The sequence below is a fragment of the Strigops habroptila genome, chromosome 1 (assembly GCF_004027225.2).
Source record: "Strigops habroptila isolate Jane chromosome 1, bStrHab1.2.pri, whole genome shotgun sequence".
NCBI classification, from domain to species: Eukaryota; Metazoa; Chordata; class Aves; order Psittaciformes; family Psittacidae; genus Strigops; species Strigops habroptila.
In genome coordinates, this window is record NC_044277.2 from 77342026 (window position 1) to 78427372 (window position 1085347).

Sequence of the window (1085347 nt, forward strand, 5' to 3'; positions counted from 1 at the left end):
AAATCATATTTTCCACCAAGTTTCTGAACAATTATTGTGTGCCTCCATGTTCAAGATTATTCTCTGTTCTTGAAATTTCACTGATTTGTTATCCCCGTTATAGCCCATTGAAGAAGAATTTGCATCAGGTAGATATCAAATGTGTCAACCAATCACATAAACAACTGGTATTCTTAAATGACTCTGGAAGGATTTTCATCATAATGTAGCCAGTTGCTCTCTTGCGACATGCAGCTCTAGTTTCTCATCACAAATCTCTAGGGGGAAAAAAATAAATAAAAGCAGCAGAATCATATTAAAAAGTTACAGAAGCTGCAAGTTGTTAATGGAAAATAAGTAAAGGATGAGAGCTATTGTTCTTTTCCACATGCCAAGCAAATGTTCATTACGCAACAAACCTTTCAAGATCAGCCAGCCACCCAGGAGGCTGAGTGAATTAATTGTCCAGCTGTGAGGGAAATGAATGAGAGCTACCTATGCCTGTTCCCCCACACTCCCCCTCTGCACTGGAGAGTCTGCTTTAAGGAAGGGCTAGCAGGGGTTTTGTTAGGTGTTGGCTCACCTGCTGGGGCTTTTGTTTGGTTTGTTTATGGTTGTTTTGCATAACATTGTGCAAAGTATCACTTGCACATCATTTTGCTTCTCCTTAGCTGATGATTAAAATAGAAATTAATAGGATGAATGGAATTTATAGAGCACTAATAAGGAGTCTTACCTGTTCCAGCTGGTTTTGTTTTAATAAGAATGCCTCTAACCAGTAGAGACATAAAATCACTCAAGTTGAAAAGAACTGCATGAGGTTTTGGGGTTTTTTTTCTACAACAAAAAATGGAGACAGCTATCATCATCATCAGAAAAAAAAAACCCAAACCAAAAACATGCGCAATGAATTTCATAAACCAAAACAGAATGAGATATTACAACAATGTCAGTCACAAGCACTCCTTTGGTTTCAATAGAATTATATTTTAAATTAGCTAGGCCCTGCTACGTATTTCAAGAGGTAAATTCAGTACATATTAGTCCTATGAGACATTTGGTTATCCATGCATTATAGCTTACTAAATATAAAAACTAAGTTTCTGTAAAACATTTAAATAATTTAAAAAATACAATATTTTTTCATCCATGCTTAACTGCACAAACACATAATTTTTGCATTTACAAAATATGTGACCTATCAGGTTTTCAGCATTAAAGGTGAAATGAGAATTCTCTGCCCGTTTGCATGCTAAATTCAGTCTGTTTGATTTTCAGAAGTTGACTGCTGTTATGGACTTTATGCATTGACTTTATGGCATTCAGAACATCCTCTTTGTTTGTGTAAAAGAAGCTGGTACTTCAGGTATAAAGATGTCTCTTTTGGAAGTAAGGATGGAAACTAGCTTAGAATTTTGAAAAATATAGAAAAAAAATGCAGCAGGTAGCATGCAACCATTGAAATTATGAAAAGAGTGAGCAGTGCTGGAACAGATGTCTCATCCTATCCTCTTTCAATTGTGTTTCTTTCCAAGACGCGTTAAATTTTAACCTGCATTTTAACAAAATTAAATAATAAATCCCTGTTCTACTAAGTCAATGGCAAAAATTCAGCTCATAGATTTTCATATTAAAATCAGAGATCATATCCTCTTAGTGTGGTCTAAATATAATTGTGACTTCAGCGTTAGTAAAAATGGTCTATATAAACAGTACTCTGCCTTACATTGCAATAGACTACAGCAGTGAACAGTAGATCTGCAGCTGTACATGTCAACTAATGCCATGCGCAAGATACTGGCATACAAATGGCATAACATAACAGAAAATGACACATCATAAGTTATTACTGGCTCATTGACTAAAAAAAGGAAGAGGAGATCTTAATTAAGCCCCGTGATGGTTTAGAAGAGGAGACCTGCAGGGAAAGGGGAAAATATACAGATAGATAATGTCTGGAAAAGAGCTAACATGAAATGATTCCCTTCTGCCCCTAAAGAGAAAATCTGATCTTTGACAAGGACAGTCCATTAACTGATGTGACTTGATTAGGCTTATTAATGCTGCTGGCTATATTATTAAGACAAATGAGAGGCAGAGAAGTCAGGACTGTATAGGCAAATGGATCCCACCTGGATGGGTGCTCCAGCTTAATTCTTTTTACACTGCATGAGTAAACCAAATGTCAAAGTTCAAGAGAGCCAGTCAAGCAAATGATGGGATTATAGTTCAGGATGAAAAGATGGAGGAGGGTGGGGAGGAATGATGAATGCTCTTTCACCAGAGGAATTATAAACAAATGTAATCTTTCTTGATAAAGTATTTAATTCTCCTCCCTGTCTCAGGTCATTTAACACATACTTACATGGTGAAAAAAGGAAGTATTTTTTCAAAATTACAGTTCTTACCTCATATTTTAAAGTGTGTGTCAAAATAATTACTGAATCTATTACATTTTCCCTAATGCATGAAAGAGTAGTTTTGCTTTAAAACCAGTTACAGAAATGGGTGGAGGAAAATGCAATCTGTATTTCTCTATGACAGGAAAGGAAAACAGTATTAGAATTTAGAAAAGCTGTAACTGTTTGGGTTTTTTTTTTCAATTACTGATGCTTGAACTAAAACCAAACATTTAAAATCATGCAAATACTACATGAATTCTCATAACAACCAAATAAGATGATCGCTTTTTGCCCTTTATAGACAGAAACTTATAACCAGCAAAATAAAAAATCACAAAGACCACTGTTGTCAGCCTATTCATCAAAAGGAGCAGAGAAGAATCAAATGTAGTTAGTTTACATTGAAAAGTGTTTGGTAGCAGGGAGGCTGCAGGGGTGATGGCTTCTGTCAGAAACTAGCAGGAGCTGCTCCCACGTTAAACAGAGTCAGTTCCAGACAGCTCCAAAACAGACCCTCCATGGGCCAAAGCTGAGCCCATCAGCAATGCTGGTGGCACTTCCGATAAAAGTGTGAAAGGGTAAGAACAGTGCACCGCAGCTTTGAGAGAGAGGAGCAAGAAAAATGTGAGAGAAATAACTATGTAGACATCAAGGTCAGGGAAAAAAGATAGAGAGGAGGTCCTCCATGTGCTGGAGCAGACATTCCCTTGCTGCCCATGGAGAAGACAAGGGTGAGGCAGCTGTCCCCTGGCAGCCCATGGAGGGCCACTCTGAAGCAGATATATGCCTGCAGCCCATGGAGGATGCCACACTGCAGCAGGTGGATGTGACGTGAAGGAAGATGCAGCCAGTTGAGAGCCCTTACTGGAGCAGGCTTCTGGTGGGAGCTGCAGCCAGTGGAGAGGAACCCATGCAGGATCAGGTTTTCTGGGAGACGCTGTGGTCTATGGGGGATCCACGCTTCAGCAGTAGGTTCCTGAAGGACTGTACCCTGAGGAAAGGACCCATGCTGGAGCAGATCTTGAAGAATTGTAGCCTATGGAGAGAGCCCATGGAGGAACAGTTCAGGAAGGGAGGGGCCCCATGTTAGAACAGGGAAATGGTGTGAGGAGGAAGGAGTGGCAGACAGGAGCCGTTCTGAACTGGCCACAACCCCCATTCCCCATCTCCCTACACCATTCATGGTTATGTCTTTATAGGGCACACTGCAAATCACTGTATGAGCTTTTATTTCAGTGAATATCTTGTTCAGTTATTTTGCTCTGGGTTTTTGGATTGTTTTTTTTCATTAAAAGCCTTTAATATGGATTAGCCTTTAACTGAAATCCACACTCAGTCTCCATTTCTTTTTTCACATGCATTCCTGTGTTAGAAAATGAATAAAAATTCTCAAACTAGCACGTATGTGTGTAAAATATATTAAAGTAACAGTATATACATGAGAATTCTGTAATCAGACAAAGGGAAAAGGAAACACTGAAATCTTTTAAAAGAGATCAGCATTAATTCTGATTGGGTTTTTATTTACTTATTTAAGAAGTTGGGTAATTGCCAACAACACATATAGAAAAAAAGAATATCTGGTGACCTGCTAATAAACTCTAAATCCTGAAATTAATGCCAGGCAAAAGGCCACTGTTTAATCAAGCCAACTAAAGGATTTTATAGCTTTCAGCTACTTTCAAAAAGACAAGAGGCCAGAAAGTGCACAGAAACACAGAGTTTCAACTCTGTTGACATAATGAGTGAAACCACTGTATGTGTCTTTAGTAAACACATTAGTGAAAAAGCATGGAAATCAGGTGTTGGTTTAGCACAGAAACATGATTTAAGCAGCTGTAACTTTCCATGAGTGTTCTATGTGTTTATCTGATATATTATCAGTTCACAGAACTAAAGATTAATGAAGCAGAACAGCCATTTTTTCTCAAATTGAGATGTGCAAATCTGTACAATTAATTACTTTTCCAGCTGAATTTTACTTATTTTTACTCTTTAAGTCAGTGGATTTATGGAAGTGGCTATGTTTTCCAGCATCTGAGATCTGTTAGGAAAACTGACTAAGGAATCAAGCAATTTTTGAACTTCTGTAGCAGGTTAATTCATTTTTTTTAAAAAAAGACTAGATGCATAATCAAGGCAGTTTTTTCTAATCTACTTTTCTCTTTAAACCTGTTTTATTTATAATGGTCTTTTGAACAGAGATGGACAAAGCAGCAAAGAAGAGCCATTAAATTCATACAGAACTAATTACACTCTAAAAGCACAAGTTTAAAATAAACTTGCTATCATTCAAACAGTAGGTGCACCCTTAACACATTTAAATTTTAAGTATTGCATCAGGATGTTACTTGAACACTTGAGCTGTAAAGAATTTCTGTTTTCCCAGCTGGATATACATAGTTATCCTAATGTCTTGCTATTGAGCAGGGTTAGATACCCATTCACTCAGAGACTGTTCATGCACAAAGAATGCGAAAGAACTAAATATGGGTACCTTCCTTAAAATGCCTAACTGATATGAACTGAATGTGTACAATTGTCAGTGTTTTTTCAAGGGAATTAACAAAACTACTGCTGCCAGCCTTGAAAAACTATCCATAATCTGAACAATTGCATTCCTTTGACAGCTGCACGACTAGATGTGATTTGATGGCATTCAATAGTTCATTTTAATGAGATCCCAATGATTGGTATTAGTCTTCATTTCTTTATCATTGACAGCCAGTTAAGTGTATGAGGATGAAGTAGGATAAGATGCTGCTGAATCAACTTTAGAGTTAGGGGGAGGAAATGCATCTCAATATGACATTGCTGTGTCTCCCAGATGTAATATTCTGTAAGTGGTCTCCTCCAGGGCAGCGGGACAACCTTATGAGTGATGATTTAAGGTACAGAAAAGCAGCCTACATGTTTGGGCTTTTTACTCAGCATACCTGCATATTAAAATGGAGCTGATACTGACTGAAATCCTTAGAAAAGTAAGTAAAGTGGTGCGCCTTTTTTTTTTTTTTTTTTTTTTGAAAAAAAAAAAAAAGTCAGAGAACAGCTTAAAATCTGAATTTCATCATTTGTGGAGCCATTTAACTATGTATCGTTGAGTCTTCGCAGTGTTAATAGATAAAGCCTTTTCCCTTCAGTGCAATACCTGAATTTTTTATTTATCAATCTTGTTCAGGGGGAAAAAATGGACTTTTAATTCAAGCTTCAAATGTGTTGCATGACTACTTAGCTAACACAACACATGGGAATAGTAATTTCCATCAAGTGAAGCAAAAATGACTGAAACTATATGAAAAATGTTACAAGAGCATTTTTGACAGGCTTGATCACTGCTGTGGAAAATGAGAGGTAAAGGAGGCAATGTTAAAAATAAAGAATTTCTAGTTACCACTAAAAACTGTTCTGAATTGTTTTGTTCTTTGCACAAAACTATCTGGAGTTTTATAGAACATTCTAAGCAATTTGATTTGAAGGCACAAGAAAATACTATCTTTTGCTATGCTTGAAATAAAGTGCATTGTCTTATAGAAAACACCATTACAAATGGTCATGTCCAGTATTGGCTTACTCAGGAAGCAGATCATGTACTACGCTCTGAATATATATTATGTAGTAGTTAGTTAGCATTTTTAGCTCCAGAGTACTGCTGCAGTTCTGGCCAAACCTTAGGGCACATTGTTTCAATACAGAGGTACACGTTTTGTGCGTAGTAGCTTTTATCATGTTAAATTGTGTTTTAGAGGCTCCTCTATCTTTATTCACACCAAGAAATAGATCACACTTCCATTTGTGCTTCATTAGATTCAGGTTGAAGTTTACAGGAGTGGCAAAATCTAACAGCATGGAGGGAATGCAAGAGTTTTTTCAGCTCTGCAGTCCTGTTTCATAACTAGGCTTTGTTACCAAGCAGAGAACCAATTAATATATTCTCTGAGCTAGATGTATTAAATCATCAGCTGCCCTCAAGCTCTATCCAAAGAAACAAAATAAGAATAATTAAGTAAACAATGCATCATCAGGGAGCACTTACTGTCTGACCACTGAACATGAGGTGATACTCCTACATTTACAGAATACAGGTAGGCGCAGTTTATTAAAAGTGTAGTCTAAAGGATAGTAATACTCCCATTGTGTTTTGTAGAGGTTAGATTGGACAAGATAGGGCTGAATTAGGGGAAAAGAAGGAGAAAAAAAAGCGCCTTTTGGAAACATGCAGGATCTATCATAAAAGCAGTCAGTGAGATGTGTTAAAATCATGGAGGAATTATGGCTGTACTGGATCCAGCTGTTCAGGCTCTGATAGTACAGTTGGGCTGCTGGTGCTGCCCAGTGCCAGACACAGCCGGTCCCAGCTGGCTCCACCGGCCCCAGCGCAGGGCAGAGCTGAGCCCCTCAGCCACGGGCGGGCGCCTCGGGGAAAGCCTGGGTAAGGAAGGGCAAAACACTGCCCAGCAGCCAGGGCTGAGGGGAGCCAGGTGAGAAACAGCCCTGCAAGCCCCAAGGGCAGAGTGGGAGGAGGGCAGGAAGGGCTCCAGGCACCTGGCAGAGATGCCCCTGCGGCACCGGGAGGGACCCCGATGAGGTGGGGGAAAGTACTGAGGAGTGGTAGAGAGGGGCTGATATCAATTGACTGGAACACTGGTTTTGTCTTTGTTTCTCACCATCCTTTTCCATTTTTAATGGCAATACACTCAATTAATTTTTCCACGTTGAGTCAGTTTTGCCTGTCACAGCAAAAGGTCAGTGATCTCTTTTCTTCATCTCACCCCACGATCTTTTCCATCTATTTTCTCCCCCTGTCCTGTTGAGGATGGGGAGCAAAAGAGTGGCTGGGTGGCCATTTGGCAGAAGGCTGAGGTCAGCCCGCCACAGCAGCCTAGCAAGAAGCAAGGACAGATCAGGCAGGAAAACAAACAAATTTAAAGAAGGAAATTGGTAAGTCTGAACTAGACGATCTTAAGGTCCTTTCTAACCCTAAGCATTCTATGATCCTATGATTCTGTGATTCTGTGATTCTATGATTCTATGATGTAAGTTGATATAATCAGTATTTTACTCATTGATTTAAGATGGCTCTGCTCTTAGGGTGTTGAGGGCTCCCTGGGTGGATGATGGCAGGGCCTGGCAGCCAGGATCCACCCCCACCCAGCCAGGAGCAGCCCAGGGGGCACCAGGGCAGCCCCAGTCCGGGCATTGGGCACTTCCCTGGGGATGGGGACTGGCTGAGGACAGGACAGATGTGGGCTTGTGAGTGGTCTCGGCTCAGTGGGGCCTGTACCCAGGGAGAGCAGGGCTCTGGGGAGATGGAAACTGGCCTTACTTCAGGGTCACTGGTGCATGGGCTTATCCCAGTGCATGGTTGTCAAGTTAAATGGACAAGAACACATTAACATAAATCATTATCTGTCTGCCAAAACTTGATAGCAAAAATTAATAATGAGATTTTTGAAAGCATTTGAGTTGCTAGTGATTTATTTTCCACTAACTGAAGAACATAAGAAAACCAGAAAAGTTCAGGAGGTGTTTTCCTGCTCTAGTTTTCCTATTTACTTGTATTTCTGCCATGCCTGAGAGCCAACTCATGGAAAATGCAAAAAGTTTAAATCAAATTTGCTGACAAATAAAAATCAATTAATAAAACTAGCCAGTGGAATTGCATAAGGGGAGCCTAGACTTTGTCTCCTCCATTTTGAGGCCAGCAACTGAAATCAAGTGTCCAGACAACCTAAATGAATACTCAAACTCCTTCAAGTAATGATAAGGAGAACGCTGCTGACAGCAGAGCTCCTGATTCCCCCATGCCTATGTTCCTGCCATGAAACATGATAAGAAGATAATGGTCACGACTCCCGGGTGCGTCGCTGGATGACTTCTTTGTAGTCATCGTACAAAACCCCCTTTCTTATTGTTGTGTGTCTGGCGATAGTGCGAATGCACTGCAGTTGGATGTGTGACTTTTACAGCAGAAATTCATTTAGAAAGCCCTGCTGGGAAGCAGTTTCACTCCATCCAGCAGTATACAAAAGACAGCTCATCATGCCCATCTGCACAAAATTTAGGCTTCAGGAGCAGCAATATCCTGATGTAGGTCACCCTGCCATTGTGGTTCTGCAGGACAGAAGGATAAAACCCATCATTATCTCTTCTAATACCACAGCCTTGATTTATAGGCAGTTATCTGCATTCTGGCTTTTATGGAGTGGTTAGAATAGGAAGATTTTTAATAAAAAACATTTGAATTTCATACATCAGCCGTATTTTCCCTATACATAATATTCCATAATGATCTGTAAGGCTCTTGGGTAATGTAGAGGAATAAGTCATGGCTAAAATACAGATCAGAACTGTACCTGCCCCAGGCTTTTTGAAACAAGAAAATAAATGCCTCTAGCATATACCACCCACAGTCATTTCTCTCCTTATATGCCCCCGACATCTTGGAATGCAAAGCAATTTTCCCCCAAGACGACTATCAGGGTAATATCTTTGAGCTGAGGGACAGACAACCAGCCTGTTTCAAATGGAAGCAGCAGAACAGCTGAGCTATCCCAGAATGAAATGGTCCCTTCAGTCTTGCAGTTCATGCAACAACGCCAAAAAATAGACACAGACACATAAATATAAATACATCATACAGAAATAATCTAACTCCAGTGCCACCCCAGGTGACTAAGAATGAATATCTCAGTCCGTAAGCATAGATCACCAAATAGAAAGCTTTTTTTTCTTCAGTTTGATACAACAAACCCCCTTGGCTCTATCAAATAAACACAATAGTAAAGATGATGTATTGAAGCTTTTCAGTACAAGGATAAAAGCTATCTTGTTTTGACACAAGTGTATGGAATTTGTTGCTCTGCAGAGAGCAACAGTCTCTCTGTAGAGAGACTTTCTGCTCTCTCTAAAATACTGTTTGTCAGTAGTTTAAACTCTTTATTTGAATCGAGTTATTAATTTTGCTATATATTTACTACTATGTTTAAAATAAAAGAGTATATCAAGGGTGTGTATGTGTGGTGTGACTTCGTGGAAGGTGTGACTCTGCTTTACTGAGTAAAATTGGATCTATAAGCAGAACATTGTAACATATGACTTTTATTTTTCTGGTTTTCCTGGAATATTCAAAATAAAATAGGTAGAGTTATGAATTTATAGGAGCAAGATTTTCTTTTGCATTTTGTGGAGAAGCACATGAAATGCCCATATCTAACTGAACTATACGCCTGTTGTGGCCAGTGTATGGGTGCAAGTTCAGCATAAATAAATAAGCTGTTAACAATGGGTGGTAGCTGTCACATTTGCAAACGACATTGACAGAACTAATAAAATGCTGTAAGATACAACCTTGTGTATCCTGATGAATTTTAAGTACAAGAAGCAAATGTTCCGCTTATCAAGTAGGAAGGAATATATAGCTCACTGCGACACAATCAGTCCCCTGCAAAATCTTACTGTATTAGCAATTAACTCTTAAGTAAGCATAGAACGCAATCTTCATTCTGCAAAAGGAAGGTAAGAATTACAAGCTACAATGAATTTACTTTATGTGTATATATAGTTGCACATATGTATACACACAGAAAGACCTTCATAGAGCCATTTATAATCCAACTCCCATACATATATTTTATTATAATCAATATGATTATAACATGTTCTGTTAAATTATATCTATGACTTTTTTCTCAGTAAGCAGCATTTGGACTTTTTTTATGAAAACCAGTCTGTTTTTACATAGACAGTATAAAACATTATCAGGTAATATACTTAAGAGCACTTCCTTTAAAAGCTTAGGTACTGGAAAAAAGAGGAGAAATTGTAATAAAACCATTAATTGATTAACAGGATAAGAAGTAAATGTGTTTTGGTGACACAGGCCTTTTCTTATGTATGATATGGATAACTTATTTGCTTATGACATGAGTAATGTAATATTTATAAGTTCATATGCTTAAAATATGAATTCTCTTTCTTTCAAATTACCACATTTATAACAAAAGATGTGGTTCAATGCATTCTTCTCATTTACTGCTTCCAACAATAGAAGGATTTAAATGGTTGGGTTTGCTTTGAATTTCTTAAGTTTTAACATACATAGCTGGAATCTTTAATGTTGAAGTTTTTTTTGAGCTGTCTTGGTACCGAATAAAGCACATCATAACTAAGTTAGATTCTTACCAAGTATTTTGTCAGCTACAATCTCAAGCATAATATGAAAAACCCCATGAATGTCAGAGGCTATGTGATTAATTCTTGAGAAATATAATGGATCACATTTCTATTTCTCTTTAAAAATGATTCTCTGAGTATTTTTTGTGGTTGCTCTGTAATCTCAGCTCTCAGTAATTTAATTATGTAATGACTCACTTCGGAGCATTTTTAATGGGATAATAGATCCCTGTGGACAGTACAGGATGAGTACAGGCCAGCAGTCCTTTGACTTCAGTTTCATAATTCATTGGGCTTTAAATGGACTTGTGGATTCATTTTCCTGATTGGCATTGTCTGCAGATGAATCAACTCAGATGAACAAAGTTCATGAACTACATCTGTAGCTGGGTGGCAGGCAAATTTGAAAGACGCAGGAGGGGACGGATGTAAGCATTACATGTCTGGAAATTATTTGATGGTTTCTTCATATTCCAAACCATTAGGCATGAGACACTGGAACCAGTTTTAACTCTATAGTCATTTGGTCTCATTTTTAATATCTCTTCCCTTTGCCAGAAGCCAGATGTTTTTCCATTGCCACTAGGCAAAATTTTTTTAAGTTGAAGCAGTCTTTCAAAACAACACGAGGAGGATGGTGCAGGCCAGCAATGCTGTACCTTACAACAGTCGCAGCTGTGTGACTTCCAAAGCCATGTCGGCCATGGAAAAAAAAGGCTCTATCAGCTCTGTATCCACAACATGATTTTTACCACTTAGTTGCATACCATGTGAAAAAGTATCTACTTTATTTTAAATCTGTTCACTAAAGTAATTTTATGTCTCTTAGTTCTTCTATTGTGAAAAATGGTGATATTACTTTTCTGTTTATTTCCTGCATGACAGTTCTGATTTTATAATTTCTGAAATATTATTAATCATCATTCATTTCTTTTCCATATTGAAAAGTTCTACCTTTTTAAATCACCTAAGGTGGGTGCTATTCGGTATCTTTGGACACTGTTCTTGGTTTCTGTGTGCTTTCTTTATTTTTCCTGTGGGACTGGACTGTTTCACTGAGTAGTAGAAATGTGGAATCACTCTGCGTTTTCCAAGCAGAATAATGACAGTTTTCAATTGCTTTTGTGTTATTGCCTAACAGGTTTTCTGTTATTGCCTAATAATTCTTAACACCAGATTTATTTATCTGGGTTTTCATAACTGCTTAGCAGATATTTAGATAGAAACAGTGACTCAAAACAGTAACAGTTTATCCTGAGCTCATGGTAAAGGTGCATTTTGGGTTGGTTTTGCTTTTGCTCATTACCTTGCATTTATTTCAGTTTCATCCACAACTTCAGCATCTGCACGAAGTATCCATTCATTGCTTTGCAACATTCTTCACAGTTTGCTTTTCTAGATTATCTTTGACTCTATCAAACAACTGCAGTCCTACCAAAATGTCTAACTGCACTCTTTACACTCAGAAATATTCCTGTACTGTTTTTTTCTGTTCTTAAGTCTTTAAGACGATGTCATTCCATAATAGGTTTGATAAAGGACCTTATCAAAAGCTTATTGCAAATCCAAGTGTACTAAATCAGCCAGATTATCCTTATGGAAAGGCTTGTCGACACTTTGAAGAATTAGTCTTCTACATAAACTAGATTTACTTTTCCCTCACAGATCGTATGAATTGCTGTGTCTACTTGATTTTGCTGTTTGTAACAGTTTCTAGGCACTTTTTATGAATACTTGAAGAATAGAATAGTCAGGTTTTGAATTTTTCCAGCATTTTCACCCCAGGTTCTTAAAGCACCTAAGAAAAAGGGATTTTCAAAGGTGGACATTATAGTTGAGCTCCTAAATAATTTCATTTTAAGGTTTCAGATTGTTAGGAGAAACCATCACCAGGAAGCTTCAGCATCTTTCATTTTAGCATCTGCTGTTTAGTGTATATTGATATATGGAGAGAGCTGATTTCAGGCAAGCATATTTGAACAGTTGCGACTAATGAGTTACACACTGGAAAAAATACAAGTTACTTTCTAATAGGTATGTATTAGGGTATTTGCTTAAGGACAGATAGGGAGTCAATGGCAGAGACTAGAAAAGATTATTTGTTTCTGGATGCATCGCTGTTTCTTTTTCATGGAACAGAATTTCACTTTTGTTATATGAAGCTCAAGGAACTAGTTTACTTCTACTGTCAATCTTCTTACTAGCAAAATGTTTGTGCTTGATTCTACATCATTATATATACAAAGTACTTTCTTATCACTAAGTGAACTACAGTTTCATGTCCATTATTACTGGATTGACTACAGTTATTCCACTTTCCTGCATATATTGTGAAGATGCCCTTTATCATGTTGCAAAAAAACTGTATCAAGGACTTTTGCTCACCTGTAAATTTTCTATTATATATAGCTGGAAATAGCAATTATTTATTAATACATATTAATATTAATTAAAAAATAGTAATTTATATATTAATATAGCAGAAGCATCAAGTTATTTATCCAATTTCTCTCAGAAATTATTCAATTTTATCTTCCCTTAGATAGGCTGTCTCTTGGACTTCATTTATAAAACATCACAGATTATCCTTTATTTCTATTCACACCATTTCCGTCATCAGCTGGATGACAGTTTTTCTCAACCTTGTGTAGATGCTAAGACCCTTGAGGTAGCAAATCTCAGCTGGTGTTTATTCAGCACCAAGAAGTGCAGGTCCTGATCATCCAGAAATTCTTTAGGTGATACTGCAGTATAAATAAATAATTTTCCGGGAATTTCCCATTTAGCAAAGCCATTCTCATTTTTGGCCTTCAGAGTACATAGAAGTCCTGTACGCTGAGAGTCCAGTGGTATGATTTGTTCACATTTTTTGATACGACAGATTATAATCATTCTGTATTACCAATAGAATGGTCTTCTGCTTAAAAAAGCATTGAAAGAAGTTGGGCTGCATCAAAAGAAGCGTGACCAACAGGTCAAAGGAGGTGATCCTGCCCCTCTACTCTGCTCTCGTGAGACCTCACTTTGAGTACTGTGTACAGTTCTGGTGTCCTCACCATAAAAAGGACATGGAGCTGTTGGAGCAAGTCCAGAGGAGGGCCACGAGGATGATAAGAGGGCTGGAGCACCTCCCGTATGAAGACAGGTTGAGGAAGCTGGGGCTGTTCAGCCTGGAAAAGAGAAGGCTGCGTGGAGACCACATAGCAGCCTTCCAGTATCTGAAGGGAGCCTATAAGGATGTTGGGGAGGGACTCTTCCTTAGGGACTGTAGTGGTAGGACAAGGGGTAGTGGCTTCAAACTTAAACAGGGGAAGTTTAGACTGGATATAAGGAAGAAGTTCTTTACAGTGAGGGTGGTGAGGCACTGGAATGGGTTGCCCAAGGAAGTTGTGAATGCTCCATCCCTGGCGGTGTTCAAGGCAAGGTTGGACACAGTCTTGGGCGACACGGTTTAGCACGAGGTGTCCCTGCCCACGGCAGGGGGGTTGGAACTAGATGATCTTAAGGTCCTTTCCAACCCTAACTATTCTATGATTCTATGATTTCTCCCCTTTTCTCCTTATCCGTTACATGGCTGATATTGTCACCATAGCTTTGTTGTACTTGGCCATTTTCTTTGATTTTTGATTGTGAAATATCTTGGCTCAGGTTTCACTTTACAGAAGTGCAAGCAACATTGCTAAACTTTAATTTCGTGATGAGAGGAGGTGATAATTTAAGCTGTATTTTACATAAATCAAACCAGACAAAAATAGAGTTACATTCTATACCCAGACAGAATAAGTTTACTTTGATGAGTTCTGTAGAAAGATTTTCGTAGCAGCTGAGGCATGACGGTTTCCCACTCAAATCTGGAACCACCACCAGCGATGTAGCAAGGATGGAAGCTGGAGATGGAATGCTGTGATTTTTTTTTTTTTTTTTTAAATTGGATAGGTCTGTTTACAGGAATGCTTGTCAGATCCTCAAATAAGAAACTCAGGATATAATTAGGAGCAGACAGGAATGTGGTGATCAGACTGACTCTCTTCGGCACTGCTATCATGCAGGTTTTCTGTACTAACACTAAAGTGAGATTACAAACAGATTTAACGTAAAAAAGCAGCCATTTGGTGCTAATCATGTTTGCATTTCTTATTTCCATTTCAAACATGAACTACAGCGACCTTGAACTGAAATGCTCAGCCTTCATAATAATTTTATAACCAAGTAAATTTACCATGATGCTTCTATTAAAAAGTCTGTCAAGATGGGATGCTTCTTAGCAGTACCAGGACCATATAGACCGCAACATCAACAGCAACTGCACAAGGTGCAAAGAGACAGATTAACCTGTCATATTCAGGATGAATCCTTTCAAGTTGTGATAATGGTGACATAGAACACCTTGCAAACAAAGAAAAGCTTTTAACTTTCAGCGGGCAAAGTTTTCGACAGGATCAGGTCTTCCTGTCAGAATCAAGTAAAACTTTATGAGACACCAAGTATCCCTTCCACACACTTAAATAGGGATGTTTCTATTGCCTGTCCCATTCTGAATCATGAATCATAGTATGAATCACAGAATGGTTTGAGTTACAAGGGACCTTAAAGATCATCTAGTTCCACTCTCTGCCATGGGCAAGGACACCTTCCTGTAGACCAGGTTGCTCAAAGCCTCGTCCAACCTGGCCTTTTCTCACAAAGCGTTCTTTCCTTCTAAAATACAACTTGGCAAGAGCCAGCCTGAGTTCAAGTCTGAAGTGCTGTCCAAAGCCACTTACTTTTCAGTTGATACAATGCATCTTAGTATATACAGATTAAAATTATCATTTCATTGACATGACAGTTGAGAATCCAATATAGAATTTAAAGGTCCGAAGCAGACAAAAAGTTTGTCCTGTTTCACTTTCTTCTTGTAGGGATAATAGTTAACTAATACAGCATGAGGTGTAAGGTGCATGTATTGTGCATTCATGTTCTGTGTTTTGTATGACGTCTATATTCTTTTTTTTCTCTTTTTCCCCACATACAAGCTAAACAAAGTGGAAGCAATAAAATCATTAAATTCACCTAACCTGAAATTTGGTTAGATGTGAAAGAGTTGGAAAAGAGCCAGCAGAATTTTTGGTACGTGCCTCCTGACAGAAACTTTCTCCAGTGTCTTGTCAGCTCTGCCAATATTTTGTGCGGATAGAAATCAGCAAAAGTTAAGACACATCACTGTTTTCACCCGCAGCCCTTTGTGTAGCTATTGTCACTGTTCTTGCAATGTGTAATCTCTATCAGAAAAATTAAAATTCTGCTTCAGAAGTGAGGAAATTGTAGCACGTTTTCATTACAAAAGTATAGTCCAAACATATAGTCCACAGTCTGCATTTGTTCCTGCAGAACAAACTAAGTATTTTCAAAATCTGTATGTAAAATCAGCAAGCCAAAAACCTAAGCATACCAGTGGGAATCTGCATGTACATAACTGACCCAGCAATGTGGGTATTTACAACATCAGCATTAGAAATTGCCACTAGCTGAATAGCGTAAATAAATACAAAGAGAAATAAATAACTTTAAAATGTTCCTTTTTCCACTGCATTTTTTTTCTGAATTTCATAGTCTATCCCCATTATTTATCACATACAACTTATGTTATTTTTACCTGTAATGGGAATAGTCATAACATATTGCAGTATTAATTCATAAAGCTTTACAATAATAATAACACTGTATCGGAAAAATCTGTCCTGTATCACTATGTATTTTATTGATAGTATGACTTATCTCTGATCATTTCACCAGTAATTGTATCTATCTGCCCTCTGGTATTTGCTAGCTATCTACTCTAATAGCCTTCCATTGTTCTTCATGCTTCCGACAATCCCCTTCCCTCCTGTACAAGTCTTTGCTTAAGACAGAAATTCCTTAGGCAAATAATGTCATTTTATATGTGATTTAGGACACTAGGGTTTTGGCCAATATAAATGCTTAATAACAATAAGATTGTTCAAGTTATCATAGAAGTTGATTAGAATTTCATATTACGCACTGGAAAAAGGTAAGAAATTCAGCTGTGATAAAGTCCTATTAAAATGTTTGCCCCAGAGTAAAAAAATGAAGATTAGCACACTTGGCATCAGATACCGCTGATGAGTATTTCAATTTTGCAGAGTGATTAAATGTTATTCCTAGATTGCCCTGACATTCTTAAGATAAATTATCATACTACAGTGCTTCAAGCATCCAGCAAAAAAAGGGAGCTGATGGGGGTAGAAAAGAAAGAAAACATGAAGCAATAAAGGAGGATATATAGTGAACAATGCATAACTCATGTTTTCAGGATCACTCAGCCCAGGAAAGAACAACACTCTTTTATCCCAAAATACTTAGTAAGCAGTCAGTAATTGTCAGAAACTGTGATGTGGGATTATGATAAAGGAATAGTTGAACTGGAAGATCCCCATCTAATGTCTTGCTCTGAAGTCAATCATCTTCTACATCCATTGTAAAGTGCTTTGACCAATTAGTAATGGATTTGTCCTTGCAGATTTTGATGAGAAGTTCTATCCTGGACTTGGTCAAAGAACAGTCCTTCTAACAGACTTTCCATCAAATTTAAAACAAGTGACTTAATGTTCTGAGGAAATTACAAGAAGAAATTTCATTTGAAAAAAAATTAGAGAGTCTTACTGAAACAGTAGGATATTATTGAAAAAAATATGATAAAGATACATGAAAAGTTTGTTTGGAAAATAAAGACCACATGAAGTGAGAGCTGGAGCATCTTTTTTGTTTTCATTTTTAAATAACAGTACATAGGATAGAATATGCTTATGAGGTGCTGGTTTCCAATCTGCTTTAGGAGTCTGAGCATCTGTTCCATGTACAAGATTTGAGAGGTTTACTCTGCCTTTCATTTCCTTCTCTCAGAAAAATGGATGCTATATTTCAGTTAATTAGTCAATCAGTTAACACTTAAAGGATCCTTTGGCATCCTACATTAAAAACATTCTCCATACGAAACTATTAAAGTCTCAGGACAGACAGAACTGACAGACACCTTGTTCACAGGCATGTTCCCTTTACAGGTCAGGTTTGAAACGTTTTGGAGACATACAACAGAAGAAATGGCACCAGTTTCTGATTTGATGCTTTATGACAAAAACAAGTAAGAAAGAACAACATTATTATTTTTATTATCACCAACATTATATATTAGTTGCTTTTCAGAGCTGATAATCTGTTTCATAAAGAAAGATGTTTTCAGTTTTAGGGGGTTTTAATAGTTATGGCAGCTAGAGATTAAATAATATTTTAATCTCTGAATCATACTCCTCTGCATTACCATTTCCCAAAAATTTCCAAAATTTATATAGCACAAAGCATTGAAACTAACTGGAAAATGAAAGTTTGATCAAAACCAGTAAGTTCAAAGAGGTTGCAGATAGTACAGTTTGTGAGCTGCTTTTGCTCCTTTTTGAGAAATCCAAATATGTCTTCATAACATAATCAAGATGTGTATATTTTCATGTACCATTACACTTCAAGCATAGTTGTAAATCAGCAGGATTACAATAACACAAACAATAGTTTCCTTAGTGAAAGTGAATTTTACTTTTTGTACATAACCAGAATTTATTTTTGCCCAAATCAAATCCTATCATGGAATTGGTTGTACGATATGTTGTGCTTTAGAATTTAAAACAGGGCTGAATTTTACTTCTGGGTGCTTTGTCCCCAAATCAATTCCAGAAGATGCAGGAAAGAATTACTTTTAAACATGGAACATGGATACTGATTCAGATTTCAAATGAACAATGTACAATCTTCATAAAGTCAAGAACAATCTGCTTTGTAACAAGACAATGTGGCTGTTAATGGTGTGTGTTAAAAATTGCAGCATTCCTCAGAATTGTGTTTAGACCGTATGCCTGGCAGATGCATTAAGACTGACCCGTTCTTGTCCAAAATTCTAGCATAAGATGTGCAGTTCAGACAGTTGAACAGTTCACTTATTTACATGTACCTTTATCGGGCCTTCCATTGACCTCACCAGCTATTTGGACATGAAACATTTATGATGACAAGGTCCACTCTGAAGGTCCCATGGACCCTGATTTTATTCAGGCTTGCCTAGGAATCTAACATCTTTCAAGCTCTGTGTGCCCCAAGAGTCCTAATTCAAATGTCATTTTTCCCTTTCAAGGTTGCTTTGCTGATGAGGATGTTTCTGCAGGTGCTGACTGCCCACCACTTACAATAAGCTCTATTGCACATACTTCCAGAACAAACCAAATTTAGAGGCAGCTGGTGATGAAAGAGTTCATTGCATCTTCAGGGCTTTCTTGATTAATTAAAAGTTGAGGTGTGTTGGTGGATTTGTGAGGAGTTACATGACACAAAAATGCTACACAGTATTGTAAAGCCCACAGAAAAAGACTACTAAACTCACAATCAAAGCTTTCTAGCCTTTAAAGGTTCTTTGTACCTAAATATAAATAATAAAATTGCCACATATAGAAGGAGTAGTATGGACTTTAAGCAATCTGAAATTTAATTTAACAAAACTATCTGTATTATCATTAAAGGATAGTAAGCAAACAACCCAAAAAGCCAAACAACCAACCAACCAAAAAAACCAAACAACCCAAAACCCATGAACAAAAAAACCTGCCCCCCCCCCAAACCCCAAACAAGTTCAGTGAATCTTAGAAATGAAAGATGATCTGAAATCTTTAGAAACGTACTTTAGAAAGTTTAAACACTTCAAATGAGTTCCAAACAAAAACCATGAAAGCACTAATTCCTCCTCTGAACTTGCATTCAGATTCAGGCTGACAATATTTGTCTTCCATGTATTACCTTACCATAGCAATTTTTTTGTGGGGCGAGGCACATGTGGGTATTGCACAGTATGGTGCTACACAATTTAAACTGGCCTGTGGGAAATAAAGTAGAGGAAGTAGGCTACTATAATGTATTTTCATTTCCTATCAATCCTTAGCATTGTTTTTGAATTTTATGTCTGGGAAAGAAGGACTTGCATGCAACAAGTTCCTTGTTAGCCATTATTTTCTAAGACGTAATTTGTTGGTAAAGCCTGTTAATTCCTTTGAGAAAGAATGTGCTTTTTGTTGCATGTGCCTGAGCTTCATCACTGTGAACGACCTTGCCTGTTTTTTCTCTTCTATTCTGTGTCAACTTAGGATAACAACCCTGGCTGTTACCACCAATCTGGATTCATAGATGTGCAATTTCCTAACTCACTCATGTGGATAATGTATTCATCCTATAATGCTGTATTTCAGTTTCAGGACAGTGATGGTTGGAGTGGAATAGTTGCCACAAGGAAAAGTAATGAACCGTTCAGCAGTTATACTGCAGTCTGTTGCAATGTATCTCTTGGTATCTCTCTCTCTCCCTACCCATCTGTAGCAATAATCATGTAAGACAGTCTTTGAAACAGTGACACAATTGAGTGACTATACCTGGCATTAAAATCGAGATAAAGTTACTATATACCATTTCTGACATTGACCTCATTAACACTGCCATATCATGTCTGATTCATAAAGACAGTGTTTTTTGATAGTTACATTTCTTTGGTGAGTATACAATACAGGAGTGAAGAGAAAATAACCCGTTCTAGTTGTGATGAGGAATACAATAACCCATCACCATAGCAAACAGCATATTTTATTTGAAAAATACGAATAAAAGGTTTTGTCCCTTTTGTTTATTAAAAGAAAATGTAACAATTTCTATCAATAACACTTGCATACGGAGGTATACTTTACATTACTCTTTCGTTAAAAAAAATAAATATATTTTTGGAGACTTTGGAAAAATAAGGATGGCCCAATACTTGCAACACACTCCTTATGTTCCTTACAATGCACTGTGCCATTTATATGTACTGCAAGTACAAGGTCTTAGCACTTTATAGTCCACAAAATAACCCTATGCAGCATAATTTTATCTTCTTCTCTGCATTTAGAATATTTCCTTTGTTATCCTTTTTTTGTGAGACTATGAGTTTGCTTAATTCCAGGCTGGTCCAATACTTAGATTTTTTAAAGAATTATTTTACAAAGCCTTAGACCACAGAAATATGTAATTCCTTTTAAATACCAATGAGAATATTTTCACATAGACATTTTCTTGCAGTATTCACAACTTAAACAACTGCATCAATTAGAATTCAAAACCAAAAACATTTACAATTCTTTTGGTTTTCTAAGAAGAAATCAAAAAATAAAGTGCATAACAGTGAAATTACTTTCAACTTTTACAGTCTTCTATGGATATGTAATAAATGGCAACACTGATAAACAAATTAATTTGTTTTCAATATATTAAACTAATGCCAGTTGAATTCAATCTCCTCATCATCCTTGAAGTGTATTAAATTACATTTTCACTGTTTTTAGGCTGCCAGTGTATTTTCACCTTTTAAAATACTTATACAGACCATTTTCTCAGATGACGTGTCAAGATTATCGAGTGCCCTCACCATTGCAAGAAAGAGGATTTGTTTGAAGGAATACACCCAATTAATTTGGTGTAAATGTACTACCTGTTGAATAGCTGTTGCAGAAATGAAATTGTAAACTGGAAAGCCCTTAAGCACCATTTTCTATGTGCCATTTAACTTTACTCAGTATTTGAAAAACTGGCATATTTCAGCCCTTAGTTTTTAAGCTGCAACAGGATTTCTATTTAGGCTAATAGGAAAATAATTGAGAATGCGAGTACACAAAAGACCCAGTAAAGCTTTAAGCAAAGTCTATACAATCAGACTTAACCATGAACTAGGAGCTTCCCACAATACTTTCACTCAATATATACTTTGTTTAATCAGCAATGCTATAAAATGATCATGCCCTCCATGGCATACAGTGTTAATCTTCTAGTTTAATCAATGTTCATATAGAAATTCTGAAATATAATTTTTTTTTCTAGTACACAAAAGACCAAAGGAAAAATCAGTGGGATTAGGGAAAGAAATCTGTAAACCTGTTCTTTCTGCACTGTGAGGCCTTTTTCTGTGGCCCTGAAGATTTAATATTCTGCTATTTGTCATGCAAACAACACAGCATTGTGATGTGTATTTGAGTAAAAAACAGTAAGCATAGCAAGCATGCAAACGCGTCATGATAGAAATGCACATTTGACGATCACTGTGGACAGGACGTACTGAACAGGACACACCGTAATATCACTGAAGCAGCATCTCAATAACCCTGCAGAGTTTTAAAGGATTCAGGATTCCTGGGGCTGCGGGTATGATGCATATGCTGTACAGCAGCCGAGAGACGACCAGGAATGGTGAAAAGGGAGTTCTTATTTCTCTGAGGTATGACCTCCTTCTCTCATTAACTTAATCAGAACATAAGCGTAAGGGGCGATTATTTGCTCATGCCACTGCACTTCTGTTGGCTTTAAGTCTGAATGTTCTGTGATGCAAATAAAAAGAAAACAATGGTGGGAACACTGCTTAAAGCAGAAAATACAATTGATTTTCCCTGTTTTGGAGGGACATAAAGGTAACAATGGATGCAGTTTTCATCCAGATGCAGTACAAATAATTATGGCCCATGGTACGACTAATGATGAAACATTTTCTTCTTAGGACTTGACTAATACAATATAAAAATTTAGATGTTGACATAAAGCAAGTGCCATCTAAAATCCGAAGAAAATTTATCCTCATAAAATCCTGCACTACTAGTCACTTCATTTGGGACAAAACTGGAACGTACCCTAATTCTATCCCCCAAAAAGACAATGCACAAACAATTCTCAGCTTGTGTATAACTGTTACTGCATTAAAGCATCTGTTTGACTTTTTTCTAAAATCAGAATGTCTCCTTAAATGCATTTCTAGAAGACGCTGTATTTGGTAAAAATAAATAAATAAAAATCTGAACACAGATTATTAAACTACTTTCAAATCACGCACAGAACCAGAACATTTTAGGGTTCAGGGTATTTTCCCTTCTAATTTGTCTTGTGGGTTCAGACGTTGACAGAAAGGGGAACATTACAATTTTCAAGTGACTAACAAACAGTTTAGTAAAACCCAATTCTGGAACTACAGTGCAACTAATACATATTACAGTTTGAAAAGTTTTTTATAAGCCTACTTGCTAATTTTTCCAGAAGGCTGTTTAAACCAAAACCAGTCAAGTACATCTCAGGAAGCAGTTAATTTAAAAAAAGAACATCCTCAAAGTAGAACCAATCAGAAGTTGTCATATCTAGGGCCTACCCAACCATACAGTAGAGAAAGGAACACTTAGTAATCTTGTTCACACAATAGGTACACAATAAATGCAGACCCTTCTCTATTGAGCTGAAGGTACAAAACGTTAAAGCTTCAAACAAAACAAAGAAAACCATAAGAATCCGCTGGATTAGGTGCTACACAGCCTGCAGTGTTAAGAACTGTTTAGTAGTTCTGTGATGCCAGAAAATTACTAACATAAGAAATCTATTTAACCCATAGGAAAATTAAGAACAACTAAGTATCAGTAAATTTTTTTTCTTAACTAAAAAACCATCATCATCTTATTCTCTGTTTAAATTTTTGTTAACCCAACGTCTTACCAGCAGCTCTCTTGCTTTTACTCACACATGGAAATAGAGAGACATGATGATTAAGAACTATGATTTAAATTGGTTGGTGTAGCTCCTGGACTCAGAACAGCAGAAGACTCGAAAAGCTTAATCTACTGACATTAGTGAAGCACAGTGAACCAAACAACTGCATAGTTTAATGGTGCTGCCATGGTTGTTTTTATTGAAAGAGCCTATGCTTCATCTGCTTTGCTGTGTAAAGAGTACTTTGGACCCATTCCATTGAAATGAATGATGTTCCCGTGAAAAGACAGAAAATAAAAGCACAACACTGGAAACAACAGTTCCTCTAGCACACAGGAACAGAGCAGGTATGGGGTTGTGGGCTAGAGCCACGTTAGAGCTACCAGCTAATGATGTCCTCCCACTGTTAGCTGGTTGTGGATGAAAAGATTATGAAGGACATAATGAAAAAATATCATCTCAATGAAACTTGCTAATTCAGTAAGATTAAATCATCAAAGGACCATTTAAGAGGACAGGTGTGGTTTATCCCTTCTGTAAAGGAAAAAGACTTAGCACTTCTCACACTGATAGTAAACCCCATTGGCTACCTCACATTGGGATCACAAGGCTAGAGCACAGCTAGAAATGCAATATCACAACCACCTGCAAGAGGTTTGCTCCTCCGTTAGCTATCTTCCTAAACTGGCATGACCATAAACTTACTGTAGCTTGGAGATGTTAAGCATATTGCAATAAAAATGTCATTGCTTGGCTTTACTTTAGGTATTGTTACAGATACGGTACCACAGACTTTATTGAGCAATTAAAAAATATACACAAGGGACAAACAGCTTCTTTTTTCTGTATTTTTCAGAATTTGACTTTCTTTCAATTGGAGAACCCAGTTTCAAATATGAAAAGGGCACTTGTTCTACAGTAACTGCATACAACTTGCTCAGTTGCAAGTACTGTATTCGTTTTTTGTTACCACTGCTGTCATTGTATCTCCAGTTGTTTAGGAACTTCTTGGTTCTGGGAATTACAACTAAGTTGTTCTTTCTGATTCTATTTCCCCATAGAGTTCAGCTAGCTTCTTGAACTCAGGTCCCCAGTCTCCAAGGTAATTATAATCCTGGTCAGAGTGTGTTGTGGCTGAATCCAGAGAGCTAATAGATCCAGCTTCCGATCTATGACCCTCATAGGCATATGTCTGTAGGGAGTCATACGGGGGCACGCTGGGGTCCAGATCAGCCTCTGCCAGTCTTTGTTTAATGAATTCCTGAACATCTATACTGTCAAGGCTTGAGGAGGCATGATGCCTGAGCACAGGCTTCACTTCAGGACGAACATCCCTCCGGTATTTTAGCTCCTCAGCAGCTGATGGATTCCTCAGTGCTGTGATGTCAAATGCTTCTGTGTCTTCTTCTCCACCGCCTTCATCATCATATGTCACAACATTTTCCCGGACGTCTTCTTCTGAAATGATCAGCGGCTCCTTCTTGCTGCGTCTTAGAGTGATGAAAAGGACCACAATTGCTAAAGAGAAAAATGCAGATATTAGAGTAGGTTTAAAATTTACATCTGAAATAAGCAGATATATACTAAAAAAATATCAGATACTAAGTCATAAATACAGAAATGTAATATTTTCACGCTAATATAGGTATTTGAGATCATTACACCAGGCACGTGTCTGTAACAAAAGCTCACCAAACCTGTTCGATCTGGAAAAGAGAGTACTTGTATACCTAAGAGAGCAATGGCGCTGCTGTGTAACGTGTTGCCTGAAGATAGATTACTGTATGCCTGGAAAGCACCCATGAAATCCATAAAGCTGTGTTTTGACATAGCAATATGCCAAAGTGCAACAGGCTGAGACCATACAATTAAAGAGAAAATTAATAATGCTGTACTGAAACTACAAACTTCCAATACAGCCTGGTCTTCCAAACGGCCAGTAAAGAGCACTCTTCATATTACCTTGGTAGGGATTGCTGGGGTTTCTTGAGCCAATAACGAAATCCACTGGTTGAATTATTAGAGATTTCATAGAAGTGGGTAACATTCTTTCAGCTGAATGAGTAACTAGGGCTGTCATTTTTCAGAAGCATTGTTAAGGACTTCCAGTGTTTCATTAAAACAAATATTTAGCACACATATCCATTTAAAACGTAAAAGGTTTATTTTTTCTCTTATGAATATTCAACCTTATATGATAAAATATAAGATTATAAACTAAATTCATCACTATACATTTTAGAACAGCCTTCTGACAAGGAAGTTCTGAAGTAAGCTGTGAGGAAAGTAGTCTTCAGAAAATGTAGAGCCTTTGGGAAAAAATCCTCAAAATCTCCCATGTGGGTCACACTGTAATTCCCATTATTTCTTGCTGTCTCTATAAGAATGCGAAAAGGCACGTGAGTAGTACAGACATATGTACCCAGCAAGTTGTGCCTCTGCCAGAAAAAAAACCCCAAACAACAACAATAACAAAAGAATATTAACTAATGGGTAGCATTGAAATTGGCCTTGGGGAAGGGGGGAAAAAAAGTCAAGAGAAAATGCACTTGCAATGGCATTTGTCTAATGGAGTCATCTTATAGTCTCATATGTCCCTTGCCCCTGTGGATTACGTTGTGCACTTCTATCAGCTTATCCTACAAAGGTAATTAAGAAATGGCTTTTGTACAGTGCTAATGGTGCTTCTTACAGTGTAATGCATTTCAAAAAGCTTTCCTCATTTCTCTTCTATCATTTTTCACACTGCTCTAGACATGGAATTAGAGTCACTGGCTTTTTGAAATCTTTCCAAATTACAGAAAAAAGATCTGCAGTGCTAATTACTTGATAACCTCTGAAAAATAATTTCTGGTGGATTCCAGATATTCATGAACATACTTTAAAGGCATTTTTCCCTGTTAATTTTAGCTAAACCTTTCCCCCCTAATCACAGCTATGTGTTTCTAATTACCTCCTACTATCAGGCAGCCTCTGGTTCAGAAACATACCACATTAAAAATTTCTACCCTGTCACATTCAGAAAGACAGTGAAAGGATAGCTTTACTCAATATTGTAAAATGGCTTACCAAGAAGAATGACAACACAGAGCAGGATTGCGATTAAAGCTCCTGTGCTCAAGCCAGCTGAGGAGAGGAAAGCTTCAGCATGGCAAGTTCTCACTCGTCCATCTCTCTCACAGGCACAAACCCTAATTGTGAGAGTACTGCTGCTGCTGAGAGGGGGCACTCCACCATCAGAAATCAAAACTGGGAGGTAATAGGTATCTTGAGTGGTTCGACTGTATCTCCTTCGTCTGGTCAGGATACTGGCTGTATTATCTACAACATCAAAACCAGAATATCATTTTCATGAAGCAAAAAAAATGTTATTGTTTCCCATCGAGTAGAAGCATGGGGCATCTTACAACTAAACAGTCCTAATCTGTGAAAATGCACAATCTAGAATTAAAATTTGTCGGGAAGCATTTGTGGCCAATAGAGTAAAAACAGGAAGCAGGGGAAGTAATTAATACTACATAAATAAGATTATTTAGGCTCATGTACTTTTCTTAGAGTCTAAATGAACATTGACAAACATTTTGGACCCAGTTTGCAAGTGTTTTAATCCCATGTTATGCTGTTGATAGTATATGGCCCTTGTGAATACCTGGAATTCTGAGGTTATCTGTTGTGGAATTCATCCACAACATAAATCTTCTTGATTCTCAGAAGAATGTTAGAATGTCTTCAGCAAAAGTTAAAATAAGACTTTCATATTTTACTGTTTATGACAGGTTTTATAGATCAAGTGAGCTTTCAGAAAACACCTGAAAGGACAGTGGCCAAAGACTCATGCTGTGGAGAGGTCATGAGGGAGAAAGGAAGGGAAGAGAGATGGAGGAAGGGAACGGAAAGGAAGGGGAAAAGAGCAAATATTGTATGTTATAAACTGGCAGAGGTAAAAGGCAAGTAAACAAAGGGAATTTTGTAAGATTTTGTCACCGTTACATTACTTACAGGTCATCTGTCATATATGTACAGTCAATGAGAATACTAATGGTTATTACACACAAGAGCATATATAGGCACAAATGAGGATAATAAGCTGCCACCCATATCCCTTTAAGTCCAAGAAATTAAGGGGCATAAAGAGAGTGCAGGGAAAGAAATGCTACGATAATATATAGTTATATCTTATTTTCATATGTATAAAATTTAATTTCAGTTTGTTGCTACCACTTTATAACTACTGGCCCCCGAATAAGAGATAAACTACCCACAGATAAACTAAATTGGAGAAAGCGAGAAATCAGGGAGTTGTGGGGAGAGAGATATGGGGACTGTGAAACAAGAAGAGAGATTGGAAGAAAAGAGCTCTCCTTTCATACCGCTTGCCCATGATTAACAGTCACACAATTTCCAAATTGCAGGTTTGTGGGTTTGGAGTTTTTTCACAAAGAACACTAGGATGACAAGTGCAAAAATATGTCTGCTGGATTTCCCTTCATATTATAGTCAAACCAGAAAATTTCTTCTCACTGTAACTGCAGCGTTAAATCAGTTTATCATAATATACAGAAAAATTTAGTCTGTAGCACTTCGGGAAAATCTAACATGACAATATAGGTAGTGTGGCATGTATTAGCCCAAAAGACTGATTACTTTCCATGTGCATATTTGAATGGAGGAGGTAAGTTTTTGGTTAAACTGCATACGAACTCTTTACCAGAGTAAACTGCATACAAACTCTTTACTCTTCGTGCTACACCTTCTAACAAGCTCTGTGCCAAATTTTAGAACATTCATTTTAACTCATTCTTCTCAAAATTTTGCTTTTGCATACCACCTCACAGTGGTACTGAGAAAACCCAGTAGTATTAGCCCCACATCAGCATAATGTCATTACATAGTATATTTGGCAACCGGTTTCACATAAGAAATATCTACGAGGTGGGAAGGGGTTCCCTTGCTGCTGAGCCAAGAACCAAGCACCAGGTTCCGCTGCATTGAAGTTCATTAGCTTTTCTTCTCCACTCCCCCTATTTATCTGCTTGGAAACCTCCAGCACAGTCAGCCTGTTATAAACTCATTAAGTTTTGTTCCTCTCTCTTGCAGTAAGTGCAAAGTATGACATACATTCATTCAATCATTCATTCATTCATTCATTTATTCATTCATTCATTCATTTACAATAGGCCTTGAAGTCCTCTTCTACTTGTTCATGTCAAAGTATACTTTCAATGACTGAATCCCAAGATTCATGCCAACTTCCTCTTTAGAGGCATGACACCAGCCATTTCTAATGCCATTTATTTTCATTCCATTTACAGAACCTTATGGAAACCTGAATGAGATGAACAGATAATTTTTTTGTCTGAAAAACTGATACAGAGCAAGATCATCACCTTGGAAATGATACTTCCGTAGAGGTTATGAAATACCTATGATAAAACATACTATTTTCCTTACAATGTTACTTACTACACACACACACACACACACAAAATAGTGTTCAATAACCTATAGAAGAACCTCAACACAGAGGTGATTAAAAGATATACAGTAAATCAGTATTTTCTTTTGATATAGAATTGTGGACATGCTTCCTGTATGCCTATAGAATATGACATACAGAAATATTTCTTTTATTCTCATTAAAACCCTGTTAAACTTCTCCATACTGCTTAATCTGGGCTTGTGAAACCTTAAGAAAACATACCAAGGTATTCTCATTAATGTTGACTTTTCATTATCTTATTGTTAAGAAATTATTTTCACATTCTGCAATTAGACTAAGGAGCAAAGTGTTCTGTGTTATAATTGAGTCAACTGAAGAAATCAAGCTTTATGCCACTGAAATTCAGACTGCATTTATTGTATGTGGAAAACTCTCCCCTAAAGGAGACTGAGCAGTGGCCTTAAGATCACAATTACAGACTATGCCCACCCATGGAGGTCTTACTAGGCTCTGCCAGTCTAATTCTAAGATATATGCAGAAGTCCTTAGTCTTATTTTACAAATTTGGATGAGCTTGTTCTTTAATACATGTATGTCTTCAACTTTTAATTAAATGCAGTACACAAATAATCTCATTTATCTATTTAAAAATACTCCTAAACCAAGCAAATAATTTTACGGAACACAGACTGCAAAGGGGTAGATTGGCTGCATGTCTTAATTTTTCAACAAATATCTTAGCACAATCAGAGGGCAAAGTAAGCAGCTGTTGTATCTTTCTGCTGCATACTGTTACATAAAAACATTTTGCTAGCATTTTTAAAACAGTATCTTGCCCATTTGCCACTCTCTCCTTTTTTTTTTTTATGCTACACTGTCAGTCCCAACTTCCCTAATACTGCTGGAGGACATGGATAAAATCTTCAGTGGTTCAAACAGGGAAACCACCATAGAATACAAAATGACCTTCAGCTGGTCTGCCTGTCAGCTGCCAAAACAGTGGCAGATTGAGCTCTAGATACAGCCCAAGAGCAGAAATAACCTCACATATCTGTGATTATTAGGGAATTTCAAATGAACACATATTTTGCATAAAAAGAAGTTAATATTGACAGTATATATAAGGTGATGACTGCTGCTTCTGCCTTTCTACATTCAGAAAAAAACTTCATATCACCACTTCCTCCGTATGCATGAAAAACTCCACTCACTTTCTAGTTGTTCAGAATCCATTTTATAATTGCTTCCCTTCCTTGAAATGCAACTTATTACAGATTATTAGCAGAGCTCCTCTCCAGCCATTTCTCTTTTTATCTCCTCCAGTTGCCGGTTGCCAAACAAAACAGGGCTGGGGAGTGAGCGTGATCCGTGGAACACTGACTGTTCCCACTGCTAAATTTTAGCATTCTCACTGGCATTGTCTGGGCCAACTAGGACTCTCTCAAGTAACACCCAACCACAGTCAAAGCTAGCAGCACACACCAGGGACCCTTCCCAGCAGGCAGTACGGACAAAAGTGCACCAGGTTTGTCTCCTCCCACTTTACACAGTGCTTCAACATTATTTCAACAGCCTGCAGATCCTAAACAGCCTCCTGCTACACACTCTGCAGTATGCAACTTCCTTCTGTGACATGATAACATGCCTCTGTTGGGCTCCAATACAATTTTCACATTATTTCATAAATTCAGAAGAGAAAAAGAAAATGTAATAATGAAACCTGAACTCCCCTGTGGGTTGTTCTTCTTTTTTCTCTCAGCACTAACACTGCCACAATAAAGTCTGAGCGGTCACCTAGAAATCCCACTAAAGTCATTAGAGAAGTACAATACTCCCATATGCGCTTCTTAGCACATGTACTTATCAACAGAAAGAGAAAGCAACTTCAAAGAAGTGACAGTTCTAAGGAGAATTATATTTCAAGTTACAATAAATGAGAAGGTGACATCACAGAACAAAGTTATACAGAAATAATACATTAAAAACCTAAGGATATTTTCAAGGACTCAATTTAAAATGTAAATTCTGTAGTGACACTATATCCGTGAGCTAAGCATTACTATTAACAACTGTCATGTCTCTCATCCCAAAAGAAGAAATTCTCAGATCTCATACTGTTAAATCCAAGAGGGGACAGACAGCAAGTGTTATTACCAATAATAACAACAGTCTTTCATTTTTGCCTAATACTCTATTTCTGTTATGGTGTCTACAAACCCCAAACATGTCAGTTCCGCTACCTAGTCCATATAAGAAAATCCTACAATTTTTTTTCCATGCCAATCTTCCTGGGCCTATGGCCAAAGAAGGCCCAGTATTCAAATCTGAGCAGGAAAGCATAACCTCTTCCTTCCATCCTCTGGCATAAATCTAAAAGAGTGAATGATCCAGGATCACCATATAGCTACAGAAGCAGTGACGAAAAAGCAGGCTGAAAAGAAAAGCATCAGAGACCGAATATAATGAACAAAACCTGAGGATTCCTGAGCAGGAACTTAGCACTAATGAAGGGATTTAAACGCACAGATTTTTGGCAAAGATGTAAAAGAAAGAGCATTGAGATGTGAGCATGTATGCTATAAGGATAACTGTGGACGGATGGGGGAAAATTGTGAGGAAAATACACAAAAACTGTGTGAAAACTAAAAAGACAAGACCAAAATGACAAAATAGACAAAGCTGATGATTTGAATGTTACAGTGAAAAGTCAAACAAGTGACTGACAGTTTTATACTGAACAAAGTAAATATGAATTGGGGGGAGGGGGGAAGACATTTTTTTCTTTTAATGCTGTATTTGTTCTATCAACATTAAACTGTTTTTCTGGTATCATTAACATCACAGAATTAAATATTAGTGTAAGGCACAATTTTAGTCAAAGAAGGAACCAGAATAAAATTTTTAATTTAAAAGAATTGCCTTGGTGGACTTACGATGTTTGTATTCTCTTGAGTAATAACTAGATTTCTGCAGAAACAGATGTTACATGACATATACCCAGGACATTCCATGACAACATACAATTATATACATTCTCAAAGAAAAAATTTTAAGCTTTTCCTTCAATGCAATTTCACAAATTAAAGAAAAAAAAAAAAAGGATCATAATTGTTTGGGCACTGGTATGGAAATTCTCTGTTCACAATATCATCAGAGGTGTTAACTGTAACTTTTACTCTCACTATTATAGACTTACATATAGCAACTCTTAGTGCATGCCTGTGTGTACATATGAATAAAACACTGGAAAGTAACTCAGCTCTCATGTATTATTCTTTGTCATTAAATCTTTTAAAATATTTTACAAATGAGATCTCTAACATTTTTACAGTGAAGGAAACTGCATCTAAGAACTGATTTTCTGAAGGTCCCTGAGAATCAAGGATAGTGGAAAACGACCAAAGCTAATGACATTGGCATAATACAGAAATAATGTCTCTGATGTTGCAGTCAGAGCTCTATTCTTGAGGACAATTGTATTTAAAGGTATGCTAACAAAATGAATAGATAATAAAAGCTTAGCTAAACTGCAGTACCAGCTGCAACCTGACAGCTATTCTGATGTTCTAAGCTTTCATGTTTTAACTGTTTACATTCCTTATCAAAAACTATTGGAAGACTCATTGAGAGAGGAGCTAAAGAGATGGCAACTGATCTTACCATGAAACAAAAAACCCCCACAAATTGTAAAAGCCACAGACAGCCAAGTATGAAGGCAGACGCTGATGATATAGGAAAGTGTTTACTGACGGGGAAAACAAAGCTAGTTTGAAAGGGAGGAGAGAGGTCATGGATTGAGAAATTCCTTTGATACCTGAAACCAGATACAGCAGGTAGACAGGGAAAAGAAGTATATAGGATAGCAGCAATAGCACTAGAATGATGAGAACTACAGATTTGATTCCTCTAGGCCTGAAAGACCTTTTTATCGCAACAGATTTAAACTGTGAACTTAACCCCTGAGAAGTATGATAAGAACCATGAATCTCTGGAGATGAAAGGGACGACTGCTAAGGGAAATTTACAACTCCAGCATAGGGAGTGATTTGTCTGATTTCCTGTGGTGCACATTGCCCCATTTCATGATCTCAACTTTCTCGTATTTGGGCTGTGCTTTGCAAATGTGGCAATTAGAATTTAAGATTAATCTCACGTGGGTTTACACATGGGAAATTCTGCATGGCTCTAATGCAGCAGCTTTTCAAACTCTGAAGAAGTGGTAGTTTATTAAGCTAGACTGCACACTGTATACAAGGCTGTTCTCACATTCTTCTCTCTCCATCATCTCCACCTTTTTACATTGAGCTCTGGAACTAAGAAAAGAAGGGAGGGCGTAGGAAAACCAAGGAAGCTGAAATACAATGATAACACCACAGAAGGTGACTACTGGAGCACTTCAGAGGATACTCATTTATTAGTCACAATTTGAGAATTCCTTTGACACATTATACATTACAGGCAGACACAAGAGAAATGGAAATAAAAAAAAAAAATAAAGTAAAAACCTGTTTATAGCTTAAGGCATGTTTTAATTTTCAGCTCTGCCTGTATCAGCAGTTCGATTTCTATAAATCTTCTGAGAAGTCATAACTAATTAAACCCAAGGAAAATATATTGGAATGATTTGCTTTTCTTACATTTCTAAAGCTAGAGCAGTTAATTTGCTTATGTGGGACTATACTGATAGGCATTTCAGTTTCATTTCTTTACTGATAACACTTGTAAATACTTTTTCTTTTGTGCTGGTTTCAAAGCTATTGCCAATGGGCAAAAAGCTCTCGCAAATTTTTAGTTCACTGGGTAGCAAAAATGAAAAGCAACATGGAAGACTTTTTAGGCCTAAAACATAGTTATCTGCTTAGGAGTTGTTTGTGAAACACCAACAGGTAGCATCACTGAAAGAAATGCATGAAGAACCTACACGCTACACACTAACCCACCTATCTGATCAATCTTAGACTCAACTTTTTAAAATCAAAAAATGATCAAGGATGTTCAGAGGCCTGAGGAAGAAAAATGTCTCCTCCTAAGGCAGCTAGTCCTCATTTTCTGTCCTTTGTACACAAATTCCTATTTTTGTTTCATATGTTGATTTGGTGATAACGCCTGCTTAGGCATTCAACCCATTTACAGTAACAGCACTGCTATGGACTGTACTTACAGTCACCATGTATAATGCTAACTTTCCACTTTCTCAGATACCATTTCTCTCAAGTTACAACTTGTCTTCTTTACAGGAGGATATTTCATGGAAAGGCAGTAGGAACTTGCAATACTACATAAACAGAGCAAGCATGCCACTTTGATGCAAATGAAGACAGGAATTATGTAGCTGTTTCCTGTTCGTTTTGTTTTGCGAAGCAGGGGTTTCAGCCTGACCTTTTCAATGCCACTTCAGACACTCTAGAGCAACTAAGACATGGTCTGGTATCTGGCATGCTTATTTGCATCTCTCAAACCCTAAAGTCAGTTAACTGAGCTGCTACAGACATTTTGTGCAATATAGTTGGAGGTAAGACTTTTGCACATATAAAGGAGGAGATAAACAGAAACTTCTGCAAGGGAATTCACGCTGGGATGGGATGAATTACTCTCTGGAGGTTGCTGTCTTCCTAAATAACCACAATGCCATGTAAAACTGATCTATTTTTTACTCATTTTTGATCTGTGACACAGGAAAAATGTTAATTTGCATCACGGGCATGGCTGGATGAACACATCACAAATTTCATTTTATGCAGATGCCATTGAACTCATTGTGCTCTAGATTTCATAGAAAACCAGATCTCCACTTCTGTGGGTATTAAAGTATCTTGTGGCATAACATTAAGAAAAAGGAATCTCCAAAGGGATAGCATCAGAAAAATGGCCTACTTTTGTTCCAACTCCAGAATATTCTCCATCACTGGGCAATTTTCAAAAAGCCACTTTGAGAAAAGTGGGCAGAGGGGAAAAACAAAACTGCAAATATTTTTGTGAAATGAAACCTTTTTCCTGAAGAAATAAAAGGAAAGAACAAATGCTAAGCATTCTCTAGGGACTTGTTCTTCCTTGAAGGTAAGGTAAACTTTGTCTACTTTCGTAAATCATTGGTCTCAATTTATTGAAGTACTAGAATGTACAAATCTTACTGGCAGTGTTGGGTGAATGTGCACAGCTCCTGCACAAACCCTTATCATCCAGGATATTTACAATAGCCATTGAGGCATCTACGGTACACTGTATATCTTGTGACAAAAAATTCCACTGGCAAAACAGTGCTTTACAGTGCATAAAATTCATAAATGTTCTTTTGCACTTAAGTGAACTGTTCAGTCTTTTGCCAGCTCCCTGAAAAGTGTCATGCAACTTCTGAAAGTCTCTAACAGGTAAAAACGTAGGGAGGAAGAGAGAATTAATTTTTAAAACCAAGACAGACAGACTATGCAAATGTGTGTGTCTATGTATTAACGGTTGGGAATATCATAACAATGAAGTATACTTAATGCATTCTCCATCAAACCAACGAATTTTGCCAAATATATCAGCCGTTCCTTAAGCTTCTGGAAAAATAATATGCTTCAGGTTTAAAAAAAAAAAAAGAACAATTTAAAATTAAGTACTCAAAACCAGCTCTATTGTGAAGAAGTTCTTTCATCTTTCCTCTGATTCCCCTAACAGAAGGTGGTTTAGTCTTATATTGTCCAGGCAGGTATTTCTGGTTAGGCAAAAAAGTGTAAATTTGAGATATTACGCACAAGTGAAAAAAGCATTAAAAAATTATCTGTGATAAAATCCTAAAAAACAAAGTGAGAAGAACATAGACAACAATGAACTGAGTTATGTAGCACCTGAACTGCAACATCAAAGCACCTTCAGATTAAACGAGTATTTGGCTGCTCCAGTTTTAATAGAAATTGCAACATTTTTCTGGACGGAATAAACTGTAAACAGCTCTGTTTTCATTTAAAAGCCTTCACAATACAATTCCCAAGCAAACAAAAAGGCATCTTCCCTGGTTTGCTCTCTAAAATTGCAGGAAATTATTACAACTTAATGCATTTTCTTTGTATAGGAAACACATTCTATCGCAGTTCTTGATCTATCTTGCTTACATGTGTATAGATACTGCACCGTTTTGTTGGCTGTTCTCTTGTTCATACTCTGAAGCCTTTACTCTCCCTGAATAGTACTTTGTCAGTGTAAACAAAAACCCAAATAGCAATAAAAAATCTACTATAGCATAAGAATCCAGCCAGTAGGGTAAAAGGTATATTCTGTCTTTTCCATTTTTCAGCTCTTTAAAATAAAAACTGTAAACACCAGCAGAATCCAGAAGGTGATCCAAGCAACTCTTAGGTTCTGCTGGACTGCATATTTTGAATAGCTCTGTGGCTGTCTCTTGATCTCCACTTCCCTGAGGGTTTTAAGCTCTTTGTGATGAGGGTGCATATTCAAAGGCTGGAGCATTAACATAGTGAATTGTTACTGAGTAAAGGCACAAGCTCAGGTATGTGCTTTCATCTCATTCAGAGATGAAAGTTCAACTGGTCATATGATCAACTATCTGCACTGACACTTTAATATCTATTTCCTCTGTGGAAGCCACAGAATATTATTGACCCGAATCATACACATGCTGTGACTGTATAATGCTGCAGTCCATATAGGTAAGTAGGGACAAACTATAAAATCTTATGCTTGTGCAAGTCCTCTACATTTTCGTCAAAGTGCATAGATATAAGCATTGATATTTAAAGATTCAATTTACTGCTGCAGCTTGTAGGTCTTGTAGCTCTACTGATAAGAATGGAGTAGGGGAACATTCATGCAATAGTGTATTTGGGCTCAAGGAGCAGAATTCTCTTGTTCTAGGTTATGAAAACAAGGGAAGAAAATGTGTACCGAGATTTTTCTGAAATGAAACCTTTGTCCTGAAGAAAGAAAAGGAAAGGATGACTGGCTCCAAAGACGACTGCAAGACAAATATAGCTTTGCAGTGACAGCTACAGCTACCACTGACTACCACTTCCAGTGTGATATGAGATTTTGGTTTTATTGTTCTGCAAAACACTACTGAAAACTCTGTTAAGGCAGTTGCTACCTTTTTTTTTTTTTTTTAATTATTGCATCCAGAGGAAAAAATAGCAGCTATCTTGTGTTATGAGCGTCTGATTCTTTTTAACAGCTGATGCTCAAAACCATGAGTTTTCAAAACTGCAAACGTATTGCAGACATAAGAAATGCCTCTTCTGCCCACCATCTCTCAGCTATTTCCTAAAATAAAAAGCAACAGAAATTACATTTGTGAATAGGAATAGATGATAAATATTAAAGTTGTAAATGCCAGATATCTGGATACTTAGTGCACTTTCTAAGTGTTTCACTGATACTTTACATATAGATTGCATCACAAAGAAAAGGTCGCAATAAAGGGCAGTGTTTAAACAATACAATCAAAGGGTCATGTGCCAAGCAAAACAGTGACAATGCTTTTGTTTTTAAGATAAATTTCTTGTTATGATTTATTTTAAACTGTCATTGTGCTAATTATATAGGCAAACTGGAAATTGCATTTCTTGAGTCTCTGTATGTGTAGAAGTTTTTTGTGAGATGCACAGGGAGTGCATACTTACTTTTCGTATCTCCTTAGGTGACATACAAACATAATGCACAAAAGGCCTTTAGCTTAAAGAATACTTTTTCCAGTTCTTTTCTCTACTTTCCCCTGCCAAATCCAATTTAGGATAATCCAAACGCTGCCTTCTGCTATTGGTGGTAAAATCATTGCTCAGTGCTGTTTGGGAGGTAACAAGAAAGCAGCAAGTACTTACTGCTGCATATTTATACCCAAGACGTGACACTGACGCATTAGAGATTTATGAAAATTTCTAACCCTCTCATACACCTGTTTAGGTAACAATTTGTGTTGATATGCAGTCCTTAAAGTATAACACAGCATTTTCCACTGGTAGTAAACACACATAATACAGATCCCAAGTAAAATATGTTCAAAACCATAAAATATCTACTTCATTATGAATCACAATTTTAATAGTTATTCAAAAACACATCTAGATAAAAGTATCTTGTATGGAAATGAACACAGCCATGGTCTTCCACATGAGATCACAGTCCAATATTCAAGGAGTTTATTTGAATCTTGGACTCATATATAAATACACACAACAGTACACTTCCCTCCTGTCAGGAACAATCCCTCTGGCTTTTGCTATGACTATCTGAGTGGAAGTGATATATTAATCTGGGAAAGGGCTGGAGTCCTCATTTAAGGAATATTTTTAATATATGAGTTAGTCCTTCAAGTATTATTAGCATTTAAATATTAACAGATATTAGATTGATCTCTTTTGGAATCAGAATTTGAGGACCATGAATCTAGATCAAATAAATAGCATGAATGGATTATTTTTTTCCTGCTGTGAGTATAGTTAAACATTGCAACAGATTCTTTAGGAGGATTATGCAGTCTACTTCCCTGAAAGGTTTTAAGAAACAGATGAAAAATATCACAAAGAACAGTTTAAACATTACTGTATGTAGCAATGTATGACAGAGTTAATGCTTCTCAGTTATTACAGATGAGTAGTGATCCGTAAGATCTCAGAAGGTATTCCATGGCACTACTGCAAAAACATAGCTATAAAATAAAGCCAACCACCCCATCCTTCCACACTCGCGTACAAATAAATCCACACAATACACACATACACTAAAGCTCAAGAGGAAAGCTACAGACAAGCATTTAAACTTCACTCTCATTTTCATCAGGTTGTAAAATGGAAACCATGAGGCAATACTCAATAAATAGTAAGGCTGATTTGGGGTTGGTTTTTGTTTTTTTAAAGGCTGAATGGTTCTTTGATTCAAGACATGTTCATAAACACTTGTCGAAAATGACTCTGAAGGCCATCTTCCTTCTGGGCCTATCTGCTGTGAACTTCTGATTGCACTTTGTTAGGAAGGGCATGAAGTGACAGACTGTCATCCAGGAAGCACTGGAGGACCTGCTCTTGGTATCACAGCTGTAAAAGTAAGCATTAATTCAGCTTTTTATGTCCCTTAAATTATTTTCTCCTTTAAGCAAAAACTGGCAATAACCTTGACAGTACCCACTCAGTGCTATTCACCATGAAATAAACCAAATTGCCAACATCTTTCTCGTTAATCCACTTTTTAAAAACATTCCTGAAAGTATCAAGTATAAATGTTAAAATAAAATGGAATATAAATTAAAAAAATGCAATATCCAATTATTCACAGTTTGCAATATGTTGTATACACCACATCCTTGATATCAGCCAGTTCAGTGATGACAGATTGCAGTTTTCCCCTTCTGTCAAGAAAATCATGGAAACTGTTCTGTTCAATGAGACATCCCAGACAAAACAGAGACCCATTTCTCTGAGATTTATGTGTTTGATTTACCTTCATTGTCCCGTAGAGTAAAGTTGGGATTCAAAGAAAGCCCTTCATCAAGGGAAAAATGGAATCTTGCCCCATTTGCAGAGTTATCTTTGTCAGTTGCAGTGATAGTCTGAATTACCTGAAATAAAAATTAACAGTGGAGGTGTTGAAATTTGAACTTGACCCAAATACTACCTAGCTTCAGCAGGATGCTCAAACTTACCTTATTTTAATTTTCTACTTCACTGCTGCTAAATTCAACCAATGAAGTAACCGGGCCATTAGTTTTATTTCTCCAGCATGAAATATTTTAGCAACCACACCTCAGAGCTAGGTAAAAGCATCTAAAGCATCTATACTTTCTGACATTCTGACATGTTCAGGACCTGGCACAGAGATTTTCACTTTCCGCATTGCATACTGGTGACTTTCAGAATTAGAGTTTCACCTAAACATCTGTTTTTATGGAGCCAAAATTCAGGCTGAACCAGGATGGTCTCTGTGGAGCATCATCTGCTAGCCATCCCACTAATTAGATGTATTTTTATTGGTTAGGAAAAGTAACAGTTTAACCAAAATGGCAAGTATACAATACTGGCTGACTAAAATTCCTGTTAAGAATCATTTTTACGTTGCCGGACAACAGAACAGGAGGAACAGCAGCCACTCATGGTTTTAGTCTGGTTTGCCCGAAAGCAATAGAATTTGATGGGAGAGGTATTTTTGAAAGGTAGTACCTTTGCCTTTGAAAGCCCTGGTGGTTTCTAAGATTTACTTTCAACTAAATAGGAGCTAAGCTTTTGGAACGTGTGACCAAGCAATATTTCTACCTCTGCTTTCATTTTCATGCTGGGTCTGGAAGCTCAAGTGCTAAAGTAGAATTTAATAAAAGTTGTTCTTGTGATATAGGCAGTGAAGCCCACACAGACAGCTGCACAGAGCTGATAGATATCCTAAGGGAACATAAGAGGGGGAGGGAAAGAGCTCTTTTCATGAGAATTTTTTTGTTCGCTGTTCAGCCGTAGTCTGTCTGGACTGAACCTGAAGCATAAACAGTGCAGGCTCAAGTGATTTGATCTGTTTTAAAACTAAAAGACAACACACAGTTCTCTACTTTCATTCACATAAGAGAAGAAAAACAAATACATATTTAAACAAATACATAGAGTACAATGCTTATTTCTTTGACCATATACAATATAGTACATTATATTGATTATACACGTGACACAACTAATAATACTGATGATAATTGCTAAGAATATTTTACAAGTTTGTCGTAACAATTTTTGGTAAACTGTAGCAGAATAAGATCAGTCTGAGACATCTATAATCATGCAGTTTGCCAAAGTCATGGTAATATTGGTGAAAATGCCTGGCAAAAGATAATTGTTCTCTACTGAATTTTGTAAAGGTAGCAGAAAAAACCAGAAAAGTAAGATTAACTTAGCTAGATCTATTTAGCTAATAATGCTGAAATGGTATGAGGCAAAGCAAGAAAACAATGAAGTTGATGGAGAAATATTTTCAAGAGAATCAATTTTTATTAATACTCAAATACTAAAAATACTATTAAATACCACACATAGTTGCAAAAAATTCAGGCAAGACCTTAAAAAAAAGATACAAATTTGTTAAATATTGTTTACAAATCCTCGGTACTGTTTATCGGTGAAACATAAGTCATTATGCCAAGAACCTTCAGCTTTTATTTGACAGCCTAGGAGAGGAACTTTTGCCCTGTTGCCCTCTCTTACATAAAATGTTCAGTGACATTTCACAGAATCTTGCTTCAAGAACATGCCATTTCGCAACAAAAATACCTGTGATCAAGGCCTCAGTGCCACAAGACTTGTACAAAAAATATTTGGTTTTAGGACTAATTTTAAAACTCACAAAATATACCGTCTACATTCACACTCTATCAGAAAAGGATCTTACTTTCTAAGGAAAAGATTTCAAAGACATTAATTCAGAGTTGAGGAACAAAAGTGTGTGTCCCCTTAATGCCCAAATGTACTGTTAACCTTTTCTAATTAATGGACCAACTAATTAATGGCCTATTAGCAGACATTAACATTCACCTTACCAAAGCTGATTGAAATAAAAATGTAGACATAGAACCTCAGCTGCTGTAAAGCTCAGTTGACAGCACTGAAGTGATGAAACTGGAGGGTTATGCTTTTTGTAAAGCCAAGAGTTGTCAAGAAAAGAGAGAATTTCAAGAATGGAGGAGAACTAATTGAAAAGGATAGAGAGCAGGTACTAAATTCTACTCAGATACTTTCCAGAACTGAATCAGTAAAAAAGAAAATATACACATGACAAATTTATAGCAGAGATGTTCCTTGCCTGCTAACATTGATTTCTTTTGGCTATTAGAAATAACAGCAGCCAGAGTAAGATAGCTCATGCTGGCAGCACAATATTTATACACCCTGATTCTGAAAAAGTTCTTTGTGCATGTATGTGTGTGTGCGTGGGCACGTACATGTACAGTGATGGATAGTATCAGGGAAATGACATTTCACTACTATCACAACTTTTTCTATTATTCCTCTGAAAAGCACCCAGAAAAAAATTATCTCTGGAGAGCTGTAGTGAATATGACTTGCAGATCTAGTCAGATATTTTAACAGGTTCATACTCTGCCAGGAGAAACACTGAACTTGGAAACATTCAGAAAACTATAAACTCTTCACTCCTTCACTTTTCAAAACAAAGCATTTAAACTCTTTTTTACATCACAATTTGCTCTTATTACCTTTAAAATAATAAAAAAAGTTGCATTTGAAACAATGGAAAAATTTTTAAGTTCACTTTGTGGAAGACTGCAAAATTTCATTTTCCTACACTAACTAAATTTCATAATCATTCACAAAATCGGTATACTTCTAGAAGTCAGAGATCTCCAAGTCTAGATATTATGTAAGATCAAAATACAGCTGATTTACCCACTTTAATACATAATATCAACCAGGCTTCACCTGTAAGCTGTTGGACATACATAGTTTATCTTGTCAACAAGGTGATTGCTAAGGGAGTAAAACTGTCACTTCAGTGTGAAAATGATCATCTTTTCACACGCATTTTCTGTTTGACATACTTTGGGGGGTTCATTTAAGCACTTACGTCCTTAAGTTTTATTGGCTTTTTTTTCGGATTTTTTTTTTTTTAGGTAAATATAATGAGCTGTGGAGGCAAAGGAAGCAAGAGACAGACTTAAATGATACTGTGATTTCTCTACATAGAAGCATCTTCTGAACACAAACAAAGTCAAAAAGTCTTCCATTGACAAACTACTGTTTAGTTTATCTTGTACGTAACAAATTCAGAATAGATGTGCTGAGAAAAGAAACCAGACTCTTCTAGGGCAGTGCAGGGCTGGAGCCCAACCTCAAAAGCACTAGTCAAACAGAAGTGCCTGGCAGTACCTGACAGAATTTGTTCTCAAGTGCTAAATCTTATGAATCATTCTCACAAGATGACAACTCAGAGTAAATATTGCCTTTTTAGTGATCCAAAACCATCCAGCTGGGCATGCTTTTTGGCATATGGAACACTTGTCTTGTTCTGTAATCCTTGTTTATTTGTCGTTCTCTAATATTTGTTGAACACTGTCATTTTCTTTCTTAAACTAGACAGCATGATCTTCTGAGTAAGAGCCATGTGTTTTGTTTTTGTTTTGGTTTTTGTACAGTGCAATGGTTTCACAATGTTTTCTGAAGCCTTGACATGCAATGTAAATAGAAATTAGTGCATGTCATATATGTAATGGAGCACTGTTAAAGAATACAACAGCATGCTGATCCAGCTGCTTTAAGAGTCTACTGCTTGTACTACTGCTTGTAGAATCCTTCATGGTAGCATTAATCTTGGGTGTCAATTGCAGTGCTACAGAGATCAGGAGTCATTCATGCTTGCAACAGTAGCTCAGAGAGAAATATGATGCTGACCGAAATCAGGAGCAAATGATGTTACTGTAAAGCTTATTTTATCCTTTAAACATCTCTCTCATAAATTTCCATCTGCAAAGCTACTATTGGACAGTTAATACTTTGCTAATAAGAAACATTAGCTACTCACCACCACCGCCATCACTACCACCCAGCTAAGAGTGCATTTCTGAGCTAGCTTTGCTGCATGCTTTAGCTTATTATTAATTATAACAATTTAACAACTATGTTAAATTATATAATTTTTAAAAATATCAGAATATGTTGAAAGCAATTGCAATTAATGCTAAGAAATTTTATTTTTTTTTTTTAAAAAATTAGTCTTTTACAAGCTCTAATTCCTCTATTAAAGCTTTATTTGATGTTTTCAGAACATTATTTTTATTTTAATAAGCATGTTAATAAGAGATATTCAGTTGATAGACCTACTTAGATTTTCAAAGGCTTTGAGTGAGTTGTCTCAATAAGAGCACTTAAGAAAACTATGCAGTCTTAAGATAAGAGGGAAGGTCCTTGCACAAATAATTGCTTAAAAGACAGGAAATAGCGTCTCCTCTGTAAATTGTCTATTCCACAAAGAGAGGAAGTCATAGAGATTTCCTATTCCACACAGGTTTATGCTGGGCCACTTGTTCATTATTACACTGACCATCTTATAAAGAGTATGAATAATCAGCCCACTTATTTAGGATACTGAGTTGTTCAAGGAAGAAAAAAGGAAGAGCTGACACTAAAAACCTTCCAATACTTGTTAGCCAGGCAACACAAAGACAGGTGAAATTCTTTATACATCAACATAAAGTCTTAACTTCACATACATGATGATGAATTCTGAGCTGATCATTACTTTCAATGATGCTGGTGTTATGGCAGGCAGTTTTTTGCATTCAATGCTTAATAGTGGTTAAAAAGCAAAACAACTGTTAGAAATTGCTAGCCAAGAAATAGAGAACAAAGCAGAGATCATATATTATGACCTATGATAAGCATTATAGACCACTGCATCTTGAATCCTGATTCCCCATCTCAAGGTGAATAGAGAGGAATTGGAGGAAGTTTAAAGGATGGCAAGATGAATGATTAAAAGTCTAGAAGGACTTTATCACAGCTTGTCCAAGTAGGACTCTTCAGTCTGGACAAGAGATGGCTGAGGGCTAGAGAGATTCATATAAAATGGTTATTAAAAGTTTATGAAAACCACAGAAACCACTCAGGAAAGATACGAGTTCACAATTGCAACTTAAAACCTGTATAAAGACAAAATCAGCATAGAGTGCTAGGTAAAAACTCAATCTATGCAAAAAACCAAAGGCACTTAGAAAAATTGTCAAACCATTAGCTGAAATGAAGTGCATCAATCACGCAGCAGTGACTGGAATGTGATTCAGCTATTCAGTCACAGTTCTGCCCCTCCCCATGCTCACAGTTGTGAAAAGCCCCTTCAACGTCTTTTCCATAATGACCCTGCAAGGCCAAGGTCAATCAACATGCAAAAAATGAGAATGGCAGCCATGTTAACCAGCCACTTCAGTGAGCTGTATGCTACCATGTGGCACTTAGATAAGAGATACTAAATCTGCTTCATCCATTTTGTTCAGGGTAGTGGCTTGTCAAATTCCATTGCTTATCTGACAAGATTAAAGCTTTACCTTTAGATATTTACCAAAGATATTTTGGGTAATTTTTTTTCAGCAACAAGAACGATACATTGAACAAATTCCCAAATATTCTCCCTTCAACCTAATACTGTTAAACAGTTGAATCAAATGTAAAAACCAAAAATGAAATCAGAAAGAATTACGACGTGTTCTCCAAATCAAACTTTTTATGTATGTGACATTAACAAATAAAGTAATTCTTCTTTCTCACTGGGAGAAAGATAACTGTGAGAGTTACCTGACCAGGCTTTGCATTCTCACAGACGACTACATCATACTCTCTGGCAAGCTCTGGAGGGTTGTCATTGATGTCCAGGATTCTAACACCAACTTGAACATGGCTCACTAGCTCAGGATTATCTGCAAAATACACAAGGGGGTATTAAGCCTTTTGAAATACTAAATATTCCATGACATCCTCAGTTTAAAAATATATCTAAACAATAACTAGAGAAGAACTATATACACCTGCAGAATTTTAGGTAGCAAGATACTATAAGTCCGTTGCTGTGTTTCATTAACTGTTTTGAAAACTAATTTTTAGAAAAGTGAGAAGTATGTTATGAGTCTTAAGTCACTGTTATACTGTAGCAATAAAAATGCAAGTTACTCTAGACCTGGTGGGAGAAAGCTGTTGGGAGTTATCACATAATGTCACGTTGTATGCTAAGAAATGATCAATTACTTTGTAATAAATGTGAAAGTGTCATCACAGTATTGAATAAAACCCGATAAAAAATATTAAACCCTTTTTCTCAGTACCTTAAAATACAAAAATAATAAGAAAATATGAATGCATAGGCACATACAAACCTCTTCCAAGCTTGAGTTCACCCTCCTCACAAGGTTCTATGCTATTACACAAAGTAGTTAATGATTCTTGCTTTAGCAGTGACATACCAGTAAGAAAACAATGTTTAAGTAACAGTGTCTTAGGCTATGATCTGTACTTTTGTGAGAGTTCACCCTCAAAATTAGCTCACCCTCAAAAATTAAAATAATTAGAATCCTTTCAATAAGAATACACTTTCCATGATAAAATGGGGAAAAAAATATTAATCCATAATTATCTTGCTCTTACTACTAATTACTAAGAAAATTTTATTTTGTTAAAAGAATTATATATTAAAACTTTATTATAATTATATAAAATCTACCTTCTGAAGTCTGTGTAAATATCAGTTGGTTAGATGACAAGTTTAGTTTCACCGATTAAATTAAACTATCAGTACAAGACAGTAAAGTCATTTGTCAAACTCAACAAGACGGAAGAATGGGGTCTTAGAGATTGACATTTTAGAAGTGCGTGTCCCTCTGTGTACTCATGGGAAGAAAGAAAAAGAAAAAGAAAAAGGAGAAATACTAGAATATTAGTAGTTTAAACCTCATTTGCCTTGGTTATTTTGATCTTTATTAATCTACATTGTGTTTCTGTCAAAAAAGGTCATTTGTAAAATGCCTTAGATTTGTCATACCTTTAATGGCCTCTGCTCAGAATTCTGAAAAACATTAATTAGACACAAATTTGTCTTCAAAGCTGCCAGTAAGGTAGCCTCTCAATGAAAGAATATTTGACAATGTTAAAGTTTCTTTTGACATTATCCCTCTCTGTTTTCACCTGGGATACTAGTCAAAGAGCCTGGGGTTTAGACGTTCACTTCAGATTTTTCACATTCTCTTTTTAACTAATACATCTATGTTCACCTGATGGCTTTAATTCACTTTTGGAACTTGGTCAATTAGCCCCATAAAATGGGAAAGAAGATCAAAAAAGCAACAGAAAATGAAGTCTTAGGTAATGTATGAACCTCTATTCCCAATTAACATTAGCATTAAGTTAGAACACCACACTCATATGGTTTATAGACTTGCAAATTACATTTTCTTGCTGAAATTTTCTGATTTTCTCCAAACTTTTTCAGGTGTACGACTCACTTGCAGTCTCCAAACCACTCTAACAACTGGTCCTTTTAGCAGTGTATTTTTGTTAATTAGACAAATTTCTTGCAGCAGTTTGGCAGACTCACAATTTTAAGATAATCAGTGCTGACATATATTTCAGGCCTGCGCATTATAAAACAGTCAGATCCATTCTGTGTCCTAGTAGGATTATGCCTCAGGAGCAGATTTTTCAAAGTGAATGCTCACTGTTTTAAAGGGGTAACTGAAGCAGAAACAGCACTGTGGTTCACCTACACTAGGGACTTCCTTCCTTATGCTTGAGACTTTCCCAAACAAATAGTTATTTGCCAAGATACTAAATATCTGTAAGTGAATCAACTCCACTGAGTATTAGCTGCTCCAGAGAAAGTCCTTGGGGAACTTACAGAAGTCCCTACCAACAGCCAGCCTGAAGTCTTGAATCTTCTTTTCCATTAATTTCTGTGGGCAAACTTTAAAACCCTTCTTTAAGAAGGAAACATTTTAATACAGCTACTGCTGTCCAAGACTTCCTTTCATATTATTAAAATTCAAAAGGGCTTTATCTAAATAAATTTTACCTGAATGACACTCGGAATAACAATCCTGACATTAGAAGTCTTTTGTGCTTTTATAGTTTTGCCCCCCTTCCTTTTTTTTTTTTTTAAGTTAAACTACTACGGTTAAACAGATATTATGAAAACTGAGTGAACAATTTAACTCAGAAACAGCCTGAACTATTTTGAGTAGAGGATTTTTTAAAAAAATAGAGTATTTTTACATGTTTTTAAGACCTAGAACAAAAAATCTTCACCTAGCATAGGATTAGAAAGAACGTCTACGCTTTTGCATCATCAATATTAAATACCGATCTTAATCAGTACAATAATCACAGAATCACAGAATAGTTGGGGTTGGAAGGGATCTTAAAGATCATCTAGTTCCAACCCCCTGCCACGGGCAGGGAAACCTTCCACTAGACCAGGTTGCTCAAAGCCCCCTCAAACCTGGCCTTAAACAGTTCCCAGGGATGGGACAGACACGACTTCTCTAGGCGAGTGGTGAGGTTCCAGTGTTTCACCACTCTCGCAGTAAAGAATTTCTTCCTAATATCTAATCCAAATCTACCCTCTTTCAGTTCAAAGTCATTCCCCCTTACCCGATCACTACATGCCCTTGCAAAAAGTCCCTGTCCAGAGGGACTTTCTTGTAGGCCCTATTTAGGTACTGGAAGGCTGCAACCATAAAACATGAAAAAGAACTTGCAAATTTTTTTCATAACTTGCTGTGCCCTGATGGAAATATGAGGTGGCAACATCCTTATGCATCAAAAGATATAACTGCACCTCACTATAATTATATACTTCATCTGTATATTTAATGTAATTCTAGGGCTTTCAATATTTATTCAAAACCTTGAGGGGTTTTATATGTCACTGCTGCAAATTATTATTTCACTCTATGCATTGTGTTTTCCTCTGAATTGTTTGTATCTTACTGCTTCTGTTTCTATTGAAACTTATTGATGAAAAAGCTGCTTATGTTATAATTTGGACATGCACTTTAATGTTTTTATGCTAATTCTTGCAAACTAACTGTTCCAAACTCTTATTATTGTGAGATGTCCTGCCTTTTCACATATTTTAATTCTGATCAGGGTTTACTGGCCCTCTATGAAAATATCTCTGAAAGTTATTTTTTTGTGTATTTTTGGTAATAACTGTGTTTTCCTGGGATCCTTTCAATACCACATCACAGGGTACTTTGTATTTTGCCAATGAGGTATTGCTCTAACTCAACACTTTAGTGTCTTATTCTCTGAAGCTAGGATGAAGCATATACATGGTGAAGCACATACAGAAGACATAAACAAAGACAGATATATCTGGGGTTTTTGTCTTGGTTAGGTTTTTGTCCCCCCCCCTCCCCCTTATCTGATTGTATCTGATAGCCTTGGAGATTTTTGTCTATAAAATCGATTGCATAATGATGTCTCAAGTATTTTGATTTCTAATACACTGTGGTATCAAAGCTCTGTCTGTGCAATATTAGAATCATAGAATCATTGAATAGTAAGGGTTGGAAAGGACCTTAAGATCATCTAGTTCCAACCCCCCTGCCATGGGCAGGGACACCTCGCCCTAAACCAAGGCTCTGTCCAACCTGGCCTTGAACACAGCCAGGGATGGAGCACGCACAACCTCCCTGGGCAACCCATTCCAGTGCTTCACCACCCTCACTGTAAAGAACTTCTTCCTTATATCTAATCTAAACTTCCCCCGTTTAAGTTTGAAGCCATTACCCCTTGTCCTACCACTACAGTCCCTAAGGAAGAGTCCCTCCCCAGCATCCTTGTAGACCCCCTTCAGATACTGGAAGGCTGCTATGAGGTCTCCACGCAGCCTTCTCTTCTCCAGGCTGAACAGCCCCAACTTCCTCAGCCTGTCTTCATATGGGAGGTGCTCCAGCCCTCTTATCATCCTCGTGGCCCTCCTCTGGACTCGCTCCAACAGCTCCATGTCCTTTTTATGTTGAGGACACCAGAACTGTACACAATACTCCAAGTGAGGTCTCACAAGAGCAGAGTAGAGGGGCAGGATCGCCTCCTTCCACCTGCTGGTCACGCTTCTTTTGATGCAGCCCCGGATATGGTTGGCTTTCTGGGCTGCAAGCGCACACTGCTGGCTCATGTTAAGCTTCCTGTCAACCAACACCCCCAAGTCTTTCTCTGCAGGGCTACTCTGAATCTCTTCTCTGCCCAACCTGTAGCAGTGCCTGGGATTGCCCCGACCCAGGTGTAGGACCTTACACTTGACTTGGTTAAACTTCATAAGGTTGGCATCGGCCCACCTCACAAGCGTGTCAAGGTCCCTCTGGATGGCATCCCTTCCCTCCAGCGTATCAACTGAACCACACAGCTTGGTGTCGTCGGCAAACTTGCTGAGGGAGCACTCCATCCCACTGTCCATGTCGCCGACAAAGATGTTGAACAGGACCGGTCCCAACACCGATCCCTGAGGGACACCACTCGTTACTGGTTTCCAACTGGACATCGAGCCATTTACCACAACTCTTTGTGTGCGGCCATTGAGCCAGTTTTTTATCCACCGAGTGGTCCATCTATCAAATTGATGTCTCTCCAATTTAGAGACAAGGATGTCGTGCGGGACAGTGTCGAACGCTTTGCACAAGTCCAGGTAGATGATGTCAACTGCTCTGCCCCTGTCCATCAGTTCCGTGGTTCCATCATAGAAGGGCACCAAATTGGTCAGGCAGGATTTCCCCTAGTGAAGCCATGTTGGCTGTCACCAACCACCTCGTTGTTTTTCATGTGCCTTAGCATGCTTTCCAGGAGAAGCTGTTCCAAGATTTTGCCAGCCACAGAGGTGAGGCTGACTGGTCTGTAATTCCCCGGGTCTTCCACCTTCCCCTTCTTGAAAATGGGGGTTATATTACCCTTCTTCCAATCATCAGGAACTTCACCTGACTGCCAGGATTTTTCAAATATGATAGACAGTGGTTTAGCAACTTCATTCGCCAGCTCCTTCAGGACCCGCGGATGGATTTCATCAGGTCCCATGGACTTGTGCACATTCAGGTTCTTAAGATGGTCTCGAACATGATTCTCTCCTACGGTGGGCCTAAGGTCTTCATTTTCACAGTCCCTGATATGATTCTATGATGATATTCTTTCATGTGGTCATTTCTTACCGTCTCTTGTTAGCATTTCTTTAAGTCAGTGGGGATCTGACAGAACATGGCAGAAACCCTATTATTTCAGTTTTCCTGCTCTTCACAGCCTTTACAGATTTAGAACTCTTTACGGACCCTTCAAAGGTAAGTTTGTGCTTTCCTTGCATTCAAGTTGGTTCTTTAGTTAAGTATTTGGAAATTGTCTGCTTTTCTGTTCTCAGCCATTGTAGAGCATTTTGAAGAGACTCAGCACCACCACAACTTCATCCCAAAATGATCAATGATCTAGCAAATCTATTTTACATACTGATACACTTAGCAGTTGCGTAAGAGAAATATGTGAAAAACTCCCAATAGAAAGTATCTTTAAAATCTCTGAAATACAAGCATTTGCTTTCAAAAAATCATGTCTTATTACAACCACAGATTTTCTTATTAGTCATCTTAATGTCCAGTATTTTATGGATCCAGTAATCTCTTGATGTTAACATCATCTGAAAGCTGTATCCAGAAGCTGGCTTGCTCTCTGTCTACTGAGCAGATATTGAACACAGTTCAGTTGTTACAATTAATATCTAAAAGGAGTTTCCTGATACAGTCTTCCTTACTATATTTCTAAGTAGAAATGTCTACCGAAAGCTAAGATCCTCACTTTCATTCCCAAACCAAGACATTCTCTGATTCCTTCAGTCATCAGTGTTCTACTCCTCACAGCTTTTATTCCTTCTTATTGAGGACAAAGACTTCAAAGATACTATTATTTGTTCTGTTTGCAGAACTGCTTTGAATACTTTGAAGCACATATGTATTTTACTAACCGAAATCGGCTTTGGAACTGGCAGAAGTCCATTCATTTATATTTTAGTGCCATCTTTTTCTTGCAGGTGCTATGATTCAGGGTTTTGCTGTTATTGTTGCTTTTGCTCTTGTTATCAGCACTACTATATGCTAGAGAGAAACGTTTATTAAATCACCCACAATTATTTTTACAATTACCTATTTTCTTTGAGAATACATTGCTATTCTTCCCCACATTCAACACACAGTTCCCAGTATTACAAAATCACAGAATTGTTGAGGTTAGAAGGCTCCTCCATAGATCAGCAAGTTCAACTGCCCTGCTCAAAGCTGGGTCAACTAGTGCAACTAGTACGTTGCTCTGGGCCATGTCCAGTTGGGTTTTGAGTATCTTCAAGAACGGAGACTTCAGAACATCTCGAGGTGACCTGTGCAAATTTTTGACCAATCCCACAGTAAAACCATTTTTCTTCTTATGTTTAAATTAAATTTTCTGTATTTCAATTTGGGTATATGTCCTCGTCATTTCAATGGACACTACTCAGATGAGTCTTCGCTCACCTTTGCTCATCTTTAATCTGCTTTACTCTCCTTCTGAGCCTTCTCATTTCCAGGCTGAACAGTTCCAGCTCTTTCAGCCTCTCCTTGTATGACAGATAGTCCAGTTCTTAATGATTTCATGCCCCTTCACTGGACTCAGTCCAGTTGCTCCACGTCTCTCTTGTACTGGGGACCCCAGGTCTGGATCCAGAATTCCACATGTGGCCTCACCAGTGCTGTATAGAGGGGAAGGATCACCTCTCTCAACCTGCTGGCAACAATCTTCCTCACACACAACTGCAGGATGCAGTTGGCCGCCTTTGCCACAAGGACTCATTGCTGACTCACGTCGAGCTGGCATCCACCAGGACCTCCACATCCCTTTTTGAAAAGCTGCTCTCTGGCCAGTTGTCCGGTGCATGTGCACTGGTGCATGGGATTATTCCTCTCCAGGTGCTGGGCTCTGCATTTCCTATTACTGAACTTCACAAGGTTCCTCTTCAACCATTTCTCCAGCTGGTTGAGGTCCCTTGGGATGGCAGCATGACCCAGTGTATCAGCCATAACTCCAATTGTGTGTCATTTTCCAACTGGCTGAGAGTGCACTCTGTCTCATCAAGTAATTAATGAAGAGATTAAATGGTACTGTATCCAGTTTCAACCCTGGGGATATTCCACTAGTGATGAGCCTCCATCTGCACTTTGCGCTGCTGATCATAGCCTTTTGAGCCTGTCATTTCAAACAATATTCAATCCACTTTGTCATTCATTTATCTAGCCCATACTTTCATGTGTCTTCTTCTTAGATGAGTTTCTCTCAATCCTCCTTAATTTTTAGCAGTTAGGGACATTATTTAGGAGTCTGAATCACTTCCTCTCATTGTGTGCTATCATTACAAAGAATTTGAATTGACAGATCCTACAACAGTCCTTAAAACAGTTGAACACTAACCTCTTCCACTCCCAAAGGAGCAACCATTCACTATGACTGCATTTCTTTCCTCAATTTCTCAGCTGTTACAAAACTTTGTGCATTTGCTCTGTATTTTCCTATTTCCATTGCTCTTGTCAAAGACTTGGTCGAAAGCCTTTAATAGAGCCAAGCAAATTCTATCTATATCTCCTTCCTCTTTCAAATACTCTTTCACAAACTTTTTCATAGAATTATAGTAAGTGATTGAAATGTGAATAATTCTATGTGAAACCGTATTTTAAAATCCTATTACCATCAACTCGTAGTCTTTTCTCCTGCCCTAAATGTAGTCTATAGATCCTTCAATATAAAATACAGTATTTTCTCATTTTTCTTATTCCCTGATATCACAAGGAGTTTTCAGGAAGAACCAGTACTGAAACAATCAAAGCAATAGCTCCAGTGATGTGCCCTGGTCACCAAAATCCCACTCTGCCTCACTGTAAGCTGCTGGTAAAGAACAGTGCATGTTAAAAAGAAAAAGGATTCCCCCACCCATTCTCATGGCAATGAATTCTGGTGTGCTTCACAAGTAGCTGCATAAACAGAAAAACCCCACTGATCATTACATCATTACTCCCACAGAGAAAAGTGGTAGAACTCCCTCTGATTTCAGAGGGGAAATTTGATCAACGCAGTGTATATCACGTACCAAGTGTAAAAATGAAAGTAAATGTCGTATGAAAGGTTCAGAAATAAGGCTGAAGCATGAGGTTATCATACATTTTAGCGTAGAAATACGATATTGATTCTAAATTTCTTTTGCTTAAAACAAGCACAGGTCCAAATAGCTGTCCAAAGGATGATCAGTAGAAACTGAATCCTGTCAGTGAAGCGTAGCGTAAATTTAAGACAGGAAAACACTTCAAGAAACTAACTATAACCATAACGTTATTTCAGCAGAGCACATCTTCCTGTTGAAGCAGTACAATCTTTTGCAGATTCTGCTATGTTCCTGGCTAAGCAAATGGTGACAGAAGCTACAAATGCCTTCTTGCCATGTCAGATGAACTTGAAGACTGCCACTCTCACAGCTGAATAACATTTTGGTAAAAATTTGGTAATATTTGGTAAAAATAGCCTTTGACCTATTTTTTAGCTTTAGTCTTAGCTAAAACTAGTCTTAGTTTTGAAAATTCCTTGTGGACTTCCAAGTGAACTTCATCAAAGGCTGAAGGTATGGGCTAGATAGCACTTAAGAGTTTGGGCCTTGATGTTCTGCACACAACATATGCTCCTTCTTCCATCATAGATTCAATTACACATTTCACAATGTATTTGGAAGAGTACAGCAGTGTTGTAATTTTCAAATTATTGTAGGTAAGAAAGAAAATGGCCAAAGAAGTAGACACAAGGAAGGGCTCCCTGTCATTTAGGCTGCCTGACATTCATTCATCTCCAGCATCTTCACTGCTGTCTCTGCCTTTTTTCATAACCAAATTGTTTTTCAAACTAACATTATAAATTTACATATCTTTCCAACCCCAACACTCAGAAATGCAAGGGAGGAAAAGAAAGAATCTCTCTTTTCCTGTAAAAAGTTGCACCTGGAATGGAGAATTTTAAGCAGGCTGTTTAGGAAAAAAAAAAAAAAAAAAGGCATTCCATCCTCCTTAACAATTCTAGTTTCTTTTAGTTATAAACATAATCCTTCTCCATTGTCCATACTATTCTCTCAGCATAGTACGTGTACTACCACTCATTTGATTGTGTGAAATAAATAATGCGTAGAAAGCTACATTTAAATTTAATGCTATTAAGATTTATTTCTGCAAATAATTACAGCTGGATGGCTTCCCTAAAATACTAGTGACTAGTCCTTTTTCCAGTATGTCCCAATGTGGCTATTAAACCATGTTTGAAATTAACACTTACTATGCACCTGCTTATGATTAAGCTTAAATTATATTTTATTTTATCATGCACTGGAATAACACACATTATATATGAAGACACTGTCAAGCACAGTGAAGTGCCACTGGTGACCTTTTTCAAAGGGCTAACCATAAAACTCTAGATTTTACTATTTACAATAGAAATTTACTTCATTCAAAATGTCAATTTAGTTGTGAAAGTAGGTACAATAATAAAAAAAAAGGTCCTGATTAAATATGTATGTGCTGTTAATTCTGCAGCATGTGCTAGTGTAGTAGTGGCAGAAGAGTTTCCATTTTAACCTGGAGATGAAACAGATCAAAGCAGAGGGCTCAATAATGTCAGCGGCATCTGTTACAGGTAAAACCTGTATTGTGTCATCTGGTAATGAGGGACTACACAGAAAAAAAAAAAAAAAGGAAGAAAAGAAAAAGGAAAGGAATATACTTAAAGTTGTTCACAGTTTTGATCTAAATCTCTGCCACGGGAAGACGGTATCACGAAGAATACTTAGCTGGACTGGATCTTTTGATTCAGGTTGGGACTTTTTTACATTTGCATTGTTGAGTTTTTTAACTTTACAACTTTGGCTGTGTCAAAATAAAGACCCTGTAATAAAAAGGTGAACTGAAATGTTCTTTAAAATGTTCTTGCCTCATGTCAAAACATTTATCTGGGACTACTCAGTCAGACATTTCTTGACTGTCGCAGGGCTTATCTGAGGCAATGGAATTTCATCACTTTGAGGCCTTTCAAATGCACAGGCAAGTATTTATTGTATCTTTACTTGTCAACCTGCCTATTAAAAGGCCAGAGGTATACCCTGATAATCAGCAATTACTAGGCACCTGTCAGATATAAATTAATATTGACACAGCTAACATGCCAATTCACTGAAATAGGTTAATAGTAGATCCAAGAAGGAAGAATGAATTTCTCAGAAAATACTAAACAGTGTTTTCTTCTAAGGTATACAGAATATGAAACACAAACGTGATAAGCTGTTGATTTTACGACACTGAATGCTTAGAACTGTTCCTGGGTAAACTGTCAACCTTATATCTCATACAGAAAAAGACAGTAAATTTACACAGATGGAATTACATAGACATGTGGGGGTTTGTTTACTTGTTCTGTAGAATTAAGGAATTTCTACACACAGAGAAAACTCTCTTTTACCCAAAATGGCTAAAAACCCAATAAAACCACAATGATATTTTAAAAAAACATAACATCTCAAGATACTGTTTCTTCAAATCTGAAAATTATTCTTCTCCTTTCTGTTTGGGGTTTTGTTTTGTATTGTTTTTGTCTTCTTACTACTATGTGCCAAGTATGTTACTTACCTATCTCAGAAGCAGCCACTGTGATGTTGTACCAAGGCGTCTCCTCTCTGTCAAAGATCTTGGCAGTCTTAATGGTCCCAGTATTAGCATCAATGGTGAAAAACCTATCTTCTTCTGTGTTACGATCAATGAAATATCTATGAAGAAATAAAACAATAAATATATACTCACTGTTGTATGTATAAACTGAAGTAACAGAAAGCCACATGCGAATATTACTTTCAAGCCTTTAAAGTAATAGAAATTTTTAAAAGCACCGTAAGAAAAATTCTGTATTATGGAGACACCCAAAGTAACACTGTATTTTTCAGTTCTTTCATAATGTTACATTTCTTTTGATAAATAACAAGGTTTCCACTGTGAGTCACAAAGATATAAATCATTAACAGGTGATATTTTACACAGCAGTATCCTGTCAAAGGTAAGATACGCACATATTTTGACTAAAAAATCATAAAATGGAAAGGCAGAAAACAGAAATATATTAAGATATTATTCTGCTTATTTGCTTGTCACTGCAAACCAGCCTGCTCAGTCCTGGTACCTGTTTTGAAGCATGTCTGTCTGACATGAAGTTGGTGACATGATGACACAAGCCATTTTGAACATAACCATTACAGAGACTAGTAGCAGAAACAGCTGTTTCCCAGAGCTGCAATTGATACTAACCTAGAAGCAGAACTAAGCAGCCCTGCTTAAATCCCTTGGCTTCTGGGCACCTTGCCTAGCAGAAAGTAAAAGCCTTTAAGTGGGTAATGGAAGCAGAGGGAGGGAACACAAGAGAATGACAATACATTTTTTCTCAAAACTGTAATCATTTACAAAAAATGAGGCAATTACAGACCCCTATCAAGCCTTCTTCACTAACTTCAGGATTGACAAAAAAAAATAAGGAAAATATTCCAAGTCTTTCATATACCACAATTGTTTTTCCTGATAATTTGTCAGCCCTGCGTTTATTCTGTTGTCGTGGTTTAAGCCCAGCCGGTAACTCAGAACTCCGCAGCCGCTTGCTCACTCCTCCCCTTCTTCCTCTCTCTGCTCCCGGACGGATGGGGAGGAGAATCAAAAGAATTTAACTCCCACGGGTTGAGATAAGAACAGTCCAGTAACTAAGGTGTAATACAAAACCACTACTGCTACCACCAATAGTAATAATGTAAAGGGAAATAACAAGGGGAGAGAGTACAATTGCTCACCACCCACCGACCGATACCCAGCCCGACCCAAGCAGCGATCTGGGCCTTCTGGGTAATTCTCCCCAGTTTATATACTGGGCATGACGTGCTGTGGTATGGAATACCCCTTTGGCTGGTTTGGGTCAGGTGTCCTGTCTCTGCTTCCTCCCAGCTTCCCCTCCTCCCTGGCAGAGCATGAGACTGAGAAACTCCTTGATCGGAGTAAACATCACTTAGCAAGAACTAAGAAGAACTTGCAAGAACTAAGGAGAAAAATGACTGCTATAGCCGAACCCAGGACATCTGTGAAGTTTTTAATATATCGAAGCTATATGTAGGTGAAAATGATTTATCTGTCCCATCCAATTGCTCTTATTTCTATATCACTACAAGCGTAATCACCAGCTAATAAAAAGAGTGGTGCACATAAAAGCTGCCAAGCTCAAAAAAATTAAAAATAACTTCAGGTTTATTCCTCTCACAATGTACTTATTTAAACTATTTGTGGAAAGGAGAAACAAACAAGCAAACAAACATTTAATTGAATAATGAAGTAAGACAGCATGCAAAATAGGAAAAGAAAGAAAACACTAGAGGAGGCAGCAATTTGAGTGATTCACCTTCACTGGTCAAATAGGACACTCAGTGGAAAAGCCAGCTAGGATCTGATGGCTTAAGTTAGATCTTCCTTGTTGGAGAGAACCTGAACCCACGTCTCCCACCTGCAAGAAGTATTTTACATCTGCCTTACAATATGATAGTTTGGCTTCTTTTCACACTTCCAACACTTTCAGCAATTAAAGAATTGTAGGTCAGGCACTGGAAATCAAAGCAGACAAAACTAGGCTAGAAAATCTTTCCTTCTTGCCTGCTCTCCGCCTTTCCTTCTGACATCGTGAAGAGTGAAACAGCTCCCATATGACTGTGGGAGCTGTTGGAGAGACAGCAGAGCTCAGCTCCCACCAATTCTGTGTTTCTCTGGAACTAGAATTTAACTCACTGTCTCCCAGCTGAGCTACAGTCAAAACTGTGGTCCATTAGCTACCAACACCTGAGAATACCTCATTCTATAATATACCAGAAGTGCTCAGTAAAGACACTTTGGATGTGCAACACAGCAGCTGAAAGTTGCTTCAAAAAAGTATGGAGAGTCAAACTGTCTCCACACAGAAAGCAGACTGGCAAGATCTTGATTACTTAGTGTATGGGCCAGCCATTTTTAACAATGTAAGTCTGAAACGTTTTCCTCAGAGGACATTAGTTAATCACTGTGTCCCAAACTGGATGAAAAAAAACCAAAACCAGTCACCTTGCCAGAAAAAATAACAATAACTATGCTGAATTTCTAATGGCTGAATCACAGCAGGCATTACAGACACTTCCAAAAGCTGGTACGCTTCTCAGTGCTCAGCAAGCTCAGGAGATAAATTAAAAGCAAACTCTTCAGCCACTGCTCATGACAGGCTTAATGTTAGAGCTATCCAAGAAAATTTATGTTGTTTTTGAGGAATATTGGAATCCTCTGAGGACCTGTTACAAAACAAACAAACAACAAAGGACAACACAACTATCCTGTTTGCAATATTTCATATGGTCCAGGCTACCCACACCTCTTTATCTGGGAATCAGGATTTGCTTTTTAATTTCAGAACTGATTTTCCCAGTGTCTCTGCACGTCTAAGTCTTCCATTAAGCACAAATTTTCAGGTTCACCAAGTGTCTGTCATGGAAATGGTTTAAAAGACTGTGCCAGTATCAGTGGAGAAGCTGCATCTCCTATGCACACAGCTAGCCTTACCTTTTGCTAATTACAAAAACCTTGAAGACAGAGCCGTATCAACCTCTGAAAGTCCATAAAGTTGCTAAGCTTGCCAGAGATTTATGTTGAGATTTGAACTTCATACAGAACATACATGCTTCAGACGGAGAAATCCTCCCCATGACTTATACGTTATGCTTGGCAGTATAGGAAATCTGAAACCCATGACAAATGGTTGGAATATCTTGACTATATTATTGTTAAGGCAGAAATAATGAACGTTTGGTTGGGTAAGATGGACAGTGCACTTATACATGAACATCTTTTATGTCTGAATGCTAACAGAGGAAGCATAAGAAGCATCACTCTCCCTCAGTTTTCTTGGAGACCCTTTCCTGGTAGAGCTTACAATCAGGTATGCAACAATGAAATTTAATTCCTTCTCTCCTACTACAGCCTTGTGTTTCTGAACTCTAGGGGTCTCCTGATAATGGTGAGAATTCTTTGCTAACAAAAAAAAAAGTTTCACTGACTTTACATATTCTTATGGATTATGTACTGTGAATCCAAACCAATTTATAACTTAAGTCTTGTCCCTTCAAACATTTATTACTGTGGACATTGTTTATGCCTTATCAACATCAGGCACAGTGACTACTCTGTGAGTCAGTATTGTGCTGACCACAGAACCATAAAAATAGGGCTATGAAGTATTTGTAGAAAGTAGCTTAAAAATAGACAGGATTTTAAATCGGACTTCATTGAAAAAGAAAATTAAGCAGTAAGAATATTCAGCTGCTTTTGCGTGTGTGTGACTTATAACAAATCATTACCTTTCCCTCTGAATTAACTACAGAACTAAAAATGACAAGCTTGTGTAGAAAAAATGAATTTTTATTCTGTTACAAATTGTGACTATGTAACACTTCATTTTCATAGATGTACAGTAAAAGATGGCCTTATTTTTTAAAATATGAACACCTTTTTCTGAATCAGTTATTTATATGTATTCTATAGAAGCTCAAAACTCTCAGTTTAAAGAATTCAGTATTGGATGAATACTTTCAATTATATTTTCTGTATCATTAATGGAAATAAAGCGATCCTGAGGTAACTTATTGTACTAACACTTTTACTTCCAATGATACTAGAATAATGAAAAATGTTTCTAAATTATCCACAGTAACACTTCCCCTTTATGTGCTAACTTTTGCATACAGTTACAGACATATTGAAACAGTTGCATCTTGATAGAATTTTTCTTCATCATGAATAAATAGAAGAGCAGCCCTTCCTTATGCTTTCCCATTATTATGATGTTCAGTTCTCCACCATTACAAATTGCTTTGTGTATCATACCTAAAGCAGCCATTTGAACTGCTCAGAAGGTTGGGAAGGTGGTTCCCAACCTTCATGAATGTCTCGGTAAAACAAGTTAGAGAAGATATTCCCACATAGCAGAAGAACTAGGAATGCTAGTCTAAAGCACTGCTCCTAAGTGCTCTAAAAATATTTTGTACAAGAAACTCCCTTAGTACAGCTACTCATTTTTGTCACATGTAAGAGGACATTTAGAACAAGTTTCATTGTATTTACAAACTCGTTAACATTTTAGGACTTTACAAATATTAGTCACTGATTGATTTATCTACATGTTGAAAATAGACCAGGTGTACCCATAAATACAGCATACTCCAGAGCCGACGATGCTTTACTTGGGCTTCAGAATTTATTTCATCTAGTAAAAAATTTACTTTCAGCTAAGTAATAGTGGCAACAAAGATAGTCATACCCTTCCCCTCCCACCTTTCCTTCCACTTCTACTGAGCTGCCTTGCAATGCTTTTTCTAGACTGTAAAAAGCTATAGTGCAAGTTCTGAATTTCAGAGTTACTTCAAAAATGAATTTTCACTTTCATTCAGTTGACTGTTTCTTCTTACTTAGAATGCATTAATCTAAAAATTAACTTATTTATTGCAGATGTTGGTTTGCAGACATTTAGTCATGACAACACTGTGCGAATTGGCATACTTTTAATGATTATGTCAGAGCATCTGAGTTGCATGGCACATGTTAATAAAGAGACTCAATAACAAGACATGCCTGGATAAACAGCTCTCCATAAACTATTTACATCCAAAACAGCAAGAGAAACCAATCTTAAAGAAACTGCATTAAAAAGGATTATGAATATAGAAAACCTATTAGTCACACTATCTGAAGAGAAACTGAAGGAAATTAAATACCAAAACAGTCCTGTTAGCACTGGGAAATGCAACATGTGCCATATTTTTATTAGGCAGAGTCACTGAACAGAAGGGCATTCCCAGCTTCCATCCATGTGTCCTTATCCTAACCAAAGGGTTTACATTCTTTTGATTCTCCTCCCCATCCCGCCAGGAGCAGGGGGGGAAAAAGCACAGGGAGTGAGCAAGCAGCTGCGTGATTCTGAGTTACCAGCTGGGTTTAAACCACGACAAAGCCCCTGGCTCCAGTGACTTCATTTCTTTGTGTTTCTAAATGGTTTTGAGTTTTTAACTTGTCTTTTTTTTTTTTTTAATCTTTAATCAAGTCTTTTGCTTATCCTTTTATTATTTTATTTTTATTAATTACCCTATTTACCAACTGCAAACAAGAACTCGGTTACAAATTTCCACACTGGCTACAAACCTGCTGTTGCTAATGAACTTCCAAAGCCCCAGACAGATGTGGATTCACAGGTCACAATACTGCTTGGGATTTTGTACCGAGGTATAGGTAAATAGCCAGTTCTCCAGTAAGTGGAATTGGTTACAAAGCAGCACTTTTAAAAGGTCACAGGAAGAGGACAGATCTTTTGTTAAACCAAATACATCATCTAAAGACCAGAATATACCATCTAAAGACTAGAATTTCAATTGGAAATCAAATACCATTATAAGGAAATCTGTTTAGTTGAAAGTTTAAGCAAAGAAACTTTCTCAGAAAGAGATGCTTAGACTCGAAGTATAGAGATTTCTTTTTCTTTTAAAAAATGAATTAGAATAAGAAGCATAAACAACAGCTGCACAGGGTGAGGGAAGGAGCAATATGAGAATGAATACTGAGAGAACTGATCAGCTGTAACTCTCTGCGTTTGGCCAGCTAGAGAGCAACAAGAAATGGCTCTTGGTAGGACACAGCTCTGGTGCATACTTTTTATCTTCTCTCTGTCTCCTAACAGCAGCACTCCTCATGAGCCTGGGAACCAGCAGCATGCCCTTGAAGCTAAATGAGGCAGTGGGGAGACATTCTGTTGCCCTGACTGTCTTGCACTACACTACCTCCCTTCCAGGGCCAATCTATTTCCCCATAGTTCAAACAACTTCTCTAGGAAAGAAAAGCAATTGTAAAGTGAGTCAGAAGTTGGCTGCCAATACAGCAGGCAACCAATTTTCTTCTTGTAGCATATCTGTAGATTAAGGAGACACTAGATGTTCTAGAGCTTCTCAGCAAAAGACTACTACTGAGAACGACCGCGTTCAACTGTGCTTTCCAGTTGTGAAAATGAAATACATTTGAAGAGAGCTTGGAGAAGGTAATCTGTTTACCATTCTTTTGCTTTCTTTTTTCATGCAGGCATAATGTAAGTTTAAGAAAAATACTGCTCCTCTTGGAGTGTTTGCAGGAACTTGTTTTGATATGCTATTTCCACTGAGTTAGCTCTGGTGCTGGCTGCCAGCTAACATCCATCGGCTGATCAGCAGGACTTTGCTGTCTCCCATACGGGACTCCTGACTCACTTCTCATACCAAAATCTTAGCTCAGCAGAAGTGGCAGCCTTCCCTCTCCTTGTCCTGGAAATGTGAGGTGGCAGATCTTGGGAGGCATGGGGGAGTTGCAAGCACTGAACTGCTCCCTCCCAGCAAAGCCTCTGAGAGGCAGCCACTACCGGTTTGCATTTCATGCAGAACTTGGCTTCCTGCTCCTGTTCTCGTTCTCATCCCCTATGCATTGCTAGCACACAGCTCACCTTCGACACCCGAAAAATGGGAATGCTGTTCATTTGAAGGAAATGAGCCATTTCTTTACACCCATCTTTTTTAGCTGACAATTTCTGTCTGCATGTGTTAAGCACTTGATCATCTTTTCTAGCTAATTCTGCCAGTAAATGTAGGCTGAGTACAGCCCACACTCTTAGAGGCATAACTCAGAAGTCAAAGCAAGATAAAGGTTTGTCTTCTTTTCCTGACTTTGTGAATCTCTTCAGAGGTTTACAACTGTCCAAATTCATTTCAAGTTGATGTGTTGATGGCAAAATTGTCATACTGAGGTTGCTTGTTATTCAGAGAGATTAACATTCAGATTCCAATTCTGCTAAGAAATAAAGTGCAGTCAGTGTTACATGAGAATCGCTTTTTGTTCCTAAAGAGTTTACCAGCTGAAGAATGGTATTCTACTTCCATATTTTTTTTTTTTCTCTTCACACTAAAGACTAAACCAAACAAAATCTAGAATTATAGATTTATTTATTGGAGTTGAATGGACCTATCAAAAGAATACACAGCAGAGATGTTCAGATATGAAGGCTGACTGTAAAACCATAAAAGAATTTTAAATACCGGTGGCATTCTGAAGTCAGTGGAATTTATAGAAACATAGAGATGATGTCCTGGCACAAAATATCAGGCTCTCAGAGTCACCATATAAAGATGATCTGTCAGTGTTTTCTCTCGAAGCTAAGTAAGTGAGGTGTGGAGGTGGTTCTGGTTGCTGTGAGATTTTGACCACCCTCCTGAGCTGGCTGCTTCCTAGTCAGAAAAACTGTCAGAACAGCTTACCAGTTCCTGCACAGAGAGATGGACATTTTTGTTAGTGGGAGGTTTGGGACACATAGCTTGACAAGAATCAAAAATAAGTTGAGGCTGCAGGGAAAAAATCAGCAACAGATCTCCCACCTCAACACTACAAAAAAAAAAAAAAAAAAAGGGGGGTTTAAAATGGTTCCTTCCTGTGAAGACACAGAATTGGAGAAGAAATTGGAAAAAAAATTCCCCTCCTTGAATTCCCAATCAAAACGGGCTGTTCTTTTCCTGTTTTGATTTACTGATAATCTTAGAGAATAGTAATATGGAGGAATACAAAGAGCAAATGAATGAAGGAGGTGAGATAGAGAAAAAGGACACAACACCTCTCTGCTAACTAACTGTGAGCCATTCACATACCCTGGGAAGATATTACTGTTTCTCTGTAAGTGTTGATCACAGGGTATGACAGTGTCATGCTTTGGAGTGGAGAACAGGTGTCTGCCTTTGTCTCTCCAAGCACAAGGGTTGGTAGGATCTGGGGGAGGGTGTTCCTCCATCGAGCATGTGAAAGAGGGATGGCCACTCTGCATGATGGCACTGATCTCAGGAGGCCACCCTAAGTACACCTAGCAAAGTGTATCCTGTGCACAGGATAGCAGAAAACAAACTGACCTTGTTCCACTTATATGATGTTCAAAGAGCAAGTAAGATAAATACAACTAGGTGAAGAGGCTTTTATATTTTCCAGGAGGGGATCCATCTTATGCCCTCTCCTTACTGACAGTATGGGAGAGCAGCATAGAAAGTGATACTGATCTCAGAGGACAGGAATTAAAAAAAAAAAAAGGCGAAATAAGATTTTCTTTTCCACCTACCCCAATTCCCTGACACAGCTCTCTCCTGTACCTCCTTGCATTTAGTATGCTGACACTGTGTGACCAAATTTGAGTGACTGAGTTTGAATCAAAACTTCAGGTTTTATTCCACTCCCAGTAAATATAACCTTTGTATCAGAAATATAGTCTACACCCAGAATCCGTCACAATACAATGTCTTTAAGGTTCTCAGAAATAATAATAGGAATACATGGAACTCCATGGGTATACTCTTTCATCTGCATATAAGCAAGCCTCTTAAAATACCACTGACTGAAAATTAACATGATTTTCTAAAAGCTGATACCAGAAAGTATTAAACTTACAACTATCTTTTACTGCCAATGAGCAAAAGTTAAAATAAGTTTCTCTGCCTGATGCAGGAATTAAAGAACAATTTCCTACACCACATTAATTATTACAATCAGAATTTACTTGTCATTCATTAATTTTCCAATATTGTATCTGAAAGAAAGGAAGAGAAGGCTGTCAATTTAAATCAAACTAGGGTAAGGCAACTTTCAATTCATTATAGCTTTTGGATAACAAGTATTGTGTTGGAAAGCACATTTTTGTACTCATTAATATATCAATGTATCAGAACCATTATGACACATTATCCACCTCTCGAGCCTGCCCAGGTCCCTCTCGATGGCATCCCTTCCCTCCAGCGTGTTGACCATATCACACAGCTTGGTGTCTGTCTGTGTTGCTGACAAGGATATTGAACAGCAACGGCCCTAGTGCCGACCCCTGAGGAACACCACTTATCACTGTCCTCCACTTGGACATTAAGCTGTTGACCACAACTCTCTGAGTGCGACCATCCAGCCAATTACTTGCCTACTAAGTGGTCCACCTGTCAAAGCTAGACAGATGCCTCTCCAAGTTAGAGAGAAGGATGTCATGCGGGACAGTGTCAAAAGCACTTTTAAGTTTACCTGAAAATGCATTTATATCATTTTGAAGAAAAAATATCAAATTAAAAAGAAAAATCCTTTAAAAGAGCCCAAATTTCCAAACAGATAATGTCTGAATAAAACATACCTCTAATAGCTACATTTGTTATAACAGAAGTTCTTTTGCTAGTGTTGAAAAAGCAGAACAATAGTACGACCACTGGCTCAAAGTCAGTGCCCTCTGAGGACTCAGCTCAGGATCAAGGTGAAATCACTCTGATGAAAATTCAGTGAGGAAATAAGGACAAAAAACCCCTTCAGCTCCCTTTCTACTGATAACCATAGGGCTTGTTATTCATTTTAAGAAAAGATTTCTCTTTGGCTTTGTTAATTACTGTAAACTACTCCTCTAACCATTATTCCGGTGAGAAGAATTGTTCCTGCCACCAAAATAAACTGTTACTTAATTGAGCAGTGAACAAATCACAGCACTGTATCTCTTTTAGCAGCTGGACAGCAAAAAAGCGATACGGTTGCAATTGTGTGTGCCTAACGCTTTATCAATCTCACACACAGCAATGAGCACCCTCAAAAAGTGGGAAGGATGCACAAGTGGATTAATAAAAACTGTTAATCAAATTGCTGCTCCATAGCTTTTCCTGGAGACTCATAGCATTTGGAGATGTATCTGAGTCATTTTGCTGAGGAACCGTTACTCCGTTACTCCATTACTCCATTGCTCAACACTGGTCAGCTACGAAAGTCCTATCTGTAGCTATCTTCCCTGGCAACTGTGATCTATGCTTCCCAAGAAAGTTACATTGAATCTTCTTGGGTATATTTTTATAATAACTATTTTTATTTTGAATTAACTAAGAATTGTGTGGAAATTAAGAGAGACATGGTCTCATTACCCTCAGACTTGTCAGGGTTTCAGATGAATAGCAGAGGCATTTCTTGCAAACCAGCACAGAAGGACCTGTGCGCTGTGTGCATGCTTCTGATAGAAACAGCCTTCTTTAAACTGCTGCTTTGCTCACCACTGTGAGTGGAACACGGGGTTGGACCCTGCCTCCAGTTGAGCAGCAGCCCAGCCGGGCTGGCCTGGCCCACTTCTCAGGTTTTGCATGCGCTGCTTCCAACCCATAGAATCCCAGGGTGCAGCCAGCCAAATCTTGAAACAACACACAGACTTCTTCTGCATTGTGTAAATGCTTGTGCGCTAAGCAAGCTGAAGGGAGGGAGCTTAAAGTTGTCCATTCCTAGAGCGTCCTTTCTCCTACCACAGGATAAGGCTTAAAGAGAACCTGAGGGCACATAAACCCAGCTTGGTGCCTCTTCCCAGTCCCATGCACCAACGTGTTAGTCCAGGCCTTCGAGGATCAGCGTCTTCATAAAATGTTCACCGTGATTTCCATCAAGATGGATAAAGTCTGGCTCGAGAGTGGACCCAGTCACAATATAATGATATATCCAGTATATCTGAGCTGCTATTGCCCTTGCCGACCCCCTGCAATGTGTAACTGAGGACTTGCTTGTTTCAGAGCTTCATGATTTGATGTTTTGCTAGCACTTTTTTTTGCCCCTGTTTTTTGAAACTGAGAGAGATAGAAGGAACAATGCAAAAATAAATGTCAATGGGGAGAAAAAATAGGATGGGCAAATGTAAGGACCGTTTTCTCTTCAAGTATTTGAATAATATGGTATTTAATATTCTGGCTTCAATCACTGGTTACAAATTCCTGACTGGAAAAAAAAAAGGCCAACACAGAATGCAAAACGTGGATTTTTTTTTTTTCTTCCGATCCCTCTGTTTCCAAATTATTGCCTGTTTCACCCAGAAAATTTATTTCTGGCTTTCCCAGCCTTTGTAAAAGCTGCTGGTGCTTCCATTATACCATGATTGTCTTGCTCCTTTCTAGACAAAACTTCAACCACATACAGTTGAATTATGGAGGAACCAGTCAAATCTACACTTGCCCTTCCTACTCCCAAATGACCATGATGGCTAATCTATCTGACTGCGCTGGCTGATGTTTCAGAATTATAGTATTAAAGCTACAGGCACTTAGCAGCTATTTTTAGTGAAATGTTCTTATTTATGTTATGATTTAGACACAAATACCATAGTGGTAATTTTTCAAAGGCAATAACTTGCCACTAAGAAATTGTATTTATCGATTGTCTGACACTAAACATTTTGAATCTTAGACTATTAGCACAAGAGAACCATAAAACCCGAGGCTTTCACTGTTCTGCAAAAATTGTTTCATCTTACCAAGACTATTACACACACCCAGCAGATTTTGACTCAGTCTGGAGACTACAAATGCCCAATTAGTTTAAGAAAAACTGTTTTCCAAGTATATACTCATATGATTTCCACAAAGGCTATATAAACCATTATGTCATAAAAATTAATAGCATCAAATATGTTTTCACGAAGAATTTTTCTGAAACATTTTAAATCAAGTACCACCTTTGAGACAAACATTCATGTATTGTTCCACAAAATTTTCACACTGCATGTCAGTTTAGAACGTAACTCATCCCACAAATGAAGCTAGTAAAAATGTCATTGGATCTTATTACAGCTGAAAATATGTAACTGGAAACTTTACTCTAAACCAGCAATGAATTCAAACCCCAGTTCTGGAGTGTTCAAGGTTAAATTCAAGTGCTTTTAAATTTAGAAGTTGTCAAATTAACATCCATATATATAAATATATATATATGTTTGGTATATATTTGGCATCAATGCTTTTTCAAGCTTGCTGTGGGGGTATTTCCATCTTGATTTAATTTCCTTAGTTCAGAACATGACCTATTTCCAAAACAGTTCTGTTATTATAAAAAATATTCTGGCCAGAAAAGCAAATGAGAATATTTTCTTTAATAAAGAATTTCATTAATAAGACTATCAAAATCTTTTCTTCCTAGTATATTACATACTTATTTAGTTCTCAAATGACGTACCTGATGCTGCGAGTGCTTGGTTCTCAGTACTTCTCTTTGCCCTAGACCTCGCAATTGGAGATACCATGACATATACCTAGCAACATCAGTGGGGTGTGTTATTACACCCATTCTATTCTTTTGACACCCCACTAAAACTGAAGTATATTACAAAAAAATGGTTTTCTCCTCAAACACACTTTCGCAAAAATTATACCACTTGTCCGTGAGGAAAGGCATACCTAAACCAGCTCCTGTCTTGCAAAAGCTCCTGAGGCAGCTACAGTATGGCAAGCATGGAGAGGGCCAGCACAATACAAGCATGTCGAGGGGAAGAGAGCCTTATGATCCTGAACAGATTTACAACCAGTGGCAGGATACTGATTGGCAGCAGGCAAGTGAATTGCACCATTTTATATTATATGGCAACATATACTGGCCTTGTTCAGTGAGCTGCTTGGAGAGGTGCTGTTACAGGAACTAGTGCACACAGACGTTTGCTCAGACCAATGGCTAGATGGCAACTGCAGTGCAAAGCTACAGCAGGTTGAAAGACTATGTTATTAAATCAAATCCTTACAGAGTGATCAGGACACAGTTCTGACTTGTATCCCTTTATGTACTAAAATAAAAGACATGGTTTCACACTTTCAAGATCTCATTAACCCTTTAGCTGTTGAAATTCAATCACATATAAATTTGATTTACTGTACCTCACTAAACTGTTGGCAATGTCAGGATCCTGTGCTGTTACTGTGCCAACAGCAGTCCCGATCTTTGCATTTTCATAAACTTCCATGACATAGGAAGGCATAGTGAAGAGCGGAGGTTCATCCACATCTCCAACAATGATCTTCAACATTGTTACATCTTTGAACGGCCCCAAGTGCGAAAAGCGGAAATCGAGGTGAGTATTTGCTCCTTCTATATTAAGTGTATATGACTTCTTTTTTTCATAGTTGAGTGGCTGTTGGCAGAAAAAAGATTTATCATTGCCATTCTGTGCTTCAGTTTAGTCTGCTAGCAAGCTAACTACATCTTTTCCATTTAATTTAAATCACATTTCTCCATGTTACTGGATAGGGACAATATTCTGTGATATTCTGGCAGCTACTGTCATACCTCATAAGGAGAAGGATACACATGAAGCAGTATGGATTCACGTTTTCTCTACAACAGAATTGTGGGTAAGGTATCAGTTCTGGAAAAACTCAGGGTTTAGAATGAGCCTCAGATTCTTCTTCCATGACAATGTAAAGTCTCTGGATTTTATCACCTTCCAATTATTATTGGTCAATGCTAACTACTGAAAAAAGTAGAGACTGATGTATCCCAAATTAAATTAACTTCATATTTTTAATTAACAAGTTTAATAGACAGTGATGTACCAAACTTCTTTGGGGCATCTCCTCTGTTAAATCCTCAACCGAGAAAAGCAACTCCTTACAGGAAAACATTCAGCTATCATAAGAGACAGGAACTTAAACAATAAGAATAGTCTAAACGTGCCTGTGTGCTTTTCTAATCAGGAAGGGTGCATCCCTGTATTCTAGACCATTCTCTTTTTGATACTTCACCAGCAACAATGAGAGAGACAACTCTTCAGCCTACCTCACCACATACTGCTGTGCCGCACATGGACTACGCCTTCATAAACAGGAGGAAGTCTGCAGCTGCGGATATGCATTCTACAGGGCCTAATGTTCCAATAAAACCCAACAGAAGGCACATTCCCAGCTGTATCATTCACCAGAAGTGGCACTGCCACTTTAGCATTGCCCTGCTATTTAAATCAATAGATTCCTACTAGGAATCCTACTTCTCTACTAGGACAGAAGAGGCAGCTGGGGGTCTGACTCATATGTCACACAGCATGGGTATTTTCTTTCTTAGGATTTCCATTTCTAGCTTGCAGTTTACAGATGTGAAAATTAAATCTCCCTAGTTCAGCTGGTTTTTTTGATTATTGTTAACTAATTTTAATGAGTTGATATATTTATTTTAACCCTACATTAAAATGCTGTTACACTGTCTTACGCAAGATACAAGATAAACATGACACACCCAACTCTCAACTCTTCCAGTATCAGATAGTTATGTAGTAGAGGGGACTAAAAAAGTATTTAATTTTAAGATACTCAAATAATGAAGTGCCATTAGCAGATATATAATTAAGCAATGCTCTTACTGGAAGCCACGTTTACAGGACTAAAAATATTTTGAGTTGGTTTCTTCAGTCTCACTAAAGTAACTGACTACTTTTCATAGACAGCCCACCATATGAGAGGTTAATTTTTATATATTGTCTGTTAATTCTAATTAGTGAAAAGGCTTTAAAAAAAATAGCAGTTCAGTTCCAGACAGTCATAGAACAGATTTCAAGTTTCAGACTGCTATTTTTCAAATGTGCTTCCATGTTGAGCAAAAGCACTCATTCTTGATAACAGACACCTCAATACTTTCTGGGTTATGAATTTCTGGCTTTAGCCAATTTATAAAGAAAGGAGGTAGCTTAATATTTATTATCATACTAGGAAAAGCAGTTTGTACAGATACATGTATACTACCACTAAGTTTCGAACAGTCCCATAACACAGGCATAAAACTGAAAGAATGATTGAAGTTATTGTGACATTATGGCATGGCAGAATTCCACAATGACCAGTATTGTTCTGTGTGGATCTGACAGCCTGTCTGAACATAACTCAGTAAAGTATTCAAGCCTCTGACCAAGGATAAACTGGTATTTCCTATCACCTCAAAATGTGGAAAAGAAGTACTTAAGGCAAGAAATATGAGGAACTCAATGTGTGACCTGTCAATGTCAGCATGTATTTTGTAGATAAAATCTACAGCAAATTTGACTGATGATGTGTAAGAAAAATAGTTGGTCAGGATTTGTATATGCCAGATATTCGACTTCTCCTCTGAGGGAAAAAAAAAAAAAAAAAAAGAGCTAAGTACACTACTCAAATCAATTAATACAAAAATATAACTTTAGTAAATTCTAACTCAGACACTGCTAATGGAGTTATGATTATTTCTGTTATAAGCAGGGAATTATTAAATAGTAATTTGCACTGCTCTGCAGCATACATATTCTAAGATTACACAGCCTTATAGTAGGATTGCAAATTGTAACTATGATACCTTTTTGGAAAATTAACTGTTTATACTGATAATGACTGGATTAGGTTGTATAGGAAGATTAATTTCTCCCAGAAAATACACAAGGAATGACACAAAGTCTTGGTTTCCTTCTTTTGTGTAGTTATTCAAGAGGAAAATACCAGGTTTTTTTGTTGGGTTTTTTTTGTCTATAAATACAAGAATAACCCATTCAGATAATCATAAAAAGCTGACATTTTAACTATAGCCGAAGCAGACTTTAATTTTCTTTCTTCTTCCCATAACATACTGGAATCAAAGAATCAGACAGAGAGACATAAGAGAAAAACAGCTTACTCTCCTGCACTGTGATCCACAGAGTTTAAAAAACAACATTATATTCAACACTGAGCTATTTTAGACAGAAAAGATGCATACTATACTGGTTAGTGATTACTATTACCAGGAGTAATTTTTAAAATTAAAACCCCCATAAATTTCCTTGTTCTCTCCTGAGAAGCAGAAAGGAAATTTTCAGGTAAAGCAAGCCCTGTGATATTCCACTACTTTGAACAACTCATAAGTCCAGTTGTTGCATCAATTTTGCTCTTACTTTTGATAAAATATTAAAAAACTGAAACCTGGCTGTAATTTGAATTTACAGAACTGTATCTTGCTGGGTTTCTGTTTAAACACTGTGCATGTGTTCAAACTGACATTTATCTTACACTGGAAGAACAAATTTGGCCTCCATTTATACCCTGTCTAATGCTGTGCTAAGAAATTTGCTCATAGCCTTTTACATTATTTCAGGTAATCTGAGCTCTTTACCAGTAGAAGGTCTTTATTCCCCTCCATTTTTTTTTTTTTTTTAGTAACTATTAATCCATAACATTCAGCTTACAATACCTAAGCTATTCTAATTTAGCAAGAGTAACCTAAGTTTAAGTTCTTCCTCATTCACTCACAGAGAAGCCTTGATTACCAACCACATATCTCAGTCATTAGCTGTAGCTATAAGATGAAGAACTTTCCCGTCTCTCTAAAAACATTTCTAGATTTATTTATAATTGTCCCAACACTGAAGATAATTAACTCTTTCCTGGACACAAACCAAAACATTTGAATTTTAGATGGACCTAAATTGAGTTTTTGTTCATGTTTCTTGTTTTCCCAAAGAACTATGTCTTTCCATTACAAATATCCATGTATCTTCAGTATGTTTTCATTGGTTATTATGATTTTCATGAAAAACTGAAAATAGTAAATGCAACTCAAGTGATCAGGGTTAACTGGAAAATACTGCTTATTATACTGCAGATTGTGTTTCTAAAATCAGATTCCCAAAAACAACAGCAAGTTTTATGAGAAGTAAATGGCTGTTTCCTGAACATTTCAAGCCTATTCATATAAAATGGAAGAGACATGGGCTGTTCAGACAATTTCTTTTGGGAAGCCTGAATGATACTTGCTGACTTGAGGTCAGGAAAGTTCTAGTGTACTTCTCCGAAACTAACAAGGGGGGAACATGCTGACCAGTCATTCTCTGAAGGATACAGGGAGTAATGGCTTTCACTTTGTTAGATTGTTTTGGTTTCCTCAAGTTTGATTTTGTTTTTCTCAAGTCACCGGAACAGGTTGCCCCAGAAAAGTTGCAGATGCTCCATCCCTGGCAGTGTTCAAGGCTAGGCTGCATGGGGCTTTGAGCAACCTAGACTAGTGGAAGGTGTCCCTGACACTGGCAGGGGTGTTAAAACTAAATGATCTTTAAGGTCCTTTCCAACCCAAACTGTTCTATGATTCTATTGACTCTCCCACTCAAAGACAGAACTGCATGAGGCAAAGGAGAAATCCTTCATGACAGTTTGCAATCAACCCTTTGTGGCAGGATCTTTGAGACTGAAGGGTGGCTCCACAGGGCTTGTTAATAGGGAAGATAATGAAAGTACTGGACATTTTGGGTCAGCCCAGAATAAGACTAGAAAAGATTTCTTCCAGTACTCACAGACTTTGCATGCCTGTTGAACAGCCTAGCATGAAGGCCCTGAGAAATTTTATTTTTGTGTCAGAACCTCAAGTAAGTGAAATTTCAAAAGGTTTGAGGAGGACTTAAGATCTTCAGACACAACAATGTATTTATTTCTGGCTTTTCTGATGTGCCTAGTATACATTCTTCTAGGGAAGTATTAGAGGACAAGTCATTCTCTTCTACTGTTACAGAAGGTACTGGCATGTGATATATGAAACAAAATTAATTATATTTTTAGTGGAGATTATCTGCTTCAGGTATGCTATCAAACTAATTCAGCTTCAAACTCAATCTAAATGAAAAGTAATTTATATAATCTATAAGTATATATATAAAATTATATACAGCGCACAGTATATAAAATATTTATTAAACTGCATACAAGATCTGAGTGAAAAAAAAGAATTTAAAAAATGAGATCACCTTTCTGTACTGTACAAAGGGATATTATAACTTCTCCAAGGAATCTACGAACTTTAAGTACTGAATTTCTGGTCAACTGAAATAGAGTATTACCTAAGCAAAATACACCCCTTCTTGCCTTGATGGGAAAATGACTCAAATCACTGTCATGTGTATGTATAAGAACAGGCAACATATGCTTTTGTCATATTCTAAAACACAGTGAAAATTTCTCTAAAGCTATTTTGTCTGCCAGAATCAGTAAGAAATATTATTTTTACACGTTTTTACCTGTGGACTCTCATTTTGTTCCAAATTCTTCCTTTCCGCTTCATGTCCAGTATATGCATAAATGTTATATTTAATGAACAACAGTCACAATGAACTTTTAAACAGAGAACAGTGCTCATTTTAAAGAAGAAACAAGATTATGGCATTAGCTACCTCAACACCACCAGAAAATAAGTTCAGTGGTATAAAAAAGACAGTTTACTTTCATGTAGCTGAAGCAGCGGGGTACTATGCAACCTTTATAAATGACACTGAATTAAAACTTTTTAAGATACTGGCAGAGATAGAAATAATTTTAAAATCATTATGAATTTGAAAAATCTAATTTCCTTCACTTACAAAATATTTTAAAAAATGTTAAATAAAACCATAAATACATACATATCTATCCAGAAGTGAAAAACCCAGCACTCCTTATGACAGTTTTTATTTATTCTCTTTTCCTACATTTTCTCCGGTTTTCATTGCTCCTACCATTAATCAGACCCAGAATACATGTTACCAAATTCGTACCAAATACGAATACAAATTCGCTTCTATTTGTTAGGCCGTATGGATCTAATTGATGCCTATAAAACTCACTAACAACAAATCCATGTAAGAATTGCTAACTGATGTCTGTTAGCTCAAGTGAAAACTGAAATCAAGAAGTAATTTCCTTTTGTTGGAAAGGATTTTTAAAAAGCAGTACTTAAATATAATAACCCATTTCCCTGGGTTATTATAAATGTAAACTTCAATCTAAGCATAGAGTATTAGCTAAGTTGGCAGAAACTCAGGGAAATGTTAATACGAACTCAGTTTGGGGGACTTAATATGAAGATGAAATTATCTATGGAGTTAGATTTGTGCATTAAAATTAATAGTTCAAATAGACTTGGATAAATGTAGGAAATTCATAAAAATGATACCTGTGTGATGGCTTGACCAGTTACATTTTGAGTCTTTATAAGCAAGCCAGTATTTACATTATACAGTGCAGAGCACTGGACAATTTAGAAGCCAGCTGTCATGTAAGTCAAAGAATAACCATCTATGAAAACTGAATGATACATTTGTTGCCGCAGATAAGTTTTTTATGTCAAGAGTCATGCAGTTTGGGGACAACAGTACAACTTTCAGCCAAATTTTACTTCTTTCAAAGAAATTTAAAGGGCAAAACCATCATAGAGAAGAACTAAACTATCTTAACAAAAAATTCAGTAATATTTAGCTTATTATAAATATTAGATATGTCTATTCAAAAAGCACAAAAGATTTAAATAACTGTTTCTTTCATCATTGAATTTATTTTCTCCCTGCCTTATCTGCAAAGATTTAAAGTGTCTCCAGAAGCAATGTGAAGAAGCTTACACTGCTGAAATTCACAGTTCAACAGGATTACACAGTATTTTCGTCATAGTATTTGCTTATTCAGCATTTATCATTATATTTTAGCTACATACACAGGGAACTTTCAAAGTCTATTGCTTACCTTCTTCAGGGAAATAATTCCTTCCCTTGTTTCTTTGTCAGTAGATACAGAGAACACCCCAGAGCCATCACCATTTATAATTGTGTACTTCATGTCTGCATTTGAACCAGTGTCTGCATCATTCGCTTTGATTTTGCCAACTGCTGATCCGACTTGAGCTGATTCAGGAACATACAGTTGATAATGTTCTGAGGGGGAGAAAAACCAACACAATAGTTTGGATATTTTGTAGCCAAACTGAATTAGAGAATCGTTATGCGTTTTAACCTGTTTGTTTAATCATTAGAAAAAATATTTTTTGAAAGCTGATTTTCTTAACTGTCTCTCTCCTTTTGGACTAAATCTGGGGGACGAAAAGGTACCACAAGAAGAAAAATGTGGCAAACAGACAGAATCTGATTAAATAAACCTCAATTTCTGACGGAAACTAGGCCAGAAAGACAACAAAAAGAATTTTTCTCCAATAATGCCAGTAACACAACAGGGATGCTGGAAACCTATCAGCACTGAAAAGGAGAATACCCATTTAATAGATGCAAAACTCCCCCTGCCAAACAACCCCCCATTCAAATCCCTCCCCAGCGGTCTGCACAGTTTACATCACAGGCCAAACACCAACACAGAAAATAGAGCAAAATAACTTCTGTTATTACGTATCTTCTGAAACTCTGTACAGAGTTTCTTCTATGTTCCTCTTAGACCTTCTGTGATCCCCAGTGCAATACTACAACACTGAGGTGCAGGACAGCGGGCCAGAAGATAGATCAAGGCTAACATGTTACATTTTGCCGAGTTAAAACAGGCTAGCATGATGGCAGCGGTGCCCTCGATAAGCATGTAGAAAGGCAAAATCTGTATTGAATTCCGAGATTAAATCTGCATTATGGCAGAAAAACCACTATTTGTTAGATAGATTGAAGAAATTATGAATCTACAGATGTTGCAGATGCAGAGGAAATCAATGTTACCACTAAAGGTAACTTTAGACACCTGTTAGTAAGTGGAAGATTTTATTACAAATTTGTTCATTTCTTCACGCAATGGTTCTTAAGTCTATTTATAGCCTTGAGTTGGTTTTGTAATACTAGTGCATAATAATAATAAACAAATAGTAGCATGAGAAGTATAGATAAGTGCAGTAAACTTAATTAGTCCAAACTGAAAGGGAGGTTTCTTAGGAAGATGAAAAGTAAGTTACCATGCATTAGGGAAATCCCAAGGGGAAGAACAAATGACCAGCAGAACAATAAAAAGTATAATTTGTTATGCAAAAAAGAAAATACCAACACTAATGTAACAGAAAAATTGCTTAGTAGTTGAGGCAATTGCAACACAGAGTTAATTCTTTGATGTCATTATTTCATATGCATAAAAAAGCCATCTTCATAAATTTCCAAATAAATGCTCTGTTTTCTGTTGCAATTTTTTATACTTACAGATGATGTCAACTGACACTTTCATATTACTGGTTGCTTTATTTGATACGTAAGATTATAATGATGGAATGAGATTCTTTTGGGAATTTACTTATTGTTAAAATGAATGTGAAATGTGGTCTTTTGACACTTTTGCTCTGACTAATGCATTCGAAAAAGGAAAAGGTTGAAGCCATAGCGAGTATGTTATGTAGAGGCCACAAAGAACATGTTATATAATCAAGCCACTTCAGGAATTGGAAGTGATATAACCCATATGATAGGGTGAACTAATTAGACACTTCCAAATAGTCAAGCTACTTCAAATATATCCACATGACACTACACTCTGCTTTATGATCACACCCCAAGTGTTAGCCATCTGTTTCAGAAATCATCTTACCGATACCAGCTTTGAACATTCTGAAATACTAAAACTTCAAGTAAAACAAATATCTGAAATTACTCATTAATTATCTGTCAGTATTTGTAAACCCAAAATGGTTTTGGTTTTTGGTTTTGGGTTTTTTTTTTTTTGGTTTTTTTTTAGTTTTTTTTTAAATGGATGGAATGAAAACTGTTAAAAAATAAAAACTCTTAGATCATAAGGTCAGAAATGTCTCTCAATGAGTATTTTACCACTGCTTCACACAGACAAAAATGTCTCATACAGACATGAGCTAATTAGATAATTACAAACAGCACAATCTAAAAACAACAAACACATAAAGTTCAGCAACATGAAGGTTATATAAAATGTATTACAGACATTCATTTAGACTAGAGGTGGAAATTGTAGATGTTCTTCCTAAAGATTAAATTGTTGTAAACTTTATTACTGGAAAGTAGAGGAACCAACTAAAGGCTCAGTTGAACATTTCCTTGTGCATTGAATAAATTTTGATAGGACATTAAAAAAAATGGGGGATGTGCATACTGCAAATTCATGATTCTTTTTTGTAAGCTATAAGTCTCTCTCAACACTAAAAACTGTTTGTGAAGTTAGGAGCCCTGAGGATCAGGTACCAATTTTGTATCAAATCTGTTCCACCAAATCTGCCCAAGTTGAACAGGTTACTCCTACACTCCCAGCATTGCAGCCTTCCAGGAGCTGTTGTAAAACAGAAATTTCAGTCTTGGAGATGCTCTAAATTATTCTAGAGAAACTGCTCAGTGGCTTATGGATAAAGATTCTGTAACAGTTGATTTGGTTCCCAATTCTATGTCAACATCCACTCAGATGCATTCACTTAGCCCACCAATTAATACTCTTTTCCAGTTAACGTACTGTATAGGATACTGCATAGGATAGTCATACCACTTTGCAGGATTTTACGCTAACTGAAACACTGTTGAAATACATATAAGTGATCTTCACCTTTCTTTCAATAAACTATATGGCTTACCCATCATTGTAGTACAGAAACAATTTATTGATCTGTAGAACAACTTCTCGCCTCAATTAGTCTACAGGCAACCTATAATGCTGTGTTTACTCAAAAAAGCAATTTCTCTGATTCTCTCTCAAAAAAAGCATGACAGTATTTAATACAACTCAATATGAATGTTATTCACTTTATTCATTCACCTATTTTGTTGATAATTTTTACTTACTTTTATAGGTTATAATGTCCTCTAGAACAGTAGGAATTACCTTACTTAACAAAGGAAGAGAGGAGAGGCATAATACTGAACTAATAGAGAAAAAAGTAAATATTTGGCCTCCTTGTTATTTGTTTATCCAACGTATAGTTTTAGTAACATGAGGATAAATACTGCTTGCTGATGAACCAACAGATGCATTAATTCATACACCACAGCTTGTCCACTGATGCCTTTGTCTATCTACTAGCAAACTGACAAACACAGCAACTGATTGCCTTAACATAAAATACCACCATATCCTAAATGGATATCAAAGTGCTATGTGAAGAAAGTTTGTCTGAACCTACAACTAGCTAAATACTCAATCATGTGCTAAACTGGTAAGATATGGAGAATAAATAGAAAGTGAGCCAGGCTCAGAGTCTAATGACTATGAGCACAAAATTCAACTGGTAACCAATTAATAGTAGTTGTTCAGGAATCAAAAGTGTGGCCAAAACTATTTAACGTTTTAATTAATGACCAGAATGATAGATTGTATTGCATTAAGTGAGCAGCAGGGCTGCTCTTCAAAGCAACCTGGACAGGCTGGAGAAATGGTCTGATGGACACCTCACAGTGTTCAGTGACGGCACTAAGGGAGGAATAATGCCATTCACCAGTACATGCTCAGGGCCAACCACCTGTAAAGCAGCTCTGCAGAAAAGGACCTGAAAAGGACCTTTCAAAAGTTGGCAAGTCCCTTATCAACATGATCTAACTGGACCTGCTTTAAGCAGGGCTTTGGGTCAGAGATCTCACATGAATGTATGTTTCTGGTATTCACAAAGTTATGTCTCACATTTCACTGCCAGCCATCTTTGATAAAACTGAAGTGCAGCTCCAGCTGTGGACAGCTGTCCTGGGTTCAGCTGTAGCAGTCATTTTTCCCTTTCTTGGTAGCTGGTGCTGTGCTGTGTTTTTGACTTTAGCCCAAGAACAATGCTGATAACATACCAACATTTTGAGTTGTTGCTAAGTGTTGCTTACTCTGATCAAGGAGTTTTCAGTCTCATGCTCTGCCAGGGAGGAGAGGCACAGGAAGGTGGGAGGAAGCAGAGACAGGACACCTGACCCAAACCAGCCAAAGGGGTATTCCGTACCACAGCATGTCATGCCCAGTATATAAACTGGGGGGAGTTACCCGGAAGGCCCAGATCGCTGCTCGGGTTGGGCTGGGTATCGGTCAGCGGGTCGTGAGCAATTGTATTCTCTCCCCTTTTTATTTCCCTTATCATTATTTTTATTGGTGGTAGCAGTAGTGGTTTTGTATTATACCTTAGTTACTGGACTGTTCTTATCTCAGCCCATGGGAGTTAGTTAAAATCTTTTGATTCTCCTCCACATCCCTCCAGGAGCAGGGGGAGGAAGAATAGCGGGGAGTGAGCAAGCGGCTGTGTGGTTCTGAGATACTGGCTGGGCTTAAACCATGACAACAGTGCTCAGACTTGCTTGGCAGCTTTCTACTACAGTTATTCTTCATTCATGAAGCTGCTTGTTTTCACTACATGTAATATGTTATTCTGGATTTCTCTTTTGAGACTGTAATTTTTTGGAAGTCCATTTCTTGAAGTATGTCTTAGACATTTGTTACATCTTTCTTTACTATGCTTATTTTTAATCTAATAAAAACAATTTTAATACATCAACATCATGAATACAGTAACTTTTATGATTTCAGCAGCTCAATTTTATATTTCTTTATTTCTCAATATTCTTTTTGACAATAACATCCCTTTCATACAGCTAAACTAAGGAAGAAATTTTTAAAGATGTGTTTGGCGTATTCTTCTTCCCTACCAAAACCCCAACATTTTTGCACTTTCTAAGAATATTTGAAGTGTAAGTCAAGTTGTTTCTTATTCACAAATATGACAGAAAAGTACCTGAGAACATTCTGACATTCTCAGAGATCAAAAGTATTCTGACTTCCTGTAAAAAGTGTGAAGTTTATGTCATTCATGGTTAAAAGCAGAAACAGAAAAAAAACTGGGTTTCCTGTGTTTTCAGATTCAGTACCCAAATACACATTTTTTATGCAAATTTAATGGGAAAACCAATATATACACTTCATAATCATCACTAATGAGCAACTTAATGGTTGGGTGGGATCTGTAGCAGTCTCTAGAGCTGTGTTGAGCATGTTCTATGCCATTTAAAGGGGACCACAGCAGAGAGCTTGGGGGCTTGGGTCAGCAGAGAGCAATAGCAGCACCTGTGAAATGGATATGCTCCATTTGGACTGTGTTTGGTTTTGTTGGTTGTTCGCTTTCCCCTGGCATTAGCACAGCTAGGACTGTGCTCCCACTGGGGTTTAGCTTTACGAAGGCCATGAAAATGAAGGCAGTTCTGAAGAGCCAACCTTAAAATGGTGTGGTCCTGCTCCCAATTACCACTCAGTAAAAAAACAAAACAAACCTCCTCATTCCCCAAACCATTACTGCTTCATTCAGAACCCTTATAAAAAAAAAAAAAAAAAAATATTTTTTTCTACCTAGAGTATGTCAGGATGATTTTGATATGTCTGATACATGTAATGAATAATCTACCTTGTATATAAAAATCCTCATAAACAATACCCAATTCAGTGAAATAAACCCCACTTCTAGACCCCATCCTACTGTTAGGAGTAAAATTCATGCACATAGCTGGCATTAAAGCTTAGTATACAGAACATATATTTTCTACAAATATTTAGTTGGACTTCAACATAAGTACATTTTTGCTCCTCCCAGCCTCCACTTATATTTGAATTCTGTAAAAAATTCTGTGATCAAGTTTTATTGTAGTGAATTGTTGTTTAAGGAGAGTATTTAAATCAGGTATTTAAATATTCTTGAAAATTATTACATTTACTTCCTTTAATTTTTATAGTTAAAATGTGATTATGGGAATCACGCCTATTCTGCTCAGGAAACACAGTATCATGAGACTTGTTATGTGATCAAATGCCATCAAACAACTTACATCAGATTTCAGTGATAAATGAAACAATCTGGTCACTCTAACTTCAAATACTGTGCAAATATTAGGACATATTAATCTTCTCAGAAATAAATAGAAGACGATTAAACAAATCATTTTACACAATATTTTCCAGTCTTTGCAAGCAGGCACTCAAAGATACATACACTTCCTATCTCTTAACTCTCCTTGGTACTTAACATCATCATCTCTTAAGTAATGTATTCCTCATCTCACATGTCCCTCTCTTTAGGCATACCATAGATGAATGACTGATTCTAGTATGTTAGAAATATACAGCATAAGAGAAATCTTCAGATCACTGAGGCTTGTCCCTTTTACCATTATATTTCCTGAGGACATTACTGATGCTAGCTGCTTTTTAAACAACCTGTTGTCCTTGCGCAGCAGCCGTGCTAGGCAGGTGATTCTAAATACTTCTGGAGAACCAAAAAAGCACCATACTTCTCTTATGCCTAAGACTTAACAGCTCTTGTCTCTTGGTCTGACACATTTAAGTCACACACCTTCACCAGGTAATACAAGCATACAATGGCATATTTTTGCCTTTACATGCGCTCCTGGCTGTCACAGTCAGAGGGAAACTCATGTTCTGAAAATTGACAGAAATGGTAACCTTAAACACAGCCCCAACAATATTCTTAACTAAAGAAAATCTTCCTACCTTTCCTTACACAAATAACTAAGATCTGATTTATGTGGATACCATTTTAATTTTAAAAGTCTATACTGAAATACTGGTTACATCTCAACACTAACAGCTAGAATTTCTATGTTATGAGTATTTATCTCTATGTCTTTTTTTTATATGAAGGTTCCCCTGTTATTTAAGATTTCCTAAAAATATGCTAAAATGTTCTGGATTAATCGTTATGTCTCAAGTTAGCTGACACTAGCATTCTGGCCAAGAATTCAGTTTTGCAGAAAACTCTCAGTATTAACTAGAGTGTTTTACAGAGCAAAAGGAATTCTCTTTGAACAGCCCTTAAATTTTCTCATCAGAGTCTACTCTTTAAATCTCGTTATGCTGACTCAATTTCACAACAGTACTAAAACCCAGCTACATTTAATGTTTAAGTAATACCTGTTTTGGATATAAAATATATTAACATAGGCTGCTGTATTTCCTCATCACCCAGAAATATCTGATTTCCTGGCATTTCCCCTGGATGTGCATATATGTTACTCATTTTAGTAGACTGAATATACACACCAGGCTCATCCTGTCTAATAATTTCCGGAAGGAGTTCCTTTCTGAAGCTGACTTTGCCTAACAGCTAGGAAGGAAGAATGGTCCTACTTACATCTTACAGCTGGAAAAAATAACCAAAGAATATTATAATCTATATTTATTTAGACATCCTGGAACACATATGACAAAAACTGTTGGTAATACATAAACTGCAATTTATTTAAATATAATATTTAAATATAAATAAGTTATGTAAACTGCATATCCTAAATTGTGGAGCACATGCAGAAACAATCAGTAGTACAAAAAACTTACTAGTGGAACACAGGTATGAGAAACATTAGAATAAAACAAAATTTCCAGGATGGTAACTTCAATTTTGAAGAAACGGAATAAAGGTGTATGCAGGAATATATCTTCTGAAGAAAATATTAGTGTTCTGTACAAATCTGGCTTTAATCCAACTTTTCCACATGCCCCTCTTCCCTGATTTAAGGTCTTACTAAAAGACCTAAGCATCTCTTTAACAGTATCAGATTCTTGAGACTATTCGATTGCAATACATTTTCCCTTTACATTATATTATTGCTTGTAGTCACAAAGGTAATAATTGTTCTAGTGTGAAATACAAAAAAGCCATTCTTCTCATTATATTAAAAAAAACTTAATAAATTAGCAGCATTTAAATGTAAACAATTTCCAGAAATAAATGCTCTGTAATATTCCCTGCCACTGGATCATTGCTGGACTCATCATCAACATATCACAATAAACAGGAAACTAGGTTACTAAATATGAACAAAATCTCATTTACAAAGGAGCAGTTGACCAGATGTTAGCAATCTTAAGCCAAACCAGTTATCATGTCTTTTTCCTGTTTTGTTTTAAATTAGTTTCCTGAGGATACATGATTTCTGTAATCATTTTAATTCAATAGTTTCCAGTTACTTTTAAACCCTGACTGATTTCAGGCAAATCTAATACAAGGGCAAAGGCCTCAAAGACATGATTCTACAAGCCTCTTAACAATTACTGGTTGAATAGAAAAGAAGGACCTGCTAAAAGAAAATCAGTGAAATTTCCACTTTCACCTCATTTGGCAGCAGCCAAGTGATCTATCAGTAGGCAGACAGCTGTGGACTAGTCACCACAGGAGGATGGGACAGTCTTACAGTGCATGGCAGTAGCGAGTGAGAAGATGCTCACAGTCATGTATGGGAATCATAGGAACTGGATGTACTATGTGAGACTGGGAATACAGAAAGGACCTTATTGGAGTATAAATTCTGAAAGAAAATGAACAGCACTGAATTAGCTAATGAGTTATATGAACAAGGCTGGATAGTAGATACCTCACTGGCACAGAACAGAGCTAATGACTACTTCTGGGTTGTGAGCTTATATTTTCAGAACTAACTGGAATATCCTCATACAACATTCATATTTAAACATGGCTGTGTACTTTTCATACAATGACATTGTAAAAAGTGAGGCCAAACTAATTACGAATATACATAATTTCACACTTTGTCTATATACTGCCATGAAACAACCAAGCCTCAACAATAAAGCTTTAAAAAAAATGTTTTAAACTATGACTTGTATTTAAATTCTGCTTTATTCTGAAGAACTGAGATGTATCAAGTACCAAAATCTACAAATGGAGTACCAGGGCAATCATCTCCTTGTAAAATTAGACCCTACACACAATAACTAAAGATCTTCTACACACTGTCCGGAGTATAATCGTTAGCACTCGATGTATAAAACATGTCAGTGGAAGCTTCTGCCTAGTGTGATGCTCTTGATGCAATCAGAATCTATTCATCAACAAAGCAAAACATGCAGAATCTATTCATTTTAAACAAGACCAAAGAGAATTAATGGAAGAAAACTATACAGAACATTCTTATGTAACTCAAGGCTGATAAAAGTGTCATCAGTAGATAGAACATTTTCTATCAGATTACTGAAATACATTTATGACTATGAAATTAGGGCCCTCAGTCATCAACTAAGTAGATCCATCAGTGATAAAACTAACATGAACTGAGAGATACTGATTATTGAAAAGCAAAAACCTTCCCAGGCAGAGCATTGTCTGCCAGCTTACATTAAATAGATAGTTCATTTATAACTGGACTCTCCAAAGAAAGGAAATATGCACTGATGAAGAAAAAAGAAATCAGTATTGTACAAGATGCACTTAAGTAATTGATAGGCAAAATGCATTTGAGGTTTCAGGTTATTCTCCTGCTGAATTCACAACCCCTTGCGACTTCTGAGACATACTACTATGTTTGGCAAGCAGAATTTTTCAGCTGTTTCCTATTCCAGAGATTATTATTATAATGTATTTCAGAACTGCTACCATAAGACTGATAAAATTATGCAGTAATGCTTCGTATCCTTCCTCCTAGAGTTTTTGATATTTTGGAAAAGTGTAGTTCTTCTGTTGGTAATTTCTTTGAAAGTCACCTGTATTTAGAATGAGTACAGGAAAAATACCCAAAGTAAATTCATTTAAGCAGATATATTTAAAACCTCTAAGTTTTAAATAGATTTTTGAAGAGTTTTTTAAGGGGGACAAATCCTGTATACCATACTCCATATGTGTCTCTAATGAACACTAATCGATCAAAGCCAGAACACTATGATCTTTTAAATATATAGAATAAAGCATATTTCTAAATAAAACAAATAATAAAAGCATCAATCAGATGTGCTTCCCAGCATGTTCTCAAGTCAAGTACCCATACAGTTAGAGTCAGATTCAAAACTCGCAAGTATGGTAACGGAGAAAACGTAACTAACCAAAAGAAAGTCTGCAGTTTGGCTAAGGCTCAGCCTGTCCCCAGGGTTATACACTTGATATATGCAGTTTTGGTTAGCACTTCCCTTGAATTCAATTCTGAATGTGATAAGCCTCAGTAAGTCTCATTTAGCATTCCGTCTAATCAGGAAATTGAAGAGAAATTTAACTGAAAATCATGGCATACAAAGAAAAGAGAAGAAAAATAAATAATGAAGTTATTTCTATTACTGCAATACTCATATATTATTAGATTACTTCATGATGCTAACGTGGCCTATTTTAGATCATCTATACTTTTGTTCCGTATTACTAACATATAGCTACCATTCCTTTGCAAAGGGTTTAATTACACTCATTGAAAAGGAGTAAAAAAGCAATGTTACAGTCATAACTGCGGCAATCCTGCGTAAGGAAAGATAAAGCAAATGTTTGTACTCTACAGGTCTTTTTCTAGGATTAATAGTTTCTGTTAAAATGATACGTGTTAAAATACATCTTTTTAATTTTGCTTTGTTAAATGAGTACTAATTAAATGTGAAATGATGTTTTGTAGTTTTCAATGTTAATTTTTGCAGTTATTAGAATCCCTTCAAATGTATAGAATGTAACTTTAACATTTTACATTTCTTCCATTTCTGAAAAAATATTAATACAAATAAAGAGTTGTGCCAATGTACATTTCTGCCTGTCAGTTTAATATCCAAAACTTTAAATTCAAAACAAAAGAGGCCAGTTCTTGAAAACTGATATTTAGGGATCCATTTGTCTCTGAGTTGGCAAGAAACATAGGATATTTTTTCTACTTTAACTATTTTAGATGCTGTATTTGTTCAAAGATATGCCTTACCTTTTGCCTTTCCAATACTTAGGAAGAATTATATAGTGATGGATGCAATGACAATTCTGTGGAACATAAAACCAAATACGCTTTATTTAAGGCTGTGTTTCAAAGGCTTTATTTTTATGTCTTTGTGAGGAACAGAAAAAATATTCATTTTTATAAAACTTTTAATGAGCCTTCTTACTGCTTGTCCAGATTTTACATAATGTTTATCACCGGGGAGACTTTTTTTTTTCCTGGAGCTTTGTGATCTCTGTTATTGTTTATAAATCTTCTCATTCAAACAGTGCAATGCATTTCTCGGGGGATGTACCTATAGCTACCAGTTCGTTATGTTCTACAAGGGCTCATGCAATGTCTGAGTCCAGATTACAATATTCTTATTGGCCTTTAGCCAATCTACAAAGGAAAATAAAATTACATTCCAGAAGACTTCTAAATAAATTGTCAGCTGAATTCAGAATTGCTACAAGACTCCAGCTGCTGTGTCAAATCAATGTGCACCCAGTGAGCTGGACAGAAATGAACTTCCTAGTAGTGGTCGTATTAGGATATTCTAAAATTATCCCAGCATATACTTTTCATATATGCAAGTGAGAACATTTCAGTTTGACATCAACATCAACAATTAATTTAACTAGGATACAAGCAGACCTGTCCCGCAGCTCAACAACAGTGAGAAACAGCTTAGGTTCTGACCATCTGTAAAGTATAGAGAAAGAAACAAAATAAAACCAAAACAGATAGATGTGTATGGAAGCAGCCAAAGGCATGCTGTGCTGGATTAAATCTTTTAACGTGCTACCTTTTGTTGTTGTCTATCATGGGAACAATGCCATTTAATTGTGGGATCAAAATCACACACTTATTGAAAAATACATTCAAAAAGGACTGCAGAATAACCCATATATGACAAGAGTATTCCTTCATTACCTATCTCTTACTCAGTGTTTAACTGAAAGAAATCTTCACTGGTTTCAATATTCTAGCTATGCCGTCTCTGTGTTTCATCTGAAAACACTGAAAAACTGAAAAAATATTGGTGAACACAAACACTTCCCAAGTTGCCTTCTCCCCATGAATTTGAATACCAACTGGATTTCACAAACATCTTCTTATTTCACTGAAAATCAACACGATTTTCAAATCAGTTATATGCTGAAACTGTACATACTCTGAGGAAACCTGGGTGGATTGTCGTTGACATCAGTGAGTGTGATATTTACAGTTGTTGACCCTGACAGCCCTCCGACCTGCCCAGCCATATCTTTGGCTTGAATGACAACGGAATAATGCTCTCTGGCTTCCCTGTCCATGTTGTGCAAGGCAGTCCTGATGACTCCTGTGATGGAAAGAAAACAAACAAACAAAAGAAAGATCAGGGTTAGTTTGTTTGAACAAGAGGAAAGGCTGTGCATAACCTTTCTTTTCAGGAAAAGTGGATCATGGCAGATTTTCTGGAAGCACAAAGCTTTTCTAAAATTGAAGTAAGCCAGTTTAGTTGTCTGTGTCTTACATATATGTATGTAAATATGTATGTATATAAAAAAAAGCAATGTCAGATGCTGCTGAACAATCAACTTGTTTGAGGATATGACAAAATTAAAATCATATATGTTACACCAACTAAAATAATATAATTAATCCAAATACAACATTCCTAACAAGAAGGTATATTTCCAAAATTCCAGTGTTTTCTCATAGATTATAACTGATTAAAGAGCTACTTAACATTAACGAATGGGAACTCTTAGCCCACTGAAGAAGACACAAATTCCTTTTTAAGAGAAGTTAATTTCTAAATTAAAATATGACATACCTCTTGAAACTGCCCAAAAGCTAAACTTTCTTATTTGTCAAATCTCAAAAACCTATACTTTCTTATTTGATACATGTCAATCAATCACCTACATTTACGTTCATAAGTGCGACGTACCTAATACTTGTCTGTAAAGTGGAAGATAAGCTACTATTGTTTTTATTACAATACAAAGAGAAAACCAAAACTAAGTGATCCTAAAATTCTATTAATTTTTATCCATCACCATCAGAATTGTTTTTAACATTTAGTCAATTACACATGCAGAAGCAAAGATTACAACAAAGGAGGAACAGTCAAGTCTGTGAGCTCAGTTTCAGTTATGGGTGATTTTTCATTTATGATGATGCCTGCAAATTAGGCCCCGCTACTTTCTCTGATCACAAACTGACAGAAACCTCATGGAGTTCAATAAAGGGAAATGTCAAGTCCTGTGCCAGGGAACCAGTAAATGCTGTGGACAGAGTAGCTGAGAACCAGCTTTTCAGAAAAGGACCTAGGGGGTTCTCAAATTGGACATGAGCTGGCAAAGTGCCCTTGCATCAAACAAGGCCAACAGCATCCCAGGCTGCATTATGAAAAGTTTTGCCAGCGGGTCAAGGGAGGAGATCCTTCTCCTCTGCTCATCACTAACAAGGCCACATCTGGAATGCTGGGTCCAGTTGTGGGCTCACCAGTATGGTGAGTATCAATGTCTCACCCAACAGACATTGATAGACTGGAGTGAGTTACATAGAAGTAAATAAAGAAATATGTGACATGCCAAATTTATTAACACCGAATTAAAAAAAACCCTAAGACTTTAGCATAACTTGGTTTTGGACTCTTAAGTCAAGTGCCTGTTATAACTAGTAATAAAATATACTGCAGCATGATTGGTTGTTGCTTCTGTGTAAATTTTAAACATACAATAGCCATTAACACAAAGCAACTTAAGAGCCTTGCTCTTCTAGACAGCCTGCTGTACAATATGATTCTCAAGGTTTTCAAGGTTTTTGATTCCTACAATCTTAGATGACAAAAAAAGTGATTTCTAGAACACTATTTTTCTTTTACTTCAAAATTACTTTCTTTGCATATCTTCAGTTAAACCATTTAGCCGTTATTACATACAAAATGGAAATTTTCATGTAGCTTATACCATTGTTTCTGTCTTATTGCGAAAACAAATCACACATATTTAACTAGAACTATCCACAAAGAATAGTATTTTAAAATATCCATGAAGATTCAAACTGATTTTAACACAGTTTTGCCTTGTAAGTTCCTTTTCATCAGAAACGTGGATTCTGGACAAACTAGCTAAAAATAGTGTATCAGTCTGCTTTAGTTCATCAGTGTTTTTTTCCTTTAACTGATACGGTCAGGAACTTCCGCCCCTCCCCCGCCACATTTCACCATGATACACTGAAATTACTACAACTTATACATACTGTAACAGAAAGCTATGGTGACGTTTGGCTAAATTAAGTTTCATCAAAATATGGTCCACAAAATCTGGTACCAGTGTTCTGAAAATTCATTTTAGGGAACAGGAAGATAGAAAAGTATTCAAATTAAAAATGTCCTGCTTTGACACTTTTCAAATAAATTGTTTCTGTTTTTCACATTGAAACCAAATTTGCTGGAATATTTTTTGTTTATGTAAATGCATGAAGGGAGTACGGGACTTAAAAAAAAAGAAAAACTTTTCCATTTCAATTTGAAACAGATCAAATTTTACATTGTGGAACATCTGTCTTCTGTACAACCTTCACAAATACACTACACATTTTTAAACTAATTTAAACAAACAGAAAACCCTGAGTTAGAATTACTTTCCTCTTTCTTTTTGCTTCAACGGGTATGGTACTAAATCAATGCTCGCAGACAGTTACTAAAGATTTGTGGATGACTAATGATTTGATCTCTCCCACTTGCATCAGATTCCTCTTTTCTGATAATAAAATAAATGAAAATGGCAAAGTTTTTAATTCCAAAAACCTATATCCAAAGTTTAGAATAGGATAAGCTGGTTTTACGCTGAAGGACAGGAGATACATACATACATCCTAAAATTAGATCATCGATATGAGGTATGTAACTACCACACAGACCCTAATGCTCTATCCTTGCCACCAGCAGCTCCGCCAACTGCACTGGCAGTAGACTGTTGAAATCATACATCATTCTGAAGTTCTCTATTGAGCACAAAAGGTGTAAGGGGAACCAACTTTCTTGGTTGCCTTTTCCGATAAGATAATATGAAATGCTCCAGCAGTTTCTTTTAAAGTAGGAATTGCCCTTGAGTATCGTCAGTATACTTGGCAGGGGCTCCTACGCATCCCACAAGAAGACAGGAAGTTAATAATAAGGAAGACATCTGCCTGTCTAAAACGGTGAGGAAAGTGTAAAAGAAAACTGTCACAGGCTTTTAAAATCCAAATGCAGGCTTAATTTTGCCTCATATTTGTTAGGCAGCACTGCAACCCTGTTAAGTGACTACTTTTCAGCTCTCTTTCCAGTATTTATTCACCTTTATTAAGAAAGTAAAACCAAAAAAAAAAAAAAGATGTAGACATGGCAACACCCCACTCAGTTTCTGGTATTAGGCAAAGGATTTTTAACAGAAGTTTGACTGCTATGTCAAAAATCACATACAACACGCGTCTAAATTTATTCACCTCTACATCACAACAATTTGGAGATTTTTTTTTTTGTTTGTTTGTTTTTCTGTGGGTTTTTTTTTTTTTTTTTTTTTTTGTTTCTTGTTGTTTGGTTATTTTTTACCTCCTGACAATTTCTACACTCTTGGAAAACACATTTTATAATTTTATAATTTGAATTTACCTTCCTTGACCACAGACAACGAGAAACCTAACTACATTTCAGGTGAGATTTTATCACCAGCTTTTCTAATGACAACTTTTTTTTCTTCTCCCCTACCCAGATTTACATCACGCTGGTGATTCATCCATGATTGACTAATAGACCCAGATTATTCTCCTCCAATGACATCTCCAACTTAATGAGACAAGAGTTAGTGTGGAATTACAAAATATCTTGAGTTAGAAGGGATGAAGTCCAACTCCCTGCTCCTCAAAACTAAGCATCATCGAGATAGTCTTACAATTAGTCCTGCAACATGTCTTTTACTATATAATAATATTAAATGCCATTATGTCCTTCTTGCTTTTGCCCTCAGAGACATAAGCTATTTCCTCTGTACTGACAATTCCTCACAACTTTTTGCAACCAGGATATTTCTTCATGATGGTCCTACATTTATCCTCAAAACATCAGACAAAACTGACTGAGAAGACCATTGAGATGAAAGATGGGTATGCCTACTACTGTTGATAGCTCGTTTTCTTTCCTTTTACCCAAAGCCTCTGTATTTGAGAAAGCCCTGAAAATAAGTTTATTTTTGGCAAGTTGTAGTTTCTTCTCCATTCAGGCTCTCTGAAAACATTCCTGATATTGAGCTGTACTCAAACCCTTTTTTTTTTCCCCCAAGGTTTTCTTTAAGATACTTCTATGCACTGTGGCATCTGACAATGTATTATGTTGTCTTTTTTAGCATTCTGTGAAGAACTGTTCTATTTGCATGTAAGAAGAGCTATAATGGAAGGCTCAACTGTAACTGAGACTAAAAATCATGACTTTTTAATTCAAGTGCAGGCAATTATTAACAAAATGGCTGCCATAGCCAAGTGCCTAACTATCTGTTTACTGAAGTATTTAACTATGTACTTACCTGACAGTCTAGTACACTTGAAGCAATTTATCTTACCACTTATACAAAATAAACTTAGTTTAGATTCAGTAACCACTGCAGAATTTTAGTCAGCTTTATCTTACAGCCTATTCCTGCATGATGTGTGAATGGAACCTTCCCATTATAAACCATGGTTCGTTTTAACATCTTGAGGTCAAAGGTTTTCCATCTAGTGGAAAAGAACCCAAACCAAACCAAAACCCCAAAACATCTCCACTGTAACGACAAACTAGTCTGTCACAGGCAAGTTAATTTTTTTTGTTTGGTGAATTACCATTCTATTGTTGGATCATGAGCCTGGTCAATAGAGATTTTATGAAGGGCCAAGAGGTCATACTAGATCGCCCATATTCTAGATTCTTCTTTATCTGTCTTGTCATGATCACAACCACTAAATGGTTCAAACGCAACCTAACATATCTACTTAATAACTAATTAAATGTGTGATTTTACTAATTACTGAGGGAAGTGAACTGTTGCAGATGGTAATTTCATTAATACTACTTTTTCTCTGTGAATAAAAGCTCTATTTTTGTCACGGCTTTGCTTTAGGGTATGTAGTTAGATTGTAGTATTGTAACTTAATATTCTTATATATTGTCTATATTAAAGTATTTCGAAATCTAATATTCTTCTACCTTGAAAGGATTAGACACATCCCTTTTCAGAGAAAGTAGTATGGGTTTTGCATTTTGAGACAAAAACTTAGATAGTACAAGTCAGCAGATGCATTTATTTTTCTTAAAACTTCAAAATGAACTTCAAATTTTGAACTTCCATTAAACTTTGGCTTGGATTTGTGATTTAGCTCAAACTATAACTGTAAACAAAATGTGCAATACAGAGATCACGATCATACTCCACATTCTGAATGTTCCTATAACAAAGATGTTTTTAATCTACGCTTTTGAGTCACATCTGCTTTATATAATTAATGTTTTGCATTTTATTTCATTATTGGGACATCGCTATACACTTCATGGCTAAAAGTTAAAGCACCAAAGAAGAGACAATTAGTGGTCAATTTTCTCTATGGTCATGATTACAGTACTCAAAGATGCTATGCCCTTTCTTAAGGAAATTATCATTGATACAAATGCACGAATCTAACATTGAAAGACAACTGCTGTAATAAAATAGAAATTGCTGAAAAATAAGTAATATTTAAAAGAAAATAGTAAGGGTTATTAAATAAGTAGGTTAGAATAGTGTTCAGTTGGTATTAAAAGAAGGGGGGGATTAACCAGACTGATGATATTAAGATGGATACCTCGGGGGGGGGGGGTGTGTGTCAAAATAAAACTTGCAATTTACTATTAGTAAATGAAGCCTTCTCAAAAATTCTCAATGAGTAACAGCCTGTATTTACAAAATGAAAAAGTTTTGTGCCGAAGCCTCCTGAAGTAAGGAATCTGAAGAAAACTTTACTTAGTGGGTGGAAAATACACCAATTTATGTGGCAACTGCATGGATGACAAATATAATCATAGCACCTTCCACTGTTTTCATAATGCAAAGCATATTTGAATGAATTAGATTAAGAATTTGCTGCCATGCTGCCTCCCAGAAAGCAGACAAGAAACCTGAATATGCCATAATCAATTGCTGCAAATCAAAGGAATATCTGACACAGAAATACCAGTGCAAGTGGTGGCCCTATTTGAGCAGGAAGTTGCACTTTTTTCTTGCCAATAAAGTATATGTATATGGATGCCAGGCTTGCCAGCTCTGTTTCAGTTAGTATGGTTCACAGTTTTTTAAAACACATTTCTCTCAGCCTCATTTGGGCTGGTTTAATCTGCAGAACATTATTATCAGGGATGTTTTTCCACTGAAGAGCTGTACCTGTCCCATCATTTTCAGATTGCTGCTATTTCCAAATCACTATGCTACGGAAGAGATATCTTCTGGATTTAGTGACAGTGGACTGTTGGTTTATTCCACTGTGCTGTCATTCCTGTAAACATCAACATTTCACACTGACTTAGACATCTGCTTCAAACTTTTCAGGTAATTTAGCACTTAAACAAAACAGACTTTTTTTGGTGCAGATGTCATTATCTAATCACAACCCAAACTCTTTTAGCAATTCTATGTCCACTGTGGCTCTGCATGGCTGTAACGTAAAGGTGTCTTTTTATTTGTTCTGTTGAACTGTACAGACATGGTTCTAACAGTCTGAGGACCCCTGTGCAGGCTGGACCAGAAACTTGAGTTTACATGCACAACTCCAGTGATATCTGGCAGTCTGTATGGCTGCAACTTGAAGTACTGTCTGGAAATACTCTTTTCTGTGTTTAAAAGTAGCAAGAGTTAATCATGATGAGTAAAATAGTTATTAGATTGTAGTACAGACAGGATGGAAACATATTTAAACAGAAATAGCAGAAATGGAACAGAATGAGGTGCTGCTGCCACAGTAACAAAGTAAAATACAGAGCCATTCAATTAAGTTGCGTCCAGTAAGACATACAGCATCAATTCTTTAAATATTTTGCAGTCAAAGGAAACCAGCTTACATAACCATCTACACAAAACAGGCATGATGTGGACTGTAAGAAAACAAGGGGTCCTCAGCTTCCCTAAGTATTTTAAGATTCTCTAAAAGAAGCCAGTGGGGGGCAGCCATCACTTGGCAGCTCAAGAGGTGGGCAGCAGCCACTGGTAGTCAGAAACCTAGCTGTTTCTTTTTCTGTTTAACAAAGCAGCACTTTTTTCCCGAACACACTACATGGCTCTGCACCTAATTAGGTGCAGTGTTTATAAGCATTCAAATCTTCAAAATTTAGACTCTTTTTAAGTAACAGTTCTCACCTTGAAAAGAAATCAAAGTATAGCTTAGATTTTTAGTATAATTTATGCAACCTGATACATCCACAGTCAAAATACATTCTTTCAAAATACTAAGATATTAAGTTTAATGGTGAATTCTGTAGCTAATAGATTCACTGTTAAAAGCCAGATGGGACCACCACATCTCCTGTAGCACTAAGGCTATTAACAGAACTAGCATTGTACTGAACCTAGCAGTTTCATTTTGGCTGAAGCACATCCTCCTGAAAGCGAGTAATTTTGAACTGAAGTAATCAAGAAGTCGAAGATATCACCTAGTTCCATGACTGAATATTCTAGTCATTAATCATACAGCCAAAGGTCTGGCCTTTACGTGGTAGACTGCACTTTCAATTTCAGATCACTGACTCTTGTTGCCCTCTTTCAGACTGTTAGCTCCCAGTACTTCTCCTTGTAAAGGTACTGCTATATTCTCATGAAGCTAATCTTTCTGATAAACTAAATAGTAAAAAACTCTTCACTCTAAAGCCTTTTCTCCCACTCATAGTGTTATTTGCTCTTTTCTGCTTTAGAAAATCTTATAAAAATACAGACACAGGAAATTAATATTGATATTTCAATAATGCTACACCTTCAACCCTAATCTTTTTGCAATATATAAAGAATATGTTTAAGGGTTGTATTGAGCTTTTTTTTTTTTGGCTTATTTATGCTTTGGGAACTCATTTTCAGCTGCTTTACTCTTAGTTTACATAGTTATGGTCCTCCTGGTTACAGTCCCATCCTACTCAGTTCTAAGCGTAGGTCTTTGCTTTTATTGCACAGAGTGGCACAGGTGATCAAACAATCTGATCTATTTTGACAGAATACACTGTTCCTTATTAATAATTCTGCCATTTTTGTGTCATCCAAAAATTTTGTTAGCGATAGTCTTATGTTTACTTTCAATCTACAAAGAGAGAAGCTGACTAGAGTTGGTTTTACACTGATTCCTGTAGAGCACTGGTGGAACCTCTTCCTTTCATGATGATTCTGCATTGATGACAACTTTTTGCAAACTTCTTACAGGTATATTTACCTATTTACCTTCCTTGGTGAGGAGGGACAACCTTATTACACAAGACAAACAAAACAATTAAGTAAAAAGGGGATGCATTCAGTAACCTCTGAATACAGCAGATGGGAATTAAGTACAGGAATCTTCTCAAAGGAAATCCTATTTGACAAGAAAGAACTTAAAACTATCTGAAAACTACATATTTGAACGAGTTTGGAAGTACTGCTCTTGAAATAGTATTGACTACTAGTATCAAACATTGCTTCTTGTAATATCACTTACCTTCTGGCCTACATAAAAATGTATTTATTTAATCTATAGCTTTAATGAAAATGACAAAATAATAGACAGCTGAAGGTTAAAGCTGCTACTATTTCACTCATAACCCAAAGCTCCTTATTACTTCCTTCATAATGGAAAGAAAAATAAAGATGAAGCCACAGACTTGACTTCCTATTTCTCATCTGTTATTATTAAATTACACTTTTATGCAAATTAAACCTTTTGTATTTAATAAGTACATGATAATGTATCTAAATAATTGGAGCTAATTAACATAGTTACCTATTATGTTGAATAATACTGTGGTTTCATTTCAAAGTGTATCACCTTGATAAGAAGGACAAGAAAAGAGACAGACTATATGCATAACAAAAAAACTTTCAAATAGGGTCAAAATGGTGTCCAGCTAATTAAAAAGATTACACATTGATTGAAAAGATTACACATATGGACAAAATTTCACATGCTGACGGATATAGTTACAACTGACAGACAAGGTCAAGACATATATTTCAGATTATCTGTTAGTGAGAAAGCTTGCTTAGCCAGCAGACCAAGCATTTACGTGGTGGTTGTGTTGTTTTCTCCCTGTAATATGCATTCCAAACCCATAAGCATTCCACTTAACCACAGTGCTCCACTGACCCATGCATAACATATTAAGGACCATGTAACAGTATAGCATAATTTATAATTGTTTTTAAGTGGTTTAGAGCACAACCTTTCTCAGCATTGAAGTACCCTTATTTGTAAAGTGCAAATGAAATACAATGAGAATGGTGTCAATATGGAAATGTGAAACATTTTTCCATGTATCCTAGGTACTTGAATTACAATGTAACTATTTCTACTCCACCTGTTATGATAGTGGTCATGCAAGCTAATGTCTGTTCAAAGCAAAACAGTTAAGTTCAACAATCAGCAAAATGCCATTAGGAAAAATTCTTCGTTTGGGAAAGGAAAGTACTTTAGTGCTAGATTTAGTATATCAGAACGTCAATATATATACCTACATATGTTAGAACAACTACCTCACAAATATAATTAATTGGTCTCCTTACATGTCTTTGAAAGAAAAAACATCCTAGAAACAAAATATTATTGTAATGTTTTCTGGAAAAAAAAATAATTAATTGAAACCTTAGCACTATTAAAAGATACCAATCTATTTGCACAATGAAAAATGTTAGTTCAAACTCTGCATAGGAGAAAAGATATCTAAGAACTGCACTTCAGATAAACAGAACGCTGACTAAGGAAACACAGTAGATCACAAATAAATACTTTTTAATGCTGAAAATGTGCCTGTGGTTGCACTAAGTGTACCATGGTTTTCATAATTGACACAGACAAAAAAAAAAACCCCAAAAAACCAGATGATATTATATGGATTAAATTTAAAGAAATCCTATAATAAAACTTCTGATAGGTGTGTTCACAAATATTGTTTTCTTTCTGAGACCCAACACCCACAAAATCTTTTGATTATTAGGTGACATAATAGATGGCTATTCACTTCTGTTGAGATTCAATCACAATTTATTGACGTGAGAGTTAGATATCGATCTAGTCAGAGAAAAGATAAATCCCTACCTAGAGGTACAATAAATCTTACAGTTGGCTATAAGACACAAGTCTGTGTTTTTTCAGTGTTACAGGTGCACTGCTATCAAGAAAATGACTACTGAATTAGTGAAGCAGTGTAGCTTGTTAAAAAAAGGCACCCTCATACTACAATAAATTAAAAAGCATCACAATAAGGTCACATAGAACACAAAATATGACCACTGCACGACACACTTTTTTAAAGTTGTTTCTCTTTTTTATTTGAATGAATATATTGTTCTGCAAGGTGGTCAGCCTCTGCTGTATGTATTAGCATTGAACACCTCTTTATTTGAAACTGAAGCTTATCTGCATTTGAAATTCTGAATTTATACACCATGTATTACAAAATTCTATGCTGAGTTCTGTAAAAAAGGAAAAAAAAAGAAGTCAGAAAATCCTCTTTCTGTTTCCTCTTCCAGCCTACCATTCTCGCCTACAATCTTTGAAAAACGCAAGAGTAGCCTTTTTTTTTGTATCTCCAGCTTTCAATCATTTCTTTGACAAATTAAGGAAACTTACCAACTTACAACTTGATTTACTTGATCAATCAGCAACCAGCTTAATAAACTACAGTAATCTACATACCTCCTTCAGAAGAATGCAATATTTATACAGTTGCATAATAAATGCACAAATGTGCCTTTTCAGGTTCAGTTTAAAATACACCAATTTGATTAGAGATTAAGTGAACCTGTGTAACTGGAAACTTTAAAATGTCTTAAACCTTTATACAATTTGATTATGCACTGGCAACATAACACACTGTAATATTTCAAACTTGCACTGAACCAACATTAGCTGTTTAAATTTTCTAGAAAATTTCCACAAGGGATTTTTTACTGATTAGAATGACATGCCATAGTATTTTAGGATACTACTGAAAGACAGTATTGAAAAACAGCATAACCAAAGATGACGAATTGAAATACAAATTTTTTTTACAGGTGCAGTATTTTTGAAACTGCAACAAATCAAAAATTCTTGCAAAATTTCACCTACCTTTTTAAAACAAGGTTTTTGTACAAATTGTATTTTCAATGAGTTTACTTATCCGGATAATGAATTTGTGATCTATACAGGGCAAAAAACTAGCAGACATCGGCAGTGTCAGAGAGCTTTCTCCCTTTTCTAGAGTTTTACCTAGTGCAAATAATCACTTCCTGAGAACCTGGAATGAATTAAAAAAGTGGGCTTCAATACCCTCTGTCTGTCCTTTCTAAAGGACAGAAAATTGTCTAAAATTATTTCTAATTTCTTCATATAAAAAAACCACAGTAGGGTTACATAGACAAAAGATAATAGGGCTACCTTGATTTACAATTTGGTGCCAAGAGTCAGTGATTGTTTACCAAATGTATGTTCTAACTAATGATGTGAAGGTTCATTCATACTTACTCAAATGAAGCTGTGAAAAAATCACTAGAAAATAAACATTCAATAAAAACAAGCTAGGCTGCCTTCCTTAACATAGTTGACTATTCCTGTAACTTTGGAATATGACTGACAAATAAAAAAAATAAAAATTATTCGCTCTTCTGCTAATATTTAGGAGGAGTAAGAACTCCTCCTAGAAGTTCATAACAAAGTAGGCTGTCTGTTTAAAATCCAAACCTTCACTTTGTTTAGGCACCTATCCCAAGGCTAAATTGTTATTCTTGACCTAATTGTTCTTGAACACTACATCATGGGCTATATAAAAGTACGCTCTGTTTCTGATTATTATGAAAAAAACAGAGATTCAGAGCAGTAAAACAGTACACCTAAGGCAATTTACATGTACCTACATATACAGTAACTGATGTGTAAATAAAAATGAGCATTTCATCTCATGTACCTGGCAAAAAACTGTAAAAACCCATGTTATCAGGAAGCCAGCCACCGGGAACCCTAATGAGAGTGGACAGGAGATTTCCTTGTACAGATAATGCAGCAATTATGGCTTGCCATATTTGGAAATGTCAAGTGTTTTTCTTGTCCACTCTTCTTAAGATCTTCTTAAAGTAAATACATGATGAAGATGAGCAGGACCTCACATTGTTGAGTTTGATCTGGTATAAATCCACGTACTTCAAATCAAGATAATGAAGCTATGCTGATTTACACTGGTAAAGAATCTTACCTTTTATTTTTAGGCAAAAAGCTTCTTACCACGATTAGGGCTAAGTTGTCAATCTAGTAATATAGTTGATGAGTTTTCACTCTGCAGGTGTTAATGGCAAGGGGAGCTCCTACCAGGGAAGACTCTCTTACATAAGCAAGGTTGCTGCTACAGCTCCTGAGAATCTAGCCAAAAAATACACTTTGTTTATACCATAATGCTTCTAAAATCACAGCTGAAGAGTAAAATACATATTTGTGAATCCATGTTTTAAGGTCAGGAATAGGAAACACAGACTGCATGCTTATTTGGGCCATTTGTTTCCTCTTAGGAATAGGCAATTAAATTCAAATCTCTCCAATATACAACATAACAACTATAGGAAGAATCTTTATAAGTAGTGTAATTCTGCTAATAAAACTCTCATGGAGAAATTTAGAACTGCATCCTCTGAGACAAGCTGTAAGTAAACCAACAGTGAGAGTGTAACTGGAAGAAAAATATTTTGATTCCCTACAGTGCAGCTGTTGTAAATTAACTCAGACATTGAAAATTAAATAGGTCTAAGTCAGGAAATACCTACAAAGAACAATGTATTTCCTGGAGCTAGTACTGTTATTTGCAGAACTTAGTTGTTGTAACTCCCAGGAAAGAAAAAATCAAAATGAAGCATGTGTAGTTTAAGGTATTTCATATTTGAATAAATGATATGGCTAATCTGTGCTTTATTTGAGTAGCTCTGCTGGTTACATTAGAAAATATAACTTCCAATATACAATTGACCAGAAAGTGGCAATGGTGCATAGTAGCTGCTTTAGCAACAGTGGAGGTTGCACATTTATGTCAACAATATCTTCACAATTTTTATTACAACTTCTTGCACATTTGTAAAACTCATTTATAGTGAAGAACATTTTCTTATATATAGGACAAATAACAGCTGGACCTCAGAGGACGTAGTATTCCAATAAATTCTTTTTAGTACTTTTAAAGACTTAGGAAAAAGTTGTATCGTGATTGTTAGGAGTCTGAACAGTAAACATACTTTGACAAGCACAAAACTTGCAGTATCACTTGTGGCTTTTTATGAACTGTGCTGCAGAAGCCATTTACAGAAAGATTAGAGAACAGAATTTTATTACCCTTTTTAAAAGATGTTGTTTATCAAATGGACAATGAGACATATGTTCTCAAAATCTTAAGATAATTCAATGGTTTACACACACATAGTTTGCAAAGGACACAGCTATATTGTTCTGCTTTGAACCATTTTTCTTTATTTTCCAAGAACAAGATACTAAAAGTTTCTAAAAGCTGTCTCAGAGCATTGAATCCTGTGGTTCTGGTCTCATTCTGAAAAAAAAGGGACCGAGGAAAATATTTTCTTTACATGATAGCAAGATAATAGAGATGATAAAAGGTGTAATTTTCAAACATAAATGCCTGAGAACAGTCATTTAGAAACATGGCCTGCACTTCAGTGTACCCACTCATCCCTGAGAAATCATACCTAACACTGGGCAGTATTTCAAAATACTGACTTCACCAGTAGTTCCTTGTATCTAAAAAAAAATTTTTTCAGAAGACTGCAAGAGTCATGTTTAAAGATTCAGTCTTGCTGTGAAAACAGGGGAAAGTGATTAGCCTTGCTAAACCCTACAGTAAAATACGGCAGAAGCAGGGGTTCCATCATTTACTATGTCGTATCTTGGATAACGTTACCACTTACTATTGATAATTTATGACTGCATAAATAATATTGACCAAATAGTTAGCAGAACATTTAGGACCACAGTGCAAACAGAGCAGTGGTGGCCTATCATTTGGCAGCCAGTCCATGTTTCTTGTCAGTGCCACGTGAACCATAAACTGGGACTGCCCTGTCCTGGGGACTGAATGGATGCCTCTGACTGACCTACTGTTTCACAGAGCAGAAGATGAACTGAGTGTGTGCTGCACAAGCTTCTGGCCCAGAGCTCCTTCCAATTTTTACATGCAGTAGTTGTGATGCAAATACTTAGCAATGATTAGAAAGCAGCCCTGGCCAGCTGACTCCAAAGCAACCCACTTTGACCCATAGCTATTCCCCCTTTGACCCATAGCTATTCCTCCTTTGAATTTTCAAGCTCTAGAAAGGCACTTGTCAGAGTATGACCATTGCAGTTCATATGCAGAATGTCATTACATCTCGATTTCAGGAAAAGTGCTACACTTCAGGAGTCCAGAGATACAGAATGTCTTCCCTTGCAATATCTGTGGTGGTAGCTCTGTGCATTTTACAAGTTCTCACTATTTATTTGAACTTTACATATCTAACTCAGTAAGAACCTTATTTAAAGATATCACAATTCCACATACGTGTTCCCAGAAACATTTCTGAAAGCCATTTCTAGCAAAGGACTGAAAACATGTCTGTGTATGACAGTCCTGCATAAACACCATAAATTCTTTTAAATATGTCAAAACGGATTTTTTTTTATTTTCTTTTTAAGTTTTAAGACTATTGTTGTTATAAAGGCATATAAAAAGACTGACTTGCCAGCACCTGGGATTTATGAATTAAATCCATATTCTATAATGCCACAAAAAATGTCTTGGTAATTACAGATTTATTTACAGAGTTTACTGAGTGCAATATTCAAAGAGATATACTGAGCAAACAGTATGAAAACATATGAAGAACTTAACCTTCTCTCAAACTCCAGTAACAGTTTAAATTTTAATCCACCTGTAAACAGTATCTTGAAGTCTGAATTCCAGAGCTTCATTTTAGTCCTTCCATAAAGAGTGATCCATAGACTGAAGTCCTGTTTCTCCATGTTGTACTGTGGAGGACTCAAATCTGAAGTTGAAGAACATTTCCTAGCTACATGGGGATGCACGGCTACCAGTTTCCAAAAAACTCAAAGTTACACACAAAAACTATTCTACCAGTACTCCTCTGTAACTACCAGCCAAAACTTCAGTTTTACTTTCAGAAATGTTTCAGAGCCCTACTGAGTCTTCCAATTATGCTTTTTCCAGCCTTACTTCTCCTGACAATGGTGTTCATTGTCTAGCTACTGCTGGTGAAGAACACAATGTGAAGATCATCTGCCTCTAAAGATTGCTCTCTATGGAAGGACCCTTGTGGTCTCTGAAATTAAAAACAAACTCTTTATGCAAAAATATATGAATATTTCTCCATTGTTGAAAGGACTGCTTTTTCTTCATATTTGTTTTCTTCTGTGGTTACCTATCTTAGTTTGAAGCATGGTGATGTTTAAAATGAGCTTAATACAGTGGGCTCCTTTGAGTAACAGGAATAATGGGAATACTGTACAATGCAAGAGTTATCAGTAACTCATCCAAAAAGAAGGACTCATCCAAAAAACAGAAAGAGGGAAAGAATGCATCCAGGAAGTAAAAAGACCGTCTACTGTAAATTAAGTCTACATGCTCCATATTTGGCGATTCCTGAAAGTAATGAACTTACTGACCATGTTCAGAGCAACTACGGTTTGTATATGTTGGTGCCTGACACAGATGAATATATATTTCTGGAAGTGTCAGATGGAAATATGAGACCACATCCTCTACTCAGCGAACTCTGTGTTTACTATCTCCTAGTGTTTCTGTGTTTCGTTATTTACCTATTTTTCCCAGCAATCCATTCAGTTCACTCATCCAAAGACAGCTGAGGAGCAAACATATTCATTCCAGGCTGGGTTAATCCTGAATTTCAAGGGAACACTCATTCAGTCACCTCTTGGTTACTTTTTGCCTACTAAGTAACAGATTTTAAAAACAGAAAAGTTTGCATTTCATGTTTTTAAAAGAAACAGAATATATTTTCCAGGAAAGAAAAACCAGAATTCACTTTTCCTGTGAGCTAAGGAGTGAGTATTCCACCATGAAAATCACTGTGACAGCAGCAACGAAAATAATATAGTCTCTATCATCCCCCCTCCAAAATTTACCAGCCTGAATTATTCTTCATCCTTTATATGGATAGTATCTACAAGAATATCAGTTTCAAACACCAGGTCTTATTGCCATAAATGGATATGCCCAAGTATAAAGTAAAAGAATCACAGAGAAGTAAGTCTTCCTGCCCTAAGGAAGGATAAAATATAGTTGAAGCATTATTGACACATTGGTCTAATGCGTTTTAGAGACTCCGTTAAGAAAGCTGGCATTTCTCAATGAGGCAATCTGAGTCCTTTAACAATCCCATTATAATTTTTCCTAATGATTACCCTGAATCTTTCTAGCTACAGTACAAAGTCACTGCTTCTTGTTCTATCTTCCTTAGAACCGAAATTCAGTGAGATACAAGTGGGCCAGAATACACATCACTGACTATAAATATATTTTTTGGTTCTATCGATCTATCTACCTATGCAGAGATTCAGTCAAAGCATTTATAATCAGAACCCAAGTTTAAGACAAATATCTCTGTAGGAAATTCAGGTACAAACATGCCATCATAGGATAGTACTATCCTCTTTTATTGTTTTAATGATTTAATCAGAAAAAAGACTAATTTGATATTTTATTCACAGTGTGCCAGCTATAACTACATTTCACCCTTTTCACAGTGGTGTTAACTGAAAAGAGTTTACTGTACCACTCACTATGTTCTCACATACATCTGTTGAGCAACACTGAAATAATTTTCCAGACCATTAGGTGCATTCCCCACCTAAAAGACTGAGATGATGATAATAACTCAGAGATAATTCAAACAAGTACACACAGGTGCAAACTTGTCAAATGGCGAAACACTACAAGCATAATGGATTTGCAGTCATCCCTTATAATCCTCTACTTGAATGCAATGTTTGTGCTTGGTATGTATTTCTCCTGTGCAGCTGGCATATTATTGCTCCACAATAACAGAGTAGTTGCAGAGCCAAAAGAATGAAACCAAATTCTGCTTAAATAAACTGACTTTAACAAGGAATTCTGGAGGGAAAGGAAGGAGTCGTCACCACATTTTTCAAAGCTAAGTGATATGGTTTCTCTGGTATAAACGATATGACTATGTTTACATGTATAAATGAATAAGGAACTGAATGAGAAATGACAATCATTTGTTTCATGCAGAATTATGGCTTTGTGCCATTATCTCTATTCAGCTCTGCAGCGATTCAAAACAAGTAAAGGAAATATGATGTCTTGAAACATATACTTACGAAAAAACAAAAGCAGCAGAGCCCAACTTTGGGTATGTCCAAAATGATGAATAGTAAGAAATCCCCAAAGGCATAACTCCTCTGAAGCATTCTCAGAAAGAGCACCTACTCAGGTCTTTAAAACTGGAGGAGTTACAGATTGTCCCAAATTTCTTAAGACTTTCATAATTCATGTGCAAAACTCATAAATATTATTTTGCATCAGATATCACTGCAAGTGGAATACTGAAAAAGTTATGTAGAAGCCTTAGTTTGAGATTTTCAAAACAATCCCTCCAATGTGTAAATTAAAAAAAAAAAAAGGAATGACTGTAGCCATAACACCCTTTTTTGGTATTATGCTTTCCACTGTCTGGTGGAAAATGACCTGGAGGTGTTGGCCAACAGCCAGCTAAACATGAGCCAGCTTGTGTCCAGGTTCCCAAGAAGGCCAGCAACATCCTGTCCTGCATCAGAAACAGCGTAGTCAGCAGGGCCAGTAAAGAGATCAGCCCCCTGTACTGGGCACGGGTGAGGCTACACCTCGAATACTGTGTTCAGTTCTGGGCCCCTCACTACATGAGAGACATTGAGGTGCTGGAGCAGGTCCAGAGAAGGGCAACAAAGCTGTTGTCCTGGTTTAAGCCCAGCTGGTAACCCAGAACCATGCAGCCGCTCGCTCACTCCCCCGCTTCTTCCTCCCCCTGCTCCCGGAGGGGTGGGGAGAAGAATCAAAAGAATGTAACTCCCACCAGCTGACATAAGAACAGTCCAGTAACTAAGGTATAATACAAAACCACTACTGCTACCACCAATAACAATAACGATATGGGAAATAACAAGGGGAGAGAATACAATTGCTCACCACCTGCTGACCAACACCCAGCCCAACCTGAGCAGCGATCTGGGCCTTCCGGGTACCTCCCCCCAGTTTATATACTGGGCATGACGTGCTGTGGTATGGAATACCCTTTGGCCAGTTTGGGTCAGGTGTCCTGTCTGTGCTTCCTCCCGACTACCCCTCCTCCCTGGCAGAGCATGAGACTGAGAAAGTCCTTGGTCAGAGTAAACATTACTTAAACAACTAAAAACATCGGTGTTATCAGCATTGTTCCCAGGCTGAAAGTCAAAAACACAACACTGCACCAGCTACTAGGAAGGAGAAAAATGACTGCTACAGCTGGACAGCTGGTGAAGGGCCTGGAGAATAAGTCTTATGAGAAGTGGCTGAGGGAAGTGGGGTTTAGCCTGAAGAAAAAGAGGCTCAAGGGAGGCCTTATAACTGTCTACAACTACCTGAAAAGACGATGTTCTGGGTTGGGTGTCGGGCTCTTCTCCCAAGTAACAAGTGATAAAACAGGAAGAAATGGCTTCAAGTTTCACCAGGGGAGTTGTAGACTGGTTATTAGGAAAAATTTCTTCACTGAAAGGGTTGTCAAGCATTGGAACAGGCTGCCCAGAGAAGTGATAGAGTCACCAACCCTGGAGATATCTGAAAGATGTTTAGACATGGCGCTTAGGGCCATGGTTTAGTGGTGGGCTTGGCAATATTAGGTTTATGGTTGGACTCAATGATTTGAAATATATTCTCCTACCTAAATGATTTTATGTATAAGTTCCGTTTTATTAAACTTCATGCTATTTAGAAGAAGCACAGCTAAACAATGTTACAGAAGAAGATAGTTGGGTGTCAGTTCAATGTTGCAGTTCCTAAGTTTGTTTTGCATCCATCAGATCATTTTACTAATCTTTCTAAGCCTTGCATACAGATCATACAATCTTGAATCACAGCAGAACCTCATTACAATTTCAACATAGTCCCCCACATCTGGTGGATCAGTTCTGTCCAGTTTGCAAGTATTCCATACTTTTCTAAAGAAAGATGATTGTAGGAAAGAAGCAAAGGAACTGCAATTTGTTTCAACATACAGGGCAAAATATCCCTCTTTTCCACAATGGTTTGTGCTCTGAAGTGGCAAGCTGCTACTTCCTATCTTTAAAGCAAAAACAATTCAATTACAAATATTTTTAATTACAATTTTACACTGACTGGATTGAAAAAATACAAGCAGGGATGTTGTACACTGGCTTATACAGGTATGAGGACTTGTCTATCTCTAACAACTGATCCATAAAATGTTTTAAAAAGTAATGGCCTGTTTCTAGGGAATACTGTAAAGTTGGTTTTTTTTGGTTTTTTTTTTTTTTTTTTTGTTTTGTTTTTTTTGTTTTGTTTTGTTTTGTTTTTTGTTGTTTGTTTTTTGTTTTTTTTTTTAAAGAAATTCTGAAATGCTCAGTCTTACGCTTTATATAATATGTGCTGAAATAAAATTTCTGGTAATAAACTAAAGGGCAGCCTTAACCAGTGAAATTTTATGTTCCTCCTTGAAGCAGATGTGTATGAATTGTGTGTCACATTACTCTAACGTATTTACAACCTGATGGGAAACAACCCATATGACTTAAATATATGACTTCTAAGACATAGGTTTCTGTTGATATTGTTCAGTTACAAATCCCACTTTTTGGCTAAAATATATATTCTTCGGTACCACATAGTTCTGGATTCTACCCTTTCAAATGAGAAGCTGTTGCTAGTTTCAGACACAATCTCCAATTTGTTTTGTTGAACAGCTGTCCATGTAAAACATGCAATATTTCTCAGTAGCTCTTCATAACTATGAACACAGCTCTCCCTTAGGAAACAAGAAAGTAATCCCTGTTCCTTAAACCATAATTGCAAAATACAAATGGAGCTGTCTTCTGTCCAATTTCATTATTTTCTGCTCAGTAGACAAACTACATAAAGTTTGCTCCCAGACGTGAAGGACATACAATCTCCCTTTCTCTTAAAACCTAAAAGTTGTTCTCAACTATGGAAGTATGCTTGCACAATGTTATTAGCTGGATACATTGAAAGTTGTGCAAACAGACCTACTGCTAAAACATAGCATCATTTAAGTTAGCTATTCCTTACCAAGTACGTCAGCTACTGATACTATTTCTTTATGGACACTGAAGAGACATGGGAAAAAGTGTTTGACTATTATTTCTGACACATCTCAAATATTTTTTATAAATGTGTTTCTTTGTTTGTAGAAATTTGAAATAGGAAAGTATTTTCCCATTCGTAGTCAGAGTGAAAGTAAAACCACCTCAGGAATCTCTATGAGAAGAGAGTCTAAAGATCCCTAATAGTGAAGATGTTTATTTTAGTAATGCTAAGTTCTTTCATTTTGAGTTGAATTCCTACTTATAAGAATGAAATGTATTTCAAAGACCTTTTTGAAAAAATAAAACTGACTTATCTGCATGAAGTATTTTAATTCCAGATATTCAGGCTTTTCCAACAGAATTGTTGTCAGCTGTTATGGAACACTATATATATTCAAAAGCATGAGAGTGATTTTTTTCAGTCACAAAAATCTTATTTTTGTATCTTGATGACTTTGTGAGAAAAACATGCATGCATGTAACTAAAATGCTTGAGTATTGCAATTTCCTGTCAGAGGTGAATGTTGTCAGTTTTACAGTGGTTTTTATAGCTAGTACAGAATATAGCATGCTGGCTTGAAAAACTGTTCAATCATCATGCCTGTCTTTCAGGCTTGCTGCCTAGCTGGTAGATTAACTTTATACTGTTAAAGCTATTTTTTGTTAAAAGCCTTTGATAGCAAAGCCCTTAGCTATTTGTCAGACTTCCCTCTTCAGTCTCATCCTGAGAAGTGACTATGCCGATATAAACTTGCTCTTTACAGATCATAGCTAAATCTCCTACTTTAAACAACAGGTGGGTTTAACTGTACTGCCACATTTCCTAAGATTTATCACTCCTATCAAATCCATTTCAACTCACCCTTCCCCATCTTACAATTATAATAATTTTCCTTACCGACCACAGCATTTCTTAAAAAGCCTTCTCTGACACTGAAGTATCCTGACTGCCACTTTTGCTTAGCTTTTTTTGGTAGAACAGTAGAATCATAGAATTGTCTGGGTTGGAAAGAACCTTTAAAGGTCATCTAGTCCAACCCTCTCTGCAGTGAGCAGGGACATCTTCAACTAGATCAGGTTGCTCAAAACCTTGTCCAACCTGGCCTTGAAAGTTTCTAGGGATGGGGCATCTACCACCTCTCTGGGAAACCTATGCCGTGTTTCACCACCCTCACCATAAAAAGAAAAATTGCTTATATCTAGTCTGAACCTCCGCTCTTTCAGTTTGAAGCCCCTTGTCCTGTTGCAAAAGGCTCTGCTAAAAAGTTGGGTTTCATCTTTCTTGTAAGTCCCATTTAAGTATCGAAAGGCTGCAACAAGGTCTCCATGAAGCCTTTTCTTCTCCAGGCTCAACAACCCCAACTCTCTCAACCTTTCCTCATAGGAGAGGTGTTCCATCTCTCTGATCACTTTTGTGGCCCTCCTCTGGACTTGCTCCAACAGGTCCATATCCTTCTTCTGTTTTGGGCCCCATAACTGTACGCAGTACTCCAAGTAGAGCAGAACAGAGGAGAGAATCACCTCCTTCAACCTGCTGGTAATGCTTTTGATGCAGCCCAGGATACTGTTGGCTTTCTGGGCTGCGAGTGCACACTGCCAGTTCATGTCCAGGTTTTTCTCATCCACCAGTACCCTCAAGTAGGGATGAGCTGTCAAAGTATTTTTCTTACTAGAGAAGAGTTAAAATAGAAATTGCTTTGGAATATGCAGTATTGGAGAAATATCAGTATGTAACCAGAACTTAGCTTTGCAGATACATCTTATTACCATCTTTGATAACAAATACACTCTAAAGCCAGAGGTCCAAGACATAGTTAAAGCTAAAGTTTGTGCCATACCTTTCGCAGTGACTCTATCAGGAATAAATTCAGTATAATTGCACAGACTTACAGCTATAGGAGTCTGGAAAGAATAAAACAAAATAAAAATTCATGGACTGCATAAGCTTACTGCAGAAATGGCCATGAAGTGCATTAAGAAAGAGTATTCTCTGATAAATGCAGTCTGTGGAAATTAAACCATGTGCAGGTTTGAAGTGGGAGGGAACAGTCTTGCAAAACCATCTTATCTTGATTATTCCATTGTATAATGATTAGTTGCAGCAACATTTGGCTTTATTTCAACGTTTTTTGCTAATACATGTGTTGTTGGTAGGAACTGTCAGGACTTTTTTTTTTTTTTAATAGTGATTTTCCAATGTTATTTATTAGAACCTGGAGAAACACTAACAAGGAAATTGATGTGTTTCCCCTTTCCCTTATGAGAGCTGTATCTACAGAACACATTGGTTTTTTTTTTCTTTTCAATATAGGAGCAAGGATGAAGGGACTATGCGTACTGGCTAAATGTCATAACACACTGCAAGAGAAGACGTCCTTTAAAACCAGTTAGAAATAAGCCACCCCTGCTTCCCCAAGAATTGGGTCACAGCACTGCCCTCAGTACAGTGTAGTTAAGCGTGTATGTTTGTGAGCGAAAAGTAGGTGAAAGGGGCTGATGTAGTGAATGTATTCATCCTCCACTAAACTACAGGTTGCTGGAATTGAGCTCCTGGGCAAGAAAAAAATGGTATTAGATTACAAATATAACATCTTACATAGATGCTGGATCTTATATGAGTTGTACATGTATCATTTGGATAATATGCAATAACAGCTACTGGTTGATAAACAATGCTTATACTAACACTGCTCAAAGCAAACTGTTCTTTATTTTATAATACCTAAGTGCTAGTTTCCAACTAACCCTTTAAAGTGAAGAACATTTTTATTTACTCTTTTTTCCCTCTCTCACCTACACTCTGCTTTTCCTCCTATGGTGCTAATGCAATTATTCTAAAATCCAGTAAGTTAACCAAAGGCAGACACTGGCTGATACATTCATCACACTAATTACGTGTTGCATGGTATGTTTCTCCCATCAAGTGCCTCCTACATGTTTGATATAAACCTTTCAAATCAAAAAGAGGAAAAATGAAAACAAGTCTCAAAGCCACGCTGTGTGATTGAGAGAATCACTTATCCTAGTGTCACTGAACTACAAAACCAATTAATGTCTTCTATCATCTTCAGAAAGTGCTATCTAATAGGCAGCCTCAAACAAATTACACTAGATCTTCCAAAAAGCAATTTCTTCTTCCATTTAGGATTAAAATGTAGGTAAATTGACCCTTTCTCCACATGTTCGGAGTGTAAGGGAACAGGTCACTCTTCTTCTGCAAGCCTTTCAAAAAGATTCTGAATGGTTTGCTAGGACAAACCAAGGTGTAATTGAAATTCTGGTTGAGGAACTCACAAAGGGATATTTAACTGAGGTGTAATTTCTATGTAAAGTAACTTTCCCTAGATGCATTAGTGCTTCATATAATTTAAACAGTGCTTCATATAATTTAAACAGAACTGACCTCGCCTCTAAATAGATTTAAAGAAAGAGTCCACCCACACAGTATCTTTTCAAGTAAACAAATCTGCACAGCTATCTCATTACCATACTCAGTATCTCTGTTTCAGTTTCCCAAATGTGAGTAATCATAGCATCGAGTAGATGCCCGATTCCTTTTTTTCACAGCATTTTGACAAAATTCACCTGATAGCGTATCCAGGTTTCACAGTCCAGACCACATTCTAACAATAAACTCCCTTTCCTCCATCAATTTGGAAAAATAGTATTTTTCAGAGTATTTGGAAGAGGACTGGTATTATGCCTGGGAAAAAGAGAAAAACAAAACCCAAAACAAAAAACCTGCCTAAAAGCCAGGAAAGTTCTTTTCCTGTTATATTAGAGGTCTCTCATTACAGGCTTGCGTTAGATGCTCAGACACAACTTCCTTCTGACCATAAGGGTGCACATATTTACCTTTTAATTTTGACAGATTTTGTTCCTTACTTGCTTCTGAATGGAAATCAAGAAGTTAGTTCCCTTTTAGCTATAACTTTTCACAGTGTAGGTACTGACAGCCTTAAAGAACACCCTGCTTTCATTCACTATTTCAGTTAGCCAAATGATCTAAGATAGCATTCAGTAACTTGAATAAATATCTGGAATTTAAAGCTGGCAATTTTCAGGTCGTTGACTGAAAAATGCATGAACCAAATGCAACTTCGCTGATGCACGTAAAATGCTGCAAAGCCACTTTAAGTAAACTTTCTTTGTGTGATACCTGATCTATGACATCGATTTCTCATTTACACTGTGAAGATCAGTATCATGTTGTGCGAAAGGGGCAAAAAGAAATCTGAAAACTGACTTCTTTGCCTTCCTTCCTAACAGGGCCCATGCTTTTCTTTCTTGCCAGAAGCCATTTTCCTCAAGTCAATCTATATGATACTTCTGAGATTGTCATTGACAGGTTTCATGGGTGATGTTTTTCAGCCTTCATTCTATTTTAAATGAACCACTGCTTCATTCCTTATTTTGGTAGTCAAGGCAAGGGATAGAATTAAGATCCATTTCTCTTACTGGACCCTAACCGTTCCACTTGGGGTTAGCTTTAGTATATGATCCACACATGTTTTGTATGTTTAAATTCAAAGCACATTTCATTAACGAATAAGGAAGCAAACTAATCTACCTTTGACCGACTATTTTTAAAAGGACAGCTACCTCACCTGCATTATCTAAACTATGAACAACAAAGCTATTTCACATGTAAATATCCTGATACAGCTCAGAAATACATAGCATCCAAATAGCTACAAATTTAGCAGATAGAAGAACATAAAGGACAATGGATTCCAGAAGCCTTTGTATGATCTTCATTTTAAATATGTTATTTGTGCATTTGGTGCATTTGTCCCTGTGCAGACGGCACATTACTATCTCAGTAATGAAATATCTTCAGAGTCAAAATACACATTAAAAATTCTGGCAATGTTAGATAGTTTTAAAAAATGTCACAGGGAAAATGAAAGCACTATTTCCAAAGGAAGTGTAAGTATGCCATTTTTTGGTTCACTTCAAAATAAGCAATGGTTTACGGAAGCCTTTAACTCCCCCTTCATTCTCTTTCCTTCTATCCCAGAAGCCCCATATGACAGTGACCATCCACCTAGCTGAAAGAGCTTGGACAGAACTGTATTTGTATGCCAGAAAAGGATGCATCTGAATGAGAGACACTATTCCCAAGCACCAAGGATACATTTGGTTTTTCTGCAGTAGTAAATATTTATATAGAGGGGGATTTGCTGCAGTGGAACAGGTAGGAGGGAAATACTGCTGTGACTTCTTTGTTGGATTTTTATATTCTGTCAAAAATTATGTTCATTATTCTGAAAGAAGCAGTAAAACAAATAATGCATTTCAATTTATACACAAGCTCTGTTCCTTCACTTTAGTTCCAATCACTCTCGTATGCAAATCCTGTAATTACACTCCATTACATTCAGAGCCACTGTATCTGTTCCTACACTACATATATATAACACACAGCGGAACATCTTTCTCTTTTTTTTTTTTTTCCTTTTGATGCTTTTAAGACATGTCCTCCCATAAACCTTTACCTAAGCATGAATTGTGAAATAGCAAATTGGGAAAAACTATAATAGGATTAAAATTCTTATTTCTTTTGTGTTTTCTGTATGAATATCTGCAGGTATGCAAAAGAAGGGAATATGAAACAACTATGTGATTGACTGCTTAACTGTGAAGTTGATGCCATCCACATCAGCAGTTGGCAGTAACTCTATTCTTAGTACAAGTAACATGCAAGTCACATTTACATCAGGCTGTTTCTTGGTAGACAAGTGCTTACTTGCATTGATCTTGTTTACAGAGAACTAATGCCCTCAGATTTTTTTTTTTTTGTTTTCTTTTTTTTCCCCTTTAATTTCTAAGCTGGGGAAAACATATGAACTGACACAGTGAGAAACTTATCATTAATAAAACCACTCTTCCAAGTCAGTTAAGGCTCAATCTTTTAACAACTGACTACTTGACACATTCACGACCAGGAATGAATTCTTTACGCACAGGGATGTCCACTTGAAAAATCAGGCAATAAATCTAAATCTCTCCTTCAATGTAAAGAAGCAACAAGTCAGATATAAAATACCAGGTTCTTCTTTGCTTTTGTGTTGTATTACTGGCAAACAAATGCATGTTGGATATATAGCTACAAAGGACAGTATGGTTTACTGGTCCTATTCTTTTTGCTAATTGAAGGTCTGCTCTCTAGTAGATAATCAGCAAATCCCTAATAAAAGCATATGTGATGAATCTTTCATTCTTCCACCATGCTGATGGAAAATAATTTTATTACAGGGAACACAAAGCATTTACTGAGTAAGCTGAAACAAACACAGATTTATGAACTATTTTTAAAATGCCTATCAATAAACTGATTTTTCTTAGAAGCCATATTGTAGAACTGAAATAAAAATGCAGTCTATAGAGACATAAATGATTTTAGTTTTCCCCTCACATCCTGCCTTTACTGCTATGTCAATATGGCAAGGGTGTTAACACTGTAGTTCTGATGGGCCTTTCAGAATCTGTGCAGTAACAAACTTGGGCTTTTGCAAATCTTTAAAAACCACCACTTTACAGTGACATTGCTCATACTGGGAATGGCTGAAATGCTTATTCAGAGTAAATATTCCATGCCTTACTTATGACAGCTCAGAAAAGCTTGGAGGAGCTATGTACATTATACGGCACACATATATGAGTAGCCCGTTTCTCATTTCTGTGCTGTCATTTCATGTGTTGCTTCAAACCCCAAAACAGCAGAAACCAAACCCAACATCTTAGGTTTTACAGGAAAAAAAAGAAAAAAAAAAAAAAATAAAAATCCTATCAACTGAACAGTTTTTCTGAGAATAGGCTATCGAAGAGGACTGTGGAACCCCATACCTTTGGAGGTTCTAAGAGAGGGTTAAATAACAATCCGGTAAGAAATGCTGACGTGAGGTTCTTGTATTGCACATGAGGACATGAGACTTACAGCTGTGTGGTGGTGTGTGCTAATGAGAAGGGAGAAGAAAGGCAGGGAAGGAGAAAGAGAGAGAGGGCTGGAGTGTGAGGCTGCAACTGGGAAGACTGAGCAGGGCTGCTTCCAACATGGAAGGCAAAAACTACTTCTTCTCTGTAGTCCAAGCTCAAAGTGTGCTAGTGGAGGAACTGCTGAGCAAGCCTCCTAGTGCCTGGAGAAAATAAAAGAACAGTTAAGAGGCACTGTGTTAACAAATGTGAGAAATACAAAAGCCTTTATGGAAAAACTATGAGAGAGCTTATGTACGTATGTCTTATGCTGAAAGGGGCATGCTCTTTATGGCAGTATTTTTGACTGAATTGGTTAAACTTGTTTAAATTTATCAATGGATATAACACTAATGGCAGCATGAATAGAAAAGCAAGACTGAGAGCAAAGTTCATGAACAAATTAGAGGATAACATTTTAAAATTCTAAAAGAAATCACTGAGAACAGAAGAGCAACTACATTAGTGAACTAAATTCATTCAACAAGTACATTATTTGTTGTATGCGGTTTGCGTAAGCCTCATTGATAGAGGTGTTTTTTTCAATAATGAAGCACCTAGCCGAGAAAAAAAGGATCTAACACATTGTTTGAAACATGCCCTGATGCTGAAATTGCTTTGCTTTCTTGTAGGATGCTCCAAGACACCCCAACGCACAACAGTAGGTATCAGAAAGACAACTCAAACCAACTACAACACAACACCAGCAATAAATTCTGAAAGAAGCTCAAAAAATTGTCCAGAAAGGTGAAAGATGAGCTTAGTGTACAGAAATGTAAGGTAATACACTAGGGAAAAATTACCTAAACCCTGCCTATGTATACTGGCAGTTACACATAAGGAAAACACAATTTTTAATTTTTGCTGGCAGTTCTAGATCACAGGAATAATGGCAAAAGACAAAATCCAGCAAATGTTGGTCACATTGGAAAATGTATTAAGAACAGGACAGAGAATGACACTGTGCCAGTCGTTAAAACTTAATGTGCTCACATCTTGAGTACTGAGAGAAGTTCTGGCCTCAGAGCCTAAGAACACATGTCTTAAGGTCCAAGCAGAGTTAAGGTACAGAAATGAGCTAGTAAATTGTTTGGTGCAGGTGCTTTATGAGGGACTAGAGAGGCTGACATTCTTCCATCTACTGGCTGATAACTGCAGGAATATGAGCTCAAGGTTTACAGAATCAGGAAGGTAATACATTTTGTTACAGGAAAAATTATGATTGTTACATCATGTTATTTCTGAAGAACAGGACAGTACAAATAGTTTTATTTGTACTATTATTCAGTATTTCTATCAAAGGAGTGTTGAGTGAAATCTCCAAGTCAGTAGATGACAGTAAGCTCTTTGCGTAATAAGATGCAAGATAACATAAACATTATTCTCCACCAAATCCAACAACACTAGAGTTAAGGACCACTGATGAAGTTCCTAAGACAGGGTGGCTTAAACCAGATAGAAAATACTTAAAACGGTGGTGAAATTTTGGAACTTGTTACCACAGCATAGTACCAGCAGGTTCAGAAAGGGATAAACTCATGGATAACAGATTCATAAAAAGATAAGAGTACTGAGATGCCACACTAGGCAAGGTGCCACCTCCTTATGCAATCCTAATGCAGTAGTTGTGGATGCTGGGAAAGTATTAAGGGAGCAGACTAGAGAAAGTGCCCAAGCTAGGATGTTCTCCCTAAACAGCATCTCCCCACTGACACTGTCAGAGGCAAGATAACTGGGCTTGACAGACCACTAATCTGACCTAGAAGGCTTTTATTATATCCTCATTTTGTAAGACTTCTTTGTTCAATAGTGTTTCTTACAAGTCATGTGGATTTTCTATTTTCCATCTTCCCAACCAAGACTGAATTATTCATGTCTTCATTCAAGTAAGATCAAATAAAATATATCTAATAAAATAAAGGCTTAGGTCTGAAAGGAAAGTACAGCTTTATGAGAAGATGGCAACTTGTGCCAAAGGAAAGAGTTGCATAGATTTTTAATTGCATTCACTCAGGAATCCAAAATACTGTGATGTTTTACAGTAATGTAAACAATATTAACAATTAAGGAACACACACACCCCCAAAGAGACAACAACCAAAGGTTTATATGTCAGACGTGGGGAAACAAAGGAGAGAATACTATAAACAGAGGACACTGAATCACAGAATCCTAGAATGGTTTGGGTTGGAAGTGACCTTAAAGATCATCTATTTCCAACCACCTGCCATGGGCAGGGATACCTTCCACTAGACCAGGCTGCTCAAAGCCCCATCCAACCTGGCCTTGAACACTTCCAGAGTTGAACCAACCGTAACTTCTCTGGGCAACTTCTTCCTTTGTCCCACCACCCTCGGAGTGAAGAATTTCTTCCTTATATCTAATCTAAATCTACTTTCTTTCAGTTCAAAGCCATTCCCTCTTGCCCTGTCACTACACACCCTTGTAAAAAGTCCCTCTCCAGCTTTCTTGTAGGCCCCCTTTAGGTAATGAAACGCTGCTATAAGGTTTCCCTGGAGCCTTCTCTTCTCCGGGCTGAACAACCTCAACTCTCTCAGCCTGTTTTCACCGGAGAGGTGCTCCAGCTCTCTGATCATCTTCGTGGCCTCTCTCTAGATGCTATCTAACAGGTCCACATCCTTCTTATGCTGGGGATCCCAGAGCTGAATATAGTACTCCAGGTGGGGTCTCACATGAGCAGAGTAAAAGGGGAGAATGACCTCCGTTGACCTGCTGGTCATGCTCCTTTTGATGCAGTCCAGCATACAGTTGGCTTTCTGGGCTGCAAGAGCACGCTGTTGGCTCATGTTGAGCTTCTTGTCAGTCAACACTCCCAAGTTCTTCTCCTCAGGGCTGCTCTCAATCCAGTCTCCCCCAGTCAGTAGTTGTGCTTGGGACCAGTCACCAGCCAGGTGTAGTCCCATTCACCACAACCCTTTGAACTCTGCCCTTCAGCCAGTTCTTCACCCAGCTCACCTTGAACACACTCATCCCATCTCAATGCAAATCTACCTCTGATCTGCTATCTGCTCCCATCCTAATCCTAATTAATTAACAAATTCATAAATAATTTTATATTGAAGGGAAAAGGTGTTGTTTTTTCCCCTTTAATAATTTCTCAACTTTTTCATCATGAATGCATTAAATTACATATTTCTTTTCACTGGCTCCAAGCAAATGATTTAACAAAAATATCTGATGTATCGTTGGTTTGTTTTGGTTTTTTTTTAGTTTGGTCTTCACTGAAGGATGCTATTGGAAAAAGAAAAAAACAAAACAGTTTGACACTTTTCCCACCTAATCTGGCAATCATCAAAAAGCCAAATTATTCCATTAACGCTAAACTACCAACATTGAACGAACTGACTTTTTTCAAGATCAGCTGCAATGTCTTCTGGTTTCACTGATAGCCACACTCACTGCTGATATAATTCTGAGGAGCTAAACAGAGCCAAACAATCTATTTAAGTGAAAAGAGTATTTAATTCCTTTCTTTAGAATTAATTGCAAGTGATATTCTTCAAAATTAAGCAAAAATGTTGTTAAACAAAGATAGAACAGCTAATACTTGATTGCTATTGACAAGGCAGTCGGGCCAACAACTCTAACAACATAAAAACATTCAGTCAGTTTCTCTTCTATACCACTGAATAGCTGAACTACAATAATTTTACTGCAAATTATTCACAATTTCCACTGATTTCAATGGAAGGAGGATTTAAACAACTGTGTACAAGTATGTAATTTATTTTTCTTGATATTAATGTTATTTTCACTACAGTTAGACTGGGAGCCAAAACTGACCTTAGGAGAACTGAAAATGTAAATATTCTATGGAAAATTTTACATCAAAGAATATTTCTTAAAAGTTATTATTATCTTTCCATCATAGCTTTACTCTCCCTCTCTCTCTTTTATATACATCCCTTGTAAATATTTCTGAATATATTTCAGTATATACACTTTATTATCTATTTAGTAATAAGGTGTAAACTTCATTTAGAGTCACATAAGTACATTTCCCACTAAAATGGCAAGAAAAAAAAAGGTAGAAAAACCTTAGTTTAGAAAAGAACAATCTAAACCAGGCATGCATCCATTCATCTAATTACTGGAGAGGCAGCAGAGTATGCTTATGGGAACCTGAACTGATATTCTGAACCACTGCAGTCTGATGGCCAGATGGCATCCATATAAATATATAAAAGGATAGTACTTGAAAAGCTTTAAAAGGAAGTAATTTTGCCTCCAAATCATTAAACACTAAACTTTTTTGGTGGGGGCACGGGAATTAAAACAGAACTGCAAGTCTCCTCCCCAAAAAACAGTGACATTTTATGCTTAACTCTAATTCCACATCAAATGGCAATTCCCAAGGAGGCCTTAAGCATTTAACTGTCAGCAATATTTATGAATGTAACATTTTAAACTTTTTTATTTTTTCCATGCATTTCTACAGAACACCTGAAGACAACTTAATTTTTAATATACAAACACCACATGCTAAGCAAGCAAACAAATCCTTGCCTTTGAATGGTTTACATATTATGACCATAAAAGGGTCATGCAGGAAAGCAGCTGCATTTTTCAGATCTGTGGATTTTCCAAGCTGTAGTACTGCAGTAATGTCATCTGGAATAGCAAAGAGTCCCAGAGGCACGGATCCAATCACTTCCTGTGCTCGGATTCATCTATATACACAAACACCTAAATGTGCTACGCTAAAGAGGAAAACAAAAATAAAACAAGAAATAAAAAAGACAAGTGCTATTCCACTCTCCAACAGCAGGAGAAAGAGCAGTTCTCTGGAAAACACCTGTAGCCACAATTCTGTATTTGGTATTTGCACAGGATTTCAAAAGTGAGGTGAGTCCATGGCGGAGAGAAAAGGCTTGATTCATCTCTGATTTGTACTGGTGCAGTACTTACTACTTAACACTTCTTAAGCTAGAATTTTGATTGTATGACATCTGCTCCCGCCCCTGCCCTGCATGCACATCCCAAAATAATGAGATTTCTTCATTAACATGAGATGGTAGCAGGCAAAATCACTGGGGAACAAAATGTGCCACAGCAGAGGGAAAGATTTTCGTCATGTTGCAGGTATCAATACCAAACATATTCTCTATTATGTAAAGCTAGTTTGGCAAAATTTCAAACACAACAATGTTTAGATCTTTACGTAAGTGAGATAAGAATTAATGAAGTTGCAAACTAAAGGCACATGTATCTCCATCTTAAACTACAAAAATCCAAGTTGTTAACTGCTTTTCATTGTTCTCACTAGATTCATAAGAATACCAGACATTCACCAGTCTCATTAAGAGTCCTAAGGTGAAGCAGACCTACTGTTAACATGATACATGAATGATAAACGTGATAGATGACACAAGGATTTACTGGAACATAAGTACCATGAATAATTAAGAGCAAATCAGAATAGTCACATTCTGCTTATGATATATTAGCATGACTCCACTGGCTTTATTATTACTGTGGGGTTTTGTCACTGTGAAAAGAGAACCAAGTCAACTATTTTTAGTGTGAAAATAATTAACCATTTTGCACTTAACATAAAAAACCCCACAAAATGGATAGTGAGAATGATGATGTGCAAATACATTTTTCAAGAAAACAATAATCAGTGTGTTTTTAAAATGTCAGATGAAATCTCTACCTGGTTATCACCTAAATAATGAACGTATCAGTCAACCATACTGAACATTTTATGACTTTCTGACATGTGAAAATGTATGTAAGCGTTCATCACCAAGGAGACATTATAGACAAATGTCATGTTTAACTAAGACCAATTCTGGAGATGTAACATATGAATTATTAATAACAGAAATGGGGAGAATTGGTATAACTTGCTGAACAAAAAATGTACTAGAACTGTCAACAATAAGGCATAAGCCAAGTGTCTGCATTAAAATGACAGATGATTTCATGGGCCAACCCATATTACACAACAAACACAACGGTGTACACTCACACAGTAGTGGTGAAAACGGAGTGCCTAGTATTTGGCTATGTATTAAATGTACTTCCAGTCATCAAAAAATAAGAGTATATCAGAAAATAAGATACCAGAACATTCGGTATGACCCACAGCCCACTTCATGCCCCCAAGTGAGAAAAACTAAAAACAGGGACAACAAAATTTTTGGTTCCATTGGCATTTTTCTTTTGTATCAGATCTGTCAGGCAAGATTTTTCTAAGGGTACATGGTTTAAAAAGAACAAACAAACAAAAAAAAACCCTCAGAGAAAGGTATTGATTACATAAATACAGTCCTAAAGGACTGTGTCTCTAGCCTCACAAAACAACAGATTATAGCTATTATAATGAAATACTTCAATTCTACTTCAGCTAAGATCTTAATTCATTATTTCGTTTTGTGTTGCCTAGACTAATGTAATAATTTCTTTCACGGTTTCTTAGAATCCCATTTTTTTTTAATGCAGATACCTGAAATACAATTCATATCCATCCTTGCAATAATTCTTATTCTTCAATATCCCATTCAGAGTAGTTTTTGCTCTTGCAATCCTGAAAATAATAGCTTCTGTAACTCATGGCTTCCTAATTTTATAAACCCATGCATAGTGTTTCATCTTGTATTTGTAATGAAGAAGGCAGAATTTTCTAAGTCTAATGCTTTTCGCCTCTTCCTGGAAAGGCACCAGGACTCTGTATATGTATGAAGTGCTGGAGTTCACATGTATTACACTCCAGTTTGCAACAGTTAATCTAACTGCATTATCTTAATCCATTTCATATGATTCTATGATTCTATGTTAGGGTATTTGCCAATGTAGACACAGGTTAGTATTAAAACTAAGGCATACAACTGTTTAAAAGGTAAGAGCTTTATCTTGGAGTTGCAGAAATTAATATACATGAAAAATAACAAAATGGAAGAAACTACATCTGCCAGTTCAAACAGGTCCGGATTATGAAAGTCATGAACTATGATTATGTATTACTATCACTATGTATTATTAAATCAGAGTTACTGTTTGATATATCTATTGATTTATTCTGTCATGCTTAGTATAAGTGTAAACACACAATCTCATTCAAGAGAGTAGTTCCAGGAGATTTCACAGTGGATATTACAACCACAGTATCTTGTATTGCATAGAATGACTGGAGATATGAACAGGAAAGTTAACTGAAACTGGGATCCAAGGTATTACAGTATACCAATAATTCAAGCACCTATTCTTCATTATAGTGCAATTTTTTTTCTATAAACCAAACATTTCTTTAGTTCAAAGGCAGGTGCTCCCTTTACGAGTTCCAGCAATGCTCGAGATGGCATGGCTACCCTCTGCCCCTGCTTGCTCCTGAGGACAGGAAGCATGCATACAGGCAGTGGACACCAGTGGGTTAGAATGTGCTGGAGTGTCCTGCACGAGTGAATTGATCAAGCCCTGGAAAAGGCCCTGGATTCAAAGTGAACTGAGCTAACTATAGCACTACAGAGGAAGGTGTTCTCATATCCTCTTGACCTACAGGCAGCTTGCAGCACAGCCAACATCATGGGCTGGTTTTTAAAAGTACCACAAAAGCTGTAAGTACTGAAAAAACATCTGGCTGGGTACTATTCCAAGTCCTAAGTAACTCTTGTCATAAAAATATTTTCCTCTATTATGTTTGTGCTAATGAGCACTTCAATTCATATGTTCTACACGGGAGGAGTTCTTTGGCATACAAATAAAGGTGAAAAATAATTAACTACAGACAAAAATAAATAGCAATGTAGTGAAAAGGTGAGGTAGTTTAAAAAAAATCCTAGCATTTTACATGAGTTTAAAAGCTCTGCTCCTTTTTTACCTATAACTTTTATATTCTTCCTGTGTGGTACAGCCCTAGTAAAAATGAAAATTTCACAAATAATTTAGGTCTTTTAAGTAAAATAGCTGACTTGAGAGAAAATGTAAAGGATGTTTCATTTTGATTTGTTATTCTGCTTCTGCCTAGAAATATGTGTCAGCAACTACATGAATAATCTTTTAATTTCAAGGCCCTGAAATTCACCCTGAGGACTCCCATCAGAAATAAAGTATCTTCAGAGTCAAAAGAAGAAAATATTAAAACCACAGCAACATTGTGACTGTCATCTGGCAACAGCTGTTAGCTTTATTATTAATTGCAAATGAAACACAAAGAAAAAATCTTACTAGATTTTGATAAACACCCTAATGCAGTGCTCAGTGACTGCAACAGATACTCCACAACTAACGTTCTGGTTAGAGTGTTCTTAAAGTCTTGCCAGTGAGTCTCTATTTAGAGGACAAAATTCCTGCAAAGTCAGATTAAGCCACATTCAAATTAAAGATACCTGTGTGTCTTTCACCTCTTGTATGGTTAGCTGATCAAGACAAATACAATTAATTCCACTTATTTCAGTGTTTGTTTCAACAGAAGATAGGCCGTAATGGGTATCTGACACATAAGCCAGTGAAAAATTACTATCCCTGGAGGCCACTCCTATGAGAAGCAAGACGCTAACTGCTCCTTCTGTCTTTAAAGAATGATGCATCCTGAGAGAAGCACATGGATGGAAAACATGTATCACCCTCTCTTCAAGCAATGCCAAAAAGTGAGCCTAATCATCTACATTTAAATTTGTACTTTTTTAAGATTTTGTTTTGCATCTGCTCTTCTTTGAAAAGAAGCAACTCCACGTATGGATTTTTCAAACGTTTTTAAAATTATCAGATGTTGATTTTATGTGTATTTGCTTCATTTGTTTAAGCAGCCCAGATTTAAAAAAAAAATCCCTTGCAAGATCTGTATCACTGAAATACTACCAGGGAAAAAGAAGGCTCTACCTGAAGAGAAATGGAAGGACAGAATTTACAAGAATGATGAATATCCAAGAGTTATGTCAAGAAACATTATTTTAAAAACAATTTCATAAGCCAAGTTCAATTGTACTGCACATATTCACAAGCCAAATTCAACTATACTGTACTTCATATTACACTGCACTTGCTCTTAGTTTCCTAACAGGATATTAGCTGAACAAAAAGATGGTGTCTCAAATAAAGTAAACAAATCTAAATATTGAATATGAAATTACTTTTTCCATACTTTAATATATAACTAAATTAAAATTATTAACAATAGTGTATTGTAACAGTAGTCTACCACATTCAGAAAAAACCCCTGTTTTTCCAATACTTTCTTTTTACCTTCTTTCATCTTTTGTGATAGTTTACAGATGAGATTTTTACATTAGCAATTTATATATCTATAATTAATCATTTGTCATGGCAGCAATTACACAATATAATTTGCAGATACACCTTATAGTTTTTTTGTAATGCATTGTATTATTTTTATTATCTCAGTATGTCTTGCAACTGTTCTTTTACCAGAGCACCCTGAAACTCTTGCAGAACATATGACGCTAGACAAATTTGAAGTTAGAAGCAAAATTTCTGGAGTGATTTCCAAAAAGTTTTATAGTACTTTATGTCTTTTTTTTTTTTTTTAGAATCAGAAGATGCACTGTTGACATATATTAACAACACCACTGATAATCTCTTTGAGACAGTATCACACTTGAACTAAATCTAATCCAGTTAACAAAACAGAGGTTTTTAAGATATCCGGAAGGACTTACATACAAAGTTCTGTAAAAAAACAACAGGATGAGATTTATCTGCTTTTCCTCATTTAAAGCACTTTTTCTTTTCTTTTCCTCCAAAATACAAAGTAAACTAGACATTTGACATAAAAATGTCCACTGTGAAAATGGAGGCTTCCTCTCTACAGGACAGAAGGGTATTGTATTTAAGTAAACGTAAAGGATTAGACAAGTAACCATACTCATATGTTCTTTCAGTGATGCAGTTACTTTTACAGAACATTATGGCTTAGATGATTAATCCATATGACAGTGATACTCACTTTTTATCAGAACTGATTAGAAATGAATTAAAGCCAAGATTTGGGAAATGCATTCAAGTGAAAGGATCTGCATTGTATTATCAGTCCTTGCCATTTCATGATGAAGACAAAAACCTAGAGGAAATCTCATTTTAAGGAGAGATTTCTCAGGAAGAAACAGCTTTAGCTGTTAAGTCCCTCATTTTATTTTCATCTTCTATTCAAGTAAAGTGAAGCCATGGTGGTTAGATATATAGGGAACTGTTACATTTTCTGCCCAAACACTTTTAGATGCTATCTATTGATCCAAAATGTATTTCTTGAAAGAACAGTTTGCTGGGAGACAGCAAAACCTTGTTTAATCCGCCTGCTTCCCTTAGGACTCCCATGATGGCTACATCTGCTCCCAGAACTGCAAATGTTTTACTAAATTCCAGGAAGGCTTCTACTCTTACACCTTCCCCAGTGTTACAGATAGAATAGAATCTTTCCTTGCAAACACTGTAAGCATGCTCTCAAAAAAAACCCCAGAAATACTGTGGATTTTATGGACCAGCTAAGGAAAAAGAAAGAGAAATAGCAACTTTAGAATATTGTAATCATGACCACAAATATCGTAAGAAAATTCATGTGTAATCCTGAAATGCATACCAAGAGAAAAAGAAGACAAAAATATGTGAAAACGAAAGACTTCCTCAAGGACCTAAATTAAAGACTGCAGACTGGGCTGAACTCCTCTGCAATCAGTAGCAGAGAGAGCTCTGCTTCTCCCTCTTCTAGTGTGACAATTTTTAATGACAGAGGCTTTGTCTAATGTTTAAAATATTGCATAAGGTATGTACTGGCTGGGAATTTGAAAACTCTTTTTTACCTGAGGGATAGGGTTTGCTCATGGGCTTAAAAATGTGAAGAAAAACATCCATCTTACAGACCTTTGTTGACAACACCACTTGGAACAGTGTGAGGGCAAGCAATTCCCTGATGCCAGGGTCTCCCCAGGTGGGTGATGGCAGGGCTTGGTAGCCTGGTAGTCACTCCTCCCAGCTGGGAGCAGGGCAGCCCAGGGGGCATCAAGGCAGCTCCAGTCTCAGGCATTGGGCACCTCCCTAGGGATAGGGACCTGGCTCGATGGTGCCCATGGATTGGCCGGACAGGGCTCTGGGGAGCTGGAGACTTGCCGTGCTTCAGCATCACTGGGGCAGGGGCTGACTGCCCCAGGGGCTGGCATGGGGTCCACCCAGCCACTGGGGGGCCCTGTCAGTGGACTCTGGACCCTTACAAGCAGAATGGCAAGTCTATATGGAAATTTGTGAAGAGCAAATACAGACAGAGCCTTTGATAACCTATCGTTGTGCTTTTGTCATGTAAACATTCCAGTTCCAGACATGGTGGTGGTGGACAAATGCTAATCGGAAAAAAAAGACCTAATTCCAACCACTGTTCACCAATTAAGTCACAGAATACATGTGTAAGCGAAGTAAAATGAAACTGGTACTGAACAGTATCCTCTCCTGAAAGTGAAGTTAGAGAGTCTCAGGAAGTCTTAGTTGTAGCCTTTCCTAAATTTTAAACTTACAAATATGCTGCTAAATCATAAAGACAGTTACAAAGATATGAGGTAAATTTGCTGGTTATTGTGTTTGATCAGAGCCTATCCGAGGTCTGAAAGACCAGACAAAGCCCACTGTACTGCTTCTGCTGCTGCTCTTCGGCTTGACAAAGTCGGCAAAGAAATGAAAACACACTCTGAGGCAAGTACACAAAAGATGGACTCCACCTAAGGGAAACTGGGAAACCTTATTGTCAGGCTTTGTGTTCCGTGTTCACACAAGCAGGCAGCAACAGTGTGAAGGCTGCAAAGTCGAGCATCGAAGGGAGGACAAATGTTGACATACAGCTGGTAAAGGTCAAATTTGCTGGAAGATTACAGGTTTGCTGGTGGTTTCTGGAGGTAGTTCCTTTCTCCCTTCCTTTTTAGGTAAGAACTGAATCACAGAGGTTCCTCAAATGTCACATCTGTTCTTACCACATTTTAAAACTGATGTAAAATGGATTCATAAATACCTTGTGCTTGGTGGTTTTTTTTTGTTTTTTTTTTTTAAGTAGATGCCAAACAGATATGGAGCTTGTGTTAATTTTATAAAGCTTTTGTTCAGTTTTTGTTAGAAGGTATCTCAACTGCAATTGAATCATTTTTACAAGACAGTACTTCTTGAGAAGCATTTTCTTTACACATAATCTTTGGAAAAGCAGCATTACCATACTAGGTTTGTAATTCTGTATGGTTTATTACAAGAAAAGATATCATCAGCCACATTTATTCAGATTGTAAATGAAAATGTATGCATCATTCTAAAAGATGATGGGAAACCAGACACATGCATATTTATTAATCTACTGTAGATTATGCATTAAATCTGAGAGTAGCTATGCTTTTAAATCACAGGCTTTGTGTGAATTACAAAAATCTCTGTTTATACGCACTACTAAAGGAAATGGTATCTTCCATCAGTTCTATATGCCTCATTTTCTTTTCACAAGTCTACCACTACTGGTCTTTTCCCTGCCTCCAGTGTGAATTAAACATAATTTCACAAAATATGAAAGGCAAAAAATATGAACTTACTCAAACAATAAAGCAATAGCATTATTAACACAATAGATCTAAAAAAATCTCATAAAATAGAGACACAAGAAATTAAGCCATTTAATAAATATATATCCAGTGTGTCTCCAACCATAAGCAGGCATTTTAGCATTACCAAACTGTCAGATAACACAGCTCCTGGAAGAATACCTCAGTATTGCTCTCACTCATTTTCATTGCCACTGTGAAGTTTCATTGCCACCCTTAACTGCATTTCTGAAATTATTATCCTCAACAATACCAATACCCACAACAGCTTTTGAAAGGGATAACTGGAAAAGGGAAATGTGGATCAAGAAGTAGAGCTGTATATAAATTAGGGCACCTCCAAGAAGTTTAACTTAATGGTTTGCTCTGCATCTTCATTTCAGTCCCCTGGCTAAAAATTTAAGGGGGAAAAGAAAAAGAATCTAATATCCCAGTAGTTCGTTCTTGTATAGCTAGAGATGCCAATAATAACCTATCGTCTAGAAAAAGGACACCTGTTAGCACAACTAAAGGCAATAAAGTCACTGATTAATTCCACAACAATAAAAACTGATCTGTAAAAGTATTGCTAACATGTGAACTGGTCCTTAGGGGCAGAGTCTTTAAAGAGTCTACTGCATTCATCTTCTGAGTGAGTTTCCGGCCTCTCATCAAAGCTGAGCTAAAAATTACAGTAATGTATTTGTGGGTTTAAGGTGAAATCTTATTAATTCCCCTTTTCTCAAGTTAAACATGTTTTATCACACATGTAATTTTCAGACTTTGTTTCAATGCAACATTAGCTTTCCTTGTTTAAAAACAGAAAACTTACAATCAATGGTTCATGTAACCCTTTTGAAAAGTTCAAAGACACAGAGAGAAACACCTGTTGACAGAAGTTCACATCACGGAAGTAATGCTTTTCTCCCACCAAATTCTTTAACCTTTATAATAGATATAGCACAGCATTCTAGACCTTCAAAAAACAGCACTATCAGTACTAACAGTACAATCCTCAGTACATCTGAAAAACGTGAACGTCTCCAAGTATAGAAAACCAAGCTTAACAAACATTAACATTAGGAACCTTTTCCAGTGTCCCCTAGAAGGTAAAAGCAAAACCTGGCAATGGTGAACAAATAGTAATTTTACACTTAAGAGAAAAACTGTAAAGGATGTGGCAGAAGAATCCAAACTACATGATCATGTATGTCTCACTGTTTTCACATCAGTACTTTAAATCTGGTTCAACAAAGAAACACAGTGCTTCACCACTGTACTGGTTGGCTGGGATACAGTTAGTGTTCTTCACAGCAGCACATATGGTGCCATTTTGGATTTGTGACCAAAACAGTATTGGTAACACAATTTTAGTTATTGCTGAGCAGTGTGCACACAGAGTCAAGGCCTTTTCTGCTTCTCACACTCCTCTGCCAGCGAGTAGGCTGGGGGTGCACAAGGAGTTGAGAGGGGACACAGCCAGGACAGCTGACCCCAACTGACCGAAGGGATATTACACATCATATGATGTCACACTCCGCAACAAAACCTGAGGGAAGAAAGAGGAAGGGCGAGTGTTTAGAGTTACGGCACTTGTCTTCCCAAGCAGCCATTACACATGATGGAGCCCTGCCTTCCTGGGGATGGCTGAACACCTGCCTGCCGATGCAATGTAGTGTATGAATTCCTTAATTTGTTTTGCTTGCTCACACAGCTTTTGCTTTCTCTATTAAACTGCTTTTATCTCGACCCACGAGTTTTCTCACTTTTATCCCTCTCATTCTCTCCCCCATCCTCCCATTGTGGAGGGAATGAGTGAGTGGCTGTGTGGGGCTTAGGTGCCTACTGGGGATAGCCCACAATAAGCAGGCATTATGTTGTAAGTGGAAAAATATATCTGTGTATTTACAGATGGAAGGTTGAAAAGAAATTAAAAAAAAAAAAAAAAGAAGGAAAAAAAAAGGTGTCTACCAACAAAACGAATGCACTTACCATATTGCAGCAGTCCTTGTTAGGAAGCCAAGATGATAGTATCATCTGGGAACTTGCCAATTGCCATTTAATGCTTACAGAGGCATGTGACAAATTTTTTAAATTTTTTTTTTGTTGGACAACACAGATTGTCCACAGCAGTTGTTCACAACACCAGATGATGAAAGAAAAACAAACACAGAAACAAACAAGAGTGGAACAACCAAAGAATCGTTTCTTCCTTGTTTCTGAATTCAATCTCCAGTACACATGGACCATCTCACAGGAGAGGAAAAACAATGTTAGAATATCAGGCAAACTTTTTTACCCTTGCTCTTCTGCCTCCTATGCCTGTCCTTTTTAACTATATGATTGATGTTGGAAGAGATAGTGGTGGTAGGTAATCGGCAAAGAAAGTACAGTGCCAGAACACTGGTCCTGACGAGTGGTCAATCCATCTTGGGCTACTCAATGTCCTGCTTCAGCAGGCAGACCACGAAATCTGGGGGTGGATGGCAAAAACTGCATCAGGATACACAGGCAAGACAATGGCCCCCCAAGTATCAGTCACCATAAGAAACACCAAACTAGGTTGTACAGACCTTTGCTCCAAAGCAGTGCTGGTATTGGTATTACTGCTGCTTTATTACTCTTATTACACATCTGCAGCACACCATCTTGCCCATCTTGCCCCTCCTCTTTGTACACTTTTGATTAGCAAGGACCCTTCAGTGCAGATTCCATGCTAGTGGAAAACAAGGCCTAAACAACAAAGTTTTAGTTGTACCAATGCTCTCATAAAATCTTCAACTGTACCAAAATGGAGCAGAAATATAAAAAGAAAGAAAACTAAAAGAAACAGTGGATTGTTCATCTGCTCATATTTTTCTGCCCTTCTGTTTGATGGCCTGAGTTATCCTTTGAATAACTCTTGGGAAAACTGTAACATTATATCAATATTTTGAACACACAAGAAAACTGTGAGAATCGACTCCATTGTTCAGAGTTTATCTTAGAAGTGTGAAAACTGTAGGTGCAGAAAATCCAGTATTCACTTAAAATTGAAAGCAAAGGACATTACAATATTTACATTACTCTTAGCTGAGATCTGGCAGATGACATTCTCAAACAAGTGTTCATGACAATATTTTTAGATGGAGTACATATTTCTGTTCCTTCAGGAATGGAGGAGTGCGTTGTACAGTACCTGGTAGAATTAGAAGAACTAGGTAAGACTCTCTCAAATTTTGAGTTTGAATTTCTAGTGATTCTCTTGAAACAAACTGTAGACTTCGGCAATGAAATATGCTAGAGATGTAATTTCAGATATAACATTTCAGAAATTCCTTTAGGAAAAATAAACATATGGAAACCCAAATATTGAATACAGTCCTTACGACTTCAAGGTGAAACTGCAGTATCCATGCACATAGTAAATTTATTTTAATCCTACACACTGTTAGCAAGAGGTATCACTAATAAAAATAACTCAGCTTTCAGAATGATTCTTCACTGTGACCTCACTGATGCTAAGTAGAAAACAATAACATACAATTAAATTTGAGTTTTTTCTAATAGCTATAAATAAGTGGTCTGCAATGCAAGCACAAGGGAGGTTTTGAAGGTTGGAAAAGACCTTTAAGATCATCAAGTCCAATCGTCAACATAGCAATGCCAAGTCCACCATCAAACCATGTCCCTAAGCACCACATCTACAGGTCTTTTAAATACCTCTAGGGATAGTCACTCCACCACTTCCCTGGGCAGCCTGTTCCACTGCTTGACAACCCTTTCACTGAAGAAATTTTTCCTAATATCCAACCTAAACGTTCCCTGGCACTACCTGAGGCTGTTTACTCTCATCCTAACACTTGTTACCCAGGAGAAGTGACCAACACCCCCCTCACTACAGCCTCCTTTCAGGTAGTTGCAGAGAGCGGTAAGGTCTTCACTCAGCCTCCTTTTCCCCAGACTAAAAACCCAGTTCCCTCAGCCACTCCTCATAAGACATGTGTTCTAGACCCTTCACCAGCTTTGCTGCCCTGCTACAGACATGGAGTGTCCAATAACAGCTTAAGAGCCCCAGTGTTCAAACTGTGATAAAGGACATTAAGTTCACCAAAAGACCACTACAGGAACCTGGGCATGAGCTGTGGTGTCTTTGTTATGGAGTTAGGGGGACAATCATAAGGTATTCCTTTAGAGCAGAAGCATACAATCTATGGAAGATAATTCTATAGCCCCCTAAGATCATTAAAAAGATATGGAGCCTCTCAGCATGAAGACAAAGAGATAAACGCAGGACTCTTCAGTTTCAGTTAGCACTCTAACATGAACCAACCTGCATAACAGCAGGGGATCACTAACCCTAGTAAACACACTTATTTTAAACAGCTGCCACTAAGACAGATATTTTGATTAAAAGAAAAAAAAAATCCTAATATAAAAAATAAGAATGCTCGTTCAAGTTAGTGGCAGAATTTGATTTCTGAAATGATTTTCCTAACTAGTATGAATTCCTATGTACAGCAGAACCAAGTATCATGAAATACCTCCATTACTCGAATTAGCACAATAGATTCTTATCTGGAATACCATAACAGACTTCTTTACTGAAGCATGCAAAGGGTGTTATTCCTCTTTGCACTGCAAGGTCTATGTAATTCCTCTTTACACTAGTTTAAGTTATTTTCTCTAAAATAAGGAAATAAGGTAGACCTTAATCCATTAAATCCGTAATTACTACCTCCGTATTAAAAGAACTTTATTTTAATATAATCTATTAACTAAAAGGTGGGTCTTTTTAAGTATTAGTATTTATTTTTCAATATGAAATCTGGGAATAACTTTATTAACAGTATTTTTTTCTTGTTTTGCAGAGGAATACACATGCATCTTTAAAATTACACTCTACATATTATACTGCCACAAAATCAGCCATTCCCATATGCACTATGGCCAAAGACTTCTAGAAAAATATAAGAATAGTAGTTACAGATGAGAACAAAAACCTTGAACTTCAGGGGTTGCTTATTTGGGGTTTATGAGGCACATCTCTGTATTTGGAAGCATCTATTCAGACACTGACTATGTTTATTATTTCTATTGTGCTCTCAGTCAGGAACCAAACTAGATAATTAGCGAATAGGTCATTTCTTATAGGGATGCTTGAAGCCATTGTTCATGCTATTGTGAAGACAGAAAGCAGAAGGAGGTTGACACTCTTCTCATGCCTAATAAATAGTCTGTATAATTGGCAGCGATGTTCTTTCATAAATAAGCATACACATTTCTTTATTAGTTAATACCAAGTAAAAAAACTCAAACAAGCTGATACACGATTAAGATCTTTGTAATATTACTGATGTACCAGCAGATCATTATAAATACAAATAAATACAAATATCTAATTTTTTTCAGTAATTCAGTTCAATGATAATTGTGTTTCTCTCCCATCCCACTAGTGTCTGTACTTCAAAACTGCAATGAATGGTTTTATCTCTTATTTCATCACAATTACAAATAGAACTGCTAATTTGAAAAGACAAATGTCCCACAGATTAATTCTCTCTGTATGTTATGTTCAGAAAAGTTGATGCATCTGGGAAGAGCTGCGTGTAGCTAACATCCTCCAGATATGGGTTTACTATGTAAGCAGTAGACTGGACTACAGGTTTCACTTTCAGTCCCGAAGCATATGGCAACTGAAGTGGGCTGCTACAGCTGCTAGGAAAAACCCACAGTTCAATTTGAGGTTTCCTCAGGAAAAAAAATGAGCTTCTGGGGTTGGGTTATCTGTCAAATATTGACTGTTGCTGTCTGATGAGCCACACTTGACAAGCAAGTACAAGCAGGGATAGATCCTACATCAAGTTAATGGATCAAAAGACCTCATGGTTTGGGAAAGGTGGAATGTTAAATTTGTAACTCAGACTCCTAGGAAAAGTTTTCATGCATATTTGGACATTTAAAAAGATTGGAGGGGAACCATATTAAAACACTAAGTATATTAACAGATTATTTGCTCTAGTTTTCATTAATAACTTTTAATTTAATTTTATTTTTACAGTGAGGTTAATGATACTCCAAAAGTATAAGGAACTCATGTTTTCTGGGGTTCCCTGAGTATTTTGATTTAAAAAAATCATATAAACCTACGCACATAATCTTTGCAAATAAACCTAGGATCTAGACATTGACTTCTCTCTCTTTCATCAGCATTATGAATACCTAGTTATTCATAAAAATTTATCAGCAAATTTTGCTGCAACTGGGGAGGAAAGCAACCAGGAACCAGCACAGGCTGTCACAGCTGATTACTAATTACATAGCTAATTACTATTACACCCCATAGCTAATTACTAGAAGTAATTAATAAACGCAAATACAAAACACTTCCTAGAAAGCCATTCAAATTCAAAGGATTTTGAAAATCTTTCTTACAATTTGTTATGCATGGACAGTAGTTCTGACATTCATAGTCATAACAACATAGTTGCAGCAAATTTCTACATACAGACAGAGTATACAATTCTTCCTTCACAGGGGAAAAGACCCCACCAAATCAAAACACAGGCCCTAGAGCCGATCAACTGAAAGACTAAAGATCACTGGGAGTTGCCAAGTCTGTTAGCCTGACAGAAATGAGGTTGCTGTAGCTCCCTGGTTTTAATCCATGATTCAGAAGCAGTAACAAGGCTGAGTGTGTGTTCCGAAGAGGTACATGCACACACGCAATGCATACGCCCAGTGGGTGACACATGGATAGGAACACTCAGTACTCAAACACAAATGGCACTAACAGCCTCATCCTCCTCTGGCTGATCAGGATGAGACGGTTTATAGCTGGACGTTACACACATACTCAACATGCTATATCCCTCCTGTAATTTGCATTGGATACTCGGCCTATCCAGTAGCTGTCACTTGGATCCCAGTCTTCATGCTTGCTGGCACCTGGACATACAAATCCAACACCTGCAGTTCCCCTCCAGCTGCGGGTACAGACTCCCTTTTAATCCTGGACACACACATCCCTTCTCACCCTAGCCCACTATGGATCTCCCAGTAATGGGTCTTACACACTGAGCATACCCAGTAACGGGTCCTGGACCCCCTGGATCCCTCGTGCCCAATGATATCCCACATGTACATTATGAGCCCCCCAGTAGCTGGCTCCCTGGTCTCCCGTTGCCTCATGCACAGAGACACACAGCTGCAAAGAGGCCTCTCAGTCAACCCACGGACCATACAGTCACCCCGGACTGGTCTGGACCTCTTAGCCCTTCCAATCACTGAATTCTGAGCTCTCTGGTCTCTCCAGACTTTTGGCCACCTGGATACCTGGCACCCAAGCCACTCATCCAACTCAGTGGCTACACCAGCCTGAGACTTGGTCGTGATCCCACACTGACATAACCACCCATGCAATATGCACACACTCTGTGCTCTCCAGTTTGCTGGCACCACAGACACACAGGCCTTGCTGTCATCCATCTCCAGTTGCTGGCACCTAAACTTTCACACTCACATGCATAAAGATAGAGCCTCTTTACTACGGAAATAGTTAGAAATGGACCATAATAAGGTACGACAGATGGTGCTGATCAAGCACAGAGCATGACCAGATAACGGTGCTAAATAAGAGCCTGTTTATACACCATGGGCCCCATTTATCCCCTTATCCCTCTATTATCCCTTGCTTTTCACTCCCTAATCCATCTCAAACCCTCCCTTTCCTGTTTAGAGGTCTTTCATCTAAACATCCAAGTATAAGTCTAGCACAATACCATAAGGCTCTTCCCTGCATCCTAGAATGTGTCCCATACCACTGCAGGCAGTAGCTCCCTCAGCCTGAAGGGTGATTAGGCAGTATCTTCTGTGGGCTCCTCATGATGGGTTTCAGCCCTGGCCCATGGGGCTGACGCTCTCCTGGGACAGCCCCTGGAGGAGCCTAGGCTTGAGTCTCTAATTACAGCAGGGGGGTTACTCTCCCCACAATGCACCTCTGTCCTCCTTTGGGTGTGGAGAAGAGTCTGTAATTTGGTGCTGGCCCACTCTTACATTTCCGGTGTACGAGTTCTAAAATCCTATTTAAACTATTCTAAACTAAGCTCCTAAAAATTTGTTAACTTTAAAGTCTTCAGATAATAAATTGTTTAAAAACAAGTTTAGACAGCACTAAGCTGGAAGCAGAAGACTTCTTAAAATAAGTATTCACACTGAGCTATGAACAACTTGATGTCTGCATCTGATTGATAGCTCCAAGAAGCTTTACCTACAGCCATAAAAGATCCTTAGGCTTCAAAACATTACATTCAGTCATGAATGTCAGGTCCTTTAGCTTCCTCTTTTCCTCTGTTTTGTCCCTCCTTTCTCGTAAAGGAAGCTTGTGCATGTCAGTGTAAATTCAGATAACTTCCAGAAAAAATATAATTAAAATGGAATTGAACAATTGAAGCCTTAGGAAAAATAGGTCACAGAAATGCTTGCAAATTCAGAAGAGTGATGTTTTTAGAAAATGAGCCTCAAATCCCAGAAATTCAAAGTGAAATTTCATAGTGAAACACTCTATTCTTCAAGACTTTCCCATCATTTCCAATAGTCTACTTCTTCCCATTATATCATGACAAATTAAATTAACTGCTCTTCTGCAATTATAAAAGGACAAGTTATCAAATCAAAAAGCTTTCTCTATTTTTTTTTCACTGTTTCACTGCCTACTTACCTCCTAAGGTATTTATTCTTTTGCAATTTTAATAGACTAACGTATCAGAATAATTTTAATTTTCTACAGACATACTAGAAACAGCTTACATTCGTAAAGTGTTATTAAATCCCTGTCAAAGCGTAAGGCTTGGGAAGTGAAAATACACTCCCATCTTCTTCTTAATAACATAAAACCAGTGTTGTAACACCACTCTTTTCTTCTGTGATACAGACCTGATACTGAGAACATGATTCTTCACTGACTGAACAGCAGCTCCAGACTACAAGTTCCACGCCATTATAAAAATAAAAAATACAGACCATTGCCTCAGAGTGCCAAAACAGAAGTAGAAATGTAGACCAGGGTTGCATTTCTAAGTAAAAAGGGGCAGAGAGAGCTTGGGCACAGTACCACTTATTTTCCATACCCCTTAGATGTTAACATGTACCCGAGCGGTTTTAGCCTATTCCAGCTCTGCCAGACTGTACTCACACATGGCTGGGTAAGGTGTGTGCCAGCAGTTTTTCCCGTAACAAAGTATGTATGAACAGGCCTGCATGTGGATTGCCTTCCAGCACTTTACATAGTCCTCCAACATTATCCTATCACTCTTTGCACCATCAGGCCTTTCTAACATGAGCTCACAAACTTACAGAAGAATATAGGTTGAGAGAGACCTCTGGGGTCACCAAGTCCAGCCTCCTGCTCAAAGCAGGCCTAACCTCAAAGCTAGCTGAGACGGCACAGATCCGCTTCTCTTATAATGAAGCAAGCATATACATCTGAGTTCCACAGAGCTTAAGGTATGCAGCAAAGACACTTAAATGTAGAAACATTATAATGGAAACTATTTACACTATACTTACTTCACTTCAGCACATTTAAAAAAACATTATTCTTCCCTAAAGTTAATTGTAGGGATCACTCTTTCATTCTTTCGCCTCAGTATTAAGGCTTGGATATAGACAGGCAAAACCAGTTACAAAATTCAGATGATTAAAGTACTTTCTAAAATCATCTTTCCTCATTATTAAGTATATAAATATGTACTAAAAATATAACTTCATCTTAATAATTAAGATAATGCTCTTCAGAAAATCCAAAGCTAGTAACAACCCCCATCCCCAAAAGAGATTTCTTCTCTCTTTAAAGAAACCTATTTGGATTAATTACACATAACTTAGACTTTGCAGAAGAAAGGAACGGGCGATGCACAAAGTTTAAGCATAAAAATTCATGCTCATTTTCCTTCTTGAATCTTAGAACAATTTTTCAGTGAAATGGCAGTTCTGCGGTTTTATAAATACACAAATGATATTAATTCATTATGGTATATGTGTTGAAGAACAATTCAATAACCCACCCAAGCCTACCCTTCAGGCAAAACAAAGCATTTAAAACCATTATATATTAGGCACACTTGAGTCACTTCCTACAGACAGGCTTATAAAGATGGAAAAAACGCTATTCCAGTTTGGCTGAATGGCTTGCATCATGGCACAATGCAGAATTAATTCTGTACATAGTAGGCTCATTTTAGTCTTCAGAAAAACACAGCAACTCCTAAATTTCATAGTGTTAAACCAAGTAGAGTATAACAGGTATTAAAAAAAAAAAAAAATATCACATTCACCTGCATTTTTTACATTGGGTTTCATCTACCAGACTTAGTTAACTGCAACATATTAGCAAAATCACACTGACAGAAATATAGAATACCCACCTGTTTTAGGGTCAACAGAAAAGTATGGCTGTCCCTGAAGAATACTGTACACTACTCTGGCACTGTTTCCATATGTAGGGTCGTCTGCATCTGTGGCTGTCACCTGTAGAACAGATGTACCTGTATGTACAAGAAAATGAAAGTTAATTGATAATAAACATAATTTTCTGAAAAATATAAATATTTTTAGATGTATTTTTGAAACTTGTACAGTCCTCAGATTTTACAATTAGAGAGGTTAATAACATTTTCTCTATATGTCATCATCCTATCATATTTTTAAGGAAAACCATTTATTCTAATTTGAAAAAAACCCAGCTTTTTATCTATATATATATTTATGTAACTTAATTACATATATATAACCATAAAACAGTAACTACATAGCATGTATATGTATGCATGTTCACACATACAGATTTGAAACTTGGATATTGCTTAGATTTCCGAAAAACTCATATTTATGGACTTCGGGATTATCTTAATCCACAATAAAAATTAATCTTGAAGTACATATTTAAAATATTTTGCATAAATGTCCCCAAATCAACAAAAGATACTAAGGGAAATCAAAAAGTATAGCTATTGGAAGATATCAAAGATCTGAAAATGGAATAACTACTAGAACCTTGTTGGAATTCAAATGATGGATCCAAATTAGAAAGCTAAAGAGTTCAAAAGACAGATATTTGTATTCTGCTATTATGTACCATTAGAAACACAAAATCACAGTTTCTAGCATGTCACTAAGTAGGATAACTTATGAGTAACATTTTTGTAGGAAACAAAATGCAAAAGTACTGCACAAAGACAAGTGATTTTATATTTCTGGATTTTTATATTTTTTGAAGACATTTAATGATGCATCTTTTTTGCTATCACTGCACAGCACTTCACGTAAGAAATCATTAAATGAAAGACTGCAAGTTAATAAAGGTTCAGTCTGCATTCTGCTTGTTTATCCTTCTACAGGCAGTGCTTTCTACAGACTCTCTTGGCCCAGTACTAAAATACTAAAATAATAAAAACAGAACCAGCTACTCTCATGTAATTCTGCATTTGAAAGTGGCTTCTCAGTTAAATTAACCACTGAGGCATCACCTCCACTCTGGGGTGTTCAATTTCACATCTTAATTGTGAGAAGTATGCTTTTGAATTGACTCCCTTGATCTCACCTACTTGTCACACTTTGATTTGCTTCATGGAACAGTTTCAGAGCATGCTAACTAGATTCCTTTGGATGAAACTAAACCAAAAGATGTGCTTTGGCAGCACATGTGATTTATTCTCACTGCTAATGGGCATTTAGTCTCAGAGACCAGACAAGAGCTAGTCTGAAATAAGATTTCCCCAAAACATATGGTGTGGACATCAGATCCTCAATTCCAACTGTTTAATTTCATAGATTGGTTTCCACTGCACAGAATTGTTTGGTACTGTGCACACTCAGTATACACTGGGAATACAAGTATTTAAAATCACAGAGTCTGACTTCAAGTACAGCAAAGCAAGCATGCAAATCTTCACAGATTTGGATTCATCACTGTTTAAGAAACTATTCATTAATAATAACACTAACTTGGACACAAAAGGTTGCTCTTTGTACCTCTACTGGCAATTTGGTAAAAGGTACAGCAAATGCGCCTGCATACATAAACATAGTGTCTTCTCGTCTCTGAATAGCCCAAATGCATACAGTCTTTTAGATAAATATATTCACACAGCAGATACAAGGAAACCTTGCTGAATTTGAACTGGAATATTGTAATAAAATCAAGCTGGAGCTAGTAATCTGTTCATAGTTATTCAGGAGTTAATGGTAAACCTAACTAAATTACAGTATTTCAGTTTATGTGGCAAGGTAAACAAATATGAATTAAAGTTAGTGCAATTTTCTTAAAATGTTCTAGGAATCTATTCAGTCATACTTATTTGCTATTTAAACTTAGAATAACAGTTCCTGCAAACTACACCAAGTCACTTCAAAGAACAGAAAATGCATTTTTTCCCATATTCTATAGCTTATATAATACTGTAATGATATGTTTCCGTAGCCCAGTATGGCAGTGATTTTTAACTTGAGGTGAAAAATCTGTGACCTTTCTGTCTTCCAGTTACCAGCTTGCTGTATTCAAAGATAAAGGCCTGTCCACAATAATTTATTCATGGCTTCGTTATTTTATGTTGGAATTTGTGGAATCATTAAAGATAAATAGTTTACTGGTTTGGTTTTTTTTTTAATTGCATACAACAAAAATATGCCCATCCAATAGTCAGCCAGTCACCTACCATAGTTTGCTACACAGTGCTGGGCAACTTCTGTACCTGTCAGTTTGCATTTGCACTTTTTCCAGTTCTAGATAATCAAGGTAGGTTTGGGAATGGATGAACAGATTTTGGCTATTTTGAAAGAATACCAGAAATACTGAGATTTCATGGTTCTCTCATTCTCCTCTCCTCTCCTTTCCTCTTTCCTCTCTTCTTTCTCCTCTCTCCTCTCAGAAGGTAGGGGCTAGAATCTGAGTGCTCACTGATGTGGGACAAAGAAAGAGGTCTACTGAAAGGCAGTATCTCACATAAGCAACTGACAGGTCATTTTAGCATGAATGGAATGCTATTATGCCTTAAAATCTGCCACAGTGATTTTCAAGTACATCTGTATCTCTCTCCTAAGAAACACCTGATAATAGTAACTTGGTATTGCACAGTGGCAAAGTGTTCTCTAGCTAAAAAACCACTTAGAATCACAAGCTTTAACTCAACCCCCCACCCCACCTCTCGAACCCTCGTTTACTGCAATGTAGCTCATCAGATGCTTAACTTTTTCACTGTAGTACACAAGCATGCTCAGCATCTTATAGGATGTATCCATACTGGCCTTTTGCCTAACTCTTGCATGATTTACTGAGCACAGAGGAAACGCAGCTTGTAAAAGCTGTGGGTTAGAATGCCTTGTGAGAAAAGGTAAAGAAAGTACCTTTACCTTCCAATTACTCCTTTCAAAGTTAGCATCATTCAGCTCATCAACATGACAAATCATGATTCCAAATATATTTGTACCATTCAGATGCAGAATCAGTTTTTGATGTTGAGACGTGTGAAGAAGGATTCAGATGGAAAACTATACAGTACAGCTGCCTTGCTATTTTTAATGTTAATAATTCTGAGGAAAATAATCTAACACAAAAAATAGGGATCTAATTTCCCCAGAGACCTCAGAGCAGATATGAACATCGAACCCAGAGGCGTACCTTCCATACTTTCTTCACTAACCTACTGTGACAGTGCCTGTCAAGAAAACCTCCAAATTTTGCTACGAAAGCATTCTGACACCCGAGTTAGGTAATAAAAAGATTTTTTCCCCAAAGTGGAGGCTTTGCTCCTTCAGAGTACAACAACCATTCCACATGATTTCCTGTTACAGTTTAGAGATTCCATACTGGGAATTCTGTTTTCTTAGCTAATGCTCTATACAGAGCTGTAAAATATGTCTGTATGCTCTGAACACCACTCTGTAAGCTTTGCATTTTTTCTGTTATCAAAAATAAGGAACATTCATTTGGGAAAACAAACTGTAGTTTTATTTCAAAATCTCTTCTTTTGGTTTTCTTTGGGTTTTTTTTTTTTTAATATGTTCACAATAAAAATTTTGTAAAATTAGGTATCATATAAAAGCTGAAGAGAAATACTTCAATCTGTCTCTCTGAAGACAAATTTTTGATATATAATGAAGCAGTTCAATAAAGCATGTCTGTTGAGAATGCAAATCTCTATGCATGACTTTCCATAGTTTGCTGCATTGTTAAGAGAAGATGTTTTAGTTTAATTCTACATTACAAAATAGTGTCTTCACCAGGAAATCAACATGAGTCCAGCGACTGTATCATTGATTCAAGTCCTCATTTTAGAAAATCACAATATTTTTGTCTGATATCTTTATTATAAGATAAAAATCAAACAACACACAAAGATAAAGAGACACTTCTCATGCAAATCGTATTTATGAACACCATGAATACTGCCTTCCATATTATCTGAAATTATGACTACCTCACATTATAATACCCTGGAAAGAGTTCAGAAAAGTCCAATGTGTCTACTAATTTGTTAAGGAGAATTTATTTGGAATACACTTCTTATGCATGACTACATAGAACACTAGAAAATTTAATATGCAGTGTTCCACTCATTTTGAAGATACCTGAATGGAAGGCTTTTGCTGTTTGGGGGGGGAGGGGAGGGGTAGGGGGAAGTTTTTCTTTAAATTTAGATAGAATCACAGAATGGTTTGGATTGGAAAGGACGTTAAGATCATCTAGTTCCAACCCCCCACTAGACGAGTGATGATAATGATGACTCTTTCATAAAATAGAGCATAGGTCTCAATGAAACTGAGCTTTTTACACTGCAGAAGAAATAATTTCAGATATAAAACTTGGATCTTGAGCCAACTTTTAGGAGAAGTGTTCAATGAAGACAAGAAATAGGTGTTTTCTTTCAGTTCTTCCAGCACAGTACATAAAACATAAATAATATGCTCACTCTATGCCATAGGAAACACTGCAATCTAATATTTGGCAAATAATTTAACAAAACTTACCTGTACTTTCTTGTTACCTAAAAAACCAAAAGCCATAAACATCCTACAGCTTTCACAAATAGATCAAGGGTCAACTTGTGGCAAAAATATCAGCTAACTGCTTGAGGAGACAAGATAGGAATCTGCTGCTGAAATTAACAGCATAACAGAGATGAAAATACCACCAGCCACTCAGCACAAGGGCTGTTACAGAGAGACAGTAGCACTGAAAGTTCATTAAATGACATGAAATAAAGTGGAAGATATTTTTAAAGTAGTGAAGCATTCTTAGGAATTCATACAATAACAACAAGGATTTCAGTGATGTATAGACTCCACAGCTAAATATCAAAAAATGTGCTTATTACAGAACTAATAAAACTGGCATAGGGATGTCCATTATTTGACAGAAAATGGATCCTGTGGAAGCAATAATAGAATTAATCTTCCTGAGACTGCAGACGATAAAATGCTTTCAGAATGCAATGAACAAACAAATCAATAAAAGAAAACAATGATCATAAATTTGCAAGGAAAATATGCTGTAAGCTTACAGCAGATTGCCTGTATGGCAGGATATGAAAATTCAATTATATTGAAACAACACAAAAGTGTTGTGGATATCTGTATAGATATTTTAATGATTTACCTCATGTAAAACCAGTAAAGTATTTAATTTATAAAATATATGCATTAATGATATGTTCTAAGTTACCAGCTCGGCTTAAACCACAACACACTAAAACTTCTTTGGTTTACCATAATCCACTCTGTTTTATAACCCAAAATGCCATCCCAGACTACTCAAATTGTTGTTTGGAAAACAGTAACATTTATAATGTAGCTGAACAGTAATACCAAGATTGAGACTCCTACAGAATTATGACTAACATCTATGTAAGAATACTACATTTTGAGAGGACGAAAAGAGAGGGGAACTTTGAGTGAACAAATGAAAAATAATTATATTGGCTGCTTTTGACTTTGAGGATAACATTGATTTCCACTGTCTTTCCTCCTATGAACAAAATAAAAGGCTTCCACAGGGGAAGGAAATAATCAATTAATTAAAATGTTCCATTAAAGACAAAGGAAACTAAAGAAAGAGGAAGACAGAGTTATGCATTTTTGAAGACAGCTGATAAAGGAAATGAATTTAACATCGAGAGTCTGTGGTGTAACAAGAGACAACTGAGATAAGAGCTTAGATGCTACTGAAATGAGCTCTAATAGTAAAGCTTTGTGCCACAGTGAATTATCAAAGACAAGTGAAGAGGTTTCATACAGGCCCACAACATTCCTAGTGGGAATAACCTCACTGTAGTACTTCCCACAAAGGTGTCTTGATAAATAGACCTGGTGTTATGACATTACTCACAGAAATACTGCTCTTCTACATGTCCATAAGATTCTCTTGGGGATGATATTTGCAATAGTATGCTTAGATGGTTAAAACAGGCAATTGCACATTAAAAACACATCCTGTTATACGCACTAGCATCACTCTGTAGATGGTATGGACCTACATGTTTATAGCCTGAAGTAAAAGCTGGTATCAAAGAAGTCAGTATTTGAGAGCAAGAGATTTAAGAGAACAATGAACAGCTTGCAAATTATTTTAAGGAATATCTTTGATCAATAACCTTATAATCTTTATTAGCTAGATACTGACCAAGTAAGAATGGCTAACACAGATTGTTCTTCTGGTAGAGACCCAAAAGGCTATTAGAAATAATAATGTTAAATCATTATAAGAGTGTATTCAAGGCCAAGTTGGATGGAGTCTTGGGTGACATGGTTTAGTGCGAGGTGCCCCTGCCCATGGCAGGGGGGCTGGAACTAGATGATCTTAAGGTCCTTTCCAACCCTAACTATTCTATGATTCTATGATTCTATGAAAAGGTGGAATGAGGGGGAAACAGAAATTACAGACAAAGATGAAGTAGCAGTTAAGAGAGAAAGAACAGACTGTGGAAAGAAAGAAATTCATAAAAGGGAAGTTGAGGGGGAATATGAGAACAATGACCTATGAAAGAAGAAGAAAGAATGAAATAGGAGGAGACCAAAGAAAGATGTTTCTCCCTTCATGCATTCTTCCTGTGAGAGGGACCACAGCTTAGAGTGCTCCACAGCTGGGAAGAGACGTCTGAAGTAGCACACTGTGAGAGGAATCAGAAGAGAGGAAATGACTGGAAAAGGAGAAAAATACTACAAGTACCTACAAAGGACAAAGTAGAACAAGACAATTATGATGCAGACTAGTAGATTATTTTTCAGAACATAACATATGGAGGACATTTTGAGCAGGAAATCAAGGAAGTACTCCTTTGTGTCAGTGGAGTGGCAGTGACAGAAAGAATGAAGAAGCAGTCACTAAGTCAGGGGAAAAGAAAGAGAATGGGGGAAACTTCTTACCCTCTTAAAACACGACATTTGGTAAGCTGCAAAGTCCATTTAATACAATTTGATTTTGTACGGTAGATAGGAAAGCATACTTATTCTCTATACAAGATTAACTCCACTTACGTCAGCGAAGAAGCCACTGGTGTAAAAATCAGTCTCTGCTTCCAAACTGTCAGAGCTCTGAACTCCATGGTTCAGGATTAAAACTTAGTATATTTCAGTATTTCCAGGACTGCTATGATTACTACCTGTTCGCAAGTATTTCATTTACTACACTTCATGTGTATATACAAACAAAGAATTGTACAGATATTTGGAATGCACTATTTTTACTATGCACATCTGTAATAGAAGCTGTGGTTTTGGCACCTCAAATAATAAGAATATATCTGAACTATATTTCTAACAGGGAAAACCAAAGGTCACTACTTTTCTGAACTTCAGGTTGCTTTATCAGAAACTTAATCAAGGTAAATAAACATATGACACCATGGTCTAAAGTAGTCTAGAAAATTAGTTTCTTTGTATTTATTTAATTCTGTGAATTGCGCAGACTACTCATATAGACATAAGACAATACCATAGTGTAGTTGAATGAGGAATATGTGAACACATCTTGTTTCTAGAGTGCAAAGTATAATTTGCCCAGGAGTGTCTGTTAAAGCATTCAAGATTAAGAGTGACTCTCTACAGTCAGCATGCGTGTGTAGCCTGTTTTCTTAATATGAATGTTCCAAGTAAAGTACAAGGTTGCATTTGATGACTTCCTATAATCTCAACTGTAATATGTTTTGCATACAATCAATGATACAATAACCGTGTCATAACTTTGTCAAACAGTATGTGGCATTTTAACTTGTTAAAAGATTGCTGAATGTAACAATTCGTTTTCCTTACCCATTTCAGACATCTCTGGCACAGTAACAATGTATGGTCCATCTGTAAATTTTGGTGCATTGTCGTTGATATCCTGCACTTTGATAATAAATTCAGATTCAGGCTCGAGTGGCTTGTTTGTCCGTCTATCAATAGCTTGGGCATGAAGCACATAGTGCGTCTTCTGCTCTCGATCTAGGCTTTTGGTTGAATGGATGTCTCCAGTCGTGTCATCAATAATAAAGATAGTCCCTGCCCCTTCTCCAGTAAGAATGTATTTGACTGATCCATCACCTTTGTCGGAATTGGAGTGCAGCTGTAGAATATAAACACATAAAATCATACAAAATGACCTATTAAACTTCATAAAAGGTTATTACACATAAGATCTAAAAACTATAATACTTCTGTTAGCACCATTCTACTTAGTTTTTAACCTTCCCACCTTTTGTCATAATTCCTTATGTGGCATTGCTGTCAAGTCGATCATTTTGTTCAGGATCATAAACACCCAGCATAGTTCACTTTTTAAGATGGGATTTTTTTGGTTCTATGTCCATTCTAGAAAACTTCCCTAAGTCAAGAATATTCTAGTAACTGGGGTGGGTTTTCTTTTATTATGGTTTGGTTTTAGTCCTTCTAGCAGTTACCATACAGCACTCATTGCTAGAAACCCTGCCTTAAGTACTAAGCCTGAAGCTGTCACGCTGAGGACTGCTTGCCTCAATGACGTAGTTCAGTCCAACCACCTATGTTACCTTCTGTGGCCGCAAGGATAGCATAGTTTACTACAAAAGGAAACTGTGTAGTGTGGCAGTGACAGATGTATGTCCTGGATTATCCTATCCCACAACAAAATACATCCATTTTCTCTCGGTTTTGCTTATTTAGTTCTAATTAGAAACTCATCTAATTTGCTTGTATTTGAATTATTTCTAATGAAGCAATGAACTTTGATACTTCTAGCATTTTCATTGGTCCTAACACACACTGTGCTATAAAATACACATTAAATATATTACCCCTCCTTCAGGATAATAAAGCTTGCGTTTATTGGCAGGCGAGGGGAAAGGAAAAGTTAAAAAGTACCCTGATGTACTAAGAGATAACATGAAACAGCTACCCACATTAAGCCTCAGTGCTTCTAACTTGACTTTAAAGAATTGCCTGTTTAGATTAAAAATCAAGATGTGTTCTCTGAGAAGGAGAGGTGATTTTTGATGATAGATTGAGAAGCTTTGTATTTTTTTTTCTTTAGAACAACTTTGAGAACAGAATGTATTTACTGAGGTGCACAATGAGAACAAAGTGATAATGCAGAAATGAACAGCCTCAGGTATAGTGCAGTTATATTGTGATGTTAAATCAGAAGGGAAACTTCCTAATTTACGAACTCATTTTTATTCTTATCTCACTGCTCTGACTATCTCTCAATATCTGCAGCATAGCATTACTAAGTTTCAGTTTCCAGACTCCTTTCCATTCTCAGTTCAGAAACTATTTGAGGTTGGATAGAGAAAATAGACTTTTGGGGGTACAAATCATCTTTTTTCTGACTTAAATCATACAGAGATGCTGATTGATAGCTTCTCACTCTCTACTTCTATTTTTTTTTCACATCTTTGTCTTGCCTTTAAAATTATCTAGTTTATTTGTAAAAAAAGCAAGCATATGGGGCTTGATAACATTTTTTAGTCTTGTGTACCAAATCTATGAAATTATGGTGTCGCACCTAATTTATATTTTGTCCTGTATGGGGTGGGGGGAGGGGGGTAGCAAGGGAAAGTCTAATAAAATTAAGATTGTCAGCTCATGTAAACTTCAGCATACCTTCAGTCAATGCACCAGGCAATTATCTGAGCCACAGGAAGATCTGACTGGATAACCAAACCAAAGCTGGGTCACCACTGTGGACCCATTTTTTTTATTTTGAAAATGGAAGAGAGAAAGAAGCAGAGAAAGGGTCTGTTTGCTCGGCTTTGCTTTTATAGGACAGCAGGACAGTCTTAAACCTTTCCTTAAAGAAGAGATGGGCAAAATTCTGGTTACATCTCTTTTTATCCTCAGAATAATACTGTATTCTGTTAAGAAAGGAATAATTCACTCAACATAAAATGCCAGAGATCCAAACTTACTAGAAAGTCAAAATGTTAGTCAAAGTTATTTATTCCTAAAAACAAGAATAGTAGGTACTCTGGTATTCTAATCTTGGTTTGCTGGTATTCCAATTTTTCAGAAACGATCAATCAGAATTGAGTATCTCTGGCTGCAGGTTCGTTTTTTGATAAAATTATTCCTAAGTGTTCATGTTTGCAAATGTTAACATCTGCCTCTCATTTATGGGGGGGGGGGAAGCCAACACACACCACACACACACACCCCCCCTCCCCAAAAAAAAAGAAAAAAACCAAACAAGAAAGCCAAGAGAAAAATTGTATGCCCAGGAAAATGACAAATTTGCTGAGTTTCTGAGTTCTATAAGGAACTCAAGTTGAAATTACCCCAAACTGAAAAAGATCAGAAGAATCTCCATCATTGTCTCCTTTTAACTCTGCATGCATATATGTAAAAGCATATTCAGGTACACTATACAAAGATCCCAGCAAAAATCACTGTGTTTGTAACTGGAATTACGGAAAGTATGAACCAACTAAGAAACTGGTTACATACGTAAGAAAGCAACAGAATAAAGAACTGCTGTAGAATTTCAGAAGTAAGCTTTCTTCAAAAAATCCAAATATCAACATAGACATGGTGTTCCAATACCATGCTATAGAAAGGCACACCCAGAAATTCACTGTGATAGCACAAATTAAAATATTAGATATTATTCGTTTTGTAGAAACAATTATTTGTACTTGTAATCAGTGATGAAAATGCAGGTACATTTTGAGTCACGGGGCTTTTATATCTAACAAGTAATAGAAGTTAAGAAAACAAAAGATTCTCAGCTGACTGCACGGCCAACCAGTGATTCCTGCTAAACATCCTGTTACCCAACAAACTTCAACTGAAAAATGCAGTCAGGAATTAGCATTAGAAATATTAATAAACCAAAAGCCTTCAATTTGCAGCTGGGTCTTTTACACTGCAGTTGTAAGACAATACCTGAAAACAAGAGAAAGCTAAGAGAAGTTCCTGCTTCCTTACTTCCTGATATCTTACATTGTTTGAAATATAACACTTTGATTTATGCTTTTTAATTTCTATGCTGAACTTTAAATTCACGCAGAAGGATTTTGCATAGCATTTCTACTGCATAAAAAAGGGCCTTTCCTTAGTCAGCTGGTTTATATTTGAGTTTTTCTGTAAAGCAAAGATTAAATAACTGTTTGTCTTCTTTAATACTTCCTCTCAGTACAAACTGGCTCAAGAAAAAAAAATAAAATATCAAGGCTTCTCTCAAACACATTTACAATATGGGTTGTGCTAAAGACAGCCCCTGGGAACCCCTGCTTAAGACAATGCCTACCAGACTAATGAGATTCATGTCCCTCAGCACGGCGCACTCCTTTCTTTTTCCTGCGTACTATGAAATCATCTCCACAATAGGTGGTTTATTCCACAAAAGCATTTCTAACCAGAATAAATGGGATTCACTGTTACAAATACATGGTTTGGGAGACTGAAATTCTGCAGCTATGTCTATAATGATTTATAAAAGACAGCAAGGGAGCAAAATATAGCTGTTCAATAGTGAACTTTCTCTCTACTTGGGACTACTGTAACTATTTCTCTTTCAGATTAATTTGACAGAGAGTGGGGAATGCCACTAAGCAACACAGACTCAAGCCAACCCATGTTCTGTTCACCAGTTTAGACCTAACCTGTATGATCTGGGAAGCCATCTCAACCCAGATCCCTAGAAAGGGTGTGGACATTCCATTTCTCTCTGTCAATGACTACTGCAAGAACATGTATAGACTAGAGGATGAGATACTCACATGATGCAGTAATATGAATAAATAGCTTTGATAAACACTAAGTGTGGTGTTATTTTTCCCCCTGCTGCGCCAGTCAGAGACATAAAGTTGGAACATTGCAGGCATCTCTTAATTTAAAAAGAAATACAAACGCATTGCAAACTGAAACTCATAATGTTGAGATGAGTAATGAGCATTGAAAAGAAATACAAGGGAAATAAGAAACATTCGAACACAACTCTCCGATTTCTCTATGAGAGGTTTTAACTACGACTATGAAAACATAAATTAAATTGTTTTTCAGTACGTCTTCGTTTCTATGATAGTCCACTGCATCTGATGATTATAGATTGATTTGTGATATCAACTTTTTAACTGCTACTTAAAGAAGCTTTTTTTTCTCCTTAAATTGTTTCAACTTGCTTCCCTGAGCAATCTCACCTTAGACCCCAAACCATTTTAAAAATTACTTTGCCTAGAGACTATAATCACTAGAGACTATACAGCTTGCGCTCATTACTTGGCCTTCCCTACCCCCCAAGGGCTCCCCAAACCCACCCATGGCTCAGGAGCTCACTGCAGCCCCCCAGGGCCACCATCCCCAGGAAGCTGCCTGACTCTGCTGCTCCCTGACAGCAACATCTCTAATCTCCCAACTTCCAGCCAGTGCAGGCTTCTGAATTCCTTGTGGAAATGCAGTTTCTATCCTATTTGATGGGCTGGCTTCTGAAAACATTTATCACTGCTGATCTGGTTATGTTCCTAACAAGAACATATCCATTAATTATTCTGAAACTGTCCACAACCAGAAACCACCAGCAAGTATTTAATTTTCATACCCTGTTGGGCATTATTCCTGTCTTTATTTCTCAGATTTTTTAGGAAAAGGAGTTAAAAGAATAGACGAAGAGCATATCTAGAGTGTCACCATTATCAACCCAGTGGGCTCCACTTCTTGACACATTTAGTAACAGGTTGGATTCAGGATGATTTATGACAGTTTCTCAATCCTTAGGTAGTCTGTATCAGCAGTGTATGACTGATTTTGCAGAATAGTGACCAAGGTGCCCTTGTCTGGCTGAGATTTAAACATTTTTCTTCCATCAGTCCATTTAAATGCTTTAACTTTCTTTTAGTATTTCTGCAGAAAGTGTAGAAGGGCTGTATTTTCCAAAGGCATAATCTGAAGAGGCATACCAAACATTTCAGTTTCTTAAAAGAGTTTTCTTTACATTCTTATTATTAATTTTGATATTACAAGTCTTGAAATACTTATAATTTGATGCACCAATACATTAACTGCTGTAAAATGAATGCACAGATTGTAGGCTTATTGCCCAGCTAATACAGTTTTTTTACTGCTAGTAACTGCAAAGCAATCAGGTGGCTAAAGCCTAATTGCAAAACCAAACAGACAGGTACCTACTGCTTGGCTACTGGCCTTATTCACCACCCTTCATGTTCATACATATTTTACTTCATTGTTTTGGGTAATACTTAGCCACATCACACATCCAAACATTTAAGCATATGTACTCGTCAAGAAAATGATCACAAATAGTGAGAAAGAAGTATAGAAGCAGGGCCCAATGGGAAGAAGCACACCAATAAGTACTATAAAACCAATCAAAATACTGCAGAGGAAGGCAACATCCTGCTCCTGCTGGAAATGTGGGATGCTAACAACTCGCAGTGATAACCACTCTCCCTGCACCTGCCTAAGGAACACGAGACACAACCAGGAAACCATGCATGACCAGGAGAACGAGAAAGAAGCCTGGATAAGAGGGGCAGTTGTAAAGTAGAAGAGTTGTCTATTTGTGATTTAATTGTGTGCTGCTTCCCCCCATTTGCCTTAACTGAATAATCTGGATTCTTGGTGTGCTGTGTGGGTGGCATTTTAAGAGAACTAGTAATTACTAGTAATTACTTTTACAATATTTTAATTCTTTTAATTCTTGGGATATGAGATATGTGCTGTTATGTTGAAAAAGAAAAAAATATGAACAGATTCCCATACACGTGCTAAATTCAAATCCGAGGCTGATTTGAAAAGATCAAGAACCATTGCACTAACTTAACAAATCTGATAAGAGCAGAAGTGGTTATGTACATATAAACTTATTTTAAAATAACTGCAGAGAATTAACTTAAAACTTATTGTTGACAAATAATAAACAAAATAATATGCATAGAATTTCAAAAGCAAAACCTAAGTTCTTGTAGTGACACTACCATTATGTCTTTTGACTAAAGCATAGTCTTCCGCCTAGGGAGCAGCACATTCTTTCAAGGCGAGCAGCAGAACCTCCCCTTCCCAATTCTGCTGGCACTGCCAAGCAGTTTAATCACACAACAAGAAGGCCCCAGCACAACAGTACCATAGCAAAGTCTACCAATGAGTGCCCAGCCTAGACCAATGACAAAGCTGTTCCCAAACATGAGCTAGGACCTTTAGCAAACCATAGGAGAATATATTAAAAAAGAATGTATGTACACTCCTTTACTTTTGTTATGCAGAATTGTTTAATGCTTCACTAAAACCATCAAAATGTAGATACGTATAAAGAATTAGTAGTATCACACTAAAACACTGAGTAAAAAATGTTTTAATCTACTCTCTAACAGCACTGCAATCATGTTGACTTCCTTTGATGTTTATGTAGACACAACATGTAATTTAAAAGAAATGATACCATAACTTAGTAGTAGTAAAAACCTCATATAAAATTGTTCTGAATGGCGCACACTGCAAAATCAGTCTAACTGATACTACTGAAATGTTCATTGTGCCTATGCAGTAAAAGCATCCTCAGATTTGCCGCAGACTTGCTTCGTTCAGTCTGAGCTATAAAATATGTTTTAATGAAATATACTGCTCTGGGCAATGTCACACGTTTTGATGGAATTCTCAGAGGGAATCATTAGCCCAGGAGATAACTGTATTATCCATAGCAGTGTCCACAAAACGAGAAGAAGCTATTCCACACCTTTGTCAAACAGAGGAAGAAAATATAGAATTGCAATTGCCCCCATCTGCTGAACGGGTTTTCTCAGATAGAAAAAAAATAATTGGATTGCAATCATCCAGGAAAAACACAACTGAAACTGTATTAACTTCACAGTGTAACACTACAGCATATAAACATCTGTTCTTCCAAGATGTGCTTATCTGAAGTCCGCTCCTTTACTTCTGCTTTTGGGAAGACTGGGTAATGGCAAAAGTATGCAGGTGCATAGACAATCACATCTAAAGTAACATTAGGTGTACTAAAGGTGACACAAGTGGTCAAGATTAGCTTCAATTTTATCTCTGTACAAAAGGAGGACTCCAGTGAAAGACAAGAAAAATAGAAAATGGAATCCTAAAACAACACAAAAACGTTTATGTATAAAACTGTTGTTTCATTTTCAAGGAACACTATATACTTTTAAGAAAAATACAATCCAAAATTGTACTTTCAGTGTACTATGTGTCTAAATCAATATAGAATAAAAATACTTCCTCTCTGCTGAAGTTTTCCTCTGAAATCTCTTCACAGCAGTAGGCTTTCATTTTAGACATCTTTTACTTGGCCAAATGCTAAGAGGGCATAGAGACCATTCTTTTTCCAAGAAAGAAGGATTTACACAGCATGGTTTTTTACAGGTTTTAAAGAGCTGGACAGGCATCCAGTTGCAGACCATGCTAACGAAGGTCTTCTGAAAGTATAATTATGCAAATATATTTGTTTGTAGGTCCCAGGGCTAAGTAACTACAGCTGAATGAACCATTACTCTAAAACATGTTTGAAATTAAGCTGGTCTTTTTGTTTGGGTCTTATCTAAAAAAAGATTATTTTTAAAGAGAAAACAAAACAAGACCCCTCATTCCCCAGTACTGCATTAGAGCCAGAAGAGTTGGTTCAGAGTTGCAGCACACTGCTTCCACTCTGCAACCCATAAAATGCTCACCTCCCGTGACACTTATGCAGAATGGCCACAACATATTAGTGAAGAAAAGTGTTTCACTCTTTCATATCGTATCAACTTTACTTCTGACTAAGCAAGGAAAATCATTAAAAGTCTTCTATTTATTTTTCTTCTATTTATAAAAGCTTCTATTTTTTCAAATCTTGCAGTCTCCTTAAAGGGCAAGTATCATTATCTCTCTTTCGAAGAGGAGTAATCTGAATTTCACAGACCTGAGCTACCAAATTCACTCAGGTTTTAAAAACCCCAAACTAGATTCCTATCTAGTCATGGTATTATTACGGTATATCTTGGTCTATCTAGTCATGATATTATTAAACAATGGTGAACTCTGTAGTTCCCAGAGAAAGGGGGAGTGAAGGGATTTCTGAAGCTATAAAAAAATTATTACTGGAGGGCTATAGAATTTCAGAACATTTAGAAACTTGTCTTTTCAATAGAATCAGAGAATATCATCAATAGGAAAAAGAAAAGTTGAATTAAACTATGTAAGTTAGACTTCAAATGAATGCTTCATGTCACATTGAGCCAAATAATTATCAAGATCTAGACATCAGATTTGTGCTATGTTTGTTTTTACGGTAGCCAAAAGTCTGGCTTCAATGTGTATGAACAAGTATTTAATACATGGATTGAAGTTACATTACTTCATAGCATTCTGTTCTGACAATACATGACTCCTTTCTCCCTCGGCATGTCGTATATCACTAAGCAGTGCAGAAAACTATTTCATGCTTTCTAGACAAATTTATAAAATTGAGTGGTCTTCAGTTTTCAGCACTGCCTCACAATCACTGTCATCAAAAAATCACTTTACAATCAATAAATCTGTAGAACTGTGGTAATAACTTAAGATTCCTAGATCCATGTAGAAGGATCATAAATTTGACTGTGTTTGAATCCAAATGTGATAGGGTTTGATGATACACTGTTGCTAAAAGAAGCCCTGCCACACTATATCACCACTGGAAGAAGAATCTTCTGTTGCAGTTTGTGTTGTTACCAGATCACAATAAGGAGGTGTTATGCCAATATAAAGCAGTTCTAAAAATCCTATAAATGGGCACAAGCATTCAATAAAAGTGCTTCTGTTGATGGTACTACTCTCTGACACAGGCCTTGCAAACTTCTAATTTACTTAAATCACTGAAACACTGCTTTCCTTGTAAATGCCTTACTGTTCAACTACACAGTCACGGATGCATTAAACCTCAAAGATGCCAGAAGTAGTCCTAGGTACCAATGTCGTAACTTGCATTATCTGGAGAAGGAAGACTGCTTTCGTACGAAAGAATGTTTGCTTCAGACATTGAAAAGGTCAAGGTCAGAAGAGCAGTAAGTGCACGCACTCTTTGGAAACACCAAGAGATGCAACTGTTTGGAAATATACTGAAGCGGTGAAAAGCTGTTCTTCACTGGAAAACATAGCACATTTGTGACAACAATGGAGCAAAACCAGTTTCTGTTTCCATACACTGTTCCTGCAGACTTTCTACATGTGCTCTTGACCTTCATTACTGGTGCAAGCTCAGTCAGGCTACTCTCCTTGCAGCATTTTTAAAAATTATTATTTTTTATGGGCACAAAGAGTGAATCAAACTCTGCTTTTCCTTTCAGAGGGGAAAAAAGGGAATACATCCATGATAACAGGGTCTTCCAAAAACAAAATACATATCTGCCCTTACTGAACAGGAAAGCCAGACTAAGGATTATTTTAGATTTTTGCAAATGAGAAAGAACTATTAGTTGTCTAAAACCCCGATCCATGAATTTCACATTACACGTGATCTCCATGTACACAGCTTCTCCTGATATTAACAGGAATGATAGAAATAGCTCACTGGAGCACAGAGCTCTAAGTGTAATTGTACTCAAGCTCTTTTGGAAAGCATGATTTATTTGTTTGTTTGTTTGTTTGTCTGGCAGTGCTACAGCAAATACTGTTTGTAAAAGATCTTAAGACAGAATATTCATCTTTAAGCTCTGGAAAAACAAGTCTGCAGTGTACCCATGTGATACTCTGAATTACTTCTTTCTCCTTTGCTCTTCCTAAATAATACTGTGAAGATAAAAATAAATGTGTGATTTTCTGATGTAGTATTTGTGAGCCATGTAAAATCAACAAGAGAAAATTCTATACCGGGGACTTGATTACTTACTCTGTTACAGAGTTTGATTAGGAAAAAAATATTATGAGGAAAAGTTCAAGGAGAGATAATTAATTTACCAGCTTCCTTTTATCCCATCCTTCCAAAAATGTTTCACACATTTTTGGTTTTGATGTTTTTGAAGCTAATTTGCTGAGAAATTCATAAGGCTGTAGAAAGAAAACAGGTTAGCTACTGTCCAATGGCTTCTATTTCAGGTGAAAAAGTTGTTTCATTCTGAAGAAACTGAGAAGAACACACTACCACGCATTATCAAGAACTGCAGAGATCATTGTTTCACAAGGATTTCATCTGCGTATTTCTGTGAGCTTCTTAAAACTAATGTTAATGCATTCTTCCAGGTAATGGGAAATGCCTGTTTCCATTATTGAGGTGGGGTTTTTTGGTCATTTTATTTGTTAAGAGTTCTTTGTTATACACTTTTTAAATATTAGAAAGTGTTTAGACAATACTGAATATACGAATATTGATTTATTGTGGTATTGATCCACTGCTTCCACAGTATTTAACACTTAAAGGCATGTTTAGATTTTGCAGCTGGAATGCCATTTCATCTCTTTTATGTGGCCTACAGCTTGTCTTCTTCTGTGGTGAAATTTAGATTTGTAGAAAAATTGCTTCTATATAGAGTTTCCATTACAAGTCACAAGTGATGACTTTTCTGTATCTCCTTTGGAAGAGAATATAATTTTTTTCCGATAACAGATACTTTTCTTCTTCCTATAATGTAGTACTCTTGCAGTTTGCTAGAAGCAAAAAGTACTACATGACTGAAGAAAAGAGCCCTCCATCATCATGATGAGGATGTGTTTCCACAAATTTCTTTAAAAGGTCACTAGTGCCTCAAAATCTATTGATAATGCCAACTATGATACTTGCAACATCTTTGTTGGGTAAGAAGTCAGAAGAAGATCCATGTTCACAGCAGAAGCTTATCACTAGCCCTCTCCACAAATGTAAGTCATGTAATGACTGCAATAAAAGAAATTATGAAGTGTTCACGACTGTTACAGTGATAACTATGCTCTTACAAGTAGGAGTAAAGAAATGGGAACGTATCAATCCCAGTGAATGGGAGTGTAAACAACTGTCCTTAACTCTAGCATGCTTTTCATGAACTGTTACAAAAGCTTCCTGGATCTCATATGGATGTAAACTGGGGAATTTCAAGAATCCTTGTTAGGTATTTCCGTACTTTGCACATGTACGGAAGTACAAGAAGTACAATTTCTGAGCTGAAGGCTTTTTAATCAGGTAATTATTACCAATGAGCACAATTTTTTCAAAGGGGTAGCATCCAACTGCGTCTGTATTCTTCCCAGAGTCATCATGACCCCATCTGTCTGTAAACATCTGTACTGCCACCACTGCAAGGATTTGATTGTAAGACAGAGTAAATCCCTCGCTTTTTACATTTAGTTCAGAGCAACTTCTGGACAAGTAAAATCCAAGTTCTGAAAATGTTTACAAACCAATTTTGTATCACAATTTATGACTGACTGGCATTTTGAATTAACAGCATTCCTACAGAGGCCTTGTGTAATGTGTAATCTTTTGCTATGTTTTCCACCTGACAATGAAATTGCAAGTGCTGCATGATATCTTTTCAGCACTGTACATTCTGCACTGTGATTGACAAAACACATTCTAACAATGAAGAAGAATGATACTAGACTTTTGAAATAGCAATCAAAAAGACCAAGCTCTCCAAATTTCCAGAAACCAACATTTAAATTTCAAATATGTTTAATTGAATCCATGAAATGTTTGTTTCTAAAAGCAGCTGTGGTGTATTTTCATACAACAGGATATACAAGAAGACTCTATGTCTATGAATCAGATATCCTCAGATTAAATTTTGGTGCAAAATTATTTAACATTTGATATTCTAATATTTCTGAGCAACAACTTTCACATTCAGATTTTCCCATATGCCAAAAAACATGAAAAGTGTTTTTTAGAAACCGAAGAATTTATTTTTAGATACATGGATACTTAAAAACTAAATAAAACCTTCTCCTCAAACTTCTGAATTTCTCACTGAAAAAAATATTTATGTTGTTTGCTGTTCACTGTAAAGTCACATATGTTTGATACTTGAACTTGTTTTCATTTGTCTACAGGATAGTCTACAGGATAGCCATAATTCTTGACTATGGAATTATCTGGAATTTAGCACAAGAAAAAGCTAGTTGAGAACTGCTCTCTTCCACAGTTACCCTTTGATGGTCTTTAACAGAAAACATTTCAACAAAGCAAACCAGAGCCTCGCCAAATTACTAACACAAATAGTACTATATTCTGCATGTTACATTTAACACAAATGATTATGTTTCTCATTAAGCACTGTCCTCCATTCATCATCATCTAATTCCAATAGGGAACACTAACTTTCTCTTTCTGTACGTGTAAGGAACCCCAGACATATTGTTCCATTCACTGGTATCATTTATGAAAACAAGTGATTAAAAAAAAAAGGTCTGCTAAAATTTGACCTTTCTCCAGGACCAGTATTCCAAGTACATTAAATGCCATAAACAAACCATTCACACTTTGAGGTAATATATTCCTCTCTTTAAGTTTTTCTATGTATATGCTGACATATCAATACAGATGTAATTTATCATTAACATTTCAGTGATTTTCTCCCCGAGCACTCTCTGACACATTCTGCCCTCTCAAAAAACGTTCAGGCAGAATAGGATTACAATCTCTAAAGCTACTGGCTGCCAATAAATGGTTAGGTGCAAATTATGCTTATAAAACAGAATGTGTAAAATGATACGGAAATGAACAGAAAAAGTTCCTTTTGGGAAGTAATTAAATGACCATTAATATACCTACTACTAAATACTCTTGCTAGCAATACCAGGACGTGTCAACACAGAATACCTATAGTCTCTTTTGAACGTATGGTTAATTCATTAACACATTTTCCATAACAGACTGCCTCCTTTACATTTAAGGATCCCAGGAGGAAGCGCCCATATGGCCTAGTAGAAGACCTGGGAGTCTGATTCTGATCTCCCAGTGTCTTTTTTTCTAACCTAATTTCACCAGTACTAGGAAGTTCAAAAATGTTCTTTTTTTTCAGGAAAAAATAAACAGCTTGGTACTTCAAACACCCACTGAATATAAGCTGTCACTCAGTCATTTAAAAGTGAATAAATATTACTCATATTACTAAAATCTGATTTATTCCATGTAAGAAATAATCTAGTAGGTCACTATGTTCACTGGTGCAGTATAGCCCTAAATCCAGAGTTCATGGCAACAAAGCAGACTGCTGATTAGGCAGAAGAAATACAAATGTTATATTGATAAGAGCTGAACTATTCTTTTTCCTCAAGTGATAATTTTTAACATTATTCAATCAGCTGGAAATATGTTCCTCCTAACTCCTGTCCTAGGAGGACAAACCTCCTAGGTTTGTACCATTAGAACTAAAGAAAAATGAGAAAAATATTGGAAATGTCGTAAATACCCCATTCACTAAAGGTGTGCTCAAGAAAATTCTGAAGAAAAATGGAAATGCCTACTTCTTTTCACCCCTTCTGCTAATATAAATAAAATCTTTGTTCAGGCACAAATCCGTGCAATGGAGAATTTCCTGTGTGAGCAAGAGGAACAAACCTACAGAATAAAGTATTCAGCATCACAAGAGATGCTGATGTGAGAAGTTACACAAGAAAGATTGTATCAAAATTATTCCTTTCTAGATGCCAATGAGGCATATTTTGGATTTCATAAGAAGGATAAATTCCTGAGCTGACCTAACTTGTAGGAAAAAAAAAAATAAATCTACATTCTGAAGAACAGGGACTAGTAATTTCCACTAGAGCTTGGTAACACTAGCACTGGACCAGTTTTGCTTTATTTTAGAGTGACTTATTTCTATCTGGCTTACAACTATTACCAAAAGAAGTCATATTAAAGATGTTCCAGATGTCTTACATCACTTGCTGTAATTTGTGAGAAATATGCTTCAAAACTTAATTTTCTAACTTTCATTATTTGACACCTGACATTTCCTGCAGATGCATAAAATCAGAAGGGAAAAATCACTGAACTGAGATGGCTGCTCTTAAAAAAACCCTCAAACACACTAAATACTCATCCTTACAAATATCCTGTGGTTTGAATTCCACAGATCCTTATGATTTACATAAGGGAGAAGTATTTATTTCTTTGGAGTGGGCTTAGAATTGCTGCGTATCACTTGCATTGACACTTTTCCTTTCTTTTGAATTATGAAATGCCAAACATGAAGGAAATCTCACTGATGACAGTGGACTTTGGATCAAGCTGTCAATGCTGGTAGATAAAGCCAAGAAAAAACAGCTATTTTTTCAATAATAAACATTAATTTTGAAGATGTTTGCTTAATTTATAAAGCACATATTACATATTTTATAAACATATATAATGCATGACAAGATATAAATTTTAAATAAACCTAGGTAACATCATAAAAGGAGAAAATTGTAATTTCAGACCTCAGATTTTCAGATCTGAAGAGGGGAAAGGGGAAAGGAGAAGAGGTATGGTGGAATAATCTCCTATCTCTGAGGTTATATGGCCTGGAAAAGAGGACTAAATTATTTCATTCGTTTTCAAGAATATGACTGTTTTACTGACTCTAAAGTATCTGGCATTTCTGGGAACCAATCCCATTGACATGGATTTGCAGTGATTTGCCAAGTCAAAATAGCACTACTCAGATACCATTAAAGTAATGGCAAGCTGTCTGGACACAGATACTAAAAAAAATATGGTTGCTCCCTCCTCAGACCCAGGACTAAATTCAAACTGAATAAAAAAGGAACAAAAGGAGATAATGTGTCCTATTCGGAGGATGAAGGCCTATTGAGCTAACAAATGATAATCCTTCAGCTATCAGCAACATCTGCAGATACCACATCACTAAAATACTACTTAGGCACTAAGCAGTGCAAGTCTTGATAGTGTTAATTCACACTAGGTCACTGGATGGCAGGATTAGACAGTTCTCGAAACATTAGATGGCTATTACCTTATTAATTGTTTGCTCAGGCCCAGCCGTCTGTGTAAGCAAGGTCAGGGCGGGAGTAGCGATCTCTCAACCAAGCTGAATTCTGAGCTGCAGAGTACTACTAGGTGGTACAGGAGATCGAAGGGAGAAGCCCTCTGAAGAGTTCAGACAGAGTTTTCAGAGTGGAATTACCCTTCTTTCCCCCTCACCCCCCCTCTCCCAGCAACTGCAGGTGGTTTGTTGTACTGAACATTTATTCCGAAAAGACAGAAGCCCCACTCCTCAGCCCAGGGTATCATATCCTCATCTGATAACTCTCCCCTCAAGTCCTTCAAGCCATCTATGTTTCAAAAACTGCCATCATGTCTCTTCATTTTCTTTTGGTTTTCCCTCCCTTACCTCCTTTACCCTGTGCTCTCTTATGCATTCTAACTTATAACATTCATCTGTTTGTATCCTCTACATGCACTACAGTTCCTGAAAGCCCACCTCAAACTGCATTCACACTGAATGCCCTGATAAAGTGTGATACCAAGGACACATGGAAATTTAAACATCAGCCTCTGGCATCTAAAATTTTTGCTGACTGATTGGGAGAATTTTGGGAGCACAACTGCATGCAAAATTCTGCAGTGAATGGAGGGTTTTAGAAACATGTATGGCAACAAAAGTGTACATTTGCAGCAGTATGTTGATAAATACTCATTAAAAATTATAAAATTTACGTACTTATCACTTCTGTATGATTAAACAGGAAATTTTCTAATAGGGGGGGAAGCAAACCAAAACCAAACCTGTTTGCTTTTAGAATTAAGATAGATGATGTGGAATTTTCGTTAAAGTAAATAAGTTAAGGATCTTTCTGTCTCAGGGCCATAGGTGTTTCAGCCTTTCCTAACAACATCTAAAAGCTGCATGGCTAGGGAACAAATGCCTTTTCAGTTTAAAAACAAGCCCTGTCCCTCCCCACCAAAATATCCATATTCAAATCTGCGAAGGCAGATGCACACCTGTTTACAGCACCTAAGTAATCTTGATCAAGTTGAGAAAGACAACTTAGAAATACAAATATTTTCTAATACTGAACTCCCATTTTGCCTTTTCTTTTGCACAGAGCATTAAGGTGATTTTCACAATTCTACATGTATTTTAATATAAAGAAGAAGAAATCTTCCAGTAGTCAGCCTAAAGCACATGATATGGCTGAGATGACAGCTTTGCAGAAAGACAGCAAGAACAGACATTCAGTAAAGCATGAGTTTGCATGCTATTTATTTCCTCCCTGGAAGTGGTGCTTTTAGCATCATGCTATTATTCAGAAAATTAGCATGTGAAGGGAACACTTCCTTGTGAAATTCTCAAAAAGTTCAAGGACAAGTGAAGCCTTGTGAAAGCAGAATATAATTAATGATAAAAATCCAGAAAATAATTTCACAGTCCACAGTACACTGGGATTAGCACACCTAGGAACAGATTCATACCATTTGTGTCTTACACTAATAACATAAGAGCTTTACCTCTATTTCTGACATTACACACACACCTCATGCTATGTTTCGTGAGTTCTGTAGGGGTTTTTTTCTACTCATTTAAAATAATTATTTTTCAAGTTTCATTTGGTCCTAAAAATGCCCGTGGGAAAAATGAAAGCCTGTGAAATAGGAACACAATACTACCTCACAATAAACCAGAAGATTTCTTTCTAGTGAATATGAGTTTTTGACACCTATCCCTGACCAGCAGTAAGCCTGGCTTACTGTATATGAAGAGATACAACAAAAGATTTTCAGCTGGCTTTCAATTTTAATTCCAGCACATATTCAGTTACCAATTGAAGATTTTTGCCAAACTAGTCTGGTCACATAAAAATATTCTTCTCACTTCCATTCTGGACAACCTTTTCCAAAAATAATTATATTAACATTTTTGTTAATCTTATCCAACTGCTAAAAGCACAGAGTGGAAAAACCCCTTTTCTGTTGCACTGTTAAAAAAGTGTGTTAAAAAAACAATTTGGTATTGCAATAATCTGTAAAGGCACTTTACATTAACACCTCCCTCCTCCTCCCAAACTGAAATGCTTTCTTTAGTTGTTCATTTTTTTAGACAATAAAAAACTTATTCTTCATGGTAGAGGAACAAGTTATTTTCATGGCTGTGCTCCCCTGTCTCATACAAAAGAAGAGAAAGGTGATATTTCAAAACCTTAGCTGGTGAGCTAACTGGACTTGGTTATCACAACTACTACCTACTAACCCAAGATTAAAAATTACTTTTTACTAGTGGTCTATATATGTGTTCTCCAAGAAGCCCCTGCATGGAAGAGGTACCTCTCTCTGCAAAAGCTGCATTGGCTCAGGAGCTCCAGAAAACAACGAACTGGGCCCTGGAATGTCCAGTGGGGACTCTTGGAACATTTTCTGATGTCCTATGCACTTAACAACTATGCATTTAACAATCGTGCTAAGACGGATGAACATTTCTAGCTAATCAGTTCTGGACAGGACTTCATTTTAGTTTATGATGATGTAATTATTTCCCTCCAACATCCTCAACTTGTGCATGTAGTTTCAGTAGCTAATACACAAGTAACTCTGACAGATGAAAAACTGTCTTAGAAAAAAAAATAAAAACTACAGGGAAAAATGAAAGCAGGAGAGACAATGAATGAATGAGATGATGCGAAAGAGTACTGATTAAATAAGACAGAGTAGACAAAAATCTGTTAGGAAAGGGTTAGTATAGCTGGTGCCATAGTGGGCTATAGTTATGGAACAGGTGATCTCGAGGCTTCTTCCTGACTTACAATTCTCTGCCCTTTTAAAAAAGCATTTTAGGTATTTCACATATAAATCATCTTCTAATCTGTGATCTGCCTTGATTAAGGACAGGTAAACTCATTCAGTTCTATGAATAAATCAGGCTGTAACATTCAAAGGTAGCATTTATAAAGGCTTAAAAAAAGGGTCTCATTTTTTCAGGGACTCATTATTTCACTGTACGTCAGCAACACTTCATTTATCTTACAGGTAGGAATGCTGAAATACTACTGCAGCAGATTTTTCTTGAGCCAAACAAAATCTGAAAAAAACACAACCCCAAGTATCTTGTAAGACAGGTTGTTCTAGCTCTAATTTCTTAAAAGGTGCAAGGTTTGACAAATAACAGATTTACCGACTTTCTTACGTTTCTCTAAAACAGCTTATGTTTAGAATTATCACCATAAGAATATCCTTACATACAAAAATAATGTGTGATCATGCCACTAATGCTACTATTTAGAGCATTTATCAGGTATTAATCACTCTCTTAATAATATATATACACACATAACAGAGCACTATTCTGCTGTATGCTGCACAAATACTTTATGCACACCACAAGTTCATCAAAACAACTTTATCATTTTTGAAAACAACAGAAGTGTTTACTGAGGTGAGGCTTAATTATGGAGGAACATAGAAAGAAAAAAATATATTTTGAACTCACAGGGATACATACTTATTTGTTATACATGTCCTTTTATCTCTCGCCCACCATTCCAACTGAGTGGTGAGACCTCGGGGATCCTCCCATTAAGAGGGGTGCTCATTTTTAAGCAAAGCATGACAAAAGTTTTTTCTTCTCCTTTTGCAGCTGTCAGTCAGGACAGAAGGGAACAAAGCTAACGCTATTAAGCATCTGTACATTGATGTATACCCTAAATCCAGCATTTTTTTTTTTAATTATTTTTAAAAAGGCAATGTTAAAACTGTGAAAGATAATGTCACTCAGCAGAATTACTCAACTTGTAGAGACACTATCGGAAATGTAACAGTACGGACTCTTATTTCACTAATACTCCCTTCCACAGTTCCAGCAATCTGAAGATCCTGGAGAGGTGACAGTGTAATTTAAATTAGGATCATTCATTCTGGTCCATAATTGCAGCTGGTAATTAAATGGCAAATAAATGATGAAGGAAAATCTGATTTGAAGCTTTACCCTCCTTTCACAGTCCTCATACTTCCAGATCTAGTTGTCAATCCCACCTCATCATGTTCTCTTGCGTGTAACTGTGCTGTATCCTTTCTCCCTGCTGTTCTGGCTAATGACTCACCACTGCTCCATGTGTAGTCATTCTTGCTGTCCTGAGCTACGAGAGAATGCACCACTTGCACTGCTCCTCACAGGAGACTGAGACCTAACAGTATCCTGCAGGAGGCAAAAACCTACTCTTATCAGTGCTCTCTGCTGTTCCATTTCCTGACTCCAGACATTGTCTCCCCCACTGCCACCCTGCCCTCAGAGCACTACCCAATTCCTCAAGGTGGAGCATCTCCTTCCCCCACCCCCCAAAAAGAAAAAGAAAAAAAAAAAAATTACTAGCCTGTTTATCTAATTATAACATGAGAAGCATTTGTGAATGCAAAACAGAAAAAAAACTTGGTAAGCAGCCCCCAGTTAAAGACATTAATACAGAGAATAAAGTAGCTCTACAAATAATAATATTCAGATCCAATGTAAAAAATACCAGGTGAGAATCTGACCCATAAAAATATTCCTGCCATCTTTGACAAAACAGGAAATTAAAAAAGAAAAAAAAAAAGAAGTTAAATTTATACGAAGTATAATACTGGTCTTCTTGTTGCATGTATTTAATTAGTTTAAGAGGAAAAGAGAAACTCTTCTACTATGCACATATCATTTTCCAGTCATACAATCAAATTTCGAATTGAACTGGGAATCATTTCTTCTCCCTCATCTGGAGTTTCATAAATATGTACAAACAAACGTCTTTGGTACTCAATTTCGCTCCTTGTCAGGAAACTAAATTCACTTATTAAAGGCCATAAATCAAGACACTCGCAACTCACCTCATCAGTAAACATGGTGGTTAATTAATTAATTAATGAAATTGTGTTTGTTGTACGTCTCACATGCATGATTAATTCAGCAACATAGCTTCTCAGTGTGCCCTCTGACAAGCATCCCAGCTTGCGAGAACAGGCGAGAACTGGCCCTTTACACTCTTTGAAACTCCCAGTGGATAACACAGATTCTTTTACTCATTACCTCACCCATATCCTGCTGTCTCCACATAACAAAAAGTTATCAAACAGAAGTCAATTCCCAATATAGCTTCTGCTTGTCAGGTGAATGTTAATAAAACCCATAAAACACTGCTGCAATGCTCGGCAACCTTTCTGAGGTCAGTCAGGTTTCTGCAAAATTCCCCAAAAGTAGAACTACTGCTTATGAAGCCCAAAGGTTCTGTAGTTTAACTTCATTTTTCAGAACTACATCTGCATGCAACTATTTTGTTCAACTTGAAAGGCAACAAGATAAAAAAGGTCTAGGCAAATCTTAGTGATCTATAGATATGGGAACTTCACAGGAATTATAAAAGGTGTTCTGCATAGCCATCAAAGGCAAGTCATCCATTTTATTCTCACAGGTGACCATTTTAATTTGTTTCAAATTTCAGATATTTCTCATATAACTGATGTAATAACCTAAAAATATAGAATCATAGAATAGTTAGGGTTGGAAAGGAACTTAAGATCATCTAGTTCCAACCCTCCTGCCATGGGCAGGGACATCTCACACCAGACTATGTCACCCAAGACTCTGTCCAACCTGGCCTTGAACACTGCCACGCATGGAGCATTTATCACTTGTTTGGGCAACCCATTCCAGTGCCTCACCACCCTCACAGTAAAGAATTTCTTCCTTATATCTAACCTGAACTTTCCCTGCTTAAGTTTAAATCATAGAATCATATCCATTACTCCTTGTCCTATCACTACCGTCCCTGATGAAAAGTCCCTCTCCAGCATCCTTGTAGGTCCCCTTCAGATACTGGAAGGCTGCTATGAGGTCTCCACGCAGCCTTCTCTTCTCCAGGCTGAACAGCCCCAACTTCCTCAGCCTGTCTTCATATGGGTTGCTCCAGTCCCCTTATCATCCTCACGGCACTCCTCTGGACTTGCTCCAACAGCCCCATGTCCTTCGTAAGTTGAGGACACCAGAACTGTAGACAGTTCTCCAAGTGGGGTCTCACAAGAGCAGAGTAAAGCAGTGGGATCACCTCCTTTGACTTGCTGGTCACACCTCTTTTAATGCAGCCCAGGATACGTTTGGCAAAATATCTATATTCTTCCAAGAGAGACAGAACTGAAAAAGCTGACCCAAATCAGAAAGCTTTCAAAAAGTGATGAAATATCCTGAAGGGTGACCAAACAAGTTCACTGTAATTTTATGCCTGAATGCTGGTTGATCTGAGATTAATCTGTACAGACACTGCATAGTGGCCACTTGGGTAACTTCTTTCAGCACTTGGACTTCCTTTTGCTACTATAACCTGTGTTCTGCATTTTCCATGCGCTTTTGTCCAAATAAGTTGTTTTCCCAATAACTAACAGAACAGAAACCAAGTTCTCCTCGTGTCATCTTGTAACCCCACATGCTTCCCAAAACATCTTACTCTACAAAGCTGATTCATGATTTCCCCTCTGGGAGAGCTTTGCAGACTAAACTCGTAACTAGTTTCTGTCAGAAACTCTTCAGAGGGTGCATGAAATAAACAGCAACTAGGACACAGACCTCAACATACAATTATGTTGTATACAATTCTCCTTGATTCTCTATAGATGTGGTAAGATCTTCAGATACAATTTAGAGAACAAATACAATCATTTGGCATTTACATCAGCTGAGAAGCCAGCCTGTGACATTCACATTATTGTCACATCAGTGTGATTTGCTAGAGCTATTCAGAAACTTAGTATAACAACATAAAGCTCTTTAATGTGTTAATATGATATTAGATGTTATTAATTACCATATGAGATGCTACACTTACTGTCTAGTAAACTGCATATTTCCAACACTTTAGTGCTTATGTTCTGCTAAATCAAGGCAGTACAGATACAGATTTCTCTCTGCACAATATCTGCACATAGAAAAAAAACAAGGAAATGGTAGGTACAGAGTCCTCTTTTACACTGCATGACTACCTATTATAGCTTCAGTGGAGTGATGAACATTTCAGAGTACAACACTACTCGTTAATTCCCTTGTTTTGTGTTCTTGGATTATGCCTTCAGCCATATTTGAGTAGACATCAGAAACAAGTCTGCATCTGTCTGATATAAAAAGCATTTGCTTGTCGTGGTGCCAAGAGCCAGGAACACTGACTGCTACTCCATGCATACTCAGGGGTATATGTAAGAGCAAGAGGTCTGGAAAGATGCAACCCAAATGAATAAAAGTTGAGGAATAAATTTTGTCTTTTTTTCTTTTTTTTTTCTTTCCTTAAATTAATACTGGGATGGGAAGAACAGGCTTCTTGCTATGTGCTCTTTGGGAACTCAGTTTACTTCCCAATGATTCAGCTGAAGTATCCCTAAAACTAAGTTTCAGATCATGCTGTGAAGATGAATTAACTAATATGTCTCAAGAATCTTTGGACCCTAGACGCTAGGCAATACAAACCAAAATCACTCATACTTTTTCTATCTTGCTTCCCATTAGCAGCTCATATAGCTGTAATGTATGAATACAATACGTAGTCTTGAAACTTACTTCCTATTCAGTACATTTCAGAATGAGAAAGGTCTGAAGTGCATGGAACAGCTCTCATTTAGCTTCTGGTGTCCACATACAAAGAGTATTTTGTTCATACATTAATATGATCTTTCGTAAGCTGCCACATGGACATGAGGTAATATGAAGATCTTTCAGCCTCCAAAGAATCCACATGAAGTCAGAGCACAGTGGTCTTTTAGAGCCACAGGTATAAGAAAGACAGATTAGATGTAGCTAACACAACCGCGAATTGCTGGAAGCTGGGAACTGCAATTCTGGAACTTCAGCAATTCTAGAATTTCAACAAGTGAAGGGAATCCAGCTGAATAATGAAGAACGAGGAGAAAGTGCTCCTGCAGAATCTCAACATATTTTAAAAAGTTTGCCTCCATTTCTTTAAAAACAGTGCTGATGGGGGAGGGATGCAGGTGTTAGAAAACACAGTAACCATGGACTGGAAAATAACTCAACAGAAGGGAATACCATGGGAAATAGGGAGCATTTCAAATCACGATTATTCAATGTAAAATAGAAGGGCTGAGAAACTGGAGCACTCTTGCACTCCTGTCTGTACCCTGACACATTGAGAAGATCCCTTTTCTGCACTTACTTAGTGTTCAATAGTCTGAAATATTAAAGACAATTTTACTGGAGGAAGAGTGTTGTCATTTAGAGGTTTCCAGTTTAATAAACCAATATTGCACCTACAGATACACTTAGGGGATTACATTGATGAAGAAGCTCCTAAATAGCAGAGTTTTAAATTCTCAGGTTTTTTTGGGAGGGAAGAATATTGATTTTGAAGATCTAACAATTTTGGTTCTAGCAATTTTGAAGAAACCTTAAAAGTAACTTACTACTGAGCCAGAAAGGAAACTTTCACATTCTCCCTTGGGTAGCTGTGTCATTTGATACTTGTATCACATTTCCACCTAGGGATTTTTTTTCATTATAATTTTCTATGAAAGACAGACAGAGAAAAGCACTGTTCTCCCATAGAAAAGAAAATCACCACAAATAAATGCTAATACCCTACAGCTTAGAACACTTCCGAGACATGGAGCAGAATGTCTGTTTACTGTGTAAGTGGTCAGTACATCTTTCAGACCAGATACTTAACAGCACTGGGCCCTATGGGACCGCATTAGTGACAGGTTGCCAGTTTGAAAAGGAGCTATTTACCACCATCCTCTGGCTGTGGCCAGTCAGCCAGTTCCCCGCCCACTGCACAGACCACTTGTCAAGACTGTAACACATCGGTTTCTCTAGGAGGCTTTGGAAAACGGTGTCAGAAGCCTTGGAAAAATCTGGATAGCTAATGTCCACTGCTCGCCCCACATCAAATGAGCAAGTTACTTCATTGTAGAAGGCAATCAGGTTTGTCAAGCAGTTTACCCCTCGTGAACCCCTGCTGGCTTTTCCCAATCATGTGCTTCATTTGACTTGTGAGAGCCACCAAGAGGCTTTGTTCCACAACTTTCCTAAGGACTGAAGTAAGACTGATGAGCCTATAATTTACCGGATTCTCCCTTGAGCCCTTCTTGTATATGGGTGTGACGTTTCCCTTCCTTCAATCTTCTGGGATGTCCTGATCTCTACAACTTCTCAAAAATTATGGAGAGTGACGTTACAATGACGTCAGCCAGTTCTCTTAACACCCTCAGGTGGATATTGAGAGGGCCCATCAATTTGTAGAGGTCAAGCTCCTGTATGGCTCACATACCAACCCTTCCACTGACAGTGGATCTGTGTCTCCATCAACCATCAACCTGGAGTTTTGTTCCCAAGGCCTGGGACCCAATAGTGCTGGTAAAAACAGAGGTGGAGAAAGTGTTGAGAGTCTCTGCCTTTTCAGGGTTGTTAGTGACTAATTCCCTTCTCTGCTTAACAGTGGGCCAGTATTTTTCTTCTGTTTCTGCTTGTTGTTTATGTACCTAAAGAACCCATTCTTGTAGTCTTCGACATCTCTGGACAATTTCAATTTGAGATGAGCTTTTGCTTTTGTAACTGTATCTCTGCACATCTTCGCAACGCCCTTGTAGTTCTCCACGGCTATTCATCTGCATATTCATGCAAACGGTATTCATTTCCCATCTCTGGGACTCCTTTTTTGTTTCTGAGCAGACTCAGGTCACAGTTAAGCCAAGTGGGTCTCTTACTCCACCTAATTCCCTTACTTGGAATTAGGGGATGAACTGGTTTTGTGCTTCCAGGAGAGAGTTCCTGAAAATCTCCCAGCACTTTCTAGTTCATTTATCATCCATGGAAGCTTCTCATTCAATCACTCCCAACTGAGCTCTGAAATTTGCTTGTCTAAGATCTAAATCCTTTGTCTTCATACTAGCCTTCAGCATGCTCAGCTGGAACTCAAACTCCACAATACTGTGATCACTGCAGCCAAGGTTATCACTGACCAAGATATCACAACAAAGGGTTTCTCAGTTTGTGAGTAGCGAGTCCAGAAATGCCTCGTTCCTGGTTGGCACATCTACCATTTGTATGAGGAAGCCAGTCCTCTAGGTATTCCAGGAACTTGATGGATGACATTGAGCTGATGTATTGCTCTTCCAACAAACATCTGGGTAGTTGAAGTCACACATAAGAAGCAGGTTCTGTTGACCTGAAGCTTGCTTAAGTGACCCAGATATTGCTTTGCTGGTCTTATTAAGTTGGTTTGGAGGTTGGTAGCAGATGCCTACTCTAAGATCCCCCTTTGAGACAACCCCTTTGATCTTGACCCAGAGGCATTTGATGAGACTTCCACAATCGCCATAGCTGACTTCTGTACATTTAAGGTTCTCCTTAACATAGAATCATAGAATGGTCAGGAAAGGACCTTAAGATCATCTAGTTCCAACCCCCTCATCCTCTCTTACCCTGCCTGTCTTTACAAACAAGCCTAAAGTCATCCATCGGGATCCTCCAGTCATATGAGTTGTCCCACCATGTATCAGTTATTCCTATGATATCGTAACTTTCTGGCTGGGTGCGGAGCTCTGGCTCCTCCTGTTTGTTCCCAAGGCTGTGTACACTGGTATACTACCATGTTTATATTTTAGCTTTTACTTGGAATCTATATCCCAGTTTTACATGAAAAATTATTTAAATAAAAACAAACCTTGAATGAGTCACTGTAAATTGCCAACTTGCTTTAAGTGTGAAAACTGTCTACCATGAATGTATTCCTTGTGTCTGAACAAAACATGTCGCAATGATTTCATACAATATAGAGGAGAAATGGAGAAACCAAATCCTCCAAATAAAATGTAAACAAAGATTTGCTCATGCCATTACAGACATGTAGAGGAAACATCATCTAAGAAGAGAGGATGGACTGAGTTCATCAATAATAGCTGCTAACACAATAAATCTTGGAATAACATTTAATATGACAACAAATCCGTGTGATATAGGTGATGGGCAAAAGCAATTTTTGTTAGCATTTATTAGCGATAAAACTCAGCTACCCATGTGGATGTGCAGCTCTGAGTTCTCGAATGCACAGGTTTTCTGTCAAACTATGGCTTGCTGTTAATCTCAATGTGCCATGTTTTTTACCTGCTGAATTACCTCAATTCATTATTGAGACACTAATTAAGATCACTGATGTGGCATTAAACATCAAAGCATCCTATACTCAGCAGTTTTACCAATTTCATATGTGAAGAACTGCATTATTTTCTTTATTTCTAGTATGCTGTGCTATGGGTCTTTTTTGTTTTGTTTTCATTTTTGTTTGTTTGTTTTTCCAATGACTCCTGCTCCATGTAGGAGGGAAGGAAAGGAACATGAAAAATCATTCCCGATTCACATCCTCACACTGATTATAACTGTCTAGGCCACTATCCAACTCACTTTATCTCTTCAGTCAGAACCCTCCCCTACTCACGCATTCTCCATACTAACAAGAAAGAAAAGCAATCCCTTCCCATATAAAAAAATCCTGTGCTCAGAAAGACAACAGCTTTATACACTGTAATTCTAGAACTGAAGTTGTTGATCAGAAAGGCGGAGTTTCTCAAATCAAAGTGACTAATGGACTAATTAGTCACTCCTCATACAGAACTGTTCTATACATTAGATCAGCCTTGTTGCCCTTCTCAGAAATATTTCTTTTGCAAGACTGGGGAAAAGGATAAGAAAATGAGAAGTATGCTTTATGTTTGAGACACGGGTGCACAGCAGATTTATACAGTAAGATATTTGGTAGGTTTTTTCCCCTCTTCCTAATGATTTCTAATATTTGGTTTATCCACTGGGTTGTTTCTAAGCACTTTGCTGATGGAGATTTATCTTAGAGCTCATATAACCTTACAGTCTTTTTAATGAGTGGTAACTGCCAACTCGGTTAAAACTGCTCCACTGAGCTGCTGCTCATGTGCCCTATTCTACATTTATCTGTATTGAATTTCAGTCAGTCTTAGAAGATTCCCCTGATGCATTTCTTTATGGTTATTATTTCCTTTCTTTTTTTTTTTCTCAATAGCTTAGTATAATTAATGAAATGTGTCATTTGACTATTCACCCTGCTTTCCACAAATAGTTTTAAATGCTACGTGGCATTGGATTTCCCCACATGCAGGATTTGAGGTTTTTTTGGTTGGTTGGTTGTTTTTGCGGCTGTTTGTTTTGAAGAGTTTTTGGGGGGTGTTTTGGATTTTTTTTTTTTTGTTTTGTTTTCTTTTTCAGGTTATTTTCTGTTTGTATCCTCAGATACCAAAGTAGTTTTAGATATTATTATACCAAAATTAGTGGGTTAGGTATTTCTTCTTGGATTACTGCACCAAGTTTATGTGATTAATAACTGCTCATTTGTGGATTTCTTCTATAGCTTCTTCCACAGTGCCTCAGTTTGAGACTCCTCCTTTTACGCATTCCTTATAAAATGACTGTGCTGTGCTCCCCCAGGTCTCCCATGGTAAAGAGATTTAAAAAAAATTCTTTCAGCAATTCTGCAACAGTCTTGGTTTTGCTCTCTTTACACCTTTTACACCTCAACTGTCTTTCAGTCTTTCAGCACAACAGTCTCTGATAAGCTTCCTCATCTTGATGTTTCTAGAGAAGAATTTTGTTTTTTTTAGTGTTAAGTTTTTCCTCAAAATTTCTTTGATGGGTTGCTTGCTTTACAATTAGGATGCAAAATTTCTCAGTCGTTTCTATTTCTCTCATGTGGAAACAACTGCACTTTTAAAAAGACTGCCTTTATTTGCCCTCTCTACTGTGCCATTTAGTCATTCCAACTTCCCTTAGCCCTTCACTTCTTTCTGGTGGGTGCTTGGCATTTACTTTAAGCATTACTTAAGACTAAGTTTAGCTTTAGTTCTTCTTTTGGAGATTTGATGGCTAGGTAATTTATGAAGTAGTAATTTATTATGGCTAGAGCCTTTTCATACTAGGGTTCAACCTCAATGTAAAATTTTTCCTGCCTTCCAGGGAGTAAGTGAAGTACCCCATTCCTACTGCATTTTTGCTGCCATAGAAGCTATCTGAACACCCTCAACACATCGTCACCAACTTTGTTATTCCAGTCAGCAAGGTAATGACAATGTTCTTGTAGTTTTAATAATACATCTGAAACATCCATAAAGACATTCTTTAGTTTGTTGAAATAGTTATGTTGTCATGAATTGACTCAAGAATTTCAGATAGAAATTGTTCATATATCAAGGGTGTGCAAACATTGCTTCTGTAATCCTTTACCAGATTCAAAATTATACCTCTTTAGGATACTACTGAATTTAACGATTAAAATAGATAATTAATATTAAGTAGTAAAATAAATCTAGCAATAAAAACATATTAAAAAAATTGAAAAAAGCCACTATATTTATATAAATCGTAAGCATTTCAATTTGTTTTGTAAACATGTACAGAAACCTCTTCCTAAGCAGATTTTCCTAATTCAAAGGAAGCGTTCCGTTTGTGGATAGCACCTCTTTTACTATCAACACATCATCACAAGAATGGCTCATGTAGGTCCTTTGATCGATATGAAAAAATGTCTGCAGAACTGCAACTATTGGTATGCCTTTTATATGAGACTTTGAAAAGCTGTTTTATTTATACTGAAGTATTGAGTATGCCAATTCACTGGAAGATAATAAAACAAATACATTTTGGCAACAGCTTACTTGTATCTGATAACAAAACAGACAAGGGCATCCAATACCCCATGCCACACGAATTAATTATACACTAAACCCAACGTAATTCCCAAGTGTAAATTTATGAATACAAACTATTACCCTGATGACTGGGATTTTTCTTTGTTTGTAACCTAATGGAAAATTCCAAAGCATTCTTAGATGAAAAATGAAGATTTGATACAAATGTTCAATATACAGGACAGCTACACTACTGTTCTTGAGTAACAGACTTAGAGACAGCTCTTCTGCTGAGCTTATTCCCCAAGTCCTTTAATAATATCTTTCTGCAGAGAGACATCTTTGCAACTGTTTTATCTCCAGTCTTGAACAGCTCCATACAGGCAACCTTTCCTCCAGAAAACCTCATGTATAGCAAAGAAGCAATTGCTGAGAAAGCAATACATCAACATCAAACAATATGAGTCATTACCTTTAGTGTTGTATAGAATACACCACGCAACTAACCTTTTGCAATATTCATATACGGATCTATGAATATTGCCGTCTTTTTTCAGACATTTTGAGATGAACTAACAAGCTGCTAAACCTGAAAGCCCTACTCTTTCACAGCCATCTTCACCTTAGAAAAAGAGGGTATCTTCTTGCTAAAGCATGTTTTTGCGTGGTTTCACTTGTCACATTCTTTTAGATGAAAAAAGGAGAAAATACCTAAAACAGTGGTGATGTGCATTCTATTTGCCTAAGTATCATGTTCGACTCCCTGCACTTTTTCTTTTAATCTTTGTAGCTTGATATACAGTAAATAGCATTATTTAATGTAGACTTTCAATCATTCAGACAGAAGTGTTCCTATTATTGTATAAACAAGCTAATTAAAAATCCAGATAACATTCCTTTTATAAATACATATCACATGGGACGATAAAACACACTGAATAGCCAAATGATGCAGCAGAATCTTTAGAAAGACAACAAGACATGTGGACATGAAAAGTTACACAGGCCATGAACATGAATGAGCCCATCAGCTTGCGAAGGTACTTAAGAAGTAATTGACATGCTAAATCACACGAGTTTGTCTGCATACCTTCTGCTTCATCATCTATTGATTTAAGAGTAGCTGGTAAATATCCTTTAAAATAAAGCTACCAAGTTCAAGACTAATAGACAAGGATGCAGAATTATCTTTATTTCCTCACTGCTACATCTTATGGATGTAATTAACGCACTACCTCTCTTGTGGTTTGGTTTGTTTTTTTTAAATACAGAAATAAAGTATTTTGGCATTTTACATAGCTTTGATACAATGATTGACAGAAGATAGGCATACAGAGTATGCCATAAGTTAAAGATGCAGTTGCAAAGAGGGCAAGTTGTACCACACCACCTTTGTGGTGGGTCTACCTTGGCTGGCTGTTGAAAGCCCAACCAGCTGCTCTCTCGCTCCCCTCATCAACAGGACCAGAGAGAAAATAAGCTGAAAAAAAGTTAATAGGTTGAGATAAAGACAGCGAGATCACTAACCAATTACTGTAACATATTTGACATGAGGCAAATGAATTTAATTTATTGTCAATTAAAAGAGAGTTAGATGGTGAGGAAAAAAAAGAAAAAAAGACAAAAGCTAGAACACCTTTCTCCGCCCTCCCTCCCCCCCCCTTCTTCCCAGGCTTGCTTTCACTTCTCTTTCTTTCCCCTCTCAGGGGTACAGGAGGATGAAGAATGGGGGACTGTGGTCAGCCCACAGCAGCTCCTCTCTGCTGCTCCTTCCTCCTCAAAGCTTTTCCGTGCTCCAGCTTGGGACCTTCCCACGGGCTGCAGGGAATCCTCCCCACCCCCGCCTCCCCCACCGGAGTCCCTCCCGGTGCCGCAGGGGCATCTCTGCCGGGCGCCCGGAGCCCCTCCTGCCCTCCTCCCGCTCTGCCCTCGGGGCTCGCAGCGCTGTTTCTCACCCGGCTCCCCTCAGCCCTGGCTGCCAGGCAGCGTTTTGCCCTTCCTTACCCAGGCTTTCCCCGAGGCGTCCGCCCGTGGCTGAGGGGCTCAGCTCTGCCCTGCTCTGGGGCCGGTGGAGCCGGCTGGGACCGGCTGTGTCCGGCACCGGCAGCATCGGCCGCTCCACACAAGGGATGCCCGGGCAGACATCCTGCCAGCACCTCGCTATGTAAAACCAATACATGACCAAATGAAAACCAGAATGAAGGAAGGAACAAGGCTAGGTAGGTACAATGCTGGCTTTCCCCACCAATAAATACATAAATAAAATTTAAAAAAAGCCACCAAAATCAAAAACCCAAGCAACTAAAACGTTTAAGTGAGAAATGGCAGTTCCACCTAAAAGATGTTGGTTTCATCAATATAGTCGGTTAGTGCAAAGAACACATACAAGACAGAACTTCAGCTGCTGGTGTGTCTAAATCATTAAACGGTAAGAAGTAAAGAATAAAAAAAAGAGGTCAAGTTTTGTACAGACTTTTTCAGTCCGTAAGAGTCTCGGGGAAGATTAGATCACACTGACAAAATTATTTTGACCATTAGTTGACATAACCATCTCCACATTGCAAACTAATGTTTTGCAATATAGAACTGACAGACTACATAAAGCTTCCTTACAAAAACAGTTATTACTTTGACATTAGATTCAGTGGTGCTGTTTTGACATAAAGGACCAAGTTTCTTCTTGGTGCAATTCCACATTGCCTTAAATGAAGTTAAACCAGGTAAACACTTCAGCCCATGTCTCTGGACTAGAACTGAACACTTCAACATGTTCACGCTTTTCTGTTTTTCTGGTTGGTTTGTCAAACCAAAACGCCCTTGTCAGTCTGTATATAACCATTTTCTGTCAAAGGACTGCAATGCAACTACTATGCTTCAGGAAACCTCAGATACAGCTGAACACGCTAGAAGAAAGTCAAATTGATAAGGCTGATGAAAGAATTCTCTTCCCTTGAGTTTAATTTTCCCCCAAATAACCTCTGAATGTTTAGAGATTCCACTTTAAAAATAATAACTAAAACCTAAAGGTCCACAGCATTCTATGACTTGCAGAATTTCAGTAGTATGTCCTCAACCTCTCAATAAGAAGCCAAATAACAATTATTGAATAAAGGTAGGGTTGCTATCAGCATGGAGGCAGCAAAGGGGGCCGTCTGTGCCAACAGAACTCAAGAAAAAAAGAAAAGCAAGTACACATGTGCACATTTTTATTTTGAAAAGCTTTTGGGTTGGCAACAGTCTTGAGTTAGCTTTTTGTAAAATTATAGTAGAAAATGAGATAGGACATGATGTAAGACCATATAATGTGCAATACCTCAGATGTGATGACAGTTAAAATGGAGAGGGGCACATTTCCTCTGTTCTTGGTAAGGCTGCTCCCTGAGCAACAGTGGGAGACAGACAGAAGAAAGAAGTAAGCACTGTTGTAAGTTTTGGCTTTCAACCAACTTCAATGGCACTGAATCAAAATGTTATTTAGCAACAGTAAGGGTGACAAGAATTAGCACCTGAGTAATCAGAGAGCAGAGAAGCATAAAGATTGGAATAGATAAAAAGTACTGTAAAATCTGAGGTTAGTGACCTAATGCAATAAAAATCCTGTAACAGGGAAGAAGATGATTTTGAGTAATCAGGAAGAAGAAAACCATAAAGACTGAAGTAAATAGAATGTATTATGAAATCTGAGGTTACTGATCTATGAAGAAACTCTAACAGGGGAGAATTTTTTATTTTTTTATTTTTTTAAATTAAAAGGGATCTATTAAAATACAAACCTCTACTTCTTCAGTGCAAACACTGATAATCTCAGTCTTTCACAGATTTACCAAGAGGTCCTTTGGCAGAAGCTTGAGACATCTCAGTCTTAAATTTAATTGAAAATTGTGAAGCTAAAATCTTTGCTCAAATATTAAGTGTATTCATTCAATGTTCATCTTCCCCCTTTCTTCTAAGAGCCGTGAAAAGATTAAAAAGTTGATCTCTTTCACACTACACACATGAAATACGTGATTTTTAAGCTTGCTGAGCCAAAATACCTCTCTTTTTCTTTTTACTTTATTTCTACATAGGTCTATTCTAGTATAAACTTTTAAAGAAGCAACCAAAGTCTATAAAAGAACAGAAAAATCTGTGCTTGCGTACTTAGGTTGTTATTCCTACCACATCTTTGCTAGCTATAGAGGAAAAATATTTTATCTAAATACATTATTTGTGAAACTTGCAACCTAAAAGGTAGAAAATGAGATGCATGTTATTCTAGATGCTGATTATGCCACTTGCATGCTTTTTTATGAAGGCATGAAAAGGGCTAATAAACCATGTGCAAAAGCTTTAGACTATAATACCTACACTTTCCTTTTCATTTTATCATAAAAACTCCCCACTTTTTTATCAGGATAAATTTTGGAACTCTTCGCTTATGTCTGAAATGCTGAAATATCGGATACTTTATGTTAACCTCCAACACTAAATAAAATCATTTTAATTGTAAAACTCCACTTCCGTTTCTTGTTGGCACTTACTCTAAAATACACACATTTTCCCCTTTCTGTCATGGAATCTGAGATATGAAACTGTCTTGATATGATCAGGGAAGATCACTGTCCTGTATCAGAACTAATTTACTGCAATGACTTTGAAGAAGAGTTTTGAGTTACAAGTCTGGTATGCTATATTTCAGTTTCCAAGAGTAAGATAGAAAAGTAACAGCAGAATTACTACCTTTAAAATCCAATATAACACCTGGGATTTCTTTCTTAATCTAATTTTCAGTACAATCATTTTAGTGCATTTTGAAAGCTGTTACTTTCATTTTCTCTTTCCTGTATTCACACCCATTTCTCACTGTTCCATACTTCTTCATCTCCCCCATCAACATAAATCTGAAAGTGGTTTTGAATTACAGGTGAAAATGTGACAACAAAGTGTCACTCCCCTAACCCCTCAAATTTGGGAATAAAAATGTAGTTGAAAACCAACACAGAGTGGAATGTCTGAAAAAACATTCCTATTTATCCTGCAGAGGGCATCTGAAGTGGATGAAGAGGTACACATTCTGTATTTCAGAGATCCAAAGTGTCCACAGAGAAATCAAGTGTCTCTTGTTCATTGTATTCCTCTGCTGTTGTCTCTAACAGCATGACTCATTCAGCCTCTAACCAATGCTGATCTTCCCTTTACCACTGCACATCTACTCTCCTCAAAGTAAAAAGGACAGTGAATGTGTAGTTATGACCTGTTTCCAGTGCAACTCACTCACTTTTAAGAAGTATAAGCACTCTCATTTTTAAGAAATATTAGAAGGAACAGACAAAGAGGTGTGAAGGTTCGAAATGAAGAACGTTATGGACTGAAAACATGTACTCTGTTTCTCTTCTTTCCTAAAACTGTTTATTTGATTTTTTCCCCCCCATATTCTGACACGTGAATTATCTAATCTGGAAGCATGGGGAAAATGCAAGAGAAATGCAAACTGTATCAGCCATGGCAACTGAGAAATGTTAACAGTTTGCAGCTCTGCAGCACAAGTTTTTCTCAATTTCCTCATGAGAATCTTTGTTCCTCTGAGCTGGTGCAGATGGTACCTGACTACTCACCAGGCTACAGCGCATTCACTAGGCCTGCCCCTTTCACTATGTTTTCATATGAGTAGTTTTCATCAGGGAGATGCAAAAGACAAGAAGTCTCATGTAGCTGAAAGCTCAGTTCTGTGGATTCAAGCTGCTTATTTGAGACAAGAATATTTGTTCCCACTTAATTTACACAGTTTGTCCACCACGCACACACACACATGCACATACTTGCAATCACAGATAAGCAACCTGTCAGAACCAATGTTGTGAGATACTACTGATCATTGGGAAGTTTTCAAATAATTACCACAAATAATTCATTATTTTAGATTAATGGTCGCTCTAGTTTTAAATTCTTTAAAGATACCTTTTTTAATACAAAACTAGTTTTGGAGTTGTTTGTTCAGGAAAACATACCCTGGAACATTGAAGACTTACACCAAGTGCAACAGCAGGGAACCACTTCAATAATCTCAGAACTACACAGAATACTTAACATCTACAAAAGGATCACTTCTCATTTCTACAACAAACTCGTTTTCCCAGGACCCGTGTTTTGACATGTTGCTATAAAAACCTTCTGAGTATGGCTAATATGGGTTAATTTTATACACATTTACAGTCTCCAAATGACTTTTTTTTTTTTTAGAGGAAAGAAATAATGACTGGGGAATGGAGATATGCTTGATATTTTAATATAATGATGACTTGTTGTCCTAACAGTTGCAGTATAACAGATGATGGCAGTAAATTAATCCATCCTCTTGACAGTCACTTCAGGATAAGAATGAGAAACTTTACCATTTTCATTGCAGGCCTATCCTATTCTTCTCTGCAGTGTGCATTTCCATGACAATGACTCTAATCATTATAACAGCATTGTACGTAATGACTCTGCTTTCTGTGATGTTACTTCCAAATTGGGTGTGAAAAATGTGAAAGGACAGATCTCAAATGGCAAAACTCTCACCAGTGAAGCAGAGTAGTTCACAGAATTAATAACTGACAGAACTGATAGCTTGCTGCCCCCAAACAGAAATAAAAGGACACTGCTCACATTGCCTTCCTTCATAAACTGAGGGGCTTTGCATGAAAGCTTCTTGTCAAATTAAAGGCAAAATGAGACCTTGATGCAGTGAGTACAATTAAATGTGACATCAGTAAAACATCTATTTTTCAAAATGAAAAGGAACTCATGCACAATGACCAGTAACAAAATTTTGCTAACTACTAATGTCAGTCTTAGCCAGATTTTTTTTCTGAATTAAAAATATATGCCTGAACTAGTATGATTGATCTTTGCAGTAAATTCATCAGAACCATGTCAACGAATGGAAAATAGAGTACAGATGCTTCTAAGTCCCACAAAACTTCTGCAAATATGAACTTAATAATAATGTGAAGTACTCAGAGTAGAAAATTATGAGCACCACAGGGAATTCTCTGAGGAAAAGGGGAGAAAAATTGGTATGTACAGAGAAAGACATTTCCTCAAACAAGGCATGTAGTCACATTCTGACCATGAAGGATTAAAAGAAATACTATTCATTGATCCCTGTAAATGTAGCATTAATAGAGTGGTCAGAGGCTGAAAGAAAATATATTGAAAGGGACCATCCTTTAGCTCACTGAATCCAGGCCTCTGTTCTTTCATGCTACCATGTTTCTAAATGCCTTCACAAAGACAAGCATGCTTTACTTTTAAAGCCCTTCAGGTTTTTGTTTCCACTGTTCCTATCAGACCCTTTCAGAATTTTGTTTTTTTTTTTCCATTTGAAATTAACTCATGGCCATCAAAATGTCATTTTTTTCAAGTAAAAGCTGAATCAACTTGAAAGCTCTTCTCTTTCCCTTGTGGTTTCTTCTGAAGTGTATTAATAGAATAACACATGCTCTCCGCTACTATTTGTGGGAGTAATTAAACAAACATATTTTCATAGAATAATAGAATCACTGAATGGTTTGGGTTGGAAAGGAGCTTAAAGATCACCTAGTTCGAACGCCTCTGCCATGAGCAGCGATATCTCTCACTAGACCAGGTTGCTCAAAGCCCTGTCCCACCTGGCCTTCAATACTTTCAGGGTTGGAGCAACCCTAACTTCACTGGGCAACCTTCTCCTGTGTCCCACCACACTCACAATAAGGAATTTCTTCCTAATGTCTAATCTAAATTGACCCTCTTTCAGTTTAAAAACATTTCCCTTTGTCCTATCTGTACATGCCCTTGTAAAAAGTCCCTCTCCAGCTTTCCTGTAGGCCACCTTTAGGTACAAGAAAGCTGCTGTAAGGTCTCCCCAAAGCCTTCTCTTCTTGAGGCTAAACACCACAACTCTCTTAGTCTGTCTTCATAGGAGAAGTGCTCCTGCCCTCTGATCATCTTCGTGGCCCTCCTCTGGACTCCCTTGAGCAGGTCCACATCCCTCTTGTGCTGGGGATCCCAGAGCTGAATACAGTACTCCAGGTGGGGTCTCACAAGAGTGGAGTAGAAGGGGAGACTCACCTCTCTTGACCTGCTGGCCACGCTCCTTTTGATGCAGCCCAGAATAAAGCTGGCCTTCTGGGCTGCAAGCGCACACTGAAGCCGGCTCATGTTCAGTTTCTCATCACCCAACGCCCCCAAGTCCTTCTCAGGGCTGCTCTGAATCCAGTTTCCACCCAGCCTGTCGCTGTGCTTGGGATTGCCCTGACCCAGCTGCTGGACCTTGCACTTGGCTTTGTTGAACTTCATGAGTCTTGTGCTGGCCCACCACTTGAGCCTGTCCAGGTCCCTCTGGATGGCATCCTTTCCCTTCTGTGTGTTGACTGCACCACACAGCTTGGTGTCATTGGCAAATTTTATGAGGGTGCACTCAATCCCAGTGTCTATGTCGCCGACAACAGTGCTGGTCCTAATGCCAACTCCTAAGGAACACCACTCACCACTGCTCTCCACTTGGACATTGAGCTGTTGTCCACAACTCTCTGAGTACGACCATCCAGCCAAATCCTTTTTGACCAAGTCATCCATCCATCAGATCCATGCCTCTCCAATTTAGAGACAAGGATGTCCTATGGGACAGTGTCAAATGCCTTGATTACATCACCTGCTCTTCCCTTATGTACCAACGCGGTGGCCCCATCATAGAAGGCCACCAAATTGGTCAGGAATGATTTGCCCTTAGTGAAGCCATGTTTGCTGTCACAAATCACACCCCCTGTTCATGTGCCTTAGCATTGTTTCCAGGGGGATCTGCTTTGTAATCTTGCTGGGCACCAATGTGAGACTGACTGCTCTGTAGTTCCCTGTATCTTCCTTTTTTCCCCTTTTTCAAAGTGGAAGTTATATTTCCCCTTTTCCACTCAGTACGAACGTCACCAGATTGACACGATTTCTCAAACATGATAGATAATGGCTTAGCCACTTGATCTGACAGTTCCCTGACGACCCGCAGATGCATCTTGTCAGGACTTGTGCACCTTCAGGTTCCTTAGATGATCTCAAACCTCATCTTCTCCTACAGCAGGTGCTGCTTCGTTCTCCTAGTCCCTGCCCTTGCCTCCTGTGACTTGCAGCAGTATGGCTGGAGCTCTTGTAGTGAAGACCGAAGCAAAAAAGTCATTGAGTATCTCAGCCTTCTCCATAACCCCTGTAACCCTGTGGTTATATGGTTAGATTTTATTCTCTAACACCACCCCAAACATACCATTCATTTTGCTCTGCATAGCTTCACATAGAGATTCATTTTTCTTGGCCAAATTAATCAAAGCAATAAACAGGTTAACATTATTTTCCACAATGCCTTCACTTCTACTTTATCTCCATTTTGCTTATCTCAGCTTTTGCAGCTAGTGTGCTGTTTACCTTTTTTAAGGTATGACAGTGGAGACAATAACTGATCTGCCAAGCAGATCTTTCTCTTCCTCTGTCGCTTACATCTGACAAACTATAGTGTATGACTGACATTCATGATATTGTCTATAAGGGCCTTATCACATTGTGGTCTTGAGGTTTACTATGTACCTCCATATCTAAATCTTATTCATGCTACCTAGCTCTTTCCAGACAATGTTTTGCTTCTCCTGCATAGCTTTGCATCAGCAACATGTTTGTAAAATGTTTTCAAAATCATTCATGAAAATGCTAATCAGTCTAAGATGGATCTGAAAGTGTATGTCCTTATCCCCTTACCCGCTTTAAAAGCTCCTCTTTCAATGCAGTCTGTTATCTCCACTTAGAAAGCTCGTTCTCCAGTTTACATTTTCTGCATAAATCTCAACAATTTTTAGTATGCTGAAATACTTGGTATTCTACTAAGCTTGGTATAACTGAGTAATTTTTTTTTTGGGTCCTCAAGTTAACTGTACCTTAAATACAGATGCTTCACTTGCTATTTTTAGTTCAGACGAATATGTTTAAATTTGAAAGCCCTTCCTACCAGACATCTGTGATTTCAGAAGCTACTGGTTTCCTTGGATATTTTTTCATACTCTGAGATATAATTTTCAGGATTCCCAACTTGAAGGCAAACTAAGATTAAATAATTCCTTTTCCACACCCTCATCTCCATTAACAATCTTTCTTCACCCAACATACTCAATGTCTTTCTCCATTTTCATTAAGGAGATTAAGACTAATCTAGATTATGTAATAAAAAAATTCTATCATAATGCTGAAAGACAGTATTCAGGGCGAGAAAAGCTCCATCTGGCATACATCTTGCAATAAAGTTATATATACAGTTTTGTGTTATCTTAATGCAAATTTAAAACCATGCTGTACAGACAACATTATACATGATAAACCAGACTTCAGCTGGCCAGCCTACAACTGCATCAGTATGAACTTTATGCCCGAAGCTCCCTAATATATGTCAAAACATAAATGCAGGGCTTCTTGTTCTCACAGGCTTCTGAGGAACTTTAATAAGTAACACACCTTCTGCTTCTTTTTATGAAGAATGTCAGAGAATTTCCCTTTGGAGGATCCCTTTTTCACCCTACCTTCAGAGTGGAATGAACACCCTATGAAACTAAGACTGCATTTATAATATTCCCTGAAATAAAGCTGAATCTTATTCTGAAATACCTGGAAAAGTCTTTAGCAGTGACATATTTAAGCTCCATGCATTTGGGGTTCTAGAATCTGATCTGAGAGGATCAGCTGCACTCAGTGTTTAGCTGAGCTCAGAAGAAACACTATGTTATCCTATTTTAATATCTTCATCCTGTTTACTTTTATCTATATTTTTTCTTTATAATAAACAGAAAGCATATACATACAATTGGCAAGTTCATTGTGCAATCTCAATATGGCAATCTCAGAGGTGTCCTACTTTAAAAAAGGAGGCACCATCTAAGGAGACACCTGGTCTATCAATTCCACATTTCAAGGGATGGCAAAACCAAAACCAAACCCAAAAAGAAGACATCAACCTTACCTTTCCTACATACTGAGGATCTGGTCCCATGTGTTCTTCTAAAACAAAGAACTGATTCCACACCCATCCACGCTTGGGACGATGATGTACTTCTGTTTCGCCTTCTATGTGTTTGGTTTGATTTCTAGTCACCTTGATGGAGCCATGGTGAGCAGCTCCATTACACCTCTGCACAAAACAGAGACAAACTAGGACTGGGCAGATACAAGATGTACTTGTAATTCTCATTGTAGGATAAGCTTCCTGTTCAAGGTTTTCTTTCTCTTGTCTTTTGAGTTGTAATCCTTTAATAAGTTCCCGAGAAACAAGGTGAAGCCTGGTTCAGAAATACAGTCCAAAATGGGTTTTTCTGCTTGCTCATGGTTTAGCTGCCCATTTGGAAAAGCTCAGATTATATTTACATTATGAAAAGCTTACTGGAAAAATTGGTATTTCTTCTGAGGTCTTCACAATAGAGTTCCACAGCCGGCCATTTTCTATCTAATAGGGAAAGAAAAGAAAGCCACTTACTCATCACTAAACCCAGCAATTTTCAGGTTTCTGACCTTACATTACATTCACAGCTGTACTATCCAGTCTCTCAAAGATTCTCGTTTTAACTAGAATTTCTTTTCAACTGTTCCTGTAAAAGTGTTGTAAAAAGTGTTTTCAGATTGGTTTGATTAGAACACCTTAAGAATTACCATGGCTTTTCCAAGCTATGAAAACATTCACATTATTAAAAACTGGATGATTCAGGCCAGTTCCTTTGGCTTACTTCCAAATCACTGCCCTAGTCTGGCAGTAAAATAAAATCACTGCTGCAGTGTCATTACATAGATAGTGACTGGTAATTTCACATGAGTTCTTGATCTTCTGTACACCACAAAGAGATCTAACATGGTGAAAAATACCAAGGCTAAGATGGGTTTTGAAAGAAAGCCTCCAAAATAGGCTCTGAGGATTCAGAGTCAATATTAGGGCACATTGACTGGAATTTTCAGTCAAAATATGCACTTCTACATCCTGCGTTTTAAATAAATTCCAACCAATATCATACTGGAACCTCACAAGATTACTTCATACTGACAGAAAGCTCAGGTACCGGTGTTCAGATGATCAGTATTATTTTTACAAAAGCATTTCAGTTCCCAGTGGCAGTATTTTCTCAATCTTAAAGATGAAAATTTAAACGTTTATACTACAACGGTAAAAAGTGAAAAATGTGCATGGAAGTTGATTTAGCACTTAAAGCAAGCAAAGTACATTGAAAAAATAAAGTAACTCTTTAACCTCAGAGAAACAGTTACCCTAAGTTAACCATATGTTCAGTTATCTGAAGATATCAGTCAATCAGGAGTCTCAAAACATGCAACGACATCTATAAAAATTAGAACTGTCTTCCAATACTGGCTGTCTTTGAGAATCATAAAACCATTACAAGTAATGTAAACAGAAACACAATGAAACTAATTTTGTTTCTAAGTTTCATGGGAACCAAACAGAACAAATTCAAATTCTCTAAAGAATCAAACAGGAAATTAGAAATCAGATGGAAAAATACTGCAAGAAGGAAGGAAAAATACTGAAGGAAGCTTATCAACTGTCTTTTGGCTACAGAATTTTTCCCTTACAGTTCTTTCAAATCCATAATAATACTGGAAGCTGAACCATACTTTCTTCTGTATTCATCTAAATTCAGTTTCTAATCAGAATAATGGAAGAATTCTTCAAGACTGCTCTACAACATTAGAAATATCCAGAAAGGACATATTTTCCATTACTATTACTCAGTTCAGGACAGTGGATTATGCTGATGTAAAGGAAGAACTCCAGTTTCCTGCAGCTCAGCAGGAGTTAAAAAAGAAACTCTGTATGGTATTTTCTACTGAGGAAAGAAGTTTTTAGACATTTAGTACTACCCTGCTTCCTATTTCCACATCAGTGCAATCTCCCCTTAACCCCTAAAAGGTCCAAGCCATTAGTCTCTTAAAAGCCTCACATCCCATCTCAGAACAAATTCATATGACATGATGTATTGTTACCTTCTTTAGTACAAATGTGATTTAATAGGAATTTTTCACAGTTAAATTAATACACAGTTGTATGAAGTGTAAGTAATACCAGGGACAGAATCCAGACATTCTGGGTCTCACATTTGTTTCAAACTATATGCTCTTCTTCTGTAGTTTCCTTGACTTCCTGCATTCTTTCCCGATTCTTGCTAGAAATCAGTTTTTGCCTTGAGGCGTGCAATTGCCTTCTAAAGATTTCTATATTTACAGATGAACTATTTAAATAGATTAGTCATTGTTATACTTCAGATGTACATTAAAATTAATCAGTACCTCACAAAATGATAAGGCTGCAATTTTATCCATTCAAGTATTGTTTTTCTTCCCTTTGTTTCCATCTTGGGAAATGCCTGGGAGCAGTTCATAAGACTATAAGCAGTGCATAATGTTAAAAATGTGCATTGAAATTTCTCAGAATGGCACATTTTAAATGAATTTGGAATCATTACTACTGAACTTTCCTTTATAAGAACTGTGGGAATGGTGGTAGTGGAAAATTCTTGCCGTATAAGAGTAAATATAAATGAGTGCAGAAGATAGATAGATACCCACAAATCAAGATTTACTACACAGAACTTTGTTTCTTTCCCCTCTCAGAAGTCATTCATAGGGGGGGAAAAAAAAAAATCAAACAAAAAAAAAAAATCCAAACCCCAAACCAAACAAACAAAACCCCAAAACAAAACAAAACAAAACAAGCAAAAAACAAGACGGAGCCTGTAAACTGTGGTATTTCATAGTCTCGGCCTCATATGACTTAGAATAAATAGGAGACAAAACTATGAAGGGCTCCTTCATCTCAGAAATACCTGTTCTTCCTAGCATTAACTAGGAGGCATTAAATTTATATTTGTAAAAAACACTTTTATTTAACTCAATTCAGAAATTAAGTGTTAAACACTTGCTCCCAAAATTAAAGTTTTAGAATTCTTTGTTCTGAACAAATACTTTCAATAAAAACACCACCACCACAATAATAATAGTAACCATTATTATAATTATAATGCATCTACTTCCTGTTATAATCATGCTTAGAAGTTTAGGCCTCAACTGTTCCTGAGTTGTGTGTGAAGCCTGGAGAATTGTTTCCACTATGACAAATTCGACGGTTAAAAGAGGAATGATTTTTAGTGAAGATTCTTTGAAGCGTTTTCACTCTGCTAAACATCTCTTATAACCGAAGTCTAATTAATGCTCAGTAAAAAGGTCCTCATTCTTATTTACCCAGCACACTCGTACTAAAGGTCTAGCATAAACACTCATTAAAAACCTGCACCACCACCTCTAAGGAAACCTCAGCTCTGCAATGAAGACAGCAAAGTTTGTCTACAGGGGGAAGTACAGATGGAAAGACCTTGAATGGTTACTGGAGAAGAGACAGTTGCAAAGAACAGACAAACTTGAACTGTGAGTGAAAGACTGTACTTTCTGAAATCCCTTAAATTGTTACCTTCAGCTAACATACTAAGAGATACTGACTGCTCAATGCTCTTGTCTACAGGTTCAGATTAAGTGTCCTGCTTTATAGTTCTTGTTATAATGATGTATGCAACTGCAACGTAGACTTGTGTTATTGCCGTCTCCTGAGAGCCCTCATGAAAATGAGTTGTGTATCTCAAGAGACTCTCAGAGTGAATTTAAATTAAATAATTAAATAAGATGAGGTGGGAAAGTTCCACCAGCATTTCTGGAAATCATTACAGCACAGTAGTTACTGCTTAGTGTGGCAGCAAGACACTATAATGAATTCCCAGGAAACCAGTTTGAGCATAGTAATGCAAAGTGTGTATGCTTCACCACCATGAGGAGATGCATCCTTCGCTGCAGACTTGTCCTGAATCTCAGTGTCCCCCATCTCCCATAATCACATTGAGCACATATTTGAATTCATCCAAATGATTCAGTTTTGCAGATGCACATTCGGCAAAGCTCTGTGCATCTTCAGTCACATCCCTCGGGGACCCTTTTCAGTCCCACGGTGATGGAGTGACAATTACTTATGGAACTTACAATAAATTGTATTTCTCATATACTTTCTGACTTCTCCCTCTCCACTCTGCCCTCTAGACTTCCTCCCTGTCAGAACAAATTCTTCCATTATGAAAATTTGACCAGCTTTAAATCAACATAATTATTTAGATATAAATAATCAGGCAGGAAAATATTTCCTTTTTCCTGTGTTGCCTGTGCTTAGTTTATAGCCAAAGTTATATCCTTCAGCACTGCAGAAATAATGGTGTATTGACCTGGAGACCAAAGACAGAATAACGGGCTAGTTACCAGAATGAAAAATTAGGTATTATTTTTTTGTTTTATTCTTCTGAAGAAGAGCTTGATAAGTTGCCAGGAGAATACACAATACTCCTGAGGAACTCTGGTAATTGGCAGAAAAAAAGTGAAATTCTAGGCAGATGAAGGGGAATGGTTCATCTGTAGTTGATCTCTATTCTCTAGTCCCAAGACTGGCAGACCTGAGCTATAGGACTTTTATCTGAAAAAATGAGGCACCAAGTCTTTCTTAGTTTATGTGATATAGACACAATATATAATCATCATAGTATGCTTTCTAAAAAAATAGTGTCTTCTGCACATGCTAGTCTACCTATCTGACAGAAGCAGCATCAAAACTATTTTGGAAAGCATTTAAAAACTGTATTACATGTTGTTGTCTTGCCCCTTTGCTGTGGTTATGTTGTAGCTACATGTATGAGACTAAAAACCAGGCAAGAAAGTAAATAAAATGTCCCTAAAATAGTTTAATAGTAACTTCAATAATTACAAATGTTTTGACACCATAGTTCTATGTTGACAGATTTTCTAGAAAAGAGAAACTGGACTACTTTTGTACTTCAACAGAATAAGGAAATTTTCTTTAATTTGTAAGGTAAATCCCAAATTATTGCTAAATTTATGTCTAAGTATATTACTACTCTGAAAGTTAATCTTTATTAACCTGGAACTCAATCAGTTTCCTAAAGAAACACAGACAAAAGATGACTGGATATCTCCCTCTTTAATTCTTTAAGCCAACAAACCCAGCTGATGGCTGTAGAATATCAGGGGGTGTTATTTCTTGTACCTCTCTTCCACACTTACACAGAGTCTTTCGGTAAAGATCACTTCTAATCACCAAATCCAAAAATTGTCTATGCTAATCTAGAACCAGGTGACTGTTATTTCACCTAGTAAATTACTTTAAATAAACTCCCTTTTACAAAGTAAATTGAAATAACCACAAAAGAAAGCCTCCATGAAAAATGTAACTTGTTCTTTCATATAAGGCAACAGAAATTCTGTTCTAGAGAGAAAGGTGTGAGGGAAGGGGAAATGAGAAAATAAAAAGGGATCCAAAACTGACAAGCAATCAGGCGTCATAAAAAGATAACAGAAGAAAAATTATAGTGAGATACAACAAAGACACTGAAAAAACACAGAAAATAAAATCAAGATAGAGAAGCAAAATGGAAAGTACAACTGGAAACAGCTGAAGCTGTGAAAGCTAATATGTGAAGCTATCAGAGATCATTTTCTCTCAGACCTGTAAGCATGTGTGTGTAAAAAACCCAGCAGTGCAATTTCTGTGCAGTGTAAGAAAATCCAGTTAATACAATTCAAGACAAAGACAGCTGATATAAAGAAAACATTAACTGAAAACAAAAATAATGAAACAAACTTCTACACAAAATATATGTTGGTATAACACCATATATATACTGGTATGCTGAAATTGCCACAGAAAGTGGAATCCTGGTATTTATTTCCCTGTGCTTTTTACTTTCCAAACCCAAAAAGCTCTTCTAACTTCCACATTTTCACATAAAACTCGCAAATCAAGTCAACTGATGATACGTTTGATTCAGAAAAGAAAAAAGATAGATACACAATATAATTAATATAACATTATAAGGACAACTGCATAGGCTTAATGATTACAGGTTCCTATGCAGTATGTGTGAAAAGCTGTGATATTCTTAGGCTCAATTTATAAACAGAGAAAAACATTATGTAAAATTAATTACTTAGATGAGTACACCACTGCTGCTGACACTGCCCAAATAAGTATCAAGAAAACAAACAAAAAAATGCTCTCCTTTTCTGTTTCCTCTCCCCCCTTACCTCCTACCCCTCAGAAAAAAGAACAGTCAAATCAAAAGCCCAGGAAGAATCAAAAATAGCAGCTGTATCCAAGGATATTATTAAGGAAAGGGAAATCACACAAATCTGGGCATTCTAAAACAGTGAAAACAAAACTCCAGACACAAATCTTTCATTTGGGAAAGCAAGTTAGCTGATCCTCTGGAAAGTAACTTATTACATTACATAACAAAGACAAATTGACAGCACAGATACAGGTTTTACATGCCCTAATGTTCTACTCAGAGACCCAACATTAGGCATTGCTCAGGAACTAATAAATTACTCTAAATTACCACTTGATTTTTTTAAAGGTAACAGTAGGGTTTAGCTGCAGAGTTAGCATTACATCATTTTAAATTCATTAAATTATTTCAGACAGTAGCGTGTGATGAATTTTTCAATAGTATCCTGACTGACAGACATATGTCAAACAATTACTATTTATGAGGCTCCATTCCTCTGCTGGCTTGGAGCTCCACAGAGACAACGTCAGAAGCCTCCATTAACTCCAAGGTCTCTCTCACATCAGACTTCTTCCTAAATGCTCATAATCCCGGCTACTACAGAATCTCAGAATGTCTCTTCCTCCATTCAAGGCAGATATTACTTGCAAATATTCCTTTTACCCTCAATGATATACTTCATGAGCTTTATTGCTAGATTTTTATTAATTAATATTTCTTGTTTTACTGACTCAACTCTGTGAAATTTCAACAGGTTCTAAGTCATAGAAAAGAATATGGTATTGTTCTGTGAAGATCACAAAAAAACTCCCTTTGGGTTAACAACTGCTGAACATGTTCTTAGTTTTAGATTAATCTGAATTAACTGAAACAGCTTGTGGTTCTGTTTCTGTTCTTAGTTGCATTATAGGTTTGATTTTGGACAGTTTGTACCTACACCTTCAACACAGCACAAGTATGGACTCTTCTTTATTCCTAGTATAACAGCTAAGTTTCATCTTTTCCTTTGTAAATGTATTATATTATGTTCATACTATCTTGAGACTAAAAAAGGAAGAAGATAAAGCCAGAGATGACTTTTCATCCAGCATTAACACACTGACATTTCTAGTTTTTATTTAGTTCTGACTATTTTGTCAGGATGGAATAAAGCATTTCAAAGGTTTCCTTTAAAATCCTGCTGCAGCCCTAACAATTAGCCAGCATTAGTTTGATTCAAGTTCTAGATTAAAGTTCATTTTCATTTTTACTTGACTTTTATCTCCAGTATTAAAGTGCACCACTTTAATGTTCAGAATCCAGAGTCCCTGTTATTTTAATAGGCCTTAAAAAGTTACCTTGCTGGCTAAAATAGGTTGCATCATTTAAACTAGCTGGAGTCATAGAATGGAACAGACATGGTATGAATAAAAGGTTTTGAGATTATTTATAGAAGAGTCACCACATTCCTTACAGAAGGAGGTATGTGAACTGGAATTCAGATTTTGTTATGAAGAAAGTTGGAAGGAAAGCCTACCAGCACCTGCAATTAAAAGAGAACAGAAATGCTGAGCTAATGGAAGCAGCCCTGGGCAGAACTACTTCCTGATAACACCTAGGTTACAGTAGATTAGTCATGTGTTATATCTAGATGGACTTCCCCAGAGGACACAACCCCACAGGAACCATACCTAACAGCACCATGAGGATGAGCGGAGAATGTGAAAAGCTGAAACAGCCTTAGGAGATAAATAGTCAAAAGGAACATTCAAAAGGTTTTAATGCTGCTTGTGGCAAAAGAAACTGGGCTGGCACCTGCTTCATCATTCCTTTTTCTTGATAAGACTGTCAAGACTGTCTTGTACCAAGCTCTTAAAACAGCAGCTTCAATAGGAGTTCAAGGAATTTATAAAAAGCAACGTGGACTAGTGATCAAACTACTTTCTTCTGGTCCTATGTGTAGCTTACTGCTAAACACAACCTTTAATGGATTCCTTAATGGATAGCACTAACTGAAGCGCCACTCACAAACAGTGAAAATTACAGCGAGGCAACTAATCCAGCATATTATATGGCAAAGGAGATTGATACCACATGGCACAAACAAAGGATTCTTTTCAAATTTGGTTTTAATCAATGACAACAATAAAATTGGGGAAAAAAAGGGGGGTGAGGCGGACATCCAGTCCTTTATATACAAAAAAATCAGGTTTTACATACAAACCACCAATGCCCTATAACAAAACCCTTGAAATCAGCCCTTGAAATTCCCATCAGAAAGAAGTTTCTCATTCCAGACTACAAACAGACAGCTCACATAAGATCTTCACCTGCACTGTTATGCTGGAAATACATGAGAACTACTGTGGAATTCAAGTCTTATCGTGATAATAGGATTTTTAAAAGTATATCTAATTGATGCTTTGGTTAGATAATATGCAAGATGAGCTGTGATCTGCTATGCTGCCTTTAGTAATAAATGGCTCCAGTGAGTGGTTAACTGTAGAGATAATTTAAAGGACTCACTGATTTTAGAAAATACATTGAAGAGGGTTATTAGAAGGCATTCTTGTATTCATGAATGAGTAGAAGAAACTATTAAACACTACAAACCAATGGATTTTTTACCCTGTTTATCAAAGATATTTTGTGAAACAGAGTGCAAATGAGTAAAAAAACCTTATGATCTTCCTTGAATAAAGGGAGATCTGCAAAGTTTGCAAACAAACCAGAAAATGTACATAATTTGCAAACGACAGTGATTAAGGGATACAATGCCTGTCCTCAGCTGGCATACAAACTATCCTGTATACAACAAGCAGGCACATAGCAACTTCAGGATAACAGAAGTGCTCTGCCACAATCACAAATGAAGAAATATTTTTTGCAACTATACTTACAAGATTTGCACAGAGAGTGACTGTCAGAACCACGACACAGTAACAACACAATCAGACAGATAAAATCCAGCCACCATTTCTGTAACTATAATTGCACCCACAGTCATGCTAGCTGTTACCTGTGAAACACAAGGAGATGATTCATGAATCTGACTCACATCTTTCTCTTTTCCTCATCCAGAGAGACCAATCCATCTACATTTATATCTGGAGTCCATGTAGCTAGTCAAGGATAATACAGATATGCAAGACAACACAAGGGTCCTTTTACATTCCCAAAGCAGCAGAGGCTTTTCTTCCGTGCTGTTTCTCTTCCTGAGGAACTTGCTAGCAGAATAAAAATTTCAGTGATTTCTTGAGTCATTCCTCTCATTTATAAATGTCAGGTCACCCAATCAGGGAACAAAGCAAATACATGAAACTCTGATGAGCAACTACCCAGTTTAAAAAGGAAGAACTTGCAGCAGCCCACTTGTGTATAATCCACAGGTACTGTTTGTCCTAACAGATTATTTCTCAAAAATAAATAACAAGATCTCCTCTCAGCAGTGTGGTAGAATCCTAAATGACTGGTAAAAAAGAAAGGGAAGGGAGTTCCAATGTAGACATTAGATGCTTTAAAAAGTGTTATAGACATTTTACCTCCCATAGTTTGCTACCAGTTCAGCATTGTACTGAAAACTCTTTAAAATCGTGTGCATTATTTATTGTATTATTACTATTACAGAATTTTTGACAATACATAATATACAGTATACAGATGTTTCTTAGGTTAGAAGGGTTATAAATATGTTTCTGCATGCATAAACTTAAATCTCAGTGCTTTAGATAAGAATATTAAATGACCAATCCTTTTAAACAAATCTTGCTGTGTATGCTTGAAATCTGAAAACATTCTTTTTCCAGTGTTTTAAGAGCAGTTAGAAAGCATGCCCAGAATGTGATCTATTTCAATATAGAAAATAACTAAAATACATTTTTACTGGCCAATTTTTCTCTTCCTTTTGAATCAAAACATAAATTATGACCATTGTTTCTGAGATAATATACTTTTTTATGTATTTCACAACTCAGGAAGAAAAACAGCTCTTTTGTTCCATTTTTAATGTAGCAACATTACTGAAATAATGAAGGGAAACAAAACCGAGACAAGGTAGATAAGCCAATTCCAGTCAATTAAAAAAATATTTTGTTTAAATACAATGTTTTAACATTCAAAATCAGCTAGGTTTCAAAGCAAAGGTAATTTTAATTTAAAAACATTTAAATGGCGTAAGTAAATAACTTTGAGCCTTTTTTCCCATTGAAACAACTCTTCTATAAAGTTTTGCTTTTCACAAATAGAAACACTGCAGCTAAATAATTTCTTGTCTGAAATTCTCAATAAGCTCTCCATTTAAAGCACGCAACTTAAGATCTCTTTTCTGAAAAAGTAGGCATGGCAAACTTTTACTTATCACTGTCCATCATGATCATGACCAACTTAGCTTATTTTCTGTATGCTGAATTCAAAAGACAAACCTCCAATTCCCACGAGGTGAAGTGCAAAATTCCAAGCTCAGCAAAGATAAGCTTTCGCATAGTTCAGTGGCACTCAGCACCAACCGTTTTCCTCAGTAAGAGAGCATGTTGTGGTTTAACCCCAACTGGCAACTAAGCAGCTCCATCACTCTGTGTCCCCCTCCCCCAGTGGGATGGGGAGAATAGGAAAGAGGTAAAACTCATGGGTTCAGATAATAACAGTTTAATATTTGAAATAAAGTAAAAATACGTAGGAAAAAGAGGCAGAGGAATAAAACCCAAAAAAGACAAGTGATGCACAATATAACTGCCCACCACCTGCTGATGGATGCCCTGCCTGTCCCCAGGCAGTGATCAATCCCACCAGTTTATATTCTGGGCATTATGTTCTATGGTATGGAATATCCCTTTGGTCAGTTTCAGCCAGGTGTCCAGTCTCTTCTGCCTTCCCGCTTCTTGTGCCCCTCCTCACCGGAAGACCATGAGAGACTGAGAAGTCCTTAACTTAGGGTAAGCACTACATAGCAAACACTAAAACGTTGGTATGTTATCAGAATTACTCTCAGACTAAAGCCAAAACACAGCACTGTACCAGCTACTATGAAGAAAAATAATTCTATCCCAGCTGAAACCAGGACAGAGCATCTTGCATATCTTTCTTTTTAATCTGTATAAGGATGGTTTTGAGTTAAAAATTTCTAGAAGCAAAACCCCCCAATAAAACCATTAAAAAATCCTTTATTACAGCAATATACAGAAAGGGGAGCTTATGAAACAGCATTTCAGTGTTCAGAATGCCTTTTATGGAATTCAGTTTTTGAGAAATTAGATCAAGAGGTCAAATAGTGCCCAACTTTTGACAGGTAAAACCATCTCTTTGGGTCAGTTACTGGCAAAATAGTAAAAAATATTCTTCGCAAAGAAGAAAGAGTAGCCTGGATTCTATTTCAAGTTTGAATTTGTTTTGAGCACTACACGAAACCAAAGCAGATTGCTCCTGGCTTCAGTGAAAGTGGCACAAAGACTTCATGATTCATTCAACTTTAGGTCAAGGGAGGTGATCCTCCACCTCTACTCAACCCTGGTGAGGCCACATCTGGAGTACTTCATCCAGTTCTGGGCTCCTCAGCAAAGAAAGACAAGGACCTACGGGAAAGGGTCCAGTGGAGTGCCACAAGGATAATCAGGGGCTTGGAGTATCTTTCCTATGGGGAGAGATTGCAGGAGCTGGGCCTGTTTAGTCTAGAGAAGAGAAAGACTAAGAGGGGATCTCATTAATGCATATAAATATCTCAAAGGGGGGTGCCAGGAGGAGGTGCCAAACTTTTTACAGTAGTGCCCAGCAACAGGATGAGGAGCAATGGCCATAAACTAAAACACAAGAAGTTTCACCTCAGCGTGAGGAAGAACTTCAAGCTGAGGGTGGTAGAGCACTTAGAACAGGCTGCCCAGGGAAGCTGTAGAATCTCCCTCTCTGGAGACATGCAAAACCTGCCTGGACATGTTCCTGTGTAACCTGCTCTAGATGGCCCTGCCTTGGCAGGGAGGTTTGACTGCACGATCTCCAAAGGTCTCTTCCAGCCCTAATGATTCTGTGATTCTGTGATCTATTTTACAACATCCTAATGCCACATGTCTAACATCACAGAATCCTATAAGGCAAGCTGGAAGGACCTTTGGGCATCACCTAGTCCGAAGCCCTGCTCAAAGGGCTTCTAGGCTGGATGCAACTTCTCTGAGACTGCAGAAAAGCTTGTGGATAAGAGAACTGTCCTGCGGTTAAGCTAAATAAACAGGAGGTCAGAAACCACCAGATACGACAAAACTTGCTGGACACAACAGATTACAATATAAGAAGTTACAGAGCCATGAGGAATGGCTGGATTTCACAGAGACCTATGTGAGAAGTCCTTGAACCTCACAGACCATTCCAGAAGAACCTGGGAGCTCTTTTGAAGACTTAAGTCGCTGCCTAGGTAACTATCTCAGTAACACTTTGAAAAGTTGAGACTACCTAGGAAACACTACCAGAAATGTTGTGTTTGAATGCACTTGTAGAAAAACTGAGACAAATCAGGAAAAGGTAATTATAAGCAAGTTGTTCATTTGGGAGGGGAGAAAGAGATGGTAAAATGGAATAACCTGAAAGAGGAAAGGGGGGGGAAAGGGGATATATAGAAGGCAGCAAATCATGTGATCAATATTATTTGGAGATCTCTGTAAAGCAGCCCAGTGCCTGACCACTGCCTTTTGGAACAGGGCAGTAACAACGGGTTTTGCACTGTATTAGTATCTGACTTGCTTCTCCAGTCAGAGGGACAGGGCATGTCTTCCCTGGAGCTGCTGAGGGAGGCCTGGCAGCTCTACTCCTTGGAATGATGGAGGAATGCCTGGAGGGTACCACCTACCAGTTTTTCCCTCTCAGGTCTCTTACAGCAGACATCGGGGGCCCTCTCTTCATTTTAGACCTTCATAGACTCTGTTACAGCTTCTACAGAGCTAGATTAATTTTTTATTACAAATCTATTTCATAAAGCCTATAATTAAGTGGTACCAGTTCAGTTAATCCCTACTCATTGTTTTACAGGTGTACAAACTGAATCAACCCCTGCAACTGCTGAATCAGGTTGTTCCTTGGATGTATACCCTTCAGTTCATACAAAAAAGGAATCATGGAAGTTACAAAACCCCCAATAATAGAAAATCCTTTTCAGAAGTAAAACTATCACCCAAGAATCCAACACTGAAGAAAAGGAATAATTTTAAATGACAAAAAGGTGAATAAGAGCTCTGCTCAATAGTCATGGCAGCTTCGAGATTTCTCTTATGCCACTACAGAAATAAATATTATTAATAAAGAGAAAAGGAGACATCCATATATGTTGAGTCTAAATTTGAAGTCTTTATTTAAAAACATACCTTTTCACACCACAGTTTAACTGAGATCCTTAAGTCTTCAATTTATTCAGGAAATTACTTCTGCCAAACATACTACAATCACTGTCAAACACACAGCATTGCTGCCGGTATGTTGTTTTCTTACCATTTCCTAAAAATGCATTTCTTCTACACAGTACCAGCTAGATTTGTCTTTATCTGCAGTCATCCTTTTATTATGTTTAGCTTTCTCTACTCTTTTGAAAAGTACATACTGAGCAGTTTTTTTTTTTTTTTTTAAATCTAATCTTCCTCTCTTCTTTTCTTACTCTTCCAGCTCAGCCACTGTTAAACATCAGGCTTCTCAATTTACCACTTCCATCCATAAATGTATTTGGTTCTATTTCAGACTGAGTTATTCAGAATTCTTCAAATGGAATGTCACAGCTATCTCATAGATACCTATAGTAAAATATGTTATCCGTTAAATGCAAACGATATAACTTAGCAACTCATTTTGCAAAGTATTCACAACTCAGAATTTATATACCAAACAGTCACATAACTTGCAAAGGCAGCTTTGCCCAGATGGATGAATGAAGGAGATACAGATAAACATTTATGTGTTTGTGGGTATGTAAACAAGAAGCGTCTGTGTGTAAGTAACAAACAAATAAAAAGGAAAATTAGTGAAATTTGGTGTTGGAATCTTCTATCGATAAATGCTGTTGTAAATACAGAAATATGAGAGACACCTACTTTTGTTAACCTGGCAAGAAAGAAATCTCTAGTAATCAGAAAAATACCAAATGTCTTACAAAAGTCTGCCTGAACAGACTGAGTAAATGCAATTCTGCATGTCAGATTTTAAGTGTTCCTTTGCTTTGAAAGAAATCATAGGTTTTTTTGGGGTTTGTTCTGGTTGATTCCCCCCCCCCCCAATAAGTATTTGTATTGTCATTTTGCAGTATAAATGAACACAAGCATCAAGCACGTACTTGTTTCACCCTAGGTGCAAGTTAGACCAGTGAAATGGATTTTTTCTGACTATCTTACTTTCTAAGACCTTTCTATTGAAGGATTCTAATCCAGATAACTAAGTGTCCTATCATGAGACAGACATTAATATGAAATTACAATGATTTATACTATATAAGAAACAACTTCTGTATTTTCCATCAATGCAGTCTCTACAGATACTGAAAATTTCCAAAATATGCCAATAAAACATTTTCACAAGTTCTCTAGCTTGCTGTATTGCAAATTCAGAAAGGAATGATATACTAAATTCAGGTAAAACCCTAACGGAAGACTTAAATGAAAAGATCTCAAAGTGAGTTTTGAAAAGTCATGGAAATGACTGCGGTATTTTACATGGTTTCTTAGAAGAGTGTATTAAAATAGTTACGCATGGCTACATTAGAAGTGCACTGCAGTCTTCCAGTATATGTATTTTTTTTCAGAATTATTCTTTCTGCTATTACAATAACAAAACCTGCTTAGATACTTTGAAGTACTCCTGCCTGTGATCACTACTTCTTTATTGGTTTATTAAATCCATCTCACACTTTTCAGAAATTTATACCCACGCATAACCCAGGACCAAATAATCTGCAAGTAAAATAATTCTACAAATCCACAGAAACCAACAGGAAAACAGTGACTTTAAAGAAAAGGCAGCTAATTTACTTCTTTGCCACTAATATTTCTATAGTTCTAAAGTTCATTTTTTCTGACTAAACACTAGAACCTATTGCTAGCTACAAGAAGATCAAAGAAATATTTTTTCTGTTTAAAACCACTCTGATTTTCAAAGGCTGTGTAAACACAAACACAAACACCATCCACAGGGATGTGTATGTATGTGTGAACCTCTGAGAACAAAATGTCTACAAGTTCCCATTTCTCAGTAGTTGCACTGGTTTGTTACAATTTCTAACTCAAAGTTCCCTGATAAATTAATTTTTACTCACTTTCCCATTTCCACTGCTCTAAGGTTGGTTTTTTATATATATATACACTCATACACGTATATATATATACACACACACGTATATACATACACACACGTGTGTGTATATATATATAAAAACTAAACCCCCCAAACAATAATTTAAAACTCTTAATAGGCGGTATTAATAAATTTCAGTCCAACAACTGAACTCATTATAACTGAGAACTTCTTTAATCTTGCATTTTTTCTAACAGAAGGTAAAAATACTCTACTTGCATGCTTGCTTGCATTGTGTATGTGTATTCATTTTTTTCTTTTCCTGTATTTAGGGAGAGCAATGAGTACAAAGAGTAAGTTTTTTCTGTCTTCAGAAAGTTTATGTTACATAGCATGGTATATGAAAGTGGGCAAAAATATACGTAAAAATAAGTGTACTTTGATAAATAACCATGTCCAGCTACCAGTGGAAGTCAATACTGATATGAAGATGATGGTAACATGTTTTATTGTTGTTGAGACTATCTGATACTTGTTTTTTCCAACAGCTACACTTATAATCACTGCTTTCTTTCTCAGGAATGCAAAACAGTAGTTTGTCACAAAAAGGCACCAAAACAAAAGAGAAGATCCAACTCTTTCAATCCTGATGCATGTATTAGTATCTTTGAACACACAGTATTTCATTAAGTTCATTTTTGAATATGAGTATTTTTTTTTTTTTTTCAATTAATCATGTGCTAATACTAACACAAAGTCATCTTCATTCTCACTCATCTTTTCAGAACAGGAAGACATACTTCCATGGTTTTATTTCAGACTGTTCTTTATTGTTCTTAAGCTTCTTTTCTTAAGAAGGGATGTTGTCCCGTATATGATTCTTAATTTGAACTGAGGTTTTAAAAATACCATGAAACATTACTAATGATCTTAAGATAAATTCAGGTTTCATACAGTTGAAGATTTTCAGGCACTACTTTGTATTAAGGTTTAAATAGCAAAATTTGTTAAATACACTAGAGCAAATGAATTGCCACAGATTTTGTATATGCAACTTCACTGCATTCTTGTGAAAATTTTAGCTTCCGTTCTTGTCCAAACAACTTCCAAGAAAGATAAATTGATATTTAATGTCCAAGCCATAACACCAGCAAATCCTCAGAAACAGAAGGGGAAGGAGAATCAAGGTTAATCGGCAGGATCACATCTTAGGTTCTGATTTGTGCAAACAAAAAAAGACTTACTTAACTTTAGGCCTATTAGTGAAAAGCTCATTCACATTAATGGGATTGTCTGATTAAAACTAAGCTTAAAACTGAACTTTTTAAAGATCAGGTCATTTGTGTTTTAATGGAGGAACTGGAAGAACAGCTTCTGTAGATAAATAGCATTCTATAATTATCCCACTGGGAAAGTTTAAGGCAGCAGCATTCAGTTTCAAAATGTGCTTGTCTTCCATTAACACATTAATAATAGTCTAATGGCAAGTGAAACACTACAAGACTGTTTTCATATTGTTCATAAATAAGAGGCATGATATGTGATACTAGGCTTTCTAGTGTGGGTCAAAGGTCTTCGAGAAGCCAAAGGGCACCTCAAACTGTACATTACATGTGTCCTGGAGCTTCATGGTTTTTTCCCCATAAATGAGCAGGATGAGGGGTTTGCACTTGTCCAGCATCCTTGAAAGAGCACCACGGTCAGGACTGAACAGTCAGAAAAAATACACTCTCACTTTAAGAGGGAAAGCATTTCACAGGAAAGACCGGTTTCTGACCAAAACCTTGTACCTTAGTCTCATTTTGAACCTTATTTGGCAGTGATTACAACTAAACTGTTCCCAGAGTACTCTGTTCAAGCAAGTAATGCAAAGGGGTAGACTGAGATACCTAAATGCAACACGAAAACTATCTGTGGACGAGCTGTAGTAAGTTAGTAGAGAGGACATAATTTAATGAGCAATAGAACAATGAAAAAGAAATTTTAAACTATAACAGCTTCCAGATTTATTTTTTTTTCCAATGAGGCCTGGAATATCTTACGAAAACAATCAAGACAAATAATAACTACATATAATTTCATTTCTAAACAACCGATCAAGTGATATTCAAGCTTTTCAGTGGCGTCTGTTCTCTTGCATGTCAGCATTTTATGTTTCCTCACTGCCTATCTGCTACTTTTCATACAAGTAAATTAGTATTTTGTTGATAACAATATATAGATTTCCACATATTCTAGCATAGATCTAATATTACTAGAAAGGGATTGAGCAGACCTTCATCACCCTTTGAGAATTAAAAGAAGTATGCAGATATCAAAACAAACTGCCTGTAATTAAGTGGTACCAGTTCAGTTAACCCCTACTCATTGTTTTACAGGTGTACAAACTGAATCAACTCCTGCAACTGCGAAATCAGGTTCCTTCTTGGATGTATACCCTTCAGTTCATACAAAAAAAAGAATCATGGAAGTCACCCTTTCAGAATTAAAAGTACGCAGTTATCAAAACAAATTGCCACAAGCTTCACAACAGCAGTATCAAGAAAATAAAACACCCACAGTGATTAGGAAAAAAAAAAGAGCTTTTGAGCTTTTTTTGAGAAAAGCTCAAAAAGCTAATAGAAGTTCATGATCCTGATGTGATGCAGCTTCAGGCCTTTTCCTTCTTGATTGATAAATCATTTGCACAGGAGGCTAAAGCAACTTAGCAAACAGGAGACTGAGGGGCTGCTCCAACAGGTCTGTCACAAGAATCTTTAATCCCCAGGTAATGACTGATGAAGTAACAGCTGGTATAGCAACTAAGGTCCCACCCTCAACTGAAGAAACAGCAGAGAAGCGTTTTGTTTGTTTGTTTGTTTTCTGAGGAGGCATCATGATTTCATGATTATTAAGTCACCTCCTACATGTCATCATGCAGCTTGCTGTAATTTTAAAATTTTAATATTTTATCTCCAAAACTCTGAATTGTGAGGTGCTGACATTGCCGGAATGAGACTGAACAGTCTGTAAAAAATACTTATGTCAGATATAAGCAGCATTATATTTAACACTTGTGCATACCCACTGCATGAACATGAAGGACTCTTATATGACTCTTGCAATAATGCAGGTTTTTTATGCATGAAAAGGTAAACAGACACATAAAAAAGATACTTATACGCACACATACTTAAATATCCAGTAAAGAATGTCACATTGAGTGCTTAATCCAAAGGTAATGAAAATAAACAAGATTCTTGTAAAATTAACACAGTTCTGAATCAAGAACAATTACTTAATAGAGTAATAATATTTTACAGTATTTTCCCTAAATAACAGAAACTAAAAAACAACACTCATCTGTTCCATTTTTCCAAAGAGTTAACTATTCTTTTTTCCACTCCAGAGTTTATAAAATAGTAAGTTCTAAGTTTTATACCATTGCATTAGCTTTTGTAACAATCTACCTAATACCTTTTACAACATCTTACGAAAACAAATATTCTTCACCTCAGTTAATTAAATCAATACAGAGGAAAAAATAAAAACGAGTTCAATATTAGATTACACTATGAACATTACTCTTGGAAAACATTGTGAAAAGAATTTAAAGCAGAATTATTCATTAAACTGCAGTGCTACCTTCTACAAGTGTTTTCATAATTAATTGCATTAGTCAGTTTGGAATCCAAGCTTTAAACTAATAAAAAGTGTGTCAGTTATTTTTTACCTCTTATCTTTCAAAATCTGAATTTATACTTACTTTAAAAACATTCAAGCAACAGCTGGATTAAGTAATTGCATATAATGAAAAATGAAAAAAAAAAAAACCCAAACAAAAAAAAAAGGAATGAAGGAGGAAAAATGTAAAAAGGAACCCTAAATGTTTCTAACATGGCTGCTTCCTTGATGCTTACATTTGTAGTACTTCCTGTAAATGGGGAATACATATCAGAATAGTTACTTCTTGTAAACAGCAGCTTTCCAGCTCTGGCAGCAAAGGACTCAGCTTAGGCTGCACAACATGACCAGGCATCTGGGTAACAAATACAAATGGTTGCCTGCACTGTGCTCAGATGCTACCTGTGCACTGATACACAAGTAAGCTACCTTAGAGCTGAGTATACCAGAGACCTTTCCAGTCACAGACATCTACCTCTTTAGAAAAGGTCAAGAACAGACCAATGCATTATAAACGGGAGTTCAACTCTAGTTATCTCAGCATGTGCTTGAACAAATGTATGAGAAATCTGGACTACAATGAGGATATAAGAGTTTTAATGCATGAGCAAGGGCATTTGCTATGTAATTTTCCTATTTAAAACTCAATCATTAAAAGATAAATACATACTATATATACTCTGTAACTTAAGATACATTGGATAGTAGACCATTCAAATATGCCATCTACATATCCTACCAAAAGCAGCAGTTAATTTACTTTAGTTGATAGATAAAAACAGATGCATAGCACTGATCCATCTCAAAAATCTTAGGTCCATAACACTGACCAGCCATACTTTCTTCTAGCACTTCTTCTAGCATACATCCTGTTCATTTCTGCCATGCCATTTAGGTGTTTCACCTTACACACAAGAGAAAACTAATCCACTTCTGCAATAGGTAAATTTTGCCCTCCAAAAATATCTAGCTAAACAGAAAAACCTTTTCAGTTCCCCCCCCCCATCCTTTACTCTTCACTATTTTTATAAGGTGGACTGTAACTGATCAAAATCATACTGTTTTTATGTAGTTAGGTTATATACACACACTATCTTATTCTAAACAAAAAGCATTCTAAATACAGGTAATTCTCTCTATTTCTGTATTTCTAAAACCCACTTTCTACTGGATCTCTAGCTTCCACGGATAGCAAAGATAAAAACCACTTTTTCATAACCAAGGTCAGATCCGATAATTTAGAATAAGTAACTCATAGACAGATGGAGCTCCACCTCATCTACTACAGCTGCTTTAGTAATAGTATAATGAAAGTAACGCAACAGAGACCACAATTCATTCTTATTCATTTTTGACTGCATTTTCACCAGAGAGCAAAGAAATGGGACTCCAGGGGAGCTGACTACACACACTAGTAGTAAGACATAGCCCACAAGGCATCAATCCTTTGATATGTACCAAAATAAATAACTGAAAGCAAACAATTTATGACAGTTGTACTTCTATCTATTTCAACACAACCTTAAAACCCAATGCGTCAAAAACGTACATGCCAGAATAACATCAACCACCAGGATAACACCAGCACACAATAATAACAGCTCATCTTCACTTACCGGTGTTTCTTAAATAAACACAGTGACAGTTATGTACTAGTGGTGTCAATATACTCCCACTCTGCACAATTACAGACCATCAGAACAAGTGTTCATCACCGATTTAACACCCTCAGAAACCATGAACCTTCTCATATGCACAGACAAAACCATGGACAGATAATATCAAAGTTATCTTTCTTTATCCCTGACACAAGGTCACTCAAATGTGTTGTGGTTTTGTCCTACAAAAAAGAGTCTTCCTGGAAATAGAGAAGACATCCTCAAGATGCACAACACAGGTACTTCCTCCCATGTCTTCTATTAAAATCTTTAACAAGAGAGTAATTAGTGCCAAATGTGCAGAAAAATCATTAAGTAGCAACTCTCCTGATCATGCTGGACTAGGCATGATTACCAGTAACCTAAGATCAGAAACTCTATTTCTGACAATAAGGTCATCAGCTATCTTATTGCCACCAAATATCTGGTGAAATTTAGAAGTCTGATCTTTATCATTCTTTTCAATATTGCATTGAAAGCTTTTCTTTTTACTTCTAGCATTCTTACAATTCAATGACTGCTGTCCACCACACAGCCTTGGCATTGATTTCTTATACAGTAATGCAACTATATCCCCATGGCAACTGGTTTCCAGAGAACTTCTCAAGCCATACATCTACCAAGTACAGGAGATGGCCTGTATTATTACAGTCATTCCTAAACTATGTAATATTTATTTAAAACTCCCACTAATCTTCCATTATCAGCCTAAAACCATTATAGTTTGTGCAATATATCAGTTCTCTCACTTTCTTAGTTCCTTCCTTCCTTCCTTCCTCCCTTTCTAGCAAACCACTATTCATTATTCAGCAGTTGAAGTTAGCTTCCACCCGAAGCCCACGAAGATAGCACGAGGATGCGCGCAGTCCCTCAGAGACAGAGGTATTGAATCTAAATTTCATTGATAGAGGAAGGTTGTGGCTAGGCAAGACAGATAATTTCCTGCTATCAAAATACACAGTCCACTTCCTATGGTTTTCTTCTCATTTCCTGCCATCTCATTTCAATGAAGCCCACTTAATGGGCAGAAAACCCTTCAGCTTTTTGGCTGAGTCAGTCAGTCTTTGGTTATTGTGCTGCAACTGGCTTCTCAAGGGAATGAATCAGCATCAGACATGGTACCACAAAGGAGAGAGGAACAAAGGTGAGTGCTGTGCATCTGTGCTGAACAAGCAGACTGGTTTGACTGCGTCCAATCTGCATCCCAGTTACATTCACACGAACAAGTACTGTATGCTCCTTCCAGCTAGTCCTCCTCCACTAAAACACAACACTGTCCCTTGGCTTCCCAAGCCTGCTGTTTGTCGATCTAAAAGGATAAAGATTCTGTTTATTTAAAAAGCTGCAGGGAGCAGCTTGTCCCAGAGTGAGGGAGATCTTATGGCATTCTCCTTCCCTGCACTTGTATATAAACAAAAGATACTGCAATATATTAAAGCCATGTCCGTAATTCCTAAGATAAAAAAGCTACTGTCTAACATTATGAACTTCTGCCTTAGCTGCTTTCATATTTTCAATTTTAAAAAAGCAAAAATTTAATTTTTAAAATGACCTGCTGAAGTAATGCAGGTTTTAAAGGTATCACATATTAGGTGCAGAGTTTAAATATTTTGTCTTGTGTGACTGTCTTCAAACAACAGCTTAAGTGCTTAAAACACTTGCAAATATGTCCAAACATTTATAAGACTGAGCTTCGTACATTAAGTGTTCCAGTTTAGCTTCTCACATCCAAATCTATGCTGTAAAATTCATTATCATATATTGCTTTCTGCTGCAGAGATATTTTATCCTGGAGAGGAATAGAAAGCAGTTAACACCGGCCTTTTGAAAAAGAAAACTTAATCTGACATGATTCAAAAAAGCATTTGAATTAACAGACAAGCATAGTGCAAATAAAGCTGACAGTCATTTACAGTATAAAACAGAGTGACATTTTTAGTAGCGTGCAAATACAGCTGACAGGCATGTCTTTATTCAATTAGTTCCTAGTTTCCAAGGGCAGAGTTGTGTGTACACATCCAAACTGTGCCCTCTAATTTTAGAGACTTTCGATACTGAATATTTAAAACTACTTAGTATCCGAATCAATTTAACAGAATGTCACTTAATGTACTTCTCAGTTTTGGCTTTCAATAATTTACCCTGAATACCACAACACCGCTCATGACCCGATCCATAATTACATCCAAGCAGATCTCTTGTCTTTTTTTAAAAGTATTTCTGTTTCAGAATAGTTAACTTCCATGTGTGTACATTTTTATGTGCTTCTCAGTATTATAAAAGTTTCATACCTATCCATCTGCATATCCTACTTCCTTCTGCTGTTAAAATAGCAGGTAAAGCAGGCACTTACTGTTCAGTGGTTACAGGGCACTTCTCCACTCCTCCTTTTCCAAATGACTTGCCAAATCAAACCTACTGGTGCTTTAGCTGCTGGGAAACAAAAACAAAAAACCCCCACACATGTCAGAACTCAAGGAACTGATGGGAGAAGGTATTTTACTAAAAAAAAATCTCTTTCAGAGGAAGCAAAAAGCAGTCATAGCTCATAACAGCTAGCAAGGATCCCTGAATGCGAAATCTCTTCACAAGAATACTGCGGCAGGCCATACAGTTAGCATCTTTAAAAAGCAAAAGACAAAAAACACCAGAAGCGATGATATTCAAAAATACATAAACATAAAAAGAACATACCCATTGCCTTCACATTAGCTCTATTTTCTATCTTTTTACTATACTGTATGTAAAACATGAAAATTTCAACAGGTAAGTAATTTTTGATAATGTCTTCTCCATTGGTCTACTGTATTAAAGAGTTTGTTCCTACCACCATATTAGTAACACATTTGGGTTTCTTATTTATTTTTATATATTTTATATATATAATTTATATATTGGGCAAGCCCAAACATGCTGCCCTCTCAATACAGAACTGAACTTTTCTGAAGAAGCTTTTAATTTTTAATGTTTGGGGTTTTTTTTAATACAAAAGCTTCAAAATTCCATTGGAGAAAATGCAACTGAAAAACAGGCAACTGTAAGAAACCTGTATTTTCTGAAGTACAGGATAGCTGCTGCTTACTTAACATTCCCCGAAGGTATCAGTATCAGCAAGCAATACAGTGCTAACACTGGCCATTTAACAGAATTATTAATAACTGAAATTCTAGCACAAATCAAAGGTACTAGAATCATTCCTACAAAACTAGCATGATAAAGCATCTTTGATTTACAGTAATCCTCATTTACAAGACACCAGATAGCATCTTAGAAAATTAAAGTTTAAACAGTCATTTCAGACCTAATGTATTTTAGAGATGTCACCATGTTAAACACGATCCTGTTTCATAAAGAATGTAAAACTCATCGCGACTAAAATGTTAAATAAGAACAGTCTACTTTCTAAAAGGGAAGACAGCAGCATTCTCATGCCTCCTGTCAAAACCAGACACAGCTTTTAAATGACCACTGCCAGTTGCAGAATTTCTGTCTATTCACAGCAGTGAGTGGTTATGCCAAGAGACTACACGAGGAGCCCTGCTGCACTACGCACACCCACTCCTTACACACTGCTAGGAGACAGCCCCTGTGCTGCATAGGTCAAAATGCATTGAAAATGTTATTTTTCAAGAGAAATATTCTCTGAATGGAAACAGCCATTATCTCCACCTCACAAACAGAAAAGTGAGGCATGCCAAAAGTCATGAGGTAAAACCTAGTTGAAAGCAGTGCTCCGATAAAATGAGGTCTTAAGAACATCTGCCCACTCTACTAGTGTAGGTACGCACAGGAATGGAGCACAGAGGAACTGCTATTGACTTCACATCCTTGCAACACCTTAGGGGCAGAAGACTAGAAGGCAGTAGCAAGCTGGCTAACTGCTTATTGGGCTTAGATTTGGAGAAAGAGACTGGCAGGGGGTGGCGGGATCAGTGAGGCCCCTGCTAACCACCCAGGTGTAAAACCATGAACAAGGGGACAGCAGCCTCTCAGCTGGAGTAGCCTGGGGGTGAACCACTGCAGGGGAGCAGGGCTGCCCAACAGGCGTGGGACTCCACCACTGAGGGCACTGAATGGCCTCTCCCCTGAGCCTGCAGTGCTGACCACGACCATGAGTAGGGGCACCGCGGCTTCAGCAGTGTACAAAAAATGCCAGTGTATCACACCAAGCACACCCTGCCCCACCTATCCTCTGGCAATACCCAGCCAATGCAGAAATGAAAACCTGCCAGTGAGCAGAGTGATTCTCCTCTTGCGGCTGCCTCACCCCCAGATTCCCCATGCAGAATTACCACAAAATAGCTGTAGCAGAACATGAAACAGTGTTTTCTAACATCCACTGCATTCCAAGTACCTTAGCCATCAACTTCCTTCCCAAAGGTTTTACTTCATTTTCACAGAAAAAAATTCCTTGGTATTATTTTTAAACTTACGAATGCTATAATTAAAACTTTAGCAAGAAAACTTATTTTATTTTTCTTAGGGAATAATATATTTTAAAATTTGTGGTTTTTATATTCTTGCACCACAGGAAACCTCTGGTTACAGATAAAAGATACCATTCTGAAGACAAGAGTTTGCAGATAACGCGAAGCTGAGTGTGAGTGGTGCAGTTGACACACCCAAGGGATGGGAAGCTATCCAGCAGGACTTAGCCTCAAGAAGTGGGCCCATGTGAACCTCATGAGGTTCAACAGGGACAAGTGCAGGGCCCTACACATGGGACTAGATGACCTTTGAAGGTACTTTCCAACCCAAACCATTCTATGATTCTATGATCAAGTGCTTAAATAATCTCCCTTTCTCACCTATTTCAAATTAATTTCATCCTTCACATCTCCAGAATGACACCTGCCACTGCAGCTGCTCCATTAGACATTCTGTGTGTGCTTAAGTCCTGCAGAATGAAAAGAGAGTCAGAGTCAGGAGACAATGGTGGGGGGGGCGGAGGGGAGGGGTCACAAACCAGGACTGCAGCATGGTGGTACACTCCCAGGGCTAATCCACTAAAAATGAAATATTACCACTACAAGCTTTGCAGAAAAGGTCTGGGAAGAAAGGTCAAGGAATAGAAAGGGCAAAACACTTTTCTATGCTCTAGTTTAGAACTCATGGAGAGATAAAGGGGAAGGAGATTACAAACCACCAACAGAAAAGCAGAAGAGGAAAAGCAAGGCCATGAGGCTACCAACTGGTTTTGCCATAAGGTCGCAGGATAAAGCATAAGTGAGCGCTGCTCTGAAAGCCCTTTCTTCCACAGAAACATCAAGCTGTACCTGCCTGAACAGCTGCCTGTCTCAAGTTCTTTGCTTGCTCACTTTCCCCTGATGGTACAATCCGAATGATATCATGTCAACTCTTAAATACAGGATCTATTTAAACTTTTTAAGAGGAAAAGTACAGTATGGTACATACTGTAAAGGTAAAAAGGCTGCAGTGAGTTAAACTTGCATATTAGGTGCTATTCATTGAAAAAAAAGATTTTAAAACTACGTTAATAATGCCTTTTTGAAGAATATTTGAATGATTACATAGGAAGATGGAAACAATACTTAGAATTGACTGCTGTGCTAAGCAGGTTAATAAAGAGAAAAAAAAATCTCAGCAGTAAAATTAGAAACATATAGTTTTAAGTACCATGCTGTTAGTATCCTAAGCCCTACAGTCCCAGTACCTTTGTAGTATTCCAACTGATTAGAAAAGAGAAATTCCAAACCTCTTTTTCTAGATAGAAACAATGTCAAAACGCCATGTTTTATTTACTAAAGAATTCAAAGCCAACCAGATTTTACTTTCTATATAAAACCTCATAAATTTCTATGGCTTTTGATTTCCCCTATCCATTTGCAAAGGGCTACAATGGAATACCTTTGAGAGAGGAAAAGGTTGTTGCTTCTTATTTAGTTCTCCTTTGCATCCCACAAAACAAACTGCACCAGTGAATTTTCATCTAAAGATTAATAGAAAAGGGAAATGAATACATCTGCAAATATTTAATAAAATAATAATGAAAAAACCTTATAATAAATAAATTCTTTTTCTCCTTTCTGGATTGCAGTATAATCACCAGATGAAAACCACAGTAATACATAGAAATCAGATACTGTTTTCAACCACTACAAAACAGTTTGTTAACACTGTTCTTATTTTTAGTCCTGTTATTTCTCCTTGAAATTACAGGTGGGATCAGTATTATACAGACCTATTTTCTTACTGGTATGTCAGTAAGATTCTAGAGAAACTAGAATACAACTGATGTATTGCTATTCAAATTTTCTAGTAAAGGTTTCTAAATCTCCCCAAACCTATAGTTTGAAGTAATACTGTAACAGCAACTAAAGCAGTGAACTTGCTCATAATTACATTTTTAACAAACTGAGCTTGAACGGTATTGAATAAAAACTTTTCTACAGAAAAATGATGGGCTGCAAGAAATCGTGGTGACTGTTCAGAGTGATCAGTGTGGGAGCAACAGTGTCGATTTTATTCTCAGGCAGAAATAAAAAGCCTGTTAAGTGACTTCAGAAACCAATTACTTTATTTCAAACCATCCATGTATAGTATCTCTTAGAAGCTGCTGAATACTCTGGATTGCTACAAATGTCCTTCATAATGTTACAATTCGGATAGTTCTTAATGAAGGATATAGTTAGTATGAACTAACCATCTGCTTTGTATAATATAATTATTAATATTTTTCCAATTGTTCTGTAGAAAATTACAGTGTAGCATCACAAATCCAATTACATAATTTCTGCTAACAGAATGATCCTAGATTATTTGGAAATCTAAAATATTTATAAAATGTGAGCACAGTGAAAAAGAATACATTTCAATTACAGAAGTATCTTCTGTACTTGCTGAAGAAAAGCTTCTTATATATTGATCAGACCTGACAGTGACTGACAGAGGAAACCTTTAGGAAACAACTTCTGGGAATCAAATTAAAGTGCTGAAATGCTGGTTCTGAAATGGTTATTTAAATTATTTCTAAAGTCACCTCTGCCTCCGTATTATGTGGTTATTCTTTTCACTTAAAAAAGTGTCCTAAACAATTTAGTGCATCTTTTGACAAAGAATTAGACAAAACAGAGAGTGTGTAACAAAGCCTTTACTTGAACTGTGTGAGGCTTCATCCCTTGTGAGGTTCCAGTAACTGCAATGGGCTTAAAGCAGGAACAGACTAAAGCTCATTGTACAGAGCAGCTCACACAGCACTACATTCTGTAAACTGCTACAGATTTCTGATCAGAGCAGGCAGTTATGTTTCACCTCATATTTCACCTGTGTCAACAGAAAAGCTTCTGGCAGAGTAAGAAAAGAAGTAAAGTTCAGCATTGCCTTCTATGTCTTCAAGCAAATATAAAATACAGACATACAGACAGCAATTTAAAATAATAGGACAGTTCTTAACAATTAAGTTCAAAGTAAGCAAGGTTGCCTTCTTTTTTTTGCTTTTCTATAATTCTTGCCTGAAATGCAGCAGGGTAAGATCACTAAGATCATTTGCCATTAGCAAAGCTTAAGGTTGGAAGCTTTCAGGTCTCTGTTAGGTGCATGCATTCCCCAGTGTGCCGTTCTTGTTTCTATACTTAGCTGGAACCTCACTGAGCAAATGGATTGCATGTGCAAGAGCAGAACAAAATCAGGCTTTTAGTGCAACAACTTTTTTCCCTACACTGGCTGGGAGAAAGAAAGAACATTTAAAGTATAAAGGAATAAATACAAGTAATTTCAGGGAATCTATTTACTAAGCAAATGTGTAACAGGTTTTAGGAAACCATAACTGAAGTTTGCATGTAATCAAAATTAACTAAATACGTCACAACATATAATCAGTAAAGTTCAAGAAGCAGGAAAAATACATTAGTTGATAAGCCACTTAACTCTTTTTTCAGCAGTTTAGTGTCCATGAAAACAGAGCAAACAAAATTATACCAGTAATGTGAATTAGCTCCCACCTGATGTGATTATTCCTAAACTGTTGGATCCAGGAAAAAACAGTGGATCCAGTGACGCAAGAAAATGATCAGTAGTAATAAGCATGTTTTATGAAGGGGAAACATAGTTAACCAACCTGACTGCCTTCAAAAATGAGATGACTACCTTGGTGGATGAGGAGGGAGCAGTGGATGTTGTTTACAACAGCTCTATAGAAGCTTTTGACACTGTCTCCTGTAAAATCCTCATAGATAAGCTGATGAAGTATTGGTTAGGTAAGTGCAGTGACGTGCTTTGAAAACTGGTTGAATGGCCAGGCAAAGAAGGTTGTGATAAGCAGTACAAAGTCCAGGTGGAGGCCAGTGCTGCACCCAAGGTGTTGATACATCTTTGCTAATGACCTGGAAAATTCAGTGCATTCTCAGGAAGTTTGCATATGATATAAACCTGGGGGGCAAGGGGACTGACTAATGCACCAGATGGGTGTACTGCCACTCAGGGGCACCTCAACAAGCTGAAAAAATGGGCAGAGAAAAATCTCAGGAAGTTCAACAAGAAAAAACGCCAAGTCCTGCGTCTGGGGAGGAATATGTTCACACCAGTGACAGATCATTGTCTCCTGTGTTCCTGTTAGTATGCTTTCACATAACGTCTAAGGAGGGGAAAAAAATACAGATCGGTGATCTCAGCATGCTATACATCTGGTCTCGGTCAAATTTAACAAGTTACCATTCAGTTACACTACAGAGATCTTTGTATCACATACAATTTTAAAGTAGAGGTTGCTGTAAAGCGTTTACATCTAATGAAAGACCTTACACAATTAAATGAAAGAAGCTACCAAGGGTGCTTTATAAATTATCTTACAAAAGCTTCTGAGCAAGTGTTTATTTGAAGTTTAAGGCAAGCAGAAAGAGTACAATCCTGACTGCCATCTTGACAGCATGGACGTAAGTCAACTTCATGAGGGAGGAACAGATAATCTGACACAAAGCTTGTGCAGCAAGGTTAACTGCAACGTCTTTCACTTCATCTAATTACATTAAAATATCTTAAACCCCATGGTCTATTTTGGATGCTATAGACAAATACTAGTACTTGATTTTTATCTTAACATTGCTTTAGTTGAGTTTCATTAGTGACAACTGGATAACAAAGTATTCCTTACCTAAAGTGTGTCTAAAAACTATAAACGGGATCCTGGAGCCTAACAAGAACCCCAGACCCAAACCTCCTCCAGCTGCAGTGGAGAAAGGACACAGAGCGTTGATACTACAAGGCCAATGAGGCAGGACCACCTCCTGGTGACTGATGGTAATCTTGAGGGATCTCTGGCACATAGTAAGACTTTCAGGTACACACTTAAACCTCTAGCTTTGCAAGAGTGTAACCATGACAGATTTTGCATTGAGTTTTGATGTTGGAATGTTTTATATTTTAGAACAGAATGAACCTATACAACTTCACAGTAACTGGCCAAGCACAAGCTACTGTTCCTTGGGATTTCTACTGTTACGTGATTCAAGGATGTTTCCCTGTTCCTTTCAGGATGTAAATACTTTTTCAAAGTTCTAACATCCTTCCCTAGCAGTTATTCAGTGTGCTTTCACAGCAAGAGTTGCTATCCTCAGATCCACACATTAAACAGAAACGACCCTTAGAATCTTTATAAATTTTTGAAGTGTTGTTTCCCATATATACGTACATATTTTGTTTGGTTCTGAATCTATCTAAATTGAAAACTCAAAGTGAAAACATCGATCTTCACTTGAAATGGAACATGTTAACTTCAGAATTGTACACAGATAATTTAACAAGGTTACATCCTGAAACAAACCCAACAGGTAAATTTATGACTATCTGCCCTGTTTCTGCAAGTAAGGGGTGAAAGTGCCCATAACATTAAAACTTCTAAAAAAATATACATTTTCTTGCAATATGAATGCCTATAATTCAATAATGTAAGGGGTTGGCAAATACTTATTCTTAACAATATGGGATTTTTTTCTAAGCTATGATTTTTGTCTTGCCCATATCTTTGGGGAATGTGATTTATAACAACAGCAACTACTTCATAAAATCTGAATTTAAGTATCTTCTTCTATTTGCACGGCAAAAGGATTTTTCTGTTGCTGATTCCTACTTATTCTTTCCAAATAAAACCAATTTATGCCTGTATATAACTTGGGGTAAAAGGTAGTGCTGCAGATTATTAAATGCATCAAAACATTTTCCCGCTTATATTCCCCAGAAAGCATCTTTCACCAATAGTTTTGAAATCCTAGTGGGGAAAAAAAAAGAATCATCATGTCAGCAAGACTTCTTCAATATATATTCTATAAAGGTTTGCTGCCAACAATATGCAGGAATGTATTGTGTCTTTGGTCACTATTCAGAACTAGTAATGACTCAGCTTAGAGTATCAAAGAGTCATGTGAGCTCAAAACCACCTTCCAAAACCTATTTCCCTTCTTCTCCAGGGTATTTTCCATGTATATGGAAAGTACAGCTAAATCCTTCCTATTCTTCTCCTCCATTCAGCTTCCTGGGTGTGCATAAAGTCTGAATAAGCCCAAAGAATGGCACAAGTGGGGCAAATCTAGAAACAAAGTGACAGCCTAGCAATCAAAGTTATGAGAGGCTCTCATATACATGTAACTTAGAAGCATGAATTTGCCACAGTTGTTCTGAGCAAAGCTTTAAAACATCCAGAAGTGAGGGGTAATCAACATCAGGAAAAGGAGAAAGCTGTTCTAAAAAGTGAAGATGAAAATTAAAATTCCTCGCTGAAAAAAAAGTTCTGAAGATTTAAAGAAAACAATTGAAGCATTTTGACAGAAATGTTTATCTGTTCCCTTCTACTTTTTTCTCTTATATTAACATGAATGTGTTAACTGATGTGCCATTAGTTAATAACTTTCAAGAATATTTTCATGCTCACAAATACACCTGAGGTACCAAATGCTACATTTCCAAAAATAATCTTTGCAAATGCACAAACCTCTACTGCAGTCAAAATTATTAGGGAACAGAGTTAAGCATAATGGTTTTAAATAGCTCTCTTATTTTGAAATCAATTTATTCACTTTACAGGGATATTTGCTGAGGCATGAAAGACACTTGTAATGGAACATTCAAAAGACTCAGGCATTTTAGTCTTTCCAGTTCTTCTGAAAAATTTGAGATCCTCCTGCATACCAAGAAATATCCAAGACAATTAAACTGGAAGATAGAGAAAAAAAATAATGAAAAGCTACAAAACCAGCTTTGAATGTTAGAGGTGAAGACAATTTAGATGCAAAAGAACTAGTCATAAATGGAGCTTTTTTCAAAACTCCATCTAATACATCAGTCACTTGCTGATTGGTTTTTAACAATCACTCCCAAACTGGAAAACTATCTCCCGAACAGTATGTTGGTTTTGTTAGAGAGGGAAATTGGTAGAATTATACTCTATAGCCTTCTAAGCATAAGCACGAAGTCAGGCAAATGCATTTTGCCTTTGGACTAGTGGAAGGGGGCAAGATATTTCCTGAATTTGAATTTCTAGAAAAACTAATTTTTTGGATTTGGTTTGGTTCTCTCCTGTATCGATTGTGTTCATCAATGCAGTGACCATTCAGTTTTTCATTAGACTCAGGTCAATAACTGCAAGTAGGCAGTGGATAAAGTGGAATTTTCAGGGATGGTGAGGCCACTTGGAAGAACTTAAATCTCTTTGGAACATTTTGACAAGATTTTATTAATTTCAGATTACAGCTTCTCAAGTCTGTATTTTGATAACTAAGCCCCTGTTTTGACTTTCAGGTGTTATGCACACAGCAGTTCCTACATCAGGACACACTCAGAAAATGCATAAGGATTCAGCTATAAACACTCCTGGCCTTCTCTTAAGAGAACTCTGCTCTCTAATTAAAAAGCATGAAGTCATTCTTCTCCCTTCTCCCTCCCATCATTTTGAGCAACATTTGAATAGGGGCAGATAAATTACAAAAAGTAAAAATTAAAAGATGTCTTGGAAATTAGAGATACTGGGATTTGGAAAATTTGTTTCCTTCCCACCTCAGCAACAGATTTGTGGGTTTTTTTCCATCACTAATAGCCCTCTACTACCTCTAAGAGCTACAAATACGATATCCATAAAAGACTGAGAGGTAAATTGATAGTAAAAGAGGACAATCTATATAAACAAGGAGATTATTACCAACAGAACAACACATACCATTTTCAGAAGTAAAAGTTATAAAAATCTAAGAATTCCCACCCAAATATGCTTAGAGTTGCGCATATCCAATACTAATCCAAAAGTAATTTACAATTTGCAAATGTAAAAACACATGGCCTGAATAAGGTATTCGTACCTTAATGTCTACTTTCTTTAAAACAAGATCTGCTTTACATCCAAGAATTTAGAAAAAGGTATGCAAACTTATCAACACACAATCAAAGCTGCCTTTTAAACTTCTTCCAATCTTAAATGCACAATTGTTCTGAGTATTTTGTATGAAAATGTTGATCTGATACACAAAAGTGAAATATGAACACTTTTGTCTATACAGCAGGAAAAAATATTTTAAAAAAAGGTTCTTCAACTGTCTGAAGTTTTTAAAGAACTGCTTTGTGTAAATCCCCAAATTGTACACATTCAAATTTCAGCTACAAAGGTGGCAGAAAGAAAGGACTATTCATATAAATTCAGGCTTGAAAAAGTAGGGGACAAGCTCTGAAATTATTCAAGATTGTGTTAATAAAGATTACTTAGGTAACCACTGAATAACACCTCCTAACCTAAAGCTAAAAAAGTGCTTGCGTGTTTACTAGAAAAGAACATCTACAAGGATAGTTAACTGGCAAGGGTAATTAACTGGGATAGTTCACTAAACCCAATTAGTGATTAATGAGGTTAACTTCTCTGAGTTCTGCTTTCATTTTTATGTTTTTCTTATTTTATACAGTTGGCCATCTTTTCATCAAACTGTAATTTCCATTCATTGTTCAGTGTTTTCCATGTGGTCGTAAAATCACATGAAAAATAAAGATCTGCATGGCAAGGTGGTTCAGTGACTTGATAAGGCATTCTTCAATGACTGCAGTATTTTAATCCCGCCATATGAAAATGCAGAAGCTCTCACTTTAGTGTTAGGGAACTGTTTTTTCCAAGAACAGAAGAAATTCCTCATATAGTCACTGTAAGAGGAGCACATGAGCATACTGCTTTGCTTAAGAGGTTTCCAGAATAATGGTCTTAAATTACTACATAGATAATTTATGACCAAGAAGGGACAAAATGTTGACCAAAGATCTGAAGAGCCATTAAGGAGATGTGTTGGAAAAAATACACGAAAAAGAAAGTAGTTACTTTTTCCAATGCAACTTTTGTGGTCCTTACAAGCGAGATATTTACATAGATATCCCTAATAAATGATGTATCATAGAATCATAGAACAATAGAATCATAGACTCATGAAATAGTTCGTGCTGGAAAGGACCTTAAAGATCATCTAGTTCCAACCCTCCTGTCATGGCAGGGACATCTCACACTAGTCCATGACGTGCAAGGCTCTGTCCAACCTGGCCTTGAAAACAGCCAGGGATGGAGCATTTACCTCTTCTTTGGGCAACCTGTTCCAGTGCTTCACCATCCTCACAGTAAAGAACTTCTTCCTTATATCTAACCTGAACTTCCCCTGTGTAAGTTTGAACCCACTACCCCATTACGCCTTGTCCTATCATTAAGAGTCCCTGATGAAGAGTCCCTCTCTGGCATCCTTGTAGGTCCCCTTCAGATAGTAGAAGGCTGTTACGAGGTCTCCACGCAACCTTCTCTTCTCCAGGCTGAACAGCCCCAACTTTCTCAGCCTGTCTTCATATGGGAGGTGCTCCAGCCCCCCGATCGTCCTCGTGGCCCTCCTCTCGACTTGCTCCAATAGCTCCATGTCCTTCCTGTGCTGAGGACACCAGAACTGTACACAATACTCCAAGCAGGGTCTCATGACAGCAGAGTAGAGGGGCAGGATCACCTCCTTCCCTGGTGTGATCCTGCTGGTCACGCTTCTTTTGACGCAGCCCAGGATACGGTTGGCTTTCTGAGCTGCGAGCGCACAGTCAGCTCATGTTCAGTTTCTCATCAACCAACACCCCCAAGTCCTTCTCTGCAGGGCTGCTCTGAATCTCTTCTCCGCCCAGCCTGTAGCTGTGCCTGGGATTGCCCCGACTCAGGTGTTATGACCTTGCACTTCTCGTTGAACTTCATGAGGTTGGCACTGGCCCACCTCTCAAGAGTGTCAATGTCCCTCTGGATGGCATCTCTTCCCTCCAGCGTATAACCCGAACCACATAACTAAGTGTCATCAGCAAACTTGCTGAGCACGCACTCAATCTCACTGTCCATGTCTCCAACAAAGATGTTAAACAGGTTTGTACATCATTTAAAAAATAAAAAAGGAAAAGGAAAAAAAGAAAAAAAAAATCTACCCTGCAAAACGTACGCATTTTCTAATCTTTTCTATTACGTAGCAATGCTTAATTGGTTTAGTTGATTTGTAAATTACAGGCAGGAACTGTTGTTTCTCTTCAGAGTCTTTAAACTCTACCAACACCCCCGAGCCTGAACAACATGAAACACACAGAGCTTGATCCAGCTTCTCTCCCAGTCTGGGTGGGTCTTTTCATAAAGATCACCGAAATGTATAGTCAATGTCAAGTCTCAGGGTTTAGCTTTATAACTCAATGGAATAAACAAACCTTACGCTAGATTTCCCACATAGGGCAGAGTCTAAAGTCATCCTCCAGAAATGCAATTCTTTCTGATCCAGAAAAACATTCCTTTCCCCCAGCTTTTATCCATGTCAGACACAGACATACCAACCTCTCTGTATAACTCTCAGATAATTGCCCTGGATTTGTACAGGTGGATTTTTATATCTATGACTGAAATTGCTCAGCAAAAAAATTTCCCATTCTTCTTGTAAAAGTCAGAGAGGTTACCGGTTCATTTTCTTATTGAGCTAACCGACTTAGCTCAGTAAGAAAATCACCTGCCAAACTCAAAATCCTCCCAATAATTGACTAGCCCCCCCCCCCCCCCGATGATTACTGCAAAGTAGTTGAGTCAATCAAGTTTAGGATTTGTGAAATACTCAATTTATAAGAAGTTATTAGAGGATTCTAAGGTACACCACATTCTGACTGTCATGTCACAAAGTCATTCACTTGCAAATGCTTTAGGCAAAATAGTGCAAACCGAAATTCGGAGAATACATAAGAACAAAAGTGTAAAAACAATTATCACATGCTGCTTAATGTTAGACTAGCCCTTTAAAATGTATAATTACAAGACTGTTTCTCATTTCATCTATGTTTAAATTATATTCATCTCACAGAGGGTATGTTCTAAGAAAAATTCCACTGACTCAGGGAACTAAGTTACATGGGCTTTAAAGTATTTATTTCCTCTCCACCATGTCATTACTTTCATGTAACTGTCAACTGAATATGCTCAAACATGTAATTTTAGGCCCTTTTATAAAGAAATCTGTGAATAGGACATCTTCCCAACAGATTTCCATCTGACAGCTAATGGGAAGTAAAATTATAGCTACAATCTGATCCTCTGTCCTGCAGCAAAGCCTTACAATAAATCCCACAGAAGGGTCACCTCCTTCAGTCCATCTCTAGGTAGAAAACAATGTCACCACAGCTATCAATACGTCCCTGGCTATTACTTTGACAGTTTTGACAGTCAAGTCCCTTAAGGCTTATCAGGATGCTGTTGATGTTGCAGTTAAAAATGTATAAAAGTTTATGTCTCCACTATTTAGTATCAAGAATTACCAATAAAGTTCTATAAGTACTTATTTCTTTTAGTTGGCATACATAATGTTTATACTCCTTTGCTGAAACAGTGTAAGTATGTATTACTGCTCATGTACTTCAGACACATTAAAAGAAAGTAAGTTCAATGTGCGTAACTGTGAAGGGCTGGAGACTTACCTACAGTAAAATCACTACAGTTAAACAGAGAGGTTCCCAAAACTTACAGTAAACATTTTGCTCTTCACAGTGACATAAATCTCTGGTTTGTATTTATGTATTTCCTCAGAGCCCAGAATTCTTGGCAAACTAACAGCTTGGAATATTTTGTCCAGATGAGAGTACCTTTCTCAGTTCAATGGATTTACAAAAAATCCAAACAAACCAAACCAACCAAAAACCTCAACTTCTCCTTTAAAATCCAAGTCAGCCTTAATTACTACTGGGATTTTATTTATTTGTATCCTCAGATACTCATAATATTCAGATATTTCTACTAGGAACACAATATGCTGCTGCTGCTAGAAGTATTAAGGACTAATAATGCTTACTGCATTCAGCTTGCTTTCAGGTTAACCTAGGATGTTTTTGTGTTTTATCTTTCTGTTTAAATAGTGCAGTGAAATGGCAAAATGATATTAAGGTCCTGGCTCTACTTCCAATAAAGGCATGAATTATTTTAATTAAATGAATTATTTATATAATAAGACGAATTATTTTAATAAAATGCCGAAAAGTTTTCACTGAACAATGTTCTTATGTAACAAAAATGTTTGTTATACAAAAAGCTCTACTAATCTTTTAGCAACTGTGTGGGGAAAAAAAAAAATAACAAAAAACCACCCACAAACCCAGCACTGTGTGACTGGTCTTGCTCTCATTTATTTGTGGACTTGTCAGAAATAATTGACAAATCTCTATCTTTTTGACAGTGGAGTTCAATTCAGATAGAGTCAGAAGCATCTGCAGTGCTTATCTGTGAGTCTTTTGAATACAGCCCATTTCTGCAAGTCAGCAGGGAAAACTCAGGAGCTCCTAACAAGAGCTTTCCCATATGCCTGTCATCATTTCTGCCAGAAATAAACTGGCAATACTGCCTCTCAAGAGTTCCTATCTAGTTGCTCAGAAATACAACAAATTCAAGCAATATAGGAAACTTTAAAAGTACTTTAAATATTTACTTTATAATCATGCCACTTTGTTTTGTGGTTTGTTTTTTTTTAAATCATATAACATTATTTAGGATTACTTAGGCTGGATGGGACCTCTGCTCAAAGCAGGGACAATGAGATCAGGCTATTCAGGGACTTGTCCAGTCACATTCAGCTTATCTTTAAGGTAGAGATTCCACACCAGAATGGGAAACATGTTCTGGTATTTGACTGCTCTCATATTTATTTCTGACCAAAATTTCTCATGCTTCAGCTTGAGCCTTTTGCATTTTGCTTTATTGTCATGCATCACTGAGAATCCATCTCCATCTCCTCATTACTCTCTCACTAAGTACCTGAAGACAGCAGTAAGACCTCACTTTAATCTTATCTTCTTAGGGCTAAACAAACCCAGCTCTCTTAAACTCTCCTCATACATCATGTACTCCAGTTCCCTGACCATCTCAGTAGCTCCTCCTTGGGTTTGCTCAAGTACATCAATGTCTTTCCTATCATGGGGTGCTCAAACCAGACACAATACTCCAGATGCACTCTCACCACATGCTTAATAGAGGGGAAAAATTACTTCCCTCAACCTGCTGGTTACTTTCTTGCTAACGCACTGCAGCATGCTGTTGTTTTTCTTTTCATGGCTTACTTTACCAAGACCCACCTATGGCCTTTTCTGCAAAGATGCTTTCTGTCCTGCTGGCACCAAGCCTGTACTGCTGCATGGTAAATTACTTCAACCTAGATGTGAGACTCAGCATTTACCCTTGTTGAATTTCATTTAGTTTCCGTCAGATCATTTGTCCTGTCTGCCAAGGTTCCCCTGCAATCTTCCCGAGAGTGCAGTCCACCACATTTCCCAGGTCATTAATACAGACATGAAAACAGTGCTTCCTCTAGCTGCAATCTTTGAGAGACATCCCTAGTCATTGGCCCCCAACTGAATTTTGTACCACTGATCACAATCCTCTGACCTTGGTAGCACACACCCCAGTCTCTACTGGTAGGCTCAGGAGCCTGGGAGTTCTAAAAGAACAGACCTCAGTACAAGACAAAAAAGGCACCCGAGATTCTTGGCCTTTTCCATGTCCTTTGTCATTAGATCCTCTGCCGCACTGAGCAGTGGGCCCAGTTTCCCTCGGCTGCGGTTTGCTGCCAATGTACTTGGAAAAGCCCATCTTGTTTCTTCTACAGTCCTTGATCCAACCAAGCTAAGGCTTTCCTAACATCATCTCCACACGCTTGCACAATACCTCTGCAAGAAATAATCAGGAAGCCCATCCCAGCTTCCACCCTCTGTGTCCTTTCTGATTTTGTTTATCTTCAGTCAAGATTCTCACATTCATCTGTGATAGTCTTCTGCAATACCCATGTGGCTATCTGTGCACTGAGGTAGTCTGCTCTAACTGATGAGGTTGTCCTTGAAGGTCAGTCAACTGCCTTAGGCATTTCTGTTGTCCAGTGCAGATTCCTATGGGATTCTGGCAGGACAATTCCGGAATAAGCTGATGTCTCTTCTCCTCAAGACCAAGTTAGTGATTCCCTTTGTCTTGTTCACTTTTTTTTCCCCAGAATTTTAAACTTTACAGTCTCATGGTCACTGCAATTTTAAGTACACCACTGACCTGCACATCTTTAGCCAGTTCTTTCTTTGTGAATAGCAGGTCAGCAGAGCACCTGCCCTTACTGGCTCATTGATCGCCTGTGCAAATAGTGATCCATGACCACTGACATATGACAGGCATCTCTTGGTTTGCTTGCACTTTGCCATGTTATGTTGCCCTTCCAGTAGATACTAAGGTTCGTAAGGTTCCATGATTTTACCAGTCATGACACTTCCTTAAGCTGGTCAGAGACTTCATCTACTTCCTCCTATTGGTTATGCAGTTTGGAGCATGTCTACCACTATGTTACTCAGGTTGGTTACTCTGTCCCATGATCTTTACTCGTAGCTTTTCACTGGCTTGTGACCTGCACCAAGGCAAAGCTCTGTTCAATCAAGCCACTCCTTTGCCCAGAATGTTACAGTTACTTTTATATGAAGGGTTAACATAAAATAGTACAGTGCTCATTCTTCATGGAGAGAACTATTCCTACACTAATTAACTTGCCTGCACCTCAAAGACTGCTCTAACTTCCAATGCATTTTTGCAATTTAAGCAATTGATTTGAATCCTACAGCTCTACAGGAACAATAACTTCAGGTGTGGTGGTTTTTTTTTTTGCCTCAGCACTTCAATCCACAGATTAAATACACCATATAATCACACATTATTCTTTTTTCTTTTCATGTAGATTATCAGAGGTCAGTTTTGGGGGAAAAAAAAAAAGAATTTTGACTTCTTTAAATTTACTTTCTGAACTTGGAAGGTACAGTGAGAAAATGTTTCAAATCCTTCTTACATGCTAACAGAAGCAGAATCCTGCTTGTTTTCTTTTAAAATTAAAGCTGGAATTCTAAAATAAATTGCTTGGTTCCAGAAACTGAAGCTTAAGAAAGCACATGTAAAAGGATAAAAAGGCATTGATGAAATGCTGTTCTCTCACACACTTCCAGGAAAAGCTGACTAGCCTACAGGCCAAATGATTCTTCCAAAAAAGTTCTTCTAAAATAATAGCAAGAGGAATTGAGTGACAGTATGGAAAAAGGCTGTCGAAGAGATAAAAAGCTTATATGAAGTGTATAAACACATCAGTTCCTCCTCTTTCTTACTGCAATTGCCCCACACTTAATTTTCTGTTCATTCATCCGTGCAGGCTGGAACATACACTCTCTGCCTCTGCTATTTGTTTGTATTCTGCCTTGGACTACCAAGGCCACCTGTATATAGATCTGCAACTTACTGCCATACAAACTATTGGTCTGTGGACTGAATTTTACAACTGGAGTGAAGATAGCAAGTGTGGCCACAGTTTTAACTGCACCCGAAGCACATGTTTAGAAGAGACAAGTCTACTCTGAATTCTAAATACATAATAGGTGAACTACACAGAGATCCTCTCTGAGAATCTGCAGGAATCTTCAGGAGCACAGACAGATATTGGATGAGAAGGATAAAGATCACAGCTGAGGAAGCTGGATCATTTCAGTACAAAGTGTGATCAAGGGAGAGAAGTGTCACTACAAGTTAGCTGAAACAAAGCTGGCACTGTAGCCAATAATAAAAATTATTATGTATGTCCCTCAGTGCCCTTGTTTACTGTAGCTGCTAAAGACATAGCCATAAGCACTCCATCACTTTACTAAAAGTCCACAGATCATCCTGTCCATTTATAATGCACGTAACTTGTATAACTTACATATGCAGTAAAAAGAAGTGTGCAATGGTAAACTCATAGCAGGATATAAAATTGTCTCACATATACATTCCTTGATGATTTTTTTTTTTCAAATAATAAGAAAGCTTCCTAATGAGATGTAAAGTTTAACAACAATGCAGAGAGGTCAAATTACATAGGCTTAAACCTCTGTTGCTTTCCTTCTTTGGATTCACATTCAGTTACAGAAATAAAAATTACTATTTTATTTACCTATATAAGAATACAAGTTCTCATTCACTAAGCTAGTATGCACTTCTTTGTGGTTTACTTTATTTTAAAGACGTTTATAAAATATTAATGGAAGCATCAAAAAGAAAATATAGGAATACTAATTTCTAAATCTAAAAAATTTGATCTAAAAAAATTAATTTTTACGTCTCTTACATACTCACAAAAACACACAACAGTAAATAAAGAGGAGTAGCGCTAATCATGTTTTCCTTAGTTAGATAAGCTTCACAGTGGAAAGACTTGGGCATGATCACCACTGTATCAGTAAAGAAAATTTTCTCTTGTTCTTAGGGCTCATCACTATGGAATGTTTAGGAACAGCAGTGTTCAAGACTTCTTTAAGAACAACTAAAGCTGATAATCTGCTACTGTCATAATTCCACAAATAAGATACATGTCTGTAAAATAATAAAAAAAAAATTTCAAGAGGAAAATAATCCCATTTTTTTGCTTTAAATTTCTTTTTTTCCCTAGATTGTCCCCTGTACCAGAAATAAATATGTCATCAAGACATCTCTTTATCATCTAAGTCCACATAACAGCAAAGCAAAGAATCATGCAAGACAACACCTGAGAATACAGCACAAAAGATCTTCTGTTAATCCATTAAACGAAGCTCACAAAACTGAGCTCAAGACAAAAATATCCTCCATCAGATATCCCATCCCCTCTCTAAAGCTTTTCTTACATACATTTAGCATATACGCCTTTAATTTGTTTGACAGTTGCTGTGAAATACGGTTAGTACAGAAATATCTTCAAAAGTGATGCTAGTGATGGAAAAGGGGGAGAGAGGGTATTGGCTCATTTGGGCAAAGAAAGGTATCTTGTGTGTGTAATAATACTTTAACAAAGTTACAATGCATAAACAACTCTATTTGTTTGACTTAATGCCCATTACTTGAATGGACTGAAAAAGTCCTTCAGATTTGGCTGTAAAGAACAGAAAACATTAGGTCAAACTAAAAATGGAATCTCTCTACAAACAACAGCACCTGTCTCCCTGTTGTATAAACACACAATTGTGGAAGAGACAGAACTGGGAAAAGGTTGCAAGAGAAGGGAAGAGCATAAGTTTTTTAATAAGCTGCTTATTTGTATCTAAATATGCATGAGCATCTATCTATCCACCCATCCATCCATCTAGCATATGTGATACATTCTACATAAATTTTAATCAGGTTTTGGCTTCAGACTGTATTTATATTCCTGCACATAGCACGCTTTTCTACGCTATAGAGTGGTTCTCTCCTACTTCCATTCAGATAGAACAGACCATGCAGGGGCACTGTGTCTGGGTTGGATGGCTTGCTTACTGGGTGAGAAACCCGGTTAGATTTCATAACAAAACAAAATTATATTATGAAATACACTTATTCCAGTTAATTCTGATAAATCCTAAGTGGTTCAGCTGGGACTGCAGCAGTGTGTTTGATCTGCAGTGACTGACATTTGGGTCAGAAGTTGTCCTGCTGCAGTTTCCACATCAGAAGATTCAGGACAGGGAAGGTTCTTCCTGCGTCTTCCAGGTCTTAAAATCAGGATCCTGGATCTGAAGTGGTACCCTCCACTGAGCTACACCTTGTGCCATTAGAAACCTGTCCTTTGTTACTCATTTCAGGAAGCTGAATGAGCACCACAAAGCCTTAACTAGCTTCAGCCATGACCTTTCCCATCAGGGTGTATGAGTTGTTAATACAAAGGCCACATGGTGCAGCAAAGACTGAGGCACAGGAAACTGAGTTTATCGTCTTTTCCGATGTTCCCTCTTTCCTCTCAATTAACATGAAACAATTCCAGCTGTTTTCACATTGGTAATGTAAAGGCTTTTTAAATATTCTCTATTTTTACTACAAGTTCTCTCTTTTGCCTTTTTTTTCTTTTCCCATAACTTAACATTTTAAGAGAATTAAAACCTTAGGATCATTTTCATGAGTATAAACTCCAGCACAAAAGATCTTTCTCCTCATGCTATTCAAACAAACCCTTTATGTGTGAAATGTAAATGAAGTAAACAAATTCAAGCATAGGATCAGTCAATATCTGAAGCTCTCACTATCACAAAAGGATCAGTATTAGCCACATCCTATAAAAACATCTCTGATGACTTTCGTGTGCTGAAGGGTTTTTGGTTTTTTGTTTGCTTCTTTAAACCTCTGATCTAACATAAAATGAGAAAATAACACAAGAAGCAGATTTCTTTTAAGTAATCCTCTGGCTTTCACTGTACACAAATACGCATGGTAGACTTCGTCTACAGTCATGTAAATACGAGCACAGAAAGAAGGGAAAAAATGGTAATAAATAACGGTCTGTGAGATTCAGGCTCCTATGCAACATTGATAAGACTCTTCATGTCTAATATCATCATTCACAGTGTCTTGGATGCAAGTGCAGAACTGCAAACTGTGGACAGTCAATTAAGTCAAAATTGGGTAGATATAATTCCTGTGATGGCCCTGCCAAAAGAGACAAGCATCTCTTTACTGAAGGAGAAGAGCAATCACAGAGACACCGAGGTAAGAGTTGAGCTTTTGATGGCTGTAATACAGGGAAAAAAAGTCCTTCTGAGACAGCTAGTTTAAATGGTATGTGTATGCTTAAGCATTGTAATTGTATGATTTAGGAAGCATGTTCTGTCATCTTTTTTTATACACCCTGAATGTTCCAAGGCACTCAAGATGTTTCTATGAATATTGTAATAAACAAGAACATGTTATAAAAATAGAAAAAAAATGAATTAATTTAAATTTTATGAGTTGGTGGAGAAAACCAGGGGTAAATGCTTGTCACATTGTAATCAGTTTGATTTGTGTGATTGACTTCAGTAACATTAAGTTTACATCCCCCGTTCCTGCAAGGTTGGTTGGTTTTGTTGGTTTTTTTCCCCTCAAACAAGTTCTGAAGAAATAGCTCACAGCTTTTTAATAAATGGAGCAGAAAACACACATCAGAACAAAATATGTGACTTGGTTCATAAAATCTTCAATTCATCTGAGAAAAAAAGGCATGCAGTTAAGGAGGACTCCCAGCCTTGTGTCAGTGTACTGTCAAAGAAAATTTTTCTGTGCAACTCAGAAAATATACTGTAACTACAGATAGCCAGTGAAATCCTACACATTTCTTGGCTATAACAGTAACAATTTTTGCAGTTCTGCACAGGCAAAATCCATACTTTCATTCATGGCCCCAACCCCAGGAGGGGGTGACTGAGGAGGGTGTAGAAAAGGCGGGAGGGAAGGAGCGAAAGGGGGAAAAAGAGAGAAAACAAGGGTAAAACTCCCGATCTGCAAAAATTACCATGCAATATATGGTCCCTTGAGGTTCTAGGTTAAAGGCAGCAGTGTCTGTGATGCCAAGAATCATGGCTGACTGCTCAGTGGACCCAGCAATTTTGGAAATTACTCCCAGTAGACAGATAAAAGAGACCCATTCTACAAGTTAAACTAAAAACTCAGTATAACCAAATGTTCTCTGCTTACTAAGATGGCCTCCTGCCTAGCTGTTTCTCTTCTAAAATAGGTCCTGCAACTGCTTTATCACACTATGTCTGGTTTTTAACAAGAAAAAAAGATGTCCAATCAAGCTAACTCTAACAAGCTCAGAGCACTTGCATGAAAATGAGCTGAGCAGATGGGAGTTTTAGTTCTTGGCTGAAGACAACATTTGAATTCAACTGTCCTGTGATCTGCAAATGCTAGTCCATAATATTTACTCTTTTGGTCCCCTGAATTGAAAAGACTGTAACTTAAAATGTAACTCTTCAATATACATACAATTTTGCATACAGACATGCACATTATATAACAATATATTCGGAGATTTTTTAATTGTATTTTACCTTTTCTTTCACTCTTATTTACCTTGCAGTATTTTTGATTCAATTTTAATTGTGAGGCAATACAAAACCCACAAAAGAAGCTGAAAGCACTGCTATGTTTCAACTAGAAAACAGAACACATGTACCTTACAAGATAATACCTGTTTCAGTTTTCATAACTATCCCTTCAACTGTCTCACTCCTCACTAGTATATTAACATTATTCTGAAATTAAAAAATGTGATTTCTTAGAAGGAATGCAAAAAATGATAGCTGGGAACATGCATGCTTACATCATTGGCTTGAATCCGTGTTACATTTCCAGTATGTTGATGTTTGCAAGATTCTCTATTACTATAAACACCACCACCCCCACAACATTAAGTCTTTACAAAGGCAGAGTTTAAAACAATTTAGCTTCTACACCTGTGAAGCTCTGTATAATTAAGGGATTTTATTAAGGGATTTTAGTTTCCTCTTAATTTGGCCTAGATTCCGCATTTTGTCAGCTTAACATTGGTGGGTTTTGTAATTATTAAGCATTCACATGGATGTGTGACTGAAACTGAAAAAGTTTTTATTTTTATTTAAATAAGCTAGTATTTTTTAGTGGCTGTTGTACTAATCATGAAATAAGTTTTGTTCCATTCTATAGTTCAGGATGTTGAGAAATCTCATCCATCTCGAATAATCATGAAGAGTCGTTACCAAAGAGTAAATTCATGAGCAGGACCCTATGCCTTTTGCCAAGGACAAGAGCAACTCCCACCATCTTCAAAAGAAAATTACTTCAGAGAACTGGTCTCAGGTCACAAAACTCTTTCTGTTTTCTACTCACACAGCAATTTGCATAAATATATGTATTCCTACAGCTGAATGAGGTTAGAGTGTTTTTGTTGTAGAATGCTTAAATTCCATACGAAATTGCTGTTGCATACACCTGTGAGAGACTGATCTGAAATCAGACTCCACTGTCCATTGTCTCAAAGATTGGTGTGAGAAGCTGAGATGGAATTCCGCCAATCCATTTTCTCAAACATTGGTATGAGAAGCTGAGATGGAATTCCACCTATCCTTTGTCTCAGAGATGGGTGGAAAGCGCTGAGATAACATCACATCAGATGAACAAATATCTTGTTATTTTAAAATTATTGTTTCAAAATGTTTGAAAATGTATTTTATTGGTCATATTCTTAAAAAAGAAAGAATCACTTATTCGATTATTTCAAGAATTTGAAACCAGATTTTCTGGAAGTTTTCATTTTGTTCTAAAACTATCTTTTCCCAAATTTTGACCATCAGAAATTTGGGGAAAAAAGAAAAAAAACATACAAGAAAAAAAGAAAAAATCATGCAAGCTTTAATACCACACTGGAAAATGCAGCATATAACATTGTCAAAATGTAATAAAAACACTGAATCAGCAATATTAAATAACAGCAAACAAGTATCTGTTTGTCTATAAGGTTCAAACCTCTTACACTGGGAAAACTCTTCCTCACTGGAGTCTTGTAATACCTAGTAGTACTTTTCTTCAAAAACTAGCAGCAAGTTCATATTTATTTCTTCAGTAATAAATGAGAAAGTGCATTATTTTTCAAAATACATACTTTCATTCTGCTAGACCTCTGACAGTCAGAAAAGTGAACAAAGGCAGTATAATAATGCAAGATGGGAAACACATACTCCATCGTACAAATTTACTGCTGCAAAGTAAAGCTCTCATTATTAAGAGACAAAGAATTAAAGGCAAACAAAAGACAATTTACCTACTTAGGGGTTTTTATGTGGGGCAAACATACTGACACATATAAACTTCAAGAAATTATGTTCAAATATTTTTTCCTATCAAAACCAAGATGTAACATCGTAAGAATGCAACTAATTTATTACTGTTCTGCTAAGAGATAAAATTGACTGAAAAAAATGTTTCTGTAGTTTTCAGGCAGGTAGTAAGAAATGACCTGCTTTTCCTCTTCATGACTCTAACATTAATGTTAAGCACTTCTACTACAGCTTGGGATTTCGATAGTAATCAGAGCACCCTACCAGAACCCACGCTACTCAGTGCTCAAAAATAAATGGCTGAGTTGGATAAATGCCAGGAGCTTAAGGTATCTGTTTTCTATCTTCATTATTAGTGGCAAGGCATGAATTGAATACTTAAATGAGTGAAAATGTTCTTAGACTGATTCTTAGTATGCAAAAGTTATCCCACTAAATTATCTTCTTGGCTGGCATCCTGAAATGTGTGATTTGGCACAAGGTATAGTTCCAGCTCTGCCTAAATGAATGCATTAACTCCCACAGTGTTATAGGAATGGAATTATAATATTCTGTGATGGCTCTGAAGATAAAGTGCGTCAGTGTTGTGATGAATTATTTTATGCATAGTATGCAGAAAAGAACAATCCATTTGTTCAAAGTACTTGGTTAATTGCAAGAAAAACCACTCCCCAAAATAGAACAGATTTAGTGCATTCATTGATGAGCCAGATTCATTTTACTACTGTGATGTATTTAATTTTCTAAAATAGTAATTATATACAGTATTATGTCTCTTTACCCACTCACCCATTCTGATCGGAAAGGAAAAATGTTCATATGAAACCCTGCACTTCCAATGATGTACTAGAAGTCATAGTAAATAATCAAACCAGCTATGGACAAAAATGTGTTACACTACAAAGAGTTCATTTATAGTACTAGGTGGATACCCCAAACTGTACCTTCTTTTAAACTTGACAAGAGATGCAAAGCTAGATGCTACCGTAACTCTTCCCAAATACATCAATATAAATATATGAAAGAGAAAAACAAAAAAACCCCAACAACAACAAAAAAATAACCCAAACAAACAAACAAACAGAAAACCAACCAACCAACAAAAAAAACCTCTAGAAAACCTTTAGGAATTTTGGATTACATGAACTGTTGGGTATTTGCTGCAGAGTGTGTGGACGAGCAGTCCTGATAAAAGCCTGAGAGAATGTGATGAAAGTGATAACTAAAAGCTATCCCTCCAAATTTATGAGAAGGTGTGATATATAACATTAAAAAACCCAAAACAAAACAAAAAAATAAAAACCCAAACCCTCCACACAAAAAAATATCACCCTCCTGATACTTAATCTTCACCTAAAAGTTTCCACTGTCACTACAAGGCACATTCCACAAATTGCATTTTTGCCTTAGTGTTAACTTGGCTACTATGACTTTCAGTAGAATACCAGGAAGTTGATGACAGGGATTTTTCAAAACTTGGTAGAAGTGTTATGTACTCAGGAAGAGCAGCTGATGATCTTAAAAAGGTAGCTAAAACACTCCATGGACTTCATTCTCCTACATACTGCAGTCAAACATTTGTTTATATTGGTGGCTATGGAAATTACGTGGAAGATTCATTCCATACTCACAGAATCACAGAAACATAGAATGGTTTGGGTTGAAAGGGACATCAAAGCTCATCTAGTTCCAACACCCCTTCCATGGGCAGGGACACTCTCCACTATACCAGGCTGCTCAAAGCCCCATCCAACCTGGCCTTGATCACCGCCATGGACATGGCAGCCACAGCTTCTCCGGGCAACCTGTGCCAGTGTTTCATCACCCTCATAGTGAAGATTTTTTTCCCTAGTATCTAATCTAAATCTCCCCTCTTTCAGCTTGAAGCCATTCCCGCTCATCCTGTCACTACATAGCCTTGTAAAATAGCCCTTTCCAGATTTCTTGTAGGCCCCCTTTAGGTACTGCAATGCTGCTATAACATCTCTCAGGAACCTTCTCTTCTCCAGGCTGAACAAGTCCAACTGTCTCAGCCTGTCTTCAGAGGAGAGGTGCTCCAGCCCCCTGGTCATCTTCGTGGCCCTTCGCTGGACTTGCTGTATCCATGTATTTATTGTGTTGGGGGTCCCAGAGCTGAACACAGTACTCCAGGTAGGGATTCAGGAGTGTTTGTTCTCTTTTTTCTACATCAACAAGAAAACTGATTACCAGAATCATTCTACAAGTTATTTTTCTTTCAGATGGTTACAGCAAGTGACTGACAGACCTTTCCTATTTCCTTGTTTCAATATATCTCATCTACTTATCTTGGATGATACAGATGGCATATCCAGGACTAGTCTTAAGCCTATTTGTCAGAATACTAATTATTCTCATGTCCCAGATAAGACTATCAAACCAGCCTAATACTCACATACATCTTCTGATCATGTTCGCTTACTAAATCAGAGGTTCTACTTACCCCCTTTTTGTTACCTACTGAAACTTCAAAGTAGCTCTCACCAATCTGAATCTTAACATAGTGTACAAGTACAAATCAACATCAATTTTTCACTCTCTGTAAAGTATCCCTATGGGTTCTTTAACAACAGCAAAGAATAAAAACAGAGAGATTCATAATGCTTTTAAGTGATGGAGAGAAGAGAAAATAGCCCAAGAATTGCATAAATTACTTTGTTTTCTGAAGAAGAAGGAACAGTCTCATGAAAGCTATGATAGCTACAGACAAATAAATGACTTCTTGAGCAAGGGAAGAATTTGTTTAAAAATCCTTTCCTGTAACACCTAGAAGCCCATTGAAAATGTGCAGGGTACACTAGACAGTAGTTTCAATAATAGGAGCTAAAACTCTGTAAAGCATTAAGTTCAACACTGTAAGCTGAGTAAAGTATTTCATAAGTAGATTCAAATGAAAAGATATTTTGACTAATGAGAGCTAGACATCATCCTGAAATATTGGGAAATCAAACACACAAAAATCCCAAACAGGAATTACATATATACAAAAAACAGTCATCAAAACTTTTGTTTCAGGGGCCTTAACAATGCAAAGCTAAAATACAATTTCCATCAACCTTTCTTTCCTGAGCCACAGAATATAAAGATTGAAAGCGTGGCAAGTATATTCAATTATTTTCAAATGCCTTAAATATATATGTTAAACACATTATCAGAGTGATAATATAACATTCACAAACACATTTCGCCCTTGGGCACAATTCTAGCCCAGTAAGAATGGGTTCTCCCTTGTGGAGAAACCTGAGGAAACCTGAACTGCAGAGGTACAGCATAAGCTTTCTGTTGTGCTTCACGCTGAGGTCTGGGCTAACTTTCTCTGGTTAAGCAGGGACCATCCCCACAGAGGACGACTCTGAGGAGCCCATCCTTTGTCCCCTGCAGTGACATTGCTGTCTTAGGAGCAGAAATATCAGACAAGAGTTAGTGACTTGGCTACTGAGTTCAACTCTCTTTATTGCAGAACAATATTTTTCTGTGTAGTCTTCAACTTTGCAACTGCAGAGTACCTTTGGATCAGGGAACTGAATATGAAATTCACAGAGCCTCAACTTATTAGGGCATCCTTCCCCTCACCAAACAGGCTGAAAAGAATATGGAGTGAAAAACCACAGGCTTCCTTCACCACTCAGTGTATCAGCAAGTAACTCTACAGAGCACAGCAGAGAAAAATCAGCTGAATTGTTATCTGAGCTAGAATGAATTACTTGCTCCATGCAGCAAAAGAAGGGCAGGTGCTCTTTTCAGAGCAGAGCAGTGTGCTCTGGTGTGAGCTTAATAAGTCAATCGGACCCTACCGAGACAGATTGAAGATTTCACTTGTAATGTACCTACTACCAAGAATTCTGTTTATCCTATATTCTTCAAATACTTGTATCATGTTTGTCAAGGCTATTTAATTTAAATCAACTCTTCAGGAACCAGAACCACAAACAGCAAAAATCTGTAACTATATGGGCAGCAACAGAGTTACATAGCCACCAGCTCAGTATTTGTATATCAAAGCCGCAATAAAAAGCTTAAAAATGGATTTGAACATAACACTGTTGCTACTTCTTTAGCAGGAAGAAAAATGTGGAGCAATACAGAGATTTGCTGAACAAATAAACCCGTGGAAAACCAAGTTACTAAGGTAAGCCTGATAGAAAATGAATATATTCTGCCCAACTCCTCATATGTAAAACTCATTGTTTCCTCTATAGCAGACGATCCCAATTGCAGAGGCTATTTGATCTTGTACACTGCAGTAACCTCTTTACGCATAATGAATAGCATTAACAGTAGGCAATATGCGGAAGTTATGAACTACAGTGTCTTTATCGAACTATTTATCTCACAGAAGCAGCTGAACAAAATCAATGTTTATATTCTGAAAAAACTACTCAGCCTGCACAAAGTTTGTGAATGGGATCTGGGTGTTTGCTTGATGGTAAGACTAATACGAGTCAACAATGTGTGTTGGCAGCCAAAAAGACCAACTGTATCCTCAGGTGCATGAAACAAAGTATAGCTAACCAGGTGAAAGAAGCTATTGCCCACTATGTTCAGCAGTGGTGCAGCCTCACCTCGAGTAGTATGTGCAGTTTAGGGCTCTACAATGTGAGAAGGATATAAATATATTAGAATCTGTCCAAAGGAGGGCAACAAAGACACTGCAAGGCTGAGAGGGCATGAATTATGAGGAGTGGCTGAGGGTACAAGCTTTGTTCAGGTTCAGAAGAGAAGACTGAGGGGTGCCCTCATTGCTGTCTACAATTTCCTCAGAAGGGGGAATAGACATGGAGATGCTGATCTCTTCTCCCTGGTGTCCGCTGACAGAATGCGAAGAAACGGCTTAAGGCTGCATCAGGAGAAGTTCAGACTGGACATCAGGAAAAGGTTCTTCACTGAGAGGGTGGTCAAGCAGTGAAACAAGCTCCCCAGGAAAAGTCATGGCCCCAGGCCTGTCAGTGTTCAAGATGCATTTGGACAAAACTCTTTTAAGATATATGGTTTGACTTCTAGGTTGCCCTGTGCGGAGTCAGGAGTTGGACTCAATGATCCTTGTGGGTCCCTTCCAGCTTAAGATATTCTACGATTCTGTCAAACATAATAGCTTCAAAAACTTATACTTCCTTTTCTAAAACTCATCATGTAGTTGATAAAACCCCATGTTCTCAAGACCTTAGGTTGTCTGGGTTTCTGTTTTGGTTTTTTTTTTTTTCCCCCAGATACATTTTTACTATATACTTTTGGAAAGGGTATTATTTCACATGAATAGAAAGCAAGGTATTTTCAAGTGTAGTAACTTTCCATTACAAAGAAATGCAAATCTACTTTCGTATTTCACAAATAGAAGACTTTTCATATGAAACAGTAGGTGTGCACAGAAGGTTAAAGAGGTTAATAAGAAATATATATTATTTAATTGATGGCAAATGTCATACTCAAAATCCAGGCTGAAAAAAGAGGCCTTTAGCTTTTAATATACTTGAAGCCTGTTCTGCAATCCACAGCTGAAAACAAAAGTTTGTAATGTTTATTTTGTTTAGGCACACACACAGTATATGAAACACAACAGGTCAAATTAAATCTCAAAAAGCATATTACTTTTTATCTATGTTTGTTCAAGTTGCATCCATGTATTTATAAAGCAGTAGCTTTGTTATCAGAAGCCTGGCAAAACAAAATACCAGTTACGTATGCATCTCTCAGTGTTGAGATGCATAATTCATTGCCATTTTGGGTATTAAGAAACATCTCAATACTGAAATACATACAAGCAATACGTTTAGCAGGGTGCCTGCAAAGCGGCTTATTGGTTTATATAAAGTGCACTCCAGAGGGAATGAAGAAAAATCAGTTCATCAGCTAAAAAAGGTATTGAAATCAATGTTATTACCGTGGGTCCTTGCTAAATACACAATTCGTTATCACTTTATTCATTTGCTGGTTTACATTGGTAATAAGAGTCTAGCTGATCCATTAAAGGCATCTCTTTGGCTACAGAAATAATCTTGTTTTTAATATAAACATCCTGAATAACCAAGGTTGATATTGTTTGGTTAGAAGCATCCAACAATAGCTGATGCAGCAATATTCTCAGATGCAAAGATGTTTTACCAGATGATTTACAGGGTTTAAATTGTTCATTTACCAACACATACAGTTAAGGATTAGAAAAGAACACAGACAACAGTTCCATTTCTATTGAGACTGAAGTGTTATGATTTTGCAGAGGTCTAGCTGGAGATATACCATTAACATTCTAATGAAAACAACTCCCAAAATGTAGAAGTAAAATATAAGGTCACAAGAATGTTTTTATTCAATTTTATAAACCTTTATTCAAGGTTTTCTGTTCCCTTGAAAACACAGACCACTTATGACCAAAAAAAGAAGTTATTGTTGTCAACTACAGTAAAATGAAAAATGGAAAACTTTCCAGATACTTATGTACAGAATATGCATCATGCTGACCTTCTGGCTTACAGCAAGTACTAGCTTACTGAAAGCAGTTACAGCAGAATCATCATGCAGAATGAGTTTGTTGTCGGAGCTTGTTTCTGGTAACTTGTCTTTTTTCACCTAGCAATCAGTCTGTGAACAATAGTTCCATAGCGTGCGGAGTTCTTCATCTTCTGCTCAAACACCACTTCAGTGTTGAACAAACCACTTTTTAAACTAAAGTAGTAGTTTTTTAACCTAAAGTATCTCCAAGTTGTGGGTCACCCACATTTACGGGTATTTAGTAAATGACTATCAGACTTTCGTTTTGGTGATAGCATAATGCTATGCATGCTATTGAGACATTGTTAAGTGACTTTTGCCTATATAAATACAGAATACTTATAAGTCACCATAGTGAACAAAAATTGTAGGTCCATGACCTTTTGTTTCTACCTAAGAAAATAACCCTCATATTATTTTTTTAAAGAATACCTCCAAAAAGAATGTATTATAAATATGTATTTCGCAGTAAACTGGTGTTTCAAATGATGAAAATAATGTTTTCCTAACATTATTTTCTGTAAGTTTCTAAAATTCTTATTTTAACAGTCCATAAATTGTCATCCTATTTCTCCTATCCCCACATTCCCGAGTATCCCTCCCTTTACCTGATAGTCAAAGATTAAAGCAATACTACTCTCGCTCAATTTTGAGATTTTTTTTCCTACAGTTAAAGCACATATTGTTACTGCATTCTCATACTGGGAGGTTCTAAATATTTGAGATAGCTTGAATTATTTTTCAATTATTAGCATTTCACTGGGAATAGTATTTTACTGTTCTGAATGAAATAGAACAGGCTTCTTTATGATACTTTCTAGTTCTGCTTTGTAAATTGCATCTTTAGAAGTTGCTACATAGCAGTTTCAGATATTTCTCATATAGAAGTATACTGTAAGAGAACAATAATCATCATAATCCCCCAGAAGTTTCAAAAAAGTGAAATAAAGCAAGTAACAAAATCTCCTTTCAGATATGGCAGAATAATTCAGGGATAACCTCACCATTTTGGTGAGGTGCTCTGCTATAACACTGAATGGCATTTAGTCCAGGAAAGAACCGGGGGAAAAAAAAAAAAAAAAATCCTTGCACAATTTTCCATTAGAAAATTGCATACATTAGAAAGTTTGTAAAAGTGGAATTATTAACTAATATGCAAGATTTTTATCCAATCATATATTTACAGCAGCAATGACAAAAATTCACCGATTGAAGCCCTTTTAATTGTAAACCATTCTGATCTTGAAGACTGCCCCTTTGTGATAGAACTAGCACCTTCTTTGCAACAGCCCTAGAAAGAAACACCAGCTCAGACATATGTAACTATATAATCCAAAAAAAATAAAAAAGCAGAATAATTCTAGTAATTTCCTGACTGTGGGATATTTAGTAGAAGGTGTTATCACACAGCAGTCTCTCCCCCTAGAAACAGTACTTATTTTTGTAAAATTTACAGGAAACTTTACATCTTTGAGACTTCTAACCATCTGTGGAATTTGGCAAGAACTGGCCAATGGTTTAAAAAGTTGTGAGCAGTGGAGGAGGGCAGGATAACAGATACACATACACACACAGACAGTATGTATTATTAGACTGAGTTCCTTTTCCTTTAGATGCTGCAGCAGTGTACTAATGTAAAAGATATTTAAATATACATCCAGATGGTCTTTACTCTGTCTAAAATTTAAGATTTAGCTAATTGGGATGGAATTCAGAATATGGCATATATGATGTATTAATGCTGAACACATAACAACTTTAGAGTATTAGATCTAAAACATGAGAAACATGAGAAACACATGAGTGTCCTTCTGATTACATCTACATATGAGATGACTTTTTCTATTTTGGAACTTACTGACAGGAAATCTGTGCAATTCCTTCATAATTCAAACACAAACACAAAGTTAGATTTCTGAAGAAATGTGGACTGACTTCAGTCATTCCATACTCAGAATTTTCACTGTGTAGAATATGTCAGCAATTTTGTATCTGTTTATTTTAAATGTCACTGTGTCCAAATTCAACCTGAAGATCCATGAGCCTTTTCTACAAAGAAAGAGACTAGAAATATACATAGAATGACACTAGGAAGATGCAATTTGTATTTTGGCTAAAATTACTTTATATTGACATATAATTTTATTGGAGATAATTCATAATAGACATGCAGAATTTTCAAGACATTAAACCACTGCTAACACACATGTCTAATTCAGGCGTGTTGTACCTCCTTATGGAGGCAACTCACAAGAAAGACCATAGAAGGAATTTAACTGTATTAATTTATCCCAGGTCAGGTATCAAACAAACATCAATAGGAGATTTTTACAGAAAAAGTTAGTGCAAATGAGATATCTATAATCACACTGACTGAATCATAATTAAGATCAGGTCTTTTGAATTTATTCCCTTTCCTGATAAAACACCCTCTTTTGTACAGCTAAATACTATCCGAGCGTTGTATGTGGCAAAGTGGTCAGAGTAACACTAAACACAGTGCTGGTCAGAGTAACACTAAACACAGTGCTACTCAATGAGAACCGAGAATCACTAGGACCTAGAACAGTCTGTTAACTATCCAGCAGAAGACCTGATCATGATCTTTATTATGCACAAGCTGCTTCTAATAAGCAACATTTGGGATATCTAGGAAACACATATTCAAGTCCTTGCCAAGAAACAGATTCCACTAGCAGAAGAACCACTAGCTGAAATTGTATTTCGATACTGCAAAATAGTCGAAAAACTGATATTATTATCCGCTTCACTTTGTTCATTAGCCAGTACAGACCCCATAAATTTTATACAGCTATGTGAGCAAATAGTACACACTATTTCAAGTTATAATTATCCACTAGATATTGGAAATTTCTCCATTCCACGCAATTTAATTGGTTGAATAATGTTGTCTCCTTTAGACTCCCCAAAAAATTCAGCATAATATGCTAAGAAAAACTCTATTGTTCTTTAATTTCCAGGACAAATTTAAGATCACAGTGTAAAGGGATTACGATTTTCCTGTTTCTCAGGAGTACCATACAGAAACATGTATGTGCATGTATTACTGTGTTGCTGACGGCACCTTTTTATACCAAGAAAGCCAACATAATAATAGAAATTTAACTAATCTAAAATCTGTGAAGGAATATAGGACTTTCAGTATGTAAGATGTTCCTCATAATTCAAAATTACATGAAGATGCACCATTGAGTGACTTGGTATGCCAAACAAATTAGCATTGACATAGTAAGAAAAAGAGGAAGACGAACAACCCATGTTTTACAGTTCATCAGTCACAGTCCAACAGTTGAGGTGCATAAACACAACACAGCCTTTTCACAAACTGATTTAGTCTAATAACATTTTTTTATGACCTATGGAAAAAGGAAAGCAATGTTATAAATTAAAATGTTTTTAAAAGGTGTCAGGATATGCCCAGCCTTTAAAATGTCTCAGAATAAAGATCTGCTGGATCCCCAAATTCTGTAGGAGTTCAGGTAGCAATATTTGTCAGGAATACTGGTTTCAATAAGTATTTGGAAAGGAAATTAAACCTTTCCCTTTCAATGCCATTTCAACCATATTTTCTGTCTGCTCTCAGTGAGACAATGTTCTTTGGGATAAACTCTGTACAGGGTCATACCTAAAAAACTTGCAGAAATAGTAACTACTGCAGAGTGCATTTAATAAGTAACACACTCCTCACACCATAAATGATTTCAAGTTCGCTCTTTCATCTTCCACCTCTGAAAACTGACATCATTTGCAAACCTCATCTCCAGAGAGACTCTATGCATCTCTTTACATACAACAGTATTGTCATGATCACGAACTTTTCAAGTGAAAAGTCTGTGTGACAAGTAACAGGATATCTCATGAGAAAAGCCTTGCGAATCACTTCCTAGATCTAATGACTCACAGGGCACAACATGAAACCCTCCTCCCAAGCAAAATGGACAAGATGAATGGAGAAAGGCAACTTTGAAAAGGCATAAATTAAGTGATTTTGTTAAGATATACTCCGCTATCTGCTCTTCGGTAGTAGTGCAGTACTAAACAGTAGTATAGTCTCCACATCCAATACAAACTAAGTAACTTTTCATAACGCACCAGTCTTTTCCCAAGTAAGAAGTGACAGGATGAGAGGAAATGGCCTCAAGTTGTGCCAGGGGAGGTTTAGATTTGATATTAGGAAAAAAATTCTTCTCCAATTGTAATTGTTTAAATTATAATTGTTACAATTGTAATGTTTAAAGTAGCACCAATGGAAAAGATTAAACCCCTCATCGTGTCACATCCCTGTCACTGCTATGTCAGTCTGTTGCCAGTGATATTGAGGAAGGGGATTCTTCCTCTCTGCTCAGGAAAATGCTGTATCCAATTCTGACCTCCCCAGTATAAGAGAGAGATGGACATACTGGAGAGAGCCCAACGAACGGCCAGGAAAGGTGATTAAGCGCATCTCTCCAATGAGGAAAGGCTGAGAGAGCTGGAGCAGTTCAGGCTGGAGAAGAGAAGGCTCAATAGGGATTTTATCAATGTGTATTAATATCTCAAAGGAGAGACTGAGTAAGAGGAAACCAGACTCTTCTGAGTGGCATCCAGTGACAGCACAATAGGCAACAGTCACAAACTGAAACACAGGAAATTCAAAATTAACAGAAGAAAATACATATTTACTAGTAGTCAAGTTGTCCAGTGAGGTTGTAAAGTCTTCATCTGTGGAAATCTTCAACATCCAACTGGACACGTTCCTGGGCAACCTGCTGTAGCTGACCATGCTTGAGCAGGGGATCAGACTAGATGATTTCAAAAGGTCCTTTCCAACCCACACAATTCTGTGACTTTGTAATTCTTAAAAAGTCTTCTACCAAATATATATAAAAGTATTTCTAGTCAGCCACACATATAATTATATGTAAATAGCAAATTACTATAAAGAACTGAGACACAGCAATTCCAACAAAGACTTTTTATTTTTAATTCTATCAGTGCAATACCGAGCCCCATGCATTATCCTAACAATTGCCTGTAGGTGGTATCATAAAGCAAACAATATATGAAAGATAATATTACTGGCGATGAAGCAAAATATTAAAAAAGCCCAAATGTTCAGATTGGTCAGTTTACCACCTGCCTGTGAGCATACTGATGGAAGAGTGTATGAATGCAAGTTTTTACGCTATTTCTGAGCTTTCTTCTTTCTGTACTACACCTCTACAAGGCCCTAAGCAATAACGGTCCCATGTTTAGGTATGTGCAGTACAGTAAAAGAGAAAGGAAAATCTTAAAATTTCTTCAGTGTTATCACAGAAGTTATGTCAGAAGTCTTTCAAGCCTCACAGATAAGTTTTCAGAAGTGTATTTCTGCACAACACTTAATTGTCCCACAGATAAAGAAAATATGAACGACAACTCCTCACAGTGAGCTCTAGGTAATTAATTAGCTTGTGCCTTTGGTATAATTAGCCCGTTAGACATTATGGAGCAGTTGCTCTGAGACTGATGAATACTGTCCCAGTCAAATTGGAAAGAAATAATCATTCTGATCAGCGTGATTCTTCAGAGGAAAAACGTTCCTGAGGAAAACTAAAGCCTTCAGGCTCAAGGAACCTGTATGTCTGAGAATTTGACTTACAAATTTCCCCTGTATTATTATCCCAGCTCCTAGATTTCAGGCTCACACTTGCACCCCTTCAATTCTCTAGAGGAAGATCTAGACTGCATTTTTATAGGGTGAATATAAAGTCTGATTTATAGTTTGGGCAGTAAGGGCAAGTCATACAACAAAAGAAAACAATATGTCAAATAAAATGGGCGGCCAGTGAAGACAATGGTAATTGTGGCTGGATATGTCTGAGATTTTTTATGACTAAACAAACATTATTTTTAGTACGTTTTTGTAAATCATGATTTCCATACATGAAGTTCCACGCAGTTGCTGACATAATCTAACACTCTGTGTTATTAACATACCAATCAAAAACAGCCAAGAGGTTCAAAAATTGTTTCAAGTTTCCACGAAAATTTTATACTGTTGGACTGGATAAATCCATACATCCCAGACATTTCTGATCATAGAGTCATAGAATGGTTTCGGTTGGAAGGGATGTTAAACATCACCCAGTTTCAACACCTCTGCCATGGGCAGGGACACCTTCCACTAGACCAGGTTGCTCAAAGCTCCATCCAACCTGGCCTTACACACTTCCAGGGATGGAGCAGCCACAACTTCTCTGGGCAACCTGTGCCAGTGTCTCGCCACCCTCATAGTGAAGAATTTCTTCCTAATGTCTAATCTAGATCTACTCTCTTTCAGTTTAAAGCCATTCCCCCTTGTCCTGTCACTACATGCCCTTGTAAAAAGTCCCCCTCCAGATTTCCTGTAGGCCCCCTTTAGGTAGTGGAAGCTGCTATAAGGTCTCTCTGGAGCCTTCTCTTCTCCAGGCTGAACAACTCGAACTCAGCCTGTCTTCATGAATATACAGTTTCGCTAGACAGGAGGGACAAGAAAATTCAACATCATTGCCATGACTAACATTTTTAAGCATGTGAATCTATAATAAAAGCTTTACGTTGCTACAGTTTTATTATAAAGCCACTTCAAAGCTGACCAGTTTTTCCTTTTTTGGGGAAAAAAAAATTAATCAAGTACAATAGAAAACTTGCTTAAGTTACTACTTTTAGGCATACTTGCACAAATGAACACTTGCTGAATTATCGGAGTAGTACAAGTTATGTGCTTATTTTCTGTCCTTTCATGTGTACAGAAACCCTGTATCTCAGACACCCTTTTGTGGTAAAAACAGATAAAGGATGACATGGAATGTCAACACCTTTCCATATGGTATTTGCCAGAAAAAGATATGCTTTATATATATGGAAAATATATCACATATACACAAACTATATAATTCTTCAGCACCAGCAATCACTGGGGCTGAGAAAAATTTACGCAATTTACACGTCTGCCATCCTAATCAGTAAAGACCTTGCTGACAACTTGTAAGGTAACTAGACAATGAGGAGAACACAAATCGTATTAAAAAAGAAGAGATTTAAGGCATACTAAAATGAGCTTCAGAAGCCAAAATATATAAACAAACACATACTGGTTAACAGAGATGACTGAATGCTGGATACATGAGTGCGTAATTTAGAACAAACTGGCCTCAAAGCACAAAATTCCAATCTTAGTTTGTACTTCTTTTTCTGTAAGATGAAAAAAAAAAAAAGTAGAAAGATCTAGCAGTTCCAGTACACAGGAAATCTAAACCCAAAAATATATTATTTGCAACTTTTAAAAAGCACAGGTTTTACATACATGAACACATCATTACACTTTCGAGAAGACGTAGTCAACTGTGAATCTGGAATGTATTTTACAGGTTAGGTAACAATGTACTAGCAAATCACGTAAGTAATTAAAAGGCAACAGACTGAATTTAGGTAGACATCCTTTCCAAAGTCATCTAGCAGATCACCTCATGATATCTCACTACTCACCAAAAATGAGGGCAAGGTGCAATTTCAAATGTCTTTCTTTAGATGTACAGTATGTTATCCAAAAGAACCTATTTATGACTTACATTCAAGCAGACAGATACGAAGCATCATAAACCATGACGATTCACAAAAGTACGTATTAAACATTGGAGTAACTTAATTATTTAAATGTTGATTGGTTTTCTTTCTGTACTCTGCTGATTTATGTGATGGAATAAATCCATACAATGAACAAACATTGCATTAGATTACAAAATTGTTGACATATGCCAACGAATTGCATCACAGCAGCATGACACCAACAGCCAAGAGTGTTACGCTAGGTGTCTGCTGCCTATCACTCAGGCTCATCTGAAATACAGTCATCTTTATATCCACCAGTTGTCTCCTTCCTTTCATGAAATGGATATAATAGTCAAGAATGTCCACAGCCAACATCATTCATAAATGAACCTTATTAACCCTTATTAATAGATCTAAGATCTATTTAATATATAACTACAAAAAAAATACACTTCTGACTTGCAAATCAAGGCTTTGCATTCTACAATATTAGGTAAAATCCTTTGTTTAGAAATATCTAACCCATTTAGAATGAAAATGACCTTTATTTACTATCTTAATGAGTAAATTTGTATATCTTAAAAACAGTGGTGGGTGCTAATTACTTGAAAATATAACTTGAAGACCTTTGAAAAAAATAATTACACACCTGGGCTAATTCTCCCAGTTCTAGATTGTCTCTACAACATTAGTAACCATGCATAGTTCTGAATAACCAGCACAATAAAGGAGAGGATTTTTTAAGAATTATTCTTGCATATTTAAATACGTAATCAGGTAATTTACTATAAATATGAAATATTCATTCCTTTCAAATTTTTTTTAAACCATAAAGAGGTGCTTTTTGTTTTTCTGCTTTTCTGGTTGTTTGGTTTTTGGTTGGTTGGTTGGTTTTTCTAACTTTTGTTTGGGGTTTTTTTTTCAGTACAAGTGTTTCATAGAGTTACCAGGAAGTAAACTGCACATTGGTTTTTCCCCTGGCAAAACCTACTAAAGGCTTTAGTCCTAAGGTCTACTCTAACTAAAATACTACAATGTCAGGCCAAAAGTGTATTCCCTACAACATAGGTTATTTTTGCAGTTATCATTAAAACAAAATAAACCAAATATATATGTACACATATATATACACCCCACAGCCAAATCCTGAGATAATTACTGAGTTTCAAGTGCTTCCGAAATAATTCTTTGATGTTTTAAACTGCTGTTTTGTAGAAGTGAGAGTACACACTGAGGTTCATTATCCTCCTTTTCTTTCTTTGATTACTTAGTTACTGTTACTGATACAGTAAACACATATTAAATTAATGACCTAAACAGTAAATATTTTCTAGGTTATTAGTTAATTTCAGATTTTGAGACATACTTCTCTTCTTTGCTCCTCTATCCACACACTATCAGATTTCAGGAATTTGGAAGTTTGTTTTTCCTTCAGTGCTAACCTTAATCAAGACACCTGGTTGGGGTTTTTTTTTTTCATAATATCCTGCTTCCCAGGAATATCAAAATGTACCCAGTACAACCTAAGTCCAAGCAGAATGATTAACATTCCTCCTTCTTGCTCACTTTGACCAAAAAAATTATGACTCAGGAATCTGATATTTGTTTCAGCATTAAAAGCTTCTAAAGAAATGTAAAAACCTCTTTCTATGTCCTGAATATTCCCTCATGTTGTTCAGTGGTTTGCACATACGTAAGCATCCTCTTAATGATCACTGGAAGACTTCTTTTCCTCTGTTCATGTTTTCATACAGGCTCTGAAACCAAGTCTACATGAAGCCTTTTACCTCTGAAAACTCCTGAGAGCCTGCTAGAAACCTGTGCTTCTGGTAACCTACAATCCTGAGCCAAGCCAACACACTCAGAACATCCAGTTTCTTCTTTTGGTTTTGCTTGTTTAAATAAAACTGAAACAAAACGAAACCCACAAAAAAACCCCAGTAACATTAAAAGTAATCATAAACAATGCACTTGTAAAAGAAAAAATGCTTACCCTGTTTACAACAAGGCCAAATCTGAACTATAGCCACTGACTTGCTTTAGGCTCTTGCTGTATCATTGGTTGCATTTCTCAGACAAAACCTTGCTTTGTGGAGCACTGCCAGCTTTCACAGACAAATTATATTTTGGAGATAGGCCCAACAGACCTAATTTCTTTCTCTTTCACTTATGCACTCTGGAAAATAACTTTTAACCTATCCAGAAGACATTTTTGACATCTTGGCATTTTTACTTTTTGGCATTACTTTAAGTGTTGTTTCACCGCTTGAGATAATTCTTTCTAAGACAAGGTTAACCTACAATAGTAATCAGCCATTTCAGGATCTGTGATAATAGAAAAGGGAGAAAAAAAAAAAAAAATATTTCTTCTAAAGACATAACAACAAAAAGATCCCCCCTGGGGAAAGAAAAAAAAAAAAAAAATTCTAAGATTTTTACAAAAGTATTTTTTCCACAGTTTTAGTTGCTAAACCATCTAGAGCCAAAGAACTATCCACCTGAGAAGAAAATTGACCTTTCACTCCATGTGTCTTTGTGGATACTTGTATAGACCTAACAACTGAACCTTCCCATACTATGTCAAATATGTCACAAATACTGTAAGGAAAGAAACTACAAGATTGAGTCTTAGATGCTCTTTCAGTCTTTGTCACCTATTCACTAGCAGGTTACCCAGTTCTGATTCTCTGCAGGATTATCTGGATGCCCAGCATTACAGATGAAGTTGTCCCATCACTGGAACAGAATTAGTCACACTACATAAAGTTAAGAATCTGTGAAAGTAGAGGTCAATGCCTAGATCTTCCTTCCTTTACAATTTTCTATAAGGCTGTAACACTTGACAAGCATGGTCAGTAACCACTCTGAGATTTTTTTATAAAAGTTTTCTGTTAGGAAACTTAACTGCATCTCTACATTAAACTTTCTGTGATTACTGTGACTGCAAAATACTTGTGTTCTGAAAAACTGTCAACTAAGAGCAAAAATAAGCAGTGCTGTAGCTAACTAAGGCACGAAAGTGATCTGATCCAGGAAAGAAATCTTCTGTGATTTTACCAGCTCCAAACAGTTACCAGTATCTACTGACTAAATGGAAGTGGAACAGCCTCTCGAAAGTGCACTATGTAGGCCATAACCTTTTTCCGTCCCTTAATAACTAGACTGGTACACCTAGCTACAAAACCACTTCAACTTCATTGTGTAATGAGTCAACTCTAGTCCCATTAGAAAGTGGAAACTATGTATACAAACTTAGTACTCCTGTAAAAATCTACAGAAAATCACTAAATGATGAATGTAATTTAAAAGGGCTCCTGTTCTTATTAAAAAATAATAATATGTTAAGGTATAGACAGTGCAGTGCCTTTCAACATATATTTGGGGGGGGGGGGGAAGGGGTGCGTGCCAGAAGGTAAGCCTTCATATGTGCACAGAAGCCACACAGATACATAGAAACATATATCCACCTACATTTATACTGTTGTTTTATCTTCTTGAGTAAATCTGCACTTCTGAGAGGTATGACAAAGAACATTTAATCATATTGCCACTACAGTACTATTGGAAACAACCATGATCAATGAATGCCTCAAAACTCCCAGGATAACATTTGGCTAGAAGTGTTTTTGAGAAGAGAAAAATAAAACCTTTAGACTCAATGAACATTACCTCAGCTGCACTACCTGCAGGCCCAATCATGACTTTTAACAATCATGACAGCAATGATACAGACCTTCCAGTCCTAGGAAGTAACTAGAAAGGATTAAAAAATTGCCAAAGAAAGATTTCTGCACATATTCACAAACTATTTCTCAGTTACACTCTATGCAATAGTTTTGCCTTCACTGATGCTGCATTAGGCATTAATCAGCAAAATTTCTGCCTTAGTATCTTCAGAGTTAATTTTACTGAGTCCTGCTCATTACACAGGGTTAATTCTCCAATTCTCTAAGTTGAAATTGAACATTTAAAATAAAAACTAAGGCATACTAAGACATCGCTGCCCACTTCCTCCTCAGATAAAAATATAACCTTATGAGGAGGAAAGCTTACATTTGGGGCCAATCACAGCAAGACAAGCAGCAAAAAAGATTCTAGAAAAAACTATTTTTATCATCAAATCTATGACATATTTTGCTAGTTTTCCACCCATCTTTTCACACTTCTAAAACTACACAGTTGTTACTAGATATCTTTCTGGCTGACAGCGAGTTAAGTGAAAAAGTTACCATCCATGACCTGCTCCAGTTGCTTATTAACATCTTTCTTTTCCGCATGATGCTGCTTCCTCAGATCTGCTAGCTTAACTGTATGCATAGACAATCCTGGTGCTAGTCAAAACATTCAGTATCAAATTAAACTCTGGGTTTAGATGCAGGTTACTTGACAGAGACAAGTTAAGGAGAGGCTACAGATACCTTACTACCATCAAACAGGAGGATAAAATAACTTCTGGCAGGATGTGGTAAAGAGCAGATGAGGTAGGCTCAGAGCTGTAATCTTTCCACCAAGCTCAGTGGCAACCAAGACAGCATTTCAGACCACAGCTTTAATGTTTTGGAGGATAGGTGAGAGAAAAGTAGTACTAGAATACCACAGACACAACAGTAAACTCTATAAGAGACTGGCTATGGCTTTAAGAAAAAAACCTCTGTCTTATGGAACTAAAAATAGAGAACAAAACTCCTCAGTTTTCTGTGCTATCTTAAATTTACAGAATAGCCAAAACCAGTAAAAATATTAAACCAGAAGGATTTTCACAGGGCAGGTGGTGGTGGTTACTAAAAATTATATTCTTACAAGATAAGACTTATTCCAGGACCCGGCCACATTCATAACAGAAAGTAGCCGACATGAAGTGCTTACTTAACCCAGCAGCCTTTAAAATTTACTATGCAACTGAGAGAAGGGTCTCTTAAAGAGACAGTCCAGATACTTTTACTTTGGGGCTTCCCAATTCTTCCCCTTCCTTAGTCATCTTACAGCCAACACAGCCAGCTCCAGAGCTTATGAGCTGGGTACACATAAAGCCTGTCTGCAAGAGCACATGTTACCAAGTTGCACAGACCCAGTGGTAAAAATCAGGCAGTGGTTCAGCCTCTTTGGATGACTATCTAACCAAGATCAATCATTAAATGCAAGTAAATGCTGCCTGCTACACAAGCTAAAAATTGCTCTGTTGCAAAGAGTAAGGAAACAGTGAATTCACCTTCTTCTTGGGGTCCAGATCACTGCTCTAGCCAGACGGCTGTGCTTCTCCTCTTAGCTTACTTCAAACAAAATTCATTCTCTGCTCATTTCGCAACACCTAGAAGTGAAAAAGAAGATCTTACTGAGGTAGAATGGGAAATACTCATTTAACTTAGTCCCTTTTCAGTAACTGGATTAGCAGGTGTTTGTATGCCTATTTCTGTACAGGAGATCATAAATTTCAGATGTGAATATTAAGGCACCTGCAAAGCAATGTTACTGAGATGCTAACTTGGCATCCTTAACATTTCAAATTATAACAAAGACAGGTAGTCACTAATAAACACCAGAGAGACGCCGTATTTTCTTTCTCTACAGTCAGCAATCTGTAATAAATTCAAATACATGACAAACTGCTTCCACAGAAAAGAAAGAAAAGGTTAGAGTGAAACAGCTACTTTCGTAATTTCTGTCGGGATAGAACATACTCTAATTCAATTTCTATGCTGGGAAGAAAAATTCTGAATTACCATTTCTCATTCTAAAGAGGGACAACAAAAACAAGGGGTTTCTAGGAGATACTGCAACAGCAGAAAGGATACAGTATTCCTGCTGCTTCTAAGAAATAGAAACACTTTATTATTTTGAAGGAGCTGGCCAGAGCTGGCAGTTGAACTGAATTACAATTCCATCAGGTGCCAGCTGATACATTCAGTAGTGTTTGAGAGAAGATGAAATACAGTAGTCCATGCAAATCATAACAGAAAGTAATCTTTGATACAGAGCCATTCCTTGCCAAAGAACAGGTTTCACGTTCCAGATAAAGGAAATTTAAAACTAAAAGATGAAATCAACTTAGCAAAACAATTCAAAAATGCTTTTGTTTTAAAAACACATTCCCACAGAACTTAAAGCAGACAAACATATAACATGGTCTTGTTCTTTTTGAGAAAGATCAGAAATAATGAAAAAGATGGCATCTTGGTTAATGCAACGCTCACACTCTTTTCTGCATCCATCTGCAAAAGACCTATTTTTCACCAGGCTATTTAGCATATGCTGGGGGAAGATAATATTAAGGTCATTTGAGATTTCTCCAAAGGTTGCACAATGCACTACACACGTAGCATTTACTTAGGATTATCAAATGCAGTTGCATTGGAAATTAGGAAAATATTAAACGCACAAAGGTGAAGCAGCAGATTCAGTCCTTCAGGACAGTTGGTGCTCCCTTTTGCTTAATGCAGCTAGGCCCCAAAACACTGAGAAAAGCACTAGAGATTAGTAGGTTTTGCCAGGCCACGCTGTAAATTAACATCCTTAATTGTAGTGGCATGCCACTTGAGGGGAAAAAAGTAACTCTAAACTCAGAGAAATCAGAAGAAGAAATTTATAAATTCTTCCCTGCTACATAAGAGGGTTATCTTAAAAATTAAAGCAGTAATCCAGGCACACAAAGAAGCTTTTTCTCATTATTATTTTCTAGAACATTTTTGTCCATCTCAGTCATTTTGCTTCAGGGCTTCAACTTCATTCGTTCAGATACTATTCCAGCACCAAACAAATCTTTGGTCCTTCTGGTAATCAGACTTTATTTTCTGTATCTTACCCTAAGATGACATAACCATTTTGTTTCACCTTTGCAGGTTCCTCTTCTCCTTTGGTCTTAAAGGCGTCAAACTCTATAAATCGATTCTGCTCTTATAACAAGCAAGCTCTACTTATCCTTCCCCATTCACTAATGCTCTTACATTTCCACAGATACTCTTAACTGTCTACAGAAAAAAAAAACAACAAAGTGTTTCTGGAAGAAGGGGACTCAGCTTAATAATCAGTGCAGATAAAAAGGTATCTTCCAGAAGTAAGTCTATCAATGTCTAGTTGGAGAGGGACTTTTTACACGGGCCTGTAGTGACAAGACAAGCAGGAATGGCTTCAAGCTGAAACGGTGTAGATTTAGGTTAGATATTAGGAAGAAATTCTTCACTATAAAGGTGGTTAAGACGCTGAAACAGGTTGCCCAGAGAAGCTGTGGATGCTCCATCCCTGGAACTGTTTGAGGCCAGGCTGGATGGGGCCTTGAGCAACCTGGTCTATCGAAGCTGTTCCTGCCCATGGCAGCGGGTTGGAACTAGATGAGCTTTAAGGTTCCCTTCCAACCCAAACCATTCTATGATTCCATAAAATAGGACTGCAGACTGGACAATAAAAGCAAAAATATAGGTTGAGGGAAACTTCCGGAGATCATCTAGTCCAGACTCCTCCTCAAGGCAGGGCTAACTTCCAAGTTAGGTTAGATTGCCTTAGAGCCTTGTCCAGACAAGCCTTAAAAACCTCCATGGATGGAGGTCCATCCCTAAGCAACCTGTCCCAGTGCTTAACATCACTCCCTTTGAAAAGCTGCTTCCTTACATTCAATGGGAGTTTCCTTCACTGCCACTTGTGGCCATCGTCTCCTGCCTTGTTGCTGTGCACCCACCTTTTCCTAGCCAGAGCTAGGAAAGCCTAGCTCTGACTCCTCTACTGTTCCTGCAACCAGCTCCCTGCAGTGTCTTTTCTCTCATCTCCTGGCAAAACTGATCCTCCAGCAGCTCAGCAGCCTCCCACTCAATGCTGCATTGTCTTGACTTCCTTCTTGCTTTGGAGTACTGCAAACTGGGCACAGCTGTCCCACTGCAATGGAAGAGGAGAATCCCCTGCCCCAACCCACCAGCTGTGCCCAGCCACAGGGAAACTGTCCTTGCTGCAAGAGTGCACAGCTGCTTTGCCTGCAATTCACTGCCCACCGGATCCCCACGTCCTTTTCCACATGATGGTTGGCAGCCGGGCCGTAGCATTGCGCTGGGTAATGCCAAACCAGATGCAGGACTTCTACTGAGCTTTCTGTGGGAACAGTATTTATATGGAGTTTTAAGACAGACAGTCCTGTCCTAAGAAACTTAAGCTTAAACTAGGTGAGACAAGTAGATGAGACAGGTTGAAAAAGAGCTGTTCAAGAAAGGCAAGCCATTAAAAAAGAGGCCAGTTAAAAGTTCTGAGCCAGATTCAGAGCATGCATAAATACAAATGCAAATTCAGGAGCTTCTGTTCAAGGTGCGGGAGACAGATAATTGAGAGACTCAAATCCAGGTGATAGGGATAAATAAAGCAAAATTATTAGAGGGTTACCTGGCCATAAGGTGTAAGAATAGAAGAACGATTGAAAGTAAAATAAGCTTACGTACAACCTTAGGCAAGCAGCTCACTTCTCCAGTTATTTATTTTTTCACTTCCGAGATTCCAATTAGGCAACATCAAAGATACCACAAGCCACTATAGGTATAAAAAGGTCTTCAAAAGAAAAAGTAGTACTGCAGTCTGTTGGAGTTACCTGACAAAGAGGAGTTCAATAATCCTCTACTGCACTACAGAATAGGAGAGAGAAGTATAACTTATAAGTAATGGAAAGAAATAGATATGTGCCTGAAAGGAAATTTGAAATTCATCATGCTAAGCTTTCAAAGACAAACTTTAAACAAAATGGAGGTAGCTGAAAATATGTATTCATTTTGCTTGTGAGAAGAAGAAATCTCTCATGCCTTTAGGCAGTAGAGAATTATGTGGTCTTTCGAATTGAAAAAGTGTAAACTGTAGAGGATCAGACTGAATAAATGTTAAGATGCCAGTCTCATAGTACCTTTGGGAATCTACTCAGTAACAACAATCTCACACAGAACAGTGTATTTGTTTAGTTATTTATACCTTGAAGAGTAACCTAATCAAAGTGAAGGGATGTATTTGTGCATTAAAGAACAGAAACAAAGGAATTATCGGCATGAGAATACACAACAGGTGTAAACAGACAAGTAATTTTGAGGTAAACTGAAAAAAAAAAAACCAACTCTAAAACCAAAACAAACCACACAAAACCCTGGTAACTTTCACCTGGACTTGTTGGAGCAAGTCCAGAGGAGGTCCACAAGGATGATAACAGGACTGGAGCAACCCCCGTATGAAGACACGCTGAGAAAGTTGGGGCTGTTCAGCCTGGAGAAGAGAAGGCTGCGTGGAGACCTCATAGCAGCCTTCCACTGTCTGAAGGGGGCCTACAAGGTTGCCAGAGAGGGACTCTTCCTTAGGGACTGCAGTCATAGGACAAGGGGTAATGGGTTCAAACTTCAACAGGGGAAGTTCAGGTTAGATATAAGGAAGAAGTTCTTTACTGTGAGGGTGAAGAGGCACTGGAACAGGCTGCCCAGGGAAGTTGTGAATGCTCTATCCCTGGCAGTGTTCAAGGCCAGGTTGGACAGAGCCTTGGGCGAGACAGTCTTACTGTGAGGCATCCCCACCCACAGAAGAGGGGTTGGAACTAGATGATCATAAGGTCCTTTCCAAGCCTAAACATTCTGTGGTCCTATAAAAAAAGATTAATGTTTTCCACTTAGCATCTTTCAAGTGTTGAAAAGTTACTCAAAAGTTTCCCTCAACTTATGCAAAGACTTGAAATGCAGAATTCACTGAGTCCTCACAGCAAGAAGAAACCACCTTATCATTAAAAAAAACCCCAACAAAACAGAGGCAAGCTATTGGCTGGAGGAATAGTTTTATAAATCTGTAAATATGATTCCAGCACTACTGGAATCCAAGTATGGCTGTTGCAGGTGGGACAAGGTATTCAACATTCAAAAATGAGATGTGTATGTCTGAAGAAGGCTTCTTCAGTAAGTCCTCGTGTAAACCCTGATGCAAAGACCTGCTGCCTGAATACAAGTTTTCTGCGCATGTTCTTCAGGGTAATGATGGCAGCTGTGGAGAAGCCCCTTGGTTGGTGTGATAGGAAGGTTAATACCAACAGAAGCCATCTCCACTGCAAAAGTTACTTCTGTGCTGTCGAGCAGGAGTGCCAGCAAAAAGCTGAGGCCCTTGGCTGAGGATCAAAATACATCTCAAGGATGGGATCCAACTCGGTATGCAAATACATTTTGCCCTGGTGAACCAAAGCAGAAGATAGGTATAACTCTCTAACTCATAATATAATAAAAATAATATAAACACTGATTATTTGGCCTAAACCTGCAATTCTCTTTAGGAGTAAGACACCTACTGCATAAATAGTTTCTTGATTTAAAAAGAAGATCAACTTCTTTATGTGGCAACCTGTAAAACTAACTACGTTTTCTTGAGAAAAGAAAAAGATGAGGCATAAAGGAGCTGACTCTAATTGGCACCTTTACTAGAGTAATCTGGAACAATACTTCAAAGAAGAGCAAAGAACAGGTTTAGTCATGCCCTTCTTTTCTTGTATCATACCCAAAAAAAGGTTTAATCTCTTTCTTAAATAATATACTGTTACTTCTTTATTGAATTAATTTCATTTCTTTTATCCTTTCTCTTCTGCTTTTTTAAATCAATTGCTAAAATTACTCGGCAGAACTTCACATCAGGTATACAACACTTCCTTTCATTGGCATGAGATATATGGGAAAGAGGAGCTTAAAAGGCCAGTCATTATGTGCAGCCCATAAGCCAACATCTCCTAAAACAAAACATGTTCAGTTATAGCAGGGATTGGGCGAAATTGGATTTAAAGTACCCATTTAAAGTTTTTTGCTTCTGCAACTAATCAAAATGTCCATCTTTGTTCCAAATAAAACCTTCTCTGATGTCAGGTATGTTGAAGACTCCATGAAAATGGAGCACAGAACTTGGAGCTTTAAGGTAGCTACAATGAAAATAGAGAAGTGAAAATACAGAGCGGGCAGTATTGAAGAAGTCATTTAAAAGTACAAAAAATCATGACAAAGTATAAAGACATGAGGGAAAAAAAAGTGAGGAGCTAGGAAGACAAAAACTCAGCAAGAACAATCCCCATCCTTGGCAGCAACAGAGGTTCACACTCCCCACCTGACTGGTAACTGTCTGGTCCACAGGGACTCAGCAGGAGCCCACGTCCGAGTTATCAGGCATTATAATGGACCTCACAGCCTTACCTATCTACTGTTTGTATCAGCCAATCAATAATTGCTGTGTACTCATAAATTCAGTAAATTCCTGTTTGAAGTCTCTGTGGATGGTAAAAGATGTTCAAACAAAAGTGACACAGTAGAGGAAGAGTACATAAATTAAATGTATGGTTTGATTAAAGAGCTTTTTATGAGTTTGAATTTACTAATACTGCAGTTTTTAAAGTAAAAAAATGAAGACAGCCTTCAGGTTTCACAAAGAATAAACAATTCTGCCACATCAGAAAATCAGTTCATATATTCAAGTCTGAATGTTGATAGAGCAGTATTTTTCAAAGAGTTTGCCTTCTTTTGAAGCTGTTTGTGTGGCAACATCAGGAGATGATAGAGCAGAGCAAAGTGTTTCCCTTTAGGGTTAACACTGTATGTGGACATTACAGGAATGTCATTACTGAAAGCTTTGGTGTCAAAGCAAGATCACAGCAATTTACAAAAATTGACTAGACAGACTGACAGGCTTAAGACCTTGTCTACAAATCAACTTGTGTGGCATTCAGTTTCTAGTTCCTGGACACAGTGAAGCCAGAATGTTGATGATTCTCAGAAGACAAAAGCCAATTTTAAATTAAAGTTCCTCTACTTAGTTGACAGGTGCCATAAGCTTACTTAAAACTTTATTAATATTTAAAAAAAAAAAAAAATCTGAATTTGAAAGCTGTAGATTTGGAGGGGGTTGAGTACTAAAACACATTAACTCATGACCTTTAATTTTAATGAAGTTCTGAACAAAATATTTACAAGCTGTCCTTCAATACAAGAGTCTTTTAATAAAACCACTCATCTTTCACCTGGTATGGCACATGAATGCTTGCAACCATGGTTCATGCAAAGTTAAGAAAACTAATACCCTGTTTTTAAAAGCAAAATACAGCTCTATGTTGCAACAAGTATGTTCACACAAGTTCCAAAATGTGTAACATATCCATTTAAATGAGCTACATACACAGGGACATTCTTGAGTCTCGCTCTGCAGGGGTGTCACAACACTCATTAAAATATAATAAGCACCACAATGAATAGAGCAAGTGCTCATTATAATGTAATGAGCAATAATTATCACACAATGGTCCTGTGGAGTAAACTCATTGCTCTCCAAGAATGTTATACCTTTTTTTTTCTTTTAAAAAAACCATAAAAAGCTTCTGACTCAGTTCAGAACCAGGAAAACATACAGGCATGTTGACATGACATAGTACATTTGACCAAAACACACTACAATAATGTAACAACACAAGACAAACTAACTTCAGTAGCACAGCGAGTATTAATAGTTTTAGGAAATCAGTCCTCACCTGACCTTATACAGTCTGAAACAGCTCAAGTTCATTAGCCTTCAAGTCACAATACAAGGCTATATAGTCAACAAAGTCTTCCTGATGGCTTTGCTTGAGAGGCATTTACAAACCTCCTGAATAGATTTCTGTCTGGGAGTCTACTTTTCAAATGTGTGTACAAAGGAAAATCCCTCTGGTCATCTTTTCCATTCATCTGCCTCATGGCTAAAGAAGGATTACTGAAAAAAGGTACCTTATTTTTCTTTTCCCACATCCAGCCTGCTGCTCCCCCCATTTTCACTGTATTCGACTTGAAACTTGCCAAACCTTCATATAAAATGATACAGCTCTGTAATCTGGCAGAAAATTAACCCAAGGGAAAAAAAAAAAACCAACAAACCACCACCACAAAAAAAACCCAAAACCAAGCCGTATAAAAAAGCCTTACTTGTGGGCTTAGTCATCTTGCATAAATTCTCCATAAACTCCTCTATGCTCTCAGAAGCTCAGTTCTCTGGTAAAACACATTCATCTACTGACTCCTCCTTAAGAGGTCAAGAGGTCTCCAATGCTACGTTTTTCACTTACAGTATAAAACATGGTTGGTATTAGCACGATGCATGTTTCAGAAACAGAAAGGCCTCCTCCAGGATAACATTCATGTAACAGGATCACTGCCTCTAAACCTACAGCATCCAATTTACAGCACACGAGCCACAAGCACTGCCAGTTTATGCCTCAGCAGCAAGCCAGGGACTGATCCACAGTACTCTGCCAGCACAGGGGACCCACTCCCTGTCTATAGCCCACGCAAAGCCTACATGCCCTTAATACACCTGGTAAACGCCTGGAAAGAGGTTGCTGCTGCTTGAAGGCACTTCTGGCAGCAGGTCATATCATCTCCTCCAGGAACAGTAACCACACTCCCTTCGTGCTGCTCCCTGGGGCACCTCTGGGGCACACACTGTGCTAATGCACTGAGAACCTTATGCCTAAGACAGCTGTGCTGAGAAAATACAGAATAAGAAATGAATCCAGTTTATTTAGGAAACACTTGACCTTGTATGAATTAATTACACTGTGAATACTTTGCAGTCTTTACCTGACTCCGAAAGAAGCTCAACCAGCCAGAAATGCTGAGCACCACTTGAAAACATATGTCTGCTTGCAGATTGTCTTACCACTTTCCAAAACCACTCAGAAGGGTTTCTAATACATAGCTCAGTTGCTATTGTATTATCGTATTTGCTATGTATTTCAAAGCCTTAGTTGTGCATTCACTGAAAATCACTAAGAACAAACACTACATTTCTTGAGCAGTTTTCTAAAAGAAGACTTCTTTCTAAAAGAAGATGGTCCAAAATTTAAAAAAAAAAAAAAAAAAAAGATAAAGAAGAAAACAGGAAGAAAACCCAACTTACCATACGATGCTGAATGAACTGATTACTTTACACCTTCCAAACCAAACCATTTTATGATTCTGCCATGGAAATACAAAAATATCCAAGATCTCTCTAGCTTAATAGGCAAGACGGTATCTCTCAGCTCCAGTTCCCTAATATGAATGCAATAATTTGTGCTTTAATGAACACCAAATATATAACAAGTTTTCTTTGTCAGCAAAGTGTGTGGAAATTGCATGTTGTCCTGGGTTCAGCTATAGCAGTCATTTTTCTCCTGCTTAGTAGCTGGTGCAGTGCTGTGTTTTTTAACTTTCAGCCTGGGAACAACGCTGATAACACCGATGTTTTTTAGTTGTTGCTAAGTAATGTTTATTCCAACCAAGGACTTTCCTCAAGTCTCATGCTTTGCCAGGAGGAGGGGAAGCCGGGAGGAAGCAGAGACAGGACACCTGACCCAAACTAGCCAAAGGGGTATTCCATAACCACAGCACGTCATGCCCAGTATATAAACCGGGGGGAGTTACCCGGAAGGCCCAGATCACTGCTCGGGTCGGGCTGGGTAATCGGTCGCGGGTGGTGAGCAATTGTATCCTCTCCCTTGTTATTTCACTAATCGTTATTATCATTGGTGTAGCAGTAGTGGTTTTGTGTTATACCTTAGTTGGCGGGGACTGCTCTTATCTCAACCCGTGGGAGTTGCATTCTTCCCATTCTCCTCCCCCATCCCTCCGAGCGGGGGGAGGAAGAAGGGGGGGGGGGGGAGTGAGCGAGCGGCTGTGTGGTTCTGAGTTACCGGCTGGGCTCAACCACGACAGTTCTTTTTGACAGAAGAATGCAACTCCCACGGGTTGAGATAAGAGCAGTCCCGCAACTAAGGTATAACAAAAACCACTACTGCTACCACCATGATAATAACGATTAGTGAAATAACAAGGGGAGAGGATACAATTGCTCACCACCCGCCGACCGATACCCAGCCCGACCCGAGCAGTGATCTGGGCCTTCGGGTAACTCCCCCCGGTTTTATATACTGGGCATGACGTGCTGTGGTATGGAATACCCCTTTGGCTAGTTTGGGTCAGGTGTCCTGTCTCTGCTTCCTCCCGGCTTCCCCTCCTCCCTGGCAAAGCATGAGACTGAGAAGTCCTTGGTTGGAATAAACATTACTTAGCAACAACTAAAACATCGGTGTTATCAGCGTTGTTCCCAGGCTGAAAGTTAAAAAACACAGCACTGCACCAGCTACTAAGCAGGAGAAAAATGACTGCTATAGCTGAACCCAGGACACATGTAATAAATGATGTGTAGGTGGTTTTTTATGACTCCAGTAAGAAGGCTTATTATTTATGAGAAAGAACAAAATGTAAAACATTAAAGAAATAGTGATTGAGGACTGTAATCCAGACATAAATTAGTTTTCCTTTTTTATTTTTATATATTGGCAGTTCCCATGGGCAGTTAATAGCTTCCATGAGTGCTGCTCATATGCCCTAGTTTTATTTCACCTCTCCTGAAAGCCAAGATTTTACACTTAGAAGAGTCAGCAGTTCCCAGGTGCTAATATAATATACCAGTGTTAAAAATACCTTTTTCAAGTCAAATGAAATATTTCTCACTACTGAACAAACTAAAGGAGCTACCTCCTTTTAGCAACAACCTTATCCTTCAAATATGCACAAACACATGCAGACGTACACCAACACCCTCAAAATTAACAGCAATGCTTTCCCTGTCCTGCCAGCACTGTTAAACTATTAAAATTTTTACTAATTATAGGAAGGTCTCTACTGAAGGAGCACTTGTACTTTGCAAGTAGTGCAGGATTCACTGGCAGAGAATCTCAAACCTGGTTCTGGATATCTCCAATGCTTGTCCTACTATCACAGAGATGGTTTCTATGTTGACAATTTTTATTTTTGTTTAAATATTCTATCAATTTGAGTACCATCAACAGCAGCACATGATAGGAAGTCTGATCGAATCCTAGACAGAAATCCAAGCCTGAGAAATTTCTCTCCCTGCCCCAATTCCAAGTGTCATCTTAAGCTTCATTCGAACAACTTCTCTATACAGAAATGGTGTTTATAAGGAGAAGACACAACAAGAAGTATTTCCTCTGGGGAGGACACACTTATTGATAATGAAAGGCACTTTGTAGTCACTTGGACCAAAATATTTTCATTTGTAGCTCTCTCACCACCCAGTAAGAATAAGACATGAATTAAACAGAATTAAAATCCAGATGTGTAACTTTGGTGTAACAATGTATTACTCCTTCAGTTAAGTGGTCTACTCATAGAATTCAAAATAAATCATTTAATGTAATTATGGAAATGCACATTCCCATCAGTGAAAATAAGCAGACTTGGGTCGAAGAATAGCTCACTGTACTGCCACACAATGTGATCAGTAACTTTTGCAGGCTTTTAACAGTACAGAGCATCATTCTTTTTTAAAAAAGCTGATTTCCATTTATTTGTACCTTCCTAAAGAATACGTGCATGGATGTGTAACCATATATGCATCCATAACCATGGCTATAAGGGCTTAACGGCAATTAATTACGAACCAATACAGTGCATGATGGAAACACTGGAACAGGCTGCCCATGGAAGTTGTGGATACCCCATCACTGGAAGTGTTCAGTATCAGACTGGATGGAGATCTGAATAACCTAATTTGGTGAAAGATGTCTCTGTCCACGGCAGGGGGTGCAGATTAGGTGATCTTCCCTTCCAACCCAAACCATTCTTGTGACTTTGTGAAATAGCTGGAAATACCAGAACAGGGAGTCAACCACATACAGTTGGTTGTTTTCAACAGGAATACTGCACAAGGAGAAGACATGATGGGCAGTATTTAGACCACCTACATTTAGACACATACGTTAGTTCAAGCTATCTATGTCACAGCGGGGAGATGCAGGTTTCTCCAGAGACCAGTTCAAAGCAACTCAAGAACCCACTGTAGCGCATGAAAAACCTGAAGCTGGCCAATTTGCAATGCCCATTCCTGTGCCTCCAGCTGACGGGGGAACGCGACAAGGGCACAGCAGTCCACAGTTCCACCTCCAGCAGTCCATCCTAAGAAAAAGCATGCCCATCCTACCACCTCACTCCTTCCCTCTGACAAGCCAATGTGACTGATCCCTCTTGTAAAGTACTTTCAGGGTTCAACATTACAGACTGTGCAGTACCACACAGACCAAAAAAATCTCACAGGTTGCTACAGTCCTATGGTAGAAATGCAGCCAGTATTTGAGCTAGCTTTGGTATTTTTATATGACATTTTGCAAACATCTTTTAAAATCTGTCCACGCAAGCACAGGATTAGGATTTTGAAACCTAAATAAGGTAGAGTGAGGATGGAAAAATATGTCCGTGATCTAAATATATTCCCCCTTGCAAGATTATTTGCTTAAAAGAAGTGAAGAATTTCATAAAGAATCAGAAGTCGAGCCTGTAATTGTAAAATAAAGTTCTGCCTTTTCTACGATAACAAACCCAGCCTTAACTCTGCTCAGGTTTGAAGTAATTCCACAAAAATATAAACAGCAATTGCCATCATGCAGAATCACAATTCTTACAGGCCTCAGACATCTGATAAATGTATTTTCGGTATACAAGAACTGCAGATGTGTGAAGGCCACCAAGTTGCTTATCAGTTACTTACAGAGCTACATGACCACGTTATTCTGGTTGTGCTCAATGCACAAAAACATTATTTAAAAAAACCCCACAAGCCCAACCCCAAAGCAACAACTTCCCCTCCCCCCCCCCCAAAAAAAAACCAAACCAAATCGAAACAACAACAAACCAAACAAATCCGAACACAAGACTAGGCTCATGCATGAGACGTGGGGGATTTGAAGGGAATGTAGTAACTGTACCAAGTAGAGTGTTACCTCGCTCCCTTCAAATGCTCAACTAGTTTCATCTGAATTCCAGTTGATTCTCCATCTGCATATTAAGACCAGTCCAAAACACTAATGGTACATTATTAAAAGCATCTCAGTATCCATGATTTGTCTGACAAAGCCTGGTTTTGGAGGAAAAAAAAAAAAAGTCTCATTCTGCCAGTCTTCCTTCTCCCTTACGGGAGACATCTTTTTTCTCAGCTCCCAATTCAGAAACTTCTTAAAAATTCTACTTCAGTTCTTGGACTGAATTTTCAAATTTCATGTAGCTTTGTCTGCTGGAAATTGAGAGCAAAATCATGTTTATAATCAAAACCAATTTACAGAGTAATGGGGACACTCACACTTAGGTATTAGGCACTGCAATATTTCTTTAAAGCAACATTGTACAATACTCGTTCTGTAATTACCATGCAATGTTCACGTCATACAAGAAGTTACAGAGTGTTTCATAGACTTGTCTATGATGCCCATCAAGTAAGTGGTGAAATTAAAGCCCTCACCCTGATTTATCGCTGTTCTATATTCTTTAAACTGTTGACCAAGGAAAATAAGTTTTCTACATTAATTAAAGCTAGTGAGATTTACTTGCTGGATTACATAAATCATTGTAGGCAATTTTGGAGTTTTCATATTATTACCGCTTATGACCTTCATATATGCACCTCCTCCCTCTAGAAGATGATGAATAAAATCTCTTCCATAAATAGGATCATTTTATATTGATTTGCCACTTTCATTTTATATTGCCTACATTGCTACATGTCACGATGGCTGATTTAGCTTAGGCCCCTTTGCAGGACAGGTCCGCCAGACCTAACTAGCTGTTAACTGTCTGAGCAGGAGCTCATGTTCATCTGCATGGAACAGATGACTCACTGGTATTCAGCTGCTTTGGTTCGATCTGATTAGAGTGATAATTTTCAGCACTACTTGTATTAACAGAAACATAGCTCTTAACCAGAGCAGGAGCTTGCACACATGGAACAGGATTTTTCATACCCTTCAAGTTTAATTTATCAGCCTGAGATGTAGGCTGAAGTCTTCCATACAACCATAATGAGAACTAACAACTAAATTACTTACATTTTAAATGTGTTTCTTTCTAGTTGTTGATAAATATCCAGTCCTTACTGAAACCAGTGATAGAAGTTAAATCGAGTTCAGAGACAAAATATTTTAAAAACCCCTAACGAACAAACAAAAAACACACAAAACAACAAAAAACAAACAACAAAACCAATATTGCAATAACTTTTAAATACAGATTGTTCCCTGAAGGGTATTACATAAATCTTACACACCACAGGAATATCAGTACTGGTACAGTAAAAACTGCACCTTTCTGGCATGCACATGCGTGCTTGCACAAGCTTATTTTGGATGTTAAGACATTTATCCCCAGTTGTTTTATAACATCACATATGTTCACCAGAACTAGCTAATGTTCACCATGAGCTAGCACAGCATGCACCAACAAAGTGGTTGAGATAGAGTGTCTGCACTGCAGGACAAAACCACTAGATAACAATTTTAATGCAGGCAGTAAAGAATGCTGCCCTCAAATTAAATTACCTGGGGAACTAAACTGGTCAAAGCATAAAAACTTCCACTGGCATTTTGTCCTAACAGCAGGGTTAGCACTCCTGTGCTGGTGAAGCCTTATAAGATCCTCAGCGCCCACAGTGGAAGCCATTTAGTTTTGAATCTCATCTGTAAATGGTTCAGTCAGCAACACAGTGCCCTCTTAGGCATGCTTGTGCACTGGATCTGCTCCTATTTAAACTTAAGTGCTGTCTGGCACACTATTTCTCCTGTCGTTTTTTAGAAGGAGCAGGTAACAGCAAATGGGTTGGTTTGGTCTTTGGTGGTTGCTTTTGTTTTGGTTTGGGATTTCTCTCCCCCCACCCCCCCCCTTACTTGTCTGTTTTGTCAAGTAGAAATCATAAATCATAGATGAAACAAAGTTATCCATTGGAGTCCTTAAGCAGGATGACCAGTGATTTTAACCATCTGCAACAGAAAACTATTACATTGTTTCCAGGGGTCCACCTAAATTTTATTTTATTTTTTTCTTTTTAAAGGCACACCTTAACTTACATTAGGAAACTATAACGTACCATGTCTTCTTCAGAAAAGTCTGAAATGAAACAGTCTGTCAAAGGCAGTGGAGTAGGTTAGGGAAGCCTTTGGGTTATTTCTCTAAATCAGTCTTCTTACCTTTGCATTTAGGCAAAATGCTAAACATATGCCAAAGTTTTAAATTAATGTATTATTTCCCCTAAAGACAAACACTTACTGTCATCCAGGAGGGCAATTATTGCAGACAGAAGGCTCCTGTGTTTTCACACAACTGTATCTGATTGACTGCAGCACAGAAGTAAAGCTTTGGAAATGTAGAAGCTATGCTTAGTGTCTTGGAATGAAAAATAGCATCTGTACCTTGAACAGAGGCAGTGATTTTATCACCTGTGCTAATAGAAGTTATAATTTTACTTGTGTTTTCCATTGTATTTCTTTTGATCATGAAAAACTAATGAGGCATTGACGTTCATGAAATTGGATTTATCTGAAACCCTAATCTGAACGATGAACTACATTAAAATACGAGAAATGTTCATACTGCTTTACAGAGACCCACTCAGAGATTCTAACACATGCAGGGGTGTACATTTGCCATGTTTCACTGGCTTCTGCACCCTGTTCTCCTTGTATCTTGTCACTCATGTACACAAGCCAGCCTCTCTCTTTAACAGGCACACAGAGACACATGCACACAGAGGGAGGTTCAGGACCACCTTGTTTTCAAAGAGACACATTAGTGAAGTCATCCTGAGGAACTCCTGGCTTGCAAAAATACTGGATTCCAGACCACAGGCAGTGCAGTTAGTGAAAATGTGGTATGAACTAAAGGCACACGTTCACTAGGAAGGAATCCACAGTGGTGGGCTAGGAAGAAATGAAGAGAGGATTCATTTCTGGCTGTGCATTATTTACAGTGTCCTTTACACAAGTAAAGTTGGGTCACTGCTTAAGCTTTAACGAGCAGCTAAAGGTACATCTGCAAGTCGTCTTTTCTGCTGCCGTTGCAATCCTTGGTGATCACGTAATATTACAGACACGGTGACCAATAAAAATAATACAAAAAAAAAATCTAACTCGCATACCAGGCTTCATTTTCTTCACATGCAGTTTAACATCACATGCTTTTTGTACAGAAAGGCTCACATACGTGAGTTGAGCCCCAGACCTGCCTGCCATCCCCATTAGAAGGCATCTGCAGACCACCCTCACACGCACCGCGGGCACTGTCGGCACAGCCGCACACCACACATTCGCAGCGCGCCGCTGCCTGCCCTGCCTCTGCTCTGCAGCTCCCTCCCGCACTGCTCCCTTCGGGGAGCACCGCGACCCCCGCCACCGCGGGGGCCAGCCTTGCCGAGACCAGAGGGAACTTTCGCACACACAAACGGACCCACTGCCACAGCGCTACCGCACGCAGCACTTAGCACGGCTCCGAAGGCGGCTGTGTTAGCAGCACCGCTGCCCACCAATATCCACGCTGCCACGTTATTTATAAAGTGTCATTTTATTTAAGCCTTACCTTGGCTGACTTGCCCTAACTGGTGACAAGGCACTTTAATTTAGAGGAAGCACTGGGGACTTTCCGCGGTGCTGGCGGCACGGCTGCTCCCCGTCCTTAGAGGCACCGGCCGGCCCCGGCACCGGCCCCGCGGCCCTCCCGGCCCGGCCCCGCCTCGCCCCGCCCCGCCGCTCCTGCAGCGCCGCCGGCCCCCACCATTGGCTGCGCCTCCCCCCCGCCCCGTCCCCCCCCGCCCCGCCGCATCTCCCCTTCCCCGGCACTTCGGGGCTCACCAGCCCCGGCACTCGGGAGAACGCGCTATGCACCCAGTCCCGCACCCAGCCCCGCATCCCTCCGTCAGTACCGATCTCATCGGTGCGTACGGGCACAGGCGCATCTTTGTCCGAAAGCCCTCTTTCCGTGCTAGCGCTGCTGAAGAAGGACGGCTCCAGCTCGGCGACAGCCAGCCCCTCAGTTCGGGGCTGGGAAGCGGGGCCGAGAAGCAGGGCCAGACGCGAGAGGGCTGGGCGGGCTGGGGGAGCGCAGGGAATGGGCACACGGCCGAAAGCGGGCGGCGCGGCACCGGCGTGGCGAGCCGGCGGTAAATTTCCCTCTTTCCGTGCAAAGTCGTAACAGGCTGCTGAGCAGCGAGCTGACGGCTCACTGTACAGCAATCCGCACGATGCAAATCCAACGATGCCTCTCCGCTCCTCCTTCCAGCACAGGAGGTCCCACACTGGCCACCTGCCCCCTGCCACTCTTTGAAAAATTTCCTGCCTTTTGAACAGTAAGTTGGTGGAAAATTTATGCCCTTTCAGGCTAGTGTGGTTCAAGGCAGACTGGCTGATGCAAAAGTAATTCAAAAACCTGGACCTCCTGCAACATCTCTGCTGCAAATACACCTTATTTGGAGTTAAGATTAATGGCATTCTTCTGGTTCAGGGTCTCAGTAATGGAGCAAATGTGACAGATTCTGCTTATCCAGCCTGCTAAGGCAGTGTATTAAAAGGTAATGAACATCCAAGTGAAAGCCCCGGCACATGCCCTGCTGGTGCAAAAGTCCCTTCCTTCTGGCCAGCAGTACAGGTGCTCTGGAATGAGCCCCAAAACCAAAGCGTGCTTGAGCCCCAGAGCCCTGGCAGGATGGAAGAAGAGAAATCTACTGGTTACCAGTACTACGGGTCAGAAGCAGTATCCAAGGTATAAATGATCTAGGTTGGGAAAGGACAGCTGAAAAGAGTGATTCTACAATTTAACATAACCAGAAGGGAAGCTGTTATACCAGATAAGGTGGAAGAACAACACTGCTCACTGAGATCACTTAAATCAAAGTCAGAATAAAATCCAGTGCTCAATTTTGAGAACTTCCCAAACAAAATCACTCTGAGCTGTTCAGCTACACACATTCAAAACGATTTTGCAAGCAGGGGAGGGAACTGAAGGCAAGAAGCAGCTAGCTGTTTGAATTTGGGAGATGTAAGCTCTTGGAGAGAATGAAATAGAAGCTGTTTCAATTTGCTATTTATATGTCCTCTGGCTTACAACTGCAGCACATATGAATCAATGCTTTAATACACAGTCTTCAGAATGTTCTCTCTCATGCAACTTCTGTTAGGTTTTGCATAGCTCCGGATTCAGATCTCATGATCTGGGGGATGGGTTCCTTTTATCCAGATGCTTTCACTATTTTACTGCACTACGGGAGAAGCAAATTTTGAATCTCCTTGTCAAGGAGGTAGTTACATTAGTAACATGGAGGGAAAACAAAAAAACAAAAAAAAAAAGAGGAGGGGAAAAAAGGGATGAACTAGCACCCCTTCCCTTTCATTCTTTGAAGATCCACCCAATTTCACATGAAAAAGAATTCATGCCAAGACACCCTCCAAAGACACCCTCCTCACTGCTGAAAGAGGCAAAATACAGGGTTATCCTTCAGCCTACCAACCACTGGATGAAATGCTGCTTAGGTGTAACAACCCAAGAATACAGCCGAAAACAAAACATTTTATTTTATGTTGGGGGTTTTTTCAGCAATTTTCAGTGAAATTCTGAATATTCACCAGATACTCAAGAGTGTAAGTCATCAACTCATTTGTTTCTGCAATAAGAAGTATGACAAGCAGAGAGAAGTCTTGATGCTCCAGAAAAGCATTTAAAAAGTGAAAATCTATAGAGTTCTTTCTTCTTTTGTATATATATAATAAATACATGCATATACATTAATATCTACATATTTCAGAGACTTCTCTTAGGCAGGAGCAAAGAACATCAGTGTAAAGAGATTATAACCAGTATTGCACGGCTGATTTTGGTACAAAATTAGTCACAGATTTTCTTAATAATTCAAAAATTATGCCAACTTTTCAAGGAAAAAGCTGACAGTTTGAAAAAAAAAATAGCCTCACTGAAACTCTGACATTTCTTCTAAGCCTACATTCTAGGACTAAATACTGAGATTTGCTGTTATTGATGTTAGGTTGATCCTTTCATCAGTTTGAATGTTAAAAAATCTAAAATTTGTCAAGGGAAAAAAAAGCCCTCATGAAAAGAACCCCAAAATGAAATTATTGTCTGGGACTGCAGCAGTATTGCCAGAGGATTCCAGAGAAATTTGGGTATAACCCCGAAGTCATTGTGTGCATAGGGTTTACCCACTGGAGCCCAGCAGAATTCTTAGCAGTGGTATCAAAAACACAGAGCTTTGCCAATTCACATTCAGAAGTTCCCCTAGCCTTGAGTCCTTAGTCGCTATGTTCTTCTTTTGTTTTGTTTATTATTCTTGGTGACTGTAATTACTGCGGGCATAAAAAAAGAAGAGCTTTTTTAGTACTTCCAACTTGGTGGACTTGTTAGTTAGAAAGCAATACTGACGTGGAGGTGGACTATTATGAAGAAAGTATATTTAGCTGTACCAAAAAATAATCAAGTTCTACAGATTGAAAAGAAGAAACAAAAAAACTATTATCTGTTGTTGAAATTCTCTTTGTTAGATAACAGCTCCAGTTTATTGTTTATACGATATTGCCCGCAAAGTCTCTCTTTGTTGGTGCTTAATATGCTAAACGTTGTATTGATCATCTGCAGTAACTGCTAGAGAAGTGATCATTCAGCTAACATTCAACCTGTTATAAAAAGACTAAGTGGATCATTTAATACATAAGGTAATGAAAATCTAGGTCATTTATAGATTACAATTTCCTGTACCTTAAATACATTAGGAATGGCTAAGACCATATTGGGATAAGGATGCTGCCAAGTTCAGTCCAACTCTTCCTTGTTTTTACGCAAGTGCCTCTAAACAGCTGCAGTCGAAGAAAATGAGCACAGTTGCTGCCAAGAACCTCTGCTCACACACTGAGAAGAACTGTACCGGGATTTTTCACGTTCTTGTTCAAAAGCACCAGGGAATATCCCAGTTACCTGCACCCCCAGCAGCAACTTTCCAGTCTTACGAACAAATTATGTACAAACCACTTCCCTTTTCTTAGAGTGGAAGGGTAAAAAACATATTCTACCACTGTGTGCCACCGATTTCACAATGCATGAAAAGGAATAGCACTGCCTCTGAAAACAAGTAGCAGTTAACACTGGCTGCGTAACTGCTTGTGGTTTTTTTTTTTTCTTTTTAACTAGATTAAATAATTATCTTTGTCCTCAGCTGCAGTGCAGAAGAACCGGTCCCAGCAATATGCCTGAGAACAATGACACTCCTCCAATCACTATTTCTCTTCTTATTCATAAACATTTTTTTATTCACACAGTTAATTAATATTCTTACTACTATATGCAAAAATGCATTTTCTTCGATGTTAGTATGTGATCTACTAATGACAGTTCTTTACAAACTCTATAGTCTAAAAAGGTTTTAATAAGTGCAATCAACAGTTTAAAAGTAAAATATGTCAAGTAGGATGTAAAAATAATGTATATCATTTGGTGATGCCTCACAACTGGACATAATTGAATCACCATATCAGTGCTATTTCTATGTAGAAGAGGACCTAAAAGCAATAAAACATAAAAAATGCAAAAGTCATTTTGAAATCAAATGTATTGAGAATATTGTTACTTTCCTATGTTTAGATTTCTAATAGAAAAGCATACCAACATTGATCACAGCAGTCAAAATTTTTGTTTTTAACCAAAAATGGTTAAATGGTGGGACAGAAATTTTTAACTCTGTCTAGTGGAGGAACACATAACTAAGCCATCTTCCTGTTCCTGATGAAGAATGGTGGATTCTCAGATCCTGCTTACTGTAATATTCTTTGTATATTCTTTGGGTTTTTTTTAATTTGGTAATGTAATGTGCACAGATATTCAGAGGGAGTAGGATTAAGCCATGTATTTTCTCTAAAAAATTGAAACTGTCAATTAGAAAAAATAAATTTTTTACACAGGTTAGCAAATTCTACACAATACTGATCACAGAGGGAATGGCAATGCTGCTGATACTGCCTTGGCTCCATCTACACTAAGCATCACTGGAGTATTTTCTAATAAAACAACAACAGCTGTTCCCTAGATTATATGATGCCATAACAGTTGCCAGTCACAGAAAACTTGTGATAATATAGTCACTTGCCTTAGTTATTTGCATGAAATGACAGGTAAGTAAAAACATATGACAGGACTTGGAGAAAACAACATAATACCTGGCATTTTGCTACCTGTTACCATAAAACTCTGAGCTAATCAGTCCCTCTGCAAATGCAGGAAAGCACAGGAATTTCAGAAAGGGAAACAAAAGAATCGCACAGTGTTTCAATCTCTCAGTCTCTGCATCACACCACCAAGGGAAAGACACAGAAGAAGTCTCAGCTAAAGGCACTGCAGTGATTGACTCAAGACATTAGTAGATCTTCCTACCCATCCTGTGTAATTTCTCACTAGCATATATAGTAGAGACCATTCAATCAAGAAACTTGCTTAATTGGGATGTTTCCTAGGAAACCAATGTAACCCTATAACTCTATATAATGCAGTGACCACTATAAAATTGGATGCTTCCTGGTAACTGTGTAAGGTTTACATGCCAATAGGCAACATTTTTCTAAGTTCAACCTGGTAAGGAAAATATCCTGATGTTTTCTGAAACTACTTACAGACAAAAGTAATCTTTTTATTCATTCACAAGCTGATATTAAATTCCTGACAGGTCAAGGTTCTCTCTGGATTGGTTGCAAATGGTTATTTAGATACTCTATATTCATATCAGCTGTTTACGAAGATGTCTGATTTCAAATGAACAAACCTTATATTTGGTGGAATTTTATGGCTCTTAGAGCTGATAATGAGATACTGTCTTCTTCACCACTGTAACAGGAGCTTTAATAAATTTTTTCTTAGAGGTTAGTAATACCAAACAGGCAAAGCTCCCGGGACATTCTAAAGACAGATTTTTGTAATATCATCATAAGAACATCATTTCTGGGGCATCTTATGTACTTCTTATCTTTATTAAGATAAAGAAATTGCTTCTTTTAGACTCAGCATTCAGTAGGCTAACAGCAGATCAAGAAAGAGAACCCTAAAATGTTACAAGATGATGATATTTCTATTGAAGTGAGAATATCCTCTCCATTGAACCATAATGCTGAATCTGCTGAAGCTATGTTAAGGAAAATTGGGTAATTTTTTATAGAAGAATCTTCACTGGAATTCAGGCATCCCTCCCGTGCCTCCCCTGTATTGTATCTATATGTCAATCAGTTATTCTTTTTACCACTTCTTGCCAATATGAAGATGCATCCGGATATTGTTTTGCTCCTTGAAAAATGTACAGGATCAATATATTTAAATATAGCAGTATGTGCTCACTGCTTCATGCCCCGTCAGTGGGCACCACTGGCTTCCTCTTCTTGATCCTCACCCCTTCATTGAGTGTTTATACATACTGCTTAGATCTACCTAGCCCCTTCTCTTCTCCAGGCCAAACAGTGCCAGCTCTCTGCTTCACCTGACATGATGGATGTTCCGATCCATTAATCATCTATATGACCCTTTGCTCGACTTGATCCAGTACATGAATATGTGTCTTGTACTGGGGAGCCAAGAACTGGACTTGGCACTCCAGATGAGTCTCACCAGGGCTGAGGCAATGGATAACCTCTCTTAACCTGCTAGTGATGCTCTTCCTAATGCAGCCCAGGATGCTCTTGGCCGCCTTTGCCACAGGGGAAAAATCTGCAATGTATTTGTAGTAGTTATATTTTATAGTTATATTCATATATATATACACATATATATATTTTGTAATTATATTAAGCAGTAACATAGGATGAAAGTTGAATTTTGAAAATTACTGAACTATTCAGCAGAGCTAAATCAGCTACAGCTTGTGGGACAACTGTATTTAGTACAGGGTTGTAGAGTCAATTGGTATCTAATCCCGATGCTTCTATTAACTGGATTAACCTAGTTTCTGATGAGATCAGGAAAAAGGATAAATCTGGGTAGGTTTCTGAAAGAGGAAGAAGCTGAAGATAAACTCAGTCATTTCCAAATTCTTAGATTGTCAGTATTTTCATTTATAAATGTCAAATGAGAAAACAAGGTTAAAGAACATACAGCATAGTCACCAAAGGCAGCCTTCATGCACTGTAGCCAACAGGGATTCTCCCCCACTAAGGGTTACTGTAGAGGCACAGTGTCCTTCCTATTCTGCAATGCCAGCCTTGGTTCTCGTATGACCTCCTCTGGTGTGATTAGTGCAAGTGGGAAATCGTAAGATTTTAAGGAAGTTTTTAAAATCCCAATGGAGATAAATCTCTGATACCAACAAGGTAAAAGTCCGCCCTTCATCCCCGTTGTACTCCTCTAGCCATGCAATGAGACAACTGAAGAAATTGAAACAACAGTTAAGAAACAAATTGATCCTTATTCTCTGTGGTTTTATTTGAAGAAACACTCCAGTTCCACCAGCCAACTACATTCCAATTTGGGAAATGCCGTGACTGCCGTTTATTTAGATTTTTTTTAAAACAACACCTACTGGAATGCTACTCAAGATGTGCTTTTCTTCTGCCATTTACTTATTACTGCTCATTAGAATTCTTTAGAATTAATAAGAATGAAGGATATCACTAGGATGATCTGTTCCATAGACTAAATAAGCAACAAGAAATAACCTTATCCTAGATGGTGACAAACAGTGAAGCAGAGACATATGTTTGTTCTGTTCCCCAAGCACAAACAGAACACAGAGTTTCCCTGACTAATAAATTTACTTTCATTTTAATTAAAACAGAACATTTAGGTACATTTCCTCTGTTCTGTCAAAGAATTAAACAGATAAATGGCTAGCAGGGGAAAAAATGACAACGTTTTCTTTAGTGCCCCAATTGTATGCATAATCGATTACTACCCATCTGTTCACTAGAAGGTGTAGGAAAGACACATCATATAAAGCTTTATTCCCATAAAAAGCCTTGCTAAAGTACTTTGCTTTTGATTCCATATCTTCAAAAATGAAAGAAATTTTTCACAAACTAGAATCTGTCAGTTCTCTTCTGGTACAACATTAGATAAACTATTATTGTTTTACTCTTCCGATTCTTTCCACCATTAAATCAAAACTATTGAAGAGCAGATTCCTCTGAGGAAACAATCACAACAGTAACTCCATAGATTCTAACCAAGAAGGAACAATTAAGTAACAGAGCCATGTGCAAGACTAAAGACTCCATTCACTTTCTCTGGTAGTAAGCCTAATGACTGAGGTTTGATTAATGTGTATGGTCCAAGAAGGGACTAGCTTTGCTTTAAGAAATTAAAGAAATGGATTATCAGCCACTTCCCTTGCTAGTTTATTCAAATGGTTAATGGCTTCTGTATTTGGTAATCTTCATTTACTGGCTTTCAGTAGTTTTTAAGAACATCTGTTCAACCTACTGGTAAAATAAATATTCTACCCTCTCTTTCTTTCAGACTTGTTAGAAATACGTAGGTAAACAAATACAAAATGGGACAGGACGCATTCAGCAGTGTTGAATGGAGTGACTGCCATCACCAGGGAAATACTCCCTGCTACGGAATCATAGAATAGTTTGGGTTGGAAGGGACCTTAAAGCTCATCCAGTTTCAACCCCCCTGCCATGAGCAGGGACACCTCCACTAGACCAGGTTGCTCAAAGCCCCATCCAACCTGGCCTTTAAGACTTCCAGGGATGGGGCAGCCACAACTTCTCTGTGCAACTTGTTCCAGTGCATCACAACCCTCAAAGTGAAGAATTTCTTCCTAATATCTAATCTAAATCTACCCTCTTTCAGTTTAAAGCCATTCCCCGCCTTGTCCTGTCACTATATATGCCCTTGTAAAAAGTCCCTCTCCAGATTTCCTGTAGGCCCCTTTAAGGTATTTAAGGTTCAGCCTTCTCTTCTTCAGGCTGAACAAGCCCAGCTCTCTCAGCCTGTTTTCACAGGAGAGATGCTCCAGCTCTCTGATCATCTTCTGGACTTGCTCCAATAGGTCCACGTCCTGTTGGAGCCCTAGAGCTGGACGCAGTACTGCAGGTGGGGTCTTAGAAAAGTGGAGTAGAGGAGCAGAATCACCCCCCTCAAGATGCTGGTCATGCTTCTTTTGATGCAGCCCAGCATACAGATGGCTTTCTGGGCTGCAAGCACAGACTGCCATCTATTAAAGAAGCAGAGGAATTCCCCAGCAACTGAAAAATGGCAAACCATGTACATCTTCCAAAAACAGAATAAAGCAAGATCCACAGAGATACAAGGCTGGTCAGCCCCACTTTAATCCCTACCAGATTTATAGTGCAAATCCTAGAAAAGATTTCCAGGCTCATGAACAGCAACAGCCTCACCTGAAATAGCAAGTATGGATTTACCAAGAGCAAATCCTTCCTGACCAATTGGTCTTCTATGATGAAACGATCAGATGTAGACCAACAGAGCAGTGCAGATATCTTTCCTTGACTTCAGCAAGGCTTTAAACATGGTCTCCAGCAGCATCCTTATAGCCAAACTAAGGACTTATGAGTTGGATGGACCACAAGGTAGTGAAAGTCTGATTGGACTGTAAGACTCTGGGAACCACACTTCTCAAGAGTTGATACTGGTACAGATACTGTTTAGCATCTTTGTCATCAACGCAAACAGTAGGACAGTATGCAAGTTGATAGATGATACCATACTGGAGAGAGTGGTTAACGCACTGTAGGGATGGGATCACGTTCAGCGATATTCCAATAAGCTGGGGCATGGCCAGTGAGGTGGCCATGTATGCTGGAAGATCTGATATACACAGAAAGGCTGCAGAGGCTGAGTCTTTTGCCTGTAGAAGAGAGAGAAGACACAGTAGGGGTCTAATCACAGTCTGCTGGTACCAGAAAGGGAACAGCAGAAGAGACAGAGCCAGGCTCTCCTGTGAGGTACAGAGCAGCAGGATGAAACAGCAGTCACGAATGGCAATAAAGGAAACTCCAATTGGACATAAGGAGGCAGCTTTTTACAGGGAGCAAGGTTAAGCGCTGGGAGAGGTTACGCAGAGACATACTATAGCATGATTTTCAAAAGACTTTAAGATCTTCAGAACTCAACTGGCCAAAGTCCTAAGCAATCCAATTTAATTTTGAAGTAAGACATGCCTTGAGGAGGGCTTTCAATCTGAATGCTTCTTTGAAACTGCAAAACTAAACTAGATGTCTTAAAATCAGACCAGTCCTTTCATTTTCCTTTCCTACACTGACAATAATACAAATACTCTCCACGTTAGGCACCTGCAATAACTCTGCATTCAAGAGAGTCACACGATCAGCCAGTCTCTTATTTCTCATATGGTAAGAAATTCTATTCTCTCTTGGCTGTGTTGAAGACCACCAAGTCAAATTCTTGGCTGTATATGATCACCAATGAGAAAAGGAAAACAAATAGCAGAAACTTGCATTTATTACTAAAGGGGCCAGATATAGCTATACGCATGTGATGAGAGGTACTGGGTTTACAATATTCATTTTTGGTGTAGCAGAAAAACATGATCTAAACCCATGACAATATTTAAAATTGTGTTTGAAAAGGAAGTATTATAACTGATAAGGAAGAATTAACCAGATGATTTTTGAAGAATTTTTAAACCAGAAATATTTAACAGCAAGTTTTTCAAAGCCAGAAGATTTTGACTATTTCCTTCCAGTCTTTTGTAACATAGGGCTATAGATTACTAATCCTTTCTCAGTCCTCTGAATGCTTCAATAAAAGTGGAAGTTCATTGCTGTAAGTGAAAACTCGGTATATAACATGCATTTATGCATCTAAGATTTCACTGCTTGTATTTTAACACTTGCAATATGTGGACTGGTTTATGTTCAGATGACTCAAGTTATTACTAGTTAATATTAATTTAATTTAATATTAATTTGGTTTTGACCTTACTTGCATACTACATTGTACCACATCTAAAAATATTTTTATCAGTGGCATTTAATGGAATCAGTACATCACCATAATCTAAATGAATAGACCAAAATTGATCTCTGCCACTGTCCTGTTCTGTCCCAATGCACTATCAGTATTAATAAACAGACATTATTAAATTCCAACACAGACATTATTAAATTTAAGGTTTTATTTCCATGGTCAAGACCTAAGTCCTTTAATATGCCTTTTAATTAATAATGCATTTTCTAATTTCATTGCTTCTACTGCAGGGCATGTTTTTAAGCCTATCCATTGTAAAAGGTTCGTAAGTATCACTGCAGTTCGAAGATGAACCACTCTTTAGCTAATATTACACTTATTAACATACTTCTATTGCTTTTATGAAAATCTAAGTCCAAAAAGCCTGTTATAGAATACACATTTTCTAAATTAGTTAAGGGCAACTCATACTCTTCTGTCTGGAAACAGTAGAAAGATTTCTCTAAAATCCTCTTACTCCTGAAGAGAAGGAAGAAAGATCCAGAAGCAGAAACACTGCGTGAGAGCAGCTGCCTTCCACAGCAGAGGGGTCAGCTGGAGGATGTGCTAGGTGCAGCACCCAGCTGCACTGGGGTGATCCTGAGGGGCACTGCACGCCTCGAGGACAGCAGGCTACCCACGTATCACACAAACTGCTAGCACTGCATGCGTTAACCACCTACCGCAATCTAACCCAGGAGCAAGACACACACAAGCAAGAGCAGTTTGAATACCTATAACCCATTTCAGTGGCTTGTATGTGCAAGAGAGTCATCTGATACACAGAACTTTTCTTCTTCTTTTCTTATTTGCTTTTTTTCTTTGTAACCTGGTCACACCTCTACCTCCCAGTAGCACAAAAGGACAGGGAAACAGGAGCCTTTCGCATCTTTGATGGGTGAGCAAGTGCTGGGGACTTGCTCTGGGGGGAGCCTAACAGAAGGCAAAGCTTTCAGACCAGCAAAGGCCAGCTTCAGAACAGATACCTTGGCTTTAACCTGCTAATAGTACTGATAAACATTTATATAAATGGATGAATTTCAAAGTACTGCAGAAGTCCAAAAGCCTTGGCAGAACTTCAACAAGAATTAGGAGAGGGAATTTGAACTTTTTTTTTCTCCAAAAAAAGTCTAATTTCTTTCACTAAACTCTTCCCTCAAACAAAACCAGTGATGTATAATGCAATGAATTTGTAGATAAAACCAAACACTAGTGCCTGATACAGATAATAGAACTATTCTATTATTAAAGTTACATTCATTTAAGCATTGAGAAAATCTTAAATGCAACTAAAGCACAGTAGTAACTGCATAAATCACACCTAGACAGCAAAATCTGCAAATGGAAAAAAAACATTGAACAGTTTTAATAAATGTATTTGTTTTTTAAAAAAATGTATCACAGTAACACCTGAGAAACAGGTTTCCTTAGTTGTACTCAAGACAAATGTTAGTTTTATTCTGTAACGGAAAGAAAGCCAATCATCTGTATGCTGCAATCGGTTCTGGTTTTGAATCTGCAATCTCTTTACCTGTCTTCTCTCTTCAGTGTTGTACTGTTATAATGTCTTGTATGTTACGTAGCTTATGAAAACAGTATCCCATTGTTGATACTATCTTGTAAGTTATCTAAAACTTTCTAGAATAGACCGAACTATGAAAAAAAGGGTGACAAATGTTTATTGATGCACAATATGCCAAAAATTAGGACTATTCAATTGATGACCCATGTCAGTCTACTGTGATTAAAAATTGTTGATTGACTTGTAAAATGGGCCGTATTTCATAATGTCAGAGAAATATCAACAAATAAGAAGCAGTCATGACTGATTATTTTTGGAGATTGAAATCTCATTAATGTCCCAGAGATACCGCCATTCTTTGTGCACATTGAAGTGACATCCCATGTGGCTCATATCTCTTGAAAGAAATTTCTGGCTTACCTTATAATAGAGAAAATGTCTTTATAACATGTTGCAGGTTTCAATACATTTTAAGCACCTGTCTTTTCAGCTAGTACATTTTCTGCGAAGAGTAACGTGGAACTAATGTTTTGAGTGAGAGGTTATAGAGACAGAATGATCAAAATGCTATTAATTGACAATGTTTAAAGGAACAAAACCATACTGGAATGATTACAGACATTACACTCCTGGCTTGCCAAGTAAGCTGGATATAACTGCCAAAGTTGAAAGATAAAAAAGTTTAGTCAGCGTCAGAGACTTCAAAATTTAAGACATTCTCCCCTATGTTTCATAGCTGACAGCTGAAAGATGCATGAACATCAACATTTTCCTCCTTCTTCTAGAGGCAGTCTGCAGATAAACTCTCTGAAATCAGTTTCTTTCCTCTGATTAAGGAAGGTGGCAAAACACACCGTAAAAACTCCAATTATGGAATTCTTATTTCTATAGTACCTGTAGCTCCATTATCACCCTTTGCTTCCTTCCCTCTCCACCCTTCGTGGTATTGCTTGGTTTATCGGAGTATCTTTGGTATCTCCTGTACTCCATTGCTTAATAGTAAATGTGAGCTTCAATATCAAACTGTTTAATGGAGCACAAGGTCATGATTTTTACCACGTTAGGGTTTTTTTATTTTGTTTTGGCAATAAAAGAAATTTCTTCACATTCCATTGATTTCAAAAGCCATCATGCACAAGGGAAGAGGCATGTACATTTGAAGACTGATGCTTTATGAAGTTTTAGGTTTGTGAACATAAAACTTAGCTTAGCCCCCAGATTCTGCAAAGATTTGTATGTACAGACTAATCACTCTACAGTGAGCAGGTTCCATGATTACAGTGGGAAAAATGTGGTCTCCATGTGCTTTCAGGATCTTTACAACATTAGTGCTGATCTGCTTGAAATGATGCACTTTTAGGACATTTATATAGGTTAGATTTTAGAAATGTCATCACATACTTCAACTTTCAAAAACCCACCATTATTTCTTACTAATTACAATACCGTTTTCCTATTTAGTAGAAATTAATTGTGATAAAACTAGAAGTTTTTGTTGGAATATGTGTATTTCCTACAATGCTAAGAGAATAATTAATACACTCTTCAGCAGCAATCTGGAGATTATTTAGCAGTCTACACTAAAGATATACTAAAATAATTTACGTTAAATGTTTTACAAACTCAAGATCAAGTCCTGTAAGGTATTATTACACTGAGGAGCCCCATAGCACATTCAATTCTCCATTAATTTCACTGAAGCTACAGTAAGCAAGAGTTCATGAATTCTTTACTTCACAACCAAGATTTAAGTCATCTGCTTTGAACTGTGTCAACATGATTAATTACATAAAGAGCTCATTAGTGGGACCTTTTAAAAATACAAAGATAAATGGACTGAGAATTGGGAATTAAATCCTGCTACTGTTAACAACTTTCACTACTGTTTCCAAACACTACAAATTTACATTACAGTTGATGGCCATCTAGCAGTTGGATCACTACAGAAAGATGGCTATTTCCTAGCAGATGAAAGATAGATGAAACACCACTTACGTCTTCAGCATACCATTTGGACGTATGTGGCGATTTGTTTTGTGTGTGTGAAAATATTACAATGTTCTGCATGTTCTAGGAGTAAACAACCATCAGTCAAGGTAGCTCTGCAAGGGTATATATGTATCTATCTGACTGCTGAATCAAGAGAAAGATGCCTGGTCGCCACAACTCACTAAGAAAAACATTTTTTAGATACACTCATACAAGTGATTCACTGAAAGATTCAAGTTCACTTCTCTCCATCTCTGTCAAAGGATCTTACGCAAAACAAAATATTTAGGTTTTTTCCATCCATCCTAAAGTTTAAGCTCCAACTGATGGTTTGAACTACGTACTACCTTCTCTGGTCTTCTTTCGTATAACCAGGGAAAATATTTTTAGAATTCTCCCTCTGCAATTTCTCTGTCTTTCAAGTCCCTCATATTGTGAGATTGTCCATAAGATAGATATATATAAAATATATGGAAATATATACATATATATGCCTGTTTGGGAAACCACAGAATTAGACATCTTCATACCCCAGGATATTTTTCTTTTTTTTTTTTTTAATTCCTGTCTCATTTCTAGGGTTGAAACACAGATCCTGTGACATATTTGTATTTTATTCCCTTGAAAAATTATCCCATTCAATTCCCTAGCCTTTCTCGTAATGGCTTCTTTCTGACAGAAATAGTAAGACCTTATTTCTAAACCTTTCTGTCTGACACTAGCACTAGCATACTATTCTTGCAGAATAGTAGTGTACTCCATATGCCCTTACCATTAGAATTTTATCTGTATCTTTCAGTTTTGATGCATTTAGTAGGTATTAGATAAAGTTAGTTTCAGAGTTTTCAGGTATTATTTTTATTCACACTATACCCTTTTTGTTTCTTTTCAGTGTCACTTTAAAATTATTTGGTTTTTTCCCTATATTTTTATTTTTCATTCTTTCCTATTTGCATTTTTTCCCTTTGTTCTCAGTATGGAAAATGAAAATTTCAAAATATTTACTGGTTTTGGCCATTTCTTTCATCTGCTCTCACATTTCTATATTCGTACCATTTCTTACAATGCATTTGCATTGCTGGTGCAGTTTTTACCTATTTTTTTCCTGCCCACGTAAGATTGATACAACACTATCTTATTCCTTGAAGATCAAGAAAATACTTATTTTTGCTATAAGGGCTGTCTTGGAATAAAATTCATATTTTTAGCTTCTTACATATGCTCTTCATTTTCAAAGGAATGGGTAGATTAAGAAGTTAAAAGAAAAAGGTTCAGTCCCTTTTCCCTCTTTGTAATTTTTGCTTCAAACAATTACTGCTGAATACCAAGATTCTTTAAAGTTGCCTATACTGAAGAGGGGAAGAATGTGATTGACAATGTCACTTTCTACTGCCACAGTAGAGCAGATTTTCTGTGGTCTGTGCAGAGCTTTCTTGAGTATTGATGGGGACCATAAAGTGAACTACTACTTTCATTACATTGCACTTCAAATACAAGATGTATTTTTTCAGCTGCATCTTCTCTAATATAAACATAAACCTAAATTTACTTGTGCATTTCTACACAAAGCAGTACATCACACACATGCTTGCAAGATAATGAGTGACAAAACAGCAAGAAAGACTGCTCCTTCTGGCATAAGTGTAGGCTAATACAAACATAAACACTTGTGAAATTAGTTTAGGGCTACTGCTCTTTGGAAAATGTTCTGTTTCCCTATCAGAAAAGCACATAAAAATTTCCATGAATTCAGAAAACACTGAATAAATTTTTCAAGGGAAATAACTGACTGATGAGACAGGAATGATACATACTAGTTTTACAGGAAGGGAAGAAAATTTGTTTAGGATGATCTAAGGAGATAGATAGAAACAGATTAAGTCATCCCATATGAAACATTCTCTAAAACAAACAGAAAAACAAAGATTCCAGCCTCCTCATCGTATTATTGTTTCCATTGCAACTGAGCCTGACTGACCACTCATGCCTGAGTATCTGTTGCCCGCTTTACACAGATAAAACAAAAAGGATAAAAAATTTAAAATATAACAAACCATTCAAATTTAAATGGAATAAATGAGGAGTGTGCCCTTTGATACTGTGGCTTATCCTGTTCTTCACATGAAGGCATGCAAATCAGATGGTTTGGGGTACTTAGTACCTCTTAACTCCGAGTATAATACTGAAGCTCAACACTTGAAATAAATGGGATTTAAGTATTTCTTTAAATTCTTTGTTGAACATGCAATTATGTAATTTTTTTAAACATACTAGGGAAAAAATCAGGAAAGGAAAAGGCATCTTCAAGAAGGTTCTTTATCAAAATGAGTGTTAATTCACAACTACTTATACATAACGGGAGCTAGATGAAACAGCTAAATGATTCAGTGATCAGTAAGATGATACAGTTGTATTTTAGTAATTTAGTAGTTTTTGGAAGATTTCATGCTTTCAAAGCCCAAGGTTATCTTATCAATGTATATCCATACCTGGATGGAAGGTGCAAAGAGGACACAGCCAGGCTCTTTTCAGTGCTGCCCAGTGTTGGGACCAGTGGCAATCGGCACAAACTGAAACACAGGAGGTTCCCTTAACATCAGGAAACACTTTCTTCACTGTGAGGGTGACTGAGCACAGGCACATGTTGATCAGAGAGGTTGCGGAGTCTCCATCCTTGCAGACACTCAAAAGCTGTCTGGACATGGTCACAGGGAACCGGCTCTAGGTGGCCCTGCTTGAGCAGGGGGGTTGGACCGGATGACCTCCAGAGACCCTTCCAGCCTCAACCCTTCTGTGATTCTGAGATTCTGTTCCTTTGATCTACAACACATTATTTCTGTTTGTCACAAATATGATCCATTGTAATTAGTCTTAATGTTCTATTTATTTAATGAACTTCAGTCATCATATTAGAGACGATCCTCTTCTGGGACAGTCCCAGGACCTGTGGTGTGGCCTGTGTCTGTTTCACATCCTTTTTCTGATATTATCTTCCCTCTTTCCCAAATATGTAAGGCAAGAACTTCAGCAAGTATTCCACTGGTTACTGGTAACCACTACCACTTCCTGACACTCCTCAGCTCTCGTGTTTTTCACTGCATTCACACATCACTGATCCTAGCCAGTCTTTATTCTTTTTTTCTTCCTCCTTTTCCAGCAGTGCTTACCCACCAGTTTCTCCGTAAAATGCCACTCTCTTCTCTCTTTCTTCTCAGGTCACTTGTACATAATAGAAACACCAGAAATTTAATCAAATTAGTGTACCAGTCCCCATACTGTAGGTGAAATGCCAGTATAGGAGGTATTTTACAGTGGGTATCTAACAACGTTTCTTCCATGCACTATTAAGTAGTGCGCTACTGACTGCACTGGGGGCAAGGAGGGCACAGACAAACAAGGCACTCCCTTAAAGCCTGGGTAAGTGAAGCATAAGCTTGAACCTGAATGTTAGACGTGAAACACTAATTTTGAGCTTATTCTCCATATTTTTCCCTCTGCTCTACTGACATGGTATTAGGAAGCTCCAGCAAAAGGTTCTGAGAAAGAGATATGCCCTCAAAGTTTCAGTTTTACTTTAAGGAGCAGGTATTTCCCAGTCTCTCTTCTCAGGACTGCTACCAACTCCCTTGACCAAACTGCCAGTGAAATTGTCCATTACCTTTCAGTCTTTAATCCACAATCTTTTTCATATGTTCTGTGTCAAATTTTATTAATTTAAAATATTTTATATATAGTTCTATGGCTACTGCACTGGGACAGAACAAGGACAGTTTACAAACAATAAACAAGACATAGGATGGAAGGTTAAAAGGCGATTGCTTATTCACAAAATCTCCAGCTGCAAACATTCCCTCTCATCCAGCTCTTGAAAAATTCACAGGGTGTGAATTTCACACAATCTGAAAGGAAACTTGGAAATACAGCACTGGTTCTTTAGGAAAGCCACCCTGTCTTCTAACAGATGGTTAGAATACTTTAACAAGCAAAAAGCCCTTGCAGTGGAGAAAGTGAAGAAAAGCAAAAAGAACACAGAGATTTGGGGCACTAGAGAAGTCAGCCATATTCTGTATTTCAGTGATGCTGCTGTAGTGACAATAGGTTGAAAAGCTGAAATCTGCAGGCTCAAGGTAGTCATCAAAAGCATAATAGGAAAAATAAACAAATTAGAACTAGTGCAAACAGGCAATGAAATACACACTAAATTGCACACTCTGAGCACGCTATGGCTGCTTTGTAGACCTGCACTGTCACAGACCAATAGGAACCATTAGATTTCATAATCTGACCTGCTGTAAACTGCAGACCAGTGAGCGTAGGATGAAGCACAGGAGTCTGCACTCCTGTAAAACAGAGCAAAAAGGGGACAGCTCTGGGATCCACTAAGAGCTTGAGAAGCTCATGGCAGAGGCAGAGGCAATTGATCAGATATGCTTGGGTGACCCATGAGGGCAACCCATATCCTGGGCTAAAGAACACAACTATTTATTACTCCCTCAAGGCTCCTTATACAAGATGAGATGAAATAAAATTATCTATCTTCACTTTCTAGCTGTAAATCTGGTTGTTAGCATTATCCTGGCTATATAAGAAGGATACATAAATGGAGGATTTTCCATGCCACTTCAGATTATGGGACCAACCTATTCCATGTATATTCAGTACAAGAAAACCACAGAAAGTCTTGGGAAAAACATGCATCCATGCTCAGAAAAAATGTCTTTCATTGGTTGTGCTTTGGAAACCAATCCTTCTTGAATACAGCAAGTAACTGGCTAAAGCCCTGAAGCCTAGACATGTGATTACAGTGTTCTTACCTAATGAGAGTTGGAAGTGTTTTGATGAGCATGAAGAGGCAGAGTGGAGTGACCCTCTTTTTGTCTGGGCTTTTGAAGAATGATTAGAGTAACTCAGATACGGAGAAGTTCTAAGGCTAGAATGATAAACAGCATTATCCAACCCGACCATCTGCACCATTCAACCCAACAAGCCTTTTCAGAAAAGGAAAAACATGTAAGAAAAAAAAGAAGAAAAAAACCCCAGTGTGTGTGTGTCCCCCTGCCAACCAACAAAACAGAGACACAAAAAATAGATTAAAACTTCTGTTTTTTGAAACACACTTCATCTTTATGGCAGCAATATGCTTTGTATTTTTCGTACCTTTATTAACTGAGTTTCATTAATTATCCTGAGAGCTAGAATGCATATGTTAGTAATACGGTAAATTTTTACAACCTTCAATCAAGCGTAGTTACACTTTTGTCACCAAGGCTGAAAAAAACTTTAATTTTCAGCTATCTTGTCTATTGATATTGTACCTATATCGAAAATCATGTTGGAATAAATTGAACTCTTCAACTCTCATTTCAGACACCTTACTTTCCTCATCTCAGATAATTCTTTTGCCTTCTTTTCAGAAGTATTGTGTAGCTCTCTTCACATCTTTTTGACAATAAAACCATCTGAGCTACACATAGTATTTTAACAGCAGTCATTCTATGCATACACAGACATAAGGTCACTTTCTCTTTTCTTTGGTCCCATTCCTACACATTCACGGGACAATTCAGTCTTTTTTGCCATAGTAGGGTACTGAAAATTCTTTTTGAGGCAATTTTCTGCAATGATTCATTAGCAGTTTACTGAGAGGGCATTTTCAGAAAAAGGGCTGCCATCATAAGGGAAAACTGGATCATAAAAGAACTTAATTTCGCAGTATTAAATTTCTTTCTGTTGAATTGCTTCATTTGCATTAGAAGACAGATTAGAGCATCACACTATAAGCTGTGTCTTGCCTCCCTCATAATTTATTATATAACCAATATATATTTCATCTGCATACTGTCCCAATATTTATTTGACCTGCAAACTACCACTACAAGATTATGGACAAACTGTAATTATTTAGACTTCTACTAGAAGTTATAAAGTTGCCTGGGCTCTTAGGTAGATGATTTTTTTTTCCCCCTGTTTTTTCAGGACTCACATAGTCCTGAAGTCATCCCTTTAATGAAAAGCTTTTATTATTTCATTTCTGAATCTGAGAACCTGATATGAGACAATAACTCTATGTAGAACAAGGCTGCTCGAACCACAATACTGCTGGTAAAGCAAGTAATTCAGAGAATTTGAGTATGCTGTATATACTCACACATATGTATTAATCAGATGTTTGAAACAGATAGCAGAAAGCCTTGTTTATGAAGACTTAATTTTACACAGCTATGCCGGATTCGTACCAATGACACACAGCATTTTCTAAACTGTAGTATGACCCACAAATGATTTCCTGGGATTTGCATCAGACTAACTAGTCTATACAGATCCTAAAGCTTTATCCCTTTCTACACTCTCCCATCTTTTAAGTATTAAGCTTTGCTCAAAAAATACTAGCAGTTTAACAACATTCAAAACACTCTTGAAAGACATGTCATCTCAAGTTTCTCATGGACTCTTATTCTGAATAGCTTTAATTTTAGTTGGTGTTACCTCATGTCCTCTTTTATTACAGATGAACCTTTTCAGTCATCCGAGAAAGAGAAGGCCCGTGCTTCTGTTCACATATGTTTCTGCCTAAAAGAATGAGCAAGGGGAATAGGCTACATCTGACTACTCAGTCTACATAACAATTATGGAATCAGAGCAGACTCTGGGTTTCCCTTGGTTTGTCCAGCATCAGTGTAGTAAAGCAAAATTTGATCTTGGCCTTAAGGCACGGAACAAGACCAGCTGTCAGTACAGAGATGAAATAAGGATTTCTAAGTGGGAGTCAATTCCTCTTCTGTTTGAAGAAGACTGCTGTAAAAATATCCTAGTCCAATATACTTCTGTTCCAAAAATACATGGCATAATTTTTAAAAAGAGCCATCATATGAAGTTGAGAACACAGTTCTATGCAAATTTAAGTAGGCAAGCAAACAATGCAATTGGCATTTACAGTTAGGATAAATGTTATGAATGGCACATCTGTTTTCAAAATGTGTTGACACTTTGAATATAGAAATTACAAAACTGAAATCTCCATACGTATAAATGCTATATTTAGGTGAAACATATTTCAACCCAGACTTCACTTCATAGTCTTTCTTCCATAGGCTCTTGAAGTTAATGCAAAAGGTGTAAGAAGAGCTGTAAAGAGCTGAAATTAGATTTACTTAAGTCAAGAGATTGTTCCCTGTGCTAATAACAGAAAGCAAAATATTCTTAATATGAAGAGTTCTGTCATTTTTTGTAGTAGTATCCAATTCAGTCTTCAGTCAGCTAAATGTTATTTAGAAGTAGGATATGCAGGCTACAATCTTAAAATTATAATGAAGTTCCACATAATAAAGGTTGTTTGTACCAAGTTTGAAAGAAATGAAGTATGAAAATATGTACTATAGCTGAAAAAAAACCACTGCAAAAAGTGGATGTATCTGACTGAACTATCAGGGTTTCTCTTCTCTCTGTTCAATTTCTACAGGCCAATTTCTGCCTGCAAAATACAAAGCACTGAAATCCAAATGGACATCTCAAGAAGAGTGCTGGCTTACATATTCCTAAGTACAGACCCAGAGAAACTCAAACTTAAAAAAAAGTATTCATGTACTTGGATTTTAGCCACAGTTCTATTTTATTCCAGCACTTCTTAAGACACATTAGTCCCTTCCTGTAATTTATTTTCTTGATAATCTCTCACATTTAGCTTCAGATTTCTTAACTTCTTGATTTTCGGTGTCTTGCAGGAATAAATACTTTCAGGCCCATTTGGTTGTATTTGGTTTATTCCACATGGTGAGATTCACACCATCAGTTGAGAGAATGGTGTGGGTTTCTAATATTAACTGTCCAGTGGCTTGTGAGATTTCTTTTGGTAGATTCAACTTTCATTTTTACGATCTGAAATGTCTTCACCTTTTGTAACTTTTCTGTGCTAGTTTTTTTTTTTTTAGAACAGAAAACACAGCTATATTAGATGATTTTTTATGGCTATTTAAACACTGCAGTTTTTCACTGTACTAATCTAGTGGCTGAAGGTTGGTTTTGCTAATTATTATTATTAATTACAATTATTGTAATTATTATTACTAATATTAATCATTTAATTATAATAATAATACTGCAAAAGCAGTAGAGGGCAGGTTAATTACCTCTGAGCGCAAGTAAGGGTGGTTGTTATATATTGCTAAGCACCAGATGGTAGCTGGCTTTTACATTTGTAGACAAGTGAGAAGTTATTAGGAGCCCTGGTTCTCTAGACAGCACAAGGACTGTCTATCACTGCAGTGTCTAGCTTCATACAAGGAATGACATGAGGATTCAAACTTTCCCATTTAGGTGGAAAATAGAAAAGATATGATGAAATCTCCACTGCAGAGTGGTTTGACTAAAGTGTTCTGACCCAAGCAGAAACGGACATCTTGCTGGACACTGACTTCAGGATTAAGAAAAAAAGACAGAAAAAGACAAAGACTATGTTCTTACAAAAGTAAACCAGTCTTTCCAATGCTGCACTTCCCCGTTTCAAAAAGTATGTCAATATAGCATACAAAGCAGAAGTGTTCTAAAGCCAATGGACCTTCACTGCATCTCAGATGTGAATCTGTACCGTACAAGCCCAGTTGGCTTCCTAACATTAAGTTTATTCCTTCTCTTTCTCTCCCTTCTGCTATCCTGTAAATGTAGAAAGCGGTGAGGAAAAATTTTAACACGTCATCTCAAAGCAAAAACTGCTGCTAATTTAGTTTGGAAAAAGACTTGAGTGTGCTGTTTTAAAAGGTATTACTCTGAGTTGCTTCAGATTATGTTCTATGTCAAAAAAACTGCTAAACAACAGAGCACAGGACCTTCAGTTTTCATCAGGTAGTTACTAGCATGACAAAGGAAGGGCTTTATTTGTGAAGGATTCTGATAGCACATTACAATTGCTATTCCCACTTTCCTCTTATGAAGCAAGCTTCTTCTAATTTCTAGCAGCTCAGCAGATACTCCCTTGGAAACAATCAAAAGCAAAGCACACCAAAGTAAAAATGGTTACAGAAATAAATACAAACAGAATAATGGCCATCTTTTAGGCATTCATTTCATCAAAAACCAACATGTTATCTAATGTTCATACTACTTATAGGCACAGGAACTGTAAAATCTGCTCAAGTTGTGGCTTAATATTGCACCGGTAGACATCAAAAAATAAAAACAGAATAACAAAGAGCATCAAAGTGCTGAAGCTCAACTAAACAGCACTAGTCAAAAATTAAAGAAAGCAATACAACATATAACACCAATTACCCAGAGGTCTAAAGGGACATAAGAAAACTTCAGATAATTGGAGAAGCCAGCTGGCAGTCCTTTACATCCCCTGATCCCAAACACAGAGTTCACACTTGTTAACAGCTTCTCCTTCTGCTACATTGCCAAGGCTCAGTGAAAGGAGCTGCATTCAGCTCCAGAGTGCATGCCTTGAAAGGAGGATCAAATTCAGATGTTATGACTTGAGCACATAAACTTCTCTACCCTCATGTCTGACTAGTCCAGCCGTATGTTCTGGAGTAAGCCATGAAAAAAGAGATCTGCTTCCTACAGCTTCTTAACACCCTAAGGATGAGGAATTTGAAGAGATCAGCAAATGAGAGAATTCAGGAAAGCAAGAGGATGCCAAGGAATTACAGCCAAAATTACAGCATTATTTAAGTCGATGTTATTTCTGACACAAACTCCAGTAGAATGGAGATCGCACTTCCTGACCATCATGGCCAAATCTGATTAACTACTACTAGATATTTACACAAATATCTCCATTTGTAGAGGTGCCAAATACCCACTGACACTGAATACATCTGTCTTAATTATGTACATGATCCCTAGTTCCACGAGGTATCATCTTTACAGTCCTCTGTGCATTTGAACAGTCTATGAAGCTTTGCCTGTTCTATTTGGTACGCAGGTAACTAGAAGACAGAGGAGGACAGAAAGGTGAAGCATCTGCCCAAAGGTCAAAAAGAAAACCTAAGGGAAGTCTGTTCCATCAATCCCTCAGCTACCTCACTATCCACCAGCTATCCAGTTTTTAGCAAAGACTGCTCAGTACCTCCCAATACAGATAGCTGCAGAAATGCTGGTTTACGCTTTAACGTTTTCTTTAAAGTATAACCAGCCCTAAGTACTAACTTTCTATTATTTTGGGTAAATGTCCTCTGTGTTTCCACAGTGCCAGGCTCCTGATAAAGAACAGAACTCTGCAGGCAAATATTTTTCTCCTCCTGGAGGAAAGCTGGGGCTTTAGGGTTCCTCGGGTACTATCCAGAATCAATTTAACCTTAAGCTTCTCTTGCTCCTTCTGACTGCTAACACTTGATTTTTAGTTGAGTAAAAAAAAACCAAAAACAAACAAACAAACAAACAAAACTGAAACAAAATGTGATTGATAGTCATGCAGATTATTTCATGTCACTGAATCAGGAAATGGTTTTTAATCCTTATGAATTTATTGTGTAAAAATACAAGGATGCCTAAGTTGCTATATGCACACCTAGTAAATGAAATATCAACGCATGCTGATTTGTGCCACTCGGTGTAAAATGTGGAGCAAAAATTCTCCCCTTCACACGATAAAGATGCAACCCCTATGCTTTGATACAGTCATGGTGCAGCTGAGGAGACAGCCTGCATATGACAGCTGCAATTGAGGATTTAGGGAAGACTGCTGAACTGTGAATAAATGGATTGCTAAATGTTCAGCTCAGAGACAGAAGTTGAAGGCTAAAATCCCTATAGCTCCTTCCTAAATTATCCTGTCCAGTAAATGTGTATCTACATACAAAACCTCAAAAATTAGGAAATGAAGAATAAAGTTATATCACCCAGGTTTGCTCCCAAACACTCCTGAGATCTGCCATATTCTTTCCCAAGAGGGTAGCAGACTTCAGCAAATCTATCATGTACAATTTAAATCTCTGCTCCCGTCCTACAATTTTTTTTCTCAAAGCTAGAGAAAACCACAAATTATGTTTGAATAATGTGATTTTGGAAAGAGTTCAAAGAAATTAATAGAATTTTCTAAGGATATGAGTTTGAAAAATTACAAGAATATTCTTCCACTCTCTTGCTATTTTCTTGTCATTTTTCTAGTCCTGAAATTGTTAGAAATGTCCCATTTGATGTATTAATTGTGAAGCTCACACCCAGTACACTTAAGCACAGCTAATACTCAGAAGTGCCACTGCGAGAAGATAAGTATCAGACCATGAAAAACAGCATGTGGAAGCATGTGCAAGCATGTCTCTGCTTGCACAGAAACTTCTTCAGAGGCCTGAGCCAGTAAAGACAGCTCTGCTGTCTTTGGGGAGAGCTGAAAATTAACCTGTGCCAAACACTGGAAAAGACTTCTTTAGGTTTTTTAAGGTGGACATCAAATGCATTTTAAGATGCAAACTGTCTGAATCAAACTAGAAGTAACAATCTTTTTCTTCCTGCATGACTGGGTCACTGTCAGTGTTAAGTGAATTAAAGGCATAATTTATTAAATGGTCTCTTTGAGCACTATAATCTGTCAGAATTTAAACAGTTCCAGTTTGCCATCATTACTGTGGAAGGAGACTGGAGAGGTTAATTTTAATTTTCTTCCTTTTTCTGTTCAATGCTTTCTATAGTATCATTTTCATAACCAGCGTTCAGCTGCTCTTTTACAAGGCAAACTGATGTATGTTTTATTCCCAGGATGCGAAATCCAGGTTTTGGGATTCTACCTAAGAAGAGCTCAAAGAAAGCATTCCCAAAACATTTTGTGGGCTTCACGTATTGATTGCCTCATTCAAAAGTAGCTACATGTTGAAGACTGAGGTTCAGAATTTACCCCAAATTCTTACTCTATCTGACCCTCAAAAGCAAATATTAGTCCTTACTCCAAAAAGCCAAACAAGGCAACTTCAGTGGAACAACTCTTGCAAGCAGTAGGTTTCACACTAATCCCTACTGACACTGACAGCAGTAACATTCAAATAAATATAAAGACAACACAGTGCACTGAGCCACATATCGTTTTGATGTACACAGCTCTTACAGGAGACAAATACTGCTTACACTGATGGCAAGAAAATGAAAAGAAATGTTTATTACTGCTTTTAACTTCTCTAGGATTACTTTGGGCTTGCTGTCATGTAGGTAGACCCTTGCTGATGCTTGCCCTCATGAAAGCAAATGCTTTCCCAGGGAGGACTCCCTGCAGAGCTGGCATGCTGGGGTCAGCAGCTAGCAAGAGGAAAAGAAAGAAGGGAAACATACTAATTCAACACACATCTTAGTCTCCCTTTGTGGGGTACACAGGAGGGCTGACATTGCCTTCCCTTGCTGAAATCCCAGTCTTTCTGCTCTTGGCCTTTTGCCACCTTAGCTGTTAGAAAGCAAAATGATGAGCTCAGATCACTGATCTGTTTTCTAATGTCTCAAAAAAGGCAATAGATTTTTGGCATTTAATACAGACAGTGAAAACAGGCACCTGGTTTGAACTTAAAAGTTAAGTTTCTTCGTGCAACATCTAGCTTTAAAGGATATGCACACATCCATACACTGTTCTTTCTGAAGAGAGTCCCATTCACATTTCAAGGTAAAACTATTCTATGGAAGAAAAATATATGTGAAAAGGAAACTCAAATGCAAGCTTAATATTGGGTGTAAAGCTGTCAGATCACAGAGCTCAGTTTTCCCTAGCACTTTTTAAAGAAAATTACTTAAAGGTTTAAAAAAAAACCCAGAGGAGAGGAAGGAGGACCAAAGGCCTCAGAAGCTGCCTTTAGGTGCTGTTTCTTTCTTTCTTTGGGTTTATATACGGTCTTCTTCCATTGCCTGGCAACACGCCTCGGTATGCTTATTAATGGGGCAGAGTCAGCCCTGCAGACTCAGTCAACTGTGTGGAGACTACTGCAGCTTGCAACATCTGCACACGCCTCTGGGGCTTTATAAATCCCTCCCAGGCAAACCCCCCAACTTCCCAGATGAAGAAATGAATCTTGAGTGTGAGCAGTTCTTATGATGGAGGACACGTTAACCTGCTTTGTTGTGTAGAAGAGCTACATATTCTGCCCTAATTACAAAAAGCCTACGTTTACCACACAGTTACCATATTCAAAAAACTTCTACAAGAATTAATGGTTAAGAGGAGGTGAAATATCTCCCCACCCCCACACTCCTCCCCAAAAGATGCAAAGACACTGAAATTCATACTGGATTTTACAGCGTATTTTAAGGTCAAATAGTTGGAAGCTCTTTATTCTGAAGAGAGTAGGAAAACAGGGTTGTGGGATTTCTCTTTCTGTTGTTAAAAAGGGAAATTTACAGGACTTTACAAGGGCATTTAGGAAAAAAAGCCAACAACCTTCACACCTGAAGATGAAAGCATCTTAGTTTTATCACAACTTGTCAGTTACATAGAAAGAGTAAAACAGTATCACCAGGTTATATTCAGTTGGCTAAAGTGTAATCAAGTAGTTGCGTGTGTGTGTCTTACGTACATAAAATAAAAAAAAAAAAAAATTGTTATGAAGTGATTTCTCATTTCAGCAGCTTTTGACTATTTCTCTCCTGTTTAATTCCCCTAAAGAGGCCAACATCACACCCCCTGACTCCTGCCAATTCAAGCATTTATTTTTTTTTTTTTTTTTTTAATGACTGGAATAAATAATGCTTGATCAACAAAGTACAGGTACTAGCTCTTGCCTATAAACAGCCATACATACAAAATCAAATACCTTCTCTTTCTCCCACAAAATGTAACATTTACACAGAGCCCAATCTAATCTCAATGAGAGACAGATTTTTCCCCATTTTTCTGATAAGCAATTTTATGTCATTAAATATACAATTTTTTACCACCATTTTCACATTTATGTAGGCAAATGCTGTTACAGTGTTTAATTAGAACCACAGCTGTAAAGGGATGAGTATCCAAAAGTACTATTACTTTTAGACCTGGGGGCTACTAAACTCCATAAAATTTGCATTCAGACACTGTGGCTTTTAACAAAGCTTCTGATTATCCTTATTCCATAATTTTTTGTGAGAAACTGACTGCAACAGGAAACACATAATACTGCTGCAGTTACATTGTCTGCAGCATGCCACACCATGCTCCAGGATCAGCTCCATCAAATAATTCGATAAAGTAAAAGTATTTTGACTACATTTACTGATTCTTTGGTAATTCCAGGTGTGGGGGTGTGGACACTATCTGTTCTTCTATTACCACGTCAGGCATATACCTGACCACTCCACTTTAGATAGACAGCCCTGCACTGCCCATTATAATAGCCAAACTCTAATGATGCTTCCAATCACTTGCTTGTGTAAAGCCACAGATTTGGTGTAGTGCTGCCAAAGCCACTGAGAAAAAGGAAATACAACTGGCCTTGGGCTACAACTTTTTATTTTTTTTAATATTTTGAGCTATTTCATAATGGAAAGCTTTTGTTACTGCTAGTTCCCTGCCCTTCACAGGATTACTTCCACTCTCCACTCACACAACACTGCTGTGGCAACTATAATTCTTCACTTTTACCTATTTACATTTAGTTTCTCTTAGTGCAAATAAACAGTTGGAAGTAAGAAACCACCCTGCTGAAGCCCTATACAAGTCACGTGTATCCGTGGGCCCCTGCATGAGTTTGAGGAAATACCAGAGGAGACATCTTTCTTTGGCCAGAAGGAATATTCTTGTATGTATTAGGATGGACTAGAAATACTCTCCCTTTTAAAGACCATCTAATTCTTCCTATTATCTTCCCATTTACTCATAACATCAACTAACAATATTCTTGTGGCTATTTTCCACACCAAAGACACTGATTAAGAATGTTGGGGGATGGATCAAACAGCACATGCTCCTGGCTCAGAAGATACCTACAGAAGGCAGGAAAACTGTGGCTGCATGAGGCAACTTTTATTTTCAGAAGGTTCTGAGAATTTAACAGAGCCCTGTACCAATCACGGCCTTTAAAAAAAAAAAATGGTCTGCCAGTATAATTTCCATGTTCCAAGTTCCAAGTAACTCATGTTGCTATTACACTGCAAAACTCTGCATCATTAACAATGTTTCCATAGACAACAGATTTCAGTACTGATCACAGCAGACTGCGGAAAATGAAATTTGAAATCCCAAGCATTATCCTAAGAAATCAGCTCAAGAAGCCCTCTCGACACGGGACAGTAATTTACCAGACAATTTGTATGATGGATAAAAAAATAATTTGCCAACTCCATTTTCAAATAGCAGAAACTCCAACAAATCAGCCATCAGCAACAGGAAGTGAAGGAATTATTAACAAAAACAATTAATGTAGTCTCCCACAAATGATCCCCTAAACTTCATGTGGCATTACTATTAGATGTACAGTGACAACCTGAAAAATCAGAAAATCATAAATAAACACAAAGAAGTTAGCATGTTAAAGGATAAAAACACAGAGCAACTGAATCTCCGTTCAATGGACCACTTTAACTGGTTTAATCACGTTTTACCATCAGTCACTCTTTATATTAAAAGAGTTAATAAAAATACAAGAAAAAACAAAATTCAGACAATTACATATGTCAAAAATCAGAGTCTATTGTGCAAAACAACTATTTTTAGATTGTAGAGCAGTATCTTCTACGTAACATGAATTCTGTAGTGGCTTATGAAGATATCACAAAATTAATTTTTTTTTACAGTTATCTCCCTGATGTATTTGTTTAACCAAATAAAAACATTTTTGATGTTTAGAAACTGAACAGTTCAAAAAAAACCAAAAAACAAAATTAGTGTATACCCTTTGAGATACAGCAATAGTTTCTGCTATCAAGTTAAGCAATAACACTGTCATGAATTTTAATAGACATTGATTCAATAAACAGCAGTATTCCGAATTCTGGATGCAGTGCCGCAACTGCAAAATTAAGCATTAGATGTGAAATATGCTTTTAAATTTCCATCTATTAAACCTATGGAATGCTCTTCAGAGATATCAGAATGGTGAAGCTGTGCCTAGTGAAATCTGAACTTCAAAACAGAGCTGAGCCATTTCAATTGCTTAGAACTCTTGGGCAGCCCCCCAGTCTATCCATTTTTAGCACAGAAAACTAAATGCCTGCCCCAGTGTAAGAAAATCTGGAAATAAAATACAAAGCAGCAGTCTGGTAATTGAGATAAAAGATCCTGATTATGACTCTAAGCTGTCATTTGGCAGCTTAACATAGATCTTCAAGATTTATAAAATCCTTTCCTGGGAATACATAATCACATACAGGAATTTTTTTTCAGTCAAGGAAACTCTGATCTTTGGGCTGCTTCTGCTGCTGTTGGGCAGTTCCTGCTATCCAGCTCTCTCTCTGGTCTTGTGTAACACACAACAGACACTACCTGAACCATGGTGACCTAGTTTGCAGAAATAATCCAGAAAAGAAATAAAATAAAATTGGGAGGGGTGATATGGTTTAGTTTCTTTTCCAGTTTAGCTTTTAAACCATTCCAGTGTGGTGCCAGAGGAATACCAATGCCAGTAATGAAGAAAGTAATGCAAGAATGAGTATGAGGGAAGAATAGCAAACTACTGGTTTTCAGCAAAAGCCCACATTTTACTCTCAGTTGTACTGTAGAAGTACACCAGAGAATGGTCAGGTACCAAAAGACAGATAAAGAACAAGTGTTGACGAGAAATTTCTCATGTCAGTTCCCATGCTTTCAGTACTTCATTTTGCCACATATTAACATATATTTATTTCATTTTTCATAACTAGGCTGCTGAATTTCTGTGTTAGCAATTTAATTAATTGTACTTTTACAAATTATCACAGTATTAAGAATGTAACATTTTCTATATTACTGTTTACTTCAGGCTAAGTAAATTTTAAATGCTCTGAGCATTGAGGCATGAGTAGAACTATCTTGAAAAAGGTCTTATTGTGTTTTATGTAAACCTAGACATGTCAAGGCTTCATTTTCTCTATGAATTGATTGATGTAACATATAAAGAAAAAGATCATACCAAGTAATATGAAGCAGCTGCCTTGTGAGGAGAGAACAGACAAGCTGGGGCTCAGGTTTGCAGGTACTCGGCAGTGGGGGGACACAATCACAGTTCACCAACTCATGAATACAGTGTGTAAGTTGAACTCACAACTGTTACTTATCCCATCCTGACAAACCAGAAGTAGGTGGTGCCTGACAAACTGGTCAAGTTAACAAGTATTGATGTAAGTACGGAGGGAACCAGCCCATAGGAAGTGGCCAGGTTCACCTGCCTTCCCTTCTTGCCTCCCAAATTCCTTCTTCTACTGTCACCGGGAGAGTGGTGGTACAGGAGAGCACTTTGGCACCTGTCACGGGCCCATCCTCAGGAGGTAAAGCACTGGGGACAAGGGAGCACTGGTCTGACACAGCACAGCACATCCTGCTTTCTCATCTTGTTCTGCAGTGCTTACCACAGCACTGGATTACTCTTTAATTTTTAATTTTGCCAAAATGCTTGAATGTTTTGAGATGCGAAGAAACAGAGAAAAAAGACTGGTACATTTATTTTAGGTAAAAAATGAAATTGAAACCTTTTATTGCAAAGTTGAGAGATCAGCACAACTGCATGATGTGTTCCTATTTGCATTCATTTAGATAATTTCCTAAATTCATTCATTGATAAGATGCTGCTATAAACTGATAAATAATGAACTATTATAACCTCATGTTTCACATTGCAATGCCATGCCATGGCCAGAACAGATATTCTGTTCCACTGCTGTAAGACATGACACCACCATCTAAAATACAAACCTTCAATACTATTACTGTTTTTAGACATATATAATTTACTCATCTTATCAAGTTAGTATGTGTTCTTGTACAGAATTTAAATTTATTAAATGAATACCTATCTACGACTGAATTGAAGCTGCCTTCAAAGCAGCTGATCTGGTAAAACTCCCAGCTGAATTGTTACATAATCCTAGTTGCTAAAAATGATGTTATTTTCTACTTCTAAATTTTGTCCCAAGAGTGATTCAACAAGCATACAAAGATAATGCTCAATTTCCAATCCTGATTCAAAAACATTCTTCCAAATTCCTTCAAACACAGGAGAAATGTGAAGCCTTCTTCCCAGAGGTCACTTTTCTCAGTCTTCTAGAAATATTCAGGAATGCCGACACTGTTTTTCTAAGGCACGTTTATTACTGTTCTCAGTTAGAATGAACGATTTCTTTTTTCTTCTTTTCTTTTTTTTCCCCCAAAGGCCATTACTTACCAAAGGTATCAGAATAGGAAAAGATTAAGCATTAAAAAAAAGGACATTTGAAATCTACTTAGAAGATTTCTAATACATTCTTTTCTGCTTAACTCATCTATGGAATTCTCAACAACAACTAAAGGACCTGAAAATAGCAATTAAAACCAGGGTCTGCCCTGCAGAAGTCACACCAATAAATAAATGATATCTGCCCTGTGGAGAAGGAGTTGGGGGTGTTGGTTGATGGGAAACTTAACACGAGCTGGCAGTGTGCACTCACAGCCCAAAAAGCCAACTGTAATCTAAGAGCACAGCACAGGCTGGGATCTATCTGTCTGAGGAGCAGCTCAGTGGAAAGGGACCTGGGGAGCCCTGGTGGACAACAAGCTCAATATGAGCGAACAGTGTGCAGCTGCAGCAAAGAAAACCAAGAGGATGCTGGGTCACATCACCAAGGGCATCACCAGCAGAGGTAAAGTCATCATCCCACTCTACTCAGTGCTTGTAAGGCCACACCTGCAATACTGTCTTCAGTTTTAGTCCCCACTATACAAAAAAGATGTGGGCAGGCTGAAGAGGGTCCAGAGAAAGGCCACAAAGATGACCAAAGGACTGGGAAGCCTGGTATATGAGGAAAGGCTGAAAGAACTGGGTTTGTTCAGCCTAGAGAAAAGGCGGCTCAGAGGAGACCTTATCGCCATGTAACAGTACTTAAAGGGTGGCTACAAAGAAGATGGAGACTCCCTTTTTACAAAGAATCATATGGAAAAGATATGGGGTAGTGGGCCCAAGTTACTCCTGGGGAGACTCCAGTTGGACGCAAGAGGCAAAATTTTCGCAATGAGACCAATCAGCCATTGGAATAATCTCCTCAGGGAAGTGTTGGATTCCCCAGAGCTGGATACCTTAACAATTCAGCTGGACAGGGTGCTAAGCCACCTTATCTAGACTGTGCTTTTGCCAAGAAAGCTAAAACAGATAATTCCTGAGGTTCCTTCCAACCTGGTACTCTATGATTCTATAAACTCTAATGCCTAAAACAACCGGCAGATGAAAACACACCTAAGTTTTTATTTCGTAAAAGGAGTACCACATACTAATTGTCTGTATGCTTTTTAATTTACAATATATTATGAAAGTAAAAATCCTGAAACATTATGTCAATTCAGTAAAATCATAAAATGCTAAATTATGCTTTCTTGACATAATTGACTGTTTTGACAATAATGAAATCTTTAATGGAAGTTCATAACTGTTAGGAGCACTTAGCTCTGCAATATTAATACAGCCCAGACAGAATAACCTATAGAAGAGCAGGAACTCCAAAAATGTATTTTCCATGTTTTCTGAAGTACATATTGAATATGCCCACTGAAAGTTGGTTTTCCTCATTCCTTTTTTCCCAGTGATATTTATAGACACTATCTATCTCCAAATCTGCACACCTCAAGGACTCTGCCACAGGTTAAGAATTATTTCTGTAGCTAATCCTTGGCACTGTTCATATTATAGAGCACAACTCTTGCATGAGTTGCAACATGTAAATTTCTATGAAACCATAGAAACTGTGACAATCAAACTGTGTCATAAATAGTACTCATGAGATGGAAGTTATCACCATAAATAATAGTTGAACAGCTGAACCTTCTTTCAGTATGTATTTTCTTCTGTCACTGTGCTGCAGTGAATTATGGTGCTCAAGAAAATATGCTGTGAAACCATGAAGCCCAAAGATAAAACCCAGAAGATGTAACTGAAGCAGGCCATACTCCCATACATAAACTTAAGTCATGTAGAAAAATCTGTCTCCACTGCTATACGTCCCAAGACAAAAGCAGCATTGATAATTGATGTATCTTGCACCTCCAGTAGTCTGTAGGAGGTAATACAAGGAAAAAGCAATTAAAAAATATTTTGCTAGCAAATTCAGCAACGTGACTGCCTATACAGCAGATGTGCTCATTCAACTGCACTTTCAACAGAAGTAAAAAACAATGACCAAAAGATACTAAATTGTAATCCCACATGTTCCAAGAGATTCAGAAAATAAGAATTTCATTTTCACCACTTTTGCTGTGTTTAATAATTACGGTCAAAGATGTCCGAAGAGACTGAAGTCCAAATACCAAAACAGAGAAGGGCTTTTTATCAACAAATTACCCACAAAATTGTCTCAAACCACTGCAGACTTCTGTATTCTTCTAAATCATCAACAAAATGCAGGTTAGTGAACTGAAACAGTTAACTGGCATAAAAATAAACATTTTCAGAAGTTTTATAACATTTTGCTGAATCTGTCAATAAAAGCAAGAGCACTGACTTCTGACATACCAGCCAAATTCTGTTCTTGCTGAGCTCTAAAGGCAGTCTGTTAAATTTTGTCAATGTAGTGATTCTGACTATCAAAAGAAATTTATACTAACCTAAGATCAGAAAAAACTTTTGTCAATGGCATTCCTTTAAACTTGTATTTGATGCAACAGGATTAGAATGTGATCCTAGGGGATATGATCACCCCAGTCATCATTGGCAAAAAAATATCCTACACAATATCATCAGCATGAATCCAACACCATCTGAGATGACTGAAGTGTATTTTAATATCCATTTTCTTCCACCTCTAACCAAACCACAAATCTATTTTAAAAGATGATTGCTGAAATGACATCTCCTGCAATGATAGCCTTTTTCACATGAAATTATGTGTATAATGCCAGAAGGCAGTATCCTGCATCCTTGAACTTAAAACAGTTTGATGCAAGTGGTAACCTGTGCCTCCACTGCCGTCTTGTGATCCACAAAGCTATGTCAGTTCACATCCTGTGATTAAATTACACCTGTGTATCTATAGATGAATATGCCAACTTGATCTGTCTTACTGGCTTACATTTCCCCATCATCCACTTGCCATGGGGATCTCAGTGAAACTACAGTCTCCACCAGAGGATCAAAACTCTGCATTGCAATAGGGGTAGATACCTATTGTCAGAGCCTTGCAGGCACCAACAGGCCTTAAGTGCCCTGACTAACCTCACCACAGGTCCCAGGACACCCACCCAGCCACCCATGCACATGGGTCCAGTGGCACCCAGATCCGAGCTATGTTGGAGGAACACTTCTTCTCAGTCCTGCTCCTGGCTGTTCCTGCACCGCCACTGGGATTTCCCAGACTAACCTCAGACTTGACTTGTTACCTCACCTTTTGCTGGATCGCTGACTGCTGGGCTGTCAGTGGGACCTGACACCAACCCTGCTCTGCTTGCCTAGCTCAGGTGCTGTGGGTTGCTGTCCCACTGGCAATGGCCCTGCCCAGCCTAGGTGGGGGTTGCCCCCAGATACCCATGGACTAGCCCCAAAACCCATGCTGGAGCAACATGGGGCTAGGTGGCCTTCCAGTATAGTCTATTTGGTCATCGTCTCACAAGGTGTTTCACCTTTGCTAATATAACTCTTTATGCATCATGTTATCAATGTGACCTTTCTTGATTTTGAAATCCTTATTCACTTCTTTTGTGTAAAAAAATCCTTTCATAAAGGAAGCTCTATAATATGTGAAGTCTCTGATTTGTTAAAATGTGCTTTTCATCCTCACTTTACATCAAATATTGATGAAGTACATGACAGTAAAATATCATATTTAAGCCCTCTGAAATTGCAGAAGAGATTTGCAGCTATTTTCACATAAATCTCATACTAAAAGATATTGTAAGTTATTGGTGACCTTGTGCAAATGTGCATTTAAAGGTTTTCATGCAAACTGCATAGAAGTTACAAAGAATTATATAAGCACTTAGAATTTTTTTATAAGTGCACTTAATAGATAGTTTAAGAACATCTATATTCTAGAATCTAAACTACTTTTATGATGATGAATAAGAGTTCTGGTGAAAGAAAGAAAATGCTATTAAGATTTGCCAAACTTGAAAACACTTTGTGTCCTACTTTCATGTATTACAAGTATTTAGTATCACCTTACAGCCAAGACCATACAATCCACGAAATAAATTTATTAAAGAATGAAACAAATTCAACTCTGAACAAAACCCATTAATTTCACACAATTTACCAGAAAATGAAGGAGAAGGGAAAACATAAACAGTAGAATTCATGTCTGATGTATCTGTACACTGTATAAATACTCCCAACACTGCCGTGTTGTTTTCTGGGCACTTGTCACAGAAGGAAAAAGGCTGGGATAAATCTTTTGAAGACACTGTCTCCAACTTCCCAAGGTAATTTCTCAGGGCAATCAGAACAGCAGTAAAGAACCTTCAGATGTGACTATGGACAGGCAGACGATACCACATAGTAAAACTTTCTTATCTGCAAGAAAAAGAGCATGGGATAAATAGGCAAAAACATATGTCATACAACAGACATATGCACTGTGATGCTTACATTTTTGAGGTGGACAGAAGCATCTTCCCTGTCTCTACCTGCTAATGCAGGAATACATATAAGACTTTGGAAAAAGATTATATTTTACGATCTAATCTATCTCTATGTTTTCACAGATGTTCTAAATCCCTTAGAGGTTTCTTTAAAGACAGGCATGCCTACTATGCCAGGGATTGTAAAATTTCTGTAAGATTTAATGGGCATTTAAGAGCATCCTGGTCAGACACTTTAATCATGTTTTATGGTAATGGTAAGGGACATCTCTAAAAGCACTAACAGCAACTAGGTACCTAGTTCCTATTTACTGCCTTTGTAGATATAGTGTTCTAGAGGACTAGAGAAAGAACATCACCCTACTAGGCTACAAAACCAATTTTTCTTGAGGTACCCAGCCTCTGAGCTGGAAGACAGAGATGGGAAGCAGAATCAAGCCCCCATAACCCACGGGGAAATGGTCAGCAACCTGCTGTCCTGGGTTCAGCTGTAGCAGTCATTTTTCTCCTTCTTAGTAGCTGGTACAGTGTTGTGTTTTTGACTTTAGCCTGGGAACAATGCTGATAACACCGATGTTTTGAGTTGTTGCTAAGTAATGCTTACTCCGACCAAGGACTTTCTCAGTTTCACGCTCTGCCAGGGAGGAGGGGCACAGGAAGCTGGGAGGAAGGACAGGACACCTGACCCAAACTGGCCAAAGGGGTATTCCATACCACAGCATGTCATGCCCAGTATATAAACTGGGGGGAGGTACCCGGAAGGCCCAGATCGCTGCTCAGGTAGGGCTGGGTATCGGTCAGCAGGTGGTGAGCAATTGTATTCTCTCCCCTTGTTATTTCCCTTATCATTATTATTATTGGTGGTAGCAGCAGTGGTTTTGTATTATACCTTAGTTACTGGACTGTTCTTATCTCAGCCCATGAGAGTTACATTCTTTCTATTCTCCTCCCCATCCCTCCGGGAGCAGGGGGAGGAAGAATGGGAGGAGTGAGCGAGCGGCTGCGTGGTTCTGGGTTACCGGCTGGGCTTAAACCACGACACCTGCTAACCACGTAGACACACACAAGTCTATAGAGCCAGATGGGACTGACAGGCTTGGCAAACCTGATCTCCTCCTATGACAAAGTGACCCACTTACTGGATGAAGGAAAGGATGTGGATGTTGTCTACCTAGACTTCAGTAAGGCCTTTGACACCATTTCCCACAGCATTCTCCTGGAGAACAGGCTGCTCATGGTTATGATGGGTGTCCTCTTTACTGGGTAGAAAAATGGCTGGATGGCAGAGCCCAGAGTGATGGTGAATGGAGTTAAACCCAGTTGTGGCTGGTCATAAGTGGCGTTCCCCAGGACTCGGTACTGGGGCCAGTTCTTTATCAATTATGTGGATGAGGGGATCGAGTGCACCTTCAGTAAATTTGCAGGCTACACTAAGTTGGCTGGGAGTGTTATCTCCTCAAGGTTAGAATGGCTCTACAGAGGGATCCAGACAGGCTGGATCGATGGGCCAAGGCCAATTTCATGAGGGTTAACAAGGCAGTGCCAGGTCCTGCACTTAGGCCACAGCAACCCCATGCAATGCTACAGGCTTGAGGAAGAGTGGCTGGAAAGCTGCCTTGTGGAAAAGGACCTGTGGGTGCTGGTTGACAGCCAGCTGAATATGAGCCAGCAGTGTGCACAGGTGGCCAAGAAGGCCAACAGCATCCTGGCCTGTATCAGAAACAGTGTGGCCAGCACGACTAGGGGAGTGATGATCCCCCTGTACTGCCACTGGTGAGGCCGCACCTTGAACACTGTGTTCAGTCCTGGGCCCCTCGCTACAAGAGAGACATTGAGGTGCTGGAGCATATTTGAAGAAAAACAATGAAGCTGGTGAAGGGTCGAGAACACAAGTCTTATAAGGAGCATCTGAGGGAACTGGGTTTTTTATCCTGGAGGAAGGAAGCTCTCTACAACTACCTGGAAGGAGGTTGTAGCAACACAGGTGTCAGTCTCTTCTCCCAAGTAGTAATAAGTGATAGGAGGAGAGTAAATGGCCTCAAGTTGCACCAGGGTGGTTTAAGCTTCTTCACCAAAAGGGTTGTCAAGCATTGGAACAGGCTGTCCCGGTAAGTGGTGGAGTCACCATCCCTTGGAGGTATTTAGAAGACATGCAGATGTGGTGCTCAGGGCCATGGTTTAGTGGTGGAGTTGGCAGTGCTAGGTTAATGGTTGGACTCAATCTTGTAGTCTTTTCCAACCTAAACGATTCTATGCTTCTATGAGGAAGCAGAATAAAGTGAAAAAAAAAGTTGTGTTAGTCATCCTTTCCTCTTTCGATTGTCAATCTTTTCTTCTCTTAAATCCATACTTTCCTTTAGTGTTTTGAATTCTTGAGGATTTTCCACAAGATCTTTCCAATACCACCTCCAAGAAAAAATTTACAAGCATGCTTTGTTCTGAAAAGTTGTCCTGAATTCTGTAAGAAATTAACTTAGTCATAGCACCACAAAGCCTGAGACATTGTTTCAGTTTATAGTCTCCATAGCTTCAAACATCCTGAAGTGACACTGTACCACAGCACTGAGTGATCAGCAACACTACGTGATGCCCAAAGTCAAGCTGGTCAGTAACTGTCAGGAAATAATTTGGCAGCCATTACCATATGTAGCAACTTCACCAATCCATTAACGGAAAAATTACAGAATAAGTCAGTTTCACCCTTCTATCAGTCTGGAAAGCATGACATGATTTTCACACAACTACATACAGAAAACCACAAAACAATACAGGCTGGAAAGGACTTCATCAAGGCCACCCTCTGCCCCCCAGCTCAAAGCATAATACAAAACATAAATCAACCACGATTAGTCATAGAAATGAGGACAACAGAGCATTTAGACTTGCATTTTGAAAGTGCTGTATTCTACAGATGCAAAATAATAGCAAAAATGTAAAATTAATCTTCCTAATTCAGTAAGGAAGTAGAAGTCCTATCTTGATCTCATTAACTGGTTAACCCTGAGTGTAAAAGCAGAGAGTGCACTACACTGTGCATCTTCAGCAGAACTGAACATGGAGAAAGGATCTGACTCTTTCTTGGAGTACCACAGCCAGCTAAACAAAGAAAGATAATCCCACTGGAAATGAGGTTCCTACTGCTCTGTTGGTATTTATGCATGATTTCCAGCTCAGACTGCTTGTGATTTCTGATAGAGTACATATTGCTGGTTAACTGAAATTAAATGAAAGCAATTTAACGATTAATGGGTAGTTTATTTTTAAAAACAAAAGAATGAATTCCTCACTAATACACAATGATATGTGACTACCAGCACTTAAAACAAAGTCCAGTCTTAAGTGGATGTTTTGGGGCAGCTAATGTTTCAGTTTCTTCATTATGTTTCTATTCATTGAGTTCTATTCACTGACTGCTAATACACTGGCTCTACTGCTGGTATCTTTCCAAGCTTAATTCACTTACTGATAATGCACTTTAAAGCAAGATCAAAAGCAAACATAAATTCCCAAATTTTAATAAAAACTCTTAAACAAGTTCACAAAAAAAACTTAAAAGTGTTTTAGGAAAAAAGGTTAAGATTAAAACATTTACCAAACACTATTTGCATTCCTCAGAATGATGATACCGGGAACACAGAAACATTTCAGAGATTGTTTCTTTAAAACATGTCCAATCCCAAGTGGATGCAACATCACAGCAAATTGGAATGTTTATTTTACAGTGACAATTTTAGTCCTAGTGTCCGAAACAGTTACTTAGAAACTAAACCATCAAAATGCCAAATGAACCAACCAAGCAAACAGAAAAAAAAAAACAAAACCCCACCCAAATACTCCTTGAAATTTTAACTGTGTAGCAACAGCAAATATTTAAAATAGAAAATGTAAAAGATGTTATTATTCTCTACCAAACAATTATCACTTACAGTATAAACTTACTAGTTCCAAAAATATACCAGAATTATGCTTTGAAGTCAGCAAATACAACCAGTATTTACAAACAAAATAAAATAAAAAAAAAATTGTAATATTTTTATTCAAAATTAGGATCTACACAACATTTCTATATAGAAATGGTTGAAAATTTGTTTACCACTTAATATGAAGACTAACTGGAGTTATTTGTTGCTGTTCTTGATAAAAACCTTCACTAAGTAAGAACATAAAAGAGGCTCACTTCTTCTGTAGCACATCCATATGCATCTCTAGTTGAGGATCTCAACTGCTTTTGTTATCAAGCAGTAGTATCAAAATAAAATTCATCACTGTGAAGAGGTCAACATGAAGAAGAATACAAGCCTAATATAAGTACCTAAAAGGGATTCATATTAAATGGATAATACATAACCAAAACCCAGCAAACCTTGGTCCCTAGCATTTTATTACAATGTACTTGCAGAATGTCCCCTATCATCAGTACATGGTCAAGGTCTACAAAACGTAGTTACCACAAGTGGTCCTTTTACCAAACTCAGTCAGTGCATTGCTGGTTGAAGCACAATGTATTAAATACTCAAACTCATGTATCCCGGAAACAGGAAAAAAACTATCTGAAGTTACACATACACTGTGATTAGAAAGCACTTTGAGGTCTGTAAATCAGGATCCATTTGCTATAGCAATTTAGCAATAGCATGGTTATGGCAATGAAAAAATGTGAACGTTCAGGCCAATGAAAATTCACAAACATTGTAAAAGGGAACTAAAAGTCAGCTTTCGATAGTTAAGGAACTTACTTCTTTTAAAGACTGCATGATAGATTCTTAATTAATTTCTAAGCCCACCTGCTTAGAGGGTACAACGGTAAAAGCTACAGATACTGGCTACGTTAGAAGGTAGAAAAGAAGCAGATCACAGAGCGAAGCTACAAGCGCTGTGTTACCTATGCACATTTCATGGGATCTACTTCTAATCTGGTCCTGTGAATGAAGAGCCACGTAACAGCTGGAAAACACGGGTCCATGTGCTTCCAGAGCACATCTTCTAGTTTATTCTTCCTTAAGAGAATCACCTTGTAATTGCTCAGTGATGCAAAACAAAAAGTGACAGAAGAGGGTCCTTCTTCAAACACACTCCCACCAATATTTTCAAAATGACTAACTGGTTAAATTTTAGAGTGAGCACATTTAAACCATGTCAATTTCAGACTGAACTTATTTAAGCCTTATAAAATCTATAAGCATGTAGGAATGGTATCTTCATTGAAAAACTTCTGTACGTCTTTAAATGGAGCGCAAATCTGTAAAAAGTAAGCTGATACCTACTTCGAGTAAATTTATGTGTAATTAGTGGCACTGAATTCTGCCATTTTCATAAGAACAAAAAAAATCATGTATATGAAAAAAACACATAAGGAAGTTGACCATCTCAAAGAGCAGATCAAGGACTACCAAATCATCAGCAGATTTGTGCTTAAATTAGACTGAAAATGCTGAAATGTTATTGCAATGACTGTAACTGATCTCATTGATGGCCTGCAGAATTCCAACTCAGACACTGAGAAGAATAATGCAAAATATATAACATCATCAATATTTTTAACAAATCTTGGCAAAATATTAAGGATTATTTTAAATTATCTTCCTATAACATCACTTGGCAAATTAATAGACATAGCTGGGTTTTTGCAGATGCTGAACACATGAATATTGCCTAAGGTTGGAAATATCTACAGTAGAAAAAAATCTCTGAAAATTTTCTCTATACATTTTATGAGGAACATTTTTATAATGACAAGTTAAAATCTAAGTTAGACTTTAAGACCTAATGAAAAAAATGAAGTCTTCTACACTACAGAAAATTCCCATCCACTTCAGCACATACCTTTTGCTCTTAACAAACTAACCTTAAAAGCAGAGTGTGGAAGCCTAAATGGTATGGTTATTACGCATGTCATAGGAGTTCTGCAGAAGATTCAGGGAAAAACCATTATCTGAAAGCAAAATTCCAGATTGCACAGAATTCTTAGAAGCAAAACAGTAAGTCACACAGAATTTTAGTTTAGATCTAGTTTTCAGTTCCTGACCAATTCAATTTTGTTAACAGTGACTCTGGAGTCATATTCACTCACCGTGGTTATGTGGTTTTGCATTTATATAGTTTCGCTTTGGTTTGTCTATAATAAACAAAACTTTGACTATGCAAATATCTTATTTTCAATTGTACAGAAATACAAAACATTCTGCACTCTTATGTCACGTTTTTCACAATAATCTGTGAAAATGTCACATTTTCACAAGTGAAACAGTGCCATCTTGTGTATTATGTACTTTTTCTCTTGCCAAAGTAGGAATATTCTTCCCTAGGGATGTTCAGATTTTATTTCTCCTGCCCCCCCCCCCCCAATGATACGAAGTGCTATAGATAAAGTTTGCAATTTACTGATGAAAATAGTTGTTTGAGTCATTCTCAAAGCCCTGTTAAAATAACTTAGTATCTTCCACTGATGCAAGTAAAATGAAAACCAGGTTTCAGATAAAACACCACCAAAAAGTAGATTCAGTTCTCCATGAATACATTTTTCCCGTGTAATATCTTAGACTCCAGTCTCTCTGTATAATGGTTTAGATTCAGTTATAGTCACAGCTTTAGAACTGAATTTATATTGGCTGAATCTCCATCTGTCTAATGTCCCTGAGTACCTATGGAAGTCAACATCATACGGTTTTAAAAATATTGATGACCACCATTAAAATGAACAACATCATAGCTTACAAAATTCTATTTTCATTTTATAGACACCACTCTAAACTATTTTCTTTCGGTAACTAGAAATAATTGATTGGTATTATAGCATTCTAATCATATAGGAATGAGCAAGTAACAATTTTAATTAACAGTTCACATTTGCATTCATTTGAACGCCTAAAGAAAAAAAAACCAGGAAAACTCTGTTTAACAAACACTAATATGGATATAGAGTAATTAATAACTCTAGAGCAGCTCTTGATGAATGCTTTCATAATTTTAATATTATGTGGTGACATGTACTGGCTATAAGTTGGGTAGACACACAAATAAAATGCAGCTATTTTAACAGTTGATAATTAAATGCTTTTTGCATCTATAAAATTATTAATTCCTGCTGATTATCTCTAACTTTGCTCAGAAAAGCAGGCTGAAGGACATAACTGTTTATAGAACAAGAAACTCAGCAGCAATGACAAAATGTACATTCAAGGTCCATTTTTTAAGTAATGACATTTGTTTCTGTATTATTTTTTTAATAGTATGTCCCAGCCTTTCTGTAAGTTGGCACAAATATTACAAAGCTTTTAAACATAAATAGACACTTTCTGAACTTATAGATAAACGCACTGAATCATGCAGCCCAAACATTAAAAAACACAAGCTATCAGTTGAGAGGAAGATTTCTGAGGAATAAAATACTAGGCAAATGACAAGACTGAATGTCAAGATTTGGTATGTACCAGTAAGGTAATTATGAACTGAATGATGTTTACATTAGGAAAGAAAATCCCTATCTATCACAAGCATAATATCAGGAGTACTCCATGTTACTCTTTCTACTTTCTGTGCTGGTAATGATACAAACGTAACTGTAAGGTTGTAAGAATTCTTACACCAATCTGTATTTCAGGGCCAAACATAATTTGATACACTATACAGTAATGAACTGTGCTGAGATTAAGGAACAAAGAATAGAAACCTGTATGTCTTCTACCTATTTCCCATGCACTGCGTAATGTTCCAGACCTCATGGCTATCTATATAAACAATTCCAAACCAAGGAAACCAAGGCAAGCAAGAGTCATATTTGCTCATACCTTAGTTTTCAATCACAACTCTTAAGGTATTCTGAATTTTTCAGGGAATAAATGTTTCATCTCACTAAGGAATATAAGCTCTCCAAAGGTTCAAACTGATATTAACAAACTTCAAAATATTAAATATGTCACTCAGCTGCTAGAACCACTCCTAGTGGTCGGAGTCCCAAGCCCCAAAACTACAGAAAAGGCCTAACACTGAGATGGAATTTCAAGTATTATATTAATTAATCTTCTCTGTGCATAGGTTGGCACTAGGGCAAAAAGATACTGAAACAGAGTAATGCTGAAATTAACAGCAGTTGCAGTTAATCGGGGGAGGGTTCTTGGTCTAGGTAAATAAAATTGCTTCACATGGAGGAGATGATGGACTTCGGGAGCCACTTTTCTCACTACGTTTGACAAACTCAGTCTGTTTATTTCTACATATATGTAGACTTGCACATACATACACATGCACATACATATATATACATCTGTCTTCTGTATATATGTAACATGTATGAAATAAAGTCACAACATTAAAAAATTACAATTTTCAAGCAGAGATTGTTCACTTGGGCAGAAAGCCACTGATCTCAGCATTCAAAGTGGTTCAGACAACTTGTCTGGTACTTTGCCACACACACACCCCTCCCCCGTCCTACCTACACCTCTAATATCTGTTTAGTTAATTATTCTGGGGCGTGTGTAACTCGAACACAACTGTCACAGTAATCTTACACAAGTTTGATGATTAAAATGCACTACAATCATAATGAAAAGGCAAACAAGTCCACAAAAAATTTATACTTTTAAGAAAGGGAAGAATGAGTTTTAAAAAACTGTTCTGTGCATGACTAGACCAAATCAAAGAGTGGTCACTAAAGAACTTATCCATTAAAAGAAAGCAAAAGTACACCTAGAGAAGTATGACTTCAATTTTAAATCACATTCCAACAACTTCCACAGAGGTGATGTGATTGTTAAGATACAAAAATCAATCATTATGGACTAAAAGCCAACTAGGTGAACAATGCAGAATGTTCTAGCTGTACTGCATGTAGTATAGTCCACTCCACGCTAATCTACTCCAGCTTCTATACACAAAATAAAAAAATATTTCTAAATTTTTTTGTCTTCCAATATTATAAACACACTGGTTATGTAAAAAAGTTCTAGAATAAATTGCATTTTAAATACATTATTACAATATGCTTGCTTAGTTTGCATGCTACTGTTTGGAAGTCACAGAAATAAGAGTAATTCAATTATCTAATTATCTGTGATGACTAACTTGACAAACATGAAACATACATTAGGAAAAAAAAAGGTGCTAATCCGTGAGCATGTAGTGACTGCACTCAAGATTTCAGACAAGCTAACACAAAAGTGAGAGCTCCATGTTATGACTGTAACACACAATGTTTTCTGTATCAGCTGCAAAGTAAGACTCCATCAAAATAATAAGCAGAAGACTATATTTTAAGCTCAAAGAAGAGTGAACACATAACTGGGACCTCAAAACTTGACATCCAACTATTTCCACAGTTCCTATCAACCTAGTGGTCCTGTATCTGGGATATCTGTTACTCAAATTTTCTACATATATTACCTGAAACAGGCTCAGCCATTCCCTCGAAGCAAGTCAAAATATTAAAATGGATGCACAACAAATACTCAGAAACTCAAGCTGTACCTTTAGAATTTTATTATTTTCTTTTTTGTTTGTCTATCATGTAGCAAAGCCTTCTGAAAGTAGAAATTGATTCTGCTATAAGAGGAATTTGTATATACTTAGGCTACCAAGGATCATTTATTAGCAATTCCTAGGTAAATAATTAATGCATTAATCTAACGTTCACCAAAAAAAAAAAAAATTTCTCTAGGATGTCAAAGTTGATTTGAAAATAATTTTCAAAAAATTGCTGATTATTTCTTAATTTTGTTTTACATCTTCCTTTGTCTGACTTTGAATGTCGAATTATTGGTAGATTGACTTTTTAATACAATTTAAGTATTGAATGATCAAGAAAAATTCTTTACCTCCAACTCATTTAGTACCTACACACATCCACTGTGCTCATGGCTAAGGCAGACAGCTACTCTTTCTCACATTTTCTAGGTCTAATCTTCAGTAAAAACAAATTTTTAAATAGAGGATTTTGGGCAGGAGGTTAGTAGGAGGGAATGGTGTAATGTTTTTCGCATGTAATGGAAATGTAATCTTCTTTTAGTCACAGCATGTAAGAGCTCAGTTAACAAAACAGTACTGCAGATATTGTGAAAACAGATTTCAGTGCAGACTGGCAATAAAACACACATTTCAGATGAAAACGTGTAATAACAATGAAACCCACTAAATCTGGAGGAGAAAAATATTGCCTGTAACCTCACCTGGCAATCCTAGCGTTACTGATTAATGAGATTCAGTTTAAAATTTTAGATTTGGTTAATTATTTAATAATGAAATTACTCATTATTTACAATATTGTTTATAAGCCAAGTCCTAAAATTGTTCTGAAATCTGTGAAATGTAGAGATACGAAATAAGGAGGACAATTCACATACCTTTAATAAATAATGCACATGCCTAAGGAATTCGCTGATCAATTGCTGGAATGGTTTGTCAGATACAATATCCATAGAGAAGACTCCTAAAATTACAATAGAAATGGTATCCAGCTTTTCATATATGGTTTTTTTCAATATTTATCTTAGTTCCCCCTTACAGATCACAAAGCACTAAGAAAGAAAGAAAACCTGGCAAAAAATCCTTACGCGCACTGATAGTCTACTCAGTAATGATTCTGCCACACCAGTTTATATAAATTGGCCCCATTTCATTACCAATCCTTAAAATGTGCCACCATCTTATACAAAATCAGCACATAACTCCTTTAAATTTAGCTCATTCATCCAGAACGGAATGTTTTTTGAATCAGGCAGTTCTGTCCTCAGCAATGATTCCCAATATTCATCGCTATAATACCAGTAGAACAGGAACTGTGCCTGAGATAAGAGAAGTTGTACAAGAGTAACAATTCACATGTAGAGATACTTAAGGAGAAAAAGAAAAAAAAACCCCTAACCGAACAAGAAAAAACACCCCCCCAAAAAACCAAGAAACCCACTGTCAACAGATACAGCGTAGTTTGAATGGAAGTTCAGCACTCAAATTTACTGCTCTTTCATTTAATATTTTCCTGCTGGAAAAATGATCAAGTTGCTGTTTCAACCCCAGTATGGTCTTTTTTGTCAAAATCAAACGTGTAAGCTAGATGACTTCACTATATTACTGATCAATGAAGCCAAAGTGTGTGAAAATCCAGTGAACATCACAAATGACTACTGGGAAGACACACTTCGAGACTTATCAGTCACTGTGATTATTAGAGTGAGAGGGAAAAGACTGGTAGCAGTTGCAGTGTTTCGCTTGCAAAGGAACCTGACCTGAGCTTCTCAGCCTTCCTACAGGAAGTTCACCTCAGTAAGTCCACTATGTATTGGTGAAGAGCACAACACCAAGCAAAGTCCTCTTATTTCTATTAGCTACTTTTACACATAAATATCTTTCAAAATGAAGAATAATATGTAAATGAACCTTATTTTCTCTTTTTATCTGTCTTTTCACTAACACAGTTATCAGCCAGTATTATGGTACGCTTGAACTGGCATTTAAAGTAGATTTTCATGAGATGCCATAGAGCTTATACACTGGAGACCATAAACGTAACTGAGTCACTATTTCCAATCTCTTCATCCATCATTTGTTATGTAATGTGTGATGCAAATATGGCACAGTATTACACACATAAATGAAATACTTAAGATCAAATTAGTTCTTAGAAAAGCACACATACAGTTAGAACAAATATGCTGATTATGTGAAAAGCATTTGGGGAAAAAAAAACCCACCACAAACCACAAACCATGAAATAAAACTCTAGGTAATTATGTATTTCAAACATTTTTGGAAGAGGAAATGAAAAACATACACACAGTAAGCCCGAGACCAGTACTGCTGTTGACCTGAAAGAAGTATCTTGTGCCTCAGCCAAGGCTACTGGGTTATGTCACCGAATAATATTTTATACTTTGTCTTTTCTAAGGAGATTACTGTTTAGACATTATAATGAAGATAAAGACCTACTTATTTTAGATGCAGGAGGAAGCAAAAATTACAAAATTTCTAAATATACTTGTTAACAAAAAATCTTTTTTGTCTTGAATAGATGAACTAAACCCAAAGAATTTCTCTTCTTACTGCCTAATTTGAGGAAAATAGGTCTACTTTTTAAAACTGACATTCACAGTTGCTCTTGAAGTATACAGATTTTGGGGTGCTTCACACAGAACAGAAGTCAACCCTCCGATATTTCAAACTATGATCGTTATTTTTAGACATAGGTCTTAATCTGAGATGAGTTGTAAAATAATACTGATACACCATAGATGACGTTTTGAGGAGGGATCAATTAATTCAAGAATTTTGTAGTATCATTTCTTGGACTCAAATAACTGACCTTTATCTTCTGTAGCTGTGAAGCTGGTCCATCTTCTTATAATCTCAGGAAATTTGCTTCCCCACAAGTGGAGAACCCAGATTTAATTCTAGCCTCATCACACATCACAGCACATTTCTTGAAGAATGATGCCAGAAGAGCATCTTCTAAAAGAGTGCTATTTAACAGAAAGACAGAAGGATGAATCTCAAAACCTTAAGCGAGATGTTGGGGAGGGGGAGGAAGAGAGGAGGGAGAAAACGAAAAAGGGGATTCAATTTTTGTATTAGAATGAAAGGGACTAGGAGCTCCAAAATACAGACTGCAGCTGAAAAGAATAGGTGAGGGAAACTGAAATGGGGCAAGAGATGTAAAGAGCTAGATATTCTTCACATTGACGCATTTCAATTACAATCATACAATTTTATTCATTAAAGAAGATCAAGCGGGTGTTCTAACTGATATTCAATTGTATCTCTTCAATGGCATTCATGAAACGTTATTATTCATGTTCTTGTAAATGTTCCAAATACATTTTGCTCCTAAAAGGATGCTTCTGCCACTTTATCATATTTGCATAGAAATTTTTTGTGTATTTTAGGGGCTGAAGTTAACAAAGCAGGCTTCTAATACACCATTATCTTCAAGTTCTCAAAACATATTTGAAGACCTACAAAAGTATCATAAAACAGATTGTTTGTTCTACTTGGCAAGTAGAAGGGCTTCAATTATTTCCCTTAAACATAGTATCGCGGCCCTTGCTGGGGGAAGTGTGTCTTGCTATTCAGCTTTGTCTCTCATATTTACAGAATCATAGCATGGTTTGGGTTAGGAAGGACCTTAACATCACCTAGTTCCAACCCCCAACATTTCTGCAGTGTGCCTCAGTATTTAATTATCAATCTTATCATTCCTGTAGTCCAAATGACTGCTTGTTAACAATCTGTTGTGCAAGTGTAACTACCTAAATCCATCCTTATTTATCTCATTCCTGCTAAAGACAAGGGACGGCTGGCACTGGAACAGCTCTAGCAGGTAGATCTAGTACGATGAAGTTCAACAGGTCCACCCATTCTTTAGGATCACTGAAAGCCGATTTTAAAATTCTATGAGGTCTTCCGGCATGTGACAGAATACAAAATCCACTACACATGATCAACATGGCTTCTGCAGAAACTTACAAACTTATCAGACATGTTCTGATGTGCAGCAGTGGTAAACACACATCATGCTTCATTATAAATGGTTAGGTGTAGTAATCAGAGGATAAGCACACTCTGATCAATTTTACACACTGTGTTTCTGAATATTTTATTAAATCTTTCATACCAATACCTGAGGATCAATTAAGTTTCCAAAACACAGGCATTATCAACATTTGAGCTACCTAGTGTGTCCTAGAACTGCTGCTCCAACAGGGCCCGGTCACACATAGACCCTTTGTTATTTTGGTCCCCCGTCCCCTGTGTGGAGGAGGATAACTGAGGGTGGCCTGAACAACACCCAGCAATAGCTGAGTGAGTCTCGGGATCAATGCATCTAAGTACTGGTGGAGAGGGCAATAAAGAAGACAGAACCTGCCTCTTCTCCTCGGGTCCAGTGACAGGCCAACAGGCAATGGGCACAAGTTGAAATGCAAGAAATTACATTTAAACTTAAGGAAAAAAAAAGTTTCACTGTAGGGGTGACTGAACACTGCTATGCGTTGTGGAGATATTGCGGGACCTGAGCAAACATAGCCCCAGAGAACCTGCCCTAGTTGACCCTGCTCTACACTTTCTACTACACTTTCTCTTCTCCTTATCCTCTTTATGTTTTATTGTGACTCATAAGGAGATTTGGGCACTAGCAGATGTGAAGCAAAAAATATAGGAAGGGAATTCCTGGCATACTGAGAACTCCTGAAGCAGCATGTGAACAGTAGCTGGCTTAATTCCATTACTGGAGGAGATGGTCAAACCAGGGAAACAATGTTTTTATTGCTGCTTCAATACAAACTCCCCCAGCACTGGTACCACATAATATTCTTCAGAGTGAGGAGCTACAAAAATAGGCCTTGATGACATAATTCTTTGAAAAATATGACAAGAGCTTGTCAGTTAATATTTGCCTTTAATCTTTCTTATTTCCTTCATACAAAAAATAGAATGTCATTGCTTAGAACCCAAGTTATGAGGTAATAGGTTTTGGTAGCTTATTAACAAGACTATTGAACAAAGACAGGCAGAATGTAATTGTGTTCATTTTCTTTCAGTGAAGACCTTTTTATTTTTTAGTATTTCTAGAATTCAGTAACTTGTCCCTAATAAAGCGGTATTCCACCTCTGCTCACTGCTGCTTTGAAAACTGGCTAGGATTTAAAACGTGGATCAGTGAAAAACAGCAATGTATCATGTCAAAAGGACATGTCTGGTGAATGCTGCTTGGATGAGTGCTAGGTCATGTTTTAATTAAATTTCTCATTAGTGATTTGAAAAAGACTATAAAGAGCATGCTAATGAGATTCACATATCTAAACTGGAAGGTGCCTCACAGCCCAAACAACACAGGAAAGCTTGAAATGCGGCAGAGGAAAATCTCCTCTCCTTGATTTGGGAAATCTTCCATTATCTGGCAGGTTTAAAAATAAAAAAGAAAAAATCAAGTGCAGAAATGAAATCTGAACTCAACCGTGTGTTTGTTTAGTTTGAGGGGGTTTTTTTTGGGGGGGGGGAGTTTTTTTTGGTTGGTTGGTTGGTTTTGGTTTTGTTTTGTTTTGAGGTTTTAACGAGAAATGGAAAGCTGTTCTAATGAAAGGTATCTTGGAGACCATAGTGGTGAACAGAAAGTTAGACGAGATTTTTTCAGTGACACTACATTCAGACCTGGACACAGCCCAGACCACAGCAGAGAGAGGAGGGACCAGCTCACTGCTGGTCAGATGCTCTAGCATCATATAATTGAGGCCATGCGTACTGTGCAGAGATCAACCTCCACAGAGACACAGAACCTTTTAGACTGGAAGGGACCTCCAGAGGTCCACCTAGTCCAACCTCCACTGTCCTCTCCCACCCCACTGACCCCCTAAATCTGCATCATAGTAGCCAAAAGGCAAAAAACACCTATGCATAGGCATATGGGCACAGGCACAGTATTGCAGAACACACCATTTGAGACAATTCAGTGGAGCTCTAAGTCTACCCCTATTAGTTCCACATATACTTGACAGCAGTACTGTATTAAAGAGGAACTTACGAAGTGAACTAATGTAAAATGACCAAGAAAAATGGTTAATAGAAGTGTAACTGAAATATAAGGACAGCATAAAAAATTGTCCTAGATTTAGACTGACATCATTGAACAGAGCAAGTTTATAACAGTTTAAGCAGAATCCTATTACAGATTTCGACATCTTTTTTAACCTTACAGGGGAGGCATCAGATACTTTTAGGAACTGTTTGTCAAAATATGTGTGAACATCATCATGAGAGAAATGCTATGGGAACAGTGAGAAAATATTTTCAAAGGTTAGGTGAAAAGCATTTTGCTCTCATGCAGCTGTAAGTGTATGTTTAAAGTTACAAAATACAAAATATGAGCATTTTTAACATGTAAGAGACTAAACAGAGAATCTGTATTTTCTTAATATCAGATTGTTATAGTATCTAAATATTACTAAAATTGATGGTGAACTTCAGCTCTGCTGAAGTCAAAGGTAAAGCTTGCTGGCTATTTGCTTTTTGTAACTTCCTGAAGGTGGTAGTTTAGATGAAATACTAACTTGGGCACTAAGAACAATCAAAGACTGTTTTTCCAGAGATACTAAGCATATTTCTTTTAATTCAGTTCAATTTAGGAATTTTCATTAAAAAAAACCAAAACTGAGATAACCTAAAGTCCATGTCAGTTTCATCAGTATTTGCAATAATATTAACCTTTATGCCTAACAAAACAAATTACAAAAGGTATGAAATCTGTATGAATTTTAGCAACTATATTGAATTAATAAATGTGTGTTTACTTTTGTTTTTGTTGTACACAGATGATGAAAATGAATGTTGGAATTTGTCAGCTGGAGTTTAAGCAATCTCTTTCATTGTACAGGACTATGGTCTGTGCTTAATTTACCTTAAGCAGGAGCTAAATTTTTATAAGCTTTGCAGTTCTGTTAACACTTTTTTCTCATCAGGAATCTTAATGTATTTCTCTTTCTACCAGTAAATTATATGGATCTGCACTTAATTATGGGAGCACTTACTAAATGCAATAGAGTGTAAATGAACTCCCATTTAACCTTAACACTACTTGAAAACTATAGATGTCGAGGATGAATAGTAAGTGTTCAAAGCTTCAACCTTCTTCCTCTAAAACTCCTGAAGTCACTCTATTCTGAAGCAACATAATGAACACTGTTAGGATTTGGAAGACTATGCAACTGTGACCAAATTATTACTTGTTCCTCCTTGAGAGATATATCGTTAACCATGTAACCTACCAAAATTTAAAATATACAGGCAATTAAAAAGAACCATGCCACAGAATTTTCTGACCACCTAAGGAAGACCTTTTTCAAAGATAATGTTATCTTGTTCCAATATACACCATGAAAATGGAAGTCTGGACATCATATGTTAATCAGAAAGCTCTCCAGGAACAGAGCAATACAGAATTTTTAAGAAGTGATTTCATCAAGCTAATTTAACTTTCAGAGGTTTTCTTTAGTATGTGTATATTTTCCCTTTTTCCTGCCTTTGCAGTAAATATGACAAAAGAACTTAAGCAATCCAAAGTACCTCAGATAAGACAGAATGAAACAGTGTTGCTGAGCACAGGGTCTTCAATTCCCTGGACATGTTTTATGCTCTGTAAGGTAATTATTTAACTCTGTATCACTATCCCATTGCAATGTACAGATGTTCTTGTCTTCAAAAAACATGAGATGAAAACAGACACTCCTGGCATGTTACACAAAGAAAAAGCCAAATCTAGTTGAATGGAACACAGAGTTACTGTCAAATTCCAAAATCACTGACCTTATAAAGAAAAACTTTCTAAAATACACAACTACTAACAAAAAGGTTTCAGTACAATAAACCTTTTGTTTTTCTCAATTAGAAGTTATCTTTATACATAACATTCCATAAACAACTTATTTAATATAAACAAACATATCACAACATGTTTCCTTCAAACTCTGATCCTTTCTAAACCAAATACCTCATTGCAATTTGCAGGGTCGGGAGAGTAGGGACTAAGAAGAACTGCACACTGTCTCTGCAATACTAACAAGCTCCAAGTTCTCAAACTAAGGAAAAAAAAACCAACCACAAAACCAAACAGGGATGTAAATGATCCCCCTTTCTCAACCATCATTTGCTGGAAAGAACCTTACCTATAATACATAGTCACTTTAAAAATGTTATTTGAATGTTACTTGTAAACAACAATAAATACATTCCTGAAAGATTTCTGAGATGGACAGATACTATTTTTTTCTTCAAGCACTTCAGCTACAATGTTTAGTCAGCTGTCAATTATCAGCTGTCAATTATTGTTAAAAGCATAAGCTACCTTGGTTACAGAAGCAGTGTAGGTATGTTTCTACAGCAAAATTTTATGTATACAAAACCTTGAGTAGATGCTCACCTGGGGATGTTAACATTCTACCCTCATCTGCATCACTGACCTTCTGTTTCTCCATTAAATCCTGTATGTTTATTCTTACAGACTTTAGTAATGTGTTATTATCCATGCTTCCATGCTTTTTGCATTACAAACATACTCCTTTATCCTTTGCAAATTAAGACTGATTAGTCTCGCCAAAAATATGGCCACTCAACCTTTCCCCAAAAACAGAGTCACAACTGTAAGATGTTATATAAATCATCTTGGACACATGCTTTAACCATGGGTAAAATTTTTATTTTTCTTTTTTTAATTTTACTCTAAAGATCCAGAGTAAAACCAATTTTGCATCACATTAGTGAAGATCCCAAGAATAATTATTTACTGTGAAACTTAGCAATTCAGATTTACACTACAGGATCATTATCAGCTGCCAATGCTCAGCATAAATCTTTTTAATAGGGACTGCACATGTCTATCAGTGGCAGAACAGAATATTAAACCCTTTATGCATAATGGTTTTTTTTTTTCTTTTTTCAAATCTGGATAATGTATCAGCCTCCTTTTGAAAACAATTACTTTTGTGTATCCACTTGCTCCTGTTGAAACATGAGGTCCAGTTGAAGTCAGTGGGACTAAGAAGATGGGCAACTGGGTCAGTGGCTTCCACCTTCCAAATATCAAGAACTATTTCACTGGTGCTAGATAGTATATTGCAGGGCTGAACACAGAGTCTCCTGATTCAGGCTCACTGAGGAATTTTAGGAACTAAACCATGAAGAACTAAAATTCCCTACATACTCTGAAAAAGCTGACATGAAGCTCCTCACTGCACCTAAAAAAAAACCAAAACACCAAAACAAAACAAAACGAAAACCCAAAACCCAAAAACCAAAAACAAAAGCAAAAAAACCTGTTCATGAACAGATCACTGGTTTCATTCCATTAAAAAAAAGGTATTAAAATATTCAGTGAATATTCTGGCATGCACTTTTTTCAACTTGAAAATCTTCTTTGCAACAAGGAGAGATGAATTAAGATATAGGTAGTAAAAGACCTTAATGAAAGACAGCTTGAGCGATCATATGATTACTTCAGAATCTACCCTTCAATGAAAAAAAATGAAAAATTGATGTGAAGAAATAGTCCCAACTACTGCAAAGTGTGCTGTCAGTCAAGTCCAGAAAAGCTAGGAGCTGCTAAGCAGCTAAAACTCTGTACTGGCTTTTGCACTTTAGAGAGCTGCACTGATATTAGCCAAAGTCAGCAACAATGAAGAAATGTCAGCAGAAGCGAGTGATGGTGGAGTATCAGAAAGAGTCCTCACAGAGGAGGAAGGAAGAGGGATTGATGTGGAGCGGGGAGTTCAGGAAGGGGATAGTGAAGATCCCTTCAAAAAAAGGTATCCTGTAAGAGATACTTAACCACCCTGCTGTAGAAGGTGGTTAAAAAAATGACAAGCTCATACAGACAACAAAACCTGCATGAGTCTGCAGAGAACCTGAAAGTAACAAACTGCCTCATTTATTTCTGAAATACTGGTACAAGGTGTCCTGAATAAAAAGGTTTGTAAAAGAAGAGTAAAACCTTGCCTGAGCAGACCAGCAGATAATTTACTGGTGGTTGTCAAAGATCAACGGTTTCTCCATTTCATCACACATGTGCTTCAGGAGTGGAAGAAGGGAGAGTAAGACACTACCTAGCTCTTCTTGTGAAGATGACATATTAGCACAACTCTTCAGAGCATAGAACAAAAATGTCCAAATATTTATATTCATCTCATTGGACTGTATGAAGGTTGAGGCTTATCTCTATCCATTAAAAGGCTATCCATTAAAACTACTGTATGACTGGGAACTGTGGGAGGCAGCTGTCTTTCACCCACAGCACAACTTCTGCTCACAATTTTAACTCTGAAAGCAAGTAAGATAAAACCTATGGCTAATGACCAATAAGATGATTTGTCAAGGCTTGGTAGTATCCACCACTATTTTTTTTTTTTTTTTTTTAATAATACCAATGATTTCTAGACAAACCCATTGCTCAGAAATACACATAGTTTTAGAAGAGACTATTCTGCAAAGCCAAGGTGGTTTATTTAAATTCATTTCTGCTTTCTCTCTACTGGAGGAAAACTATAACTCACAAGACTTGATGCATTCAAATCTGTTATTGAGCCACTGGGTAAAACTGAAATCAGTGTTTTTAAAGGTGAGCACGAAAGGAGAGACTTGGGGAAAAAAATATTCTGATGACTACAGCCATAATAATTAAATGGATGCAGCCACTTGTTTTAAATCTCTGAGACACACCTTGTATTCTTCCCCTTGTCAGATCACGTGCACATAAGTCATTCATTTTGTTCATTACAGCTTCTGTATCAGTTTGGATTAGAGCTTGCGTATCTGATTTTTATTTTGTCAGGAGCACGACTTCACAGGACATCACTACTATTTGCTATAACAAACCTGACACTAAGACCTCTAAACAGAAGTAATTTCAAAACTAACACAGCTGTTAAAACGTCAGTGCATTTCGTGAAGCTCAGAAATTACAAATGGCGAACACATGAGATGAAAGCCTGTATAAAAAAGCATCACAATGTTATTTCCACCACTTTTCCTAATTTATTTGAAGCATATATGCAATAGTCAACCGTTACTTACTACAGATGTATGTATGAAGATTCACTCCACCTGCAACAAGTAACATCAAAATGGTAGAAAACCTTTTACATGTAGCACACATGAACTAAGTCCCAACTCATAACTGTAATAGAAATCTCAGAAGCTCAACTTTTGCACCAGTATCATCCACCACAAAACGTAACAAATTTATTTTCTTCTGTTCTCACAGCCACATACTTATTGTGCTGCCGCAGCCTGCTTCTACAATCAGTGTGAGTTCTTAAAGACATGTCTGACCTGGTTCCTTGTAGTCCTCCCTTAAGTAAAAGTGATTTTACACCATCCAGCAGTCTCTCTCTAGCACAAATGTATCCTAAAACACACAAGGTCAGAAAAATACACTTCCTCAGTTTTTCATTCTTAACAACAAAAATCCTTAAGTCTCAAAAAGTCATGTTTTTTAGTGTTCTATCCTATAAATTAAAATCAGCGTGGGGCAAATAGTATCTCCAGAAAGTGACAGAAAGTCTGAAAAAAAGGCATAGGCTCCCTGATAACGAAATAATAAAAAGTACTAATGATGGCATCAAGCTCTTTCAGCTGCACTGTACAGAAACTCAATTGTAATACATTTTATAAAGATGAGTTAAAGGTTACTGCTGGGTTGCACAGTTTTACACAGGATCAGCCTTGTATGTTCAGTCTGAAATGTGGCAGCTATTTTTAAATTAAGAAGAACCATTCTAAGTTGTGTCTTTTGCTGCATTTATGAGCTTCCTATGTGTAGAAATACGTATAAGGCACCCTTCTCATTTTTTCTTTCCATCTGATAATCTCTCTTTGAATAGCATGCTCTTTGGGCACTAACTGATCTCCTCTCATGCCAAGATCTCTTGTGTGCTTGGCTATGCACTACAATAGTCCTCTTCTTGCTTCATCTCAAAGCTTTTTGCCTGAATTTTGCCGTACTTTTTCTGCCTGAGGATTTGAAATGCACCATCATTCTACCCATATTTGTTCCTGTCCTAGCCTAGTCCCGTCATTGTTTCTTTAAACAAAACTCCTTAACACACACAGGCTGCAAGCGTATCTGTGCTCTTTCCACATTCTCCCTGTGCTCTTCCTTCCTGTTAGTCTCCATTTCATTGCTATCTTGGTAAATAATTCAGCCAGTGTCAAGTCTACGACTGGTTTAATTAGTTACTTTTCTCTGTCCAGGAAGTGTATTTTCTATGTGTCAATATCTTAATTCCTATTTAGAGAACAAAGGAGAAGGTGATGTCACCCAGGAAGCTAAGTGCTGATATCAATCAGTCCTGCGACCTAATTACAGACCCATTAAAATTGACATAGAATACGGAACATAGAGAGGTGCCCTGTGTATTGCATCTATTTCCTTCCTGGTTTTCCCCTTTTCCCCTCAAGTTAATTGTGTGCTATCTATAGATGGCTGGGAACATTATCTCAAGAGCAGGGCCTGATCAGCTTCAGTATTCAAAAACTGATCCATTATAAACAAGTAGAAAAAATTCCACTGAGTCTGGGACAGATCTGGACACAGTAATTTTAGAGTCTTTGGAAGAAATAAAGCTAGTCTGTATTCCTGTTCAGGCAACCTTACAGGTTAATTTAAGCATTGTTTTGTTTGAAATTTACTGTCTTCTAAAACTAAACTCATTTCATTGTAAGAAGCAGAAATACCAATTACTCTTTTTTGCTGAAGCAATGTTCTTTCTTAATCCGTATTTTGAAAGAGTTATACTACTCTATTTAGTGTTTCATAAAGATTCTGTGTAAAAAAAACCCCAATGTAACTTGAAGAAAGAATCAAAACTCACAAGGATAATCAAATATTTATTGTGTAAAACAATTCCTATTGCTACTAAACCTACAGAAAAGACAGAAATAATAAAATTTTGGGTAAAAACTGACACTTGTGCATTTCTAAGTCCTAGTTTTCAAGTACTGTTACACATGTTAAGCTGTGCCCCCATGTGTTCTGAAAGAAAAAAAATACATCTTTTGTTTCACTTCCTGGAATTTCACTGGAGAGGGTAAAACCAGTAACAATTTTGAATTATACCGATTATAGGAAAACTGGCAACAGAAGTCTGAATTTCAGTGGATTTTTGGATGTTAGATTTTAAATAAATTCTTATAAACAAAAGCAAACACTGTGCAGATAAAAATGGCAGGTTAACAGGTGCCAGAACTAGCCAACTGTAATTAAACTCCTGCATACAAAATAACCGATCCCCTGCCGATTAGATCACACCTAATGCATGCTTTGCATGCGAGAAACAAACCCATCTTTCACTCTGAAGCTGCTTCAAAGGGGATGGCTTCTGCAGCTGCCCACCATTACCGATCGCCAGGGCCCTGGTTCACCTCCCCGTGCCCTTGGGAGCTGCCTCAGCCCTCATGCAGTGGGACTTCGCCTGGGAGGAAGGAGAGGGCATGGCCATACCAGCCTGTGGTCACCTAGTGCCCTCATACCCTGGCATGCAGATACACCTTCTCTGAACAGACAGGTTGGCAGCTTGGCCATTTCAATTAGGAATCTTAAGTCACATTCTTCAACTGAAACAATAAATGCAATTAATTCCTCCCCTTCTTCCCGATTCCTCACGCTGTCACATTTCATGTGCAATCCTCAGCTGTAGTTCCACTGCTTTAGTCCTAGAGCAGAAAGTACATGCCACTGAATTCACATTGGAAAACAATCTGATGAGTATCCAACCATTTTCGTTACGACACCAAAAGGAAGCACACAGGCTACATGAACCTGAGATTAATTTAGCAAAAGACAAGCAAAATACATAGGGTTTGTACTTTTGAATAAGAATGGTTGCACAAAAGCAGCTACAGACAGATTTCAACTAAACCAGCTTCTAGTCCAGACTGGTGACAATAATGACTGACCTTTGACTCTTAAGTTTTGATCTTATGTTTAGAAATTTACTTTAAATCTTTCTAACGTATTCGGATGAGATGGCTGAATATCTACTGTTTACATAACTTCCAAGAACAGTTGTGTACTGTGGCTGTTATGCAATCAAACTAATAAAAATTCCTGACCCGCATAATCAATCTGAAACGGTCCCAAAATACTTTTTTCAGACATACATGGTGATAATTTTCTGATTACTGCTTCTGCCTCTTACATCATTAGCTCAAATGTAATCAAATGCTCTTAGTGATAAGAAAAATGTTGGTCTGTTTATACTGATTCTGAAACCAGAAATATGGATTTGTGAAATAGTTTTTCAATATTATTTCAGTTTTTAAAATTACTTTCAGAGTAGAAAACCTTTAAAAGCTCAGAATATTCCATTTTTATATATTCAGATTTTAATGTGGCTTTTTTGATAAGCTTCGACCAACTTCCTGCTTTAAAATGTTTTTCAACTTAATTTGACAAAACATTCAAAACATTCCGTGATGTTTCTGAATTTTCACAGAAGTAAAATGCCAGTTATTCTTGGAGTAGTAAGGGAGGCTAAAATCCAACTGACTAAGAGTCCATTTCTTTAGGCAATTCATTTCTGAGTTTGTATCTTGAGAAGCGAGGCCAGCACTCAGCAATGCTGAATCTTGGTTCTGCATTTCAAACTTGAAAGAAAGTGGAGTTTCTTTACCCCATCATAAATATATATATGTGATGAGGTAGCTTTGAAACATCCATGCGCATTTATCAAGTCAGGTTTTTACACAGGTGTACAGAAGATTATAAAAATTTAGGGTGCTCTGTGTATAAACTGTTTTCATGTATTTCATGTATTTCATTTCTAGAAGGTAGATCAAAAGAATTCAGCATGCATTGTGTACTACAGCAAAACTGTACATACACTTTACGTGTGTATAACCATATATAAAGACAATATGTGCACAGGACCACTGGGAATATCAGGTAACTTCATTTTAAATCTAGAGAAGCAAAATTAAATCACTGGGTTTGTTATTTTTTTTCCATTTTCCACAAGTCCTGCTCTAAAAGTTGTCAGGATATCAAAAATCATCATGCAAGGAGAAGCCTAAGGGTTCAGAGAGTCTCTGAGCTCTGCATTTCAGAGAACATCTTATGTTCTCTTAAGTGCCCAGAACAGACAAATATAAGTTGGAGTACTACACATGCACTAAACTAACAGATACATAAGCTACATGCAAATGTTTCACTCTCAACATCTAGTACAGAGCCTCTGTAAGCCAATAATAACATATACTTCAGGTTAATTAAGAACAAGAATGGTTTCAATGCATTTGCAAGATTCATTTATTTCATTCAGGTTTACTAGTAAGACAGACAATTTCAAAAGTATCAGCATGAAATTTTAGTAGCTCCTTGCACTGCTTGCTAAAAAAGGCCTACATGACCAGGAGGAGATACTAAAGTACAACTTCAGATAACCATAAAATCACCCTTTAAAGTCTAATATGAAGACTTTGAGAAAGATATCTATGTGTTTATATATCTATATATTTATATCTATATCCGTAGATACAGATATATATTGAGAGAGAGAGAGAGAGAGAAGAACAATTCTTGGCTACAAAAATTCTCTCTCCTTTACTCTGATTGTTACATAACATAAAGGCTCTCACATGAGAAAGTCAGAGTCCCCTCCACCACCAAGGACTATGTTTACCATGGAAACCACCATTACCAAGAAATTTGAATTCACTTGGGTACTTGACTATTACAACATTCTGTAAAGTGTCCAAAATGTTGAACTGCAGATTAAATAATACACTCGGAATCCATTTGAAGTCACATGGTAACCTGGCCACCACATAACTCTATGAAATAACAGAAATTCTAAACCCAACAAGATTAAATGATCTAGTAGATTGAATGAGACATGTTTTGCTGCTTCTGTTTTTCCTCATAATATATTAAATTTTGCCTAGTGCTTTACAATTATGTCTCCACAACTGAGAGAAAGTGAAGATTTTATAAAGATTTAAGAAATTATAACAAAAACTGCACCGGAATGTTTACAGATCAGTCTAGGCAAAAATTTATCAACTTCACAAATACATATGAAGCTAAACATACTGGTTTAATATTATTAAATATTTTATTTGGTGTCTTGCTTCGGCAGACCAAGTAAAATGAGATCCTTTTTTCTTTAAACGTTTTCTCTAATGGCTGAATATAAAAATATTGCCATAACATGCTTCTGTATTTAACACTGATACTCTGAGCTTCTATCCTTAGACTACAAATCAAATACAATCTGCGAGACAAACTGTGCCCCGAGGAACAAGTATGTGTCTGAATGGGAGTCATGAAAAGGCAATGCAGATTCTTCATTTCTTAAAAAGCATTGTTCTCAGATGTCACTGGCACATGTGTAGAACCTCATAAAAAATCCAGCAACATTTTTAAATTCCAATACAAAATTTAGGTATGCTGTCAGATAAAAGAATAATAGGTTAAATGTGAGAATGTATTTACTGATTTCTCTCCTGTTACAATAACTCAAATACTGCTTCTCCAAGGAAACAATACTGACATTAAAAGAAAGGTATTTGTGGTTACAAATGCTAGGAGGCAAGAAAGGTGTTCTGAATGTATTCATCGTGAATAGTATTATATAAAGATAGTTTACAGAACTCAGCTTCTCAACCCCAAAGGCTGCAAACCTTTTATTAAACATCTAAAGCAAATAAAAAAGAAAGAAGTCTAGAGGTCAACAGTCTTGGGCAGGTAGGTAGTTTTTAAAGAAAGCTGAAATAAATATAGCCTTATAGGAAAGAGGAAACTAACAGCTGGAGGTTTTTTTATAGTAGAAAATATACTTTTAGACAAAAAAGGATGTATCCCACTACACACTTGCATTACTTAACAAACCATTACTTAATCTCATGTTAATCTCATTCTATGTTGTGAATGTTAAGTAACGTAAAGTCATTACTTAACATGAAATGGCCGTGTCATTAGGCAGAACTTCTACATGGTCTATCAAGTCAAACATGAATAAAATTGCACAGATCTGACAGCAATGTAGAAAAGACAGCAGTCTATGCTGGTGAAGTAGATCTCATGCAAAAAGAACGGAGCTTCAAGTGAGGACTGAAGTAATCAAAGATGGCTGAATTTGAATATTACTGTTGTGAGAAAATGCCTCCTCTAAGAGAAAAAACACTTGTTCTTTGAAACATGATATATTGAAGGAAAGAGAAAACTAGGATTGGAAGATGTTCCAGAAAAGTTAACCTACACACAGTATTTCCCAAGTGTACTAGAAATAGTGCTTTCTGGGCCCCAGCCTATTTGACTGTATGAAGACCATAATTTGCTCTGTTAAAGCTCCTGAATGTGCTAAGTGATAACTAGACCTAAAATTAAATTAGCATCAACTCCATTTACTTGGTACCCCACAAGCTTTAATCATTAGTTTTCAAAAGTGGAATCCAAATTACTGAGTTCAAACAATTTTTGTAACTGAGGAACACTGTTAGGCTAATTTTAAACCTGTGGAAAGGCAATGGTGAATTTCCTTCGTGTAGCCTCCATTATTCAGCCTACCTACTGATGACTTTCTATTGTCTCCCTATTATTTGTAATTTATGTCTGTATCATGCTTTTCTTCACATCTAGCTCACAGAAATGTTTCCTGTACAGAAAACAGATCAATCTATATAATAATCAAAAAGGAAAGTATTTACAGCTTTATCTAGAACATTCTCATCTGTAAATTTTTCACATTAACTATGGCACATGAAGAAAGCTCTAACTGTGAAGTCAGAAAGAACATAGAACCTCTAGGGTTTTTAGCTTTGCATCTGGCTATATCTAACTTTCTAGACAGAAAGATAGTGTCAGATAAGAGAGAAGCAAGTTTATAACTAACTTCCATGCTTACCAAAAAAGGGGGGGGGGGGAAGTCTGTCTTGGAGTTTCCTTCCAAATCGAGCTATGTCTGAAGATGTGAAAAAGTCACCTATATTCAAAACCACTCACCACTATTCTTATACTTAGCAGCAAGATTAATAAATAATTAGCATTTCCAAAACAAACATACCTCAAAGACACTGTTGTCTTAATTCTTCCAAAGAACTACTACCTCAGCTGCCTTTTTGTCTTCTGGCCTTGAATTTGTTGTGCAGCCTAGGAAAAATAAATCTCAGCTTACTTTCAAACTGAAAGCATAAGGCTAGATCCAAGGAAAAAAAACCAAACTTAATAGCATTGCAGTTAATTCCTCTGTAATCCTACCTCATTATCTTAAGCAAATAAATCTCTGAAAAGGATTGCCTTATTAAAAGCAAATTAGAAAACTGAATGTCATCTGTGCAGGGAGACATTCTTTTAAAATGCAATCAGCAAGGAAGCTCATAAATAGGCCACTATATAAAAATGCTCCTATAAGGCAATCTTTCACAGATTTTCAACAGATGTGTATGTAACTATGATTTCACAGATTCCTAAAATAAAATGTGTCGACATCATTTACTACAAACTTTCAAGAGTCTAAAAAAATGTACTCATTTAGATTCTACAGAAAAAAAAAAATATTTTAAAGATATGTAAAATGTAGCCAGAGTAGCTATTGAATTGTCATACCTCCCACTCTTGCATGTCCTCATGTTTGATTTACCGAGAACTTAAAAAAAAAAAAAAATAAAAAAATAGGGTTATTATGTTTTGCATTTATTTCTATAACCACGTAAAATTCAGGAGGCATAGCTCCAAGGTGCATCATAACACTCATTACACATTTTTAGAATTGCACATGGAGTGTGTAAGTAGTGAAGTAGTGCATGCTATGAAGAGAAATCAGAGATAAGCTACTGCAGTCACTATCATTGTTAGAACATTGTAGATTTTTCTCAGAAAATGTTGACAAATTATAAGCCTTTTTTTAGGTATTAGTTAAAAATAGAAAACATGGGTTATATCAGATCCTTGGAAAAAATAAATCAATACTATTACAACCAAGGTTTTGGGGTTTTTTTTTTGTCAAGGAGTGACAACTTTATTATTAACTTAAAAGAAAAATAACAGATACCTGTAGAAACAAATTGGCCTTTGCATTTTTAGCTTTTAGTAATTGAACTTCTGTGCTGGATTTGGCTGGTATAGAGTTAATTTTCTTCACAGTAAGCTAGAATGGAGCTAGGTTTTGGATTTGTGCTGAAAACAGTGTTGATAGTACAGTGATGTTTTAGTCATTGTTGAGCAGTGCTTACACAGAGCCAAGACCCTTTCTACTTCTTACACCACCCGATCAGTTAGTAGGATGGGGGTGAACAAGAAGTTGGGAGGGGATACAGCTGAGACAGCTGACCCCAACTGACCAGAGGGATATCCCATACCATACGACTTCATACTCAGCACATAAAGCTGGGGGAATAAGAAGGAAGTGAGGGACATTTGGGCTAATGGCATTTATGTTTCCAAGTAACCATTACATGTGATGGAGCCCTGCTGTCCTGGAGATGGCTGAACATCTGCCCGTCAATGGGAAGTAGTGAATGAATCCCTTGTTTTGCTTTGCTTGTGTGTGCAGCTTTTCCTTTCCCTGTCAAACTGTCTTTACCTCAACCCACCAATTTTCTCACTTTTACCCTTTTGATTCTCTTCCCCATCCCACTGGGGATGGAGTGAGCAAGCAGCTGTGTGGTACTTAGTTGCTGGCTGGGGTTAAACCATGATAACTTCTCAGCTTCACTTTAAAATACTCTTCCTATCTTTATCACCCTCTGAGTTTTTACTTCAAATTACTTTGTATATCTGTACCAACACAATCGAGTATATTTAAAACACAATCCAGAACACAGCTTGCTTGAAGGGCATGCAAGGATAACAAAACTAAGTGAACCTATCTCTGGAAGATACTGTGTCATAGGAAACCTCAGTACAATGTGGAAAAAAGCAATGAAGACGGTATTCAAAGCAAAGTAATAAAAGGCAGACAAAGCCAAAACAGAAATGGAAAACAAATTAAAAGGGTTCACTGGAGCTACTGGAGCTTTGTTTGTACCCACAAGCCATCACGTAACGAGTCAGAAAGAAGTCAGGAAACTGATTTCTGACAACAGCTGGTTCTAAGTCCTTTACTTCAGTATTTCTCAAAAAAAAAAAAAGTATATAATAACATATACATGAGCTTGAACACGTGAAAGCCAATGCACGCTATTAAAACTAAAACAAGGCAGCCAGGATTCACAACAAGGTGCAAGAAGTGGCGTATATTACATTATCATGTAAGATTCTTAAAAAGGTAGGAGACTCTGTATTTCAAGTTCATAAAAATAAAATAATCGCACTGTTACCATTAAGGCCAAATCTTGATTTATAAGTATTTGTAAGTCAAAGCGGCCTTGACGTGAGTTCTGCATTACTTTTTCAAACAGTAATATAATGGAGTCTCATACAGTTTTTCATATTGCTCCTTTTGATAACAATTTTTGAGATAACAATTTGCAAGGTTAAAGCTGAACAGGTATCTCTTCATTCAAGGGCCATTTTCATCTGAGTGCTACAGCAATAAAAATGAGATAATGGAGTGAAAGTGGTGAAAATAACTCTTGCTTGAATGAATCACTTTTAATCGATGATTAGGTGAAAAGTGGCAACACATCCTTTCTTTCTTAATTTTGTCTTTCTTTTTCTTATTTAGATACATTAAGTAAGAAGAAGTCTTCAAACATGCTTCACTGAGCAAGAGCACACATTTAAAAGTTGTTTGTAGTGTCTCACACAAATCCTTATACTTTTGTATTGCTAAAGTAGGTGGAGTATTTAATCAGATTTATTGATTTTATGTTTTCTGCTGAGACTTGAGAAAATGTCCAATTCTTTCAGTCTGCTCTTTTGCTTTTTGTTTTGTTTTGTTTTGTTTTCTTCCTGTTTCTTTTTCTCCTGACTTCGGTTCATTGGTTCTTTGGGGTTTGTTGTTTAGGTATTTTAAAGGCTCCTACTAAGTTGGCGTCTTCGTTGTTCATGTATTTGTTCACAGCTCTGAAACCTGATGTTTTCTTCTCTACTGTGCTTTAAGATCTGCAATTTCAGTACTATATATATCTGTATTTGTCAAATATTTTAAGACATATATAAAGTATTTATTCTGATGCTATCAGATTGAAAGAAATCCATGGATTTAGTCTAGTCCCTCTAGATATTTGAAGGTCCATATTATTATCAGCTTTACTCTTCCAACATCACAGCTTTAGGTTTGCTTTCTCCAGTGTTTTATTCGTTTAGTGCCCAACTGTGTGCAAGGTTGTAAAGAATCACTAATTGATGTGTACCTTAACATTCAAGAACTTGAATTTAGTAGCATCTAGAGCCTGTCTTCTTAAAGGGAAATCTCTACCACAAAGTTTGTATTAAGGAAAAAATGGCTTTTTTAAAAAAGCAAAATCAACAACAGAACAGTTTATTCATGAAACACAGAAGCACCACTGGGTCAGTGATGTTGTGTTATGAAGTATGGACACATATAAGTTCAATTCTCACCACTGTGGTAGCAACGGTATTCTATGAAATAATCATGTGCACTGAAAAAAGACCCAAAACAAAACCACAAACTTTCCTTGCAGGTTTTCCACTGCCTTGTGTCATGTGAAATGCAAAATTCTGGCTTCTAAGTTAGAAACACTACTATGAAAAAGGAGGGCTGATTAAATTAATAATAAATTTATTTATCTCTAAAAGATGGAAAAAAGAAGGAAGAAAACCAAAACTAAACAAAAACCAGAAGATAGCAAACTTAATGAGACTATGGGAATACAACTAACTACTTTTTTATTGTTTTGATATCATGAGGACTTCTTAATGTCACTAGTTATTAGTGTTACTGACTTTCTCATTAAAGCTCAGTTTGTTTAAAACATCATGAATGTGAACTGGTAGCTACTATTTGTGTTTGTGTCATAGTACCCAGATGAAAATGATCTCCCTAAGCTGACAACAGCCAAAGAAGAGAAGACAGCTTCAGTACCTTAAGTTTCTTTGTTTTCTAAAAGAGACCAATACTCATAATTCCACAGACCATAAATAACTACAAAATGCCACCTTACTTGATAACTACTTTTTCCCAGCAAACAGCTCAGGCTTCAACTTAAGTAACCTGTGATGCATTCTCTTCACCCTCCCACCCTCCCCCCCCCGCCTCCACCTCTTATTTCGGATTTGATAATTAAGGACATTTACTATATAGGGCAAATCCCAGTTGACTACTATTTGATCTCTATAATGCACAGAAGTCTCTAAGATGGAGAACTGCCGTCAATCCTATCTCCTGACTGAAAATGAATGCAGCATTCAGGATTTTTACCTGTAGTATCTGTTAATGAATCCTTAAACATTTAGCAGAAATTCTCTTCACTGTGAAGAGCAAATTAATCAAACACATACTCCTCTTTCAACAAATCTAGTATTTCTACTCACTTCTGAACAGGCAATCTTAAAGGTGTTTTCCCATATACCTGTTTCTGTAAAGACCCTTAGAAATACTAATAAAATATGAAAATTAACAATACCACTACACCAATTAAGCTTAAAGTACATGAGGTCTGGGACAAAATGTTGGTGAATATAAATGTCACTACATCACTGAAGCATATATATGATTCAAAGACGTATGTAAGAGGTTCTTGAAAACCACGTATACAGCAGCTCAAATGGAATCTGGAAATCAAGTGGACCGGTAAGAGTAAACACATTTTGAGGAGAAATAAAAACTCTGAAAGTATTAAAAGAAGTATTTATATTTTACAGCCTCAAACACTTAAGGCATCACTCCTTTTTTTCAGATAAATTACTTAAGAAAGTGCTAAACTTTTCCTATGATGTTTTTTTTTACCCATACTAGGTCTGTTAGAACTCAGTTCTTTCATTGCCAAACACATAGCCTTGCTTTCTTCCAATTTATAATGAACTTTTTTTTCTTTACACCAGATTAAAATAAGAACTAAATTATAAGGAACCTGTGTACCACCAGGCAATCATCCCTGAGTAGAGAGCAGTGCAGTTATTCACTGACAGAAGAACAAACCTCAGCCACAATTCTGCCTCAAATTTGGGCAGCCATTCCACCTCTGCTACCACTCCTATTTGTGCCAAGGGAAGCTGTATTGGTTTTTCTGTTTTGTTCCCATACACAGGCTCAGATTTATACTCAGAGGTATGGATAGGAGAAAAGACTTGGAGGGTGAAGGAAGGAAATGCAAATAAATTTTTAATGAAGTAGCAATTAAACATGACCGTTATACTGGTTTTTTCTCAACAAAAGCAAGCAAAACATGACAGAAGTCTTAGAAGCTTACTCTTTTAAGTCCTTAATAGCATTTTACTGTTTATAAATCAATTCTAAACAGTAAATTAAAAAATGTTATCTCTAGTTTTACAGACATCTGTATTTTACTTTATTCATAATTTTTATTGTTTATGATTTCAAGACCAGAATGAAGCATGCTAAATATCATTCTCACATCAATTTTCTTAAAAGAAATTCCACAACCACTTAAGTCCATACTATCAAAACAATTCCTAATGGCCTATCCAAAGATCCCTGGGTACTAAAAATCTGGAAACATAATGTGGGTATACACAACAGGTATCTGTAAGGATGACAGAATTTACTAGAATAGTGCTAAGGTCATTTGCCCTAGTATTTACTCATTATAAGTATACACATCAGCAAACAACATTTAGAGATCACATTAGAATTCCATTGGAAAAAGTGACCCTTCACTTCACTTACTAAAGCATTACATCTTCTTTACAAGGAAGCCATAATTAGTCAGCTAAATCTCTGGCTGAAATAGATCATAGCTGTGTCTTATCAATTAACCTTTCAATGCACAAAACCCCAAATAGTTTGCAGTGATTTTGTTTCCAACTCATTGTAAACAGAAACTGTTCTTTCAGTATGACTCAATCACTGATCTCAATTAATTAAAAAAAACCCCCAAAACTTCATAAATAGAGACGGAAGAAAGAAAAATTAAAATACATTTTAATGTTTTAAATAGAATTTCATTTCTATTATTTACACTTATCTAACTAACTAAAGTAGAAATTTCCAGTAAAAAATATTGTTGGCGTGAGGGAACAATCAAACTATCAGCAATACAAACTTCTCAATAAATCGGAAGTTTATTGAAATGCTTCGTGTCAATTTACACCTTGTGTGTTATAGATACAAGCACACACCTACAATTAACTATTCTATTTTTACATACCTTATGTTTTTAATAACAAAGTCAGAACAAAATAAGAGCATTCAATACTTCTATTATCAGAATGTTTTACAGCTTCCCAAAACAAAATCTAATCAAATTCAGTGTAGCTTGCTTTAGCAAAGTTGTGTTGTCTGACACAAATATACTTTCTTGTTAAAATTCCAGACAAGTCTCACCATGACTTACTCTCAATTCAGACAACAGTCTCAGATTTCTGGCTGCAGTGACATTTTAATTTATATTACCAAAAGGACAAAACTAAATGGCTAGCACCCAGAGAAAATCAGATTTACTAAAAAGCAAATACACAAGAAAGAGGAATACAGTTGTAGTAAGCATAAACAGGACAAAACAGACAGCAGGGGAATAGCTTTAGGTTCACCATAGCAGCACCACAGATTTTCTTCAGAGAATGATAGTGAAAGCAAAAACTGGTGTGAGCTTATTTTCCTGTCAAACAATCAAGAGTGACAGCAGATAGCTCCCCCTGGATACACAGAAGTAAAGGCTCTGCTTTCTTTCAGACTGCTTGAAGTCTGATGATGTTCTTCACATAAAAAGACATCCCAAGATAAAGGAAGCAAACAGTATTTTTAAGCTACCACTTAGAAGACAATTTCTGAGCTCACAAAAAGTCTCACAGCATATTCTAAATTACACACTGCCATACAACCTTTTCTTCATAATCAGGTCTCAGTCTGTTCAGTGAGGTTCCAAAACAATTTTCTATTTCCCATAAATTGACTCTATGCTGAAAACAATCTGTGTCTTGAGGGAGAGAAAAGGCCTTGAAACAACTGAAAGCTTTATTGAGTGCACAGTGCTAACTGCAGTTGCCTGTGTATCAAGAGAGCAAAGCAGCCAGCTAGTCTGGCTTAGGAGCAAAAAGGAAGAAACAGGGATGCAACGGTGCTTGCAGTTGCATCAGAACATCAGAGAAATGCTTCATTTTCTTCAGCTGAGTTTTAGCTGTGACTACAGTCTTCTTTCAACTCCCAAAATATTGTAAGTAAAAATGTAAAAAGGAAATGAAAAGATTTCTGATAAATCACATACTGCTGTATGATTATGAGCAGTTCAGACAGATTTTGCTTCAGTTTTCTAACCTATCGAATGTGAATAGCAGCATTTATTTTTTTTTCTTTGGCTCATTAGAGGGTCAGACAGTTGCCAGGGTCTGTGTTGGGTGATACTAAAGAACTACTCTTGAAGTTCCAAGCATACCACATTCAACAATATACTACAAAGGATGACTGTCTCTTCTGACAGATAAAAAGACTCTATTCAAGGGTTAAACATAAGTGAAATCTGAATGTTTAAAAAAAAAATTGATTAAAAATAATGGTCTCCAATCAGATATATTCGAACTTCTTTTATGATAAGAGCACACACAGATTTGTGACTAGAAAACAACACAGTACTGCTGTCAACTGCTTCCCATTCAAGAAACTGCAAGCCTAAAGTGGTACAGTGCTTACACAGTAAGCATCCTGCCTGTACTGGGAATTGCTCTTGACTTGTTTGAAAGAAATTAAGGTGAAAGATGGACTCAAAAAAACCCCCCGAACATTAGCCAAAACTAAAACCAAAGCAAACAACCCCACTAAATTAGAAATTTTTTTGAGAGAGACAATTTTATTAATCTCTAAATTTAACATAGTTTTGTTTTACTCCTGGAGGAACACTCCATTATTCCATGCCAAATGAATCCAGCCTGCTTCTCTGACCAATGGAATATTCTGTGTGTTTTTTTCCCAGATAAGCTTTATGTGTTAGCCCTGCATTCTTTTATCTATTGGCTTTATATTCGTTTGTATCTGTCTGTACACATTCTTTACATTGATCTGTTTATTTGGGTTTTTTTGTTTATCATACACCAAATCTGTTGTGCAGGGTACACAGTTCAGCTCCAACAACAGCCCTAAAGCAGCCCAGAACACCAGCAGGCTTCTTGGTGCTTCACTTTGTTTCCACCAGGACCCCCAGGTCCATTTCCGCCAAGCTGCTTTCCAGCTGGTCAGCCCCCATCATACACTGGTGTCTGGGGTTGTTCCTCCCCAGGCACAGGACTTTACGCTTAGAATCACAGAATGGTTTAGGCTGGAAAGGACCTTAAAATCACCTAGTTCCAACCCCCCTGCCATGGGCAGGGACACCTCACGCTAGACCAGGTTGCTCAAGACCCTGTCCGACCTGGCCTTGAACACTGCCAGGTGAGGTTCCTGTCAGCCCATTTCTCCATCCTGCCCATGACCCTCTGGATGGCAGCATGACCTTCTGGCTGGTCAGCCACTCCTCCCCAGTTGTGTGCCATCTGCAAACTCACTGAGGGTACACTCTGCCCCATAATCCAGATCATTAATGAAGATGTTAAGCAGGACTGGACACAGTGTTCACCCCTAGGGTACACCACTAGTTACTAGCCTCCAACTAGACTTAATGCCACTGACCACCACGCTCTGGGCCCAGCCATTCAGCCAGTTTTCAGTCCACCTCACTGTCTATTCATCCAATCCATACTTTACCAGCTTCTCCATGAAGATCTTACAAGACACAGTGTCAAAATCCTTGATGAAGCCTAGGTAGCCTTGCTGACATCCACGGATGTCAGCACTCATCTACCAAGACAGTCATTTTCCCATATAAGGTTATCAGTTTGGTCAAACATGACTTCCCATCAGGGTCCATGCACTTATGTATGTCCAGTTTGCTTAAGTACTCCCTGACCTGATTCTCTTTCACCCTGGGCACACTCTACTTGCTCCAGTCATTCCCCTGTCTTTGGGGCCTCAAGGCTGGTCTTCCCAGTAAAGACTAAGAAGGTGATATTCAGAACCTCTGCCTTTTTTATGTCCCATGTCACCAGGTCCCCTACCTTCTTTAGCAGTGGGCCTGGCCTGCATTTTCCCTAATCTTCCTTTGTCACCTATGTACATACAGAAGCCCTTCTTGTCTTTTGACATCACTGGCCAAATTCAATTCCATTTGGGCTTTGACCCTCCCAATAGCATCTCTGTATGCTCAAACAGTGCCTTTAAATTCATCCCAGGTGACCTGTCCCTGCTTCCGCCTTCTGTAGGCTTCCTTTTTGTGTTTGAGTTTGCCTAGGAGCTCCTTGTTCATCCATACAGTGCTCCTGGTACTTTTGCCTGATCTTCTGCTTGTAGGGATGGACTGACAACAACAAAATATAAAACTGTTAAAGTATTTAACAAATAGTTTTCTCAGCAGTGTAACCCATGGGAGACAAATTCACAAATCTATGCATACAAAGAGTGTGTTTCCTATTATTTAAGTAAAACTTCTAAGAAAACAACATAGGCAGGAGGTAGACTATACACTGATAAAACTGTTCATGTTCTGTTCTGAAGTCACTGTCACAGGAGAAATAGTGTGGCTGCTGAACAGATTAGGGGAATATAATGAATCTGAAATGGTTTGAAGTATTGCCTCTTCCATCTTCCAAAAGCCTTTATCGTGGTGTTTCTCTGAATCACTTATTTCCATGGACTGTAAAAAAAGACCTCTCTGAGGAATGGTAAGCTTCAGCAACTGCTACCCTTCTACCCAAACAGCTAAGAGCTTTCCGAGAGTGCATGCAGGAGAAAACTTTTGCTCTTTATTAGTAATTCACCTTTGCTTAAGTGCTTAACTTACTGCTTTTCAGACTGCAGGTAGTTAGTTCAATTCCCAATAAGGTAAGGCTTTATGTACATTCAGGAAGTACTTAAACTAAAGCAACTGATTTAATGCTGCTGTTTTGATCATTAGTCTGCTGGCAGAAGACTCCCAAATCACTAGTTTAAGAACTGATACTCAACCTTTAAGGATTTTTCAAAGTGCTGCACCAGCACTCAGGGAACTTCAAAACATAAAGAACTTATCCTGTACCCAGCTAGTTGCTGGCACTTCTCAATTACTGTGACATTTTCACACGTTTTGCAAAAGTGAAAGAAACACACAATGTGAGGAAGTACTTCTTCAGTACTCATGAGTCTTCAATGAGTCTTCAGTACTCATTGTAATTGTACCAACTGCAGTTAGCTGTATCATTATGTTGTGAGCTGATTATGTGACTGTTCCTGAAGGATACACAGTATTTCAGTAATGAATTAGCACCTCAGAACTACTGAGTCTGTTTTGGGAAGGACAAAATATACATACAAGAGGGGCACAGAACACAGCCAGTGACTGTCCTCTAGCAGAGAGCATTTCTTCCATTTTAGGATTTCCTTTCTTGGTGCCCATGTGTAATCACATGATGAACATAAGTAAAACAAACAAACAGTTATCTGTGTAAACACATCCCCACACATTTTGAACCATGCACTCCCACACTTACATAGACAGCATCTTGGTAATCATGAATGAAACTGTTTTCTTCTTAGCGTAAGAAGAAAACTTAGTTTATACATTTAGGTAGGTAACATGGGGTTAGTAGCCAATTATACTAAAAACCTCATATAAAATGAAAAGTATAAAAACTTGGGCAAAAGCCATCATCACCATCCTGCTGCACTGAACAGACTCTCTCCCATATTTTAAAAACTGATGGCTTAAAACAGGTATTTAAATTACTATGTAGGTTAGTTAAGTAAATTACACATTCTCTGACTAGTTCCCAATTTATCTGCCAAATTGCTGACATCCAAAATTCCACTTTTGCATGGTCTCCATAAAATCTTTGTGCACCCTAGAAGTTGGTCTCATCCACTCTGAAATAAGAGCATGCAACTTTCACTCACAATAATTCCAAATAATTCTTCAGGGATGATGTGGAGAAAGAACTTCTTTGGTTTTCCCTTTCAATTAGTAGTCTGAGTTCTCATAAGAGGCTGCTGCTTAGGACAGCTCCTGACTTTCCTGTGCTCCTGGAATACCACTAGCTGATAGGAACAGAAATTAGGTTAAGGTATTAAGCACAACTTTCTCGTTGTAACAGTTCTTCATTTCCTGTGGTAGAATACAAAAATCATAGGCTGAGAGGCTGTGCTACTGTTCTGCTCTTACATTTGTCATAATGAAGTAAAAACTTTTTGGGAAGAATACAGCAATGTGGAGTAATTTCCACCTTCATGGAAAAGAGGACTGAAAAGATAGCAAACCACATATGAAAAACAGTAAAATATTAGCAATCTCCCTCTTCCTCCAAGAAAACTGGAAAGTAATAAAAAGTAAAATTGCAAGTATGTAGAAAATGTAAACAAAATTACGACATCTCAGTAAAACACTGTGTGCCTGTTAAAAAAGAAAGATGAAACTTCTAGATTCATTCACATTTTACTAAGGATGTAGATCTCCCAGGTTACATTACAATACCTCCTGTTTATGGGGTAACTCTGCCCTTCACATAGTCAGCACCATAAAGACTTCTTAGTGTCAGTGCAGACAAGTTATCTCAAAGTTCTCATTGGTACTGAAGTAACTGAAAAGTTCTGCACCAAATCTTGACAAATCTTAACCAAAAAATAGACTAGAGTGAACTTATGAGGTAGGTCTAATCATTTGTTTCCTTTTCACTGCAGCCTCTACATTTTGTAGTGTGTTTATTTTAGGCACTTTTAAAACATAATCATACTAAGTATCTGAATTTACTGATAACATTAGCTTTAGCACATTCAAAGGCTTTGAAAATAAAACCTGGTAAGACTTAGGTTTACACATACACTTTTAGTCTCCATGAAGTATCTTAACAGATTACGGGTGAATTAATCCACTAAAATTTAGACCTTTAAAACGTCTTCCATCAGCCATTTCTTTAGGGAAGGAGGGAAACGGACATCTGTGCAACTCACCTTAATCTAGACATCTTTAACATGTCAGACAAGTTGCTTACTTCTTTCCATCAACGAGAAAAGCTACCACCAGCCTCACCAGCGAGAAAGATTTTTAAGTAAATATTCTGGTCCTCATGCTAGATTCTGGAGACCTTTTTAACATGTGAAGTTAAAGTACTAGCTCTGCCTCCTAGGAACTTCAGAACAATGTTATACCTACAGTTCTGGTATTCTGTAATGCCTCACAACAGGTTAAAAGCTTCCAGAACTGAATAGCTGAGAGATACTCTCTCACGTGTGCTTTACTGAAGCTGAAGCTGGTCTTGGAAAGCAAACCATATGCAGACGAATTACTCCACCAATATCACATACCTTGCCCTGCCTCTAAATGACACAAATTCCTAGAGTTTTCTTGAGTGCTGATCCCCCCACTCCAATCTGTCTCTCTCTAGCATTATGTTATCTACTTTTTTGGTGATACTCAAAGCATAATTAAAATAATGTAAAATGTATCTCATTCTATAAATCTTGCATGCATATTTAGAAAGTTCAGAACAAAAAGTGGCTGATCAGTCTATTATTTTAGATGGACAAACAAATCTGCTACAGCAAACTAATTCTACAGGCCTGTTTTCTTCGGAAACTACTTGGTGTGCCAAGAAAAGCGCAGTAGGCTTTTTGATACCTGTACGTTACCAGTAATCACTAAAAACACAGCGTGAGCAAGTTGTTTCATAAACAGAGAAAAAAATCTGAATTATTCTTCCTACAGATGTGCTTGTTTCTATTCTTATGACAATGACATCAATTCCCCAACATCCCTATCACACCCCTACTAGACAAAAGATTGCACATGCTGTGCCTGCAGCTATTTGCACACTGAAAGGATAGTCAGAACAAACAGGATGACTGGGTGATTAGCTGCTACAAACAGCATGTGTGATGCTCAAGTCCTGTCCTGCCTGCCCTCACCTCAAGGGAACACTAATGCTGCTCTCCCATTCAACTCATTAACCAGATTTCACACAAATAATGTACAAACATAACGATCTTTGAGACTTCTTCCTAACTTTCACCTTCAATAATAACTGGCAAACCAATTCAGAAGTCAGGAAGGAGGGACTGGCAGACAGAAGCAAGCAGCCTCATTAAAACACATTTAAAAAGGGAAACAGGCCAAGAACAACCTAAGCACGTAACGAAAATACAAATGAAGAACTCATTTTCTGTAAAAGTAGTAAAAAAGTCATCATAAATTAAATTGTAGGACAATACGCACTGATGAACTATAATAGATATGCAGATTCTGTTCTGCCACTCTGCCAAGATGGTGTTGATTGACTGGGCTCAGTACAGCACTGTGCATGAGAAGTAGCTACAAAATTGTTCTTCATACTATGCTTGCCATATGTGCAGGCTTTTTGCTTAAATAAGCTATATGAGGTGTCAATACAATTTTAGCGCACTTGAAAACAGAATGCAAATTCAAAGCCTATGAGTGTATCCATATGACCATATGGTCATAACCGTGGAGTATGCAGAAAGAAAATGTAACAGGTAGTGCAATGTTTTTCCCAAATTCTAACATTAACATGAAAAAAATAATCTTCTATCACTTGAATTTTAATCAGTCAGTGTTATTTTTATGAAATGGAACAGGCATAATACAATGCCCTAAGTAACAGAACAAAACCTAGAAGAACAAGTACAAATCATAGAATCATAGAATGGTTAGGGTTGGAAAGGACCTTAACATCATCTAGTTCCAACCTCCCTGCCATGGCGCATGAGGGACACCTCACACTAGACCATGTCACCCTAAGTGCCTCTCAAAGAAAATGCAATAAACTGCAAAGGTTTAAAAGAAAAAATAAAATCTACTTTTCTAATTTGGAACGCATCAATACTATTCCTGTTATTCCTTAAGTCATCTGTTTGGTTTTTTTTCCATCAACAACTTCAGCTGAATTTTATTCCTTCATAAACATTTTAAGTAAAGTGAGTTCTTTCAATTAATGGAAGATTAATTTTGTGGAACAGTATTCTCATTTTATACTTCAACATACAAGCTAAGAAAGATATATTCATCAAGAAACTGAAAAGGAAAGACAGAGTGTTTTTTTCACTTGAATTTTTTTCCAAATTATTGTCTTTATTTAAGCACAAATCAAGTGCACAGTCTTCAGAGGCTGCAGCTTTACCTGATATGAATTCTTCAGGAATAAATATATCACTTTTTAATTTTCTTCTCTAGCAGTTTGGAGAAAGATGATCAAATATTAGAATGGAGTTGGAAAGTTATGTTTTTCATTAAAAATTATCTAAGAACAAAAGTATGCTAATGCTATGCAGTGGCATGGTAATTTATCTGGAGAAGACCTTTATCATCATCACAACCTTTCTTAGAACAATAAAAGTGAAACTAAAGTGTTGACTGAGCTGAAGCTGACTGAATTTAAATGGAAATCTAGGAGGAAAAATCTTGATTACTGAAAACCACATCAAAACCACGTAGAAATGGATAAATAAATTTACAAGACATATTAGGAAAAAAAAAAAATCCTCTCCTTTCTAAATAAAAAATACTTTTTGAGATCAACACAAGTATTTTTGTTCACAGTAATGAAATGAATGCTAATTATCAGTATCATTTGCAAACTGTGTGCAAAGAACATCCCAGTAAATTATTTAAGTTGTACACAGTTATCAATGTACCAATCTATTTCCTTAAAGAGTTTATCCCTTTGGTAATAATGAAAACTAGTCTTCACAATCACTGAACAACCAGCTTCTTTCAGAAACCAGTAAGATCTCCTAGATTTTATTTCTATGTGATGACAACAGCCCTACTTTGGAAAAATAAGGCAGCTCTGTATTTTCTTGCTATTGCTCTCTTCTTGTAAAAGGAAATATGCTCTCTAAACCCTCTCCAACTTCTTATCATTACACCAAAGGTGAAATACTGGCTTATTTCCTTCTCCTTCCAGTTCACAGACCTCGCAAAAGACACTCAAAGCTGTTTCCCTCCCTGGACTGATCAGTCAATTCACTGAAAACAAACAGAACACCCTAGGTAGCATTTTGATGATATCATAAGTAAATACAGCTTGTCAAACAATCTTGATAATGCTTGACTGCATCATCAAATGTAAAGCAAATTTTCCAAGTTCCAAACACAACAATATCAACTTGTTAAGTGTCAATATTGCAGCATCCCTTACATTACAACTATCTTCAGCTGCTTCTCAGTCAAAGCTAATAACTGTCTTTTCCATCGGAAGAAATATTTCCTCTGCCATTATCTTACAAGCTTAAAATAACCGATTAATAATTTATAACTAATAAAAATAATATGCATTGACATTTGGGCCTAAAATTGGATTATTTGGGTAGCTTATGCTGAAATGAATGCACATTAGAGAGAAGTCAGATAGAAGGTAGACACTTTTGGCAGCAGTCTTAACTCAAGAAGTACCTTGCAAGTAGTATGTTTATACATCACCATTAAGCATGGGGAGGGAAACTAAGTAGCGCTGCAAAAACAACCAGTGAATTTCAGTGGTGAAATGGAAAATAAGTATAACAAGGATCACAATTATTAAGAATGACCAAACTTAAAAAACCCCAAAAAACCAAAAAAACCCAGCCAAACAACTAAGCATAACCCCACCAAAAAAACCCCACCTACATTTGTATCTCGAAACCATTCCAGAAAATTTAGAGAAGCTTCTTCCCTTGAGACAAACTATAATAAGGATAATGAATGCAATTAAACCATCTTATTATCCACCCAAGTACTTCCTTTTCTAAGATGTGATACACAGTTGTGCATATTCAACAGCAGTCTGAACTTCAAATCTATGGCTCAGTTAAGTAACAGCATACAAGGTGTGGAAAGCATACCCTCAATTTTGCTACAAATGATACACAGCTGGCAAAAGAATTATCAACAGCTGCAACTAAACTGGTACAGAACATGATTTTACCTTGTCTTCCAGATGAATCGTGCATAGAATCTAACCAGCTGCAAAGGGATTCTTTATTTTGTACTACACATGACTTAAATTAGAGTTTCTAGTTTTCAGCAAAGACTGTGTGTTCCTGTATGTCTGGGTGACATTTATGTGCACAAAATACAAATGATAAGTAACCAAGTGAATGAAGCTAAGGCATTAACTCTGATAGCCTGAGTTCTACATTCTGACGTCTCATGAAGGAAACATTAATGATCGCAATTTGCAAAGGACTGGAATTCAAGTAACATCGTGGCCTTTGAAAAATATATCCAAGACATTCTCAGCAATACCCATGATTCATCTGATTATATGTAAGGCTGAGTCAGAGCAGAACTGATGGATTACTTTCCCTGGATCACTACTTAGTCGAGAAGTGGTGTGCTGGGCAAGATTTTTTATTTTCTTTTTTTTTTTTAAGAAATATTATTCACAAGAAAACACCACTGAAAAAAAACCAACCAAAACACATTGGAAAAAAAAACCCAAAATGGAATGGGGATAGCAGCAAACTCTCCTTTTCCCCCCCAACAACATTCATCACAAAATCATAGAATCTGGGATATTACTCAAACAAGAGCAAAACTGTCACTTTTCATAAAAGTGTTTATTGCCGCTTTGCAGTTTGATAAGTTTTACATTTTGTGACCTATCACTGAAGAATATTTGTTGAAAATCAGTAATTTACACTTCTTTTACCACTTTACTCCCAATTTTGACGCAAAAGAATAAAATCGTCAACCCACGTTTTAAGTATGCCTATTCTTAATTTCCAATTAAAGTGTTTAATCGGCAGTTCTCAGCTCTTCAGCTGAGAAGAAAAAGCTCTGAAGCTTAACTCGAAACAAAATTAGTTTCCACACACACCTCAGTATCATGACCCAAAGCCCCTTAAGACACAAGATTCAGACATGTAGAAGTTCTTCATACTGTCTTGTGTAACAAATACTGGATATCAAACAAGTAAATTAACGGCTATTTTTAGCTTTGACTAATGGATTTATCCTTTTAGGAATCAACAACAACAAAAAACCCCCTTACATGTAACTTACTGAAATTCTTAATACCTAAGATGGGTTTCTTTTTTTGAAATATAACTGGGTTTTGGAACTATTACCTCAAACTGTTAATAACCATTGCAATTTTCTATTTGAAGCTTTGTTCAGTGTGTCCTCTACCTGCCTAGAAAGTTTCTTGCCCTTCCAGTATCTACCTCAAGTTGGAAGAAATAACATGTGCTTGACACTGTTACTTGGTCCCAATTTTGTATCTTTATTGTCATTAATTTTTCTCTAGCTATAAAACCAGAGCATTTTTAAAAAAACCAACGCGTTCACATAACTGTCTTCTTGCATATCACAATTTCTTACAGATATTCAAAGATACTGGGAATCTACATCTATATAATAGGTTAACCTGAGGACCAGTATATTTTTACCTGTTCATCATTGATACAACAGCTATTTTAATAAACACCCAAAACCCCATCCAGCAAGTGAAAGCTAATATAAAAATCTCCCAGTAGCTAGGGCAACTCCAAAGCCAAGAAATGTCCATGAACTATGCTCTTTCAAAGTGTCTAAGGAGGACAAGAGGGAAGGGGTGTTTCACCAGCTGCTGTTGCTGTCACATGGATTTTCATTAACAGGTTAATTCACATGACTGCTAAACAAAAGAAAGAAAAGACAATTAAGAAACCCAAAACAACCCAGCACAACCGATTTTCTGAATTAATTCCCCAACAAACACTTGAATAAATGTGTCTTACCCTTTCATAGACATTAGAAGACAACAAGTGTGTGAAATAAATTCTCTTTCTGTAGCTAAAATAAGTGTAACTTACTTTCTCCCACTTTTCAAGTGACTCACTTGACAGCTTACCACATCCAGAGTTCTTTTTCCAAGTATTCTAGGGACACAAATTTTCAATCTGTTCAAGGTGAGTAACTTGTAAACCAGAACAGGATTAGAGTTGCTATTACTTGATTAGGAGAAATTCCAAAGAATTTCTTTAGATATTACTACAAGGTTTCATTACTTCTAAATTCACCACTTGCAGACTCTTTGAACATGTCTTAAGCAATCAGTTTGATTCACTGGTCCTAATTTTTCTTCAAATGGGTATTTGCCTATTGAATTTGCTTCATTTTCTGAAGGCAGTGATACTGAAATTCTTCTAAATTGTCAGTGTTGTACAACACATGCTTCTAAAGTAAATAGTGTTCCTCTACCTCCATTTTTATCTGCCTAATTACAAAAAGCAACCACGTGCTAACAAATAAGATGATGTAGTTTAACATTCCTATATTCATAGAACAGAATGGCGTGTATTTCAAAAGCTCCTGATTTATTTTGCAAAGGAAATACCACTACTGACAGAGAAGGAAAGGTCCATATTCTATTCAAAGAATTCCCAAACTGCCAAATTGAAATAAAAGATACCTAACAGAGGTAGGACCAAGACTTTCAGTAAGTTTATTGTTCAGTTATGTAAAAAAAACCCAACGTTTTACATGATTCTCCTTAACCAAATACCAAAACCCTTTACAGTCCTCATACAGTCAGCTCAAATAGACTGTGAACTCCTGAGAAAAGAGAAAGACTAAAGAAAACAGAACTTAAAGCTTTCCACTTCCTCTTATATGCAGCCACCAGGCGTTTCAGACATAATTATCCAGACACTACTGAATATTTAAGTGTGTGTATAAAGTAGCATAGTGGTCTGACTGTGGCAAGTAAAAAGTTCAACATTTTGCAGACATTATTAATCTTATCTCAAGCCAATATGTATTATTTTGATGAACCGCAAACTATCTCTTGAGCTCCACAGTCTATTCTGATTTGCTTCTGCGAAGCTGTTGGTTTTGATGACATCACGCCATTATATACCAGCAGATAATTAATTCAGGAATCACATTACTTGTTCTGATACATAATCTGAAATTCTGCAGAAGTGAGTACACAAAAGAAGAGAGACAAACTGAGACCATTAAGCAGAAATCAGCTATCCCAATGCAGGTCATTCTTCACTTTCTGAAGAGAACTGGCCAAAAACCTAGTGAGTACCTCAAGTGTTTTACGCTACATTTTAGTAATGCTTCAGAACAGAAATATAAATGTATCGTTTGCTCTCTGTACAAAGGAATAACAAATTATGCTACCTGAGTGTGTCCCCAGAGTACTCTAAATGGTCATTCATTTGCAATTTCCTTCTACTGTGCTATAATTTTTCATCTTATCTACATTTTAATTAGAAACATTACCTTAAAGAAAGAATGGAGTATCCCACCAAAGAAAGGAAAAAAATAAAAATAGCAATGCCTTTATACGAAACACTGGTGCCTAGAATACTTTGTACAGCATTGGTCAATCTGCCCAATGCATTTGAATTGAAATAAGAGCCCAGAAAAGTTAGTAATACATTAATGGAATTGCAAGGACTTTTCATGCAAGAAAACTGAAGGAGCTTAACATCAAGGCCAAGAAGAAAATTATTACTCTCTAGAAATTCTTTAAGTGCTACAGATTTGGGACAGAAGAAAATAATTTAAAGTAAAAGACAATAAAGATAGTTAAAGGTAGTTTTAAAAATAGGTTTAAAAACTCCCTATCTCTCACAAGCAGAATTTCCAGGAGTTCCACATGGAGAGATTCCGGCCAGAAGCCACAGTCCCTAATGCCAGGTATCCCACTGTAGCAGGACACTTCACTGGCTAGAGAAACCACTTGAAGACCTATGAAAAATGTATTAGTGTTCTTGATTAGACCCAGATGTTCCCATATCTACCCAAAGTCACAACTAATTCAGACATGAACACTGACTTCACACAGTTTTGGCCACGTGTTTAACTGAGCATGTCACCCACCCACTACCTAGCTACTGACCCATGACAGTACAATAACGAAGAACTCCTTTCCTCAGCGTCTCTTCCCTCTCTTGACACTGATCTTGGCATGCAGGCTTTGCTGCACGCTGCCTTTAACTCTGCAGCCAAGCTGCTGCTCTGCCCTGCAGTGCATGAACTGCTCTGTGGTAACTGTGGGAGCTGGAATCTGCCCACTATATTTGGGACAAGGGAGCTGTCCCTGGGGCTGGCTGCAATAGCCAGGGATGCAGATCCAGAGAAAGGATGAGAAAAAGGCATGTATTGCAATCATCTTCAAAAAGAGCCAGAAGAACAATACATGAAACCCACAGGCTGGTGAAACTCAATTTCATCCCTGCAAAAAGAATCACAGGAAGCAAGTCCTCTTGGTCAGCAGCCCTTCTTCAGCCCTCCAGACTGAGCCTTGGGAGCCCAAAGGACAGGAGAAGGGTGAGGAGAACATCAGAAAAAGTAAATTTTGTATTTATTTCATTTTAACTGAATATACTGAACTACAAGTGTTAGCATTATTGTAACTAGATTAATAATAATCTGCTTGTTAGACTAAAAATCTCAACAAGATTGTCTCTCTCAAATTGACAGGAATTCAAGCAAGTTGATTGGAAAGTTGGATGGAACAAATTGGTAACAATTTTATAATTATCATTTTCACTTCTGACTTCACTGTCTTCTTCAGAGATTAAAAAAATCATTAAACTAAGTAATAACAGGACAATACTGAAATGCTTTATCTATATCTGATGACTCCTCATTTTGTCATGTATTACTTTCCTATATCAATCCTGTTCTAATGAAGACCCTTTCCTTCTGATAAGCTAAGGACATATTTGATTTGTGATATCTTGAAAGAGGCAAATTAATTTAAATACTTTTCAAATGTTAATCATTAATAACTGCCTTATCATACAGTCAAGTTTTACATATTTGTCCCAAAGCTGCTCCAACTGCACAGGGAACTAAATACATGCTTATACTGGGAGGTGGGAAAAGCCAGGATTTTGTTTCAGAACTGACAGCAACTCCTGACTTACACAAGGGAAGAATACTGCTAACTAGCTGAATGGCAAAAGCCTGAAGACTGGGTAGGGGCATCCAAACACTGCTGAGTTCAGAAATTATCAGGACATGCACAGCCAAGAACTGCTGCCTGACAGAAGCAAGGAATTCTTAGTGAGGTGACTGGGACACTCTTGAGGACAAGCTATGGCCAGCTGGAGAAGCTGCCTTTTCTGAGGGTCAGGCAACCTTCAGAAAGGCCAGGGTCTGGTTTACAGCTCAAAAACTCTGCTTTGAACAAGACTGCTCTTCAGCATTTGCAGGAACTTTGTGGAATGAGTTCCAATAGATACAATGAGTAAGGTATTTTCCTCATGGAAAGTAACCAAAAGACAGACAGAAATTCAGTCATGCTTAATATCAAAAATACCCACATCAAAACAGAACAACCGCCTGGTAAAAATGATGACATGGCCACAGTTCAAATACTGTAAGTATGCACACATAGATACTACATAACAGTCAAGTTTCATTTCACCTCTTGCTCTTACATTTTAAAAAGAGTGATATTAGTATTCACTGAGGTCAAACATGTTATCTGGTATCTAGGACATCTTGCTTTGTTTAGCTCACAACTGCACATTAAGTACCAAATCTCTTCTCTTCTGCTTTCAAAAACAATCACACTACTACAAAAAAGACAATTTATCTCAGTAAATGCCAGCATTTTTCACTGGCAGAGATTCCTGTATCTTTAATTAAAAAAAAAAAAAAGGGCAAAAACACAAACCCAAAACAAAGGGGAGAGGGGGGACCACCACAACACAAAAAACCAAAAAACAAACAAACAAAACCCACAAATAAAACCCCAACCCCATCTTAGTAATGTCTAACACCAAAACCAGCTGGCACACTGCTCAAATGAAATTATGAACATGCTCATGAATATTCGAGGCAAATTTCAGTGTCAAGGGGAAAAAAAGTTCATGAAATTTCACAGCCTGAAGATGTGATTAACTTTTAGAAACACTTCCTCTTTACTAAAACACAAAAGATGAATTCAACGCTGCAACATGAACCATTTTAATGTGAGAACAGGGCTGTTCAAATTACAGGATGGTACCCATTTGACATCTCTAACAAAAGTGGCTGAAGCCAAAGGATGTGTCATGTCACTGCTTAATCCTTCAGTAATGGCAATTATTGCAAGGCATTACTGGGGATACAGGTTTTCTAGCCTCACCCCCCACCTCTGTGGAGAGAAACCCAGATGTTAAGCCTTCTACATCTACATTCCTCTAAAACTGCAGTCACAGTTAAAGAGGGAAAATATTTAAGCAACAGAAATTTATCATGCCAAGCCTACACTGTGCTTTAGGTTTGCAAGGCAGTATTACTCGTTATCGTCTTCAGGTAGATAGAATTTCGAATGGTCATGCACCATAGGAACAAGGACATAATGAAGTAGCTGCAACCTCCTCTTTGTGGCAGGGCAACACTGCAGTCCCTTGAGATCATAACATGATAAGGAATTTTCTTTGTCTGCCATTAACTCAGAAAATCAGACTTTTTCATTGCAGAGTGAAAATCATGTGTTTCCTATAATGGATTATAAAAAAAAAAAGGGGGGCAAGTGAAACCCAACTAACATTCTGCTTATAAAGTCTACTTAATGAAATTCCATAAATCCAAACATCCTCAAAATTGGTGCCTCATAATGTGAATGCTTCTTTTTTCCTTTGAGACTGGTCTCTTTATAGAAACTTCAATAAATTTGAAACTCAAGAAATGCATCAGTGCTCCTGAAAAGGTGTGTCTCCCATCTGTTGAACTAGGCAGTTTATTTTATCGTATGCATATATAGGCAGGAGATTTAAAAGCAGTTTGGATTCCAATGTTGATTTTTTTCCCCTGTACAAACAGAAATATATTTCTCGTTTTAAATTGCATACGATTTCTTTCTTTTATGGAGATATTTCTTTCCTTCCTGAGCTATTCCTTTAACCACTTTGAATAGCTGGGTTCTAAAGGATTTTTCCTCTGCCTTTTTTAGATTTTTTGTAACAGAGAAAAGCTAAAAGCCAAATTGAGCATGCTCAAATCCAGACAAATTCCCTTTTATTTCTATTTTTGAAGTGTATGTTATAGAAAGGGAGATTGTATTATTGATTGGAACAGATGGTAGTTTATCTTGTCTTTTTAATGTATTCATATTTATTGACAATTATAAATGAAGACATTCTCAGTAACTCTTACAATGGGAACAGGTTACCTCGTTCAGGCACAGAAATTTACAATTTCTAGTGGAAAACAACAATAAATTTATTAAAAAAAAAGTTATTATAAAGTTTGAACTAAATTATCCAGATACATTTAAAATAAAGTACTACCCACAGGTTTGTTTTCAATTTTGGTACAAAACAAGTTACTTCTACCACCAAATGCAGCTTTTCAAAAATAAGTGCAAACTTGATTTATTTAGAGATAGAATTCATGAAAAATATATATCCAGTATAATTCATAAAAATGCTTTGCAATAGTTTTTAACTGCAACATGCCATAACAATTTTAGTTTTAACTCCTTTTCAGAACTCTCAGGAATATATGTGAATGTGCTAATAGAGGTAATTAAAAAGGAAAGCTTGCAGTTTTGCGACTTCATCTTTAAAATATCCTATGCTGCCTGAAATGTCATCAGTAATAGGATACTTCTATGCCTAACGGTATCCTCATTACTCTTCATTTATGGTTCCACTGAAATAGCGATCTTCTTTTTTTTTCTGTAATGGAAACAATAGTGCTTATCATATTTTCTCTGCTCCAGTGAACAGCCCTTCCCCAATACAAGTTAGTTCAAATGAAAGTTCTGTTCTTTATAGTGGCTTGTCTTTAGGATAATTCAGTGACAGATTTATTATTTTTATTGAAGAATGTTTAATCAACAACACTTTTTCATGTGGAAGTATAACTGCAGGAGTAAAAAATAGGAAATACAGAGAAAATGAAAGGAGGAAAAATCCAACAATTGATGAAACTATTATCTGCAGAATTGGCATGCCAGCCATTCAATGGCGTATTTCTGATACTTTAATAAAATGGAAGGTGAAGGACAGCTCAGTTGTGGTGCTGTGTTTGGAAGAAGCTCCTTTTTCTTACACGCTGAGTCACGTTTAACAAGAGTTCCAATCCAATACATACTGCCAGTACACACAAAATCACAAAGTCACACTTCACTGAGCTTAAACCTTCTTTTGAACCTGTGCCAAGATGGTTTTCATCCTAAATTGACAGGAAGCCAACAAACCTGATGAGAGGTGGCCAAAATATTTTCATTTTGCTACTTATCAACTATTATTCTATGACAGCAATTATCTGCTGCATTTGATGGAATCTTTTCAATGCATTTTGGAAGTTACTGGAAATTGAATATTAATTTAAAAAAGATCTTGTCGTGACTGGGAAAGCCCCTAAAACATACTGTGGTAAAATTAATATTATAATTGAACCATTTACTCATCTAAGTGGCTTTCCATTTAAAAGCACAATAATCTGTCCTCAAACCAATAAACTCAGGAGTTATTCCACTGCTTTTCTGCTTTTATTGCAAACTCTAACTAGAATCATAATCTAACTAGAACAAAAATTATGAAGACACATTCCAGGTACACAAAACCCAGCCCTGATCTGTGAAACAGAGAGGAGTAGATTAACACAGGCATGAGCCAGCGGTCCTAAACATTCTTTTGATAAATTGCTCCTTTAACTGACTAGATGAATTTTTTATGCTTCCTTTGCGTGAGGCTAGGCACTTTACAAAAAGCTCTCAAAACTCTTTTTTATTCATCTATTATGATTTAGTATTCAAGAAAGATGTTTGGGAGAAAACCCACAAATTATAACAGAAAGGCTAGGTACTAAAGCTAAGAATTTTACCTCCTTCTCTTGAAATTCACAGGAGGATATTGTCACACACACACATTGATCTTCTATGAAAATGTTCCCTTGTGCAGAGCCCACATACCACATTGGATAGGCTGAACTGTATTTCTGCTGGTAAAACTGAGAGCAGACATTTCAAAAATTAGGTTAAGTGCCCTGCTATCCAGTGAAACTCACTGTGAAATAAAACTAGCCACAGCAGCAGCAGCAGCAGAGAGAATTTAACCTAAGATATATGTGCCAGACCCTTAGGGATGCATCCACATACTCAGGGTTTATTTACTCCCCACAATAGCAACTATACAGCATACGAGAGGAAAACGCAACTATTCATAGCTGAGGCAATGCAATTGTACAAGTTCTCAGCTACAAGATAACGAAAAATCCTCTTGCTTTTTCTCTTCAATATAAAACCCTGAATGAAAGAAAATAGATGGGTCCACTTTCATCTGGGTTACTTGCTTTTGCTGAAGCTCATTTTGAGATGCAAGACCTCTTTTCCAGCAGATTTATTTTTGTTCAGTAACACCTTTCCAAGTATACTGGGTGGGAGATCTGCAAAACTCTACAGGACTTCCTCACTGGTTTTATACTTATTAAATGCTCATTCCTTAGAAATATTTATCTAAAGCCAAAAGAAGAAAGTATATACACATTTGATAAGGTACTCATACAACGCATGTTTAAAAACTAGAAACTGCATTTTCTGAGAATCTAAGGTCCCAACTATTACACCTGTCATAAAGCTATCCCTTTACCGTTTTAGTATTTTCCAACTTCAGAAAATTATTCATTTGTGCCTCTGTTTTATTAAGTAGTAGATCATCCTAAATAATTGTGCCATTAAAACACATATGCTAAACCATATATTTCAAATCCTGGAATTTATAAAATGGATTTGACAATCTCACAAGAACAGATAAGTCTCATACATGGTTTATCCTAGTTTTATAAGCAGCAATCGAAATCACTGAGACAATGAAGTTATTCCAGGAGACAGAGATTGAATTTGAGATTGCTAATACAGGTCTCACTGCCACAAGGTATTTTGGAAGCCAAAACTATAAATGGGTCCAAATTCACAAGGACAACACTGTCAGTGACTACTAATATCACAGACCTTTTTCACAGAAATCCAACAATGTATGGAGTACAGGAGTGACAACATATGAGGAAGATCCCTTTGTCCATGTTCTCTTCTTACATTCTTCCATAATCATAGAATGGTTCGGGTTGGAAAGGGCCTTAAAGATCACCTAGTTCCAACCCTCCTGCCATGGACAGGGACGCATCACACTAGACCATGTTACCCAAGGCTCTGTCCAACCTGGCCTTGAACACTGCCAGGGATGAAGCATTTACAATTTTCTTGGGCAACCTGTTCCAGTGCCTCACCACCCTCACTGTAAAGAGCTTCTTCCTTATATCTAACCTAAATATCCCCTGTTTAAGTTTTGAACCCATTACCCCTTGTCCTATCACTACAGACCCTGATGAAGAGCCCCTCTGCGGCCATCCCTGTAGGCCCCCTTCAGATTATTGGAAGGCTGCTATGAGGTCTCCATGCAGCCTTCTCGTCTCCAGCCCCAATTTTCTCTGTCTACATACCAGAGGTGCTCAAGACCCCTTATCATCTTTGTGGCCCTCCTCTGGATTTGCTCCAACAGCTCCATGTCCTTCTCATGTTGGGAACACCAGAACTGTACACAATACTCCAAGTGAGGTCTCACGAGAGCAGAGTAGAGAGGCAGGATCACCTCCTTCAACCTGCTGGTCACGCTTCTTTTGACGCAGCCCAGGATACGGCTGGCTTTCTGGGCAGCAAGCGCACACTGCCAGCTCATGTTCGGTTTCTCATCAACCAACACCCCTGGTGATCTCTGAGACAAGACCATCACACAAGACAGACATGCTAAAACTATACTGTAACTTTGCAGAGAGGAACACTTTCATAGGGAATCAGACTATGACTCAGCCAAGGGATATATTTGGTTGGGGTTTTTTTCCCTGAAAAACACTTCAATGCTTTTCAACAACATTGAAAAGTCAGCAATCATCCAGCTCTATAAAACCAGGATTACTAGGCCATAAAAATCGACAACCTCAGATGTTCTGTGATTAGTAAATGTCCTCATTATGAAAGTAACCAAAGTTTCCAGAAGAAATCCAGAGATATAGCAAGCAACACAGTTAATATTATTGCTGAAATACCCAAGCTATACATTTTACAACAGAAATTCAGTGATGCTGCTAAAATGTCCCATTATAGACAGAAAGTACCAATATTGTTTGCAGTTACCAGACTACGCTGTCAGAGCTGTCAGCAGTTAAAATCAAATTAGATTTGACAATCAGGATTTCAACTGCAAACTGATCTTTGGTAATTAACGTAATTAACAGTCTGAGACAGAGAGAACAATGTGCTAGCACCATGAACATATTGTTTGCTCAGATGAATCACTTGCACATTACTGTTTAATTGATGTGTCTTCTGCTTCAGATACAACTACAGTCACCATGTCATGTAACTGACTGAGTAGACAGAGGAAAAAAAAAAACGTTAGAGTACTGCCTTTTTTAAGGACAAAATTTTAATGAACAGTTATAAAACCTCCCAGCTCAATAATGTGAAGAGCTATACGCAAATGTTGAGTATCTAGATCTAACTCTCCTATTTCAACATGGAAACACCAAAGCTTGATCACTTCTGCCAAACAACATGCAACATACACAGAACACTGTGACCAGCCTACTTGTAGAGAGTAAAACCTGAAAGAATTGGCAAGACTAAACATCTTGTTGGAGAAAAGTTATTTCAACAGCACTTATGATTCAGGAAAATGGAAGCAGAAATCTCATATACTTGTATAACCCTGATTACAAAGACAAACTAAACATTGTTGCCATCTCATTGCTAGTCAGCGTCACCTCCCAGCAGTGTGATAACTTACGGAACGTCTACAAAAAAATTCTGTATCCCCATAATTCATCCTTGTTTCCTCAAGAAAGGAACACCACAAGGTGCTGCCTAAATCATATGAAAAACGTGAGATTTGCATCCACAAGGATCTTTAGCAAATTATTTTCAAAATACTACATTTGTGATAACAGTAACATTTGCTCCACAAATCATCACAAGGGAGTAAGTCAGTCACAGCCACAAAGCGCTAAACCTCTACAGTTCAACCTGAAGGAAGTATTTCTGGAGACGCAGGATTTTATCACCAGAGAGGGCCAGGAGACAACATGAACAAATACAATTAATTAGTTCTGAGTAAGATAGGGCTTTTTGCTAGGCAAAGATCATCATACACATGGGTTGGCAGTCTGTCATGAAAAAAAAGAAAAATTGTAAAACAGAACGGAATGTTCTACTGAAAGAACAGCCTCCAATGTTGCTGTTTCAGCAGTTCCTGAGAAAGCATAAATCCTTTTACAAAGCATGGGTAATAGGCAACATAACACTTATGTCCAAAAAGTTACCTTTTGTTCCTCCCTCCCTTTTTTTCTCCAGCAACTTTGGATGGCATAGAAAACATATAAGACCTTAGCAAAAAGCCAGCAAATCAAATCCAATAAATACATAAATATCTTTCTTGACAAGAAGCTAGGAACACTCTAGGGATTTTTCATTAGCTTTCAGAGAATATACAAGGTTTTATTCCAAATCCAAGAGTACTATAGAAAGTAAGAGCATCTTCAACCTGGATTACAGATGGGACTTTTTTTTTTTTTTTTTTTTTTGAAGAAATTCAGAGATTTGTGTTGCTTTGGAAGTACGAGCCTGAGAGTCTAAACAGATACCAAACTCTGTCAACAGCAATCAAGAGAACGTGACATTTTAAAATAGGACAGTATTAACTTCATAAAGCCCTGAACTCTACAATACTTCCCCTCCTAGACATAATCCTGCATACTACTACAGCACACTACTGCTCTGCACTGGCCTTCTAGATGGCCTTCATTGGCTTAAAATTCTATTACTATGAACAGGAAACTGAAATTAGTTATGCAGCAGCTCCTCCTTAGAGCTCTACATTTTTGAGTGATGCTGTCCCAACAGCCAGCCTGTCACCTGGTGCCCTTCACAGAAACTGATGACTCAGCCCCCAGCACTGGACACAGTCTGCCCTTGTTTCACATAGCAGGAGCCCACACTTCACTGGAGGCTGCACTGGAGCAACTTACAGATTAATCTTAATTTCCTTGCAATAGTCATTTGTTATCACAGCCCTCCATGCTAATAAACTGTTCCACACAGTGCAGACAACCTTCCTGTGTGCCATCTAGTTCCACATATTGGTGATGATGAGTTTAACTGGCCAAAGATCCCTCCTGAGTCTCTGTTCTGACAGTATATTTCACTTAGAGATGAAACGTATTGTTGGTCTGAGTGAACAGGCAAGAAAAGAGCACTGTAGAGCCACTTTAAACAACATGAATTAAAAGAGCAAAGAACAGTTCAGGTGAGGCAGGACAGCAAAGCAGTGATGGCATAAAATGGTTGACAGCTCGGAGACAATTAGTTTAGTAATTCCAGTCACATCATGCATTCCAGAATGCAAAAATTAAAATAAAACCCTAAATTAAGTAGCTAAAAATCAAAAACCTCTAAACTGTTTTTAATTTTCTTGAAAGACTGCGATTTTGCAGCAACAGCAAGAAGAAATACCCTACAGGAATTGGAGAGCTGAAATACTAAATTGGCTTTCCTCAATGTTGTCAGAAGCTGATTTTCATCTCTTCATTTTGCTGATAAAGAAAGGTTAGAAATGCCTATTGTTTTCCACACGCAGCTTGAAAACAAGGCAATTTGAGACTCTGAAGTCCGTGATTTTTCTTCCTATCACCAATGATCTATAAGTTTCATTACTCCATGATCCTTGATTCCTGAGGCAGAAGTTCTGTTACATAAAATAAGCCTCCTAGAAACTGAAACAAAACCAGACATGCACAGAATTCCAAGCATACAAAAACATCTCAACACAAAGCTTTATTTCAGTTTATCTACTTCAGTGTGCTGTGACTGTACAGCTACTACCTATTGTTGACTTGCCAGCAGTTGTTATATTCATTTTTCTTCTTTAAAAAAAAGGTGAAAAACCCCCAAATTCCTCACAGTGAAGAACCAAGTAATCCAAACACCTGCCTCTGGCGCATAAACCTTTTTTTTTTTTTTTACATTGGATGACATGCTGAAATCTGGTTTTCATGCTCCTCATACGTTTATTTTCTTGCTGCACTGGGCATAATGATGTGACTTACTGAAAACTTCAATATTTTTAAAAGAAAAAAAAGCTGCAAAAAAAGGTTTCTGGGTTATAAATTTTCCTAAAGAGCTTATAAAGAACGGATTCCACTGCCCCTTTTAACAGGTTAGCTCCATTAGAAAGTATTTGCTATCCTCATTATTGAAGTCTCATCATGAAAAAAAAATGCGAATATTTAACAACTCAAAATGAGCTGTTTATTACCAATGACTTTTAATTCACTGTGGCCTCATTCACACGTTGCTCTCATGATTAGTAAAGCAGCTGACTTGTTACTTTCTTCAGCTTTTGTTCTGTGGGGATAAATAAAAGAATTCAGTAGTTATGAATATGTAGATGGGTAAGTATAGCAAACTACCTAATAGCCTTTGTCAGGTATACTGACCTAGGCAGAGGAGAGCTGCTTTTAAAGAGATGTATGAGAAGGTAAAAATATGGCAGAGGAAGGATTCCTAGTTAGTCAGATCATAATTTTAGACATATTTCCATTACAAAACAGAAAAACTTCAATGTAGAAACAGCAGTTTTGCTAGAACAGCAAGACAACTCGAAGTAGCCACATTAAAGTACGATATGTTGTAACATAAAGCAGTTTGTGACAATAGGAAACAACTAGTACATCCCAGGACTAAGAAGAAACCCATTGGCCACCGCCTGAAGTAGCTCCAAAATCCAAGATTTTTTTTTTCAAAAGGGAGAAGAAAACACAAAGAAAAAATATTTGAGATACTGAACATTGTAATGAACACAAAAATGAAACCACTCCACAAACTAGCAAGGGTTGAGACAGTAAACGGGCCCGCAAAAGACTCTGATTTCAAAGAGCTGTCTGCCTGTTTTGGTACGCCAATTTGAACTGGCATTTCCCTACCTGTGGGAATTTATCAATCAGCGGAACATCTAAGTTACTTCTTTTTCCTCACTCTTACTTAGTGTAACTATTATAAATGCTATTAAAAAAGAAAACCCCATGAATAAGAACAGTTTGATGGAAAGGGCACACGATATGAAAACAACAATATGAAAAATTAAAATGATAAAATGCTGAAAAAACCCCGTTTGAATCCTCATTCTTTCTGACTCAAAGTAGAAAACTTGAAACTATGTTTTCAAGATTCCTGCCTTGATTACCAACTGTTTTAGTGTGTATGTGGGCTTTCCATCTAGAACCTAAAAATATCTTTCTAACAAACCCAAATTTTGTTTCTTTCCTTTCATGCTTCTAAACACCTCTTCCATCTATTTATTTTATCTGCCTTTTGCCCCCAATTTTCCCACTGAATACAGGGAAAAAGGGTGGCTTTTTTTTTACATACAAGATTTCTTGTATTAAGATGTAAGTGTTAATTCCAAATATTCAAGTGTCCATCAAAAATAAAACAAACACCCACCCAATCATTGACTTTAACATTGAACCGAATTGAAGCAGCAATATCTGTATTGCAGAAATACTAATCTAGAAACAAAAGTTGTTGCAGCTATTACTCTCATAAAATGCCATTTTTAAATATTAGTAACCAAGGGAAGGTACCTGATTGAATTTGTGATGATATATTTCCCATTACAAAATATGACAGAAATATTTTATCAAAAGTAAAACATGAAAGTGTTATTCAATATGAGACCTGTTCTGTTTCTTCAATAGTTTTTCACAGAAATGATTCAGTAGGCCTGTGTTATTCCCACTATTGTTTTGTGAAAGAAAAGTACTTAATACACCTTTATGAAACTACTCAGCCTCACTGCTATAATGGAGCTGGCTGAGAAATTTGAGCTTAGTGGATGGCCCCGAGGGCACCGCCAGCCCCTTCTGTCCCTGCCCATTCCCCTGAGCCTCCCCTCACCCTGCTCACAACCCAGGACCCCATTTTAGCCCACGGGGCTGCCAGTCCCTGCCCCAGAGATGTTGCAGAGTGCCTGGTCCTGGTCCTGTCTCCTGTGGTTCTGGCTCACAGACTGGATTTCCTGTAAAGATCCTGCACCTCCACTGAGGACAGCTTTGTCTCCAGTCCTACCTCTGACCTTGCCTCCTCCTGTTCCTGACCAGATTCCGGCCATGGCTCATCACCTTGCCTGCCTGAGAGGGTCAACAGTTCCTGTCACCATCTCCAATCCAGCCCTGCTCTGGTGCTGCAGGATTGTACCCTGTCTGTGATGGCTCTGCCAATGCTTGTAGGGCACTCTCAGAGCCAAGCTCATCCTCCCTTGTGGAGCAGCCTTGCTACTCCTAAGTACTCGGATCTCCTTAAGAATAAAATACTGTATATTTAATTAAACCTGACATGAACAATGGACTAAAAAAATAAAACTTCTTGGTCATTAAATGCTGTTGATGTGCTAAGCGTTTCGGAACAATAGAATAAAAATGACTACATTACATTTCCTTGCAACTGATACATAGAAAAGAAAAAGGAACCTGGACACAGATGAAGTAAATTAGAATTCTGTCCCTGAATTCAGTTTGATCATGAACTCTTCACAGGACTTACTATCAAACCTAGAGTTAGCTCCCAATTTTAGCTGAAGCTGAAATCAACTGATTTTACATTTCAGTACTTCTTATTTGAAGGTGTAAATCCCCTGTTCCTCCTCTAAATCACTTGAGAAGTTTTTCCTTTAACCCTATTATTATCGTATTTTCAGGACGCAGTAAAAATCTCAATAATCAGTCAGAACAATAGACAATTGTGACATCAATTCCAACCCTCTAATTAAGAAATTAAATTGCTTTTGCTGTCTATCAAAAGCTTCATGACCACTTTTTCCAGGCTTGACATGTGCACTGTGAATATACTGCTCTCTACTCATGTACAGTAAAAATGGCCAGTAAAATCTTTTCATAATTGTATTTAAATACTAACATCACAAAATGGTTTTAAAGGCTTGCTTCCATCTTTTAAATTATAATTATTTAAGGCTCTGAATAAAATCTGAATAAACTCTCCTGGTGTTACTTTTATTGAACAAAAACATCAGTATTTTATATTTTTAGTTAAATTTAATAAAATGCAGTTATGCAAAGAAGATACTGGAATAATATTACATTGCTATATTGTGAAGCACATGCATTTTTCAACTTAACATTTGGGAAATTAGTTCAGAATATACAGCACACTCACAGGTGTATGACAAAATAGTAAAGGTAACATTTCCAAACAACAGCCTCTAATGTTACATGGACATTTTTGTCCCAAATGATGGTTATATACTCATGCAATGTTTGCTCAGGCAAATGCAATCATTCTTGCAGAGAATTAAAATGCCCACTTCAGAATTTCACTTGAAGAAATGCAAAAATGCTACACCTTTTATCTCAAGCTACAAATGGGCAGCTAAGCGGCCTTCCTGAACACAAACAGATAGGACAAAGCCAGCCCCTTATGCAAAAGAACCGCAGGTACTGCTAGAAGTAGGGGTTTCCCCATTTTTTAATCCATGATCACCTATATGAGCACTTTTCCATGGTATTTTCAAATACCATGCATGTATGCCTGCTGCAAGCAGTTCATGGTCTAAAGGGACGAAGTAATCTTTTATAAAGCCAGAGCAGCTAACTGAGGAAGCAAAACCAGGTCCAGTTCCAGACAGCTGGACAGGGCAGTGCTGATGAAGGAGAAAAAGAACAAATCGATAAGCTCATCAAGAGACACTAGAAGGCCAGCAGATCTACCACTCTGGAGAAGACAAATCTCACAGCAGTGGAACTTGAGCTGTTGATAGAGCTGCTCCACTGAAAGGCGGTCAGGTACATGCTGAAGATCAAAGATAAACCCTCAGAGGTTACCTTTCTTCCATTTTTCTTAAAGTAGTTTCTTATTTGTCTACCACTCTATTACTTAACGAAATAGAAGGAAGAGAGACAAGAAGACAAAGCTATACATGATGTGATGTCAAACAGTGGCAAAACTGAAAAAAATGAGATTCTTCAGAGTCTTTCCATTGAAATACTAACAGCTATTGAAACATACCACGTTTTAATCCATAAACTGACAGTCTCAAACTCTCCATTCTATGACTCTTCAAAGGGAATTTGAGAATTCTTCATCCTAATATAAAGGGAATTGCAATCAAGCCCTTCATACTCATTTCTACCAGATACGACCCTACACTTCACATATTTGCAGTGCTGCACCCTTCCATCCAACAACCCAGCATGTTTGATAGTGCTGGCTGCCCCAACTGCAGCCTGCAGACCCACCATGCTGGGGCAAGGCACAGCATGTGGCAGCTGGCAGCATGTCCATGAAGTGAGTTGTGGAATGAAAGCAGGCCTATAACAGGTATTATTTATCCACTGTACATTTATGCTCTGGCTTCTTAAATGTCTTAGGAGATCATCCAAACACAACATATGAATGCACAGTGATCCACAGGTCTTGCTGCCCCAGTGGTTAGGTGCTTCTCTGTCATGTGGCTGTTAACACAGAAGGTGTATAGTCAACATTTACTGAGTGTGTTATGGTTTATTTTTTTCAAAGCAGGAAGGACTTAAATTTCAAACTCAATTCCAGCCACCAGAGACACAAAGAAAGAGGGGTGCCTCAAAAGCTGGAGAGTGCTATATTATAATATTTGTATTGCTTTATAATATTATATTTATTACACGATTTATGACCTCTTCAGTGCAACCTCTACCATTAAACGAAACTAACTAATCAGACATCCTTTACATTTTTAAGTTAGGTAAATTAATGATGTACAGGAAGCAAATCTTTCCAAAACTAATTAATTACAGAGACATATTTGGCAAACTTGGGGTTTTAATCAAGTGTAAATCTCAAATTGATTAAATTTCAATTTAATATTCACAAAGTCATCCACTGTGGTAATTTATAACCTTGTGGCACAATGGTGGATCTTTCCGAATTTAGGTATCTGACAAACTACAAAAGAAGAACGAAGACCAATAATATGATGTGGTACTCTTAAAATATAAAATATTGATTTGGACAGGCTGGATCAATGGGCTGTGGCCAATGGTATGAGGTTCAACAAGGCAAAGTGCTGGGTCCTGCACTTGGGCCACACCAACCCCATGCAACGCTACAGGCTTCAGGAAGAGTGGCTGGAAAGCTGCTCAGTGGAAAAGGACCTGGGGGTGCTGATTGACAGCTGCTGAACATGACCGAGCTTGTGCCCAGGCAGCCAAGAAGGCCAACAGCATCCTGGCCTGTACCAGAAATAGCATAGCCAGCAGGGCCAGGGCAGTGCTCATCCCTCTGTACTCGGCACTGGTGAGGCTGCACCTCGAATCCTGTGTTCAGTTCCAGGCCTCTCACTACAAGAGAGACACTGAGGTGCTGGAGTGCGTCCAGAAAAGGACAATGAAGCTGGTGAAGGGTCTGGAGCACAAGTCTTATGAGGAACAGCCGAGGGAACTGGGGATACTTAGTCTGGAGAAGAGAAGGATCAGGGGGACCTTATTGTTTTCTACAATTACCTGAAAGGAGGCTGTAGTGAGATGGGGAAGTCAGTCGCTTCTCTCAACTACCAAGCAACAGGACAAGAGGTAACAGCCTCCAGCTGCACCACGGGAGGTTTAGACTGGATATTAGGAAAAACTCCTTCACAGAGTGGGTGATCAGGCATTGGAACAGGCTGCCCAGGGAAGTGGTGCAATCACTATCCCTGGAAATGTTCAAAAACCGTGTAGATGAGGCCCTCAGTGATACGGTTTAGTGGTGAACTTGGCAGTTCTGGGGTACTGGTTGGACTTGATGATTTTAAAGGTCTTTTCCAACCAAGCTGATTCTATGATTCTAATGTGAGTTCTAACACTTATTTCCGTAATTTCCATGAAAGCTGGGAATTAAGACATGCTGCACAGGAAAGATCAATAATACATATAGTACTGTGAAAATCAGTAATACAGGTAATGCATTCAAAGCCACACAGAGTTCTACAGCTAAAATCTCTTTCAAATATCAGTGATGAATGAATTTATCACTTTCCACACAAAAACTACAGAGCTTTTCTAACTCATGTACATGTCCTCCTATAAATAAATCACCTACTTAGAAATTTCCTAGGTGTTATTACCTGTGACAGTGACACCCACAGACTAGCTTACATGCTGCCTAGAAAAATATTTTCATTTGCTTGAAATGCAATTTATTTACTGGAAAGTACCCTACCTATAAAGTGTAAAAAGGAGGGTGGTTTTGTGGGATTTTTGGTAACGCATGAACTCCTGAAACATGGCTACAGCCTCCACTGAAACTCACAGTATTTAATATTTCAGTAATAGTTACGAAATTTTTCCTAATTGTAAAATTCAGCATTAAAATATTTGAGAAGACAATTACTCCATTGCCAAAAAGTCTCTGGGCAAGTACCTTTTAATCAACAAATATAACTTCTAATTTGCAGAATATATTTTAAGATCTTTCAACTGCAAACTATAATCATCTTGTGGGGGCATGCTTCATTATTTCCAGGCATTCGGTGCTGACAAAATGAAGTATCTCCTTCAATTCTGAAACTGTTTTGGCAGGTGGGGAAAAATGATTGAAAACTTTAGTTACACAACCTTCAAGATCAAATAATGATTTATCTCTATTGTACTTCACTGTATTATGCAGTACAGAAATTGAGCAATTAACTGTAAGCAAATATTCATTATAATTCTCCAGTAATTTATAAATGGAGTAATTTCTCACAAAGTCAAACATATCAGTTTGATACTTTGATCGTAAATCTTTTTCACATTTTCTCCACGCCTTCACTGCTGTCTTGCAATTTCTCAGCTGTATTCCAACATGAAAGTCTCTAATATCTTTAGATATGAAAGAAAAGGACATTCTGTTTCAGCCAAATCTATCATCATTTTTGTAACTAAAAGAGGAGCCGACATACTGTTGGTAATACACAGAGTAGCTCCTCCCACATCTACCACATAATGTATTTCTCTCATAGGTGAATGTCAGAAAACAAAACTAGTTGTTTTTCCATCTTAATCAAACAGTCTGTTCAATGAAAAGTTTTTACTGATGGCATAAAAAGCACAGGAAAGAGAAGGAAGATGGAAAGGAATGGTCCACCTGGAAATGCATCTTCACTAACTAAAATTGTGTAAGTTTTAGGCTCAACTTTAGGATCAGGGAGCTGAACATCTTTATGGTAGGATAATACAAAGCATATTGTATGTCTGTATTCCATCACACAAATATTTAGCGGTGCAAAACATGCCGTATAAAATAAAAAGACCGATCATAAAAAGCATCCTAATTACTAGTCTTCTAGATGGAATAAACATATGCTTTGAATGAATTTTTCATTTAAGGGTTGAAAACACTTCTTGAAGTTTCTGATGACACAAAGGAATATTTGGTTTTAAAGCCACTTTGTAAGCACTATTTGGGGTCCAGGACACAAAGCAAACTGAACATCAGCAAGTGATTCTTGGGAAATGGCAAAGTAGGTCAGACTCATTTATTCAGAAGTCCTTCAGAAAATGTAAAAGCTTACAGAACTCTCCTCCATTATTCCTAGTTTTTTGTATCATGACCTAACTTTTGCAGTTTACAAGCAATGTGCCCAGTTTAGGGTATCAACCACTGCCTCCGGTTTTGGAGAGATTCCTTCACTTCATTCGTTCTTTGATACTTTCACTAAGTCCCTATCTTAAGCTCAAAGGAAACTCACTTCTTTCCCCAGTTCTACTGCATGGCTTTAATACCCTCCTACATTCTTCTCAGGACCTGGAAAACATTCAGATCACGTAGCAGTGACACAGGGTAGGTAGCATCTCTCTTCATTGATATGCTGCTGAGCCTGAAAGAAAATTTGCAAAGATCTCTAGTAAGACCTTCACCTAGAAACTTCCAGGGTCTGATAGGAAGAGCTGACTTGCTACCCACATTTAAAATTCCTCTCACACACACACTACTCACTGAGTGTCCTTATGTAAGGAAGTATTTGTTGTTATGTATGTATTAATCTTTAGAAGTTGTTTTCTTGGCATGCCATGTCCTTCTGAGGTAGAAAGTGCAAAATTAGGCACTCAGAGAAAAAAAGAGCATTTTAGGAGACAAAGAGTAATACGAGGCTATGGCCACAATTTTATTTCAGATGTAAAAAATGTTTGGTGTTGGAAATGCTCAATGAGAATATTATATCTCTCTTTTTTTGTCTTTGTACTTTATGAGTTGCATGTTTTGCTAAAAATAAGTTACTTCCGAGGTAATAAATGCAGAAAACCTGTCTCAACAATTGTCACTCTTCAACGATCGGAATAATCCATACAGCTTTCCCTTAATTGTGTAAAGGATGAAGTAAATAAGGATTGTCTTCAAAAATAAAGGACACCTAACAGACTTGACAGATTTAAAGATCATCTCAGGTACCACAGAGCAAAGTATTTCTTCAGCAGATCTTAGGGCTGCGATGAAAGGAAACTTTCAGAACACATTCCTCAATTCACTAACAGAACAACAAAAAAAAAATCATCCATCATTTCAATCTTTCCATCTTTTCATATATGAAGCCTTATACTGATGTTCTTATAAAAAAAAAAACAAACAAAAAAACCACCACCAAAAAAACACACCACACACACACCCCACCCCAAAAAACCCCACAAACAAAAAAAAAACACCCCAAAAAAAACCCCAAACAAACAAACAAAAAAACCCTATTTACCAAGTATCTACTTCCCTTTTTCCAAACTCACCCATCCTATGGATTTTATTTAGAGTTCTGTATCAGTTCCCAGCTACATCTGATACTCAACTCCTCTTTTGCTGTCAGTCTTGTCCAATACAAATTATTTCTTCCTTTCCAAAGGCCAAGAGACCAGATATTCTCACTTCACTATGCCTCATCTCATTCATGTCCAGATTTTCTTGCTATTGATTTTGTATTCTTCTGTGTGAGCTAGGATTGTAACAGCTTCTTGCAGAATATCCTTGCTCCTCAACAAGAAGAACTGACAGCTAAATGAAATGTAACTCTTGCAGGGCTGAAACCATGGCAAGATATTATTTTACACTGCTTGTTTCTGAAGAAACATGAATACAAAAGTAGAAAGGTGCCTTTTTCTTAAAGCATTTCATTCATTGTAATGCAAAAAACGTTTCAAAGACAGCCTTATTACACTATACTGGTACTGATACAGTTGTATACAACATCAGTACATAGTCTGTGTACAGGGCAAGTCTGTTGCAGGACTGACTTTGTAGGCAAAGTGACTCTTCTCAAATACAGCGGAGTGTAACATTTGCACAGTAAGAAAATTAATGTTTGGTAACAGATGATTAGGTAATGAGACTGAATTACTTAGTAACTTTATCCTATTCACATTAACATTTAAAGCAATTAAAAACAGAATTTGTATGTTAAAATACTCATTAAATAGCATTTAAAGTAATGGTAGGTTATGACACAATCAACGTGGACGTCTTGTTTACAAACTTCTTTCAGCCTTTGACTAAAGTCTTTTCAACAAACACGAATAAAAACACAAAGCAAGTCATTATTATTTCTGTAGTCCTTCTGCTTACATAAAATAGAGAATAGTATCTCTATTTTCATTTGTCAATGGTGATAAACTCATCACCTTCCGGATTAGCTTCTTTCCTCTGTGCAAATTAGTTTGAATTAATTTCTGCTCAAGTAGTATTAGTTTAGCTGTATTTCAGGTCATATTTTGTTGCTTGTGGCTTCTTACATCAATGGTCCTTTGTCATGTATAAAAGCCATTTCTAAAAGTATATTCCCATGTACTTTCTTTCTCAAGCGAAAGGCTGAATAGCTCTTTCACATAAATTAGGAAAGCCTGAAGAGGTCACAAAGTGGCAGCTGTTCATAGGAGGAGAACTGCTTCACTCAGCAGACTTTCCAGTGTCTCTCAGTGGGTTATTCACTGTACTTCCTCTGGAAAAAGCAGCTTCTGACTTCACCTGCTACTACCAGGTAACTGCTCTGTAAAAGACTGGAAGAGTTAATCTACTTTGTCATCATTAGTGCTGATAAGAACTTAAGTGGCTGAACTTTCAGTGAAAAAGGTAACAGTGAGTGGGAAAAATTCATTGTGCTTCTTTCAAATGTTTAATAAACAAAGGAAACCAAACTCTGACCTTGACAGTCATTAAAGATATCACAATGCCTGAAATCTGTTTTTTTCCTGAATACTTCGAATTATGCAATATATATTACTCAGTTTAATTATTTTTCAAAATATTGCCAAAGCCAGGTGTTTTTCTACTTTGATGACCTTGGCTGGCTGCTAGACGCTCACCCAACTGCTCTCTCACTCCTCAACAGGACGGGGGGAGAAAATCACATGAAAAAAAGTTCATGGATCAAGACAGGGTGATCACTGACCAATTACTGTGATGTGCAAAACAGACTAGACATGAGGAAAAGTAGTTTTAACTTACAGCAATTAAAATAGAGTAGGACGCTGAGAAACAGACAACAAACACCTTCCCTTTTTTACCTCAGGCTCAACTTCACTTTTATTGCTCCTGATTACATATGGTATTTTTGTTTATATTCATATTCAGGGAAATTCTGAAAATTTTAAACAGGTCTTTCTGAATAGCTTGCAACTGATATTTTGTTCCCAGAATCTTTTCTTTTGTCATAGAAAGACACTAAACACTACTAAACAGAAATGAAAATGCCTTCATATTGAATATCTGCTATGTGCAGTAAGAAATTTTTGAAAACAACTGAAGTTACTTTTAATTCTTTCATACTTGATACAAAACCTTAAAAATCTTTTCTTCTTTTGAATATGTGTTATGTAAATGAAATGATCAAATTCAAGTCCAATTTAAAGGTAAAATGCTTAATAACTTATATTTATTTCAATCTGTGAGTTAACTTTCTAAGTGCCACAATAAAAGCTTGACTAGGGACCATCAAATAGTGATTATTAGACAATAATTGAGTATTGCATTAAAGCTTGGCACAGCCACAAGGCACACAGATAGAGGAAAAATTCTGTAGAGATAATGGGTAATTTGTACAAATATGTATCCATTTGGATTCCCTTAGAAGTTTCCCAGTTGACGGTCAAACCACCGAGTTCAAAAACAACACCACTTATATTGGAAGATGAAAGTAAATAAACATAAGCTGATGGATAAAAGTGTTGTCTTCAGTCAGTTTTGCTTTTCATCCTTGTTATACTTTACAGATCTTGCTGAACAGCAAAAAGTATTCTCATCTTTTTTTGTAAAAGACAACATTAAAATCCCTTCCACTAGAATTACAGCCAAATAAATCTTTTCGAACAAAGCAAACCAAAATAAAGTAACCTGTATCCGAAAGTAATTACTTTCTAAAATATGCATGAATTTTGCTGATTTTTCTCAACTCTGGACAAAGGATTGAATAAAGCTTTGGAAGAATACTGAGTCAAGAAAAACTAAATTAGTGCTCTATTAAAAAAATAACAAACCAAAAAACCAAAAAAAACCCCAAACCACCAAACAAGAGATTCAATAATAATACTTTTTTAACATTTATTACACCATTACCAGAGAGATCCACAAATAATGATAGTTTATTAAATAAGGAAAAAAGGGAAAGCAGAATTTCACTTCATTGCTGATGAGTGGCTTACCCATTTAGTTTTTATTTTAAACATTTCAGCTTAATAATCAAAATGTCTACACTCACCTGTGAAGTGGCCTAACATAATATATCCAGAACACAAAGCACTAAAATAATCAATTTAACAAAAGATATAGTGTAAAACAATTAAAAAAGCACTTTGACAGTTTCACAACTGCTATCTTTTGCCATGCATACTGAAAATAACACTACGGGTTTACACAGTGAAACATTTTTGCTTGTTTTCAACCCATAGTCTCACAAGTATTTGGAAGTCAAGAAGTGAAGAAATCATCGGAGAACACCAGAGCCACTACATACACAGTACTGCTGCTTAGAGAAAGCAGCACTGACAGGACTGTTGCAGGCAACCACGGAACAGTGTTATAAATATTTTAACACAAAAACAGACTCAAGATTAGAACAAAACAAACAAAACCCCCTAATGAATAACCACCTAGAAAAACAGGCACTGAATCTGCACTTGACAGTTTTGGGAGATGTTTAAAGTAAGACCAAGATCTAATTTACCCTCAATTCTGCCAAAAAAAACCCCCAACCAACTAAGATCTGCAAAAACTGGAATTATTTTTATCAATAATAGAGAAGTATAGCTAATCTTTGTCTGCCAGTGAAAAGATCAAACTGTAAAATGACGTGAAGGCTAGAACAAAATAAATTCCACATATATAATTCAAGTGCAAATGTTATTACTATCTGGAGTCACAAATCATTGTAAAATAGCACAACAGGCATGAATTTTGAGTAAGTGAAGACAAATACTTGACTTGAATAAAATGAAATATGATACTCGCCACCACTGTGTGCATGCAGCTTGAAAGTACACAATTATTTCTTTATCATAATAAATTACCTTTCTAGTAGGTAACTAAAAGTTTGTTCATATAAATGAAACTGAACACAAAAAAAAAAAAAGCTGGAGTGCACAGAAATTCCATAAGCTGGAGCAATGGGGACGGTAACAATACAATAAAGTTCATTTGTCTTAACTTCCTGGAGTATCTGCAAAATACCACCTTCATGGCAGAGAGATTTAACTATAGAAGACTGTAAAGACACTTTTTTTTCTGTCATGGACTTGGTATATCAAGAAAATATTTGGATCTTGGGCAGCTTCCCAGAAATTAGACACATCATCTGCATCACCCTTAAAAGAGAACTAAGTCTATCTCCAAATAATGCCTGGAGTAATGAACACTGCAGTGATTGCAAAGGGCCTTGTTATTTCGTGTAGTCATTAAAATGTACATTTAACAAGTATGTAGTCCCAATCACTTTCTGTATGTAGAGTCTACCACTGCTTCTATGTAACCGAAGCTTTTTCTAAGCTGTTGGAAAAACTCGTGAAGTTGGGTCTGCATTTGATTTTAGGGCTCAGGTAGTTACAACATTTTACAGCTTCTGTACAGTCAGCTGCAGTCAGCTATCCTCTGTATGTTGCAATCACACATTGAAATGAAATGTTTGGAGATGACCATCTCCAGTTGTATTGCCCCTTATGCACCATGTGAACAGCGTCATTTTCAGTTCTTTTTTCTTATGATTACATATCAAACTCAAAACTCACAAAAAGGTCAATTGATAGGGATGGGAATGCTGTCTACTGATGAAAAGGAATTACCATTACTTCTTAAAGACAAAGCTGTATTTTTTACTTTTTTTTGTTGTTATATACCTGCAACCTCTATATATTCGGTATTACTGAATGCATGTATATAAATTTAGACCACACTAAACACTTAGCTTTTTATTCAATACGTCTGACATTTCAGAATCATACTGAAAGATACAAATCTGACATAAATAATGGGCATAACTCAGATCTAGCAATGGACTAAAAGCAGAAATCACAGAAGAATACAAAACTAAAATTAGAGGAAAGAATCACATACAGCAAGAATGGAAGCAACTCATACATGGGATTTTGCTAGGGCACAAATAGTATGTATTGAAAGAGAACGACACTGATGTATTTTGTACAGTTCACTTCATCACTGTTTTTTCACACAGCTGAACCAACCATTCTACTTGTACTAAGTGCATTTCTCTGTTATCTGTCTGTCTGGTATCTGCACAAACCTAATCAATCTGATGAGTCACTAGGCTTTTTTATCCAAAAAATAAACACTTTTAAAGTATCAGAATAACTTAATCCTGTCCATGTGAATATTACTACGGTAATTTCATTATGTTGTTGACTAAGACCTACTGGATGCCACTATTAAATTTTTTATGTTCCACTGCTGTTATTTCCTTTTCCTGACATTTTAAAAAGCTCTGTATTTAAATGGATCAAAACATACCAGATGCTTTATGCTGCATAGTACCCTAAAGGTCAATAGAAATTAAACAAAACATCTACATTAAATAAAGTTCTATTGAATTTTGTCAGAAGGAAAAAAAAAAATCTGGCAGAAGTAGAAATGGTAAAAACTGACTAAGAAGCCAACAGAAGTTCTGGGAGCCATACAAGCGGGCAAGTGAAGCTGAAATGCTCCACCATGCACAGTTATCAGTATTTCACGTGGTTCTGCAGTTTGTCACCTAATAGGCGTTAAATTATGTGATATTTTACACAGTTGTCTAATAAACTGCATGGATGCTTTGAAAAGCTTAAGCACCAACAGAAAGATCATTGAACAGGCTGACAGCTTTGAGAGCAGACTACAGGACATTTTGAAAACTCTAAAATAATGAATTCAGTATTTAAACCAGGGTGACTTAATTTGTGACTTAGAATCACATTACTGATGGGAGAAAAGAGAAGTAACTTTTCCTTCCCTTTTCCTCATCTGAGTTCAACTTGGAACACTGTGAAGCTTTGAAGTTTATGTCTCAAGGCAGGATTACCTGTGTAATTTCAGGTTGCCTTATTGCAAGACAAGTTTGTAAAGACAGAATTCAATTTTTGAAGATTTACAGATCTGGAAAAGACTAGTAAGGTACAACATATGAGCTTCTGGTACCAGAAGTCTATCATCAAATAATATGAAGAAAAATAAAAGAAAAAATTATCTAAATGCAGATCTGACCTGAAGAGTTATGCGTTTCCCTGCCTATGAGACAAAGATAGTGTCTGTAAGAGTAATATCTTGAGGGCAAAATCAAAATCTAGTATTTAAACTCCTATTTAAAAAGAAAATGCCCATCTAACCCTAACACCACTTGTAATCAGTTATAAAATTCAGTAAAACAGAGACAAAGGAGAGGTATTCATTAAATCTAAAAAATGTTACACTGGAAGTGACTTGAACAAGTCAACACGCTTACTGGGCAAGGCAAGGGAGCCTACTGGGTAGACTTTGATCTCCAGCAAAGAGGATTCCAGCCAGCTTCTAGATAATGGGAATGAACGTTCATTATCATCACACCTAGCAAGTTTTCACTACTGTCAAAATAATTTATTTTCCCTTGAAATTTGAGTTCATTGTTTCTTGTTCTGTTACTAGTAGCCATGAAGAATACTGATCATTATTTCTGCTCCAGCAGTTCTCAGTGGGTTGCCATGCACACATACAGGCAGCCAGTCACACCACCAGCAGAAATACTAATTCTATAACTACACTTCAAAAATTCTTTATTTTGTCCAACTTTCAGGATTTTTGCTTCAGACTAAATAAATACAGTTCCTCCAACTTTTTATTAGCAGCTGATAGTTTGCACACATCATTCTCAATGTGTTCATCTGTATGCTCTCCAATCTGCTTTCAACTTTTTCAAGTATAGTGCTCTGTTTCATATAAATTTTACAGCCTAATTTGCCTGCATTCCCCACCAATTTGTTGTACTCCGACTTCTGCCACACGTGCAAGGCAAGAATTTAATAGTAGATGAACTGAAATCGTAACAGTCTTCTTAACTAGCTATTACTAACCCAGATTTCATTATGAAGACTTCTGTTATACAAAAAAGAATCTCAAAACTAGTAACACGATTAAACTTAATACACACATACTTCCTTGTATTCTATCCCTTAGTCTCTGATAATAAGCTCAGCCTTCCCTGGCCCTCTTGGGATTATGTGAATGGGTGAATAGCTGCTTCCTCCTCTCTTGAGGACCCTCTTGGGATTACTTTTGTATGACTTCTAACATACTAGACACCTTGATTTCTTCATCGTTTCACAATTCTGTATTACATCTAAATGTACACGATAAAGCATGTCTTATATTACACCATTACTAGTTCTATGTTCCATCTTTGATTCCCAAAACTGGTTTTGCCAAAGTTGTATTCCTCAGTAATGGCCTGCTAATGAGCTCATCCTAGCCTTGAGGACTCTAGTATCATGCTGTGCCTTTACCAGAGGGCTCCTGTTACAGTCTTACCCCTGTGCTCTTTTATTATGCATTGTTATTCGCAGGTCATAAAAAGGGCATTCTGCGTGGAATAACTACTTGTTACTATTGTTTATTAACTACAGAAATATAACTACATTATTAACAACAGACGTTGCATCACATGATTGTGTAATGCTAAACTAAAACTGAACTGATTAGGTAACAGTTACCTGATCATTAGACAACTGCTAATATAAACATAGTTCAACTTAACATAGAAGCCTGCAACCAGCTGTTAGCAACAGTAATCCTTACTGTGTATGTAATACTCCAACTGAAATATTACCAGAAATCAGAAGTCAAATAATCCTCTCTCAGCTATATTGTATATGATGTCCATTTTATTACACTTAAGAACAAAATCACGTATTATTTATATGCACTGCTTATCACATTTGAAAATACAATTTGCCACTTACAAAAAAAAAACCAAAGCCCACACTTTCTGATAAATAATCGCTTTGTACTCTGTAACAGCTCCTGGAGTGTTTTAACCCATAACAATCTATTCCATCCAAAGTAAACAACTCATAAGTCTAAAAAGGCATGACGTAAGACTTAAGCTAGGGAAAAATCATATCACACACTGACTGCAACGATGCTTTCATGCAAAAAAATGCAATGAAATTCTGGCATTGCTTTCAATAGAGCCAGAATTTCTTGCCAAGTACTTTTACAATTGTCATTAAAACCTCCTTTAAGTAGGGGTTCCTACCATCATGGTAAAAAAGAAGAAAAATGTTCCCAAACCCCTGGAAAAAGAAGGAAAAAATAAGGTGGGGGGAGGGGGGAATTAGGTTATCTTGTATCTGATCATTAGTGTGAAAACAAAAAGCTGAGCACCATATGATTTCTTCAAAGATACTTAACATTTAACTGCTTAATTAAGGTTCAACTTGTGCTATCTGCTTACCAAATATTTAAGGGGTAAATACTTGACTATATTATTCAGTTGCTGAACTGAACATTGAACACAGTATCCTACATTTGTATTACACGAGGATGAATGGCTTCCACTGTTGGTTGTTACTTGGTTTTGTTTTGTTTTTTAATCTGGAATGAATTTTATTCTCTATTAAGTCAATTAAACTCCTGAAGATACTTCTAACAAACAAACAGTGTCTCAGGTCTCTTTCAGATGCCATTTGATGATTTTTACCTTCCTTTTATGTAACAAATTTTCTGGCACTGCAAGATCTTAATGTACCAGGTACATTCGTGATGTCTTCAGCCCTTGCTACTTCCTTTCCACAGCACGCAATACCCATGACTTTTACACTACAGGTATTAAGTTCGTTAAAGCAATTCCATAGTAATGTAACTGCAGAGTGGTTTATGTTCTCTGACGGTGTGCGAGTGACCTAGCAACTTTGTTAAATTAAACCTTCAGTATGCGTCTGCTGACAATTGTACTGAAGTCCATCCTGTTATTAACTTTTCATTATTATTTACAGCTGCTTTGGGCCTGATTTTTCTTTACTCCAGCTCATTTTTATTTTTTTTTCCACCATACTGGCCACCATTCTTAAGGTGACTTAAACATCATTTCAAGCCCACATACATTACTACAACATTAGTACAAGTGGGCTTAATATAAACATTCTTTTATGTTTACTTAAATGCTATCTTTAAATAAAATAAACTCAACAACTAAACAAGTAACACATATGTAAATTAAAGAGAAGCCAACCCCAATTTGAAATTAAAACAAATTAGTTAAGACTTCTAAGTTCTTTGAAAGTATTATTTGTTAATACTTTGGAAGTATTAACAAAAAATATTTCAGAGCAGTTGAAAGGGGCATTATCTATGCATTTATTGGTATTGACGGCTGCTTATGCTACTAAAGCTCATCTTGCATTACTGAAAAGAGTTTATTAACTTGAAGTATGGGAAAAAGGGTAAGAGATCTACCATGCTTTTATTCCAAGCTAACACAGGTTTTACCCAGCAGTGCCAAATTATGATCAACCAGTACAGAATAGCAAGTATGGACAATCCGCATTCCTAGACACAGACTAATTCTATCCTCTCCACAGCAACATTTTCTATATACTCAGGAAATTATTCTTCTTTACTATCATCCAAGACCTGATATTCTTTCATTCTTTTGAAAGGAGTTCTAGGTAACTGCATATACTCAAGATCATACTGCTTTATGTTGAGTATATTTTAATTATGTTATTCTTATACAAATATGTATTTTATCTGTAACTGTTTTTTAAACAATGGGTCATTATAGCTGAAATCTACTTCACAGACCGGATGGAAATATTAAGTTCTTTACTATTGTAACACACAAGATCTGGCTATGTGATATTTTACACAGTTGTCTAATAAACTGCATGGATGCTTTGAAAAGTAATAGGCTGAAACGTAAGCTTAAGTTCAACAAATTAATATTGCTTTAGTACTTGTCTTTGAGAGGCTCATACATAATGGGACTAACTAATCCAGCAGGGCTGCTGTCTATGGAAACAGTTCGAAGTCAAAAGGAGCTTTAGAAGATAATATGAAAATGATTCACTGAAAGGGAAAGCTGTAATGGGTAAAGTGTTACTCTTATCCAAACAGAACTAATACCAAGCACTGTGAAGAAAAATGTACTTCAGGAATAATCACAAACTAATTTCCACAAGGGGAAAAAGAATAGTAACAGTCTGCTGACTAATTACTAAAAGGAAGAACAGTCCTTAAGTAATGGAGGCTTTGTTGAATGGTGGGAAGAAGTACTTTTGGAAAGCAAGATCAGATCTAGAGCTCAGAAGGGATGGTGCCACGTGTGACTGTTCATCACGTGAAATCAGCAAACTTGTTTCAAACTTACAAAATTGAAATCACACTGTGTGCAAAATTTTTCCCAAGATCTGTAGATGTTGGAAGACAGCACATACATAACTAGCAAAAATACGTCCTTTATTTAAAAGTAAACTGTTAAAAAAAATTCTGGCAGATAGCAGCATATTCTTGTCATTTTTAGAGACCCCCTACAATTCTCAGTTATCTGCCAAGAATTTTTGTAAGAGGAATGAAAGTCCTAAAGCAATCCATAATCATCATCTAAATGGGAAGCCATAAGCAAAACATATAGACCGATGCTAATATTATCTATGCTTCTGTGTCTTGTACGACTTGTAAATTAATAAAAAATTACACTTCCCTTGAACAATTTCAGCTGTATAGAAGATATTTAATTTGATTACAGCTATGTTATTTTCATTTTTTCCTACTACTTGACTCATATTTTGCATGTAACTGACTACCTCTGCATGGCACTTACTGTCCTCTGTATTAATTTTCCTAATTTTCAATTAATTACAAAACCAGTTAATTATTTTTTCTAATGTTACAGAGTAGGCAGCGTAACCTGTTAACCACCTTCTCAGAAAATTAACTGAATTGCAGCATCTGGTTCACTGAAAATAATTACTGTTTTCGACAGGGACAAAACATGTAGGAAATACAAAACGATGAATGTAGCGTATCTGTGATACAACAGTGTAATTACTTACCAAAACATTACAAGAAGAAGATTTACATTTTCCTCCTGAATTAAACGTCCAAATGAAGTTATATTTCACTCTAAACACTTCATTAATTTTGGTAATTATTTCCTTTATTGAGTTCCTTCAATATTCTTATTTGATTCTGAATATTCAGTAGTGCTTGCTACTTAAATATCACAATACTAATACATCTTAAAGGTCAAGTATGAACTAAAAACAATTAAGACTCTCACAGACCATAGAGCTCAATATTATCTTATGTTATGCTCAGCTAAACATACCCACATTCTGATTGTTACTTTGACAGCTCCCAACAAGCCTAGTTCAGATAATTAAAAAAGCACCATAATAAGTGAAGAGTCCTTAGCTTCATCCTCTAGCATAGTGGACATCTGTAGATCAAATCTGTCTCATCCCTCAAATAATATTAATGAAGAAGTATGAAAAGGAGAAAGGCATATAAAACCTGACTACAATTCTCCATTTACTAAAGCAGGTGGAGAAGAAAAAAGGACAGGGAAGGGTATTTCATTGTTTACATTTGAGATTACGTTCAACAGCACACGTTTTGATTATTACAGAAAGATCCACAAGCTCCATAATGTGAAGAAAAATAATGGATTAATCAGTACTGTGCAAAATGTAGCAAATAATGATGAGTTTTACTTTGAGAAGATGATTTGAAGAAGACTATAAAACTCTGGACTACCAATATATAATTTTTCGTAATTGTTTTTGTGTTTCTCATATGAATTAAACATTATTGTTTAATATTAATAGTGAAATTTGCAATTTTCACTGCTAGAAGCCAACAGATTACGAAGATCTACAAATTATTCTCATGCATAACCATGAATATACATTATTAAACCATGAATGGTGAAATCATTTAACCATGAGTACTTATGGTTGGTGTGGAACTAACCATGAAAATAAATGCTGTATCAACCTATCCACCTTGATGATTCTAGTATTGCAATTTACTGAAGAAGTATCCACAGTGTATTATAGGTTTTAGCAATGAAGTACTTAAAGTACTTACTCTTTCAGACTTGAGAGATACGTCCCATTCCAGCAGATTAATCTCTTTTTTTGGAGTTTAAAGAGGGGATGGACTGTATCCTTCTCCTCTTATCATCACATTTTCCCTCACCTCCAGAAAGTAAGTTGTGTTCATCTTTCAGGTACGTAAAGGGACAAAAAACACTAACATATCTAAAGGGGAGAAAAAAAACACCACAGTTTGACCTATTGCCCAAAGCCATTTTCTAGGTTTGTCATCTTAATCTTCTCCTCCCGTAGCTCGGTGTTAGCCAAGGACTCTCCTTCTAGTTGTGGTGGGTTAACGTTGTGTGAGGGCCTGACTACCACCCAGCCAATCACACACTCCCCATTCTCAGCACAACAGGGTGACAGAATAGGATGAGAATGCTCATGGGTTGAGATAAAGACAGGGATACCTGTTTATGCACTTATCTATCTCCTCTTATATGCCAAAGTATATGCAGATGTGAGTTTCAGCTTACCTTGTATCTGATCATTAGAAATCAGAACCCATTACTATCATAGGCAAAACAGGCTTGACTTGGGGAAAATTAATTTATTATCACTTAAAACAGATGTGCGTGGTGACAAACAAAACCAAAACATTAGAACAACACTTTTCCTTTTCTGTCTCCCAAACACAACTTCACTCCTACACTCCCGATTCCTTCACCGCACCTGAGTGGTGAAGGGGAGGGGATGTATATGGCCAGTATGTAGTGGTCTCTCTGCTGCTCTTTCCCTCTCTCATTTCCCCCCTGCTCCAGCATGGGCACTGCTCATTTTAGTGCTATAACTCCACCGCTTGATTCTTCAGACGCAGGCAAGAACTTCAAACCATAGTTATGAAGTCAAACTACTATAATCTAAAATAACTGCAAAATGATGTTGTCTTGCTCCCAACCATGGTCCTTCCTTTCCTGGACGCTTTTTTGGTGATGTCCCACTTTTTTTTTTTCCTTCATTCCTACTCAATGTTAGAGTAATCGTCTAGATAGACTGTCTTTTAAGTACTTCAAGTTATTAATAAAATGCAGCATGAAGTAGTTTTGGGCAAACAGTCTTACAGCAACACCAAGCCCTTGGTCTCTCCTGACTGATATAGCAAGTTTGAAGCTCTGTTTAAAACCCAAAAACCCAAACAAACCACAGACACCCCCCTCCAATTACTGAAGCATTAGCTCTGCTGTGCAAAAAGCTGCATCTCCTTATCACCAGAAATGTGTACTTTATATAAAGCTTTCACTGTGTGAATATTGTTAATTATTTTAAAACACATTTTAGGAAATGGAAACAAAACCTGGACAAACAGATATCTCATTCTGCAGATGATCTACAACGATGCCACCAGCAGTCTGGCCCATGTAACCCTCATATTTGCTTAGACTGATTTAAATTATTTCAGTTATTGAACATACTAATCGGTGCTGGTTTTAGTAGAAACATATCCATTCACCACTTTCTTTAGAACTGATTTTTCTTCCAGACTTCACTGGGTACTCAAACTCCACATCTGCCAGACATTAATTTTCACTTTCTTTGTAGCTCCTACAAACCAGTCACAAATCATCAATGCAAACCCCAATAAAAATTTACAATAAAAATTGAGAAAAAAATGCTAATCTAAACCCAACTGAACATTACAACAAAAATGCTTTTAGAGGAATATTCTTGGAATACTTCTTTCAGCAAGTAAAGCCTAATTCTTACTAAGTCACAGATGCTGCTAGCCTGTTGTTGTTTTGGTTTGGTTTTTTTTTTTTGCAAGAGAATTTATGCGCTTACACCTAGTTCCAAAGGTGATTCAAACCAGCATTAGCATCACACCTCCAGTGTACCTTATTATACTGTGCAAGGTACTAAAATACTATGGCAGTGCAAAAAGTAACAAACTTGAAGTGAAAGCTCTTCACGCCCTGTTGTTTTTATAGCAGAAGCTTGAAAACAGTAATGAAACAACAACCCTTTTATCTTCAAAAGCATCATTATTACTGTAGAAAATTCCTGAGATGCTTAAATGAAGAAAGGTTTCACATGTAGGGGTGTAGCTTTGTATCATGCTACGAACAGTGTTAACTGACAAGGACTCATCAATGAAACCATATTTGTTAATAGCATGGCCAGTAATGTAACTTTTTCTATCCATCAGAGATTCCTCCATTAAATTAGTGTCAGTGAACACATGAATAGTCAGCACACTGCTGCACAATCCTTCCAGATCCTTGATCGTGTTTATGGCCCCTGACTGCAGTTTCTCACTCTGCCAGAACTGCACGTTGTATGCGAATTACTAGAGAGGAGGAGGCAGCGCTCAGTAGCTGGTGAATGTCTCTTGCCTAAAATCCTGTATCACTGCCCTGCCTCTGTCACAAGACTTCAAATGAGGGTCTGCTTCATGTCATCAGGCTAGGTAGGCAGAGACACTTGAGTGAGGATAGCACACGCACTTCAGCACCAAGTATGAGCTCATAGCTACCCACTTGACAAGCACTCATTTTGACCTTTTCTCATACGATTTTTTTCTTTTTTAATTTATAATAAGGATATGAATAAACTTCTATTTTAAGTAGCAAATAAATTAATAAGTTTATTATTATTTCATTATTTATGAAATAAATTATTGAAATGTGAAATGAAATATGATTATTTCAGTATTATTTCAGTGTAGAAAGAGAGGGCTGAATTAGCTACTGGTGACTCCCTGGAGGACAAAGAAATTACACCTGCAATGACTGCATACTTCACCTCTGCATTCACATCTTCATTTAATTGATTCTGTTTTAGAGTTTTCTTTAATATTTTCAGAGAAATGTTTGAGAGCAGGCCCCAGAACACTATTACAATCTTCATGGAAAATCCTCTCACATCAAAAATAAAAAAATAAAAAATAAAAAACCCAAACAAAACAAAAAACAAGGCAGAAGATACTATGAAGATCCTTAATAACAGCTAATTGTTTTACTCCACACAACATAAAATGCCGTAATTCTTTCAACCCAACAGTAAATGTATTGGAAATTAATGTAAACTAAGGAATTAGATTCACCAAAGGAATCTAATCCTGATTTAATCTATTACAATGTGGACAATAATGAAGGACATAACAGGATTTATGATAATCTACAATCTGAGTGGAATAATTACTTGGAAGAAAAAGGTCAACCAAATGTTTCTTAAAAAAAAAAAAAAATAAGAGGCATAGAATTAATTTTTATTCTTTAGCAAACTATTTGCAACTTTAAAAACAGTATTATATTGGAGTGGTGGTTCTATGCTAAGACAGTTACAATATAAAAGACAATGACTGAGAAAAGATGTCATCGATTTTCTTTCACAGGTGACCCCTTAGTGATGCAAGTATTCACGAATGCAAAAAAAAGGCCCACTACACAGTCTAATAATTCCCAAAGACTCAAAGGAATGCATGAAAGCCTCGTATTGTCCATAAAGGCAAAGAGATCACAATCCTGCAATAACTAGGCATATAAAGCTAGGACGAAGAAAATCAGCCATAAAAATGCAAATAAAATCGGAACATATACACTCATCTGCAGGAGCTCGTTACATACAGAGCGTTAGCAATTTTGTGAGAAAAAGAAACTGAGCTTGCCCGTTGTAATTACGACCTGTTACTTGTCAAGCTAACAAAGATATGTCAGAATAAATAACAACAAAAAGACTCCTAATTCAAAACAAAACAATTTCTTAAATTCAGATGCACAATGGCGGGCATATCGAAGCAATAAAGGCTTTGTATTTCTCTAGTGACTGGTCTGCAGCTGGGTTGCTCATGAAAGTATTGCTAAAATACTGTGGCAATGATAACCAAGAACTTTGTAAACTGATTTGATAGTGATTGTGAAGTAATTAGTTCCAGTCATACTCTGAGAAACAAACAAATAAACAAAAAAAAAAAGGTAATTTATATTTTGTGAAAGCCTCAACAAAATAACCTACATGTTGCCTCTGTTACTAGGCAGAGAAATAAAAAATAAAAAAATAGCCTTACTAAAAGCTACGTTCCCTATTACCAGACCAAAGTTGCAATTCAATGGTAGGTTTCTATAAAAAAAGTTTTCTAACACTACAAAAATCCACATTCTGATTTAGAATAACACGCACTCCTCACTTCAATATTTATCCTCCTCATGCACTCCAACAACTGTGCATCATTCAGTTAGCTATATGGAGATTGTATATATAAAAAAGTTGTACAAGAAACATTTTCCATAATAATTCACTTCATATAAATCATGCCTTTTACCCATTTTATCAGCATATTTTACCATGCCTAAATACTGATTAAAAATTACTTTGATTACTTCAATGTAAGTGTTAAGATACTGAGAATAATTGAAAATACATCTTTTTTCTATCATGCTACGAAGCAAATAGAGCATTTATGAAAGTAGTTATGTAGTAAACTGTTATGTAAAATTGATATCAGAAGCCCCTATTGAAGTTTATAAATAATCTTCATTAATAAATGTCCTTAGAGAAAAGTTATTGGATGTCTGAAGGTCTTTTTCATCTTCTTAGGTTTTAGAAGAGAAGGTATTTTGCTTTTTACCTTTTTTTTTTTTTTGACATCTGAAAATATGGTGATTGCCATAATTTAGTTTTGCTTTCCACACCTGTCTGTGTAGTTATCACCATTCTGAAACTTCCTCAGAATTCACAAGAGATATTCAAAACCTGATGGGACACAGTCCTGACCAACCTGCTACAGCTGAAGCTACTTTAAGGGAGGAAGTCGGACTAGGCAATTGCCAAAAGCATCTTCCAACCTCACTAATTCTGGGATTCTATTCAACATAGGGTAGTCTGCTGAAACAAGATATAATTTGTTGGCTGGCAGTGGTCTTGATGATTCTTTAGGCACTGAAGACAAATACATGAAAAAAAAATCTGAAAACAACACATTAAGAAACATAAGAAAAAGGTCATAAAGGGGCACAAACAAAACAGAAGAAAGGAACATGGAATGCTCTACAGTTGCCTTAAGGAAATGACACCAGGGAAATCGAGTGTAGCGGTTTATGATGCTGGTATTTTAAATAAAAATAATTTTAAAAGGAAGCTTTCTGGATTGGCGGGGGATGAAAGAATATGTTTGTTTGCAATAGAAATAAAAAGTGATGCATTTGTCAAACACTATTATTATCAATTTCATAAAATGCCCAAACACGTAAACAAATTTTTTTATGCATACAACATCAACTTTTGAGCAATCTACATAGACTATACCTGAATTTGCACGCGTGACAAGTTACTACACTTTGGGGGAGCTGAATTTACATACCTAAGGCTGAGGAACAGTTTTAGACCCAACATTACTAACATACATAATTCTTGAGCCAATAGGTGAGTAGATTATATTACTTTATTAATGGTCTTAATGAAAATGCTTCTGAAATCAGACTCTGATTCATATTTAAGGTTATTAAACTGACAGCAGTAAAGCCTGGGGTTTATTGCAATGTGATCTGCTAATATTTCCTTCAATGCAGAAGAAAACTGGAATGCCTGCTGAAGGCTGGTAGTTCCTGACTGCCAATATAATGAATACCACAGGGATGTGAATGCATAGTTCCGCAATCAGTCTTTTATTTTTCTGGGAAACAAAAGAATGGGGAGTTCTGCCCTGTTAGGAATAGCAGGAAACTTATCTCTCTCTTACTGACATCAGAGCAGTCCCTCTCCAGTCTCACCAGGAGAATTGCCCTTTTCCTCAAGAAAACTGCATGGATTTTTTTTTTAAACTGACAGTTGGGTGCAAGACCCTGAGAGGGAATCTGACTACTCCCCTGTGTATACTGGTCTAGCAAGATCTCTACTTTAGTTCTTGAGTGTCCCCAGTGCAGAGGAAACTGTGCCAGCAGACACAAAGAAAGCATCAAAAACATACAAAAGTTTAAACTGGCTAAACAGCAACAATGAAAACACACTTGAAAGGATTTGGGTTCTTAAAAATTGCTAGTACATCATGAAAATCTCTCTGCTAGGGAAGACCAGCACATACAGTGTTATGAAGATCGCAAGCACACTGTCTCTCCGCCATACATATCTCATGTATTATATATACAGGAGCTAATCATGCACGTGGCAATTTTTTGTCAGCAGTCTCAGGAAGAAAAATAATTACAGCAGATTCAGACAGCAGATCCCATCGACACCTGTAACAAGAATTAGGGCGCTTACTGTCACCTGGATATTCACATGCTGATGTTTTAGCACAGGTTCTGGGAACAGCATAATTACTCTGAGCTAAGTTAAGTGCAGGATGCTGTTGAGCTAGCCTCCTCTCTGCCTCCTTCCCCAAACACTGCCAAATTAAATGATCAGCATTCACGAATGGCAGTTCCCTCATTCAGCTGTATAGTGGCAGTAGTGCTGGTCAGGTAGGAGGCAGAAAAACAGTTGACAGCAGGGGACATCCCTTTTTAGCAGAGGCCTCTATTTATCCTGGCTTCAAGTGAAGCTAGACTTAGAAACTAACTGAAGATAATTTAATTGTAGGCACTTAAAAGGTATTCAAAATTCTGTTTTTATCTAGGATGTCATTACCGATGGTCCATTGCTATTATTTTTACGTTCGTCTGGGAAATAGCAACACGGGAAACCTTAAGTGTTGTGCAGTAATTTGTCAAAGAGACATCAGGGAACAGAACTAAAGAAAATTTTAGATCAATACGTTTCACTGATCATTGTTGATTAATGAGAAACATGTATTTCAGAAAGGATTCAAGGTGATTTTAGAAGTTACCTTTGCAGGACATAGATGATAGGCTTGCAGTTCCTCAGCAGTCACTGTGATTTCCTGAAACTCTCATTATTTTATAACAAAACCCCCCATACTTCTTGCAAATAACCTCCTACTATTGCCTGTTACTATTTATTTGCAGTCGTAATTCAGTTCAGCATGCAATATTGACAACTGCAAGCATTCAGGAATTACAGGACAAATTACTACCTTGAATTTAGAATAGGAGATTTTAGTCAAAAGTGCCTTCTTTCTCTTGAACCATGTTTCGGTTTTTTGCTTACGTAGTATTAGTTCGTATTTTCAGGCAGCTAGAAACTCAAGAGCTTTTATTTTAAATACAAGTCAGATGTGCATAGGTTCTGAAAATTTAAAAATGTCATGTTGAGTAACTGACTCATATCTACTTCTTTAAAGTTTACTGAAATGCCAGAACTAAGATCTATTTGTATTTACTTTGCAATGAAGAATGATTTCATAAGCAAAATCAGCTTGTAGCTTTCATTAACATCTTAGGACAAGAAAAAGCAATACAAACATACACGTAGCTCTGAAGAATCAAAGCAAAGCTTTAAAATTAATTGTATAAGAATATGAGCATCTACACAACAATTATTACCAAGTTCACTGGCACTCTACAGATGGCACAGTACAAATTATTTCCCTTCCTCTGGAAATCAAAAGCCAGTAAAATTTTTTCACCATTCCATAATGACTGCATGTTCATAAGACAGCCAAGAAATTCTACAGAAGTTACACAGCTGACAATCATACTTCCAAATAACAAATCCTAATGTATCCTATCAGGAGAACTGGCCACCCTGGATTTGGAGAAGGCTGAGGTTCTTAATGACTTCTTTGCCTCAGTCTTCACTAGTGAATGCTCTGACCACACCGCTCAAGTCTCAGAAGACAGATGCAGGAACTGTGAGAATGAAGACCTTAGGCCCACTGTAGGAGAGGACCAGGTTCAAGACCATCTTAAGAACCTGAATGTGCACAAGTCCATGGGACCTGATGAAATCCATCCACGGGTCCTGAAGGAGCTGGCGAATGAAGTTGCTAAGCCACTGTCCATCATATTTGAAAAATCCTGGCAGTCAGGTGAAGTTCCCAATGACTGGAAGAAGGGAAATATAACCCCCATTTTTAAGAAGGGGAAAATGGAAGACTCAGGGAACTACAGACCAGTCAGTCTCACCTCTGTGCCTGGCAAAATCTTGGAGCAGATTCTCCTGGAAAGCATGCTGAGGCACATGAAAAACAACGAGGTGGTTGGTGACAGCCAACATGGCTTCACTAGGGGAAATCCTGCCTGACCAATTTGGTGGCCTTCTATGATGGAGCCACGGAACTGATGGACAAGGGCAGAGCAGTTGACATTATCTACCTGGACTTGTGCAAAGCGTTCGACACTGTCACGCATGACATCCTTGTCTCTAAATTGGAGAGATATCAATTTGATAGATGGACCACTCAGTGGATAAAAAACTGGCCCAACGGCCGCACGCAAAGAGCTGTCATAAATGGCTCGATGTCCGGTCGGAAACCAGTAACGAGCGGTGTCCCTCAAGGATCGGTGTTGGGACCGGTCCTGTTCAACATCTTTGTCGGCGACATGGACAGTGGGATTGAGCGTGCCCTCAGCAAGTTTGCCGACGACACCAAGCTGTGTGGTTCGGTTGATACGCTGGAGGGAAGGGATGCCATCCAGAAGGACCTTGACACGCCTGTGAGGTGGGCCAATGCCAACCTTATGAAGTTTAACCAAGCCAAGTGTAAAGTCCTACACCTGGGTCGGGGCAATCCCAGGCACAGCTACAGGCTGGGTGGAGAACAGATTCACAGCAGCCCTGCAGAAAAGGACTTGGGGGTGTTGGCCGATGAGAAACTGAACATGAGCCAGCAGTGTGCGCCTGCAGCCCAGAAAGCCAACCGTATCCTGGGCTGCATCAAAAGAAGCATGACCAGCAGGTCAAAGGAGGTGATCCTGCCCCTCTACTCTGCTCTCATGTACAGAGTACTGTGTACAGTTCTGATGTCCTCAACATAAAAAGGACATGGAGCTGTTGGAGTGAGTCCAGAGGAGGCCATGAGGATAAGAGGGCTGGAGCACCGCCCGTATGAAGACAGGCTGAGAGAGCTGGGGCTGTTCAGCCTGGAGAAGAGAAGGCTGTGTGGAGACCTCATAGCAGCCTTCCAGTATCTGAAGGGGGCCTACAAGCATGCTGGGGAGGGACTCCTCATTAGGGACTGTAGTGGTAGGACAAGGGGTAATGGGTTCAAACTTACACGGGGGAAGTTTAGATTAGATATAAGGAGGAAGTTCTTTACAGTGAGGGTGGTGAAGCACTGGAATGGGTTGCCCAGGGAGGTTGTGGATGCTCCATCCCTGGCAGTGCTCAAGGCCAGGTTGGACAGAGCCCTGGGCTACATGGTTTAGTGTGAGGTGTCCCTGCCCATGGCAGGGGGGTTGGAACTAGATGATCTTAAGGTCCTTTCCAACCCTAACGATTCTATGATTAATTAAAATATCATTCAATTTTAAAAGTAGCAAAGGAAATTTCATGAAGCTGTATTTTTTTTCCGTTACTTGCACCCTAAATAATAAAACTGTAGTCAGATATTCTGAAAACAAACCATACAACAACTGGTAAAAGTATTAATTTTCTTATTCTAAAACTATTAAGTGAAATCAGTTTCTTGTATGTGAAGTCTGATTTTGCAACTTACATGGAGATTTTGTGTATGTGAAATATTCATAAGGAGTAATTTATTTTGGCATGCATACATCACTACAACTACTAAAATGTCAGTAATATGAGGATATCATGAAAAGACAACATTAAATTCATTATGTCTTCTATTCATTACAGTTTTACGTAGGAACTATCATCATTTACTCACAAACATTAGCACTCACTTTTGTACAATCATCATTTATTTTTAATATATGAAATATCTAGCATACACTGAACTCCCCATATCACTGTAATTTATTCTATGGGAAATACAGCAGCCTAACTAATAGGTCTATGCATTTCACTATTCATCTAAGGTTTAAAATAATGACCAATGGAGGGATGTGTATTTCCTGGTGTTTCACTAGAGATAGCCAATAACTGTAAACACAAACGATGTCAGTAATTTGTTTCTTTTTTCACTCTCCTTCCTGCAGAAAAGCAAACTGTTTACCATAAGGTGTGCCTACATGCAGATGTATAGTCACTGTGTTGAATCTGTTTAACCTAATGGCAAACCTTAATCGATCTGATACGATCATATATATGGGTACAACTGTCATTTCCCAGACTACTAATATGAAACCTATCTGTGGTATTATTATGAGGTTTCTGTTGTTCATTTTTGGTTGGGTTCTTTTTTCATTAAAATATGCATACTTAATAAAAGTCAACTGTAAATTGGAAGTGGAGTACATAATCATATATGGAAAAAAGTTACTAGTGAAAAGTAGGTATAGAAAGGTCACAGACGGCAACCTGTTTCCATCCTGTTTAGATGGAAACAACTTGCCATGGTGCTTAAAATCTATATGACATGGAGCTGAAGAATACTGCACAGACATATTATTACAGGGTCTGGACAGCGTAAAAGAGCAACTAACTGGTAGAGGAAGTGAAAAAAGAAGTCTGAACCATAGGTGTGTTATCACTGATCAAAGACAGCGGAAGGGAACATTGCAACACTGGCACGTAGCTAGGACAGCAAAACACCAGCTTCATTCATAAAACATGAGACCTCATGCATCTTGGCATCCAGAGCGCCCTGGCTGCATGGTGTTGCAGCTCCAGCCGGAGCTGTTCCATGCAAGAACTGATTCCTGCTTTGCCCCATTTACATGTTCTACTTAAAATTCTAGTTTAGGGTAGAGTAGAAGTCCGCTGAGGATGTCTTTCAAACATAAAAATAATAGAATATATAATTAGAATATTAATATATAACTGGAACATAGAATTAATACCCTTGTTACTGAGGCACAAGAACTGGTATCTTTAGAAATACTACTGCACTGTGTGTGACCAGGGAAAATTATTTTCTTCATACTTACTTGCAAATCATATTAACTTCCGTCATCTGCACAGACTTACAGAAGAATAGCCACATTCTCAACATAATGGTGCCTGTCCATTCTGTACCTCCCACCAAGACATATGCAGGTGGCCCATTTGATGAATCTCCATGAACTACTCCTATCTGTCAGGCAAAGGATACAGCATTAAGCTGAGACTGAGATGGTTGTACTTGGCAGGACCCCTTCCCCTTCTTCTGGGGTATATGTAAACACGTGCACACACCCCCCGCTCCTGCCCAGGACAGCTAGAAGAGACTTTCTAGAAGCATGTAATGCCAGTTCCTTGCTAACATATTGCCTGCTCTTCACATCTTTTATCCCATGAGCCAATGCATGGGAAGCTTTCCCTGGGAGAACGGAAATCAGAGGCTGGAATCAGATAGTTCACAAACATTAAGATACAATTTTCTAAAACTCCTTGTTCATCCCTACTTTTCACTGTGTGTCAGGGCATTATACAACATGAGCCATTTTCTGGTAGCAATCAGCACAAAATTTCTCTATTTAGGTTTTCATTAGCAGAAAATGATGATTGAACAATATTGGTTTGGCTCTTCCACTTTCTCAGTGAATACATTAAGAAATTTTCTTTATAGATTTTCATTATACCTTTTTCCAAGTATTACCTGAACTATACTCCTTAAACTCTTTTGCGTAAATAGAACTAGTATAATACTTAATCTTTTTGTTCATAACCTAGACTTTGAAGTTGAAGAGTTTGTAAAACATAATGTGTTCCTTTCGTACAGAGAAACTGGAACGCAACATACCAATTTGCTGAAATAAAATTTATCTAGTTAGAAATATTTTTGCATTCCTCCTGTTTAAAATAATTCTCTACTATGCACAGCAATAGTCTTCCTTCTCATTTGCATTTCCTTCTCTAATACTGCATTGAATGAGATGAAAGCATTTTATTGCAGTTCCTTCCTTTTCTCTTACATTTTTCTTTCCATGAAACTCTGAAATGTTGCAACGGATGGTCACACAGAGTTTTTTAATTTTAGTAAATGATAAATCAGAATAAGTTATGAGAAAAATATTAGTACTTATGTTTGTGTAAAACAACATCGATTTTCACAGTCTGCATTGTGGAGATAAGCATAAATTTTAATTTGAAACTGACAGCTATTTACATACAGAAACTTTATCTGCCATAGAAAAACATTCTGCTAGTTTTCACAGTCAAATATATATTTACTAGATAAACATACTTAGTCTGAAAATCTGCAATCAAAACCTTTTTACTGTAAATTATTTATGAAATTTAGTTATTTTAGTCTAGAGGAAAATGTGCATCCTTGGCAGATACAATTCATGCAAGAGGGACAAACAAAACTAACTTACCTCATTTTTTAGTTTCCTCAAACCCTATCTTCAATACATAGCTTTTGCTCCTTGTAAGCCTTCTCATGCTTCGTAACAAGCGTTTCAAACTAAATTAGGCATCCCAGGTTTTAATTAACGCTGAATATCATATCACAAAGTACTTCAGAAGAAAACAGAGGTTATTTTATGAATTAATAAAGCTTAAGTTTCTAAGACTTTGAGTTCCGCATCTCCGCAGCCCCCTCCCCTTTCTCAGTTCTCATCAGGTCTCATGACAGAATTATCACAAAACATTTAGTAACATAAGAATTCCCCAAATGCATGCACCTAAATAGCCAAAAGACTTCACACTATTTGTGGGTTTTATCTGTCACACGAGATAAACTGGAAGGTACTTCCTGGAAGTTGCAAGTGTGGGGATAACAGTCTAAAAATCAGTATTGTTGCAATGATGTATTTTTAGAAAGTTTAAGTGAGTTTAAATGAGACTATAGGGTTCAGAAGGAAAACAAAACTTACTCAATTTTCTACCAGTAATTTTTGTTAAGGGTGTGAATCACTGCATACATGAAAAAAAATTCCTGAGAAGTAAACACATGTGGACAGCCATCTGAAACAGTCAGATATCATCTTTAGTGTCCACTGTACAGGAAATATAGATGAATTAGGATTATAAAGAAGTGCTGAAAACCTGAACATGCTTAGCTTAATCTACAGTAATTTATCTAGGTTTGCAAAGTAAGTGAATGAATAATTTTAAGTAACAGAATTCATTCATGTTAATGGACACTAAATCAGATGCCAATTACGATACTTTAAATGTCAACATCATTAACCTTGTTAATTCCTTCAGTGTCAAAAGAAGGGTAAGAGAAAGTATGTATCATAATAAGAAGAATCACAGAAGCTACTCTTGCAGACTGCTCCTTAAGGACAGCTTTTATAGTAGATGGTGAGGCTAAAGAAGCAGGGACATCCTTTTAATCACGTTAATGCTTAATTTTCAAACAGTTATGAAATATTATTACTGCATTGGAAGTTAAAATAAATTTGTGTCCACAATCCTCTTGTATCCATTTAGAAATCTTACCAATTAATCTGTCCACCATAGGGGAAGTGAAAGGAAAAAACAAACGAACAAACAAAAAAACAACAAACAAACAACTCACCAAAACCAAACAAACAAAAACCGAAAAACAAACCCAACAGTGGCTAGGTCAGATGACAATTCTATGAATTTCAAAAGAAACAAGTATAGTAATTGGAGTGCATTTAGTTTACAGATCAGTAAAATAAACAGAATACAGAAAGATCATCTTACCAGATTCCTCAAAGTCTTAGAGGCAATTCCACATATACATATAGTTTAAGTTATCATTGAGGAATATATGCATAAACATGAACAGAACATGTATTTGAGAGTTTGCTGTTTGTAATGCTCACTTCTCTGTATATCTCTACACTATGACGTGTCTATAGCCTGTCCAACTATAATAAATGAAACCTGAATACACAGAAAAAGAAGAGAGAGTACCTGTTTGTTCATCATCACTAGTGTGTCACATTGGAGAATCTGAGTATCAAGCTGATGTGAAATTAAGGGGGCAAGGACTTGGATTCATGAGCTCACAAACAAACTCCACCTGCATTATTGACACTTCTTAAACTAATGGTTCATCACAATGAGCATCCTGCCTTCTTCCTCATCCAGTGACAATAACCAGTAAGAGGCTTTCAAAACTGTAGTTAGCACTGCATGCACTGTTTGTTAAAATGGTGTAATAATTAAGGCTTTTATTTCTCATTACTGCTGGGGTGCCACTCAATTTTATTTTTCCCTGCATGTTACTTCCAAAGTTGATAAAATAATCTTGGATCATTATGAAGTGCACAATTAGTCAAGAGGGTTTTAGTCAAAACATTTAAAAGCCACAAATCCTGAAATACGCTTCTGGACATTTCATCTGGAATATCACTGTTCTCTGCTGCAACTCAATATGCATCGCGCTCAGATGACCCAAGCAGCTTACAAATGAAGCAGTCCTTGCAATAGAAACTTCTGAGCCAGAGTAATTAGTCTTATAAATCCGAAGATTTAAACTAGGCAAAACCTTTGTTTAGCATTCTTTGACTTCGTCAAGCACAACTTGTTTGCTGTCAGAAACAGACCGTCTATCAAGAAAGAAAAAATGGAGAGAATCAACTGAAGAGTGAAAAGATCTTAATGTTATTCTCCATTTACAGTAAGAACTTCTGAGAATAATGTAATTCCAATGCAATAATCTGTTCTACTTAAAGAATAAACCTTCCACTTACACCCTAGTTTTTTAGACTGTTCCTATTGCTGAAACATGGAATCACCAGAACTTGATTATACAAACACAGGAACTTAGGGGAGTATCAATTGCACATAAGTAGATACAGCTTAGAAGAAATCCCTGCTGCGCATTTCAGAGAATGATAGAACTCACTGAAATCTTACAGATTTTGAAATAGCTAAGCCAAACAGGATTTCTCACTGAGGACAGAAGAAAAAAATAAAGGGGGGAGGAGGGAAACCCACAAAACAAATGTCACGTAGAGGATCTTCCCCAGAACTTACTTACCATGCTTTTTAAAAAGAATTAGCTGACAAAAAGTTAGTAAAACTAATTCCTCGGTAGACTTGATCAAATAATTTTCTTCTGCTTACTATGTACACAAGATTTAACTGACAGATGCTGAATTGTATTTATTTAGTTCCTTTTCAAAACACATTATGTGTATTAAATCATAATGGCATTTAATCAAAAGCCATTAAAAGTATGAAGTGAAGGACTACTTCATATAATTGCAATAACTAAAAAAAACTGAAACATGATCCAAGCCAACATGACTTCAGTGAGCTTGGGAGTAGCTACTTTTCTCTTGTTTTGCAACCAATATGCATAGAAAATAGACATGAAAATAAAAATCAATTATGTGCCCTTACCAAAGATCAAAATGCTCATTTGAAACAACACTGAAAGATTATTTTCTCCCTTTTGAAAGAAAGGAATAAAAATAAGACTGACAGATACAGTAGTGAACAGTGTAAGGTAAAAAAGTTCTGGTTTCAATGTCTCACAACTCAAGGAAAAATTATATTTCATTCCAACTCATAAAAAAATTTACTTGTGGGATAGTGTGGTTTTTTACTTTTGCATATGTATGCATATATTTGCTTTTGCCTTAATTACTACAACACAAAAATGTTCATACACAAGAGCATTCCGTATTTTTATATCCTAGAAAGATAAACATAGTATTACCAGTTCTAGCTGAGATTCTGTGCCGTAATTGTCATGTATGTACTAACAAAACTTTCCAGAAAGCCTCAGTAAAGTCTATTAAAATGAAATAATTTTGCTGAATATTTCTGCTGTATCATTAAAATTCCAAATATGTTCTGTTTAAAGTTGTGACTGACTTCAAATGCTGAGTAATTCCTGCAGTAACACCTCCTCAAACTTGAAGATTTTACTTGGCTGTTGAACCACATAATCGTGATTTTTATCAACAGAAAACTAATTCTTCAATTCTCCTATATTTACAAGATAGTTTGTTCACTCTCCTTAGATCATTCTATATGCAGATGTCATAAAAGTAGAATGTGCCATCAAAATAATCTAAGATTAAAATAAAAAGGTACTAATTTTGGAATAAGAGCATTAGGCATTGACATAATCAAAGGTATTTCACCAGCAAAAACGCTGTATGTAATCGAGCCCTTAAAATTTGATTATCTGGTCTACTGGAATCTATTTGACCACAGTCTAATGCTGCTATTAACTTATGGGATTCCTATTTGATTTACACTATTTCTTCTAGGCTTGGTAGTATACAGTTTTAATTTTTATCTTTGCTTACTCTTTCCTATATCAACATCCATGTATGAAAGCTACAAACTTTAGCTACGCATTATAAACATAGTAAAATGAGGAAATCATGAAAACATGGAAGCAATTCATATACAATATAATGCCAACATACCTAAGAAAACAATTTTGAAGAATCTTAATGGTAAACAATAAAGTCAGATAAATGTAAGTGACAAAGTGTAAGAGCAAAATAGGGAAGAGGAGTCAAAAGAGTCAGGGGAGCCAGCAGAAGAAAAAGTGGAAAGAGATCTGAGCAAGATGTTGCAATTTTCCTAAACCAAATTTTCAGAAAACTAAATTCCCCTTAATCTGATCATGATACTCAGCCCAAAGCTGCCAGGTAAGAATGCTAGTATCTGTTCTGTGCAATGACTCAATCTGCCTTTGTCAAATCCACAACTTCATAGTCACCGCCGTTCTCAGGAATGATAAATGTCATGACCATAAGTGGTCCAAATTAGCGACTAATACCCTAATATTCAGCTTTGCTAACTGTGTGAATGCTTCTGCACCCAAACTAGTTTAATTCTAGTGGTACATTCTTACTGCAGATAATTGGCTGTGTGATACCCCAACAAGGCAAGAAGGCACTAGACGTTACTGCTGTAATCATCCACAGCAGAACCTACAGCCTTATATAGGTTAAGTGCCTCATTTGTTATAGTGTAATTAAGTACAAATCTGTGAGATCATGTTTTGTGGTATGTATTACAACTATTCATTGTTGAGCCTTTCAACGTAATCAAATGGGTTTTGACCTTACAGCTCTTATTAGCACCATGTTCAAAATTCAAGAAATCTTTTCAACCAAAATGAGCTCTCACAGTACTTCTGTTGGACCTCATTACTCCAGCTACAGCATCAGTTCTCAGTCTCCCTGGCAAAGTGGCAAGACAGCACATGTTCCTGCAGTGATCTCCATGCCTCCACAGATGAGGGCTTATTCTGATGCTGCAGCACCTATCTGGAACCACCCATATATTGCTAACCGATTTACATACATACATGTTTCTTTCTATGTTTCACCTATTATGACTGACTGGAAGTCAAACTATGTCCAAATTACCCTGCTACTGGGTATGACACATAGATAAACTGAGGTAAGCCAAAGTATAAAAATCAAGGTTTCTTCAGTTACTTGTAACCCAACCTGCTTGCTGTAAATAGGGTTGTGTTGCTACAGGTATCCCGCCACAGCACCCTTATAACCAGGAGTTACAGTCCTGTTCACATCTAAAAGTCACTATTCCTGTGCCTGCAGAAATAACAGTGACTACAAATTCCCCTTGTAAAATCCAGCTGGCATTACAGTTTAAGAGTGGGAGATATACTGAAAACAAAGCTGCTGAAGATGTGTGGTTTGCAAACAAGCAGGAAGCTGCAAAAGGACAGTCTCCACTAAGAAGACTGTTTACTATTTAGAATGAAAAGAACAACACAATATACAGTTAAAAGTTCTCCGAGAAGAGATTTTGCTGTTAGATAATTCCAACTCTGCCACTATACATACTCTGTTACTTCTACTAATTTCTAACCAAATAGCTATTGCTAATAAAGCCGATTTATATAAAATCTTGCTAGCTAAAGGTAGTTCAGCTAGGGCCTGGAAAAGCTGAACCAAGAAATTTCTTGTGTAGAGGCACTTACAACATAAACATTTTCCAAAGAGAAAACGAAGTAATCCAAATATTAAAAACAATCCCCAGGAGGTCATCTGGCCTAAATCCCTGCTCAAGCTGATTTGCCTGGAACAGGTTGCTCAGTATCATGTCCAGTCAGCTCTAGAGTACCTTCAAGGATGGAGAATCTCCAGCCTCTCTGGGCAACCTGTGCCAGCGCTCAGTCACCCTCACAGTATGGAAGTCTTCCCTTGTGCTCTGACAGAATCTCCAGTGAATAGAAAAATTAATGGTATGGTAATGTATTTGCTTACATTGACTTGAATTATTTGCTCCAAAACAAAAATACACTGGAAGTTAAATTAATTTACAAATTACCAAGCATTAGGGAATTTTCCCCAGGAGATCCAAGCATGATGGCCAGAGCAGATGATAATCTATGCTTATGGTATTTACAAAAGCTTCCTTATCTGTGTTCTACAGTCATGAAATCTAATTAACTATACACAATCTAAAGTTTACTTAACATTTAAATGAAACAGAATCTTTCCTTCAGTAAGATTTCTTTCTGGCAAAAATCTCAAACCGAGCTCAGACTACCCCATTACATCCAGACATTAAGAGTTCATAACTAAAACAGCTTGTAAGGCCTCACCTGGCACGTGAGCAACTGAAAACTGATCTTGAAGAATAGCAGTAAGTAGAAGCACAAGGATTGTTTAGGCAGACATCAGGCTTTTGCGATTAACAGAACTGTGCAGAATGTAGCACACACTGTCACAGTAAAAATCTTCCCTTCACTTTTCCATTTGTTATATAGCCAAAGTTGCTGTTTAAGTTTCACATCCGCTTAAACTGAATGCTAAAAATATTGCATGCTTATTAAAGGTATCTCTCCCAATGCCTCAGCCCCATGCATGCAACAGAACAAGGCAGTCTGTCTCATCACTAACGGTGTGACTTTTTTCTTCTAGTTCCAGAAATGAGGCGTAACTGAGAAGAAAAGTTATCTTCATTCTTGTACATTTAAAAAAATGTAGATACGTAGATTATATGCCTGTTGCGATAGGATGAGGGGTAACGGTTTTAAACAAAAAGAGAGGAGATTCAAGCTAGATGCGAGTTAAGACATTTTTTTACAATCAGGGTGGTGAAACACTGGCACAGGTTGCCCAGAGAGGTGGTAGATGCGCCATCCCTGGAGACATTCAAGGCCAGGGTGGATGTGGTTCTGGGCAACCTGATCTAGTAGAAGATGTCCCTGCTCAGTGCAGGGGGGTTGGACTAGGTGATCTTTGAAGGTCCCTTCCAATGCAAACTGTTCCATGATTCTATGAAGGCTCTTGGAATACTATCTAAGCTTATCGCTCCCATTAAAAAAGGAAAAAAAAAAGTACTGGTCTGCTACTGTAGCTGTTACTGTCATGGCATGTTTCTGACACAGAACACTTGAAAAAAAGTGTAGCTCGCATGCTCAGCAAAGCTGTAGGATGAAGAATAGTAAAGGTGAGATAAAATGTAGTTACCTTGTGAACAGTGATGGCTGGCAGTTTTGCAGACAAATATTTAAGCTACTGATAGCAGTGTTAGTTTTTCCACTGACTGCACCAAAGGCTTCGCTAACACTAGTAATGTGAATAAACACTTTGAAATGTGTGTTACTTGCTGAAGAGTCAGTCTGTCCGCCTAAGAAATGCTATACACTAAAATGCACATGCAGGTAAGATGACATCAGCCTACACTTTATATCTGTATGCCTGTATTTCATAGGATAATTTACGTATTTCAAGGACATACATTCCGTATCCAATAACCCTGATTAGAAGAACTAAAGGTATTTGAAACTGTGGTACAAAAGAAATCCCAACCTATTAATTATCTCAAAAATGACCTTGGCATTACCAATATATTCACTGTCCTCTTTGACATTCAGATAAAGTTGGCTGCACTGCATATCAACCACTGTAATACTCTGAAGTGTAGAGTCATAAATCTGTATCTGTTTATGCCTTCACTGACTTATGTGCTAGACAAAACCAAGTGCTTATTGCTTCCGACACTGCTATGTATAAAACACACTCTGAGGAGAATGCATTTAGAGTGGACTGCATCTAGTCAGTGAGAAATCCCAAAGGAGAAATAAAAGATAGCCAGAAATCATTCTGATTGCTATACAAGAACCAAAGGTCATTTTCTTGCGGACAATACTTAACAGCATCTTACACAGACAACATATTCCCCTATAAATTCTTCCAAGAAGAAACAAGTGGTATTTCATATGCAAGATTTGAAAGTCATTCTACATTGGAGAAAAAAAAACCAAAACAACAAACAAACAATAACAAAATAACCCACACAGAATTGTGTTCCAACGATGTAATTGTAAAATTGGGTTTTTTCTTTAATCTGTATTAAAAGGTTATCAGTCCCCACTGAATTCTTTACAAACAGAGGCAGAAACAACTCTTAGCCTTATGGTAATTCTTATCTCTCCCCCACCCTTCCCCATTTTTCTCTTTCACACAGGTTCTTGGGCAATCTTAAGTAATAATGCAATTTGTGCAGCCATTTACATTTGATTTTAATTGTTTCTAATCACTAGCAGTAATATATTTTCCTACTCTCTGTCTTCAAAAACAGTAAGAGGTTTCCCTCTCTGCCTTCCTCTTGCCCTTCCTCTTTCACAGGCTCAAATGCAAATTCCCCTCTTTTCTTTTGTGGATTTGCCAGCTGTTACTGTTTGCCTTTTTAAGGCTTTTGCCTAGGTCAGGCCTGACACTTCCAACTGACAATAGTAAACAAAAAATCAGTAAATATTTCTCATACCTTCAGCAGTAACTCTTCAGCATATTTATATCACAGAAACCCTGTTACTACAGCTTCTAAACCTTAACTTACAACCAAACTGAGTATGATCAAAGTCACTTCTGGAGAGGGAGGACTTGCTGCTAATTCCTCAAGGGCAAAGCCCCGACACCTGCAGTTAAGAAATTACTGGGCTGATTAATCAAGACCATCTGCATACGCATGACCACCAATGTTTTGGCATTAATACATAAAAATAATAGTAATAGGAAACAAACAACAAAAAACACCCAAGAAACAGTTGCAGTGCCGCATGCCACATGGAAAGCAGAGATAACTCTTCCTCTCCTAGCTTGGATGAGGATTTTTTTTTTACTGACCAGCCTTGTTCTCTGGGTGTACGCTAAATAGAAAACTCAGATCTGATCATCTCTGTAAGCAGGGAAATCCAAAGCTTAACAACAGAGTTTTACTGATTTTATTAAGCTCTGGTACAAGATTATTTATATTCGTAGCAGTCTATTAGAATCATAGAGTCATTTAGGTTGGAAAAGATCCTTAGGATCACATAAGTTCAACCGTTAACCTAATACTACCAATCTGTTCTTATAGCTTTCTTTTTTCTGCATTATACACAAAATCTACAAAAACAAGAACAACCAAACCACATTCTTCTCTTCTTGCTGTGCTTGTAAGATATAAGCCTGACAACCATTATGTAATTATGTTCCTTGCGCTACTGTACATTATAGCTGCCTCCTGCTGCTGAGTTGCCTGGTCACTGCAGTGTGGATGATGATTCTCTGTTTGCTATTACAATGTAAGCATTGACAGACATCTTAGGAAATGCAATTTCTTTTTCAACAAAGTTTATGGCATTTATTAGTGTAGCTGGAAACAGACGGAAATGGGATTTTGCTGGTGTTGAAAAGACTGATGTAGGAAATCTCTGAGATACCAACAATAACAAAAATTCCAATTTATAGAAAACACAAATGAGAAGATAGGCTGGAATTACAGTCCACCTCAAAAATGTAATTATTACACCCTATTGGAAGAAACATTCATTCACTGGCCAGTAACTTCACTCTTTCTTTACAACAGCCACAAGGCAGCATCACAAACATGTGCACATAAGGAACACTGGAAAGTTAATGCAGCAGCAAGATCAGGTTATTTCCCATGACATTATTATTAGTTAGCAGAAGAAAAGAAGTAAAAGCTTTAGCCTTAAGTGTTTCTTTTCATTACAAGGAAAACAGACCTTTACCAAAACAATAAAAACAGTTTTCCTATGTATGTGTTGTTTCCTACCAATTGTGAACTTAGCAAAAAAAACAACATATGTAATATTATCCAAAAACATATTTTTGAAAATAAACCCAATGTGAGACAAAGGATATGATGGTTTTAAAGTATTTTTGAAAGGAATACCTGGGAGAATTTCTGTTGGCACACTACTGTAAACACTGTTAGTTCAATCACTGTGTTAAAATTTGCACGTACACACAGAACAATTCACTTAAATGAGGTTAAGTTTACTTTAAATACATTTAAGTATTTAGAAGAGAATTGTACTGGATGGTTTTCGTATCTTTATTGCTCCAAACTAGCCCTGTTAGAAGTCCCATGAGTCAAAGCAGCAGCTAGAATACACTAAGGGCTGATACATTTGCTTTTTCAGCGTGACACATCACAGCAGTTGAAATGGTGGATTAAATAAAGCTGAACTTCTAAGCCACATCACAATTAAAATGAAGTGGTCAAAGAAACTGATGTAGTATGAAAGACCATTTTTATCATAGAATAGAATAGAATCATGGAATGGTTTGGGTTGGAAGGGACCACTGAACACCCTTCTAGTCAATACCCCCTGCAGTGAGCAGGCACACCTTCCACTAGACCAGGTTGCCCAAAGCCCAGTCCAACCTGGCCTTGAACACTTGGGCATCCACGACTTCTTTGGGCAACCTCCTCGAGTGTCTTACCACCCTCACAGTAAAGAATTTCTCCCTCATAGCTAACCTAAATCTCCCCTCTTTCAGTTTAAAACCATTCCCTATTGTCCTATCACTACATGTCCTCGTGAAAAGTCCCTCTCCAGACTTCCTGTAGGCCCCCTTTGGATATTTGAAGGCTGCTGTAAGTCTCCCCTAAGTCTTCTCCAGGCTGAGAAGACCCAACTCTCTGAGTCTTTCCTCACAGGAGAAGTGCTCCAGCCCTCTGAACATTTTTGTGGCCCTTCTCTGGACCCTCTTCGACAGGTCCGTATCTTTCCTGTGCTGAGGACACTGGCACTGAACACAGTACTCCATTTGGGGCTTCAAGAGAGCAGAGCAGAGGGACAAAATCACCTCACTTGACCTGCTGGCCACACTTCTTATGATGCAGACCAGGATACAGTCGGCTTTCTGAGCTGTGTGCACTCACTGCCAGGTTATGTCCAGCAGAGGATAAACTGGAGGATAAAAAAAAAATCCATGAGTACCCCCACATCCTTCTCTGCAGGGCTTCTCTCAATCCCTTCATCCTCCAGCCAGTATTGATAACTAGGGATTGCTCCCACCCAGGTGCGGGACCTTGCACTTGACCTTGTCGAACCTCATGATGTTTACAGAGATTCACTTTTTGAGCTGGTCCAGGTACCTGTGGATGGCATCCCATCCAGGTGTGTATACTGCACCACTCAGCTTGGTGTCATTCAGCTCAGTTTTCTGCAGGTAAAATAAATGTGAGTCATTGTTTATCACTATATATGGTATACAAATGTCTTCCTTTTCCGTATATTGTATACATTTTACTAACCTTTTATCAAAGCGTCATGGCCCAGGTTTAAGTGTGTTATTTTAGGAAACATTCCGGGTTTCTGTCTGGTTGGAATCCCCACCAGTTTATAATCACAGGTTGTGGGGTTTTTCCCTTTGTTGGGTATTTTCTTGTGAAGTTTCAATCATAGCTACAAGGTCACTACGGCAGATGACCTAATTTAAATCTTCTCCCAACTAAATATTTTATTATAATCCTTTCTAATCACAGCAGAAGTCGAAGAAAGGAAACTGAAAAATGAGTAGATTGAAACTGCAATCCCTTGAACTGAACTCTCAACATCTTCAATGAAAAGAAGAATTACTCTGTCATTTCTACACCTGCTTTCATTTGCTCTCTGGGGTTCTTCCTGCTGTGATACCCTAAAGGCTGTTTCTCCTCTGAGTATGTAGATCGCTTTTTAAGCTGCCATCCTAAACACTTAACATTCTGTGCACTTGAGTGCACTTATAATTTGCTTTTTGCTGCTGCTATAAATAACATTAAGAGAATGTCAGTGTCTAGATGCCTTATCCACACATATGCAATGGGATCAGCAAGTTTTACAAAACATTTATCAACATAACATTTGGAGTTTTCACTCTGCTTTCCTTTGGAAAAGCAAATGCTGCTATAAACGGTTATCTCTAGACAAAGTGGTATTCAATTATTCAAATTACTGTAGGCTATAATAGTTGTACTAAACATTGTTAATTTTATTAATGTTGAATACTGTTAACATCTCAAATAGAGATATTTTAATTTACTGCTTAGACAAAGATTTGTGAGAAAATAAAACAAAGTAAACAAGCAGATAAGGTTAATTTATTAAAACCAAGCTTGCTAAACTGATAAAGTTTTACTGAAGTTAAAGCTAAATAATTCTTATACTCTGGACTACACACTGTATAATGCAATGATTATATTATACACTTCGTATAATGCTAATGATTATATATATATGTTTTTACCCTTTTTCTTTTTTTTTTTAAGCCTTGCTATTGTTTCTGTTAGTTTCAAAACCATAAACTGGAAAAATGCAGAACATGTTGTTTGCTGTGGAGCAACTGAACAAAACCCTTTCGGAACAAGCATTTTCTCTTGGGGAGAGGAGAACAGAATCATTTCACAATGTATATATGCTGCAAGTAGGAGAAGGAAATAAAGTTGAAAATTAAGTCAGAAATCCATTATTACGTAAAACTAACATAGCTAACTAACAAGGTTCTATATCCTGCCTTAAATTGTACATGAAATCATACAATGGAATTGTACATGAAACCATACCCCTCCTACCTCTCGAGATACCATACACTACTGCAAAATTCAAACAATATGCATGTTTTTCAATACTGACCTTCAAATGGGAAAGCCCCTTCTTACAGAAATAATACATTCTCTAAATTACTCTAACTCAGATAGGAACAAGATTTTACCATCTTTACTCAGATGGCAATACGCTTATAATGCCTAAGGACCTGTCCTTCTGAAGTCAATCAATTTCTGCTGAGTCCCTCTAAGAAGACCCAAAAAAGTTACACCCAGATGTTTCTGTAAACCAAAGTAAAACCAGTCTGTGGTTTGGATGGTGCTTTCAAAAAATGTCTCCCACAGATTAACTTTATTTCCACAGTAATCTCCTCCTGGCAGGAACCAAGATTTTTTGGAGTCTCAATATTGCTATTTATCTGTTTGCAAAGAACACAAGACTTGAAGAAGCAGTGAGATTTCCGTTTTCCCAAAAGATGACATTCTCACCAGCATAAAGGAGAGTGAAGATCAGGAATACTGAATATACAAGAAAATAACTAACACCTCCTCCTCTTCCCAAATTAATAAATGATAATCAAATTTTCAGGGCTTTTTTTCTGCAGACTTCAATCCATCAAATGGAGGTTTACAGCCTTCAATATCTAATCTTCTGAATAACATTAATAAATCTAATATTTATTTACAAATTGCAACAGCCCAAGTTGACAAAGTTCTAAAATACAGAAGAGCTGCACAGCGAAGTCATGTTGTAAAATATTATTTATTTCTACTACATTGTTAATAATAAAATTAATTTAATAATGCTTTCAATAATGCTGTTATTCAAATAGCATAGCTTTCCCTCAGTAATAAGCAGATAATAAATTTCAGTTAATCATCCTAGCTATATTTTTCATGTAGTTAAAAGTATAGGCATACTAGTTCTACACATGTATTTATTTTTAACATATATATTCTGGACTCATTCAATCACTGCAGTCGGTTTCAATCACTACAATCAGTTTCCATATTTTTCCTTATACTTCAGGTTTGTAAGACCACCTATTGATTATTTCACTTGTCCAGGCTGCAAAGTAGATTTAATATCTATACTCATTTCAAATTATATATTAATATAAACCTGGTAGGAAAAATGTGATTCAAGATCAAGTATTTAGAACAGATTACTCTAGAATTGTTTGCTGATTTTATCCACAGACACAACAGCATAATGAAATAAATCATAATAATTAAAGTCTCTCCCATAAGAAGCAACAGAGGAACAGATGCTAATGAAGCAAACCAATGGAGACGTTCTGCAAATACATCCATATGAGCAAGTTGCTCTGCAGTAATCTAACAATACAGATAAGCATTATAGGATCTGATTATAAAACAGCCTTGCAAGAAAAAACAAAGCAACCAAACAAACCCAAACACCCCCAAAATAAACAAGGAAACAAAAAACGACTCAAAACCAAAACCCAACCAAACCCACACTAGCTGGGGAATGAAAGAATTCCACTTTAATTTATTAACTCTGTGACAATTTGGGCACAAATAGCTATGGTAGATTTATGTAATAATTCATCTTCTGTTAGGTAATTATACATGTACCTCTTTTTGGTCTTATTTAAAATCCCCCCATAAGGACTTTAAAAAGAAATTTAAAAAATCCTTGTAATCCCATATGCAAGAAATCAAAAAAGTTTGTTCATGGAAGACTTCTTATGCAGATAAAAAAATGTTATTATTTCTCAAAGTTAGACTTCTTTAGAAGATGACTATTCGTATCATATCTTCTCAATCACTGGCACACAGGTTGCAGATACATGGAATTTTTGCCTGGGAAGTCTGCCCTAGTGAACACATTTAATGCATGGACATCATCTTCTGTATGCTTACACTCATAGCCATCTGCTATTTGGGCAATGTTCCCATTCACAAGTTCACTGGAAATTTTCCTCAGAGTATTCATGGCAAAAAACAAGAACAACAATCCAAGGCTTTCCCCTTCTACCAGAATCCTTTTTCTTTTTTTTCCTGTTTACAAACCAGTGGCACAAGCACTCCAGTTAGCACACTGGGAAAGTGCATTTCAGAAAGCAGTATCTGAAAAACATGTAGCAAGAAAAAAAAAAGTCAGCTACCAGTAAGTTTTGTTGTAGTGGCACTTTAGGGAATAACAGTAAACAACTTGCTGAGAAGAGATATAAATAAGAAAGTATCAATATGATAGGGCACTCTCTGCAAGTAAAATCCTATGGCAGAAAATAAACTTCATTCTAGAGATGAGGGATGATCTCCAGAGACAACATCCGTGTATCAGTGTTTCCATAAATTAATTTGCTATTCTGAAATCCGTATCTCTGTAATCAACCCTAGACTGGCAAACTCATTTCCAAACATTTTAGAAATGCAGGGTCTCAAAATAAACTGAGTAAACTAAAACTGAGGAAACCAAAATGAGGAGAAATCTGCTTGTGAACTTTTTGGTTATACTGTCCATGAACTAACAGGTCTGAATTCACCACTGAAGTTACACAGAGGGTAATTATAGTCTCAGCAAGCATATGGCAGAAAAGTAAGTTTGCAGGGTGAGCAATGTACCTTTCTTCCTTATATATGAAATTTTTATTTTCATCAAATGTGAAATGTTTGATTCCGTAAGAGTATGATGTTGACAAATGTCCTGAATTACTTCCACTGCTTCTGTCTTGACATCTTTCAGACAAAAACAGGCAGTGAACTGAATTAGTATTAACTTGGGGGGGGGGGGAGAATTAAGTCTTCTCTTTTTGGAAATAATACAAAGATAGGTTAAACTACCTCTTGATAATGAACGTGTACATAATTATGTACATAACGTGTACATAACTCAAGGAAAACTAAATTAAAAAGTTATAATGCTGGCTAGGAAAAAACACGAATAAACTCATTAAAATGGTTTTGGGGGAATCTGCTCTCAAACCATTATCTGCTGACACAGTTTTCACTACCTAAAAATAAATCATATTACCGTTCAATACAGTTTCTACTTTGTTGCATTTTATATTCGAAAACCAAGCAACCTAATTCTCAGAGCGCTGAGAAGAAAGCATTACTAATGTTAATTCTGTGACAGCTTATATAAATCACTTTCTGCTTCTGGGAGTCAAAACAGGGACTCATCAGTGTTGGAACATGTTGGTATTAAGCAAATGACTACACCTCCCAGCATCTTGTGAACTACATCCATACAAAAGGAAAGCAAAGGTTATTTCAAGGGCATGTAGTGACAGGACAAGGGGGAATGGCTTTAAACTGAAAGAGGGGAGATTTAGATTAGATATTAGGGACAAGTTCTTCACTATGAGGGTGGTGAGACACTGGCACAGGTTGCCCAGAGAAGTTGTGGATGTTCCATCCCTGGCAGTGTTCAAGGCCAGGCTGGACAGGGCTTTGAGCAACCTATCGCATGAGAGGTGTTCTTGCTTGTGGCAGGGAGGGTGGAAGTAGATCTTTAAGGTCCCTTCCAACCCAAACCATTCTATGATTCTATGATTCTGATTTAGTACAGCTTTACTCTGGTTTGCTTCGGAATAAATGTCAAAACAAGAGTAAAGTAGTACTGATCCCAGTCTTTAAAATTCATGTTTACATTTCGCCTACTACCAAAAATGGAAGCATGTAAAAGCATTTCATAGAGAGCAAAGACATGCAAGCAGGGTGGGCTGCTTGCCATGCATGGCTCAACTAAAAGGACCACTGATTTACACGATAAGCTTTCTAAACTAATACATGGTAAAAATGTTAAAAAGACAAGTACTCACATTTGTGACTACATCGAGTCCTACGCTCAGGGTCAATGTATTATCATAGAGTCTCTCTCAAAGTATACTACTAAGAACAAGGAAAAAAAAGCAATTCTAGCACGCATTTGGGAACAACTAAGTTTAGAGTGCTATGGACAATATACTATGTTTGAAATTAGGTTACAGCCTTAAAGCTGTATGTTGCCTTCAAAACGCAATCTCTGCCGAGAAAAGAGAGTCTGGACTCTGGAAAAAAGCAGATATCCAATGAGCTGTCCAAGAGGACTCTGGTTAAAATCTTCACATGTGAGAGCTTGTCCATGTAACCTGCATTGAGTCTCTCTCTCAGTAAATCTCAACCCGTTTAAAATATTTTGCATGACGTATACCTCTGTAACTAAAAAGCGTATCAACATAATTAGTCCTGACACTTCTGTCCAATCATTCTCTGTCCCATAACTGAAACCTCACTTTTGGAGAACCAGAGTGCTTTGTATTCTGAATCAGAAAACTAACTACACTAGACGCATGTTTAATTACTGTCCACAGAGCAAAGGCCAATTATTTCTTGAAATCTGCAGTCAGTATTTAAACAATGGGTGGTGCCAATTTACTGTATGAATGTATAACATCTTTAAGTTGTATATGTATATGACTAAACATTTATTATTTTCACAACATTTAGACAAGGTTAAGCACATACCACAGTAAGTATTCTGAAACAATCCCTCAAAAGTATTTGCAGCAATAATCTTAACTAGGTACAAATTCAGGAGTCCGTCAAGGGATACTCAATTGCTTTTAAGCAATGAATTAATCATAAAGTCTGCACATAACTAGTAACGAATGAAATCTGGAAATAGTCAGCTGTCTCCCATTAGTCTGCACTGTGCGCCTCATTCTTTATCATCTGGTTATGCAAAAATGCCATGGAAAGCCTTAGAAAGTTACAGAATTTTATAATGATTCCTCATGCTACGTACTCCTTTAGAAGCAATAAATTGAAAAAAAAAAAAAAATTTCAGAATTCTCGTTTGCTCTCTTTCTGTCCAACTCTGACAAAAAGTAGGAGAATACTAAAATAAGATCAAAGCACAGATGGATCAATTAACTAAGCAGATCCATCAGACCAACTTGCACAGAAAAAAGTAGAAGCCACCCCTCACATTTTTAAGAAATTATGGTGGTAACGGATACTCCCCATTCAACAGGAGGTTAATGATTTGAGCAGTCAGTTAAAAGGAGAGCAGCCTGGCTCCATTCCACTCTTCTCTGCTGACACAGCCCTGGATCAGCAGTCACACCTTGTGCTGGGTGGGAGAACTGTGGCCCCTCTTTGCCTGAAATTCTCTTAAATTCTGCCTGGAACACAAAGACTCACAGGGACACAGAGAGCATGAAGGAGCAAGGACGTAACGAAAAATACACTGACTTACACTCTGGGGTAATAAACTAAATTTCATCTTTCTCCGAATTAAAAAAAACAAAACCAAAACACACACCAAAATACTTCTTTCCATCTTATTCACCTACTTGCTGCTCTATCTTTCTAACTGCTGAAATTTCTCTGATTGTTGAAATTTGCACAGTCCTTACATGGACTTCTGAGGCACACAAAAAGTACAGACCAGATTTCTGACACACTTCCCTGAGAACTGTACAGACACACACGAAAAAACCAAAACACCACACACCACAAAAAATGTAGAAAAACCCCTCATACTCCTCTTCTCTTGAGTATGAATTCTAATAAGATAATATGAGCATTCAATTTTTAATCTCACAGAAACAAAGGAAAAAAAAAAACCAACCAACCACAAACAGAAATCTTGCCTGCTGCTCTATTACTGAAAAGACACTACAGTTATCACTACAGTGTCACGCAGATTTAGTAAGCACACAGATTCCTGCTAATCCATTCCTAACAATTGTTTAAAAATATAGAAGATTCTTCACAGTCCTGTATGAATACACAGTTCTAGACAGACTTTTCTGTCAGTAAAAAAAGAAGGAATATTTTAAATAATCAAAAGCAAACTTCTTCGAAATGCATCATTCTCCCACTCCCAACACACATTACAAATCAATATTCACTCTGCGTGTTTTCCCCAGCACATCCTCACACACTGCTCAAACAGCTTTCAATGAATCCTGGACTCTACACTTACTCGCTATGGCTTTCTTTGCATTTCCAGAAAGGGCCACAGGAAAGAAAATTACAGTAGACAAAAATATAGGTGTGCTAGGATGAGATAAGTTATTTTCAGGAAAGCAATTTCGATTATTACTAACAGTCTGTGCCAACGTCGCTCTGTAGGCTTCAAAGAGTACTTGTAGGAGAAAAGATGTTTTTCCCACTGTCAGCAACTGTAGTTGTGCAGGAATTAGCTGATATGAACCACCATAGAGATGAAAATAGCATTTATACTGTGAGTGCAGAAGAAAATGAGATACTCTGTTACTTAAATTAGTTGAATTAAATTTTCATCAGCCTCGCTGAATATTAATCACCCACACAGTTTGCCTTCATATTGCAACCAAAATCTTCTCCAGTTCTCATAGCATGTCTACCTCAAACACCTTTTCTTTAACATCTATTTAGAATTATATAACCTGAATGAAGATACTTAAGTCTAAACACCAGTCATTCTAAAGGAAAAACGAAATGATATGCCAACAGTTAGAGTATACTGTAGCATTTATCATTGTAAGTTACCATTCAAACACTCCTTTCACATTATATTTCTACAGGAATCATTAAACTCCAAGCATTAAAGAGTCTTCCTACATACAAAAGCTTTTGTTTTCTTTTCTGTTTAATTAAACAAACAAGCCAACCCTTAATCTAAACAGCTCATCCTTAGTGGTCAAATCTGAAGTTTGCAATACCTGAAGAGTGCATCTTACAGCTGGGAAATTATATGGCTTTTATTTTATTTTTTTAGTTATTTACAGGTAGTGAAAGATAATGTTGTGTATTTATTTTAAATCTATAGGTTTATGAATGATAGAAATTAGAATCTATTTCAGACTTTTTATAAATGGTTATACACCAAAATCCAAAATTGTACTTGATTATTTCTCAGTATGATTCTTAGGAAAGTGGTAAAACTTAATAGACAACAAATGTAGGAGCCACTATTTACCACTTCTGTGGAAGAACTGATATCCAAAAAGCAGAGCATTGAGTCCAAACGCTGATCAGAAACTATCATCTGTTAAGACTACTTACTTTTTGACAGACTGAAAAGGGGGTTAGCTGGGCGTATTTCTTCAAAGCTGAAACACATTTCTAGTAGCTGCTTTTCTTCATAAGCTCATTTGATTAATATATTTTGTAAAGTCAACTTATGAGGTTTGGAGTGCGCCTGGATCTTGAAGTCTATCTTCAGAAAGAAACAAAACAGAAAACCTCCTCTGCCTGCATCATTTTAAAGCTTAACTGGCTTTACAGTCTGGGTAAGAATTTATTGTCTTCTAACACTCTTACACGTATCAGTCCATGAAGTCTTAGCATACGGTGTTTCTGTGAAGCTACTAAATTTTTAAAGGTACATATTCATTTCTAGACATATGCCTCTCCACCTTATTTTTTTTCACATACGAAGTGTCAGTTCCTAATTTAGCGTTCTATTACGCTCCTGGGGTTTTGACTATATTTGTCACATATTACAAGTGTTCCCACCTATTCACAATTCACCCATGCATTTTTTAAACGCATCTTGTGTTTTAGGCTGTCTACCATTTCTTCAGGATGCAGCAGAGCAGCTGGGCTACACCCTGGTTCATGTCAATACATGTTAGAGAATCTTAAACTGTCCTGAATCAAGATGATCATTCCCTACAACAGGGAAGTCTTTCTATACCATAAAGTCACTACAGCATGTCTGGACCAACTCATCCTTCCAGGTCAGTGGAGGTCCTTCAAACGAAGGTGATAAAACATTTCTTACAAGCATAACAGCTCTTCCTATGTTATCAGTAACCAACACCACAGAAATGAATTTTCATTCCTGCCAGGGCCCAGTCTGCCTTCAAACTAAAATGACTGAACGTTGGCCAAGAGCTACTTTTTCTTTCCTTTAAGTGCAGGACCTTCAAGACTTGCTGTAGTACAGAAGATGGTTTAGTCTCTCTTATTTTAGTACAATACACTACTTTTTGTCAGTATAATCCTTAACTTACATGCAAGAGTGCTTTTACTAAAACAGCAAATATTTATGAGATGGATTTATTTTTTCTTCCTTTCCTAAAAGCACAGGTGACAGGTATTTACTGAACATGTACAACCCCCTCACAGTTCACTGGACAGTACCAGGTGCATAGAATTCAATCTTAAAACTAACAAATTCAATCTTAAAACAATTAACATCAATAGAAATTTTAACACCAACTCAGACGAGAATAGTTTTATTCCCTTCATCACTAGTAATGCAAGGTCCCAAAGCCACATTTTCTTCTTTTCTACTATGTAGAAGAAAAAAGAATGAACCATGGATAAAACAATAGTATCAATGACACACTGAAAAACTTGTTTTGAGTGTACAGAGAATCTTATTACATAAAACTATAAATGAAAATGAAACTGCTAAAACAATATGAAAATTTACACTGATTACTTATCATTTCATTCATTACTTAATGAATCTACTACTTGTTTAAACATACTTTCAGAATACATGGCATGCTATAATAAAAGTGATGAACATCTGATTTGCTCAGTAACGGAGTATGTGAAATAAAGTCACCTAAATCTTATCACAACAAAGCATGTCTCCCGCTGACATAAAAGGGAGCTCCACAGCTAAAGCTCTCCAAAGGCTTTGAAGATGTACACCATTGTAACAGTCATCCAGAAGATCATGAATTTGAGTGTGTCATCTGATGAGTACTTTATAAATGAATGCCTTTATTCCACCTCTCTGTGTTACACTTTCACCTACTCAATAATACCACGCACAGTGTCACACCACTCTAGCAGCAACTGCTTTAGCTGTGGCTCACTGGTATCACTCACTCTCTTGCTTTTTTAGGACGCCAGATAAAAACCTGGCTTTGTTCCCTACAAGAGCTTTTTCTCTTTTATTTTAATATGATAAAAGAAAACACAAAGCAAGCCAAAATTGCTCAAGCTGAAAGGGTTGAAAAAAAAAAATTCATGACATTCAATGACATTGAAAAAACAGCTGCAGCATTCCCATGCTTACAATATACTTCTCTAACTGGGTCATACGTAACTGACATGATGCACACTGCAGCGGCTTAGATGGAGTATCAACAAAAAAAACCCCACGCATATGATTTATGTTAACTTACTTGGGCTATGAGAAGGTTTATGACTGACTTCTTGTGTATATTTGAAGACAGGGCACATACAATCATTTTGCCTAAGCTTCTGAATGACAGAGGTGTCACCTGTAGTAATTTCTGAACTTTTAAATTTCATTAACTTATTATGAAACTAGGACAAAAAAAAGGTAACTTATAAATCTATACACCCATAGCATACGTACAGCATTTAAAGGCTTAGAGGGATACAAAACCCCTTACACACCAAATTAACAAATTTCTACAGCTACTCCACCCCTGGGTTAGACAGATCATCTGATAAAAAATTTCATTTTTCTTTCTTTGGTATCTTTTCATTTTTCTTTCTTTGGTATCTTTGGTTAGGGGCTCTGGAGCTCAGATAGTTTTTTCATCAATTCTCCAGGACAAAGGGGAGGACCTTAAAAAAGCTAGGCGCATTTGGCAGGTCAATAAATGGTTAGAATGGTGGTGCCATAGTCAGGGGTTTGGCTATTTAGAACATGGGGCTCCATTTGGGAGGTCAAGTCTACTGGAGGCTGGTGGAGCTGGTCTGGCAAAGAAGGGGAAGACCTGCTTTGGTAGGAGGCTTGCCAGGCTGGTCAAGAAAGCTTTAAACTAGATGTGTTGGGGGAGGGGAGCATTGATCCATCCCAACACTCCTGGTCAGTTGCCGGCACCTGTAATAAGTGCTTGGAGCCATGTAGAGATGTTTCAGCTGCCCCAGCCATTGAGTCGGCTGCATTTGGAGCTCAGCTAAGGTGCCTCTATACAAACGCCCATAGTATGGGGAACAAACAAGAGGAATTAGAGATGTGTGCAAGGCTACGGGAATATGATGTCATTGGTATCACAGAAACATGGTGGGATGGCTCCTATGACTGGAGTGTCGGAATGGAAGGTTACAGGCTGTTTAGAAAAGATAGGCCAGGCAGATGGGGAGGGGGCGTTGCTATCTATGTCAGTGATAGGCTAGAGAGTATGGAACTCTGTCTGGGGACGGGTGATGAGTCAACAGAGTGTTTGTGGGTCAGGATCAAAGGGAAAACAGCAATGGGGGACATTACAGTGGGGATCTGTTACAGGCCGCCTGATCAAGAGGACTCTGTGGATGAAGCGCTCTACAGACAGATAGGAGCAGCCTCACGCTCGCAGGCCCTGGTCCTCATGGGGGACTTCAACCATCCTGACATCTGTTGGAGGGACGGTATGGCCCGGCACAAGCAACCCAGGAGGTTCCTCGATTGCGTGGAAGACAACTTCCTCTTTCAAGCAATAGAGGAGCCAACGAGGAGAGGTGCCATGCTGGACCTTGTGCTCACCAACAGGGAGGCACTGGTTGGAAATGTGATCCTCCGGGGCAGCCTTGGCTCTAGTGATCACGAGATGGTTGAGTTTGAGATCCTCACGACAGTGAGAAGAGCATGCAGCAAGCTCACTGCCCTGGACTTCAAGAAAGCAGACTTTGGCTTCTTCGGGAACCTCCTTAGTAAGATTCCATGGGATACAGTCCTAGAGGGCAGGGGGGCCCAAGACTGCTGGTCAATATTCAAGGATCACCTGCTACGTGCTCAAGAGTGTTGCATCCCGACAAGAAGAAAGTGCAGCAGGAGGGCCAGGAGACCTCCATGGATGGACAAGGAGCTGCTGAGGAAACTTAGAGGGAAAAAAGAAGCTTATAGAAGGTGGAAGCGAGGACAGGTGGCCTGGGAAGAATATAGGAGCATTGCCCGAGAAGCTAGGGACCAGGTTAGGAAAGCTAAGGCCCAGCTAGAATTAAGTTTGGCAAGGGATGTAAAAGATAACAGGAAAGGATTCTATAGATACGTAGCAAATAAAAGACAGACTAGGGACAATGTGGGTCCTCTCCAGAAGCTATCAGGAGAACTGGCTACCATGGATTTGGAGAAGGCTGAGGTCCTTAATGACTTCTTTGCCTCAGTCTTCACCAGCAAATGCTCTGACCACACCACAAAAGTCTTGGAAAGCAAATGCAGGGACTGTGAGAATGAAGACCTTAGGCCCACTGTAGGAGATGATCAGGTTTGAGACTATCTTAAGAACCTGAACGTGCACAAGTCGATGGGACTTGACGAAATCCATCCACGGGTCCTGAAGGAGCTGGCAAATGAAGTTGCTAAGCCACTGTCCATCATATTCGAAAAATCCTGGCAGTCAGGTGAAGTTCCCGATGACTGGAAGAAGGGTAATATAACCCCCATTTTCAAGAAGGGGAAGGTGGAAGACCCGGGGAACTACAGACCAGTCAGTCTCACCTCTGTGCCTGGCAAAATCTTGGAGCAGATTCTCCTGGAAAGCATGTGAGGCACATGAAAAACAACTAGGTGGTTGGTGACAGCCAACATGGCTTCACTAAGGGGAAATCCTGCCTGACCAATTTGGTGGCCTTCTATGATGGAGCCACGGAACTGATGGACAAGGGCAGAGCAGTTGACGTCATCTACCTGGACTTGTGCAAAGCGTTCGACACTGTCACGCATGACATCCTTGTCTCTAAATTGGAGAGACATCAATTTGATGGATGGACCACTCGGTGGATAAAACACTGGCCCGATGGCCGCACGCAAGAGTTGTGGTAAATGGCTCGATGTCCAGTTGGAAACCTGTAACGAGTGATGTCCCTCAGGGATCGGTGTTGGGACTGGTCCTGTTCAACATCTTTGTTGGCGACATGGACAGTGGGATTGAGTGCACCCTCAGCAAGTTTGCCGACGACACCAAGCTGTGTGGTTCGGTTGATACGCTGGAGGGAAGGGATGCCATCCAGAGGGACCTTGACACACCTGTGAGGTGGGCCAATGCCAACCTTATGAAGTTTAACCAAGCCAAGTGTAAGGTTCTACACCTGGGTCGGGGCAATCCCAGGCACTGCTACAGGTTGGGCAGAGAAGAGATTCAGAGCAGCCCTGAGAAGGACTTGGGGGTGTTGGTTGACGAGAAGCTTAACATGAAACGGCAGTGTGTGCTTGAAGGCCAGAAATCCTGGGCTGCATCTAAAGAAGCGTGACCAGCAGGTCAAAGGAGGTGATCCTGCCCCTCTACTCTGCTCTCATGTACAGAGTACTGTGTACAGTTCTGATGTCCTCAACATAAAAAGGACATGGAGCTGTTGGAGTGACTCCAGAGGAGGCCACGAGGATGATAAGAGGGCTGGAGCACCGCCTGTATGAAGACAGGCTGAGAGAGCTGGGGCTGTTCAGCCTGGAGAAGAGAAGGCTGCGTGGAGACCTCATAGCAGCCTTCCAGTATCTGAAGGGGGCCTACAAGCATGCTGGGGAGGGACTCCTCATTAGGGACTGTAGTGGTAGGACAAGGGGTAATGGGTTCAAACTTACACAGGGGAAGTTTAGATTAGATATAAGGAGGAAGTTCTTTACAGTGAGGGTGGTGAAGCACTGGAATGGGTTGCCCAGGGAGGTTGTGGATGCTCCATCCCTGGTGGTGTTCAAGGCCAGGTTGGACAGAGCCTTGAACCACGTGGTTTAGGGCAAGGTGTCCCTGCCCATGGCAGGGAGGTTGGAACTAGGTGATCTTAAGGTCCTTTCCAACCCTTACGATTCTGTGATTCTATGATTCTAATATTTGATTCCTTTTTTATTTTTCACTGACATTAAGCCTGATTTTGCTTTCCAACTTTAGGCTAGATATTTCCAACTCCTGTGAGAGCTTGCTGAATTAAACATTTGAATTTCACTATCCATCCCGCAAATTCAATCAGTTCAATCAACATCTATTTTTTTAGGCTTAAATTAACAAAACATTATTAAAAATAAGGACATATTTCTCACTCTAAGTTAAACAGTAATAAACGGCATGATCAAGTTGAGCTATCAAATTGAAAAATCAATCATTTTGGCACTTGATCCCTGCAGAGAAATACATCTTTATTTTTGATATTGCTAAGTGGTGACTTTGGATTATATTGCTGCACTGACTCATTAGGCAAGATTTCAACCACTTGGAAATCGTTATTTCTGTTTCACCAAATAACCAAATAAATAAGTATTTCTAGTTTTCATGGGCTGTGACTGCTTACGAACAGAAGATTATTTTGTAAACCGATCAAATACATATTTTTGAAACCAGTTCAAATATTACAACTCAGACTGAGGTCATCGTTAAATAAAGTGCTGGGTTTGGGGTATTCTGTTTATTTGGGGTTTTGGGGTTTTTTTTGTTGTTGGTGGTGTTGGTTGGTTGGTTGGGTTTTTTCCTACTGAAAATTAAGGTAACATTTATATATTCTGGGGGAAAAAAAACAAAATTATTATGTTTTGGTGAGAAGTGACCTAGAACTTGCATCTAGTTCTCTAATTAATTCATTAACTCTCTAATTAATTCTTAATTATTATCAGCATAATAATTTTTAAAACATTCTGAGCAGAATCTATAAGCACTATTCAAATGTTATGGCTAGCTTACCCCTATTTTGCAGTTTTACTGTTTGGGGTTTTTTTCCTTTATTTTCCCTACTTCCAATCTTAACATCTTGCTTTCCCATCAGCCCAATTCCTTCTTTAGGTTTACAAACAAAGCAAATGAATAAAACTGGAAAAAAAAAAATTATGCCAGGAATGGGTATAGTAAGACCACAAGAGCAGCTGCTTTAAATGAGTGCCTTACAATGTTCCTAAAAAGAGTTTAAATAATTGAAGATGATACTGATATAAAGAACAAAGTACATAGAATAGTGAGAAAAATAAGACAATCTGAAAATCCAACAGGTGGATAGTAACAGAATGTAGCTGTCGGGTGCCATTTAACTGTATTTGTCAACTCTAGTAATTGATCGCTAGACACTATTCCTGACCACCTCTATCAGGCTAATGGAGCAACATGTTTGTTAAGAGACTATCCACTGAATTTTTATTCCTACTTATGCTTCACACACTGGGAGTAATACAGGTCACTGAACAGCAGCACTGTGATGGATGCTGAACAGGAGTACTAAGTAAAAGCTCCTTTTTTTTTATATGCTAAAGCACTTATAAACAGTGACTTAAATGTGTTATAATCTTTAAAGGAGCACCAAACATTAAAGAAAAATGCTTATATAGCAGAGAAAGGTAAAGTAACGGTGAAGTAGCTTAAAAAATTGTTATTAACCTAAGACAACCCAAACACTTCATTGGAGGTGAATTAAAATTAAGAAAATATGAGAAGCTACTTACTCACTTCGTCATCAACTAGAGCTTAGAAATGTTTTCTGCCGAAGAGTCTTATGAGTCTCCACTGAAGATATCAGAAGCCTGGCAATTCAGCAGCTTTCACTGAAACAGAGCAACCAAATTTTGAACACAATGAGATAATGTTTTTCTTTGCATGACAGTTAAGTAAACAGACAACAGCATGAGCATAGGACTGTCCCTTGCAGCGGGACATGAAGAACGTCAGATATTTATCCTGGCAAATCTATAAATTAGTACTATAGTAATATATGATTTTTTATTTGTAAGCAGCTGTTCAAAATTGGAACCCTAACTGAAATAATTAAATGTACAGCAATGGTATTTTCAAGGCTTGTAACTAGCCTGGGCGTAATCTGAGATATCGTATGTCATGCTAAATTTAGGAAAATGAGCTAATTTGAAAACCTTTTGATTTTAGAACAATGATGAATTGCTGCCATAGAGAAATACGGAAGTATTGATTTTGAAAGAAACTGCTCAGAACACAACTAATACTCAAGCAACAGAAATAATCTCGTCCTGATCTTGCACAAATTTAGAACTATATCTGTTTTAGAGAATAACTTTTATTTCTATAATTACTAGTCATTCTCAAATATGCACTGCATTGATACAACCTCACAAAACTTTCTGACTTTTCATAGATCTTGTCACTTAACTCATCCCAGTTAATGATCCCAATAAACATGTTCACTTTTAACTACTCATGAATCATTCATAATAAGAAACATGAAAACCATAAACAAAACTAGCCCTCTGTTCCACACTCAGGTGTCTTATTTTTCTGCAAGGTATCATCTCTCAAGCCAGGAAACATTCTTGCTTTTGACAGCAACATCCTCAAATATAACCCAAAGTCCTTGAGCAAGTGCTTGGGTCAAGGTACTAGTGGGAGTTGCAGACATGGCTCCTCAATTATATCATTTTTACTGCTCCCAGTTTGCTTCCTTGTAATGTAACTGGTAAGTACCGGAGACGTCTAGTCACCCCAGAGGGACTACGAACAGCTAGATTTTAACAAAACAGCAGCAGAAAACCAGCACTATCCATGTTGCACAGTGTAAAGTGTCAAATGCCCCAGAACTGATTCTGCTGCTTCTTGGTTGGCATCTGGGATGCATCATCAATGACCTGACTTTTTGCACATAGGACTGTAACTCTTCCATACAACAGAAACAGAATTATTTTTTCTGAGCTTACCCTTTTTAAATATTGTAAGATTCACAGTCCTGTCTGTTCTGTTTTCACACTCTCTTCTTCAGAATTCAGAAATTTCTTCATTGCTAAATTGTCTGGTTTCAGCTTTGCTAACTTTTCTGGGTCACTTTCACTGATCTCGCCCTTAACAATTCTCCTGCAGTCACAAATCAAGAGGATAGATTTGCTTTTGATATCCCACTGGGATAATTGGTCTCTGCCTAGTCTTAGAGAAAATGTCATAGATAGCTTTACAAATTATGCTTCCAGTAGGAATGACAGTAGTGGTGTTGTTTGTATGTGTGATCCTAATGTGGATTTTCCTAATATTAACGTTCTGGTTATACACTGAGATTATGTAAAAGTCTTTATTATTATTATTATTATTATTATTATTATTATTATTATTATCGCCATACTAATCCTCAACTGCTGTTGTCATTGTTAATTCATTCTGTCATCTTTTCTTCTTCTGGTTTTAGCAATTGTTTCCTCTAAGCTACAGGATTCAAATTCAGCAGAACACAAAACAATACATTAAGCCATTGTTTGTTTGATTCTTAATTACTATTTCTTCCTGTTGGTGTATTTTCTTAAGATCCTGCTGTAGTTTAAACCCAGTTGGTAACTCAGTACCATGCAGCCACTTGCTCAATACCTCCACTTCCCCCTCCCCAGGCAGGATGGGGAGGAGAATCGAAACAATGTAAACACCACAGGTTGAGATAAGAACAGTTTAAGAACTAAGGTACAACATAATACTACTACTACTGCTAACAATAATAATGGTAAGGGAAATAACAAGGGGAGAGAACATAAAACTAAAAGGGGAAAGAGAAAACCGACAGAGATGTCAAATTTGCCCAGGAGTATTTCTTACTTCTACGTACTATTATTTCTTGAAAATCCAAGATCCAATTTTTCCTTTCAAAACAATGTGTAATTATCTGAGACTTGCTGTGATCTGTAAAAGCCCAAATTTTTCTGGTCTGCTCACTGGCATAAAAAATAAGCCCAATATGGATAATAAATTCTGACAAGTATCGTAACAGAGAAAAATTGTTGGTATATGAGAAATTAGAGTTGGAATGGCAAGTGGACATTACTGGCCTGCCACCATCTTGTTTGAGATGGACATTCAGAGCAGCAAATGTTGTGGGTGAGATCAGCTAAAGACAGGTATGTAATGACATCCAAATGGGACAGTCAAATATAAAACTGGATTCTACAGCAGACCTTCTGAAGCAGCCTTCTGGCCCTGGGTAAGTATCACATGACATCTAACATGACATTAATCCCACACAGATATGCTGTGATGTTTTCATACTAGATTTGTGTACAGGCAGCTAAAAAGTGAAAACCTTTCATTAGTATGCATCAGTTGAGATCAGTCCTGAGTATGCTAAAAATAGTGAAATGCAATTAATACAAGAGAAAATGTCCTCTTTAGCGGATGGCTCTAGAAGGTAGAGCATCGCCGGACTGCCCAGAGGCCAGACTGCGTAGAGGGGATTAAAAACCGGTAGTGAAATGCTTGAACAGGAGAACTTCCTTAAAAAGAAACCTCAAACAACAAACCAAAACAGACAAAAAGTACAAAAAAAAAAAAAAAAAAAAACCACCACCAAAAAAACCAACACACAGAGAAAACCAAACAAACAAAAAAATAAACAGACAAACAAACAAGGGATACCAGCATAGCTAGCTTGCCTTCCCAAACTCATCTTCCCTTGATCACTCAACTACATAATATTGCTACAGTCAGTTCTGCACTCTGCCTGTCCAACTCTCCACCCTAGCAAAGAATGCAGATCTTCAAGGTGAGAATATGGCACACAAGATTATCTTAGATACACCACAACTCAGTAAAATATACAAAACAACTGATGACTTGAGAGGATATGTGCAATTATATGTTACTAACTACCCCCTCATCATTCGAAGTAATACATATATGAAGATGTTCTTAAATATTAAAGGGAGTACCTAACTCCAGAGAAGATAGTTTAATTATGGAGAACTCACACTGCAGGTTTAACATTATTCAAGAAGTAACTGAGATTAACAGTACAGGACACACAATACATTTTTGTTCTGAAAAAAACTACCAGACTTTCAAGGAAAACTTATCTTAAATCTTACCTTTCACAAGCAAAGCAACTCTCATCATCTTGCAATCATATTCAACAAGATGCATTCCAAAATTGCTAGTAAGTCAAGGTCGGAAACAAATGGTATTATTTGTAGCAGCAAATTCCAATTCCTTATTTCTGACCATAGAATTCTTTTAACCTTTAGTGAGTTTTATCTCCAACCACATGGCCCTGTAATGCAGTGCTGCCATTGCTATTAACAGGCCACAACCTCTCCATAGCAGCTGTGCAGTCTCCACCCTTAAAAGTTTTCAAGACTTAAGTCTTGTAAGACAAAAGCCTGCAGCTCTCTGCTGTAAACTAAGGGCTTTGAAAAACAGGTTAGGATATGTGATCTTGAAATTCCACTGATCTTAGTACAAATAAAATGTATACAGGTCAGACAATGTACTGTCTCCTCTTTGTCCTTATTTCCTTATTAGGGATAATAATGAAATCGTAAAAGTATTCTTTTTTCTCTTTTTATGAAACATTTTGTCTGAATTCTTGATTCCATGAAACTGACGGGAAAACTCGCAGTGACTTCCATGTGGAAAGGTTTTATCCTGTGTATTGGACAAAGTCCAGTGATTACCAAGCACAAGTGGAAGTCAGGACTCTTGAGTTTTTATGACATGCATTCATGTGACTGTCGCTGTGATTTTGGGCAAATGCTTCCATATGCATTAAAGCATGTAAGCACATGCCTACATCGAAGCATGTGGGTGCCCACTGTAGGAGAGACTGCTATCATGCTCAGCATTAGCTATGGGATGAATGTAGTTTCAGCAGCAGATGATTCAGAAGTTTAATGTTTAAATATAGGTTCACATTAGGGGATTTCACTAGAAAGCAGAAGTGTCACCTTGTGACAAATATCACAAAGTACTTCAAAATCTTTCGGTCCCAATTCTCTATCCTTTTTGAAACTAAGAGAAAGTCAGCAAGGGCAAAAAAAGATACTGACAGCTACATCTACTAAAGCTTTACTAGCCTTTTTGGTTCTGTTCTCTTGAAAGTGAGTCATCTATTAAATCAACATTAGAACTCAAATCTTATTTAGAAGCCTGTCTTTCATAGCTGAGATTGGAATGGGACAGAACATAAGCTGCTCTATCTCTGGGGCACATGAAAAAATTCTCAATACCTTTATAGCATTAACACTTCGAACAAAGCACCTACTGCCATCTTTCAGACCTTCAGTGCCAAAGGTTTACTAAATCAAAAACTCTCTGTAATGGATTTCTACATGCATCACCTTTTAACCCTCCTTCAAGATAATTCTTTCATGTGGGCAGTACTGTCTTCTTGACATCTTAGAGCAGAAATGGTGCAGTGGAGTGTTAGACAGCGGAACAATCGGAACAGGACAAAGCAGGAGTGCTCAGGAAGCTTGCTGGAATATCTGGATTGATATTTTTTTGTTTGTTTTTAAAAGAGTTATAAGAACAGAGAAAGATTACTGAGAAAAAGTCGCCCTAAAAATGAAGAAAAGGGCAAAGCCTGGAGTAGAAGCTCCCTATGCCTCCAGTACATACATTCTCCTTCAAGGAGATACCTGCTTAAAATTATTTAGGAATGGAATTGAACCTGATTAAGCCTACATACCAGTTCTGTATTACTCTATACTCAAAGCCGATTTACATTATGACTTCTAAAGATTATTTTGCATGTGCAGTATTAATAACACCTAAAAACTAACCATTGGCACAATGTGTGTCATCACTGAATGAATTTGATGACGTTTTAAAAATTTTAAACCATGTTCTAAAAATTTCTAACACAGCAATCTTTACCTAAATGATAACTATATACACACATATATGTACACAGAGTTAAAACAAATGATACAATCAGTTCGGAGTTATAAGAAAATGGATTCTTAAAGGAGCAGAGAAGACTGGCACACTTTTCCTAGGAAAACACATGAATCAAAAATCAATACACTTACCTAAAGCAGCAACTAAAATAAATAAAAGGTGAAGTTGGGTGGAATTCTAGTACTTTCTAGAAAAATAAGGCACACAATACAATAAATAAAGAAGTGAAATATCATCTAGGGAAGAATACCTAAAATACATCAACGAACAGAAAGCAATCACCAAAAGAGGACTTTTCCAGACACAGATGCCACCAGAGACCGAGACAAGTATGAGTAGCAAGCATGCTGAATCAACAAATAAGGATAAAAATTTTGCCAGAGTCTGTAATGATCTGAGTATCTAGTTTTAATCACCAGAAGAAGGAAGGCAGTTTAACAAGCTTAATGGGAAAAGTAATGGACCTAGAACTAGATTAATTTTCAGCACTAAGGAAGAAAGCACTAACACTGAAAGGATGATTTAGGTCACTAGTGCACTCAGGGAAAGTGTTGAAGTCAATTTCTCTAAGGAAAAAAAAAAAAAGATATTGTCAAGTGAAATCGCTAAAGAGTTCTTTATACCAGCAGTTTAGACAATATAATGTAGGGGATTGAAATACTGGCACAGGAGGGGAGAAGAAGACAAAAAACAAACAAGAGTAACAATAAAAGCAATGATGAAATGCTAATGTTACTACAGCATAGTCATTGAATGATAAATACCTTAAAGAAAGAAAGAACAACGGCAAATAATGATTCTAAAAATAAGAACAGATCATATGGACAGAAGAGCCCAAGTCAGTCAAATTAAGTTCAGTAGAAAATCGAGCGGGACAAGGGAAAAAAGAAAAAAAAACCTACCCACAACATTTTACTGTCAGCCGAACTGTTGGAACCCTCCCTCCCTGGCAAACTTTTGCTTTGGACCCCTGAGTGCTGTCCCCAGGTCTCCCTCTCCGTAGTGCAGGAGGCAGAACAGCCCCACGCCGCTGCGGCCACCCGTTCTGGAGGCTGTTCTGGAAAAGCTGCTTGCTGCAATCCTGCCAAAGCAAATGGGGTCCAAGCACCGGGCCCAGCACTAAGTATTGCACTGGGAGAGCTTTAGACTCAACTGCAGCTTTCATGGTTACAATAAAAACCAACACACAGAGAGAAGCCTCCAGCACCGGCGCGGGGGGAAGCACCGCGTCCAGAAGCCCCAGTTCCGAGCGCCGGGTGCCTCGAGCCCCCGCCGGGCCCTGCCCAGGAGCCGCAGCTCCGCTGCCGCGCGCAGGGACTCACAGGAGGCGGCGCCAGGAGGGAGGCACCGCCCGAGCGGGGAGAACCCGCCCAGGGCGGGATGGGGAGCGCTCGCTGGAGGACCAGGGCCAGGGCCCGCTCCGGGAGCTCTGCTCCGGCTGCCCCGGCGGTGGCAGCGGCGGCACCGGACAGAGCCGGCGGGAGGGGAGGCTGCAGCGCAGAGCTCGGGGTGCACAAAGTGCCTCCCGCTGGTCTCTTGGGGCGAGGGTGCACAATGGGCAGGGCTGCACTCGCTGCGCCCTGGTGGAGGTCCTCCTGCAGCAGGTGGCTGAGCTGCGGGACACTGGCAGCAGCTGAAAGGTGTCAGGGGAGCTGAGAGGGAGCTGGACTACTTGCTCCAGGCCCGAACCGTGCAGGGGCCACAAGCGTCCACCACAGTGCATACAGAAAAGGAAGAGGGTGCTAATCCAGGAAGCTGGGAGCTAGCAACAAAGAAAAAAAAAAACCCAACAAAAAAAAGGAGGAAGAGGACAATTAACGGCAAGGGGCTTCCTCCTAAATCCAGTGTCCACACCCAGAACCGCTTCGCAGTTCTGCAAGGGGCTAATGAGAAAGCACCCACCACACCTAATGAGCATCCTGCTGATGCACCAGTAAAGAGCATCACTACTAGTGCCTCCAGGAAAAGGTCATAGTAGTGGGTGACTCTACTTTGAAAGGCACAGAGGCACCCATCTGTCAGCCTGACCCAGTCTCAAGGGAGGTGTGTTGCCTGCCGGGGGCTCGGATCAGGGATGTTGCTGAGAGGCTGCCTGCTCTGGTTAGTCCTGCTGACTGTTACTCACTTCTAGTGGTCTGTGTGTGTGCTAGTGATTTTGACAGCAGTAGCCTGGAGAACATTAAGAAGGACTACAGAGCCCTGGGAGAGGTGGTTAGGGGCTCTGGAGCTCAGACGGTTTTTTCATCAATTCTCCAGGATAAAAGGGAGGACCTTAAAAAAGCTAGGCGCATTTGGCAGGTCAATAAATGGTTAGAATGGTGCCATACTCAGGGGTTTGGTTATTTAGAACATGGGACTCCATTTGGGAGGTCAAGTCTACTGGAGGCTGGTGGAGCTGGTCTGGCAAAGAAGGGGAAGACCTGCTTTGGTAGGAGGCTTGCCAGGCTGGTCAAGAAAGCTTTAAACTAGATGTGTTGGGGAAGGGGGCATCGATCCACCCCAAGACTCCCGGTCAGTTGCCAGCACCTGTAATAAATGCTTGGAGCAATGCAGACATATTTCAACCGCTCCAGCCAATGAGTCAGCTTCATTTGGAGCTTGGCTCAGATGCCTCTATACAAATGCCCATAGTATGGGGAATAAAGAAGAGGAATTAGAGATGTGTGCAAGGCTACAGGGATATGATATCATTGGTATCACAAAAACATGGTGGGATGGCTCCTATGACTGGAGTGTCGGAATGGAAGGTTACAGGCTGTTTAGAAAAGACAGGCCAGGCAGATGGGGAAGGGGCATTGCTATCTATGTCAGTGATAGGCTAGAGAGTATGGAACTCTGTCTGGGGACGGGTGATGAGTCAACAGAGAGTTTGTGGGTCAGGATCAAAGGGAGAAGAGCGATGCGGGACATTACGGTGGGGATCTGTTACAGGCCGCCTGATCAAGAGGACTCTGTGGATGAAGCGCTCTACAGACAGACAGGAGCAGCCTCACGCTCATAGGCCCTTGTCCTCAGGGGGGACTTCAACCATCCTGACATCTGTTGGAGGGACAGTACGGCCTGGCACAAGCAACCCAGAACGTTCCTCGATTGCAGGGAAGACAGGTTGCAGGAGGAAGTTACCTAGGTTTCTGGGATTTACGTGATACAATCTGGAATTAGAAATTGTTACTTATATGGGAGAACATGTGAATTAGTGCAAGAATTTTAAAATTAGTAAGGTAAAAAGAGAACAATGTGTTAGTGGTGAGAATTAAGGTTAGAGAAAAATTCCTACTAGAGCACCTCAAGGACTTCTATGGGGATTTGTATTTTTCATTAACCTTGCCTCAAAATACAGGACTGTTTTAATGAAAACTGCAAATGACTTATTTAGGAGTTATTGTCAGAGGACTGGAATATCATACCTGGAGAACTATCAACCTTGCAAAAGATATTAGACTGCTGTCAACTACAGACTTTCTAGTTTCTTTTGTTATTTTACCTTTATCTTGATATTCTTGCATGAGAACAAACATAAAAAACCCAAGAACTGGCTTACAACCCCTCTACCAATCCCATCTCCAATTTTGCCATATATTCCAAGAGGTTACTCACATTTCATAGTATACAGCAGAACACACACTGTTCTTTGTACAGCAATGAAATGTCTCCAGAATTATGACACTTAATCCACACTTAATTCTGACACTTAATCTGCTACACAGACTACACAGGTACCGAGATAGGTAACGTGATAGGTACATTTTCTTGGGGAGATCTGTTAATAGCATTTTTCACTTCATTTGGCATGCCCTTGCAACACAAAACAAGCTTGAAAACAAACTTCAAAAGGGGTGCTATACAAGCATGACATTTACTGTTGCAGGATTAAGTTACTAGGGACAACCAACTATTCAGCCATTCTTAGTGCTTTTATTTCAATATGGCAGTGAAATGTTTCTGCTGAAACGGCCAGTTATGAATAACAGCAAAGCAAGGTCATGATTCATTTCCATTACCAAATTCTTTAGCTGCATGCTACAAAAAAATTGTACTTAATTTTGTATCTAAAAATCAATATTCATCTCAACTAGAAAAGAACAGCAATAAACACCTGCAGCACTTGCTCAAGCACAAATGAGGCAAATGCTGAACGCAGTGAATATCTGCCTATCAAACTCATTTGTTCGAAAATGTTTCCAGCTCAAATTTGTACCAGAAAGCAGTATCAGTACATCTGAACAGTAAAGAAATTCCCTAGGAAGTACAGAAGTGCTTTCTTAAGAAACTAACACAATTTGTTTTGTGTACAGTTCTTGGTCTTAGTCACTAAAACTGTAACAAAAGGGTCAACAGATGTGCGTTACCTAAGTTACAAAATATTCTATTTATATATTTTTACATCACCTGAATCAACCTATTTCCACATATACACAAAACTTTCAGTTTTTAGGATAAGAATTGTATCCTAAAAAAATATAGATATGGCCTCCTTATTAAAAAAAGAACAAAATCCCCCACACGCACAAAAAACCACCCAACCCCAAAACAAACAAACAAACACCGCAGGGAAAAAAAAAAAAAAAAAACCACCAAAAAAACCCAACAAAACACAAAACCAACAAACAAGCAAAAAACCCCAACCCACTAGTTAAAAAACTCCACACCACAGTTTTCATTTCCAGTAATTTCGTTTCTTTTGCCTTTTAATATGAAACCCAGAAAAGATTTACCTATGAAAAGTTCTTGATGTCAAAAGAAATGAAACTCAGGAATCTGAGATTAAACAGAGGGGTAGGAGTAGCTAAAAACGTGATGAGGGTTTGGTGTTGTCCAAAACCAAAAAGAACTGTTCTCCAAGAATTTTCATTTTATTGGTAAATTAATGTTTTATAGAGATGACTTAGTAGAAACATACAAGAAAGTAAGTAAAGTATTCCTCATGCTCTTAGTTTATCGAGACAGAGCATTAATATTTATTCCTACATGTGATACCAGCTTATTACCGGTAATAAGGGAAAAGAGCCAGGGAATTGGTTTTCTCTTACTCCCTCTCTCTGTTTCTCCTTTTCTCTTGGCGTTGTGAACACTGTGTATTTCTACACAAAAAGAATGGAAATTGAGTTGAAGTAGTTACCAGAAAATTCTGCATTTGAATGTACTATGTGGTTATGCTTGCATCAGTGAGCTAACAGAGCTAGTGCACAGAGCTGGGCACTGCTGCACAACTGCTCACAATGTCTGATTACTGGCACCCCTCTCAGCGTATTTTTAATTCATGCCCCGTAGGTTCCTCCTTGACACTGACTGAGCATAGTGTGCAAGAGTGTTTCAGCAGCAGCTGTTTCCAGGAGACATGTGAATAAACTACCACCCTGTCCTCAGAGGGGTCAGACTACAGTTGTACAGACACAAGCTGCACCATGCTGCTTGTCCAGAAAACGAAGAAAACGAACCTTGACTTTTTCCTCCACCTTCCCAAGGAAGCTCATGGCTGAGTTTAGCCCTGCCCTGGCTTTAGCCAGCAGACCCAAGGAAGCTGATCAGAGAATCCAAATGGATGAGCAACCCCAAACCAAAAGACCAGTCTTTCACAATCAACAGAATCAAGCTCAAACAGTTCTTTCCTAGTATGATTAAAAATAAACAGACAAACCTCCTAGTTTATTCCCATATGCCTGCAAGCAACTTTCACTCACAGCTGATGCAGGCATGATAGCAGGACAAACACTGCCATGTTTTTTGAGAGGCACTGTGGCTTTATCCTAATACAGAAAATGGACAAAACCGCATGAAACAACCTTGTTCATATCTATAAAGCTGAACTCTCTCTCCCCCTCATGCAGAGTTGCAAGGACCTTGTTCAGACTGGGAGCTGGGAATGGTCTTAAGCCCAGTCTAGTTTTTTGTAAATACTGTAGACATATTTATTTTGAACTACTAAACCTGCCTGTTTTCCGGCAGTGTTTCAATTAACTTTCTGATTTTGTTACCTGCCATCTTTATCCTTAATTAAAAACCATTTCCTCTAACTGGAAGAGCGAGAAAAACTCTTTATTATTTATAGTCTGTTTATTATTTGTGAAGATCAGAGTTTATGGTAAACGTTCTTGTAGCATCCACAGACTACTTTCTTCCATGAAAATATAATAACGAAAATAGATTAAGTTGGAGAAACTTACTACAAGTAACACAACATTCCAGTTCACTGGAAACAATTAACAGTCTCTGAAAGGAAGAGCTGAAAGAAACAGCAGTTATCAGTTCACTGCAGTCAAAATACACAGGTACCTAGAAAAGATATATACTTATGAATTCAAAGATTACATTTTCTGAGATGTCAGTCCAAGAAGTTTCCATAAGTGCTTCCCAATGCAGACAAACAACGCACTGCACTCATTTTGCAAGGAGGAAACTGAAGTAAGGAGAGCCTGACTGAACACCCCTTGCTCACGTACTACTTGCATTAATGTTAGTGCCAAGAGGCCATAAGAAATTAAGTGATTAATCTGAGTAGGCAAGGGGTTTGAGTCCCTCATGAATACATTTCTTATGTAATTCATCCATATAGGTTACAAACTAAAATAACCTGAATTGCTAAAGGCTGTTAAAGTTTACAGAGTTCTTCCTATTGGAAAATGGACAAAATTTTCTTTCATTTACTATGCAATAAAAATAGTTTTATGTCTATGATTTGAAAGAACAGCAACTGGTTGCCCTCCACATTTTAACATACAGTATAGTATTTGCTCTCTAGGCAACTACTGATTGTTCAAAAAATAAAAGACATATTTAAAAAATTTACCATCATATATCTGTGTTCAGTGTGAAGTAAACCACACTTATTGCTAAGAAAATTTCAAGCTTGCTCTGTGTCATAGAAATATGGCTTTACTTTCAGTTCCCTGCAACATTAACTGTTGTTTACTTTAAGCTTCACAGTTGCTTACAAGTTCTAGTACTAAAAAGAACTGCCATGAATTCATTAAAACATTATCTAAAGAAGGTCATTACGTTGGCATATGGTAAAGAAAAACAAACACAAAGAAGTGCTAATATAATGTATTATAATTATAATTATAATATAATGGGCCAGATGGAAAAATTAAAAAGCTTCACTTCGGCAGTACTGGCTGAAAACTGAGTTCCTCAGGAAGGAATTTGCTTCCTTTCAGTTCAATGAGATTCTTAACACTGATTTCAATGCTGAGATCACACCAAAACAGAACACTGTAACTTCACGGGTCACACTGTAACTTCAGGGGTCACACTGTACAGTAGTGCGATACACTTTTCTATACCACTACCAGCCCCAACCTCTCTCCCAAAACAAAAAAAAAAACAAACTAAAAAACCCACAAAACCCAAGAAACCACACAAAACCTCCAATACTTTTCTACACATACTTTCAATGAGAAAGTAAATTACTCTTTTATTAGACTTCCATAAAATATTAATAACTTCAAAAAAAAGTCCTGTAACCTTAGGGAACCTATCCCTCTTTAGACGAAACAGTATTTGCAATACTATTTTTGTCAGTGAACGTAGCTGAAAGTCTATGGTCCTATTGTCTATACTGTATACACACACATATAGTCCTCAAAGAAGAAAATGGTGAAGTGTTTGCGCTTTAAATGCCAACCCATATATAATTCAAATTACAATACGGAAATCTGCTTAGGTAAATCAAAAGTAGTATTGATGTCAAGACTCAGTAAACTAAAATGGCATTTTAAATATTATTGGTTAGTAACGCATAGCGCAGAAAGTAGAGTGATCCCACACTAAAGTTACATAAAATGTAAAGAAAAGAAACCTATTATTTTCCAACTCACCTCATCCCTGCCACCCTCATGAGGGATCTGGTTACCTTATTTTTCACAAAATAAAGCAACCTGGTACCTGTTAACCAGAGTTGATAGAGGGAAAGGAAAGCAGTTCATACTCACAGTCCCCTTCTGCCTTTAAAGACTCAGGTTTAAAAGGCAATAAAGCAACTAATTTTGTTAGCCAGTGCTATCTTCTTAAAAGGGTATGATAAAACACTGTATGCTTTTGAAAAAGAAACCCTTTAGGTAAAATCACAAATATACAGCTAAGTAAATGTTATCGAACAATCATTTAATAATATGGGTTTTCATTTAAACTGGACCAAGAACAATGTGTGATCTTGCTTTTCCTCATTCCTTACCAAACTGGCTATGACCATTATCTTCAGGAGTTTCAGGTTAAGTATATTTCTAACTGGATTTTTCAGGTTCTATGTTAACCTGCAACTTCCACTACAATTTCTAAATTTCTTTCTCTAATTGGTAAGATTTCAGTAACCACTCTGTCTTACTTTTCAAATGCACAATTCACTGCTACGCACATAGAAAACAGTCCCTTTGCATAGCAAGCAGACAAGTCCATCAGCATAGAGAGTATTTTAAGGAAAAAAAAAAAAAAGAAAAAGACTAAAAGGTAGACAGCAAAATTATGAGAAAATGAGACAAGAATATTCTCCTGCAGTATTGATACTGTCTTGATGTCAGAAACTCAAGTTGACTTCAGTGGGGACTGCCATCATTCAACTCCACTTAAAATTAGGCAAAATAGATTTTAATATGGCATCAATTTTAATACAATTTATTTTAGAATACTTCAGAAAACATGTGTTACACCTTCTTCATAGAGAAAAATGCTAACATATCCTCCTTAACAACTGAAGAGAGCCATCTGGAAGACGGTACTCACACTGTAAGCACGCGTATCTACTGGCTGCTCCTTCCTTATATAGATCCACAGCTGCTTCAGAACTGCTGAGGAAGCAGCTTCATCAGCACATGGAAGTCCCCAGAGGTCTTCACTTGATCTAATCTTTGTGGCAGGTCTTATTTTAAAGCCTAAGGTAAGTGCCGACTGGCACCAAAGTCTGTGTCACTCCCACAGTGTTCCTTTCGGACTGCCTGGGCTTCTGCTTTCCATTATGGCACACAGGATGGACAACCCTGCTGGCCCTTCCAGTACAAAGCCAAAGAGAAGCCTATTGATTCCTGGTGCCATAAGCTGCTGATCAACAAGGCTTCTGACCTGCTAACAGGCCTCCTGAAACTGCTCTTTCTTCTCCATTCTGTATCAGCACAAACTCTAAAACACAGGGCATCTTAAATGCCTGCGCCTCAGTAACAAGTTGGAAAATGCATGTGGTATCTGCTCACAGTTCCAAAATAAAAAAGGAAAAATAAAGCAAAAGCCATTTATTGACCTACAATACGTAGATCGATAAATGACCAACTGACCTATAATGTACATTAAAACCTATCTCTTGTATAGGTTTTAATGTACATGTTGGTTTTATTTCCTACATATTGTATCACAAGAGGAAACACATCTGTGTCTCCAGTTTATTCCCTGCACAGTGTTTACTTACCTAAAGATATCATCTTTCCTATGTGGCACTCCCAACAATCACTGCTAGTGAGAGGTTCAGGTCTGAGACAGAAAGCCAAGTGACTTGAAGTCACATCAGAAAACCTCCCAAAGGCCACAATGCTCACAGGTAAGCCATCGCTTCCCAGTGTTAATAGTTTCACCAAGTTAAACCAACAATGCAGACACCTATAATGCATGTATTAGTTTTCTTTTCCATAAATAAAGAAGCCATTCGCAATATAATTCTCATTCCTTAACAACAGAAATACTGGAACAGCTAAAGTCTCTGTTTTTATAATCTGATTTCTTTCCAGTATCTGAAACTCTCCTCCACAATCCAACACCCTTTTGACTTCTTTTCCTCCTCAAAAGCACCTCTGTCATTCTCTTTGGCATGGGATGCAAGCTCAGTTGACAATACATACCAACTTTTTTACAAAACTACGCTGAGAAGAATGTTCATATTTACTGACTGTAATCTCTTTAGGTGTCATCCTGTCCTGGTTTCAGCTGGGATAGAGTTAATTTTCTTCCTAGTAGCTGCTGCAGTGCTGTCTTTTGGTTTTAGTTTGGGAACAATGCTGATACCACACCAATGGTTTAGTTGTTGCTAAGTAGCATTTACCCTGATCAAAGACTTCTCAGTCTCTCACGCTCTGCCTGTGAGGAGGGACACAAGAAGCTGTGAGGGAGCAGAGACAGGACACCGGACCCAAACTAGCCAAAGCGGTATTCCATACCACAGCACATCATGCCCAGTGTATAAACTGGGGGGAGTTACCCAGGAGGGCCAAATCACTGCTCGAGTCGGGCTGGGTATCAGTTGGTGAGCTGGGTATCGGTGAGCTGGCTGGGTGGTGAGCAATTGTCTTGTGGATCACTTGTGTTTATTGTTGGGTTTTTTCTTCCTTTCCCCTTTTAGTTTTTGTCATGGTTTAAGCCCAGCTGGTAACTCAGAACCACACAGCCACTCGCTCACTCCTCCCCTTCTTCCTCCCCCCGCTCCTGGAGGGACGGGGAGGAGAATCAGAAGAATGTAACTCCCATGGGCTGAGATAAGAACAGTCCAATAACTAAGGTATAATACAAAACCACTGCTGCTACCACCAATAACAATAATGATAAGGGAAATAACAAGGGGAGAGGATACAATTGCTCACCACCCGCCGACCGATACCCAGCCCGACCTGAGCAGCGATCTGTGCCTCCTGGGTAACTCCCCCCGGTTTATATACTGGGCATGACGTGCTGTGGTATGGAATACCCCTTTGGCTAGTTTGGGTCAGGTGTCCTGTCTCTGCTTCCTCCCGGCTTCCCCTCTTCCCTGGCAGAGCACGAGACTGAGAAAGTCCTTGGTCAGAGTAAACATTACTTAGCAACAACTAAAAACATCGGTGTTACCAGCATTGTTCCCAGGCTGAAAGTTAAAAAACACAGCACTGTACCAGCTACTAAGAAGGAGAAAAAATGACTGCTACTGCTGAACCCATGACAGTTTTATATTCTCTCCTCTTGTTATTTCTCTTATCATTATTATTATTAATAGTAGTATAATATGGTACTTTAGTTATTTAACTGATGTTATCTCAAACTATGGGGTTTACATTGTTTCAATTCTCCTCCCCATCCTGCCTGGGGAGGGAGCTAGGGGAGGGGCAAGTGAGTGGCTATGTCGGACTTAGTTATCGGCTGGGTTTAAACTACGACACATCCTAATGTGACATGAAACGAAGTCTAAGTTTAGATAAGTGCCTGTTTCTAAACTGGACGCTATAGGTCTATGTTCAAACTGTGATATTTCTTATTATGTAGGGGTTGTGAAGGCACTGCCTTTTCTACACTTCTCATTCAAATAGCCATCATTTCATGTTACAGTAAACTACTGAATACCAATATTAGTGTTTGAATTAAAATCTCTTTGTTCCAAAGAGATTATTTTTTTTAAATTAGACGTGAAAATTGTGATATGCTCCTGAAGTATTATCTATTACTGATTGGTTTAACAAATTACATCATTATATTTTCCCCTCTGCTTTATTGTGTTTTATTACAGAGAGCAGATAAAGTAAAAACTTTACATGACAGTTCTGGGATCCTTTGGTGTGAAAAGTACTACTTAAAGATCTCTAATATCGTGAAATTAATTTATAGCAATATATTTTAATACAAGTATCTGTTCAGTTCAAACTGATGTTAAACAGCAGAGCTGCCCTTCTTCTCCTGTCTTCATCTGAGCTTTGTAGTGCGCACTTACAGTGCTCCCTCTTTTAATCTGATGTAAGTATGTGTGATACACATGATAAACCACACTGGACAAGTTTTGGAAAAACATGCTCTCAAACTGATATGGCAACCTTTTTCTTAGTCACTTGGTGGGGAGAGGGAAGTTCATCTTAACTCCCATCAGTTAATCCCAATTCAGTTCATTCAGCAGCCATGTGAATGCATAGATTGGCTCACGAGAAAAAGAAAAAAAAGGAAGAAACCATGAGGAGACATTAGCGAACAGGAATGTCTCATGGCATCATCACTGGATTAACGGGAGAATAGAATAATGGCATCAGAACAACAGCTTAGTCTTGAAAATAAAATTGAAAATTTCAGAGATTCGTAATGACCAAGATTAACCCAATTTTCCCCTAGAAATGCACAGAATGGAAGATGAATTGAATTGTCAGATCAATTTCTTCATTTAATACTATAAAACCTGACTTGACTTTAAAAAAAACCTAAAACTTAGAAACTTTTAAAGCTTAGGTGAAATATTATTACAGATGGGAGAACAGTAAGCCCTGGTCACAGATAAAAAGAGACAATTAGTGGTCATAAAAACTAATCATAAATACAATTTTACCTATAATTTCCACATGTATAGAAGAAAAATAATGAAAACTGCATTAAGTTATCTAAATAAAACAAAAAATCTCGAGTAAAAATAACCGTAGGTGTCTGTTGAGGATGTAATTTGAAAAGGAGTACATCAGAGACTGCATTATATTAATATTAAATCACCGCAAAAAGTTTTAAAATGCAAAACTTGAGCTCTAATCAAATGAAGTCCTAATTCTTATAAAAGCTTCTAGAATAACTTCAGTTTTATAATATACTAAGACCCACATAGTTTTGAAGAACATCAACCAACGCCAAGTAAAGCATTTCAAGCACTTACTCGAGACCTTTCGTTTTCTGTCAGCATCACAAATTTCTGCAATCTTCTTGACCTGATAGACTGTTGAAGAGTCATTGGTAAAAAAAGAAAAAAAAAATAAAATAAAAGAAGTAACACCCACAAAACCCCAACACATGTCAGGAAAGAACACAACACAATTTGCCAAATCAAGTTAACCTACTTTCCTAGTAAACTTAATAATGTTATGAATGATATATTGAATATTATGCCTTCATAAAAACAAAAAGCAAAAAAGACACAAACTTGCACAATCATTAACTTTTCAAAGATATGCTCCTTTTCACCTATTTCTCATTAGAGTTGCAACTGCCATGACTAAGCTACAATTGTTGTTGTTGGGGGGTGTCAGTCTGTAGTTTCCTGTTTTCAAAAAAGTTTTTTGGTTTCGGGGTTGTTTTTTTTGTTTGCTTGTTTTTTGTTTTTCCTTTTTGCTGATAATGTAAGAAGCAGCCGAGTATGGGTAAATACACCCAACGTAAGCCAGAAATCCAGAAAATTTACCTATCAGTGGGATATGTCCATAGCTCACAACATTCCATATTACTCTAATTGCCTGTTAGACTGTACAGTGTACAGTTAATACCACAGTACTGATGACTAAAATTTAAATGAGCTGCCAAGAGAAATAATAAATTAAAATCTTGTGGGTCAGAGGTAAAATGAAATTCATGCTGTCTTGTTAAACACGGCACCCTTCCTACCTCCATGCTTGTATATTTTTATTTAAGAGCTCCAAGCAAAGCATAGTTACATTAGAAGAAGCTAAAGCTTGTTCTTCCACACACACAAAACCCAGCTAATTTTGGATTGCCTTACACAATTAGGAGATGTTTTCAGAACACATAAGCAAAGAGAACTCAAAATATTCCTGCAATTACAGATGATGTGGTGGGCAGGTCTCTGACAAGTATCTGCATTTCACCTAGCGCTCCCAAGTCTGAATATATTCCGCATCAACAAAACCTGAGCCCCGGGATATGAGCAATTCATCTTGATAATCTGTGACTTTTTAAACTACAGCTGACTTGGCATGAAATCCACAGTGAAGATAAGAAAGTATTTCTAGAGCAAACTATATCTGGTGGATACCTATTCTCTTACAACTACACCAAATGCAACAAATTTCAGAGACGTACCAAGGACTCCATTCACCGAGTCTGCAAAACCAAAAGGCAATTCTGCCAGTTACAACTGTTAACTGCTGCACTGAAGGCCAGCAGCTCTCCTGCACCCAGCCTCCCTGTTAGACTTATATACTACTAGAAGTGCTATGAGGTTCTTCTATAAACCTGACAAGCATCTGGATTTACAGCACAACAAACAAAAACTATGGCACCAACTAACTGTGTAAACAAGTCTCTCTTTCCTGAAGCCTCCTTTCCTGTTCTGCCTCTGAGCTGAGGATACATGCCTGGGATGCTGTGTGCCTGTCTGAAAGACTACTTTCTTAACTGCTCTCAGCATTGAGACAAATTAAACAGTTCATTATCTGAAGTGTTGAGTCTGAAATATTGCAGGGCATTTTCACTGTAAAGTCCTTAACTATGTTTCCTCTTCGCAGCATGAATGAGTCCCAGTCATTATCTTTTTCCATTTATTATCATTTATTCTGCAGTATGCAGATAATCCTGACATGATGATTCTTGTAGAGCTTTGAAATAAGACACAGGGTTCAAGAAGGCCACATTTAATTGCAGACGTAGCGAACAGACAAAAAACTGAACCATGAGATTGTATGTGAGGACCAAAAAGCAGCATCGCAGAACTCTCTGGATGAATAAGAAAGACCAAAGAGAGCAGAAAGGGTAAGACAATCTATAAAAGCAGCAGAAGCACTAAAATAAATAAGGCAATAAAACTACTGGGAGGACAAGTTAGCTTAGAGAAAATTTTCTCTTGCTGTAAACCATTTACAAGAAAGTTAAAACTTAACAAAGTGAAGCAGATGGTGGAAGAAGATCAATTTCATGTCAGTTCCAGAAAGTGAAGCAACATTTCAAAGTGCCATAAAACACTTGTTGCTAATTGCCATTATTGATCAGTTTTGTGTGGCTGCATTCCAGATCCCCTCTGTTACTCAGCTGCACTGTAAAATAAAACATCCTGTGATACATGCATTCTTAAATTGAAACTGAACCCCAAATTTTCAACATCTATGTACTGTGCCTACCCCACAGTTCCAGTCTTATTACCTAACTATTCATGAACATTGCTATTTTTCTTTAAAATAACTTGCCAGTGAAAATAAAACGCATTCTGTTCTCCTTTCCTCCGGGACACTCTGAAGCACCCTGAAGATTGATGTCTACAGCAAAACAAGCTGACAAGTCAGTAATGATATTCATTTAAGAACGTTATTCTTCATGGAAAACTGCTTTGAATTTTTTGAATGATTTCATTTATTACTAAACAGTGACTGAACTGGAAAACTGCAATGCATTTTTTCTACTTGATTTCTAGAAACAAGATAGACTCAGAGGTGTCAGAATTACTGAACACTCAGGGACTTCCTGAATATGTTAAGACACAACTGAGGCAGAGCCTGAGTTTCAAGATCTTAAAGACATCATTCTGACAAACAAGAGGCTACTGAGTTGAAATTTAGACATGTATCCAAAGCCAAAACTGCAACAGATATGCAGTAAAGCAACAGAACTTGGAGGATTTTCATAATTGAAGTAAAATTCACAAAGTATGTTACCATTATACAGAACATGTTGGTGGAAACAGAACTCACTGCAGTGTCAGTTATGAAGGCATTTAAATACAGGCTTGGACAGAAGTCCATTCTTGATTTGCAGACAAAAAGCAGACCAAAGCCTATGAAAAGAGGCACTGACACACAAGTACAGGAACAGTGCCCAGGCGAGGTGCACATCCAACTGGTAACCTACCGTAGTTACAGAGCAAATGCCTGACATCTAGATCCAATTTTGCAGACCAAGACAGTGTTGCATGAGCTAGTACTCAACAATGCAAACACTGAGTATTATTTTTTTCCTACGCAAGAGTTAAAAATAAGTTTAATTTATTAATGGTAAGACTGAAAATGCAACAGTAAAAAAAAAAAAACCCCAACCAAACAACAAACATAGAATGCTTTATAAATCTCATTACTAATACTCAGGGTTAGGTTGCGCCCCAATTCTCGTGTTCCAGAGTATCTAAGAAGAAAAAATACAAATACTAATCCAAGTACCATCTTGAAGAGTAAAAAACTTTGTGTTTATTTTCCAAATATTTAAATATTGTCTCATGTTTCTCTAAAGAGTAAGAATACATGCACCTGTCGCATAAATTTAAGTGCATAGACAGTAACCTTCATTAGTTTGAGGTGGATTGACTTCAGGGTAAAGTCAGGTAAGTTTTGGTACATCTTTCCAGAACAGTTAAACACATTATTATCCCTAGAAACACCCTCTCTCTCAGAATTTCTCCCCAACTCAGCAGTGGCACTGGCATGTTACATGGCTGTCACACACATACATCTATCCCCATTAGCAGGTGAAGAAAGACTCCAGATTACCGCTGAGGTGCTGGGGTACGTAAGCACAGCTTCTGCTTTGTGCCTCTACTAGATGGAAGACAACTCCTCAAGCTGAAGCAGTGGTAAATTTAAGTCAGATATTTCATGCTAAAATCACCAAAGTTCTTTTTTGCCACATTTGCAATCCAAGTGCCCAGTGTCTCTCTGAAACATTAGAACTGCAAAATGTCAGCTCATGGTTCCAGAAATAACAAGAAATACTTAGAACCCAATGCTCTGTGAAAAGAGGGAATCAAAGCATGAAACCTGACACAGTGGTATGCCATCTCCAGTCAAGTTAGGATTTCACATAGAGGACTTGATCAGGACTAGATTAACCTACTCACTCTTATCTTAAATTATCATACTGTCACAGAAAGCATCCTGTTCCGTAAAGGGTATTAGACTTTGGCAATTTTAACTCAGCATCAAACTAAAAACTTAAACTTTAAATGTAAATGAATAAATGTTGCATACACAAATGCAAATCCCAGTTTAAATAATTCTACTCAGTTCATACAGTGAAGCATTTATTTTTCACTTTTACCCCTTTAATATCAAAGATAGCATGAATATGTGTTCAGTCAGGAATCAGAACATGCATATGGACCTTGTTTAACCACTGTCTTTATACAGGTTAAGTACCCCAATGCTTATTTAATAACTTGAACCCAGTATAGAACCTCCTCTTCTGCTTTCAGTGTCACATAGAAAGTGCTATATGCAGTGCATAGACACACAGCAAATCCAGCATCATTAGATCAGAACAGTATTTTAATTCAGAAACACACTCCATAAACTGAATGACCGTAGATGTCCCCTCCACGTCTTCACTTTTTGTTGCTGTCTAATGCACAAATAATTTAATTACTGACAGCATTAAGAATAGAATGCCATTGCATCACCACATTTGCGTAGGGGGAAATGTTGCCATACTACCGTCATAACTGAACAGATATGTTTAGGACTTCCAGATAGCTGCAGAGAGAAGAGAACTTGTGACACAGCTAGAGGATGCCATTTGCATGCAAGGGAAGAGGCAGTTTTCAAGCCAGTCTGTGCCAAACTGACTTTTAAACTTAGTCATCTAAAGCCAATGTTCCTTTACTATGTGGATATATACAAGAAATGTACTAGTAGCAGTGACTTTCAAAGCTTGTGTTCCAAGGTGTGGGGTACATCAAGAACCCCATGTCTCCAATTGTAAGAGGAAAATTGATTTTCATTCATGCTACATGAATAAGAAATTTAAAAATGTTTTATTTTTAATGGGGACATATCAATTACCAGATATAGAGCTGTAATCCATGTGCCAAACTGTTCCCTAGCCCTTCAAAAGAATGAAAAATATAAAGTTTTCCCTGGTTTCCTGCAGTACTGCAAGCTCGCTTAAGAGCTGTTCCACAACATGGAAGAACAAGGTTAAATTTCTCATTAAACATTAATTCAAGATTTAGCTCCTGAATAAAGTAATTCTTGATTCTTTAGTAAGTTTGCACAGTGCCCCTGAGGTACCACCACACATTTAAATTAAAACTAGCACTAATAGCTTTATGAGCATATCTGCATATCTATATTAATGCATTACGGTCAAATTACACCATAGCAAGTGCTGTTAGTAATTAACTGTGGTCCTGATCCAGCTCCCACTGCAGTAAACGCAAGCTTTTGCCAATTTAACCTGGAAGCAGAGTGAAGTCGTAAGTTCAAGACAGATGTGCACCAAACATGCAAAGTAAAGTTTCTGGTGATTGAAAAATCTATCCCTGTATCCGTTCACTGTAGTTACTGACTTGCAGAAAACTGCATCAGGTTTTTTCCCTAAAATGTCTTATTATTCAAAGACCCCCTTTTTTTTTTTAATTTTCAAATTAAGAACCAGAACTATTAAACCAGAAATATGGAATGCACTACAATTATAACTCCTTATTTTAATTTATACCCATTTACTTGTCTTAGCTTCAGCTGCACAACATGCAGAAAGCCATTTTTCATGTACATCTTTATTTAAAACCCCTCTTCTCGATGGGTTCTAGACTGTCCCAATTATGTGAGCCATATGGTGGATTACAAAGCTTCAATGTTCATACTGACTTTAAGAGATTAAGATGAGAATGGAGAGACGGGTCAGAATAATGCATGCATGCATCTGCTTCCTGTATACGAAACAAACTAGCGAATTTCACATAGATTTTTTTCAATCAGGGTGAATTTATGTTCTGAAGTTGGTTTTTTCCCTCTACATGATCCTACAGGAAAGATCAGTCTGGTTTTCTAAATACCCACAAGAATGCACATACTACGCACACACACCACTAAGGATACAAAGGAGAAAGCATTGTTTATGATAGGCTGAAGAAAATAAAAGCCTTCATTGGCAAAGCACATGAATCACCTGCTTCTTGTGATTCTTGCTCATGAAAATAAATAAATTACAACATATGTATATATGAAAAAAGTTGTTGCCCATCTATCCAGGTATCTGGTTTTCCCTTTTATCCTTCTAATCCTGTAAAACCAATACACATTGTCTCCTAAGACAGGAGGGAAAGAGAAAGACACACTGTAGTTCTTCCAAGACAGTATAATCACAGAATGGTTTGGTTTGGAAGGGATCTTAAAGATCATCCTGCTCCAACTCTCCTGCCATGGGCAGGGACACCTTCCACTAGACCAGGTTGCTCAAAGCACCATCCAACCTGGCCTTGAACACCGCCAGGGAAAGATCTTATTGTTTAATGTACGTAACTTCAAGACAATGATTTCTCAGCTATTACAGCTTAGACAAGTCACAATAAATTCCACCCATTCCCTTACATAAATATCACTCACTGCATTTCTAGCAGTCATGCTTTCTACCAACAGTCTCATATGGAACACAATATATTCAGACACAGCCTGTGGGTGAACTAACGCAGTAGGTGTGCTGTAAATGTACTAATCACTGTCTTCCTAAATCACAAACACTAGCAGACAAATGTGAATGCACCAGTTCTGTCCTGGTATCAGCAATTCCTACCTTTCTTTTGACAGTGAAGATGATGGTATGCCAGAACAATGCCTGAAGCCAGCATTCAGGCACTTTGTAAAATTAAGTGGTGTGGTCCACTATCCATTCTCTTTTACATCTCTGGGAACACAACACCATTGCAACACACAAAGAGGGGGATCATGTCAGGCAGGCTCACAGCCACTGCAGAAGAAAGGTTAGGATGCTTTGCCTGCTTTTCCAAGTTCAAAACCAACAGTGTCTCAAGTCTTCAATGACTTGGAATGAATTCGACCTCAGTAAGAATGAGAAGACTGTGTGCAGCGTATTTTCATTACTAATCACACTGAGCAATTGTGTATTTCTTATATTTACACATTTCCAGAACTGCTTTTATGTCCATTTATTAACTGTAGTGGAGTTCATGTTAAACACATTTTATTCTGTGGTCAGACCTTTATTTTTTGTGATGCAAGGAGGTTAAAAAAAAAAAAAAAGAAAAAGGGAAGAGAAGTGGCAGATACAAGGTATCAGTACTAACAGTACCATCACTGTCCACTTGCCAAACAATGATTCACTACTAACAAAGTTACTTTTTATTAGTAATAAATTAGATAAACTTCTTCATCTCCTTGAAGGGAAATGAATTTACACTTCAGACAATCATGCAGTAACCAGTTTACTCTAAGCGTCCTAAGGGACCAAGACAGAGAACAATCAGTTACAGCATCTAAATTGGGTGGGGGTTAAAGAAATAAATTAGCAGGAGAAAGAATAAATTAGTTTTCCACCATTTACAGAGTTTAAATCCTAAAATTAAATAGAAACTAGGAACAAAATACCTTCACAGTTTCACTAGCGTACAAACATAACTCTTCATTCTGTCCTCTTTCCATAAAACTCCTAAATTGGAAATGGAGAAATTTACTTCAGCTTGCTTTACTTTCAATTCAGTGCATATGACAAATAAGAAGAGTAATTGGCTTGCACTAAGTTGAAGCTCATTTGGTTCTTAAAACAGACCTAGTTATTACTCATACTGAGTAGAAAAGTATAATTAAACTCATGTTACTACAGCAAGCTGAAAATTAATTCATTATATACTATGGAACAAATCTTCCATTTTATCTGCTAGCAAATTGACTAGAGAGTAACTTTTGTTATGTCTTCTCTCTGCAAGTAATTTCTATACTAGAACTCACTTCTGAACACTGACTTTTAATTCAACGGGTTTTGTCTGGATAGAAGTCCACATGGGAAGTCTGTTCTCAGAATGAATAATTCCAAGCATCATAATCCCAGTGTGACTACTCCAACTTAAAAATGGAAAATTTATTTGTGGGAAGTCTGAATAATTTCTGTGTTTTCACTGTGTTTAAAAACAAATAAAAACAATGTAAAATAAGCTAATGTGCACGGTATATAATTAAGGTCAAGGCAAGGTTATTCATTACAACCATTTTGGAGGAAAGGAATGACAAGTGTCTTAGTAAGGTATTATTCGTTATACAGTATCTTGGATAACTATGTTTTTTTCCCCAAGAATCAGAAGATTTGATTTTAAAATTAAATTGTGATTTTCTTATTTTAAAACATGTACCTGGAGTAGATATTGTTTATGTCGTGGTTTGAGCCCAGCCGGTAACTCAGAACCACACAGCCGCTCGCTCACTCCCCCCCTTCCTCCCCCCGCTCCTGGAGGGATGGGGAGGAGAATCGGAAGAATGTAACTCCCACGGGTTGAGATAAGAGCAGTCCCGTAACTAAGGTATAATACAAAACCACTACTGCTACCACCAGTGATAATAATGATTAGTGAAATAACAAGGGGAGAGGATACAATTGCTCACCACCCGCCGACCGATACCCAGCCCAACCTGAGCAGTGATCTGGGCCTCCCGGGTAACTCCCCCCGGTTTACATACTGGGCATGACGTGCTGTGGTACGGAATACCCCTTTGGCTAGTTTGGGTCAGGTGTCCTGTCTCTGCTTCCTCCCGGCTTCCCCTCCTCCCTGGCAAAGCATGAGACTGAGAAAGTCCTTGGTTGGAATAAACATTACTTAGCAACAACTAAAAACATCAGTGTTATCAGTGTCGTTCCCAGGCTGAAAGTTAAAAAACACAGCACTGCACCAGCTACTAAGAAGGAGAAAAATGACTGCTATAGCTGAACCCAGGACAGTTTATTATTCTGTTTCTTCAGTTTTTCCTGGTATCTACAGCTTCAGAATACCTTACGAAGAAATTTCAATTGGATGCAAACAGTCGATAATTTATTAAGCTACCCCAGCACTATACTGTAAATGCTTCAAATCCAAAGCAATGCTTTAATAAAAAGAACGCGGCTAACGTAAATACCAGACCCTTGCTGAGAATTTTGCAATGAAAAACTGAGTCAACGAATTACTTTTTTTCTGCTCAACTGTCTGCACAGAGATTAGTTTTCTGATGTACTGCTAATCCCTAGACTGCACATTGCTCTCAAAATGCTGTTAAAGTTCACAGTGAACTTTGTGATTATCCACCTCCATATACCCCATTAAAACTATAGTTAAATTGACAGTACAAAACCTGCATTGCTAACACACAGTTAACATACTGAATTAAAAAATCAAATAAGGCAAAAGCATGTGCCATGAGGCAGAAAGGAGCCATGAAAGAGGAAAGAATGAACATAGTTTAAATTAATTTTTAAAGACCAATGACTTCAAATATATTCCTACATCACATATAGAGATCAGCTATACTAAAGAGACAATTTATATTAGGTCTACAATTTTTTTTTCTAACTTCTTAGTTCAATTAACCGATTGCACAGATTTTCTTACCCATTTCTTAGTTACACATGGGGAAGTACTGATTCCGATCAGCTGTGCTGCCTGGCATCATTTCAATTGGTTTCTTTCTTAAGAAATTCTTTATCCAAAGCACACACAGAAAAAAAACCCCAAAACATTCAATGAATTAAGAGTTCTTTTAGATGGTACATAAGTGAGCCTTTCTCTTATGTCAAGATGTAAGACTGAAACACAATGGATTTGTACTGTTTAAATGAAGACCTATATCTGGTGTTCCTTCTTTGATGACTGGGTCTCAGTTTTCCAAAATGCTTGAAAAATTTTCTGAATCACTTATCATAAAATGACTTGATTCTCTTCTATTGCCTTCTGCAAGAACTGGAGTATTTTCTCCTCAAGACAACGCTTCTGAACTGCAGAATTTTCTCTATTATAATTGGTGACAGTGTGACAGTGTGATAGTCCCACCTACACATGAAATTTTCAGCTTCATTAACTACTGACCAAACTCACACAACAGAAAAAAAATATTCTACCTCAGGGCATTGCTCATGAAAAATTAAAAGCATTGGCCTGGGGTAATACCAGCAGAACTTTTCTTCATAATCAGTTAAAATTGGCTTATGCCGTACAGTATACTGCAGTAGAATGTTCTTACTAACAAATGAGTACATCATGCACTCACAGCGGGGAAAAAGAACATGTGTAAACAAATTAAAGAGATTCCAAATGATTTTTTTTCTTTCATTTGATTATACACTTGATTAAATACACATATTTGATTAAATACACAAAGATGTTTATACAGTCAAAGGTAAGACACAGATATGTCCTGAAAGCAATTAATATAGGAAGGGATATATTACCGTAATGAATATAGGATAATTAAGCTTCTGAATTTAACACCTCATAAATGACTACAGCAGTTATGGTGGTCCCTCCACAGTGGTACTACCTTTGGCAGTGACACAGATTTGGACTGGCACAAATATCAATAAATTATAGTGTTCCGTAAGTTTTTGGCACCAGTGACCACAAGCAATAACCCCTGCTGGCCCTAGGATAGAGCAGACGAATATGGGCCTATCTGTTTTGATACTGTTTCCTCTGAAGTAAAATGTTACTTCCAAGTCACTCTGTAACATGCAAAGCAGCTACAGCCATTGAATCTAGTAATGCAATTTTTGTAAAATGCTGTGAAAATATGTTGTTTTTTTAAAGACAGTGTAATTTTTTGTTTGTCAAGGTGTTGATTCCTGTATTTCAGAACAAAATTACCTGGGAATTTTTGCTCTGCTTAGCTGAGACCTTTCAGTCAGATCAAGTCATTATTATCGAAAAATGAGAGCTGCACGAGAATGTTTTAATAATCATCATCATGTATTAACACAACCAGTAACGACCAGCAACTTACCAGCAATTTAGATATCACAATTGTGCTACTGTAATATCTAAAACCAGGATAAGATGTATAAAAGAAGTGGAGATCTGTGGGACATATAATCTTATGCACATAAATAGAGAAAAAAGAACTTACTGGCTAACGGAATGATTAGATGAAGACTTGGAAACATCTTACCATCCATTATCAGCACTTCATGGGGAGAGATCAGTATGTACTTTCCAGGAACAGAACCCAATGGGCAATTTTACTCTGCACCTTGCACTATGCTTAACTGCATTTGTATTTATTTCTTTACTAATCATAATAATCACAGGCATAGTGTAGTGTGAGAAGCTTATGCTTACAAGTAAATGTAATGATTATAGAGCTAATGAAGTGCCAGTGATCATGTAAATTGATAACAGTGTAAAATGAACTTCAATAATGATGGCAGAGTAGTGATGCCAAAGTGCCTCACTGGTGTGAATTTCCTGTGAATGTGTTCCTGTATATTTGGATGGAAAAGTCTTGCTAGGAAAAACACATTTTTAAAATTTAGTGTGAGAAAGTTTCCCAAGGACTGATAAATTCCGCAGGGACCTGTTTGATTCTGCACATACCAATAATCCAAGGACACTGAGAACCTGCCGAATCCCTAGAAGACCACAGTGCACCCTGTACCAACAAAAGGCTGTGTAGCTCAGACCACGTTCAGGAGGGTGGTGGCTTCTATATAAGGACCACAGGATTAGGTATGTATTTGATGAAAGAAAGGACTGACTTCGGGACTTTATGAATAGCTACCCCAGAAGCCACTGGTGGCTTCTATGTCCAACCTAGCCTACCTGAGTCCAATCCTCTGCTTCAGAATATGCAGTTCATCTCCCAGCCGCTGCCCCATGACTTAATGTATGAGCAACCATTTTAAGTGACTGCTGTGTGACTAGCTATGTTATTATCAACAGCTTGACTCCACTGATAACAACAGCTTTGTAAACAAAAGCTGTTCACAGAATTATCAGTTGTCATTTACCCTCCACCAACCCCGAAACAAAATGTAGAAATACGGTAAAAAACATATATTATATATATATGCATTAATGTACCTCAATATCAGGTCTGTAATGATCTACATATGTGTGTCCCATCTCACAGCTGATCTGAACCACACTGACCACATCCACACAGTACACATCTCTCCTGAGACTAATGCTCAAGTTTGGAACAGTGGTGTTCCCACTGGCTGCCGTCAATGTAGTGAAGCACTTTTACAGAATAGCAGATATTGTGTTCAACTCCACCCAGGAACTGAACTGTCTGCCACAAGAATTAACAACACATACCTATTTGCGCAGGAATTATTCATTGACTGTGGCTTGAGGAATAGAGTCTAGGTTAATCTCTGGAACACAAAGTTGATAATCTCATTATTTTTACTCATGGCTTCAAGTGCTATCCTTTTCTTTACATTTCTAATATATTTGAATTGCTTTATTTAATAATAAGCTGACACACTCAGTTCCACATACAAACTACAACTGGACTGCTTCAAACTTTATCATGCAAATACGTAAAGAGAAAATTAATCCCCAATCAGACCAGTTTAAATCACAGGAAGGCAGCAGTCCCACTGATGGGAAGAAGCGAGTGGTAGGAGGGCAGGGAGAGAGGGAAGTAGGGAGAAGAGAAAATTAATAGCTTTCCTAAATTTCTCAGCTATAGCCACAGGCTAAACAAAATGCGTAGGAACACTGCCACAAAATAAGCTGAAGAAATATACTCCTTCCCTGTATTAAGGCATAAACTAAACGCTGATTGGGATCAAATCTGTTTGTTGTCTAGTTTATTTCTGCGTTTTAATCCGGATCATGTGGTCTTATGTATTTTAGCCATGACCTCTTCTACTTCAGGACTTGAGCATTTCACAGGGACAAATAAATCCCTTAAAGAGTGATCTAAAATGTGGCAGCATTAGTAGCTGTATTTTACAGTTTGAAAATGTGGTTTATACAATTTCCTATAGACTGCATGCAGGCAGAACAGAGAAATAACTTTCGAAGGTCAGATAACATGCTAACCAGTAGGTCACCTTTTCTCTATATATTAAGTAGACGCATCTCAAAGGCTAGCTAAAGTATCAGCGAACTGTAGCCACTGTTAACCTGATTTCACTCTTCTCACCAACCTGAAAAGGCCATAACACAGTCACAGCTCCCTGAGAAACCCCAAATCTTCATTCCCTTCATTCCAGCTGGCAAACAGGTTAGACACACGTACATACTTTTACGGAGCATACACAGTGTGAGCCTTCAAGCATGGAACAACGGCAAGTATATTTTACCTGCAGCCAATGTAATTGTATTACCTGTGTTTAAACATGTTTCCCCTCCAATTAGAAGCAAAGGAAATTATATCAAGAATGAAAATATCCACAATATTTGATTAGATATGAAAGGGTTGCTAACTTCCATCAACCATGTCAGAGACACTTTCCTTTTATCTTTTATGTAAAATGACTTAGAGGTAATTGCACTCTCTTCAGCTAATATAAAAGACATATAGAAGTATTTTCAGTAGTACTACCCATTGTGCCAAGGGTGTCAACTCTGACAAATCATATTTGACAGCAATTCAACATCATTCTGAAAAACCAAATTTAAAGCAATACAGAGGTACTGGTAGAAAGGCACCATTCGATACACGTAGCGTGAAGTAGTCTAGCCTTCAACAATGAAGCATATGCTCAGGAAAGCTAAGCATGAAACGGACATACATTTATTGTTTAAAGCTAGTGACAATTTCTTGTTGACTTCAATGAAAGAAAAGCTAGACTGCAACAGAGCACTCTTCAGTAGCAATTTATTTCTATCGCGCAAGAAACAGCCCCACAAAACTGGAAGCTGCTACAGAATGAAATGGAGTATCTCATGTACTTCAGGAAAAGAAAGTGTTCTGCTCATGAAACAACTAATTCTGACACCCAAACTCACCCTACTTGAGAGTGCATCCAGCAGGACCTTTGGGTGCAAGACACTACTTAAGATGAGAATCAGTGATCTTTTTGAGACCAGAGCCACTGTAACTCTTCTGCACTAAACCTGCTCTCTAGCGCTGTTTTAACAGCACATTATAATGGTATACACTGTTCAGATGCTCATATTAAACCAGCATGAAGTGTACTACCCCAGGATTATACTACCCACAGGCTTATGAAGTAGTGACATCTATGATTTAAGGCTTGGTTGGTTGTTTTAATGTATTTAATGCTGCCTCCAGATACCACATACCTTCGTAGCAAGAGTCCCAACAGATTGAATCAAAACTTCTTTCAGGGTTCGGTGTGCTAGAGCCCTTACTACACCCTTTTTATAATTCCAGATTTTGTCAGTTTGGTTGTTTGGGGTTTTGTTTGGTTGGCTAGTTTGGTTTGGGGCTTTATTTATTTGTTTGTATTTTAGAACGTTCTTCGCCTCTTCAGGAACAGGTAAAACTTTGGTCTCTGCTTCCTTTTCAGAAGGTAGATAATATGACATAATCATATATCAGTAAATTTCAACACTGGCCAAAAATACTTCACAAATATTTAATAAATTCATCCTGTGGTTTCTAAGGTCTAAGCTTTGTCTCACCTGAAATCCTCTCCAGGTACAGCAAAAAATCTGGGGAGAACTTCCACAGACCTGTTCAGGGCTTTTTGCCTCTGTCTTCCTACTACAGCTTCTCCATTTAATAAACCACACCCTCAACTTCACACTAGAGCGTGACAATGATTCAATTTTTTCTGGTACTCCTGAGAGGGAGCTGCCTCACATACTCAGTGCAAAGGAAGACGGGTTCACATGAACTAGGAGAGACGGAACTGGCTAACACTCCTTGTTCTTTAAAAACAGGACCAGTGCTAGTTTTTCACACAAACTAAATTAAAGCTTTTATTAGAAGTTTAATAAACAGGTTAAGGTTACTCTTGCAAGAAAGCTAAGTTTTAAAATATTTATTAGCCCAATTAAGTTACAGTGAAAGCCAGCTGCAGTCAGCAGAAATGCTCTGAGTGATTTCAGTGGCCTCTGACTCACATGCGTAACAGTTTTCTCCTTCCTGTGCTATCTAGCATATCTTGGCTAAAAAAAAAAAAGTAATAAAATCATCTTAGTGGAAAGTAGGGTATTTTTCCTTCTTTTACGCAGTCTATTTTTTTGCTTCTGGTTTCACTGTTTACATATAAAAGGCCTGATCCAAGTAGAAGCAATCAATATTCTTGCTGACAGCTCAGAAGAAGCCACTAACTACACTTCTTACCCTGTAATTGAGTGGTTGCGGACTAACAATTTTGTTTACTTACACACGCTGTAAAGTGAATTAAATGGTGAAGCAAAATAAACTAACATATACTGAGGAGGTATTTTTTTCCAACTCAACTACAAAGGCTTAGCCACTGAATGCCTTTAAAACATCTCTCCTGGTTCACCTGAAAGCTTCCACCAAGGTTTTAAATCAAGATACTTTAATACTGTGTACGACCAACTATCTCATTAAAGTGGAAGCAACAGTACTTCTGTTTTACTCTGTCCAACTGCTCCCTCAGCAGACTTCTGTTCCACTTATTTTAACTCTACCACTAACTTTTAGCATGTAGACTTCAAATCAGAATTTTCTACCTTTTTCTTAGCATTGTAAAGTGTCTAGAATCACACCTTTGTGACTTCAAAAAAGTCAGCTGCTATGCTGCCTACTCTCCTCAATAAAATTGTGTCCCAGCTTCTTTTTACTGACTTACATAGATTTTTAACACTGGCAATGTTAATAGTTCCTTGAAATACATGAGACTAAGCTCAATTCCTTAAAATTTAAGATTACTGTTATCTTTGTTAAACTAGATTTAAGCATAACAGATGAGACTTGACTTCTTTAAACTATACTACCACAAAACAGTAACCTCGCTGTTTCCCAGCTGCTTAACCTTTCCACTCTTCGTGAGTACATAACAACTCTATTGTCAGAATCCTGGGGGGAAAAAAAAAAAATCATTTACAGAATTTTCAGAAGAACTGTAACATATATTAATTTCCTAGCAAAACAATAATGTTCTTTTCCCTTTCTTCACCAGTGCGAAGAGGCAGCCCATTAACCTTTTGACTACCCTCCAGTTCCCCAGCCTCCCAGTCTGTTCTCTGGTTCCCAGGGAACTGAACCAGAAGCACTTACAAAACCCATTTTTCTATCAGATACCCAAAAACATTTCCAGATTCAGCTCCTGTTATCAAACAGGAATGAAGGCTTCTCTTAAGAAACCAACTAAAACCTAGATAATAGTGAGTAGATACCAGGTACTTAAAATTTTATGAATTTCAGAATTCCTGGATACCTATTCCCATTAATTCCTTGGGTTTGCACTACAGAAGGTACAGGTTAGTTTTAAACATGAAAAGATTCCAGCTGAGGTTAAACTGTAAGAAACTGACTCAATACCCTCACTAAAAAAGAACTAGGATATGGTGTAGAAGAATAGTGATTATCTCATTTTCAGGAGTGCACACAGGTAGATGCACAGTAGAGTTTTTTCCAGTAATGTTGCAGTATCAGACAGACTTGCACACCTCTCCCTCAGGTGCTCCTGTAATTTTTGAGAGTGGAAAGAGGCAAATTCCTCATGAGGATTTTCTTGCAAATAGGAAGATGACAGAAGTTGATACCTGTCTAAGCACTCAGGAGCCCTCCTAGATAAATGTGACCTTTCATTCTTTCAAGTAACTAAGTAGTAAGCATGGATTCCAGAGCGTCAGCTTGGAATTCTTTAGCAGCACTATTTCTTCAGTACCATTATATCTTTACAACGCAGAGTATCACTTTTCTCTTTATCCTGCTCTGTAATCAATTTTTTTTGTTGCAGTTTATCTGTCCTTAAAGTATCTGATGTCCTTCAGGGCAAAGCAATGAAGGCATAAAAAAGACCACAGGAAAAATTAATTGCATTTCAGTGTGCCTTCAGGTGCAAATTGCTGCATTTGTACAGCTCTTGTAGTCTATTTTTTGTGCCTCCTTTTTATACTCACCTGCTATGCAACTAAAAATCTGCTGGGATGCACACCTGCAGCATCTGTTAGACAACTGCTGTGTAGGCTTTGCTATCATATATTACAAGTGCCCATACACAGGAAGGGAAAAGGGGGAAGAGAGAAGAAGGAAAGAGGGAAAAGGAATAGGGAGAGGGTTACAAATACGCACTGGAATTACCCGTATTGTACCTAGTATTTCCTGTATGTGCCATTCAGGCAACAAAAGTCAGTCAACTGAGAAAGCGAGCTCTGAACAAATTGCTTCTTTCAACAGTTTCTATGAACTGACACCATGCAGGAATGTCTCAGCAAGCATATTCCTGTTTTATTATAAGAAACACTAGATTCATATAACAACAACAACTGCTACTAAATTTTATGAGGCAAACATTGCCCTGGAGACAGAAATCTGTGAGGATCCTGGGAACAGCCATAGCCATAATCTTACACATCCATAATAAATGTCATCACTAATTTCTTCCAGAAGAGAGTTTTTGCATGTACATGGGTAAGTGCTTCTTTGCCATAGTTTGCATTCCAGATCCTGCTGTACATTAGAATTTTCGATTTGTAAAATATGCAAACCAAAACTAAACTGCTAGCCCACAACAGGCAAATTTGCTCAATTTGTCCTTAAAAAAAAACCCAACTAACTAAACAGATTTTTGGAAGTTCATCATCCCACAACCAACAGCAATGTATGCCTTCTAATCTCGCCATCTGGAAGTAACACCATGACTACATTGTCCTACTAGAGCAAACTGCACTATTTTGTGAGTGGAGGTCTTACATGCATCTCCAAATACTCATCCATTTTTCATCAACTCTTCAGATCCTAGAAGAGGAGCAGAGAATGTATTTGAAGCTACAGCTTTACACCAGCTCAACTGGGCATTCTTCAAAAAGCAAGATACTAACACTAACTATAAATCTGGCAAAACACTATGAAATTTACTTTTGGAGTTAATGACAATGGCCACAATTTGTCTTCAACATAAAATGCAGTGTTAACTTTTTCACAGTAGTAGAAAATCATCTGGGAAAAAAAAAAAAAAAGACACAGGGGAGAAGATAATTCTCCCTGCAGGCAGTTCAGAGAGCTGCCTACCAATCTGTTACTGTCACAGAAGAAATACAATCCATTCTTCAGACCCTGCTTGGATTTTATGCCAAGTACTAAATTCACACCTGATAAATACTTGAATAGAAGGGGACAAGAATAACGATGTTTTTTCTTTCATTTTAAAATTTTGTTTCCCTTCCGGTCCATAAAACAGGACCAGTTAAAAATACTGTGGCATTACCTGAAGGAGAATATACTATCATAAATTACCAATGGGAAATCATCTTTATTTCTGCTCAAAATCTCAAGTGTTCCTAGACTTTAGGTGTTAAATGTGCTGACAGACTGGATGTTGGCTGAATGCCTATCCCTTGAATTCCCTGAGCTTGCATTTACTACAATCCATTAGCAATGGATCTTTAAGATTTCTTCCCTAAGAACAGTTCTTTTCTGTTATCATGAAAACTTTTTACAGTCTTACCATGTTCAAATTAAAAATTTCATCTAGGTTTAATACCAGCAACATCATACAGGTCTTCTGCCATATGATTCTGAATTCACTATGGGAGATGTGCTGCCTTTTTGTGATTTCCACCCTTCTAACTAGTGAAACATGATTAAGAATTATTTGCTAGCTGTAATGGCGCTTAAAAACTGCTGGTTAAAAACAGACTACACTGCAACATCCTCTCTGTTGTTCCTAAATACTCACATGAAAAGTCCAAACACTTCTAGTAATTTAAGTTCCATCATTACATCTTTTGCAGACTTATTTTTTTGTTACAAGACTAGGACTTTGACACAGAGAATGGTGTCACCAATTTTAAAATCTGGTTTGGGAAAGAAAAGAAAGAAGTATTTTAATTTCCTCCTGTCCAACACGTAAAACACTAACAAGCAAAAATAGACAAAAGAAAAAAAAAACTACTCTTCAAAAAATAACTGTTTAATTTTATGATTGATATTTTGCTTATGATGGTTGTATTTCAGCATGAACATATCTTTTCATTCGTAGATGCTGAATAACTCTAAAGCTTTTTTTACGTAGATTCAACAAGTTGACTTCTCTCTTCCATCCATAAAATTTGTAACTTTGAGAATCCCCTTTACATGTTACTCATAAGTTAGTGTTGCTTATAAGGAAGCTGGACATTGTCAGTATAATATTAATACAACTAAAGTTTAAGTTCGGAATCCTGCTGAATTTGTATCTTTTTATTAGACTTGAACTCAGTCAGCAGAAGTCTGTTAACTGTAATAATTAATGAGCTGTAACCCTCTAGCTCACAGCACAGACCATAGCGTCTGAAGAGATGTAAAATTATTGATACTATCCTGTCTTTATAGCTTTATCTCTAATAAATTGCATTTTAAGCAATACTTTACAGAGCCTGGGTACCTTTCTCACTTGGATGATAATGAACCAGCCCACCCCGGTGCTGAACAACATGCATTGTATTTATTCACAAAGGCTGCTACAGCCACAGTGCATAAGCAGCACTGGCAGGATACAGATGAATACACACAAACAGCAGGTCTATTTAATTATGGCATCATATGATCATATGCAGATGCTGTTATGAAGGAGGGAAAAGGGATAGCTATCCTTTTTATTCCTTTTCATCCATTTTGTGCAAGAAAACTCTAATACTTTCATATACAGACCAGTTTCCTTCTGGTTTTGCAGGCATCAGCAATGAACCTGCACATGAGAAAAAACAGGTAATTTCCAAGTTCTGACCCATAAAAGATCTACTCATACTAACAGTATAAAGTGGCATAAAAACAAAAGGAAGAAGCCAGGTGCTACCATCAAATTATTGATCACTCAGAATGGGATGGTGAAGCCAAATCTGGTAACGGTTTCAGCCTCTAACAACTGCAAAGGAAAAAAAACCAAAACCAAACCCAAACCAAACAGAACTTTGAAACAGAAGATCGATTTTGTCAGCAAAATTCCTATTACTGTTTATGTGACATGAACTCCCTTTTGCCCCCTAGGAACATGATATCTGATTTCCTCTCATCTAACTCCTCATTACCATTTCTCCAGCAGAAAGCTCAATCTAAGTGCTTTTCCCAGGGTTCAGGACCAGCACTGCTCCCTTCTCAACCATGTGGTGTGACACCAGGCTGTTGCAGTCAGCCCCCGAGAGTGGACCTCATTGACCCCAGGTTTTCACCATGCAAACTCAGCTGCTCAGAATTGATTTTTAGTGACTAGCACTGATGACCTCTGATGCAATGTTAGAAGTCTCAAATACTACAGTTCATACACAGAATGTGAAGTTAGAATTAAAACACAAAATAAAAACCAAAAACTAAACATGAGCATCTACTAAGTAAGTGTTATCAATAAGCCTCTGATGTATACTTTTAACATTCGCATTCCCAGACATTTGCTAGCTAAAACATACCTTGCAGGGAAACTCCTAAAAGAGTTTCTTGCCAAGAACCATCAAAGTTAAATCTAGGCCTGTAAGACAGACCAAAAGTTACAATATGTGTAAAACTGATTAAAAGGCTTATTAAGAATCATCACATGGTGATGCTCAGAATTTGCATTTATCTAAAAATAATAAAAGTATTCATATTTTGTACTTAGAAGTGCTTAGAAATAGAAAATATCAATTATAAATCTCTTTTCCTCTAGCCTTTGTTAACGCTGACAAAATTTTATTACCAGTTTTGGTCAACTACAAACGTATCTTTTGTCTTTTACAAAACTCAGCACACATTTGCAAATAAGGTATCTGCAAGCACAAAATTCTCAAGGAAATTACTATTTGTATTCGAGAATATAAATACCTGGATATAAATTAATTCTTCCAAATGTGTTTAAATGCAAGATGAATGTCAGTACTTGTACCAAAGCCTATTTAACAGGATGCATACTTTCACCTTACAAACACACTGATATTCATGGATCCACTGAATATCAATAACGGCTAAAATCATCAGATATTCCTGCCTGGATACTACATGCCTTACACAGTCACCAGCTCACATCTTGTGTCTTTGAAAATGCTGCCCTTCACTCCTCCTACTTGCCAGCTAGCCTGGCTTGAAATGTGCTAGTGAGTCCCACCTCTGCCAGACACAGAAAGTACTTAGGAACAAATGAGTAAGAAGGCAGGACAGACTATAGTAATGTGGCACAGGGCTGGGCCCCACAAATGTACTGACCAGCTGCTTACATGCAAATGGCACTTTTCATCTTGCCTCCTCTCTGTGCTTCCATGCTTACTCCTCACTTATCCACCTCAGTCCTCATCTTTCCCTGCCTTTGGCCTTTCTCCTAAATATCCCATAAGAAGTTTTACACATTCACACAATCCACTCAGAACATCACCTGAGGTTTTACACAATCCCACATGCTCCTTCAAAAATCCCATAAAAACTTTGCTTTTTCCCCTTCTCAATTACACAGTTCTGGTTGAACTTCTTCAAAGCTCTAAGTGGTTTCTCCAGTACTCCACTGATCAGTGAACAGAGAGATATTCTTTGTTATTTTCTCTTTTACCTCCTCTTCTTTAGGGTTTGTGTATCTGGGTATCTAACTTACTACTTATCCTGTCTCTTGCCTTTGCCTCTTAACCTGATGAGCTATCAACTCTGTATTCTGACAAACCCCATACCCTCATGTTAGCTGCAACAGTCTGAGTTAGTCAGCTCCAGGGAGTCAGACTTGCACTATAAATACCACTGTAAGATTAAAGATGTATTACCAAGTTTCTCTGACAACAACAAAGTGCATCTGTAAAGAGTAAATCATTAAGACTCAAATTTCAGTTATGTGATTATAATATAGTACTTCTGCTTCACACACAAGCATGGAAATGAAAGCTACAGTCTATTGCTGAACCAAACTCTCCTTACATGACAAATCACCATCAGTGCCAGGACAGGTGTAATTAAAAAGAGAAAAAATAGATCCGATTGTTCATTCTTCTGCACAGTGGTGTAAGAAGGCAGAGTGTTATCTTGCTCTTAGCCTACATATTCAAGTAAATGAAATACACAGGACTGTGTTGTAAGTGTTCATTTACTCACTTATTTTTGATCCTTTAGGTGATTATCAATCCACTTACGGGTGGGCAGATAATTCAAATCCCGTAATTTGTCTGAGAAAGCACCTAGCAGTCACATATTGGAGAGAGATACTCATCAGTGTAGGAAAACACAACTGGTTTATGAATTTAGTATCTGGCTAATGAGCCAGGCTACTGCTAGCAGTCAGCCTGTCAAAAAGTACATGCTTAGCTCCAAGAAAAGTCCCAGTGTTATCTTTTCCCCAGTGAGAACATTACAAGATTCATGGGTGAACTTGGAGTTGCTGCATCAAAGGGTAGAAGTGAAATGGACCCAATCTGTACCAAAATAAGTTCCATTACTCTTGCAGATCACAGAATTCATCTTCACAGTTAATAGTCACATGGAGATAAATCCAAAGCTATTATTGGAGAGAAGGGGGAAACAAAAAAAAAAACCAAAAACCAACAAACACCAGTACTTTTTGTCTTTTGCAACCTTTATGTCAAGGGTTTGTTTACAACCGGTTAGATCACTGCAGTGCAAGTGAAAAGCACATCAACCACAAAGTAGTGAAAGACAACGTATGCTCCATCTCCATCCACTTCCTTATCACTCAGCCTCTAACATTCTGATACACAAAACCAACCACATAACCCATCTCTGTACATCTACACAGGCTTCTTTTTTTTTTCTGTTGTACCATGATTGCCTCTTTATCTTCACTTTCAGAAAGTGTAGAGGATAATAAAATGACTTCTCACCATTACGACATGCAGTTGTTTCTCCACTGTATCTGTACCGAGACATGGAACAGTGACACAAAATTTCACTTACTATGTAGCTGGCATAATAAAGAATGCATTGTCTGGAATCTCTAAACACTAAAGGAATCAAACTTTAATTTTCCTTTTATCAACTGCAAAAAGGGCCTGCTATCATGAAGTATAAAAGTCATTGTCTGATATGATGTGGGTTTTTTAAAACCCAACATTTCACAGCTACAGCTCTTGGTTTATTCAGGAAAATCAGGATTAGAATATGTAATATTTAAGTACACGCCCTGTCTCTTCTGCTTACAATGCTGAAATGAGATATAGATCTCTTCAGCAAATTTCCTTTTCCTGTTCAAACTGCCTATCCATAATGAAATGTAGAGGGCTTGAGCATAGAGAGTAAAGTAAAAAAAGTTTGTTGTAAGGAAACAAAGCAGTATAATTTCTGGAAGCATACCAAATGGAGACACTCAAGGGTAAAATCAGGCCACACACTGTGTTGTGAATTAAGTTTAGTTAGCTGAATTCTTTTAACTGAGTTCTTTTGACTGAGTGGTTTTGCTCAGCATGAGTAGTTGCTTAGCACGGGAAGTCGAAGTTGCTGGAGCCACAGGCCGAAAGCAGCTAACTCCCACCTAAATAAAGCTGAACTTTAATTATAACCTGTGCTTAAGTTATGTAAACAAAGGCTTTGAGACCAATGGGAAGGTAAAGGATTAGGAAGAAGCAACAACCAGAGAGGTAAGAAGAAATTTACTGCCTACCTTGAGGCAAGCAAAGAACCCAATGAGGGATGAGGAGACCCCAGACCAGATCCACCACTGGACCACAAGGCACATACAAGACATATGAACATCATGTGATGGTCACGTGCATAGAATTTAAGGGTATAAACCCCCAGGAATTTCTTTGTTCTGGGTCCCTCCATGGAGGCACCCAGCTCAGGCTGATCCTATTCCTGCACCACTCAATTATTAAATTATTTATCTAAGAATCAGAAATCTCAGACTCTGCTGTGGGAAACCTAGGTCAGAGAATTTTCTTTAACAACTTTATCAATAAAACAAAGACATGTGAGATAACACAATTTATTACATTTCTGCAGTCACATGTCCTGAAGCTGTAGGAGGCTAAGTTGTGTTTTTTAAAAGTACTGACTTAAGCAGCATTTGAAGGCATGCCCACAAAATCCTATTTCATGAGAGTCTGAGATACCCGATAATGCATCTTCTTCTAGCTAATAAGAATTCTTTGGCAATGCTCCCACACTTTGGGAATAGGACTTCGAAACATTTGGCTGTGTTGTATCACGTATACGCATACCAAAATTTAATTCAGTACAGAAATAAAAATAAATTGTTCGGTTTTCAGCACATGTTTATTAGGTGACTGATATTAAGTGACTGCAGCTGTTCTTGCCCGGAGCCCAATAGACCTAAATGAACTCCACATCACCTCAGGAGTTCTCTTCCTCTAGAGTGATTTATAGCACACAATTATAACAACACAATTTGTAGTTTTGTGGCATTCCTCCCGCCACGTTTACCCATTTCTCAAGAGGGCTAAGACATCATCCACACCAAGTGCTACATGTGTGAGTCCCCTAGTTGGTCTTTCCTAGAAAAATCCTTTATAGTAACAGTGCCTGCCCATCTTAATGAGCGTTCTCAACAGGACGTATCACTAGCCAGTGGTAGCTGTCCTGATTCTTGACACAAACTTAACCACATTACGCTCTTCTGTAATTAATCAGAGGTGCTGTCTGTGCACAAAGCTGAAATGAAAGTGCACAACAGAAGAAAAATAACTTTGCTTAGCAATTTGCAGCATTAGAAAGGAAAGCTAACCAGGTAGTACAGAAAAGTTTTAAAGTTCAACTTTTTAATCTGCTTTGAGCCTTACATCAAGTGAGGTGACTTAAAGAAATCACACTGTATACTGAATAAAAATGAAATGAGACTTGTAAAGATTAAAGTTTTGGATTCTGAAATCAACAAAAGAAATACTCTTAAAAGCACAACTCTGCTCTTTGTTGACTTTGCAGTATGCTATTTAAGTACCTGGAATACAACTGACGTACTGATCCACAGGTTTCAATCCTGAAGTAAACAACTGGCTTGATACAAATAATCTATTTCTCAGATGAAAAAAATTGTGACAACACTACATTGTTTTCTGATTTTTCTTTTGATTAAACATGCACATCCTGATTCCATGTTGGATAATTCCTCTCAAGTCATATCTTACCAGCTGAGCAAACAGCACAACAGGCTGCACAATCAAAGGTGTTTTCTAAATTGACAGATGTCCAAATATACTGATCAAAACTGAGTAGACAGAATGGGAACATGTTTTAAGACCGAGTAGGTTTTCGGCATACTTTTAAAATGAGGAGTAGAGAATGTTAAGAAAACTATGTAGCCACTACAAAGTACAGAGCTGATCTGCCTAACAAAAACCTAGAATAATGAATAGCTCTATGTGAAAATGGTCCTACTAGATAGAACAGGGTGCCAGGAAGAGCAAAGAGCACTTTCTGAAGAGAAGTGGCAAAGCCAGGCTCAGCATAAAAGTTAACATTAGTTTTATTTCACTACTGAAATGTATGATTCCTTCTGTCTTGAGGCTGTATTAAAGACCAGGAAAACTAAGGAGATGCTTGAAGACAGATAATTCTTGACCATGTAGCCTGTAAGTATTGTTGATTATTAGCATCTGCTGTAAGTAAATCCTTCCTTTGAGATTTATTCTTGTTTAATTTAGGAAAATATATCTAGTTTTAATCTATTATTACTCTATGAATACATTATGGGACATAACTAGATATATATTATAGAATCACTTACAGCAAAATAGATCTTAAAAAAAAAATACAGGTGACAGTTTCATTTCATTTCCTTAAGTGAATGCTTCAAAAGATGTGACAGTTGATTTACACCTCAATTCATTCACTTCAAACGATAAGAACTTACAACTTTCCTTGATAAAAGACAGCGCCAGTAAGTTTAAGATGTGTAATTTATAGCTCCACTGACTTTTCTAGCTCAGAAGTGCAGACAGTCGACATTTAGACCTCACTAAAATTACATTTCTGTACCGATATTCATGAAAGTCACTGTTCATTTAGAGATCTTAAAGCTGTTTTCTATACCTAGTTATTTTGAAAACCTGTACCATTTCTGTTGTTCTCTCTTAACTAATGTTCTTCAACTAAGACTTGTAATTTTCTTCCTGTCCAAAGTTTATGTTCAAATATTTGGCACTAGGCTGAACTGGAAATAAAAGACACATTGGATCTTTCTTACTAGGTCAATGTATCTACTATTACAAGGTTTTTTTAAACTTGAAGAACTAACAGAGTCCGATTCATGTTATTTTCAGCTGTTGTTACCCTGTTCAGCTTTGCTGTACTTTATGCATCATGATTCCTTCAAAATAATTTCAGTCAACTAAGCATATAAAGGTTCACAACATAACTTCAGTCAAAATAGTTTTAGTCAAAATTGCGAGAGTCCTGCTTCCTATGGCTCCCTCTCTTCTTTGCACATTAGTATAAAACGTAGACATGGCCATTCCCTAAAAAAGCTTACTTCCATTTATTGAGCCTTTGCATTAGATCTTTATACCAGTGACAACTTGCAAAACGCACAACATAGCAGAGAAGATAATCACATAAACAAGCTACCTTGTAATTCAGTGCCCATGAGAACATACATGTCCCGAAGACTCTGAAATGAGCCCTGGCCTTCCGTAATGCCCCTCAAGCCCTCATGCTCACAATCTGTCCAGGGGAAGGTGCTGAGGGACTGGGGCGAGAGGTGACTACTTGTTAGCTCTTGTCCCAACATGCTAGGACAAAGTCAAACTCAGCAACCAGGGAGTACTCCACAGCCTCAGAGTAGCCATTCAGATGTAGCCACCCAATCTGCAAATACAGCACTTGCAAGTTGCTCATGATTTCTAGAAAACCATCACAAGGCGTTCTTCTACAAACTTCTCTGAAAATTGTCATTTTTTATATGGTGGCTCTAAGACTAGTGAGCAATTCACAACATAATATATATGAAAGTGTAATCACCTAACAGAATACCTAAACCTGTCAGGGCATCTTTCTGTTGTTGTTTTGATGAGATTTTATTAAGTGTTCAGCTGAAGGAAATACATTCCTAATAATTTTACTGAGGTCCCCAAATGGTACAAATATCATCTGTATCCACAGAACACTTTCTCTACAAAATTATTTTTCATGCAGTATCAGACAATGGGCCAAGGGGGAATGCATGTAGGCAGTGCCTAGTGCCTGTGAGGAGTATAATCATCTTTCATTTATAGGTAAAATAGCTATTCCCTACCAAACAACCTGCATTAGTTTTGTATACTTCACTCAATTCAACAGCAATCATCATGGTTTTTTTCTTCCTTCCGTGTTGCAGAACTTGTGTTTTGTTGATGGTCTGAAACTTCTTCACTACCTCAAAGTTCTCCAAATACAATCTTTTCAAAGGATGGGCCACAGATATTCAAAACGGCAGCTGTGGTAGTTAGCTGCATTTGGTTTACTGAGTCACACAGCACTAGGGGGAGGGAGCAAGGCAGAAGAGAGAGAAAAGAAAAAGGAGGTCCAAGGAACTACAGGCTAGCTCAGCTCAGTCCCTGTGAAGTTTATGGAGCAAGGCCATTTACGGGAAGGCATTTTTAGGCACTTAAACAACAATGCGGCTGGGAACAGTCACTCAAACTTATAAGGCAAATCATTTTTGTCTAGCTTGACTGCTTGTTTTAAAATCGCTGCAGACAAGTGGAGAGCACTGGATGTTGTGTACCTTAAGCCTAGGCAGGTCTTCAATGCCATCTTCTACAGAACCTTGGTCCTCAGTATGGGGAGAAACAGATCATATGGAAGGTGGGTGGAAAACTAGCTAGATTGCTGAGCTCAAGGAATAATGACTAGTGGAGGTTCAACTGGCAGCTAATTACTAGTGACCTTCCTCAGAGACTAATACTAAAGCCAAAGTTCTCTAACTTCTTTATTAAAACCTGGACAAGGAGATAGAATGCATTCTTCACAAGTTTGCTACTGACACAAAACGTGGGGAAGCGGCCCCTGTGTTGCAGGGTAAGGTTCAGAGGGACCTCAACAAACAGGAGGAACGGGCAGACAAAATCCTCTTGCCATATTAAAAAAAAAAAAAAAAAAGTAAGTATCAAATGAAGGGCTACTAAGATGGTAAAAGAGCTGGAACACATGACACGAAAGGCTGAAGAAGCTCTGTTTTGCTTCAAGAAAAGGTGGCTATCTAAGGATCTAACCACACTCTGCTGCTGCGTGAAGGTGGGCTATAAACAAGACTTGAACCAAACTCTTCTCAAAGATGTTGTTTTCAGGGTTGAAGCTGGTTGGTTTATTTTCTTGTTTATTGTTACTAGGCACTGAAACAGCCTGGCCAGGATGACTGTGGAATCTCCATCACTGGTGACAGTGAAAGTTTGACTGAACAAGCCCTGGGCTACCTGACCAAACTTTGGAGGGGGTCCTGCTTTGAGTAAACTACCTGACCTTCTCAGGTCCCTTCCCACCTAGACTATACTGTGATTGGAATATTCTGTCATTATAAATGAGGCTTGTAAAGGATATACCTGAATTATGAAACCAAATCCATCACAAAGGTGGCACCTGTATGTATCTCTTCTGTTACAAATGGCCATGGCATAAGATGCTGTACTATTTATTATGAATTAGGAGACTATCCTTAGTGAAAGAGCTGAGCTTTCATTAATGTCGGTCTGACATTTGCAAAATTGATCTGTTTTGACATTTAGAGCACTTCTGTTGTAGCGTGGACTCATGTTTGACATTAAGCAAACTAAATTACAGTGGTTTTGCTTAAAAGCTTTGCGTAGAACACTTATTTTAGAATGCAGATGAAAACCGTTCTAGCAGAAGCAGGAATGTTTTAAAAGACAAAGTAGGTATCCTGACTTACCTGAAAAAAAAAAAGAAATCCTTAAATGAAGAATATCTAAAGCATTAAATGTTGGCCGCTGAAAATAAATAAATGCTAGCACAACACGAATGCTTAGTCATAAAACTTGGAATGTAATTCAAAGTTTAAGGTAAAGCATCAAGAACCTTATACACATTTTTATCTTTTAAAAAAAAGAAAAAAAAAGTTGTATCTTAAAAAGAAATAGGAATAATCTAAGAGAGTGCAACAGAGAATATCTCAAACATCTGAACTCTTTATTTTAGTATTGTAGGTCTTCTACTCATCTTGGTTTACATGTGAAATGCATAAATTGGTCACATGAGTAAAACAGAACAAGTTAAAAAGAGATGGCTAATTTCCCTCTGAGTGAATCTTATACCCGAATGTTCATCTAATATTAAATTTTGTAGGTGTTCTTTTTCTGATGCATTACAGCAATTCATATGTTACTTTGGATGCCATTTTTTGTTACTTAATCACAATGTATAACAAACCACAGGGTTCTTCTCGGGTTTGCATCTGAAAGGTACACAATGCAGGATCCAAGATTACAATCCACACTATTATATTCTTCCTCTTACAGATTAAAATTCCAGGAACCAAGTTCAAGTAAGCTTTATAATTAATCATACATGCACTGAATATACAAAAAAAGAAGAACTATTCCAGCATGTCTTCATTTTTCCCCCTTTTTATGCTCTCATGGTAAAGGTCAAAGAGGGTATAAAAGCACCTGATAATAACCATTTGGGCAATCTCCACACTTTGGGGGCTTTCTCCTTAACCACAGCATGTTTCTGTTCACTAGGAACCTCTGCAGGCCACACCCTCTACCTTATATATTAAGCAACGTACTCCCTCTAACATTTCTGTTAGCAGTGACAGCAGAGCCAGATGGACCCTTCCATTCACTTTGCTTTCCATGTTCTCTTCTATATGATGATATCTTGGCTTGTTTGCCAGTTTCCCGGGATTTCCAGATGGTCTCCCAGGATTCCGCCAGACAGATCAAAAACTGCATAATTTCCGAGATCGGCTGAAATCAAACCAATGTGGCCAACACATGCAGATGTTAAATTCTGTCTTCACATACTCCTTTCCTAAACCTCCAGCTCAATAATATGGATACCATGGAACTCCATGAGGAAGCATGCAAAGCTGGAAATACACTTTGGACTATTTCTTTATTTCTTTCCAAGCTAAGTAGAATGAGTGAATGCGTGAACGGAATTCTTTCACACTATGATCTTTTCCATATCTTATGACTTACCTCTGTTAAGTGGTGCACTCATATCTCAAAATGGGTTATGACATAAACATGGTATTCAAGGTGAAGTCCTGTCATCAGCTTTATTGACATTTATTTTCACAGCTGCTTTCCAAACTGTTCTGTCTCCACTCTAATATTTCTTATCTGCACCTTCACTAAACTGTCTACTTTGACATACAGATCTTTTGCATAATAATTACAATGAAATTTAACTTACAACTTAAAAATATATATAATTAACTGAAAGTATTTGTTTTGAAGCAAACTGCTCTCCCCTTGTCAATCCTATAGGCAACCACCACACAATTCTCTTTTCTGGATCATCCTTCCCTCTAGACTTTTCCAGACTTAACCAACTTAATGACTTTGCACAAGCTGTGACTTCTTCCCTCTTCAAATATTCTCTTTTTGTTTGTTATCATAAAGGAATATGTAGTAACAAGCCTGTGAGAACTGAAATATCACATATTTTATTCTGAAGGACAGCTCTGGAACCCACATTATCTACAGTCTTTCAGATTTACTTCTCTTCTTAAATACAACAGAAACATCCTAACAACATATCCTCCCCTAACAGACTCACCCTTTTTATGTTAGTTCATCTGCAGGAATGTGCATATTATTTTAAAAGTCCACACTGAAAAACACCCAAAAAAAAAAAAAAACCAACACCAAAAAAACCAACTAAAAAACAAACAAAAAAACCCCCAACCCCAAAAAACCCAACCTGTCCTAGTAAAAAATTAATTTAAACCAACGATTATACATTTTCCATTATCTTTACTTATGTTCTGCATTAAACTATGTTTTAAGTGCACCACTAATTCAAAAATTATAACAATAACAAAAGCTCAATCTGATTTTTCTTGGATAACTGAGTGTTGGTTTTAAGACCTTGTAGACTATTAAGTTTTTTTGGGGTTTTTTTGGTTTTTGGGGTTTTTTTTTTAGGGATGGAATGAAACAGCTCAAGGGCTGAAATACGTGAATTTGCATTTTAATGCATTTCTGCAGATTGATATGTCAAGCCAAGGACATCATAATAAGTTTGCCCAGGCTGAGTGAACCAACATTTATAAAATTTCAGTTTAATACAGAAAGGACTTTTGAGAAAGCTGGTTTACATCCTTCTCTTAGTTGATATATTCAGGGACAGCAAAAACCTTAAAGCAACATTATTAAGTATCAGTAGATAACTCCATTACATTGATAATTAACTGTGCCAAGAGTAGATTAATAAAAAGAAACTGCTCAAGATTTTTTTAACCTGTAGTTTTTACTGCTCACTAATAAAGATGTAAGAAATCAGTAGTCTCAGCATCACTTCCAACAATGTTAAATCCTTGTCCTTGAGAAGGCAATTATTATAGTACTTCATATGTGCCTCTATTGATCAGAAAGAGCAGTACCCCTCATATTTTCTAATACAACAAAGAAATCCATAAACATTTAAAATGTTCCAAATTATGCACTCTTGGTTTCCTTGCCATTTTCATTTCCAGTGACTAATGAACATCACAAGCTAGGGAATAATTTAAAAGTCCACAGGTAATTACTAGAAAGTAAACTGGAATATTAGTCTATGACTTTTACACTGAGTAAACTGCTCAGAACATGATTGCCATTGTTATTCAACACTTGTAGTTCCTTCATCACAGAATCAATAAGAATTTGCAGTCTATCAAGATGGGCAATTTGGGTAGTCTGATGTCATATAAAATGCATGTAAGTAATCTTGCTATTTCATATAATATTGTCTTTAGTGAAGTGGCACTTTTGAGCACTGTTTAATGAAGGGATAACAGCTTCAGAGTAGTTGAACTAACAAGCTGGATTTTAGTGCTCGATTCCTCTGTCTATTGGTAGTGGATGCATTTGCACATAATTCTTAAAATTTATGTTAAAAATGAAATGTTAGTGCTTCTAGATCTTAAAAGACCTTTTGTTGTTTTTAAAGAGTTTGCCACTCCCTAAACTCAAACACTTTAAAGAAGCATCTCAAATACAAACAATGATGTAAATATATCTGAAATGAGCTTCACAGACTTGATAGCAAACTTGATAGCTTAGTATAAATACACATCTGTGGTGCTTGCAGGAAATCAGTAATAAAGCTGTGTTCTGCCTTTTCTTGTATTTGCCATCACACTGATTCTGCTTCACAAAGCAACCCTCAACAACCCAAAACCCTGAAATACTTCTGTTTCAAGTGTGTGTACACTCTTTCTACATCAAAACCCCATTGGTTTAGGCTCATGTGCATTATATCTGTAAGGAATAAGTGTCCAAAAGAGATACTAGTGTTACAATGAATGCCAATCTCTCCAGACTGAAGTCACGAGCAATTACATGTTTTCAGATTCAATATGGTTATTGCTTTAACTGCAGAAGGCTTTGTTAGGTTGCTTCATTGAAGGCTGATTTCCATAAGCACAAAGCAGCACAGAGGAACAGCAACAGGCTGAGGAACCCCCCTAACCAAGTCAGAATGACCACAAGACCCTGACCTGGCTCCTTCCATAGCTGTGGGAGAAGGATCAATTGGCCCATTGTCCTGAAGCAACACCCCTCACAAAGGTTGAAGCTCCTGATTACCTCACAGACCAAGTGGGGCTCCTACCTACTATTTTCCAAATTAAGGACAGCTTTGCTAGAATCTTTCCCTTATTTTTTCAAACTTTAAAAGTACCAGTATTATTTAGCTCATGAAAAAATGCAAATCAACTGTCAGAACTGAAACTTATGAAAAGATTGTACTTGAAAAGGTGTTTCTGATGAAAAGTGGAAGTTTGGCAAAAGAAATTTACCAAATCCAGAATTCGGGAAAATTTCAATGAGCTTTGACACACAAAAAAAAAACAAAACAAAAAAACAAACAAACAAACAAAAAACCTGTCATTATTCCATATCATACAATCATTGTATAAACAAAATATACTGTCATTTCTTCATTTTCCCATGCACCTTTACTGAAAGGTGTGCTCAGCTGTAACACAACAACTTCTAAATTTCTAGAGCTACTAAATTTTCAGCCAAACAAGCTCTGTAACCAAATGCCGTAACAGATACTATCTTAGGCTGGATTACCACAAGTGAGTAATCTGTGCCTCAGAAGAATGCACTCAGCAGAAACACATGTATGCACACCCTCTTTAAGATTCTTGAACTTCAATTTATCTAGAAAAGGGAAGGTGCACTAAAGTATCTCCAAGTGAAGAATCTGATAATAAAACCACTCCCCCAAATCATTACCAGTGCTACTAATCACACTGTTATCTCTGGAAAATGCTAATAGGTCTCTGACCTCCTCATGTCCATTGGTAGGATTCACAGTAAATTACTGCTTATCAAAACATTTGCCTGCTTATAAAATGCCAACTTGGTATCTAGAATATCATACAGTAAATGGCACTCATTTAGCATCATATGGAAGATCCAAAAATTTTATTTTGTGACTCCATACCCACACACACAAATAAAGTGAAGAAAAAAAAAAGACAAGCCTCACATTCTCACCATATGAGCAGGTCATCCAATAAATAAAAGTATAGATAAAGCAAGAATTTTCAGTGCTATAGAAACTGATTGCAAACAATGACAGAATTCAGAAAGATAAGCTCTCACTTCACATAGTTTCAAAAGTATCAGTTATTCTTAATGCCTCTTCTGAATGTATAAGCAGTAACCTCTTAAGTACCATGGAAGCACTTAACTACAAAAATAGTAGTAGGATAAGAGGAGACATGATGTATTAGTAACCAGCTGTACTTCACAATGACCTCCCTTGCTCTGTAGCAGAAAACCCAGAGTCAGGGACTCTGAATATTGCAACAGAGAAGGAAAAAAACAAAAAAAAAAAATCCTAATTAGAAACCACTTCTTTAACAAAACCAAGTTCTATTCCATCGTGATTCATTCTTACTAGAAACAAAGACAACGTGTAACTGGAGTCACTCCCATAAGCCTTGGTTCTCATGTACTTTGCTCTGACAGCTGTGTGAACCACTAAAACCATCGTTCGAAAGCTAGCAAGAAGTACTGCCAATTCTGGTTACTGTGCTTTAGACAAACACTAGGCACGTAGAAATGAAGGTGTATGACACAAGAAAGTAGAGTCAGGAAAGTCTCCTGGGTTGTCCAAATTAAAGGCAGAGGCAGCAGCTATTTCTGAGAGTACAGTTAGTATGAAATATAGCAAGTCCTTCAATAAAAGGGAGAAGCTGTGGTAGGCATCTTTCTGACAGCTAAAGGGTTTGAGTTCATTGTTGTCTTTGCAGGATGTGCAGTCCTAACAGAACGCAGGCACCCCACAACCAAAACCTTATTTTCTTCCAACTGATGGGCTTACCAAAAAAAAAAAAAAACAACAAAAAAAAAACCCAACACACACAAAATCAACCCCCCCCCCAAAAAAAACCAACAATAAAAAAACAAACCACAACTCCTCCCCACCCCCCCAAAAAACAACCAAACCACCAAACAGAAAACCACCAATCCACAACAAACCAACCAATGAAAAAGAGAACAAAAAGAAAAAACCCGAACAAATGAACAACATAGAACACCACCCTCTAGGATAACCATTCCTGCATATTACACTACTACTGAAGTTCCAGGAACATCTCAAAATTATTCTTTTGCATTCTGACCCCATCAGATCAGTTCTGCTTCCTCTTTGAGACAGGTTTACTAACAAGTGACTTTCAAAATAACCAAGAATGGCACAAGAATGGCAGTGAAAACCAACTAAACCTACCAACTCCACACAACCAAAGTCCTCATACTCCAGTGTTGAACATCGGTGCCAGCAAAACCAGAAGAAAGTTCAGTACACACGCCCATTTCATTGTTTTCTTGCCGGGAAATGCCTGTTAAGATGCCAGTGGCTGAGAACCTCATATTGAATTTTATCATAAAGACATTTTTGTTCTAGAGGGTGTCTCAAGATAACATATAGGCTATTTTTTACTTAATGAATTCATACTGAAACCACATAAAGGAGAAAGTAAATTCTTTTTTCTAGAGAAATAAACAATATTATAATAGGTAATACTATTATAATGAATTATAAAATGTTAGTACTTCGTTGATTCAGGATCAGAACTGAATGTACTGGGGGAGAACCTGGACCTACATTTAAAATCTGCATGTCCAGTTTTGAAAAACTAAGTAAAGTAGAAGGTTTTCACATCACCCTGTACATGCAGAATCAAGATGCTTGGAGCAACGATAACTGATTTAGACCTATGGAGTTTTTCTTCCTACTTTAATACAATTCGAACAAATGCATTAAACTTAATACACGATATTCAAAGATTGCTAAAAATACAGGCTACTCCAGCAGGAAAACAAATGACCAAAACATGTAACCAAGCAGATAACTCCAATGGGTTAATACACATTGATAATGAAATAGAATGAAGGGGGGGGGGGACGGGACATAATATACAGCAGTTATGGGAGGTGGGAAACTGGTTCAAAGCACATGGAAACAGAGAAATTAAAATCATGGGAATTCTTATTAGACCCATAAGAAATCCACTGTAAGTGATTTTTTTTTTCTCTAGTACATTTCCTGACTAAATCACCCTTCTGAAAATCAGCTTTGGCATACTGCCACCCACTTGCTTCATTTGCTGACTTCTCATACTCAGCAACTTCACCACTCCATAATGCCTATCTACATGAAGGAACTTGAAAGGATGAACAGATATTAATGAAGTCACTCAAGAATACAGTAGTCTTGAACAAAAAGGTTACTCTAGATTCAGTGCAAAATCACTGAGACTAGGGGCCAGATTCAAAGCCCACTGACCCCAAAGCAAACATCAGTCTTTCTGTCTTGCTTTTACCTCCTTAAAACCTCAAAATACAGAGGTTTCATATTATCAGATTGGACAGTTAATAACACACTTAGCAAAATTAAAGAGAGATATGGTAATGATGATAAGAACCACAAAAAAATAATCACTTTTTATGTATATAGTTTTAAAAATAGTTACATTAACAGCTGAAGAATAGAATTAGAGACAGAGAAATGGCACAAACAACCAAAAGAGGCTCTAGACTTGTCCCACTGTAGCAAACGAAAGTTTGAGCAACCACTGAGTAAGATGACTACCCAGAAAAAGCCCTAAGTCCAGCACCCCGTTAGATCCTTCAGGGAGGGCTCCAGAGCTGTCTTCTCAAATGCTTTCAGGAATTTTTGTTTTGCTCTGCTCACATTCCAAGCTAGCACGCAAGACACTAGTCAACCCTGCTCTAAAAACCATATACACATAACTACTGAGACATCATGGCACAGAAAATACAGTTAGTCTTTGAAGCTCTGTGGCATAGCTCCAGTAATCTTCTGGATCAAATAAACAGACACAAACATAATTGTTGCTTCCATTAAGCCAAGGGGCACAAATTCCAAGTACATATGAACAGAATTTGTGATGTAGCTGGTATCTCATTATAGATCCCTTTCCTAAGCCAGTATATCTTTATTTAGAATTTTAAATTTATAAGTATACGACGGAGTGGGATTTTGAAAAATCAGTTAGTTATAAGTCAAAATTCCTCACCACAGAAAGCAAAGATGCTCTACACAGAGGGAAACTCCATGGTCTAATAACTAAACACAAACCTGCTGAACTTTTGATCATCTAAAAAGTCTTGCATTGCCTCTGAAGCTCACTATATTAAAACTCCTACAGAGATCAGGTTCTGTGTATGTTGGCTTAACCACTGAGATTTTAACTGTGGTTCTTCTGAAGCACCCAAAATTATTTGTCAAACAAACTTCTTGTTAAAAAGAAAAAAAAGCAGTAACAACGAAAGACCCAACCCCAAATAACCAAACCAACAAGTGAAACTCAAAGCACAAACAATACAGAAAGCCAGCACAGCCTCAGCAGAACAGTTGATTTTCTCTGCCTCCCCCTGTACGCATCATGCATCCTCACAGAATAATGGATGCACTAGAGGCTGCTGGTGTGAGGACACATTGTTAACCATTGCCAATTATCTCAGTTTCCACTAGAGGGAATAGGAATTGAAAGCAGCTGGCACTGCGAAAGACTGAACTTTAAATTAGGCATAAATCACAATGCAGTAGACAGAAACTGCTGCCCTAACAGTCTTCATAAATACTGGCACGGATTGAAGTGCCCGTTACCCACTGCCTTCCCTAACAAGCACAGCCCAGCACTGCCCAGTTACCACGGAAACCGCAGGATCGTTCCCATCCCATCATGCTCCCATTTTAAATTCTGCTGCAGCGCTGAAGCATCATTTCCATTGCACAACGGCACACGCTTATTACCACAGATTTCCACTACTACATCGTCACATTGCAAGGTCACAAGAATAAGGAAATCTACAACATAAAAAAATTCTGTGTCATTTTCATGTGTCTACCTTACAGATTTCTACATTAGAAACAGAGTCCTATGAACAGAAAAGTGCCACCAACATTCCGAGTGAAAAAAAAACCGAAACAACCAAACAAAAAACCCCACACCACTTCTCTACTTTTCTGTCGGGAAACAAAAACTATTCTCAGTTGTTTAATACATAAGATTTTATGAACATCAGTATTTCAGACTGTCTGTACAATGTCATTCTTGCACGCTTGGAAAACAAACAAGCTAATGCACAGAATACATTGTGGTAAGTTACTAAAACCAATATTACATAAAAAGAATGCATGCTCACTATATAAGACCCATGAAGCCAAGATACTGATAGTGTAACCAGCTTCTCACATATTCTATGGTCATGAACTGCTGTGCTAGTGACTGCTCTAATGGAGAAGAGCAGCTGAAAGGTCAAGCAGCAAGCATAATATGCCATCACTTTAGCACAGCAAGAGAAGCATTATAGTCAGCAGACACTTTCTTGCTATCCATTTATCAGTCATCTCAGAATTTATGTGATTTGTTATAGCAACTTCAGGTCACATCTAATTGCAATGATGATTCTTAATGAAACCTACCTGCCCTTCTCTAAAGGTATTTCTAGTGTGTCATCCACTGCTATTTCTATCCTTACATTACTATATACATATTACTATATTATTACTATAAATAAAATAATATAAAATATAATTATATATATAATATAGTAATAATAGTAATGTGATACTGTAGTATTACTATAATTATAATAGTAATAATATATACTATATTATTGCTATATTGTTACTATATTATTACTACATATATTACTATATTATATATTTTATATATATTGCTAGATAATATTATATTACTATAATTCTGCTACTAAGGGTTAAAACCCCCCATGGTCTTTCACAGAAAAATATACGTATGCATGCAGAAGTAACTACAGCCCTAACACAGCTTTCATTGCTTGAATGAGTAGACTGCAGTAAGTACTGTGAATGCAAGCTTAGATAACAAAAGCACTGCAGCTATTCCAAGTCCATTTCAACACTTTAATAGTTTAACATTTCAACACACATCGTAGACACACATAATGCTTATTTACTAACTGTTCCCTATTCTACCCCTCCACTCCTAGTGGGACTGAAACCTCCCCAGATGAGGTAATTGAGCTCAGAACTTCTTACTAATTTTTACAATCCCTGCAGCTTCTGGAATACCTCATACATGTGCTGCTCCTTTTGAGTTCCTGTGATGTACAATGTTAGAAGCCACTATATACATTTTAACACTTCACCTTGATGATGTGCCTCAGAGCTTCAGACAAAAACTGCAGACACTATCTACTTAAACCACCTCACTGAATAATCCAGCAGCCCGACCTTTTATACCAATGATACAGCATGATTCATAAATAAATATCAAGAAATAAAATTGTTAATTTTGATTCTCTTGCATGAACAGAGCTAAATTTCTCAGAACAACAGTCCAACAACAACAACAAAATCAAATAAATGGGATGCTACTTTCAGGTTTCCAATAAGGCATGAAGCAAACAGATGCAAGCAACCTGGTCCAGTGGAACGTGTTCATGCCCATGGCAGGGGGGTTGTAACTAATTCAAGGTCCTGCCCAACCCAAATCATTCTATGATTCTATGAGTCCTAAAACAGTCCCATCTTCAGAACCCTGTTGCCTCCAAACAGAGTCTTAAATTTTTCTGTTGGAATAATTTTGGCTGTTCTATAAAGATGTTTTAAAATTTAGTCAGAAGCTGTTATAACAGAGGCTCATACACTTAATGAGATGTAAAAAGTCTGGATTCAAATCCATCCTTCAAATAAATGATATCAAGGCACATATTCCCTCCTCCCATCTGAAGCAAGAGCTTTAACTTGAACATGACATTTCTCATGGTGAGGACTGCTTTCCACCACTAACGCTGTTGCACTGTGTCTTTTTTTTTTTGGTTTCTTTCCTATCTTACTTCCCCCTCCTCCCTCGAGTACACATCACCAAAACAAGTTTATGTGTGTCTTCCTGATTAATCTAGCACTTGATAGCAATTAAATTCAGCTCAGAGACAGGAAACAATATACGGGAAGTAAAACAAATTGAGTGTGAAATATGAATTGAACCAATACTCTCAACTTCCTGGTCACATACCGTAACCAGTAAGTTATTACATGAATAGATGTAAGGTACTTCCTCCACTCCATCCCCCTTTTGCACCTCAACAAAAGTAGTCTGTATTTCCCATCCATCCCCACATTTCCCCATAAAATACATTCTTCAAAAACGTTGAGCCAATGGCTTTATGTGACAGAGAGGGCATTTTGAGCTGTACTCACCAAACAGAAGCCTTTGCATTCTTAGTGTTTTTACTGTTCATTTGCACAGCATTAGCTGAAAATTATGCCATAATCCAAAGAAACCATCTATACACCACCAATAGTTCGTATGTTATAAAAAAAAGTTTGATCTTACCTATCCCACTCCTAAAAAAATGTAAATGCACAAGTGAAATGAAATAAATTCTCTCACCTCCTGGGGAGATTTGAAGTGCAAACAACCCACTTCAAGGCAAACTACATGTTGCCTTTTTCTACCTTTTTTAAACTGTAAGAAGAAAATACAAACAAGTTGAAACCAGAGTGCATTTCTGAACTGCTGCTTATTTTGGCCTTCACCTTTAATGATCAAATCGTAATGCAAAAGATTAAGACAGGCCACCTATGTAAAAGTAAGAACATCTTATGCACAGTTGAAGAGTTAGAAAACAGTTACCTAATCAGGAAATCAGCAGTTCAGCAGTTTAGTTTAAGGTGGCTTAAAGATCCTCCTTGGCAGCCTCTTCAATTTACATACATTCAAGGACTTCCACATGTAAACCACATCATACTTGCAGAGGCTCTTTAAGTAGCTGCCTGCTAGCATGGTATCAATAAGAACAATTCTGAATGTATTTCAGACCACTTGAGAAACAGCACAGTGATTTCACAAGTTGAAGAATGTCAGAATATGCATCTATTATTTTTACCGGAGACAACAGGTATTGTGAAGAATTTGCAGAGGTTTTTTCCCCTTTCTTCCCAAAATCCTCATCCTCATGGGAGGGTTTCTAGAGCACCATCATCACATAATAGAGAATAAGTATCCTTTCCTCCCTTAAATCTTTCCTCTGTACATTCTTCTGCAAGATAGTGTGAAGGAAGCAGGCAAACCGTAGCTGTTCAGTTTACCCTCAGCTTCTCTCTCAGGGGAAGAGCATGTTACTGTTAAGGATGCTGGCTACAAAGCACAAGTGTTGCACAACAATCCTGCTACAAACATGGGTCACTGTGGAAGATGTCAAGCAGAACGGAGTAGGAGTGCTTTTACTTAAAACTGACTGCTGTCCCTCAGAGCTGCAACACAACTTGACAGGTACGTTCACAGAGAGTCAATCAGAAGTAAGCTAAGACCCTACCTGTATCTCAACTTAAACTCCCCTGGCCATACAGTAAAACCCTGCATGAGCTACGAAAAAAACAGGGCATAAAGTTGGCCCATGACTTGTCAGCCTCACAGATCCCTTCTGCCTCTGGAACCTGTCCACTCTCAACCTCCATACATAACTGGTTAGCTGTTAAACTCCCTGTTTCTGCCTTCCTCGCCTACTCTCTTCTAGTGTCCAGGAAAACAAAGGAAAAAAGTCTCCCACCACTTCCTAGAAGGCCTTTGACTCCCAGAAGAAACAGATGGAAATAGAAATCTAGATGTGTGAGCTATAAGCTGTGATCACAGTGACAGCAAATAGTTAAGTCTTATTATACAGAATCCTGCACAGAACTGACCAGCCTCTAGGCATCAACTGCTACTGCTTCATAGAGGCAGCACACAGATTTTCCCAAAGTTTTTCTCTCACAAAGAAGAGACTGTTTAGTATCTTGCTTCCCCAAACAAAAGGTTTCTTCCCTCAGCTAGGTAGATCTCAAAGCTGACAAAACATGCCATATAGTACCATAAGGTTTCAACAGCATAAAGCTACTTCACTCCTGAAGAGCCAACTATTTTTCCAACAGAACAAGATTAAGTAATCAATTTTCAAACGAGACTTAAAGATGATATACATGTAACATACATTAACAAGCACTAGTATGCCTAAAATAGATGCTTAAATAGATTATAGTGAATATTAGTACATGGTATATTATGTCCTATGGAAGGAGTTAGTACTAATTCATTGTCCTGGGCAACTTCTCAAAACACCTCCTATCATAAATCCAAAATCTTTTTTTCAAATTGTAGCTAGCGCAAATCTCTATGTCACTCCAGTGTAAGTTAGCAAAAAACTCCATCCCTTTATTCTTCTTCCTTCTAAACAGTAATTAACTATAATACAGTTTATAAATTTAAAAGTTTGCTAACTACACACTTAATTGTTCTGCATTCTTTTCTAAAAATTATAGTGAAATAAAACACTTGACAATCTCCCTTCTATAAATAGAACTGTACTTTAACAGATATGCATGCACAGTTATACTTAATTATTAAATAACAGCTGACAAGTTTTTCAATTACATACATACAATGACTGAATAATCTCACAAAATAACCAGGTAGGTTAGTTTGGATGACACCACGACAAAAGCTGAACTATTCCTAGGAAAAATAATCCCTAAAGTTCAGAAATATTTAAGGCATTCCAAATGACTTTCAAGTAAATGTGAAACAATGTAATATTTGTTAATACTCAAGTTAATTTCATACAGTTTGGATATAAATCATAGGAAACACTTTATTTACACATACTAGTACAACTTAAGATCTATGACTTGAAATTGTAACTTTTATGGAACTAAGATTGCCAAGTCATAGGGAGCAATAAACTACAAAAAAACTACTAACTAAAAATAGAAAACTAGTCTCGTCATCAGTCTGCTAAGTTTTCAACAACAAACTGCATCTGTCTTTGAAAATCACTTCCATGCTGCATCATATGCTGCATAGCAACGGGCCGAGTTGCAGGTGAGAATGCAGACATGAAGGAAGAGCTTAAATTTCTCTTCCTGACCAAAGAAATTGTTATTACTAGCACTTAGGAAACAAAAGAGAGACAGAATTCAACCTTTCTCAGCATTAAAAGGTGTCTTGCACTTATAAAACATTCATTCATATACAGCTATTCTTCAGAATATTTTAAGCTACAAAGGGAAAAACTTGATTTTTTAGATTTTTCTTATATATTACCTCAGTCATATCCCTTTGCATCTCCACTCAGTAAAAATAGAGAAGGTTTGACTTGCAATTCCACATAGGATTCATTTTGTCCAAAATTAGCTTGAGGGTTAATTATGACTAAAAAACATTCTGAAAAATAGCAACAATAATTGGGAGAGTGGTTCTAAACTTACGGAACACTGCAAGTCTGCATTTACGGCATTCTCACTGATATAGATTCTCAGCTGGTTTTTCAGATTCTCCTCATACACTATAAAACTGACAGCACGCTCCTTTCAGTAGACGTTGGATGAAATAGGAGATTGAGTTCATTGGTGGGCTCTGTCAACAAAACACTGGCATTTCCGGAGTTTCCATTTGGGGTTTGTCCCGCCCCGCTTCGCGGCTGTGTGGGGAGTTGATCTTTTACCACACTACTCCGTACACAGGAGAAACCACAGGCCCTCCAGAGGTTAAAAAACGAAACAACAACCAACTTTAGTGTAAACTTCCCTAAACTGTGTCACGAGGGACAAAAGTCTTGGCAAGTTCTTATTCTTGTAAAAGATCCGAAGTAGAGGGAGAAAGGAAAGAAATCAACAGGATCATCACCTTGTGGATCCAGCGACGTCTTCTCAGTCAGCGAGCTGTAGCCCCTTCAGCTGTAGCCCTTTCAACAAGTGAAACCACCGCAGTCCGACAGAGACAGCCGTGCCACACACGGCCCGAGCCGGATCCCTGTTTATCGGGTCAGAGTCTCTTGGACCCCTCCCTCAGGCGCAGACCCATTTCCCGTGCACACGCGCCGTGAGCTTTTCTGGAAGGTTCCAGCCGGTGCCAGGGGTCTCTGGTGAGCGCTAGCCCCAGTTCCCGCTGTGCCCTGAGGGGCGCAGGCGCGGTGCCGGGAAGCCGCAGGGGCTGTGTCGCTGTCTCCGGGCAGGTTCTTGCCGGGGCAGTTGGTGTTGGCGGCCTCAGGGCAGACAACCCGGGAAACCATCCCCCGCCTTCGTGGAGCCCGGTCCCTGCTCTGCCCCGACCAACAACGCGCTGCTCACCGTGACCAGGCGCTCAGCCTCCCTCAGCTCCTTCTGTCTGTTGAGTTGTTTTGAGACACGCACAGAAAGGGTCTATTGACCATCACAGGGCTTTCCTTTTCACAAGGGCCAGGATAGTTCACAGCCCGGCACCGCAACACTTCGGTCACCACAGGACTGTCAAGACTCCCAAGTGTGTTCCTCCCGCTGCGTACAAGGGTGGACCTCTAGGGGAGTCCCACTCAGGACTTCCAGGGGGCCACCACACACTACTTCATTTCTGCCTTAGGAAGTAGAATTTACAAGGAACTCAGATGAAGGCAAAATCAGTCTGTTTCCTCCTTTTAAATGTTACTTACAGCAGTTAGATGAATCATGACCCCCCATTAGTGAACATCTACAAATTCTTTCACTTCAACATCTGTCCTGTTAAGGGAGACAAAATGAAAGTAGGATCTCTTCAAGAAAGCATGCACCACAGGTTTTTCTCGAATATGAAACAACAGCTGTTCAAGAGGAATGAATTACAGGTTTTAAAGACTTTGTTGTTTTGGGGGTTTTTTAAGTTACGTTTATGGTGTAAAATTTCCTGACACTGTATTGTTGTTAAATAAATCTTAAATTTACTGAAATGGCTGACATTATATAGTAAAAAAAAAAAAAAAAAAAAAAGAAAAAGAAAAAGAAAAAGAAAAAATACCACTTGACACACTTCATATGTAAGAAACCAGCATCAGGATCCAGTTGTTCTGCAAAAGTATTCCAGGATTCTGATGTACTTAATTTTTTATAAGGTGGCAAGAGACACGCTTCTGTTCCTCTTAATGATTTACTCTCCCCTTCTCCTGCTGCCGTCTCCTCTCATATATCTCACTCCCATCTTCTGTACAACTGTGCCTCCTTTTTTTATCTCTTATTTCCAGCTGCTGAAGTGTCCTACTCATCTTGTATCACTACTGACAGTTCTTGTAGTCTTCATTACATTGTAAAAAAAAATCTCTGAAATAGTTTAACAAGAAATTAGATTTTCTTGCTTTAATTATTTAGCTGTGATAAATGCAAAAAGAGTACAAGACACGACGTTTCAAGAATACAAAAAGCTTCCCTTCTAGTGACCACATTCCTACATTCCTTATTTGTAGTTTGTCTTTAAGTACAACTGTACTTAAGCAGCCCTTTTTACTTTTACCTATAGTGACTCAGAAGTCACATCTCTAGTGACTTTTAAAATCAGCGATGAATGACCTATTGACAAACACATCCAGCACAGATGGAAACACAAAATTGGGAAGCCATTCTCATCTAGCCCAGAGCAAACTACTGTTACAACGTATGTTTCAGGCACCAGGAAAAGCCATCAGCATGCTGGAAGGTGAACATGGCTGCTAAAAGGGTTTCAGTACTACAATATCAGATTTCAGTCTTGCTGAAAGCTGACTTGTCATTTTAGGCTCATGTAGATGTGCTATAGAAAAAGGAAAAGAAAGGAGAAAAAAGAAGGGGGGGCGGGGGAGCTCATCAAACAAGCAAGGGGGAAAATATCTTAAATTAATCCAGAAAAGCAAGCTTAGGAAAAAGCCTTGACCTGATCAAGTGCCTCACTACCTATTAAAGCTCCGAGCTGACCTCAGTGAAATATTTAGCCCAAGTTTGCTATTCACTCCCTAACCTTGATCCAGTGCTGTTAAACTAAACACCCTTCTATTTAGAACGGACTCTTAAACATGACGTTTTCAAGACATTTCAAGCATAATCCAGTGAGTCAGAAAGTGAGTTGTTACAAAGCCTTAAATCTGAAATTAATCTTCTAAAGCTAATTAAGTAAAAGTTATATGAACTTGTATTTCTGGATAAAACGATGAACCAGCATTACTATTTTCTGCATGCTGTACTAGGCATAGAAAAAAAGAAAACTTTAAAATTCTGTGCTTGGTACAACTGAATGCCCTTTGAACTGCAAAAAACAATCTATAGTTTCCATTTTAATTTCCCATTTTCCCTTCTTAACCCACATCCTTGCCCCTTGACTCCTGTCTCATTATTCTGTGTTCTACTTTTGTTCCTCTTCCACTGTTTCTCAAGTAGAATGATGAAACTGGAAGTAGAATGACCTAACCCACTAAAGGCACAGAACGACATGAGAATGATGGATCCTCCTCCAACGCCATTCCCCACACGTCATCTAGGACTGCTGATATAGTTTGAGGTACTTCTGCAGGATTAAGCAGTCATCTCCTGCTGACCATACTGAGAATATTGCTGCTTTTGCATACTCTGCTGACAGGGCTGCTTTTCCCTGAGAGGCACATACAAAATTTAACACATACAAAACCTGAGAATAAGAAATGTAAATCCATTGAATCTAATAAATTATGACCATGTACTTCTGTAGCTAACCTTTTTGTACATTTGCAGCCCTGAACAATAAAAAGCTTTCTGATGGCTCTTATTGCTAGCCCTACGAAGCCTCGACTACCTTTTTTTTTTCTATTTATTTATTTAGAAAAAAAACCCCATACTTTATCATGCTTTATCAGCCTCTTGTAACAGACAACAATATAATGATAAACTGCGTCATCATTTCTCATAACATGGGGCAAAGTATCTCATCCTCTTGGGAACCATTCACAATCCTACAGTACAAAGAAAGGACAGGCTTATTGCAGTAAAACTGCGGAGTCTATCATAATGTAGTTCATCCTTTATCTTAATAAAGATCCCTCTAAATTTTTTTGGCCTACAAAAATATTCACATGTTCAAAACCAAGCATCTCTGGACATGCATCAAACACATTAGTATGTGACAGCCATAGAGCATTCTTCGTCTGAGGCTCTGACCCAGGACAAGCTCTCATCACTACTACCCATGTGGAATAGATAATTCTATTATTCCCATCCCATTACTTGATATATAGAAAATCCATGATCACATAGCAGCTGATTGATGGGAGAGAACCCAGTTCTGACCACTGGTTCTGGGAGCTAATCAAAAGACAGTCTTCTCTCAAAGCACTTATAATTCAGGTTGCTTCTCACATTCTTAATTTATCAATTAAGGAAGGTTTTTCATGTAAAAAATAAGTAATTATAGAAAAATAAAGAAAACATAACTGGAAAAGAACTTTCCCACGTATGTTTTTTAACCCATAAATTCAAATTTCATGTGCCTTTCCAACTTCTTTTTTCTAAACAAAAGCAAAACTAGGTTTTATTTAATTACACTTAAGCTATTGAAAAGAAAAAAGAAAAAAAAAACCCTCACGACATACATTTTGTAAATTATTAAAAAAATCCAAACAAACACCAAAACACAAAAACTTGTTAAAGTGACTCAAAGCTTTAATTGGGACTGGCTTAATGTCACAGTGCAGTGACAGAAGACCAAGAGTTTAACATATCTTCAGAGTCACTTGAAACAGCTAAGCTGATTTCTTATCATTCTCTTGAAATATTTCATCTTCTTTGTGAAATCCTGTTCAGTGATAATATAGGGGAAAGGAAAGAGAAAAGGCTGCTTCCACCCTTAGACTGCCAAGCATAACACATAGAATTAATTAGAAAACAGGTTTCTACCTTAAGGGTTCTGAAGCTCAAAAATGTTCTTTTAGGGAAAAAAAAAAAAGGCAAATACCTATTTATAGAAAGGATGGAGACATTTTTCTACACAGTAACTGCAATAATGTAATAGAATAAATGAAGAACAAAATAACAACATATTTAAAGTCTAGTTTAGTAGATGTTACTTCTGTCTAAAATACTACCAGCTTTATACAGTCTGTACTGAGGAAAAGGTTCTTCCCGTGGACTTTGGGCTATGTTATTTGCCATTAAAACTTCACTTTTAAAAACAATCATAGTGGTTACTGACATAGCTATGAACATAAATGTTCAATTATGCCTCTACAATGCATACAAGTAAAAACAAATCCGTTACAGACCTTTTGCCCTTCAGCTAAATCTTCCAGCTTTAGAATAGATTTATATAATCCATTTGTTTCTAGTTAGGCAGACTTTTCACTTGAAAATATTCAGAAAGACAATGATGACCTGATATATCTAAACCTTGCTCTCTATCCAAGGAACTGATACTTGACAACATTAATGAAACCTTTCAACAAAATCAAGCATACCCTCAATCCCTGTGCTGAATCGATGGCTGTTAATCATTTCCTAACCCATTAGAGAACATTACGATATTTTAATGTGGGGGCTAAAATAAGTCTTCTTTGAATTTTTTAACTATATAATGCTGCACTTGACCTTTTATATCCAATCATATAAAATTTTTATTTCTGTTCTACCAGATTTTACAGAGAATGCCTTCTCTCCTTTGCATTATTGGAACTGTGTACTATTAAAATCCTTTTATAGTGAACTCAGGCTTTTATCCTTTATGCTTATTAAAAATATAGACATTCTTAATGCACACATCTACATATGCGAGGAATCCTACTTCTCGCTTTTATTACTGGGCCTTAGGATGCACCCGCAGGAAGTGGAGAAATTCTTTTTACTATGCAGAAATTTGCAGTGCACATCAAACTGCTTAATAAGGCCATTTATTTTTCATTTGGTATTTCACTATTGAATCTTCATTTTTAAAAAGCTCCAAAAATGTGCAACGTTATCAGTGTTGGAGTACTCCATCTATTCATAAAACAGGAAAGGCCGGAAAAAGGGGCTGAAATTCCATGAAAACTGGAAGAAACAGGTTTTTTGCAATGCTTTACAGTTCTGATAGATCATGACGTACGGGTTACTGTCATATGCAATGTCATTAACTGGCAACAGATTATGTAGTAGTTGGATCTATGTAGGAGATACCTATTGTGATTTATCTGCATCATTAAGCCACCACAACTGTGAACTTCAGTTAATGCTAACAAATATATATCCATTATCAAACAACTAACAAAATTCACCTTCTACCATTTGCATAAGTTGTATTTTCATGGTTTGAAATAATCAAATCTAAAGATGTTTTGTAACATACGCTATGAAAATGTGAGAATCTTCTGAAAGAAGGGTTCAAGAAAGAAAAGAGCAACTACTGAATTATACAGCTTACATGACTAAAAAGCTTGTGCGAGTCAAATGCTTTTGAACTTTATTTCAAGTTCTGATACAGAGAGCATTCAAGTGTGACAAAAGCAAAAGGTTCTGAATCATATTAAAAAGAAACAGATTTCTACCACACATACTGCTTTATGTATCTGTATAATGTTCTTCACACCTTTATCTTCCTATATATTTTTATATCTATATAATTGTGCCTGGACTGTTATGGCAAGACATTGAAACAGTACTTCCCTTTATTGTAAGTTTGAATTAAAGAACGACTTCCAAGACTCCTACAGACTACATAATTTTAGGCATTACACTACTGGCTGACTAATGTCTCCAACAGATTTTCCACCTTACCAAGAGATTGTACCCCTTTTCCTGAAACCACACAGGAATTATTTTCTTTCCCAATATCAAGTTTATTAAATTCAAATTACGACACCATTTTCCACCCTCACGTTTCACTCTTAGGCTACACAGTCAGTTAGACTGCTTGTCTCTCCAAATTAACACCTGCATTTGCTGCCAAGGAAGAAAGGGTACATGCAGTGACCTAAGAACTCTGCTACAGTCAGATCAGATTAATTTGTGTCAAGCTGCCATTTTGGGTTTGATGTTAGATGGCTGCTCCCTATGCTGCCCTCTACGAACACCACATTCAGCACCAAAATGGAATGGGGTCTAGCATTTTAGGAATATATAAAACAGACAAACCTTAAAGTACAACATCATTCCTTGACATAATCTTTAGCCTACTTCACTATTCCATTAAGTCACAGATGACAAGTGATGAGACATTGCTAACAATTTTTGTAACGCACAGGACCAACTTTATAAAAATATCTCTTTTAGTCTGCCATCTGTCGTTTCTTGTTTCATAACTAAATGTTCTGCGATTTAGAAACAAAAGATTTATGCATTTATTTAATTAGGTAAAGACAAGAAGAGGTGCCTTGAAACCCAAAGTACACCATAATATTTGAAAGACGCCAAGTATCAAATATTAAGCAGTGTTGGATCACAGTTTAACACATGCACATCAAGAACAGTCCTTTGGCAATCCAAACTTCCCTCTCTGCCTACCTTGGTTGACGATTCAATTGATAAAACTACCCTCAGCAACACGGCCTCAGCTTAATGGGAGGGCTACAGGGTTAATTATTGGCTTTCTCCTTGGGACATCATATTTTAAAGAAAACACATCTAAATTCATTTTCCAAATTTGATAGACCAATGGGGTCAAGTCAGATGGATAACTGATTGTATGGGGCTTGAGGTACTGCTAAAAAGTAGCAGTTCTTACTTGACTGTGGAGAAGGATGGGGCATAGTTCCAATTGAGGCACTTTGTAAAAACTTTTGCATCGGTCAAAAGAAAAACCCATGAAGAACTCCAAACAAAAAACCCTTCTTCTGATCTTTCCTGGGTATCCTATGAGCTTCAAAACCTGCATGCTGCATTATACTGCCAGTATTCTCAGTGTTGAACACCATTATCTTGAAGTGAGTGTGAGTTTGTTTTCATTAAGTTCCTACAATTTTGTATGGTATAGTCAAAATATATATGAAAGCACCTTTCCAGAATACTACTGAGAATCTCAAGAATAAAGAAAGGAAACATTACACTATCTAGGGACCACAATGCATACCAAATACATTAGCCTCAACATTTCTTTAATATGGTAAGAAACGTTAGAGAGATGTACACAGACTATTCACTGGAGTACTTAAAAACAATGCATAAAACCCCATTTCTTTTAACTAAGAGGAGATGGCTAGGGCTTCCACAGCAATTCCATACATGATTAGTATTTGAACAAAATACTATTGAAAATAAATTAAAAAAATATAGAACAAATTTACATTATGTCTCTATTTTCCTGTCCATAGGAAAACAGGAAGGTGACCAACAGGGAAGAAGGGTTGGGAGGAGGCAAATAAGTTGGAGAAGAACAGCTACAAACCAAGGATGCGATTCAAGTTTGCTGCCTACTTTTAGGCACTTCTTTAAAGACTTTTATTTCATTCAGAAAGTAAACCTTTGGAAAGGGACATCGGTTTTGTTCTGGACTATTCCTACCAGCTTGCGGTCTCATTGTCTGCCAAAATAAAACCAAGATCTGAATCTCAATAATGGCATCTTAATCTTGGGGCTGTGCCCTAGCTCATATAATAACTAATTGCTCAGTTTGTAACTATTCAAGCTAGGGTCATGAATTTCAAAGGATTCACACTCCTGGAAAACAATAGGGGGAAATAATTCAGACTTACTCTGAATTATCAAAAATTGACAGAGAAATATGGTTTTATTTTTCTTTCTATGTACAAGAAAAATAGTGGACCCTTCCAGCATGATATGGACTATATTTCTCTCTTATCTATTAAGACTTGCTGCTGTCTGCAGTGAAAGGAACTGTAATGAGATACTGAATGATGTGCAGACAATTGCAATCACGATTTTTTACAAGTCAAGTTTTTTTACAACTTTTGAGTTAATATTGTCATTGAACTTACTGTGGATAAGACAATACAGAGGAATGAAAGAAAACCACACAGACGAGTAAAATGAACTTCACAAATTAATGAATTGAAGAAATTAGTTAGTTATAACTCAAAGACCACATACATACTTTGCCTCAGGAGAATGTGAAGTTACCATCAATATTACTTTCATATCATTCAGAAATACTTCACAATCACTTTGCAAATAGACAACTAACTATATGTAAAATGTTATATCTTCTGCTGCTCACAAGGAGAAAAAAGTGGTCTGTCAGACTGCAGTAAACTAACAGACTAAAGTTAGCAGACTACTATCAGTAAAGACAAAGACAAGATCCGTGAGCAGTATAATTGTGCATGAAATTATTTTTCACTTTTGGCATATGTATTAATATTGCTTTTATATATAAAAATGAAAGAAATAAATGGATTAAATTAATAAAAGTGACATTCTGCAAGATGGCATTGGCCAGCTAAGTCCCAAAAATCCCACAGATCCATTAGAAACCAAAGACAGTCTTACAGTTAAGCCTTAAATTAGTTATTATATGAGAACGGAGATAATACTGGGAAAGACTCTAACACTGACAAATTTTTCTTCAGATATTAGCTGACAAGTTTCAGCAGAAAAGGAAAATACAGTCTCCTTAGTTCTAAAAATGCCAACTATATTTGTATACTGGCCACCTTCAACCCAGTTAACAATATCACCTGTGATTTATCTGTATGGGAGTAAACTCAGCCCAAGGGTTGGATTTTCTTCTTGTGGAGTTCAGTTTGGTTTTTAAAGGGTTTGAGGGGAGCGAGGATGTTGGGGGGGGTGGCGTTCAAACACCATTACCAGCACAACAGAATTTTAGTCTCCACAAATGTATTTAAAAACATGTACATATTTAATGAACTATAATTTTCCCCCTCCACTATACAGAAAATTGTATCTTCTAGAAGTTTTACTATTCACTGATGTAAGTCACACATGGCAAAATAACAGGTCAAAGCTAGATTCAGTTACATAAAACAAAATAAAAAATTACGAACTGTAGTCTTTCCAAATGAATGCATAAAAAGAGTGGGATGGCTTCTGTCATCTAGTGAAAAGTATAAAATTCTATTATACCTTCAAACTTACACATTACATATAAAGAATAATTTATGTAATTTAATAATTTATAGCATAATAATGATTTGTAAAACTGAATCATTGATAAAAGAATATTATTCTTTAAAGGACTAACAAATAAGAACATTCACTCCCCACTGTTCACATGCTTCCATTGTTATCACTGATGTTTCTTCTTCAGATTTGCTCTTTACACTTCTTCGCATGCGTTAAAACAGTCCCTATTGAAAGTATAATTTATCTCATTTTAGGGGAAAAAAAAAAACCAAAAAAAGGAAAAAAGAAAAGAAAAAAAAGAAAAAAGTTTCTTGAGGAGTAGTTCTGTAACTCAGTTCACCACAAGATCACATGCAGCAGAAGCAGAATGCAGAAATGTGCTAGGGATGGGGAGTGGGTCAGAGGGCTGGCAGAATGTATAAGTTGGCATAAGTTGGTAATGGCACCACAGAGTAGGATGGCTTCCAGAGCCTGCTGCCCAGTTCCCAACAGTTACTGTCAGGGTCATTATGGGAAATAGAAATTCATGATAGAGTCATGAAAAACCTTCCACATGAGATCCATCACTGGACAGGCAACCCTTTAGAACAAAAGCAAGATGGAGCTTTGGGTGGGATATATGGCTCTCATGGATCCGAATCTGACTTAGAAGATAGCTACAAGGAGCCAAAAAAACACTTTCTAGTTTCTACTCCTTATAGAGGCACTTTGCCCATACTCCAAGGCATCACTGACAATCCTGCAAGTCTACAGTGATTATCATTCAGAGAGTAAGCTACCTGTCCTATCTCCAACCTCAAAGCAGTATCAAAGTCCTGATCTGAATAATAACCTGCCTGTTGCAAGGGGGTATTTGCTGCCTTCCCCATGCTGGGCTTTATATTTCTTGCTAATTTGGTAGCTGTATTACCATCTTCCCCAGTGTCTCTCTGCTTCTGGGCATGCCAGAAACATAAAGAGTCAAGAAATATGATGAAGTATAAACTCACAGGCTCTAGACTTTGCAGGGAGTAAATACTACAGGTACTAGTAAAAATAGCAAGCAATTGTTTAAGCACACCTATGATCAGACAATATACTAGAAACCTGTCTGTCTTCATAGAGTAAGGTGTCTCAAATCACCTTAATGCCTTCTCCCACCAGCGTTAAGAACAATAGGACAGTGGCCCTGTCTTTGGTATGGCAGCTTTAGCACAGTGTTGTTTTATCTGGACATCAGACATCAGCAACCCATAAGAGGCAGCATTAGCAAGCAAATTAGCTATGCTTCATTCATTTAGAAATCTTTTACTCTGTTTTGAACCAACAGATCAATATAAATGGTTGAACATGGGCCTAGCACCTTGTACCCTTGTTAAATATGACATCAAATTCCAAGGACTAAAAAGCTAATTTGAGATTTTGTAATTTAAAGGGGTTTTTCTTACAGAAAAAAGAAGTATCAAATTACAGCACATATTTTGTAGTCACATAAAGTAACTTGAAATGTCCATTACATTACAAAGTATTTCTTAAAATCTAAATATCTTAATTTTCTTCCCAATTGCAGAGTAGCCCAGAAAAAAAATGAAAATTCTGGCTTTAATTAGTTCTATTATTCAATTTATCTTAAGCAACTTGGTCCAGAGAGAGACCGATACTAATTTCTTTCAGAGGTATACTGCATACCAGCATTTCAGTACTTTACTCATCTTTTAAATTCTTTGGCCTTCAAACGCTCTAGTCTAAACATCATACAGTGTAAGTGGGAATAGGTTGCTAAGGTCCCTATGTATATTGTTAAAATGACATCTACCACCAAAATAACTACTCCTTAACTAAGGGGATATGGAAATCTAGCCTCTGAAATTGTGATGAATTAACAATAGTGCCTGGTTTTCTCAGTTGTCAGTGGGCTCATCACTGAAAATCTCAGTTATTCTAACATTTTTCACAACATTCCTCCAGGACATGTTGAATGAGTCCAGTGGACCTAGTCCTAAACCACAGAAGATTACCTGATACCACAAAATGGACATACTTTTTGGCTTTAGTATTTGTCTTCCATCTAACCATCTTCTCACCTTCATCATGGTTTGGAACACCAGGTTAACTTCCTTGCTTCTAAGAAGCCCTGGAGAGAGTTCAAACATAAAGCAGATTTTTTTTCCCCAAGGCTCCATGATATACCTGAAACCACGGTGAAGTCATATTCACTAACCTAGCACAGGCAAATCCCTGATACAGAAAGGGTGTAGGGGCAGAACAGCTCACACATCTGCCTCCTCCAGGAGGTAGAAGTAAATATATGGTCTAGGGAGAAGATAAATGATGAAGCCCAAGAAGCAGCTCTATACTCTATTAAATAAATTTGTGAGTTTTGCATCCCCCATTCAAACTGCACTTCACTTGGCCCCAAGACGCTGAATATGCTTTATGATTTTGTTAGTTCTTCCCTCTAGTATCTTCTTTTGAAGTGCTAGACTTCCTTATAAGTTATTATTTAAAACTTCAAATTTGTTAGAAACCTAAATATGTTCTAGTGCAGACTCTCGCATTCTGAATATTTATAATCTTTCACCGTGTGGCTGCTGTTACTACTGACCTTTAATCTGTTCTCTACCATGACTTAAGCAGATTAATTAGACGAGACTAAGTGTATGAATTAAACAGGGTTTGGTTTTGTCTTCTAGTCCATCTTGCAAACTGATGGAATGAAACGCACTATGGAGAGCTTGCTTCGAGCAAATGAAACAAACCTTAAAAATAGCTAGGATACAACAATATCAATAAGTAGCATCCCTGCACTTCTTAACAGCTATAATTACTCATGGACTCCACGCCCAAAATGAAACCATTAAGATCATAAAAATGCAAATCCAGTGGTTTCAAAATACCTCTACAGTACAGAACATTTGTTCTCCTTATCACTTATCCCCAAAGTTTTATCACTCGTTATTTATGGGTTTGTTCCCCAACAAGATTTTATTTTGAAGAAAGTCAAGCGCAAAATCCAATAAAATGTAATGTAACACTGAAGAAAACCATACAAATCCAGGTTTACTTTTATTACAGAAAAAAGCCAGAGATCAACATTTATTAGTCTTGAAGAGTTTAGTCTGTTGCTCTATAGTTGCAGAAAGAAAAATCAGACAGGGAGAAATTTTAATTGTCACAAGATTTTGTCAGCCAAAACTGTGAATCAGCTCATAAAAAAAACCCAAAAAACAAAAACAAAACAATACAATCCCCCCCAAAAAAAAAAACAAACAAAAAAAAAAACAAACAAAAAAACCCAAAACCAAAAAAAAAAACCACCCCACTAAACACCCAAAAAATACTAAGCCAAAAAAATGAAACCACAGCCCCACAAAATAGTTCTCAAGCTAAACAACTTTTTAACTGGAAATTAATGCTAGACTCAATGTTACTATTTCTTGTAAAAGAACTTGTCAAAACAAGAATTTTTTTATATTTTTTTTTCTTCCCCAAAACAGTAATAAATAAACATAAAACAAGCACTGCAAAACTAAAAAAAAACAGGTACCAAGCTTTTAAGGAGCGCTCTTGAATGCATTGTCTTAAGAAATTACAAAATCTGCAAATAGACAGCCAGGAATTTTATAAACCTCTGCTTCAGGGAATGCTTTACTTTCTAGACACTAAGAAAAGAATACAAAAGGTCCCTAAGTTCACCCAGATCAACTCAAGGCTGAACCAGACCAGTTACTTAGAACCCGGTCAACTGTTAATCTTTGATAGCAGACAAAAAGTAGAAAAAATGCTCTTAGTTGCCCATTTGGCATGAAAATGCCACCTTACAGTTTAAATTCCTTATTTATCTCTCATCTTAGGCATCTGCAACCCTTTAATTCTTCACTCATTTCCCATTTATGGGATCAGGGGCTGACATAATGGGAGGTTGTAACATACAAATTCAAGCATAAGAAGATTTCTGGAATTTCAAGGTGAAAAATAAAAACAACAAAAATATTTAGATGTGCTTTGTCAGAATGCGTGGGCCGTTCCCAGCCCTTCCATTCTTATTATACTATCTACCAAGTATGTAAGAAGACTGAAAAAGCAGCACGGATGTGCTACATAATCACCCCTTAGACCCACAGAAATCCAGTAAGTTTAATGCACAGGCTGTGTATACAGCTATAGCTGAAAGTTACATTCTTTTCTTCTGGTAATTACAGACAGCTTTAAATATAGTACATATTTCATACTTCATTGAATTAGTTTACCCTGCTACTTATTTTTGAGAAATAATCTAAATATAGCATACCCCTGCCCCCACAGTACTTTCCGTAGCCATTACCATTTGACAATAAAATTTTATTGTCTATTTTGGATAAAAGTTAAATACTTGTATTTTAATTCAACATGGCTGAAACAGGAATAAACAGCCATCCCTCAGTCCATAGAGTGACAAGATTTGTAAGGTGTAGTGAGGTACTTTAAAAGGTGACCTAATTCTTTCCATTCACTCCAAAGAGTAGTATTTCTTCTGGCCTGACTACATTAGTCACAAGATAGAAAACAAACATTGCAGGAACCTGGAATAGCTGAGGACACAAGCTTTCTAGTATGTAGGAAGACAGTTGTGCACACACTTGAATCCCTACGAGCCACAGAAAGCACATCTCACTAAGATTTATCTGCATCTGTGGGCCAGATTCTCATGCATTCATGTAAACTTACAATCTAAGTGTATGTCATTTGAATACCTATTTATATATAAATAGGCAAATAGATAATTTGTTACTTTTCTCTCTTTTCCCCCAGTCAAATTGCTTTTATTTAATGTTTGGTTGGGGAATTAATTGGAAGGTAGCAAGACAAAGAACTGTTTGAGGGTTCTTTCCCTGCCGCTGCTCCAGAAACTTATTCATTTAGTTCCTTCTGAGGGCTTTTTCTATGGCTGCATATTACTTTGGGTCTCTTAGCATATGCCAAGCTTTAAAACCAGCCACTAAACTCATGGATTATCTTCTGTGCTATTTCATTGGGGTTTATTCTAATATAATCACAATTTTGTAACAGCTAATACAGTGTAACACAGAACTGACTCTACATTCAAGAGTGAGGCTCACTTCTAAGAGTTCTCTTATCCCAGACAACCAGATAGTAAAACAAGAACATGAGGAACAAGCACCTAAACTAGCCCACTGGTGCAGCAATCTCTCTGAATTCTCGTAATGTATGCATTTATATGGGTTTGGAAATGGTAATGCAAACGTCAGCAGATACAACTCCCCATATCTGAGGAATGGAAGGACTCAAACAAACCCTTTCAGAATAGGATCTCTGTGTGTTTCACCCAACCTGTCTTTTCTGTTTGATTTCTCTTGTTTGTTTGTTTGTTTGTTTAAGGGAAGCTTAGCAAGGGAAACTCAAAGACAGTATTCACGTATTTCCCAACACAGTCAAGCCACAAAAGAATAAATGCATGATGTATCCATGATGATGCATCTACTGCACATGAAAGCTTACTTGATCCAAACAGGCTGAGATCACAACATGCTTGCAGAATGACATAAAGGTCAATCTGCACTGGTCATTTTTTTCTGAGATTTTGCCTGAAAGCATTCTTGTCCTAATGAAAAGGGGAATGAGTAAGTGTGGAAGAATCTGGTTGAAATGACATATAACAAAGGTAAAAAAACCACATTGAATTACGAACAATGCAGCTTCAAAAGGTTGTAATAGAAAAGCAGCCTGAAGCCAGGGATATGCTAATTAGGGCATTTAGTTAAATAAGATTAAATAGGCAGGTAAAAACAAGCAAAGGAAATTTATTCCCCTCCCCGCATACTATTATGTGGTGCCCAATCACAGAAGTAAAGAGTAAGACACACTGCTGAATTCTATTTTATGACAGCACAGAATAGTTTAATTTTATCCTGTCTCACCCTTCTTATTAAGAAAAAGGTGGCCTGTCTAAAGAAAAGAAATGAAAAATTATGCTCAATACAGCCAAGAGTTATATTTATAGCTAAGCACAACTGTAATACTGGAATGTTTTATTTAACTCCTCCATTGCTGTTTTAAATAAATGCATTAGTTTTACCTTCAATATGACTGGATGAGGATTCTAACTCTAAATGATTCCTGAATTATTTTTTTTTTTTCCCCAAAGTGTGAAAATCCTTAGCAATTGGACAGTGAGACAAACTATTGCTCAGCTGCCCAGTAGATTATTTCAGAGTATCCAGAGAAAACACAGCATAGCTCAGTAAAAGTCAGACTACTTTGAAAACCGGCATCAAGCAGGCCCTAAGAGGAAGGGGAATCTTTCAGGAAGCTATCATGTGGAGCAACTTGTCTTTCCTCTTTTCTGTTACCCAGCTCCTACCTGGGACTGAAGAACTGAGTCAGAGTGCAATAGAAATTACACTTGAAAGAACAGCTGAGATAGTCTTTATGTTCATCATGAAGATCATCCCAAAGAATAGGTGTTAAAACAGATCTCCCCAATGTTGTGCTTTCAAATGTTTGTTTTTTTTTTCTCCCCCAAATATTTTGCACAAAGAATTCTTCACTGAATCAACCAGACAGATACAGCCACCCCTTTAAAGGGTGAAGTCATGGCTTTATGCTTTCACAAATGATTTTCCGCTGAAGTGTGCATCCCTGAGTGCACCAAGCCCAGGGAAACACCAGCACACAACAGTCTACCAGATGAGGCAAACATAAAGAAGGTAATGATTAAACAACATGTCCTCAAACAATACCAATACATGGAAGAGCAGCATAAGCATAATATTTTCTCTGCCTGAATGATTTTAATTGGAAGCAAAAGAGAAAGAAACCTCATCTAGGAAATCATTATTTGGTGGTTTACAGAAATGTTGCACTACACTGGCAAACTTGATCTGCATTTTCCTATGAGAAGACAGCTTCCCTGGTGGTTCTGAGCAAGGCAATAATACACGTTTTAATGAGGACCAACTGATAACCTGTACTTCTAGAAGGGCAAACATGCTTCTTCTGCTTCCTATATCAAAGAATATTCAAGCCAAAAAGATATCAGCATCTTTTTAGCTGCTGTTTTCACCTTGGAGGTGGAAGGTATAATGGAAGCTACTAGTGAATATTAACATATTGGTGTGTTATATAGAGTTTGGTTTGGGTTTTTTTTTTATTTTGTTTTTGTTTGGGTTTTTGGGAGGTTTTTTGGGTTTTTTTGTTTTTTAAGAAAAAGAAAAAGAAAATGTAATTCATGTGATAACATAAATTTTGAGCAACATGTCACAAAGCTACACCAATTCAAATCCTGTCCAGGTAAACAGTAAAAGGAACTAACTTATATGGAATACAGTTGCTGGTTTTCATTTGTTTTAGATAGAAAAGGTTGACACAAAAGAGGCACAGACACAGCTAACACCTCTGATGGCGTTGTCTGCTGTAACAAATTTACTTAGTCTGTCATCTACCAACTAAACATCTAGCACGGAATTAGAGTGTGGCGTTCTTGAGAAAGAAGGCAAACTGAAGTTGCACACAGTTTTAAAGCTGGTAGTTTACAGTTCTTACATTTTATAAGCTATTTCTAAAACCTGTTGTTAAAATCAGCACAAAATCTGCTGAGGCTGGCCAACCAGCAAGTAAATTGGGAAGCTAAACATCACAAATTTCGAGATGTGAATCTGACAGCCACATTTACAACTATTCTGTTAATTCGTCTGCAGAGAGACTATACCCAATAGTGTCTAGAATTTTCTTAATATAATTTTTGACATACAAATGAAGACTCACAGGCACGCCAGTTTCCAAATGCTTGATAATGTGGGGTGCTTCCCCCCTACCTTTTTTTTTAAGAATCTAAACTGAAGTATGCTTAGACATCTCACTTCTTGGCATAGTATTTCAAGTTACTGAACAGCTCAAGAAATTTCTCTCTCAATACACACATTTTTATCCCCCATTTCTATTTATGCATTCTAAAAGACATAATAGTTACTTCAGCCTTATTTACTTTCCCAGTGGTTTAGCTAGGAGCTCTGGTTGATTTAAATAACAGAACTGAAGACCAAATGAACAATTTCATCTCAGTGATTGAGTTTCTTCCCACATCCTTCACTTTGTTAATAAAATAATTTTTCAGGCTCTAATAAGATACTTTTTACAGTCACATTTACTCCATTTCTTCCAGTCGGGTTGCTTACAAAATGTACTGGCTTCTTTCTCTTTTTCATCAGTCAGATACACTACCATACTCTACTCTAAAGAGTATGGTAGGTGGTATGATCGTATCTGTTACCCCAAAAAATAGAAGGGAAAAAAAGAAAAAGTCTTTAGCCATTAATTAATTCCCCCAGGTATTTCACATAACTAGATACCACTTCAACAAAACAGAGGCTAGGAAATTGTTCTGAACCAAGGCACTCGACATGATAAAAACAGCATGTTCCTCCTCTCATAGGCAAGCTGCCAATAGATTTAAAAGGTTATTAAGCAGCTTTAGAACCTTAGGAAAGTTAAATGTAATAGTTGATGTTTCATTTTGAGACAGGGAATCCCCTGGAGTCTGTATTTCATGTCAAAATAAAGGCTCAGTGGAACTAAAAAGAAGCAAAGTTATGCCATCCTGAAACACAACTGAACCAAAAAGGTCTTAAAAGTGTAAAAGAAGACAAAACCAGAAGAAACTAGTTATGTCTTCTTAATGAGATTGAGTATTAGGATTTTAGGTTCTTTTGGATGCAGAAGTCAAAATCCATCTTCAGCATTTCCACTGCCCAAATTTTCTGCAAATGCAATGCAGTGTTCCAACATTTACCTGTTTTTTTCCACATTTAATAACATCTAAAGTTTCAATTTTAGTAATAGGCTACGTAGACATATACCTTAAGCTGTTTGGAAGAGGCCTGTGGGATAAAGCCTTAGAGGGGAAAGTGGGCCAAGAAAGCTGGATCAAGGATCACCTCTGAAGCTAAAGAGCAGTCCAACCCAACAAACAGCAAGTCAGGCAAAATGCAGATCTGCATGGATGAACAAGGAGCTCCTTGCCAAACTCAAGCATAAAAAAGAACCCTTTAGAAAGGAAGCAAGGACATGTAACCTGGGAAGAATACAGAGAATCTATCTGAGTATGCAGAAATGCCATAAGGACAGCCAAAGCTCAAATTAATTAAATCCAGCCAGTGATGTTAAAAACAGCAAGCAGGGCTTCTTGCACCTAGGTGACAAAAGAAAGACTAAGGAAAATGTGAGCCCATTGTTGAATGGAGCAGGGCACTCGGTGGTCCTGGAAAAGGCTGAGATACAGAATGCCTTCCACTCCTCAGTCTTTACAATCAGGACCAGCCGCATGACATCTTTGTCTTTAAACTGGAGAGGCATGGATTTGACGGATGGACCACTCAGTGAATAAAGAATTGGCTGGATGGTCACACTCAAGAGAGTTGTGGTCAACGGCTCCTATGAAGACAGGCTGAGAGAGTTTGGCTTGTTCAGCCTGGAGAAGAGAAGGCTCCGGGGAGACCTTAGAGCAGCTTCCAGTACCTGGCAGATACATCAGTAATGCGTCTTGGCCAGTACCTTTCTTTTAATTGTGGAACAAAAAAAACAAAAAAACAAAAACAAACAAAAAAAAACCCCAAACAAACAAAAAAAAAAAACCCAAATCCCCCCCCAAAAAAAACAAAAAAAAAGGAGAAAAAGAAATAATTGAATTACATAATAGCTAATAATTAAAAAAACAGCTTTCAAAATAAGGTGTCTGCAAGAGAAATTGTACATAAAATATAACGCGTATTGATTGGAAAACATGTTAAGTAATACCAAATATCACAGAACAACAGGGAACACTACTAGTACTGAATAAAATCCAGTCTCTGCATTGTCACAGTTTGCGCTATTGTTTTTATCAAGGTTGCTCAGATGCTTTTCACAAGTTTTTAATTTTAAGTACATCACCTTGCCTGAGAATCAGAAAATTTAAAGGGCATTCCTTCAATTTCTCAAGTTTTTGCCTAGGTTACTCACTTGGACAAAACAGAGGAACTTCATGTCACATCTGCTTCTATTGCAAAGGAAAAACAAAATCAAACCAAATATATATATATTTATATATATATAAAACACAAAATTCTGTCAGAATCACAGATAAGCTGAATGGATTTCCCAAGGTCTTCATATATTAATTGCTACTGAAGTTAAGCAGCCAAGATGCTCTACAGGAGTTTCAAACATTGAGAACCACTGCCATGGAACAGGCAAAGGACATCTGTCCTGAGATGCCAAGACTACAATTCACCAGGGACATAAAAACTGTCAAACACCCCCAGAGATTTTTCTTAACCACCCTATCTTTCACTAACCAGGTTACCCTCTACCCCGTTTCTACATCATAGCCTCCTCGCTGAATAGAAGTATCAGCTGGCTTCTTGCTCCTTCATTAGTCACACACACCAATACATCTTCAAGGATTTGGAAGGGGATCTGAATAACAGTGTGATCAGGGAACAACTTAACTCTAACTTTGCAGACCTACAACTACTGAAAATCATGATACTAAATATTTTAGTATTTGGAAGTACAATAAACATTAACTATGCCATAAAAATATGTAATAACTATTCGTGCAAATGCAAACATTTACATCTAGATTATGCACTCAAAATTTGTATTAAATATCAGATAATCTTCAAATGCAGCATGAACTGCCTAAAAATAAAATCAAACAATGGTAATCCCCTTATAGATCTTATTTCTAACTACAAGTGACTTGCTATTTTGCTCAAAATAGCCTGTCTTGGTCAAAACACATCAGGTGTTCCTAATGTAGGCAAGAAGACTGAGTTGATATGTTTTGATTATAAACAATAATCAAATAAACATTCTGATTATAGTTCTTAACTTCAAGAAAAGATGCTGTCATTTCGTAATCAATGACAACCAAGAGCTTCTACGCCTGCAGAAGACAAAAGGCTCTTCTATTGCTTCATAAAGCATCCTCTAAATTAATTGTTTTCACATTTCATCCTCTAAGATTTGAAAAAGGAAAACCAACTGAACATAATATGTGACTTAACATCATTTACTTGACATGTTCTTACAGGTATTACAATGTTCCTGCAGTTATCTTATTAAACAAAGTCACAGAGCCTTCTTGTACAGGCATCCTTTCCCTAAAACACTCCTTCACAATTCAGGATGTACTTAGGTAAATTCTACTCTGTCCAAATACCACAAATTTCAATAGTCCAAAGCCATCGTGAAGACCAGAATTTATAAGCACTCTATGTTTATTTCTCCCCTCATGGGGCAACCATATAACTGTGTCATTCACTGTGTAGTCTTTGATCACAGGATTACAGAAACTACATACTGTGAAAAGAAAATGCATCAAAAAGCACCAGTGTGCTGTTTCCTTTAGCTCTTTGATCATTTTGATAGATTTCAGAATTAGAAAATAAGCGCCTGGAAAAAGTCATTACTAACTCCAAACACATTTGACTAACTTCATTAGTCAAATAATGACTGTTTAATGAAATACATTAGAAACATTAACAGCAACAAATAGGAAAGAAAAATTCTAACAAACAAAATAAGCAAAACTTGGAAAGACAAAAGCAAATTAATGTTTGCTTATTTGTTGGGGCTTGGGGTTGGGTTTTTTATGTTGTTTGGTCAGATTTTTTTTGTTTTGTTTAATTTAGACCATGATTTAATACCTGTATCCTCTAAGAGTGTTTCAATTCCATTTTTTTCTGCTTATGGTTCAATTTAATGAATAAAACATATTGCTGCACAGGAAAGAACAAGATTTCACGCTATACTGAAATAGTAATTCTTAAGACTTTTTTTTTTCCCCATACAGACACTGTTGTTCTTTACAAGTTTTCTTCTACCTACATCAAATGCGAAGCCAAACAAAAGAAAAAAGATCCTGTATGTCTTTCTCTTCAAAGCCAATGTTGCAAGAATCCTACTCTGCACATACGCTATCCTAAAACATGTCAGGACCCAACATATTATGAACTTGTAATTAATTCAACTCAAACCTTTGTTTAGTCTATATTTACCAATACTTTGAGACAACAAATTATTTTATCAGGAGACACACACACACAAAATGTAGAAAAGGTCTCACTGGAAATATGTGCCTTAAATGCAAAAGTATTCACTGCTGCAATTTTTGAAAAGAGAGACTTATTTCTAGGCACGCTCACAGTCACCATCTTCATGCAATTCCCTAAAGTATTTTATCAAAAAATATTTTGCTACTGCCTCTACCTGCCCTAGTGACTTCTCAGTTTCTCATTTATGGCTGAGCTCGAGAAAGAGATTGCATTTCATGGTCTAAGTATGGTCCAAATTTTTGCAAAATACGCACAATCTTGTGAAAAGTAATTTCTTCACCATAATATTTTTTGTTTTCTGAAGAGATTACTGTGTGTTTCTGTGAGATAATGTATAGCAGTTACAGCAGCTGTATTTCAGCTGCTAGGGAAGAAAACACTTGTTCTGGTATTTCCCATATTCAGATTAGTACTAACAGAGTTTAAACCTTTTATTCAGTATTCACTGGAGCCTTTGTATTGAAACATCACACCTTTCCTTTCACTGCCCACCAGTGTTTGGACATCATGTAGAATTTGGACATCATGGTGTTTGGTGTCAAAGCTTGTACAGATTGGAGGAGGGTAAACCAAAATAAGATGTCAACTGAATCGACTGCAAGCAGTAACTTACTGAAAGAAGAAAGGAGGGAAAACAAGAGAAGGATCTAGTGCTCAATGAGACTCAATTTTTAAACAAATGGCTTTACTGAACCAAGCCAAACTACCACCAACATAGTGGTTGAAGCAGCAAACTGGAAAACTCCATCCATCCCTGAACAGACCTCTGCATTTTGCAAAACTTGATTTGGAGGAAATAAAATTTCACAAAGCAGTCTTATCAACTGGAGCAGTTAACCCTGCCACATCACAAGCTTTAACTCAGAGGTCCAGGAGGAGGTTGCAGTTCCTCACCCTGTCTGGGACCACTCTCTAAGACTAGGGCAGTGGGAAATTATATCCTTTCCTAGAGGAGGTGTGCCCTGGTTGAGGACATGTGTCATCAAGTTGTAGATTTGTAGGAGGCAAGCAAACTGTATGGCATCAGGGAAAATGAAGATGCATCTTCTCAAAGACCTCATACACACAAGAGTCTGAACCACCAAATGCATGAAAGGAAGGAAAGAAGAACCAGACTCTGCTTTTTGGAATGGCAATTAGAGATTCCCAAAACAGGGAAGACTGGAGGCCTGTGACTTCTGGTAAGATGTTCTTTCTCCACCCATAGATCTGCAACTGCAGGACAGGTTCAGTGCCCTGGTAGCAGATTTGGGTGGTGAGGTTGGGACTGGGGGTGTAGAACATCATTCTGGTGAAACATCAAAACCAGATGAGCCTGAACCATGCAGCAGCACCAAGAAGTGGCAGGTGCTTACTGCATAATACTCCCTTGCATGAATGTCAGCTAGTGTACCTGACCTGCTGCAGAGAGGAGCCTTCTGTTCAAGATGCTGCAAAGAGACTGATGAGGCTTGTCCTCAGACTATTAACCCTTGTGACTCATCCACTTAGACATCAATAATACTGCTAGGGAAGACAGTAGGTTTGGCTCCAGGGGTGAGGATCAAGGGCCCAAGGTGGTGTCTTTTCAATCCTGACAATGCAGAGAAAAGGCCTGAGAGAGAGAGAGAAAGAGAGAGCGAGCAGACATTGTGTGGATCCACACAACTATTGGTGATAAAGGAGGTTTGGCTCTTGCAGCCACAGGGCTCTCCTTCAGGACTGAAGCCACAGGCGGAAAGAGGATCTACCTGATAAAGTGGGGCAAGAGCAGCTCTGATGACAGGCCGACAGACCTGGTGAAGAAAATGAGGTGAGCTTTTAGACTAGAAGTGACAGAGAAGTGAAGTTACAACTCAAATTCAAGCAAGAAAGTGATGGACTCGGTTGAAAAGCAAAGGGTTTAGGGTGATAGGCATTAGAGAGACTTGGAAAAAAATAAAATAGGGTGGAAGGGTACCCAGCTCATGGGCTTACACGCAAGTGCAGACAGCCTGGGAAACAAACAGGAGGAACTAGAGCTTAGCATGTGGTCAGAGAAATATAACATCATTGGAATAGCTGAGACATGGCTGGCATGACTGGAGTACTATGACAAACAGATACACGCCCTTCAGGAAAGACAGGAAGGAGAAAGAGAGAGTTTACCCTTTGCAAAAAAGAGTAGCTCAAATTTACAAGGCTCCTCTATGGGACAGAAGGAGACACTGGCTGAGAACTTGCAGGTCAGGGTCCAGGGAAAAGCTGGGAAGCACAACGGTGTCATGGAAATGTGCTTCATTCACTCAAATCAGGGCAAGAAAGTCGACAGAACCTGCTTTAAACAATTGGAGAAAGTGTGGGGATCACAGATCCTGGTTTGTATGGGGAACTCCAAACTCCCTAAATCTGCTAGAAGGGCAATGTGTCAAGATGCAAGTAGTCAAGGAGGTTTCTGGGTGGTGTCAAAAACAAACCCTTGATGCAGGTACTGGATGAGCCAACTAGGAGTGTTACACAGCTGGATCTACTACTCTCTAAAAAAACTGCTTGGGGACGTCATAATCAGCAGAATTCTTGGCTTCAGTAACTATGAATTGGGGTTCAAGATCCTAAATGGAGTGAGGAAGGCAAACAACAGAGTACAGACCTTACAATTTAGGTAGGAAGTTACCAGCTTCTTCTGAAAACTATTAAGTGGGATACCATGGAAGGCAGCTTTAAAGGGTAAAAGAGCCGAAGGACTGACAGGTCTTTGGGGAAAGTATCCTCCAGGTGCAAGTACAATCCATCCTAATAATCAGGAAGCCAAGTAGATGCCTGAGGAAACTGGCCTATCTAAGCAGGGAACTCCTGTCAAGTTCCAGTGGAAACAGTGCACCACACAGGAGGTAGGAGCAGGGACAAAGGAGGAATTCAGAAGGGTTGCCCAGACCATATAGGGATTGTATTAGCAAAGCCATAGCTGAAGTTTACAATTTCAAGGGTCATACAGGGCAGCAAAAAGAACTTATGCTGCTAAATTGCTAGTAAAAGACTGAATACTGCAAATGTGGGTCTGCAGCTGAGTGTTGCAGCTGATTTACTGACAGCAGGCACAGATAAGGCTGATATACCTATGTAACCTTTTCCACAGCTTTCGCTAACAAGGCCTCTGTTTAGTGAAAGAGTTCAAGGAAGAGAGAAACTACCAGCAGCTGAAGGAGGCCTACAAGGATGCTGGAAAGAGACCCTTTGTCAGGAACTGTAGTGATAGGACAAGGGGCAATAAGTTCAAACTTTAACAGGGGAGATTTAGGTTAGATATATCCTGTTTTCAGCTGGGATAGAGTTATTTTCTTCCTAGCATCTGCTGCAGTGCTGTGTTTTAGCTTTAGTTTGAGAATAACATTGAAATCACACCAATGTTTTAGTTGTTGCTAAGTAGCACCTATCCTGATCAAGGACTTCTCAGTCTCTCATGCTCTGCCTGTGAGGAGGAGCAGAAGAAGCCGTGAGGGAGCAGAGACAGGACACCTGAGCCAAACCAGCCAAAGGGATATTCCATACCACAGCACGTCATGCCCAGGATATAAACTGGGGGGAGTTACCCAGAAAGGACAGATCACTGCTCAGTTCGGGCTGGGTATCAGTTGGCGGGTGGTGAGCAATTGTATTGTGCATCACTTGTGTTTGTGGTGCGTTTCCCCTTCCTTTCTCCCTTTTAGTTTTCCCTTCTCCCCTTGTTATTTCTCTTATAGTTATTATCATACATAGTATTATATTGTACTTCAGTTATTAAGCTGTTTTTATCTCAACCCATGCGGTTTACATTCTTTTGATTCTCCTCCCCATCCTGCCTGGGGCGGGGGGGAAGGCAGGAGTGAGCAAAGGGCTGTGTGGTGCTGAGTTACCAGCATTTAACAACTTCCTACATAGAAAATGGGGGAGGAGGTTGTCCCTCAAGTAGTTTAACTAAAAAGTTCGACATGTCCTCAATTCATAGTAATTTTATCTATCGGTCCAATAGAGTAACATGACTGTGCTGTGTATGGAACCTCACATGACAAAGGAGCACAAATACACACAAGACAACTCTAAGTCTTAATAGCAAAACTAAGAGCATGTGATTTCTGTTGTTTTCTTTACTTCCTTGCAAACTTTTATTGCAGTTACACTGTAATTTTTGGCAGTTAAAGGACTCAGGGAGACTGATAAAAGTAAATTTAAAAATTTTAAATTGAAAGGTGAAAGGTGGAAGTACAAAAGGGAATGTGTCAAAAGGAATAAGTTAAAATGTTAATTTAAAATACAGGATAGCATTGAATACCTTAAAAAAAAAAAAAAAAAATCCAAACCAAAAAAACCCCAAAAACCAACCCCCCCAAAAAATAATAAAAAAAAAATCAACAAACAAAAAACCAAACAAACAATCAACTCCACCCCTCAAAAAAACCAACCAACCAACCCACCCACCACATTAAAAAATCCTAACCAAAAACGCCCTTACGTGTGGGAGTTTGAGAGGAAGTACAATATGATAGAGGCAATAGTGGGAAAACAAACAAATCTAAACCAAAGCTTTTTATGAGTTAACTCAGTACTGAAGTCATTCAGTGGGCCCAAAAGAAGGCATTTTCACAAAGCAGAAGAACAAGTTGTACAATCTGTACTATATGGTACTGAAAGTAGAAAAGAAACCTAGTTAGCTGGAAAATCATTAGAGAGCTCAAGTAATAGGATGAGCACAGAAAATCCCATTGGAAGAATTTGAAGCTAGTAACGGTTGATAAGGACAAATACTACATCATAATTTGCCCACAAGGAAGAAATGTTCTTTGACATCATCTACCTCTTGAATTCACCAAAATTCTTACTGCATTTAAGCTGCATGTGATCTGGTTATGTAATAATCACAATTGTCTACTCAGGCAAATGTGTAACACAGGTGAGACACCAGTTTACTCTGGAAAACCATTCAACTAAAACCATGGAAGAAAAGGTTGCAAAATCTGTCATCTTAAAAACTTCATGGGGAAAAAAAAAAATTAAGAAAAAAGCATTTAACACATTGGCATAAAACAATATCGAAAGAACAGATGCCTACAGGGCATCTAAATGAGAATTAAACAATCCCAGAAAGACTAAAAATCTTCTGTTCAGAGTACTGTCGCGGATGGAGAAGTGATGCACTTCACTTACAAGAGCGAAGTACTACTTATGTTTATTGACGTCAAACAGTGATTTAACAAAATTTGTTAGTAAATGCGACACTGATTTAACAAAATGATAGAAAGGTACACTTTATTTACTGCATAGAGGACAGGATTAGATAAAACCATCACGGAGCCCCCTCCCATTGAGACATGAGGTTCAGAGAGGACCCCCTTGCTTTCAGAACTCATTCTCAGAGAGGAGTCTACGTGCAGCTGAATCCAGACTTAGTCTCAGACTTGATCAATGGTTTATGTCTAAAGGATTATATATGTGCAATCAATCCTTTACATCACTTAGCTAGAATTTCAAAGTTCAGCATGCTGTTAATCACTTACTGAGGATTTGTTGCAGCAAGCAATCTCTCAACCTCAAGAGGCATCCCTGCTCAAGGGGATATCCTGGCGTGCAGCCTGCTGCTATGCAGGACAGCTCAACGGGCCGTGGGCTGTCCACTGTTTATGGAATGAGATAATAGACTCATAGTCATGTTTGCATACTGACTACAACTTGGCTTGAGTCAGACCTTGACCAGGATTATGGTTGGGGGGTGGGTAGATTAGCCCCTGGCTATTGTGTTGTTATCTGTTGCCCCAGAATTGAGTAGGTGCGGTTATCACCACCCAGACACACCAACTTACCACCACCACTGCTGGTTATCACTTGAGCAGAATTGGGAAATAAAGGTCAGGTGGGGGGAGCACACCACCGCAAAAACTGAAGATAAAACCAGTTTCAAACCTAACTTCCAGGCATTCAGAAGTGAACTTGAATTCCGTGCCTCATATCCAGTAGGAATTCTTCCAGGCCAAGTTACACATTGGCCATTTTTGCCCATTTTCTGGTAACCCAGAAACATTGTCGTTCAAATAGATATGTACATATAGTGGAAAGCAGGACTGTAAAAGTAATACATTCTAGATAATTTACAAGTCTGCATAAGGTAGATGTAGCAAAAGTGCTTGACAACAAAATTATCAATAGATGAATGTGAGGCTTTCCCCCACAATTTAAAAGCAGAAGGTTGAAAAGCACCCCTCACATATACCTTCATCTTTCTAATGTATCTCGCAAATCACATCTCAAATTAGCCAGAGATTTTCATGCTTCTCCATACCAAAAGAATTGCTGAATGGAAGTTTTTAATACAGTAAAGTTATTTAGAGGTTTCAGTACAGAGATTAGATTTCACCCTCTTTTTCATCTGCCCCTAACGAGTGTTTATTTACTGATTAAAAAACACTGCCAACAGTTTTACATCCAAGAACTGATAGAATTACGAGGCCAAAGAAGAGACAAGTAATCTTTTACGTAAATAATTTGAATAGCAAATGGTCAGTACAGCAACACTGACAATATATCATGTAAGAAATCAGCTTTAGGGATCTTCTGTTGGGTTTTTTTGAGACTAAAGTGTGGGGAGAAAAATTAGAAATCTCGTATCTTCTTGGTACATGAAAAATATTAAACAGTACCTGAAAAATACTGAAGAACAGCTTCTCACATCAGAAATCGATCTAAGAAACTATCTTCAAATCACAGCTTAGTACGAGTTCACCATTCTATCCCAACTGACCAAGGCAATTGATTTTCATCAACACTAATATGCAATCCTTTAGACTTTATACCTTTCACACATTCATGTCACAACAGGTTTGAGAGTAATAGGAAATTTGAACTATAGGGAAAAAAAGCACTTTTTTATTTTAACCAATGAAAAAATGCTTCAGAACTTCAAGGTGCAGAGTTTGTCCACTGAACTGAATTACTGTAACAAAGCCTTGGACCAACAGATCTGGCATTTTGTGGCACCACTGATACTCACAACATCTTTCCTAGTAAATAATACCAATCACAACCAAATTTGAGAAAGTAAACAACGCATTCACCAATAGCCATTGACTTTCAGCAGTCTAAGGGCTTTGGGTGGTATAAACGATAGCAGCATTTAACTTCATTTTACAGAGTAAGAGCAGATTGAGAGTACTGTAATGCATACCTAGAAAATTCTACGCTATCAAATTTTTCTTTCATATGAAATGCTTCGTGTTCCCTGTCATGCTTAATATGGGGATTGTTGCAAATTTGAAACCTTTCCCAGTTGGCACTGGAAACCCTGGCTCATCTACTTTTTTTAGTCATAAATAATAAGCCAGTTTGCATGATTAATACAGGAAGAAGACTTTGTACAAGCTGCATAGTTTAATTGAAGCATAAATCATGCAGCTGGTTATAACTTAGAACTATTATAATAATAAAAAACGTGAGGCATCCCTGCCCATGGGGGGCGGGGAGGGTTGGAAGGGTTAAGGTCCTTTCCAGCCCAAACCATTCTATGATTCTGCTTGCTTTGAAAACTTAATATAAAACTAAATTAACACTCATCTGGTAGTCACTACATACCAGTGGTTGTGATCTGCTGCCAAGAAGCTATTAATCTAGCTGCCAGGTGGTTCAAAAAGTTGAAAAACCTGTGCTTTTTAGAAAAAATTATTAGTCAAAAGCCACAATGAATCCCCTGTTCAGTGAATTTCAAATCTGTGGTTAGTTCTAAACATACCATTTCCTCAAAGGATCTGGGCACACAATTCACTTCCTCCCTCCATATGCTTAGAATTGTAATTTAATGATTTGGCAACAAAGTCACTTGGTTTTTGTATTCAGTTTGTCTTCTTGATCCAGCAACTACCATAAGGAAAGTGTATTTCAAAATAGGCCATACTTTCTAACACAGGTTTATGGGGGAGTTGGGGAGGGAGGGAATCATACAATTCAGAAACAAAACCCCCATACCTAGTTATATACTCTGGGAATTGTTAAAGGAGAGAGGTTCCTCAAGTTTACCAACATCAGTACCCAGTCACTTTGGAACTTTTCTTCCAGATGCAGATTGTCTACAGAGGAAAAATTGTTACATTACAGAATGACAACAGTTTCCCTTCTGCCACAGACAAGCCAATCCATTAAAAAAATTAAAAAAACCCCAAACCCAAACAACAGGATTTTTGATAGCCCCATTCTGCACTTGACAGTAGTAATAGTATCATAACATAATACTGTGAGATAATTTATTGGTCTGTGAGGTGTTCTGGTAGTACTAAACTGTGGATTAAATTCAAATTTAAAGTCAACCATAGTGTTTAATATCTATTGCAATTTAAAACTAGGCCCAGATCTGAATGAGTTGTTCCCCTGATTATTTTTAGCAAAACCTGCCCTAGCACTAAGACCCTCAGCAATTTCCACCAGTATGAACATTGAAATCTTGGCTCTCGATTGTAAAAGCTAAGTTCAACCAAACTATAAACTTCTTCAGAGCAGACGAATATACAGCAATTGGACAAAGGCATGTTTGTCACCTGTGCTAACAGAGAGAATTCAGGCGAATTTGGTTTTGTTTCCCCTAACCATCAAATACACATCTGTTTGAGAGGACAATACTGGAAGATTTCTGTTACCATACAAAGAGCTACACTATAAAGTACTATGGGAGAATAACTAGCTGCAAGCAATTTTATGTATGCAAAAGAGCTTCCTGCACCGTGTAAGCATCAAACATCTCCCTTTAAAAAACTTTAATACCTTTTTGTTTTAATAATCACGTTCACGTTTCACAGGCGAAAAACCAACCAACCAAACAAAAAACCAAACCCAAAACAAAACCAAACCCCACAACTTTTCATGTGCCCTTAATAGCAGATGCTGACTAGTACTACCTTACTTGTTAGTAAGACTCCTGCAGTCAATTTTTCAACTTTAGTTTTTGCCTTCATCAAAGTAACACTGAAGATCTTTGAGTGGGAAAACCTGAGAAATTTAGAATCCTTCAAAGCTAGTAATGGCACCATTTCCATAATTTTCTTCTTGCAAGAAGACATGCAAATGAAAGAAAAACATATACCTGTGTTAGTCACAAAAATATTGCCTAAAATCCACTTTCCAGACTATTTAGAACGTTCAATGAGAGACTTACAGGAATAGTTCAGGAGTGGATTGCTATACTAATAGAAAGACTGTTTGTATATATGTATAAAACACAGAAAGCAGAAACAAAGGAATGATTTCACTAAGGGCCACAAAGCCTCCAGGGACACTGGGGCCGTAAAAAGTATGCCAAGGGGAACATGGCACTACACCAACACTGCTCCTGCCACACCTTTCTCAGCTGGGCCACCCATGGCCTAGCTGAGAAATCTGACTCAAATCTATGCTGCCATTCAGATTAGGGTTCAGAGAGCCACAAAGCCTACAGCTCCAGGGATACTGGAACTGCAAAAGGCACGCCAAGAGGAGCACGGCACTGCACCAACATTGCTCCTTCCACACCTTTCTCAGCTGGGCCCCTTGGGCTGGAGACCTCAGCCTGGGCTCCAAAATGCCATTCAGATGAGGGTTAGGGTTCAGAGAGCTACAAAGCCTACAGCTCCAGGGACACTGGGGCATGCAAAAGGCATGCCAAGGGGAGCACGCATGGCATCGATATTGCTCCTTCCACAACTTTCTCATCTGGGCCACTCATGGTGCTGGAGGCCTCAGCCTCATCTCCATACTACCATTCAGATTAGGTTTAAGTCATTATCATGACTAAGTTATTAATGTCTAGAAATACTGAAATAGTACTAGATTTTATGAATGTCTATGTTTTCCAGAACAAAAAAGAGAGGTACTATAGAAAGTAAAAATGGAGTCACCATAACTACCTTCAATTGTAGAGGCAAGAAAGTTCAGGGTTATAAATTTCAATTTTCTGCTTATTTTGACCCAACTTCTCCTAGTCATTTCTCTTCCGCTGAAGAATATCTAAAGCTCTGCATGTTCTATATAATAAGCTAAGAAGCTAGCAGATTACAATGCCACGTATCCTAACATTAATTTTAAACATATATTTACTTCCTTCAAAAGGCTACGAAGTTTTAGAAGTTATTAAAATGACCTGTGACTAGAAGGTACTTATTTCCAATTTATGTATATGCAGTTGTAAACAGTGCATTATAAAGGATGTCCCCTATTTTATTGTGCTAGGGATAAATATTGTTGAATTTGCAAGTGCATTTTGCATAGGTAAACTTTCATATCAGTCTGTGCATATGAACTTTTTCATTTATTCTCACTCATGTCATCCTTCTTTGTCATGGTTTAACCCCAGATGGCAACTAACTTTGACACAGCCATTCACTCACTGCCCCCTTTACTCCCAGGTGGGATGGGGAGGAGAATCACAAGAATTCAAAGAAGGTAAACACCACAGGTTGAGATAAGAACAGTTTAATAACTGAAGTAAAATAATAACAGGAAAATGAGAGAAGGAAGAAAATTCAGCCATCGGCCTCTCCCGGCCAACTCTCCCCAGTTGATATATTCAGCATGATGCTTTAGGGTATGGAATATCCCTTTGGTCAGTTTTGGCCAGGTGTCCTGTCGCCGCTCCCTCCCGACTTCTTATGCCCTTCTTCACCAGCAGTGTATGAGACTGAAAAGTCCTTGACCAGGGTACGTGCTACTAAGCAACGACTAAAACATCTGTGTGTTATATCAGCATTGTTCTCAGACTAAAGTCGAAACACAGCACTGTACCAGCTGCTAGGGAAAAAATGAACTCTATCCCAGCCTAAAACAGGATATTCATCAGCATCATTCACAAGGAACCTGGCAACATTTCAATAGTGTCTATTATCTGATGAAACTGTGTATATACTACAGATAGTAAGATTTCTCCAAATTAACTATTAACAAAATTTATCAGCTCTGACTTATCTAGAGTATCCCCTTACAAAGTGATTTAACTTCATTTTACTATTTCCCAGTCTTCATTAACTCAGACAGTTCAGATGAACTCCAGGGGCACTGCATGCTGTATTATGACCTAACAAGTGCATTAAACAGAACCAAGCAGAGTTCAGCACAGTTCATACTGTATTCTCATCCTCCCAGCAATGTGAAACATGCATTAATTATGGCGTATGGCAAGTTATATTGATTGTCTAATCACTTAGCACGGTAAAGCTTTGTCAATTTTAAGTTAACAAATTATTTTTAAAAAGGTCAATCTTGTATACAAATGAGGTGATTTTCCCCGTAAGTGGCACTACTTAACCAAATTCACTTGGATATATATTTACAGACTACTGTATTAGAAAACTAAGTGGTCTAATTTTTATTGAGAGTCCCTGGAAGATGATGAGTTCTGAAATAAGACTGCTTCTTCAAGCAATTAAACTTGAGTTGGAATGCTAACTTTTGGAATGTCACTTTGAAACACCCTGGTTTACCTGCAGGACTTTGTTGGCCTTCCTCAAATTGACAGCTTACCAGGTAGTGAGAAGAAAAGGCATCTTACAAATAGACTTTACCCATTTAAAAGTTTACCAGTACTCCTGGATCAGTTTCCGACATCAGCATTGGCAACAAGCTCTTTTTCTTCTGGATAACAAAGCCTGAATAGTTCTCCGCCATGTAAGACTCTGCAAAGACTGAATGGTGTTCCTAACTGCCAAGCAGAAATAAGGGAAGCCAAAGATGCTCAAAATGTATCTACAAAATCTTAACAAAATGTGGTAGAATTTACTAACAGTGGATAGCTGGAGGACGGGGTTTTGTTATACTATAGAGAAAAAGCAATCAATAACAGACGTCATTGCAATACAAAAAGTTTTCACTTTCTTATAAAAATTAATTATGTTCCTCTGAAGTGTCTTACATACAGTAATGCCAATTAATGAAAGATATGAATCACTAATGATGGGACATTTTCCAATAATAAATCTCTACTAGAGGACTAAAACTGCATTCACTATTACGAAGTTCTTTATAAAGTGTCCTGAAAAACTGAGTGTATCAAAAAAAAAAAAGTTAGAATTATAATTACAGTTGGATAACACATTTGTGCCATTTGTTCAAATACTAAAAGCATTGGTCAATACTATAGGAAGAGAAATATAATTTTGAAAGCATTGTCATCTTCAGTTTAAAAAAGAGGGCTATACGAAAAAAAAAATAAAATAAAAAAACCACCACATACAAAACCCAGTATCTTCTGATAAATGCCAGCTACAGCATGCTGGAAATAAGGATAGTTCAGTAGATCCTGCAAGAGTTTGATAGCCTGATTAAAAGCACACAAAACCATCTTTTTGCTGTGTATTTAGAGCATATTCAGAGATCTTACCAGGAAAGAGTCCGCTTCACCTTAAACTCAAAATTTTGTGGAGCAGTAGCTGGAATAGACAATTCCTTTTTTATAGAACTGTAACTTCTTCCCCAAATTTGTCAAGGGATCTAAAAAGTTGTTATCTTTAGGTTAAAAATTCTCTACAGGAAAAACAAGGTACTGATAAAATAAAATAACGTAATAATTGCAATAAAATTGCAAAGAGGACAGGAACACATTTCCCTTCATTTTGATGGTGATAGTAACTCAAATTAGCATATAAAATGTACTTAAACTTTGGAAAACAAAACAAAAATATATAAAAAAAAAAGGGGAAGCAAAATTGAGAATGAAATGCAGAATGATTCTATACCAAACAAACAAAGGTATTGCTTGTTGCCTGGAACACCTCTCCCAAGAACAACAAAAATAAAACACAGCTCTCCTGAATCTAACTGAGAGCATGTCATCTGTCCCCTCCCATCTTAAGGTAACTAACAGGCCAGCTAAATCATCCTCGTTAGCATGAAGGATTAATTCACTCACCTCCTTTTCCCCTCTCCCTGATTAACATGTAAGTAATAATTTACAAACCACATGTTTTAAATATATAAATTCTACAGCAGTGCAATCCCTTGCATTAGACTGCAACATGTAAACAAGCTTCTTATACAGTTGGACACCTTAATTATCTTGGTTACAGTGAGGTCTTTATCAGCTTTTTCCTCAATGTAATAAGTGTGAATCACCTCAGCAATATCCAGTTAGCAGTGTGATACCAAGGACATACTACGTATTTGATGGGACATACAGTAAACATGCTGCATATACAGTGTCTAGAATTGGAAGTTACTATGGTTGGGGTATGAAAATAAGTTGATCCTTGCTATTTATTCAAGACCAGTGTGAATAGTCTTTGCACTTGATAACAAATACTGATATTTAGCATTAACCTGTTTTATTTTTGTCTGGGATAGTTAGTTTTCTTCCTAATAGCTGGTACAGTGCTGTGTTTTGGATTTAGTCTGAGAATAATGCTGATAACACCCTGATGTTTTAGTTGTTCGTAAGTAATGCTTATCCTGATCAAGGACTTTTCAGTTTCCCATGCTTTCCCAGTGAGGAGGGGTACAGGAAGCCAGGAGGAACCATAGCCAGAACAGCTGTCCTGAACTAGCCAAAGGGGTATTGCATACCACAGCACATAATGCCCAGTATATAAATTGGGGGGAGTTGGCTACTCAGGGGCAGGCTAGGTATCAGCCAGCAGGTGGTGAGCAATTGTATTGTGCATCACCTATGTTTCCTGAATCTTATTCTTCCTTTTCTCTTTTTCCTATTATCGCTATTTCTATTAATATACTTTACTTCATCTCCATTATTAAATTGTTCTTATCTCAACTGGTGGGTTTCATCTTCTTCCGCTTCTCCCCATCCCACCGAGGGGAGGGAGAAGGAGAGAGCGAGAGGCTTCATGGTACTTAGTTGCCTGCTGGGCTTAAACCACGATAACAGCTCAAAGGTTTCAGCTGGTATTATATCACTCATTTATAGAATTTCTTTGTGCAACTGATGCTAAACAAAGGCTACATGAAAACTTTGACACAAGAAGACAGCAGCTCCAAGAGTAATCTGAAGCATTTCTTTATTTTTTACTATCAATTTATTTCCCCTTTCATTTTGATCTAAGATTTTTAAAAAAAGTTAATGAATTGGCTCATATGTTAGCATCTTGGGTAATTCAACGGAATAAACCACAAGTTACACATTCAGCATCAGAAGTGCATTAGTGAAAAACACAAAGCTAAAGGTTCACGTTTAGGTCTTGTCAAGCTGCATAGATGAAGGCCTACATGCTTAATGTAGCATCTTATCCAGAATAATGACAGAAAAATCACTGGTGCATGAAGCCACAACCTGCAGAGAGTTAATCACGATCATTAATCACTTCACCACATTCTTATTTTTGTGTTTTGTTGGTTTTTTTTTTTCCATTTCAAGATGGAAGTGCTGACCAAAATAGACTATTTTTTGTTTACTGTATAAATTAAGTTCAAAACACCACCACACCTTGTTGGTGATGTGGAAAGAAAAGTTGAAGAGTTGGCTATGTTTAAAGACTGAATGTCTCATGAACCTGGATGTTTCACAAGATAGAAGAGCTTCTCTACTCCAGGTTGCTGGTTCACAGCCAAATTAGGCCAGCTAGCACCCAAATTCATCATTATTCAGCACTTCTAAAGTAAAGTTGGTGATGAATATCTAGGTCGTAAAAAAAAAAAAAAAAAAGATGCTCTAGTCAACAAACCCATACTTTAACTTCCTATGTATTCTTACGGTAAGCAGCAGAGGATAAGGAGAAATAAAACTGGAAATCATCACATTGTCCTTGCCAGGGGTGAACTGTCCATTACAGAGACACTAAATTGTCATCACTCTTGCTATCTATCCCATTTTGTGAATGATAAAGGGATTAGCTGCATGTTATCTTTTCATGGCAAAAAAAACCACCCAAACTTGAAATTTCTCATCCCTGCCAATCACCTTCCTGCAACTTAAAGCCAAGAACAAAAATTTACTTAAAAAAAAAAAAAAAAAAAGCATGCATCATTTCCTACATCATAGTAGGAAGTATGAATAGTCTTTGTATTAATAAAAAAATAATATTCCACTGATTTATTACTGTAATATTGATGCAGTTTTAAAAAGTAATTTTCTTTTCATTTTAACCTTTAAAAGGTTTTATTTTATGCAATATGTAGTGGAACCTACAAAAAAGGAGAAGGGGAGATTTGGGTTTTTTTTTTTCCAAGTGCAGGAAGATGACCATTAATCACATTGCACCAATGGTGACAACTGCAAGCTTCAGACGTGCCATGAACACCTTCAGAACGGTTTGGTAGTGGGAGTATTACGGTGTGTGTATATTCTTTGGTTGGTTTGGGGTTTTTTTCCCCAACCAATGCACAGAACTAAACAACCAAGTAACTACCCAAATGCATTTCATAAGCTAGGAAAATACTTTTGAATAATGTATTTGCCTAGAAGCATGTCTTCACCAGTGTGTTGGTGTTCCAGATAAACTGATGAATTTCAGGGCAGGCCTAGGAATCAGTAACACTGTTGACTCTAGGTGAAGAATGAGCTGCTGAAATCCCAGTTAGTCCACTTTTCTTCCTCTCCAAAGATCATGAGCATTTCACTCCAAAATTCCACTTGCCTTGACATTGACTTCTGCCTTAATGTTCCTGAAGTTATAGCATATTTTCTTGGTTGATCAACTTGGTAGGGCTATTGCTTTCTTATTAAGCAGCACCCTTACGGGGACAGCTGAGGGAGGATTCAAAGGATGAAGTTAAGATTAGTACTTCGGTTGACAACTAGCTAGGAAGAAAAAACTCCAGTGTTTAGATGTGCAAAAGAGGACCTAAAGTTTTTACCTTTTTAAAAAAATAGAGTACTCCAAAATCGGGCACCAGATACTCATCACTACTGATCTAAAAATGGTTTAGTAGCCTGTATAAAAATATTTTTGTTCCTGCAAAATAGGTGTTGTTCATGAATTAGCTGAAGATACCGCAAGACTAAGGTGACTGCAATCTTTGCTAGACCTTCTAAAGGAAAATTTTAAACAGAGAAAGGACAAAATGCTTCTTGGATCTATAGTTTCTATGGGAAAAAAAAAACCAAATCAGAGGACTTCATCTACTGTGTTCTTCGGGGGGGGGGGGGGGGGGGGGGAGAAAAAAAATTAAAAAAAAAAAACCCAAACAAAAAAACCCCCAAAAAATCCCTAACCAAAACCAATAAACCCCAGTACTTACCTAAACTGTACTATAAACCTTGAAAGGTATTAAGTCTTTACGCAAAATTGTCACATGATGAATAATCCATCACTTCTTTTAGGAAGCAGCTTAGTGTTAATTAATAGTAATTAGTGTTATACTTTCAGTATCAATACACATGTCCAGATTTGCAGAGTATTTGTGGAAAACACACAACCCAGAGAAGATCTGTGTCTAAAGAGTAACATGGCTGGCCATGTCACTAATGGTGCTACCAGTGACACAATAGTGCAATTTTGCCTCAGAATCAGTGTCAATTTGTCACTGATGTCATTGTTCACTGATTAAGGGAAATTTTGCAGTGTAAACTGGCAAATGTTAAAAGCTTTCTATATGAGTTCTAATTAAAAAACAGCAGCTACTCAAGATGCCCTAATACTTGTAGCGTAGTTCATGAATTATATCATACTCTGACATAGATTAGAATTTAAACACATGGTCTGCACCAACTTTGAGTTTATACTATATCAGAATATCCCTGTTATCTGTATGAAATTGAAGGCTATTATCTAATCGTTTTGCAATACAGAGAATATTCTACTAACAGAAAGTTTTCTTATAAGAGCACATAAAAAGCAGAGAACCACATTAATTGAGGGAATTTTTCTAAAATAACCACTGCTCTTCCTTGTACCTGTTCATCTTCCCTACTGACTTGCAAAGAAAGCCTTTGTTCACTTTCCCCAAAGACCTTTTCTACGAATGCAACTCAGGATTCTCTCTTGACTGCCACAATGTATTCCTGACAGGATAATAACATCTGGGGTGCAGCATTATCAAAATACACAACTTAGCTGGGACAGAAAAGAAAGTATTGTATTACAAGTCAAAAATATGGGCAAGGCTTTGGACTGGAAGAAAATTAGAACACCAGATAGCCCTATAAAATAAGTAGTAATGTGGATGAATAACCGCTCCTACACTGACCGTGTCCCACTGGTAATTTTGAAAGAGCAGATGGCAGAGGTCCAGGTATTTCATCAGCATTTGGTAAATAACTCGCAAGGTAGTTTTAAAAATTGTAATTTGAGCGCTTGCCTATTGTATTAAAATCCAGCAGGGAATGGAAATGCTCTTAAGTATAAGGCCCTTTATCAGTTAGCTCCCAGAAACCTCCTAGAGTACGTACCATTTTAATTAGGTGAATGGCTGTATATAATAACACCTACTAGTGAAAAAATACCAAAACCATATGGGTATTTCAACAGCCTGCAAAGAACACCACAATGCAGTAAAAGTCCTCCTCTCACTTGTCAAATAAAAACCTAACAGTCAAGATGTATTTTTCAGTTATGGGCTCTTTGCTATAAGAAGTTGAATTGAAGAAGTGTCTTCAGTTCACAGACTTTTCATTTGACCCAAGGTAAGAGACGACAAAAGCTCTGAAATGTCAATTTTCATTTTTTTTTTCCTTTGTCCTTAGAACAAAGCAAGGAATTTATCTTCATCGTTTTTATCTAAATCATGCTCCTTTCTACTAATTCTGAGTCCATCTGTAAGAAATAGTCCTAGAAAGTTCAGCATCTTACTGTGTACTTGAAGAAAGAATCGCTCACAAACCTACAAACCATACTCCTCAATGGCAGCAGAGTAAAGAGATTGTGCTTTTTACTATCACCAAGTCCAAGAAATATACTAGATTTCTTTTCACCTTCCTGTCTCCAGAGTAGTTTCAAAATCCACCAAAAGACCTCCAGAAATCACCTGCCTTTTCTTTTACAGTCCATCAAAAAAATTCACATAGATTCATTTTTCACAGAAGATCACTTTCTAAAGCCTTTCTGAAAATCAGAGAACTTCACTGACCTAGAAGAAAAAAATCTAAAGGCTAACAGATTTTAAATCTTACATATATTTGTGGGTGATTCGATGGAGACAGGGAGTGAGGAGAACAAGAATGCATTTTGGGTATGTTTAAAATTACTTCAACAGTCCATAAATCTTTAGGTAGAAGGAAAATGCTCTTTTACAGGACAGCAAACCTTCATTTTCCCACTGAAATAATCCTGAAATTCCCACTGATAGCCACCATAGCATTTTTTATTTTTTTCAGTTTAACATTTCATAAAGAAGAGTGCAGAATATGGTACTATGAGTAAAAGCTTACAACTAATATAGGTTTCTTTTTTCCAGTTATTGCATATGAAAACATGCTAGAGTTAAGCTGATTGATGTCACTCAGTAATATTAAGCAAACATTTTAATAAAATCTTGATGTTAACTAATCAACTAAATGAGTCTTAGGCACTACACCTAGGGAGGGGGGACAGAAAGTTGTTTTCATTCCCATGATATGTTTTTGTAAAGAGTATTTTCACAACAGCAGTCCAAATGGCATGAGTTATGAGTCCATTAATTCAGAAGTATTTTTCCTAGGGAACCTGAGAATTGCAGAAAAGACCTACCTCCAATTCAGGTACAACCTATTTTGAGATCAGTATTACATATTATGCTTGAGAGATGGGGCATAATTAATTTCTGAAAGTAAGCTTATACCATGGGGTTATTGTCATTTCATGAAATGCCCATCATTTTTCTACTTTCTGGCAACAAGACTGGCAGCTTGAATAAAAAACCATTTTGGAAAACCAAAGTCTTCTGCAACAAGGTCACAGGTAGCTAATGGAATGCCATAGGAATCACCTGCAACAGGTCTGACAGCAATGAGTAATGACAGTTCAAGGGCTATGCTGGCCACTGTCAATGGGATGGGCAGGGCTGAGTAAAGCAAAGGCGAAAGACTTACTCTAGCTGCCAGGAGCCTATTTGAATTAATTCCCAGCACATAAGACCCTGAAATGTGCATCAGCTGCACACCTCTCTGAGGCTCTCTTCATGTTTCATTTGGATTTACACACTGAGCACAGATAAAGCACTCAAAGTTTGAAACACTTTCACCCTTGCTCCGATGAGACTGGTTTGCCAGGACAGTGTCATTTGACAAGATTTAGAAGTAGGGTAAAAAGAGGATAGTGAAACTAAACACAAACCTACACAACCCTGGTCTTCAGAGCTGAATGCTTTTTACATCCTTATCTTACCTTGCCTGAGGAGTGCCCATGATATAACACAACCCTAGAGCTGAGGATCAACACCACTGCCCTATTTTGCAAATAGTACCATCAACTATACCGTACTCTTACCCTAGAGGTCTGCTCCTCTGGCACCCCTGCACGCACCCACCCAGCCTCCCACCACCGCCAGGGTCTGCCCTACCTCCTCCCTGTCCTCCTTTCTCCTACACTGCATCTTGTCTAACAGAGATTCAACCTTAACAACTTCCATTTCACCCACCACCACCACCTGGCAAACAGACTTTGGCTGCAGCGTCCCAGGCGACTCTCCCTGAAATTTAACACCGCAGATGCCCAAAGGCCTCACTCTTGGCCCCTAAGGGCTCAGGTGCCCCCTTACCAGCCCAGTCCGGACCGGACCGGCAGCTCTACTACAGCAAACACAGTAGAAAACCAACCTCCCCCAGCACCAGAGGAGCCACACAAACAAACAACAGGGACCGCAACAGCGCAACCCTCCAAAGAAGGGCCCCCACACCGCCGCCATTTCAAACAGAACAAGGAGAAAGCGTGGAAAGAAAAACCGGCGACCCACAGGACTCATCACAGCTCCGCGCCTCATCGACTTCGGCCTTTCACTGACCAGCTCCCGCCGACATGAGTCCGCACTCCAGCGGCCGCCCCTTGCGCTGGCCCGGGCTCGCCGCTGCCCCCCGGCGGGTCTGTGGGGGAGCGAGCAGCGCCTTCCAGTGCTCATTGCCGTGCTCTAGAAAGTTCTGCCAGGGGAGGGGTCCGGTCCGGTTCGGTTCGGTTCGGTCCGGTCCGGTCCGGTTCAGTCCAGTCCAGTCTAGTCCAGTCTATAGAGGGTCTGAAAGGAGTCTTGCAGGGGAAGGTTTACTGGTGTACTCCAGGAGATCCTGGCTCTTCACTCGTCTGCAAGGTACGTGCAGTTATGCGCAGTGGAAATGCGTAAGAGTGTGAGATGTTGTGTTGATATTTTGTTCTGTGTTTCACCAGGATGGTGGTAATTGGTTTGTGTGTTACTTTTGCCATGTTTAAAGGATGTTGTTCTCCGTGACTTAAAGTCACCCTGACATCAGCTTTTCTTGCCATTAAGCAAATCACATTGTTGGTGAGGTATCCATGAGAGTAACGTAGGTTAACAGTACGTACTTGTTGTTACACTGTACTTAAGTGCAATGTATCTGTTCTGAATACACTCTCTTATTTCTCTGTAAGGAGTAGGAGTTACAGAGCCTGCTGGATTTATTTTTTTTTTTATTATTATTATTATTTGGCAAATATTTATCAACAGCAGAGCAGATTTCCTCAGCTAGAGGAAAATGACAAAGGCTAGTTCATCCCATAGCCTGCCCAGAAGGCTGATCGTTATAAATTACTTTATTGACCCGTGGCTCTGCTGAGCATTCTGTACCTCAGTGAACCAAGCAATCAACACATGCTAACTGGAGGCCATTCACAGCAAAATATTAGTGCTGACCAAGCCTGCTATTTTATCACAATGCACAATTTGTTTCCATTTCAGTTTCTCTGGTGGATAAATTTTATTTTTGAAAGTCCTGGACCATTGGGACTTTTCAGTTTTCAAGCAGAAGCTTCCCAATTGTGGTTATACAGATGCAGGTTGTATAGTTGTAGGTATCTATATACACTCGTTTGTATGTGTTTACACATAAACCAGTTGTAGCTGTAATTCCCGTGGAGGTTACATCAAATGCAATTCTCAGACTAGATAATACATAAGAAAATAAGTTGTTCACTACTTACAACTGAATATAAATCATCCAGTATAATTCGTTATGTGTCACTGAGCCCACATGCAGTTTGGTGAAACAAATTATGGGACAAAAGCACTTTGTGTTGTAGAGGCAAAAGTCGCATTAAATATATTTGTGTCATCATTGCAACATCTGAAAAGTAGAAATAGATTGGCTTTTTGCCTCAAATGAATGCTTTCAGCACAGAGTTTAAATTAAGGCACCTAGAAAACTGAGTTGAATTCTGTTAAATGTTTTTTTTTTTTTTTCTTTTTACATCAAGGGGAATATTTTCTAGGTAACTATAGGATTATCCTTGAATCATTCATTCTGTGATTGGCAACATACCAATATTCAAAGGAAATTCAAGGTAAGGAGAGGAGTCTCCTGGTTTTACTCTGAGTAATTTTTAATTTAAGTCACTAACTTGAGAAGCAAATACTCCATGATGAAAGAGGAGCATATCTATCCCTACATGATTCCAATGTATCAAATTTAGATTTTAAGTGTTCTGTTGGTTGATATAATCCATACTTGTATGAAATATATGTCATCTGAGATGGCACAGTTATACATTAAATATCATTTTACATCTTGAAAAATTTAAGCTGCTGTAGAACATTTTCAGTGGTGTTCCTGACTTTCTGAATTTTGTGAATTATATCTAGGAGACTCGTGTTTACAGCTATTCTCCAAAAACATAATACCTCTAAGACTATCCTCTTCCTGAGAAGGGAAGGGGAGAAAGAAGGGCAAAATGTTCATTAATGCAAAAGAAGAACATAGAATCATAGAATCAACTAGGTTGGAAAAAACCTTTAAGATCAACAAGTCCAAATTTTACCCCAGGACTGCCAAGACCACCAATAAAGAATAGTGTTGAGGGCCTCATCTACACAGTTTTTGAACACTTCCAGGGATGGTGACTCCACCACTTCCCTGAGCAGCCTGTTCCAAAGCCTGATCACCTCCTCTGTGAAGAAATATTTCCTAATATCCAATCTAAACCTCCCCTGGCGCAGCTTGAGGCTGTTACCTCTTGTCCTGTTGCTTGTTACTGGGGAGAAGAGACTGACCCCCTCCTCACTACAACCTCCTTTCAGGTATCTGTAGAGAGTGATATGGTCTCCCTGAGCCTCCTTTTCTCCAGAGTAAACAGCTCCAGTTCCCTCAGCCATTCCTCATAAGACTTATTCTCCAGACCCTTCACCTGCTTTGCTGCCCTTCTCTGGAACTGCTCCAGCACCACAATGTCTTGGAAAATAACATGGAGAGTTGTCAGAAAGTGTAACATGGATGTTACATTTCTTTGGTCTATGTCAAGATAAATAATCTTGTGTGTCTGGTTCATGGAAAAGAATTAATTTATTATTTGAGAAAGAATTGTCAGATCAAACAGCAGTAAGAATTAGGGCCTTCATTACATCTTGCTTTCCATTTCCTAAATAAGAAATTAATTCTTTGTTTATTTGGGGACTTTTTTTTTTTTTTAATTTGTTAAAAAATTGTTCAAAATCTCTAAGAATATATTTTTTGGTATCTAACGTTGTGAACAATAGTGCACAGTGATAGGCACAAGGAGCAGTACTTGTGTTCATGATGGAAAAAGACACTGATGATAACTCAGTATGGTACAAAATCACATACTTAAATTACTGGTGGCTTCAGCACTTCAGAATATGATGGAATAAGTATAATTAAAAGTCATGGGAATTATGATGACAATGTATCATCTGACATATGGCACATTAGCCAAAATTTATATGCTGCTTTATGCTGCCAGAGCAGTTTTGTTGGCTCAGAGGAAATAATCATCCACGCTCTTGGAATATTGGAGGCAAATGATGTGTAGTGTCTGATTTCAAAAGAAGTAAGCCGTGCATTAGAATTAGCAACTTAAGTTATTTAATCAGTGACTTTGGCTATTCACAATATTTTGAAAAAAAAAACCCCAAAAACCAAATCAGCATATACTGGTTTTTATCTGAAATAAAACTAGCAATGGTGCATCTAGCGTTTTTGTGTTTTGGTTGTTTTTTTGGCTGTTTGAGATCTTGAAAGAAAATTCTGTAGTAGACTCAGTTGTTCATATGTATGCATCTGTAATAGAACAGAGATTTAAAAGAATGTCATATGAAACAACAGCTGTGTAGCTTGTTTAAGTTCAAGATAACGCTACCAAGGCAAGATTATTTGTCAAATATGTTCTTGTTTTGTACACTGCTGTTCTCTTAAAACTCTGTAACATGGTGTAACTACATGCCAGTAGTAAGACAGGATGACAACAAAAGATGTGAGTTTTATGACACTGTGGTGGGGTTGTATATTTATCTAGGTGTTCCCCAGAAAGCAAAGTCACTTTACTGTGCCTTCTTAAAGTAAGGTGCAACTTTGGTTTGAACAATTTTCCTCAGTACGAAAATAACTTGTGACAAGATCTACTAGTTGTATCCCTGCACGACTTCACTGATGCTGTTTTCCTGGTCCCATGAGTCTGGGTGTTAGTCAGCTCAGATCACTGGTAAGCAGTTTTCCAAGGTCTTAGATACATTGTGACAGTCAAACAAGGTATGGATACAAAATGCAAAAGGAACATGTTCCTAGAGTGTTCTCTCTGACCTTCAAAGTAACATCTGCATGACACATCTGCTTGGAGAGGCTTCGGGCCATGCAATTCAGGAGCGATTTTCCTTTTTTAATGGACACCGTAGAGTTTTCATGCTTCTCTCCAGCTTTGCTAGTGATAAGCATTTTCATAGCAGCTGTAATTCTGGCCACTGATGCTTGTTTTATTGGCATAAGGTAATAAAGTACACACTGATCTCGTTGCAATTTTGCTAGTTAAATTCTACACTTCACTACAAGATTCTGTTTAAAAATCATCAAGCAAGTGCTTGATGTGCAAGAGTGTGTAGTATTAATGGGCAAACCTCCAAGATTGGGTGCCTTGAACATCATCCAAGCTTACCTGAAGCTGCTAAGCTGCTTCAAACTTTCTGTCTCAAAATAGGGCAGGGATCTTGAAAGTAGGTTTCCCTGGAATATGTTTACTTACGATTTCATTTAAGAAGATAATTTCAAATGCTGTTTTCCATGCAGTATTGAGAAGGTATAGTCAGTTATAAGTTAAATGGCAAAAATACGGAGGATACATCTGTTATTTAATCTAACTCAAGCAAATGCACCAGGTGCAGAAATTGTCAGATGATGTAAAGAAAAAAAACCAACGAGTAACGTAAGTAATGTCTATTCCCTTTCACTTTTTACATGTTTTCCCGTGCTTGTGTGTAGTTAATGGGTTTGTTCTTATTGCCACATGATTGTTACAACACTGCTTTCAGAATTGTCTCTGTATACACATCAGTACAGCTGTGTTGCATAGAGCTAAGAACTGTTGATGGCTCTTGGGAAGCAAAGAAGAACAAAGCACTACAATGTATTTTCAGTAGTTTTTAGAACTTGGGGAAGCCTATATACCCCTATAAAAAAACAGATTTATAGAACAATTGAAAGTAAGAGAATGTATTACTTTTTTAATTTCTTGCATACATGATTTCCATAGGCTACAAAACATTCACACTGTCACTGTTAAATATTCTGGGCCACAAAGAGCTGTTATTACTGATTACTGTACAGTATTAAGAGCAAACCCGTTGTTTCACTATGTACAAGGAAAAATTTCATTTCAATATTTTTTGACAGTTAATTGTGTTCACCTTTGACAACTTGCCCAAAGGTGAATTTGTGTGAATTTTGGTGAGTTTGGAGTTTTTGGGGGGTTTTTTTGGTGGTTTGGTGGGGTCAGAGGGTTAGGGTTTGGGTTTGGTTGATTGCTTGCTTTTTTTGGGTTTTTTGTTTAGTTGCGTTTTGGGTTTTTTTTGGGGGGGGAGTTGGTGGCAGGTTTTGTTTTGTTGGGGTTTTTTTGGGAGGGTTGGGGTTTTTTTTTGGTTGGGTTTTTTTGGGGGGTTTGTGGGGCTTTTTTGGGGGGGTCTGGTTTTCTGGGGTTTATATTTTTTGGGGGCTTGTTTGTTTTTGTGGCGTTTTTTTTGTTTCTTTTTGTTTTATTGTTGTTATTTGGGTGGTGGGGTTTTTTTCCTGTTTAATACTGGAAGGAAGAAAAAAACCTTCAGAATCCCATCTCCTAAATCAGTTACAAAGAGTTCTGGTAGAGGGAAAGAAGAAGATACATAAATAATTAAGATGTTGCCATAGCTTTGTTACTGCTGTAAGCACATTAATTCTCAGTGTTACAAATCTGCCAGAGAAGGGCAATGAGATACTTCTCAGTATCAGCTGCTCTGCAGGACTGCGTTCACTTTACTTTATGCTCCACAGGCCAGTGTTAATAATTGCTGTTCCAGTGTAAGATTTGTCCATGCCTTGTTCCGGAACCAAACATAATCGGTGTTTTGCAAAGCAACAACACTTTTGGCTCAGTTCTAAATATTCTGAATTTCAAGTAAACACAAAAATTTTAGGAGCTTTTCTCCAAACTGTACCTCGTGCTTCAATGGTATTTTGTGGCATGCTGCATAGCAAAACTTTTCTGCTATCTCACCATATTAAAGATGATGATGTTAACCAAATACTTTCAGTATCAGGGAAAATAAAATGTTATTGTTAGGGTACTGGCATTTGATGATCTGCATTTCTTGGTAGCACCTTTCTCCTAACTTGTAACTTCAAGCGGCTTCAGATCATAAGTGATAAACCCTTTTCCTCTACGGAACATGGAGAACATGTTCCATATTGGGTTTTACATGGCTGTATTGTTAAAAATTGCAAATTCACTATAATGCATGTACATACACCTGTGTCAAATACAGGCAGTAAAGAATAAGCTTAAATATAGGTAGATGCAGATAAATATGCGCATATATGTATATTTAGCTTTAACCCAGAGGTTGTATGCAAATATGGGGAAGCTATTCATGTAAGGAAGCAGAGCATACAGGAAAGGCTGTTCTTTCAATGAAGTTACATAAAAAGGAGTTGGGAAACACCAGCATTTGCTAAGTTCTGTATGGTTTTGTGTTGGTTTTTTTTTTTTTTTTTCCCAGTAAAGCAATTAAGAGCAAAAAAGTCTTGCTTCTTATTACATTATGATGTGTGTTTTAGTCTGTGCTGGTATAATTTGTCTTTGAAATATTTTGATAATGCATATGTGAATTGCTTTTATAAACTTCTCTATTTTCAACGTCTAGACATATGAATGATTCCCTGCATATAATATAGAAAACCATGAAAAAAACTTAAGTTTATTTCTTATTTAAGTACATGTCTGGAGAATTGGAATTCATCAGAGACAAATAATTTATTCATGCTTAATAGAGCATCCCAGACTGTTGCAGGTTTCAGTAGCTGAAGTTTGAGTGCCATTTGCCATAATAATACTTTACATTTATACAACAATTTTCATTCAGAAGTATTTCAAAGTGCTTTGCATAGTGTGTGTATATAAGGGATAAATTAACCAACCAGTAAATTAAAGTTAACTCTGGAGTGAAGCTCTGTGGAAACTTTGTGGCGAGAATATTGTGTTTAGTTTTTGGGAGTTTTGATTGGTTGGTTGGTTGGTTGGGGTTTCTTTGATGAAATTCCATTGATTTTGAGTAAGCAGAGCATACAATTAAATTAAACTGTGTTTTATTGAGGAGAAGAGTCTTACACCTAGGACCATTGAATCCAACCAAGAAGTGGTCTTTGTTACTTGCTTCTTCTACAGACCTCCTGTCATCTTCAGGCAATTTGCTTAGGCTGATATGGGCCTTAAATAAAGTCAGGGTAACTAATTTTACCAGTTCTGCTTTGGTGAATGTTCACGTTCACTGTTACTTGAAATGCAAGCAAGTCATAGTTAACTTTAGCCACCTTTTACTAATGAAAAAGACCTCTTCCACTGGCAGTAAACTAATCTGTGTGATGCTGTATTTGCTATATGCTAACAACATAGTTATTGAAGATTGTCTGCCATCAGTCTGAACCATCAGTCATGTATCTCAGAAATAATACATGATTTATTCCAGTTTTTGACAATTTTGATTATATTGCGTGAAACTAAAGCTGTTTCCCTGTCTATGCAGCAGTAAGCACAATGTCTTCAGGTCCTGTTGGAATTTCTCTTTTAACAGAATCAAGGTCTGTCTTGCATGTTGTAAGACAGTTGCCGTAAGCATGTGCATAAATTGAGAGACTATTCATATCTCAAACCCAAGAAAGGGCATAATTCTTTAGCCTTAAAGAAAACTTTAAAACAACAACAAAACAATAAAACAACATTAAAAAAATTCCAAGTTGGCCAGATTATTCTCCTGTATCATGAATGTACAGTGCCACAAAAAGTGTCAGTCCTTTTTAATTTTTTTTTTTCTTGAATGGAGCTGGTAGTATTGGAGTCTCTAAGATAAGCAATGTAAAGTAGCAAGCTGGTCAGGGTGGATAAAGTCATCTACAACAAGGGATTTTATTTTTGTTTTTTTTCTTTCAAGTTTGACAGCAGTAAGAAAATTCTTCAAAACTAGAACAGGTGGACAACTATTTTAATGTCTCTTGACACTCATGTTTCTCCTGGCTTCACTTCAGCATGCTGCTGCAGTGCTTGCAACCACCTTGTTATGCTTTACGACAGATCTACTAATTTTCTCAACCTGGCTATTGCTATATAGCATTTGGCTATTCAGTAGTTACTTCTAATTAACTCCCACAACAAACTTCACAACCCATTTCAGGTACAGCGGTGCAATGAATTTACAGGAAGTACTAAAGGCAAAATGGACAGGACAAAGGATGTTAGAATTTGGACCACAATAACTTCAGTGCAGCTGCTCACATGAGTAAATGTTTGCAGAATTGAAACTACCTCTTTCACTGTGTGCAGTGAACAGTCACACAAAAATCCTGGTGACATACTCTGCTCTTCTGAAAGAAAGCTGTATAATGAGGTGTATGTCTGTGCTATATGTTTAAGGTGCCTATCAGTACATAGAACAGTACTTATCAGGATAAATTTTTGTCTCAGTGCTAGCTGCACTGTTGGTTACAGTTACTGGAATGAGTAAACAAGATTTTTGGACATTAATGGTGCTTCATGTTCAGTCTGTTCAGTTAACTTGACTGATAGCCCCAGAGATTACTTGAAAGTATTGTGTTCCTGCTGAACGTGTTCCCTGCTTCTCCTTTATAGGGCACAAAATAACTTCAAAACATAACCATCTAACTGGCAGTGGAAGAACTATCCTCTTTTAATGATCTGCATTAAAAAAAAAAACCACCCCCCCCCCCCCAAAAAAAAAAAAAAACCAAAACCGAAACCAAACAACCCAGCTATATCTGCTAAATGTAATTTGCTGTGTGATAACATAGTAGGAAAGAGCCCCCTAATGGCTTCAAGTTATCTTGGAAAATAAAAATATATTTCACTTTCTGTGAGTTCAAGCTGGAAAGCAATGCAAAATTAGTTTCAAGAAGGTAGATCAGTCTTTTTGAGAAAAAAGTGATACAACTGAATTCGTTTAAAGTGTTGCAATGGTCCAGATTAACAGCATTAGAGACTAAAAAGAACATGCACAATTTGTAATACGTAACCTCTTAAAATCTTTCTGATTTTTTTTGTTTGTTTGTTTTTTTTTCTTTCTGCTTTCTTTTCTGAGGTTTTATTTTTGTGGGGTTTTTTGGTTTGTTTGGGTTTTGGTTGTTTTGGGGGTTTTTTAAGCTGTTTTTCTGATATCTGACAAAAGAAGATGCTTACATTGTAAATCTTTACTGGGGGAATTAAGAACATTTTATGGATATAAACTTAAGTAATTGTTTGGGCTTCTGATTTTCTTTTGTGTTTAATAATGTTCAAATGGAATATTCTCTTTGCATAAACAAATACTTTCTAGCATTATTTGGAGTTCCACGGTTAGTGTGTAACCTGAATAGTAACAGATAATAATCTGGTGAGAATTGTATCACTGCCTTTGAAATCATAAAATTAGCATGATTGTATTTCCAATCACAAAATTATAAACTATATTTAGTGAGCATGAGCATAGTAAACAAGGCTTTTCAGGGAGAAAAGAGAGAGGTAAATAAGAGTTATAAGACAGCTTTTGAGCATATGTGAAGAATTATTTTTGCAAGTCAAACTGCACATTAAATATTTTGAGGCAGGCCTTATGTTTTGTAAGGAGCCAAAGTGAATTAGACACCCAGTTATCTTATCTCCTCATAAAATCCTATCTACATTTGGTAGATCTAACTCTTGATACCTAGGTCGCTTTTTACTGGTAAAGTTTTCTGTTAAAATGTAAAGGGTTTCTCTCCATTATTTATAGCCAGATTCTGATACCATAGTCGATGTATGCAGTCCTCGTCTCTGGCAGTATTTTATGGAATAAAATACCACTCAATGAAATCTAAGGTCGTAAAACATGCTACCTGGAAAGAATTTCAGAAAGAAACATTGGAAATCCTGATGTGGATCAATTGGATATATGAAAAACAAACTAGACATTACTCACAGAAAAATACAAAGAAATAAGGTCATAATACCTAAGAACCCTAACATTTTTAATGTCTTTTACAAATTATAAATAATCATTTTGTCAGCTGTGGAAATTTCACTTCACATTTGGGATTTTGACACATCAGTAAATAAGTATTTCAGTATGGTGCTCTATAGAAGTGTATAAAAATATCTTGGTAGAGGAAGTAAAGAAACTGCAGTTTCTAAACTGGACAAAGCATTGGAAAGTTGTACTTGGCAGGGTGCAAAGCTGCTTAAATGCTTGAGTGAGTAGACTGATGCTGTTGCTTCACTCGGAGTAATCCCAGGTATATGCAGGATCATGAAAAGCAGCAGGTATATGAAAAACTGCTTTCAGTTTGGAGCAAGGCGCAGAGTGCACAAAGTGATGGAGAAGGTGGTTCAGATTACCGCAATTGGAAGGAATGTGTTACTAATGAAGTGACAGTGCTGTCTTCTTAGTGTTATGCTCCCGTGGACTGTAAACCCTGAGTCAATCAACTTCCTGACTTACTACATAACCAAAAGCTGAGTTATTTCAGTTTTAGCTTATCTTCAAAATGATAGCAACCTATCACAACCCATCACAGCAAAACTCTTTTCAGCACAAGCCAAAGGAAATATGTAGAAAGTTTACGTAGAGCTAGGCAGCTGGGAAACAGTAGTGTCAATGTCACATCAAAACAAGCAATCAGTCCATGGGATGGCTGCTTCAAGCATGCAGCACAGCATAATAGAACATCCTAGGTTTCATCTTTCAGGTCATAAGCCTTGATCTTCATTTTGCAGGCAGAATGTTAACAATAACTACTGTATCTATAAAAAGATGGCAGTCTAATGCCATATTATTTAAGGCAGATCATGTTTGTGCAGGAGAGATAAGCTTGCAGTCAAAAGACAGATACTGTTTCAAACTACTGACAAGCACTAAGAAATCCTCCAGGTAAGTGTTCTCTCTACCTGGATTCACAACATGTAAAATAATGAATTAATAATGTGAGAGAGCTTGTATGCTCTTATTACTCCAGGCTGCTCAGTATGTGCAGGACAAGTTACATTAAAACATCACACAAGTAGTTAGAAATCATCTTTTCTGGCTGTTTCATTCCCATTTACTTGAAGGGTTAAACACAATAAATACAATGTGCAAACCATGCCTTGTTCTTAATTGTCTTCGGGTGTACATAGTATTTGATACATACCATCTGTGAGTGAAAAAATTTTAAGTGCAGTACATACATTCTGTAAACAGATGCCAAATTTTGTATTCAACATGCAAGAAAGAAAAAGAATAATTCCTTTTATAGCTACTCAGAAAAGCAAAGGATAATTTCCTTACCTGGAAGATCAAACTCTGTATATCATCAGTACTATGTGAGCTAAGGGGACAGGACGTATTTTTGTCTTCCGTAATAAGCCTTTCTTCAGAGATGCAGAACATAAGGAACGTAATTTAAGTGAAACGTTCTATTCCAACGTCCAGTCTGTTGCCAGTTGCACTGGATTAGAGCTGGCATCCACTTGCAAATGAAGAAAGGTACCTCAGCAAGTTGTCCACTGAAGGAGCTTGATATCAGTGTTATCAGGCACCAGCAGTCACATACTGATGCTACGGTGTGTACAGTCTCCCTCTATTGCGTGCTTTCTCTTCCTTGCTCTCCCTCTCTCTCTCACCCTGACGTTCACACAGCTCTGAGCCTGAGCTCCTTCTGCTGCTGTATAATCAATCTAGCCTGTCTGAATCTAATAGGCCTCTATTTAACCAGCCAATCAATAGCACAGATTCTGCTGCTGCTCCCCTGGGACTTTTGCAGGAGTGGTACAAACAATAAGAGTTTGGCCAGCAGTTTAACCGAGTATTTTTCATTATTTTATCTCCCGTAAAGAAAAATTGTTTAGGAGAGCCCAGGTTCAAAGCTATCTTTCTCTCGTGAGTTTTTTTTCATCAGAGTTATATAAACATGCACATTGCACTGCGCTAGCATTCTAAACACTTTTAAATTTTTAATATTTCTATGTGTTTTAGAGTACATACTTTAAAAAAAAAAGAAAATTGAAAAAAGGAAAATGCACACACATGCTCCCCCCACTCCCCAGTCTAGAAATGAACCTGCATGGCAAGCCTTAGGCTTTGTATTCCAAAAATCCAGTAGCAAATGTTGTAATTTAGACCTTTTTATGGCAAGTGTGGAAATTAGGCATAAACCAAGAAGCAGGAGAGTTGTGCTTCTAACCCCTGTCATCTTGAACTACCTTCTTTACTGTTTATGTTTCAGCTTGTATGATTTTTATGTTTTTTAAGAATTTGTCTGTATGGAGACAATGTAGATTCAGATATAGGAGGAATTGGAGATACAATATCTATTCAGCAACAGGTTCACATGGGACAGCTTTTTCTCATAAAATAGTGATCACGACTAACTGAAACATGGAGTTAGCAACCAATAGTTGTTGTACTTTATAAACAACTTTTTAGTTGAAGTCTTTTACTCCACTGTGTTCCCCACATATGCAGGCAGTAGACTGTTCTTTAGTAGCTAAAACCAAAATTTCAGGATGGCTATTGTGTGAAGTGAGGTTTTTTATCACAACATACTTTCTTTTTTTTTTTTTAATTTAGGAGCACTAATCCTAAGAACATTGATTTGCAACCTGGTCATTCTGGTTGCAGTTCAAAATTATGAACCAACTTTCATGCTAAAGCAATATGTGGGAAAGTACCTACCATACTCCTGAGTCCACAGGGTAGGTTTTGCAGGTCACAGGTGCTTCCATATCGCAGCATATTGGTGCTATTATATTGTTGTTCTATCTCTTGAAAAAGGAACTGTGACTAAAGAACACCATGAGTACAATGCATTTGGTGGTTTTCTGGAGGAAATACTGTCCCATTCTTGGTGGTGTCCTCATATATGATTCTTGCAGATATTTGATCCAGAATCAAAATGGGAGTTTTGATTTTCTGCTTAAGTGCTTGCAGTGTCCATCAGTCTAAGGCTCTGTCAACACATTCATTGCATTAAGACCTTATGCCTGGGATCCTGTGCTGAGAACTGGAAGTGGCAGTCCAAGTGTTTATTCCATGGTTAAATTTCCTCCTTAGGATTAGCATAGGTCAAACCTCTTACTGAAGTAAGAGCAACATTGTCTACAGTTTTTACACAGAATCTGACATAAGCAAGTAGATGTACTGATAATTAAACTGAAGTTTCTTGTGACAACCTGGCTTATAGGGGTTTATACTTGCCTCACAGGACTTCTTGTATAAGCTCTAAGGAGTGGTCAAGAAGGGTAACTTTCCAGTCCCTTTATCAGAAAATCTTCCATTAAACACATTTATAAAGCCCTGTCAGATGGTTTATGGCCTACATAACCTACCTTGCAATCCAGACTTCTTGGATAAACACAAGCCAGTGCTACCAAGTCATCAGTTTTGTGTTATTAGTCTCTTGAAAATTCTAGTCAAAGACTGAAAAGGAAAGAGCAGGAAGAAAAAGACCCACTATTAAACTGGAGTTTGCAACAGAGAAAAAAAATATATGGTGTTCATAAAAAATAAGGGACACCTCTAAGCCTATTCAGAGATACAGAGCTACCGTGAAAACATTTCTGTTTAGTCTGAGTGTTTACATAAGAGCATGTGTAAGGTCATATAATGGCAGAAAATAACAATATAATGTTAACAATAGAACATTTATGCACTTGAATCTCTTTCAACGCACATACAAAAAGGAAAAAAATACAGGAAACAAACAATAAAGTCACAGTATCCACAGTAAGTTCAGCTCATCCATTCTTAATATGAAATGTCACAGTATCAACTAATAATCTCTGATTCCTTAGTTGCATATGGAATACCTCATTAACTGCGACGTACAAAACACATGAAACACATCTCAAGTGTTTTGAGTGGTCTGCATCAGCTGAGTGATGTTTATGGATAGAAAAGAAGATTAAAATCAGTAAATAAAAATTAAGATGGGTAGAATTATGGTCATACAATTGTATGAGTGAAGATCTGCTAGTGGAAGTGTGTAAGGCCTGTGTTGTCCTATGTGTTGGAAGAAGGGTAATTAAGGTGAATGTTGTTCTGCCCTTAAGAGAAGAGTGGGAGCTGTGAGGGATAGAGTAATTTAAAGGTTGTTCTGGATCTTAGTGAGAAAGGCCCAATAGCAAATGGTGTAATAAAATAGCTGCTTTAATAAGCGTAAACAGAGAGCACTATAAATAGAGCTATACTGGCAACCCTTTCATGCAGCACAGATCATGGGTGAATTTTCCTACAGCACACTGAAACACACTCCATCCATGGAGAGGTTATTTTCTTCCTCCCATGCTGTCGTTCCCTTTATTTTCTGTAACAAACAGAATCACATGCCATCTCCCGACACGCTGGTGTGTTATCTCTGCCATAGCACCCACCAGTAGAGGCCAGGCTAGCATGGGGCACACCAACAGGTTCCCTTAAGCCATGTGAACACATGGGCTGTCCTCGCACTAAGCATGGGGCTCAACAGAGCAGACGTGGCTTGGCCAAGGTCACTAACTGTGCGGAACACAGAGTTTTCTGCAAGGCTCCCAATGCAGATGGGAGGAACAGTGTTGTGGTGGATACCAGAGTGGAAGGAGCTTACTTTTAAAATGCTTTTCTGAAAGTTTTCTTCCTTACAAAGTTCCAACCTTTTTCTGCATGTAATCTAATCTAGCCCATGTAAACCAAACAATAGTTACATGGAGGTACCATTACAAAATTATATGTTGTGCAGTTTGGTATTTCAGTGTTTGGTTTGTGTTTTTCAGCCAAAGACAGGACTGTCAGGACCACATTTTTAAAAAGAGGATGATTCTGTAAATCTCAGGAACTGGCCTTTTATGCACACACTGAATTAGTGAAAAATTGAAACTATTGAAAAAATATCTACTGAAATTTTAATTGTACTTTGGAAATACAATTATCAACACACATTGTCTACAGGATAGCTTTAGATGCTACATATGTTGTATGGAACTTGTGTATTATAACACCTTCTTATTGAATATATGTGGTTTGGCTTTCGTGTCTGTGGTAGAGTATGATAAACTTCTAATTATGTTTAGATACAATGTATCACAGCATAATGGTTTGGGACTGTAAAAATATATCTTCAGTGGATGATATAAGTGGTTAGTATCTAGATAAATAGATGTTTAATACTGCAGTGTTTAATACTGAGACTGGTTTTTAAGGTTGAAACACTGAAACACTGAGATAAACAATGTTAAAGTAGTTTAGAATAGAAGGCTTAGATTAGTAGTGTAGAATATATACTCTAGTAAGAAGTCCTGGACATCTACCCGTTAGAACATTTCTGTTTATGAGTGCTGTGGTTTTATATATCAAATGTAGCTCTCTACAAGAAATTGTTTTTTTCTATTTCAGATTCAATTCACAAAGACAAAATACATGTTTCTTACCTCATGATTCCAACAATAATCAAGGTTGCCCTTCTGTAACCAAGTAATCAAAGGAAAACCAGAATATTCAGCTCTGCAAGACTAAACCTTGTGAACATGTGATGATGGAATAGCAGATTTTGCCTATGGTTTAATGGTGGTGTTGGCAGTCCTGGGGTAATGGTTGGACTTGACGATCTTGAAGGTCTTTTCCAACCTAGTTGATTTTGTGCTTCTAGGATTCATAGAGATGCCGTTGATGGATTCCCTCATGACAAAAATAAAAATAAAAGTCAAGATTGTACATTTTACACTTTTTTCCTGGAAAGAATGAATTAAATGGGTTTTCTACATTGAACCTAAACACTAGTTTTATTAATCGTCCAGTTGCTGAGTAATATTTCACTGATATTGGTATCATTCAGGTTTCAAGTCCTGACTAGTCTTAACACATTTTTAAAATGCTCAGGCTATTCACATGCTTAAAATTGAGTACTGCATACTTAGGTATGCAGTGTAGAAACCTAGAACATTATTTATAGTCATACTGATACTTAGGAAAAGTATTTTTCCACAGATGGGGTGTAGAGCTGTCTTTAAAGTTTATTTTAGATGCTTGAATGTAAATACAAGGATACTGAAGGTAGATCTTGTCAATTTTATTTCCTTTTTCCTTTGAAAAATTCCCTTGCAGATCCTGAAAGGCATGCTTAGGAAAGAAGCCCAGATACAGGCTATGAGAGATAAATAACAATACATAGTTTCTTCTGTTCCATATAGTAGTTCTCATTATTTCTCATAGAGTAGGTAAATAGGTTACAGTTTTGCTTGAAAGCTTTATTTTTATTTCAAGCTATAGAAGCTTGAAAGCTATATAGTATTTAAGTTTTGTAGGTACTCAATTCAGTTTCTGTAAACATATAGGAAAATAAGAGAAGGTAAATCTCCATTTATTAAAGATTTTGACTTTAACCAGGAAAGTTATGTATACCAACCTGATACAATAGAATACATGCCCATAAACCACAACATAACTTAGTTTCTGTCTGAATGCTTTAGAGAGCCTCAGGATGAACATTGCAATAAAATGCAAACTAATATAATTGAAATTATTTACTATCATCACTGTTAATATTTATTGTATTATGATGTTTCTAGGTCAGACAAATAATTCTCTAGAAAAGGCAGTGATTGATAAGGGGAAACATACAGTTACAAAACAAATATTAACGTGTAGCATTTCTAGGGCTATATTTATCTTGTGCTTCTCGATGCAAAGTGTATGATCATCCATTCCAAGTTTAGGAAAGTTTCTCTCGGAATTTAACAGATCTACTTTAAATTCATATCTGTCTATGATGTATTTAATACAATGGGAATTGGTCTTTTTCACAGACTTCAGAAACTTCAAAGGGCCACAATGATGACAGTGAATGAAGTGGGCTGTGCCAGCCTCAAGGCCAGCTGAAAAGGAAAAGCTCACATCTATACAGCTAAATGGTTTTCTTCCTCTGAGCACCATGGCCGCATCTAAGCTACATCTTGGAAATGTTTGTGATTATGTCTGAATTTTGCATAATCCTTCTTCAGAAAAGCTAGCCCAAAAACATTTTTAGACATTTTAAAATACAGACAATTACTGTATTCATTTATGCAAATTTCCTGAGTCTCATTATGATTAAATTAAACTTCTCTGAGTCGTTCAGTAAAACAGAAAAAGTAATGACTGTGTTTAAAAAGAATGGGATCTTCATGAAAATTCACAGTTGCTATGGGGCCTCTAGCTTCACAAATATAATATTTGCATGGGGACCCAATTCTCATTAAAAGAATGAGAATTAAAAAATTCCCTAAAACATGGACAGTAGTGAAGTCTGAAAGTGATGTCAGTAACATACATACATCACTGGTATGTTTAATCTGCATAGTCTAACCAATGACTGCAGATGCCAGCATGCCAGCTGTTTTTTGTTTCGTTGTTGTTTTCTCTTTTAAGTAACTGCTGCTATAGTTAAATAAGCTAAAAGCAAGCTCAGGTTCAGGTAGAGCAAGCCCAACAAACTTCAGTTCTGAGGAGCAGCAAATTTGACACAAAGTCTAAGGCCTGTCATAAACAGTTTATGATGGGGCTGCAGGTTATAGATTTTTTCTCACAGCCCATACTTCTGTAGTTTCATTGTTTTTGATACTGAAGTCTTGCAAAATAGAGGTAAATTAGTTGTGCTGTCACTGTCTTCAATATCAGCTCCCAAGTGCAAGGGACGCATAGTGAAAGATCTTTCCCTAAGACTAAAGGTAGTGCAGCTGCCTCAGAAAACTCTGTGTTTCTGATGAGGAGAAAAGTCTGTATTCATTAAGGATCAGAAGGTGGAGGCTCCATTGGTGGTGTTATGCTAAGCAGCATTGCCTTGCAAGGCTTGGAAGTTCCAGTCTGGTAACAATATCGAAAGGAGGAACCCAGTAGTACAAGTCCTGATTTTTCAGGGAGTTAGGAAACTTACTTTTCCTGCAGTAGCAGTCACTAGTGGACTGTGTCCTATGTCATGTCGTGAGATTAATGCTGTTTGTCTGTGCACTCTCAACCCTTCCTTATTACGATAGGGTTGTTGTCCAAGAAGGTTTATGTTGAATTCACATTTCTTGGTGCTTGGTAAGAACTGTGAGTTTGTGGTGAGTAGTGTATTATATCCATTTTCATACCTTTCCATAACAAAGTTTTAATGACAATGTATTTGTAGATTATGTGGCTGTCAGTTTACAACTTATACTGGTTTTTAAATTGATGTTACTGTTTCTTCCAGAACATGTGTGAAGCTTAAATTTCAGAAGAAAATGTATATGGAGGAAAGTGTTGCTTTAACTTTCTTTGGTTTTCATTATAATTCTTAGTGGTACTGCAGTAATATTTAAGAGTCTAGATGCTATGCACTGTACAACGCTGAATAACAACACAAATTACAGTATAAATATTTTTTTAACTGAAAATGAGCTTACTGCACAATGAGAAACAAAATGTAATTAGTATTGTAGCACAAATAATATCTCCCCCTGTACTTCTGTGAAATATTTATTGCAATTTGCCATTGAATTAGGCCTGCAGAATTTGGCTTATGCATATTTAAAAAACCAGATTTCCTATGAGTTTTTGGTTGGTGTTTCAAATTCTGTCAAGCAGGCCTATCAAAAAAAATTAGCTTTAGGCTGTGAGATTTCTGTCATCTAGTATTTAAACTTACAATATCCTAATATTTTTCTACAAAACAATGAAGACAATAGAAAATACCCAAGTGCTCCAGGCACAGATGTCAGAGGAGCTGATAAACCATAGCTAATACTCAGAATTGAACTCTGTATTATGTAATCATTTTGAATATCATGTACGTATGGTGCATGCCTGAAAAAAAATAGGCATAAATACAAACTATTTCTATTGCATACAAACCAATGTAATTCTTTAAAATAGGTTTATTTCTCTAGCTTTCATGGAGCAAGCCCAGGAAAACATTACCCTGAATTGCTAATGGATAGCAGAATTAGGCTGCTGTTGAAAATAGGGCTTAGCATGTGAACACCACCTTTATAGTGAAGTGAAAATTGACGTCCACAGTGACGCAACATATTTCCTTTTTTTCCACAAATAATGTTGGATTCTGATTTCTACTTCCGATTGGGCAGTACTTCCATTGAAACTAATGAAGGTTTTGCCGGGGTAGGTAGCAGGATTGGGCATATAATGTGGATTGCGTTTCCGATTTGCCTCATTGCCTGAGAACATTATGTTGACACCATGGATAGCGCATGCACCAAAACCATCTCTCTGTAGCAGAGTGAAATATGTAATTAAAGCAGATAAAGAAAGTTCATATATCCATGGGTCTCCATTGTTTCTTGGTAGTCACAATATACTGAATATTATTATACTGTGCTGAGAGAACTTGGGGAAAAGATTGTTTTTAGTTTTTTTTCCATTAAAATAATTCAGAGCGCAAAATTTGTTGGACGTCTTCCCTAACAACTACCCGAAAAACAGGTTCATTCACCTCTTGTCTCCCATAGATATATCTGTAGTGATCCTTGAGCTGTTATTTCCTTGCACATTAATTGTGGAGGCAAAACCATTCACCAGGCAGTTCTAGTTGAAATCACACCTTGAGACTGGAGACCTAGAGAACTAAATACATAATAGATGAGGGAGCAGTGAATGCAGCCAGTGTTAGAGTAAAAAGAGATTGGCATTTATCAATGTATGCTTTCATTAAAGCAGAAGCAGTACAGCCCACCTACTCCATACTTTTCCTTGTCTTTCAATGTTGCATGAGATGTTTTGGAGTGCTAACCAGTAACTTCAGCTAAAGCCAACTTTTATGATCATGGGCCAGCCTTAAAATTGGTGGGGCTCTGTTGATTATTTTTTCATGTCTTAGATCAGTTTTTCCTAGGTGACTTTCAGTCATAGTACAAGAAGCCTTCCCAAAGAGTTATTGGAAGCTATTTGAGAGTCAGAAATAGTAATGATGGAAAACTTGTGTTGATGCCTAGCTATGCAAAAGTAAAGGATGGTCAAAAATAATTTTGTTTTCTTGCAAAGGGTCTTTAGATAAATGATTAGAAGTATTGCCAGGCTGAAATATACTTTACGTAAATGTTGCACAGCTAAAATCTTGGCGTGCCAATTGTGTCTTCTGTTTACTCTCCGTGTCTCTTGTGATGGAGATGGTACTGCTAAGAAAGGGGTATTCAACAGTGCTGAAATGCAGTTTATCTTAGGATGAGGCAGTTGATCCACACGTAAAAGCCAGTATAGTCCTCAGTTCATGGAGGAGGATATGGTGATAGACCCAAATTTACTGTTTTGCCTGGAGGTTAGAAATAAAAAAACAGTTAGTGTCTTCACACTAAAAACGGCTTAGCAAGCTTCAGGGGTAAAAAAAAATGCTTGGAATTCTTTTGCAAGAGCATCTACTTCTGCTAACTTCTGAGTTTGAAGGATCCTATAAAAAAGGGCTGTAACACCCCTCTAACTGATATCCTGGTCCATTAGGGAGGAAAAGGGCCTATCTTTGTCTGGTAAACACTCAAATCTCATAGGATGTCTCTTTTCTTTATTGCCAATGGTTACTTGACGATGCCCCCTTTTTTTTTTTCTCTCACTGTAAAAAGACAAACAACAGATTTATTGCCCTTCTTCCAGCCCTCTACTTAGATTTTAAGATAATAGACAAAAGTAAGATTAAATCTCTCCTGTGTGACCTTAGTGACAGCACCTTTTTCTTTCAAAAGGGCCATCTTTCTCGACAGTCTTATAGTAAAATACAAAGTGTTGCTAAAAGAAAGTAAGAAAGACACTTCAAAAATGATTCAGTTTGATTTTAGCTAAAGCAGTGATAATTTGCAGTGGTTAGTCCAGCTTTAATTCATATATGATTGTGAAGAGCAGTAACTGGAGGCACTATAAAAGAATTCCCACCTACGCTGTACATGTGCTACCAGTCTCCATGGCACAGAAACCAGTTCCCTGAGACATGAAGTCTGGGGGCAGTTCTGGATACACTAGTTTGGCTCCTCATGCAACCATGGAGGACCAATGGGTATTTTACTCTCCGATCTTTGATAACTTTTAAAAAGAATGTCAGAATTGTTGAGGTTGGAAGGGACCTCTGGAGGTCATCTGGTCTAAACCCTTCTGCTCAAGAAAGGACACCTTGACCTGACTGCCCAGGACTATGTCCAGATGGCTTTTGAGTACCTCAAGGATGGAGACTCCACAACCTCTCTGGGCAACCTGTGCCTGTGCCAGTGCTCAGTCGCCCTCAGAGTGAAAAAGTGTTTCCTGGTGTTCAGAGAGAACCTCCTGTGTTACGGTTCTCTTCAGGTTGAACTGTCGTAGCTCTCCCAGCCTTTCCTCATAGGAAAGATGCTCTGGTCCCTTCATAATCTTAGTGGCCCTTTCCTGGACTCTCTCCCTCCTGTACTGAAGAAGCCAGAACTGGGGACATTAGTCCAGGTATGGCTTCAGCCGTGCTGAGTAGAGGTGAAGGATCACCTCCCTCAACCTGCTGCCAACATTTTGTCAAATGCAGCCCAGGATACCATGCACCCTTTTTATGGCAAGGATACATTGCTGGCTCTTGTTCAATTTGGGTATCCACCAGGACCCCCAGATCCTTCTCTGTGCCAAGCTGCTTTCCAGCTGGGCAGTCCCCTGCATATACTGATGTGTGGGGTTGTTCCCCACCAGGTGCAGGACTTGTTGAGCTCCCATTTGCTGAACTTCAGGAGATTCATGTCACTCCATTTCTGCAGCCTGTTGACATCCCTCTGGCTTATCAGTCACTTTTCCTAGTTTCTTGTCATCTGCACACTTGCTGAGGGTACACTCTGCCCCATTATCCAGATCACTAATGAAGATGTTAAACAGAGCTGGACCCAGTACTGATCCCTGGGACATGCCACTATTTTCTGTCCTCCAACTAGACTTTGCACTGCTGATCACCACCCTCTAGGCCCAGCTGTCCAGCTGCTCCATCAGCTTCCCGAAGATCAAGGTGAGGCTGACTAGCCTGTAGTTCTCTGGGTCCTCCTTTTTTTCCCTCCTTGAAAATGGACATGTGACATTTTCTTTCCTCCAGTCTTCAGGCACTTCTCCCAGTCACCACGATAGAACCAAAGATGAGTGACCCTGGTTTTGCAATGTCGTCAGCCAGCTCCCTCAGAACTTCTGGGTGCATCCCATCAGGGCCCGTGGACTTCTGTGTGTCCGGTTTGCCTCATTATTCCCGACCTGATGCTCTTCCACCAAGGGTATGTCTTGAGGTTTCAGGGGGAAAGATGTATGTCTTTTACCTTTTTAATATTTAAGTAATTCTGGCATCCTTTTTTATACTCATACACTTTAGGTTAAGGAATTCTACCTGCAGCTTCTTACAGTGTAAATATTGCATGTAGTGTGCATGGTTTCCAACTTCCAGAATTCCCTCCAGAACCTTAAGAATTACTGAAAAAAATGGGGACTTGTTGATCTCTTTGTGAAAATACTTATTTGCTTGAGAGCCTATGCAAGTCAAAGTTGAATACTTCAATATTATATTATATATACCACCATTTCATTTATGTATCTCTCTTGAGTGAGAACTGCATCTTTCAAGGTAATTTCTCAAAGTACTTCCACTGTTTTAACTTATTGAAGAAAGCTCAGCAGAGAAAGAACTCTGTGCTGTTTACCGTGAGCACAGAGGTAGCAGAAACATTTGTTGTACTAATCACAGTTCATGGTATTACCTCTTTATAGATTTGGGAAAAAAAATAGTACCATTGAGAATCTTGTACTGGCTTTCATGCTCCAGTGTTCATACAATCATTTTTATGCCAGTGTCATTAGATCAGCTTTTTCTCAGCTCAGTGTAGGCTAGTCAAAACTCCTCTTCCTGGTTGTCCTTTGCTGCAAGAATTTTCACCTTTGTGTCATTTACTTTAGATGCATGTCACATTGCTAATGACACAGATCACATACGCAACATTCAAAGTTTTGGGGTTTTCATAGATTATGTCTTTTAACAGTCTCTTACCTTTTAATTACTGTAAAGTATCCTGTATAAAATAAGCAGGAGGCTTTCTTCCAGTTTCCCTTCATGCATTCCTGTGCAGTTTGAATTTTGCAAAGATCTTAAACAGAAAAATAGTCTAGTGTACCCCACCAAAATCTCAGTTTTCTGTAAGATTAAATAGCATGTGTTTTGTTACCTTTCATGAAGTAGTTTGGAAGTCTTCATGTCCTCATCTTCCCACTGTCTTGTTCCAACCTCTCTATTCCATATATTTTTTTCTGGCTTTACCCTAATAATACAGTGGTGAAAAGAATTTACATTTTCACTATAGGGACATTTCTTTTACATGTCATAATCTGGTAGAAAAACTGAAATGTTTGTACCAGAATTTTGTTGTGGGAGTAACTTATTCTAAACAGGCACACTCTAAAATGAGATTTTCAATGCAAAATTGCATCATTTATTAGTGGTACTTAATCTGGATAAATTTATGGCTCCTTAAAAGAACTTTTTAGAGGCACAAACCTTTTTATTCAGATCAGCAGATCGTGGAAAAGATTTCATACGAGAAGATTCATATTCTCCACTGTACGGTTTAAGAAAATCCTATATCTGACATCAAAGGAAGTGACAGAAGTAGTAAGTGTCTAAACATACTAGCAGAGAAGAGAAAAAAATATTCTTTCTTAATATCTTACAAAAACCAAAAGACTTTCTCTTTTGAACTCTGTCTTTCATAGGTTAACGAAAATATTGATATGTTAAAAGTAAAGGTTAAAAAATACTGGTTTTCCATAACATAACCTTCAGACATTAGGCAGATACCAGTTCTTTACTGGGGTAAGAGGCTGAGGGAGAAAGACCAGTTAATTCCATAATAATGAAAGAACCCTTTACCTGCATTTTTACAATGAAGGGGAAAAACTAATCAGAAAAAGTGAAGATTTATTTGTGCTATTGAGATGATGAGAATTGTGTATACTATTACAGTAATTGCAGTTTACAATCATTTGTTTATGGTTAGACAGATGCTGCTTCAAATGTGATATGAAAGGAACCACATGGTGTTCAGATGGGGAAGCATAGGAATAATAATATACTTGCTAGAATATGGGAACTATTGCTGTGGTTATGTATCTCAGAATTACTTAGTAGCTAGCTATCTCCTACATTCTCAGAGAAAAAGTTCTGTCTATAGAGAGTTCATCTGGAAATTGGATCAGAATAATAGCCTTAGAATTGAGCCCTGTTAAATGTTTGCCCAGTTCTTTATGCATAAGGCAATAATATGATGTTAATTTTTCACAGAAGAAAATTGAGGCAGAGATGAGATAGCAACAATGCACAAGCTCATGTTTTATTCTGAGAAAGGTGAATGTATTTTAATGTGTTTCAGTGGCAAATGTCCCAAAATTGAGAGTGGTTTGTGAGGAAAATTAAGGATCTTTAGTTTCTGAAGAATATGTGACAAGTATGTAACACTGACAATATTTACAAGATCTCTTGAAAAAATATATGTCTTTATGGGTGGTATGAGGAAAGAAGGAAGGGTGGAAAAGCACTGCAGGGGAAGATACTCTGAAAACTGAGAATAATTTTGCAAACCAATCAGTTCTACACTTTGAACAGTGTGGTTAGGATAGCAAGACTTACTATTATTCCTTTAAAGAAGGGTCATTGTATAAGCATTGTTCATATATTTTTGTCAGGTAATTTTTGCACTACCTGCTACAAGCAGAGGGTATAGCAAAAAGTCTGTAATGAAAAAACCTTGGGAGTGTAAAGGATTCTCTCTTAAAATAGCAGACCAAGAAGGAAGAGTGCTGCTGGCATTCCTAACTGGAGTTAAATTGTTAAAGGACCAGTTGCTGTAGAACTTGTATATATCCTTAAAGGTAACAGTAGTTTCAGGAATCAGAATTTGAGAATCAGATATGTTTTTTAAGAAAAAGAATATGGGAAGTTTGTCGTTGTTGTTTAAGGAAGAGCTGAGCACACGGAGGTTTTCCTATGGGCTTCTCTGATAGAATGAAGAACAACCAAGCAATGCTGCGGTATTCCGGCCTGAAAAGGAAGAGGTACTTGATCTTTGAAAAGCAGCTTCTCCTGTATTAAGGAGAAGAAGAAATTCCTATTCGCATTACCAAGACCAAAAAAAAAAAAAAAAAGGTGCAGATTGTCTCAGAACAAAACAGAATCTAACTAACAAAACTTTTATTCCCAGAATAAAAGTCATTTATAAGAATGACTGTATAATCGTGTTTAAGATTTTGATGTTATACACTCATTCTGTACTTCTAGTGGTTTTGGACTACATTCAACTTCTTCCTCGGGAACATTTAAAGAATCAATAATCATAGCTGCCAGAAAAATGGGACATATGTAGGTCCAGAATGCTAAATCAGCTAGAAGGGTGGGTTTCTTAATTATCTTTTCTGGGTTATTACGCCTTCCTTGTCCATCTTTTCTTGGCAACCATCAGAAATAGCACAATTAGACTTTCATGTCGCACCTCCTGGTATCATCTCTCTCTGATACATAGGACCTCTTCAGGTCACTGAATTGTAGAATCATGGACTCCAAAATTCCATAAGTCATTACTTCAAGTTACACAATACAAAACACAAACACACCACCCAAATTACCATTTCCTTACCAAAAGTATAAGTTTTCCCCATTTCGAAAGAGATTTTGGTTGAATCTGCTGAGCTTTGTCTGTCTACAGCCATTTTTTTGTTTCCTTCATGGTTAACCACATATGAAAGAAACTCTTTTACCACAGAGTGCCATTTTCTTTTCCTTTCTTCTGCTAAATATTTAATTGTCATTGTGAGTCTCTCTGTTGAATATTTAAGGACTCATGCTTTTACCGTATGAGCTTCTGAACTTTTTAATTTGCTCCTGGTTCTTTAACATATAGCCATCAGCAAAGAAATTGGGGAAGCCCATATTAGGAAGAGAAATCCATCTTATTCCTCTGTTCTTACCAGTTAAGTCTATTTGTGTTCAAAATGTTTTATGATGGATATATTTAAAGGTGGAGGCACTGTCTTCACTCTCAGTAATCTCAACTCAGGAATGCAATGAAAAATATAGGAAAAAACAGTCTCAGATGGAAACAGACCATAATAGGAAACATGACACAGTCATATTTGCTCACTTACCGTCTGTTGAACATCTCATTTGATATTGTTTGGTATTTTCAGCACATACTTTTCAGTAAGCAAAAAATACCTCAGCTATAGAAATGTGTTTGGTATACAGCGTACAGCAAAGCCCATTCAATAAAAATCTGACTTATGTTTTATTTACACAGTGCAACATGTTCTGGGAATAATATTATATGTAAAATTGTGTGAAAGTGTGCTTTAATGCGTTGGTGAAACTTATCCTCTCTCTTTGAATTAAATGTTGAACATTTTTTACTTTTGTGTTTGTTTGGTTTGTTGGGGGTTTTTTTTGTGACTGTGCACACAGGAAACATCCTTCACTTAATACTCTCCTATAGGACTTGCTGCTTTCTTCAGGAGCTTATCAGAGTGGGGGAATATCCAAAGGAAACCATCAGCAATTGTGGTTCTTTAGAAACATGCTTTTAGTCATGCATATGTATGCCCCATTTTCAATAAAATTAAAGGGATTTTCAAAGCCATTTGAATGTATTACGTAGTTTCTAGATATGGTATATCCTTCTCTTAGTTCACTTAAGTAGGGTAAGACCTTCCACAGCATGTCTCTTCTTTTTTGAGTCAGTATTGGCACCAGAATTCATTGATAAATATGTTGATGTTGATTGATAGAACGATGGAGCTGAAGAGAGAAGCAGTAACCCATTTTCCCAAACAGATACTGAAACAGTTTCTCATATTCTTTGCTCATGTGTTGCAGAAAGGGTATATGAAATAGAAACTGGAGGCAAGACAGGTTTTAAGCATTCATAATACATTTGTCTTCAGAAAGGAGGCAAGCAGAGGTTCAGCAGTATAAAGCTGGCTGAACCCCAGGGTACAGCCACTACACTGCAGACACAGAGGCATGGAGTACAGCAATAGCAGAGCCCGAGAAAAGAAATACATGAAAAGTCTAAACTGCTGAGTGCTCCAGAGATGACAGCAAGTTTGATGTGGCAGATATAACCTTTGCCTTGGAGCTGTTCAAAGGAGGAATGTCTAGCAGCATCACATGGTTTTGCAAGCTGTTTGGAAGTACAAGTAGCTATTCCGCTGAATTCTCACCTAACTCTACAGGATGGTGGCAAAGTGCATAATCAGTACATCTTGTTGAAACAAAATATGATCAGAAGCCATTCAGAAGACTAAAAATTCAGTTTCCTCAAACTAAAAACATTGATTTTGATTACACGTAGTATTTCCATATTTGTGTACTAAGACATTAGTGCTGTTTAGTATTTTCCTATTTGCTTTTGTCTGAACTCCCAAGCTCTGGGATGAAAGAATTACTTGGAATGTAATCATTGTGTCCTGACAAAACCATTGCGTGGTTGTGTGTACCCTCTTGATCTGTTGTACGATACAAATTTCTGATAAAGCAGGGGAAAGATACATGCCTTCATGAAGATATCATTTCAAAAGTCACACTTGGTTTCTTTGCTCAAATCATTATTAATTCTTTTTTTTATTTTGCCCCATGGTATTAATGAAAATTTAGTTTGTTACTTATCAGAATGTTCTAGAAGACCAGAATATGAAAGTAAAGAATTAAAATCTCTATGTGTCAGTAGTACTTCCCCTCCCTCCCCCCTGCTAAAGTTTTACCAATCTAATGTACAAAGCTGATTAGTACTTACCTTTATAGCTGTCTGGATTTCAAATTAATACACCACACAAATCAGACCAGTGATATTAAATATAGGAAGAATTAAAAACACATCAGTATATGTTTTAAATCTAATGTCTTCAAGCCGGCAGTCAATTTGCATATCAATATGCATTCCAAAAAACAACCTATTTTACACATAGTAATATATTTTAAAACATTTTTTTAAACTATGAAACATTTTTAAAATTAAGCATAATCTTCATTTAAATCAGAAAAAGTTGTAGGTGTTTGGCATCTGTACAGTATGAGTATAATCTTTCAGATCATTTAATCATGAAAGTCTTTCAGGAATAAAATCAAAGGCATTTAGTTGCATAAGGAGAAATCCTGAATATTATTTCCATCTTCTTGAGGAACAGAGCTCAAATATTGCTGATAATTTACTTGTCAAATATGATATGACTGCAAAAGACATGGCTTTGAGAGGAAAAATGGGAGAAAAAAAGTATTCATTTATGTTTGTCATGAGGAACTGACAAGGGGTTTCTTACAAAATACAGATCAAACCAGGAGCATGTCAAATTCAAATAACTCTTTATGATGGAAAAAAAAAAAGAAATCCAAGCATGACACTGCACAATCTGTTTAGATCTGGGAGTAGGCCAAGCTTATCAAGGATCTATCTTTGGGTCAATCCTTGAATCTGAATGACTTTCTTGAAAAATCTGACTTTAATGTTTTCTGTAGTGATGTAAATTTAAGAAGGTTATTTACCTTTAGACTTCTAGCTGGGAATAGAATCTTTCACTATTCTTGAGATCATTCTTAACATGAACCTTTTTTGCTTGATATTGGGCATGTGTTTGAATGATAACCTAAATTTAATCTGAATGCCTACCTCGATTTCTAGTAAGTGATTAAACGTGTTGTGAACTTCAATGAACATCGGCATAGCAATGCAATAGCCAGACTGATTAATCAAAAAACATTTTAAGTAGGTTTTAAAGAAATTGTTGAGCTTTATGGCTATAAAATAGGGGGGGGGTCTATCTGGAAAAAATACTAAAGGATTTTTTTTTTTTTTACTTGCTCTTTATCAGACTAGACGAGCATCATAGGATTGGAAATGAGTCATTTTTTCATCCATTGAGAGGAGAAAATACAAAATTACATTTTCCAGTAACAGTCTGAGACTCTGTATTAATATTGTAGATAGAGGAAGGCACACTAAAAAGAAGTTAAAAATATGCTTTCAGATTTCAGGGATATATTCTGAATTTGTAGGCAGTGTATATTTGGTCAATAAACTTTTCTAGGAAAATTAATATTATCATGGGGTTTTTTTTAAATCAATGGCAGAAATTATTGTGCTTTCAGAATGAAATAATTTTTTTAAATTTAAGATCAAAGAGGGGTGGAGAAGACTAACATTTGTGGACAATGTTTCTAAGACATCAATTTCACCAACAATGCATTAAAATTCTGGTCACCTAGTACCCATGCTTTGGGTCCACACTCACAGAATTATTTCATTGTAGATGAATTAGAATTTTCTTTTTAAAAAATTGTTTGTTGTCATTCATTGTTGTGAAGACAAATCTTGAAAACCTGACCAGACAAAACTCAGGCTCTGAGCTTGCAGATAAACTAAGAATTTTTGTCCTCCTGGCAAAGGCAGCCAGCAGCATCTTGGGCTGCATTGAAAAGCATTGCCAGTAGGTCAAGGGAAGTGACCTTCCCCTCTGCTCAGCACTTGTGAGACACATCTGGCGTACCGGGCCTAGTTCTGATCTCCCCAGCACAAGAAAGATGTGGGCATATTGCAGTAAGTCCAGAAGAGGGCCATAAAAATGATTAAGGGACAGAAGCATCTGTCAGACTAGGAGAGGATGAGAGAGCTGGGACTATTCAGCCTGGAGAAAAGGTGCCTGTGGAATTGATGGGATGTCAGTGTATGTAAATACCTGAAGTGCAGAAGTAAGGAACAAGGAGACAGACTCCTCTCAGTGGTGTCTTGTGATAGGACAAGTTTGTGCAATGGGCACAATTTTTAAAATACAAAAAATTCCACTTAAATATGAGAAAAATCTTTTTTTATTGTAAGGACAATCCAGCACTAGAATAGGTTTCCTAGAGGTTGTGGAGTTCTTGGAGATACTCAAAACCCTAATGGACATGGCCCTGCGAAATTTATTATGCTTGGCCCTGCTTTGAATAGGGGCTGCTGGACTAGATGGCTTCTAGAGGTCTCTCTTGATCTCAATGACTATTATTCAGGGCTATCAACAATTTAAGCTTTAGTTTGGAGACCTGAATAGGCTGATAGGAGGTGATCTTTCCAGCGTGGCCAGTTTTATGATGTGACTGCTGACACAGTAGTCTTCTCCAGTTTCCCTGCCATATTTTACTCCTCCCGTGGCAGCAAAAAGTCTTTCATGCCTGGACAGAGCAAGACTTTCTTGGTGCTGTGAATATGTGGGGTACTTTCAGCTGTTGTTTGATTCCTTTCTATTATTGTTCCAAAAAATTCTTTCCTTTGCTGAGATTAATATTTTTGTTGTTGTTGTTGTTAAAAATATTTCTTAAATTAATTTCTTGTTGGTTTGCTTGTGTTTAGTTACTAGTATGATTATCTTGTCCAGATTTTTGGTAGCATCTGGAAATTGGTTGTATGTCCTCTATTACTTTCTTTATTTTTTTCATCTAGCATTCAGTTAACATATCTTTCCAACCTAATTTTCACTTAGTTCTTTCTGGGCTACAGCTGTGGACTGCTAATGGTTTGTGGCAACATCTAAAGGTTTTACTCCTCTCCCTGGCCTTCCACATTTAACAGTTACACTCAAAAGTGAGTCATACTTCTATTCATAAGTCAGACTTTCATTCATAATTTCTTTGCACTTTGGTGTGAGGACTCTGTGTTTAATCATCAAAATTATTTTCTTTCTAATTAAAATCCAAAGCCTTAAAATTTCAAAACAGGGTACCTTTCTTGTAATATGAATGCTGCTTTTCTTTTTCTAGTTTCTGTACCTCTTCTTTTGCACTGCAGTAAGTCTCCTCTTAATATAGCTTACTTACAGGTTGTACGAAATGATGATCATACTTTCACACAGTTTCTTTTGGAGGATAACTATGTCCAAGTGTCCTTTTTTCACCTTTTTATGCTTGCTATTTTGAAAGGCATGTTTCTCTTCATGACATACAATACCATTTCTTTAGTTGTACACCTCATTAATTTTTTTCCTTCTTCTTTCCACAGATCTCTTTCTGCCTACCTATTACTCAGTTTCTCATGGGAAAAGCCAATTACCCCACATTAAATATTGGCACAATAAAAACTCTTACCCTCTGATTCTTTGTCTTTTCTACTGACTTTTGAGTTCAAGAACACTCAGTGTTTCTGTCATATTTTAAGAGCATCAGCTGAAATCATATGGTAAATCCATGGCAAATCTCCATACAACTTGAAACATGGCAAGATTTAACCTGTATGCTGTGGAAGTATATGCCTTGTGAAATGCCATTTCATTATCTTTCATTAATGTCCTGAGCATTACTCATGGCTGCATCTACTCTCAAACATTACTGCAATGTCTTAAATTCTATTCTGAAGTAGAATTCCTTCAGTAACAAGTGAAGCATGTTGTTGGATTTTTAATGCATAGTTATGTTATTTAATACACTTATTTCCAGTGAAAATAAAGTGTTGAAGACAATCATGATTTATACAGTACCTCAGACATCTTCATGGTTTTATCGGACCTGATCAGGTTATTTATATCCTCAAATATTAAGCTGGTATCAGTTTTTGCAGCAGCAGGAAAGTTGCCTATGCTTGTATAGGGAAAAAATTTGCAATATCACTGATTATTGGGGTAAGGAGATATGAGAGAATCTGTAGTTTTGCAGTCCTACAAAGTGGCTGCTCTACAGTTATCCTTGGGTCGTGAAAGGGAGTGGGAGGTGATCTAAAATCCTTGTGAAAGTTTCAGTATCTTCCTTTACAAGGAAGCATTATGTTTATATAGAAAATTTTTAAAAAGTTAAAAAATAAAAAGAAATGGATTCTGTGATTGCTCCTGGGGTATCCAGGGTGACTGCAGCCTGGTAAAGTACATGTTAAATGTCAACTATTGAAATCAATTGTTGGTAAATTGTTGGGTAAAATATCTACATAAATTACATTCAGCTGTGCTTCCTGGGGCACCTATTTTGCATTCTGTGGTTACATGTGTTGAAACATCATGAATACAGAGAACATAATTAAATACTAAAGTTATAAATTTGAAAGCAAAAGAAACACTGAGATAAATTTAAAAGAAAAAGGAAATTCATTGTAAATAATATCAAGTGATGCTAATTTTCTCACAGGTATGTACAGCACAAGTTGGGATTGATCCTCAGTTCCTTTTTCACTTGCCCTCCCAGTCGGGTCAAGAGCAAAGGTCACAAAGGCACTGAGAGCAGTTGACATCAGTTTCCTATTCTACCTTTTGACATTGAAGAAGCTTCATATTCATATTCACATCCTACCCTTACTGCAAATGTGTATTTTCTGTTAGAACTAAGGGGAGATACACATACACATCAAAGAGAGAGAATATGTCTCTCAAGCCCAATTGGAAATAGGACTATCTAGAAGACATGTTTGCTAGATCTGGTTCCCCTCATGCATTATTCTTGCAGGTGACACTATAACTACTGATTTTCTACCAGATAGGAAATCATTAACAGCTTATTTTCTAATTCATTTCCTGATTTGGATAATTCATTTCATTTTCATCCACCTCCTGCTTATCACCCTTCTATTCAGAATGCTAATTTGCCTTTCAAATCAAGTTCTGCTGAAGTCAGCACAGATCTAAACAAATTGAATTGTTTTAAACATGTTCTCCCCATAGAATCAAATCTGATTTTTCTGAAATGTCAAGATGGTTAATTTCTTTATCTACATATTTTCTAATGCTTTTTTCATCTAAGACTTTTGCTTTAATATATTTGCAGTATACTAAAGTCATTGCTAGCCCCAAACAAAAATATTATTTGTTTTTTAATCTGTAACTACTGACAAATTTCCCCTTTTAAATTTTCAAAGAAGTTGCTCAAGAGAATCTAAACTAGTATGATTTTTTTCCAATTTGGATTTCTTTTCTTTGTAAGAAGGTTGTTAATGTAACACTCACTTCTTCCTACTAAACCAAAAGTCATAATTCAAACTCACTTTCCAATGAAGAGAGGAAACGTGCCTGCATGCATTTTTTTACTGATTTAGCAGAAGTTTTTTTCATTGTGTTGCCAAATGATATTCTTTGTCTGGTATAAAAAAAACCCCAAAAGCCTGTAAAATGTCTTTCTTAAAGGTATTGGTCAGCAAAGATATTATTTATGGCAAACCTAGCTTGTGATACACTTAAATTACATTTAGTGGACGGTTTGGATTCCAGGCTTGATTCTGATTTTTTTTTTTTTTTTTTTTTTGCCTGTTCTCATTACTATTAGTGATACCTGAAACTCTATTCATCCAAAGTTTAATTTCAGCTATATATGGATGTTTTTCCACATTTGCTTTTTGATGCTTATTTAAAATGCCCAGCGCATTGCAGTTGAGCTGCAAAAGGAAATGTCTGTACCTCAAAGCTCTATATGTAACTATAAAGAAAAATGAATCTGCAGTTTTTTCCAGTATTCTGCTAATAGCGTTATTGAAGGGAAACTGTGCCAAAAAATTGTTAAGATTAATCCCTAAAGATCCACGGTGTTGGAATACCATGCCCTGTTGTCTTCCTGAAATTAAATGGTCTGCTCTTGGCAAATTTAAGCCTGTGTTTTGCCATTTTGACATACTGACAACTAACATGACTTTCCAAAATAAGGTTTGCATATACATGAATCTTGTCTGTATTTGTCTACTGCTGCCAATAGCTATTGCTCCTCAAATTTACTTTCTCATTATTTTTGGCATTCTGTTCCTTTTGTAGTCTATAAGAAGCTCATTGTATTATGTTACTATAAGAATTTCAGTGCTTGTAACTAACTGTGCATACCTCAAGTCAGTTTTCATTGCCAGGTGTTTCAGTTTCTTTTAATGAAATACGAACACTCACGTGTTGTGTTCTGATTTGGACAAATAGCTGCCATTTTTGAAACCTCTTAATACTGCTTTTCTCACAGTCTTTGTTTCTTAGTTTTCACATTGTGGCTTTTGTCTGAAGTGTCTTGAAACATTTCGCAAGGCAAATATATGCTTACTGGCATTGCTGAAAACTATATGAATTTGTAAATTATGCTTGTTTTTCCTGGTAAAAAAGTTGTTCTTTGTTTTGTGGTCTTCATGTCTTCCTCCTCAGTCTGCTTACGATAAAAGTAAAGCAATCATAGTATTTTTAAAGAGACTAATGTATATGTTTAGGATGTACCTAGCATGTTTTAAATTAATACAAATAAATTTTGAGTACTTATGTATATATATACACACACATATTACTTCTTCATAATTCCAAAATATATTTCAGCTTTAGCATGAGAATTTTTATCTGCCTTCAAACAACCGCACAAGTTTTCTTGACTTAATCAGAATTTTCAAAGTTCAATGTTACACTTATTGGTGATTGCAGATAGAGGGAATAGTGCTGAAGATTGGCTCTGCGCCAATACATAAGCTTCAGTTTTTATCTTGCATTTTGCTTAGAGACCTTATCTTGGGTTTTTTAACATCCAAATTATTTGAACAACAACAAAAAAGTTGGTACCCCCTTCTACAGGGTTTTCTCTTTAGGGCCTACATTTAATTTCCAGTGAATCGGTGTGTTTTCTCTAGCTTCATTAAGAAATTTTTAAAATATTTGTTAAAGACTTACCTGCTTATCAGACAGGTAAGTCTGCTTCCTCTGCTTGAATTTTTTAGAAAACAAATAGCATGACACATAATTCAGCTTCGCTCACTCACTGAATGTAGTGCTGAAGACATTTAGCAGAGGAAGACAGTTTCAGGCTTTTCTCTTGAACCCACAGAACTGTCAAAACCAATCTTTACATGGTAGGATTGTACTGCAGTATTTGAAGGCACTACTATTTTTTCATTGTAACCTGGAATTTTAAGACATATGCTATTATTTTATTACTTAAAGCAGTGACAGTAATAGGCCAGCAACCAAGGCATCACCAGTTTAAGCACGGAAGTTACTTGACCATGATTCATTAGTGAGGTTGTACCAGTCTCTAATCCCTTTAGGTGTTTATACTGCTCCCATTTCATTGTACTTCAGTATGTTTGTAGTATTCATGAAATAATCCTCACAATATCAACCATGTCATGGAATAGTTACAGTGTTATGGAGCAAAAAAAGGACTCTAGATGCAAAGAAATTAAGACTTCTAAAAGTCTTTCAGGCCTAAAGCAACAGCTGAATCTTTGTTGGTTTTCTTCTTTTCTGCCCGAAGCATCAAAGCTGGCTAGGGACCTAAATATCCTTCAGATCTGATTAGCACCTTAATCTCTTCCATAACCACAAGACAACTAACACCTTTGATTTGAGTGCTCACTGCAAGTGCCTTTTTTCTTTGTATTCATCCACCTGGTAGTGGAGTCTTTAAAAATGAAGTTTTCCCCAGAGAGCTCCAGAGGGATGGCTGCTAACAAGGAGTACTTTCTCCTAACCTGGGTGAGAAATAAAGTGAAAAGGGACCAGCGGGTAGGCATTAAACATGTTCAGCTTGCAGTGAATGTTTGTATCTATGTATCACAAATTTCTATTTAAAAACTATGTCTACCATAAAGTACAGGAGAATACCTAGCTGAGGCAATATGTAAAAGTCTGGGAAAATAACTATGCCTAAGCACATCTGAGGTGAAAAGCACCCAAATCTGAAGCATCAATATAAATAAGGAGTCTAGAGCCTTAGATTGTGAGAGCAGAAGAGCCATGGCAGGTACCTCAAAGAGAATACTGGGTATTTCAATTTTTTTTTTTAAATGAGCTTTACATGAATTTTGCTGTTGTACATTGGGGAATGAATAATTATATATTGGTCTGTTCATCATCTCCCTTGTCCTTTTCTTCAGTAAAGTTTTGCTATATTGAATCGTTTGATTCAGTATGTGTGAGATAGGAATATAGTGTTTTGTTATATTTTCTAGGTTTGCAGGTGAGAGCTTCAGCTAGTAATTACTACTGACCAGTAAAACCTGAAGATGGTCATTGCTGTTGCTAATTTAGTCTTGACAAAAGGGTTACAAACTTGTCTATCTTTTAAGTAGCCACTTTGTGAAGGTTCTTTTTTAAAGTTATGGCATAGCTGAATTTGTCATGCCTCTGCTTCCTAAAATGATCAGCTAATAACCGCATCTACTGGAGCATCACAGAAGCATATGCAATATGTTTCCTTACAGTTCAAAGACTTAATAAATGGGTTTTCCCCATGCTTTGTTCAGAAGAAGCTAGGTGTACCAGATAGGCCATCTGTGATAAAGACTATGAACATCACTATCATTTCATAGTCCAGTGCTGAAATTAGATCATTTTTCCTGGCTCTGCTGCAAACATTCCACGTCTGCAAAGACCAGGCAACGATTTTTCTGATTTATGAGTTGAATTAGTAATGTGTTAAGTAGTATTACTACATGCAACCATGTACTGTGTAGTTGCTGTGACAAGTATGCTACACCTTATTTGCTAGAGCTGTGGACAACCCCTGACCAGCACTGCTTCCTAAAACATAAAGCCTGTGCACAGCAGAAACACGTCAAGGTTGATACAGAGCCTCTCTGACATTTCACTGCAATCATTGACTTCTCATAGCAAGTGGCCCACACTTAGTATTTTTCTGCAAGTTTTGATTTGGCCTAGGCAGAGGGAAAGAATGAATCTACAGCAATTTTAACTGTTTCTGTAACCAGATTTTCTTCCTTTGATAGTATCTCTTTTCTGCTTGTAACCCATGGAGAAGCAAGTTTTTTCAAATAAGCATCTTGCCTGTCAGCAGCTAGAAAGGGAGAAAGCTGCAGCACATGTGCAACAAATTGTTACAGTTTCAATTAACTTTGATCAAAAGCTCTGAGATACTTTTCTGAGATCGCAAGGATAAAGTTTCCATCTGCTTAATAACAATTCAGTCTAAATGGCAAGCACGGAAGGAGAAGCCACTATCTACTAAGTGTGTCATCATCATCCCAGTTATTCAATGTACAATAGATTCCTTTTTAACTCTACCAAAATTGCAATCAGCATTTATTTGTATTCAGTGTTAGAGAAATCTGCGCCTGAATGCAGAGACGGTTCTAAGTTAAAGAAAGTTTTCCAAGAGAATAATTCTTTGGCTTCCTCAAGTTTTCCTTAACAGTCTGCCAACAAATGTTACATCAGATTTGTTATTTCCTTATGGCCAAGTCCAGTCTAAGTTGACATCTGAAGTGTTTCTTTTTGTTTCGGTTTATGTCTTTTTTATTTCCCATCACCTTCAGTTACATGGAATGGAATTTCAACAGAATTAGGGTTATTTGTATAAGGGTTGAAACTTGAAACTGAGTGGGCGGTGGCATTGTTACAGAAGTACAGTACAACTACATTATGTTCCATTAATCCTTTCCAAAGACTATTTATACCAACTTTGCTTATTGTATTGTATATTAACAGGTATTGCAAATATTTCTTCTTATAAGTGAGAAGGTTTTTTAAATTTATAAAAAGAGAAGGGAAATGGAAATTTGGAATATTCACATCTCGCTGATACTAGCAAGCCTTTTCCTCTGTATTTTCTGTATCTTATTAGTTAATTAAACAACTAATGGTTCTAAGATGATAGCACTGATTCCTCAAATGGAACAGTATGGCAGATTGATGAAGAATACCTGAAAGATTGAGTAAAGTAATTCAGAATACAGTTTAGTCACTGAGTGTCATCTGTTTCTTTGCTTAAGAGTATGGCTGCCAACGTATTATGATTTTCTTGAATTTGCATTTTTAAAAACACCAGATGTTTTGTATGGATAATTATTTGTCAGGAGCTTGTTAATGGGCAGTTTGTTTTGACTGCTTAATAACTGAAATTCAGTCTGTTGTGACTGAACCCTGGAAACCTGAACTAGAAAAATACTCATATTTTAAAAGGGTGCTTAATCTTAGTCATATGCTTAAATTCTAGTTAAGAAAACTGGGAGTTACGTATGCATGAGTAACACAGTGGTGGCTTTTCACTGGACAGCTAGGAATACTTTTATGCAATTTCTTCTTTAAAAACATACCACAACTGATAATATTTCTTATAAAGCAATGTTATGTGGCACTTCCTGGGGATTTTGCCATGTGACAGAAAAGACGTTCTCAAAAGATTTGCTGAACTGTGGGGACAAGGAGTATCAGAACAGCCACTAACTTTCAAAATGGGGACCATTATAGGCAATGAGTTATTAGAGGCAACATAGTATATCTCAAGCATACCTGAGCGCAAGCTGGCAGCATTTAAACAGATTATGGCATAATTTTCCTGACAAATTAAAAAATACAATATTAATTCCCAATGATCTTAAAGAGACAAATATCTGTGCAGGCATCCTTTGTATTTTTGCTTTAGATTATTAGATCTTGTGGTTATGTTTGAGGATGATTGACATAACAACTAATGCACAATGAGGTATATGTAATCTTTTACATGACTACTATTCTACATGGCAGCTCTGAGGTATACGGTTAACAGCACATCCAGTTCAAACACCACACTTATCTGTTGGTCTTCATGGATTTGTATGTCATAGGTCTCCACAAAACAGAATCTGTTATTATATAAAAAGAGAAATATGAACAGACTGATACAGTTAGTAATTTAAATGGCCTTATTTATGTATTACTATTAACTCTAGTGGAACTTTACCAGCATACACCATTTTAAGAGCTGGCTTATAGAACTACAAATAGTGTACATTCGTAGATTTTTTTAAATTATTTTGAAGTGGGTAGGAAATAGAAGAAAATGTGCAGGAAAAAACCCACACACATAGGCATAGAAAAGTAGCAGAAAGATAGCTATCGGGAACAAGCTCTGTATCAACATTTACCAATAAGATCTAAGCTGGAGGCTTATTTCATGAACTTGTTATACAATGAATCAGTTTCCTGAAAATGGTTACTTACATAGCCTCAAATCTTATTACCATGCCGCATCTTGTCAGTAGCATAAAATCTGTACCCATAGAATCATACAAAACCTTCTCAATTCACAGCGTTCTGCTAGGCAATGAAGCTAAAATATCATAGGCAAAAGGTATGAGCTGAATGGTTTATGCAGCCTGGCAAGCACATTCCCCAGCCAGAAAGGGTTCAAGTATTAGTCTTTTGGAATGTTTCCAAGGGCCCTGTTTGTATTATCCACAAAATAAATCCACCAAAACCACACAATCTCTGCAGACTACTACTATGTCAGTTATAAATAAGAGAAGGCAGATTTCTGCCTGGATTCCCTTTACTATGCTTCAGGTAATTATGTCACTGGTTTGATTGTGTTAACTACTTAGGGACTGCAGCCTTTACCTTGTTGAAGTGTTAGCTGTACCATGCTCTCTTCTGTCTTGCTCTAAGACCTTCTTTCATGTTTTAGACCAGCAGAACACTTTGATAGCCAATATTTTTAAGCTGTTAAATATACTATTTTTTCTTCCTGTTTGATTTCTAATATTTAAACACGTAAAAAGGCAGAAATTCCACAGTTTTTTTGTCCAGTGTTCAGAAAACATGGTTGGTGACAAACCAAAATGTAATCATTACAAAAAAGTGAAAGCACCAGGCAGTAAATATTCACAAATTGCATATATGATTGGAAAGCATTTGCTGAATAATCATGTTGTCTAATCACTTTAAGCAAACAAATATTAGAGTCTGCTTTGGATAATTCATAAACATGAAACAGTAAGAGTATTCTTTACATGGGGCAATTTGCATCCAAGAAATAGGTGAGAAATACCATACAGGTAGGGCACGCACATGCAAATTTACGACTGACTTCAATATGTTTAATTGGGCATATCAGATGTAGAGGTTAGAAGTATATGCACAAAGTCCATCTTTGGGTTGCCACAACATAACATGTTAAACCAGCATCCATTTTTCATTAGGCAGCTCATCCTGTCGTAGTAACAAGAAATTTCTTACACATGAATTTTCAAAATAGTATGTAGCTTTGCAGTCTTTCGGGCTTTCATTAACTCTAGTAAGAGACACACTGATAAAAAATGTTTGCCTATGACTAGTGCAGTTAAAGTGTCCTTAAAGAATACAATAGATTTCTGTGTACATTTTGGTTAAGTTTCAACATGGGAATATTATAACAGAAGGATGCATCATATGGCAGATACAGACCGAAAAACTGCTTTGTTGCAACTTATATATAAAATCACTTCATATATGGTTAATTTTACTGAATGGCAAAGAAGTTACAGTAAAAAAATCTGAATGCCCTGGATAAAGGTGATTTAATGAACAAATTACTGAATTCAGAGTCAGGATTCAATATTCTTTTTCAAGTTCTACTACAGACATGATCTTAGGGGAGGCAATTTTAATCTATTTTACAAGCTTGAGATATCCTGTTTTAGAGAGCACTTTTATTGTTCTTAGAAATGTACCTTGGGAGTATAAGTCAATTGGGAAGCAAAAAGAAATAGAAACTCATATTCCATGATCAACATGTACAAAATAATGAAAAGGAAAGATAAAAACCAACTGGTTTATGGCTAATTTTGGTATGAAGGTGAGGGTTCATGTATGGCTAAAGCCACTATGTTTTACTTGAACTATAAATAACACTCATCCCACTGAAGTCAGTAGGAGGTTATCAAGATTACTCCTGTAACAGAAATTGCAAAAGATAAAATCATGTTGAGAATGATGAAGTAAAGTTTAGGGCATTATTTAACTATTTCATAATGCCATATACCCTATTTTACTCTTCAAATCATGTCTAGGCCATACACATGCAAGACAATCTGCCTGTTCACCTTGACCTTAGAAAAAAATTCTGACCTTTGCTGATTGTGCAGTGGTCTCTGATAAAGCAGTATTTGAAGTGATGTCATGGTACTTGTACCATCTTGGCTTCTGGTGTTCCACACAAACACACCAAGAAACATGCATCTTCTTGGTGCTGTTCTTGAATTTTATTCTTTTTTTTTTTTTTTCTTAAAGCTAAACAACTTTTTGTCTTATCACCATCACTGCCATAAACATCAGACGAACAGGAACCCTTGTTGCTGTTATTTCCAGCTTGCAGAGCATGGAATTCCTTCTAGCGGTTTACTGGGATGTGACATAGCACTTGAACAATTGCAGGAAAATCTTTGTTCTTGAAACCAGGTGTCACCACTGAAGTGATTTTAGAGCAGGGTCAGAAGAATAATAGGTTTGCAGACTTTAAAATGCATGTAGACACTGTAGGTGTACATTTAAAGTAAAACAATTCTGATTTTGACTAAATAAAAGGTTTTCTGGAAATGTTTTTGTGGAGCTGATCTTCTAAAGTGCTTGAGCTAAAATGCCAGTGATACTCAGAGGCATTATACTGAACTAAGTTCTTCACTATGCTGCTCAGCTTCATTTAGCTGTGGAGCTAAAGGAATCTAAAAGAACTGCAGCATCAACTGTAGAAGTGGAGAAATTCTGCCCAGATAGTGTATAAAAACAGGTAGCAAACCTGTCACAGTAACTCGAAGTACAGCTTCAGTGTGGCATGGAAACAGACTAAAGGCAGCCTTAAGGATTAGTCTGAAATCTATATTGTTACGTACTTTGAACTTAAATATCAAACTGTGCATTCAGGTGCATATGGAAGGGAAGGCAGGATTTTTCTCTGATATTTTCTCTTCTGTTTTGTTGATAGTCTTCTGATCTTCCTACATTTCCTATCCAGGGCTGGAAAAGCAGTCTTGAAGAGAGGATTTTAGCAAGAATCCTAGTCAGTAAATAGAAAGTTCAGGGGCCGCTAATTACTGAAAGTATTCAGAGCTTCACTGAAGCATCTCTTACGTCCTTCAGTCCCTCTAAGTTAACCTCAAGATGCTTAAAACCAGATGGCTATATTAGATTTTTGTTATTAAGCAAAATATAAGAACAGCGACCATTTGAAACAGATATTTCTTGAGCTCTAATTCCATCTTTTCCTCTAAACCATTCTTTCCAAATACCATATTAGTGTTATCTATATTCTCAGACAGTTACAAACCTACTTTCAGGTGCCAGTATTTTCTTCCTGGCCTTCCTGCTAAGAGCAGGTTTGTATTGACTGTTGCTGGTTGGTGGTTTTGTTTTGTTTTGGTTTTTTTAAAAGGATATTAAGCTATAAGAATATTTACAGTAATAATGTTATAGGTAACTTAGAAATGAAAATGTTTAAGTAAAATGCAATACTGTCTGTATACTCAAAACACTGATAATGTCAGCAGACTTTGATAAGGATGCTGTGATTCTAGAGCAGTAAAACAAGAAAGTAAGTTAAAGGGTATGTATCTTCTCATTTTATCAGCAGGCCTACTAAAACTCATTAAAAAAGCACTATTTTGTCAATGTGTACTACTTTTGCTGATTAAAAAAATTAATACAGGAAACAATGTAGTTTACTCATAATAGTGATTTACTAAATTATTGTATAATAAATATAAAACTTCTACAAAATTTTCAGTCTGCATGCTTGGCCAAAAATATTTGTACATGCATTGCAGCCTCCTCTTCCTACCTGTCTGGGTTTCAGATAGATAGCTGGCACCTTGTTCTACAAAGACAAGTGCACTTAAAAGCAATCTAAGTACATACGTGTAGCCATGATTTTATATTGCAAGGCTATTTTAATAAATACTTTATTTTATGACCCTGGTGCTGCGAAGTGCCTGTGGCTGCTGAAGCAGTGTGATCTCAGTGACAGAGAGCTACTCCTGTGAAATGTGTGGTGTATGCTGTGCAGGCTATAAGCAGAGCAGCACCTTATGGGTACTGTCCTGTGAGCATTAATACAATATTTCAGTATTATGATTTTTGTAAGGCTCTGAGGGTAATTACAAATTATTGAAATATTTTAACCAATTATCAGGTAATAGTCAATTATTCTGTGAACATCAACAGACAGTTAATTGAAGTGTCATAAATTTATCTTTGGTAATTCAAGAACTCATAGTTCTCAGGACCCAAAGAATTCGAGCAACCTTCAGCTCACTTCCAGTAAGTTATACCATAGTTGTCTTCACAGAGCTTGATTTCCTAAGGTAACCAGACATGAGAGACTCAGAGACCTGGAGCTCATAGTGCTACAGTTCTCTGCTGCTATTCTATAGTTTTTTTCTAAAGCTGTTTCTTAATACATAGTTTTTAAACCAGTGATAACCCTAGTTACAGTTTGATGGATTATGCTTTGAGGCTGCATTCATTAAATGACTGCTAAGTGCTAATTAAAGTCTAACTAAGTAAGTTTCTTTTCCACAGCACTTAGGGATTAGTTGATGTTTTTCCACCTCTTGCTCACATATGAATAATTTTTAGAGCAAATACATTTACACCACTGGTGTTTGAAGAGTGGTTTACTGAATACTAATTGCTAATTCTAGTACATAGCTAAAATATCTCTTAAAAGCTTCAACAGCAAAGAAGCTTTATGAACATCTGGCTTCCTCTCAGCTGGCAAATAATTTACTATACCACTAAGACCCTGAGCTTCCCAGAGTGGAAGAAATTGTACTAGAAATCAAATAGGTCTTGAAATGCTGGGTATTTCAAATATGTTTGCAACAAATTGCTTCCAGAAAGAATATTTACTTTAACTAGCTTAACTGAAAATGCCTTTTCTGCATCTATATAAATTAAATTGTCACTCGCAAAGTAAAAATTAAATTTCATTAATTTTTCCTGGTTTTACTTTTTATATATCTTGTGATGAAAGTTTAGCAATAAAAGCAGCATAATGACAAAATATACTTTGAAGGACAGTAAAGTAATTGCAAATTGCCTCCCCTCATAACTTACCAAAGTATAAGCAGAGAAATAAATTTCAGTTATAATTCATAGTGGCACCTAAATATCCCAAATGAAATTAAATTCTCCCTGTAACAGATGTATACAATCAGAACAAAAGGAAGTCTCTGCCCTGAAGCAGATTTTTCAGTTTAAATAGATAGGAGAGAGCTTTTCATAGAGCTCAGAAGAGGGAAAGACACCCTATTCGGACAAAAGATGCATGTCTGTGTATACATTTCCAACCCTGTATGGAGGTATACTGCAGGCAACAATTTCAGTTGAACATACCAGGTCAGAAGTATTTCTTCATCTCAGAACTGCTGAGGATATAGCTCAAATGATGTGTCTAAGATTACGCAGTATCAAAACAACGAATGAGCCCAGGTCTCCTGAACTGGAGCATTTAAATATATTTTCTCCAAATATATAACTTTTGGCTAACTGTATATTTTAGCTGCAAATTCCTAATTCAAATTCCTTTTAGAGTAGATCAAGCAGAAATTGTTGTTTTCTTTTCTTCCTCTGCATCTTAGAAATATGTGCAATGCCTTGGGCAGTGTCCACACAAACATGAAAGCCTCTCTCATACAGAAAAGTTCCATGATCATGAAATACAAAAACTTTGAGAAGCATGTTTTACATGTAATATTTTACACCCAAGTTCTTTGCAACTGATTCCTCGTGCAGGAAAGGAAGATGTTCTCTGTTGCTGAATATGATACTTACCTACAGTGACTCTTTGGTGCCAGTAATTTACTTGCTGGATTATGGGGCAGTTCAGTGATTTAATGTAGAATTCTTTATAGGAGGATTCTTTGCTTCCAGGTTTTCCTTCAGTCAGCTCAATGGCTTTCTAAACTGCAGCAGACACTGTAGAGCCTTCTCTGGTGCCTAGGAAGAATGTCAGCCAAGACTGACCATCTGCTGCCTGCAAAAGACTGCGCTTGAGTGGAGGCTTTCAGATCTTCTGCAACTGTCTTTGACCAGCTGTCAGGCCAAGTGTCTCCCTCTGAACTTCAGATATTTGCCTTCAGATAGGAAACCCATTTTTTATTTTAAAGTTTCAATTAACTACATGGCAGAACTAGTATGGACAGCATCTACTTCATTGTTTGTTTCCTTTTGCTTTTACAGAGAGACATTTGTAGTACCTCTAGGAAAAGCTATTGCTTGAACCAAATTGCTTTTTTTGTTGTTGGATTTTTTTTTTTTTTTTGTTGTTGTTGTTGTGGTTGTTCCCTGTGTATGATTCTGAGAAAGATCACAGAATCATTAGGGTTGGAAGGGATCTCTGGAGGTCATCTAATTCAACCCCCCTGACAAGGCAGGGTCAGTTGGAGCAGGTTACACAGGAACGCGTCCAGGTGGGTTTTGAATGTCTCTAGAAAGGGGTATTCTACAGCCTCCCTGGGCAGCCTATTCCGGTGCTCTGCCACCCTCAACCCTCTCAGTCTTCTCTTCTCTAGACTAAACAGGCCCTGCTCTCACAATCTCTCCTCATAAGAAACATGTTCCAGTGTTCTGTGGCATCTCACAGTAACACAGCCCTTGAGGGAACCAGACTGCTTGTGGAACAGGAAATAGTGCATAGGTCCTTGGACTTCCTGAGAATGATTCTGACCAGTATGGATTTCCAAAGGACCCCGGAGATCTTATCCTAAGTCCAGTTTTCAGAGGTCTAACTAATTCCTGTGAGATTTCTGTGGGAAAAAATAATGTATGAATGGTACTGTCTAGACAGAAACTTTGTGAATCTCTGGCTAGTACAGTGTAAAACGTGCAATCTAGTTCTGAATAAACTAATTTAGGTGTAAAAAGCAGTAAGGCTTAAGTAGTTGTTAAATTGTTCTTTCAAGAAATGCCAAGCCAAGTAGGAGAGAAGGTGGTTGCATGTCTCTGTGGCCATTACCTCATAATATGAGATAGCACTCTGTGTGACCATACCAGATTAATCCCTTAAATACAGGTTTTGTTTCTTATTCTTTCCTACTACATTTATGCAATTTGATTTTGAGGTTGTGAGGAATGCAGGTAATTGTGGACCTTGCCCCTGGAATTTATTTCCCTTTGCTAGCAGTACAAAAACTCATCTTTTTTTTTTGAGAGAGATTTTGTCTTAGTGCTGGTGAGCCTTTGAGTTTCATCCCTTAGTTTCACAGTCTTCCATTTAATGTAAAAACAATAAAACCCCCTCACATGTAAGCCGATTTTACTTAATGGTAATTTCAGTTTACTCCAAATCAGTTCCATTCATTCAAGTATCTTGTTTTCTATGACCTTCTTATTCTTAAAGTTCCATTGCTTATTGAAATAAGCTAAAATGGCATCCACCATGTTGTTGTCATTAATTGTCTGGTAAAAAAATCTTAGAATCTTGGAAAGCATGTCTAATATTGGGCCATATTATTATTCAAGGCATTTCTTGTTATCTTTTCGTCTGAGATTATAAAGATGTAAAAAATTACACAATTCTCAGGCTTACTGATGGTCAACACACTGTGTTGCTGTGGCTGCCTTTTAAACTCATCATGGCCCAATTCTACCTTAAAACATTATCCTTGGTTTTTTTCCTTCTGAAAATGAATATATTATTCCTTTTTTTTTTCTAGTATGAATTTATTATTTGACCTGATGACCAATTTATGATTTACTACTTGATGATACCTTGCAGCAGTAGTTCTGTCTGGTTTATTACCCAGGATCCTGGTCTTAGCATTTACAAATTTCATTCACGTTTTTCTAATCATTGCATCCCATTTCCCAGCTGGTTTGAAGACCATTTTATTACCAATGATATCACCTACCTTACTGCTACATACACCAGAATGACACATTGTTCATCTTCATTAGCTTTACAGTACATTTTTAGAGAACTATCCTGCTTAATGTGGACTCAGCCCCTGCTGTGACTGTCTTCCACAGTATATAATTTTTACCCTTTATCCCTTCCATTGGGAATCTGACAGTGAAGTTTGTTCTAGCATGCAGAAATCTTGGTGGATTTTTTCCATGCTTATGTTTTTCATTCTCATTTCACTTTCAGCTGTACATCTTGGATTTTCTTCTGTCACCTGTATCTCTGTATGCCTAGGTGTCCTCTGTTGTGAGACAGTTTTTAATAGTTCACAATGAGTCACATTGGAACGCCAACAGATAATGCTGTCTTCATGGCTGGAAAAAGTGGCTATTCTCCTGCTATCTGAAGCGTTTATTTTCAGAAGTACGCACAAGTATTACTCAATCTGTCTCCATATTAATGCCACTGTAGCTTCTATAGCAATGAGGAGGTGAATATTAATTGTGCTGACAATAATAAAGGTTCCATACTTTGCTGAGTTGTTTTACTACAACCTTGCAAATTAATTCAGCATTATTGTGGGCTAATAGGAAAAGATACAAGGCCTATATGATAATACAGCTGTTAGCAAATTTTAAGGAACATTTGCCAACACAGAGATCTTTGACATTCCCAGCAGCTTTTCAGAATGTAGCAGGCTTGGAGAGTCATGTAGTTTTTTGCAAATTCAGTGTCTAGTAACACTGATGTCTTAGCTGGAATTTGGCTGCAGGTTTGGTAGGGAAGGCATTCTGACTGGAATACAGATTTCCCTAAAGGCGTATTAATATAAGGAATACAGTTGCTTTTCAACACTTTACACTGTTTGTTTTTTGGTTTGGTTTTGGTTTAGTAGAGTAAGTTCAATTAGAACTACAACTACTGCACTCTGTTAACCAGTTTCACACTTGGACAAATATCATTCTGTAATCCTGTTGTTAACTGATATTTGTTACATTTAGGGCTGAATAAGACTTTTTTAGTACTTTGCCTTCCTTCTAGAATAGTTGGTATTTATATCATTGTCAAAACTAGTAGATAGCTTTACAGGTCAGTCATTCAGTCCTAATTCTTTGGCAGGCCTGAAAACAGTGCATACTGTGATTTTCCATAATAATCAGTTACAGTATTTAGCTTAAGACATGATGTCCAATTATCCCGCATAGATTAAGATAATTTCTGTTTAAAGTGGCAAAAGATGGTATAACACTCCAGTTGCATTACTATGCTCTTAAGTTTCTGCTAATGAATAGAATCATAGAATCATAGAATCATAGAATACCAGGTTGGAAGGGACCTCAAGGGTCATCTGGTCCAACCTTTCTAGGCAACCATGACCTAGACTACATCTCTCATAACCCTGCCCAGCCAAATCTTAAAAGTGTTAAATGTTAGGAAATCCACCACTTCGCTGAGGAGATTATTCCAATCATCTAGTCCAACTGCCTGACCAATTCAGGCCTGACCAAAAGTTAAAGAATGTTATTAAGGGCATTTTCCAAATGCCTTTTCAACACTGACAGGCTTGGAGCATTGACCACCTCTCTAGGAAGCTTGTTTGAGGGTTTGACCCTCAAACCCTGAGACGTTTGACCACCCTCTCAGTAAAGAAATGTTTCCTAATGTCCAACATAAAACTCCTGGTGCACCTTCGAACCATTCCCACATGTCCTGTCTCTGGATACCAGGGAGAAGAGATCAACAATCACTGATCAGGTTCATGCGCAAATACTTCTCTGTGCCTAAAAAGAAGTTCCCAGAGACACTACTAAAACCCAAACCCATATCTAGTCCTTATCCTAACCTACAACCATGAATAGGTTTTCTTATGCAGCTTCCCAAATTCTTTGAACTTTGGTACTTAAATTAGGTAAGATTTGTAGTTTTGTATAGAACTTTCCCTTTTTTTTTTCACCTGAAAGAATCATTATTCCACAGTTTTTACACAGTACTTCTTTTTTAATTTTCATTCCTTAGCTATATACATAAGTTTCCTAAATGGCACTGTAGCACAAGAAATTGCCATGTCTGTGAGTTTTGCAATGTTCTTTGTTTTCTTTGCTCATGTATTGTATTGTATTGTGACATTTAGCTGTTAAGTAAATTCTTCTCATTTGTATCATGAAAACTTGGTCTATTTCTGTTGGCAACCTTGAATTCCTATTAATTCCCTGCTAACAGATGGGGTCAACAGCATTCATCCAAGACACAGTGTACTTTACACAGTCCAGTTTTATTGATACAGAAGCCATGACATTGCTGTAAAGAATACCTTGATAATCAGAAAAAAAGTACCAACATAGAATTTTTCTAAATTATGCAATTATGTTGCAGTTTCTTTCTTCCACTGTAGTGAAACACTACAATATTCTATGGGATATTCTGAACTTATGAATTGTTTTGGTCTGATTTTGATTTGGACAACTATTTAATTTCAAATTTATAACTTTAGGTATAATTTGAAAGCAACATGGCAATTTAAGGTGGACATCCTAATTTCAAGTTCATGTTGACATATTTAATAGAACTTTTTTTTACAAATATCTAAATCTACTTTTTCCCTCTGAATAAAAATGGCAGTATTTGGCTTTTGATCCTGATTAATGGTGAAAACAGATACTGAAATACCTGAATATTCCTGGGAATGTAGATGTAATTTCCTGAAATTTTTCACGCAATATCTTGGGAACATTTTTTCCTATTTTAGACCGGAATAAGCAGGTATGATGGACACAAATAGAGAAAATAAGGAATCGCCAGGTCAAACTGGATTTCAATTATAGCAATGAAGGAGCTAAGTATGTAATCAAAGAAACAGCTAGAAACATCTGTTGGAAAAGTCTACAGCCGACATACAATGAGTAGAGAAATAGAGGAAACTGTAGGTTTCCTTGGAAAGAGCTGCTGAACGGTGGAGGCATTAGTGAAAGACCAACGTAATGAAGGAGACCTGTTGACTAAGACAGTGAGAACCATCCACTGGAAGTGGGTGAGAGCCCGTAGGTGTAGTTTTTGATTATTGAATAAAAGGACAGAGCTGAAACCCAAAGAAAAAGCTGCACCTGTATTTTCCTGCATTGCCTTTTCCTGCAGAAACAGAAATGAAAGTTCTGCATGAAAGGGGTTAAGGGGAAAAGCTCCCTAACAGTGTACAATCTTCTAAACCCTGGGCTTCAACTTGAACTCTGTTGTTCATAAGGTTGGAAACCTAAACTGGCTATAGTGACAAAAAATGGGCAGGGATGATGAAATATGAAGCCTCATCAAAGTGAGTACAATTTGGTACCACTGTACACTGAAAAACATCCTTTATAGGTGCTTTTGTCTTCCAGTGTCTAGAGGCTCCAGGGTATCCGTATGTCAAAATAGCAGTCTACTGCTCTTCAAAGCACCTTACATGGAAAAGAGTTTTATCTGCACTAGAAAGGGAAACTGAAGGCAACTGGAAGGAGTAGCATTTCCACAGACAATACATGTCAACTATAAAATGCATCACTGATTTTAAATTAAGGACTATATTGTTCAATATCAATAAATTGGTATGTATGTCAGGGACTCCATTCACCACAGATATGGTAGAAATGATACAGTGTCTATCTCCTAATACTCAGAGCTAGAACAAAAGCGAACACAAAAGGTAATGGCAGAAGAGGCGTAAAGAACAGAAAACTTGGGAAAGGAGCATTAAAATGACACAGAGGATAGAAAAAACCACTAAGACTTAATGGAAGCTAAAAAAGAAAATTAGTGTATACCAATTAATGATTAAAGCATGTGCAATTAGATAATAAGAAAATAATAGGAGTACTTCCTCTGACCACTGGTGACACTAGTTGGTTTTGATACTAGTATGTAAAAAAATTATGAAGTACGAAGGGATGGAGTCAAGGTAGCCTGAGGGAGAAGATATTATATTCCTGTCTTTAAAATATTGATCAAATTCATTAATGCCCGTTCCTTACATTCACTGTACATATTGGTTTTCTTTCTTTCTCAAGAAAGTTTTCCATAATTTTAACATATAAAATAATATATATATGAAAAATAATTACATGATTAAAATTTCATTAAAAGTAAAAGTTACTGAAAAATTGTAATAATATATAGCAGAACTGAACATTTTCCCAAATAAGGATGTATTTCTGCAAAACGAGAAGTACTTTTCTTCTGTCTGGAAAGGAAGGAAAGATGAAAACCTTAAAATGCAGAGTAGTGTAGTACTTAGAACATGTGCTAAGGATCTAAAATAATCCAGGTTCAATCAAGAAACTTGAAACAAGAAACATGCATACGAGTTAACCATCTGAACAACGACTGTGAAGGGAAAAAGATCTCAGTTATTCTCTATTTCAGGAGAAAAGAACTAGCAAGGCTCCAAAAGGATGAGATGGAACTTACATCATGCATGAAAATTTACTTAAACTAAAAGGGAACAATTAGCTAATACACTCCATATACTGAAGAATGAAAACTTGTACTTCACATTAATAGAGCTTTATGTGTTTTTAAAAAACAGCAAGTGAGAGACCATTAAACTCATGCTCACTTCTGGAAGTAATAAAACATGCTGTCATGAGTCCTTTATATATTATTCAGGCAAAAATGAAAAGCTAAAATTTGTAAGCAATTTATTCATGCCTTTGGGAAAATAAAAGAAATGAATGTAAATAGGCATTTTAAATGAGTATGTGTCCTGCGTGACCTTTGCAAAAAACTCTTACTTAATAATACCAACAGAGCTGATTATCAAATAAATTAAATTTGTCCAAATACAGTTGCACAGTTTTCAGTTCCATGTAATTATGAATATTAGATTCATTGTTAGTAGTGACTGGTAGTAGTAATGCTTAGTCTAAATCAAATCCTCTGTCTTGGGCAAATATGCGCCTTATCAAGAGAGCATTCCTGCCTTGCACTGTTTACAGTCTAAGACCTACGTCACAGAAACACTTATGCAGGAGATTAACTTCAAGCTTCTGAGTAGTCCCATTGTTCATCTGATTTTCTGCTTGGTGTCAGTGTAATCAAATATATTTACACTTACAGAGTCTTGTCTTACAAGATAAGGGTCCACATAGATGGGACAGATAAAGAGCAAGGGGAAAAATGGTATTTTCCTCCTCATACAAAGAGGGAGCCGAGAAACCATGCAAGGCATTAGGTTAATGTTTTGGGAGAATAATTTTTCCAGTTAATTCTTGCAAATCAGAATTGGAATCCCAATGAAATTAGTGCATGTAGCAGCCTGAATCTGGTTTCTGTACTCAGGTATCCTTTTCAAGCCTGAGGCAGAAAAAATGCTCTGTTCTGGCTTTGATACAGAGCCGGGACACCATATGACCAAGCATCTGGAATCCAAGGCACTCGGAAATCTTCTGGGTATGGCAGGGCAACTATATTCTCAGGTAGCCAAGGAAAGAAACTGAGTCACAGCTTCACCAAAATGCCTCTCTTTCCTTTGTGTTCTGATGTTTAGAACCTGGAAATTCAGAGGCTGGTTTTAACTGTGGAATTCAGGCAGTACAATACACACAATAAAATAATTCTTCCTTGCAGGTGGTTTCTTTATTTTCCAAATGGGTTTTTTTTGGTTTTTTTTTTTTTTTTTTTGTTTTCTGGGGTATTTGTGTTTTTGGTTTTGGTTTTGGTTTTTTTTTGGTTGGTTGTTTTGGGATTTGTTTTGTTTTGGGGTTTTGTTTGGGTTGGGGTTTTTTGGGGGGATGTGTTGTTTGTTTTTTTTTCTTTGTGAAAACCTTTACAAATTTTACACAAAAAAGTACCAACTTAATAATGATAAACCCTGGAGTTGAGAGGAATGTCAGGGCTCCAGTATAGTCAGTGGAAATCAAATACTGAAAACTTTAGAAAATAGTTGGATTTTTACCTAAAGACAAACTTCTCAGACAAGATTAAATACACTTTCATCCTATTACACACAAGGGGGAATAAGAGGAAGCGGAAAAAAAAATCTCTTCATGTCTGTTTTAATTGTCTGTAGTGAAGGTAGAAGGAAGACTGTGCTGCACACTGGAGGCAGTTTGGCCTTGGCAAAAAAATAGTCTTCTTGAAGCACACTTTAGATTGGGAATTTAGATGTGTTTCTGGTGGGCTGAGATTTCTTGAAATTACTTAATAGGAACAGTGATTACTTAATGAGTGCAGTGATGTCAAAGCTTTGAATGAAATCAAGTAGCAAGCCATTCTCTAGGCAGAAGTTCACTGAGGTCTAAATTCCATCCCAGCTGCAGCGTCCTATGGTTGACTTGCTTTTAGAAGCACTAAAGCACTAGAAGACTGCTGGCAACAGCCCTAAGTGGAAATCGGGCCATCTAAGTCTGCACCACAGACTGTAGATGATTGTGTCACAGCTGATGATTAGCTCATTGTCAAAACCCAGTGGCAGAGAGACAAAAAGCAGAAGCTTCCTGACAAAAGAGAAAGAAGATGGAAAGAGTAAAGGAGGAAGATTTTCTTTAATTGTATGCGTGAAAGGAACATCACTCCCTTGAAGATACATCAGTAGGGATGTTATTTCGGGCCATTATGACCCTAAGAAGGTTTGTTAACTTTTCCATCATTGCAGATGATATCATATTTGGCTCTCCTGTCTCCATCTCGTCAAGTACACACTCAATGATAAGATAGAAGAAACAGAGAGAAATATTTTTGCCTTGTTTCCTCTATGTTTGATATTTTTATGGTGCAGGCATTGTGAGATTTGAGGAAATCCGGTGAAATAAATTGTGACATATTTAACATTAAGGATTAAAATAAGCACTAGTGTTCAGTTCTGGTAATTTTCCTGTAGCCAAATCTGAACATTTTCCTTACCTTTTTCATTTTTCTTCCTTTTCCAGTGTTGTTCTTCAGTCTTTGAAAGAATGTGAGTGACTTCTGAAATGTTCCAAAACATACTTGTGAAACTGTAGATTGTAGAATGAAAGGGATTGGAAGTTACTTCCAGAAGTCATCTGGTCCAGCTCTTGTGTCCAAAGCAGGGCCGCCATAAAGAGGTTTTCTCAGGGTCAGATGAGGTTGTTTACTTTTTTTTTTTTTCCTTCTTTCTGCAAAATAGCACTACATGTATTTCCTCCTGCCGGGGAGTTCATAGTCTTAGTATATGAGGAGAAAAGGAGAAATTGCAACTGGATATTATTATCAGCACAGAGTGACAGACTGGCTTACCCTAAATGGGATGCAAAGCTTTACATCATCAGTATACAAGGGATTATTGTGATTCATGTCAGTGTTTCTGAGGCTTGAACAGGATCTCTATCCTTTCTGAAATGAAATGTGGGAGGGCAAGAATGGAATATAAGGAAGTTTAAATGGCTAGCGAGAGACCTGTTGGATTAACCCACTGATTTTCTTGTCAATGCAGGATTATTCTTTTATTTTTTTTTTTTTGTGTGCTTTAAGTTTAAGAAGTTAAAAGACTTCTTACATTTCTTTGGATGCTATGACATAGCCTAAACCATCTTCCTCTCGGAAGATATTTTTTTCCCCCTTAATTTCATATTATCTTAAATTCATCATTAGTTGCATATTCCTCTTCATGTGTCTCTCAGATGTAGTCAATAGTCTAAACACAGGATCATGCATTACACAGCAAAAGCGGGAAATTATCCGTAACGTACTAGGGAGAGAGGTGTGGGAAAGCAATTTTGTTGCACTCTTACTCACAGCACTGACTCATATGTTCTTTTAAAATCTTTTGCTTTGTGTGAAATATTCAAATCAGATGCCTACTTCTTCAGATGGATTGAAACATTCAACACGGTGAAATTCTGTGTTTGAATGTAGCAGTACCATGACTTGCTGACTGCCTGATGTTTACACATGTGGCAAAAGAATGTTTTGGAGGAATTAATAGTTTTGGAGGAAATGTGCATTTTGCATGCAAGGTAGCAAGGCATGTTACTGCTGAAATACTAGTAACACACTAGTGTTACTAGTTACCCATATATGTGGGTAACTAGTTGTTACCCACATATACTCAGTTCCAGCATCAAGAAGTGTGTAACAGAAAAGCTATCCTTCATTGTTGTGGTAATGTGAGAAGAGCGTTAGGGAGGAGTAGACAAGTTAGCTTTATGGACTATCTGTAGGGCTGATCCCTTAGATGTAAATTAGGGCAACTGTCGGGAGGTTTCCTGTCATCTCAGTGGGCCATCATAGTAGCTGGAAGAGGATAAGACACTGTGCAGGTTTTAAATTCTCTGCTTCTCCCAGTAGGAAAAGCAGTATTTCCTAGTCTGCCATAGTCATAGGCAACCATACTGGGAAGGTGTCATACTGGATGCAATACAGTTTTTTGGTCCTCTTCTTGGCTTCGATTTTCTTGTTACTCTTGGCTCTTGAGAGTAGCTTGTTCCTCACAGTCTTTGAGACTGTGGAAGTTCCTATTGTTTCTCTGTTGCTGCTAGGTTTGTTGAGCTTGGTATCTGCAGTCAGCTATGTGTGCTGGAGGGCTACTCTGCGGTAGTGGTGCAGTGCTGAATTGCAGCTTGCAGCCAAATAACAGTGATAAATAATGCCAGATAATAAGCTGTCTTTAAATTCTAAAAGAATAATCAGTAGAAAGATAAACATATCTGACAAGAAATTAAGGTTTGTTCTCAGCTTCCATACGTACTTATCCTTATTCACTTGTTAATGTTACCTATTTGCGCTGCTTTCTGGAAAAGAACAAAGAACACACATAGTGATGATTTATCAGTACATTGGCAGATTCTTTATTCATAAACTGTATCATGGATAGAAATAGGCCATTACACAAATATTAGCAATATTGTACATACGGTCTTTAAGGAACACCTTGAACAGTTGCATATTACCCTGTAGACATAAATCAGTCTTGTATTTATTTTACAAGCCATTTCAGATGGAGAAACAAAATTAACTGTTCACCAACCCACAGTAATAATTCAGATCTCTTGCAGAGGGTGGTAAGGCACTGGAACAGGTTGCCCAGAGAAGTGGTAAATGCTCTGTCCCTGTCAGTGTTCAAGGCCAGGTTGGACAGAGCCTTGGGAGACATGATCCAGTGTGAGGCACCCCTGCCCATAGCAGGGGGGTTGGAACTGAATGGTCTTAAGGTCCTTTCCACCCCTAACTATTCTATGAGTCTATATCACAAATTGCTATTGGATCTGACTATCGTACTGTTATCCTACAGAAATCTTCTGAGGACTGTGGTTGGTTGACTGTGGCTGGACACCAGGTGCCCACCAGAGCTGCTGTGCACTCTGCTCCTCAACTGGACAGGAGAGATAAAACATAATGAAAATCTCATGGATTGAGATAAGGACAGAGAGAAATCACTCACCAATTACTGTCATGGGCAAGGCAAACTTGACTCAGGGAAATTTGTTTAGTTTATTACCAACCAAATTGGAGCAGGGTAATGAGAAACAAATCCAAACCTTAAAACACCTTCCACCCACACCTTCCTTCTTCCTGGGCTTAATTTTCTGCTGATTTTCTCTACCTTCCTCCCCACTCCCAAGCAGCACAGGGGGAGAGGGAATGGGGGTTGCAGTCAGTTCATCACACATTGTTTCTGCCACTCCTTTCTCCTTAGGGAGAGGGCTCCTCACACTCTTCCCTTGCTCCAGTATGGGGTCCCTCCCATTGTGGAGACAATTCTCCACAAACTTCTCCAGTGTGAGTCCTTCTCACAGCCTATAGTTCTTAGAATCATAGAATAGTTAGGGTTAGAAAAGACCTTAAGATCATCTAGTTTCAACCCCCCTGCCATGGGCAGGGACGCCTCACACTAGACCATGTCACTCAAGGCTCTGTCCAACCTGGCCTTGAACACTGCAGGGATGGAGCATTATTCATGAACCGCTCCAGCGTGGGTCCCTTCCACGGGGTCCAGTCCTTCAGGAACAGCCTTCTCCAGCATCACAAGTCCTGCCAGCAAACCTGCTCCAGTGTGGGCTCCTCTCTCCATGGAGCTACAGGTCCTGCCAGGAGCCTGCTCCTGCTCGGGTTACCCACGGGGTCACAGCCTCCTTCGGGCATCCTCCTGATCTGGCATGGGGTCCTCCATGGGCTGCAGGTGGATATCTGCTCCACCATGGACCTCCATGGGCTTCAGGGGCACAGCCTGCCTTACCATGGTCTGCACCATGGGCTGCAGGGGAACCTCTGCTCCAGCGCCTGGGCGCCTCCTCCCCTCCTGTACTGACCGTGGGGCTTGGTGGAGTTGTTGTTCTTGCATATTTTCACTCCTCGCTCTGGCTGCAATTTCTGTCACACGGATTTTTTCCCTCCTCCTTAAATATGTTATCCTGGAGGTGCTACCACCATCATTGATTGGCTCAGCTTTGGCCAGAGGTGAGTCCAGCCTGAAGCCAGCTGGCGTTGGCTCTTTTGGATACAGGGGCACCTTCTAGCATCTTTGTGTCTGGTTACTGTTCTATGTTAAAATAAAATAATACATCAATAAATGCAGAGTTTTACAGTACAACTGCCTGATTTCCTAAAGCAGAAATCTGGAGTCCAGATGTAAGATGAATGAAAGACAAATTAGAGTCTAGCACTCCCCTGTTTGGAATAGAAAGTGATGGCTCATCTTGTACCCATCTGCTTAAATTCTTGTAAATTCTGTTGTAAAAAGAATACTTATATACATTCATACTTATGCATTTAAACCTAGATCTCTGTATTTTATGACACTACATTTACAATGAGTTGATAATAATACCACATGGTCAGATGGAGAAGTCTCACTGGAGTATTTTGAAACACTGACAAAATCCAAAACCTTGAGATAGTTTTCACCAGTTTGAAGGAAGACTGGAAAAACAGCTTAGAAATGCTAAAATTCAGAAAATAAAAATTTCATTACAGTGAAAAATTCTGTACTGGAATAAGCAATGTTTTGTGTATATCCATACAAACGAAACTACAGGGTTTCCATATTTCATATTTGGAAGCTCTAACAAATTTTGGGGGGTTTTTTTGTTTTAGTTTTATTGTACTTGATTATATGCCCCTCGCTATTAGAGTGACAAGGTAGCTAGCTGATCATGCTTTCCAGTAGAAAGCAGTCATTCTAATTCATCTAGAATTATTGTATGTGTTCCAAAAAGTGTGTACCCCATAGATCTCTTTTTTTCTTGCTTCTTCTTTTAAATATGTATTTCATGCTTATGTTTAAACTTTTGAGATGGCAAGTTGGAAGTGTTTTCAGTACAGATACAAGTTTTTAAGATATTTATGCCCAGAATGAATCCCTTGTTATGCTTAGCTTAGAAGAATAGACTTACAGTTTCATTAAGGAATATTTTTATTGAACAACAATTAGTTTTAGTTCATATGGGATGGCTAAAGTGCTTTTCCTCAGATTTTCAGATCTTTCTTTTAGGCAGTGGTAAGACACAATTTCAGTTAAAGGTGCTGATGTTTCAATGACTTTTGAGCAAAGGTAGGCATTCTCGTTACTCTGATTTACTTGCAAACAAAAAAACAGGTGTAAAACATCACTAAATGTGTTAGGATTTTAAACTGGCTTATTTTAGAGGAACTTTATTATAATGGTATTTTATTATGCTTTTTACATTTATATGCTGCTATTTAAAAATTGCTGAACTGTGGCAACAGGTAATGAAATTCTGTTATTATTTCTGAGCTGTTCTGTTAGGTTCCCCCATCCAAAAACTTGCAAATAAAGTTAGGAAGGGTGTGGTAGAGAATTCTTTCTCTCAAAGGAAAACACAGAAGCATAGAAGTTAACAGAGTCAGGGATGTCCAGGTGAGGCTGCAGCAATCAGGCTGATGCTGGCTCAAGCCAGGCAGTAGGGACAGTGTGGCTGTTCTGGCTTGGGCCGGGCCAAGGCCGAGGGCATTTTGCTCAGTATTCACAAAGTTTAATTGCCTACTGCTTCTATCTTACAGACCCAAATTTCATTATTTGATTTTACAGCTCAGAGGAGTAAGAGTTCTTTGTATGCTCTGGTGCAAAGCCATCCAGGCTGGTCTAAACAACCTTTCCAAATGTCATACTATGCTCATACAGTGTTCAAAATGTTTAAGTAGAATCACCTGAATTTATTTCTGTGTTATATATTTCCTATAAGGTAAAACTGTGTATACACCAGGTGTACACATTAGCCATAGTTAAGCCTAGTTCGAATTCAATTAAAGTGATTTTGGAATGTTACCTGTTCTACTTAATTCAATATACAGAAGGACACGAAAAAGAGAACAGCAGGCTTGAAGGGTAATTATAGAGCAGATAAGCTTTAAACAACATGGTAGTCACTGCAGCCTATGATTTAGTCCCTTAATGAACAGCCTACAGCTTTCCACCTGAGTAGCTGTGGTTCATATGCATTATCTGTTCTCGATAGTGCTTGAAACCGGACTACAAAAAAGCACAGATTGTGCTTTTCCTAGAAGCAGATCTAGGTTTTCTAATTTGGAGGCCTGTAGGCGTTTGTCACTTTTGGGAGCCCCATAAAGAATTAAAAGCAACAGCATTGCAAGCCTGTTTCCTCCTGAGTAATTTACCAGAACTGGAACTACTTGGCTGCTCTTCCTGGCACCAGCCCCACCTTTCCTCTTTGTATTCAAGTTGCATAGTACTTGAAGTAGAAGCTAAAAACCTGTGTGCTTCCATGTGAAATACAAACCAGATGATATATATATATATAAATGCTGCAAAGCATTTAGCCTTACAAAACCAGTGAATAAGTTAATACTGTTGAAAATTATATTGACATGTACAACTGTGCAAGACTCTATTTTCACCGTATATAATGTAGTTGGTAGAATTTTAAATGTGTAAGAGCAGATTCCCCAGGTAAATGAAGGCACTGAAAATACTGAAAGTGAATTGTTTGTGTGCATTACAACCAATACACTTTCAAAAGGACTCTTAATTTCTACCAAGCTAATCGTCTGTTAAGGACGGTCTGTTTCTTTCACAGCCTTGCAGCAAGAGAGAAACTAAAAGCCAAAAAGATATTCAGAATCATAATATAATCCAAGCTTGCCTAAACAGCCCTTCACACATCACATCTATGTGCTAAGCATTCCTTAGAGGCTACAGTTCAGCCCTGTAAAATAAACTGGCATAAAAATATTGAAATTATTTTTTATTGACTTGAATTAAAAGTCTCAGGAAGTCAAGATATGTATTTACCTAAATATTGTGTAAATAATATTCTATTATTGTTATTAAGGATTTGTTTCTTTTTTAATCTTTCATTTTAAGTACAATTACTCCCTCTTCATAGTTTAATTAATTTTTGCATATCCTTACATATTCCCAAATGAGAGTTTCTGTTATTGCTGTTGAATTGGTGCCAGAGTTCTTAGAGCATTTCCGACTTGAGACCCTAAGCTTTAGGTGAAATAAATAACACACTTTATTTCCACAAGTATAGTTATTGCTAAATTGATAAAATATTATATATGGTACTCTAAACATTTCAGAATAATTTGAATCCTGGTTCATATTCATGGTATCAAAATGAAATACCCACATGATGGACTGATGGAACATAATAGATTGTAATAATCTGAATAACTGAATCTGAATAATCTGAGGATGAATAACTGCATTCTTTAGAGGACATACTGTATCAAAATAAACTAAATACATCTTACACAGTAAGAATTCTGAAAGAATTGTCTCTTTTGAAGGAATGCAACAATACTCATAAAACATTCCCAAATACATAATAGTGCACTTGAACCTGGGAAATTGTGCTCAACTACTGGGCAGGGAATATGCTGAGATCAATGCCTTTTAATAAGTTAACTGTGAATGACTGTAGTACTTGTATATGGGTCCATAGCTTATATGTTTTTTGGGTAAATGCAAACAAACACGCCATATGAAGTATTGAGAATCAAAAATAACTCACAAGCTTATATATGCAATTTGACTTTTTAACTGTCTTAATTGTTCAAGTGACACATGACATCTCTGCTTCTCAACTCAGAACCGAATTCAGAAGATGACTGGTATCCCGGCTATGTTTGTATTGTTAAGGCTGTGTTTATCTAAAGGCACTTGTTGCATCTCTCTGATCTTTGGAACGATGTGAGCAGACACTAGAAGATTAATAACAAGTATGAGCTTGCCTGAAATCATGAGTTAAGTTCAGGATATGTACATGTACATGTACAATTGTGCAAGACTAATTATTTTCACATTTACCCTGTTAGAAGACAGAAAAATATCAGAGGCCTCTCCAGATGTTTGTATAAGAGCTAAAGGACTTAAAAAAGAAGCTTAGGATCACATTATAATCATAATATACTCCATAACATAATCATAGTATAACTCTTCAGCATGCTGAGGAGTACTGGACATGGGAAGGGAGCATACTCCTGAAACAGTACTGAAAAGCCTATCTCATTTCAAATTACATAGTAATATCTATCATCTCAAACAACTTTTTTCATAGCTTCCATCACTTTGAATTTATAGTACAGGAAGTCTGACATTCAAAAGTAACACAAGGTATCTTAATATGGGCTAATTATGGTTTTAAAACATTTTAATGCATTCAACTCTTCTTTTACCAGATACAGTGTTTTATTATCTCATACTAATATTGGTGTTCTTTTGAAGAAGCCACTGTGTCATTACATCACTTTTAACTGCTTTCTCTTAATGTAGATTTATCCATCTGCATCCTACTCACTTGGGAATTGTTACTGGCAAACTGATAGTTGCTTCAGAAGAATGAGCACTTTCCTAATGAATTATTCTGTAAACAAGTGCAGTAATTTCCCGATTTTTCTTTGTTTAAGACAAAAATCAAACATATTTTCAGCTTTCTCTGAATCTCTTTCATTTTCTTGGTAGGTCATTCCTTTTTGCTAATGGTACTCAGATTGTTCTCAGTGGTGGTCCTATGTTTAAACAGCAGATGGTCATAGCCAGTGTTTTATCCTGAAGAAGGCACTCTATCTGAAATTATTTTGAAATGTGGGCGCAGCAGAACTCTGCAGAACTTGTCAATGCAGTAGAACAGCAAACATTATTGCAAGGCATTTTACAAATTTTATTTAATTACTTAGATTTTCTACAAAGTGGATGAAGATAGGTTTCTGTCACTGGAAAGCCATTCTCTTTGATATGTTTCAACTAATAGTGAGTGAACTAATTAAGGTTTGGACCATTCTATGCTTGCTACAAATCTACACTGATTTAGTACCACTGACATGGAAGTTAATTTTCAAATTCATATCACAGAGGAAGAGTTATGTTTGCAATATATTTAATGGGAAAACAGTAACAGTACACTTCATCACAGCAGTATTACAGATTTTTTTCCCCTTTGGGTCTGACAGAATGTTGTTCTTAAGCATGGTCTTATCAAAGTCAATAAGGAAGGCATTCTCACATAGTTCAACAAAATAATATTGGAGCTTTTTTTCTGTCCTTCCTATACTACTGTATGTAGGAGAGATTTCATCCCAGTTATATTGGCAATGAGAATTTTTCAGCTGTCGCAAGAGGCTGAAAGGGTGAAGTTTACCATACAATTTACCGTATCACATTTTGACACCTTTCAAAAATTATTTTCCAATAGAAATTAACTTAAGTCAAGGCACTTCAACTATCTGGGAGGAGGGGATTAGTGTTTCTCTTTGCCAGTCTTTGATGTGACATGCTAAACATTTTAGGGTTGTTTTTTTTTAGTTCTCTGTTGTTTGATTATGTAATTATAACATGCACTGGGAAATATTCTTGTACAAATTGTGGTACTTTTCATTTTCTTCCAGTGAGAAAACATCCACCGTCTCATTCTAATTTCAAGTGTTTTCATGTGCAGTACGAATACTTTCTTAATTTACTTGACTAAAATCTGCTACTAAATGTTTTTTAACTGAAGTCTTACAGTTTGATGAAGTAACTGCATCAGTCTCCTGGCATAGATTTCCTATGCCCTCAGTACATCATGGATACAGATCTTTGGGTGTTTGCTGCCTCTCTTGTTTTCTGAATATAACTGCATGACCAATTCTGAGCCTGGAAATAAACCAGAGACATTTCAACACACTAAAGTAGAGAAAAATAGCAAATAGTACATCTAGAACCACAGCTGGAGCAAATTTGGATAGCACCATACATATAGGTGAAGAGCAGTAGTGTATGTGACCTAAGAAAAGCTGTACTGATGCGTCATAAATCTTATTCACAAAATTGCACACGTATTAGCAGAACTGAGGACAAAACTGCAAGGAGGGGTTTGAAAGAAATAATATGTGTTACCCAGGCTTCATTTTCTGTTGTATTATGTGTAAAACAGACAGTGACCAACCTTCCAAAATGCCTGTTAACTAAGAGACCAAAACCACATCACTAAAATAAAAGGTTTTCCTTTTCCTTTTCCATTCACTAAAGAAGGAGCTGGGTCAAACCCACAGTGTCTAATGGACACACGACATCCTTGTCTCTAAATTGGAGAGACATCAATTTGATAGATGGACCACTCAGTGGATAAAAAACTGGCTCGATGGCCGCACGCAAAGAGTTGTGGTAAATGGCTCGATGTCCAGTTGGAAACCTGTAACGAGTGGTGTCCCTCAGGGATCGGTGTTGGGACCGGTCCTGTTCAACATCTTTGTCGGCGACATGGACAGTGGGATGGAGTGCGCCCTCAGCAAGTTTGCCGACGACACCAAGCTGTGTGGTTCGGTTGATAGCTGGAGGGAAGGGATGCCATCCAGAGGGACCTTGACATGCCTGTGAGGCGGGCCGATGCCAACCTTATGAAGTTTAACCAAGCCAAGTGTAAGGTCCTACACCTGGGTCGGAGCAATCCCAGGCACTGCTACAGGCTGGGCAGAGAAGAGATTCAGAGCAGCCCTGCAGAAAAGGACTTGGGGGTGTTGGTTGACGAGAAGCTTAACATGAGCCAGCAGTGTGCACTTGCAGCCCAGAAAGCCAACCGTATCCTGGGCTGCATCAAAAGAAGCGTGACCAGCAGGTCAAAGGAGGTGATCCTGCCCCTCTACTCTGCTCTCGTGAGACCTCACTTGGAGTACTGCATACAGTTCTGGTGTCCTCAACATAAAAAGGACATGGAGCTGTTGGAGCAAGTCCAGAGGAGGGCCATGAGGATGATAAGAGGGCTGGAGCACCTCCCATATGAAGACAGGCTGAGAGAGTTGGGGCTGTTCAGCCTGGAGAAGAGAAGGCTGCGTGGTGACCTCATAGCAGCCTTCCAGTATCTGAAGGGGGTCTACAAGGATGCTGGGGAGGGACTCTTCCTTAGGGACTGTAGTAGTAGGACAAGGGATAATGGGTTCAAACTTAAACAGGGGAAGTTTAGATTAGATATAAGGAAGAAGTTCTTTACAGTGAGGGTGGTGAGGCACTGGAATGGGTTGCCCAGGGAGGTTGTGGATGCTCCATCCCTGGCGGTGTTCAAGGCCAGGTTGGACAGAGCCTTGAACCATGTGGTTTAGGGCAAGGTGTCCCTGCCCATGGCAGGGGGGTTGGATCTAGATGATCTTAAGGTCCTTTCCAACCCTTACGATTCTATGATTCTATGATTCTATGATGAAGAATTACATTTGAGTCAGAATAACATCCAAGGCATATTCTTTGGAATGAGGATGCATGCTATCTAACTGCTGGATACCATAACTATTATTTCTGTCTCTTATGCTGATTCTCCTCACCAAGATATGCTTCCCTAAATCTGTTGAGGTTCTGCTGGAATCTCATTGGATTGCAATAATTTCAAAACCTGATTTGCCTTACACTCTCTCTTTGCTACTGGGTTACTCCGCTATTCTACTGTTCTCAGTTTTAAAGATCGGTTTGCATCAAAACCAGTTATATTTAAATAGCAGCTTAAGAATATTTTAATACTTCTTCCCCATAGCTTTTTTTACCTTTTTCCACTTTTACACAAAGAGGAGACAGACATGTCTATATTCAAAACAGGTTTGGAATCTGTAGAAATACTTTATTACTAGTGTTCATCTCTGAAGATACGCAACATTTGTAATTATTTCATGCCTTCTGTTTACATTCACTACTGCATACGGGAGCTGTATTCAGTGTAACAGAAAGTATCTGTATTCCTGATAAATATCGGGCTTATGCATTTATGCCATGGAATGGAAAAGTGACTTGTCATGGTTTAACCACGACAGTGACTATTTGGAATTTTTCTCTGAGTGGTTGAAGTGCTGTCTGGGGGTTTTCACACATGGCAATAAGTGGTCTTAAGGAAACAGTCAAGGAGTGGTGAGGGGAAAAAACCCAAAAAAACCAAAAAAACCAATGAAAACCCCGCTGGCATTGTATGGGAGTTTTCCTTCTCTTCTGCAGTGTTCGTTTCTCTGAAAAAAACACAGGAACTGTGCTGAAAGCCACAGTAACTCTTTCTTCTTGAAGTATTGTGAGATTAAATGTGAAGATTTTTGTAACATTATCACCGCACCAATGATGATCAATATTTTCTTTGAAGGTCTAGCTTTTGGACTCATTCAAGTATATATATTAGCCTTTGTTGAAGAAAAACACAATTTTTTAAATCTTTTTGCTAGCAGGCAGACGCATGACCCAAAGCCTTTGACCCAAAGGCAACCTTGTGTTCCAAGATTTCTCTAATAGAGAAAACTTCCTCTGAAAGAACAAATGATCAGACAGGAAACTTTCATGATAGTAAGTTAAGTAAGTTTGAATTAATGGGTATTTAAGAGACTATGGATCAAATCTTCATCCAGAGGTGAAATGAGAGGCCTCATAGTGAAAAGCAATACACAAGATTAACACTTTGATTTGTCAAAATATTTCTGTCAGCAATCAGGAATCAGTTATTCTAAAAACTTTATTTCTGTGGTACCCAGGCACTGAATGAAAATCTCATATTCTTTCCTGGGGATACTGACAGGATTAGCCTGGAGCAAGGATAATTAACTCTGTTTGTTGAATGCATTTTCATTAGTCAGGCAGAAGATGAATGGAACTGGACAGTGAAATCTGAAGTATGTTTTATTTATTCAGGTAACAAATATCCAAGAAATGAGTGCTCTAGGTAGAGAAAATCTTCTGAAACATACTTTAGTCCATCTCTGTTCATCCATGGAGACTTATTTAACTAGCTGGTGGATTTAGCTTGGTTTTGATGTGTTTATTGACAGTCTGTGAATCCTCTCCTTCTTTTGAGATCAGTAGATTATGGCTTCTCATTTAGCAATCAGCCTTTTGTGAATCCTAAGAAAAACCCAAAGGGTCATCCTGTAGCGTGAATAAATAATGAACTACAAAGCTGTGCTTTAAGCACATTGTGTATTAAGAAAACCATGCTACTTCTCAGTACAAAGCTCAGAACTACAGTAATCAGGCAAAAAATTACTTCTGTCCAGCTTTAGTACACTTTTGTACATTCAACCTAAGGTTTTTTCCTCCAATAATCCATGAAGACATCATGTATTCTAACATGATCCCCCTTTTTCTACATATTGATAATTGCTAAAAAACACACAGGCATCTTTAGATTTGGCCAACTACTCTCTCTGCATTCCTTTTCCTGGATAATACACCACTGTCATTTTACTGTAGTAGTTACTACCACTTCCTAATAAAGTAATTACCCTGGCTATACTAAAAGCAGCATCTTTTTAATGTGTCAGAAAGTAATAGTAAACATGGAAAAAATAATACCTTTTTAGTCGCTGAAGAATAAAGCATAGGGCAGACAGGAGCGAAGGGTAGGGGGTAGAGACCAGTGTGTGCCTGTATGCAGAGCAAGTTTATATTCATCTTCTGATTTGCCAGTCCACAGATAGCAAAATAAGGAGAGGCATGGAATAAATAGACATATTACAAGATCCTGTTCCATGTCATCACTTTGAAAAATAACAGATGCATGAAAGTTGACACATTTCTTTCTAGAGCAAGCTATGATTGTTTTTCTGTTTACCAGGCTACCTTATATTTTAGCAATGTGATCTGCTTGGATGTATGTTGGTTAATACCGCAATTTATAATACTAACACTAACCCTCAGAAGGATGTGAAAGTTAGGCTGGTGCTAATAATTGCCTCCTGAGGCCACAGAGAGGTGTTTGTTTGAGAGCTGATGCTCCTGGTAACCATATTGTAGAATTTAGGGCTTGTGTTAAAAATGTTCATATTCATGTAAAAGCTTCCATTAGGGCAACATAGATAATTTCCACGAAATAGACTGGTCTTTGGAAATAACAGACGTTTCTGTCACTATTGCTAGCTTGAGGTTGGATCAAACGTAGGCATACAAAAATGGTAAACTACATTCCAGGGATCATTTTGCTGTATAAGGAGGTTTGCTACCTTTCAGTCAAGAATCTTTGAGAAAAGTTATATATTATGTGCTTTTATTGCCAGGTGATATTAGATCTAGAAGTAGAATCACATTCTGTAATCTGCACATCTGCACTGATACTACCTTCTGGCTAGTGTGAAACCCAGGAGTATCGGAGTTTGAAGGAAACTCCACTGTGATAGAACATTTAGCTATCAGTACATTCCTCAGTGGCTGGAGGCATTTTAGAGTGATCTGTAGGTGCGGTTGAGAAAACTTGAATGATATTTTAGAGGCCGTAGCTGTTTACAGAAAACAAACAAACAAAAAAAAAACCCCAAGGAAAAAAGATACCAAAACCAAGCTCTTTTACCAACAGGTGGTACATTGGGAAAAGAAGTTTTACCTTGTTTGCTTGTTTAACCTGTGATTCTCTGTTTTCATAGGATCTTTGTGAGATATGGAATGTTTATCATCTTAAAGCTTCAGGGAGCAAGTAAATGATTATGTCATTCAAGTCTTGAGAGGTAAGACGTACTCTGATGGATCAGGGTTAACGCTGTGCACATAACAGATGATACATCCTTTCTCTGTGGAATATTTTTACCCCTAGTTTTGTTTTGTTTCTGGGATTTGTGTTTTCTGATATTTAAAAAAAACCCTATTTTTCATTTTTTGTTTATTCTTTAATAGATGATAGGGTCAAAAGGAATTAATTTCATTTCATGAAACTGCCAGAGGATAGCAGACATTTTGCTTTAGAAGACACGGTAGAATAATTCTCTGCAAGCATCCTACTCAGTGCTTGTCAGGCCATAGATGGAGTACTGTGTCCACTTCTGGTCTCACAATGCTAAAAGACAGACATGTTGGAGAGGGTCCAAAGGAGGGCCATGAAGATGATGAAAGCACTAGAGAGCCTGTCATTGCAATACATTTGCTGAAGGATGTGATAAGGGTGATCTATACAATGTAACAGTCTAAAAATCTGTTTGGAGAAAGACTGCAGCAGCTTTCAAGGGTTAGCTATCACATGCATCATGGAATAGCCTATCACATTTATTTTTAGAAACTAATAAAATATTTCTTGATAATAGTAAACGTTTAATTTTAAAGTGTTCTAATATAGTGTAAGAGAACTTCAATGTTTTATATACAGTCTACTAAGAACATTGCTTTGGTAGTTTGAGCTGTGGTTAGGTATGATAAATGAAACACAATTTTATTATTGTAAGATTTCCATGTTGTGCCCTTTGGAGAAACACAATAGTACAAGCTGACTTTTTATTTTTATTATTATTTTGCAAGTGTGAATTTGTTTCCCACCAACTTACAAAGCAATTGAGATGTCAAGCAAGTGGAACTGCATTTCTGAGGTGCAAATACAGATAGATGTGCTAGCTAGCATCTTAAATGAAACTATTCATGACATTTAGCAGCCCAGTAAACTTAATAACAGCCATTAAAGATTCTTAGGATTTTTGTCTGTGATATTAAATTAGAATTTGCACAAGAATACTTTCAAGATAGTTGTGACTAATGCTTCTGCAGCTAAAAACTATTAGTAAAAGAACAGTAATTCTTAACACCTTAACATGAAACAAATGGATACTTAAAATTAAAAGCCTTGGCTCTTTTCCTTTGTAATTCAAAACTGACATGGATTCAGGAAAGTTAGTTTATTTTCCAAATGGAATTTGCTTGTCTAAAATAAAATTTCAAGTACATTTTACCAAATATTTTATCAGCTGCTGTAGTATATATAGACATTTGTTCCACAGAACTAGGAAAATTTCACATAATTTCAGTGTAATAATCAGAAAAAATGACCTTCTTTGATGTAATCTGAGATTTCACAGATTTGACATGCCAACAAAACAGTAAAAGACAAGAAGACTAAGCAGAAGAAAATGAATGTTAATAGAGGAAAACCAATTTTCAGTCAAAATGAAAACCCAACAGACATTGTAGGAATAGAAATGAGATGTGAGAAGAGGTTTATTTTTTATTGCTCACAATTTTTTGTCAGTGTTTTTCCAGTGCATGCAATCTCTTTGCTTTAAAAAAAGAAAAATGGTCCCCAAAGTCACTTTTTGAGGTGCCTTTCACTTTCATAGTCTTTGTATGTCAATGAAGCTTTGTAAAGGTTCTTCTGTATTTCTTTTATCTCAGGAAGTGTGTGAATTAAAACATTCTTTGAGGATGAAGGTGGAAGGAAAGAGCAAACATAGGAAGAATTCAGAGTCCTTCATTTATTTTAATTTGTTAGAGACTTTTTAGCTGGTACTAAACATCTTAACGTTGACAGTTGAATTAAACGATCTCTCTGTAGAGTGCCCCTTTTAACTCTGCCTTCTTAGCCATGTGAATTGTATTGCCTTTACATGGCTAGTCATACAGTAGCTAGGAGCTTATTACCATCTGCAGAATTTGAGAGAAAATAGTTCAAGTAGAACAGTGAATCATAGATTACAAGTTCCTGAGAATGACCCGTAATGTTTTCCTTGAATTATTCACAAATATATTTAGCAGGCAAGTATCTTTTTTCTTCTTCCTTCCCCTTTTCTCCCTCCCTCCTTTCCCTCCCCCCTCCAATAATAGACACATTTTAAATATTTCAGCTGGGAACTCCTTGGCTTTTGTTTCATTCATTCCTATTCCATTAATCTCATTCATTAATTTTGTTTCATTTCCTTCCTAGTGTCTCATCTGCTAAATTGTTTCTTCTGAGTGGGGTTGGCAACTACCTTTGAGATTTTCCTCCATCTTCTCAGAAATGAGAATTGTGATCGCTTGATTGTCTTATATTTCTTCCTTCTCTGTGCAAAGCTGTACATAATGATACTCTGCTTAAATTACCCATAGACTGAAAATACAGAAGCACAGTAGTTAGCTATCTCAGCTGGAGTCACTGAAATCAGATGTGTGGGATGAATCAAGATTTTAGGTTTTGTATTGAGGTTAATCCTCGATGTACAGCTGCTGAATATACTCAAATCGATCACCTGACTATTCTTCCGTATTCTTTAAGGTATTTCTGTTGGTTGGTTACTTGAGAAATAGACCTTTTTGGATCAGGAAAGTGCAGTCACTAGAATGATTAGCCTAAGTGTCTTAACAGAAAAAACTAGGACAGACCCACAGGTTCTTCCAGGACAGGTGCTTGAACACCAGTTTCAATTTTTTTCCCTTTCTTTCCTTCTCATGTTTATTTCCCAGGTGTCTGGTGGCAGGAGCTTCTTTTAGCATGAGAACCAGGCTGCAATCAATTTCTTGTAGAAAGCCCCAAAGTGGAGTCATGGATCCACACTCTAAATCTGGGCCAAAACTTCCTACTTGAGAGGAGCAAGGTCTGGAGTATTAGAGTGAGTGCTCTTGCTGTTCTTTCAAATTTGACCTGGTTCTCTGTCCTGCTTCAGTTCTGTGTGAATGCAATAGCCCTTTCCTGTTAAATGGAAACAATCACCTCCTGAGCCCATGTGCTCAGAGAGGTTCAGTTACTATATACACTGATAGATGGCTGAAATATGAGGATACAGAAATTTTCAGGCTTCAAATTCAATATAACACATCAGAAGTAACAGATGCAAAAAGGGGGAGATTTCTAGAACAATTAGAACGATTATGCTGTATATATATTTCTAGATATGAAAAATAGAGGTATTCATAGAATCATAGAATGGTTGGGTTGGAAAGGACCTTATAGATCATCTAGTTCTAAATCCCCTGCCATGGGCAGGGACACCTTCCACCAGACCAGGTTGCTCAAAGCCCCATCCAACCTGGCCTTGAACACTTCCAGAAATGGGACATCCGCAGCTTCTCTGGGCAACCTGTTCCAGTGTCTCACTACCCTCACAGGAAAGAATTTCTTCCTCATGTCTAAACTAAATCTACCTTCTTTCAGTTTAAAGCCATTCTCCCTTGTGGTATCGCTACGGGCTCTTGTAAAAAGTCCTATCCATATTTCCTGTAGGCCCCCTTTAGGTACAGGAAGGCTGCTGTAAGGTCTCCCCAAAGCCTTCTCCAGGCTGAACTACCCAAACTTTCTCAGCCTGTCTTCACAGGAGAGGTGGTTCAGCTCTCTGATCATCTTCATGGCCCTCCTCTGGACTTGCTCCAACAGGTCCACATCCTTCTCATGTTCGGGCCCCAGAGCTGAACACAGTACTCGAGGTGGGGTGTCACAAGACTGGAGTAGAGGGAGAGAATCACCTCCCTTGACATGCTGGCCGTGCTCCTTTAGATGCAGCCCAGTACATGGTTGGTTTCTGGGCTGCAAGTGCACACTGCCAGGTCATATTGAGCTTTTCATCAACCAACACCCCTCAGCCCTTCTCCTCAGGGCTGCTCTCAATCCAGTCTTAACCCAGCCTATATTTGTGCTTGGGATTGCCCTGACCCAGGTGCAGGACCTTGCACTTGGCTTTGTTGAACTTCATGAGTTTTACACTGGCCCACCTCTCGAGCCTGTCCAGGTCCTTCTGAACAGCATCCCTTCCCTTCTGTGTGTTGACTGTATTGCACAGCTTGGTGTCATCAGCAAACTTGCTGAGGGTGCACTCGATCCCACTGTCCATGTTGCCAACAGAGATGTTAATTCCTGTTAGTAATGTTGGTTTAATTTTAAGACAAAGGAAGAAATCCTCCTAAAACCAAGTAATTGACTCTGCACATCTGTGGTTGGCAAACATAGGAGGTTCATTAACTAGCGTAGCCTTGGAATGAGGTGAACACGACTCCTCCAACATGAGAATTCTTTGGGATGAATAAATTTTAGGGAAGGTCTTTTCTGGTCTCTATTCTAGGAATTAACAATGTTGATGCTAAATAAAAAGTATACTGGTCAGGCAGGTGCTGGTTGAGAACAATACACTGCCATTAGCATGCTCTGAATGCCTTACACCAGGTGTGTATGAAGTCACTGCCTCCACCCTGCCTGTCTAGTAGGCTCTTGTCTCTTTGAAGCATTTTGGAAAATCACCCTCACCCTTCAGGGCCAATGTTTATCTCCAAGCCAGTGTTTGTGAATGTCTGAGACATTATTTTTATCTTTTTTGAATCATCCCATTGATCCACAGTACACTAATGACTGTGAGAGTCAGACTGCGCAGTTGAGGGTGCTCTTCATGCTACATTGAGTTATTGTCAGAGGAAATAGATTTTAAAGCTGAGAGAAATCATTAGATCATTAACCTGTTTTCACAGTATATCAAAAGCATTATATTTCACCCAGTTATCCCCCTAACAGATTTCATAGATTAAAGATTGCTAAAAGGCAATGATTCTTTTGAAGGAAGCCCCACTGTTCCAGTTGTAAAGATCTTTTTAATACAGATAGCCTCTGCATGGTCCTATTCAGCTTTTCAGCTATGAAGACTATTTTTCATACTGCAGATTGGAAGTTCTAGTTCACGCAGAGCATGCAGCCATAGATGCTAATTAAAATCTGAGAGGACATTAATAAGTTGACATATTCTTTAAACTGCCATTGGTCTTCTTGCAAATAATATCTTATAACTTGCTTAGAAGTTGCAAAAAGTATTAGTAGTTGCACATTTTCTCTATTATGTAGAATATCCTATTAAATTGTCATAATAGTTTCTTTGGCTGTTAAAGTATAAGCAGCTGGAACTTCTATTATTGTTACTAGGAGAAATTGAGACATTCATTCTGTTCATTCTCTGTTGCAACTATTTAAATATAGGCTAAATAAGCTGTAATAAATTTTTATCTCCGACCACTTTGGTAACAAGCAAGTAATATTAAACCATATGTTCACAGTTAGGATGTTCAGGAAGGGAGCTGCCTCTATCAGCAGTTTGCACTTTAGCTGCACTTGTGCCCTATTTTGCCACCTCGCTGGGTGAAGGAATGAAAAAATTTACGTTTTTTCACATGTAAAGAGTCATGTGAAGACAGTGAACAGCTGAGTAAGCAGTAAGTTTAACGAGAACTTCTGAAGCTACCAGGAGCCATTGAAAAATGAAAATAGCACAGATGAACCCAGCCACTTACCTCCAAACTAACTGTGACATTAAATTGGAAAGTAAGTTGTGAAACGGCTAGGCCATGTACCTTGAAACAGAAACAAAAAGGAAAAGACTGTATGATTTGGTCTAATGGCTTTTCTTTCTGTATGCCTTTCACAGAGAAGAAAATCACGACACAGGTGAAGTTGAATTCTGTACTTGTGGTTATAAATATAGCTTGCATTTTGAAAGTACTAAGGCTAGAATCCTTATTCTGTAGTTTTCAATGGAGTCTTTAAAAAGGAGGTGGTTTCCAGTTTGCTGTTCCTCCAGACGTCCTTCCCTCTGTCTTACCTGAAAACTCCACCATGTGGAACCCTACCACTGAGCCAGGGGAGTAATGTGCATTCTGCAGCCATTTGAATTAATTAAGTTATGGAAGTTTTCAAGGGAATTAATTTGTTTGTTGGTTTTGTTGTTTTGGGTTGGTTTTTTTTTTTTTACTTCAAGTGCAAGAAAGAGAAGGTGCGCTGAAGAATGAAAGCTATCTGCTATTTTACCTTGGTGCACTCTTTTTCCGAATGGTTTCCATCTTGTCTCTTTTTCTCTCTAATTCTTATCCAAGGCTCATTCTCCTCATCTCTGTAATTTCCAAAATTTGGATATCTCATTCCACCTCCTCCAACTTCTTTTCCATTTTTTCTTTACTCACATAGGCCAGTTTGAACACTTGCATATTTGACACATTTCCCTTCTCCCCAGTTCAGTACAAGCTTTCCCTAAAATTTCTCATTTAATTCTTCACAGATAGTCCTTCTTCTCTACCTTTTTATGCTTCTTGTTCTGGTCTCGTTAAACAAATATTTCCTTTGCTTCCTTGCAAGTTTTAATACCCAGGTTCTTTGTACAACAAGTCCAGGCCAGGTCTCAGAACTCTCTTCTGTTTCCCACTGATGGCTTCTTGTTATAGTCTAAGACCTTTGCGTCAGTCTACTCTTGCCCTCTTTGTCTTAGTAGTAATTAATCCCAGTACATTTTTTGGCACGTACCTTAGGCTTGAGAGAAGAAAGCTTCCTTATTATTTGTTAAGGTATTTAGACTATTCACAAAAGATTGCATTTCAGTGCTGCAAGGGAGATTCTAAGTGGTTCTGCCCTTGAGCATGTATTTGTCTGGAAATTAGGCAGTGGGACAGTGTGAAACACAGATAAATGCTGGATAAATTTATTAAAAAAACATTCTTCAGCTTTTTTATTCTGCTCCATGCTGCCTGACACTAGCTCTTATGATGGGGGGTGAGGAAGAAATTTTAAATTCTTATCTGCCCTCAAAATAAGGCAGAATGGATGTACTGCAGTTTCTGTGTATAACATCTCATTTCAGTCATATGATGTGCAGGTGAAAATTTAAGTTCTATTTCCAGTGTATTTATAATAATGAAATTATTTCATGGTAAAAATTTTGGTTTATAGTGACTATGTTCAATAGCATTTTCTGAGTTTCAAGTTTCTTGGGGTTTGCTTTTTCTTTTCTGTGTTCCCTGTCAATCTTAGTATTGCATTTTATAAATTTATAACACCCAGAAGACTGTATTTTTTATTTCTTTTTTTTTATTATTATTATTAGCATGTACTGGCACCAACTTACTTACAAGAAAGAAGTGCAAAGGCAAATTTTCACTACATTATTTTCTGCTAGCTGTATAGAATACATTGTAACTTAGTAGTTTCTTGTATGTTCTTTATTATGTTTTACTTCATTAAAAGAATGGAAAGACCATGATAAAAAAGTGTTTCTTAGGGACTAGAAATGAAGAACAATATAAAAAATTGCCAAGGCTGGCTACCTTAGAAGTGGCTGATGGAAGCCAGTGGGCAAAGTAACAAAAGGCACAATTAATGCCTTAGAGTGAACTGCGCAAGGCAAGTCAGAAAACAGTCACACTCCACCTGGGCACCAGCTGCAACTCATTGGAATACAGAAGACTCTGAGAAGACATGAAGTTCTCCCTCTTTTCCGTGGATCATCTTTCTTCACATCATGAATCCGCTCCAGGTTTTCTCTTGTTCTAAATTAGTTTTGAAAGCACAGCCTAGATTGGGGGTGGGGGGGAAGCTTTGGGTGGAGGAAGTCCATTACAAGAAACAGTTTATGTATCTTTTATAGAAAGAGGACCTCTGAGACAGACAGGAAGAATACTTTAAATAAAATCAATACAATTATTCTACTAATTTCAATCAGTTTTGCAAGATAAATTGGTGACAAACAGAATTTACTTCTCTTTAATACCTCTCCTTGAAATTTTACTATTTTTTCACTTGTTTCAATTGTCACAAACACAAATTTTACTAATTTAATTTCAAAATGTTCTGAGGAACAAATTAAAATGTTTTTCTTTTTGCACCAACTGATGATGGCAGCTCAGTTCAAACATTCTAATGCCAAGAGAAGACTTTCTATAATATGCAAGGATTGTTTTACATCAGATACTCTTTTGCAGGGCTGTCTAAATGACTTGCTGCTGCTGTAATACAGAAAGACATCCTTGAAGCTGAAGGCAAACAGTTAAGGCAGCTTTAAGTTACCTTTTACTTTTTCTAATCCAGGGCTACTCTGCTGCTTTTGACATAGCAGAAAATCCCAGGAACTCATTCTTTAATGTGTGCCTTATGCGCCAATAAGCTGTGCAAAAGTTCTGGAGTCCCACAGTATCTTTTTCAGCCCCAGCCATGCTAGTGGCTCACCAGCTCTGCCTCTAGCCAGATATTCAGATGCTCATTAGTGGGTTGCCTTGTGGCTGTTTAGTGCCTAAACTAACGGAATCCTCCTACATCTAGAAATAAGACCTTGATGGCTACTCTGCCTCATGGGTCTTTGGTGCAATGCTTAGGGTAAGTTCAGCTCCTGAAATAAAATTCGATGAATCTAGCTATTTCTCAGAAATGTTGTTTTTTTGATGAGAGGTTCTAAAGCTCTTGCAATTCAATTAGTGTTCACTTCTCACAAATATATACCAATACCAAATATTCAAGTGGATATAGCCTCCAAATTAAGAATTACTGCTAATTAAGACCTGTACAGAAGTCATGATTCTATTTCAGAAGAGAAACAGCAAAAGCTCGGCTGAATAGGGGCACAAAGTCTCAGTTCCAAATTACTTCAGTCTTTGTGTGCAACACATCTTGGTGCAGTCAAACCATGATAGTATAGCTGAAAAATTAATTTCAGTTTGATGTGTGTACACAACTCAGACAAGATCCACTTAACCTATTAGTTGATACAGTGTAGATATAGCTCTTAGTATGAAAAATGTGCTGTATTCAACGTGTGATGCAGAAAGAAAGAAAACAATCCTGTTTGATACTTTAAGTGAGAATAAAAATTGCATGAAACCACTTGGATTTAGGAAGAAGTCTGTTAATATACAGAGATATTGTCAATCTACATAGAATCATAGAATCATTTAAGTTAAATAGGATATCTGTATCTTTTTTATATATATATATATAAAATTTGAGAGAGAGAAAAATATGTAAAATTTCCTGATGTGAACTGGTTTTGTAATGGCTATATTATATACATCAAAGGAGATTGGTCTTTTTTGTTGTTGCTTAATTCACTCATTGTTTAGTGATGGCTAGCTGTCAGTGCTACTTATTAATTGCTACTGTTACTGCAGAATTATTGCAACTATAAAATCTTGGGTTTTAAAAAAATCTTCCTTACTATAAACAGGCTATGAAATGGATTCCTTAGCTAGAGTAAGTTGTGATACTTCATTGATTTTATTTGAGTAGAAGTGACTTTTGCAACTGAAAAACAAGCCAATTCCATTTCAATAAAACACACCTTAAAAGGAAAGAACATGCCTGCTTAGACTGCATAATGCTTAGAAACACTATCGCTCCATGTATTTCTTTAGATAGAATACTGAATAATATGAAGTAATATTAAAAATTACTTATTTTCAGGAAAAGCTGTAAAGAAAATTTTATGAAGTATGGACTTACTCTGTATTTCATATCATAAGTAACTTCAAATTACTAAGTTATTTTTAGCTAAAGAAAACCAACACAAATATTTCTTTTTATCTGTTGCTTAGAGGACAGAGCAGAAACCATGTGCCTTATAGTTTACAATGTTATCTTCCACTAAAAGTCTGTGGCTGAGATTTCTCTGTGTCTTCTTTCTCCATGATGCTATACACTGCTATGCATGGCCTACTATTTAAGTTTTGCTTGCAGGTGTCAACAAGGAAGGCTTTAATGTTGGCAAGTAGGTGAGGAGGCTGCTTTAACTGTGTATATGCTACATGCAGAACAGGCTGGCAGGTCTGATCAAGAGCCCACAGCATAACTAGTTGCAGGGGAGATAGACAGTATTCTGAAGAGTAGGTCTTGGTGTAGTCAGGGTATGGAAAAAAAGGAGAATCTTCTGGCAATCCAGTGGCCTGTGAGAATAAAAGACAGGATGTAGCATATAAAGACACAGAAGGACAATTTTCAGTTCCACTTATACTTTTTGTCTCATAAGACTGGAGATGTATGTTTTTAAAAAGGTTGTTCTTGCAATTTTTTGTAAGAGCTGAGCCTGGTTCCACGAGCTCTCTCATGATTTTGTGGTATGTTGGCTCTGAGGACAAGATCCAGGCATATCAATTACAAAGTTCCACCTTGTTCTGTCACAGAAGTTCGTTATTAAACGTATCCTTTTGTAGGTGCTTTGAGTTTTTCTTTAATCTCTTGTCTTTCATTGCTCCATCCCTGCTCTGGCATTGTATTTTCTGTTGTTATTCCTGTCCTTTGAACTGAAAATTTACTTTCTTGAGTGAAACAACAGGTATGGTTTTTCAAGCTGAGTTTAGCTTGTAACTGCTAACAGGAGAACGTTTCCCTCTTCCCCACTTCCCTTTAAATAAAAAAGAAAATGTTTGGTTAAAAAGAACTGTGAACATGAAAGGTTTTCCATCTATAAATGGTAAGGGACCTACAATACCTTTTGTATTTACTAACAGTAGTGCAATTTCTCAACCTTCTGTGACTGTGCTTTTGTTCTCTGTGGCAACAGGAGACGACCTGAACTCTGCATAGATTGCAGGGCTGAGCCTCATCTATTTCAGTGGCACTTTGTGCAATATTGAGTATCTATCTTCATAAAAATGCGTTACAGAACTGAAATCTAAGTTGCGTACAAATCTGATTGAAAGAGCCAAACAAAGGCTCCGTTCAGCACTTTTTGTAAGTGATGCTGCTACTGGTATTAGCTGACTTGTGCTTTCTTAGATATGAATTCAATATTCTGTCACTAATTATATCTAAAACCTGTGTGTTACAGTTTAATCTGTAGGTGTACTCAGACTGTGAGAAGTGCCAAGGATAATAAGACCAGCTATAATGTGCTTTACTGTGCCAAGAATGTTCTATTCAGAAGATGGAACACCTTTACTTTATGTTGAGCAAAGGATAGCTGTCTCTGTGTCTTCTGTGCTGGACTTAGCTTGTGCTGTGGTTGTGCCAGGGTCTGGTTCTGTCTCAAGCTGTCCTTGAACAGTCATTGAGCTTTCACGGATTGACCTCAGTCCTGACTTGATAACCTTGCCTTTGCCTGAAGATCGCTGGGCTATCATTGGAACCTGTTGCTGTCACCATCCGTCACTGGTTATCCTGCTCCGGTGCTGCAGGACGGTGCCCCAGCAGTGAAGGCACTTCCTGTGCTGTCACTGTTGGTTCCTGCCTTGTCCTCTCTTGAAGTGCAACCCCACTCTTGCTGCTCCTTGATGGAAGTTTACAAAACCAGACTCTAATTAACTGCCTCTACAATTAAATTGTTAGCTAAGGCTCACGTGAGTCAGTAACCAAAGCAGGTAAAGGCATGGGCAACCAGTCTGTTTGTGACCTAGCTGAATTTCATGATTTACACAGTCTGTTCTTCCTGTGAATCACCTGCTGTTAGAGTGGCGCAGCATTGGGTTCAAGTGAAAGGCAGTGTTAGAGCCTAATACTCTCTGACTGGGTTCTTTTAGACATCCATGTGCATGAAGGGTGTAAAGTCTAATATCAAATTTACTTCTTTAGTCAGTGTTACACAGGATTTCTGGTTTAGCAGAGTGATACAAAATGTAGTGAAAACACAATAAAAATGTAAGTTATACTTAGAGAAATAGAGTAATTGCAACACAAAATTAGATGCCAATGCCGATACCAATGTGATTCCCATTACCAGCCTCTGTAACATGTTCATTGTCACAATGCTCGGCATCTCCAGTTAGCAGGAAGGAATATGTGCATTGAAGTCACCTCAAGCTTGTTGCTCTGTTTGAAGTACTTTTGCTAGTTGTCTAGTTTTAATACTCCATGGTGGCCTGGGCCACACATTCACTCAACAGCTGTGGTCAGTCATAGTCTGCGTTATTCCCTGAGCTTCATGTACTCATCTCTGTCACAGGTTACACCTCAACTGGGATGGTGTGTTTGGTTTTGGACTCCCCAGTACAATACAGTGATGTTCTGGAGTGTTTGAAACAGAGGGAGACTGAGATGGTTATGGGGCTGGAGCACATGACATGAAAGTATAGACTGAGATGAATGGGCTTGTCTAGTTTCAAGAAGAAAAGGCAGAGAGGAAATTTTAAGTCTGACTACAACTACCTGTAGGGAGGACATGCTGAAGATGGGGTCAGAGTCTGTGGAGGTTCACAGTAGAAGGATGAGAGGCCACAAACACAAGCTGCAATGTGGAAAATGCAAGCTTGATGTAAGGAAATTATTTTTTACCATGAGGTTGTTCAAACGCTGGAAGAGGTGCCTCAAGAGGTTGTGAGATCTTCAGAACTCAACTCAACATGGCCCTAAGCCACCTCCTATAACTGGACCTGCTGTTAGAAAAGGCTTGGAGAACATAACATCTGGAGGTACCTTCCAACCTGCAGGACTCTGGTTCTATTCCCTTTCTTGGAGAAATGTGACATGCCAGAGATTCTCTCTCAGTGGAAGAAAATTACAAACAACATTATTCTTGTAAGAAGGCACTTTGAAGAGTTGAAGTTAGAAAAGAATTCTGCCTATTTGATAAATTGTCAGGTTTTTTAAGTGTTTTTTAGCCTCAATAATTTCTTGTGAAAAAGGGACACAATTTAGGGAGGGAGGGGGATGTTCATCAGAGGCAAAAGCATTGAATAAATAGTATTTGCAATTTGCAAAAATTGCAGGTTTTAGTAACAGTAAAGTGTAATAAAAGCAAACTGCAAACTGCAATCTCTGTGTAGGGTGAAAATATTATGGTTTTCATCAAGAAGCAGCTTTTGTATCAGTCTCCACAAGCTCCTTGTAATTTTGCATTAACTGAATTTATTCTTCAGTTCTCTACTTACTATATACAAACTTTAGTTTTGTATAGAATGATTTTACTTGCTATGTAGGAAAAAATGTATGAACAGATAGATTTTTTTTATAGCCTTATACATCAGGAATGATGATGAAAGGAAACAACTTAGCATTCATTACATGGATAGAAAGAAACAGCCACTAGCAGTCTCTGGGACAGAGCCTTGGGCGACATGGTCTAGTGTGGGGCGTCCCTGCCCATGATATGGGAGTTGGAACTAGATGATCTTAAGGTCCTTTCCAACCCAAACTGTTCTATGATTCTATGATTCTATTCTAAAGAAAATAATTTGCCACAAGAATAAATATTATTCTGTTCACATCATGTACTCTATTTCGTACTTGCATTGTATCAGATGTACTTACTTGTATCAAATGCAGCTGTTTTACTATTCCAAGCATTTGTAAGTACTGTAGAAATACTACATTTCCGTGAGCAAACTCATAAATGAGACATCTAAAATTTTTGTCTTGAGGTATTTTACAGCATTCTCCTAACAACACTATGAAATAAAGGAACAGTCACTTTCTTGAGAGAGGGAGTGTAGACTAGACAAAACATTAAACAAATAACAGCTTTTGCACAGTTATCTCTGCTGCAGTGTTTTGAATGTCTCATTATGTCAAGTGCAGTGATTTACTGAACAAATATTTACACTGTCTTTTTCTATCTCTTTGCTAATGACAGCATATTAAGTTCTGATTAGCTATTCTTCATTGTAGCAGCTGTGAGATGTTCTGCTTGCTCATTTTTCATGTTTGAATGAGAAATAATGTTAGACCATGGAAGTTTAAAAAAAAAAAAAGGCTTAATTTATGCGTCTTTGCATTTTTTTCCAGAAGGAAAGCTTGAGGCACCTTATGCAGAGTTTTTCTAATTTTTAGTTTTGAAAGCTACATAAAAACAAACTGTTCAGCTAGATGTTCAAAGCTGAATTATCAATACAATTGATATTTGTACAGTTGTATTTCATTTGGAATCATGACTACTTTACTTAAGGCTTCCAGTGCCTTACCAATCAAAACTTTGAGGTATGGTAGAGTATTGTATTTCTATCTGTATGAAATATAATTTAATTATTTTAAATTGAAAACTCAGGGTTTTTTTTCCCAGCAATACTTGCTTGAAACCACAAGAGTTTAAAGAGGCATTAGCACTTAACATGGCACTGTTCTGAAAAATCACGTTATTTATCAGTTGGCAGCTATCAAGAATTTTCTGTGGCCATAAGTGTCACTAGAGAATAAGCACTGAGTTATGCTCCTTAAAAGATTATTCGTAATGAACAAAAAACAAAGTGAGATGATAATACTTGTCTTTTAAGCTAACTGATATGGAGGACTGGGGGAGCATTGTTTTTCGAGTATTCATCACTGTTCTTTTTTTACCTGATATGAAAATCAGTTTGCACAATGGTTTGTCAATTGCTAGAAATGTTTTGACAAAAAGAAGTTCTTGGGTACCAGTATCTGCAGATCTGTATCACCTGTCTTAGTGCACTCAGTGTCTGTTTTCTTCCTTTCGTCTCTTCAGCAACCTTTCACATATTTCAATACTACCATCATGTTATCTGATGCATGTCCACCGATGTCTTCACTGAGAAAGGCTACTCCATTCATTTTTTTTTCCTTAGTTGCAGTTTTGGGAAACATAATTCTATTGAGGCTTTTCAAATAAGTTTATCTTACTCAAAGTTTAGCATACAGAACTATTCACAGTATTATACCTGAGGATTTACTGAGATACGGTCCTGTTTATTCTCCCAGTGTAGGTGTGTTGGTTAGAACACTGTGGCAATGTTGACTTCAATTGCTCCTGTGTCTTGCTATCGTTCATTGCTTCTCTTTTTCCTGAAGAGCTGTAGACTAGGATGTTCCTTATCCTATAATTATACAGCTGATGATTTCTGCTTGAATATAGTATTTTGCAGTTGGTCCTGATGAATTCTGTGAGGTTTCTTCTTCTCTTCAGAAATCTGGGGGAAAAAAAAAAATACTTCAAGGCTCACTTTTGAGGTGAAATATGGGGAACTGGACTAAGGTTTTTTGCAATGCACTGGGTGTAGAGTTGGACATGTCTTAATTTTCAAAAATACTGAGTACATTGTAACAAGTTGTGTTCTCTTGGCAATAGCGTATTCATATCACAGCTTGATAAGCTTTCCATTAGGTTATTTGCTTTGTATTTCTAAAGAACATATGCACCTGATATTGTAACAGTGACTTGCATCCCCTTTTGGCTTGGTTGTAGAATCTGTAAGATTCTGTACGCTTTATACATGCTCATGTTGCATGCAAGTGAAGCACAGGAGAAGACTGCAGTCAGTCCAGAGGAGCTGCTCATTTGCTTTGTTTTCAGTTTAAGATTAGAAATTACAAATGTTACATTAGTGGGGGGGGAGGGGGTGTTTGCCTCTTTTCTGTAAATAAAGCTTATGTTTTACTGAGATCCTATTGGTTTCGTCATTCTAGGCTTTTAGGTAGCCATAAAGAAAAATTGTTTCCAAAGTTTTAATGTGTTACTTTTTAACTTGTCATAGCCACGTAACCGTAAAAAGTTCCCACACAGATGTGTAAGATGTTTCCTGGCCATGTACCTGCTAAATTTCACTTGCCAACAAAGTCTTTGCTGTATGAGAATTTTTTGATTTTCTGGTTGTACCACACTTTCTTCCACAGTTATCCAGTGTTAATGCTTAAGAAAGGATACTGCTTTTTGTTTCGTGGCTTAAACTAATTTGTGTTCACTGTCTTCTATAGATAGCCAGAAGCCTTAACACTTAATTAAAAAAGATTTCCTATTATACAATCTACTAAGATAACTTGTTTTGTTTTTATTATAAGATAATATTTAGCATCCTTCCCAAACCTAATTCTGCTTTCTGAGCAGACTTTTGGAAAGATTACACACACACACAAACTTACATCGATCTAATAAACTTCTGTTAATTATGAAACCAGTTGTGATTATATTCTTAAAACCAAATAATTTCAGTAAGACATGAGACATTCGAAATAGAGTATGACAATGCAAGCAAAATGCAGCTGTAAAACTGTATCTGCTATATTCTCTCTTCAGTTGTGGTTACTCTCAAAACTGTTAATTTGGTGTTTCCTCTCTTTCTGCAGTGAACTTTTTTTTTTTCCTAAAAATATCAACAGCTCTTTACTTTTATATCTAGCATTAGTGTCATTTTAACTGCGTCTATTGCTTTATTTATTGCTTGCCTTTATTAATATAAGGTTTTGTCAAGACTCTTAAGCTTGGAACTGACCAACTATATTTTACAGAGAGTATTGAACTGTGGTTATTTTAGGCCTGGTTAGCTGTAGTTTTTCAGGAAAGTTGCATAGTATTTTTTCTATTCCTTGACTGGACTTTTGTCGTTCATAATACTCAGAAGACTTAAGAGCATTCAGCTTCTGAAGCTCTGAATAAGTAGCTTTCTACCCCTTTATCTATAGGTCAGGAAATAAAGGGTTTCCTGTAGGAACAGAGATGACATTGTTTTCATCAAGCATTTACCATTGAGGGACCCATGCAAATTCCTTTCCTGTAAAGACTGGAATTGGATGCAGCCTTTGCATGATCATGCTAGATTTTAATGTTCTCAGAATAATGGGAAGCTACAATTAACCGCATTTTTGAGCAAAGGAAATTTTGCAATGAATTTATTGCCTATATTATTGAAGTGCATGTGCATGTTGCAGCAAAATTTAATAATGTTGAAAGAATATTTATCAATCTGTTATATATGAGAATTACTTGGTTTGGTTACAAGAGTAGCATGACTAGCAGTTACTGGAATTTGAACAAATAGCAGAAAAATTACTTAAGGCTACATTGTGATAGTCACAGGAAATGGACCTGTGTGTCATGACAAATCTGTATGAACTGAAAATGAAGAGGAAAATTCTACTGACTTTTTATAGCTATATATTGTAGCAGTCAGTCCAGGTACTACATTGTCTGAGCATCTCAGTTTGTGTAGCTTCAAAAACTTCTATACAACTAAAATTGGGCTTAAAGATCAAAATCAACTTCTTAAAAAACATTCAAAATGTGGGAGTCTGTTCCTAAGAAGAATTCGCCTACATAAGGGAATAGGAAGTTGGACTCGATGATCCTTATGGGTTCCTTCCAACTCGAGATATTCTATGATATCTGCAAGTGCCTTGAAAATTAAGATGTCAGGACTTTACTGAATTCCTTGGTTGGTATGCATATGGTACCTAATGCAATGAGATTTAGGTGTTATTTCAGCTGTCATTTTGGATTCTGGGGAAACAAATTCATTCTGTCCTTCCCATCTCCATCTCCAAGGTGTGTAATCATCTTCTCTCACCTCCTCCTGTTTGTGTACATATCCCCTACATATAAGCAGACAGTGGCAGAAGCTCAGTTTGGAGGTAGCTGGAAGGCGCTGTGTCAGTGTTCCTCCTGAGCACTACTCTGGATTCCTTTGTATTACTACGCCCAAAAGTGTCTGCCTGGCTACTGCCTCCTCACTGAGAATCAACTACTGTTACAATACTGCAATATAACGTAGAGTCAGACCTATGCTCTTCCAGACTTGTGTTATTTTAATATTGAATTCATTCAAATTGGCAGATGTGGATGCAAAAAGCTTGAGTCAGGCTACATGTAGCTCTAGTCTGTAGCTGTGCAGCTTCTCCAGCCACGATTGCTGTCAGTCACAAGCCCTGGGTGAATGTAGCTCTTTAGGCAATAGTGCACCATCACACTTGTATCTATTCTTGTCTGAAGACTGAAGCTTTCTTTTTCTTAATGTCACATTGCAGAGGAACATTGTAGTCTTCTAAGGGGTGGAGGACCATTGAAGGCTTCTAAGTAAACCAGGTAGAATATCTTTCCTGTCTTCAGAATGGAGAAAAGAAAATAACATGGCAAAGTAATGCCAGCAACAAACTGTTGTTCCTCACTCTCTTATGCATAATAGGCTGCAAGACTTTGGCACTGTTTAACTGAGATACAGTATTTTATTTATGTTTCTTCTCAGATTAAATTAAATGAACTCCTTAAGCAATTTCTGTGGACTCTGTTTGAGAGAGAGTACTTCATCAACTTTTCACCGACAAAGTTTAACAAATTGGAATAATGAATTAAGAACTTCTAGTGTTTATATGAAAGTAAACAGCCATGATAACAATGGTTGCATACTCTTCTTTTTACTACCTGGGAATGCTCCTGTTTGGGAGAAGGAGGAATGGGGCTGAAAACTATGTAGCACAGGTCTGCAAAGAAGACTTAAAAACATATATTGTAATGAAAACCAAAAGAAAACCTTTGTAAGAAAATTCAGTTGACTGATGGTGGTCACAAATGTTTTGTTAGCTTTTCACTGTAAAACAGTGAAAAGTAGGTAAATACAGTGTGTATCTGAAAAGTCAGTTAATAAAAATGAAGATTTTGGAGCTTAGAGAAGATACACAATATTTTAATTAAAAAACAGGATTTGATAAAAGCTGAAAAATAGATTTATACTGCATGTAGAAAAAAATTCTATATCTTTAAAGATGTAAATTGCAACCTCATTCCATATTGTGAAATGTTTTGGGCTAACTCCATTCAGATGCTCTTTTAATATGTATTTTCATATTCACCTTTCCTAAAGGACTGAGGTTAACAAACACAACTGTAACAGTATTCTTAGATGTGTTTGGGAACATCAGAATCTACAATTTTGCTAATGCTAAGTATATTGCATATACTACCCTGGTGGATATTCCTCTGGGTTTTTTGAGGGGAAAGCTCATCAACTACATGGTATTTCTTATTTGCTACTTATACAGTTTAGTAGGGATAATCTTATCCTGGTTTCATTAAGCATACAAATACACATACCTGTAAAAGGAATTAGTCCAAGTAAGGCAAGTAACTTAAAAAATGTAATAATCCTCTAATAGCTGTATTTTTCTTTGGTCTTTAAGGATTAAAGGACAAAATCTTTGATGAGTAATGTAATAAAATAGTGAGCAAGCTATATCCAATATTAAGCAGATCTACATGAAATAGAAAAATTGCAAATAGCATTATATAAATCATCAGCTATTTAACTTTTTTTGCTCTTTTACACTAAAAGAAAAGTTCTGTAAATAATGAAAGACTAGTTTTATGTAGTATACTTCAGCTTAAAAAAAAAAAGGCAGGAATGCAGGGATTTTTAAGGGAACACTTTCTTTCACTGCCAAGAACAGAAATTCATGGTATACGGTACCAAAGGACTATATGACAGCAATATAATATCAATATATAATATCAATTGCCAGAGCTTTTTATTAGAAGATTTTTTTTAAAGGTCTTAGGATCCAAATTTGAGTCAATCTTTAAAGCCTAGTGAGATAGATCAACCTGCCATTAGATCTTGAGAATTCAGAGTAACATTCTTGATTTAGTGTAGCTTTCTCTTGCTTACTCTGGCGGAGCAAATGCACTAGGGATTTTATTGTTGGAAATATGTAAACTTTTTCTTGTGCTGCAAAGGAAGTACTAGTGAATTTATTTACCTTTTTTAACAGGAACTTTTATGTGTTTTGGGACTTGGAGAGAATTTTTTTAGTAGCTGAAAGACTGAACACAGGCAAATGCTGTTTCAAAATGACTTAAAGTGGAAAATCTATAATTTAAGCCCCTCTACTTTTCAGAGAGGGGTTTTATTTCTAAGTTAAGAAATTAATGATCTTTTTTAAAAAATGCTCAGAAAGATAAGCTGGTGATAGGGAAATAGCTGACAGTGTGTCTGATACAAGAAATCCTTTACCGAATTCAGAACATCCTTTCATTTTATGGACAATGGATCAGGCTTTACTACTTTTTCTGTACAATAGTAAATGTATGTATGCAGACTCAGACACTCTCTAAGGGTGATTTTAAGCTAGTCCTTTATGAAAGAAATATGGGGCTACTGGGTTGGTTGCATGAAATAATGGATTTTTATTTCACAATTGCAAGAACTGAGATGATTAGAAGTTTACTCATGATGAAGACACCATACTGACTACCCATGCAAGGCTTTTGCTACATTTTGTGAATTAGCCTACACCTGGTCTTATTAGTTTGATGTTGTAAAGACTAGATTATTATAAGCATGTTACTTGTAGTTAAGAGAGTGTTTAGAACCCCTTCTTCCAGTATCAGCAGCCACCTTTCGGTCCAGAGCTGGACCTGAAACCTTGGAAGGTCTCAACTAGAGTAAGTTCTCAAAAAAAACAGAGTGACTGGCGTTCCTATCTTCCTTCTCTTTCATTTGGAACTCCTAGCTGAAGAAGTCAGGAGCACTAGGCTATCAAGTTCTTGATATAGAAGAGATAAGAAAGAGGGACAGCCTTCTTTTGATCTCTAGGAAGTTAGAAAATAGATGCTGCCATCTCACTGGTGCTTCTGTAACTGTTCTGCTAGTGCTGACTCTCTAAGAAGGGATCAACAAGGTGTTTCTGATTTTGCTCTACCCAGTTGCAGCATCTTGTTGCTGACTCTTTTGCAAAGATCAGGATCGGATGATCTTTGTGCATTGTCACTAATGGTCCTAACATGTTCTCTGTTCTACATCCTCCATCTCTTGCTCAGTGAATTGAGGTTCCTAGATGTCCGTCTGTACTCTGAGCCTTAAATGTCTTCATTGTGTTAGCTCTTTTTTGTTATTATTATTTTGTGCTTTTGCATGGTTTACATATAAAATCTGTGATATTTTTGCACTTCAATAGTCACAAAACAATGTCACAATGATAGAAAGAATCTCTACTTGCTGAATGCTGATTTAAGCATACTTTAGCAATTTTCATAAACCAGCAGCATGCTGATTTGGTGTGTCAGGTTGCTGACATATTCAAAGAACACAGAAGAGGAAGTGAAGGTGAGAGGAAGAAGGTATTTTGGTTTGTAACACAGCACGACAGGCATAAATTGTCTTTAACTCTCTGAGTGAGCTACTGACATGGTTGGTCACTGAAAACTTTGAGCCTGAATTCAAATAATAAAAACATTGACTTTGAAAGGAGCTAAGAATGTAAATAAGTTTCATCTCATGAATACTCCTATTGATTTTGATGAGACTGTAGAAGTTCATAAAGTCCTGTGTGTGCGGAAGCTTTAGAATCCAAGACCGAGGCCAGAGATGATCTCATTTTAGAGTCTGAGATTCTGTAAGACAACAAAGAACATACCTCACAATTCAGTTCACATTTAGCAAAGGTATTTTCTTTTCTTTTTCTTTCCAGGTCTAGATTTTCAGTTTTAGCACAGATAGACTGAAAACTGGCACAGGTCAGAATTTTGTTTTTGACAGAGAAATATGTTGTAAAGAAAACTGAAACAGCTCTTAGTCATATCAATACAAATATGCAAATGATGAATATGTCAGAAAAAATTAGTCGTGCAAGACCTGAAGAGTTGATAATAGCATTGCTAATACTACAGTCACCTCTTGTGGAAGAAAAGGTATGAGAGCCTTTTGAAGTACTAGGCATTTCTGAAGTTGAACTAAGCTGTCTTACACCATTTCCTAATAGTTTAAGTGTCTGTGAAAGCACTTGCTCCAAAGTCTAAGCGAGTTAGACCACTTTTTGACCCTGTTAATTCATGATCTGTAACATATCCATCTACTGTGTTACTCAGCAATAGATGTTCAGGGGGCCTTGTCCTGTTCTTGAAGCGTAAAATGTAAATGAGAGATGGGAGGCACAGGACTCCTTCACCTTTGTTAGCTGTAGTAAGAAACCAAGGGGCTTTGTATGTAGAACAGCCATATGTCGCAGTCTGTAAGTCCAGCTTAATGGCTGGCAGGTCATATTTATCTGTAATACCTAAAAATTTTGTAGTAGATGAAAATAGATAGATTACCAAAACATACCTCTAATTATGGTTCATGCAGTGAGCTTTATTTCTTATTTTTCACTTTGCTGCATCAATATTGCAGTATTCTGTGTTTTTAGACTGTCTAAAATACAGAAAGAGAAAATAGAGGTACGTCTTGTGAGTTTCATATGACTTCCTTTGATAGTTCATTGTGTCTGTTTTCAGTATAAAGTCAGGTAACATGGAATCTGATGTGTATTTGGAGAACACATCTGGGTAAGACTGCCAGCTGACTAACTGCAAATGTCAGCATGAATTTAATCTAGCGCTGGCAGTGTGGCTGAAGGTGATGGGGTTTGTTTCTCCTCCACAGAGCTAAGAAATACTTGAGTTGCCTGCTACAAAAAAAGTCGCACATCCAACAGCATGTGATCATTAATGGCAATCAGAAGATTCTTTAGCCTGAGCTCAGCTGAAAGATGTTTTCCTATGAGCCACTCAAATTCCTGATTTGCTTGCTTTTTTGACTGAAATAGCCTGAATCTGTTGATCTGAAAACTTTTTGTGGGCTTGTTTGGGATTTTTTGCTTATGAACCGCTTTTGCTTATGAAAAGCTTTCTAGTAAGAAGGGAACACTGTAAAAGTTAGCAAAATTATGTGATTGAAGGGCAAGATTTTGAATTGTTCAAAATTCTGTGCTTTTGTTTAACTGCCCATTAGATAAAAATCAACCTATTGCATTCTTAACAGCCATTATTTACAAGCTGGAACACAAATTCCTTCTATTTCTTTTTTAATACAAATTCAAAATTTTGAAGAAGTAGTTACCAAAGTCGTGTACTTACTCCTCTTATACTGAAACCTTGGATTACGTTACTGGGAGAGGTACTCTTCATCAGGGACTGTAGTGATAGGACAAGGGGCAATGGATTTAAACTAAAACAGGGGAAGTTCAGGTTAGACATAAGGAAGAAGTTCTTTACTGTGAGGGTGGTGAGGCAGTGGAACAGGTTGCCCAAAGAAGTGGTAAATGCTCCATTCCTGGCAGTGTTCAAGGCCAGGCTGGACAGAGCCTTGGGTGACATGGTCTGGTGTGAGGTGTCCCTGCCTGTGGCAGCAGGTTGGAACTACATGATCATTCTATGATTCTACATGGTATCCGGTTTTGCTTAGTTTCAATGATTTCAAGCAGCGTGGTGGAAAACTTTTAATGAACTGGTTTACCTCCTCTTTATTGCTTCTGTTTTTGAAAACACTATTACCAGTTCATTTAGTGAGAATTCCTTTTTTCAGTTTGACCTTGAATAAAGCCCATAAGCATATTTCAAATTGGTGACCGAAAATTAATACCTTAATCCCATAATTGATACGTAAATTAAAATGATACGACAAAGTTAAAGGAATACTGCATGCTTGACTTCAAATACTATTTTTTTGGCACCTAGTATTGAGAACTTGGGCTTAGAGTTTTTTCTGTTTGCTTTCAAGCACTTTCTGTAGATTTTTACAGAACTGGGAGTTGATTTCAAATTTGATGGGTAGCATTTTAGTCACACTTTTTATTACCACAAAACCTAACTGTGCATTTCAGTGGAGATCGTAACCTTCTGCCATATGTTATTTATGTTCTTTTGCTGCTATTTTTGTTCAAATATGCTACTCCCAGACTGAACTTGAGTCCGTGCAACCACGAGGGGTTTAGTAAGGATAATTTTTGCTGGTCAAGATACACAGCAGAAAACAACTTGTCCATATCATAGGTCACAAGAAGTGAGCACTGCACTCCTTGATTTTAATATCTCAGGCACTTAGAAGAGTGCATGTCGAATGTGTGTTAGATATGGGGAGCTAGGAAAGAAACAGAAAGCAAATGGAAGAAGAAACTAAAATTTTTTCAGACTAGCAAAATAAAACCTCACATTTTACCAAAACGAAGATGAAGCAGTCTTACTGCTGAAAATATCAATGTTTTGATAGAAGCATTGTAAATCCTATAAAGGAATCACTAAAACTATTCTCATGTCATGCAGTTTCAAAAGCAAGGCTATTGGCAGGCACAGACAGTAGACACAGACATGTGCATCTGCATTAATTGACCACCTCTTTCTGCTGAAGTAGCATCAGGCAATTAAAAGATTAATTACAACAGAGAGGGGTAATGTATTCAAAAGTCCTATAATAAGAGCTCCACACTCATGCTGAATCCTTTGGATGCGAATTGTTACGCAGCACAAAGGAATAGTTACAATAAGTAGAAGGCAGGCTGCTGACCTTGTTGAAGATTAAAAATATGTAACATTTGACAATGGCCTTATTATAATATGAAAAAGAGTGCACATGGATTAGTTTGACTTCATAAAACTATTTTTTAAAGTATTTCCAGTGTGTCCTCTTCACCCAGTGTACCCCTCCTTAATGTGGACTTATGAACCATACTTTTGATTAGCTCTAGTTTTGTACTTCAGTTTAATGTACCTTATTAAGAAATAGTCAGCACTCAGAGAACATCATAAATTTGTAGGTGAGGTTGGATATTTAGTTCAGTTTGGAGTTAGCCATCTTGTATATGTTTTACGTACTTACTTTCTCTTCTGCATTATTTTAACTCTTCTTGAAATACAACTTTTTATTTTCTTCAGAATACTCATGTTCAGCATTTTATTGTCAGCTTTTTTTTTTTTATTATTATTATCACCGCAGAATAACTGGGAAAAACATCTAAAAAATTTTATCCTGATGGGTTGACTTTAGAACAATGAATAAGCTAAACCATTTTTCATTTCCTAGGCTCAGCTTTCACCTCAGGACCCTTAAAATTGCTCATAGCAATTTTGCCACTACATTTTCATAAAGTTAGTTAAATCTGGAACTCTGGATGTGAACTAAACTCCATTTGTAGTGAAGTTCTGTACTGGTTTTGGCTGGGATAAGAGTTAATTTTCTTCATAGCAGCTGCTATGGTGCTGAGTCTTCGATTAGTGACCAAAACAGTGGTAATAACACAGGGATACACAGTGCTTGCACAGAGTCAAGGCCTTTTCTGCTTCACACCCCACCCCACCAGAGAGTAGGCTGGAGGTACACAGGAACCTGGGAGGGGACACAGCTGGAACAGGTGACTCCAGCTGGCCAGAGGGATAGTCATTGCCATATGATGTCAAGCTCACCAATATAAAGCTGGGAGGAGGAAGGCAGGGGACATATGTTCAGAGTGATGACGTTTGTCTTCCCAAGTAACAATTCTGCATGATGGAGCCCTGCTTTCCTGGGGATGGCAGAACACCTGCCTGCTGATGGGAAGCAGTAAATAATGCCTTATTTTGCTTTGCTTGCATGCATGGATTTTGCTTTCCCTATTAAACTGTCTTTATTTCAACCCACGATTTTTCTCATTGCTTACCCTTCCATTCTCTCACCCACCCCACCAATGGCGAGTGAGTGAGCAGCTGACTGGGGCTCAGATGCCGGGTGAGGTTAGGCCAAGACAAGTTCTAAATGAATAGTGAACGTTTCAGACTTTAACTTTAGTCAGAAGGGAAATTAATTCTATAGAACAAATCCTATATTCAATTTGCTATTGTTTCTAATTTTATATAACTTGAAAAATTACTTAAACAACTTGGATAAAACATCTTGTCCTTGTCTCTACTACATCGGTTTGCTATCCATGCATATGAATTAACAGAATTTTGTTTTAAACTAAATAGCAATTTTTTAAAGAAATTAGTAATTTTATAATAGAATCTTTTCCTTTTCTTACAAATATGCCTAGTAAGACATAAGAACAACCTTAAGATTTTCATATCACTGTTAAGTATAGCTGAGGAGCTTTATACTGAATCCAGTCTCTACAACTTTACAGAAGTCATTAAATGAAGGCATACTGATGTTCTCTTTTTAACTGTCAGTGGAAGTCAGTAAGTTCACAAACCATGCCTAAATGTCCTCTGAACTGTTCAGTAAATCCCTGTCACTGAATTGTGCAGGTTTCTTTGGACACATAGCACATCAGCAATTGGTTGTTTGTAGCTGTTGGAACAGCTAAACAAAAATTTAATAGCTTTGCATATTAATAGAAACTTTTTGTTTTATCCTGGTTTTATCCTGATATCCTGATAATATATAACTGCGTTATCATAAGTTGTTCTTTTAAGCTGCAAGAAGATAAACACTAAGTAGTGCTTGTCTCAGATCATAGTAGCTTTATAATTACCTGAAAAATTAAAATAGGGACCTGCACTTTAAGTTCTGCATAACCATTTTTCAAAATAAGCAGACTAAGCTTAACTAAAGTTTAACCAGTATTCCCTCAGATTCAGTCCTTCTGCTGTCCCCATACCATACATGCTAAACACATCTACTGACCACCTATGAACTTGCAGGTGTCTTAAAAAGTAAGAGTTATGGATACAATTATCTTCAGACCTGTTTAACTACATGTGTTCAAACCGCAATGGAATTAATTCAATTGAAAATTATAACCAAGAAATCTAGCTTATTAGCAAATAATATCTAGATTAATGTTACCAAATGCATGAAGCAAATATGTGCTACGGGGTAAAACTCCTTCCCTTCAGTGTGCTGATCAGCATTGCCACTGCCCTCTGCTGATTATTGGTGAGGAAAAGTAGACCAGATAATATTTAGCTGTGCAAGAACTCTAGGGTAATGTCAGCTTGTCTCACGTATACACATGCCCGCTGCATCTTTTGGCTGTAATGACATGAGCTTCGGTCAAGTCGCTGCATTGCTGGGAGCAACATTTACTAACTCCAGAAAGATGTAGCTGCTGAGCTTATACTTCTCATCTTTATTTCTTTCAAGTGTTTTCTAATTAGTCAGCCTTAGTTGTTAGTGCTTCTCTTCTTCCTGTGCTTCCAGCAAACATCTGTAGTGCAGCATGACTTGTTTTTTCATTAGAATTTTTTAAATGGAAGTGTTCTTTTTATTAACACTTTTTTGGTCCTACATTCTCCCCTACTACCACACCCTTAATCTGAATAAATGGCAAAGGACCCGTTTTAAGTAGACTCTCAAAATCTTTTATCTCTAGCTAGCAGTTCATGACAAAAAGAAAAAAAAAAATAAAAAATATATCTGACTCACAGAAAATAAAATTTCAAAATAATGATTTCTTTTTAAAAACAAATCGGGGGGGGAGGGAATTTCTACTTAGTTTCTTAGTGGTGCACTTAATACAGAAAATGAAATTTATATTAAAAGCTATACTCCTGAAATTCTGAAATTGTGTCAAAATCTGATAAATTTAATTGCTGATGTTTTCAGCATCAGATTACTTCCACAGGGTCAACAAAACAGATGTTTCAGAAGTTGTGGAAAAAGACAAATGGAGAAATTGGTCTGCAGCCCACAGCGCTTTCTACTGCAGGCAAAATGTTCACCTAGATACAGCAGTTTTATACCAATCTTTATTTATAAAGTTCTTTAGAATCTGGAATATAGACTCACAGGTCCTTTACGTGGAAAGCATTTGCTTTTTTTTCTGCAATTGGAACTTTCTGTATCATTCAGGCTTGCATCCAGCTTGGTTGTACCGTGGTCTAGATTTTCTTTGGCAGTGTATCCTGGAATTCTGTACAGCATAAAAACAAAAATTATGACTCAGTATAAACATAAATTCCCTATAGAGGTGCACTGTGTTGAAGCGTACTGCGTTATTTTGTTTTGTTCTCTCTGTTTGGTCTAATTTTGCATCAGCAGCCAGACATCCAAGTGAAAGATAGAGTCCTAACCCCCACCCAAAAAAGCTTTCCAGGCCCCATCTAAGATGCTAAAATGTAACTATTTTGCCATCTGGAAACCTGTTAATGACTTACACACCAATGCATTACTGAACAACAACATGATGCTGTTATTATGTTATTATATACAGCAAAGTGATTATTCTGTGTTATCTTTTATATTTAAAGGAAACTATGTTAATTCCTCATGCACTACAGTTCGGATTGTTACTTGCTACAGCCTGTCCATATGGTAAATCAGCTTAACAAAACACCTTATTGGTGATACGTCGTGGTCTGATTCAAGCCTGACTGGGAAACAATTAGCCTACTGTGGGTTTTGTTTAATCTCACCAAGTAACCTGTTTAGGTGACATAATCAAATTTGAAGCTTTTCCCAGCAGATGCAGCACGGCCACTCAGAAAATGTTTGGAGAAATCAGGGAAACCAGAGGTTCAGATCTCTGCTCTTTTACTCTCTCCCTGTTTTGGGAACTGATTGCAATTCAGCTTTCAGGAGGGTGAATGAAGTATGTCTTTACACGTGGCATGAAGTAATTATTTCCAGTCTTCCAAATAAAATGTTCAGGATGTTCTCAAACTAATTTATATTCCTCTGAGCCTAAATAAAATAACTGTAAGTAAAATGGCTTGTCCCAAGCTCCCTTTTGTTGCTTGTCGTGGTTTGAGCCCAGCCGGTAACTCAGAACCACACAGCCGCTCGCTCACTCCCCCCCCCCCCCCTTCTTCCTCCCCCCGCTCCCGGAGGGATGGGGAGGAGAATGGGAAGAATGCAACTCCCACGGGTTGAGATAAGAGCAGTCCCGCAACTAAGGTATAACACAAAACCACTACTGCTACCACCAATGATAATAACGATTAGTGAAATAACAAGGGGAGAGGATACAATTGCTCACCACCCGCCGACCGATACCCAGCCCGACCCGAGCAGTGATCTGGGCCTTCCGGGTAACTCCCCCCGGTTTATATACTGGGCATGACGTGCTGTGGTATGGAATACCCCTTTGGCTAGTTTGGGTCAGGTGTCCTGTCTCTGCTTCCTCCCGGCTTCCCCTCCTCCCTGGCAAAGCATGAGACTGAGAAAGTCCTTGGTTGGAATAAACATTACTTAGCAACAACTAAAAACATCGGTGTTATCAGCGTTGTTCCCAGGCTGAAAGTTAAAAAACACAGCACTGCACCAGCTACTAAGCAGGAGAAAAATGACTGCTATAGCTGAACCCAGGACAGTATCCACCCCTTATTCCATACCATTCACGTCATGCTCAGATCCCACATCTCTCAGCACACCATCACCCCTGTCCCATATATACACATATATATACACCCACACCCACACACAGAGAAAGATATCGTTCCCTAGTCCATGGACCAATCCCTGTAAAATTGCTGAACTCATCCAGTCCATGATGTCAGGTTCCATCTCTTGTAATAGTCTTTCAGGGCAGGAGGGACGGTACATAGTGTCGGGTTGTTGCCTGCTGATGATACCGCCAAACTCATCTGGTCACTGCTGAGCTCGTCTGGTTTCCTCAAAATTCATTCTTTGTTGAGGTGATGATCGGAGGGAAGTCAGGGTCAATGGCTGGTGACCTGAAGATATCTAGCTGGTGGGCTATAAAAGTGTTATAGAGCAGGCAACAGCATACAATTGAGTTCATTGGCTGTTTTCCCCCAAAATCAAATCCCCTTGAGGTACACATCGGACTTCCCCATCTTCCCGCATTACCCACCAAGTATATCCAGGTCCCTGAGCAAAAGCAACCCCACGAGTGGGTTTGCCTTTACCTGAAGCAGGAATAACCCAGACTGTCTTCCCCAACAAATTCTTTATGTGCACCACAGGAACTTTATCCCCCTCTACAGTACGTAAAAGTTCTGATTGGGCTGGGCCAGCCCTGTTGGCAGATCCCCTACTGTTGACCAACCAGGTGGCTTTTGGTAAATGTGTATCCCAGTGTTTGAAAGTCCCACCACCCATTGCTCTCAGTGTAGTTTTTAACAGCCCATTGTACCGTTCGATTTTCCCAGAGGCTGGTGCATGGTAGGGGATGTGGTATACCCACTCAATGCCATGCTCTTTGGCCCAAGTGTCTATGAGGTTGTTCCGGAAATGAGTCCCATTGTCTGACTCAATTCTCTCTGGGGTGCCGTGTCGCCACAAGACTTGTTTCTCAAGGCCCAGGATAGTGTTCCGGGCAGTGGCATGGGACACAGCGTATGTTTCCAGCCAGCCGGTGGTTGCTTCCACCATGGTAAGCACATAGCGCTTGCCCTGGCGGGTTGGTGGGAGTGTGATATAGTCAATCTGCCAGGCCTCCCCATATTTGTACTTCAGCCATCGTCCTCCATACCAGAGAGGCTTTAACCGCTTGGCTTGCTTAATTGCAGCACATGTTTCACATTCGTGAATAACCTGGGCAATAGTGTCCATCGTTAAGTCCACCCCTCGATCACGAGCCCATCTATATGTTGCATCTCTGCCTTGATGGCCTGAGGTGTCATGGGCCCACCGGGCTAAAAATAATTCACCCTTATGTTGCCAATCCAAGTCCATCTGAGCCACTTTAATCTTAGCAGCTTTATCCACTTGCTGGTTATTCTGGTGTTCCTCAGTGGCCCGACTCTTGGGTACATGAGCATCTACGTGGCGTACCTTCACCACCAGGTTCTGCACCCGAGCAGCGATATCTTGCCACAATGCAGCAGCCCAGATGGGTTTACTTCTGCGTTGCCAGTTGCTCTGCTTCCATTGCTGCAACCACCCCCACAGGGCATTCGCCACCATCCATGAGTCAGTATAGAGATAAAGTACTGGCCATTTTTCTCGTTCAGCAATGTCCAAGGCCAGCTGGATGGCTTTCACCTCTGCAAATTGACTCGATTCACCCTCTCCCTCAGCAGTTTCTGCAACTTGTCGCAGGGGACTCCACACAGCTGCCTTCCATCTCCGATGCTTTCCCACAATACGGCAGGACCCATCAGTAAACAAGGCATATTGCTTTTCACTCTCTGACAGTTCATTATATGGTGGGGCCTCTTCAGCACGCGTCACCTCCTCTTCTGGTGACATCCCAAAATCTTTGCCCTCTGGCCAGTCCATGATGACTTCTAGAATTCCTGGACGACTGGGATTTCCTATTCGAGCTCGTTGTGTAATTAGTGCGGCCCACTTACTCCATGTAGCATCAGTTGCATGATGTGTAGAGGAGACCCTGCCTTTGAACATCCAGCCCAGCACAGGCAACCGGGGTGCCAGGAGGAGCTGCGCTTCAGTTCCGATCACTTCTGAGGCAGCTCGAACCCCTTCATAGGCTGCCAGTATCTCTTTTTCAGTGGGAGTGTAGCTGGCCTCGGATCCTTTATATCCCCGACTCCAAAAGCCAAGGGGTCGACCTCGAGTCTCCCCTGGAACTTTCTGCCAGAGGCTCCAGGTAGGACCATTCTCCCCAGCTGCGGTATAGAGCACATTTTTCACATCTGGCCCGGCCCGGACTGGTCCAAGGGCTACTGCATGAACTATTTCTCGTTTAATTTGTTCAAAGGCTTGTTGTTGCTCAGGGCCCCATTTGAAATCATTCTTCTTCCGGGTCACGTGGTAGAGAGGGCTTACAATCAGACTGTAATTTGGGATGTGCATTCTCCAGAACCCCACAACACCTAAGAAAGCTTGTGTTTCTTTCTTGTTAGTTGGTGGAGACATTGCTGTTATCTTGTTGATCACGTCTGTGGGGATCTGGCGGCGTCCATCTTGCCATTTTATTCCCAAAAATTGAATCTCCTGTGCAGGTCCCTTGACCTTATTCCGTTTTATGGCAAAACCGGCCTTCAGCAGGATTTGGATTATTTTCCTCCCTTTCTCAAAAACTTCTTCCGCTGTATCACCCCACACGATGATGTCATCAATGTATTGCAGGTGTTCTGGAGCTTGCCCCTGTTCCAGTGCAGTCTGGATCAATCCATGGCAGATGGTAGGGCTGTGTTTCCACCCCTGGGGCAGTCGGTTCCAAGTGTACTGGACGCCCCTCCAAGTGAAAGCAAACTGTGGCCTGCATTCTGCTGCCAAAGGGATTGAGAAAAATGCATTGGCAATGTCAATTGTGGCATACCACTTGGCTGCCTTTGACTCCAGTTCATACTGAAGTTCTAACATGTCCGGTACGGCAGCACTCAATGGTGGTGTGACTTCGTTCAGGCCACGATAGTCTACTGTTAATCTCCACTCTCCATTAGACTTTTGCACTGGCCATATGGGGCTATTAAAGGGTGAGCGGGTCCTGCTGATCACTCCTTGGCTCTCCAGTCTGCGGATCAGCTTATGGATGGGAATCAAGGAGTCTCGGTTGGTGCGATATTGCCGCCGGTGCACTGTTGTGGTCGCAATTGGCACTTGTTGTTCTTCGACCTTCAGCAACCCCACAACAGAAGGATCCTCTGAGAGACCGGGTAAGGTGGACAGCTGCTTAATTTCCTCTGTCTCCAAGGCAGCGATACCAAAAGCCCATCTATACCCTTTTGGGTCTTTGAAATACCCTCTCCTGAGATAGTCTATGCCAAGGATGCATGGAGCCCCTGGACCAGTTACAATGGGGTGCTTTTGCCACTTCCTCCCAGTCAGGCTGATTTCAGCTTCCAGCATAGTTAACGCTTGGGATCCTCCTGTCACTCCAGAAATAGAAATGGGTTTCACCCCTTGATACCTTGATGGCATCAGAGTACACTGTGCACCGGTATCTACTAGAGCCTTATACTTCTGTGGGACTGATGTGCCAGGCCATCTGATCCACACAGTCCAGTAAACCCGATTATCCCTCTCCTCCACCTGGCTGGAGGCAGGGCCCCTCTAATAGTGATCACAAAATTCTCCACTTCTGTCTTGTAGAAAGGGATTAGTATTCCTTATCACAGGAGCTGGAGTAAAATCAGCTCTTTCGCTCCATCTGGGAAACTGCTCGCCAGAGACTGGAGCAGCAGCTTTCCTGGGAGGATCATCCTTGACCATTGTTCTCCTCTTCAGTTCACGCACCCGTTGCTCCAGAGCTGAAGTAGGTTTTCCATCCCACTTTCTCATGTCTTCTCCATGATCCCGCAGGTAAAACCATAGGGTGGCCCGTGGCGTGTACCTCCTATATTTTCTTTCTCGAGCAGTAGGGCGCCTTCTGTTGATAGCTGAGACATGGGTTGGTACGCGTGGAGAGCTGGATAGATCGGATAAATCGTCTCTCAATTGTTTGAACTCCTGGGACAGTTTTTCCACAGCTGAAATGATGGAAGGGGTGAGATTGTCTTCGAACTCTCGGAGTTGACGAATCAGGAAATCCACTGTTGGTGATACTCCGTCATTCCAGGTCATTGATGCCAATGTGTGGGCATACGATGATGGCGCACTCCGTGTAAGTTTCCGCCACATGGGTCGTGTACATTCGACTTCATCTGGGTCTACGGATGTGTTCCTGGAATCCGGCCTACGATAGATCATCTCTATAATGGCTGATTCCCTCAGGGACTGGATGCCTTTCTCTATCGTGGTCCAGTTGGCTGAGCGATTCGTAATATCGTCTTTGTAGGGAAACCTTTCCTTCACAGCTGCCAGGAGCCGCCTCCAAAGACTGAGGGCTCGCTTCTCTCTTGCAATCGCTTTGTCAATTCCTCCTTCCTTAGCAAGTGATCCCAGCTGCTTGGCTTCCCTACCTTCTAGTTCATGACCGTCGGCCCCATTGTCCCAGCACCGGAGCAACCAGGTGACAATGTGCTCCCCTGGAAGACGGGTGAAATCTTTTCGCATATTCCGTAGTTCGGTTGAGGTCCGGGGTCGAGAAGTGACCTCTTCTTCTTCTTCCTCTTCCTCTGACCCACGTAGTAGTAACTCTTGTTCAGGTGCTGTTGCATATAGTAATGGCACTGGGTCTTCATCTTTCTTCGCTTCACGGGTTGCTCTTTGTGCCTTTCGTTTGCTTTTGCTTACAGGGGCAACAGACATTGTCACAAACTGGACATTTGGTTTAGCTGCAGTGTTTGTCACTGTGGTTGGAGTGGCTGCAGTGTCTGCCACTAGGATTGGAGTGGTTGCAATGTCTATTGCTGGGGTTGGTGCAGCTGTTGTGCTTGGGAGTTGAGTAACACCAACAGCTGCATTATCTGTTGCTGTCGGGGTTTGAGTAGCTACTGTGCTTGTCACTGGGGTTGGTGTAGCTGCAGTGCTTGGAGTAGCCATATTGTCTGTTGCTGTCGGGGTTTGAATAGCTACTGTGCATGTCACTGGGGTTGGTGTAGCTGTGGTGCTTGGAGTAGCTATATTGTCTGTTGCTGTCGGGGTTTGAGTAGCTACTGTGCTTGTCACTGGGGTTGGTGTGGCTGCGGTGCTTGGAGTAGCCACATTGTCTGTTGCTGTCGGGGTTTGAGTAGCTGTTGTGCTTGTCACTGGGGTTGGTGTAACTGCTGTATTTGAAGTTGGAGTAGTTGCGTTGTCTGTTGTGGTCAGGGTTTGAGTAGCTGTTGTGCTTGTCACTGGGGTTGATGTAGCTGCTGTACTTGGAGTAGCTGTGTTGACTGTTGTGGTCAGGGTCTGAGTAGCTGCTGTGCTTGTAGTTGGCATAGCTGCGTTGTCTGTTGCTTTGCCATCAGATCCAGAGACATTTTTTTCCCTTTGAAGGTGCTGGATAGTGTTGAGCAGGGCTCTGTAGGCATAGGCCAAGCCCCAGCACGTTGCCAAAATTTGTCCCTCTCTGGTATAACCAGGACGACAGCACACCTCGTTTAAGTGTTTTACTAGTTTTTCCGGATGTTGCACTTGTTCAGTGGTGAAGTTCCAAAGCACTGGAGGGGCCCACTGGCCTAGGTACTTGCCCATACTATCCCACACACCCTGCCACTCATAACTGTCCAGCCTCAGGGAAAATCTCCTGGTGGTCCTCCTATATCGTCGTCTAACCCTAGACCAGATTCGAACCTGATACTGCTGAATTTTTGACATTAAACGAAATAGGATGTTCCTACGACGGGATGGCCGTGGGTAAAACACACTCCGTATGTTTGCCAACATGCTGATCCCCAGCACAATCAGCAGGCAGGTTTCAAGGGTACTCAAAGGCCATCTAAAACCTTCAGAACTCTCAACTGCTGTTGCAAATAGGCTGGTGGGGGAACGGGGGGTGAAAGAGAATGCTTCCTTCGTAAGTTTACCCCCCGAGGAGAAAAAAAAAGATATGCAATTGCTAAAATATTTCATTATATACCTCCCAATGTATAGTGGTGATGGCCACGCTGGAAGCACAAACCAGACCAGTTTCATGATCAATGAGTCTATTGTATTACAAGTCATTACCATGAAGTACAGTGAAACAAGAACCTTAGCCCAGGCCCCCCAGCCGATAAACGCTAAAACAGCAAATAGTGGCTGTAAGTAAGGTACAACATGCTGAAACTCTGAGATCAAGCGCAACACGTCTGAGAGCCAAATAATCACCATTGTGACGAGTAGTAACAATGAATGCTTATCACAAATATGATTAAACACACTCTGGTCAGATCTGTCGTTATCTCAACCTTTCGTGCCCCACGTTGGGCGCCAAAAAGAACTGTCGTGGTTTGAGCCCAGCCGGTAACTCAGAACCACACAGCCGCTCGCTCACTCCCCCCCCCCCTTCTTCCTCCCCCGCTCCCGGAGGGATGGGGAGGAGAATGGGAAGAATGCAACTCCCACGGGTTGAGATAAGAGCAGTCCCGCAACTAAGGTATAACACAAAACCACTACTGCTACCACCAATGATAATAACGATTAGTGAAATAACAAGGGGAGAGGATACAATTGCTCACCACCCGCCGACCGATACCCAGCCCGACCCGAGCAGTGATCTGGGCCTTCCGGGTAACTCCCCCCGGTTTATATACTGGGCATGACGTGCTGTGGTATGGAATACCCCTTTGGCTAGTTTGGGTCAGGTGTCCTGTCTCTGCTTCCTCCCGGCTTCCCCTCCTCCCTGGCAAAGCATGAGACTGAGAAAGTCCTTGGTTGGAATAAACATTACTTAGCAACAACTAAAAACATCGGTGTTATCAGCGTTGTTCCCAGGCTGAAAGTTAAAAAACACAGCACTGCACCAGCTACTAAGCAGGAGAAAAATGACTGCTATAGCTGAACCCAGGACAGTATCCACCCCTTATTCCATACCATTCACGTCATGCTCAGATCCCACATCTCTCAGCACACCATCACCCCTGTCCCATATATACACATATATATACACCCACACCCACACACAGAGAAAGATATCGTTCCCTAGTCCATGGACCAATCCCTGTAAAATTGCTGAACTCATCCAGTCCATGATGTCAGGTTCCATCTCTTGTAATAGTCTTTCAGGGCAGGAGGGACGGTACATAGTGTCGGGTTGTTGCCTGCTGATGATACCGCCAAACTCATCTGGTCACTGCTGAGCTCGTCTGGTTTCCTCAAAATTCATTCTTTGTTGAGGTGATGATCGGAGGGAAGTCAGGGTCAATGGCTGGTGACCTGAAGATATCTAGCTGGTGGGCTATAAAAGTGTTATAGAGCAGGCAACAGCGTACAATTGAGTTCATTGGCTGTTTTCCCCCAAAATCGAATCCCCTTGAGGTACACATCGGACTTCCCCATCTTCCCGCATTACCCACCAAGTATATCCAGGTCCCTGAGCAAAAGCAACCCCACGAGTGGGTTTGCCTTTACCTGAAGCAGGAATAACCCAGACTGTCTTCCCCAACAAATTCTTTATGTGCACCACAGGAACTTTATCCCCCTCTACAGTACGTAAAAGTTCTGATTGGGCTGGGCCAGCCCTGTTGGCAGATCCCCTACTGTTGACCAACCAGGTGGCTTTTGGTAAATGTGTATCCCAGTGTTTGAAAGTCCCACCACCCATTGCTCTCAGTGTAGTTTTTAACAGCCCATTGTACCGTTCGATTTTCCCAGAGGCTGGTGCATGGTAGGGGATGTGGTATACCCACTCAATGCCATCCTCTTTGGCCCAAGTGTCTATGAGGTTGTTCCGGAAATGAGTCCCATTGTCTGACTCAATTCTCTCTGGGGTGCCGTGTCGCCACAAGACTTGTTTCTCAAGGCCCAGGATAGTGTTCCGGGCAGTGGCGTGGGACACAGCGTATGTTTCCAGCCAGCCGGTGGTTGCTTCCACCATGGTAAGCACATAGCGCTTGCCCTGGCGGGTTGGTGGGAGTGTGATATAGTCAATCTGCCAGGCCTCCCCATATTTGTACTTCAGCCATCGTCCTCCATACCAGAGAGGCTTTAACCGCTTGGCTTGCTTAATTGCAGCACATGTTTCACATTCGTGAATAACCTGGGCAATAGTGTCCATCGTTAAGTCCACCCCTCGATCACGAGCCCATCTATATGTTGCATCTCTGCCTTGATGGCCTGAGGTGTCATGGGCCCACCGGGCTAAAAATAATTCACCCTTATGTTGCCAATCCAAGTCCATCTGAGCCACTTTAATCTTAGCAGCTTTATCCACTTGCTGGTTATTCTGGTGTTCCTCAGTGGCCCGACTCTTGGGTACATGAGCATCTACGTGGCGTACCTTCACCACCAGGTTCTGCACCCGAGCAGCGATATCTTGCCACAATGCAGCAGCCCAGATGGGTTTACTTCTGCGTTGCCAGTTGCTCTGCTTCCATTGCTGCAACCACCCCCACAGGGCATTTGCCACCATCCATGAGTCAGTATAGAGATAAAGTACTGGCCATTTTTCTCGTTCAGCAATGTCCAAGGCCAGCTGGATGGCTTTCACCTCTGCAAATTGACTCGATTCACCCTCTCCCTCAGCAGTTTCTGCAACTTGTCGCAGGGGACTCCACACAGCTGCCTTCCATCTCCGATGCTTTCCCACAATACGGCAGGACCCATCAGTAAACAAGGCATATTGCTTTTCACTCTCTGACAGTTCATTATATGGTGGGGCCTCTTCAGCACGCGTCACCTCCTCTTCTGGTGACATCCCAAAATCTTTGCCCTCTGGCCAGTCCATGATGACTTCTAGAATTCCTGGACGACTGGGATTTCCTATTCGAGCTCGTTGTGTAATTAGTGCGGCCCACTTACTCCATGTAGCATCAGTTGCATGATGTGTAGAGGAGACCCTGCCTTTGAACATCCAGCCCAGCACAGGCAACCGGGGTGCCAGGAGGAGCTGCGCTTCAGTTCCGATCACTTCTGAGGCAGCTCGAACCCCTTCATAGGCTGCCAGTATCTCTTTTTCAGTGGGAGTGTAGCTGGCCTCGGATCCTTTATATCCCCGACTCCAAAAGCCAAGGGGTCGACCTCGAGTCTCCCCTGGAACTTTCTGCCAGAGGCTCCAGGTAGGACCATTCTCCCCAGCTGCGGTATAGAGCACATTTTTCACATCTGGCCCGGCCCGGACTGGTCCAAGGGCTACTGCATGAACTATTTCTCGTTTAATTTGTTCAAAGGCTTGTTGTTGCTCAGGGCCCCATTTGAAATCATTCTTCTTCCGGGTCACGTGGTAGAGAGGGCTTACAATCAGACTGTAATTTGGGATGTGCATTCTCCAGAACCCCACAACACCTAAGAAAGCTTGTGTTTCTTTCTTGTTAGTTGGTGGAGACATTGCTGTTATCTTGTTGATCACGTCTGTGGGGATCTGGCGGCGTCCATCTTGCCATTTTATTCCCAAAAATTGAATCTCCTGTGCAGGTCCCTTGACCTTATTCCGTTTTATGGCAAAACCGGCCTTCAGCAGGATTTGGATTATTTTCCTCCCTTTCTCAAAAACTTCTTCCGCTGTATCACCCCACACGATGATGTCATCAATGTATTGCAGGTGTTCTGGAGCTTGCCCCTGTTCCAGTGCAGTCTGGATCAATCCATGGCAGATGGCAGGGCTGTGTTTCCACCCCTGGGGCAGTCGGTTCCAAGTGTACTGGACGCCCCTCCAAGTGAAAGCAAACTGTGGCCTGCATTCTGCTGCCAAAGGGATTGAGAAAAATGCATTGGCAATGTCAATTGTGGCATACCACTTGGCTGCCTTTGACTCCAGTTCATACTGAAGTTCTAACATGTCCGGTACGGCAGCACTCAATGGTGGTGTGACTTCGTTCAGGCCACGATAGTCTACTGTTAATCTCCACTCTCCATTAGACTTTTGCACTGGCCATATGGGGCTATTAAAGGGTGAGCGGGTCCTGCTGATCACTCCTTGGCTCTCCAGTCTGCGGATCAGCTTATGGATGGGAATCAAGGAGTCTCGGTTGGTGCGATATTGCCGCCGGTGCACTGTTGTGGTCGCAATTGGCACTTGTTGTTCTTCGACCTTCAGCAACCCCACAACAGAAGGATCCTCTGAGAGACCGGGTAAGGTGGACAGCTGCTTAATTTCCTCTGTCTCCAAGGCAGCGATACCAAAAGCCCATCTATACCCTTTTGGGTCTTTGAAATACCCTCTCCTGAGATAGTCTATGCCAAGGATGCATGGAGCCCCTGGACCAGTCACAATGGGGTGCTTTTGCCACTTCCTCCCAGTCAGGCTGATTTCAGCTTCCAGCATAGTTAACGCTTGGGATCCTCCTGTCACTCCAGAAATAGAAATGGGTTTCACCCCTTGATACCTTGATGGCATCAGAGTACACTGTGCACCGGTATCTACTAGAGCCTTATACTTCTGTGGGACTGATGTGCCAGGCCATCTGATCCACACAGTCCAGTAAACCCAATTATCCCTCTCCTCCACCTGGCTGGAGGCAGGGCCCCTCTAATAGTGATCACAAAATTCTCCACTTCTGTCTTGTAGAAAGGGATTAGTATTCCTTATCACAGGAGCTGGAGTAAAATCAGCTCTTTCGCTCCATCTGGGAAACTGCTCGCCAGAGACTGGAGCAGCAGCTTTCCTGGGAGGATCATCCTTGACCATTGTTCTCCTCTTCAGTTCACGCACCCGTTGCTCCAGAGCTGAAGTAGGTTTTCCATCCCACTTTCTCATGTCTTCTCCATGATCCCGCAGGTAAAACCATAGGGTGGCCCGTGGCGTGTACCTCCTATATTTTCTTTCTCGAGCAGTAGGGCGCCTTCTGTTGATAGCTGAGACATGGGTTGGTACGCGTGGAGAGCTTGATAGATCGGATAAATCGTCTCTCAATTGTTTGAACTCCTGGGACAGTTTTTCCACAGCTGAAATGATGGAAGGGGTGAGATTGTCTTCGAACTCTCGGAGTTGACGAATCAGGAAATCCACTGTTGGTGATACTCCGTCATTCCAGGTCATTGATGCCAATGTGTGGGCATACGATGATGGCGCACTCCGTGTAAGTTTCCGCCACATGGGTCGTGTACATTCGACTTCATCTGGGTCTACGGATGTGTTCCTGGAATCCGGCCTACGATAGATCATCTCTATAATGGCTGATTCCCTCAGGGACTGGATGCCTTTCTCTATCGTGGTCCAGTTGGCTGAGCGATTCGTAATATCGTCTTTGTAGGGAAACCTTTCCTTCACAGCTGCCAGGAGCCGCCTCCAAAGACTGAGGGCTCGCTTCTCTCTTGCAATCGCTTTGTCAATTCCTCCTTCCTTAGCAAGTGATCCCAGCTGCTTGGCTTCCCTACCTTCTAGTTCATGACCGTCGGCCCCATTGTCCCAGCACCGGAGCAACCAGGTGACAATGTGCTCCCCTGGAAGACGGGTGAAATCTTTTCGCATATTCCGTAGTTCGGTTGAGGTCCGGGGTCGAGAAGTGACCTCTTCTTCTTCTTCCTCTTCCTCTGACCCACGTAGTAGTGACTCTTGTTCAGGTGCTGTTGCATATAGTAATGGCACTGGGTCTTCATCTTTCTTCGCTTCACGGGTTGCTCTTTGTGCCTTTCGTTTGCTTTTGCTTACAGGGGCAACAGACATTGTCACAAACTGGACATTTGGTTTAGCTGCAGTGTTTGTCACTGTGGTTGGAGTGGCTGCAGTGTCTGCCACTAGGATTGGAGTGGTTGCAATGTCTATTGCTGGGGTTGGTGCAGCTGTTGTGCTTGGGAGTTGAGTAACACCAACAGCTGCATTATCTGTTGCTGTCGGGGTTTGAGTAGCTACTGTGCTTGTCACTGGGGTTGGTGTAGCTGCAGTGCTTGGAGTAGCCATATTGTCTGTTGCTGTCGGGGTTTGAATAGCTACTGTGCATGTCACTGGGGTTGGTGTAGCTGTGGTGCTTGGAGTAGCTATATTGTCTGTTGCTGTCGGGGTTTGAGTAGCTACTGTGCTTGTCACTGGGGTTGGTGTGGCTGCGGTGCTTGGAGTAGCCACATTGTCTGTTGCTGTCGGGGTTTGAGTAGCTGTTGTGCTTGTCACTGGGGTTGGTGTAACTGCTGTATTTGAAGTTGGAGTAGTTGCGTTGTCTGTTGTGGTCAGGGTTTGAGTAGCTGTTGTGCTTGTCACTGGGGTTGATGTAGCTGCTGTACTTGGAGTAGCTGTGTTGACTGTTGTGGTCAGGGTCTGAGTAGCTGCTGTGCTTGTAGTTGGCATAGCTGCGTTGTCTGTTGCTTTGCCATCAGATCCAGAGACATTTTTTTCCCTTTGAAGGTGCTGGATAGTGTTGAGCAGGGCTCTGTAGGCATAGGCCAAGCCCCAGCACGTTGCCAAAATTTGTCCCTCTCTGGTATAACCAGGACGACAGCACACCTCGTTTAAGTGTTTTACTAGTTTTTCCGGATGTTGCACTTGTTCAGTGGTGAAGTTCCAAAGCACTGGAGGGGCCCACTGGCCTAGGTACTTGCCCATACTATCCCACACACCCTGCCACTCATAACTGTCCAGCCTCAGGGAAAATCTCCTGGTGGTCCTCCTATATCGTCGTCTAACCCTAGACCAGATTCGAACCTGATACTGCTGAATTTTTGACATTAAACGAAATAGGATGTTCCTACGACGGGATGGCCGTGGGTAAAACACACTCCGTATGTGTGCCAACATGCTGATCCCCAGCACAATCAGCAGGCAGGTTTCAAGGGTACTCAAAGGCCATCTAAAACCTTCAGAACTCTCAACTGCTGTTGCAAATAGGCTGGTGGGGGAACGGGGGGTGAAAGAGAATGCTTCCTTCGTAAGTTTACCCCCCGAGGAGAAAAAAAAAGATATGCAATTGCTAAAATATTTCATTATATACCTCCCAATGTATAGTGGTGATGGCCACGCTGGAAGCACAAACCAGACCAGTTTCATGATCAATGAGTCTATTGTATTACAAGTCATTACCATGAAGTACAGTGAAACAAGAACCTTAGCCCAGGCCCCCCAGCCGATAAACGCTAAAACAGCAAATAGTGGCTGTAAGTAAGGTACAACATGCTGAAACTCTGAGATCAAGCGCAACACGTCTGAGAGCCAAATAATCACCATTGTGACGAGTAGTAACAATGAATGCTTATCACAAATATGATTAAACACACTCTGGTCAGATCTGTCGTTATCTCAACCTTTCGTGCCCCACGTTGGGCGCCAAAAAGAACTGTCGTGGTTTGAGCCCAGCCAGTAACTCAGAACCACACAGCCGCTCGCTCACTCCCCCCCCCCCTTCTTCCTCCCCCCGCTCCCGGAGGGATGGGGAGGAGAATGGGAAGAATGCAACTCCCACGGGTTGAGGTAAGAGCAGTCCCGCAACTAAGGTATAACACAAAACCACTACTGCTACCACCAATGATAATAACGATTACTGAAATAACAAGGGGAGAGGATACAATTGCTCACCACCCGCCGACCGATACCCAGCCCGACCCGAGCAGTGATCTGGCCTTCCGGGTAACTCCCCCCGGTTTATATACTGGGCATGACGTGCTGTGGTATGGAATACCCCTTTGGCTAGTTTGGGTCAGGTGTCCTGTCTCTGCTTCCTCCCGGCTTCCCCTCCTCCCTGGCAAAGCATGAGACTGAGAAAGTCCTTGGTTGGAATAAACATTACTTAGCAACAACTAAAAACATCGGTGTTATCAGCGTTGTTCCCAGGCTGAAAGTTAAAAAACACAGCACTGCACCAGCTACTAAGCAGGAGAAAAATGACGTCGTGGTCTGATTCAAGCCTGACTGGGAAACAATTAGCCTACTGTGGGTTTTGTTTAATCTCACCAAGTAACCTGTTTAGGTGACATAATCAAATTTGAAGCTTTTCCCAGCAGATGCAGCACGGCCACTCAGAAAATGTTTGGAGAAATCAGGGAAACCAGAGGTTCAGATCTCTGCTCTTTTACTCTCTCCCTGTTTTGGGAACTGATTGCAATTCAGCTTTCAGGAGGGTGAATGAAGTATGTCTTTACACGTGGCATGAAGTAATTATTTCCAGTCTTCCAAATAAAATGTTCAGGATGTTCTCAAACTAATTTATATTCCTCTGAGCCTAAATAAAATAACTGTAAGTAAAATGGCTTGTCCCAAGCTCCCTTTTGTTGCTGAAATGGCAGACAAAAAGTGAGAACTCAAACATGGTTAAGCTGATAAATGTAAATGCATGAAAATAGACTACCACCTTATTTTTGTAGTTTTAGGTTCCCCATATAATAAAGGATAATAACAAGAAGTTTCAGTCTTTTTCAAAATCATACATTATCTAAAATAATTTAAAATGTTTATAAGAAATAACTTACTTTTAAAAGTTAAGGTTGAAAAGTCTGGGGATTTCATTCTCTGCTAGACTGTCCGAAAGGCACAATGCAAGAAACATTTTGGTAAAGTGTTAAGTAGAGTTTGATATAGCCTTGCATTTGCCATTCTAGACTCTTAGATGGCCAAAATAAATACTTATGTAGATCTAAGTAGTTATGAAAATTTGTATAACTTATGAAATAGCAATTAAATCAAGAAGTTAACATGTCTCTAGATTTTTTAAGTACCTTTCCCTCCTACTCCCCCCCCCCCAAATTGATGCTTGAAATGTAAAAAAAGAAAATAGACTACTTTTCCATTGAAATGTAAAAGTGACATATTCTATGGTATATCAATTTCAGTACTTATAGTTAAAGGTTTCTCTGTTTCAAAGTTTTACTAAAAATGTTTTTCCTTGTGATGGAGGAGAAAAGATGGTGCAGAAACAACATTCTTAAAACTTTAAGAGCTATGAGTTTCAAAATTATATGTGATTTCTCTGCAAGGGTTTGCATTGACAGCAATACACTTCATTTTGGGCAGTATTACTTCTTGAAGTCAATCTTCTTCCTCTCTGTTGTTCCTGATTTATAGGAAGCTATTGGGGGTAAGGGAATGCAAGTTTCCATGCTTTCTTTGCAGATAGCATCTCTGTGTGCCCGTTAGGCCACAAGTAGGTATATCGTGTCCCATTTTTCCCAAAGTCATGCTAGAATTTGCAGCTTCATTGAAACTGAATGGTGGGGATGGTGGAGATCACGGTGTTTGAGAGCAAGAAGCAGTTTTTATACAGGGCACAAGATCCCTTTATCAAAACCTTTTTGTTTCTAAATGGTAGTTACATACTGTTAGTCTGGACTGCAGTGTTTTTTTGGATATCTGTTCTTATGACAGTACAAAGTATGTGTGTTTATGGCAAATTGACAGATGTCAGTTGTGCTTGTGTGGATGGTTGGTTGGTTTGGTTGCTGAAATAAAAAGAATTTTTTTATTATTTTTTTTCCCAAGTCACTCAGTAGCTCGTTTGGCCAAAATGAAATGTATGAATTGGCAGATATTTTATATCTGTACTTTTTCTGTAAGTAAATCACTACTCAGAGACAGTTCAGATTAATTTCACCTCCACTTTGGGCAAAGAAATTATGAATCTGAAAATTTTCTCCCAATCCTGATTAGCACTGCACAACATTAGGCTCCTGAAGTCCAAATATACTAAGCTTGATTGCTTTGGTTCATACCTTTTGAATGACATACATTCCCTGGGAACCTGCTGGGCACAAAGCATAGCAACCTCATTGTTTAGCAAGTCAGGTTACTGTGAATAAATGCTCCAAGTTCTTTGTGTTCTGCTTTGGTGTCCCACAGGGACCCTGGTGAGGATTTTGACTTTAATATTTAAAGCCCTTTATGGGAATAGACCGTGCTATTTCAGACACCTGTATAACATTTTGTCTCAGGTTAACCTGATTATCATTGTGGCCTGATGATAGAAGGGTAGAAAATTGCAAATATATCATGATGATAGTCAATTTTGGCCTTGCTTCTCTATTGTAATATCCTGTCTATTATACTAAGCAGGCCTTGTGAAGGTTGAACAGTTTTCTGTGGTTGTAGACAATAAATGCACGTTATTTGTTTGATTTTGTTTATGATATCCAGGTGGTGTTCACAGCATCCCTGACAAGCATCAGATTTTGACAAAAAATTGTCACAGTACGGGGGAAAGAAAAATATGATCTTAATCTGACTGCTTAGATATCCTGATATGTTGTCTGGAAATCCAGGCAAGAATTCAGTAATTTTGTCTTTCGTTGGGATATCAGACCTATTAGAAAACAATAGGAGTCAGCCGCATTCCCCAAGGCTTCTCATGCATCAGATTTCCCTCTCAGTAACCTTTCAAAATGAGTCACAAATGGTCTTATTCTAGATCATACTGGCATCTAACCTTTGTAAATTTGGACACTGGAGAGAATTAAAAAAGCAAAGTGTAAAAGGAGATGCAATCTTCCATTTCAAAATGTTATAATTTCTGAAAGCAGCAATGATTTCATGACTTACAAAGTTCAAAGTTGTGCTAGCTTACTTCTCCCTTCACTTTTCTTATCTTTTAACCTTGATAATTGCTTATGATTGTGCATATTAGCTGTTAATTTGTCACACTTTTGATGTTTTTAAAAATGCAGAGTAAATGCTTATATGGGAACTTGAGAGGTTGTGCCTTTGTGGTCAGAGAATTCCACAAGATTAGTTAGGGATATAAAGTCCTGCGTGCTGGGTCATTTTAGGAAATGACTGCAGAAAAGAGTGTTTCAGTTGAAATACACTGAACTACTATAACTTACTGCAGTGGGCTGTGTGGCCCCTTACATACAGAGTTTGTGTAATGAATCTGGTAGATCTGGTCACAGTCACAGAGATCTCTGTGGTTCTTCGGAACACTGGCATCCTTAAGCAAAGGGACATAATAATGTATATATTTAGCAGACTTTTTGTATTTTTGGAGGGTTTCTTTCAGTAAAATATGTAAACTAATTACTCTTTTTTCCCCCAAAGTTGCCAAAGTCTTCATTCCAAGCCTCTGCTTTCTTCATAGCTGATAGTGAGTGATAATTCAAGTTCACACAGATATCACAAAATTTCAGCCATCACAGTCTTGTCCTCCCTCTCCCCCAATACATTTTGTATAGGATGTCTTTCTACATAGTTTTAGGGCTTTGTAGTGCTCTAAAAACAAATATTGAGACATAAGAACAGCATAATTAGAAAATCATATTACCTTACTTATATCTCTCATGTTTATAGCCACTATTTTTGGCACGGCCTAATACATTTTAAAAGGGAGAATACTAGTTACTCAAGTAATCTCTTCCAGGTAAATGCATGTAAGTAAGTGTCACATTCATAAATCAGAAGGGACCAGTTTGAGTTTTGATTCTTTCCTTCTGCATGATGCAGGTCAATGTATTTTGTGAGAATTTGAATAGATACGTAGTTTGGAAATTTTCCGGATGGAAATGTCTGGAAAAGAAGAAGGAAGGGACCTGTGGTAGAAACAGTCAGGAAAAATGTTTTTGCTCACTCTGCTTCCCACACAATTTCTTTAAAAGTCCAATTCTACCGCAGTTCTCATCTCAACAGACCTTTGTCCTGATTCAGTACAGAAGGCCTTGAATACAGCAAGTGATCTTAAGTACACGTTTTGGATTATGAAAATTGTATTATGGGTGTTTATCAGTTGTGCCAGTGGTTAATAAATAATAGGCAATAAGGGACATAGTGTTTTGTGACATTAAAAGATTTCTCTTAGCATTTCCTGGAGTTTGTTTGCTTTCACATGCTGCAATCTTTACACACTAGTAGCAACTTCTGTAGCAGACTGTAAACACTTTATGTGACAGAAATTTTGCCTGAAATCCCCAGAGGGGGATTCTGAGCAAGGGTGCACAGTATTTAAATCCTACTTTATGGAGTGCAAGAAGAAGGAGAACCGCTAGACCCATATTGTTACTGTACTACTCCCCTTACAATTTATGTAGGCTAAAGAAACACAGATAATATGCAGTACATATGTTTTGCTTGCATGCACAGCTTTTGCTTTCCCTATTAAGCTGCCTTTATCTCAACCCAGGAGTTTTGTCACTTTTACCCTGCCCATTCCCATTTACCTGCCATCCCACTGAGGGAGAGGGAGAGTGAGCTGCCAGCTGGTGTTAACCCAGGGCGTTTGGACAGTAGTCAAGGAGTACCAAAGGGACAGCACAACTTTATTTAGATATTAAAAGAAAAAATCCAGAAACAAAACCACCAAAAGCCTGCTATAGTTTATATGTGCTAATATGAGTTCTGATTTCATGCTTCCATTTTGAGCAGATTAATCATCTCTCCGTGCCTGGTGCCACGGTCAGCACAATTAGAGAGCAAGCAGGTGAAAACAGCCCCCATACGATTGAGATAAATTCCTCGGTGAGAGACTTTCTAAACTTCACAGGTTCTTATTGCAGTGTGGTACCTGCCTTTAAAGGTCTCTCTGTTGCCTTTCAGCTATTCTGCTGTTACCTTACGTTTCATTAAAAAGTAAAATGGGGAAAGAAAAGGGCTGAGTAGGCAGCTAATGTTTTGGCTGAAGTTGTATGCTTATTGCAGTGTTTGTGCCACACTTGGTTTTGGTTTGGTTTGTTTGTTGGGTTGGTTGTTTGTTTTGGGTTTGGAGTTTTTTTTTGTGTGTTTGGTTTGGTTTTGTTTCAAACTGTTCAAATGTTGTTTTACCCAATTGTTACGAACTCATGAGTCAGTGTTTTACAGTGGACAAAGATCTACCATGCAGCCATCTTTTCCCTCTAAATGTTTTCTTTTTCCTTTCTTCAGGATTTCTGTAGTTTTCATTCCAAAGTTTTATCCATAAGGGAAGGCATTATATGGATCACAGTGATAAGAAGTGGAAAGAACTGGTGAAAGGTAATCTTATGCATCATGCATCCCCTGCTACTATGAAATTTTCACTTTAGAATTCATTTGCAGTATCTTCTGCAATCTCTATAGAAGTGGTAAATGATGTATGAAATGAAATATTTTTGTTGACTGATTGTACCAATAATTCAGATAATAATGTTATAGTCACTGCTGAGGCATATTTATCTTATTTGCAATAATATTTGATATTAAGACAAGCTGTCAAAAGTTTACTTGGATCAAAAGAGTTAGAGAATGAGGGCAAGGGATTTTTAAGGCAAACAGAATATTCTAAGGAAAAGCAAAAGAAAAGAAAAGTATTGTCACTGAATAACCCAATTGTTAGACTTTATCTCGGAAGTAGGTCACCTTTCCTGAGGAAGGATGAGATTGCCCTTGTGATGGAGCAATGTAAGGTTAAGACAATGATTCAGGTGTTTAAAATACTTATTAGAAATGAAGTTTGCACCTGTTACAGGAAGCAGAGATTTAGGGTCTATAATGTAATGTAATTACAGTTATGATTACAAGAGAAACAGAGAATTCAAACCAGACGAAGAGCTTTCCCCCCCCGCCCCCATATGTATATCCACAGGTTCTGTGAGTTATTTTTCTGTTTCTCTTGCATTAGACCCTTAAAAGTTTTTCTTTTGAAGTCCAGAGAGCTGCAGGCTCAAAGCAGCCTACAGACAAAAGGCTAGCTTTTCTTCATCAGCTTCTGTGAACCACTAGGACTTAAAGACTTTATCAACAGTAGGTTTAAGGTAATTTTTCTGGGGTAGTCTGTATTACTGTTTTAAATGGTAACTTAAGAGTGGCAAAGTATTTTCTTCTAAAGGTGAGTGAACACACATACAAAACCATGTAGAAATACTGACATCTGCATTCATTTTTGTAATACAATCTGCTCACTTGATCTACCCAGGTTTGCTTTCATTTTCACAGCTGTCATGACTCATAATTAGTCTTACTGCTGTTAAGTCCTTATCTTACTGGTCTTGTGTTCTCTGTTGCTCTTTTGACCTCCACACTTGAAACTGTCAGTACAGAGAACTGACAAGTTTTTGCAGAACCAAAGTCAAAGATGCCTTTCTCTGCTTCTGCAGTGTGATTGTTTCTTCTTACCCTGACTAAATCAGAGATTAGAAAAAGAGGCAGGAGAAAGCATGCATCAGTGCAATAAATAACTTATGGTGCAGCCACAGTTTTGTTGTCATTGCCTTCCTGCAGAGGCATTAGCTTTGTTTTATAGGGGAGAATGCTGCTGCATTTAATATAGGAGTGGAAACACTGACCTCTGTGTTCTTTCTTCCTCTTCTGCAGACTTGCAGTAAAACTTGGGTGACTCCTTTGTTGTGTCTTTTAAGCAGCCAGTATATCTTACTGTGTTTTAATGGTGCTTTGAATACTTTTTGTGGAAATTGCCTACTTTGTTCTTTGAGTTCATGACCGATGGTTTTGTATAGAAAAGATCTAATTATAAGAAAGCAAATATTGTAAAATGGAGAGATGTGGACTTTTTTATTGTAGTAGTCTTTTTGCAAAGTCTACATTTCTCATCCTATGTATTTTCTGGAGCCTTGGGGGTAAACTAGAAATTACCATAGAAGGCATGGTAGGTTATCCAGGAGATAGTTTCCCTTTTTTTTTTTCCTTCACTTTTCATGAGAAAGTGAAAAAAGCTGTAGACCCCCACCTTGATAGTCCTCAACCAGAATAGTCAAGAAATGCACAAAAAAAAACCAAACCCAACCCCAAATTTTATGACTTCTTAGCTGATGGACTTCTCTCTTGTAAATAAAAGAACAAAGCACAAATTTTTAAACACAGAACATGTACTCACCTTTTCAGGTAACCATGTGAATTTTTACTGTGGTAAAGACATTCTTTCTTAACACCTGAGAAGCAAGCATAATGAAAACAATTTTTAGTTGTCTTCTTCTTGTTCCATAGTTTCCTCTCTTTTCATTTTAAGGTGTGTTTTTCCTGTTCTGCACCTAGTAATAGCTAATGTTTTACTTTGATAAACTTCATCTCATTAAGTGTTAGTGTCTGGTACAGCCCCAGTAGCCCTCAACAAGACTCATCGGAAGCACAGAGCAGATCGAAAAGCAATTAGCGTTCTGGCTTGTGATAATTATCCACAGTATGGGAGGCTTATCCAAGATGTAGTTTCCACTGTGTCTCATAATAGGATTTTTTTAAACACTGATATATTTTCATGGACACACCAGTGCTCTCACTTCAGTTCTGTCACTTAGCTCAGATAGGGGAAATAAACATCCCTCACACATTCTTTTTCCTTCATAAAGGAAAGTGCACTGCTGTTCTGACAACTTGTTGTGTCACCTAAAAGTCACCTTGAATCATGTTTTAATCAGCTGGAACAAGGCAACATCTCATTTATTTCTGCAGTTTCCTCGCTCTGCAATGCACTGATTGCCGAGACACAGAAATCCAAATTGAGCTCTGATTAAAATGGAATGAGGATGCAGATGCTGCCATTGGTTCAGAGGGGCACTCTGCTCTGTGCTAGGAAAGGTCAAGGTGATTCAAGTTCCTATTAAACCAGAAAGATTTGCTCTAGTTCGGGAAGATGTTGCATGGTAACAAGTTTATGCTGTGACAGGTTGAATAATTCCTGAATCATTTCTCTTTGATCTATTAGTTTTTATTAGTACAAGAGCTTACTTAAAAACAAAGTCAGTATTTTTTGCATACTGCAGTAGGACCAAGTCCTATTCTCATAAAAGTATTGTTTCAGAACCTTGGAAATCATGCATCACCTCTCAAATGTAGCCAGTACTGTAAAGAGTTTTGAGTGTTTGGTGAATTTTGATTTACTGTTCATTTCTAACACCTGGATAAATAAATTATTAGTTCAAACACACTTTTATTTTGAACTATATTGAAAGGCACAATGCATAAATCAATGGGTGGTTGTCTAGATGTGCTAGAGGTGAGGCACCCATGTTGTTTTCAACTCTTAGCTAAATATAGCTAGAGAAGAAATGATTACAATAATAACCCACACCACACAGAGATTTTTAAAAATAGACACTGGTGGTTGAATTGCAGTATACAGAAATCATACCTCATTTATACACTTCAGGCTATGTCTGTTACGAGACAATCCTTTATTGGTAATGTTTTACAATGGATGAAATAGCCTATTAATTCAAGTGCACTCCTGTTAACCTGATGGCCCCAAATACGGAAGAAACCACATGATGTTATTCTTAGCTGTAGAAATCATGTTTTGAGTTCTGAGAAAGAAGTTATGTCATATTATTGAGGCAGGAAGTGTAATAATACCAGGTGAATTTTAAATTTACTATCTGGAACCTTCCAGGAAATAGTAGGAAAAAAAAAAAAAAAAAAGAATAAGAAAAGAGGCCGAGGAGTGGGCTAAAATAAATACTGATTCTAGTTGGGGACTAAAAATAGATAATGTGAACACACTGGAAGAACATGGTAGTTATTTCTATTTTCTAATTTTTTGGGTTTACTGAGAGTATTGACATTAAGTGTTGACATTAATACTGACAATATAGTGATGGGACGTTTTTCTGAATTAGTACTGTACAGCCTTCTTATTCTCACAGCTAATTTGTACAGTCTCAGAGCAGAGCCTCACCCTTGCACTGGAGGAGGCAATAAGAAAGGGAAGAAAAATAGACCTGAAACTGCTTCATAAACTGCTCATGAGATTGGGTGTGATGACTCATTAATAAGTAAAATGTGAGAGCAGCTCTCCATCTGCAGACTGAAACTATGCAAAAATACTAAGCAGGAAGTTCTTAGGAGCAAAGAAAAGGTGTTGTGGAAGTTACCTGTTGGAATGGATTTTTTTAATTTTATTCCTTACTGACAGTGCTACATTGAGCCAGTTACAGTCAATGATTCCTGAAGGAAGGGGAGTTTGCATGCAGGGCCACAGAGAGCCACAGCATGTTCCCACGGGCTCTGTGCTCAGGGGGAATCACAGTTTTGTGGCGGCCTGGCAGTGTACCCACAGAGTAGTCCTTTGCAATCCTGTTCTTGAGAGGTGCACGGAGACTGCTTAGGGGAAGAGCAAATGGAGATTTGCTAATTTTACTTACTGTAAGGATACATCAGAAAGATTTCCCCCCTCCCTCCCCACTCCCCCCATTCTTTAAGGTAATTTGTCATTTTCTGTCTGAGAAGCTGGCAGTTCAAAGGTTCTGCGTTTCTGTATGACTTTGGTTGGTTGACTATCTTAGCTTTTCTAGCCTAGAGGTGGTGAGATCCCTGACAGGCTCACCTATATTTTCAGTCCTTCACAAAGACCATTAGTTGTGGTTTAAACCCAGGCGGCAACTAAGTACCATGCAGCTGCTTGCTCACAACCCCCACTTACCCACTCCCTGGATGGGATGGGGAGGAGAATCAAAAGCATGTGAAATCTGTGGGTTGAGATGAAAACAGTTTAATAACTAAAATAAAGTAAAATATAGTGATAATAAAAACAATACCAAAAATAACAATAATGATAATAAGGAACAACAAAAAAGGAGAAATGAAAATTCAGAAAACAAAAGTGATAATCCATAATCTAAATCCATAAATCCACATACTAAATCCAAAACACAGCACTGTACCAACTACTAGAAAGAAAATTAACTCTACCCCAGCTGAAAGTGGGACATTGTCCCTGAGTTTTAAGAAGCATCAGTGTGAAAATGTGGAACGGCTCAGAGCGCAGAAATGGAAGTAACTTTGTTTCTAAAGTTATATAAAATTTAGGGTCACTCAATAGCAAAATAAAAAAAAATCAAGAAGAGCTAACTTGGATGTGCAGAACTGGTAAGTTTATAGTGACTGTGTTTGGTACATCCTTTGAATTATCATAGAATCATAGAATAGTTAGGGTTGGAAAATATCATCTAGTTCCAACCCCGCTGCCATGGGCAGGGACACCTTGGACTAAACCATGTCACCCAAGGCTCGGTCCAACCTGGCCTTGAACACCGCCAGGGATGGAGCATTCACAACTTCCTTGGGCAACCCATTCCAGTGCCTCACCGCCGTCACAGTAAAGAACTTCTTCCTTATATCTAACCTGAACTTCCCCTGTTTAAGTTTGAACCCATTACCCCTTGTCCTACCATTACAGTCCCTGCCGAAGAGTCGCTCCCCAGCATCCTTACAGGCCCCCTTCAGATACTGGAAGGCTGCTAGGAGGTCTCCATGCAGCCTTCTCTTCTCCAGGCTGAACAGCCCCAACTTTCTCAGCCTGTCTTCATACGGGAGGTGCTCCAGCCCCCTGATCATCCTCATGGTCCTCCTCTGGACTTGCTCCAACAGCTCCATACCCTTTTCACGTTGAGGACACCAGAACTGTACACAGTACTCCAAGTGAGGTCTCATGAGAGCAGAGTAGAGGGGCAGGATCACCTCCTTCCACCTGCTGGTCACACTTCTTCTGATGCAGCCCAGGATACGGTTGGCTTTCTGGGCCGCAAGCGCACACTGCCGGCTCATGTTCAGTTTCTCATCAACCAACACCCCCAAGTCCTTCTCCGCAGGGATGCTCTGAATCTCTTCTCCACCCAACCTGTAGCTGTGCCTGGGATTGCCCCAACCCAGGTGCAGGACCTTGCACTTGGCTTGGTTGAACTTCATGAGGTTGGCATCAGCCCACCTCATAAGTGTGTCAAGGTCCCTCTGGATGGCATCCCTTCCCTCCAGCGTATCAACTGAACCACACAGCTTGGTGTCGTCGGCAAACTTGCTGAAGGCGCACTCAATCCCACTGTCCATGTTGCTGACAAAGACGTTGAACAAGACAGGTCCCAACACCGATCCCTGAGGGACACCACTCATTACTGGTCTACAACTGGACATCGAGCCATTTACCACAACTCTTCGCATGCAGCCATCCAGTCAGTTCTTTATCCACCGAGTGGTCCATCTATCAAATTGATGTCTCTCCAATTTAGAGACAAGGATGTCATGCGGGACAGTGTCGAATGCTTTGCACAAGTCCAGGTAGATGACATCAACTGCTCTGCCCCTGTCCATCAGTTCCGTAGCCCCATCATAGAAGGCCACCAAATTGGTCAGGCAGGATTTCCCCTTAGTGAAGCCGTGTTGGCTGTCACCAACCACCTCATTGTTTTTCATGTGCCTCAGCATGCTTTCCAGGAGAATCTGCTCCAAGATTTTGCCAGGCACAGAGGTGAGACTGACTGGTCTGTAGTTCCCTGGGTCTTCCACCTTCCCCTTCTTGAAAATGGGGGTTATATTACCCTTCTTCCAGTCATTGGGAACTTCACCTGACTGCCATGATTTTTCAAATATGATGGACAGTGGTTTAGCAACTTCATTCGCCAGCTCCTTCAGGACCTGTGGATGGATTTCATCAAGTCCCATGGACTTGTGCACGTTCAGGTTCTTAAGACGGTCTCGAACCTGATCCTCTCCTACAGTGGGCCTAAGGTCTTCATTCTCACAGTCCCTGCATCTGCCTTCCAAGACTTGGGCGGTGTGGCCAGAGCACTTGCCAGTGAAGACTGAGGCAAAGAAGTCATTAAGAACCTCAGCCTTCTTCAAATCTAGGGTGGCCAGTTCTCCTGATAGTTTCTGGAGAGGGCCCACGTTGTCCCTAGTCTGTCTTTTATTTTCTATGTATCTATAGAATCCTTTCCTGTTATCTTTTACATCCCTTGCCAAACTTAATTCTAGCTGGGCCTTAGCTTTCCTAACCTGGTCCCTAGCTTCCTGGACAATGTTCCTATATTCTTCCCAGGCTGCCTGTCCTCGCTTCCACCTTTTATCAGCTGCTTTTTTCCCTCTAAATGGCCTCAGCAGCTCCTTGTCCATCCATGGAGGTCTCCTGGCCCTCCTGCTGCACTTTCTTCTGGTCTGGATGCAACACTCCTGAGCTTGGAGCAGGTGATCCTTCAATATCAACCAGCAGTCTTGGGCCCACCTGCCCTCTAGGGCTATATCCCATGGAACCTTACTAAGCAGGTTCCTGAAGAGGCCAAAGTCTTCTCTCGTGAGCAGAATCGTGCTCACTGCCCTGGAGTGAGCTGCATGCTCTTCTCACTGTCCTGAGGGTCTTGAACTCGTCCATCTCATGATGACTACAGCCAAGGCTGCCCTGGAGCATCACATTTCCAACCAGTCCCTCCCTGTTGGTGAGCACGAGGTCAAGCATGGCACCTCTCCTTGTCAGCTCCTCTATTACTTGCAAGAGGAAGTTGTCTTCCACACAATCGAAGAACCTCCTGGATTGCTTGTGCCGGGCCGGACCGTCCCTCCAACAGATAATCAGGATGGTTGAAGTCCCCCCTGAGGACAAGGGCCTGTGAGCGTGAGGCTGCTCCTATCTCTCTGTAGAGCGCTTCGCCCAGAGAGTCCTCTTGATCAGGCAGCCTGTAACAGATCCCCGCCATAACGTCCCCCATCGCTCTTCTCCCTGTGACCCAGACCCACAAACTCTCTCTTGACTGATCACCTGTTCACAGAGTTCCATGCTCTCCAGCCTATCACTGACATAGATAGCAACGCCCCCTCCCCGTCTGCCAGGCCTGTCTTTCCTAAAGAGCCTATAATCTTCCATTCCAACGCTCCAGTCATAGGAGCCATTCCACCATGTTTCTGCGATACCAATGATATCATATCCCTGTAGCCATGCACACATCTCTAATTCCTCTTGTTTATTCCCCATACTATGGGCATTTGTATAGAGGCATCTGAGCCAAGCTCCAAATGAAGCTGACTCATTGGCTGGAGCAGCTGAAATATCTCTGCATTGCTCCAAGCATTTATTACAGGTGCTGGCAACTGACCGGGAGTCTTGGGGTGGATCGATGCCCCCTTCCCCCAACACATCTAGTTTAAAGCTTTCTTGACCAGTCTGGCAAGCCTCCTACCAAAGCAGGTCTTCCCCTTCTTTGCCAGACCAGCTCCAACAGCCTCCAGTAGACTTGGCCTCCCAAATGGAGCCCCATGTTCTAAATAGCCAAACCCCTGACTATGGCACCACCATTCTAACCATTTATTGACCTGCCAAATGCGCCTAGCTTTTTTAAGGTCCTCCCCTTTATCCTGGAGAATTGATGAAAAAACTATCTGAGCTCCAGAGCCCCTAACCACCTCTCCCAGGGCTCTGTAGTCCTTCTTAATGTTCTCCAGGCTACTGCTGTCAACATCACTAGCACGCACATGGACCACTAGAAGTGGGTAGTAGTCAGCAGGACTTACTATACCAGCAACATCCCTGACGCGAGCCCCCGGCAGGCAACACACCTCCCTCGAGACTGGGTCAGGCCGACAGATGGGTGCCTCTGTGCCTTTCAAAGTAGAGTCACCCACTACTATGACCTTTTCCTGGAGGCACTAGTAGCGATCCTGTTTACTGGTGCATCAGCTGTTAGTTCATTTGGTGCAGCGTGTGTTTCCTCCTTAGCCCACTGCATAACTGCGAAGCGGTTCTGGGTGTGGACACTGGATTTAGGAGGAAGCCCCTTGCTGTTAATTGTCCTCTTCCTCCTTTTTTTTGTTGGGGTTTTTTCTTTCTTTTTGTTACTAGCTCCCACCTTCCTGGATTAGCACCCTCTTCCTTTTCTGTATGCGCTATAGTGGACGTTTGCGGCCGCTGCACAGGTTGGGCTGGAGCAAGTAGTCCAGCTCCCTCTCAGCTCCCCTGACACCTTTCAGCTGCTGCCAGTGTCCCGCAGCTCAGCCCCTCCAGCAGGAGGACCTCCACCATCGCGCAGCTAGCGCAGCCCTGCCCATGGCGCACCCTCGCCCCAAGAGACCAGCGGAGGCACTTTGTGCACCCCGAGCTCTGCGCTGCAGCCTCCCCTCCCGCCGGCTCTGTCCGTTGCTGCCGCTGCCACCGCCGTGACAGCCGGAGCAGAGCTCCCGGAGCGGGCCCTACCCTGAGCCGAGCGCTCCGCGCCCCGCCCCGCCCCGCCCCGCCCGCTGCCTGCCCGCGCTGCCGGCGCCAAGGGCCGCGCGCCGCGCTGCTCCCGCGCTCCCCAGGGCGGGTTCTCCCCGCTCGGGCGGTGCCTCCCTCCCGGCGCCGCCCCCCGGGAGTCCCTGCGCGCGGCAGGTGTGAATTTCTGAGTCGTCGTTGTAACAGACCAATGCCGAGTACACTGACGGCTGCAGGAGTTGACTTGCAATAGTGGTTTTGTTGAACCCGATGAGGTTTGCATGACCTCTGTTCTCGAGCTTGCCCGGGTCCCTCTGGTTGGAACCAGTCCCTCGGGCATCTCAACTGCACCACTCAGCTTGGTGTTATCTGCAAACTTGCTGATGGCACACTCAATCCTAATTCGTTGATGAAGACACTCATAGAATCATAGAATGGTTTGGGTTGGAAAGGACCTTAAGGTATCTAGTTCCAACCCCTCTGCCATGGGCAGGGACACCTCTCTCTAGACCAGGTTGCTCAAGGCCCCATCTAACCTGGCCTTGAACAGTGCCAGGGATGGAGCATTAACTTCCTTGCACAACCTGTTCCAGTGCCTCACCACTCTCACAGTAAAGAATTTCTTCCTTATATCCAACCTAAATCTCCCGTGTTTAAGTTTGAAACCCATATTAAACGGAACTGGTCCCAATGTGGACCCCTGAGGGATGCCACTTGTTATGTGTCCATCCAGACATTGAGCCATTGACCACTACCCTCCAGATGCAACCATCTAGCCAATTCTGATCAAATCCATAGCTCTCAAATTTGGAGAGAAGGATGTTGTGAGAGACTGTTTAAGGCTTTAAAGAAGTCCAGATAGACAACATCTGTAGCCCTTCTTTATCTACTGATCTAGATCCTCCATGATAGAAGGCCACTTAGGTTGAACAGTATCGCTGGAGGTGTATGCTTTGTGGCTTTCTGAACCCTAAATTTAATATGAAAGTGATCTCAGAGGTGAGGTTGAGGTCCTCCATCCCCATGGGTGGCCCAGATGAGAAAGGTGTGGAAGGAGCAATGTTGGTGCCATGTGTGCTCCTCTTGTCATGCCTTTGGTAGCCCCAGTGTCCCTGGAGCTGTAGGCTTCGTGGCTCTCTGAACCCTAAACTTAGTCTGAATGGGAGCTTGGAGTCCTTAGGTCAAAGCTGCATTAGTTTCTTTTCTTTTTTGGGGTTTTAACTGTGGTATGGACAAAGAGGTCTGTCACAATGTCTCTGGTTATAAATGGCAGGTGTCAAGCTCCATTTTTGGGTATATTGCCCCTTTAGTTTCTGGTAACATGGAAATACATTTTAAAATATCTTCAAGCAGTGATAGAGGAATTCAGAGCATCACTTCAAAAATAACCTTTCTAGGAAGAAAATAGAAAAGCATTGCATAGAAATAATTCTGGTCTCCAAACCAGCATATGTTGCTGCATATTTTGTGAGTCAGTCAATAAATACCAATGCATTCTTGAGAGCAGCCATATTTTTGATGTCCTGTCCACTTTGCAGCTGACTTTTTTTATTTAATACCTTTGCCTCTTGAAGCTCATTGTATGCATTTGAAGAAAGAGTCATCTGGTTATCAGCTGGAAACTGGGAAACTGCCATATATTTTTTCATAGCCTTTGCTATCAGCAGATTAAACTCCCAGTAGAAACACTTCCATCTGTTTATTCATATGTTCAGCTGGGATGCATTTATGTATGTATATGTATACACATAGATTTATATAAATATATGTTTAGTTTTTTGGGGCTTTATTCTGTAGGAGAACATTTCTTTTCAAAGAAGCACTTAGTATCTCTGTGGGGTTTTTTTCTCGAAGATTTGGAGCACTGACTCATGCCATCTTTAGACACACAAAACTACTGTTTCTTGCTATTTATAAAATAATAATCTGTGAAAGAATGCAAGGTATTTTTGTCTGACTATACAAATCATTGCAATATTTTTGATCTTATCATATGCAAGTATCATTAATATACATCTGAACTAGGGTATACTAACCTGAATAGTTAGTTGATCTGACTAGCTCACATAGTATTGCTTTATGACAAAGTCATATCACAAAAAACACTTTTGTGACTTACAGGTGCTAAAAGAAAGCATGTGTAACACTGGAGCAAAAGTATCCTTTTTCTGAGTGATGATAGCATATTCAAATGATGTTCTTTTAATTTTAAATTGAAAGTTCATTTTTTCCTCAGTGTCAGCATTTTGAACACTGAAATACAAATTTAGCACATACAAAAGCAAGACAATCCAATGCTCATTAAATTCAATGGATATATTCTCACTGAACTTAGTAGAAAGCACTGAGCCTAAAACTGATAGAAAAGTTAATTTATGGGAGCTAAAGTATAAGAACCCTGGTTTCATGGAATGTTACTGGTGAGCTAGTGATCAGTACTACAACAGTGGAAAAATTATTTCACTTCAGCTTCCTTTATTGTCACTAACTCAGCAGTACGTGAGTGGGAGAAAGATGTTTAGAGAAGAACACTCCAACACCAACAAGCCTATAAATCCTGAACCACTTCTCTGAAAATTGCCTGGTCACAACACACACTCTTTTGACAAGGCAGGCTATAAATTTTTACGTTTGTTCCTATTAGCCACTTCTGTATAGGTTCCTCCATGTGAGCTGCAGGTGAAAGAATTTTTCTGGTTCCAGCTGGGAAAGAGACTTTGTAAAAAGACACCTGATGTAAAGAGCTGCTGGTTACTGAGGCTATTTGTCTTCTAGGCTGAATGCAGCTGAAACCAGAAATCAATACAAGCAACAAAGCTATGTGAAAAGACTTTAGTGGAGTCTATACAGTTCCAAAGGGAGCTTCTGGTCCTTCCCTCAGTGATATGTTAACACTCTTGGTTTAAATAGTGTTAAAGAAGCTTTGATAAATGCTTCCCCTGCCAAAGAAAAATGGAAGATTTAAATGCTAGTATACTTGCTTTGTCTTTTCCTGGAGACATCCTTCTGGTGGTGGGGGTTTTTTTGTCTATTTCTTCATGAGAATCATGACTAGCCAAAACAGCAGATAGTTGGGGTCAGTGGCAGAAGCAGAACAGTGAATGGGGATCACATTACGTCACATCACATATTTTTTAAAGGAAAGAGAAGAATACAAAGTTCTACAAAGAATGAAGCTTTCCTCCTCCCCCTGCTCCATTAAGAGGATTGCAGAGGATGAAAACTTCATTGGGATAAATACAAAAAGACAGGACCCAACCAAATGACTTTTCCTTTTCACCTTTTCACCACGGAATGTGAGCAGCTCTGAAACACTAAGTGTTGTTATTGCAGAGGAGTTGAATGTTACATGTATGATGTAGCAATTATTCTCAACTCTCTCAAACATTTCTTTTAAAGTGAATTGAATCAGGGTCTTGATGCTTTTATGTGGAAGTAAATGGAAATTCTGCCTTTGGCTTTGATTCAAGTTCCAGATGTTCACAAGATTTTTTCAATTTTCCCTCTACTGAATTTCAAAAGCAACAGCTCAATTTTTGGCTATGGAGTAAAGCAGTATTAAAAATGGCTCTTGTGTTAATATGTATGTGTATCAGCACATTTCTTTTCCCCACACAGACTGTTTTTACTGATACTTTCAACTTGGCTGAATGGAGTGAAAATATTTGGGTATAAACAGATGGTGTTAGCTGAGTGAGAACTACTTTCAAAGACGGTGTAATGTTAACAAACTGAATATTTTAGTACATTTACATTATAAGATGGAAATGGGATTAAAATGAGTAAGAACTATTTTTAGGGTTGATACTGAAGTGGCTGAAGTTTGTGGCCATTCTTTTCATGCCATTGAAGTACTCATTCTTTGTATCTGTAGGTGCACATGCATAATTACTTAAAACAATGACTAAAAGTCTTAACAAGTGATGAAAATTCCATTTCATTTTTATCTGATCATACTCAGAGACATCCCCTGCTCTGAGTGTTTATACCTTTAGAGAGACTGAGAGTCTCCTAGACAATAGAGGAAGCAAGAGGCTAAAAGGAGAGAGTTTGTTCCAAAATAATTACAAAGTTATTACATAAACTGGATTTATATTTCAGCTGTGAATGTCACATCATCTTCATGCATTCCAATGGCATTTATAGTTCCTGCTGACAGCTTTCATAAAGTCCTTGCAGACAAAAATAGATTAGGATTTCCTGGGGGTCTGCCTTAGTAGACTCGGATGGACAATTAACAAGGTCAGAGCTCAACTAAGACCTGAGGCAATGTTTGATATCTTGACACTAGAGGACAGAAGACATTCCTCTAAATGCAGAATGGCTAACTGGACTCTTCTGGAGAAAGTGGTTCAAACAGTAAACAGTTACATAAAGATGCTTGAATTCAGAAAAATCAATCAGATTGTAACTCATTCCAAGTACCGAGTGAAAGAAAGGTTAGCAGTTGTTTTGGAAAGAGTATGTCAGTTCCTATGCAATGCTTAAAGGGTTAAACTCAGAAAGAGGTGGTAGTAGTCTTGCATTATGCCTTAGTTATTGGACTGTTCTTACCTCAACCTGTGGGATTTACATTCTTTCAATTCTCCCCCCCATCCTTCCGGGGGCTGGGGGGGAAGAAGGGGAGTGGTGAGCAAGTGGCTGCGTGGTTCTGAGTTACTGGCTGGCCTTAAACCATGACAGGAGGGAAGATCATTTGAAAGGCCAAAGTTCTATTTTCACACAAAAGCATGAGTAAGTGCATGACCCCATCCTGCACATTTAAAAGGGTGCTGGTAGCTGTACTCAAGCTCAGCAGCTGACAATGTCAGCAAGATTCCTGATAGCAGGCAAAAGAAAAAAATGTTTTTTCTCTGTGCTGCTCAGGCAACGATGAAGGGCTACATGTCTCTACAGACTTTGCTGACGCGGGTGACCAAGAAACTGCTGTCAAGGTGCCAAGTAGATTCTGCTGCAGTAGATACTGCCTCAGAAATAGCAGCAGTAAGACAGCACCTCCAGCAGCAATTTACATGACACCTTATTAGCAAACGAAGCTACAATATCACATCAAAAAATGGCAGCTTTCTGTATTTCTGCATTTTCTAGTGTCTGACCAAATCAAGATCTCATTTATCATTTTGTTTGATATTAACTCTGTAACCTACACTAGTCAAATTTCTAAAAATCCAACTGGATAAGTGAAGATCCAAACCACAGTGACCAGTTGTACTCCAAAAGCAAGAGGAGGAAGCAAGCTATTCTGGGAATTATAAGCATTGATATGTATATATACATATGTGACTTAAAAGAGAATTATTTTTTTTATACTCTGGAAATCAAAACAGTTTCATATAAAAAATAGAAGAAAATCCCCAAAATTTTAGTTTTCGTATTGTAATGGCTAAGCTTACAAAACAAGTAACAACAACAACGAAAAAAGGATATTGAAATTGTATTTAAAATTAAATTCAATATCTGCACCAAAGGAAACACAAAGGAAAAGTATTTTGCATACTCTTTCTGCAAATGTCAAAGTAACTTCAGAAAATTTGCTTTAGTTTGTTTTGTTGGTGGTTTTTTTTTCTCCTGTGGACTCCAGATAAGGACCCAACTTGGGGAAAGCAAAACAGAAGATAAAAATTAATCATATTCTCTGCTCACTCTAGCTACCAAGTTCTTTCCCAGCTGTAGTTCAGATAGACGATTCAAATTACATTAGAATTAGCTTTTCAATTACGCAGAGTTGTCTTAATATTAAAGATGGCACACTTTTTCAGAACGTCTGTGATTGGCAATTACTCTGCAATGCTATCTAGACAGAAAGCAGTATTTAGCTACAAATTGTTCCAGTGTGAGAGGGAGAGTTTGTCTTGCATATTTGTATCTATCTCAGCCGAAACGGAAAGAGTACAGATGCCTTCCCTGACTTCTGCAGACGTTGATCCTGGTAACTCTCATGGTAAATTGCAGCAAGAATTTTCAACCTTGAATAATGAGAATTGCTTAACTTGAAAATATGAAACTAAAAGCAATGCAGGTTCAGGAGTGAATATTAAGAAATGGACTACCGTTTAATCTGCTCTGTAGGAAAAGCGGGGAAGCTATTCACAGCTCGTTCACTGCAGGCCTTTAAATATGGGGATTTTTGCCTTTCATAGTTACAATCGGTTTCAAGAAGAGTTGGTAATCGTGTTGCTTCAAGTTGGCTTTAGGAAAATGACAGGGAAAAACGAAAAATTAGTTGCATTAAGTGAGGACCAACCCATGAGGTCAGAAAATGTGACTAATTTCTGCCAAATCTTCTTATCGCCATAGAAACCCTTAAAATCACAGGAAAGACACCAAGCGGTGTGTTCACTAAAAGACACACACAGCCTAAATTAAACGATGGCTAAAAGTACTTGAACTCAATCGGACCTATGCTGTTAGTATCTGATGAGGCTACTTTACCCGGTGTCAAGTAAAACTCATTAAATGAGCACCAAATAACCGTGTGACTGAGGTCAAAATGAAGAAATAGCTTACGCTTGAGTGTGCTAGTGGTTTTCTCAGAAATTACTGATCTGGGACAACGCTGAGCTTTCCTCATGGACTGCTTTTCTGGGGGGCGGTTGTTTGGCTCTTTTTAATTTATCTGTATTTTTCAGCAGCTTTTTATTCCTCACCTGCCCTAGCAGTTGCTTTTAGGGTGGGAGGGTAAGTAAGGTGATTTATTTACTGAGTCTGCCTTTTTTTTCCTTCATAAAAGTGCTTTCAGGTCCTTCTGGTAGCAGTGATGATACCTAGGCACATTAGACACTGTGACCCAGATGGCGCTCCTGAGGAGGTGGCTGTTCTCTGGATTTGTAGCAGCTAGGAGTGCCTGGTGGAGGCAGCAGTCGTCTCACTTGTGGGAGATGAGTGTTGGTGAAAGCCCTGAGTTGCTGGGTAGAAATTTGTCTTGCACTTGGGTCACAACAATCATGTGAAACACGACAGGCTTGGGAAAATCTATGGATGGTCATAGAAGCCAGGAGAGGTCTTTGTTGACTGAAGTCTGACAGACAGATATTACACTCAAAGGTTAGGTGGGAATATCAATGAAACTCCAGCGAGAGGCTGGTGAACCACACTTCAGTCCCTGGTAATACTATGGGTTTGAATGGAACACATATTGGCCATGTGAAGGTGATGATAGGGAACTGCCAGCATGAATTTACCTAGGATAAAACAAGCTTGACTAACCTGACTGTCCTTTATGTTGAGATTATTATTTGCCACTAGGTTTATGGATGTAGAGAGAGTGGTGGCTGTTTTCTGCCCTAACTAGGAAAGTTTCTGACCCTGTTTACCTGAGCATTGTCGTATTCAAAGTAGGATGTTACAGTGTAGATGAGTGAACTAACAGCTTGGTATGGTGCTGGCAAGATGGTTGGGCCCCAAAGAAAAGGGTTAACAGTTTGTACTGTACTTGGAGGTCACTTGCAAGTGACGTTCTTCAGGGGTTTATCTTGAGGCCTATCCTGTTCTACTTTTTTGATTCATATCCTGGACAAAGTGAGTGAATGCACCTTTATCAAGTTTGTGGATGACTCTGTAAAACTCTGTTTTACAGTTGTTACGCTCCAGGGCAGGGCTCTAAATGACATCTCTGTATGCATGAATAGTGCTAATAGTTAAGGTGTAAGCAGATTGATTTGGCTTGGGGACCAATGCCATTCTTTGTTACTCTCTGAAACTTATGACTTCCATGGCAGGCAGTGGAACACATTTTATTTTGCAGAAATTCTGAAATAAACTTAAGGTAACTTCTGATTACAAGCCCTTATGATCATGACTTCGGGTGTTGTTCATGGAACATTTTTTCTGCTTTGATCTGTATTTTAGCTATATATATGCATGTACACACATGTATGCGTGGTCTATCACCATAAATGATAATGATTTAGGGACACCTGCTAGATTTGGTTTTTTTTAACTGACAAAGCAGCTCAGTTCTTTTCATCATAGTAGTTCACTTTTTTAAGGCATAGTGGAACATCTTATTTTTAAAACTGGTTTGCTGTATTTTTAACTTTGAGGGAATATTTCCTGTGTATCAGTTCACTATCAGTCAGTATTTCCAGTTAACCATTCCGTGTTAATCAATGTTTGGGTAACTTGGGCTTGTTACCCAAGGAATTGAATACAATGTAAAGCTCTCTGGACAAGTGTCCAGTGTGTTGGTAGATTCATATAGTGCAAGGCAACAACATGGATGTTAGATTAAATTCCAGAAACAGTAAAAAGTGCAGGCATGGCTAAGGATTCTTGCTCATTATTCTGGGCCTTAAGTGCTATGAATGAAGTGACTACATTGCTTTCAATTCTAAAGTGAGATAGTCATTTAATTGCCATTGTGTTGACACTATCAGTTTTCCATCATGTAGATATGATGAGCTAAGCATAACAAAGTAAAGCTGCTAATTCTGTTGAGTTCCACAGTGATGTGACTTACATCAGAACAGTGCAAAAATTTGGTTGCAGATCTGAGAGTTGGCTTTCAATCATATTAGTACTTGTCAAAAGAACTCTGTATAATTATCTCTGTAGGAAAAAGGTTTTCTGCACAATTAAAAATCTAAGTTGATGGCTATTGTAAAGGATTTAAAAAACTGCTTTGCATCCAGCTGTGTGAATTTTTTAGTAAATTTTTAATGTCACTGTTTACACAAATGCTCTTATAACTAAAATCACTTGCAAAAATGTAAATTAATAGTTAATACTCTTTGAAGCAAGGAGTGAAATACATGCAATTATTTCTAATAACCTGTTCCAGCTACACTTCTAGTCTGCCAAAAGTCTGTTCCGGTTGTAGGGGGGCACTTGCCTTGATTTTTCTGAGTGCTTATCCCAGGTGTTTATTTTGTGGTTTTAATGAATCAACTCTGGTACAGGATAGAATGTTGTGCTGTAAACTGCAGTGATTAAGGGCCTGCAACGAATTTATTGCCTCATTATAGATGCCTAGCATTATATGAGATGCCAAGGGTATCCAGCCAGGCTTCTGGTTGAAGACCTGGGCAAGAAGAGCCTATGTCTGCTGCAGGCCCTGTAAAATACCAGGCAGCCTGTGGCAGTATAACTTCATTAGATGCTGTGCTGGTTTTTGGCTGGGATAGAGTTAATTTTTTTCACAGCAGCTGGTATGGTGCTGTGTTTTGGATGTGTGACCAAAACAGTGTTAATAACACAAGGATGGTTTAGCCATTGCTGAACAGTGCTTTTCTGCTCCTCACACTATCCCACCAGCGAGTAGGCTAGGTGTGCACAAGAAGTTGGAGGGGACACAGCTGGGACAGCTGACCCCAACTGACCAAAGGATATCCCACACTGTATGGTGTCATGCTCAGCAATAAAAGATGGGGCGGGATGTTTGGAGTTATGGCATTTGTCTTCCCCAGTAACTGCTATGTCTGATGGAGTTCTGCTTTCCTGGGGAGGTCTGAACATCTGCCTAGTGATAAGAAGTGGTTAATTCCTTGTTTTGGTTTGCTTGTGCACACAGGTTCTGCTTTCCCTGTGATAGTGTCTTTATCTCAATCTATGAGTTTTCTCATTGTTACCCTTCCCCTTCCCTTCCATCCGCCTGTGAGGAGAGTGAACAAGTGGCTGTGTGGGGCTGAGCTGATTGTTGGGCTTAATCCATGAGAAATTATGGTTTGACACAAAAATTAAGCGTGCATGCTCATGCACTGTGAAGCAGGTGGCTGTGCTCTGATACACAATCCCAAGCAAAAGATTCCTATTTCTCTGAAAGCCCTAGAGAATATTCAAGGTTCACAGGCCAGGTTATATCCTCCATGATGGATGGTTCTTAAAAATAACAAGAGTACAAATTTAAAATCCAAAACACTTACCTTTAATTACAGATATGAGACATCTAATCAAATTTGATAAATAAGTATTAATTTTCCTTGTTGGCTGCATACAAATTGTAAATTAGAAGGAATAATTTATATCCATTTACTAGGATTTATTTGCTTCATTCTACTATACTTTAGTTGGGTTCCAGTTCAGTTGAGAATTATGAGGATTACTAATGTGTACAAGAACTGCATGACAATCATTGTGTGCAGAAACAGGACTGTTGCAAACATCAGTACAATTTAAGGAAATAAAAATATATGCTTCACGTACTCTTGTTCTGAAAACAACTCTTTTGTACTTCATTCTTTGGTCCTTCTCCAACCCCAGAATATTAAGTGTGTTATTTTTCCTATTCCATAGTCACTTGGAGTTGAGGAGACAATGCTTCATTTAAAAAAGTCTCTCTATATAAATGTATAAAACCAAATTCAACAGTGCAGGAGGGTGCAAATAAAAGAATGGACTGAAAAAAAAAAATTCTCTTTAGGGAGGATGTATTAGGGGTGAGTAAATCTGGCACAAGCCAGAAGGGTAACAGCGTTAGGCGACCCTTTCCACTATGCTGGTGGTCCAGATAAGGACTAGACCACACCAGGGAATGTCGGGGGCTTGGTGGGAGGGAATGCTAGCTAGCAGAAAGGGCAAAGGAGAGAGACAACTTCAACATGCTTCCCCTTCCAACAGGGAGGAGGAAGAAGAAACACTCTTCATGGATATCACACCCTTCTTGTGAAGGGCTCAGAATGTCAATAGTTTGCTGTAACTCCCCCTGCTTACCCTCCCGATGTGTGTGGTTACACACATGCAAGTCCTCTGGATTAAGGAGCCCTGGAAGGCTGGGCATAAGCTGAAGTCAAGGGGCAGAGACTAGGAGGGGTTGGGCGAGTGGGAGGGGATAAGATGGATTTAATTCCTATATTGAACTGTATGGTTAGTAAGGCTTTGTGTGCTTTCACAGTCCTGGCGGTATCTTGTGTCAAGTCTGCCTTTCTTGTGTGTGTGCATGGTTTATTAAAAACCCGAGGAAAGGGAAGGGACAGCTTTTGCTTTGGTCTTTCTGCCAGAGTGCAAGTATAACTGGGTGAACTTTGGTGTGGAGAGGAGGCAGCAGAGGTGCTGACAGTATTATACCAAAACCTGAGAGAGAAAGAAAAGAGGCAGCCCCTGAAGCAGCCTGAGAAGAGGTAGGAGCCTGTGAAACCCTGTAAAAGAGGCAGGTTTCAGTCTCTGTTCATAGCCTGAGGAGATCAGAAGTCTCTGCTTCCACTTCTCTTTTGTGACCTGATTGAATCCAGGTGTTTGGTCTTTTTGATAGGTTTTTCTGTGAAATGATGGAAAAGCAGAAGGCCAGACATACCTGTCTCCCAGACAAGGAAGAGAAGAGCAAATTTCCCCCCTCTCCTGACCCCACACTAGATGCCTGCTCTGCTGCTGCATGAGTTCTCAGGGCTGAGCTGAATAAAGGGATTATATATTGGAAACCAAAGCCCTGGAGCTGGGCTTCTGGCATGGAGGTTTCTGCAGTGTAACTCTCAGAGCTTTCTCTGGGAGGGAAATGTATTGAAAGGGAGAGAGGAGTGTGGTACTGCAACAAGGCTACCTTGTTATCATCAAGGGAGGGGGGGAAATGTTTTAAACAGGATCACTAAGTGCTCTTAATACATAAATACTGCTGAGTGTAGTAGTACAGAGTTAACTTTGCAAGTCGTAGGACAAATCATTTATTAGTGATACTTTCTTGTATTAAAGGCTGTAGACTATTAGGCTGTGAATGCATCAATCATCACATATCAAACTACACATACTTTAAATCCTGATTATGTACAAAACTAATCACCACTTTTATGAAATATCATCTTAAACTTAAGCTACTATTTGCTAATCTGCATTATATAGTATACTTCCACTGTGTTGTGTTGCTTCAAATATTCAAAGCTTTCCCTCCCTACCTCCAGCTCCTTTGCATTACTTTTCCCATGCTGTATATTTGACTTTACTTGCTTCTGAGGAACTGACAATTTTCTTGCTAGGGCTCTTTCTGAAAGGATTTTTATGTAGGACGTGCCTGTTTTCTAGGCTCATATAACCTTGAGTATCTGGAACTGACTGTGCTGGCTAAGATGGAAGTCCAGATGCTAAATCTAAATTTGGCTACACATCTCAGAGGTTGCAGCTATCATTGTGTTGGTTTTCCTGCTACAAAATACAACTGGCAGCAGTGGCCTGTGCATCTGTCTCTCTATATTTAAAGGCTTCCTCTGACTTCAATATAAAGTTTGGAGCTTTGGCACATATGACCTTTCAAGGCTGGCTGTTTTGAACCCAGCCACTCCTGAAAGAAACCTGTGTTCTAATAGCATCTTCCTCCTGCTGGTTCTGGCATGGGCAGTACCAGAGGGCAGGTACTCTTTTCATCATTTGGCAGTTTATGTCCTTTGTATTTAGCAGCTTCTGTGGGGTTACCTGTGAAACTTTGCTGTCAGTAGTATGGCTGCATCATTGTTTCTGGGCCTGGGTTAGCCAGAAAATCTAGAGAAAACTTGGAACAGGACTTTCAGAGTAGATCTCATTGTACATAAGGGTCTAAATTGATCCTGTCAGTGTGGCGAGATCTGGCAAAATTAATGTAGTGTTTTTCCAGAGTGAAATCTGATTTCTGAGCTGATACTTGTAGGCTTGCTAAAGATTTACATCTCTCCTGTCTGAAATGTACCATTACTGGAAGATAGGACTCACTCTGGAATCTAATACATTAATAATGTTCTTTTCTATTGTTATTACAGTAGGAATTCTGTTCCCTCAAGCACAACAGAGACCAGCTGGGACCCATGAGACAGGCTTCAATTGTAGCAAATTTCTCACACACTTACTGAAATAATCTGCTTGCATCCTGAATCAGAAGAGTAGATTTTCCCAAGGAACATCTGTTCCACATTCAGAGACAGTGTGTCTCCATGTATGTATCTGCTTAAAAACAAAATCAACCCCATTGTATCTTTGAATATGGCAATTAGGGAACATGAGTAAAATCAGGAGAAAAATACATATCAAACAAAAAGAAAGTGTAGCTTTACAGTATGTTAAACGAAAATGTGCAGCTCCCTGCTGCAGAATATTATGTTTTACTAAAAATGAGGTCAGAGAACTGGCCAAAATTTAAACCTATTGAATGTGGAGGTTTTCTATATCTGACTTACTTCAAATCTCTTTATGCAAGGAGCCAGTATAATGAACCCTATTTCACAGGAGACCATGAATCACGAAGAGATAAGTTCACCTGCTGAAATTATTCTTATGGCATCTCATAATTATCCTCCTTCCCAAAATAGAACTCTTAAGAGTGCTGTTTTCAACATGTGTTTATGCTACCCACTCTTCGTGCAACTCATAAGCAAGTGTTCGGTTTGTAATTCAGGAATACACAAGCCATACATAAAGAAAATGGAGTTTGGCCTGGCAACACTCAGTCTTTCTGCATATGAATTTCAGGATGCTGGCTCCCTGGGTGGAATCCAGATTCCTGAAGTCAGATCACTGCGGTTAAGTCTGAAAGATGAAGGAGCCAGCCATAGGCTTCTGTGTCCAAGTCCTAAAGTGGTTGGAAGCTAGTTTATGATGTTAACTTGGGTCCATCTTCTTGCTAATACCTCCTATCTTCATCAGAATGTGTCTTAATAATGAGGCATCACTTAGTCTCTAAACCACTGAGGCTCCCACCTGATGAACTGCAACTTTTGTGGTGCACTTGTAATATTTAGCACTAAAGATGTCACATTAAGTCCTCAGCTGATGAAGGATGGTATATCACTTTTAATTCAATAGTGCAATGCATCATAAGAGAGTTTGTTCTTTGGTGTATTTCTTCATACATGTGTAACTTACAGGATGGTGAAATTTAAATGGGCAGTCCTATCAAGTTAAATGAAAACAGAAATGAAAGATTTCTTGATTTCAATTTCTGTTTTGCTTAGGGAAGAAGCTGGTCTTTCTACTGCTCAGTGCCAATATTGAGCACAATGCCAATATGCATACGCAATTGGCAGCAAAAAACAATCTTTCAGTTATGTTGCCCTGACAAGACAAAGATGAATTTTTAAAATGCCAACTATTTTTGTCAGTTAATGGTTTAGATAATTCATCCCAATCTCTCAGTTGGAGAAATAGTCTAACAAGAATTTTCAAATGGCCGTATGCTGTCAAGCCATATTCTCACATAACCTAGTATCTTTATAACAGTGGCCTTCAGCAGTTGCCAAGAGAAAAGGATAAGAGTATAGTGATTATTCTCAACAGCTCTTGAATCAGGAAATATAAGAGCATGGGTAGTCTTTACCATTGTGAAAACAGTAATATTTTGAGTTAGTCATTAATTCCCAGAGTTATCATCCAGGGGTAAGAGGCTAAAAGGAAAATTGTTTTAAATTTGCATTTGCTTGCTGAAAGTGAGATTTTGAAAGTGCTCACAAAAACATGAATTGGGAAATAAGAATCTTAAGCTGCTCTGAAGAACCTGAAACTTTCAAACACGGTTTTACTATTTCCATGGTTTTTTCTTTGTAGTTTAAATGATTGATTTTGTTACAGGTGGTGCATTTCTTGTGTGAATGGCTATTAATAGTGTATAAAAACATGCTATTGATTATATTATATTTGTGATTAAAGGAACCAACTGAGAATCTCTTAGCACTACTCTGCGGTATCAGCAAAGGTGGTTCCTGCTCCTCAAATATTCTCCAATCTAACTAGAAGTGATATAAACTGATGTTAAAATGACAACATAGAGTACGTGTTTATGAAGCTTGAAATGCTAGAAATAATATGGTGTAAAATGTGCGAGCATCTCAGCCTTAAGGTGACTCTTACAGCCTTTGTCACGTGGATTGGTTAATTTAGGTTCGAAGGAAGATGTTTGTTATACATAAGACTCAGACCACTATTTTAGTGAACAGGTCAATAGATTTTGATTATTTCAGAATTAGTTGTGAACTGAAGGTTTCATAAAACTATTTAATTGAATATATCAGAGAGAACAGTTTATTTCACTGGCCCTACATCCTACCACTTGCACTGGTGAGACTCGTGCAAAGCCAAAGTATGGCAGAATTTTAATGTGGGCTCCTCTCATAGTCGCACTCCACCATTACTATGACTCATGTAAACTGATACATCAGCCTGGGATTACTGCCATGCTTTCACATCAGCTATTGTTCTTCTGATCAGTTACATTTTGGCAGTCTTTGGGTCTCCGCTTAACTGTAGCAGATCCCTGATTTTAACTTGTCTTTGGAATGCAGTCCCACGTTGGCTATGATACTAAGAAAATTAGAAAAATGTCATTGGTTTTATTGAACCAGATCCTTAAAAGAACCAAAATTCCGTCTATGTGCGTACATAAAACCTGAGGTTGCATTTGTTGCAGGCAGACTACTTGGTCAGCGGTTTTGCCCAAAAGACTGTCTACCAGATGTCCTCAGTAACAACCCTGGCAACTTGCCCTCAGATAACTTCTCTGATTTCTAGAATTGGCTCAGATTACTCCTATTTAATGAAACATGTTAGCTCATACTACCAGTCTCCTTGTGAAGTCTTTCAGAAGGTCAAGAGGACATTTCTTTCTAAAGCTTAAGCTTTTCTGTCCTTGTGTAAGAGAGTCTTGTTCTTCTTAAGTTGTTTCTCTTAAGTAAGCAGATGCATCTTTGTTAAAGGAGCCAGCTGCTCAATTTACTTGGCTGACAGTGAACTTCTGTCTTGAAAAGCCTTTCTTCTTTCCCACTTGGACATTACCTCTCAATGGGAAATGTGTCTTAAACTTGCATAAGGCCTTTCATTCTATGTCAGTCTGTTAAGTTTACTTAGTTTATAAAAGGGATAAATATGTGTACCTACCAGTAGCTCTTGACAGAACACAGACATGGTTATAATTAATCACTCTGGGGTGGCAGTAGATTAAGGAATATTGATCCCTAATGTCCTTCTTAGAAGGAGCTATACATGCATGGCATTGCCTGTTCGACTCTAAGTTTTATAATGAAAGGATTATAAAATAAGATTACAGTTAGAGTTAATAAGGAAATGTTTGAGTGACAATGGACTCATCTCCTAAGGAGTAACACAGAATTATGTTGCTTGAGATATTTAAAAATAGACAAGACAGCTGACCTTTTCCATCTCTGACTCCTGTGTTTCAAGCTTTGATTTCAAGCAGCCTCGCCAAGCATTTGTCTTTGATTTTTTATTTTGAGCAATGAATTTTTGCTGTTCAGTAGAATTTATTTTGCAGACAATACAGAAAAAAGTTTAGGTTTAACATTAGGTTTTAAGTCTAATCATAATCCCTTTTGGTTGAAGGCATAATATATTTAATGTTTGTATCCTGACTCAGGAGAGGCAGTTAAGTGTAAAGAAGGATAACTTTATTTCAAATATAAAAAGAGTCTCTGTGTTATGTTAATATTGTGGGGGTTTAATATGCGCTTATTTTTATTAGTGGTACCTTTAAAACCAGTTTCTGGGAGAAAGTAGCTCTATAGTGTTTAATTTCTTCCAGCTGCAAGCTTTGTCATGGCAGAACTAACTCATTCTGAAAGTGCAAGCCATGAAGAAAGTGAATGTTCAAGAATTTTCTATTGCATGCTGTGGTTTGCCATCCAGCTAAAGAACACATATCTTTTAATCTCAGTGTTTAGATATTCTTATGCATTCTTTCTGGGTGGAAGTGCAGCCTTCGCATTTACTCTTACGGCTTTGCTATTCTTAATCTGTACACCACTGTGTTTCCTTAAATAGACAAAGTAACTTGTTTGCCTTACCTTATGAAGGAACTTTTGTTCTCCTAAGGGCATCAGGCATACTCAGTTATGCTTTTTCGAGTTAAAATCAAAATCTCTTCAAACACAGAAAAGTCTGTGGGCCTTAGCTTGAATTTGGGTGGGGAGGTGGAGGGAAGAGGAAAAGAATGCTCATGATTTTCTAGTTCCAATGAGACATGGAAACAAACAAAAAATAAACTTTTTAAGTTCAGCATCCCTGCTGGAAGAATGGAAGGAGAAGGAGAAAAAAAAAACAAGCAAGCACAGCAATCACCTCTGTTCCACAGGAGCCATAAAATCCTGAGTGCCACTTCGGATTTGCTCCTTGAAAGGACTGTGTCCCTGTGGCAGTTCTGAAGCTTGAAAAGCTTTGTTCTCAGCTGGAGTGACAGACTTAGCTTTATTACTGATGTTCAAATACTTCTTTGCAACTCAAGAAAATGATTCTTTAAGAAAGCTCACGGGGATTTGCTCCTTCTGAGAGATGGATCAAAAATGGCAGCCACATGCAAATCTTCTGTCAAATTTCTGTTGTCATTTAAAATTTGAGCACTGTATAATTAAAAATCTATATAGGAAATCCCTGAGAAACAATATATTTTGTCTAAAGTGTCACAGATTAAGGAAGATGAACGTACTTTCCAGGAAGGAAGATGAATTGTCCAAACCATTTCGAGTTCCCTTACTGTAGCATTTGCATTGTATGCGTTTTATTTGAAACAATATAATGAACTAACGGATGCTATATTGTGAAAATGTAAACAAAGCCTGTGTCCTTATAGCTGTCATTTAAAATTTTGAAACGCAGGTGCAAGGTGCAGTCTTTTTTTTTTTTTTTTTTTTTTTAATTTTTTGGTGAGAGTATCTGTATACAGAAGAAAACAATGTTAATACCTTTTACTATTCCTTTATAGTAAGACAGTAACTCCTTTCTTGATGCCTCACTGTGATGCATATTTGTAAAGTCCCTAACACTCATGCAGTGTAAATAAACACCTGAAGCAGGAGAGATGCGTGTGGACAAAGAAGTTGGGGGAGTTGTCTGCATGGCTAGGTCTATTGGAAAGCTCGCCATTGCTCCCAGCTCTTGGTGTTTAAAACACTTACTCCTTGTGTTTCCTTACTCTTTTGCAGATACACAGTTGCAAAGTACAAGTAGTTACTGTGATAAAAGATACTGGTCTTTATACTAGTTGAAAGTTTTAACTTTATATTGTAACAGTATTGTGTGTTCTAATTTCTATAGAGCTGTCTGAAAGTATACCCATTAATTTGTTTTCAGGTAATAAAGCTTATTAGGCTTTGACATTTATTTTATGATGTCTGTCCCTTAGGCAATGGCTTGAGTGGGAAGAGTACATTTCTAAGAGATCTGTCAACAATTTCTGAATTACCTCGAAGTATATTAAAATAGACCATTGCACCAAAAAGTGTGGAACACTAGCATAACAGATTACATTGTGTAGCTGGCATTGCTTTGTTTCAGTAAAACATGGTTTAATCTGTATGTTTGCTCTTCAGTCATAAATGGCATAAATTTACTGAGACAAACAAAAATTCTGGTGGTTTCCTCAATAAATTTTCTAAAGGGAGGCTTCATATGAAGCAATTACACATTTTAGTCTGTGCTGTTATGGTGTCTGTTTTCACACAGCTTTCAATTTTCTCTTTCATATCTTATTCTTCTGTTACAGGCTCAAGAAGCACAGAGAGAAAAAAAAGTATAAATCTTTCCTCAGGCTGTTACCAGACTTCTGAATATACCTGGCTTTTATTTTTTTAATAAGAAGGCAAAATATTCTAAAGATTCAAGTGTTTAATGATCCATGGTGCACACTATTTTAGGGAAAAAAAGTCAAGGAATAATTTTAAATAGCATTCTTAACTGGTGTGTCTTCTGTTCTGTAATTCAGCTTGTATATGTGCCCTTACATATACATTTAAATTATACTTTCATTCAACTTAAGATAATTATGATGAAAATTATGTATATGTAAAAAACAGCAGTCTATTTCAGCTGTATCCAAAGTCAGGGGTTATTTTCAGCTATTTCAGGAGGTAAACATCAACATGATAATTTTGAAAGAGGGTAGCTATAAGCAGTTGTATCTTCTTCGCTGTTCTTGAGAGTATTCACACATATTCTCTATTTTCGTTTCAGATTGTGAATGTTGTGAATTCATTATGCAAAATCACTAACGTAGAACAGCCTAATAAACTATGGCATTAGTGCTTCCTATCTTTAAAGCCCTGCTAATATTTTTTATTAGTTGCTTTTGAATCCATTGAACTTAAGCATTATGAATCCCTGTACTGAGTGCTGCTTTTGGTTCAAACTGGTAACTAATTGACATAATGTAAACCAAACCAAATCCTGATTAATTAGGAAAAAGTGTTTGTTGAGCCTCTGTGATGACAGAATCATAGAACATTTTAGATTGGAAAAGACCTTTAAGATCATCAAGTCCAACCATTAACCCATCAGTGCCAAGTCCAACACTAAACTGTATCCCTAAATACCATGTCTACAGGTCTTTTAAATACCTCCATGGGTGGTAACTCTACCACTTCCCTGGGCAGCCTGTTCCAGTGCTTGACAACCTGAAGAAAGTTTTCATAATATCCAATCTAAACCTCCTCTGGCAAAACTTGAGGACATTTGCCCTCATCCTATTGCTTGCTTTAGAAGATACCAACCCCCATCTTGCTACAACCTCTTTTCAGGTAATTGTAGAGAGTAACAAGAACTCCCCTCAGACTGCTTTTCTCCAGGCTAAACAGCCCCAGTTCCCAAAGCTGCTCCTCCTAAGACTTGTGCTCTTGACCCTTCTCCAGCTTTGTTACCCTTCCTTGGACATGCTGCAGTACCTCAATGTCTTTCTTGCCAAAAACTGAACACAGTATTTGAGGTGCGGCCTCACCAGTGCCAAGTACACAGGGACAATCACTTCCTGAGTCCTGCTGACCACATTATTTCTGATACAAGCCAGGATGCTATTGGCCTTTTTGGCCACCTGGGCACACTGCTGGCTCCTATTCAGCCAGCTATCAACCCAACACAGCCTCTGGTGGGTGCAGGTATCATCTCCAACCAGTGAACCACGCCCTCTGGGGCATCACCACCCACACTCCCACATAGCCTAGAGCAGCCTCCAGGCACTGCTGCCTCTGAAGTCTCTGGGTATCCACAGCCATCTCCCCCAGGCCAAGATCCTCCAGATGCTCACCAGCCCCTACCCTGCAGGTTCCTTTTATACATCAACCCACCAAATAACAGCTAACAAATGATCACCAATTGGGAAGAAGCCTAACATCCATCAAACCATCCATCCATCCATCCATCAATCAAGCAGGGGTGGCATTTAACAAGCATAAATGCTGGATCTGCACCTAGGATGGAGTAATGGCAGGCAGCAGTATCAATTAAGAGAGGAGTGGCTAGAAAGCAGCCCTACAGAAAGAGATCTGTGGGTGCTGGTTGACAGCAGGCTCACTGTGAGCCCACAGTGTGCCCTGGTAGCCAAGAAGGCAAACCACACCCTGGGATGCATCAAACACAGTATAACCAGAAAGTCAAAAGAGGTGATTATCCCACTGTATCCGGTGTTGGTGTTTCCTCAACTTGAGTATTGTATGCAGTTCTGGGCCCCACAATTTAAGAAGGATGTGAAGGTCCTTGAATGCATCCAGAGAAGGGCAGCAAAGCTCATGAAAGAGCTTGAAAGGAATGTCCTTGGATGAGCAGCTAAGGGCTTTGTGTTGTTTGTCTAGTTTGGAGAAAAGGAGTTTGAGGGGCAACTTCATTGCCGCTTCCTGAGGAGGGGAAGGGGAGAGGTAGGTGCCGAGCTCTTATCCCTGGTATCCAGTGACAGGATGTGTGGGAATCATCTTTCCTATGATTTTAAGGGTTTCTATGGCGATAAGAAGATTTGGCAGAAATTAGTCACATTTTCTGACCTCATGGGTTGGTCCTCACTTAATGCAACTAATTTTTCATTTTTCCCTGTCATTTTCCTAAAGCCAACTTGAAGCAACACGATTACCAACTCTTCTTGAAACCGATTGTAACTATGAAAGGCAAAAATCCCCATATTTAAAGGCCTGCAGTGAACAAGCTGTGAATAGCTTCCCCGCTTTTCCTACAGAGCAGATTAAACGGTAGTCCATTTCTTAATATTCACTCCTGAACCTGCATTGCTTTTAGTTTCATATTTTCAAGTTAAGCAATTCTCATTATTCAAGGTTGAAAATTCTTGCTGCAATTTACCATGAGAGTTACCAGGATCAACGTCTGCAGAAGTCAGGGAAGGCATCTGTACTCTTTCCGTTTCGGCTGAGATAGATACAAATATGCAAGACAAACTCTCCCTCTCACACTGGAACAATTTGTAGCTAAATACTGCTTTCTGTCTAGATAGCATTGCAGAGTAATTGCCAATCACAGACATTCTGAAAAAGTGTGCCATCTTTAATATTAAGACAACTCTGCGTAATTGAAAAGCTAATTCTAATGTAATTTGAATCGTCTATCTGAACTACAGCTGGGAAAGAACTTGGTAGCTAGAGTGAGCAGAGAATATGATGAATTTTTATCTTCTGTTTTGCTTTCCCCAAGTTGGACTTTTATCTGGAGTCCACAGGAAAAAACTAAAGCGACATAAACTTTCTCAGAAAAACAGACTGACACCCAGCTTGCTGCAACCTTCTTTCAGGTAGATTTTGCCTAGCAAACAGTATACCCATCCAAGTCATAAACAGCAAGTTCCTTCATGAGAATGCTGTGGGAGTGCTCTGTGATATTTTCAGTGTAACAAAACAAAATAATTTCATACTTCATAAGAATGACCATCATAGAAAATAGCAACATAATGCCTGCTACAAGGGTTTGTGATACCTTAATACATTCGGGGGAGTTTATACCTTTCCCTTCTACAGAAGGAAAAGCTCAATGGAAGGTGTATACTTTCAATATAAAGATTGATAAAAAGCATAAGTTAGCCAGGCCTCTATAGCATGTGAGTTTTCTAAAGCAAGGAGTAGTTCTTCCTTTCTTCAGCTGACTGCTGTGGAGCATCTGAATACTGCTAGAGGTCATCCAACATCATTATCTCTGCAGGTGCAGCATTCATCATGAGTTTTGCACTAGAGTGAAGCAGATTTGATGCTGTAGTGTGCATAAGCTATCAGCAATGGATATTGAACAACCTATGTTGTCTTAGCATAGCTTGGTACATTTTTCCCTTAAGCAAGATACTTATATAGAGGTTTTTCAGACCAGATTTGAAGGAAGAAAAAGGAAAGACATTTTGAAAGTGTATCCTAAATTGCAAAGAGCTAAAGCTGACCTTTTCTAAAACTTTTCTCAAGCTAGTAATTTAAAAATTAATATTGTTGTTCTAAATATTTGTTATACATGAATAGTTTGAAGCAGGAGTAGAGATATCCTCTCAACACTTCCATGGTTCCTTGTTTACAAACAAGGAGAGGCACCCAAACATTAATTAACTTGTTCAGTCTTAAAGGGTTCAAGTACATACTAACTTACCAGAGCTCATAGAATTACAAAGTACTAGCTGATCCATGGCAACTATATATTTCAGATATAAGATAAGGCATTCAGGATCAAACTTTTTTCACTATAATCATTCCTACTGTTTTGCATTTGTGTGGCAAGGTTCTGGTCAAGGGGTCTTGGAGGGGTGACTTCTATGAGAAAATGCCACAAGCTTCCCCCATGTCTCATAGAGCCAGTGCTTGCTCCAAGACGGACTCACCACTGGCCAAAGCTGAGCCCATCACTGACTGTGATTTAAGAAGGGAAAAAACATAAGCTAGAAGAGAGGAGTGAGGATATGTGACAGCAACAGCTCTGCAGACACCCAAGTCAGTGCAGAAGGAGGGGAGGAAGTGCTCCAGGCACCAGAGCAGAGGTTCCCCTGCAGCCCCTGGTGCAGACCATGGTGAGGCAGGCTGTGCCCCTGCAGCCCATGAAGGTCCACGGGGGAGCAGATATCCACCTGTAGCCCATGGAGGACCCCACACCAGAACAAGAGGGTATGTCTGAAGGAGGCTGTGGTCCTGTGGGAAGCCTGTGCTGAAACAGGATCCTGGCAGGACTTGTAACCCCATGGAAGGGAGCCCACACTGGAGCAGGTCTTCTGGAATGACCTGTGACCCTATGGAAGACACACACTGGATCAGTCTATTCCCAAAGGACCGCACCCTGTGAAGAAGACCTGCACTGGAGCAGTTTGTGAAGAATTACAGCCCATGGCAAGGACCCATACTGAAGAATTTTGTGAAGGATTGTCTCCTGTGGGAGGGACCATATGCTGGAGCAGCGAGTGTGAGGAGGAAGGATTGGCAGAAACAATGTGTAATGAACTGACCACAACCCCATTCCCCATCTGCCTGTGCCACTGACAAGGAAGAATTAGAGAAAATCAGGAGTAAGTTGAGCCTGGGAGGAAGGCAGGGTAAGGGGGAAGGTGGCTTAAGATTTGTTTCTATTTCTCATTATCATAGTCTGATTTGATTGGTAATAAATTAAATTAATTTCCCCCAGCTGAGTCTGTTTTGCCCATGACGGTAACTGGTGAGTGATCTCTTCCCATCCTTATCTCAATCTACAAACCTTTCATTATATTTTCTCTCGCCTGCCCAGCTGAGGAGGGGGAGTCACAGAAAAGCTTTGATGGGCACCTGGTGTCTAGCCAGGGCCAACCCACTCAACCTACCTGCATCTTCAATGGAAAACATCCTGTCTCACTCTCATGGGAAACAAATGACACTAAAGCCCAGGCTGAGTTCACAGCTTGTTTTGGGGTTGGGTGGTTTTTTTTGCTTTTTGGTGGGGAGAGCCACTCAAAGGCTGTATTCAGATAACTTGCCTTACTTTTTTCTAGTATGGATAGAAGGGACAAATTAGGGGAAAATGATCCCTTGAAAGACATAAGGTCTTACAGAAGATTTTTTTTTTTCTTACTGTATGTGATATCTTTCTCTGTAAGATTGCATAAATTCTTGTCTACCAATTAACATGGAAACTAAGATGAAGTCCTAGAAGGAAAAGATAGCGGAATTATCTTCTTCATCTCACTTTAGAGGAAAGAGCAGTGAAGAGGAAATTACTGATGGAGAAGAGTAAAAATTAAAGAACTTGACAGGGACCTTGATAGTTATGTTTCTGAATAAGTAAAGAGTTATAGCATCAGTCCTTTACTCTTTGCTTGTCCCCACCCAAAGAAGCACTTTGAAGAAAACCTCTTTTCTGTCAAAATTTGTGTTTCAGGTGCTCATGGTTGCTATCATGACAACACCACACAGAGATTTCTTCCAATGTATCTTAACACTATAAAGCTCTACTTGGAGTTCTCTAGGAAAGTGGTAGCAGGATCATTCAGTGTATTGATTAAGAAAATCCAACCATTGTCTTAGGGTAGGACTAAAGGGGGAAGAAGGGGAATATTTGCCTTTTTTTCCTGCTCTTCTGGTTTGTTTTTTGTTTCTTTTATTTTTTTGGAGGGGATTGTGTTGGGGTTTTTTTCAGTTTACTTAGCATGAGGTATGTCATACTTTGTTATGACTCAGAGATTTATTTATTTCTGAAGATTCTTCAGAATATTGAATTCTATTGAATTTAATAGCATATCTTTCGAAAGTGCTAAGTCCTTGGAGTTAATGTTTGAATTAGTTATTAAGTTTGGAGCACAGTAGTGAGTCCTTTAGACCTGTTATTATCCTTCACAAATATGGAAAGATATTTGTGTATTCAATACAGAGCCTGGCTGAGTGCCTTCGTTCTATTTGAGATAGATGTAGTCCTGTTGCTCTATATGCCTCTCTAAAGTTTTACTGTATCATTTCTCTGATTTCTGTTCAACTGCTTTGATTTTAAACTTCCACTGCTGTGCTCTGCCTAACTCCTTTCCCTAATTCATGGCAAGAGAATAGTCAGCAAAAATGGAACTTTCAAATGCTCAGTCAATTTGCTCTGGTATAGCTTCAATACAGCTAGCCAGGCTCGTGCAATGACATTGCTGTGTAGAAAGAAGTTTGCAGCCATCTACTCTCAGCAGCCATGAAGAATATGCCATATCTTGGGATGTCCACAGTCCTACCTGGAACAATAGCTAAACATAAAAACTCATGATAATGCTGTTATGAGCAGGCACAAGAGGAAGATATTTGGCTCTTAGGGCAGTACAATTGAACAACTTTTTGCTATTTCATCTAAGAAATACATGGCAAACTGCTTTCAGTCCATAGTCTGCTCATTGGGCTTCACCAAGTTTCCATATATTAAATCAGTTCCAGTGTATTTTCATGCTTTAGATCAGCCCTTTAATTTGAAATTTAAATCTTCTATTCTTGTGTAGATTTGCCAAGAATAATAGTATAATCGAGTAGATTTTCATATGAAATATACATGAGATATTTTACTATTCAGTGGTGTTGGAGGTACTTGTAATTATCCAGTTGACTTTTGCTGTTACAAGGCTTTTTTCAGCTGATAGATAGTTAAGCTCTGCAAAGAAAAGCATCGACAGTCCTTGCTATTCCAACTCTGCATTGTAATTAGGGATACTGAAATAACCGCCATTCCCTGATTTTGTATATTGTCTTGCAAATCTGTTTTATAGTCTGCTTGTCAAAACCAGCAAAGCAGGAAAACTAGCTTTGAATTGTGTTCTGTGCTGCAGAAAGAGAAGTTGTTCTACCTGCTACAGTCATTATAAAGGCTCTCAGTGTAGAGCCACTTGTGCAGTGGATTTGAAGCCACTGGCATTATTTTTGAATGAAGATGATATTCACTATTAGCTAGAAAAGTGGTATTTTGACTTTTGGTTTCTATTTATTCTTTGTTACAAACGTTCTTATTCACGTAAAGATTTTTTGTTTGATATTTCACTTCAGGGATGATTCATGATGAAAGTATGTTGAAATAAAAAGTATCAATAGGTTATGCTATAAACTTTTTCTCTATTGAAACTGAAATGAGTGAATGTTGTGTTTGTTTTTGCAGAACAATGCAGAGGTATTTGTGTCATGTATCTGCGTGCTGCTTTTCACAGTAAGCGAAATGCCTTTGGTTGCAGTTTGTGTGAGAGTTCAGCTGGAATGCGTGAGGTTCTGCCTGGGAACAGGTGATGAACCAGCAGAGAACTGGTGGGTCAGGATTAAATGGCAGATCAGCTTGTGTAAGTTTGTAAGACCACATGATTAGGAAGTAATGTATGAGGCCTTCTTCACACAACTGGAGAAACCTGGTGTTTGGCAGCCTTATGAGGAGCTTCCTAATCAAGGAGCTTATTGGGGAAGATATTCTGCTGTACCTGATGCGTACAAGTAAGGAAGAACTGATCAGGGATGTGAAGGGCAGGCGTATCTTGGCTGCCTGCAGTGAACAGGTGGAGCATGGTGGAGATGGTGGAGCTTGGAATCCTGAGAAGGAAACCAGGCAAATAGCAGTATCACAAACTTGAACTTTTGAAATTCTATCCAGAAGAGTACATTCTGTACTGAAAAATGTTATGTAGGATAAAATATATATATGCTGAAAAACAAGCCCTCAGAGGTAAGCAAACAGTAAAGTTTCTGTTATTTCTGTTTAGCTCACCTGTACACATATGTTAATCTTATGATACCCTTCTTTCATATGCTTCTGTTCTGTTTCAGCTCACAAATTGGTATCTGAAAAGGAATGTGCGTGAGTTGCAGAGATAATTGTAAATATTGCATTTTCTAATTCTGAAATATTTACATTTTTAACTTTAGATATTTAATACTTTAGCTAAACCCCTTTAAACATTAAATAGCAAAATACGCAACTCAGAATGAAAAATGATGGGTGTCATATATGGATGCAAGGTTCATATCCGTATAAAAGTTAGCACAAGTGGGTTTTTTTCTGCAGAAAACAGTCTGAGTAGGAATGTGACTTTGGGCTGTCTTCTTGGATCTCTCTTTTCCAGGCTGAATTAACTGAATGAGATGAACAGGATGAATTAAGAGGTAGTTTCCTGTGTTTTTTTAGTACAGGCTGACTATGTTTAAGCGATCATAAGTTATTGCTTGCTCTGTTTTTCTTCAAAATATTCTGTGCGTATAGTCTGAAAACGTCCCAGTTTATAAGTGTCAATTACATTATTTAGGTGGAAAACAAAACCAGCAGCAATTATGATATCCTACACCGGTTTATATCTTAAGATGGTTTTCCTGGGCTTGAGACAGTTCTGCTTGTAGTCACAAATTCTGAGCTAGGAAAGATTCCAGCTGTGCACTGTGTTAGTGCAATGGAACTAGATACAGATGAAAAATATATTTTAGGAAGAAGTCCAACAATTAGAGACTTTTGCACCTGTAGTTTCTCAGAAGTTCTGCACTGATCTGGAACTTTAATTTGTGCTGGGGTTTTCTTCCTTTCTTTATTCTTCTCTGGAAACAGCGTGTTTTCCATGGTATATGGAATCTGTGGCCAAAAATTGTTTTTCTACAAACTTTTTCAAACTTTGCTAGCACTATGTATAATGTATGAGTTTTCAGGAGTTAAAATTGTATCCTTTAAACTACTCATGTAATTCTTCTGTAGTGGTCACCTAGAAAAGTTGGGGTTTGAGGCATACAAAATAGCAGCTGAGGAGTGTTAGTCGGCAGAGAAGACTGCACTTCAGGTGGGACACTGCAATCTGTTACAAGCTTTAAGGATGCTTGTGACATAGAAACTAGAGTATTTCAAGGAAGAAAGATTTGAAGAGACATTGGAATTAAGAGACAATACTGAATAGACTGTTCATTGCAGAAAATCGGGTATTGCACCAAAGTGTCTTTCAAATGTCTGGAATGAAAAGCATTGTGTCTTTTACTTCTAAAACAAGGGCTATTGTTAGGACGTCACAAACTTTTTTTCAAGCTGTGTTCTTTCAGGAAAGATATGTAAATACTGGTATGGGTGAATGAGCAGAGTCTGCCTTTTATTGTTGTTACTGTTCTTATTGTAACAACCTCTTAGCAGGCTCTGAATAGTTGGTGAACCCTGTCTTCTAATTATCAAGCGTATAACAGAGTGGCTGCAGGGCTTTCAAGTTGTTCTCAGTTGCTGTTTTCAAGTTGTTCTGAATTGCTCTGTCGAGATGGAAGGCAAGGATATTGCTTCTCACTTTCTGACAGTAATCAGTGCTTCATGCAACAGATTGGGTCTTTGGATATTGCATGGCTATAATCATTCAGATTCAAAATGAAAAGTGGTTTTCACTGACTTGGAAGTTTCAGGAGATAATGAAATTTAAAGGAAGCTGTCTATGAAAAGCAGGGAAGTAATGTGTGTCCAAGTGTTTTGATGAAAATTCATCTGAAACACAAAGTAAGGTTTCTGGTCACCCAGGATTTGCTACTTTGTTTGGGCACATATAGCACCACATCACTTCATTGCATGCTCTGTTCAAAAAAACAGGCACAAATGTAGGTTACAGAGTACAGCATGTATATTTCTGACTAGTCGCTAAAACTCTTAAATATTTATCCAGTGGTTTGTATTGTTGCCTTGTCAATCGACTAGTTCAAAGGAGTTCTTCTGGGAAAAGATGTGAGAGAGGATCTGTCAGATGAGGAAACTGTCAAAAGAATGGCACCATGGGGCCCTTTTATAATAAGGGCTATGACTACATTTCAAAGCAGGTAGCCTCTGTGATGTGCCCTGCATTTCTGATTGCCTGATTATCCAAATGAGGGTTCTCTATCATGCACAAAAATTCCCTCTCTGCCCCAATCCTGTGCAAATAGGATGTAGGAATTCAGGCTACAAGGTGCTCTCTTGCATTTTCTTGATTCACTGATTATTTATATCTGCTATTGTTATATTTCCAAGCCCTAAACTGCAATTCCTGTGAGCATGTTTAACCTGGTATTTTTTAGTATTGGTCCACATGCTAATCAATACCCATTTCAGTTTGCCTTTTTCAATACCAATATTATAATACCAGGAGCATATTTTTTAACAAAAGTAAATACTTGTGGTCCTGGGATTCATTCTGCAGTCTAGCAGCAAGGTTTTTCTGCCCCTGCCCCTCTCCAACAAAATGTCGGGTGATTCAGTTGGTCTAGGAGCTACTTTAAAGGGCAGTACTATACCAGATCTCATTCCTTCTGCCTACTGCAGTCCTTCAACATGAATTAACAGACAGCTGCACTTTCAGCATCATGCCATAAAAGCATATATGTCCAGTAGGTAGGTAGCCTTATCATTTTGTTGTTTTATAAAAGGATTTGTAGGATGGATTTTTCAGAAGTGTCAGGCCCTTGAAGAGTTTACATAAGGCTTCGAACAGGTGTGGCTCTTGCTGTAATCTACCTCGAGCTATCTTGGAGCGAAGAGTGGGATACCTGCCTTAACAAATCTGCCTTATTCTCTGTAAGAAAAGCAACCTCATGCTGAGAGTTGGAGTGGAGCTCTGAGTAATCTGAGTAGAAAATAAAAGGAACTGCGAAAAATAGCACATGCTAATAACTATCTTGGGGCACCCTGGTCGCATGGAAATACAGGGAAAGGAAATGTATTGTATAGGATGTGACTGATAAATGAAGAAGTTTTTTAGTGTGTACTGAATTTGTAGTATGCTTTTCAATATCTGACAATATAAATACCGGAAGGAACAGTTGTGGTGTGGAAGAAAAGAGTTAATTAGTCCTTTTGCTTTCTCATGCATGTTTCCTGGGTAAATTGATCTAATTTCACTTTAAACTCTTTGATATAATAAGACCACCTATATGTCCTAGGAGAAGAGAGTGTGCAAGTGGGTTAGAAATGGAAGAATGGGATTTCAAATGGGACTTCAAATAGGGGAGTTTAAGACTAGATGAATACAGGAAGTAAGTGAAAGACCTGGTGGAAACAGAGAAGCAATGATTGAATAAGAAATCAAATATAATTTTTGTGATTTTTTGGTAGTGTTTGAATAGATGCAGAGGATTCAAAAAATAAATGGAATTCATAACCAAAGTAAAAATGATTGAGGTGTGTAGGTAGGATCAAAGACTTTAGTAAAGGCAAGGTGGGCAATACACAAACTCAATTATACTAAATTATACTTTAAAAGGTTACATCCCAGTGAAACATCTTCTCAGTAATAGTTTGGTATTGCCTATCTTGGGTTTCAAAAGAAGGGGAGCTGAATTGCTGTTTTACTGTCCTCCTCCAAGAATTCAGTCCCTTTTCTGGATAATGTTATCTTACTGATTTTTTTTTTTTCTTAAAGAGTGTTTTGAAGAACAGAACTTTGAGGTTTTGATAGATTACATCTGAAAAGCAGCTGACATTTTTTTCAGCATTACATATAATAAAATATGCCAAAAAGACTGATCACAAATCTTTGAAGTTCTTTCTATAGTTACTCCATTTTCAGGATAGTCTTGAAATCACAAAAAGTTTAGAGAATGTTTGGAAGAGAAGCAGGATCGGGCGAATAAAAACGAGATTTTCTTATTATGTTTTTGTACTTATTTATTCATTCCATTAAAATGACACCTCACAGGATATTAATTTTCAGTGTGAGTGTGTTTCATTACACCTCAAAGGCCTAACTTGATATGTAGCAGTGGGACATGACTATCACTATTGATTCCTGTTACTACAGGAGCCAGACCACCTCAGATGAGAGAGCTGTGCTTTGCCTAAATAGGAAGGGAATAATTTCAGTTTATGTTGCCTTTGTAGCTGCCTCTGGCAAAGAGCAGATTTCAGGTATTAGTCTTTGCAAATGAATGCAAAATAAAAAATTTTTAAATGTAACATGAGTCATGAAGTTGCAGCATTAAAATTTACAAGTGAGCATACTGAAAAAATTAGATGCTCACTGCACTTGTTCGTGAGGCTCAGACCAAACACATGCTCCATTATATAAATGATCTGTATTGCTATGTGGGCCACGTCTACCTTTATACATATGTATGTACACACACACATCTATACACACATACATATATATATATACTAGGACAGATGTTTAAGCGACAAAGAGGAGGTAAAACTATGTTCTTCAAATGAAATAAGAGTTTTACACATCCCATCTTTTTGTAGTTACCCTGTGAGACTGTAACAATGTGAAGGCGATATAGTAATCTTGTTTTTTAAAAATAGTAAGTTGTCTGTATCTGGTAATGTTGTATGTTAGTTGAAATTTAGCTAATCTGAAACTTAACTGAATTTCTGAATTTACTATTGTCATACAGCCCAAATTTACTTTGCCACCTATTCTGCGATGACTCTGTACTAGCTCAGAAAAAAAAAATAAATTACAGAATATTTTTCATCAACAGGCAAAAAAGTGTTGACTTAGTGACCATTGTCAAGTGACTTATTAAGCTACTGGAAAGCAGATTTCATTCAGCAATACTAAAATCTTTCATATTTCTTGGGTTTCATTTGGTGTGATTGAAAATTGCAAGGAACTGGAAAAAAAAAATCAAGGTCTATAAAAAATCTTAAGATTTCAGATATCATATACTTCAGTATGTGTATTCAGATAACTTTGAAACTCCTTTTTTTTTTATAAGTATTTTTGAGAATTTTTGTTTGTAGTGTGAGTGCAGTTTTCTCATCATCTCCCAAGAAGTCAACTTAATAAAACTGGTGTTGAACACTGTTAAAGCAGCAAATAGCTCCTTGTAATCTCTTCCAATTTGTATATCTGTGTTAATAAATTCTCTCAAACTGTCTTAACTCAGATTTTTTTTTTTTTTTTTGTTTTTGTTAGACCTCTGGGAATTCTGGAGAAGAATGCATCTTCACATTGCAATGCAGTCTTCATCTCTTGGGCAACCTGCAGACTGAACTGCATATTAAGAAGTGAGTATTTAGAGGTCTTTCTGCATTGTTTTCATTTATAGACTATCACAGATGTTGTGACACATAGCTAAATTCAGTAAGCTAAGCAGTGATTAATGACTTTCTAAGTGTTATGAGAAATGGGAAAAAGCTGAAAATACATTTTCTCCCTCTTTATCATTTAAGTGGTTTTAGGACAAAACAACTCTCTCATAGAATAAGAGAACATTTACTGCAACTGTGCAGTGAAACAAAGCTATAGGGCAAATTTTGACCTCTTTTAACATCCAACTTTGACTAAATTATAGTCTATTACCTTAGTTACTGGTAGATGGGGGTAGGGCAGAAAGCAAATCAATTGAACAAAGGGCAATATTCCTCCTGTGGAGATACACAACACAAATAGAATAGAATCATAGAATAGTTAGGGTTGGCAAGGACCTCAAGATCATCTAGTTCCAACCTCCCTGCCATGGGCAGGGACACCTCACGCTAAATCATGTCGCCGCAGGCTCTGTCCAACCTGGTCTTGAACACTGCTAGGGAGGGAGCATTCACAGCTTCCTTGGACAACCCATTCCAAAAAATAAATGTGATACAGGCACAACATAAATGTGGTATAGTCTTTGTTACAATTTTCTGTATGAAATTGTTGGAACTCCGAGCTAACTCAAGACCTTTTCTGAAAAATTTGAAGTAGTTTTATGTGTCTAATATGTTTAGACATAGTTTAGTTTTGGAGGTAGCCTCAGAAAATGAGTACTATAATTACAGCCATGTTTCTGTGATTCAAAAGTAGCATTTTAGAAACTTAAGGAGATCTCATTTATTATGATTAACAAGTTAAATTCTAATATGTTTTCTTTTATTAAATATATTAAAACTTGACTTCCTCCTCACACAAAAAGAAGCTATTTCAGTATAGTTTTACTTTAATTTTAAAATTAAATTTAATTTTTTAAATAAGCTTTTGAAATATGTTGGGGTTTGAAAGTTGAAAATGTTTTTTTAGATAAATTTTGAAATATTCTCTCATGAAAGTCCTTTCAAAACCATTACAGATGTTCATTGAAACTTGCTGGGAAATTCATGTCTCTTCTACATGATTATTGTTCATTAAGGCAGGATCTAGGTTGGTCACAGAACTTCAATCATCCCATTTGCAGCTAAAGTGTATGGGAACTAGGTTTGGTCCCCAAAATCAGCTTGATGTAGTTGACTCTCAGATTGCTGCTTTTGCTGTCCTCTTATTAGACACCCAGGCAACCAAATTTTGCTTTTTTTAGCACCTTTCAACAGGATATTACTTAGGCTTCCTAGAGTTCTTTTCACCTCCACAACTTCTACTGCTTGGCTGTTCTTCACTGAAAAAGGGCATGATAATTGTCTTGGGAGAGGGTAGAAACATGAATGTACAAATCTGTTCACTAAGTTTGAACTGGGAGTGCAATGCAGAAAGAGGTTGAGTATATGCCCTTTCATAATCATACTCAGATTTGCTTTGTCCAAGCAAAACTTTGTGGACTGAAATATATAAGCTTCATATATTCTGAAATTTACTACATGCAGTACTAAGTAGAAGCTAATGATTCTTGCTGAGTGTAGGTAGTTAAGGTATGGCGGCTGGAAGATATCGCGATGTATGGAAAGAGAGAGCCCCTCCCTAGGTACTCTCACAAGCCCCATAGCATGGAGAGGGGAATTGTGGGGCTAGGCTGGACAATACCATAAAAGGTAAAAATTGTTAACCTGCCCTTCTGATTGGGTCAGAACAGGTACTTCCGTGTGGCCGAAAGGTATAAAGCACCTGCTGTTGTTTAATAAAACGCTATTTGGTCATCCTCCATATTGGTGTCTGTGATCTTCTAGCCCTAAGCCAGGGGTTGGCTTAGTTCTGCAAGTCTTGGCTGAAGCAACGCAGCAACAAGTGGTGACCCCGACGTGATTCGTTCGGAGGGCAGAGGTGTAGCTCGCGAGCATGGATGTGACGGTTAAGGTACTGAAAACGTTGGCGAAGGATTTCAAGATTTGTATCAAATCTGGCAGCATTAAGGCGTGCCTGGAATCTCTGATTCAGAGTGGGGTGCTTGGTCACCCTGCTCAGATATTTAATTCCAAAAATTGGCCACAACTTAAACAGACACTGATTGAGCAGGCACTGGCGGGGAAGCCAGGTCTTCTCATCACTCTGGGAAAGTTATTGGCCTTATTACAATGGGCTCGGCAAGATCAGGAGGCGTGGGGGATGGCGCAGTTATACCTGCAGGGAGCCGCGCTTGAAACTGCGCCTCCCACTACAACAGCGGCGGTGCAGACTGCCGAGCCTGGTGATGGTGGGGAGGACGAGGTGGAGGATAAATCTATAGAGCAGCTGCCTGAGCCGCAGGCATTTCTTGTTACTGAGTCTGAAGAGGACCCCTCTGCGACCGGTGCGCAGGGAGGGGCCGCGCGGAAGGAGTCCCCCGCGCCACCGGCATATCCGTGGGGGGAGTTAAAAGATACTGTAGCTCATTATAACGAGGAATGTCTTAAGGGGGACGCTGCAGTCAGGGGCGGCAAGTCTGCAGCCCGTCTTAACAAGGAATGTCTTAAAGGGGACGCTGCAATCAGGGGCGGCGAGTCTGGGCCGGGTGAATCGAAAAATCAGAATGTGGACCCCCTAGATGCGCTCCCGGGCATGGTACTGAGGCATCTAGACGACGAGGAATTATTAGACCTGGGATTGAAACGTGTGGGTGGCGGTGACGCAGGGTCCTTTGGGGCACGGAAGAAGGAACGCAGTACCCCGAAGGAACAAACGGAATGGCGGGGAGGTGGATGTGAAATGCGTTCTGATTCTGAGTCAGAAAATGAGGAGGCTACGGCGAGTGGCGCTGGACCCCCTCAGGGCTCGAGTGTCGAGGAAGAGAAGCTTGAAACACCACAGCAGGTTATGGGGGATCTTAGTAAAGCGGTAGATGCGCTGAAGGCAGAGACACTGAGACAAAAACGCGCCTTGCACCGGCTGGGCAAAGCCCCGCCCCCTGTGGCGCAGCCAAATTGGAACTTGATTGCGAAAGACTCTGTGCTAAGTGGCGTAACCCTAGAAGCCGTACCTGCGGCCGCACCTCCACAGGCGTTCCCTGTTCAGGTTGGGCCACAAGGAGGAGGTATGTGGACGCCCCTAGACGCTAAGTTGGTTCAGGCCCTTCACAAGGCAATAAAAGAGGAAGGTTTGTCGAGCGAAACCACACCTATGCTGCTCGACTCCGCCCACGTCCAGCCACTAGCCCCTGCCGACGCTAGGCAGCTGGCAAGGGCGGTGCTAGCTGGCCCGCTATTCCTTCTTTTGAAGGAGGCATGGTATCTCGACCTGCAAGCCCGCATACAAGCTGCAACGACAGATCCCACTCTAATATTTTAAATCAGGCCCTGTTAGCTTTAAATCACTATGTTAGAGGATACGAACAGTACTCGCCAATGGAAAAACAGTATCTAAAATACCAAGTAGCTACCTTTCCCCAGGTGCGAGTTAAATTTCCAGGGGAACTACAGTGGGAATCCGGGTGGAGGCTGCGTACAATTGGAAGAGGGTATGCAGCAGTAGAAAAGGAGGGATTGCTGAGATGGGTACCTAGCAGATGTATTAAGGCGGAATTAAAGGAGGATCAGAATAAAACTAATGAAAATTGTGAGTTCTTGTCCGCAGGACTGGATTGTCGGACACCCTCCCAACCGGTACATCTCAGTGACGAATGGAGATGACAAGGAAGAGGATCAGACCTGATGCTTCTACAGCAACGGGGAGTGTGCGCTGCACTAGAGGAAGGGTGTTGTGTATATGCAGACCACACCAGAATAGTAGAAGACACTATGACCAAATTGCAGAAAGGTCTGGAAAAAACGAAGGAGGGAATGAGAGGCACAGCAAAGTTGGTTTACGTCATGGTTCAACCATTCACCATGGCTGACCACCCTGATATCTACCTAATGGGACCAATCACAGTGATTGTAATAGCAGTGATTTTGGGACCCTGCCAAGCTCGTTTCATTTGTTAAGAGTCAATTAGAGAGTGTTAGCATTAGATTAATGGCATTTTAGCGATTGCTCTAAGACTGTTTTTCGTTTAAAACTCCCTTTAGCTATCCCTAGTTATACACCACTACTCTCAGTTGTTCTCCAGTTATCCTGTTTGGTGTGCCTTATATTTTCTATCTAACTTATAATGTATATTTTTAGAATTTTTATAAGAAATAATGTAGAAACAGCACACGTTTGCTAGGTTTGCACACAAGTTTTATGACACGTATTTTTAGGATTGTTTTATCTTAATCACCTTATTGGTGCATAGGGAGGGGGGATATGTAGGTAGTTAAGGTATGGCGGCCGGAAGATATCGCGATGTACGGAAAGAGAGAGCCCCTCCCTAGGTACTCTCACAAGCCCCATAGCATGGAGAGGGGAATTGTGGGGCTAGGCTGGACAATACCATAAAAGGTAAAAATTGTTAACCTGCCCTTCTGATTGGGTCAGAACAGGTACTTCCGTGTGGCCGAAAGGTATAAAGCACCTGCTGTTGTTTAATAAAACGCTATTTGGTCATCCTCCATATTGGTGTCTGTGATCTTCTAGCCCTAAGCCAGGGGTTGGCTTAGTTCTGCAAGTCTTGGCTGAAGCAACGCAGCAACACTGAGAGACAAGCTATTGTGGTTACAAATGCAGAGAGACTGGGAGGGAGCCTATCAGATTCTTCTGAGTTTAACATCATGTTCCTTATTAAAAACTTTGATAAAGGTTAGTTCTAATGACTTGTGTTTAGGAAATATTGTAGTCTTAATTTAAACATTGATGTACCTAATTTGTTTCTTGTACCATAATCATGAAGCATAACAAGGGCTTCTGAGTACCAGTCCAAGATGGTGCCACAGGCCCTCAAGAGTAAAAGCATGAGACCACAAAATGGTCAGTTACTGTTTACTAAAGCAATAGAGCCTTGAGATCTGGGTACAACTGGTTTCCAGACACAGCAAGGAGAACAAAACATATATCCGGTATATGTAAAATATGACTTAGCGAAAACGAAAAGGAAGATAACAAGAAGATATAAAGGTCAGTGATAACCTCTACAAGAAGTGAAAAAAGGAAGAACAGGAAGATAAGGCATTTTGCCATCCTGCCTCCCATCACTGCTGATACAGCTGGTTCCCCCATCATGTTCAGTAAAGAGAGAGCACAGCTTTCTGGTTTGTTTCTTGTGGCATTTTTTTACACTCTTACCTTTTGCTATCGAAGACTTAAAAATCACAAATAAAATTCCATCTTACACAATGTTACTGGGTGAAACAGGTGACAGTTTGAAAGAGGAATATCCATGTGTGTTCTGCACTAGCCTTGCCTTGTGACAAGGTGATTGATACCACCACACCAAATCTGAGTAAACATAGATGAAAGAATGTTTTACAGTTTTTCTCAAAAGCTGTTCACCACAGGTACAAGAAATGAGAATGTTTCTAACAAAGCTTGAAAATACCAAGTGTGTTCATTTTGCAGGAAATTACAGGCTGATGATTTCAGTTTTGTGAGACTCCTCACCCATAATATACACATCCTGAAAAACAGACAAGCTACAAAAACAATATCAAAGTGGTGTTGGAAATCTCGAGAACACTAAGTCCTGGAAATGTATTTTTGTCAGAGCTCTATGATACAAGCCCATGAGGAAATAAGGAAAAAAACCCAAAGCAACTAGTGTTTACAAGGGGTGGGCAGGAGAATTATCAAAGTTATTCGGTAGGTTGTCCTGGGTTCAGCTATAGCAGTCATTTTTCTCCTGCTTAGTAGCTGGTGCAGTGCTGTGTTTTTTAACTTTCAGCCTGGGAACAACGCTGATAACACCGATGTTTTTAGTTGTTGCTAAGTAATGTTTATTCCAACCAAGGACTTTCTCAGTCTCATGCTTTGCCAGGGAGGAGGGGAAGCCGGGAGGAAGCAGAGACAGGACACCTGACCCAAACTAGCCAAAGGGGTATTCCATACCACAGCACGTCATGCCCAGTATATAAACCGGGGGGAGTTACCCGGAAGGCCAGATCACTGCTCGGGTCGGGCTGGGTATCGGTCGGCGGGTGGTGAGCAATTGTATCCTCTCCCCTTGTTATTTCAGTAATCGTTATTATCATTGGTGGTAGCAGTAGTGGTTTTGTGTTATACCTTAGTTGCGGGACTGCTCTTATCTCAACCCGTGGGAGTTGCATTCTTCCCATTCTCCTCCCCATCCCTCCGGGAGCGGGGGGAGGAAGAAGGGGGGGGGGGGAGTGAGCGAGCGGCTGTGTGGTTCTGAGTTACTGGCTGGGCTCAAACCACGACAGTTCTTTTTGGCGCCCAACGTGGGGCACGAAAGGTTGAGATAACGACAGATCTGACCAGAGTGTGTTTAATCATATTTGTGATAAGCATTCATTGTTACTACTCGTCACAATGGTGATTATTTGGCTCTCAGACGTGTTGCGCTTGATCTCAGAGTTTCAGCATGTTGTACCTTACTTACAGCCACTATTTGCTGTTTTAGCGTTTATCGGCTGGGGGGCCTGGGCTAAGGTTCTTGTTTCACTGTACTTCATGGTAATGACTTGTAATACAATAGACTCATTGATCATGAAACTGGTCTGGTTTGTGCTTCCAGCGTGGCCATCACCACTATACATTGGGAGGTATATAATGAAATATTTTAGCAATTGCATATCTTTTTTTTTCTCCTCGGGGGGTAAACTTACGAAGGAAGCATTCTCTTTCACCCCCCGTTCCCCCACCAGCCTATTTGCAACAGCAGTTGAGAGTTCTGAAGGTTTTAGATGGCCTTTGAGTACCCTTGAAACCTGCCTGCTGATTGTGCTGGGGATCAGCATGTTGGCACACATACGGAGTGTGTTTTACCCACGGCCATCCCGTCGTAGGAACATCCTATTTCGTTTAATGTCAAAAATTCAGCAGTATCAGGTTCGAATCTGGTCTAGGGTTAGACGACGATATAGGAGGACCACCAGGAGATTTTCCCTGAGGCTGGACAGTTATGAGTGGCAGGGTGTGTGGGATAGTATGGGCAAGTACCTAGGCCAGTGGGCCCCTCCAGTGCTTTGGAACTTCACCACTGAACAAGTGCAACATCCGGAAAAACTAGTAAAACACTTAAACGAGGTGTGCTGTCGTCCTGGTTATACCAGAGAGGGACAAATTTTGGCAACGTGCTGGGGCTTGGCCTATGCCTACAGAGCCCTGCTCAACACTATCCAGCACCTTCAAAGGGAAAAAAATGTCTCTGGATCTGATGGCAAAGCAACAGACAACGCAGCTATGCCAACTACAAGCACAGCAGCTACTCAGACCCTGACCACAACAGTCAACACAGCTACTCCAAGTACAGCAGCTACATCAACCCCAGTGACAAGCACAACAGCTACTCAAACCCTGACCACAACAGACAACGCAACTACTCCAACTTCAAATACAGCAGTTACACCAACCCCAGTGACAAGCACAACAGCTACTCAAACCCCGACAGCAACAGACAATGTGGCTACTCCAAGCACCGCAGCCACACCAACCCCAGTGACAAGCACAGTAGCTACTCAAACCCCGACAGCAACAGACAATATAGCTACTCCAAGCACCACAGCTACACCAACCCCAGTGACATGCACAGTAGCTATTCAAACCCCGACAGCAACAGACAATATGGCTACTCCAAGCACTGCAGCTACACCAACCCCAGTGACAAGCACAGTAGCTACTCAAACCCCGACAGCAACAGATAATGCAGCTGTTGGTGTTACTCAACTCCCAAGCACAACAGCTGCACCAACCCCAGCAATAGACATTGCAACCACTCCAATCCTAGTGGCAGACACTGCAGCCACTCCAACCACAGTGACAAACACTGCAGCTAAACCAAATGTCCAGTTTGTGACAATGTCTGTTGCCCCTGTAAGCAAAAGCAAACGAAAGGCACAAAGAGCAACCCGTGAAGCGAAGAAAGATGAAGACCCAGTGCCATTACTATATGCAACAGCACCTGAACAAGAGTCACTACTACGTGGGTCAGAGGAAGAGGAAGAAGAAGAAGAGGTCACTTCTCGACCCCGGACCTCAACCGAACTACGGAATATGCGAAAAGATTTCACCCGTCTTCCAGGGGAGCACATTGTCACCCGGTTGCTCCGGTGCTGGGACAATGGGGCCGACGGTCATGAACTAGAAGGTAGGGAAGCCAAGCAGCTGGGATCACTTGCTAAGGAAGGAGGAATTGACAAAGCGATTGCAAGAGAGAAGCGAGCCCTCAGTCTTTGGAGGCGGCTCCTGGCAGCTGTGAAGGAAAGGTTTCCCTACAAAGACGATATTACGAATCGCTCAGCCAACTGGACCACGATAGAGAAAGGCATCCAGTCCCTGAGGGAATCAGCCATTATAGAGATGATCTATCGTAGGCCGGATTCCAGGAACACATCCGTAGACCCAGATGAAGTCGAATGTACACGACCCATGTGGCGGAAACTTACACGGAGTGCGCCATCATCGTATGCCCACACATTGGCATCAATGACCTGGAATGACGGAGTATCACCAACAGTGGATTTCCTGATTCGTCAACTCCGAGAGTTCGAAGACAATCTCACCCCTTCCATCATTTCAGCTGTGGAAAAACTGTCCCAGGAGTTCAAACAATTGAGAGACGATTTATCCGATCTATCCAGCTCTCCACGCGTACCAACCCATGTCTCAGCTATCAACAGAAGGCGCCCTACTGCTCGAGAAAGAAAATATAGGAGGTACACGCCACGGGCCACCCTATGGTTTTACCTGCGGGATCATGGAGAAGACATGAGAAAGTGGGATGGAAAACCTACTTCAGCTCTGGAGCAACGGGTGCGTGAACTGAAGAGGAGAACAATGGTCAAGGATGATCCTCCCAGGAAAGCTGCTGCTCCAGTCTCTGGCGAGCAGTTTCCCAGATGGAGCGAAAGAGCTGATTTTACTCCAGCTCCTGTGATAAGGAATACTAATCCCTTTCTACAAGACAGAAGTGGAGAATTTTGTGATCACTATTAGAGGGGCCCTGCCTCCAGCCAGGTGGAGGAGAGGGATAATCGGGTTTACTGGACTGTGTGGATCAGATGGCCTGGCACATCAGTCCCACAGAAGTATAAGGCTCTAGTAGATACCGGTGCACAGTGTACTCTGATGCCATCAAGGTATCAAGGGGTGAAACCCATTTCTATTTCTGGAGTGACAGGAGGATCCCAAGCGTTAACTATGCTGGAAGCTGAAATCAGCCTGACTGGGAGGAAGTGGCAAAAGCACCCCATTGTAACTGGTCCAGGGGCTCCATGCATCCTTGGCATAGACTATCTCAGGAGAGGGTATTTCAAAGACCCAAAAGGGTATAGATGGGCTTTTGGTATCGCTGCCTTGGAGACAGAGGAAATTAAGCAGCTGTCCACCTTACCCGGTCTCTCAGAGGATCCTTCTGTTGTGGGGTTGCTGAAGGTCGAAGAACAACAAGTGCCAATTGCGACCACAACAGTGCACCGGCGGCAATATCGCACCAACCGAGACTCCTTGATTCCCATCCATAAGCTGATCCGCAGACTGGAGAGCCAAGGAGTGATCAGCAGGACCCGCTCACCCTTTAATAGCCCCATATGGCCAGTGCAAAAGTCTAATGGAGAGTGGAGATTAACAGTAGACTATCGTGGCCTGAACGAAGTCACACCACCATTGAGTGCTGCCGTACCGGACATGTTAGAACTTCAGTATGAACTGGAGTCAAAGGCAGCCAAGTGGTATGCCACAATTGACATTGCCAATGCATTTTTCTCAATCCCTTTGGCAGCAGAATGCAGGCCACAGTTTGCTTTCACTTGGAGGGGCGTCCAGTACACTTGGAACCGACTGCCCCAGGGGTGGAAACACAGCCCTGCCATCTGCCATGGATTGATCCAGACTGCACTGGAACAGGGGCAAGCTCCAGAACACCTGCAATACATTGATGACATCATCGTGTGGGGTGATACAGCGGAAGAAGTTTTTGAGAAAGGGAGGAAAATAATCCAAATCCTGCTGAAGGCCGGTTTTGCCATAAAACGGAATAAGGTCAAGGGACCTGCACAGGAGATTCAATTTTTGGGAATAAAATGGCAAGATGGACGCCGCCAGATCCCCACAGACGTGATCAACAAGATAACAGCAATGTCTCCACCAACTAACAAGAAAGAAACACAAGCTTTCTTAGGTGTTGTGGGGTTCTGGAGAATGCACATCCCAAATTACAGTCTGATTGTAAGCCCTCTCTACCACGTGACCCGGAAGAAGAATGATTTCAAATGGGGCCCTGAGCAACAACAAGCCTTTGAACAAATTAAACGAGAAATAGTTCATGCAGTAGCCCTTGGACCAGTCCGGGCCGGGCCAGATGTGAAAAATGTGCTCTATACCGCAGCTGGGGAGAATGGTCCTACCTGGAGCCTCTGGCAGAAAGTTCCAGGGGAGACTCGAGGTCGACCCCTTGGCTTTTGGAGTCGGGGATATAAAGGATCCGAGGCCAGCTACACTCCCACTGAAAAAGAGATACTGGCAGCCTATGAAGGGGTTCGAGCTGCCTCAGAAGTGATCGGAACTGAAGCGCAGCTCCTCCTGGCACCCCGGTTGCCTGTGCTGGGCTGGATGTTCAAAGGCAGGGTCTCCTCTACACATCATGCAACTGATGCTACATGGAGTAAGTGGGCCGCACTAATTACACAACGAGCTCGAATAGGAAATCCCAGTCGTCCAGGAATTCTAGAAGTCATCATGGACTGGCCAGAGGGCAAAGATTTTGGGATGTCACCAGAAGAGGAGGTGACGCGTGCTGAAGAGGCCCCACCATATAATGAACTGTCAGAGAGTGAAAAGCAATATGCCTTGTTTACTGATGGGTCCTGCCGTATTGTGGGAAAGCATCGGAGATGGAAGGCAGCTGTGTGGAGTCCCCTGCGACAAGTTGCAGAAACTGCTGAGGGAGAGGGTGAATCGAGTCAATTTGCAGAGGTGAAAGCCATCCAGCTGGCCTTGGACATTGCTGAACGAGAAAAATGGCCAGTACTTTATCTCTATACTGACTCATGGATGGTGGCAAATGCCCTGTGGGGGTGGTTGCAGCAATGGAAGCAGAGCAACTGGCAACGCAGAAGTAAACCCATCTGGGCTGCTGCATTGTGGCAAGATATCGCTGCTCGGGTGCAGAACCTGGTGGTGAAGGTACGCCACGTAGATGCTCATGTACCCAAGAGTCGGGCCACTGAGGAACACCAGAATAACCAGCAAGTGGATAAAGCTGCTAAGATTAAAGTGGCTCAGATGGACTTGGATTGGCAACATAAGGGTGAATTATTTTTAGCCCGGTGGGCCCATGACACCTCAGGCCATCAAGGCAGAGATGCAACATATAGATGGGCTCGTGATCGAGGGGTGGACTTAACGATGGACACTATTGCCCAGGTTATTCACGAATGTGAAACATGTGCTGCAATTAAGCAAGCCAAGCGGTTAAAGCCTCTCTGGTATGGAGGACGATGGCTGAAGTACAAATATGGGGAGGCCTGGCAGATTGACTATATCACACTCCCACCAACCCGCCAGGGCAAGCGCTATGTGCTTACCATGGTGGAAGCAACCACCGGCTGGCTGGAAACATACGCTGTGTCCCACGCCACTGCCCGGAACACTATCCTGGGCCTTGAGAAACAAGTCTTGTGGCGACACGGCACCCCAGAGAGAATTGAGTCAGACAATGGGACTCATTTCCGGAACAACCTCATAGACACTTGGGCCAAAGAGGATGGCATTGAGTGGGTATACCACATCCCCTACCATGCACCAGCCTCTGGGAAAATCGAACGGTACAATGGGCTGTTAAAAACTACACTGAGAGCAATGGGTGGTGGGACTTTCAAACACTGGGATACACATTTACCAAAAGCCACCTGGTTGGTCAACAGTAGGGGATCTGCCAACAGGGCTGGCCCAGCCCAATCAGAACTTTTACGTACTGTAGAGGGGGATAAAGTTCCTGTGGTGCACATAAAGAATTTGTTGGGGAAGACAGTCTGGGTTATTCCTGCTTCAGGTAAAGGCAAACCCACTCGTGGGGTTGCTTTTGCTCAGGGACCTGGATATACTTGGTGGGTAATGCGGGAAGATGGGGAAGTCCGATGTGTACCTCAAGGGGATTCGATTTTGGGGGAAAACAGCCAATGAACTCAATTGTACGCTGTTGCCTGCTCTATAACACTTTTATAGCCCACCAGCTAGATATCTTCAGGTCACCAGCCATTGACCCTGACTTCCCTCCGATCATCACCTCAACAAAGAATGAATTTTGAGGAAACCAGACGAGCTCAGCAGTGACCAGATGAGTTTGGCGGTATCATCAGCAGGCAACAACCCGACACCATGTACCGTCCCTCCTGCCCTGAAAGACTATTACAAGAGATGGAACCTGACATCATGGACTGGATGAGTTCAGCAATTTTACAGGGATTGGTCCATGGACTAGGGAACGATATCTTTCTCTGTGTGTGGGTGTGGGTGTATATATATGTGTATATATGGGACAGGGGTGATGGTGTCCTGAGAGATGTGGGATCTGAGCATGACGTGAATGGTATGGAATAAGGGGTGGATACTGTCCTGGGTTCAGCTATAGCAGTCATTTTTCTCCTGCTTAGTAGCTGGTGCAGTGCTGTGTTTTTTAACTTTCAGCCTGGGAACAACGCTGATAACATCGATGTTTTTAGTTGTTGCTAAGTAATGTTTATTCCAACCAAGGACTTTCTCAGTCTCATGCTTTGCCAGGGAGGAGGGGAAGCCGGGAGGAAGCAGAGACAGGACACCTGACCCAAACTAGCCAAAGGGGTATTCCATACCACAGCACGTCATGCCCAGTATATAAACCGGGGGGAGTTACCCGGAAGGCCAGATCACTGCTCGGGTCGGGCTGGGTATCGGTCGGCGGGTGGTGAGCAATTGTATCCTCTCCCCTTGTTATTTCAGTAATCGTTATTATCATTGGTGGTAGCAGTAGTGGTTTTGTGTTATACCTTAGTTGCGGGACTGCTCTTATCTCAACCCGTGGGAGTTGCATTCTTCCCATTCTCCTCCCCATCCCTCCGGGAGCGGGGGGAGGAAGAAGGGGGGGGGGGGAGTGAGCGAGCGGCTGTGTGGTTCTGAGTTACTGGCTGGGCTCAAACCACGACATAGGTGAAAGTCACTTCATTATTTGTGCAGTTGGAAGAAGTTTGAATTTCCATTGTTACAAGGTTTGAAGACTAAGTTAGTGGCATGAGCTACCAGACTTTTCCTTTTTAATTGGAGGTGGAGGAAGAAAGAAAGAGATGAAAAATGAAAAAGTATAATTATCGCAGCTTTTGACTGCCTGAAACTAACAGTGGATTAAAAAGCTTGTATATATAGTTAAGACAGAAATAGATTTTTCTTGTTTATACCCCTTGGGCAGAAATAATGTTTTTGTTTATTTTTGTTGAAATCATTGCAGAATTTAGATTTTATTCTGGCTCTGAAGTTCTGGGAAATATTCAGGAAAAATCAAGAGCTGGGCTATGCTGAGTTTCTAGTATCCCTTGTGACTATGCATTGAATGAAATTACAAACAAATGAAAATGGTAAAGGAAATAATCCATATAGTTAATTACGAGGGAAGGTTATCAACAGTAATATAGTCAAAGCTTAACAAGAGTCTAATAGATGCTTTGAAATTAGTATTGTAAAATAAATCGCTTGTAATAAACCCTCTTACAGGCAGTGTTAATGGGTTGCATTCACACAGAAGGGCTATTCAGAACAATTTGTATATCATAATCTGTGCACTTCTGTAGTTCAATGCAGAATACAAAATGAGACCTAGCCAAGCTGCATTTCAATAATACAGTATTTAATGGCTCTGTTCATTATTCTGCTTCAACATTTTCTGTGATGCACTGCCTACCTGAACTGTAGTTGTTTCATCATTCATCCTGCAATCTTCAGGGAGGAGTCAAGGATCGTGAAGTGTATACAGTAACATGTATTACAGCAAGAGATTTACAACTTTCTGTTGCTGTAGAAGCCATTCAAACAGCAGAACCCGTTAGTTGGCTGGAGATGAGTGCTCATGCCACTAATAAATGGTGATGCAGAAGTCAATCTAGCAGTTTAATACATCAAAATGCTTCCTTTTTTTGTTCTTCTACAAAGTTGTCCAAAGCAAAAGTCCTCAGCATCTTTGTATTAGTGGTTTCTGTGTTTTACGGATAGAATGCCATAGAGCATGAATGTTGAGAAGACTTATTAAAGACTGCATTTGTGCCAAGTATAAATATAGTCTCTGGAGAGAATTTGAGGGCTTGGCATTTTGAGTGCCTAGCACTGTGAGGCTTCTTGTTTTGGTCATATAAATACACTGTGGCTGCACAGGTCTCTCTGCTGACTTCATAAAGCCCAGTAGGTGTATATATTTTTACCTGTTCCTTGAAAGATAGGTTACATCCGTGCAGGTGTTTGTATCAGTAATGTTATTAGCCCATGGAAGTAAAATTCATGTTGTTATTTCTCTTGGTGATGAGTTTTCCTCTCCTTTTTTATGACCTTCAAAATTACACATGTAGCAGGATGCATCCAAGAAGGTTTCGGAAACTATACAGACCATGGTTAGCTTCAGTATGCTCCCAGTCTCATAACATACATGTAGTTTGTTTTGTCATCAGTGCAGTCACTTATTTTCATAAATTCTGTGTAAATTCAACCTAATTTTCTTTCTAGGTTTAATGATAGCAGACTCTCATTTAATTTATATGACAGTCTATATAATCCGAATGGCACCATTAGCCTTTTTTTGACCATGTATTTTTATGGTCCCATTATGGATCTACATCACAGTCTAATTGCATTTAATCCTTTAATGACCATGCTTAGAACTCCCTAACATACATGTGAGTTTTTTATAATTATGGCTATCCTAAAACCATCATAAACCAAAATAATATTAAAATATTTTCAGTGATTCAGAAAGATCAGGCCATAAGTTGGATAGAACACAAAATTCTGGGATAATCCATGTTCTTAAGCAAGACCTAGGAACTGTGAGAATAACATGAATTTCATGTCGTGGTACATGGGACTCTGTTAAACATATAATTCTAAAATGTCAGGTGTTGGTGTCTTAGGTAGAGATCTGTAATAGAAATGTTAGACTAATACGCATAGAGAAAGAAGGGGAATGTCTAGTTGTGAGATCACCGGACAGCCAAAGTTTCAAGAATGGCTGGTACTCAATAGCACACTAGATTAGCAAGACTGGGCAGCTCTTGTCACATGTTACTAGTGTCATTGTTAATCCTGACTAGACCACTGGGTATATATCTCAGTGCTTCGGTACTGGCCAGGCCGCTTGGGTTCATGCATCTGCAGCCAAACTGCTGGCCGGAGTACTTGGACTGAACTGTTTTGGTGGTTGCTGGTATGAAGGAGAGCATGAGTATGAGTGAATAAAACTGGGTTTGTATTTAAACAAACTCATGTTCCCCTCCTTTAAAGTCTTACATTGAACTTTGCTACATCTTTTTTAGCATTACAGTATTTCTATGTATATAAAATAGCCTACATCTGTAAGACTTTCTGCATTTACCTTTCTTTTTTTAATGAGAAGATCTCCATATCTGCAGAAGGCTCTTATGAATGACTGGATAGTTTGTGAATGTATTAAATTGCTCTCTTCCCTAGGGAGTCTTAAGTATCTATAGTTCAAAATTATTTCATATGTCAGGGAATAATCTAAATTTAATTTATAATAATCCTAAATATGTCAAAGCTGTAGTCTATCACAAGTCTCCATTTGGTGTCTTACAGGCATAGGAATAGAAAGTATATGTTTTCGTTTACACTGAGGTGTTTTTTTGTTGGGCTTTTTGGTCCTGAATTGCTGGTTAACGCTTTAAAGCTAGTTAGCAATGACCTATATATAGTTTTTCTATTAAAAAGCATGTGTATATATGATATATATATGTATATGATATACATATATATATGTATGTATACATCATTACATGTAGGTGTAAAAACACCTTTACACCATTATGGGAGAGCTCCCAATATCTGTGTGTATTATCTTCTTTTCTAAATCTTTAATGTATGCAGATGACATAGTTAGAAAACACCTGTATGTGATTAAGAGAGAGTTAATGCCTTCTTCTCTCTCTTGTCTCTTCCCCAAATAATAATGTGATTCACCTGTGCCTCATTTTCCCTTTGAAACCCAACCACTGGACTTTGACCTCTCCTCTGCTGTGGCATTGCCTAGCGTTCATCACTGTCATTGTAGGTGGTGACCAGGGCAGACCTGGCCTTATCCTAGGGGCTGCTGTCAGCTGGTAGGTACTTGGGCAAGGCCGTAGGTGTTTCTGGAAGTGCACTTGTGAGACTTCTTTGTGGTGAGTCTTCCAAATTGTGGTGTTTATCAAGGGGCCTGCCTCTTCTAGCTTATGCCATGTTCTTTATTTCTCTATCAATTTGCCTGGTGTAGATTGTGTGCCTGCAGTTTTGTATCTCCCTAAATCTTCTGAAATCCTTTCAGAGCCCATTTTAAGAAGTCCCTTTTCTTAAAATCTGTGTTGCTCTCCAGTTAATGTTGAGTATGAACTGTGTGTACTCTACAGGCTTGTTCTGACTGATAGGAGTTCCTACTGACTGTGGAAAGAAAGAGGGCTCACTTAAAGACACAGAGAAACTTCCCATGTATGTTGCTTATTGCTGGAAGGGGAACTTGCAAAGATCTAGCTATTGTCTGATCTTGGAGAATTAGTAAGAATCACATTAGGGAGCAGGCCTTGTGTTTATCCCTGTGTGATCTTGCTCAAACAGTGAGTCCCACTGGAATGCAAGAAACAGGATCTAGGAGAAGGAAAGAGATGATAGCCCTTCCTGATGTTTATTTCTAAATGTGAGATCTTTTGTTTCTGGCATGTTCGTACAAATTTGGTGTTTGTCAGGCTCTTAAGTGTTTGCTTAAGTTAAGTTTCTTTGAATGTATTAGTCTGGAAATTTCCATAATATTGGGGCTTGCATATGCAAACAAATGCCTAAAAGCCTACAATAAAGACTTGGCCCACCTAATTGTTTTGAAAACAAAGTAATAAATTTTTTTAGTCTTAACTTTACAATTAGGAAATAGCCAATAACGGTCTGTTTTTCAATGTCCCTGCGCATGGCAGGGAATTGGAACTAGATGATCTTTAGGGTCCCTTCCAACCCAAATTATTCTATGATTTTATGTTTCTATATAGTTGGATACAGACTCCACATGAGATACTTAAATTTGATATGGGCACTGGGGTTGTGGCATGTCGTTGTAGTCATCTGTCTGCTAGACTATCTGTATGTTTGGTCACCAGGTGATAGATAAAGAAGTTAAAGAGTTATCATGTGTTCATGAGGATCCCTTTGGTGGCAAGCAGTCCTAAATGAGAAGCACATTTGTGGCTAATGAAGGCATTCTGTTGCCAAGTGCTTGCTGTCCCTCACAGGTTATGCTCTCTCACTGGTGTATCATTTCTGAGAAAGAAGACTACAAAGGAGAAATGTGTTGTAAATACTCTCTTTGAGAGAACCTTAAGATTCCTAAACCATGTTTTGAGGCTTTGCACTTTGAATTTCAAATCAAATTTTCCTATATCCCTCTCATAAATCTCTGTGATTCTGTTTTTCTTACTTTCCCCCCTGAATCTATGCTTCCTTAGCAGAATTTTAAGGTTCAGCTTTGCTTAAATCACAGGGCTTTGCCACATTGATCTGATTTATAGTTGTAAATATTAATTTGTTAGCTGTGTATTTATGTTGTTGTTATGCAGCTGGAGACTTGAGATGTATGTTACTAGGTGTGGAGGAAAATTGAATTTTACATAATTTGAATCAAGCTTGTGATACTAACAGTCATGAAGGAGTGTGTTACATGCTCTTTTCATGAAACAAATGACAGTTTCCTAAGGAAGATAACATAGCTCCATTAAAAGCAGCAGAAATGTGCCCATTTTACTGAATGGGCACATTAATATTAGAAATATTTTTTTCTGGCTGAGCTGTATCTGACTTATAAAGCATTAATGACTACACAATACAAAAAAAAAAGTTATTTAAATTAATAAGCCAAGGTATTTTTGGAACAATATGACTCAAGGTTGAGAATAGGTGTTAGATAGCAAGAAAAAGGCTACTAGTTGGTCAGAATTCTAGTGCTGGTGTGAGTATGCCAGATGTGCTACTTCATTCTACCTTTCTTGAAGGCATAGACTGAGTCAATTTGGTGATCTTGCAAGAAATGCAACACCAATGGAAAGTAATTCAATTATTCCTATCTCTAAACCAGTTTCTGTCTCATTCTAAGGTACTATGCTTAAAAATTTGCCCCCTTCCAAAGTGTAGAGCAAGTATACCTTCAGGTACATGAGTGTAGAAGTCTCCCTGATTTCACCAGTGTTGGAATAGGATTGTGCAGTTGAGGGCGGTAAGTAGCTAATATTTTTGAAAAATTTGGCCTTTTTTTAGACACCTAAGTAGATGAAGACTATATACTTAATATTAGACCATCACTTCAGAAAAAATACTGTCCCAATTCCTCACTTCTACACATATTTAGAAATGATTATACAGTATGGTTTGCAAGCTGTGTAGAGAGAAAGATACACAACTACCTCATGGTCTAATCCTTGCCTCCTGATATCTAGAGTAATCTGGAGAGTTGATATCTAGACTAATCTGTCGAACTGTTGGCAACAGTTCTACACTCTTTCCATAAAGAAATTTTCACTCGGGGGGGGAAAAAATGTGGATGAACGGATGTAAAAATAAACCCACAGTCACATAAGTGAGGTAAATACTGCTTGTAGATACTTTCAGAATGTTAATTTTTTTAAATCTGGGAAATTATTTCTTTTATACAAAAGGATGCCTGTGATTTTTTTTTTCCTGGGGGAAAGAACCCATCCTCTTCCCCTGTTTCTCCCCTCCCCACCCCCCCAAAAAAAAAAGCCAAACCACTTTTCCCTTTAATAGCTTTATAGACTGCAAAGTGGTGCAACAGTGGTAAGATGGATACATAAAAAAGATGAAAAGCTAAGAGCACGCAAGTACAGTCAGAGGGATTGTTGTATAATTTGATACTTCGACGATTTTAAAGGAATTAAAAGAGAAACTATAATCATAAGATGAAACAGGAGATTTCTAGCAGAGAAAAAACATATTCAACTTGTAGAGATAATTGAAGTGGGATTACAAATGCTCAGCTGGATAATGGCATAAATTAATGGTATTACGTTCTGTTTGTTGGCTGAGAACTTCGGTAGCAGAGAATGTTTTAGAAGGCGATACAAAAACTATGTGGAAAAGATTTATGAATGAGATAAAGAGAAACTCAAGTACTTGTATGTGTACTTTTTAGATTTCTTTTTACATGTATATTTTCAAAATTTGGCTCAGAGGCCTGAGATTTATTATGTTTAAGCTTTTCCTTAATGCAAATCTGATACTTAACTAAACTCAGAATGGTAGAACATTTAAACTACAATACCAAGAAAACTACAGAAACTTGAAAAAGTCTCTTGGTTAAGTGTCAGGACACTGAGAGCAACACAGGACCATAACTGTCCTGAGTGGCCTCCCCTGGACCTACCTTTCACATTCTGCCTGTGTGTCCAGGACCCCACTGTAGTCAGGCCAGGTGCATCCTCCTTGTCAGAGCCATGCTGGAGGTGTACCTCTTTAAAGTTTTGCCTCTGACCCCAGCTCCTGGATGAACCTTGGATCTATGCAGTAGTCTTGTTTCTAGTCATGCTTCTGGCTCCATCTCCTGACTGGACACACTGGCTGGACTGTGGGCCCAGTTCATTGCTTTGAATTGTCTGGGACTGTCATTGCAGCCTGTTACCTGCACATTGCTCTGCCCACAACATTCGGATATTCATAGAATCGTAGAATCAACCAGGTTGGAAAAGACCTTTACGATATTGTACTACTGTGTCCTGGCTAGTGAGGGCAGTGTCTGAGTTGGGATCACCCACGCCTTCTACCTCATCCTCCCATATGGAGAAGTGCCATTCCCTGACATTTAAGTTCTAATGAATATGTTACCATTTTTATGTTTAATACGTGTGCAGCTTTTTGAGTGTATAGTCTTGTTAGTGAATGTTTTGAGGTGATGTACCATACAGCAATTAAAAAAAAAACAACCCAAAAAACTGTAACCTACTAGAAGGGGGTTTTTTTGTTTGGTTTTTTGGGTTTTTTTTTCACAGTGGTAAAAAGAGAGATGTTTTTAATTATGGGCTGAGAACTTCAGTATTGGGGAAGGCTTATAATCCACAGCTGTTTGAAAAAGAATTGGGTATGAGATAATCATTTGCCAACTTGGGTTTACAAAGAACAGGTCTTGCAAAGTCTCTGATAGGGTTTTCCAGAAGATTTTTAGGAATAGATCTAAGGGAGAGAGAAGAATGTAGTTTAGATTTTATTAAAGGCTCATTGAAGTGTTACTTATTGTAATCTAAAAGGTCAAAAGTATGAGTATTAATATGGGGATGGAGTATTTAGTCAAAAGCTGACTAGAAGAAAGAAGAGCTATAATTAGCCATATCAAGCTGGACTTTGCAAAGCTAAGCACTAGCAGTGGTTTTACTGCCATCTTTGTTCAAATAATGGTGCAAGCTGTCATGTACACTTACAGGTAGCATTTCTGAAAAATAAACAGGTTAGAGTGACATAGAATCATAGAATGGTTTGGGTTGGAAGGGACCTTAAAGATCATCCAGTTCCAACCTGCCATGGGCAGGGACACCTTCCACTAGACCAGGTTGCTCAAAGCCCCATCCAGCCTGGCCTTGAACGCTTGCAGAGATGGGGCATCCACAACTTTTAGGGGCAACTTTTTCCAGTGTCTCACCACTCTCACAGTAAAGAATTTCTTCCTAATATCTAACATAAAAAGTTCTAGAAGGGATAAAGTGTAGAATGAAACAGTATCAAAATGTAAAGCCATTCATGTTGGCAGCATCTAAGAACAAATCAAAAGAGTAGAATGAAAGGAGGTAAAGACTTTCTGGGGAATTAAATTCATGTTGTACATAATGTGTTATGAAAGGTGTAGTTTGTGTCAAGTGCAGGAAGTACAGCTAAAGGAATTGCATTGAACTTTAGCCAGCTGCAGTCTTCAAGATTGTTATTTATGGATTTTGTTACTGAACTAGGTATATGGCTTATAGTATGAGACACAGAAGTGAAAGAAGTGTGGATTCAGAGAAGCTAGAGTTACAATAACTTACCTTGGGGGGGGGGGCAGCAGGAAGAAAAGTTAAACCTCTAAATAACAGTAAGTGCCTGTACATTGTCAGGTCTATACAATTATACATAAAAATATATTTAGTTTGTGCTGAGCATCAAGGATAGTAGACTGAAAGCCACCCTGTTCTTTCACCTTAACCAGATTGCAGATACTCATGTGAGGCCGGAAGGGGATTATAGACTGTCTTGTTTGTGTTCTGTTTACAGGGAATAGTAGCTTCTATGGAAATGTGAAGATGCAAGTGATGTGGGGTTTTTCTAGAGAAAACTGATTAAATACCTCAGGCATACTAAGTATATTTAACCTTTCACTAGGGAAGATGGAGAGCATACTGAAATTAAGATCCTTTCTATTTGGATTTTTCAGTTTGGCTTCATCATTTCTCTTGCGTTTTTTTTGTGATTATAGAATCACAAAATGATGGAAAGAGTGAACTCTGTAGGAATCTGCAAATATTTTCACCAAGTTGAGTGAATATATTTACAAGTTGGCAAATATAGCACTGGCAATGATTGTTATGTGTTTTATCTTCTTTGTTGAAGGATTAAGCTGCAATGCATTACACAAAAGGTTAAATTCTGAATATTCAATGTCTTCTCTGCCTACTGAAGTAAAAATAGTAAAATCATATGCATTTTGTTGGCATATATTATTACTGACAATAATGATAGCAGAGAAAAGAAACTTAACTGTATTATCTGCAGAAATTAATTCAGTCAATGAACTGACTGACTTTGATGTTTCCTTTGGTCAATTGCATGACATTAAGAAGATATTACATATGAGGCAGTATCAAAAGGTAACCAAACTCATACAATGGACTATTTTAAAAGGTCGAATCAACTAAACTTTTTTTTCTTCTTCTTCTTCATTGGAAAGTGAGAAGATTAATGCTACAAGGTGGTTTTTAATCCAGTATTAAATATAAGATGAAGGTTGAATTCATATTTAAGTAGGACAGAGAATTAATGGGCTTACTATCACATTTCTTTACTGGTTGGATCTTATTGGATTGGCATGAACATGAAAATTCAGCCTAAAATCTTAAAGGATATAGAAATAAATGATACAAATCAAATATACTAGACATATCCTGTCAGATTCCCCTTTTCTACTGTTTTTGCTCTTGACCAAGCTAAGTTCAGCAGACGCAATCTGGTTCTGGTCATCCAAAAAGGCATCTGGCATAGTGTCAAATAGGAAATAATGGATTAAACAGAAGAATCAGCACTCAATCACTGTGCAAGTCTCAGTTTGAAGAACTGGCTATGTGAGACAACAGAGGTTTGCACCTAAAAGTAAACTAGCAGGGAAGGTTCCTAATGGATATTTTTAAAAACCTTACTCTTTGGGAAGTGTGTTTTCAGTTTAAAATCTTCACAGAAGGAAAAGTAGAAATGGGCTAAAGATACCTGCAGACACAAAGGTGAGAAGCTTTACCAAAACAGGGAGAAAATAGTATCAGCTGGGAAGAACTGAATAGCCTGAATTATGATGGTAGCATAACATTGAGTACTGTAGCTGTTACAGAGGAATAACAAGAGAATTGATTGCAGACGAAGACCTTGAGGTGTTTAATAAAGAGAAAAAACAATCTGGGTTCTTGCATACAGCATCATAGATGTAGGTCATCAACTCTATGAAAAGAGTAAGAATGCAGTCTTAGTCTTTTAAAATACTTATATAGATATGGGGAAGTATTAATACATTGAAGAAAGCACTAGAATATCCTGGTGTGGAAGGAATGCCACAACCAATTTTTGTGACATGAATTCTTACGAGGTTCATAGAACATAAGTGTGTGCATGTATATATGCACATATGTATGTATGAATAAAAATCCTACTGGATAAAGCCAGTGATCTTGTTGCCCTGTGTTCTGGCTTCTATCAGAAGAATGAGATTAAAAATGCATGTTTAGTTAACATATCAGACTGTGACACATCATAGCAGTAATGTATCAGACTCTAAGAAAATTTCTGTCATTAAATCTGTGGTGAAGGGTAAGAGAGTGAAATACCAGAGAGAAAAGCTGTTTAGCAAAAGAATAACATGCAAGTAGGTAGGACTGGCCATGGACATTCTCGAGAAAGATAGAAGGTATTTGATTAACAGTACAGTACATTTCTGATGGAGTTTTCTGCTAGGAACTTGGAGGTAAATATATTAACAAACATGGCGCATGTAAAAGAGGAAATATGCTAAGCATGCCTTTGACAGTGGTAGATGGAATTGATTCAGGGTGTTTTCTTCTGCTATAGTGTTAATGCATATATGCATATGTCTAGGGAAAAGCAGACAATTTAAATGGAGTGTCAGATTTAAAAAGTCTAGTTTACACAGCATTGCAATTATTTTAATATAAATTCCTCCTAAAAAGAGTATTTAAGGTTTATACTAGAAAGAATAATAAAAAAAAGTTCATTTTGTTGAAAAGAATATTTTAACCTATATCTGTGTGAATATCTTGTGCTTTGTATTTTAAGTCACCACTTCCTTCTATGAAAAAATCTTGTGCCGCCTTTTCTGGATTATATCCTATAATCCAATATTATATATAAGTGCAATTTTTGACCAAATAATTTGAGGTAGTTGCTTCAGGTCCTTGCTTTTCATTAACTCAAAGATCATAAATTCTCAATGAGGCAACTGCTTCAGCCTGCCTTGTTATGCTCAGCTCCTGGTGTCCTGGTCCTTAAAGAAGCAGCCTGCAATTACTGTTGCCCAATATTTTATGCAGAGAAGAAGAGTTATGAGTTTTTTCAGAATGGTTCTTTCATGATCCAGAGAAGAAAATAAGCCATCCTGAATGGCTGGATACTCTTAAGTAGGACTAAGGAAGTTACTGGTAAATACAAAATACCTGAGTTCGATGAACACTTGAATACTGCAGGCATGAGAAGCTCTGAGCTCAGAGCAATACAGCAGTGCAAGGAGATTCAGTTTCAGGAAAAAGGATGCTATCAGAGTTGAGTGACCACCATAAATTTATTCAAACAACTTAGAAATCAAGAGAGTACTAAAGCCTATACATCCTTGTGCTAGGATCCCAGAACTAGCTCTGTGCAGGACTTGTCTTTCTGATACATCAAGAGAACTTCAAAGTGGTGTGTAGGATACTCAAAGTCCCTTTAAAACTAACAAACAAGAAATCCTTAGGTTTTTTTTTTCTTAAGCAGTTGCTTTGCAGCTTTACATGAAATATGGGGAAAGATTAGATAAATGTGTAAGTCTCCTGTGTGACATGTACAGCTGTTGGAAAGAAAACAAGAGAGCTGAGTGAGATCTAAAAGGCTTATGGGAGTTAAGGGGAAGGTTTTCTGCAAGCTTATCAGGAGAAATACAGCAAGATAAAGTGACCTGATTGATAAATGGGGAATTAAACTAATGATAAATAATTAAAAGACAAAAAAGGGCTGAGTTCAGTTAACTATCTTTAATAAGAAGAAACAATGACTGGATAATTAGAAAGTAATGAAATTTTCTAAAATAGCTATGAATAAGCAGATAAAGAAATACTTGAAGATATTTGGAATATAAAAAGTTATCTTAGCGTCAATGATGTATAACTTGGAGCATTAAGGGAAATAAAAAACTGCTCAAGTAGATTTCAGTTGATGTTAAGAGTTGACATCACTGATTTTTGTCAGAATTATTTGAATAAGAGAAACTACAGAAAATTAGTTTTAGAACCTTGCAAGAACATAAGAAATCTAGCAAAACTAGAGAAATACAGAAGTCTTTATGAAGATGGAAAAAAAAAACTTTATATAAAGAAGTCCTAATAAGCTAAAGTAAAGAAAAAGAGGGAAGAATCAAAGTGTTAGGTTAACATCAACTGAAATCTACTTGAGCAGTTTTTTATTTCCCTTAATGCTCCAAGTTATACATCATTGACACTAAGATAACTTTTTATATTCCAAATATCTTCAAGTATTTCTTTATCTGCTTATTCATAGCTATTTTAGAAAATTTCATTACTTTCTAATAGACAGAACTATTATGACCGGGGAAGTAAATCCAGTTGCTTAGTACTTACTTCCCTGTTCTTAAAGTAATACTTCTTGAAGTAATCTAAAATGTGCAAAAGGACAGTGAAAATGGATTTATAATTGAAATAGAATAAATTTATCATTCAGCTAGTGATAAATATATTTGATTTCAATTATGAAAGTTGTTTTTTTTCATCACAATATATCCTTTATATATACTAGGAACAGAAAATATTTCCCACAACCACTGTTTTTGACAGGTTATTGGGAGATCTGTTCAGTTGGGGACTATCAAAATAGTTCATTTAATATTTTGGTGTTTCAGGAGCAAGAGTAAACATTATATTAATGAAATTCAGAAATGATAATAAACTTATGATGTTGAAATAGCAGTGATAATAAATTCACTTTTGGTTTTAAAGATGTGACAGGAAAATCAACAGAATAGTAGGGGAGAAAAATGAACTTACAATGTAGTTTTTAAAAGGCTGTGGTAATAGTCAGAGTTTAGGTGGGAGGTTGTCTTTTTATCGCTTTACTAGTAAAACAAATGTGTAGTTGGTTACTCAAGATTAGTATTATAGTTCTTAAATTAGAATCTTTTGTGGTATTCCATTACTATGTACATGTTTCTAAGATTAAAACGAATGTATTCATGCTGATTAGCTAAAAGTATTGGAGGCCAAAGTAATTTCACAGAGATTACATCTTCTGAGATTTTGTTTTGCAGAGCTCCATATGAATAAATGTTAGCTTCTTGTATTATTAGTGTCATGATAGTTCACTTTGCAAATCAATATTCATTTTCCACATAATTTTCCAGAAACATGCTTACTGTAAATAGTGGGGGTTTTCTTAATGAAAGCGCATTTTCATGTTTGGGAAATAGTGACTATACAAAGATTAATTTTTAATTTTTTTTTCATGGATTTTAATGATAAAATTTTAAATGTCCCATTTTAAATCATGTGGCTTAGCAATTATCTAAAAATTGCTCTCCCAATGGAATTTTCTTCTATTATAGAGCAAATTTTTTTTTATTGAAACTTTCCATTCATAATATAATATTTTTATACTGCTACTCAGAGCAGTTCTTTCTGACAATACTTTGAATTGTGAAATATTGTATTTCATGTCTATTTGCTCCTAAAGGTCTATTATAATTTTTCGCGATTTTCTAGATTTTGTGTTAATGTAACTATAGTCATTATAGCTATAATACGGTTAAACCATAGCCATTTTGAAATCAAACCTGTGTTTAACTAATAGAATAATTAATAACTAAAGTCCCTTCACCTTCATGACATAAATGTGCCATTAATGTTCACTCCTCTGCCAAGAGACAACATTTCTTCTTTTTTATTCTCTATTCTAGTTAGATTGCTTACACATTACTGTTGGAGTTCTGAGTCCTGATCTTGTAATCTATTTTACCAGTTCTTACAAGTTGGAAGGACAAATTTGGTCTAATTTAGTTACTGTATATTTGTAATCTTTTGATAGGTAATCATCTGAACTGGAACTTCATCTCAGAAAGTCTAAATCTCTTCTCAGTAACTTACTGCGGGTCACACAACGCTAGAATTCACACAGCATATACAAAGCAGTTATCTGTTCTTCATTTCATCTCTAAAACAACTTCAGAGCTGCTTAGGTGAACTTCTTCGTTGCTCAGCAAATGGTTACATCAGTGCCTGAGTGCACTTCTTGGAAGTGAAGGGTAATACAACAAGAGTTAACAAACACAAGTAGCAGCAAGGGAAGTTCCCGTTAGATAAATAGAGGGAATTCTTCATGAGAGTATTGGAACAGGTTGTTACGGAAGCCAGTGGACTGTGTCCATGGAAATGCTTAAAACTAGACTGAACAAGGCCTTGAACAACCAAGCAAGAAATTGTACTAGATGGCTTCCAATAGTCCCTTCCAACCTAAATTATTCCAAAATTCCATTGAATGTTAAGAGAAACTGTAAGATTTTTATAGAGAGACATAATATTTACTTCCTTTGTTTTGGACTCACTCCTGCATCATTCAAGCAGATTTTTTTCCTCTGACTTGTACAAGAATATAATGAAAACGTTTCTTGACTTGAAATACCTGGGATCTAATTAGGATAGGTACGGAGTAGTTACAGCTTCCACTGAGAATGAAAGCTGTGAATAACCAATGATTCTGAAAAAATCTCCACTTTTTGAATATGGAATTCAGTTCTCATGGCATTTAAATTATGTATTTTCGATCAAGTGCACAAAGACCCCATCTGTGAAGTAGGAATAATAATCCTTTCTTGCTTAAGGGATGTGTTGTGAATATGAAATTCCTTAAATGATTATCAAGATACAACAGTAAGCAGTACTATAGGAAAGCTGAACAGGAAATTATTAATTCTATTCTTTGTCCTGCATTAGTATGGGAAATAGTAGGGTCTGGCTGTACATATTGAATGATGCAAAAACAAAATAAAATTGAAGAATTGCCTTATTCCTTAAGCAGTTTTTAGCTTGTAGATGGAATCGGGAAGAAGACAAGAGATGAGAAAAATATTATTTGAAATACTATTACCTAAGATGCCACTTCCTAAATCTGAATTCTTCATTAGGTGCTCCTGAGCACAACAGAAGATTTCCAACATAACAGGTATTTGTGGAAAATCAAATTAAGATGCTATCACTAATAGCATGCATGGGTAGTTTAAGATTTAAACCCTTAATGTTGTGAATACTCCAAAACTAGGTAATGTGAGCTTACATTGAAAGATAATTTTAAAAAGTAATCGCATCAGATTAAGTAACGCCTGGTCTAGGCAGCTATCCAGTCTCAACTGTCTCTTGTAGTGAGACTGTCAAATTAAGGAATTTTGGTGCTTTTAACCTCAGCTTCAGTTAATTTGAATTTACAGGTATGATGAAACACCTTTTGGGAACCAACACTGAAGAAAAGTTAAGGTTCTGTGGTTATTTTTACCAAATACTCTTTCTCTGGAAATCTGTGTCCTCAATATGGAATATGCTGCCCTCAGAATCCTCAGATAAGGCTCCATTAACTTCCAATTACTGAGCAACGCAAAGTCTGGCAGAAGCAATATAATTACATCTGCTAAGTAATGCTACAGATGTTTCTAGGACCTCAGCAAGCAAGATAGAATACCCCAAAGCTGCATGAGTTGTGCTATTAACATCCAGAACAGAGAGGCTACATAGAAGTTGTCTGTGGGCCACTTTCCTGGAGCAGTCTCACTCTTAAACTGCACCCAGAAGCTGTTTTGGAGAATGCTGGTTGACACAGGGCCTAAATCGTACCAGGGAATGCTCTAATCATCTACTAGTATAGACAGTTGCATTTCTATGTTGTTTTCGTCTTCTGGTCATAAATGTAACAGTTGAAAGGGTCAAGACTTTACCTGGTATAAACATTCACACATTTCCTACAGCAATTAAAAGAAAGAATATGGCTATGTTGCACAATACAGAGCTATACCAAGAATAGCTTGCTCAGAGCCAGATTCAGGGCTCTTATTGTAGAACCAGTTTAACTCTTTTACAGCGTGATATTTAAGTCTGGTGGATTTTTAAAGGACTAATCAGTCCAGGCAGAGCTCTGTATCGCTGTCACTGCCTGATCTATCTTGGGTATCAGTGGTGAGCCCTGCATTAAACCCCGAGATCAGCTGAGTGCCTACTTATTGCAGTAGCCAGCAGATAGAGACTTAGTATTAGAAGGTGGCACAGTGCTGCAAATATGGAAGAAGTGTGGTTTCTTTAGACTGGCCAGGTTGGGAGTACCATTAATTTGTGTAAAAAGTTCTTACATGGTTCTCCAGGGGTTTAAACATTATATTGCATCAGAAGAAATTAAACAGAATGGAGTGAAATGGAGGTTCCAGGAAGCAAAGAATCATTCCTCTTTTAACCAAATTCAGAGGCAGTGTAGGCAGTTGTAGGCACAGGCATAGTCATTGTGATCTGCATTGGCTTTGAATCTGTTATTGGGAACAAAAGTGTTGGGATTGACAGAAAGTCTTCAGAAATGGAAACACAAACCAATGTTTTGATGAACAATTTTACAGCTTTTAGGGAAAACATTTTCCCAATAACAGGTATTAGAACAGGTAATCCTCAGAACTGATTTATGGATGGGCGTGTTTGTAAGTGCCACAATACATCTTTGACTTGCAGCTGTGTGAGTGGGCAAATCATTTTACACCTCTCTCTCTTCTCCTTGCTCTATTTTTTTCTTGTTTATTTATGTAACAATGTCTCTTTAGGGTAAGGACTTTTCTCTTTGTGTCTGCAATACCCGGTATAAATCTTACAGCCTTTGGGGGCTACCATTCTACAAGTTAAAAAGTAAATAATGATGAGGCTTACATATAGGTACATATAGTAACAGTGGGCTGAGTTTTTTTCAAGATAAACTATGTTCACATGATATACATGCACCACATGTATTCACATGTATTTTCACAGTATGTTCACCTATACTGTATTCTGAAGAAGAAAGATAAGTATGTTCCTAAAATTTTGTTTTGAAGAAAAAGGAAAATGAAAGCTTATAGAAATAACATGACTATTGAAGTGATGCATGCTTCGTTAGGTATAAGCAGACTTCTTTGTGAATCTTGGAATATTTATATCACATTCTCTTCTCTTTTTTGATTTAGATTTATGCTTCAGCATTCAATGAATTCCTCTATTCCTCTGCCCCTATACATTTTGAAACTTGATTCCATCAATTTGGCTAATATGCTCTGGAAACATGGTGTGACTAAAAGCACTGAAAATTCCATAATCTGTTACATTTTCAAGATGTATATATTTATATTTTCAGGGACAAGTACAGATATTTATAATGCATATTGATATTGATATTTATTTGCAAAAGGTAATCCTAAAAACACCAGTTCAATTTTAACATTACCTAATGGTGAAGTGTTTGGATTTTTTTAATGGATTACACAGAGTAATGTAATAGCTCTTTGTAGCAGCTTTTGTTTTGGGTTACATTTTGGTTTTATGCTTGTGTGTAGACTTTTGACACAAGAGAGAAATGCTTTTGAAAATTTCAAATTCACATTGAAACGTGTCTTTCTGGTAATCAACAGTTAGCTGAATCTGCAGTTCTCCATCCTCCTTCTGCCCTTTGCATGTTCTTACCTAATCTTGCATGAATTGATTCAAAATATTTTGAACTTTACCACAAATATTCTACATAACTTGATATATGTAGATTTGCTTTAAATGTTAATAAGACCATTCAGAAGGTCAGAATTGTATAGTCCTATCTGCAAAGATACTAATGCAATTAAACAAATCTTCTTGACATTTTAAAATGTTAACTGCTGTGTATTATTGTCCAGTGTAAGGAATTAACTTGCCAAGAAATATACAAGAAATATAAATAGATTTTGGTTTTGTTTATGTGTGAATAGGACTGCATAAATGATAGTGTTTTACTGAAATTTGCTATGTTGAAGATTAATAATCAAAAATTGCCTAATATTAAAAGTTATAAACAAGAAGGCATAGACAGAGTTAAAGATCTAAGCTAGAAAAACTGGTTGCATTAGAGGGAAAAGATATGCTGCTTTTTTTGGGGGGGGGGGGCATTCTAATACAACCTATAATTTTCTGTAAGAAAGAAATGGTGGAGTGTAGCTCCAGTTGCTTTTTGGAATTTCTCAAGGTTTTCAGAATTTTGTTTGTAGTCTAATTTTTTAATCACAAATTACATAGACTTTTCAGAACCTGCTTCTTTTCACTGGTAGTATTCTTACCAATCCAGTGTTTCTATGGTTTGAAGGTGTCTTCCTGTGAAGCTATGGTTCTAAAGTGACTTCAAGTCTTCTTTAGGAGGTGTGATTATTTTTAATTGCTTCATAACACTACATTATTTCCTTATTTACTATCTATGGATACATTCAAGAGTTGTTTGTTATCCTAAAACCAGTTTTACCCAGGTCCCAAAGCTGTATTCCTAGAATCATTAGTAATTGTTAGTAATTGATCACCTGCATTCAGTGTGTAAAGTTCTAGAGTATCCAGTGTCATCTTCTGCTTGTACTCCTGAGTGGTACTGTTAAAATTCCCAGCTCTGGAGCTTTCAAGCTATAGTCTCTTGACAGAAAAACTAAACTGTAATAGCCAAATCTATTTGCACATACAGCTTTGTTCTAAGATCATTGATAGTTCAACCTAAGTGTCTACTAGTCATGACAGTATCACCGGTATGTTTTCAAAATCTACACACTTTACACAAGTGTATGAAGATGTTTCTTTCTACCACACAAAAATTCAGCTGCCATGTAAAGCATCTGGAGATGGGGTCACCTGAGGGAGGATACGTTATGTATCATTAAAATTTAAAGGTGTCAGTACATCATATTGCATAGATTTGGGAAATACCCTGAACGAAGACTTATGGTAAAAACAGAAATTAAATTAGGCATGATGGTTGCAATCTTTTGTTAACATATGGGTTGTTAAAATACACAGTTACGGGTAGAAATACAGCTCTATCCCCCAGTAACTTCTTATAAAGACGAGTTATGAAATTGTGCTAGATGAACACATATCTGATGCATGACCTTATTTCTACAACACAAGTCAGTAGGCTACTGCTAGGATACCTAGACTACTTTGACAAATCTCAGTGGGCAGTTAAAAAAATCTGGGTTTTGTTCTATTTTACTGAGCATTTCAACGCACAAAATCTGAATTTTGTAATGACAACTTGTATTTTGAGTGACAGTTCCCTATATCACACATAACCCTAGAGTATTTGGTAGGTAGAACTTAAAAGATCACTAAGGTGTACAATTAATTGCCTGCATTTCACCTATCTGATATGATTACTATTTCTTCCCTAAGGAGGAATGTTATTAAATAATTATTATCCATTAATAGATTTCACATGGCACAAAATGCCTTTTAAATAGGACAATAGTTTTTGGCAAACAGATTTTGCAAGAGATTGGAGTTTTTCATTAAGTAACTATGTGAACATTTGACAGTCTTGTTACATTGTATAACCAAAACGACAGTCATTGACACTGAAATCATGAGAGGTTTTTTTTGTTGTTGTTGTTGTTGGGGGTTTTTTGTGTGTGTGTTTGGTTTTTTTGGTTGTTTATTTTTGGTTTGTTTTTTTTTTTTTACAAAAAATCCACTTATTAATTTCTATCACATTCCATTTATTTTTATTTTTTTTAATACAGCTTCACTTATCTTTGGATATTGGTAGGAAATGAGAGCTGACCAAATGTCAGCTTGTGTCTATTTTGTCTTTTAAAAGTTTGGGGATTTTGGGGGTGGTTGTTTTTGGTTTTTTTTTTGTTTGGGGGTTTTTTGTTAGGTTTTTTTGGGGTTTGTTTTTTTTTTTTTCCACCAAATTTCAATTGCCTCTTGTCTGGCTTCACCATTCAGCAACAGTAAGTGGGTGTTATCGCGTCTGTTTTCTTATGGTGCCGAATTATACAGCTAAATCAAGGTGGAATTCCATGCCTGGGAAAACTCAAACAGTGCAAGTCTGGGAATTAACACCAGTGCTTGCAATTTAAGTTCTCTACATAGAAGTTTATTTATAGCTTTTCTAGTGTTGTTCTCAGAATCTTCCCACTGAACATAACTCATATTTTAATATTCTTCTTTCTCCACATTACAGAAACAGCTGTATGTATTATTCTGTCTTAGATGAATTTCAGCATTTGCCCCACTTCCACTTTACCATCCATTCTTCTGTTTTAATGTTATAAAGAATTTTATTGGAATCTATATTGTAACACCTTGGCATATTAGTTTTCTGCTAGAGAAGCTGCTTCCAAAACCTACATCTACTGGGTCTCCATTATGCCTGTATTTCCTTCTCTGTTTCCCCTGCAATCTTTTTGGGGTTTTTTTTTTTGTATGTTTGGTTTTGTGGATTTTTTTGTTTGGGTGGGGTTTTTTGGGTGGTTTTTTTTTTGGTTTTTTTTTTTTTTGATAGTTGAGCGTGTATCTGGGGTTTTTTCTTTCATTGTCTGTTAATTTTTCCACTGTTTGCTTTTTTCCTCTCCTCTTTAATTTGTTACATGTTCATTCTCTTTTACTGTTGTCTTGGGTTTGTTCTTTGCCAAGGTTTTAGATTATCTTTTAGATTACCATGTCATGTAATATTCATTTTCTACAAATTCCTCCACTGTCGTTTCCTTGTGCAACCCCTCTCTTTTTTTCCCCTAAGAGGTCTAATGCTTATTTGCTTGCTTTATTCTTTCGCTATTCTTTCAATATATGACCTTGTGTGATAAGCATTCCAGTTAAATGCAGTACCTTTGCTACTGGTTAGCGTAAGTACGAGTGACAAAGGTTTTAAGATAGGTATAGGTGCTGATCCCAAATAAGGCTGCCCACATAAGGTCTTCAGCTACAGACTTTAAAAATCCTATTTAAAAAATTTTATTTATTGGGTTTTAGTAGGAACATGGTAACTTCCTGGGAGAAATCATACTACTGCTGGCTGACAGTGGTTTTCAGAAGAGTTATTTGAGTTGCCTGCTTCTGGGTTGTTTTTGTTGTAGGTGTTTTTGGTTGGCTGGTTGGGGGATTTATGCAAATGGATTTTTACCGAGTTTTTGAAAGAAGTGGGTACTCGGTATAGTATATACAGGCATTTCATTCACAAATGCAACTGGTTTAGTAATAGTGTCATGAATTGAAGTACATCTTTCAGTCAGTGAAACATATTATTATAATTTCTGTGTAATCATATATAGAATTATATGCTTAAGTATTTTTTCCTGATTTTGATGTAAGGCACCATCTTACAGTGGAAGCTTTATTACTTATGCATGATATACCTGGTCCTGTAAATCAGTTTCTCTTGTGACAGGCCTGAATATAATACATTTTGGATGACATTTCATACATCTAAAGCTCTGATTATTCTTAAAATGCAAAGATTCATAAACTTAGGTATATCATACAGCAAAATCCCTGTATCCCTATCATTGAAAGCAAGAAAGACTGAATTCTTTGTTTTACATACTCTCCTGCACAGTGAAGACAATAAATTATGTTCTGTCTTTCAACATTTCCACATCTCATATTTGTTCCTGACTGTCAAGCTAAATGAAATTTGCTATGATAAATGTTTTATCTTCTTTCTTCATAAGTCAGTCCCAAATCTCTGACCAGTTCCCTTACTAAGCTCTGGAGACTTAGAACAATTATTGCTATCATATTTTCTTTCTGTCAATTTGATCTATCCTCCCAGTTCAGGTAAAGTCTGCCTTTTTGGTCGTTTTGTACAACAGATTATTTCTGAACTGAGGAGCTACATTAGATATTATTTCTGTCTATTTTTCCTCTTATCCAAACTGTGCATTGGGCTAAACTTTTACATTGGGCTGCATCTTTTACAAACAGCTTGCTGTCAAGAGCATCTCAGAGAAGCACCATGCCTGTTGGACTTCACATGCAGACTACCCACTGCAACTTATTGAGAACATGATGAAAGTCATACTGGGTCAGACCAGAAGATCAATTTCTCAAGTGTTTTATCTCTAGAATAGGGCCAGGCCTACCGAGTTCCAGTTGCTGTGAGGGTAAGGAACATAAAAAGGAGTTGCTTCTGCAAACTTTTCTGCAAGGTGATTACTGTCACTTACCAACACAATGCTGTCATCATCTTAGGACAGCCAAAGACCAACTAGAATTGAATCTGGTGAAGGACATGGAGGACAACATCTTCCTTAAGTGCATCAACAGCAAAAGGAAAACCAGAGAAAATCTGCTGCTGTGTTGGGCAGGGACCAGGGTGTCAAAGGACATGAAAAAGGCCAGAGTTTGCAGTGCCTTGTTTTGCATCAGTCTGGAACAGGAAAAGTAGGCTTGATGGAAGAGGATCCAGTTAGGGAACATTTAAACAAATTGGACACGTGTAAGTTCATAGGATGTTCCAGGAAGCACCCGCAATGCCATCAGAGCTGGCTGATGTGATTGTAAGGCCACTCTCAATTATCTCTGAAAGGTCATGGCAATCATGAAGGGTTCCTTAGGACCGTAAGAAAGCAAATTTCACTACAATCTTTAAGAAGGGCAAGAACAAGAATCTGGGGAACTACAGGCCACTTAGGCTCACTTCAATTCCTAAAAGGGTGTGAAAGAAGGTGATTGGGAGTAGTCAGCATGGATTTACAAAGGGGAAATCATGCTTAACCATTCTGATACCTTTATCCAGTAATTTATTTTAGTTTTCTCTATCTATAATTAGATCTGGACTATTAGTAATCTATTGATCTGACTGTTAGCTTTCAGTTATACTAGTTAAATCTTGGCTTTACATAAAAGATGTTTTTCATTTTTTGCCTACAGCTGTGTTTTGTGTATAACTCCTTATAATCATTTCAGATTTGAGCAACCTGAACCACATTTACTGAAAAATTCAGTTTCAGAATAGTGACCTTGTGGGGATAATACCCTTGTTCCAGAAAAAGAGACTGCTTCCCATTTCTTAATTGGAAGCTTATTTCCATGTCTCTACCAGCTCTTTGTACTTAAGTGCTTTAGATTCATAAGAGGCAGAGGATCATTATTCATTCGTGATTCTTGCCGTCGGTCTTCACATGGCACTGAATGTGTGTAATGAGTAAGTATTGACTGACATTCCTAGTTCCAGTGATAGCATGCTATAACCTCAACCTGTCACTTCAGACCTCGTTTGGTGCAGCACAGCAGTATGGTCTTGACTCAATTTTATTATGAAACCATTGCTAAGGCATGGGAAAGGATGTGAGCTAAAGCCATGTACAACAATAAAAGGAAGAATACAGACAGGACTGAAATCGTTGAGATGGTAACAGCAGCTCAAGGATTTGAGAGAAAAGCTGAGAATCTACAAGAGTAAGGAAAAGAACAGTGAGCTCAAAGATAGCAATTTGGTGAGAAGGAGGATTGGCCCATACTGGGAAGCAGTGGAGGCCACCTTTCCCTAGTTTTGTGAGTCTGGCTGGCCACCAGGGACAGTGTATACATCATAACTGCAGAGTTTTGCTGCATGATGTGGAAGAGCTCTGAACGAAAGTGATACGGTGGATAAGATTATGAATCATAATTGTCAGATGTTGAAGCTAGATCCCTATCTTGATAACTAGCTGATAAAGGATGAGTGTCTTCTTCCCCCTCCCCCCCACCCCTGAGTGAATTCTGTGAAAGAAATTATAGGAATCCTAAGTTCTCTGAACCACAGGATGAATGTCGAAAAATCACATCTAGATGAATGTCGAAAAATCACATCTAACACACTCAGCTGATAGAACTGCTAAGAGTGTTAATGAAACCTATAGCAACTAGGGCTTTGATCTATCTTGCCTTCTCTGAATACACCAGCCACCATACACTGATAAAAGATTCTCCTGTCTCTTGTGTACATGGCAATATGTAGTTTCATGATCCCTTGGTGCAGGAATTTGGCTCTAGTTTAAACATCTAATATTTACTCCATAGATATGTAAATTCATGCATAAATCCATGCACTTGAAGAAAAGACCTAAGCAATATATGGAAAGCATTTCCTTTCATGGAATCTTCAACCACAGGGTAAATTTTCTTTCATCCATGGCTTGGGCTAAAAGCACAGTCAGAAGAATGTATAACCTAAGGTGTCCGTATTGTGAAGACTTGTCAAGTATATGCTAGTAGCATTCAGAAACTCAGACCAGTCAGGTACATGTACCCCACATTTCTTCCAGACATGGCATTTCAAGTACTCATTACAATTAGGATTGCTGTTGTCTGTTACTGCAGCAACTGTTTATTTTGCAAGTAAAGAGCCACTCTTTGGAATTGGATCCAAATCTATCTCTTGGACTTCTAGCAGTCCAGCAGATATCCTCAGCTGCTGCAAACTCCAAGAAATGATACACAGACAAATGTCCTGACACTGATAGCTTGAGACTGGGCTATGGCTGGAATCACACTCTGCACATCAGAGCCCATCAAAGAGCATTATGTTTTCCAGCTCTAAAATCCATTTGGAGTGACTAGTTGCTTTGAATATGTACTGATAATGATTGATAGTGAATAGGAACTATCCACTGGCAATATGTGTTGTTACCAAATGTCAATCCAGTAAGTGTTTTGAAGTATGAAAGTGGCTTGATTGTTCAGTCTTTTAAACACTGTCAACACAGCAATCTCTAACTCCCTAATGGATAAATATTTTTTAAATACATTTATTTGTGACACCAGCCAAATATTTCATTTGAATTTCAGTCATCATCTTCAAAGTGCCAGGATGCTTCCTTGAATTAGATGGTAGCTCTTCCTGCCTAGTGAGGAATCCTTTATAATAGCAAAGAGCAGTTTATCATGTTCATCTAGTAAAGCCAATCAAAGATGTGTCACTGGGGTTTCTCTTGATTTAAGTTCCTCCGAATCAAGTTCTTCCCCTTTTCTAGAATAATGAAATGTGGCCTTTCAGTTGGTTCAGTAAGCAGTTTTTCAACCCTGACCTTCTAGTACTTTGGGACCCTATTCGTTAGTAGCACTTAGATATCCTTCCTTATCAGCATAGTCTTTGTATTTATAGTCACATTTTGCCGCCATTCTTTTCTCTGAATGCAGCATTCCTGCATTTATTATTTCTGCAAGTCATTTTTTGTAATATTCAGACTAACTGGTGATTATCTTCAAAATGTTTTACATAACATCCTCTTCTGACTTCTATTAGATCAGGAAATTGACTTTGTTTCTTTTTGCCCCCCACTAAAATTGTTAAAGTTATACTACATTTTACTACATTACTGTATGCAATATTCAAAAGTAATTATTAGAATAGTCAGAATTTAATTCTGACTATTCAGTTTATTTTAGAGGCTCTTGGAGAAAATAACTACACAGAAAAAATGTGAAATTTCAGTTGTAATATGAAGCCTCTTGAACGTTCTCAGTGAATTTTATTCTCTTAATCTGAAATTTATATTGGCCATCTGTGTTTGAAGTTTTTAAAAAATTATATATACTTAAGAACTATAGAATGATACTGTATTTCCAGGTATTTGTTATTGGTTATTCATTAACGTTTATCCTGTTAGCATAAGTTATGTAATTGTCATGAAAGTTGTGTTTGTTATTGTCGGTGAACAGCCAAATTTAGAACCTCTTCTGCTTAACTGCTGATATCTTTGTGTGTGTATTTGGTACAATTTAAGTCCTTTGTAGAATGAGCTCTGTCAGATTTTGTGTTCTAAACTAATAGAGAGAAGTTGACACTTGTCTTGTCAGTTTTGCATAGCCACTATGTTCAAAATGTGGTCTATTCCCCCCTTATTCATTTATTCATTCATGTTAGGCAATGCTTGAAATAAAGCAGTGTGCTAAATAAAGCTTGACTTTCAAGATTTTTTATTTATTTTTTTTAATATAAATACATCTGAGACCTACATCTTTTTTAGTAGTAAGACGAAAGGCAGCTAGCAAAAGAGTTCAGAAGTGTATCTTGATTTTAATCTTTGTGGTTTGTTGGTTTCAAATATTTTATGTCAGTAAATCTAATTAATCTTAATAGTGTATTAGAAAAATCACAGTATTATCAGTTTGTGAGGTTTAATATGTTATTGGTACAGAGATGAATATATGTCATCATATATGTTCTATATGCTTATTTTTTTCTTCCTCACTTTTATATATCTAGCTTTTGATATTTGTTTTGGGAAAGCCTAGTATCAAGTATCGCCTTGGAAGAAGCATAGCAAAACTCAGCATCAGTTGAAGAGGAAGTTGAAGATTGTAGACATGATCTTATCCCTTAAGACAAAAAAGAATCATAAAAAAGCCCAAGCAATCAAAAAACCAAGAAACCAACCAAACTCCTGTTCTGGCAGCTGCTCTGAGTATGGCTTTGTCTGTATTTCCCTCCCAGCTCTGCCCTATGCTGAGGTACTGGAGTGACTGACAGTCCAGACACCTCTGCGTGGGTGTCTCCAGCCAGAGAGAGGGGTAACCTCAGAAATCCCCTACTTTGGGGAGCTCTTGCTACAGGCATTTTCACTGGGTCTCTGATGGCAGTGTTGCAATTTACAGGTAGTCTCGGGCAAGTCAGTGCTGCAGTACTCTTTTTTGGTACATATAGTTATTGCTATTTCAAAGTGTAATTTTGCTTTGAATTTTAAGTGTCTTCTGGGCACTTGACTAATCTCACTCTTTCAGAAAATTAAATTTTCTGAAGTATTAAAGGCATAGAGGCTACATTTTAATAGAAAAATAAGATGCTTAAAACAGAAAATGCATTTCAGCAGATTCCAGGCTGAATTCAGTGCAGGACAGAGAATATCTCCAAAGTGCTCCTGGGTGCATTTTTCCTGCATCTGACCATGGGGATGACAAAAATTGCTGTATTGTCTGTACAGGAAGGCTCCACAGAAGCAGTTGCTATAAGGAGCTGTGAGTTAGCAGAAGTTTTTCAATGCACTTTGTAAGAGATGCTCTGGCCTGAGGATCATATACCTTACTTGTATTCTGAGGAAAACCCAGTTCATTCTGTTTTGAATTTCGTTTGTTGAAAAGCACTTGAATAAGTTCAGGCTTTTCACTCTCGTTTGGCATGATCTTACAGACAGAATATTTTTTTCTGAAAATGTTCTTTTCTAAACTAGGTTTGTCCTTTCTCCCTCTGTCCTTCTTCTAGCTTTGATTATTTTGTGAAGAAGTGCTTGTTTCGAACTGTTAGCTGTGCAGGACTATACTCCAGATCGTAAAAACTTTTTTCCTCTCCAAACCCCACAGCTTTATCTGCAGCAGTGACAGGAAGCCTAGTTGTAAGTTTGGGGTGAGAGATGGAGACACTAGAGGACTGAAAGTGTCATGTGCTCTGATATAGGTTTTTGGGGGGATCTTGAGCAAATCTCTGAAATTCCTTGTTTCTCCCTTCCTTATCTTTAGAAAATGGAGGTAGACCTGGAGTTATTTTGAAGATTACCATATCTTACAGACAACAGTTTGAAAGTGGTAGTCTATTCCATAGAGCTAAATGTCTCTGACTTGGTAGTGATGTGCAAAAACATAAGTTGGAAATCCTTACTCAGGTGCAGAGGTATGAACATATTCATACAATCTGAGCTGTTGAGTAACTGGCAGTGTGTGCTACTTTAATCACTGAAGCCTCAAACCTGTAAGATTAATCCAGAGTTCCATAATGTCTCCTGAAGAAAATTACTTTATGAGTTATAAGGCATTGCAGAAAAATACAAAACTGCAAGTTTTTATCAAAGCTATTTCAGGAGATACTTCACCACTAATCTAGACATATATTAGATTTCTCCTTTATTCCACTAACATTAAAAAAGAGAAGAACATTATATGAAACTAAAAATATATTTATTTTTATTAATATATTTTTATAATATATTGTGCTTGAGTAATACAGTGTTGGGATGTTGCATTTTTTGTGCTATTTAATCAACAAGGCCTAGTTGCATTCAAAGTAAGAACCACACTGAAATACATTTATTCATGAAAACGAACATGCAGTTTGCCACTGATACTAAGTAAAGGTCTACAGGGTTTTAAAAAGGTAACATTTTGCATTTAGTGAGGAGAGGGGTGATTGCTGAGCAGAACAAAGAACTTCCTACTGAAGTTTGAATGAGATTTGGATTTCTAATTCAAGGAAGGTGTAAAGAAAAAATAAAATGATTTAGCATATTCTTTTCATAAGAATAACTCAGTCTCCAAAATAGGTATTACACCTCATGGCAGATCCTATAAGGTGGATTCCTATAATCCTTTCTTTACATAAAGATCGCTACCTTTGTCATAACTTAATGTATGTATGAATATTTATATTCATAAACTTTAACTGTTGTGGTGTGATGGTGTTGGGTTTGGCTTGGTTCTTTGGTTAGTTGTTTGTTTTCTTTTGTTTTTTTAGGTAAATCCAATTTGCTATGCAGGTAAACAGTAATTTCTCTGAGATTTAGCTGGTTTAGAATACTTTCTTTAGCTGATCTTTTAATTTATATGGACAGTGCTGAAGAGAGAATTTTTAGGGGGCCTAGGGGAACGTGCAAAAAAAAAAAGGGGGGGGGGCACGAGGCTGATGATATAACAACCTGTTAGTTATAATTGCTCTTTTTAGGCATGTTCCAGATAATTCTTGTGAAATCCACACTGAATACAATTTAAAAAAATAAGGCATTGCAAAGAGTAATGCATTTAAAAAGTTCCTGTGCTGCCTTTAGCAACAGAAATACTTTGTATAGAATGTGTTCTTTAAATCATAATATGTGTCTGATTGATCTGTGATCATGTCATGAGATGGATGTGATGAAGAACCACCATCAAAACTTATGCAGACTTTTTATTTGTAACCAAAGTTTTGTAAGGGCCTATATAATTATTTGTTTGATTGCTTTATTGTGTTCTTACCACACACCCTGTTGAGGTAGATAATCACTTGCTGATGTTAATAGCATATATCTTTTGGACTGGTTTAGTTACAAACAGTGTAGCCAGCAGCATTAGTTCTAAGTTATTATAAGCAGACTGTATGTGCATATAGATTTCTAGAGAAAGGAGTCAAACTGTTACAGCTGTGAAATGCTGACTGCATAACAGCATGGGTGTTGAGGACATGAAAGAACAGGGAGAGATTTTTACTTGTATTTCTTCCTTGAAATATGGAGTCACCCTAGGCTGTGATACTGTGTTTGTAGGTAAAGATGTGCAGTAATGGGTTCTTTTCTTTCAAAGTGAGTTAGGGTATATTGAAGAGAAAGTGTTGGGCTTGCTTGATGAGAAATGAAAGGTTTCATGGTGTGTGACCAAATGTGGGGGGAGAAGGATTAATTTTTGACTTAAAATAAAGCATTGAATTCATTTCAAATTTGTGTTTTACTTTTTTTATCCTTAAAGACTCATGTGATATTAAACTAAAAATTTCAGGATTGAATTTGAAACTTTTTGAAAAAATATATTTGCAAAATTTCATAACAGAAATGTTTTTAGTTTAGAATTCAACATAAATGATTTAGTTAACTTTTCATATAGGTATGAAACCACACATTTAACTAATAATATATTTGCTGAACCTTACTGAAAAAGGAATTGTTCTCAGCAAGTGTATGTCTCTTAGAGTAAACGAAGAAAAAGAATAGGTCTCTCTTTTATTGCAGGAGATCACAGAGCCATCCTAAGTTCAGATAGAAGCTGGAAGATGGGCTCTTGTAGCTTTTTTTTTTTTAAGTGGAACACTTTACCAAGAAATATTTCACTCGCGGCAGGGTTATTTCCAGCACCCAGGTGCTGGTGAGTAGGAAGAACTGGAGGCACAGAGGGCAGTGGAAAGCTCCAGATCCCAGGTGAGGTCAGCCCTCCCTGTTCACGTACAGGCTGCAGCTCGCAGGCAGTTGTCCATTGCAAAAAGACTTGAGCATGGAGGAGACTAGGGATCAGCTAGTTACAACAGTTCAGCTTAGTTAAACATCTGAATAGAAATCTGTTCCTGAGTGGACCAGGAGGCTTTGCTCTGCAACCCCTCTCTGTGGACATTCAAAACTCACCTGGATGCATTCCTGTGTAACCTGCTCTAGGTGGCCCTGCCTGGGCAGGGGGGTTGGAATGCATGATCTCCAGAGGTCCCTTCCAGCCCTAACAGTTCTGTGATTCTGTAACACCTTCTCCAGCACCATCTACCAGAAGCTTTGGGCAGCTGTGCCCACAGCTAAATGGGAGAGGCAGGGGCCCTTGCGGGGGCCTCTGCAGTGGCCCAGGAGCTGCATTGAGCCTCGGGCCCTTGCCTTTACCTGAGGCTTGCCAGGTTGTGGCTGGCCTTGGTTTTTTATCTTGACCTGACTGCCCAGGACTTGCCTTCACTGTGGCCTGCTCTCTACAGCCTCACGCAGCTACCCCACAGCTGATGCTGAGCCCCGGCCCCAGCTCTGGCCCTGCTCAGCTTGTTGGGTGGGACTGCGGCCCCAGAAAACAGGTTCCTTCTTACCGGAGATGTCAGATGAAAATCTGGCTTTAAACCAAGGGTGCTTCTAAGTTACCAGGTATGCCCTCTGAAAACTTCAAGGTGAGGGAATGGTAATTCCCAAGAGTTCGCAATTTATTGCCAGTTGTGATCCAAGCTGGCTCCAGGTCCTTAACCTCCCAAGGGTGCTGCAACTCAAGGAAAATTCATGGTAGGAGGTTGGATGGATCTTTAGGCTGCCTGTACTAAGCATGCCTCTGGGAACAGTTGCACCAAAACTGTTTTTTAGCTGGCTATTGAAAAATCAATACTTTTTGAGGCAAGACTAGAAGCCTCAAAATGGACGTTCCCATTGAGAGGGGTGGTGCTGACAGCCAGCCTGTTCACATTGGGGAGTATGGGATCTGAACACGCAGTGTCAGAAATGCTTGGGTTTTCTTCTCTGTTGTGGCACTGCATTTCAGTAAGAGAAATAGTTTCTGTTTGTGTTCTTGTGATTGACTACATTATCATGTGTAATGCTATCGTACCTCAAGTCCATCAGTAGAATTCTTTTGTCTTTCAAGCTTTTTCAAAATAATATGTAAACCGGTTCATCTAAGGATTAGAAACGTATTAAGTGCTGGTTTCAATACTCTTCAGAATACTTTTTCTTTTCCCACATCACGTGAGATAGGATAAATCATCTCTGCTGTACTACGTGGTTTTAATGTGAAATTGCAAGTGTTGCTCAGTTGTGTGCTTTACTACAGCTTGAAATTACATGGGAAGCTGGTACAGTAGCTACATATTACTACTGACTTTGTAGCAGCTGAAACTGATCATAATTTATTATTAATATAGCAAACTGGAAAATAGATGTGCTTACCAGCTATATGTGTAGGATTTTTCAGCAAACAAATCATAGAATCATGGGATTGTTTGGGTTGGAGAAAACCCTTAAGATCATCAAGTCCAACCATTAACGTAGTAGGATGTAAAATAACTTCAAAAGGTCTGCTTTGGTAGTCTTGGGGGTTGCACCTACCTAAAAGACCTAGCTGAAAGCCCTGGGGGTATTTTGTGGCAAATATTTTTATCAGAAAAGAAGACAGATAACCTGTCAAATTCAATTGTGTTTAAAATATAGGGAGGTACTAAAAGTGAACAATACCAAACTGACAAGAATGTGTGGCTGTGTGCTTGGTCACTAGAACATTGTAAAAATCCAGAGGGATTTTCAGAATGTGTGTAAAAATACCCAGAAAATAGAGTTTCAGCAAAGCATTCTTGCTTTGCAAGCATTGCACCCTGCAAAATCCTTGAAAATCTCTCTCTTCTTTTTCATTATGTTTATTTACATTTTTAACAGTGACTATACCTGGCAGAAATTTACTGAAGTGACTTGAAGAATTGGTATCTTATCAGAATAGACTGGTGTTCTGAAATATAAACATATATTCTCAAATCAGCAAATTATGAAACTAGGCTTTTATTGTTGTACAGAAAGAGCCTCTATTCCTTCCATTTAGTCCAGTGTTACTGAGATGATTTTGGAGTCTCTCTGTAGCAGAAGATTGCCACAATTAAAGTTTTGTCAATATAATTATTTATCAGCAGCAAGATAATTATATGTTTGAAAAATTTGAGGACAGTCTTGACACAAGAGGTTATAATAAAATCAAACTAGATCAGAAATATGGATTATAATAATAAATAAAACAGTGTGACTGAGCTGCATGGAATTAGTATAAAATCTCGTGTATTGACCATTTTGCTAGAGGCTTCTTACTTACTTTCTTGAAATCTTTTCTCACCTTTAAGAAATGATTAAAATTATACTTCCCCCCAAAAAGATAGAGTGAGGAGGGACTTGGATGGAAAACTGGAAACAATAAACAGCATTGGGAGAGAAACCTACAAGCACAGAAAGTACAGGCAATTCAAATAATTAAAGGGTGAAAGAAAAAGATGTAAGAAAAGCAGCTGTGGGAACACTTAGGTAAATTTACAAGTAAGCTGCTTCATTTTGCATTCTCTTTTTTCCTTTTGGGCATTGATTAAGAGAGCACGTCTCCTAGGCTTAATCAATTACAATGAATTATGCTTTATTTTGGTCAGTAGTTTGTTCTTAGTGCAGATGTCTGTGGTGTTTCGCTTGTTACAAGCCTTTAGGTAGAGCACCACTAATTAACCATGATTTTAAGTCCAATCATCCACCCCTCTTTTTTTTTTCTTTTTTTTTCTTTCCCTGTCTAGAAGTTCAACCATCAAGACCTTAATGTGAAAAATAGTGTTGAATGTCTTGTTACAGACAAGATAGTCGGCATCCATGGCTTTCCCCTGTCTACAATCTAGTAATTTTATAATAGAAGCATTATACAGACTTTTAAGAAGGCAGCTGAAGACTAGGACACCTGTAGTAGCATTCTCTTAAGTGTTTATAGTACTCTGTGTTATTTTGGAAACTGGCTGAATGGCAGATTTTTAGTGCCTGGCTGTTGAAGGGGGGTGGTAAGCATGACTGGGGTGCTATGTAGTAAAGAAAGCCTGTACAAAAGAGGTGAACTTAATTTAAGTGAAGAACTAGGGCTTTTGAAATTGAAAACTGACTAGCTTATATATAATTTTAAGGGTAAAGGCAGCAAGAGTGAAAGTGCTCCCCCCATCAAGGATGGGACTACAGGGGACTGGCTGCCTGGGATGTTCTGGACACTGAAAGACTGAATAACATTGCATCCCATAGATTGTGTAAAGTGCATTGCAACTTGTGGTGTGCTGCAGAAGATGTTTGTGAATCTAAATCTAATTTTTTTTCTAAAATGAAACCTTGTTTGTGACGCAAGGGCCAACTGTGATAAATGGTGGAAAAATCTTATGAAACTCAGTGAACAGATAATAAAGTAGAATTCAATATAGATAAATGTAAAATTATGCTGATGGCAAAGAGTGTGAACGAACCTAACTTGTCATTTAAAATAGATGGCCAATCATTGCAGTCAGATGGTAGATTTCAGTTAGGAAGGAGCGAGCCTCAGAAATGTAAGCTTGCTCATCACTGACAGTCACGAAAGAATTGTTAAGGCTTATTAGGAAGGCAATAGAGATCAGAGAAAATCGTTAAGCCACTGTATACTTGCATGCTTTTCCAAAGAATGTATACTTTGTACTGTTCTCCCGTAGCATGAGAGAAAAGGATGATACAGAGTTTGAAAACTTAGGGAAGCATGGTAATGGTGATCAAAGATGTGGGAAAAAGCTTCCACCCAAGAAATAGTAGGCTAGGACTCTTTAGTCTCGAAAAGAGATGTCTAGGAAAAGATATGACAAGAGGTTTATTGAGGTTTCATATGGGTTATATGAGAAGAGCAGAAAGGAATGATTATGCCCTCTCTCTTCTGATACACAAACCTGGGCTATCAATTTACACTAATAGGAATCACATTCACAATAAATTAAGGAAAGCAGATCTTCGTGTATTGGTTATCCAGCAATGGAACTGATAGCCACAGGACATTGTGGCTCCTAAAAATATAGAGACTTGAGACAAGACCAAAGCAATTACAAAACATTTTATAGTGTGGTTTTGATTCCTGGCACTCAAATTAAATTGAATCATTTTAAAACAAGCTAAGTGTTTGTAACTCACTGACTGTTGAGATTGATTTGAGAACTGAGCTCTGGTTCGAAATGTATAGTTGATTTCCTAAAAAGGAGTTGAAGTGGGCGTTGAGAATAAACCTTTGCAAATTTTTTGCTTTTGCAAATTACTTGTTATAGACTTTTGCAAATTGTTAGAACATTCTTGGGTAACCAAACAAAAACAAATCTTAAATTATTTTTTTGTGTGTGTGAGCTAAAAGAAAGCTCACACGCAAAAAAACGCTATGTAATTCTCTGAATGCTTTTCCCATCTTTTAACAGTTCTAGTAATCTAAATTTAAACATTGTTATTGAAACCATTGTTATTCCCTATTTCAGTTACCTAACAAATATGGGGACATTTCAGTTTGGGCTTTTCTTGGAAAAACACACATGCTCCAAGGTCTGCATTTTCTATTTTATGCATATTAAGGTCTTTCTTGATAATCCTTTTCAAACACAATAAGATTGCCAAAAATTTGAGTGAAGAGAAATTGTTGAAAAACAAATAAACTTTGCTTTTGCAATTAAAAAAAAAAAAAAAAAAGAAAATTGAAGATCAGCATATACAAGGGAAAACAAGCCAAAATAGAAACAAATAAAAGAAACAGGGAAACATGGGTTGGACAGAGAGAGAAGTTTTTCTAGTTTATTTAATCAAAATGCTTCTTTTCCTCAAATCATTCCAAAATGCAGCTGTTGCTACCTTTGATGTGAAAAAATGTTTATTAAGTAATGAGTACTATAAGCCACAACAGCACTTCTTAATTTAAAAGAGACTCTTCCAAGTTCCATGGCAGATTATAAAGTCATTCCAAAGCTTTGATGATTCAGAGCAGTGTTTCTACATGTAATAATATTAAGAATTTGTAGATTTAAATAATATTCCTTCAAACATATTGTTTTATTTGGCAAACTCTGCTGATACTCATCTACAAAGGTATTTTTTGCTTTCCCCTTCGTTACTGCTCCTGTATTTTATCCTGTGAGTTCAGTAATGATTTCATCTAGTCAAAAAATCCTTAAAAAAATATATTTGAGGTAAAATCTTGAGTTTCAAGACTGTAATTTATTACTGTTTTGCTATTTGGTCTGCTAGTCAGGGTCTGCTGAGCCTGGGGAACAATATTGCATGCGTGAGTGGAGAAGCGTGAGTGTATTGTGCTTTCTTTTTAATTTACTTCTTGGTTCTGTCATTCTTTAAAGTGGAAAGCATGCTTGATGCCTGGTTGAGATTGCTTGTACAGCTGAATATTCCTGTTTCTCAGTCACTGAGTATTGGGAATTGGTCTGGTACTGGCCTGTAATGGTCATTGCTTGAGTTCTTACTTATGTGAAACATTTGTTCCTGGAACTGTAAAATTAGGATTCATCTGAGGGATTTAGTTCCAGTCATATTAACCTGTTGTTAAAACTGGTTGTTAGGTTTCACTCTGCGGTGGATTGACCTTGGCCCGATGCCAGGTGCCCATGAAGGTGCTCTATCATTTCTCCTTTTCAGACAGACGGGGGGAAAAATATGACAAAAGGCTCATGGGTCAAGATAAGGACAGCAACAGATCACTTGCCAATTATCATCACAAGCAAAACTGACAGGACTCAGGGAAATTATTATAATTTGTTGCCAGTCAAATCAGAGTGGGGTAATAAAAAACAAACCCAAATTTTAAAACACCTTCCCCACCCCTTCCTTTTTCCCAGGTTCGGCTCCAGTCCCAATATTCCCTACCTCCTCCCTGCAGGGACATGGGGAATGAAAGTTGCAGATGGTTCATCACACATTGTCCCTGCTGCTCCTTCCTCTGCTGCAACATGGGGTCCCACCCATGGGAGACAATTCTTCATGAACTGCTTCAGTGTGGGTCCTTTCCATGGGGTGCAGCCCTTCAGGAACACACTGCTCCAGCGTGGGTCCCCTGCGAGGTCACAAGTCCTGCAGCAAACCTGCTCCAGCATGGGCTCCTCTCTCCATGGGCCACAGGTCCTGTCAGGAGCCTGCTCCAGCACAGGCTTCCAATGGGGTCACAGCCTCCTTTGAGCATCCGTCTGGTGCAATGGGGGGTCCACCACAGGCTGCAGGTGGATATCTGCTCCGCTGTGGACCTCCATGGGCTGCAGGGGGACAGCCTGCCTCACCATGGTCTGCAGCACAGGCTGCAAGGGAATCTCATGCCTCGCTTCCAGCTGCTGTTCCACAGCAATTTTTTTCTGCTAAAATATGTATCCTAGAGGTGCTACCACTGTCACTGATAGACTCAGTATTGGCCAGCAGTGTGTCTGTCTTGGAGACATTTGGCATTGGCTCTGTTGGATGCTGGGGAAGCCTCTAGCAGCTTCTCAGAAAAGCCACCCCTTTAGCCCCCTGCTACCAAAACCTTGCCACACAAGCCCAATACACGCTCACAAAACTTGCTTATTGAGAGATTTTTGGTAGTTTTTGGAGAAAGAAGTGGTGGTGGGGGAAGAAAAATCGATGAGGACATTGCCCTTTTGTGTCTTGGAGGAGTTCTGCTTAGTTTTTCTGGTTTCCTATGACTTACTAGAAAGCTTGTATAAGCACATGTAGGATCCGGTGTGGTATTCTTTCACTGTTATGTTTTTTGTTTATTTCAAGGATATGCAAAGTAGTTATTGCTAATGCAGGTATGTCTGATAATCGATATTCTTGCACGTAGTAATTTTGTAAGCATTTCCTATATTTTATAGCAAGAGAGTGTCCAGATTTAAAATAAAGCATAACTTTCAAGGAGTAAAGTGAGGTTTTGTTTTGGCATTAGATTTGATACATCCACAGGATTGCAGGAACTCCCATATCCATATTAGATTTTTGAAGGTTTTCCTTACCTCTTACATAATTATGAATTTGTCATGGTTATTTTGGTAAGTTTTAATAGCTGTATTCAAACTTAGCTGATTGTATGTCAGGATTGTTCTTTAGAATCCTATGCATAGGGTTAGAAAATGCTGCTCTCCCATTTTTACTGTCTTTAGAAGCTGGACTGATTTATATTTTTTGATTTAGAAGTACAGGTAAAGGACATAGGCAATTTACTAGGTCCTAAAAGACTTCCATTTCAGATGCGTGTGTTGAAGAACCAGACATACATTTTAACAAGTAAGTGATGAAGATTTTTGTGGGGTCCCCCTCCCGCCCCGACTCCCAGATAATTCCCCAGTTAAACTGAGAATTTTATGGGGCTGGGGGAGAAAGTGTGATCAGTGTGAGCAGGAAGCATCTGTCCTGTCCTGCTGGGCAGCAAGACTGTTGAATCTGACAAGGTCCTGGGTGAAGGATCAGCCCCAGCTGTTGTTTGTAAATGAGCTCCCTGTTGTCTTGTTCCCATCTCTTTTACTACTGAAGTAAGTCCTGAATACTGCCTTCTGTGACTGAGCTACACAGTGTATCTGAGGTGTCATGTGTTTATGGCTTTAACCCTCAGGTTGTCTGACTCTGTTCCATGGAGGCTCTGGAGTTTCCTGTCGGACACTACGCAAAGGAATACTTTCTTGATCCTGGTGAATCCACATGATCACAGCAAGTATTCAAGCCCCTGCAACTGACTCCCCAACTGACATGTAAAGGGGCAGCTCCTTTCTCATCTTGATGTAGGTGAAAAATAGCAGTTTCAGGAGCATCTGTCTCCTAACATATACCTAGCTGCCTCATTTCACCAAGCAGAACCGTACCAGCTACCCCTGAGCTGGAAGCAGCAACAGTGACATGATGATCACCACTGCTCTCTCTCCTTATGACTTCAACAACCTCAAAATTTATTCTTTAAACTCGTGGTTGAAGGAACTGACAGATATCAGGTATTTAATTAATTGTCATTAATTACTGCAGATTATCAGCTGTAGAACATAGATTAGTAATTACACAGTGAGGTGGTAAAACCACACACCCTTCTATATAAAATAATATGTCTTATCTCTGGTTTGCAAAATTCTCTCAGCATTTTTATCACATAAAAACCTTTATGTAACTTTTTTGGGGTTAGGATGCATATCATTTTTGCTCTTTTGAATTGTGAATGATTGCTTTGTAGTTCACTGACTATTTTATAGAAGTCTGTTTCATTTAGTATGCTAAATGATGATCACTGCAGTTCAAATAAAATGTAACTGAATTAGGTTCCAGGTCTTGTGAATATAATAGGTGAGATGATCTTAGAAGTTCTTCCTTTTGAACTTAGATCTAAAGCAGCTTTTTTAAAATAATTAAAAGCTAAAGTAGATTAGTGCATGTCTCACTGTCTCCTTTCCCATCAGCACTGTGTACAGTACTATGCAAACCAGCGCTCCATGCCTGATGCAGTCACACCCCCTTGCAGTAGTTTGTTTCCTCTGTTCAGCTGGATTGCATCCTCTCTCAGGTTTCACTGCTTCAGCATGTTCGTTTATAAGCCTTATCAGATTGACTAGCTTAATTTTGCAGTGTTTCTTTTTTGCTGTTATTAAGGGTAACTAGTAAAAGAACAGTAATATGTAAATAATTTACACATTTGGATGAACAAGTTGCCTGAGGGTTAAAAGAAACTTCAGCATTTTCACTCTAGCGCTATGACAGTGAATCATTACTGATGCCCAGTGTGCCAAAGTCCCAGGTGCACAGCTTTCAGAAACAACAGACACAAACCCAGCAGTATTTTTTTCTCATTCATCAACTTTGTGAAGCCAAATTGGCTTCCTAGAACCCCCACAGCAATTTGCAAATGATGTATGAAATCAAATATTCCTACTTGTACAGCGCACAGGGAAAAGAGGAAAAAAAAAAAAAATAGCTTTCCTGTTAGTGCCCTGACATGCTATTTCAGTGATACTTGATATCCAGTCAGACACTGCCAGAAATACACTAGTTCCAGATGCTGAGAAAAATATAATTTACAAAAATCTTGTGCATATTTTTCTTCTTCAGCTTTCCTGTTTGTTCTCTCAACACTGTTAATCTTGATAGTTTTGTCTTTTAGAAATCATATTTGTTCATGCAAGCTCATTTTGAGAGCTTTCAGAACTACTGGAGTGATTTTTCTCATCTTTTTCTAACTGATCCTGGCTTGGGGAAGTGTATGAACTGGATGACTACTCAAGGTCCATTGCTTTCTCCTGTGATTCATTAAGATTACCCATGCATATTTTTACTCTGCTGATTTGCTTATATAGTATTTCATTCCCTAGATATTTGCCAGCTGTGTCTGTAGGCAGAGTAAAAACCTTTCTTCAGTGTTAATTCACCTCGTTTTCTATTGTTCTTGTAATTTTAATAGTAAAATTATAGCTTTTCCTTTCCATGTGAAATGGAATACTCACTATAAAAGAGGTTTGCAATTGTATGCTATCTCAGATTATGTAAAATTCTGCATATTATTAATCTCTTCTACTCTCTGTTTTGGTCACCTGCATCAAAGGTGACATGGCAGACAAATACATGATAAGTTACTAATGGGTGTGTGGGGATTTCTTGTTTAATTTCATTAATGCAGTGGTACAGAAAGGAAACTTTCACGTGGCAGATGTAATGTGAACCTTTAATAGTCACTTTTGATTTTGCTCAACTAAAATTTAAGAGCACAAAGGTGATGTGTTGGCTGAGGGTCAGAAAATGGCATTGATAAAAGAGAAAAAAAGGTGGTTGTGGGTAAGACCAAAGATCCATCCAGCCTACTAAACTGTGGCCATCAGACCTTATAGGGCAAATGTCTAATAAGAAGAACAGGTCACATAATATTTTTCATTTGAACTGTTCTCAATTTTGAACTGGTTTTGGCTCACGAGACCTTTTGAACCAAATGTGGTTTCAGTGTATTTTGCTCCCATGCAATTTTACAGTTTACCCTGGAGGCTCTGTGAACTTCTTGCATTGTCTGAGCAACTGCCTCCTTTGTTCCGAATCTGGCTTATCCACATTTCATCATATGCCCCAGCTTTTATACTGGAAGAGACTGTGCAATTTCTCCATATCTACTGTCTCTGCGTCAGTTTGATTTTATAGTCTTCTGTTATCCGTAGCTCTTTTCAAGAGACAAGAGTCTTTTGAAGATGCCAAGCCAGTCTGTTGTTTTTCATACAGGAAGAGTCCAGTGTCACTGAACATTCTTACCAATGTACTCTGGACATTTTCCTGTCTTATTAGATCTTGCTTTAGAGGACTTAAATAGCATAATAATAATAATATTGTTTTCTTCTCTATGCCTTTCCTAATAATTCCTAATGTTTCATTTGGGTTTTTAACTGCTAGTGAGCTGTTGGTTTTACAGAGCTATCATAATCCCAAAGTCCTCACCTAATCAGCTCATCAGGGGACCATCATTTCGTTTGTAAATAACTTATATATGCACATTTCCCTTGCACTTCACTTTCCGTTTACCTATGCATATGCATTTCTGCTGCTCCTCTTTCTGTTCCATACGAGTAAGACCTATTTAGTTGTAATGGATGGAACAGAGCAGAGAAATCGTGAACCTGGATAGCTTGCTTATTTTTTTTCCCTTCCTGTCAGACAGTTAGCTTCCCTACTATATGAAAATGCTCTTTTATCTGCTAAGAAGCCAGGACATGGACAACAAACACCTTTGTATAAGGAACTGATGCTGAAACTTGAGGTTTGTCAGTTCCAAAAACACAGGCTTCAGACACCTGGGTTAATGTTTCTTCACTCAGTCTTTTCCTGTCCTTGGCAAATCCACAGAGCAATCGTGTACTATATAAAGTACAACCTGGCTCTGGTTGTCATATATGCTCCAGATAAGCAGTATACATTTGGCTCACTGCTGCATGTGGTGAATTGTCTTTTAATTATAGATTTATTTTCCTCATTACTATGTTCTTTATATTTATATATAGTATTAATGTCTTCAGTAAGATTTAATCAGTTATTTCCTTCGTGTTACATTTTCCTCCTCTTTTCCTCCTCTTTTCCTCCTCTTTTCCTCCTCTTTTCCTCCTCTTTTCCTCCTCTTTTCCTCCTCTTTTCCTCCTCTTTTCCTCCTCTTTTCCTCCTCTTTTCCTCCTCTTTTCCTCCTCTTTTCCTCCTCTTTTCCTCCTCTTTTCCTCCTCTTTTCCTCCTCTTTTCCTCCTCTTTTCCTCCTCTTTTCCTCCTCTTTTCCTCCTCTTTTCCTCCTCTTTTCCTCCTCTTTTCCTCCTCTTTTCCTCCTCTTTTCCTCCTCTTTTCCTCCTCTTTTCCTCCTCTTTTCCTCCTCTTTTCCTCCTCTTTTCCTCCTCTTTTCCTCCTCTTTTCCTCCTCTTTTCCTCCTCTTTTCCTCCTCTTTTCCTCCTCTTTTCCTCCTCTTTTCCTCCTCTTTTCCTCCTCTTTTCCTCCTCTTTTCCTCCTCTTTTTTGTCACCACTAATATTGTCCAAGGAATTCTGTCCAATTTTGCTGAGAGTTTTATCACTGTCATTCTAGAATTTTTTTTTTTTTTTTTTTTTTTTTTTTTTTTTTTTTTTTTTTTACAAATTGATCTTAAGAGTAGAAATCATTTAGGTGCTCCTAATAGCTCACTATCAGTGCTTTTTGAACTGATATTTACAGCTTTCCCTGAAGCTATGGAAAGGTCTTAGTGGTGTTTATCATATTCTTAAATTTCTCAACTGCCACAGTAGTGCGTGTTGTATGACGTCTTCAGGGAGGGGGAAAAGAATGATTTATCAAAGTCAGGTCTTATAGTCATTGACTGATTTTTATTTTGAGTATTAGAAAAATTGTATCTGTGTGAGGAAGTAGCTGCTGAGGTGTCTGATTCAAACATCTCTTACTGAAAACCACGTCTAGTCTAGCAGCTGTGCTCATTCGTATAAGGTGTTAACAAGCTATTTATTATATCTATTGAAATTTTAAAAACTGTATACTACAACTCTAAATATTGCATGTAATTATTCATTTGTTTTCTCCCATTGCACTTCAGAAATTACTTTAAAAGGTATTTCTTTAGAGGTTTGAATCTTCAGGTTTCATTTCTTTGAACAGCTGTGGGTTGATCAGAATCCCCTTTCATCCAGCAGTGCACACACAAACTGTTTTAAAATAAGGAAAATAGTTTTATTTGCACAATGTTCTTTCTGTTATATTGTGAAGGCTTCATCAAACTTATTTCTTCCGGTTTTCTTGTACAAATGTATATAATTACAGAATAACTTAGACTGGAAAGGACCTCAAGACTTCTCTGTTCGAACCTCCCACGCAAAGCAGGGCCAGCTACAGCGTCAGCCCAAGTTGCACAGGGCTTTATCTAGCTGAGTCTTGAAAACCTCCAAGGATGGATACTACACAGCCTCTCTGGGCAGTCTACTCCAGTTTCCTCAGGTGAAATTTTTTCTCTTATGTCCACACCTTACCAGCCATGACTCTAGGCTTCCACCAGGCACTGCTGTGAAGAGACCACCTCAGTAACCAGCATACACGTATGGACTGGATACTGTTAGGTCACCCTGAAGCTGTCTCTTCTCCAGACTGAACAAGCCCAACTCCTTCAGCCTCTCTTCACAGGACAAATTCTCCAGTCCCTGTTCACCCTAGTGGTTCTCTGCTGAATTTGCTTCAGTTAATTGACATTCTTCCTGTGCTGGCTGGTCCAAAACTGAAAGGAGTTACTAGATGTGCTCTCATGAGTGCTTAAGTACAGGGGCCTTTTGACATCTTGGCTGTGTGCCTGTGAATACCACCCAAGGCACAGTTCTGACTTAAGCTTAGCATTTATCTTTTTTCAGTCACTGCTAACTTTCCCTGATCTTCACTACTTTTTCAAGATGATAAAAACCTCCTTATGAGCTGTCCAGTTCTCTTTGCACCCTTGGATGAGGTCACAAGTGCTTCTGTGGGTTGAGTTCCCACACATGGTCCTCCCACTCGCCTCCTTGAACTCTTTCACTACACACAGAGGCCTGGGAGACTTTGTTGGTGATGCAAGGAAGACATCAAGTGATTCAGCCTTATTTGTGTCTGCTGTTACCCCAGCCAGCTTGCACATAGAACAATGCAACCATGTTTTCTTTGCTAGGCTTTTGCTATTAATATAGCACTAGAAGCTTTTGTTGTGCATGCTATTCCTTGCAAGTGTGAACTCTAGGAGAGCCCTGGCTTTCTTCATACCATCTCTGTGTGTCTGGGCAATATTTCTATAGTGCTCCCTTGTAGCTTGTTCCTGCTTCCCCCTGCTGTGTACTGCTTTTATGCAGTGAAACAGTCATGAGTTTCCTGTTAAAACGATCTGCTAATCTATTTCTTTTCCTGGTTATTGGGAGGGACCATTCTTGAGTTAAGAAGAGATCGCTCTCAATGACCTGCGAGCTTTTACAAGCTCCTTTGCCCTCCAGAGCTCCTTCTCATTGGATCACTCCTGCCAGTTTCTTGAAAAAGCTAAATTCTTAATGTCTAAAGTCCAGGGTCTGTAGTCTACCACTTGCCACCTTGTCTTCCTTCCCCTGGGGATCTTGAGCTCGTCCATTTCATGGTCACAACAGCCAAAGCTGCCACTGATTACCTCCCCAGTCAGTCTGTCCCTGTTAGTGAATAGCAGATCCACTTGTGTATTGCCTTCAATTGCTTCGTTCATTACTTGTATCAAGGAGTTAGCCCTGACACCTTCCAAAAAATCTGCTCAATTGCTTGGCTCTAGCTGTGTTGCCATTCCAATAGATTGCAATAAGGTGAACATCTTTCCTAAGAGTCAGGTCTATGATTTAGAGACCTTAAGTTGTTTAAAGACTTTTTATGCTTTCTTATCCTAATAGGTGGTCTCTACAATTTCCTATCATAATAGTACCTTTACTGGCATCTCCTTTGATCCTGATCTAATTCTCCTTTGAGCCTGATCCTTATGGGGAAGTGTGGGAAGAATCTTTGGAAAAAAAAAAAAAAAAGCCAAAAAAACCAAAACAAACCCAAAACATTATCAGTGGATTGACTAACTGCCATTTGTGTAATTTGGGAATGGATCTTTAAAGACTAACCATGTCTTAACAGCTCGTAGATTTTGTGAATACTTTACAGTGTCTGTTACTAGTAATCCTAAACCTCCTTATAGCATGCTCGTATCTGTTTACTAAAATCTAATATCCATGTAGCCTGACTTGCTTTTCATGGAAACCCTGGAAAACCTAGCCTAAGCATCTGCTTAAAATTATATGCCTGTTTAAATACTTTATTCAGTGGAAGCATTCTTGTCTTTATGTAATATACTCCTTTCCTTTTCAACAGCACTTTTCTGCATTTTTCTTCCATGATTCCTCTTAAAAATGCAGACAAGAGACACAGAGTGGCATTTGGAATAATTACTGTGGCAAGATGACACCTTCCATGTCCTCCTTTTTAAAAGAAGTTAAGAGACTATTTGGTTTAGTAGTCAGGTAACAGTGACTCATGAACACAAAGTAGCATGACTGAATTTTGTAATTAATATTATTAAAATTTTGGTGATAGTCTGAAAGGTAGTTTGAGGCAGCACCGAGTAAAGTGTTTTCACATTGCTGTTTACGCAAGATCTTACTCATTTTGGTTCTTAACATTGTCAAATAATCTAATTCACACAGTACAGCACTCATCATGCCTTGTTATTACTCTTTGAATTCATCAGCACTTTGTTATTCTCCACATTTTATTTCATCTTTTCTTGAAAATCTTTCCATAATTCAAGAGGTCACTTAATCACAGAGTGGGTTTTCACATGACATCTTGATCTTCTCTGACATATGGGGTAAGAGCAGAAATAACAGTAGTGGTAGACTTCCTTCATGGAACAGAAAAAGCTAATTTATTTACAGTTCTGGGGTTTGTTTATAGCTGCGAATTAGCATTTTGTTCCATGCAGTGCAATTTAAATTCACTTTTCTGTAATTCTCCTTTTTATAGTTGCAAATAATTACTATGTGAAAAATGATCACATAGTAGAAATTGTTAAATGAATAATCTCATTTTAAACATATTCATTCCATTAGCTATCATTTATTTGAGAGGACTACACTGTGTTACGGTGTATACCCTGGGGCGCTAGAAATCCTTTGGTGTAGGGGTTTTGCACAATCCATTTATTCAGTTTTGCCATGAATTTTAGCAGATCCTGGTGCTTCATAAGCATGTAAGTGTTCTATTTTGTGGTAATAATTTGATTGCCCAACTGCCTTGGGTTTTAGTCATGCCATAGCTAAGGAGAAGTGTAAACTTTCTTCTAAACAGTCTTAACAGAACTGTAATTCCAACAAATACATGGATGGATGTAATTAACTATTTCCTTGTCAGTTCTAGTGAGACTTTAGTCTCAAAATATGTCGTGTGTACTTGAGTTGCATTCGCCAAGAGGATTTTATTCGCAAAGATGGGTCTACATGAAAACAACCTGCTTACACTTTCAAGGCAAGAGAGAGGAATAGTCAGCTAAATTACAGTTAGCCACCAGATATGTTTTTTATGTCTGATGGCCCTTTTAACTACTTTCTTTAGATTAACTGGTAGAAGGGGGTGTTATACTGTCAGTTTTGTGTGCTGCCCCTCACTGGTGCTTTCCTACACTTTCACAGTCCTTTAGGGTCTTGACAGGCAGCACTGTAGGTGCCTTCTATTGGAGTATCTGAGCCCAAGGGACTGATTTCAAATTTTCCCCTGTACATACCTGTACCACAGGTTGCACTGCATATCAGAATTGCCATTTCAGTAGCATTATTTATGCTTCCACAGATGAGGCTATCTTGACATATGTATTGAAATGGATTAAGTTCACAATTTAAGCTTAAATGAAAAAAAGGAGTGTTCCTATCTAAACATGACCTGATATGCTGAAGCACAGTAATGGTCAGTACAGGCATTATAGCTTGGCTGATGTACCACTTCAGCAATAACGCAGAGTAGAAGCTGGCCACATAGTCAAGAGGTTTGCAGGGGTTTCTGTTGGGCATCGATGAAATCTGCTGGAAAAGGAGGCAATGAATTTATAAGGCAAACCTGTTACTAGTTTTTGTGGTTCAACCCCAGCTAGCAACTAAGCCCCACACAGCAACTTGCTCATTTCACCCCTAGGTGGGCTGGGGGCAAGGAATCAGAAGATAAAAGTGAGAGAACTCATGGGTTGAGATAAAGACAGTTTTATAAGTAAAGCATAAGCCACATACACAAGCAAAGCGAAACAAGGAATTCATTTGCTCCTTCCCATCAGCAGGCAGGTGTTCAGCCATCTCCAGGAAAGCAGGGCTTTATCACGCATAATGGTTACTTGGGAAGACAAACATCATCACTTTGAAAGTTCCCCCTCTTTGTCTCCCTCCCCCTAGCAGCTTCATGTGCTGAGCATGATGTCATATGGTGTGGAATATCCTTTTGGTCAGTTGGGATTAGCTGTCCTGTCTGTGTCCTCTCCCAGTTCCTTGTGCACCCGCAGCTGACTTGCTAGTGGTATGAGAAGCAGAAAAGGTCTTGACTCTGTGTAAGCACTGCTCGGCAATAACTAAAAGATCCCTGTGTTATCAACACTGTTTCCAGCACAGATCCAAACCCTAGCACCATACCAGCTACTATGATGAAAATTAACTCTACCCCAGCCAAAACCAGCACGCTAGTGTTGTCATGTTTCATGTTGACTTACAGGCATTATTAAGGAATCCTAACTCGATGATACCACAGTTCAATATCTCTCTGAGATATTAAGCCTGTATTTTTTGTCTCTGCTGAGTCTTCTACCGTTTCTTATAAAGTTCATACTATTTGTCAAGGAAAAGAGACATGTTCTTTTAATGAGCCTACAAGGTCATGATATTATTGCAAAGTTCCTTTGTTTTCTTAAAGACCATCTTCTTGTATACATATTTCTTTGTTGAAAGCCCAGCTGTGGCTTCACATTTGTGGCTGCTTTGCGAATTAGCTATACTAATAAAGTGATAATATTATTAATAAACCAGGAAATATAAAATTAAACAAATATAGCAAATATGTTGAATAAGCAGAACAAAAGCTATTCCAGTTTCTTCCTAATATCTGCTCGTAAATGTTACATCAGCTTTACCAAAGCAAGATTTGGGCTAAAATAATTGTTGCTGTTTCTGTTAATTTTGCTAGAACTAATGACCCCAAGAATTAGGCAGAAGCTACAAGATGTGAATTATATCTTCATTTTAGAAAAATCTAAACGTTTGTGTTTGGGTTTTTTTAATACTCAAGTATAATGCTTTTGAACAGTAGCTGGTTTTCAGTTATGTGTTTATTTTGAGGCATTGCACAGAATGTTTTGCAGCCTGTGCTACATTTTTCCAGACAGATGTTGAAAAAAGCCACATATTTTGAAATGGCCTACAGATTGGTTGTTAATGCTTGCTGGTATTAAGCAGCTCTGGAGTTAACTTCTTTTCCCTAGAATTGTAACATACTCCCTAGTTCCTCTTTCCTTTAGTAAGGTGTGCTTAGGTTATCTGTCATCGCTGAAAGAAACTGAAACCAGCTGTTTCTTTGTTCTTAATACTATGATTATCAGTTCAGTCACTCTTTTTAATTTTGATACTGCATTTTATAATATACTTAGTAAACCAGGATGTATCAAGAGGAGGCTGACTTGAGGCATGTAATTCTATACTGTATTTTCTCACAGCAAATAAGAAATCAAAAATTTTTTCATCACTTGTTTTTTAAATTCTTCAATTAGAACTAATGATAATGCCCTATACTTTTAAAGGGGTTTATTTATTGATATACACCCTTGGTACATATTATCTTCCCTTGTACAGTATTGAAGTTTCTCCAAGTTTAACACAGACATCATATATGTTTTTGGAAGCAAATTTAAAAGTTTTATTATTTTGTGTGAGCTTTTGTTCTTTGAAATTACCACTCCAGGTTTTTGTGGTTGGTTTTTTTGGGTTTGCATTGGGGTTGTTTTGTGTTTGTTTTGGTTGTTTGTGGGTTTTTTTACATTTTCCTATAGCTCTGGTCTGGACTGGATCTTAGCAAATATCTTTCCTTTTTCTTTTTTCTTTTTTCTCCTTCACTTTGCTTCTCTGTGCAATTTAGAAACATACCTTTGCCACAGATAATTCAGGCAGGCTCATAACCCTTTTGCAAGTTATTATAAATGTCTTGAATGTGATCCTGAAAGCATAAAATGGATGTATTCCATTTTCTTGTTTGTTAGGTTTTGATATGTAAAAAGCAGATACTTCTCTTTTATCCTGTTTTTGGTTTTAGTGCACTGTTGCAAAGATTAGAATAAAATAACACACACACCTCTCCCCCAAACTTTCCAGAGTCCTAGTTCTAGCCATTCAGAGGCTTCTTTATGGAATTAGTGAGGTTACAACTTCTGACTTTTGTAAACTTTATCTTGAATTTTATTTTTATTTTTTAATTTACCTGCAATGGAGGATCATGTGATGGAACTCTGCTGTATTTCTTTGTCTTTTCACATTTATTAAATTTGGATAGCCTATGCCTTTTAAGCATAACATTAACCTTGTGATGTGATGGAGGACCTGAATAAAAATACTCTTTTATATGAAAAACTAAAAGGAGTGCTTACAATCACAAACCAACTGTAACATATTTTTTAATTTCTATAGCAAAGCTTCTCATGATTGGATCCCTAGCTCTAAATCAGACTGAGCTATGCAGAAAGGTTATTTTCACTCCATTCTGAGTGTGCTTGGTTCTTTTTTTTTTATGTTGCTATAGGCCAGCATGATTTGCAGGGGAGCATAAAGCACAGTGAGAGCTGAGTGAAACAAGCTTTTATTTCCCGGGTAATCTCCAGATTATCCTGGCTTCATTAGGCGGCTGGGAAGGGGCTCTCTGGGGGTGGATTGAATGTCTGACCTTCAAGACACATTCCCATTCTCTTCTCTTTGGGCGTCAGCAAGGAAAAATGGTCTAGGAGAGACAAGAATAAACTCCTCTAAACCTACCTTTGTTGACCTGGCATGTAGGAACGTGGGAGATCATTTTGAGACAGCCTGAGCAGCTTCTCTAGAAGTGTTTAAGGCAAGGTTTGATAAGTACAGTGTTACATATACCTACTTTGTTGAAATACCAGATGAAGGAGTTTTACTTTCCCTTGTAAGTGGAGATATCCTATTTGTGTTTGGCATTTTGTCAAAGCACATGTTAACTAGACGCACAAAGTAAGTTGTGAATATGTTATGGTTCAGCTTCTTGTATATCTACATATACAGAAAAAATACCTTAACATGTATTTTAAAAGTACAAAAATATTTGCTAAAATAAACAAGAAATTTTTATTTCGTCTGTTTGCAGTAAACTTGTTTTAACAGATTACAACAAATAGTATGTCTGTGTGGTGTTGAGTACTTCTTGTTTGACAAGTGTTTACATATATCTGCATATTGTGTGCAGGCTTAAGATAAGCCTTTCAGGAAGTAGGAAGTGTTCAGAAGTTTGATTGTAGAGTTTTCACATATTTCTGGAAACCAACAACTAAGGAGTTGAACATTTTTGTAGTGCAGATATAGAAATCATATATAAGCTAAAAGGAACAGAAGTCAAATGATGCATCTGGCAGCAATTTAGTAAATGCTTAAACAATGTTGAAACGTGGACTTATACCATGTTGCACGAAGATCTGTTGAAGGATCTTGAATGCCGAAGAGACACATAGTAAACCTGTACAAAATAACATGGAAGATCTTGATGACAATCCTGGTGCATGGTCTGTCCTTATATGCTGCTGACTGCATGCTACTGGTATTCCTCAAGTTCACAGCAATTTAGCAACACTCACTTGTTGCTACTGACGTAGGTAATTTTTGGATTTTCGATATCAGGTTATGGTGATTGTAAGCTCCTCCTTTAGATTGCAGATGATATTGTATTAATTAAGCTAAATTTTCAGAATCAGATTGACTTCAGAAAGTTACTTTCATTTTTGTGGAAGGGGAATTCAATGTTCCTTTGAATTTTTTTTATTTTTTTTTTTTTCCTGCTTATAAATGACATGCTATGGGGGAAGTAAGAGAATAGTCATGTTGCTGCCAAATGGAAAATGTTGCATATTCTGTGATGGAGTCATCAAACCTGAATATGTAACCTTTCTGCTAACCTAGCTTTCAATGAGAATTATCTGATATACAGGTGAATCACACTGTCTTAAAATAGAATTAATGAGCATTTCCATTGAGGGTGCAATCTACTAGATTATTAAAGAGCATCTGTGTTCTTTCAATTATGGTAATTTCACTGTTTTAAATAGTGTTTTACATTTCCTGATGGGAATTTAACTATACTCAGCATATGCTTATTAAGACACTTAGCAAACATAGTTGTATTAATAAAATCCAAAGTGTGTCATTTCATTCTATATTCTCAAAACCTTCAAAATACAAGTTCCAAAAGCAGGAACTCAGTCCCAGATACAGTGGCAGCCTATTCAGGATAAGTCATGCCCAAGTACCGACAAGTCTAGGTGAGTGGTTTTCATGCTGTATTTCACAGTGTATTCCCAAAGGATTCACAAACATTAGCCAAGGAGGACCACTGGTGAATGTATGTATAGATTTACCTGTGTATGTGGAATTTCCAAAGGATCTACCTGTTCATTAAAGTTATTACAAAACTATGTGTCTTTTTGGTTACAGTTGTATTTATTAGAGGTGAGCAATAGCTACACTAGTATAGTATATTTTGAGGAGCAAGTGGTAACAGTTTCCCTTGACTTGAAGATTTTGGAAACATCCTCAATACCTTAAAAGCCAGTAGTGTTTAAGAAGAAAGTTTTAGACATCTGTCCCAGGAGGCCTGCGCCTATGAGCAAATCTCTTCTGTAGTTGTTCCCACAGGACAGAAACCTATCTGTGTCTTGTAAATGCCAGGTAGAGATCAGTAATGTTGGAGACTGAAAAGGAGGATGTAGTCTCTGGAGTAAAGGAAATAACCCAGGTTTTTATATGGGACTTAGAGGCTGTGAGGAAGAGCTGCTTAATGAAACTGAAGAAAGGTCTTTGGGTGTCAACGAGTCCGAGCCTAAGGGGAAGACGACTGGTAATAAAGGAAAACATGGGAGCTCTAGTATCTAAAAGACAGAGCAACTGTATAATGTTTGGGGATCTAGCCAAACTTGCGGTTTGTCTCCTTCTGAGACAAGGACCTGAACTATGTCAAAGGATATCATCAGTGGCTGATGAAATACTCCAGGAGTGTGCAGAAGATGTTTTTAATAATGTTGTCTTTGCAGTAACATTACTATTTGCATGGTATGTCTCTTCCATGGCAGTTATCTTGCTCCTCAGTTAGAGGTGCAGTTGTAACTGAGAGAGTCCAGCTGTATCAGATTTGCAGAGCCAGGACTCTGCTATGATCCAGCAGGGAACTCCATGTCCTAGTGATCAGGGGATGCAAAGACAAAGTGGTTTGTGTTGTAGTTTACATGGTATTTAGAAACATTAGGAAAGACTCACCAGATGATAGGTCGGCTTTGTGATTTGTTTTATAGTAAGTCATTCTGCTACTGTCTGATGGTTGCCAGCTTAGTGTAGAGGGGTGTTGATATCACTGATATGTAGAACATGAGGGCACAGCAAAATAAGTATTTTATTTATTTATTTTTAAGATATGTGTGTCTGAATGGTACAAATTTGCTTTCAAATATCCCATAGTAGTGTTTATTTGAAAAAAACCCCAACAACATGAAAAGTATAGCACTCAGGGGAGACAGGTGGGATGTGGAGTCACAGCAACATGAAAATCTAGATGGTTATTCCGTATCTCCTTGTGGAAGTCTGGCTACCCCTATTTTGTTGAAGATGTTGTCAGGAAGTAAGGAATTATTTTACTGCTTTTGGAGAATCATCATAGCCTACAAAACCATGGAATATGTGCTCATTCTGTTCATTTCACTTTTGTGATGCTATTGTCAAAAAACCAAACATGTAAGAACTTGGGAGTATAACTTGAAACGTAACTGGAGTACCTGCTGTTAGGTAGACTTTTCTAAGAGTTTCCTCTTCAACTTTTTTCTTTCTTTCCTCCCCTCCCCAGAGTTGAGTAGGCCAGGGATTATCCTGCACTTAAAAGCCCCTTGGAACTCACAAAAGTTGTCTTTCTGCTGCTATGCTAAAAGGTATTCTCTGAATATTGCTTAATATGTTGTCAGAATTCCTTTACAACTTCAAACAGTGACCGTTTTCCCACAATGCTGAGCAACAGATATACTGTTTCTCTTTCTTCCTCTCTGTACAGTTTCCATAGGACTAGAAAATTTGGAGAGTGAAAAATACCTCTTCCATAATATAATTCAAATCCCATTCTTCACTTCCCAGGAATATGTCCCTTGTCCATCTGTTCCACTGTGTAAACACAATTCCAGATTAACTGAACCAGAAAAGGAAGAGTGTGTATAGCTATACAGTCTGTATAAGACCTTCATGTGAAAGGAATAAATTTGGTTTCTCTTTAGGGATATTTCTGTCTCTGTGTGGTGTTTTTTAATTATTAATTGTTTGGTTTTAATGATTCCTTAACATCTATTTTATGGAAACACAATAAAGACTGTTACTCTGGGTATGGGGGAGAGAAGGTTTTTTGAATCAGCACATCAAATTTGTAGGTTAGAAAAACTACAGAGGAAAGATTTGCTGAGAAAAACCATCAGGGTGAAAAAAAAATGTGTAGAATGTGTTGAATAGGAGAGATCCAGCACCAAGTGAGCAGAGTGTTGTTACTGAACTTGGAATGGGAATATAGATGCTATGCCAAAAAGAGAAGAGAGGAAAAATCAAAATCTGTCTAAAGTGGACGATGCTGTTGGAATATGACTCATGCCTCTGAATAACTACCATTTAACAATAATATGGAATTTTACATATTTTTAGTAATGCTTGGTAGAGTTTCCTTAGTTTTCATTTTTATACTAAAAATGTTCTGGTTTTCTGATCTTTTGTACTTACTGGTTGTAGCTATTATCAATAGTACTAGTAAGGTAGGTGATTTAGTAAATACAGCAGTCCTAAGATAAAAAGTCCATTAATATCAATGGCTTGGCCATGTTAGATGTTAATTGATTTGCAAGGGTCCAAACATCCAATATTTCTCATCTTTCTGTCAGGTAATTGTTCCTGAAATACTGGGAAAATTAGTATGAGAGCTGAGCAAAGAAGTATGCCATCCTTAACTAGCCTAGGTAACAGTCCTGATGAAATTCAGGACCACAAATCTGTTTCAGAATAAGTAATAGAAAATTGTTTTAACATTCAGGTTGTATTTGGTAATTATAGCTGTTTAATTTTTATATAGTTATAGCTATTTTTTTGCATAGTAAAGCAAACAGAGCCTTGTTCTCCTGGATTAATACTTAGCGATATAAGTGAGGTATATGGTTAATAAAAAGTAAGAACAAAATACATTGTTTAGTTTTTTCATGGACTATTGGACATACATAATCTTTCAACCTGCAAGATAACATAATTTAGTATCTTCATTTTACAGATGGTTGAATTAAAACATTGGGAAGTGACATTAGGGTTTTTTCATGAATTGCTTCACCCACAGGGTACTGGAAGAAATAAATCACTTTCATTAGTGATAAAATGCTGAAGTTTATTGTAATCTCAAAAGCAGTTTTATGCAAGGACAGTTTATCACTACAGATATGGTCTTACTACATGATGATATAAACCAAGTTATGAAAATAAGAGAGGGTTGTTTAGAATGCTACAGAACTAAAAAAACCTCAACATTTAGTTCTTTTGCTGATCTTCCCTTTAATGTGACACGGTGAATATGAAATGGAACTCATTATGAGCAGTTCCATGGGGCTAAAAGAACCCCATGTTGGAACAGCTGAAAAGGGGAAACGAACTTCCTCAACATTTGTGGGGCCACTAGCTTTAAATTTGGCTTAAAATCATTTATCGATGGGCTTTTTATTACAGAGCTTATTTGTGGATCTAATAATCTAATATTATGGTTCTTTTCTTAGCACATTCTAAATAGAAAAGAATTTTTATATTTTTATATTTTTTATCTTATTTTGCAAGCTAGCTTTGTGACAGTAACAATGTTAAGCCAAGATTCCTTTTAGATAATCAAGTAGAATACCTAAACCAAGCTTTTCCAAAAGCAAATGGCCTTTTTGAAATGTTTCTTCATGTGTTGTGGTAGTACTATGATGTTGTGAGGTAGGAATGATTTTGTATCTTCCTTTATCATCAAAAACAAACAAACAAACCAATCAGGAAGATATGTTTTCCATGCATGATTTTTTGTATTTTTTTTTTAACTGCAGCAATGTCATATATCGTGTGTGTCTAGAAACTCATACATGCCATCTGCTATGTAGTCCATACTGAAAACTGTATTAAATTCTTTTGGGGGCAAATAGTGTAAGAGTATTTATTTCATAGCATTCATATTAGGAAGGCAAAAAGTTGAATAAATAAGGAAAGTCAGAATGGGAAAGAAATAGAACAAGAAACTTGATGAATAAATGAGAAACTAAGAAATGAAGAAGGTTCATTTCTTCACTACGTTCTGGACAATTCAAAAATAAGGAGATGGTTTCCATCTAGCTGTTTTTTATATGAAAAACAACTAATGCCACTCTTCAATACTATTAACACTTTTTTTGAATTGTAAAAATAGTTTCCACTGAATCTTGGTATGTGTGGTATGTGTGACAAATGGATCTTGCTAGATCTCTACAGCATGTTCCTTACTGTCAGACATCATTTTGTATCTCCTAGCCAATGTTAACTTTCTTTTCTTGTTGGATCGTTGTTGTTGAGTGCTGCAGCTTTTTTTTTTTATTTTAACACCAGTTAAATCTTTTGAAGTCTACATCATAAATTACCTGCAATGTTTTATCACATCCAGTCACTTTTGGAAAGGATAGAATCTCTGAATGTTGCGTTGAGTCTGAACGTTAAGTGTCGCCTTACATGTTCCTATAAAGAAACATGGCTTAGTGTAGTCTTGTCTTCAAATTTCTTTTTTCAATACAACTGTACATTTGATCTTCTGATAAACTACATTACAATGGTTTAATTTTTAGTGGTTCAGTGCATAGTGAGAGCACTCACTGAAGTAATACACTGGAAACTTTGGTGGCTGTTTCATTAGTTTTGAGCTTTTGATAGGAATTAATATACATTTATTCTCATTAATCAGACATGTAAAACACTGGAGATGCTTATCAAGTTTAAATGAGTGTAAGAAGCAATAAAATAATAGTATCAAAAAAAGTGACAGAAAAGTAAAATACAAATAGATACCCTGGCAAAACTTATCTTAGGTTCTTCCATGTATTACAAGAGTCAGGAAATTGTGCTTGGAAGTTGCTGGTAATGACTGGACTCTTATGACAGATACAGCTCCACAAAGTCCCACAGTGACTTCCTTTCTGTGCATCAAGTCCTGTTTCCCATAATGTCTAATACATCATTTTCTAATGACATTGCAGTTGACAAGTTTCAGGAGAAGAATCTATTGAAGGAGTTAAAATTAGAAGTGATAGCCATGAAAGCTTTCTCAGGTATGGGACTGACTGAAATCAACTCATCAATTCATCTTTTCTTTCTACTAACAGTCAATTCTGTAAAATAAGTTTGCACTGGGAGTAGAAGGGAAAACAAAGGTCGCTGATGAGGCCACACTCCATCTTTACTTCTTCTGTGATCATATCCACCACAGCAGCATGTTCTCTGTGGAGCACATGGTATATTATAGGTGATCATTTTAGTCTTATGAAGAAATAGAGGGGTGTGTTTGTGGGGTTTCCCCACAAACCTGCTATTGGCCTTCCAAGAAAAGAAAAACCTATTTGATATCGTCATGAAGGAAGAAAGTTTCCTTTGTAGGACAAATGGAGAATGTTTGGTTTAGTTCCAAAATGTGTCACATTTTGGTTCATTTTATAAAGTATAACTCAAACTTGAAACTAAAGCTTCAGAAGTAGGGAAAAATGAACTGATACAGGAACATGTTGTCTATTTTTCTGTCTAAACATGTAAATTTCCATAAAACAAAAACCTACAAGCAATATGGATCACAAAGCATTTGCTTAAAATCGTCGTCTCCTTGAGGACTTTGAGCTTCAAGATTTCTTTCCTCTGTTTTCCTCTTTCAGCTGCAGGCTGAAGAACTAAAAAAGTGTGGGGTCTATTTTAAACTAAGATGGGAAGAAAGAAACTCAAAGGAATATTATTTAAGATAATATCATTTTAATTTTGGCAGTAATTATGTGACTAGATTGTAGTTCATGTCAGTGAAAGCTGTTCATCCTGAAAACTTAGTGTTAGCTGTTTGATAAATTATTGCTCAAACTGCATTATTGTGTTATGAAATAGAACAACCCTCCCATTAATTTTTTGCTTCTCAGGAACTCAGTAGCCTATAAACCAGTGCCACACACTGGAACATTTATTGCATACATTTTATATTCACTGTAAAGTGTTAGTTTCTTGGAAGAGTGAGAGTTGATCTAAGACAACAGATTGACAAGAGGAACATAATAATTAGTAGATATTTTATGTTACACTGATTTTACTGTCTTGTAATGGAGGTCATTACATTGCACATTTCTTCAAAAGAAAAATCAGGGCTTTATCCTTTGCTCCTGGGGAGACAAGTTGTTCTTTGATGTTATTAACAAATACAGAAGTATTCCTATTTTAAAATGTAGATTATTCTCCTTTCCATCTCTGTACTGTTACAGACTTTGCCTGTTGTAAGAAATATGAATATGATTCACTAGATTAGAAAATGGAGGGAGAACAACCTAACAGGACGAGAAAGTCTTCCAGAATTTTCTCTCAAGTCAAATATTGTTTTACTGAAATGAAATGAATGGTTTAAGATTCAAATTCATTTGCACTGTAGTCTGTCAAAGAACATTATGGTTATATTATCATATAACATCATTTACAAATACATTAAAAACTAGGATAGTAAGAAGCGTAATGCTTACATGGCTGCTTGTATTCCCATATTTCATCAGAAAAGCGTCATTCCCCGCTGCACCAACTCAGCTAATTTGTCATTTGTCATAGTCTATATTGCTTCTTAACAAATAATTTTTTTTTGCAATCACTTGAAGAGAAGTTTTCAGTTTGAATTAAAATTCAGGAGACAGCTAGATGATGACAATGAATGTGCATCCGTTTTAGTTTATCAACAAGGACGTTTTGAGCTTTGACATATTCCATGCTAAGGTTTGAGAATGCAGCCCACATGGTTGTAGGTTAGGATAAGGACTAGATATGGGTTTGGGTTTTGGTAGTGTCTCTGGGAACTTCTTTTTAGGCACAGAGAAGTATTTGCGCATGAACCTGATCAGTGATTGTTGATCTCTTCTCCCTGGTATCCAGAGACAGGACATGTGGGAATGGTTCGAAGGTGCACCAGGAGTTTTATGTTGGACATTAGGAAACATTTCTTTACTGAGAGGGTGGTCAAACGTCTCAGGGTTTGAGGGTCAAACCCTCAAACAAGCTTCCTAGAGAGGTGGTCAATGCTCCAAGCCTGTCAGTGTTGAAAAGGCATTTGGAAAATGCCCTTAATAACATTCTTTAACTTTTGGTCAGGCCTGAATTGGTCAGGCAGTTGGACTAGATGATTGGAATAATCTCCTCAGCGAAGTGGTGGATTTCCTAACATTTAACACTTTTAAGATTTGGCTGGGCAGGGTTATGAGAGATGTAGTCTAGGTCATGGTTGCCTAGAAAGGTTGGACCAGATGACCCTTGAGGTCCCTTCCAACCTGGTATTCTATGATTCTATGACTTTCTGAAATATTCTATTCTGGTGCCAAAAAAGGTCATTCGTACAGTGGCAGAGTCAGCCCTTGAGCAAATCCTTATTTTCTCTTATGTCTCTTGCAGTGGGGTGGGGGTGGAAGCAGTTTTTGGGTAGCAGGGTACCACCTGAAAACTTTTCCTAAGCTGCAGAACCACTGCAATTAAATAAGAAGTAGACTCTAAAGGCTTCTTTCTCCTTCCTCCGCGCTGCCTTCTGGGGTAACATCTACTCTTTGCAAATATATGACTGGATGTTGAATGTTTCTGGCTTGTACATTCCCATGAAGTTTCAGCCCAGACAAAGTCGTTAACTGTCTTACCACACAAATGGAATTTTCTGTTCACTTGACTCTTGTGTGTAGTATTGGTGATCTCAATTAAATTAGATTGTAAGAGCTGGAAAGATCCACTCATCTGATTTATTTTTATCATTGGCTTCAAGACTGATTATATTACTTTATTTTTTTGGTATTTATGAAAATGTTGGCGTTTTTATGCTAGTCATAGCTGAAGTAGAGGCAGAATTGTCACCACTGTCAGTATAACAAAGATGTTATGAACTATGTTTTAGTTTAAATATTTTAGATAGTCTTAATCTAACTGTTCACTCTGCTTATTAGTGTGGTCATATAACTTACTTTTCTGTCTGAAAAGTTTGTTTAATTCTACCAAAACTTTACATCATAGCAACCTGAGAATTTTTGATGCTAATAACAATCCACTATTGATTTATACAGAGGCCTTAGAGATTAATGTTCACTGAGGTAAAAATGAAACCCAAGTGATTTTCTGTACTTAGTCTTTGCAATGGCAGAAATATATTGTAGTTTTTGGCAGAAACCAGTAAGGTTGGGATAAACTGCTGTTTTGCTAATGGACGGGGGCAATAGGAAGGACACAGACACCAACGTAAAGAATGATCATATTTTACTATTAATATTAAGATAATATAGAAACAAAATGATATATTTGATAACACATTTAGCTTGCTATGCTGTAGTTTTAAGCAACAAACAAAATAAGTAAGGCAATGCACTTAATCATTACTATAAGAGAAAGAGATATTGATTAAGAAAAAGATACATCACCAATTGCCTAAATATGTTACCATCATCCTGATCCGCAATCGCTGGGGAGCCCCTGTTGCAGCAAGGATTTGAGGAACCTCTCCCGGCAATTGGGAAGTTCTACGCAGTGTGTCCACCCATAGATGAGGTCTCCAAAGTTGCTGCAAGAGGGTCCAGCTTTTGTAGACCCAAATTAGCAAGTCAGAATGACTTGCATATTCTTTTGTGTGGAAATATCTGGCGGTACGCCTTCCGACCAACCGAGACCAGGGCTTGGCCAGAGCCCAGGGCGCGGCTGGTGGGTTTCCTAAAATACGTTGCAGACAATTGCATAAGATCCTAGCAGACAGTTGCACAGAATCCTTGCAAGAGTCATCAGACCTACAGTACCCATTTTAGTATTAAAACAGCTAGCATAAGCGGTTTGTTGAGTATATGAGGTTTATCTATTTCAAAACATCAGCGTCAGCGGTTTATCGTTATGTCTTAATATTATGTCAACTAGTATAAAGGGCACCGATCATATGATGTACGGGATTCATCTATAATACAACCCTGGCTTGGGCCCATTGTTCAGGCCCTAGCGCTTCAATCAGTCCTTTGACTTATAGATAAGTCATGGTTGTTAGATTGCCTCTATGATTGTTGTGTACATAGTCTGTTTACATGTTTTTGCCTTGATATTTGAAATAATTGTAAGGAGGATTATTAAAAGTTTAATAATCTGAACCTAAACATAAAGTCTATTGATGAACACTTTTTTCCACTTGAATTCCATGTTTTCGTGTCCGATTAAGGTAGTAAATGTCTTTTCCGTGAAAGCGCAATTGCCAAGGATTGCTGTCTTCAGTCCAGAATTCTGTCCTTTCGTGTATATCATTTTGGTCATTGATCCACCACTCAGGTGATATCAGTTGGGCTATCCAAGGCTAATCTTTGACTCCACCTGGATTTCCACGGACCCAGCAATTGCTGAGATTGAATGTTTTTGCCACTGTTTCCTCTAACGATAAAACCTATTTTTCAAATTGACAATTTGACCCTAACGATAACATATAATGAACAATATTAACAATAGCTGTATTGTTCTGATTTTTACTGTTCTCCACGAAAGGTGGTTTCTTAGATCAGATGTCGTGGATAATATCCTTTCTCGAAGGGGCTGTTACAGTAAACAGGTAGGTTCAGCCGTGCGGGATCTGTAAGATAAAATCCTATACCATCTAGTTATTCTCACAAATAACATTTTGTTGGAGGGATATATTCCCATTTTTCTTGGCCAGGTTTCATGATTAGAATGGTATTATCTTTCCCCATGGCTACTACTTCAGCCGGTTTAGCGGGGGCATTTGGCCTTTGAACCTATACTTTAGTTCCATTGTTGATACTTGTCCATCCAAACCCCTTATCTCCACAAACTGTGGTGGCTGGGGGTGGATCCCCCTTCATTACTTCTGCTTGAAAAACTGGTAGGATCAATAATTGAGCTATTCGGTCACGGGGTTGAATAATCCAATCTCGTTCACCATTGTTTAACAGGATTACCTTAATCTCACCTTGATAATCTGCATCAATCACTCCTCCCAGGACATGGACACCTTTCAGGGCTAGGTTTGATCAAGCAGTTACCAGACCAAAACGCCCTGGAGGAATTTGAATTCCTGTTCTGGTATTGATAACTTGTGTCTGTTTTTGATTTATTTGGATCAATTCTAATGCAGAGATCTAACCCTGCAGCCTCTGGAGTGGCCCGATAGGGGGCTATTGCACCTGGAATGGTTTCCCAGTAGGTTAGAGTTTTACATATGGTTAGGGGTTGTATTTGCAAATTAGGTACAGTCATGTGCATCAAGGGGGTCTCTGTTTCCCTGATAGGTCTGTTGTTAAGAATATGTAGTGCGTCTGTGAGGTGGGCTGGGAGATGGGACAGGTTCCCATCTCCCAGCTTTTTGAACTGCTCTTTTAACAACCCATTTATTTGTTCAGTCAATCCTGCAGCTTGTGGATAATAGGGTGTGTGAAAAATCCATTGAATATTTTGCTCTTCAGCATATCGTTGAACAAACTTATTTCAGAAATGAGATCCAATATCGGTTTGAATTTGCAAAGGAATTCCATAATATAAAATTATTGTGTCTATAGTACAGATAGTGCTTTCTTGCAAGGATGGGCAATCAAATATTCAGAATAGGTATCTACAGCAGTACATATATATTTGCACCCTTGGTCCTGGGGTAAAGGTTCGATGTAATCCATTTGCCAGATTTGTTCTGGCAATTTTCCTCTCCCCAGTTATCCATTTACAATGTTTGGCACTCAGTGTTTGTGTGTATGTTGGCACATGGGGCATTGAGCAATGATAGTTTTAATCATATCAAGTGACATTGCTATGCCATGCTCTTGAGCCCACCTGTAAGTGTCTTTTTCTCCAAGATGCCCACACTTTTGGTGTGCCCATTTCACCAAGCCTTCATGATCTTCCTTCTGAGGGAATCCCAATCCGGCTTGGGAAATCTTTGCCCAGTTGTCTGCAATAGAGTTATAAAGTCGTTCTAATGTGTCTGTATTACTGTGAGCATCAACATGAAATACAGTTACCTTTGTCCTTTGTATTATTTCCCAAATATCTATCCACAGTTCTTTTCCCCAGACCTCCTTAGAATATATTTTCCAGTCTTTGCCTACCCAAGTTGGTAGCCAAGTAGCTAGTCCATTAGCTACAGACCAAGAATCAGTACATAAATGGCATTCTCCTAGATCCTTTTGTTTTAAAACCATGTAAGTTGCATATAATTCAGCATATTGGCTACTTTTCCCTTCTCCCGTTGTTTCTAGAAATTTTTCTGAAGAGTCATCAGACCTACAGAACCCATTTTAGTATTAAAACAGCTAGCATAAGCGGTTTGTTGAGCCTATATATAAGGTTTATCTATTCCAAAACACTGGCATCAGCGGTTTATCGTTATGTCTTAATATTATGTCAACTAGTATAGAGGGCACTGATCATATGATGTAGAGGATTCAATATAAGTCAGCTCTGGCTTGGGCCTGTTGTTCAGGCCCTAGCACTTCAACTGCATGTTGTTTGTTTTTTGGGTTTTTTCTTGTTGTTAAGGGGAGGTGTGTGTGTGGTTGCCTTAGAAAGTGTTGGCATCCTTTTGGCTTACATGAGTAACAAGATTTTTGAGATCTTGTTCATTGTTTCTTTAGGAAAAGAAGAAATAATAGTGAAGGATTTCTCTTCTCCCTCACTCACCTGGTTATGTTTCTTGCAAGAAAAAGGAGATAAGCTTTTCTGCAGTCTTGTATATAGTAGAAATTATATAACAGGAGATAAAACCATTATTTGTATTTGCAAAACTCTTCTAGCATTAAATTTTATTTTTTTTCTTCCCTTCCTCAAGCTAATATAAGAGAGTCTTAGGGAAGCACTTTCCTTATTTTCAGTAAATAGTATTGTTCTTTTAATTACATGTGTGTATGTGCCCCTTCTGCATACACAAGAGAAACTCCAGTTACTGCTCTGACCTTGTGTTTTGTTAATTATCCAATAAAGCTTTTGGATTGCATGGCCTAAGCTTGCTTATAGCTTCCTGCTGTAAATGTGTGTGTGTATTTTTTTTCTCTCTCCGATTTTGTAGCTCTCATTAAATAGAGGATCTGTTAATTGTTTATCGGCAGCTTTCCAGTTTGGCAGCTTCCCAGCTCAGTAATTTTAGCAAAACTGATTTGTTAACTCTTTGTACAGTATTGCTGAAACATTATTGGCCAAAAATAATAGATGTCCGGTAATCAGCCAAACTCGCATAGTAGTGTGTCGTTCCCTGTGGTGACCCCTCTCAGCTGGAGAAGATGCAAAGATGACTAATTATATATATATATATAGCCCTCAGATGTGCTTATGAAGAGAGAGTTGATCCTCTAAGCTGTTTTGTCTTCGATTCCCAATGAATTTAGTGGGACTTGATCTCTCAGTGTTAGGTCCTTCTTATCGAACCTTAAATAATTAAGCAGTGCAAACTTCTGTCATCAAAGTGTGTGCTTCTGTGATTGATGCAGTCATGAGGTGCATCTATAATTCTGTTGACAAATTTTCTGCAACTTAAAGTGTATTCTGCTCATGGATAAAGAACTTTAGTCTTGATTCCATGTTTGTGTTCCTATTAACAGAAACCCAGGCTGTCAGCTAGTAAAAAAAAACAACCCTAAAAAAACCTATCCTCTTCCTGTAAAACTAGTATAGTTGATGCATTTTTATTCAGGTTGTCAAACTTAGCAAACCAGGGATATTCTCCTTCGTCATCTGGGACAAACTTATGGGGTTGGATAACCTTCCTGCTAATCTTCAGACGCTCTTTTGTGGACCCTGAGTGCAGTTCTGTGCCCACATGTAATGATGTAGCATGGCTATCAGTGCTATCCTGAAAAAAAGCAATAAGCAGCAGAAGTATTTTCAGCATCAATGCACTAAATTTGACTACTATGTCCTTGCAGAGGCTAAATGTCAGCTTCTAATACACCACATTTCTTTTTTTCCTAGCACCATATCTGTTGTAGATGTGTCTGGTTTAGAGACATCTTAGCAGATGAATTGGTCTTCACCCTCATATTCTACTGTGGTCAATGCATCTTGTCTAAGGGGGTATAAGTCATTGCTTTGCTGTTCTGGTCTTTTTATTCCCAAGGGAAAAATCCCATGCAATTCCCGCATAGAATAACTTGGAGTGGAATAGTCTTTTGAGGCTTTTTGTTGGTTTTCATCAAGCAAAGTAAAAGTTTGTTATCTCCCACCCTAAACCACTCAAGATTAATGTTTTTTATTCCTGTTTCATCTTTGTAGTATACCAAGAATTTTGTATTAGGTGTCTACTTTTTGAAGGAAAAAATAATAGAATATGGGTGTAAATTTATAGTGTCTGAAGCAGAACATGCACTACTAAAACTATCAGAAATACTGTATCGTCATTCATGTACCAAAAGGGTAAGTTATACACAAAGCACTACTTACCAGAACAAGTGATCTGGGAAGCAGAAATATATAATTTAAACTTCTCTCGTATGCACTTGGTCATTACTGAAGTTTGTGCTGTATGATAACATGCTGCAGCTTATAATAAAAAAAACCCCACAACAAAAACACTCTCCCCCCAAACAAAAAGCAATGTAGAAGTAAAGCACAACTCTTACAAAAATTTTCTCATTTTAAAATATTGCATAGTCTGAGTCTTAATATATACAAAAGCCTTCGACAAACCACATTGTTGTGTTTTTTGCCTTATCTCAAATTGTGCTTCTGATAGAACTCATAGCAAACATGTTATCCATCATCTGAGAAAGATGACTGACAATTTATGTATGCCCATAAACAACCTTTAATGCATTCAAATGAGACTGTTTAAAATGTGTTCTTTTCTCATGTTTTGGTTGCTTTGAGCTGAAGTAGCTGATGTTAAGGTGACAAATGATTATCAGCCCAATCTCATGGGGCACTCAGAGTGCTTAATTTGCACTGACTTCAGGACATGCTGCCAGAAAGAAAAAAACCAGCTAAAGCACCAAAATCTAATGAGATTTGAATATGCTAATTAAATTTCCCAATCCAAACTGTTGCTATTTATAAACAACTTTTTTTTGACACTGTTTAATTTCATTAATTTTTTTTTTCTGAGAATTTTTCTATATCCCAGTGTGGCTTTCAAATTGCCTTTTTGTTCAGTGCTGCCAATAATGCTTTTTGAGAGGAAAATGTTTGGGCTGGTTTTGCCCTTTTTCATGGGTAATGAAACAATTAACCTGTGCTGCATGAACCTTCAAACTTTTTAAGATAGGTTTTTCTTATCGGGTCTAGTAATTCACTTCTATAGAACCTTGATCTATGTGTTTGATATTTTCAATAAAATGGCAAGCCCATGTGGAAACAGGTGCAGTGAAGCATCCAGTCATGAACTTGACCTTTCTTTTATTCTTCTGGTTTGATAACATTTTTACAATACGAGAAACCATTTTTAACTTAGCCAAAGTGACATTTTTACTTTTTCTATGTACAAACAAAAGTAGAAATGTAATTTCATTGTGCCTTACTTTTCCCATTGAACTGGCTAGACCTTTTCAAATACCTTTTTGTATTACCAAAAGAAAACAAACTTACCATTTTCTTCACTGCAGTACAGTATTCTTACATAGACATTGGTGGATGTATAATTTAAGAATTCACACCAAAAAAAAAAGTGACTGTAACCAGGCAGCTCTTTCTCCAGAATATGTTGTGATAATGAAGAGAGTAACAACATATTCTATTATGAAATATTTATAAAGGATATTTAGGACTGTACTGAAAATATTTTTGACTGAAAAATACAGACAAGCGAGATGTTATACCATCCTTCTGCAACTAAATATCTTTATTTTGATTTTCATTTATAAGTTCCTACTTTGGAGGCATCTTCAAATACTTTTTGCAAAGTCAAAAAATAGCAGAGGTTGGCAGTTATCTCTGGAGATCACTTCATCTAATCACTGCCCCTGCTGTGCGCCCAGGAAGGGTCAACTAGAGTCTATTGTCCAGAACTGTGTCTAATTGGGTTTTGAATATCTCTAAGGATGGTGACTCCACAACTTCTCTGGTCAACCTGTTCCAGTATTCTATCTCCATCACAGCAAAAGGTGTGGAGTGGGTTTTTTTTCTGTTTGTTTGTTTTAAATGTTTAGATGCAGTTCTCCATTATTTCAGTTTGTGCCTGTTACCTCTTGTCCTTTCACTGGATACCGATGAGAAGAGTTAGTTTCTCTTCTTTCTTAAGTATTTAAATATGTTGAGATTCCCCCTTGAACGTTCTCTTTCTGGTGCTACAGAGTCCCAGCTCTCTCAGCCTCTCCCTATATGACAGGTGCTCCAAGCCTTTAATCATCCTCATGGCCTTAAATTTTGCCATAGAGCAGAAAGCTGTTTCTATGGCACAGAAGCAAAAATACAATCTTCCTAAAGGATAATACATCTTATCTGTTTATTTCATTTATGTTCATGCAGTATCTGTTTACTTCTGCTGCTGTTTAAAGCAAAAAACCCCCACCAAAACCTCTGAAATTATCACCTGTTCTACTTTATTCTTTCATGATACTTTCCTTTAAAACAGATGCATGACCAATATGTAGATGACTGTTGAGAACACATGATGATTGTTTTTAAACGGAACTGGCATTCAAATTGCCAGCAAGTGGTGAAGAGATTTTGAATTGCCTCCACACACAGGAAAAGGGTGAGGACAAAGACCATGGATGAAAAGCTTTTGTCAAATGTAGAGTCATTCCAAACTGGCTTTCTACTAACCAGAGAAGGTGACACAAGGAGGTGGGAATTCGATGCAGCATGCAGGTGGGAGCTATGGATTTTGGAGTTAGATAAAATGCCAAATTTGAAACACTAGATTAAGATGTATGTTACTCTTAATGTTTATTACTAGCCAATAAACTAATTAGCAACGATTGAACTTCTGGTTCCTGCTATCTAATTAAGTCATTTCTTAAGGACAACAAATTCAAGTATGGCAGTATAAGTGAAGAGAGTTAATCCTACAAGACGTGTTCCATTAATTTATAGATAGACTACCTCTTACTGTAACCTTATTTGGGCAATAAAAAATACTATTTTAAACAAACCAGGAAATCTAGCATCCTTTCTTCATGATGATCCTACTCTTTAGCAAAAGCCAGGATATCACTCTTTTCCTTACAGAGTTTAGTTTTCTTTCTCTATATATGAATGTCATTTAAAAGAATCCAAGAAATTCCAGTCTGAGAAAAAGACCTGGATCTGCAATCTCTGTATGGAATACCATGAGAAAGTGTTGTAGATTAACTTCTTATGATACATAAATAATCATAATCCGTGCTGCAAGTAATTCCTGTCATGTTAATGAGTAAGGGTTAAAGCATAATGTCCAAAGTGCTACCAGTGTTCCCTTTGGGCTTAGGGGATGCATCAGCAAACATGAAAACCTCATGAGCCAGCAAAATTCAGTTCTAACTGCTTTAATCAGCAGGGTTAAAACGCAGTCAAATTGCCTGTGATATTCACAACTGCACAGTCTACAGGCTTTTGCAGTGAATATAAAACACTGGCGCAGGGTCTGTGATGATTCATTTTTGCTACAAAGTCTTGTAAATACTTATGAGAGTAATCACCAATGCAGTAGTAAATTTGAAGATAACAGACCTGTTTTTCTTTCAGAAACTTAGCAGTTTTATCATTCATTATGGTTATTGCATTAAGCACATATGGTCTGACCGTCTACAACTATAAATCACATGTTGCAAACTACCACTGCCTCCAAACAGAAACAAAACTACTCAGTAAACAAGTACAAGTGACAGCATTTTGCATAAGATTTTGCATAAATCCACATGCTTAAATATTAGACATGTATTTAATAGCATGTTGAATTTGTGTTTAGGTTACTTACAGGAAGCCTATACGTCAAAGGCAATGCGAATTTCATGAAAAGAAATACAGGCAGAGTGGAATCATCAGAATTACAGAATATCCTTAATGAGCCGGTATTGACTTCTAATAGAAGATGTATTGAGATAAGAGTTTGATGTCAATTGATGGCAAAATTAGATCATCTCTTCCTTCAAAGAACGATGAATCTTGATTTTTCTTTTTCTTAAACCAGAATTAAAAGGAAGGAAATCAATGCATTTTTTAGTACATAGGTTCACTACTATAGGCATTCACATGGGCAAGGTAACCTTCCTTTTAAGTGTAAAAAAGCAGCTAATAACGATTTTCTTCTTAAAACCATAATAAGTGAAGAAAACTGTAAGTTCATAAAATGTGTTCTTCTTGCTGGAAGCGAAGACTGACTAAACAGGCAGATTGCATTGGATATGATTATTTTCTCCTCATTTTGGGTTAGCTCATAAAATTGTTTTGTCTTTTATTAATATTAATATTAAATTATCTTAGGATCACCAATAGAAATTTTGCTATCAGAATCCTAGAATTCCTCAAAGTATGCAAGAAGAAAAAGAAATATTAACATTAACACTTTACATCTCAGAACTTTACTTGAAACAGTATCAGCTGGCAGTAAATTTTACCTCTGCTGTTTGGAGTTTGTACATTCTTATGCTATATAAATCCAGACTTTTAAATTTTATGAACCTAGTTGTATGATGAGAACTAGCTTCACTATTTTCCATGTTTACCTGTTAGTCTTTGACAACATACTTTTTTTTTTCGTAGTGGTATTTTACCAATAATCTGTAAAACGTTTCATTTCATCTGGGCTAGTGTTAACTGTACAGCAATAAGACAATAAATTGTAATGAGACATAGTTATGGGAAGTCCTCAAATCTTCTGGAAGCACATGTGAATGTACGTTAAGTATCAAAGTAAAGATTGTGGTTAGGCTCGGCTTCTACGTGGTGAAAATTAGAAACAAAGTCATCTAGTCTCTTAATATAGTGAAAGGAACAGTTTGGATGATATTTTCTTCTAGGTAAGAACCATGCATGTTGTTATATTCTGAAATCACATTGGCTATTACAGAGGTCTAGAGTCGGGAATGGAGGAACTAATAATTGTAGTTTTTTGTCAGAAAGTTTGTCCAGAGCTGTGGCAGTGATAGTGTACTGGTGTTCTGCCCTGTACGGGACACTGAATTAAATGTATAATAATAAATAATAAAGAGCAAAAACCTCATTGCTCTCGGCATCTTTCTAGATGATATGAGAGATATTTTTTGCCTTTTCAAGAACATACCGAACTCCAAAAATATACCCACTTTGCTTCTGAAAACATCTTGATTTAACATTCTTAGGTGTGTTAACTTAGAAATTTGTTAAGGTATCTGCAAAAATCTAAGGTGCATAGTGTCATGTAGATAATTAACTAGTTATTTAAGACAGGTTTTTTGCATTTAGGGAAAGAAAAAATGCTTAGGTTTGCGGTTTTTTTCAATGAAGAACCATAGCTTATTGAAAACTGTTGCTGCTGCTGAGCACTTTCATGTTTGCTGTTTGCAGAATCTGCATATTGGTTTATACCAAAAAGAAAAAAAAAAAAATACAGCCCTATATAAGCAAAGAACAGATTAAAATCTATAAACGTGAGAAGAGGAATGTGCTGTAATTTGTCTTGGGGGATTTTTGTGCTTGGTTGGTTTTTGTTGGGTTTTTTTGTGCTTTTCTTTACATTTAGCCTTTGCTTTTTAAGTAGCTGACAGCTACTTTCCAGCTTACCTCATTCTTTTTCCTTTATCAATTTTTTCTTTTTTTTATTAAAAAAAAAGAAAAAACCTGAACAAAAAACCAACCAAAAAACACCCTGCAAATACCTGTTGAATTCCAGTAAAAAAGACACTTAGTGCAAATTTTTAGTCCAATAAACCAGTGATATATCTGGCCACAGCTCTCTGGAGCTGCTTCTATTCATTTCATAATAAATAAGATCTTGCATAGGTTCTAACAGAGTTATGCCTGCTTAATTAGGTGTTAGACAGTTACAGATGTCACTCTCAGCTCCTCATGTTTCTGGAAGATGAAACAGTGAAGTAAACTGCAGGCTAATTAGAAATTCTTTATTGTGATTAGTCTTTGATACTCCACTTGGTAGTGAAAATGGACTTTTTGCAGCTATTCCAAAAATGCACCCTAATGGTAACAAAGCTTGTGGCAAAACCTCAAATTTAAGGTTACTAGGCTCTTTTTAGTGTTATTTCATTTTATATCATACGATCTGATATGATCCCAGACTGTTTTCCAGTCAAAAGTATTACAAAACTAGTGGCATGTTATAAACAGTGCAAAGCAATGATTCCTCGAATACTGGGTTTTGCCGATTGCCAAGGATACTAGATTGATAGATAAATCAGGTAATTGTAATAATTTGCACATTGCTGGTGGCTTAATTGACATTCGAGCTTGCAAATACAATACAGAATTGATTTGTAGGCTTCCTGTTTTCTTGTGGGCTTTTCAATTAAATTAAAAATTGGTTTTCTTGTGACTGCTCATTCATGTTCTGTGGCTGGGAGATGAGTGGTTTACACTCGTTAGTGAAGACCTTCAGGGAGGACTCTGAACAGAGCAATGCTTCAAAGGAAGTCCAGATTAAGGGGCAACATGCTGGGATGCTGTATATCCTCTCTTTCCAGGGATTTAAATAGTTTCCGTAGCAATACCACTTTTTGTGGTAGGAATGGGCAAACAGGTTTAAGAACCCATGCTAGAGTCATATGGGGTCATAAGTTAAATGATTCAATTAATTAATTTAATAATATTTTATTCCAGCTTCAGCTGGGAGTATGACTATCTGAGGGGAGGTAGTTTCGGTTTTGTTTATTTTTTTTTTAAACTGCATGCTGCTAAGGGTTGTAGTTCTATGTAACAAAGCCATAGGAAATATGGATGACAAGGGAAGAGGATATCAAACATCATTAAGTGCCTTTTGTAACCAACCAGTGTCACTAGTAGAGAGATTTGTTTACAAGAAAATATCTCCTGCTCTGGGAATTCTTTCTTCCATGGGAATAACCCCTTTTCTGTAGTCTGAAAAGAATGTCTATATAGGTGCAAAAAAACGTTTCCTTTTCTGTGGCTGACCAACTGAAAAGAGTATGTGGTGACTGTTTTTAAAGAGATCATGATTTTCAAAGCTGGACAAAAATAATCGGATTTGTGAAATTAGATTTGGTTCTTACAAAAATCACATTGACTTATTGAACTTCTCTGTAAAACCCTGAATTCAGTATGAACAAAACCCCTTAGGCCTGCATTTTAAATTTAAATATAATTTAGAATGTTTAGCAGCAAAGTATGCAAGTCCTTCAATAAATGAACTACATTCAGAGATTCTATTGATTTTATTAATGTTTTCCATTTTGAGTGATCCAAAAAACCGACACAACAGTACTGGAATTTCACTGCTTTGGACACCTTATTTTAAGGGAAGGAAGAGGGAGTGCAATAAAATAAACTCTTTTAATCTTCCAGATGGGGAAAACCCCTTAAGCTTTCTAAAAGCATTTTAAAGGCCAGTGTCTGAATTGAATCACCTTAAAAAATGTCCATGATTTCATTGTCCTTTTTGCAAAGAAAGACTAAGTTTAAATGGGAATATTACCTACCCAGATTGGGACTTCAGAGGTTAGTACTGTATTTTAAAAGGACATACACATAAGATTCAGCAAACACCTAAACATGTTTAGGAACACTATGATCTTATGCCATTTAATGGAGACAAAGGCACTAGTAAACTCACAAATAAAGACGTCCTCAAAAAATTGCTTGTCCAGTTCAAATGACTTAGTCCTTAGATTTTGCAGAGACTGAGTAGTCTGCTAAGTGGTAGAGTATAGGGAGCCTGGTTTGTCTGGTCTGTGACAACATGAAGATAGAAGATGTGTTTCTGAACCATATTCTGTCTTTGCTTAGGCTTGTAGTGCCAGGGAATACACAAAACTCTCGATAAATAGCTCCAAGGATGAATTACAACCTGTAAAGGCAAAAAGAAAAGGTTCTATAATGGTGTCTGGCCAGCTTTCTACAGCTGTATTTCATTATATTTTCATCTGCCACATTATGTGTTCCTCTATTAAAGTAGTCTTGCGTAAATTTGAACTGGGATGAAGTCTTCACTAAATTAAATAGATTTTTATTTGTTGTCTTATCAAAGGTTAGCTATTTCAAATTATTAATAATTCTTACAGCTTGTTTCTGAAATAAGCTGGGGTTTTTTATCATCCAGATGTTATGTGTGTAGTAATTGATAAAGCTGGACATCATCAACTTTTATTTGAGATTCCTGCATTTATAGGTGCAGATGTTACACTTTGCTTTTAAAATGCATGTTCTGTTAATTTTTTTTCTCAACACCCATGAGGTAATTCTGAATTAAGTCCTAAAGCATATGGAGTTGGAATCACCAGGTCATGGGTGAGACGTTCATAGTGTGTGATCACTGAAGTGTATACCCCTACTGTTTCAATGTAATCTTTTTAATTCTGCAGTTTGAATTGTGTGGTATTGGTTAAAGTATGCTTATTAGAAATTGCTAGTAAAAGCTAACCTAAAGCTTGGAAAACACTGCTGTGATCATTTTCAACATGACTGTTGTAGCCTTCCTGAATGAGAATTTTACAGGTAAATTCCAAAATGTCAGTAAGTATTCCTAGACTGTTTACTCAAAATCCCAAAGGAAAATATCTTGGAGATTTAACTCCTTTACAGAAATTCATGATTGATGACACTTAAAAGGGTAATATCCTTCTCTTTTATAGTGGGATTTACTCATGTGACAGCACCCCAAATCAGATAGTCTGTCCAAGATATCCTAGCTTTGAAAGTTACTAGTCAGTGGAACTGTGCTGACTAATCATGTGAGTGCTCATAGATTGTCCACTTCAAGGCTGGAGTTCATACCTTTTTTCTGCTGATTTTTCTGATTTCTGCTAATGAATATTTATTTACAGAGAAATTAGTGTTTTTTATCTTTTGTAGATAAAAAGATAATAAAAAGATATTTTATCTACAAAAGATAAAAATCACTAATTTCTCTGTAAATAAATATTTATTTATATTTTTATATATACTTATATTTATATAACATTTATAAATAAGTATTTTCTATACAAAATAGAAAATATTCTGTGATAATTTGACCACTTAGAGTTGGATTCTGGAAATAGTCTCTCAAATGAGTGAAAACAGAAAATTATTAACCAAAGAACCGAAGACCCATCTCTGTGGGTTTGTTTGTTTACTTTCATTTTCATTTTCAAAAACAAAATTTAGAGTTGGATATTTGTCACCTGAAGGTGCTTTTCATCTGACTTTTTTTTTCTTATCAGACTGTGTGTTTCCCCTCTCTGTTCTTGCAATAGCCAAAACACCATAAAGCTATTGGCTATAAAGCGAACTGAAAACAAATGCAAAATGTATTCTCTTTTAGCAGGTACTTCCCTCACTTGTGCCAGCTGTTTATCCTGCTATCACAGCTGCAGAAATATGAAGCTTAAGTTTCATTCAGCTGACCAGATAGTCAGCTGACCCAAGAATAACTGTGTTCCTGTAGAGGAATAAATTCAAAATATGTATTGGTGTGCTTTAATGGGAAAATGGCAAATCTTTACCTAGTGTGATTCTCAGAATTGTCCAGCAAAGTGAAATGATGGACAGTGACTTCTTTGAAATAAGAAAACAAAGAGGGAAAAGGGAATCCTTTTCTATAATGGTTATTTGCAGCTGTGATTGATAATTTACTCAATTCATGCTACTGCTCTGTGACTTCACGACAGCATGGCAAGGCCACAATGACTTCATTTGCAAAAAACCACACACCCCGACCCCCCACATCCTCAGTGTCAATTGGGTATTTTGAAGCAACTCCAACAACAATGAGATCTACAAATCACAGAGTAGAATTGGATTGGAATCTGTTAAGATGATCTTTATTTCATTGGTATGGTTATGGATAATTAAAGGATAAACTCCTGATTTCTAGCTCAATTTTTTCTTTGTATAGATTAGAATAGGATGAGACTGGGAATAATTCATGATGGATATCCTGGCTACAACTTGTGGTATCAAAAGTTGCATTTTCTCATTTCATAATAAAGCAGTATAAATGAGAGAGATTATAACAGCCAAAATGCCCATTGGTGATATGTTAAATTCAGAAACTGTTCTTCAGCTACTTTGCTGTTCTTAAAATTTATTAGCTTATCCTTCTGATTTATGAATAGATGAGATCAAAAAAGGCATACAGTGGATTTGTGAAATGCTTTGAGCTTTAGCGCTATATTTGAGCAAGTGTGTTTATTGCTGTTTTATCAGGTTTTCCCTACTTTAGAGTGTCTATCACTAGCATTTGTCTGGAATACTGGGGTCCTTACCAATTCATTCATTTGGATAGGAGGCAGTTTAGAAAGGAGAGAGGGAGGTAAGTGACCTACTGATCAGTAGCTGAAGTTATGTTTTGTAGGAGAAAACAAGCAAGAAGGGATAAAATACAAGTTGGAGAAAATCTCTTTTCTGTGGTTTTACTGTGTTTCTATACTTTTTACTAAGTATTTTTCTAACTTAAGTTGCTACTGCTGTCTTTTGAAAATATAATCAGAAATGTGGAAATAAGTGCAACCAAAGTTGAGAGGGTCTGATACTTCTGGGATCTGAGCTTTAGCGATGTTGAAAATATTTCTTCTGTGTCTTCATTCAATGCATTTGCTGAAAACTGGCAATTTATAGACACATGAGATGAGGAGCAAAAATAATTGTGTGAAGTGTGAAAAATCCAGGAATTTGACTATCATGAGATTCAAAGCTTTGATCGAGCAACTCAGGATGATAAACTGTATTTCCACCCCCACACATTGTTCACCATGTGTATGTATTAGGAAGGGAAATGCCAGCTATTGTACAAAATCATAGCTTAAGTAAATGCACACGCCTTAGTGTGAATGCAATGAGTTTTCTCTGGTGGTATTTATACATTGCCTTCTGTCTGTTTAGTTAGTAACCCTTGACATCAGCCATAGGGTTCAAGAAATTACTTTTCCACTTTGAGTTAATAATGGCCTGGTGCTAAGTTTCTCAGGATGAAGTGAGTGTTTAGCACCAGACTGCTTCTTTCAGTAAATTAAGCCGATAGCAGTTCCTTACATAGTGTTATTTATATTAGGAAATCTGAACAAGTACATGTGAAGCCATTTATCTAGATGCTGATGCTTGGTTGAATGGCTTTGGGGGAGCAGAGCTGTCCCTCAGCCATCGTTTTTGGAGGGATTACTAGCTAATGAGTATGTTGCTTTAGGATAATACTTGTGAAGTACAAGAGAAAAGTGTTAGCACTTTGCATTTTAGATCCACATAAGGTTACAAAGCAGTGGTCAACCCAAAAGGGATATGTGGAGGGTAGAGAATTTCTAATCCATGCAAGATTTACTGGTTAATCCCCACATTGCTAATTTAAGTATGTATATGTATACAGATAAATTACAACTACATGTTAATGCCCAGTCCTATGCCTTTTCTTAATTGCTGTCATAGCTTCTTCTGCTTTGGGTAAGCAATCGTGTGAATATATATAGCAGTAGCTCAGCATGGATGAGCAGCAATCCCTCCCCAGCAGTGGGTGCCTGTGTCGCCTGAGATGTAAGAGGTTGCGGAGGCCCACAGATACTGTACTAATCTCATGTGTTTTCCATCTGAGGTCAGATAACAAGGGTCCCCTTTTAACTTGAGCTGATTCAGTTCTGTTTCTGGTAATCTAAGGTTCTTCATGACTTCGTTGCCCCAGTCTTCACTGGCAAATGCTCTGGCCACACTGCCCAAGTCTTGGAAGGCAGATGCAGGGACTGTGACAATGAAGACCTTAGGCCCACTATAGGAGAGGACCAGGTTCAAGACCGTCTTAAGAACCTGAACATGCACAAGTCCATAGGACCTGAAGAAATCCATCCACAGGTCCCGAAGAAGCTGGCGAATGAAGTTTCTAAGCCACTGTCCATCATATTTGAAAAATCCTGGCAGTCAGGTGAAGTTCCCGATGACTGGAAGAAGGGTAATATAACCCCCATTTTCAAGAAGGAGAAGGTGGAAGACCCAGGGAACTACAGACCAGTCAGTCTCACCTCTGTGCCTGGCAAAATCTTGGAACAGTTTCTCCTGGGAAACATGCGAAGGCACATGAAAAACAACAAGGTGGTTGGTGACAGCCAACATGGCTTCACTAAGGGGAAATCCTGCCTGACCAATTTGGTGCCCTTCTATGATGGAGCCACGGAACTGATGGACAGGGGCAGAGCAGTTGACGTCATCTACCTGGACTTGTGCAAAGCGTTCGACAATGTCCTGCATGACATCCTTGTCTCTAAATTGGAGAGACATCAATTTGATAGATGGACCACTCGGTGGATCAAAAACTGGCTCGATGGCCGCACGCAAAGAGTTGTGGTAAATGGCTCGATGTCCACTTGGAAACCTGTAACGAGTGGTGTCCCTCAGGGATCGGTGTTGGGACCTGTTTTGTTCAACATCTTTGTCAGTGACATGGACAGTGGGATTGAGTGCGCCCTCAGCAAGTTTACCGACGACACCAAGCTGTGTGGTTCGGTTGATACACTGGAGGGAGGGGATGCCATCCAGAGGGACCTTGACACGCTTGTGAGGTGGGCCAATGCCAACCTTATGAAGTTTAACCAAGCAAAGTGTAAGGTCCTGCACCTGGGCCGGAGCAAACCCAGGCACAGCTACAGGTTGGGCAGAGAAGAGATTCAGAGCAGCCCTGCAGAGAAAGACTTGGGAGTGTTGGCTGATGAGAAACTGAACATGAGCCAGCAGTGTGCACTTGCAGCCCAGAAAGCCAACCGTATCCTGGGCTGCATCAAAAGAAGCATGACCAGCAGGTCAAAGGAGGTGATCCTGCCCCTCTACTCTGCTCTCGTGAGACCTCACTTGGAGTATTGTGTACAGTTCTGGTGTCCTCAACATAAAAAGGACATGGAGCTGTTGGAGCAAGTCCAGAGGAGGACCATGAGGATGATCAGGGGGCTGGAGCACCTCCTGTATGAAGACAGGCTGAGAAAGTTGGGGCTGTTCAGCCTGGAGAAGAGAAGGCTGCCTGGAGACATCATAGCAGCCTTCCAGTATCTGAAAGGGGCCTATAAGGATGCTGGGGAGGGACTCTTTGTTAGGGACTGTAGTGATAGGACAAGGGGTAACAGGTTCAAACTTAAACAGGGGAAGCTTAGATTAGATATAAGGAAGAAGTTCTTTACAGTGAGGGTGGTGAGGCACTGGAATGGGTTGCCCAGGGAGGTTGTGGATGCTCCATCCCTGGCGGTGTTCAAGGCCAGGTTGGACAGAGCCTTGGGCGACATGGTTTAGTGCGAGGTGTCCCTGCCCATGGCAGGGGGGTTGGAACTAGATGATCTTGAGGTCCTTTCCAACCCTAACTGTTCTATGATTCCATGATTCTTTTGTCTTGAATGAATGAATACCAGTTGTCCCTTGATTGTCACTTTATTCCCTTTTTACACCCTAAGCGAGCTCCAGCTCTTGAAGATGTATTCCTTTAATGGCTGGTAATTGGTGGATTGTTTACAGCCCTGGTTCTTCATGCCTGTGCTTTCAAAGCCTCTGCTGTCACCCCATCCTTCATGCTGCATTTTTATTTCTCAGGTCATACATAATTTATTCTACAAAGAACTTGTTACCACTGTTGATCAAATATACATTATATACATTTCACCTTGAAAGCAAATTGCTGCCTCCCAGATGTATTGCATCAAATATAAGAAAATAATGACTCTATTTCTCTAAATGAGATAATCCTCAAAGTGTGCTCTTGTTCTCTTAAGTGTGTAGTTAAGTGTGTAGCCAGGGTTTTCTTATTCTTTTGCTTCTGAGCAGCAAAAATGTTCTGTAAAGAAAGAGCGAGCTTAAACTTGCCAGACAGGACAACAGATGAAAACAATCCCTTTCTATGTCTCCTTCCTATCTTGCATGCTGTAACTGCAGCCACTGAGAAGGGAACTCTTTAACAGTATCTGTTCTTCCTACATGTCTGACAAAACATTCCCCCCTCCCTTTTCAGTCATATTACTGTGGTCAGCAGAGAATTAAAAGCCAAATAATTGTGTTCAGCCAGGGAGACGGCAGGATGATTTTGTAGAAAGTTGGGCTGAGGGACTGAGCTCATCTGCCTTCAACCTTCTCCATCCGTGAGCTGTACAAAGGCAACCCTGCAGCAGTAGGACTGGAACAGCCTGACAGTGCCCTGAAGTATGATGGTTCCTAATGACTACAGTGAAAGCTAATTGAGCTACCAATCAATTAAAATGCCAGGATCTATCCTTTAACATTTCAGATGGGTCTTCTGTCAATACAGGGAGTTTTATTAACTACTCTGAAACTGCTTTGGTGGAAATTTTAAAATTCCCTGCAGTCGGAAGGGTGCTTGCAATACTGGCCTCAGCTGGTAGAGAGTTAATTTTCTTCGTAGCAGCTGCATTGGTGCCATGTTTTGGATTGGTGACCAAAACAGCATTGTTAACACAGGGATGTAAACACCATGAACAGTATTCACACAGAGTCAAGGCCTTTTCTGCCTCTCACACCACCCCACCAGCAAGTAGGCTAGGGGTGCACAAGAAATTGGGAGGGGACACAACTTAGGGGACAGCTGACTCCAGCCCACCAAAGGGGTAATCCACACTATATGATGTTTTGCTTGACAATAAAAGCTGGTGAGATGACGAGGGCAATATGTTCAGAGTTAAGCATTTGTCTTCCAAGTAACAATTACACATGATGGAGTCCTGCTATCCTTCCTGGCAGTGGCTAAACACCTGCCTGCCAATAGGTAGTGAATGAATTCCTTATTTTTCTTTGATTGTGTGCGCTGATTTGCTTTTCCTGTAAAACTGTTTTTATCCCATCTTAGGAGGCTTTTCATTGTTACTCTTCCAATTTTCTGTTCAATCCTACTTGTGGAGGGGAGGGGAGTGAGTGGTAGGGTGGGACTCGGCTGCCTGCTGGGCGTAACTGAAACCAGTAACACAGCACTTAAAGGAGTAAAGAACAAATATTTCTATGTAAGTATAAATTAGACTGAAGTTGCCTTTTGCAATGTGCATAAGAAATAGAGCTGATATCTTTCTCATCAGAAGTAACGTGACAGCAGAGTGTAAAATGCTTAGATTTTCCACACAGTAATTGATAATCACTGCTGTCTCCTCCTCTCTACACCACATTTTGGTTTTTTTATTTAACTGTGGAAAATATATCCTGCAGTTTGCTCATTAATTACTGTAAAGTAGTCAGGAGTTTACAGGTTAATTTTTTTGGCTATTGTCATGCAGTTTCCCTTATACTTGAGTGTGAGATACGAGGCTTTGAAATTTTTAGCAAGAAGATTTGTCTACTACTAATGAAAGAAAATATCTTGTTAAAAAAAAATCTTTGCATTTTAATAAAAAAGTATAATGTACTTTAGTACATTAGAATAGAATATAGAATAAAAAAGTAAAATGTACTTTAGTAAAGCATCCATGTTTCTCTGTATTTTTAAATCTCTAGTTAAACAGAATACATTCCTTTTTAAGGATAGCTGTTGGGAAGGTGAAGAGGGGAACCAAAACAAAATCCACAAAAACACGGAAGTAAAACAAAGTGGATATGATGCTAAACCACACTTTTCTTGGTGAAATTTACTTGAGTTAAGCTCTGAGAATTTTTTTCTGAATGTGCCTTTAGTGCTGCTGTTGTACAGATTTCACTTCTCTTATTGTCCCCTCTGCTGTGTTGGTGTTACTTTATGCAGAAGTCTGGGTATAAAGGTTAATAGAATTGCTCAATTGGTGATAACACTCAAATCTGTAACTGCCTGTGGAACCTGAACAGTACTGAAATTAAACTATTAACATTGGCTTAATGCTTACCCCAGCAGTGGTCACATTTTTCCCTTAGAGAAATAATCAGCAGAAGGACAAAGTGGAGATGTATTTGCAGATTTAAAATGCTTACCCCTTGCAAATCTCATAGCCAGCAGAATTGAGGTCAGGTAGAAGAAACTCTGTTGCCCTCTGAGAAGCATTGGGCAGTATTTCTTATTCCAGGTCTGAAATTTCTTAATTCCCTTTCGTATTTGGGAATTCCTTCCCAGCAATCCAGTTCTGCTTTATGGATGAGTGAAAAGTGAGGCTCCTTGGGTACTGCTGCCTTAGGGACAGTTACATTTTCCTTTTGTATTTATTTGTACAGGCTCTGAACAATGCCTGTCCTTTGATAAACAGGGCAGTTAAGACAGTGTCCACACTTCTGTTCTTTCAGTTATTTCCTGAAAAAGTATATTGGAGTTCTGCAGTAAATAATACTTCTCAAAGTACTTGTTTTTGATGCCTCACTTTTGCACCTTTCTGAGCACATCTCCCAGCTGGATGCACATAGTGATAGTTGAAGGAAGGGAAAAATTACTGATGCAAAAATCAGTGTATTTTTTTTCTTTTCAATCTGGAGTTGTCAGGTACTGAATCCCTAAAATATTTGGCAGAAAATGTTGAATATTTGAAGAATGGCTTCACTGATGCTTTGATACCAAGTACATAAGGATATTCACTGTACTCGATGTACTTGGAGTAAGACCTTTTACTTTTGGCTTTTATTCTGACAGTGAAATCCTGATCCAGTTGAATAAAGTGACAAAACTTCCATTAAATTCACTAATGCAGAACTTTGCCTAAGGAGTTTTCTGTTACTGTTAGTAATAGTGGTGGTAGCCTCTGCTAATTTGGTCAAGGTCTACCAAGATCAGGTTTTCTCATGTGTCCAACAAATAATATTCAGGAAGCAGAGGCAGGTAGCACAGTCTTTAAAACAGTGCAATGTGCTATGAAGGCTTTTATTCAATTCACATCTCCATTAAATTAGAACAATAATACATGTTCGTTTGGTACAGTGGTTACATTCTTCAGTGGCAACATGCCACTGTCTCTCTAGGCTCAGAATGACTGCATAATCCTTTCAAAGACTCAGTATTATGGTGTGAAACCATGGCAGTGCTTTTTCAATGTTCAGGATACATTCTCTTTCCTAACTAGTTTAACTGTGTTTGTCAAATAGCAATCTGTTTTTGCACCTGGGTGATATTGAAGTAAAATCTGTCCTTCAAAATGGAGAATTATTCTCATTCTCTATTAGCTACTGGAGGGCTTATAGTAACTGTTAAAATGACTCACCCTTTTATATGCACTAACTGAAGGCAATGCTATTCCAAGGGAGTGGGACTTGTGAGGCTAATTTTAAAACAGTTGTTTGTGTCTTTGAAATAAACAACTGTTTTGTTGTTTGGTTTTTTTTTTCCTTTCAGTATTGCTGTCATAATAGGGGGTAAAAAATGTACCTAAAGATACAATAATTAACTTGAAGTGGTAAATTATAAAGAAAGAATCTAAGCCTAGATCTGTGTTTTGGATTAACATTTTCATGGTTGCTTTATTTAAATTTCTACCATTTGCATTGAAGTTTATTATCTCATTACAGCATCTTGCTCCATATTTATGTTAAGATATATATATTTTTCAAAATTTCTGTAGATGTCTATATAGATTGCATGAAACATATCTTGCAGGCATCAACCCCTGAGATGACTTTTTAAAAGTATAAACTATTTTAGCATACTATAAACTTTGGTCATTGATATGTGTGTGAGGAATAAAGATTTTTCAGTTTTGGTCAGAATGATGCATTCATCTGACTATACTGCTTTGGTATTACCCTGTAATATTATTCTTGTCTTTGGATGGAACTGTGAATATAATAAATACAGCATACAAGTAAGTTATAAGAGCATAACTATGTAGGACTTCAGCGTGTGCAAAATGCAAGTATTTCTTGTTCGATACATTTTTCACTTCATGGTTAAAATATTTCTCTTAGATAAAATGGTAGGTCTGCAGTGGTGACAGGTGATTGGAAACATGGGCCTTCTACACAACCTGATAATGCACCCAAATAACTGCATTGAACTGTCCCATTTACATCAGTGAGACAACTAAAGTCAACAAGATTTATCTTGGAGCAGGTTTTGGTTGCCTACATAATCTGAAGGATCACACCTCCAAAAATTTTCAGATTGTTAACACCTTGATAGTATTTGAATTTAATTTCTGTGAGAATAATGCCATCTACTGAGTTATCCTGCGGAACTTTTTGACATTGACCAAATAATCTCCTTCATGTGCTGTTGTAGTTGGGTCCTAATTTGTCAAATATAAATAGGGTTTTCAGGTTGCTCTGGAGTCTTATTTGCAATTTATCTTCTTTCTCATAACACCCTTACTGGGTAAACTAACATTTTATTGACTGACAAGACATTGTGCAATTGTTGTGAGTTTGTCACATTCAAAGTAAAAACTTTAGTGTAGTCTCTGTATAAGACAAATGAAAAGAGATTTTTTATTTCTATCTGATAGAAGTCCTAGTAGCCCTATATCTTTTTTCTTTTTTCTTTTCCTTTTTTTTTTTTTTTTTGTACTTTGTAGACAATTCTAACTAGAATAAAATTAGATATAGGTTAGGTATTTATACTTGCTATCTCAAGTGAAGCTTTCATTAATGAATTATTACACTTCCCTCAGCTTTTCATAGGAATGGTATATAGTATTGGGAATAACTGTTACCAGGGTTCAACAGCAGGTGTTCATGTCAGTAACATCACCTAAAACTAGTATCTGTTTTTCTAAAGGATGCCAGTCTGAAAACAATTAGTGTTACTTTCATATATATGCATTTTAGTAGTTAAGCATGAAATTCCATCTTCCAAAATGGAAGAAAGGAAATAGAAGGTAAAAAAGAAATAGTACTCATTTGAAGAAGGCCATTGCAAACAAATGAATGAGAGGAACTAATGCAATTACTTTAATGCAGAATGTTTTATCTTTCTTAACAAGTTTGAACCACTATTTTCTACTCCTATTTTTTCAAAACAAAATCCTTCTTTATGTGACTTCATTTAAATGATTAACATGAAAATAGGGAGATGCTGGCACATAGCTGCTAGATTGCTGTTTTGAATCAAACTCATCTAAGGAAACAGTGAAGAAAAAAATCCAGTAGTAAGGAAAACAGAAACATGAGACAGAGGAGAGCTGGAGTGATGACATGAGGTTCATAAAAACAGGGCTTCAGAAAAGACATCACAAACCTTATTCTGTAATGGCAAAGTGTGCTGCCGTAGTACCTCTAAAGCTGCAAAGTCAGCAGGGACAGCACATGGTAGATGAGTAAGCAAGCAGAAAACGAGTAGCATTGAAAACTTAATACGACATGCTTGAAAAGAAAATTTTTTACAAGAGACCTACAAGTGAGATGTGAATGGAAAACATAGCATCATGCTGGATTTTGATATGAAAGGTAGAGAATTGCATGGTTTTATCACAAGAAGAAATGTTAAGATAAGGGAAAGGTAAACGCAAGCTACCAACAAAATAATTGGTGTCGGACAGTGCCAGATTTTTTTTCATATAATGGAAACTATATATGCTTGGCCAGCACAAGAAAGTTAATTTTCTACAACAACTACTCTTCCCCATCCACTGTCTCCCTGTGCTGCTGAGACGGAAGTAGGGAAAATCAGCAGAAAATTAAGCCCAGGAAGAAGGGAGGGTTGGAGAAGGTGTTTTTAAGATTTGGTTTTATTTCTCATCGTTCTACTATGATTTGATTATTGATTTCCCCAAGTTGAATCCGTTTTGCGTGTGATGGTAATTGTTCAGTGATCTCTCCCTGTCCTTATCTCGACCCATGAGATTTTTGTTACATTTTCTTTCTCCTGTCCTGCTGAGAAGGGTGAGCAATGGAGTGGCTTTGGTGAGCACCTGGTGTACAGCTAGGGTCAACCCACAACAGTATGACACAATGTTCTGTAGGTAAATGCCAGGAGTCATATCTCTCTAATTAATGTGATGGGTAGAGGCAAAACTATAGAACAAAGTAGGATGCCTCTGAAAGAATAGCCGTGTCCAAAATGTCTCACATGGATATTACTACTAAGCCAGATTTCTTTTTCACTTTTTTTTTGAAAGGGAAGAGACAAACTCTGGAACAAGACTGAATTGGTAACTTCAATGCTTTTGGTTTGCACCTTAAATCATCGATTATCGTTCAAAGAATAGGGTTTCAATCCTAAAAGGCTACATAAGTAACAGACATTTTCTAATAGCAGCTTCACTAGAATATTTCTAGGGCAGAAAAGCAATTTTTAAGTACTGCCTGCGTCACCCCTTTCAATGCACTGGGCAGGTGCTTCTTGGCCCCTTTGTTCTTTGTAGTGAATTTTCATTTCAGTCCTTTGCTCATTCTGTCCTCCTTGGTAGCCAGAGGTGAAAAGATAGGATTTTAACCATTATTTTTTTCCATTCAAACTCTGTTCCCTAATACGATACCATTCATATTCCATCCATTTATGTTCTCTAATGTTTCATGCTCAGCATTTAGAATTAGTTTTGTGACCATTGGCCATCCAATATCCGTTAGTCCCAGAGAGGAAATATGAAAAGCACATGGGAGGCATTGATGGTAAGAGCATCTATGTAGGGAATATCTCTGTTGCAGACTGATCTGTGCTAATTAGTACTGGGATCAGAGTTTTCCAGTTAGCCTAACCTGAGTATAAGTATTCCCACAGCAAAGCCTTCTGTGTGCTGTTGTCCCTGAATCAAGGAACGGGTGTTCCCAGTGGAGCAAAGCCCTGCTGCTTTGTGCTGCGGTGCTCTGAAATTTGTTCCTAAGAAGATGAATCAGCTGTGAGAATGTCTTGCCTTTGGAAAGGATTGTTAGGACAGTGCTGATGTATTCACCACATCTCTTTTGCATCTGAACACAGGGTCTAGGCAAAACTAAAGGACAGAATAGACTTTAGTTCATACCCATAGCTGGAAGCCAGTGTGCGTGGAGTCAAATAAGCATGTAGTGAAGTTGTTAAGAAGTAAAAATAAGGGTTGAGTGAAAAACGCTTTTAAGACTAAAACTAAGTCTGTAGTGGATAAACATACTTGGTTACGTACTTCACAACTTGGTTCTAGTCAGAACTATTAAAAGAACAAGTGCAACAATCAGAAATATGACCAAGTAAATATATAATAATTATTTTATTGCCATATGCAACTGAAGGTTACGGAGAGCCTAATGAGTGATGTTAATATTGGTTTTATTTGTACATTTGTAATAAGAGGGAAAGTTCAGGGTAGTATCTAGTTAAAATTTATAGCTATTTGGAGCAGAAACAAATATGATAATTCTGATAGGCTAATTTATTGGCTGGTGAGGCTTTTTAATAAGTTGATAAAAAGAGTACTAAATCCTTTTGGGGTAACATATTTGCCCTCAGAAGCTAGACAGAATAATACATTAATCTTGTATCTTCAAATGAAACTGCAGAATCACAGAATGGTTGAGGTTTAAAGGGACCTCTGGAGGTCACTTGGTCCAATCCTTTCCTTCTCAAGCAGGGCCTCATAGACCAGGTTGCCCAGGATCATGTCCACATGTCTTTTGAAGGACTGTCCAGACGGTCCCCAAGAAGGGAGACTCCACAACTTTCCTGGGCAGCCTGTGTCAGTGCTCAGATACCCTCAGTAACAAAGTGTTTGCTGATGTTCAGAAGGAACCTGCTGAGTCTCAGTTCGTATCCATTGCTTGTGATCCTGGCTCTGGGCACCAGTGAAAAGAGCCTGGCTCAGTACTGTTTGTGCCATCCCTTCAGGTATTTACACACATTGGTAAGATCCCTCCTGAGCCTTGCCTTCTCCAGGCTGAATTGTCCCAGTTCTTCCAGCCTTTCCTCATATGTGAGATGCTCCAGTCCATCGCCTTCATGGCCCTTTGCTGGACTCTCTCCAGTATGTCCGTGTCCCTTGTGTACTGAAGAGCCCAGAACTGGACCCAGCACTCCAGATGTGGCTTCACCAATGCTGAATAAAGGGGAAAGACCACCTCCCTCAACACCTGCTGGCAACACTCTTATTCATGCAGCCCATGACACCATCAGCCTTTGCCACCAGGGCATATTACGAATTCATGTTCAACTTGGGTGTCTAAAAGGACCCGTAGTCCTTCTCTGCCAAGTTGTTTTCCAGCTGGGCATCTCCTAGCATATAGTGGTATATGGGGTGGTTCCTTCCCCGGTACAGGACTCCACACTTTCCTTTGTTGAAATTTCATGTGGTTCTTCTCCACCCATTTCTTCCCCCTGTTCAGGTCCCTCTGAATGGCAGCATGACCTTTTGTCTTATAAGCCAGTTTTGCTATCAGCACAAATATGGTTCATAAAATGATGCATACTAGCTGAAGAGAATGATTGTAAGTCCAGGCAGCATACCTCTTATGACTTGCTGCGAAGGATAAGGTATAAGGGCTTTCTTCTTATAATGATGAATGAGGTCAGTAATCATACAATTAAATGCTTTCGCTTATAGTGGAACAGGGTATTATAGCCATGAGAAAAATTCCTGTTTAACTGGAGCTTATATTAGGCGTAACTTTTGTCAGAATCAGGAGTTGTCCATCTGAAGAAATGTGAGCAGAAATGAAGGAAGAAATAATACATGTGTAATGGAAAAAATGACATTGGTGGAAGTTGCCTGGAAGGCCTCTTGATAATGAAGAAAAAATGAGATTTGTTATCATGAAAGGAAATGCCAGATAGGAACTGCTAGTTATTATCTTATGAGAAAATACTATTGAAACTAAAAGCTGGTGAGATGGTGGAAATACTGGCAGCACAGTGCTTTTAATGCCGAAGGCAACAACTTTTAATCTAACTGCTTACCTTTTAAAAAAAAAAAACATATCTGAGGGAGAAGCAAAACTGCCATGTTCCTACAGCTTCCTTGCAAAGTGCCATTTAATATAATACAGGTAACTTCTGCAGTTCACAGTGTAGGTACTAAACATTCTCAGAAATCTGCACATGGCTTATGATCCAGTTTGAAATTTGCATGTTTGGTAACAGAAGGATTGCTGAGAGGCTTCTGTGCTTGACATGGGAGCTGCTCCTGACATGGACATGAATGGCTCTAGGCAGAGGCTCCTGCGATCAGCCAGAAGACTTAATTCTAAAGATTATGTCTTTGGGTTATTTGCTAATTAATTAAAAATGGGAAAGTTCCTTGCAAGCAAATGTCCAGCTAGTTTAGGATTCAACTTGACATTAGAAGGCAACGCAATGAAACTCTAAAATAGATTTGAAATTTGCTACCAAACCCTGACTATTATCTTCAGTATTTAATTTTATTCATGGTTCTGCAGTTAGGTACAGTATAAACAAGAGCTGAAGTTAGGTATATATTTTTGCAAATGTCATTTACTTGTGGATTTATACAGTAAGCAAACCTTACAACAGCTTAAAGTAAAATGAAGTGACTTATGAAAAGTTTATTTTTCTCTAACTAAAATTGCATTTGAGAAAAACATGGTTTAAGGCAGGGCAGTTCAAACATATATTTTCTGAAAATGATATATGGTGAATTTCTTTGGAGTCAGTAGTCATTAACAGGTGTGTAAAATGTCACATTCTTGTTTTTTGGACCAAAACAAGGCACTTTTTGCACATATTTTCTCAGTTTAAGAGAAAAAGAAAACAGGGGGTCTTGCCACTTGTCCTAGTCCATCTGAGAACGTGACATCTTCAGACTGAGATGAGGGAAAAAGGAAAAAAAAGGTGGAAAGTAGGAGTGAAGAAAATGTCTGGAAATAAGAGAGCTCATGTCAATTAATAATTCTAAGTTTTACCTTAGTCTGCAAAATTCAAATAGAATACATACGACATTACACATTCCATGTAGCTTATATATTGTATACATTATTACATGCACCATCATAATGTAATATTTATTATACAAATAAATTAGTGAAAATAAAAATCTATTTACACAGGTTAGATTTTATTATGGGGTTTATAGATATATATAAAAACAAACACTAGAATAGTTTCTTCAAGTGCAAATGGGTTGTATTTCTTAAGTGGTTCTTCATATCCTGTAACAGTTTATGGATTTTTCTTTACATGTAAATCCTTTTTGTTTGTTTGTTTGTTTTTTCATGAAGTTTGGTTTTTTTATCCTGATCCTTGAAATTTACCTAAGTCGCACCTTTAATATTTACATCTCGCAACATTAGTGACTGAACATGGTTCAAGACAGTATGTTCTTGTTCTTAACCCATCACTGCTGAATTCAAGAAGTCTACATTTTGTATAGAAGTGATTGACAATGGAGAAAGGTCATCACAAAGGTTTAGAGAGCGAAGGGTGTTAATATAATTGGCCTCTAAATGGGCCCATATTTTGGAATATTAAAAAAAACCCTGAAGTCTTTAAGAGTCAATCTCTGGAACCTTTAAGGTTTCAGATATCAATATAGGTGGTCTTCGCCTAAGTAGGAAACAGTATTTCTACTTCTCTAACTTGCTTCTGACTTCTACGTAATGTTGTTTAAAGAAAGGGTCAAAAAGAAGTATTTGTAACAATAAAATCTAGAATGATGCTAACAAGCCTCTTTCAAGCCCTAATAGACAAATACTCTCAGTGGCTCATTTTTAAAAAATCCAAACAGTGGAACCATAATTAGTTTTTGTGCAGAAATCTCTTGGTAAGATTTCTTTGCACAAACCTTGGGTATATGTTTACATGTAATTTATTTAAATTTGAAGAGGCAAAACCACATTTCTTGTTGTTGGGTTTTTGGTTTTCTTTTAATTGCTTCTGGTGATGGTTCTTCACCATTAATTCAGCAAGCCACAAAGTCTTAGAGAAAGAGAACAAAGCTACCCAGCGCTTGCAGAAGTTATGTTTTATATTGCTGAATAATACAGTGGTTTCCAAAGGGGTAAAGATCTGTGTCTTTAAATAAAGGTAGTCTGAAACTAAGAAGATTTCACCGTGCATTTTATAGCTATTAAATACCCTATAGCGAGTACTGTTATGTAATCCTTTAAAAATCACCATTTGTGGCTAGCTGGTTTTCCCTAGGGGGGCATAGATAAATAGGTTTCTGCAATGCTCTCATGCAGGAAAAAGTGATAATCTCCAGCTATAAAGCCAGGAAAACTTTTTTTTTCTTTTAATCACTAGAGAGATAATGTCTGGGAAAGCTTCACCCATCTGATTGTACAGTTGTTCTTCAGAAGCCCATCAACTCTAAATAACCAGTCTGTATACAATGGTCTTTCATAAAGTACATGTTTTGAAAATTGTTTCAGCATACTAATGAACCCAATACTGTGTCAGCTGGAGTTCATGGTGCCCATGAATATCAGTAGGAAGAAATCTGAGCTACTCATTAAGCATTTTCATCTTTTTTTTTTTAATAAACTCTGAGTAGTGTATTCATGAGATATATTAGATACCATTCTATATCAAGCATAAAACTCCTCTGTAAAGGAAGAAAATACCTTTCTGGTCCATCATGTCTGTCTGATCAGTCTTGTAAGAGTACCTGTACAAAACCTATGCCCTACTTCTGCCTTTTATGCATCAGCAGACCTGAAAGTAGCTGAAAAGATATGGTCATGTAACATAAGGCATGGAAACTGAAACTTCCATGGAGTGTCTTGCTGCCATTTCCAAATAGATATATTTGAATTTCATACAAGAAAATGGCATGATATTGAATTTTTGGAAACTGATTTATTGATACGTTTTACGCAAGTTATTTTGGGGAAAAATATTCAATCCAAATAAAAGATGAATAAACAGATGCTTTTGATCAAATAATAAAACTCTAGCAGGGAATGAGAAAAAGAAGCATGCTAACTTATGTCCAGGTGGGTTAGCCCTCTGTTCTTCTTATAATTTAAAATATACTTCCCTAGATTATACTTGTTGCATTCCGAAGTGGAAGGATGACAACTTTCCTGCAGCTATTACTTGCTGATGTTACTTAACACTGCCTATCCAGACTGTACTGGCAAAGGGAAAAAAGGATATTCTTGCCAACTGTACAGCTGGATTGTCAGACTGTGTGTATGACAATTCCACTACATAAATGTATATTTATATTATGGTAATGTCTGTCTGTTGATTTTGATTTTTTTTTTTTTAATGTCTAGCTTGTTATGACTCTGTTGATTTTATTTGTAGTTGTTCTCTTCTCCCTAAATACCAATTTTACCCCTTCTTTTGATTAATATATCACAGTTGTCTCCTTTTTATTGCATTCTTCCTTTTCAATTTGAAAGGAGAAAATGATACTGAGGGATAATCAACTCTGTCCAGTTTTGCTAGTGGAGACCATGAAGGAGCAGAAATGGGATAAATCTTTTTCTCCTTCAGTGTAAAGTAGAGGTTGCCCTGAAGCTGAACAGAGCTCCTCCTTGAAACCACACAGAAAATATTGTATTTTTGATGTTGGGAACTCAGGGGAAATATAGACTCATACTGTGCCAAATCGTTCTTCCAGAAAATGCTTTTTTTTTTTTTAAATGAATTTCCATCTGGGTTAGAAATAGTGGAAAATTGAGGTTTACCTTTATATTTATACTAATGGGCTTACCTCCTAAATGCTGTACTTGAAACAGTTATGTTTCTGAGGTCATAAAGAAAATAAGTTAATGTTAATATTTGTCATTTTGGGGTTGGGGAGAAGGTAGCACTTTCTGATCCTTTATTCTGCATCTAAGCTTAAGATCTACTCATTTTCATACTTCCATACTTGATAAATAATTAGGCTTATTCCTCCTACAGTAACTGTTCTTGTTTCAGTGTAATATAATTTGCTTTTTGGACTATATGTAAGTATTAAATGATATGTGAAACAGATAATAACAACTAGGTTATTATTTATCTCACACTATTACTACTAGTATGCTTTTTAAGAACAGTATATAAAATTCATAACAGCCAAAAATCAGAAGTAGTCTTTCAGATCGAATTTCCACCTTACTTTCTCAAAAAGGTTTTGTAAGCGGAAGCAATTATAAGTAATCACAGGTCCACTGTGTCAGTCTCCTCTAGGTTCCACATATGCCCCAAACAGAGTTCGGGTGTGTAAAACCTGCTGGAACAATAGTGTAGAGCTGTGTATATGTTGTAGGAACCAAATCTTGGTGGTATCCTACTGGTGGCTGGGTCTCTCAATTGAACTATGCTCTATACCTCTCCCAGGTTTTGTCTTGGGGTTGGGGGAAGAGTGAGTTTCCTTGGGCAGAAGCTAAGAGTGAACATGCATGCAGTATGTTTGATAATGGAACTGAGATTTGGGAGAGAACAGAAATAAAAAGCAATTTGATAGTGTACCTGTAAACAGAATATACCTTTTAGATGCATAAAAAGTTGTTCTCCATATTTACTTGTTCTTTTAAGGTTAAGAAGGCAGAAGCTGGATGTTTGACATCCAGGAAGAATTACTAGAACTGGATGTAGCTATTCTCCACATGGTTGAAGAATTTGTGCCTCTCAAGTACTCGAGCAGGGATTCGAGGGACTGTGGCAGATGCTATTAGATGAAAAAAATAATTACTGTAGCAGTACACTTTGGACACATCACAAAGTTGTAGTTACGAATTTTAGTCTCGTGAAAAGTCATTAACTTAAATTTATTCCGCCACCCCCTCATTGGGAAGGTCTTAAAATCTGTTTAGCAAACTTGTCTGGGTTTTTTTCCCCCCTCAGTGATTAATCAGATACTTAAATATTTTCCATTAAAAAATTAAGAACTCTTCTTTTATTCCTGTTTTTGTTTAATGACATAGCAAGTATGAGATGCCTTCATGAAATGACTAAAAGTAGAATTCCATATAGCCAATATATTTAGGTTGGAATTTACTTTTGACATATTTAGACCTTTAACATATGGCCGTATGTGAAACTTTGATCCCGGTTACTGACTTAAATAGTCTCCAAAGCATATCTAAGTGTTGATTCATCTTTTACTTTAAAAGTAATCTTCCAGTCATAAACTGAAGCAGGGAAAACCTCTACTAAATCCAGAAACTGCCTTTTTCAAAACCATTTGGTAAAGTTTCAGGGTTGATTGTTTTCATTTTCACTGTTAAGGATTCAATTTCAGAAGACTGAAGCTCTCCTTGGAGCTATTTAAAAGATTTTCTGAAGCCTTTTGTGTTTCTAGTAAACCTGTGGCTTATTTTTCACTTGTATGATTGTTTTGCTTTCCAGATGTATTTATTTTTGTTAGGTCCATGTTGTAAATCAACTTGTTTCAAGGGGAGCTGTCATTATTTGTGGGCAGAATGTTTCACTTCAGACAACTGCTTTATTCCCTGTTGACTATTGTATTATTGGGCTTTCTGGGTTGTTTGTTGTGGGGTATTTTTTTTAGTAAGTATGTAATATTTAGGTCTCATCTGTCCATCTTTTCATCTGTTATTGCCCCCTATCAACTTCTGCCTTTCTGCCAGACCTAGTACTCTCTCTCAATCCATTGTAACTCTCAGCATGTCTACTTGAATGAATACCTTTATTCTGTCAGTCTTGTAAACTGTTCTTTCTCACAGTGACGAACTTCTTTTCAATACTTTACAAATATTAGGTGTTTATCAAAATTAATCAATTTTTCTACCTTGAGCTCTTCAGAGGCCTGCTAGAACAATTTTGGGGATTTTATACTGCACAACTACAATACAGTTTTCTCTTCTTTGGTGATATCTTGTTTAGTCACACACATTTTTCCTCAAGTGTTGCTTCTTCCCTTGCAGTAAAATGGATAATGCCAGCAGTGGCTAATTCTCCCAGTAAAGTCCCAGTGACTAGGTCATTAGGTCTTGAATAGTGAACCTGTTGCAAAAAATTGAAAATTTAGAAGCAAATGGTTAAGTTGCATGCTCGTGATGTTTTCCTGAAACAAGCTAAGAAGTTAGAAATCAATATTAATCCCACTAGTTCCACCAGCTTCAGGGACTAAACGCATTGCAAAATTAGTAACAAACATTTTGTATTTGAACTAGACTATCTGAAGGTGAGTGGATATAATTACTATATTTCTCTATAAAGTGTTTCTGTGAAGAAACACCATGGCATATAGCACCGTATACAGGAGAAAGGGAAAAGCAAACTGCTTAAATTCAATGACCCAAATAAAAGGTTAATTATAAAGGGATTAAATTTCTCTTTCCTAACAAAGACATTTCAAGGAGCAGGTGATAAGTTCTTCCATGGGCTATTCTGATTGTATGGGATGTTATTTGATAAGTACAAGGAAGAGAGTGTCTTGATTTAGTTTGTTTAATGCTTTCACTTCAGTAGCCTAGGAAATGGTGAAAGACATTATAAAGGGAGACTGTATTTATATGTAGGTATGAATTTGTACTTGTGCAAATCAGCCACTTGTGTTTCTCTGGAATCTCATCCATAGTTTGTATCTCTCTTTTAAATACACCTTTCTTTCTTTTAAATACACCCATAGAATGGTAGGGATTCAAAGCATGTTTATTAGCTATGGGCTGTGGAATCTGAGATGGAGAGAGGGAGTCATATTTCGATGGGTCCAGTTGGAGCTGAGCTGAGCCTGCCTTTGCTGGAAATAGCTCCACTTACCTTTAGATGCAGTACTTTTTCCAGCAGCTCATATTCTTCCCTTTCACTTAGCAGTCTGTGAGGGCAATTGGCTAAGCCGTACGTTTGCATTATTTGCTTACACTGAACTCTCAGATCAACTGATTGCTTTAATTTTCCCCCACTGGTATGTAACAACATATTTAATACTTTGTTACTCTGGATTATCTTTTACAATTCCTTTTCAGTAAATTCATCTAATCTCAAGCTTGACGATGTCAGCCAAACCTTCTAAGTACAGCAGCATTCCTGCCTCCTCAGTGCTGCAAAAATTGTATGGGGTTTTCACTAGTATGCATAGAACAAGAAAATCAAGATATATGTCACAATCATAGAATCATAGAATCATAGAATTGTAAGGGTTGGAAAGGACCTTAAGATCATCTAGTTCCAACCCCCCTGCCATGGGCAGGGACACCTTGCCCTAAACCACGTGGTTCAAGGCTCTGTCCGACCTGGCCTTGAACACCACCAGGGATGGAGCATCCACAACCTCCCCGGGAAATCCATTCCAGTGCTTCACAACCCTCACTGTAAAGAACTTCTTCCTTATATCTAATCTAAACTTCCCCTGTTTAAGTTTGAACCTGTTACCCCTTGTCCTACCACTACAGTCCCTAAGGAAGAGTCCCTCCCCAGCATCCTTATAGACCCCCTTCAGATACCGGAAGGCTGCTATGAGGTCACCACGCAGCCTTCTCCAGGCTGAACAGCCCCAACTCTCTCAGCCTGTCTTCATACGGGAGGTGCTCCAGCCCTCTTATCATCCTCGTGGCCCTCCTCTGGACCTGCTCCAACAGCTCCATGTCCTTTTTATGTTGAGGACACCAGAACTGTACGCAGTACTCCAAGTGAGGTCTCACAAGAGCAGAGTAGAGGGGCAGGATCACCTCCTTCGACCTGCTGGTCACGCTTCTTTTGATGCAGCCCAGGATACGGTTGGCTTTCTGGGCTGCAAGCGCACACTGCCGGCTCATGTTAAGCTTCTCGTCAACCAACACTCCCAAGTCCTTCTCTGCAGGGCTGCTCTGAATCTCTTTTCTGCCCAACCTGTAGCAGAGCCTGGGATTGCCCCAACCCAGGTGTAGGACCTTACACTTGGCTTGGTTAACTTCATAAGGTTGGCATCGGCCCACCTCACAAGCGTGTCAGGGTCCCTCTGGATGGCATCCCTTCCCTCCAGCGTATCAACCGAACCACACAGCTTGGTGTCGTTGGCAAACTTGCTGAGGGCGCACTCAATCCCACTGTCCATGTCGCCAACAAAGATGTTGAACAGGACTGGTCCCAACACCGATCCCTGAGGGACACCACTCGTTACAGGTTTCCAACTGGACATCGAGCCATTTACCACAACTCTTCACATGCGGCCATCGAGCCAGTTCTTTATCCACCGAGTGGTCCATCTATCAAATTGATGTCTCTCCAATTTAGAGACAAGGATGTCATGTGGGACAGTGTCGAATGCTTTGCACAAGTCCAGGTAGATGACGTCAACTGCTCTGCCCCTGTCCATCAGTTCCGTGGCTCCATCATAGAAGGCCACCAAATTGGTCAAGCAGGATTTCCCCTTAGTGAAGCCATGTTGGCTGTCACCAACCACCTCGTTGTTTTTCATGTGCCTTAGCATGTTTCCCAGGAGAATCTGCTCCAAGATTTTGCCAGGCACAGAGGTGAGACTGACTGGTCTGTAGTTCCCTGGGTCTTCCACCTTCTCCTTCTTGAAAATGGGGGTTATATTACCCTTCTTCCAGTCATCGGGAACTTCACCTGACTGCCAGGATTTTTCAAATATGATGGTTTAGCAACTTCATTTGCCAGCTCCTTCAGGACCCGTGGATGGATTTCATCAGGTCCCATGGACTTGTGCATGTTCAGGTTCTTAAGATGGTCTTGAACCTGGTCCTCTCCTACAGTGGGCCTAAGGTCTTCATTGTCACAGTCCCTGCATTTGCTTTCCAAGACTTGGGCAGTGTGGTCAGAGCATTTGCTGGTGAAGACTGAGGCAAAGAAGTCATTAAGAACCTCAGCCTTCTCCAAATCCATGGTAGCCAGTTCTCCTGATAGCTTCTGGAGAGGACCCACATTGTCCCTAGTCTGTCTTTTATTTGCTACGTATCTATAGAATCCTTTCCTGTTATCTTTTACATCCCTTGCCAAACTTAATTCTAGCTGGGCCTTAGGTTTCCTAACCTGGTCCCTAGCTTCCCGGGCAATGCTTCAATATTCTTCCCAGGCCGCCTGTCCTCGCTTCCACCTTCTATAAGCTTCTTTTTTCCCTCTAAGTTTCCTCAGCAGCTCCTTGTCCATCCATGGAGGTCTCCTGGCCCTCCTGCTGCACTTTCTTCTAGTCGGGATGCAACACTCTTGAGCACGTAGCAGGTGATCCTTGAATATCGACCAGCAGTCTTGGGCCCCCCTGCCCTCTAGGACTGTATCCCATGAAACCTTACTAAGGAGGTTCCTGAAGAGGCCAAAGTCTGCTTTCTTGAAGTCCAGGGCAGTGAGCTTGCTGCATGCTCTTCTCACTGTCCTGAGGATCTCAAACTCAACCATCTCGTGATCACTAGAGCCAAGGCTGCCCCAGAGCATCACATTTCCAACCAGTCCCTCCCTGTTGGTGAGCACAAGGTCCAGCATGGCATCTCTCCTCGTCGGCTCCTCTATTGCTTGAAAGAGGAAGTTGTCTTCCACGCAATCGAGGAACCTCCTGGATTGCTTGTGCCGGGCCGTACCGTCCCTCCAACAGATGTCAGGATGGTTGAAGTCCCCCATGAGGACCAGGGCCTGCGAGTGTGAGGCTGCTCCTATCTTGTCTGTAGAGCGCTTCATCCACAGAGTCCTCTTGATCAGGCGGCCTGTAACAGATCCCCACCATAATGTCCCCCATTGCTGTTTTCCCTTTGATCCTGAACCACAAACACTCTGTTACCTTATCACCCGTCCCCAGACAGAGTTCCATACTCTCTAGCCTATCACTGACATAGACAGCAACACCCCCTCCCCGTCTGCCTGGCCTGTCTTTTCTAAAGAGCCTGTAACCTTCCATTCCGACACTCCAGTCATAGGAGCCATCCCACCATGTTTCTGTGATACCAATGACATCATATTCCCGTAGCCTTGCACACGTCTCTAATTCCTCTTGCTTGTTCCCCATACTATGGGCGTTTGTATAGAGGCACCTTAGCCGAGCTCCAAATGCAGCCAACTCAATGGCTGGGGCAGCTGGAACATCTCTACATGGCTCCAAGCACTTATTACAGGTGCTGGCAACTGACCAGGAGTGTTGGGATGGATCAATGCTCCCCGCCCCCAACACATCTAGTTTAAAGCTTTCTTGACCAGCCTGGCAAGCCTCCTACCAAAGCAGCTCTTCCCCTTCTTTGTCAGACCAGCTCCACCACCCTCCAGTAGATCTGGCCTCCCAAATGGAGCCCCATGTTCTAAATAGCCAAACCCCTGACTATGGCACCACCATTCTAACCGTTTATTAACCTGCCAAATGCGCCTAGCTTTTTTAAGGTCCTCCCCTTTGTCCTGGAGAATCGATGAAAAAACTATCTGAGCTCCAGAGCCCCTAACCACCTCTCCCAGGGCTCTGTAGTCCTTCTTAATGTTCTCCAGGCTACTGCTATCTATATCTCTAGCACCCACATGGACCACTAGAAGGGGGTAATAGTCAGCAGGACTTACTAGAGCAGGCAGTCTCTCAGCAACATCCCTGATCCGAGCCCCTGGCAGGCAACACACCTCCCTCGAGACTGGATCAGGCCGGCAGATGAGCGCCTCTGTGCCTTTCAAAGTAGAGTCCCCTACTACTATGACCCTCCTCTTTTTCCTGGAGGTACCAGTAGTGATCCTCCCTACTGGTGCATCAGCAGGATGCTCATTAGGTGTGGTGGGTGCTTTCTCATTAGCCCCTTGCAGAACTGCGAAGCGGTTCTGGGTGGGGACATCAGATTTAGGAGGAAGCCCCTTGTCGTTAATTGTCCTCTTCCTCCTTTTTTTGTTCGTTTTTCTCGTGACTAATTCCCAGCTTCCTGGGTTGCTGCCCTCCTTCTTTCCTATATGAGCAGTGCTGGACGTTTGCAGCCCCTGTGCAGTTTGGGCCTGGAGCAAGCAGCCCAGCTTCCTCTCAGCTTCCCTGGCATCTGTTAGCTCTCCAACAGCCTCCCGCAGCTCAGCCACCTGCTGCAGGAGGACCTCCACCAGGGCGCACCAAGTGCAGCCCTGTGCATTGTGCGCCCTCGCCTCAAGAGACCAGTCGAGGCACTCTTACACTCCGAGGTCTGCACCGCAGCCTCCCCTCTCATCGGCTCTGTCTGGGTGCCTACGCTGGCCACCACCGGGGCAGGGCTCCCAGAGCGGGCCCGGGTCCTGAGGCGAGTGCTCACCATCCCGCTCGCCCTGCCCGCGGAAACTGCCGCGCCGCACTCCTGGTCGCTCGCACTCCCTGGGATGGGTTTTTACCCACTGAGGGCTGGTGCCGTCACTCCTGGCGCCGCCCCCTGTGAGTCAGCTGCTCGCGTGAGCTGAGCTCCCGGCTCCTGGGCAAGTCCTGTCGAGGACTTGAGGCTCCCTCGGTCGCTCTTGCCGCTCCAAACTGAGGCTCCTGGACGCTGTGCTTTCCCCCGCTCCGGTGTTAAAGGCGTCCTCTCTGGAGATACTCACCTCGGCAATTGATCATCCCTTCCTTTATCCTGAGAACATAAGCTTACCATAGGGGCACTGTAGAAAGCTCTGAATATGACCAGAGCTTTGCAGCTTAGGCTCACTCTCCTAGTTGATAGATGTCCCTACATCCATCCTGTTGATCAGCATCACTAACCGAAAGCAAACTAGCAATGAATGGTCAAGAATTTTTAATTTAGGGATAAGTTGGGTTATCTCACTTTCTCATACTGCATAGCACAGTGGTAGGACCTAGCCTTCATTTCATGTGTATTGCTACATATTGCTTTAGTTCTTTCTGTCCATAATTTCCGGCTTTCCCTGAGGCGCCCGCCTGTGGCTGAGGGGCTCAGCTCTGCCCTGCGGTGGGGCCATTGGAGCTGGCTGGAACTGGCTGTGTCCGGCACCGGGCAGCACCGGCCGCTCCGCATAGGGTACACCCAGGCAGCACCTCACTGCTGTTGACACCTATTCAGGTAAGCCCAGTACAAATAAATAATTTTACTTAAAAATACGAGTTCTATTTTATCCTATTTTCTCTGTGAGATGGAGAAAAGGGTAGTGTGGTGTTTATATACTGCTATGTAACCTGTTGTTAACTAAATGCATTATCAGGCATAACAGCTATGCTATTCCCAGATGTGCAGTGAGATGGTTCTCCAGGTGTCACTACTATAAAGTATAAAGCTAGAGAACAGTATAGCTATAGATGACAGCAATAGATATATGTTATCTTCTATGATTCTGTGATCTTGGTCTGCTCATTTTGCATTTGAGGATTTACCAGATAGAAGTCTCAGAAGTCTAATTGTTTCTAAAAATCATCTGCTGATGTGAGTACAATCATCAGCTGATGTTCAAGTATCCCTGATCCTCTTCAATATCAAAATATCTGCTTTGCATTTTGTGATTAAATTGGCTTGTCTAGCTTTACTTTTCAGCTGTTAGTTCTTAATATAATTCTTTTGTACCAACTCTGCTATAAAACTCCTATTCCCTTGGAGGTATTCCCCACTTGTAAACAAATTATCTTTTTAATCTTTCTGACATGTTAAATAGATTGAGCTCCTGAAAGACTAGAAAGCATGTTCTTCAGTCCTTCAGTTATTCTTTCTACTATGATCTCGCTCTAGGCTATCAGCAAACTTTGCAAAATTATCCCGACATACTCAGAGATTCCTTTGTAATAACTTCTTGATTGAGTTTGGTACTTCTTAATGTTTAAGCTAAATATTTAAGCTAAGGGCAGATAGTCAAACTTGAGGTACTTTATAAGACAAACATTTTTGTTTTATGAGCAGTGTTTCATGGTTGTCTTCTAAATAACCATCTTTGATATGGGGGGGGTTGTTGGGGTTTTTTGGTTTGGTTTTGGCTTGTTTGGGGATTTTTGTGGTTTTGTTTTTTTGTGTTTGGTTGGTTGGTTGTTTTTTCAATCTGCTGCTGTGAAATGATGCAGGAAGTGTAAAAAACAATCAAAAAAACCCCACAACACACCCTCAGCCTCCCCTCCCTGCCCCCCAGCCTCCTCACCGAAAAGCCCTCCGTATCAACAGGTTTGCTTGCTGGCAACACCTATTATAAAAACAAATAAAACTTCCTTGGCCATGTTGTGCTCTCTCAGCTCTCCAGTGCACCTTGAATAGTCTCCTAAAGACTACATAAAATGGGACTGCTCACTCCTGGCAGTTTTGTTTTCATTCTGTATTGGTGATGTTTCCTCCCACTATAAAAATAATGAGGTTGCTTCTGAAATATGAGAGGCTCATGTATAAGGGGAAAGGGTAGAAAATGAAAGCTGATGTGTTCCAAAGTCACTGTGTGGGCAACAGTTGATAGTAACTTGGCAACTTGCTTAGCTAAAGGAAATGTGTATAGAATCACAGAATCATAGAATAGTTAGGGTTGGAAAGGACCTCAAGATCATCTAGTTCCAACTCCCCTGCCATGGGCTGGGACACCTCGCACTAAACCATGTTGCCCAAGACTCTCTCCAACCTGGCCTTGAACACTGCCAGGGATGGAGCATTCGCGACTTCCTTGGGCAACCCATTCCAGTGTCTCACCACCCTCACAGTAAAGAACTTCTTCCTTATATCTAACCTGAACTTCCCCTGTTTAAGTTTGAACCCCTTGTCCTGTCACTGCAGTCCCTAATGAAGAGTTCCTCTCCAGGATTCTTATAGGCTCCCTTCAGATATCAGAAGGCTGCTATGAGGTCTCCACGCAGCCTTCTCTTTTCCAGGCTGAACAGCTCCAACTCTCTCAGCCTGTCTTCAAACGGGAGGTGCTCCAGCCCTCTTATCATCCTTGTGGCCCTCCTCTGGACTTGCTCCAACAGCTCCATGTCCTTTTTATGTTGAGGACGCCAGAACTGTACACAGTACTCCAAGTGAGGTCTCACGAGAGCAAAAATCTTCTCTAGGTTCAAAGTACCTGTTTTCAGACTGAGAAAATCAAGGCAATGTAAGGTTATATACAGAATATGTGCCAGAGGGGTTAGTAGCTAGAACTATCTTTTAAATAAAGGCTTACATTTGGCAAGCATTGACAAGGTCACAGAGGGATTATTGACACTGCATAACAGGAAGTCATTCCTCAGCTGCACAGTTTTTGTAGACTGGACAGCAAATAATTTCATAAAGATCCTTTACAAACTCCTAAGCTGCTGTCTTGCATCTTCTTTTAAACTAAAATGTTGAGTAAATGCTGAATTGAAAAGCATGCTACAGTCTTCATGATAAATCTATTCTGTTATTGCTCACCTGTCCCTTAAGTTGGATCTTCTCTTGCTTGGTGAATGGAGAGAACATGGTAAGGAAAATAACATTGTTTCAGATGGTGATAAAATCAGCTTGCTAGACAAAGATTGCTTGCGTGTGCAAAGCCCTGTATTTATGCAAGGGTGTCAGATAACTGTGCACATAATTACCAGTTTACATTAATGGCTGCCAAATTTTTGTGGGCATTTCTGGGTTCTAATGTCCACGGTGGGAGCACATACAATTTCAAGATTTACATGTTATCTCAAAGAGTCAGGGTGATCTGGAAGATGCTGTCAATATATCTTTTACAGTGCTCTCCACACTGCTGGAGCTGAGCAAAACACATTATGTACAAAGCATTTCTTGCAAAGCATAATCACTTTTTAAGAAATGTCCTTTTGAGAAATGAATAAATAAATAAATAAAGCAGGCAGAGAAAAGGATAGGCTTTTCAAAGACTTTTAAACAAATCATGCTGAGCATCACTTCAGTGGCAGAAAGCGTTAAAAAAGGCATTTGAGTTTTATTTGATGTCCTTTCATCCACTGATTTCCAGTACATAAATTGCAAAAATTTAAAAGTGGATAAATTGGATAGTACCCTTGAGTTTGAATAGATTTTGTTTGGTTGGTTTTGGGGTTAGGATGTGAGGTTTTGGTTGTTTGTGTTGTTGGGGGTGCGGATTTTGATGTTTGGGGAAGGGGTTGAAAAATCAGACTGCATGATGGCAGCCTCTCACTGTTCAGTGAGAGTGGATACTGGTTAGGTGGCTTTTCTATGATCAGGAAGCTGCACAGAAGGGTATCACTGTACAAATGTCTCTTTTCAGAAGTGTGATTTGTCCTTGCTGAGCTACTTCGACAGTAATGATACCCATTTGTTGGGTTAAGATATAGAGAAAAGAAAGAATACTTGAGAGAAGAATTCCAGAATGCAAAATGACACTAGCAAATCCATTATGTGACAAGGGACATTGCACTGAATGTTCTTTTCTTGTTTTTAGAATGTGATCTTCCTCCTTTTTTAGAACAGCTCAAAGCTCTGAGGTTCGCTGAAGAGAGTTACAACAGAAAAAATTCTTAACTCACCATCCAAAACATACACCTACCTGCCAGACGAAAACACAGAAGATGTGGGATAGGGAAGATACAGTCATTAGGAAACATCAATATGAATGCTGTTAAATTCAAGTCTCTGAAGTAGATGTCTGGTAGCTTCATCACTTGGTAGCTTACATCTTAAAATCCCTGACAATTTTGTGGAAACGACAATAAAAATTATTAAGGGCAAGAATTTTAAAGGTATTCAAGCCTGTGGTGATTTAACTAAATACTTAAACTTTTTGTTAACACCTCAGAGCTCGGCTTTTATTGAATTCATTGGTAGGTTAAACTTGTAGGCTTTTCTCAAAATATTACTATAAACCTATTGCATCATTAAGCGCTTAACTGCTTTTAAAATGTGCCCCTATGCTGTTTCTCCTTTTTAAAGTATGTAGTAATGATACCAGTAAATATAGTATGTACTGCTATAATGAAAATTCATAATAGCACTACATTGTCACATATATAAATAAAAGCTTTTTTTCTGTGGAAGTTTCTGGTATGTAATGATGAATCTGATTTATCATCAGATAAATCACAGATTGGAAAAACGAGGGTGAATTACCCAGCCAAATCGCTAGTGGCATTTGAGGTTTTTTTGGTCAGTTACTTACAGCTAAAAACACTTTCAAAATGGAGATAGGAAAATTACATGAAATGTGGTAGTTACCCTTCCTTCACGGAATTATGCTCTGAACTGTTCTGGAGGTTGCTCCCCCTGTGTATGGTTTGGGAAGGCTTGATAAACTGTTGTTTACTGAATGCATTACTTTAGGCCTGTAATATTTTCAAAATTATTGGGTTACTTTCACAAGCAAGAGTTTGGAGATTGGACATCCAGTCGTATGCAACCCATTTTGAATTTATAGTGATCTATGTTCTGCTTACTATAAATGGGACTATAGGAGGCTTCTCTTCTGTACGCAATAATAAAGGAAAGCAAATACATCGATGGCAGAAGAGCACTGCTTGCAATAAACTCCTATTCCTCCTCCAGACAAACCAAGAAGGTAAATCATTCAACCCTGTCATAACCCAAAAGCAATGATATAGTCGGAGACCATTTTATAAGTTGTTTATGTTGGGGAATACCCTCTCTGAAATGTGGTGATGTGCAGGCACATCTGAGTTATTACTTCTTTCTATTTAAGACTGTTAATCACAGAAGTGTCAATATAAATCCTATATTTTTTGAGGCTTTATAGAAGTTTAATATGGTTAATACAATTGGCTGCATATCCCAGGCCAGTAAAATGCTTAAGCATATTCTAAGTATTCAGCAAGTCAGTAAATTCAAAGTACCACTACTATTTGTGGCATATGATCTGTCATGCAGTGTCAGTTTTCTGTGATCAGAAGTATTGTCCTTTGTCTTGGTAAGAAGTGGATACTGCAGGGGTGGATGGGAATATGGGGACTTGGAGCTTTCACATTTTCAGAATTTAAACAGCATCACTGAATTTAAATGACTTGCTGGTGAGCATCGTGATAAGCGTATTTCTGTATGTACGTTTCTTAAATTATTTTTACAGCCAAATTCTGCTTTAATGCTTGTCAAGCATCCCTGAAAACACTAATAAATTTTTAGGGCTTTAATAAAGCCTATCGTGGCTTCTCTTAACATGTATATTCCTGGTATGAATCGTGTAATTAGAACTTTCTTAGAAGATGCTGGAAATGTGCAGGTGCATGCCTGCTCCTAACGCTGCAGTAAAGTTTTGAAAGAATTCAAAAATGCAGAAATATTTTGTAAATCAAAAGTTACAATTTGCATACATACCTGAAATGCAGCACTACACTGAACATCTGTAGATGCACAACCTGTTCTTTTGAAATACAGAATCAGACAAGTTGTGCATTTTTTTTTTTATTATTTTCAAGCTCTGTTTTCTTTATCATTATAGTAGGCGAATAAATTTGTTCTCTATTAAAACACTGAAAATCTGGACTTAAATTCTGTGTAAAGCTTTTCCAGAAAGACAGACTCTTACTCTTTTGTTCAGTGAGATGATTATATGAGTGTATTTCATACAAAACAACAGAAAAAACTTCTTAAGGAAAATACAAACCATCAGGTCTTTCCTCTAAACTTCTAAAGCATATTTTGAAGGTGGGCTAATAAGTGCTTCCTCAAACATGTTTGACCAGTGATATAGATAGAAACTGGAAAGTACATCTGTGGCATTTATAATAGCATCAGATTGAAATTAGCATATATTTCATTTGTTTTCTTTTTAGGTGAGCAAGGAAATAGCGAAATTAGTGGAACCCATTTCCTCCGTGAGGGTGTGCATTTGGATTTTGATTGGGAGGACAGACCAGAGTTGTATATTTTTTTAATATTTTTTATGAAGTCCTGCTGAGTCACTTAATTAGAATAGTAGAAATGTCCATGTGAATTTCCTCTTTAGCCAAATCAGGGGGGATCCTGCTGCAATTACTTCAGAGGCAGACACCTCACCCTGCAAATCTTCCATGGAAAATGGAAAGTATAAAGCAACCTTTAAGGAATATCAAGCAGTACTTTAGATGTTAAGAATGAGTTAATTTCTCTAATAGTACTGCATTCAGTTATTTACTTTTACTAAAATAAGCAAGAACAAAACCTGTTTCTTCTGAGTAAAATTAAAAAAGGGGGGTGGTGAGGTGATGGTGAGAGAACCCAAAGCCTGATTTCTGTAGTTTCTAATGCTGCTTATTTCTTATTCATTGTGGTGTTTCATTATAGACATGCCACTTAGTCTTTCTATATCTTTTTCACACTGAACATGATATTTTGATACTTTGTATTCAAATCTTAGTGATATTAACAATCTGTATTTCACAGCCAGAAGTATTTGTCTTATACACCAAACAATTCCCCCTCACACACATGCTTGCATTTTATGAATTGTAACGATATGGTAAAAGATGAATTCATAGGGATTACTTTGTAGAACTTGCTATTTAAACTTTGAACTCCTGGAATGGGTGCTGCATTCCATGTTGGAAAGGAAATATATGATACCATTACCTAACGCTATCCAGCATACTCTTTCCCATATACTTTTTCTACATGCATACACAAATTGCATTGACTTTTACTAAATCTCCTTCTAAATTGACTTTGTTGAATTCGTACAACTCTGGTTCTCCTGAATTAGAGTTCCTTAATTTAGCTTGTTAGAGAATTAAGCTAAATCAATATAATTCACTTATGCTGATTTAAGCATGTTAAATTGATGCAATTCCCTGGTGTGTATTTTTTTTTCCACTATTGAGAAGAACTGTAGGGGAATTCATGTCAGTTTTATGCATTCCAGTCTTAAAATTATTTCTTTCACACTTTTTGCTGGAGGAAATCCAGCTAAAGTGGGGAGTTGCCTTAAAATATAGTAGGAACGAGAAAAAGACAAGATGAACTATATTCATGTTTAACTGTGTAAAACAAGCCACTTTCTTAGGACTAGTGTCCAGTATTAGCCCATGTCAATCATGACTTACTCAGAATTTCTCAGACAAGCTGCCACCTCCTCACACTCCCAAAAGAACCCAACAACCTGCAGAATGTCAGAAATTTTAATCTAAGTCCATTTTATAAATTAATATAATTCTTGTTTGCTGATGTTAAATTTTGTTGTGGATTACACATGGCAGAGGCACTTACTGGAATTATCTAGAATTTTGTCATGAGATAAAATCATACGAAGGTATTCCATGCTTCATGATAGGATAATGTGTTTAGATAGTATATGAAAATTTAAACTTAATAAACTTAGCTTTTTTAGTGAAACCTAACCGATGATCATCCTCATTTCTTCACTACCTGTCATAGTTCTGTTAAGGAGTTGGAACACTGTCTAAATTTATGCTCTTAAATTGCCTTCCAGGATGGCAGAATTGTAATCAGCAAGACAAATTGCTTTTAAATTCCTTTAAAATCATACTGATTTTCTTATTTCTGGGATTTTTATTAGGAAAAATATTCTTGGCCAGCAAAAATGGAAGATTTAAAACAATCTATGTGGCTTCAGTTCATCTGGGAATTTTGTCAATCACAAGACTTGTTCTGAATAGCTGCATGGAATACATGCTCAAAACCTGTATTTCAAATGTAGAACAACTCTTTTCATAGCTGGATATGTATATATTTTTCTAGTGAATTCATTGTAAGAATAGTTAGATTTAAAAAAAAATAATAATTCAACAGAAAATTTAAGCGAACTCAAATTTTTGGCCTCTATGTTAAAATTAAGAAAAATAGGAAATTCTTTCATGGACTAGAACATAATGGTTTCTGCTTAACTGTTTCAATTTCTTTAGTGTACTTTTGATGGTTGACTTTGGAATATTATTCATGGTTTCCTCCAGCTTCAGCAACCTATTGCAGAACAGATTTACAGAGAAAAAGATATCTGTCTCTTACATTTGAATGTCTGTAATCTATAACAGCTTTTTAAAATGAAGAGACGTTTCTCGTTATGTCCCTAGTAATGCCTAGCTAAAAAGTAAATTGAATTTTTAAGCTAGTGAATTGTAGGGGACACACAACTCATTTGTAATGCTAAATAGGTATCAGTTCAGAGCTCTGGGATGGCTCTGTGAAAAAATGATACTGTTAGGAATGTATGGCAAGATCCACATATCACTTAAGGGGTGATGAGGCATTGATCCAGTTGATCTCAACAATTTGAAAGAAATTGCTTATATTAGTGATTGCATACTATATATTATAGAATACAATGAAATATTTTTATTTTAAATTACAGAAGTCCCCTGTTGTTAATTTCCATGTACATTTTATTTCTGAAACCAAACATCATTACGTTGTGCATGTTTCTATTACTTTCAAAAAGAATTTAGTGTTAAACAATCCACTTGGTATCTCCATTCCTAAAATAAAGTAAAATCATCTTACCTGAACTATGCAGCATTGGTAGTACATGGTGACATGTGTCACTTATAGACCCTCACAGGGGAAAGACAGTCAGCATTCAGGACTTGCTGTGCAAATTTGTTGTTTGGCAGCACAAGCACATCTTTAAAATAAGAAACCATCACGGGAGAAAAAAAAAAAAAACAAATCAAACAAAACAAACCAAGCAAGGGAACCTGCTGAGCAAATAATACTCAGTTTCATTATACAGCACTGCTGCTTTCTGTTTGGTTGAACCTGTCCCCTCTTTGTGTTTTTTTCTAAATATTGCAGGTATAGATGCGACTGTTCCAGGCATAATACAATAACATTCCTGGAGTTTCGTTGCTCTACAGTGACATTTAGATCATTAAAGCTGCTTTAATGGATGCTTCCCAGTGGGCAAATCTGTTGTACTAGAAAACTATGGTCATAGTGCTTCTACAGCACAATCCTGTATTATTATCCTTTGTCATGTTTAGATACTTCAGTGGAGAATGAATTGCAATTATAGTGAATTTTTTTCCTAAGAACTAATATATTTACTCTCCATTTAAGTGTCAGACTCCCTTTAAGCAACTTCCCTTGGAGAAATTACTTTCAGCTTATAAACAGAAAATAATGTTCTTTCTCAGTGCTTCTGGGAAGATGTAAAAAACCCTTCACTTTGTGGTATCAATCCGAAAGAATGCATTCTGAAATCAAAGGAAAGGCATAGGACTCACTCTTGAATATCCAGAAAGATTCTTTAGAAACTTAAATTCCCTTTAGTTGAGATTCTATGATTCTATGATTCTATTTAGTTTTAGTAGGCTGATCTGTGTAAGTGCCATGAATAGACCAAGCAAGTTGGGATGACTCTCTGGTTAATTATCTGCAGTTTCCAGAAGGTTTTTTTTTACAAGTTAAGCGTATGGTTTTGCCAAGACTAGTACAATGCTGGACATACTTGGCCTATCTTGGCAGTTCAGAATTTCTGATTTGTTATTGCTGCTTGAACATAAAGCACACTTGGCTGCGAGCTCTTTATCTTGAAGTGACTGTGAGCTCCTTTCCATCCTAATGGAATACCTAGTCTTTACTACAGGTAAGTTGCTTTGTCTGGCCACAGCCTTTACACTGTCCCTGCAGTCTGAAGGACCTCTTAAATTGCACCATTTCATTGCTGTCTCATGTATTTGTGCCATACCTCACAGCTGATGCATTCTGTAAACTCCATGTTGTCGTGGAGCAATCTTCCCCTCCATTCCAAGAATATATAAGATAGCCATTCACTGGCTGTCACAGTGTGATTCATGAGAAATAAATCAAGATTTTCTGTGATTTCTTGATGCCAAATAGAAATCTTAGCAACAGTTGATCCCAGTGCCAGGTGGAACAATTAACACCCTTGCTGCCCAAAGATTAGTAGAACTGTAGCAGTTGAGGATGGTAGATTTAAAAGAAAAGAAAGCAATGTGCCCTTCACCCCTTGGGAAAACATAGTGGTTTCAGACATGCTTAGTATGTTCAAAATCATACTGCTTAAACTGCAAGAAGATTATACTGACACTTCTATCAGACATCATGTGGGATAATGCTGCATGCAAGAAGGCACCCATGATGCTTGTTTTGAGAGTCCACTATACTGCATCTGTTTTAATTCTGTCAAATTCTAATTGCAGAGAACAGAATTAAAGGAGCTTGAGGAATGGAAGGATCAGGAGTATCAAAATCCATTTTGGTACCAGTATACTCAGAGGATAGAGAATATGATGGGCAGAAAGAAGTCTTGAAAACCTCAGGTTTTTTCCCTCTCTGCCAGCAAATACCTAGAACATGATAAATTTACATGCTGCGACTGTTGTCTCAACCAGTAGAATTTGTGACTATAGTTTGGTGACAGCCTTCATCTGCAAATTGCAGTAAAATAAGCCCTTATGAGGGCAAAATTGAGATAAGTGCAAAGCTGTCTATGAGGCTTACCTCTATTTATCGTTCACAGTTCATAGTTGTAATACACTGTAAGACTCAGATCAGGATCGAAGCATTGTTACCTTTTCTGAAACTGTAAATGTTTGGTGACATCCTGCGAGTCTCAACCTAGCGTGGCTTGAGTCTTTTTTCTGTCCTCTTTTCTCTGCCTGCCAGACTGATCTTGGAGGCTGTGTGGCATCTCTTAGGGTCTGGATTGCAGTTTCATTATCCACTAATACCAAGGGGAAACTCCTCTGACCAGAGCATAGCTCTTTCTCAGAAGAGGTGATGCTTTTATTAGTGGATAGATTTTCCTCTTCTAAACTGTATTTCCTGACTGTTTAGGAGGACTAAATTGGGAGGCCTTGAAAAGGGAAAAAGGACCCAGGTTTGAATCACACATATATTAGGCATCGATGCAGGAAATTAAAGCAGTTACACTCTTACCTGAGGATGATTTCTGAATACTCTTAAGTCAATATACTAGGTGCATTATTCACCATGTGTCCAAATAGTGTCATGTATTTTCCTAGAGTATCTTCCTGCTTTCCATCAGCTTCTTGGAACCGTGGTGGTTCACGTAATTATTGCCATGAAGTAATGAGTGTCAGCGGCATTAACATGAAAAATAGAAATCTGAATAATCTATCATACTTGACTATAGAGCTCTGTAACAAAAGGACTGAAGCAGCGAATTTGCCATGATATATTTCAGTTTGCAAAGCAAAAATTGGCAAAGAAATTTCACTTTCTCTATAGAATAAGAATGAAGCATATCAGGACCCTGAGGGCTTAATTTTGGGGGTAAAAAAAAAAAGTGAAAAGAACCGGTTTTGCAGCAAGTATGGCCCATGCACAAAGCTTGCTTCACCCTCTGCACTGAATGAAGTGGTGAACCTTGGGCTGGGAGTGAGAAGGAGGAATAACTAGACTGTGTCTTAGTTGTGTCTTAGTGCAGGTACACGTAGGGCTGAATTGCATAGGTGTGTTCTTGCTTCTTGGTGAACAAAGAATCACAATTCAAATTAAAAACAAACAAAACAAAAAACAAACAAAAAACCCCACTATTTTGTATTTTTACTAAGCTCAGAGTATGGTTACAAGCAATTGCTGGCAAATAGCTGAAGTTCTAGGCTAATACACTGGCTACATATATTTCTATGTTCACATTCTTGATTTAGTTGGAGATGCTTGCCTTAAGCCAGTTGTGCTTTGGGACAGTTAAATAAGGTGCTGAATAGGACTCAGGTGGGCTTTTAATGGTTTAACATCTAATTCCTGAAGAGCCTCACCAATTCGATTCACACCTCAGAAAATCTTTAGCTAACCGATAGCAAGTCCATGTGCTCTACTGCTGAATTCTCCCATGCTCCTGACATTTCCTGACAGATGGCATTTCTTTTCTGAAGGAGTGATGATTTTAAGCTGACTAGGCTGCTTAAGTGATGGGATAATTGATGCAGACTGTGGTTGCTCCAGGCAGGGAAGTCCATTTCCTTTTGTGAAATGAGAACTTATGCTGGTCATTATGCAAATAAAACCATAAAGGCTTAAGCTCCCTGCAGCTCTTGGTTCACAGAAGTTTATTAGGGAGTATGTCCGTCTGGCTTCCTTCATCTCCTACAAAGAACTACCAAGTTGTCTTCTGCTGGGTTTATGTTCGCAGTCTCTGGGAACACAACTGCCTGCTGGCACTTGTTGTTGCTAAAGCAGCAGGGGCTTGTGAGAAGGGATTTTGACAAGCCTAATTGCTAAAAGTGTTGGGGCTGCCTGCTGCCTAAGGTGGTCACAATGTCCCTAGGCTTTTTTCTTTTGTTTCATTCTTATTTCTTTTGTCTCCCTCTTTAAAGGAAGAGCCTTGCTCTTCTAAGAAACTAATTGGAATTGTAATTTAAAGTTCAGCTGCTCACTTATCAGTATACTTACAAGATAACTTTAAAATAAAAGTACCTAAAAGCATTAATGAAAAATTAGCAATTTAGAGTCCAAACCCCCTTATGCCAGGTCTCTGACATCCTTCCTTGTAACTGCTAAGATTAGTGGAGTGGGAGCTGCTTGTAGGGAAGGGAGAGATGCTAACTTTTTTTTATCACACCATCTGCAGATATCAGTATGCAAGAAAAATGCCTTGTCAGATAAGCCTAAAACTTATTTAACAGATTAGAATCTTTTCCAAAATAGTATATGTTAAATGCCAAACATGTCTGAATGGTTATGAGCAAAAAGTAATACCTGGCTAATGTGATAAGATAAAATAAACAGAACCATTTTTCAAGTTGGGCTCAGAAGAAAATACGGGCTAACCCACTGCAAATGGGTAGTAGGCTATTACTTTCTGTTTGGCATTTGTAATATCAACAAAAAATTGCATTTCATCTTTATGTTGGTCTCCTGAGTTAAAACCTGTTTTATCATGTTATGTAGACCACGCATGATAGGCCAGCTGGAGCAATAGCTCAGGGTGGAAGGAGAATGAATAGATGGGTTTTACCTGAGGCGCCAGGGAGGTGGTCTTTTATTCAGTAAATAGTCACAAAAGGTAAATCCACACAGCTAAAATAGCTGTAATAGGAAAGAACACCTTGGCCTTTTCTGGGTGCTTTCTCTGCTAGAGTCTCCAAAGAGGGAGCTGGTGGATGCTGCTATTTATTAAGCTGCTTAGTGCTCTTTGGAAGTTTCTCTTGACGAGCGAGTCTCTGCTGCTGGATTCCCTACAGCTTCCTGGTAGTTTCCTTGAAGGTCCAAGTACTCAGGGACATTGTCCTACCCAGCAAATACATGGAGCTTTAATTGAGCAAAATGGGAACTTCTGCAGTGTCAAGCCGTTGAAATGCTGTTGTGATACTAGACCTCAAAGATTTCTTTATGATGGTGGTGGAAGCTAAAGTGTTGTGGAATGATTAGTGGGAGGCATGCTCCACTGTTTTCTTTTGGGGTTTTGTGGGTTTTTTTCCCTTTCCTTCCCAAGCCAGCCCTATAGTACAATACTCAGAAATATACAACAAAGATTGAGTGACTGACTGGATGTCCTAGAGAAAACCCAGCAGTCAGCTAAGCATTGCATAGCCATTTGTACATTCCCTGCCCAGTGGGATGGGGGAGAGAATTGGAAGGCTAAAGGAGGCTGATAAAGACACTTTAATAGCGAAAGCAAAAGCTGTGCACAGAAGCAGAGCAAACCAAGGAATTCATCCCCTAGTTCCCATTTGCAGGCAGGTGTCAGCTACTTCCAGGACAGCAAGGCTCCATCACATGTAATGGTTACTTGGGAAGACAAACGCCATAACTCCGAACATCCCTCCCTTCTTCGTTTTTCCTCCAGCTTTTATTGCTGAGCACAATGTCCATATTTTGCAGGATATTCGTTGGTCAGTTGGGGTCAGCTGTCCCAGTGTGTCTCCTCCCAACTTCTTGTGCACCCCCAGCCTACTCACTGGCAGAGCAGCGTGAAAAGCAATAAACGCCTTGATGCTCTTTAAGCAATGGCTAAAACATCCCTGTGTTTTGGTCACAAATCCAAAGCTTAGCACCATAGCAAGTGCTATAAAGAAAATTAGCTCTATCCCAGCAAAAACCAGTACACCAGACAAGAAAAAAGCTGGAAAATCTCAGAGAAAGATTTAAGCCCTCTTGTACAACATCTTGTATGATGGGAACAAGATGGGCCTGATCTGTCAAGTGCACAAACAAGTTGCACAGTGAGCCATGTCCTGTAATTCAATAAATGACTGGGCTTGTCAGCACTAGTTGGCCTGTGTCCCACTGTGCCTATTGAGAAGCTGTTTCAGAGCCTCATACCATCAGTGATTGGGAGCTTTCTTCTAGCCACCAGCTTGATTTATTCAGAGCTTGTTCTTCTGCCAGCCTCTTTGTTTAGCTGAATTATCTCTTTTTCCTTGGTATTTGCATCCTGATTTATTTGCAGGGAATGGTTCTGTTCCCTTTTGGCCTTTGGTGTGGTTAATCAAGCCAAGTTTCTTTAATTCATCTGTGTCAATATAAATTCAAGAAATATTAACATGTGTGACAGAATTACACTCAGCATTCTAAATAGGATTTTCCATCTAGCAGTCATATGGTCTTGGCAGATGTAGGTCTGCTAGAATAGCTTTGCTAGATATATCCAAAGATTTTTTGCCTTTTGCATAACTGTATCACAGTTTCCAGGACTGACATAAGCAAAGTAGGCAATTGCCTTAGGCACCAGATTGCTGTGGCAATTAAATAGGCATGGCCTTCTGTTAATATTGGCCTTTTTTGCCTACACTGTGAACAAACCTTGAGCTGAACAACTTCGTGATCAAGTAGCATACTTGCTTTCTCTTTTTTGAGGAGCTTGGGTAGAAAAGTCCTTGTTAGTTCCTAAGGATGTTATTAAATTCTGGCTGATGTCTGTTCTTCCAGGCCGCAAAATTGATACTTCAGTCTTTTATATTAAGGTGCCTCTCAGTCTTGGATCAGAAGTGAATGCTCTTTTGCCTGTTTGGTGTGACAGTCATTTTGGATAGGAGTAACTTCTGTAGTCATCCACACAAATAGATACTTTGCATGACATACTTGAATGTTACCAGACAAAACCCTCTGAGTTTGGGTGTCCTGCAACAAATCTAGGAAGAAATTGTCAGATGTCTTTTCCTCAAGTTTTCCGGTTTTTGCTGCTTTGCTGCATTTTCTTAAGCTATGAATGGCAATGCTTCTTTTACTGTACTGTGATAATTCTTAATTTTATCATTGTATAAGAAAATTCAGTTTCTTTGTATTAGAGTCATGGACATGGTATAAAATAACACCACATTTAATTTAAGTCATAATGGGAAATGCACTTTTGTGGTAGTGACTGACTGTTGCAATTCAACAATATGACAGGGAAGGGGAAAATGTTAATAGAAAGGTAACTTTTGTATAAAGGTCACTTTCATGGTATACCAGAATTGAAGAGATTGGAGATCAGTCACAAAAACTAATTCCAAACTGGTAATTACAGTAGTATCTGGTCTTTAGCAGTAAAGAAGTACACAAAATTATCTCTTCTAGGTGTTTGAATCATGCATATTTTTAATACGGAGATTGATACAGGATGCAAACTGCAGTGAAAAATGCATTCTGCAATGAAGGATATCAAGCAGCTATGAAATGTAAACCAAACGGCTAACAAACATATTTTTATTAAATGGAAACAAGAAAACTCAAGCAAGGTAAATAAACTGTAATGGTACTTAATTCTTACAGCATAATTTTACCAACAATATTTTGCTGTGTTTTCTTCAGTGGAAGCAACTGCTAGGTCAGCTAGTTGCTTTTTCTCTCCTGTAATAATTGATACTCACTGTTCAAGATTTTTTGAAGTCTTGATGGGGGGTAAGGCTGCATTTTAGCTTAGATGGCCTGGTTGCTGTGCAAGCACTGTTTGGTAATAGCTAAAATGTTATCAACATTGTTCTGGTCACAAGTCTAAAACACAGTACCATACAGCCTAATACTGTATGTCCTACTTGACAAGAAATTCTGTCTAAAGCCAGAGCTTTTCTTTTTTCCAAAATGTTGTTATTCTTTCTCTAGTCCTTGTATTGCAACACTGCTGCTACCATTTATCCCAGATATATTTAGACAGGCATTAGAAGTGTACGTTACTGTAAACACAAAACTTCCTACTCTAACAGAAATGCTTCTCAAACATTACACAACACATGCAAAGCAACCGTGCTTTGGGCTTGCTTAACTGATCCCACCCATTTGCCTTCCCTTCGCTTGCCTAATTGTCATAAGTATGCCCCTTTGCTTCTCAGCATCCTCTGCTCCAGGCTTCTTGGAGGTGAGGGGAGGAGTGGTGGAATTTGCTTGTATTTCGGTCCTCGGCCAACATGCTTCCTGAGGAAAGGAAGCAATCTGTTTTAACTAAAAGATTGGGCAGGCTCTCCTTGAATAAGCGTGAGGCTGAAAAAAACTTTGGAAGTCTGCTACGACTATTCTCAAAGGAAAAAAGTCTCAAAGGGAATATTCACCATGGGAACTAACATTCTTCACCACAAGGCAGCTGAATGAGATGAGTATTAGTGGAGGTGTTCTCTAATGGGAGTGGTTCAAGAGATGATTTTTCCTGTGGGTGAGCTTTCTGGCAGGCTTCATGATAGGTTCAGCTAACACAAATCTTGCTTTTTTAGAAAATGGGGGAGAAACATGGGAGGCAGAAAGGTAGGTGAACAAGGAACAGAAAGGGTTTTTTGGGGTAACTCTGGTGTAAGAAGTTTAGATATAGTTCTCCTTTCATTTCTTCGCCTGTATCCTTAATAAACATTTGTAACTTTTATTTTATGTAGATTTTATAGACAAATGCTTTTTGCATTTTATGTTAGCCATTTTTAAGTTACAGATGAGTTAAGTAACTGGGTTAAAAGCAAGGTGTTCCCCATTTAAAGATGTGTCAAGTTTTTGTAGGTGCTGCCTGAAGGAGTTTAACATGCTCTCTAGCTGCCCACCATGATGTCTGCCGAATGAGCCAGCTGGAGGCTCAGGGGCCAGAGGCACTAGGACTGCTTTCTAGTGGTTGCTGGTGACAGCTCAGGGCTTTCTGGTGTTGGGCAGGACAGAGGGAAATATGTTTAAACCCTGTGTGTTGCAGAAAGCTTAAGAGTCGCAGGGCATTGCTGGATGTAAGAAATGTTTTTTTCCCTGTGTGCCTAGGGGTTTTAAGTTACATATATCAAGAATTGTGAGGCACGCATATTTTATAGCAGGAAGCACAGTTCAGTGCTGCAGAATATGCATTCCAGGTAAAGATCCACCAGGGATGTATGCTGTAACATGGTGTAAATATTCAGGGTTATTTTTTCATTTGACTTTTTGATATATTATACATACTTTGAAATAAATTTACTGACTAATAGATTCTTATGCTAATGACTGCTACAGATTGTTGCCTTGCTGGTAATAAATTCCTATTTAAAAAGGAAAATATTACTTTATTTTTTTCCTCCCCCAGATAGCATGCTGTGCAGGTTATATAAATGAAAGGTTAAACTTAGAACTTCGAATTTAGATCACCTGTATATGCATTATGAGCAAGTCATATTATCTGAATAAATAAAATTCACATTTTATGAAAGGTCTTAGAGAAGTAATGGCTAGAGACTAGATAGTAAAAGCAAAAATTTGGGAAAGAGATGCTTTGATCCTATGCAGAAGGTCAGTCAGGATTAAACTCAAAGTCCTTTTTGGTTTTAAGAACTATAATTCCTGTGGTTAATAGGAAAGGACTTTGTGTTACATGCCTACATTATTCTGGACTTTGAGGGCTGTCCATTACATGCAAATCAAAATGTCCCATTTCATGCACATCAGCTTTTTTTAATATATAATTACAAACAACTTCTTAAAAGAGCATTCAAAAATATTCTTTATACTGTTTAATGTAACTAATTGCAGTACTGTAATGTCTAAACTATTTTCTTGAGTTCTTAATTAATATTCTACCACACCCCACCCCTACCAACTAATTTTGGGGTTTGCAGCTCAGAGGTCTGGACTACCTGTGTAAAATTTCTTCTGTGTAATTAAGAATATGTAACATGCTAAAAATATACTAGAAGCATATTCACTTGTAAGAAGTTATTGTACCTCTTAGTATGCTTCTCTGCAAATACAGACTTCTCGGCATAATGTTCCACCTACATGTGGTGCTAATAAATATATATTTAGAGAGAGGAACAAATGCATTGTGATTTATGAAGTAGGAGAAAAATCCAACTGGTTTACAGTAATGTATGTCTTGTCTTGCTTAATTGGAAACAGATTGTTTACATACTAATTACTTTCATTTTTTAAATTAAAACCCAACCTTTTTGCTGCATGTCAAGGTGTAATACACACAGGATGGAATACATTAAATAAACCACTTCCTCAAAGATCTAACCCAGCTGGTGACTAGGGAATAGTTTCTCTAATTCTCTAGTATTGTGCAGGGCAATTGAGTGCAAATGAAGGTGTTCCATGCCCTGATTTATCAGCTTGTTCATGCTCGATCCAGTGAAATGACAAGTATGTTTCAGAAGGCCTTGTGTGTAAGGGATTCTTTGATTCTAGCAAGGGATGCTGACAAGTCCATAGTCAAAGAAATCCACCGATAAATCAACAATTTCTGGTGTTTGAACATGATATGCAGACTCTATGCAAATTGCAAGTAAAATATTTTAAAGTGAAATGGTTTAGAAGTATTCATATTTTGGTGGATATTTGTACATAGAACACTGTAACTTAAGAGGCTACATACACAGGTGATTTGCTTGAGATCCAAATTTGGGGAATTATATATTCTAGAAATACAGGAAAAATCCATTACTACTAAAAATATTTATTATCTTTGTTGAAAAGGTAGCCTATCATTTCAAAGGAGAACTGATAAACTTCACTGCAATCTCTTTCTGGTACCTTAAATCAGCTAGCTATATTTCTTCCATTGTGACTGAATAGGAATCAACTTGTCATCAAGTATTTTTGCCATGTACCATAAAAACCACATGTATATGGCTTGTTTCCTTTCTTCATTAGTATATTAGATGTGATGCTTGTAGCAGCCCTTCTCTTTTTCCCCTTTCACTAGTGCCCAGAGTTGGATTCAGAATGGTGTCTTAGCACCTGAGGTCCATAGTTATCTTCTCTTTGCCAGTCTTCTGAACTCTCTGTGCCCAGGAAAGTAGTGCTGTGGGAATGGCCCCTTGCTGGCAATATGTAACAAATGTCAGGTTTAGAAATTGAGATGTCTGAGAGACAAGACTGATAATCTTGGGGCATTTTCTTGCCTGGAGAAGGGAAGGCTCAGGGGAGACCTTAGAGCAGCCTTCCAGAACTTAAAGGGGGCCTACAAGAAAGCTGGGGAGGGGCTTCTTGTAAGAGCAAGTAGCGCTAGGACAAGGGAGAATGGCTTTAATCTAGAAGAGGATAGATTTAGATTAGATATTGGGAAAAAGTTCTTCACTACGAGGATGGTGAAGCACTGGAACATGCTGCCCAGGGAAGTTGTGGCTGCCCCATCCCTGGCAGTGTTCAAGGCCAGGTTGAATGGTCTAGTGGAAGCAACCTGGTCTAGTGGAAGGTATCCCTGCCCATGGCAAGGTGGTTGGGACTAGATGGTCTCTAAAGTGCCTTTCAACCCAAACCATTCTGTGATTCTATGATTTCATCTGGACACATTGGCTTAATGTGCTGTGCAGTACAGTGAGGTTGTCCTTAGCTGTTCACACTTGAGAAAGGCTTATCCTTCACACAGTCAGCAGGTTCACTGTGATCCTCAAGAAAATCTTCATTTGTTATGAATCAAGTTCTTCTTTATCCATCTGGTGGTATCTAGTATAGAATGTAACATTTAGCTTTCAGATTAAAATATATTGAGGGGTATGGGAGGGCCTGAAACAATGTAAAGGTAAGTAAGTGAAGGACAACTGAAAATGAAAGCAAACACATCCTTCAGTGAGCTTTAAGAAATGTGCTGAGCTATAAAGGATATCTCAAATTGTGCTTTGCCTTACCTAAAGAAAAGTTGTAGAAAACCCTGGCCCACGCTGATGTCTCTAATACTAGCAGCCCTGCTAAACAGTGGAAGTTGCTTAAAAACGACATCAAAAAGAATGCTATGAAGGTTTTTCAGGTGGTTACTCTAAAAGTCTGGAAGTGTTTTCCCCAGGCTTTTTGGGTGGTAGGTGAAATCATTATTACATTCGAAAGAACATATATCGGCGCATTTAGCTTCAGCCTCGGTTGAGAAAGTGGGAATGTTCTGCTGCTTCTCCCATTTTGACACTTTGTGCTTGGGGCTGTTGCTATCTTCCTTGCTTCACTGGCAAGAAAAAGAAAAAGAAGGAAGAAAAAAAAAAGAGCAAAAAGAAAAAAGAAAAGAAAACCACCTCTGCCACTGGCTTTTGGAACCCTGTTTTCCAGTCTAATGCCTCCCCTACAGGTTCTGCAGGAGTATGCTCTTGATAGTTGCTTTGGGTATGGCAATGTGTACTTCACTTGAATTCCATTCCACACCCATGTGTAAAGTGTTTATCTCTTATATTGATTGCTAATTTGCAAAAATGATCATAAATTATGATGAAAAAGGAGCTGAAATGCCTTTTATACTATTTAGAAAATCTTGGTGTTAACCTGAGAGTCATTCAGCTTTTTCCCATCCTCTTTATGAATCAATCTGTAAGGGCACATTTGGAACTAAAACAGCAATGCAATTCATTACAAAAAAACCCTGAACTTCTGTGCATGTATGTTGTCGTCTCTGCTTTTCCAAGACTATTCCAATGACTCTTCTGCTAGATCACATTCTCATTATAGGCAGCCTTAATATAATCATATATAATCATGTACCAGGGTAAACCCAACAGAGCTCCAAAAACTTACATATGCCAAAAATCAAGAGATTTCCAAGATGAAGATATTTCCAAGGCCTCTACATTAGATGCTCACTCCAGTTCTGGCATCCTTTATCCTTTTGTGACATGTGATTTTTTAGTAACCCTTGTTTCACTGCAACAGGCTAAAGAAGTAAACCTAATGTCTCCTACATTCTTCTGAAGAGTGAGTAGGCACAAAAAATACTCTTATTCAGAATATTCCTTTATAGTGATCATACTGCAAGGCTGCTTCCATTTTTCCTTCCCAGACTTGACACAAGCAAAACTCTGTACAGTCCAGGTGAAGGTTCTTCCAGTCCTCTATCTTCACCCAGACATCTGGCTCAAGTCAGACACCTGGGGGAAATCATAAGCAGCATGATTGTGTGTAAGGCAAGCATGGAATGATATTTCCACTAAAACCGAAGTCAGCAAAAGCAATCTATGTGGTACAGGCACTGTCTGAGAAGGTGTTTTCTGAACGAAGGAAGTATGCCTGCAAATATACGATAAACATGGTGCTGTCTGCTCCTTTTAGGAATAGTAAATTTAGGATAATGTCTATGTTAAAAAAAAAAAAAAAAAAATCAGCCTTCTAACTACAGCTTCCTATAGCAGGACAAGAGGCACTGGAAAGTCTGAGTGCTTCAACTGCTTTTAATTTTTGTTTGAACTTTTCAGGCCGTATTGCTTTTCCTGTTGCTCTAACTGCATTTGTTTCTTCAGACTATATCTTTTACTCTCGGTATTTGTGCTACTGCTTTTTGAAATAGCATTCTCTGAGAGTCCTTTCTTGGTTACCAATCCACTTCTTCCTACTCTATTTAAATGTAAAATCAAATTACATTCTTGATTTTCCCTCCCATGTCATCTCTCATATCTTACCTTAAGTCACTTTGGGCAGTGAAATATATTAATAAGTTTTTGTCCCTAAAATATGCAGAGTTTGTATTAATCTTCTTTTCTAAATCCCTTTTTTTGGTCTGTTTTATGCATTTTCTAACTAATCTTTGCCTGATTTGGATTTTAAATCTTCCAGGAAAGGACTTTGTTCTTTCACGATCTCTTTCAAGGATCATGCAAAGTTAATAGTTTGTATGAATGTTTAATAATAATAATATTCATGGAGAAGTATTTTTTAATAATAATGAAAGTTCTGCAGCTGCATGAATATTCTGTGATATTGCTGCTTTAAATGTTGACATTCAGGATCAGACTTCCTGAAATAATAGACTTTTTTCCCCACTTCTCTGTATGACCAGTACAGTGTCTAAATATATGTTAGACATTGATTACGTTGTGCAATATGTGCAGGCAGACTCCTAAATCTGTGTGGTTGCTACGTACATAAATCTTGCTGAAACCCCTGTAGACAGAAAGGCTTATATGCGCATTGCAGGAGCCTCCAAATCAGGCACATAAATACCTGTCTACCCAGGAGTTTTCTTGCAAAATTACAGATACAGAAATGGAGGCTTGGATTAATCTGGCAGGCTGCAGTAGAGCTGTAAACAAGGAATTTGTATAGCTGCTCTCTGAAGTAGGCACAATTTTTGCTCCTATCAAACTGCAGGTTCTGTACAAGCAATGTCAGACTAACCAGATTTGTGGACAGGTTTAATCTGTTAAACAATATTTATTAGCAAGTTTATTTGACTCAACTGACAAAGAATTTTTCAGCCCACTAACTGACTAGTTTGGGGAATTTGGAAAGCATCACCTGCCCCTTCACCTTCCCTTCAGTCAGGCATCCAGAACAGGACTTCCAGCTCCCCACTTTTGTTTCAGTCCAGGTAATAAGGCTGAAGGACCCAGACTGTAACTGGCACCTTGCTTTTAAAGCTTTGATGTTACTGTCCTCAAAATGGCCATCTGTGTCAAATCCCTGGTTGTGGGATTGTTGGCTTCCAACCAGCTCATGGGGTAGTTGGGTTTGTCACCATATGAGCAAGCTGAAAAAAATGCCTTTCTGATTAGATTTATTGTTGTTAGAAAAAATTCATTTTTTACATCTGCTTTCATGACAAGAGAGATTTTAAGTAGATGGAAGCACATACCGGGAACACAAACAGAAAGTTAGGATGCAGCAGAGACTGTAAACTGAGGAGGACATGCTATGCAGTCTTGTAAAGATTATTTAAGGGAGACATTTTAGCAGTCTCAGGGAAAGTCATACTTCATGCTTGCAGGTGCACTGGCAGTCAGATTTTACGTTGATTGTCTGCTGTGAGCAGCACTGTCATTACCAGTAACTCACTGTTTCTAGTATATAGCTCAGCCTCTTCAGTTTTGTCAGTGATTTTGAGCTGTGTTTAGGAGTAGCGTATGTAACACTTCTTTAAGTGTAGTTTTTGGCTTCCTCACTCTATCAAGAATCTGTTGGCACTGCTGTTAGTGTTGGGGGGGGTACCTATGTTAGCATTAAATGTACTTTTGTTTACATGGACATTGCTAATTTTCACTTGATAAGATCTGTCTCTCCCATGGTTCTTTATCTGCCTTTATTTCTGTTGCAAGAATCCTTCCATGTTAAGTAGCACAGTGTTGAAGTAACAGCCTTATACTTCTTTTGAGAAGTTTAGATTATGTTTTCCTTTATACCTATTTTAAAGATATATTTTTAGGTGTTTAAACAATAGGTTATATAAATAACGCAAGTGGTGTGTATATGTTTTATAAACACACAAGGTTGCACACATGCAAGCATATACTTTTACATAGACTTAGTGTTGTCAAACTGCAGTTCCCATGGGCATTGTTAGAGGTTACTGTTAGTGTCAGGCATGTCTTTAAAGAAACTCATTCTATGAAGTTGTCAGTAAGATAAAGATAGCATTTTACTTGTTCTTGCTTAAATGGCTTAAACTCAACTAAAAGCATTTACAGTAAAGAAACTGAGGTTCAGTGTTATGCTTCAACACTGATATATCTTCTGTGTTTGCTTCCTCCTACAGTCTTACGCCTTTTAAGACAGGACTTTGATTACACGTCTAAAATCATAAGCATTAACCTCCTTCCTTTTCACATATGTTCATGTTAGCCACCATTCTTTGTAATCTAGATTTCTCTGCTAATCCTAAGTATTCTTTTCAGACCTCTTCTTCATTTACCACTCCTGTTAGCGCTGCCTGTGTAAATCACTGTGCTGTTCCGTTCTGCTGTTCCCTGTCTGAGAATGAAATCCTGACCTCAGGGAAATCAGTGGTAAAGTACATCAACTTTGATAAGCAAGAATTTCTTCCTACCAGTTCTATATCCTTCTGTCCCTTGATTTGACACACAGGAATTTAGAGTGGAACATTTATTGTCTGCCATTTGCTATCTGATTCTATAAAAACACAGAAGTTGGATCAAATTTTATCGTACAACTGAAGTCAAGACAAACTACAGTCCTTTCCAGAAAAAGAAGCCAGCACAGATGACTCATTTTAATGTTAACCAAGGCTTGAATGAAACTGGCCAACATCAACACAAATGCTTGCAAAGCCCAACTAGCAAAGTTCACTTGCTAATTGTTTTTTTCTTGCTATGATATCAAGACTCAGTTGTAAGTATATGTCTTTTCCATTCTTATGCTTGTTATTATAGACAGCTACTGAGAAAGATAAAGGTAGTATATGAGCATAGCTTGGAAAAACCCAAACATTTGAGCACACTTTATCAGTAAAATATATTGCAGCCTTTTTTGCATGTCTTTCAAGCTCCTGAGAGATGTGCCATATTGTAAGTGGTCTTGGGGAAGTAAAGTTTCTTCTTTTTATGGACAGAGGTTTTGAATAGATATTTTCATAGTAAAATGAAAATAGGACATTGTGCTTTATTAGAAAAGGATCAAGATATTCTTGATTACTAATTGACATCCTTAGTTTGATGATTTTTATTTTTTTTCATAAAGAAGCTATTTCAATGAGACTTAGTTTTTAGAGTAAAATACTGCTCAGCATAAGCAGCAGTTGAGACAAGAGTGTCAAAGTCTGGCCCATAATTACTGTTTACAAGGAAGAAAAACAAGCCTTTTATTTGCAGTTTTGAAAGAAAAGTACAGATTTTCAATACCCTGTGGTATTTTATTGTTGTATTTCCTGACATATGTCATGATGTATCACTTTGGAGATGTTTCCCTAAATTTCTTATGTGATTCAGGCCAAGTATTTTTTTTTACATTGTTTTCTTCTAACTTCCTCATGTATTATAAAAATTAAAAAAAAAAAAAAAAAAAAGAAAAAAATAGATTTTGCTGTCAGCCCTTCTGTGCAACACAATAACAGCAGATCTTTATTGCTTCTTTGTTATCACTATCACTTACTATGCCTTCTCTTTAGGATTGAAAAGGGTGAGTTATATGACTGGATTTAATTAGATGTTCTTTGTAGTTAATTGATTAAAGGTATAAGGTTAAAAGAAGATATACTTTTATGAATTTTAACTAGTAGTTCTGTGAGTTATTTTGTACAGAGGTAGATTTCTCATTTCTCATATTTTCAACCTGAATAGAGAGAGAATATGTATATTTCTCATATGTATAAGCGTGTGTGCTACATGTCTGTATCTACCTATCTGTTGATCTGGCTGCTTTGTTTGCATTCTTTCTGCAGCCCAGGACACCTGCACTAACCACCTGCACTTTGCAGGCATCTAATAACTTATAATGATACTCTGTTGAATACTTAATTACCTGTATGTAGTTGCTGTTCCTCAAAATGTGACAGGCTGTAATTACTTGAAACTTAACTCCTATTGCAGTGTTTGTGTGTGTGTGTGTGCGCTTGCTCACATGTATGCTTGCCCATGTGGGGGGATTTGACCTAGAGTGACATAATGATTAGCAACTAGGTATGATCTTTATCTAGCTCAGTAGCTGTTCAAAATAGCTATGACAGAAGTGTGAGATGAATTACAATTTGCTCTCTTGACTGCTAATATCTGCTTTATATACAACCATCTGTTAATCAGCTGCATCCATAAAAATGTTGATTTTTCTTAGATTTTCTCAAATATGAATTGTCTAATTTTCCACAGAAAACAGTCATGATAGAATTGCTCAAAAATAGATATTCAAATATGTGCCCATTCTAATGTCTTATTTATGACAAAATCTTAACATTGTTTCAGAATCATGATACTTGGGGATGGAAAAAAAAAATTAAGCATCTGATGGCTTCTCGTGAGAGAGCTGTCTCTCTGTGTTTATGAAATGGTTGGGTGAATTCCATCAAGCAGTCACTGACATCATCAAGTTACTACAGTTACTTAAGACTGTTACTTGCCTTGTTCTTTGAACATCTTAAAAGGAAAAAGTCTGCACAACTGCCTTTTTGTGCTTTACCACCTCATAGTTTAGAAAAAAATAGAATCATAGAATCATAGCATGGTATGGGCTGGAAAGGACCTTAAGATCATCTAGTTCCAAGCCCCTTCCCATGGGCATGGGCACCTCCCACTAGACCAGGTTGCTATAAGGAGGTTAAACAGCAGTGGATGCCATATTGATGCTTAGTGTATACCACTAGTGACTGGCTTCCAGCTGGACTGGATCACAACCCTTTGAAACCAGCAGTTTAGATGGCTGTCAGTCCTTCCCCTCACTGTCCGTTTATCTGGATTGTACTTTATCAGTTTGTCTGTGAGGATCTTGTCATGATGTTTAAAACATAAGTGAGAGTGCTACTGGGTGCATTCCAAGAGGTCCCCCCGCCCTATGTCCAGTTTGTTTAAGTGTAGCCTAGCAAGATGCTGCATCCCTGAAGGTAGATCTTACTTGCTCCAGACTTCCCACAGGTCCCACAGGCTTGGGATTCCTGCAGGTCAATCTTCCAGGTAAAGGATTTGAGCACCTTAGCCTTTTTCCATATCCTTTGTCACTAGATGCGCTGCTTCATTCAGCAGGTGGCCTTTGTTTTCTCTGATCTTCCTTTTGCTGCTGATGTATCCATAGATGCCCTTCTTGTTGCCCTTCATGTCTCTAGTCCAGTTCAGCTCCACATGGGCTTTGCTTTCCTAACCCCGTCCCTGCATGCTCAGACAGCATCTCTGTATTTCTCCTGGGTTACCCTACCCCGCTTCCATCTCTTGTACACTTCCTTTCCATGTTTGATCTGGACAGGAGTTCCTTATTCAAGCCTTATTTTCTTGAGAGATAGGTATTTTCAACAACTCCTTTTCTTTTTAATTTTTTTTTTGTTTTAATCAGTTGTGTGGTGCTCACTGCCTGTATCTACTCTGATTATACAGACTAAATTAATGCTGCCTCTGACTAAAATAGAGCCACGCTTCTCCCATCTACCCACACTACTCTCACCAGGAAGGAGTACGTTTGGCAGCCTAGAGGATTATCCATGCTTTATCTATATGAACTCTTGGGCAGACTTTTGTCACACATAGAGTGTTAATCTGGAAAGAAAGGGGTTATTTTTAAGAACTTTCTGGATATTGAGTCATTCATGCCATTATAATGCATGGTATAATTCATTGAGCTGCTGGTCTATGAAATAAATTTTGGGTGTTTTGTTACATTTTACATAGTTCCTTACACGTTGCCCATCCCATGAGCTTTAGGGAGCAGATCAGGATCATCCTCCTTGCACTGCATGGAGTTTACACCAAGGTGTAATGTGTAGATGTGTTAGTATTGTAATGTGAAGGTCCTTGAATGTGTCCAGAGGAGGGCAACAAAGCTGGTAAAAGGGCTGGATGGAATGTCCTGTGAGGAGCGGCTGAGGAATTTGGGCTTGTCTAGTTTGGAGAAAAAAGAGTCTGAGTGGCAACCTCATTGATCTTCACAGCTTCCTGAGGAGGGGAAGGGGAGAAGGAGGTGCTGAGCTCTTCTTCCTGGTATCCAATGATATGATGCATGCGAATAGTTCAAAGCTGAGCCAGGGGAGGTTTAGCCTAGGCATTAGGAAGTACTTCTTTATGAAGAGGGTGTCCAAACCCTGGAACAGACTTCCTAGAGAGATGGTTGATGCCCCAAGCCTGCTTTAAGCCTACTTTAACTTTTGGTCATTCCTGAATAATAGAATGGCTTGGGTTGGAAGGGATCTTAAAGATCACCTAGGTCCAACCTCCCTGCCCCTAGATCAGGTTGCTCAAGGTCCCATCCAACCTGGCCTTGAGCACTTCCAGGGATGGGGCGTCCACAGCTTCTCTGGGCAACATGTTACAGTGTCTCATCACCCTCATAGTAAAGAATTTCTTCCTAATAACTAATCTAAATCTCCCCTCTTTCAGTTTAAAACCATTCCCCCTTGTTCTAAGGCTGCATACCCTTGTAAAAAGTCCCTCTCCAGATTTCTTGCAGGCCCCTTTTAGGTATTGGAAGTGCCTGAAGTGCAAACTGCCTGAAGGGATCAGGCAGTTTGACTAGATGACCATTGTAGGTCCCTTCCAACTGAAATTATTCTGTTCATTTCATTCCATTCTATTCTATGTAAAGGAGGATTTATAATTGTCAACATACAGAATAGGAACATGATAAAAAAATATCCAGTATACTGGTTTTGTTGAGGTACAGTCCAGACCCAGTTATTCCATCCATAAATGGTTTATAGAAAGAGTAAATGCAAGAGCCAACTGTGATAGTTACTTGCCCAGTGTCTGCACAGTGCAGACAATACAGTTGTGGTTGGTGTTGACACCTGAATTTTAGCCTTGACAGTCAGGGATGAGCTATCTCATCCTGTAGCTGCTGTGACTACCTTTAGAGCGCTTGGGATACATACATGACCAGGAAAATGTTTTTTTCATTGCAATCTGCTGGACAAAAAAGATGGATTAGGAGGGGCTGCAAAATTTGGGGGTTTCTCCTCTTGCCATTTGATACAAAGACGGCACTTGGATTTTAGAAAATAGTTCATAATATGTCATCACATAAGTGGAGTTCTTGGAGGTGTTGCTGCAGTCCGATTTCCATGAAGGCGAGACAGTTTCAGACTATTTCTGGGTGGAAGAATTTCCTGGAGAGTGGGTAATATAATATTTCCCTATTTCCTGATGGTGTTAATTGAGTATAACTATAAAAATATGTCCCTTAAAATCGCATACAGATTGTTAATGATGATTACAACATTTCTTTCTAATTGGAACTATGGCTAAGCCCCAGAAGGAGAATTTGGCAATACTAAATAAGTGATGTAATGTTGCGTATCACACTTCTTCATGGACAGATTTATCTGATGCTTGTTTACATCTAAACTGAAATGGAAATCCATTTTGCAAATGTTTTAGTAGATTCATTTACTATAAGTTGGTAAAACAAATTTATTGCCATGGAAACAAGATTAATTTTTTATTTTTTTTAATAAGCCAGAGCACAGGGCTAATTTAAAGTAATCTGATAAAAATAATTAAGGACGAGGAGACTTTAGGTAATATACTCAGCAGGAATACCTGTTGCTTAGTAGTTTGCAGACCTTTCAATATGAAGTGGCTAACTTGATAGTCCAGGTGTTGTGCATTTTGTGTTTCATGCTGTGCATCTTTGGGAACTGAAATATTTGCCCATGTCACTGGACCAACAGAGATGGATTTTTCTCATTAACTGAATCCCAATAAGGTAATCATTGTAGACTTTTGAAATGTATCTGTATATTTGATGTGTATTATTCATTCCACCTAAGAAAACTCTTTAGCTAATCGTATTTTAATGACTTAGGAGACTTTGAGAGAACTGTAATTAATATTCAGAAAGTAGTCTATATTTTCTTCTGCAATGTGCAGTTTAATTAGAGGAAACAAACTGAAAAACAGAACAGTAATTTTGGTTAAACATTAAAAAAAAGGTTTTCAATTGAAATCTTAGTGGAGCCAGTTATTTCAATAAAAAGAAAGTAGTTGTTTCTAAGAACTGAATGAATAATTTTGCGGTTTATATGGTTTTTTTCCTCGGTTCCAAAGTGGTTAAGTTAAAGGATTAGAAAAAGTCATATTAATTTTCATTTAGTTTGTGAGAAAAGGATTTATGATAATTTGGAGTTTAATAAAGAATTAGTTTTCTTTCACATAAGTTTTTCTTGGGATTGTGAAAGATACTCTTGATATATAGTGTACACTCTAAATATATATTTACAGAGCAGCTGTTTCTTGTACTTTGTATTACCGTGGGTTTCTACTACTCTGTTGGAGCACATCTGCACTTTACTGTACAATACAACAGAGACACTCAACCTGTGGTCTCTTGACATGAACTGTGCCTATAATTGGAAGTTAACCACAGCATTATGCTGTGCCTTAGTTAATTAACTGTATGACTGGCAGGTATAACTACGCCAAGACTGGCTCCATGCCAATGGAGTTTAGTTGTTATAGGAATCAGATGCAGTATTTTCTCAGTTCACTGTACCATGTAAACTTCTCCAGTATAAATTGGTCTTAGCAATTACGTTCTTAGGGTTTAATCTGTGTTCCACTATGCAGTGCAAAAATTACTAAGAGGGTAGTTTAATGTTGAATAGCCTGAATACTCTGTGAAGTTAGAATGATAATCTGACTTTAGCTGATGTACATCTAAAACGTGACAACTATTAGGTATCCAATATACACTTCTATGATTTTAAATTTGTAAGAGTATAGAACCACTCAGAAAAATTCCACCCAATATCTGGTCTCATTTCTGACCATGAAATGAGTTGAAATACCAGGAGGAAATATATTTTAGTTAATCTTAGACTGCTGAGGGCTCTGATTCTAACAGTCCTTCTGCGAAGGCAAGCAGTGGTCACTGAGGAAGAAGCATCATTAAGAGAACATGGACACTTAAAAATAAAATATATAAAATTAAGGTGGGGTTGTGTTTTGTTTTGGTTTTTTAATAGCATACAATACCTCATGACTCAGAGTTCATCATAAAGAATTCAGCCAAGGAAGGATAACTTCCAGTTGCACTGTTTCAGAGCTACCATTAGAATAATTAGGATGATTTTTCCTTCCAGAAAAACCAGTATAGAAAGCTTGCTTACAGCTTTTTGCTTGCTGAGACCATCATTACTTGGCTTTCATTTGAAGAATAATCCCATGCCGTATCTAATGAGAAATTGCTAGTCTTTGTTTTCATTATGTCTGATTTAACCTACAACATTTGCAAGCCGTAATAAAAACTGAACTAGTCTAATGCTGAATCACATTCCCAGGTCACAAATCACACGTGTATCTGATGCCATAGTCAATCAACGCTTCAACTTATGTAATGCCTATGTGTCCTGGGAACTCTTGTAGTCATCAAAGAGAGAAACAGTGTTAACTGCTAAGTGATCTACAGCTTGAATTAACCTGGTCTCTAGTATTGGAATTGAAGACATTTTTAACTAAAATACTGCTCTCTTGTTTTTTGTTTGTTGGTTTTTTGTTGGGTTTTTTTAAATCTTGTTTAGAAATGTTGCTGTTTGTGATGAAAATTATTAAAAAAGTGCTTAGTCAAAGGAAAGAGCCAGCTCCCTTGTAACATCCTGGTTATCTGCTATTTTTCATCTAGAATATTTGCTGATGTAATTAACATCTCAAATATGGGGCTTACATACTGGGGTATTGGGTTACACAGGTCTTGCTCGTAGTGCAGCAATGTGTTTAGTTGTTGGTTTAAGGTAATGCAATTGATGACAGTATCTTACATATAGGTGAGCTTCATCCAGGGGCCACATCTTTAAAACTTTCAATAATGTAAATTCTTGTAACAGTGTGATTTCCTGAAAACAAACATAATATTTATTTTTACTCTGTCATCAATAACTGTTTTGGGAATCTCAGCCCAGATCTGCATAGTTACAGAAGAGCCTAACATATACTAAGATTTCTAAAAGGTGCTGAAATAGCTTAAACCTGAGTAGCTACACTTGAACTCTGCTCTCTAAGATCTCCTGTAGTAATCTCCCATGTGTATAAATGTCAGTATTTGCTTTTTTCTTTGGTCTGTATTCTTGAATATGCTTGTTTGTGTATTACTTTCCTTTCCCTGTTTCACAAATCCTAACTTTTAGCTGTTATTATTATTTGATTGAAGGTAATATCTTTCATAATGTATTAGATATTCTTTGTTTTTCCCTTGCTAGTAACTTACCAAATAAACAGAACCAGAAGAATGCTCTGATTCTTAATTCCTCATCATAAGCAAAAATTTGAGTATTTCAAGATACATTTTTCCAGGACATTCCATGAAGTTTTTCTCGAGAGTTTCACTTCAACTCATACACTTTCCTCATGTCACCTTCAGGAGAGTCCCAATGGGTGATTTTCTGAGTGGTGTGAAAGACTTCAAAACCTAATTAGACAAAGCATGTGTGAAACAAAACAAAAAATGTTTCTTGAGATACTAGAAGCACTTTCATACATTCATGTTGGCTAGAGATGTTTCAGACAATACCTCTGTCTTGCGTGCATTCCTGCTAACTCCTCTTTACTTCTAAATATGTATGTAATCAAATGCATTTATTACTTTTTGTAACTTTACTTACATTCTTTCCACTAAATTTTCAAGGTGCATTGATTGCATAGCAGAATTATAAATAAATGTTTTTTTGGTTTTGAGATGAGCTTTGTACCCTATCCCAAATCTGTTTTAAGTTTCCCTGAAGATAAAGTTGGGGGGAAGGGAAAGGTGGAACAGTCCCCTGAGATGATTGCTTAGTTTGTGTGTGTGTGCAATTCTCGTTGCCTTACTTTGGAAAGAACGCAAAACCAAAAAGCCTAAAATCTCACATCAAATAAATTTCACTTCATACATTTTCAGATAGTAACTTCAGGATACTTTGAAATAACCAGAAATTGACCAGTCTGTATACAACTCCAGGCATTTTCCCTCTTTCAGATTTACAAAGAAACTATATCACTGCTAAAAACATCTCCTGTGTCTTCACTGACATTCAAAATCTGAGAGTGAGAAAAGTTATGCTTTCAATTATCCCACAAAGTAGTCAAACTATTAGATACATCTAATGGCTTCCAGTTGCCAGTATGGTTGAAATGAGGAACTGAATTCTCAAAAAATAATATTCAAGAGAATTTTGGGAGTATATAAACTACCTATATATTGTTGATATAATTATATGATGACATTTTTTTTAAAAATGTTGAAGTGTATCCCTTGAAATGAGAAGTCCAATTTCCTACCAGCTTAAGAGTTCATAGAAAATAACTTTGTTTCTTTCCCTTTTGTTCTGTGTAGCATTTAGACTGTGAATGATTTATGTATTGTTTTGGTTCTCATTAGTAGTTTTGTTTAAACATTTGATCTTATTTTCCATCACTGTGATTTGTGAATTGAGAAGAAGGTGTGACTAGATTTGATTCCCAAGATTATGCAAGCTCATTGCCCTTAATAGAAAATCTTTATCTTGCAGGTATCTTTGACTGTGCGTATAAGCCCTAGATGAAAATAGGAATGCTTTCTCTCACAGACTATTTAAAAGCAACTTTCTAATCATTATTCATACGCCCATTTGATGAGGTGAAGAAAACCTGGAAATGAACGATTTTTTGAAAACGGCATATGTGCATGCATTATAATTTAAAACAAACAAACAAACAAACCCCCCAATGCTTCAAAATTCTTCTCAGCTGTCATATCTGACAGGGTGCAAATGAAGATCGGAACAATGTTTATTCATTTGCTTTCCCCTGGTGACAGATAAACCCTTGAAAGGGGACGAAATGAGAAACTATGCTGAAGGCTCTCTAATGTTTTTGTAGCTGCAGAGTCAAGCAGCTTATAGACATTTGAGCAGCCTTTCCTTCCATTTAAGGCTTCACCTTGATCAGTTATCTTGAGATTTGCTTGAATATAGTAATATTCTGTTACACCTCTACATGCTACATTAAGGCTTATGCTATGAAAAGGCTGCACTGAATCATCAAACTCAGTAATACTTGAAAGAGCACCTCTATTACATAATGCTGTGGGAGGCTGGCCTCTGCAATTATAAGGAGAATCTGACCTTGTGGAAGAGAACATCTTTAAATGCGTATGTACAGAAAAACAACATAAAGGAATAGATTTCAGGATTCAGTGCTATTGCCTAGTAAAAGACAGCCCTAACTGCTGCTGTCATAGCACACAGGTTAATTTTTTATTCACTTCCAGAAAGAGGAACAGTTAGCTATAGCAGGGCATATACTATTCTTTTATTGCTGCAATACAAGGAAAGCTTTATTTCAGAACATTTTTCCCTGTTTACCTATTTGACAAATTAAATATGTGATTCTTAAAGCACAAATTCAGGAGAGCTGAAGATAGAATTGCTGGGGGGTGGGGGGGGCGGCAGCAACACTGAAACCAGAAAGGCACTTTAAATACATAATGGGGTGTAGAAAAGTGGGAGCTTGTAGTTGCCTCACAAAAATGGTTCGAAGATGACTTCAAGAGTTTTCAGGAATTGGTACTTAACTGTAACATTGTTGTTCAAAATTAACAAAAACCAAACAGTTGTGAAAGTTTTTAGATCTTTATATTGGTAATTAACTAAACTGCAAAGATTCAGAGTTTTATTTCTGAGCTAATGTCACAAATGGTGTAAAAAAAAAATATGCTCAGTGCTTGAAAGAACCAGGAGTTGAAGAATGGGTTTGTGAATCCCCAGAAGCTCATAAGTATCTAATAAATCAACAAGCACCTAAACACATAACCAGAATTCTGTAAATGTTGAGGAATCAAAAGCTAACTTTAACTTTTGACTTTTTTTTTCTTTTTCTTTTTTTTTTCTTTTTTTTTTTTTTTCCCAAGGCATGACAACAGACTTTTCCAAAATACTAGTAGCTGTATATTCAACATTATAGTTGGGTAAGGAAAAAAGCAGACATGCTGGCAATCTGATTCTAGTCACAGTGACTTTTAAATTGCTTGGGATAGTTGAGTTGGAACACAGACATTATTCACTTCAAGTAATGGTACCTTGTGAAACTTATATTTGGTTATTTCTAATGGTAATTGAGAAAGTAAATCCTACATCATCCGTTTACTAGCAACTTGGTCAATTTTCAGTCATTTTGTTGGCAAGCATTAATCAGGGTATTTTCTTTTTTTCATAGCCTGAATCAAGGAATGAATCAAAAAAAAAAAAAAAAACAGAGAAAGGGGAAGGGAGAATGAGAGACTGTAAGCTTCTTCTGAGCTTTCCTCCATTCCACAGTCCTTGACTCCAGTGGGAATTAGATATAATATTCTATTAAGATCCTGAAGAAGGAAAATGAGGGCCATATTTTGACCCAGCTCTGATTTTAGATGGTTGCAGAAAAAAGAGAGGCATTGTAAAAATCTGTTCAAAAGAAGGATTTCTAGGCAGAGAAGCATCTCAAAATGTTCATTATCATCATTTTATCATCTCTGATCACGGTAAATAGGTATAGACCATAAAGCATAAATCATAAACTGTTAGTAGGTGTAGGGAGAGGCTGAACTGAACTTCTCTGAGGTATTATATAGTGAGATTATGGTTTCGTGACACACATGGCTTTAGAGCATAATGGCACATGAATGGTGATGATTTATGAGTACCATGCTAGCCATTTTCTAAAGGTTGGCTCATTTAAGGACCATACTTTTGTACAAAGCCTCTTGCAATGAAGTTGCATGTTCCAAAGAGGAAAAAATCATTAAGTCAGATTGTCTTCATTCAGGTCCATGTTTCCCTCTTTGGGATGCCACTTCTAATTATCTTCTCTAAAAGGAACAGTCACCGGACACAGTAAAGGTTTTGTTTCTATCCAGAGGTCCCTTCCGACCTTAGTCATTTTGCGATTCTTCAATACGTATAGGCATTAATCTTTTTCCTACAAATCCATATGCCAAAAAGGCACCCCGGAGTTTATCCTAAGCTTATATTTTATTCTGCTTTTGTGTTGGCTATATCATTATCTTATTTTGGGAGGCGTTCAATATTTGGGTTTTTTATAGCTGTTTTTACTGTTGGAGCAAAAAAAGCAGAGAAGGTATAAAACTAGCTAGACAACTCGCATCAAAATACTTCGGCATTATGAAATTTACTGTTATATTTCTTTAGATCAGCAGTAGATGTCTTGATGAACCAAATATTTTAAAATAATTACAACATTAAAATTACTTTGAAACTTTGTACCTTCTGCCTTTGCTAAGTGTAAAGTTGGAGCATAAGAGAAATAGAACTATACTTCAGTAAGCAAATTATTCCTGCATCCTGTATAAAAATACCTGCTCTAATGCAATTTAAGGTCCAACATACATTCAATCTCTAGTGGACATATAGGTCATATGTAACTATGTGAGAAACTTAAAAGTTTCTGTACTTTGAGGGTTATAATTTGAAGCTTTGAAGACATGATTTGTATGTGTGTTGTAGTCTGCATTTTTGAAATTTTGGTGTATGCTACACTTTTTTGCTTGGATTGCCATTCACTCGTCACTGTAGGGAAAAACAGCTGGGGCAGAATTAAGCTTAACTGTGATCCTCTGTTATTTTTAAGCTGACTAGAAAAATGTTTCTAACATTTTTTGTATTTTTTTTTTCCCAACCTGAACTATTGGGTGAGTGTGTTTGGAACTGTGTTAAGAATGAACTGAATAAGCTTTTATTATTTTGTTATCTTTTTTCACCTTGTTATCTAGACCAGTTCAGTATATTCTGTATGCTTGTATTTTCGGTGATAACCAGCACAGGCAATGAATCATAGATGTTCAGAAGCACAATCAAAAGTTAATGATGGTCTATCCTTCACATAGACATGTTTTCTTCATGATAATTGCTTCATGACTCCAGAGCTTGAATTTCTAGGAAAATCATGAAGAGTCATCCTAAAATTATAGAGTTGACAGTTATTGTGCTAGTGTGAAACAGTCTGAACCATGTAGTGATAATAAGTGTAGAATTCAGAATGTTCTTCCTCTTTTTTTGGTACTGACATGAACTGTATTATATATCTAAGTTTAGTTTACGTGAGTGATAGAAGGAAATGCATGAGAGAGCAAACACTGATGGCATTGGTAGTTAGGGATTCTATTTTATTATCTGCTTTTTGCAGATAATCTTTTTGGAAAGTATTATTCAGCAGTCCCAAGTTTTATATGGATTTTCTGTCTTGTATCAAATGATTGATGTTATTGCATTGATACAGGATGTACAAATTTCCTCCATGTCTTCCAGACATGCGTACATCTTTAGTTCTACTGGGACTTTTTTTTTATGTGTGTACCTAGGCAGCTGTATACAGACACGGAGTCCTCCTTCTACCCTATGAACCATTCAGACATGGGTCAGCTCTCATGAAAGCTGAACAGCCACATACACATGCACTTTTCTTCCCACCTTGCAATGGCTGCTACTGCTGCTGATCTGAAAGGAGAGGTAAGGGGTTGGGCTCCTTCCCAACCTTTATCTTTGCACAGCTTCTCCTTGTCTATACACTTGTTTGTCACTTGAAGAATTACTCTATACTACTTGGTGACCACAGAAGCCTGCAGCCTACTAAATAAAAAACCACAATGCACAACAATCCAGTGCCACCCTCTTAAGTATGCCAGCAATTAATTTTATCAAAATTTCATGTCAGAAGATTGCTTTGATAGCCTCCTATTCTCCTTACTCTTCCTTTACTGTTCAGGAACTTGTAAAATGCTTTGCCTCTGAGCTGATGAGCTTTTCAAGAACTGATACCCCATCTAAGCATACTAACTCTGGTATCCTCCATTATCACCCAAGAAGATTCCCAGTACAACTCACTTAATCATCACATATCCTGGTGAGTAACTGTACATTATTTCAGCTTTTGTTTTACTAGCAAGAAAAAACTAGATTGTTTTAATGCACCTTTTTCCTCTAATAAGCCCAGAAGCTCTTCTTCACACCAACCTGGTTTAGATAAATCATCAGACATCTATAAACAATTTCCCATGAAACATTTTCAGTTTTTTGTGGATATATACACCTAGTTCCCCATCTCTGAAGACTTATCAGTATTTGCCTGTTAGAAACTAATTTGGTTTTTTTCAGGCCAGTGATAATGATCACCTGCAAAAGCAGGAAAGCAGGATTAACCAATATAGCCTCTCTCTTCTTAGGACAAATGTTCTTTTTGTTATTCTGTAACTGCATGAAAGTACAGCTTCTACATTTACATTTCACCTCTTTTATTTTTTCAATCAACAAAGTAATCTACTTACTCCTGAAGGACAATAATACACTCTCCAGTAGTGATACTGCCTCTGAAATTTGTCGTTGCCAAAACTCCTTGTACTAAGGTCACCAGTGAAAATAATAAATTGGGTCAGTTTCAAGGTCAGTTATTAAAGAACATCTTTGGTATCTCTTTCTCATAACCTACCTTTCAACATAACTCTTTTGTGGGGTGTTTGGTTTTGGTTGTTGTTGTTTTTTTAATGTTTGTTTTTTTAGAAAATTGTTTTGGTTTTGTTGTTGTTTTTCTGTCTGTGTGTGGGGTTTTGCTGTTAATCAATTCTTTATTTGCTTTACAGACCGTGTCTGAAACTTGATCTTTTCTGCATTAAATAATTTCCTACGAGGCATTTATATCAGAGGCTCTGCTGAAATTTAGATGAATTAGCATGGATGCACTGCATTTATCTGAGGAAAGTGATAAGGCAACAAAGGCAAATTCTCATGTTTGATAAAACCATGTTGATTTTAGTCCACTTCCCTCCATGTACAAGTACCTTTGCTTTGTAATTTCATTTCTGAGTTGTTCTGAACAGGAGTCAAAGTAGCAGCCTTTTAGCTGAGGCATTTTGCTTTCCTTTTTTTCCTCCATACTAACGTCTGGCAGTAAGAATAGAAGTAGGCTTCTTATTTATTAGTCCTAGGTTACAACAAGAATTCTGTAAGTATCCCAGTTCATTAAGTTTATTTCCCTTCAATTTTATCAAAGTAAACACTCACTTTTATCAAAGTAAACTCTCTCACATCAAATGATGGAGTCATTTCCATTATCCTATCTTTAGATAACTAAATTTCTGATATTTTAAACTCCTTAGGAAAGTGCAGTTCAAATATGCTTATGGACATTTGTATTTCTGACTTTGATTTATGTAACTCATTGTTCCATTATCCATATATTTATAGATATTTTCATAGAATCATAGAAGAGTTTGGGTTGGAAGAGACCTTAAGATCATCTAGTTCTGACCCCACTGCCATAAGCAGGGATACCTTCCACTAGACCGGGTTGCTCAAGACTCCATCCTGCCTGGCCTTGGACACTGCCAGGGATGGGGCAGCCACAACTTCTCTGGGCAACATCTTCCAGTGCCTCACCACCCTCAGTAAAGAATTTCTTTCTAATATCTAAATATCTAAACTCTTTCAGTTTAAATCTATTCCCCCTTGTCCTATCACTACTTGTTCTTACAAGAAGACCCTCTACAGCTTTCTTGTAGGCCCCCTTTAGATACAGGAATAAGGTCTCCCCTGAGCCTTCTCTTCTCCAGGCGGAACAAGCCCAACTCTCTAAGCCTGTCTTCACAGGAGAGGTGTTCCAGCCCCCTGATCATCTTCATGGCGCTCTGCCACCAATCACCTCCTAATTTTCCACGTGCCTTAGCATAGTTTGCAGGAGGATCTGCTCCATGATCTTGCCGGGCGCTGAGGTGAGACTGATTGGTCTGTAGTTCCCTGGATCTTCCTTTTTTCCCCTTTTAAAAAATGAGGATTATAATTTCCTCTTTTCCAGTCTGTTGGAACTTCACAGTTCCAACATGACTTCTCAAATATGATAGAGTGTGGCTTATTCTATTAATCCACCAGTTCTCTCAGGACCCATTGATGCATCTCATTAGGTCCCATGGACTTGTGCACCTTCAGGTTCCTTAGTCACAAACCTGATCTCCTACAGTGGGCAGTTTTTCATTCTCCCAGGTCCTATCTTTGCCTTCTGCAACTTGGGGCAGTGTGACTGGAGCATTTGCCAATGAAGATCAAGGCAAAAAAGTCATTGAGTACCTCGGCCTTCTGCATGTCCTGGGTAACCAGTCTCCAGATCCTTTCTTAAAAGTCCCACATTTTCCCTTGTTTCCTTTTAACCCTGATGTACCTGTAGAAGCTGACCCTGACATGTGCAGGTGGTCACACAACAGTGCCTGGTGGCTGAGTTGTATGGACTCCAAGTCTCTTCACTCAGCCAGTGGAATGCCCCTACTTTGAATGTCCCTGCTTTCACTTCCTATTAAAATTTTGTCTTTTCTGCTTGCTTATCCAAGCAGTCTGTCAGCCTTCTGATATTCTCTTTTCTTTATGAGGACTACAGATATAGCACTTTTTTTAAATTCAGTGCCTCTACCTCCACATTCAAATCTTTGGATTCTTCTGTCAAATTTATTAACCATCTTCCTAATTTTTCTGTCTGCCATATTAAAACCCAACATTGTGACGAGTGACTATTAATCCGAAACAATGAATGCTTATCACAAATATGATTAGATACACTCTAGTCAGATCTGTTGTTATCTCAACCCTTTGCCCCACGTTGGGCACCAAAAAGGACTGTTGTGGTTTAGGCCCAGCCACTAACTCAGAACCACACAGCTGCTTCCTCACCCCTCCCTTTCTCTCTCTCCTTTGGGTGGGATGGGGAGGAGAATCAAAAAAATGTAAACCCCATGGGTTAACAACAGTCCAATAACTAAAGTGTAATACAAAACTACTACTACTACTACTACTAACGACAAGGGAAATAACAAGGGGAGAGAATATAAAACTAAACAGGGAAAGGGAAAAAAAAACCACCAATAAACACAAGTGATGCACAACACAGTTGCTCACCACCCACTGGCCGATACGCAGCCCAACCCAAGCAGCAATGTGGGCTGTCCAGGTGATTCCCCCAGTTCATATACTGGGCATGATGTGCTGTGGTATGCAATACCCCTTTGGCTAGTTTGGGTCAGGTGTCCTGTCTCTGCTTCCTCCCGGCTTCTTGTGTCCCTCCTCACTGGCAGACCATGAGAGACTGAAAAGTCCTTGATCAGGGTAAGCATTACTTAGCAACAACTAAAAAATCAGTGTGTTATCAGCATTGTTCCCAGACTAAAGACAAAACACAGCATTGCACCAGCTACTAGGAAGGAGAAAAATAACTGTTACAGCTGAACCCAGGACAGTCTTCCCAGAAAGTGTTTTGTTTGTTTGTTTGTTTTTTTACCCAGGGGGAATATTATCTTATTTAATAAAACATTTTTATGTGTACCACTATCTTTAATCTTGTTTAAATTCCATCATTTCTAAACAGTGAATTCTTTCAGCCAGCTTTATCCCAGTTACAAATAGTCTTGTTTTCCGTTTCTATTATTCCTATAATAGTTTCGTATCTTTCACAACAATTTCTGAAAGCAGTTGTTTACCAATGCCTAACTCATTGTGTTAGTAAACATCCGTTTGAGTTGTTTCACTTTGGCCTCATCCTTGCTTTCAGCCGTAGGTACAGTTAATTTACTGGGTGAAATTTCTTACAAAGTTATGCTTATGAAAAAAAGAGGGCTATCCTTTCTCTTAATGGTTCTCCATTTTCACATTCTTTTTCAAGGGATTTCTCTTCTGCCATGCAGCTTTGAAATTTTAGTAGTCCTTCAAAATCTTCCTCTGCCCCTAGCTGCAGAAGCTCTGGATTCTTTTGAATTCATTTGGCATTCAGACTGCATTTGGCATCTCTCTCCCTGTCCGCTCCCCAGAATTTCACTCCAGAAGTAGCACAGTCTTCAGCTGCAACTTTGGTTCTTCGGTGGTATCTTCTGTGAAAATTACCAAGTGGTAGTTCCTGCAGCTTACAGTATCCACTTCAAGTTAATGTATTTATGATTTTATGATCTCAATGTAGTTATGATCTTCTTTCTTATTACTATTGCTACAGTCTTCCTTACCCATATCAAGCTATGAGATTGAAAACAAGACAGGAAAAAAAAAAGAGCCCACCCAATCACACATTTTCGTGTAAATACATCTTTCTTGGAAGAAACAGTTGTGTAAATATGAAATAAGGGAAAAGGTTCAGGATTAAATTCTCTTCTTCTATTTTTGCTGAACACTACTTTACCAGTTAGTTTTTCTTATTATCATCGCCCAATTTCTCTCTGAAGCTATAAATGTACCCAAGCTTAAGAGTTTCACAAAATACTATATGTATTTATAAAAGCTTTTTTTTTTTATATATTTTTTTTTAAAGCAGGTTGTTGTTAATATGTAACGTCTGCCACGTTTCTGTCTTGATTTTCTTACTTGGCTTCAGAATAACAGAGGTTTCTCTAGGATTTGAAAATCTGTTAAAATAAATACTATACCCCATTTTCCTACAGTGATCATAGTTACTCTGCCTTATTAGGTAAAAGTCCTGCTATCATGTCTCAGTATAGCAGAGAATATTATTGCTACTGCAATCAGTGATTTATTAGTTATCATTTCTAAGGCACATGAATAGCTGCCAGTACTTTTTATACTTGCAGTGAGAACAGCAGATCATCTCAAGACACTTCCAGCACAACTGTTAAAAGCCTATAACAATGAATTGATTTTTGAAGAAGTTACTATAGCTGTAGCTTTATCATTGTGTCAGTAGGTATAGTGGAAAATCTGTCCTTATAGTGTGCAACTCATATACCCACTCTCTGCACTGCATCTTTTCACAGGGGGCTATAGAAAGGTCTTTTCTTGTAGGAAGAAAAAAAACACAACTCCAAGTAAAGCAGCCTTGTCCTCCTACTTGTTCTTTTGAATCAGTGCAGCTGGTATTAACTTCCTTGTAATATAAGGACTTGACCTTCTTAGGTACTTGTGATGCAGAATCACACCAATAATGTCTCTATGGAAATCTGTGTGTGTGCAAAAAAAAACGCAGCAGGATTTTCTTTGTGCAGTACGCTACTTATTTTGCACAACAACTGGCATTTCTGTAAGACCAAAACGTTATCTGTCATTTAGCTAAAAATGTTAGCTGTGGTGGTTTTGCAGTTTCAAGTGAGTTTTCTGGTTGCACTGTCATCAGTAGAATGTGAGTTGATGAGAAGTTTTCTATATTGATTTTCAATAGCATAAGTCAATATACTGACACTTGAAAAGCAAATTTTTATCTTAATCCTGTTAGAGACAGCAGCTAATTTGTCTGGCCTGTGAAACTGATCCTTACTGTGAACATTTCCTAAACCAAGGGAAAATTTCTAAAGGATCTGTGTGCTCTAATTTAGGGGTTATGATTCATGAGCTTAAGCAGCACTTCTTGTACTTACTTTCAAGAAAGTAGAAACTAGTGTCAACTTAGTATGTTTGTTTATAAATCATGCAACTATTAAGGTTCGTATAGCTTTTATTGTTACCTTTTGCCTCTAATAGACTGGGTAATTACGAATAAATAGTTTTGTGTCTTAAATGGTAGCAAGACAAAAACTTTACAATTTATTGCACTATTAAAGGTTTTGTATGTGCAGACCATATATAGTCTCCTCTAGTCTCTCTCGTCTAACCACTGATTTTACTATATAGACTGAAGATTTCCTCATATATTTATTTTATTTGATCATGCATTATTACACAGATATTGTTGGAACTGCATTGAAAGTATCATTACACAAGTTTACTATGTAGGAAGAGAATGTTTATCTTTGTAAGCAAGCTGTGCACTTAGGTTTTTATTCCAACATGTTTATTAAATAACAGGCAATAAAATATTTGTATATTCTACTTTACAACCTGTGCCAAAGCCTATACTGCTCGCCTCTCTGTGAACTGACATTAAGCCATCTTGGCCTGCCTGCCATGGAAGTCTAGCCAAACCTGTAAAGTTACCAGGTTTAAAATAAAGTTTAGGTCCCAAATAAAATTTCAGTTAGTGATTAAGACCCTGCTCCTCTATACGCTTAAGTATATCTGGTGACTTCTCTGTGCATGAAGAGTCATGTGTACTCTGAAGTCAGACTATTTAAACACATGCATTTTAGTACATGCTCAATCTTTGCTAGTAGCTGAGTGGAATGGACGACAAATTCTAATGTAAAGTCTGTATTTCAGTTCTCTTCAGTTGCTAGTCTCTGCAATGAGACCACTTTTAGACTCTATCTGTTATTCCCTCTTAAACTATTGGCTGGACAACCCTAGGCTAGAATCCTAACTCACAATTTGAGACAAAATGTATTCCCATGTTAGTTCCCTGAAAATAAAAATTGTCTGAATGTATTCTACTGTCCAGTAGTTTCAAGTGCAGATGTTCTGTTCTGCAAGTTAGAAGCTTTACAGTATGGTATTTTGTTGCTAATATGTACTTACTTTGGAAGGAAAGAGTTACAGATTGAGATCAAACACAACTCTTCTGCTACTTGCTAAGACTTACAGTCATAGTTATTACCTAGAATGGCCTCCTTGGGGATGACAAGGACTAAGTCTATGACCTCTGGACTTAAATTTAAGCAAGATTCATCAGCTCAGTTGTCCTGTGAAATGGCTGCTGGTACTGTAGGATGCTTTCTGGGGTCAAAGTACCAGGCTCTGCCACTGTGGTTCACACATCCAATAGCGCTGGGAAGCTTGATATTCTACTTTGAGATAGCATGCAGCTCATTTTTTTTTTTTGAAATATCCACTTCTGCATCACTGTGCAGTGAAGGATTGAACGTACTGTGCAGCTACAGGCTACCGTGTCTTTGAGAAGACTATACAATAAACAAAAATGACCAGTTGTACAGTGAAGATCAGGCTATTGCCAAATACTCATTGAAATTCATTATATATTAAGTATATTAGCTAAGGAGCAAGTTTTAATGCTGTTTTCCCTTTTTTAAAAGATCTGTTTAATATACCCTGACAGTTGAGTCAATCTGGTAAGCAATGTTATGCTTTATAACTAAAACTGTGACTTAATTTCATATTCTAATGAGAACTTAGTATCTGCCATTTTACTTAGTGTTTAAGGAAATGTTAGCTTCTACTTTTACCTACTTTATTAAAAACCCATTAATGTAGAGATGTTAAGTTGCACTAAAAAATTACCAGACATTTTCTTATGTCATTGCAGGCCAAAGCATCTGAAGTAGCATGTTAAGAAAAAGACTGCTTACCAAATTTAGCAAACTATAATCTATTAATTCAAAAATTCATGCTAGTTCACTGATTTTTATAGAAAAACTCCTAAAATTAATAAAGGAAGTCCTACCTGAGATACTCAGTCACCTGCTGTGTCTTGGTTCTGCTGCCTCATGTAACACTACCAGCAGAACCTTTTAATTAGAACATTTTTGTTCAGTCCTTTCTGTTTCATGCCATCCCACTTCATAATATTAAAGACCCAGATTCTGTCAGTGTTTCAAAAGCAAGTACATTTTTCTTCTGTGCATCCTGGCTTTACACAATCTATCTAGAATGTAGCTCAAAGAGAAGAGAGAAAAGTCTGTGTTGAGGATGACTTTCCTGACCACTTTTAGATGCATGGATTTGGGGAGATAGGGCAGTGAACATCAGCACTGTCTTTGGGGGAGATATTATTTATGCAGAAATGGGATGACACTCCATGGAAGATAAATTATGCTTCAGAGAAATAATGCCTCCAAGAGGTTCTGAAATAAATCATCATCTTCAAACTCCTAAGCAAGGAGTACAGCCTTGTGTTCAGGCTACCCTGAACTTAGACCAGTGCGTAGAATAACATTATTTTAACTGTATTTTGCAGAGTGGATTATGCTTACTGCATGCTGAGTGAAGAGAATCAGCTAAGTAACTTATACATAAAAATAATTATTCCAAATGGAAATTTTATTTTTAAATAGTATTTACATGTTTCTCTAAAATTAATCAATCTCCTGCTTTGAACTGGGGATATTGATTAGTGGTGGTCTTGTCTGAAATTCAGTACAATAAAATAACCCATAATTCAGAGCAAGTATTTAGAATAAGTGATTTTAGAATAGCTCCATTCTTTACTGGTTGTGGTAGCCTATCTAGCTAAAATCAGGACTGCCAAAGGGTTGTGCCACTAAACAATGATGAAAATTATGTGTGGGTCTGATATGATGAAGCATCCCTTTTACCCTGAAAAACATGAGTTTACACTGCACTTCTCTGTTACTCTCTTGATTTAATAAATATGATAGCTTTCATAATATTTTCTCACAGTTTTCTGGCACCTACGTGAAAATCTATTTATATTATTTGCTCTAAAGTTTTGTGAAGAAAAATTTAGAGTTGGAAAATGCTTTGAATTCTTTTGCTATGTAGCTATATTGTCTTAGAGGATATTCGCAGGAGACCAGTTTGATTTTATTTTCTTTCATATTTAGTGTGTTTTACCCTCACTGAGCAATTAAATGTTGACTTTTATAAGCTTCAGAGTATGCAATTTTTGACTTCCTGTGTCCAAGGCTGTCTGGTTCTCAGAAGTTTCCTTTTGGTCTCCTAGACTGAGTTGCTCTGATGATTCTGGCACTTTCACTGTTCGGTTATCTGATAATTTAGGGCACTTTAAATTTCTGGTGTCACTATAGCCAGCACCAGTACAAAAGGAACTGAGATTGGGACTCAGAATTGCCACAGATAATATCTGGTTTCTGTCAAGAAGAATGTTAAATAAAAACTATGGGACTTTGGAAAGGAATGCTGTCTTTAGGATGCCAAGAAGTGGATTTTAACTTCAGTACTTTTCCAGCTGGAGTATGACCATAACTAGCAGTGAAAGAGTCAACAAAGGAGAAACCAGGGCTGAAGAAGACTTGGCTTTCCTTCCTCCTTCACCTCATGTCCCCTTTGCTTGCCAGGACAGTTGTAGTGTTTGTGTATGAGGGATCAATAACTGCACAGATTACTTCATTAGCCAGGGTCTAATCTCTGTGCAAACACAGGTGACAGGAAGGTCATTAAATGCCTGTGCTCCTGCAGGTTATAAAAGATGGGTTTTACCTGCTTAGGAACCTCAAAAAATAAAAGTCTGCTGGTAGAGAGTTAACTCAGTAGGAAGAAGTTTTACAACTCTTCCAACCAACTGCTTAAATTTAAGATACTGGAGAAGGCAGATACCGAAGTTTGTTGAAAGAATCATTTGGTTCAGTGAATACAAATAAACAACTGATCATTTAACCACCTGAAGATACAGCCGCAGAGCAAGCAAATTTCTAACTGCTAGGCGAAGAGGAAGAATCTGGCAATGAATTGAGATACCTGCATGCAGTGGGCCTGCCGTCATACATTTTGAATCATGCATGGGGCTCTTTTACGTCATGTTATTTATGCTTAAAGTAATACGAAGTGCAAGGAGCTTATGTGAAATGTAACAGCTAGGGTTCAAATCTTTCTATAGGTAGGTGACTCATATTGCTCTGCTACTGACCTTGCACATTTCAATATCTGCAAAAATTATGAGTATCTTTGACTATAGCAGCTGATTAATTGAATTATTGACAAATAAATGCTGCTTTATTATGAAGATACTCTTCACCTATGATTCCTTCTAAGAGGCCTTCAAAATATATTTCATTTCAGAAAAATGGAGTGTGTGCTAGAAGGGCTTGCTTATTTCTACTAAATTCATTTTTGCTCTCTGAAAAGGTGAGGAGGACGGGTCACAGTTCCTCGTATCCCGCTCTGCAGTGGTGCAACAAACTGGACAACTTGAAAGTGGTTTTCACAATTCCTAATATTCCTCCCTAACGTTGGGATGTCTTTGAAGACATTTTTTCTCTATTTTTGTATGTGCAGGACTTTGTGTAAGAAGGGAGTTCCTCCTCTCTCACTCAGCAGCTTTGACAGCTGATTGATGAGGTCAATTTGAGAAGGTCTGATTGCAAACTGGCAGAATTAGGTTAAGAGCCAAAAGGAATTTTGCAAGAGCTGATTTTGGAGAAAAATGATAAATTCTTTTCCTGTTTTCCCTGAATTTCTCTATGACAAAAATAAATGTCTTGCATGATGCAGAGACATGTATGGCATGGAGTACCTACATGAGACCTTGTACGTCCCCACACATTTTTTACTGTTGACCTTCAGTTTTGCACACTTGTTGCATGGTGCAGATGATTGACAAAATGAATGGCAGGAACTTTACATAAAACCTTTATTTCTGTGATTTATTATTCATTCTTCCTTTTATAAATGACTCATCCTGTTCCCACAGAATATATCTACATTTATAGCTTTTCCGCACAGAAATGAGAAATTAGGTCTAACCTATACCAGGATCTACAACTTTCTGTGGTGTGTGCTTATAGAAGCAGAAAAGATTATTTGATCTTATTAAATGTTCTGTTAGAATTTGATATTTGTTGGTCTTTGTGAGTTCTTAGATTTAACTGTTTCTGGAGGATCAACTGAGAAACAGCATGTTTGATTTTTAAATCTAGTAATTCATTAGGCAAGATAAGGAGTTGCACTTTGCAAGGCAGTGTTTCAAGGCAGTAGCTTTTCACTTTTGGATACCAGTGTTCGGACTAGCAGTGCAGCACAGGGGACTAAGGGCAGGGTTCTCAGCCCAGTTCCTTGCAGACACAAAATAATCTAATCCAACAGCAACACTAGCCATTTCTGCTGTATAGGTGATTGCATGTCTCAGGTGAGAATCAGAATTCAAAGTTTGTTATGTTCAAATGAGTTAAAACATGCAGAAACATTGGAATTATTTCATATTTTGTAATGGTTTCTGCAACCCTTAGCGCTAAGGAAGTTACTATTACTTTACTTTTCTAAGTACACTGGATTTTTTTTTAATTTTTTTTTTTTTAATATTCTGGATTAAAGAGTGTACAGAGTTTTGAGCTGGGGAGCCTGACTGTTGTTTGAAATTATTATTCCACTGAATTCAGTAGGACCAGGATCAGACCTTTCAGATCGCCAGATGTTGGTGACTGGAAAAGCTCAGAAAAGTTTTTTTCTTAGGATGAAAGGAGCAGGGATAGTCCATGATGTTTTGTACTAGAATTTCTATCACACCAGAACAACAGAGCACATGAAGTATTTCAAGGAGAAAAGGGAAGAAATATAATGCCAGGTAATACTGGATCTGAAAAAATAAATACAAAGCCAAATACAAAACGTGCATGATATAAAGACACATTTAAATCCTAAATTATTCTAGAGTTTTAATGAATAGTTGTGTTAACATTCTTTGTAAGCTAAGTAAATATTAGAATTCCTCAAAAATCTCAGCTACTTTTAAAAAATTACTTTCTTTTGACAGCTATATTACCATAAAGGAATCATGTTGAATATATGCAATGTAATGTTGGGATATAAACTTTAAAAAAAAAAAAAAAAGAGATAAGAGGATCCAGAAATATAATCTTCTTGTAATCCTGTATTAATCCATTCTGTACTGCTAAGGTTTTTATATGAGCATGGAGCTCACAAAGACTCTGGCAGCAGCAAAAAAAAAAGAAAGAAAATGAAAAGTCTTCTGTATATAAATCCCCAGAGCTACACCTATAAAGAATTTTTGCAATCTGCAAAGAAAGCAACAGCCCCGGGAACTAATATCTTATTGCATGGATTTCTCTCTTTTTGTCCTGACCTTGGCTCTTCCACAGCCCACTAAGTGTGCCTTTGCCTCGTGATGAGCTCAATGCTACCACTGGCTCTCAGGGCATGCCTTTTCAGCATCAACTTGCTGTTCAACTAATCCCTCACCGATATCACTCAAACGCTGAAAGGAGGTTTAGTTTCACTATCAGTTACACCTGCAGAGATGACAAATCAATTGATTTTGTGGCATGTGATGAAAATGCTAATATTTAATTATCAGTGGTGTGATTAGCGAACTTCAGCATAGGGTCTGATCTAAGCAGAGACTGATCACACAGCGTTTGCTTGGAATTGCAGCCCACCTTAAAAGCTAAGAATGCCAAGAATATGTTTGCTTCCAGGCATTTCTATAAAAAGTGGATTAAAGAAGGTTAGCAAGGGAGAAAAATCGGTTTTTTTCTTCTGGAGTTTGAATCAATAACGATTTCAATATTAGAAAAGAACCGAGAGTAAATCTCATAATGTGGAAAGTCTGGGAAGCTGTTCCTAAGGGTAGGTAATACTCTGATTTTCACAGTCTGTCTCCCTCACCATTATGGACTGTAAGGCTAAATACTACTAGTGGCATTATTTCTACTACTTTTATACACAAAGCATCTATTTATTTGACCAGATAATGCAAAACACAGCTAGAAACTGAAACACATGAGTGGACAGCTTTGGTAAAAGCTGGCATTACAGCACTACTAAATCTGGGGCACTGAGCATTTTTTTGCATGACTCACATTGGCTCATTCACATGTCTGGTTTTCGGCATTTTTAGATTTCCTTAAAAATATTTCTTGGATTTTTTTTTTCTCTCAGACAAGGAAATAGTTCTTTCATCCATGGGAAAACAGGCCTGCTGCTGTTCTTGGGCCACTCCTCCATCCTGCCAGGGCAGCCTGCCATCTTGAATTTTGCAAAGCAGCTGTGTTCACAAAACCCACATTTCCTGTGTGCCTCTGTTAAAAGCTTCTCTCCATCCCCTCTTGTATTGCTATTCTATACCCCTTCAAGAAGACAGAAGACTGCAGAGAGATGCTGCTTGTACCAGGCTGTATTCTACTGTATTTTTGCCTTCACAAGTGACTATTCTGCCAATATACTAGGTAATTTTGATCAGCTCAGAAATTCTTCATTTTGCTATGCCATGAACCTCTGGTGATATTTGCCACAGTACCATACTGTGCGTGCCATCACATACTGTCAAAACCATCAATTAAAAAGGAAATTTTACATCAAAACACTTATTAAATGTGTAGATTTACGTGTTACATTTTTGTGCCTTTCTTTGCTGTTGCTGGCTAGATTTTATTTAAATGATCTCTGTGTTTGTTGATATTATTCTCTTATTAACACTCTGTGCTCCTCTTAATCTCTTTTACCATCAGGTTTTGATGTTTGCTGAAGAGCACTGTGTTGCATTATTCTCCAGGCTGCACAGGTAAAGACTGTGGAAGATTTCTCAGCTAATACTTTTCTCCTATAGCCCTATTTTTCAATTTGCTGAGAGCTGGCATTATACATTAAGGGCTTTGATATTCTTAGGGTAATTTTTCCTGCTGTACATTTTTAGAGTTTGGCAAACAATGCTGCATTTCTAAAATTATCCTTTTGCTGCTTGCTGTTCGACTGATCTTTTTGTTAGGTTTTTTGAGAATCTTTCTGTGCTTGATATTTGCATTTATTCTCCTTTCTTTGGATGTTTTGTATTCTACAGTTTTCTTGGTTACTGGGATTTAGCTGACCCTATGAATTTAGAACTTTAATGAATAATTTATTCGTACTATGAACTTTATATATATTAATAAGAGCAAGTATGCACATTGTTTTCCGGAATTGAGTGATTGCTGGTGCATAGAATATAAGTGGGGTGCATAGCCTGAATCACAAAATTCCTCCTAATCCTTGCTACACCTTATTCATGTAGACCCCACTGAATAAGAAAACAAAGTGTGGTCCTATAGCTGCAACACATTTTATGATCATGAACAGTGGGAGCATTTTCTCATTTATCTAATTTTAGGAGGTCAGAAATTTCCATCGGTGTATTGATGGACTGTGTGTGATTCTTAGTTCAGTAATATTACCTCATTTTGATAACTGTTTTTGTAACTGCATTGTTTCCAAGACTACATTAAATATTTTAATTGGAGTAGACTTTAAAACAACAAAAAGATAAATAAATCCTTTCATAGATTTCCCTGTCCAGCCTATTTCTAAAGATTACTAGCTTACATATCTAATTTGTACACAGCTCATTTTAGTTTTAAAATAATTATTCTTTATAAATATTAACAGAAAATGCAGTATCATGGGAAAAAAACCAGTATGTATGTATAAAAGCTTGCTTTCACTCAGTTTCTGTTCATCTTCATCCCAACAATGACTTTATGAAACCAATGACTTCTCATAAAGGGGGAGAGAAAACAGGCATTTGAACAGATGGGCTTAATAAAGATTCTGCAGTATATCTGCCACAAATGGTTGAGCACAGCTACTAAAGCAGGACTAAGATATGACTGAGAATAAAGAACTTCCAAATGCTTTGTGCTCTCAGTGAAGAAATTTTAGATTAAAAGACAAAGGTTGTGATGAAAATATACATAGATCAAAGAGGACACATAATAGAATCTTGCTATATAAAAGGAAAAATCCACTTTCTTCCAGAGTAATAAAATTGCAGTATGCTGCAGTCTTGTATTGTTGGTTTTTTTAACTTCTTGCCCCACCTAGTTGAGATATGGTTTCTGTCTTTTGTCTCAAACAATTTTAAAAAACCCAAATGGTTTACAGTTTCACCAGAAATAATGTTATTAAAGCTTTAAATGTTAATAGGTATCCCTCTTATGAATTTTTGTGCAAGGTGGGAAGAAGTTGCTCTTATCATCCATTCTCTGCTATAGACTTTTTTCTTCCCAATAGAGCACAGAAAAATTAAAAGAAATTTTTATAGTACTGTGTTTGGAAGGACACATCACTCCAAATATATTGTTACTGAATAAAAAAAATCACAATGAAGACAGTATATATTTTTTATATTACAACAACTTGCTGACAGAATTAAGTCTAAACTGTCCTGTTGCCTAAAGCCTAGAGAAAGATGAAATTCAGCTCATCTGCCCATTCAAACATTGGGCATGTTCCTGATGTTTCATGCATTTCCATGGTCAGAGAATTAGACAAGAAAAATCATGTACATTTAGTCTCTATATTTTGTTGAGGAGTTCTTAACTGTCCAAGAGAGTTGCATCCCTGACTTGGCTTTGTTTCCAGGTAAAATTAGGTAGAGTTGTGGGGTTTTCGTGTTTAACTTTGAGATTTAACTTGAAGTGTTGTCTTCTTCCAGAGAAACATTAATTGCCTTTGTTTGTGAAATTTCCATAATGGTCACATCTCCTTGAAAACTGGTAACAAGGCTTTGTACAGAGAAATAGGTTGTTAGTGAAACCCTGAATACTTTGGCCATGAATAATTTTAAGTCAGATCCCGTCTTTAGCTATTCCAGTGCTTTTGCTTAGAAGCCTTCTATTTAAGTATCTGATTTGAAAATTTTAACCATTTTTTAAAATACATTCAGTATGAGACCTGTTATTTCCTGAAGTACAGATTTTCTTTAAAATTTAAACCTTCTGGTGATATGATAAGTAACTGCCTAGTCTCAGTTCCCCAAATTAGTTTATTTTGAGATGAATTTTTATTGAGAAAAATTGTCAATTGTTACAGTAAGGATGCATTTGTAGAAAAGTCTGTTTGGTCTTTATTTTTAAATTAAGGTATCTGCTGCCTATGAAACCTGAAAAAAAAAAACAAAAACCAACCAAAACCTGGAAAAGGGTGTTCTTGCTCTGAACAAAGTCTCACGATCTTGTATTTCTGCAGTTCTGTGAATCTTGAAGTGCATCTCAGGAGTACATTCCCCTTCTCCCTTGCAGTTTAGCTGGGTTTTGGAGGCCATCTTGCTGAAAAGGGCTGTTGTGAAGAAGGTAGAAGCCCCAGCAGCAGCTTCCTATGCCTTCGCTTGGGCAGAGTGGCTAAGATATGAGGCTCCTGGGCTTGGCCCCCATCTGAGCGAGGCTGCAGCAATGATCATGCTGCATTTGTACCCCATTTCATACCTTCCTGATTCTGATCTGCATTCCAACCTGCTGACTTAGGTTTCTATTTTTTTGGGCCTGCTTCATCACTATGGACTTGCTAGGTGCTTGGTTGGCTCTTGGCTGCTCCTGGTCCTGACCTGATTTCTTGGCTCCTTGTTAGGGAGGCTGCTGTCCTTGCCTGCTTTGTGACACTCAGCTCCCAGCTCGTCTTCCTTTACAGGGCAATCTGCCCTTGCTGCTTCCTGACAATGCTAAAGGGAAAGAATCATAGTACTCTCTAAACCTGCTTAGTTGAATTATTTTGGGTAAGTTTCTGCTCTTTGTTACTGTCACCCAATTGCTGAATCTGCCCACTTGTAGTGACCTTGAAGCTGCATAAGCAAATACTTGCATGTACTTATGTTCTCAGAATTCCCTGTTTCCCCATCATTGCATCCATCATGAAAGTGCATGTCTCTTCACAATAATGGTTATTTGATTAGCAGCAAATTGAAATTATCTGAATGATTTGTCAGTGGCAATGATTTAGCTATAGCTCAGTGTTAACACTGGGGTGAAACATAGGCAGATGGACCATAGGGGCTGCAGTGTTAGCTCTTGAAGAACGATTAGAAGAAGGTATGATCCCTACTCTCAACTTTCTGGTTCCTGTAGTGGAATGAGGCAAATATATAGCTTAGCTGGTTCAAAGGCTGCCACCATTTTGGGATGCTGCATGCTTAATTTGACAATGGTCATTAAAAATTATGCAGCTAGTCCAGTTGCCTTGATTCTCCTTGGAGGCTTTATTATCTGAATAATTGTGCAAGAAAATGTGCAATTAAAAATGCAAATTTTCTCATACTCTTGATTCGATTATTCCTGAGTGAAGACACATTGTTACTTAAAAAGAAATCAACAAGAACAATGAAAATGCATTCATAAATAAAACATAGAGGAAGAGAGAGTTTCATTCCCTCCAACCTCAAATGTCATCAGACATTTAAAAGAAGTATCTTTGAGACAGGAGATGTTTTAAGAAAAGGATGCATGTCTCCATTCTCAAGACATTAGATTTTAAATATTTTTTCTTTGCCTTAATAACATTAATATCTATGTTATATGTCTTCATAAAAGCTGTTCAAAACATTTACTGAATTCAAGGACAGGGAAATAATTTGTATTCAGTCTACAAGCTAGAGTGACTATATGTATTCATCTGCATAATACAGAAGCATAAAAAACAAAGCCCATGTTCTGTTATAAACAAGATAAGATTGTATAGCTATTAGTAACAGGTGAATACAGGACCAAAGTACGTACAGGCACTTTATGGAGGGAGAATTATTACATGCTTGAGTGTAGCTGAATGGAATAATAAAAGGGAGTTCCTGTGAGAATTATACCTACAAATGGTTCTCTTTAACTGTCAGCTTATACTTACAGAAAAAAAAAAAGACAGAAGAAAATCCAAAGAGGTTCACCCAGTGCAATATAAAAGCCAGACAGGGTCAGGATTGCTAGTTTTGAGTGGTGAGACTGGTGCAAAAGCAATGGTCCTTGCAACCTTGTGTGATCATTGTAAAGGCTGCACACAAGTATACCCAAATCCTACCAGCTCTTGCTGCCAAAGGCAGGTGGGCAAGCAGCGCATAGAGCAGGGCAACAAAGGACCCCCAAGAGAATTTTAGGAGGGAAGCAAAGGCCTTTTAAATCTTGCTATGGCACTGATCAACAGAGAGGAGATGCTTTGAAAATCAATTATATTGAACACAGCAAAGAATAATTTATCACTGGCTTTTGTTACTTACTCTTGAGGTTGTCTGATAATCCAGCATTTCAAGAAAGAATTGCAGCTAAACTACAGAGAATCCCTGGTTTTGCTAGCAGTGCAGAGCACAATTGTGACATAATACGTGCAGAAAGATAATAGTGCTGAAATCAAGATAGAAAGATTAATGTGTTAAACATTTCAAGTTACCACAGGATGCAGCGTAAATGTGCATAAAAGATAAATCAAATTTACTTAAATAACTATGGTAAGCAACAGACTTGAAGTGCCTATTTAAACGTAGGAGTAAGCAATCAAGAATGTGAATGCAGCATCTAGACCTGTACTAGCCCAGCTCTGAATTTGCCTGGGAATCCACAGAAATGTGAAGCAGAGTCCATCTCTCTGTGGTAACTGCACCCTTTCTGTTCTATCACCAGCTCTCTGATTAACTCTGTTGCAAGATGCATGTTCCATGGTAAGTTCATGTGCCATAGTACATGTGATGTGAGTGAAATCATTCACAAAACTTACTTAACATCTCTAATTTGAAAGGTTGAGAGGAACACGTTTCTCTGTTTTAAGGGTAGCATAGAAAATATCCAAGTATATTTTCTTTCGAGATCTGAAAACCAGTTAATACACCCTGAAGACAGGTGTTAATATATCAATATGTCAACTGTGATGAAGATAAACAGAATCAAATAGTTGAAAAAAAGGTTCTGAATTTCAGACAAGTTATTAATACTGAAAAAAAAAGTCTGAAGGAGCTTACTGTATTTTCCACTTTGTTCTTACTTGTTTGACTTTGCAGGACTAGGGACAAAACATGAATTTCTGTTCATTTTCTGAGGTCTTGCATTTGCTGAGTATCTTAAAGGAAGTGAACTAAGTAGCATTAAGTTAGTGAACTGTTGATCCTGAATTATGTAACTATACCATGTTGTGTAAAATGACTAAACATAATTAAGTATAAAACAAATTATACATTGATTAGGTATTGATTGCTTTAGTGTGTATTGACTCCACAAGACTATGAAACTGTTTAGGTTTTGAGAAAATTGTGAAGAGATGGGTTGGTAAAAGGTGGTATAAATGAATATTATTTTTAAAAAAGAAAAATTCTTTTTAATGAAGGAAATGCTTTGATTGTACCTACGACTCTTCAAACAAAGACTGTGTTTTTCAGGTAATGGGCAGGTGACCTCAAGCATTAAACACTGCTTCTTCTTTCTTTGATTCCTCAGATCTGTGTGCAGGTGTTACGTGTATGTGATTGTTGATGGAAAGAAAAAAGCTATATATGACCAAGAATACACATGCAGGTTGTTGGATTTTTTTTCGTGAAAAGATATTGGTAATTGCTTTTGCTAACACTGGTTTTACACTGAGATCTGCATAAAGTATCATCTCATCAAAGCAAAGAAACTGAGAAGGAAATCTAACTTCTAAAGCTTGAGTGAGCAGTCATTTGCCTTTGAAGATTACTTAAGCCTTAAAGTTTAGGTGCCAGTTACAGAGGAAGTGACTTAATTATAAATAAAGGGGGCAAATAGAATACTTCTTATAAATGTCAGTGAGATGTGTTGTTGGGAGTGTTACAAAACATCACATGCTTTTTATATATATGAACCCTTCTGGAGAGATTACATCTGAGGAACTCTCACAGCTTAGCTAAATGCAAAGTTATTAGTTTTTGTCAGAAACTCAGTAGTGTTCTTTTCCGTACTTAAATTTTCTGTGGAGAAACTTATGAGGTCTTTATTGGACATAGGGAAAGTTCTCTTTCTGATTACAGCTTTTGACATTGGTCTAGACTGAGTGGGCAAAGGGTAGCTGCATTTTGATGACGCTTGGTGAGTTTACATAGACACTAGATGATAAAGATGTCCAAAAATAGTTGTTCTGAGTTAATCAAATTCAGGTACTTGGAAGAAGTTTATTTGCAAAATTTTAGGAGATTACCTTGCTCTAATAAACACAAATTTTGAAGAGTACCTTAAAGAGGACAGTGATACTAGTAGGGCTGTTTTTTGCATCAGTAGCAGAGTTAGAAGTTATTTGCAGTATAAACTGGCCCTCAAATTGCCTCCTTCATTCAGCAGATAAGTAACTACTTATCTGCCTATAGGCCGAGGGTAAGGAACAGGTAATATAAGAAATTAGAGAGTGGGCCTGTTAGAAGGGTGGCGCGTATGATGCCGTACCTGCTTAGTTTTAGGAGGAGAGCAGCAAGTAATATGGATCCCGCAGTTGGGGCGTCTACATGGGCTTTGGGAAGTCAGAGGTGCTTTTACCATGAAGGCTGTTAGTAAGGCTGTGTTTAGGAGGAGAGTGGTTCAGGAGTTCGTTGGTGTGAGGGGTAGGAGGTGGGGGGTGAGTTTTAGGATGGGGAGGTGGAAGGTGCCTTCCATTTTTATAATAATAATTCCATTATTATTATTCCATTATTATGGAATTGTGTGATGCAATAATTCCATTATTATTATAATAATACTTTCCTATATATTTTTGTAGTATTTACTGAATAGTGGGTGAACTTCACATAAAATGTACCTCAGCCCACGTAACGAGTTTCAACACCACTGGTCACTCTTAGAGCTAAGGACAGTAATTTTCAAATACATCAGTATGAGTTAAACATCCAAAGATCAGAGAAGGGAGCAGGTTGATTAAATGTAGACTTTAGGAAGAGAGATATATTTGATTTTAAAGTGAAATTTTCAGTTTCCATTTTCTTTAGTAAAATCACTTCTTTGTGGGGGGCAGGGTATGATAAGACATTTGAATTTAAAACAGAGTTAATTTAGATTTAATTTCTTTGATCATGTTTTTGGCTATTTAGAAACTCTGAACATAAGCTATAGTTAAGCAGATGATTTAATCTCCTTGCTGAAAGAAATGGAGTTTCCATCGTTGCTCAGTCCAAATTCCTCTGATACTGCTGCTGAAGAGTTTGGGTAAAAATGAGATGATAATGGGAGGATTGTTGAGATACAGAATAAGTTTCAGCATCCCCAGATGGATTGATTTTCCCCTTGTTGTGACAATGTAAAGTGACTGTACTACCAAATGGATTAGTTCTGCAGTTAAAAAATGTTCCTCTCAATTCAAAAAAGCCATTATTGCTCTGTACATAAATTTCTCAACTAAACTACCATTTTTAGGGTGGTCACTCCAAGACAAAGAAAATAAATAAATAGATAAATCCTACTTCCTTTGCTTACCCTTGAGAATACTTGCCAGACAATCACAAGAGGGTTTTTTCACCGTTACAAATTGTATCTGTAGCAAAGACTAACAAAGGTATCCAGTAACATCAAAAAAACCACAGAGTTTATTTTAGCTTCCCCTCCCCCCCCCCAGTTCTGCTCACTTTCTGCATTGCATTGAGGTATTCAGTCAGACTTTTTGACTTTCTGATTAACAGGTGAGATAGCTACTGTGTTCTTATTGATTTTTTTCAATGATGTTGGGGTCTGATTGACAGCCTTACCTATTAGTTCCTTTTGTTTAGAGACCTTGAAGCCACAATTGGTTAACATAATTCAAACAGGATTATTAAGCTACAATATATGTGGTTAAATCAAAGTCTGGTCTTCATTTCAAGTACAGTATATACATTCACGTAGCAAATTGTAGGCGGGCTTGCTTTTTATTCTTGTTGGTAGAGTAAAATCTTTTTCAGTATAAAATCCCTTCATTGTTGTATTACATACATTACCTGTAAACTTGCAAAATTAATGATTTATTGCTAGGAAGAATAAATTATACATCTCCCAGATAGCTTTAGTTTTCTAATTAAATAAGTTATGAGAAAACATCATTTTACTGATAAAATTTGAACATTTGGCTGTGCAATAATAAAGATTTAGATAAATATGTTTAAAATTTATGTTTTGCTAGCCAAAATTTGGCAGCTTTCTCTTGAAGTAATTTAAGTTACAGATGTTTATACAGCCCTCTGAAGGAAATTAGTTACTGAATGTTAGGTATAGAGATATCTGAACTACAGTAGTCATGGTCATTAGTAGCTTGATTTTGATTTTGTTGTTGCTGACGTTGCTGTGTGAGAAAATAAACACTGTATAACTGCATATATGTACACTTGTGTGTATTCAAACATGAAATCTCTCCCTCTTCCATCAGTCTGCAGTAGTGGGGACCATCTGCATTTGTGTATGTGTCTCTGTGTGTGAGTATGTAAAAGCAAATTTGCATGAAACAAAAATTTAAATTGTCTTCACATAAAAAAAAAATTCCTACTGTTTCTTAAGCATCCTTGACCTCAAAAAGACTCCATAATGGTTCTCGAATACTAGATGCTATATTGACATAAGATTTTTAAACAGTTTATTTTTGCCACAATACTCTAGCTCAGTGCATTTTCCAGCAGGTTTTCCTGACATATCACACTACACAACCCAAAAGAAAAAGAAAACCTGGTGACTGCAACAGGAACACAGAAAAATAAGACAGGGAAAATGCTAATTTGTGGGAGGGAGGTGGAAAATAAGTCACAAATCAAAACAACAGCTGGAATTAGAAAGCTGTGGGAAGAGATCTGAAGGAAGAATCAGAGAAAGAATAGGCACCATGGCTAATACAATTTAAAAGAAAAATAATCTAGTTCACGAGCATATAAATGCTTACTTAGTGATAATTCCATAAGTGGCATGTATTTTTGTGGGAAAGGAGTTCGTTTGTAAACTTCAGATTTAGATGAGGTATCCAGGAGGCAGCCAAGGGGGCTGGGAACATGGGAAATGTCTAGCATCATGTGAGATACTCGTACCTCGTGCCTCACTGAGGTGGCTAGTGTCCCTACGAGTGGTGAGGAGGGAGGCTTCTTCCAGACTGTGATGCAGAATGAGGATCTCCCTCTGGAAGTGCTCACCTCTTCAGTGACCAGAAATTGTCACTTGTATTTCAGAGGTAGGCTGACTAAAGGCTGAAAATGTAATTCCAAGCTGTATCATGCTGGAGGTGCTTAAGATCCATTACCATTCAGTGGATTTGGACTAACACATTCTTTCTTTCTTACGAGGGTTTCTTAGTAACTGAAACAAGATTCTAAGTGAAACAATTTGGAGAATTTATATACTTTGTAGGTATTTTAGCTATATCATTATGCCTTTTTTGTCAGTTTTTCACTGGTGATCAACGATTACTTTCCAAGTTGTCATTTCAAGTGGCTTAGAACCAGGGTAGCTCATCTGTGTCACCTTTTTTGCAAGTGATTTATGGCAATTTGTGCAATGATAAACTGATGAACTCATGGGCATTCTTACTAGGCATGTACATCTTCAAGATCTCTGGCTGTGCTCCATAATGGCAAAGTGTTCCGTTTAAGCAGCCACATCTCCCAAGCCTTCACTCTGCAGGGCCCTACTGCTTACCTCTATGGGCATGCTGGTCAAGGTGAGAGAAGGCTGTAAGAGTGAATGGGCAGTAGGTGTTTCAGGTAAGCCTCCCTTAGCTGGGAATGTCCATGGCTTGGAGGACAGCTTGGAGGACTGGGACTAAAACCCATGCAGGATGTAATATGTGTAGTTTCTGGATGTACTTAATGTGTCCTAGCTCTTTGCTGATTTACTGGATGCTGAAGTTTAGTTACTCTTTGAGACTAAGGGAAATAAGGTAGGGTGAAAGAAGAGGCAAGCTTGTATATGACTCCCAAGGCAGTGTAACCGGTTGCATCTGGTCAGGAAGAACTCAACCAATACGAAATGACAACCAAAATTACATATTGATTTGTTAGTAACAGTGATATAGTAATCTTACTTGCTTTTAGAAGATGTGTCACACCAATATATGCAGCTTAATCCTTGCTCAGATGTATAACAATATAGATTATGCATATATATGTTCAAAAGACACTTTAAAAGTAAGGTTAAATGGTTATGTGTCTAAGATGGCAATGTATTTATTCAAGCTCACAAGATGTGACAAGTATTATACTGATAAATCAGTGTAAAATCTCTGTGTTTACCTTCCTGTCTTCAACTACCCCATTACAATGTGATCAGCCCACACTCCCCTGTAGTGGAAAAAGTAGTCTTTTGGATCTTCCACCTCATACACCCCACATTAAGAAAGGAGCTTCCTGTATTTACCCGTGGAATATGATTCTGATTCACACACTGGACTTTGTGCTTATAAATTTGAAATTAAATTCTCCTCACATTTTTATTGAGAGATCTTCATATCTTTGCTCATGACCTTGAACTGCGTTCGCATGTCACAGAGATCAAAGCACTGCAAAGTCAGGGCTTTGGAGGCGCTTCCAGTAATTTTGTCCCTGTGAAGGGACTCACCTCATATTTCTATTACTAGTAATTTCTTGTATTTGTAGTATTGCTGTACACATCGGGCCAGAGCTGTAGGCTTCAGAGTTATCTACCATTTACACTCTGTTCCAGTACAATGGCAAACAATAACCATTTTAACAATTCTGAATCTTTTGGAGAAACAGTAATTTAAGCATTAAAACCTAAAAGCTGTAAGAAAGGTTTTCTTTTTTGTAACTTCCCTTTTTATTTTTCCTTTTACTGGTAACATGTAGGGAAAAATAATTCTCAGTGACTTTTAGTTCATATTAAGCCTTGCAGTTTCCTTCCAGGGCAAGGAAGACGGTGAAGTGCATTTGAGATATTTGTGTCTGATGCTGTATCCTGAGAGAGGACAACAGCAGATGTGAACTGCAGCTTCCTTTTCTGTTACTGAATCTTTGCCTATTGCTAGAAAAAGAATTATGTGTTGGGTTTGCAGAATATAAGACATTTAGAAATCTAGAAAACTAGTATCAATGAGTTGTTTAAAGCATTACTTTGCCTTGTGAATTCAGGCAAATGGTTTTGTTTGGATCTTATCTGGTTAAGGCAGGCTATCACTGAACAAAAGGAAAGAGCTGGAGGGTTTCCATATGGATGGCAGCGGCAAGTGAGGATAAAAGCTAGCTCTTCTTTTACACATTCAAGTTAAATTAAGGACTCTAAAAATGAATGATGGGCAAAACAATGAATCTTCTCTTAATTCTATTCACCAAATTTCTTTTGTACTGAATTTTCTTTCTCAATTTCAAACTGCAATCCTGTAATCTCCAACAACCCCTACTATGGTATTGTCTCATCTTTTTTTTTTTTTTTTTCAATTTAATTTAGTCTTCCTAACTACTGATATGCTTGATATAACAGCTAGTGCTGGTTTCCTGTTACAATGAAATTTTAAGCATCTGCAAGGGTCTTAGATTTGCTAATGCTTTTCTATATGACTTCTATGTTTTTATGTTATTTCCCACACTCATCATCATTTATTTTAGCACATCAAAAAATCCCTCTGGTCTTCACAAAGTGTTCCTGATCCATTGTGCTATAGCCTATTTAATGAGTTGCCCAAGGTCTGAATTGAATGCTGCAACATTTCTCTGCATGTGAGTGGAGGTTTTTGTGCCCTTGTAGGAACAGAGGGCAACTCACTTCTGAACCTGACAGGGTCATATCAATTAGTTGACTTATTTATACCTATATGTGGTTAGGTAAGGAATTCTAAGATGAGGTGATGAAGGCTCATGGACTCTGCGTGTGAAGTAACTGATTGCCTTGCCTTCCATAAAGTTCCCATCTCAGGTAGGGAACTAACCTTAGTTCAATAGCTCAGACTGAATCAGATGGAGGTTTCATAGATCCAATCTGAGAGAACACAGCTTCTTCTCCCCCTCTCATTAACGTAAGATAGATTTCCAAATTAAAATAACTAGCCAGCAGCTAAATGGGGCTCTGAATCTATTTACTTTATAGCAATAGCAGAAACCTCCTCCGCAGAGTCTTTTTTTAGTTCATAAAATGTATTACATGGAATTATTAAAAAAAAAATTAAAATCTAGATTAGATGTAAATTTGCTTTGCTCTGATGGAGCAGGAAAGCAGATACTCAAAATAAGGTAACATGATCTGGTTGTTGATGAGGTTAGTTGGAATTTTCCAATTGGAAACCTCTATGAAAAATACTGAGGTACGTTTTGGGCTAGATTCTAATCTGAGGAATGAGGATGGTTGTGTCATCATAGATGCCTATCTAAGGCTATAGCTAACGTAATATTTTAAGTACCTTTAGAAAGCTTTTATGATGGTCAATAAACCCTTTCTGTGTGTGTCTCGAAACAACTCAACAGACAGAAAGAGCTGAGGGAGGCTGAGCGCCCGGTCACGGTGAGCAGCGCGTTGTTGGTCGGGGCAGAGCAGGGACCGTGCTCCATAAAGGCGGGGGGTGGTTTCCCGGGTTGTCTGCCTTGAGGCCGCCAACACCAACTGCCGCAGCAGGAACCTGCCCAGAGACAGCGACACAGCCCCTGCGGCTGCCCGGCACCGCGCCTGCGCCCCTCAGGGCACAGCGGGAACTGGGGCTGGGGCTCACCAGAGACCCCTGGCACTGGCTGGAACCTTCCAGAACAGCTCACGGCGCGTGTGCGGGCGGGAAATGGGTCTGCGGCTGAGGGAGGTGTCCAGGAGACCCTGACCCCATAAACGGGGAACTAGTCTGCAGCCAAGTGCTTCACTGCTCCAGCCACTTCGCTGACTGAAAGGACAAGGACTAGAAGGATTTCAACTCGGTGACCGAGAAGACGTCGCTGGATCCACGGGGTGGTGATCCTTTTGTTTTCTTTCCTTTTTCCTTTCCTTTCTCCTATTGTCCTGGACTTCGGGCCTTTTGTAAGAATTAAGAACTTGTGTAGATTTTTGTTCCTCCTGGCATGGTTTTAGGGAAGTTTACAATAAAATTAGTTGTTACTTTGTTTCTAACCTTTGGAGGGGCTGTCGTTTGTTCTGCAAACTGCGCAGAGTGTGGTAAAAGATCAGCTCCCCACACACCCAACGAGCGGGATGGGACAGTTTTCTTGACAAGACGTGCGTAAAACCTGTAGCTTCAAGGATTTTACGTGTGCCCAAAAAAAATGCGTATGTATTTTGTCTTCGGAGAATGAAAAGGCACTAAAAAATGAAGTGCTGCTTCTTCAGTGATCTGTATTAGAACTAAGCTGAGAAGGACAGAAAGAATACTGATTTTCTAAAACTTAAAAGGTAGTCAGGTCTTTATTGCTTCTTAAAACTTGCATCCTTAATTTGAAGTTCATATATATTGTGCTCACTGTCTTACCAACGGTTTACCTGTTGGATTTTTTATGATGTGTGTGGCTGTGTTCCTTTATTAATACCAATATCTGAAAAAAAACCCCAAACCCTGAAAAAAGAGTATCTTTGAAAGTCATGAACAAACCATGCACTTCTGATGGCCTTTCTTATGTGAAGGTAAGTGGGCTCAAGCCACATCTAAAATTCTAGTGAGATTTGTAAATTCCTAGTCTTGCCATTGCTACATTCAGAGTTGCAGACTCGTGGAGAAGCTTAGTTTGAAAGAGCTCCCGGGAGGTCAGCTGCTCCAGTGCCCTGCTCACAGCAGAGTTGCGCTCCAGGTCGGGATGGGCAGCGTAAGCAGGACCTTGCCTGGTTGCGCTGGGAAGTCGCCGGGAGGGGCGCTCCAGGGCCTGTCCCCATCCCCTTCTCCATCGGAGGCACTGCGGACTCCAGGTGTGTTTTAAAGAAAAGCTTTATTTTTGAGAGAAAATTGTGAAGTAATAAGACTTTAGATGTTTGAAATGTGTGTATTTCATTAAGCATGCCTATACCAGTACGTTAACAAGATGTCAGAAAAACCCTGTTGTTTATAAAAGTACTATTACCAGCAAGCACTGACTGAAATAGGTACAGCATGTAATATTTCAAGCATTTATTTTGTAATGATTTATTACTGCCATTACCTGAGGACTTACATAGAAGTAAGAGCTTTGTAAAAAAAAAAAAAAAAAAAAAAAGTTTCAAGAGCAAATTTTTCTGCTACATTAAAAGTTGCAGATTACCATCATTCACCTAGGATTTGTTGTCTGTAGTTTTAAGGTTGTTGATTTATAATGCAGACTCTTAAACAAATACAGGTCAACACAAGAACTGTGTTTTGAATTCTGTGTGATAGCCACATACATTAGGAAATAAATTTAGTAAATACAGTTCTCTACCAGATTTATTTTTTTTTTTTAAATTAAACTCTTTCAGGTGTGTCTTATCTGTCATTCTATTTACGTTTGTCCACTCAGATTTTTTCCTAAGAAATGACTGGATGCATTATCCTTTATCATAAACTATTAGGGAATGAAAAAAACCCAACCTCATAATGACTGGCTTTGGTGAAAGGTCTTTTGGTACAAACACAAAACAGGTTTCAACATTTCTAAATCTATGAGGTAAGAGAAAGAAACAAGGATAGTGCTGGTTCATTCATTTGATATTGCAAAAGATACATAATTTTATTTTTTAATGAACAGTTTTGGTGTTTCCGTTCTGCTTAAATAAAATACTAGCCTTTTTAAAATTATATAGTTTGATTAGTAAATAGAAGATCGGGAGAAGCAACTGATTGAAAGAGAGCTCAGGAGGTAATTCACCTTGCAGGGCGCTTGTTTACCATGTTAGCTAATAACTTCCGTTATTTTAAAGCACTGCTCTGTTCACTTGGTGAACTGTAAACCAAAACAAAGTACAAAGCATGTTTTTAGTCATCAGAAGTTACCTCTGCCTAGTAATCAAAATACCGCAGATATTTCTTAAGTCTGAATGTCCATGAATTGTGCCTCTCTCTTTCCACTTTTGTGTTTCTGCATAAAAGGCTTGATTAAGGAACCAGGATTTGGTTTTTAGTCTGCAGACTCGTCCTACAATTTGTGTCTGTAAAAAGTGTGCAACACTTTAATTCCCTCTGTATGTCTTGCTTGTTTTTACTTCAAGCTCTCAAAGGCAGTACTTAATACAGTAATGACCTACTCTTATATTTGACATTTTTTTTAGTGATCTCTGAGTTTCAGTATGTTGATGATTAAAAATACTAAAGTCTACAATGTCTACAAGGACCTGGCAGTGTAAAAGCAAAGCCTTTTTTTCAATGATCAAAATATCTGTTTCAGAAGCTCATGAACACCTTTGAGAAAGTTTCCAAAGAAAATGAGAAGGTGGGTAAAATGAGAGCAAGAAATAGGGTCTTAAGAGCAAAACTTAATGTGGTTTAATTAGAAGTATAGCCAAGTGAGTGAGCTGGGCGAGTTTCAGAAAAGTTTCCATCTTGTTACTGTCATAAGCAATATTTACACATCTCATTTTATGGAGAACAGTACAACTTCTGTTTCATTGTCCTGCTCTCTTGAAGGGTAGTAGGGGCAGAATCTATATATTTTTGTGGAAAACTGTTTCCATTTGCCTTGAAGAAATGGCCCAGCAGACAGAATTTCTCAACACCGAACTCCATGCAAAAAATCCCAGTTTGAGTTTTGTCATTTATTGTTCAATACATTTTTTCAAACAGAAATAATTGTGAGGTTTTCTGCTAATTGGTCTTCTGTTATTGAAAAATAAACAAGAAATGCTAGTTATTTTAAAATTAAATAATTTTTTGAGACTGAAGAAAGGTCTTCCAAAGATGCATACTTCTGAATCTAGAAGGAATCCTTTTCCTTGTAAAATTACACTACTTTATGCACCTCCTAGAGAATGAAGTAAATAAAAACTCCAGAGAGAATTCACTGCTTGTTAGAATCCAGCCTTCTTTTTTGTTCTGTTTTGTGTTTTGGTTTTTGGTTGGTTGGTTTTGGTTTGGTTTGGTTTCTGGGTATTTTTTACTGTCTTCAGATTTAGGCAGCCTTATATAAGAGAAAGGTCTTGGATAATTTGATGGGAAAAGTATGTGTAAGATGGAAGTCTATTTTAACATTGGTTATAATAGGAAAGCAGTGGAAGAAGACTGATTTCAGTCTGACATAATCATTCAACCTTCTGTTCTACTCATTCGTTACTTTCACAAAAAACCCTGTTAAAAGTTAACTGGCAGGAAGAGGGGAGGAAACATATGTCCCAGTATAAATAAGCTCTTCTTGCTAAACCTGTACAGAATTTGGTTACACAAATGTGACATATGCTTCCTCTGACAATAAGCCAAATTGACAATGGCCTTGATATTTTTATGAAGTAATATCTAATATAAGAATAGAATATTCTTGAAGGTGGTGGGCATAGTAGCACAATCAGGATTTTGTCCATGTGGCATGTGATTTTTCCAGTGCTCCTTTCTTGAGGACTTAAAAAAATCTGTCCACCTTTATTTGATTTCTCAACAAGTTCACGAGCTGCTAATGTGAATTCACAGAGCAGTTCATCAGTTAGCAAGTACTCTCCAAATCTGTTTTTATAAAATCTATGTTTTTTTAGCCATTCACACACAGATGTAGATTGCTCCCAGGAGAAAAATACCACTTGCAGGCCTTGAGTGAGACTTCTAAGCATAGATTGTGGCAATTCTTAACAGGGGCAAGGGCATATGCATCAATTGCTGTAAGCATCTAATTATAGTCCTGTGGCTTTTGGGGATTGAGTCCCCCCTGAGGTCTTAGGGAGTCAGTGAGAAGAGGTAAATTTCTCTGGAAAGGAAATGCAGGCGCTCTAAATTAGGGTCCACGCTTCGCAGGAGTCCACTGTCTGATGTTATTGGATTTTCTTTTCTCAGAAAAGGAAACTGCTTGGCTACAGTTGTAGGGTACTATTTAGTATCTGGAAGTTTTATGTGGCCGTTGGCAATTTAATAGAAAATTGCTGTATATATTTGATTCAAATTAAGAAGGTGACCCCAAAATAGAATTCTAATGGTCAAAAGTAAGAGTCCTTTTGCATCTAGGTATATTTTGAATTCCCATATGCGTATAGTTTTGGGGTTTTTGGAGCTTAATCGCTTTTAGCATCTACACCTCTAATGCTGAGGCATCTTTACTAATGTAAATTGCAGACCTTTCATTGCTGTTAAAGCTGTTTTCTTATGCTACAGCTAGCTTAGTTGTGCATTTCCATGGTGAAAAGCTGTCTCTGCAGACTGTAGCAAAATGTATTGGCTGGAGTGTGTAAACAACCAGGAGGAGAAAATAATAAAAATGGACCATTAGAAGTGGAAGCGTGTAATGGAAAAGCAAGAACATTGTGTAAAGCAGAGAAGAAACTGCCAAGTTTGAATGAGCCATTTTCTGTGGATTATTTAAATATTCATTGTACCAGAGAGAGATAATTACTCTTTAACTTCACATGTAGGAAATGTTTCTGGTAGAGGCTTAGTTAATATCCATGGAAAAAAAAATTAAGTTTGAGTTTTCTGTCTCAATGTGCCTAAACAACCATTTTGAAGAGTCGTTCTCTCTAGCTTACAGAATGTTTAAGTATTCTATCCGTTGTGGAGAAATCACAACAGAGACATCTAAACCCACAAGGGTTTAATATGCAGTAGCATGATGCTGATTTATTCATATGGTGTCTCAAACCCCTGTTTCATTTGGAGATAGAAATTCAACACTTTCTCCATTTTTCCTGCTTGTTTAGTTGACTTTGTGTTTACCTCATGAAAACTCCTCTTACTTTATACCTTTCCTTGTGGTATGATGTCCTGATGTATTCTAAAGACAGAATTACTAGATTTCACCCATAGAAAATGGAAAATACTGTTGTAATTTTCATTTATTTTGTTATATTATACATGCTACATCACAAAATGTGTCAAAATTAGTCAAAGTGACAGTTTGAAAGTATTTTATCAGTGTAATTTTGGTACTTGCTCAGATTTAACACAAATTTGCAAGTACTTTTCTGTGATCTTTAAGTTCAGGTCTGTGAAATAATTTCTGCAGTAGTCAGTCAAGAGTACTGCTTGACAATTGGAGTTAACCTTGGCAAGAAAATGCTCAGCCTGGAAGAAAGTTTAAACCTGCTTGCGGCTGCTCCTGTTGCTCCCCTGCTACATCTCCATCTCTGGCTTTTGAGTTAAGCTCTAAGAAATGGTAATTGTGGGCCAGAGTGGCATCAGGTGAGGTTCATGTGAGCCCTTGGCCCTGCAGTCTTAATACTGCTGAGGACTCATTCTGGCAAGTGGGTGGTTGTCAGAATTATGTTGGGTAGGAGTGCACTATACAGTCAGTCACTAGAAAGGAAAAATTGCCTGCGATGCCTCCTCTCCTCATCCTCCTTCTTCTGAATTAGAGAGATTTTATTGCAGCCTGAAGGTGGGAAGAGAGGTGCTGAGGGCTCACTCTGCCCTGTTTAATATCGGGTGTTCAGTGCATGGGAGGAGGGAAACCTGAGATCTAGCCCTACAGGTATGACTCATAGTTTGTAACAGTAAGGATAGTCTGGCTGCCAGACAGTACTCGTGTTCGACAGTGTGTGTGTAGGCTTAATTTATAGTTAATTATAGCTGTGGTAAAAATACAGGGATGAAATTTGCCTCGGTGCATGCGAACATGACATTATTGATGTATAGAGCTGCACTGTCTCACTGCTACAGCTGACTACCGCTACATCTATAGCATACGTATGAGCTAACATTGTTATACTAGTGTAAATTCATCTAGAAATATAATACACTTCTCATCTTCCCCTTTAAGGTGATTACCACAGAACATTTCTCCAATTAAACATTGCTTTAGACAATAATGTGCTTTACTGTACTACTAAAAAAAGTCAAGTTTAATTTCTTAACGATTTAAAAGCTCAGCTTTTTTGTATTCAAGTTTTTTTGTCTTTATAAAACAAAAGAAAAAATAAGTAGAACATTAAAAACGTTAATCCAGTATGCAGGAACTTTCTGGAGTGGCATTTGTATTGGGATTTTAATAATGGGACTGCATTTACAACATGTATCCTATTATAGATATGTATAATGTACATAAGGTACACCCCTGTCAGAAGGGTATATTCTTGACTTTCAAATAAATACTGTGCAAATGCCTGTTGTAGTGAAAAATCGATTTGGTTATTTTGAAAAGCCTCTTTGTAAGTTACTAATTGTACGCATTCCCTGAGATAGCACCATTAAAGATGTTTTTCTTATAAGACCTTGAAATATCCTCCTTACAAAGAGTATAAGCTTTCTTGTGAAGCTATTAAAGCTTGCTTTTTCAAGGCTAGTAGAGTCTAACATCTCTTAATTCAGACTTTGTTGGTTATATTCACTTGATCCGAGAAAAAGGCAGGATATTTTCATTTCCCAGGAAAAAAAAAATACTTGCTGTCAAATAACATTACATGGGACAGCTCATCCATAGTTTCTAGTGGGGTTTATTCTCTTGTCCTTTGTGCACTGTCTTCACAGGAAATACTCTGTGAGCTCTTTTTTCAGCTAGTTTTCACTTCAAAATCATGAGGTGAAAATTCAGAAAAGGGAATTATATCTACTTTTTGACTGTGCGAGTTATTGTAGCAGTTTTTATTATATAAGCAAGCTGATCAAAAAGGCAGCCAAATATGCTCTAGAACAGGTTTGTCTTGTTTTAGAGGTGTCTCTTAGCAAGCAGCTTTGCAAGAGAAAACAAGCTAAAATGAAATTTTACAGTAGGATGTGTGTAGGTTTTCTTCCTAGCAATTTTTTCACTGTAGGCAATAATAATATCAAGAACAAAGAAGGAACATGATTTTTTAAATAAGAAATGTACAAGGGGTTGTTACCCTTTGGCTTTTTACTTTGTTACATTTGTCTTCTGCATATATATTTTTAAAACAAACAACAAACAAACAGCATTTCCTGTAATCATAACCCCAGGAGGGTCTGAAGCAGTGATACAGTAAATGTCTTGTAGGATTGTTTCTATGGTAAGAAAAAGTATTTCCTCAAATGGAAAACTGAATGGTTTTCTATTGATGGAAAATTACTTCAGAAGCCCTACTAAACTAAAAAGCTGCCTAGAAAATATGGGAAGACTTCAAGAAAATTATTCAGATACCTGTTATGTGATACGGTGGTAATTATTTTGTAGGCATTGCCTTATTTGTAACCTATCCAATGTATTTCTGATTTAGCCAGTACTGTTCTGTTTAGCGGTATACGTAAAGATTTGCTGAAGACGAGAAAAAACAGACACATGGTTTTATTCTTGGTTACAAATCTACTGTTGTATTGAAATTAAATAATACAAAGATTGGTTTGGCATATTCTGTCTTCAGTGAAACCTTTCTGAGTTTATTTATTCCTAATCATATATATGTTTAATTACTCTTCACTTCAAATTTTTGGGTGAAACTCAGTATGTTTTGAGGCTTTGACTTGCCTAGATTTCTGCTTTTCTTTCTCTGCTCTATTATTTTTCTGTACCTGCTACTAGGATATCATTACGAACTGAACACATTTGCTTAAAATATTTGCTGGAGGATTTGTCATTTCATGTACCAGTTTTCCCAGGGTTCTGGATGGAGATTGTGTTTTCCTATCCTTATTTTCTATATCTTCCCTTTATTTTCTCAGGCTAAGCACATAAAATCTTGATTCCAGTATCAATATGAAAACTTACATGCCCAGGTTTCTGTTGGTTACTTTGCCTTTGCTCCAGTGAGTACTGTCATTCTGAGAGAAATTACTGATTTGGGTGTCATCATCTCTACTGCATCAGTCTCAAAAAACAATTTAATTTAGCTCTACCTCTTATGTTTGTTTATATAATTGACAGACTGCAAAAAAGAAAAAGATAAAAACTTACTCTGAGGAGTTCAAGCTCTGTTTTGATACACATAATTCTCAATTCAATGTTTACTAGTTTATAACTGCAGCACCTTAAGGGACATTTAACAAGAGTATAGTACAAAGAGTTTCTCCTTACTTCTTTGTGCTTAAGCACAGTATTAATGAATGTGACAACTTTTATACTGCAGATATAAATGATACTAAGAAAACATGCAAATATTTATTATCTTGCAGTGACTATAGCTCATTCATATGGCAGTTTTCCTGTCAAATTCAAAAGGCACATACCAGTCATAAAATACTGAGCTAAATGCGCACTCTGCAAAAAAAAAAACCCACAACACCCCTCATGTTAACAGCTGTAGCAAAGAAGCAGAGACATGTTTACCAAGAATGAAAATACATGTCAGATGATAGAACTTCTCTGTGTTGTCCAAATGGAATAGAACAAATTGAGGAAAAAAGTTACTGAATTAAAAAGCAATGTACCTTCTAGTCTGGTAACCTTTTTCCAGCACTGGCAAGGGCTGAGTTTTTCTGTTGATACTACGTATGAATGGAACTCAAATAATCCCACTTAAATGTAAAGCTCAACTTCTAGAGGTATTTCTTACATGCCTTTATACTTGACTCTTAGGATTTCTGAAAACTGAAAGGTACCATTATAAAATATGCAGTAACTAAGAATCTCCTAAATGAATTGTCACAGTTTATAACTTTTAAAAATTAAAGTAAAAATGTATGCATATCTAATGTAATATGTAGGCTTCTGTTTGTTTTGTGGAGTCAGACACTCCTAGCAACACATGACTTGTCAGACCATAGAATTACTATTAGCATGGGATTATTGTGAATATAATGCAGTAATTGAGATCATTTTATACATTCCTCATAATACAATCCATCTGCAAGCAGATTTCTTGATTTGTGTTAAAGGAAGAATCCTGTTTGGTTTTTTAAAAAAATATTTCTCCCTTTTCTTGTCTAACATGTTCATAGTTGAAAGCAATGCTAAACACATGATCCCTTGTACACCAAAATCAGAACCTCTAACCAAACTAATCATGAGCATTCTGTCTCTTTTTCCTGTCCCAGTCAGTACTGCAGATCTCATCAGCCAGGTCAGTTGATTACAATGCGTGTAGTGTGATGCATAACAGAAGGATGAAAAACCTTATACTCGCTAAAAAAGCAGTATGAAATACTGAAATGGCCTCTGCATACCACTGCAGCTTCTGTTGCTGAGTAGGCAGGCTGTGCTTCTGAATTAACTAGGATTTTACTGTGGTTGATGGCTTCGTTTCTAGGTATAATTAATGGTGGTAATGAACATAGAGGATATGGATGTAGAGAAGATCATTGTGACTAACATTTACCCTAGGGAGCAGTTAATCTACTGTATTATTTCTTCTAGAAATGTTGCCTAGGAAATAGAAATACAAACTTTTTCCTGCAGTAAGCATTTTGGTCTGCAGAAATGCTGTGGCTAGCTTACCAGAAGTGAATTTAGATGTCATGGACCTGTTAGGTTATAACTCCCTTATGCAGTCTAGTGGTAAAACGAAGCAGGTAATAAGGTAAAGTCAGGATCAGTGTGAATTGGGGTATCCACTGGGCATTCTGAAGCCTGAAGTTCCAGTCAAAATAAATGTGTTAAAATGTGGGCTAAAAAGGGCAGCATTGTTGGTTTTGTTGTTTCTCTACTGCTTTGGCTTTACGCTACTCTCTTCTATGCTCTCTAGTCTTGTGCAGGCTTCAGTTCTCAATCAATTCATACCAGATTGCTCTATTTCAGTATAGCTTTGTGTCATCATTTCTAGGTCTTCCCTTGTAACAGCATCTACACTCAGGTTTAAACAGACATGGGCTTGGTTTCTGCTTTCCCAAATTCCTTTCCACTCGCACACACAGTTGTACTAATTCTTTCAACATCCTCCTCTGTGGACAGCCTCTGATTTGTACTGTTGTCTTCTCCTCTCCCTCCAAGCCTTGCTGTAACACAGCTAGCACCTTGGTATGTGTGGGACCTGAGATGATGGGCCCTGACACAAAGCTGTCGCACCAGTGTGCCGCAAAAACCCTATCATCAATCAATTAGGCAAACCTCCAAGCAGGTTCCAAGGAAACCCTTATTATCCCTCAGACAGAGATTTGGGGGAGGGAAGGGATGGAAGATAGCATGAACATCGTGCTTGTATTTTTAAAGTGTGCATCAGTAAGGTACTTTTTCAAACACTGGCTACAACAGAAAAAGGTGGATCACAAAACCAGATTTTAATATGAATTGATTTGAACTACCATTTGTTTAAACAACCCACAATTTAAGCCTTCTTCAGGAATGGGGGAAAAAACCAAACCCAAAAAAACCACCTCTGCTGAATGGTACCCTCTGTGAGAGGGTTGCATAACACCCACTTAAGTAAATTGGACATCAGATACTTCATTCCTTCTGGTATGAAGACCCAGTGACTTGGGAGGAGCATGGTAGTTTCACGTGGGAATATGTGTGTCTTTATGCATAGCAGTATAACTGACCTAATTACAAGCCATACTAGACTGTAAACTTTTGGGGTGATATGGGTATGTCTAACACACTGTAGGAACTAGTGGAACACAGCTTGTAATAGAAAATTAATGTAGATGGAAGGGTGGAGTTTCTGTTTTCTAACTTTAGGTTTCCAGTATTTATAGAAAAATAATTCTAAGTTAGTGCAGAAAAAGACATTTTTGTGCCAGATTCATCTGACCTGTTTTATGTGCCTACCTCAGTTATGATATTAGTCATGTCCAAAGAGTTCTGAATTTTCTTTCATTGTCATCGTGGATAACCTCATCAGACAGCTCAGATGTATGCATCTATATTTTGTCAGATCAAATCATAATGAGAAGGGAGAGAAAAACCTGAACTGGTTGAGTCTGTATTGAAATTATTCTTTCTTACTGGTGGATGAATACTAGGGGGAAGAGTGGGACATGATGGACAGCAGTGACACAACTCAGAAGTGGAATTTTAGTGTTGCAGAGAAGGATTTAACAAAAATAGCCCTCACAAGCCAACCTTAAAGAAAACCCAGCTATCTTCCCAAACCAGCATTCAGTAGGCAACAAATTATCTTGCAAAAGGCACCCTGGGTGAAATACAGTTCTGTTTTCAAATGAAGCAAGTTCAGCAGTGTATTACATAGACGAGATGTTCATCAGAGCCCTCAAGGCCTCAGGGGAATAAAGACATCATCATGTGTAGCAAAAATTAATGCTTTACTAAATTAGAGCTGCTAAACAGGATGAATGTATCTTTATTGCTTGAAGGAGTAGATTGTATTTATTCTGACTGACTTGCTAGGGGGTGAACTATCATTTTGCCGTGGTGGGAGGCAGCGGTAGATCGTGTACCCCGGGAGCAATCTTAGGCAGCTGGGTTTACTTAACCTTTGAAGGAAAACTAGTTATTGCTGCTTTCCTACCCTGTAACTGCTTGCCAGAGCTTTCACTGAAGCGGTTTCTTCACTTTGGTAATATGAGCTGTCTTGCTGAAGTAAGTTTCTGGAGAACATGGCTGACCAAGGAACAACTTAAAAGCCAAAGATGGTGTTAATGCCACTGCAGCTTAATTCGTTGTCATTTTCCATCTTTTCCTGCTGTTATTTCACAGCTATGCATATTGAAGAAACATTTGCAAAGTCTCTGATACTGGTTATGCAAATAACTTTCCTTGGTGATTCACAGGAGCTGGCAGAAAATACTTAAAGCAAAGAGAAAAATAGTCAAATGTCTAAAAATTATACCATGTCCCATTGGCTATGTGCTAACAAGCACTTTGCAGAGGATGAAGAGTCTTTTTCTCAACAGATTTCAGAATTTCTCTTCTTTCCAGATGAGAGGGGAAAAAAGAATGTTTTAAGTTCATCACAAAAGAATATTCTCCTTCTAAATATGTTCTGTGTGCTTTCAACGTTGGAATTAATTTCTTTGATTGCCTTATAACACAACACAATGTAAATTTAAAAATAGAATCAAAGACAGAAATACTATCTTTCAAATGTCAAAATTTAACAGTGGAACCAAATAGGAACTTGCTGTCTGTTGGTTTAGAATGACATTTTGGAATAAAATGCTGCAGCACCAAGCAGTATGTTTATTTTTAACTCGGCCATCTATACTGACAGAACAGTGTCATACGTATTGTGACTTTTCTGTGCTCCTGAGCTTTATCAGGGAGGGTTAGAAATTATGTCATGCAAGAGCAGGGAAAGTGGACTGTGTTTTTACTGTTCTAGTTCAAATAGGAAGTGCCTGCTAAACTTTAGTTTGCGATTCTCACTTTCCTCAGTAATGTGTAGAATTGAATAAATCTGGTGAGGCTTGACATTCACCTTAGTATTGTTTACTGTCATTGCCTTATTCTCTGTCAAATGACAGGGTATAATTTTACCCGAAGGTCAATTTATTGTTTTGGCTGATTACAGTGATTCACAGGAATATAGCGTGGAGTACTCAGTTACTGGCAGGGCTCAGTTACCAGGTCAGATTGTTTAGGAGAAATTTTTTGATAAATTGCTGATTCCGGGATTGAGATTCTGGCTCTGTGAAACAATGCGGTTGTGGCAAATTTTCCAAGTTAAGTTTCAAAACCCAGCAAACATAATCATGGTCCAATAAGGGGGAAAAAAATTATTAAAAAATGTGGCTTTTGTTAGTTACACAACCTATTGTGGGAAGGGAAGAAGGAAAAAGGTAGATTCTGGTCCAGTAAAATGTAAGAATAACGGGTTTTTTTAACCCCAAAAGCTTATTCTAGGATGTCTGTTTCCAAGGTATAGCATGCTGGTGTTCCTTTTAAAGGATGTTCTTAGTTAAAAAAAAAAAAGATAGTACTTGTATTTGCTGTTTCAATTATATGATGCTACTTCTTAATAGACAAGAGAGAAACTAAAATTTTAAGACGAGTATTATCATTCTGCTCCTTAGACATTAAGATTACTACAAAGCCAACTTTTAACCATAGTCCCTTAAACCTGTTCATTGAGTGACTGGCATGAGAAAAAATGAGTGGATTTCCCTGTGTTTCTTCAACACAGAAGTCTCAGGACTGGCTGAGTCCCAGGAAATCCCAGGAAATGGTGATTTTTAGTCAACTTAAGCATACTGTATGGGCATGTATGGGCTAGGTAGAATCTAGTTCTGCTTGATGAAGTACTGAAGCTTTCATTCTTCTGTATAGGAAAGAGTACATTATAGTGGCTAGTAGCAATAAAAATAGGTTTTGAGCTCTTCTCAGTAGGGACAGAGATGGTTAGAAGAATGACATTACATGTCTTTGGCATCTAACTATTGTTTCATTACCTTTTATGCAATGAATATTTAAAATGTCCATTCGAATGGCAGTGTAACTAATTTTAATGAATGTCAAATGCAGCTTTTTCCAATATAGTTAATATTTCAGACACTAGCACTGTAGTATTGTAGTCCATTTAAATGTGATTTTATTCAAGAAGAAATTGAGAAATTTGCATTTAAATGCACTGTAATATAAAAACCTATCAGTTTGATTCTGCATTCAGTTGCATGGGTGTGAAATCTTTCTAGAACTTCAGTGGATTCATGCAAGTCTGTCAGCGGCAATATCAATGCCCATCAGACCTTTAGTGTTCTGACTTCCTTTAATTGCAGGTTTTGGAGCTGGAATCATGTAATTAACCAAACACTTTGAGTGACTGTAGATTCTAAAATATGGTGTCAGCTGAAATCCTTGTCACTTTTTATATTTGGAGTGGTTACATTATGAAGTCATGTCATTGCCAACCACTTCATAAGCTCTTCACCAAACTTACACGTTTTCAAAATGTCAAAAGCTCTTCTTATTAGCAGTAATGAAGTTTCAAATGAAGTGAGCTTCAGAGATGCAATCAACTGTTTCAAAATCGTTGCTAACTGAAAGGACTTTGGCTTATGTCAGAGACACTGTTACTGTGAGATCTGTTAAAAGCAGTGTTTAGAAATAATGGATACAATCTCTTTTCCATTTTTATATCTTTAAGGGTGCTAATCATCAAACTAAACTTTGAAAATGGAATAGATTTAATTCTGCTGTTATTGTCCTGGAGAAATGAAGTCTGTAGTCAGTATGCAAAGAACTATCATAGCTTTCACTCAACAGAGCAAAAAAAAAATGTAAATGTAGTTTAGTGGATAATGCCAAGCCAGCTTTCGTCTGTGAAAACGTGTATTTTGCCTACATTAGGTCGGAAGTAGGACACACAGAAATTGAACAGCGAATGCACCCTGCTGCTTTATATTTAAAGAAACGCTCTTTTTTTTTATTCTTTATTGTGAATCTGAGAAACTGTATAATGAGTTTAAGAAAAATGTGTTAGAGGATTGTACAGGATACTTTCTGCCTCTAGCTGGTGTTCAGCATACATTAATATGCTTAATAAAAAAATTGAGAATAGTCAGGAATGCCTGTTAGGAGCATGTAAAGCCTTTCTTTTTTTTTTTTTTTTTGGAACATATATTTTTAAAACATCTTTGTGCAAATGGTTTCCTTTGCCTTTACGATTTTCACAGCTGCAGGTGCTTAGTAATTTGGGGAAGAAAAAAAGCTAATAAATTTTCAGTTTAAACCTCAGTTTAAAAAATTCAGCTAGAAAATGCATAAAACATCTGGTATAGAAAATGCTGACTTCATAGGAGCTTCCTTGCTATTTAAATGATGCATTTCTTGAATGTTTGTGAAATAGATTCTTTGAAGGTTAAAATTAATTTGTAGTTTTGAATCTTTTATGTAGGGATGGAAAAACAGACTTCAGGACTTGATTTTCTTAAATAAACCAGAGTAAGTTCAGGTGTAGAATAGGCTTGTGCTTAACAATCCTTCTTCCATATGGGAATTCATGTCCAATATTTATATTCTTAATCGCTGTACACTAACAACAGTGTCCATTAAACCTGGGTTTAACTTTGGCTTCCAAAAGGAAGTTTTTTCGTTATTTATCTGAAATCAGATTTAGTAGCTAGGACTACATGCACCTTCTACACGTAGAATATTTTTTCTACCTTGGAGAAAAGAAACCAGAGTGTGTTTCCTTTGACTCTCTGAGATGCAGCGTTAGAAGCGATCAGGAATTAGGTTCATTTCATTGTATTTATTAGAGAGTTGGCTTTGCTTATCCCTGAAGGTGGTATCACAGAGCCAGCAGATACCTATTCACTCAGCCTCTGTGCTGGTAGGAAATAAACTCTTTCACTATGATCTCTGTGGCAGCCTCTGTTACCAGGTTGTATACTAAGAATGGAGATTAGGATTAGTGAATTAGTGATACAAAGTATTGAAAATAAATTCAGAACAGATGGCCTTACAAATGAATTAACAGCATGAAAAAGCAGGAAGGGGCTGCATTTTAAAAAACGCAAGTAAATTCAAGCTGTATGAATTGATTTAAAGCACTGTAAAATCTAAACATTTTCTCATCTTTCCATTTTGGAAATGGGAATCATGTTTTGTAGTAGTTATCCTCTCTCTACCAGAGAACTGATGCTCAACACTTTATCAAATTACTTCTTGCTGAATTTTTTCTTCGAGATACTTTGACATATTGCGCCACTCATCCACCTTTTCTTCCTATTTCTTCTGTATTATTAATTCTCTTATTGACATTTTAATTATGACTCTTGCATCAAGCCTATTACACAATTCAAAATATGAATTATTTCTTGAGCCTCAGTCATAAATCTGAAATCATAAATGTGGACCATTATGCTTCCAGGGAGTGCCATGAACCTTAGCTTTTGCAGTTGCAGTGATTATAAGATCCAGGGGTTTTCCCGGTTGCTACATTGGGCTGGTGTAGAGTTACTTCTGTAGGATTTTCACAAGACACGTAACACATCAAGAGCTTCACAGAAGAGAGAAGGGTAATACTAAAAGGCACTAGAGTTTGGTAATAAGTAAAAGAATAGCTGTAGTTTGGAGAATTTGTGGGAGAGCTGCTTGTGCATACAGAATCTACAACGTCCCTGGTATTTCATTTGAATACATAGCTGTATTGTTTGTTGGATTGTGACTACACTGCATGCTGTATAAGTAAACTTCACTGTCTATGAATTAAAGTGTGAATAAAATTCTCTAATGGATATTCACATCTTAATGTGAATCTGAAGAAGGCTTCTCTTCCCAGTTATGCTTCCTTTCTAATTGGGTTTTTACATTTCTTGCAGTTTGTTTCAAAAAAATCAAGAACAAACTCAACAACCCAAACCAAAACTAAACCCCAGCTATTAATGTAAAAATGCTGCCTGTTTGTCCAGTATAAATCAGAATAATTTATACATCACTCTTTTATTTCTGGATAAAGTCATACCTTCTGGTTACATAAAGCCAAATTTGCTCAAATAAAAGCAAATGTGTATCCTAATAAATAACAGTAATAATAACAGTCATTATTTTCATTACTGGAACCATACAGTTGTACCAGAAAGCAGTCAAGCAGTCTTACTACTTCCCTCTCATTTCTGTCTTCTCAGCCCTTTATCAGGGATTTAGAATTTATTATCTTGCTGATATGACCCTGCAATTCAATAGGTAAATGGACCTGTATTAGTAATTACAAAATTGCATGTATGATTAAGATAGCAGTAAGTAATAGCTCTAGCATTTTGGGCAAGAATATGATAGATTGCTGCTGACTCAAATTGCAAAGAAGATCTTTTTTGTTCTTCTGGAAATGTTGACAGTCGCCATTACCTGCCCACCCTTTCCAATTTCACTATACCAGATACTCTAAATGTTAAGTCTCAATTAGAGGCAAAATTTTGATGTAAAAAGTCACATGCCTGCTAATGAATCTTGATTTTTACAGCCCATTTTGCCTTGTAAATAGTTTAATAGTCCATGGTTTCCTCTTCAAAGAATGCTGAAGTTACAGAAATTATGATTATTCTGTATCTCAACGTGTGTAAAATATGTGCATGGCATTCAAAGTAAACCATCAAAATATGTTTCTAATGGTAGGTACTGGAGCATCCTTCTAAAGGATCACTAAAAGGAATTGCATTTCCTCTGGTCTTCTTCCTGTAGTTTTTACTCAGTCTTTTCTGAAACTTTTGTTGTTAACTATGAAAGCATTTGAACTGATGTAGGTGCTGCAATATCATTGCTCCTTTATTAGCCATAAATATTCATCAATACTTCTTCAGTATGTACACCTTAGAAATGTATCTCACAGCATGGTTTTGCTGCATTTAGCGCTGAACCACTTAAAACCCATTGATCTTGTTCCTGGTGTTCAAAGTAGAGCTGAAAGAATAATAATTCTCTTTCCATTTGGTGGGTGAATTGCAAAAGGAACTTAGTTCATGTGGAACTAAACTATTTTTAGTATTATTTTGACAAAATGGAAAAGTACAACAGTGTTCATTTTTCAGTCAACTTGAAGTTTTTATTTAAGTTGCCATATTAAGTATGCAAAACCTATTAGCAAAAGAATGAAAAATGAAAAAAAAGTAACTTTGAAATGAAATGTCAAATAGTTTATTTAGAACTGTTCTGATGTTTCCAAATGAATATTCTCTTTTAAAAACTCGATTTTCAAGATCTTCAGTTTTTCTGCCTAACGTTACTCAAAAAACTTCTGTAATGATTAATGTCTTATAAAATCTCCACTATTTGGGAGAAAGAACTCCTAGCTAGCAAAGCTTTGAAACACTTATGTCATATGAATAGCTTCTCGTCCTGTGGAAGTTTGATCTTTGTACCCACTGAAGAGGAATTTATCTGAGATTTCAATGTTCTTTTGTATGTCTGAAAAAATTTACAAGGATAATTTTCTTGTGTACGCTAGATTTAGTGTACACTAGCTCTCCAGGTTTTCATTTGATGAAATAGAGAAAAATACTGAGAAATTGAGTGAGCTACAATCTATACAGAGAATTCTAAAAATACCAATAAAATAATCAAAGACCTGTGTAGAACAGTCAGCTGTAAGAACAGTCAGCATTAGACCTACTAATAGGTATTTCCTCCTAGGATTTACGCTATTGTGCGTATTTACCTTAGGATTCAAACTAAACTACAAATATTCCACAAAAAAATTCCCATTTCCACAACAGTGTTTCCTGAACGTGATCTTTGGTTCTTACGCAGTGCTGAGGAATGCAAACCTCACCATTTTTGAGGAAGTAGAAGGGGAGCGCACTGGATGGACAGGGATGTGCAGCACTGGGAGCGGCAGGTCCCACAGGCTTGGTAGTGTTTTGGAAGAAGTGACCATTAAAAAGCCCCATAAAATCACTGACCCTAGTATCCTGTTTATATTTAATATCTGGCAAATTTCAAAAATGGTGGTTTTGAACAGGAAGCTAAGAAGATTTTATTTTTTTTTCCCCATGTGAGAGCATTCTCCGCTAATCCCAAAGACTATGAGTTACTCAACATCATTACTTAGTGTGATAAGTAGATAAATATTTTTTATAATTGTTCTTTCCAAATCTTTTCATCAAAATACTTCTTACTGATTCAATTTCTGATTTAACTTATTAAAGTTCTTAAAGCTTTATCTTAACTTCCTAAACTGGCCTTTTTCCGTTCTCTATGTGTGTGGGTGCACATAGATATTTGTATGTGTGTAAATATCAGCATGCTTAAACCAAGATGTCTCTGCTTGTGAGGAAATCTAGATCTCTTCAAGAAGTCCATGCAGTGATTTGACTCATCATGCCACATAGCTCCCTGTAACATTCCTTAAAGCTTAGATGTCATGCAGACTCTGCTGTAACTTCTGGATTTTCGCCTTTTAACTCATAATGCTGTCTTATTTCATTAACAGTTTGATTGTCATGATTTTTCTTTAGGGACCAAATTCAGTTTGTTACAAAATCTGGTCTGTGTAAATCACATAAGATTTCTGTATACTAGTTAATTTTATTTATACTTCCGTTAATGCCAGGTAAACTAATCCTGAAGTGGTGAATGCTCCGTTCCTGGCAGTGTTCAAGCCCAGGCTGGACAGAGCCTTGGGCGGCATGGTCTAGTGTGAGGTGTCCCTGCCCATGGCAGGGAGGTTGGAACTAGATGATCTTAAGATCCTTTCCAACCCAAACCATTCTATGATTACATTTTGTGGTAAAACTGAAGACCCACCTGAATCGCAGAATAGTTTGGGTTGGAAGGGACCTTCAAAAGCCATCTAGTCCAACCCCCTGCAATGAGCAGGGGCATCTTCAACTAGATCAGGTTGCCCGGAACCACATCCAGCCTAGTCTTGAATGTCTTCAGGGATGGTGCAACTACCACCTCTCTGGGCAAACTGTGCCAGTGTTTCACCGTTTCCAGTGTAAAAAATTTTCTCCTCGCATCCAGCCAGAATCTCCCCTCTTTTAGTTTAAAACCATTACCCCTCATCCTATTGCAACAGGGTGTGTCTCTCCCCATCTTTTTTACAGGCCCCTTTTAAGAACAGAAAGGCTGCAGTAAGGTCTCCCTGGAGTCTTCTCCAGGCTGAACCCCAACTTTTAGCCTTTCCTCAGGTTAACTGTTACATGGAGCAATAGCTCCTCCATGTGCAATAGTCTTGCAGACAGGATCACTACAAACTGCCAGGCCGTCCAGCCTTACCATTGTACCTACTTTGTTGACAAGACATCTTGGTTACAGGTTGTGGGTGCAGTTGCCCAGGGCCATACAAGCACCTTGACTTGTGACACTACTAATTAATTGTGTATGATATTTAACTGTAGATGAGCTCTTTGCCATTTTCATGGTGCTGCTTTCCTTTTCTGTGTGCCACTGGCTGGTGGCTGAGGGCAATAAGCAGAGTCTGAAGTGATGTGGGAACAGAAATTAATTAATTCAGTCTCTTCAGGACAAACAGAAAAGAAATTCTGTCACATCCTGAATTTGTTTACAGGCACTTGTTTTTAAGCAAGAAAATTTCTGTAGATAATGTTCAGAAATTATTTTTATATGTGTCCGTATGTATGCCGTTACTTGATAGCAGCAGTACCAGACCTCTTAATCTTTTTCCTCCTCTATAAAGCCTTTCAGGCTGGCCACGTTTTCGTAATCTTTACATTTATGTATTTTCTTCCTCTTACATAACGATGAATTATTTACATTGAATAATATGGAAAGCCTATCTCTCCATGGGGAGAATAATATGTAGATTCTAGTGTGGTATGATTAAGGAACTAATGTTAATATATGTGTTTGTTACACTTCTGTTGTTTTCTCACATTTTGAAAATTATTATTCCTTTTCTGGAACACTAATGGAAAAGAACAAAAGAAAAGCAAATATGATCAAACTGTAAAAATAGTTTCAAAGTTTACCAAAATATTTGCATAAAGCTGTCTGCAGCAGCCATCTAGCTCAGAGCATTAGTCATGTTGATAACCATAAGTCAGTGAGGGGTGTTTTTGAGTAGTGTTCTAGCAACTTAGAGTAGGACTTCTTACTTCTATTGCCTCTCCTGAAAAATGAGGCCATAGTTTCCTTAAAAAAATTTTTTTTTTTCCTTTCCTGACATGCTGTTTGAACTGTACTCCAGGGTTTGATTTTTGGATACCTATACTTTGTGGTTTTTATGGAGTGACAGTTCCCTGGATCTCTGCATATGTTTCTTTTTCTGGTGTAAAATGTGATGAGACACTGTTTTTATTTTCTTGCTGGCTAAAGACTAAAGGCTTTGGTTTATCTTTATATGTGTTTTTCAATCTTCTTTCTCAGATTAATTATACCAAAGAATTTGTTCATCTTTCCACTGTCTTTCACAGCTATTAACTGAATCTCTATGCATCACTTGAGAAGCGGAGCTGCTTTAGTTCTGATCCTGGCTAGAATGATTTAATCTAGTGATCCTTCCAATAGCCTGTGTTAGGTGCTTTTTTCTCCTGTACTATAAAGATTACTAAAACAATACTGTTGTAAAAATACATCTTTTAACAATCAGACCTTTCATAAGGACAATGCCTTTATGCGTAGATTATGTTAATAATTAGATCCTTTCTATTGAACATGGATCATTGTGAACATGGTAACAGAAGTGCTTTTTTTCCTTCGTACGAATTCACAGCTGCACATAATAAGTCCAACTCATTCTGTGCCATGAACTTTCACTAAGAGTGAGCTAAAGTGCACACTGCATAAGAATAAAATCACAGTGCTTAAGTCACTCCTGTTTCTCATTTCCTAAGTTGTAATTTACTTGGTTTTCATTGAAAACAACACATGTGCATGTTCAAACACAACCTGTCTAGACAGTGCAGCTCATTTTAGGGGAAATAGATTGTAAAAGGTGTACCTGTCAATGTAATGCTGTAAGATAAAACCTTGGGGATCCCTGGAGGCTTCTCCTGTGGATGCTTCGCCATACCAACAAAAGCATTTTGTTTACTTCTTCTCAAATCCATCTCTATATTTTGAAGATTACCAAGCTGACAATATGACATGGTCTATTAATTTAAACTTCTGCTTACTGAAGAAACTAGCACTGCACATGCTTACAATGGTAAAAAAAGGGGAAGGAGATAGTATTTCTGGTTATCTGTCCCCAGCAAATTTAATTCTTTTCTAAACTAAGCATGCTGTTACCATTCGTTTTTAAAATAGGATCCAACAAAAGTGATGCATTCTAATGAAGCAATTTATTACTGGGGTATGAAGTGTCTGATGAAGTCAGTTATGAAGTACATTCATATCATTAATTTTAGCAAGAGTAAAATAATCAGTGTTTCTTGTAATCAGATTCTGCAGTTGCTGTTAAGATTAGCAAAACCCTTTTTTATTTATTTTTGGCCAACTTCTGTGCTTCCTGACATCACTAGAGTTTGCAACAGAAAGTGTTCTCATGTTGTTTAAATTCTAGCCTCTAGAGAAGTGGGGAATAAATATGAAATATTGTGACACAAAATTTTACTAAACTCTATCTTGATTTTTCTTAAAACTGTGCATGCAGAAGGTTCAACTAAGGTATTTTGGTAGAAGAACGTTAGAAAAAAAGCAGTTAGGGAATTAAAATAGTTTGTAAGGACATGTAAGAACAGAAGTTATAAAAGCCTTAATTGTTCATGACTGATGGAAGATAATACTTGCAAAATAATTGTTCAGTAAGTAATACAGTGCATAGCATAAGTGATGGGGAAAGAACATCAGTACAGGAAAGAGAGAAGAAGTAATCAAGGCAAGTATTTCCAAATATTTAGACTTGCAGTTCTGCTGTGCTTAATTGACTGTCCTTCAGTGTTCTCAGTGCCAGGCAGAGGCAAAAATAACAGGAGGAAATGTTGATTTCTTAACCGCTTGTGATGCTTCAGGAGAGAAATAGACATTCTCACACTTTGTGTAGTACATTGCTAGGACAAGACGTATTTGAAAAGAGGGAAAAGAATGAAACACTCTGAATCCCCAGAACTTCAGAGTAGCTGGTATGTTCTTACTTTGAGAAACGGGGGAGAGCATCAGTGTGGTACTGTAGATATTGGGAAAACTACATATGTGGGGGCTCAAGCTGCATTGTCACAAAGATGTGAAAAAATGTAGGGAAATGGTTTTCTCTGTTACCTGCATTATAATAGGTAGCAGTTCCCATGTTACAACTAGATTATTTACTTTTGCAAGTTACGTATTCAGATTTTGCACCCTGTCGTGGTTTAAGCCCAGCCGGTAACTCAGAACCACGCAGCTGCTCACTCACTCCCTGCTGTTCTTCCCTCCCTGCTCTTGGAGGGGTGGGGAGCAGAATCGGAAGAATGTAACTCCTAGGTTGAGATAAGAACAGTCCAGTAACTAAGGTATAATGCAAAACCACTACTGCTACCACCAATAATAACAATGATAAGGGAAATAAGGGGAGAGGATACAATTGCTCACCACCGGTCAACCAATACCCAGCCCGACCTGAGCAGTGATCTGGACCTTCCAGGTAACTCCCCCCGGTTTATATACTGGGCATGATGTGCTGCGGGATGGAATACCCCTTTGGCCAGTTTGGGTTAGGTGTCCTGTCTGTGCTTCCTCCCGGCTTCCCCTCCTCTCTGGCAGAGCATGAGACTGAAAAGTCCTTGATCAGAGTAAACATTACTTAGCAACAACTAAAAACATCGATGTGTTATCAGCACTGTTCTCAGGCTGAAGTTGAAAACACAGCACTGCACCAGCTACTAAGAAGGAGAAAAATGACTGCTACAGCTGAACCCAGGATACACCCTCAAAAAAAAAAAAAGGAATTTTTTTTAAATAGGTCAAGTTACAATAGGATGTCTGGTAAGATTCAGGTTTCTGCAGCCAATGATGAGCGATGAAGACACATGAGTGTCTTGTAAATTAAAGGGGTAGTGTTCCTGTGCAAGGACCTGGGACTAGTTCCTTAAAATGGCAGTCTCTCAAATGCACTTAAGTGAGCATAGGTATATGAAACATTTGTGACATGACTGTGAGATTTTTCCATCGGTGTTGTAATGAAAGAAAATAAGTAGAAAAGCTTATTTTGCATTTGAACTCAGTAACAGATAACACTAAACCCTTTTTTGTCATCATTACCATAGCTACAAAAGAGTGCAGTACCTCTGCATGAGAAGCGAAATGAATACTAGGTCAGGCTATTTTGAGTGGCAAGTGTTTTGGCAGAACAAGACATTTGGAGTGCACAAATTTTGTATCTTACCCAGATTTTCTGCTTTCATAGGAACCTGATAAAATATGTAGTTGTTTCTCAATAAAAATGACTATTTTTGGAAGAAAAACAAAGTACCCACCCACCCCCACACTATCTTTTCTCCTTTGGACATCAGAGTCCTGAATATTTAACTGAAGTACCAGAATTTAGCAGATAATCTGACTACTTCAGAATATAAAAGCCTCTTGTCAGTGAAATCACACATATCAGGTGCTGTTCATTGAGGATGTTTAATTTTTTAAAATGTACCAGTCTAGTATCATTTGCTGTTTTTATTCAGTAGATAACATGGATTGTGAAGAACAGCAGTGTTGTGGGAGAGGTGCTGTTGGCCTGTGTGTACCTGAGGTGGGATGCTTTTAGTCTTCACGTCCGCCCGATGCTTCCTGTGTGACTTAATCTCTCTTTACATTTGTCATACGTTTGTAAGAGGAGTTTGCCTTTTCTGATTTTGTTCCTCTGGGCACAGATAATTAAAGCGATGATTGGGGATTTTTACAGAGCATGAGTGTAGGAGATCAAAGGATGTTGGCTCACAGACTTCTGAAACATTTGTAAGAAGATTGTGCAAATACCAGGTAGAAACTCTGAAATCTGTCCAAGTGTTCTTGGATATTTGTTATTATGGAGCTCTAAAAAGACAGCTTACTCTCTCTGGAGAAAACATGACCATCAGTTTCCGTTCAGCCTTTTTGTACTCTTCTCTAGACACACAAGGCAACTCGCATCGCCATCCGCTTCTTCTTGACATGGTTAAGTAGTAAATGTGTTTGTTTGTAGATCATAATTTTTTGTCTTGCATATGTGCATATCAGAAGTAGCTCTCCTGAAGTACAGCTATGTTAAACTCAGCATGATAAAATGAGATTTTATTTTCTGCTGTCTTTTGTTAATAGCTGGTTCTTTCCTCCTTCTCCCACCTCTTCCTTTTCTCAAGCCTTGCTTCAGTAAATTAGATCTACTTTTTTGCTATCTTATTTAGATATCTAAGTCTCAAAACAAATCTGAGATAATCACTTGATAATCATTTGATCTTCTCCGTAGTGATACTTTTCAACTATAGCTCTTTCACCCACAGCCTGAAATTACTAATCATTAAATTGTTTAAACTCCCCACTCATGAGATTTTACATAGAACAAAATGTAGATGTAAGAGTTTCTAAGATGGATAATGCAATAGAAGGCAGAAAAGCCCACTCTTTTATACTGTGCAATGAACACATTCATTGTAAAATACATTCTGAACTAAAAATAATGAAATACCTTCTTCATACCTCTTATTACTGTAGAAAAGATGATGTTTTGGGTTGGGATTTATGGTCATTTGCCTTCTGTGAAGTTAGAAGTTAGACTGATATTACCAGAATTATAACAGTTACATGTAATGAAGTTGCCAAATAAATGAAGCTATTTGAAACCATGCTAATATATTGATATTTAGATACTTGGAATATCATATGAAAATGGCACATCACTGGTAAAGTTAAAAAAAATATTATAAATACTATGAATTAAGAGAGCCTAAATCAAGCTGTTTTGTTTTCTATGGACATATTTCTGACCAAGTTAAAAATGACTGACAAAGCAGACTCTAATCACTAATCCTGTTCATATGAAAGACATGCTTCCTTAGTGCCAGATTTCAGCTACTAATTTTCAGCTTAGTGTGGTGCAGCCAGATCAAAGTAAAATTTTTATAACACCGATGTTAGATAGCAGGCATTAGGAAACGTAGGAAACAACAGTCTATGCAGAACAGACAATTCATCTTTTGATACGAAAAAAGGTTATGATGTGGTAAAAACTCTGTTTTTGAAAAATTGATACAGTGTCATACAGGAAGTCTAATATGTACTACTGCACTCAGACCATGAAATACAATCATAGATGATGGAAGAATGGAGCTCACGTGGGACGTATGTTGATTTCTGCTTTGTTTTCAAAGTGCTGTTGGCTGAGAAGATAACAGGAACCAAATCAGGCAAATTTCCTAGTCAGACTAATAAAAAGCGGTTAGGATCTTTTTATTAAAAATGGGACCTTATATAATGTTCATTTAAACTGCATCCTACCTGAAGTAGACCAAGTTAAAAAGAAATACTGCTCATATCAGTAAAGTATTTTACACAAGTTAACGTAGAGCGCCTTAATCTTGAGGATGGTCAAAATACACCTGTTTAGCTACTGGGAAAAGGAACTATCTAAGATGGTGCTCTTTCATTACAAACTTGTCTTGCAAACAATTCTGCATTTGCCATGGAGTAGGAAGGGGCACAGTCACAGATATGCCCAGTGACTCGTTTGTGGTGACTTGATACTTTGTGATGCGTTTCTTCATGGTTCTTAGTTGAAGAAGGGATTAGTCAGAACTTGGTATTTACATTAACTTACAACTTCTATGCCTGAAAATCTTTTTATGTATTCAGGGCATTGAAGATTTTCTCCTGGTAGATACGTCTCTTGTAGGACTGTACAAAACATTCTCAAGAAATCATAGAATGGTTTGGGTTGGAAGGGACCTTAAAGATCATCTAGTTGCAACCCCCTTGCCCTTGCAGGGACAACTTCCACTAGGCCAGGTTGCTCGAAGCCCCATCCAAGGTGGCCTTGAACACTGCCAGGGATGAGGCAGCCACAACCTTTTTTACCACTCTCATAGTGAAGAACTTCGTCCTAGTATCTAATCCAGATCTCCCCTCTTTCAGTTTAAAGCCATTACCCCTTGTCCTGTCCCTACATACCCTTGTAAAAGGTCCCTCTCCAGATTTCTTGTAGGCCCCTTTCAGGTACTGGAAGGCTGCTGTAAGGTCTCTCCGGAGCTTTCTCTTCTCCAGGCTGAAGAAGCCCAACTCTCTCAGCCTGCCTTAATTGGCGGCTGTCGGTCATCATATCTCCAACTCCACATATCTCCAAAGGTATTCTTTCTGTGTAAGCAATCAGGAAAATCCCAGGCACAGCTATAGGCTGGGCGGAGAAGAGATTCAGAGCAGCCCTGCGGAGAAGGACTTGGGGGTGTTGGTTGATGAGAAACTGAACATGAGCCAGCAGTGTGCGCTTGCAGCCCAGAAAGCCAACCGTATCCTGGGCTGCATCAAAAGAAGCATGACCAGCAGGTCGAAGGAGGTGATCCTGCCCCTCTACTCTGCTCTCGTGAGACCTCACTTGGAGTACTGCGTACAGTTCTGGTGTCCTCAACATAAAAAGGACATGGAGCAGTTGGAGTAGGTCCAGAGGAGGGCCATGAGGATGATCAGGGGGCTGGAGCACCTCCTATATGAAGACACGCTGAGACAGTTGGGGCTGTTCAGCTGCATGGAGACCTCATAGCAGCCTTCCAGTGTCTGAAAGGGGCCTATAAGGATGCTGGGGTGGGACTCTTCCTTAGGAACTGTAGTGGTAGGACAAGGGGTAATGGCTTCAGACTAAAACAGGGGAAGTTCAGGTTAGATATAAGGAAGAAGTTCTTTACAGTGAGGGTGGTGAGGCACTGGAATGGGTTGCCCAAGGAAGTTGTGAATGCTCCATCCCTGGCGGTGTTCAAGGCCAGGTTGGACGGAGCCTTGGGCGACATGGTTTAGTGCGAGGTGTCCCTGCCCATGGCAGGGGGGTTGAAACTAGATGATCTGAGGTCCTTTCCAACCCTAACTATTCTATGATTCTAAAGTTGAGTTCTGAGGCAAGGAATGTGATGGCTTTGTTTCCCCTAATCCTTTCCAATTTAATAGCGTACAGATAGAGGGCTTAAAGTGCATAGAAGTGATAAAATACATTGCCAAAAAACCTTTGTTGTATGTGAATCTGTGGTGTGGAGGAACAGTGGTATGTTCGCATGCAGTTTCTGCTGCAGTGTAATTTCAAATAACATTAAAATCCCCCCAAAAGACCCCAACCATTAGAGTATCCTTTCATTTAGAGCTCTGGGGGTTTTTTTTCTTTCATTTAGAGCACTGGGGGTTTTTTTCTTTTCATAATGGAAATGCCCTGTTCAGCATGATTTGAGCTAGTTTATTATTGGATTATTCTGAAAAACAGTAACAAATGTATGCTCAAGTCCATCAAGTATGTTTGTTTCAGAGAAGCCAGTCACAGTGTATAGTTACCTTTGATTTCATGACAGGGAATAATTTATAATAATTGTATGCAAAAAATGCAGAACTGTAGACAGGTAAAAATTCTTCCAAACCAGCAAAAAGCTTATGGTAAACTTGGCTTCTTTTTATACAGAGAATCAAACCCAGTCATTTACGCAAATTTACAAGAAAACTAAGGCCAACCCATATTTTGACATGGGCTGTAAAACCACCCACTGTTCTCATTGTATCAGATGTCCTCACTGCACTGAATCAGCAGATCTTGTCACTTACTACAAAAAAGGTTTGCTGCTGCAGATATTTTTCAGCAGAGCAAGGTATGAGTAAGGGACAATGGGAGGGAGCCTTTGGAAAGTTAAAAAAAGAGGAAAGAAAAGGGAGAGCAATGAAAGATGCAAGTGGAGAATACAAAAGGGAAGGCACAGGGTGAGCTGGTGGAAAATAAAGAAAACTGCACATGGGTGGGAAATGATTAATTTTCTGACAATTTATAAAAATAGGTAGTGAATCTGGGACAGAATCGTAATTGAGCCAATGTAGGAAAATTCATGTATTCTTGTGCATATTATTTGTGAAGAAACATGGAGAGAAATGACTTCATTTCTGATATGGAGGCTCCCTGAGGCTGGGCTAACCTTTTCCATCTGTGTATAGCACTTCCGTGCAAAATACTGAAAAAGACAAAAGAGTCCAGAAGCAGTTATTCCATGTCACTCTGCTATTTTGCTGAGAAAATTTACATTCTTAGGAATAGTAACACAGATGAGTACTAAGGAAAATATTCACGTCATTCTGTCTATAAGGAGAGGAGCTTCTTAGGTTTTGTTCTTAATAAGAGCTCAGAAGAGCCCATCTGAATATGTTTGAAACCTAATCAAGAAATTACTATGTTAATTTGTGCAGCTTACCCCATCTTCTTCAGTTTCTTACCTATTCCTTAAATGAAAAAACTCGAGCTTTAAAGATCGTGCCCCATTGTTCTTCAGTGTTCCTGGCGTGTTTTAATTTTAATCTTTTAAATTTGTTCCATGTTCCGTCCTCCCTGAGTTGAGTGAGAACCTCAAATAAAATGTGGTCTTGTCAAAGGGCTATCAGAATCATAGCTGGACAAGGGATTACAAGAGAGTGGGGACAGTAGGGTGAAAGAGGAATCCACCCAGCCATGTCCAGGGTTGAGTGCTATCTTGGTTGTAACACTGCAGTGCCACATCAGGTGAACTTGTATTATGGGTACCTCAGTTGCAAAATCTGACAGAAGATAGATATGCTTCTTTAAGCCAACAGGGAACACACTGGTCTTGTCTGTATGTCCTCTTTCCTCTTGCAACTCATAAATGGTTTCCTGACAGTGCTGAAAACATATTAGACCTTTATGTTATGCCAGAAGAAGATTGCACACCCAGGAGCAAGTGCTGAAGTCTATTACATAGAAGTATTGCATCCCTAAATTATATCATGGCAGGGATTGACCTTCATGGCTAGAACATAAAAATGGCTTTAATTTTAATGCAGTGTGTTTTAAGGCATCTTGGGAACCTACTCACAGTGAATGCTTCACTGTGAGCATTTTTTTGGCAGTTTGTCTCCTTTTAGAGCTCTAAGGTTTTCTCTTTCATATTTCTCTAGCATTTATTATCACTAGTTTTATTCAAAGTATGTATGGGAAAGACAATGATGCCTTCTGAAAAAGAAAAACATGCAATAGCTTCAGTTAACTATGCCACACCATCCACAGTTTGCTGTCAGTTTTTATTATGCATTTTTCATTGTACTTGTTACATTATTTTTTACCACTGCTTAAGCAAGAATTTAAATGGCTGCTAATTTAAGAATGTGGTGAGTCCCATCTACTGCAGAATAACAAACATTTGGTTGAAACTAGGTGTCTGTTAAGTGTTGTGAAGCTGTCTTTGAGGCTGATTTCTTTGTTGGGTTTCTTCTAAATATTCCCTAAGAATTCAAGGACAAACCATTGTTTTCATGCAGAAATTTGAGAAACTAAACTCAAATCCAGAATGAGCCAGTGCTCCTGGATAACAGATATATTGAGAAAAAAAAAAAATGGGGTCTAATGGACACTCTTCAGTATCTTAAAATTCTTGATGGTAGAAGTCATGTCATGGTTTGATGAATGTTTCTCTGACGACGAGTTTAAATAAAATTATGTATTTTGTAGAACTCTCAGCTGTATGGGATCAAAGGCATCTAAGTATTACATATATTATTTGAAAGAAATAATTGCTCAGAACGCTTTTATTTTTAAAAATAAAAATGACCAACCCTATGGTGGTCAGAACTGGCAATAAAAGATGCAAAGATACTTAGTAAGGGCAAGAAAAGGGGGAAACAGATGAGAATTCAGTTTGTGAAGGAAAAATACAGTGGAAGAGTGTCAATATGAAAGTGTAATCAAGAAAACTAGAAGGAATGTCATAGTTTAAAAATATTGTGCAAAAATTTACAATTTATCATATTAATTTAAAATCCTTATAATCACTTTTGCAGGTATTCTCAGTTCATTACAGTTTGACTCTGAATGTACTTGCCAATGTCCATGAGTACAAACCAAAGTTCATTTCATTGGGGCTCATGCTGCTTACATTGAAGAACTGGGGTTCAGGAAGTCAGTCATGGTCACAGACAAGGCCCAGCAAAAACAAAACCTTCTTCCAGTTCAGCACTGGCAGACTATTTTTATTCCTTACCCCAATATGTGGTGATACTCCGTAAGTCAGAGGTGATCAATATATGCATTTTGAGCTGTGTGCAGATCGCACAGTAGAAATTTATCATGGGATGGGCATGAGGGAACTAGAAGAGGAAAACCAAAGCTGCCAGGCTGCCCTAATTTCAGAAGCCTCATCTTCCAGTGCAGCCTACAAATTTACAGCTTTTTACACCTGTGGAGCTCCCTCAACACACTCTTTGAAGTGCCATTTCCTGCCAGATTGTTGAAGTATGCTACACATGTTGTGTGACTCAGGGATACAGAGGTTGGGACCAGTGAGGGAGAGCGGGTGTTGTTTTGTGACCATCTTACTACTGGGTAATTTCCTTATTGTGAGGAGATGGAGATGATGCTGTGTTCAGAGCAAGGTGGGTCTGTGACAACAAAGAGGGTGTTCTGTGTGAGAATTATTGGCTGCATAGAAGCCACTTTACCATGTTGTCCTAGTGGGGAACTGGAAGCATGAGAGCGTGTAGAAGGGACAAGGGTTCATAACAGCATTATTCTTACAAGCAGTTTGAAGACAGGTTAGGATAAGAAGAGTGAGGAGAGCAACTAGAGTTCTTAGCTTATTAATGAAAAGGCTGGCCTATAATTCTGTCAGATAGCATATTGCTGTCTTCAGAAACTTTGAATGAAAGAGCTAGGAAGATAGAAAAAGGTTTTGAGCATCCTTCTTTCATAGTTAAGGAGTGTAATGTGCATTATTCTTTCTGCTGGCTGCCAGTTGTTACTAGGGGATGGAGCTTTTTAACAGCCAGCTACAGCAGCCATAAAGATGTAGTCTGTGGAACATAGTGGAACTAGGACAGCATTGTTGGTTGGAGAAATTTGTTGTAAAGGAAAATGAGGAGATGGGGATAGACCAGAACCTGAGACACATGATGGATGGAAACTCTGACACTAAGATTTTATCTCATTGAAGACATACCGTGGTGTGAATGAGAGGGTAAAATACCTTCTATCTATTCAGAATAGGGCACAGTTTTAGTTCAAGGCTCCCATTAGGCAAAGCATCTCTACAAGATAGCATCTGAAGACTTAAAGACTTAAAGTACACATTCTGAATAATAATAGACGTAAACAGTGGTTTTTATCTGTTTGTTGAGTTTTGGTGTTTTGGTTTTTGTTTGTTTTTTGGTGGTGGTTTTTTTTTTTTTTAATTTTCCTGGATAACAATCTAAAAAGTATTTATACAGAAGGAAAATGCTGGTGTTTCTGTTGTTACTTAGTTCAGAATTGGCATGCCTTATACTATAATGGAGGTTTGAATGGAAGATGGGAAATGATAGGCATCTGCTGTGCAGGTCCCACTGGGAGCAAATTCATAAGAAAGCATAGATTTCTGAGTCCTGCATCTTTCAGAATCCCTATTACAGTAAGAGGGAAAGCCCCTTCCTTTCACAGAGCTATCACCCTTTCTCTTTTAGAGGCAGCTGCCTTGGCTAGGAAATATTATGGGTTTGAATAGGGTGAAAAAAATTGATGGTGGGCCTCAGAAGCCACCATGGCTTATAGCTGTGATTGTAAATCTCTCTCTCCTCTCTCTTCTGGCGCCTCTTTCTATTCTGTTTAACATAGACAGGTTTTCAGAAGGAAAATACAGTGTTTCTCAGCTGGAATACCACGATTGGAATGTACGTATGAAAGAGAGACATCTTTTTTGATAAGCAGTCTAAGTCAGCTCTCCTGTAAGCAATGAAACTCATTTTTTCATTCAGTTTAGACTGATTCAAGTAGAACAACATACCTCTTTTTCAGTCCCCTGAGGTGTTGTTTTTTGACTGAAAGGTCAAATGGCAGGTAGTTTTTACTACTCTCTTGTGTTATTGCAGAGGTGAAGATGTAAGATGTTGTGAAGAGTATATTGTATACTGATTTTCTCATACTACACATACAGTATGCTTATACTAGTGTATGCAGTTACAAAATGGTATGTAGCATTGTACTCTGTATAACTCTTCTTTCCAACATAAGTATATTTGAAATATGTATTTCAACCTTGGACATACCTTAAAAATGTCTATAACTGTATTTGTTTTTAATTTAAGTCCACAGTCTATTTGTAAGATGTCACTCATGCAATTATACATACATCTCATTAAGCAATAGTAGATACTATGTAGAAAAGGTTTTACTTTCACAGCCTGTGGTTTTTATTGAGAGTACAGATGGTAATTTGAGAAGGTTTCAGTTTCAGGAGTATTAGGTTTCATTTTTATAGCCATAATTACTTCTGTAAGTTACAGATAAGATACTTGAAATTTCGGATTGCTGTTACACTCTTTCTCTCTCCCCCCCGCCCTTTTTTAAAGGAATACTATGCACAGTTCATTGTTGCATGTAAACTGAACTTGTTTATAAACATATACTAAAATCAGCCAACAATATACATCTAAACAAAATCTATCACAACCAACATTTGTTATGATAGTGGCAGTGAACTGCAAGTGGCATGCTGTTGGAAGGAAGATAGCAGCGGTAGGGAACATAACTCCTCAAGATGGAGACTGCAGGGCAAATTTACTATGCAATGCTCTGTTTCTTCTTAAATGTGCTTCTAAATGAGGCTTATAGCAGAAAAGTAACACTATGTGATTATATGATTTTAGATGGATTATTAAAAAAAAAAAAAATTCATGAGAGCTCTGATGGGACTGTGACAAGCATATCACACAGCACATTCAGTTGTCCTGTTCCCCCAATCACCTCTAGCAATAATGTGAACATGCAAGGACAGTGCAGTCCGTTTCCAGCTTGTCTGGCTTTCTTTTGATGGAAATCAGGTTGTGAGGCAAGGTATGTAATAGTGCATGCATGTGTCTTTGCAGACACTGAGCCTCGATGCCACTGGCATAGCTGTAGGGAAGTGGTCTTCAAACATTTGTTTTAGATTCCTAACTAGAATTCATAGCTGGAGCTACTACTTCTACTCTTGTAGAAGGAATTGGGGAGATGTGTGCAACTCTGACCTGGACTCAAGACAGCCAGCTGGCTGAACAGGGGACCTCTTTTTAACTCATAAGTAATGACAGATCTTGTTAATGGTGATAGGTATGCTAAGTATCTGATACTTAGGTTAAATGAAAGAAGCAATGAAACTCCGCCTGGAGTAAAATAGCTGAAAAAACGGAGCAGAAAGCTTCTCATGGGGAGTGAGGGAGAATGATTTCTGAGGAGTGATAAAAAATAATAGTTTTAGTTTGTTTCCTGTATGTGCATATGAGGCAAAAAATCAGAAAGCAAGCAAGCAAGCAGAGCCAGTTATTTGTGCCAAGAGGGGGTAAAGATGAGATTCCTTAAGTCATAGGACTGTCTGGAGATGTAGCCTTAGAAACCATGTCCTGCTTGTTCATCCTCTTCAAGGAAGCAGGATTTCATGCTGGTTTTTAATAGCAACTGAGAGAGCACCAAAAAGGAAGTAACAGTAATACCCCTTCTTTTCCTCCTATGTCCAGACTAATTCCCACAGAAAACAGTACAGCAGGATGCTGGTAGGCTGGGCAACACTAGCCAAGGATAAGCACTGGATAACATTTCAGACTGTATTGCCAGGGCTTTGATGCTCTTCACATAAAATTCCTGTTAATCTCTAACAGACATACTTATTTGACCATGTCGAATGACACTTTATCATTTGTGTGTTCCAAAACACTATGAAAATTTGACTCATCAGAGAACCAGTTTGATTATAGAATATTGAAAAAGTTAATGCCCCATTACACAATAAACTATAATCCCATTGTCTTGTTTGTATTTGCAGTAAATGACATTTCATTACCCTATTATGAAGCATCTGGTCTCAAGAACTTGTCATAGTGCAAATGTAAGAACTTTAGAACTGTGTCACACACTGACGTAGCAAATGTCCTCATTTTTATGCTGTTATAGTGAAGTATTAATCATCTGGCTGTCAGAGACATCCATGGGCAAAATAATTTGTTTGAACAGTTCAGCATAGTCTTGCCATAAACTGCATGGTAAAGGAGTGAGCCCTAAGGGATGTGACTAATTAGCTGCTACTTCTCATCTAAAACTAGAAGGCTTAAAGAAGAATAGTTGGTGTTAGTAAAAAGTAGGAAAATCTACAGTGCTGGCTTCTGTATAAACTTTTGGGTTTGCTTTGGAGAGGAGCTGGTTTGGCAGGAGAACCTGCCTTCCAAAAATGAAATTGTGAGGGTATGCCAACAGACTTTGGGTAGGAAGGGCTGAAAATTAGGTCAAACCCTTTCTTATTTGCTTGAATATTGATGACCAAAGGTTTAAGATTTTGTGTCTTGTTTGCATTATAAATTTTTGTTGGTTTATGACAAAAATAAGAATAGTGTGCATGAAATTAAGTAATTTGCATAGGTTTGAACAGAAGGCTGTCACGTGGAGCCAGGGCAAGAAACAGATGGAATTAGATACCAGATGTTTGGAGGGAACAGGAATGCAAATTTAAGCTTGAGGAGAATGACTGTAAGTCAGTGACTGCTGGAGCACATTTTTCTCCAGTACTGGGGTGGTTCTGATATGCTTGGGTTAACTAAAGATGCATATATTAGATTGTCAGAGGGTAATCAGCATGAGGCTTTTAGGCAGCTGATTTATTTTTGATATTTATGAACACTTCTTTTGTTAGCTCATGAAAATGGCCTGCTGGCTGTATAACCACTTGAGTAACAGAGTCTGGTCAATCTTTGTATCTTATGCTAAAAGGGCCATTTAATTTAAAATTAGTATAAGGTTTGGTTTTGCAGAGTAAGTTTTATTATGTTCATCAAGGGATTTCTTTATGTGTCACTGGATAGAAAAGTGTATGACTTTATGTTTTTATTTTTAAAGTTACCAAAGAAATGCCAGTTGTTAAAATCGATGTTTTGGACAACATCAGATATCAAGAAGAAAAGATATATTCTGTGAAGTTAGATCTTCTGGCCTCGTGGTTGCCTTACTAAAAATAACTAATAATCTGCACTTGATCTCCTTAATTTCCTCATCAAGAAACTCTTGCAGTTATTTCCTCTACTGCTTATCCACACGAAGGGTAAGAACCAGCTATTCCTTCTGAAAATTAGGAAATGCTATCATTCAGGGTTCTCTTGATGTGGTCCTTTGATATTTCAGAACGTAAATCTTAAATGCCCATCACTACATTCTCAGTTTACTGAGAATTGACTAACACATGATGTTTTTTCTTTTCTATTTTAGAGAACCTGTGTTAAGTCAAATAGCTAACATTTTGCCAGTGACGTTTCTTTTCTTGCTAACATCAGTTAAGGTATTGCTGTTGGTTTAATTCTGAACCCTTTTGCTTTAAGTTGAATTTGTTGAAACAAAAAATGTGCTAGACATGCGAAGAGCACAGCTCCTCCAAATTCCAGTAGCTATGCATTAGGGGGGAAAAAAAAAAAAGCAGCTGATGAAATGGATTGTCCTCCATCACATTCAAAAAGAGAAAAAAATTACTTCCCATCTCAGCCTTCCCAAAATGCATGAATGCTTTATTTCATTATGAAGTATTGAAAAATTAATTTATAAACTATATTCCTGCCTATAACAAATAAACTTTCCTTTATTGTTCCAGTTTTGTTCTTGACATGATTTCTGTAGTAATAGTCTGCATTTTCTGCATCATGCATCAGAAAACTTTGTAATTAATCTGTAAAGCTCTTTCCTCACATTTTGTTTGTAGCATTATTCTTTTTAATTAATATTTTAAAGATGTCTTTGCTTAATGCAACGTACCAATATAACCTAATTCACTTCACTGTAAACACTTCTAAAAATATGTATCTGTGCAGTTCAGTAATCTTACAAAAAATATTATAGATTGCCTCAATACTAATTACTTTCTGCACATCAGATTGTACACTGTAAATCATCCTTGCTTTTCAAAGTTCCAATTGAGAAGCTGTAGAAAGACTATCTTCCAGTCAACTGTATAGAAGAATGGTTGCTTCCAGTATCTTGCCTTTCAATTCTTATGGAAGCGATTTGGATATGTAAATAATTCCCCTCTAACTGGGATGCCATCTGTTAGGTTAACTAGTAATTTGTCACTGACAATGCATATATTTATGCTTAGTATGTCCCAGCTCCTGTGAATATCTGTGGTGAAACAGGTATTTCAAGGAACCTGAACAAGATCGGACTTTGGTGAATGCTTCTGTTACCAATAAAGAGCTGCATAGCTCTGCAGACCAATGTGATTTTTGAGAACTCACTTAAACAATGGCTGAATGAAGGGGAAATTTATGGCAATATCGAAGTACCCCTTCGCATTTTATTATTGTACTGTGACCAGGTAGGACAGAGTCTTGGGTGACATGGTCTAGTGTGTGGTGTCCCTGCCCATGGCAGGGAGGTTGGAACTAGATGATCTTATTTAAGGTCCTTTCCAACCCTAACTATGCTATGATTCTATGGCAACAGGCTCTAAGCATAACCATATGAAAAAAGAGCCTGTGCCAAGGGCACTAGGTAGTGGTCTAGTGGCAGCCAAACATTCCTCTTAGTGATTTTGTTGGAATGAACTGCTTGTCTTTGTTCTGAGTCCCCTTTCACCGTGAGTACCTGCTTACCTGTTTGGTGCTGGAGCAAGAGATAGGACTGCAGCAATTTGCTGTCAGCGCACTGATCAAAGATCACGCCTGCCTTTTCCCCTTTCTTGCATAGCTAAAGCCAGAGACACATCAGAGAGGCAAAAGTTTGTGAAATTCCTGACTCATTGGGTGAGTCCATGATCTTTGGGTAATGAGCTGAAATCTGCTGACTTCTTACATCCCACTGTTTGGCTTTCCTATGTGGCCACACCAGCACATGCATAATCTGTTGCTTTAGATTATCTTGAAAAAATTTGCAAAGCATCTCCTACCTTAAGTATGTACAAAAGACTGACCTAAGTGAACATTTCTGCAATTGCAAGAACAATTTTGACTGACTATTGATGGTGTCCTGTCTATGGACAACCAGATGTCTGGTTTGTTTTGGAGCAGCAGCCACCTGGATAGTCCTTGGGATATTAATTAAATAATAATTGAAGCATGCAGATAATACTTAACAATTTGTCTAGGCACAGCAAGAGCTACCTGGGAGAATCTCCAAGACTGTTAGCCAAATGTTTTCATGTAAAGTGAGAAGGAATTCAGTTAATCTTGTCTCTTAAGTCAGTCTGTTGGTTCATCTGTGCAGAAAGTAGCTGCACCCAGGGAACTCATGACTAAATGCACTGCATGTGCAGAGAGGCATGGCCCTCTCATGACACCCAGCCACACCAAGTTATAACTGTAGGATAACTGAATTCTTTTGTCATAGTTACAACATGAACTGTGCAGCTCTTGCCACATGGGGTTGAGTACCATGAAGGATGCTAAAATGATAATCTCTGACCAGGAAGTTATTTTGTCTTCCTTCCTCATTTGAAAGAATTTGTTTTTTTCTACACCCCTGAAGAGCCTGGAGGTGACGCTGAATGTAGCTTTGAGGATTCACTGCACTTTGTTTAGCATGTATTTTTGTGGTGTTGTGAAGATCTGGTTTACATCTTGCATCTATTATAATTGTGTTTAAAATCTTGAACTCTAAACTAGTCGGAAGTGCTGGGGCACATAAGAAGAAATTACAAGTTTGTCTGTGTACAGATCTGCTAGTACTCTCCCAAAAGAAGGAAATGATGTCAGTCACCTTGAATTGAAACTGGCTGTGAGGTTCTGATTCGGCACAAGGAGAAGAAAATTACTCACCTTGAGCATAATCAATCATTGGAATGTGTTGCTCTGAGAGACTGTAAACTGCAGAATCTATGTCCTTGGAGTTTTTTACAGCCCAACTGGAAAAAGTCCTGGGCAACCTTCTTTAATTTAGTGTTGACTGTGCTCTGGGTGAAAGACTGGACATGAGGATCTCTTGAAATCCTTTCCAACCTGATGTATTCTATGATTCTGTGATTCTATGGGAATTGGAGAACATAAGCAACTGGAGCAAGGAGATAGCCATCTGTAGATATGGAAGATTTTTTTAATAGGTTATATCTAACTTTTTTGCCCCCCTACTTTATTTTAAAATGGGAGCAAACATCTCTATGGATTCTCTGTTATAGCCATAATTGACTATTACCTAGAATATTGTATGCAGTACTTCTTTTGTATCACTAGAGTGGAAGAATTGGTTTAGTCCTTTCTAAAGTAAATTTTCACACTTTACACAATGTCATTTGGTTAAGATGAAAAATAAAAATTACGAACATCCATCAAAAAGGACAGGAAAGGGCCATACAAAGTGACAATAACGCTATGAAAACGTTTGACCTTTGTTTACTTCGCCTACTTCACTACAGCAGCTTCTTCACAAGCAGTTTCCTTGTAATAGAGTTACTTCTGCAGAAACCTGGAATAACAGTATGGTGAATCTAGTCCAAAGAGGACTTTTTTATCTGCTTTACAGGGCAGGATCAGGTCCATAAATCATAGCAACTCTGGTCCGAAGGGAAAAAGATTTTCCAAAGCCATACAGGTTTCTAACAGAATGAATTGCCTAAGGAAAGTATTTATGAAAACAGTAACCAAAAGTGTAAGCCAGGAGAAATCTTCTGGTGAAATTGGGGTAATATATCAAAGTGACAGAAATAAGACAGTAGGGTTTCTTATAATCAGCGAGTTCTGTGTAATTAAATACGGTGTAACCAAAGAATACTTTTACGGTGAAGAAATGAAAATATAGATGACTACATATTTGTAGTCATACATCTTTGGTAAGACTGAAAAGTAAAATTACATGCGAGGGAAAAGTGTGTTTGTTTTCTTCATCAGTAAAGTATAAAGCCACAGCTTTGTTTAGTGCGTGTTAGGACCAGTCAAAGCTCTTAGGAATTCACTGATTACAAAGCAAAACAACTTAGAGAGGCAACGTGTTATTGAACTTACTAGGCCATGTAAGTCAGAAGCAGAGCCAGGAATAGTTGGGAATGTTCCCATGTATTTGTTAATGATGTTGCCATTCACAGGCAATGTTCAGTGTGAAGTAAGCAAAACTGGTGGAATATTTCATAGCTACTCTTGAAACCCAGCAACATACATGAAGAAAAAGTGATTTCTTCAAAGTGATGAAAATGCTGTGCTTCGAATCATTGCTGTTAAAAACTGAATAGTTCAATCTTGAGAGCTAAAAGTCTGTGTGGTAGGATAGCAAGCACTGCGGCAGGTGGGTAAAATAGATGTCTGAATTTTTATAGCATGCAGTCTTGAAGCCTGCAATTACTGAGGATGTTTTAAATATAGCTGCTTGAGTTGATTCATATGCAGTGCAGGAAGTTGATTTATGTCATGAGTTAGCATGTGATATTCACGTGTTTGCATTGCTGCTAAAACAAACTAACCAGCAAAACCATTTCTTTAGTCAATACAAAGTCAGCTTTCGTGAGATCCTTGGGTTGTAAACTACCTTGACATATGCTTGGCCCTGAAATGCCATCTGATTTCCATGAACTTCTGAAAATGTTTTACTTTACATTCTTCTGTTCTTTCAAGGATGATCATTTAACCCTCTTTAAAATAATTTGGGTCAAAATTCAGAACTCTTTTGTTCAGGGTATATCCCCAAGACAATAATAATTCAGTCTGAAGACTGACAAAGATTTAACTCCTTCCAGTTTAGCTTGCTTACATCAAAGACAGTTCACTTTCTGCATTGCTGCTAAGTAACCTTCTCGTTTCTTAAATTTTACCCTTTGCAGCTATGTCTCTGTCTCATTTTCTCTCCATTGACTTGATTTATAATGACAAAAGGGAGATAATGCAACATTTTCATACTGATTCATAGGTAAAAAAGCAAATGTTTTAGTGCCATCTCCCAAGGGTTGAAGTCTTTCACCTTTACTTATCTCTCAGGTCTATTTGCTGAGTGAGATACCACCCAGGGGAAATAATGGTGAGAATGTGAGGTAATACAGAATATAAACTAGAATTAGTCTGGGAAGCTGGTGACACCATTCTCTATGGTGTCACCAGCTGACACCATGACAACTGTTTCAGAATACTGTTGTTTAGGAAAGACAGCAGTGATGGATGGCTTTGTTTAACATCTAGACTTGGGCTTTCTACATATATTTATAAAGCTGTTGACTTGAACTTATGATATTATCAGCCTTTGGTTGCCTCAAAGCAAACTAAGTAGTTTCTGATGAAGGATCATGAAGTTTACATTTCACTGGATTAAAAATGTCTTTGGGAATGCTCAGGAATATAAAGCTAGCGTATCTCCTACTGTTTGTTCCTTCTAAGTTTCTTTATAACCGAATAAATCCACCAGTTAGCATGCATAATAACTACATACTACATAACAACTACAGTGCCCGGGGTCTGGATTACTATTTGCCAGGATTTTTCATGGACTGAAGGTTTAAGAGACTCTTTTCTTAAAAAATCACACTTCCTGGAATAAAAACTTAAGGTTTTCCAAGTATGAGCAGCAATATCTGCTATCACGTATTAAGTTCATTAACTCTCTATGTTCCCTCTGGGTGTATTTGATGAATGCTGAAAGAAAACTTTAACAGCTTTTATTTAAGAGAATTTGTCCCCATCAGAAAATTCTGTAATCAGGTTTGGAGCATGCTGCACTTGGCCTTGGACATATGAGGGGAAAAAAGTCAAACTTTGGGTCTTGATTCGAAGACAGTGTGATCAGGTCTATCAGAAGCTCTAAGAAAGTTGAATTCCCAGTTGTATGTGAATATTAGTGGGAGTTGAATATTTTAAAAATTCTATTTCGTGCCACAAAAATGACTATAGGTTTTATATATGTTTTGAGTCATCATTGTGAATCACTGCAGCTTTTTGTTTCACCTGTGCACTTCCCACAGTAAGTTAATTATAGTACTCAATGCCTTCATTTAGGTTGCTGTGTGACAGCTTTATTTGTACTCAGATTTTTTAATATTGGTGTTGAGCAGGTAAGTTTTTATAATTTCATCCAAAATTTGCATTGAGTGGAACTGTCCTGGACAAAAGGACTCAAGCTGAATCCAGTTATGATCAGGATGTAATAGTTCATGAAAATCTTCCCCATCATCTTAAGGGTAAAATGCTAATGTGATATTTATGGGTCATAATCCACTTTTGCACAAAACCTACCTTACTAGAAATTACAGTTTTATAGTATGATTTGAAGCCACAAGGGAATCGGGATGCTTCTCTCTTCTGACTATCTACTTGGAATAACCTTTCCCGAAAATACAAACTCAAGACAAAAAGCCATAAAAGTATCACATCACCACCTGAAGAATCAAATTCACCATCTGGTCTGAGAAGTGTACTAGCAGGCTCAAGGAAATTGGCTACTAAACCTTGCTGAGACTAGTAGAAATCCAAAGCCCTGTATTATATGATCTGTATTTAGTTCCTAGTGGTAGGAGCAGGAGTGATACTATAAATGGGGAAGAAGGAATAGAGTAAGAGAAAAGCCAGCATGGTGATTTATGGGCCTGATGTGTCAGCTAGTCTAAAAACATAGATTTCCTTGAATTATTCTGGCAGTAACATTTCACCACTTCAATCTCTGCTTTAAATCTGAAGGTTTATTTGTTTTCTTAAAAGAACTTCCTGTTTTAGTGTGTCTGCTAGTGGTGAGTTTCTGCTTACTTGATTTAAATAATGTCATATCCATTTTCCTAATTTTCTTTGCATTGAATATCTTATTGATGGGAAAATTCATGACTCCAGGATACATTTTAGTAGGATACCTACAATAATGCTTTTAAAACTTAAATCTGAGTTGAAGCATTTTAAAGCTATCAAGCATACCCAGCGTCTTCAGCGTTGTCTGTTATTTCTCCTGTTAGTAACATTATGCTGACACATCATGCAAGAAATGTGCAATAATGAGTTAGCTTCAGTTAAATAATTGAAACAGAATTTATTCTTACTAGTCAACAAAACTTCATCTTAAATTTCATTTTTTAAGGAAATGTTATTTCACCCTCTGAAAGCAAGTTGACTTTCACTAAGAAAGACACATTGTAAGACAGTCTTTAAAAGCTTGTTTCCATTAACTGTCACATTCATCAGAAAAGAAAGTGCTTACTGAATGTGTTTCCACCATATGTTATGCCAGAGGCTTGTTGAATGTTTAGGAAAGGTGAGGTCTTGTTTACTCATTTAAGAAGGCTTATGTATATCCTCAAACAGAGACCATAAAAAACATAGACAAGGTAAAAAGAGATTTACTTCATTGTTTGGCGCTTCAGCAGCAATTATTTGTTAGGAAAGTCTGTGGTTCCTTAACATATCAGCATTAACTCACTCCCCTCCCCCCGCCATGTTGCTTTGTGGAATAAAACAGAGGGAGCAAAAATTATATCAGTGGAGATTCAAACCCTTATTTGAGAATAAAAATTGCATATCACAATTCAGAACTTTATTAAAGTGGCATTCAGAAGAAGGTGGTAGATGAATTCCCTATGCAGTCTCTTGCTCTGGTGTGCACCCTAATCTGGTTGAGAATCACCATGCAGTCTTTTTGTACAAGTGTGGTAGCTTGTGACACAAAGTTGTGGACATCAGACTTTAGAAGGGACTGAAGCTAGAGCTCAACAACAAAATAAAGAGGAAAGGGAAGAATATTAAATGTCCTGACAAAATCCTCCCTTCCTACATCCCTTCCTCCCAGAATTAAATTTGGGATTTCTCCCTGATGTTCCAGCTTTTCACTCATCTCCAAAATTAATTTCTAAACCCCATGTATTTATCAACATGTCACTATAAATATTTTGACCAGTCATGTCTGCAGCATGCAGACCTTCTCTGTGGCTTGATGTGACTAATTTTTTTCAGCTTGACATTGTCCTCCATGAAATTTTAAGATGCAGCTCACTATTTACAATTGCCTGTCAGTTTTTGTGTATTGGAACCATCTTGATTTGTTCTCCACCTGTGTATCTTCTGATACAGCTCTCTGTATCAGTATGGCCAAGTGCAGATGTATAAACCTAGGTGAGGTGGTTTGTATATTTCAGTATTATTATAATCTGTCACAGAGCTGCTTACCATTTTTTTCCAAAGCTGTGCCTCTGCCAGGACAAGTTCAGACTCTTTTCGGTGGTTTTCACATCAGCAGCTACTCTCTAATTGGGTCCTCAGTACAGTCCATTTCCAGTCTACCATTTATCATCACAAAATCAGGAAAAGAAAGTAGATTAATTGCAGTGCCCTGTCTTTACTTATGGCTTTTCCAGTTCATTGCACTGGTAAGTTATTCGCACAGAGTATTCCCAGGATAAAGCTACATATTTTATGAGTCCCTGTTCTTAGATTCCTTTAAAAAGTCCTTTCGTCAGATTGCTTGCTTATGCTATTTTTGTCAGAGACAACAGCAAAGTCTACATGCTCTATTGTATTCAGGCATAAAAAAATCCCAAAGTACAATCTAAGCACAGAAATGTGGCCCATGCAGACTTCCACATTCCCCAAAGCTTTACATTCTATTAATGTATATAAATTCACATCACACATTAATGTATATAAATGTTCACATCTTCTGTGAACATTTCATGAGATTAATTTTAAATATAAGACAGTAGAGGAATGGCATCAGCTTGGGGTTTTGCTTTTGGGGTTTTGGGTTGTTTTTTTTTTATTATAGCAGTTTATAATGAATCTTATTATAAGTTTTGTTGTCATGTAACCTTTATTACTCCTTTTTTTCTATAATAAAATAATGCATAGTAATTTCACTTCTATTATTGCCCTCCATGATCTGACCTTCAAATGTCAGACTTGCTGCTTTTTGATCATGCATATAATATGCACCTTGACTCACTTACATGGAGTTATATGAGGCAAAGGTCCTTTCATAATTCAAACTTTGGGTGAAGTAATTGTATCCATCATTTACACCAAAAGAGCAGATACTTTATCAAAATTTAGCGTCTTTCTTATTGCTGTAAAATGAAAGTGACAAAAGAAAGACAAAAAAATGCAGCTTAAAGCACAAAAGACAATAATATATGCTCCTTTTTAGACACTAGTGGTTGTGCAAAATCATACTGGATTGTTTAGACGTGAAAGTAATTGTCTTACAAGCATGCTTCAGTCTTCAGGCTATATTGTATTTCACGCTACAAGTGTAGAACTGGTTCAATGACTGCATAATATACTTAGTACCATTAATCTCTCCAATTATGGCATGTTAACATAAAAAGAAGAAACCAAAAACATTTTCTTCCTTACATAATTATTTAGCACCAATGTCTGCATAATTATTAAGTATCCCATGTCTTTTAATTTACTTCCTTATCAGTGGCATTTCTCTGTACCAGTAGTCATTTTTTCATAACCCAGTAGGAAATGTTCATTTGTTACCAGGGTCAGTCAGCATAATGTTGTTTCAGATACTGAAAACTGGAAGACATTAAAGATAGATGGCTAACAAAGGAAGCTTATGCATAAAATCCATTTTTATGAGGAATTGGATATTTTCAGAGCCAGTGAAGTCTGTATAGAGCTAAGTCAGGAAAAGGAAAAAAAAAAAAAAGAGCTTAGAAAGCCTCAATTTTTTTCTTTCATTTAGCTGTCTAGATCAGAAATTGCAAGCTTTATTGAAGTCAAATGAGTAACATAGACCTAATAGGGGTATGAATATAACTCAGGTCTTGCAATGATTTAAATTTGTTAGAATGTGAAATATTGCTATTACTTGCCTTAGAATTTCTGTACAAGTGAAATCTATTCCATGAAAGCTTGGAAGTTACGTTTTCTTTCATCAGGGTGGAACATCAAGAGCTTTCACAAGAAAGTACTCGCAAGGGGACAAAACAATGCCTTAAGGTACATGATCAGAGTTGCAATTTTTTCTTGCTGGCAGAAAAGGAAAGAAACAAAACTTTTCCAATTTCAGATGCTAGGAAGATTGACCACTTATTTTCTTGATAGAGAAATTGTACTTATTTTACTCTTTACTTTTTTACACAACTTTACTATGGAAAATTCCCATCAAATAAAAGTTCTTGAGCATCACCAAGCTTTACATACTGCAGTACCCAACAAATGAAATGACTAACCAGAAGATTTTTCTTTTTTTTCTTTTTTTTTTTCTTAAAAAGTCAAACAGGTTAAAAGATACATTATATTGAGAACTGGAGTGCCCTGGGATAAGGCTACATGATGGGATAGAAATACCAGTTTCTGAGTGATCTGAGATCATTTCCATGTGGGACGAAATCTAGGCTGTTCACGAGGTGGTCATCTTTACTTTCCGATGAAACCAAGACATCCAGGCTGTTGTGCTTCAGTGAATCTCCTGCTGAGGATGAAAGGACTGAAGCAAAGGACTGAAATGAGCATCACACAATGCCCATTCACTGCTCAGTAGTCTCTGCTTTCAAGGTAACTAGTGCAGGACAGGATTTCACAAGAAACTTCCATCAGTATAGCCAACTGATGCATGCATATGTCCATTGAAGTGTAATACTCTTCTCCAACCTGTTTTGTCCTAGTATTTGTTGTTGTTGTTGCTTTTTTTTTTTTTTAAACTGGAACTCTTTTATAGCCAGGAACTGTGACTAAAGTTGGTTTTTGCTCTCCTTCTCCACTTTCAATATGAGCTTTTTTAACAAGGAAAAAGCCAAATATTTGTTAAGAAGCTAATTTATTTTGAAAGCATTGGGTATAATTTTTCACTTTTACAATCTTCATACTGTTAAACATTTTTCATTTACATCACTTCAACTAATTATATGGTTGGATTAATGGTTTTCATTAAGAATTATTGTTAGTTTTGTGACTGATGATTGATCCCTTTTTCTTTCAAGAAGGTAACTGATGCATTTTATCTGAATTTTTACCATTTCTTTTCAAACACGTGCATGCACCTGTATCATAATAAACATGCCATTACTCAGTTTGTGGCATATTTATGCTTGAGGAGGACTATGATACCCCAGTGGTTTAAGATTTCCCAGAATTAATAAACTTGTAGGCAAGAAAGGATCTGTAATTAGTGCTTTTTGTCAGAAAGCTTTCTACTAGAAGGGTAACCTTAAGCTAAATGTGAGAGCAAGAGAGTCCAAATGTATATCCTTAAAGTGTCATGAAGAACTAGACTGTTTAAAAGCTTTTGCCCTTTCAAGGTGTTGTTGCCGAGACATTTATTTCATCCTAAGCTGGAGAACTGAATGTTTGAATGAAGAGGCGAAGACTCATCTTCCACAATTTTCAAAATAATCTGTTTTAAAAAATGAGATTTAGGCTATTTACTATGAAACCAGCTTGTGAAACTTAAAAATCACTTCTTACTTCCAGTCATCACTGTGAACAGTTCAGACTTGGGTCTTCAACTGGCTTAACAAATAGAAAACATGAAAAACCCAAAAATTTAAGTGAAAGACTAACTGCAGTTGATACAGTTGATCCGCAAAACCATATTTTATTCACACTGTTTCTTAGGAGTTATTAACGGATGGAAAAGAGAATTGAAGTAACGCATTGCTGTTAGTTTTAGAAAGAGTGATGTGGTTCACTGACCGTTGCACCTAGGTAAAGCATGTGAATGCCTATTTCTCACTGATAACCCACTGGCTTGCACTGTGCTCTCTGTCATTTGTTGTAGCGTTGTGCAAACAGCATTAGGAGGGGCTGACCTGTGTTATAGCGGCTGACTGGGGGGACAGCATCGTGCAATGGATGTCTAGAATCTAGTGCAGTAGCAAGCAACGTATTTGAACACTGCCACTCGGCCAGTGGAAGCAGCTACTTTATAAAAGGAAAAAAAAAAAAAAGAAATGGCAATGCTTCCATGTTTGTTATCATGGATTATAATGTATGTGCCTGTGTATGAACATGTGAAAGGCCTGTAAAATTTGTGAAGGATCAGTAAAAAAATCAAACCCAGATTAATAGTGTCTCTAGCCCTCTGGAAATAGTGTGTTTTAATTTCAGTAAAACTGGTAATAAGTGTATTGCCTTACTTGGAATGAATAGATCTAAATCCAGTGAAGACATTGATGTTTTTCAAACGTGAAACTGCCATCTTATCTTTTTATGATGCAATTCCACTATTTGCAGGGTAAACCAGATTATTACATAATACATGCAGATTCAGTTTGTATTACTAAACCTTCAGATTGAAGTGTTACTTCCCTGTTTTTAGCAGTGCTCTGTATCTGTCTGCGGGTAGATATTTGACAGGCAAAATGATGGCAACTGGCACTGACATGCTACTTTATTAGCGTGCTTCATAGAATGAAAAAAAATACAAGAAAGCTGTGAGTGGCTTTTTCTGGTATTTCTACTATTTTTTTCTGCTGATGTATTGCTCTACCTATGATAAATTGCACATTGCACCTTATTGGACTTCGTCCTGAGACCTGTCACATCTGGGAGACCATTGCGCAGCTTCCACTGCATGAAGATTACTCACGTGCCTGGAAGAGCAGACCTTTATGTATGAAATACCTGCAGAGAAAAAAGACACCACTGACAGGCTTATCATGGGAGAAGCGATGCTTTTTAAGGTGCAAGGCGAAATACACAAAAAATATTTGCACTGAAAATACGAAATACTGTATTATTTTTAGCAAAAGGAGAATGAGAGAAGGTTTACAGCTTCTGTACAGTCGGAAAACAGAGGTGGATTAAAAAGTGGAATGTCCTCACCCAGACAGAACTTCTGTGCGAGGATGCAGCCAGCCAGGTCTGGGCAACAGGGAGTGATGGGCCCCTCCAGGGACAGCAGGAGCATCAACAGCAGGAGGTATGCATTGGTCAAGGTGCTGAGTCACCAAGGTAAGGAGCTGCAGGAGGAGTTGACCAGGCTGTGTGCTATCAGGGAGGATGAACATGTGATTGACAGCAACTTCACAAGAAACATTGCAGAGGGAAGACCTGAGCCCTGTGGTGCAGGGAAAGAGGGACAGGTAAAGGCCATGCTTGAATGAGTAATGGGTAGAGAGAGACTCATAAGATGGGAGAGGTTTGAAGGTTGTGACCTCTGGCAGCAAAAGAAAGGCTCCTTATCTGCCCTCAGATCTGAATTCACATAACTGATAGTAATCTGTGTAAGCGAACAAGCTCCATTAAGGGGAACCTCAGAGGGAACTGGGCCTGCACATAGCACTAACAATATGAGGAAATGATGGGGGGGGGTGGTGGTTGGAGGTCTCCCTTTTCAGGGAGGGAAGCATCCCACATCTGATCAGACATGCTAGGTCACTCTTTGCCTGCCATTAGGTTTGCTGTTTGCAGAGGTCGTGGGCTGGGATAGGAAGTGTGGTTCCAGAGAGACTGCCGAAGGTTTTCGAACTCTTGGGCTGCCTTTCATTTTGTCTGTGTACATTGCTGCTGAGGGAGACCTGGAATAAACTGGGAGAAGGGACTAGAGAGGTCTGGAGATAAAAGACATGGGAGGCCAAGTGGTGTTCCCCTCAATCCTACAACTGAAGAGACAGGTCTCAGGTAGGAGTGGATACACCATGTGTGTTATCAGCTCTCTGGTGTCATGGGTAGTGCCTTGGCTTTTATCATCATAGGTCCCTCTCCAAGGAATGAAGACTGCTAGCAAGAGATAGAACCTATTTGACAGTGATGGTGTAAAAGCATCTTTGTCTGCCGTCTTGCTTGATTGTCAGAGGATTTTAAACCGGGTACACAGAGAATGATGATGACAGTTTGCAGGTAAGTGAAAAAATTGAGGTCAGGGGTGGTAAGTACACGGGGCACATGGATGGGAGTAAAGGAGCCTTTGGAAAGGACGAGGCAGGCAGCAAAGGGTGTCTGTCGAGTTGCTGAGCACAAATGCATGCAGCCTGGGAAATCAGCAGGAGGAGCAAGTGCAGTGTGTGTGAATGCAGAACTGAGACATGATTTTAATAACTGAGATGGCGGCAGCTCATGTGTCTGGAGTTCTGTGATGGATTGATGGATAGATCTTAGGAAAGCTCCTTGGGAAAGAGCCAGGTAGGGAAAAGAAGATGGGGTTGCCAGTGTCCTAAGGAGCAGCTCAGATAAATGGAGCTCTTCAGACAGGTGACAAACTTGTTGAAAGTCTGTGAGTTAGGATTGGAGAACAGAACAAGGACAATGTTGTTGTAAGAATTTGTTAAGGACCACCTGATTGAGGTGAGCAAATGAACAATGTCATCTTTAAGCAGCTTGAAGAAGTCTTGAGATCACAGACCTTTGTTCTTTGGGATGCTCCCTGGCGCATCCTGGGAGGGAGACACAGTTGGACTCCTGTAATCCAGCAGGTTTCTGGAGGATGTTGGGGACAACTTAATGCCAGTGCTAGATGGGCCAAACAGGAGTGGATGTGTTCTGTACCTGCTACCAACAAAAACATCAAACCAAGAACTCCTTAGAGATGAGATAATCAGGGAGAGCCATGGATGCAGCAGCTAGGGAGTAAGGAAGTACAAGATGCTAAGGTCAGTGAGGAAAGCAAGTAGTGCTGTACAGACCCTAGGATTCTGAAGAGCAGACTTCAGCTTTTCAGGGAACTGGTAGGTGGGACCCAATGGGAGCAAAGGAGCTTAGGACAGGTGAGAAGTCTTTAAGGACAGTGTAGTCCTAGTGCAAGAATTGTCCATCCCAATACTGAGGAAAATGAGTGGAGTTGGAGAACTTGGCTGAGCAGGGAACTCATAACTCAGCTGTAATGCAAAAAGGCTGTACACAGGAGGTGGAAGTGAGGACAGGCTACAAGTAGGACTGTAACAACATATTGTCTGGGCATGGAGGAACATTGTCAGGAAAGCCAAGCTCAGCTGGAGATGATACTTGCAAAGAATCTAACTTGAACAGCGTGTGCTGCTACATCAGCAGTTAAAGATAAAACAGAAAAATGTAGGACTACTACTGAGAGTTGTGAGTGATTAGTGACAGCAGGTGAAGATAAGGCTCAGGTAGTCAGTGCCATCTTTGCCTTAGCCTTCACCTACAAGGTTCCCAGGGCCTGTGTATGTATATACAGGGCTGAAGGAAAAGCATTACAGGCAGTGGAAGAGGACGTGACGTGGAGAGCTCTTGAGAAATCTTGATCTATACACATGAGACCTGATGAGAGGCATCATAGAACACCTAAAGAGCTTTATTCTTTCTTTTCAGTATTCAGATTTGTAAATTCTGGTTCATTCCTTTGATCTGTTCCGCAATGAAATGTAAGGCAAACTCAGCCTGCAGCAGCATAGGAAATGAAGGGACTGAGTTCAGTGCTTCATCTGTTGCCCTTAGACAGGATAGAAAGTAAAAGTACTAAAACCAAATGTGCTAGAATTCTTGGCATAAACAGAATTCCTGTTTGTTCAGATAAATATGTTAGCTTTCCTTGGAAGTAGGATGCCGAGATAAGAGAGTTAATATCACAAAAAATTTTAAAGCACATCAACATGCTATAATTATTTTTCACTTCGCATGCCAGATTTTTGTACAGCATTAAGGCAAGCGTTGGGCAATTAAGTAATTTATTATTCTTGTCTTACATCACACCACTGTGGATGAGAAAAGGCTGGGTTTCTTAAGCCCTGAGCTTCCAATTTCCTTATTAAGTAAAGCAGGACCTTCAGCTTTACTAATGCAAGCAGTATTTATGGCGTTATATTACAGAGATTTTGTTTAAATGATGACTGACATTTAGAGATACTAGCAAGTTGTTGGCTTTCAAATTAGATAAGATTAGCTAGTATTAGCTAGAAATACTGTCACATACTGACCTCCTAGCCCCAAGCATTGAACAGATCAAAAAGAAAATTGTATTCCTGCTCTGAAAAGCTAGTAGGAGAAGTAAATATAACATGTATATATACACCTTGGAAGGTGAAAGAAAGCAATTCTATAACAAAATAATATCTTGAGGGTGTTATGTAAATCACTAAATCAAGTTAAGCATCTGTCTGCTACGAATACCTTGCAGCCTTTTGGAAATTTGTGTTGTAACAAAAGTGTATCTCATCCATATCCCTCCCACTACAACATTGATTTTGCTTTTTTGATGGACTGGTTTAAGCAACTGAAGTGTCATGGTCTTTCCAAAAAATGCTCTAATACTGTCTGTTTGACCATATTTTTGTTTAGTGTGGTATCTTGGGAGGAGAAGAGAGATTCTAATTTTAATATTCTGAGAATCACAGGATTATAGTAGCTATCTGACTACATTTTGCAGGCTTTTTTTCAAAGCTTATCCAGCAAATGGAATTAAGTTTACCAGCTATGAAATGCATTGTTTTATCAGAAAACTATTGAATTTTTCTCATTTTGACTCTCTCTTGAAATACATACAATATCTGTAAACCACTGTTATTTAAAATCACACTTATGTTACTTATTAATCCTCTGTATTTTCAGGAAAACACAAAACTGTGCTGTAAATACATATGTTTATTTGGACATAAAAATGAAAAGCTTGGGAATTCTTAAGAGGATGCTGGTTTGAATCAAACTCTTCAGGCCTTTTAACAAGTAAGTTTATAGATGAATGCTTAGGTCCTTGCAGGCCTACAGTGGCATGGAAACTGGGCTGTAATAGAAGGGGCAACAAATGATCATTATGAAAATGCTACAAATGCCAGCTGAGGCAGAGCAGCACTTTACACAGCGCCTGGTCTCTAACAGTGATAGTGGGAAATACCATTTTGGTAAACTGCATGAGCCTGGTGCCCAGCCGTTGCCAGTGGCCTTGTACTTCTCAGTGCCCGCATCAGGCATCATCACTCCCATTGGACATCTCATCCCTCTGAATAGGTGACTGGTGCCAAGCTTGAGAATTGGCTCTTGAGCTAGTGCAAATACTATGACCTGGTATTAAGGCAAACCAGCTTTTCCTTACATGAATATGTAATTTTCAGCTGTGTTAATTTAGCTGAAAACTGGGGTTTCAGGGACCAAGTAATCAGTTCAGATATTCCTACCTCGAGGGTAGTACTATCGGTTGGAAGGGTTGTTTGACAATCGGAGGTAATTATCATCCATTAATATTTCTTACGGATCTGAGGTAAACTGTTTTAAGAGTACATACAGTTGTTAATGCATTCATATTTCTCTCCCATAAACTTCATGCTAGTTTGTCTAATTGGCTGGGCAGGGTGAACAGATGTTCGGTCTTGGATTAATGGGAAAATGACATATAGGTGACATAATCCATAAAGAGGATTGCTTTTGTTATTACAGATGATAAAATTATCTAAAAAAGTAATAGTATGTAAAAGTGGTAAATAACTATATTGGTGTATGAATACAATACTACTTAATAAAATATTTCCATTGAAGGAAGCACAGAAAATTTTTCAGAAAAGACCTTTCACATGTATTCTCGTATGTTAATGTTAATGTTAATACTTTGTGGTAGAACGTTGAGGTCTTTTCCAAGACAGAGTTCACCTCAAGGTTACTTTGAAATCTTGGTTTTTTTACATCTTAGTTATGTGTACTTTATTTATAAGTTTCATGTGAAGATGAATAATTATTTTGCAGTTTCATTTTTGGTATTATTTTGACCAAACCCATAATTTTCTAATGGTTGATGTGTTTTGAATGAAGAGCAGATTGAAACAAAGTTTCATTGTCAAAAGTCTTGTGATTTCAAGGTCGGACAAATTTTAAACAAACAAACAAAACAGAAACAAAGTAAACTACTTAGCTGGCAGAAAAAAACTTAAACCATCTCAGTATTGCTGCTTTCAGAAAGCTTACTAAAAAGTAATATTTTTCATTAAATGTTTCCATAATGTAATCTAATTATAACAAACAGACTTTTCCAAGGTCACTTCCCCCCTCTGTGAAAGATTTCTATTTGCTCTATGAATAACCAAATGACAGAGGTTAATTTGCAAGCATAACTGAGCAACATGAACTAAGGATGAAAAATGCTTTCTTTATCATAATGAGGAAGACAAAATCGAAGAGAAGTTCATTGTTGAGTCATGATTCTCTATCACTTAGGTTATACTAAGGTGGCTGTGGGGAATTTCAGTACAGAAACCAAACTGTTAGGTAGCAGAAACAGTACAAACTAATTGTCATCTAGAAAACAAACCCCTAGTCTCTTAAGTGACTGCTTCTTGCTGGTTTTAATCTGGATTTTTGAAGTGAGTGGGGATTCATCTATCTTCTATTATTTTGGGGTTTTTTTAATGCTCTGGTTAGTGCTTATCTCTGACGTTAGCTCTATGAAAGTTCCCCTTCCCTTTCTCCCCTTTAATTCATTAGATGACCGAGAATAGGTAAAAGATTTGCTCTTATTGTCTGCAGTAAGCCTGCTTCATAATATGGGAATGATTGTTTGTCAGGATGATGCTGTGCATGTTTCTTGGCATCCTGAGGGAGAGCGCACATCTAGGCTTTGTGGAATAAAGCAGTAGCTAATGATTTTTTTTCCCAGCCTCTTCTCTAGTTGCATTAGCCTAGCTGCAAAGCTTCAAGCACATTGATTTGTTTTGTGAGCAGTGTTGTAATTTCAGTGGTATCCATTTCAGCTGAGATTATCCTCAGTACCTGATGGTTTTTTAATGTTTTGATGATCAAGCATTTGTTGGTTACAGTTACAGGCTGCCGTTAATAGAGTGCATTTTATCTTATTTGTATGCGATGGAGACTGTACAGGTAGGCTTTAGCCTTTTGCAGCTTTGTTCTTCCCTTAAAGGAAGTATTATCTATTAGCTCATGTATTAAAAGGCAGTTCATTTCTTTATATGTGTATAAATGGGTTTAAAATTAGAATTTTGAGGTTGACCTTTTCTGCTTCACTGCTGCTTTTATAATCCATCACAATTTCATGCTATTTCACCCAATACAATTTTTTTCTGTTGTTCTAAGTATCTCAAGCAGTTGGCCCTTGCTTTACCCAATAATTTATTTCTGTGACCTTGCCTTTCTGTATTGATTGTGCCACTGGGACTGTAAACTGCTGTCCACAGTGGAAGATTTGGATGTACAGAAAAATTAATTCATATGAGCTGGACCTAGACTGGGATTGTGAGGGTGGTAAAAAGTATTAGCAGCAACTGACCTTGGCTTAATCTCTAGGGGCTTCCTTTACAACTGATGCAGGAAAGAGACACAGACAAAATACCCCCTAACACTCTCAAACCCATGGGCTCCCTCTCTCCATCCTCATTCCTTCTCTCACTTCCAGGAATGCACCTAAATTAGTTCCCTGCTCCAAGCTGCATTTACAGCCACCTCACTCACTGTTTCAAGAGCTGGAGAGCCTCCTCAAGCCAAAGGAGACCTTTTCCCTCTCTCTTTTCTTTGCTCTTGACAGAGGAGAAAAATCTGATCTCACAGAGGCAATAGCCTCACACTGCTCCACTTAGGGCCTAAAAGCTAAACTATATTTTTGCCCATTAAAAAAAAATAAATTAAAAAATGGTGTTTTCTACCCCTGCATGCAGTTCTTCCCCATCTTTCTTTCATATCTGAAAGAAGCAAAAAATGCTTGTTAAATCTATATTTAATCACTTGGGAGAGACACTGTTCCTTACAGTCAAGGTGCAACTAAGTAACCATTTCCCTACTGACACAGGCTTACATTTCTGGCAGCTTTTATGAAACTCAAAGGAGCTCAGCTGTGTTTGATCTTCTAACCTTATCACTTTTGATGAACTATTCCTGTCAGCAGCACCTTTTATTTAGGCCTGTGTTTGCAGTAATTTCTTTTACACTCAAATGCTTGTTGTGGGTCAAAGGGAACACACCACATATGGAGCTAGGAATGTGTTGGTTGTTTTAAAGGAATAATTTTCGAATTGGGTACTAAAACTTTTTTGTAACTAGCATTAAAGTCCTATCACAAAAACTACCTTAAGGGATGAAAACTTGGGGATTTTTTTTCCAAAAATGTATGTCAAAGTATTATGAAACCTGCTCTGTGGTTGTGCTGGGTTCCATGTACATGGTTTCAGCAGCTGTGCCATCCTGGCTTACCTAGAACTTCGAACAAGGACTGCCTAAGAAAAACCAAACAATGTTACTACCAGTGGTAAGAAAGGCATGAACCACTGAGGCCGTGGCAAAGCCTTTGCAAATATAAGCCCACAGAAATCAGTTCAAAGGAAATATTTCATATAGCTGGCTGGCTTGTCCAGATGAGAATGAAAAATAAAGAATCATCACTATAAATTTGTAGCTCATGAAGATGGACTTGACTTAGATAAATATATGGTTGGGTTTGGAAGCATTTTTTTTTAAAAACTCCAGTAAATACTGAGCTTTTTAATTTGCACTCTGGGATTTGAATTCTTCATGCTTACTTTCAGTTGAACTGGGGTTTTCCCTTAATGTTATGACTCAGGAGCTGGGACTTAAACCAAATGAAATATGTCTTAGAAGATTTGAGACAATTCTCATGTTGATGGTGAGGGAGATTGAGCTAGACCCAGTTAGCCCTATCATCACATGTTCATGCCCTTACAGCTGAAGAAAACCATTAGGCTTAGCTCTACAGGTTTTGTTTGTTTTGGTTTTTTTTGTTCTCATCTTGCCACCAATTCTAAAATCAGCTCCCGGAACACCCTGTGACTCCCTTTCCCAAATGTTCAGAAAAATAATTTGAGATACAGACTGAGACTGAAATTAAGGGGAAGTTCTTATCCCTGTGCAACTTCACCCAGAGCCCCATAAAAACAAACTGTAGTAACAGCAGTAGAGCTGTATACACCTGATCAGGTTTCTCTGCAATGATCTTCAAGCCTGACAAATATGGACTAGTAGAAAAAACCCACAGAAAGTCTGGTCTCTGTCCATGCGTTTTCATGTAGCCTCTCTGAGATATTGACAAACATAATGATAAGCGCCTTATTGTAACAGCTTTAAAAATAATAGAGGTTTCAAATGATGCTGCAGTTGTTTGTGCTCTATCATGGGGAACTTGGCACTTAAATATCGGACTAAGCATAACACCACTGTGCTGGTAATAGTGCCAGTGATATTAACCTTACATTTGAATAATCATCACTAGAATGCATTTCACTTTTTCTACTCTCTTACCCCTGATGAAACAGCAAGCTACATTGATAGTGATAACAATAACACCTGTTCCTTCATCTAAATCACACTGATAATGGGATGCAACAGGCCAACACTGCTAAAAATACTAATTGTGAACTGTTACCACCAGCCTGGTGTAAATGTAGGTAAACAAGAAGAGCTGTTGCCACTTTAATGTTTCTGTTCTGCCTTTCTAAAGAGGTGTGTTGTGATGGCAGCAACCGATTACTTCTGTCTAGTGTTCAACTAGTTGATACAGGGGTCCAGGTGAAAACTTGGGTGAAACGGGAATGGAGCTGGGCCTAGGTGATGCAAGATGTGCCTTACAGTCTGTTGGCTTCGGAGGGACATCAGCAGCCTCTGTAGTGCTGACAAATGGTAAGGGAGGTTGCAGTCACTTGGATGCCTAGTTATTTTGCCTGGAGTCAAAGGAGGCTGACCTTGCAGACAATAATGTGTTACAAGAGCTCATGTACTAGGAGCTAGTCAGCCTGGGCATGTGGCCAAGGGAAAAGCAGGGCTTCACAGATGCAGTGTTCAGTGAAAGACAGAGGGCTTGGCTCTAAAATTCTGGATTTGCAGTCTGGGGCTGATTTCCTTTCTTTTTTTCTCCAAGGTCCTAGGGAAAATGCTTTGTTTGTTTGTCTCCACCTAGCAGAAAGAGTGAAAGTACTTGCAAGGAGGTTAGTACTGCTTTGTGAGCTAAAGGAACTGGCTTCTGCATCTACATTTCACATCGATGGTTGTAGTGAAAGTATAAGCACCGGCATGTAATTATCAATGTTGCTTAATTTGTAGCATGTTACTGGGCATGATTTTTATTCAACTAGCATTCTTGCAAACAATGTTTGGGCATGGTTTTCTGGACAGTATTAGCCTAAGATTGTTCTAAGGAAGCAGTACGACTTGGTCCACTTTGATGAGGGGAGAGTTTAATCATGTTTACAGAGGCTTGCCTGCTGCATGTGTTTGGGGTTGGAGAACAGTCCTGTGCCTTTTTTACTTCCCTGTACAGACGTAGATCGTGGGCTTGATTTGGCAGGTCTGTAGGGATCTAGAGGCTCGGACTCAAGACACACGGATGAAAAAGAAAAATCAGTTGAAGCCCTCCAAACATTTCTCTAGCATTCACAGTGCCAGCATTTGATCAGGGAACCTGGATCAGCTCACACATGGTGACATTTTCCAGTAATTAATAGATTGCAAGGCCTGATCATTTGGCTGGAGTTGAAAGCAGTACCTTGATTACTTGTGAGCCACACAAAAGTGTTCAGGCCCTGTGTACTGCAGTCATTCCCCATGGTAAGTGGAAACTGAGAACTTAAATTTAAAGGAAAAAAAAGGATCCATCTGTTGGATTAGCGTGACTGACCATCCAACATTTATATTAATGAAAATTGACAAGTTGCTTTAACCCGAGGATCTGTTTGCTTTTAGGTAACTTGCAAATAGTACAAACACATTTTAGGAGTGCAGTGGAGAAAAGAAGTAGTCTATTTTTGGATCTCTAATTCTTTGAACAGTTCTGCCAATGCCATCTGTGGTTTGTGCTTTGGGATTTCAAAACTCGGCAGTGCTGATAGGGGTAGCTTTCTTCTCTGTTGACCATCTGTCACAGGTGCAGAAACCAGAACACATTATTATTTCTATAGATTAAAACTTCACTTGGACTGGCGTGCTGGTTTATTACTGTCAGCTTTGGTCCATGTTTGTGAACAAACTAGTTGAGCCAGCTTTTGTGCCTTTTGTGTGTGTGTGTGACATTCAGAATTGAGTTTGTGGATATCAGTGTGTGTCTGTAAAAGAGAAGGGGAAAAGTTCCGTTAGGTTTTCACTGAATTACGGAGCAGAAACGTTTGCAGGAAGAAGTTTAGAACAGCTTGTTTGTTCAGCACAGCAGCAGGGACAGCCTGCAGATGATTAGTCCACTTGCGCCCATATGTGTCATGCCAGTAAATACTGATTGTTACAAAAGGTTTTGTGGGAGATGAGGCTAATTGAGCAAAAGTTAAGAACAAATGTATACTGATTGTTTTAAAGTGTGTAAAGGACAAGGGGTCTGGTTCATGTTTGCGTTGCCGCTTTTAAAGGGAGCAAAGTACACAAATGCATGCAAAAGTCTCTCTAGAGTGTTATTGGTCATCACGTGTCACAGCTTTTCATTTTAATGAGCTGTCTCTTTAAGACAAGACTTAAGGACTGGATTTCCAAAAGCACTATATACTAGAGAGGCCTTGAGAATGTGACAGATTCATTTCACGGTGCTTTGAGGTTTCCAAATTGTGGATTTATTCCATAATAAGACTAAAATCAAATGCGTTCCAATGCTTTTATTAAAATGGATGGCTGGGAAGAATGGTTTTGTCACCCCTGTATGGGTCCAGTCCCAGTTACCACTTCAGACTATTGTTCTTCATCTTTTCCAGAATGTCCTGAGTCAAAACAGATAGGATTTCTTGGTGAAATGTTTCTTTTCATGATTGCTGTGGTACGGTAAGCAAACAACTGCTTTTTAAGTTGCTATTTCATTTGTCATACAGACAGTGCTATCTTAGGTACGTATGTAATTTCTAAAAGTGCTTACAATGCACAGGCAGTGACCTGATTTTTAATCTTTTGATCAAGGCCTCACAATGCAGACTGAAATGCATAGACTGTTCCATTTAAAAGCTTAATGGTTTTGTTAAGCGTAACTACTACTCCGCTGTGGTTAACAATTAGTCTTTATCAAGGGCTGACATACTTGGTAGGAAGTGATATTAACCTTTGGCTTTCCTCCCTAATTCTTGATAGTTACCATTGCCTTTGCTGATAGGAGGATCTTGCTCTGTCACATACTTCAGGTGTATGTCTGCAGTGCAAGCAGCTGAGAACTGCTTGCCTCTGAAAAAGTCTTTTATGCACACATTACTTTGGATACTGTCTTCAGAAGTAGGTTAAAAGCTGATTTTTAAAGAAGAACCTTAGGTATCTAAGTGTTTATGTTCTCCTGCACCTTCCTTTAAGCAACAAAGTTGTCTTGTGTTACTCTACTTCAAAATTTATAAGAAAACATAAAGGTAATGTCCGCCTGAGTTGCTGGATAGCTGCATCAAGTTGTTCAGAGATATATTCCTCTTTCTCCAGGAACCTAGCAGGAGGATTTAAGGACCAATAATAAGACTGGTAAAAGTCAACATTAATTATGTGATTCTGGTTCCCTTTCATTGCTGACCTGGCTGAAAGACAGGTTGCAAAAAAACCGGATAGCTTTTTAATAAAGCTACGAAATGTTAACAAATAGGTGAGTGGCCCCTGTAACCTGGTTTAATCATACTCAAGAAAAAAAATCAAACTGTAAATAAGTATAAAGAAGAGTTATTAGGGTGAGAAGTGTTTATTTTATAAGAGAGATCTGGAGGCACTCATTCAGTCTAGAAGGAAAAACGAAAGGATGGGGAGTAAAATGTCTGTCATCTGAAAGTACAGAAGCTTGCAGAATGGGCCAGATACCTGGAAGAAAAATTACCTGTTGATTCCAAAGTACTACCCCTGGCGGAGAGCAAAGGATTGTCCAGAATATTTTTAAATACTACGTTGGATTGTTTTGTTTGTTTCTGATGGAAGAAAGTGATTTTTTGTTTACTGGAAAATTTTTTAAAAGTGTGGGAAAAGTTTGCTAGAAGCTTTCTGGCACTTCTGCAAATTCTGTTAAAAAAAAAATATAAAGATACAGGTATTTTGTTTGTTGTATATACAACAAACACCTTTTTTCTGAGCCTTACTAGAAACCTATTTCAGAAATGAGAGCTCAGTTTCTAATTCCCAGAAGGTTATCCTCTCGATTTCCCCATGTTTCACTTCCTCAGTTATGTTCAGTGTTTGGCCAGGAGACTTCCAGCAGAATTTTTCTGTGTGAGGAGGCAAGATGGCCACAGAGCAAGATAGGACTTTTTGGTGGAGGTGTGTTTGACTGTGGGACTCTCTTGTATGAGAAATCAGATGAACATTTGTCTTTCATGATCTTAAAAAGCATGAGATAAAACTCATTTGGCACTCCTCCCACCCTCTGCTTAGCATGCGATTGGGTTCTAGGAAGAGTTCACAACTGTGTAGCAATGCACAAGGGTAAAGCTGAAAAAACTAAAACTTCATACTCTGCTGAAGACTAACATTTCTAACTGATCCAAGATACAATAGTTGATGCAGTTATATATTACCCTGTTGTAATTGGTATCTCTGAAATGTTACTTTTTTTACCATGAATGAACTGATTCCTTAATATTAAAAAAGATTTTAATAACAACTATGCTTTCCCTCAGTTTCAAAGCATCAAACTTTGTGTCCCAGCTATTAGAGATTCAAGGCAGAATGTTTTAAAATCTTTTCCTATTATAGCTTAATTAATCTGTTTGTCTGCCAGTGTCTATTGAGCGAGTTTCCTATTTTTATTGTGTCTAAGTAATCATAGAATCGGTCTCAAGTTGGAAGAGACCCATAAGGATACTGCTCCTCACAGGACTACCTAAAACTAAATCATACGACTAAGAGCGTTGTCCACATACTCATTGAACTCTGACAGGTTTGGTCCTGATAAAAATTGCATCCCTTTTTATTTGTCCACATCGAATTGCATAATTTGCATAAGGAAATTATTGGCTTTATACCATGTCTGTACTCATGCTGACAATTACTTCCTTTCTTTCCTACACTGCCTATATCCTATTTTAGAATGACTTAAAAATGCCATTCTGCCATCTACCCTTTCTTCAGAATATTGAGTTCAGTAATGAGTAAGCTAAATCACACAAAGTTGTCAGTAGGGAAGGTGATACTATAACCTCTGTCTCAGTAAAAAACCCAGGTACTAATCAGACTGGTTGCTGAATTTCCTCTGTCTCTCAGATGTAGAAAGATTGTTTTAGGGTTCTGGTACCCCAGCAAAACAGTTTAAAAAAAGCTTAGATGTCTGTTGCTGTTCCACAGAAGAACAGTTCAGTCTGCAAGATTTGGCACTCTGTATTGACCATTTAATGAAACTAATCTTCCTTTAGGGGGAAAATCTGAAGTTGTTTATGCTTTGGTTGAACATTCTTTCATTATCTTAATTAATATAACTGCTTTGGGGAAAAAAAACAATACACCTTCATGGTTAGCAAACTCCCCAATTATTTTTTTTTTTTTTGGGGGGGAGGGGAGGGGGTGGATGATGATGGCACAAGAAAGGTGTTGAATTTCCCACACATAGCTGCTAATGTGTCTGTTCACAGCCCTAGAGATAGTCTAGGTACAAGAAATAAAAAAAAAAGTAGTTATCTATTCTCAGCAGACTTCTTGTTTGCTGGGGTTTTGGGGTTTTTTTAACACAGGTTAAGCAAGTATCTTCTATGCTTCAAGTGCTGTCCTTCAGATTGGTCAGTTATTCCAGCTGGAAGCTGGAACTCATGGGTTTTTGATCTCATGGGTTTTTGAAGTACTAAAGATTATATTATTAGTCATTGCAGAGGTCATAAGGATCCTTTAAGAGCACAGTGAACTTTATGCAACAGCCTCAGTGATTTCACATCATTACTTGAATTTAATCTGAAAATGTACCTTTTGCTTTCCTTCTATCCTTGCACTTCCTGTTCTTAACATTGGTTTGACTCGTAATAATACAGTATTCAAGAGATACTTCCAAACTATAAAACCGTCCTGCATTATGTTTGACAGAATTAATTGCATTTGGGAGAAAAATTGAACTCACAGTATACTTCCAAATTTTGGTTGCAGAAAAATGCATGGTTACTGATGCTTTTTCCTTCCAGAGATATACTTGGAGGTTATATTGCATATGCTTTTAGTAAGTATGAATAGGAAATGCAAGGGGGAAATACTCATGTTTACCCTACTGCAGCAATAATGAGTTCAGCTGAGCATCGTTATCACTGAATAGTCCCAAACTGTCTTCAGACAATATGCCCCAGTGCAGCATCTCTCTATACTTTTCAGCCTTTGTTCAGTCTGAGTGATTAGCTTTCCAGTATTCCTACTGCTGTGTGTATGAACTGAATAAGCAGTCTGAGAGCTGAAACATTACATAATAATTCAGGTTCTCATCCAGGAGCGGGATGTTTGTGCTCGGTGATCTCTGCTGGGATCCAGTGACTGGATCAATAAAATGGTTTGCAACTATATTCTGCCATCCTAGTTGCTGTTACTTTCTGTAATGAGGTTTATGGGTTTGTTTAGGGGTTTTTTCTGAGTTACAAGAAAATGGTGAACTGAGAGGTTATCCAGAGATTAATTTCCAAGGTTTATTAATGCACTTGCACTGCTTTAGCTACTCCTAGCTAACAGCTTCTGTGGTAGAAGTAGTGCAGTCAACACCTGTTTCTGAACTCTATCCATATTCTTTTTAAATTCCTGCAAATTACACATAACTCGGGATTGGCAATGTGTTGTTCACAGGCCATCTGTGTATTCGATACATCATATTGGCTGTAAGATCAAATGAACTAAAGCTATAAGATAAATGGTATAAGGTACCTCTTTGTTCAGCTCAAACCGTAGAAATCAACTGTGTTATGTATGCAACTTTTCAGCCCAAGCAAAAGATCTGTCTGTGTCCAGGATGGAGGTTTAACTCCGTTACAGTGCTAGGAGGCCAACCTGCTATCAATCTTAATAATAAAAACAATTGTATTTAATGGTGGGAAATAGCTCAACTCAAACAGCTTCTGCAAAACACGCTAAAAAGAGTACAGGCTATTCATACGTGCAAGTACAATAAAACAGAAAATTCAGCTGGATCTCATCCTGTTTTTTTGTGTTGCCCTTGTAGGATTAAGAACCTCCCCACTCAATTCGAGGAATAGCTCTGGAAAAGTAAAATTGTTCTAAAAAATCTTCAGCTGGTTTCTGTGCTGATTCATCAGTACATGAGGCAGTCACTTTCCATAATATCCATCATTCCCTAAAGATAGCTTCCCATCCAGAAATGCACTAATATGTATCAGTGCCTAACCATAAGTAAGTTGATGCTTCTGAAAAATCCAGTTGGTACTCACTCTAGTAGGAACTGTGTACAGCTCTTAAATACTATGGGGGAGGAGGGGGAAGGGGAGGGAGAGGAGTAGTATCTTTGCATCAAAAATTTCCCCAGTAAATGTAGCAAGCTTTTTGAAGAAGGTCATACAGTTTTCTGTCCATCTCTCAAAGTTGGTTTTACTGTGCCTTTTTTTTTTTTTTTTTTTTTAATGTGTAGGAAGCTATCATGAATCCAAGAGTTAGCATTAAGACAATCTATGCATCAGTCCAAAAACCCGGAGTAAGAAGGAGATGCATTACGTATGGTTCTGTGTGGACATAGAGAAGTCACTGCCTATGGACAAGTTCACCTTCTCCTTCATTTCGTATTAAAACATATTTCTGTTTGTCTTTTGCCCTCTCTGGATATTTCCCTGCCTCCTGTCTTTACTCTTCTAGCCTCTAATTGCAACTGTCTGCTCCAGTCCACTTATCTGTTGTGCTCAGTTTACCACCCTGTGCTGGTTTTTTCTTGTGAGTCATTAGTTGAGTCAGCAGGAGATGATGACTGTGATGGAGAGCTGTGTACCTCCAATGGGAAGAGACAGAGTTGGAGTCTTATGCCATGGCAGTGAAGTGTGTGACAGCCAAAGGGCACTGTGGTAGCATGCATGCACTAGACATATCGAAACATTGTCGTATGGGAAGTTGTCAGGGGCATTGGATAGGGTGGGCTGCTAGAGGTGAAGGAGCATGAATTCTGGTAATGTTGGTTGACATAAGGTCACCCAAAGGTATTAGAGGTAATAATAGCTTCTCAATAGAAAAAAAGAAAAATCCCCTTTGGTCAGGTGGAGCAGGTGGAGAAATTAAGAGTGTGAAATACTACTCTAAATACTATTTTGATTTTATAGAACGTCTATTAACATTCTATATTAGGTCAATATTATGCCAAAGGGAAAAATTGCACTCGTGGTAATTACTGTCCTATAAACCTAAATGCTAAAGTTAATGGGGAAGCGTTTCACAAAAAGTCAGTGAGAGTCTAAGGTAATTTAAATTACTTTTTCTTAAATAAGTGAATACTGGAAACTGAATGCCAAAATCCAGGGAATTTTCACACTTCAGGCGGATTGCTTGTCCCATTACAGAAAGGGGAAGGAGTCAGGTTGCTTTTGAACAACTACTTCTAAAAATAATGAGTAAGAAAAAGATCTCAAATCACACTCAATTCATAATGCTTTGTATAATCTATTGCTTATTATGAGTGATTATTCATTAATAATCAACAAGGAAAACAAATTAATCCTTATATTAACGTAATTACACAAAAGAGAGCATGCGTATGTTGTTTGGATTTACACAGGATTGATGCATCTTTTGAGATGTTTAATAGGAAGAAATATGACTCTTAAGGGATAAAATTACTTCATCGGTACCTTATTAAGCGTATGATGTTATATTTCAGAATACTTCAATATTTATTCTCAAATTCTACATGCTGTATGAAATTAAAACACTTTAGGATGTTATATTTGTATGTTGAATACTCTCAGTGTAGAACATAACCATTACATTAGGAAGCTTATTCCCCACTATGTTACTTCTTATTCCCATATTTCATTTAATGTTGTTTAATAACAGATTCACAGGCTGTTTTTTCACTGATGTTTTACATTCCTTTTTATACAGCCTTGTTGATGCAGTAGGTGTAGATGTCTTCCATTTGACAGTAATTCTTTACTTAATTTTTAGAAAAGCTATACTGGAAGAAGATGGTTTCCAATCAAACTGCAACACCTTTGAAAATGTGTTGCAAGCAAAGCTTTACACTTTACATTTTCAGTTTAATTGTATTATTTTTTGAGAGAGTTAGCCCTAGTCATGTGTTGTAGCTGATCATAGGTAATGTCCTGTGTTGCGGTCCATTTGGATCTCTCAACTTCATAGGACAATGTACTCTGTAAATCAAACTTTATTTTGTGAGCTCGTTAGGAAGGAAAACAAACATGACATCCAAGGGCTTAATTCCCTTTGTACAGAGTAGTGTAGTGTGTGAATTCACTAATCCATCACTTAATTCATGAGGTTTCTAATACAAGTTCTCCAGCCCACAGCTTGCAACTCATGCACCTATGAGCAAAATAGTTACCTAGCTGATGGGGAGAGTACTCATAATGCTTCTATGATATAAACCTATTAAAAGTTGCCCATAGAATTAACTTGTTATAAAACTCCAGATTAAAAGATCTGCTCATTGAGACACCTGTCAGAAAACTTAAGAGGCTGCTAGGAAGCCTTGTCTCTCCAAATTCTAAAGAAATCCCATACTGCCGTTAGCAAATTTAAAATCCTCAGTCATAATTACAGAAAGCGTAAGCAGTTATAAGGTAAAATACTTCTAGGCATTGATTTAGGCAGATAAATGTCATTCACTCTGTATACTACATAGGAACGGGAGCTCTGCTCTCTTTCAAGTTGTGCTCAGACTAACTTTTACTTTGGGGAGCCAAGAAGGTGATATCAACTTTTCTTTCAGTTGAATGAGTAAAAGAAAATTAATTGAAGCTACAGATCTGATTTCCTTCCTCCCCATATACCTTTATTGCAGATGCTAAGCAATCCAATATCCCACATGTTCTACATCAGTTTAATACACAGTGTTGTCAAAGTGCCACAAACAATCAAGGAATAAGCAACATGCAGAGATAATCCCAGAGAAGTCATCAGATTGGTTCTTAAATTATGAAATCTGTGGGTTGGTTTTGGTGATGTGGGTTTTTTTGGTGGTTTTCATGTTTGAATAAGATGGCTGTACGGGTAGGAGCTATAGAAGTAGGTGCATCCAGTAGGAAGGTAATTCGGTAAATACACAACTCATACTACTATTGCAGTGAAAGTCATCTCTATGTTATGCCTGCATTACCACCCTAAGGAAGGAAATGCAGTGGAAAAGATCTGTAAATATACTGCATTGGCCAAGGTTTAGGTATAAAATTTGTGCTAGAGAAGGTAACTGATCACAGGTTCCTTGAGTTTCAGATACTTCTCTAGCTAGACCAGTCTTTTTTTGCAGACATCCGTTCCCTCTTTCTTTCTACAATAAAAAGAAATATGAATTAGTTATGCTTTCCTAACTATCGGTACGAACTTACAGGATGCACAATAGTCATATTAGTCATATAGGATTACTCAGTGATATTTAATATGGAAATTCCACCCCAAGTAGTTTAGTTTAAACTACTTCATTTCGTTTTCAAAACTTCAGAATGGAAGATTTCAGTTGTAGCATTTCGTGGATTTGTATGCTTTCTTAGCAAATTTAAAGATAACTATAGTATTTTTGAGTGGCTTCAACTGCTGCCAGATTTTCTTCTCACTTCATAGTCAATATTAGCAGTAGATTTACATTTCATTTTCTAGTACAGTGATCTACACCTGTGGGGTTTTTTATGTTTTTGCTGAGCTGTTCATTTGGAAGACAGAGTCCTTCAAAAAGAAGCTTCAAAGTGTACAAAATACCGGCGGTGTGGGGACGAGAGTTAACAAGCTCTGTCTTTGAGTATGGAATTCAAATGGACTGAAAATGCCACTTTTTTAAATGCATAAAGCGAAAGTGTAAGGGAAAACAAGTTATACACATTACAAAACATGATTCATTCAGGATAGGTTTTTTTAGCGAACTTTATGTTTTGCCTTCTGTAAATGGGGAAAGAAAGGCATATTTTTAATAAAAAATAATCAAGACGTTTTTTAAGCCTAAAAGGAAAGTAGTTCCATATGCACAGTAGTACCACCCACAGAAAAAGAAGTGTTAAAATTGCTGTGTCAGGCACTCAAAAGTGCCAAAGAAATTTGCCTGTGGCAAAAGTTGTTGTGTGATCGTTCAAATACAGATTGTTGTATAATATATATAAGCAGTGTAAAACTGTTCCCCAGGGCAAGCTTTGAGTGTTTTGACTTCATAGTCTTAGTATTCATCCGCTAGTTTCCAAGAATGTATTGCCTTTCTATGACAACTAACTATAAATGATCCATTTTCTTACAGCCTCTACACCTGTTATACAGATTTCTGCTAATGTTGTATACTAATGAAGAAACAAAGGAGATTGTCATCCCATGGATGAGCTCTAGACACAACAGACAGGAATAGGATACATCCATAATATGCATAAATATGTGTAGCTGTATATCTATATAATTCTTACAGAGTTATGTATCTAATTCTTTGGTCGAAATGCAAGTTTTAAAACTCATCTCAGCTTGTGTAACAATTCAAGAATGACCTGCTTCTGTCCCAGGGCGGGGTCTTCTCTGTCCTGATCAGGATTTTCAAAACTTGCTGTCCCCTTGATTGCAACCATTTTAACACTAGGCGTAATCTGGTGCTCAGCTCTCCACTCAGTCACGCTGTCCTAGCCTATGGCGAATTTATTTCAAGTACTTTCATTCTTGAATTGTTCCTGGTTGCTTTTGTTGTGAATTTTATTTTCTTGCTTTTCATTCCACCCTTCCCAGTTTACCTCTGGAGAGCAACTAGCTTTCAGTCATGGTGGCATTTATCAGTTACTTCAAAAGTTCTTGAAGGACCCCTCAAGTACCAGAAAACCCAGAATCTGTAGAGTTTTAAATCCAGTAAGCAAAAACTAAAGGGTCTGCCTGTTGTTGGTGCTGGCATACAGCAGTTATTCTGTAGCAGTATGCTGAAGGCATTTGAAAGTACTTGTAATCAATTAGCAATATTTGCAATTTTTTGTTTAACACATGGATTTTAAAGGTCGATTTCTGTATCTGGAATACAAAATCTGTAATTCTGGATTCAGTTCTTTTGTCATCCATTGTAGTGGGCCAGACGCTTAATGTCTGAACACAACTGCAGGAGAAATGATAACGTATTTCTCAAATAGATTTCACAGATACTTGATACCTGCAGAAGTATGCTAAGGTTTCAACTGTTGAGTTTCTGGACTCAACCACTGGATGAGCATATGCTCTGTTGCTGACCAACTTCCTGCCTGTTGCGGACAAACTTCTTGCCCATTGCCCTTTGCTTTCTTGTTTCCCCAGTGCTCATTTCTTGCTCATTCTTGGCTTCTTTCTTACACATAAGAGTTCCCAGTTACCATTATGCAGGTGAAGCTCCTGATGACTGGAAGAAGGGTAATATAACCCCCATTTTCAAGAAGGGGAAGGTGGAAGACCCAGGGAACTACAGACCAGTCAGTCTCACCTCTGTGCCTGGCAGAATCTTGGAGGAGATTCTCCTGGAAAGCATGCTAAGGCACATGAAAAACAAGGAGGTGGTTGGTGACAGCCAACACGGCTTCACTAAGGGGAAATCCTGCCTGACCAATTTGGTGGCCTTCTATGACGGAGCCACGGAACTGATGGACAAGGGCAGAGCAGTTGACGTCATCTACCTGGACTTGTGCAAAGCGTTCGACACTGTCCCGCATGACATCCTTGTCTCTGAATTGGAGAGACATCAATTTGATAGATGGACCACTCGGTGGATAAAGAACTGACTGGATGGCTGCATGCAAAGAGTTGTGGTCAGCGGCTCAATGTCCAGTTGTAAACCTGTAACGAGTGGTGTCCCTCAGGGATCGGTGTTGGGACCTGTTTTGTTCAACATCTTTGTCAGTGACATGGACAGTGGGATGGAGTGCGCCCTCAGCAAGTTTGCCGACGACACCAAGCTGTGTGGTTCAGTTGACACGCTGGAGGGAAGGGATGCCATCCAGAGGGACCTTGACACGCTTGTGAGGTGGGCCAATGCCAACCTTATGAAGTTCCACCAAGCCAAGTGTAAGGTCCTACATCTGGGTTGGGGCAATCCCAGGCATAGCTACAGATTGGATGGAGAAGAGATTCAGAGCAGCCCTGTGGAGAAGGACTTGGGGGTGTTGGTTGATGAGAAACTGAACATGAGCGAGCAGTGTGCGCTTGCAGCCCAGAAAGCCAACCGTATCCTGGGCTGCATCAAAAGAAGCATGACCAGCAGGTCAAAGGAGGTGATCCTGCCCCTCTACTCTGCTCTCGTGAGACCTCACTTGGAGTATTGTGTACAGTTCTGGTGTCCTCAGCATAAAAAGGACATGGAGCTGTTGGAGCAGGTCCAGAGGAGGGTCACGAGGATGATAAGAGGGCTGGAGCACCTCCCATATGAAGACAGGCTGAGAGAGTTGGGGCTGTTCAGCCTGGAGAAGAGAAGGCTGCGTGGAGACCTCCTAGCAGCCTTCCAGTATCTGAAGGGGGTCTACAAGGATGCTGGGGAGGGACTCTTCCTTAGGGACTGTAGTGGTAGGACAAGGGGTAATGGGTTCAAACTTAAACAGGGGAAGTTTAAATTAGATATACAGAAGAAGTTCTTTACTGTGAGGGTGGTGAAGCACTGGAATGGGTTGCCCAAGGAAATTGCAAATGCTCCATCCCTGGCAGTGTTCAAGGCCAGGTTGGACAGAGCATTGGGCCACATGGTTTTGTGTGTGGTGTGCCTGCCCATGGCAGGGGGCGTGGAACTAGATGATCTTAAGGTCCTTTCCAACCCTAAACATTCTATAATTCTATGAGTATTTGTTCATGTTTCTCTTTAGCAATCTTGATCTTAATCATCTTATTTGGGCTGCGTATCTCAGTTCTTGGTTATGGGCCTGGGTTGAAAGCATTTGGAATAACCGTTCCAGGTAAATTCTACCCAGAATTTAGAAGTTCTCATGTTATGTTAGAGAATGCTTAGTTTAATCTATGGGGATGCTCCTTATGCTGTACAGTTGCAGATAGGAGCTGCAGAGGGACAGAGCGTGCTCTATACAGATGGCACCTTTTGAGATCTGTGGATCTTGGCATCTAACGTGTGATACTCTGCTGAGAAGATCATACCACATATTTCAGAGGCTTATATTGAACACAGTTTTTCAGAGTTGGCAAGAAGCTTATCTTCTTCTGAAAAGGATTTGGCATGATACATACAAATAGGCTTTTTTATCTCAGAACAAACACTTCCACTCCTACTTCCCCCAAACAAAAATCTGATTTATCCAGCTGGCCATGGTGGATATCTGCAGTAAAAATGGCTGAAGGGACAAGGATGTTAACAAGGAATTAAAGATCAGCATAAAACGGAAAATGTTTGGATATTTGTCTACCACTTGTTTCAAGGGGGATCCAACTGCAGCTGTCTGACAAGGTTTGTTAAAGAGAACATGTATGAGATGTGGGCAGCCAGTACCGTAATACCAAAACAATTCCTTAAGCAGTCGTTGTTCAGAGGCTAATACATTCACAGGGAATTGGGATTACCTTCTTTCAGTGTCTTTAATGGTGCTGTTTGGATAAATGCAAAGTTACAAATTTGTGCTTTGTTACTGGAAACCTGTGGCAGAACCAGACACAAAGAAGGCCCTTGATCAAATTTCTGATTTATTGAGAGTGTTTCTAAGTTTATCAAATAGTTCAATAAGCATTAGCTGTAGCAACAAAATCCAAACATTAGCAAAATCCAAGCATTAGCGAGAAATCGTTAATAATTCAAAAAATAATTCAATATTTTCTCATATTTTATAACTTGCAAAAACAACACTTTGTTTAAGAAACCCATTAACACATAGAGTTCCTGTCCAAGTACACAGTGTTGTTTCTGTAGCTGGCTGTCATACAGAACAGTGGTAATTTTTAAACATGCTAAAATCATACAGGGTTAGAAGAAGAGCTGTGAAGATTATGAAAGTTCTGTTTTTCAGTAGCATTGTCAAAAAATCTCAAAGCAAACAAAACTTGAATATTTCTAAACAGCAAAATGGAAAATGAAAAAAGAATCTGTTACAGTTGACTGAATGTTTCATATTTATTTTCTTTTTATATATTGTTCTGTTGAGCACAGCTGGCAAGATATTCCACACACACCACCACCCTCCCTCCCCCCAGTTTCTCATCAATTCATTTTTGTATTCTGTGGGAAGAAGTTTTGAAAGAGCATAAAGTGGATTCTGAGCAAACTGTAGAATCCTTTACATTTTCTCTTAATTACTTTACAAATGTACTTAAAGGGTCAAGAGGAAAATCCCAACTTTGCATAGCTTTCATTAGAATTTCTCAGGCTTTGTGAACTGGCCTAATGGAATGGTTGGCTTTCAAAAGAGGCGTCTCTTGGTCACCAGAAAGAAACAATAGTTATCAAAGTAAATGTCAACTGGAGTCTTTAAAGATTTTAAACTAGACTATGTTTCATGCTTGCTTTCTTTCTGTAATGCTAAACATGGAAACCTTCAGTTTCAAAGTGAGATTTTGGTATTCCTTTACATATTGCCAGAGGCTGTTTTGCTCCTCTTTATTTTCAAAGGTTGTCTGTCAGAACTTCTGTATGTTGCTGAGTGTACTGTGTACCATGTGGACGCAGCTGTTTGATGCTTCTACAGTGTGCTGTAGACTAATCACCACTTTGAGAAGTGTTTGCTATCTTTGCTGCTTCCAGATAAAAAGCTGAAGTGCCAGGAGTTCATGAAGTCATTTAACTTCAGTGTATTTCGAACAACTGGGCCAATGGATCTCATGTCCAGGAAGTTAACATTACTAGTGACAGGCTTATGCAGTGAGTGTAAAGTCAGTGCAGTAGTAAGCTTCTAACAAAAAATCGGTGCAGGTGTTTACCATGTCATTATATAAGAAGGAGAGTAAATACTGATTTTATGGCTTGAAAACTCCTCTTGTATTTGCAAATCATCAATCAATATACTTGGCAATCCTCATTCAATAGATTTCCAAAAATCCTGGAACTTACTTGAGTGGTTATCCTGAAATGATAATGTGCTATAAAGGTCCATCATGGAAATACTTAAAATAAAAACTTCTTTTCTCCTTTTTCTGTCATTCATTATGAGGAAATGGACCGTCAAAGCATGGCATCTTGAAGCACTCTTACACAGCTGAAACACTTATTTTGTCCTGTGAAGATCCACAGTAGTTACTAAAATGGCAACTGAGTCAACTGTCAAATAATGTTATGGTAGTTCTTCACCCAAAATTCAGTGGACATGAATACATATAATTATTCCAGTTTATCTTCCTGAGGACCAATTTTTATATAAATTATAGTAAGCAAAATAACAGATTCAGCTATTTTTCAAAAGGAAGCCTGACTCAGGAGAGGTCCTGACTTTTCAAAACATTCGTGAAACAGAGTCTAAATTTCTCTTTCTACCTTAGTGTCTTCACGTAGGCTCATAATTACTTGATGCTCTTGCTGAAACCACTTGTAAGCAGTTTGAATGTTATGCTATTTGTACACAAAATCAGGCATCACTTCAATATCTGATCTTTCAATCCGGAGACTGAATGTTCTGTGAAGTTGTCTGCTAGTTTCCTCCATGTAGAGCTAGACTTAAACTTCTGAGAGCCTTGAATATGAAGGTTCAGACCTGTGCAGTAGGTGTGTTAGGTCCTTCCTCAAATCTGTAAGTTCTTAATGTTGGCTCTGCTTTTGTTAGAAATGTTGTGATTTTTTTATTCCTTTTTCTTTCCAGGTTTATACCTTTGGCATCTGAAAATTTTCTGCAGACGGAACTTGCAAAACTGTTCTGCTTTCCAGGAGTATTGTGATGTGCAACATGCCAGTTCCCATTGATGGCTCAGTTTGTGTGAATATGCAGCAGCTGTGTCGCTTTCATCAACATTTGCTGTAAATTTGGAAATCCCACAGATAATCACCATCTGGCTGTGCAGGGTACTCTCATAAGCTGAGTGGTACCTAAGTAGCTCAGTCACTGTGGATACATGCAAAAAGATACATGCTTTAGAAAGCATTGGGGTTACTGGAGAACAGCTAAATAGCTTATGTCCAAGGCAGTCTTTTGTGCTACTAACTTAAGTACATGTTTAATTTTAAACGTGCTCTGGTTATCATTTTATGTGATGCATTAATACTTGTACGAGTATTGATACTTGATGCTGAAGAAGGAAAACTGCCGGAAAAGTTTAGCCTGAATGTAGGTCTGTCTTGGAAAGTCCTTTTCAAAAAAGGTAAATTGCATTAATTCATTAAATTAACTCATAGATGTTATTAATAATAATAATAAATAATCCCAATAGGCTTGAAAAGACACCCTATGGTCAGGCTGAAGGTTTTTTTTTGTTTTAACATCATTGTAGTGCACTACAGGGGAGTAGCAGATGCTATGCAGCTATTCCTTACCGTGCTCTGTCTGCTGTTTAAACATGTTTATCAATAACTCACTGCATGGGTAACTGAAATATTTCTAACGTAGATCAGTTGATAGATGTTCTCATTAACAAAAAGCTGCAGGCCATGTTATTCTCATCATTTGCTTTCTTTTTTCCAGCATTACTAACTGTCTTGGTTGCTATGCATACGTGTGTGTTTGGGAGAGAGGAGGGCTCTGCTCAGCAATTCCTTTTTTATCAGTTCATGTTCCTGATGATTTGTCCCTCCCTTCTTTTCCTCTTTTAGTTTGTGATAGTGCAGCAGAATTCTAATTAAATTGCATTTAGGACAGTAGATCTAGACAGTGTTTGATAGAGAACTGTGTTAAAAGACAGTGTCCTTGAATACAATGATGGTAGATTTACTTTGTCTCCTGGTGTTACTCATTGGAATACAAAGCTATGAGGCTAAATCTGGTTTCTTAAAGATGCTAAAGACAGCTAGATGAATGCTGATGTAAAAATTCTTAATGAATGCTTGCTCAATTTTCAAGCAGCTGGTTTTGTTACTATGGGGTTTGTCTGGCCTTTTTTTTTTTCCCCTTTAATACAGAGGCTTTTTCTTTACTTACCCTTTGTATCTACTCTGTATGAGCATTTTTAAGAATGGCTGCATTATTTAAGAATGCATATACTGCTATGCATACAAAAAAGGTTCATTATTTGTTGTTGACTACTCTTGTAAGTAATGTTTAAGTCAACCAAGCCAGAAAATAAAACTATATCACTTTGCCCATAATACATTCCCAGTAATGAGTACTGAATACTCAAGCTGTTAAGACCTACGCACTTGTATATTCTCCTGCAGTCAGTACAGGCAGACCAATTCTGTGTTAAGTACAGAAAAAATCTGTAGAGAAATGAATTTGAAATGACCAGTTTGCAAGATATAAACTCAAAGTTGTTGTCCAGATTGCTTTGTAGACGGGTTTTTGTAGCTCAAGAGAACAACAGCTAGAGATGTTCCACATCTCGGTGTTAAAGCAATATGGCCATATGATGTTTTGGGAGATAGGGGGTTTTACAGAACCAAAAGTCTGCAAACAACTGAGGAGGAGGAGAGTGGAACAACACCTTCTGGATAATTTGAAAATCTACCAAGATTGGTGAGGGTTTGAACAACCTGTCTGCCTATCAAATTCAGTTCCCTTTCTTAAAGAATGTCAGACCTTAATTTTTTGACCTGAAGGGAAGCTGAGATAAGACATGAAGGTTATAGGATATTTTGCTCTTTTTTGTGGGTGCATCTTTGAAACACCAAACCTGCTGGAGTTTCTTAGGTAATTTTTTACATTTGTAATCTCATCAGTAGTAATGAATGTTACTGGTGAATTTCTTATAAATTAATGTAAGGTATTTGAAAACATTTATTTGAAACTTGCTAGCTAACACAAATGTGTTTAAAATATCCTTCAACCTAAGCCCTTTCTAAATAATTTAAATCCAGAATCATAAAATCCAATGACTTTTGCTAGCTCTTGCTCCTCTAGCTTCTTTGGTTCTTGTCAAGTCTTATTAAACCATTATAGTTGCTCAATCAATGTTTTATACTTAAGTTTAGCAATAAGATCTAATTCTGTGTTTTGACAAAGTTCCAGCTTCATATGCTTGAGGCAAACAAGCACTTCTTATACTAAGGTTCTCTGGCACTGTTTTAAAGTGAGTTGGCTTCAACAGGCCAATATCCCTTACAGATAATTTCCTCTCAAGTAGCAATATAAAAAATGATGGTAAAAAATAATTTCTTTGTTTACCTTAAATTAAATTCAGGGGAAAAAAATAAGTTTGACATCTCTTGTTAGAGATCAGGTCAGGGTTTCTAAAACAGTAAATTGTGACTTTTTCCTAAATCAGGGTAGATGAACAGAAGGTATGATATATGTGACATAACTCAAAAATGCATGTTGCTTTGCTGTACTTCTTACCCTGAGATACATCAGTCAGCCTGTAGAAAGCACCAGTAACTCTGATATCTCCAAATCTTCTGATGAAAGCACTTTGCTACTATTTACAATTTCAAAATTGCCAATAATGCTAAAGCAGAAAGAGAACAAGCTATGGATAAAGGAGCAGATTTTTTTCCACAGATTTTTTTGTATATTTTGTATTTAAAACTTCAGCTCTGGGAATCATGTGAATCTCTGCACATATTTCCCCCCTTCACAGTGATGTGTTCCCTTTGGAAGGCTGCATTATATGTGACTTCAGTGTTGTAGTAAAACGTAGATTTAAAATATTTGCTATCTTTTGACATACTTTAAGGTAGAGGAAGCACAACTGGTCCCTATGACCTGCCTGGGACTGTATGACCAATTTTGTAGTCATATTCAGTGTAACTTTTTTAAGCTTATCAGCTGTACAAGCAACTCAAAATCTTTCTTGCAATTCATGATCAGATCGTAAATGTAATAGCATGAAGCGTGCAAATGAAATCTTTTTAGTTTCAGATATGAAATAAAAATAACTTTTCCTGATCCCTGAAAAAGATGAAATTCCTAGATAACTAACCTTCTCTACATTCCCAATAACACTTTTCTGATAGAGGCCATTGCCTGCAGGAAACAATGAACTCTCAAAAACTTCTGCATATGTTACTGATCTGCAACCACTCTATCCTGCTTATGTTAAAGAAAACGGCAGTAATAACAACTTCACTTGCAATTTTACACTACAGATTTGTAACGCAGGCATACCAAGATGATATGAATAACTTTCCTTTTAAATATCTCAGATTTTAGCTGTAGTGTACATGAAAAGAAAGAGAACTGTCATGAGTGATACCAGCCCCAGGTTGTGCCAATTTACTGATCAGAGCTCTCCAGCTCAGCAGGGTTGAGAATCTCCAATTCAGATCACTGTTTACAGTTTCGATGAATGAGCTGGTGTCAGAATCAGTCACCATTCCGTTCAGATCACTGCAAAGTTGGAGACTTGGATCTGTGAAAAATTACCAGATTTTGTAGATGGCAGATCTGTGTCCTTCTGTGCAGTTACTCTTGAGTGGGTTCAGTTTTTCTTCCTTTGGCATAAAAATAAACTCTTGATGGCATTGAAAGATGAAGTAATCACAAAAAAAATTGTGTGGTATTTTGGGATGAAGTAAATTTGTTCATCTGTTTGTTGAACTGAGTTTGTTTACTATTTGGTCTGTTGTTTTGGTTTTTTGGTTTCTTTCTATTTTTTGGGTTTTTTTAATAATCAAAGAGGAAAGGAGTCTTGGAGACTGCATCTCAAAAATCCAGTGGACAGCTCATGACCCTCTGGTTTGGTGTCTCATGACACCAACTATGTGGGGATAAATTCGCAAAAGAACTTGAGCGTTACAGACTTCTGCAGTAGCTTCTAAGTTGCAGATTACTTTTACTATAGTTGTAAGTGAGGTACTGCACATCCTGTATAATACTTTGGATCAGAGTGGGATGCATGAGTGCAAGTGCTCTGATTGGGCAACAAAGTCAATGACAAATCTTGTGGAACTAATATGTCTTAAATTCTATTCCTTTCTGCAATATAGTGCTCTTTTCTAGTCTTCAGGGTATGCTGCTGTCCTCTTGGGAATCAGAGCCTACATCTTGTCCTGGAACTGTCAGGTTCCTTGAAGTTTACTTGTCGTTTTGTTTTCTAGAGGAAGTATGTACTCACTTGTAATGCTGCCACTTTGTTTTTAGTAAATAGTTTTGAGTGTTTGGGCATTTGATTATGATAAATGTGTATGGAATGAATCTGTATCGCTATTGAGTCCTACAGATCATTTAGCCTCAAAGAATAGGTAAGAACACCTTTCCTTCTTTCTGTTGAAACTGCCTTTTGGCACAGAGACACTTTCATAGATATAGCAAAGTGGTCAGGCTTGGCACACCCTTTCTCACATAAGTTGTTTGGGGTTTTTTTTCCAGTCTTCATTTAAATCTCCTCAGAAGGTAAACATGACAAATCTTGAAGGAAGCTTATAAATCAATACTTCTCATGATATCTAATTTGTGAAGATACACTACTATGCTTTATGCAGCTTGTATGTGGAGGAGAACAGCTTCAGACTAGATGCCAAGATGAGCCTAATTAAGATACAAAATAAAATAATAAGTGTTCTTGAGGATTATAGGAGAGGAAAAAGGAAATTACAGAATTACCAGCACTGCAATGTGTTGCATCACTGTCTAATAACAGGGCTGCTTTTCCCTATCTTGTGAGGGGAAAATGAGTTACTGTGTGTCATTGCTTTCTTGGAATAAGCAGGGGCATATCACAGAGGGTGGGTCTATGAGGTAGCCTTCTCTCCTATGAGAGCAAGACATATTTAGAACTGTTAGGACATTCCGGCTTGGTACAACTTCCAAAGCTAGTAGTACAGGCTCACAAGCATACCAAGATGCTAGTTTAGGAAACTGAAAAGCTTCAAAGTTGAAATCTAAATCTTAATCATATGTTTCTAACTGTTATTGCATTATTGTAACTGTTTTACAAACACACACTTTCTTTAATCCTTCCTTTCATCTTGCCTCAGCCAATTCTTAGTAATCTGACAAACTGGGAGGACAGGAAAATCCATTATGGCACACTGTACTAGGCAGTTATTTGAGTGTCTACTGTGCACACAGTTGAGTACTTCAAAAAAGCCTGTTGAGCAACTCCATTCCATTGTGCTGCTGAAGCCTTGCCATACATGAGCGTGACATGCTTCCCAAATACAAGGTAGCTTTTGTCATTAGAAAGATTCCTGTTGACTAGCAGAAAGGTAATATGAAAGGAGACCAAAACTTTGACTCTTCTGAGGCTGCTGGGAAGCTGTTTTCCAGGTACAGCATATTTAAGATGACTTAAGGTCATTGGCCTGGATAAAAACTGTAAAGGATCATGAGTTTTAAGCCTAGTGATTTCTGTACTCTTGAGAAAGTGTTCACATCTTGCTTGACTGACTGCTTAGTGTATTAGCCAAGGGCTGTTTAATGTATAGTAATTGAAAATTTATTGAGCAGAGACTGCAACTTAGCTTCCTGGTGAATGTCCTATCACAAGACTAGATAGTCAAGATCACTCATGTGTGTCTGATGCTTTCACTCCATTGAATCATTAATTGTTCTCTACGAAGTCAAGTAGCTTCAAGTCTCCTCCTCTCATCACAGGGTATGGTCTGACCACAGATTTTTTTGTTGCAATGCGCCTTGAATTACTTTTTGGCGTAGCAGAAATACATTGTGTGGAGAGATGTATATTTTATATTATATTTATTATATTATATTATATTAATTACATCAGTGCTGGCTGGTTTGAACCCCATTTGAATCCTGTTGAAATAAATAACAAAATTTCACTGAGTAATATAACAGCGTGGATATGAAAGGAGTGCATCCTTGCATACACACTGTATAGTTTAACTGTACTGGTGTTCAGCATTGCCTCATGACTGGTGTATATCCCACGAAGGAGTCATTACTAGGTAATTGAGTTGCCAGTCAAAGGTGCCTAACATTACCCTTATCCTTCTTCTTATTACCACTATTAGTAATATTTTATATCAGCTCTTAATACTAATTCAAGAAATGGCTGGTGTAATTCGGAAAGAAAATTACAGGTTTTGTATTGTATAAGGACCTGAGTTTCATGGATTAGGACAAGGCTGACTGAAAAAAAAAAAGAATTTGTATACATGGTTAGCTTCTACCTGGACTAAGGGAAAGCTCTTTTCTTTTGACAACTGGTGTCAATGTTAGTTTGCACAAAGTATTTTGGCCTCTTGCAGCCAAAATGTTGTTTTCCTCTTGTGCCAGACCCCTGTGGTTGCAGCAGTGTGCAACTGTCACTCTGAGAAAAACAGAGAACAGAGAGTCACACTTGTCTTCTGAGTGCCAAGTTGGCAACTATCTTCGGCTTGTGAGCATGTTCCTGACAGCATGTGAGAGCCAGCTCCAAGCTGAGATGGCACCTGCAGTGCACAGAGAGCTAACGGGTATTAAGAAATGAACAAAGGTGTGCTCTATGATTTTAAATATACTTTGGCTAATTGGAGATTTTTTACTCCATTAAGCACTCACAGAAAAGGTGCCTGCTTTAATATGTGGCATAGGTTATAAGAGGTTCAAAAAACATTTGCTTAACTTGGCCTTGGTGTGACAGCAAATCAGACAAAGAGTTCATGAGGTATATGAAAATGAACAAAAAGTGAGGAAACTGAAAGGATTAGATTACCCAAATTTGGAGTTACTGTTAGAAAAGACTCAGGCTGATAGTCATACTAGGCAGCTTATTTTAGGATCCTTATTTGCTTTCGGTTACACTCACTTTTCCTGGGAATGTTATGTTTTTAAAGCAATTGTCATGTATGCTTCATTTTCTTGTAATGATGGCATACTATAAACACAAGTATTTCACATTACAGAGTTACCAGTTCCCTTTGTAGCCAGTTTTACTTCAAGGCAGAAAATAAAGGAATAATAATTGTTTAGATGAAATAATACCTAATCTTGCATAATAACTATCCAAGTTCCTTCCCTATTACAAAGCTACTTTAAGTAGCTTCTTGGATTCTCTCTGAATGAAAATCTTTCATCCATATGCCCTTCATTTCTGAAGTCCAGGACTGGGTCCAGAGTGATTACAAACTTGGGCTCCGATCCCATGGAGCACTTAATTGCCTGTTTAGGACATGAATAATCTCATCTGAGAGGTATACAAAATTAGGAATTGTAACAAGATGAAGCAAACTAAACTCGTGCCATAGAGAGAGAAACCTAAATCTGGGCTAAAGCCATAAAGAATTGTCCATCTCTCATTTGGTATTGCCTAAATAGGTGTCTGTCACCTGCATTCCTAAAAGAGTTTGTAACACAAAAGGCCAAGTATTGGGAAATAATGCTTATATTCTTCTGGCATAGGTGCCAAAAACTGATACAATTCCAACTCGGATTTGGAGCCTTTATGCACTAATCCTTTTTTAGCTTGTCTTACTGCCAGCAAGAGTAGCTGAAATACTCTAGCTCTGTTGCTCCTTTACCACTCCTGTGACTGCAGGATTGCAGGATATCCCTTATAGCACTCTGTGTCTGACACCATTACCATGTAGTTTATTCCTTCTCTCATCTTCTTCTCAAAGAAAGAACTATGAATAAAAGCAGTGCTTTACTTTTATAGGTTTTGGATTATCTACTTCTGTGCTTAGGGGTAAAACAGCTCTCTGGCTTGGAGAAGGTGGGTGAAATAGACCTTTGTAGTGATCACCACGGCTTTGTGACAGTTTTCAATACTTGAGAGTTTGTACAGCCTGCCTCTAAGACTTATTCTAGTGATAGAAATCTCTATTGCATTACTTGGTGACAGCACTGGGGCTTGAGTCCCAGAGCTCTTAGAAGTTCTGGGCTCAGCCCAGAGCTTCTTAGGTAAAAATTCTTGTTTATGGGCAAGGTTACAGTAGTTGTACACAGAAAAATATCAATAATGGTAATAATACACGTAAAATGGTACACACACATTTCATAGTTTCTGTAACCTTTCTTGGGTAATACCCTCCCATTCTTTCTCAAGGAGCACACAGTTGGAAAGGTTAAGAACACAATTCAACAGCATCTGGAGTCCTTTATTAGGAGAATTATGATGTTGATGCTGCTGGTATCTTCTACCCCTGGTAGCCACTTGAGGTAATTTTCACATTTACTAACTTGCTTTTACACTTCATTGCCCTGCAGCTCCATATTACATCCGATTTTCTACATGTATATTAGATTCTACTACTTTGTTCTGTTACCTGAACAACCAGTTTGCCTAGCTCCTGCTCTGCGTTTCTTTAACTGACCACTGGCAATTCGTTTATAGCCATGGGGTTTCCGCTGCAAGCTTGTGCCTCATCTCTTCTCATCCCATTTACACCTCTGTGCCACACCTTGTGTCTCTGCTTCTCAGTGGAGAGCTGCTATTGTACCAGGCCTGTATTTCTCTACGCTGCATCATTATGTCAGAGTTGCAAGTATCTCCTTCTACACAGAACAACTGCAACCGTGTTTTACTGGCAGTTGTTTTTAATGAATGATTAGTTAGTTTACTTGCAAGCACTTGATAACGAACAGTGTTCAGAATATCTGCTTATCTTTTGAGTCTTTGAAAATCATCTGTTCTGTTGTAGATGCACCCCAGAAGCTTACCAACTGGAATTAACAGCAGTAGGTGATTTTTTCAAGAGACAATCTACCTGATCCAATTTCAATCCCTTACACAAAAGATACCCTCCCAAGGTAAAATAAACAGAAACAGTAAGTTGCAGTCAACTGTAGATACAGTATTCTGCACTATGTAAGGTTTGAGTTACTGTTGAGATGGCTAGGGTAATGGCATTGATTTTGTTAGAAATACTCACATGTAGGAGTGGAATAATGTAAAAGCCCAATGCTTTAGTTGAATGAGTTTGAAATTTGTTTGAATAATTTCTGTTGTACCTGGACTCCTCACAAAATGAGTGTCTTAACTCTTCAGCAGGTGTGAAACATGCAGTTCAGTGGATATTAATGATTCTTTACCCATTTTACATCACTTGCAGGACAATCAATTGGGCCAAATGTAAAAGAAATGACAGAGTCTTGTCTTGGAAAGGACAAAGTGATAAAATGGCAGCTAGGACGAAAAGCAACAATAAACGAACTCTTCTTAGTTAGACTTTTAATACTGTTAACTCTTAAAACTTTTTTTTCTTTGGATGAAATTTCAAAGAAAATCTTGAACTGCTTGACTTAAACCAAGTTCTCACTAATGTATTATACAGTGCAATGCTGTAAGAACAATCATTTTGATAGCAAGCAAAGTAGTTGGAAGCTTTCATTAATTTTTACTATTTGGCACGCCTATTCCATGTAAAAGAGCCTCTTACTAAACAGTACTTACTAAGAAATAACAAACTTTTAAGCTTCTATCTTAAAAGACTGTGCGTTTCCTTTCATACATGCTATTATAAAGCATAACAAAAAGGTTTAAAATAAATTACCTTGTTAATTGGTTGCACTTACTGGATTTCATATCCTCAGTGTAATGTTCATATTTTCATCGACTAGGAGTATTGAAGTTGTATGTTTGAATCAACTTTCCTATTCAGGCAAGTAATTTTAAGCACAAAGCAAAATTGTTCCTCTTGAGGTAAGTATACAGCAGGAGAATTTCATAAAGGAGGATTAGAGAGAGGGAGTAAAAGGAGGTGCGTTATTAAGAGCTAAAAGCAAATGATTCTTGCTAAAATTTCCTGTTCTAAAGTGAAGGATTTAGTTATTAAGATTACATCCATATTTTCATACAGAACAAGGAGTAGGATGTATCGTTTAGATATTACTCATTTAAGTTCTATTTTTAAACAGTCTTACCTCCTTTTTTTTTTTCTTATACATTTACTACTTTCTTTTGCTCTGTTTGGAAGGTCATTTGCAAGAGTCAGTATGCCAAAGATTTGGGTAGTTTCCCCTTTTCTCATGGCACATAATGAACTATATTCTTAGAGAGGGTACACCCTTTTTGAGCTGTATGTCAATACATTCTGGCTAACGTAGACATAGGTTCACATTACCAATTCATCAGAATACCTATGTTCTTAACAAAATTCATGCATTTTCCTAAGCTGGTCATTCATTTTTGCCAGGATTGTTTCACCATGCAGTCACATATTTCTTTAAAAACCTAGCAGAAATACTGCATCCTTCTGGTTGATTAGGGTTGAACAGAAGAAAGGTTATATAGCAGTCATCTCCCAGAACAGCACCAACTCTACGTCTGGTTCTACAAGTGGATGTTTTCGTGACGGAGCCATTGGGAAGTGCCTTTTCACCTTATGAATCTGGAATTGGGGGAACGCAAGGAGATTTTATATAACTATGTATACATGTGCCTTGGTATCTGTTCAATGCAGACTGAGAAAACTTGAGATAAAGCCTGGTGTTAATCCTAGAGTTGAGATAACTGTATGTACTGAGGGGACTGTTCATTATTTTTCAGTCTGTCTTTCCTTTTCCTGCAATTTGTTCTTAATGCTACAGTGGATTTTCACCGTTGTTTCCTTTCTAGCAAGTTTGTCATTATCACCTGATGCTACCCAGCCCTGGTGGCTGCTTATTTTACTTTGTCTCTTCTGTGGCTCTTTATCTACATTTTGAGAATAGAAAAAAGACCGAAAACCCCAAATCAAGGAACAGATTGACAGGCACTGCTGTTGTCAGCCATGTTCAAACAGCACGGCAAGACAGCATTATTAGACTCAGCTTGGCTGAAGTGGTTGTGCCTTACCATCAGTCATTTCTCGACCTCTCCATTTTTTTCTTGTCTGTTCCTTTATCAAAGACTGGTGGATAACTGCAGCTCTATGATCTTCTCCCACTATGCTCTTGCACAATAGCTTGACATGTGTTCACTGTCCTGCTACTTTTTTCTGCTTTGTTACTATGCAGGTTTTTGTCTTGGCTCTTTTACATTTCCTGCTTTTTTGGGTTCTAGTTCTATGTAATTTCTTTCTTTCTCCATTTCTTTTGTACAGCTTTGTGTGGCAGGTGGCCCTTGTTAGCACAAAAGGACATAGGCACAGCTTAACAAAAAAAGAAAAAGTTGGGAAAAAAAGGCAAGCGAACAACTGACCTCTATTTCCCCCCAAACAACTCTCCCTTATGCCCCCCACATCCCAGAGTCACTGAGCATAACTTACATATTGCATACTTATGTGTAAGAAAGGCTGAACAATGAAAATGCAGGCCACTTACTGAGTGTTGTGAGTGACCTGGTGGCAGCAGGCCCAGATAAAACTGAGATACCAGATGTTGTCTTTGCTCTTCACCAACAAGGTGTCTCAAGCCTCTGTGCTTAAGAGAGTGGACTCAGGGAAAGAGAACTACCAGTAGTGGGTGAGGATCAAGTTGGGGATTAACTTCAAGGATTCGACCCATACATGTCTTTGGGACCCATTGGGCTTCATCCACAGTTCTGAGAGCGATGGCCAACATCCTTCCAAAACTGCTTTTATCATCTTTGAAAAGTTGTGGTGATCAGGGGAGGCTGCCAACAACTGGAGGAAGGTAAATGTCACACTCATCTTCAAAAAAAGGCAAAACAATCAACCCATGGAGCTACAAGCTTATTTTCTGACTTCAGTGTCTGTAGTGAGTCCTCATGGCGCTCATTTCTGGGGCACAGGCAGAAGGAAATGATTGAAAACAATCCATTAACCAAAGGGTAAATCACGCCTGACCAAGCTGATTGCCATCTGTGATCAAGTGACAAAATTGTGGGTCAGAGAAAACAGTGGCTTTTATTTGGACTTCAGCAAGGCTTTTGACATTGTCTGTCATTCACTCTATTCTTGTATCTGAGTTAGTTAGGACGCTATGAACAGCTAAAAATAGGGTAGATGATCAGGCTCGGAGGGGTGTAGCTAACTGGAGTCTGGTGTCAGGCAAGAGTACAAGATAAATCTGTCCTAGGATTGGTCCTGTTTAATCTATTTTTCAGTGGACTGGAAGAAGTGATGGAGAGCACTCTTTTTTAGTGCAGATTACATCAAACTTCGGCAGATGTTGAAAGGTAGTACTCTCAAGAGCAGTGGTATCATGCAGAGGGACCTAGACAGGCTGGAGGAATGGGCCAGCAGAAACTTTGTGAAGTTCAACAAGAATTAAGCCAAGTGTTGTCCCTGTGCAGAAAGCACCAGTGCAGGCCATACAAAAGCAGTGTCTTTTCATTACACCATGGCTACTGTGGGGGAAGGCTCTGATTTCAGATAGGATTAATGTATGTAACATTGGAATACAACTAAGTAATGAGCAGTCACACTAACAGAAATGCGTCCCAGTTTCCGTAATACAGTTTCAACCTACCTAAAATCAAATTTGATCTCGGACATTGCAGCTCTTCGAAAATATGGCCTAATAGGTACACATAAATAAGTTGAATTTGAAAGTATTTAAAAAACAATACTTTTGTTAAACTCTATAATAACGATTTGTGAAAATAAAGGTCTTGAAGAACTACTTTGAATTGGCTACTAAAAGCCTCAGTTCATCTGGCATACTGCTCTGTTTTTGTCATTTGAAGCGTTAAAAATAGGTTGAAATTAAAATTATTTTATGGCTCTTAATACGGAAGTGCTTTGAGGGACTGGATTTCAGACAGGAGCTCTCCTGAGTAAACAGGTATGAACTTTTGTTTCTTTACCAGCTAGGTATGCAGAGTTAGAAGCTGGTGTAGAACAGTAAATTGTCATAGGGGGGAAAGTTCAGCATAAGAAACGGATGCAAAAAGCTAGTGGAAGCACATTAACGCTTCTCATACATGTTAGAGAAAGAAACATTTCAACCCTTTTTTGTCTAACTAGGAGGACAGAAAAAAGCAGGACTCGTGTTTTGGGGGGCGGGGGGGGGCAGCAGGAGGAGAAATGTTTTTTCTGTTGCATCTCTGCTGCCACCGTATGCCACAGAGGCATGCATCATGTTAACACGCAGGCACACCTGCTTTAGATACACAAACATCTGGTATTTTGGTGAAAATCTATAAGCTCCATTGGAACAAAACTCAAAAAGAAAAAACCAAACCAAAAACCACCAAAACCAAAAAACCCAGCCCCAAACTCAAAACCAAATTAAAAACTCAAAACCAACCAACAAAAGAACCTTAAACAGTGTATTTTTTTCTTCTAAGTGGATTGATATAAATGCATTTCAATGGAATCTTAACTGATGCTCAGAATCTAGTATTACACTAACTTTCCTCTTTTAAAAAATACTAAGCTTAAAGTGTTAGAAAGCCTAGAAAGGACCACCATTTTTCATTGGTTTGTATCAAACAGAAGCTGACCTCCAAAAACTCTGGCTGATTCTGCAAAACTTCAAGTAAGAGACAACATGGTATCCGTTTCTTAGTCTGCAAAATCATCATCCTGAGACTGTGCCATCCTGTGACAGCATTAAAACTTTATAGAATCATCAGAAAACTTGACCTCCTGAAGAAAATCCCTTTTGAAAGCAGTTAACAGTACAACCCTACACTGTCTTCAGCTGGTAAAGGAGAAATGAAAGATTGTTGGGTGAAGATTATCTGCATCCAGATGCTAAAACACTGGGGGATTGCCTGGATTGTTGACAAGACAATGAAATTCTGAAGTAGTGGGTTACTTTTGGAACTGGAGAAATGCTAGATCTTTTCAGACTTCATGGTGCACACCCTATCCAATGCCTAGTAGCACGTACTCCTATTTCTCTTTTTTGCCATTTTCCCTTACTACTGACAGACACATTGCTCTAGACTTGGCTGCAAAAGGGAAAAAAGTAATTTCTGAGATTATACCTGCAACATCAGTGAGCGTGAACTGGTGTAAATGGATTTTGGTGGAGCTGAGCTGGTTTTTTTATTCAGGAGTTGGCCTTCATGCTGCTCAAAGATGTTAAAGTAAATGCTGTTGCATGTATCAGCTTTTAAGATGATTAACTCATAGTGCTTGGCTCTTTAGTACGTACAGAGGATTAGTTCATAAATTATCTCTGGGCACTGTTCTGTAAAGGAGATTGATATTTGTCTTCTACCATAGTCTGCGATTATTAAGAGATTAATTATATCAGAATTTTTGAATTTAAAATTATGTTTTAAAACATAAAATTAACGGTTTATAACTCAGATATAGACGGCTTTTCAAATAGCTTCTTTGTAATTTTTTTTCTGTACCCCAGAGAGCTTTTATTCTTAGAAGCATATTCAAACTTGGCCATAAACAAGAAGGTAAATTACATATTTGGTCGTTGCAAACCTCTGTTTAAGCAGTAAAAGCCCTTAAGTTCTTTTCATGGCACCATCAGAATTTAGCAAACTGCAGCTTACCTAACACAAAATCTGCAGCTGTTTACCATCTTTTCTGTTCTTGCAACATAGGTTTTCTGATGCCTCACAAGGGCTTCTTTTGTAGCTAAAATACGATTTTCTGATTGAAAACGCTGTTACTGTCCTTAAAATCATTCAAAGATTGGTAGCATTCTTTGAAAGTCCCATTTCAACCATTAGAACTGGCTGCCCAAGGAAGCAGTTGAGTCACCATCCCTGGAGGAATTTAAAAGATGTGTAGATGCGGTGCTTAGGGACATGGTTTAGTGGTGAATTTGGTCATATTAGCTTAACAGTTGGACTCTGTGATCTTAATGGTCTTTTCCTACCTGAATGATCTTTTATTCATCTGGCTTCTGTTTCAACAGACTTAAAGTTAGATATGCCAATATGATTCCAATCTCACAGGGTTATTACATTGTCTTTTTGAAGAAACTTTGCCCTTACACAATGTACAGGGTCTTCCAGCCACTGGTTTAATACGCGGCAGCTTCTGATACAATTCACTGGAGACATTTAAAAAGAAAAAGAAAAAGAAAAATTTTAAATGTTCCTGTAACATTGTAACATTCAGAAATTCTTCTTTGTGCTCTTTCTGTCCTGCACAATAGCTGCTCTTACTTAATACTTGTTACTGTTTAACAAAGCACGGGTGGAAAGGGGCAGAGAAGTATCTGCAAAACATGCAGAAAAATTTGTGTATATTGATATAGGTAGAAGAAGCTGTACATGCACTGGCAGACAGAAGAAGGCTCTATCATTTTGAGCAACTACTAGGGGTGTAAAAATCAGTGGCAAAGAAGTATCTGTACAGTTTAGAGGCCTGTGCTGTTTCCTTCATTTGATCAGATCATTCCCTTCTGCAGTGGTTTAAAACTATGAACAGAATAGGACATAAGCTGGATGGCAGTGAGCACGAATGGTTGATAACGTCTAGGTACTCACTCATTTACAGCTATGGATTGTGGTTCCATTTCCACAGTTCCTGAGTCCCCATCTTGATCAGTGAGCAAGTGTTTTTAGATAAAGGCTACCAAGACTAAAAGAGCTGAACAAAACTGACGCTGATGCTGAATGTACTTTGGATATTGACAACAAAAAGACTAAGGGAGTCTCTGGTACTATGACACCTGCTTTCTTGAAAGACTGAAAGTGAGCAAGAGGGTTAGTAAGCCTTTTAATCACATAGCTATAGTAACCAAACTGATTAATGCAGATTCTCTTTCACTTAAATCAGAACTAATAGTGGTGAATATAATGGTTGTATATCACACTGCCATCTGGTGTCAAAATACTGAGAAACAAGAAAATTAAAGCCTGTTTTCTGATGATGTATCTACACGTGAAACAGCATCACATTTACAGATAGACTGAACATGTCTAGCTACATACAAGTTGATGGGACCATGAATATTTCTAGTTTACTTTTTATCTACATCAAACTTACATATGCTGCATTGCTCTTCCACATTTTTTGGATTTCAGGATACTGTGTAGCTCAGGACTTAGAGTTCCTACTTTCATGTAATGTGCCACCACAGTTCCTGGAATGTTAGAGATTACTAACCATAAATTATTATAAATTGTGCAATGAAGAGTGCATTTGACATTTCAAAAACTTTCTTTGAAAGTAAAAAGGATTTTTTTTTTCTTCTGCAGTGATGCTCACTAACAAAGCTGTATAAAGAATGAGGATTTCAAAGCTCTTCTTAAGGTAAGGTGGCTTTTTCTTTCACCATATTAGAGTCCTAATTCCCTATTAATTTACATTAATGAGTCATCACCGTGACACTGTCTGAAAATGCATACCTTGCAGGTAAGATAGTGCTGTGTCTGACTCAGTATAATGACTTGCCTGTATCCCTCCCACCTTGACTTCATTATGGGTACCTCAGTGCATGTACAACTGTATCTTCTACAAGTTGTAAGCAGAATCTAAAAATACGTAATTGTGCACAGGGTACCTAGGAGTATGTGTATGGCTATTTGTGTTCTAATACCTTGTGCATCCTTGGGTATTTGCATTAAAATAGTGTCCTGTGGCCCCAGGGAAGACTGAGGTTCATTCCCCTGACTGCACCTTACAAAGATGCAGATACTGCATATATATGTTTATACACAGGTGCAGATGATCATGTAACTCTCTTGTTCTTGTTCCCAAGACAAGCTGATGCAAGCTGGTTGTAACCTCAAGTGATGCAATAAGGACAGTGTGCTGTACTGAGGGGGAGTCCCAGATTACAAGCCGTAGCAGTATGGTTGAGCAGCTTCCAGACACCTCTCGGCACAAGCGGAGCAGATGCACAGATGTTTGCAGCTGTCTGCCTACACTTGGCCTCAAAGTCTTTGATACCATTTTGTAGCAGCAGTATTGTAGGCTAACATCCTCACATAATTAGTGGTTTTAGCAGTTTAGTTTACTCTTAAAACTGCTAAGACCAGCTTAGATTGCTGTTCTTTTATAAACTAGTAATTGAGGCCATTCTTTCTTTTTTTAAATGTGTGCAATAGTAATATCTATACAGCATACAATATTATAGAAGTTTGTAACAGCTGTGTGCTTAGTGTTCAGGAAAGGATATGGAGGGCTGGAACAAGAGCTTTCAACAACAGAAATCTTCTGAAAAAGGAAGGACATAAACTTCTTCACATCCTCTGGGAGCAGTCTTGATGGGTTTAAACTGCAGCAGAAGAGCTTAAGGCCTGATATTAATAACAGCTTTTTAAATGGTAAGGATAGACAAGCACTGTAACAGATTGGCAAGGGAAGTGGGAATCTCTTTCTTTTAGATGTTATTTTAGATACACTGGACAGATATCTCACAAGCACTTTTGAGATATAGTTGATCCTGCATTGGAGCAGAAGAAATGTACTGACTTGCTAAGCTAACTTCTTTCATCTTAAATCTTCTAGGCTTTTGTGATTCACAAATCTAAAAGCAAGCAGATAGAATAGTCACTGATAGAGACTTACAGCTTGTGTTAATCTTACCTTATGAATCATACTCTTCTAAGACAAATCTGAAGATCCATTTGTGATGGTAGTTACCGTCAATGATGAACAGAGATGCTCAGTCTGCTCAGTCTTATATAGATTCTCATCATGACGATCATCATCTGTGCACCTTCAGAAAGCCTGAAACATGTTCTCTAGCATTGCCAGTCTTACTCAGCTTGTTTTTACCTTCCCGCTTCTGCCAAAGGTGAAAAGAAAGAAAGAGAAAAGGATTATGTAAAACTGAGTACTGTGCGTTATCAGAGGGGCAATTTGTTGTATTGTATTCATGTGCTGTATTTATTATAGTCTTGAAATTAATTTAACCACTGAAACATAAAAAGCTGGGGATTTAAGAAGACAGACCTGGTTGGGAAATTCGTGGTAAAGCAAAATTTCAGCAAAAAGTGCTTCTTGGACAGGACTGAAATGTTTCACAGAGCCAGATAGCTTTTAGCCTTCATGACTGTTTTCCCACTGGAAATTAGGTCAGAAACTCTAATTTTCTGATGTTGTATGTTGACTAATCTGTTCGTGAATATTCCCTTGAAAGAAGGTTACCAGTGTTTCAGGCTTAGCAGCAAGAAACCCTGACGTGTGAATGACCTAGAATTCGGTGTTTTCTGGCTCCTTTTCATGGGCTCAGCAGTCAATTTGGGAATAAAGTATGTGGCTGAACAGGCTTCAAAGTGCATGACAACTGTGGTGTTAGAAATGCAAACGCAAATGCTTAGTGGCTTTCAAAGCATATAGGTCCAGATATAAGAGGAGCCAGAGGCTGGGGCTTCTTTGCTGTAGCTCGTAGGAAAGGAGCTCTAATTCTGTTGTTATGCTTTACATTTAAATTACTACCAAAGCAGAGAAGAAAAGCTTCAAATCTTATGCATAGTGGTTATGTTCACTTTAATATGCACAGAACTTTTCACAGATTTTCTTCCCTACTGAACATCCCCTTTCACTGCCATATGCACAGAACTACCTTTCTGCTCTGTAGCTGTGTCATGATTTTCAAGTTGTGCCAGAAGGCAGAAGCACTCTGAATGACTTGCTCTCATTCTTAGCTTCACTTCTCTCTCCAAGCGCCATATGTAAATAACTACTTCTTAGCTTCTAGAACAGTATCTTTAGTCCTTCTCAGTGTTTTTATGCCATCTACAGGTTTCTTCAAACTGTCGAATTCTTTAAATATTTTTTCATATCAGGCTTGATGGCAGGAAGCCTTATTTTCAAATGCGTTTTCATTACTTTATAAATTTATACACCATCTAAATAAATATGGTGGGGTTTTTTTGTAAATTGCTTATTATTTGTAAAATCCAGATCAGAGAAACTGATCAAAATGGCATGAAAGCTTCAAGAGCCCTGACATTTTCACAATTATTTTTGTTTTAGTTTTTTCAGTGCAGAATAATTTTGTGGTGATTTATGATACAAAAAGTTTGTCTTACATCTTTATATCAACAACTTTGTTACAATAGTATTTTTTCCAGGGAAACTTAATTGTGAAACCTAACATTTTGGGAAATACAACTTTTAAAATGTAACCCAACAAATATTATAAATGTGTCTATACTACATGCATATTAAATGCTATTTTTTATTTAAGAATAAATAGAAAAAGAAGAAGCCACTTTTCAAACAAAAAGAATTAATGAGAATAATTTTGTTTTAAAGGGATATAATAAAGTTTTCTTACTTTGCTTACCAAATACCCCAGCGTCTGATTCTATACATGATCAGACAAGTTGTGGTGACAAGACATAAGGTGGAAATATGGTATAAGGAGCTCAGAGATTTGTGACAACAGAATTACATGAATTTCTTGAAAATTATGTGGCCTTTCAATCATTTTCTGTGCTGCATGCAGTTAAAGAATCCACTGGTACCTTAGATGATGAGAATTCTGTATGTGCTGTCAAGGAAAAACTCATCTTAACTTTTAAAACCTCTTTAACAAGGTTTATTGTGCTCCCTATAGATAAGGCAAACCACTTAACACTGACAAAAATGTCACAGTGTACTTCTAGACATTCGTACAAATTAAGGAACATGTGAAAATCAAAATAAAGAGAAATCTAAAAGTACAGGTAGCTGACTCTTAGATGGAGATGAAGCTATGTTTTAAATATTCAAGTAAGGCATACGAGGATACGAAATATGGTTGAAAAGCATTTTTACTGAGAGACACTCTTCCCTACAAGCCAGACATAATCTGTCTTGTGTTCCTCCATGTGCAGGAAATTTCACGGGAATTTGTCTGTGAATACTTCACTCATGGTTCAGCTAGAGATACAGGGACAAAAGCCTTTTTACGTGAACAGAGAATTTGCATTAAATGTGCTGCACAGAGCATGGATGCAAGGTGTATCTCCACTAAAACTAGAAACTGTGATGCACAAGAAAACCCGTTGTAAACAGAACCGATAGTTTTCTCTAAACGTTCAAAACACTTCTTTAAATCTCTTCTACCAAGAAATAAAGAAGTAAACTTAATTGTACTGTTGAATATTTCATTTTTTTTACACAATGTAATGCCATTCCTATGTGGTATCTGAGTGAAAAGTCTTTGAAGTGACCTTGTTTCCCAGTAGACTTACGATAAGTTTTCCAGCCAAGAGAAATGCGAGTTCAAAACTACAACTGCAGTTACGCAGACTATGACTAATCTGTTATACAGATTGAATGAAATGATAGGTGAAGGACTGACCAATTCCTTGGGGTATTTTAGCTTTGAAAAGAGGCCAGCATGGTGCATATTTACAGGATTGGCAAGGGAAAATGCAGAAGCATGTAGGTTAATTGATTTGCCCAGGCAGCAGTGTGGTCTAATGTATTAAGTTTGGGCCTGGGCTTCAGAAGACACCTTCTTTCTTACAGAGGTTTTGTGATACATAATTCGGGCTTGCAATTTATTTGAAAACAGTTTTCAGGCATGCGGTTCAGCCTCAGCAATAAACATATATGTATAGCTGAAGGACACAGGGAAGAAACATAGGCAGTGGAGTTTGTTAATTCAACATAATATAATTTTCCTAATTATTTGTGTATTGACCTATTAGTTATCAGGGTCAATTAGGTATCAGGGTGATCTTCTTACAGTGCATATCCTCAGCAGCAGCACATACACATTTATCCATCTAAAAAAAAAAATAATAATTCCTTGAACTTCTTGCAGTTCAGCTATGTAAGGACTATATTCTACCATTTAAAATGTCATATTTCTCACAGAAGTGACAAGAATTCTCCAAAATAGAGAGAAAGCATAGCAAGAGAATACTATAAGCTTCTTAAAGAAGCCATTTTTCATGTATTTCTGCCAGTCCAAAGCTTTGCCAGTTGAATCTTACTCAACGGCAGCAATCTTTTGCATTTTACTGGTGCTAAAGGACCTCAGAAATAGGAAACAGCTTGACTTGAGGATCACTACTCTACTGCATTTTCACATTTTTAAGTGAGAGGGAGGTGAGAAGAAGGGAGCCATGAGCAATGTATCCATCTGCAGTTGCCCATTACCAGAGTGCTTTCTTGGGTGCACAGGCAGCTTCTACTAGATACATAACCTGACGCATTCTGAGAGCTGCTCTAACTTTCTATTAGCCCATCAGTTTAATAGTCACCAGATGACTAAAATAATATGCAACCATATGCAAAATAATAGTGTAGGCAATAGAAGCAAGTGTTATCCTGTTGAATGCTTTTTGAAAGATTTTTCAAGCTGTTCATGGTCATGCATCTAATGTATACAAAGGAACCAAATTGCTGTATTACCTTTACATTGTTTTGGTTTGGTTTGGTTTGGTTTTCTACAGATTTCACAGAAAATTTGGTACTCTGTAGGTCTTTCCATCCTGGCTGACCTTAGGGTCTTTTGTTAAGACAGTCTAGTTTAGCCAAATGGAAAAACTTCAGTATCTGCTGATAGAAATGCTGGATATTCAGGGTAGAGGAAGCAATTGCTGGATTATGAAGGCAGTTAATCTTACTATTGTAACAGTGAACTAGATGTTGAATATATGCAGAAATCTGCTTCAGTTCACCTGCAACTTTTCTGGTAATTTCTAGCAGTTTTTTCTTCTACCTGTGTGCATGTTGCCTTTATGAAGTATTTTGAAGTTTAAGACTTGTAACACTTGGATTCCTTTTGCCTAAAAGGAAATTTGGCTCTTGGAATTCAAATTATCAAAACTTTGAAAATCATATGTAATTTTATGAACATAAGTAGCACCATAGACTATTATTGAAGCATATTATGTTTGTAAGACCATTGTGTTATGTGTGCTGTATATTTTTGAAGGGGAGGTTACTACTAGAATAATCCTGCAAGAAGAAATATTTCTGTGAGTTGTTTGAACACCTGTTCAGCTAACACAGAATAGGAACAAAAAGGTCTTAGTATGAAAAGGCTCCTCTAACTTGGGAATCTAAAAAAAAAATAAAAATGGACTGGCATCTTTCTATGTATAGCAGAATAATAGCTATTTGCCAGTTTTAAGGTTGACTAGTTGTGACCTGTGACTCAGTTAGCTGTAGTGAAATGGTACATAGGAATCACAGTGAATCATATCTGTAGTCCACTGAGTATAAGCAAAACCTTTATATGAAGATGAAGGTCTTCTTGCATGCTCCAGGTAGCTAAAATGGCATACAGAAAAAACACATTTATCACACACGCATACAGACTTTGTGATTGCAATCAGAGCCTTCACCAATAGACACACTAACCTTTTTAATTAATGTCAGTTATGGTACAGCATATCAATAAAATTGAATAATTCATTTGAGGCCCAGAGTATGGATGGAAAAAAAGAAATCCTTAATCATACTGAAAGAATTTAATCAATAGAAGAGAAAATATAACTTCTGTAGAGTCTCTTTTTGTGTGTTTGTAAGTAGGATTCACTAGCACAAAATGTGTTGAAAAGATTGCTGTCTTGCTCAAGAGTATTTAATAACAAATTCTTGCTAAAAGCTTGTCAGGTCTATGTACCCATGTAAGCCTGGATATAAACCACAATCTTTAGAGCTTTATATAGGGTTAGTTGTTGTAATTTCCCCCCCCCCCCCCCGCAGGATGGTTAAATATCTCCTTTAAATATAGTCATATTTATAAGTTGTTTTACATTTTAATTAATATTTCTGTGAATTGGGATAAGTGTCCTAAGTAAGTATTACAAAAAGAAAACTTCTGTCTGTTACCATGTATTTTTGAAAAATACTGGGAGCTAACTGCAATTATTTTTGTAAATACAATACACTAAAAGGAAAAAATGCCTTTGCTAAGTTTCATTCAGGTAATTGGAAATTTAAGATTCCGCAGTCTCCAGAGCTACTGCTACCCTCTAGTATCTCTTCTTGTCATTTTGTTGTTTTACTGAATAGTAATACACATGCCTGACTAATAATGCCATGTCCTATATTGATTCAAGGTGCTGTAAGTGCCAAAATGATTGAAATTGTGTCTCAAATGGTCCTTGACATCTCATATATCCAGATTACGATTTGCATTTATTCCCATGGGATTTAGTGATTGCCTATATCTGTATGCCCTTTGAGACTGAAGTACTTTAGATCTCTAAGTAGAAGGAATCTGTGTGGGTTATGAACCATTTTATTCATAGCCCAGTGGGAATCCATAAACATAATTTGTCCTTCGCTGTCAGTTCATTGGCTCCTAAGTACAACTTTCTATGGCTTCCTTCCAGGTCACAATGTATTTTGTGGGAAAATTAAAAAGTACAAAAGCAATGAAGTTTGAAACATCAGTTGAAAAATCACGTTCTGAATCAGGGTTGTAAATAATGTTACGAAGTTCTCTGTACCATAGGTGTGCTTGTCTTCTGCTGCAGCAGTCATCTGGAAATGTTGCAAGTGTTTGATGTGGCAGTAAATTGAGGTTAACATGAAATCAGTAGGTTTCTATTTTATATTTTTATTAATTTCTGACTTATTGTTTCTGTCAGTTAATACTCAGTTCTGGTTTCTGTTCCTCATGGCTGATTAAGTTGTCATGGAATATCCTGTGTTGGTGAAGAACACCAACACAGAATCTCCAGGGTTCTCCATGACATGAGCCAAAACATGGGTAGTTTTGTCTCACAGGATATTTGCTTCCAAATCACACTTGCATTAAGAGTTAAAATGCGAGCATAGGTGCATCTTTACATACTAGAGCACTGCTTGGTCACTCTCCCAAGTTGGGCTTGTGTTTGCAGGCATCTTTCTAGTAAAATAAGCTAGTTTGTGTTGCTGAGAAGACTTGTCTGGCTTTGCCTGAAAAAAGGGACACCTTTTAAGTCATACAAAAAATGTAAACTGTTTAAAGTCCTGAATTTTAACACGAAAAAAATGTGGTAACAGTCAGTTTCATTAATAAATACTAGTTCATTAATACAGCAATTAGGTTTCTGTGATAAGAGATGTTACCATCATTTGTACTATCACTGTAATACCCCGACATTGACTTCATTTTGAAAGCCAGTAAAACAAGGCTGAGTCTACTAGAAGATTTCACGCCATATGCAGTGAACTGAGACCCTCAAAACCATAACAATGAACAAAATCTCTACTGATCTCAATCTTTCTTTTTTTTTTTTTCACACTTCTGCTGAAAAAGCCCTTGCATCCATGGTATTTTCATCTTCCTCTACAATCTTATTGTCTTCTCCACTGCCAAATAAATCCTATTTGTCTCAAGATGGGTCAGTCAAGAAAAGGCTACCCAATGCATCATCACTTTGCTCTGTCTTTTTTACCACAGTAGGTTCATCCAGATATGTTCTAATATTGCTGACACATTTTATCACCACTGAAATTAGTCTGAAAGGAGAAGTCATTTTAAGATGAAAGTCTTCTGTTAGATGCCACTGTCAAAGGCATAGATGAGGTGATTTCTCAAAGTCTCTATGATACCCCAGAAACTTTAACAATTGAAGGAGAGTGTACTGGGTCTGGATGGGATGGAGTTAATTTTCTTCACAGCAACTTGTATGGTAGTGTGCTTTGGATTTGTGGCTAAAGCAGTGTTGATAATACACCAATGTTTCGGCTGAACAGGGCTGCACAGTGGCAAGGCTTCTCTTGCTCCCACTTTAACTCCCAGTGAGTAGGCTGGGGGGTAGACAAAAGTTCAGGAGAGGACACAGTCAGGACAGCTGACTCCAACATACCAAAAGGATATTCCATACCATAAGACATGATTATCAGCAATAAATTTTCAGGAAAATGAGGAGGGAGAAAGGATATTCATGGTTACATGGTTGTCCTCCCAAGCAACTGCTACACATGCTGAGGCCCTGCTTCCCAAGGAGTAGCTGGACATCTGCCTGCTGATGGGAAGCCATGAATTAATTCTTTATTTTGCTTTGCTTACGTAGACAGCTTTCCTTCACCTATTAAGCTCTCCTTATCTTGACCCATGAGTTTTCAGCTTTTGCTCCTCTGATTCTCTCACTCTGTTCTGTGGAGGGAGCGAGTGGGCAGCTAGGTGGGTACTTAGCTCTTGGCTGGGATTAACCTACCACAGTGGGAGAAAAATGTATTTTGATGAAAAACTTAGGCTTCCAAACTGCTTCTCAGCAAAATTAATTCCTGTATAAAATCTTTGTACTAGTTAATATTACAGAGAAACAGATACTTACAGGGAATGCAAGAAGCTTATGGTCTTAGATAGAACCTGACCTGAGGGAAAATTACACACGTAGCCACATTTATGATTAAGAATCAGAAAGTAAAAGGAGCTTTAGGTAAGTCAGAGACAACAGCGGAGATGGCGTCACACAGTTTGAGGTGTTTACTTAAAGAGGAAGGTAATTTAAACAAAGAAAATAACAATACATAAATGAGACACTGCTCTCACAGCAGGCTCCCAGCTGGTGTATGAAAGACCTCTGGGAGCAATCATGCCTGCACTCCTAATGCGGAGAACTCCAGTAGAAGGCTTCAAGGAAAGGATCACATTAGCTTTAGTTAAACACCATGACAGAAAAGACACCGAGGGGTACTCTTGCTTTGAACTAAAATACCACGTACCGCTACACAGCAAATACAGCTATGCATACAAAATGGGAAGGAAAGCATTAGTTCTTAGTACTTTGCCTTTATTTAAAAAAAAAAAAAAAGTCCCAGGAGTAAACAAACAGACAAGATTGAAAGGCAAGAACAAGAACATATTAGATAGCTACTTTTAAAATATTGAGGAATTGATACAGAGACAAAATATTTGGAAAATACGATTTGACTGTTGAGTTCTTCAACGTACCCTCTTGGGTATATTTTAGAGCCAGCTCATTGCCACAAATAGAAATTGATTCCTCCCCTGACCCTCCTTGTAGTCTTAGCTCCAGAATCACTTGACAACGAAAATCCATAATGTATCGATGAGTTTAGAAGCTGCACAGAATAATGCCTACAGAACTTGTTTTATAGATGAGGCGATAGACATAATTACAAAAAACCCTTGATACGTTGGGTTAGAGAATATTCTACAAAGTTGCCTTCTACTTTTCCCTGTCTAGAAAAGAACGCTTCTCCCCACCTCACAAGCCCACATCTCAGGTAAGCAACAAGCAGTATGCATTGTGAATTATGTGCTCAGATTTCATGTTATGTGCTTTTTTCACTCAAACCTGCAACAAATCAGGATGGCAAATCTCTTTAGCCCCTCATATTACTACATTTTCCCAGTCAGTGAAGATAGATAGTTCTGTATATCTGCCTATATCTGCCAATTGCTGGACTGGGACCACGGAATGTTAAATAGAACTCCTATTCGATGCACAGGAATTCCCTAATCTTCAGGCTGTTTCTACAGATTTCTGCACAAACCCTCTTTTCTAGGGTATCAATTTTGATAGGTCTAGTTCTGTAGACATGAAGACCCCTGCCTGCCACATTCATATTTTTGAGCAGCTTAATGCATTCCCCTATGTACATACCTTAGTTCATAATTCTTTATCTTTTGAAATTCAGTGCAATGGTTGAGACTTACTTTTGTTAGTGCATCCATTTTTCTAATCTCATTTAAACTGAAATCAACCTAATCCAGATTGATCCAAGGTTATTATTAATATCATGTTCGCTAAGCATTACCTAGAAAGTCAGTATCGCCTGTAATTTTCAGTAATATTTGTCTTTTCTAACAAGAATAAAGACAGCTTTATCCCATAGGAGCCAGAGTAAAGGTGGCAAAATCCACTTCAATATTATATTTTCATAGACAGGTATTTCTGATTAACAGTAAACCAACTCATACTATGACCAAAATCCTTGACATGAAGGACGAGTAAAACTAGAACTCTTATGAGAAGACCCCACTTCTCAAATTCATTGTATTAATGCCAAAATCATACATGCCCTCACAAACTGGAGTTCAGAAATAAAAGCAAAAACTCATAAAATTCATCTATACCAGTTTTCAGACCATGTTTGCCTCAGTCCAAATTAAAAGTGTAGAATAAGAAAGATGAATTTCATTGTAACAAGGCTTGTTTCCCCCTTACAGTGATGAAATGGGGACAAGAAGAAAATAACATAGTTGATTATGCCCTAAATCATTCCAGTTTGGCTTCTTATGATCGAAAAGGAAAAAATGTTTTCCTGTGAAGAACTTGAAAGACTTTCTCTAAAGACCAAGGGCCTCATGTACTTTTGCAGAAAAAACAAACCCCAAGACAACAAGCCTCCACATGACTCTTTTGGATGAAGGATTTTGCATCCACTGATGTAACTCGCAAATTTGGCCCAGGTTTTAAGACAACAGTGACATGTTCTTTGGACAGCAATATTCTGTGATAAACATCTGCAATCATTTGTCAATGTCTGCATAACTGCAAGGGAGTGCCACTGAAGCAGTTTCTATGTGAACAGGACAGTGATGCTTGCTCACAGTCTATGAAATGCAGTTCCATGTTTACAGTTTTTAAGGGGTTGATAGATTATTAAAATTCTGCAGTATATTCTTACGTAGTAACAGATGTTGCAATCAAATGAAGACACAATTATTAATCTTTTATAAATATGATGACAGTAATCACACTACAAAGTGTGACTTCTGCATTGTTGCTGAAGAACAACATGCTCAGTGATGTAATGAGGGTGCAATCCATCTGGTGCAATAGGGGGAAGAATATACTTTTGGTTGATACCATGGAAAATTTTTCAGGGTTTGAAAGGAACTGGTTCAGCACCAGCAGCACTAAATCACTTAAATAGATGCAAGAATCTGTCCTTTCTCATACCAGCTAAAGCCGAGGTGTTCTTTTTCTCCGGGGGGGGGGGAGGTATTTTTCTCATAAATTCACAAGACAGATCCTGCTATTGAACATACAGATCTGGAGAACACAGTTCATACATGTTGAGGTCAGTGCAAATCTATGCAGGTGAAGTACCCAAGTGAGTTATATTTTGCTGTGCTAGACAGTAACAACAAAATCTGCCCTCTAAGCAAAGTATGAGTTCGTTTTCTGAGCAAGTGTTACACATGATTGGGATCCATATGGCTTCCAACTTTCTAGCAAACATCTGCATTTTTACACAAATGAAAGCATGTTGTAATTCAGAAATTCTGATTTGTTAGACAGTTTTAAGTATTTTTATTCTGATTTAGAACAGGTTTTGTGTGATATTGGTCTTGTGAGAATAAGCTACACTATTGCCAGTTTTTTAAAAGAAAGCAAAGAACACATTTAAGGAACCTGTACGTGAGGGATTTTGTCTATGAAAACACACTGAGACATCTTTTCACAATGTGCAAAAATATCGAGACACACCAGTATTTCTGAGCAGACTGTGCTTGATCAGCCAATTTTCCTAATAGCCTCAGACTGAAAAAAAACCCAACAGAAATGTCTTCTTATCCGAAGAGCAATATATATTACTCAACATAATTCATATTTACTTCATAGTAACATGAAAATTGTTAGGCTAACTAGCTCTGTAACAAAATTATAGCTATAAAATTTATCAAAAGCAGCCAAAAGTTGGTAACATAGAAGCCTGGTCTTTGTCTAAGAATAACTCACAAATCAACAACAGTAACACAACTTGATCTGAAATCTTACGGAGAGTACTCTTAGCAATATCCCACCTCCGTATAGATCAATCACCTGCTTCTGGAGGTACTAACAAATCCTCATGGCTGAGTAAGTTGTCATGGAATATCCTGTGTTGGTGAAGAACACCTGTGCTAGGTGAAGATAGCATAAAAAACCAGGTGCACTTTCCCAGAATTGTGCAAACAGCCATGTCAAGCTGTATCTGGGAAACGAATAGTTGCTTCAGTGGGATGCTGCATCCTAGCTAATTGGTACCACTCCTCAGTGCCACACAGATGAAGTTCCAGACTGCCTCAGACTGAAGAACTAGTTTGGTCTCAGCTAAGTTATTGCAGGATGGTGCTGCACTGCTCAATTAAAAAGAACTCCTAGGTTTGCAAACGGTGCTGAAAGAGCAAAAGAGAACCTCTGGTCTCCTTCTCTGACAATACGTAACTTCACTGGGAACACCAGCTTTTTTAAAGAAATTACAATAGGCATAGCTTTTTCTTTTTTTTTTTTTCTCTTTTAAAGTTGCTACTTGTACTCTTGTATTCCTTATAACCTATTGGGAGAATTCTGCTATCTAATCCTTCCACAAAGCAGTAAGAGCTGAATTTAAAGTCAGGGAGCTAGCTATTAAGGCATCAGCTCAGAACATCTGATCAACTAGGAAAATGAACCCAAGCTTTCTGGAGCTTAATAAATGAGTTTTTTCCCATTCATAAATGTGGATTTTACTACTTTTTATTTAAGGACCAAAAGTGTAAGAAGACAAACAAACCGAGTAACAATAACTAATTGTGGAAGTGTTAACACTAAATTTTTAAAGGGCTTTTTCTTTGGTGAAGCAACCTCTAGGCCAAATAGATTTATCTTTCCTGCAGTCCCTCAGTCTAATAGTGTAAATAGTGACATCCTTACTGTACCAGTAGGTCTGGTTTAAGCTGCACTCAGGTTGGTGTCACCTGGTTCTGTCAGTTGCTTCTCACTCTCCTACGCTCTTCTCATCTCCCAGCTGCTTCCCTTGCCAGACGTCAAGCAGTCTTGCCCTCCCATCAGCCATCCTGCAAAGTACCTTTTACAGCCTTTTCCTACTATGAGCTGCTTCCGCTATTCTTGAATTGCCTCATTCTTTGCACTTTGCCACTCCTTGCTGCCATCTGCAGCAGCTTTGCTAGCAATTTTTGTTTTCCAACAGTTGGAAAGCTGCATGTGGCAATGAAAACAAAACACTCTCTGTTAAAGCACAGTAGGTCGTTCAACAGCTCCCCTTCTTTTTACTATATGTGATAAGACATCTTTTGTTGTTATTGGTTTGTTCTATTCCAGTCTAAATCAAATTCCGTCATTCCAGAACTAGAAAACATTGCTTTTACTCAGCATGACATTTTTCTCTAGGCATACTCAGGCGTCATTAACCTACACTTTGTACACTGTTACAAACGTAGCATTTTCTCCAATCTCAAACACAATAAAGCAGCATGTGCAAACCAAAACCAGTTCCAGACTAGCAATTGGTCTTTTTATCTCCAATTTTCATCATCAGATACCATCCAAGTATACCAGGTTTTAGGCTCCTATCACCTCCAGAGTTACTGGAGAAAAGGCTGCTTTCATACTAAAACACCTGCTTTGCGCATGTTTAAAGCATAAAACTAAATTACCGATTTTTCCATTAGCCAGATTCAGATGCTTAAATTTCAAGCGTCAACTTCTGGTGTTTCTTCCACGTCAGCTAGATCCCTCTAAACCCTAACAGTAGTATTAAGTATGCAGTTTCATTTTCTGAGGGAAATACGATGAGAAAGGCATACTGGTGTAAAGACAAGGATCACCTCCTTCACCTCCTGCACATCACAAAAACAATCTTGAAAATGTTTGAGCTCTCAGGGCAACAGTATGAAAAAACATTTAATTCTAGATTCTTCTGTCTCCACTGTAAGGACAGGAACATACCAATGTAGAATTCAGCACTTGAAATGCTACTGTTGCAAAAAAAGGAATCCAGAGCGCAGGAAAAAAAGGATGCCTGAGCTGAAGCTGAGGAGGCAGGGTGTTTTAGCTGCGCTTGATGGTAGTTAACTAAGAAACAGAAATTAAGGCAGGGAAAAAAAAGCTGCAAGAACTTTAGCAGTTAAGTAGTATTTCCACTGTTAATCACAAGTTTAGTTAAGTAATGACCACAGCCTGAACAATAGTCTGATGAAGTACCTATTACAAAGTGTATTCTTAAGTTATTTATAAAGCATTGCATTACTTTGAGATTTGTTATGGTTTCAATACAGCTGAAATTGTCACAGCATCATACGATGGTTTGGGTTGGAAGGGACCTTAGACATCATCTACTTACAAGCCCCTTGGCATGGGGAGGGACACCTTCCACTAGACCAGATTGCTTAAGGCCCTGTCCAGTCTGGCCTTTGAACACTGCCAGGGATGGGGCAGCCACAACTTCTCTGGGAACCCTGTGCCAGTGCCTCACCACCCTCCTAGTGAAGAATTTCTTCCTAATATCTAATCTCAGTCTCCTCTCTTTCAGTTAAAAGCTGTTCCCCTTTGTCCTGTCACTACATTGGAAAAAGTTACTTTTTAGAAAGTTACATTTTACATTATAAAAAATTCCTCTCCAGCTTTCTGTTGGTGGCCCCAGAACTGCACATAGGACTCCAGGTGGAGTCTCAGGAGAGCAGAGTAGAGGGGAAGAATCACCTCCCTTGACCCTTGAAGTGGTCACACTTCTTTTGATGCAGTCCAGGACACAGTTGGCTTTCTGTGCTGCGAGCGCACACTGCTGGCTCATGTTAAGTCCTTCTCCTCAACTTTAGTGAAGTCTGAATGCTCTGCTGGATTCCTTTACGGAAGTGAACTTAAGGAAGAGAATAAATCCAACATTCTTAGTTTGGATGGAATGCGCAAAATGTTTTATCCTAGCATCTTCCGTAGGTATTGCATTTTTTAGGATTATGTTTAACTGTAATGTGTCTGTACTCATATCCTACAAACAGTAATTTTAAAAATGTGGAGATAGAATGATACCACCACGCACTTTCATCTCATACATTAAATCTGTTCTTCAAAAAAAGGCAAGCATATATAGGTTGATTCAAAATCTTCCAAAGTTACTTGGGTTTGCAGTCATCATGACACACCCTCAAGAATCCCTGTTGTACCCTGCTTGTTCTTCCAAAGCTCATGTTCCAGTGTTAATGGATCTCTCTAGAGAGGCAGAAATATGCTTCTGATCTTAACTATTTGTCATGATCATTTCCATGCTTTTTCCAGCCCAGTCATCCTACTGCAGAAACAGCTCCTGTAATTTCTCAAGGACACTACAAGTAATTATTGTGGGAGATACGGAAGAGGGGAGTATTGGGACAAGAAGTGAAGATCCTGGTGGAGTTGAAAGGGCAGCAGGACATGAGTTTTCCTTGCAAGAGATGACACTGAAAGCGAGGATTTTGAAACATTCCCATTTTCACTTTTGAGCTGACATTTGCCAAAATTGCATTAGGATAATTTTCTTACTGTATGTAATTTGTATAATGTGCCTCAATCTCAAATATCTCAGCTTATTTACATCCATTTTGATTAAACCTCTGAGCTCCTGGCAGCAACGGACGGTTGGAATTGCCATCACAGGTCAAGCCACTGATCTGCTAATCCAATGTGCTATTTCTGTCAGCAGTCAATACCAGCTGCTTCAGGGAAAGAAAACACATAATAAACAATTTTGGAATAACCTGCCCAAAGGCAAATCATCTTCTTCATCTTATCTGCCTGTGTGTGTGTTAATTGTGAAACTTAAAATGTAAAGAAACTTGGAGAGAGAGCTGTAGGAGCAGGGAATTGCTATGGAGGACTGATTTTATGGCAGTAAGTGATCAGTAAAATCAGTCTTTAACATACATTCTAGTAGCATTTTATAACAATTTTCATATTAATAATGATAAACAAAATATATAACTGGCCTTCCCTTCCTAATATCTGCCTGCATCTAAAGAAGGGTCCATAAAATCACAAGAATGGTTGTATATCCTGCTTTTACTATCTTTGTTTGGTTTTAGGATGTCCTAGCTCTCAAGATCAGAATTTTGCTGGGGAAGGGCTCTTTCCTGCCCACATGAGGAGAGTGGAATCACATAACAAAACCTAATGTTTCAATTCATTTCATGTACACGTTGCTTGAATGAGACTGAGCACTCCACGCTAAAATGCAGGACTGGGTTTTTTGAAAAAGTAATTTTCAGTGACTCCACTCATGTTGAATAAATACCGCCCTGACAAAGACCTGACAAAAGCCTGTGAAGATTCCCCACCTGCACAGCTCTTGTCCCACGCACATGGTGGCGGTTGGCAGGTGCAGAGACAAGGAAGTTAGGTCCTGAGCCCATGTGGGGCTATGTGAACATATTTGACCACAGCTCAGATTTGACCAGGGTATAAAAGGATTCTCGCATCACAGAGCCATTTGGAGTTGGTCCTCCTCAGAGCAGTGGGCCTGCAGTCAGGGACTCTCCCTCTTGGGTCAGGACACTGTCCAAGGGAAGGAACTCCTGAAGGTTGAGAGCCCTCCCTTTTAGTAAGTGAGTGCACATACTGCATCATTGGCCATGAAGTTCAACAATCAGCAGTGCAGTGACAAAACCATGTGACATCCTGAATTTGCAGTTAATGCTGGTGGAACTTTAATTGAATTTGAACGATAAATTGTTTAGCCTTAATTTATTGGTTCTATGACATATACAGAACAAGATTATAATGTATCACAACAAAATAGCATATGTTTTGCTCTGCACTAGCATTCTGCAGAGATGGTTTAAAATCTATTGTCTTTTAGTGTTCTGTACTTCATGGGTTAGAGAGAGGGGGCTCTGAAGCAAAAGTAGCTGCTGTATAGAAGCAGTTTCATCCTGAAAAATCCTCGTGATTGTAATGGTCTCTGTATAGAGATCATCTGAAGTCAATGAAGCGTCATTTTTAAGAAACCAGTACTAAGTCTAAACTTTTGTTTCTGTAACATAATACAATAGTAACCAAGATGTCTGATGAATTTTAGGGTGTCCTGCAGGGACAGCATATGGCTCATACTTGCAAGTGCCTTTGTGCATCAACAGCTCTTTGTTTTTGTTGGTAAGCTGTGACTTTCAAAGCTGCCTAGTAGATTTAATTTTAATAGAAACTGGGCATCCAAATCTCTCGGGTGGTTTTGGAAAAAAATTTTCTTTCTGATGGCTGAATATGCATCATAAATAGATGCCAAAGCGTTTTCACCTTGCCCAAGTGAGGAAAATCCTTCAAAGGCAAATAGATCTTGGCAACACATAAACATCTTTTCCCAGTTGTGTAACTGATGCAGCACAGCTGTATGTTACCACAGGATTCACTTTGTATCAGATCTGGTTGACAAAGCAAAATTTATTACTAACAGACAAAATATTCAATGAGTGGTTATGACTCTTAATTTTCTTTCTGTTCTAGTTTCACTTGTTTTGTGTCACACTGGGAAAATAATATAATTTGATTACAGAAAACATAAAAAATGCGGGAAAAGAGCACTTCATTTTTTATTCTATCTTGAACTTTCTCTGAAAATTCATAGAGCAAAGAATGATTGTTTGAGATCTATGTTGTACATTGCAACAAGCAAATTCCTTTCAGGGTCAGCTTCTGTTTTAATGTTTTTTCAACCTATTTTTAGTTTGTAGAATCTTAAAATTTTATAATGCAGAGGTTTTTTGTTGCCGTGGACTGCCGTATAATATTTGTGAATTTCCTTTCGGAGTAACCAGCTGGAGACTGTTTAGCACTTTTTTGGAAAATCCTCCTTGTTGTGTTATGTGCTGTTGCTTTAGATCAATTTCTACTTACAGTCTTTTAAGCAGCTTTCAGTATTCTTTCCTCAGGTGCTTTGAATTCACTTTCAGGTACTTCAGACAATGGGGCATATAGATCAAAGACCAAAGACAAAAGATTTCCAGGTTTCCTGATGCATTGAAGCTTAATAAATCAAATCTTAGTAAATGTGTTTTGGAACTTCAGCATGAAGGAAACCATAATTCTCTCTCTTTCATTCAGCCTTCTGCCATCATGGGGTTCAAGTTAGATGGTCACTGAGCACTAGGTTATAGCATTAGCCATCTTCCAATCTTGCAGGTTGTAAATAGTCATTACAGCAGGGAATGATGTGTTACAAAATCGTCTTAATTTGCAGAAGCCTCAAAAAGCACATATTTTAAATGGAGCAACTGGCCACAGCACAACAAAATGAGTTTGCTGCAGGGCCTGCTATGAGCAGTTTATCACCCTTAGGGAATCAGAGGAAAGTTATTTATGTACAACCAAAAGAGTAGATGAGATTAGAAAGAATGCTTTGATTTGTTTGGAATGCGAAGAAGCTGTTGAAAGGCTATAAGCAGGTAAGAGGAATAGGGGTAAAAAGTAAGAGCAGGGTTTGCTCAAGTCTATATGCTTTCCAACCCTGTCTCTGATAATTCAGAGACTTAACTGAAAAGACCGACCTGTTGAAATTCTGTTCAGCCAATTCTAATTTATTTTCCATATCTTTGAAAAAATATTTTAATTACTGTGGTTACCTTCCTAACTGGACAGTATAAGAAAACTTCCTCTTTTATTAGTGGGATGTAATTAGGGTACTGACACATCTTGTACCTAAAATTTGGAATAGACCTGTTGGTCATTTTGAACATCCTCAGCCCAAGTTTTGCTCCCCCTGTGCGTTCAAAGAATTGCTGCAATTAAGCCCGTAGTACACACTGAAGTTTTATCCACAGCTATCATTCTCATTAGCAACAATCCATTTCTTACTTTCTCTTTACATTTTGCCATCTTAATTTAGTCCACTTTTCTTGCTTGTCATAATTGCTAAACCATAAATACTTCCCTGTCACTAAGCATTAATTTCACAGTTATGCCATGAATGTAGTGCTATAGATAATGTCATAAATGTAGTACTGTAGATATGTAAACATAGTAAGGGACATTTTCTGTTACAAAGAATTGACAGTGTAAAGAAGGCACCATTATGAGCACAATACAGGATCACAAGGATTATGTGCTTTGTCTAGATAAGACAGAAAATTGGTAAGAGCACTTGGAATTAAAATCAAGTCTTGTGAATACCATCCCATTGTTTGGTTTTGTCTGCTCCTTATCCTTCTGTTACCTAAGAAGCGTATATTTGGCAGAGCAAAAACAGGTGTAGCAGAGCTTCACAGAAATTGCTGGCACTATATTGGTGTTACATGTAAATCAGATTAGGCTCATTGCTTAAAGCATTCATTCTTTCTGTGTAATTTAGCAATTTGAGCTCTCTGAAACGTGTTTTCTTTTGAACTTGAAAAATGTCTGTGTCTTTATGATAGTCTGATGCTCATAAAATGGTAAAATATCTCCAGTGCAGTAAGAAGAGACATACAGGAACTAAAGCTCTGAGCTGAATGATAGGTTGTCTTTGTGTTCAGTATTCACACTTGTACTGGACTATTCTTATTGCCATGTCATATTTAAACAAATGTATAATTCAATCCTTTTAATTTCTATAAACTTAGAAAGTGGATTAACATGAATAGTGTTTTAGGCAGGGATAAGAAGATATAGTCTATACTGTCCAAATTAGAACTAAATAAACTGCTTACATCAAATTATCCTTTGCTAAACCACATTCTCAAAAAAAGTACTAGTGTCTGTTTCCATAGCTGTATTTGATTACAGTATATTTTCCAAAGAGTATTTGGTTCCCTTAGTCCAAGATGAGCATCATTTTGCCATCATTTTCTACTTTCTTTGAATTCCATAGTATTACAGCTTTGTTCCAAGTGTTCTCTGCAGTTCCTCTGTCTAGTTTATTTTTAAATAAATACTTCATGAAACGTTTTATTAAAGTCTAAATCCCTTTTCTTGTAGGCCACTGATTCCAGGTTTTTGAAATCTAATCTTATCCAAGCCTCTTCTTCATCTTATCTACCTTTCTCATTTTAACAATGGCAGTTATTTCCATGTAGAGAGAGGACAGTATAATGGCTTAACAATTTACGGAGAAAACTTACATTCCAAAATGAGCAACTGGCACTAGCAAGGTTCAGCTTTGAGGATATGCTCCTCACCTGTGTACACTTAGCATACTTCTTTGTAGGCTTGTCCTGGGTTCAGCTATAGTAGTCATTTTTCTCCTTCTTAGTAGCTGGTACGGTGCTGTGTTTTTTAACTTTCAGCCTGGGAACAATGCTGGTAACACCGATGTTTTTAGTTGTTGCTAAGTAATGTTTACTCTGACCAAGGACTTCCTCAGTCTCATGCTCTGCCAGTGAGGAGGGGCACAGGAAGCTGGGAGGAAGCAGAGACAGGACACTTCACCCAAACTAGCCAAAGGGGTATTCCATACCACAGCACATCATGCCCAGTATATAAACTGGGGGGAGTTACCCAGAAGGCCCAGATCGCTGCTCGGGTCGGGCTGGGTATCGGTCGGCGGGTGGTGAGCAATTGTATTCTCTCCCCTTGTTGTTTCCCTTATCGTTATTATTATTGGTGGTAGCAGTAGTGGTTTTGTATTATACCTTAGTTACTGGACTGTTCTTATCTCAACCTGTCGGAGTTATATTCTTCCGATTCGCCTCCCCATCCCTCTGGGAGCAGGGGGAGGAAGAAGTGAGGGGAGTGAGCGAGTGGCTGCGTGGTTCTGAGTTACCGGCTGGGCTCAAACCATGACAAAGCTGAAGTATGATGGATGTGTACTGGATCTGACAGCAACAGTCATGATAAAGAATGGCAGTCTCTTATCTGGACATCAGTGTATGAGATTTCAGAAAACCTTAATGAATGTATGCATGAGAGGTCAGATCAATGCAAAAATGGTGAACATAGTCACCTGCCGCACTAGTGATCACTACACCTTTTCCCAGGAGAAAAAGTGGTGGATAACCCTCTATGAATCAATGTTTGGAGATCTCTGATAAAGATGACAATTTTTATTGGCATGAAGTATAGCTGGTTTCAAAAAAACACCCAAAACCCCAAAAAAACCCAAACCAAAAACACCTGAAGGAAGGATACTTTAAAATTAAAAATATGTTGAAAGAATGTATTATGCGAGTAATTCAACATCAGAAAACTCAGAGAAAGGAAAGCATCTCAACTTAAGTGTAGGTTTTAAACATAAAAGATCTGTTAACAACAGGAACAATGAGACAAGTTCCATGTCTTGGGCTATGTTTTGCATCTGCAATTGTTCTACTTCATTTGTGTGTCTGAGTGTCATCTACCGCCATGAACACACAAAAATAAAAGATTAAAACTCACTGATTTCCTGCATAAATGTTCTTTTTTTTTCTGGAGGTGAAGGGCTATATGTCAGGCTTCTAATAATTCACCTTATTTTGCCAGTAACTACATTTTATTTGAATATCTCAGTTTGGAATTCTGTTACTTCTTTGATTTTTCTTATCCAAAGAAAACAGGAACAGATACAGTTATTAGTGTTGAAAGGCCTTAATGCTTGAACAGCAATAGAACCAAAGTCAGTGTTAAGCATTATATTGGAGAAAGCATCTCTATCTGGAGTACCTTTTTAAGTTTATCCTTACACTAGAATTTTCTGAAGACTTGCAAATGTTTTTAAAAAGGTACAAACAAATAGTATAGATCACTAGAGAAAATGAAAAATCAGGTAAACTTGGATCACGTTAAATGAATTGTTTCTTCAGAGAGGGTGTTCTCAGTATTTGGAACATGCTACCAGAGAAGATTGCAAACTTGAATGCAGAAGAGTGAATGGAGTTATAAAAGTGATGAATAAGTTTATTATCTGTAGTAACATTGAATTTTGTGCATGTAAGCAAGTGGTAACGAAATTTCATAGTTAAAAATTTAAGTTGGTCACCCCACCTGTCAGTTGGACTCTTTCTTACTATGGAAAATTTCCTAGGTCCTCCCCCTTTTCCTCCCCAGCCTGTATTTTGAAGCAGTAGGTTATCCACTACTTTCAAATGTATACTGAACTTGATGGATCAGCAATTGCAGTTATATCCATGTGAGTGAGGAATCGGTTTAATAAAGTAGCAAAAAAACCAAAGTTTCTAAATCACTTATAAACAAAAAAGCCAAAAGCTCCAGCTATGTTCCGTTACGCATTTAAAGTTTGACGCTGGGCAGTGAAAGTGTAATATGCCACAAAGGGAACCCTGTGATGTCTATTGCCTTTCTAGCAATATGTATCTAATCAAACTGTGCTTTTCACTGGTATTAGGTTTTAATTTTGCCCTTTGCTTTGCTCAATACTACTTCCGTTGCGAGAATTCCAGAATATTTTTATTGTGGACGTGATATATATAGTTAAGATCTATATCTGAGATGCAGATTCTATTTCAAAAGCCAATTAACTTTTGGGATAGATTTGTTTCTTTGATAGCAGTTTCTTGCATCTTTTAGGCAGATTACTAAAGTCCTCGTAAACTCAAGTAAAACTCGTGGTTGAAGGCATTGTCCTGAACGGAGTCTGAAAAACTTTTTTCTTCCGCTCTTCAGAACTGTTACTCAAATAGATACGCCACAAACCTCACACACGTTCTCACACATCCCACTTAAGCTCCCAACCATGACATAAGACCTGGTTTTACCCTCATTCCCATTATACAGCCAGCCAAGCTAACTGTTGGGAAAGAACCAGGATATAGACTAGAGGGAAATTTGCCCTCTAGAAAGGCTTTTTTGATTGCTGAGCCCCTGTGAATGGCATGTCTTTGTGATGGTCAATAGACCCTTTCTGTGCGTGTCTCGAAACAACTCAACAGACAGAAGGAGCTGAGGGAGGCTGAGCGCCCGGTCACGGTGAGCAGCGCGTTGTTGGTCGGGGCAGAGCAGGGACGACGCTCCACGAAGGCGGGGGATGGTTTCCTGTGTTGTCTGCCCTGAGGCCGCCAACACCAACTGCCCCGGCAGGAACCTGCCCGGAGATAGCGGCACAGCCCCTGCGGCTGCCCGGCACCGCGCCTGCGCCCCTCAGGGCACAGCGGGAACTGGGGCTGGGGCTCACCAGAGACCCCTGGCACCGGCTGGAACCTTCCAGAACAGCGCGCGGCGCGTGTGCACGGGAAATGGGTCTGCGGCTGAGGGAGGGGTCCAGGAGACCCTGATCCAGTAAACAGGGATCCAGTCTGCAGCCAAGTGCTTCACTGCTCCAGCCACTTCGCTGACTGAAAGGACAAGGACTAGAAGGATTTCAACTCGGTGACCGAGAAGACGTCGCTGGATCCATGGGGTGGTGATCCTTTTGTTTTGTTTTCTTTCCTTTTTCCTTTCCTTTCTCCTTTTGTCCTGGACTTCGGACCTTTTATAAGAATTAAGAACTTGTGTAGATTTTTGTTCCTCCTGGCACAGTTTTACGGAAGTTTACAATAAAATTAGTTATTACTTTGTTTCTAACCTTTGGAGGGGCCGTCGTTTCTCCTGCGAACCGCGCAGAGTGTGGTTAAAAGATCAGCTCCCTACACATGGGGAAATGGAAGGATGGGACAGCCTTCCATCAACTCCAGTCTTGACACCTGTACTGCCAGAATACATAATACGGTGCCAGCATGCAGGCTGTTGAGGGAAAAAGAGGTAAAGGACATTACTGAATGAAAATCTGAGTGAAGGACTCAGTACATCTCTGAATTATGGCAGGTCTCTGAGGTATTTATAGGCGTAAATGGAATTCATAAGGGACATGTATGTGCCCCATGGCAAACGTTGATCTGATACTTACGCCCTTTTTTTTTTCCCAAACTCATTATCAAACCCAAAAAGTAGCTTAATGTTTCATCTTTAATAACAGCATTTTTTTTGAGAATTGTGTGAGGAGCTGTCAGGAGATAATGTATTCTGTTCTAGGTAAGTTCTTTCGGCCCTCAGCAGTTTCCTGTGGTGATGGTAGGTCATGTTTCCTGGCAGCTATTTTCTGTCCACTTCAACCGGTGAGTTCCTATTTTCTCTTGTGTATCTTTAGGTAAAGCAAGTGGTGCATGAATCAGAGACAAGGTATGTGTCAGGCAGAAGGAATTCCTCAATTTGATTCAAAGAAAAGAATAGTGATTGTCAGTGCCTCTGCAACAAACCCAAAGCATGGCTGTCTTTTGCCTGCTCGCTACACAGGCGAGAATGAGGCAGAAATTCAAATCCTTTATTCAGGTCATCATTCCAGAGGTGTGAATATAATTTTTTTTACTTCATGATACTTAACTGGGACTGGCCTAATTTATTTTTTTTTTTCAGTCAACAATGTTATGAAATTCTGTGCACCTTAATGGTCATAGAGAACCAAGTAAAAGAAGACATTTGGTATTATTCATGGTCACCTTGAATGGATTGTAGCTATCCTATGAGTTCACTTTCAGTCCTTGGAAGGAAAAAAAAGTTCTTTAGATTGCTAGTTTATTAGATTAAACTTCATTTAGCTTTGGAATTTTAGAACAAGTTGAGTAACCCACAGCTTATGGACTGCAAGCAGACCTCCTTTTACTTCCATTATCTTCTCTCTGTTCAGCATAGATAAATAATCCTTGATCAAACTAGATAAGAAAAACTGGTTATAGTTTTCTTGATAATTTAGAGGTTTTTTTCAAGGCTAGGAATAGGAAATTGAAGTGTCAAATAGGAAATTGAAGCTTCAAAAAATGCTGGTTTAACATATGCTCTATAGTGTAAGTTTTCCTTCTTATTCTGTAATTGATTTTCTTAGGATATTCATTATGACCAATGTATTCACATTGCGGAAGTGAAGATCTAGTTCAGCCTTGAAACACGAATGAAGTTTTGCTTTCAGCTGTGAAATACATCACTTGTTCTGATCCATCTGTATTAGAGCCTGGGTTTTTGTTATTAGGTCTGTTGCAGAACGGGCCAGTTCCTCAGTTTGCACTGCATTCTCAGTACTAAAAGCTTGTAGCCGAGCAGTGGCAGTTTCAGTTTCCTTAAAACTACAACATTTATTAATTGAATAAGCACTAAATTCAGAATGTCTGTTGATCATGTTGTTGCGATGGCTGTAACAAACTGTTTGTTAGAGTATTTCTGATGGTTGCAGTACATCACGACCTAACGAGAGGTGCGTATCTCCTGGTGTGTTAACGCACGGCAGGTTACTGTCTTACAGCACGGCAGCTGGGTTGTGATTTGTCAAGCTACGGTGCAGTGGACAGTGACTGTGACCTGTACATGCTGGTTTTCAGCTATTCTGCAGAAAGGTCAGCTAAAAACTTGCAGGTGATGCTTGGAGATAACCAGCATGGCCTTGCTGTCAACAGGTCTGTAGTCTGACAAGAACTACATGCACATCTGAAATGCAGTAATTTGTTTTACTCATCTTGGTCTGTGCAGTGAAGTAGGATTCCAAGGCTGGCTTTCTGGGAGCATCATAAGTATTATTTGTGATGTACTTCACCAGCGTGGAGTTTTCCCTGATGAACATGTTTCACAGAAAGTAACCATTCATAAAGATTTGTGGTTCTGTGCACTAGGTGGTAAAGCATAGTCCCTAGTATGCATAAATGAATAATTAAGAAAAAAACTGGTTAAATTAATATATTCAAGGCTTTAAATGGAAAAGTAGTAGAATACTAACCTGATAGGTGAATATACTCTCCATGCGTTACACATGAATGTATTTCATAAAAAGCCCTAGGGCCCTCACAAATTAATACCTGTTTAAAGAGTAGATCTGTTAAAATACATTTCACTGTGTTCTGTGTTCAGCTGTAGCAGTCATTTTTTCTTCTTTTTAGTAGCTGGTGCAGTGCTGTGTTTTTGACTTTCAGCCTGTGAACAGTGCTGATAACACACCGATGTTTAGTTGTTGCTAAGTAATGTTTACTCCGACCATGACTCAGTCTCATGCTCTGCCAGAGAGGAGGGGAAGCCAGGAGGAAGCAGAGACAGGACACTTCACCCAAACTAGCCAAAGGGGTATTCCATACCACAGCACGTCATGCCCAGTATATAAACCAGGGGGAGTTACGCGGAAGGCCCAGATCACTGCTCAGGTCAGGCTGGGTATCGGTCGGCGGGTGGTGAGCAATTGTATTCTCTCCCCTTGTTATTTCCCTTATCGTTATTATTATTGGTGGTAGTAGTAGTGGTTTTGTATTATACCTTAGTTACTGGACTGTTCTTATCTCAACCCGTGGGAGTTACTTTCTTCCGATTCTCCTCCCCACCCCTCCAGGAGCAGGGGGAGAAAGAAGTGGGGGAGTGAGCGAGTGGCTGCATGGTTCTGAGTTACCAGCTGGGCTTAAACCATGACACACTGCTGTGTAAGTATTAACTTGACAGGGGTTTATGTTTCATTTTTATGTTAGAAAACATAAATGAATCTCATACTGACTTTGTCAGAATAGAAGGGAAATTTGGAAAACCTCAAGGCAAAACAGGGACAAATCTGCAGACGAGTCTTAAGTGCTTATGAATTTCATCATCTTTAGCAAAGCTATATGTTCTTGGCACATCTGAAAACAAAGCCCAGTCGCTTAAGTTCTGCCTTAAATTGCACGATGCTAATTCTGGAATAATTAGAGTTTACTTCTTTTGTTAATTTACCTACACAGAGATCAACACTAAGCTCAGAGCCCCCTTAGGCGAACTAATGGATAAATACATGTGAAAGACTCCTTGCCCCAGAAGTTTTCAGTTCAAGTAGAATAGGCAGGAAAACAGATGTTCCAAGTTGAGGTTCGTGAGTCTGTGCAGCACAGCAAAGGTTTCTGGTCTCCCAAGTTCCAGACCAGTGTAGGTGGTGCTTTCAAAGGCAGTAAAAACCTGCTACTTGTAGTGTTGGACTTAGTCAAGGAAAGCATTTAGATCTAAGCTTAGAAGTAGATCAGCTAATTAATCCTATTTAATTATCCATGTGCTTAGATATGTGGGTATGTGTATGTGAACAGCTTTTTTGGATGAGGACTTTGCACTTGCCACAATGTAAAGCCATGCAATTCTACAGACTGTGCCCCAGGGAGTAGTCTCTGAATTCTGATCGACTTACTCTTATTCTCAGTTAGATATTTCTATCTGATGAGATAAAATTTGTTTCTGATGTTTCTACTATTAATTAAGATAATGTTCTTTTTAAGTGTTTTTTAATACTCATGTTCTGTGCTGCCTGTTCTTTCTTCTTGCTTCAAATGGTACTTGCATTGTAAATGCAGAGTGAAAACAACCAGTGTTCTTTCTCAGTTAGTGTAAACAACTGAGAAACTACATTACCCTGCTAATATTAATTTCATTGTTATGTTGCCTGAAGACACACATACTGGCTTATAAAACCAATGCTGCCAGAAAATACTTGCTCTCTCTCTCTTGCAAAAAAAAAAAAAAACCACCCCAAAAAAACCAAAACCCAAAACCAAAACTTTGGTGACTTTCCTGCATGGCTCATCTATTTTTCTCTCCCTAGACTGTTCTTTTTTGAAAAAATTCTAAACCTAATAACTTCCTCTTCTTCCTTGCTTCCCATCTTTCTAGCTTTTATTCATTAGACTCCATAATGCTGATCTTGTCTATCTCCACTAAGTTATTATAATACCTGTCATTTAAAGCCTATTTGCAGTTTATGTGGTGAACATAAACTTTTTTCTTATACTTGGACTGTGAAGATAGAAGAACTGAGAAGTGAATGGCAAAAATCTCGCCATTCCTGTAAGAAATAAGGTGAAGTTACATATGTGATGTTCAAAAACAAACTGAATTTTTGTACACTTGTTACACAGAACTAGCTGGGGCTATTTTACATAAAAATGTTACTGACTGTGCGTTGGACCTATAAGCCAGAAGATCCAACTACTGTCATCTCTGATCCGTCTAAGGAAGAAGGTGAAAATGATACATAAAGATTAAAAAAATATGTTTTTCTTGTTTATGCCGTATCCTAAGTCTTTTGTGTTTGGAAGGGATTTACGTTTTCATGTCTAAAGGTCGTAAGTATTCTTACAAGGAAGAGAGGCATAAAAAAAGTGTATTAAATGTACCCGATATGCAGAACATTGATGAAAAAAAGCTGACACATGGGCAGAAAGATACGGCACCTGAAATCACTGTGCATTCTATGACTTAAATAGAGTTTAAGTGGAGAGCTGTAGTAGCAACGTCTGCGCATAGTGAAGAGTGAGAGTGGCCCAGAAAATCCTATCTGAAAATTCCTGGAGGAATGTAACTTTCATAGAGGTGGGAAATCTCTGCAGGTGCAAACAGGAGAAAACCAAACCAAACAAACAAAAAAGAAAAAATAGTAAACCCCCAAACCACAAACAAACAAAAAACCCCAATCAATAACAGGGCCTCAATTAAAAAAGTACTTAATAAGAAGCATTGAAATTTTGAGTTTGAGGATAATAAATGCTCGTAAACATGAAGAGAGAAAACTTTCCCAAGTGTATCCTCAATAAAAGGTCACCTTGTCCTCAGTGACAAGTTAGCATGATTCAATAGTAAAGCAAAGTTAAAGGAAATGAGAAGGGTGTCCGTTCAGTGGAAATACATCTGAAGATTTAATGCAGTGCTGAGTCATCTTGGTACGCATCTGCAGAGATCAGTGACCTAGTAAGAGACTTGTATCGGGGGCTGTTATATCATAGAATCATAGAATCATAGAATAGTAAGGGTTGGAAAGGACCTTAAGATCATCTAGTTCCAACCCCCCTGCCATGGGCAGGGACACCTTGCCCTAAACAACGTGGTCCAAGGCTCTGTCCAACCTGGCCTTGAACACTGCCAGGGATGGAGCATCCACAATCTCCCTGGGCAACCCATTCCAGTGCTTCACCACCCTCACTGTAAAGAACTTCTTCCTTATATCTAATCTAAACTTCCCCTGTTTTAGTTTGAACCTGTTACCCCTTGTCCTACCACTACAATCCCCAAAGAAGAGTCCCTCCCCAGCATCCTCATAGGCCCCCTTCAGATACTGGAAGGCTGCTATGAGGTCTCCACGCAGCCTTCTCTTTTCCAGGCTGAACAGCCCCAACTCTCTCAGCCTGTCTTCATACGGGAGGTGCTCCAGCCCTCTTATCATCCTCGTGGCCCTCCTCTGGTTGCAAGTTTATGAGCTTATAGTCATATGTAGATGATAGAAGCCACACAGTATTTTGGCAACAAAATTCTTTGCATTTTGGAGTCTGCCAGTCCTGGAAAACAAATAGACAAAGAGCAGGTGGGCTCATTCTAAAGTGCTTTGGCTATTTAACCCCTGTCAGCACTGAGAAGAAAACTTAGGAAAGTCAAAGACACCTTTAACATCTGGCTTTCGAACATCAATAAACATGTCTTCTAGTTAACCCTTCTCAGTTTCAATCCCTTGACATTGGGGTTGTGCAAACGGGGAAACATGTCCTGTTGAAAGAAAATGGAAAACATACTTTTCTGGGGTTTCATGTAGGGTCTTAAGCATATCTGTACAAACTGGCCCCATATGATCCCCCCATGAATTCATCTCTACTGTTGCCACTGTTTTAGGTGGGGCAGTAGGCGATACCAGTTTGTGAACCACACGACTTCAGATACATGAGTAAGATCAACCCCAACCTTTGGATTGGTCTTTCTTGCCTTTTAGATTCTCTGCAGACTGTTACCAAGGTTACTTTCATCACTATGATTTATGATCTCGAAATCTTTACATCTTCCTTTCAGAGACTTCCAGTATGTGCCCTTGGAGTTTTTACTATCTCTTGAACACCTCCTGATTTCTCTGTATTGAAAGCAAACTCCTGGCATAAGGTAGATAACTGAGAAGTTTGCTTCTGACCTTTTTGGTCGTGTTACAGTTATACGAAGTATCATTCATATTCTTGTTTTTGTAAAACATATTCTTGTTTTTCTGATTTTGGAATCGGAAGATGTAAAGGAAGAAGGATAGTTAGCTTTTTTTGATGGATACCATCCATTTCTTCCCTCATTTCGCAATTTTCAGGTCAGACTTACTTGTTTGTACTTTACATATGAAGAACTACAACCTGAAGACCTGTATCAGGCACAACAGAAAGACAATACCTTTTCATCACCTTTAGAGCACACATGAGATTTTAATTAAAACTTCTTATCTTTTCCCACTATGTCCTTTTCTGAAAGGATTCGGTGGTGATGTTACACCCTCATTTCACTTTTTCTGGAGAAATTCACATGTAGTTGCAACTGTAGGTAGTTGAGATTCATTTTTAAGTCCGGTATTATTTGAACAGGTTAGTTTTTCTGTGTTCTTTTCAGGGTATGATTTGATAACAGAAGAAACACTTTTTATTTGGTGTCAAGTTTTGATGTCTAAGCTTGAAAGCTCATGAAAGGTGAGAGACATTTGTACAATAAAGGCCACATGTAAAGACAGGGAAGTAAAAGTTTTCCATTTAGAATGTTGAGTTCATTGGTTAATAATACTGACCCAGTGATTTGATTCACTCTGTTGTGGAATCTGCACTGCATAATCCAGTGATGGGGAGAGCTACCTCTGACAAGCAGAAACTGTAATCACAGTGGAAAGAGAGCTAGTAAAGACTCGTGCCAGCCTGCTTGGAGTGTGTTTCTGTAGCATTTTTGGTGCCACTTTGGGCGAATAAAACTTCAAGCTATTCCACTGCATATATTCACAATGAAGAAAGGTGCTTTATAGCCTCAAATACTTTTGATTAAGACATCATGTCTTGAGTTTAAAATCAGCTTAAACTGTTCAAAAAACTTCATTACACAAACAGTTGTGACTGAAGCACAGACAATTTCCAGGGGATTAATAACCAGTGAGAGAAGCTAAAGGTATGAACTGCAGTCAAGGGCCATTAAATCCAGTCATCAAACTCCTGGAAATGCCCTGTGCTTCAATCAATATTTGAGATAAAGAAGAAAACCAGGCTGTGCATTATAATAGGTGAAATTTTAGATCACTCTATTGACTTTGAATTTACTTTGATTTACTAGACAGTAGAAATTGAGTTTCTTCATTATGAGATTGAACTCCTGAATTTGTCGTGCCATTTGTCTTAGCATGCAGTGTACAGTACTGCTACATGAATAAGTCATTGAGGTTTATTGTTATTTAGATTATTGGATGAAACAATATTAAATAAAAACATGCTTACAATTACCCATATAAAATACTTTCATTTTGCCAGTCTTTCAAAAAGATTTTTTCCATTTTCTCTGGGAGAGAAATCTAAGATAATAAAAACCTAGTTACTACTCAATCTAAGAAAGTCATTGAACCATGTGGGAAATGTGTAACAAAATTTAAATATTATGTGCAATTTTTAATTAATTGGGGTTTATGTGTGATCAGTCGCCTGTAGTTTCATTGTTTAATGTACTGTTGTCAGCTCTAAACTTCTATTTTGTCTTGAGATGCATCTCTTCATCCGGTAGTGTAATTTGTTATTTCATTATGACGGTAGGCCAGAAATTGTTGCCTCACAAAGCAAGAATGACAAATCCAATTGGACATCAGGCTGTTGTTTCAGAAATGGGTTTAAATGTCAGTAGACTGGAAAAGTAGTCTGTAACTGTGAATGCCATATATTCCTATTCTTACCTTCTTTGCCCACCCACATTCTGTATAAAAGATGACTTGGTAGAATTTAGGAAAATATTACCTTAGGTTTGGCTAGAATTTCAATGAAGTAATTTACAATACTGTAATACAGCAGTGGGCTTTGGGTCTTTTTAATTCACAAATATGCTTCTCCGTGTTTAGGTGACAGGGTAAGTTCTATGTCTTGAGAAGGCTTTCAAAAGTCTGTCATTTCTGGATTATATGTTAACACAGAGAGAAAAGGGAAAGTTCTGAACCATCTCAATTATATTGCCACAAGATCTGTAGAAGGCAAAAAGAGCCGAGCCAGAAAATACAGAAAATCTGGTACTCAAGGAAAAGAAGAGATTAATATGACCAGTGAGATAATAATAGCTGAAAGGATTGAGGGAAACAGGAATGAATTTTGTTCATATGATTAAAAAAAAAAAGCAAAGGAAAGGGAAGGAAGAATACACATCAACTAAGGAAGGTTTCATTAGTTAAGTTCAGACAGTGAATTGAAAGAGCTAACAGCTTCTTTTAAATTCAGCAATAAACAAAATTCACAGAAAATATAAGCAATTAAATATAATGAGGGACTTGTAATTACAGATATTGAGTAGCAGAACTAAAAAAGAAGACAAATTGAAAAAATGAGAAAATACACATCAGTAAATAAATCCAGCAGGTAGAACAGTCACAGCGTAGGCTGTTGAAAAGTAACTCACTTTGTAACTAGAAAAGGGTATCTTTTGTTTTTTTCCCAGACACTTTATGGGAGATTATATATGATGATTGTACACTAATTTGTTCAATTCACATACATATATTTTAGCACTGTCAATATTTTTGAGTTACCGTGAATATCAGCAGATCATGCTGAATTCAGTTTTAGCTCAGATATCGTCAACAATCATTAAAAGATCTAATTCTAAAATCTTTGTACTGATGAATTGATGTAGCAGAAAGAAACAAGGATAATTGAATAAAGATTAACAAGAGTACTAGGTAGAAAGTATCTTTCCTTTACCCCCAGATAACTGAGGTAACAAACAAATTACTTTTTCTGGGTTTTGTTTGACTTTAAATGCCAATAACTGGAGGAAGGAAAGGTAAAAATGGATTAAACATGAGGGGCAATTTGAACCGCAGTTATGAACACATGTAGTTTGTCCACAAGATGGATCCCCATCTTGTGTGAGGTATTTAGCCAAGTTGCTGTGCAACGTTGCAGGCTTTATGATGTTGGTCTGATCTGCCGCTGTGCCCCTTGCCTGCAGCAGGAAAATCAAATGTGCTAATGCCTCATCTTGTGCAACAGTAAACCAGCAGAAACTGCTGAGGAACAAGTTTTAAGGCTCACGTTCACTTCTGTTATAGTTCACTGTGGACAGTACTAGCTGAAACTGACAAAGAGCATGGCTCAGGTGAATGTATTGGCTGCAAGCTGCAGCAGCTGAAGAGCCAACACAGTTTGACTCCACCAACATTGCTGCGGTAAATTTCCAATGGAGATGAAGGACAGGTACCAAGGGTGGCAGTGTTACAAATCAGTGAAGGTACATGTGCCATCGCTTTTGAGTTTGGACTAAAGAAAATACAAAAGTCTAACCTTATTCTTGGGTACTTGGTTCCTGCTGAGAGAGGGAATTAAGTAATTTTTGAAAGCATTAATTATTGCCGCTGCAGACCATTTTCTTCAAGCCTGTTGCCAAAAAAGAAGTGTCCCCCTGATTATCTCAGAAACGTCCAGGTTCTCTGCTCTTCCCTCCACACCACACACACACACACACCCCCCCTCCCTGCATTCTGGGGAGAAAAAAAAAGCTCTTAAGTAGTTACAGGTACCTGGTTGTTTTGGTGGCAGCTCTACTGCAGTAGAGGGGAGCTTTGGCTAGCCAACATGTCACCTTTCCAAATATCTTGTGCAGACTAATCCTCTCAGTGGCCTTTCTTAACATGATTATTATGCATTCTCCTTGCCTTATTTTGGGGATCAATTTCTGCCTCTCAAAGCAAACAACACATTCTTAGTAGCTCTATAGTGGTACTGCCCAACAACAAGCAAGACAAATTCATATTACCTTTTCTGTTACTGTCATATTTTCTCCTCCATAAGAACAATGTTTTATAAACATATTATTGTTTCTTTGATGTTTAAATTTGTTTAACTTCGTGGGTGTAGCTGAGAAGAATATAATAGAAAGAATCACATTTACAGTTAGGTTTTACACAAGCTTTGAGAATAAGCTAGAGTTTTACAGAGATTAAATCCTCCAAAATATTACTGATCTAAAATTTATCTGATTTTAATGTGTTCTTTTCCCAGTTAGACTAAATGCGAACTTTGGAGATAAGTCAATGCTATTACAAAAAGTAATTGCCAACATTTTGGTAGAGGTTCCGATTAGCCTTTCTGTTTATTGGTCACAAAGCCACATAGCAGAGGAAGTATTTCAACTTTATTCTGAATTCTTTGCATAAATGCATAAAATGGCAAATATTAAGCACAATACCATAGATTAAGCTGATTTTGCTAGCATTCTGTTGAGCTACTATGAAGACCAGTATCAGATAAAGAAAATACCTTTCCTGTCCTTAACTAGCTCAGTTCTTCATCTTATCTTGTTGGCATTTTGTGCTGTTGCAATACTTCTTGGAATCAAATATGAAAGTTTCCTCTGGTGTACAGTAAAAAGCTTCCTTTAAGTCTTGCAATGCCCGTTTCAGAATAAAAGTAGCAATATTAAGCAGTCTGGTCCTGGAAAAGTAATACCAATAGAAATAAAAACAGCTGTAAAATACAAATTAGAAGAACTATCAGTTGCTACACACAGAGACCAGCTCAGAATAGTTTACAATATAGCCTGCACTGTCAAGTATCTGCTCTGGGGGACCAGTTGTTCAGAGCAAGAAATCTTGTCTGTAGAAGCTGTGATTGTGTACGGCAGGAGAATGTTAATTTTTCTTTGAAGAAGGATGTCTTCTCGAAGTAATACCAAGTACTGTGAGTAAAGCACGTTTGTCACGTGTCTGTTTTCTTGATTCAGCAAGTGGAAAATACCGAATGCTGTCTGGATGCTGACCCAAGTAGTACACATATGGGCGTATGGAGACCTGCTTAGAATAATCTACCACACAGTACACCCACCAATAATTCATTTCTTCTGACCTACCTTAGTGTGAGGCATCCCTTTGGACTCCAAGAAGTGTAAAGTCATGAGCTTTTGTTGGATACAGCGAGACATGAAGGGTAATTCTGGCATCCACTAGGAAAGCAGCCAAATGAGCTCTTTCAAGTTATTTCTTGTTATGTCTGCCATTTCTCAATGTAGTGAGCAAGAGAATATTTTCTTTCTCACTGCATCACCTACAGCAACAGAAAAGGACTGATGGGGTAAACACAGATGGCAGCAAGAGCTAAGAAAAAAATAGGTTTGGGGAGCCGAATTTATGAGAGCAAGATGTTTTGGAAAAAAAGACACAAAACAGAAGCTGGGGAGAGGATGATAACAATTTATAGACTTGTCCCTTTTGCCAGTGTTGTTTCAGTTGGCCTCAGGTAGCCTTTTGCCTATCAGCCATGCTCCTTGGTTTATACCCCACCAAATTTTCACAGATCCCATTTTTAGGGCTGCAGGGTGTGTAGTCCATCCACCCTGCAGGTGTTTTCGCTGTCTGGAACTTGTCAGTAACATTTCTCTGCTTTTCATATGCAATGAATGCTTACCCTAATCACGAACACGTGCAAATACAGGATAATAACAAATTCTGGCTTTACCTTTCATAAACCAACAAATCTTGTCTGTTGTCACAGGGTGCTTCTGGAAGCTTAGCTTAGCATTTGTCTAAAAGAGCAAATTAGTAAGAGGGCCTAGACAAGTCTGAGAGAGTGATAAATGGCACAAGCTATAACTGTCCCAGAAAGCAAATGTACAGCTCATAGTTGGGTCCTTTAGAGCTTTCTGGTACAGTGCTAGTATGTAAGTATGGTCCTTGCTACATTGAGCTTCCCTTGTGCAAAATGCTTTCCTGACTAATCAGTGCTTACCAAAAGATTCTTCATACTGGAGCAATGCTGTGGGGAACTGGACACTTCTAGAGCATCTTAGAATACGTTTTTATGGGTTGTCACTTTTCTCATTCCACTAATTACAAGTAACTGTTCACTGAATTAGGAATACCCAGCATAGTGTTCTATGGATAGAAACCTCTACAGAAAGTTAATATGAACACAAATTATAGGAATTAAGAAGAAATTAATCGTTGTTCTATCAGTGATTCGGTTAGCTTTAAAAGTTTATTTTGACATGTAAGGGTTGGCTAGAAAAGTAATTAGTGCTTCAAAGCTTTCCTAACAAAAGACTGGTTCTTCTGCAGCTATTAGTCATCAGATTTTCTTCACAGAACACCATCACAGGTGCCTGCATCACTCTCCTGACTTAGAACAGTTTAGACATAAATAGACTCAGAGGGGATCTCATTTCACGTTATACTCACTAATCCTCTTAAAGTTGAGGCAGTGGTTGGAAAGGAAGGAAGAACAGTTTTTCAGACTCCATATACTTCCACTGTCTCTCCATCTCTCCTTCCACGGAAAATGTTTAGCTTGCATTCCCCCCCAAAAAATCCCTGTAGGTTGATACATATATTTGTATAAAAGGATTTAAATTGACAGCCATTCTTTATGAAGAGTATGCAGAAATGTGTGCACCTTATTACTGATTTTTTGATTGTGACCACAAGAATAAAATAAGTCATGCTGGGAGCTTGATGCGTACTGGTGGTTCTGACTTCAAGAAATACTCTCTGTATTGACTTCACTTTAATAAATACCTACAGAATGAAAGTATCTCAGGTGCTTCACCAAGAACTTCATGGAGGTCAAGGGGTTACATGACACAGGATGAAGGAATGAGATGGCAGGGGCAAAGATGGAGGCAAGAACCACAGGGTTGGTTTTTTTTCCCCATTTCTTTTTTTCTTTGTAGTGACTTCCTGCTCTTTAGTGGCCAGGTCATTGCTTTATTTCAGTCTTTCTCAGCATCTTTTTTTCTCAGTAAAAGGAGAAAGTTGTCTGTGTTAAAGTGGCCATTTAGCACCTGGTTCCATAAAAGGTGCTTTCCATCTACCTGATGAGTATTTTACTTCCATTTAAATCTTCACTGATACGACACTCTCTTAAATACTTAAGGATATTGAAAGCCCATGCCTTGACAGCACTCTGTGACTGCTAGCAAGCAATTTGACTTTATGAGTGTTTTTAAAAAATACTCCTTTCAGACAGAATATGGAGTATACTTTTCTTCTGGAGTCCAAAAGTGTAGATAGGCCTTTGAAAGATGGCACATCACAATCTGATCAGATATTTAGTGGATGATGTATTAGATGAGCTAATTTGTTATCGCAGGACTAACCCTGTAATTCTAAAAGAAATTCAGCTTCCTGTGTTTCTTTTACATGGTGAGGGGTCTTCAGAATCAAAACTTTTAACAGCATGGTTCAAACCTCACCACATCAGTGGCTGTGAGTTTTCTCCTTTTGACACTAACCATATACTTACTGGGCTTGGTTTCTCTATATAATACAATCAGAAATTCTTTGTTTCATGTAAAGGTGAAGTTCTGTTTTCTCTTAACAAGAAATGCATAGTGAAGTAAAATCGACCTAGTGAGTCAAAAATCTTGATTTCAATTTTTAAAAACATTAGAATATTTGTGGCCTCAAGGAATGAATTAAGCTGCTCTGTTTCATACATTTAAGTAATAAGAATTTACTAATTTAGTATAGTAAGCAAAGCAAATATTACTTCCCTTCCTCCCTTCTTTTTATGACAAGAGATTGTGCATATAAATTGTGACCATAGTTAAAGTGATATACTACCACCTGAGAGAGGTAATCCTGGAATAACAAAGGGACCTTACTTGAAACTTTCACCTTTATACCAAAAAGCCTGCCAGTACTACTTTTACATCCCAGGGAGACAAGGAGAGATTTCAAATTGGCTTATGTTGGGAGCTTCAAAGTCGAATACGCACAGTTTAGGGTAGTAGAGTACCTTTCATGTGGTTTCTCAGGTGGCTTTGCATTTTTATATTTCAGAATGTCAGAGCAACTGCACTATGTTCACACTGCATGCTCCAGCTGTCAAACTAATGCCAAGTCCTAATTATGAGATTTTTGAGTCGATCTCATGTGACTGGATTTTCAAAGCAGAACAGAGATAACATGGTACTGAAGTTCATCAAGTCATTTTCTAATGGTCAGAAAAGAGCAATGTAGATGGTCATTGTTGGAATATAATCTAATTATAAAGTCTCTACCTGTCATCAAGCATTCAGTGTATGTGCTGTGTACTCCAGAGCATAACACTTAACTCAGATATTCAGAGAATGTTATTTGCATAATTTATTCGGTTTTGCATAATTTTCTGTGTGATTTATGCTCACATTTTAGAAAAAAAGATATATATGTATGAAAATATTGAAGTTTTGAAGCAGTTTAGGATCCTATTGCTCGTGTATTAGTAAATGCTTCCTGTAGCGATCTAATACAGTTCGTGTATCTATAGACAATTTTAAGTTTTTCTGCATTACATATTCATAAGAAGAATGCAGAATATGCACAGGATTTGTACCTCAGTTCAGCCTACCAACAGGAGCAGGATAAGCCTCTTCATGTATATCTTAACTGAACTGAAATCAATCTTTGGAGTTCCTTTGGAGTCCTCTTGGAACTGCATCTACACAGGAGGGATCTTCCTGAACACAGGCAAGTGAACTGGATGTTGTACATTGGCAGTCCCCTAAATTGGCTCGAAAAGGTGTGGGATATCATCCTAATGTAATTGAGGCAAGAAAACTACTGCCTAGAAATGTGCACTTATGTGAATCAAAGTTTTCGTTACTTATGAACCAGTAGTGCTGCTCTAAACTTTTATTCGCATGTCTCAAGGCAGAGTGCAGAGAGGGCTGCTGTCGTTCTCATTTTACAAAGCCAGAGGTGCAGACAGCAGTGAGCACTCCAAATGACCTGGCCAGATGCACAGAATTGCCAGAGCCAGGAGGACTCTGACCTGGTCATTCTTGCATGCTATGCTCCAGATGCCTCTGCACGGAAAAGGAGGATTATATGCTATGGTAACTGTGATCACCTGTGCCAGACAGTTGCATAGCCTGTTCTGCAGATCTGCTGACCTGCTACATCTGCCTCTCTGGGATCACAAAGCAGTGAAAAGGTCTGTGTCCTGGGGCTGCATTCTCAGGGGAACCCAGCAAGAAGGTACATTTTCCTGCAACGGGGATGAGCCACAGCACTGCCTCTGCCATGTGGCCAGTGGTCCCCTCTCTCCTTGTGTGACTTGCTACGTAAGGTCTCACAAGCTGGTCCAGGAGAAAAAAAGAGGCACCTCTGCATACTGTCAGCACAAATACAGATGACAACATCTGAGAATATAAAAGAAATCTGTATGTGTTGAGTGTTTAGACTAACAGTCCCAAAACGACTTTGTTTTTAATATATGCTATAAGAAGTCTCACTTTGTCAAGCTATGAAATAGCAGACAAGCTTTAATAACAGTGTGTCCTATGAAACACTGAACAAAGAGGGAAGGATTTTGTTCGACCAGAAAAATAGTTACCCCTGCAGTCATCCTATAAAAAAAAATTTAGGGACTGAGAATTTTTTTCTTTGCTGTGTTACCTTACTAACTTGTCTGGATTTTGCCTGTCAGATTACAGTGTTAAGAACTATGAACTGCTTGACAACTCCACATGATGAATTTAAAGTTCAATACAGGGCTGTTCGGTTCTTTCTTCAATACTCATGAATACAAGGCAGGACTGCAGGGGAAAGGACCAGTGTCCTTTGAAGTCTCTTGGCAGCAGGAGTGACAGCTTCAAAAGTCCCCTACTAACAACCTTAAGACCCTAACTGCCACTCAGCAATATTTTGTGGCCTTTGGCCCCTCACACTCATTTCATCTTTATTTTTATGATAAAGAATGAGTGTCCTTCACACCATGAGCTACATCTCAGAGGACAGCCAGGCTTATAAACCAGTGAATACCAAAGAAAGAAACAACACCTCAAGACTCCAATATTCAAACCCCAAATTCTTTCAAGATAGGAAGATTATCTTTTTTTTTTTTTTTTAGTAAAGTATAGGTACATTCAGAATGATGGGGAAATAGGGTTTATAATTCTAATTGTTGCGTTGCAGTGATTCTCTGATAAAGAATATGCTTGAAGATATTCTGGCTGGTTTTTGTTTGGTTTTGTGGTGGTTTTTTTTCTTTAAACTGTTGGCAAAACATCTATTTATTTGTGCTTATCAATATGTAGGAAGTGAGGTCCTGTATCTTTAACAGAAGATTCTACTCATACAGAATTGTGCCAAATGCTTATCATACTCCTTAATGTGCAAAGGACAGGCACTTAGTGAGGCTGAAGACAGTAAAATGAATAAACAGAAATGATGGCAAAATACTGTTTAGCTCGTGAAAATCCTTTGTTCCATGACAAGTTCATGCTTCTTATGGTCTCACGACAGGCATCTGAGTTAGGAGCTGAACCAGAAACGTGTAGAGTGGAAAATTCAAGAATAGCAACCCAAACCAAAAAATCAAAGCAAGAAAGAAACCAGCAGAAAACAACCCAATAAATATTCTCCAGCTTGGTATGAAGGGCTAAATATAAATAAGTTGAAACTATCAAAGACTTAGCATTAGTGGAGATCCTATGTACTAAATAATCTTTTAGATACACTTCTTTGATATTAACATCTGAGGCATAATTGTTATGAATTGCTAAATCATTCTAAAGGTATCAGTGAAGGTCAAGACTCTCTAGGAATGGCTTTCAGATTCAGCAGCATTTCCTTGCAACAGATGAACAATTCTGTAGCAAAACTGGTGGGATTTTTTTGAAGTAGTTTGTGTTTCAGAATTAATAGTCTCTGCATAGATGACATTAATTTTTAGTGAAGTGAAATACAGCTATGATACCAGATTTTCTGAAGACTTGGTAAAATTATACAGATATGGATTTATCTTTGCACTTTTTGGTTTTGCTTTTTGTTTCATCACCCATTCATATTAGAAAATACTTCTTTTTTCCTTTTTTTTTTTCTTGCTGTCTTCGAAAGCTTGGATTCACATGTAGTGCTACTTAAGGTAGAGGATGGATTTGAAACATTTTTGCTCAAGCATGTTATTGAAGGGTACCTTATTTTTCTTTACTTATGATTAGGGAAATATAAACTTTTTTCCAGTTGTTTTCTCATTATTCTTTGCCAGCCATAATGTCACTGATGCCTTAGTAGAACAACAGCTATAGTTATTGCAGGTGTTCAAATCAAAGTTTCCACTGTTTTTGTAACAAGGGATTTCTTAATTTACTGCCTGGGAGAGATGTAAGTAAGTCTGGCATGTCTTATCAGACAGCATCACTTCTGGTGGTAGCTGGTTGTTGTTGGCGGTACTGTATGTTGTTTCCATCCTTTCTGTGAAGGCCAGATACCTAAATTAATTTAACCACAGAATAAAAATATGCTCAGTTCTGATGTTTGCCCATTATTTACTGTCCACATAGCACCATGTTCTAATTGTGGTTGTGAACACTGGTAAAGAAAAAAAGTTCTAGAGTAGGTGTTAGCTGTAATGGCAGGTTTTTTTATTAGACATTTAAAGATACCTGAAATGTGAGTCACCTCTTACCTCCTATTATTAATAGTTCTTTTCAGCCTGCATTCTGTTCTGGTGAGTTATCTTCATGGCCTTCTATGCAACAGTGCTAAAAAGCAATAGTTTGAAAGGAAAAATGTATATTTTTACAGTCTCTTTCCACTGTGGTGTTTATCAGTTGTTCCATTTCAATGCCAAGATTCTAAGTAAATGATTTGATCTTGGTCACTGGTGGTGGGTATCAGCCTTGCCAGGTAAAAAATGTTTGCCACTGTATTCTCATCTGTATTCAATATTCCTGATAGTAGGCAAGAAGGTATATAGTGAGATAACTGCTAAACAAACAGTTAAAACACAGTTTGTGTCCTACAATGGTCATAATTTAGATCATGGGAGGACATAAGAAGTATTAAAGATGAAAAACTGGAGATTTGTCCTGTGGTGCATGTACTACTTGTAAAATTAGTACAGCTTTGCATAGAGAAAAAAAGGGACCTAATCCATGGATTAATGGTTTGAATATAGCTTGGTGAGGGTAAGTCATCAGGACACCTTTAAAAATAGTATTTTCAGAATTCGTTTGAGGAAGCTTCTCACTCATGAGTAGAGGCAAAAGGCAATGGAAATACGAGACATTTGAGACATGAGTGATGCTTGCTTGGACTGCCATCGCCCTCTGCCTCTTCGAACACAGAAGGAAGAATGTAGCACCAGGTCCTAATTCTTAAGAATGCCTTGAAGAGCGGCAGTCCTGGTGCAATAAAACTACTGCAAGGCAAAGAAAAGGGAAACAGTAAGCTAGTTATTTGATCCACATTTTAAAATATTTGCAGTCTAAAAAGAAAGCAAGCTATCTGGAAAATAACAAGAATAGTAACTATCAAAACTTCATATTGGACAGAAATAGGCTTCTAAGGTGTAATGAGAATGAAAAGGCTGAAGTCTTGCAAATGCTGCATTGTGTATTTTCATGGTCAGGCCTAAAGCAAGTATCTAGCAGTAGTAAAGAAGAGAGATACCTATGTATCTATGTATCTATATCTCTATATCACCAATATCTATATCCATATCTATAGAATCTATATGTGTATATATTTATATATAATATATATCCATTTATATATCGTTATTTTAATATATATATGTAAAACAGCTGTGCCAGAAGGAAGCTGACTTCTGGATTAGATTATAGGAGGTGCCACGTACCAGCATAGCAAAGCTGTTGTTTTGTTGATGTAATGACAAACTGTGATGTCCTTATTTGCATGATGACTAGAAATGGAATACTGTTATACTGTACAAATCAGCAGAATTACACTACTGAGGCTGAGCAGTGGTACAGAAACTTGTTCAAAATCTTTATCTGAAATCTCCTTCCAGTGGCTAATTTAAGTAGGAGAACTTCTATTAATAAATGTCAGGATGCTCTGATAGAAAAGTTATGCTCTATAAAGACAGATTATGCAATCTGTCAATGACAATTATTAATTTGCCTTTAATGACTATTTCAGACAGGAACTGGTTGTGCTGTAGATGAACTCCAGTTTCTATTTTACTTTAAAAACTACCTTGCTGTGCTCTTTGATGAAGATTAAGCTGTTCTTGGTTTTTTTTGTTCTTTCATTTTTTAGATAACAGCTGACTGCCTCCTTCAGTGTTTTCCTGATTTTGTGCAATAGATGTTTCTTCTTAACATTATAAATTATATTCTAATTTTAAATAAGTGATTTTAGACAGTTTTCTATAGCAGAACAACAACAGTACATTCTGAAGTCCTGTGCAAAATTTTTGAAAAATAAAGGAAGCACAGTCCTTAAAATCATACTGTTGCTTGCTTTTTTTTCTTTTTGAAGCCTTTACAAAATATACATGATAATACTGAAAAGTTCTTTTATTTCTTTTTATTTCAGTTATTTTCTCTGACTCAGTCAGTAGTTGCAGAATTGAGAGCAAGGCTAGTGTTTTGTCAGTCCTGAGTACTGTGCGGTTGCTCAGATGTCAGAGTCACCCAGGTGCCAATAACTCTGACCTGCACTGTGCAAATACTGTTTTTCACAGTCACTTGAATCAGTGCTGTCAATTCCCCTTTTGTTCGTATTCTGTTGTTAAAGTATGATCTTTATGCCAACATAAGAAAGAAACAAGAAACACTCTAAAATCTTGTTCCAGAGTATTATTCACAAAGTGGTGTATTCCTGAAAATGAAATACTCAGTGTGAATACTCCCTGAGTCTTTATTCAAAGGTCTGTATTTAATTATGAAGGATTTTCTCTCAATTTTTGTGTTCTGTGCTGGCCATGGGTCCTGTGCATGGGTTTCTGCTCCCTCGGGTGCCACCATCTTGGCTTCGGGCCTCAGCAGTGCCCTGCGGTGGGGCTGTTGGAGCCAGCTGGCACCGGCTGTGTCCGGCACCGGCCGCTCCGCACAAGGAACGACCGGGCAGTGCCTCACTGGTGCTGGTGCTGACAGCACATGGGCACCTGCATCCTGTAGGTAGGCATGAGATAAGCCCTTCAATGTGGCCTCCAATTCCAGTACTGGCAAAGTTCTCCCGGGTCCTACCAGTTCTGCCACGTCTAGGAGGGTAAGTCTTCAGTGATTTATTAAGTAGACTTGCCGTGCTGAAGATGATAGAAAATGGGTTTAAATCTTCTGCTCTGTTGCAGAATGTGTCAATAATTGATGAAGGGTTTGGAACAACTCTTCTTCTCAGTGAATGGCACATGTAAACCCTCATGTTTGCTCCAAATTCTCCACAGTAATGTGTCTTGCTGTTTAATGTTTAGTATCAATTCTGTATACACACTACTTTTCACAGCCATTTCACTGGAACACTATGTGAGTCTCCATCTTTGAAGCTGACTGGTGATATGATTGAAATCCAGGTATTTTAACTCATTTATCTGCTTGGAGTTTTGTTTTGTAACTTCTCTTTGAAAATGTCTCCTAATGAGTATGTTCTTCCTGTCAGGACTGACCTTCCTTCCTGATACCTTCCCCTTAGTACTTCATGCTTTCTTCCCAGGAGTCACTAGCTTTTTGTCATTTACTTCCCGGAGAGAGTCAGAATGGCTTTTAATCATCTCTAAAATGGTTTCCAGAGCCAGCTCTCTGCATGGACCTGCAGGGAAACACATCAGGCAAAGCTGTCATGTCCCTGGAGTTTCTTCTTGTGGAAATGTTCATTAATGGTGGCAGCACAGGGAAAAGCCGACACTGTCATTAGTTTTCTCTAACATATCAAGGACAAACAAGATTATCAACTAAGTAAACATAATGCAAACCAAAAGCAAACTGAACGACATAGTAGTTGTCTCTCTCAAACATGCCTTCTCCCCTTGTGTTTTTATTCCTACTGTAATGTTACACACCAGGGCATCAGTACACTGTAACATGCAAAGATCCCTGCTCCCAACCCTGCTCTCAAACCCACAAAGTTCCTGAAGTCTGCAGGAGGTCAGCCCTGCAGTAGTCAGAAACCAAACAAATTGAAATGGTGATTCTTCCAGTGTTCTTATTGTTTGACCTAATTTTGAAGAGCATGTCAATGCATCATTAAATTTAATAGAACTCTAGGTCTGTCTGACATCAACACTTAAGCACATGCCTAAATAGTATTCTGAAATAAAGACAGTCTAAACACAGTGGACTGAATGAAAAACTGGTGAAAGCAAATGAAGCTCTTTCTTACTGAATTTCTCAGGAAGAAATTAATGCCTGAATTAAGCAGTGCTAAAAATGACATGCGGAGTCTAAAAAGGTCTAAAATGCAAACCAGAGTAATTTTCACTACTCGGAAGGCACACAGAACAAACACATTGTTTTGGCTTGATGTTTACAATCATACCACAAAAAGAAACCTCTTTTGCTCATGACGCCATGATTATTTGTGTTATAAGGGTCTAGAAGGAAGTCATTAGCCAACTAGAGTTCTAATCAAAATGGATCAAAATCAGCTATATTTTTCATTGTATGCTTCTGAAATTATGAAGGCCAGCCCCTCAGTGAAAGTCAGTATGTAAGCACATTTGCTTTAAGTGCTAAAGTAGCTTTAAGAAACAACAGCCTTTGTTGCATAAGCAGAGAAATTTTTTCTTGATTTCAATTTATTCAGTTAATTAAAATAGACTATGAGTTCCTTCACAGCTGAAAAGAACTAGGAATGCCTGTTTTCTTATTTTCAATGTCTACATAGAAGTAAGGTAAAATCGATGAGTCTGAAAATCTTACAGGTACTTCTGTCTAGGAGCAATCAATTTAATCCACTCACTATAAAGACTACTTTTCTTAATGTCAGTTTAAATTCAAAATATTTTATGATAAATCTAAGTTTATGATTTATTTGGAACATCTGAGATTATTTTTTTTTTCTTTTATATATATTAATATCATTACTGAACCCTTAGATTGTCGGACAGAGTAGAAGTTAAGTTGCTGCTTGATAAATTGTTTTTTACAGTCTTCTTCAACTGTGTTTCCTAGGGTTTCACCTACAAATTAAAATTACTCAGGTCAGCACTTTCACTGCACTCTGAGGCTCTTACTGCTTATTTTCACTTCTCTGCTATATAGGACTTTGTGATGTCCAGGCAATGAACAAAGCTGTGGGATAATTTGGATTAAAACAGACTTTCAAATATATGTACATTTATAAATCTACACACAGAGAAAAGCATTATACTTGTGTACATATATGTATGTATTTCTGGATTTATCTATATCTACATAAATTCACTGTTTGACTGTAGAACTATAGTTAAAGAAGACCCCAGATAAGTGGCTGTGCATGGCAAAATCTTGGAACAGTTTCTCCTGGAAAACATGCTAAGGCACATGAAAAACAACGAGGTGGTTGGTGACAGCCAACATGGCTTCACTAAGGGGAAATCCTGCCTGACCAATTTGGTGGCCTTCTATGATGGAGCCACGGAACTGATGGACAGGGGCAGAGCAGTTGATGTCATCTACCTGGACTTGTGCAAAGCATTCGACACTGTCCCACATGACATCCTTGTCTCTAAATTGGAGAGACATCAATTTGATAGATGGACCACTCGGTGGATAAAAAACTGGCTGGATGGCCGCACGCAAAGAGTTGTGGTAAATGGCTCGATGTCCAGTTGGAAACCTGTAACGAGTGGTGTCCCTCAGGGATCGGTGCTGGGACCGGTCCTGTTCAACATCTTTGTCGGTGACATGGACAGTGGGATTGAGTGCGCCCTCAGCAAGTTTGCCGATGACACCAAGCTGTGTGGTTCGGTTGATACGCTGGAGGGAAGGGATGCCATCCAGAGGGACCTTGACACGCTTGTGAGGTGGGCCGATGCCAACCTTATGAAGTTTAACCAAGGCAAGTGCAAGGTCCTACACCTGGGTCGGGGCAACCCCAGGCACTGCTACAGGTTGGGCAGAGAAGAGATTCAGAGCAGCCCTGCAGAAAAGGACTTGGGGGTGTTGGTTGACGAGAAGCTTAACATGAGCCGGCAGTGTGCGCTTGCAGCCCAGAAAGCCAACCGTATCCTGGGCTGCATCAAAAGAAGCGTGACCAGCAGGTCGAAGGAGGTGATCCTGCCCCTCTACTCTGCTCTTGTGAGACCCCACTTGGAGTACTGCGTACAGTTCTGGTGTCCTCAACATAAAAAGGACATGGAGCTGTTGGAGCAAGTCCAGAGGAGGGCCACGAGGGTGATAAGAGGGCTGGAGCACCTCCCATATGAAGACAGGCTGAGAAAGTTGGGGCTGTTCATCCTGGAGAAGAGAAGGCTGCGTGGTGACCTCATAGCAGCCTTCCAGTATCTGAAGGGGGTCTACAAGGATGCTGGGGAGGGACTCTTCCTTAGGGACTGTAGTGGTAGGACAAGGGGTAATGGGTTCAAACTTGAACAGAGGAAGTTTAGATTAGATATAAGGAAGAAGTTCTTTACAGTGAGGGTGGTGAAGCACTGGAATGGGTTGCCCAGGGAGGTTGTGGATGCTCCATCCCTGGCGGTGTTCAAGGCCAGGCTGGACAGAGCCTTGAGCCACATGGTTTAGGGCAAGGTGTCCCTGCCCATGGCAGGGGGGTTGGAACTAGATGATCTTAGGGTCCTTTCCAACCCTTACAGTTCTATGATTCTATGATTCTATGAAACTGTGTGAAGGTAGGAGGGAGATCAGATGATTACTTTTTTTTTTTTTTTGTGGCCACTCCATCTTTTCTGACATAAAATGTATGTTAAATTGTAACCTTAAGCTGTGTATTCACTGCAAAGAGATGTGTGCTGTTGTAGCAAGGTAAAAAATAAAGATCACAAATCTACTATGTAGAAAGTCACATATAGTTTTTGCTTTTGTATAACTACTAAATGCACTCTGATTTGAAGCTTACCTAGAGTTGCTGATATGAACAGAAACTAGTGCCTCATTTCCACTAAAATGCTTACTTAGAACATATGCTCAAGAATTGATTTATCTTAATGACATAACGCACCTGATTTTACTAAAGGTAAAAGTGTCTGGGGTTTTTTTCCTGTTGATTCCTGAGGGGGTAGAAAGCTGATCTAGAATTTTCTAGCTTTACTTTTTTTGGGAGGGAAGGGGAGGGAAAAAATAAACCCATTTCACTGTTTTCTAGATAGTATTTCAAAATTGTCAAAGTATTCTCTTTCTGTTTAAATAAACTTTGTTTTAGATGTTAAGCTTAATGTTAGGGGAGGATGTAGGAGTGTAAGAGAGAAAACCTGAACTAGAAGTGCAGTAGGAGAACAATGACTTGAGCTGCATGTTGGGAAGTAAAGTATGAGAGTTTTCAGCTGACTAAAATTTTAAAGGTATTACTTTTTTTATCAAATGGAATAAGAATGTCTTTTAATAGTTCACATTCTCAGAGTATGGGAAGAATTTATTTACAATTCTTTGCATATTTATGAGGAAGAATGTACTTGTGCATCGTGTTGCTGAAGAAACATTTATCTGACACAGCTAAAATATCTAAATATTTAAATATATAAATATCTAAATATTTTAGCTGAGCGTCTGATAGCTCCCTTTTAGAATCAGTTTGAAAACAGAATATTTGACTTCTATTGCCTCCATAGAAAATGGAATTAGCTATGATGTTTTGCACTGCGTATTTCAAAGCAGTGGTTATTGATGAGGAGGAGAATGAAATGTGCCCCCCTGTTTCGCATACTAGTGAATATGTAAACAGAGAGCTCAGCCGCCTATGCCATTTTTCAGAGTATGGTTCCTCAAGTTTGGGTTTTTCAGAAGCAAAGCAGACTTGCGTAGTTACCACCTACTCTGCATGTTCCCATACCCACCACTACATGGCTCCTTTGTAGCAGACTCTACCATGAAGCTCTCTTCTGAATGAACTGTGAACTGTCTGAATTTAAAAGAACACTTCAAGAACCTCACAAGTTATTCCTGTATATGCTAATTTCACTAAATCTTTTCTTAAATTCTTTTAGCATTTTAAAAATACAGTTGAAAACCAAAGTACCATATGTAAACAGATACAGTGACTTCCCTCTTTCTTAACAGATTCTTGCCTAGTCAAGTCCTGAGTTGCTCAAAGCAGTTCGGAAAAAATTCATCAAGGGCCTATCGAATGCTTGTTCAGCTCTAAGAGTATAATTGTTGGTAATCATGTGTTACACAGTTGCATCACAACAGTTATATGCACCTGCACTGTCTCTGATCTCTTTGACTGCAGCTGGCAGTTTATTTGGTTGTCACTTCACAGCTCTGATTCACTGTTTTTGTGGATATGGGATTGTGGCCATTTCTGATTTGTTTTATTCAGTGTGGTTGATCTAAAATACGTATGCCTTGAAGTGTTACAAAATTATTATGTTGCTCTTCCAGCATTTATAAATAAGGGATTTAACATTTCAGACAGCTGTAACACGATCTCTATATTTGAAACAAACTAATGAGATTAGGTTGTGGAAATCAAGAAGCAAAAATTTATGCAGGGAATTACATCACAGGCAGTAGCTGAGCAGCTAAAACTTCTATATAATGCACATTACACTAACACTTCAAAGCACTTAGATTAATTTCTTCTTATATTGAATTCCAATTAAAAATGATACTTCAGAATATTTTTAGAAAGCTTTTTAAAAATCATTGGATTTACCCATGTCCAGATTTATGGACATAAAATTACTGAAGCTATTCATTAAAAAAATCATGCAAAGGAAAAAAGCTTCTTATGAGATTTTGATTCCTCAAAGCACTGAGGTATGCAGTTAACTTCAGCTGAAACGGATGGAAATTTAGTACTTATGTAAGAACTGAAGGATCTCAAGACAAAGACATGAACTGAGTGCCAATGTAGATGCTCAGACACTGCTGGTGGAGTGAGTCCAAGTGCTTTGCTCAGCTGGCATCTAATGGAGTGGGGCCCCTTGAGAGGAAAGCGGGATGATTAAATCTGTATCAGTGTTTTCAAAGGTATGTGTATCAGACAGATTTTAGTTTTCATGAATTGTTTCACTGGAAACAAAAAAACCTTCCCCACCTCAGAATCAAAGAATTTTTTCTCCTCACCCATTCATTTTACCAGATCTTACTACAGGTTTGGTTTTTTTTTTGAGACATGTATCCATTTTGAACATATGGAAATGGATAGGATTTGCAGAGACATGTACTGTTACTGTTTCTACTGTTGCATGAGAAATCTGCAGAGAAAGTAGCATGGACTGAGTTGGTATGAACCATTACATACACAAGTCTATGGGGCTGGATGGGATCCACCCAAGGGTGCTGAGGGAACTGGTGGAAGGGCTCATCAACTTTCCATCATTTATCATTGGTCCTGGCTAACCAAGGAGGTCCCAGTTGACTGGAAGTTAGCAAATGTGATGCCCAGCTACAAGAAAGGCTGGAAGGAGGACCTAGGGAATTACAGGCCTGTCACTGTGACCTTGGTGCCAGGGAACATTACGGAGCAAATCACCTTGAATGCCATCACGCAGCACATAAAGGACAACCAGGCGATCAGGCCCAGTCAGCATGGGTTTATGAAAGGCAGGTCCTGTTTGACAAATCTGATCTCTTGTGACAAGGTGACCCACATAGTGGATGAGGGAAAGGTTGCCTACCTAGACTTCACTAAAGCCTTTGACACTATTTCCCACAGTATTCTCCTGGAGGAACTGGCTGCTCATGCCTTGGACAGGCATACTTTTTGTTGTCTAAAAACCTGGTTGGATGGCTGAGACCAAAGAGTGGTGGTGAATAGAATTAAATACAGTTGGCAGCTGGTCACAAGTGGTGGTGTTCAGGGCTCAGTACTGGGGCCAGTTCTGTTTAATATCTTTATCAATGATCTGGATGAGGGGATCGAGTGCACCCTCAGAAAATTTGCAGACAGCACCAAGTTGGATGGGAGTATTGATCTGCTGGAGGGTAGGAAGGCTCTGCAGAGGAATCTGGACAGGCTGGATTGATGGGCGAAGTCTACTTGTATGAGATTCAACAAGGCTAAGTGCTGGGTCCTGCACTTGGGCCACAGCAACCCCATGCAATGCTACAGGCTTCGGGAGGAGTGGCTGGAAAGGCTTCTTGGCAGAAAATGACCTGAAAGTGTTGGTCCACAGCCAGCTGAACATGAGTCACAGCAGTGTGCCCAGGCAGCCAAGAAGGCCAGCAGCATCCTGGCCTGTGTCAGAAATAGTGTGGCCATCAGGACTAGGGCAGGGATCATCCTCCTGTACTCAGCACTGGTGAGGCTGTATCTCAAATACTGTGTTCAGTTCTGGGACCCTCACTATGAGAAAGACATTGAGGTGCTGGAGCATTTCCAATGAAGAGTAATGAAGCTGGTGAAGGAGCTAGAGCACAAGTCTTACGAGGAGTGGTTCAGGGAACTGGGATTGTTTAGCCTGTAGAGAGCGATAAGTTCTCCTCTCTCTACAGCTACCTGAAAGGAGGTTGTACTGAGGTGAGTGTTGGTCTCATCTCCCTAGTAACAAGCAATAGGACAAGAGGAAATGGCCTCAAGTTGCACCAGGGGAGCTTTAGATGGGATATTTGGAAAAATGCCTTCACCAAAAAGGTTGTCAAGCACTGGAGTAGACTGCCTAGGGAAGCGGTTTAGTCACCACCTCTGGAAGTATTTAAAAGACCTGTAGACATTGAGATTAGGGACATGGTTTAGTGGTGGACTTTGCAGTGCTCGGTTAACAGTTGGACTTGATGATCTTTAAGGACTTTTGCAACCTAAATGATTCTGTAATTCTAAGAATCTCATTTCCATTACACTGGAAAAGAAGAAAAGGAGCAAGAATATCTACAGCAACTTAGGTTTAACTGAAAGACTTCATGTTCCCAGTGTTAGATCTGCTCTGTTATTTTCATTCTTCTCTTTCCTCCTTCCCTCCCTCTCAGTATTTAATTTAGGGGAAGGGAGAAAAGATTTATCTCAGTCTTTGCTTCATAGGGTGCAAATAAATAGGCAGTTACTTGTTTCACTTTAGCAGTGGTTTTGATACTGGGTAGACTGCTACAAGCAACAAGGACAAAAGAATTGATTGCAGTAGTCATACAACCACTAATGTTTAGTGGCAGTACAGGCTTTTTAGAAATTTTAGTTTTTTGGGGTTTTTTTTCCAGATGACATTACGTTAAATATTACAGATTAGTTGGTATTGTACATAGTCCTAACTCCACACAATAGCAAATACAGCCTGCTAGTTGTGCTCTGAAAAAGTATTGGGTGAGAACTTTTGAGAGAACTTCCTTCTTGTTTAGTGATGCTAATTCAGTGAAGCTTATTGTTGGTATGAATGGTTAAGTTTTGACAAATATGTCAAATTGATGTTTTCTCACAAGTTTTGAAATTTTTCATTATTAAGTTTTTAAATGGAACAAAATTCACTCTTTGAAGTCAAAACTCTGAGGCTTAGGTGATTGAACCAATTGTGGTGAAGAATAGATCAAATATAAGTACTGTAGTCACAATAACAATTTCTGTCTTTTCAAGAGAGAGGGAGTATCTGCAACAAAACTATTTTTAAGATGTTGCATTTTATTCTCAGTGTGTAAAAAATTACTTTTAAATGACCTATTTTTATTGTGCATGTAATCCATTGGCCATATAATCTGCCAGTACTGTTCGTTGCCATGTATTAATTAGGTCTTTTCCTTGTATCAGTGCAAGATGAAGGCAGTTCAGTATCCTGTCTCTGTGCACATCTAATAGTCAGATGCATCAATGATTTTTTTCGTCATCATCTTCTGTGTCGATCCATATTCAGAGCGTCAGTGCCTTTGCTGGACATACGTAGAAAAAATCCCACTGAATTGTTCATGTTGGATGCAACATAGTTTGAGATACTCTTCTTGTACTGCAGGAACTTCTAATGGTGTTTTGTTGGCTGTTAATTTTTGATATATAAACAACAAAAATTTTATCTTTCATATATCAACTTGGAAAAAAGGGATGGGAAATTAGAGTTCAAGTTCAAGTTTAGAGTTCAACAAAAATGTGAGAATTCTGAATTAGTTTTGTTACATTTGTGTTATATCGCTACATCAATTTTCTATTCAATTTTGTTTTAAATCGTGGCTTTGAAATGTAATTGTACATTATTGTGATGTGTGTAAGTGTGAAGATCCAAGGGAAATGTAAACTTGTAAGTTGAACCCTGAATTAGTAGCTGAGGAGAAAACTAGAGTTCTCACAAATGGAGCTTGAATAACCCAGTGTCAGCATTGGCGGGGGGAGGGGAGTGAATTTTAACTAGGTGACCAGTCACAAAGCTTAGTCAGTGTTTTTATTATTAACTTAATACATACATTTATGTGTGTTCATTTATTACCTTAGTTTAGCTGACAGCTCCAGTTTTAAAATGTTTAACACACAGTGCTTCGCTAAATCTAAATAAGTACATTTTTTGCTCTAAGGTATTCTGCAGATTGTATGAAATGACATCTGGTGGAGAATTGTTCTAGGGGTTAACTGCTTCAAATTGCAAGCCAAGGTAGTAATTCAAGATCACAATTGTATATCACAATATTCTGTATAAAAGTCAGATGATAGATTCTCAGCAATCAGTAAAGCAAAGATTAAATCCTTTTGCCATGTAAATAAAAATTCATTTCAGCTTTACAGCTCTTCAGGCTTCTTATGGACAATTCTCTAAATTTCTACACATAAAATTCTGGGTTTGCGCATATCTATAATTCTAACTTGTGATTCTTCAGGCAAGTTCAGTATCAGTCAGCGGGGTGCCCTGGCAGCCAAAAGGGGCAACTGTGTCCTGGGGAGTCTGTGACCCTGTGGGAAGCCTGTGCTGGAGCGAGCTCCTGGCAGGACCTGTGGCCCATGGAGAAGGAGCCCACGCTGGAGCAGGCTTGCTGCAGGACTTGGGACTCCACGGGGGACCCACACTGGAGTGGTCCGTTCCTGAAGGGTTACACCCGCATGGAAAGGACCCCACCCTGGAGCAGGGGAAGAGTGCAAGGATGAAGGAGCAGCAGAGACGACATGTAGTGAACTGACCACAACCTGCATTTCCCATCCCACTCTGCTGCTTGGGGGAAGGAGATATCGAAATCAAGAGTGAAACTGAGCTTGACAAGAAGGGAGAGGTGGGGAGAAGGCATTTTTATTTCTCATTACTCCACTCTGATTTCATTTGCAATAAATTAAATTAATTTCATAGAATCATAGCATGTTTAGGGTTGGAAAGGACCTTAAGATCATCTAGTTCCAACCCCCCTGCCATGGGCAGGGACACCACACACTAAACCATGTGGCCCAAGGCTCCGTCCAACCTGGCCTTGAACACTGCCAGGGATGGAGCATTCACATCTTCCTTGGGCAACCCATTCCAGTACCTCACCACTCTCACAGTAAAGAACTTCTTCCTTATATCTAACCTGAACTTCCCCTGTTTTAGTTTGAACCTGTTACCCCTTGTCCTACCACTACAGTCCCTGATGAAGAGTCCTTCCCCAGCATCCTTATGGGCCCTGTTCAGATACTGGAAGGCTGCTATGGTGTCTCCAGGCAGCCTTCTATTCTCCAGGCAGAACAGCCCCAACTCTCTCAGCCTGTCTTCATATGGGAGATGCTCCAGCCCCCTAATCATCCTCGTGGCCTCCTCTGGACTTGCTCCAACAGTTCCATGTCCTTTTTATGCTGAGGGCACCAGAACTGTACACAGTACTCCAAGTGAGGTCTCACGAGAGCAGAGTAGAGGGGTAGGATCACCTCCTTTGACCTGCTGGTCGCGCTTCTTTTGATGCAGCCCAGAATACGGTTGGCTTTCTGGGCTGCAAGCACACACTGCCGGCTCATGTTCAGTTTCTCATCAGCCAACATCCCCAAGTCCTCCTCTGCAGGGCTGCTCTGAATCTTCTCCGCCCAACCTGTAGCTGTGCCTGGGATCACTCTGACCACACTGAGCCTGGTTTTCCTGTGACGATAATTGATGAGTGATCTCTCCCTGTCCTTATCTTGACCCATGAGCCATTCATCGTATTTTTCTCTCCCCCTGTCCAGCTGAAGAGAGGAGTGATAAAGTGGCTTTCATTGGAATCTGGCATCCACCCAGGACCAACCCACCACACTAGCTTTCAGACTTTCAGATTTTTCTGTTTATATTTCTAATCATATTTAACCATATGTATGATTACTTTGATTTCAGGGCACCGGCAGCTGCTTTAGAAATAAATGGAAGCTACAAGTATGCAACAGTTCTGAAAACCTTCTTACTTTATGTGTTGAAATGTGGGCTATTACAGCTAACTCTGGGACAGTTTCATAGGCTAAGACTTCTGCTTTTTAAAGAGCAATCACTGAATCTAACCTGTGAAGCCACAGCTGCAAGTTATATGGACAACTTCTTAAATGAGTAACACCCAAGACACTACTTCCCAGGAAAAATATGTAAAGAACCAAATAAAGTTGCTCTTTTTGGTAGAATGTGAAAGCTGTTAGCTGGTATTCTGAAGAACTTCATAGCAAAATGGAACGCATTATAAATATCACCAGATCGCTCAAATTGTGAGGACAGCAAATTTTTTAAGTAAAGAAGAAATTGATTTATGGTTATTCTTTCATCCTCTTTTTATTTCCATTATTTCTTTTTTTTATCTTCCTATTTTTGTGCAGATTTTCTGTACTGTGTGGAAAAGAATACACAGAAACAACAAAGATACAGGAAAGATACTGCACTGTTATTACAGAAAGGCTCAGTAACACCGCATTTTTATATACAATCAAGCTCTGGAAACGGGACAGAAGTGGATTACATAGCATAGCCTCCCTCTTGACAGAACATACAGTATCTCTGCCAGAGGAGACAATTTAGCCCAGTAGTAAACTAATAAAATTTTCAAACAGAACACTGTTAAACAATGCTCTTCCTGAATATGGCTTTCCCATAATAATACGAGAAAATAATTTGTATTATTTACTCAGTAATTTAATGTACTGTTTAAATAAACAATGAGGGTAATAATCTGTTTACCTTCAGTAGTGTATTTCATCTCTTCAATGACCTTCACTAATTTCCCAGGTCAGCTAATTCCTATGTACATTTATACATTTGACTCTCATTTTTACTGAGAACAGAATGAAAACTGTTGTCTCAGGGTTTTATCAACAAGTTTTTTTTGTATTAGTAGTACACAATTTACTATTAAATAATATTAATCAGTTTTGTCCATCTCAAGAGCTAAGGATTACACACAAATCTAATTTTGGAGGGAAGTGAATGGCAGTTAGCTTTAGGATATGCAGACTGTTGCAAATGTTTCATATATATCAGTTACATTTTTGCTGTTCCCATCTCTGGGATTCCCAGAACTGTCTTCTAATGATTTCAAGGAATACTATGTAGTTTAATCTCCAGATATTTTAATAATAATCTGCATAGCCAGAATACCACTGACTTTTAGCCATGACAGATATTTCTAGAGAGCAGATGAAAAGATGATTTTGTAGCCAACAGTTGGCTTATTTAGGGACAGAGTAGAACCAAAGAGATGAACTTGTGTTACTTAGGAAGTCTGCGTAGCTATGATGGTAGTGTCACATGTATCAGTGACTTCCACAGCCAGTTCTTGAGCTAAAGCCATATATTCTCATCCCCACTAGAGGAGAGGTATACTAACTGGGCTGAAACTCACCTTTATTACATGCTTTACCTTGTTCCTAGATTAATGACACTAATGTAGGCATAGCAGCTAGTCTGGGCCAACGCAGAAAATTAGAGGCTTCCTAAGCCTAAATCCTCCTCCTCTCTTAAGCAGACACTAGCATTTTATTTATTTATTCGTTAATACTATGTTAGCCATTGATGGCTAGACAAAACATTCTAATGATGGGCCAAATTAACACGTATTTCTGTACTGTGGGGGACTGATCTTTGTCCTTCTTAATACACCAGCTTCTTTTGGTTATTCGTCTTTTGTTAGAGTTTGTTCTCATGTAGATCCCCTAAACTATCCTGCAGACAAAGTTTAAGCTCTGACAATGGAAATAAATAGATGGAACATGTGGTGCCAAGAAGCTGATACTATATTCACTGAGCTACAGGTGCCCTGGTGGCATTTAAAAAAAAAAAAAGAGTTCAGGAAGGAAATGTAATTATTTACATTTAGAAGATGGTAAATAACACCCAAATTACAAGAGGTTTGCAGTTTGGAGATGTTTCAAAGTCCCCAAGCACTCTGGGAACCATACATGCCTGTGGTGGACTTTCAGCCCTGTCTGCTCTGGACACTTGTAAATTTCTCTTGTAGATATGGACTGACTACAGCTGCCTCTGCAGTAGATGGTGGATCCAGTGGCCTCAGTCAGGAGTGAGCTGCATTACACACCATGTGGTTTCAGCCCTGGAAGATTCAAGAATCTAATCTCTTCCTCCTCTAAATGCCTCTGCAGATGCTTGGGTGTAGGAGTGATGCATAGCATTGCAATGGATCTAAAAAAGACAGGAAAGGATGATAATAATGAGAACACCAGCTAGTTACACAGGCTAAATATTGTGTACATTCCTGATTTCAGATTCTTTCATAAAGTTTAAGAATAAAGCTGTATCTTCCACCAATTATTTTTATGTTTTAGTGGGGACTCTGTGCAATGATTTCTCCTGCACAAGTCAGGTTTCTCACTTGAGATTTGGTAACTTAAAGGGACTGTAATGGAGATACAGGATCCTATTATGTTAAGTAAAAAGACATTTAGCTTATAAAGAGAAAATTTAAATTCTCATTTGTCTTTAGGGTGACCATGTTCATCATAAGTTGCTATTTAATGACAGTGGAATGGCAACAATCCTTGAGAAAGGAATATAATGGAGAGAGGAATTTTAGGTATATTGTTATGTGTCAGACAGCATCTAATTCTTTTGAACTATTGCTGCTCCCTTGTAGGTCTACTTTGCACAGTAGGAAACAAAAATTCTTTCAAACACCAGGGGACATAAATATGTGGATTTCCTGGATTCAAAATTCAAATCACAGCTGGTTACGGGGGAATGGAGTGAATGTGATCATTTTGTGTCGCTACCTACAGAAGCATTGCCTAAGAGTATTCTAATTTTTAACTGTTAATATAAATGCTCTGAAGCATTAACACAAGTACTCTTTTACCTCTCTCTTGATATCTGCCACCTTTTTATGGACTTGCTTGAAAGAATATGTTCTCTGAAGGGTGCCACTTGTGGCATTGACAGGCAGCTATTCAGAGTATGGCAGACAGCCAGTAAATCACTCAGTAGTATTTTCTGTCCTTCCAGCCATATCTTACACAATCTACAATTTCTGCCTTTGCAGCATTCTCCAATGTCAGAGTTTATTTCCTCTTTAAACTTTTATGTGTGAAAGTGACAAAAAAAGGTATACATTCTCTTGCTAATTGATTTTTCTCTCCTTTCAGAGTTCAAGTGCACAAATCCCAGCACGTGTTAACAAGTATCTCTCAGAAGAAGTCTGAGTGCAAAGCAGGTTTTTAATTCTCTAGGAGGGGAAAAGAAAAAAGAAAGTTGTTTTACAAACCATGGCTTTGGGTCATTCATACTACTAGCAGTTTGCTCAAAATCTAAGGAAACCTTCATATCAGAAATGAAATTTTCAGTTCTTGCAGAGTATAAACTGATAGGAAAATATATATAACCTTTGCCTGTTTCATGTGCATTCATCTTTTCAGCTGTATTTGGCAATGAACCAACTCTTCTAAGAGAAGCTGCTACAAGGACTGCATTAAATACCCTAGTAAAGCTTCTGTGTGTGTTAAAATCTGTAATAAAACATAGCCAGTACTACTTGTTCTACCAAAGGGTCAGTCTAGCCTAGGAATTTCCTACATCAGTGGGTACACATGAACATCCCAAAAAAAGCAAGAAAAGGACAAGCACATATAATACCTACTCTATGAATCTTTATGTTATGACCACATAAAATAATCTCATTAAAGAGCACTTCTGCAAGTTAACACCAATTATGCCCTCACATGCCATGGTGGAACCTGTTTTCGAAAGACACTGATCTTTGTCCCTCTGAAATTTCAGATACCTGTGTGATGTCTTAGATTGACTGGACGCACCCAGTTTTAGAGGATCTGTATCCCGTAACGTCATATTTAAATGTTAGGAATGCATATCTATTATTATCTAAGTATGAATGCATCTGAAACAAATTATGAATTTGAATGTGGTGTGTAGGCCACAGAAAAGTTTGAGCTGTGGCTGTTTCAGAGCCTCACATATACTCTGTAACTGCCTAATTCTGGGCTGACTTTGAAACACAGGTTATCATAGGCTCTGTTCTTCCTCGAATATAATTTTACATAAAACAGTACTAGTATGTGACAAAATACTAATTTCTGAGCATATTTTGTTTGCACAAAATCAGTTTTCAAATCAGTGTTCTGAGCTCCAAATGCAATCTGTTTGTTTTCCCTTGTCTTAACTACAGATAGCTTTAGTAAATATTTCTCTTGTGCAAGCTCAAATTTGTTACAGTGAGATCCAGATTTTTTAATCCTCTAGCCTTCTTTGCTACTTCAGGGACACAAAGCATCATGCATATTTTCTGGCTGGCCAGAACCTCTGGCTATGTGATGCATCTCACTAATGGCCTGTCAGCAGACATAGGAAATGTGCACACCCCACATATCCAGGGCCCTAAACCAAATTTTAACTCAGTGGGATGGTTTTTGCATTCACTGTAGGAAATACATCAGCCTTAGAGGTCGTGGGAGGATACAGAAAGTCTCATTTGTTGGGTTAGTTTTGCACTGTGGAAGCACAGAAGATTTTCAGGAAAGATGAAATTGAAACAGGATGACAGCTCCTGCTATTTGCAGCACACCTTCAAGAAAAACAAACAAAACCCCCAGCAGTAGAAAACCCCTTAATCAGATGAGTACAAGTCCATAGTTGCCTTTGCCAGAGAGTAGGATAAGTCTAATCAACAACCTGTCACCATCTAAGTTACATTCAGGTGCTACCACTTAAAATGGTACAGATCCTTTAGTGGGCCCATCCCCTTCCTGATTTAATTAATGGTGTGTTGCAATATGACAGCAGGTTTCAAGAGTTTTTACCTGTAACTGTGACCTGGGAAATCTGGACATGCTGTATTCAGTTATTTATTGCCATGCATACTGTCTTGAAACAGCTAAGGAGTGCTTGTGAGTATTTTCCAGAGATGAAATAATCTCCAGCAAGTTTTTCTTTTGAGACTTCAGAAGCAAAATGTTAAACCAAATATTCACAACAAAATAAATATCTCTCTCTCTGGCATGAAAAGTGGAAATGGTCCCAAGGTGATAATGCAACAACCCTCAGTAACAGTAAATAGAGTTACAGCTCCCTTTTGTCAGTTTTATCTTCAGCTGTGATTTAATTCTCTTTTGTCATTTTCAGCACTGTTCGTTTTTTTGATTCAAATTTGTACAGATTAATGTATTTAGATATAATATGGTTTGAATGAAGGAAATATTTTCAACAGTATATTTTTAGAATCAGGCTTTAGAGAAGGGGGCATTCTGCTGGGGGAAGGGATTGACTTCACCAGGGTTTCCCAGCAAACCACTGGCAGGACAAGAAAAAGGATCTTGGTCCCCTGAGGCTGTGCCTGCTGTTCTGTCCAGTAGCCTCCACAGCTGCTTTTTATAAGTAACGGTCACAAAAAGCAGGGCCAGGAAAATGCCTTCATCATAAACCAAGAAACAAGATGTATTCAAATGCTTCCAGCAATTGTTGAGCCATTGATTCACAGTCATCTCTCAAAACACCAAGCATGAAGAGCAGCAACTCTTTTCATTCCTGCAGTGCATATCTGCATGGCACACGCATTAGGCAGAGAAGGAGCTGCCTAATTAAAAGGGTTTTTCCTGACTTTAATGCAGCTTGAGAACAGCTGCTTTAAGTTGTGTTACTGGCCTGTGGATACCACTAAAGATACTTTCTTCCCTTCAGAATGGATCTGTTCTGTGGCCTTTAGCAAATCAATAAATCTACTTAAATTGGGTGGAAATACCGTGTTTTGGGAGGTACCTTGTGTAGGGTGTGCCAGCAAGTTATCATTTGCCTGCTGTTATCTCCTAATCCAACAGGCGTCACCATTTAAAATGACATATTATGCTATTTGTAGGATTTTCTAAAAGGCTGCTTAGCCAGGTGCAACTCTGATCACACAGGGGCAGGAGCCACAGCTGCAAATGGATGGAAATCCAGAATTTTGTAGCACCAGTAAGAGAGGATCACCAGATGGGAGATACAGCTCGAAATCGCAGTGCCATTATGTATCTCCCACTTTACATTTCCAAGTGAAAAAAACCGCTTGAGTTCTGAAAATTATGACATATTAAACAATTATTGTGAATTGCAGATAGCTGGCTCAGATGTTCCTGAGGTTCTGGAATTACAGATGGCAAATTTAACAAGGCATTGAGACCTGCTTTTGCTACAGATACTAAGGGAGCAGCGAAAAGTGCACAGAATCTCTGACAATGGCTTCCAACAGTACTGGGAAACCCAAACAAAGGTGCAGAGGGAATTAATACACAGAAGACTGTTGATGTATTTTTCAGAATAACACAATCTACTGCTTCTGCCATCAGCTGTTCATGAATAAAAATTATCCAGCAAATATTGAAGGTTTGTCCTCATCCCAGAAAAGTTCACTAGATCACTTAGATCACTGGAAAGTTTTCAAAGAGCACTTTCTTGTCTGTGAGGCATGCTGTCCTGCAGACAAGTTGGGAAGGGAGAGGTAAGGGAGAGGAAGCTTTTGGAAGTTACCTGTATTTAAAGTGGGAATAAATCTGTCTTTTTGAGGAATGATGAACAATTTTCACAAAATTACAACTTCCTAAAATTTACTGGTGATAGTAGACAAATTTGATCATCACCAAAAATCATATGTAACATATATTGATAGATCATAGAATCATAGAATACTTAGGGTTGGAAATGACCTTAAGATCACCTGGTTCCAACCCCCCTGCCATGGGCAGGGACACCACACTAAAAGTCACCCTACTGCATGGAAAGACAGACAACAGACTATAGCATTAAGTATTTACTCTCTCTGTAAGGCTTTCTTTTGCATGTTTGCACCTGTATATTTCAAGGTTAATCGAATTATACAGAGATGTGCCAGGAAAGCTTTTTGTATTCATATCTTGTAGGGCAGTCACACAGGTAAATGCTCTCAGCTTTTATTATTCTTTTGAAAATAATATTTTTATATCTGCAGTAGTAATACAATATTTTTTAAATTATGACTCTTTAGGTCAGATTTTTAGTTTTCTGTATGAAGATCTCAATGTGATAACAACAATGAGGGTAGAAAATACTGGCTTTATGATTTGCCAGAGGAGTGGAATAAGCATACTTACCCAAACATTTTCTTGTGTGTCTTCTGAGGATTTTTCTGACTTGGTCTGATAACAGCCAAATTTGCTGAAGCTGCTAGTAAATATGTACTATATAGATTAAATATTCAGTGATGAAATACATGTTTCCTTGTCTTAAACCTACAGCATATTGAGTACCAACCTAGAAATCAGGAGTCCAGGTTTCCTTATTGTGCCATAGACTTCATATTTCAGGGACTGACTTTGGTTGTCTGATACCTAAAGAAGAATGTAGGAATCGACAAGATTTCCAGAAGTACCAGATCATAATTCAAGCTTAACCTGTATTAAGACCAACTGTGAAGGTACAAGCTGTGCATTGAGTTGAGAGAGGTTTCGGCTGCAGAACAGATTTCTCTGTGACTTTGAAACTAGACTGTCTTTTGCATGAAGAGCACATCTGTAAAGTGGAGATAACAGCGTGGTGTTGGAAGGAAAAGAAATTATAAATCCGGGGTGGATCCGGAAGAAAAAACTTGATAAGTAAGAAATAAAACTGCAGTTTTTAGAATCTGGCATCTTCTTCTAAGCTAATGCGAATATGATATATTTATTTTGGTCTGGCTAGTCAATGATGCTGCAAAAATATAGAGAAGGAAAAAAATACTGACTTTATGATTAGCTGTTCAGTTTTTCATATGGCTCCTTGCATTGCTTATATGTGTTATCATTTTACTTCCCTGTTGCCCGTAACTGCCGTTTGAAAAGTGGTAAACAAAGTTATGCAGGTTCATTTGGGAAAACTGCATTTTTCTTTTATAGGAAGTCTTCTTTAAGCAAAATAATTTTATTGGGTTTATACCACATGTATCAATATATACAACAGTAAAAAAAGGGGAAAAGGAAAAAAGGAAGGGAGAAAGTCTCTAAAAACAAACCATTTCTTCAGCATATGGATGAAGAATAAAAGCCAAGATATGCTTTTGATTGAGACATGTCAACATGTCTCAATATATAACATATAAAGCAAATGTTTGTACTTAAAATCTTTGGTTTTGTCAAAAGGCAAGACAGGTAATAATGTTATACAGTGTTTTGAACATCAGCTAGTTGTGGGAACTGAAGAATTTAGGAGATCAGCTTGAAATGGCTGGGCCAAATGTGAGAAACTGCAGTGACTCTCTGAAGTCATTCAGGTGCTCAGATCTTTTGGATACAAATGTTTACAGATGGATGAGAATCAGACAGGTCCTCCTGCATATCCAGGCACAGTCAATGCAGCTGCCAGAAAAAAAAGCAGCCAAAGCAGAAAATGGGTGGTCTGGCATTGTTTTAACAGCAGTGTGAGGAATGACTGTAGCACCTACCAAAATTTTGTTTTTCCTGGCTTCAAAATTTTCATTACTGCACAACAAGAGCTACATTCAGGCACCATGAAAGTGAGTACAATGTTTGAAGGGTGTACTCTAGCCTTAATGATAATTGTTCAATTTCTGTGCCCTAGTCAAAGGCCACAGAAGGTTATTCTGTCCTCTAAAATTGCTTAATTTGCGTATGACAGCATACCTAAAAAAAATAGTCTGCAGCCACTAGCAAAGTTCAATAGGCATCAGCACTTCCACTTCCAGACCTTAAGATGTCATGCACCTTTATTACCACTATTTATCTGATTTGTTAGCTGGATCAATTTTATTTAAGACCAAGACTCTGAATGAGACATTATCACTTCAGAATGGCATTTTCTCAGAAAACACACTTCTAAAAAAGGTCATGTGGACTGAATCACAAAGAATTTGGCTTTCTTCGCTACATAACTTACATAAAAAGTGATTAGAAATGGCAGTTCTAGATTGTTGGGAAAAATTCCAGACACAATCAATTCAAGTGCATGGATGGAAATAATAAAACAGCAAAGGGTTGATAAATCTTTTTGTCTCTGTTTTGTTCTATTCTTGCATTATTCCCATTCTTTTCAGAGCATTTTGTAACTAAAGAGAACTGTTGTGATCATCTCATCCAACAGGCAGAACTACACTATCAAATTCTTGCATCAGACCTTAATTCCTGCCTGAGCAGAGTAGGTGCCATTCAGCCAGACACTTTATCTTGGTTCAAACACTTCAAATTATGGAATATCCCTCACAGTCCTGGTAAATTACTCCAGCTGCTAGTCATTCACACTTATTTCTTATTTAGACTTGTCTAGAGCAATTTCCAGTATTCTGTTGTGTTTTTCCATGCTAAAATTTCAAATCTTTTCTTATCTTAAACTTGTACGTTCTCATAGGTAATGGGAAAGCTACCCCTAAACATTTGTTTAATAAAATAGATAGCTTTAGGTCTTTTTTGTGTGAGGCCAATTTTCTAGGCAAGCAGTTCTACTTGGGATTTTTTGCTACAGTATTCTAAAAACCAGCCTTATTTTAAATATCATTACAGTCACTGGCTGTAAATCAATCCCCAAAGATGGATATTTTTTCAAAATTTGGTCATAAATATCTCAAAAAAATACTTGTTACACTTCTGTATACTCAGTTACAGTAAAAAGAACAAATATTGTTAGCTATTTTTCTTGGTAGCTGCCATAGTAAGATTTCAAAGAGGTAATAAGGATCTTTCTTACACTTTATATTTGTATTGTTGAAAATACCAGTAATAGTTCATTTATTTTAAATCTGCCTTAAATAATATCAAAAGCAGTAATTTTTCAATAAACAGAGTTACTTACCAAGATCAAAAGGAATAGATATTTATCTATTACAAAGAAGCGTAACTCAATTAATTTCTGTCATTTACATCAGCTTATGGTATGACCTAGAGCTTTTCTTCTGAGTGGGCAAGTAGATTTGTTGAAACTCCCTTTTTTAGAGCTGCTGGATTCTCCTGCATTTAGTGAAGAGTAGAAATCTTAAAATTTTAAATAGAATTTTAGTTAAAATAAGGGCTGATCTCTTTTATAGATCTCAAAACTATTAAATACTTTTCCTGTTCTCAGTTTTGAAATTAAAATCTCTCTGTGTCACTGATAATTCAGTGCATATCATCTGATGATACAGCTGTCTAATCCATCTTAAAACAGGAACAAATAAAACCGAAAGTAAACCTGAACACTCAAATCAGGAAGAAGCTTGAATATGGCATTTATTTCCAGAAAAGAGGGACTTGTGTACATATACATGTATTACTAAAAAACTTATACAGTCAGCTGTGATCCAAACTTAAAAGGACTAATTATTGTCTGTCTTTGGTTAGCTGATGAAGTGAGATCATTCTCTTTGTTATGTCCTGCTAAAGGTTTTTTCTTATTCTCAGAAAGGTCTTGATTTCAACAGCGTGGCTTATAGCTACCTGCTTGTCAGACAGAGGTCCCTTGCAGTTGTGAAACGTGTCTCAGAATTCCCCTTTTTTTACTGCAAATAAATGCTAATAAATATTTTAATGCTTTATATAAAGCATGCATGTGTATATATAACATACATGCACATATTTTATGTACATGTACATGTATACATAATCTTCCTAATGAAAAAGCGAACTCTCAGCCCCTCAGTGTGGGGTACATTCTTGAATGAGGAGATTATTGCATAAAGGAGACAAACTTCGCAATCTTCGAGCTGTAATCTTCACTGCAGTTTCATCCTGAAGGTCGTGCCCTTAACTAGGGTAAGACATTAAAATCGTATTAAATTAACCAAGGACGATCATCTTGAGGCAGTTCTGGACATGCAAAGAAGCAGAAACCTAGTTGTTTGAGAAAGCTTCTCTGTTTAGATTGTAGGTACTAGATGAGAGCTTGGTGGGAGTTCTAGGGCTTGTACTGAGACAATTTAAAATCCTTCCGTGCATATGAACCCAGGACCTTTCACAGCTCTGGAGCATTACAACTGAGTCTTCATATATATCAAAGTAGAATTTATGTAGATATTATGGATATTTTTCAATCCTGGCATAATGTAAGGTGGCCAGATAAAAAATAAATTTTTTTACAGGAAGTAAACAAAAATTATCTGAAAATGACAATTAGATTAAAAATATAACCTTTAGACATAAGTGTATGCAAACTTTGTATATTGCACATACTTATGAAAATACTGCATAAAACTTACATGAATGTTATAGTTATGTAACATTAATCAGAATTTTAAAAACAGAGGTGTTGAAATTGGTTGTTTCATTAGCAGCTAATGTATTTCATTTCAGCCTTAAAGTCTTAGATGTTTTTTATAGAGAGTTATACGTTATGATGGACTACACCATTGGATATTATTGCTATGATTTACTATTATTGGTTATTTCATGGTAAAATATGTATACACGTGCATGTTCTATATAAGTATATATATGTATAAATGTGTGCATATATACATTATGTTATTATGTATTTTACATTTAATGTAATTGTATCTCATTAAAATGTATTATATATTATATGATACCCAATATATAGATAGCATGTAATATACAAATATTCTATATTCTACTTGTATATTATAATATACAATTATGTGATATTTTATGTAGGTTGTATATCATGCTTATGTTATATTTTAATGTAAAAAAGTTTAAAAACTATGTAATGTTTTAGTATATATTAATGGTTTGTTTAATTCTTAGATAACCACCACAATATGGCTTTATCAGTTAAAAAAACCCCAAGTTATCAATTATGGAGAATAGTTGTTGTTACAATGTTTTCTGGGAAAATTTTAATATAGTGCTAATTAAAATCTAAATTCAAAACCATTTTCCAAATTGTATATGATTTAAAGTTGAAAGAAAAAATGCAAACGTCTTTTGAAATTTCAGATTTGAGTTCTAAAATCTTGATTTTATGCCCTTAAGTGTTACAAAACAATTATATTTCCCTTTTACTCTTTCACCAAATGTTCCAGGTTCCAATTTCCCCTGTTTTTGCCAGTTTTGACACTGAGAAGTGTTAGATGATGTATTTGCCCATGGACACCCAGAAGAAAAATCCAAACTTCATCTGGGCCAATCTAGGTTAATGAACGGTGGAGAATGACCTGGAAGATAACCGTTAACGTGTTACCTTTGATAATTTATTGACACAGCCCCGTCTTTCATCTCTATGGAGCAACAGTGTCTCCTGGTGGTCAACCGGTAGTTAACGTCAGGCAACTTTTTTTTTTTTTTTTATTTTTTTCCAGAAGTATTTGACTCCAGTTGATCTATACGAAGGTACTGTCATAATAAAGCTAAGACTCCTGTGTAAACTGTTGCCCTGGGAAGTGGTTTTATTGAAAATTCATTCAAGTACTTTAGATACCTGAAATTAAATATGTACTTACATACTTTGGAAGTAAATAGCTTCTTTGGGAAAAGATTAATAAAAGCAAACTCCCTGCACCTGCAGTCTTACGCCTCCTATGTTCCAAATGCTCTTCCCCTCTCCCTGTCCAAGGATGTACACACTAGGTGAAATTAAAATAAAAAAAAAAAAAAAAAAAAAACCAAAAAAAACAGAAAAAAGAAAAAACTTAGTTGTGCTGAGTTGCTGAGTCTTTAAATATTATTCATGTGCATTCATTATGTGCACTGCTCGCAGTTAATGGGAAATTTCAGTCCCTTGTGAAAACCAATGCTTTCTAAATCATTCTAATTCCTTCCGTTTCATTTTCTTCACTACACACACAAAAAGGGAAGAGAATAAATGTCTCCCTGTCTTTAAATTAAATTTCAGACATTTTACTTGATGAAATGTATATTTGCGTAAAGATTTCTCACTGGGGATGGCATCTAAATTTGCACTGTGGAACTTGACAGCAGAACTTTATAACCTTATATTCTACTCATTGATCTCTAGCTGCTGTGAACTAAGTAGTTTCCTATTCATATTTAGCTTAAGTTGTAAACAGTATAAGGTTCTAAGCCTTATATACAGAGATTCAGTAGTATGAAAAAAAATACTGACTACATACTGTTACTTGTCAATGTGTCTGACCAGCAAAGTGCAGAGTTGAATGAACTTATATCTTTCTTCCATGACAGCACTATAGACTGAAAGGAGGTTTTATTTAACAACAAAATACTTTGGTATGTGAGAAGAATATGCCATAACATACCTGAATGCATGTATGGGAGGTGAGTGAAGTCTAAAGCTGGTGATATTCTAGCAGTTTAGTGCGAGGTGTCCCTGCTCATGGCAGGGGGGTTGGAACTAGATGATCTTAACATCCTTTCCAACTGTAACTATTCTATGATTCTATGATTCTGTATCTTACAGAACAGGCAAAGAAATATATATTCCTTCAGAAATACAGATAAGAGTGGATCTTTGCCATCAAAGGTTAGGAAAGGAGTATTCAGAGGGCTGAACTAATTTTCCAGGAGTTTTATTATTGACATGAGCTTCTCTTTTACTGTCTTTTCTATTTCAGTGGATAAATATGTCTGTAATTTTATGATACCAAGTTCTACAACTGCAAGCAGATGGAGACATGCGTGTATCAGAAGCCTCAAAGTAGACAGAGAATGACATGCAACCAAGTCTTACACAGCTTAAATAGAGGTTTGTTGAAAATTAGAAAGCATTGACAAGGCACAAGTCTAACATACGTTCTGAGCTTGATGAATATAAAGAAAGGTGGCGCTTGCATTTGCTCTAGGAAATATGCAGTGAAAGACTTTTACTCTCAAAAAGTATGCAAAATTACGTACTTTTTCATTAAACATAAATAGAGTTGATACATGGACATTTAAATCCATTTGAGTCATTTTAATTTTTATATTTTTCCTCACTAAAGCTGCTGTTCCTACTGCACCCGCGTTTACTGCGAGTTCCCATGTATAAATCCTGATATAAATTCATGAAAGTTAATAAAAATATCGAATTTAAACTGAAACTTTGCGTAGGCTAATGAATATATGGATGACATACTAACTTAGTTTTATTCGTATTTCAGACCTGCAGTAGTTTGCCATATTCTTTTGCCAAAACTCTGATGCATTTTATGCAGGAGCGCCACATAGGAAATTCAAATGCTGGAAAGCACAAATTTGGGGCTGCTCAGACCATGATTTGTTTTTTTGATATTGGTCCTCTTTCTACCGGAGTTGTGATTATAAAGACACATTGGTTTTGTTATTAAAAGCTTTCTATGAGATTTTACATCTTTGATATTGAGGTGCTTTCTAAAGAAGGAGGTGTCAATGTCTCCAGGTTTCACTTCAAACAAATTCTTCTAAAAAGTAAGACTTCTAATGTCTTTGGCAGCACAGATTCTGTACAGATCCTTTCCCCCTTGCTTGTATGAGAGATTATTCTCATCTTATAGGTGTACTGAAGACTCTAAAGTGCAGAGATGTGAAATAACTGTGGCCAAGAGAATATCTTGATTTTGATAGAGCAAAGAAGATTATTAGGAAGAAATTCTTTACTCTGAGGGTGGTAAGACACTGGCACAGGTTGCCCAGAGAAGCTGTGGCTGACCCATCCCTGGAAGTGTTCAAGGCCAGGTTGGATGAGGCTGTGAGCAGCTGGGTCTAATGGAAGGTGTCCCTTCCTGGTGTAAGCTAAATTGTCACAAAAAGGGTAGAAGAACATAACTTTCACATGCACATAAGACTGGCCGTTTTCTAATTTGACTGTTCAGAAACCACTTGGTATTACTGATCATAAACTGTTCCTGTACAGCAGATAGGCATTATCTGTCATTCTATTTTTATTAATTTTAGTTGCAAACAGGTGAAGTGACTAGTTAAACTCAAGAGGTTTAAGAAATGTCTGTGTTATAGCCATGACTCCTGTGGTATTACATGTGTTATAAGTTGATAGCCTCGTAGAAAATGTGAATGACTTGCAAAAGTATCTAAAATAAACAAAACTCAAGTAGATAGATTTACCAGGGATTTACTTATAAGTATGTGCATAAATACAGGACTGTTTCCTTCAATTTGGGAAAGCTAACAGAAGTTTTTCTATTGATTACAATCTATCTTTAGCTGCATGAACCATCAGCAAGCAAACCGGGTGACACTTCCACTTAAATTTATCTGCAATGCAGAAGAGTGACTAAGAATAAACACAAATCAATGGCAAGGGATATCTGTAGTTCCCAAAAGAGAAGGAAACAAAGGAGAAAAAGGAAGACATGTCTGCAATTATGGTGATTAACTTATCCTAAGAGATACAAATGAACTATAAGAATTCTGTCAGTATTTCTATTATTTGGCCAGAAAAATGTCTGCATCAAAGCCCTAGAAACAAATGTACTCACAGAGCTAATGTTGCTGTAGAGGGACTTACGGTAACAGTGCAGATACTGAACAGCTGACGTTTTAAGAGTTTAGTTTTCTATTCAGTACACATGATGTTCATCTATCTTGTCCAGAAAAAAAAGACAGTGATAAGCTAAGCCACTACTTTTAGATGGTCTGAGAGAAGGCACAGTGACAATTTCCCATTTAATTCTCAGTTGCCATGACACTGTGAGCCTGAAATGTACTGTCTATTACAGCTTATGTACAGGCCAGATTTGCAATAAAAAGCTTTACACCTTAAAAAGTCTCTCTGTTTCTGAGACACCCATGTAAGTGGCCAGTTGTCTTTAAAAAATATCTGACCATGAACATTTTACTGAGAGTGGCTGCAGCATGATCACATCTGTCACTAAGTACAGAAGCTGTTCGCTTGAAAGCCTAGACTTCTAAATTCACCCCAAATTCTTCTAATATGGCTCTGGAGCTTACAGGTGCAAGCTGTCTTGCACCTGATCAGAGTGGAGGAGGGGTGCAGCAAGTGTGCGGTCCTACTGGATGTCTGATATGAGAGGCAGAGAATATATAATGGCATCCAGGTTTGCCTTATATGATCCCTGCTCAGATCATGAGAAGATGGAAAGGGAAACAGTTTCAGCCCTGGATCAGGGTACACCCCTCTGTAGCCTGCAGGTACTTTACCCTACAAATGAAATCTTCCACTGATCTAAATTAGCAAACATACTGTGGTTGTAGTGGATCTATGCTAGCTGATTTCACCTGAAAGACTGATATGAAAATTTCTTAAGAAAACACAATTTGCAATTTTTCAACAGATTTAATTCAATCTAAAATTCATCTTGTTCATGCTATCTATAACCTTTAAACAATCAATGGCTATACAATTTCAGTAATGACTATTCAGAATTAGAATTATTGAAAAGGCTTACAAGTAGCGATAAACAGAGTAAGATGGTATCGATTGGTCAGTGGAAGACATTGATTTGAACTGTAAACAGGTATTATGCTAGAAGAATTGTATCACTGTAAGTCTTTGCCACTCCCTCTGAGTCACCTGTAATCAGCTTCATGGTATTTGTTTGATTATGGGTTTAATAAGCTTTTAATAGCTTGAGCAGATTTATGGCTGAGAAAACACAAAAGTCTGAAAAACATCACATAGAATGGATTGAAGGCACAACTTTTCACAGGCTTTTTGCAGTTAGTAGATTGTGAATGCTTGTGATTCACTGAAGAAATATGCTTACCATGTAAACATGCTTATACTATGCTTGTAAATGCAATTTCTCAGTATAAAATAAGTTGTCTACGTTTATTTCATCTAGATATGATGTTCCATCCTTACTTCAGTAAAACAAGAAATTTTGTACTAACATTTGTGAAGCATGTAGAGTATGTATGTCTATGCACATGCTGGGTGTGTGTATCATTTCAGAACTTGTTAATTGCTAGAAATCTTCCAGTTTCAGTCAAGAAAAACAGAATATTCTGTCTAATCTGTATTTAGATATATTCTTGTTATATCAAATGACACAATGAAATAAAACAAAGAACTAAGGAGTCAGGGCTACAGTAATGATAGGCACTGTTTAAACACAGAAGATGATGCCCTCTGCATTAATGGTCTTCTAACCCAAATGAGACAGGTGAAGACACAGAGTGACTAATGTTGCAGCAGAAATGGGTTGGTATATTCTTGGACTAACTTTAATTAGTAGGTAAGTAACGACGGGGAAAACAGGAAAGTCATGGCAAGAAGATTACACATAAAGGATAAAACTATGTAAAGAATAAAAAAGAGAATGAAAAGAGAAAAGATGAACAAACAGCAAGTCTGCACAGGTTAGAGAAAATTCGGTAAAACCTAAGTTCTGCAGAAAGGAGATCAAAATTTCCTGGCAGACTTAGAACCTTACCCTTCACGTCTGCTACAGGAGTCTTTGGTTTGGCTGTTGTTGTTCATCCCTCCTCTCATCAGCATGGATCTGTGTTGCTAATTCTGTACTTGTACCATGTGCAAGTCTCTTAGCGATGTCAGTGGAAATGTCAAGCATGAAATATGTTTAGTATACGCAACAGATTTGTACTGAGAGGAAAATTTTGCCCTAGTTTTGTCTTCTGGTTTAACAGAGTTCTGACCTTAGAAAAACATATGTAAAGCTGGACACTTGCAACAAAGTTCAAGTTCCATCTTTGAAGGAGCTGATTATCATCTTGTACTGACTGTTGACAGTCAGACTGAATTCTGCCGAATTTAGTGTAGTGACACCCAATGGACACATTTCTAACAGGGAGTTTGAGCCCTTATGTCTGTTATTTGGCAGGATCTAAAACAGTTTAAAGGCATCACAGTTCTATTTTTCACTTGTCTCAGTAGGAGCTGAACAATTTTCAAAATCCAGAAATTGGATGTAAATATCTAAATGACAGCTGGCGTTTTTGAAAAATGAGGTTACTTATTTAACTTACATAAAAACTAATGTCTGCAAAACTCTTTTGATCGAAGCTCAAAGTTTAACAAAACTGTACTAATAATATCTGGCAGCTCTTATGTTTTTCTTTCTTTACACATCCATAAAGGATCATAGGGATTTTTTTATGTTTTTCCTGGTTTTCTCTATGCCGAATATACACCAGTGTAAATGCAGCATACTTTCGTAATATGCTGGCAACCTTGCATGTGTCCACTGTAAGAAATTCCATTCTGTTGCAAAACAGAATGATTGGTCTTTTAAAAGTTCTCCCTCAGCTGTGTTTCTGGAAAGTGTAGTGAAGTGTTTGTCTTTTGAACTGATTTAGCAACATGGCATGCAAAATTTTAAAGTTTACATTTGCTACAACAAGATATGGAAGGGGATGAAGGGTAAAAAATAAGCTGAACTACAAAGAAAATATAGACATTAATTTCATATGAAGACATGATTTTTCTCATAAGGCTTCAAAATTTCATGTCAGCTTCACACAGAATTACTGCCAGTAAGATCTACAAACACATCGGTGTAAGTTTTATTGTTTGTCAGCATCTATCACACATGTACACGCACATTCACACAGACGTGCGAAAGGATGAGGATAGCAGGGGCTCTGGAGATCTTGATTATTATGTTTTTACAGATATGCTTTTATATTTCTATTTTGAGAACATTCTTTCTTACACAAAAGAAGGGGGTACTCTTTCAGAATCCCAGATGTGAGAGCAATGCATGCCAATGACACTGTTTCTGCTCTGGTGGGTATTTGCAGTGGCTGGAAATGCAGGTGAGACATGAGCTTTCTCTCTTTTATAAACATAGAGAGGAACATGTTCTAGAAATACTGGGGACCACAAAATCCTGAGGGCAGAAACTAAGGAAGACCAGGTACCTCACAAGAAAACCAAGATGTACCTTGAATGAATGACAGTGGCGCAGAAACTGTAAACAAAATGCTAAAGATCCTTCTTTGAGGGCAGCTGGAGGAAAAGAACAAGGCAGCCAGGAGAGTAGGGCCCAGAAACAACCTCCCACTTGGGGACTCGGCAGGCACCAGATGAGAGGCAGTCAGGAGATGCCTTGGTGGGGGCCTTCCCCCATGCTCGAGAGCATCTCAGAGCCTCAGCCCTTGACTGCAGGCCTGCCCTGGCCATGGAATGACCTGACCTGACCCACTGCCCTGGAACCTGTTTTGCCTGGGTATCGCCTGGCATGGTCCCCTCATGCTCAGCTCACTGGGGCAGGCTGGGACTGTGCCCACCATGGCAAAGAGGGGATGGAGGGCATGGATCCTTTGGCCTGCACGTACCCACTGGTCCATAGTTTGTGGTCAATGGCGGACCCCTAGCCTGCCTACATACCTATCTGTCTGTCTGACTGCCTGTCTGTCTGACTGCCTATCTATCTATCATAAAGTAACTATGCTCTTGTTCTTTTAAATGGCATTGTTTTCTTTGCCTATGAGTTTTCAAGCAACTTCATATTTACTGTGAAAATTACTCTGAACCTCCACATTTGCCTGAATGCTGTGAAAAATAATTATTCCTCTGAACTCCTACTTTGTAAATGTTTTAACTGGTATTCAGAAGTCATACTTTTTTACTTTCCTGCTTCAGAAGCTTGAGTCATCCAGTCATGGTCTTGAAGCTATTCTTGATGGTCTGGGTGATCAGTCATACAGAACTCTAGTAAGCCAAGGCAAACTAACATCTGAAACCAGCAAACTGTTAATCCTGCACGTTATACATAAACTCAGAAGTTTTAATTTCAGAGACAAAATCTTCTGCTGCCTTTTTAATGTTTGCTAAAATGCTACTCAGTATTCAAGGTTTGGCATGTTTTGTGATGGCAGTTTTGTCATGGAAACCTCTCGTTTCCATGGAATTGTCTGCTAGAATCTAGTCTTTCATTTAAATAAAAAATGTTGATATTTATTACATTTGGATATCTAGATACCTAGAGACTTCATCTGCATTAGTAGGCTTTTTTTCTCTTAGGCAATACAGACACAGACAGCAAGAGATATACTCGTCTATGGCCAAAACATCCAAATGCCAACAGTGTATAAAGAGATGCAGTGCTCTATTGTGCAAATAGCCTGAAACAACAGCTCTGGAAGGTGCAATGTGTCCTCTTTATAGCAATGGTATATTAAGTGTGAAATGGAAAGATGTAATCAAGAAAACTATAAACATTTCACTACTGCTTATGCAGTTTGGATCATAAAGTCAAGATACTAACTCAGACCATAGCTACAAAAATGTTACCAGGTGTAGACAAATTTACCATGCGCTGATGACCAATTGGAAAATACTGTAGGTTAAATGTAGTCAAAAGGGCAGAATAACAGTTTCTACATGATTTTGTAGCACATTAAGATGTATGGAAAATATTAAGTAAATTGAAATTAACACCATTTAATAACATAGGAATGTGAATGTTTTTAAATCTGTGGCTGTATTAATACCTGCAAAGCCATAGAATGCCATATTTTCCTAGATTTCCTTCAGTAAATTTTCCTTAATTTTAAAAAATACTGAGTGTTCTCAGTGGAATAAACTACAATATGAAGGAAGTTCCTCCCCTTCTTCATCCCCCTCTCTCCATGTGAGTTATACAGTGGGGCAGGACAGGGGAGTGTAATTCAGCTCTGAGGCTTGGTTGACGTGGACTAGAGAGCTCAAGCAGATGAATGTGAACTTGTGTGGATGGAAAAGTCACTTGAAACAAAATGTCCTGGGCTGGAGCATGAGTTCAGAATGTGCAAGATTAAGACTGAATGGATTGCGTTCAGCCTAGAGAGGTCCAAGCAATGTCTTGGTTCAGATTGAAACACCTGAGGGTTTGTGCTGATTGATTGAAACACTAACTAGGTTTATGAAGCAGAATTAATCTTCCTCCAACCCTAGCAAACCTCTTTGTTAGTGAGGCTTGCTTTCTATTTTCGCAAAGATTACAGCTTTAAACAAGAATAACAAAACCTAAATTGATCCACCACTCTGACAAAACACGTAACAATGTGTTTCCCAGTTGTTGGAAAGTCTTTCATAATCTTAGATGATTTTTCTAATTTCTTTTCTGGTATTGTTGTCAGGGCCCTGAGGACACCAATAAGCCTTAACAACCCATCCCAGCCTCACCTGGGACCTCCACCCACGCTCTCTGCCTATGGACCCTATTTCAGCGCAGGCCTGGACATTCAGTTCTTTCCTAAGCAGAGCTGTAGGTGCACCAGTCTCTAGCTGTGTCTATAGTCATGCTGCCTGGAGGGATCTTGGACCTATGCTGTAAGTAGCCTGACCCCAGCACTCTTTTCTGGTTGCACCTCTCAGACCTGTGCTTTAGCTCCAGTCTTGCCTCTGGCCCCATCTTATCTTGCTCTTGACTGGGCTCCCTGTATGGGTCCTTGCCCTTGTTTGCTGCTGCCATAACACTGGTGTCCTCCAACACTAGCATCTGATTCTGTGTGCTATGATCAGGTACTGTGGGACAGCACTTGGTGGTGAGGGTGCCACCTCTGCTGGGTCACCTTCAGCTCTTGGCTCCCCTTCCATTGTGGGACAGTCCCACTCATTCTGCTCCCTGGAAATTGTAGGATATGAGGGAGACAGCTACTATGTCAAGAGTGCCTGGGGAAGGTGCATGCACCAAACTTGGATGAAGGAAGTAGGTAGAGGAGGGCCTCATCAGGCTGAAGAATGGAGCATTTTGCTGCTCAGCCTTACAAACAGGGTGACAATTCTGTTACCTATGCTGGCAAAGATGCCAAGGAGATCCTGAGTTGATTTCACACTTATAGGGCCTATTTAGAGATCACACTTGGTATGCTCTTACGTGCCAAAACTTGTCCTAAGTCTTGTTGGGGATTTGTGTCTCCACTGAACAGGCTTACCGCAGTAGTAATTATGCAGTGCAGTCTATTTCTCTGTCATGTTTCTGTCATGACACTATCTACTCTATCAGAGCACCTATCTCAGGCTTTGGAGATGTGATTTTGCTATATTTTCACTACTACTACTACTTCCTAAATGGTAGTTTAGGAGCAGCCATGAACACTGGCAGCCAAAGCTTTGTCTCTGACTTCCACCTGTCTCCATAACCAATGTGCAGGAAGCCGGCCCAGGTTTGCCTGGCAAAACGATATGTAAGTATTGAAATTTCTCCTACACATGTGGTGGTCTGGAGACTGCTGACAGAACAAATGGAAAATTTGCTGTTGTGGGCAGACACAGATTACTTTCTCTGACCTTCCCAGGTAGTAAAGACCTTTAAATATTTTAACATAATTAACAAACACATAAACCACCTTACATTTCTTTTGTAGTCTTGCGTTCCTGCTACCTTAAGTGCTAAAAACAAACATGAAGTAATTTAACCACAAGTCACTGGAGAAAAAAGCAAATAGATTTTCTTCATAGAAAAATTTCAAAATAAACTTTTTGCCTGCAGTTTCATGTCTGAGACATTTCAGTATGATGATTATGATGATTTGCATCCTAATGGTTTAGTCAAGCTATTTTTCTGTAATTTCTTATTCATCTGAACTACTTACTGAGTATAAAATATCTGTGCAATACATTATTGCTCTTATACATCTGGAAGAAGATTGGAGTCTGGTATGTTTTGGGGCGTTTTTAGGTCAGTTCTTTGATGGGAAAGTGAAGAGTGGTTTTGAATTCTAGATACAGAATTTAAACTTCAAAATATATTTTTTTTGTTGTTTTATCACTTTGTCCTTCAATAAGATAGTATTTTATATATATATATATGTCTGTACAGAAACAAGCTTCAAAGATCACAGGAAATTCTTTTAGCAATATCTCAGCAGGTATCAACAGCAATTTTTTATTACTGGAAAGGGTGCTATAAAACAGATTTTTGCCTTGTGTCTGTTCTTCTCTGTCAGGGACAATTATATTATTACTTTATCCTTTCATGTACTCCTCACTGGTTCTCTCCTATCACTGGATTCATAAGACTTTGGGAGAGTGTTCTAATAAAATTTAACGGTATCTGCCTTTTTTCTATTTTTTTTTTTTTTTTTTTAATGAGCTCAAGTTCATAGTATCATAAAGAATGAAAAAGATGCACCATTAGTATTTGTACTTGAAGACCAGGGTAACCCAAGTAAGCCCAGGATTAATTGTGCTAAATGATTTATCTGTACTAATGGAGATTGTTCACAGAAGTAAAACTGGACATATGGTAGGTACCAGGTCCTTTGAGAACAAGGTGGAGAAGTGGGAAGGGAAGAGTGGTGGTATCTTCATTTAGGAAACTGCAACACAAAAACCTTGATTCAGCAAAGTATGTTAGTACTTTAGGCCTAGCTTAAAGCAATTTGATTCATTGTTAGTGTTACTGTTAGGAAATACTTGGGCTTAAGACTAGGAATACATTCCCAAGTCTATGAAATAAATAATTTTATTACAGTCTCACAGGAAACCTGTTGCAGCCTTAGGAACTGAATTACCACCTCCTTATTATGAATCCAATACCATGACCTTCAGTTAATTACTTTTATGGGTATTTGGATAGCAAAATCTTGGCCTTTTTACATGCATTCTGACTTCCTAGCTCTACGCTGATGGCGGAATTACAGATTCCGGTAGACAGGTCTATTTTTCTTTTTATCTGTGCTGTCATTCAGCATTTGTACCAGAGTCAGTTTGTTTTCTGTTTCTGACTGAGAGCAAGTGATTGTACTAATCGGTTAAAGTAGATCTAAAGTAAATTTAGTGGATATATGTTCTTTCAAGCCTATTGAGACACAGCAGAAGAACCAAGGAGCTGTAAGATTATGTTCTTTTGTTAAGAAATAGTCTGATACGCTAGTGAGTAGGGAAACAATTAAATTGTATTTTAGTTGATGTGGACGTACACAGCTACCTTTATGATGCTATTTAATTTTCATTGGAGGTTTGTTAAATAAAACTGTGGTGGTTTCGTGTTTGCGTTTGAGGATTTTGCAACCTGGAAATGAAAGGTGGGAGATCAGCTGAAAGAAGCTCATCTCTAATGACAGAGAAACAATGTTGCTCTTAGTAAGCATGGTCCAGATGAGGCGTAAGGTATTACCTCATGCTATTGGTGGAGGAGGCGTTAGTACAAGTTAATAAAGAGAAGTTAATGTCTACCTCCAGAATGATCATATCACTTATTTGGGCAGTATAAAAGGACCATACATGAACAGCACATCTTTCCAAAGTCAAAAGGGCACCTTGTAATGTTACCACAACCTATTCTGCACCTATTCTTACTTTGCTGGAGTTTACAACTGATTCATTTTGAGAAAAATGTTACATACCATATCATGTTCTTATTTACAGTGAGGTTTACTGCACAAAATATATATACTTAGAAATATATTAGAAATTTTGTAAAACTTCTGTTTCAGACTTTCAGTTACTGTCGAAATATTTGTATTGCATGTTGAAAGATACTTCTTTTTAATAGTGCTTAATAGATTTTGGTGGTATAAAACATCAATTCTTCACTCTGACTAGAAAGCATTAAAAAAACCCCTGTGTTTAGAAATGTAATATCCTTCTCAATTAAAATTATGTTCATCCTCAGCATTCTTTTTCGACTTCGCAGATGCTTACTGACAAAAGATCCTTACCTGTTTTGTGTCTGAAAAGGTACTGATTAGTAATGAAGATATAACATCAGTACTGAGAAAACATTTTTGTTCAAGGACATATCTTTTATATTTTACCAAATTAAACCACATTGGTTATTAACAGAATGTTTCATTTGCAAATACAAAACCAAAGAAAAAATAATGGGTGTTACTCAAAATCACAGCATCTTATGATAATTTTTTTTTGTCTCTAGCCTTTATCAATTGTATATTTTCCTTATTCTGACAGTCCTGGGGACAAAGCACTTGCTTCAGAATGCCCATAGGATCTCGGCCAAGTGCTGTGTCTACCATGTCACTGTCTCCTCTGGTTGCAAACTACTTCTGAACCACTTCCCTGCTGTCCTTGCTAAGTACTGAGCTCTTACCTCTTCTGGGATGTGGGAAGTGCTAGCTCGTGCCTCCTGAGAAGAGAGGTTTTTTCCCAACACAGTCCTGGCTATGATATCAGAGCAGTTCTCCGTGAGCTGGTGTTTGTGATCCAGCACCTGCAGCCATGCCACCTCCTTCTCAGGGATGTGAGCTCAGACTTTGGAGGCATGTGTTTCTGGGTTTGAGAGTAGCACTATGTTGCCTCTGCGTGAAGAAACCTCCCCAGATATCTTCCAAGGTCCACCGGAGTTACTGAGGTGGTGTCCTGGGTTCAGCTATAGCAGTCATTTTTTCTCCTGCTTAGTAGCTGGTGCAGTGCTGTGTTTTTTAACTTTCAGCCTGGGAACAACGCTGATAACACCGATGTTTTTAGTTGTTGCTAAGTAATGTTTATTCCAACCAAGGACTTTCTCAGTCTCATGCTTTGCCAGGGAGGAGGGGAAGCCGGGAGGAAGCAGAGACAGGACACCTGACCCAAACTAGCCAAAGGGGTATTCCATACCACAGCACGTCATGCCCAGTATATAAACCGGGGGGAGTTACCCGGAAGGCCCAGATCACTGCTCGGGTCGGGCTGGGTATCGGTCGGCGGGTGGTGAGCAATTGTATCCTCTCCCCTTGTTATTTCACTAATTGTTATTATCATTGGTGGTAGCAGTAGTGGTTTTGTGTTATACCTTAGTTGCAGGACTGCTCTTATCTCAACCCGTGGGAGTTGCATTCTTCCCATTCTCCTCCCCATCCCTCCGGGAGCGGGGGGAGGAAGAAGGGGGGGGAGGGAGTGAGCGAGCGGCTGTGTGGTTCTGAGTTACCGGCTGGGCTCAAACCACGACAGTTCTTTTTGGCGCCCAACGTGGGGCACGAAAGGTTGAGATAACGACAGATCTGACCAGAGTGTGTTTAATCATATTTGTGATAAGCATTCATTGTTACTACTCGTCACAATGGTGATTATTTGGCTCTCAGACGTGTTGCGCTTGATCTCAGAGTTTCAGCATGTTGTACCTTACTTACAGCCACTATTTGCTGTTTTAGCGTTTATCGGCTGGGGGGCCTGGGCTAAGGTTCTTGTTTCACTGTACTTCATGGTAATGACTTGTAATACAATAGACTCATTGATCATGAAACTGGTCTGGTTTGTGCTTCCAGCGTGGCCATCACCACTATACATTGGGAGGTATATAATGAAATATTTTAGCAATTGCATATCTTTTTTTTTCTCCTCGGGGGGTAAACTTACGAAGGAAGCATTCTCTTTCACCCCCCGTTCCCCCACCAGACTATTTGCAACAGCAGTTGAGAGTTCTGAAGGTTTTAGATGGCCTTTGAGTACCCTTGAAACCTGCCTGCTGATTGTGCTGGGGATCAGCATGTTGGCACACATACGGAGTATGTTTTACCCACGGCCATCCCGTCGTAGGAACATCCTATTTCGTTTAATGTCAAAAATTCAGCAGTATCAGGTTCGAATCTGGTCTAGGGTTAGACGACGATATAGGAGGACCACCAGGAGATTTTCCCTGAGGCTGGACAGTTATGAGTGGCAGGGTGTGTGGGATAGTATGGGCAAGTACCTAGGCCAGTGGGCCCCTCCAGTGCTTTGGAACTTCACCACTGAACAAGTGCAACATCCGGAAAAACTAGTAAAACACTTAAACGAGGTGTGCTGTCGTCCTGGTTATACCAGAGAGGGACAAATTTTGGCAACGTGCTGGGGCTTGGCCTATGCCTACAGAGCCCTGCTCAACACTATCCAGCACCTTCAAAGGGAAAAAAATGTCTCTGGATCTGATGGCAAAGCAACAGACAACGCAGCTATGCCAACTACAAGCACAGCAGCTACTCAGACCCTGACCACAACAGTCAACACAGCTACTCCAAGTACAGCAGCTACATCAACCCCAGTGACAAGCACAACAGCTACTCAAACCCTGACCACAACAGACAACGCAACTACTCCAACTTCAAATACAGCAGTTACACCAACCCCAGTGACAAGCACAACAGCTACTCAAACCCCGACAGCAACAGACAATGTGGCTACTCCAAGCACCGCAGCCACACCAACCCCAGTGACAAGCACAGTAGCTACTCAAACCCCGACAGCAACAGACAATATAGCTACTCCAAGCACCACAGCTACACCAACCCCAGTGACATGCACAGTAGCTATTCAAACCCCGACAGCAACAGACAATATGGCTACTCCAAGCACTGCAGCTACACCAACCCCAGTGACAAGCACAGTAGCTACTCAAACCCCGACAGCAACAGATAATGCAGCTGTTGGTGTTACTCAACTCCCAAGCACAACAGGTGCACCAACCCCAGCAATAGACATTGCAACCACTCCAATCCTAGTGGCAGACACTGCAGCCACTCCAACCACAGTGACAAACACTGCAGCTAAACCAAATGTCCAGTTTGTGACAATGTCTGTTGCCCCTGTAAGCAAAAACAAACGAAAGGCACAAAGAGCAACCCGTGAAGCGAAGAAAGATGAAGACCCAGTGCCATTACTATATGCAACAGCACCTGAACAAGAGTTACTACTACGTGGGTCAGAGGAAGAGGAAGAAGAAGAAGAGGTCACTTCTCGACCCCGGACTTCAACCGAACTACGGAATATGCGAAAAGATTTCACCCGTCTTCCAGGGGAGCACATTGTCACCTGGTTGCTCCGGTGCTGGGACAATGGGGCCGACGGTCACGAACTAGAAGGTAGGGAAGCCAAGCAGCTGGGATCACTTGCTAAGGAAGGAGGAATTGACAAAGCGATTGCAAGAGAGAAGCGAGCCCTCAGTCTTTGGAGGCGGCTCCTGGCAGCTGTGAAGGAAAGGTTTCCCTACAAAGACGATATTACGAATCGCTCAGCCAACTGGACCACAATAGAGAAAGGCATCCAGTCCCTGAGGGAATCAGCCATTATAGAGATGATCTATCGTAGGCCGGATTCCAGGAACACATCCGTAGACCCAGATGAAGTCGAATGTACACGACCCATGTGGCGGAAACTTACACGGAGTGCGCCATCATCGTATGCCCACACATTGGCATCAATGACCTGGAATGACGGAGTATCCCCAACAGTGGATTGCCTGATTCGTCAACTCCGAGAGTTCGAAGACAATCTCACCCCTTCCATCATTTCAGCTGTGGAAAAACTGTCCCAGGAGTTCAAACAATTGAGAGACGATTTATCCGATCTATCCAGCTCTCCACGCGTACCAACCCATGTCTCAGCTATCAACAGAAGGCGCCCTACTGCTCGAGAAAGAAAATATAGGAGGTACACGCCACGGGCCACCCTATGGTTTTACCTGCGGGATCATGGAGAAGACATGAGAAAGTGGGATGGAAAACCTACTTCAGCTCTGGAGCAACGGGTGCGTGAACTGAAGAGGAGAACAATGGTCAAGGATGATCCTCCCAGGAAAGCTGCTGCTCCAGTCTCTGGCGAGCAGTTTCCCAGATGGAGCGAAAGAGCTGATTTTACTCCAGCTCCTGTGATAAGGAATACTAATCCCTTTCTACAAGACAGAAGTGGAGAATTTTGTGATCACTATTAGAGGGGCCCTGCCTCCAGCCAGGTGGAGGAGAGGGATAATCGGGTTTACTGGACTGTGTGGATCAGATGGCCTGGCACATCAGTCCCACAGAAGTATAAGGCTCTAGTAGATACCGGTGCACAGTGTACTCTGATGCCATCAAGGTATCAAGGGGTGAAACCCATTTCTATTTCTGGAGTGACAGGAGGATCCCAAGCGTTAACTATGCTGGAAGCTGAAATCAGCCTGACTGGGAGGAAGTGGCAAAAGCACCCCATTGTAACTGGTCCAGGGGCTCCATGCATCCTTGGCATAGACTATCTCAGGAGAGGGTATTTCAAAGACCCAAAAGGGTATAGATGGGCTTTTGGTATCGCTGCCTTGGAGACAGAGGAAATTAAGCAGCTGTCCACCTTACCCGGTCTCTCAGAGGATCCTTCTGTTGTGGGGTTGCTGAAGGTCGAAGAACAACAAGTGCCAATTGCGACCACAACAGTGCACCGGCGGCAATATCGCACCAACCGAGACTCCTTGATTCCCATCCATAAGCTGATCCGCAGACTGGAGAGCCAAGGAGTGATCAGCAGGACCCGCTCACCCTTTAATAGCCCCATATGGCCAGTGCAAAAGTCTAATGGAGAGTGGAGATTAACAGTAGACTATCGTGGCCTGAACGAAGTCACACCACCATTGAGTGCTGCCGTACCGGACATGTTAGAACTTCAGTATGAACTGGAGTCAAAGGCAGCCAAGTGGTATGCCACAATTGACATTGCCAATGCATTTTTCTCAATCCCTTTGGCAGCAGAATGCAGGCCACAGTTTGCTTTCACTTGGAGGGGCGTCCAGTACACTTGGAACCGACTGCCCCAGGGGTGGAAACACAGCCCTACCATCTGCCATGGATTGATCCAGACTGCACTGGAACAGGGGCAAGCTCCAGAACACCTGCAATACATTGATGACATCATCGTGTGGGGTGATACAGCGGAAGAAGTTTTTGAGAAAGGGAGGAAAATAATCCAAATCCTGCTGAAGGCCGGTTTTGCCATAAAACGGAATAAGGTCAAGGGACCTGCACAGGAGATTCAATTTTTGGGAATAAAATGGCAAGATGGACGCTGCCAGATCCCCACAGACGTGATCAACAAGATAACAGCAATGTCTCCACCAACTAACAAGAAAGAAACACAAGCTTTCTTAGGTGTTGTGGGGTTCTGGAGAATGCACATCCCAAATTACAGTCTGATTGTAAGCCCTCTCTACCACGTGACCCGGAAGAAGAATGATTTCAAATGGGGCCCTGAGCAACAACAAGCCTTTGAACAAATTAAACGAGAAATAGTTCATGCAGTAGCCCTTGGACCAGTCCGGGCCGGGCCAGATGTGAAAAATGTACTCTATACCGCAGCTGGGGAGAATGGTCCTACCTGGAGCCTCTGGCAGAAAGCTCCAGGGGAGACTCGAGGTCGACCCCTTGGCTTTTGGAGTCGGGGATATAAAGGATCCGAGGCCAGCTACACTCCCACTGAAAAAGAGATACTGGCAGCCTATGAAGGGGTTCGAGCTGCCTCAGAAGTGATTGGAACTGAAGCGCAGCTCCTCCTGGCACCCCGGTTGCCTGTGCTGGGCTGGATGTTCAAAGGCAGGGTCTCCTCTACACATCATGCAACTGATGCTACATGGAGTAAGTGGGCCGCACTAATTACACAACGAGCTCGAATAGGAAATCCCAGTCGTCCAGGAATTCTAGAAGTCATCATGGACTGGCCAGAGGGCAAAGATTTTGGGATATCACCAGAAGAGGAGGTGACGCGTGCTGAAGAGGCCCCACCATATAATGAACTGTCAGAGAGTGAAAAGCAATATGCCTTGTTTACTGATGGGTCCTGCCATATTGTGGGAAAGCATCGGAGATGGAAGGCAGCTGTGTGGAGTCCCCTGCGACAAGTTGCAGAAACTGCTGAGGGAGAGGGTGAATCGAGTCAATTTGCAGAGGTGAAAGCCATCCAGCTGGCCTTGGACACTGCTGAACGAGAAAAATGGCCAGTACTTTATCTCTATACTGACTCATGGATGGTGGCAAATGCCCTGTGGGGGTGGTTGCAGCAATGGAAGCAGAGCAACTGGCAACGCAGAAGTAAACCCATCTGGGCTGCTGCATTGTGGCAAGATATCGCTGCTCGGGTGCAGAACCTGGTGGTGAAGGTACGCCACGTAGATGCTCATGTACCCAAGAGTCGGGCCACTGAGGAACACCAGAATAACCAGCAAGTGGATAAAGCTGCTAAGATTAAAGTGGCTCAGATGGACTTGGATTGGCAACATAAGGGTGAATTATTTTTAGCCCGGTGGGCCCATGACACCTCAGGCCATCAAGGCAGAGATGCAACATATAGATGGGCTCGTGATCGAGGGGTGGACTTAACGATGGACACTATTGCCCAGGTTATTCACGAATGTGAAACATGTGCTGCAATTAAGCAAGCCAAGCGGTTAAAGCCTCTCTGGTATGGAGGACGATGGCTGAAGTACAAATATGGGGAGGCCTGGCAGATTGACTATATCACACTCCCACCAACCCGCCAGGGCAAGCGCTATGTGCTTACCATGGTGGAAGCAACCACCGGCTGGCTGGAAACATACGCTGTGTCCCATGCCACTGCCCGGAACACTATCCTGGGCCTTGAGAAACAAGTCTTGTGGCGACACGGCACCCCAGAGAGAATTGAGTCAGACAATGGGACTCATTTCCGGAACAACCTCATAGACACTTGGGCCAAAGAGCATGGCATTGAGTGGGTATATCACATCCCCTACCATGCACCAGCCTCTGGGAAAATCGAACGGTACAATGGGCTGTTAAAAACTACACTGAGAGCAATGGGTGGTGGGACTTTCAAACACTGGGATACACATTTACCAAAAGCCACCTGGTTGGTCAACAGTAGGGGATCTGCCAACAGGGCTGGCCCAGCCCAATCAGAACTTTTACGTACTGTCGAGGGGGATAAAGTTCCTGTGGTGCACATAAAGAATTTGTTGGGGAAGACAGTCTGGGTTATTCCTGCTTCAGGTAAAGGCAAACCCACTCGTGGGGTTGCTTTTGCTCAGGGACCTGGATATACTTGGTGGGTAATGCGGGAAGATGGGGAAGTCCGATGTGTACCTCAAGGGGATTTGATTTTGGGGGAAAACAGCCAATGAACTCAATTGTACGCTGTTGCCTGCTCTATAACACTTTTATAGCCCACCAGCTAGATATCTTCAGGTCACCAGCCATTGACCCTGACTTCCCTCCGATCATCACCTCAACAAAGAATGAATTTTGAGGAAACCAGATGAGCTCAGCAGTGACCAGATGAGTTTGGCGGTATCATCAGCAGGCAACAACCCAACGCTACGTACCGTCCCTCCTGCCCTGAAAGACTATTACAAGAGATGGAGCCTGACATCATGGACTGGATGAGTTCAGCAATTTTACAGGGATTGGTCCATGGACTAGGGAACGATATCTTTCTCTGTGTGTGGGTGTGGGTGTATATATATGTGTATATATGGGACAGGGGTGATGGTGTGCTGAGAGATGTGGGATCTGAGCATGACGTGAATGGTATGGAATAAGGGGTGGATACTGTCCTGGGTTCAGCTATAGCAGTCATTTTTTCTCCTGCTTAGTAGCTGGTGCAGTGCTGTGTTTTTTAACTTTCAGCCTGGGAACAACGCTGATAACACCGATGTTTTTAGTTGTTGCTAAGTAATGTTTATTCCAACCAAGGACTTTCTCAGTCTCATGCTTTGCCAGGGAGGAGGGGAAGCCGGGAGGAAGCAGAGACAGGACACCTGACCCAAACTAGCCAAAGGGGTATTCCATACCACAGCACGTCATGCCCAGTATATAAACCGGGGGGAGTTACCCGGAAGGCCCAGATCACTGCTCGGGTCGGGCTGGGTATCGGTCGGCGGGTGGTGAGCAATTGTATCCTCTCCCCTTGTTATTTCACTAATCGTTATTATCATTGGTGGTAGCAGTAGTGGTTTTGTGTTATACCTTAGTTGCAGGACTGCTCTTATCTCAACCCGTGGGAGTTGCATTCTTCCCATTCTCCTCCCCATCCCTCCGGGAGCGGGAGGAGGAAGAAGGGGGGGGAGGGAGTGAGCGAGCGGCTGTGTGGTTCTGAGTTACTGGCTGGGCTCAAACCACGACAGGTGGTGCTGCTGGTACACGCTGCTGAGCTGCCAAGGCTGGGTGGGGGGGTGGGGTGGGGTGGGGTGGGATGGGGGGACAAGAGGCTTTGTCCAGAAAATAGTGTAATTGTAATTCTCGTGTGAGGGGTAGATATCTAGTGAAGTAGAATTGTTAGATTAGGTAAATGTTGGGGGGTGTTTTGTTTTGGTTTTCTTTGGGATTTTTCCTTTACTAGATCCATATTCTCTGGCAATCTGCAGTGATAAATTCTCAGCCTGATTGATGATATCATTAAAACCTGTTCATTGCTAATGTGCAGAATAAGTAGGCATGAAAATTTACCAGGTTAGAAGTGATTAATTGTCTTAGATACTAAATCATGATTATTCTGTTTAAGGACAATTATTATCTTTAGAAATAGTTTTCCTCAAATGGCTGTTTTTATACATTTGGAGGACAGTTATCACTTGAGGTGAGCCTGAATAATAAAATGTAATAAATACATAGTAAAGTGAGGCCTGAAAAGTTATAAAAGAATGTATAAAGTACATTAAAGATGATGCTGCATTAAATTGTGTTAAATAAATTTTCTAAGGCTGACTGAACTATGATTCTTACTGTAATTTAAGAGAACGTTTTGAGACAAAGCATAGAAGTTCATTTATAATATTAATTCAGATAATTCAAAGAGAAATAATTTGACGGAGCTACTAAAAAGTAGAAAATTCAGATCTTCCCCTTTAAAAGGGAAATTCAAATAAGTTCTCTCCTTCTGAAAGCATGTATATGGGCATGGTTGTTCTGAAACATTGCAGCACCATGCAATAATAATATTAAGACCATACATTTAAGGGAAATAGCGAAATACTGCTTGGTATTTTTCATTAAGTATAACAAATATAGCTTTTATTTACTGATAATTCCCTTGAATAGTATTTTCAGATATGTTTGTTTTAGGAGTCATGATTTCAAACCAAATTCAAGTGTAACATAAAACAAACATTTTGTTTCAAGCATAGCCTCATTCATAGATGAATATTTTATATAGGTAATGATTACACTAATTTTTAATTGAATATAATTACTTTAAATAAGAGATGAAAAACAATTAAAATAATAAGTAAAAATGGGGAAGCCAGGGAAAATATTAAGGGACTTTGGACAGTCAGAGTGAACAGTATTATAAGGCCATTCTGTATAGAAAATTTGTTTTTAAATCTTGAACTAGAAAATACTGAATATAAAGAACATTAAATAGAAAATGTATACATAAGTAAATAATTGTTAATAATCAACAATTTTGTTATATGATCTACACATATACAAAGAGTACATAATTAGAACAAGTTAAAAGACAACAAGAAATATTTTAGATCAGGGTTTATTAATAACTGCACTCAGACTTATTAAGCAAAATTCCATTAGTCACAGCATTTTGACCATATAAATATAAAATCCCACCAGCCCATGTATCCAAAATGACTCAAGTTTTTCTAGAGCCAAGAAGGGGATATATTTGCAGTTCTCGGAGCAATTGGGTAGAATAGGCATGGTGTTATCACAGTTTGAAGAAGTTTCACTGTGGAGGAAAGATCAGCTTCTTTCAAGAATCTCTAGCTATATGAAGAGCATCTTAGTGATAAACTAGCAAATGTTTCACATGAAAGGTTTTATTGCAACTTACATAAACAGGGTGTTGTATGAAGTGGTTAGTTGTCTTTATCCATAAATCAGTAGTTCTATTGATCCAATGAAGTCTGAAATATACTCTCTTAATTATATTCTCTAGCCACAGAATCATTTCAGAAGGGAACTTGGGGGTAAATGTAGATGTACACTGAATTTTAAATTTGCTTGCTTATACTTGCTTAATTTCCATTATTGAACATTTACCAATACATGTTTTGAGATGTCAGTGTGAAGGGAGAAAATCTAATGTGTTGTGTACAAGGGACTGACATTTAAAGGAATGGATATTTAAGCATCCTCTTATGAATATGGTATGCTGAAGCACACAGGCAAGGGCTATTGAACCTGGATATTGAGCAAACTGAAGTTTGAATATTGGATCATTAATGTGAAACATACTGCATTAGTGATTATGTTGATTGGTGGCTATTAGTGAAGTTCATTTTGTTGTCTGATAATGATTGGGTAGTTACTTTAGGGTCAATGAACTCACAATAATCAAATGCCAAATGTGGAAATGACCATGGGAAATGAGTAAAGAAAAGCTGGCTGAAGTTTATTGGTAATTATTAATTATTATAGTTGCTGGTTATTAAAATTTCTCAAATGCAAGCTAGTAAATTTATTCTGTCTAGTAATTCGTCTATTTGGTGCTTTTAGCATTGTACTTGGGAAGTGAAATCCATTGTTCTTAATGCAAATAATGTTAAAGAAGTGATATGATCTAGTTCTCACAGATAAGTATTTGTTAGAGGTGAAGGTGTGTGGTGGGGTGAAACTTTCTTCAGCCTGTGACTCTGGTAGCTTAGGAAATGTTTTCTCTTCACAGAACTGATTTCCATGAGAAGATCCTTTCAGGTACTAGCAAATTTCCGGAGGAGAAAAAATATAACAGAGGGAGTTAAGACAAAACTTAGGTGAAACAGCACCATCTTTTATATATACAAAAAAAAAAAAACAACCCAAAACCCTCAAAAAACCCAACCACAAACACTACTAAATCATATTGGGAACTCATTTTGTGGCTGTTGAAATCTTCCAGTTTGTCCTTTCAATAAGTCATAATTACTAGGGTTGGAAGGTATGTCTAGAAGTCATCTAGTCCAATCACTTTCCTCAAGTAGGGTAATGTAGAATAGGTTGACCCAGCCCATATCTGCTCAAGTGTTGAGTATCTCCAGGGATGGAAACTCCACATCCTGTCTGGGCAACCTGTTCCAATCACAGATATTTAATCACTCCCACTGTAAGAAAGTGGGTTTTTTTTCTTTTTTTGATATAATTTTCTGTGTTTCTGTTTGTGCCCATTGTTTTGTAATAAAACCAGTAGTGAAATTGATGCAGAAAACAGTAAGAATGTTATTTTAGCAGTGTCATTGTCTATTCTTTTTCATTCAATAGCTTGAATGAAAATTGAAGTGTAAATCGAAGCTTGCTAAGAATTATTTCAGCATGAAACACATAGCTCTGTGTTTCTGAAAAATATCCACTTGCAGAAACATTACTGTAACACTTCTCAGAATCTCATAGTCATTGCAGTAAAATAAATACCTCTTCTGGATGATTATTTTAGAGTCCACTGTTGTGGTTTAAGCCCAGCAGGTAACTTAAACCATGACATCCACTCATGGCATAGGTTTTAAATAAATTTGCCTAAAACACCTTTGTTTATAAGAAAATACCTTTCACATCCTGGAAATGTCAGCTCTCAAGTGCCCTGTGAATTGATAACATTTTATTTTAGAGACATATTTGTACATGGACTTTAACCTGACATGCCAGAACAGGACAAGATCCACAGTAACTACACTATCTGTGAAAGCCTGACAAAACAAATATTTACTGCATAAGGTTTTTGACAGAAGTGTGATGTTTATTTTAAATTTATTTGGTTTTAAACTACATGTTTAGTTCAGTAGCTAAGTTCTACTACAAATTAAGTAATTCTTTAAACATATTCCTTCCTAAGAAAACTGGCTGTTTCCTCCCCCAGAGTTCAGCTTTCTCTGCTCTGCCACCTGTTGCAGTCTCCACTGTAGCCATATCCGTTGGCTCAGAAGCACTTTTGCTTCCTTGTGCTAGCTTTGTATCCCACACAGATTAAACTGGTAGTCAAGTGAGCCATGTGGACCATGTAACTTGTGGGTCCCTGTGGCTCAGCCTCCTGCTTCTCTTGGGGCAAGAGCAGCAACACAGAGAAATTTATAACAAAGTAGTGTAGGTCCTGGCAGAACTTTTCTCCCTACCAGTGAAACCCCATTTTAGAAATACACAGCACAACTAGGCCCTTGTGTAACCTGCTCCAGGTGGCCCTGCCTTGGCACGGGGGTTAGACTAGATGATCTCCAGAGGTCTCTTCCAACCCTAAGTATAATCTGTACTGCACAAAGAAAATTGTTTCTATAATTGTGAAGAATTTAGTATTGGCATCATTGTTACCCTCACTTCATCAGGATCATCATAGCTGATCTGGCACTGAATGTGTTGTGCAGCTCTAGCTCAAATTCGACAAGACTGGCACCTCTGCAGATAAGGCTGTGTGCGTGTATAGTAGCTCCATGTCATGTTCAAAGCCAGACCAGGCTTATTGCCCTCATGGGGTGAGAACAAAGGCAGCTCTGTGCCCTATGCCTCAATGGCAAACATTTTCAAGGATCCTCCATGCAGTGACACTGGAAGAGTTCTGAAATATACTCCCAGCAAGAAATAACCCAACTTCAAGATGACACTTGGAATAATTCTTGACTTGAATTTTGTTGTTGAGGAAAGCCCAGGCTCAACAAGATTTTAAGATTTTATGAATTCAGTTTGCCTAATGAGGTACAGTAGAGGTGACAGCATCCATAGCGCAGAGTGTGTGTTTAATTTTCAGTTATTTTCATTATGCATGGCCAGAAGCAACAATCACTTCCTTTTCACAAGAATTATTACTTATAAATCATCTTATGCTTGAACAACAGCATTAATGCAAAAGGATGAGCAGATAAAGCAGAAGCTACTTCATCTGCCTCCCACCTCTCACCCTTCTGTTGCTCACACAGACAACCCTTTAGCTTTGGTCCTGTGGTGGATGACACCTGTTTTATTGCTTTATTCTCCACTTAGGGGATTCCACAGCCTGATCTGTGCTGCTGTAACAGGGCACAGCTGGACAGGGTGAGTGATGGCCTGTGGCACCCAGTGAGGATTGGGTAACTCAGACCAGTGAGCACAGCAGTCTTTGCAATACTTGGTGTTTGAGGAGGCTTTGCTGGGGAGGGGGCCAAGTGGAGGAGTCCATGCCCTTGCGAGAAGGCAGGATTGTGGGAGGGCCCAAGGCACAGCTCCTGGACAGCATCAGTGACAACATGCAGCTGAGAGATTGTAAATGCGCAGGGTATAATTATGACCTTAGTGATGGAGTATGGCTTTTTGGTTGAGAATTGCACTTTTAAGACATGGCAAAAAATGCCTTAAACCATGGAAACATCAGGGACTTTAAAAAGATGTCTTAAATTATATCTCCTCCTAAAAGTGGCGAAGTCAGATAAATGTTAGGAGGTAAAGCATTCAGTAATTTGAAATACCTCTTTTCACCAAAAGCCAATTATATGCAAAACAAGTGTTAAATGGTTGCAGCTCCCTTGCTGCAATTGTTGCCATGCCATGGATGACTTGAAGTTGTACAGCCTGAATATCACATAGTATGCTCAGTTTTGCAAGTAGAATTTTGTTGCTTAAATGTTCAAAAGGGAAAGAAATAACCAAAGGGTGCTGTTCTGTCTAGTAAATGCCCATGTAAATATAGTCACAATATTCCCCTGACATGACTTCAAGATAAAGTAATAATTTTGCTATTGTGTATGTTTACAAGGATAATGAAATTCTGAAACCATGTAATCTTGCAACAGCAGCAGCTGTTTATATTTTTGTTAAGGAATGGGTAAGAGGGGTTTTTTTCTCCCTTATTTGCTTTATCCAAAGATGGACTTCAATGTAGTTTTTAAATCAATATTTGACTTTTTTCTGGGTATATGTGTACCAACGGTAGTCTGACCCTGCCTTGCACCCCCAATATCTCTTCTTGACTGGAAAAAACAGTGATGATATGCTGCAGTGAGATCATTATCACTCGCTAGTTTTATGGCACATTGACAGCTCTCCTTGCCGCAAAGCGAAGGGGGAAACTAAGTCCTGAAGGGAATGCACAGAGATAGTACCTGTCATAAGGAACCAACATTCTTAAATTACTGTAGTAAGAGCTTAGTGTTCTTAGGCCCTAACATTATTAAATTATTGTAGTAAGAGCTTGATGTTCTTAGGCCCTAAACAGAATGACTATCTCATGATGATCTTCCTTTCTGGGGAGGGATTATAAAATTACTATTACTGGATGAAGATGTTTAAGGATGTTTCTTATTTTGAAGATGGAGCTGCAATTCTAATCGCCTGAATAGTGTGGCTCTTCTCCTTTGTTAATTTATCTATATCTATGTATATGCATGTAAAGGAAGATCTATACATACATCCGATCTGTATCTATATATACATAGGAACATATAAATTACTTTATATTGTTAGTCTAATATATTACTCCTATATATATTCCTATATACAAAGTAACCCTCTAAAATTATTTTATAATAACAGTGTTTAGTTGCTCCTGTTGAATCACATTGTTTAAACCTCAAATCTTTCCCTCTATATTTAATGATATAATATACTAGATTTAATTTAAACTTTGGAAGATAAAAAGTCTAGCTTAGCAAACTGTGGGGGTTATGAATTACACTGAGGAATAAGGTATATAGCAGAAAAAGAATCACGAAGAATCCACTGAATTTCTAATGAGAAAAAATCAGCAGTACAAGTTCATTAATAACGATCATTACAGAAAGAAAGGGGAGTTTAGACATTTGGATTAATATTTAAAATAGTAACAAGAATGATTTAGTCATGGAATAGAAGTCATGCAAACACCTGTGTTCATAAATACGGTAGACAGATGCAAGAACAGTTGCTAGAATTAATATATAAAATGATTTAGTCTTGTGGAGAAAAAAATGAATTGAAACTTCATCTGGCTTTGATAGTTTTTATTTTCATGGCTCCTCCCTCATTCCCCTCTCCTGGTCCACCCAAGGTTAAAAGCTCTTAAAACAGGAAATATGGATCTGAACTGATTCTGCTCCTAATGTGGCCTGACTGCACTGTGTTTTCTGATTTTAATTACCACTGCCAGGGTACACTCAATTTTGAGCAGGGCCTAGTATACATCTTTTTTTCCTCTTAATTTTCCCCATGATCCTTTCTAGTGCTTGGCAGCAGGTGTCACTCTGTGTAAGGCAAGAGATCAAGTAGAGGTAAAGAAAGGGATTTTCTGTTCACAGGGCAATTTTGCTTCAGAACTTCACAAGTAACATGTTACCAGTATAGCAGCATTAAAACATCATGTATGAGGTAAGGACAAAATAAAATACAAAATCAGGAAATATGTAGTGCCATTTCTTGAAAATTATTTAAATGACAGAGATAAAGGATGACTTATTATAATCCTATGAGTTTACTTCCTAAACTTAGCTGTTGTTTAAAGTGGAATTGCCTACATATATTTTTATACCCTATTGCTACTGAAAGACTAAATGCTGCATGGAGTTACCTACTTTGACATCAAAATGAAAAGAAGTACTAATATTTCAGCTAATTTTATTAAAGCTACACAAAAAAAAAAAAAGTTTGTTTTTCTTTAGCGTGTCCCTCAGTTGTGTGCTTTTTACATAATGAAAACGATTAATTTTATACAGTTATTTAAAAAATAATTTTCATCTTTGGTAAAAAGAGCCTTCAGCCTCATATTGTTTAGTAATTTTATAGTAAAAAGAAAACAACTTCAAATGGCTTATTTGAAAGATATGAGAGTATTGGTTGTTTTTTTTCTCAGCTTGACTTTAATACTGAAGCTACAATAAAGCTTCCTTAGCTCTGATCATTATCACAGTGAAAAAAATAGTGTTGATAATGGCAGAGTAATGAAGATTCTCAATGCAGTTTACAAAGAAATCTGCATAGATTTAAACCAAACAGCTTCCTAAGCAGAGCTTGTTTTTCCTTTTTTTCTGATGAGAAAAATGGTGCTGTTGGAGCACAGAAGACAGGCAGACTTGTCCTCTTAAATTTATGATTAACAAGAATTTAGAGTTCCTTAAAGACATTACTCTGGTTTGTAGAAACCTTTGGTGTAAGGGTATCCTCATACAATGTTTAATTTCTAAGTGTGTTTTGCTCTTGAGTAAGAGCAACTGAGATAACTCTGTTCCAAGGCTAGGTCATTTAATTATGTGGTAGAAATACAATGTAGTGTAATCCCAGTGCTCCTCTCTGTGCATGAGGAATGGCTTTTCTCTTTTACCATTTTTTGAAACAGAAACGATACTTTTTCTTTTTTTTTTTTTTTTTAATCGTCTACGAATCTGGAATTTTGAACCTGTTTATTTTAAAAATCATTTCTCTGACAGCAGAGACCATTTTCAGGAATCTTTTGTTCCTTTCTCACTGAACCATGATAATATGGAATAGTTTCTGAAGGAAAATGAATTCAGATGTCTTCAAAATACTGCTTCACATAAATTAGCAGGTAGCCTTGAATTACACTGGTGGCTTGTTAAATTACAGCATTTTGCCATTGAAGAGACTTGTTCAGCAAATTTTCTGGTATCACAGGGAAATATTGCACTGTCCTTCTTCTGCTTCCTTTTCTGCAGAGGTTTGCACCCAAGTGAAAACAGGCTTCACTGTGTAGAGATGTGATGTTATGAGCACATATGGTTTGTTTAGGTCATCAGTGAAATTGAGAAGTATTTTAGTTCAGCAGCACATTGGGAAATTTATATTATTTGAGGAATATGAAGAATCAGAATTGTTTTGTGAATAACTTTATCCTACCTGTATAATAGCTTTGTCTGTTTCTGGTGTGTGTTTTTATTTATTTATTTATTTTCAACACATTATTCCCTGCTCCCACTTCTGCTTTTCATCAGGGAAGATTTTTGCTGTTTAATTGCATACGGTTTCTTAAGCTCAGCTTAGCTGTGAGTATTGTACCAGCAGAGGATGATGAATGGGAAACTTTCTTCCATGGCACTTGCAAAGCAGACAGCTGCATGATCTACTTTCATTGTACCAAAGAGTGTCAATAGTTTAGAGGATGAGAGAGTCTAAAGACGCTTCATCGCAGTGGTTGTTTTTTGCTTCTGGAGTTTTCTTCCAGAGCTCCAGAATAAAAGCAATAAGGCATGTGTGTGCTTAAGGTCACTGAAAACTGCAAATGAGGAGCTGTGGTATATCTGCCTGCAAAAGAAGCTGTTTATATGAGTAGAGATGCTTTGCTCCCTGTATGACACAAAGCAGAGTTATTTCAATTAGGAATCTGAAAAAGTCCTTATATGAAGAAGGTATAGACAATGGTAAGTGTGAAGCATAAAATCGCATCTAAGGTGACACTGACTGGCCTGTAGTTCCCTGGGTCTTCCTTTTTTCCTCTTTAAAAAATGGGGGCTATATTTCCTCTTTTCCAGAAGCAGAAACTTCAGCTGACTGACACAACTTCTAAATATGATCGATAATGGCTTGGCAAATTCACCTGCCAGTTCCCTCAGGACCCACGGATGCATCTTGTCAGGTCCCATGGACTTGTGCACCTTCAGATTCCTTAGGTGATCTGAAACCTCATCTTCTGCTACAGCAGGTGGTTCTTCATTCTCCCAGTCCCTACCTTTGTCTTCTGTGGCTTGGGGCAGTGTGGCTTGTGCTCTTGCCAGTGAAGACCAAAGCAAAAAGTGTCATTGAGTACCTTGACCTTTTCCATGTCCCAGGTGACTAGGTCTCCTCTTTTCTTCCAGAAAGGGCCCTGTCTTCCTTTTGTACCTAATGTACCTATAGAAGTTTTTCATTAAACTTATTGCATAAATACTTTTCCTTTTTTTTTTTTTTATTTTTCATGCAGATATTTTTTCATTAGAATTAGATTTTCTTTTAAAATACTCTCTTGGATAAAATAGACAAGTCTTTCATATAGTAATATTGCAATTTTCAGTTTGTTTCAGTGATACTGCTGCTTCCTGAGGCACTTACTACTGGCAATACAAAAAATCCTCAGGTTGATATAGTATAAAAAAATGCAGAAGTTTAGTTTACAATTTTAATTGCCTGCCCTAAGGCATGTTTCTTGTCTTTTCCTTTTTGATCAACCCTTCAGTGAGAAAAGAGAAAAAAGCTGAGCCTAATTTTGTCCAACTTCGTCTATACTGTCAACATACTAAGTCTTGTGGTGGGGGGGAGCATAAATTGAAATATTAAAAACACATGCTGTAGATGGGATCATTGTATTCTTTTTTTTTTTTCTTTTAACAGTTTCCATAGTTCTGTCATTTATAAATGTTTATTTTCCATTTAATTCAGGTCAGGTAAAGAAACCATACTAATATGACCTGGAAGATCACTTCTTAGTTTCGAGAAACTACTGAAAGGTGCGTGGGAGTCACAAGCACTAAGTCCTCTTCTTTATCTTCACAGCTCAGTTTAGTAAACAAATTACTTCCCTTTCAAGATTTTGCAGTGTGATTAAAGCAATTTTCTTTCTTCTGTAAGACAGAAGTGAATATATTGGATGGTTCTGTTTCCTGCAGCAAAGTAATTTTCTGCATGACCAGTGGTAATGTAATGTGGGAGATTTTAATAAGGGATACAGAGTGCAGATTATAATAATACAGCAGAGAAGTGCACAAGATTATTGAGCTCTTTTAAAAACTGTTCATATTACAATGCACTCTTTCATGGTTCAAAGTACCACACGATTGCCAGAACAACAAAGTTTTCCCACTTTTTCTTTCCTCCTTATTCCCCACTTCATCCAAAGCTTCCTAAAACTTGAATACAGGACACTCCTATATTCAACAGAAATCTAGATATTGTTGGAAGTTCTCCTGGTTTCAGCTGTAATAGCTATTTTTCTCCCTAGTAGCTGGTATAGTGCTGATAACACACCCATGGTTTTAGTTGTTGCTGAAGTGCTAATGTAGCACTTACCATGATCAAGGACTTCTCAGTCTCTCATGCTCTGCCAGTGAGGAGGGACACAAGAAGCTGTGAGGGAGCAGAGACAGGACACCTGACTGAAACTAGCCAAAGGGGTATTCCATACCACAGCACATCATGCCCAGTATATAAACTGGGGGGAGTAACCCAGAAGGGGTGGATCACTGCTTGTGTCAGGCTGGGTATTGGTCAGTGGGTGGTGAGCTATTGTATTGTGCATCACTTGTGTTTTCTGAGCTTTCATTTCTTCTCTTGTTGTTTCCTATTATTATTATTGTTACTGCTGGTGTTCTTTCTATTATCATTATATTTTACTTCTAGTTATTAAGCTGTTCTTATCTCAACCCGTGGTGTTTACATTTGGTTGTTCTCTGCATCCTGCCCTGGGGAGGGGTTGAAGGCGAGGGGGTGAGCAAATGGCTTTGTGATGCTGAGTTACTGGCTGGGTCTAAACCACAACATAAGTTTTTGTAAAAAACATAGTGTTACAACAGTGTAAACATGAGAAACCAAAATGCTCAAGTTCCAGCCAACTTTCTCATCTAAGTACATTGAGGCTTTGATTATATATTGAAAGATTGCCATCATTTTGCACCCAGAAGACCAAGACTGTAGAGAACACAAGCAGACATTCTGCCAAGATCTCAGCCTGGCATAGTTTCTCAAAGGGTGGAGCAATTTCGGGTTTTTTGTTGGTGGGGTTTTTTTGTTGTTTTTTTCCTCCACTGTGTGAGAATGTTGCAAATGCACTACAACTGGCATCTGTGGGTCTTTAACCAGTGCTATCAAAGTTTCAGTTATTTTGTACATTCAGTGATTTCCAAAATGTGCTAAAAATATGCCCAGTTACTTTTTATTGGAAGTGGGGAAAAGACAAGAAGACATGTCTGATGCAAAATGTAATCTTTTCCAATTTTGTGAGCTTGTTCCAAAGCATGAGTCTACTGCAGTGTAACCTTCCCTCCTCTGGTTACTTTAGATTTGGCAACTTTTGTCACGTAGAAGAAATTCTGTAAATGGAATACACACAACTGAAGAGTAAAAGCAATTATTTCTTGGCTAATACACATAGAACAGATTGTCAGAACTAATGAGTTCCTAGGGCTCAGCCTAGTTAATGTGGCTATTAATATGCTCATAATGAGTCTTTGCTGGCCAGCCAGTCTTAGTTTAGGAGGCATTGGCCTGTATTACTTCAGTATTCAATGTCAATCAACACTAGATATTGCTGGTTTACTATGTTTCAGTTTCCTGGTATGTATTTTTTTTTCTCATAGTTGTCTGCTCTTTCATAGTTTTAGTTTTCCTCTTGAATTCTTGAGCTGTTACTATCTCTTTTCTTTGTTTTACTTTTCTTATGTTGCGTGACTTTAGCTTATATAATTTCTTATATATTTGTTTTCAAAGCCTAAGAGTTTTAGTGGTAAATCTGATCCAAGGTCATGCAGCTGGATGCATCAGATGTAAACATTGAATTGCAGACAGCTGAACTACTAGGCTAATGGATATAGAGGGATTCAGGAAAAAAAAAATCAATGGAAGTATTTAATATGTGCAGCAAGATAATTTCTCTTTGTTCTATTATAAAAAAAAGAAGATGGAGTGGTTACAATTTCTCAAAAACTCAGCATATAGCAGAAACTTGACATGGAATGCTAAGGATTGAATTCTAGAAAGCTAATGTCTAATTAGAACTCCTGTCAGGCAGCTGTAATCAGTGGTGCTAGAAATAATTAAGGCCTGCTTCGGGGCTCACCTCTTGGTGCATGTTTTCATTTGATTCAGGTCTGTGTGACAGCTGCCAGATTGGTCAGTATGCTACCAATTTGGTGGGAGTATTGGCATGTGTGAGCTTCTACAGATTTAGCTGGAGATCTAAGGTTCTGGGGCCAGTGACAAACCTTTTCTGGTACAGATTTCATACTGTGAAGAAAGCCTTAAAATCCAGTCATATAAGCACTGAGTAATTTAAGGACAGAGTTTGCTACTGATTTCATATTATTTTGAGCTTGTAAAGGTGGAATGGCTACTACTTTTGTTAATGGTTCTGATTATTAATGTTGAAATGCAGAGTAACTGCAATGGAACTTTGGACCCTTGAGCAGTTCATTTGGACAGAAAAGCATTTTACAGAGCATGGGGAATCCAAACCCTGAAAGACTCCCTTGGAGTTCAAGACTGCAGTTTTGAGGATGTTCAGTTAAAATATTGAGAGGTACGCTTTTAAAATAAAAGTTAATTGGCCAGTTCCTATTGACAATAGGAAACCAGTATTTAATTCATGCTTTATTAGATTCTTTCAGTTGAGTAATTCTATTTTAATCCTTTTCTGTTATTTTCCTTTCATTCCCATGGGCAAATTTGACAAATAAGAACATATTCAACTAGAATTTGTTGGTGAAATGACAGAGCAAAACATCATAGTGATTTTGTCAAGACTGGTGTAATTTGAGACAGAGAAACTAGTCAGTAAATGTTTTTACATATGGAACTCTCTGCACAAATTATTAGGTGGAGAGAACTGAAGTAAGACACAGCATGCAGTTAGCCAACCAGGAGATGAGAATGTCTAGATTTTAAGACTGATGCAGATTGGCTCTACATCAGTCTTGTATGTGCTGGGTTGGTTGACAGTGCTTTACAGAAACCTGATTTGTATTAAGTGAATGCATTTCTAAAACCCAGGTAAGATTTTTTTTCTTTTCTTTTCTTTTGTTTTGCTCCCTTAAAAAAAAAAAAAAAAAAAAAAACCACACAAAAAACAAAACCCCCCCCAAAACCCCAAAACAAACAAAACAAAACAAAAAAAACCACCAAAAAAACAAAACAACACAACAAACAAACAAACAAAACCCCAACCAAACCCAATAAAACTAAAACAAACAAAAAAAACCCCAACCCAAACCGAAACCCACCCCATGTCCCCCCCCCAAAATTATAATTAGCAAAAAAAAGACTCTTACTTCGGACTTCTCATTAATCCAGCTATTGATAAGAATGGATATATTACTATTGGATAATTGCTTCTAAATGAGACCTTACATGATGAAGAATTCTAACAATTACTTATGCCATGCAGTGTTTAAAATGGTTATTAACTAAAAACCAATCAATAACACCTCCACCCACAATTAAAATACTTTCTAATGAAGCTATCAACTTTAATTCACACTAAAATTTTCAAAGTTGGAAATGCTGAAAACTTAGTAGGGTATATGTACCTGTCTCTCAATGACTGACATATTTCAGAATGTGTCTGATATATGTGATGGTGGAACATTTGGAGTACAAAATTGGGACTGTTTTTTATGCTTAGGAAAACAGTGCATTTGATATATTATTCAGGAGTTTAAATGGAGCTTATATTTCCTGTCCTAACTTGAAGGCAATATGGAGAAAAAAATAGCATCTTTCTCTGACAAAAGTTATGTATAACCTGTAAAAGGCAAATTAAAAAAACAATTCCCCTGCTGTTGCCAGATCATGTGGAGTGAGAAAATTTCAGAGTCCCAAATAGCTGCCTGATTTGTGTGTCTCCTAGTTCACTCTTTCAACAACTCTGAACAGTTTATGTACTTTCATGTTCAAATTGTATCAAAAGCATTCCTGTCTCAGATTTTTAAAAATATTGGTCTGTTTTCTCAAACTTCAAACTGAACATTCTTATTACATGGAATTAAGAAATCAAACTCTTGTATGAATATTAAGTCACTGTCTGTTCACAGCTGTCTTTTATTCCAGTTTTTTTATTTGCATCTGATACAAGGTTCTCCAAATAGGAGAAGGAGGAGTAGTAATAATAATATTTTATGTTTTCCTTAGAAAATAAAAGGTATGAAGTGGAAACATGAAAACTTTAAATAATGCCAGATTCTGTACTGCAAAGAATATCAATCTGAATTTTTTGAGGCTTGGAGTTGATGTACAATATTGGGAGTTTATAGAATATTTAAAGCTTTTAATGGAAGCACCACAAATAAGCGCTACAAAAATTATTTATCTGAAGCAATGTTTTACTGATGACTAATAAGCAGTATCGCAATAATAGCTGGTGTAATGGTTTCATACAGGATTATCTGTTCTAAACTTAAGTCATGCAACAGAATCACACGTTATCCCAGCATTCTAATATATTAAAAAAAATACGTTTTTCCAATTTATATTTCATAACTTTGTAGTGAAGAAATGCTAAGCATTCCCTTAGCAGTCTGCTCCAAAACTTCATGCCTTTAGCAGTATCTTGATATGAACACAGATAGACTGTGCCAGATCCATTTGTTAGCTAGTCAATTTCTCGTATCTGAAACTGGCCAGCACAATTTCAAAATAACCACTGAAGACTTCAAAACAGGCAGTTGTGAGATACGTGTCCCAGCCACATGACATCTTATTTTAACTTTTGCTAATTGGAGATAAAATGTTAGAAAATGCAGTGTAAAGTCTAATAACCTTTCCAGTGGTTTTGTGAACAAGTTCTCTTATAATTCTTGTTGTAATCAATTGAATCTGTTTGCAGCAGTCCTATTATCACAGTGTTAGGGAGAATACAAGCATGTTGAAGTTTTCTTCCAGAATTTCAAGTACCAGTATAAAAAAGGGGACAGCACTTTGATGCAACCAATGTGACCAAAGCAGCAGATGATTGATTTTCACAAGTTCTCTACAGAGAGAAAGCCCACTTGAAAGTTTAATGGAAGTATTAGTGCCTAAGTGATAACTTGCAGCAGAAATACATAGAAGGAAAACGTGGAAATCACTTAGTAAGTGTCAAAACTATAATTTGCTCCTTCTCTTGATACATTGCATATAGCTTATCTACTCCACTGCTCTTACGCAGTATAAAGAACAAAAGTTCAGGGCATAACAGATTAATGACACATTTGTAGCAATATAAATAAGGAGGTCAGGAAATTTACATTACTGTAAGCTACAAGATGGATTAATGTAATTTCTGTTTGGAGGCTCAGATTTAATTCATCAGTGTTTCTAGGAGAAAATGCATTATTGGTAACATGCTTCGAGAGAATTTTGGAGTATGATTCTATTAGGAGTGTATAACTGAAGACATTTATTATAAATACAGAGCTTAATTCCATAAAATGTTGAATAGTTTCCTAATGGAATATAGCTTTTCTTTGATGACAAGATCAAGTAATGTCAGTTCTGTGTCTAGGTCTTGGAATATATGTGGAACAAAAGTATGAAAGTATAGGTGATAAAAGTTGCAGAGCTCTAAAACTACATTTAATTTCCTTCATCATATTTATATCATTACCTTGATTGCTTTTCTGAAACTTTGGTTTAAATGTTTTCTTAATCTTCTCAAATTATCAAGTTAAAGTAAGAACTTAAAAAAAAATCCAGTAAGGTACAATGAAACAGTCGTAACACAGCTGTTACATAAGCTGTTACATACAGCTGATACATAGCTGTATGATAAGCCCCAATTCAGAAGAGGATTGAAGAACAGATTTAAATAACTTGCTAAATAGGAATAGATTTATATACATGTGTAAATGTTATTACTATTTTTCTCTCTTGATCTTCTAGTATACTAGACCTGAATACTATTACTTCAAGTATTTTGACAATCTTTATGATTATTCTCCTGTGTAGCAAGAAGTACCAGAAATGAGAAAAAAAATGCAGTGCTGTAAAAATTATTTCCTTTAACATATAAATACAGTTAAAATGGTGAAAATGTCCTTAATTTAGGGAATCCATACTTGTGCAAAAGACAAGAAGCAAAATAACCTGTCTGTGAGGAGAACTAAGCCCTTTCTTGGCCACTTCCTTTCCATTTGTCTCTACCTTCCAGACCACAGCATTGTGCAGCCCTTGCTGTAGTAGTTGCCTCTTTAAGGCAGCTCTGGCAGTTTAAGCCCTTTTATGTAAATATAAACATTGTCTGCAAGAAGGGTGATTCTATAATTTCTGTGCTGTTAGCAAATTAAAGGGTTCAACAATGTAGTCAGACCATTAGAAAATATGACAGGCAAGGTCAAGAAGTCCAAATATAGTATTTGACCAGAAATGAATGAATAAATTAGTTCCTGGAGCTTTTCTCTTTCCTTCCTGGGATAAGTTAAGACAACAACAGAAGTAGAAGTTAGCGGTGAGATACGGAAAGTGAATACTCTATGCAAAATGAGATTCATTGTGTTATCTCTCAAGGCAGTGAGTGAGGAAAAGAAAATACTAGAAAAATCTGGGGGTTTTATTGCCAAGATCTCGAGGTATTACAGCTATGTGCATTTCTTACTTGTGAGTAAATTAGTAGTAACCTTTCAGTGATATATGGATGTAGGAAACCAGACTTCTGAATACCACTAAGTGTGTGTACCTTTCCATGTATCCTTTAAAAAATCTGAGGTGAGTTTGGTTGGGTGGGGTTTTTTGTTTGTTTGGTTGGTTTTTTTGGTGGTGTTTTGTTTTGTGGGTTTTTTTGTGTTTTGTTATTTTTTTGTTTGTTTGGGGTTGTTTTTGTTTGTTTGTTTGTTTTCAATTAAAATGACAGATTCCTGTAGTTACTTTTGGTATACAAAAACATCTAGAAAGAACTGGGAAAAGGAACATGAGTACAATCATATACAAAGAGCCTAAATAGAAATTAATGTTTTAGCGTACTTTTTTTTTTCTAGATGAAATGCTAGAAGATTTTCTTCTACATTTATCTTAAGTAAAAACAGTAGAAAAAAATCTTTTGGATGATTGTGTTGTATATTTACAATGGTGTTTTTCTTTTGCTCCTTTGTGTTACTAAAACGAACAGATAAATGAAAACCCCACTAAGCATCCAGGTGTGTTAAAAATCTGAATTTTTTTATTCAATCTAAATCAAAGGTATAATTCTCTAAAATATTGTCTGTGGTTATGTTTTATGGCAGCCTTTCAACAAGCAGGCACGTTGTACAATCTTAAATATCTGTATAAAACTCTGGTTCTGCTGGCAGATTTAAACAGAGATGCTGGTCACAGGAAAGGTAGAAAGATAAAAGTTTTCCATAATTTGGACAGGAATAAAAATGACATCTTACGCTGGTGACTCATAGGTCTGATCAAAAACCACAGTTTCCAAAGAAGTAATGTAAGGGAAGGCAAGCCCTTGTCATATATTGTAAATATCTTTCCCAGTTTATCCCAATCATTGTTAAGAAGTTCACTGAAAAGTGGAATCCCTGACAACATCAAAATCTTGGAAGAGAGGAGACTGCTTTCGTGATAAATATTTACTCTAAATGGCAGTGGTTTGTCATTGTAGAGAGCTTATTTCTTCCTACCTACTTGCCTTCAAAATGAACAGAAATAGATCCAGCAATGCCTTTGGCAAAGGGTGTAGTACTTCTGCAACACTTCATGTGAGAGGGAGTTACTAAGAGTGAGAGAGAAAGATAAGCGTAAGGGGAAGAAAAGGGACAGACATTTTCCACCATTCTTGAATGGTGCACAAGGCATGATGGCTAAGCATCCTGGGACTGTGATTTCAGTACTGAAAAGGAAAAATAATGTGTGTTCCTGGCAAAGAGAACTGATATACAACACCGCCCTACTTTGCACGTTGTTGTTCCTAGTGCAATCTTTGAAATGAGGTAAGGAGAAACAGTGTACCCCTATCCATTTTTTTATCAGCTAATTTTGAACAGACGGGAATCGATGGGTAAGATTAGGGGATGCCTCTGGCATAACTGTTGTGTGTGTCCTGTTCTTCCTTCTGTGGCTGTATTTCAGCATAGAGAGCCTTCGGTTAATCACAGAACTCCTTAGTTTGTCAGTGTGTGGTGTTTTTGCTTAACTTAGAGTAAGTAATGAAACACAAAACTTAGCAACACCAGGTGGTATCACCAGACCAATGATGATTTTGGGATGGGTGGCCAGATATGCCTTCAGTCATCTCTTTTCTTTATTCTCAAGTATTCTATAACCAAAACAAACTTTTTAAAAAAATCTTCTGACTGAGAATCTTGATTGCCGTATTCAAAACATGGGCACATATAGATAGGTATTTATGCACATTTCCAGTTTTGACTTTATTCCTTTTATAGTAACTCCTAAAAACCCCTTTTATTTTCTTTTTTTTTTTTTTTAACCTATAGCTGAACTATATTTGATGATCTTCATTCCTGATACACAGTAATATTGAAATCCAGTCTTCATTGTTGTCTTGGGTGTAGGAGAGCAAAGAATTTGAGATTAATACCTCTCCTTCCTCTCCACTCTCTACAGCCTTTTGTATCAGCCTCTTGAGTTTTGGTGACTAGCTGTCTGATAATCTTCTGATGTTACTTGCACAGATCTACATCTCCACCTCTTTAGCAATGGCAATTAACAAAACTTAAAATGCAGACAGCCTTGTCCCTTGCTGGGAATGACCAAAATAAAACAGTGTTTTCCCGTGTATGGGAGGCAGGCAGGCTGGCTAAGACAACCTTGATGTTAAGGGTCAAATTTAAATTTTTAAGGTGCATAACCTGTAGAGGGGGCATGACTTGTGGTTTGTTTAAAATGCTGTGGAGATGATAGACTACAATGATATATAAGCATCAGCTGTAGAGATTGTGTAAGAAGGGGTGCCCTTTAGATGTAGATTGTTGTGTTGCTTATCTATGTGTGTGCTGGTTTTCTCCAAAGAATATTGGTAAATAGTTGAGGCAAACCTTCCCTTTATAAAGATTCCTCTGATTATTCCTCCTCATATTCCCATTATACTTTTTTTTTACAACTTGTTAGAAATGCAAGTCATGTTGCAAAGAAACTCAATCCTCTTTCATTTGCTATTTGCATGAATGAATCAACTTATTTTCTTTGTAGATAGCTAATGTTATAGGCTTGTCTACATTAAGAAAGTAGGTCATATTTTGAAAACTTAAATTATTAGTGACTCAAATAGCATGAAAAGCAGAAGGAAAAATGGTAATGAAATCTTGATATGTTTCAATACTAGGAGACACTAAAGCAAACTAAGCTTAAAGGCATAATACTGCTGCCCTCAAACATTAGAAAAACATGAGTAGAAATGAAAAAAAAATATTTGAAAAGTTAGCAGGTGAAGAAAAAATATTTCTGTTGAGAGAATATTCTGTAAAATGCTAGTAATTAGAGCATCTGTGTTTGCATGATTTATGCATATTTCCCTCTCTTTAAATATGTAATAGCGGAGCAGCAGAAGTCCCCAAATTTGTGGCTTCTCCTGGAGAAGGTATTACATGAAGAGCTCAAGAAGCAGTAGAAAGAGCACACCAGAAGCAGTGGAAAAACTTTAAGTCCATCAGTTTTTAAAGCAAGCTCTATTGCCATGTGGGTATAGTGCTTGGACAGGGGTAGGTGTATGCTATGCTGCTGGCTCTGACTGCTTGGGTATGAGCAGCCACTGCTTCATGGAGGAGCTGGCTAGGGAAACTGCAAGAGGAGAAACAACCTCAGATGGGGTTTCCTTTTAAAGGGATTCACGGTGTAAGAGCAGCATAATATGATTAAACATCTCACAAAAGCAGCAAAAGCACACCCCCCAAAAAAAACCCCCAAAACACAAACACCCCCCCCAAACACAAAACCCCCTAGAAAAACAAACAAAAAAGCCAACAACCACCCCTACAATACGTGGTTTTGAAAAGGGCAAATGCTTGTTAAAAGGAAGAAAAAGTGGGTAACTAAGAGTTGAGTCTTTGAGTGAGTTGGAGACTGGGGGATACTATCTGTGGTAGAGAAAGGCAAAAATTGAGAAAAGGCATCTGACATTGCTAAAGAGCTGGTGTTGGGGCCTTGACTGCACCACGAGGCTCTAATTGCCCTGTGGACTTGTTTGCACCTGCAGGGACAGCCCCTGTGAGAGGGAAGCAAGTTTGAGGGCAAAACCAGAAATGCAGCAAAACAAATACTAGGTGTTTTTTAAATACCTTATTAATAGTAGCCTTGCCAAGTGATGTGTAAGGCCGATAGGTGATCAGGTCATAAAAGCATATGAAAGTAAAGCCATGGCATACTAAATTAAATGCACTTTTTGTATTCATGTATAGTTAAGTCTGAGACATGGCTGTATGTTTTTCTTCTTAGTAGTGATTAATGAGACTTGTCTTTTATAAAGTGTTGGTTGGGGAAGTTATGAAACAAAGTGATAAAGTGAACTAGAATCAGTACTTGTAACCTTATAGCCTAAATAATAGAGTATTAACCTTGCTGGTAACAGCTCCGAGGCATAGTATTAACTCTTCAGAGCCTCAGCAGTAGCGCTTCACAGGCTTGCTCTGAGCGTCCCCTAGCTCTCTTTTACCTTTTTTACCTGTAATAGTGATTGTGTAACAGCAAGTGACTATTACTTAGTTTACTTTATGTAATCTTGTATGATTCTAGCTTTGTATGATTGTGTGCTGTAATGCTACACAAATGACTTCTAGCTAAGTCATAATTTCTGTAATTAATAGATAGTAACAATAACCCATTTTACACAGAATAACTACTTACATATGATGATACAATAAAAATGCAGTTTAGAGGGGTACAGGTGTAGACTGATAGCAGAAGTTTTGGAGATGTGGGCACGTGATGAAACTAGAGGTCCGGGGCTATGAGCAAATGATAGTAGTCAATTACTGTCCACTAAAGGAATGCAACATTGAACTGGGAAAACTAGTTTTAGAGCTAATAAAGGGACTAAAGAATAAGTGTTTAGCATATGTAAAACATGTCATATACATTAAATCCAGATATAATATGTAACTGCAGACAAATGGAGAAATAAACCAAGGTACAACACGTTTGAGCATGTAAAGATAGGCCATGATGGATCATAAGATGAGGAAGAAATAGCACTCACTATCAACATCGGGAATCTCCTAGCTGTTACAAGGGAAAACCTGCTCATTCACCTAGCTTAATCCTAAACTGGGATCAAAGCAATTCATAAACTTCTTACTGATTTGTATTAACCAGCTATTATTGATTTATCCATTTGGGGTTAATATCTGCTGTACAACAGATAAGGCAGGATGCTAAGCATTTTTTAATGGCAAATAAACACAAATCTTCTACAACTAAACTTCCAAAATTCTAACCACATGCACTTCTCCCACAGGACCCATGGGTTACAGGCTGGGTGTTAGGTGCTCATGGCCTCCCGTGGGGAGGCTGTGCTTTTTAGCATAGGCAGAGGTTATAGTGCCAGCAGCATGAGTACTGCCATTTCTACTCTAAGGTACCTTCCTCTCCTGTGTTACAAGTGTTTGTTTCTTCTGTATTTCTCAGGTGAACTCTTAATTTATTTCCAAATTGTTTGAAATTTCCCACATACTGTTTAATTTGGCTGACGTTTGCCTTCCTCCTTAATGCCATCAGATGCTGATGGTTCTCAGCTATGGCATTTAATGTGGTCAGTTTTAGGCAAGCACCCTCCTAACAGCTTTGTGCATTTGATCTGCATGCACATATTGTGTATACTCATTCTAATCCCACTCATGTTGTCATTCAGTGCATTTGCTGAGGGTGAGTTGTGCGAGCATGCCCACACCAGTGAGGGATTCAGGGCGCTGACAGCTCACCACAATAATACCCACATGCATTCTTGAGCATAAGGTTGGCAGTCAATAACAGAGAAAGGGGTAGACACAGTGAAACCTGCTGTAAAGGAGCTTTCTAGTTTTACTGTTGAGAACAAGCAATACTTGAAGAGTTTGGAGATTTTCTTGTAAAGATAATAATAAACTCTGTGCAGATTGTTTCTAGTTTAAGAATCAATATGCTTGTGGCTTTGCATGTAGTGTATGCTTCTTTATCCCAGGTAGATTACACTGGATGTTTGATACAGTGTTTCCACCGTACCCCCAGTGGTGGGGATATAACAGGTGTAATCTGGATGCATCACAGGACCAGAAGCTCCTTTAAAACACTTTGACCAAAGTATTAAAAAAAAAAAAACAACCCCCCCAAAAAACCCTGAACAAAATGGTTGAATTGCTGTCTGTGATGTATATAATATCTCCCCTGGAACTAGTTCACTTCCAGGAGACTGAACGGTAGAAAAAGTAATGCCAATTTTCACAGAGGGTTCCAGGGGAGATCAGTCAAGCAGGTAAACGCACTGAGGAAATTAATTGAAAAAGGCACTGTACTAAGCAGCCACAGATTGTTCGTGAGTTTTGGGTGCTGATATGTAATTTCACTAAAAATGATAGTTTGACAACTTTATAACAGTCTTATTATGTAAATAATTAGTATTTTTTTCTCATACTTCGATTTTTGTCTCCATACAAGTGCATGTTTAGTGCTTAAGTGCTGTTCTCCAGTCAGGGGAGGTGGGGGAAAGGAGAGGGGAAGGAAATCACTCGATCTTTCATTCCATACTGTGACTAAAACACATTACTGGCAATCATATATAATCAAAAATAATTTGTGTACTTCAGCAAGTTGGGTCTATTCTAATCCACTGTTGGTGTGGAAGACAATATGTTCTTGAAATGTTATTTGGAAGACAAAAGAAAAAAGACCTAATGAGCATTTTCTTTGGACTCTCTAGTGGCAGCCTTCAAAAGCTATTGCTTGTACTCCGCTGAGGACATGTAGGAGCTTTGGTAGATTTCAGGCCATTGTCATAAAGCATCCTGTGCCTTATTGAAGCACTACCTATCTTCTGAGGAATGCACAGACACAAAACATCTCTCACTCTTCGTATATACCTCTTCGTATATACCTCTCCCACCCCTGAGGAATTGTTGCATTGGCATATCTATATATAGGTACGAGTACAGTGCCCTTTCTCTAACAGAGACAATAAATCAATGAGAAATACATTGCATGTGCAACAACAGTTTTGTAGTTGTTCGTGAAAGAATGAGTTCCATTGGTTTGGATTCTCCCGTCTCCCAGAAGGTTTTATTTATTCACAGTGCAGTTGCGGAGCCCCTTCCAGCCTAGGAATTGCATGGTTGCCATTGTAAGAGGCTACAGGCTTTGTGCCAATTTGGCTAACTGCATGGGCCTCTGGACCTGTCAGGGTTTCTTTTTTTTTGACTTGGCCTGCTCACAGGTTTGTGTTAGCTTGTTTAGCTGTAACAGCAACTGTATAATGACCAGATGACTATTAACTATCTTGGTTTTGTTTTTGCTTAGCGTTGTGCTGTTGTGTGGAGTAACAGCAATTGCTATTGTATGTTTGTAATTAATAGACAATAATAATGAATTGTTATTCCCTGTAAAACGAGCCATATATAGCCTTAGAATAGACTGCAGAGCAGAGGGATACAGCTATGGGATGACAGCAGAAGCCTATAATGTATAGGTAAGGGTAGAGCAAAGAGCAAGTAACCAACCTAAGCAGCATATACCTTGGTAAATCTGTGGAGTTGCAAACCAGTGCAGGGGGACGGACAGCAAGGTGGAGCACATTAGCAAGCATTTAAAATTACACAAACCATGCTAAAGTGACAAAGGAGAAACCACCAACATTGTACTCCCGCTGTGGAAGGACTTGCCCTTGAAAACACTTTGAGCGTAACAAACCCATGGGAATTCAAGAAAACTGATAAGGAATTAGTAACAACAGTCGAGTTTTGCACATAAAGTAGGATGTCGTTTTGTACTGCAGAAGCTGAGTTAAAAAGCCCCAGTTATTCTAGAACATCAGTGGTCTTTTTTTGTTGTTGTTTGTTTTGGTGGGGTTTTTTTGGTAGTGGTTTTTTTCTTTTTTTGGTGGGTTTTTTGTTTTTTGTTTTTTTTTTCCAGTTGTTTTAAGTTTTGCCTGTATAGTAACTTCTGCCTCCTTGAAACACGAGGTAAATACCACTTGAAAAGTAGATTGTGCAGATTTTCACAGTGCTGTTGTTTCGTGATCTATGGCTGGAGGGGGAAAAACTATAGACACTTCATCCATTTCTAGCACAAAAAATAGTGTACTGAAATAAAACTAGTTTGAATAACAAAAGATTATTTTTACATTTGTAAATGTTTGGATTTGTAATATTTGTAATCTATACTTACCTCAGCATAACTTTCTATAGAAGATCTATCACTTTCACAGAATTGACCCCAAAGTTCACAGAATTCATGGAGTCAGTTATTTGTAATTCCACAGATAAGTCAAATGCCTTCCTAACTGTATTGTTAAAGCTCTATGTTCATACTCCCCATGTGTTGTGAAGACCAAAGTAGAAAGATGGGATCTGAGAGTGCAAGTTACTTGCAATTTAGCAGAATTCCAAAAAGCCTGAAAATCGCTGAACAATTCCACAGGAAATACTTAAAAACGCACCTGCATCTAGATTATACAGTTAATAGAATTTTAGATATTCGAGCATCCTGATAGTGAAATAGGCCAAGTCTTATAAGGTATTACCTATTGAGTTGTAGAGCTGCTTGGTACAGATTAGTCCCACGATTCATACCTCAGCACTAGTTGGACAACTAGAGGACTAGTTGTGTGAGTTCCTCGTTAGGAAGTCATAGTGACAAATACCTTTTTTCACCCAGTTTATTGCATAAGAACCTGCCTTATCATCACTGTGTTGGAGAGAGGCTGGAAAAACATTAGGTTAAGAGGTTTTCTGTCTGAGGGTCCTTAGGCATTTGCTACAGCATCTTTGGCGATATGAACAGTGGGATTGAGCGCACCCTCAACAAATTTGCTGACAACACCAAGCTGTACAGTGCGGTTCAAATGCTGGAGGGAAGGGATGCCATCCAGAGGGATCCTGGCAGGCTTGAGTGGTGGGCCCGTGTGAACCAAGTTCAAAAAGGCGAAGCGTAAAGTCCTGCATGTGAGTCAAGGCAATCTGAAGCACAAACACAGGCTGGGTGGAGACTGGATAGAGAACATCCCGAAAGAGGAAGATTGGGGGTGTTGGGTAATGAGAAGCTCAACATGAGCCAGCAGTGTGCGCTTGCAGCCCAGAAAGCCAGCTGTATGCTGGGCTGCACCAAAAGGAGTGTGACCAGAAGGTCGAGGGAGTTGAGCTCTGGAGTTCTTAGCATAGATAAGACAGACCTGTCGGATCAGGTCAAGAGGAGAGCCACAAAGATGATCAGAGGGCTGGAGCACCTCTCCTCTGAAGACAAGCTGAGAGAGTTGGGCTTCTTCAGCCTGGAGGAGAGTAGGCTCTGGGGAGACCTTGTAGCAATCTTTCAATACTTACAAGGGGCATCTAAGGAAGCTGCAGAGGGACTTTTTAGAAGGATGTGTAGCGTTAGGACAAGGGGGAATGACTTTAAACTAAAACAGGATAGGCTTAGACTAGATAATAGCAAGAAATCCTTTACTGTGAGGGTGGTGAAACACTGGAATAGAAGTTGTGGCTGCCCCATCCCTGGAAGCGTACAAGGCCAGGTCTGAGGGGGCTTTGAGCAACCTAGTCTAGTGGAAGGTGTCCCTGCCTGTCCCTTTCAGCTTTTAAGTCCCTTTTAAGTCCCTTTCAGCTCAAATCATTCTATGACTCTCTGACTTAGTCATTGTCTAATCACTGTTACTATCTCCAGTGGAAATCAAAGGGCCTGGCTTTCATTATACATGAGAACAAGGATTTTTAACATTAGTATTAATCATGTCAGCAAAGATTACAGACAGAATAGATGATAGAATAAATAGGTCAAGGGGGTTTGGGATATACATCCTGACATAAGTCTAGAATGTTAGAACAAAACAGCTTTCAGTTCTGTTAACAAAGTTAATTCTGTGTATTTCCAGCTCCCTGTTTATGAGAGCTATTTTAATAGAAGATCAGCTGTGTAGTGAGAGTCTAGGAGTCTAAAAGTATTCATGTGTTGGTGATCCTGCAAGTTAATACCATTAAGTGAAAGGAGCTGCTGTAGACTGACTGCAGCCCCCTTTTCCACATTCCCATGTGCTGCTTAGAGGAAAGGAGGTAGGGAAGCAGTATCGTGTCCTCATGCTAATGAAACAAGGAAAAAATGCATGGTACTAAAAAGTACGTTGTTATTCACCAATGCTGGAAGAGGCCAGTTGAGAATAATAAATATATAAATACCTTGTTTACAAAGAAAATAAATGTATGTTTCCATTTGTGGATTTCTACCTGGAAACTACCTGGAAAATCATTGTTATTATATTCAAAGAGCTTTTTTAAAGGAAAAAAACCAACCAACCAAAGCAAACAAACAAACAAAAAAAACCACCCAAAACAAAACTGTAACAGTTTTTCAGACTCATTAATGTAATCATGACCCTTTCTATGTCAGGCTGGTATACACCTAATATCATCAGTTTTACATGTTTCAGTCTAATGTTGGAATACTTTGACCATTGAAATGTCTTTGTGATATGCAGAACTCATCCAACAGTGAGATAAGTGCCATAATAAAGGCCAGTTAAGGGACATGACATAAGCTCTTGCCTGTTTGCTCCAGAAGAGCAAACCGCTATTGAGAAAAGATGCTAGTAAGCAGGGTTGGCATCTTTGTGTGTGTGTGCACGCATTGTTGTTGTGGGGTTTTAAATTTTCCTGTTCAGTTAAAGTTCTTGTATAGTGCTGACCCTGGGAATACAATCGGAAATAGTTTAATCTTTCTAAAATCTATTCTGCAATGTAATACTGCTCAGTTACTCTTTCCTGAGTGATCAAGTTAAAACACTATGGAGTTCTAAACATGCTGAAGGCTCCCCCTGCTGTTGAGGAGCCATTATGAGATGACTCATCCCTTTGGATTTTGTGTGTAAAAGAAAAGCCAAGCTGAAATGCTGTAAAGGAGCTAATGGTCAAAAAATATTTATTTCAGTGATGACATATTCATCTGCTGAAAGAAGCTAATATACTTACTTTAGGGTTAAATTACTGTAACATTATGACATAAGAGAAAACCCATGATAAGAAAGAAGCTATTTCAGTTACATCAAATGAGGAAAAAAGTTAACCATAAAATCCTTTTTATAAACTGTATTACTATTTTATATGGGGAGGAATATTCAAGGTATTGCAGTCATGTATAGCTAAGGTTATAAATTTGTTCTGATTAAGCTCAATTAGCAACCTCTGAAGATTATAATTTTAATAATTTTTGATATTGTAGCAATGCTGCATTCTGTTAAGTGACATGCAGTGAAATTGCTAAAATTGAAATGTCGCTTGGACACAGCCTGAGATAAGGTAACGGTCATCCTGTCTTTACTATTCTAATGAAGAAAAACATACATATACCGGATAAATGCCTTTATACCATTCTGCATATGAACACATGGAGGTGATCTGGAAAGGGGCTTTTTACAAGGGCATGTAGGGGTAGAACAAAGGGTAATGGCTTTAAACTGAAAGAAGGTAGATTTAGATTGCATATTAGGAAGAAGTTCTTTACTGTAAGGGTGGTAAGACACTGGAAGAGGTTGCCTAGACGATTGTTAAGGTCCCTTCCAGCCCAAACCATTCTATAACTCTGCTCCTGTAATCCGTAAAAAGCCAAAATAATTTGATTGGAGGGATAAATGCAATTAAATAACATACTTCTGGGAATTGATTTAAGTAGAATATCAACCGAGAAATTATGCAAAGAGCATACTGTGCTCAGATCAGATTGCAGTGCTCAGATCAGATTGCAAATTACATTATTGTAGTAGGACATGAACCACTGAAATTACATTGATGAGAACGAAAGAAAAGCATCTGAATAGCATCCAGATAGAAGAAATAAACCAGATCCTTAATTATTTTATGTTTTATTTTCTGTATTGGGCTTCTGCTATCTCTAACAGGGGGAGCAGCATCAGACTCCTCACTTTTCCTGTGTTTTATTCTTCTCAGAATGCAGTTGGTTTCAGGGAGAAGTTTTCAAACAAATAATTGAAAATATAGTCATGTAATGAATGGAGATAAGCAGCTCATTACTGTTTCAGAAGGTCATGAGAAGACGTCTTCTGGATTTGGCTCTTTCTCCATGAACACGGGCTAGTGGGCTGTCCTTGCTCCCTTGTGCTTATGAACACCTTCTATTTGCTTCAAGTAAAAATCTGCTGAAAACACTTGTAAAAATAAAATCTAAGCTAAAGCTGGTTGCTTTTTTCCTGGACCCAGTTATGGAGTGTTCTCAGAAGCTGACACTGTAGAGTACTAGCTGGATTAAACGAGAGCCTTCAGTCTGTGGCTCAAGTGACTTAACAGGAAAACGGACTGAGCCAACACTAAGATCAGTCTGCTGGCTCAGGATGAGGAAAAAGAACAGATTAGCATAGCTAAAAAGTCAAACTGTGCAGATTTTTTTTTTTGTTTGTTTAAAAATTATTACTATAGGAACATAAGCCCTGTTCTCCCTAAATTAATTCTCCTTAAATTTAAATTCTCCTTAAAAAGTAATAAAATTGTATTTTCAGTAGAAGGACTTCTGCAAGAGCTTATCTGAATATGCAGTTCTGTTCTGTATAGAGTAAAAGACAGGAGAAGTAGAAATTATTCTGGATGTCATTCATTTTTAACACAATTTTAGGTTAAGTTCACTTTGGCAACTTAACCTTTTACTCAGTTTGGCTTTTTTTCCTGCCATCAGTTAACCTTTCTGCTCTTGCAGTTACATGTGAACAGAGATGAACAAAAGGCAAACTAGGACTAGCCTTTTGGTGTATATGCAAGGGAAGAATGAAACACACTACCTTCTATCTTAAACAAGGAAGGAGCAAGTGTGGCCCTTTTGTTCTCAGTAGAGTTTCTTTTTTTAATCCCACATTCCTTACCTATAAAGAGCAGAAAGGAAGAGCATGACCACATATTTCCTTGCAGGAGGCATATTCTTCAGTACCTGAATAGAAGTTACCCTTGCATGGTGATCTTTCACATCTGAGTGGCATAGTGTTGAATAATCCCTATTAGGTGACCATAGATGTCCTAGAAATGCAAATAAATGGTTTTGAATCAGTATTCTCTGGAAATATATATCATGTAATGAATTAGCATTGACTTACCAGAGGCAAAATCAGTGAAGGAAGGATACAAATAGACAATACAGAGAAAATTAAAGTTATATCAAATGGCAACAGTGTTGTTACAAATACATTACAGAAGTTATTTAAATATACCATTTAAAGCTGCATGCACAGTAGTCCTATATTTGACATGTTGATTAAAACTGTGAGATTAAAAAAAAATCAATCCTATTACTATTTGTTATTTTTCAGAACTAATCAGTGTTTAGTTTACTATCTTAAAAGTAAACAGGACAAAATCTGACTAATAGGCTGTTAATAAAAGTAATGCCTATGGAGTTTACAAAATCCATAAGGAAATGACAAGAAAATTATGCAAATGTCTAAGCGGATGAAAATTGGCATTAGGTCTAACATTAGGTCTAACATTAGGTCTAACATTAGGTCTATACAAAGATATTTCAAGTTTCAGTGTTTGGGGATGAGTACCTTTAAATATGAGAACATACTGTTCTTTAAGGGTTGTGCAGTTTAATGTCAGACATAGAAGATCAAATCCTTTATTTTATTTTTTTTTAAGTATCTTCTTCTTGGTTTGTATAGTTTAATTAGAATTAGGCATTAGGCTTTCGAGGTAAGGCTGGCTCTTCTAGTAAATTGTACATAAAAATGGAACACATACTGTGCATCTACATTGTTAGAGATGCAGCTTGGTCTGAAGGTTGAAAATAACACATTATTTGAGAATCTGCCACTGAATTACTCTGGATGTTTTTTGCAAAGCGTCTGAACAATGTCACTGTGTTACTGTTGTAACTGACATTACCTTGGAAAGTACTTGTTTCCTTTCTTTTTCAGAATATTAAACTACTAAGCGTGATTTCAACACATAATGAGGATCAGTATGTTCCTATTGATAACATATTAAGTTAGGATTCAGAGGGCCTAGGTTTCTTTGCTGACTGCGGGTGCTTTTACAGAATACAATTCAATTTTCTGGTTTCTGGGGTGCTAGTAAACATAAATAATGATTTATTAGTATAATTCTGTCTCCATGGATTAAAACTGAGTTGATTGCTCAGTCATCACTTTTGTTGTTCCACTTGTACATGCTCAAAGTGTGCCTGTACAAGTCTTTGTACCAATTCCTGAAAGTATCCTTAAGTGATTCTAAAAACCCCACCCTCCTGCAGTATGTTCTTGGAAACAAAAAATCTAACTTTTTTCTAGGGCTTCTGGACTCATAACAATAGCAAACTTTCAAATGGTTCCAGTGACCCTCCTATTTCAGGATGCTTCCACTTACAATTTTTGATATATTGGGAGGATGGAGGAGAACAAGGCAAGCACCTTGAATTGACAGACTAATTAGCAGTGTTTAGATATGGACAGAAGGGGTATGGGCTATGACAGAAGTGATTATTAAGGCATTGAGTGTTAATGAAAACAATACTTTCTCAGAGGAAGAGATACAAATAATGGCAATACTTTCTCAGAGGAAGAAATACAAATAATGGCAATATTTTCTAACTTCTTGTTTACTAGTAGAGTGAGTGTCATTGATATAGGACTGCTAGAGGAATTTTTAGTATCATTCACAGATATGGAACTGCAGTGCTTCCCAAGGCCATAGGTGAGCTCCCCACCAACTCAATGCATGCAAAAATGTCCTTGGAAAGCAAAAGGTATATTTCTCCTCTTCTGACCCATGCAATATCAACTCTTAATCCAGCTCACATATATCTAAGGCAGCATACCCTTTTAATCACCTTTTACATACGATGGGGAATATCTGTGCTCATTGAAGCTTTTCAATGTTCAATATTCAGATGCGCTGGGTTGACTTTGGCTGGACTCCAGGTGCTCACCAAGCCTCCCCCTGCTTAACTGGACTGGCAGAGAAAAATTTGACAAAAGGCACATAGGATTTAAATACAAAGAGTTAAATACAGAAGGTTGTATATTAGCAGAGATTAAGAATAGCTATGCTAATCACTGAAATACTTAGAATATGAAATCTCTTATTCCATTTTTCATTCACCCTCCTAGTAAGTGATCCTTGACCTTGATCTTCAGGTTGTCCTAACAGTTGCACACTTTTTATTGCAGCCACATTCCAAAAACATTCTTCACTCTTAGCAAGCACTCATGAGAAGTTACTTTATCTGATAAAATACCTGTGATAGCTGGGAAGAAAATACTCATTGCAACTGCAGCTGTGGAACTCATGATGCACTTCCATAACACAGTACCTAATCTGTGTGGTACATGGAGCTTTCAGGATAGCATTTATGAATCCTTGCATTAGTCACTTGAAACTCCATTAACTATTTGCATCTTAAAGCTGATTACGCTACTGGGTTGTTTGTGGGTTGGGGTTTTTTCCTTTGTTTTGTTTTTTTCTTTGTTTTTTTCAGGTGGGGTGTTGTGTATGTGTGTGGTTTTGTTTGGTTTTCTTTTTTGTGTGTGTGTGGTGTTTTTTGTTTTTGTTCTTGTGGGTTTGTTTTTTTATTTTTTTTCTTTTGTTTGGTTTTTTTCCCTAAATACTACATCCTTCCTCCTTTCAGTGGCAAAGCTGGGGTATGTAGCTTCTTTTATACTTAATGAACGTGTTACTGATTTCTTGTTCTTGCCTTCCTTCTGGCTTTACAAGACAAGCAAAAATTGACATGACTGTTCTCTTACTATGATCACATAACTTACTCCTCTGGTACAACATTTCCATTATGCTAAATTGCTGCCTTTAATAATGTGTTCTCATTTCCTGTGTGCTAGCCCGGATGTTACACTGGATAGTGCAATGACAATGCTTCCTTACAAAATTTTATCATTAAGCTTTGTGGCTCTCGTGCTTTTTAAAAATGTAACAGGGGGTTGTTTATGAGGCTAAACTATGGATTTGTGTATTTAATCTAGGAATAAATGAATATTGCCTAATGAAGTCAAAACCTGTTGCTGCTGCTTACATGATCTGAATTAGATTTTTGCATGATTCTTTTGCCCGTAGCTAACCTGTTTACATCTCATGTAATTTCTAATGTATTGAAATTTTTTGTCAATTTCCGTATTGCATTGCACAGTGTTGCAACACAAACCTGCAGATTCAATAATGAACTGAAAGATTTTGGCGCTGGTAGCATTAGCATAATTTAGGTATTGTTCAACAGAGAGTTAATGTTCTGTAAGATACAGGGTAAACAGTTAACTTGGTTTTGTGCTGTAGAGTGAATATCATACATACAATTGTATTGAAAATGCTGCTTGTCAATAGCTGTTCGGTCATTGTGAATAAGGCATATAGCCACTGCTAAGTTGGGAAAAAACAAAACAAAACCAAAAAAGCAAACAAAAATCCCTCAACAACCCCTATCCCAAAACCACAACCAAAGCCCCCAAACTACCTAACCCCACCAAGAAAACAAACTAAAAGTTTTCTTATACATGCAAATTTAGCATCAATTTGCAATTTCCTGCAGTATATGTTATTTAAATGTATTTTCTGTTTGGTTTCTTTTGTATTTCGTAAGCTTTTCGTTTATGTCCCCTGTTAGAAAATGGCCATCTTATCATCTTTATGTTGTCTGCTTTTTCAGTGGCTCTCCTGCCACGCTCATGCTTTATGTTTTGTGCCTAATCTCTACTAGTCTGACACTTGTGTTCTGCAGCTCGTTTTAAAGTCCAGGTATTGTAGTCATCCAGACTGACATTTGCAGGACAGGGCCATAGCACTAAAATCTTCTTTTGAGATTGGAGATGATGCATGTTTGATTTGAGATTTGGCACTGTGTTTCTGTTTAGGCATCTAGTGATGGAATTTTGCAAAAGTAGGGAACAGTTAAACTATCTAAAGCAAATGTTCAAGCCAAAGAAATATTTTAACCACCTATCACTTGCTCTTCCCTTGAGATGATGATGTGAAACAAAACAGGTGGGCCTTTCATATTTACCTTAATCACTCAGCTTGACTGCTCACCAAGAATTTCCTATTTTTGCTTGAAAGGAGTTGAACTCAGCTCTAAAGCTGTGATGGTTGTGTCAGAACATAGTTCTTAACATCCATGAAGTTTTATAGCAGGAAAGTTGGACAAAAGAGTTAGACTGAATACAATTTAAATTTGTAGGAAGCTTAAGGAGATTGAAATGCTGCATTTGGCTTAGCTGTATTGTATCCATAGACTCAGCTGTGCCTGTCAGTACTAATCATACTAAAAGGAAGTATCTGGGCGGTGAGCAAAGCTGAATTTGTGTTGCATGACTCAAATTGATCAAAAATGAAATATAGCTACTTTGAGCTTCATGAACAACTAGGAAAAGAGGAAGAGGTTCATAAAAATGCAGTGATTTGAAAAGTGCTTATGAACAGACTAACATTTATAGGGAAAAAGTGACTTTGAAAGAAAATTTTAATATGCTTATTGGATTTTTTCCTGGATGGGTTGGTTTTGGGGGTTTTTTTATATGTAAAACGAGAGTAGATGCTAAGCAAACAAAACGTCTGTTCCAGAATTTGGTATAATTTCTTTGATCTTATATTTTGCTGGTGAACAAGTCTCTATTCCACTTTATTTCCCTGCTCTGCTTTCTCAACTTTCATAAATATGTAAGCCCAAATTATGCTCCTGCTCATCTGAGTTCATAATCTTCTAATTGTTCATATTTTCTTCACAACAGATGTGGTCTTAGAATTTCTAGACAAGTACTTTCCTGTTGGAGGTAATCTTTCATGAAATTCAGACAGGTAACAAAAAGGAAAAGGGGGGGGGAGGGGGAAAGAAAGAAATAATTTACTATCTACTCCCGTTTCCCTTCCTGAACCATAATGGACTACTAAAACATGTGTTCTGACATATTTTATAAGTCTCTTATAACATGAAGTGGGTCAAAATAATGCAATAATATTCTTGGGAATGATGCTTCTGGTCTTATATCCAGTAGTTGTATCTGTACTGTATGGTTCTGTGACAGCAGCAAGCATCTCCTTGCTTCACTTGTGACTTTAAAGTGAAAAATCCACTTGATTTTATTTCCTGCCAAGGTGGTGTGGAGAAACTAGGGGAAAAAGACATACCTTTTTTTTTTTTTTTTTTTAAATTTTTCTTCAAATTATTTTTGAGGGCTATGAACCATTTATCATTCAAAGAAGTGATAGTAACGGAGCTTGCCACAGAGTTTGGAATATTAGAAATAGAATGGAAAAGAAAAATAGTAGTGTCAGCGAGACATAATGCTGGTCATGCACCTGAAGTCATGTTCCTGTATTTACTGTCTTGGTTAATGTAATATTATTTAAAGAAGAGACATAAACCAGAACTGATGAAAAGGTGCAAAAGTTGTATATTTAATGGCATGCAACCTAAACCAGTCTGTACAATGCAAATAAAGATCTTAATTTATTGAAGTTACATACATATCAATAAGGTTGTTTTGAAATATTTTGTCATTATGAGGATTTTAATGTTTTCTTATTCATTCTTTTCAAGCATGTAATTAATTTGAAAGGAGAAAAAACTTTTTCAGTGGTATTCTCCCTGATTTAAGCTCATAAAATACCTTTCAACATTTATAAAGAGATCCGTTTTCTTGCAGACCAGTGATTCATACAATAAATAGGCGTAGGTTTTGAGGGCTTTCACTAAATCAAACTATCCTAGATAGCTACCTAGAGAATCAAAAAAGAAAGCTGGAGTATTTGTTTGTAGCTACACTCTGGGCTTGCAACAGCACTCATTTTATTAGCTAGCTGAATCTGCATTGTACATAAACAAGTATTGTGGAAGAAAGAATATTCTTGTTATCATTTTAGATTAAGATTCATGGACCATACGTCACAGATCAAATTAAATTATGCAAAAAATGGTATCATCATTTTGATTAACTGTTGGTAGTCTATCTGAAAGTAAATACATTTATATCATAGCTGAGGCCATTGAGAAGAGAGAACATTTTTTCCCATTTTGAAACTTAATTGGGATGCATAGGTTGAATATTTCCATATATTTAAACATAGGATATTTCTTATATTTTAATTATCCTGTAATTTAGATTTGAATAGATATATTTCTTCTGGAGTACAGAAACCCCATTTATTTTCCATTAGCAGAATGAATTTCTGAATAATAAATTCAGAATAATAAACAGTATATCAAATAAGCATTAACATAATGTTTGGGTTTATTTTTTAATAGCTGGCTAGAATTTTTTTCATTGGTGTCTGAGTTTAAACATATCTAAGTATTAAAACAGCACCTTTATTAACTACAGCTGATACTTCATTAACTTCTAAGAAATCATAAGGCCACAAGCACTCATAAGCTCACAAATACTTAGTTTACACTAGTAATATGATCTGCTTTTTCTTAAGTTATTCTTGTTTGGAAATGAAACTAAAAATACTTTCATACTAGTTCTAGCGACGAGGAACACTTAAAGTAGTATCCATGAGAATACAATACTGCTGTGGTTTTTTGGGTTGGTTTGTTTGTTTGTTTATTTGGGGTTTGTTTGGTTTTGGGTTTGATTTTTTTTCCCCTTAAAAATTTTCAGATTATACGTGTACTTTTCTTCTGCCTTCCTCTGCAGACATCATTATGGACTTTTGTGATTTCCAAATATGCTATAAAACAGACCCTGTGAAAAGAATGTTCTTAACCTTAATAATATTGTATTCTAGAAAAGGAAAATATTATATATCATTTGAGCCATCCATTTTATGTAAGTAACAACAGCTTGAAGGCTGAATTAATTTATACCCAAAAGATAACAAAAGCTATAGGCAAAAAATTAACACATATTTAGTAGGTAAAAATGTAGGTAGTGATACATTAAGCCCTATAACACTGACATCCTTTGGAAATAATCTGAATGATCCATTTTCCACATCAAAACATGAAGCAGCATATGAATTTCTTATTGTAAAGATCATTTCCTCTTAATAGCATATTATCTTGAATTATTTTTATAATGTGGAACCTATGAATGTTTTTGAGAAGTCATATGCTTTTAGATAAGCAGCATGATTCTGGGGGAGTACAGGGGTGCACTAAAAAGGGGAAGAATGTGTTACAAAATTATTTCTTCCCCCATTTTCTACAGAAAAACTTCTTTCTTATGATGTTGGTCATCTTTTTTTTTTTTTTTCTTTCCTTGTTCTTTTCTTTTTTTACTTTCCCAGAGAAATTGAAATTCAAAACACTTAATTTGTCTTGCCAAAACAGTATTGGGCCTTCAATATATGTTACATAAATACTGATTTGTATTTTTAGTGAAAAAATTGTAAGACATTACAAACTTTTAAAGCTTCTGTGGATCATTAAAAAATCAACCCATGTCTCTCTTGTGGGAAATTTTAAAGTCTAATAGATCTTTATAAACAAAATCTTTTTTTTAGAATTACTTTGCATTGGGACAACTGGAAATAAATTTTATAGCTGTGCACAATGATGTGTTATATTGGAAATGTCCCACTTTCTTAAGGTCTTTGTGCTGTAAAAACCTCAATTGCTACAGTTAAGTAAACTGACATATATACTCTGAAGTTTGCATTGTGTTGAAATAAGACCTTGTTTTGGTGCTAGATTTCCCCTTGATATCTACTCCCAAATCCAAGTACATGTTTGTCTTGCCTAAGTTTTCAATAGAAATAGAGATGAAAGCTGCTCTGATACTCCTAAAGTTCTGAAAACTTTTGGCTACTACACTGAACCTGTACATAGGTTTTATAATTTTATAATAGAATTCCAGTGAAAATACTGTCAACTTTTGATTAATGAATCTTTCCTTCCACCCTCCACCCCACCCCGTTCATTTTGAACTTTAATTTTAGTCTGTTCTGAGAAAACTTGACTTAATTTTGCCAAGAGCTCTTATGTCACATTCACAGCACGGCAGTTAGTACTTATAGCTGCCACCTTACATGATTTTTAAACTCCTTTGAGTTTGATCAACCAAAAAAGCATCTCTTTAACTTTAAGTATATAGATACTGTCATGAAATGTCCTTAGGCCTGAAGTGAAGCCAGTTTTTTAAACACTATTCTGGGTCAAGATAGCTTTGTGGTGGTAAAATGGTGCTCTTTCAATATTTTTGTTAAAAAGAAACTGCCAGAAAACTCCCCAAACATTCTACGCCCTAGAATCTTCTTTTCGATTATGCTGTGAACTCCAGTTGCACGTAGATTTAGATAGCATTTAGTTAATTGATCTAAAAAAGGCTTTTCACATGTTTGTACTGATTTAAATAAAATCTAAGCTGAGAGAGAATCCTGGGAGTCGGTGGAGTATATTTACTCAGAACCACAAATGACAAAAAGCCCTTTTGTAAAATAGTCAAGGGATAGTTAAGTACTACAGTTTATACTTCAGGTACTTATAATACTGGAACAAGGACTTAATATATCATTACCTTACTATTAGGTCCTTCAACTGTCTTGGTCATCTCTGTTGGATTCAGTGAATTATTTCAATATAAAGTAGAAACATATCTGGGAGAGACTAAACTAGTAATCTAGAAATTTCAGTTGAACACTGAAGTAAGTATGAGAGCTTGCATTTCAAAGTCTGGCTTTGTGTGTGACAGAGCAGATATGCAAGTTAAAAGGGCCTTGTATACCTTAGATGAGCATTCTAACTACTGGACCATCAGGTTCTGGAGTATGAGGAAATGTATTAAAGTGTGTGTGAGGGGTTTTTTGTTCTGGTGTTTTGTTTTGTTGGTTTTGTGTTTGGTGTTTTTTGTTTTTTTGTTTTGTGGGTGTCTTTTGTTTGTTACTTTTGGAGTTGGGTTTTTTTTTTTATTCCATGAAGTTGAAAAGCCTTTATCCAAGTGTATGTTGACATCTCAGTTATTTAGAGGAGGTGCAAGCAATTTCTTATCTAGTTTTAAAGCACAAATAAGAAAATGCTGGGGAGGTAGAAAACCCCAGAAACACCAAAGGCCTTAATCGCTGTATGATTTTCTGGAAAGCTTTAGTTCTGCAGTTGGATCATTCTAAGGGATGTGACTCTACTATTTGCCTTGCTTCCTTCTTTCAGGGCTTTAAGTTCTTCATTACTGCTGTTGACATTTGCTACTTGCTTTCCCATCTTTGACCAGTTCTTTGGGGATTATTCAGTGCAGAAGATCATGTCCTGCCCTTGGTTATAGATCACATACGTCAAGAAACTATAGATCATCTATGTCAAGAAACTATCTATCTCCTGACTGTATGTGCCTAACTCTGATACTTTTCCAGCAGATATACTAGGATAATTGAAGTCCTGGTTGAACATCCTGACTCTGTGTGTCTCATGAAAAACACAGTCCATTTCAAAAGCCATTTACAGGAATAATTAAAGGTTCCCACAATTGTATCTTTGCAACTATTACATATCTATTAGGCTATCAATGCATATTTTTCTATTAATACATACAAAGTCTAGTAACTATGCTCTAAATGATCTTTGACCACAATTAATATCCTGCCTAACAGAAATAATGGTAGCTGTTTAATTATTCATTCAGTTCAGTTTATTATGAATCATTCTGAACTCTTAGCAAAACCTGAAAGACCTGAATGAATGTTAACTGATTGTCAGACCCATGAGTTCAAACAACCAACATTCTAAAAGATAAATAGTAATTCCTTGATACTTCAACTGAACAACTTGATGTTTTTCAGTATAGATTTCCTTCTGAAAATAAAAATCAAATAAAAATTGTGGATCAAATGACAAAGTAAAGCTAATCTTTGGTTTATGTCAGGTATTTCATTCATTGAGTTGAGATTGTGATAATATTCTTTTACAACTTTTAAGATCAGAAGAAACTGTACATATATCTGCTTTGCTAATACATAGGGGATGATCCCCAAGAAAAATGTAATTCGCATTGCATCTGTAACTTCCAAAAAAACATTGTTTCATTTTTGCAGTAATTTAAAGTGGTGCAGACATTGTCAAAATATTTCAGTGATGAGATGGTTTTGCCTCCATTTCTAGTCTAGAAACAATCTAATTTCAATTTTTTGTGTGGGTTTCATATTTAGGCTGTCTTTGAAATACATACCATCTTTCTGAAGATTCATCCTTGGTTAAGTACTACTATTAGCTCTTTTCTTAACCTTTACCCTTTTTTGGAGGAACTAAACTGATTCCATCGTTTAGTTCTCTGACTGCAGTGTCAAATCGCTAGGCTTTTGTGCCTCTTCTGTAAAGGAATCAGTACTTTACATCTCTACTTCATACATTTTTTTCACTGTTTTATGAGAAAAATTTAAAAGTCCTGAGAAGAGTGTTATCATAAACTATATAAACAACAAACAGTACAAATAAACTATGTTCCGTAGTGTAAGAGATTATACTCGTATGAATTTCAGCTATTTTAGGGCTCAATGATTTCAAATTAATTTGCTGTAAGTGAAAAAGGTAATCTAATTTATGTACAAGATTAAAGACTAGATAAAAATAAACAAAATTAGGCTGGAAAGTAGTGTATTCAGTAACAAACCCAGCTTACTTGCAGGTAAGTTTCACCATATGTATACAACATACACCAGTATTCTCTGCGAAGATTTAGTTGATGTATGAGAAATGTGTATTCTGAATGAAAAACTCAGTTCCCACCTTAAAGCTTGTTGTTGTTTGTTATATTATTATCCCACTAACTCATAAGTAGTAACTACATTTATGATGTTCTGGCATCAGGAGCTCTTAAACTAAAATTAGTATCTGTGCTCATACAGCAGGTTTGATACCATGTTAACCATTTGTTAGATGTGTACCTATTTGCCTGCCTTCTACTGCTTTCAACTTTGAATAATGAGAAAGCATGACCAAATTGAGTGACTTAAGTCACACACTCTTAAGCAGCAAACAGAAGTGTTCTGTTAAAAACATGAGCAAGTTCTGTATACTTTATATATACATACACATATGCATGTGTGTGATTGTTACCCAATCACATCACCATTTCTGATCAGAGCAATATTAGACTATACAACAAACTTATGCCCATTCTTCAGTAAATGAAAGGAAGTGGCAGCCAGACACAGGAAGATGCATTATTTTACTCAATTATAACAAACTCAGTAAAGCATGACATAGTGCAAATCATATTGTCATATATTAATGACCTTTTTTGTAAAAAAGTATGATAATTAACTTTAGATACTTGAGTTTTGAAATATTTCTCTTGTTCATAGAAAAGATTGCAGAATTGTAGAAAAAAATCTTTTTGATCTTTCTAAAGCTGTCATTAAAAAGACTTTTATAATAGGTACATATTTTGAAAGAGCATGTTTAGACCTATTGTCTGCTTCAAAATTCTAGAAACCAATACATTATTTAATATCAATAACATTCTGTCCTTTTCATCAAGTATGAGAGATGTGACCATCAGTGCATTTCCCACATAATTCACTTATCAGGGAGAAAGTGAAGACACATAATTTACTGAGAATATTATGAACAAGCATGTGGCAAGAACTTAGAAATGAAGCTCACATCTCTGCATACTCTGTGTGCATGATTCTACAAACCTGTGAAAGTTCTGCAGTTGATTTCTCTAATTTCTGAGTTAGGACTGTCACCTTTAAAATCCCAGGCCTATATTTAGTAATAAAATATTTTAGAATCATAGAACAGTTTGGGTTGGAAAGGACCTTAAGATCATTTAGTTCCAACCCCTCTGCCATGGGCAGGGATGCCTCACACTAGACCATGTCGCCCAAGATTCTGTCCAACCTGGCCTTGAATGTTGCCAGGGATGGAGCATTTACCACTTCTTTGGGCAACCCATTCCAGTGCCTCACCACCCTCACAGTAAAGAACTAATTCCTACCTTAGATGCAGTATATAGAGATAATATTGATAAAACCTGGGAAAAGTGAAATCCCAGAGATCTGAAAAGTGAGAAAACAACTTTGCAGAAATTAAGAACGTAACCTAAAAACTGAGCATAACTCATCCTCTATAGAGGTCAGATGACCTCATGATCAACCTGTCAATGTGCTTAAGGTCATACAGGGAACTTGTTCCAGTACCAGGCACTGAGAGTTGATCTTCTGTCCCCATCCCACGTTGCAAGTAAAACAGTTCATCCTGGAGCCTAAATGATAGAGATTATCAGGAGTCAATATAATCATAACATCAGTAATACTTGTGGGAGACAACATATTGGTCATTCTCTTCTCTCCCTTTTTTTACCAGCTAAAGCTGCCCAACTTTCTGGTGCTTTTCAGCATAATAGTGAGCATTCCTCTCTCATTCTTCTTTCCATTATCTCTATATTTTCCTTTCTTTCAAAAAGGTTTCCCCATTATACCATGATGATGTAGCTATGTCCTTTAAGAAATTTCCTTTAAGAGCTCTGAAATACTGTGTAGGATTGGGATGGACATAATTATTTTCTTAAAATCATTAGTTATTTGCTGCTGGCTTGTGCCAGCATTCCACTGCCCCAGTATTTTTCGCTATCGGTTGTACTATGAGGGTGTATTTTGAAGAGACAGAACCAAACAAATATGTATAATGTATTTGAGCTTTTCTCAAGAGGCCCTTGTAAGACCTTAGTTTGAGACTTGGTAGTCCATTTTTGTGTCTTAGACTCTAAGAGGTTTATAGATGTTAATGTAAACTGAGCTTTATTCAAAGAGATAATGGCATATTGGCATATGCCTGTTCTTCTATATGCAAATTATCTATGCAAAGCAAAGTGGTTTTTTATGGTTGATAACACCAATGTATTGTTTCCCTGAAGAAAACAGTATAAAACAAAATATCCTGCTGCTCATGCAGTAATTGTTTAAGTATACATTTCCCACTTAATTTCTTTAAAAAAAAAAATTGTCAAAGGGAAACTTTTTTTTGCTTTAAATTGAGACATTTTTACTTTGAAAGGAAATCAGATGAGAAGTATATATGGAGAATTGCATTGCTCTTAAAAAGAAACACTGAGTTTAATATCTTGCTAAGACTCCATTATACTTTGTTCTTTGTAAAACCTTCTTAAGAGGTGCTAGAAGAGAAATAAAAAGTGGAAAATGTCTAATGCCTCCTTTGATGCAGGTAGTTAAAAATAAGAAGCTGTTTCAGTGGTTTTAAAAGGTCATATTTTGCAACTATTACTAAAACATAGGCATTTTCACAAAAGCGATTCTCATCGAGACCCCCAGAGTGATAATTTCGGACACAACAATAAAGCCATTTAAATTCCTCTAACACCTTTAATCCTTTAATTTGATTTGCAACTATTAAACTTTCAAAGTCTCTTTAAGTCTCACTGTTGAAGGATCATATTGTTTATTTCTCTTTACTTTCTATTCAGTGCGCAAATCATTGTAACTGGGTGAAGTGTTAAGATTTTCATGATTCCTAGGCTTGAAAGTAACTATTTAGCAATTTATTGCGTCTCCTTAGGCAAACCAGTGGGATGACACTACAGTGGCAATTTTTAGTCATTTACTTTTTGAAGACTTTAAGGTTAGGATTTTTAAGATTTAGATGAACCTTGCTCAGAGGACAGGAGTTTTCCAAGGTGTAATCAGTGTGTTCCTGAGCTGTACCGCAGTTTTGCATCAAGTGCATTTTTCTTCTAACTTCAATTACAAAGACAGGTTATTAAGTTCATTGCCCTAGTGATCGCTCTAGAATACTATTTAAATTATTGTTACCAGTTTGGTAATGCATTCATGGGAAGACTGCATTCTGACAGGAAAAAAAAAAATCCTTAAAATCATGATGATGATGGTGTCAGAAAAAGTTCATACAGTAGTAGAGAGAATAACTGAAGGCAGCTAAGGTACAAAAGGAAAATTCATGCTTTGTTGTCTAGGACTCTGAATACTTTATTAGTAGGCTTTGTTTTGCATTTTGTTTTATGTCTTTAATTGACGGGTATACATTAACATGGCACTGCTATCTTCCATGACTTACGTATTGTCTGTATAAGTTGCATCGTCTTCAGTATTGTTGAACACACAGCAACAGTTCACTGCTGACAAATAGAAGGCGGCTCTGATAGAATAGCCAAAGCCAGTGTAGTCAGGGGAATCAGATATAAATGCTTCCCAATATCGTTGGTGACTATTCATAGCTTGTTGAAACGTATATATATATATCAAAATACTGATCTATTCATATTAATGAATTGGCAACCAGTTTGACTACCTGATATTCTCCTCACTGTATCTTCTCTTGGAAACTGAGGAATGTTCTTGCTTCTAGCAGGAGGAATTTGCTGAGGGTAGTTTAGGGTTTAACATATTCTGGTATTGCGCCGTGCATCAACTCAATTGCAATTTGTATGAATTGAAGAATGAAAGCCAAATTCATGTGATGATAAACACTGCTAATAAGGCAATAACATGGACAATCAAGGTACTTTCTTATTAAACTTTGTGATCTTTGTGGTTTTTAGGGGTATTGCTCCACTCAGCATTTGAAGAAGGTTCATCAATGCTGACATTTCCTCTAAAGATTTTTGAAATCAGTTTGAAAATATTATTCAAAATTAATTTGGAGGCAGCAGTTTCAAATGTATAAAAGACATTCACACTAAGTTGCAGACTCATCAGAAGCTCTAAAAATGGGGCAGTGGAGTGTGTTCCCATGGGAGCAATGTAGAGCCTCTGCTGCCACTTGAGATGCCTACACAAATCATGACTTCACCCTTACAAATCAGATTCATGTCTTCCTTTTCATAACCATAATCACCATTTTGTAGTTAACTTCATGCTTATCCTCTGGTATTTCTTGTCACTTCTTTGGTTGGAAAGGTGGAATGCAAATTTTGAAATACAAATCGGCATAATAGAAAGTTGCTCAGAGTATTGCATTTATACTCTGCAATTGCATTCTGAAAAGAGAGTTTTACTGACCTTGGGGAATGGAAGTTTAAAATTGTTTCCACAGAAACTGAACTTACATTTTCAAGGGACCTTTAGATAAACCTTATGAGCCTTTGAGAAGTTATTAGATGGACACAGCTTTCTCATTTTTGAGCTTCATCCTCTAGCTGAAGCACTTTGAAGTAGTCCTACAGATTTGTGTGGCAAGGAAAAATCAATTACAGTCTTGAATTATTAGCAGTTAGAAATTGATACATTGTCAGATTGATTCTGAGACATCCAAATTAGTAACTCTTTATTGCAAAGCCAGAAATACTCAGCAAATACATGTGTCTGAATTTATTCCATTAGGAGCTCACATTGCTTTTTTACATGATTGTGTCTGAGATAGGAAGGTTAAAAAATAGTGATTAAACAAAACTCAAATATATACAGTTGTGGGAAAACTACTTAGTTTTCCATAAGTAGTTGAATATCCTTTTAATATATATCAGTAAGTATATGCTGAAGAAGTGATTGATAAACTGATATGGGCAGAGTCCTAGTACATACTTGGATGGTACACTGATGCTCAGCCTAGGTTCGGACAAGCTGTTACGTCTGCGGAAAACAGTGGAGTTCTGTGCAGATCACTGGGTTTCACATTCCCAGTAGACCAAAGGTCTAATGGTGTCCCCTTACTTCACTGGACCTGTATATTGGGTTTGTGTGGCAAGGTCTTGGTAGCAGGGGGCTACAGAGGTGATTTCTGTGAGAAGCTGCCAGAAGCTTCCCCCATGTCTGATAGAGCCAATGCCAGCTGACTGGATCCACTGCTGGCCAAGGCTGAGCCCATCAGCAATGGTGGTAGTGACTCTGTGATAATGTAGCTAAGTGAGTGGGGGAGGTGGGAAAACCATGCAATTGCAGCCAGGGAGAGGAGTGAGAACACATGAGAGCAACAGCTCTGCAGACACCAAGGTCAGTGAAGAAGAAGTGGAGGAGGTGCTCAGGTGGTGGAACACAGATTCCTGTGCAGCTCGTGATGCAGACCACAGTGAGGCAGGCTGTGCCTCTGCAGCCCAGGGAGGTCCATGATGGAGCAGATATCCATCTGCAGCCTGTGGAAGACCCCACACCAGAGCAGAGGGATGCCCGAAGAAGGCTGTGACCCTGTGGGAAGCCCACACTGGAGCAGGCTCCTGGCAGGACCTGTGGCCCAGTGGAGAGAGGAGCCCATACTAGAGCAATTTTGCGCAACCCCCATTCCCCATCCCACTGTGCCACTTGCAGGGAAGAGGCAGAGAATCAGGGAGTAACCTTAAAGGAAGAGAGCTCAGGAAGAAGGAAGGGATGACGGGAAGTTGTTTTAAGATTTAACTTTTATTTCTCATTATCCTTCACTGACTGGATGTGCAGATCACTGGGTTTCAAATTCCCAGTAGACCAAAGGTCTAATGGTGTCCCCTTACTTCACTGGACCTGTATATTGGGTTTGTGTGGCAAACTCGACTCCCTGAGTCGAGCCTGTTTTGCCCATGACAGTAATCAATGAATTACCTCTTCCTGATCTTCTCCTGACCCACAAAGCCTTCCATTGTATTTTCTGTTCCCTGTCTAGCTTAGTAGGGCAAGGCTTTGGTGGGCACCTGGCATCCAGCCATGGTCAACCCACCAAAACCTGTCTCAAAGCTGGAAATTGTATGGCTCTACTGCTTTGAGTCCCAGATTAAGCTTAACTGCAAACTAGATTGATTTTTCTTTCTAAAATGGGGTACACTATGGTGAAGTTATGGTGCGGAGGACACCGCTCTGTTCTGCACTATCACGTGATCAGGAGCAAGCCCTTTAGTGGAGGATATTTCAGCTTACTTAGTGTTCCTGTAAATTGACATAATACAGTTAATGCACCTTTACCAACTAGGAGGGCTTTGGATCCCCTGTTTTTTATAAGAAGTTGGTTTTGTTGACATATTCTTATTAGTGTTGCTACAAAATAATTTTGTGGTCGATCATTATAGGAAATGTTTCTTCTGAAAACTAATCATGAACCACATTTCTAGCCAGTGTCAATTACTATAGCTGTATTCAGAGGAACTGCATCCCTATAAGTTTAAATAGAATACAGAAATAAATGCTTGGGGACAGCACCAAATTACAGAATTACAGAATCGCAGAATCATTTAGCTTGAAAAAGACCTTTGAGATCATAGAGTCCAACCATAAACCTAACACTGGCAAGACCACCAATAAACTATGTCCTTAAGTGTCATGTCTACATATTTTTAAAATACCTTCAGGGGTGGTGACTCAAATTAGGTACCATAGTTGTAGCAGTATAAAGCAGTTTCGCTTTCAAAAAAAACTTAAGCAATGTGAAATGGCTTAAGTGAAAATTCAGTTTTGTACTTGTATCTTCTAAATTAGGTGTCATTCCATTTATTTCTGTGAATTGCTTAAGATTATACCTGGAGCAAACAGGAAAAAATTTTTACCCTTATATTTTATGCTGGGTTAAACACTGGTTGTATGCCTTCAACCAATTTACTTTTAATTTCACACTACTACGTATTTCTGTAAATTTATAAAATAATAATAGAGTACTTGAAAACTCATTCCCATCGAAGATGCATGAAAGTAAAGATGGGCTTTGGTATGCATTTCTTCTGAGATTTAGCCAGAATTTCTTCTTACAAGAGGAAAATCTCATTTTCAGAAATATAGCTATATCAAATAATGCCTTATCTCCATTCTTTGTGTATTTTCTACCTATTTTATCCTGACAGTTCTTCCCACAAATGTTAAAGTTCTCAATTCTGAAATGGCAGTATGCATTTTGCGATGATATAGTGATGCCAGTCCAAATGCAGTGTATTTTATGTCACATAATGCTTGAAATTCATGTTCGTGTGCATCCCTTCATGTGATGGAGAGTGTCGCATATGCGCAGAATGAACTATACTGGCATCCATTATTATGATGTATTATTTTTTAGAGAACTGTTATGCTTGGCTGGACTAATGAGAATTTTGGGTTCGCTGGTCACTGCATAAATAATATCAAGTGAACCAGACTGCCCTGAAAAGTCCAGAGCCTGAGAAACAAGGTAGAACAAGAGTAACATTCCTATTATGTAGCTATACACGTTACAATGCAAGAACTTTGCATATTTGTAAATCAAATGTGTGAGCATATATATATATAAAAAGATAGTAATTTCTTGATTTTTCTTGTTGAGACTGGAAGGAAGTTAGGTCCCATGAATGCTATATTCAGGTGCATTTTTAAATTTTTGTGCTCCAAAACCAGCCAGTGACAGTTATGGATCTGGCTTGGTAGTTGTGGAGCCTGTGTGAAGGATGGTGTCAGATGAATCACAGCAGCCTCTTTAGGTACAGTTCAGTATCAGCAAGTTCAATATCAGCAGCATCAGCACCTGTTTCCAACCATGTCTCCTACACAGGTCTTGAACTCACACTGTAGGTAGCTTTCTCTGTCGGTCTCTCTCCTGCTGGATGGCCTCTGGCTGGCTCTTGACTTATCCTCTCACCCCACCTGGGACTGTCACAAGTCCTGTCACCATCCCTAGACCAGCTGTGCTTTGGTGCTGTAGGGCTGCACCCTGCCTATGATGGCCTTACCCTCTCTTTTTGAGTATCCCTGCTCTTGCTGCTCCCCAGCGCAGCCCAGTGGAGGCAATTTGCTGTTACTGGGTAATGTCCCTTTTCCTCCTGGTGTCTGCTAGGCAATGGGCTTTACACATACCCTGTTTGCTCTTTGCTTGCGCTTCCAGCCTGAAGTTGAACTTCATGTTTGCTTCCTTTTCTCTGCTTTTCTTTCTGTCAGAAAATCATATACCACTTCTTATACTTTCTTTCAGAGGTTTCCTCAAACACCACTTCTGGGATGTGTACCATTGTTGTCTGCCAATGGAAAGAGCCACTTTCATGGTGGCTACTCCCCTAATTTTGAGAATGTAAGTGGTGTGTAAGAATTACCACTAAGATGTCACAGAGTTGTAAATTTCCATAAGTAGGAAGCCTGAACCTTCAGATAATACATTAGTCTAATCTTGCATTGTAATAGTGACAGTAGGGCAGTCCTTCCCTAGCTAGCTCCAACAGTGTATAAGGGGAAAGAGATGACTTGTAGTGCCTGAAGCTGGTATAGGGCTTGCTTTACCTTCAGTTATATTTGTAAGCTGTAGCATTGGATCTCGCCCTTGTATTTTCTAAGGAAAAAGCCCTTTGCTTGCCAGGGACTTCTGGCTTTTAAAAAATGATACCTTCATTTCCTGTTTTACTGTCACTTATCTGGGGAAAGGCACAATGTTCTTCTCTTACAAAACTTACTCCTAAACCTGTTTGAAAAAAAATTTGTTCCCATAATGAGTCTGCAAGGACCATGTGTCCCTTTTTTTAACTGCACATGTAAACCATACATTTTCTCTTTCACCAGTCAGCCACAAAACTACCTATTCTAGTTGACATGGATGATTTAAGTAAGTCTTTTAAAGGATCAAGTTCTCTTTCCCATGCCTCCCTCAAAAAATGTCAAAGCCTCATTGGCCCCAGTGCTTTTCTTCATGGGAAATGACAGAAGAAAAATATAATGAGAACAGTGGAGAACTGAAGATTTGTACATTTGTCAGCTTTTCATTTTACCTTTTTCTAAGACAAGAAAAAGTAGTAGTGGAAGACACTAGAGAGTCTTCTATTAGATACTGTGAAACTATGAAAGAAAAAAACAATTACGTATGTGGTATGAACAGAACTAGGGTAATAATCAAAAAAAGCAGTATTTTTACTAGAAGTATTTTAGAAAAAAGTGTTTTTAGTGGTGTTTAGTGCAGAGAAGGGAATGAAAAATTCTCTATTTGAGAATATTATTTGAGAACATATCGAGAATGTTAGCTATATGAAGAGCATAAAACTAACATAAAATATTTACAGGGGGGTATTTTAACTTTGCAGCCACATGAAGTAGTTAATGGTGATGTACCCAATTTGCTTTCTAGTTTTTGGTGGAGGAGGGTGTGTGAGTTTACATGTATGTGGATGTGTCTGTATAGGAGGATTTTTTGCCTTTTCATGCTGAATTTCTGGCTAGGAAAATTCTACTAATTACATTGCAGAGGCAATTCTGTACTGTGGCCTGTGTCTCTCATGCAGGGAAGCTTTGTGGTACCAGAAAGGGACACTAATCTATCACATCAAATATATATATTTTCACTCTTGGTGCCTAAATTCTGAAAGACAAGGTAATAATTATTTTTGTAACTGTACGGTACCAATGTTTGAAAAAAAAAAAAATAAAAAATGAGAGGGAGGCACAGCAGTTTCAGGGAAGTCCGAATAAAAGATTTCTAGTAGAACTTTTTCTGAACTTTGACCAGACTTTAAAGTGTGTTTTTGCAAAAAAAATCAATTAAACTTTGAATTTGCAAACATATAGGAAGTATATTCTGAATAAAATGCACTCCCCCCCATATTGACAATACTATACTTCTTTCATCAAGAGATTCTTTATGTCATCAAAGGGTAGAGACAAGTTCAGTTTGTATTTGCTTTTGAAGTCTTAATTTACTAATTAGAAGTGCACAGCATGCTTCCATATACAACGACTAAGACAAACAAGGACCTCTTCAATCCACCAAAGAGTATTTTATATTCCTTCTTCATTGCAACTATTTACACTTTATTTCATATTATTGAGAATGAAAGATTAACTACTTTAAAAAAAAAAATTGAATCATGATGGAAGATAATTATCTTCCCAAGGAAATCAACACCAACAATAATTTGGAATTTCACAGAGTGAGAAGATGGTGGCTTCTTCAAAGTTAGGGAAATATTCTATTTAGGCTTTAGGAGCCAAGGCTGGATCAGTTTTAAATGCAGGATGAATAATAGCTCTTCGTAAGTGGAAAAGTACAACGAAGTTCAAAACAAACAGAATCCAGGCTTATGGTATATTGAAGTGCTAGATTCTGCTGTGGAATACGAAGGTGTAATGCATAGCAACTCCAGGTATTTAAACAGATAAATTCTATATTTACTCTGTCAGTACTGTCAGCTGGATCTGGCCCTGGATTTCTTCATTATGTGTCCTTGGTGATGAGATTTTCTAAAACACTATGATAAGAGCTTTTGGCTCAGCATGTACTGTGCATGTTTAAGGAACTTATAATTACATTTCTAAAAATGGAATCTTCACAATTCAGTACTATAATGTTAGTTTCTTCAGTGAACTTCACCTTGAAGCTTTCTGGCAAAAATGAAAAATAAGAAATCACAGCTGAGGTATAACTAAAGAGAACTGAATTCAGTAGTGGGTTAACATTTATAGTATATAGAAATGTAAATGATTTTTAAGTTGGTCAACATTTTCATAATCCTCATGCTTAAATGGTGGAATGAACATTAACCAGTTCAAATCCTTCCTGCTTATTGTTTATTAACATTTCCAAGTAGGAACCAGCAGAAATACCTCCTGGCATGTCCTAGAATCCTGTTAGAGAACCATATGTCTTGATTGTGATCCACAACTCATCCATCATAACCTCAAAACACTTTGCTCTTTTGAATTTTTTTTTAGTATACTAACAGTGCTAGAAACCTGCATAGTAATTAGAAACAACCTAGTAAATCTATAAAAGCAGTCTTCCTTTCGCTTTTTAACCCACAGGACTATATTTGTACAAAAATCCTAGCTAGAATTGGAGACTGCAGGGGAAAAAAAAAAAACGAAACAGAAAATAATCAGACACACAGCATCCTTTTTACCAGTTGTCTTTGTAGACCAAGGGAGAGGAGAGAGAAATCATAGACCCAGAAATGAATGAAGGCATGTGAAAGGACAATTGTGAGTTTAGTGCTGTAGTTAAAAGCATTCAAAGAATCTTGCTGTATTAGGTATGAGAAAATAGTGTGAAAAATGGCTGGATGGAACACCTGGAGAGCACAGTTGTTAATATAAGGCTCTGCAACATCAGCACTCTCTTTCTAAGTAGCTTATCAAAGGTTATAGCCTTTACACCAGTTTAAACCTTTATTTGATACCCCTACAGTGCAAAAGATAAGCACGTTATCTTGTCTTGAAAAAGACTACCTAATGAAAAAGAATATCACTGGCCATAATTACACTGGAAGACAACCCTTCAATACTAAATTACTGAAAAAATTGCTCAAGTAATTTCCTCCTTTTGTGCCTTACAAAGAATGCATGAGTTTGTAATAGCTTTGCTTTATACTGGAAACTTTGCCTCTTAATCTTGTTTTTGTGTTCTTCAGAAGGCAGAAGAGAATCATGAGACTTAGGTTGCATGTCAGCATGTTATCCTCTTCCTGCTTCTTTTCCTTTTTACTTTATGACTTATGGAAGATTGGCAAAGCTGTGCAGTATTGTTTCCCTTTACTCTTGTGTTTTCAGTAGGCAAGAATTCAAATTTAGACAAAAGGAAGTTCAGAGTAAATGGAAAATCACATATAATACCTTATGAGAAAGCACTGAGACCCTTTATACCATGCCATTACAATTACCTGACAGAACAGCAGCTGTAGCATTCAGAATGACTAGCTTAGACATTTTAAATAGTTACACTTGTTTAAAGATAACAATTATATAGATGCCTGCACTAGAGAATAGTGCATCAGCCTCTTTTGATTTCATTGTTCTATTCCTCCACAGAATCTCTAACAATAATACAGATGGAAAGTAATAAATCATAGTAAGTAAAAAAAAAAAAAAGTCTTGTTTAATGGAAGAAACAAAGAGTTGGAGGAGAAAAATTACACTTTTTAGAGAATTAGATAACGAGGGAATTTACTACTCAGGGGTAGCTTTCACAAACTGCATTCCCTCAGGAGCAACATCTCTTCAAGAATGCTGTATGTGGAAAATTTCAGTGATGGACAGAGCTTGTCCTGATCTACAAGAAAAATACAAAATTGGCATGAGCACAATTAAAGATGCAATGGTTGCCCCTCCCCCCTCCCTTTTTTTCTGTTCATTTTTACAAATAATGCAGTAGGAAATACTGTAAAAAATATATGTATACAGTTCAGTCACAACTTGTTCATGGTGTGACTAGATTTTTTTCAAACTGTGTGAGAATTTTTTGAGTCATATATAAAACAATGTAGACTACAAGCCTGTTAGTGATATTTTGTTCATGGTACAAGCAGTATGTTTTTGTGGATATTGATAGTGGAATAAAGTTAAATGAAGATTGTTAGGTATGTTGAGTCTGGAAAGGCTGGGTATCAGACATAGGTCAAAAAGTGGCAGGTATCACTGGATCATGCTGCCCAGAGTGGTTGTGAAGTCATGTACGTATATCAAGATACTCAAAACCCGACTGGACACAGACCTGGACAACCTGCTGTAGCTGCCCTTGACTGAGCAGCAGGATTTAACTAGATTACCTCAAGAAGTCCCTTCCACCCTAAACGGTTCTGTGATTTTGTGTAAATAAATACAGAATACAAATGTGTATTGATTTTGTAAATTGGATATATGAAGTACAGCTTTGATTGGTACTGTAAGAACTTCAAGCAGTTCTTTAAAAAAAAAAAAAAGTTAAAAAAAAAATATCCCTGCAGGAATAATTGAAAGATATTAAATCATTTGACACAACTACCTGCAGCAAAAGTATTCCAAAAAGATGTTTTGCAGCTCTTGTCTAGCAGTGTGCTACCAGATTTTTGGTATTAGGAATTTGTAACCATATGATCTTTTATTGTCATTTACATAGTATACTTCAGTCTATTCTGTGGAGCAAGACTTTTCTACGGTGTTACAAGACAATCTTTGACCACAGTCACACATGATCAATCAGATCGAGTAACATTTGAGTAACTGGTGTTACTCAGTTTTTGTAACATTGACCTTTTTTCTTCTCGTAGTTTTGTACTTGGATGCTTATCGTAAAGTTGGGCCTTTGCTACCCTTTAGAAAAATGGAATTTCTTCATTAAAAAAACCCCAAAATCCTGCACTTTTCCTCAGAGGTCTTCCTTCTGTGGCATGCTTGAGCATACTACCCATATTATTTAGTAAGAAACTATGTTGACAACTCTAACCTTGGAATGGCACACATTTATTTTTTTCTTTTACAGTACTGATTTTCCTGTTAGGACAAATCAAGGGAAATGGATACTGGAAAAGATTAAGCTATACTGCTTACTTGATTCTGACTCTAGTACCACAGAAAATAAGCTGAAGCACAAGTACAGTGTACACTGCAGAACACGAACATACATGTTTTATACTTTAGATTTATTGTATTTTGCTTGGGCAATGGTAAGTTTTTTTCTTATTATAAATAAACTTTTATTAAGATAAATCTTACAAAGACAGTCTCTAGTTGCATGAGCAGAACAGCACTAAGAGAAGCTTCCTTTATACAGTTTGTATTTACTTCTGAACAAATACAGACAGTGTATTTCTGGCAAAGTGTAGATTCCAGGTGCAGTTCTATAAAGTTAATTTAATGAAACTTCATTTTAGAACAACAAATTTTTGGATGCCTGGTTGCTGGCAGGATTATATTTGCGTGATGACTGACAAGAAAAAGAAGGGAATTGAATCCCTGGCAAGACGCAAATGCAGGTTGCAAACATTTAATAGGGCATTTTTTAATGATCAGAGTGAGAAGGATGTGTAGAAGTGAATTCCTGCCTACACAAATCCTGTATGGTGCCAAGCAAAACAATTGTCCTCTTGGCAGGACTAAACTAGAGCATTTATTATGTGGGATTGTATAATCAAACATTGCATTTTGCATGAGAAAACAAAGGTAAAGATTGATAACTGTCATTTCTAAATAAAAGAGGGTTAATTTCATTTTTTTATATAAACTGACATTACATGAAAAAAGTGAGAAGCTGTAGTCTTAATTATGATGTTAAATTAGCCTACAGGTGTAGCGTAATTCTGAAGTTGTATGCTTCTTGTAAATGGCATCATATTTTTATTGTGATAGGATAATTTGGCTTTACATAGCTAAAAGGAAAAGGATTTGAGTTGTTTTTCACTCCATTTGTAGTCCCCATTCCTTTTATTTTTATTTCTGTTGTTGAGAGCTGTTTTCATGTGGAGTGAAACTGCCGCTATCCTGAAACAACATTGTACATTTAATAACAGTCATTTAGACAGATTCATTCTTCTTGCTGAGCACAAATGGCTCAGCAGTGTCACTTCAGGACAGTGTATACTAAGGGCTGTGCAGAATCACATGACAGGTTTCAAGCTCTGAAGACTGTGTTATTACAACGTGTGTAACTATGATGTTAACTGGGGAAGAAGAGGACTGATAAATATACACCTGTTTAATAAGCTGGCAGGTACACTGATGGAATTTCTTGAATTCAGTGTTTACAATTCTGCCTTATGAAAACACAATCTTAAAAAATTACAACACATGATGCTTTATTTAAGACCTGCTATCACCAAGATCAGAAACTAAACTACAGGATGGAATTTAGAATCACCATATAAGAGTTTAGAGACCTAAAGCAGAAATATTAACATTCACTGAAAAGTTGGTTCTTAATGCCTACCTAACTGAGGCCTGCATGATTAGCAAGGTTTGGAAGCAGTATTACATCTTTGCAATTATTACTCCGGTTTGTAAGAACTATACAATTAACAGTGCCTGAAATAGGTCTGTTCTTTTTCAATTAGAAAAATAGAAAAGGAAATGATCCTCTGTAACTATTGCAAAAGGAATAACTTAAAAAGTTGATGTATTTCTGATGCTCTGAATGTTAATGGTAATGCAGATATGGATTTAAAATTAAATAAATCATGTCAAACTATTCTTTAAATGAAGGCATTTCATTATGCATGTATGAGAACAGAACATGACCCACAATTTTAAATGTGCTAGCTTCCTCTAACTTCAAGAAAGAAACTCAGCCGTTGATGTAATAGATGTTTATGCACCTCTGGGCATTTTTCATAAGTACTTCTGTCAGATTCTTCCTTTCATGTTTGAAAGAACCCACTATGGTGATTTAGGTCTGATTCTACAGAACATGGCACCATCTGAAGATTGTTGGAGTTAGTTTTGCTGAATGGGAAATCAGTTCAAACAAACAAACAAAAAAGGTTATATTGAACTATCTGTTTAGTTTTATAGCAACTTAATCACAGAATTTCAGTTTGATATTCATAGTGGTGGTTGGCTACATCATGGGACTTGATTACCCCAACTGCACCCACAAATACTAATATGTGCAATTTTTAAAGTACAAAACTAGATAATGAAAATTGAAGCAGAATGCCTCTTTCAAAGCATATGGTAGTTTCCCAGTAAATTTCTATTTATATTGAACATAAACCAGTTCATAAAAGAAAGTACTATATCTTTTGGCAGCCTAAAAATGATGTAATAAACTATAATGTAAAGTCAAAGTTTGAGAGTATAGGTGTGAGAATGGGGACAAAGACCAGTGTATAAGAGCTGAATATTGTTCTCAGACTTGGCAGTGAAACTACACCAAGCCACCTAAAGAAGAGGCACAGAAGAAACGAGGTTAATTTATCATAAATAACAATATAGTGGTAAGATAATATAATATCAACACTATATTATGGTATAATAGTGAGAGAATGGAGAAGAAAGACTGGAAGTGATGAGAGATACAAAGAAAGATATATGAGAAGAGTATAATGAAACCAAAGATGAGGGACTGACTACTTTTTCGCAGAGGCTGATTATTTTCCAGTGAATGTATCTTCTTAACTA

General features: G+C 37.9%; 1 protein-coding gene across 13 annotated transcripts; it reads right to left on the reverse strand.

Annotated features, from left to right (window-relative positions):
• Positions 1–20206: 20206 nt before the first annotated feature.
• CDH18 (cadherin 18) lies at positions 20207–534172 on the reverse strand. Of its 13 annotated transcripts, none has more exons than XM_030500750.1 (18): positions 533876–534172; positions 421077–421175; positions 331696–331781; positions 251477–251575; positions 211990–212071; positions 210930–211018; positions 208475–208551; positions 185419–185898; positions 145706–146000; positions 137827–137946; positions 87538–87705; positions 75472–75659; positions 68881–69134; positions 55736–55872; positions 44829–44950; positions 38998–39115; positions 26199–26450; positions 20207–24647 (listed from the first exon to the last, which is right to left on the reverse strand). In XM_030500750.1, exons 8-18 carry the CDS (start codon positions 185644–185646, stop codon positions 24157–24159), a joined length of 2373 nt encoding a protein of 790 aa, XP_030356610.1. In that variant the 5' UTR covers positions 185647–185898; positions 208475–208551; positions 210930–211018; positions 211990–212071; positions 251477–251575; positions 331696–331781; positions 421077–421175; positions 533876–534172; the 3' UTR covers positions 20207–24156. The 13 variants fall into 13 exon arrangements, with proteins under 13 accessions (XP_030356610.1, XP_030356618.1, XP_030356600.1 ...); XM_030500758.1 differs by lacking the exon at positions 533876–534172 and adding an exon at positions 434962–435043; XM_030500740.1 differs by lacking the exon at positions 533876–534172 and adding an exon at positions 427146–427165.
• Positions 534173–1085347: the final 551175 nt, after the last annotated feature.

Bases quoted from the DNA above. Each gene is read 5' to 3' on its own strand.
- CDH18 (XM_030500750.1), bottom strand. From the start codon at position 185,646: ATGAGAATTACAAGTACATCTTGTATCTGCCCAGTCCTAGTTTGTCTC. The intron at 75,660-87,537 runs GTATGTACAGTT...TCTCCCCCTCAG, and splicing joins TCCACCCAGGTTTCCTCAGA to AACATTATCAACTGTATGTT. The intron at 55,873-68,880 runs GTACAGTAAATC...ATTTCTTCATAG, and splicing joins ATTGCCAACAGTTTAGTGAG to ATATTTCATTGATCGTAACA.